Source organism: Ursus arctos, unplaced genomic scaffold, assembly GCF_023065955.2.
Source record: "Ursus arctos isolate Adak ecotype North America unplaced genomic scaffold, UrsArc2.0 scaffold_7, whole genome shotgun sequence".
NCBI lineage: Eukaryota > Metazoa > Chordata > Mammalia > Carnivora > Ursidae > Ursus > Ursus arctos.
In genome coordinates, this window is record NW_026623089.1 from 41,303,932 (window position 1) to 42,457,364 (window position 1,153,433).

General features: G+C 45.3%; 1 protein-coding gene, 1 long non-coding RNA gene and 1 pseudogene across 2 annotated transcripts; 1 reads left to right on the forward strand and 2 right to left on the reverse strand.

The window, feature by feature from the left end:
- Window positions 1-10,696: 10,696 nt before the first annotated feature.
- Window positions 10,697-694,862, forward strand: GRID1 (glutamate ionotropic receptor delta type subunit 1). The gene is made up of 16 exons (XM_026504591.4): window positions 10,697-10,885; window positions 13,033-13,188; window positions 166,873-167,157; window positions 235,533-235,738; window positions 447,642-447,695; window positions 479,651-479,821; window positions 493,000-493,161; window positions 494,698-494,817; window positions 583,061-583,162; window positions 584,585-584,782; window positions 588,034-588,358; window positions 589,560-589,698; window positions 654,709-654,904; window positions 678,501-678,667; window positions 683,899-684,139; window positions 694,144-694,862. The coding sequence occupies exons 1-16, from the start codon at window positions 10,807-10,809 to the stop codon at window positions 694,570-694,572; spliced, it is 3,030 nt and encodes a 1,009-aa protein (XP_026360376.2). The 5' UTR covers window positions 10,697-10,806; the 3' UTR covers window positions 694,573-694,862.
- Window positions 694,863-1,001,971: 307,109 nt separating this feature from the next.
- Window positions 1,001,972-1,113,964, reverse strand: LOC113259241 (uncharacterized). The gene is made up of 3 exons (XR_003317536.4): window positions 1,113,827-1,113,964; window positions 1,113,471-1,113,539; window positions 1,001,972-1,002,138 (listed from the first exon to the last, which is right to left on the reverse strand). It is a non-coding gene; the product is annotated as an uncharacterized LOC113259241 (long non-coding RNA).
- LOC123001334 (60S ribosomal protein L31-like) lies at window positions 1,096,387-1,097,502 on the reverse strand (annotated as a pseudogene).
- Window positions 1,113,965-1,153,433: the final 39,469 nt, after the last annotated feature.

Here is a 1,153,433-nt window from a genome sequence, read left to right on the forward strand (position 1 = left end):
AATGTTAGCGATTATTGTTATTTTCATTGAGACCAAGAACTGTCTGGCTTCCGACCAACGGCCCAGTTGCCCGCTGCTCTCCAGGCTCAGGTCAAGGCTCCAGGTGGTCGCCTCTCTCCTGTTGCTTCCTGCGGGTTGCAGCCAGGCCTGCTTCTCCGGCCGCCGGCAGGGGGCAGCATTGCACCACGGCTGCCTCTGGGCAGCGCAGTAGGTCCAGCCTGGGAAGCTGGGAGCGCGGTCCCCTCTGTCCCAGCGTCGGGAGCAGGGAAGCCCGGAGACTGCGGACTCTGCCGCCCGGGGCTCCTCTTCTGGCCTGGCTCCCACCTCCACCTCCACGAGGCTCTTGGCCCCCGGGACGTATTTGCTTCTTCCTCTGCCCCTGTGCAACGTGGAGGCGCTCCAGCGTGCTCTTCACCCCGTGCACCATCTCCCCATCTGTGAAATGGGAGTAACTGTGCAGTGTCGCAGGGCTTGGCCCACGCCGGGTGCAGAGTAATGGGCAGGAGATGTTTTAACCTCCACCATGGCCTTCCTTAGGGAGTAGATGTACTGGCATTAGGCCCAGCATTATCTGGCAAGTGACCAATTGGGAGAGTGTGGCCTCAAGCATGTATACGTTGGCTTTTGCTTTAGTCTGTGGCTGGCTGTGTGGTCCTGAAGAGAGGGCTGATCTGGGCATGAGCGCAGGCCATTCTTGAACTTGTTCAGCATCTTTGCTTGTGCTTCCTGGACTGCTCCCCTGTTTGTCCTTCTCCTAACCCAGCTTATGCTTCTCAGAAGTTCTTAGCAGCCGTCTGGGTCACTCAGGGCCTGGCACCAGATTCCCTTGGCCCCTGCCAGCCCCCAACAGAAGCCCTGTCCTGCCTGTGCCAGGCTCAGGGCCTCACACCTAGACTCCTGTCTGCCCCGCCATGGCCTTTAGCAGTGAACCATGGGAGTGGCTTGGCATGAGTAAAGGGTGGTCTCAGGTCAATGATTCCTGTCCTGGAGTCTCAAGGATTCCAGGGGTCTAGCCCTTGGCTGCTCTCCCCCATAATTCCTGGAGGGGCTTGAACACTGGCAGAGGAACCCCCCCCTTCTCCATCCGTGGTCACACACCTCTAGCAGTTCACCCTCTTTAGGAACCTGTCAAAGAGCCACAAACTGGCAAAGAACACTCAGTGACCCCAGTGATCAGGAGATGCACATTAGAACAACTTTGAGACACAACTTTTCACTTGCCAAAATGAGAAAAACATTAGAAATTAACAATGCTCCAGTGTTGTGAAGGTACAGAGAAACATTTTCATGAATTGTTCATGGAAATGTAAATTGGTTTTAAAAAACAGCTTTTGAGGGCAATTTTGGAAATACGTATTAAGAGATTTAAATTATGCATAACCTTTCTAGGCATTTATCCTAAAAAATAATTGCATAAAAGCTGAATATGTCTGTATAAGTATTTTTACAGTTGCATTGTTTATAATGGTAAAAGTGGGGGAAAAATGTCCAACAGCAGTGACTGGTTAAGATCCGTGGAATAGAACTGCAATCAGCCATTACAAATCATGTTTTCAGGGAGCCTGGGTGGCTCAGACGGTAAAGCATCTGCCTTCAGCTCAGGTCGTGATCTCAGGGTGCTAGGATCGAGCCCCCGCATCACATCGGGCTCCCTGCTCAGCAGGGAGCCCGCTTCTCCCTCTCCTTCTCCCTCTGCCTGCCGCTCCCCCTGCTTGAACTGTCTCTCTCTCTGTCAAATAAATAAATAAAATCTTTAAAAAAAAATCATGTTTTCAGAAAACAGTTGCATGCCAGGGGGAAGTGCTCATATTAGAATGTTTGCTCACTTATTAATTAATTCATTGATTTAACCAACATTTATTGAACATCTAGACACACCAGACATTGTTCTAGATACAGAGAATATAATTATAAGCGAGGTAGATACCACCACCCTTCTTCTCATGAGCCTTATCTTCTCTAGGGAGGAGACAGACAATAAACTAAGCAAAAATTAAATGAGTTCAGGTAGTGGTACTTTTGTCTGCTTCTATTTAAAAAAATGTCTGAATAGAAAAAAGCACAGGGAAAAATACCATGGTGTCAACAATGGCTATGTTTGGTTGGCGGTATTGTTAGGATTTGTGTTACAAATAACTGGAAGCTTACTTCAGTAGCTCAAATAGTCGAAGGCTTAACTGTTTCATGTGTCAGAAGCTGGAAAAGTCTACTGTTTTCATCTGGGGGCTCTGCCATCCTGGGGTGAGGCTGTCAGTCCCATGCTTGGCTTCTCAAGGTCACAGCACGACAGCCTGTGTTCTGGGCCTCCCATCCACATTCCAGGTTGGAGAGAAGGGGGGAAGAGCAAAATCTTTCTCCTCTGGAGGCACTGCCTTTTTATTACCCAGAAGCAGAGCTCCAGTCAGGGTCTCCCTGGTCAGGAGTCACTCTGCTCCTCCCAGCTGAAGGAAGGTGCGAAGAGCATGGAAGTGGTGTTATGAGTGATTGTAATTTTCTTCTCCGTGTTTTCTGGCATTTTCTAAATCAAACCAGACACTTAAAAAAAGTTTTTGCATAGAGAAAAAAAGGGCTTTTTATGTTTTAAGAAATAAGGTAGGGCTGGATAGCTACATGGGACGCAACAGCAGAGCAAAGCAGCAGCTGGACCCCTGAGGCCTCTATGCCTGATTCCTGTCCTGTCCCTCTTGGTATGTGGGCCCCCTCAGGCGAGTGCAGCTCGGAGAACATGCAGTGAAGTGCAGGTCCGTGGCTGTCCCCGTGAGGGGGGCTCAGTCCCGCTAGCTGCCTTGCGGGCCTGCCCTAGCTCTCCCCACTTGCTGGTCTGCAAAAAGGGTGGATGCATGCTGCCGGGGCGGATGCAGGGCTGGGCCCACTGGCCCTTGGGCCTTTCTCTGTAAACAAGCTGGAGTTTGTCCCCCAGCACAGGCCCTGGTAGCCCATGCCACGCCCATCTGGGTTCGCATCCTGGCTTCCTTTTTGTGTTCATATCCTGTGGTTGCTGTATGAAATTACCACAAACTGGGTGCCTTTGAACAACAGAAATTTATTCTGTCTTGTTCTGGAAGCCAGAAGTATGAAATCTGGCATGGTGTGCTTCCCTCCAGAGGCTCTGGGGGAGAATTGGTCCTTGTCTCTTCGAGCTCCGGGTGGTTGCTGGCTGTCCCCGGCTTGTGGCTGCATCTGTCCAACCCCTGTCTCCGTGGTCCCATCACCTTCCGTCTCTGTGTCTAGCTCTGTCTCTCTCTTCTAAAGACACTTGTGATGGCAGTTAGCGTCCACCCAGACAACCCAGGACAATCTCCTCACCTTGAGTCCTTAACTTAGTCACATCTGCAAAGACACTTTTTCCAAAGAAGGTCACGTTTACAGGTTCTGAGGATTAGAATGTGGATTACTTTTCAGCCTATCACACTCATTTATTCACTGTTCAGTGACTTTACTGCTCTGAGCCTCAGTGATCTCATCTGTAGATTGGGAATGAGAAGCGCATTCTCACAGGGTCTTGTGATAATCACCAACCATATAAGCAGAAGGACTGGGCCTCTCTGTGGTTGAGCCCTGCCCCTCCCCTCTGACCTCTGAGGACTGTTCTCAACTCCTAGGGCAGCTTCTCCACTCCTCCCTTTTATCATCCACCTGTCCTGATCCTGGAGACACTTAAAGAGCACCTGGGAGGCATACACCCTGAGGGCCTCCAATCTGCAGACCCTTGTCCCCATCTCTACGTGTTTCTCCTTCTTGCATTGTGGGTCCCCTTCTATGCAGTGACACTGTGGCCAGGCCTGGAATGTGGCAACTGTTAGACACATAGACACATGCAGACTCCCTTCCTTCCCTGGGAGCCTCCCCTTGGGGATTCTGCATCCTCCTTCTCCCTCTCTTGTTTCGCCACCAAAACCCTGGGGCTTTCTATTTTCCAGACGAGTCTCTGGGAAGTTAGGGACCTTGCCCAATGTTGCACAGCATGTTAACAGGAGATGCAGGGCCTGGGCCATCTCCCCGTCTCATCCAGACTAGCACAGGGCAGCCCCTGCTCCAAGCCAAATCCCCAGGAACATCTCTGGGAGGTGGCACCTTCATCCTTCGGGTTTACAGGGTGCTAAATGTGTCATGACAACCAGACTCGAAAAAAATCAATCACAATTTCATTTCATCTCCGGATAAAAGAAGAGGTTTACAGGCCAGAAAACCTCCTCATGGAAATAGGTGTGTCCATAAGCAGGGTGATCTGATCTGTTAAGGGTTGTTCTAGCAGGATGCCTGGATTGGGGGAAGGGGTTATCTGCCAGAGGAGCCAGGACTCCAGGCAGATGCATTTTCCTTAATTCCTGCTCCCCTGGGAAAATGGGCGGCTCAGCTCTGAGAGAGAGCAGACCCAGGTTGGTGGGAGCTGCTGGGCTGTACCTGGCTTAGGATGGGATGAGGTGGGACGGGCTGGGCCTCTCACATTCATTTAACGAAGTGGCCGGGGTCTCCACTGTGTAGCTCCCAGCCTGCAGCCCCGTGTGTCCGTTGACACTCGGGTACCCATCGCAGATGTGGAGCAGGCCAGGACGGGGGTCTCGGGAGCCTCACCTCACCTGTGAACACCTACAGCCCTTTCCCTGGGGAGGACATACAACTGGTACAGCGTGTCCTTTGCAGAGCCAGGGTTGGAGAGTCTCCTGTGAGCTCCCTCGTGGCCACGGGGACAAGGGCCTCGCTCACCCCTCCGTCTTGACTCTCCATTGCAGATCAGTTGACTCTGGCTTCCTTAGGATGCCCACTGAAGACACGATGGTTGACACATTTCTGGCCATGGAGCCGCCCCAGGGTGTTGCTCTGGTGAGGTGTGTCTGGGAACCAGTGAGTCTGGCCTCAACATCTGGAGCCAGGACCATTCTGGCAACTTCCACCCTGGCCATTCCACCAACTCCTCCTTCATGTCCTCTCCCTCTGCATTTCTTATGTGCTTCTCCCTCCAGTCTTTCCCTCTTGCTGTTCTCCCTGCTTGAAACGTGTACCTTTTTCCTTAACTCAGCTCACAGTCTCAGCCGCAGCTGCTTGGAGCCCACTGCCGCAGATAGCAGGGGTGGGAGGAGCCCTGGGCGGTGGCAGGAGGGGAGAGGCGCACCTGTGGAGCTCCGTGTTCTGGATCTGGAGCCCTGGACAGTGGCTGATGAAGGGACAGAGCCTTCAGTTTGGCTCTGGGGACAGACAGACAGGCCAGGGTGCCGTTCCCTGCTGCTTGGTCCTACCTGGGGAATTGGGAGCTCCCCCAAATGTAAAAAAGCCAGGGCTTGGGGGCTGGGAAAGAAGGGAAAAGCCTCCCCGGGCCTTGTAGCTGCAAAGCAGGGACTCCAACAAGCCACACGGCAGGGACTTTGTGCTCAGGGAGAGACTCCTTGGGTGGTGTTTTTCACACCTTAGACTCTCAGCTGCAGAATGCCGTCCTCACCCACAACGGACCCAGAGCATCCACATGCAAGACACAGGAAGTGGGGTGGGTCTAGAGCCCCAGAGGCCCTGAGCCTCCTCTGAAGAACCTCCTAGATCCAGGCTGGGGAACGCACACCTGGAGGATCAGTGCTTTGGAGGAAGTTGGGATTCAGGCTGCCCCAAGGCCTGGGACTAAGACGACAGGTCACAAGGGTCCTTCCTGGGAGTCTGCCTTCCTTCCCTTTGCTCTCCCTTGGCAGGTAGTAATGCCTTTGTGCAAACTTCATGCTGCCTCGTCGGATCTTCGGAGGGGCCTAAGGAAAGGATGGACCTTGCTGGCCTCCCAGGGTGCGAAGGGGAACCCCAGATGTCAGTCAGAGAGCCGCAGATGGGCCTGAGACGGTATTCGGTTCTGCCACCCACCCTGCCTGGAGAGCCTGGGTCCAGGGACCAGAACTCTGCTGTCCAGCTTGTTGTTTTGAAGGAAACAACTTTTCACACAGGTAACTGCTTGGACTACCTTGTTTTCAAGCAGACTGAGCGCACTGACCTGGGCCCCAGTTTCCTGACTGTATAATGGGGATAAAGAGGGGTCCTTACCCTGCAAAAATAAGGGGAGGACACACTGTGTATGGTTTTCTTCCTCCTCACAGGGCAGGGCTCCAGCAAGCAAAGCCCTCCCCTCCCCCGGCTGCCAGCCAGGGGGGCCTGCACTGTGCCATCGCCAGTGGGGCAGTGGGGGTACCTGGAAAAGGTGCAGCAGCTGAGTGTGGGGGGGGGCACACCAGCAGGTCCTGCCCTGGAGGCGCCACTCCCCCACCTTCAACCTCAGGAAAACCAAAGACCAAATGCATAGAAGGCTCAGATAATAGAATGAGCGATGCAAAAGATTGCCAGCTTGGGAAATTGAAAGTAAAAACCCATGAGGCGACCCAAGAGTAAAAATAAAATAAAAAATACGGTAATATAAAAGGAGATCAAATAAAATGAATATAAGCTGAGAAACAGTGAAAATGAGATGAGAGAGGTTGGCAAGAAGGGGCAAGGAAGACAAAGGAGAGATGGACAATTGACATACAGCTGGAGAGCCAAAGGCAGTACAGAGGGAAAAGGGGGGAGGGGGGATAAGCAATAAATAAAGGTGTTTTTTAAAAAGGAAAAATCCAGTGGGTTAAGAGGGGCCAGGGGCAGTGAAGTTTTCTGAGCTCAGAATCCTGGCAGAGGGTGGGTTTCTTGGAGCCCACGGGTAGGGCCCAGCCTGGAACTCAAGCTGCAGGGCTCCAAGCCCGGCTCCTTCTAAGATGCTGGCTGACCCCACCCCGGGGAGATGACCTCAGGACTTGGGTTGGCCTCCTCCATGTACTCGGGAGACCTTGTCTTCTGTGCCAAAGCCTGCAGAGAATGGCCGGGCCTTGGTCTTTCTTGCCAGTAGGAAGCTTCGTGTAGGGTGTATGCGGAACTGTCTTGGAAATCCCAGGTGGGCTCTATGCTGGAGGGAGAGAGGAAGACAGTTTTTCAGGGTACAGTATCATGTCTCATTGGGGGGCTCTCTAGGAGGAAACATGATTGGAGAGGGGCTCCTCTGCGGGGGGTGGGCAGCAGTGGCTCTACATTGAGCAGGCAGCTTCTCAGGGACTGTGCCAGGGGAAAGGCACCTGAGAGAGTCAGGATTCCAGCTGGCCCTTCCTTTGTACAGTTATTAGCTGGGGTGAGAAAGACGATGGCTGGGAAGGGAGAGGTCTGCATTTCTGGAATGACAAAGCTTTAGGGTACAATGATTGTGGCTTCCTAGCGGACCATCATGGCCTCTCTCTCTGTCTTGACATTTCAGTCTACAGCTTCAGCAGTAAACTGCTGGCTTCTAGCAGCATTCCAGTTGAGATTCCTGATGGCACAATTGATCTTTTCGCATCCTTCTTTATGTCCTTATAAGCAAAATGGGAATGCCACCTCATAGGTAAGATGCAGGGTGCCAGGCACGGTGCCCACATGTGGGAAATGCTAAAGAAATGTTGTTAGAATCAGTCTAATGGAAGATCTTTTTAGTAGAAGTAGTCACCTGTATTGGCTGAACTCTGTGCAAAAGAAGGATTTTTTGACTCAGTTTTAATTTCTGTGAACACATCTTTGTGTAGTTAGGAGCAAACCAAGAAGACTGAGTCCTGGGTCTGCCAGCAACTGGCCTGGTGCCTTGGGCGAGCCTCAGTTTTCCCCTCTGTGAAATGGGTATGCATCATATGACCCGAGTTTGCCCATCTATCTTCTTCAGCCAAGTTATCACAGAGGCGTGAATTGCTCATGAGGTAAAGTTGCTTCCCCAGGAGCCTGGTTTTGGGGAGGCATCTTTTGCAGTCCCAGAGGTTATCAGGGCTTAAAGGGACTAGGCTGGCTGGGATCAATAAATAATTAAGAGTTTGATGAGCCTGATAAAATCCCATAATAGTCAGTGTCCCTGGTACTCCACAGTCCCAGCCTCAGGTGGCAGAGAGGATTAAAAGTTTTGCCTAGAGGGGGGTGTGCACAGGGACAAGAGGTCTCTGGGCCTGCCTCCCAGCTCCAGGAGAAATGTGACCTAGGCAGAGTTCCCCTTGTGTCCAGGCAAGTGCTACCCAGGCCATTCCAGTCTGGCAGGGAAAGCTGGCTTGGTAGTGTAGGAGTATGAGTACAAGAAGATGAGCATCTGGGGGTGGTGAAGGACCCCACCCTGTGGGAGGTAGAGGGGAAGGGGGTACCGTGGACAGGAGGGGAGATTGCCCCAGGCTAACAGCTTCCAGGGGATTCCAACTGGAGTCACAACTCCCAGGTTCCAAACCAGAGGGACCTCATCGTCATCCAAACCAAAACTGGTAGAAGTCTCTGCAAAACTGTGTGGGTTGTTTTCTTAATACTTTGAAGGGGGTCTTGAGGATCGTCGGGCTGCAATCCTGCTAGCTCTGCCTAAGCACAACATACATCAAGAAAACTCCTAAGCTAGAAGCATCACATACTTTACGAACACACTGCAGAGGCCCAAACAAGTGAGTTTGGTGATCCCTGACCCTATGGCTTTTGACCTCAGATTTGAGCCCCTATTGGTGATCACACCCACTGTCTTTCCAAGGTGGAGGCTGTCCCATAGGAACCCAATTGTTACATAATAAAATCCATCCTTTGTTTCTCTTCTTTCTGTAACTTTTTGGCCAATGCATGGTGGAATTTTGAGAGAATGAGGATTGAAGGGAGGATGCTGGAGAGGCTGGGTAGGGCATATTTTATAACTCGAGGCCCTAAGGATAAGTTTTCTTGAGGAAATGCATTTGTGTGGGCACCACACCCAGCCCCCAAGCCCAGCCTCCCTCGGGCACAGTCATTCCTCTCTTTTTGCCCAGGGGCCCCTCCTCCTGGAAGCCACCTTGCCTGCTCATGTAGTTCCCTGCTCTTTCTCCAACTCAGCTTCTCCTCTCCACCAGGCTGCCCCCGCCCAGCTGAGTCAGCCCCATCAGCCCCTGCAAGGGTTGCCTCATTGCTCTCCAAGCTTGTACTTGGCCCTCTCTGCACAGCCACCTCCCCCACCTTTCCAAAGTAACATTTGTCAATGACTCCTCCGGGGTTGGCAGTTTGAGAGACACACACGCATGCACACACACACTAAATTCTTTATCTTCCTGCCTTGGCTGGATAACCGGCATTGAATGCCTGGAGGTCTCCCTTCTTTCTCCCTTGGTAATCCCCACTAAGCTTTTATAACTGTCACCTCCTCCAGGAAGCCATCCCTGGCTCTTCCTCCCATGCTTGGCCATGCGTATACATGGCTCATTCAGGGTCCTCGCCACATCTTCTAATGATCTGTGTCCACCTCTCCCACCGCGCAGGGAGGTTCAGGCAAGGTCTGTCGCTAAGCCTCTCCAAGTCCCTCACGCACAGGGAATGGCAGGAGACTTCGCGCTGGCGGACTACAGGGCCAAGGGACGCTGCCAGGCTTTCTAGAGAGGCCCCTTGCACGAGGCTCTGTCAGGGGCGCCCAGACCAAGCTTCCGCGGAATCGGGGTCCGGGAGGGCTCAGTTGTCTCCCCGAAATCTTGAGTGTGCCACGTGGAGCCCAGTCCGTCTGGGACCTGGGGGTGCATGAGCAGCGCGTCCGGCTTGCCACCTCCTCCCAGGCTTGAGCCCAGGCTAGTTTAACGCTGCATCTGTTGGTGGCCGGCCGGAAGCATTCGCCAGGCGGCGGAGAGAGCTAGGTTCGGCGCTGGCCGCCAGGAGCGGGCTCTTCGCCCGGGCTCGCGCGTGAAGGCTCCGTGCAGAGTGGGAGTCTGAGTACGCCGACCGCTTGGAAGGCTCCTCACGTCCAGGCGCCGCGGTCACGGCTGCGCCGGTTTCCGGCCATGAATTAGGCTTCAGAGTCCGAGCCTCCTGCCCGACTCCCGGCTGAGCGCGGGGCCCGCGGGGCGGGGGATGGGCGCCTTGCCGAGGTCCGTGCGGCTAGCTAGGGTTCGAGCCGCGGCCCAGGCTCTGCTCCGCGACGCTCGGCCGCGTCCGGTCCCCTTTGGCTCCCCTTGCATCCCGGTGCCTGGCTCAGCGCCCCGCCCCGTCTCTCTCTCGGCTACCCCCGGTGCGGCTCCGCTAGGGGCTTTCCGCCCGAGGCGGGGAGCACGGCCCGAGTCGCTCGGCGGCTGAGGTCGGCGGGCGCTCCGGGATCCCCCGAGGGCAGTCGGTAGCCGACCCTTCTCCATCCTCTTGCCCCCGGAGGACGGTGGGCGCAAGACCCAGGGCCGCCAAGTCTCTGCGCGTCGCAGACTCGGCTGGTCCCCGCTGCCATGCCGGCCCCCGAGTGTTCCCCGGACCCGGAGCGCGGAGCCCCGGGGGCCCCCTCCGAGCCGTGAGCGGGCGAGCGCCGCGCGGCGAGGCTGAGGCTCCGCAGTCACGTGGCCGAGAGGAGGGCGGAGGGGAGGGAGGCAGGCAGGGAGGGGAGCGGGAGCGGAGCCGAGGGGGAGGGGGAGGGGAGGGGGCGTCCTCCGCAGTTCGCTCCTCGCCGGGGCTCAGACACACAGCGAGCCCGGAGCCGCCGCGCCGGCCCGGCCGCCGCCGCCACCGCCTCCGCCGCCTCCGAAGCCGCCCGAGCCGCGGGAAGCGCTGCCGCCGCCGCCGCGGGCCGCCCCCGCCTCACCGGCCTCGGCTCGGGCTGCCAGCGCCGCCGCAGCCACCACCAGAGCGGGAGCGGGAGCCCGACCGCGCTGGGCTGGGCTGGGGCGGGCGCAGGGCGCAGGGGCGGGCGCGCGGGAGAAGACGCACGGGCGGGCTCGGCTCTCCCGGGGAGCGGCCCGGGACTGCACCCGGACCGGCGCCTCCCCGCTCCGCGCTGCCCTCGGCCTCGCCCCGGGCCCGGGCGGATGAGCCGCGCGCCCGGGGGACATGGAAGCGCTGACGCTGTGGCTTCTCCCCTGGATATGCCAGTGCGTGTCGGTGCGGGCCGACTCCATCATCCACATCGGTGAGCGCGGCGGGCGGTCGGGCCGAGGCTGGGCGGGGGCCCCAGCGGCGTGGGGGGGGGTGCGCGGCGTCCAAACTTGGCGGTTCCCCGGGCCGAGGGGCTCGGCGGGCGGTGCTCCCCTGAAGGGCCGCGCCGCGCCGCCCCGCGGAGGAGCTGTGCAGGGGCCGCGCCGCGCTCCCGCGGGCTCTTCGCCGCTCCCCGGGGCTCCAATCCCTGCGGCCTCTGCCGACACTTAGGGCCGCGGCTACGGGGAACCCGGTACTGGACGCGCGTCCAGACCCGCGCCCCTGGCTGGGCCGTCGGCGTGCTCGCAGCAGCGGGGGGTAGGGGGCGGACACGGCCCTGGGTCTCGCCAAGTTGGCAGGGCAGGATCAAAGAGGCCCGACAGGAACCGTGTGTGAATGTGGGTGGGTGGGTGTTGTCAGCGTGTATCACTGTGTGTGCGCCTGGCACCGTGTTGGTGTCACTGAGAGAGGCCGTTGGGATGTGTGGGTCCATCTGAGCCTGTGTTGGTGCGTGCACGACTGTCAGCCTGTTAGAGTGGACACAGTGTCTGCCTGTGTGTGTCTGTGTATCTCTCGGTATATGTGTGGGTGTTTGTGTATCTGGTTGTGGCGACAGCAGCCCAATCCTGGACAGTCCCAGAGTTTCCCGTGGTCCAAGTCTTGGGGGCCCGCAGACGGTCCAGGTGGTGGGAGCCGGGGGAAGGAGCGTGGGCGGCGGGGGGTGGGGAGGAGTGTGTGTGCGCGCTGAGCGGGAAGAGATGGATGGAGGGAGAGAACCGGGTGAGAAGATGAGATAGAGGAGAGGAGGAGGAGGGGGCGCGCGGAAGGGGAGTGTGTGGGAGTTGGTGGCAACAGGGGAGGAATCCCAGGAAGTTGGGCCGGGTTGGGGGCCTGAGAGCGGTTGCTTTGGGGGAGCCCCTCTGCAGTCGCCTTTCCGGAAGTTGGGAAAGACCAGCGAGCACAGAGAAACTGGGGGTTGGGAGGTGTGAGAAGGCAGGGATGATGGGACAGGCGGGGCGGGGGGTTGGGGGTGGGGAGGGGTGGTGAGGGACTAGGCCTAGGCTTGGTGAGCTGCAACGCCCCCCGCAGGGGCCCGGCGCCAAACCTGCTTCCCTCTCGGGGGGAGGGGGGCTCGGGTCTCGCGGTCAGCATTGCGGCTCTGGGTGTAACGTGGAACCGGGGCCTCCCTCCTCCCGCCCAGTCCAGAGCTCGGGGGATCATCGGGCCCAGCCCTGGGACTGTGGGGACCCTCGGGGCCTGGCGAGGGTGGGGGAAGACTCCTGAGTTACCCAGGCTGCAGGGCCAGGTTCTGGAGAATCGGACTGATCTCAGCTGGAAGCGCAGAGTCGGCCAAGGCGGTGCTAAGCGCGTAAAGGGCCAGCCAGAGGCAGCCCTGGAGATGTTCGCGATTCTAGAAGGCCCTCTCAAGAGCGGTATCTTTTGAGCTCCTCAGCCCCGCTGGGTCTAAAGGCAAGGGGTCTAGGGTACACTTCCCTCTCCTCCCACATACACGCAGGAAGAAGAAGCGGGGAGGGATGGAGAGCAGGAGGTGGAGCTCAGGGAGCCAGGCTGGGACTGACCTGCCGGTCTTCCAAAGCCCCTGCGTAAATAAGCCCGCAGGTGCAGCAAACTCACTGGGGAACTGCTTGCTCAGCTTCTCTCAAAGGGGGATCTCAGGGCAGAAGGAAGACATCATTCCATCTTGGGATTGGGCTGGGGACATTGCCCTGCGGGGAACTTTCTGGCTCCTGCGATGGGATTCATGGGGCCATATCAGGGCATTTGGGTGCTGCCTGAGGCCACCCCAGCTTGGCTCAGTCCGTTGTGTGGGGTATGGCTGGGACATGAGGTGGCTTGGTTGCAAAACACGTGTGTGACTTGGTGGCAGCATGTGCGATGTGCATGTGTAACTCATGTCAACTGTGTGCACATGTGCGCTGTGTGTGGGGGACACATTCCTGTTCTGGTTGACCGAAGAAAGCCTTAAACTATCTTGTCAAGCTGAAACCCCAGTCTCAAACTTCCACCAGACAACCCGCTAACCTGCCAGCGCCCTGACCCGAGGGCCAAGACGAGGGTGGGGGTGGGGTGGGGAGGGAGAGCTCCTCTTTAGGCCGGGTCTTGACCCCTCTTCTCCTCCAGGTGCCATCTTCGAGGAGAACGCGGCCAAGGACGATAGGGTGTTCCAGCTGGCCGTATCGGACCTGAGCCTCAACGATGACATCCTGCAGAGCGAGAAGATCACATACTCCATCAAGGTCATCGAGGCCAACAACCCGTTCCAGGCGGTGCAGGAAGGTGAGCTGCCACGGCGCCCAGGGCTAACAGGGCCGCGGCATGCCAGGCGGCTTGGAGACCCATGGGGTTGCGACGGGCTCGGCCGCCCTGAGCCCCCTGTGCGCCTGGGCAGCTGCGGTGCCACGCACGGTGCGCGCGTCCTCCCCGACCCACCAATCGGTGGCGCCGGGAGTGCTCTGCGCCGGAGAGCTGGAGCGGAGAGCTTGGGAGCGCCGCGAGCTGGGCTCCTTGCGGGGCGTGTCGCGAGCTTGAGCCCTTCCCTTCCAGCTCGGTGGGTGCGTGTATGAGCCCCGCGCTGCCCGCGCAGGCGTGTGTGGCTCAGGGCCGTCTTTGTTTCTTGAGTGTTTGTGGGTGGGCGTGTCTGAGTGTCGGGTACCTGCGTCGGTGCAGCGCCCCTGACCTCGAAGGGCCGGGGTCTTTCTCGTTTCCAAGCGAGGAGCGCCTGGCGCGCCAGCCCGCGGTCTCCCCTCTCCGCAGCACAACCCGATTCGCGCGGCATTTCGCGCCCCGCGGCCACTCAGTGCCTCAGCCCCGCGTGTCTCTGCCGTGCTCCTCCTCCCGGCTCGGAGGAGCCGGTTTCTCTCTCGCTGGCCCTGCCGCGGGCGGAGGCGCTGTCGCCTGGGCCGGAGGTGGGCGCTGTTTGACCAGGAAAGGAGAGGAGTTGGGCCGGGCCGGCTTCGGGGAATCCGAGTCCGAATGTGCGCCAGCTGCAGCCGAGGCCGGGAGCCTCTGCCTCGGGTCGGACCCGCCGGCGGGGGCAACAGGTGCGCAGCGCGGGCGTTCGCCATAGCGCAGCCTCTGTGTTCCCCTTGCTTCTCTTTCCCTTCCCTGTCACCTGGCTCGAGGCTGGGGTCTGATACCCGAGTTCCTCCCGCATACTGCCAGCCACCTTCGTGGTCAGGGCCTAAGGCTCTTTCCACACCCCTGGCATCTGCCTAGCCCAGGTACCTTTTCCTCTCCTTTGACTTGCTCCCCATATCCATCGGTTGACTCAGAGGCCCTTGCCCCGGAGTGTGAGGATAGGGGGGCACAGCTGGTGGCACTGGATGCAGGGATTCCTGCCAGGAGGGACTGACAGAACAGTGGGTATAGGGAGGAAGTGGGCCGGCTCAGGGTTCCAGGCCAGCTCTCCCATCCCTCACCCCCATTCCCCTGGTCACTGAGCCCAGAGTCCTTCTGCTGCCTTTGGGTTATATGCTGGCTGCTGGCTCCTGGGTCCCTGCAAGGTAGGGTGAGTCAGTGAAGGCTCTGATCTGTGTCCAGAAGGTCCGTGCTGGTTCTGGGGACAATTTTGTGCTAGAAGGAGGGCTTTGGGAATCTCCCATTCTTGGTGCAGGAGAGGAGGGGAAGGCCTGGCTGTGACCCTGGGGGTGGGTGTACACACCTGGAGTTCTGAGTATGTTTTTGGAGTAGTTGCGAGTGGGGTGAGACTGATGTTGCCTATTATGGGGACTGCTGCTTCAAGCCTGGGCGGATGTCCATTGTCTGATGTCCATTGAGGTATGGGAGGGGGAATCCCTGACCTTTCGTGTCTGAGTAGCCTATCAGCAGTCCCTGCCCCAACATGGCCCACACCTGGACTTCTTTTCTGTGTACCCTCCTCACACCACCTTGCAAGTGCTTGGTGTGGGCTCCAGCCAGGGAGAGTGGGGCCTCCTTGGGCAGGAGTGATCCTACCTGGGGTGGGGATCAGGGTAACACAGACTTACCTAGTTACATGTCACAATTTTTGCAGTGTCTCCTGCTCCCTTGACACTGTTTCCATACATTTGTCTCTGTGGACAGACATTCTTTGTGCTTGGGAGTTGAGGACACAGGTGGGCATATGCATTTCTTGCGCTCAGGGGCTCACGGTGTGGTGGAGATCCTGCCTGTGTTTTCCACATGCTGTTTTGGCTCTTCCACATCCCCCGTTGACATACCTTGTTCCTTTGACTTCCCCTCTGCCCTGTGGAGTATTCTGTGCTTGTTCATTTTGCTCCTGAATGATGCCCAACACCTCCCACCCTCCCCCCCCCCCCCATCAGCAGGTCCCCAGGGAGTGAAGATACTGCCCTTGCCCAGGGTTACAGTCTCAGGCAGGTAACAGACGTAGGCCAACCGGGCAGCTGGACTCTGCAGGGCCTGGAGCGTGGGGTCTGGAGAGGTCATCGCTGTTAAAAGGAGCAGCTGTTACACAGCTTTAGACGATTTTGCCATTTGGGAATGAAAATCCTAGTGTTATAGATGTGCTGATTTTTTTTTTTTGAGAGGAGCCCCAAATCTGGACTTTGATGTCAAATCTGATTTCTAACTGTTGTCAGCTAATCAAGCAATTTAAACAACACAGTCCAAGCCCAATGAAACACACCTGTGGGCCATTCAACCTTTAGGCCCCAGTGTACATTTGTCCTGGAGACACAGGGCTCCATCCGGGGGCCTTTTCTGGTTGACATCTTGCTTTTCTGGATCTCAGTTCCTCTATTTTTATGATTGGAAAAATAGCTCAGGCTGCAGGGATGGCAGGCTGACAACCTCAGAGGGTGTGAGAGGGAGTGTGTGTACCCATCCAGAAGTAGGGAGTTGGATTCTGGTGACTGAGGGACATCCAAAGCCATCCGGGTAGAAGGATACTGGCCAGGTGTTGCTGGGCTGCCTGCTGCCCAGAGAGTGTGTGCTGGTTAAGGCTGGCACGTCCTTTCAACTGATGAGCCGTGTGGGCAGAAATCCACATCGTTATCCCATGACCTTGCACAGCCCTTGGATGTCTACAAGGGACAGGAGCAGCCATCCCCTCAAGGGCCTCATGGAGTGCACAGCAGTGCTCAGAGGCTCCTTTTCCCTAGCCTGGGGCTCCGCTGGGCAGGCACTCAGCTCTCTGCGTGTCCTTCCTTCTGTGCTCCGGGATGCTGTCCATCTTGTGGTGTGGTCCTGCTTGGTGGATATCTTCTCTCTCTCCTCTGGGCCTGGGCAGTCATTACAGCTGGCCCTGGGTGGTAAGTTTGGGGGGGGAAAGGAAAGGACTTCTTGGTGGAGAGTGGGCACAGGTGGAGGGCAAAGGCGCACTGGGGTTCAGTCTCCGTCGTGGCCTGGACAAGCTTCCAATGGACCCCTCGTGGGTTTGGGTTTGGGGTGATGTTCTCTCCACTTTGGCCAGAGCGGCAGCACCGTGCAGGGACAAAAGCTTGGTTGCTGGAGCCCAAGAAACCAGGTACACATTCGTCTTGCCTCATGGGTAGTGTGATCCTGTGGGGTGTCCCAGCCCTGCTTTGAGCTTCTGTTCACGTATCTATTAAAAGGGACGAACCATAGTATCTGGCAAGTGGGATTATCGTGAGGATTAAATGAGATGAGACATGTATAAAGTGTCTACAGAAGGCCCATGGTAGGTGTTCAGTAAACACGAATTCCCTCTTTGTCCCTTGACCCAACTGTGAATCCATCTCAGCTTCTCTCGAGGCTGTTGATATCTCCAGCTGCATCATTTTGTAAGCTGGTGAATTCCTTGAGAGCAGACTCTCTCTGACCTTTTCATTTTCAACATTTTGCTAACCGCCCCCCCGATTATAAAAGAAATGCATTGCTACAGTGAGCATGGATCAATTAAAAAATGTAGAAAAGGAAAGGGCTGTGCGTGCTCACTATATAAAACGTGGAAGGTACAGGAAAGCATCACGAGGCAGATCAGAAATCGTTCAGGATTTTACCAGTTAGTTCCTTCTAGTCTTTTTTTCACTCAACTGTATTTTCTAAGTGCTGAGAGCTCCTGTTCTGTTTAGCTGGATAGCCTGTTTTTTCTTTTTTTTTTTTTTCCTTTAACGTCTTATTGGTTTTTTTCTGAAATCGTTGCAAAGTACGTGTAAACGCTGTTAGCGGCTGCATATATTTTACGATATTCAAGACAATTTATTTTTTAAAAAATGGAATCATTTATATGCTGAGATATGCTTAAGTATCACTGAAGAGAACAAGAGACTCGGCTTCGATTTGTTGGTCCTGAGATTTATACCTACAATTTCTTCACACTGATCTTGTACAAGCTCCCGACAGACCACCTTTTGAGACATTGGTCAGTTGGTGTAAAAGAATGGGTCACATTTAATAAAATGCGTTTGATGAGGATTTAAAGTTAGCAAACACTGACACTGAAGTGTTATTTAAAATGTTGTGTCTTAGATTTAGTTGGCAAAGTCCATCTTAACAGTGAGAATTTGCCTTCTGGGTACTAGAAGAAATACTAATTTGTGAAATAAAAAAATTCCATATCGTTCTAAAGTGTTTGCCGAAGGAGAAGATTATATAAATGCGTAAATGCATAAAAGAACCGGCTGAACAGGAGTCTTCTCTGTTCACAGTGTTATCTTGTACTGTAAGTAAAAGACTTGGGTTATTGGTTATACTGTAGACATATCTGTCACAGAGTGGAAAGATAACAATTTAGGGAAGAGGAAGGAAAAAGAAACATATGTGAGACAATATTCCTTTTAGTTACAATAAGCACAAAAGTGTTTTAGGAAGACAGGGTAAAAATTTCCCAAGTATAGCTTGGTGTTCATAGAATAAAGCAAGACAGTGAAGTAAAATGAAAATAAAAGGCAGTGAGCTTGTTGGTGCCCATCTGGCGGTCTGGCCATTTTATATTGGTCCCTCCTGGGGGTCACCCTGCCCCTCATGTGCCTGCTGGTATCTAGACATTCTGCCAGAAGGTCTCTCTCCCTGAGCTTTGATGCCTCTCATATCTTCCTTGGCTTCCATTCAGAAGGATATGGCCGGTCAGGCTGAATCCTTTATACCTGCTGGCAGACCCCCTTCTCTCAGGGAGGGGCTCCCTTGGTCCCTGCCCTGGAGACACTGGCAGGGTCTTCCCGATGTGATGTTAGTGACATTGTGAAGACGCCTATAGGCCCACGCCATCCTTCCCATCCACTCGGCTGTATTAATTTCCCCCTGGGTGCTGAAACAAATTTTGCCACAAATTTAGTTGGTTAGAAATGGAAATTTATCATCTCACGATTCTGCAGGTCAGAAGCCTGATATAGGTCTCACTGGGCTAAAGTCCAGGGGTCGGCGGCGTTGATTCCTTCTGAAGTGAAGGCTCTAGGAGAGGATCCAGTCTCTCACTTTTTCAGCTTCCAGAGGCTGCCTACCCTCCGCAGCTCCTGGACCCCTTCCTCTGTCTTCCGCCGGCGATGGTGGGCAGGGTCCCTCTCACAGGGTGTCACTCTGATCTCTCCTCTGTTCTCCCATTGCCTTCGTCGCCTCTGACTCTCCTTCCTCCCTCTCCCCAGGACCCTTGTGATCTCACCAGGCCCACCTGGATAACCTCCCTACCTTACAGTTAGCTGCTGAGCAACCTTAATCCCCTCTGCGGCCTTAACTCTCGGACACAAAGCCTAACATGGTCACAGTTGCGGGGATGAGGACGCGGGCATCCTTGCGGGCACGTTGGCACACCTGTCAGTGCCCCTCATAGCCAGCGCACGTTGTCCCCTCTTCCCCGTGTTCTGCACGGTTGACTATTCGCCTGCTGACGGGTGGCCTCCTCTGGTCTTAGCCAGACCCGCTAGAGTCACGTGGGACTGATGGCCATGTGTCCATGTGTCCCAGGCTTGCTCTGGAGATGGCATGCTGTAAGCCGGTAGGCCTCTACACACTTACCCGCACGCTTCAGTGAAGCATCGGCGTCCTTCCCTGGGCCTGGAAGCTGCTGGAGCCTGAGGAGTTTCCCAGAGGAATCTGCTTTTTGAAGAGCCAGACTGTAAGGCCCATGCACGTGCCACCACGCAGGCCCGTACCTCCTTTTCTGTCTGGGCAGGCTCTTCAAACCCTCCTCCTCCCTCACCTCGTCCACTGTGTCCACCTAGAGCCCCAGGCGGGGCCTTGGCAGAGTCCGTCTTACTTGGCTGCTGCCCAGCGCTCTTCCTGGCCCCGCAGGGGCTGCCGCTAGCAAGGTTTCATGCTGGAAGATGGCCGTGGCTGTGGCTGTGGCTGCAGGTGGTGATGACGGCTGGGGACAGGGAGCCATCCAGTCCCCCCTCTGGATTGCTTACCAGCCTGTGGCTGTGTAAAGGAGTGGCCGCCATCCTCCCTCAGCTGAGCTCCCAGGCTCCAGAGCTCTCCTTCATTCTAGGGTCACTCCTGGGTGTGCAAACATGCATGTATACACACACGTGCACACACACTCTTACTTTATAGACTATATTCTTGCCTCACCCACAGCTTCATATTTTGGTTTCTAGAGGCTTCCTTTTAGTATTCCTAATGCCATGGCTTTACCCCCAGATTGGGTGGTTGGCCTTACTGGGCAGCAAATAGATGGGCACTTAGTGCCAGGCATTTGGGTTGGAGGCACGTGGGTCCTAGTGAGACATCTGTCCTCTTGCTGCCTCCGAGCTGCTGCTATTCCCTTTCCTGGTGACCTGGGAGCTTTAACAACCTTCCCATCTGGAGCAGCATGTTGGGGCCATTTCTCCAGGTTTCTTGTGGAAGATAGCTAAGACCGTCCCAGAGCTATATCTTATAAGGGCAGGTAGACTCTTTCCAAATTCGTGTAGTTGCGAGGGCAAAAATCCTCTCGCTTTGTCCCTTTTAGTAGCCGTCTTCCTTCTTTACTGGCCTTTTCGCTGCCAGAACATGCTGTCACCTAAAAACTGGGAGCATTTAGTCTGCGTTGCTTATTCCTAAGCCATTTATAATCCAGTCTGATGCCTGGATGTGAATCTTTTTAGATTTGGCTACCCAGGTTCCTGCCTCCTGGTTTTGTTCTGTGGTTCCCTTGTATCAGCTAGGAAGACTAAGTTATGCCGTAGTAACAAATAGTCCCACTGTCTCAGCGGCTTAACATCACAAAAATTTATCTCCTGCTCGTGCTGCATGTCCATCATTGGTCACTGTGGAGTTTGGCTCATAGTGGCCACTCAGCTTGAATATTGCCAGTTGCTGTGCCACATGGAAAGAGAGCTCTGGAGGGTCTCAGCCCAGAGGGGACATGTGTCCCTTCTGCTGTATAGCTTATTGGCCAAAACTAGTCATGTGTTCCCAGCTAGTCACAAAGGATCCAAGAAGCACAGTCCTACTATGTGCCCGGAAGGAGGGACAACTAGAAATATTTGGTGAATGACAGAAATACTTATTCATGTCAAAACAGTCCTCCTATTTCCTTGGTGACTCATTAAAACAACAACAGAGAAACAAAAAACCCAAAACAGTTTTAGGTATGGGATCCTGGTTGGGCCAAAGCCATGGCTCTTATCACTTCTCTTCTGCCCACTCATTTACTTGTCCCTCTGCTCTGGAAGGCTCTGGGCTTCAGTGTGTGTGTGGGAAGTCAGGAAGCTTGGGTTCCCAGCCCCCACTGGACTCTCAAAAGAGAGCCAGTCTTGTGTCTACCAGCCTTGTCCTCTGTAAGCTACGGATGGGACAGGTGCAGCCTCAGAAGACTCGGGCCAACTGCTTCCTAAGTGGTGAGGTGAAGATGGGCATCCAGGCCTGGTCATTGCTGGGCCCACCCCCAGGGAGCCCCGCGGGCAGACTGCAGCAAGTCAGTGCTGCCCGTGACCTCGGCAGGCCCCCCCACCCCCCCGGTGCTGTTCTTCTCGCAGAGTCCCCCCTGCCTTCGCCCCTGCCATCCCACATGGTGGCAGCTCTCTCTCCCTACAGCTTTGGGCTAGGGCAGAGACTCATTGCTGCTCTGGGCTGGCCTGCGACAGTCCCTTTCTCTGGGGTCTGGCCTTTTCGACAGGCACGGGGCCCAGGAAGGCAGCTGGGTCTGTGTCCAATATCCCATCAGCTGGGTTCTCTAAAGACCTTCCTTCCAACCTATAAACAACCAGTTTTCTGGCCAATGGCCATGAGTTGGGAAGAGAAAGACCCATGATTCTCCCTTCTGGGCCTGAAGCACAGGCAGGGTAGCTGGGCGGTGATTAGGTGGCCCTTTTCTATTTGTTTCTGGGTCCAAGCTGTGGGCGAGGCAGACTCCCAGGAGGTGAAGCCAGGGACTGCCAGCTGGGGCCCCAGGGTGGTCCTCAGCCCAGGCTGCACCCCCTCCTCCTGTCAGACGCTGGCCCGTGCTGTCGACCTCATATCAGTCCTTCAGTGGAGCTCCATGTCTCCCTGCCCCGTACCTGTTCCTGGCCAGCACTCAGCCTGGCCCTCCTCTTCCTCCACGAGGGAATGGACATGGTGCCCAGAAGTCAAGGTGGGGGCAGAAGGAGCTTTGGGCTTTCACTCACAGACTGAGGTTCTTGTCCCTGCTCTGCGGTGTGACTCTGGGCAGGTTACCTCTGTGTCCTCAACTGGAAGATGGGAATGACAATAGAGAGGTGAGGAAATGCACCAAACCGCCTAGCCAAGGCCCCAGCAGAGAGGTAGGGATAGCGGTTATACTGGCAATCTTAGTGGTCCCAAGGGGCTCTTGGCTCCCTTCCACTTCCTGACCTGGGCTGGGAAGGCTCCCCCAGCCCCTGCAGCACTCAGGGCAGCTTCGTGCTGAGTCTGGCCTTTCTGGGTGTCCCAGGAGGGCAGGGAAGCAGGTTGGTGTGGGCCACATGGCTCCTGTGGAGGCTAGTTGGAGCCATCTATATGGGCTGGAGCCCGGGGACCCTGGAGACTGTTGTCACACATTATTGTAATCTTGCTGCAGCCTTGCTGTTCCGAGCACACAGAGCAGCCTGACTGGCCCAGCCTGCTTGCTCGGTACGGGTGGAAAGGGGTCAGGCAGGTATGGGTCCAAATCGCAGCTCTGTGATGGATTAGCTGTGTGGTCTTGAAAGGTTGCTTGCCCTCTCTGAGCCTTAGTTTCAGTACCTACGAAGTGGGGCTCTCTTGGCGTCGTGTCGCTGGGTCTAGAGAGGCGATGTATGCCGGGCAGGAAGGAGGCTCTTGGCAAGAGCGGTCCATGGGGTGCCCAGCAGAGGTGTGCTCAGCCTTGTGCTGGGCTTAAGTGTATGTGGGGCGGCACTTAGGGTGCTCTGTAGGCGTCTGTGTTCCCTGTGTCCTGGGCCCCTGCCAAGAGTACATGACACCCCTTGGTCTCTGGGCCTGCTTGGGCGCCACCAACCCCCTAGTCAGGGCAGAGACATGGGCCCTACTGGCTGGACACCATCCTTACTCTCGTCATGCCTCGAGCTTGCTGGTCCTACATGGCCTGAGCCCCTGCAGACCTGGCCTTGGCCTGGCCTGGCCAGCTGTCTCCTTCCCCTGAGCTCCTCCTGCTCTATCTTGAGGCCTTGCCTTGCCTCTGCTCCTGGACTGGGGCTGGGGCCTTTCTTCTGTCCTTTTGTTTGTGGACCCAGAGGCACGGCGAGAGAGGGAGGGCCATTTTCTAGGCCCTGGCCTGGGCTCCCTGTGTTTGTCTTGGCGGTATCCATTTAGGGGGCTGGTGCCAGGAGCTGAGGTGACCCTGACTTAGCTCAGAGCTAGGTTTTGCTGCCGTCCTTCCTTGTCATGGCTGCAGACATCAAATGCTGCTGCTTCGCAGTCCCCGTCATCTCCCAGGGCACCTGCCCTCACTTGCCTCTCCCTGGGGCTCTTGTGGTCCAAACAACCCCGTGGGATGCCCCTGAGGCCTGTAGGCTGCCAGCCTGAGGGGACATGTCTCCCTGTCACTGAGCCCCTAGTTGGAGCCTCAGCACGGGGCTGGCTCAGGGCTTCTCCTGTGTACCTGATAAAAGCCCTCCAGGGCTGACCCGTGGTACTGCATGGCTCACAGCGCTGAGCTGCGGCTGCAGAGGGCGCCTATGGCCAGGGTTCCTCCGGGGACAGGCAGGCATAATGGCCACGCTTCTGGGGGAGGGCGGGGTGGTGGGCAGTGCCGAGAAGGTCCTCGGGCATCCCATGGAATCTAGGCAGAGCACCCCTGCCCTGTGTGTGCGTGTGCTTGTATAGGGTGTGTGTATGTGTGCATGTGGGGTGAGTACGTACACGTGCACACGTGCGTATGCGTGTGTGTGCATGTGTGAGTGTGTGTGTGCAGGTATGTGTGCTTGTGAGGATGTGTGCACGAGTGAGTGTGTGAGTATGTGTGCGTGTGTTTCAGACACCCGTGTTCAGACACGGCTGCTTGGAGCCTCTCTAGTCCTGTCCCTCTTTGCCCTCCTCCTGGACCTCCTTCAGGTCTCAGTTCAGAGGTGGCCTCCCTGGGGAGGCCCCTAGTGCCCAGAGGAGGCTGGCCCTGCCACGTGCCCTCACTGTCCTGTGTTTGGGGCTGTCTCCTGGAGGCAGTGGGCTGTGGGAAGGGAGGGACTTGGTCTCTTTTGTGCCCTGTTACAACCTCAGCTCTAAGACGGGGACGTTCACGGGGAACATTCAATAAATATAATTTCCCCCTCCTTCATGGGGGACATCATGGACCCAGATATGTGGTCCTGTCCCTGGGCACCTTGGAGATCACCCCAGTGGATGGTCATTGTGACTGTGGCCGCTTGACTTGGCTAGGTCAGGCTGTGGGTAGCAGCCTGGGCCCTGCCCCATTGTTGGCGTCCACTGTGGCATCTTGGGCATCATGTCAGTGGGCTGAGGGTGGAAGCCAGCTCGCCTGCACACCTCAGGGAGCGGCTCTCTTGGGGTCCCAGCCATGTGGGTCAGCAGATATCACAGGGTTCTGGTATCCAGAGCTGGAGGAGGGCATGCAAAGCCAAGGCCAGGGAAGGTACAGAGATGCCATGGACTGCCTGGGTCCCCCCAAGATTCATCGGCTGAAGCCTTAACCCCCAATGTGATGGTATTTGGAAGTAGGGTTTTTGGGAGATGATTAGGTTGAGATGAGGTCTTGAGGGTGGAGCCGTTATGGTGGGATCTGATATAAGAAGAGATCAGAGAACTTGCTTTCTCTCTCTCTCTGCCATGTGATGATAAAGCAAGAAGGCGGCCACCTAAAAGCCAGTAAGAGAGCTCTGTCACCAAGAACTGAATCAGCCAGCACCTGGATCTTGGACTTCCCGGCCCCCAGACTGCTGGAAGTAAATGTCTGTTGTCTGAGCCGCCCAGTGTGTGGGACATCAGGGACCCAGATATGTGGTCCTGTCCCTGGGCACAGTGGAGATCACCTCGTTAGGGCAGCCTGAGCAAACAGGACAGGAGGGGACGGGCTGGGGGCCAACCCAGCCTGGGTGGACTTACCAAGGGAGTTGGGCCAGCGCTGCCCCTCCCGGGGCCTCAGGGCCACACATGTCAGATGAAGTCCCTGCACCTCGAAGGATCTACGATTCTGATCTGGAACTGTCCTTTGTGCTGAGCTGAGGCTTTCTTCAGTCCTTTCAATGTTGAAAGACAGTCACTGGGCCCCCCCCAAGACGTCATCAGGCTGCACGTCCCAGAGCCTGATTCTTTCCCACCTGATTCTCTTTTGGATACATCCATTTATCAGTGTCCCTCTTAACACACGGCGTCCTTGATGTGCCTCAGCAAAGAACTTAAGTGGCGAACCTCGGCTTTCCTCCCTGTAAAATGGGGATGACGGCATCTCCCTTCACAGGTTGTCCTAAGGACCAAGTGAAGTAAGGACCGTTGAGGACTTAGCTGTGCCTGGTTCCACAGAGGTACTCAGCAGGCAGGGGCCATAGCTGCTATGCTCACGCTGTCTGCCCAGCGCAGAGGGAGAGGGACGATCTCTGATTGTTCCAGATGCTCTGCTGGTAGGAGCAAAGTGCGAGTGAACACTGGCCAGCAGCACTGCCTCCTGCTGGGGCTCTGGGGGGACCTTTGGTTCCCCAGCCCCAGGGCTTTTGCCCGAGAAGGGGTGACACATCAGAGACCCCCACCCGGAGCTCGTGCAGTGGGCTATTTGACCCCAGCACGCCATTTTCTACCAACTCCTTTAAGTTCAGTTTGCTCAGAGCCTTGTGAGTTTCACTCGTGTTTCCCAGGGATTCGCTCGCCCTCCCAGCCCAAGCCTGCTCGCAGGGGGCCCCTGCTGCCTTCACTCACTCAGAAACACTCAGCAGTGGCTCCCCATTCTGCTCTGTCGCTTGATCCCGGGTCACTCACCGGCACCCCTGCGACACAGGGTCTCATCAGGCAGGATCACTGACAAACCACTAGCCAGCTGCTTTTCTGTACCTGCCGCAGCCGCAGGCACCGTGTCTGCCCCTGTGCTCATTCTCTTGTACGGGTTTCATGGAATCACGGTGTGCTGGAGCCGGCTGGGGCCTGGGGCCTTTTGGGTGTCTCCTCCCTTCACTATAGAAGCCTCAAGGGCAGTCACCCAGGCTGTGCAGGGCAGGGGGTGGGGGGAGGAACGCGGCAGGCTTGGCGGTGTTCTACTCCAGGCTCCCGGTGATGGCCTGATAAGAAGCAGAGGTACCTCGCGATGCCTGACATCTGTGCCCAGGGCTGGATGTCCGTCATCTTAGGACGACCCGGGCAGCACTGGGAATTATACAAGGAGTGAAGCTAAGCAGGGGTTGCTTCGGAAATGTGAAGGCTTGCTAGCCAAGCCAGCCGTCTCCTGTTACTTGCCTAGCCTCCACTTATGCACACGACCCTGCCTTTATCCCCAGCCTGTGGATTCTCTCCGCCTCCACTGCCATTTCGGCCTGGACCCCTGCGGTCGCTTGCTCACTGCTCCCTGCCTCTGTCCTCCCCTGCAGGCTGCTGTCCATGTGGCAGCCAGAGTTATTTGAAAAAAAATCAATCCAATCACCTCCCTCTCTGGCTGAAACCCTTCAATAGCTCCCTGCCGTACTTAGAATAAAATCCAGACCCTTGCCAGAGATGCAAGCCCCCAAGCACCCCGACAAGGGCTGACCTCAGCTGCCTCACTGCTGCACTCCTCTTGGCCTATCTGCTTCCGCCATGTTGGCTTTCTTTCTCTCTCTCCAACAGGTGAAGCATGCTCCTGCCCCAGGGCCTTTGCACACATTTGTTTCTACCATCGGGAAGGCTCTTTGAATGACAGGTTCCTTCTGTGCCTTTAGCTATACCTCAGATCTCACCTCCTTGGAGAGGCTCCCTTTGGCTCCCAGTAGGGCCACGATTATTACCTATCAAAGCCTTCTTCTTCGTGTGCTTCTCCCCCTGCAATTATGTTGCCAATTTATTTCTGAGCATCATCAGGTCTATGAGGGCAGGGAAGTGTCTGTCTTGTTCACTGCTGAGTTCCCCGAGCCAAGCCTGGTGCTCGGCTGGTCACGGGTGCTCGGTACAAGTCCTGAATGGCAGATGAGATGGACAGACACACGGAATCTCTGCTCTTTGAGGCCCCTGCAGGCTCATAGTCCTACCCTCACCCTTGAGGCCACGAGGGTCCTCTGGCCTGTGGGGCCGGGGACGTGTTGCATTTGTAGCAGCCCCCAAGGCCCACTTGTGCTGCCCCTTCCCTCATGGTCAGCTTCTGGATTTGAAGACCTTTCTCCTGGCAAGAAAGGACAGGAGCCGATGGCATAGCCTCTCCCTGGCCATGGCCACCTTCACGGGGCGTGCAGAGGCCCAGTGCAAAGAGTACAGTCACAATGATTCTCGTGGTCACCGGCTAGAGTGGGAGACAGTTTTGGAGGCCCTGTCTTGGGAAGGTATTTTCGCACCTGAGCTGCTCTGTCAGGGGCTCAGGGCCATTGGCCTGCCCACCCTTTTTGTAGGCCTGAGGTGTGCCTGTGGGGGAGGAGAGGGGAGGGAAAGAGGGAGGGGGGCTACACAGAGAAGTAGAAGCTCGCCCTGGGCTCTAGGTGCTGGCCGTAGGGCGCTGTGTCGGCTGATGGCTGTCAGGGGGTGGGGTGTGAGACAGAACCTGGATAAGTCATTCTTGTCTCCCATCTGAGAATCCTCTGGTAGGCTGGAGAGCCCATTCATCCTGGCCTCAGTCTCCCCCTGTGAGAAATGGGGATGATAGTATTGTCCTGACCACTGCCTGTTCCAGGCTCAGGCAAGAGAAGGGGCTGTGGGAGGGAGGAAGAACTGCAGGTCTGGGGCCGGGGGCTGGGGGGTACGTGCGGCAGCTCCAAGCTTGGCGGGGAGGGGCAGTGCTGACCCCCTTGGTGGGTGCCCCAGGAACTGGTAAGTGGGGTGCATTTGCAGGGACGTAGCTGCCACCCCTGCCACACTGGCCTCTGAGGAAGCAGGAGCTAGAACCCTCCTGGTGAGCAGGAGCCCGAGGGGCTCTGAAGCTCTGTTGTTAATGATCAAAACCTCATCAGGAGAAGCCCGCCCGAGTGCAGCTCAGGGGGTCTGACTGTGTCAGGCTACTTAGCTCCTGCCAAGAAAATTAACTTCATTAAAAGGAGGACAGCAGGTCTGTGATGAGTATCAGCACGCACTGATCAGTATCGCGAGCGCTCCAGGGGAAATGCAGCTGCATGGGGACTGTGTGCCTGCCGGGCCCTGCCCTTGCCTCTGGGACACCGCGTGTGCATACGGTTCAGTGAGCACGCCAGCCCAGGCACCTGCGGCCAGCCCCTCAGAGCCCACCAGGGCATCTTCCTGATGCTCATGTCTGGCCAGGCTCCCGGCCCCCGGCCTGTGGAATGATGTCTGTGCTCAGCATTCGGGTCCTCATGGTCTAGCCTTGGCCAGATGTCCATCCTTGTCCCTGCTGCGTGTCCTGGTGCCCTTGCTGGACCAGCAGAGAGGGCCTGGCTCTCTCCCGACTGCGGCCACCCGCTTGCCCCTGTGCCTCCGTCTCCCCATCACCTTGCAGTCTTGGCTGTGGAGGTTCTTCTGCTGGTCTGCTCCCTCAGCCGGGGCCGCCTGTTTGATGCCACCTGTCCTGTGTGCCTCCCATCGCGTCCTTCCCGTGAGGTCTGTGAGTGCAGGCCCCATGAGCTCTGCATCTCGGGATTCCCAGGCACACGCAGAGCCGGAACAAGTGTGTCGAACTCCTCTCTGACTGTCCCTCGGGCACTACACGTGTGGGCCTGTGAACGCACACGGGAGTGCGTACCTGTGTGTCCTGCTGAGCTCACAGGCACACACCTGCAGACTGGCTGAGCCCCCAGTGGTGAGTGGGTCTGGGGTCATCTCCTCCGAGAGCCCCTCCCTGGGGGAGCCTGTCAGGGGCCTACTAGAGGTGTGCCCTGCGGACCCTGCTGGAACTGGGGCAAGGTGGCTGAACCATGGTGCCCTGGGGTCTGGGGAGAGTTTCTGCCTCTCGTGGCCTGGAAGGAAGTTGTTGCCCCCGTGCATTTGTGGGAATTCTAAGCTGGACCATCTGAAAAACTACACCCTAACCTCAGGTCAGGGTAACCTGTCGAGGGTCTGAAATCACCCTCTGTATTAGCCATACTAATCCCGTGGGTGTCAAACCCTTGTAGTGGCCTAAGCAAAACAGGGAGATTTATCAGGCCATGTAGTGGCAAAGGCCAGAGGTTGTGTAACTTCAGGCATGGCTGGATTCAGGGGTTCCAGTGGTTTCCCCAGGACTCTGCTTCTATCTCTGTATCCTGGTCCCTCCCCTCGCCAGGGTGGGCATCCTTCCCGGGCAGCCCCATCCACTCAGTGCCCCTGGGCTGCTGCAGGCTGATGTCTCATCAGCCCAGCCCCACTGTCCCTGCCCATGCGAAGAGGGGGATTGCTTCATAAGAGCCTCACAGGTGTCCCAGGATTGCCACTCTTTGGTCTGGCATGGGGGTAGCCTCCTCCCGGAATCAGTCCTGGGCCAAGGGAGTGGGATGCCTTGATAGGCCAGGCCTGGGGCTGCTTCAGCCCCTGAGTGAAGAGGAAAGGGGTAGAGCAGACATGGTAGTGTCACCTGAAGAGGAGGAAGGGTGCTGGGCCCATAGTAGCAGGCCCTCACATTTTCTCTTTGCTGCCCTGAGAGTCTTCCTGCCCACAGGGCACTTGGGATTGGGGTCGGACCGGAAGCCCTGGAACCACATCTGGTGGCCCCCTACACAGTGGATACCAAGAGATCCCAGACCATGTTGATTGGAAACCTCTCTTTGGGGCAGGCAGGGTTCAGAGAGGAAGGAGCCAGGGTTTGAGCTCTGCGGTGTGCCCATGGGTGGGTGGGGAAGGAGAGGAGGCTGGCGGCTGAGCGGTTCAGGAAGGTTTCCTGGGGGAGGGGCTCTTGTGCCAGCCTGTGGGCTAGGGGCCTTTGAGAGAGGAGGACAGGTGTTTCGGGCACACAGGACAGAGTGATCTGTGGATGGGTTTTGGCCAGTGACAAAAGAGTGGGGGCCGGCCTGGTGGGGTCAGGGCTGGGGAATGGGAAGGTAGGAGGGGGATCTGAGACCTAAGCCCCCTTCTCCCCAGTGTCCTGAGCGTCCCTGTGGGCATGGTGTGACTTGGGCCTCCCTTAGCGCCTCCAAGTCCTGACAGGAGGCAGGGCCTGGGGTGACTGGTCTTCTGTCCACTGGGTGGGATGTGACTGCCCTTTCTGCAGGAGGGAGCAGGGCACTAAGTCTTGGCCTTACACACATGACCCCCACTTTTTTATGTAGCTACAAGCCATACCTTTGGCCCTAGACTCAGCCTTGCCTATCTGGCTCGTCTTTTCTATCCCCACACTGACTGTGGCCTGGGGTTTTTGCTCCCTTTTCCAAATGGCCCATTTGTGGCCAGTGCTGAGAGCTCCTTCCAAGGGGGGAAGGAGCCCTGGATTGGCAGCCAGAGATCCGGCCTTGCCCCATGCCCCGGACTGGCTCTGCCCCCCCTTCTGCCCAGTGGGGCCATTGCCCCTGGAGGCTGGGCCACCACAGCAGAACTAGGAGTTGGGGGGGGTGGAGAAGCGGTGGGCTGCCTTCTTGGCAAGGCCTCCTGCAGCCTCCTGGGCTGAGTCTGCCCCCCTCTGAATGACTAATTGAATAAAAACCCTCCACACACCATTGAGGCAGAGCTCCGGCCCTGCCTAATCTCGTTAAGAGGTCCCCCGACAGTCTCATTAGGCGGTTGGCTGCGTGGAGAGGTTTATCTCTGCCACGGGGTGGTCAGGCCCCTGGAGGCTGGGCCTGGGATCAGGCCCCACCCCGCTGCCATCCAAATACAGGCCCAGGCAGAGGTGAGGCCATGCGGCTCTGCTGGCCACTGCCAGTCCGTACTTAATCGGTTACGGTTTGCTGGACTTAATTACTTTAAAATTATTAACTTCCACTGGAGAAAGCAGGTGGTGGGGGTTGAGGAAGAAATATGAGCCTTCTTATGGGGTGTGAGGTGGGCCAGTCCCACTGAGACCATTCTGTGGGAGAGCCCTGGCAGGCTGTGTCCAGCCATGAGGGCCCGGCGCTCCGCACTGCCCATCCTGCCTGCAGCAGCCGCAGAGCTGGGGTGGCAGAGACAGACACATGGGTTTAGAATGTGATCTGTGCCACAGGAGAATGAAGCCAGCCCAGGGTGGCACCGCTGTGCTGTCTAACCTAGCCTGGGCTTGGGAGCAACCATGGGAGGCTTTCTGGAAGAAGTGACTCCCGAGCCAAGTCTTAAGTAGGGAATGGGGGGATGGTCAGGTGAAGAAAGGGAGGCAGGCATTCCAGCGGGTGGAAGAGTGTGAGCAAAGGCTCAGAAGTGTGTGAAAGGGCAGGATCAGGGAGCTGACCAGGGTTTTGCACATAAGTGGAGGAGGAGGGTACTGAGAGCCCGACAAGGTCTGCAAGGGTCTTAGAGCTTCCTCTTTGTGGTCCTGGCAGAAGTGGCCCAGGCTCTGGGGATCGAGCCCGTGAGGCAGGCAGGGGGTGTAGGCTGTAGACGTTGGGGCCCAGAGCCATACATCTAGGCTTTGAGCCATGAGGGGAGTGATCCAGGAGGATGGGGAACACAAGAGGTCAGTCAGGTCCCTCTACTCCCTGCCCTTGTAGGCCTCTGTGCTCTGGTCCCAGGGGCCAAGGATGGGGGCTTGTCCTTGAGGATCCTAGAGATTGAGTGAGCCATTATTGGAAATTCCAGGATTTCTGCATAGTGTGGCCCTTCCCTATAGCCTGGCTCCTGTTTTCCATGCCCACAATTGCCTGGTCACCCATGGTTTGGGGGGAGTGGAGGGCAGGGGGAGGAGGGGCAGGTTGCTAGGCTCTTCTGGGAATGCCACCTCGCCCCCGGCTGGGCTGGGGGAACAGGGCCAAGAGCCCCAGATTTCTTCTGGCAGGTGAGGTAGCCCCAGGCTTCTCTGCTCCTGTCAACCCAAGCTGGGCCTTTTTCTTGATGACATCTACTGTTGATGACAAGAGTACCTGCACTTCGCAGATGTCAAAGCCCGAGGCCCGCCTGCCCAAGCCCAAACCAGAGCCTGAGACAAAGGCAGCTGTGTGGCAGTGTACTGTGGAATGTGCTCTAAAGGGACAGGGAGTGTGAACCAGGGAAGGAGAGAGAGCTAGTCCGAGCTCGTCACTGGCAACTGGGGCTTCTCCCCATCGGGACCATCCAAGAAGCTGTGTAGACTAGCTCTTGGATTGTGCCCCCAGCGAAGGGAGAGGGGAGTATTTACCCACCAGCCAACTCGCCAGTGGTCGGGGTGGTCCAAGGGCGTTCCCTCCCCAGCTGTTCCACCTTTGTACAGCCGCTTGGCTGGATGGGCTCCTGTGGGTGCCTCACATGCCCGTGGGGGCGGGGGGCCCTGGTGCAGGGGCGGTGAGGTGCTGCCCCGTTATACCTGCATGCAGCCAGTCACCCCAGCAACAGTCCAGAGGAGGGCTACGGGGATGTGAGCTGGGCCACAAAAGTTACCTAGATACTCAGATTCTGCCAGGCATCAGGTCCGGACTTCCCTGAAATCATACCCTACAAGTGTACTTTGGCCCCAGAAGGGGCTGGCATAGGAGGATTTGGTGCCCCGATCTCTCCCCAGTGCCTGATGGCAATACTAGACTTGGACAGCACAGTACCTGGCTCTGGTTTGTCCCTGTCCCTCCCCCAGCCTCTGGCCTAGCATGGGGCGCATGAAGGCTCCTGGCCAATTCTGAATGACCAAGTTGGGAGGATGGGGGAAGGATAATGGGAAGTTCTGGAATGGCCTTTGACACTAGACAGTAACCCGGTTGGGCTTAAATTCCTCCTGTGTTTCTTGCTGGCTTGTGATCCACAGCACTTTCCCTCAGGTTTCTTAGCTTCTGTTTCCTCGTATGTAAAGTGGTGATACTCGCATCTACTTGAAGAATTGTTTATGAAGTCCAAAGGAACGGGATAGAAAGAGGACATGCACGTAGTAGGTGCCCATTCCTTTCTTGTTTCCACGTCTACCAAGGGTTGACCCCGTGCCCGCCACTGCGCTGGGGATGTGTAAACGCAGCCCTCAGGAATCTCAGATGAGTGTCAGCGCCCAGGGTCCGTCCCCAGAGATCCTGATTCCACAAGCCTGGGGAGGGCCTGGGCACCAACGTTCTCTCAGGTCTTCCTGGATGGTGCTTCTCTGCAGCCAGAACCAGCCAGTCAACACCAGCCCTTAATCATGGAGATGCTGAGGGCTGGCAGAGCCAACTGGACTCTTTCCTGGCTCATGGTAGGTGAGTTAATGGGGGTGCTTATCACCACTGATTTCCTTCGTCATAGCTCTGGGCGTGCTCCTCCTGGTTCCTTGGTTTTCCCTTCTCAGTTGCTAGGAGTTCAGAAGAGAGAGGACAATGAGAGCCAGGCACCACTAAACACTGGGACTGGGGTCTCCAGAAAGGACCCACTGTCACATTGGCTGTCATAGTGACCCCTCCTTCCCTGCCTCAGGTGTCTCAGCCACCAAGACGCCAGGTGCCCCCAGCAGATTTCTGAGCTGGGGAGGGCTTATGTTGTCTGTAAGGAATATTTCTCTGCAAGGAATATTTTACCTCATCTTATCAGTAATACGAAGCAGTCGAGCTGTGTTCTAATTCATAATTTTACAGTAACTTAAAAAAAAACTCAAGGTACTGGTTTTCTTTCCATTAATGAGATGGTGGCAGACAGTAAAGCCCACTGTCTTTTTATAATCGGATTTAAATTGTTTTTAATTATACAGCCCATATTCTCCCAGTAACATACCATCTCTGTGAGTTAATGGGCTCTGAAATCTCTCTTTGTTCCATACACTGTAGATACAGATTTTTTTTGTTAAATGATTTATTTTATATATAGAAATTCAGAGAATTAGCTATGAGGTGGCTTCAGAAGAATATTGGGAGGTTCTGTCACCTTAGAAGAAGGCGAATAAGTGTCTGCAGAAAACCCAGACCAAATCCTGGATGGAATTCTGGGTACCTCTGTATCAACGGAACAAGGTTTTAAGAGCACAAATGATGTCCAGAGCTATCTGCGTCGCTCTGACCGCAGCAGAGAGAACATTCCTATAAATTTCTCTGTTGATCCTTCAGTGACGATATTAGAAAGGAAATGTACATTCATTCATTCATTCATTTCCTGTGTGCCTGCTGTGGGCTTGGTCCTGAATTTGGGGATATACAACAAACAAAGCCATGATTTTTATCCTTAAACATCGGGCGCTTTCCAGAGAAACAAGCATTTCTATGTATGACTCTCAAATAAGACCTCTCTAGTGGTCCCCTTCCTCGGATCGGGCTGCCCGGCAGGACTGCCAGCACTCAGGGCTTGCTCTCTGCTGATACTAAAGACCGAGGAGGGTGCACTGAGCTCTGACTCAGGTCACCCCTGGCAAAGAGGCGGGCGGGGCTCCCTAGGGCTTCCTGGAGGGTGGGCTGGGCTAGGCTACATCTCTTGTTCTCTGGACCCAAGATGTCCCTCAACCTTGCCCTCCCTACTCTGTCTCAGGACCCCTGTGGGGCCCAGCCTTGGCTCAGCCCACGTCTTAACTGGGTAGGGCTGCTCTCGTCAGGCTAATCAGGTTGGCAGAAAAGACTCTTGGTTCTGATGGTCATTGCTGGGGACCCAGTGGGATGTTTGTGTGTGTGTGCATGTGTGTGTGTGTATGTGTGTGTGTACACGCACGTGCACACATCGTGAGGAGTGGGGTTCAGCCTCCTTGGTTATCATGACTGGGATCAGTAGCTGGGATCAACTAAAAGTGCTGTGTGGTCTTTGTGTGTTGCTGCCCTCTCTGTTCCTGATGCTGGCTGTGGCAGTTTGTTCAGTGGTGCCTCTCCCGGAATCTCAGGGGGGTATGCCTTCCAGCCTGAGGGCATTGAGAACCCCTCTTTCTCCAGGCCTCCCTTCTTGTCCCAGCTCCTGGAATACATGAGCACTGCGTTTGGGGCCCCATTGGCTAAGGGTCTCTTAGTGGTGTGGGGAAAAGGCCACAATCTCTGCATGGGTTCAGGAGTGAGCAGGGCTGGGCAAGGCTGGGTAGGTCCATCTGCCTCTCACCCACACCAGCTCCTCCACTGGAAAAGCCCAGAGTAACTCCTCTCTATAAGCCCCACAGCATAGAACCCCAAGCTCAGAACCTCCTCCTGCCCCATGATAGAACTTCTAGAATTGGCACCCTTAACTGGACTGTTTTGCTAGACTCAGAAACCCTAACATGGCACCCCAAGTTAAAAATCACCATGGCAAAACCCCAGGGTCCACACTTCTACATCAGCTCCTCAGAATAAGAGCTGCAGACATAGAACCGTCTAGCCTGGAGACCCAGCTTGGAAGCCACCCAGCCCACATGCTCCAGGCTAAGGTACCCTGTTACAGAATCCCAGAACCACGCTTTTTTTTTTTTTTAATGTTTTTTTATTATATTATGTTAGTCACCATACAGTACATCCCTGGTTTCTGATGTAAAGTTCGATGATTCATTAGTTGCGTACAGCACCCAGTGCACCATGCAATACGTGCCCTCCTTACTACCCATCACCAGTCTATCCCATTCCCCCACCCTCTCCCCTCTGAGGCCCTCAGTTTGTTTCTCAGAGTCCATAGTCTCTCATGCTTCATTCCCCCTTCTGATTACCCCCCCTTTCTTTATCCCTTTCTTCCCCTACCGATCTTCCTAGTTCTTATGTTCCATAGATGAGAGAAATCATATGATACTTGTCTTTCTCTGCTTGACTTATTTCACTTAGCATTATCTCCTCCAGTGCCGTCCATGTTGCAGCAAATGTTGAGAACTCGTTCTTTCTGATAGCTGAGTAATATTCCATTGTATATATGGACCACAACTTCTTAATCCAGTCATCTGTTGAAGGGCATCTTGGTTCCTTCCACGATTTAGCTATTGTGGACAATGCTGCTATGAACATCGGGGTGCATATGGCCCTTCTCTTCACTACGTCTGTACCTTTGGGGTAAATACCCAGTAGTGCAATGACTGGGTCATAGGGTAGCCCAATTTTTAACTTTTTAAGGGACCTCCAAACTGTTTTCCAGAGTGGCTGTACCAGTTTGCATTCCCACCAACAATGTAGGAGGGATCCCCTTTCTCCACATCCTCTCCAGCAATTGTTGTTTCTTGCCTTGTCAATTTTTGCCATTCTAACTGGCGTAAGGTGGTATCTTAGTGTGGTTTTGATTTGAATTTCCCTGATGGCTAATGATTTTGAACATTTTTTCATGTGTCTGTTAGCCATTTGTATGTCTTCATTGGAAAAGTGTCTGTTCATATCTTCTGCCTATTTTATGATTTGTTTGTTTGTTTCTCACGTATTGAGTTTGAGAAGTTCTTTGTAGATCTTGGATACCAGTCTTTTATCTGTAGCATCATTTGCAAATATATTCTCCCATTCCATGGGCTGCCTCTTAGTTTTTTTGACTGTTTCCTTGGCTGTGCAGAAGCTTTTTATCTTGATGAAGTCCCATAAGTTCATTTTATTTTTTGTTTCTCTTGCCTTTGGAGATGTGTCATGAAAAAGGTTGCTTTGGCCGATGTCGTAGAGGTTGCTGCCTATGTTCTCCTCTACGATTTTGATGGATTCCTGTCTCACATCGAGGTCTTTCATCCATTTAGAGTTTATCTTTGTGTATGGTGTGAGAGAGTGGTCAAGTTTCATTCTTTTGCATGTAACTGTCCAATTCCCAGCACCATTTATTGAAGAGACTGTCTTTTTTCCCACCGGATGTTTTTTCCTGCTTTATCAAAGATTAGTTGCCCAAAGAGCCGAGGGTCCATTTCTGGGTTCTCTATTCTGTTCTATTGGTCTATGTGTCTGTTTTTGTGCCAGTACCATGCTGTCTTTGTGATCACAGCTCTGTAGTACAGCTCGAAATCCGGCATTGTGATGCCCCCAACTTTGTTTTTCCTTTTCAACACTTCCTTGGCGATTCGAGGCCTTTTCTGGTTCCATACAAATTTAAGGACTATTTGTTCCAGTTCTTTGAAAAATGTCATTGGTATTTTGATCGGGATAACATTGAAAGTGTAGATTGCTCTGGGTAGCATGGACATCTTAACTATGTTAATTCTTCCGATCCATGAGCATGGAATATTTTTCCATCTTTTTGTGTCTTCCTCAATGTCTTTCAAGAGTGATTTATAGTTTCTAGAATATAGATCCTTTACGTCTCTGGTTAAGTTAATTCCAAGGTAACGTATGGTTTTTGGTGCTATTGTAAATGGCATGGATTCCCTAATTTCTCTTTCTTCAGTCTCATTATTCGTGTATAGAAATGCAACTGATTTCTGAGCATTCATTTTGTATCCCGCCACGTTACTGAATTGCTCTATAACTTCTAATAATTTGGGAGTGGATTCTTTTGGGTTTCCCATATAGAGTATCATCAGGACCACGCTTTTGAAGCCAGACCCAGCCCAGAAGCTCAGCCCAGCCCCCCCCCACTCTCTGGGTGGGCAGGCCTGGGGAAGAGGGGCCTCCTCTCCTTGTCGCATGCAATGTAAAGTCCAAGCCTACAGCAAGAGACCACGTGTTGCGAGATGTGACTGAGGTTTCACACGTGGACTCTGGCAGTGTGGTATTTACAGCTGGCAAAGAATGGAGGAGCTCTGGAAACTGTAAGAAGGGGGGTGCTTAGGCAGAGGGAGGGCTGGGGGCTGCGAGCCCTCCAGGGGAGGGCTGTCCACCCTCACTGGCTGCAGAAATGCCACCTGTAAGCTCCTTCAGGTGAAGTATTACCCTGAGCAGGCCTTTCTGGAAATGTGCTGGGGGAGTGCAGTGTGAAGGCCCAGAGCGTCTGGCTCTGGAGGGGGTGTGGCTGACATGGGCCATCAGCCCCAGCTTCTCTGCTGTCCTTCTGGCCGGTTTAGTCAGGCAGTGAGGCCCGGGGGATCTCTCAACATGTCCTCAGGATCTCTGTGTCAGGAGTAGGATTTTCTCTTTATCCCAAGAGCACTGTGGTCCCTTTATTCCTGCATTTCAAGGTTTACATTGAAAGATGGACCTGGGGTGGGCTCTGGGAGGCTGAGAGCTCTGGCCTTTTCCTTCCAACATGGGCACCGTCCACGCATTCCTCAGGGCCGCCTCCTCCAGGGAGCCTCTCCAGCCTCCAGTCTTCACCCCAGCAGCTCTGTTCATCCTCTCCTGGAGGCTTTTGGCTGCCCTGGAAGCTCCAGGGCTCAGGGAGTTCTTGGCCACTCTTTTTCTTCCTCCCTCCCTCCCTAATTTTTTTTTTTTAAATCAAAATTATACAGGCAGAGAGTTGAAAGAGTCGACTTCCACAAGGTTTAGAAACACAGCAGCTCCCTTCCCTGCATTGTCCCCTGCCCGCAGCAGCCCGTGCCTGTTAGCGGATGTTAGGTGGTGACCTGCATACTTCCCGTGAGCCAGCTTGGCTTACACCGCTTGGCTTTCCGGGCACAGGCTTCTGGCCTCAGAGGAGAGACTCCCAGGCTCTTCCTCCCTCTGTGCCCGCATACTCCCCATCTCTCCTCCCAGCTGGAGCGCACGGTCCGGTTCGCAGCCTTAGGCCCGTGCCAACAGGGCACAGCCGAGCTGGGGGAGCCTCTGCCTTTTCTGTACACATTTCATTTCCCTTGGAGTTAATGACTGACTCTGTGATGGTTGGGGGCTTCGCTTTCCACGCATTTCTCTCTAAGTCATTCCCGCGCCCTGCTGGTGGATTGTCTGAGTCAGGTGTGGTTTCCATTCCACCTCTTGACCCATATCTCCTGGGGCCTTCCTGCTACTGACAGGAGGCTCTCTCCCTTGAAATATCTGACGCTCACTCCCTCCCGCCCCCTCAACCACTGCTTAGAATGTCACCACCTCCGAGAGCTCTTCCCTGACACCCTCTTTAGAATTTCACTCTGTTCCCATCCCACCCCCTGGTGCTCCCTACGTTGCCCTGTTTTCCTCCGTAGTTTCGTGTCCTTGTAACAGGCCATTCATCTTGATGATTGACCTTCTTTTTGTTGGTCCACCCCCATCCCCAGTGGAAGCTTCAGGAGGGCAGGGATTGCTGTCTTCTGGGTCCCCATGTTGGGACAGCGCCTGGCACACAGCAGGTGCTCTCAGCGCTGATTGCATGAAGGACTGAATACTTCTGAGCTCGTTGCCAGACCCTGGTGCAGGATGCTGTCCTGTGATCTCTCAGAGCACCCCCCACCTGGTGGCTCTTTGGCACCTTCCTCCCCAGGTCACCTCCCTACTGAGGTTCCCTGGCGTCTCCCAGCCTTCCTCCTCCTCTCCTCACTCTTTCTTAGGTTCTCTTGGGCTCCTCCGCTTAGTGTGGCTGGCCTTATCACTGTGCTCAGTGTGGACATCCCTGAGGGCCAGCTCTAGGCCCTCCTCCTCAGCAGGAGAACTTTCTCCCCCATGAACAGCCTGCAACACAGTTCTGCCTGCCTGGCTCAGCCTCAGAGTGCAGGGGGAACTACCACACGCCTGGGAGCAGCAGGTTAATTCGTGTGGCTGGAACCAGCACTGGGTAATCACCGAGTAATCACCCTCCTGCACGGGGCTCTGAGGTGCCCTGGCCTGGCCCTTGCCAGCCTCGGAGGCTTCTCCTTCCCACACTTTGCCTCCTCCTCCTCCCCTGCTTTCTCCTGCAGCTCCTCCCAGGGGGCATTTCTCTGGAGAGCAGGACCCCTGGGAGGCTCCTAGGAGATGCCCATGTGTTGTCCTGCTGGGGGGGGGGGACAGCTTCACTCCCGCAGCTGTTTACTGGTGTCTGGTCTGGCCAGGCAGTGTTGGGTGCTGGGGTGGGCAGTGGACGTGGCAGGTGCATGGATGGAGCTCGTTGTCTAATGGAGAGAAGGGGTGAGAGCACTTTGGAGGCAGGCCAGCTAGGTCTGAACCCCAACTCTTCCACATACCAGCTTTTGATCTTGAGTAACTTATTTAGGCTCCCTGAGCGTCACTCTCCTCATCTATAAAATGGGGATAAACCTAGCACCTGGCACTCAGGGTATTAGTGTGAATTTAAGTGGACCCAGAATGCTAGGAATTGCTCACGGAAGGTGGCCCCATCCCTATCACAACACATGTTAGGGCAGCAAGCACATGCCAGGCACCTACTGTGTGCTGGGTGCTATGGGGACTGCAAAGGTGACTGGCCTGGCCTCAGAGTTTTAAGAACTCATGGTGGAGCCAAGGAGAGGGGGGGCGGGCAAGGTAAGAACTGTGCTAGACGGAGTAACAGAGGAGTAGGACAGAGTCGAAAGTTCTAGTACCAGTGGTCCTTGGGCCAGTCGGGGCCTTGAGGGTCCCTGACAGAGAGGCCTGTGGTGCTGGGCTTTAAGGGTTGGGCAGCACTTGGAGTAGAGCAGGGGAGGCACCCAGTGGGTGCTGAGGTGGGCATCATGACGGGGTTCTGATGGCAGGTAGACCCCTGTTACGGGAGGGAGCAGCAAGCTTCCTAAATGAATACTGGCCAGAGCTCCTTTAGTTGTAGAAGACAAGAATCCAGCTCACTGTGGTCTTTGTCCAAAGGGGCTCAGAAACGGTTGATCTTGGGCTCTGGAGTGGACTGGGTGGCTCTGTTTGACTTTTTTTTTTTTTTGTCCAGGCTTTCTCCACCATACATGGAGGTCGTTCTTCCTCCTTAGCAAAAATGCCAGGGGGAAGAGACCTGTTCTCGCCCCACTCCGAGGGAAGAGGACCTCAGAGGACTCTGATTGGCCTAGCTGGGGTCATGTGTCCATTCATGAACCAATCAGGTCTACTAGGGCTGGGGCATTGTGATTGGCTCAGCCTGAGTCATGTGCTCATCCATGAACCAATCAGTGCTACCAGGGATGTGGATATGTTGTTGCTTAGCGTTGTACCTCGCTCTTCTCGAAGACTGCATAGCGTTAGGAGAAAAAGTGCCCAAAGGGAGAGAAGGGCTGTTAGCAGAATAAAGTGCATATATCAATGTGCTGGTCATTCAGAACTGTAACTGACACAGGGGCTACCAGGAGCAATTCCATGAGGAGTGAACTCATCATGCTGTTTGGAGGGCTGGCCTGGGCTTCCCCTGCTGCCGAGGAGTTCCCTTAGTTCAGGACAGCACCTGTTACCTTTACAGCTGCAGGGAGGGTCTCAAAGGTAAACCAGTGTCTCCCCCAGATAGGGGATTCTGTGGTGGTATAGCTGGGGCCCAGCTGTGATTGGAACTGCCTGTCCTTTCCAGGACAACATCCCTGGGGAGGTGCCCTTTCCGCAGGCTTCTTGGCACACAGGTCACCCAGCTCCTGCCATACCACGAGGCAGCCTCTGTCCCTGTCTGGCCCACACCCAGGTTGGAGGCATGGGTGGGCTCACTGGGGGCCTCCCTAGCTGGTGCCTGTGGCTGGGCTTGTGGTCAGTCTGTTTGCTGATTGATAAGTCAGTGAGCTGGAGTGGGCCAGCCAGTCAGCTGTGGTGTATGGCAGGGTCTTTCTAGAATGTGTACAGATCAATGGGTCATACTCACATGAAATAAAACAACTGTCAGAAATAATCTGTAGCCATGTTCCCATGGAGCCAAGCCTGGTTATGACTTTGCATGTTGCCTCCTGGCAAATGAGGTTTGTCACCTAATCATCACACTTTAGTACTTAGACTGAAAGCCAGCCCCGAGGCGGGCTGGGTAGGAGCACCACTGGGCTCCAGGCACCCAGGAGATGGGGCAGTGGGGAGCCGGTCCATGTCTGGGAAGGCATGGGTGGGTGGCAAGCAGCCCTCTTGTCCCAGTGGGGAGGCCAGGCTGTGGACATACTCTGATGTCTTCCTTGGCTGCTTGCTTGGGCTCTAGAAGATCACCTGGGCCAGTAGGCTCCACAGGCTGGGATTCTGCTCAGAAACGCTGATGTTCCTCGAGGCCCTCACTCCCTGCCCTCCCATCTCTGAGGTGTCACAGTTCTCTGTTCAGCCAGCAAACCCTTTCTGATGCCTAAACGTGTGCTTGGCTGGGAGTCGGGGCCAGGGATGACAGTGAGACTGACCTTTAGCATCTGCACCGGCCATCCTGCTCTCCATTAGTGTTTTCCAGTGCGTGCGTGTGTACATTTTATTGTGAGCAGGAGGAAACGAATCTCCTTCTGGGACACGGCACTGGACTAAGAAGTCTAATGAGCAAGGTCCTAGGAGCTTAACTTGAAGCTGTCTGTGGCCAACACAGGCTTCAGAAAGGTGGGGCAGCCCTTGCCGCCTTCCCGGCTCTATTAGGGCTGACATTTGTGATCCACAGGTGCGATGTTCACGTGACCACTAGATTCCAGTCCTTCCACTGGCTGGCGAGGACTCATGGAAACCACGCTCAGCCAAACCTGGGGAGGCCTCCCCTCAGAGTTTGCCCTGGGCCAGAGGCAGGCCAGGGGCTGTACCTCTGTCCCATCTTATTGTCACAGTCCCCCCCCCCCCCCGGGGGGAGGCAGGGAGAGGAGTGGCCCTCTTGTCATCTTTGGAGAGGTGGCCCTGGGAAGTACAAGGAGTTGGGAGTCGGATAGTTCTAGAGGGCTGTCCCTGCTCTCCCCTGTGTGCCATTCACTAGGAATCTTTTCACACAGCTCCCACTCGTGTGTCAGGGGCCTACTGTGTGGGGGTCTCTGTGCTGGGTGCTGGGGTTACAGCAGTCAGTACAAACTCGTGAGATTGTGTCGTTTTTCTAAGATGCACACAGCCACAGCTACTTTCCGGGGCTGGTGAGGAATAAAATGAAGAAGCAGCATGTCCCAAATTGAGTTCTGCACAACTGGTTCTATACACTGTTGTGGGAGAAATAGGCTCTGTGGTTGCATAGATTGTGACCCAGCTAGATGCTTCTCTTGGAGACATCACCATATGCGTTGGCATATTTAAGGCTCTGAGAAGTCCTGCAGTAAAGAAGCCTGTTAACTTTTGTGAACTCAGCATTTGCAGGCTTAGTTGAAAGTGGAACTTTCTTTGGCAGAGCACTTAATAACATCCTGTGTAATTGCCGCTTCACACAACCCATTTCGGAAATGCCAAGGCAGCATATGTAAAATACCCCACGGAGTGCTCTGTACCTGCGAGGTGCTCAATAACCGCGAGCCTCTCCTTGCCTTGGGGTCCCGAAGGAGGCAGTGGGACAAAGCAGGCCCCAGCTGTCCACAAATCAGCTTGGTGGAGCCGACAGTAGCTGTCACACTCGGATTTTAATGGTTAGAGCAATGAAAGTCAAAGTAAGTTTAATTTTGAAAAGGCAAGGAGTGATTTCCCCCATGTGCTGCCAAAACAGGACTTCATCAATATTGCAGCAGGGGTGCTGGGTGCTGGGCACAGCTCCTGGCTGGGAAAATCTCTGCATAGCACTGTGAGAGAGTGAAGGGCTCCTCCCAAGCCACACTCCTGTTCTTGTTAGCGGGATCCGCCACTTGACAGATTTACCTGCCGCTGCCACGAGCTGACCTGGGATGGCAGTGGATTTAACAGGCCTGTGTTCTGGAAAAGATGTCCCTGCAGCCACCAGAGTGGGAAGGGACTGAGAGCCTGGGAATTTCGGCAGACCCAGCCACATCCTTAGCCTCCCAGTCATGGGGCAGCATCAGAGAGCCTCAGCTTCATTTTCTGGAACATGGGAACAATCATGGGCAGCAATATGTGTGCCTTGAGGTAGATACTGCTTCTATACCCATTGTGTCCTCATAATCCAGCACAGGTGAAAATCAAAACTGGGTTTTGAAGGATGAATAGGAGTTTCTAATACAGACAGTGGGAGAGGGGCATTCTAGGCAGATAGCATTCCATGCACAAAGGCATGAAGGCCTGAAAAATCTGACGTGTGACATGAGCCATACGTAATGAGGTGCAAGGGGTGTGTAAGGGCTGAGTAAGTGACAGACAACACCTCTCAGGTTGGCTAGGGCAACCTTGGGAATCTACTTCCTGTACGAGAAGAGACACCAGGAAGGGAAGCACGGTGTGTTCAGAGACAAGAGTGATTCCTGCTCCCACCCTGCTCTGAAGAACTGGTTCACTTCATCCTGACAGCCAGCAGCAGCAATAAATGAAGGAGATGGAACGTGTTATTTTAATTATATACTCTCACCACCTAATTATAATTTTAATTGATATGTGAGCAGGTGCTGTGCTCTTCAAAGCAGTTTAAGGCAGGCACATTCCCTGGAAAAGGAGCACAGGTTGTTCTATTCATTAGTCAAGCAGATGGATGGGCTAGAAGGGCTGGGAGGGAGCCAGGGGGGCAGGGGACAGAGGGGAGGGGGAAGCAGCCTTTGGCCTGAGTGATGTAGGAGGTGAGGGTCCTGCCCCGGACAGGCTGAGCGCAATAGGAGAGGAGAGTGGAGGGGAAGGAGGGGGGAAAGGGGAGGGAGAGGGAGGGGGGAGGGGACAAGGAGGTGGCTGGCATCCAAAGCTAGAGTGGATTTATTCATTTATTCATTCAGTTATACTCAACAAACCTTTATTGAGAGCTTGCTGCAAGGGAGGCTCTGTGCTAAATGCAGGGGATTCCAGAACCACTGTGGTACAATTCCTTCCCTCAACATGCTCCCAGTCTGGTGGGGAAGGGTGGCTAGATTTGGGAAACAAATAATTACAGCTCATGGAATAAATGGGAAATTATCATAGAAGTGGCATAGACTAGGGGAGAAGTTTTGTTCTCTAGTAATGTCAGGGAAGGCTTCCTGGAGGACCCTTGAATTGTTTTTTTTTTTTTTTAAAGATTTTATTTATTTTTTTGACAGAGATAAAGAAAGCCAGCGAGAGAGGGAACACAAGCAGGGGGAGTGGGAGAGGAAGAAGCAGGCTCATAGCGGAGGAGCCTGATGTGGGGCTCGATCCCATAACGCTGGGATCACGCCCTGAGCCGAAGGCAGACGCTTAACCGCTGTGCCACCCAGGCACCCCTGGGGTTTTGAAGTATGAATAGGAGTTGGCCAAATTGTCTAAAGTTAAAGATAGGCAATGGTGGTGGGGGATGGCATTCTAAGCAGAGGTAGGAAGCTATATGGGATGTGCAAGGAGTGCCTGGTAGTTTGCTGGATTGCTGGCATGAGGGAAGGTCTAGGAGATGAGGCTGAGGATTTGAGTGGTAAGTGGGTGTCCCGAGGATAGGAGCTGGATCTCAGCCTGATCGCAGAGAGTTGCTGGGGTGACACGATGGGGTTTGTGTTTCTGAGAGATCACCTTGGTAGAAGGTAGGACAGAGGGACTGTTGATGCAGCCATGGGGAGAAGCGAGGAGGGGCTTGTGAAGGCCAGGGCAGGAGCGTGGAGGTTGGGTTCTGTATATTGGGGTAAGGGAAGGGCAGGGTCAGGGTGAAAGGCGAGTCTGGGCTCAGTCCTCTAGGGGTTGCCATCCTTGAGATGGGGAGTCAGGGAGGAGCAGAGAAAGGTGGAGAGGTTGGTCTGGACCATGGAGTTGGGGTGGCTATGGGAGCTCCTGGCTGAGATATCCAGGAACTAGCACTTTGGGAGGCATTGTCGGAAGGTGGGGAAAGGAAGCCCCGGCAGAGACGAGTCAGGGACTTTGGGAAACAACTTAAAAATGTTTTGAAATTATTAAAAAAAATTATTTTATTGTGGTAAGAATGCTTCACCTGAGACCTACCCTCTTAACAGATATTAAAGTACACGATACAGTCTTGTTAACTATTGGCCCGTGATTTATACAGAACTCTAGAACTTCTTCATCTCGCACAACTTTATACCTCTCGAACGGCACTGCCCATCCCCCCTTCCCTTCCGGCCCCTGGCAATCACCATTCTGTTCTGTTTCTATGAGTTTGTCGTATATACTTTATATAAAAGGAATCATGCAGTATTTGTCCTTCTGTGATGGCTTATTTCACTTAGTATAATGTCCTTAAGGGTCATCCATGCTGTCACATATTATACGCTTTCCTTCCTTCCTTCCTTCTTTCTTTTTCTTTTTTTTAAAAAGATTTTATTTATTTATTTGAAAGAGAGAGTGCGAGAGAGCAGAGTGGGAGGCAGAGGCAGAGAGAGAAGCCCGCTCCCCACTGAGCAGGGAGCCCCATGCAGGACTCGATCCCAGGACCCTGAGATCATGACCTGAGCCGAAGGCAGCCACTTAACTGACTGAGCCACCCAGGCGCCCCAGGGTTTCCTTCTTTCTAAAGGCTGAATAATATTATATTTTACAGACACCTCACATTTTCTTTATTCATTCACCCATCGACGGACACTTCAGTTGTTTCCATGTCTTGGCGGCTGTGACTAGTGCTGCAATGAACACGGGAGTGCAGAGATCCCTTTGAGATCCTGTTTTCATTTCCTTTGCATCTATACCCAGAAGTGGGATTGCTGGAGCCTATGGTAGCTCTTCTTTAAATTTTTTGAGGAACGACCATACTGTTCCTGAAAGTGGCTGTACCATTTTCATTCCCACTCACAGTGCACGAGGGGTCCAGTTTCTCCACATCCTCACCTTTTGTCTTTGTTTGTTTGTTTGTTTTTCGTAATAACCATCCTGACAGGTGTGAGGCGATGTCTCAGTTTGGTTTGTGTTTCCCTGCTGACTGATGATGTTGAGCACGTTTTCACGTACCCGTTGACCATCTGTTTGTCTCTGGAGCAAGGTCTAGTCAGGTCCTCTGCCCCTTTTTAACTGGGTTATTTGTATTTTTGTTGTTGTCCTTGTTTGTTTGCTACTGAGACACATAGACCAACGGAACAGTGTAGGGAGCCCAGAAATAATTCTGTTCTTATATGGTCAGCTGATTTTTGACGAGGGTGCCAGTAATACACAGTGGGGTGCGGATAGTCTGTTCAACCAACAATGTTGGGAAGACTGAATGTCCACGTACAAAAGAATGAAACCGAATCCTTATCTTACACCATATACAAAAATCACCAGATCAACTCAAAATGGATGGAAGACTTAACCGTAAGACCTGAAACTTGCAAACTGCTAGAAGAAAACCCAAGGGGAAAGCTTCCTGACATGCGTCTTGACGATGATGTCATAGCTGTGACACCCAAAGCATAGGCAACACAACCAAAAAGAGACAAATGGGACTACATCGAAACTTACTAACTTGCGGGGGACAGGGAATAGTCACCAGGGGGAAAGGGCAGCTTATGGAATGGGAGAAAATATTTGCAAATCATCTATCTACTCAGGGGTTCATTTCCAAAATACATACAGGGCATGGCTCTTAGGAGGCTGAACAGCAGGCACTCTGGGGGTCCCCACTGGGGGAAGGGAACGAAAGAGACCCAGTCAGGCCTGGCAGGGGTGAGACACGCAGTGAGGCCATTCCAGGAGAAGCCCCAGCAGACATCTAGGGAGCTCTGCAGGTGAGATGTGACGACCCTTCAGAGGCGTTCTGATGCGGGGACCGAGGGCTGGGCCCTTCATGCCCCTTGTCGCTCAGCCCTGGGGCAGCTGCCTCAGGAATGGGACATGGCTTGGGGGGTGCGGGGTTTCTCATCAGCTGGGGAGGTCCCGTTTGGGGGCTGGCAGCGAAGAGCAGCTACAAGCCATGTCTCAGGAGTCCTTCCCTCCACAAGAGGCATCTAGGGCGTAGTGTCCACCACACATTGTGTTGAAGAAGACGGAAGGGAATCTGCAGCCCAGCTTCCCAGTACCCCACTACCCCTTGCTGCTTCTTGCTTGCCGGCTTCTGTCCATCTGTTCTCTGCTCCCGGAACGCCTCCCTCTCCTCTCCATGGGCTGTTCTTACCCATCCTTCACCGGCCACCTTTCCTCAGGCAGGAAGTCCTTCTTGATTCTAGAGGGGCAGGGGAGGGCTGGAGGGAGCCGGTCCACCCTAGAGGATCGGGCAGGCCAGGGACAGCCATCTCCATGCCCTGCCCTGCCACTGGCTGGCTGTGTGGAAGTCACACCACCCCTGGTCTCCAGTTTTTCCATTTCTGAAGCGGATGGTCTAGACTCTGCACGTTCTGACATGTGTAGGTGGCTCTGGTGTGGCGGGTCTGCCCCTGGCTCCCCCAGCCTCCCATCTGGTCTGTCCCCTCCAATCAGGGCCTGCTCACTGTGTCATCCCCAGCCGACAAGGTGGCCAGTGTCCCGGGCAGTGGACCTGTGTCTGATTCAGCTCTGTGTACCCCACAGTATCCAAGAAGTTCTAACAAAGACAGTGGGCTGGACACCTGTCTCTCTGGAGAAGGGGTGGTGGCCCTGTTTTATCGGCTTCGTGCCAGGTGTATTACAAGCACTAATGTGTTTATTGCCCGGGACGGCTTCTCTGCAGATGAGAAACCCGGGGAACAGAGCTGGGGTAGAAATGACAGCTGAGTTAGGGACCCAGGCCTGGTCACCCCAGAGTCTGGGCTCCTTCTCTTCTACCTGTTCTTGGGGTCCTGAGGCCACGTGGCACGGAGCCTGGAGGTCTCTGTCCCCCTCCAGCGCTGCGTGGCTGGAGGACCGGCGGGAATGTACAGCAGTGTTAACTCAGCTGTGAGGCTTCAAATGGTGCTGTGGGCACCTTGCTCACCTCACTTGGGGTGGTGGTGGTGGTGGGGTGCACAACCATAGCAACCGAGCCCCTGAGCCACCGCCCCAGCTGTTCATGGAGCCGCTCAGGCTCAGTTGTGTAGTGACCGGGGTGGGAGACCCTGTCAGGGCGGCTCCGGGTGTGCTTCCTGCCTCTCTCCGGGGCACCCAGTATGATCAGAATGCCCAGTGGGAATTTGGGGAAGTGCTTAAAGAGGCCGCAGTTCTCTGGCAGCTGGAGAGGTGAGGGGGTGAGGAGAGGTGAGTTTTGTAGCACATCCCACCAGGATAAGCGAAGCCTGCAGTTCTGCAGTGGTGACAGTGATCATTCTCGCACCCCCCCCCCACCCCAGCCACGTGCTGGCCCGGCCACCGCCTCCCCTGCCTGTCTACCCTTGCAGCCCTTCTGTGATTGGGGCATCCTCGCAGGAGCCGGGGTTCGAGCCCCAGCCCAAGACACATAGCCTGTCTTCCCTTCCTGCCATCCTGCTTTTCTTCTCTTCTTCCTTCCGAGCTCACCACAGCCAGCGGTGGTCGTAGGCCAGCGGTCCTGCCTTCGGGGCCCTGAGAGTCTGCCCCCTCTGCTGCGTGGCCTTGCACAGGGCCTCCAGTCCTCTGAGCCTGTTTCCACACCGGGCCATGAATGTGGTGACCGGCCACCTCCTGGGATGATGCTGGGCATTTAGTGGCATACCTGGCACGTGGGGAGGCTCCTTGTCCTTGTGGGTCCAGCCCCGGCCAGTCTCTCCTGCTTGTTTTCCAGGAAACCCTGCACCTGGCCTCACCTGGGCTTTGCCAGGTGCCACACCAGGATTCGTTTCCAGTTTCCTCTTTCTGGCTGTGTGGCCTTGCACAAGCTAGGAGGACTGTCCAGGCCTTCCTTGTTGCTCGGCCCTTTGGGGACCCTAACAGCCTCTGCCTGACTCAGCTCGGTCAGGGCTGGGGAGCAGGTGTGGCCCTTGTGGCTGCTGTTGTGCCATCTCCAGGGTTCTGCTCTGGTGGCCTCTCTTGAGCCCCAGGCTGTGGGCGAACTTGTGCAGGAGGTATGGGCTGGGGGAGCCCTGCTCAGCCCTGGTGGTACTGCCAGCCGGGGGCCGGGCTTGTGGGGGAGGGCAGTGCCTCCTGCCCTTTGCCAGGGGTATCCTGTGCCTGCCCGACGATCTCTGCTGGGCAGGGTGGAGAGCTGGGGGAGGAAGGGCTCCAGGAGGGAAGGGGGTGTGCATACAACCCCCCAGGATTGGAATGGTGAATCTGAGGTCAGAGGGAAGCCTTGGGTCCCTGGTTCACCCACTGACATTTACTGAGCCTCTCCCTGGGGCTGGGGACTCCGAGGAAATGGAGGAGATTCCATCCTGAGGGAGTTCGCAGACACATCCATGATATAGGCTCTGATGCCTGACTGCCCCTGGGATGGGGTGGGGACTTCAGGGAGAGGCAATGGGCAATGGGCGGGGAGGGCGAGGCCTCGGGCCAGCTCAGGGCACCAGGAGGGGGCAGTGTGGGGTCTGGACGGGAGCAGGGGAGGAGGCCGCCATGCTCAGTCTGTTGAGCTGAATCTAAGGGCAGTGAGGAGCCCTTGATGATGTGGCCGCTAAGCCCTGAAGTGGCCGATTGGCACTGGGGGAGGCTCCCTCCAACTTCTCCAGGAAGATCAAGACTCTGGGTCCTTGGGGTTGAATCCTGAGTTGTCCAAAGAGGAGACCGGAATGCTGAATGGAACAGCGAGTGCCTGTGGAGCCTTGTCCCCTGGGTTCTGCGGCTGGGATAGGCCGGTTCTGCCAGTTGCTGGTCAGGGGGTCAGTGGCGTAGCATAGGGGATGGGCACACAAGGTGGCATGTAGGCGCTGAAGGTCATTTGGGCCATTCTCTTATTGCCAGATGGGGTAATTCACTCCCCCAGGCCTGCCCTTATCCTCTGGCTGAAAGGCAGGGCATCTCTTGCCCAAAACTCTCCCCAGGGAAGGCAGCCTCCAGGCTCTGATTCTTGGACATCAACTGCCTTCCCTTCTTTTGGTTTTCATGGTGACGTGTGAGGGTACTTGCCCTCCAACCACATGGGCCACAGACCCCCGGCTTCTTAGGGGTTGGTGGCACGCTGTAACCACAGCGTGTTCACTTGCCTCAGAGGGTCCTTGAAGTCCTGCCATAGTTGGGGGTGCTCAGGGACGTGATAGGGCTACAGCGGGGGGCAGAGGCAGCCTGGTGGGGCCTGCCACAGGCAGCATGCGTGTGTGGGGCTGGCAGGGCTGGGAAGGGCAGGTGAGCCGGGAAGCCACCTTCTTATTTCACTTCAGAGGGTGGGAAGAGAATGCTGCGTCCGTCCCCACACATGGAAGAAGATGGGGGTAGATATTTGCTGAGGACTCCACACCCGTGCTTTTCTTTCTTTAGTTGGGGCGTCTTGGATTTGTCCACCCATTCTAGGGTGACACCCAGTCTTCACAGCCTTGGGGGACTGTAGTTCATTCTCCAGATCTCAAGCCCTATTCTCTTGCAAGCACTTGGCAGCCCAGGGAGGTTCTGGGCCCAAGGACAGGTAGAGGGCTGGGGGTGAGAGGAGAGCCAGGGGTCCTGGAGAGGGACATAAACAGAGCTGAAGGACCTCATGCAGTGAGTCCCTGAGTCCAGTGTCTCTTTGCCCACAGAAATGGCGAATCCAGGGGTGCCAGGACAGAGGCAGAGAGTCCTGGGTCTCTTGACCCCGAGTTAATTCTCAGAATGTGAGAGAACCTAGAGGGAATCTCTCCCAGTGGGAGCAATGGGGCACTGGCCATTTGCACATGAAAATATTTCCAGGAATTTTCTGGTTGTAAAAGCAATACCTAGGCTTCAAAGAAAAATTAGGACCTAATGAAAAGCATGTGAAAATAGACATATGTTGCCAGGACCCCAACCATGCAGAGAACTGCTGTTCACATCTTCTGGCCTCCAGTCTTTGCAACCTTCCTTCTCATATGGTTGAGCTGATACTCTTCACTTGGTTTCGTCTTCAGCCTAGCCCCTCTGTTTCTTTAAATGTCACAAATAATACACAGATATATCTTGCTATAAAAGAGTTAAGAATAATGAAAAGAAATAAAAGTCCCATTTCCCTCCTCAGAGGGAAAACTGAAATCAATTCGCTCTGTATCCTTCCAGAACTTTCTCTTAGTGTTCACATTTATGTACACACAAAATGGAATGCAGGTAGAGCATTTCTATGAAACCTTTCACAGGCGAAAATAGTATAAAGCAAAGAGGATTGCCTGCTTTCCAAAAGTTCGAATGACACCACTTTGCTTTTGTATGAAAGACCTACATTAGTGTCTGTTATGCTAAGCAAAAGAAACCCGAAGAGGATTTTCACTTTTACAAAAAAAAAAAACAAAAAAACAAAACTGTTACCGTACTAATGTAGGTCTTTGGAAAAATTGAAGTGACATCACGGGAACTTTTGGAAAGCGGGAATAACTGCACAGAATTTTGCTTTGTGTGTTTTGAATATATACATAATGCTGACTACCCATATTATACTCGACGCTGCTCATTTTCATTCGCTAGTATGTCTTGGTGAGCTCACCATGTTATTTCATATAAATCTATCACTTTTTAAACAGAATCTCGTAACATGTTTCTCTGTTAAAAAATATTTAGGTTATTTCTGAATTTTCACAATTACAAACCATATTACGATTAAAATTCTTACACGTGCCTGTGAGTATTAATCTACGTAGATTCCAAGATGTGGAACTGGTTGGCTGAATGGCATGCACAATTAAATTTTTCGGTAGTTTCTGCCAAATCGCGCTCTAGAAAGCTGAATGAATCAATTTGCACTCCCGCTCGACAGTGTGAGAAGAGCACCAACTTCCTCACATTCTTGCCAACACTTGATGTTATCAGCCTTTTGAGTTTTGCTGATCTGATGGCTAACAGGCAGTACCTCATTGTTATTTTAATTTGCATTTCTCTAATTACTGCGAGTCTTTTTACACTAGGTATATGACGTATGCCATCCTAGTAGGTCTTGTTAATAAAAATATTATCACTTAAATTTATTTATCCAAAGAGTTCATTGCAAACACAATTAACAAAGGCACTGTGCTCTGATAGAATACTTCATAAGCTCCATGACGAGATCTTTGAAAGAACAGTATATACCGCTCCAGGACTCAGTACCGCCCCCGATGGGTTGATCGGGGCCCACGGATATGGGGGGCCCACGGATATGGGGCCATGGTTCTTGTGTGGATTAGCTACACTTTCTTACTGCTTGCATAAGTTCTTGAAGCATGGGGTCTCCAGCAGTAGGCAGAATAACTGGATACAGATAACTAGTATATATCGGGAGTTGTAGTGAGACCCTTGGAATCTCTAAGCATTGGGATTTTAGGCTGCCCTACCTTCATCTCTAATTCAAAATAAGAACAGCACCAAACTGTAACATAAATGTAAGCATGTCCAACAAAGGTACCTTATTCGTTTTTTCAGGATGACTCTGAAACCAAATTATTTTTAAAAAGTGTTCTTGTTTTGGGACTCCCAACTTTGCTGGGGGTCTTCATGTGCATAACTCCTTCCTCCAATGTAACCCATCACGTGCCTGCCGTCTTGATGTGTACCTCCCCTGTTATGTGTGTCCCCGGACTTTCAGGTCACCGGTAACTGGAGCCTGGCACTGCCATTGCTTGGTCCACTGGTGCTCCATGACTTCTCTTCCAATGGCCAATCCTTCTTCTCTTTCTTTTGTGTCCTTTGGTGGAAACATGGCCCTAGATTTTAATTTTCATCTCCTGGTCTATTTGAATTGCCTGTCACTATTTCATTAATGCTCTCCTCTGATTTCTCAGTGTTTGTTCATATGGTGCAGACCATTTCACCCTTCTTAGAACTCTCAAACATTTGATTAAGTAAATAAACTCTTGGAAAATGGATGCAGTTCTTATAAATGATCATCATCTACTTGTCACCCACCAGTGTCAGCAGTTATAAATGAAACGGTGTGTTTGTCACCGAATGCTTTAAATATATAGGTTAATAAAGCAAGAGCTGTCATTTTCACATACCGATAGTTACCATCCAGAGACATAGTGCATCTCTCTATTTAGTTGGAGTCTTTTTGATGCTTTTAGTAAAGTTTTGTGCTTTTCTTCATATAGGTCTTGCACATTTCTTATTAGGTTTATCCCCAGGGGTATTATAGATTTTTTTTTTCTAATATGAATGAGCTTTCTTTTGGATTACATTTTCTAATTGGGAATGCTGGCATACACGGAAGCTATTGATTTTCGCATATGGATTTTTTTTTTTTTAAATCGGGAGTTTTGTTGAACTTTCATGGGAGTTCTAACAGTTTATTAGTCGATTCTCTTGGAGCTTATAGGTAGATGCTCATATTTTCTGCAAGTCCTGCCAATTTCGTATTCCTTTTCAATGTATATTCCTATTTCTTTTTCAGGTGTTATCACATTGTCTAGGAGTGATAGTGGTAGAATATTCTAAAGTTTCACAATTGAGTATGATGCTCCCTGTAGGTTTCTAGGAGATGGCCTTTATTTGGTTAGGGTAGTTCTTTTTGATCCCTTCTTTACTAAGAGTTATCAAGCGTTTTTCTAAGAGTACTATTTGGTCAAATCCCATAGGTGCCCTGATTCAAAATTCACTTCTAAATACTTTGGAATCTTATTTGGTCATGATTTCATATGCCAGCAGTTATGGCAAAAAAAAAAAAAAAAAGGAATGCTTTAAATTTTGTAAGTAGATAGATTGGGGGTAGTTTCTTTTATTGTTAATTCCTAATCTTATTGCATTGGACTCAGTTCATGTACAGTGGATTTCTGAATAATTTCTCCTTTAGGATTTCACCGAGATTTGCACTGTTGGAGAGCTGCGTGTGCATGGAAGAGATTGTGCTGTCTCTGTTGGGTCCCGTGAGAAAGTGTGGACGTGTGAGCTGGTAGCAGGTTAGGGCAGACCTGGGTCCCCACCTCCCTCCTACTGGCTGCATGGTGGTGTGCTGGAGCTGGACGTCAGTTTCATGGTGTGTAAAATGGGCGTCATGCAGTACTGACTTTGTAGCATTATGGGAGGATTACATTTGTTAATATCTACAAACTATAGAACAGAAGCTGGAACATAATTTAAGGACTTAATAAATAAATACTATTCGATAAACTTACGGTGAGATATGCAAATCTTCCATACTATTGTTTTTTGCCTGCAGAATCAGAAATGAAAACGTTGACGTCACCTTTATGATTGTGGATTTGTCAGTATCCTCTTTAATTATTGTCAATTTGGCCTTATTTATTTTGAAGCTGTGTTGTAAAGTTCATAAAATACCACAAACTGTTCTATTTTTTGGTGTGGTTTTTATCTTTTATCAGTATGAAATTTCCCTGGCTGTTCCTTTGAGTGCTTTCCACCTTGAATTCCATTTTGTCTGATAAACACCTTCTTTTTCTGGCTTATCTGTTGCTTGATATTGCCTTTCTCAACCTGTTATTTTCAACCTTTCTGGGAGTTTACCTTGGTATCTTTTGTAAAAATAATTTTAAAAATCAGATTAGTTTATTGAGGTATTAGGCAAAGTTACCCTATTTACAGTTAATGAGTTGACTGACACACTTGCCTTCTTACTTTGTGCTTCTCATTCACTATGCTTTCTTGTGCAATTTTACCCCTTTCCTGCCTTTTGTTGGTTTGATTGGGTTTTTCTTGTCCCAGTTTTTGTTCCTTAAAGCAATGTTCTCAGTAGGAGCAATGCTATCATTTTGGGCAGGACTGTCTTTTGGGATGCGGCACTCTTCCCTTTTTTGGAGGACATTTAGTGTTCTTGGCTCTGGACACTGAATTACAGTAGACCCCTGCCTGTCATTGCGACAACCCCACAGGCCCCCTTCCCTCTGTTCCCAGTGGAGAGCCATCTGCCAAGGGTTCAAATAATGTATTACATTTTTGTTTTCTCATGATTACTTATGTTTTAAAGATGTATTTAGGCTCTTATTTGTCCCTCGCCATGTAATCAGTGTGTCCATTGTCTTCCTGAACAAATCAAGAACTTTAATATGCCTTAAAGCTTCCACACCTGAATCTTATCACCACTTAAAAATGAGACCATTTTTGTTTCAAATTTTAATAATAGCCAATAAATGGTTTTAACAGTAAATTTAAAATTTTTCTCACTGCTGCTTTTATATTCCACATCCTGTTCTTGGATTTATTTTTTGTTGTTGTTGAGGCAAAATTCACATAACAGAAATCAGGATTTTAGCCACTTTTAGGTGTACAATTTGGTAATTTCTAGTATATTTCCAATATTGTACCGCCATCACCACTAATTCCAGAACGTTTTCATGAACCCCCAAAGAAACCCCTTTCCCATTAGCAGTCACTCCCTGTTCCTCTCTCCTCCAGCCCCTGGCAACCAGTCATGTGTTCTCCGTCTGGACTCATTTTTGTGGTTGTTGGAGCATACCATTTGGTAATTCTTCCCAAGAGGGTTGCTGGGGGATGAACTTCCTATGTCCTCACATATGTGAAAATTCCTGTTTTCTTTCTGAAGGCTGAGTATTCAAGGTTTATGCCATTTCTTCCTTCGGTCGTCTTCTGAGATACTGTCTCACTGGCTTGTGTGCGTCTGTTCACATAACAGTAAGAGCTAAGTCTTACATAGTGGGCGCTCTCTGCCAGGGCTTTACGCACGTTAACCCACATAACTCTGACGTCAACCGTGCAAGACTGTCGTAGGCACTGTTCGTTCCCCACACAATGGACGGGGAATGTGAGGCAGAGTGAGGAGGAGCCCCGCAGCTAAGAAAGACAGGTACGGTTCACACCCCGCTGCTTGGCTCTCACGAAGTCAACACCAATCACTCTGACTTGTGTTTGCTGTAGGCAATCTGTGTTGTTCTCCCTGGAAGCATTTGGCATTTTTCCTTTTTCCCTTGAGTCTGAAATGTCACCACTTTGTGCCTAAATATTGCCTTTTCACAGACTCTCACTTTGCATGCGATGAGTTCTTTCAAAGTGAGGATTGTGTCTTTCTGCAGTTATTTGTTTTACTGATTTCCTGCGTTCTCCCAGATCTCTCCCAAGAATTCTTTTTAGGAATTTTAGGTGGTGGTTGGACTTTAGACCACCCCACTCCCCGATTCCCTTTCTTTTCCCTTCCTTTCATCCTTTCCATCACTGAGTTTTTGTGCCACCATCTGAGAGAATTACTATCTCGGTCCCCAGGTCAGTAATCTGATCTTCAGATGCTCTGTGCTGCTATTCAGCCTGTTTTTATATTTTAACAATGAAGTGTTTGGTTCCCAGATCTAGTTCATTCTTCTTCTTCTTTTTTTAATGGATGCAGTAGCCTCTCCTATCACTATGGGTATTCTTGTTCTAAAGTGTCATTCTGTCTGTCCTAATATCTCTATTTCCTCAGGTGTTAGTTCTGGTAAGTGCCGAATTTGGTGTGCCTCTTTCAAATATAGGTGGGTAATTCCGGGTTGTGTTCTTTTTGGGTTTGAAATTTCCTGCTGGACTCTCTGTGAGGCTGAACCCAGTCTCAGCAATGGGAGGGCTGGATTGGGTCCCTGGGTTGCTGCATCAGCAGTACCAGATTCTAGGGTTTGGGATGTGGGGATTGCCTCCTGAATGTTGGTGCCACTCTAGGGCTCCTTGCCCCCTGGGAGTCAAGTACTCCTACTTCTTGCCTCTGTGGGTAGTCGGTTATATAGTTTGCTGCTTTGCACCATGGGGAAGGGACACCTGGATGCCTTTCCCAAGACCCCACCATCACCACTCTCAAAGGTTTCTTTTTTTTTTTTTTTAACCCATTCTCAAATTTGTTCAGGGATTTCTTCCATGCCTCCATATCCTCAGCTTCCTGCTCAGAGCTGCCACCTTCATAGCAGCTATCTCTTGGGTGTCTTTGGGCTTTGGTGCCATTTCCAATCTGAACCCATCAGCCTCTGGCCTTTCAGAGATTCCTCATGATTTCTGCCCTATTAAGAACCTCATTCTTGTTTCCTAGCACTGTTTACAGCCTTTAAAAATAATTATTTAGCTTTTTTGGGTCATTTTAAGGGTTTTGTATTGGGAAGGAGAGGCTGAACATGTCCTGAGGCCACCCTTTTTATCCAATCTCTTCATTTTTTATGGATGACCTTGTACCAGAAGGGTCTCATGGTGTTGCATACAGTTCCTTCCATATAATTACTGTGAAATGGTAATCATTTCCCAGGTCACTAAAAGTAATCACTATTTCAATGACTACATGATATTTCTTTTAGTGGCTATACCTTAATTGACTCAAACATTTCCCTTTACTTCCCAGTATTTTACTATAAGAAAAAAAATACAGCAATGAACATCTTGTAGCCGAAACTTTGTCCACATTCGGGACTACACACAGTCCCTGACTTAGTGATGGTTTGACTTAACGATTGTTCGATTTTATGATGGTGCAAAAGCAATAAGCATTCAGTAGAAACTGCGCTTTGAATTTTGAATTTTGATCTTTTCTCGGGCTAGCGGCATGCAGTACAATACTCTCGTGTGATGCTGGGCAGTGACAGCGAGCCTCAGCTCCCAGTCAGCCGCACAAACCATTCTGCTTTTCACTTTCCATCCGGTATCCAATAAATGACAGGAGATACTCAGCACTTCATTATAAAATAGGCTTTGTGTTCGATGACTTTGCCCAATTGTAGGCTAATGTAAGTGTTTTGAGCGTGTTTGAGGTAGGCGAGGCTAAGCTATGATGTTCGGTAGGTTAGTCATATTAAATGCATTTCGACTTAAGATATTTTCAACTTAAAATAGGTTTATCAGGATGAGACCCCATAAGTCAAGGAAAATTGGTATTTTCCTAAGATAGAGTCCTCAGAGGGTCATCATCGTTTTCACACCCAATAAACAGCTTCCCATTCACCCTTCCTGCAGCCTGTGGCAACCAGCATTCTAATGTCTGATTTTGACTACCCCAGGTGCCTCGTATAAGTTGAATCATACAGTATTTGTTCTTTTGTGACTAGTTTATTCACTTAACATGTTTTCAGGGTTCATCGGTGTTGCCAGTGTGTGTTTTAAAATGCCCACTCTGGGGGTGCCTGGGTGGCTCAGTTGTTAAGCGTCTGCCTTCGGCTCAGGGCGTGATCCCAGGGTCCTGGGATCGAGCCCTGCGTCAGACTCCCTGCTCCGCTGGGAGCCTGCTTCTTCCTCTCTCACTCCCCCTGCTTGTGTTTCTTCTCTTGCTGGCTGTCTCTCTTTCTGTCAAATAAGTAAATAAAATCTTAAAAAAAATAGAAAAAGAAAAAAATAAAATGCCTACTCTGTCCCCCTTTTACCCGGAGAGTGCCCCTGCCCCCCACCCTCCCCATCCCCTGTTCGGGAATCCACAGTGCTCTCCCAGGAGGTGGCCTGGGTATCTGTCTTCATTCCTGTGCAGAAAGAAGGGCTTTTCCCGGAGACTCTGCCGTCCTCATTCGCTTAGTGATTCATCTCGGAGCCAGAGCCAAATGAAATGGAATTTCGTTCCCAGCAGGGCTGGTCTGAAAGTTTGTGCTCATAAACTTGCTTCACAGTAATCTATACATTGAGTTTTATCGTGCTACCTGCTTTGTTCCTCCTGCCTCTGCTAGATGCATTGCCACATGGATCGTGGGGCCCAGGTGTGAGGGGTGGCTCTGAGATGCCCTGTGCCTGGGCCGTGGGTGGGGATGGTGACAGCGAGGGCTACGGGTTAAGCATGCATTTTTGTTGCTTGATCACTGCTGCTTCCATCGCTGAGGGGACAAGGGGGCTCCTGGTGCAGCTGATCCTTTTTTTTTTTTAAAGATTTTATTTATTTATTCGACAGAGATAGAAATAGCCAGCGAGAGAGGGAACACAAGCAGGGGGAGTGGGAGAGGAAGAAGCAGGCTCATAGCAGAAGAGCCTGATGTGGGGCTCGATCCCAGATTGCCGGGATCACGCCCTGAGCCGAAGGCAGACGCTTAACCGCTGTGCCACCCAGGCGCCCCTGGTGCAGCTGATTCTCACCGCAGTTCATGCTTCAGCGTCTGGCCCTGGGAGGGAATTTGATGGAGTCTGGGGGAGGGGAGGGTAACACCTATAGCGACCTGGTCAGCAGGCCCAGCAAGTGCTCCTGAAAGCTGTCAGCAGCGTCTTTGCCACAGTCACTGTCCTCGTCAGCAACTCTGCAAGCCCCAAGACTTCCCGCCTCCCAGACTGTCTCAAGAATCCTCTGAGGGAGCAGTTATCGCGGCCGTTTTCTAGAAGGGGAAATGGAGGCTCCTTGTCCAGAGTCATAGCTCAAGTTAGTGCCTCTTGGCAGGGTGGCTGCTTTATTCATGGGATTGAGGGGATAGGTGAGGGCAGTCAGAGGTCCACGCGGCCTGTGGGGGCAGAACGAGTGGTGAAGGGAGGGAGGGCGGGAGAACCATACACTCCCACTCCTCACCTCCTGGGCTCACCCAGCGCAGGCCTGGAAGGGACAGCGGAACTTGGCTCTTTCAGGCACCATGTGCAGGGGCTGCCCCTGGGAACATGCAGGGCTGGGCCAATGGTGTGGCAGCAGGCAGAGGCTTTGCTGGGTTCTGGAGGCAATGAGCTGGGGACCCAGATTGGATTCCTGGCTCTGTGATTCTTGCTGAGTGATCTGGGGTCAGCTACTTAACGTCTCTGAGACTTGGCCCCTGTTATTGCAATCCTCCCCGGTCTGTGCTGAGTTTTGGTGAGGCTGATATGTCTGTCTGGTCCCTGGGCTTTTCTTCTACTTGTCATAGAGAGCCTTTAAAAACAAAGGCAGATATGGAAACAGAATCATAAGTACAGAGAACGAGCTGGTGGTTGCCAGAGGGAGGGACGGGAGGATGGGCAAAGTAGGTAAAGGGGATCAAGAGGTACAAACTTCCAGTTATAGACTGAATGAGCCATGGGATGAACAGCACAGGGGATGAACAGCACTATTATTATAGTGAATAATATTGTAATAACTTTGTATGGTGACAGATGGTGACTACACTTTGTGGTGGACATTACATAATGTACAGAAGTGTTGAATCTCTATGTTGTATACCTGAAAATAATATGACGTATGTCAATTGTACTTCAATAAAAAAAAAAGTCATCTTCAAAACAGATTAAGAATGCAATTGACATCAGAGGCATAATCAGTAACTGTGAATGTCCTTATATTCTGGGGGAAAATTAGCTTAGACTTTAGTTCTTCCAGCCATTACATACTAGTATTCAAGTATGTTACTTAAATAAATAAAAATACTTTATAGACAAAAAACCAAAACAAACAAAATCGAAGGCAGACCACATCCTTCTTCTGCTTACAGATAGCCTGCCCAGGCTTCCTCCATGTCTCTTGGAATTGAAGCCCATGAGGTCCTCATGATCTGGTCCCCTGTTACCACTTTTCCCTGTGCTCTCTTCACTCCAGCCAGATCAGCCTCCTCCTCAAGCAGCCAGGCATGGTCCAGCCTCAGGGCCTTTGCGCTGCCTGTTCCTTGTGCCTGGCATGCCCTCTTCAAGACCCTTACTCACATGGTTTCTCTTCCCATCTTTTTTGAGTATTTGCTCACATGTCTCCTTCTTGGGGAGAGCTACCCTAGCCCTCTGTTTTCAATTAAAGCCCATTCCCCAGTCCCCATTTCCTTTTCCCTGATTTTTCCATGGAACAATTATCACCCATAATACACTATTCTATATGTAGGTATTTGCTTGTTTATTTTTTTGCACCTCTTTCCTCCTAGAATGCCAACTCCATGAGGATAGGGTTCTAAATCTGTTCGGTTCTCAGATGAATCCCGAGTGCTTGGTACACAGTAGGTGCTCAGGTGAATGAATGAGTAAGTGAGTGAATGAGAGTGTCTAGCAAGTGGTCCTGTCCATGACAGGGTCTCAGGAAGAACGAGGTCTTTTCTCTCCCACACTCTCTTCTTCTGCCCGCGACCTCAGACCCAGCCTCTTGGCTCAGTATCCCAGCAGGGGATGGACAGGGAGGATGCTAGGCCTGACCTGGTTGAGTTCTCTGGGAACAGTCCCCAGAGCACCCCTAAGATGTCGGAAGTGGGATTTTCACAGCAGGAGGGAGCAACAATGTGAGCTTTCCCCGAAGCTCGCCAACCTGGTGGTTCTGGGTGTGGCTGACCCTGGCAGGTGGAGGGCAGGGCCTTGGAGTCGCCATGGAAGCAGAACACAGAGCTTAATTGGGGACGGAGGAGGTATTTTCCAGCACTGGCACAGCTTCTATGTGGCAGCCGTGGCCGTGACCATGTCCAAATTAAGTGAGTGAAATGTGTAGAATTAAAGCCAGAATGAGACATGGGTTTTGGGGTCAGCCTTGTTCCATAATGGAGAGGGACTTTGGTGGACAGCTTGGGGGCTGGCTGCTTAGCTCCAGTGTGTCCCTGGGGCCCAAAGCCACTGCCCCTTGCCTCTCTTTCCCTGAGGGGCCTATTGATGCCTGACTGTGCTCTTAATAGGGGGCATGGCACTATGGGGAACCCCAGCCCTTTACGTTTGCCGAGGAATAATGGGGACAGCTGTAGAGAGGGGTCAGAATCTATTAACAGAATAGTGAAAGGCTGGGTCCCTCATGGTCCAAGAGTGAGAGGCTGGGACGCCTTGCTGGAGGATAAGCTGGAAGGAAGCTAAGACCACCAGAAGGGTCTGGGGAGTGTCTGTTAAAGACCCCTCTGTCTTTGGGTTCTTCACTCTTGCAGAGTGGGCCCTGGGGCACACAGCAGTGGGGCTGAGCAGCTGCACTTGGCGCCAGTACTCAGGTACTGGTACTCAGGTACTGAGTCAGTGCTAGTACCTGCCTACGTTGAGGTGGGCTAGAGCCTTTTTCAATGCATCTGAAGAGCAGGCTGGCAGTGGGGGGACGTATGCAAAGCACCTGGAACCTTTTCTTTCTACTGGGGAAGCCCAGCCTGGCCTTTCCGACTGTATGAACTAAACGGACATAACCCAGGAGGTACTGCTTAGCCTCCTCCCTAAGGTAGAGCCCAGGAAGGGGGCCCGCTTGCGCTTGTGGCTCAGCCAGGGCACTGGCTGAGATCACCAGGTGCAGGGCTCCTGATGCATGTGGCCTGCTCGCCTCTCCTTGCCATCCCAGCAGAGGCAGGAAGCGAGAATGCCAGATGGGTGCCCCCAAGAAAAATGGCAGTGTGGAGAACCCATTTTCAGAAGGTGAGATGTAATTGTGGGTAATTGAAAACACTGTCAAGCTATTTGTCATAATTTTTACAAGTGCTTTCTCCTTGGGTCATTCATAACACTGGCCTCTGCCAGGCCACAGAGTGCACACTCACTGCATCCCTCTCATCTGCAGAGGCTGTCTGGTTCTGAGTGGGTGCGGGGGCTTGTGGGTAGCCAGCCCCACAGGCAGGAGCATGCAGGCCTGGGTGGAGAAGGTTCTCGATTCGGGGGTCTGAGCACTGTGGGACAAGGTACAGCCTAGCCTGAGCAGTGAGCTGGAAGTCCAGTGTTTAGAATTAGGGAATGAGGAGGTCAGCACGCTTGGGCTGAGCCCTAAGGCCCTGACTGAGGGCCCAGTATGGGCTGGTGCAGAGGGTGGGGGGCTTAGTTGTCTGGGTGATGGGTAGGAATCTGCCTTGTGCATGGGGACTCAGGCAGTTCTCTTCTGAGGGGATTTAGACGTGTAGTTCTTTAGTGAGGGGCCCTGGGGCCACCGGTATTGGAATCACCAGCTGGACTCTTATGCAGCTTCCTGTGCCCACCAACCCTATCATGTCTCTTGGGAAGGACCTGGGATTTTTGCCAAGGTGGTTCTTGTGATTCTGTGCACACTATAGTGTGAGGAGCACTGGCTTGGAGTAGGTTGTTCTGAATTCCAGCCTGTCCCTGCCTCAGAGAAAGCTACACAAGACCAAGACAGGCCCCTTACCTGGAGGAGGAACAGGTTAGCAGTGGAGGGATCATACATTTACGAGCTGTGTCATGAACATGACCTTGAGCACTAGAAGGCTGGTGTCCAGGAGCGCTCAGGTTTTACACACTCATTCCTGGGTCATTCTAGGCGGAGCTCTGTGTGCCTCTCTTCTATAGGGTCCAGCCCTACCGAACCTGAAGGTCTTGCCTGTGCTGTTCTGATTTGGCTGGGAGCAGTTTGGAGGGGCCTTCAGTGTTGGGGAGTTTCTTTCATCTGGTTTCAGGAAGGTGCAGAGCCTCAGGGGCCAGACTGGCCTACCGTATGTGGTCACACAGCTCTGGAGACTCTGGAGGGGGCAATGACGTATGATATGACTCACTTGCAAGTCAGGGCTCTGAAGTCCCTGCCACAAAGCAGCTGGCAGTCCTGGCTTATGGGAGTGTGCGGGTAGGATTCGGAGTGAGCCCAGTGTGATCCTTACGGAATGTGCTGGAGGCACAGAATTTGTCTGGGGGAATCAGAGAAGATTTCCAAGAGTGCAGTGCCTGATGGTTGTGAGGGGTATTGACTGAGTAGAGGTTCCCAGTATGGACCAGAGTGGACAGGCTTGCCATGGGCTGGGTCTGTGGCTATTGCTAACCCCCATGGTTCATTCTTTGACATGCTTGTTCAGTCTTAGGAGAAGAACTGGGGGATGGAGGTTGGCTGGATGTGTAGATGGATGGATGGGTAGATGGGAGTTGGATGAGTGGATAGAATTGATAGATGGTATTTAGAAACATAGTAGATGTATGTGTGTCTGTATGGATGAATGGGTAATTGAGTTCATGGCCAGCTGGCTGTCTGGGTGGGTGGTCAGTGGGAAGATGTGTAGATGGAGGATTGATGGAGGTTGGAGTTAGATGGGTGGCTGGCTGGCTGGATCAGAGGATGGGGATGGCTGGGTGAATTGATGGAGTATAAATGGGAATAGATGGATGGCTGGATGATTGGAGGGAGATATATAAGAGTGACTGAAGGAGAAGATGGATAGGTAAGGGTGTAAGTGTGGGTGGGTGGGAAGATGGGTAGATGAAGAGTAGGGTGGATGGATCTACAGGTGTGTAGTTAGTGGGCGTGGAAGGATGGATTGCTGGGTAGGAAGCAGATTGGGTGTGTGATGAGGCTAAATAATATAAATAAATAATAAGTAATATGAAATGAAGCTGCAGCCAGATCTGCAAAAGTCGAGGCTCCTTGTGGGACCCCGAGAAGCTGTAGGGGTTCTGGGAGGAGTTGCCCAGCCTCAGACACATTAGGGGAAGTAGCCCTGCACCCCTCCCTGGGCCACCAGATCATGTTCCTGCCCCGCAGGTCTTCCCTGTGGCCGCAGCCATCCTTCCTTGGTGGGTGTGGTTGTCTGGAGTCTGGAGATCCTGCCCGGGGTGTGACTGTGCCTGGCCTGGGTGACAAGGTGAGAGTTGTGACATGGGGCTTGGAGGACGAAGGCTGAGGGGAGGGCATGACCTTTGCTTTCTGGAATTGGAATCAGGTACTGTACACTTGGCATACATTGCCCATTTCATCCTCATGACACCTGAGTGGGTATTGGCCCCACAGAGGAGGAGACGGAGGGAGGGTGAGTGACTGTTGCAAGGTCATGCTGTGTGACACGGGCATTGCATGGTGGCTCTGAGCTAGAGACATCACAGTGGGGTGAGATCAGCAGTGGGTCTGGGGCGGGAGGTCAGTCCTGGGAGGACAGATTGGGTGGGGAGCCCTGACTGCAGGCTGAGGCAGAAGGCAGGAGTGCTCCCCTATGGGGTGAACAGACACAGGGACTTGTTGGCCCGGCCATGGGGCCCTGGGTCCTCTGGGCTCCACGGCCACATGGCCTTTTCGATGCTCCTGTACCAGGTCTCAGGGGACTGGGCAGGGCTCTGGAATGGCAGCACCATATTCCTGCTAAGCACAGAGAGCTGGGCAGCTGGCATACCTGGGAGAAGTGCTGGGGGAGGGTCGGTGGGCCCAAGCATCCAAGTGGCTTCGTAAGAGGTGCCGCCTTCAGAGAGCTGCCTCCTCAGGGGTCGTCTGCTGAGCAGCAGGTGCTTCCTGCAGCCCACTGACCCTTTTGTTCCGAGGGCTCCCTGTCAGGATTTCCCAGGCCTGGCAGGAAACATCCCCGGAACTCCTAAAGCTTCCTTGCCCCTGTCTCTGGGCCAGCTCATGGTTTCCTCTAATGTCTTCCCAGGCTGGGCCCTCTGGGCACAGCTGATCTCCATCTTGAGGGGTTGGGGGAATAGATGACCCGTGGGACATAGGCACCCAGGGGTGGGAGGAGCCCTAGTCTTGCTGCCACCTCCATTGCCACCCATGTTTCCAGGCTTGGGGAGTCCTCACCATTTAGACCCTGGGCACCAGCTGGAACAGCCAGTGCCTCCTCATGGTGGAAGAGCCCAAGGGGTGAGGAGTGGAGCCTCAGGAGTGAAGAGCAGGAAGCCCCCATGTTTGGGAGGAAGGAGAGAGGAAGCTGGTCCCGAGCTGGCTTTAGCAAAGAAAGATGAAGTAGGAAAAACAGAAAAGTAATTTGAGTGCATTAGGCTAGAGATGTGAGAATGTTTACGGATCATTTAGTTTACGGATGGTGATAGGTTAGTGGTTAGATTAGCAGGAAACCAGTCAGCTTGAAAGGAGGGAATTAATTTATTAGATTGCAAAGGGGAAAATTGTTTGCAAGAAATACAGGGGTTTTGTTGTAATAGCAGCAAGTTTAGCAGAAGCAACAAGCGCCAGCAGGCCCGGCTGTCCATCAGGGAGCCAGCCACCAGGAGCGTGAGTCTGTGGGCCGAGGATGCAGGGGCAGCGCGACGCCCCAGCTAGGGGACAGCCCAGCTCTCACCTGCTCCCCAGCCAGGAGAAGGCTGTTCCTGTCCCTGGAATTTCCTGGGCTTTGGCACTGAGGTTCTGGAGTCTGGAACCTGGACTGGGGGTCCGGATGTGGCGGGGGGTGGGGCGGGGGAGCTGGGGTAACGTTGGGGGTGTTGGCGGAGGGGCAAGAGCCAGGATGCAACTCAGTTCTGGGACATCATTACATCCAGTGCCGGGTCATGCTGCGGTGCACCTCTAGAGGAGAGACCTCCCTGCTATGGAGACCTGGGTTACCACCGAGAGACTGGGGGACAGAGGACCCGAGCAGGGAATCCCAGAGGCCCAGAGTGTCCTCCAGTCATTACATAAACATTCCTACACTCAGCTGAGACTCAAGAGATGGGCAAGGCGGAAGGGCCTGGGTTCTAATTCTGCCCCCACCACCTAGTGGCTGAGTGACTTGGGGCAGTTGTGGAGCCTCCCAGAACCTCTTTGTCCTCATCTGTTAGCGTCCCATGGTTGTCATGAGGATGGCCTGAGAAGGTGTGTGTGAGAAGCTTGGCATGGTGCCTGGCATATGGTTACCGCTGGCTAATGGCAGCTGTCAGGAGAATCACTGTGTTAGTAATGGCAGGGGTGTTAAAGGGAGCCCGCTAAGCCCCAGGTCCTGGGGGGCCCCCCGCGCTGCTCACCCTCAGCCCTGGTTTCCGGCACAGGAAGTGCCTCCTGCCTGGGCCCCTTCTCCTCCTGGGTCTGTGCAGTCTCTGGCGTCTCCATCAGCCGCGGAGCCCGTGCTGTAGCCGAGCCTGTGGCTTGTGTTGTACCATTGCTACAGCGCTTGGTGGTCCTGGGGAAGGAGCCCCTGACTTGGGCATCCTCTGTCTTGGTTTCCTGCCTGTGTACCTGCTTTGAGGCCCCATTGCTCCTCTGAATGGGATGCCGGTGTGGGTGGGCCACTGCTCACGTTGTCATGGGGATTTATTTGCGACATCCCTACTGCAGGGGGTGCAGCCCTGGGCACTGGTCACTGCAGTCACCGTTCACGGTACCCCCCCCCCCCAGGGTATGGCAGGTGGCAGCCTTGACTGCACTTAACCGTTTACAAAGAGCTCAGTCTCCCTGTTCACCTTGTGACATGTGAACAACAGTGCCCTCCAGGCTCAGAAAGGCGAAGCATCTTGTCCAAGTTGCAGAGCTAGTGAGTGATAGGGCCAGGATTCGAACCTGCCTCTTGCAGCCCTTCTGTATGCCAGCTTTTTCCATCTCCCTGCCTGAGGGCTGAGCCTGGCCCTTGGGGTCTGAGGTCTGAGGCAGCCCCCCTTCTGCAGTCAGTGGAGAGGCAAGCATGGCCTCTGAATGCACTGCCTGAGGCTGACTGAGAGAAGTCCCTCTCTGGAGGAGCAGCTGGGAAGGAAAGGAAAGCAATCCCTTCCCTCTGGCTGAGTAATAGAGGGTGAATCTGCTCCTTGGGAGGGGACCAGTGGGCGCTCTTGTTGTGAGCTCCAGCAGAGAAAGGGACAGTGCGCTTAGGGTGGTGGGGGCCCCCGAAATGCTTTTCTTCCTTTCCCTGTTCAGCACTGCCCTGGAAAGGCATTTCTGCAGGTTGGGGGAATTTCTGTTTTGAAAGTGAAATGGCTCTGATGTCATCTGGGCTTGACGGAGCTAAACCACCTGGAAACATTTGGAGATAGCTTTGCTTTATGTTCGCCCACGTTTAACTTAACGGTAGCCAAGGCCGTCTGAACTTTACCAAAGTGCCGCTGTCAGCAGAAAGAGCCTGCGCTGTGGCACTCAGCCAGGAGGCACTTTGTGCAAATTACAAGTGCTGGGAAGCAGAGGCCAGCCCCAAGGGAGGCTCTGGGCTCCCTACTTCCATCCATGTGGGGATGGTACCCTGGGCTGAGTCATTGGGGACCCTCAGAACTGGAGACCCACAGGTTTTAAGACCCGCTAATTAAAATAGATAGTGGTGCTGCTGGTGGGTTTTTGACTTAGCTTCTTTGAGCTCAGTTGGAGGGGTGTAAGGACAGGGAGAGAGAGGGAGAGAAAGAGGAGGAGAGAGAGAGAGATCATGTGCATTTCTTCACTCTGGTGGCCCAGTGTTCTCAGGAGCTGGGAAGCCCCTGACACCTCTCTAGTGTTAAATTAGAAAGGTGTGGTCTAGGTATTTGCCCTGAATGGCTGGAGGGGGGAGGTCTGTGTGGGAATCAGTAACACCCTTAGGCTTTGATGGAGAGAAGTTTTGTTGTGGAGGGGGAAGTCACGCCCCATGCATGATACAATGGAACATTATGGGAACAAACCTGTGGGTGACCCCCGTCTGCTGTGACCAGCTCTCCCAGCTGCCCCAGGGTTTTGTCTCACTGCCTCTTGGAAACTGCATGGTGCAGTAGAGAGAGGATGGCTTTCACATTGGACAGTCTGTGTTTGCACTTAACTGGCTGTGTGATTTCAAGGACATTTCTTAACCTCTCGGAGCCTTGGTTTCCTCATTGGTAAACAGGGAATAATATCTAACAGGCTCTCGGGGGATTGAACAAGATAGCAATACATGATGTCTTAGCTCCTGGCTGGCACAGAGGAGGTGCTCAGAAAATATTGATCTGTCCCTCCTAACCCTCTTCCTCCTTCACTGTTATTCCTTCCTCTTCCTCTTCCCCACCTCCTTCTCTTGCTCCTCCTCCTCCATCTTGATCCATGAGGCTCTTTCAGGATGGATCGGCTGGAAACCTAGCATGCTCCCCTTCCTGTAGCCTCTGCTGTCTGGGACGGAGAGATCTGGGCTCAGAGGTAGCAGGCTATTACTGTGCAGACCACTGCACAGCATTAGCAAAGCTGGCCAAATTGTAAATTCCTCTGACTTTGGCTTTTTGGAAGCTCCAAAAATAAATGTGGGGACATTTCAGGCTCTAGCCAACTGGAGTGCATGTGGAGTTTCTGGGATGAGATGACAGAAGGGCAGCAGGTGTGTCTGGCTGGGTCTGAGTGGGATCAACGGCCTCTTCTGGAATTTCCAGCCTCTTTGCAGAGACCACAAACTAGGCAGTGGGAAACCTGGATTCTGGATCCATATATACCCTTCTGCACATCACTTGAATGCTTGGGTTCCCTGAAAGAGCAGGGCTGGCTGATGCATCATACTGTGATTGGAGTCCTGGGGACGCAAGGCTCCTTGGTGGGGTCAGGCACAGGCTGTGAGCGGATGGAGCCCTGTTTCTACGATGGTGCCCCACCGGGGGCTGGGAACCACCTACTGCAGATGCTGGCCCTGGTGAGAGTGCTTGGCAGGAGGTGCCAAGTCCAAGTGGATGCAGAACCCCTGTGGCTCTGTCCTAAGAAGCACGTTGGGAAGGGCATGGGAAGATTTGGGACATTGGGCTCTGTCTGTTTGCAGTGAGAATTCGTTAGTGGTTGTGGGCCTGGTTAGAAGGATCTTGGCTTGAGGACGAGGAGAAGAGGGTGTAAGGGCTGCCACTGAATTGCTCTGAGTCAGGGTGGAACCATCAGGAGGGGAGGATGGCGGGGCACTGCTCTGCGCACCGGGTTCTGGCTTGGGTGACAATAGAAGCAAACTGAAGCAGTCCTGATGGTAGAGCTGAGGCTCTGACTCTGGCAGGTGGCCTCAGGCCAGCCAGCTGGGACCTGGGGGTGGTGGTGGTGGGCTTGAATACATCTGTCTTGTGAGTTTCAGAAGGTGGGGGTGGGGAGATAGAGTGGAGTTGGTTCAGTCCTGGATTTGTGCATATCACAGGGGTGGGATTGAGGGCTGGGTTTTAGAGGCTGAGCTCATCAAGGACTGGCTTCAAAGATGTGTGGAGAGGATGGTCTCTCCCAGCAAGGGGGCTTTGCCAGAGGAACTTCAGTGCAACCTTTATGTGCAGATTGCCCAGCTATGTTTCGGAAGGAAGGATACTGATTCCATTCCACTTATTGGACTTCCCTTGGGTGGATTCTTTGATGGTGCTAACTATGGAGTCCAGAGGCTACAATGCTAGTAATTCAAGACCCTTATAAGAGTTGCCAGGAGAACAAATGCTGCCCTCTCCTGTCCAGGGGTGCTGCGGATAGTAGAGATGATGTAGTGTGGATATCTCTGATTCTTTACGCTGGTTAAATGGTGCCCATAGGGACATGACAGACAGGTGCCATGCTCAGAACTCTTAGAACACAGGCTCAGTTGGTTCCTTTATGGAGCACCATGGTGATCTTTGTTACTTACACCTCCAAACTCATCCTAGTAGCTCCCCCAGGATAGTTTTTAGAGGACCAAATGCTGTTGGTTACTTCATTTACTATGGCCCCTTTTTGGGCTGCAGGTTTCAGTATCAGCTGCTTCTCTTTTTTCACTTTGTCAAATCCAGCTGTGTTTAGGGCTCACCTCACTCTTGTGGTCTCAAGAAAATTAATGCACTGCAGCTTCCCACCTCTTATTTCTCCTGTGACTTTATAAATCCTAAGTTCTAAGACAAGTTCTCCTAAATCCACTAATTTACTGTATCATCATCCTATTAACATAAAATATGGACTATTTCCAAACATAAATAATGAAATAATTATATGTTTAGAATCCCTCTAACCAAGAAAATTTCATATACTTGCTATAGAACCTAATACCTTTTCCATTTCCAGCAGATTTCTCTTTTATCCACACCCCCTATAGGAGGATTTGTGACTGGAGGCTGGGTGTTTTGTGTTCTTATTCCACTAATACATTTTGGCATAGACTCCCCAACTTGACAGAATGTATAGGAGCAATGGCCTTCTTGAACCAAATATCCACAGTTTCTGGAAGTGGTTCTGGGGTCGCTGCCAAGTGTCAGGGCCTCACTCCAAAGTATGCTAGGCCCTAGTTCATGTCTGGGGGTGGAGGAACCCCTCTGGACACTCAGGTAGCCTCAGTTCATGGGTCCATGAAGCTAAAGATAAGCTGCTTTTGGGGCAGGGTCCAGCTGGAAAGTTAAGTGTCTGGGGAGAGTACACAAGAAAGGCAGGGTGGCGGGAAGTGAGGGCAGACCTGGCACCTGAATTCTGGACAGCAGAATTCACGCCAGCAGCAAGGTATGGGGTTAAAGTATGTTTCTTCCCGTCCTCACGCTCATCAAAGCACACTTCAGGAGGGCAGGTCAGCACCTTGGATAGCGCCAGGACAGCACCATTAACACCAGCACTTTGGAGGTAGGACTCTGACTCCCGAGTCCAGACTGGGTGCTCTGCCCCCTCTCTGGGACTTTTATTGTTAGGGGACCCTGGATCTGTTTATGTTACATGTCTTTAGGACTTTGAATCTCTGTGTCACGGGAGGTCCTCGTCTTCTGGCCTGGGAAATGGACCCTCCTTCCTCCCTGTCCCTCTCTGTTCTTCCAACAACATCTAGACTAGTGTTTGACCAAACAACTGGCCACCATGGCCTGGCCAAAGTCACACATAAAATTAGCCACCACAGTTGGGGACAGTGTCATCCAGTGGCTTAAAAATGCTCCTTTAGTCCATGTTTACATTCAAGAGGCTCAAATCTGAGAACACCCACACCCTGACCATGGAAACAGTGTGGCTTTTTCTTTCTTTCTTGTTTTTTTTCTCATTGCTTTGACAATTGGCCTCTAGGATCCAGACTTTTGGCAAGGGCAGGAGAGAGAGAGTGAGGGGAATTGAGCCAAGATACAGAGGGTCTTACCATCTAGGAGATCCTTTGTCTTCTGAGCCCAGATTGCCACAAGTTTATGTTTGGGAGTTTCTAGATAGCACCTCTGTCTTTCCGGGATTAAGAAGTCTCCTAGAAGCAGATAAGGGAGTGCCAAATGTGATTAGGAGCTATTTTAAATCAGTCAGAGGACAGTGACTGGGAAGGTTACCCAAGCAAAGAGCTTTCTCCGTTGGCTTGAGAGAACCCTAGACAAGCCACTACAGGGCCCATTAACACTCACAGATCTTGTGGGATTCAGGGCCAGAGCAGGGGTCACTGGGGTCTGGGGCTGTAGCAAGAGAAGCCCCCAACTGGGCCTACTGGGGTGGAGGACTCTTCCTTTCAAGTTTTGGAGTAGAGGCTGGGATCCCAGTTTGTCTAAAGACTTGCTGAAAGGGTCTAGGTAGGATGATCCCTGAGGGCATTTCCTCTTTTCTACATTCAGGTGACAGGTGGAGTCAGCATTTTTCTTGACTGGGACACATCTAAGGAAGGATCATTTTAAAATGTGGTCAGGGTAAATGTTGGGGCACTGATCACCCCCAAGTGTTGGTGGAAGGATTTGGGCTGGAGGAGCATGCATTTTGAAGTCAAAACACTAATTTGTAAACCTGGCTTCCTACCATCTTGTTACAAGGTCTTTGGAAAGAGGGCTTGTGACAGTAATTGTTGAGGCATGTTCCTCAAATGTAAATGGGGACAGTGTTGTTTACTTTATAGAGTCATTGTGAAGATTACAGACAACGTATAGAAAGTGTTTAGTGAGAGTCTCAGCCCTCCCTTCCCAGAACATCCAAGACATTGTACAATCCTTCTTTCTGAAGTCCCCAGGGCAGCCATAGTGGTCTGGCCTTGGAGGAATACCTCACTGGAATTTCCAATTCCCATAGTTTCTGGGAGCTGATGCCGGGACTACTGAAGACCCCATCCTCTTCTCTCTGCATGGAGAGGCTGAACAGAGGAACTTCTCTGTACAGAGGCTCTCTTAGCTATGGGGGCACTTCCCCTTCTGCTTCTGCTCCTACAGCCTTTGGAACCTCTGATATAGATGCTAAATATTCTATTGCTTCTGAGGGCAGGAGGGAATGAGGGGTGGGGAGGGAGGTCTGAGAACCACATGGTTATAAACTAACAGTTCTTTTGAGTTTTACACAATCATAAAACCAAGATCAATCCTTAGCCATGACACTTTCCAGTCACTTTAAGAGAAATAAAGGAAGGTTTATGGGGCACACATTAGGGCAGACACAGGCTCTGCTTCTCTGCTTGCCCTTCAGCAACCCCATACTCCTGACCAGTGGCAGGATCTTGAGGGAGGGCTTTTTTCTAGGAGGTGGTGTATGTCCGGGTTCTCCAGAGAAACAGAACCAATAGGCATGCACATTTCTCTCTCTTTCTTCTCCTCATCTGTTGAGAGACAGAGTGAGACATAGAGACAGAGAGAGACAGACAGATAGGGCAAGCAAAAGTGGGAGAGAGATTTATTTTAAGGAACTGGCTCATGTGATTGAGGGTGCTGGCAAATCCAAAATATTCAGAGTAGGCCAGCAGGCTAGAGACCCAGGGGTGAGTTGATGTTGCAGTCTTGGATCTGAAGGCAGACTCAAGTCTGAAGCTTTGGAAAGACCTCACTCAGTCTTTTCTCTTAAGGCCTTCAACTGATTAGATGAGGCCCACCCATGATATGGAGGATAATTTGCTTTACTGAAATTCTACTGATTTATTTATTTTATTTTTAAAATTTTAGTTTTTAATTTAAATTCAATTAATTAACAGAGTGTATTATTAGTTTCAGAGGTAGAGGTCAGTGATTCCTCAATCATATATAATACCCAGTGCTCAGTACATCACATGCCTTCCTTAATGTTCATCACCCAGTTACCCCATCTTCTCAACCCTCTCCCCTCCAGCAACCCTCAGTTTGTTTCCTGTGATTAAGAATCTCTTATGGTTTGTCTCCCTCTCTGATTTCGTCTTGTTTTATTTTTTCCTCTCTTCCCCTGTGATCCTCTGTTTTGTCTCTTAAATTCCGCATGAGTGAGATATGATAATTGTCTTTCTCTGATTGAAAGTCTACTGATTTAATCACATCTAAAAAATACCTTTATAGCAACATGCTGACTAGTGTGTTTGACACAATAACTGGCCACCATAGCCTAGCCAAGTTGACATACAAAAGTAGCCATCACAGAGGGGGACAAGGCCATCCGGTGGCTTAAAAAATGCTTCTGTAGCTCATGTTTAAATCCAGGAGTTTCAGGTCTGAGAGTACCCTACACCCTGACCATGGAAAGAATGTGGATTTTCAGCATGCCAGTCTGGATTCTGATCTCTGCTTCCCACTTTCTTGGCTTTGACAACAAGACGTCTTGTCCTTTTTTATTTTTCCTGTCTGCCAAATGAAGACAATAGATTGTATTTTCCAGGAGAGCTGGAGATTGAGATCACAGATGTGGCAGGGCCAGGCACAGTGTTAGCTTCCTCCGAATTTCTCTTCCTGCCTTTGGGGGCCTCTGCCTGCAGCTCTGGCACCTGTCATGCCGTCTGGGCTGGGGGAAGTAGACAGAGCTCTGCGGGGCTCAGCACGTGCCTACTGGGTACATATCAGGGGTCCAGGAGCAGGTGGAACCCTCTATGGGACTCCAACAGCAGACCTGGGAGTATAAAAATGAGGAGCCAAATGTGGCAGCTGAGGATGGGACACTTGAAGCATGAGTTCAAGTGTAGGAAGGGGTGAAGAATTCTTTGTGCTGATGTCTTCCTCATGTTAATCAGGTCCCTGCTCGGGCCCTCCTTTTGTCTTGGTGCATTTTCAACATGCAGCTTCTGGATTCCCCAGCAAAGAGCACAGGGTGTGCCAAGGGGCAGAGTGCATTTTGAAGCTGGTTATTGAGGAGTCAAGACAGATAGGCAGTGCAGAAAAGTGGAGTGAAGTGAGCTGGGAATCAGGGCCTGGGGACCCTCTCAGTGCCTCTTCTGAGGGAGGTGAGAGCAGGGAGGGGCTTCTCCAGGGCCAGCGGCTCTACCAGGCTGCTGGGGAAGAGTGGTTGAGAACATTTAGTACTGCATCTTCCCATGGCCGAGCCAATGGCTACCCTGTGCGAACATCCAGCCAGAGGAAACGTTGGAAATGGAAAAGGGCAGTGTAAGAAGAAGTCATGATCTGAGACTAAAAAGAGAAAATTTGTTGCGTCTTTAAAAGGTCAGCAACCATGAAGTAAATTAACTGGGAGACATGGTGCAGAAGTGGGGCTAGGAGTCCGTATCCACGAAGGCACCGGTGTAGGTAGGAATGGCTCAGGACGAGCCTCGTCACCCCTCCTGCCAGCACTGAAGTGGCCAGAAGGGAGTCCAGGTGAGGCTTCTGAAAGTCTGTGGAACCAGGTTGGGAGGGCAGGGGCTGTCACCGAAATCCCGACCCCAGTCCTCACCAGCTGTGTGATGTGGGATGATGTGGGGTTCAGTGGGCAGCTCAGTTTCCTTATCTGTAAAATTGAGCTAAGAAGATCAACCTTGTGGGGTGATGTGAAGATAAATGAGGAAAACAAATACCAACTACTCTCGTGCCTAGTACCTAGTAGGTGCTCAAGAAACACGGGTTTGCCTGTTGCCTGTCCCTTCCCCATCACCCACCTGCTGAGCCTAATCCCTGCCAAGAAGGGAAATCACCCGAGCAGGCTCCTAACCGAGCAGTGCTCTACTTTTTGTTTAGAAAAATCTCTTTAATGAAGTGAAAGATTTTTTCTAATTTTTATTATACAATTTTTTTTCATACACACAAAGAAGTAATAGAATAGTATAATGGGCACCCACATATCCATCACCTAGTTTTAACAGTTGTTACTATTTTGCTGTGTATCTGCTTTATCTATTTTTTTTGAAATATTTAAAGGAAATTACAGACATCATGACATTTCAGTCCTCAGTACTTAAGTATGTATCCCTAAAAATTTAAGGACATTTTCCTACGTAATCACAACACCATTATCATGCCTAGTAGAATAATTGTAATTTCTTATTATAATCTAACATTCCATATTCAAATTTCCCTAATTGCCCCCAAAGTTTCTCTTATAGCTGATTGATTGAAGTTGTATTCTGTCAAGGACTATATATTGCCATTGGTTGTTATTTCATCTAAGTCCCTTCTTATTTAGACTAGTGCTTGTCAGACTTTCATGTGTACATACAGTCACTTGGAGTTCTTGCTAAAATGCAGATTCTGATTCCGGGGGTGGCGAGGGGCCCAAACTTCTGCATTTTTAACAAACTTAACTTTTTTCTTTTCTTTTCTTTTCTTTTCTTTTCTTTTCTTTTCTTTTCTTTTCTTTTCCTTTTCTTTCTTTTCTTTTCTTTCTTTCTTTCTTTCTTTCTTTCTTTCTTTCTTTCTTTCTTTCTTTCTTTCTTTCTTTTTCAGTTTGTGTGTTGATTTATTTAAGCAATCTCTACTCTTGATGTGGGGCTCAAACTCCTGAGATCCAGAGTTGCACGCTCTTCTGACTGAGCCAGCCAGGCACCCCTTTAACAAACTCTTAAGTGATGCTGCAGGCAGTCCATGGAATGTACTTTGAGTAACAAAGGTCTAGAACAAGCCCCCCTATTTCTTTCCTATGACATTGACTTGTAGAGTGTGAGCCAGTTGTCCTGTAGAATGTTTCCTCTACTGCATCTAGCTGGTTACTTCCTCATGGTGTCATTTCATTTGTTCATCTACCCCCTGTACTGCCTGGAAGCTGGAAGTTAGGTCTGGAGGTGAATGTACTCCACGTAAGACATTTGTAGTGAGCATACGGCACTGGGCAGTCTGCATGCTTCATATTTTATCTTATCAAGAGGTACATGAAAACATCTTTCAGTGTGAGTCATGGTTAGGCCTCGAAGGGTCACTTGGAATTGTAGGTAAGTGGCGTTGGATGTGCATGCACACATCTGGGGAGGCGGGGAAAGGATTCATTAGTTGCATAAGTTTTCACTCATGAAACACAATCTGGAGCACTTCTTAAACCCTTGAGGGACATCAGAGCTGTCCCTGGATCCTCTTTTTGTCCCCATCTCCTCACCCATAGAAGTACCTGTGCAGGGTGAGGACCATCACTTTTTACTGTAGGTGTGGTTCCCAAGGAGGTGTGTTTGCCTCTGTGGAGTGAGTCCCAGGGAAGAACTTGGTCTTGGGCATTGCTGTTTATGTCCACCATCTGCCTGCTGGGACCCTGGCTGGCCATGGTCCATCCTAGTTGCTGGGAGAGAAGTGAGAGGTCAAAGAAGGCTATGCAGGGAGAGGTGGGGCTTTCAACAGAGCAACGAAGTGGAGTTGGGACCAGTCAGGGTGCGTGCCTCAGGGCAGAGGTGATGAACCATGCTCTGAGTTGCAAACCCGTTTTTGGGGGTGTGAGGGCAGCCTTGATGGCTTAAGAGGCTCCATCAGGCCCAGAACAACCAAAGACTTCAGAATGGGTTCATTCTGTTGAATCAGAACAGCTGCTCGTTGAGTAGTACTAAGGCCTCAAGAAGGGCGCAGAGCGAGTGTGGAAGGGGACCCTGGCGTCAGTTACTAGTGACGATCGTCAACCCCGGGGACTAGTGGTGCCAGCAGCTCTGGCAAACACTGCCCAGAGGTAAGGTGAGACAAGGGGCTGAGGTGCTGGCTCTCTCCTTCCCAGGCCTTTGGGGCCCCTGCTGCTCCTTTCGTTGGGAAAGTGGGGATACAGGTTAGAATGGTGCTCTGTGTCCAAGGGCCCATCTGCTGGACCAGTGGCCTCTGGAGAAGTGGGTCTAAATATGGGTGAGATTTGTGTCCACTCCCTTCTCCAGAGAGTCAGCAGAGCTGGAGAGAAAAGCGCATGTGCTCAGGCTCAGGGGAAAGATAATGCTGTATAATTTTATATCTTCTTTTATACAGTGGCTTAGCCACACACCATTAGCACAACAGGAAGGAAAATGAATGGAAATGAAGGGTGTCACTGGCAGATACAGATAGACGGGGCTGATTGATTTTGGATTTTTCTCCAGTGCAACCTGAAGCAGAAAGTCAATGAGCTGCCCTGAGCCAGAGTTGGCTAGCGCTCCAGCAGCAGGGCCACGCTGGGGCATTGCGGCCCCTGCGTCCCAGGCCTTTGACCCTCTGAGCTTCTCTGTGACCTGTGGTTTGGCCCCCATGGTGAATCTGCTCAGCTGCCTCTTTTCTGCTCTTGTGGGGGCGGGGTTTGTTTTACTTTTCAAATCAGGATTTATTCCCTTCACCTTCCTTGGAGGGTGGACAGACTCTCCAGGTCCCGCACACTTATTTTAGCTCTACAGAATGGACCAGCAATAGAGGACCGCAGGAATGCCATGCGTCCTGCTCTCGCATGATTCCCCCCCCCCCATTTCGGTGATTTCTCTAAGACCAACCAGCTGGTAAATGACAAGTGGAATTTGAACTCCATCGGCCTGCTTCAAGAGCTCCTGCTCTTCTTGTGCCCCATGATGCTGTGGGTGTGTCTTCTGTCTTTTCCTCTTGACACAGACCTCCTGGGCCCCATCTGTGCTGTGCTCTAAGCCTATTTCCCAGGTAGAGGTGGGGAGTTTGAGGGCCTGGAGCAATGGTTGACTCCACTGGGGTGGAGCCCAGGAAGATGCTTTGCTTGGAGTCCCAGGACCTCGGAGGCTCTAATCCAGATTACTGCAGCTTCATATGCAAGTGTTTGATGGCTCTGGTGGGAACTTGAAGAGGCTGGTCTGTGTGGCTCCAGGGCAGGACCTGGCCAAGGGCTGGAGCCTCTAGAGAACTCCATATGAAGAAAGGCTATTTCCAGGTGGACTGGGGCACTATCCTGTTCCATCTTCCTAGAGCTGCCATATCTAATTACCACAAACTGGGTGGCTTAAAATAACAAATTTATTCTTCTCCCAGTGTTGGAGGCTAGAAGTCTGAAATCAAGGTTGCAGCAGGACCGTGCTCCCTCTGAAGGCTCGAGGGAAGAATCCTTCCTTGCCTCTCTTTTCCTAGCTTCTGGTGGCTTCCCACAGCCCTTGGCGTTCCATGGCTGGTACATGCATCCCTCTGGTCTCTACCTCCATGGTCACGAGACCTTCCCTTTCTGAGTTTCTGGGTGTGCTCTCCTCTTCTCATAAAGACCCCGGGCCATATAAGGATTTAGGGCCCACCCTAATCCAGTATGACCTCATCTTAACTAATTACATCTGCAAACACCCTGTTTCCAAAAATAGGTGACATTCTGAGGTTGCAGTAAACATGACTTTTTTTTGGGGGGGAACTATTGACCCACTACATATCCTATCTGGCTGGGTGCAGGCAGAAGCTTGTCCAGCCCAGGCCGAGGTGAGTTCGTGGCGCCAGCATTTCTTGCCCTCGAGACTCTCTCCAGCCCACAGGTCTGTCCCATCATCCTGTTAGGATGACCAGTGATGCTGTGAATGTCGGTGAGAGTTTCTTGGGGGCAGGGAGCAGAGTTGGTGGCTTCACCCTGGGCTTTGGAGGGGGGCAGGGACAAACTGTGGCTACTCTGCCGGCTTTCTGCGAAGTCCTCACCATCTTCGTCAGCTAAGTGTGATTGGGTTCTTATTGCTCATGTGGAAAGTCAGTCCCTGTCCTGCAGGTCAGCTGGGGGACCGATAGGCTGAGTAAGGCTGGACGGCAGAGGCACAAGCTTTGGATCAACAGACTTGTGTTCACTTCCTGGCTGTGTGTGACTTTACCTCCCCGGGCTGTGGAGTTGCTGAGGGTTTCTCCTTTACAGGGTCGGCTGAGGATGTCGCGGGATAAAGCATGGACACTACCCCCACAGTGCCTCACAGATGGGAGCTGCCTTTCCCTTCCAGCTCGTTTGTGATCTTAAGAAGGTGGGATGCACTTCCCTCCTCCTGTGTACTTTTCCATGTGCCCTCTGGGGCTTGGGCTAAAGTTGGAGGCTGGTGACACGTGAAAAATGAGTGGCCCTTTGCTGATGTCCCCTCTGTGCCTGGTCGGAGCTCAGCCCTGGGCCTCCGAAGGCAAACTGGACAGAGTCACTGCCCTTGGGGAGCCCCCCAGGCTAAGCAGGAGCAGGACATCTGCTCACAGCTCTGTGTCCAGGATAGTTATAGGTGCTATGGAGTGGAGTTTGTGTATGGTACAGGGGGGTTGCTGAGGAAGGTTCATGGAGCATGTTTTCGGATGCATCCTGAAGATGGAATTTTTCCAGGGAGGTGGGAGGGGTGTTTCAGGCATCCCAGGGAGAGCGCAGCAGAAGTGTGGCGCTCCCATGGAGCCTGGGCAGGCCAGACCTGATGGGCCCCTGGTCCTGACAGAGAATGGCCAGGGGGCGACATGACCCCTCAGCCCCAGCCCTTGGTTTTTGGATCTTAGGGATGAGCATGGGGTGAGGCTGACCACCCAGCCAAAGAGATTCCTGTGTCCAAGTAACACACAAAAATACTACTACGTGGGAATGGGACTAGTAGAACCAAACCCATAGCTCTGTGTTCATTTTCTACATTCCTTTCCAGCCCTTGGTCCGTAGGTGTATTTTTTTTTTTAAGATTATTTATTTATTTATTTAACACAGAGAAAGAGACAGCCAGGGAGAGAGGGAACACAGCAGGGGGAGCGGGAGAGGAAGAAGCAGGCTCCCAGTGGAGGAGCCTGATGTGGGGCTCGATTCCAAGACCCTGGGATCACACCCTGAGCCGAAGGCAGACGCTTCACGACTGAGCCACCCAGGCGCCCCCACAGGCGTATTTTTAATCCTAACACAACTGCAGCATTGGTCACAGCTTTCTTTATTGTACTGTAAACATTTTTCACCGTAGCTACAGTTTTCATAATGATCATTTCAGGGGCTGCCTCCATAGCCCATTAAAGTGGATGCTCTTGAATTTATTTAAATGTGCCCCTTTGTGAGAGGCTTTGCTTGCCGAGGTTGTTTCCGGTTTCTGGATATTATGCATCGTGCCATGCTGAACGTGTTGAAGTCTCCTCTTCCTTCTGTTTTCTCAGAAAAAGTGAGCTTATTGGGTCAGAGAGTATGGCGATGTTCATGGTACTCGGAGTCGTGATGCTGCGTTGTTTTCAGGAAGGATCATTTCCCCATCAGCCGTGTGACAAGACCAGTTTTATTCTAACTCAACAAGCGTTTGGTGCTGCACTGAGAAACCGTTGTTGTTTCTTATTGCTATTTTAATAGACGTGAAATGACTTCCCATTTGATTACCAGCGACCTGGAGCCTTTCGCCTTCTCTGTGTTTACCTCGGTGATGTCCTTGCGCAGATTTCTGTCCAGCCCATTCATCTGCTGGCATCTCGAAGTTTTCATGCCGATGTGTGTGAACTCTTCCTGTTACGGTGCTATCAACACTCAGCCTGACACGTGGCCACAGATATTTTTCTGAGACTATTTTAATTTTAGTTATCTTGTTCCCTTTCCACAAAGCTTTTGTACTTTTATGATGTTGAATCTGTTACTTTTTGGGGCTACTTGCTTTTATCAGTGTGAAACTTGAAAAGTTATCACTCCCTCCAGAGAACAGATGAATTATTTTCTGCTAAGGTTTTCTTTCATTTGACTTCTCCATTTGACTCTTTAATCCCACCAGGGTTTATTTTTTGGCTTGAGAGGTAAAGTGCATTTCTGAATTAATTAACTTTCCTTAAAACTTTTCAGTTATCACAGCACAGTTTATTAACCAAGAAGTTCTTTCTCCATTGTTTGGTGATGCCCACTTTGTGATACATTATCTTATTATGTGCAGTTAGGTCTATTTCTGGATTTTTAAATTCAGATCCATATTTCTGTATTTGTGCCAGTTATATAGTACTTTAATTATTATTGCCTTATAATATATTTTTGTATCTTGTTTCCTCTCATTTTTTTTCCTTTACAGAATTTTATTTAATATTCTCATCTGTTTATTTTCAAAATGATTTTATAATAATTTTATTTAATTCCTTTAGGAAATCCTTTCAAGATTTTGATTGGGATTGAATTAAATTTATAAATTAACTTTTGGGACAATTGACATTTTTATAACAAAGTCATCCCAGCTGGGAGTGCTTATTTTCTGTATTTATTCAAATCAAATTCAGATTTATCTGTTATAACTCCCAGTAAAGTTGGCTAGTTTTCTTTAGTAGGTCATGCACGTGTCTTGTTAAGTTTATTTCTAAATAGTTATATTCTTTGTTGCTTCTGTGAATGGGATCTCCTTTTGCTTTTTTTTTTTTTTTAAGATTTTATTTATTTATTCGACAGAGATAGAGACAGCCAGCGAGAGAGGGAACACAAGCAGGGGGAGTGGGAGAAGAAGAAGCAGGCTCATAATGGAAGAGCCTGATGTGGGGCTCGATCCCATAACGCCGGGATCACGCCCTGAGCCGAAGGCAGACGCTTAACCGCTGTGCCACCCAGGCGCCCCTCCTTTTGCTTTATTTTATATTTATGTCTGTCTAGAATACAGTAGTAGAATAGTTCAGTTTAAAATATTATGCTTTTTATTTATTGTATAACCTAGATGGTAATAACAATTGCAGAATTAAAAAAAAAAAACACAAACCCAACACAAGGTAGTAACCCACAATCTCACCATTTTAACAGGCAAATGATTTTTAATTTTTTTGTGGCTCCTTCTAGAATTTATGTGCAGGGAGATGTGCACAGCTGTAACCGCAGTGGTGATCTGTTTTACATCCCGTGGCTTTTCTTGTATTTTATCAGAAGCACTTTCCCTCTTGCTGAAGAGTTTTGCTAATGATCCCATTTCATGGCGAACCATGGGGACTGAATGTGGGTTCTCAGCCGTCCTGGGGCGTGTGTGGGGCATGGGACACGGCTGTGGTGTGGAAGGCGCTGTGATTAATGTGTGGCTGGTGGAGGGGGCCCTGGAGAGGCCACCTGATTCCCAGTAAGGCATGCCAGGGTGAGGCTGACCCAGCTCCATGAGCTTCCCTGGAGACAGGAGGAGCCAGGAATCAGAAGCACAGTGTGCAGGAGAAATGGGGGAGGTGACTCTGGAATCCACCGATCAAAATTGCTCTCCATGGTCCGGATGAACAGGACACTTTCCAGATCTCCGTGGCTTTGGTGCTGGGTGAGCACAGGATATGTCTCATTGGTACATCTCCCTCCCTGATTGTTTCTTCTCTCAAACGTTTGGTGAATGCCTGTAGAATGTTGTTAGTGCAGGGGATATAGATGAACAAGACGAGCTCAGATGTGATGTCATCACTGGGCAAAGCCCCATCTTGCTACTCCTGGTGGAGAAAAGAGGCCATCCGTGCTGACCAGTCTCATGTACCAGCATCAGGGGACACCTGCGCATGCCAGCTGCATGTGTTTCTCTAGTACATTCGTTCTGCCATTGCCCTTGACTTTCCTTCTCTTCCCTTTGGAGACAAACACCTTTTCCCTCCTGTGTGCTGCCCAACCCCCACGAGCAGAAGACCTGCTTCCTATGTATTTCATTGAGAAAAAAGAAGCCCAAGGAACAGAACCATCCCATGCTCACCACCATATCATTCCCCCCCACCAGTCTGTGCTCTGGATGGTGCTCTCCGATGACCATGCCCACCCCCAGGAGCCCCTCCCCTTGCGCACCAGGTCCCTCTGGCTCACTCGAGGCCCTGCGCCAGCAGTTCTCCCTTCTCTCCTTCGTGGAGTGCACATCATTCCCATTAGCTCATCAGGAGGCTGGGCTGTCTTCTGCCTCAGCCCGTTTCCTGCTTGGCCCCGCTCCCTCTCCATTACTGCCCCATTGCCCACCCATTTACTGCCGATCTGTATGCTGAGCCTCCAGTGCCTTCCCCTCTACTCGCTCCTCAACCCCACAGTCAGGACATGCCCTCAGGATGCTGGCAGAACTGCTCCCAGAGATGTCCACCTCTCCCTGCCCAGTCCCATCACCTCAGTCCTCTTCTTCCCTGACCCATTGGCAGCATGTGGGACTCCCGACCTGCCCTGCCCCTTTCCACTGGTCTCACTCCTCCTCCCAGCTCTCCGACCACCTTTCTGGTGCTACTGTTGGGTCCTTCTCATCTCCCTGGCCGCTGCACATTGTGGTGTCCCACACCTCAGACCTTGAACATCTCTCTTCTCCAGTTACACTCCCTTCCCTGGTAGACTGGACTCTTCTCATACCTTTAAATTCCCTGTACACACCAGTGACTTATAAGTGTCCCACTCCAGTGGCCTCTGTCCTCAACTCCAGCCTCTTTTGCCACTTGAATGGTCCGGTTGTCCACTTGGGTGGCTAGTGGGCTTCTTCTTCGAGGCTCAGGTCGCCAGCCAAGCCCTTTCTTCAGCCCAAGCAGGATTCTGGATCCTCTCCATCTGCTCATTGTTCCCAGTGCTCAGGTCCAACCCTTTACAGGCCCCCTCACTCTCCTGTTTTTCTTGTGCCCTGGCCACCCATCCTTCCTGCTGGTACCACTTACCACCCCATAGCTGCGGCTCTCCTCTGAGCCACCACTGTCTCTGACCCGGATTATCAGAATGGCCTCCCAGCTTCTGCTTCACCCCTTCAGTCTGTGTGCAACACAGCAGCAGCCAGAGTGATGCTGGTACGAACAACTCGCATCTCCCCACTCCTCTGATCAAAACTGGTGGTTCCCCATCTCACAGGGCAAAAGCTAAGGTGGTGACAGTGGGGCCAGGCCCTGTGCAGCTCTGCCTCTCCGCCCCTACCCGGCTCCAGCAGGATCCCTTGCTCACTGCCTTCAGCCATACTGCTCCTTGCTGCCCTTGAGCCCCAGATGTGCCTCTCCTAGGGCCTCTGCCCCAGATGTGCTTCCCAGGGCTCCGAAGGCTCCTGCCTTGCCTGCTGAGCCTTTGCTCAAGTATCCCCTCAGGGAGGGTTCCCTACCCTCCTTTCAGTGCTCCTCTATCTGCGACCACTGGCTTACGAGATGCCCTTCTCTGATGTAGTTTTACCCACAACTGGGATCACCAACAAATCTGTAATCTACTTGGTCATTTTGCATTGTCTCGACTATAGTGCAAGTCTGAGACATCAGAGAGGTCTGTCCAGCGTGAGTCGGCTGCACCCAGCACAGCGCCTGGACCCGAGTGCGTGCTGCTGGTGTTTGTGGGATGAATGAGGGGTGAATGAATGCCTTCCACCCCACCTGTGTCCTTGCATTGCCCGTGTGTCCTGCCTTCTGTATGGCTGGTGATGACGCTTCTCCTAAGGGTAGCGTCTCCGTTCTGCCAGCCTGACGCGGATGCGGGTTTGGGAGAAGGTGGGGGACAGACAGTAAAGTATGCCCCACAAGGCGAAGACATGTTGAGACCAGAAAATGAAGCAGGCCACTCGATACAATTTACACAGTTTTATCCAGGGTCACTTATGGACAGGGGAGATCGGGCCGAGATGATCCGCGGCAGCGGTATAATTAGGTCTCCCCCAAATCCAGACCTTAGTCCACTTTTATAGAGTGAGGGGACACGCAGAAGGTCATTGCAGTGATGCCTGTGCCTCAGAGGGCTTGCCTGCACCTCAGTGACAGCTCACCGTGAATTACATCTTATGACACCACCTGTGTATCAGGAAGGGGAAAGACTGTGTTATCTCTGACAGATTCCTGGGAAGCCACAGCAAGCCTCCCCCTGTCCTGGCCTCGGCGGGCATTTTTCAGGTGTGTGTGTTAATCTCCAACGGGCCCAGAACATGTAGCCCCAAGAGAGGTCGTTGAGCAAACACGAGCAAGATGGAGGGCCAATGATGGCGTCGGTATTGCCAGCGTTTCTTCGGTGTTAATACTTGCTGTCCCCACTCCCATGGTGCCACACCCCTGAACCTGGGGCCCGGGGCTGCGAACAACAGCTTGCTTTGTGGAAAATACAGAAGGGTTTTGCTCGGAGCACTGGTTTGGGGTTTTTGTTTGAAATGTAATATACAGAATAATAACAATAAAAGAAATAAGTCTTTAACATGTAAATGGCTCTGTTTGGCAGAGCCAAGTAATCAAATCAAATGGCTCTTCTTTCATGCCCACCCCGATTCCCCAGGCATTTGCTGGCTCTGAAAAGTTCCTGTGGGGCTTTGTGAGAGAGCTCGTGGGGGCGGCTGTGGGGCCAGGGCAACGGGGTCTCAGGGGTGCCTGCCTGTTGGGGGGTCGGGCAGGACATGGGGGTGGGGACCACTCCTTCTCCCTGCCTGCTGGTGTGTGTGTGTGTGTGTGTGTGTGTGTGTGTGAGCCCCCAGGGGCCATGTGGCAGCCCTGAAGGGGGCCTGTGCCTGCATGTCTGTGCAAAAGGCTGGGTATCTAGGAGAACCTGGGCTTCACAGGACCTTCCCACGACTGCTTGACACCATTCTGGGCTGAGCACCGTGCCAGGAGCGGGAGCAGCTTCCGGGCCTGGGTCTGCAGCAGGGGCGACTCGTGGCGAGTGCCACTGGGGCACTTAGGACTGTGATTTTCTTAGAGCCCAGGCCCTGTGTGCTCCCTTTCACCAAGTCCATTTGTCTGTCGCCGTCTGCCTCTTACACACGCCCTTACTCACACATTCACACTCATGCCCACACTCACGTACATCCATACTCACTACACATTCACATACAGTGGCGCACACACACACACACACACAAACACGCACACACACACACACACTCATACCCTCACACACACTCATAGAAACACCTTGTCCCCCAGGAGAGGCAGGAGGGAGCGGGGTGAAGGGATGGCCCTGGGCACAGATAGACTCCCTCTCAGCCCTGGGGCAGCAGGTTTCTGTTTCTCTTGAGGCCAGAGGAGGAGCCGGCCGACACTTACCCTGGAGCCCTCAACAGGAGCTTACCAGCAAATGCGGTGGGCTCTGCTTTCCCGAGAACAGAGCCGTTCTTCCTAGCATGTTGATGCTTCCCTGGGGCATGTGGCTGCCGGGAGACATGGGAATGCATTTTTCTTGCTACTCTATCATCCTGTGCATCTTGGCTGCCATCAGTCCTGACAGACCTTGACATGGAGCTTGCAGATGAGCAGACAAAGAGCTCCCTGCAGCTTGGGGCCCCGCAGCAAGGCTAGAGGGCAGAGTAGGTGGGGGGCGTGGTACCCCTGAGTGTGCTGGGGGTCAGCCTCCTTCCCTGGACAGGCCTGCAGCTCTGCTTCCCCTGTGCCTGCCAGGAGAGCGAGGGGTGTCTGTGGAAGGGAAGCCAGAGGCTCCTCTATGGTGTGTGGGCCCCACAGCCCCCCTCTGTGTTCTGGTTTCCAGGGTGGGCAGCCCAGGCCCCAGGTGGTGATGACAGTGAAGGAGAGGAGGAAGCTCTGGCCTGGATTTGGGTTCTTCTAGTTGCAGGGCCCTGGTGGGGTCATTGCCCTGGGTTTTCTCTGTTTGGCATGCTCACCTCCTGTCCCCCCCCCTTGCTCCCCAATCAGGGCCTGTGTGTTGGACTGCTGCCACTCGCCCTCACCTGAGGGACCTCGGTATGTGCCGTGTCTGTAGTTTGTGGGCTGAGGGTGTGGCGCTGGCATTTATTGAACTTTGCTCCAGATGTGGGGCTGAGCTGGATGCCATCTTTGTTCCCACGGAGCTCTGTCTGGAGGGGGGATGGACATGGAAACAGAAACTCAGTACTTTGTTGATCCCTGCAACCGTTGAGATGAGCACGGGTGCTGGGGTCACAAATGGCAGCCCAGAACAGTCCCTCACCCAGGAGGGAGTGTCAGGAGGGCTTCCTGGAGGTGGATGGCCTACACCAAGGCCCAAAAGGTGAGTAGGATTATTGTCCTGTGTCCCTGGGCTGAGGCAGAGCTGGTGCTGAGCAGGCTGCTGTGGGGTCAGCTGGTGCTGTCTGGGGAGGCCTGGACCTCAGCTCAGCCTGCCCCTTCCCTGGGGGTGACTCCTGCTTTCCCGCTCCCTTTCCTCTAGCTAGCCTCTGATGCTATCTCTGGGCCAAGCCTGGGGCCAGGCTAGGGGCTGTAGAGTGTGTGGGGCTGGGAGCAGGGGCTTGGGTTCTTGGCTTCCTCCATTCTGACCTCCTTGTGTGGGTTGTGGACCTGGAGACTCCTGTGCCTCGCTTCCCGCCCTCCCTGCACCTGTGCTGTTCACTGGGTTATCACTGAGCCTCATGTGCATGGCCCGGAGTGGCCACACTCCTGGTGGGCTCTGAGCTGCTGGGAGCAGGGGGCTGGGACTCCCATGATGTTTATGAGCTCACCTGGTCCTGTGAGACTCTTAGGGACTGGCCCCTTTGTTGCTCTTTGCTGTGCCTTTCTGGGTTGGGAACTGGACAGTCAGGATCTCATTGCCCTCCCTGGGGTGCTTTCTTTCCAGGGCTGCTCTCTCTGGCTTGGGCTTCAGGGATGTAGTGTAGTATGATGGTAAGTTTTCTCTCTATTGTCTATGAAGTGACGTATCCATGCCTCCCACAACTGCCCCTTGCCTTGGGCCATGATACTACTTCCTGTTTCCCTGACACACTGTGGTCTTTCATGCTTTGTCTTTGCTGTTCCCTTACCTGGAATATCCTTTAAGAGAGAACTTGGAGGGCCACTTGGGTGGCTCAGTCGTTTAAACACCCAGCTCTTGGTTTAGCTCAGGTCATGATCTTGGGGTCTTGAGATCCAGCCCCACATTGGGCTCTGTGTTCAGCCCGGAGTCTGCTTGTTCCTCTCCCTCTGCTCTTCCCCCTGCTCTCTCTCTCATCAATAAAGAAAATCTTAAAAAAAAAAGAGAGATACCTTGGCTGTTGCGGAGTACCCCACAGCTCTCAGACAGAGTGTGTGCTCCCTCTTCAGTGCTCCCAAGAACACTTCGCAGTTTCCTTTCATTGTATCAGGCATTCGGTTCAGGATAATTATGTATTTATCTGTCATGGGGTCCCCTTCCTTTTGGAGTCATGGGAAGGTGCACTCATCAGGACTATCTTAGTTATAAGTGACAGAAATCCAAGTTAAACTGGTTTAAGTAAAAAAGGGAAGTTTTTGAAGCTTGAAGACTGGGTGGTTCAAGGATATGTCTAGCTTCAGGTTTGGCTGGATGCAGTCGTTAAATATTCTCCTTAAGACCCTTGCTTTCTCTTCCTTGCTCTTCCTTTGTGTCTTGCCTCTCCTCTCAACTGCCTTAACTCTTTAGGAATGCCCTCCCCACTTGGTGACAAAGATGATCACCGGATGCTCCAGCTTATCTGGTCTTTGGTGTCTCTAATCTCACCACAGGTGAGGGTTTCTGTTTTAAAGCTCCAGCAAAGGCTCTGGGAATATTGTATTGGCTAAGCGTGGATCACCATCCCATCTCTGAACCATTCAAGGAGGATAGGCACTCTGGTTGGGGTGGGCCACCGCTGAGTAGGGGAGTGGGACCAGCCCACCAGAAGCCTTGGACTAGGGATAGAGTCGTGTGGTCCTGCAGAAGACAGTGGGGCAATAGGGGACTGGGCAGAGGATGGCCCTGTGAGAACCATCAGAGCTCGGTTAGCAAGAAACTGAGGGGATCAGAGTTGTCTCTAGAGAGATTAAGCTAGCAACAGTCAGGAGACTGGGTTGGTTTGGCTGGGCCTGGGTCCGTGGAAGCAGGGTGGAGAGGCTGAGGTAGGAGAGCTTGATTTTGGTCTGTGCTGAATCACTAAAGGGCAACAAAGGGGCGTGAGGGGGATTGTAAATAATGGACGGTTCAGCCTGTGAATGTTCTCTTTATCAGGGATTCATATGTAAATGATGATAATGCTAGCAATGATCTCAGGAGACCTTGCTGTCTTGCTCATACAGCTGCGTGCCTCGTGCTTTGTGCTTCGGGAGGTCTGTTTCTCAAGGGCTGGGGCTTCTGTTCCTGGGTACTGACTGGTCTTTGTCAGACAGTTTGAGAGTAGAGGACGCTTTGGGCCTCATGGATTGTACTTCTCCGGTCAGCATGGTGGGGTCTGTTGGTCTCTCTGTCTGCTGACCTTGAGTGACACAGACTGATGAGTTCAGCTGGGAAGCTTGTAGTCCTAGTGACGGTGGGGCCTTGGGGCCCAGTGAGAGCAAAGGCGTGGGGCAGAGCATGTTTTCGTGCACATCTAAGCCGGGGCAGTCGTGAGGGGTGCCAGGGCTGTGTAGGGCTGGCTCCTGCCGCTGAGCGGGGAGGCGGGCTGAGCTGGGCATCCTGTCCTGGCGTCTACACTGCCTGTTGTTCACGAGGCTTCGAGAAGGGCCCTGGCGGAGTGACTTGGCAGTTTGTGTGCTGCCATCTCGGGGCTCAGGGTGGTCATGGTTGCAGTGGAGTTTGAGAGCGAACCTCAAGACCAAGGTGCCGTTGTGAGGAGGCTGTGACACACCCGAGATGCTTTTCTCCAGGTACCTGAAGGGCCAGTATGGCGCTCGGCAGGACTTCCGGGTCCTCATGGGGCTCTGCCTGGTTTCCAGTTTCTGAGGCCATTAGGAGCCCACTTCTAAAGGGGATGGTGAACATATACTGGGACAACACTGCCCCGTAAAAGCCTCCCTCGCGGGCATCTTACCCCTGTCTTGAGTGGAGTGTGGCTGGAGAGAAGCTCCTCCCTCAGATATGCAAATGACGCGCACTCTCCGAACGAAAGGCACCATTGTTATCCGTGTAAAGTCCTAGCTGGAGACAATGGGCTCTCTCAACCTCCTGGAGCACGTTCTTGGCAGGCTGTGCCTGGTCCTTTCAGCTGAGCGGGTTATTGTGCGGAGACATTGAGGTCTCGGTGTTTGCTGCTGAGCGCAGCTCGGCCATGGCAGGGAGCTGCATCGGTGCTGCGATTCTGACCTGGGGTGGACGCAGCCCCGTGGCCAGAGAGTCCCGTGCTCCCTCTGCGGGCGCCGAGGACATGGGGCTCGCCCTGCCTGTGGCCTGGCATCGGGCAGAGCGTCTTCAGGCTGCCCGGAGCACAGCCTCGGGGGCCTTTTCCCCAGGAGGCAATGGTATGACTCAGCAACCAGCACCTTTGCTGGAGGCAGGGCACGGCCCGGAGGGCAGACAGGACGGCCCTGGTCCTGTGTGGGGCAGATGTCAGAATTGGACGATGTGACCCCGAAAGTTCGGGGCCCACCTCAGTGCGGTTCTGCGGGGGAATTTTCTGGAGTCTGTGCGCCTCCTCTCTGGATCTGGACTGCAGCCACCTTCTGCCTTGGGTGTCTGGGTAACCTCAGAAAATCCCAGGGCAACGGAGTTCTGAGCTAAATGCACATGGCTCAGAAGTGAGCTTGATCACGCCAGATATCACCCGAACCGGGAAACTGATGAAAGTGAAAGCTGGTGCTATTAATAATTATGCCCGACAACAAGGGCGGCTGGCCGTGCCGGGCAAACCAGGGGGGGCCGCCACCCGGCTGGGGCGGGCTGTGCAGAGGGGGGTGGCTGGCTCTGCCCTGTGATCTCTCTGATGGCCCAGCTGGTCGTGGCCAGAGGCCGGGGGGCCCTGAAGTGTTGCAGGTCTCCCTGAGCGTCGCGTCCTCAGGACGGACCTACTGTTGAGTCTACTCCCTTGTGGTCCTGGCACAGCCCATACAGCCCACTCGAAACCCTGAGCAGTTGTTCGTTTGCATTTTTCCTCTGTTGCAAAAAGCACTTGGTAATAAGACAGTAGCACTTGCTGCCTTTAATTGAGTGAGCAATTACTTGGGGCCAGCCACAGTGCTCTGTACCCGCCCTTAACGATCTCTCGCTCTGAGGTGGGTGCTGACTTGTCAGTTGGGGGTGAATTAGTGGATAACCTGACCCAGCTCTTGAGGAATAGCTGAGAGAATTTGGTGACCCTTTCTAGTTCCAGCTTCTGGTGCGGCATGTCTGCCTTCTGTCTGGCCTTCTTTCCTGGCCACCCGGCCTCCCGTACCCAGGCATACCGGTTCCTTCCCTGCCTCCAGGCCTGTGGCACGCATCCTTCTGGGTCCCAGCTTCTCATCCTTGAGGGTCCTGCTCTGTGGAGCCTTCCAGTCCCTGGGCAGAGTGGTAACTCAGTCCTGCTCCCTAAGCCCCCACTGCACCAGCAGGACGGATGTGTCATGTGTCCACTTACCCCACTGGCCTGAGGGTTTCCCGAGAGCAGGGAGCGTGGCCTCCAGGAGCCCTGCTTCACTCCGCCAACACATGTGGCCATGTCTGTGGCCCAGGGCCTGGGACTCTGTGGACGCCCAGGCAGTGGTGGGCCAATCCCAGGGAGGGGTCCCCAACAGCCTAATTTCTCCCCCTCTGGTTCTCTGCATGGACACTGACTGCTTTCCAGTAACAAGGAGAGCAGGCAACACCGATGGAGCATTTGTGGGGTGCCAGGCCCTGAGCAGAGAGCTCCATCGATTCCACCGTGTGGTGTAGTTACTGCTGTCACCCCCACCATACAGACAAGGAAGCGAGGTTAGAAGTCAGGTAGCTCTCGGTCATGTAGCGGATGCCTGGCGGGGCTGTGATTTCATCCTGTGTCTTTTGATCTGATTCCAGGATCTTAACCGTATGCTGAGCTACTGAGAAGCCTTCCCTCCCTGCCCTTTGTGCAGGGCATGCCTGCTGCAAACTCCCACTCGGCTGCCGTGGTCTCACTTGTGGGCCGAAGCCGGCACCTTGTGGAGCCTATGGTGGTTTCTTCAAACCTGGTAAAAAGGCAGGGGAGGGCAGGCTCTCTGGTCCAGGAGTCTCCCACGGTGACACTGTGGTGGTGACTGCCTCTGTCTGTCCCTGCCATGCAGAGACGGGGGCATGCAGGCTCCTCCCTGAGATATCTTTCCTAGGTCCTTGATGGGGGCCACGCTCCCGGAGTTACTGTTGGGTGGTGGTCCAGGCTCACTGCCAGCCCTGTCTCCTCCTCTGTAAAATGGTGCTGTTGAGCATCTGTCCTCAGGGTTGTGGGGAGGATTAAGATAGAGCCTGTATGTGTCCCTCTACACCTCTGTATACTGACGCCTAGCCCTCTAGCTGTGTCTAATGTACGCCTGTGTCTACGCTTACACATGTATCTGATCTGTGTCCATACCTACCCCTGCGTCTGTAGCTACCTGTCTCAGGGCAGTGCTGGCATGTGGTGACACTGCCCATGTGAGCAGACTTCATGATTTTTAGTAACAGAAGGCCAAGTGCAGGGGCACAGGGTTCGTGCTCTTTGAGGGCCTGGAAGCACGCTCACCCTCTGCTGCCCGCCCCACGCTGCCCTCTGTCTCCTTCCCAGCCTGCACTGCCCCCAGGTCTGACCTGGAGGGTTGTGTGGCACCCATATCCCTTCTCTTACGCACTCAGTAGGGGCCCTGGGCCTGGGCATTTGAACAGCAGGTTTGTGAGAAGCTGCTCCCTTTCCTTCTGTGTCTGAAGTCTCCCGGGCTGCATCCCCTTTGGGGATCATTAAAAATGTCACATTTGGTTTAGGCAAGCAAGCCGTTGTTAGGTTTTTCTGCGAGCATGGTTCATGGAGCAATCCTGCAGGCGGCACCCAGGAACTCCCCCGCCGGCAGTCCGGGACAGTGCGTGCAGCCCATGCGTCATCCTGATGGCCCAGGGCCCTGGCTTGGGGGACGCAGGGCCTCACCAGGGGCTGGGGGGTGGTGTTCGCAGGAGCACGCTGGACTCTTCCCTGGGCCTGGGAGGGGAAGAAGGAAAGGTCCCTGACCATCGGCAGGGCCAGGTTCTCTCCTGTCCTCACCACGGAGGGGGAACTGTCAGCACACGGGGCTGGGTGCGGGCATAGGCACGGCCTCCTTGCGCCCTCCAGCGACCCCATTGTTATTGTCCCTGTTGCGTAGGTGTGAGTGATAAGGCGGTCCCTGGCCATCCTGTGGGTGTGATGGAATCAGACCTGAGGGCCCACAGGTCTGCTCTGCTTCCCCTGTACCACCATGGCCAGCTGGCCCCGCTCTGCCACCTGACCTCACCACTCTGCTGCGATGCTGCCCTTTCCTCAGACTCTGACCTGAGATGTTGGTGTCTGACAGCAGACGGTGGCCGTGTCTGGCCTCCTCTATAGCATCTACTTTTTCTTGGGGAGCTCGCTTGGCTTTCCTGCCTGCCCCACCGGCCCCACTTGTCACCTACTGGACCGTGCTGCAGGATGGCCCGCAGGGCCCATATCATCACTCAGGCCTGCTCCATCCGAGTGGCTCTGGTGGGTGATGGTGCTTGGTGGCCTTCTTACTGCACTCCCCACTCCCCTGTCCCCACAGCGGGAGCTGGCAGAAGGGTTGGTTTATTCCAGCAGTGGGTAGGGCAGCCTCAGCTCCGCAGTGGTGCAAGTGGATGCTGTTATACCAGCTGGTGCTCTGGGTTTGTTTAAAGAGGAGCATTTGGTGTTTCTCTGGCTTGGAGACTGAGCCTCCCAATTTCTGTGTACTTCCATGGAGCAGAACCTGGTTAGAAGGTGGCCGAGCTGCTGGAGGGGTCTCCATCTGTAACTGAAATGTAGTGGTCATAAGAGAGGCATAGGCTGCGTGTGTGTGTGTGTGTGTGTGTGTGTGTGTGTGTGAGAGAGAGATATGGGCAAGCAATACAACTATAGCGTGTTCTAACCAAGTGCCCAAGCCCAGCTGTCTTTGTCTAACTAGGGGGTTCCATTAAAATTGGCTCAGCTCTGCTGAAGTCTTTCCATAGGCCCCGCAGTGGATTAGACTCTGTGGGTACCTGCCACCTGTGATGAGCTGAATGGAGTGAAAGCCTTGGGCTTGGCCTTGAGTCTTCCCCAGCTTTCTAAAGGTCTGAGTTCTCTCCCACCTTTGTAAACAGCATAACTGAAGTGACAGCATAGGGCTTGGCCCAGAGGTTTCCTAACCCAGCCTGGGGAGGGGTCTATAGGCAAGGCTTCCTGGTGGAAGTGGTGACAAAGCAGAGCCTTGGAGGAATGGCGGCAGGCACACAGGTTGGGGGAGGGCATTCCAGGCCAAGGAGGAGCACGGACAGGCCCAGAGATGCCCAGGATGGGGGGTGCTGGTGTCTTAGAGAAAGTGCAAGCAGTTCAGTATGGTGTGGGGGATGGAAGAGGTGAGGGTGGACTGGTAGGCAGGGGTCTGACCCTGAACATGAAGGATGCTTCATGCCACTGCAGCCAAATAGGTTGCTGCTGAGTGATTCTAGGCAGAAGAGTAATATGAACAGACTTAAATTTTAGGAGGATCCCTCTTGTTGAAGGTGGAGAGTGGGCTGGGGGCAGGGTTGGTTGGTTTGAACATCTGGGTGGGAGACGATGGCTCATATGAGGCCATGGCAGTGGGGAGAGGGGGGCTCAGAGGTCCTGGGAGGGGATCCTCCAGGGAGAGCTTGGGGACTGGTGAGATGAAGGGGAAGATGGAAGGGCCAAGATGCCTGGATTGGGATGTGTCTGGGGATAGGAAGTCAATACTCACAGCAGCTGTCTGGGGGGAGCCCTCTGTGCCCATGCTTGGGTTCCCCCTATCCTAAAGAGTATTGTTGCAGCTCATGGTGACTCCTTTATTGAGCATGAGCCTTCTCCAGGTACAGTCTCTTTTTTCCCTCCACTGGCAGGGATTTAAGAGCTTGCTGACAGATTCTGCTCTTTGAGCTGCTGTCTGCGATGGGCCATAGGCCCCCTGTGAGGATGGGTCCAGGCAGCACCTGGACCCCATGGAAGGGCTATGCCCGGAGGCTCTGACTCCCCTGATGGAGTGAAGAGAAGAAGGGCTCAAATAATGATAATGACGATGATGATGATGGTGATGATAAGAAGGAAAAGAAGAAGAAGAAGGAGATGAAGGGGGGGAGGAGGAGGAGGAGGGGGAGGAAGAGGAGGAAGGGAAGGAGATGAAGGAGAAAAGAAAGGCTCAGCTACTGCTTGTAGTTATCTCCATTTTACAGATAAGGCAGCTGAAGCCCAGGGAGGTCCAGTGACTTACCCAAGTCACCCAGGAAAAGAGGGGGACACCTGGGCTTCTGCCTCTACCTTTAGAGGCGAGGCTGACAGCATGAGGGCACTGCTTGAACAAATGCTGTGTTCTAGGGTCTCTGTGGGGTTCTTGAAGTGCGCCTTTCCATTCAGTTTTCCTAGCAACCATGCAAGGTGAGGATTGTTTTCTTTCTTTTTTTAAAAAAGATTTATTTATTTATTTAAGAGGGGGGAGGGGCGGAGGGAGAGGAGGGAGAGAACACTCAAGCAGACAATTGCAAAAGGCCTGACGTGGGGCTTTATTGCAGGACCCTGAGATCATGTCTTGAGCCAGAATCAAGAGTCAGATGCTCAGCCAAACAACTGAGCCACCAAGGATTGTTTTTCTTGATTTGTCTGTGCATACACCAAGATTTTAAATTGTAGAGTCACTCTGCAAGGTCTTACTCTGTAGGGTTGGGATGCAGACCTAGGTGACTGAAACTAGGGTCTTTCTGTGCCACTAGGCTATCCTGCTTTTCACTTAGGGGTCCAGGGTAGAGTGGTGTTTAAGCAAACCTTGCAGATAAGGGCAGGTGCCCTCCCTGTGCACCTATAGGCTGGCGCAGCTTCCCAACCTGGCTGCCCAGGAGAATCACCATGGGACCCTTTAAGATGTGGTCATACCTGGGCCCAAGCTCTGGTCAATTGCAATTCCACTTCTGGAGGTGGGACATGGGCAATTATATTTTTAAAACTGCCCCAGCTGGTTCTCATGCCCAGTTAAGGTGTAGGACTACTGGTCTCAGGCCTCAGACAGGTAGGATATGGGCAGCAAGGAGCCCAGAGTCCCTGCTGCTTCCTCCCTCTAGCTGCTGGACGTGACTCTCTTGAGTCTGGAAAATCTCATTAAGGACAAAGTCACTTTTCGTGATAGTTCTTTGTGCTGAATTTTCAGATGAACTCTGAAAAGGCCTGCATGAAGCCAAACCACCTGGCTGGTGAGCAGGAGAGGAGAATAGATGAAGAAACATGAAATGCCACAATTTCCCTCCAGTCTAGCACAGCCGTGGTGAGAAGTTCTCCCTGAACAGCCTGCCCTCCTTGCTGCACCTCATAGCCCCTTAGCAGCTCCTGGCTATGGTGTGTGCAGCTCCTCTGTGTACCTCAACTTCTGCAATCCCACAGTTCATTGCTAGGAACAAGATGAGTGTCAGATCCCCTCCCGTCACCTTTTCCTGTCTGTCTTTATTCAAGTGTTTCATTTTCTTCCTCCCAGAAGAAGCTACCTTCCTTCTTTCCTTCCAGCACTTCTGATGGTTTCTTCTGTCTTGCCAGGCCCTGTAGGAGGTGGTTTAGGGGTTATAGACAATGAGCCAGATATAGTCTCTGCCTCTGTCTATGGAATTTTCAATACAGGGATCAGACAAGAAACCTGTCCCAAGGGGAAAATGCTCTTGGCCTCAGTTGAGGAACAGAGTACCCTTGGAGCTCAGAGGAAGCATGATTCCCTTGACTGGTAGAGTCAGGAAAGGCTTCTTGGAGGAAGAGGCATTTTCAGCAGGTCTCTGAGTCCTGGGGAGAACCTGGATGTGAGCAGAAGGAAGAGTAACTGAGGTTGGGGTCGGGACCATCCAAGGGGGGAGGTGAGAGAAAATACTTGGAAATTTTATGCACTGACAAGGGACACTGGGGGACGTATGGGGAATAGTGAATCAATTTAGCTGGTGGAAGGGTCAGTGAAAGGGAGAATAATGTTGGAAAGGTAGGTAGGGGCCAGATCACAGCCTTAAAAGCTGTGATTGTCTGAACTTGGTTTCATACTGGGCAGGGGGGCATATATGATAACTTTTGTAAAATAAAGACAGGAGACATGGGACACAGAGAGAGCCACCAGCCCATTACAATGCAGGTTACCTGTGATTGAGACAGGAGGGCTTTGCTCCCCTGGTTTTCATATGGATTCTTACCATAAAGACTGATCCCCACGTAAACTGTTAAAAGTCTCGCATTGCAGTCAGTAACATTGATGTTCTGAGTTTGCTGGCCATACTGAGGAGTTGTTGAGTTTGGCCTTGACCCTGCTCTGAAATGAAAGAGCAAGGAATCATTGAAGGAGCAGTAAGTAGAGGAGGGAAAATGAGGAAGAAGTGAAGAAGGAGGTTGTCATGGTAGAACTTTCGTCAGATTTTTTTTCTAAATCATGTTTTTGATGCGAATAGTGAATCATATTATATTTCTAAAAATTTCAACTTGTGATGGCTCATTGCTGGTATGTTGATATAGTTTGTATTTTGTTTATTTATCTTGTATCTAGCAATGTTACTAAACTCACTTAGTTTTAGTAGTGTGTGTGTGTGTGTGTTTGTGTGTGCGTGCATTCCATCCAGTTTTCTACATAAATGATCACATCGTCTGTGAATAAAAGACAGTTTTACTTTTCTCCAAACCGTATGTCTTTTATTTCATTTTCTTGCTTTATTGCAATGACTTGAACTTCCAGTAAAATGTTAAATAAAAGTGATGAGAGGGAACATCCCTGTCTTTTTCCTGATCCTAGTAGAAAATCATTCAGTTTTTTACTATTAAGTATGATGTTAGCTATAGGTTTTTTGTAGATGTCCTTTATCAGGTCGAGTTTTCTTCTCTAGTTTTCTGAGAGTTTTTATTAGGATGACTGTTTGAATATATATATACAAACAAATGTAATATATTAGTTTATTAATATGGTAAATTACATCAGTTGGTTTTTAAATATTAAATTAGTTTTGCATTCCTGGGCTTAAATCCCACTTAATCATGATTTATTGTCATTTTTATATATTGGTTTACTAAATTAAAAAATTCTGTATTCATGAGGGATATTGATATAGTTCATTCTTTTTTCTTGTAATGTCTTTGGGGTTGTCAGGGCAATTTGTTATCAGGGTAATTTTGGCTTAGTAGAATGGATTGGGGAATATTCACTCCTTTATTTTTTTATTTTATTTTTTTTAAAGATTTTATTTATTTATTTGACAGAGACAGCCAGCGAGAGAGGGAACACAAGCAGGGGGAGTGGGAGAGGAAGAAGCAGGCTCCCAGCGGAAGAGCCCGATGTGGGGCTCGATCCCAGAACACTGGGATCACGCCCTGAGCCGAAGGCAGACGCTTAACAACTGCGCCACCCAGGCGCCCCTATTCACTCCTTTAAAATTTTCTGTAAGAGTCTATGTAGAATTGGTATAATTTCTTTCTTAAATGTTTGATAGAATTCACCAGTGAAGCCATTGGGATCTAGAGTTTTCTTTGTTGTAAGTTTTTAAACTATAAATTCCATTTGTTCAATGCACATTAAGGATGTTTAGGTTATCTATTTCTTCTTGAGTGAGCTTTAGTAGTTTATGTATTTCAAATTGGTCCATTTCATCTCTGTTGCTGAATTTATTGCTGTTCATAATATGCCCTTATTATCCATTTAATATCTGTGGAATCTGTAGTTATGTCACTTCTCTCATTCTCAAAATTGGTAATTTGTATCTTCTGGTTTTATCCTGATCAGTATGGCTAGAAGTTTGTCCATAGTATTGATCTAAAAAAGTTAGGTTTTGATTTCATTGATTCCCCTATTGGTTTTCTGTTTTGTGTTTTATTAATTTTTGATCTAAACTTTATTTTCTTTTTTTTTTTAACATACTTTGGATTTAATTTGCTCTTTGTTTAAGTCTTTTTTTTTTTTTTAAGAGCAGTCTTAGTTTTTTTTTTTTTAAAGATTTTATTATTTACTTGACAGAGAGAGAGAGAGAGAGAGAACAAGCAGGGGGAGTGGCAGGCAGAAGGAAAGGGAGAAGCAGGCCCCCACCATGGAATAGGGAGTCTGATGTGGGGCTCCATCCCAGCATCCCAGTATTATGACCTGAGCTGAAGGCAGATGCTTAACCCAGTGAGCCACCCAGGCGCCCCAAGAGCAGTCTTGGGTTTACAACAAAATTCAGATGGAGGTACAGAGAATTCCCATATACCTCTGCCACATGCGTAGCCTCCTCTTTTGCCAACATTACTTACCAGGATGCCAGAATAATTATTTTTTTAACTGAGGATGAACCTACACTGACATGTTGTAACTATCCAAAGTCTGTAGTTTAACTTAGGATTCACTCGTGGTAGGTTGTACGTTCTGTGGGTTTGGACAAATGTATAATGACATACACAATCATTATGATGTTATATCAGTCATTATAGTATACAGAGTATTTTCACTGCCCTAAAAATCCTCTGTGTTCTTCCTACTCATCTCTTCCTCCCCGCCTCTGGCAAACACTAATCTTTTTACTGTCTCTATAGTTTTGCCTTTTTCAAAATGTCATGTAGTTGGAATTGTACGGTACGTAGCCTTTTCAGACTGGCTTCTTTCACTTAGTACAGGCAGATTTTATTGTGTTTTGCTTTATTGAGCTTCACAGATAATGCTTTTTTTTTTTTTTAAAACACAAATTGAAGGTTTATGGCAACTCAATGTTGAGCAAGTCCATTGGTGTTATTTTCCCAATAGCATTTGCTCATATTGTGTCTCTGTATCACATTTTGGTAATTCTTGCAATATTTCAAACTTTTTCTTTTATTTTCTTTTCTTTATTTTTTTAAAAAGATTTTATTTATTTATTTGACAGAGATAGAGACAGCCAGCGAGAGAGGGAACACAAGCAGGGGGAGTGGGAGAGGAAGAGCAGGCTCCCAGTGGTGGAGCCTGATGTGGGGCTCGATCCCATAATGCCGGGATCATGCCCTGAGCCGAAGGCAGGCGCTTAACCGCTGTGCCACCCAGGCGCCCCTCAGACTTTTTCATTATTATTATATCTGAATTGCTGCAGTCTCATGATAAAACTAACAGAGGAGGATTTGCTTCTTGTGGTTGAGCAAGGAAAGTGGCTTATAGAGATGGAATCTACTCCTGGTGAAGATGCTGTGAAGATTATTGAAATGACAACAAAGGATTCAGAATATTCTAGAAACATGGTTGATAAAGCAGTGGCAGTGTTTGAGGAGATTGACTCCAATTTTGAAAGAAGTTGTACTGTGGGCAAAATGTTGGCAAACAACATCCCATGTACAGAAAAGTTGTGTGTAAAAGGAAGAATCAATTGATGTGGCAAATTTCACCATTATTTTACGAAATTGTCACAGCCACTCAGTCTTCAGCGACCACCACCCTAATCAGTCAGCAGCCATCTGCAGTGAGACAAGACTCTCCACCAGCAAAAAGATGACTTGCTGAAAGCTCAGATGATGTTTAACATTTTTTTAGCAATAAATTAAGGTATGTACATTGTGTTTTTTAGACATAATGCTTTGGTATGCTTAATAAACTACAGTATTGTGTAAACGTAACTTTTATGTGCACTGGGAAACCAAAAAGTTCATATGATTTGCTTTAGAGTGTTGTTCGCTTTTTGTGGTGGCCTGGCACCAACCCGTAATAATCTTAGGTATGCCTGTAAAATGTGTTTAAGGTTCCTTCATATCTTTTCATGCCTTGATAGCTCATTTATTTGTGGCACTAAATACTATTCCATTGTCTGGATGTACCACAGTTGATTTATCCATTCACCCACTGAAGGACATCTTGGTTGCTTCTAAGTTTTGGAAATTACGAATTAAGCTTCTATAAACATCCTTGTTCAGGTTTTTGTATGGATATGTTTTTAACTTCTCTGAATAAATGCCACAGAGTGTGATTGCGGGACGGTATGGTAAGAGTATGTTTAGTTTTGTAAGAAACCTCCAGTCTTCCAGAGTGGCGGTACCATGTTGCATTCCCACGGGCATTATATGAGAATTCCTGTTGTTCTTCATCCTTGTCAGCATTTGCCGTTGTCAGTGTTTCAGATTTTGGCCATTCTAATAGGTATGTAGTAGTATTTCATTGTTGTTTTAATTTGCATTTCTCTAATAATATATGATATGGAGTATCTTTTCATATGCCTATTTGCCATCTGTATATCCGCTTAAGTGAAGTTTCTAAATTTGGCCCATTTTTGAAATGGGGTTGTTTGTTTTCTTATTATTGAGTTTTAAGGGTTCTTTGTATACTTTAGATAACAGTCCTTTGTCACATGTGTCTCTTGCAAGTATTTTCTCCTGGTTTGTAACTTTTCCTCTAACTCTCTTGATATTATCTTCCACAGAACAGAAGATTTTAATTTGGATGGAATCCAGCTTATCAGTTATTTCTTTCATGGATCATATTTTTAGTGTTGTATCTAAAAAGGCATCACTATACCCAAGGTTGTCTAGATTTTTTCCTATTTTATCTTCTAGAAGTTTTAGAGTTTTGTGTTTTTCATTTAAGGCTATGATACATTTTGAGTTAATTTTTGTGAAGGGTATAAAGTCTGTGTCTAGATTCATTTTTTTGCATGTGGATTTCCAGTTGTCGAAGAGACTGTCTTTGCTCCACTGTATAGCCTTTGCTTCTTTGTCAAAGATCAGTTGACTATATTTATGTGGGACTACTTCTGGATTCTCTGTTCTGTTGATCTATTTGTCTGTTCTTTTGCCAGTACTGCCCTGTCTTGATTACTGTAGTTTTATAGTAAGTCTTGAAGTCATGTAGTGTTAGTTCTCCAGCTTTGTTCTTTTCTTTCAATATTGTGTTGGCTATTCAGCAGCTTTTGCTTCTGCATGTAAACTTTAGAAACAGTTTGTCAATACCCATAAAATAGCTTGCTGGGATTTTTATTAGGATTGCATTGAATCTTATAGAGCAATTTGGGAAGAACAGATATCTTGACAATATTGAACTTCCCTATCCATGAACATGGAAATTCTCTCTCTATATTTAGTTCTTTGATTTTGTTCATCAGAAATTTATAGTTTTCCTCATATAGATCTTATATGTATTTTGTTAGGTTTGTACCTAAGCATTTCTTTGGGTGCTAATATGAATGGTATTAAGTTTTTGATTTCAAATTCTAATGTTCATTGTTGGTATATGGGAAAGCAATTGACTTTTGTATATTAACCTTGTATCTGGCAACCTGTCATCATTTATTAGTTCCAGGAGTTTTCTTGTCAGTTCTTTTGGATTTTCTACATAGGTGATTATGTCATCTGTGAATAAAGAGTTTTTATCTTCCTTCCCAGTCTGTATACTTTTTATATCCTTTTCTTGCATTTTGGCATTTTAGTAAGGGCTTCCACTACGATGTTGAAAAGGATTGATGAGAGGAGACATCCTTGCTGATCCATCCTGATCGTAGTGGGAAAGCTTTGAGTTTGATGTTAGCTGTAGGTTTTTTGGAGACAGTCTTTATCAAGTTGAGGAAGTTCCCTTCTAAGGTTGCTGAGAATTTTTTTTATTACAAATGGGTGTTGAATATTGTGAAATGCTTTTTCTGCAATTGATATGATCATGTGATTTTCTTTTTTAGTCTGTTGATATGATGGATTGTGCTAATTGATTTTTTGAATGTCAAACCAGCCTTCCAAATCTTGGATATGTCCTAGTTCATCATGGGGTATGATTCTCTTTATATGTTGTTGGATTTGATGTGCTAATTTGTTGGGGATTTTTGCGTCTATGTTCAGGAGACATATTGGTCTGTAGTTTTCTTTTTTCATAAGGTCTTTGTCTGGTTTTGATATCAGGGCAATGTTGGCCTCATAGAATGAGTTAGGAAGTTTTCCCTCTGCTGCCATCTTCTGAAAGAGATTGTTGAGAAATGGTATAATTTTTTCTTTTATGTTTGGTAGAATTCACCAGTGAACCCATCTGGGCCTGGTACTTTCTGTTTTGGAAGGTTATTAGTTATTGACTCAGTTTCTTTAATAGATATAGACCTAGTCAGATCATCTGTTTCTTCCTGTGTGGGGTTTGTCTTTCAAGGAATTGGTCCATTTCATCAGGGTTATCAATTTGTGGGCACAGACTTGTTCGTAGTGTTCCTTTATTATCCTTTTAATTTCCATAGGATCTATAGTGATATCCACTCTTTCATTTCTGGTATTAATAATTTGTGTCTTATCCCTTTTTTTCTAAATCTGCCTAGGTAGAGGCTGATAGATTTTATTTTGTTTCTTCTTTTCAAATAACTAGCTTTGGTTTTATTGGTTTTCTCTATTGATTTCCTGTTTTCAGTTTCATTGATTTCTGCTCTAATTCTTATTAATTATGTTCTTCTGCTTGGTTTAGAATAAATATGCCTTCCTTTTAGTTCCCTAAAGTGAAGCTTAGATTATTGATTTTAGGTCTTTCTTCTTTTTTAATTTATGCATTGAATGCTATAAATTTTCCTCTAAGCACTGTTTTCCCTGCATCCCACAAATTTTGATAAATTGTGCTTTCATTTTTATTTAGTTCAAAATATTGTAAATATTCTTTGACTCATGTGTTGTTTAAAGTGTGTTGTTTAATCTACAAGCACTTGGGATTTTCCAGCTGTCTTTTATTGGTTAAGTTTAATTCCATTATGGTCTCAGAGCAGACATTGTATGATTTCTATCCTTTTAAATTTGTTGAAGTGTGTTCTGTGGCTGAAAATGTGGTCTCTCTTGAACATTCTCTGTGAGCTTGAGAAAAATGTGTGTTCTGCTATTGTTGGATGAAGTAGTCTCTAGATGTCAATTAAATCCAGTTGATTGATGGTGTTGCTGAGTCCAACTATATCGTTATTGATTTTCTGCCTGCTAGATCTGTCCATTTCTGAGTGAGGCGTGTTGAAGTCTCCTGCTATGATAGTGGATTCATCTACTTCTCCATGCAGTTCTATCAGTTTTTGTTTCATGTAGTTTGATGTTCTGCCGTTAGGTGCATACACATTAAAAACTGTTATGCCTTCTTGGAGAATTAACCTCTTTAACATTATGAAACACCTTTTTTTATCCCTGATATTTTTCCTTAGTTTCACTTCTGCTGTGTCTGAAATTAATATAGTTACTCCTGCTTTCTCTTGATTAGTATTAGCACAGTATATTTTTCTCTGTCTGTTTTCTTTTGATCTGTGCATGTCTTTATATTTCAAGTGGACTTCTTATAGACAGCATATAGTTGGGTCATGTTTTTTGATCCATTCTGACAACCTCTGTCTATTAACTGGTGCATTTAGACCATTGAGATTCAAAGTGATTTTGATATAGTTGAAATAATATCTATCATATTTGTTACTGTTTTCTGTTTTGTTGTTCTTTATTCCTGTTTTGATCTTCCACTCTTTTCTACCCTTTGTGTGTGTGTGTGTGTGTGTGTGTGTGTGTGTGTGTTTTGAAAGAAAGAGAGCACAATCAGGGAGTAGGGGAAGGGCAGAGGGAAAGGGAGAGAGAATCCCAAGCTTGCTCCATGCTCAGCATGGAGCAGGACACGGGACTTGATCTCATGACCCCCGAGATCATGACGTGAGCCAAAATCAAGAGCCAGATGCTTAACCAACTGAGCCACCCAGGCATCCCTGCCTTTTGTGGTTTTAACTGAATACTTATTTACATTGTGTTCTATTATGTCAATCACATTCAAGTTTTGAAAATTTATATTTATAAATAGAGTCCAGTACATCCGTATGAGAATATTTATATTTATATTTATTCAGGATACAATTATTATGATAATTGGGTAGCTTAATGAACATCTTGCTTCTTTGGAGTCTCTAATTACTCAATATTTAACTGAAAATTTGGGTTTTCCCCTCGGTTTTCAGCTAGAGCTGAGAAATTACATTCTCTCCCTTTCCCAAACTTTGATATTTTTTACATTTTTGAAGGGTGAATAGTTCATTATTTAGTGATTTTTCCAAGATGTTTTGGAATAGACTGTGTACTGTGTTTTTCGTGGTTACTGAAGTCTGGTCCTTTAGCTTGTGCTCAGCTAATGTTTTGAGACAGATTTCCTTGGATGCCTCGAGTGAAAAACAAAACAAAACAGAGTAACAACAGCAACCACAACACAAACACAAATAAAAACAAAACAAAACCCCCAAACATTATCCCCAATCTTGGCAGGTTGATTCTCTGCTAGAGGACTCCTCAGCACTTAGACAGGCTTTCACTGAGTCTACGGATCAGCCTGAGGTGAAATCTTAGGGTCTTCTCAGGTCTCTTCTGGGCATGCCTCTTTCCTTGGGCATAGTGTGGCTTTCTAAATTCACCTCTATAAATGGATGTTTTTGAATGTCCTTATTTCCCAGAGAATCTCTCTCAGCTTTTCCTCCTGAGCCTCAAGTAGTTTATTGTATGACTCCAGTATATCTTTTGTCCCAGGTGTCTGGGAGTTCATCTCGCAGTGTTTCAACTAATGCCTGTGGTTTTTGGTTTAAGTTCAGAGTTGCAAAATATAGATGAGTGCCTTGCATCTGTCCTTCAGGTAGCCCCCAGACAGCCTATATCAGACATACAAAATAGTTTGTGAATAAGGTCTGTTCTGCTTTCTCTGGAATCAGGGATAAAGGTCTCTAACTGGGAACATGGGCTGTCACCACTTCAAGAATGCTGTCGTGCTGGAGATTGAGTGGAGCAAGGTCAAGTAAAAATGTCACAATGCTTTCCTATTGTTTTCAAGTTCTTCTTTTTTTTTTTTTTAATTTACTACTCCCTTGGTTGCTGTAAACCTTTGACTCTTTTCCAGAGTTCTGACAAAGTTGGTTCTGGCCATTTCTGCTTGTGTGTGTGTGTGTGTGTGTGTGTGTGTGTGTGTGTGCGCGTGCGCTTAATTTTTCTCGATGTATGTGAGAGCTTATTGCTGCTTACTCTGCTGCCATTTGCTCCACCTTCAGTTTTTGGAAGATATTTTTGTTGGGTATAAAAATCTATGTTCATAGTTTTTCTCTTTAAGTACCTTAAAGTTGTTGCTGCATTTTCTTCTCTTTTGCATTGTGTCTGATAATAAATTTGTTGTCATCTTTATCCTCGTTACTCTGTAATAACATGTCTTATTTCTTAGGCTACTTTTATGATTTTGTCTGTATCCCAGTTTTGAGCATTTCAATTATGATGTGCCTTGATGTAGTTTTCTTCTTCATGTTTCTTGTGCTTGGGATTTCTTAAGATTCTTAGAACTGTGAGTTTATAGTTTCCATAAAACTTGCAAATTTTTCACAAATTATTTCTATAAATACATTTTCCTTTCCCTCTCCCTTTCCTCTCCTCTGGGACTTGAATTACACGTATGTTAGACCATCTGAAGTTGCCCCACAGCTCACTAATATGCTTTTCTTTTCTTTCCTTCCTTCCTACCTTCCTTCCTTCCTTCTTCCTCTTCCTCCTCCTTCCTCCCTCCCTCTCTTTCTTTCTTTTTCCTCTTGTCTGTATTTCATGTTGGATATTTTCTTTTACCATCTTTTTAAGTTCTTTTTTTCTGCTGTATCTCATCTGACACTAATCTAGTTCGGTTTATTTTTTCACCTCATACATTTCAGTTTTTATCTCTAGAAGTCTAATTTGCATCTTCTTTTCAATCTTTTATGCCTTTGTTTAACTTTTGAACATATGGCATATAGTAGTAATGACTGTTTTAATATCATGGTCTGCTAATTCTGACATCTTTGCCAGTTCTGGTTGGTTTGGATCGATAGACTTTCTTTTCCTATGGGTAGTATAGTTGACCCTTGAACAACATGGGTTTGAACTGTGTGGGTCCACTTATTCATGGATTTCCCCCCAATAAATATAGTACAGTACTTTTAATGTATTTTCTCTTATGATTTTTAAAAAACATTTCTAACTCCCTTTATTGTAAGAATACAGTATACATGCATATAACATATACAACATGGCTAATCAACTGTTTTCGTTATTGGTGAGGTTTCCAGTCAACAGTAGGCTCTTAACAGTAAAGTTCTGGGGGAATAAAAAGTTGTACATGGATTTTTGACGCACAGGAGATTGGCATCTCTAACCCTCATGTTGTTCAAGGGTCAGCTGTATTTTCCTTCCTCTTTATGTATCTCACGAGTTTTGATTGGGTTATAGATATTGTGATGGATATTTTTGTATTCCTAGAAATATTCTTGAGCTTTATCATGGGATGCGGTTAAGTTACTTGGAAACAGGGGCACCTGGGTGGCTCACTTGTTAAGCGTCTGCCTTCGGCTCAGGGCGTGATCCCAGCATTCTGGGATTGAGCCCCGCATCAGGCTCCTCTGCTGGGAGCCTGCTTCTTCCTCTCCCACTCCCCCTGCTTGTGTTCCCTCTCTCGCTGGCTGTCTCTCTCTGTCAAATAAATAAATAAAATCTTAAAAAAAAAGTTACTTGGAAACGGTTTGATCCTTTTGAATCTTGCTTTTACCACCTGTTAGGCAGGATCACAGCTGTGACTGCTGAGGCGGGACCTTTCCATGTAGTCTACCCAAAGTGAATCATGAGATTCTGGTTGAAAATGGCACTGTCCTTGACCTTATATGAAGTACTAGTCCCTCAAATCTTTTGCGGTGGATCTTTTCCTGATGGTGGAAAAGATCAACTCTGCTGAGTACTTCAGCGGGATCTTTTGAAAAATCCCCGGATTTCTCTCCTTGTGTACATCTCTCTTTGGTACTCTGTCTTGAGACTCTGGCTGCCTCGATCTCCCTAGATGCTCAGATTCAAATCCTCAGCTCAGGGCATCTGCTGAACTCTGCCTGTGTACCCCCTCCCGTGTGGTTCTAGAAACTTAAGGGAGTAGGCTGAGGCGATTGTAGGGCTCACCTTGTTTTATTTTGGTCTCTCAGGGATCACTGTTCTTTATGCCTCATCTCCAGTATCTTCAAAACCATCGTTTCATATATTTTACCGTTTTTTTTGTTGTTTCAGGAAGGAGGGTGAATCTGGTCCCTGTTACTCCATCTTGGTCAGAGGCAGAAGTCCGAGATGTTTTTTAAAATATTCACAAGTTGAGTTTATTTAATGATGGAGGGAATGGAGAGGATGAAGATGTGAGGGATGGTGGAGAGGAGGCAATTGTTGGAATGAGATGAGAAGGGACAATTTAATGTTTTAATCTGCTATTGATCAGTACTCTTTGCCAGGCTCCTGTGGGTATTGGTGAGAATAATTCATAGCCCCTGCCTTCGAGGGGCCCCATGATCTGAAGGGGCGGGAGAAATAGTTTATGGTTTTTTTAATCAAGAGGTACGGTTGCTGAGACAAAGCAGATGTGTCATGTTTCCAAACTATGAAGAATTAGATTCATTTAAAACATTTTTCACTGAATGCAATTATAAATGCCGTTCCAGGAAAGCCTACAAATCAGGATAGATTTGTTCAGCCATTAAGGGAAGAGGATGGTTAATTTTGTGAGGTGTCTGTACGAAGGAGCTTGAGACTCACGTGTGAGCCTCCTTGGCCCTTCCTCTGGAGGAAGCCATGGTGCCCCCATGCACAGTAAAATGGGATAATGGCAGGCATCCTGCAGTGTTTTCATGGGATGTACATGCAAGGCACCCATTAGGGTGCCTAGCACCCAGGAGGTGATCGGCAAATGTAGTTGCCACGTCTGTGCAAATGAGTCCTTGATGTGTGTCTTTGCACAGTGTGGTGTTCTGATGGGCATTTCCTCCTGAGTCCCAAGTCTCTATGCCTGTCAGAGCCAGAGTCGGAGCCTCTCCAGACAGGAGCTGTGGTGGCTTTCTGCATTACAAGAGATGCCATTTCTGGCTCCTGAGGACCCCTTGTTCATTAGGAGTCACTCCCTCTTGTGCCCCTTAATCAGACAAGTCTGAAGGCCTAGAAGGACAGCAGGAAGCAACAGGATGTGCCCCCATCTCTAGAAAGTTGCTGCCAACCTGCCTCAAAAGTGTCTTCTGCTTAAGAGTTGAGCCTGAGCAGAGGGCCAGCTGTGGTCAGGGAGGAAGAGAGGAAGGACTGAGGACCAGAATAGGCATGAGGATGAGGACAGGAGGAACCCTAATGAACAAAGGGTCCATGCAGGCCAGGGCTCAGGTATCCCCCAGGAGGCAGAAATGGGATCCCTCAGAATGCTGCCCTTTGTCTGTGTGCACGTGTGGGGGGGTGGGGCTGGAGATATAACCTGGAACATTGGCTTGGCGACCTCAGTGAGGTCAGCCAGCGCACCAGGAGCCTGGGGCCCTCTCTGTGCCCCGCATAGGTGACAGGTGGCATCATCTCAGATGCAGCCTGTCCTAAGCTGGCTGGCTGGAGTTATCCTGTTGCTCACCCCTTGAGCATCTTGGAGCTAATGTGAGGGACTGGCACATATGACCGATGAAGACTCCCAGTGTGCCTGGCACTTGACATGCAGTGTTTGTTCTCCTTACATCTTAAGAATGCCCTGGGGGGTAGGTATTGATTTTATGATAAGAAAGCTGAGGTTCACAGAGGCGAAGGGACTTGTTCAAGGTCATGGATGTGTCTTAGCTTAGATATGAACTCAAATCTGTCAGCCTCCAAACCTCAATCTTTCTAACGTGCCCCATCGGTTCTCTCCCTGCTTTGGAAATCTGGTGTGGGGTCATCCTCATGCAATAGGCCTACTTAGAAAGCTGGCTGGGATGTGTTCGGGCAGCCTGCAGAGTCCTGACACCTGTGTTGTGCTGGGCAGGTGCACGACGCGTTTGCTCATTCCTTGCATTACCGGAATAGGCTAGCCTGTGTGGCAGGGATGACAGCCTCCGATCCTGGTGACTGATTTCTCAACACAGGCTATGTGTCCATCATGGGCTAGCCCGGGGGCGCTGCTAGCCTGTTGTCATCTTCCTCACTTCCGGAACCAGGCTGAGAAGCCACCACTCTCCAAAATGACCTTGGTGACACGGGTAGAGAAGCAAGAACCAGCTCAGACTTCCTCTCGGAATAAATGCACGTCACAACCTGCTTCCATTTCATTGGCCAGAGTAGGTCACTCGCCAGGCTTGACTGAGCGGTGTGGGGCAGGGTCTCAGAGAGTAATGGTTTACAGTGGATGCTCTGTGCTGTCCGCTCAGTGATGACTTTCAGAGCTCCTGTGGGTGCTTCCCCACCATAGGCTGGAGCTGTAACTGCCCTGCCGTCCGTCTTCAGGAGCCCACCCTCTAATGGAGGGAAGTCACAGCCCCAAGAAAGGGATGCCTCTGGGTGAACACAGGGCTGTGGGGTACATAACAGTGGTGACACATTTTGCTTACAGAGAATTACTGGGGGCGGGGGAGGCAACATCAGAGTCTCTGGTTCAAGGATAAGATATCCCCAGCAAGGGACAAGAAAGGAAGGGGCATTGCAGTCTGAAGGACAGGTGTGCAAAGGCATGGAGCAGAGAGCATGGTGCTGGGTAAGGGCCAGTGGGCTGTGTGTTTGGAGCCCCAGGGGCTTATGGGATTGTGGTGAAGAGGAAAGGGCTGAAGCCATGGGAGGGCCAGGAGTGAGGCTTTCTTCGTTTATGCTGTCTGCCTGCTGAGCCCTGGTTGTGGCGTTCTGGCCAGTGGCTATGGAGAGCACTGGGAACGCTTGCTTTGGAAGCCCAGCTGGGGGCCCCTCCTTGCAGGCATCAGCGTCAGCTCAGCCTGGGTCGCTCCTGGCTGCCACAAGGGTCTAGACCCTGCGCTGCTGCTGGCAGCTCCTGCTGTTCACCCTGGGGTGGGGGGTGGGCATGAATCAGCTCCATTCTTCAAGAACAAAAGCTCCTGGGTTGCCAGGGAGATGCAGGGGCTGCCGCCCGCCCGCACTTCCTGGAGTTGTGGTTTGGTGTCAGGAAGAAATGGGGACTCCGCATGCCTGGAGCTGAGTTCTGTCCCGAGCAGGGCAGGGCTGTGCAAAGCTGCCTTACGTTGTCTTCCTTGCCGAAGAAGGTTCTCTATGGGTCAGAGCTGAGCAGAGGCTGTGGACTAGGAGAGGCTTGGGTTTGAATGTGCCTCTGCCACTTGATGTGTGAGTTTAGCCCTCCCCCCATCTGCTCTCTGTTTAAATTGGGGTAATACCCAACTTGCAGGGTGGCTGAGGCATTTCATGAGAGCAGAGGTGGAAAGCCCTCCGTCTGTTCGTTTATTCAATAAATGCTCGTTGCTGTCTGCCGTGTGCCAAGCCCCGTTCCAGGGCTGGAATCCATGCAGTGACGTGGGGCTGACGTGGCCTCACGATGAACAGACAGCCTGTCTGGCACTGTGCTGTGCACACTGGGGCACTCACTGAATGGTGGTTAATGTTGTTCTTGAGGTCAGGAGCTCTGTGAGTGGGGGGAGGAGGACTACGAGAGGAGCATTTTTGGGAAGTGGAGGGATGGAGGGAGTTCCAGTCCCTGGTGCTATAGCTCTGCTGGACAGGGGGTGGGGGTCATTGGAAGACCCATGAACTTAAGCTTCCTCATGGCTGTGAGTCCCAGGGTGCAGGGGTATCCTAGAGGGTTTCCTGAGCCAGGGAGAGCTGCTGCATTTGGCTTTGGGGCCCACCGGGGAGCCCCAGTCCAAGGCTGAGCTGGCCTTTCCCTCCTCTCTTAGCAGGTGCAGACCTGGCTGTGGCGAACTGCATTGGGACAGTGAGCTGAGCTGACAGCCCATCAGAGGTTGGGCGTCGGGAGAGTGGGGCAGAGGCTTTCCCCTGGGGAAGGAGCCCTCTCATCTGCCTCTGCCACCCCCATGCACAGATGGGGGAGGTCGTGGGTCAGATTCAGGGGCTCCCCAGCTTGTGTGGGAGTGCTGGGAATCTGTGAGGTACATTTGGGGGTCAGACATGGTGTTGGGGTTGTTGATGATATTGGGGGTCATCTGGGGTGCCGTGTATGTGAATGCTCTGTGGTGGGGCCTGGGGGAGGGAGAAGGTATGCTTGGGGAACTTCCTGAGAGGGTCATTGGTGCTGTGCCTTGGGGGTTGATGGCAGGTCCTGGGGTCACAGCTGGGGCCAGAGATATGTTGGGGAGTCTGTGATGATGGGGGTATTTGGAGAGGATCATGAATAGTGTGGTGGCGGTGGGGATCAGTGAGGATGAAGGAGGTATCCGCACCTGTCCCAGTGGCTTCACCTTTGAGCTCTGCCGTGTCCGTTTCTGGTCTCTGGGCCCCAGGAAGGCAGCTTGGGCTTGAGCCACTGTGAGGGGTTCCTGGGCAGAGAGGTGTCTCTGTGGGCTAGGTCTGGGGGGCCTGGGGGCAGGAGGGGTTGATCAGCTGGCACACAGTGGTGAGGGGCTGAGCCTGGGAGCCAAGGGAGGGTGTGGGAGGCTGGGCTGCTGCTCTGCGCGACTTTGCAGATGCTCAGGGTCATTACTTGCCGTTGTCACCAGGGAAAGTTGCAAAATGAAAATTAACTGTCAGAGAAGATTGATTCGTTTGATGTCTAACCAGGAGCAGCCTTTTATTGCTGTAAAATGCTGATTTCCATTCACTACCAATGACAGGTGAGTCTTGGTGGCACTGAAGGAAGACAGACCCTCCCCCCCCCATCAGAACCCGCAGGGCCCAGCTCTCCCCCATCCTCCGTGGCTGTGGGAATGAGACTCAGTGTCTGATTTCACTCATGGCGCAAGAACAGGTCTGTGGGCAGGCTAGCCACTGGCAGGCCTCGTGATGAGACTCGGGGCTCTGGATTCAGACACATGGGTTTAAATTCAGGCTGGGCCACTTAGAAGCTCTGTGCCCCGGGAAAGCCTGTGTCCTCATCTGTAAAATGGGAAGGGTGTACCCGGCTAAGTCTTAGAGCACTTGGCACAGTGCCTGGCACAGGTTATCAGGGAACAGGGCTGGGTCCAGCTGAAGTGATCGGAAGCTAATGTGATTCAGGACTCAGATCACTTTCCCAGGAGCAGCATCGATCAGGGGTGCCCACGAGCTCGAGGGGGGACCTGAGTCAAAAGAGAGGGAGCAGTCAGGGAAGTAAAGGAGGAGGCTGGTGAGGACAGTTATTTGAGAAGAGACGTGCTGAGGCAGGGGTGTCAGGAGCACGTGCCTACTGGGAGCTGGGTGGGCTGGCTGCCCAGGAATGATGAGCAGCCCCCCGTCTGCCTCCAGCCTGTGGCCAGGGGAGTTTCTTCTTGCCTGCAGCACTTCTACTTTCTTCAGTGTGGCTAGGAAGAAAAGGGCTGGGCTGGTTCAGGTCTCACCAGGCTTTGGTAACAGATGGCAATGATCAGGCGATCTCCTGGAGGCTAGGAGGCACCCAAGCTTCCCTGGGAACTTCTGGTTGGCAAGGGGTACAGTTGGCGACAGGTTGGAGGGGCTTCCTCATCTAGGGGGCTGGGGAGGAGGGGGCAAGTAGTGACCCAGCAATCGAGTGGGAGGTCTCTGTGTTGGGCGTCTGTCTGCCCGCATGCCTGCCTCTTTATTGCTCTGAAGGAGGCAGGGGCTGGGCCTGCAGCTGCCTGGGCAGAGCGGTTCCTGCGTGGGACACAGCTCCTCTCTCTGGTTACAGACTCACCGCGTCGCTCCCCACTCACCTCAACGGTCGGCGTGGGGCCTCGGGCCAGCCTCTCCTGAGCAAGAAGATTGTGGAAGTGTCCTTCTCCAGGTGGAGCTGCCAGGCCTTTGGGAGGTGTTCAAGGAATGGGCCTGGCTGGGGAGAGCCCCCAGAGGGGTGTGCTGAGCTCAGGCTGGGTGTGCGCGGGCCAGTGCTGCATCCAAAGCTTGGTGGTGGGGGCGGGGGGGGGGGCGCAGCAGGGCCCAGGTGTCCCCCAGTACTGGGATCCAGCCTGCAGGGTGGGGCACAGACCCAGCCCTGGGGATGAGGGTACAGGGTGCCAAGGGGCAGAAGGATATAGAGAGGACAGGTAGGAAATTCCAGCAAGTTTCTTGCCAACGGGATGCTCCAGAGAAGCAGAGGATGAAAGGAAATGAGAAATGAAGGACACATGGGCAGGGGGCTGCCAGCTTCTGGGGTATGGGATTTTAAAGCCTGAGGCTCACGGGGTTTCACCTGCCAGTTGGGCTAGGCTCTCAGCTCCAGGGTCGGGTGGTGCTGCGGCTGCTGGGATGGGAGAGGACTGTGCCCAGGTGGGCATCATCATGGGTCATCCTGACCTGGCGCATTACGTAGAGAGGCTGGTGAGATCCTTGCTGACAATGAGGTAGATGGGCATGCTGGTCTCATGCTGCAGGGAAAACACCAAAACCAAAACCAAAAAACCCCAAACCAAAAACTGGGCCTGGGGAATAGAAGGGCTAGATTCTGCTTCTAGTTCTTCTGTGAACTTGCTGAGCCCTGGATAAGTCCCTTCCCCTCTCTGGCTTCCTGTTCGCTCCTCCATAAAATGCAAGCCATGGAGTAGAACAAGGGATTTCAGACGTTTTCAAGGAGTGGGACCCTTTGTTCCAATGAAATATTCCACGACCCCTCCTGACCATGACCACTCTTAACTGAGTGAAATGGGTGGAGTGGGTGGAGTGGGTGAAGTGTGGGGAGCAGGTCAGTGCTATTCCCCTTTCTCTTGAATTCAGGACACATTTAGGACCCGGTGGTCGAGCTCATCCCCAAAGCTCTGCTTACAAACACTTGTGGATTTTAAACATTATATATATTTTAAACCAACTTTTATTGAACACTTACTATGTGCCAGGCACTGTCTAAGCGCTTACACAAGTAACTCTTCTATTTCTCACAGTAGGCCTAAGAAGGAGGTGGTGAAACGGAGGCACAGAAAGATGGTGATATTTCAAGGTCACACAGCTCCTGAGTGGCACAGCCAGGATTCTGGCCCAGGCAGTGGGGGTCTAGGTTGAGGCTTTCCCCCTGTTCCCTACCACCTGTAGATAGCAGAAGGAGGTGGCTTGTCTCCTGGTAGAATCACCACCCAGCAGGTGACTCAGTTGCTGCAGGCCCAGACGGAGACCGTCTCTGGAGACCTGCCCCGTGGGGTCTGGATCTGGCCGAGGTGGGAGAGGCCTGTCCTCTGCTGGGACCGCAGAGGCCCTGCGAAGTCAAAGGCGAGTTTATAATGGCAACGTTGCACGCGTTGGCGCGTAGGAAATTGAATGCGGGAGTTTCTCCGCCAGGCACACACTCTAACCACCAAATTTATTTAAGCAGATAAAATGCAGGGGGTGTAATGTCAGATTAATGGATAAATAACCGTTCTGGTTTTTGGCAGGATGGCGGGGAGCGGCAGTGAGAAGCCTCATTATGTGCCGCTCTGCCTCGAAGAACAAGCCTCGCGCTGCAACCCCAGCACCCGGGCCCGCGAACAGAGCATTAAATTGTTGGAAATGGCTCCCCTTCACTCGCAGAACAAAGATGTTTTCTCCAGAATAAATTGACTCCCTCTCAGAGCGCTGAGCCCCGGTTTCCCACAAATGCAGCCTATGCTCGTGGCTCCGCTCGCCAGGGGAGGGGGGCGGTGTGGGCCTGGGAACGCGGGGCGAGGGGCGCTTCCTGCCGGGGCGAGGGCACCGGCACCAGGGGCTCCGGCTCCCGGGCTCTCCGTCGTCAGCCTCTGTGACTTGGCGGGGCAGGGGGTGGGGGTGGGGGTGAGGAGACGGCCTGCACTTGTATGCACAATGCAGTCAGTCTCTGGAGGAATGCGGTTCAACTGGGGCGCGTTGAGAAGCCGTGCTGCGCTGTGGTTATTAGGGCTTTGCGTTTCACGTCCTGGGTTTGCACGTCGGCACACCAGCTGCTCGTTCTTGGCAAGTTATTTAACTTCTCTGAGCTCTGGTTATCCGTGAAATGGGGCTAACGGCCCCTCCCACCCGGGGTGGGGAGGAGTAATGAGATAACGCAGACGGGAGGTGCAGGTACTCTGGACAGCGCCAACCATAGCCACCGCCGACCAAGGCCACCGCCGCCTCCAACCTTTGGGGGCGGAGCTGTGGGCGGAGCCCCGCCAAGTCTCCGCCTCCTGCTTCTGGGCGCTTGATGCCCAAGCAGAAGGGGAGGTGTGGGGACTCTGGAGTCTCCTTGCTGCTGGACCTTGACCCCATGGCACGGACCAGGGGCCTGGGCTGAACGAAGGACCCAAGCTCCTCAAGGTGGCTGGCTAAACAAAGCTCCCCTCCTTGCTTCCCAAGGTCTGCCAGGTGCCTGGCAGGCTTCTGGCTGGGTGGGACCAGAATCTCAGGGGAGGCTTGACTTTGGCCTGGGCAAAATTTTGGCAGATTTGGAGCTGCCTCCCTGGATGCCCTAGGCTCAGTAGGAGCAGAAGCTGCTCAGGGGAGAGTAACTGCTTTCTGTTCCAGAAAAGCCCTTTTCTCCTTTTTCTTCCTCCTCCTAGAAGCTACATGTGGTGGTGAAAAGAGCACAGTCTGAGGCCAGACTCATTGCTGTCACCTCCTAGCTGTGTTACTCTAGGCAAATTGTTTCCACTCTGAGCCTCACTTTTGCCACCTGCTGACCCTGAAATAATGCTTTCACTTTGCAACACTGATTATGAAGAGTGAAGCTCCTAGAGCAGTGCCTGGCACACTGTAGGCTCTTGGGGTAGTCATGTTCTATAACAGATACTCACAAAATGCCTACTCTGTACCAGGTCCTGTGCTGGTCTCTGGAGATGGGATGGTGAGCAGGGCAGCTTTGTTGTGGCTTCTGAGGGTTGGACCGGGGAGCAGGGCTGACCAGTGTGCTGGTGGCTGCCTGGATGCGTACATGTCCCTGGGTGCTATTTACGTGCACCACCTGCCAGGGCCCTCGAGGTTGGGTTGCATGTGGCAGGATCTGGCCTTTGGGGCAGTGGGCTGCCTGCATCTTGCTCTGCCTTCTCCCTCCTCTGTTGTGCCCTCTCCCTGCTCCTTGCCTGCTGCACCAGAGTTTCCGACTGATCCACCCAGAGTTTGGAAAAGGAATGTTCCAGAAAATGTCCTGGGCTTAGGTTTGGTGAACGAAGCCTGCTGCAGATCCATGGGGCATCCATTGGGGCACAGATTCCTAGTTGCTGATGGAGCGTCTTCTAGCAGGGTCATTAGGCACCCTTCAGGTGCTGGCGTCCCAGGTGGGCAGAGCAAATGAGGTCCTTGCCTTCATAGATCTTTCAGTCTTCTGAGTCGTAGCAATTACTGAGCACTTTCCCAGTGCCAGGCTTGGTGCTAGCGTTTTCACATCTCATCCTTGCCACAGAATGGACAGTGTGGCCGGTTTTGAACCCCACCCACTTCCCATGCTGGCTGGCCCTGTCTGACCTGCCTCTTTCCTAGGGTCCCTCGAGCCCTACCAACACAGAGCTCTGGGCTCTGACGGGGGGGCTGGAACTTGGCTCTGTTCCGTGATGCTGCAAGTCACATACTCCGTGCGAGCCTGTCTCCTCATCCACCATATTGGGCTGCTACTCGTGCCACCTCCCAGGGGTGTGAGGAGGAAGCCTCCAGGCACAGAGCCTGGACTGTCGTGGGCCTTGCCTGAAGTGACTGGGTGTGTTGCTCCCCAGGGAGTGGGCCTGGAGGTCCCGGACCCTTCCCAGGATGGCAGCGATCTCCCCTCCAGCCCCAGCTCCTGCTCTTCCTCTCATTTTGAAACCTTGTTTGGGAGGCATGGAGTGGGCTCCCTGGGCAGCACTCCATCTCCCACCCGCTGGCTCTTTGTTTAGCTCAGAATTAAAGCAAAACACAAAACATTTCCTGCATCGCAAGTGAAGGAACTGCCTGTCTTGTCAGCTCCAGAGCTGCGGTGAGCTGCTGGTAACTGTGGAGTCTGGCTGTGGGGGCCTCCCCTGGGAGGCTCGCTTTCCATCACTGTCCGTGTCTGTTATCATGGTTCTCACATTCCCAAGCAGGCTCTGGGGGAGTGGGGCTGACCGGTGATTTTCCGTTTTCTGGAGGGGCGGCTCCCACCTCCCCTTACTCGCTTATTCCACTGGCCCAGCTCCTCACAGCCCTCTCACCTTGCCTTCCTCACCTTGAGCCTTCCGGGATGTCACCTACTATTGGGGTACTTTATTCCAGTGTGCCTGTCTGTGTCCCCGCTGAGGTTGTGAGCTCCCGAAGACCTTGCTGGGGTCCAGGCTGAAGTGCACGGCAGGGACCATTAAAGAAGCTCGGATGAGGAAGGCTAGCCGGGCACTTGTCGGGAGCTCAGGCCTCCGAGGCAGCCCTGGCTTCTAAATCTAGCTCTGTCACTGGCTCTGTGACCTTAGGAAAGTTACCTAACTTCTCTGAGCCTTGCTTCCTTCATTTCTAAAATGAAGGTGATATGGGTCCCTGCTGGCTGTAAGAGTTGGTGTAGGGCTGATCATGAAGTTATGGCCACAGTGTGGAGCCTAGTGCCTGGCACACAGTCATTGCTTAGAAACGCTGGGTCCCAAGTGGCAAGAAGCCACGTAGGCTGTGCTTGAATGTCCCTGTGGAAGGAAGACCAGAGAACGGGGCATAGGAGAGGAGGGTGGTTGTTGCCCAGGCCGTTCCATAGGCTGTGGGGAAGGGGGGCAGACTCATGGTTGTCTGAAGACTAGGTGGGGATGACTCACACTGACAAGCTCAGGGGAGACTGGTTCTGGTTGAATACATGCCAGCATATTAATTCACAGGGAGAAGCCACAGCCTGGGTTCTCACGTGCTCCCCCAGAAAGCAGCCGCGGTGGGAAGTTCCAGCTTAGCCAGCTTCTCCAGGAGCTAGGTGGTCGGGTGCTTGCCACATCCATCCCCTCCAGAGGGACCCTCCTTGGGTCACCATTTGGAGCATTTGGAGCCTGCTGTGGACGGAGGTCAGGGCATGACCTCTAACCGGCCTCCTCTGCTCGCTCCATGTCCCTTAGTGGATTCTCGCCATCCTTCTTCTTCCTCTTACCTCCGTCTCCTCTTTCTCTTGTCTGCCCCCCCATTCCATATGTGCCCCCCCACAGATGTAAACTATTAGGGGTGCCATTCAAGCGGGGCTCTCGGCTTCATTAAACTTGAAGTCATTAACTTCTTTTCTGATTTGAAACTTTCTTTTTCTTTTTTTTTTTTTTTAAAGATTTTATTTATTTATTTGACAAAGATAGAGACAGCCAGCGAGAGAGGGAACACAAGCAGGGGGAGTGGGAGAGGAAGAAGCAGGCTCATAGTGGAGGAGCCCGATGTGGGGCTCGATCCCATAACGCCGGGATCACGCCCTGGTCCGAAGGCAGACACTTAACGACTGAGCCGCCCAGGCGCCCCTCTGATTCGAAACTTTCACCCCCATGTTGGTGGTGCCCATGTTTCCCCTGTTTTTCTTTATAATTTATCGATTAATATTTTTATTTGTGTAATTTTATCTATAATATACGTTTATATGATTTTTATCATTTTTTAATGTTTCAGAAACATTTTGTTTTCTGCATGCAGATCATTTACAGACACATCTGAGGAAGGATGGGCACTGCACTGTCCTCAGTGAACGTGGGCAGATCCAGATTTACGAGTGAGAGGAGACAGAAATACTGCTGACCTGGAAGCAGCCAGTCTGGTGTTTATACCTCTGGGGTGGCCTGGGCCGTGCGCCGGTTGGCAGGGCCGGAGCTCATCAAAGGGGGCACGTCCATGTTCTTAGGGGTTCTCTCGAGGCTTTGAGGGTAGAGCTGTGGAGGACGTGTGACAGACTTCCCCTGTCATCCCCCACCTCTGGAAGCCCACAGACGCACCGTTTCCCTCATCAGTCTCTCTCTCTCTTTTTCTTTGAAATTTAAACATTATTGAGTCATGAAAGTTAGCATTCCTCTCTGTGTATAAAGTTTTCCATAGGCAGGTTGTGTCCCTCTGATTTCTCATATCAGCTCTTTGTTGGCTCTGGGAACTCTTCTGATAGACTTAGGAAATAGCTGCTGTTTCTTCTGTGTTCTTTGGGAATCAGAGCCCCTACATTTGGGTTCTTCCAGCATTTTCTCTTATGTTTATCATCTTTCCCATTAAACAAAGCTTCCACTCATTTATTCCAGGTTCTGGATATGTGTGGTAGACTGTCTCATTGTTCAAGATAGTCACAGCGTCTCTCAGTGGGGAGATGCGCAGACTGCTCTGATGGTGTCATCCCTGGCCACGTGACTTGCTTGGCCCAGTGAAATAGGGGTGAGGGTGCCTTAAGCCTCTTCTGAACGGAAGAGCCATCACATGGCTCTGGTGTACTTGGTTTCCCTTCTGCCATGAGGGGTGGGGGCTGTTTCCTCAGCCTGGGTAAAGAACAGAGCTGTGGCCAGCCTACAACAAACATGTAGCCTGAGGGGAAAATAACCTCTTGCTGATGTAGGCCACTGAGATTTTGGGGTTGCTTATTATGACAGCATATCTTAACTTACACTGACTAATACAATACTAATATGAATTGTCTCAAGTGTATTTTTTGTTTTACTGGTACAATTTGTTGGCAATGCCATTTCTGGTTTTTACGGCTTCCAACAGCATTCTTATTAGAGGCATAGAGATATTAATTAAAAAACCATTTTTATTGATGTATGGATAACATACAGGGTTATATAACATACAGGTGTACAGCATTTTGATTCAATAATTCTGCACATGACGCAGTGCTCACCACCGTAAGTGTAGTCACCATCCGTCACCATACGTTATTACCGTATTATTGACTGTTTCCTATACTGTATGTTTCATCTCTGCGGCTTATTTATTTTATGACTGGAAGTTTGTACTTCTTAATCTCCTTTATCGATTTCACCCATTCCCCCTACTGACCTCCCCTCTGGCACCCCCTGATCTGTATAGAGGTATTAATTTTGTTTTAAACTCTATTATTTAGTTGATGTAATGTATTTCTTGTTCTCTTTGAAAACAACTGGTAGCTTTTTTTTTTTTTTTTAAGATTTTATTTATTTATTTGACAGAGAGAGAGATGGCTAGAGCGGGAACACAAGCAGGGGGAGTGGGAGAGGGAGAAACAGGCTTCCTGCTGAGCAGTGAGCCCGATGTGGGGTTCAATCCCATGACACTGGGGTCATGACCTGAGCCAAAGGCAGATGCTTAACAACTGAGCCACCGAGGCGCTCCCCCCGCTTTTTTTAACTAGTAGTATTTTTCCAAAAGCTTCTTATGCTCTCTGTGTGAGTCTGTTTTAGAGTTGGCCATCCCTCTGAAATTGCCTTTCTCTCTTTCCTTCCTTCCTTCCTTCCTTCCTTCCTTCCTTCCTTCCTTATTGGACTGTAGAGATTTTACTTCCTTTACCTATTGGTTTATCTTTGTGTTTTCTCTGTTGTTCCTTCCTGCTTTGCTGTGGGATTTGGTGGCCAACTTGGGGTGGAAAGCTAGGTTGTTAAGCCTGGACACCTACCCAGAGCCCTGGCTCTCGGTGGGAAGTGTGTAGTTTGGGGCTGGGCACGTTTTCTGCTTGTCACTGTTGGTGCTGCTGGTGCCCTTTATTTCAGTGACTGCAGACGGTTTTAATTGGATCAGAGGGAGAGAGTCCTTGGCACGGCTTCCCTGTTCTTTATCTTCCTGGAGATAATCCCTTTAGGTGTCTGGAGCTGGCTCTTCTGTCACCTTCTCACTTGGCTGGCCTCTTGCCAGGCGTTTCTCTGGTCTCCTCAGCTACACCTTGTGATGAGTTTCTGTGTCCTGCATACCTGGCCTGGCTGTCCCCTTCCAAGGCTTCCCCCATCGTACCACTGTCTCTACTGGATTAGAGCCCAGAGTGGAACTCAGCTCTTGGCTGACATCTGGCTGGTTATTAAGCTGGGGGGGTGGGGCATGGGGGCCTCCCTTCTTATTCTGGGTGTCATGGTGTTAATTCACCCAGAAGTGGCTGCATCAGTCTGTTGGCTCATAGTCAGCTTAAGGGTGGCTGAACCCAAGTCTGTCTCCCAAAAGCTTTTCACTGAGTCTTTCCTTCTTCTTATGCCTTTGGCCTTCTAAACTTCTAAACCTCCCTCTGTCTCTGTTTGAGGTATATTTTGCTGAATACGGCCCATTGTTTCAGATGGCTGATATCTTTTTGGATACCAACGTTGCCATTCAGTGTATTAACTATCTCTGCAGTGGGATCCGTAGCAATCAATATCCTCTCCCAAATCACTCGTAAAAGTTGAATGGACGGATCTGAGCACAGAGCCCTTAGGCATATCACCAGAGACACTTTGTTGGTTGCTATGAATCATCCTACGTTGGACCTCGTTAATCTCTGAGTCCACCTGATGGTACTACACCCAGCCCACTTCAGAGGAGGCTCTGGAATACTTTGCAGATTCTTCAGGTCAATCAGCCAGCGTTGGGCAAGAAACAGATCACACATTCCCAAGGGTCATTGAACAGAGTTGAATGGAGAGGAACCAACCAGGGAGAGGGAACCACTCAGGGACCAGCTTCCCAGGGAGCCGCAGCATCTGTGGGCCTAGAAGGGGCAGGAGAAGGGAGCCTCCGAGAAGATTGCAGCGGGCAGGGAGACTTTGCCCGATGGGAACTGTGTCCTCAGATGGGGGAACACAGCCATTGCGAATGTGGGCCCGGCTCCACTCTCTGCCTGCTGATGCCTCCTGGGGGCTGAAGCTAAGTAGGAGCCAGGGGGCCAGGGAGCCCAGGAGTGGAGTCCCTGGAGGCCAGCCTCACGGGGTACAGAGCAGGGTGGATTGGGAAGTGCAGGTGGGGTAAGCAGCAGGCCAGGTGAGGCTGTGACCACATGTGCTTCTACAAAAGTGCTACCAACCGTCCATGTGGTGCCACTTGCAGTCACTTATTAATGTCCCCCCAGCTTCTGTGAATTAAATACGTGCTTGGGAGGTGGTTCCCTGGAAGGGAGAGTGGGGTTCATTGTCTGTTGTCACCTGCGGATTCTCTTGCCAACGGGGTGAGTTTAATTATAGTCGCGGGGATGTGATGACATTTGATTTTTGCAGATCAAGTGCTGTGGGAGCAGAGCCACCGACTTGGCCAGACAAGAGAGGGGAGAAGAGCAGGGAGAGCCCCCAGGAGGGGGAGGAGTTTGGTGGGTGCCCGGGCTGTGGAATTGCCCCTCTGCCCAGGGCTGTCCTGAGCAAGGACATACAGACAGAATTCAAGCAGACACACCTGTGGGGCTAGAGGCCCTGTGTTCACTTCTGAAGAGCTGGGTGGTTTCTGCTCCAGGCTTGCTTCTGAAGGGAGGGCAGGCTTGTGATCTGAATGATCCTGTTTCTCCGGGAGCCCTGCCCAGCACAGGTGGGTAGACACGGCTGGCCTTCCTAGCTGCCATACCCAGGGCCTCTGCCCAATAGGACCAAGTTAAACTCTATGGGGGCAGTGCTGAGAATACCCTAGGATTCCTAGGGGTAGTGTGGGATTCCTCTGAGGCCAATACTGGGCACTGGGCAAGAGGGCTGGTGACGGCAGGACGGGGAGGGCCTCCTAAGCCATGGGTGCTCAGAGCCCAGCCAGGTGTGCACACAGATGGCGAGGGAGCTCAGCCAAGGCATCCCAAGGGTGGGGCGGTGAGGCAAGGTGTTCCTGAAGGGGTGGGTGGATGCGTCTGGCTGTGTGCACGTGCGTGTGTGACATTGACCTAGGCCATGAGGTTTAGAGAAAATTTCTTTCAATTATTAATTTTAAAGTATAAATGTAATATAATAGTTATATGACAGAGTCTTTGAAAATGAAAGAAAAAAAAAAACCCACCTACACTTTACCCAATCAGGGTTGCATTTTGGCTTGTATTCTTCTAGGCCTTTCTCAAAGAATCATGATTTCTCAGGAAGCAGAGGGCAGGGATCACAGTGGGGTGACATTCCTGTGGGTAGAGGGCCCATGAGGCTGGAGACACACTGGGGAGCATTAGGGGGAGATGTGGGCTACTGAGGGCAGGCCTCGTCTTAGGTTTTGGGGCCCAGGCCCGAGCAGGACTTATCACAGTGGGTTTCCTTCTGCAGCCTGCTCTGGGGGCCGGTCCTTCATCTGGGTCCTTGAGTCCTTCCCTTGCCAGTGCAGGCAGCTTGCAGGGAGGTGATGAGCAGCACCCAGGCAGGCACAGCCAGTGGGGTCCCTGCGTAGCTCTGGGACACCGGGCGGGGTGCATGTATCAGGCATGTACAGGTCTGCTGCCAGGAACTCTGGTCCCCTGGGCGTTCTGTGGCCTCGAGGCAGCTGTTGGACATCAGACAGGTGATGGCCAGTCTCAGGCATTAGGTGGCTCTGCCAGAAGCACAGCTGGGAGCTCGCTGGGCCCTCTCTGCCGTTCTGGAGATGTATACCGGGCCAGAGCTTGGCTCTCAGCCCCAGCTGCACATAGAACGCCCCGGGAACCTGTAAAATCAGTGACACCAGGGCCCCTGCCTTCTGGGGGTGCCACTTGGGTATCAGGGTGTTTGAACGCTCCCCAGGTGATTTTATTTTATTTATTTATTTATTTATTTATTTATTTAATTTTTTAAGATTTTATTTATTTATTCGACAGAGATAGAGACAGCCAGCGAGAGAGGGAACACAAGCAGGGGGAGTGGGAGAGTAAGAAGCAGGCTCATAGCAGAGGAGCCTGATGTGGGGCTCGATCCCATAACGCCGGGATCACGCCCTGAGCCGAAGGCAGACGCTTAACCGCTGTGCCACCCAGGCGCCCCCCCCCAGGTGATTTTAAAGACCAGCCGCTGTGGTTTTCAAATATCATATGCATGAGAATCACTTGAAAATCTTGCTAAAAAACACAAGTTGCATGGCCCCACCTCCCAAGTTCCTGATTCATTAGGTTTGGGTGGGGCATTGAATTCTGACAAGTTCCCAGGAGATGCTAATGCCGTGGGTCTGAGGATCGCACTCAGGTAACCATTGGCCTAGAAGAGGATGATTGGGGAAAATCCTGGTGCTTCCAGGTGATGAGGACAGGCAGGCGTCTGCTGGTGAGGGCAGGCGTTGACTGCCACACTGAGGTTGTGAGAGCAGATGTTTGTCAGAGATGGTGAGGGAAGAGGTTGGCTGATGCAGGTGACAAGAGATGGTGCTGGTTGCTATCCAGTTGCAAGGAAGGGGGTTTGCAGTCACACCCCTAGGTGCTGGCTGACAGGGGTCGGGGAGGAAGCTGTTGGCTCGTATCAGGTAATGAGGAAGGCCTTGGTTGTAGGTGTAGGAGAGAAAGGAGGGTACTGGCTGTGACAGGTGGCAACCGAAGGTGTTAGTGGGTGACCAGGAAAGCTGGTGGCTTTATGTGTGGCTGGAGAGGGAAGGTATTGGGCTACCAGGTGCTGGGGAAACCGAGATGGGAAGGTGGTACCTTGTCATAGATGTGAGGGAAGGTGTTGGCAGTTACAGGTGACGAAGGAAGGTGCTTGTCCTAGTTGGCAGATAGGATCCTTCCAGTGGTCTCATCTGCCACTGAGGCAGAAACGACCTCCAGCTCCCAAGTCCTGCTTCATGTCCTCCCATTTCCCCTTTCCTGAAGTCTTCAGGTCCTGCGTGCGGCATAGACGGGTCTGAGAAGGCCCCTGGAGCGCTGAGCCTCCTCTGGGTGGGTGTGTTTCTTGGTCTTGGAGGGAGGGGTGTTAAGGGTGTTAAGGTGGGGCTGGAAGACGGCAGTGGGGGCTCTGTGGAGGGGAAGTGCTTTGTGCCGTAGCACACTGGCCATAAACAGTGCGTCCGCCACGGAAGGAAGGCCCCAGGAAGCGGAACTGCCCCGCACACGGCCAGGAGGCGCATTTCAATGCGGAAGCCACGGGAAGAGCATCCTTCCTCATCTCCGTCTTTTATCATTAGTTTCCAATTGAGAATCACAGCAGCCCGTGTCCTGGGGCTCCAGCCTGGTGCCCCCGTGGGGAAAACTTCTCCCAAGAGCGGGCTGCTGAGACGTGTGATCTGGATCCTAGTCTTTGGAGACGACAACATGCAGATGAACTGCTCTGGGGGGGGGGGGGGGGCGGAAGAGACAGAGCTGTCAGCTGGCTCAGTCTGATGTCCCTTGTTTCTATAGCTACCGTAAATGTAATTACCAAAGAGTAACCCTTTGCGGATTTCATTGTAACCTCAGATAGCTAATGACATTTACTGGGTTTCTAGCAATCTGGGACAAAATGCTCATTTTGAATTTAACATGAGTAATGCCATTTTCCATCTTAGTTAAGTACTTTGTGTCATAAAAGAGTTATCTGCCCAGAGCCCCTGGTCCTGTCAGTAAACATATTACAAATATTATCACCACTTATTTTCTGGATGAAAGATGTGGTGAAGGCCCAGAGACACGCTCCTCCTTTACATTTATGACTCTGCTCGGAGACTCAGCAAATTCAGCATGAAATCATCGTGGAGGTAATTCAGACTGTGCACCAGTATCTCACACGCAGCTGGAGGCGCCTGGAGACGAAATGTTATTTCAGGGAGCACAGATGATGTAAATACATCCTTCCACCACCCGTCCACGGTGGGCGTCAGACCGTGTCACCTGGCTACCAACACAGATGATAGATGCTGAGCGTCTTTGGCCTAGGAAAATGGAAGCCTTTGACTGCAGCTTGTTAGGGGAAGACACGTTTCCTCACTGTTCCTGGATTCATGAAGAATTCACACACCAAAGCGAGTGGGTGCCAAACCACATGGTCATTTGTTCATCCATTTATTCTTGCACCTTCCGGATCCATTCACACAGCCCCATCAATAATCATGATGGCGCAGCGTGCTGGGTGTTCTGATGGAGGGGACCAGGAGCACGGCGGCGGGAGGAAGCCGGGGAAGGGAGGCCTGAGAGCTGCCTGGGGGAGTCCAAGCGGGCCCAAGAGGAAGCTGACATTCCCCCAGCGTCTGAGTGGATGTGACGGACCAGGGCAGCCTGGGGCTGAAGGCAGGTCCTGCAGGTTGGGCACGATGGCAAAAGTCTTCTTGGACCAAGTCCAGTGTCTGCCTTCCCTTGGGCCCGTCACTGGTTTAGAGGTCTGTGGGACTGAGGGACAGCCCCTGTGGGCCCCTGGGGATCAGCAGGACCTGGACTCTGCCACTTAATTACGGGGCCACTTCCGGTCAGCTCAGAGCCCGTGTTTCCCTGTGTATAAAGTGGGGCCACTCACACCCCCCTCCTAGAGTGGAGTGCGCCAACCAGCACGGGCCACCTCAGGTCTTGCTGGGGGTACCTTGTTTAGGAAATGAGAGCACCCATCAGAATGTTCCTGCAGGAGATCTGGCTCACAAAGCTGCCTTAGCCCTTGGCTCAGCGGGACCTAGAGAAGCCTCTGCAGGTGCTTGGTGCCGAGCTGTTGCCCGCACGCACAGATGGGTAGGAAGGATCCGTGTCTGTGCCCAGTGTCCATGCTCCCTGATCCCTGGTGATACTGTTGAGTGACCGCCGAGGCAGCCAGGTCATCGAGGGCCTGTTCACTCTAGCGGCCGCCTCGTCCTGGCTCTGAATCCTGTTGGCAGTGATCGACAGGCAGATTCCGACATGTGAGGACTTTGGAGGAGGCCCTCCTGTGTTGGCCTTCCTGGTCATGGATTGAGTGGATTCAGGTGGCCGTGCCCACCCCTGACTCCAGACCTGCAGGCCTCTCCATCTGGGGCCTGACATCATAGGGAGCTGAAGAGAAGGTCACTCGCACATCTAGGATTTTCCAGGAAGAGCTGGGTGGTAGCCTTTCAAGGCTTGGGGGCACCAGCTCCTGGCAGAGGTGAGGGGCCTGTGAACTGCCAGTGCAGGAATTGGCAGTAGCCCTGAGACTGTGCGTAATTTGTTGTGATTTTGTCACATTGCGTGTAAAATACGCACACTTTTAAAATGGTCCTTGGAGAAGCCTGCTAAGCGTCCCTTTGGGAAACCAAGGTGTCGCACCCTTGCATAAGCTGGATCTGTAGAGACAGTCGGAGGCTCAGCACCTGCTGCTTGTTGAAAGCATTTCCCTTTGCCCTCGAAGACATGCCAATGCTGAGGCCTCCCCACACCACCCTTCTGGAAGGTCTGTGCCTGAGAAAGTGATCATGGAAAGGCAGCGGGAGGGGAAAACTTAGTGTTGAGGTGATGCTGGAGAGCTCACCTTTCTAGCCCTCTGCTTCTCCATAGGGCTGCCCTGAATGCCCTGAACAGAGGGACATGTGCCGTATTCACCCTGTGGGGGAGCCCCACTGCATGGAGGGAATCTTGGCTCCTGGAGACAACGTCCATATTGGCTCTTGCTTTTGCATCTTCTTCATGTGGCATTCTTGTTGGAATGATCCATCCATCTTGTGCAATCATTCGTTCATCCCTTTGTGCAGTCATTCATTCGTGCTTTTGTCTGTCTGTGCATCCATCCATCCATCCATCCATCCATCCATCCAGTTATCCATCCATCCAGTTATCCATAGGTGCATCCACTCATCAAACATTGATGAGGCTCCCTATGTAACTGAGGATTGGAAGGGTCTATTGTGAAGAGAAAGACATACAAGCAAACTTGTATGTATGTAAGGGGACCCGGAGACCCCGTAATTGGGTGGTGATTGGAGGTTTCCTCAAGGAGGGACCCTGGCCTGAGTCCGAAATGAAAGAAGGCATTGGCTCCATAGAGAGGTGGTTGAGGGAAATGAGTCCCAGGTGGTCCCCTCTGTAGAGAAGAGCTCTCTGCTTGTGGCAGGGGAGAGGGTGGACGAATGGAGGTGGGTCAGGATCAAAGAGGACAAATGGAGGTGGAGGGTGGGAGAAGAGCCCGGGTGGTAGGCAAGACCCTCAGGGAGGGTATGAACTATTTGACCTTTGGTCTGAGGGTCAAGCGGGGAGCACAGTCAGGTCTGTGTTCAGAGACTGGAGGGGCTAAGATGGAGGCATGGATTGGGGCTGCCAGGGGTGGGGAGGTGGGGGGAAGGTCTGACTCAGGGCTAGAGGGAGTCTTGATGGTAGGACTGGTGGCACCCCCTGCTGGCCTGTGGTGGCCCTGTGCTGGGTCCTCTCCTGCCTCCCAGTCCTCACCCCAATGCCCAGGTCCTGCTGTCAGGAAGGGGCACTCAGGGAACCCCTCCATCTCCTAAGGACTAGGGAGGCCTTAGGGTGGGACCCTCTTCCCATCTGAAGGGGAAAGTATTTGGGGATAGGAGGGTTTTCTGGGGGCCCTGTGTGCTGCTCTGCAGCAAAGTAAGTACAGGCCTCAGCCCCCTTTTGGTCTTGGTTCCTCCTGCAGAGAGGGGCAGGTAGCAGGGAGATCAGGACCTTCTCCTGGGAGAGGGAGGGTGCGTGTGGCTCCTTCTCCCGTGTCCGCAGCATGCCAGGACACTGTGAACTGACATTCTTTCTCCAGCTTCAATCCCGACGGTAACACCCAGTTACAGGTGGGGGCTGAGACCTAGAGACTGATTTATCCCAGGTTATATGACCGGAGCAGAACGTTGAGATTTCTTCCAAACCTGCTAATTCTGAAACTTGCAGTCATTTCTTGTTGATTCATATAATGTTGTTGTTGTTTCAACCAATTCAGGCAGCACCCCCTCCCCAGCCCTCGTCCTCCCAATTTGGTGCGGCACGTCTGTCAATAGGCCACCTGCCCCAAGTGAGGTGTCAGTGCTCGACACGCCCCCTCCCGCTGATGGGGGAGCGGCGTCACGGTGGGTGAAAGTGACTGTTAGCTGGCAGAAGCCATCTCATTAGTGCCTTTGCCTCTGATGCCACTCTCTCTGTGGTATCTCTAGGCTTCGCTTGTGGGTGTTTGGGGAAGGAGTTTAATAAGCAAGGATAGAAATTCTATACCTTCCAGAGGAGGTGGAGGCAGTAGGAGGCAAGGGCAGCCCCCTCTATTGGCAGTCCTTGAGTCCAAGGATTCATTTCCTAGGCTCCAGAAAAGGCATATGTATAGATTGAGGCCCAAGCCCCTTGGCCTCTTGTTCTGCTCAGAGGAGGAGCTCCAGCTCGGTCCAGAACGCGTACCACTTGCCCCCCTGCCAGGCTAGCACTGACCTCACCTGGGCCCTGGGACAGTGTCCCTCCACTGGCCAGGTTGTGCTGGCATTTGGCGGATAGAGAGGTCAGAACCACGTTCTGGTCTGTCTTGGAGGCCTGGAGAAGGGAACACATAACTCCCAATGCATGCTAGGTGTTTTGAGGGCCTGGCATTGGGCCCACACTGGTCCTTTCAGACTGCCAGGCCCGCTCGAGGGTGGAGTTCTGCCCCATCCCATCTCTCCAGCTCATAGCTTGGTGCTCCTCGGGCCCTCCTGGGGCCTGGCTCATTCTGGTCTGTGCTCTGCCTGGTGCCACTGGTTCCCATATTCCTCTGTCACTTCCCCTTCTCCACTTCGGACTCTAGCTCCTGCCTTTCCCATCTTGGTTTCCCCACTTTGGAGAGACCCTTAGAGGGCAGACCTGCCAGTCTTGGTCCTTTACTGGAGCCCCAGGGCCTCTCTTCCGGCCTGCTGTCCTTGGAGACAGTCTACAGCCAACTCTTTGGATTTGGGAGACTGACTAGGGTCTCTTTTAAGTGATTAGTTTGAGGGTTTGTCTGTCTGTCTCTCTGTCCGTCCATCCCTCTATTCTTACCTCTTTCCACCCACCCATCTGTCCATCCATCTGTCCATCTATCCATCTATCCATTCATCCATAAATCTACCCAGCCGTTCATCTGTCCATGTCTGTCTGTCCTTCTGTCTATCCCATCATCCAGCCGACAAGTATTTATGGAAACCTACAGTGTTCCAGGCACAGTGCCAGGTACTGGGGACTCTAAAGTAGATGGGTCCTGTCTGCAGTTGGAGAGGAGGGCCCTTTCCTGCTCTGCGCAGAGGGGCCATCAGTTACCCTCATGGGGCTGTTGGGAGGTCTTGCACAGTGACTCAAGGCTGTCACGGGCGTGGTGAGCTGCCCCGGCTCTGCACTGGTGGACTCATCACCGTGGTTACAGCGAAGGCTCTGTGAGCTGGGCGGGCTGTAGGGGCGGGCAGGAGCCTGCACTGGTGGGGGAGGCCCCGGGGGGGGGGCGTGGCTGTGGAGAAGTAGCAGAGTGACACCGATGCCTGGAATAAGCTTTCAGGTGGTGTCAGGAAGTTGAGGGGTTCTCTTGTGCAGGGTGCACGGGGTGGGAAGGGGCTCTGGGCAGTGGCGACCGGGGGTGACTTGGGCAGTGGCATCCCCTGGGAGGAGGGAGAAGTCTGGGGGAGGCAGAGCCAGGGGGCTGGAATAGGGGCACTGCGTGGACAGTGGGGATGTCAGTGAGGGGAACCTCAGCTTCGTAGCCCTGTGTGGCCTGACTGACCGTCAGCTCCTTCCAGGGTCATATTCCTCTGCCCTGTGAACTGGCCTGTGGGTGGCTGGGTTTGGGGTACTGGGAGCCGGCCGAGTCATCATCAGGAACTCCCTTGCCTGTTTCTTCTGGTTGTGATTGGAGCCTCACCCCTGCCGGGGCTTCTCTCAGACCTCAGACACATGTTTCTGGCACCAGGGAGGCCATGGGAGAGTGAGGAGAGATGCCTACCCCAGGCGCTTGGGGACCCCAGGTGGGCCATGTGGCTTCTCATGGGCCTTTGGCTTTGCCTGAGTGGCTGTGGTTGGGGGAGGGGGTGCAGGAAGTGGCAGGGCCAGTGAAGAGGTGTGAGCAGAATATCCTTTGCCTCCCTCTCTGGTCCTGAGCCGAAGGCAGAGAGGCTTGGGGTGGGATGGTACTGGCCAGGCCTGGTCCCCAGATTACAGTTCCTTAAACAACTGCTACACGCTGACTATAAATAATAGAGTAAAGCTAATGAGAGTAGGAGTTCTGATAATAATGATAATGAGCTTTGGGAATAGTTGACCGTCTGAGGGGGGAGTGGGTGCTGGGATATGCGCCCCTGCGTGGCCAGCATCCTTACCTCACCGGACGCTAGGCCATGTCCCAGGCCCCCTTGCCCTGAGGATTTCTGTGCCAACCCAGGATGGCGGGTGGGTCGTATCTCCTGCTCCCTCCCCCGGGTGGAGCCAGCCCCCCAGAGCCTGGGAGAGGGGCTTCTAGGTGAGCAGAGCGGACACAGGCCCATTGGTCTGCACCAGGCCACTTCCTAGTGCCTGAGGTACCCGCTGTTGCCTCCAGAAGAGAAAGGAAGAAATGAAAATGCTGAATCAATGAGACAGGGGTCTAATTACTCTGGGTAGCATCAAACCTCCAATTTTGGGCCTGGGTGCTCTCTTTAATTTGGGGTGTTTAAATATTTACCTGAAATGGAGGGGAAAAAATCTTTTGGGCTGCAAGGCTATTCTGGCAGCAATGCGCTGAGAAATTCATTAAACCACAGTTAATTAGGGGATGAAAGATACATATATAGCTCATTAGTTCAACCCACATAATTTACATCTCGGAGGATATTCGAGTATGAGCTCCACTCCGGCTCTCAGAAATGGTGTGTTGAAACACAGCCTCTCGCTGTGGCTGCCTCTCTGGGCTGGTGGGACTAGAGAGGCAGCCCTGGCTGCCCTCCATCTGTTTGTCCATCCAGGAGAGGGGGAAGGTGCTCTGGGCCTCGCCCCCCCCCCCCGCCCCCAGTCTCCCGCTGGAGCGGTGGTGGCCTGGCTGGCTATGCGCCTGCTGCCAGGGATGATGAACGAGGCCGCGGTGCAGCCCCCTCACAGCCGAGCTGCTTAGCATAACGGTGCGGCATCGGAGCGGATTTTAAACTGCATCGAATCCGCTTCCTAGATGGGGGACATTATTCCTAATTTAATCTGTAGCAGCCCGGTGCAGAAATCAGGGCTCCAGCATCAAATCCCCGTGACTCTCTACCAGACTCTAGGTCCTGTTCTACGGTCTGTGTCTGGGCTTCTCAGGGGGCTGGGGGCTGCCTTGGCCCTGCTGAGCCCCATACCAGCCTTGGACACGCAGTTGGCCCCTAGAAGAAGAGCCTGCCCCTCTCAGAGACCCCTTTTGCCAGTTGGGGGCTATGACAGGAAGATTTCTGACATTGCCGGGGGTTCCCGTGTAGTCACTGTCTCCTTGGAGAGGGAGCTGGGGAAGGTGGTGCTGGTGGGGAGTGGGGTTGGTCTGGAAAAATTCTCTGTCCTGGCCTCACCGTCCAGTGCTCTCCCTAGTTATGCCTCCAGTTTGGGAACAGAGACGCAGAGAGGAGGGGAGGAGCCGTGTGTGCATGTGCGTGCATGTGTGCGTGTGTGTGCGGAAGGGAAGGCAGTGAGGGCCGAGGGAAGACTGCGTCAGATGCCCTAAGGGATCAGGTGGTCCCTGGTCTACCCTGGCAGCTGCGCCTGTGCGGGGGGGGGGGGGGGGGGGGGAGAGGGGACTGCGGGAGAGAGAAGGGAGGCTGCCATCAGACTTGCCGGTTGGATCCCCACACCCACTAATGAGTATCTGTGCCACTTTGGGCGAGTAACTCTCATCTCCAAGCCTCGGTTTCCCCATCTGCAAACTGGCAGCAACAATCTCTAGGTCAGAGAATTAAGGGAAGCATGCGGCTGAAGCTCTTTCTCCAGACCCTAGCACAGAGCGGTTGTTCAACAAGTCTTAGCTCTTTCTGTTATTGTTTTGTTCCTGTACCTCAGGTTCCTCATCTGTAAAATGGGGTTGGTGTTGCCTAGCTCACAGCCTGGTGTGAGGAGCTGAGCACCTGGCACACAGGACCTAGTTGGCCAGGTGGCTTGGGGGCCATGTGGACAAGCGTGGAAGGGTGGGTACAGGCTGGTGGTGTAGTTCACAGGCCTGTGTAGGGCTCTGGAGTAACTGAGCTCTCAGATGCTTCGTCTGAGGACACCTGGCCCCTGTTCTGTCCTCCCCCAATGGACACCTGCCCCACTGAGCTCCGGTCTGTCATGCCAGACCTTCTCCTCTTCCTTGGGGTTGGTGCCTAGTCCTGATGGCTCCACACCTGTGCCAGGATCCTTGCTACAAAACACAACGTCCAGCATAGCAGCAAGGGCACCAAGAATGACAGGCGACGTGCACTGTGCTTGTGCCGTGGGCCAGGCACAGCCCCTGGAATGACATTCTCACCCCTACCCTGGCAAGTGGATGCCCTTTGGACCCTTGTTTTACAGCTGGGGCACGGGGAGCTGGAGCCTGGTCCCAGGCTGTGCCAGGGGAGTGGGGAGTGTGTGCAGGGCTGTGGGAGGGCCGGGTGAGAGGCTTGTGGAGAGGCTGTGTCCATCTGTTCATCCACTGTCAGGGTCAGATCCCCGCCCAGCCACTTGTCATTGTGACTAGGAGCAAGTCGCCTTTCTGTGCCTGAGTTTCCTGGGCTGTGACCTGGGGTGTCATCACTTGGAGAGGTAGGTCTAGCCGTGTAAAGCGATCAGCCCCAAATCAGGCACATGGAAGGCTCTGATTATTGGGGGGTGAGGGCTGGGGAGCATGTGCTCCTGGAGGGGCCTCTGAGAAGAGGGGGCATGGCGCTGGTTCCAAGGTCTTGGGGCTGGCACTGACCACTTCCCTTACTGGGGGCCTCCTAGGCTTGGGGCCTCCACTGCCAGCTGTCTTAGCCGTATGGACTTGCAGAAGCTGTCCAAGTGGGGCTGAGCCAGGGCCTGTCTGGGGCAGGCTTCCCATGGGGTGTCCCTCATCCACAGGCAGCTCTGGAGGCTTCCACCTCCACTTCTTCCCTCCACCCCAATTCCCTCCTGGAAGCGGAAGCGTGTCTGGCCCCTGCCTGGTTGACCTTTGGCCTAGCTCCCCAGGGCTCTCAGTGACCAAGGTTGTGGGGGGGAGAAGTTTTGTCCCTCCATACCCTTCTTGGCAGTGTTAGGGCCCCAAATTCTCCCTCTGGGATCTAAAACTGACTGCAGTTCCCTGGGCCACATGGTCCTTCTGTCTCCAGGTCCTCGTACACACTGTTCTTTCTGCCCGGGATGCCTGACCCCGTTCTTTACGTGGTGAACCCAGCTCAGTCTTCAAAGCTGAATCATGCTTTCAGAAACCCCCAACATCTGCTGAGTGGGGTCATTGCCTCCGTCAGACTCCACCGTGTCACCAGAACCTGCCACAGGGCTTGGCACATAGTGGGTCCTCAACAAAGATTCACGTAATTCAGTTAGACACATCTCCATCTGCCTGTGTCATGTCTCTGTGATCTTTCCATGTGAGCCCCTGAGCAGGACCCTCCCTGAGTGTGGGGGCTGCTTGATCCCCATGTCCAGGGGCCGAGGGTGGGTGTTAGCACGCACAACAGTTACTCCCTGAAGCTCTGCTCAACTCCTCGGGCTCTGGCCAGGTTGGGTGGGGGTATCTCCTGTCACTTCTTGGGCCAGGCTGGGCCATGTGTCCTCAGACTCCTGGCAGGACATCTGTCTGCCGGCACTGGTGTCCCCGGCGGCAGCAGCCGGGAGTTTGTTCCAATGGGACTTTGAGTAGGACCTTGTGCTTGTGCACTCATAACTAATTAATTATATTGTGGAATTGAGACTTATTCCCATTATGCACTGATGAGAAAATTAAAGATCTATTGATATTGCAATAATTAATTGAACAAAAAAGTGGAAAAAACGATGTAAAGTCTGGGATGAAGTCAGTGCTATTAACTCCCTGATGGTCAGAGAGTGGTGAAGGAGGCCTGCTTAAGGGGAGTGTGGACTGGCTGAGACTTGGGGACCCTCGTTGCCCATTGAGGAGGGGGTGCAGGTGGCTGGTGGTACTCTGGCTGCCTGGGGTGCTGCCTAGACTGGCTGTGCCTGGGCTGTTGGGGGGACACAAGGATGCCTCATGTCTAAACTTCCTGGAACAAACGGGTCCCAGTGGCCAGGGGTAGCCCGGGGTCAGAGCCTTTCTGTGGAAGCGTTGGAGTGGGGGCTGGAGTCACCAAGAAGAGTCAGAGTAGCTGCAGGGAGCACATGACTCAGAGCCCTGGAGCAGGCAAAGGGAGGAGGGAGCAGCCAGCCCGGTTCAGGTGGCTGAGAGATCACGAGCGTGAGAATGGTCAGCAAGCGAATGGCCCTCATCTGGTGGGCCGTGGGGGCGACTTGAAGCACAAGTCTTGGACCTCTTCCAGGAGCATGGGTGACGGCCACACACTCAGCAGGGTGGTGGCCTCTTTCCAAAGCCTCATTGCCTGGACTTCAGCATCAGAATGTCTCCTCATGTGCACCTGTGGAGAGAGTGTCCACTCAGGCCGCAGCTCCTCAGGGGTCTGAGGGGCCTTCACAGAGGCCCAGACTCTGCCTGGCAAGTGGTGTTTGGGGGTGCTCAGGGGAAGGAAGGAAGGACATCTTTGGTGCCTGTCTGTGTGGTGGGGTATTGCGTCACACCTGACCTTCCTGCTGTTCTGTGCTTTAGGCTCTCTGGGGCTGGTCTGGGCCCCCATCCTGCTGCCTCTGGAGGATGAAGGCCTGGAGACGGGCACAGGTGAGCCACTGCTTGGTGGTGGCCTTGATGCTGTGGCTGGAATGCTGGAACATTCTGCTGCTGTTCTGCTATGGCTGGCAGCTCGGGGATCCCAAGCTGGTACGGCCCCAGAGGTGGAAGGTGCTCTCAAAAGCACTGCCTCAGCCCCCGGGCCTGTGTGCGGCCCTCTGTGGTGCCGTGGCTGCTCTGACATTCCGCCAGGGAACACCTCCCACAGGTGGGCCGTTGGTCTTCCCTCATCTGGACCTAAAATCCCACTTTTTGTGGGTCCCGGGTGTGCCCCTGGGGCCCTAGAGCATGGCTGGCTGCTCCCTCTACGAGGAGGCAGGGCTCTGGGGCACGTCTTCCCTCCGGTCTCACGAACTTAGTCCTAAGGCCTTGCTCAGGGTCTGCTTCCCATCTGCTCACTGACCGGCCTCCTCTGCTCTCTCCTCTGGGGGCCCCCTCCCCTCATGTCCCCCCCGAGGCCCTCTGTGAACCCAGCACAGTCCCAGGCAAGGTTCCGTGTCCTAGCAGGCTCCATGCTGGGGTGGGGCGGGGGGCACAGGATGGAGACTTAGGGCCTGAAGCCCGGTGGCCTGGGTCTGCCTCTCCCCAGCTGTGGGCCTCAGGGGCCGTGCCACTGTCTGAGCCTGTTTCCTTGTCTGGAAATGGATGTATTAGTCTGTTCCGGCTGCTGGAGCAAAGCACCGCAGACTGGGGGGCTTCAACAGCAGACATTTACTGTCTCACGGTCCTCGGTGCTGGGTAGATTCCAGGTGTCAGCGGGGGTGGTTTCTGCTGAGGCCACTCTCCTTGGCTACTCAATGGCCATCTTCTCATTGTGACATGATCTTCCCTCTGTGTGTATCTATGTCCTAATCCCCTCTTCTTATGAGAACACCAGTCATAGTGGATTAGGACCCACCCTGATGACCTCATTTTGACTCAGTTACCTCTTTAAAGACCCTCTTTTCAAATACAGTCACAGTCTGAGATGCTGTGGGTTAGGGCTTCAACATACGGATTTTTGGGACATGGCTCTGCTCATAACATGGGATGATGTCACCTCCTCTCATGGCTGTAGTGAGGGGATGATACAGTGTCCAGACACAGCCCTGGGCACCAGGGGTTACCTTCTGGTTCTCCCCGGGCTGTGGGCTCCTTCTGGGGGAAGGAGTGCAGAAGCAAAAGCAGAGGACTGTGCTGTCTGGGCAGCATGTGCAATTCAAGATTCTTTGTGAACACATCTTGCCACGTCACTGTCTCATCAGAGATGCCCCAGGGGCTCCAGAATGGCCTGGCTCTCCAGAGCACTCCTCATCCCCCTGCTGACCCTGATAGTTGGGTCTGTCACACTCCCCAGGTCAGGTGTTCAGCTATACCCTGGGCATCCAGAATGTGCTGTGTACTTTTTCACTCTCTGTGCCATGTTCTTGCTGTCCCTTCTGCCAGGACGTCTTGCCATCTTCCTCCTGCTAATGTCCTAATACCTCTGAGACTGTGCTCCCTTCTTAGTGCTCACACGAGGTCCTATCTGCAGCCCTGCACTTTGCTCTGCCAGGACCAGGGCTGGTGCTGCTGAGGGTAGTTGGGGGGTCCTGGAGAGAATACGCAGGGGAAAACAGGGGGCCCAACCTGGCTGAGGTCCTTCTCTGCACCAGGCCCCACACTGGGCATTTCAAGTCAAAGGTCAAGACCACACTTTGACTTGTAGGGGTGGTGATGATGGTGGTGGCTCCAGTTGTTGAAGGCCTACTATGTGGCAGGTCTCAGGCCAGGGACTTGAGACACATCATCTCTGCTCTTCATGGGAGCATGGCAGGCTGTTAGATGAACTCCATTTCGCAGATGAAGAAATTAAGAGGTTGAAATACTACCTAAGAGGAAATATTTTCAAATCCCATATCTGATCGTGGATTTGTATCCAGAATATATAAAGAGCTCTTACAACTCAAGAAGACAGTCCACCCAGTACCAAATAGGCAAAAGATTTGAATGAATACTTCACCAAAGAAGAGACACAGATTGCAAATAAATGTGGGAAAAGATGCTCAACATCATTAGACCTTAGGGAAATGCAAATCAAAACGTGAGATGCCCCTTTACACCTGCTAGGATGGCAGTAATAAAGACAGATGGTAACAGGTGTTGCGAGGATATGGAGCAACTGGAACCCTCACCCGCTGCTGTGAAATGTAAAACACTGTAACGGTTTCTTAAAAAGATCAACATATCCTCGGGGTATCTGGGTGGCTCAGTGTGTTAGGCGTTTGACTCTTGATTTCGGCTCAGGTCATGATCTCAGGGTCATGGGATTGAGTCCTGTATCAGGCTCCACACTCGGCATGGAGTCTGCCTGTTCCTTTCCCTCTGCTCCCCCCCCACTCTCTCTCTTTCCCTCTCTCTCAAATAAATAAATAAATACAATCTTATAAAAAAAGATAAACACACACTTAATCATATTATTTAGCAATTCCACTCCTAGGAATTCACATAAGAGAAGTGGAAACATCTGTTCATACAGAGACTTGTACAAGAATGTTCATAGCAACGTTATTTATGATAGCGCCAAACTGGAAACAGCTCAAATGTCCATCAACTGGTGAGCAGAAGCAAAACTGGGTATATCTCTTTGCTATAATACTATTTGGCAATAAAATGGAATGAAACACAAAGACACGCTGCAATGTGGATGAACCGCAGAAGCTTTATTCGAAGTGAAAAAAGGCCAGGCACAGAAGACTACATGCTGTAGTTTCCATTTATGTGTTATTTCTTAAAAAGGCATAAAGCGGAGTACTGGTTGCTTGGGGCTGGGGCTGGAAACAAGGACTGACTGCAAACAGGCATGAGGGAACTTTCTGGGGGTGATGGAAGTGTTTGAGAACTGGGTAGTCACCATGGTTGCAGAACTATATACATTTGCTAAAACTCAAGGAACTGCACACTTACTGTGGGTGAATTTCTCGGTATGTAAATTATATCTCGTGAAAGTGAAACAGAATCTTACTGAAGACCATACAGCTTGCAAATGGCTAAGACAGAATTCAAACCAAGGCTCCCCTTTTGTGGAGCCCTGGCCTCTGGCCCCTCAGTGCCAGTAGAGATGGAGAGATGAGCCTGGGTAGGAGTTGAGAGATGTCTGCCTGGCCTCTGCAGTGGGGGTGGGGGATGGGGGAGCAGGGGTTGGGGGAGCAGGTGACATTACGTTTGGCAGCTGGTGAAGGACTGGGAAGTTGGGAAGTGCCTTCTAGAAGGCCCGGATTTTCAGAGATGTGTGTGCATGTGCAGGGTCTGAACTTAGAGGTGGGGAGGCTGGAGGTGCTGGCCTGGCAGCTCTGGGTCCTCTCTGTATCGCCCATCTGTTCTCTTCTCCACCGCACCTGCCTCCCTTCAAGGTGTCTCTAGTGCTATTGATGGGGCCGGGGTTCTGCCGTCAACGCACCTGCAGGTTCCTTAGGAAGCCTGTGGTGCCCTGGGCCTCCAGAAGGCCTGTTGTGTTTTGCTGATGGGCCTAGGACCATAGAGGCCACTTTCTTACCGTCCCGGTTCCCATCTTTAGCATTCCAAAGTGGAAAACAAGCCTGGTCTTGCTGCCTACATATTTATGGGATATTGCTGGGGTCAGAGGACAGAGCAGCAAATGAAATGAAAGATTTGCGCCGAAATACCAGCCAGGGGAGGGTTTGGGCCCCGGCTTGCTTTCTGTGTCGCTTGGAGAAAAGGGTTTTCTTTTTTCTTCCCAGAAACTTAGTTTTTATAGATTTTTGTAGGAAAATGCATGAAATTTGAATCCATGACTTCACATCGCATCTTCATAAGTTGCTAGTTACTACGGAGCGGGCAGGCCGAAGGTGCAGGCACTTCCGTGTGAGTGGAGGCACTTGGGGATTTCGGAAAAATCAATTCCTTTGCTTGGCTTTCGTTCTTATGGCCCCGCTGGGGAGGAGGGCCCATTATATAGTGCAGAGAGCGGTGCTCTGTGTAAGGTAAATGAGCTGGGAGCAGAGGTGGGGGGTGGGGGGTCTCAGTAACCCCTGAGAGCCACATGTGTCTCTTTCTGGGGCCGCTTGTGATGAAGCCACCCATCTGATGTTGAGAAGACAAGGGAGGCTGGAGCTTCGCTTCTGTACCAGTGAAGGGCTAGCAGGAAAGGGAGGGTGTGCTCAAAGGGTAACCAGAGCTAGGGTAATGAACTACGTCTTTCCACAAGCAGGGGCAAGGTGAAGGAAACCAACAGTTTTGGTGAAGTGCCTGAGTTCATGCTACCACCTGCAGGAGTCGAGGGAGGGGACGGTGGCTACGGCACAGAGGCAGCCACTGCCGACCCAGCAAGGAGGGAGAGGGGAGAGTGCTCACCTCTGTCCTCTCACTCTGTCATTTCCCGCCTGGGTCCCCTTGACCAAGTTCTAAAGGAAGGCAGAGGACCGGAAGTCCCCGTGATGCTGTCCTCAGTGGCTAGCCTTCTGGAGCACAGGAGTGGCTCTGGAGGGAGGGCACATCATCTGTGCTCCGGCTCCCTAGGAATGGAGCCTGGGATATGGGTTGGGGTGTGTTGTTTATTGGAAGAAGCAGGTTAGGGGCGTCTGGGTGGCTCAGTTGGTTAAGCATCTGCCTTCAGCTCAGGTCATGATCTTGGAGTCCTAGGATTGAGTTCTGCATCGGGCTCCCTGCTCAGTGAGTCGGCTTCCCCCTCCTCCTGCCCCTCCCCCTGCACCCCCCCTCCGTGTCTCTCTCTCTCAAATAAAATGTTAAAAAAAAGAGAAGCAGATTAGAGAAGGGGAAAGAGCCAAGCAAGGAGGTGGTGTCATGCAAGTCTAGCCTGACCCTGACTGGGTACTCCTGGACATAGGGTTGTCCCCCCTAGGGCTAAGGAGGAGGCCACCTTCTCTACTTCCATGACAGTTGGTCACTGGGTGTGTGCTACCCTCAGGTAGGAAGTGGGGTAGTCAGCTCTGGGCAAGGTGGCTCCCTCAGGTGAGGACAGTTTGCCGGACAAGGGGCAGCTATGACCCTTTGAGCCCCAACACTTGGAGCAGGCAGGAGTGGGAACCCGGCCCACTCAGAGAATGACCGCCACAGCAGAGCATGATTTGGGGGAGGACAGGTGTCAATTAGCAAATGCCTCCAGATTATAGAAAGCCTACACCTTGCTTCCCCGCCATCTCCCGCGGGCATTTGTCTGACTGCCGGCTTCTCATTCACGGTGCTGGGCCTGGATGGGGTGGTGACCGCGGAACCCCCTCTGAGGCTGACCTATTTCCCTCTCCAGGGGCCGGGGGCTGCTCAGCTCCCACTCCAAGCCTGCTGCCTGCCACTTACTCGGTCTTGCTTCCTGTCCCCCTGCCGCCGACAGACACCACGTTGCCTCTGCGAAGTCTGGCTGAAGTGCTCCCTCCGGTTATCCTGAGAAATGATACTGAAGGGTTCCAGCAAGTGAAGAATTTTAGATGAGGATATTTATCAGAGCCGAGCATTAATAATAAATGCTGCATGATTTTTTTATTAGAGGAGCCACATAAATGGGGCTGCTTCAACTTTTTAACTCTCGGAAAGCTTGAAGTTGGAGGCCACTCGGCTGTGGGGAAGTGCTGGGCTAATCAGTTCCCATTCATATGCAAAGCACTCCCTTAGCTGAGTTCATCAAAATTCAGTTGTTTCTTAAAAAAAATATTTATAGACTTCCCCTCCCTGCAAAGACTATGAGGAAGACGGATAGTGAAAAATACAAATTGTTAATACCCTGGAAAGGAAGCCTTACTCTGAGCCCTGCTAAGCATTCTTTATTCTTTGAGAAAAACTTAAAAATGGGCATTGTACTATAGTGTTCTCTACTTCCCTTTACTAAACCCTCTCCCTCCTCTTATTGCAACTGCTTCTCCGTGTGTCTCTCTCCCTCAGAGGAGGCTGGCCTGATTTGTCCCACTGGGCTTCGGTGGAACGGTGGGCAGGACACAGAGCAGGGGAGGAAGCGAGGCTGTACCACATCCCGCCTTGACCTTGCCTGGCGCTGTGCACACTCCGGGCCTGGGAAGCATCACTGAGTCTTTACACCAACTCTGTCCCCATTACAGAGACTGGAAAACCGAGGCTCAGAGAGATGCCCAGCAGCCGCCAGCTGGAGAATCCTCCGTGTATCAGGTCCTAAGGGAGCAGTGTTCCTGTGTTTGCAGGACTGGAGCTGCTTGGTGTCTCCGAGGCAGGATGGCTGCTCTGTTGCTCTGCAGCCCTTCCTGGCCTTCCATTGCTGCATTTTTACAGGGAAGGGGAGTTAGGATTGGGGGGGTCCCCTGACCTCTTTCTCCATCTTTTTCCCCCCTCTTTGTAATCTCTGAGTGCGGTGAGAACAGGGCACCCCAGTCCTCGGGAGGGAGAAGAGCTGTCATTGCAGGTACATAGGAGGAAGGTGTGCAGTACGGGACCAACACTCACTCCGTCTCCCACTCCACGAGCCTTTGTTCAGAGCCTTCTGTGTGTCGGTCGTGGGGAACCGTGCTGACAGAGCCCTGGAGTGCCTGCTGTCGTGGGGACGCAGACTGGCGAATGCAGGGTACGGTGGAGGGTGTTGCTGCTGCAGGAAGGAACCACACAGACTGGATGCTGGATCAGCTTGGGTATCTGTTGACCCCCTTGGGTGGCTCATAATAGCTGGTCACCCTCTGCCACCTCCCGTGGTAGCAGATATACTTTTTTTAAGTTAAGATTTATTTATTTATTTGAGAGAAGGTGGAGAGAGAGAGAGACAGAGAGAGAGAGAGAAAGAATGAATCCCAAGCAGACTCCACACTAAGCCTGGAGCCCAACATGGGGCTTGATCCCATGACCCTGAGATCACAACCTGAGCTGAATCCAAAATTCAGATGCTTAACCATCTGAGCCGCCCAGGTGCCCTGCAAATATGCTTTGGGACATAGTTGGAAAAGTTGGAAAGGTTATTCTTCCCATTTGTCGGATGGGAAAACTGAGACCCGGAGAGACACCGAGATCCAATTGTGCCATCCATGCAAAGCTTCAGGTATGGCACTGCTTGAACACCTGCCTGTGATACGGTCCCTTTGTGGGTGCCTGTGGTGTGAGAGAATGGTTGAGCAGTGGGACTCCTGTGCCGGCCTAGGCTCCGCCTGCTCCTGGCCCAAGGCACAAGGGTTTGCAGGGTGGGACTGGAACAGGGTTAAAGGGGGCCTGCTGGTTCAGGGGTCATCAGAACTGGACCCTCTGTTTTGGGTGCAGAATGACTAGGCCCTGCTTCCCAAGCAGGAGAGTTGTACCCTGAGCACTTGGAGGTCAAGAGGGTGGACTTTGTAGGAACCAGCCCCACACCCTCTGCTATCCTCCCAGGAGACACTCTCTTCAGATTTTCAGGCAAATTAACAGGAACTTCAGCAAACCAACCATTTCCATTTGGAATTTTAAATTGATCGTAGACAATTTTCTGACATGCGTGTCTCCTGCCATTTGCAAAATGTGCATCACAGGCCCCTTCTGGAAGCCTGGCTGGGCAGGTAGCATTTCCTCCGTCCCCAGCCTTCACCACAGATTTCCAGGTTTGCTGGAGCAGGGTTGTGTTTAGAGACCTTGGAAAGAGCCCAGTGCTGAGAGGCTTGGTCTTCAGGAAAGCTCAGGGAACCTGGGGTGGCAGCTTGGATTGATGCAGGGCCACCTGGGCCCATCACTGTCCACGCTGCAGGACAGCGGTGAGTAGGCATCATTCATGTACCCATCCATGGCAGGAGCCCATCTGCCGGGGCTCCTTGCTGCCAGCCCTGGGCAGAAGATGAATAGATGGCTTGGATATGGCCCTGCCTGAGGGACTTCACAGACCAGAGCGGTGGGGCACGTCTGGGAACACAGAGAGGGACTGGGAGAAATCAGGGAAGACTTCTCGGAAGAGGTGACAGCTGAGCAAATTCTTAAAGTATGAGTAGGAGTTTCTAGTGGCCAGGGAGAGAGTTCTGCAGGTTGAGGGAACAGGGCATGCAAAATTACAAAATCTTGGAAGGTGAGGTGGTTCAGGTGTGGAGACAGAGGGGAATGCATACTTTCTTGCTCTGGACTTGGTGTAGATGGTGACTTACCCAGAATTGATCAGGAGAAGCTGTAAGAGCTCCGTCTGCTGCCCTTGCATTGCATATCACATAACTGAGTGGCTTCTGGGAGAGGTGACACAGGAATTCCTGATGTTCTTTTCCCCACTCAGTGATTCATTTCCTCATCTCCTCATCTGTGAAATGGACAGTGTGCTAAAAACTCCCACAGGTGGTCGTGAGTATGACCAGAGACCAGTGGGGACCGGTGGTGGCTCTCTCCTCTGTCACTCCTGTTATTATCTCTCAGCCCAGGGGACTGGTGAGATGAGCAGAGGCTCTGGGATGGGGCAGGAACTGTAGGGACAGGGCAGGCAGAGTCTGGAGCCAGGGTTAGGGACAGGTTGGGCTGTGTGACGGGCTTGGGTGGGCAGGACGGGCAGGAGGGCTGAGGCAGAGAGGAGGAGTGCCTTCCGTTACCTGGGCCCCAGGAGCTCGGGATGCCTAGAGGGTGTTACTCTGTAACTTACCGACAGTCATCTTTTCAGTCAGCAAATACCTATAGGGCCTGCTGTGGGGGTGCCCCGGTGAGCCAGACAGGTGTGGTCAGATGCTGAGAGAGTGCCCTGAGAACAGGGCAGTGTGTGTGGTGGTGACATCCTGCAGACGACACCGCCTAGATTGGGGGCTGGGACAGATCGGGGTAGGCCCCTGGAGAAGAGGTGTCCAGGCCAGACTCAGTGAAGGGGAAGCTGTGGCAGGTGCCAGGGCCCGAGTGGGAGAACTGGCCCGCCTCTGTAGCCCCTGCCCTTTGCCCTGATCATGCTTTCAGTGCTGCAGGGAGGGCATATCGCTGGCTTCTCCTTCCCTGTCCAGGCAGCCCTCCTGGAGGGTGCAGGGTTTGGGGAATGGGTGGGGTGCAAGCCGAGCATGACTTGGAGTCTCCCTGGGGCTCCCGTGCAGTAAAGCGGAGCCCAGGAAAATCCCATGACCCCAAGCAGCAACGGGGAGAGGTGTGAGACGTTTGGGTAGTTGTGTGCTCCAGGCAGCACCGGGCCTAACACACGTGCTTAGGAATGAAACTTGATGGGCTAGAGTGACAGGAGTCCACCTGCTCCCAGAAGTGTCCCCGCTGCCCCGCCCAGGTCATAGCTGAAGCACCCAGAGGATGCCCGGACAGGCTCTGTTCCTAGCCCTTCATATTACAGACCTTCGACTTACACCAGGGTTACGTAAACCCATTGTAAGTTGAAAATATCTTAAGTTGAAAATGCATTTAATACACTTAACCTACCGAGCATCCTAGCGTAGCCTCGCCTACCTTAAATGTGCTCAGAACACTTATATTAGCCTGTAGTTGGGCAAAGTCATCAACACACATCTTATTTTATTTTTATAGATTTATTTATTTATTTGGTGGGGGGAGAGAGAGAGAGAGTGTGTGAGAGAGAACGCACGTGCGTGCCTATGCTCGAGTGTGCGAGCAGGGGGAGGGGGAGAGGGTGAGAGGGAATCTCTGGCAGACTCCCCGCTGAGCTGGGAGGGGAGCCTGACCCGGGGCTCAATCTTACAACCCTGAGGGCTTGATCTCATGAGATTATGAGATCATGACCTGAGCTGAAACCAGGAGTCCCATGCTCATCTGAGCCACCCAGGTGCCCCTCAGAAAGCCTGTTTTATAATAAAGTGCTGAATATCTCCTGTAATTTATTGAGTAGTGGACTGAGTGAAAACCAGAATGGCCTAAGTGCATCGGTTGCTTGCCCTCGTGGTCACGCGGCTGCCTGGGAGCTGAGGCTCGCTGCCAGTGCCCAGCGTCACGAGAGAGTATCGTGCTGTGTATTGCTAGCCCGGGAAAAGATCACAATTCAAAGCAAGGTTGCTATTAGATGCTTATTGCTTTCACACCATTGTAAAATTAAAAAATTGTTAAGTCCAATCATCTTAAGTTGGGGACTGTCTATATTTACTCAGTCCTGTGATGTGGGTCTATTATTCACCCATTTTGCTGGTGTGGAAATTAGGCACAGAGAGGTTCTCTGTCTTGCCCAAGGTCACACGGCTCATGAAGTGGCAGAGCTGGGCTTTGAACTTGGCAGCGGGACTTCCTGTCCTTACTCAGAACCCTATCTGCTCTTTGTGTGGTCCCGGGTGTTTTGGGAGGCCTCCCTTTTGTCCAGGCAGGAGGGGCACTGGCTATGTTGGCCCCATGCACTTGCTGGGGCTGAGTGACAAGGGTTATTGTGGGGGGCATGGAAGGCATATGACTGGAGAGCCTGAGGGGCTAGGGGGCCTGGAGGGGTGTTACAGAGTAGAAGGCCCAAAGGAGATCACAATCACATGGGGATCCTTCCCTGAGTTTCACGTAGTCCCCGTATCAAAGGCACAGAAGCCCCCTCTGGACCAAGGCAGCCCCTCCCCACTGGGTGTGCCAGTTGTGTCCGTACCGCCCAGGCTTGTCTGGGGCACCCTTGGGCAAGTAGACGATATGGAGGGGATGCACCCCTCTCCCTCACTCCCTTGCATAGTCATTAAGATGCCATTATTATGTTTTGGGGTTGAAGAGACCCCATATTCCAATATCTGAAGCTCTGAAAAGTCCCTCCTTTGGGGTACCAACTCTTTAGGGCCTCGAATTGTGTCAGGAATTTGAGAGGAGAGTGGCTGGGGCAGAAGGGGACCACATGCTTATTTCCTGAGGCTGGCCCCGGTCCCTTGGAGGTTATGGTCTCCTGAGGTCTCTAAGCTCTGCTCTGAGCTGCGGCTTATGGATACTGTTGTCCCTGTAGGGCACTGGGGACCCAGGAGGGTGACTTTGCTCTGGCCTTGGCTGAGCGTATCCAACCCCTGCGATCCCTCATAGGGGGCCGACACCTGGCGGCTTCGAGCTGCCTGGCCAGGGTGTCAGGTGGAATTAACTGGCAGCTGGGACAGGTGGGTGTTGATTGAGGCTGATTGCTGGGAGGCAGCGTCTGCAGGCTGCACAGAGCTATTTCCAGCCGCTCCAATTGTATCAAGGAGGCTTAATCCTTCTAAGTGCCTTTGTGCTCTGGTGGCGTGGAGTGAGGGTGGGGGGCCAAGGCCGGAGCAAGGTCAGACTTCCCCTGGTTGTCTGCATTTCCCGTCCCTTTTACCCACCCATGTACCCATCCGTCTATCCAGCCACCAATCCATCCATGCAAATATACGTGCATCCATCCATCTCTCCATCCATCCATCCATCCATCCATCCATCCATCCATCCGTCTATCCTTGTGTTGTCATTCATTCCCTCCCTCCGTGTTCACTGGTTATCTACCATATGCCAGGACCTGTGCTGGGACTCAATTCCTAGGCCGTCCAGTGGCTCACAGTCTAGTGGTGGGGACAATGCACTGAGGCCCCATGATGGAGGGGAGCACGGCCAGCCCAGGAGCACTGGCTTACCTTGGGAGGTGATCCACACTTGATCTGTGTCTTGGGGACCAAGCAGGGACTTCATGGGTGGGATGTGGGCTGACAGCCCTCCATGCAGAGAGCCAGCATGGCTGAGGGCTCAGAGGTGGGAAGAAGGGCAGCAGGGAGCAGGAAGTCACCTGTGTGAGGCAGCATGAGGGTAGGGCAGATGTTGGGAGACAGGAGCGGAGAGCTGGACGAGCTCATGAGGGTATTGGGCCAGGCCTTGGTGTGGCAGATTCCTTAGGGATGGGCATCCTTGGGGGCCCGAAGCAGGGGGTTTTAGGAAGATTGCTTGGGTGAGGAATGGGCCAGCGGGGCAAGGCTGGAGGCAGGAAGGTGAAAAGAAGGACTGTGGGCTTTGCTTCAGAGTTTTGCTCCCTGCCTCGTGCTGAGGCCCTCTCTCTTCTCTCCTCAAAGAGTTCAGGCTGAGCTACTGTCCAGTTCGCTCTGTGGGAGCTCTTAATGCCAGGCTTGTGGACTTCTGAGGCCCACCCTCGACCCCAGAAGGAGGGCCCCTTCGAGTGGATGGGGGGCCCCTGTCCTGTGACCTCTTTTTCTTGACCAGACCTCCCCCCGGTTCTGTGTTCCCCTACGCCGGGTCCCTCCTGTCATTCCTCTCTCCTACTGGGAGGAGGACCCACCGTGGCCACACTCAGGCCCATGGGCAGTCAGGGGAGGCACGTCCTGGAGATGCCTGCATTCTCCTGACAGGTCCGTGTGTGTTGGGGGCTGATTCCATGAACACAGCTCACGGTGGCTCCTGCCCCAGATGTTCGGTAACCCCGAGAAGGATGAACTGTGGGCACTGGGGCCTGCTCGGGTGGGACGCACCCCATCAAACCAGGGAAAATGTCAAGGCTGAGGCCTGGCCGTTCTCCACGCTGGTCTCTCTGGGTGACCTGTGGCACCCTGTTTCCTAATTAGTGCCGCAGGCTGGCTGAACTCCATGCCGGCTGAGGGAGAGGTGAGGTCTGGTCACTTCTCTGCTGAGACTGCTCCCCCAGCTGCTTCTGGAAGGCAGAAGAGAGGAGGCTGGGCTGGACCCTGGGGTTCCTGCCCAGGGGGCTCCTGCTGCTGCAAACACCCCCCCTCCTCTGGGGAGCAGAGACAGTGGCAGGGTGTGCTGGGTGGGCTTTGCCCACAGCTCCAGGGAGTGGTGGTTCTTCCAGTAGCTCTGTGTGTGTGTGTGTGTGTGTGTGTGTGTGTGTGTGTGTGTATGCGGTGGCCAAGGATGGGCGGGAGGGAGCAGAGTGATCCTCTCTTTTTGGGTGTACGACTCTGGGAGTCCTCTGGGATGCCTGTGATGTGATTCTTCTCTTTCATCCACACCCTCTCCTTGTTTCTTGTGTTTCTCTCCATTTTCCGTCAGCCCAGCTGCCCACCTACAGGTCTGTAGAAAGGGGACGTGAATCCATGTGCGCTCCCAGCCTCACCCTGGCCCACACATGGCCGCGATGGTGCCGTGGTCAGTGTAACGACCTGCAGGTTCATTTACCGAAGCCTATGTGCTCGTTAGGAATGTTCTCAGTCCGTGGATACTTAAAGTATGACTCCCTCAGGTCGGGGCCATTTTTGAATTTTAATAAAGGGTCCTGTCACTCACAGAGATGTGGGACTTCCACGCCATGAAAATGGATTCTTTTTTTTTAAAAGATTTTATTTATTTATTTGGCAGAGAGAGAGAGCACAAGCAGGGGGAGCATCAGGCAGAGGGAATAGGAGAAGCAGGCTCACCGAGCAGGGAGCCGAAACCGGGGCTTGATCCCAGGACCCTGGGATCACGCCCTGAGCCGAAGGCAGACCCTTAACCGACTGAGCCACCAGGCGCCCCTGAAAATGGATTCTTCAGCACATTGTTCTGTGTTTCTCCCTGACAACCCAGGGCCCCTCGACCTTTTTCTCCCTGTTTCAGGGCAGGCACTGCTTGCTTGCCTGGGGTGGGGCCGGGGGCCAGGACAGCCACACTTCTCAAGGCACCTCCGGACCCTGCTGCCTCCGGGCCGCTGCCCGTTGTCACCCCTCCTTCCTTGCAAAAAGCTGTGCCTCAAAGGAGAGTGGAGATTGCAGTGAGCAATAATATAGTCCTCGTATGAATATGAATATGCGTAAACACCATAAATATTTGCAATTCTCAGCCTTGCACGGTGCCTCCCTTGGTGTTACATCCTTCTAAAAACCATTTAAGAAGTCAACCGTTTAAGGCAGAAAGGTGTCGTGCTGGCTCTGGGCAGCCACCTTGGCTGCTGCCGCAGCTGCAGAGACGCAGGGAGTGAGTGGAGCCCGTGAGCGCCACTGGGATCTCAGGTCTGGGGCTTAGCTGGGCCCTGGCCAGGTCACTGGGCGCATCCAGCTCACCCTGCTGGAGCTGTGGGAGCTGCTCCCCTCCGCTTCCCACCAGGGCCCTCAGCTGGAAAGCTTGAGCCACAGCTCTGTAGGGCAGAATCGATAACTTGGTACGTGCAGCCAGTCCTCAGCACCTCTGCTTGATCCGACTCCTTCAATACACATCCTTCATTCACTCCTTCAATACACATCCCCCAGGCTCCTGCGCCTCGGGGATCCTGCAGTGGCCGCGATGGTTTGGTGGCCAAGACGGAGGGTGATCATTCAGAGTAACAGGTGCCGGGCTGAGCTGAACTCTGTGTGTGTGTGTGTGTGTGTGTGTGTGTGTGTGTGTGTGTGTGTGTGTGAAGGTCCCAGGAAGCTTCATGGAGGGCATGCTTGAGCTGAGCTCTGAAGGAGGAGGAGGAGGGGGATGGGGGCTTGGGTGCTGGTGTGACAATGGCTAGTGTTCTGGCTGGCTATGTTGCAGGAGTGCACCTTGGGTGCGTAGTGGATGTCAGCTTGTCGTCTCCCCACGTGATGTCAGGGCCCCTGGGGCATGGTGGAGATACGGGGGTCACGTGCAACCTGGGGGTGGGATCTTGGGAGGAAGGGGCCGTGTCTGGCCTATTTGTGTGTCCTGCCCAGTGACCCTGTAGTCGTGTCAGAGCAGAAGCAGCCATGCTGGGAGGGCCCAGGCTGGGCTGGTGGAGCAGACTGACCACGGATCTGATCATGGCCGGGATAGGCGGCAGCATCCCAGTGCCCACACCTTCTCGTACCTCCTTCTGCACGTTTCTAGGCTCTGAGGTGTAGAGATCATCTTCCCGTTGACTGCGTGGCAGTGTGGGCAGCGGGGGTGGGGAGTGGGGCTCCTCTCTGTTAAGGCTCTGCCCGGAGAGGTGCTGATGCTGTCTCCTGTAGCAACACCTTCCTTCAACCAATGGTTTAAATAGATTCAGGAAGTAGATTTGTTAGTCTGTGTATGTTGGGAGTGGGGGGGGGGCTTGAGAGGGTGGGAATTCTGGGGGTTCAGTAGGAGGTGGGACTTGGGGAAGATGGAGCCCAGTTAGTGGGGACATGTGTCTGGGATGAGAGCAGGAAGGTTTTCCTTCTTTCTTTTTTTTTTTTAGGTGACTTTGAACATCAGTCTATTGCTTGCTGGTCCTTGGTCTTCACCTTCTGGTCCTTGGTCTTCACCTGTACCACTTGGGAGTGTGGAAATAGCAGGATCAGCAAAGTCAGACTTACTTGAGTTTGAACTAAGGTTCCATTGCCTTTTGCTGTGTGACCTTGGGCAAGTGACTTGGCTCTCTGAGCCTCAGTGTCCTCATTGGAAAAATGGTGACAATAATCCTTACCTCAGAATTGTTGGGCAAATCAAATGCCATCAGCAAGGGAAGAAGCTGCCATGAGCAGAGCAGTTTGCTCAGTAAGTTAGGTCTTTCCCTCGACCTGTTTTGCCCCCAGTGTCACTGTATCTCTGTGATGAGACACGGCATGTGGCTGTCATTTGCTCCCATGCCACCCCAGTCACATCTTGGAGAGAAGACTCAGGCCGGGCTGACGGCCGTCTGCTTGTGTGGGCCTACAGAAGAGAGCGCACTTGCCCAGAGGGCCGAGCTGGCCTGCCCTTGGGGTGGAGGTCCCTGCAGAGGAGAGACAGTGCTGGGGCAGGCCACAGAGTTCAGGTATCTCCAGATCTGCACAGAATCATCCCTGCAGATCCTGCTGAGGCTCAGTGGTCTGGGGTGTGGGGCTGCCCACATGGCGTGGGAACTCAGTGCAGAGGAGCCCGTGTGTGCGTGCGGGGCCATGTGGGTGCATGCGTGCTTGCTGGGTGGGACATTTGCGGGGGGACGGAGCCCCAGCCCTGCAGCTCCCCTTTCCTCTTCTGGTGTGCGCATTGGGGGCTGCGTCCTCCCACGTCTTTGTTTCGTTGTCTCACTCCAGCGAAGGTGTCTGGGCAGAGGAGAGGGGCACTGCCTTCCACGGCCAGGGCAGGTCCGGAGTTGGGCCTCACTTAAGCCTATGGAAGCTTCTAGGCTTAACCATCTATGTGGAGCCTGTTTCATAGCAAGAAAATGTCCTGAGGAAGTGCAGGTCACAATGAGCACATATTGTGTTGGGTTTTTTGGGGGAGGGAGGGCAATTCTTGTCTGTTTGCAGAACCTCTCTGCCCTGGCCTGCAGCATGGGAAAATGTGTCACGGGAACACGTGGCTAGCAGAAGCTCACACGGGGAGCCTGTGCCCGCTAAACTTGCCCTGTGGACGGAAGTGGCCTCACATGTGCCCCCACCTGGTGACGGTGCTGTTCTGTGTGTGTGCGCCTGGCACTGCCACCTCCTGCTTGATTGATGGGGAGGAGGGGGGTACCTGCTCCCCTCGAGCTGGGCTCTGGGGAAAGGCTCATGTATAGCTTGGGCCTATTCTGACTTGGAGAGTTTCGGGATGCAGCTCTGCCCTGGCTTATACCCCGTGGCCCCGTCAGTGGTCTGAGACGTAATCAGTGTGGGGACGGGTCCCCTGCACTGAGGGTCTCCCTTGAGCTCCCATGCCTTATGTGGGGCCGGCTCTCCTCTCTCCCACTGGCTGCCGGCTGTGCCGGGGTGTCTGCGTCCCTCAGGCTCAGCCTGTGCCTCCAGTGGCCTCCATGGGGTTTCCATTAGGGGCAGAGGTGGGGGAGGGGCATGCCTTTTCTTTCCCAACTCATCCACTCTCCTCTCCCAGCTCCTTCCCTGGCATTCAGTCCTCTCTCTTAGAGCTCTCTTGAGCCTCCCAGACATTGCAGATGTTGACTGCAGGCCGAAGGGCTGGCCTCACTCCCTGCGGGGCTGAAAGGAACCAGCTCCCATCCTGCCCTGCCCCTTGGGTCCTCAGCCCAGGCTTGGGGTGGGCAGCTTGTGCCTCTGGGGAGGCCTGAGTTCTTGATCTCATACTAGCAGTGGGGGGAGGGATCATACTTGGCAAGAGACCTCACATTGCCAAGCCTCAGCTGTCCCCTGGTGGGGGGGGGGGAGTATGGTGATGCCCTTCTGGGATTGTGGGGGATGCAATGTGTGTGCTTAACCCCTAGTCCTGCTGGCTCTTGGGGGGAGTCTGGGCTCCTAGGCCTGCCTCCCTGCTTGCCCCCCATTCTGTGCTTCTAGCTGACTCTATCCCCTGACCTGCAAGGGCCCTGGCTGTCCTCACTGCCTCCTGCCCCTGCACTCCCTGGCCCTGGTCCTGCCAGGGCAAGGAGCAGGAGGAGTCAGTCAAGGCCTCGAGTCCTCTTGCTGTGTCCTCACTGGGGCCATTTTTCCAAAGGCAAGCTCTGAACGGGCCTCACCTGTGCTCAGGAGCCCTCCAAGACTTCTTCCAAAGCCCCTCCACTGAGCAGGCAAGACCTCTGCTCTGAACCCCCATTCCCTGGGTCCTCTTCACCCCAGCATGAGTGGCTCACTCCTGGCAGATGCACGGATGCCATCAGTGTGCATGCCTGGGCTTGTGCCTTGCTGCCAGCCTAGTGGCTCTCTTTCTCTTGGTCCTCCTTTTATCTGCGTTCTGTCCCAGCCTCAGCTGCTCTGTCCCCTGGGAAGCCCCCTTGCCATCCTGGGCCACATGACTCCACGGCCACACTCCTCTTGCCTGACATCCCCCCATTGACACCGAATGACAGCATCCCGGCTCATGCTCCAGTTCCCTCTCCACACGCTGTTTCTAAGACCTGGGGCCAGATCTGCACCATCTCAGTGTTCCTGGCACGGGCACGTAGTAGGTGCTTGGAGAGATTTGTGATGGGCTGCGGGGGGCAATTTGATCGCCCAGTAGGGAGGACCTGGTTCCCAGTGGGGCTTCTCATGGCTGGAAAGGTGCCAATGGGAAAACTGAGCCCCACTGATCAGGTTTCTCTTAAGTTCCTCTCTGGTTTGTGAATTTTGTTGTATTGTTTTTCAATTTTCTCCAAGCATCTGCTACTGTGAAATTTTTCATTATCACTGGCAAGGATCCCCTCTCATCCCTGCTGGCTGCAGGAGATTTCTGATTTCTCTCCCTGTCTGCTCCAAAGCACCTGGGAGCCGAGATGCCTAATGTCCCTGGGCCAGCTGGGCTCTTGCTCGTGCGTCTCCGGAGTGAGTGTCCTCTGAGCTGGGCTCAGCAGGCCTGGCCTGTGTCCTGAGGGCTTTGCCTCCATTCCCTTGGGATGCAGGGCTGGTCCAGCTGGGAAAGCTGCCTCTGGGGGCCGGGCCAGCACCCGCACCAACCCCTTTTCTTGAGAGACTGTCAGGTGGTGGCTGCTGGGAGCAGAGGCAACCGCTTCCTTCTAGATGCCTTCTCTAAGAGTGGCACCGTCTCTTCAGTGTTGGAGGCTGTGTGTTGTCGTGATGGCTGTTAGGATGATAATGAGACAGTAGACGTCAAGGCCATGCAGGGCCCTGGGGTGAAAGAGAAAGCAGCTGCAGGCTTTGGCAGGTAGCAGCTGGGCCGTGCTGCCGCACTCACCCCCGGCCAGCAGAGCTGCACCTGGGCCCCCTGCTGGGAGATGCACAGGTGGGCCCAGGCTGGCCTGGGGCACTAACCGTCAGCCTGGTTTTGAATGTGGCTGCGCTGCTTTCTTCTCTGGCCTTGCTCCTTCCTTGTGCGTTTGCGCAGTTAGTCGTACTCACCAGTGGGGGCTGGAATGCTTTCTGGATTCTAACTCATTTGAGTTAGTCTTGTTAGTATCCTATGGGGTAGGCACTGTGGGTTTTGTTTGCTCGTTTGCTTTTGCCTGGTGAAATGCATGTATCAGATTTGAAATCGCCGTGGTAAGGCCATCGTTAAGGTGGGGCATGGAGAGGGTGTGACTTGCCCAAAGCTGCTCGCAGCTGAAGGCAGAGAGCAGGGATGTGAGTCTGGGCAGTTCAGCTCTGGAACCCGTGATCTTACCCATGGGGTGTTCCATCTCTCTAAGAGGGACGGAGTGCTTCGTTTCTTTCTGTTTCAGCCCCCAGTGGGCTGGACAGCAGCCTGCCACCTTCCCCTATGTCATTGGATGTCCTCTGCACCAGTGTGTGCTGGGTTTAAAAGCACCTGGGAGGGAGGGTGCTGAGCACCTGATAAGGGAATGAATGATGAATGAGTGAGCAGATGCTTCCCAAGGGGAAGGAATTAGCATCGTAGAATTGATTCAAGATGTATTTTGTGCCAGAGGCTTTATTTTCATGTCTTATGTGTAATGCGGGTGCTGTGACCCATTCCTCCTTGTCCTCCTCCTTTAAAAAATAATACATCGGTGTTCTATAAAGGGACCAGCCCGGGCTCCTGGATGCTAGGTGACAGGATAGGGCTCGGGCTTTGTGCCTGCTGCCTCCCGGGAGGAGAATGGGCTGAACGGAGAAAAGTTCATTTGTAAGACACAGGTCAGGAATTTCCCCTGCACTGTTCTGTTCAGTCAGCTGTGGGTTTGGACCAGTGAGTGCGGACACCAGCCTGCTTGGACTGCTCCATGCAGAGAGCATGACAAAGATGTGAAGAGCACTGCGGGCCCCAGGGGTGTGACCAGCCCCATCTGCCACAGCGACCTCTCTGGCTGGGCCCCGGCTCCCCACTCCTGCCCTCACCCCAGGTGCTGTGTGCTGAGGGCTGTGGGGAACAGCATGCAGAGGGCTAAGAGGTGTGAGCGGGCTGGCCTTGCTGGCCATTTCCCTCGGTCTGGCTGCAAGGCATGGGGGCTGGATGGCAGCCAGGGTGGGGGGCAGCTAGGCTGGGCGGAGTGAGGGAAGGGGCGGAGCTGTGGAGGGGTGGTGCCCAAAGAGGGGGTCCGAACACCTTGTTTGAGGGACATCGTGCAGGTGGAAATGTTGAGCTTCAGGCTCCCTTTTGGAGGGTGGGTGCAGCCCTCCCAGTGATAGAGTCAGGGAATGTGACAGGAGGGACCAAGGGTTGCTCTGGGTCAGTGAAGCCCAGAAGCTGGGGTTCAGTGGTGGGCATCCTCCCCGTGAGAGTGGGCTATCCCTGCCCATCGGGAGGGCTTCAGGCCAGGGCTTCAGTGCTGGGCTCCACCTGGTGATAGGCCAGGGAGTAGCACAGAGGCCTGGATCCACTCATACCTGACCTGCTCAGGCTTTTGGGGTGTGTGTGGGTGTCCCTGTGGACCTTCACTCTAGAGACAGACCCATAGGGTGGTGACAACCTGTCACCCTTAGTGAGAGCAGCCATCTTGGGCTGCCCCAGTGATGGGGGGTAGACCAGGGTCAACGTTATGCCCATCCAGCATTGTCCTTTTGTTGCCTGCTCCCCTGAGGCATCTGGGTGTCCATCCCAGACTTGGTGCTGGGGATGGAGAGGTCCTTATGGGACTGAGTCCAGGGTGTGACAGAGACCTGTGAACAAACAATGATACTCCCTGAACTGCACTTGTGTATAAAGTGGGGGGCCGCAGAGCCAGGGCCTGTGTTGTCCTGACTGAGTGAAGAAGTCCTCTGGAGAGGAAGAGGCACTTGAAGTGGATGCTGAGTTTCTAGCAGGAGAACACAGGTGACAGAGATGTGAGCCTGACACAGCAGAGCCTCTGGGATCCCTGCTTTGTGCCTCAGAGCCCAGACGTTGCCTTCTGGAAGCCTACCAGGAGGCCAAGCTGCAGGATTAGTGCAAGGTCTCAGAGCTGGAGCTTGGCAGGATGGGGATGTTTCTGTGCCCTCCCAGTTTTTCTGGAAGGGGCACTGACTGAGAGGTGACCCTTGGTCCTGCGACACTAATCCCACGTGGTCGGAGGGAATGGGGAGCTGAGGGCCTAGCAGGTGGGCATCCATGGGTCAGCTTCCAAACCAGGGTGGAGATTGGGAGCCAAGGCATAGACATGGGGCTCTGTCCCTCTGGGGCAGCCCTACTAGGGAGAGAAGACATAGGCTGGTGGGGGAGAGAGATTCTCACACACACACACACACACACACACACACACACACACGCATGCACTCAGAGAGAGAACTAAGGCTGAAGCTCAGAAAGTGAGAAGCAAGAACAGAGAGAATGAGAGAGAAGCCTGAGAAAATTAGGAAAGTGAGAAGCAAGAACAGAGAGAATGAGAGAGAAGCCTGAGAAAACTAGGAAAGTGAGACACTGGCTGAGATGGGAAGGGAAATCCAGAAGCTTCACCAAGCCTCCGTTCCCCATCTGAGAGGGCCGCGCTGGGCCTGGTGGGAGCACTCAGGCCAGATGGGGCCTGGTGACCGGATGGCCTTGGCTTTGGGAAGACACATGCAGGTGGAGAGGCACACGTGAGCTGGCCTTGGGCAGCCCAGGGATGTGGGGAGGGCTGAGGTCAGGCTTCGGGGTCTGTCCTGTTGGAGTACATCCAGCCGTGGCCTCTGGCTCATTCCATCCTCCTGACAGCCCTAGAGGTGGGGACCGTTATTAGCCTATTGATAAGTGAGGGCTTCGGCTCAGCCAGCTGGACTGACTTGCTTGAGAGCACACAGCTATAGCAGGGGCTCTGCCTGTCTCCTGGGCCCCTGTGCTTAACTTTGAGGTCAGAGGCAGCTCAGGGTTTGAATCCAGGCTCCCCTGTGACATCAGGCAACACCCTAACGTTGGGTCTCTGCTCCTCTCGAGAGTGGGGTAGCAGTATCCACTTCCCAGGGGAACAATGGCTTTAGTGATGAGACGGATGGGCCGGGCCCCCTCTGGCGCCTGGCAGCCATCTGTGCACAGGCTCCTGTCTTTCCTTTCACAGTCCGAAGAAGCAGAGGGCTGTGCCCTCACCCCCAGCACGGGCACTGCCACAGCCTTTCCCCGCTTTTCCCTCGGGCTCTAGAGTTGAAAACACCTTCTTGGCTACCAAGGGGTATCCAAGCCTGTCCCAGCTGTGGCCACACAGGGGTGCCCTATGTCCCTGAGTCATGTCCCAGGAACACAGAGCACCCCAGCTTGCTCCCTGTATTGCGAACCATCCCCTTCTGTCGTCTCTGAGCCAGGCTGCCACTTGGGCTCAGGCCCCTGAGCTGTCCCGCCTCTGGGGTGTGGGGAACCAGCGCTTCTCAGATCTGGCCTTGTCTCTCCCTTGCCTCACCGGCTCCAAGACAGAACCGTCGTTTTCTCCATGGTTCTCACCCTCCTTTTCCCACCTATAAACAGTCACTACTTCTTGGGCAGAATTAGATGAAGTGAGTGTCCCTTGGGCCCCTGGCTTATCCGTGCAGGGATTGGATTCTAAGCCAAGTCTAGGAGGCCCCAGAGCCCACGATCTTAATTCTCCCTGTGCTGCTTAGGGCTAGGCCTGCTCCGGGATGAGGCACACTTTGCCATTGCCTCGTTCCTGACATGCGTCCCCTTGCACGGATTCTCTGGGTGACTCGTTCACCTTGCAGCCCTGACATTTCCAGCTCTTTGTCCTTATTCATCTGTGCTTTCACTTACTCCTTCCTGCAGTGAACATCCTCTGACCGTCCCTATATCAGGCCTATATCAGGCCCTGAGCCTGGACCTACAGAAGGCTGTGAAACTTAGTCTCTTTTCTTGGGACCTTAGGAATTAAGCATGAAGTCAAATAATACATACTTGATAGAAAGGCTATCGTCCCAGGGAAGGGGGTGATTAATTTTTCTTAGCAAGGGGAAGTCAAGGAAAGTTCCATAGAGAAAGAGGTATTAGGGATGGGTCTTGGAGGAGGGGGAGAAAGAGGAGGAGGAGGAGTTTGAAGGGCATAGTGGTGGAGGAAGGGCATTTCAAGAAAAAGGAATCAGCATGTGTAAAGTTAGAGATTGGGGGGGGCATGGTGACATGAGCAGAGCATGGGGCATGTTGGACAATAGAGGGGTGCCATGCTGGTGTGTGGAGTTGGGGGGGAGCTGGGGGAATCTCACAAACTGGACTTTGACTCTCAGGAGATGGGGAGCATGGCAGATATTTTGGGGGGCATGCTTGGTTGCTGAACTTTGGTTTGTGGAGTGGGTTGGAGAAAGCAATGCTGGGAGGCAGGGAGACCAGGAGGCTGATAAGGGATGTGGGCAGGTGTAGGGAGTGGCATGCAGAAGAAGGGCTTAGGGGGAGCCCAGGAAGAGAGGTCTGGGCTGGGATTGCGGAGACAGCTGCAGGAGGCCCCTGGATGCTCGGCTGCTTTCGAGGTTCTCCGAGTCTCCCAGGACTTGTCACTGTCCTGATTTCACTTCCACAGTGTAGGCTTTGTGTGAATCCGGCCCAGGAGCCTGGTGCTCCATTGGCGGAGCAGTAAAAGTCATTAACGAGGAGCTGGAGAGCTATAAATAAGCCAGCATGATCCCACCCCGTGTTCCCTGTGTTTCCAATCTGTGGGAGCAGGGAATCAGTTTTGATTCATTAATTGGCATAAAGATGAGGCCCCAGAGATTGGCATGGTCCTGCCAGCTCTTCTCCACCCTCCTGCTGGGCTCCGTGCATCCTGCCTGCCCCAGCTGCCCACTTGCTGCAGGCTATGCTCCAACATCCAGTGGGACCCTTTGGCCCTGCTCCTGTGGGCCCCTGGGCTGCATGGACCGTGAGGCTGCAGGGGCGTGGGAGCTCCCAGCCTGGAGGTGCTTTGGGGCCTCCACCGACTTTTCTCTCACTGTCCCCTTGGCACCCTCTAAGCTCTTGGTGTAGCTCTCCTTAGAGGGGCTAGTTTTAAGAAACTAGGTCAGTTTTAAGAAACCGTCCTTCTCCAGATTTTGGAATGTGGCCTCCCTTTTGGGAGGACATGAATATCTGGGGACCTTGGCAGGTTTGAAAACTGTCTCACCAACGAACTGTGGACACCAATAGTGCTTATCTTGCGGAGTTGTTTGCAGTATTAGATAGTTTGTTGCTGTGCTATGCCATGCTGGGCGCTAGGCCAGGGGCTTGGAGGGTAAGCAGTATGTAGGCGCTTTTGCTCATGGGCTCATCGTTCAGAGAATGAGATGCCTGGCAGCGGCCACGCGAAATAGTCCACAGTTGCAAATGTTGGTGGATGGTGTGCAGACAAAGTACAATAGGGGAAGACAGAGGTCATGGAAAGTTCTCTTGTGGGAGTGACGTTACCCACAGAAACACAGAATGAGGGGAGCCAGCCAGTCGGATGCAGGAGGAACACTGCAGGCCAAGGGAGGTTTGTGGAGACCAGAAGCGGGGAGAGCTGGGAGTATCTGAGTTATGGCACGAAGGCTGCTGCCTGGGACGCAGGGCATGGGAGTGGGTTCTGTAGGGCCTTGCAGGTCTTGTTGGGGTGTTGATCTTATTTTAAAGCCAGTGGGAAGCTACCGTGGATAGCGAGCAGGGAAGCGCTGCTTGCTTGGTGTTTCGCGAAGGCCGTTTCACTGTGGTGTGTAGAGTGGAAGACGGTAGATGGTAGATCGGGGGGAGATTGGAGGTAGGTGGGTCCAGGGGGGATGTCATGGTGGTTTAAACCAAGGTGATGGAGGAAAGTTGACAGACCCAAGATATATTTTAGAGATAAAACATCCAGGACTTGGTTGATGGCTTGAATGCAGAGGGTCTGGGAGAGAGAAGGGTCGAGAACTAGTGGTGGATAGGGGTGCCCCTTTGCTGAGATTGGTGACCAGGAGGGACAGGGTCCTACCCCATGGTACGGTGTTGACCAGCCAAATTTGAGTTGCCTGTGAACTCAGCAAAGGAGCTCCCCCCTGGCGGGGTGTTGGCAGCCCAAGGGAGGGTTGTGGGCGGAGCAGCAACTTCGGAACCATCAACGACAGGGCTGGGGTTTAACTTGTAAAGGGCAGGTCAAATACACAAGGAAGGTTGGTGATTTCATAGAGAGAAGGCGTGAGTGATGGGTCTGGGTCTGAGTCTGGTCTGGGGGAAGGCAAGAGGTGGGAGCACCCAGAGTGGCTGAGCAGGGCCCGGCCTAAGACAGGAGAGGCTGTCCTCCTTAGCTCCTAGCACAAATGCGGACGTGGTGGCCAGATGTGGTGGCCAGAAGCCGACTGAGTTCCTTACAATTATGGCTTCTATTTATCCATGAAGAATGGGGCAAGGTTGTCTGTGGGGATGAAGCTGGGAGGTCTGAGACTGGGTTAGGGAGGTGGTGGAGAGGGCGGGAAGTGAAGAGCAGTGTGGAGAGGCCTGTGGAGATTGGTGATACAACTTTGCAAGGGTCGCTGTGTTGCCAGGTGTGTGGGGGGAGGGGGTGGCCAGGTTGACCGCCAGGGCTGACTCTCATTGGGGATTTCAGCGGCTGTGCTATGTAAGGGGAGAGAGGGTAGTGACGTTGTCTGCTGGACAGCCGCTGAGCTGAGCGAGGAGCGGGGAGTGAAGGCTGGCGGAAGCTTCTGGGAGTGCACGCGATTTAAGCAGGACAGGATGCACCAGAGGGAGGGAGGTGAGGCCCTGCTGACTGTCCTTTGGGGTGCCCTTTGCTGCTGGGCAGCGAGGGAGGGGTCAGCGTCCCACAGGACCAGAGCTCTAGCCCCTGCCTTTGTCTGATGCTGCCACCCTTTTCCCCCCCATTTCGTGGTTTTGTTTACCTTTTAAGTGTCTTAATAAAACATGAAAAAATATTTATTCTTCATAGATCAATAATTTACTATGAGTTATGACAATACTAAATTTGGTCAATTATTCATCGACTATAAAGTATTTATAAATGCTACCTTAATTTAAAGCATTAGCCATTAGAATTCAAATATTAATAAAGCCAGTGCCAGCTTAAAGGAGGGAAGGTTCAGGGGAGGGTGTGTGCTCATGGCTGTTAAGATGATTAGAGTAACGAGTTGTCACTGGGAGCCCCACGTATGGGAGAGGCTGGGGTCCCTGGGGCCTGCTGGACCCCCCATGAGAGACTGACCATTCCTCCTGGAGGGCAGGGCTCAGCCCCGGGCTGCCCAGAGCCTGGCTGTCCCTTCTGTTGCCTGCTGGGACAAGCAGGAGTCTTGTCAGGCTGCTTTGGGCACATCTGCTTCTATCCAGGCCGAGCGGCCTCTTTTGCCTTGTCCGTCTGGAAAATTTGTGATTCTTGGAGGGGCTGCCCAGAGGCCAGTTAGCACAGGGGGTTGAGGGACCTTGTCCTCAGAACAGCAGGGCCCACGGGGGTGGCTCCCACTACGCCGGGACCACATCTGGTCTTCCAGAAGGAGCAGGTGTGGTTGTGGGGGGGGCGTCTTGTGGAGGGGAGGCCTGTGGTAGCTGTGGCCAGCATCATTTCTGGGTGGTTCCCTCTGGGGCTATTGCTTGCCCCCACCATCCTTGGCCTGAGAGTTTTCCAGGGATCTCCATGGGGATAGAGAAGACTGGGCATGAAACAGGAGTGGTGCCTGGAGTGGCCTCAGTGTCTGGGGGCACCTCTGTCATCAGCAGCACCCACCCGCAGGTGCTGAGTGACTGGATAAGCCAAGGGTTTGCTGGCAGCAGAGAGAGGCCTTGGGCCTGCTTGCCAGCTCTTTCCCCGGGGCCTGGGCTCAGTGTAGAGCTGCCCTCAGAGTTTCTCTCAGCGAAGTGCTGCGTAGCATCAGCCACAGAATCCTGGGCTGTGCCCCTGTGGGCCCCCATGTCTTCCCGGGACTGGCTCCTCGAGAGGCTTCTGGTGGTCTGCTTCTGATGGTGTCTTTGCTGTTTGCTTTCTGGCTGTGTGGCCCTGGCCGACACCCCAGCCCTCTCTGTGCTTCAGTTTTCTCAGCAGGAGACTAGAAAGCTCAGATGGGATGAGAGTTACGGAGAGCCCATCTGTCCCATGATGTGGCCGGTGCTGTGCCTGACGTGTTCTACCCCGAGAGTCGTGTCCGGGAAACCCTGGATCAGCAGGATGCTGGTGTCTCGGGGGACACTGGCAGGAATGGGATTGTGGGGCTGTCTGGGAATCCTGGTGGAGCTCATGGGTCCTCTCATTTGGGCCCAGGCTTGAGCTCTGAGCACCCTCTTTCTCCCAATTCCTGGGAAGCCATTGGGCAGTCCATAGACCCTTGCAGAGACCCTCTGCTCTCCTAGCCCACCAAGCTTGGGGAGGGCGCTGGAAGCTGATCCCATTCATCTCAGCTTCTTGCTTTCTCAGCTGATGAGCCGCTCTCAGGGGGCCCTTATCAAGCCATCAAGCCTGTATTGTTGCAATCAAGAGAGAGATCAGCTTTATGACCACATGATATTGGAGGCAAAGAATGATAACAAAGGCTCTTATCTTGTAGTGAGCCGCAGAAACACCTTGAAGTAGGAGGGGCAATAACACTGGTGGCTTCTGCATCCCTGCTCTGTTCCAGGCGGTGCAAAGGGCTCTTCACATACCAAGACCTTTCACGGAGCATGCACAGCAGCTCTGGGAAGCGGGTGCCATCGTCTTCATCTGACAGGGGCCCAGAGAGGGCCAGCACTTTGTCCAAGTCCCACAGCATGTACGTGGCAGGGCCTAGATTCAGACACTGGCCAGGGGACCCTGGCACTGGGGTTCAGCATCTCTTTCTACAGTGCGGGTGTGAGTTGTATAACGTCCTGTCCCAGGAATGAGCACACAACCTTGATGAAGCTAATAGCTGATTTGGCTTTGATCCGATGTATTTTGATCGTATTATTTTTATGTTAGGAGCCTCTAAATAACCATCATTTCAACGGTGCCCCAATTAGCAGGCCATTCACAACGGATTGGAAATTGACTTGCATCGGGCCTCTCCATTAGTGCCTGGGAGAGGCTTCCAGCCTTAATTATCTGCCCTGTTTCCGAGGCTGGTGGCTTAAGGAGCCTGCGGGGTGCTGCAGGTGGCAGTCCGAGGGGTGGGGCAACAGTGCCCACCTCTACAGGGAGGGCTGTCAGTAGCAGGGGTGAGGTCACTCTTCGACTGAACTACTATTTCTTGGGATCCTGGGCATGCCTTGGATGGGGACATTGGTGCGGTGATGGGGACATTGATGGGGTGGTGGGAGTGTCCAAGGAGAGTGGCAGGGAACCGGCTTCTGTTTAACTTCCTTGTGCACAGTAGGAGTTGGCATTTGCCATCCATGTCCTAAGTCAGTGTTCCCGGAGCTTGGCCGGGGAGAGATTCTTATCCTCATTTAATAGGAAACCAAGGCTCAGGAAGGAGACATGCCTGCAGCCAGACTGCTGACCGGAGGAGCCCGAGCCAGACCTGTGGTTAGTGAGATTCGAGGGCGTCTTCTGCTGTGCCCGGTGAACCCAGGCCCAGCCAAGAGGTTGGTGTCCCTGGCTGCCAGCAGGATGGGCCAAGGTGACCAGTCAGGCTATTGTTCCCTGAGCATGTTCCTGCGGCCTGGCCCCCGTGTCTTTGTCACACTGCACCCCTCTCACGCTGGTCTAAATTCTCTTTCTTCGAGGCCCTGATGTCACCCTTCTCTGAGCCCAAGGAGCTTCGTCTCTCCTTCCTCACAGGCTGAATCGTGGGGTCTGTCTTTTTGGTGGTTCCAAACTCCTCAAAGTTGGGGCTTGATGTCCTCTTGCTCTTTGCTCCCCCAGTACGCAGTGCAGGGGGAGCACATAGTGAGGGAGGTGGGTCCTGAGTGTATGTATGAAACACGCAGGAGGGAAGGAACCAGTCTGCAGGGAGCAGTGGGATGCATGCCCAGAAGGGGAAACTGAGGCTCGGAGAGGTTCAGTGACTTCAGAACTGGCGTATATGGAGCGGGTGCAGGGTTTGCCGCCAGAAGTCAGGTGATGACCTGGGAGGGAATTGGACGGGGTGGGTCACGGCTGCAATGAGCACTCATGGGTGTCCTTTTGGGCTGTCTGTCTGGACAGCTTTATATCCCAGTGATGTCCAGGTTATTTTGTGTGATTACTTCTTGGAGTTAGAAATTCGGTGTATTGGGATTGAAGAAAGTTGTGCAAGAGGGTAAGGGGAGATCCATTCAGCATCACAGCATGTTGGTTTTTTCTTGCCTTTTCCACAAGCATGCTTTTTACCTAGTTGCAGTCCTGGGGAGCGTATAATTTTGTGCCCTGCAGTTGTCACTTAGCTGCTTCTCTGAAGGCTTTTTTAGACTGGATGTTGTCTCAGTTCAGCCCTGTCCCTTATCGCTTCTTTGGTCTCACAACCTGTTATCTGGAAAATGGACACAATGACACCTGCCTCACACAGGTGTAAGAATAGTGAGAAACACAAAGTACCCAACAGTATTTAGCACAGAGAAAATTCTCACAAAATAGTCCCTCCTCCTACATACCATCACAACTTACCCATTATTGGAAGATGATTTTCCTTTTCTAAAAGAATTATCTGTTCACGACTCGAAATTTTGGCAAAATATGGAAAAGACAGAAAATCAGTTCGGGCCTCTTCTAAAATGCAGTCACTTTTAGCATTTTTCAGTATTCTCTTCTGGTCTTTCTTTCATGTGTGTTGTTTTATTTAATTGATATAATAAAATACGTACAATTTTGTATTATTTTCACATAACTTTTTTATGACAAGCACTTTCCCATGTTATTGTAGTATTTTCATAAGTAATTTTAAAGGCTACATATGCTTTCAACAAATGCAGCATTTTTCATAACCACTCACCTATTTGCATCTTTTAGATTGTGGGAGATATTTTGAGAGTAGGGATGAGTATCCTCTGAATGTTTGGGGCTCTCAAGCCATTCCCATACTTTGCATAGGTGCCTAGAGTAGAATTATTGACCGGAGGGCATGAAAATGTTAAGGCTTACTGTATTCTTGCACTGGTCTTTGCTGGGGAACGGCGTGTGTCTAGGGGAGGATGGTGGGAAGGATGGGCATGGCCTGTGGCCTCCTGGAGTGTGTGGTCCAGTAGGAGAGACAGGGAGTTACACCAGCAATGCGTCGTGCCGGGATAGGGGTGCAGGGGGAGCTCGGACAGGGGGTCCTTCGCTAGTCTGGGGATATGGAGTCTTGAGGAGTGAGTGTGAAGGTTCAAGATGCAACAGAAAAGGTGGTGGGTCCCAGGGGCTGAAAGGTGGGCGGTTGGCCTGAGCCTGGCACGTGAAGAGCATGAAGCGACTGGCATCAGGGAGCCTGCAAGGCTGCCCTAAGGGGTTTGACTCTGTCCCCAGGGCCCTCGGCAGCCACTGAAGGGCTTGAACAGGAGCAGGACACAATTGGATTTCTGTTTAGGAGAGAACTGCTGTGTGAAGCTTGGATGGGAGGAGGTCAGAGCATTTGAGGGGCTGTGTGATTCCTGAGAGAGACTTCAGAGACTCTCATTTCACTACCCCTGTCCCTGCGTTGTGTGTGGGGCTCAAGGGCCCAGCAGGGAGAGCGGTGGGCATTTGAGCCACGGTCCTGCGGTGCTCATGAGTGTGCACAGTGAGCACCCTTGCCGAGGGAGCAGCCGGCCTTCGGTGTTTGGAATTGTGCAGGGCCTTCCTCTTCCCTCACCTCCCCAGGCCCCCGCTGCCTTCTCCTTGGGCTTGTTTCCCCTGCTCCTGGTCTCCTTCTCTCAGCCTTGTCTGAGACATTACATAAACCCAAAGGCTGTCCACCCAAAGAACCGTGTTGTCAAAGTTGTTCAAAAGTCTGCCGTCTGCAGCAGATGGCCTGCTGACATTCACAGGCTGTGTTTTGAAATTGCATCTGCTTTCCCACATTCCTCCGTCACATAAGCATTATTAATAAATGTTTGTTTCAAAAACTGGTGCAGTGGGTTGCAGTGTGGAGAGGGACATCTTTCTTTTTTTTGGTCTGATGTCCCCAAAAAGACGTAAGTGTGTGGCGAAAAGGGGCACCCCTCGAGGTTCCTGGATGACTGGTAATGACCAGCCGTGCGTGCGTCCCGCGGCCCTGGACTTGGCTGCTGGCGCCTCCTTCCCTCCAGCTCCTCCTCCACCTAGCTGCATCTTCCTTAGTGATTATCAACTGGCTTTTGAGTAATCCTGGGCTTCTGGAAGCACCTGCTTCATCTGGGGTTTGACCCAGTATTTTATGATATCAATCAAGTGAACTTGGCCAGAAGACCTGGGGTTTCTGTCTTTTTGTCTTTTTTTGCCTGCAACCCGAGTCCTCTAGGGTAAGTGTCTCCCTGACTTTCTGATGTAATTCATTCCCTTCAGCCCCAATCAGTTCCGTCCAGCCAACAATCATAGAGCACACAGCCTGTGTCTTGGCCTCAGAGATACACAGATCACAAAATGAGTTCTTGGCTCTTAAAGGGCTCGCATCCCAGGTGGAAAACAGCATGGCTAACGTAGCAGCTCTGATGGGTGTCTGAAGCAGATGTGGGTGGGTTCCTGTCCTGCCATCCCCCACTTGAGTAGCCTACGGCAAATGATTTTGCCTCCCCCCGTCTCCATTTACTTATCTGCTAAATGGGTGTAAGAACATTTAGCTGGCCCGAGCCCTGAAAGCCTCAGCGGTGCTCTGCATGTGAGAGCCGCTGGCCTGGCCCCGGGGTGGCTCTCAGTTTCTGGAAGGAGGCAGCATTTCTTAGGGGCCCCCCGGGCATGAGCTGCCAGGCCTGGGCCATGTGGATCGAAGTCAGTGTAGCTTTGTCCCCAGGCTGACCTCTCTCTCTCTCTCTCTGCTCTCTTTCCAGCCTGTGACCTCATGACCCAGGGGATTTTGGCCTTGGTCACGTCCACTGGCTGCGCGTCTGCCAACGCCCTGCAGTCCCTCACAGATGCCATGCACATCCCACACCTCTTCGTCCAGCGCAACCCAGGAGGGTCTCCGCGCACTGCCTGCCACCTGAACCCCAGCCCTGACGGTGAGGCCTACACGTTGGCCTCCAGACCGCCCGTGCGCCTTAACGACGTCATGCTCAGGCTGGTGACAGAGCTGCGCTGGCAGAAGTTTGTCATGTTCTATGACAGCGAGTATGGTGAGTTGGGGGCAGGGGTTGCTCTGGGGCTCCTGGGAGGCATCTTGGGTGCTGGGAGACCCCTGAGCCAGACCGTTGCTGTGGTGGCCGAGAGCTTCAGGGCGGACTGGGTGTACATGGCGGTTGGTGGTCTGGGTGGAGTGGGTCTCAGGGTTGGTAGGGCCCAACCTTGAGCTTTGCAAGTGGGGGGAGAGCTACAAAAACAGATCTGTAGACAGGCATGAATGTTGCCTAGCAACAGCACCTTATCATGACAGCTGAAGTTTGAATCATCTTAGAGTTTTCAATAAAATATTAATAAACTGCTGGCAGGGATCCGAAGGGCTGCACGTAGGTAGCGACAGAGGCTGGCCGGCACGGTCCTCCCAGAAGACTCCTCTTCAAAGACCGTCCCTCACACTGGACAGTCACCTGGCCCTCCCAGCTCCCTGGTCTCCCCTCAGTGTCAGGGTCTCAGGCCGGGGGCATAGGTCAGGGGTGTGGCACAGGCTAGGATCATGTGGGTATGGCTGGACATGGCTTTTTGGAAGACCTCCCAGATGAAAAATACTAAAATTTGTTTGTTAAAAATGCGCAGAAAAATGGGCTTTGGAGAAATCGTTTTAGGTTTTCTTATGGCTGCTCTGTAAAAACAGGCCAGTCCTAGCCCTGGGATGAAATGGTTTCTACATTGTGTTTTTTAAAAAAGACTTTTAATTTTATGATAACTGAGATTCTATGCAATTATGAGAAATAATCCAGAGAGATCCCATGCGCCCTTCACCTGGGTTCCCTATGGGCAACGCATGGCGTGACTCATATAATACCACGAGTGGGATTTGACGTTGATGCGACCCATAGACCTCTTTCACACTTCTCCAGTTACAGACACTCGGGCGTGTGTATTCATGTCTGTGCAATTTTATCACAGGTAAATTCATGTGACTGGAGTCAGGACACAGGGTAGTGCCCTCACAAGGGTCCCCCATGCCACCTTTCATGGCCATCACCACTCATATTACGTGTCTTTATAGGGTGTGGGGACTGGTAAGTGTCGGCAGCCCCATGGCTGGGGCCAGGATGGAGTGCGTAGACCCTCGAAAGTCCTGCCTTGTGTCTTGGTGAAATCATTCCTTTGCCAAGAATGTAACTAAGAAGAGAAGCCAGCATATGTTTGCATTTGCCTAAATACTCTGCTTCTCTAAGACTGGAATGTCGTCCTCAGCTCTTGAGCAAATATGCTGTTTGGAGTCTTCCAGGAGGAGTTACAAGAGCAGTCAGTGTGCTGAAATGAAGATGAGGTGGCGATGGAGACAAGGGTGACCTGAGGCTCTGGGCACTTGAACTAGACACTGGCCAGCACCTGGCCTCTCCCTCCCACCCGTATTCTATCCCTGGCTCTGGGCGGCGGTGGGGAGGGGGTGTTTAGGAGCTCACAGGGCATCTCTCAGGGGTCGGCCTTCCCCGAGAACCCCTCATACTGATGTTTCAACCCCGGCATCCAGTGTGCTCTGTGGCTGGCCCGTGGGGACGTGTGGACACTGCCAGGGATGGATGCTGTGGCTCAGGGTCTGCAGGGCCCCCGGCCCCCTTCTTCCGACATCTTTGCTCCCCTTGTGCTGTGGTCTATAGAAACTCTTCAAGCCTTGGTTCTCCCCCAGGCCTGGGAGGCAGGGACTTCAGCCACAGGAGGGCAGGTAGCAGCTCTGCAGCCTGCCCACCCTGCCATGGCTCCTGTAATTCTTGCACCTGATGAATGACACCTGATGGCACTTGTTCAAACTGGGTTTTTGTATTATCGTACCCCTTACCCTCAGTCAGCTCAAGGATCAAGACCCCCCGGAGAGGAGCCCCGATCCCTACCTGTCTGAAGCTTACCCTCTTTCCTTGGAGCTGGCCTCTTGGTTACATGCTCTCGCAGACACACGTCTCCGTCCCGCAGCCTGCTCTCAGCTTGTCCTGACACACTCATGAGGGCTGATCATTGAGAACACTGACTGTCACACCAGGTTGTAAGCTCCAGGAGAGCGGGCCACTTACCGTTCACTACTGTGTCCCTGCTGCTTAGCACTGTACCTGGCACAGTGCAGGGCCCAAGAAATTGTCACTGTGTGAATGAATCCACTCGTTTATGAGGACATGGAGTTTTCAGGGAATTTTCACATGAGACAAAGGAAGAACGGGGAGAAAGACAAGGCACAGATAGTCTGACCTCTGAGGTCGGGGAGGTCGGCTAGAATGGTTCATTCTGCAGATATATTGCCCTGCCCCCCCCTCCTTTCCCCTCCCACCCAGAACCTCCAATCAAACCAAAAGGTGTGCCCCCTTTTGTGACATGGATGCTTTCGAAAACTTTGGTGGGGTTGAAGTTAGTTTTCTTTCTGCTTTTTTCTTTTTTTATAAGATTTTATTTACTTAGAGAGAGAGAGCAGGAGAGAGTGATTGTGAGAGAGAGGGGGAAGCAGACTCCCTGCTGAGCAGGGAACCTGTTGCGGGGCTCGATCCCAGGACCCTGGGAACATGAACTGAGCCGAAGGCAGACGTTTAACCCGCTGAGCCACCTGGGTGCCCCTTGAAGTTAGTTTTCAACCAGACTGGACTTTATCAGCAATTCCATGAAGACTCAGGGTGACCAATAGCTTTCCTCTAGCGGACAGGCAACTGGTTGAGCCTCGAATGCTGTGTTGAGAAGGATGCCGAGGCTGATGCTGTGATTGCTTCCTGAGTTTCCATGCTGCAGGGGAAGGGCTGGTGGCTGCCTGCGTGTTTGCTGATTTGGCTCTGGGTGCTGGGGGTGAATGGAACACCTCAGCACTGCTGTACATTGGATTGTCGCTGTCTTGGGTGCTGATCCATTTGGCTTTAGGCTTTCTGGAGGTCAAAGCTCTTTCATTGGATTCTGTGCAAGACTTCCTACCTTTGTGGGCCCTGGGCATCTGTCCTCTGATTTGACAGCCTCTGAGGCCAGGTTTCTGCCCCAAGATATTCTCTGTAGACTTTAACCACTTTGACTCCCACTGCTCGTCCTGGCTGTGTGCCTCGTGCACGTCTAGTCTCCGGCCTGTTTTCCCACCTGCCTTGTGTTAGGTGAGCCAAGGCGGTAGAAGCCCGTGTGCTATTTGCTGCGGTACATGCAGCCCCCAGAGTGCGGGGTGTGGGTGCTTTCTCTGCATGGCTGGCATTGGCCTGAGAGCAGTGGGTGGACTTACGCTGCTGATATGCCCAAGACAAATGGTGTCTCCGGGACTCCTCAGGGCCCCTCCTCCCACCCCACCACTGCAGCACTTGTTGTAGATGAGCCCAGTTAAAAAGCAAATTGAGTGTAAAGACTGTTTTATTCCTTCCAAAGTCAAACAGAAGTGGTTTGGGGATATTATGACTTTTTTTTTTTGATGCTGATCTGCAAGTATCTTTACATATATTAAATGTGTATTATATATATATATATATATATATATATATATATATATATATATACACACACACACACACACATATGTTGAAGCCATTCAATGACTCTGTGAGGTGGGATTATTGTTGGCGTTTGACAGGTACATGAGGCCCAGAGAGGTTTTTTTTGACCTGAATGCCCATGTACTTAGCCAAGGCAGCATCCTATTTCTGTAATCTGGGGCTTGCTAGGCTCCAGCTTCCTTTTCCTGTCCCCAACCAGGCAGAACTGATGCCAAGAAGGAAGGAAGAGTGCTTTGGAATGGATTTGGCATTCCTAGGCTGGTGTGCTCTGGACTTCAGTGAATGTCACACAGGAAGTCCCATCCTTGCTGGCAGAGGCCCGATTCATCCCCGTTGGCCCCTCAGCCTCCGTCTGAACCCAGGAATGACCTGCCTCGGGTGGAACCCGAGGACTGGGCATTGGAGGAGTGAGGAGTCGAGGGTCAAAGAAACCAAATCACTGGGCTCTGAGACAGAACTTGGCAGAGGGGTGCGAGAGGAGTTTGCGTGTATACAGTTTACAAAATGTAAGATGTGCCATTTGGTAAAATTCCATCGAAAATACTTGTATGCTTGTTGTGACAGCAAAAGGGAAAATAGAAGAGAAGCTGACATTTGGGAGAGAAAATCTGTAATGTTAAAATACCAAAAGTTTGGATCGAACAGAACAGAGAACTTTCTGACGTGCCACTTCAAATTCTAGGATATTCATTTGTGTGTCGGGGGAGGTGGGAGCTAAAAGCTGCAGCCACAATTTCTCCCTAGTGAATACATTGGGATGAGGGCGGTAGTTAGGAAGGAATCTTAGAAATCACTGACTCATTCATTCAACAAATATTCACTGAGTCCCCACCACGTACAAGGACGACGTTGCTAAGAACTCATTACAGACGAAGAGACGGATGGGTAGAGGAATTTGGCTAAGGCTGCCCAGGGCTGGGGTGTGAAGTCGGGATCCCAGGGCCCTTTCCTTCATCGTATCCCCAAGGGTTCAGTGGTTTGCTCTTGGCTCCTGGGCCAGCCTACAGGCCGGAGATGGGTTAGGATCTGTGTGAGCGGCCATTGTCTATGTGTGCTGGTTTTTAAACTATTAAAAATAATGAAAAGTCACACATGATAGCAATGTGGACGTCACACTAAAGGAAGGATAAGAAAATACACTCCCGTGAACCCATACCAGTTTAAACAGGTGCAGAGGAGCCCTGTGTGTTGCATTGCTCTCATGTCCTCCCTCACCAGGGGACGTGACCCCTCTCCTGACAGTGTGCCAACCCAGTCCTTGCTTTCCTTGCTAGTTTGTCCCACAGACGTGGACCCCGACCTGCATATTGTTCCCTTTGACCTGTTTGTGAACCCTAAAAATATGGAGCCACACTGCCTTTTTTCACTCAAAAGTAGGTTTTGAGACCCGTTCATCGGATTCAGGTGGGTGTTATCAATCACTTTTTATGGTCGCACAGCATCATCTGATTTATTACCCATTTTAGTGTTATGGGCATTTGGGTTATTTCCAGGTTTTCACTATTGTAAATAATGCTCATTAGAACATTCTTATATTTGTCTTTTGTTGTTTGTGGGCAAGAGGTTTTTTGTTTTTTTTAACTTATGGCCATTTTAACTTATTTTTTGAAGTTTAAAGTTTCAAATATTTTCAGTTTTTTTTTTTTTTTTTTTTAGTTTTTTATTTTGATCATCTGGTGCTCATAATAACTGTGCTCCTTAATCCTCATCACCCATTTCATGCATCCCCTCCCACCCACCTCCCCTCCGGTAACCAGCAGTTTGTTCTCTCTGGTTAAGAGTCTGTTTCTTGGGGCACCTGGGTGGCTCCGTCGGTTGAGCATCTGCCTTTGGCTCAGGTCATGATCCCAGGGTCCTGGGATCGAGCCCCGCAGCGGACTCCATGTTCAGCGGGGAGTCTGCCTCTCCCTCTCCCTCTGCCCCTTCCCCCTGTTCATACTCTGTCTCTCCCTCTCTCTCTAAAAGAAAAAAACAGTCTGTTTCTTGATTTGTCTCTTTCTCTCTTTTTCCCCTTAGCTCATTTGTTTTGTTTCTTAAATTCCACATTTGAGTGAAATCATATGGTATTTGTCTTTCTCTGACTGTGTTTTACTTACCATTATACTCTGTGGCTCCATCCACATTGTTGCAAATGGCAAGAGTTCATGCTTTTTATGGCTGAGTAATATTCCATTAGAGGTACACACCACATCTTCTTTATCCATTCATCAATTGATGGACGCTTGGGCTGCTTCCATATCTTGGCTATTGTAAATAATGCTGCTATAAACATAGGGATGCATGTATCCCTTTGAATTAGTGTTTTTACATTCTTCGGTAAATACTCAGTAGTGTGATTACTAGATCCAGGGTAGCTGTATTTTTTTTTTTTTTAAGTGGGCTCCATGCCCAGCAAACTCATGACCCTGAGATCAAGGCCTGAGCTGAGATCCAGAGTCAGACGCCCAACCAACTGAGCTACCCAGGCGCCCCATGGCAGCTCTATTTTTAACTTTTTGAGGAACCTCGGTCCAGTTTTCCACAGTGACTGTACCAGTTTATGTGTGCAAGAGTTTTTTGAGGGTCTGTCCTGAGGAGCAGAATTGCTGGCGTATTTGGCCTAGGCATGTTTCACTTAATAGGTTATTGCAAATTGTTTTCAGAACATTTCTACCTGTTTGCACTGCCATCTGCAATATACCATCATTCTCAAAGCTCCCCAACCTCACTGACACCTGGTAGTCTTTTCACTTTTAAGATTTTCATGTGAAATGGTATCTTACTGTGATTTAAATTTATATTTTCTTGATAGCAGATGAAGTTGAGCACCTTTTCATATCTTTATGGGCTATTTTTGTTTTCTGTGAAATGCCTATTTACCATTTTACATTTTTGCCCATTTCAAAAATTGAGCCTTTTCTTTTTTAAGTGTGCTGATAACTTCTCCCAATCTGTCTTAATGCAGAGAAGTTCTATATTGTATTGTTGTCAGATTTATTCATTTTTTGTATGGTTAGCTCTTTTTCATCTCATTTAAGAAGTCCTTCCCCACCCAAACGTCATATTCTCTGGCCAAAACTTCACTCTCTGCTCTGAGGGCAGATGTGCTAGGCCACAGCTTGACCACAGCTAGGTCCCAGCACAGGACATGCACGCTCCTGTTGCTCGACCACCTCTTTCCGTGAATCTGTGGCCTGATCTTCCTGCCATGATTCTGCCATGGCCTCAGAGCCAGTCTTGTTCTTGGTGGTGATTGCATAGCCTGTGGCAAGGTGGTTAGGGAAAACGTCCCGGAGGAGGTGATACGGACCTAAGGACTATTAGGAGTTAGGTAAGCAAAGGGCAAGGTGGGGGGGAGGTTAGGAAGAGTGTCCCAGGCAGAGAGAAGAGCATGCTGGAAGGCCTGGGGTCAGTGGAGAAGGGAAAGATCATATGGCTAGACTGTGGGCAGTGGCCAGGGGTGAGGTTAGACTATAGGCCCGGCAAGCCTGAGAGGCTTACTGAGGAGCTTAGAACCCCTCCAAATCTCTGGGAGCTGTACCCTGCTATCTCAGGTAGTGCCCTCGGGTCCTATTTTTCATGCTCATTCAGAGACCTGAAGGCAGACGGAGGACATGGGGGTCTTCATCTCCAGATGGCCCTGGTCTTCCAGCTGCCTGTGTCCACAGTCACTGGCTGCTTATGAAAGGGAAGGAAATAACAGGTGGAGAGGACCTGCGATCTGACTGAGGACAAACCCCAGGCCTGGAGTCTAAGCCAAAGGCAGGTGTCAGTGAAGAACAGCTCATACCTTTCCAGCCTTCACGCTGTGCTGAGCACGATGCAGACGTGTCAGTGGCTGCAGCTCACGTCATCTCATGGCAGTTCTTCCAGGCGGGTTTGTACTATTCCTGTTTTACAGGTGAGGAAACAGGCTCAGGGAAGTAAAGAGGCTTCCTGTAGGTCGACCACATGGCCGAGGAATGGGGGGGCCGGCCAGGTCTGGGTCCCAAAGACCATATCACGGTTCTGCTCACACACAGCCTCTGGGTCCTCATGGCAAACACTGCAGGTAGATTCTCTTCTTAATACACGAAGATTTATTGTAGCATTGTTGGTAATAGCAGAAATTGCCAACAACCTAAATGTCCATCTTTAACAGATTGGTTAATTTATTATGATATATATACGTAATTTACAACTTGTTCTTTATGTACTCAGAGGCAGTAGTTCCAACACTTGGCACTGTTAGTTGACAATAGTAAAGTGAGAACTGGGATGTGGTGAGTTGCTCCGTGTCAAAGCAAGCTTGTGTGTGTGTGTATTTGAGTACACATACAGTCAGTGTAAGAAAATGCTATTTTAGGGACAGAAACACAATGACTCGGGACAGGCATGGGAGGTATATTTTTTACTGCATTTTTAAAAAACACTTTTGAGTTTTGTACCAAGTGCAGAAAATAAGCAAATAAAAAAAGAAGGTGTGGGTTGCTCCCCCTCCCTCCTTCTTACTGCCCATGATGACTTCTCGGAGCTTCGGCTCCCTCACCTGGGAACCAGGATGGGAATTCATAAGCTATATGCATAAGCACTCAGCAGAGTTCCTGGCACACAGCGAGTGGTCTGCGTGATCATTACAAGCCCTGTATGGGAACCAGGAGTGGCGGTAGTCGGCATTCCTCCCTCCTAGGACTGGCCGTGGGTACGCAAGAGGTTCAGCTGTTTGCCCCTCTACTCTGGCTCAGGGTGACCTTGACTGTAGTGCTTAGGGGCCTGGAACTAGGGGCAGTCTGCCTGGGCTGGATCCTGGCTCTCCCTCTATAGCTGTGTGACACTGGGCGTATCACTCAACCTTGTTGTGCAGTCGTCTCTTCATTTGTCAAATGGGGATAAAAGAACGATCCCTGCCTGATAGGGCCAATGTGTGGATTAAATTAGTTAATACATGCCACGTGCTCGGTCAGATGTAATTCTTCAGGGACTGTGGCCAACGCTGGCCCCCTTACTGCTTATTCTCTCTTGGCCTCTGAGCTGGTGAATCTCAGCTGTGGCTTGTTCTAAGGCCTGGATCACATTTGGGTTGTGTTCTTGGTACAAGGGGAGACAGAGAGAGTTTGGGGGTCAGCTGTCCCGTCTGCAGGGGACATCACTGCGTGGTCCCAGGTGGCTCTGGTGAGCCATCACGCCTCAGCTGGATGGCCCGATTGGTTCTCATCGCAAACATCTGTCAGCCCTTGGACCTCACCCCCGAGTCTTCCTGACGTGAAACTCCCCAGAAGAGAGAATCGTTTGGACCCAATGCTATTTTAATGCAATGCGCCAGCAACGTCTTCTTTCCGGCCCTTGGCAAAGCAGGCCAGACGACAACTGCGGTGGTGAGGATCTCATTAATAACACACATCGTATCATTATTGCATTAGCTTAAATTGAAGTAATAAATGCTTTTTCTAGATGAAATGAGTAAGTGAGTTTAATTGCTAGGAAACCTACCAAGAAGTTCGACAATAACTTTACCAGGACGAGTGTTTTGGGTTTTGTTCTTCCATCTAATTACAAAGCAACTGTACTTCGGGGCATGTTAATTGTAGCATTCCCTAGAAGATTAAAGTTCATTAACTCTGAAGTTCCCTCAGCCCTCTGCCGGATTCCAGAGTGTGTCTGGGGGACGGGGGGAGATGCCTGGTACAGGCCTGGATAAGGGACATTAAGGCAGTGCAGGGGACACTCCCTGCGTGGTCCCAGCTGGCTGATGAGCCATCCTTGTGCAGTGCAGACTTGCTCCCACACATGCCCCCTTGTGCAGCTGCAGGCCACAGGAGTGGCCACAGCAAGAACTCAGCAGACCTTCGGTGCTTTCCTCTCCCACGTGTGGACAGTGTGCCCTTGGAAGACAGATATGGCCCCATTGTGATCCCTCTCCTGTTGACCCTGCTTTCTCTGATCCCATTGGCCCCAGCACAAAAGAGGGAATAGTTTTTGTTGTTAAATATTGGGATTTCAGGAAGAGCACCATGCGATGTGGCCCTAATATCTGGGAAGACGGTTGGCTCAGATTGGATCCCCACCTCCCCCTTCTTAGTGAAATGAGATACTGTGTCCTCTCCTTGGTCTCAGCGGAACCATCTCTTACCCTTCTGTCAGGGAGAGCGTGCCTGCTTCCTGCTGGGAGCCAGCCATGTCAAGAGTACCTTCATTTTTCTGTAATGAACTGTATTGAGGTATAACTGGCAGGCAATAAAGTACACTCATTCGGTGTGTGATGTTTGATGGGTTTGACAAATGTATGCACCGGAGTAACTACCGGCCTGGCGAAGGTGCAGAGCACTGCCAGGTAAAGCAGTGGCGAATTTGAAGGGAGAGAATTGTAGGTCACCTGCCCCTGGCCCCAGTCACCAGCACTGGTTGGGTGGCCACGGACCCCGTGCCTGGGGCCTGTGTGCAGAATCCCTGTAGCTGCCTTCCTGCTCTGTAAGAGCGTTCTCAGGGACCCGGAGGGTCGGCGTGGCTGGCCAGGAGAGAGGGAGCAGGACAGAGGGGTGTGGATGGCAGAGGAGGGGCAGGGGGAGGCAGGGAAGCCCTTTGGCAGCCGTGGCTGGCATTTGGGCCGAAGCCATCTCCATCCAGGATGAGAGCCCTGACCATCTGCTCGCTGGCCAGAGAGGGCTTCTCATCCCTCACTCTGTGATGGCTAGCACCTCCTTGGGAAGTGGTGTTGGGGTGATTATGAACGCAGGCCTCAGTGTCAGAAAGAACTAGGTTCAAGTCCCTGCTGCAACTGTTTACTGCTTCCTGGGTGAGCCGCGTGCCCTTTGGAGACTCTGTTTTCCTGGTCTGTAAGATGCACATCACAGCCCCCCCCCCGGGCTGGTGGTGGAGCCTGGCCCTTGGCACGTGCTCAGCACACAGTAGGGGGTAAGGACCTTATGCTTTAAAAGTTTTCCTTCGCCTTTTGCAAGGGGGTCTTAGTGGATGCCACCCAGCTCTGAAGAAGCCTTTTTGGAGGCCCGGGATGTGGGTTTCTCTTGCCTAGTGCTCAGCACTGACCTGGCTGGGTGGAGGCCATAGCAGCATTCTGTGGCAGGAAGGCCTGTGGGTCTTGCTTGGCTTGTGTCCAGACAGGATCTGTGAAACAGCCTTTGGAACAGCCTTCCCCTTGGGAGTCTCAGGAGGCAAAAAGGTGCTGGGGGCACCCTAAGGTGTTCCCCTGTGAGGTGTCCTGTGGGAGCCTCAGATGTTAACCCAAAGGTCCACCATGGCCACTGGAGCTTTCCGTTTTGTACTGGGATAACAGCCATGACCCTTGCAGTGGCCTGCATGCCCTGCCCCCCTGTCACGGCCACTCGCTCCAGGAGCCCATCCATTCCCCTCCAGTTCCTCGCTGCTGCACGAGGGCGCAGTCTGGCCTCAGAACCTTTGTGCTGGCTGTTCCCTCTGCTGGGACACTCCTCCCACAGCCAGATTAGATGTCTGCAGGCTGCTGCCTTACCTTCAGGGCCTGGCTTCAGCCCCATCTGCCTTCCCTCCCCAACTCCTTTGAAGATTGCACTCCTTTTCCTCTTGGCACCCCTTTCTCCCTTCCTGCCTTATTTGTTTTCATGAAATTCACTGCCACTTAGTTGTTTTTTGATGTTTGTCTTTCCCAACTGGAATATGAGCTCCACACAGGCAGGGAATTTGTCTGTTTTGTTGACTGACGCTGCATACCCAGCATTTAGCATGGCGCCTGGGACATAGTAGGTGTTCAATAAATGCTTGATGAGTGAGTGAATGAAAGAAGCTGTATTTTGGGGCGTTTCACTTCCCATTTATTCTTCCAGGAATCATTTGTTTCATTGTTTGAGGTTTTTTTTTTTAATTGAAGTATCATTGACTCACAGCATTACGTTCGTTTCAGGGATGCGATAGAGCGATTGGACAGCTCTCTGTCTTGTGCGGTGCTCGCCACAGCGTAGCTCCCATCTGTCACCGGACAGCACTGTCACAGTGCTGCTGACTGCGCTCCCTGCACTGGGCCTTCCATCCCCGTGCTTCTTCAGGCCATACCTGGAGCCTGTGTAAGGTTTCTAGTTACAACCGTCATCAGCATGTCTATGGAGTCCAAAGAAGCACAAAGTCAAAGACCCACCCTCCCCCACTCCCAGCTGTGAACCGGTGTGTGCAGCCCCCCGAGTTTCTGCCCACACTTTCCCCCTTGGCAAGTGCGTAGGGAGAGCCTATGTATCCAGGGGCCGGGGCCTGATGAGAGTTCAGACGGACTCTGTTCATGTGAAAGTTCTCCCCGCAGTTTCCCAGGAGGAGTGAGTGTTCGTATCACGGTGAAGGCGGGGGTGGCCGCCGTGGTTTTGGGGCTGAGGCAGCTGGAGGACTTGGCTGTCACTCCTGCCTCGGCCTTCTTCTGACTTCTCTCTGGGCACGCTCATAGATCTTTTGCATTTTTAGTTTTCTCCCTTCGGTAGTGGGGATAATGAAGATGCCTACCTCAGAGGGCCCTGGGGAGGTCGAGATGAAATGCTGGGTCTGAGGGATTGAGCTCCCTGTGGCCCCAGACCGCTTCTCACTTTTCCTGCTCCTCCCCGGTACCCGGGACAGAGCAGGCCTCTGACTGAGTCTAGTGCTGAACAGGGTTCCCTGGCAGGGGGGTGGGGAGGTGGTAGAGTTCCAGTTACAGCTGGGAGTGAGGAGGGAGCGTGGAAATTCCAGGGGGGGTGATACCTGTGTGCAGAACACCAGGGTGTGAAAGAGCACGGCATGCTCAAGAGGGAGGAGGGTCTGGGGGGCCAGCAGCGTATGCCGCTGAGTGCTGGGAAGTGAGGTGTCAGTGGGAAGGGCGGGTGGGGGCTGTGACATGCAGACTCAGGTGGCCTGGCCAGGGGTGATTCACTGTGTCTGAGGTAACCCCATCAGGCCACTTGGAGGGTAACTTCCAGCAAGGAATTGGATAAACAGAGGCCTGGTTTTCCCCCTTCTGATGCGAGATGTATGCTGTGACACGGAGGCTCGGCCTCCTGGGGAGCCTTCCGTCCGGTGGCCATGCTCAAGGATGCAGGCCTGACCTCTCTGGTTGCCTCCCCCTGGAGCGTGAAGAAGATGACATTGCATAAAGTTGCATTGTGTGGCCACCCCGTGTTTCCCACTGGGGGCTCTGGGAGTGGTGACAAGGCCACTCAGAACCAGAAGCTAAGGGTCACACCTGAATGCCACTTTCCTTGTGGATAGCAGTATGTCTCCTCTCCAGGCCTCTGTTTATCCAATTCCTTTCTGGAAGTTACCCTCCAAGTGGCCCGATGGGGTGCCTGTGAGGGCCTCCCTGCTGCCTCGCCCTCCTTCCCTGTGGGCCTGCATGCCATGCCATTGTTTGATTTTTGGTTTAATTGTTTTGGGTTGCCTGGTCTGCCCGTTTGCTTATTTGTTTGTTTATTTCCTGCTCACATCCGGAGAGGGTTTGCAGAGGCTTCTAATGAGGCTCCTAGATGCTGAGGTTGAGAAAGTGGCAGTTAGAAAATCAAGGCAAGGCCACCGCGGCTGTGCTGGTGGGGAGGGTGGCAGGGACCACCGTGATCACATTCTCCTGGCAGCCAGAAGGGGAGGAAGCCCCAGGTTGCAGGATCCCCAGGTCCTTGGGAATAAAGAAGCAGGGCGGCAGGCTCCTCAGAGGGGCCAGGCTTCTGTGGCACTGCAAAGAAGGTCCCCAGAGGAAGCTGACCTGTGCCATCAGGACCGGGGACAGGTGCGCGGCAGCTCGGGCTCCGCATGAAAGCACGCGCAGAGGTGGGTTTTGTTTGGCTGTCTCTGAGTTGAGCACAGTTCGCTGATGGTGGAGTGTAGCCCTCCCATGGCCTGGGGGGCATCCCTAGTGGGTCCCATTTTCAGAGGAGCAGGAGGGCCCCAGAGGGCAGGAGTCAGCCCCATGGGCGCTTCCTGTAGGCTGGCCTTGAAAGACATCGTGGAACCTGTGGCTGCCTGTTCTGGTGTTCTTGGTCTCCTGTATCCGGTCGGTCTGGTACACTCGGACAGATGCCGATGCCCACTGGATTCCAGGTGCCCTGTGAGGCCCGGGGGCGCTGGAGGTGAGCGAGGCAAGTATGGCCTTCTGCCCCTTTGGCCTTGAGCGGGGACGAGGCTCGTGACAGAGGCCCAGCTATGAGGGTGATTCGAGTTTTGGCAGTGAGGTCTGCCTGCCTGGCAGAGTCTGGGGAGGCCTTGTGAGTCGAGTTGAGTCCAGGTGGAGTGAGCAGGGGTGAAGGTGGGTGGGCAGGTGTGGGTCCTGGGCTGAGAGAAAGCAGAGGTGTTCTGGACTGGCCTGAGTTACGCCTGGCTGGAGCCTTGTCTCTGGGGTCAGGGACTGCGACATGGAGAGCCCAGCCAGGTGGCAGAGGGGCTGCGAATCCCAAGGGCAGGGAGGAAACATGGAAGGGCAGACCACTCTGCTTTCTTTTCTTTGTAATCTTTTTCTTTGAAATTATTTTTTCTTATGCAAGTAACACATGAAATGAGTATGTTCTTGTTGAAAAAATGCAAGCGACGTAAGCATCAAGGGGAAAACTATATGCGCCCTCTTCTCCCTCTCTCACCTCCCCACCCTCCTCTCTAGAGGTAAGGAGAGGACTTTCCTGGGCATATGACACGGACGTGCAGACATTCACATTCACGTATGTGGTTCTTTTCAAAAGCAGAAGCAGTATTGTTTTGGGCTGAGCTTTCTACTTGGGGTTCTTTGGAGCTTTCCCTCTACGCCAGCCCCCTTGGTTGAACCTCACTGTCCTCACCTGCTGCACAGTGTTCCCCGGGGTGGGCGGTGGGCTGTATTGATCGTTTCCTCGTTCAGGTGGTTTCTCGAGACTGTGCACTTGCACGCGGCACTGTGTTGAACCTACAGCTTCGTGCACGTGTCCGTGTATTTCTGTGGGTTGGATTGCTAGAAAGCAGAGTTGCTGAGTTACAGGGGACTCTGTGCTTTCCAATTAGGAAGCTAGAAGGATAGTGGTGAGGTGCCAGGTACCAAAATAAGGCAGGCAGGAGGAGCAGTGTTTTGGAGGAGAACAGACCTTGTTCTGGTCCCTGGTTTTTTTGATGGCTGGGAGGAAGATAAATTCTTGGCTGCCATGTTGCTGAGGAGAAATGTGATTAGGCAGAAATTCAGGGACAAATTCCAAAGTCAGAGAACGAGAGGAACTGGAGCAGGGGCCCTCGGAGGTCAGCCATAGCCCTTATGAGAACCGATTTGGGAATGGAGTCAGCTGCACCCTGGTGGGGGTGGGCAGTGGCAGGGGGCGGTCCCTGTGGTGTGTCCTGCTCTAAAGGAATCACACCTGTCTGGGACTGATGAGTTCAGGCTGACGTGAGCTCAAAGAGGAGGGACCCCAAGCTCTTGGGAGGAGCAGCAGAGGGGGCTGGGGGCAGGGCTGATGTGAGCTTAGGGGTCCAGCCCCCTCTGAGTGGCCCCGGAACCAGGACCTCTGATCAAGAGAGGCGGTACAGGAATCAGGAACTGTCCAGCTGCCAGAGCTGGTCTGTGCTAGAAGGGGCAGCTCCCTGGGGTGCCCCAGGGGCACTGCGGCAGGAAGGGTCCTTGTCCCTAGTCCACCTCGGATGGGGGCAAGAGTCTTTGGGTGACAAGTCATTATTAATCAAGGTGTTCCCTACCCCCCACCACCGTTCCCCACCCCATGTCTCTGCTTTGTCTCTCAACACTGAGAGACTGAGAACTTGCCACTTCACTTTTTTTTTTTGCATTTTTTTATTGTGGTGAAACATATACAATGTCAAAGTTACATTGTAGCCATTTAAAAAAGATTTTATTTATTTATTTGACACAGAGAGAGAGAGAGCGCGCGCATAAGCAGGGGGAATGGTAGGCAGAGGGAGAGGGAGAAGCAGGCTTTCCACTGAGCAGGGAGCCCGATGTGGGACTGGACCCCAGGACCCTGGGATCATGACCTGAGCCGAGGGCAGATGCTTAACCGACTGGGCCGCCTGGACGCCCCTACACTGTAGCCATTTTCAAGCATGTAGTTCAGTGGCAGTTAGTACATTCCCAGCGTTGGGCAGCCATCACCCCCGTCCATCTCCACAGCACTTTTCATCTTGTAAAACTGAAACTCTGTCCCCAGTGAACACTAACTCCTCACTCCCCCCGCCCCCAGTCCCTGGCAACCACCCCTGTCTGTCTCCGTGACGTTGATTGCGCTGGGGACCTCACACAGGTGGGATCAGTGGCCTCAAGCTTCCTCCGTGTCGTAGTGGTGCCGGGATTTCCTCCCGTTTTCAGGCTGGATAAGTTTCCGTTATGTGTACACACCACATTTTGTTTGTCCGTTCATCTGTCAGTGGACATTTGGGTTCTTTCCACCTTTGTCCACTTTGCTTTCTGAGGGTGTTGAAGAAAAAGGGGTCTCTTGGGGGCCTGTGTGTGTGTGCGTGCGTTTGCACGTTCTACCTTCTGGAAGACATCCGTTCATTCCTCACTCCGCCACCAAAGTCGCTAAGTTCACTGCTCTGCTTGGAGCCTGACAGTGGCACCCCCTCTCCTCAAGGGTCGAGTTCAGAGCCCTTCAGGAGGCCTTCCAGGTCTGGGCTTCACCTTCCGAGCTCTTCTCTCCTCATTCCCTCAAGGCTCCCCGTGTCCCGGTGACGCAGGACACACTAGGTGGGGCGCAGCCAGGGGGACACAGCCCACCGAGCACCCTTCAGAGGAGGGTGTTACCACGGGGAGCCACCGGACAGGCGTCGGCGGGCGTGAAGTGGAGATGTCCCAGACCAACAGCTGTAGGAAGGTACCAGGACACCCAGGGCTAAGGGACAAATGGGAGAGATGGTCCTGGAGCCAGGACTGCCCGGTGGGAGTGGGGACCTACCCCGAGGGAGCCGGGAGCATGCAGGAGGCACTGAGCTAATGCTTGTTGTATGACATGGGTTAGATGTAACAGAAAGAAAAGGACTGGAGATCTGGAGGCACGTGCACGTGCACGCGCGCGCACACACACACACACACACACACACACACACACACATGAGCACGCATGCGCACATGCATGCATCTCAGGTCCTGTGGTAATTAGAGTCAGAGGCGCAGGTGTATCTCTCTAACAGTCACGGAGAAAGATCAATAAATTTGCCTCCTTCCACATCGGCACAAGGTCTCATTGGAGGGCACAGGGCAGCTCAGGGTCAGAATCTTCTCGTGAACTTCACGGTATCCTGGCCTACTCGGGAGGGGAGAGTCAAGTGAGCCTGAAGGGCCATCTGGACCTAAGGGCAGGGCTGGTGTGCCAGGGGCAGCCTAGTACCTGGGACAAGGACTGCAGGAGAAGCTTTCCTGCTGAGGGGTCCACTTTGGATCTCTTTGGAGCCGCCGTGGACTGCCACCGTGGTCAGAGACCCTGGCCACAAAGCCAGGCTGTGACCATGGATGCTGCCCCGGCCTCTCCTGACACAGCAAGGCTCCTTGGACCGCCCACATGTGTTCTGGGGACGGGGGGCAGCGAGGGGAGGAGGCATGTGTGGTGCCCTGAAACCTGTGTGCAGGGACTTATAAGAACCACTGGGCCACCTCCTGCCAGTGACAGCACTTTGGCAGCAGAAATTGGCCATGTGTGAGTATTTATGCCATGGAAGTCAGCAAGTGTACACACATCAGGGCTTTTTGTTCTGGAAAGCCAGGTTAGTACCACACCACATGTCCCACTCCCCAGTATTTATTATCTGCTTGGGGGTGGGGACAAGATGGTGACAAGAGGATTAAGAAGGGCCTAGTTGATGCTGATGGGAAGATGGGTAGCATGGGGCCTGAATCATGAGAAGGCTTCCTGTGGGACCCTTGCTGGACCCTGACGGTCAGGGAGGATTTGGGTAGATGGAGACAGGGATGCCCCAGGAGGGGAATGGTCTGAGTATAGACAAGCACCAACTGTCTGAGTCTGGGAGTTGTGGGAGATAAAGTTAGGTAAGCCTGCAGGTAAAAATGAAGGGCTGGAAAGCTGGACGTTTGGTCTTTATCCTGTAGGGTAGTCGTTCTTAGTGGGCCAATAGCTTATGTCTGGAGACAGTTTTGGTTTTTATAACAGGAGTGGGGAGGAGTGCTAGTGGGTAGGTTCCAAGGATACTGCTTAACGTCCAGTGCTGCTCTTCCCAGGATAGCTCCTGACAACAAAGAATTTTCTGGCTCAAAATGGCAGTAGTGCTGAAGTTAGGAAACCCTGCTATTGGAGCTAATGTAGGTTCACGGTCAGGGGTGTATAGAGTCATAATTTTAGTGCAGTGTGTGTGTGAGAGAGCAAGGGAGAGGGAGAAGGACAGGAGTTGGGGGCAGATTGGTTAAGGTGGGGGGAGGGGGCCATCAGATGCTCCCTGAGGGTCTGACTGCCAGCTTGGAAGGGCAGTGGCTCACTTGTGTCAAAGGAGAGAGAGAGAGAGAGAAACTCAGTGCCCAGCCTGCTGAAGTCCCAAGTGGGGTGCCTGGCACCGCCAGTGCTCTTGTCCCCGTGAGTTTCCTTCCCTCTCCCTCCCCACAGCTGAGGCCAGGGTCTGGGTCTGACCTAGCTCTCTGGGCCCTTGAAGGTGACATCAGCTGCAAGCTCTCCCCTCACCCAGAGCACCGAAGCAAGAGCTGTCAGTGGCTTCTAAAAGTAAATAGGTTTCTCTGGTAATGAGAATATGTATTTTCTCATTTTTGGAAAGGCATAAACAACACTGACGTGTATAAAGTAAAAACCAAATTTCTCTTTCAAGCGCCCTCCCATGGTACTCGGTTCCCTTCCTGCCCTGGGGGCACCACCAGTATTTTCTTGAGGTATCTCTGGGTGCGACAGTCCCAGCTTCCTCTGTCCTGTGTGTGTGTTGGGAGGGACCACACACGCTCACTCTAACATTCACTTTGTCACATATGTCATGTTGAGTGTGTGTGTGTCACTTGTCAGTGCTCTTTGAGGATCTGTCCTCCTATGGTGTGCAGAGGATGGGCAGGGCAGGGCAGGGCAAAAGCCTGGAGACCCTAGTTTCCACCCAGGCTTGCCGTCACCAACCAGTGGGCTGCGGGCAGATGTCTTCTTCTGAGACTCATTGCCCTGGCACTAGTAGGACCCAGGCTGCTCTCTGGGTGCTCTGGCATCTCTCCTCGTGTGTCCTATGCAGCAGCCGCAAACTAGAAGCTCTTAGAAATGGGTGGTGGGCACTTCTGGAATGAATTCTCCCCTGAAGCTGCCATATGGAAATGAACCAATAATGGCCAATTCCTGGTGCAAGTCAGCTCCAGGCTCAGCTCAGCCTGAGCAGACGTGATGTCTCTTGCAGTATAAATACCTCGCCTAGAACTAGGGCAGCCCCAAGGGTGGCCCCCGTGCTTCTCAGCACCTGTGTAGCAGCCAAGAACATCACCTGTTCTGCCTGGGGCTCCCCCGTCCTCTGGCTGCTCCCAGAGATCTCACATTTCCTGGCCTAGTTCAGTGCTGGGCTCCTGGGATATATTCATTAAATCTCACAAAATCCTGGGAGGATAGTATAATTAGAAGCATCGGATGGTGGTTTAGCACTCAGGGCTCTGATGCAGACTGTCTGAGTCCATCCTCTATAGCTCATGTGAATTTGGGTAAGGTATTCAATCTATGTCTCAGATTTTGCCAATGATAAAATTGAGCTTCAGGAAGGTTAAGTAACTTGTCTGAGGTTATAGATCCAGACCATATTTTTCCTACGACAACCCACATGGATCTGTGTTCTCGGAGGATTTCTTAGTTAAAGGTTCAAATGCTAGGTAAGTTGAAAGGGGGCTGGAGATGCCATTTCTTGGTTATCCTCTGGGATGCCCACCAAGCCCATTGGTATCATGGAAAAGCTGTCTCTGGGTTTCTGGTTGTACCTCTAAAGTTAATCCACGGGAACAGGTGGTTCTGCTTGGGAGTTAGTCTCTGCACTCTGTGAATGAATAGATCAGATCTGCGGGACTTCTGTGGCTGCATCAATTTCTGTATCTGTGGCTGTGGGGTACTTCTGTGCCCTCAGGTGTCGCCCAAGGAGGTGATGGGGATGATGTGATTCCCCATGACTATAGACTTTAAAAGAAAAACCATATGATTATATTTTAGAAAAAAAAATTTGACAAAGTCCAACATCTTGTTCTGTTAAAACCCTCAGCGAACTAGGGATATAAGGGAACTTCTCTATCTTATAAAGGGCATTTATGAACAACCTCCAACTAACCTTATACTTAATGGTGAAAGACTGAATATTTTCTCCTTAAGATCAGGAACAAGATGGAGATGTTCACTCTCACCGCATCTGTTCAACATTGTACCTGAGGGTTTAGGCAGTGCAATTAGGGGAAAAAAACCATCTAGATTAGGAAGTAAACTAGAACTTTTTATTTACTCATGACATGATGACCTATGTGCAAAATTCAATATGATCTATAAAAAAGCTACTGGAATTGACAAGTGAGTTTAGCAACATTGTGATGTAAAAAATCAATAAACAAAAATCAATTGTATCTATATACTAGCAATGGATAATTGCAGTCAAAATAAAAACCATACTATTTATTATAATAGCATAAAAAATGTGAAATCCTTAGGAATCAATCTGACAAAAATCAGCAAGACCTGTACACTGAGAACTATGTAACATTACCGAAAGAAATTAAAGAGGACCTAAATAAATGGGGACATACGTTGTGTTCATGGATTGGAAGACTCATTTGTATTAAAATATTAGGTCTTCTCAAATTACTCTATGGATTCAATGCATCCCAATAAAAATCCCAGCATGCTTTTTTGTGGAGTAGAAATTGACAAACTGATTGTAATATTCATAGGGAGATGCAAAGTACCTAGAATAGCCAAAACCACTTTGAAAAAGACTAACTCCATGACTTCAGAACATTAAAAAAGGTCCAGTAATGAAGACAGTGTGTTTTTTGATGTAAACATAGTCAGGTAGACCACTGGAACAGAATAGAGAACCCAAAAATAGACTCCCGCGTATCCAGATGATTGATTTTCAACAGAGGTACAAAGGTAATTCAATGGAGAAAGTGTATTTTGTTCAACAAATGGTGCTGGAACAAGCAAATATCTACGTGCAAAGAAAGAAACGTCAATCCATACTGTGTACTATATATAAAAAAATAAGTAAAAAATGGATCACAGATGTGAAAAACCCGAAACTCTAAAGCTTCTGTGAGAAAGCACAATAGAAAATTGTCATGGCCTTAGGTTAGGCAAAGATTCCTTAGATACAACACCAAAAGCACAATCTGTAAAAGAAGAAAGAATTGACAGCCTGGATTTCATGAAAATTAAGACCTCTTTAAGAATTAAGAGCTCTTTAAGACCTCTTTAAGAATTAAGCTCTTTGAAGGGCACAGTTAAGAAAATAAAAAGACAAGCTACAGCCTGGGAGAAAATATTTACAAATCACATATCTGATGAAGGAATCACACATAGAATGTAAAGACCTCTTTTTTTTTTTTTTTTAAGATTTTATTTATTTATTTGACAGAGAGAGACAGCCAGCGAGAGAGGGAACACAAGCAGGGGGAGTGGGAGAGGAAGAAGCAGGCTCATAGCGGAGGAGCCTGACGTGGGGCTCGATCCCGTAACGCCGGGATCACGCCCTGAGCCGAAGACAGATGCTTAACCGCTGTGCCCCCCAGGCGCTCCAGAATGTGAAGACCTCTTAAAACCCAGTGATAACAAACATGACAATGAACAACGGGCAAAATATTTGAATAGACACTTTACAAAAGAGGATCTGTGGATGGCAAGCAGGCCCATGGAAAGATACTTAGTGATTAGGGGAATGCAAATTAAAACCACAACTGAAAGCTACCACATCCCTGTTAGAGTGACTCAAATTAAAAGAGGAGGATAATATCAAGTGTTCGTGAGATTCAGAGCAATTGGCATTCTTTTACGCTGCTGGTGGGAATGTAAAATGGCACAGCCCCTTGGGAAAAAGGGTTTGACAGTTTCTCAAACCGTTAAAGCTACACCAACCGTATTAGCCATTCTACTCATAGATATTCACCCGAGAGGAATGCAAACATACGTCCACTCAAAGACTTCTAGGGCAGCTTAATTTGTAATAGCCCCAAATGGAAAACAACAGAAATGTCCATCAACAAATGAATGGGCACATACATCGTAGAGGCTCCGTACAGTGGAATAGTACTTGGCAATAAAATGGAGACAGTTATTGATAAAAGCAACAGCATGGAGGAGTTTCAGAATGACTAGATTAAGTGAAAGAGACAAAAGAATACATACTGAATGATCCCATTTATATTAAGCTCTGGAACATGCAGACTAACCCATACTGACAGAGGCAGATCAGGGGTTACTTGGGGGCGGGGTGGGTGGGAAGGACCAGTGAGAGGCACAAGGAAACCTCGGGGGTCTTGAATATGTTCACCGTCCTGATTGGGGTGATACATATGTCAGAAATATTTCAGCTTGTACACTGTTATATTTGCAACTTATTGCATATCAATTATACTTCAATAAAGCTGTTAAACAAATTCCATTGCCTTTTCCAGATACCATGCTGCCTGTCACAGGGGTTCTGTCTCCTTGCCAGAGAAACCGCCGTGCCCGAATTCATTCAAACAATCGCATGTCCCTTATGGTTTCCAAAGACGTGTTAGTTTGATACTCCATCTGTATGACATCCACCACATAAGTGAGTCATGCTGGCTTGCTGGAATTCTGTCACACATGGGAGAGAAAGGGTGGAGCAGTCAGGGTTATATCTGGGGCCCTGAATGCAATGAGCGATCTCAGCTAATAGTCCTTGAAACGCAGTACACAGGAAGCTAAGTGAATCACGATCTTCTAGGAGCTGACATCACGGTGTTTAATCTCCGTGTTATAATTTTCTTCCTTTCTCAACTGTCCACATTAGGGTTGATTAGTAAGTCTCTGGCCTGCTTGGAAGCCATCAGGTGGGGACAGATGAGCGTGTCGGTGATGGAACAGTGCTGGGGGAGGCTGATCAGATGCGCTCAGCGTGGTAATTAGCATGCCCGAGACACCAGGCTGCCGCGCTGGGGCGGCCTTGGCCGGTCTCACTGTAGAGCAGTTTGTTTCTTTCCACAAAGAAATTCATTAGCGGAGGTCAACGGCGAGCAGTGTGGAACCCCACCCCTGCCTTGCCATCCCAAGGCCCAGCCGCGGAGGTATGCGGGCGAGGCTCCGAGGCCACTGGGCAGCCTCCTCAGGCCAGGCTTCTGGGAAGCACTCGGCATGCCCCACCGTCTCACCCCAGGGTTCCGACGGGAGGGGCGAGCACTTGGCTCCAGGGCTCTCTGCTTCCGTGGAGGTTGATGGGGAATTGACGCCAGGGTCTAGTTCAGGGGCCAGGGAGTGTGAAGTGGCCGGTCAAGCTCACGAGAAAGTCCACATCTTTTCTGTGGTTTGTCCCGATTAGTGGGAGCAAGGCCATAGCGGCTTCTGAATGCTGAAGCACAAAGTTCTACACCCATTTGTTCATCCAGCAAGTATTTATTATGGGCCTTCTGTATGTCTCGCTCTGTTTTAGGTACTGGGGATTCAGAGAATGACTGAGTCAAGGTTCTTGCCCCCATGGAGCTTACAGTCTAGTATAAGAGACAGATTAAATAGGTAAGGAAGCAAGAAGACTCATAATACTGTTCTTACTAATGCACAATATACATAGGACTTCCTCTCATTCAGAGGTTCTCTTCCTGGGTTCATAGGCTCCATAAGCTCCTTGAAATTGTATGGAAAAGTATGCCTCTGTGTGTGTGTGTGTGTGTGTGTGTGTGTGTGTATGTGCATTTCCTACTTTTTCGCTGAGAAAATTTGTGGTTTACATCAAATGCTTCAAGTATCCACATTCCAAAGAAGAATCAGCTTGTGACTCTAGTTCACTAGCGCCCCTCTTATCCGGGGGCACAGGTGTCCCTTCCTCACCCTCTCCTGGACCCACCATGACTGTTTCCTTCTTGTCTCGCTAAGTCAGCTCACTCCCAGAAAGCCCTGTGTTCCTTTCTCCTTGTGGGGCTTTGAGCTGTCGCCACTCTCTCTGGGTTCACATCGTGTACACGGGAAACTGCTGCTTCTCTGACTTTCGGAGTGGCAGTGGCCAGGGCTCCACGGGCATCTGGATGGGGGACTGTTCAGCTCTGACATCCCCCAGCCTGGCTGCCCAGCTGTGTAAGGTGCTGGCTGCAGTGGGGGCCTTGAGTGCTGGGCGTGCGGCAGGTGCAGGCAGCTAAGTACATCCGTGGGGGTCAGAAGTAAGCCCCCCAGGGCTGAGGCTTGGGGCATTTTAGGGAATGTGTGCTGGGAGGTGACATGGAAACTACAGGGATCATTCCAGGTATCCGGTAGGTCGCTTGAGCCCCATTCTGGGTGTTGCCCACTGGCTGCTGGGGTTCTCCGCAGTTGCACCGCCAATGCCAGCCTCTCTCTCCTCTCCCCCCCGCCCCCCCACCCCGAGGCAGCCTGGGCAGAGAACTGTGCTGGATGCAGAGCCAGGTCCTCAATGCTGAGCCTCTTGCCAATGCCTGGCGCACATTTCCCAGAGCTGCAGGGCAGATGTCTGTGGCTGTGAGTTCATGGCTTTTTCATGGTGTTGGTATGGATGACCTTGACGTAGTAGGCTCCTGTCTGCCTCCCCTGGAAGCCTCCCCAAAGCTGCGGGCCCCCAAGTCCAGGGCACTTTTCCCCTGTGTGGGTCACAGCCAGAATTTCTTTTGGCTTGAGAGTCCCAGGGAGCCATGGAATGTCTGTTGCCATCTGGTGCTTAGCATCTCAGGATGTTTTCTGTAGAACAAAATGTTCAGAAACCTGAGAGATGATAAAGAGTGTTTGTATTTTTATTTTTATTTCTTTGTCAAAGCAGAGCTTTGGTGCTGGTTGGAGCCAGGGTGTGCGGGCTTGCAGGTGCCCATGGGTACCTGGGGGACAGGAAACGGGCCATGCTCAGAAACCTTTGCTTTCCTGTTCTGGTCCAGTTCAACAAAGGCTGGTCAGGAGCCCTCTGGCACCAAGTCTGAGCCTCAAAGATTGTCCTGCCCATGGCCTGTGTGCCTGAGGGAGCAAGCTCTGGGCCTAGCTGCCCTCCACATGGCCAGCGTCCATGCGAGGACCCCCACCCTGCCCTGCCCTGAGTCTCAGCACCACCCTGGATCCCCCACATTAGTCTGCTCTGAGCTTACCAGGTCCCTGCCAGGGCCCGTGGCCTCTCTGGTCTGGCTCTGAGTTCCCTAGGCCTTTCTCTGGGGAATGCTGTAGGCACCCTGGGAGCTCCTATGATGATTCTCACCCCAGTCTCAGAGGACGTTCACTGCCCTTATTTAGGACCTGTCCATGTGTGGTGGAGAAGGCTCTGATAGCTGCCTTGTTCCTGCCTGGAGCCCAGAAGGAGATGGGGCGTTCTCTGGAGTATGCGGGGAGGGGGGGACACTGAGGACTAGGTGCACGTGGCTTTTCTCCTGCAAGGCGTCCTGCTGCCCGTGCAGCCCAGCTCCGAGCAGGGAGCGCATGGTGGTAACAACTTTGGTCCCTCAAATGGTCCTTGCCCTTGACCCCAGGACCAGACCTCTGTGCTCAGCAGACAGAGGTTCTCATTATGGTTGGGACATGGTCAATATGAAGCACTCTGAGGACAACCTCTGGAATCTCAGAGTCACTTTCCCGACAGAGAGCAAGGCCAAGCCTGACCCTGGGCAGCCATCTGATCACCTGGGGACTCCATGCCATTTGTCAGTAAAATGGGGAAAGGGACACCTTCTTGTGCGGTTGAGGAGAGAAATAATGGAGGTGATCCCTCCAAGGCCCCTTGCACGGTGCCAGCCCACATGTTCTCTGGGTTTCCTTCCCATGTGCCAGCTGGAGCCTCCCTTTCGCCGGCTTGCTTGCAGGTCACCTCGCCCTCGGCCACCATTAGGGCACTCTTTGTCTAGCCCTTTTCTTTCTGTGTCTTGCCCCAGTGGGCCCCACCAGCTCTGCCTGTTTCAGGTTGATGGCACTCCATTTTCTTAGTGGTGCCTAGGTCTTGAAGAGTGATGCAGATCCTTCTGGGAGTCTCTCTGGATCCAGAGCCTGGGACTCTCCCTGCCCCTGTGCAGCAGAGGGATCTGGATGGGGCTGGATGGGTAATAACGTGGGCCCCCTTCTCCTCTCCCTTTGCAGGAGGCTGGCTTTTTGAGGAAAGATGGGCTTCCTCATGACTGTCTAGGGATGGTCGTGTGGTGACTCTTCAATGTCAGACCTCTCTTGATTAAGGTGGCTGAAATCGTAGCCAACATTTAGACATGATTCACTGGTTTGGGCCAGCAGGATCATCTGTGGCTGTTGATGATGGATTGGCATAGGACAGGGCAGAGTTTATGTGAGCTATATCCCCAGGCTGCAAAAAGACGTTCCCATAGATGGAAGAACACTGTCCCATGGCCAGTTGGGCAGTGACTGGGGGACCCAAGGAGAAGAAGCGGCTTCGGGGTGCCAAAAAATACCATTATCTGTTGGGGCAGGTGAAATCCAAAATTATGCTCTTGTGCTCTACTTGCAACTTGTGTGACCTCAGGCAAGGGAGGGATGCTTTCTGAGCCAGTTTCCCCCCTTGAAAGCTAAGGATGGAAGCCATCTCCTGCTTGGACTGTGGTAAGAATCAGAGGAGGTAGCCTGAGTGGAGATCGTCAGGGACAGCCTGAATGAATTTAAATGGCTAAGTGTTCCTCTGGGTCCCAAGAGAGTGAGGCGGCTGGAGAGGGAGGTGTCAGAGTTTCTGGAGACTGGTAGGCTCCCAGCTTGATCTGATGAACCCTTGCGCTTTCCATTACTTTCTCTGGTCTGGCCAGGCTGGGACTTGGACCGGCCTGAGGAGCGTGGGGCTGGAGTAGGATCTGCTGCCTCTGTAGGGCTTGCCTGCCCAAGGTCAAGGCCCTCGGCTCAACGTTGAAGAGAAAATCCTCCCTATCAGAAAACTTTTTTAGGCCTCCCTTGTCATGGCACTGATTTTTAGGATCTCTGGGATAGGTAATCCTACTCAAAATTAAGCCGGGATGCTGGGGAGAAAGTGCTGGAAGGACGGTCGGCTGGGGAGGGGAGAGAAAATGGTCTTTCAAAGTCAGAAAGGCCTGGAAAGACTTAGTTGTGGTTCCCAGACTCCAAAGGTGGACCAAGGGGCTGCTTTGTTTAAGGAGCCCCTGGTTCACCTTGTGCAGGGCATGGTTCTGAGGAGAAAGCCACATGTGGGTCACCTGGAGGCAGGCACGGGGGAGTGAGGTCTCTGATGGGTCTGCCCTCGGTGGCAGTTGCCTGCAACATTCATGGGGCTTACCAGCTGCAGCCACACGGCCCATGGGCAGAATTCTCAGGCGTGGATGGGCACCACCTGGCTGGGCTCACCAGTGGCCCTGCGTCAATTTGCCAAAAGTCAGGCCAGTTTGCCTTCAGAACAAGTCACTGAATAACCAGTTTGCTGAAAGCTTGAAGAAGTTTTGCTTTCACATCAGCCCTTGTCTCTGCCTTGGATGTCTTCCTCCTCCTGCCCATCCCTCCCAGGCTGGCGTATATGCAAATGATGGGCGGGAGGAGGGGCAAGACAGGGATGACATCCTCACTACTGCCCTTTGGCATTTGGGACACGGGGGATTCTGTGATTTAGCTTCTGGTGAGTTGGCCGTGAGGAGAACTGGTCACTTGATCTTGTCATGTGGAGAACTGACTTTGGAGATTTGATTTTTGTTGAGTTGACCTGATTTCTGAAGTGAAACGTCAGGCAAATCTACGGGAAGCCAGAGGCCTTCTCCGTGGAAAACCTACACCTCACACCCTGTGCCCCTCAAGGCTGAGACTCCTCTCTTCCTGGAGGCAGCATGGTCTTCATCATGATGGACTGGCGTCCTCCCTCTTTCTTTCTGTCTCTCCCCCCTCTCTGTGTCTCTGTCTCTGTCTCTCCCCCTCTCTCTTTCTCTCTCCTTCACACACACACACACACACACACACACACACTTCTGCCTCAAGCCACCAGAGAAGTAAGTTGGCTGCTGAGCGGGATTTTCCCATGGGGTGGCTCAGAAAGCAGCCATAATTGGAGGGAGTAGGGGAAAGACAATGCACTCTAATTGGTCTAAATAACCCTTCTCACTGAGTGTTTAAAACAAATAAGTTCCCAGGAGCAGACACAGCATTTTCCTTCCATGGGTTTTCTTACTGTTTTTGAAGTGCTTGTTCTGGGGGACGTGCTCACCTCTCTCCCTGCAGGGTGGGTGGGGGACCAGGGGGTGGCTGGTATTTCCTGCTTGTAGGGACAAACCCCCAGACCGTGACATGATGGAGGCTGTGCCCTGGGTGCCTGGGGCTGAACTCACCATTTCTCTTCCAGATCCGGTCCCCTCCTGGCTTGGCTGGTGGCACCGCTGTCACCCGGGTGATATTCCTCACTTTCTCTCATGGTGCTCTGCTGATTGGTCACCAGCACTGTCCGAGCATCCTTGAATCTGCCTTTTCTCCATCCCCATCATTGCAGATTCTCATCATTTCTTACCTAGATTAGTATGACGGCGACTTGTCAACAGTTCCTCAGCTGGTATTTTCTCTCTCTGATCTACTCCCATGGCCAAGATTGGGAATATGAATCTGATTGGTCAGATCCCAGCTGGAAAAACTTTGGTGGCTCTCTCTTGACTCAGGATCAAGTTCAGGTTTGCAGCATAACATGTAAGACCCTTCCTAACCTGGCCTTCCCTTCCGCCCTGATATTGTCTCTCCATATTCCCCATCTTTGCTGCTCTTCTCCATCACGGGCATTGCTTTACTTCTCAGAACATGTGTGCGCTGCTTCCTGCTCATGTCTCCATCTTTCCATGCCTCAGTGCCTTTGCACACGCCCATCTTCCTGCCTAGGAATACCATCCTTTCACTTTATAATCCAGTGAATTTAATAGGCCTTCAAGACCCAGCTCAGAGAACATCTTCTCTGTTCTTGGTAGTATTAGATATACTCTCCCTTGTGCTTTTTCAACTTTTCTTCTTCCAGCTCTTTCTCAGTGACTACTATATGGCTTCTAACACTGTGCTATATTTAATTTGCTTCCGTTTTCTACTCTCCTCTTACCCCTACCTCCCAGAGCATGACGTTTGAAGGCAGGAACTATGCTTTGTCTGCCTCTGTATCCCCAGCCTCTGGCCCAGGACTTGGCACATGCTGGTGCTCAAGAATGGTGGTCAGTTCTCCCTGAATGGGCTCATTTCACAAATATTTATCAAGCACCCAGTATATGCCAGGCACAGCTGTAGGCACTGGGGATATGATAACGTTCATGACCTCATGGAGTCTCCGGTCTAGTGGGGAAAGGTGGAGAGTAGATAAATAAACAGGTAAATGTGTCAGATGATGCCACCAAAACCCAGAAGAAGCAGCCAAGAAAGAAGGAGGACAACTAGAGGCAAGGCCAAGAAGGCATTTCAGGGGAGGGTGGGATGAGCATCTTCCAGTGGTTCTGAAGGGTTGAGGAGGAAGAGGGGTGAGTGTTGACTCTTGGATTTACAGCAGGGAGGTCCTTGAGGTCCTTGGCAAGAGCTGTTGCAGGGGCGGGGTGGGGCCAAAGCTGATGGGAGTGGGTTCAAGAGAGAATGGGAAGACAGGAAGTGGGGCCAGCAGGTGTAGACAACCTTTTATAGACATCTCCCTGTAAAGGGGAGCAAAGTCATGGAGGGGTGGTGGTGTCAAGGAAGGGATGGTTTTATAAAGACGGGAGACATGATGATGTGTCCGTGCTATGATGGGATGCCTCTGCAGAGAGCAGGCTGCATACAAGAGAGAAGGGACAGTTGGTTGTGTGATGCCCTTAAGTTGGCCGGAGGGGATGGGATCTGGTACTCAAGATGTGTATGTCATAAGTGAGATGAGCCTCGTCTGGCTTCTCCGGCACCATTAACCAGCTGGCACCAATGAGCTCAGCACTGGAGAGATCTGCAGGGCTGTCCTTTCCCCACTGCCTAAGTGTCATGGTCATGACCGCCAGGACTCCCGGCATGAGCAGGTGCAGGGCGGAGCAGTGCTGGCTCCAGGGATGTGGCAGCATAGCTCTGGTAATAGGATAGTCAGAGCAGGCAAGGGGGTGGACAGGTGGCACCAGCAGCAGGTTTGACTGTGGTTTGCTTGAGAAGAAATGGTGTGCATGATATCCAAGAGGTGGTAGCATTTGGAGTGGGGTTCACAGATGTCCAGGCTGGTGGGGAAACTAGCAGAGAGTAGTCCGTAGGCTGAGGCCACGGTTACATTCAGCTACCAGCTCCCTTGGAAGAAGGCTGAAAATAACAAGTCAGAGCCAAGTTCAGGAACTGGTCAGCAGCGTGTGAAGAAGAACTAGGCAGAGCAAGGCAGGATGGACGTCGTGTCATGGGAGGTGAGGTTAGTGTGGGGACCAGGCCAGAGCCCAGGTCGGGCTGTCGCACCATATCTCTGCCAGATCAGCCGGGAAGGGAGCTCACAGCTCTTAGTTTTATGTGCTGCACTCTTGGGTAGAGTATTTCGGCACCCACCTGTTCATTCAAGAAGGATTTCTTGCATCTAGTCTGTTTTCCATGTAGGCAAGAATTATTGTACTCATCTTACAGAGGAGGAACTGAGGCCAAGCAGAATTATGGAATGTTCCTAAGGTTCTAGCTATTTAATGGCAAAACACTCAGATTCCTGCCCTAGTATGATGCTCCATGCCAGGATGACCTGATGATGCTGGGGCCCAGGTGGGCGAGGGTCCTCGAATCCCCATAGGGTGGGTCCTGAGTCCTGTGTGTGTTTCTGTGTATGTTGGGGTGTCGGATGGCTTCAGCCAGGGCAGAGGAGGGGTGCCAAGGCTGGGAGCTAGAGAGGGCATGAGACAGCATCCTTATCTCACATCTGCTCTTTGGTCATACAAGTTGTACCTGGAACCTCTCCTGGCAGTCTTGCTGCCTTTGCTGCTGACGGTCAGAGCTCACAGGACACTTAGGTCAGGGGGGCAGCTTTGTGCTCCTGATGGTTGAAACTCTTTGCTCTGTCTGAGGTTGCTTCTCTCTAGCATGACAGCCGGGGAAGTCCCTGATGTATCCGATGGAGGGCTGATCCTCAGGAAACATGTATTGATCACCTCCTCCGTGGGAAATACTGTGCCGGAAACTTGGCATTATCTGGTTTCATCTCCATGGCAAGATCATCACGTGCTTTGTGAGAAAACCGAGGCACAGGAGGGCTGAGTGACTGGTCCCAGATCACACAGTTCACGAGAGGCAGTGTGGGTGTAGGAACCGGGTCTGCCTGACACCCCCAAATGTCCAGAACCTTCATTGCTGACCATTAAGCCATTAGCTGTGATTAGGGTGTCCTGGATTGATGGGTCTAAAGTCATTCATGTGTTCATTTGTGGACAAAGTGAAGACCATCCTTGACAATTCCAGGCACTGTAGTAGGATGACGGCTGGTTGAAGAGGGAGGGAAGGGTCCAGAAGGGCCCCTGGTGTCTGAGGTGGAGAGGACAGGAGGCAGGGTGAGGGGGGTGTGTGCCCTGGACAGGAAGTGGCTCAGGCATCCCCCCCACCCCTGCGCCCAGTGTAGTCAGTATTTGCCTCTAGTTCCCTCCGTATCTAGCAGCTAGTTTGCACACGTGCATACATATGCAAGCGTGTGTGTGGACGGCCACCAGGAAAGTGTTTATGTGTCCTCCCATCCATTTGTATCTGTGGCTATATTGATTTGTCCACCTATAGCCATCATTTGCTTATCTCTGTATCTCCAGTGTTTGGGCAGCGAAGGTGCTTAATCAGTGTTTGTTAGGTTGAGGTTTGTCTCCGTCTCCATGTCAATTCATGCTCATATGTTACATGTAACAATTGTAGTTTGACCACCACTGCCCCTGCTAATAGCTCCTGTCTACCTTGGGCAGGTCCCCCATCCCCACACAGGGTATCCCAGACCCTTACCCATTGGTGGGGCTCTCTCGAGTGTGCAGGATCGCTGAAGGATGGGTGGCCTGTGGGTGGTGGGGGAGGGGGAGGCTGCCTTCTTGAGCCCCTCCAAATCTCTTCTTCCCTCTCCTGATCCCTCTTAATGCAAGTTTTGCCTGATCCTCTATTCCCTGTCTTTCCAATTTGCTTTTTTACTTTCATTTGGCCTTGCTTTTACTCTCCCCCAAGCTGGATCCCTCTAGAATCTCCGAAGTAAGAAACAAAAAACTAGCCCTGAATCTTTGCAAATGTGGGGCGGCACTTTCTTTGAGTTGTTCCCCCCCCCCGCTTTGGTGGGGGTAGGGAAGTGGAGGAATGCTCTGTGGGAGTAAGGGAGTAAGAAGAGGGGGAGAGAAATACACAGGGAATAACCAAATCAATACGCTGAGGCACTGTATCTGTATCTATATTGACGTCTGTATCTAGACGTGTATTCCATACCCACATACACATTTTCACATGTACATCTTTATATGACTTCTCAGGATTCCCTAAGGCCCTGGGGAATGCTGGTGTGCTGCTTTAGGGAACAAAAGGAGACAGAGGGGGCAAAGTAGAGCCGAAGTGACCTGAGATCCATACAACAATTGGCCGCATGTCATGGACTTTATCAGGATCCCGATTTGAAAAAACTGTACAAACATCACTTATGGGAAATTTGAATACTGAATAGAAGACTCATTTTTTCAGGCATACTCACAGTATTGTTTATGTATTTAAAAAAAAATATCTTGTCTTTTAGAGAGACAATTGAAATGTTTGCATGTGAAGGATATGGTGTTGGAGATCTTTTCCAAAATAATTTGGAGGGGGGGAAGGTATCCATGATAGGACTTGACACTGAGTGATAGGAGCCTGGGGGTTCATTACACTTTTTCAGTGTTTGAAATTTTCTATAATATGCAGTAAAATAAAATCACATGGTGGCAATTTTTCTCTAGTTATGCGAAGAATATTGTTTGTTTTTTGTTTTGGTTTTTCTACCTTAACTTTTCTGGAATCTTAGGTGCTGTTATCACTTGCAAGCTAGAGAGGAGCAGATGGCAGGATGAATGGATAAGTAACGAGCAAATATTAATGAGAACAGGAAACTATCAGTCGTGTTTCCTAGACAGCTTGCTTTTAGCCCTGGATACTTCTGCAAAATTACATGCATATAATATAGTCATATTTATTTTTTGCAGGAAAATGAGTCATAGCATGGGCTTAAATAGGCCAGCACTTTATGGTGGGAGGCTTAAGCGGCTTAAGTGTGGACTCTGGAGGCAGACTGTCTGCTCTGCACAGTCATCCTCTGACCTTGGTTAGTAACTCCTCTCTGCAGAGTAGAGGATTATGATAGCAACTACTGTATACCGATATGGTGGAATATTATTCAGCCCCAAAAAGGACTAAAGTACTGAAAAATGCTATAATGTGGGTGAACCTTGAACACATTATGTTAAGTGAAAGAAGACAGTCATGAAAGGCCACTTATTATGTGATTGCATTTATATGAAATATCCGAAATAGCAAAAATCTATAGAGACAGAAAGTGGTTGTCAGGTGGGGGTGGGGGCGAGGGGTATATGGAGTATCCCAGTCATTTCAGGCCGCTATAAAAAAGTATCATAGACAGGGTGGCTTATAAACAGCAAACATTTACTTCTCACAGTTCTGGAAGCTGGGGAGTCCAGGATCTTGGTCCCAGCAGATTCAGTGTGAGGTGAAGGCCCTCTTCTGGGTTGGAGACTACCAAGTTCCAGCGATGTCCTCACATGGTGGAGGGGGGTAGGGAGCTCTGTGGGGTCTGATCTCATAGGAGGGCTCCAGCCTTACGACTTTAGGACCTCCCAATACAGATCTCATCGGAGGGCACCACTCTCATGACCTAAGCACCTCCCAACCCTCTCACATTAGGATTTCAACATGTGAATTGTGGGGGTGGGGTACAGACATTTGGACCATAGCGGGGAGCGGCTGCTAATGGACATGAGGTTTCTTTTTAAGATGATGGGATGTTCTAAAATTAGATTGTGGGGATGGCTGTACAACTCTAAATATAATTAAAAAAACATTGACTTGTACACATATAATGGATGAGTTTTGTGGCATGTAAATTATATATCAATAAAGCTGTTTGGGAAAAAAAAGCACCCACATCACAGAGTTGAGTTGAGGATAAAATAACACACCATGTGTAAAGTATTTAGATGAGGGCCTGGCACTTCATGTAGGGTTTATAATTCTAAGTGGTTTACTGAAATTATTGTGTGTGGGGGGTGCATTTTCCTCTAGCATTTCCTTTCTGAAGTGTTTAATATGTATGATGCTATGAAAACTCTGGAAGTTAGTGGTTTAGGTAGAATTACCATCTCAGGGTTTTAATGACCATACTCTGGCCTGGAATTAAAAGCCTTCTAAGCAACCCTAAAATAGATCATTCATATCCCTCCACAATTTTGCTCATTAAAAAAAAAATCTCTTAAAGAAGCTCGAAAATACTTTGGGCAGTGTCTGGGCAGTGTGGTATCTTTTTGGTCCTGCCCCCCTTCACACCTCTGTCCTTAGGCTGTCCTGTATTCCATACCCATGTTTTTAGGGTGGCAGAACTTAGGGGAACATCTGAATCTTGGTACAGCTTTGGATTCTCCCCTCCGTTAACAGAACACTAATTAGTAGTTAATCTAATTGATTCATCATCTCCTAATTTATCTCTCTTCTTTCAGTAATTCCTTAATTGACTAAACCGTGGTGAGAGACAGAGAGACCCCTGACCTGCAGAATTGGCCCTGATGTTGGGGTTTCCAGGTTCCAGGCTTTCAGACCAAACCCCTGGGCTCAGGGTGGAAGGTCTCAGCACCTTCTGCTGCTCCAGGTCCCTTCCCTGGTCATTCCTTGGAGTACGAGGCAAGGAAGTACTATCCCGTTAGTACTAGGCCGCCCTAGCAGGGCCAAAGCCTACTTCCCGTAGTGGTTGTGTGTTGGAATCACTTGGGGAGTTAAAAAAAACCCCGATGCCTGAGTCCTGCCTCTGGGGGCTCTGATGTCACTGGTACACGGTATGGAGATGAGTAGAAGCTTCTGGGTGATTCAGACATGCCGCTGAGTTTGAGAACCACTGCCTCCCAGGGCAGACACACCAACTGCGAGGTCTGAAGGCAGGAAAATCAAGAGAACTTAATTAGTAGGGGGCGAAGTACAGAGGGTACACATGTCTCCTGACTTGTGTGTAGAGTGAAACCTGTGAGTAAACATGCTGTTTCAAACTGGCTTTCGACTGAAAATAGACGGAAGCCCGGGTCCAGCAATCCATTCAGCTTTCAGAACACGGCCCAATATAGCTTCCCTTCTGCTCTGACACATCCTCGGGCAGGACTCTGCCTCCTTTGTCAACCAAACATATCAGTGGGGTTGTCCTCGGTGCTCGGAGCGTGTGTGCTGGTGGGACAGCGGAAGGTCGCGCTCGGCCGCAGACCCTTTGCTGATTTCTTCTCTGTGGTTCGCCTGGCCCAGGGGGAGCAGAGGTGTGTGTATCATTCTGGAGCAGAGCAGTCCACTAGGGAGGAGAGCGGGTCCATTCATTCAAGGACAGGGTGTGGCCCGCTCCCGGGGGAGGGACCTCTGGAGCCAGGCCCAGTGCTGGGTCGCTCGTCACTCTGGAGAGGAGGGCTGTCATAGCCCCACTTTGCAGGGGTGTAAACTGAAGCTGGGGGGATGCATCCAAGGACTTACAGACAGTGGGCGCTAGAGCCCAGGGTAGAGCCACACCGGGCGCCTCTGGCTCAGGCTGAGTGGGTGCAGGAGCCCAATCCTGGGACACTGGGTGCTGGCTTGGGTGTCATCGCCCCCTGGCTCCTTGATTCCCTTGAGTCCTCGGCTTGCCTGGGGACTTCTGGAAGAGGCTTGGGAGCTTTGCTTTTCATTAAGGATAGTGGGAAAGGCGTGGCCACTGAGAGCACAGCAGGGCTTGCAGCATTGGAGGGCCAGGTGGCCGAATGGGGCACAGCCCTTCCCCTCCCGCTCTCCTCCCCCTGCCAGCTCTCACTGACTGCGCCCTGAGCAACAGGACAAGTGAGGTGACTACCCTGAAGAAGACGGGTTCTCAGAGCCCTAGGCTGAGCTGCATGGGTGGCCAGGGGGCTGATTTTCAACAGCAAATCTTTGGGGATGCGGCATCTGCAGGCACTTCCTCCTGCAGGATGTGTGTGGGGGGGGCGCTTTGACTCTAGAACAGGAGCTTTTCCACTGTGTGGGAGGGGCTGTGTTCCAGAAATCCCTTCCTGGATCTTTGCTGGGAAACTTCTGGAGGAATTTTGCATTTCTCTGACTTGCTTGAATCACCAGGCCTTCCTGGTGGCTCTTTAACGTCCCCTGTTTTCTTCTTGCTGGCTTCCCCTTCACACCTCTGAAATAGAACCAGGCGCAAGCAGATGCCCCCCCCCCCCACCCCGGGGGCAGGAGTGCGCAGGAAGTGGCTCGCACCAGCTGGCTTCTTGACTCTGCTCAGTGATGTCATTTTGGTAGCTTGAAATGGATCATAGTAGAAGTATTTACACCAAGGAAGTCTGCAAACATGGCAAATCAGGGACTCGTTTATCTATCTATCTATCTATCTATCTATCTATGGATCTATCACTTATCTTTTTATTTACTTTCAGAGACCCTGTTGTTAAACCCCACCAGCGCACCACTGCCCCTGGGGTCGCAGAACGGTTGGACTAGCCCACGAGTGCTTGTCTCCCTTTGTGTCTGTCCAGGCTCCGTCATTGCGGGACTGGGTACTTGGCTTGCTCAGAGCCATGTTTCTAGAAGCCCTTGGCCCTTTGGGGCTGCTGTGACTGAACGTGTAGGTCTGACTCCAGCCCTTTATGCAGTCAGGTCTAGCTCCTGTCCTGGGTTGGCCCGGATCCCTGCACAGAAGCCACCTCCCATGTCAGAGCCTGCGTCCTGCAGCCTCCGTGAAATGCCTGGGCATTCAGCAGCCCTGCGCACCCCTGCACGTTAGGGTGGGGGTCGTGAGCCTGTGCTCCCCTCCCAGCTTGACCTTCCCTCCCCAAGGGTAGAACTGAACTCACAAAATCCCCCTTCCTGTCTGAGCCTGTGGACTTGGAGTGGTGCTGCTCCGCCTTCACCCCACTCTGACGCACACCTTCCCCAGCTCCCCCTGCCCCGTCCACAGGGGTGAGTGGATGGGGTTAGCAGAAGGCCCCGGGGAGGCCGGCACTTAGTAAGTCGTGCGTGTGTTTGAATATGTGAATGAGTACCGCTGTGTGTCAGTGTGTGTTCTGTCCCTCCCAGCGGTGCCAAGCCTGCTGCTCTCCCCTGGTTTCGCTGGGGCTGCCTCAGGGCTGCAGCGTGCGAGGAAGGGCACCTTCACAGGAGAATGGTGGGTGGTTGGCTGGATCCCCCATGCCTTGCAGGGCGGGGAGGGGCCGCCTCAGCAGTTGCGTGAACAGCAGGCTCTTCGGGTGCTGGCAGTTATCCCGGGACCAAAGGTGAGGTACCTCATTCCCAGGCCCAGATGCACCCTAGGGGAACACTGACTTCACTGAGGCAGGGCCTGCCCGTCTCTGTGTGATGGACGAAGGGAGGAACAAGGCTTTACTTAGCCTGCCTTGTCTCACTGGCTCTGCACACCAGCCTGGCGAGGTACATGTCACTGTGCCCATTTCTCAGAAGTGGAGACTGAGGCTCAGAGTGGTTCAGTTCAAAGTCACACAGGCCATAAGTGCTGGGGGAAAGATTTGTCTCGGACTTGAAGGCCCGTGTTCTTTCTCCCTAGTCACCACACTGCCTGAGGCAGGGGACCAAGGCCCCCCCATGTGCAGGCCGATCTTGCCTTTTGGTGCCTCTTGTAGAGTCTGGACCTTTGGGCTGCACTCATGCCTGTGAGGGATTTCTATGTCTGCCTCTTCCAGGCAGCCTGCCCTGACTGCTCCCTTCTTCTCTTGCCCTCACTGTACTCACACAGCTCTTGACCCTGAACTGCGCGCTCAGAAGCTGTGGGGTCCACGTGGCTTCTTATGCTCCTTTTTCCCTTGAGAACCCATGGTGGGCCTATTGGGGTGCTTCCCTCCGGTCCCAGTGGTTCAGCCCTGAATCTCTCCTGCCCTGAAGACAGTGTCTTCGGTTTCACAGATGTCCCTTGCGATGCACAGACTGGATGCCCAGACTGTATTTAGAGCCAACCAAGCCCATTGCTCAGTCAGCCCTCTTCTGTGTCTCGAAGCCACAGGTTGAAGAATAGATTAGGGAGGGTTGACCCCACCATGGCTGTGAGGAGGAGAAGGTAGGAGAGCCTCGGCTTCCTCAGAGACGATGGTGTGGAGCCCACCCAGCCTTGGTGAGGACTACAGGGGGTGGTCCAGCCCCAGCTTGTTGGGCAGGCCTGGAGGACGCTCCGGAGAAACCCTCCCTCCTGCTCCCCCGGTGGCAGTTCCTTTCTCCCCTCAGGACCTTGGGGCCATTTGCCTGGTCCTGGTGTCCTTGGGGAGAGCCAAGGGCAGGGCTGTGTGTGACCTACAGGCTCCAACCTGTGCATCTTGGGGGAACGCATGGTTCTCTTCCAGAGGGGACAAGCGCTCTTTCTGGGGCAGGCTGAGTGGTTCTAGGAAGGCATTTAGGCTGACTCTGGGGCCCCATCTCCCCTGCCCATCCCCAGGAAGATGGGAGCAGGGAGGGTCTGGCCTCCTGCCCATAGCTGGATACCCTCCCAGGGCCAGGTCCTCTGTTCTTCCTCCCTGGAAGCCCCATGTTGGCTCTCTAACCCACTGGCACTCAGACTGTGAAATGACTGTGACTTCCTTACAAGATGGCTCACTCTGGGGGTGATGGGGAAGATTGCCATGCTGTAGGGAGGGTGGGGTCTTCTCCTTCTGTCCCACTTGCCTGGGCCTTTCCTGGGCTGGCAGGGGGTGCTCTTCATTCAGCCTCCCTGCCAACAAAGCCCCAACATCCATCCTGTAGCAGGTAGATGGAGCTCCCCATAGGTTCCCAAACACAGAGGCAGGAAGGTTCTGAGCCTGAGAACTCTGGCCTTTGGGTTCGGGGCATGGCTCAGGCTTCAGTGGGAAGTGAGGAGGTACTGGGTGTAGGGTACGACCAAGCCTGCCACAAACAATGTGGAAATAGAGATTGCCCAGTAAAAACTTTGATTTGGCTGTGGGGATCAATGGAAACTACATTCTGGTCACACTTAACCTTCCGGGTTGGGAAAGCAAAAAGAGCATATTTGTTCTTACCTAAACTCTAAATGTCAGCCAAGCCAACTTCTGTGGGCTAGCCATTGGCCATCCTGGCCTCAGGTCCTGCTTTGACACTTCCCAGCTGTGGGACTGTGCTAAGTGACATATGCTCTCCAAACCTCAGTGTGCTCATCTGCAGAATGGGACAGTCACGTAGACTGTACAGAGTTCTCATGACAACTAAGTGGAAACCGTGTGTAAAGTGCTGGTAAAGTTGGCCTCAAGGCTCAGTAAATGGTGCTACATGATGACGGTGACCAAAAGCACAGCTAAAAACAACACATCGCCCATTATGGAGGTGAGTCTATGGGTCAAGGTTACTCCATAGTTGGCTTAGGTGTAATGAGCCATGAAACGTTTTCTTGCGTCTTCAGCATTCTGGTATTTCCCTGGGCTCTGATGTCCAACCAGCATGACTCAGACCTCATCTGGGTGTGATGGGAGCCATTGTACTGCTCAGGATTTCTGGGGTGTGAGCAGGGACGTGATTCTCACCTCCTGAATCCCATAGTCCTGCTTGGGGGTCACTTCCTGGGACTCCCAGCAACTCACATCCCTGCCTGCCTCGAAATAGAAACCACCTCATTCTTCCTCCTCCAATGCACCCCTTGGACAAGGAGGTCTATGGGACGGACTCTCACTTAATATTTGAGAATAAAGAAAGGAATTCTGCTCACCTTGCCCAACCCCAGTTCCAACCCTCAACCTACCCCTATCCCCAGACCAACCCCAGTCCTAACTCTTAGCTGCAGCCTCAGTCCTTTTTTTTTTTTTTTTAAAGATTATTTATTTATTTATTTGACAGAGAGAGAGACAGCCAGCGAGAGAGGGAACACAAGCAGAGGGAGTGGGAGAGGAAGAAGCAGGCTCCCAGCGGAAGAGCCCGATGTGGGGCTCCATCCCAGAACGCCGGGATCACGCCCTGAGCCGAAGGCAGACACTTAAGGACTGAGCCACCCAGGCGCCCCTGCAGCCTCAGTCCTAACCTTCAACCTAAAATCGTGTCTGTCTCTCTGTAAACTGTTCCAGCCCCAGGGGCCCCTCAGCCCCCAGGCTCCAGCAGGTAGTGACTATCTTAGCCCTCGCCTCTCAGGGTCTATCCGGAGGCTCTGCGGCTCCAGGAAGCCAGCAAACAGTGCCACACTTTTGCCTCTTGGTGCTGCAGAGCCCAGAGCTCTGTTTTCCTTCCTCCTCGGTGCAGCCTGGACCTGGTCCTTCATACAGAAATAGGGCTCCTCGGGCATTTCCTCGACAGAGTCTCAGTGTGAGTGACAGCACAGCCTGCCCATGTGACATCATCAGTCCTCTCTCTCTGGTCCCAGCGTTCCCTGCCCCCTCACCTTGTGCCCCCTCACCCCCAGGACTTAATAGAGGAGAGCAGGGAATATGCACTGGGAGCAAACCTCTAGGCCCACGGAATTGGTGTTTGCTCTGTTGGACGTAGGCAGGGCCGGGGGAGAGCCCTGACATCTGCTCTGTGGCCATGTGTCCTGCCTGGGGCACAGTCTGCCTCTGGGAGCACAGAGTAGCCAGCTGAGGGTGGCCCCGCCACCATCGCTGGGCTCCTGGATTGCCACTTGTTACCCATGTGCTTCTGTCTGCTGTTCTTCGCTCCTTCTCCCTGGCTTTGGATCCCAGGGGTGTCTTCTGGTTGGAGAGCACCCACAGACACACTTCACCGCTGCCTACATGGCCTCCCCCCACTGCTGATGTGCAGGGAGGAAGGCTGCACACCCACCTTCATCCTCTACCCCTTGGGGCCCAAAGGAAGGGGCCACGTCATGCGGATCCCAGGTTTTGGAGGAAGGGGCTTCTCTCAGGCCCTTGAGGTAACCGAGCTCCCAGCCTTTGTTCTTGCTCATCCATCTGCCTGAATGCTGTTCCTCCAAGTACCAGTGGCTGCCCCCCTTCCCCGCCTGCCCCTCCTTCAAGCCTCAGCTTAAAGTCAGTTCTCTGGAAGCCTTCCCTGACCCTTCTGACCTGCAGACTTTGCCGTTGTGTGATTGTAATATAAGTGTGCAGTTGTGCGATTCTCGGTTTCATTACCCATCTGTCTCCTCCGCTGCGCCGGGCTGGGGCTCGGAGTGCTCTCTGTGCCTGTGTTGCACCGGCTGCCCGGACAGGTGCCACTCAGTACATATTTTTCACAAGCTGAGGGTCCGGGGCTGGGTCTCAGCACCCACCTTTCTGTGTTCTTCTACAGGGGGGCTGATGGGAGCAGGCCTACCCAGGTTCTGGCATCTTGGGGTGCCCCCCTCTCCCTGCGTAGTTCTGAGACTTTTTCCTCCCGGTTCCTGGGCTGCTGTTCCAGGTCACTGGGCTGGAGCCTCCCCCAGATTTTGTCCTTTAAAACTCATTGATTTTTGTGCTGACTTTTACAGTACAAATGTCATCGTTAGATAAAATAATTGAAGCGGGTAATCTATTCGCTGAGCTCGCACGGCCCCTCCCACTCTGCCTGGCCTGGTGCATCCACAGAAGCGCCGCCGGGCTTGTCTCTATGGTAGCCCCCCACCCGGGCTGGGCGTGGGGCCAGCTGGTGCGGTGGTGCAGGGTTCTCAGGCCGGAGACCCTTTCCCGCCACACCAGTACCCTCTGAGGGGGACAGCGTGGGGACACTGTGCAGGCGGTCAGCCACCAGCGGGGGGCCTGGGATCCCTCTTCATCCTGTCTGCTCCTCATCCTCTCAGTCATTCGGTTGGGTTGATCTTACTTCCCAGGAAGAAGATTAAATAAAAGACCACAGTTGGGCGGCCCCCGCAGTCCCTACCACTGATTGGGGATTCAGCAGGTGTGGTGCCCTCTTCCTCCTCTCCTGAGGGAGTTCTCCAGGTGTGGGCAAGGCCAGGTACCCAGCAACCTGCAGACTATATATCCCTTAAAGGCTGAGGTAGTGGGATGCCCCAGAGAGAAGAGCTATATCACAAAAACGTAAACCTGCCAATCATCTTTTGTTTCCAGAGCTTACTTTTTAGGTAAGGCCTCTATGGTGCAAACCCAATTCCTGTTCCCAGTTCTACAGATCCAGCCTTTGGAGACAGAGGGTTTCCTGTGCATGAGAAGGGTCTTGGGGACCACTTTTTCGAAAGCATAAAGGCATAGAATCTGTTTGGATGTGGAGCTGGGTGTGTGTTGGTGGTGGGTGGGTGAGGGTGTTGTGGGGGGCGCTGTGTGTTCTGCCGGCACACATAGGCTGGTGTGGAGAAGTCAGGCTGAAGCTCCCCTGAGTCCTGGAGAGGGTGAGGATGGGTCTGGGTGATGGGGAAGACAGGGCCTTTGCTTACATGCTGTGGAAGTGTTTTATGGGAAGGGCCTGATGACAGAAGCAAGCTAGTGGGGAGCTCCGGGGCCGCGGGGCAGCCCCTGGCTCTGCCTGCCTGGTGGGTATTCCCCAGGATCGGGGCTGTTGACAGGCAGCAGCCCCACCTGGTGTGTGAGCGAAGCACTAAGTTAGCACCTGCCCCCCTGGTGTTCGTTCAGATTCTGCCACTCGAGGCTGAGGGGTGTGGGGCCCACCGCTTCACTGCTCTGAACCTCACTTCCCCTGTCTTTGAAAGGTTGACCAGCTGTGGAGTGGTGCAGATGAAGAAGTGTGGAGTGGGGAGGCTTGGGGCAAGGCAGGTGCTGGCTTGGGGCCCCCACCCGCCCCGCTGAGAGTGTGCGTTAACTTGGTGCTGGGCTTCCTGGCGGAGCAGGGGCATGGTGGTCTTGGGGCCCAGGGCTAGGGAGGAGTAGGTGAGATGAGGCTGACCTCTAGCAGGGAAAGGCAGCCTCAGTCGCAAAGGGAGACTCAGCAGGTGTGCAGGGAGATGGGTGGAGACCCTGCGAGCCAGAGTAGGGGTGGGGCTGTGGTTGTGGCTGGGAGAGCAGAACAGGCAGACCAGGGCCCCAGAGGAAGCTGTCAGGCCTGTGGGTTGACATATCATGAGTGTCTTAGGAAAGTAGCAATCTCTCCTTCGAGATGCAGAATCCACATCCCTCCTGATCCCAGTCTCCATCCTACATTCACCCTGGGCAGCCTGGGGAGCCTGCAGAGGGCAGGCCTCAGCCCTGTGGCAGGGGAAAATGACTCCTCTGCCCCCTGCCCCACATGGAGCAGCCTGGGCCCTTCTGGGCAGCTCTGAGGTTCCGTCAGCCTGGCTGGCCTGGGGCTTTCTGGCAGCCCCTGCCCCTTGCAGGGCACCAGGAGCTGCTTCCGGGGGCACTAGCTCCTTGGGGGAGAGGAGAGGAAGAAATATGGCTGGTGAGAGTTGGGGGAGAGATTACCTTGTCCTGGTTCTGTGGAATTGCTAATTGAGCATTGATGGTGTGCCTGGAGCAGCTGTACCCCAGGTGACTTGTTCTTGGTGTCGTGTGGGCCTGGAGCCTGGGCAGGTGGCCCGGAGAAGACATTGTTTCCCCTGGGTTTATTTTTCCGTGGGAGTGGCCTCTGACACCCAGGGAATGTCTTCGGGGCCATGCCCCACACACCAGAGGCCGGGATGGACTGTGACAAGTAGGGCTGTGGGGGTTGGGGCTTTCTCTCCTGGCTGGGCAACCTGGTTGGGGGCATGGGGTGTCTCTGACTCACAGTTGTTGTGCACATGAGCCTGACGGGGTTCCAGAACCCAGGTTCAGGACAGGTTGCCGAGTTAGAGAGTCCTGTACCAAGTAGGACACTGGAACACATGGTCTGGAGGAAGACATGGGGGCCAAAATTCAGGAGCAGGGAGGCAGGAGGCTGGGAAAGTGAGGCGGGAGGGACAGGCAGTGGCTCCACGGGCTGGCAGTGGGCTGGTGTCCCTGGGCTTTTATCCACTCTGGGTGTATATGGAGCAGGCTGGAGCCACTCAGAGCAACGTGGTGGGGGGTGGGGAGGGGGTTGGGAGCAGTGGAGCCTGGCCGGACGCTTGCCTCTGAACCCCATGGGCTGTCCCCATGGCTGCTGCTCCATCTGCCCGGGCTGAGACGAGGCTCTCCATGGCCCATCTTGCCTTTGAGGTGGGCAGCAGAGGCAGAGCTGGGGGGCCGTGGGGATAATGGTTCTCTGAGCACAGGCCCCACGGCACACCTCTCAGCACATGCCTTAAAGACACTGTTGACTTGTTGGCTCTAAGCCGCTGGTGAAGGCTGCAGAGGCAGGAGCCTGGCATCCTGGACTGGAAGGTAGTTGGCCAACTGAAACTAGGAGGAGGGGTCAGAGGCTGTCGTGCCCTTGCTGCTGGACCCTGGCTGCCCCTGGTTCAGACAATGACCGTCCTGGATGGACCTGAGGCCACGGGTGGAGGAGGGAGCTGTGGACGATCGCAGCTCATGCATCTGCTTTTTCCCCCTCCCTGCCAAGCAGAGTTCACTGGCCTGTATCCCTGGGCCCTTGGCCAACCCTCCCCCCCAGGAAGCAGGGCGGGCCCCCAAACATGCTGACCCCATAGGACAGTTGAGAAGGAACATTGAGGAGGGGTGCGCTGGACACTGCCATCCCGCCCAGCCTTGGAGACCCTTCTGGCTTCACGGCGTCTTGAAGGGGCTGCGGCTGGAAGCCGGCTGGCTGGGCTCTTGGTTACCAGCTGCGGGGGCACGCGGGCCTCCTCCTGGGCCAGGGAAGGTGAGGGCTCCTGGGCCTCCGCAGGGACACAGTGAACATGCCCCTGTTCGCCCTTTCCTATCTCTGCTCCTGGGTCTGTTCCTCCCTGTGATGGCCGCACCTCTTCCCCTTTACCTCCTTGGGCCCTGCTGCCCGGGACACGGGGATCCGTCGCTCGCACCAGAACACATCCGTTTATTCCACACTGAATTTCAATGAGAAGTGTTAATGACACCCTCAAAGCACATCCAGGCCCAGCCTTGCTGCTAGTTCTAGGTCTTGCTGTTGCCCAGAACGGGTCCGCTGTCACCCAGCTGCCACGAGTGAAGCTCCCTGTGTGGCCGCCAGCATTTTCCTCCTGGAAACAGTGTGACAATTGGAAGTTCATAGAAAATAAAACACACTTGTTTTTCTGCCTTCTGTATTGATTTGGTTTTAGCAGGAAGGAGCTGGATGTAATTTCTGTTTCATTTTCCTCTTGGTTTCTGAGTGGATAGAGATGTTATTACCAATCCCTCCCCCCCCCCACCCCGGCCCTCTCCGCGATACGGTTCCTTCGTGACCGCCAGCACCTGCTTGCAGGCCTTGTTGTGGGCAAATCAACCAATGGGTCATCGTTGCCTCCTTCGCTGAACGCCCTGCCAAGAGCAGCGTGGTGTGCCGAGAGGTCCTAGCATGTTTGGGAAGGCGAGTTCTGGCCGATGCAAAGGCAAGCCCCTATGGAGACCCCCTCAAGCGCTCATGCCCAGAACGGCCCTCCCTCAGGGTCCCAGCCTCAGCCATAGAGGTTCTTTCCTGGCTCAGTGCGCTGCCTGAGCCTCAGTGTTCTCATGTGTGTTATGGGCTTACGGCATTTCTCATGGACACCGGGAGCGCTCGGTGGGGAATCACATGTCAACCACGTGCCCCCACACTTGGTGCAGAGTGAGAGTTTCACAGATGCTGTCCCTTCCAGTAGCTGCCTGTCCTGACTCCGCTTCTCAGACTGTTCCTTCTCCAAGTGTCCCTACTCCCCTCTTAGACCACCCGCCCCACAAGGCTTCAGAAATCCAGCATAAAAATCCCCACATTTCCTGAGCCACCTGAATGTGCTAGGATGTCAGACTGTGGCCCAGAACTTGTTTTTCCTTCCTGACCCTCCCTGGTATCAGCATATTTTCTCATGCCATCTCTCACCGCAAAGGCCGTGGCTCACACCAGGTTCTCCGGGTTACTGGTTCATGTGGTCAGGGTAAGGGGGATTTTACATGGTCGTAGCTTTTTTCAGGTTTCACGTAGTCAGACTGTCGTTGCCGGTAGTGACAGCTGAGAAGTGGGAGGCCCGAGATGGAGACACAGCTTTCCCGAGAGCCAGCTGGGCAAACACTTCTTAACAAGAACTCCCTGGTTCTTGAGTATTGAGAAGAACTTCCAAACAGACGTCGAGAAATGCATGAAGGCTTTCGGCCTCTAAGAATGAGAGGCTTTGATTCTCAGTGTGTGTGTACTGTGACAGTAGACTATATGATTCTAGGAGAACAGCTTATGAGCTGGACTCCCCTAAATTCCATTCCTTACTTCCCCACTTGTGCCCTGTGTGACCTGGGCAAGTTACTTCACCTCTCTGAGCCTCAGGCTACTGATCTAGAAAATGAGGGAGCTTATTCCCCCCTGCAAGGATTGTTTTGAAGGCTTAATGGGTGGGGCAAGTTTCCTGGCGCATAGTAGGCCATCAATGCATGTGGATGACTTTCTTCTCTCTGTCGTGCTGGGTGGGGGTTGCTACTGATGAAATTCTCTCTGCTCAGCACGCCTGGAACAGAGCTTTGGGCAGGCACTCGGGCTGGAGAGCGGTGACCACTTGCAGGTTGTTAGCTCCTGGCCACTCGGCCTTCAGGCCCTTTGTTGACTATGTCTCCTTCTTCCCTTCCCTCTGAATGGCAGAAGCTACACATCGAACTTCCTTCCTGGTGGCACGGTTGTGTAAATGGTTCATGTCATTTTTCCCCAAGAATACCTGGAGAGTGGTTGTGCTACGGTTGGCCTGCAGAAGGCATGGCGGCTGGGAGAGGAGAGGCAGAACAGGTGATGTGGACCAAGTTGGGGATTCCACAGGGCGGAGATGGAATGTGTGCTTTGGAGAAGTTCGCTCAGCAGGGATGGAGGATGGACACACAGTGGGCACTTACAGGGCCCTCAGCCAGGGACTTCAGTAAGAACCGGCGTAACATGTATCTATGATGGGCCCTCAGGATGGACCCAGCCTGGCCCAGTTTAGAGATCGATGTCCCAGCCTGGCCCTAGTTTAGAGATCGATGTCCGTATGGGGGTGGACAAGTGTGCGTTGGCATACACGGTGATGGTGATGATGGTGGTGCTGGTGATGATGGTGGTGGTGATAGAGCCGATTCAGCACTTAGTACGTGCCAGGTACTTATCTACCTGCTTTGCTCGGGTGTTACTTCATTTAATTCTCGTAAGAATCCCATGAGCCTACTACTGTTTATTATCTTCATTTTATAGATGAAGAACAGAGGCAGAGAGAGATTCAGCAAAGTGTCCAATGTCAGGGGGTGGAGCGCAATGTTGAATCCTGGCCGACTTAATTACTCTGCCACCCTGCCTCTCTCCCAGGCATGCCGACCATCTACGCTGAGTAAGGCGGTGTCCTGTGGAGCAGACAAAGCTGTGGCCTAATGGTGTCTAACAGAAATATAATGTGAACCACTTGTATAATTTAAAATAGAAGAAGTAAAAAGATCCAGGTGAAATTTATTTAATATATTTTATTTGGCTCAATGCGTTTATTTAGTTCATTATTGTTGTTCCAACATGTAATCAACAGAAAAAATTATTAATGAAATATTTTACATTCTTTGTTTTGTACTCGGCCTTTGAAATGCGATGTCTGTTTTACACTCACAGCCTTTCTCAATTGGATTAGCCCTTTAAGGGCTCCGAGGTCACCTGTGGCTTGTGACGCTCAGGAGATCACACATCCCCTGTCCTCCTGTGGCTCACAGCCTGCCTGGGAGACAGATCGCCCTGATTTTTGCTTTGCATTTGCTCGAATGGTTTCCCATCTTTCTTGTGTCTCTGAGACTTCACACAGCTGCTCCTTTCTGTCATCTCAGGAGGGGCTGGACTGAGTCCTACAGGTCAGAGAGACTTTGGAGAGGTCAGGACTGGGGCCACCTGTGAAAGTCAGAGCAGGCGGGGGCAAGTCATATCTGCCTTTCTGGGGGGTCAGGAGGTAGGTGAGTCTGGGGTAGAGAATTTTTGATGATGGCCATTGTAGCTGCCATTTGCTGGGCACCAACACAGTCTGCTTGGCATTTTTCACTTAATTTTCCCAATCACCCCGTAATATAATTCCCTCTTTTATTTTAATCAGTGGATTGACTGGTAGGGAGACTGAGGCTCAGAGAGGTTTGAGACCCCTTAGTCGCTGGATGGTGAAGCCAAGGGGCCTCAGTCAGGCCCGGGGATGTCTGACTCCCAAGGCCAGGCCTTTTTGGTCAGCACACTCAGGTCAGCTCAGGCCGAGGAGTGGGAATTATTCCTGATAGGAGCCAGGGGGCCCTTGAGGCTTGTGAACTGGGGTGTATCCAGGGGACAAATCTGGCAGAGGGAGTACTGGTGAGCTGCATTTTCTTTAGCTCACTGGATAAAATGACATGCCACAGTAGAAAGTCCCAGGAACGCTCCCTGGTTTGGAGGAGCCCCTTGGAGTAACTGTTACTATTAGCCTCTTCTGGTCCATGCTGCAGGGGCTACAATGTCGCTCTGGGGGAGACACTCAGCTAGGTCTGTGGGTGCAGCTGGGAGTCAGACAGAGACAGCCTACCTTGATGGTTAGGATGCAGCACCCCTGTGAGCCCGTCCACGGCGGGCAGCCCCGGGTTGCTTCTCCTCACCACGGCCAGTGCTGAAGAGGATGATGGTGGACATCTTTACTGACTGCCTGCTCTCACTCGCATTTATAATTGGAGTGGGTGCCAGTTTACCCCAGGGTAACCTCGCGTTCACTCCCTGGCCTTTTTGCCTGCTTTCTTTCATGGGGACAACAGAGGTGGCCTGAGGACTTAGGTCACTGGGAAACGTCCCTACTCTGAGCTGCCTGTGGGAGGAATTTATGCAGGTGCAACGCCACCAGTCGCACTTTAAGGCACAACTGCTGTTATTGTCATGTAGGAAAGCATTGAGCGTGGCAGGCCTTGGTCAGCTCCCTGCTGTGTGGCCTCTAGACTGGGACTCTCGGTTCCGTGAAGGACCCACTGTATGTCTGGGCTGCCCAACAGTGGGAGCCTGCAGGGCATGGAGTCCTGCTCAGATCTGTGCTGAGTGCTTCTTCTGTGGGAGAGATTTCCGAGGCTCCAGGGCCCGGGGCCTCAGGGAGAGCTTAGCAGGACAGAAGACAGAGGGTCTTACAGCTGGCTGCTGTGTGTGGGGGGACTTCTAGGGGTCCCAAGAAGAAGTAGGAGGCAATGCCTAGAATCTGCCCCACCCTCTCCTCCTTCCTTCCTGTATCAAGGTCCTGCTTCCCAGTGATGGGACCTTGATGACGTTACTCAGTGTCTCGGGGCTTCCATGTCCTTGGCCACAATATTGGGGTGACTACATCTCCTTACAGGTGTGGCGAGGCTTTGGAGCAGATTTGCTGGTCCAGCATCCTTGTCCATGCTGGGCTGCTTGTGAAGATTTTGGCCATCAGTCTGATGCGGTGGATCGTGAGAGAACCTGGTGGCTCTTATCCTCTCGGCTCCGTTTGGGGGCCTTGCCCTCACATCAGTTTCTCTGTTTCCTGACATTTCAGTCTTTCTTTGCTTTGGTTCCTTCCCTGTCATTTCCCCCCATCTGCACCAGGCAAGGAGGAATCTAGCTCCTTCCTCTGCCATCCTGCCTCTTCTTCAAGCACCCGTATGCCCTCGGAGCTGGTGTCTGGAAAGTGTCTTCGGTATTTACCGCCCTCCCTGCCTCCCCAGAGACATTCTTCTGAACGCCTGCCACGGTTCGTTCCGTGTGTCAACTGGCGGAGGCAGACACCCATCTAGGTGGCTCTGTGAAGGGGTTTTGTAGATGGAGTTAATGTCCACCCTCAGTTGGCCTCAAATAAAAGAGGTGAAGGTGGGCCTCGTCCAATCAGTTGCAAAGCCTTAAGACCAGAAAGTTCAGTGAGGAAGAAGACATTCTGCTTCAGTACTGCTGCCTTGCTCCTACCTGAGGGTTTCCAACCTGCTGTCTGCCCTACGGATGTCAGACTTGCCGGCCCCCACGGTTGCAAAGCCAGGTTTTTTTTTTTTTTTTTTTTTTTTAAAGATATATATGGCCAGGGCTTTCTCTGCACCTTTTCCCTTTGCTTCTCCATCTGCACACTGGCTAATTCCCTCAGCCTTGCTTCCTCCATATGGCAAGAAACATGGCAGCTCTCACCTTCTGAGCTCAAGTGGCGAACTTCATCACTCCATTGCTTATCCCTCTCCTCTCAGTTCCAGCTTGCAAAAAGTTGGGGACAGGCTCTTTTGGCTCCTGAACCAGTGTGTGGGGAGCGGGGGGCTCTGGATGGCAGCTCCCGCTAGAACTGCAGGATTGGGGTGGAGTAAGGAGACATTCCCCAGAACTAGGGCTAGAAGATGTTTCCAGAAGGGGGGTATGTGTGTGGCAGACAACCAGCTGTGCACCCACGCCTTCCCTTCCTCCACGTCTTCCACAAAGGCGAGGCGTTGGCTGGTGCTTGCGTAGCTCTGATGTAGTTAGTACCTTGGCCGGGGGACCCAGCATTTCCACGTCTGGCTTCCGCCCCAGCCCTCAGCTGCTTGAGGGCAGTGCTCACGCGTATTCATCTCGGTGGTTCTCCGGGGCCAGCAGAGTTGGTGGCCGCCCAATGTATGTACGTGTCTTTCCTTTTTCCCTGCTCACATGTCATTTTTCCAATTCCCACTTTCACGTAGGTGTTTTCACATCTGCTGTTATTGTCACTAGTAAAAATAGTGACTGTTGGCTCAGTTCGTTCCAAGCACCTTACACTTGCTATCTCATTTAATCCCCGCACCAACTCCTTCAGGCAGCATAATTCTCTTATAGATGAGAAAATTGCTGCTGTGAAAGGTTCGAAGTTCCCATGGCCAGGAGGGGCCGAGCTGAGCCGATTTCAAATCCGGAGCTGTCGAGTTCCAACCTGGGCTCTTCCCCCCCACAGATGCTGCCCCTCCCTTTTACCTGGGCCTTCCGTGAATGCCCTGTCAGTGTCTGCTCTGTGCTGGGCACTGTGCCGGGTCCTGGGGACACAGTGGCAGATGAGACATGAGGACCGACTAGTGAAGATGATCATTTTAGGAGATGGGAGGTGTCATGAAGAAGAGGGGCAGTGGGGCGTCTGGGTGGCACAGCGGTTAAGCGTCTGCCTTCAGGTCAGGGCGTGATCCCGGCGTTGTGGGATCGAGCCCCACGTCAGGCTCCTCTGCTGTGAGCCTGCTTCTTCCTCTCCCACTCCCCCTGCTTGTGTTCCCTCTCTCGCTGGCTGTCTCTATCTCTGTCAAATAAATAAATAAAATCTTTAAAAAAAAAAAAAGAAGAGGGGCAGGGATGTGGCACGGTCGCAGGTGGAGGGGAGAGGGGCCATCTGGCAGCGACATTGAAATTGGTACCACGGTGCTTTGAAGGAGGCAGTATGATAAAAACTGGGAAGAGCTTTCCAGCTGAGGGAACAGCAGGTGTGAAGTCCCTGAAGTGGCAACAAACTCTGAGTGTTCAGGAAGGAGAGAGGAGGTCTGTGTGGCTGCGGGCGGGGAAGGGGGTAGAGAAGGAAGCTGGGTGGGAGAGCAGGTCAGGGGCTGTGCCATGTGAAGGCTCTTGGGTCCTGGATGCGGACTGGGGATTTCATTGTAAGCATGCTGTCAGGCCACTGGTGGGTTTTTGAGCTGGGCAGCAACATGTCTGCTTCCTGCTTAGAGAAACCACTGTCTGTGCTCTGTGGTGTAGAGGCAGGGAGGCCCGGGAGGAGGCTGTCAGAATATCTGGGAGAGGTGGTGGCATGGACCACCCAGGCAGAGGAGAGGTTGGGTGTCAAACATCTTGTGGATTATAGGTGAGGAGTGGGGAAAGGGGGCTGGTTTCCAGGGAGACTCCCAGGCTTCTGGACTGAGCCACTGGGTGGTTTGTGATATTCGGATGAGAGATTGAAAATCGAGAGCTCCACTCTGGGCTGGGTTTTGTTTGAAATGCCTGTGTCCAAGTGGAGATATGAGTCTGGAAACCCTGGCAGAGTCCAGGGTAATACTATAAGTCAGGTGTGGCTGCTGTTTGAAGCCACAGGACTGGATGGAATCATCTAGGGGAGAGGGGAGGCTGGCCAGGACCCTGCAAAGAAGCGGACTCTTGGATTTTAGCAAAACGGAGGGCCCATGGGCAGCTCCTCTCCCCATGGCTGGAGGTGTTGTGTTTATAACACCATTACCTTAGAGCCCCTCTCTCCCTCTCCTTCTGGCATCTGGCCTGGTCCTGACCTCTGATAGCTGGGTTTTGTCGCTGTCAGGGAGCTGGTAGGCCGGCATGTGCAGGGCATCCTACAGGTTTTGATCTCCTGACTTCCAGGAAGAGCATGAGGTCCAGAGCGTGGTGTCTGGGGGGCATGGTCCTACCCACCAGCAGACGTGCAAGTGCTTGAACGCCTTGCCCTACCCTCATTCCATGACGTTTCCCTGCCTGCCTTCCCATCCTCCCCAGGCCAGCCCTCTGTGCAGCAGAACCTCAGAGCTTCCTCCGGGGCACACAGCTGAGCCCTGCAGGAGACAAATGGCTCTCCTCCCTCCTGCAGTTTCCAGCCCCCTCCCACAAGAGACTCCTGGGGACTGTTAACCTGTCCCTGGCTTATCCTGATGTATGTAGTCGGAGGGAAGGGGCAGGGAGGGAAGATGAGAAGAGGGAGCTTTGCAGGAGCTTTGACACCTCTGACTGCCCCAGGAACCCGTGCCAACCAGCAGACAATTGGATCTCTCTTTTCTCCTGGTGACAGGGCTTGTGATAAACTGCAAATATTTCATCCCTAACAGAGTTTTATTGCTATTCCAGAATGGTAGGATTAATTCTAAATGCTTTCTGGGGTGCTCATTTCCTTCTAAACTGAAAATCACTATGATTGCAATGAAAACTCTGACTCAGAATCGGAACCCGCATCTCCAGTTGCCCTTGCAAAGTTGGGGGAAAGGCAGCTGTGGGTTATGAAAGAGCCCGTTTGCTGCTCTGAGCGGAGGCCGCACGGCTGCTGCTGCAGAGAATGGCAGACTCGGTAGAGCCTCCGAATGTGGGTGCTGTACCTTCGGCTCGCGCTCGGGCGGCCGGGTCCCAGGGCAGCGTGGGGCAGTCCCCAGCCTCAGGGCACAGCGCAGCCTGTGGTACGGGCCGGGAAGGAGCACTCTGGGCAGAGTGTGGGTTTGTTTCTGATCATTGGTTTTCCTGGCAGGCAAAGGAGGCTATCAAAAACGAAGGGCTTTTGCATAGCAGACGTGTCCCGATAAAGCAGAGGCTAAGGGCAGGGGCTTTGGAATCATGGCTTTAGCACTTAACCTCTCTTGAGTCTCAGTTTTGCCATCTGTAAAATGGGGATAATGACAGAACCGCCCTCCTGGGCTTGCTGGGGTGGTAGATGAGATGGGGAGACGTCAGGACATCTCCACGGTCGCTGCTCCTGGGGAGGATGCCCTAGGCAGCTTACAATGGCAACCCTGCCAGTCCTTCCACTCTGGCTTCACAGCCCAGCCCCAGCATGGGCTTCTGCTATGACCCACGGGGTCTTCTGCTTCTGCTATGACCCAGAGGGTCTTCTTGGACCTAGCTTCCACCCCTGGATGGAGGACGGCCTTTCATTAGTTAATTCATACATTTCCCCATGTGGCTTTACGGAGCTGCTCTTACCTGCCAGGTGCTGTGTGTGGCGCTCAGGATACGCAGTGGTGAATAAGACACTCAGGACCTCAGGATCCTGGGTCACTGGCCAGAGATACCTGCTGCTGCTGGGATGGACCTCCTCGGATATTGAGTCCAGTCCACGGTCAGATGGGAGTCACAGGTCTTCCAGGAAAATGGGGCATGCTTGGACTTCGGTCCTTGGGGGTCCATGTTCTATTGTGTTCACTCTCCTGGAGACAGCAGAGTAGGGTGGAGTCAGATCTGCCTGGGTCAGCCTCTATTACTTGAGCGACAGAAGCTCCCCGGGCTCCAGGTTTCTCATCTGTAAACCAGGAATTCCACTGCCTTCAGAGGCTGGCTGTGAGGAGAGCATGAAGGTGAGTGTGTGGGGATAACCGTGGAAGGCGCTCCATGCTGGGGCTTTGCTCCCCTCCTCTCTGCCCAGCGTTCCCGGTGGGGAGATGTTTATCCTTGGGAAGAGGAGTAGCATTGGCATTGACCCTGGCAGCCATGTTCCCATTGTTGTGGCCTGCACCACTGGCATTGATCATGCTGTTAGTCCAATTGTCCCCATCCTCTTTGGAGCTCTAGAGCTGCCCTGGCATTTCCAGGGCCTTCTGGTGGCTGGCGATGGATGGCCCTATGGTCTAGCCCTTGCCTGTGGTGGGCCCCTCTCGGGTGTGGATGTGTGATGGACCAGCCTGAGGATGGTATTTTGAAAGGAAAGTTCAAATTGTATTTTAGGATAATACCCTGCCTCCCCTGGCCCCTACCCTGAATCCCATTTGTAATCTGGCCTAAGAGGCTCTGGTGAGCGGGAGTTAACGAGCTTGTGATGGATGGGCCGGCAGTCCTATCACGCCTGTGGATCCTGGCTCTTAATTAATATAGATGTGGGTTTAATTTTGGGATTTAGCAGGCATGTTTTGAAAGTGGGGTCGTGTGGGGCTACAGAGGCCTCTGGCCACTTACATTTGTTCCCAGAATGGTCTGGCTGCCTGGGTTGGGGTGTCTGGCCGTGCCATCCCTCCTTGCAGGGCTCCCAGACTCCACTGACCGTTGGCCTGATGATGCCATCATCTTGCTTGCAATGACCAAAGCAAGGCACCAGAGTGAGACGCCAAGCCTCTGCTTGCCAGGCGGCGTGGCGGGGCCACAGCGCAGACAACTTCTGGGGGAGTCAGCTCCTGGCTCGGAGTCGCTGGGGGAGGCCAGGGCCACAGAGTGTGCTGTTCCTTCATCCCCGGAGCAGCCTCTGTTCTCGTGTGGGTGCAGGTGTGGTTTCTGACCTGGACACGTGACGCTAGGGGAGAAGACGTGCAGGTGTGTGTGTACGAGGGGGAATGCACTGTGTGTGTGAATGCATGCACACACAGGCGTGTGTGTGTGTGTGTGTTGAGTGCTGCTGTGGAAGTGTGTGTGGGTGTGGGTGTGAGTGTATGTGTGAATGGTAAGTGTGAGCACACGTGCTGGTGAGTGGGGAGTGAGTGTGAGCAGTGCTGTGCTGCTAAATGCTTAACAACCGGCTCTCGAAGAAAACAGGAAGCGCTGATTTGTAGTTTTGCTGGTTTCTGGGGTGTATATACTCCCACAGGGGCGGATTTTGAGTGTCATGGTGTCACCGAGCATTGAATTGGGAATGTGTCGTGTACTGTGATGTGGTATTTCAAGTATAATAGGCATCAGTAGTGTAGATAATAGTAAAATACAGTAAAGAATTAGGAAGGGGTGAGCTTTGTGTATTCATCAGTTTGGTTTGTAATATAATTTGTTTAATTATAAGTTTGCATCATTTAATCGATAGTCACCGTGTGGAATACCTGGCTCACAAAATTGAAAATTGAACAGTAGGCTCTCATGAGGTGTTGCTAGCTGGTTCCAGCACACCACTGTGCGAGTGAGTGTGTGCGTGAGTGAATGCATGAGTGTGCAAGTGAGTCTACGTGTGTGAGCAAGTGTGTGCGTGAAGCGTGAGTCCGAACATGAGTGTACCGGCTTGTGAGTGTATGCGAGTGTGCATGTGTGTGTGCAGTGCAGGGCGAGGAGGGGAGGCCTTCCTGCACAGCCCGCAGAGCCCGGGCGCTATGTGTGGCCGTCTTGCCAGGGTTGAGCCTCCCGTCCTCTCCTCCCACTTCCTCCTACGTTTCTGTCCGTTGTTGCCTACTCACCAGCCCTGGCAGCCTCAACCCGGCGTCTGCCATCCCTTATTCCTTCCTTGCCTTCCTTCTCTGCAGCCAAAGGCCCTCTTCTCCATGCTGGTGCTCACATCCATGTTCAGGCTCCATTGGGTCCTACCTGGGCCATGGCCTTGGCTTTGATGGCCTCTGGACCTCTGCCCTCCAGGTCATGCCCCCTCTTACAGAACTGCCAAATGAATTTTTCAAAATCAAACCCTTTCTTAACCCCATGGTATGTCCACACCGCCCTTTGTGGTCTGCCCTGCCTTGGAGTCCAGCTTCATCTGCCCGACACTGCGCTCTCTGCACCAAAGAGGGCGCTGGCGGTGCCATCTGTACCCCCACTGCTGCCTGACTCCGGCACTCCCTGAGCAGAGCCTCCTGCCCTCCTGCCTCGCCCCGCCCACACTTCCCTCTGCGCAGGTGTTACCGCGTCTCTCCCTCTGGCTTCGGGGGCAGCAGCCCACCCCACCCTGGCACCCATCTGGCCTCGGGAGGTGTGAGGCTCTGTGCGTGCTGCCAGCGGCTGGGCAAAGCCGGGCCCTTCTGCAGGGTGGCATTTGGAGGCTCCCAGAGAGCGATGGCGGCATCCATGGGCCCCTGGCTGCACTTCCGTCCCGGCTCTGGTTGGCGCTGCTTCTTCAAAGGCGAGTTCCAAAGGAAACAAATTAAATCTGAGTAAATATCAGAGAGTAATTATGTAAATTAAATACATAAGTAAAAGAACATTTGTCATAAGGTCAACGGAGAGCCATGGAGACAGAGGCTTTGTACGCCCGGGTCGGTGGGGAGCAGGAGGGGCCGGGTGGCAGTGCAGGTGGGGTGTCACCAGAGAGGTGGGCTTATTGTGCCCAGCCCTCCCCAGGCTTGGACTTTGTCCCAGGTGCTTTGTGTTTGTCATCCCTTTGCTCCTCACAATGGGACCACATCAGAGGCATCACCCTGCCCATTTGACAGAGGTGGGACCCGAGGCTCAGAGAGCCGAGGAGACATACCCAGGTCAGGGTGGCAACATGGATGGTCCATCTCCTGGTGTCCGGCCCCAAAGCCCAGCTCCTTCTCCTGTGTGGGAGCCACAGCCCTGCCTTGAAAAGGCCTCCCCAGGAGGGGTACAGCAGCTGCTCAACTGTGTGTCTGGCCAGGAAGGGCACTCAGGTGCACAGTGGGGCTATGGACTGACTCCAGGGCTGACTTTGCTACCCCTTGGTCTGTCCTGTGCCCCAGAGACTTGGCGTAGAGTGGGCAGGAGGGGTGGAGTTGGTGTGGCTTGGGCCAGAGGCCCCGGTCTCAGCTGGCCTGCAGGCCACCCTGCTCTTCCTGCTGTCCTGCTGCTTTCTGGCCAGTCCCTAGAATGCTGCCATGGCCATCCTCCTTGGGAACACACCAGGCCACTTGCCTGTCATGGCCACACACAGCCAGCAGCAGGCTCCGCAGGTGGGCAGCTGGGTTCTGTGAGGCCTTTGACCCGTTGTCCTCTTAGCCTGGAGTGCTCTTCCCTCTCTCATTGACACAGAAAAGACCACTCCATCCTGCAGCCCGGCCTCTGTGTTGAGCTCTCTGAAGGTTTCCTGGAGGTCTTTACCCCCGCCCCCCCCCGACACTGTGTGGACAAAGAGGCTCCTTCCCAGGGACTTCCCGTGGGTCCTAGCACATCTTTGAGCATTGCTAGTCTGTTTCCATTGAGCTCCTTGTCCATTCCATCTCTCTGGCCTCCATAATGGGCATGGCAAGGTGTGGGCATTGAGCTTGGAGAAACCCTGAGTGAGTGAGGTGCATGTGGGGCCAGCCCCACAGCCCTGTCATGGGGAGGTGGGAGTCTGCTGCTTGTCCTGGGGTGAGCCAGGAGTAGGGTCAGCAGGCAGTGGCCCTGGGCATCCCCCAAGCAGGTGTGTACATGGGGAACCAGCCCAGGGTTGCTCCCAAGTCAGTCTGGTTGAGGCTGCTATTTCCAGGAGTGTGGGCTCTTCCATAGAGTGATAATTTATGGAATTAATGAAGATGCTGCATTTCACTATGTAATATTGGTTATTAATACTGATTGCAGATTAACAGCTGGTATGGCATGTATCACATTTTTGCTCGTATTAAAAGCTAGACCCTGACATTTGAGCAGCATGCTGTGTGGTCTCTCTGGAACTCTACGCACCTTGGGTAGCTGTTCCGTAGGCCTGGGCTGGGGTCCGGGGGAAGCTCTGGCCTCAACCAGTAGGTCCCATGCCTTGGTGTGGCACAGAGAACAGAGCCTCTGACAGTAGATGAACCTGGAGTTGAATCTCAGCTCTGTTCCGAGCCTGGGACTTATCTGTGAGATGGGCACAATCTGGTGATTCCCTGGGGGTGCTCCAGGCGCAGATGAAGGGTGTGTCAGGCACCCAGCTCAGCATCTGCACACAGCCGGGGGCACTGACCTGCCCCCGTCTCAGCCCTTTCCAGGTGTCTTTGACTGCTTGGCGAATGTGGGGAGAGAGGCCCGGATCTGAACCCTGGTTGTCGCCCTAACTGGCTGGATGACTTTGGGCCATACATCAGGGCATCGTGGAGATCAAACGAGACGATATATGCAAAACATTCAGTGTCCTGCCTGGCACAAAGTCAGACCCTAATCAGCACGTGCCGTTCTGTCATCCATCTTCTGTGCAGCGTCCATCCTGCTGTGATGTGGGGGAGGTCATTTCTCTGTGGCCTTAACAAAAAGCAAAGTCACTGGATTTGGGGCCCCTTAGGAATTCAGATAGGGCTCTTCTGGGTAGACATTTGGAAAGTACTTTTCTAGATTTGTTTCGGGATCCTACTTAAATTAGAGAGAAGTCCATGAAAATAATCCAGAACTTTCTCAAAGCATGAATGTGGGTTGTTCCTTTTGTGGGCCGTGTGGTGTTGCTGGAGAGACCCAACTTCCCTGGCTTCAGTTTTGTTCATCTGTGAAATGGGATGGTTACGCTTTCCTCATAGGCTGTGGAGGAGAAGAGACACGAAGCTCCTAAGAGGTGTCCAGCAACTCTGGGAGAGGGAGATCTAGCTCTGGCCTGTCTTCCAGGTCTTAAGGACTGAGGATGTGGAATGGCCTGTTGGGGTTGGTGGCCAGTTTCCTGCGGGCGTTGTGCTCAGCCTCCTGTGGGCATGTCCAGTGGGGTTTTGCTTCCCTCCTGACACACCTGTAGGCCCAGGAAAGAAGCCCGTTGAGAAATGCCATTCTGATTCCTTACCCTGAAAAACTACAGGACTTTGCAAACCAGCCCTACAAATCTTGGAGAAGAACAGCTAAAATCAATACCAAATACCTTGTAAGTAAAAAGTGACAGGAACATCAAACTTTATTTGCGAAAATTCTAAGAATGATTAGCTTATTACGGATTCTTTAAAAATATGACCTCACTCAGTTGATGGAAGGGAATTGCAAATCAAAGGGCCTATTTATTACAGTGGGAATAAGGGACCTGCCAGATCACAGAAAATACCGAAGGAGCCAGAGATTTGAAACATGAAAGACAGTAGCAGATCAGCTCCACGGAATTTTATCCAAATACTGGAACTTAACTTGGAGCAGAAGTTGGTGAAGAATTATTTTATAAACCCATTTTCATCATAACATGTGTAAAATGCAAATTTTGATCATTATGTAAATTAGTTACTTGGTGTAATTTACTTAATTCAAAGCACTTAATGCAGCGTGGTATGTTTTTTCCAAAGTGCCAGAGTAGATGTTTATTTTAAATTGTTTTTAATCTCGATCTTCCAGCCTGATTATTTAAAATGTTTTTCCCTTATATTTGTTTTTCAAATGGAAAGGAACAGAGCTTGGCGAGAAATGAGCATACTCTCATCAGGTGGTGCCCTCTGTGGCCGGGGCCCGGGACCGGGGCAGGAGGTGTGGGTAGGGCTCACTTGTGGACCCCTGTGTCTGAAATGCCACATGTGTGTGTGCACGCCCCATGAATGAGCTCACGAGGATTTATCCGGAACACCCATTCCCCTTTCTGCAGTCTGCTCTTGTATGGCTTCCTGGCTGGTTCTGAAACCTGTTTGAGCAGAAGGCTCTTGGATATTATGGGCCCCTCTTATGGGCAGAAATCTGATCTCTTTCTCAAAGAGTGTTCAATGACAGGCCATTTCCTTCAGCCACTTGACAATTTTGGAATTATCGCAGAAGGGAGAGCCGAGCCTTCCAGGGCTCCTTTGTGCCATCTGAATGGTGCCTCCCTTCTTGATGAGCCTGTAGGGCAGGAGAGATGATTTGTTCATTTGGGAACCCTTTGTGGGTGTTCCTGGGGCTGATGAGAAGGTTGGAAGGCAGCTGACAGCCACTGAACATCTATTTTCCCGTACTAGCTGTAATGCACGCCCCTCACCCAAGGACCATGGGGCTACTCTGAGGTGGGTAGGGTTAGCTCTGTTTCACAGATGAAGACATAGGTTCAGGGAGGTGGCTGCCCAAGCTTGCTTGGCTAATGTGTGGTGAGATTTGAACCCAGGCCTGTGCTTATTTTGCATTACCCTAGGGGAGTGTAGCCAATGGGGCTGCTTCTCTGTGTCTCTCCCCACGCTGTGTTATTATTCAGGTATCATGGGGCCAACAAATGCCATGACAGCTATGGGAAAGCTAGTTCCTTACAGTTCCCTGGAGGAGGCGGCATACCGGCCATGGGGGTCGCTGGGGGAAGCACCTGGGGTGCTCAGGAGGCAGAGCAAGAAGGGGAGCTGTGGGCAGGAGCCTTTCATGTGACTTTTGCAGGAAAGAAAGGGTGAGGTGGAGTAACCGGGTTTAGGATTAGCTCGTTTGAATAATTTCAGCAGGCTCCGGGGCACAGGGCTGTCCTGGGTCTTCTGGTACCTGGTCCTGGGGTGACTAGAGCACCCAAAGCGTGAGAACCTGATTAACGAGGTGGGTGGATGTGGGCTGTAGAGGGGCTGGTTTGCACATGAAAGGGGTGGTTTCCTACCTCTAGGAATCGGCTTGTCCTACAAAGGGTGGTCCCTCTGGGGTCAGCAAGGCCCTGGATGTTACAGTATCAGAACACAGAAAATAAAAGTCATGTTTAATACAGAAAGCTGTGCTTTCTTGGGGGCTTGGGGATGAGAGGTCACTCTGGAGGACTCTCAGGGCTAGGTTGGCTATGACTGTTGTCTGGGCGGCTGAGACTGTGACCAGGACAGGGATGGGGGAGGTGGGGGGTGGGGAGGGTCTGCCTCCACATAACACCCTCAGCAAGAAGGCGTGGAGCGGTGGCATTGTGCCATTGAGGACTGTGGGACACCACCTGACCGTCTTCCTGCTCTCCTGAAGCCGGCCCCTGCTTGGGCCCTGGGGGTGTCTGCTGTTGGGGACATTGTCACCCCATGGTGGGGAGGGACCTGATGCTTCCTGTTTTACGGAGAGCTGGCTGGTTGTGCCAACTCTGCTCCTCCCTTTGCTGGACTCTTGAGGGCCTGCTTTGTGCCCGCCTGACTCCCATAGAGATTTTTTCTTTTTTAATCACACCTACATAGATTGACTGCAACGAATTAATTCATCCATGAAATGCAGTCTGCAAATGGAACACATTCTGGCACGTCGGAGATGCTCAGTAGATGGAGGAGGGGAGCCTGCTTCGGGCTCAGTCTTAGCTGCAGGACTGAGTGCTCCTTGAGGGCGGGGTAGTGAAGTCTCAAATTGCGGCTGCTCCTGTGCCCAGCCTCTGGCCTGGCCCGCAACCAGTGCTCAGGAAATACGTGAGGATGGAAGAAAGACAGGATGAAAAGGAAAGATGCAGGGAGGGAGGGAGGGAGAAGGGAGGGAAGGGGGGAGGGAGGGACTGGAACCACATTGGGTAGGTCTTTGTGATCTTTTCTCTTGGAAATGGTGGATGCTTCCTCACCGGAAGACCCAATCTCCATCACCCATTTCTGTAGCTCTTTTGTGCCCCTGACGGTGGCATTTTGTGTTGGTGGTGGGGAGAGGAATGGGCAATGGAGGAGAGGAGCCTGGGCAGGGGTCTTGGGAGTGAACTTGAATTAGGATAAACTATATCTTGAAAGAAATTTGAAACATGTATTTGGGGGCCAGATAAGAAAGAAGTTTTTAAAAAAGTCCCTAGAATCAAAGTTGTGTCTCAGCTTATGGAAAATTTGCTAATAATCCCTAAACACTTCTAACTGTGAACTTCTCCTGGGTGTGAGGTGGCAGCCGTATATATGTATGTATATTACAGAAGGTAAGATATTCTTCATAAGTACTCTCAGTGCTTGGACCTTTCTTGGAAATTGAAAATAGTAGGGGAAGCAATTTGAAATGTGTTCTTTCATTTCAATTACTTTTCAGAAAGAAAGTATTTAGAATACCCATGACTATCTGATTTTTTTTCAGGAGTGGCGGGATAGTCACAACTACAACCTTAGATTTGGAAAAAAACTTTTACCCAATTTCAAGTCCTTGCCTAGAATGGCTTTGCTTCCATCAAATGCATGACATTGCATGGTTGTTGAAGTCCTTCTGGGCTTCAGGCTGGCTCTTACTTTGGTTCAGTTCGGTTCCACAAACTGTTGCCACCCCTGACCCCGTGCTAGGCACTGAGCCTGGGAATTGGAGAGAGAAATGAGAAAAGACCTAGTTCCTGCTTCCCATGTCCGTGAGTTTTGAAACCCTGAGATGGCTTGATGGGAGGTATGACATCAGCTGGGTCTTGATGCAGGGGTGGGGCTGTGTAAATTTCAAATTGGGAGCATCCAGGCAGAGAGTATGCACTTGTGGGTGTGTGTGTGGGGTATGAGTGTGTGTGGCATGGTGTGTGTGCATATGTGTGTACATGGTACGTGTGTGTGTGCATGCGTGTGTGTGTGTGTGCGCACTCGCGTGTATGTGGGATGTGCAGGGAAGGTGAAAGAGCTTCTTCTCCTTCTGGAGTTTAGGTGCATGGTTTCTGGTGGTGGTGATGGCGATACAAAAGCGAAATAGACAAAGCTGTTAGGACCAGACAGTCCCTTATGCACAGGCTAAGATGTATGGCGTTTATTTTTGTATGATAATAAAGTCTCTAGAAGGTATTTGGTTTGTTTGTGATTGATTGATGCTCTTGACGATGTTCATGTCTTGGCAACTTTAAAATAAACTTGTGTTAGTTATGGGAAGTTTGAGAGGAGGGCTCTGTTGTGAGCAGGTATGAACTTAGAAGCCATCCTGGCAGAAGGCATTGGACGGGAGGACCCAGGGTCAGGGGGACCTCATACGAAGCTGTGACAGAAGTCCCAGGGAGGCACTGATGGTGCCTGAATCTGGGAAGGGGGTGTGGAGATGAGCTGGGTTCTGGTGTTGATGTTCTCCCAGCCTGAGTGACCAGTGGGCCAAGCCAGAGGGAAGCCCAGGAGTAGCTGGGAACAGAAGCAGGGGTGCGTGTTTGTGGGGGAAAGGGGGAGGGACTGGGAAACGGGAGCAGAAGGAGCACATAGTGTCTGGAGGCTCAGGAAGGAGAGACCTTGGAGGACTGGCGGTCCTGGCCTGGGTACTCTGGAGAACTCATGAATAATGAAGAAAGAGGAGGACCCCTGTTCGTTGACAACTTTGGCATGAGCTTTAGAGCAGCATGGTGTGGGTGGCAGTGGGCAGAGAGGTGAGTGGTGAGGAAGTGCCAGAGGGTGCGTGGGCCTTGAGTTAGGAAGCTGCTCTGTTATGGGGAGGAGGTCCAGGGCTCGGGCGCTTGGGACGTGTGTCCTTCCGTCCTCCACTTGTGGTAGGTGCTCCGGTGCCCATGGGCCCCGGCTTCCTTCCCTCAGAGCTCCACAGTTCAGGCTGCTCTTTCCTATTCCTGGCTCCAGTCATGGGGGTGAGCAAGGCCTTTTTCCTTTGGTGTCACAGATGCCTCATTCTGGAACTTTCCATGTGCCATTTCTTCTGTCTGTAGTGTTCTTCTCTGAGAGGTTTCCAGAGCTGGCTCCTCACGGACGCTCCTCACAGAGGTCTTTCCCACCCCCACCTCCTACAGATTCCTACAGCCCAACATCTATTTCTTCAGAGCTCTTACCACTGTTGGAAATGATCTATTTAGTGTGGTGTTTATTTGTTCTGGTCTCTCCAACCCCTGAAATGCAAGTTCTGTGACAGCAGGAACACCGTGGGCTCATTCATTCTTGGTTCCCAGCACCTAGAAGAGGGGCCAACACAGAGAAAGCTCTCAGTGAATATAAGAGAGAAGAAGGGAGGACTTAGTGTCCGCTGGATGGCTTGGTCAGGTTCGGGTGTTAGACAAACTTCCGGAAACCAGGTCCCTTGAGAGCCCAGAGGGTGGGCCAAGGATGCTGAGGCCTGTGCTGGGTACCATCATATTAAATTCCTCATAGGAATGCACTTGCCCGTGTTCCCTGAACTGCTTCTTTTCTCTGGGGAGTAGGATGCCTCTGCTGGGAGGCTCTCCCTGTCCCCATGTGTGACTGCTGCCCTTTTCTGTGGTTCACACCTCCCCTTGCAGCCTTGGAGAGCTGGGGGCCATTTGCCTCCTCCTGCCCGTTCTGGGATGGGGCTGGTCATGTGATTCCATCAGCTCCTTGCCCAGTGGGGCTGGGTCTGGTTGGGGGAGCTGCACCAGCAATGGTGCCCCGGCTGGCCAGTATGCACAGGATGCTTGCAGGGGAGGGCTTGGGCCAAGGCCCAGAACTCCATGGGGGCCAGGGGGCTCCTGGGTGCCCACTCTGCTGCCCATGGGAGTAGCCTCAGCTCTGTCCCTAGTCTGCCTTCTTGGAGAAATCTCCTTTTCTGGGGAGCAGCAGTGGACAGCTGGATTTCTTGGGGGGGAGATGGGGGTAGAGGGGATTGCAGGGAATTGCAAACCCACTCTCTTATAGGGAAGAAAGGACTTTTGTTGGAGAAGTGGGCTTCCTTGGCCCCATTCCTGGGGATGCCAGGAGGGCTGCAAAGTTAGCTCGAGCTCTCAACTGTTACTCTGCCCCCAGCCCTCCCCGTGTGCAGCTGAATAAGAGCTTCAGAGACTGAGAGCTGACCTTTTCAGCCCACTGGGAGCCAGCGGTTGTAGCCAAGGGGTGTGGTCCCTTGGGAGCGCTGCCTTCAGCCTGTGTCGCTCGCTCCAGGTGTGGGGAGTCAGCTGCTGACAGGGAGCTTAAACCCTCTCTGATGGCTCAGTGCCATCAGGGGCTTCCCAGAACAGAAGGCAGAAACTGAGCAGCTCAAGGTGTGTGGGAGCTCTGAGGGCTTGTGCTCTCCGTGTGTACCTGTCCTTGTGTGTATTGTGGGTCCCAAGGCAGTGGCCTGCATGCAATGGTGCCTCCTATTCTCTAAGAAAGTTCAGATGGTTTTTAGGCAGGGGACCTCAGGGAAGGGACCTCAGGGGACTTCCCCCCCCCCCCCCACTTTGGGAGGACTGGCCATGCTGGCACGATGTGTGAGGTCCTTAGAGCCCTAGCAGACTCCTGGAGCCAAGGGCATGCGCACAGAGCCACACTGGAGTCCTCGGTGTGCACGTGCTCCTGCGAGGGCACAGCAAGCATGCCTCTGCAGACGTGGCTCGTCTCAGCCACTTTACAGACTTGTGGTGGCCTTGCGAGGTGCCCAAAGAGGAGTGGGAGCTAGTAGATGTGGGTCTCAGGGTGGCCCCTTTGTGCCTGTCCTGGTCAGCTCTCACGGTCCTGTCGGCTGTGCTCAGATCTGGGTCAGATCAAGGCCGTGGGGCAGTGAGGACCGTTGGTGTCCAGGTGAAGGGATAGGGCCGCAGAGGCCACTGGTGACCTTGCCCAGACTGGCTCCCACTCAGCCCCATGTGGGCAGTGCCATGGGAAAGCTGTGTGTGGGGCTACTTGTGTGGGAGGCACAGAGAGCCAGCATCCTAGTGGTTCATGGGGAGGGCACAGCAGTGCCCCAGGGAGAGCCCTGAGCGCCTTTCTAGGGATGGCAAATGCATGACTAAGATTCAGTCCCGTGGCACCTGTATTCAAGTCCAGCCATGACCTTGGCCAGCTTCGCCCATCGGTGGCCTGGCCCCTGGAGCACAGATGTTTACCAGAGCTGCTTGCCTGGCAACACACAAGCGTCTCTGTTGCTCTGGCCACTGAATCAGACAGGAAGAAGGTACCAGGTACAGGCTTTCTTCACCAAGCTCCTCGCCGCCCTCTCCCAAAGCTGCAAAATAGGTCCCGTCATAGCACCAGGGGCTCCCGACACCCAGGCGCCTGGTTGTCAACACCCCTGGGATTCCCAGGGAGTCTATGCAGTCCCCAGAGTCAGCTTGGGCCCCTAGAGACCTGTTACCCCAAAGCCTCTTGAAAGGTTCAAGAGGTTGTTCAGAACTTCCTAGCAGAACAGGGAACAGCAGGGCAGAAGTGCACAGATGGCTCGGGGACAGAAGTGTAACGGGGAGGAGACCGTCAGATAAAACCACTCAGAGCTGGTGTCCACCCCTGCCACTCCCTCTCCTGACCACAGCATAGCTCACACCTGCCAATAATACACTTGAACGTCTCCACACCAAGCAGACACCCGTGCCCAGCAGCCACTCCTCTGCTGGGCATGTGACAGCCTTCCATCTGTGCCCAGGATGGCCTCCCCCTCGATCTGGGCTGCCTAATGCAGCAGCCACTCGCCACAGGTGGCTATTTAAATTTAAACTTAAATTCATGAAAATTAAATGAAATCACACCTCCATTCCTCACTCACACTAGCCACATTTTAGGTGCCCAACCACCACATCTGGCTAGCGGCTATCATACTGGACAGTGCAATTGTACATATGATGGATCATGGCGGAAAGTTCGATTGCATGGGACTGCCTGAGAAACTGTCTATCAACCAGTGTGGTGTAAATGATGTTCTCACATACGGGCGTTTAGCTGCATTCAGGCCCCTGGGAACAGCCTCCCTACTCCTGTGCCTCTTGCCCTGCCACTTTGAACACCCTTCGAGCTCCTACTCTGGGACACGTGACCTCCTTTGACCTATGAGACAGTTGTGACTTGGTGTAAGCAGAGGTGTGAATATGTGTGCATTCTGCCACCACCATGAGGACATCTGTGGGCTGGCCTGCCAAAGGGACGTGGACGCACATAGAGCATCAGGCAGGACCCCAGCCATACGTCAGCCGCGGCCAGTGGCACGAGTGAGCCTAGAACGGAACTGCCCACTTGATCCACAGACTCACAACAAATAATAAATGACCGTTGTTCTAGGTCATTAAGTTTGGGGTCGGCTTGTTTCTCAGCAATAACTGACAGAGTGAGCTTATCAGACACCTATATCTCATATGCGTTGTGACAACTTCAGTGAAAGCACAGGGCTTCTGTCTTAAAAGTAGCCTCATACAGGGGCAGCTGGGTGGCTCAATCAGTTGGGCATCCAACTCTTGGTTTCAGCTGTGGTCATGACTTCAGGGTCGTGAGATCGAGCCCTGCATCGGGCTCCACACTGGGCATGGAAAGCTTTATCCCCAGTTTACAGATGAGCAAACTGAGGCACAAAGTGGCTGGAAGATTTGCCCAAGTGTTTAAGGAACTATCCTACGTTCTAAGTCCACAGCTAGTGCTCAGAGCCTATTCCATGACTTCTCCCCTGGTGGGAAAGAGGGCTCCCCTACACATTTTCCCCCAGCACCCCAGTGCTGCCGTGCACTCTGGTCTCCTCCCTGACACTGTGTTTGGTTTTCCGTGACCTCTCTTGCTACTAGCGGGGACTAGACTTACTGCTGAGCTTGTCATCCTGGTGAGATGGGCAGCCCAGGGTTGACTGCAGCAGTTTGCACAGTGCCTGGCTCGCTCAGGAAGTTTGTGGAACAGGCATGAAGTGAAAGTCTGGGCGGGGAATGTGTTGGGAAAAGCAGTCTGGTTGAATTCCCACTGTTTACTGTAAATTTGATTTTGGGGGACTGGATGGGCCAGGGCGTGCCTGTGGGGGCCCATGGGCATCTCAGGCTCTGGGAGAGAGCAGCTTGTGTGACATGGGCAGGCCCAGAGTGTCCTGGAGAGGGGGCTGCTTGGATGTGGGCTTGCCTTTGGGAGTGAACTACACGTATGGGCTGGATGAAGGAAACATCCCAGACTCTGAAACGTGGCTTCTGGGTTGAGACTTTGGGCTGCAAGTGACAGAAATCCAGCTCAAGTGGGCTCAGGCAGGAAAGGGTATTCTTTGGCTCATAGAAAAATCCAGGAGAAGCCAGATTCACAGATGTACAGAGGCTTCATTGACGTCATTGGGATCAGGTGTCACTTTCATACCTGCTTGCCTCTGAGTTGGCTCCAGTCTTGGGGAGGTCTCCCTTTGGAGGAGAGAGATGGCTCATGCAGGGCTGAGAGAAGTTTGGGCCCTAGTTAAAAAAAAAAAAATCAGATGCTAACGAGAGTGGGTTTGCATTAATACGTGGTGGAGCTGGGCCCTTCAGATAAGCATTCAGATCCTTCTGAATGCTTATTCCCCAGTAATTTGTTCCAGCTCGCCCTGCTCCCTTCTTGCCCTGGCCTTGTATCCGGACCTCTTGGCCACCACAGAGGAAAGAACAGGCCTCTCTCCCAGGTGCTCCTCCAGAGTCCAAGGATGGTGCTCAGTGGACCATCTTGGACCATCTGCTCACCCCTGAACCCATTAGGATGTGAAGTTCAGGTTGGATTTGGGCAGTCACCCCCACTGGAAAGAGAGTGGAAGAGGAGTTCCATCCAGGGAAATCAGGCACCTGGAGCAGGACAGGGTCCCAAGCCTCAGGGCTGGGGTGAGGACGGGACGTTAAGTCACGGGATTGGAGCTGGCCCAAGGCTGGGCCCACTTCGGTCAGAGAAGGCATTGGCCTTAGCTCACCTGCCTTGGGTCAAGGAGTCTGAGCCATGAGCACAGAGGAAGGTGCGGGGAACTGGGGACCAGGGCCAGGGTCCATCACCACACATAGCCTCAAGGACAGGACTGCCAGAACTTTCACTCCCATTGGGTGGAAGCAATGGGGAGAGAAAAGGAGGTCATCACAAAGGACTTTCTGGCCACAGGATGGGTTGGATGGCAGGACATACTCCTCGTGGTGGGAGACACTTACCCTGGGGCTGGACGCTGGGACCAAATAGATGTGTCAGTGTTTTCCAACCTCTGTTCAGTGGTCACTGAGGCAGACGTGAGCCCTGGCTTATGGCAGTGGCCTGTATCTGGTGGGGAGCGTTGGGGTTGAATCCTTCCTGCTTAAAGATGCTTCTTTCCTCCCCCTTCTCCACTGCTCAGATATCCGTGGGCTCCAAAGCTTTCTGGATCAGGCCTCACGGCTGGGCCTTGACGTCTCTTTACAAAAGGTGGACAAGAACATTAGCCACGTATTCACCAGCCTCTTCACCACCATGAAGACGGAGGAGCTGAACCGCTACCGAGACACGCTACGCCGCGCCATCCTTCTGCTCAGCCCACAGGGGGCCCACTCCTTCATCAACGAGGTAGGTGGTGGGGCCTGGGGCCACAGGAGCCTCTGCCCAGGGTGCCACAGTGGATCACAGGTGCAGTCCACTCATGCCAGGCCAAAACGGATGTGGGGACTCCTAGGTGCTAGGTCTACGGCACAGGCCGGAAAGAGTTAGATCCTGAGCACAGCTTGGCTCCTGACTGGTCCCTAACAGGTAACCCAAGGCCTACCTAGGCAGTGAGGGGCTGGGGGCAGGTGGCAGGAAGCCTATTTACAAGTGACTGCCAGAGATTTTGGAGGCAAAACTCAGGCTGTTATTTGTTTGTATCATTGTTTTAATTTTGCCCTCTTTGCTGGAGGGTGTAAGCCTCTAGGGATAAAATACATTTCCCGCTTTCTGCAGAGGTGGGCAGCTCTGCCTTTGCTGTCTGCGAGGACCTGGAGGAAGTGTCAGTTGGATATTGCCAAATGATACTTGGTGCACGGGCCGATGTTTCTGGTACCTGAGCTATCCAGTGATTTTTTTTTGTAATGCCTTTATTAGGGATTAGGGCCTTCCAAAGAAGACAGGGCCCACCAGTTTAACAAAGAATTTAGTAACTTGAGAATAAACAACTAGAAATATGATCTGAGCTGGCTGATGGTGTCAGCCCTGGTGGTCTGATGGCAGAAAGGTGACGAGCTGGAGTTGGCAGGTCCCTCTCTGGCCTAGGTGGGTTTTTGTGGGGGGAGGGGGAACGTGCTGGGGGCGCGGTGTGCCTGGGAGCAAGGGTGGCCCGAAGGGGTCACAGGGTGGCCGAATGCTGTCTGTGATTTCCTCTCCAACCCCAGTCACCTACTTGGCTTTCTCTGATTGAAAGGAAAATGAAGAGAAAGGCAGAATTATACTAATTCCATTTGATGTACTTTGGTTGCTTACTCCACTTTCCCCTCTAATTAATTATTACTTAAAATGCTACCTTATGCATCAGGAACCAGCACGAAGCCCACTGCTGGAGAACTTAAAATTTGGAACGCTTAATTTGGTGCAATTGGCTGGCAGCCCTGCCGCCCTTGGCTAATCAGGCCCCAGATCACGCTGGTGGTCAGCCAGGCTGTGATGTCCTGTCGGCACTCGGCATTTTCTCTGGAACATGTTCCCCTGTAGGAAGTGATCCAGGCCAGTAATGGGCAACCTAGGATTAGCAGCACTAATGTGTCCAGGCTTTCTCAGAATGTTCCCAGCAGCGTATGTGCCAGTGTCTGCTCATAGGAAGGCTGTTCTCCTTGCTTAAGTCCCCTGGCCGGGGCCGGCTCCAGTGATGCTGTCTGCTCATCTGTTGCCGGCCTTCTCCATCTCTCTTCTCGCCAATCCCTTGTCTCCTGTCCTTGCTTCCTTTCTGCCTTGCCACTGCCCTGCCGTGAAGCTTGGGGGTGGGAAGAATGTTGGTTTTGGAGTTCACCAGATTTGGGGTCAAGTCCCGGCTCCTCCACTTAACTGTTGCTGTGACCTTGGCTGCCTTGCCCTCACCTGCGCGACCTCGGCTTCTTCATCTGTAAAGTAGGGATGAAGGAGACAAGAGTCATGGGAAAGCGTGTGGTACATAGCTTCTCGGGAAAACATCTGTTCTCTTTCATTTACATATTCATTGTTTCCCTTCTAGATGAATTCAGCCCATGCTCTGTTTCTAGGCCCTGCAAGGATTTAACATGTAAACAAGACTGGCCTAAAGATACTATTTCCAAGTGGTTAATTATGCGAACGCCTGCAGCGTTGGAAATACTTGGCTTGGCTTTGGCCTGGTGCCTTCTTGATCCCCCTGCCTGCATTTGCGAAGTCTTGGCTTTGCTGGGTGCTACAGAGTTGGAGATGCCCCAGGAGTGGCTACTCTTAGTGTCGGGCAAGAGTGACAAGCCGCTGGGAGGGGTGGCCAGAGACTGTGGGGGAGGACGGCACTTGGGCCTCGTGCCTTCATCTTGAGCTGGTCAGAGTCTTGGTTTTTGATTTCATGTTCCAGGGGGTGCTGGAGGTGGGGAGGGAGCTTCATGTCCTGGGTACCCACCGTGGTCCTGGCTTTTTGTGTGCTTTCCCTAATGCTCACATTTCGCACATGAGGCAACTGAAGTCGACGAAGTTCACTGTTGCTTCAGGTCCCGCAAGTAGCCACCAGGGGGACTGAGCAGGAGTCAAGTCCAGATGTGGACTTGCGCTCCAGAGCCCGGGCTGCCATGTTGCTGGGATGATGGTGGTGGGTAGATGTGGTGTGCCGCCTTCACGCGGGGGGACGGGGTTCACCTGCTTCTGTCCAAGGTCTGGCAGAGGTTTTCAGGGCGCTTATGCTCAAAGAATTTTGGTGCATGTACTAAACACAGCACGGGAGGGATTTCTAGACTCTGGCAGGGAGTGAGACCTGGAAGGCTGGCTAGCTCCGGAGGTCCCCTGGGAGAGACCTGGGCATCCCAGCACAAAACCTTCATTCACTGCCCGGAGGCACTGCTTGGGCTTTTCCAGCAGACTGACCCAACCTCTCCTTTGTTGTGACAAGGACAGAGGGTGTTCACAAGGCTGATCCACTGCCAGGACATGTCCTGAATTTTATGAAACTCAAAACACTGTTATGGGCCAGTAAATGGCCTCAGAGCCCCGGTGCTATTGATGACAGGTGGCTTTTGTACCCAATCAGGACTGGCGCGTATGAGCTGCAGTGGGGGTGCGGTACGCTGCTCCCCGGGCTATAACTGCTCCCTTGCCCACTCTGAAAGCCTGGCTGATGGGAGGAGGGTGGTAGACAGTGCTGCTCGAATCTTCTACATGTTGCCACGTGTGAATCTGTTGGGAAGGCTGGCGCTTTCACTATCGTTAGTGACAAATTCTGGTTGACACAGAGTTGGCTGCCTGGGAAGTGCCAGGCTGTCCCCATGCTATGCTGCGAGTGCTTCTCTGTCCAGTGTCCAGGATGCACGCTTTCACTGCCGGGGCTCAGCCTGCAGGCCCATGCACCACCAGCCTCCCTGCGATCCCTCTTTACCAGGGGCCATCCTGGCTGGGGGCTGGGGGTTTGGGGAGTCCGGCCTTGGTAGTGGGTGGGTGACGGGGGTGCAAGCAGGCTGAGGCACTGGGTGGGAGGGGTGGCGTGGGCTCAAGATAATAGGCCCCCTCAAGATCCCCTCACTTTTCACTGCTCAGTCTCGAATCCACATTCCCTGCTCTGAGATCTTTTCATCGTAGTCTAAACAACCACCCCATCAGGGCCTTATCTTTAAAAGGCTCCTCTTGGGGAGACTGGGCTCAGGGGTGGCAGCACGCTGATCTTGGACCTGGAGCCCAATGTGGGGTGGCCTTGGGCACTGTGGAGGGCACAGACCATAGAGAACCCTTTCTCCATCAGGGCCTATTCTGCTCTGGGCTTGGCAGTGGAGCTCTGAGTAGGGGTAGGTGGCACTTTTTAATCACCCCAACTGGGAAGTGAGTTGAACACATTCTATCCTCAGCTAGACCTTGGTTTGTCTCTAGACCATTGACTGCTTAAGTGGGGCTTCAGTGGGCAGTGATACCCGCTCTGATGCTCTCCTCATGTAGCCTGGCAGCCTGAATCACTGGGCAGGGGAGGTGGGGAGGGGGGTGTGCTCTCCTCACTCCAGGGCCATGGGAGTCCTGAGAGGGGCCGAGGGCAGAGGCTTTGCCCGAGAATCCTGTCTGGGGTTGTTGGAGCCTTCTCCTTTCTGCTCATAGAATCCTTCTTTCATTTCGCTAGTATTTAAGTAGCCCGAGTGCTGTGCCAAGTTCTGTGCTGGACACTGAGGCTATTGCCCCTGCTCACATGGGGCTCCCAGCTTGATGGGGAGGATGGAGGTGTAAACAGACCCCTTTGCCTGTCAAATCAGAGTTGTGGACCAGGTTCTGTGAGAGCACCAAGGATGGAGCAATGTCCTCTGGCCAGGGAGAGATGGGGGTGGCCAGAAGGTCAGGGATGCTTCCTGGAATGGGTGACACTGGGGCTGGATCTACAGGAATGAACCCTCATTAACCCCGTGGCCAAGGTGGGGGCTGAGGGACGGGGTCTGGAGAGCCCCAGTGTATGCAGGAACTGTTGTGGGTGTACCAGCTGGGGAGTGGCTGGGGCGGAGGTTTTGGGGTATCAGCAGGAAGGGTCCCTAATCCAGGATGGAGAGTCTGAACTTCAGGACCAATTTGTTCTTTGGGCCCCCTTTGGGGTCTTTGAAGCTAAGAGCTTACAGTGCTCTCCGTAACCATGGCCCCAGTGCCGAGAGGGTTATGTATGTCTTCCTGTTCTTTCTTCTTCAGGCCACATTTGATGGAAAGACCTCTGGTGCACACTCAGTTTTGGCCCTGGGCTTCACCTCGTCTTCCTGGAGGAGATTCCATCCATCAGTCCATTATCTGTCCATGTGTCCTTCTGTTCGTCCGTGCATCCATCCATCGATCTGTCCTTCCATCCATCTCTCCATCCACCCACCTAAACACCCATCCGTTTAGTACAGATTGGGTGCCTACTACAGACCAGGAACCATATCAAGTACTGGTTGGGGACATAGAGGTGGTGTCTCCTCCCGGAGACCTGACGTGACGTAGAATATTGTGGCTACACACCATGACCACAGTCCTGCTGGGCATTCCCAGTGGCTGGCTGAGCGGGTACACCCCGGGTCTTTCATCCACTGAGGCCTCCTCTGGGCATCAGGTGGGGGGTGCCCTAGGACTCTCACTTGTCATTTCTGTGCTCCTGTCTCTAGTTGGACTTAGGCTTCTCTCTTTCCTTTTTGTATCCTCTTTGTTTCCTCCTCTCCTTTCCCTCTCTTTTCGTTTTGCTGGAAAGAGTAGAAAACTTGAACTATTTGAAACATTTATGTGCTTTATGGAGAAGAGTTGCCACTCCTTGCTCATGGTTCATGGGGCAGACAGAGCAGCCGGCTAGGGCCCTGGAGCCTGAGCACTGACTAGTGCACCCATAGATATTGGGCAATCTGTCTGTCCCACAAGAAAGTGAACCCCTCACGAATAGGGACTGGGTGGCGTCCACCTCTGTATCTTCCAGGAGCAGCACAAGGCTGGTCCACAGTGGCTGCTGAGGGAATAAAGGCTTGGAGATTTTGTATTTCTCCCCTCCAATAGAAAGAGCTTGAAGCTAGGTTTTCTTGTGTGTGTGCCTTGATTGCCTTTTAGGTTGTCTTCAAGTTCTTGGTCAGCCTGTCAGCAAGGGCCTTGGTCTTAAAACTTCTGCTTTTGGGAAGGCTAAAGTTTGCTTAAGAACCCTGCCTTTGGCCTGGGTGGGCCAGCAAACAGGAGTGGCTGCTCCTGTGGTTGGGACATTCCCAGGCCTAGCTTTGGCACAAGGTAGGGGAGAGCAGTGTGTAGAGAGGTAAGTGTCTCGGGAGAGGATAGACGATAAAAAGCGGTGCAGGCCAGTGTGGGAGACTGGACACGCGTGCACACACATACACACAAACACACATGCACACAGACACAGACTGATAGAGTGATACCGCTAACCAGCCACACAGCTGGTACAAGCAGACCCTCTGATGAGCACAGTCTAACAGGGACAACCGCTCCCCTCCCGCCACCCTGTGCAGACCTACACATAAATATGCGCGCGCGCACACACACACACACACACACACACACTCACCACCAGGATAAAGGCATTGCGGGTATCAGAGCAGGCTGGGGAAGGCATCGCAATGTTGGGAAAGACATGGCAGTTACTAAGTGATGGTTGCAGCAGGTAGCAGTTACCTTTGCAGTGAGACAGATATCAGTCATCTCTTATTGTGGCAAGAGAGTTGGGAGAAAACACAGTGAGGGGAACAGCCTATGGGTAGGACAGCTCCCCCTTACTCTGGGAATGGGGGGGGGTCACCTTTCACCCAGATTGCCAGGAACAGGTGAATAAAAGGAACAGAGGTAGAAAGGGCCACTCCTGATATCCCTCCTCACCCCTGCCCAGGCTTCCCAGGCAAGGAGTGTGGCTGGAGGCCAGTTTAATCCTTACTAGAAGCACAACATGGGTTAGCTCCTGGCTTCGAATCAATTGCTTCTCAGAGTTTGTTGCAGTGAGTGAGTTTGCTCCCACAATTTGAGTATAAAGACTGTGCTTTAATTTTTTTTTTTTAAAGATTTTTATTTATTTATTTCACAGAGAGACAGCCAGCCAGTGAGAGAGGGAACCCAAGCAGGGGGAGTGGGAGAGGAAGCAGTTTTCCCAGCGGAACAAGGAGCCCGATGTAGGGCTCGATCTCCGGACCCTGGGATCACGCCCTGGGCCGAAGGCAGACGCTTAACGACTGAGCCACCCAGGCGCCTCCAAAGACTGTGCTTTTTAAATACATTTATAGCAAAGGAAAATTAAGTAATCTCAGTGTTCTGTTGTCCCACATGATATATGCAAATATTTCTTACTCCAACATGGTAAATCTTCAGCAGGCGACTTTATCACTCAGAGCTGGGATAATTCTGTGCCATTTAAGTATCATTTACCAGAATATTTTAAATTACTAATTAATTATAGAAGATTAATTTTTAAATGTGGCCCTGCATTTGCATTTAATTATATCCCACTGTTTACAGATTTTAAAGCCTTAGTACTTCAGCAAAAGTGCTGTGGGTCTGAGAAATTCATGTTTTCCCCTCGGAAATTCTTAAAAGTGAGCTCATGAGGAAGAGCTATTGTGTTGGGTTTGTTCTGGTAGGTTTGGAGCTCAGGGATGCTCAAGGCTTGGGGCCTGGCTGAGATGGGGAAGGGAACAGAGACTCTACGTGGCCACTATCCCTTTCCTTTTCTGTCCCTCAATCCTTGCAAATCCCTGTGCATGCCGGGAGGTCTTCGTGGGTTCCCTCCCTGTGGGACCTGCCACATTCGGAGCACACCTCCATTGCCCCTGTTGTCCCAGGGCCTGCGCGGTACCCACCATTTGTTCGGTGACTCTTTGTACGTGTGAGAGCAGGAGCTGGGACATGCTCATCTTTGTGAATCGCCTTTTCGGAGCCTGTGGATGATGGTTGGCACACGGGTGGGTGAAGGGTGGAATCCCAGGAGCTCTGACCTCTGTTGTGCATGTGCAAACATTTTCTAGAAGCTGCATTGCCCAGTGGGCATACCGAACACATTCTTGATGCTCTGACCTAGTAGGAACACCTGAGTAAGCCAGTGTTTTGAAAGAATTTGATGTTTGATTTTTAATATTTCAAAGGAGCATCCAAGGCTCATCAAGGGAAAATGCTTGAATGTTGTTGGGTCTTCTGGTGTTTGTTTTGTGGTTGAGTCCTGTTTCTATTTTGAGTTGCATCTTGAATCATGCCACCCCATTCCTGGGGCTCAGGAAGGTCTTCCTTGGCTGCCTGGGAGCACTGTCTGCTCCTTCCTGGGGTCAGAGAGTGAGACAGTGAACCTGAAGCATGGGCCGGAGTCACCTGGTGTTCTTCCCTTCCTTCGTGGGCCATTAAATAGCTGGCAAAGTGTCCCTTCCTCCCTGCGGGCATCTCTGCGGCTTATTAGCCGTAGCCCCTTTGGCTGGGGAGCCAGCAGGCCTGAGAAATAGGCGTTTACAAAGGGAGACAGCCCGCAGCAGTGGAATGACTGTTACCCTTTCTGCTTCTGGATCCCTGAGGGTGTTCGGCTTTGGGGGCCTCCCCTGAGGTGGTGAGTCAGCCCATTTGTTGACTGAAGGGCTGAGTGGGGAGCCCCAGTGGGGAAGCAGCAGCAGAATCTCCCCAGCGCTGCAGGAAGCCAGAGGAGGGCTGAGTGCATCAAGAGAGGCAGAGGTGAGGCGAGGTTATCCCAGTCGCCTGGATTCATCTCACAGAAGCTTTAGGTGAGGTTATCCCAGTCGCCTGGATTCATCTCACAGAAGCCCTCTGTGCCGGGCAGCCCACATCTCTTGCCGTCCTCTGCACGCTTCCAAGTGGGGCCTTCGCTTGGTACCGGCAAACACTTGGCCTTGGTCACCTGCCAGAGGAGAGAAGACCTCTGCATCGGTTAGCTGGTGCCGTGTAACAAACCCCCCCAGAACTTGGTGTCGTGAAACAACAAGCCTTTGCTGTCACTCATTAGTCTCACAGTCCGCAGAGCAGGGTCAGACACAGCTGACCTTGTTGGGCTTGTGGCCGCACCTGTGGTCAGCTGGCCATTCAGCTGGAGCTGGCTGGCTAGGAGAGCAGCTGGCTGGCTGTAAGTTAGAGTGACGGGGTGACCGAGCTGCGGGGCTCTCATTGTCACACACGCTAGCCCACACCTACTTGTGTGGCCTCAGCAGAGTTCCGAGAGGGCAAATGCAAGTGCTCTGGGCCACTTGAGGCCTGGGCTCAGGCCTGGTGCCTTGTGGCTGCTGTACATCTCCTGGCCAAAGCAAGCCAAGAGGTCAGCCCAGATTTAAGGGGCAGGGAAGGGAGACTCCTGAGAAACTCCTTGTGGGGAACGTGCAAAATCACGTTGCAAAGGGGGTAGGTACACTACAGGGTGGTGAGCTGGGGCCATTTCGTAATCTGTCTGCTGTGCCCCAGTGGGCAGGTGAGCTTCCCAGGACCATGCAGGTGTCCGTGGGTCTGTGGGTGATGGGAACCACACCTTCTCTCTCCTACTTCATTTAAACCTGGCTCAACTTTGGAGTGAAAGTGGCGAGGAGGGTGTTGTGGACCAGAGGGAGAGATGGGACAGGCCTTTATTTATCAAGCTTATGCAGGCCCACTGACTCACCTCATCTCCACAATGCTAGGAAGGAAAGGCTATTACAGAGCATTGGAACTCAGGGGTTTAGGGACCTGCTCATGTTCTCAGGTCTAGTGACACAGCTGGGATGTAATTTCAGAACTCCTTGACTCACAGCCCGGCTATGTTCCACTGTGTGCCATTGTTGTCCTTGACAGATCAAGGGAAGCCCATTTTCCTCCTAGAACATGACAAGGGTGGACTCAATGAGCATCGCCATTGAGGAGCAGGTGAGATGGGGAAAGGTGGATGGAGCACCTTTGAGAGAGCATCTGGGGAATGCAGGACACCCCCCTGGCCCCCACGGTCCTGTCTCTGCCAACACACCTGCAGAGAGTATGAGGGGATGAGCAGGCTGCCTGTCCCTCCCTCCTTGGTAACCAGAAGAGCAACTTCCATGAGACCCCAAGGTCACCAGAGAGTCCGAGGGCGTTTACTTAATCCTTCTGCAGTGTGGTCAGTGGGGCCAAGTTCAGGCAGTCCTGGTTCAGGTCCCATGTCCCCACCATGCAGCTTTCTGAGCTTTGCTTCCCCATCTCTATAGCAGATTGAAAATGGATACTTGACCCACAAGGTTCCTCTAAGAATTAAGCATGGGGAATATTCTGGGGTACAGGTCCCCTCTTTTCTTTCCTTCATAGGGCTGGCCACCAGAAGGTTCCCAGTAACTGTTGTGTAGACAGGGAGACAGATAAGTCTTAGAAAATTTAAGGATATGGGGCACTTAGAGCATCAAGAAAAACGAAAAATCTTCTTGACTCCAGGCAAGGTCAACATTCTGAGTTTTGAAACGCATTAGTGGTTGTCATTAGGGATTCTCGTGGTGACCTGCTGCTGGGTCGATTGACCGAAGGAGAGAAGCGGGCATGGTTGAGGGACTGTTAGCAGGCGTGTCTAATGCTCATTTCTCAGCTGTTGGCTGTGGTATCTCCCTCCCCGCAGTGTGTTACTCACATGTCTTCAGTATCTGCATCCATGAGCGATATCAGGGAGAAAGCCAGGGACAAGGGCACGATTGGAGCCGTGGAGATTGGGGAGGAAGAAGTTGCCATGTGAAGGTATGAGAGAAAAGAACCAGATGCCAGTGGGATGCCGAGGAAAACGTGTGGCAGGAGAAACACGCATGCATCCCCCAGCTCCAGCCACAAAGGCCTGGTACACTGGCAGGTGTGGAGGGCAGAGATTGGGTTCCTTCCACATGGCGGGACAAGAACTACTTTAATTTCAGCAACAAGGGACAGGGCAGAAGACCTGAGTGTGTCCCTTTTTTCCCTCCTTCCCACACCCCACCGATTCCTTTCCTTGCAGAGGAACTCTGAGAACTTCAGCTGCTTGGGCGGGGACACAGTGGGGCCTCCTCGGGGTGAGGGCTGCGGGCAACACAGAGGAGGGGCATTGCCTCAGGAAACACACAGTCAGGCCTGCCAGCGCCATCTTTTCAGCCTGTTTACTGGTCTGTGATAACACTACTTTCCCTGACGGTTGCTGTGGGATTTAAATGAGATAAAGCCCCTGAGAAGGCCCAGTGCAGGGCTGTACTCCGTGAATGGTGGTTTTGTTACTGGGTCTGTGGTGTGGCTGGCTGAGACTATAGAAGCAGCCTGTGCTGCTGTGGTCAAGGGCAGATGTGCTAATGGCTCCAAGGAGCCGTGCTATGGCCAGCCTGGCGGGAAGGCACCTCACACATTCTCTGTGGGAAAGCATAGCTTCTTGGGCAAGGTGAGGAAAACCGGATGCAGGGTGCACCCTGCACGGTAGGGGATGGGGCTAGCAAAACGTGAGAAGGTGCTCACTGCCCTCAGACAGTGCAGCTGGGATTGGGGCCTGGCCTCTCATCATCCCAGCATTGAGCTGGAGAGACGTTAGAGTCCCGAGGGTGGGGGCAAGGGGAGGGCCTCTCCGTGCCCCCTGCCCCCAGCCTCTCTGTGCTGACTGGGCATGTGCAGGTCCTGCCCAGGAGTAGGCAGGAGTTACTCCCTTCTGGGCTCTCGCTTGCCTGTCCAAGCAGGCACCGTGGCTGGTGGCTTCTCAGGGCTGCTGGTTGCTGGGCTTGATAGAAGGAGGAAGAGCTGCTGGTGCTTTCTGCCTGCACGGTTACTTTTGGGTTGAGAAACCCTCCTTTCACAGCCTGTTGGGTGGCCAGCCATCACCAAGACACAACGAACGGGCCCCTTTCCTGGAGGGAAGCTTTCCTGGAGAAAGACACAGGCCCTACTCCTAAAAAGAGCTACCAAGCTTAACTGGAGGGGTAAAGCTCACCCTCAGGAAGAACCGCAAGCAAGAGAACCGGGTGCCCAGTGGGAGACAACTCCCTGGCGAGCAGGGCCCCTGGGGTGGGCGAGGGAGCTGTGTGTCTGCTCTTCTCTCGCTGCTCTGCAGTGGCCACGTGGGGCCATCCAGTCCACGTAACCATGTGAACCACTCTTGGATATCGTGTAACTTGGGGCTTTTGAAGACAATCAAAGATCAGATAAGAATGGCTAAAGCCTGCCTGTGGAATGCCAGCCGGGTACAACTGAGTCACAAGTCTGAAGGCCCACGATGTCCATGCAGGAATATTACAGCGCAGAACAAATGGGCTGTGAGAAGGGCCAGCAGTATAGCAACTGTGGGTGTCTGGGGTGGGGGGCATCCCTCCCTGAAGGGGACAGTCAGGCAGGCTCCACTGAGGTTCTCGCGTGAAGGCCTGCTATGGCCCGTGAGTTCTGTGTCTCAAAACGAGCCAGAAATCTGGACTTTACTATGAACTCTCTTAATTTTTAAGTGTTGGCAACTAATCACAAAAATTCTAAGCTCTCTGTTGGCCAGCTCTGCCTGTGGCAGGCCTGATAAGGCTTGCAGACTGTTGAGTGGCAACGTCTGATTTATGGCTTATACACCGTCAACTTAAGCGTATTAAATATGGGAATAGCATGAGGCGAGCCCCGTTCTTCTTTTCCAGGCCTTTCTCCCTAGGCACCTGCAAGCATCCTTAGTGCAGTGTTCCCAAGAGTTCCTGTTTCTCTCCTGGATTCTGTAGACACCCCCCTTGTTTTCTGTGCAGCCAGTATTCTTATCCTTGCTAGTCGGTGCCAGGGTGTTGCTGACCTGCTTTAGGATCCTTCTTTGTATTTACAGGAAGGTCTTGCCTTTAAGCGTGTGGAGGTCAGCTCTTTAGACAGAGGGTCATCATCGGGTTTTGGTTTGTGCCCCTCACAGTGCTCTGCAGTGCTGCTGCTAGTTCCTTGTCCCGGGGTGGGTAGCTCAGGATAGCTACTGAATCTGATAAGGGGGACTGGGCGATTTCTTAAAGGCCTGGCTGATGCACTTGGTGATTCACTGAGCACCGACTCTTCCGGGCCCTTTCTGAGCACTGGGCAAGCGCCTGAGAGTGAGGTTGGTCCCTTCTTACAAGTGAGATATGGTTTAGAAGAAAAGGAAGGGAGCCTACAGCCCAAGGCAGTAAATATCAGCCCAATCCAGCCCAGCCCAGCCCATGCTTGCCTGGGATGCTGTGGCCTACAGACTAGTGCCTGTCCAGGTCTCAGTTTGCTTCTCTTCAAATGAATCAAATGCCTATTGAGGAGCTAATGTGAATCAGGCCCTATTTTAGGTACTGGGGATACTGAATGGCTGAGGCAGACAACGTCCCTGACTTTAAGGAATTGACATTCCGGTGGAGCCAGGGGGCGGTCACTAAATAAATGAATAAAGTCGAAGTAATTGAGGTAGTGGTAACCTCCACGAAGAAAGACAAAGCAAGGTAAGAAGAGAGTGGTTTGGTGGGGACGCCATTTTCGATGTGGTGGTCGGGGATGGTGCGACCAGGTGTTTGTGGGGAGACCAGGAGTTGTTTGTGGAGAGAGCAGAAGGGCATGATGGAACCCATCAAGCAAGGTCTGGCTACAGAGCGATTTCAGCAGCTGGAGTAGCATGTGGAAGGGTCTTGAGGGCAGAATGAGCTTGTCATGCTGGAAGATCCATGAGGAGGAGGGTGTGCCTGGCACAGGGCGAGCAAAAGTGGTGGGAAGGGAGCATGGGGAAGGACCCAAGGTCAGAGCCCAGAAGACCTCGTAGGCCACTGTAGGACTTTGGTTTCAGTCTAATGGGAAGGTTCGTGAGCAGGTTAGCAGCAAGACCTGGAAAGGGACCAGGGTGAAGCTGTCCTCTCTGCCATTCTTCGGCTGTGCAGGAAGTAGCTCAGGGACATGGAAAGTCTAAGGAGATGGTAGATCAGAGTTGTCAGGCCGCAGGAGGCCGATGTATGTGGAGCTGAGCAGGGCTACTTGGGGCAAGGTGCTCCCTCTGCCCACTCTTCTTGCTGGAGCCACAGGGAGGGCACGGGGCCCCGGGTGGGCGGCCTCATTCGGGGCTCCCTTGCATGGACCCTTGCTGTGGGAAATCAGGCAGGCCCCTGCTTCATGTCTCACTCAGCGAGTTCTCAGGGGTGGGCACAGCGTCCTGGCAGCCACCCATGGTGGCTTCCTGCGAGGAGCAAGCAATCAGCCTGAAGAGCTTTGCATTTTATTAATATATGTGACAATGCGACTGTCTTGCTGCTCCAAAGACTCTCCTGGAAAGGCTGAGAGGACACGCCCTTTGCAGAACCACCTTTCCTCTATCCTTCACCAGGAAATTTAGGCGAGCAGCAACAACAACTAACCCAACCAGGACTGACTTTCCTGAACTCCCTAATGGGAGCCGGGCAGGACAGCTACTGAGCCCAGTGCAGCCTCGCCACCTGTGGGCCTCCGTTCGTTCGCACTTGTGCCAATAGGTAAACACATTTGGACCGCCGTTGTACATTTGTGTGTGTGTGTACGACAGGGGACAGTTTGCTCCTGTGCCCCACCCTTGTCTGCCTGCTTCCACACTAACAGTTTGGGGCCTGTGAGACGCCCCCTGCCCCCACAGTGGGCCCACCAGTGTGGTGGGAGATGGTGACATGGGACTCCCCTTCCACCATCCCACCCTTTGTGGCTCCCAACTGCAGCTGCTCCCCACCCCCACCCAGCCCTTACCATCACCTGTAGGTTCTAGGCTGTGACTGTGTGGCCACAGCTGTGACCTCTGCTCTCTGGGTTGTCATTTTCCCCTTAGGACAGGATAGACTTGGATAGTGCCCCTTCTCCTGCTGTGACCCAGTGGATTCCAGTCCCGTTCCTGCCACTCATTCCAGACCCCCAGGGGACTTGCAGTGTTGGGGGGGGGGTAGGCAGGACTGGCATTGCACATAGTTTGGGTCTCTTGGCTCTGCTGCCTCGAGGCCTAGTTCTGTCCTCTGGGCTCAAGCACTGCCCAGCCCACAGGGGAGGATGCCGAAGAGCTGTGGTGGGCTGGGACCAAGCGCTCCAGGCTGCTCTGCCTTGTCTCCCACCCTTCTGCCCCTGCACCCAACTCCGGCTCTCCAGGTGCTCAGACCCCCAGGGGTGGCCCACAGGGCCAGTCCCATAGTCCCATCGGGGGCCACGACTATAGCCTCGGCATAGTGGGAAACTGCAGAGGCAAATAAAGGGTGGGAAAAACCCTTTTCTCTGTGTCATGGGGAATGCTGTTTGCACATTTAATTCGGTGGCCACTTAAAAAAAAAATCATAACTTTCTCTTTCTGTGGAGGGAGGTGTTCTTTCAAATCTGGCAAGTTTTAGCTTCCGAAAGAAGGGAAGTTGCATAATAAGCTAGCTGGGCACCCAGATTGGGCTCTGGAGCCAGGGAGAGGCTGAGCAGGGACAATCCGGTCCAGGGCTGTGTCTTTCTCTTCCACTTGTCTGCTGTTTCTTTCAGGGAGAAAAGAGCCCCGCCCAGAATGGCTACCTGCCCCAGGAAATGCAAAGCAAACACATCCCTGCCTTATTAGTGGCTAAGAAATGTGCAGAGAACAACTCTGTTTCTCCCACAGGGTCAGGTTGGGGCTTTGGTGTGTGGCACATGGGACCTGTCCTCCAGAGGGGAGGACATTTGGGGCAACAGAAGGAGTAAGGGCTTGGAAGTTACACAGCTGGGCTCACTCTGAATCTGAGCTCACTGACAGACTGGGGAAGCTTATCCCTGCCTACCCCCAGTGTTGTGGTGAAGTTCAAAATGAGACAACGTGTGGGACAAGTGCCCAGTATGGTCTGACCTGGAGTAGGTGCTTAGTGATGACTGTGCCCTGTTCCCTCCCACAGTGCCCCCCACTCTGGTCTGACACTCAGTCTGGAGCTAGGCTATTGTCGCCACTCCCATTTTCCAGGTGCGGAGACTGAAGCACTACAAGGCTGTACTTGGGGGCTTGGGGTCTCCAGTGGAATTCTTTTCTTTTCTTTTCTCTTCTTGAGGGGGAGGGGCAGGGGGAGAGGGAGAGAGAGAATCCCAAGCAGACTCCACACTGAGTGTGGAGTCTGATACGGGGCTTGATCCACAACCCCGAGATCATGACCTGAGCTGAAGTTAAGAGTTGGATGCCCAACCGACTGAACCACCTAGGCGCCTTATCCAGTGGAATATTTCAAAAGAAACTCCGGATGAGGAGCCGTGGAGTGGGCTTGAGGGGAGAGGAGTCAGGGCAAGTAAGATTGTGCATGGCCTTTGGAGTTCGTGCATTCGAGGTTAGAATCCTAGCACTGCTATTATGGCTGGTGGCTGTGGGCAAATTATAAAAGTGCACCAATCCTTTGTTTTCTCATCTCTAAAGTGGGGATAGCACATAGGTAGAACTACATCATGAGGATGTGATGAGAGTTTGACAAGATGGTGGACTTGCCTAGGTCAGTTTCTGGTACATAGTGAGTACTCAGTACACACTCCTGGTATTACTGTGGTGGTGGTGGTGGTGGCGATGGTGATGATGCTGATGGTTCTGATGATGGGAGTGGTGGTGATGATGACAGTGATGATGGTGATGCTCATGCTGATGGTGATGCTGGCTGTGATGGTGATAGTCGTGGTGATGATGATGATGATGATGATGATGATGGTGGGGGTAGTGGTGGTGATGATGGTGATGGTGATGCTGATGCTGGCTGTGATGGTGATAGTTGTGGTGATGATGATGATGATGGTGGGGGTAGTGGTGGTGATGATGGTGATGATGATGGTGATGCTGATGCTGATGCTGGCTCTGATGGTGATAGTTGTGGTGATGATGATGATGATGGTGGGGGTAGTGGTGGTGATGATGATGATGGTGATGCTGATGCTGGCTGTGATGGTGATAGTTGTGGTGATGATGATGATGGTGGGGGTAGTGGTGGTGATGATGGTGATGATGGTGATGGTGGGGGTAGTGGTGGTGATGATGGCAATGATGATGGTGATGCTGATGCTGATGCTGGCTCTGATGGTGATAGTTGTGGTGATGATGATGATGATGGTGGGGTTAGTGGTGGTGATGATGATGATGGTGATGCTGATGCTGGCTTTGATGGTGATAGTTGTGGTGATGATGATGATGATGGTGGGGGTAGTGGTGGTTATGATGGTGATGCTGATGCTGATGCTGGCTCTGATGGTGATAGTTGTGATGATGATGATGATGGTGGGGGTAGTGGTGGTGATGATGGCAATGATGATGGTGATGCTGATGCTGATGCTGGCTCTGATGGTGATAGTTGTGGTGATGATGATGATGATGGTGGTGATGATGATGATGATGATGGTGGGGGTAGTGGTGGTGATGATGGTGATGGTGATGCTGATGCTGGCTCTGATGGTGATAGTTGTGGTGATGATGATGATGATGGTGGTGATGATGATGATGATGATGATGGGGGTAGTGGTGGTGATGATGGTGATGACGATGATGATAATGACAGTGATGATGGTGAGGATGATAATGAGTATGATGATGACAGTGATCGTGATAGTGATGATGATGATGATGATGATGATGATGATGGTGCAGCTTGTGCTTCTCATTAGAATCACTGCCTTCGTCATTATCTTTGTCTTACTTGGAGACATGAGTAACCCAGAGGTCTTACCCCATCATAGAATGTTTAAAGGCAATTTTTATTTTGTTTCTGGATTGATGGCCGAGAGTGATGTCAGGGGCAAGGTGTCCCCACTGTGTGGGGTTAAATGGGCCCAGGGATCCCTGTGGTTGTGGGGGCTGTGCTTGTGGGGTCCGAATGACTGTTTCAGCGCGATGTTTGCACCAGGAGCATCAGCACATTGGGGAAGGGACAGAGCATCTTTCTGTCCCACAGCAAGACCAGGGCTGTATAGTAAGCTGAAGTCAAGTTGGCTCCTGGAAGAAGGATCTGAGAGCTATTTGTTCACTACCGTGGCCCTGATGTTGGACCTTTGCTCTGGTTATCTACTGCAGTGTGATAAACCACCTCAAAACTTAGTGGCTTAAAACAAAAATCATTTTATTATCTCTCATGTTTTCTGTGGATCAGAATTTTGGTTAAGGGCTCAGCTTGGTAGTTTTGGCTCAGAGTCCGTCATGCTGTTGTAATCAGTCATGGTGGCTGGATCTGGAAGAATGAGGGGCCAGAGCAGCTGGAGACTGGCTGGGCTTCTCTCCTTCTTTATGTGGTTTGTCTGAATATGCTAGTTTGGGCTTCTTCACAGTAGGGTGGCCTTAGGGTGGCAAGATTTCTTACATGGCTTCCCAGGGCTCTGGTATAAGTGCTCCAGAGAGCTAGAGGAGGCTTAGGCTTATCTGTTCCAGAGTCCTGGCTGGATCCAGCATGAGAGAGGGGCTAGGGTAGTATATTTGGCTTTTGTGGACATTCATGGTCCTACCATTTGAGAATGGCCTAAAGGTGGCTGACGGGAGGTGGTGTTTTTGTCAAGGCACAGAATGAAATCCCAGTCACTGTGAACTTGGAGCCCCAGCCAGGCTTGTGAGGTGCTAGAAGGATGGAGTCCCAAGGTGGGGCCTTCCTGTTCCACAGCAAGCTTAGCAGCCCCCTAACGTGGGCTGTGCTGTCTCTGCCTTGTCATAGATTCTGAGAGTCCCTTCCTCCTCGTGGTTGCTCTTCCTTCTTGTTTTGGAGGGAAAATGAGGTCATGAAGGGATATGTGACTCAGGGACCTCCCAATGGGCCTAGACAGATCCCTGGAGAAATTCCTTTGCCTAAGGACCTTGGCTGAGCCAGAGCAAGGCAAGTAGTGGTGGTTGGCACTGGGGTGTGTGAGAGATGGAGCCCATCTCAGAGACAGGGAGGCCAGGAGCCCAACCTCAAGCCAGCAAGGAGCCATGCCATCCCGGGGACGGTGGCAGCCTGCAAACAAGGTGTTCTCCTTGGCATTGTTTCCCTCATGACAAAGGCCCTTCTCATCAAAAACTGGTGTTTCTAACCTCGATAAGCACACAGTTAGAGAATAGTTACACTGAAGGTAATATTTAATATTTATGTCCAAGCGAGCAATACCTTGACATTAATTATCCTGTTATAATTAAATCTAGTAATCCGTTACATTGCCATATAATGGAATGTGGTTATATGGGACTCTAGTGAGAATAATGGAGTTCTGAAGAGTAGAATTTGTAATTTAATACCTGGGAACAAAAGGTCCGCATTGCTGCTTATGAGTTTTCACCTCATCTTTTTGCTCTAGGGATTTACTCATCATTAAATAAGCATTTGGTAGAGATTGCCCCAGAGATGCACAGTGAGAGCATTGTGCCTATCCTTGAGGCGAGTAGGCACCATTGACAGTGGGGGAGGGGGTAGATGTAAGTGTAGGGATGATTGGGGTGCCCGCCAAAGCCAACACATCCGTCCTAGGGTGAAGGAAGGCTTTCTGTAGAAAGGTGTGTCTGAACTAGGTCTTGAAGGACAGGCACAAGTCAGCCAGGAAAAACAGTGAGGGAAGGCCATCCCAGGGAAAGAACCAGCAAATACAGGAACATGGAAGAGAAACACAGGAGGGTTGGAGGATGAGGGGTTTTTTGGGAAAAAGCCATAGAAGTTTTGCTATGGCACCCTCGAGAGAGGCATGTAAAATCATCGCAAAGGAGACCATCAACAAAACAAAAAGGTAATTTACCGAACGAGAGAAGATATTTGCAAATGGTGTATCTCATAAGGGGTTTATGTCTCAAACAAATAAAGACCTTATACAACTCAATACCAAAAAAACAAGTAATCCAATTTAAAAATGGGCAGAGGTCCTGAATAGACATTTTTCCAAAGAAGACATCCAGATGGCCAACAGACACACGAAAAGATGCTCAACATTACTGATCACCAGGGAAATGCAAATCAAAATCACAATGAAATATCACTTCACACCTGTCAGAATGGCTAGACTCAAAAAGCCCAGAAATAACAAATTTTGCTGAAGAGGTGGAGAATAAAGGAAACCTCATGCTTTGTTGGTAGGAATGCAAACTGGTGTAGCCACTGTGAAAAATAGTATGGAGTTTCCTCAAAGAAATTAGAGATAGAAATAATTGAAGTACTGGGTATTTACCCAAGAAAAACAAAAATAATTCAAAGAGATATATGCACCCCATGCTTGTTGCAACATTATTTATAATAGCCAAGATATGGAAGCAACCAAAGTGTCCACTGATAGATGAATGGATAAAGAAGATGTGGGGTGTGTGTGTGTGTGTGTGTGTGTGTGTGGGCATGCTCGCACATAATGGAATATTACTCAGCCGTGAAAGAGAATGGAATCTTGTCATTTGCAACAACATGGATGAACCTAGAAGGTATTATGCCACATGAAATAAGTCAGATAGAGAAAGACAAATACCACATGATTTCACTTATATGTGGAAACTAAAAAACAAAACAAAATAAACAAACAAAAAGCAGAAGGAGACCCATAAATACAACTGATGGTTAGAGGAGAGAGGGGCCAGGGGGAGGGGAAAATAGGTGAAGGGGAATAGGAGGTACAGGCTTCTAGTTCTGGAATGAACAGATCACGGGGATAAAAGGTACAGCATAGGGAATATGGTCAATGGTATTATAATAGCTTTGTGTGATGACAGGTGGCAGCTGCACTTGTAAGCATAGCATAACCTATAGAGTTGTCGACTCCCTGTGTTGTACACCTGAAACTAATGTAACATCATGTGTTGGCTATCCTTCAATTAAAAAAAAATGTTAAAAAAAAAAGAGGTATGTCAAGGAGTAGGGGCAAGGCTGTGAAAGAACACCACATTCTATGCTGGGGGTCAGGAACAATCCTGAAGACAGAGGGAGCCACTGCCACATGGGTGTACCTCTGCACCTCTGAGTTGCCAAAGCTCTGAGTGGACTCAGGGAGTGTGATGGATTGGATGGCAGGCCCGGGACCAGCGAGGAAGGGTGGTGCCAATATTTGAGTGAGTGTTGACGTAGCACTGAAGAAGTTGGGGATAACTGGGGAGAAGGAAACACTTTTGAGGACTGTTTTGGAAGCATAGTCTACAGAACTCAGGATGAGAGTCCAATTCTTAAAAATAAACTTTTAATTTTAGAATAGTTTTTGATTTACAGACAAATTGCAAAGATGGCACAGAGAGTTCTCGTATACGCCGCACCCAGGCTCCCCCAGTCTGAGCATTTACATTAGTATGGTACATGTGTCAGCATTCATGACATTATCAATACATTTTTTTGTTAACTAAAGTTCAGGCTTTATTCAGATTTCCTTAGTTTTTACTTACTGCGCCTTTTCTGCTCCAGGATTCCATCCAGGACCTCATAATACATTAGTCATCCTGTCACCATAGGCCCCTCTTGGTTGTGAGAGTTTCTCAGACTTCCCTTGCTTTTGATGACTTTAACAGTTTTGAGGAGACCTGGTCAGGTGTTTTGGAGAATACCCCTCAATTGGGATTTATCTGATATTTTCTCATGATTAGACTGGGATTATGGGTTTCGGAAGAAAGACCACAAAGGTAAATGGCCATTCTCATCCCTTCATATCAAGTGTGCGTGCTCTCGACATGACTGATCACTGTTGGTGTTGACCTTGACCCCCTGGCTGAGGGGGTCAAGTTTGTCTGCTTTCAAGTTACGTTTTCCCTTTTCTGTGCTGTTCTCTTTGGAAAGATGTCACTATGTGCAGCCCACACTTCAGAAGGAGTAAGGGGTTATGTTCCACCTCCTGGAGGGTGGAGTGTCTATACAGATTGTTTGGAATTCTTTGGCACAGGAGATTCAATTCTCTTTCTCAAGGGAACATGAGCTAGTTGTGGCCTGTAGGGTTGATGGTAGAAAGAGGGGTAGGAGAAGACTCAAAGTTTCCTTGAGAATCATTCTCTCATTCTTTGAGCCACCTGTGCCCCTCTGGGCCTAACTCCAAGGGACAATCTGATGGCTGGTGGATGGATGACATGAGCCACAGCCCGGGCCTCTCATGTGAGTGAGGCTCGGCTACCTCTCCATGAGCCGTAGCCCCGGCCATGTGGCCTGTCTGTGCTCCTCTCCCCACAAAGTAGAGAAGGCCATTCAATCCAACTTAGTTCAATTCAAGTCAAACCCACAAGCACTTTTACATGGGGCTTGGGGCTCTTCCCTAAGTACTCTTTTGGGGAAAAGGAAAGAGCAGAATTGTTGCTTTGGGGCATTTACATGATAGATTCTTGGAGGGGGGGAGAGGCATTACAGACATACCTCAGTGTCAGTGTTAGAGGCTCAGTCCTTTCCAAACACCTATTTTTCCTCTTGTTTTGTTGTGTTTCTATGAAACAAAATTTTGTGAGTTCTTATTGATTGTAGCCAGGGAGGCAACTACTGCATTTGGTTGGTTTTTCTGCTATTTATCGGGAAGCTGTTAGACGATATACACACGTTTTGGCCGCCCAGGGTAACAGCCTGTAGGCTCCTTCCTCCAAGAGTGGCTGGGATGGGGCTGACTCTGTGTGTGTGTGTGTGTGTGTGTGTGTGTGTGTGTGTGTGTTCGGTGTGGGTAGCTGGCTCTGTAAGGCCCTTTTGGCAAAGCAAGCTGGATCTCTGCACAGGTTAGTGGAGTGTCTAAGCAAATGTGTCTGGGGCCGTCTTCCTGGGTTGTGATTCTGGCTCTACCACTCATGAATGGTGGGCCCTAAGGTGAATGTCTCACCCGCAAAACGCAGGTCATGTTATTACCTACCCCGAGGATGATTGTCCAGATTAAATGGCTCGCTACATGTAAAAAGGTGCCTCGCACAGAGCAAACCTTTACCTAAGACGTGTGAGCTGTTATCATTGCAAACAGGCAGGAAAGACTAAAGACACTATGAGCTGAACAGTGGATTTTGGGTTCTCATTCATGTATTCATTTATTCATCTGCTTCAAAAAATTTTTTAACATGACCCAAACATTTTATTAAGCGTATTTACATATATTTGCAGATTCTTTCCTAGTTGAGTACTAAAATAGACACAGTTTCAGAATTTTCATTCAAAGCCTTTTTTTAAATTTTTTTGCGGGGGGTGATGTGGGGGCAATCGGCTCTACTGTGAGATGGAAAAAGAGCTAAGCTTCTTTGTATGACTAATTCTAACTACATCCAACACAGTAAGTCCTAGGTACTATCCCGGGAGATGGTGTTTCGTTCCTTTGTGATCCAAATGAAACGGGTGGTGTCGCACAGCCCAGTCTCAGTAAAGTCACATTAGGAAGAAAACCAGGAACAGTAATGTTGCACCTAGCAATTCTCTGCTGGTATCCTTTGAAGACCTTCGGAGGATCCCATTCATAACTCACAGCAACACTGCTTGGAATCCGCATTCTCTGTCTTTCTCTTCCCCCTTGTCTCTTCCTACTAAGCTCTCCGGATAGGTCCTATAGTCCACCTGTGCTCTTGCTTCGCTTCCCCTCCCCTCCTTTCTGCCCTTGTTTTGTTTCCCCCACAAAAGCTCAGGAACCAGCTGAGGAAGCCTAAGGAAGTGGAGAAGCGAAGGGGCCATGATTGGATCCCACGAGTGGATCCCATGAGATGTGGCTTTGTCCTGCTGTGGTTTTCTGGCACATCCAAGCTGAGCGCCTCTGTGTGCATCAGTGCCAGGTGATGAGAAGGAGACTGTGGCACGCACAGGGGACTCTGTATGTGCACCTGGCTGGGAGGAGGGGTTGTGGGAGTACGCTCTTTCTTCCGGCTTCCTTCTGAATGGGTCTGGGGCTGGGTGGTTGAACAGGGAGCTGAGTGCAGTTCCGAGGAGCTCGACCTCGGGGGGATGTAAGGGGCCCCAGTGTCTCAGAAGATGGGGAGAGGAAAAGGCAGAATGACTTGAGAATGTTTCCAACTGGACAGGTCTGATTGGAAGGGAAGTAACTGCTCTGTTGGGGGTCCCATGGCAGGGATCAGTCTGTGGCATCTTATATGCTCAACCCCTCGCACCTCAGATGCACTGTCGGACCTGGAACAAGCAGTACGGCCTTTCTGAGCCTTGGTTTCATCATCTGTGGAATGGAAGTCCTGTCACCCCCTGGTGGGCTGCAGGGAGGACTGACTGAGATAAGCGATCAGAGTGTATGTTGTGGCATTCATGACTGCCGCCTCTTCCACTGCCTTCCCTGTTCCCTCTCCAGGCTTGTGTCCCTGGAGGGACCTGGAGGCTCCAAACTCAGTTCTGTCAGGAAGGTGCCTGCCTCCACCTGGGGCTTCATGAAGTTGGCCCTGCCTAGAGCCTCCTGTTTTCACTTCCAGGGGGTCGGGCATGGCTACTGCACTCCATGTTTGGTGGACGTGTGTGCTCCACTCATTACCATGATCTGCCCTGTGCAAGTGCTGTGGGGCGGTGCCACAGTGCAAGTCTCTGCCTCGCTCAGGGGATTGTGATCTGGCGGCGATAAGACTGAGACAGAAGAAACTACAGTGGATGTTATGATGGCTCGTGGACTCAGGAACTTAGAAGGATGCTCATCTTCCCAGTCCATGGGCTCCAGCAGTGACCTCTGCTTACATACCTCCAGAGATGGGGAACTCACCACCTACTAAGGAAACCTATTTTGTTGTTGGGTAGCTCAATAGTGAGAAAACTTCTACTTAATGTTAGGCAGAACATTAAGTCGATCTGTCTTGTGGCTTCTCCCCAGGAGTCCTGGATCCATGTCCTGGGGCTACAGGGCAATTTTACTTTCTTTCCCCATGTCAGCCCCTCAGTCATGAAGATATCATGCGTGGACCTTGGGGTGCTCCTGATAAGCCAGATCCCACCAGTTCCTTTGCTGATCTTGAGTCCGTCAGTACTAACTGAGTAGCTCCTGTGTGTCACATACTTTGCAACCCTGCAAGGTGGGGAATAAGGTGAGGTCTCTACACCTATATGGAACTTGCACTGTGAGAGCAAGAGGAAGAAACAAAAGCAAGGTAACATCAAAGGTGAAGAGCTCCACGGGAACAGGACGAGGTGATAAGGAGTGACTGGAGCCACTTTCGACTGCGTGGCCATTCTCTATGCCTTTTGAGCTGAGACCTGATTGGTGGAGTCAGACCTGTGAAGGCCTTTGCTTTTGTAAGGGAGGCCTTTGCCATTTGCCAAGGTCCCAAGGTGGGAATTTAGGCTGGCTGGTTGGAAAAGCAGAAAGAGAAAGCCTCTGTGGCTAGAGCTTAGCATGAGGTGGGGAGAGGGTGACGTACGTGAGAGACCTTTGCTCTGTGGCCCAGGTGAGGAGCTGGGTTTCATTTTAAGTGTAATGGGGAGTCATTGAAGGATTTTTATAGGGCCATGACATCACCTGTGTCTCCTTTTGTGGTTCCTCTGGCTGTTGTGTGGGGATGGGCCTGTAAGAAGGCAAGAAGGGGAGGAGAGTGCATTGCAGACATGGCATGAATTGTCCTTGAAGACTTGCTTTGACAAGCAGTGGACAAACCAAAGGCTAAAGGTCTAGTCTCTCGCAAGACTTTGTGTCCGCAAGAGCCTCTGAGTCGTGGTGCCTCGAATACCCAAACTCTATGGGTATTTTCTACTTGTGTAAAATTTTGGGTGAGCCAACGTGAAGCCCACACCTAGGCCAAGATCCCTGGGCTCCAAGCATGGCTGGGACCAGGGAGAAGAATTCTGACGATCCCTTCACGTCCACAATCCCCAGAGGCGCTTCCTTCTGATGATGGATCATTAGGAAACGTATCGGTAGAAATTGGTCTTTCATCTCCAACAGCATCACTTTTATGTTGTGGAAAAGGCCCATCCTCATGAGGAGGCTAGGAGGAGGTGAGATTTGAAGCGGGAGCTCTGTGGCAGATCCCGCCATCACGTCCCCCACGCCCGCCCCAGCTCAGCCGCGGTTGCCATCAATCTGTATTTTACTCCTGCTTTCATCCTTCACTTGCTGTTTGTCATTTTTGGAGAAGGATCCTCTCTGTTAGCACATTTGGAAACCTATTTTATTGCAGAGGAGAAGGGAACAATACAGGTTTTCATTGCAGACTAATTATGCCTCCAATACACTGATGCTAAATAAAACCAAGGGGAAGGTAATTGGAAATTCTTGACGTGACATTCACAGCTTTGAGAGAAACAGATGTTCACTTGAGGAGCTGGGAAGAGAATGCGTATCCCCACAACTGGCCAATGAGATCGGTTCCAAGACGTTGTGAGCGGGCGCCGGGCCACCCCTCGTCCTGCGGACGTGCGCGAGGATTCTCTGCAAGCCCATCTGTTCTGTGTTGGCCTCGCCTGTACTCTGTCTCACCTGGGCTGACACGGACGGCTCCTGTGCGGAGTCACCTAAGGCATTTAGTGACCACGCAGGTCTTGTGACAGAAGGCGTCTGCCTGCAGCCCTCCCTTTGCCATTCACCAGCTGTGGGACTTTGGGCGAGGACTCTCGCGTGTGGCCATTTCCTCACCCATCCCACCTCACAGCACCTCACTGGGCTCTGGGGAGAATTTGATGAGACAACGTCTATAACATGCCCAGAATGTGGAAGACCCTCCAGATTTTCTGTTTTCTTTCCAAAAGATGGCACCTTCCTGCGGATTAAGGCGGTGCCTAATCACGAGTGGTTCTTCCCACCAGTGTGAATTTTTTGACCTCCTTAAGTGGCTTGACTGATTGGACTAGTCCCGCTTTGGTTTCTGTTAGCCTGGGAAGCTACGCACACCAGATCCACTTCCTTTACCAAATAAACATGTTCACCAAATGCAACTGGAGAACTGAGCAGTTGAGTGTGTCTTGGGCAAGCCCCTTTATCCCTCCATGTTGCCTATTCTCTACCTGTGCAATGGGGTGAGGACTGCCTGGTCTAATTTATGGAATTCCTATATAGGGGGAATGGGATAGGGGACAGGTGTCCTCCGGGCTAGAAAGGCTTCAGGTCCCAAATGACCCCTGTGATTGACCACACTGTGCTTCAGTTATTCTTGACCATTGCCCTCTCTGTGCAGGCCAGCAGCAAGTCTGGAAGGGCAGAGACTGGGTGCAGCCCATTGAATGGTCACCCTCAGCTCTTCATCATACCCTTGCTGTGGCCTCATGGGGAGTTAAGTATGCCTCCCTGTGCCTCAGGTTTGGGTTTGGCCATGCGACGTGGTTTGTGACAGCAGTGTGTAGGCACAGGCAACAATATGTGTGAGCCTGGGTTCTGAGCCTGAGTTCTGAGCCTGAGCCTTTAGAGATATTGCATGTTTCCATCTCTCCTCCTGAGTTTATACCGAGAAGACAAAGGATAAGCTTTGCATCACCCAGTGGCCTCAGGAGGATGAGAAATGTGAGTGAGAGCAGAGCCACTGCACTGACTGACCCGCAAACATGCAGTGAGACACAGATCTTCCCCAGACAACCCCCATACGTGAGAGTAACTGATGGTTGGTACAGCCACTGAGGTTTTGGGCGGTTTGTTACACAGCGCTATTTTGGCAATAGGTGACTGATACACTGAGTCCTCTTTGTTTCTGTGTTCCTCACTCCAGCACTCTGCCTGGTACGGAGGAGGCTCCTGTAACTGTTTACTGACTGAGTGAACGAATGAATGAATGAGTGAAGGGTTTTATTTAGTTGTTACACTTGATTATTGTGTTGGTCCTTTCTTTGAGTTGTCACATATAGGGACACTCTGAGCCTGAGGGTCTGCTCACTGCTCTTGAGGTGCCCACCCCATCTGGCTGACTCTTTCAGAATTTTGTTCAGATGGAAGGTATGAGGCCATTCTTTTCTCAACGTCACTTGGGGAAGGTGAGCAAGAGGTATGGGCCTTAAGAACTAGCATGGAGCTCTAAGCCTGGTTCTGTTTTGGCTCTTCCTTTGATGCCCTGAGGAGCATTGCGGTGAACCCTGGGCTTCTGGGTGGTAGACACTTCGAGTCCAGTAGACGTCACTGCTTATCCCCCTCTGGGCCATGGTTCCCTCCTTCCCAGTGGATGGTTGCTTTCCGGAGCCCTATGGCAGGTACTGTGCGCCAGACCATCTTTCCCACTGCCTGGATCAGTCAGCTCAAGCCCATAGACGGACCCTGGAGGCCTTTGCATTTCCCTCCGAAACGCCCTTTGCAGAGGCTGCATGGAATGGGGGAGAGAATGGGACCTGGATGGGATGACCCAAGGGTGAGTTCAGAATGGTTCTATTAAATATTTATTGAATGCTTACTCTGTGCTAGGCTCTTCACATGCATTTTCTTCTCTACCTACTGGAAGTGCTGTTTTGATTCTCCTTTTGATAGCTGAGGACTCCGAGGCTTAGCAAGGCCAGTAAGTTGCTGGAGGCAGTTAGTGAAGCAGGATTTGGATGCCAGCCATCCAGATCCGGAGTTCCTGCTCTTGGAAGCCCGGTGGTCTCAGCCCGGTCTGCACATCAGAGGCACCTAGGGAGCTTTCAGACAGCACTGAGGCCCAGACCTCCACACCAACCAAGAGGGAGGCCGGTCACGCTGCGTGCAGGCCTTACTGCCTACAGCTGGGCTGTGGCGTTAGGGCCCATCTGGCATTGGGACACAAAGTAGTAAGTGTGGTTGTCCTTCTATGGGGTTGTGTGTGAGAGGGAGCTGGGATCAGCATGGGGAAAGCCTTGAACTTTCGTGGTCACTGTGACCTTGAGGGCAGCCATTGTCCCTGGGCTTGATGACAGAGGCTTCTGGAGCAGGTTAATGACGGCCTGTGTATTGGGAGCCCAAGCTCTCTGCTGAGAGCTTTCTAAGCTGTGCTCAGGCCTGGCAGGCAGGGTATGGGCATCATCATCCCTGAACACGCAGTTTCTCTCTCTTTCTCTGTGCACGTCGGATTTGCTCCTTCCTCCCTTGGTTCACCAGCTCCTGGTAACTGCCAGGCAGAGGCCCTGGCTGGAGTTAAGGGAATGGTTGTTTGGACTTACAGAGGAAGGAAACCACCCTGAAGCAGGATAAACAGGAAGGCAAATACATGTTGAGAAAGATATTTAATCTATAACCATAGCTGGAAGGATGTTTGCTTAGAAAAGTGTCAGGAGAAAAGCGAAGGAAAGGATGAAAAGAGAAGTGGAATGACCTGTTGGTCTTGAAGGTGGGAGGCCGGCAGGACTGGGCAGAGGGGGGATCTGGGCAGTAGCACGGAGGGAAGGACGGGGCTCCAAGAAGGAGGCAGCCTGGGGAGGGGGGCAGAGGAAAGCAGCAGGGGCTGCATGGAAACAACTGGGGGAAACCAAGTCATCACACAGAACCACGGCCAGACTCTCAGGCACCTGGGCCCTCTGATGCGTGCTCCTTTTCCAAAGAGTGCTGACAGGATTTGAAAGTGATCAAAGATCTCCCCTGTGAAACACAGGATGGAGAAATAAAGAATTTGAGAAATCAGAAAGGCTGGAAGTAAGGCAAATAAGAAAACGTAAACAACCTGGGGGGTGGGGGTGGGGGGAATGCTGGGGAGTGAGCCTGGTGCTGCTGCACCCCAGCACCTCCCTCCTCGGCAGGGACAGAGCTAGGTCCCTGCATGTGTGCACATGTGCGTGTGTGTGTGCATGTGTGTGTGCATGCACATTATGTATGCACTTGTGTGTGCCTGCACGTGTGCAGGCATGTACACACATTATGTCTGTGCACACGTGTGCATGTGTGTTTGTAGGCATATCAGGTATGCACACATGGGTGCATATTAGGTATGTACACATGTGTACTTACATGTGTGCATGCCGGCACGTGTATGCATGCATTTTATGTATGAACACGTGTGTGCTTATGTGTGTGTGTGTGTGTGTGTGTGTGTGTGTGCATACGTACACATCTTTGCTCATGGAAGTTTCCAGTCCCAGAGAGAATAACAGGGCAATTTTGTGGACAAAGCTCCATTCTAAGCAGGCAGTAATAGCAACTAATTCTTGTTGAGGCTTACCACAGGCCAGGTGCTTTTTGAACATTTATTGTGTCTTGTCTCATTGAATCCCCTCATTTCCAGGAGGTAGGTTTTTAAATTTATCCCCATTTTATTTGGGAAACTGAGATGCAAAGAGGTCATGTAACCCGGCCGGGGTTTGGGGTTTCCACAGGCAGGTTAGACCCCAGCCCACCAGAGGTGTCTGCGTTTGCTTGACCTGGAAGCCTTCTCTCCTAACCTCACCCCTCTCTTTCCCTGGTTGCCACCACTGGTTCATTTTCTTCTTCACCCCTAGGTGCCTTTACATTTTTACTAGCATTCCGTCTTAGCTGCCAACTCCTATGACTTCATTGTGGAGCTTGCCCAGCCCCAGCCCTGCTCCACCTCTTGCCTCTGCCATTCAAACCTTCCATCCTGCTCCACGGCATCCCTAGACATACCCTGACATGCCCCGTGGTCTCACTGAGACACCCCTGTCCTCATCTCATCAATGAGCAGGAATCAGAAGTAAACAACTTGGCCCAAGTGTTGAGCCCAGGAATAGAGCTTTAACTTGAACTCGTGTCTGTTTCCTCCCAACCCCACTCCTGCAGGCAGGTCCCTCCTTCCATGCTCACACCTGAATGCACCTTCCCTCTCCATCTCCACACCTGAACACAGGTCCCTCCTCCCATCCTCAGTCCTGTAGGCAGGTCCCTCCTCCCATCCTCACACCTGCAGGCAGGTCCCTCCTCCCATACGCAGTCCTGCAGGCAGGTCCCCCTTCCCTACTCCGGCAGCCAGGTCCCTCCTCACACCCTAACATCTATTTGCCTTATTTTAAAACCACTCTGACAACACCAGGAAGAATTTCATAACCTCACTGCCTAGCCCAGTTGCTGTTTTCATTTTCTGTGTTCTCCGACCATATGCGCACCTATTTTAGATAGAGATACTCATAAGCTAGATGCAATTTTGTGTTCTGCTTTTTTGACCTAACATCCTGGCATAAACATTTCCTGTGTTGCTGCAAAGCCTTCCTAATGATCATTTGTAATGATTGCATTGAGATGAAGAATTGATGTTCCATAACCCACCTAATGTTTCCTGTTATTGGACATTGTGCCTGTTTCCAACTCTTCAGTCTATTTTTTTTTTTTTTTTGGACAGTGTTTCAGTGACAATCTTCATGTGTCATGTTGTATTTTTCTCCTTGGGTTATTGCTGGAGGGAAATTTCCAGGGGCGGGTCAGAAGGCTCAGGGTGCTAGGCTCCTGAACGGCATCATCTTTGTCTTGGCTACCACACCCAGCGGTGGGTAGCATCACCCTCCTTTCACAAATGAGAGAAGTAGCCTTTCCAGAATTTTCTCACACCGGCTTCCTCTTCCTGGAGCAGCCCCCATTGCTCTGTGTGCCCTGTGCACACCTTGATAATCCCTGTCATCCTTTTTCTCCCAGCCTGGTGGTTGCTTCTCAGGACGGACTTTCCTGGGGACCCCACGGAACCCAGGCCTGTTAGACATGCTCACGGCTTCCTATGCTCTTCCTTGAGAGTGCGTGATTCCCTCTGCGATCATATATCAGTCATATAATTATTTGACTAACGTCAGGCTTGCCCACTGGATTCTATCTGCACTGGAGAAAGGGGAGTGTGGTCGCCTTTCTCCCCACAGTGCCAGCCTGGTGCCTGGCCTGCAGAAGGGTCTTATGGAGCACACACTGAATGAGGAGGGAAGGCTCCATGTGCCCCGGACACCACTGGGAAGGGGCAGCTAGCCCCTTGCGTCTGCTTCTCTTGAAGAAAATGTTCCCCACCTCATCTAGATGTGCCTGGGGAGGTTACGTCTCAGGCGTGAGAACAGAGTGAGGGCCACGGTAGGCGAGGCCAGTGAGCAAATCTGTGATGCTCTTGGGAGACAGCGTGGTGTGGTGAGACACACAAAGCCTTTGTACTAGAGAGGACGTGCCTCTGACCAAGTGTGACTGTGGGACTTCAGGCAGAGCATTCAGTGCCCCTGGGCCTCAGTTGTTTCACCTGGACAATGGGCACACACCGTGGTGGACTTAGCAGGGGCCTTTCTACCTCCACGGTCTCCTTGGGCATCTGGAAGCTACCCCCAGTGCCCCTGTTCTTCAGCTTTCTTCCCAGGCCTTTGGGTAACACTTTTTGTGAAAACATAGCCCATTGAATCGAAAGTACTCCTTCACCTTCTTGGGAAGGAAGACGGTGATACTCTTGTCCAGAAGTGCAGAGCTACTGTACGTCACAATTGTTTTTCAAAAACTCAGGTGTCATTATGTGAATAAATCATGGAGTCAGAAGTGGGCAGGATTGATTCGTCAGGTAAATTAATCTGAGCAGCAGGTGGAGGTGCGTGGGGGCACCTGTCACAGCCCTGTCATCTGCTGTGAGTCTTGTTCACTTCCCAGCCCCTGCTTTGCTGCCTTCAACCCTCCTGTCCTCCCCATCTCACAGCTGTCCATGTGCTGCCCGACGGCCGGCCACGTGGAAAGACCCAGCGCACTGTCTCAGGCTCTGGAGGGTCATGAGAGCAAGGTGCTGGGGCTGAATTTCAGCTGAACTTGCATATGGTGTGAGCCTGGGTACAGGCGTGTGTCTGAAAGTGAAGGACAGGGGGGTATGGGGTGGGGGGCCCCTCCAAAGAAGGCACAGATAGCTCCTGGCTTTCGGTCTGATGAGGGTTGCCTCTGACGTATGGCATGAACTGTTCTCCCGAGACAAACGAGCCGGCCCGCCCTGTCTGCCTGGCTGCTTCCAGCTATGGCTGGGCCTCGCGTCCTTGGGATGCACTGAGTGTAGGGGGCATGCCCCTGTCTGGGCTCTCCTTGTAGCAGAGACCTGCACCCCGGGAGAAGACCTCAGGCTGCCATCAAGAAGTGGGTGTGAGCTGTGCCCATAGGTTAAAGGATACGGGTGTGGGAGGACTGTTATTGGCCTTCTCAGGAACATCCAGGCACCCTGCTCTTGCTGAGGCCTTGCCTGTAGAGCCGAGGAGGTCTGCAGGTGCGGAGTGGACCCAGGCGCAGGGGCACCCCAGGTTCTGAGCTGGGCTGGCTGGCGTCTTTGCAAGCAGAGCAAGCTCTACCTACCTGGGGAGCATGTTTGCACACAAGCACGTTTATTTCTCATGGCCCAAGAGAGACATCTTACAGGTGAGGAAGCTGAGGCCTGGGGGTTCGGTAACCTGCACAAAGTCACACAGCCAGTGAGTGGTGGGTTTGGGATTTGCATCTGGGTTCATGTGTCTCCAAGTCTGCTTTGCTCTGCTCTGGGATACTGAAGAGTCAGTCACGCAGTGGGATGGTGCCTCACCAGGGGAGGGGCTTGATCTGTCTCTCTACAGACGGGAGTCTGTGTGTGGCCGGAATAGAGGGCCACACCATAGGGCAACGCTTATGAGGGAATATGGCAGACGGAACCATCCTTCTGAGGTTTGGGAGGAACAGTTTGTGATAAATGTCTCGAGGTGGGAGGTGGGAAGGCTGAGGGATGTGTCCAGCATCCATCACTGGATGGCTGATTTATTTCCAAGTGTGCGGGGCTCCACCCAACAGTGCTTAGTAATGATTTTCTGCCTCCCAGAGACATGGTTGAAGTGTGGGGAGGTGGCTGGTGTATCAGGGTGACTCTGCCCTCTGCCTTGCTACCCTTGGGATGTAGGACATATGCTTTCATAAGAACTGTGGCTGGGCATTGCACTACTGGGTATTTACCCCAAAGATACAGACGTAGTGAAGAGAAGGGCCATATGCGCCCCAATGTTCATAGCAGCAATGTCCACAATAGCTAAATCGTGGAAGGAGCCGAGATGCCCTTCAACAGATGACTGGATTAAGAAGTTGTGGTCCATATATACGATGGAATATTACTCAGCTATCAGAAAGAACGAGTTCTCCACATTTGCTACAACATGGACAGCACTGGAGGAGATAATGCTAAGTGAAATAAGTCAAGCAGAGAAAGACAACTATCATATGATTTCTCTCATCTATGGAACATAAGAACTAGAATGATCAGTAGGGGAAGAAAGGGATAAAGAAAGGGGGGGTAATCAGAAGGGGGAATGAAACATGAGAGACTATGGACTATGAGAAACAAACTGAGGACTTCAGAGGGGAGGGGGGCGGGGGAATGGGATAGACCGGTGATGGGTAGTAAAGAGGGCACATATTGCATGGTGCACTGGGTGTTATACAGAACTAATGAATCACTGAGCCTTACATCGGAAACCGGGGATGTACTATACGGTGACTAACATAATATAATAAAAAATCATTAAAAAAAAAATAAGAACTGTGGCTGGGAAGACTGTGAGACTCTGTGGAATGAGGGGGCCTGTCCTCCCCTGGAAGGTGTTACACACTCAGCAGCAGGGATCCCATCTTTGCTGCACTTGTCTCCCAGCCCCCATGGCTGATGCTTGCCCTTGGGAGCCTGGGCCCGTGAGCCAGGGTGGTAGCCCATGGTTGGGGTTTGTGGTAGAGTCTCTGTAGGTGGCAAATTATGAATCTAGTTCCAGGCACTGAGCTGAGGCCTGCAGGCAGGTAGGGCTATGCCCTGCGTCATTGGTTCACCTGGAACGGCCGAGGGATCCAGAATTCTCACCTGGGTCCCATAGGGAATTCAGGGGCAGCTCTAGCCTCTGGTCTTGGAAGGAGCCAAGCTGCTATAGATGGCCTTGGGGGCAGAGTGGCGGCTGGCTCTAGCCCTGCCTCTTGCCCCGCTGTCCTCACCCATGATGCACACCCGCTCGGTGGGCTGATGAGTGTGGAGTGTGGCCAGGGTGGCTAGCCCCTCTTGTCTGCCTATCCTCACTTTGTCCTCTTGCTCCCCTGCCCATCCCTGGGCATTGTATTCTGATAGTGAACAGTTCAGGGGAAGGCCCAGCTCCTTCCCTTGGGGCTTCATGTCAGCTCTCTCACCAATGGCCATTCCTCAACTGGGACAGTTTTGTGCTATTGGGTTTGTGTTAGGATTCTTCCCAATGTGTGATTTCTCCTTAGGATGGGAACCTTTGCTTCTCGCTTTGACGTAAGGCCGCTGATGTGGTGATGCCAAGCAGCTAGCTGTTGGAATCCCAGTTCTGGCTCTACGCTCTTGATGGGTGGCTGTGAGCAAATGTCTTCTCCTCTCTAAGCCTGGGGGAGACTTTTCTGTAAAATGGGCCAATTACCCTTTTTTTCAGTTGCTCAGGTCAAAAATCTTGGTGTTGTCTTTGATGCTTCTTTTTCTCACACCTCCTGGTTAGTCCAGCAACAATTCTGGCAGCCCTACCTTCAGGGTATCTGGAATCTGATTACCTCAGGCTACTGGGATGGCCAACTCCCTGGTCTAAGCCACCAGTGTTCCAGCAATAGCTTCATAATTAGCCTTCCTGCTTCTGCCCTTGACTCCTGTAGCCGGAGTCATCCTGCTAAAATGTCAGCAGACCACATCATTTCTCTGCTTAAAATCTTCCCATAGCTTCCCTTTTCACAGGGGTGACACCCAGAGTCCCTACCTTGGCCCAAGTGGGGTGAGCACCCTTCCTGGTCTGTATAGGATGGTCCCCATTCACACCTCTTGCCCCAGAAGAATTACTCATTCTCAGCCTTGTCCTGGTTTGCTGTATGCAAATGCTTATAGCAGCTTTATTCATAAAAGTCCCAGACTGGAAATAACCTTTAGCTGGTGAATGGATTCCAAACTGTGGTCCATCCCTACAATGGAATATCATTCAGCACAGAAAAGGAACAAACTGCTGATACACACAATAACATGGGATGATTCTCAAAAGCATATAACAAATGGAAGAAGCTAGGCTCAAAAGGTCTTTGTATTCCATGAGTCCATTTAATAATGTTTGGAAGCAGGCAAAACTGTATGGACAGACACCTGCACAGTGTTTCCTAGGGTTAGGGGCCGTAGACTGCAAGAGGCACAGGGAATTTCTGTGGCAGATGGAACCGTTCTATGTCTCCATTATGGTATTGATTACATGGCCATCTAAGTCTATCAAACAAATAGAATTGTGCAAAAAGAATGTATTTTACTATATGTAAATATAGTAAATACATTTTACTATATACTATTATCCTACAATTTAAAAAAAATGTGAAGATAGATGACCTGCTCACCCACCCTCTAAAGTCTTACTTGATCTAGCAATTTATCGTCTCTTTGACCTCATTTCCTACTGCCCTTGTCTTTATTCTCTCCATTCCGGCCATGTAGGCCTCTTTGCGATCTCTTGAATATGCCAGGTGGGTCTCTACTCTTGCTTTCCTCAATTTCTGGAACAGTCTTCCTCGGATGGTCACATGGCTCCTTCTCTCACTTCCTTAAGGTCTTTACTCAAAATTCCTCTATCAGTCACCAGGGACTACACAATGCTTCATAACAAATAACCCCAAATCTCACCTAGATCCAGCATCTCATGCAGCCCTGCAGGCTGGCGGGGCTGGTGGACCCAGGCTGGCCTTGGTAGGTTCTCCTTCCACCTGTGTGTCTGCTTCCTGGCATCTCATCTGGAGCCCAGGTGGGGGGAGACAGCATCCGTCCAACGAATGCCTCTTTTGGCCATGGTAGAAGCATGAGAAGGCAAGTGCCTGCACAGACCATTTGCCAAAGAAGTGGAGTGATGCTGTATATACCACCCGTGTGGTTGAGGAGTGAATTTATTACCAATAATCCAAACTGTCACTGTCAGCTTCCCTGTGAGGCCTTCCCTGGCTAACCTATTAAAATTGAACCCCCCCTTCCCAACTTGACATTAGCTCTTCCTCCTCTCCTCAACACTCGGGACAGTATAGCTTATCATGCATTTTGCTTATTTTTCTTATTTATTTTCTGTCCTACAGAAATGTGTATTTCATCAGAGCAGGGACATGTGTCCATTTCACTCACTACTGTATCTCCAGCACCTCTAAAAATGCTCAATAAATATTGGGCGAAATGATTGAATGGGGTTATGCTACGAAATTATTCAGATGATATACTAACATAATATAATAAAAAACATTAAAATAAAAAAGGAGATATGCTTAAACTACAGTCCTTTTTTAAATTTTTTTTATTATATTATGTTAGTCACCATACAGTATAGTCCTGCACACAGGAATGCTCAGTAATCGGTGGCTCTTCTTACTCTATAGTTTGCTGTTGGTACAGTTGCGGCCTCCGTTATGCATGTGAGTGCAATGATTTGCACGATAGACCTTTGAAGCAAGATCTGTTTTTAGTTCTGGTTTCAGAGCTAAGGCACTGAGGCATGGAGAGGCTGCCATTCGCCCGGAGTCACCTGGCCAGCCAGAATCTCTTTGACGGGGAGCTCAAGCTCATATGTTTCTCTAATGCTCTGCTGCTTCCATACGGCCCTTTATGCCAGTTACTGGTTCTGGCCTCTTTCCTTGCATCAGAGTCCCTGTGGAGTGAGAATAAGTGACCAGATTAGAGCCTAGTCCCTCAGTGCTGTTGAAGGTCAGATATCCCTCCTGGCTCCCCAGGAGCCGGGCTCAGTGTGGGACTGAGACCCCAAGAGGGACAGACTCTGAAGTAGTCAGACCCTGAGGATGGGTGGCTGGGTCTCTGGGCAGAGAGAATCATAGACGCGTATTATCTGGCAAAATGTAGGCTCCTCTGGCTTATAGCAGAGTCATGGAGGGAGGGCTTGATGGATGGGACATGTAAAAATTTATGAGAGTCATTCTGTTTGGTCTGATGACCCCTCATAGATGACAATGGTCTGGAGGAGCCAGACTGCTCAAATGTGAAACTTCAGAAGGATGAATTTGACCTTGAGTGATGGATTCCACCCTGCCGAGGGGACAAGGGGTCTGGGTTGTGCCCGCTCAGTGCCTTGTTCATGCTTTTGCGAGGGCCCTGCCACATGGATTGGCATTTAGCAGTATGTCTGTTTGTTCTCCTGCCAGACTTCAAATTCCTGCTCATCACTGTGTTCCTAGGGCCAAGCGGAGTAGCCCCAATGACATCGGCAGCCGTGTGTGACATGAATGATTTATAGAGCAGTTTATGGTGAGCCAGGAACTGTGCTTAGCTTCACACACCCATGATCTCATCTGACCCTTTCACTTGCCCTTAGGAGAAATTGCTGCTGTTATTCCTGGGGCTTGGAGAGTCTGTACTTGTCCAAGGTGGTGCAGGTGGTTAGAGCAGAGCTGGATTATACACCTGGACTCAGAGCGCTGTGCCACCTTTTCTCCTGAAATTGTAGGACATTACTGGATCCAGCCCTGCTACTTAGGGGTTATGTGATCTGGAGAAGCCAGTCCTATCACTTCAGACCTCTGCTTTCTGCTCTGTAAAATGGGGATTCCAAATCCTATTAGTCCTACAAATAGGGCTGTTGTGTAAATCAAACCAGAGTGCTTGTGTTGAGTGCCTCATAGACCTAAAATTTCATACCCATTATGATGGCAAGTGGGCACCAAGAGCAGTCAGTAAACAGGGGAGTCCTAGCAGAAGTATGACAAAGAGAACTTAGAGAACTTAAAATATGATACTGACCATCCTTAGTAGGTAAATGTGCAAAGAACATGATCAAACAAATCACAAGAGAAAAAGCAGCTTGTTAACAAACATATGGAAAACCGCTAAAACCTCAGTTGTAATCAAAGCAAAGCAAATTGAGACAGGATGTCATTTTTCACCACTCAATTACAGAACCCTCGTGCTGGCGAGACTTTGGTTAAATGAACACTCGCCTCTTCTACTGTATGCTGGTGAAGACTTTCTGGAAGATACTTAGTAATGAGTATCTGGAACTATAAAAATGTTTATATTTTTTGATCTGAAAATCCCAGTTATAGGTATCGCTCCTAAAGGATGATCCTAATTACACAGAAAGCTTCCTGGATGACATTGTTCAAAACAGCGGAATAAAAAATTGGTGATAATCTAGAGAGCCTACATTAGGAGAGTGGTTCCGGAAAGTGTGGCATAGCCACGTGATGGAGTGGCGTGCCTGCGGCCATTCATGAATGCTTGCCAGGTTGCAGACGAGCACATAGACTGTGAGGGAAAAAGCAAGCCACAAGATTGTACCATCGATTTTTTTCAATATGTTCCTTAAGAAAGACGCTTAAATTGTTTACAGTGAATGACTTTATATATCAATAATTCCATATATATGTGTCCAAGGGTAAGGGACGGGGAAATATAGGTTAAATGCTAGAAATGGGGTTACCTGGTGAGACATGAATGCAAGCTTAATTTTGATAAATATTGCACTATTGTCTTCCATACAGATTGTGACATTTTGCTTGCAAAGTACTTGTTCATTCATCACTCATTTAATTGAACAACTTCTATGCACCAGGCACTGTTTTAGTCACTGGTAAGATAGTAGTGAACACAATAGACAAAAATCTTTCCTCATGTAGCATACATTCTAGAGGCAAACAAATGTACAATAAACTTAAAAAAAAAAAGATTGTATCATCTTATTACAAATATGTAAGGTACCCTAGGGTTCTTTGCATAGAACCAAATCTGGAAGTCAGTAAAACAAAAATGGTAATGATAGTGGTTGCACCCGAGTGGAAGGAATATGGGGATTTAAAATTATTTTTTTTTAGTAACAAAATTACTCCTCATAGAGGAACAGACAGCATAGGAGCTATGTTGACTTGGCTGTGTAAATGGAGATTTGGATGCTGCTGGAATAGAAGTGCCATGGTCAGCAAAGCTGGGTCAAGAAACTGCTTTCTTATGTAGTCTTTTCATCTAGAATTCATTCTGTCGAAAACCAAGGGACGGTTTCTGATAATGAGCCAGGCCCGAGAATAACCACTTGATTTCATTTTCTTCACGTCTGGAATTTTTTGGTTTTGTTTTGCATTTAGTCCTTATCACTTTCTCTCCTCTCTCTCTCTCTCTCTTTAAGTAACTTGAATCGTTTTCTCCTCCTTACAAACTTAAAAGACAGTTATATGCATTTCAACCGTGATCAGTCCCCGTGCAGTTGAAAGTGAGCAAGGCTTGTTTCCCACCCTTCAGAGATAACTGCCGTTAAGAGTTTAGTATGCATCTGTTCATCTTTCCCAACATCCACAGGGTCATGTAATTATAGTTTTTTTTAAGGGTTGGGCCATAGCATGCTTATTTTTTCATTTAGCAACATATTGTGCACATTTTTCTATTTCAGTTATATAGATGTTGTAGGCAAATGTTCCCTTTTGCACACTGTTGGTGAGTGTAAATTGGTATAAATATTTTGGATGGCAATTTAGCAATATTTAACATCATGAAATGGTCTCCTATCTGTTGATTCCACTCCTGAGACTCTGTCCTTTAGAAACACCCTTCTATGGGGGCGCCTGGATGGCACAGTCCGCTGAGCATCTGACTCTTGTTTTTGGCTTAGGTCGTGATCTTGGGGTCTTGGGATCCGGCCCTGCATCGGGCTTTGCGCTCAGTGTGGAGTCTGCTTGAGATTGTCTCTCTCCCTCTCCCTCTGTCTGTCCCTCTTGTGCTCTCTCTCTCTCAAATAAATAAATAAATCCTAAAAAAAATAAACACGCTGCTATGGATGGAATGGTTGTATCCCCCCTCCCCCCATTCATATGTTGAAGCCTTAACCCAAGTGTTACAGTATAGGATGTGGGACTTTTGGGAATAATTTGGTTGAGATGAGCTCATGAGGATGGAGCCCCCATGATGGGATTGGTGTTCTTACAAGAAGAGGAGACTAGAGAGCTCCTTTTCCCCGCCATATGAGGGTACAGCAGGAAGGCAACCATCTGCAAGCTAGGAAGAGAGCTCTCCCCAGAAACGGACTCTGTTGACACCTTGATCTTGCACTTCCCAGCCTCCAGAACTGTTTGAAATGAAGGTCTGTTGTTTAAGCCACCCAGCTATGCTGTTTGTTATAGTGGCCCAAGCTGATTAAGCCATGCTTCCGCCAAGAGAGAACTACTAGACTGTTCATTTGGCACTAATTGTTATAGTCCCTAAACTGGTCCTTAGATTTCTGGCAATGCTTTTGTGAGCCCCACACCGTGGGACAAAGGCTAGGGTAGGGGGCAGCCATGGGACGTTGCACAGAAGCTCAGCGGGGCTGATGGGAGCCCTGGTGTTGTTGGGCTGACCAGGCCACACCCAGGTACAATGCCCAGGGACTGCATTCTTCACAGGGCTTTGGCAAGTGAGAAGTGAGAAGGGACAGAATGTTTGCTGAGTGTCCACTGTGTGATGGGTGCTTTGCATCCTCCATATTGAAGAGCACAAACACTGGTGTTGGACGGGTCTCTGTTCAGATTTCAGCGCGGCCACGAACCAGTGCTGATGGTAACCTCAGGGAGTTCTTCACCATCTCTGAGTCTCTGCTTCCCTCTCTGACCATGGGAATGTCTGCCCTTAAGGTGGTAGAGACCATTGAGCACGCTACTGGCCCATAGCAAGCGATCAATAGAAATTGGTATTATCATTATTATTGTTAGTGAATCCTCATACCCACCATGTGAAACACCGATTATTGTCAAGAAGGGCATGCAAAATACAATGGTTCCCTCCCTCTCCCTATCCCACTCCCTCTGAAAAGGGAATGAAACACGCATTATTAGCTTCAGTTTACGAATGAGGGCATAGAGCATTAATACCCTTTGCTCTAGGCCCCAGAGCTCCTTCTTGTAGCATAGTCAAATTCAGGTACATGATTGTTTTTCTCTAGAGCCTTTGCTCTTCGAGCCACGTCCATTGTACTGTCTACTGGTAGAAAGCGCTGCTTAGTAAGATGGAGCTCCTTAGTGCCACATGCATCCAAGCAGAGGCCGATGACCATTCTTTTGGGTCTCTTGAATCCAGTGGAAGGGGGTAGATCACCATTTTTCAGAGTGTGGTCTTTGTAATTTAAAAGGAAGTTGCATGGCAATAGAGTTCTCTGGCCAATCAGGTTGTAAAGGGTTGGCTTGAACAAAGTTAAACAGATTCTTTAGGGTACGACTTTTCAGTGCCTTTAATATACTAATTTACACTATGAATTATCAAGAGGAGCATGCAAAATACAATGGTTTCCAAACTAATTTGACCATTGAATCCTTTCCCCCAGAATATCTTGTAAACCTAGGGGTTCCCCAGAGTGTGCCTTGGACAAGAGGCTTGCTGGGCAGCCTGTGAGGTGGGCACGTTTGGAATCTATGTATGGCTGGGCTGGAAGGTACTTTCCAGAGTTAGGCGGCTTCAAAGTCATGATCCTGCCAGTGTATTCTTGAGCCACAGCTGTGCCCTAGGAACCGGGTAATTCTGCCATCCACCTCCTTATGGCCCCAGCCTCACGCCTTCCTCCTGTCAAGGCAGAGTGCTGTGATGGGCAGCATAGGACAATGGCCATCATGGGATGTCATGGAACATCTCCTCTGCCATCCGGGCACCTCAGAGAAGTGGTCTTCTGGGAGGACAATCTGCTTTCATTCATTCTCCCTTCTTTCAGTGCCCCGAGCCACTTAGACTCAGGAGCTGGGGTGCTTGTTTCTGTAGTTCCTGGGGGTCTCATACAGGTGATCTTTAGGGATGCTTGACATCCTGGATGCTGGGCTCTTCTCTGACGTCAACTTTTTTTTATCAAATATTTTGTTTTAAGATAATTATAGATTCACAAACAGGTGTAAAAAATATTACAGAAAGATCCATTGTACCTTTATCCAGTTTCTCCCAATGGTAACAACTTGTAAAATGATAGTACAGTATCACGACTGGGATTTTGACATTGATGCAGTCAAGGTACCCACCTTCCCATCCCTGCAAGGATCCCTTGTGTTGCCATTTATGGCCGCACCCACTTCCCTCCCAGCTCCATCTCTTTTTAACCCCTGGCAACCACAAATCTGTTCTCCATTTCGTAATTTTGTCATTTCAAGCATGTTATATAAATGGAATTATTCGGCACATAGCCTATGGAATTAACTTTCATAACTCAGCATAATGCCCTGGAGATTGTAGTGTGTGTCCATAGCTGCATGCAGGTTGTTGGGTGTGTCCGTAGTTCATCCCTTTTTTTTTTTTTAAGATTTATTTATTTATTTTGAGAGAGAGAGCAAGTAAGAGAGAGAGAGAGAGAGAGGAAGAGGGTAGGAGAGAGGGGAGGGGCAGAGGGAGAAGGAGAGACAGAATTTCAAGCCGACTCCGAGCAGGGAGCCCAATCTGGGCTTGATCTCATGACCCTGAGATCTTGACTTGAGCCGAAACCAAGAGCCGGAGGCTTCACTGACTGAGCCACCCAGGCTCCCCCGTAGTCTTTTCCTTTCTGTCGCCGAGTAGTATCACGTGGCATGATGTACCATGATGTGTTCAACTAGTCACTCATTAAGAGATACTTTTCTTTTTTACCCAGTTTTTGGCTACTATGAATAATGCTGCTGTAAGCATTCATGTGTGGGTTTCTGTGCAAACATATCTTCACTTCTCTGAGATGAATGCTCAGGAGTGCAGCTGCTACGTCATATGGTTGTTGCGTTTGTTTGTTTATTTGTTTTAAGAAGCTGCCAAACTGTTTTCCAGAGTGGCTGTTGCATTTTTTTTTTTTAAATCCCCACCAGCAATGTTTGAATGATCTGGTTTATCCTCATCCTCACGAGGATGTTGTCACTATTTTTTTTAATTTTAGCCATTCTACTAGGTACATGATGATAGATCCTTGTGGCTTTAATGTACGTCTCCCTAGTGGCTAATGATGTTGAGCGGCTTTTCACGTGCTTATCTGCCATCGGTAGAACCTCGTCAGTGAAATGTCTCTTCATGTCTTTGGCCCACTTTCTAATTGGATTTTTTTTTCTTTTTTGCTCTTGAGTTTGGGATTTCTTTATATTCCTTGTCAGATACGTGGTCTCAAATATTTTCTCCCAGTCTGGTTTATTTTTTCATCCTTTTTGTAGCTTTGGAAAGTCCCTGGATCTTTCATAGAGAATATATTTTTCATTTTGATGAAGTCCAACTTATTAAGTTTTAATTTTACGGATCACACTTTTGGTGTCAAGTCTAAGAATTCTCTGCCTTGGCCTCCACCCTGAAGATTTTCTCCTTTTTTTTTTTTCCTAAAAGTTTTATAGCTTTAGGTTTTACATTTAAGTCTGTGATCTACATGGAGTTAATTTTTTTTTTAAAGATTTTATTTATTTTCAACAGGATAGAGACAGCCAGTGAGAGAGGGAACACAAGCAGGGGGAGTGGGAGAGGAAGAAGCAGGCTCATAGCAGAGGAGCCTGATGTGGGGCTCGATCTCATAACGCCGGGATCACGCCCTGAGCCGAAGGCAGATGCTTAACCGCTGTGCCACCCAGGCGCCCCAACATGGAGTTAATTTTTATGTATCATGCGAGACTTAGTTTGAGGTTACTTTTTTAATCAAAATTTTTTTTTGCCCTTGGATGTCCATTTTCTCCAGCAGTATTTGTTAAAAAGGCTCTTCTTCCCCCACTGAATTACTTTGCACTTCTGCTAAAGATCTGTTGGGCATATTCATGTGGGTTTATTTCTGGGTTCTGTATTCTGTTCCATTGATCTGTGTGCTTCTTCCTTCACCAATACCACACAATCCTGATCACTGTAGCTCTATAATGAGTCTTGAAATCGAGTAGAGGGATTCTGCCCAGTCTATTCTTTTTTTTTTTTTCAAAATTGTTTTAGCTATTCTAGTTCTTTTGCCTTTTAGATTAGTCTTGTCTATATTTGGGAAAATCTTGCTGAGATTTTGCTAAGGAATTATTTAAGCCCATGTGTCAATTTGGGTAGAACTGATATCTTCACTGTGTTGAGTCTTCCAATCTATAAACATGATATGTCTCTCCATTTATTTAAATCTCCCTCTTTTTATTTCTTTCATCAGCATCGAGTTGATCTCGGCACACAAGTCCTATACACGTGTTGTTTAGATTTACATTTAGATATTTCTTTTATTTCTTGCCATTAGTAAATGGTATTGTATTTCTAATTTCAGTGTCCATATGTTCATTGCTAGTATATAAAAATACAGTTGATTTTTGTGTGTGTACTTAGTATCGTGTGGCCTTGCTAAACTCATTTATTAGTTCTAAAAGTTCTTTTCTAGATACCTTGTGATTTTCTTTACAATCGTGTCATGTGCAAATAGGAGCAGTTTTATTTCTTCCCTTCCCATCTGTAGGCTTTTTATTTCCATTTTTTGCTTTACTGCAGTAGCTGAAACTGCCTATACTAAGTTGCATAAGAGTAGTAGTAAGAACAGATATTCTTGCTTTGTTCCCCAACAAATAAGGAGCAAATGAAAGAGGAGAGCATTCAGTTTCCCCCCCCACTATTAAATATGGTGTTAGCAGTAGGGTTTGTGGTAGATGCTCTTTGTCAAATTAAGGAAGTCCCCTTTGTTCGTTTTGCTGTCAGTTTTTGTCATGAATGGCAGTGAAAGTTGTGAAATGCCCTTTCTGCTCTGATAGATATGATCACGTGACCTTTCTTTTTCTTGCCTGTTAATATGGCGGATTATTACATTGATCGATTTTCAAATATTGAAACATCTTTGCATTCCTGGAATAAGCCCTACTTTGTCATGTTGTGCAGTCCTTTTTATATATTACTGGATTCCATTTGCTAGTAGTTTGCTGAGGATTTATGCGTCTGTATGCATTGGTAATATTGGTCTAATGTTTTCTTCTTTCCTGTGGTCTTTGGTTTGGTGTCAGGGTGATACTAGCTTCATACAGTGAATTGGGAAATATTTCCTCTTTTATTTTTTTGGAAGAGATTGTATAGAATTAGTATTCATTTTTAAACATGTGATAAAATTCTTCAGTGAAACCATCTAGGTCTGGAGATTTCTTTTTGGGGTGTTTTAAGATTATGAATTCCATTTCTTTTTTTTTTTTAAGATTTTATTTATTTGACACAGAGAGAGTTAGAGAGAGAAAGAGATAGCACAAGCAGGGGATGTGGCAGGCAGGCAGAGGGAGAGGGAGAAGAAAGCTCCCTGCTGAGCAAGCAGCCCCATGTGGGTCTCAATCCAGGACCCTGCGATCACGACCTGAGCTGAAGGCAGATGCTTAACCAACTGAGCCACCCAGAGGCCCCTATGAATTCAATTTCTTAATGGCTATAAGATTATCTATTCCATATTGGGTAAGTTATGTGTGTGTGTTTTTTTTAAGGAATTGGGCCATTTCATCTAAGTTGTCAAATTTCGACATGTAGAGTTGTTCACAGTATTTCCTTCTTATCCTTTGATTGTCTGCAGGCCTACAGCAATATTCCCTGTTTCATTGCTGATATTGGTAATTTGTGTCTCACTTTTTTCTTTGTCAGTCTTGCTGGAGGTTTGTCAATTTTATTGATCTTTTCAAAGAACTAACTTTTTTTAATTTATCCTTTCTACTTTTTTTCTGTGTTCAGTTTCATTGATTTTGAGGTTTATCTTTATTATTTTCTTCCTTCCGCTCGTTTCTGGTTTATTTATGCTCTTTTTTGAGACTCTTGAGGTGGGAGCCTAGTTTATTGATTTGAGGCTTTTCCTCTTCCTAATGTGTGCTTTTAGTAGTTCACGTTTTCCTCTCATCATTACTTTAACTGTGTCCCACAAATTTGGATAGATTGTATTTTCATTTTCATTCAGTTAACGGTAGTTTGATTTTCCTTGAGACCTCCTCTTTGACCCATAGACTACTTTGTAGTGTGCTGTTTGATTTCCCAGTGTTTGGGGACTTTACTGTTATTTTTCTGTTATTTATTTCTAGTTTGAGTCAGCGGTGGTTAGAGAATGCACTCTATAAAATTTCAATTCTTTTAAATTTATTGATATTTGTTTTATGGCTCAGAATATGGTTTATCTTGGTAGATGTTCTCTGGGCACTTGAAAAAAACGTTTATTTTGGTGTTATTGAGTGGAGTGTTCTATAAATATGTGTGTGTGTATATATATATGTATATGTATATGGCTGATGGCAGTGTTAGGTACTTCTATAGTCTTGCTAATTTTCTGTCTAGTTCTGCCAGTTGTTGAGAGAGATGGGGTGAAACTTCCAACTATAATTGTGGATACAAATACTTATCCTTTCAGTTCTATCAGTTTCTCTTTACATAATTTTAGAGCTCTGTTGTTTGGTGCATACACATTAAGGAGTGCCGTGTTTTCCTGGTGTATCGACCTTTTTTTTTAATCATGTAACGTCCCTTCTGTCTCTGGCAATTTCCTTTGTTCTGAAGTCCACTTCATCTGATATTAATGTTATCACTCCTGCCTTCTTTTATTTACTTATTTATATTTTAAAAAAGATTTATTTATTTCAGAGAGTGAGAGTGAGTGTGCTTGCAAGCTGGGGGGGGGCAGTGGGAAAGGGAGGGAGAGAAGCAGACTCCCCACTGAGTGCGGAGCTTTGGCTCTGATCCCAGGACCCTGAGATCCTGACCTGAGTGGAAGTGAAGAGTTGGGTGTTTAACCAACTGAGCCACATAGGTGTCCCCGGTCCTGCCTTCTTCTGATCAACGTTTAGATGACAGGTCTTTTTCCATTCTTTTACTTTCAACCTCTATATTGTTATACTGGAATGATGTTCCTACAACAAACTTGAATTTGTTGTAGACAGCATGTAGTTGCTTATAATTTTTAATCCACTCTGCCAATCTCTGTCTTTTTGTTCTTATATTTAGACCATTTGCATTTAATGTCGTTATTGATCTATGTGAGCATAAGTCTGCCATTTTATTTATTGTTTTATTTGTTTCTCTCTTTTTTCTGGCCTCCTTCTGGATTACTTGAACATTTTTTACAATTCCGTTTTGATTAATCTGTAGAACTTTTATGTGTATCTCTTTGCCTTATTTTGAAAGTGGTTGCTCTAAGTATGACACTTTCTCTACAGACACACACATACACACACACACGCTCACACAGTCTTGTCACAATGTAATGCTATTGGCATTTTACCAGTTCAAGTGAAGTGCAGAAACCTCTTTATTTTTTTCTACCCTTCCCATTTATGATATATAATATACCTTATCTTACATATTTATGCTATATACATTTAGAATCACATTAGATCGTGTTATAATTTTTATTCAACCTTCAAACATAATTTAGAAAGCTAAAGAGAAGGAAAGTGTCCTGTATGGACCCATGTTTTTGCTTACCCTGTTCTTTTTTCCTTTGTGATATTCCAAGTTATTTTATCTTTTCCTTTCTGTCCAGAGAACTTCCTTTAGCCATTAGGATAGGTCTTCTGGCAACATGTTCTCTTAAGTTTTTTCATATGAGAATATCCTTATTTTCCCATCATTCCTGAAGGATATGTTTACTAGATACAGGATTCTGGGTGACAGGTCTTTTCTTTCAGCACTTGAAAAATGTCGTGTCACTTCCTTATGACCTGCATGGTTCTGATGAGAAATGTACCGTCATTCGAATTGCTTTTCCCCTGTAGATAAGCTACTTTTTTTTTTTTTTTAAATCTCTTGCTGCTATAAAGAATTTTTTTCTTTTTCTTTAGTTTTCAGAAGTTTGACACTGATGTGTCTTGATATGGATTTCTTTGTGTTTTTCTTGTTTGGGGTTCACTCATATTTTTGAATCTGTAGATTTATGTCTTTTGCCCAATTGGAGAAGTTTTCAGCCATTATTTCTCCAAGCACTTTCACAGCCCCACCCTCTTTCTTCTTTCCTCCTAGGACTCTGATGACTCAAATGTCAGATTTTTTTTTTTAATAGTCCCTTAAGTTCCTGAAGCTATGTTCACTTTTTTTTTTTTTTTTTTAGTTCGTTTTACCTCTGTTGTTTAGATTGGGTGATTTCTATTGTTCTATCTTTCAGTTCGCTGATTATTTCCTCTCTTCCCTCCATTCTGCTGTTGATCCCCTCCCCCGAGCTTTATTTTTCAGTTATTGTATGTTTTGTTTCAAAAATTTCCATTTGGTTCTTCTTAATATCTTCTATTTCTTTGCCGACGCTTTTTATTTTTTCATTTGTTCCAAGTATATTTGCAATTGCCCATTGAGGCATTTGTATGATGGCTGCTTTAAAACCTCTGCCAGATTGTTATTAACATTTCCATCATCTTCCTGTTGGAATCTACTGCTTGTCTTTTTTCATTCACTTGGAGTTCTTCCTGGTTCTTGGTATGAATAGTGATGTTCACTTGAATCCCGGACATTTTTGGGTATTGTGTTATGAGGCTCTGGGTCTTCCTTAAACCTTCTGTTTTCCCTGGTTTCTTCTGACACCCCTCTGGGGAGGGGCTGTTGTTTCATTAGTGCCAGGGGAGGGTGAAGTCCAGGATCCCCCCCCGGCCTCTGTTGACATCTGAGGTGTGGGATTCTTGTTGCTTCTGGGCAGAAAGCCTGCGATTCTCAACACCATGTTCCTGAGGTCCCACATGGCCTCCACAAGTGGAGAGAAGGGTGGCCTTTTTATTTCTGGGTGGTGGGGAGAGTCCTGACCCACTGCTAAGCCTCCTCTGGCATTAGCTTGGTTGGTGGAAGGAAACTTGTTACAGCCTGCGAAGGTAGAAGTCTAGGCATCCACTGTGCTTTCGCTGGTGTGGCTGAGTTTGGGGCGCACCAAATTCTGTGGCATTTGGCTGGAGTAGAGTGGTTATTGTCTTAAAGTTTTTTGTCTCGCTAAGCTGTCCATTCATTTCCTGGACCTTTGGCTAGAAAGAGAGGTCCCCCCCTTTTTTTTGCTTGTGCCTTTTGGTGTTTCTGGGTTGCCACCTCTTTAGCTCCAAGTCTAGGACATTTGAAGTGAAAAGAAAACGGAAAACCTGAGCATCTAGTCACCGTGTTCCTCAGGTCCCTGGGTCTCTAACTGTTTTACCTTTTCTCCAGTGCTCAGACTCATCCGAAATGGTTTCCGTATAATGTTTGGGGCTTTTACTTGTACTTACTGGGAAGAATAAGGAAGGGTACATCTACTCCATTTTCCTGAAGCTGTGTTTTGCACTCCAGCCTGCCCTCAACTATTTTTTTTAAAGATTTTATTTATTTGTCAGAGAGAGAGAGTGAGCACAAGCAGGAGGAGCTGCAGGCAGAGGGAGAGGGAGAAGCAGGCTCTCCACTGAGCAGAGAGCCCAGTGTGGGGCTCGATCCCAGGACCCTGAGATCATAACCTGAGCCAAAGGCAGACACTGAACCAACTGAGCCACGCAAGCATCCCTGCCCTCAACTATTAGAGCATCTTTTGTTGAGCCCAAATCCCCCCTAGTCTCCGAAATTTGTCCTGGAGAAGCAGAGTCACTGCTGCAGAGCTAGAATTCCAGTGCTCCTTGGGACATGGCTGCTGTTCTTTAAATGGGGAGATACAAAGTTAGTCAAAGTACAGTTGCTCATGTTTCAGACATGTTTAATGCTAGCATTCATTTGCATGCTAAACAAGTATATCTGGATGCTAAGAAAGTATTTAAGGAATCTCAAGTGGAGGATATTTATTTAGTTCTAAATTAACAGTTGTGCCCTCTTTTTTCCCTTTATATTTGCTTTTTATCCCATTGTTGTCTTTTAATTAAACAATTCCTTCACAGGATGTTCTTTCATTGAGAATTATTAAAGATGTCAGCCTTCCTTTATCAAACTGTGAGCTGTGTAATTGTATACACTTTACATTTGGCTCTGGGGAAATTTAAGAATTGTGGGAGAGAAGGTGCTCCGCTAATTAGTTGAGCAAGATTGTGCCTTTAATGGAGACAAAGCCGCGGAAGCGTTTGTGGGGCTGGAACAGTCCGCAGTTGTTGGAGAGGACAGAGGCAGCCAGTGTTGGGGACCCTGCAGACAGTTCCTCCTTCTGCACTGACCGCAGGACGTGCCCTGCATGAGTGGATGGAGAGTGTAGGGGGCGGGGAGGACTGGCCTCTGCAGGGGCCTGAATGGGAGCTGCTGATTGCACCACCATGCGGAGCAGACCCTTGAGAACTTGTCAGGGGGGGAGTATCGGCAGTCCAGGGGGGATGGAAGGAGCTGGGCCAGATGGGTGTGGGGGAGAGGAGTGTGGGCTGACTCACTGTGACTCTGGAAGGCTGTGTGGACATGGATCTAGGGGAAGGGCGAGCCCTGTGCTCATCTGCTGTTAATGAACCAATTAATCAGTTGTGCTTATTGGACACCCAAGAAGTGGCCAGTGATGGAAAACAGGGCAAGAGCTCACCTGGTCTCTCTCTTGTCTGGACTTTACAGTGTGGACGGGGAGGCAGGAAACATACACACACACACACACACACACACACACACACGCACACGCGCACACACACACACAGATCTGCATATGGATTCATAGCCATAGTCAACCCCAGCAATATATCACACCCAGCTCCACATACACACATGCACAGACATGCCCAGATCCACACACAAGACTCCACTCACACAGACAAACACGCTTATGCAGACACATACTTCATCTTCCAATAGAGGTGACACAGTAGGCTGGACAGAGAGGCCCAGATAGGGTGTGTGTAGAGCCACTGAAGAGACATAAGATTGTGTTGATTCCATGCCTCCTGCTCTCCATGTAACTACATTCATGTGTAACCCTAAACTATTGCTAATCTAGTCTCTAGAGACTCATATGCACCCTGACATACATGCAGAGAAGCAAAGGAACTTCAACAGTGATAGCTCGCAGGCACACAGCTCTAGAGTTGGTAATAGTTCAGTAAGCTTTTACTGAAGCTCAATTGAAGGTCCTATGGAATGTTCTGATACAGAAATATGAAAAAGATGAGGTCTTTTTCTTCCAAAAGGTCCTGGCCCTGTGGGATGCAGCCATGTCCAGGCCTAGGGGCACAGGGACGCGTGCACGTGCACACACACACACACACACACACACACACCCGTGCTCACGTACACACTCTTTCATTTGCTTCTTATGTCCTTCTGGAGTCTGCAGGACCTTCAGACAGTTGTGACTTTGAATACTGGCCTTGCCACTGCCTCGCTATGTGACTGGCCCGTCGCCTCCTGGGGCTCACTTTCCTCATCTATAAGGTGGGGACAGTAATTCCCATCTTAAAGTGATTACCTGATAGGTCAAATAGATGACAGGTGCAAAAGAGCTTGGTAGATAATATTCATTTGTTCATTTATTCTACAAATATTTTTGACTTCTACGTGCCCAGTACTCAAACTGGGTGCTAGGCCAAAAGCGACAGATAAGACCCCAGCCCTCATGGAACTGTATGCTGGTAGGAGGAGACAAACAGAAAACAAGTGTGTGAATAAAGGGAGACAATGTAAGAGGGGCAGATAATTAAGGACAGCGATGAGCTCTGTAGAGGGAAGGAGCAGGGAATATCAGAAAGAAGAGCTGGGTGGTCAGGGAGGGCCTCCCAGAGATGGTGACATTTTATGTATATATGTATGTATGTATGGTTGGCACACACTTTTATATTAGTTGTAGGTATATAACATAGTGATTCCCCAGCTTTGTGTATAATGCTCACCACAAGTGTAGATCTGTCACTGTACAAAGCTATTATAACATCATCGACTATATTCCCTATGCTGTACCTTTCATTCCCATGACTTACTCATTTTATAACTGGAAGCCTGTATCTCCCACTCCCCTTCTCTCATTTTGCACCCGCCGTCCCCTTTCCTCTGGCAACCATCAGTTTATTCTCTATATTAACAGGTCTGATTCTGGTTTTTGTTTGTTTATTTATTCACTTGTTTTTTTGTTTTTTGGATTCCACTTATGAGTGAAATCATATGGTATTGTCTTTCTCTGACTGACTTATTTCACTTAGCACAGTACCCGCTGGGTCCATCCATGTTGTCACAGATATCAAGATCTCATTTTTTATGGCTGTATACTATTCCATTGCAGATACTACATTTTCTTTATCCATTTATCTAATGATGGACACTTGGATTGCTTCCATATCTTGGCTATTGTAAATAATGCTGCAGCAAATATAGGGGTGCATATATCTTTTTGAATTGGTGTTTTTATTTTCTTTGGATAAATACCCAGTAGTGAAATTACTAGATCATATGGTATTTCTATTATTTATTTTTTGGGGGAACCTCCATACTGTTTTCCACAGTGGCTGCACCAGTTTGCATTCCCACCAATAACGTGTGAGAGTTCATAAGATTCCAAACAGCCAAAGCAATCTTGAGGAAGAAGAACAAAGCTGGAGGTATAACAATTCCAGATTTCAGGATATACTACAAAGTTGTAGTAGTCAAAACAGTGTGGTACAGGCACAAAAATAGACACATAGATCAATGGAACAGATTAGAGAGTCCAGAAACAAACCCACACATATATGGCCAATTAATCTACAACGAAGGAGGCAAGAATATACAATGGGGGAAAAGGCAGTCTCTTCAATAAATGGTGCTGGGAAAACTGGACAGCTACGTGCAAGGAATGAAACTGGACCACTTACTTATACCATGTACAAAAAGAGACACAAAATACATTTATGACCTAAACGTCAGACCTGCAGCCATAAAAATCCTAGAAGAGAGCACAAGCAGTAATTTCTCTGAGATTGGCTGTAGCAACATTTTCTAGATCTGTCTCCTCAGGCAAAAGCAAAAATAAACTGTTGGGACTATATCAAGATAAAAAGTGTTTACACAGTGAAGGAAACCGTCAACAAAACAAAAAGGCAACCTACTGAATGGGAGGCATATTTGCACATGTTATATCTGATGAGGGGTTAATTCCAAAATATATCAAGAACTTACACAACTCAACATGAAAAAAAATAAATAACCAAAGAATCCAATTAAAAAAAATGGTCAGTGGACGTGAATAGACATTTTTCCAAAGAAGACATCCAGATGGCCAGCAGACACACGAGAAGATGCTCAGCGTCCCTCATCATCAGGGAAACGCACATCAAAACCACAGTGAATTTCACCTCACACCTGTCAGAATGGCTGCAATCAAAGAGACAAATAACAGGTGTTGGTGAGGATGTGGGGAAAAGGGACGCTCAGAGGCAGTGACACTTGAGCCAAGGGCTGAAGAATGAGCAGTAGCCAGCCCTGTGATCCGGGAGCAGCATTCCTGGTGGACGGGACGCCAAGTGCGGAGGCTGTGAGGCTGCAAAGGGCTTGGTAAATTTGAGGAACACAGACAATCCCTGTGGGACTGGGGCACGGAGAGCTGCAGAGTCAGTGGGTTGAGGTGACGTCAGGACTCCGGACAATGCCTGATGTGAGTGCCCTGATGGCAGTGGAACAGTCTTGGCTTCTGCTCACAGGGCATTGTGCTCAGAGATGTCAGAAGCCTTCCTGTTCCCCAGCCTGCACCCAGCTTAGTGCCTCGGAATGTGTGGTCAGCAGGGTACATGGGGCAGGTTTCCTGTCTCTGCCTGGAAGCTCTGTGCAATGCTGGGACCCACCAGGACATGGAGACTGCTGGTTGGAGGTAAAGGTGCCATTGGCCTTCCTGGGTGGCCAAGCAACAAAGGAGACGTCAGACATTCGCTGTGATTCTCCATTTGCTCTATGAGAAGACTCTGCTCTATTGGCTTTGTCTATCTGGGTGTGAGTGGTGGGGGGCATTCCCTTTAACTCCCAAGGAGTGTAGCTCTCATGGGCTACTGTGGGGTGGGGCATGCACTTCCCATGCTGGCCCCAGCAGCCTTCCTCTCCTACCTTGACCTAGGGGTGTTCCTACATTTACTGTTGGTTTCAGCGTTTCCTAACACCTGCCTGCACCTCTAGTCCCATTGTAACTTCTCATTCTTCAGTGGCATGCTGTCCTCCTTGGGGCTGGTATGGGGTCTGTGCCAGGGGCAGAGCAGGGCAGAACCTCTGTGGGCGGGCAGATGTGGGTAGATCAGAGCATGCTGCAGGGCTGGGTGAGCTCCCAGAGCCCAGGAGAACAAACCGAGGACTCTGAGGGCTCATTGACAGCTGTCCCTGCAGGGTGCTTCTGCTCACTCCAAGGGCAGATGTTCCTCTTCTAACTCTGAGTTTCTTAGATGCAGTGAGCAAATTATCACAGTGCTTCTAACAGAAACGCTATCCCCTGGAGACTCCTCTTTGTTTTTATTTATTTATTTTAAAAGATTTTTAAATTGATTTATTTGAGAGAAAGAGAACATGAGACAGAGAGAGAGAGATCATGAGCTGGGGGGAGGGGTAGAGGGAGTCCCCGCTAAGCAGGGAGCCCGATATGGGGCTCGATCCCAGGACCCTGGGATCATGACCTGAGCCGAAGGCAGACACTTAACCGACTGAGCCATCCAGGTGCCTCTTGATTTATTTTTTAAATTGTGGTAAAGTATATATAACATATTTTAGCCATTTTTAAGTGTACAGTTCGGTGACGTTAAGTGCATTCCCGTGGCTGTGCAACCATCACCACCATCTGTCCCCAGAAGGTCTTCATCTTCCCTGCTGTCGCTCTGCCCTCATTAAACATTAACGCCCCATTCCCACTTCTCCAGCCGCTGGCAGTCACCTTCCTGATTTCTCTCTCTGTGACTTTGACTACTCTAGGTGCCTCCTCTCAGCGGGGTCAGAGTATTTGTCTTTTGGTTTCTTATTGTGACTGTGCAGTGAGCATCGCATCCTCAAGGTTCCTCCGTGGTGGAGCATGTGTCCGAATTTTCCTCATTTTTAAGGTTGAATAATAGTCCACCGTATGTATACACCACGTTGTGTTTATCCATTCATCCACTGATAGAAAAGCTGGTTATCCACCTTTTAGCTATTGTGAGTAATGCTGTTATAAACATGAATGTATGGACATCTCTTTGAGACCCTGCTTCCAATCCTTTTAGACAATACTCAGGTGTGGAACTGCTGTCTCCTAGGGTAGTTCTTTTTTTAACTTTCCGAGGGACTGCCATACTGTTTTCCAGAGCGGCTGCACCAATTTCCATTCCCACCAACAGTGCACAAGGGTTGCAATTTCTCTACGTCCTCATCAACGCTTGTTCTTTTCTGTTTTGTTTTGTTTTGATAGGAGCCAAGCTAGTGGGTATGAGGCCTCTTCACTTTTTAAGACACAGGTCAGCCATCACCTCTTCCAGGAAGACTTCCCTGTTGCTTCCAGTCTGGTCAGGCTCCTGTCTTCCATGCTCCCTTGGCCCGCTGTTGCTTCCCTTCATTATGTTTGGTTGCATACACATTTCCTCCCTGGCTGGTCTGTAAGCTTCTAGAGGGAACATGCTGTGGATATCCAGGGCTATTCTCCCTGTCATGTCAGGGCCTCACCCACGGGAGGTGCTCAGGATATTTTTGTGGAATGAATGCATAACACCAGACCCAGGCTGCTCCCCAGGGTCTGATAGCAGGGACTCCAGACGCAGGGAGAAGAGCCTGGTCTCCTCCCCCGGGGCTGCTGGACCTAGGACACCGGAGAGCTTTTCATGGGTGCTGACACAATCCTAGAAAGCAGCCTCATGCTGCCGCAGAGCCTCATAGCTGAGAACACAGAAGCACAACTTAGTGTGAGCTGAACTGGAGTTGGTCTGCACAGAGGTGGGTGTCAGGCAGACAGCTGCACAGACGTGTGTGCTGAGTGGAGGTCATTGGCGGTGTTGGCCAAGGTGGCCCGATTCCTGAGCTAATGGTGGCAGATTTATAATTCTTCTTCCCAGGGATGAAGACAATGACAGAACTTATATTCCTTGTGATTTAGTGGCAGCCCCTTCATTTCTCAGAATGGCTGAGAGACTTGGGTCTGAAGTGAGGGGGCCTTTTACTATCTCACTTGAAAAAGCAGTGTAAGTTGGAGCTGTCCTTAGCACCTGGGGGGGAACTGCTCCTGAACAAGATTTAAAGGGCTGACTTCTTGACAGGAATGGTCCCATTACTGCGAGGAAGGGAGTTAAGTGGCAGTAAGTGGGCACCTACTGTGTGTTAGCCCTGTGGAAACCCTTGGTGCCCTTGACCCTACTGTGGCCTCACAGTGGTGCATGAGGTGGCAACAGAAACAGAACTCTGCCAGGCTCATCACGATGGGGACGGCCACAGAGCTCCTGGCCTGCTGCATGTGCAGGGCTAAGCCCCACTGTAGCCCCTGCGCCCTTCTCAGAGTTGGCAACTCCCAGCAAGCGATGCTTTAGAAATGAGAATATAATGTTCAAGAGAAGAAGCAAATGCTGCTTTTCATTTCAAGTTTGGGTGGGAGGTGGGCCAGGTGGTATTTCCGTCCATTTACATTCACTCAGTCATTCCACAAACTTTCCTGAGCGCCCACAATGTGTCTGGCTTTATGCTGGGTGTGGTGACAAGATGAATAATGTGATGTCTTCCACCCCCAGAGGCTCCTGGTCTAGTGTAGCAGAAAGGCAGACGAGCCCTTCCATGGCACCGTCATAGATGCAGGAATAGAAGCAGGAGCCCAGAACCGTGAGAGCGCAGCCTGCTGCTTCCGCAGACTCTCCCTGTGCATTCTGTGAGAGCACCGCAAGGGGGTTGACCATGTAAGATGGGGGTTGAGGATAAAAGCAAAGAAAGAGGGCAGGGCAGGGTGGGCAGAGGGGACAGGGTGTGCAAAAGCAGAGCCCTGGTTTGGGAAACCCTGCAGGGCAGGTGCAGAGGGTGTGGGAGAGGCTGGGGAGATGCGGCAGGAGAGCCAGCTTGAACCTGAGGGGCTGAAGGTTTCCTTGAGTGTCATGCAGGAAGGAGACTGGTGTTTATCCCGTAAGGCAACTGGGCACCAGCAGAGATTGCGAAGAAGGGAGGTGACGGTCTTGGATGAGTTTTCTTTGACGTTCCCTCTGGCAGTGATGTTGAGGATGGACTGGAGTCTCCATGGCAGGGAGCTGGGGAGAGGGTATCACTGATGCTGGTGGTGCGGGTGAGAGCTGACAAGAATGGCAGGTAAGCACATGTGAAGGAACAGGCTTGCCTAGGAGAACCAGGTCCTGGTTAAACGCAGCTGCCTCCCCACTCTGCACCCGCCACTGCAGCTGGTTGGAGAAGAACACACACCCCGGCTGGAGCTGGTCCCTCTGTGACCTGGCTGCCCACATCCTCTGGGTTCTTCATGCCGCCTGGCCATCCTACCACCGCCCCCTAGGCCATTCATTCTCACTCTCCTAGATAAATATTTTACGTGATCCTTCTCTTCAACTCTCCAAAACTCCTTTTTCTGTACTTATTTCTTGCTGATTTTTTTCTTTTTAAAAAATTAATAGACGTTACTTTTTTGAACAGTTCTAGGTTTACAGAAAAATTCCGCAGAAAGTACAAAAGTTCCATATACCCCCTCACTCTCCTTCCCAACTTCCCCTGTTAATATCTTGCATCAGTGGGGTACATTTGTTACAACCGATGAGCCAATGTTGAAACATTGTTATTAACCGAAGTCTGTAGCTGACATGAGGGTTCACTCCTGGTGTTGTGTATTTTATGGGTTTGGACAAACATATAGTGACATTATCCACCACTGTAGTATCACACAGAGTACTTTCACTGCCCTAAAAATCCCCTTGCTCCACTTATTCATCCTTCTCTCCCCCCTCATCCCTGATAACCACTGATCTTTTTATAGTCTCCATAGTTTTGCTCTTTCTAGGATATCATGGAGTCAGAACCCCACAGTACGTAGCCTTTTCAGATTGGCTTCTTGATAATAACAGACATGGTAATATGCATTTAAATTTCCTCCATGTCTTTTCACAGCTTGAAAGTTCATTTCTTTTTAGGGCTGAATAATAGTCCACCGTGAACATACCACAGCTGATTTATCCACTTACCTACCGAAGGGCATCTTGGTTGCTTCTGGGTTTGGGCAATTGTGAAGGAAGCTGCCATAAACGTAATGACCTTGCTTTTTAAATCCCTGAGAAAACAGGAGGGGTGAGGACAGAGCTGATCTGCACGTGCTCTGCCACGCTCTCCAGCTTCCCTTGCAGTGCCCATTGAGCCTCTGCTGACGCTGTGTGTGAAATCTGCGGGCCCCTGATAAAGGCAGTCCCTCTCCTTGGATACTGGAGAACATTCCCTGTCAGCTGCTCAAGGGCGGAACTCCTGCATTGTTAATGTCTCCTTCCAGGCAGACCGTATCTACCAGCTCTTGAGCACGCTGTGATACTTCCCACATTTGCATGGCCTTCTGTATACCCCACATTCATCTCCTGCTCCATTTCTCCATTCCTCTTTAAGTAAAACTCTTCAGAAATAGTTACCTGTGCTTGCTCTTTGCGGCTCTTCTCCTCTTGCTCTCTCAAGGAGATTCCGTGTAGCAGGCTCTGGTAGGGACTGATCCACACCCCCCAGATCGTCCCATTTCCTGGGGCTCTGCCTTTATCTGCCCCTCTGTGCCCGAGGGTTTTTTTTTTTTTTTTTTTTTTTTTTTTTTTTTTTTTTCTGGAATGGCTAAGGCTGTGCTCGGCTTGCTGTCACAGCAGGCCAGAAGTGTTGGGGAATTAGCACGCCTGGGAGCTGCCCTGAACTGAAGATGGATGGGAGTGGTGTGTCACTCCTCTGTCCCCTGACCCATGGAGGGCATAATCCCAACGCCCACACTGCTTCTCAGAGGTTCCCTGCAGGAGCAAGCGCCAGTCTCTTTGTGGGAGTCTCCTAATAACCCCTGTTATTGGCTGTCTTCTCTTCCTTACCCCTTACTGATGTTCTCTGAGCCTCCCAGATTAACCCCTTGCAGTTGAACCCTGTCTCAGAGTTTGCTTATGGGGACCCAAGCTCAGACGCTTTCCAATCAGGCGATGCCCACCATCCCAGACACTGCTCCTGTGTGGTCACTGGTGACCGCTGCGAGCCTGAGCCCGGGCTCTTCCCTGGGCTTCATCTGATTCCTCTCCACAGTCTTTGACTCTGCTAGGTCCCCTCTTGCCCAGGGAACCGTTCCTTATCTGGACTTTGGGACACTTCCCCTTTGGTTTACTTTATTGGCTGCTTCTTTTCTTCCTGCCCTCAGTGCCCACTGCCAAGGAGCTCAGCCAAAATATACGAAAAGGAAATAATACCCACTTCAAACAGAGTGGGTGTTAATGTTCTCTGTGACTTTTAGGTCGAGGGGAGCAGTGACTGCATTTATTGAGGGCCTACTATGTGCCGGGCACTTCGCATCATTAACTCATTTGATCCTGAAAACCAGGCCAAAGTGGAGATGCTATTTATCACCACCTACAGAGGAGGAAACAGAGGGTCAGACAGGTTGAATGGCATGGTCAAGGGCCTTCATCGGTGGTGCTGGGATTTGGACCCCAGGCTGTCCCACTCCTTCCCCTTTGTGGAGGGAGCTGCATCATGAGACAGCTCTGCTGTCTGGACCTGACTTCTTTCCCTTCTTTCTCCCTCATTTTCTGGTCTGATGGATGCCTTATTCCCTCCAGCCCAGTGCCCTAGCCCTTGATTTGGCTGAGCCGCAGAAAAAGCCCCAGAGAAAAACGGATGATTAAATCATCAATAGTGCGGAGCCCCAGCCACTTGCAGGCAGCCCTTGCCCCCGTCCTCCTGAAGCATTCAACCTCCATTAGGGAGAAGGAGGCCGACTTTGGAAATTCCTTTTCAGAACTGTGTTCAGAGGGTAATCAGCCCTCATCCAGGCCACTGCCGAAACAGGGCTAATTCACCAGGTCACCCTGGATGGTCCCTGTGATTTGGCCTGAGCTGTTGAGGTTGATAATGGGGCTTCCTGGAAATGACGGGCCCACATCCCCACCCTCACTTCTCTGAAACGCACGCTGTGGCCCCGTGAGGGAGCACGAGGTGCTGAGTGGAGAAGTCTCGTCATGCCAGGGAAGGGAACCGCAGCTGCAGGCCTGTCACTCCGTTTCCTGGGCTGTGGCACCCTGGGGCACCTCTGCTCTGAAAGCCACCTCTCTTGTGCCTCTCGAGCCCCTCTGGAGGTGGACCCTGGTCCATACAGGTCCCGACACAGGGTCTGGTCCAGGCTGACTGCACGAGGAAGGCCTTGCTGGCTCCCTCCCCTCCCTGCCACCGGGTGCTGGGGGAACGGGGGAAGGTGAACACAGTATGAGAGGTTTGCAGCCATGCCCAGGGGAGGGACTGGGCTCTTGGAGGAGGCGGGGGTTGGACACCTGCCTGCCTCTCCTGAGCTCCCGTGCCTGGCCCCTGAGGCTCCATGAAAAGTGGAACAGGAGGTGTTGCAAGCAGAGCGGCGTGCTCCCATATCAATCCTGTCTGATCCCTTGTTCAGGGGAGACAGAGGACATGAGGCAAGGCTTTCCAGAGCATCAAGGCTTTGGAGAAAGAAGGTGTGAGCCCTGATTTACATGACAGGGGGAAGTGGAGGGAGTGCGAGGGAAGGCGAGCAAGGAGAAGATGGTTGGTGCGGGGAACACGTGCTCCATCTCCGGACTGTGCCCAGGGCTACCAGCTGCTGACCATCCACAAGGGGGACAGTTCTCACTTACAGGTTCTACACTTAGGGGTTTTTGCAATGAACAAGCAGGAAACTGAAAGAAGGCACACAGCCCAGGCAGGAAAGGATTGATTGTGTTGCCCGTTCCATTCATTCCAGGGCTTTGCTAAGCATATCCTCGGAGGTGTCACAGTCTCCTGGCCTTTGGGACAGACAAGCTGTGTGATTGCTGCCCTTTGCTAGCCATGGAGTTGAAAATCAAGTCCTATGCCTTTCCTTGGAGATGGCCTATGGGTGCTCCTGGTCAGGTCTGCCAAGGGAGAGCTGAGTGCCAGCCCTGGCATGGCCAGATCCCTCTTTAATCCATCCGTGTCTTGGAGAGCCCTTGAGCATTAAAGCTGCCAGGCTGGCTGTGGGTCAGGATGTTGGCTCCTACAAGCCCCTGGGGCAGCCTCCGAGGAACCTTCTGGATGAGCTTTGGAACTGAAGCTCCCTGAGCTTGTGGTGAAGGCCAGGCCAAGGGAGCCACTGTATTTGTCACTTAATGTCCATGCTGTGTCCGTGCAGGGGTGGGGGTGGGGGCTCTGAAGCCAAGGTTTCTTCCTAGCCTTCATTAGTCTGCCTTCCAGCCATTCACTCACCAGCCTTTCCTCCTGACATCTGTTCCCAATATATGTCCCCAGAAGGGCGCAAGGAGCTCTCAGTCTACAAGCGGAGATGGTTCAGCCAGTGGTCACATGAGGGTGGGGACAGACTCCTCCTTCCTCTTTTAACACACACATAAATCACCAACCACAGTAACACCATGTGTGTTTTAATGCAGGTCTGTGCAGATGGAGACGTGGAAGATAGAGACATGATTCTGTCTGTGGGGAGCAGGGAACGCTTCTTGCAGCAGAGTCCCAGATAACGAGGGTCAGATGGGACAGCACGAGAAAGGGGAAGGGCATTCCGGGGTGTGCAAGGCCGTGGTGGCTGGGGACTGCAGGGGGCACTCCGGCGGAGCAGTGTGGAGTAGAATTATTGCAGCTGGAGGCCACCAGGTCAGGAAGGGCTTGGGAGGCTGTGGTGAGGAGTCCGTTCCGTCTCTCTGAGAACACTGACGAATGGGCCAGGTTTGGCCAGACTGTTGGCTGATAGTGGCAGCGGCAGAGTTTCAGGTACCCCAGACCAGTGGGCCCAAACCCCAGGGATTCATAACTGACTTTCGCAATTTGCCATATCTTGTTCATGAGGTACCATTTTTCTTTAAACCAATTTACTTCTTCAATGTTGCCTCATCTTCAGAAATAATTTCTGAGAAATCATGGACTTGATACGCTAGCAATGAATGGTTTCCCAGCTAACACTAAGTAGAATAAAATGTATAGCTATTAAAAATGTCTGCCTATATGCCACCTAATGTCATCTCTCACACACTTGTAGTGGCTGAGACCACGCTGAGAAATGTAGCGGGGCCTTCTCTGGGAGTTGGGAGCCATTTTGGGTTAGTTTCCATGAGCCCTTCCTTCTTGCTTCTGTCTGCCCTTCAGAACTTTATGGAGCCCCTACTAAGTGCCAGGCCTGGGGCAGGAGTTCGGGGCACCGATGACAGTTTTAGTCTGACTTACTGGGCTCTGTGGGGAAAGTGAAGATGTCAGCAGTTACAGCAGGATGGGAGGGCTGGGGCAGCGTGGGTAGCAGGCCTCTCTCCAGCCATGTAATGGTGCCCCTCACATTCCAGTTCCTCTGAATGTATTGTAAATACCTGGCCAGCCTCACTGGGCACAGTGTTTTCTTCTTTGTGAATGAGTGGAGGGATCTGCTGTGTTTTCCCTAAGGAGCTGCCGTGTGCTGCCTCTTCCCATGGCCATCTGCTCCAAAAGAAGCTGTCCACCCTGCTGGTGTCATGGTGGCCATTAGCGCTTCCTGGTCCTGAGGAGAACCTCACCATGGCTGTGTATTAGTTGACTACGGCTGCTGTAACAAAGTGTCATAAATAGGACGGCTTACACAACAGAAGTTGATTGTCTTGCTGGTCTGATGGCTGCAAGTCCAAGATCAAGGTGTTGGGAAGGTTGGTTCCTCCTGAGGACAGTGAGTGAGAATCTGCCCCATGCCGCTCCTGGCTGCTGGTGGTTTGCTGGCCGTGTCTGGCTTTCGTGACTCTTGGAAGCATTTCTGATCTCTGCCTTCTTCCTATGTTCTCCCTCTATGCATGTCTGTGTCCAAATTTCACCTTTTTATAAGGACACTGGCCATATTCCAATCTTATGTTCCTAATGACCTCATTTTAACATGATTACCTCTGAAAAGACTCTATTTCCAAATAAGGTCAGACTCTGAGGCACTGGGGTTAGGACTCCAACATATACATTTTTGGGGGACACAATTCAGTCCATCACAGGCTGCAAGCACTGTCACTGAGTCAAAGTGGCGCTGGGGGTGGTGGTGGTGTGTGAGGAGCCTTCTGTGAGGACCGTGGTGACTGATCTGAGCCAGGGCCCCTGCTTCTCATCCTCTCTCTGTGGGATGTTATGCTTCAGTTGAAGCTCAGTCTTTCATTGTATGTATTTCAGTCATTCATTCAACAGGCACGTACTGCTTAGCTCTCTACCCATTCAATTCGTCATTCCCACTCTGATTCAGTCAGTCACATGTTTATAGACTTCATTCATTCATCAACCACAACAGTATTCAGTCTTCACTCCTTCCTCCAGCATTCACATATCAACACTCCTTCCATCATTCATTCACTCATTCAACCCCGCATCAAAGGTGGAGCTCTCTCCTGCCCCATCACTGTGCTGGGAGCTGAAGTCAGATTTTTTCTTTAAAATATTTACTTATTTATTTGTTTCAGAGATAGAAATGGGGGGGGGAGAGGGAGAGAATCCACAAGTAGACCCCCTGCTGAACACAGAGCCCAACTTGGGGCTCTATCCCAGGACCCTGAGATCATGACCTGAGCTGAAATCAAGAGCTGGCCGCTTAACCTACCGAGCCACCCAGATTTTAATAAAACCCATGCTCTTCCCTTAGGGTACTCCCCAGGATTCAGAAGGTAGGGAGGGATTGTTTTTCTCTACTGTGTTTTGACAATTGAACTGCTCAGCTATCTTTGTGTGTTCAAAGTGGTGTGCTTTTCTAAGACTGACGGAAACTAATGGTTTGGTGAGGAATGGATCTGTAGACAGCATCTACATTTGGTTTCTTGGCCACTTCTGCTCAGAAGAATGGGCATGTCCCCAAGGCAGGCATGACAAGCTGTGTTCTGCTTGGCCAACACAGATCCCTGGGGTGCACTCCCCTGAAACCTGATTCCCATCTGCTGCCGTGGCTGTCCACACACCTTACTGAGCAAGAGGAGAGCCTGGGCGCTCACACTGGCCAGCCATGCAGCCCATGTGTGTTCTTTCCTCCTATCCTTGCCTTTGTCCAGGTCCTGAGTCTGGCTCTGAAGATTTGCGCCCAGTGACATTGTTTCCTGGTGCCTGGACTGGCCTCAAGCAGGCATTCGAGTGGTGTCTACATTGTGACCTGGCATTCACTGGAGGCCTGGGAGTGTCCTTGATTGTCCCTGGAGGAAAGGTGTGCCCTTCAGCTTCCCACCAGCAGGGCAGGACACTTGGCCTCCTTTTGCCCCCTGGATCATTCTAACAGGAGGCAAGAAAACAGCCTCATTAGCAAACTGTTTCTAGGCTCTATAGCCGCATCCCTGTGAAATCCGCCAAAGTTGTCAGGTGGACAATGGGAAAGAAAAATGCCACTTGCAGGGGACAGTGGCTCCTGTTGGGGTGACACCCACTCTCCTAGGACACAGAAAATATTTTCACCCCACGCCAGCATTTAAGGGGAGTAAACGCTTTTCCTGCTGCACAGATCTGAAGGAATGGGTCCTACCCTAAGGGTCACTCTGACGGAGAGAAAGGCGGCATTATGAGTGTGTGCAGTGGTCTGCTTAGATGCTTACAGAGTCTGTTTTGCTCATCATTTTATACAGAATTTGTTTCACTTACTGAAATATCTGGGGTTGCTACGTGTTATGTCTCCTCAATCCCTTCAACAAGCAAAGCTTTTTCCTTTCCTAATAAATTGCCAATAGGAAGTGTGAATGGAGTTGTTGCTCTGTGTTTATTCCTCATTCTCAAGATTCACAAAGCCACACATCTGAATAAGAAGGGAAAATTCTAAGGGGCGGCTGGGTGGTTCAGTCGGTTAAGCACCCGACTCTTGATTCCGGTTTGGGTCATGATCTCAGGGTCGTGATATTGAGCCCCACGCTGGGCTCTGCCCTCAGTGGGAAGTCTGCTTGAGATTCTCTCTCCTTCTCCCCCTGCCCCTCCCCCTGCTCGCATGCATGTGTTCTCTCTCTCTCTCCCTCTCTCTCTCTCTCTCTCTCAAATAAATAAATAAATCTTAAAAAAAAAAAAAAAGAAGGGAAAATTCTATCAGCTAGCTCAGTATTTCCAAATATTGTGGCTTTGGCATTGGGTGGATGAAAAAATAGAATAAAAAAATTTGCATCTCACCTGAGTGCTGTGTGGCCACAGGTGTGTGTACAGGAATCTTCCCATTTTGCAAGCTGCTGTGGTGTGGGTGAAGCGAGGGCAGGCGGGGCAGTTGTTTCCCTGCACTAGCGAAGTGTAGACTGAGGTCTGAGACCATGAAAGAGTGTGGGACAGATTGATGAAAACACACAAACAAAAGTACGTTAAAAAGGGAAACTCACCACGCTGGTCACGTTCGGAGCCGCTTTGTTTCCGGCATGGCTCCTGATGTTGGTGTGTGTTTGGGTTTTCGCTCTTGACTCAGCTTGAGAACTGAGTTATGTTTGTCATCCTCAAAGATAGATTTGGTTTTATTTCTGACATTTTGTTTTATATTTTTGTTGTTTTGCTATTCCTTCTGGTTTTATAGTTTGATATGTGATTGGAGCTTCCGTAGATGAGTCTTTGCCTTAGTAATTTGGAATGAATACGTCTCATTTTACCTCTACGGTATTGTCTTTAATTACCTCTGCTATTTAAAAACCATAGCTATGTTTCCTGAAATGTGCCTCTATTTCTTTAACTCAACAGAATACACACAGACACACACACACACACACACACACACGCACACGCACACAGTGAGAGAGCGAGGGAGAGTAGGTATTGATTCCTCTGGCTAAGATGAAGGAATACCTGGTACTATCTGAGGAAAAAACAAATCCACTGGCCTGAAAAATGGCTGGGCACTGTCTTGCCCATGAGTCTTCTTTTAGCAACTTAGAGGTAACAAATTGCAGAAGTTTCTCCTGGCATCTGGCCCTTGGTTAGTGATAAATCTTAGTTTACCATTTTTATCTTGGTCTGAGTCGTCATAGATTTTTTTGGAGGGAAGTTGGCTGAGCTATGGATTATTGCCAGACATGGTCTTAAACTTGAAAGTCTAAAATATAAGACTTACCTTGTCACTCCTCTGCATAAAACCCTTCCGTGGTTCTCCACTTCAGAATAGGACTTCAGGATAACGTCCTATTTCTTGGCCCCAGTGGGATCCTCAAAGAGCTGCCAACACTTCCTCTGTCACCCCCCATTGCTCTCACCTTCTGCTTCTCTGCCAGCAACACCAAATGACCCCCGGTCCTGTCCTCAGCATCCTCTTCTGTCCTGGCCTCTGCTCTTGGGGTCCCTCTGCCTCGACTCCCTCACTGTTTCTTCACATCCTTCAGCATTCACTCAAGTGCCGTGCCTCCAGGAGGCTGTCCCATGCACCATCCCCACCAGCTTCTCTCAGCCCATCTGGGCTTCCCTGTCTTTTCCAGCCACCATCTTGTATTAACCTTGTGGATCATTTCGGGGTCTCTCTCTCTGAGGAGACCATGAGCTCCTCAAGGGTAGGATCCTTGCCCCATCTCCCTCATACATATAGCACAGAACTCAGCATATAATCGTGCTCAGAGAAATGTTTGTCATAACCTGTAGAAAGAAAGATGTCAATCTTCGTTTAGTCCAAAGGAACCTGTGTGAGTTTAATGGAATGAGAGTAAAACTAGAATAAGGAAATGGCTTGGAATTGAAAAAAAGTGTTGCTTTTAGAGGCTGTTGTCTGAGTTTCCGTTTGCTGAGCTTCTCGCACAGTTCCACAGCACAGCTTAGAGAGTATTACAGACCCTGTTTTTCGCATGAGGGGCCTGAGACATAGAGAGGAGAAGTCAGTCGCTGAGTTGCCCCAGCATGGCTGCCAGAGCCAGGACCCGAGTCCGTGTGCCACCAGCTGCTGCATTTCAACTCTGGGCATTTATGCCAGGTGGACATTCTGAGCAGCATGGGAACTCTGCTACCCTTTTCCAGGACAGCGGGTCCCTTTCTCTCCTCTCCCGGGGAGGAGCCTGCTCAGAACAGGCTGGCCATGGGCCGGCTGTGCCTGTGGGTCCTACTGGGGAGAAGCTCCATTGGAGTTTATTCCTGCTCAGCTCTTCTTGTAGGAATGTTAAAGTCAGGCCACGCAGTTCAAAACATTCATACAAGTTAACGCAGTATGTGGAGTAGGTAAGCTGAGGGCCACATACCCAGAGGCCACCTTGAGTTTTCAAATTTACCTGTAACATGCCAGCTTAGAATTGAGAAACAAGGTGCAGAAACAGACCCCTGGGGATGCAGGAACCTGGGCTGCTCCCTCCTTGATGGCTTTAGGTGGACAGAGAGGGGGCTGTGGTGGTTCTCCACCCTTCCCTGACATTTCCTTCTTTATTGGGTCTCCTGTATTAGCCCAGAGCTCCTCCAAGGTAAAAACAAAATCTGATTGATCCTCTTAGTCTCTGCATTAGCAGTGCCTAGTTCAGTGCCTGGAAGAGTCAGTGAACATTTGATGAGAGACGACTCAAGGTCCAGGTGAGGGGTACCTATAGACATACGGGCAGAAATGGTGCTGCCATCTTTCGTAGCTGCTCTGGGAGTTCCAGGAAGGCTGACAAATGCTTCCCAAAGTCTGCTGTGGAGAAAAGGGAGCTTGAGCACCTTGCAGGATTGCTTTCACTCTTTTCTGGGCCGGACACCAACTGGGGCGAGGATTCCTAGGGTGGGGCTTCTGGGGCACTTTGCTGGGAGCAGGGAGGATAGATGCCAGAGTAGGTCTATGGAGCCTCTTCCCATCCCAGCCTGGCCAGTCCAGAGTTTGAAACAATGACTTTAGTTTGAGCATAAGACTCCAAGGGCTATGCTGGAAGGAAATAGCCCCCCTGCAAAGATTTAGTTCTGGAAGGAGACTCTCCAGGAGGGCCAAGTAAAGGGGACGGACCATAAAGTCCAACTCTGCTCCCATCAGGGGTTCATGCTTTGAGCTCCACTGCTCCCAGGGATGCTGGCAGTGACCACTCCCAACTGCACAATGCCCTCTTTCAAGCCTGCATGCTTGGTATTCCTCTGGTTAGACTGGCCAAGAAAGAACTGAACTTCCAACAACTTTTCTGAACTTTGAGGGGAAATAATGAGGTAAGCATGGGGTGCATGAAATGTTAACAAAAATGCTGGCATTCTTGGGGCTGCTAACCTGGTTTCCATTCCACATACCTACCTTCTGACAGAGTGTGTCTCTGGCTCCAAAGCTGAGAGTTAGCATGGCCGCAACAGCTCCTTACCAGGGCTCCTTCCTTTCCTTCTACAAGTCTGGCCCCCTCGGCAGGCACCCTACTAGGACTCACGAGTTTCCTTGTGGGCATCCCTGTCTCTTCATGGTCAAGAGCAAGCGGTCTCACTCCCGTCACACACCCACCAGCTGCTTGAGCTTTCTGGTAAAGAGCAACCTTACCCCTCCATCAGACCCCGACTAAGGCTTAGAGGAATGTTCTGGCCAACCGGAAATGAAGACAGTGCTTGCCTTGTAACTTCACAGACATTTTCTCCACTGGAAATGGGATTCGGCATGGTCTTGCTGAGGAAGATTCTTGCCTCTTTGGGGCATCTGTGAGGGAGGGAGGGAGGAAGACTCTCAAACACAGTGCTCTCAGGGCCTGGCTCTGTGTTCTAGAGAGCCCCCCACCCCTGAAGGCTGGGGCCTACTTAGAATTCTGCTCACATTTGGGGCCAAGTGCACCCGGCGGCCATCTCTGTGTCTGCAGCAGCCGGCGTGACTGTGAACCTGGCCGGGGTGAGTGGAGCCCCCTCCCGCCTGCAGCTGTCAAGAGGGAGAGGTGAACGTGTGTACGTGTGCCAGTCTGCTGCCCCTCCTGGATCCTCCATGGCCCAGCCTCCCCCAGCTGGCTGCACACCCTCTCCCTGCCTGCGGCTTCCCCAGAAAATTTTCAGGTCAAATCAAGCCAGAGGCAATGGGAGCACAGACCCGATGGAGTTTTGGATTAGGACTTGCCAGACACTGGGGACGGGGTGTGTGGTTACAGAATGGTGAGTCTTTGAGAAGGGGGCTTCCCACCCAACTCCTGACTCCTGCTCCCAGCATTCTGCCTGTCAGCTAGGACGTCCCTGGGCCAGTAAGGAATACCTACACAGAGGTGATACATCTCACTGTTCGTTTGTTTGGGCTGAAGTTCGTAGGAAAGAAGGTATCCTTGGGTGACACCATCTGAACAGGTTGCCTCTCCTGAGCTGTTCCTCGAAGAGCACGTTTTAATTACGCTTGAGTGCGTGGCAGTATCCAAAGGCACTGTTGCTGGCAGAAGTCTTCTTTACCTTTCTGGAAACTATTAGCTCCTTTAGGTGGGAGCCCAAAGTGGAAACATTTGCTTCAATCCATGACCAGTGAAATATGCATGCTAAATTAAAATGTAGGCTATGCTTTACAATTGTGAATCAGAGAGGTGGCAAGTGATTAGTTTCTCGCCACGCAATATGCGTAGGTTCCACTGGGGGTGAAGGCGAACGTGCAGAATGGTGATCGGAGTGCCTCAGCTCAGCGTGGGCAGGTTTTCTTTCTTCCTGCTGGTCTGCCAGCCCTCTGCCTTCCGTACCTTTGCAGATCTGAATCTTTATTATAAACTCTGTCCTCTCCTCTTCTTATGACACACAGCTCATAGTAAACATGGGGAAGTGACCTGGTGTCATGGAAACAGACTTGCTGTGACTTCAGCATCGATCTCACTTTTGCCATTTCAGTGCCGTGTGATCTTGGGTGAGTCACTTTCCCACTCAGAGTCTCAGTTTCCTTACCTCTGAATGGTGATGTTCTCCTGTACCTCGCAAGGTGACTGAGGAAGGCTCACGAAATAACGGATGGGAAATGTCTAACAGAGTGCTTAGAAATTAGCAGTTCTCGCCTGTCTCTCGTCCTCTGGCTGAGTCTGGTTTTCTGGAAGCAGAGCCTGGCACTGCTCAAGTGATGTATTCTGGGACAGCGCTCAGGTAAGATCCTTCAGGGTGAGAAGGAAGTGGGATAGAGCGGGGAGGAAGCTCGAGAAAGCTGGGGATTCCTGGAGTAGGCCTTTACCACAAAGTTATCCCACCTTGAGGCAAAAGGTCTGGACTTTGGTGTCCCATTGTAGTCACTCATTGGCTGCAGGCCACCCCCAGAGGGAGGAGGTAACCTCCCAGCATTTCTGGGCAAGGCAGAACCTGCATGAACAACAGCTGGGGATGGGCACACCAGCTGGTAGAAGGGATCTGGGCATGGCACCAGCAGCATCTACTGCATTCCCCTAGCCTAGTCTGAAACTTTCTATCCTGAGAGTTTTCCAATCAGCTATAAATGTAAGTATGTTCGAGAAAGTTTTAACTACCCTCCCGACCACCCAATACCAAATGGTTACTCGAGGTGTGAGGGATGTGTGTCGATTTCTCCAGTCTTTGGGGGGGGGGTGAGGTCTGTGAAGCCCTCCTTGGTCACGCTTTCTGTCCTTTGGCACTAAGCTCAGACCCCATGCCTTGGACGAGTCACGGGGCTGCCCGACCTGTGGGGCAGCTCTAGGGCACTGGAGATCTGCAGCTAGCCAGGGATCAGTTCCAAATTGAGACGCTCCCCAGCTTTAATTGCCAACCCTCCAGCGCCTCTGTGCTGCTGGAGCCACCTCTAATCAGCATTTGCTAAGGTTTATTAACACCTTATCGGTGCTTGGGACGACTCAGGGTACACTCCGTGTTCAGTGGCATTATCTCACTCCGGGAAATCTGAAAACATGAGATGTGGAGCCATCCTGTATGCCTCATTAGCTGTTCAGAGCACGCATGGTTTGAGGACTGGAGGGGGGCGGGTAATCCATCAGCTCCACGTGATATTCAAGAGGGGTGATTGATAGGTTAGTCCTGTCCGGAGGCTCTGGAAGCGTTGGCGGCATCCAGGCGGTGTGACAACAGCCCACGAAAAGCCCCAGGCTGTGCCTAAAAGGTTCTGGGCTGTGGCTCAGGGTATTTGCCATCTGAGCCCATCACCACTCTGCAGGTGCATTTTCTTAAAGGGAGGGGGGAGGTGGCCCATTAACAGGAAAGAACACACAGAGCCTCTCAAGTTAAGCAAACTTGTGTTTGACCTCAGCTCTGCCACGTACACTCTCTGCGAACTTGAGTGCATTCCTCCGTCTTCTTATCTGGAAAATAGGGATAAATCGTTTCCTTTCAGGGGTAAGTGTAACTCCCCCGCCTGGCACATAGCCTATTGGAAAGTTCCAGACACATATTAGCTGCTCAACTACGAGTACCAATTTTTATTATTGCTTTCGGATTTTAATTCTCAGCTTGGGTTTGAGCTTGTGGGAAGCATGCGGTCCCTCTGAGCATGTCTTTGGTCTTTGGATCGGAGCCACCCATGGAAGAACATCTCGGAATTCCTCACACCAGGAAGGGGCTGCGGGGTTGAGGGGTATGATGAATAACTTTTCTTCCAAATCTTATATTTCAGTCAACTTAGCCTCCTGCTGTGTGTGGGAAATTGCACCATCTTAATACCTTTCTCCCCCCTCTTCAATCTGTCTTTTCAGAGTGTTCTGTCAATTAGAAAATGCTTGTCAGCTAAGTGACTATTCGGAAAACAACCTACATGACTTCTGTAGCACTTGAAGAATTTGAAATAATGGAAGGGGATTAACTTGCAGGGGAAGGCATTGTTAGGAAGGAGGGCTGCTATTCAGAACTGCCTCCTAGTCTGTATGGTTTCATTAATAACACCTTTCATTCTATAGCTCCTCGAATCTAGAAGGATCTTGAGTGATTAACAGATGCTGTGAATAGGAATTACTTCATCTTCTGAAATATCCCTTCTCCTGGAGCAGCAGGCATTTGCTTCTCGATACCCTTGTTTGTCCGAGGAGGGCAGAGGCTGCCTCATGGTCACTCTTGCTTCAACGATTTAGGGGGACATGAGTATCACCAAATGAGTGGATTCTGTTCTGGAGAAGCCCCTCAGTTCCCATCGGGGGCCTGGCTCTGTGCTAGGTGCGGGGGAGGGGAAGGGATCACAATAGCCCTCACCCAGAAGGATTTCACAGGGTCAGAAAATGGACAGGTGAACAGCCTGTGGCCACAGGGCAGGGGAGTGCCTGTGACGGAGGGGCAATGCGTGTGGTCTTGCGCTGACACAGGACTGAGCTTTGCTGTAACTGAGGATGGACGGGTAGAGGTTGAGAGTGGGGAAGGCAGGTGGAAGACACCAGCTGGCTGCTTGGGTGAGATCCCATGCTGCTAGAGCAGAGATTCTCCAATCTCAGTGGTCACCAGAGTCTCCTGGGTCACTTGGTACACCATGGATTGCTGGATCCTGCCCTTGGAGTTTCTGATTGGGTCTGGGATGGGGCCGGAGAGTTTGCATTTCTAGCGAGTTTCCTGGTAATGCTGATGCCCGTGGGCACACTCTGAGACCCACTGGGCCCTGCTTCGTGGAGGGATTGTATTCTGAAGTAGACGTGGGTACGGGTGGGGTCCATGGCTGACTGGGGAAGCACACGCCCTACCAAGAGAACAGCTGCTCCTCAGCCACGGCCTATGGTTGCCATGTGGCAATGTGGGATGAGTGTTACTAGATCTTTCATTTGGGCTGGGGAGACTGGGAATCGCAAAGTGTTTACATTAAATGTTCTTATTTTTAAAATTTCCCATGGGTCTGAGAAAACACATCTGTAGCCTCCATGAGTTTTTAGTTCATGACCGTTTGAAGAATGAATAGAAATTTGCCAGGTGGCTGGGGAGGGAAAGCACCTGTCATGCGAAGGGAACCTTACATGCAAACACCTTGAGTGGACAAGTGCAGAGCCTTCTGATGGGCTGGAGCAGTGCGCGGATGCCTCGGGAAGGGTGCTGGGGGAGGTGGAGCTGGAAGAGCAGGAAGGCAGGCAGGGAAGAGCCCCTGGCTCTGGGGAGGTTATGATTTGGTCTCTGACTTCAGCATGGCCGGCTTTTCCTGCTGACCTCAGTGCTTCTGTGCCCTGGGATAGAGGGAGCCGTTTGGTACCCACTACCGTGGGCCTGCCAGGCTGGGTAGGCCTTGTGGACTCTGAGCCTCATGCAGAGTTCCGAAGCCTTGCACCTTGGCAAGATTCTTCCTATCAAGGTTGGCTTCCGGGAGGAGGGGCTGTGGGTTTATGGTGGCAGTGCTTCTCAGAGAGGGGCATGTTGTCCCTGTCTTCTCAGGAGAGGAGCCTGGGGCCTTTCTTCCACTGCTGTCCTGAGAAGGTCTTTGGGTCAGACGGACCCAGGCTGGGGTCTCACCTGCACCACCTGCTGTGTGACTTTGGGCAAATGGCTAGAAGTTTCTCAAATCTGGCTCCTCGGCTATAAAATGGAGGAAAATCATTGTGAGCATTAGTGAAATTATTTTTAATGTAAATATGCAATAGATCTAATAAATTATTTTTCTAAGTTACATGCTTTTTAGAAGATTATACATTATTGGGGTAGAAAAAATATAAATATATAACTAAGCATAAGGAAAAAGCCCAAGAAAATTAACATTACCTAACTTTCCACTACCTTGAGATAAACATCATTAACATTTTGATATTAATGTTTGTTCTCTCTTTTTCTAAACCAGGGCCAGCAGAGTCTTTCTTAAAGACCTGGGTAGTAAATATCACCGGTTGGAAGCCCCTGTGGTCTCTGTTGTACAACTCTACCTAGTAGCCTGAAAATAGCCACAGAAAATTCATAAAGGAAGGGGTGTGCACGTTCTAATGAAGCTTTATTATAACAATCAGTCCATGGCTTGTAGCTGATCAGTACTGGGCCTGCTGGTGCCTGCCACTCCTTCCTCCCCCTTCCATCTCCTGACGGTGGACGGCTTTGTACCACGCAGGCCACTAGAAGGAAGATGCGGGCAGCAGGGGGAGGTGTGTGTGGGGGGGTCCTACAGAGCGGGCTGCTGCTCTGCCCCTTCTCTTGGGGGCTTTGGGAAGGGCTTGGGAAGGGCCCATTGATCTCCTGGTGGCTGAGAGGGGAGAGCTCAGCTCACTCATCCTCTGACGGTTAGGACAGGCTGTACACAGGACTTTGACCTCTATAAAGGAGAGAGCTGCCAGTGGCGGAGGACAGGTTCAAAAATTAGTCCAAGAGGATCCAAGGAATTCAAGGGGCTGGCCTGTGGCCTGGACTGGATGTCACATTCTCAGGAGGGACGGAGACAAGAACTAGGGCTTTTGTTCACCCTGAGCTCTGGAGTATTCCTCATCCTGCGCCGATACCGGAAGGGGGTCAATGAGGCCAGGTTCCGTGTGGGAGAGTAGTTCGGTGACAAGACTTCAGAGTGGAGCAGATTAGGCTACGGTCCTGCTTTGCCCTCTGTGCCTGTGCTATTGAGCAGGTCAGCTCCAGGGCCTGTCCCGACCCGATCCCTCATCAGTAAATAAGAATTTGCTCCCTGCGAAGTCTGGGTGTGCATGTCAGGAGCTCTGGCTGGCTGGGCCACTTCTGTCGGGTGGGTAGGCCTGGGCGAGCTTCCACCTCCGTCCCCTGTAGCTAGTTCCCATTCGTGCTGGAAGAGAGAACAACTCTGTTCCTAATAGAAAGTGCTTTTTTGCATTTTCGCAGTGGGGAGATCCTGTCCTTAGGGGAGAGGGTCAACTTAAGGTCGAACGTATAAACTCTTGGCAAGGTAGAGCAAAGAGTCAGATGTCTCTTTGTAGCTTTGGGTTTATTAATTTAGCTACACATTCATATTTAAACTCACATGTTATGTAAAATAGTATGTTAATTTAGAAATACTGCTGTCTTCCTCCTCTTGCATTTCACGGAATGGTTTTATTCAAAGCTTCCCCAGGCCTCTTGGGTGGCCCTGCTTCTGTCATTCCCGGAGCCACTGTATGCAGCGACTAACCCAGTTTTCCGGGCCACAGAAATCTCTGCTTCTGTCCTAGTCATTTGAGATCCACCACTTTGGGGATCTGTGTAAAATACTGTCACCGGAGAGGAGATTATATCCTAAGCCACCTGCGCTCATTTGCATAACGTTAGGAGAGTGGGTTTTTTTTTTTTTTCCCTGTCCCCCAATTTGTTCTGTAGGTCTTTTCGTGATTATGACCTCCACGATAAAACTGCTTATGGTCTTGCTTTCGAAAGTGATTTGTAAAAGGCTTGTTTAGAACAACATCCCCAGCTTACAATTGTAAGGTCGTACTCAGGAATAATTATTAAGTAGGGTTAAATATCTTTGCCTCCTTTTTTAACAATTCCATCAGGCAACCTCCTATAGGCATCCCAAACTCGCATTGATTGAGGTCATTTCGGGCTAATGTCTTTTCCCCAAACAGTCCTTTGTTGTTGAAAATAAAGTAAATGAGAGAACTGCCCTTTAATAGGAGAGGGCTTGTCAGGAATTTGAATGTAAGTTCACTCACTCGTTTTTTTGAAGGATGATTTTGGGAAAAAAAATCACTTGCCCATGGAGAAAAGCAGTGGCTCGATAGCGATTTGTTGAATTGAATGAATGGATGAATCTAAGGATTTCGTAAATTCTTGAGTGCAGCACAAGGCCTGACACACGGGAGGGGCTCGGGAAAGGCCCATTCTTTGCCCGCTTGCCTGGGTCCCACTCCATCTGTCCTGCTTCACCTTTGCCTACCCTTTCTCACCCATGAGGTGGTCAGGCGCCCTAGAGGCGGGATCCTTTGGCATCATCCTGCACAGCCGGGCTCAGGCCCTGGAGCGGCCACACCCTTCTTCCCCTGCCTGCCTTGTCTCAACCACACCTGCCTTCATTGTCCACTTTTTCAGGGTTCTCTCATCAAAGGACTTTGCCTATGCAGTTCCCTGTGCCGTGCATGCTTTCCTCTGTTCCTCCTTCTTCTCATTAACTCCCACATTGATCGAATGATGATCCTTCCTTGTGGAGGCATCCCTGGCCTCTAGATGAGGTCAGTCTCCCCTGTGCCCTGCCCCATGTTATGCTCTTATATGGCTGAATACCTTCCTTCCCAGGTTGTAACTCAACATGCATTTTGGTGGTTGATCGAGGCTTGTCCTCTCCCCTGGACTAGAACCTCCTCGAGGACAGAGACACCTGCTCTACCCTCACAGCTGTGATACTGGTACTCCATGCAGTGCGGGACACAGGGGACATGCCCGAGGCATTTGCTGGATGTTTGGCCGAGTGCATGGTGCTTGCCGATTAAGAAGTTTGAAGGAAGAGGAGTGCTATTTGTAAAATCTTGACCTGCTTCCTGGGTCCTGAACACCTCTGGCAGATGTTGGTTTCTGTCATTTTGCATACATATGGTGGGTTCAGGAAATAAAGGCAGTAGATGCCTGGAGCCTCACCTGTGGGTTATGATCTCCCTAGAAGGTGCCACTTCTTCCTCTGGAAGGAATGAGTTGGACCTTTCAGCGTAGTCAGCCAACTTTGGTATTCCAGGGAGCCAGGAATTGAGAGTTCTTTAAAAAGATTCTTGTATTGGAGCACCTGAAATTGTGGCTCATGGGAACCAGTAGTAGAAACAGAGAGATTGGACCTGATAACTCTCATGTCAGCAAGCCTAGAACTTGGGGCTGGAATCACCAGAAATCAAGTAGAAAACCAAGCAGAAATGGGCAGATTTCTTCCTTTCTCCCATCTGACCTGTCATGCACACAGGTGCTCCATCAAGCTCTCTCTCTCTTCCTCCCTTTCCCCTAGCCCTTTAGTCCGGGGGTCTCGTTTATGCACCCTGACTCCTTTTCCTTCCCTTTCCTTTCCTTTCCTTTCCTTTCCTCTCCCTCTCCCTCTCCCTCTCCCCTTTTCCCTCTCCCTCTCCCTCTCCCTCTCCCCTTTTCCCTTTTCCCCTTTCCTCTTTCCCTTTTCCCCTTTCCCCTTTCCCCTTTCCCTTTTCCCTTTTCTCTTCCCTTCTCTTCGCTTCCCTATCTTCTCTTCCTCATTCCCCTAGCAATTCTTCCTGGTTTTACTGCCCAAATAAATTGACTTATTCTCAAATTTTCGTCCCAGGATCTGCTTTTGGGGACACCCAATCTAAGACACCATGGATCCTCCATGCTCCAGAGCAGAACTCCCAGTTAGAATTCTTGCAGTGTTCATCCGTTCAACAAGTATTTGTTGAGTGTATACCATGTGCCTGGCACTGTGTTAGATTTAGCATACGAATGTAAGCAAAAGCAGACGTGATTCCTACTTTCACGAGATTTACTGATTAGTGGGAAAGACAGACACTAAGTGAAAAATTACGACAGGGATATAACTTCAAGAAGCATGGCAGTGCAGTGAAAGAAAGGGATGTGGTTCTATGGAGGAGTAAATCTGAGGAAGCTGACCCAAGCTGGAGGGTCAGGGGGGACTCCCTTGTTGAAGTGACCCTTGTGCTGAGACCGAAGGGCAGGGGAGACATGTATGCCAAGGCCTGTGGGGGAGGGTGTGCCTCGAGGAACCGAGGGAAAGCCACGACGCCAGGAACCCAGTGAGGGGAGTGGGCAAAGGCCACACCTACAGGCTCCTGTGGCCATGCTGAAGAGTGTATTCTTCATTTAACAAAAAGGGAAAGCCACGGTGTGGTTGTAAGCAGCATAGTGACAGTAAGTAGGGTGGGGATCCCAGCCATTTTGTTAGTCCTTGACGGAGAAGGTGAGCCTAGATGCTGGAGAGCTTGGCACATCTAGGAGGTCAATATTTGGGGAACACAGGAGAGAGAGTTCTCCTCTATAGCATTCCTGACCTGAATCCTACGCAGCTCCTGGGCAATCTCCAGACATGTGATGGCAAGAAAGATCTCCTTGAAGGCCCAGCCCAAAGGTCATGTCCTTTCTTCCTTTCTTTCTTTCTTTCTTTCTTCCTTTCTTTCTTCCTTCCTTTCTTTCTTTCTTTCTTTCTTTCTTTCTTTCTTTCTTTCTTTCTTTCTTTCTTTCTTTCTTTCTTTCTTTTCTCTTTTCCTTTCCTTCCCTTCCCTTCCCTTCCCTTCCCTTCCCTTCCCTTCCCTTCTCTTCTCTTCTCTTCTCTTCTCTTCTCTTTTCTTTTCTTTTCTTTTCTTTTCTTTTCTTTTCTTTTCTTTTCTTTTCTTTCTAATTAATTTGGCTCCATGCTGAAGGTGGGGTGTGAACTCATGACCGTGAGATCAAGAGTCATATGCTCTACCAACTGAGCCAGCCAGGTGAATGCTTCAAAAACCTTCTTGAAGGCCCTTCCTGTCCTCTCTCCATCCAGACCAGAATTAGTTGCTGTCTGTGCATGCCCACAACTGTATAAACCTCCGCAGGACCCTCACTACTTGACTGGAGGCTCTGGAGGGCCAGAGCCCTATCTCGTTCATCAGAGTGTCCCCAGAGCCCCAGAGACAGCAGCTCTTTGCCTGTGTGCTGAGTGAAGTTCATCTTCTCTAAGAATTCCACCATAGCCTAAAGGCTGGGGCAGTGCTCCAGCTCAGAGGGAAACATACAGTGTCCTCTGATGCTTTGTGGCATCTGAAGTGAAGCTCTGTCTTTGCACAGCAGATGGGCCCCAGGCCCCAGGGGCTCCTGATTGCTCTATGGTTTGCAAGCTCTTGGAAGTAGCTGCCAGGCCACCATATGCATGGCAATAGCCGAACTGCCTACGTAAGCTGCAGTCTCTGCTACAAGATCTTCCATGTGGCCTTGGAGAAGCTGTGAGGGTGACCCAGGGGCCCTGCCTCTTCCATGGGCGCAGGGTACTGCTGCCTTTATGACGCTGGTGGGCTGAAGCAGCTTCATTTCCTTGGATGTCCAATAGGGACCCAGGCCTTACCATCTGCGCACGCTGTGTCCTGGCAGAGCAGACCCTACCATCATGTCCATGCCATGCATGGCTCAGCAGGCTGATTTGTGGAGAAGAGTTTGGGGAAGGGGCTAGATTGGGTAGGAATTTATGAGTAGCTCCCAGGAGTCTTGGCTCTTGGAGCTCAAGACTGGGACACGTTGGGGCACTGGGGTTGGGAGCAAGATGAGAATTCCTGAAGGACAGCCCTTCCTTATGTAAATTACTCCCGGAGAGGCAGACTACCCCAGTGTGGACAAGTGAGCACTTCTCTGGAAGCTCAGAGACCTTTGCTTTAGCCTTTCCTTTGCCTTTACCTATAGCCTGACCTTGAACCATTCATTTGGGTCACTTGGTCTTCAGCAGCGTCATCTATGCAGTCAGCCAGTTGGAGTTAATGTCCTCCAAGTCTGTTTCCAGCATTGGAATTCCACGTGCCTAGGACATTTAGGATTCCAGGATAGCTCAAGGCGGAGAGCAGCACCATGGATGTGGCAGAGAAATTCCCTGGAACTGGGGTCCTCCTGCTTTGGTCACAGCCCCAAGGCTGGGCAGAAAGTCCTGGACTCTTCCTTAAGAGGGCAGGCTTTGGATCCTACTAGCTGTGAGATCTGCTCGGGCTCCTATGACAAAATCCCAGAGGCTGGGGGGCATAGACATAGAAACTTATTTTCTCACAATGCCAGAGGCTCAAGTCCAAGATCAGGTGCCAGCGTGGTCGGGTTCTGGCGAGGGCCCTCTTCTTGTCTTGCAGATGGCTGACTTCTTGCTGCGTGTTCTCATAGTGGCTGGAGGGAGTTAGGGGTGGGGAGAATGTGAGGGAGAGAGAGGGTGCTAGCTTTTGGTGTTTCTTCTTACAAGGGCAATAATCCCATTAGACCAGGGCCCCAGCTTATACTTATGAGGAGAAAAGCTGTGGATGAGTGGGCAGCCCTCCCCCAGAAGTGGCCTTCTTTTACAGTTGGGGAAGGTCAGCCTGAGTCTAACTGTCCAGCACCAGAGCATCTTGGGTGGGAGACGTGGCTCAGCGTATTCTCAAAGATGGACCCACGTTGTGCTCTGGCGCCTGCTGAGGGCAGGGACTGTGGCCCTACCTCCTCGAGTGCCCACCGTGGTCTCCCCAGGACCCCCATTCTGCTCTCTCTTAGGCAGACAAGCCCACCCTGTCCTCCCAGTGGGTCCTGTTGAATCACACCTCTGGGCCTTCACTCGTGCTTTCATCTGCCCGGGATAAAAGCCCTTCAGACTCATTACCTCAGTTCCGAGAAGTCTTTTTCAGGGGTAATGAGAGTTAAGTGGTTTCTTGGTACTCAGATGAGGCAAAAGAATAGAGTTTCATGGGGCAGTGTGTCTGTGTTTTTTCATCTGCAGGCTCTTTTATTAAAGTTAAATCTTAGGCAGAAAGCCTCTTTATAAAACTTGCGACAGTGGAGCTGCTCTGAGTGTGTGTGTGTGTGTGTGTGTGTGTGTGTGTGTGTGTAGGGGGGGAGGCCCTGGCTGTGGATCAGAGCCTCCTGCCTCCCTCCCTCTTGCCCTTTGCAGCCCCTGAGGAAAGCTTTTGGATTCCACTCTGGCACAATTTAAAAAATATTGGAGCAGAGAATCTAGACAAGCAGTGGCCATTAGAGCAGCTCTCCTGGATATCAATCAACTAAGCTGAGTTTTTCCTTTTCCCCCTCTTTTAAATAACTTTTATTGTTTTTTTTTATTACACAAGTAATACATATTCATTGTAGAAAAATTAGAAAATATTAATATGCAGAAAGAATAAAAGTCATCCATAATACTACTCTCAGAGATAACTGCAGTGAATATTTTAGTGTATATCTTTGCCAGCAGAGAGTAGACATCTTTCAGTATCACTAAATATTCTCTGGCATAAATCTGGTGCCTGCTTGGCATTCCATTGTATAGGAGGGCATGATTTATTTAACGAATCATCTATTGTCGAGCATTCGAGTGGGAGCTATAGCGCTGTACCGAAGTCTTGAGCACGTTCTTAATGATTTCCTTGAAAAAGATTTCTAGATGTACAGAGGCTGGGGGCAAAGGGCATTCACTGCTCATTAAAATGCTTTGAATTATGAAATATATAGATGCAGACACCTATGTGAGTTTTATACAAAGTACCTGAATAGTTCAGAAACACTAGGGGTGCATACTTCTTATGTCCTATTCGGATTATTTGCATTTGGCACTTCCGACTTTTGTGTCCCGCAGAGCTGGCTTTTCTCTCCCCCACCCACCCTTTTGCATGTTCTTGATCTCTATAGTTCTGGAGTTTCATTTTATTTTTGTAGACTCTGTGATTTATTCCATTAACATTTATTTTTCTTTTAAAAAATAACTTTAACATGTTTATTTAATTTTTGAAGAGATAATGCATTCCTGTGGTTCAAAAATTTACAGTTTTTATGTAAAAGGTGTAGAGTGAAAATTCTCCTAAGCTCCATTTTGCTCCATTCCTTCCCAGTCCCTTAGATAAACACGTTAGTAATTTTGGGAAGGGGTCCTTCTGGATTTTCACTATGAATCAGAAGCAGATATGAACATAAATTCACATCCCCCTCTTCCTAGACAAATGGGGGTGTGCTATGTGTATACCTGTTTCACATTTTGCTTTTTTTACTTGGCAACCCATCTTAGAGATATTTCTGTATTAGTATATAAATATTCCTATTATCTTCCCCGGCTGCACAGTATTTTATTATATGGATGTGCCATAACCTACTTAACCAGCTTCCTAATGATAAACACCTTAGTTCTATCCAGTCTTTTGCTGTGAAACACAGTGCTGCAAAGACTAATCTTGTAATTAGGTCAGTTTGTATTTTTGCAAGTATCAGATAAAATCCTAAAAATGGAATTGCAGAGTAAAAGGATTTTTGCATTTGTAGTTTTTATAGATATTGCAAAATTCCCTTCCAGAAGGGTTATGTCAATTTACACTCTCACCAGCAATGAATAAGCGGGCCTGTTTTCCCCTAGTTTGTCCAACAGAATGCGTTATCCAACTTTTGGATTTTTGCCAATCTGATGGATTAAAAATAGTAGGAGAGCAGAGTTTTGATTTGCATTTCTATTTTGAGTGAGATTAAGCATCTTCTCACGTGCTCAGGAGTTGTCTATATTTCATTTTCTGTGAATCATACACTTTGCTTATTTTTCTGTTGTTTTTGAGAAGCTCTTTATATGAGGGGTTTTACCCCCCCGATCTTTGATGTGAGTTGAAAGTATTCCACTCAGTTCAGTGTTGTTTTTACTTTGTTTTTTTTTTTCATGAAGAAGTTTTTGATTTCTGTAGACAAATTTTCCATCTTTTCTTTTATGGCTTCTGAATTTTAGTTCATAGGAAAATACACCCCAGTACAAAGTTAGAAAGGATTTTCTCTATTTTTCTTACGAGTACTTCTATGGTTCCATTTTAAACACTTAAATCTAAGATCCATTTAGAAAATGGCTTGGTGTGTACTCTCAATACCATTTACTGAGAATTTTATCTTTTTCTCATTGATTTGCGATAGCACCTTTATGATACACCAAAATCCTGTGTATAATTATATCTGTTTCTGGAAATTCTCTTCTGTTTCATTAATCTTTCCTATGGCCTTCCGCATGTCTGTACTACACTATTTTAGCGATGCTTTCTTTCTTTCTTTTCTTTTAATTTTTATTTATTTGAGAGAGAGAGCACGCACACGAGTTGGGGGAGGAGCAGAGGGAGAAGCAGACTCCCCACTGAGCAGGGAGCTCTGCAGTGTGGGACTCGATCCCAGGACCCTGGGATCATGACCTGAGCTGAAGGCAGAGGCTTACTGAGTCACTCAGGGGCCCCTTAGCAGTGCTTTCTAAAGTGTGTATTTTCATTCCTGGTAGAATTAGGTCTCCCTGAACCTCCTGATAGCATTATTATTATTCTTTTATTTTTTTTCAAAACTCTTTTCCTGTTCTCTTTTTCTTTTGAACTTTAAAATCAGCTTGTTTAGTGCCAGATAAACAGCCATGGACATTGCACTGGGATTGCTTTCAGCATATAAACGAACGTAGGGAGAAGCCAGATCTTTGTGATGTTGAGTCCTGCTCAAGAAGATGGCATGCCTTTCCGTGTTCTTCAAGCCTTCTTTTGCATCCTTTGGTACTGTTCCAGTGTTTTCTTCATACAACTTCATGCATTTCTAGTTCAGTGTATTCCTACGAATGTTATTGTCTACCTTGGTTTGTGAATCTTTTTTCCTTCCCGAATCTTTATAATTAGTCATTGTTTGTGTGTGTAGATGAGAATTACTGGCCTTTTTAGGTTGATTTCCTGATATATTACCAAATTTTCTCCTTTTTTTGCTCATCAGAAGTAGATCAGCATTTTCTCATTTGTTTCACAGAGCTCTTACACAGGGTCGGCCGTATTAACACATTTAAAAGATTTCCCCACCCATTATTAAAGAAATAAATGTTCAAAATGTATAAAATCACTTAATTACTGAAACATTTGAGCATTGCATGGTCCACATCAATTTTTCCGGTTCGAATATTCTGTGCTTCATTTTTAAAAGCTTAAGGAAATTATCATAGAAACAGACATTTCTTATAAAGTGTCACTCCCAACCTGTCACATGGTCACCCCTCATACATTTATTGACTTGAATTTCCAGTGACCCCTGGATGTGAGCTATCTGTGAACTCACAGCTGGCTGAGTCTGTGGGGGTGCATTCGGATTTTTGTGGGTGTGGATCCTGTCATTTCCCTGCTGTCTGCCAGATTTAGATGGGATTGGACAAGCAGACCGTTTAAGTTGAGCTCTGGCAAGTGCTTAATACACATGCATGGGCGCTGTGGGAACAGCGAGAGAACGTCTCACCTTTTAAACCCAGCCATGTAAGGGCCAATGTGGACATTCTCTGTGACGTAAGAGGGTGAGGTGGTCATTCTGTTAAAGAAAAGCTGACAACAGTGTGACAGGCTTGAGAAGGGGAAGGGGAAAGGGAAGGGTGGAGCTGCAGGCAGGGCCCAAATGTGTTTCAGGAAGAGTTTGTGCTTCTTAAGAACTTGGACGAGTAAGACTCCTAGGGTGGAATCTGGTCGCAGTGGTAGTTAAAGCCAGTAATGTCCACTAACAGGCCTGGTGTTTGGGAGAATGCATGACATCTGAGGTCACCCTGATTCTGGTGGGGTCCCCACTGCTACCTAATGGCTGAGGTTTCCAATGCTGGTGAGAAGCAGCCTCTACCTTACCCAGGCACTGAGTATATCTGTCCTTGCCTTATAATACTAGACTTGTTTTCTGCCTTCTGGCTCAGTCCCCCAACCTCACTGTCGGGCCAGGCTTTTCTGAGCCATACAGTAGTTCCCTCTCGACTACCCGCCCTCCTTATTCTGGAATAATGCTTTAAGGAAGGAAATTCTATGGGTCAAAAATACGTATGTTGGTGGAATGTTGGGTCAGATGTAACAGGATTAAGTTAGATATGGATCAAAGCATGTGTAAGAGATAACCTCCCCACCAGCATCTGAGCATCTGATCGATCTGTTGGTGGGGGTCAGGGCAGTGAGGTCGGGATGCCACGTGAGTACCTGCTGCAGACCTGCCATTCACTGGTTCACTCAGCATCACGGATGGTGATACACCCCGGACCTGTTGACAACACACCAACTTCCTGTCTCAGCTCTGCCGTTTACTAAGTAATGGCTTTTGGACAGAGTTGCCTAACTTGTCTCTCTTTCTCTCTCTTTCTCCTCCCTCCCCCCATTCTCTGTCTCTCTCTTTTTTGCTTAACTTCTCTGAACATCAACTTCCCATCTGTAGAATAGGGATCATAGTAATGTCAAGCTCATGGAATGACCGGAGTGAGGCAACGTCTGTAAGGTGACTGGCACGAGCGAGGCTTGACATATAGAGAAGGAATCGTTCTATTTTCAGTTCTTACACTAGTTCTGTGAGGTGAGTCACTGTTTCTGTCTTATAGAGGAGACTGCGCCTCAGAACAAAGAAGGAATAAAAGATGTGTACCCAGGTCTGCAGGGTTCTATAGCTGGTCTACTTTCCACATGTCCTGCGGTGTCCCATGGTCAACGTCGTAGTATTTCTTGACATTATGAACAAGGTGAGTCTCCACTGCGATGTGTCACGGATAAACAGCTAACGTGGCTTTAGGCCGTGGATCCGTCATTCACAGCTCTCCTTCCTCCTCTCCCAAATGGCATTTCTGTGCACAAGCACTCACTCCAGTTCCCGGCTTGGGAGGGGAGAGGGCTTTAGCAGCAGGTGGGAGCTCTGCCATGCCATCGATCCTGTGCATGGGGTCTGGAGCCCAGGCCACTGCCCTAGCCCCACTCTTCCTAGAAATGGTTTTATTTCCAAGTCTTGGACCCCTGCATCTGGGCCTGGAGGAGTGGCTGTGGCCTATCCTGTCGGTCTCTCTGACTTAGAGTATTCCGTTGCAGTGGTTGGGGTTTTAGTGCTTTTTCCCTCAGAGGCCCCTGTAAGGCTTTGCAAAGCTCCGAAGAAAGTGATTGTGTTAATAGACTCATAATCTCAGGCAGTGGCTGCCTCTCTGCCCTACTTTTGCCTACGACTGGCACTCAAGCGATCCTTCAGAGGTCAAAGAAGTCAGTGTCTATTAAAGAAAAATATGGCGCTTGGCTTCATATTGCCAATGAACTTGAAATGAAATGAATGCCACTTAGAGCCCTTAAGTGGTGACCTCTGATCCTGGAGCCTCAAAATAGTTTATCTCCTTCACTAGGCATTCAGAGTTTGCTTTCCAAAGTGAGGAAAACCTACACATGTGTTTATTTGTCTGGGGATGATAATAAGCTTGAGGTCAGGGGTGGGTGGGTCCGGGTGCCAGGAGAGCAAAAACCAGGGGCGACAAAGGGAATGCAGCCACCGAGTCACCACATGGGGTGTTTCCAATGAGGACAAAGCAACCATTATTTTCCTCCTGGGAAGTTCCGGTCAGCCAGAGAACGAAAACCCAAATGCTTTCATCAGCATAGTTTATGCCTAAGTTCTCGCTGGCCAGGGAGAACAGAAGCTCAATATTACAGCACGCGCCCTTGCTTGTGGTTTTGTGGCTGTTTCTATCTAATTACACATGTAATTCCATTTCCCAGGCTTGATTAAAAGTCATTTTTCTCCCTGGAAACCACGTCTCCAGTGCCTCTGCTGTACTACGGAGGGCATCGAGTGTGGCTCAGAGGCCGCCGGGACTTGGCTAGTCCAGGATTACCACAAAAATCATCTCCAGCAATCATTGCTGGGGTCTAATTAGCCCAGAGCTGCTTTGATCCCCCCCTCCCGCTTAAAGTTGACTTCATCACAGTGTAAAGGCAGGGAGAGGGGTTAGGAACTCTGTTTAGGCTGGGTAATGTAGCGGTGCTCTCCCCCCCAAAAGTCCTAATTAACCATGAAATCGTACACACAGCCTTGGTGGTAATGAGTCCCTGAACATCTCCATTCGCTGGGAATAATCGCATCATTTCTCAGGGCTGCCGCCATGTCCTAGGAAAGGACCGGCACTATTAATCACCTAATGCAGAATAAGTGATTTTCAGCTTATGTTTTAATAATGTGCGCCCAGCTCGGGTCCGTGTGCTCAGGGCTTGGCTCCGCTCCATGCTCGTGGATTACTGTTGAGCCTGTCGCCACGCTCCCTTCTCTCACCAGGGCCCAGGTAGCTCCGGAAGCCTGAGTTATTTAGACAAGTGGGCTTTCTGCTGGGGAGTTGTCTTTGATGACAAATTCAGGTTTGGTATTTTCAGTCGCTGAGGGTGAGGCTTCAGTGAGCTTAACTAAGATTAATTGGTTTTGAATATGAGCAGCTAATTAGTTTTGAGGCAATCCTTTGTTCTGATGCTTGAGCTGTGGCGAAGTCGGCCACCAATGTTCCAGTGGCCCATCTGGAGGGAAGTGTGAGTGGGGACAGGACATGGCCTTTGCTGTTGAACAGACAGATCTCAGTGGTATGCCCACTTGACTGCTTGCTGTCCATGGGGCCACATCGATGATTTGACCTCGCTGAGTCTCCGTGTCTTCTATGAGAAATGGGCCTCACCATTTGCAGCCTTACTGCAGGGATTCTTGGCATATGTAGAAGTGAATCTGAGTGATCAATGACTGGGACTTTCATGGGCGTGATGGTCCAGGGATGAGCAAATGGCATTTCCTTCTCTGTCAGTGTCACTTGTCAGGATGGTAATCCTTCTTTCCTCCTTCATTGGCGTGGGCAGATCAATCCAGATGGATCAAGGTGAGTTTAGGGTTTAACTATTAAGTATGATTTTTTTTTTTTTTAAAGATTTTATTTATTTATTTGACAGAGATAGACAGCCAGCGAGAGAGGGAACACAAGCAGGGAGAGTGGGAGAGGAAGAAGCAGGCTCATAGCAGAGGAGCCCGATGTGGGGCTCAATCCCATAACGCCGGAATCACGCCCTGAGCCGAAGGCAGACGCCCAACCGCTGTGCCACCCAGGCGCCCCAAGTATGATTTTTTAAAAAGATTTTATTTGTTTATTTGTCAGAGAGAGAGAGAGAGAGCACAAGCAGGGGGAGAAGCAGAGGGAGAAGGAGAAGCAGGCTCCCTACTGAGCAAGGAGCCTGACTGGGCTGGACACTTAACTAACTGAGCCACCCAGGTGTCCCTCTTTGTTTCCTCTTTGGGGGAAATAAACTTTAAGAGGAGAATGAAGAGAGAAATTCTTGACTGTCTCATCGGATGAGATCATGCTGGCTGTAATCAAGAGCATAGTCACAGGCCACTTTGTACCTTGAGACCAAGGTGTCCAAGTCCATGGCCAGTGGAAGGCCAAAGCTCATCACATCAACAGGGTTTATAATCCGCTGGCCTGTTTTGTCTGTGAGCCACGGTTTCAGCACATGTGGCCTCTGCCTGGCCCCGTGTCTCTCCCGTGGGGACCTTAGCCCTCCTTTGGTTCCAACGACAAACAGAACAGTCCTCACACCAGTGAACAATCATCACACTGATCAGTCATGAGATTGGTAGGCTTTCCTCAAGATTTGGGGGAGGGGCATCCTGAGGAGGTCAGCCTAAACTTGCTTCGTTCATCTTGCACTCTCCTTTCTCCCTCCCTCCGTGTCTTTTGTCCCCAGTATCCTTTGTCCCCCCAGGTTGTGTCCCAGGAGCCCCACACTCTTCTCTATTATCCAGGCTTCTCTGAAGTTTGGGGCCAGTCAACACTCAGGCTTTATGTGGCTTATCTGTTGCCCTAAGCAAATGTCAGATGCTGTCCTCAGACAGTTCTGTCCCTGTGAAAAATTCCAGTCTACCCTGTCAAGATACTTTTCCCTACCTCCTTACCTAGTGAGCACCTGTTGACCCCCACATTATAAGTTCATCTGGCTCTACAGGAACCGTTGGAGACCACGCAGATGTGGTTACCCCAGTACATCCAGACCTCCGCCCCCATCACGCTGCTGTGGTGATTGCAAGGGAGGACTCTGGAGGCGAAAAGTCGAGTTTGAATCCCAGCTCTGCCATGAACTGTCGTGTGGCCTTGGACAAGTCACTTAGCCTCTCCGTGCCTCAGTTTCTCCAGATGGAAAAATGGAGATAATGACAGAATCTACCCACGGTGGGTTGCTTGTGGCTTAAATGAGCTAATACAAATAAAGCTCCAAGAACAGGACCTGGTCCATGATGGGCACTCTGTAAATGTTATCCTTGTTGAAATCGTTTCCGTTAGACTGCGGCATCCACGAAAGCAAGGGTTTGTAAGTCCTTATGTCCCATTGTGGAGAGGAGGGCCTGCCCGGTAAACCTCCGAGGGACAAACATGTGGTGAATTGACATGATTCTGTCAGACATTGACACAGGCCCAAGGATGTTCTGCACGGGGCCGGGCTCTTTGCTGCAGCATCCAGTTCGGCCGTGTAAATGGAATGGACTTTCGACCTGTATGGGACAACTTGTCAAAATGAACTGCCAAGTTCTACCCAAGAACAAAGGGTTTTGACTTCTCCTTTTGCAGAGGAATGTGTGATTTCCAGGAGGCTCCCTGAAAGTCTGGAAATCACTCACATTCCTCTCCTCCCTGCCCCATGCTACTTCTGCACATCTCAGGCAGTTGGAACTTAGCTGGGGGACCCTGTAATAGCATCTCTGTGGTGCAATTTGTAGGATTTTTTTTCTCTTTAGTAAGGTCTTCGATGGGAAGTGAAGTTGGACGGAAAAATTAGGTGGTCTATAATAGCTCTCAGTGGGTATGCAATAGACAGAAGAAGAATGTGGGGATACTGTTGCCTTTACGAACACCTAGTTCTTCTTTTCCAGGGAAATCATGTGTCCTCTGTAGACCAACAGTGGTTCAGGCCTTCTGGCTCTGCAGAAAGACTAGCAATTAAAATATAATCAAAGTTAAAATTACTCACTGGCATGTCAGAATTGGTTAGACCGATGCAGGTTTACAAGTGTATGCGTGAGGATTGCTGAGTAGCGAAAGGAGGCAGGTCGTGTGGGTGTTTGCCTGGGATTTGAAAATTAAACACTCGGTGCATTGGAATGCCATGAATTTCTTCACTCCTTCATTCAGCAAACGTTGATATGGCACTTATTATGTGCCCGCCACTTGTTAGGCACTGGGTGTAGAGATTGAACAAAGCATTGTTCAGTTCTTGACCTTGACTGCATTGAGCAGTATTTCCGAATTGGAGCCTGGCTGTTGTTTCTTTTGTGGACTATTGAATACAGATGTGAAACTGATATAACCTAAGACTATATTACTTGGTTTCTTAATGTTGAATACGTGTTATAGATGGCTTTCAGTAAGTCTCCAATTAGCATATTAAAATGTTTTGTTTTCGGTTTCTGTTGTCATGCATTAACTCCCACTGAAATTTAAAATCCCATAGGTGCATATCACATGGGATAATTCACCTTGCAGGTAAAGCTCCAGTTATTTCAAGTCCCAGAAAGGAGAAGTTCTCATAGATCGGTGAAATTCAGGATAAGGGCTGACATTTGGGGAACCGAAACGGAAGATGTAAGGAGAAATTATTCTTTGTAAGAGTGGTCAAAAATCTGGTCGTCGGGTTATATATGATGCAGTGTACATTTCTGGAGGGGGTTTTATTAAATTCAGCTGAGCTGCGAATTTGCCAGAGTTCAAATTGAAGATCCAGCTGGATGTCAAACTGAGGTAGGTCAGCTAGAGCCTGCAGCCTGCCCACCTGTGCCCACGCCTGCCTCCAGGCCCCGGCGGGCCTGTAATGAGGGCAGGGGCCAGCGGGCCGCGGGCAAGGGGCCTGCAGCAGAGCCTTCAGGTCACACTCCCAGGGGAGGCCTGCCTTGGGCTCCCGGACACCCTCAATGTGCGGCCCCAACCCCTGGCTGTCTGGAAGATCATCAGGATGCAGAGGGAGAGCGTTGCTTGTTCTTGGTCCTCTGCTTCTTTGTGGTCTTCTGAGGGAGCCGGAGAGGTGGAGGGTTCAGCATGTGCAGACAGAGTCTAGGAGAGGCCCTGCCGGGCGCCTGGGACACAGGGCAGGAGCTGAGGGAGCGCATTTCCTGGTCGGGAGTTCCAGGTATGTCAGTGTGGGTGCTGGCTGTGTGATGCCACACTCTGTTGGAACGTTGTGTTGGCTTCTCGGGAACTCTTTTCCCTGTGCTGGCATCTTGAGCTTTCTGAGCTGTTCAGAGATGAAGAGCAAGATGCTCTGAGTGCAGCTTGGATGGTGTAGGAAAGGCAGGACCATCACCTGCTCCTTGGTGGTTCCTTGGTGCCCATCGAGTTCCTTGGAGGCAACCCTGTGGAACCTGAGTTTGCTGTTAGCCTGCTGCTTTCATGTAGGCAGTATCTCCTGTTGTTTTCAAAACTATAGGCTTCTGGAGGCTTCTTAGACCACTGAGCAGACCTTCCAGCTCCCCAGGGTCCCCTGCTTACCCTTGGTCCTGGACTCCTACATAGGTGGGACTTTGCCTCTCCTGTTTGAGTCCTTCCCTTTCCCCCTCCTCCAGGCTTGTTGGCCCCGCTGTGCACCCAGAGGTGACTGTGCCTCTCAGGGAGGCTCCCACTGTTCTGCCAGAAGCTGTTTGGGCCACAAGTGTGGTGTCAGGGAGTCCAGAGCCCTGATAGCCTGGCCAGGCTGACTTCCTCTGGCGGAGGAAAGACTCAAAGCATAGAGACAACCATCCGTCTGACTCAGAGGGGCTGGAGACAGTCTTCTGGAAGGAAGGTTTAGATGAACCTCTGTGCTTACATAGCACTTAATAGGAGTGACTAAAGCCCTTCAAGTTCCCCTCCGGCACTGACACAATGACCCCACTGCAGAGATCCAGAGTGTCTGAGGGGCTGACAGACATGTTTCTATTCCAGGGGGAGACTGCTCGGAGGGGCCGCCACCCAACAAGATGGTTGACTTTGCTTAGTCTCCTTGGCATGGTCCCAGAATGGGGCTGGAACCAGAGCGGAGGGCTCACCTACCCAGGTGGCAGGGCCTGACAGGCTCTCCCCCAGTGACAGGCTGTATGAGGTGTTAACACCCCAGCTGAAATGGTGGAAACAGAGGCCGGACTTCATCAGAGCTCCAGCAGACAGCTCTGCTCTCACATTCCTTCAGGTAGCAAAGCTGATAGCTGTGGGATGTAAGGAGTGACTCTTGGGCCAGAAATTTACATTTAGGCTCCATGTTATACCTCTCAGTGACTTTGAATGACAGAGTAGGTTTTATAGATTGGGAAACTGAGGTTTGCTGTGGTCAAGAGACCGGCCCAGGTGACCAGGCTAGGATGAAGGAGAGCTGGGATTTGAACCCAGGAAGTGTGAATGCAGAGCCCATGCTCTCTGGGAAAGCCAGGCTGTCTCAGGTGGACTCCCCAGTGGGCTCCTCCATGGAAAGCAAACCACCAGGCACCCCTTTCTACGCTATTTTATGTTGCCACCTCATAAACAGCACTGGCCAGGGAAGTTTCTAAGTAAGGTCAGCCTCTTCCCTATGGATCATGGGACAGGTTGTGGCTCCTGGACTTGTACCTCAAAGACCCTTGTTTCTCTCTGAGCCCCTGTTGGTGGTGCTGGTGTAAGCAGATGGATGTTCTGTCCTGCTGCCGTGGTGTTTGCAAGACTCTAGGCCTCGTAGGAGGCCCCACAAGGGCCCGAGACTTTGCCCCACTACTGATACCCTGGGTTGATTTCAAGGAGCAGATTTCAGCATATCTGCCCTAAAAACTGCTGGTCTGAGGTATTCTGGGTGGTCTGTGTGTGGAGAAGTGGGTGGAACACGACCCCTCTGCCTCTGAGATCCAGGCATGGTTATCCCAGCACCGTTGGGTGGCCACATCACTGATGCGCAGTGAGTGATGGAGAGGCAGAGTGAGAAGGGACCAAGCAACAGAGGAGGAGGCAGGGGGAGGGAGACCCACGAAGAAAGTGGGCTGGGATCCGCGTCCGGATTCTTCCGTGGCAGGTGCATCCCTGCCTTGCACGGCAGAAGGCTGGGTCCTGCAGCCCGAGAGCATCTTGGCCCGGCTCTTCCTAAGCATTCAGGTCCTGCAACAGTTGATGCCTTGCCTGAGATGGGATGGGCACTCTGTGCTTTTTGGGTGCATGGGTGCATTCCATTCAGTAAAGAAAAGACTCAGTCTCTGCCCTCCCCGGGGCTCACTGTCCACTGGGCAAGACTGACACGTTAGTATATAATTACTACTCTGAATACACATCTCTTCCTGCTACTCAGGTTCTGGGTTCTGAGGGCTAATTATTCATACTGAGTCTTCTGTGAGTTTTGGACGATTGAGAAACATATAGAAGAGTCAGATAAGAATAAAAATACATGTTGTATTGTTGAATAAAAGACCTGTTTTGGAGCTGAGGTCAAAATGGACTTTCTGCTATTTCCCCCCCCCAAATGCATTAATTGGCCCCACATGTAGGGATAGTCTGTCTGGAGCTCCAGCGTCCACTCAGGCCTGGGCCTTGGTCCTCACCCTTCTACTCACCCTTGTTGGTCACTAGAGATAAGTGAGCCAATGGGCGTCGAGCTCTTGCTCCCTTACCCAGCAGGTTAAACCTCCCCCTTCCTAAGAGGAAGGACTAGAAGAGGTGAAAGGAAGAACAACCGCTTTTTCCTTAATACATTTGGGGTGAAATTTCTTCTTTAGGTTCTTGGTCAAAACATGGGGAAAGGGAGTAAGCTGTTTCTCATAATGATTGATTAACATTTACTGGAAGAACTCAGAGGGGTTTGGAAGGGTGAGGAGTAGCTGTCAGGTGGTTCAGTAGGGGTGGGGAAGGGTACTTCAAGTGGAAGGAACTGCATATGCTAAGACAGAGTTGCAAATTGTCATGGGGTCCAGCATAGGGTCCAGAAGTACCAAAGTTGAGAGCAGGGGTTGGGGGGACAGGGGAAATGTCCATAGAGAGCTTATGGGTGGAGAGTGACAAGGTCAGATTGCCATTTTGAATTCTCTTTCTAGTTGACTAGAGGAGGGAAGGACAGGAAGAAGTGAGATTAAAGAAAGGTGATTAGTTTTTTTGACTGTTTCCTTGGCTGTGCAGAAGCTTTTTATCTTGATGAAGTCCCACACGTTCATTTTTTCTTTTGTTTCTCTTGCCTTTGGAGATGTGTCATGAAAAAAGTTGCTGTGGCTGATGTCAAAGAGGTTGCTGCCTATGTTCTCCTCTAGGATTTTGATGGATTCCTTCTCACATCGAGGTCTTTCATCCATTTGGAGTTTATCTTTGTGTATGATGTGAGAGAATGGTCAAGTTTCATTCTTTTGCATGTAGCTGTCCAATTTTCATATGGTTTCACTCATTTATGGAACATAAGAAGTAGGAAGATCAGTGAGAGAAGAAAGGGAAGAAGAAAGGGGGGGTAAACAGAAGGGGGAATGAACCATGGGAGACTATGGACTCTGGGAAACAAACTGAGGGCGTCAGAGGGGAGGGGGGTGGGGGAATGGGATAGGCCAGTGGTGGGTATTAAGGAGGGCATGTATTGCATGGTGCACTGGGTGTTATATGCAAGTAATGAATCATGCAACTTTACATCAAAAACTGGGGGTGTACTGTATGGTGACTAATGTAATATAATAAAAAATATTATTAAAACAAAGAAAGGTGATTAGCTTGGGGACAATTGAGTAGTCTTGGCAAAAGCTGATGAGGATCTAAGGGAAGGAAGTCATGGTAGGGACAGAGCGTAGGAATAGATTTCAGTATACTTAGAAAGCAAAGTGATGGGACGCGTTAACTGCTCGGTTTGTCACCACGAGGATAACATCAGCTTTGAGTAGAATTTGGAGTTACAAATCCAGCTGTTGTGAGGTGAGTCCCCCACTGCAAGAACTGGAAAGTAAGAGCAATAAGACCATCTTCAGAGCGTTACCACTTTAGCCAACATAAAATAGGTCTGCGCAGACCTGTGTGTGAGAGAGGAATGGCTTTGGTGTCAGGACAAAATGGGACATTCAGAAAGACTGAGAAATGGAGGTTGGTCCTCCCAGAGGCAGAGGCAAAGGCAAAGGAGAGTTGTGGGGGCCAGGGTTGGCCGTGTCCATCAAAACACAGTGCAAGTGGGGGAGGGGGACCCTGGGCTTGCAGGAGCATGGCTTCACCGGTGTGCCATCCCCACTGTGGCCACAGCGCCCGAAGCTGGTGGCCTTCCAGGCTCATCTGCAAGCCCGTAGGTCTGCAGGGAATTGTGTGTTCGCCTAACTCCACTTATTCCCATGACTCACCTGCTGCCTCTGAGCAGCCCGGGGGATCTGCTTCCCCAAAAAGGAGGCAGCTGGTCTCGTGGAGGCAAGATTGCCATCCCAGGCTCAGTTTTAGCTGGTGGTGTGCTGGGCCAGCTTGTCCCTGCTCATGGGAGTTGACTGTGCATATCAGTTCTCAGCTCCATTGTGTTCAATGACATCACCGTGATAGCTTGGAATTGGTTGTGGTGGGAGGATTTATAGCCTGGCCAAGCCTACAACTCGGGGTTTCCCTCTCCCCTCCACCCCCACCACCTGAGAGCTGGTTGTTCAACACGTACCAGCACATCACTGGTTGTAGCTATCACTGCCATTTATTTATTGGCCTTTGGGTAAGTACATGCGTTTCAGTGAGCTTGGGGTTTCCTCAAACTTGCTGTTTGAGTTTCTGAATGAATAAGGCTGAGAACAGGCCTCGGACTGTCCCCGGAGGAAAGGAGGAGGCATCTAGGCCGCCAGCCCACAAGGCTAGGACTACCCCCTCCGAGCCTTCCAATGGAAGTGTTCTCCTCTTCCTATGGACCAGGCCCCGGTCTCAGCACTCGCCAGTTCTCCCAGGAGCCCCACAAGGCAGGTATTATTACCATATTCATTTCTGGATGAGAAACCTGCCTAACACCACACAGCTTGCAGACGGCTGAGTCAGGATTCCGGCCCCACAGCCTGGTGCCCTCCGTCATTAGGCTCCCGAGGCTCGGCATTCCTTACTTCACGCTGCCTCAAGGAGCTAATTGTTACTAACTCTCTTCCAGAGGCCAGGTCTTGGTCCTTGACAGCCTTTGTTCCCTTTCCAGGAAAAAAAAAAAAAAGTAAATCTTTGCAAACACCGTTGTAGTCCGAAGCTTGGATGGCAGGTTTGATGATATTTCTAGCTGCCTTGAACCCCTCGCTCTGTCCCAGAAAGTGGTACCAAAAGGGCACCTTTAGAAATCACTCTGATTGCATAAGTTCTTTTAATAATACATCTGTAATTTGAGACATATATTCTCTAAGCAAAATATAGTAAGCCATGCTTCAGGGAACACACTGTGCTGCTGTGCTAATTAATTTGTCAAGTTGTGGCTAATTATAAAATGCAATGTTGCTTATTTTGATTTGTAATGTATCCCACATTGTTTGAACCACTAAATGGGAAGTGGCAGGGTGTGGGAGAATGGAACATTCCCTCCAGTCTAAAGAAGCCCAGGGCCTGGCATCTGGGTTACCTATGTCAGGAGTGTGTATTACAGTTCATGCTCCCCGTGTTCCGTAAGGCCAGGAGTCCTCCTGGACTCCGTGCTTCCCCAGGCTGTTCCTTTCCCATGAGTGGGCAGTGCAGGGCCCCCTGTTTGCAGCTGGTGGATACTTCCACCTGGCTTGCAATGTTCTGAGGGGGGCTCATGGGGTGGGTCCAAAGCCCTTGGTTTCCAAGCCCACTGGGGACTAGGAGGCTGGACCGGGTTAGTTTCTGTGGGCCTCTGCTGGCCACGGGGGAGTGTCCTGGCTCTCTAGAAGCACTGGCTCTGTACCTCTGGCTGGGCCACCTTGGGGCTGGAGGGGACAGGCTCAAGATGAATAAGGATGTGTTCAGAGTGCGAGAGACGAGCTTTCAAGACTACTAGGGTGTGGCATTTTGGGGAAGATTCACCAGGGTGCAGGCTTAGGTCTTTGGACTGAATTCTTAGAAGCCTGATTTTGTCAGTACATTTAGAGGGACTCCCTTCCCAGGACCAACACCCAGCAAGGAAACCTCCAGCCAAAGAAACCCACGTGTAACCCCAGGCCAGAATTCCTGGGACTGCAAAACCTGTATGTCCTGTCCTTATGGAGTGCCCGCCCAGGGAGCACTGTCTCACAGTGGGAGTGTTGCCTGTCTGAACCACCACCTAGACCCCAGAGCCCGGTGGCTCATATCTGGGGCCCTGGGACCCTTTCTCTGGTAGCACCTGCATGGGTGCTGTCACCTTTTGCCTCTGAGCTTCCCTCCCAGTATTCCAAGCTGATCCCCTTCCCCTCTTTTTTCCCCAAACTAATTATAATACATTTGGCAAGGTGCCCCCATAGTCGTGCCTTTTGAGGTCACACCCAGAGCCACGTGGGGTAGACAGCAGGAGGCTCTCCAGAGCTTTAGCCTGAGGCGCCAAGTGTCTGATGATGTCAGTTTTCTGATATTCCCCCATATTTGGCCCCCCCATCTTATTCTATCTAAGCACCTGCTGCTTCCATTGGGAGTGTGTAGGTCAGCTTATAAATACCTATTTATTATTATTTATGTGTTTATGCTCTATATAATGTTTTGTTATAAACATTTACTTACTCGGTGCTCATTGTTTGTCTGCCTGCTGGACCATGCCTCTGGGCATACCTGGTGCATAGCCCAAGGCCTGGCGTCTAATGGGTGCTCACTAGAATGAGTGTTGGGTGCACAAAAAGTTCAGCCTTGAGAGAGGGACCCTGGGAACACCTCCTCAACCCACTCTACACTGCCAGCTCTTGACTCTGGGCCCTGTTCACTGTGCTTGCCAGGCTGGTGCCTCCTCTGCTGGGACCTGCAGGCCCCCGGCGGGGGCTGGGTCCTGCACAGCGCACTCCCATCGTCGGTGCTTTCATAGTCAAGAGGACACTTGATGAAATTAAAAGCCTGCAAATTTAAAATAGACACGCGGGAACCCCTTTTTTGGCAACATACAATTAATCAACCTTTGGAACTCAATTCTGCAGGATATCATTGAGGCAAATAATTCAGCATAACTAAGGAGGGGATTAGAAACCTCTATGAATAAGAATAGCATCTATTAGCAGAGAGCTTCCCTGTCCAGAGAAATCTATCCCAGGGCTGTTAGGTAAAATCTCATCATTAGCTCTGATGGAGGGATAGCAGACCTAGAACAGAGTAGATAAAATAAAAGGGGCTGGTAAAGGGTGGCTATGGTCACTGCCCTTTGGCCAGGGAGAGAGGCCCTTGTCCAAGGTGGTGCGGCCCCCAAAAGTCCCCTGAGCAAATAATCATGATCCCAAAGGCTAGAACCGAGACTCACTTAGCCCCGTGGTTCCATGCATCCGTCCACCCATCCATGTCTTCAGCCATCCAGCCACCCATCTGCTTACCTGCCTGACCGTCCATGCACCTGTCTGTCCATCAGTCTGTCCATCAGTCTGTCCATCCGTCCATCCATCCATCCATCCATCCATCCATCCATCCATCGTCCCATCCTCCCACTCGCCTGTCTGTCCTTCCATGTAGGCACAGCTGGGGATACAAATGTGAAAAGATAGGCAAGGCCTTTGTTTTCAGAAACACAGTCCAGTAAAGGAGACCAAAGAGACCAAAGAGATAGTTGCAATGGTATGTGATGAGTGTGATTACAGAGGACCTTCCAGATGCGGTGGGAGCCCAGGGGAGGGCCCCTTAGCAGAAAGTGAAGCTTTAGCTGGTTCCTGGGAGGCAGTGTGGTATTGTGGAAAGAATGTTTGCTTTGGACCTACTCAGAAATGGATTTGAGTGACGTTGCCATTTGCGATTTGAGGGACTGTGGGCAACTTATGGAAGCTTTCAGAGCCTTCATTTTCCTCACCTCTGAAATGGAGACAACACTCTCCAGTAGGGCTCTGTGAGGATTCAGTGAAGGGGCATCTGTGAAAGGGGCTCAGCAGAATGCCTGCCATTACTAGCTTGGGTGGGGGGAGCATTCTTCTCTCTGTCCTGTGCTAAGCCTCCCTTTGGTTAATTTGTTTATAAAATACAGATCCTGTTTAAAGATATTTATATATCCCATATTTTACACATTCACACTCACACACATTCATGGAATTTAAAGTTCTCAGTTCAGCAGCAAAGCCCTCCCTTTTCCTGGGCAACTCGGAAGGACATCTGTTACCTCAATGCCATTAGCTGTGTTAGCACACATATAAGTACCTCGTTAAAAAAATCAAATATTAACACACATAGCAGGAGCCCTGGGCTTTCTGTTTGATTACTCTGAAGGGTAAGTTTGCTTAATATAAGCTAACTTATAATTCTGAAGTTGTAAATTTGAATAAGCCTGTCTCCTGAAAACTTTTCCCAATGAATCCAAGTCTAGAATGGATTCTGCATTTTCTGTAGGGAGAGTGGGGATAAGGTGATACTGGGTGACGCCTGTCTCAGAGGACGTGTAGTTAGCCCATCTTCACACTGGAGTGGAGATGGTGGGGGGTTGGCACACGTTGCCGTGATAGGGGGTGATTGCTATTTCCACCTGGCGGGACCCCACTGGGCCCTTGGTACTGCACACGAATATCAAATTATTATGTTGTACACTTAAAACTAATATAATGCCATGTACCAATTTTACCTCAATAACAAAAAAATTAAAGCACATGGATGAGAAAGGAAGAAATAAAACTGACCTATTCAAGACCAACAAGGTTTTCTATGTAGAAAACCCCAATTAATCTACAAAACAATTCCTAGAATCAAAAATTAACTCTATCAGGTGATCTGTCAGCTGGGGGCTGTGGTGGGAAGGAAGGAGTCTGGGTGCTCCCTGGGACTGTCTTCTAGACCACGCTTCGGTAGGACAAGGCTGCTGTCTTCTTCTAAGGGCTTCAGGAGCTTTTCATGCAGGCTTAGATTGTTTGTTTTTTAAAAAGTAGTGCAATTCCCGTCTTGTCTACACCTAATTCCCAGCCGCCTCTGACTCTCTGCTTTCTTCCCCAGCCCATGGGTAGTACAGAGGCTGAAGCATCATTCATTTTAATGGCCTCCCATTGTCTGCTGTTCTAGTTTTCTCTATCCCTCTGAGGAGCCTGCCAAGCAGGGCACCATGTGCTCATGGGCCCTTAATAAATGTTTGATGATGATAATTAGATCATGGGCAATTTGTTACCATAACATTTATTTTTCACATTTTTCTTGGAAATGTTATCTGTCTCCAGCTCTGCTTGACTCAGGACAGTGATTTCAATTTCTACAAAGAATGTGGCCCAGAGATGCGATTCATTGTTGAAGAAAGAGCAAAGGTTATAGAGCATCATGGTCTGGGCTCACACTCCGGGTTTTCTACTTTCTAGCTGGATGAATTTGGGTGAGCTTGAATTTCTAGGCTTACATTTCCATAACTGGTAAAGATACCAGTATCTGAAGATAATCCTCATCATCTCTAAAACATTCCAGGGCGCACAACAGATCTTCATTTTGTTGGCAGGAAGATTGGGTCCCATTCAGTAGACCGGCTCACCTGAAGTCACACAGTAAATCAGGGCGCATGGGAGACTGGGGCTTCTAGACCTTAGGCTAGGACCCCGATTCCATAACCTTGCTGAGTGTATAAAATACCCGCGCCCCCTGCTGCCTTCCTTGTCCTCCCTTCCTACAAATACTTATTGAGCACCTACTACATGCCAGCCAGAAAGATATGGTGGCAAACCAGACTACACCCCCCTTTATCGTGGCACTTACATTCTGGTGAACACAGACAGGCAACAACCCGATGACCAGGTGAATATGTAAGAGACTAAGTGAAGGAAACTAAAGGTGAGTAAGGAGAAAAGAAAGGGGTGAGGGTCCTATTTCAGAGAGGAAGGTCGGGGAGGCCCTTCTGATGTGGGGGCATTTGAGCAGAGGCCCAAAGGAAATGGTAGGCACAGAGACTCTGAGCAAGGGTGTCTTTGTCATGTTCAAGAAACTGGAGGCAGTTGGGTGGTGAGCTGTGGTCAGAGAAGCAGGTCAGCCGCAGGTCAGGTAGAACCGTATGGGCTTGGTAAGGAGATTGGATTTTACTCCAGGATGGAAGCTGTTAGAGGGTTTTGAGCAGGTGCGGGGGAAGAACAGACCATAGTGGGAGAGGGAGGGAGGAAGGCTCCTTCAGATGCTACTGAAGCAATCCAGGCAGAGATGTCAGGGACTTTGGGGACGGGGTGGGGGGACACGGACAGAGGTGGGAAACCTGGAAAGTGGTCTGACTCTGGATGCGTTTGAAGACAGATTGACAGATTTGCCAACAATGTGGATGTGAGTCTTGAGGGAAAGAGGAGCCAAGGATGAGGGCATTGCTTTTGGGCTCTAGCAATGAGAAGAATGGTGTGCCCATTCCTGGGGTGAGGAGGATTGCACAGGAGTGGGTTTTGGGGGGACATGAAAACCAGGAGTTTTTTTGGGACATGCTGAATTTGAGACACACCTTAGACATCCAGGCTTGGGGGAGGCAGGTGGATTTACCGTGTTGGGGGTGAAGGGGAGGTTGGGGCTGCAGATTCAACTTTGACACTTAATACACAGACATGAAAAGCCAGGATACTAGGTGAGGCCGACCATGGGGGAGGGAGTGAAGGTCGAGAACAGAAGAGGTCTGGGGACTGGTAGCAGAAGGGCTATTTTAAGAACTGAAGGTGGGAGCCTGAGGCAGCCGGCTTTCCTGCCTCTCGCCCCTGAGAATTCATGGGAACATTTTGACCTTTGAATATCTCAATTTAGAAGTCTCCTACTAGAAAGCCTGGGACATTTTCTAAAAAGTATGGGTATTTCACTCACGATGATGCAAATATTACAAGGCGGTCTTTTGAGATGGATAACACTCCCTTTCCCATGGCCCCTGAATTCCTTCTACCAGATGGCCTTTCAGAGACAATGGATGCCCCAGGGCCCTGAGTCTTGGCCAAAGGGTGGTCCTAAGGGGAGCCCTGGCTGTTCTGATCACCTTGTCTCTGGTAAGTAAACATCACACGCCCCCCTTCTCTGGATTCAAGCTCACGTCTTCCATGTGAATATGCACGCAAGTAGCTAAAGATACCAAAATCTAAAGACAGTTCTCACCATTCCTAGGACATTATGGGGCAGACAACAGATGCCCGTTTTGGTGGCAGGAAGATGAGGCCTGGTTTGGTGGACTGGCTCGCCTGAAGTCAATCACTCAGTCAGGATGCTGCAGGGACCTGGGTGCCTCTTATCTTTTGGCCCAGGGTCCCAATTCCATAACCTTGCTGAGTGTATAAAATTTCATTCCTTTCCTAGATGGAAGGGGGTAGAATTGCCCCCAAGCCCAGCATACAAGGACAGGAGCTTTGGCTAGTCACAAAGAGGCCAGTGGCACTCAGTTAACAGGGCAAAAAGTGAGCAGACAGACACAATCAGAGGAGCAGGCCAAGATGGTCCGTTGTTAATAATGCTTCCATCCAGAAAGCACTGCCTTGTGTTTTGCGGGCAGCTTTGGAGCCAAACACTCCTGGGGGCTGAATGCTCGCCCAGCCTCTCCTTAGCTGTATAATTTGAGACAAGTCACTTCATCTCTTTGAGTGTGAATTTTCTCATTCATGTGACAGTGGTGCCGACTCCTACCTCAGAGGGTGATTGTGAGGATTAAGTCAGATAAACATGTCAGCATAGCTCCTGGTACCAACTCGTGCTCACCCCACGTTCCTTCTCCTTCCCCATCTGTATGCAGCCACAAGAAATTCACGGCGATGATAGTTACACGCTCCTGATGAACATGACTGTAATGACTGTTATCATGATGTGCGGGTGGGATTTGTGTCAATAAATCAATTAGGAAGCACAAAGTGGTGGCTGATCTGGAGGCAAAAAAAACACTGTGTACGAATAGAGAAGCCATCAGCTGCCTGCTTCCCGTGAGAAGTCTTGGCCTTATGGGCACATTGGGAGGAGCACTAGGATATGATGATGTGAGTTCAAGGACACAGCACCCTGAAATTGAAGCAATATTGGTCCCACCATTAAAGCCAGGTATGGTTTCATAGCAGCACGAGTCACAATAGCCCCAAAGTGGAAATGGCCCCAATGTCCAACAGTTGTTGAATGGCTGGAGTGTGGTATGTTCAGACGGTGGAATATTAGTCAGCCATAAAAAAGAACGAGTGCCGATCATGGTACAGCTTGGATGAAACTTGAAAGCATTTCAAATGCTCCGTGGAAGAAGCCAGAGATAAAGGGCAAATACGATTTGTCATATGATTCCATTTATATGAAGCATCCAGAATAGGCAGCTCCATAGAGAGGAAACAGTTTGGTGGTTGTCGGGGTTGGGGGAGGGAGAAGTAGAGCGAGACAGCTTATGGGCCCAGGGTTTCCTTCTGGGAGGATACAAATGTTCTGGAACCAGATCCAAGGGATGGTTGCACAACACTGTGAATGTACTAAATGCCGTGAAATCGTACACTTTAGAATGGCTAAAGCGGTGAGTTATTATTATGTATATTTTACTGCAGTTAAAAAATAACTTACCCTGGGTGTACTCTGTGTGGGGCTCTGTCCACTGCCTCCCACGGCCCTCCGTGGGCCAGACACAGGCAGCACACTTTACACATGCCATTTCTTAATCTTCACGGCACGTCTACAAGGGGGGAGGCGAGGCGTTGGTCCCACTTTACAGGCCAGGAAGCTGAGGCTGAGGGAGTGGCGTTCGTTTCCTCAGGTCACAGAGCCAGGGCACGCTGAGCTGGCGTTTAAGCCCCACCTGTGTCCACCTCTGCTTTAGGGCTGCACTGGCTGCCGTGGACACATCATACTCATTGCCATTTATTGAGCACCTACTATGTGCCAGGTTCTGCGCTAGGTCTATGTCAGCTCTCACCTCCAGGCTCTCTTCTGGTCTCCCCACGCCAAGCACAGCGTCTGACCTCTGGCAGAGGGCAGGACCTGCACGTGCATCTAATCAATAAAGAACAGGGTTTTTTTTTGTGTGTGTGTGTGTGTCAGCCGAGGTTATTGACTTGGCGGTTGATCGTGAACTGGATTGGGGGGAATGGCTTTCTCTTTGACAACGATGAATGTGGGTAATTTTCACAAACATGAACTACCTTCTCCGAGGTGAAGCTTCTTGAAACTGTCATCCTCCTTTTCCCGGATACTTGGCTGGCACACCTCATCGAGCCGTTGCAAATCATTTGTGTGTTCAGAGATGGACAATTTAGTATTGTAAATTTTAAAATTAACAAACTGTTAAAGGATCAGTGCACTTCAAGTTGTGGCAGAAAGTGAGCAAATTTCAGTTCTTGTAAGAGCAATGTGTGCATGTGTTTCGGATATTACCTATGGAACATAAGCATATGTCTATAACCCGCCATTTATATGCAAATAACGTGCACGGTGGTGCATATATCCCCCACAAACAGTGTGAAATGTCTGTAAATTATGCAATAATATAGATGTTGCACATATGTTATTTTGAGCAAATTGTCATCAAAACTCTGGGCTTCGATGGGCTTGTGATGAGTGTGTTGACACCACAGTCGCGGGCCTGGGAGCCGTGTCGTGGATGGTCCCGCTGTAACAGAGAGCTGGGTATTAGCGCAGCCTGGGAGGCGAGCTGGCTGGCTGCTCCAGGATGCAGAGGGACTCGATCCTGAGGCAGAAGGCTCAGAGCCAGGTTCTCCAGGCCAGGGGGGTTTGGCTTTCAGTCTTATAGGCTTGAAATTCAATTTTCCTGCGGCTCTGGGGAGTGGATGGGCCAGAGGTACTGTTATAGGTTAATTGAAGTCCTGAGACCGGGTTATTCCCAGTGAGGAGTTGAGTGTGTGCTGGGCTCAGCCTGGCTGAGTAGCATGGGCTCCTCTTGCTGACACGGCGCAGAGCGTAGACCTCAGGGTCTGCTCTGGGTTCACAATCCAGCCCTGCCCTTCCTGGTTGTGTGTGTGACACACGAGGGAAACACGCACCCTAAGGGTCGATTTTCTATAAAATGAAGAGAGACTGGGGGGCGCCTGGGTGGCACAGCGGTTGAGCGTCTGCCTTCGGCTCAGGGCGTGATCCCAGCGTTATGGGATCGAGCCCCACGTCAGGCTCCTCCACTGTGAGCCTGCTTCTTCCTCTCCCACTCCCCCTGCTTGTGTTCCCTCTCTCGCTGGCTGTCTCTCTCTGTCAAATAAATAAATAAAACCTTAAAAAAAAAATGAAGAGAGACTGGGTCCTCTCCTGGGGTTGTGGTGGGGACCAAAGTGATACCATTTGGAAAGAACTTGGTGTGTATAGTGATGTCCAACTGGTGGGTCCCATGACTGTGGCTGTGACCATAGGAAGGCCACGGGGGGGAAGCCGATTCTAATGAGAAGGCTGCTTGGTCTCCTCATTGGAGCTGAGTGAGGTCAAGGGCACCATTGCTGAGTGGCAGAGTGGGATGCAATGTCTCCCCTCTACTGCTGGCCCTGCCATCAGCCGGACACAGGGGAACTGCCCGAATCCCTGTTTTCGAGAACCTACTATGTGCCAGGGACTAAGCGCTCTATATGCATTTTATTTTCCACTCCCCCGCAAATTGGAGAGGTGGTCCCATTGCTATTCCTGGTCGAGAGCTGTGGAGCTGCAGCTCAGTGAGTGGAAACTGCGTCCCCAGGTCACAGAGCTGGTTGAGGCAGCCAGGATTTGAGTCTGGCCCTGAGTCCAGGGCATGCTGCTCTGTGGCTGTCTCCTTCCATCAGGGCCGCCTCTCCCCAAATGGTGCTGGCCACCTGGGGACACATTTCTGCATGTGGAGCCCCTCTAATCCCATGCTCTGTGTTTAATGCAATTTCAAAACACTGGTGCTGCTTCAGGTTTCTGCTCAGGTGGACTGACATTGCCAACCCCCCCAGGCCTGGTTTCTGGATTTAGCCTGGTGTCAAGACCCCTGAGCCTCCAATGATGTGTTCGGGTGTTTTCCTGGTTTGCAGCTTGGCAGGTGGGGCTGAGGACCTCTCCACCCTGACTATCTCCCTTGTGCTGGGGAGCCAGCAGCCTCCCTCATCCCTGGATGGGCAATGAGTGAGGAGACCTCCAGGGGTGAAGAGGAGAGGCACTCTGGCCCTGCTGGGTCATTGCGAGGCCGCTGGGCTGGGAAGCAGTGTGGTGGCCAGAAGGACCTCTGACTGCGGCCAGCCAGAGAAGCGAGTCTCAGAATGGGGAGGGGGGGTGCCATTTGCTGGGAGGAGCCCCGCACCTGGCTCAGAACTACTCACCTTGCGGAAGCCCAGCTCCCACCGTGTTGTGCTGAGGTTTCTCACGCCTTCTTATAGAACGCTGTGTACCATTCAGAGCATCACACAAGCAAATTTAGCCAAGCATATTTTGGGCCAATTGAAGTTGTAGGCATGGTGCCTGGGAAAAAATAGATCTTTTCTTACTTGATGTGTGACAGATGAGAGCAACGGAGAGGCCCGTGCACTCTGTTCTGCACACACAGGGATGCTGCCCAGGGGCCCTGGGCTGGCTACCTTGTTATCCTGCTTCTCACCGTCTCTTCAGAGATGTTTAAACGGGTTGTTTTCACCAAACAGCTAGGGGGATCGTGGGAGAGGGCTGGCACAGACAGAGCAGGAAAATTACTCTGCAGGTTGCTTTCCATGTAGTGCTGTCTCTGCTCACCAATCTGGGAACTGGGGGCAGAGGTGGGGGGACCCATCGAGACTGACCATTCCAGCTGTTGCTTCACCGGTCCATGGTTGTGCACTGTCAGAGTGTGGATACCCACGTCCTCACCATCTTCTGATGGAGGGTGGGGGCCCTTGGCAGGGAAACCTGACAGCTCTTGTATCACCTGCAACCCCTGGAGACATAACACAGAGGCTGTAGAGCATGGAATGAAGAGGAAGGCATTAATTGGGCACAATCAATGAGCACTCGGTCATTGTGTGCTAGGCATTCAGATGTGGTTGTGATTATTTTGTGTGTAAGTGTGTGTAGTTGTTTACATTTTTTCCTCCTGTGATCCAAGTGAGAGCTGGTGAGGCCCTTCAAACGTGCAGCACAGGGGTAGGAAGGGGAGCTAATCTGAGTCATGTGCGGGGGGTACACGTACTTGACTTTGGTAGGAGACGGATGGGACAGAAGACAGAGGCCGGGATGAGGCCTAGGTGCTTGGCTGTGTGGCTGTGTAAATCGTATGGGAGTTGCGGAGAATAAGAAGTGAGGAGGAAGGAGGCGTTTGGCTGGGGGGACGTGGTGAGCCCAGCCTCGGGCCTTTGGAGCGTGCGGTGTGTGCGTGGGCTGTACATGGGGTCATTTCAGTAAGCAGCTGGTAGTAAAGAAATGGTGTTCAGGAGAGGGGCCTGGACTGGAGGCCTGGGTGGTAGGAGCGGTGGATGTGGGAAGGGTTGCTCAGACAGATAGTCTAGAAGGAAAACGACCTAGGGACGGAGCCAGGGCAGATGGGCTGGGCAGAGGCAGTGGAGGTGAAGGTTGCTCTGCAAAATGGAATCACAACCGTGTTGAGCTTGTGGAGTTGTGAGCCTTCATTGAGGCGGTGCCGCTGCGTGCTGACAGCAGAGCACAGGACATGGGGAGCCCGCAGGCCGGGCTGTTGTGGATTGTGCTGACAGCTGTCGCTCTCACTTGATTAGTTTCCCCAGCCTCTTTTGAAGTACACATTTCTCCTTTGGAACAAGTCAGACATTAGTGGGAGGGGAGCTGGGACTCTTGTGCATATTCCTCAGCTGGGCAGCAGAGGCCCCGAGGACAGAGTGGCAGGTGGCAGTGCGAGGTGCAGGGGAACCGCTGAGTGCCCAGGGTTGGACAGGAGGCCAGGAGAGCTGGAGTCGGGCTGCCTGGGAGGCAGTGGTTAAAATCTCCTGTGGGTTCCCCCGACATGTGGCCACGGTTTGGGCCCGGTCTCTTTGCTGGTCTTGAAAAAGGGCATTTGCAGTACCACTCATTCCCCAGTAGACTCACAGCCTTGAACTAGCCCCTCAAGGAGACCATGAGAAAAAAAGAACTTCAGATCTGCTATCATTTTTACACCTTTAATCAACTTTGGGGTCATGGAATAAGGACCGTTGTGGGTGGAAGCCAGCATCAGCTGACCTGTGGACCTCTCCGGGCCTCACCCTACAGTTCTGCCCTGTCCCACAGGAGCCACCAGCCACGTGTGGCTTCTGAGTGCTTGAAATATGGCCAGTGCAACTGAGGACCCAAGTTTTTAATAATATTTGATTTTAATTAATTTAAATGAAAAAAATCATATTCAGTGTAAACCTTAGAAAAGTGGTTAAGTGTTTTTGGAACAACCTGATTATGTGACTCTACTTTTCCAGGGCAAATTTGATGAAATCTAAAATTAGATCAAGTATTTCTGATGAAAATGTAGCATTTAGATTGAGATGTGCTATAAGTATAAAATACATATCACTTTAGAAGATTCGGTACAGGGGCGCCTGGGTGGCTTAGTCGGTCGAACGTCCAAGTCTTGGTTTTGGCTCAGGTTGTGATCTAGGGTCGTGGGATTGAGCCCCACGTCAGGCTCTGCGCTCATCGTGGAGTCTGCTTGAGATTTTGTGTCTCTGCCTCTCTCTCTCTCAAATAAATGAATGAGTGAATAAATAAATAAATATCTTAAAAAAAAGAAGATTCAGTACAAATGGAAACTATCTTAATAATTTTTATATTGATTACATGTAGAGATGTTAATATTTTGGATAATTGGGCTAAAGAAAATATATTATTGAAATTAATCTCGCCCATTGCTGATCTTTTTAAGATGGCTAATAGAAAACTAGAAAATCACGGGGGCCTGACTCAGCCACTGGTCTGACAAGCCCATGGCTTCACCTAGAGCATATGCTGGGGTGCGGGGGGCGGGGGGCGGTGAATAAGACTGATTTGCAGGTTTGAAGCAGGCATCAACTGTAATGTAAATTATGGAGTTCGGGTGATAGCAATGTGCAGTGTTGGCTCATGAGCGGTAACAAATGGACCACTCTGGCGGGGGATGGTGATCGTGGGGGAGGATTATGGGGGGAGGAGCAGGGTATATAGGGGAGAACTCTGTACCTTCCTTTAAATTTTGCTGTGAATCTAAAACTTTTCTAACAAAAATAAAATCTATTAAAAAAATTTCAAGCAGAAGAGTAAGAAAAACAAACAAAAAATTTTTAAAAAGTAGACATCTCAGAGTGCCATCAATTTTTTGGCAGGGGGAGAAATTTGCTCAATGAATCCCTACTAATCAGGGAAGGCACCTGGCATCAAAGCGTCTCATCAGAGCATCCCCGAGGCCGCCCATCGCGTAACACAGGCTGAGCTGCAGGCAGCAGCCGCCTGCCCATCAAGGAGTCACTTCTGAGAGTCTCACCAAGAAACCCAGAAGGGCCCAGAAAGGAAGAAAATGCCTTTTCTTAATTTGGCCGGCCTCCATTTTGGAGATCAAGGCGTTAAATCAAACCCCACGATTACAGTCGGTTTCTCCTCCAGCTTTGATCTCGATGCCGTGTTTGCGTTGGGAAGCTGCTTTCTGACACTTTGATCCTCCTCGCAGGCAGGCTGGCCCACGGATGAGAATCAGAACGGGTGGGAACACCTTGCAAAGTGGTCCTCAAGAGTTCTTGGGGGGTTGCTAATATCCAATTTCCTCATCGCTGTGTGTTCTCTTATGAAAATTCATCAGTCTTAGGATTTTTGCACTTTTCTGTTTGCATAGTCAGTGGATGTCATCTCTTTAACAAAAGGCCCCAGAGTTAGTTGCCACCGTCACCAAATGGACAAGGAGTCAGGAGGATGCTGTTCCGGGGGGAAGGGGTCGCTTTCCTACCTCCCCGGGGAGGCCTGGCTGTGCTCGCTCCCTTTGCATGCTGGGACGGTGGTGCTGGCTGAAATGACATAGTGCTTTAGGATTTTGCACAATGGCAGGGATGGAGTTCATGATGGTGGGTTACAAAGCACTATCTCCTCTTTCCCCTCCCTGTTACTTCTTCTGACACACAGTCACCGTCACACACCTGTCTTCATTTTAATAGGCTGGAAAGGGAGGCCTAGAGAAGTCAAGGGATGGCAACAAAGTCACTGGGCAAAGATTTGAACTCAGTTCGGTTAGAGTCCCCTGGGCCCTACAGGCTGTGCCTGGGGCCATGTCCACGACCACTGAGGGGCCCTCAGGCTGGAGCTGAGTGGGTGTGCTGCTCGTCCAGCTTGGGCTAGTCTGTCCATCTGTCCGCAGCCTGGAGCCATCCCGCCAATCACGGGGGATGGGAGTGCTAGACTCAAGGGTCCTCTCCTGTGCCAGGCTCCATCCTCGTTCCTGTCTGTCACCTTACAGATGTGGGAGGGGTCGCTCCCCCCACCCCCACCCCGCCATCAAAAGTCAGCTGATTTTCTCTCCCACATGGGAACTGGTTTGCTCCTAAGTGATCTGTGCGGTCTTGCCTCTGCCAGTACGTCGCCAGCTCTTGGAGGGGAGTGTGCAGAATGCTAAATGCGCCCCCTTGATGTTACACCTGAGACATGGTTGTGTTAAAAATGGGTACAAATCGAGTATGGCTTTAGGTGATGGATGAGGCCTGTCACGTTTCCCCCTGTGGTAGGACAGTTAGAGGAGAGCTAATTTATTCTGGGTTGGGCATTTCGCAGCCTTCAGTGTGTTTGGGACTGCCGTTTCCCCCTGTAAGCACGGGGGTGGGGCCAGCACAGCGCTCGGCTGCCAGTGGGCGGGTGCTGGGCTCGGCCGCCCAGACCCTTGGCCTGCTCACCTCGGAGGCCCGTCCAGCATGCCCCGTGGCCCGGAGCAGGCGTGCCTCTGCCTTCTTGTGGCCCCTGCAGACCTGGCGTGGAGTCGGACACTCCTCTGTTTGAGTCGTGTTCTGCTCACTGGCTACCACACGAGGGGGTGGCTTAAAGCAGGTCAGTACCTGCTCTGCACCTGAATGCTAACCTCTCCTGAGAGGTTTCTGGGGCGATCAGGTGGCCAGTCTGGCAAGGGCCTGGCAAGGGTGTGCCATGCATGGGAACTGCTTTTCCTCGCTGAAAATTCAGAGCCCAGAGGCCACCTGCTTACCCAGCTGAGTTGGAGTAAGTAGGTTGATGTGGGGTTGGGGTCATGGACAGAAAAAGGGGAAGCCTCCTGGGTCCTGAAGACCCCCTCCCCCCAAATCCCACAGAAGCCCAAGGTTGCTCTCTTGGGGTCTCCTACATGCAGAAAACTATCTGGTTGCATCATGAGGAAGGGGGATATATTTTGTGGATGGTGTCAGAACGCTTCGTCTGTGGATGGTGGACACCATGGAACAGCAGTCTTCTGCCATGCAGCCTCTAACAGGCTGGGAGATAGGCCAGAGCCCCCGTGCAACAAGTCTTGGGGGCGTGTCTGTAACCTCAGCATTCTGGCTGTCTGTGCAGAGCTGGTGGGCCCATGGGCACTCCCCAGAGGTTGGAAGGAACAGCCTCCACCGCTCTGGAAGGCTGAGGCTGGGCCCAGCAGAAGACATGGGCACCTGTAGTCACGTGGCCTATGGCAAAGCCAGCTGTTTGCTCTTGACCTTGGAGCTGTAATAAAGAACCCAGGACTCGCTGGAGTGAGAGGCGTGCTGTCATGCAGGGCTGAGATGGCCACGTAAGTAGGTAGAGTCCCTGCAGACACTTTGGCATGGGTCGTTGTCTGTCTTGTGGCATCTGCGGACTACTTCACACAGGCCTGTCTTGTCTCTCCCCACAGAGTTGTGGGGGCCAGAGAGCAGGTCACCACTTCACCTGCATCCACCACAGGTGGTCACAGAACTGGGACCAAGCTGGGGGCATTTTTAGCGTGTTCCAGGGGGAGGTTTCTGCTGCTAGGGTTTGGTTATGGCTCGTGGTGGAAAGGAACTCATAAGAGGTCTGTGTTCCTATGGCCAATGGGGATGGCCCAGAGTCAGATCACCCCTGAATTTACACATTGGGATCATCCTGCTTGGATGTGCTCATTGTCCCAGACTGGTCCCCCTTTCCCAGAGCTGTGAGGCCAGCAAAGCACCTTGTAGTCGGGGGTGGGTGCCTGGAAGAGTCTGTTTGCAGAGCATGGGTACAGCAGGTCTGTGTTCAGGTGGGGTGGCATCTGGGCCAAGCACTTGGGGGGGGGGTGCCAATGTCCTCCCTGTCCTTCTCCCTCCTTCTCTCTTGGAAGCTTTCCAAAGTCCACAAAGGACTGGCATCCTCCCCACCTCTTCCTTGTCTTCCCCACTTGGAATCCCCACATAGCTTTTCTTTCCATGGTGTGCTTAGCTACCAAATCATTCTCAATTGTCAAGACTGGCTACATTGATTCAAATGACTCAAGCTTGGAAGGATATCTGAGTTGTCAGCTGGACAGCGCAGTTCTTCAGACTGGATGTTTGCCATCCATGCCCGATCCTTGTCCTGGGGACACCAGGACCAGTGCAGCCAAACAGGCTGTGACATTGGACAGTGACCCAGGGGCTCCAGAGAAAGTGGCTGGTGAACCTTGGCTTCTGCAAACACAACTGGGGCGATGGGCGGCCTGGTGCCCAGTCCTGCCTCTGTGGACTGATGAGTGAGAGTGTTGCAGTAGCAGGTGAGGCAGTGGTGGGGCCTGGGTCAGTGCTCCCCCAAATCTGACATAGGACCCTTCAGCCCAGCCTTCGCCAACAAGTCATATTTTGAGCACTTGCTGTATGCCCAGCCACAGATTTGTCTTAAGGAGAGATGCAGAGAAAGGGGCAGGAGAACAAGGAAAGGTGATAGAAGTCTCTTGATACTTATCCACATGTTGGGACTTTTTGGTTTAGTTATCCTCATGGATAAATGAGGAAACTGAGCCTCGGAGAGGTTTGGACATTTGCTTAATGTCTCACCATAGCAAGTAAGTGTGGGGGTAGAATTTGTACCCAGAAATACCTGTCAGCAAGCCCTTTCTGAACCCTTTGCTCTCCATGGTTGTGTGTGCATGACCTCTTCTTGGGGTTTCGGACCCTTTCTAGCTCCAGGCTCAGTAGAATATGGCCAGGTAGTAGCACTCAGTACAGTTTTGTTGAGTGAATGAATGAGCCAGCGCTGGACTCAAGATTCATATTGTCCCTCATCAGAGCAGCAAGTCCTGTGGATGCCGAGTGTGAGAAATGATGTCGCAACTCTCAAGTCTGCGGTCTCTCTGCCGCACGGTTCTGGCCATCAAGGTGCTTATTGTTTTGTGGAGACAGGATAGTATACATAAAGGAGATGAGTTTAGAAATGGTAACCAAGGCTCTGAGAGAGAGAAAGGGACCAAAGTATACAGCCAGCTAGTCTTCAGAGCCTCAAAAATAAAGTATTACAGTAGCAGGAAAGACATGAAATGGAGGAAAGGGAAATTTAAGTTCATTCATTTATTCCGTAAGTATTTACTCAGGACCTGCTCTTTGCCAGGCACTGTTCTAGGCCCCTAGGTGATAAGAGCGAACAAAACAATCCTAGCAGTGAGCTCAGGCAGTAATGTCTCTAACATCAGCCATAACAACATTTTTCTAGATATGTCTCCAGAGGCAAGGGGAATAAAAGCAAAAATAAATTACTGGAACTACATCAAAATAAAAAGCTTCTGCGCAGGGAAGGAAATGATCAACAAAACTAAAAGGTGACCAATGGAATGGGACAAGATATTTGCAAATGACATAGCTGATAAAGGATTAGTATCCAAAATATATAAAGAACTGGTACAACTCAACACCTAAAAATTGAATAATCCATTAAAAAATGATGACATGAACAGACATTTCTCCAGAGAAAACATCCAGATGGCCAACAGACACATGAAAAGAGCTCAACATCATTCATCATCAGGGAAATACAAATCAAAACGACAATGAGATACCATGTCACACCTGTCAGAATGGCTAAAATCAACAACATAAGAAACAACAGGTGTTGGCGAGGATGTAGAGAAAAAGGAAACCTCTTGCACTGTTGGTGGGAATGCGAACTGGTACTGCCACTGCAGAAAACAGTATGGAGTTTCCTCAAAAAGTTAAAAATAGAACTAACCTATGATCCAGCAATTGCACTACTGGGTATTTACCCAAAGAATATAAAAATACTAATTTGAAGGCATGCATGCACCCCTATATTTATTTCAGCCTTATTTACAATAGCCAAACTATGGAAGCAGCCCAAGTGTCCATCCATAGATGAATGGAGAAAAAGGAGATCACACACACACACACACACACACACACATACACACACACACACATGATTTTATTCAGCCATAAAAAAGAATAAAGTTTTCTATTTGCAACAACATGGATGGAGGTAGAGTGTATAATGCTAAGTGAAATAAGTCAGAGAAAGACAAATACCATATGATTTCACTGATATGTGGAATTTAAGAAACAAAACGAACGAACAAAGAAAAAAAAAGAAGAGACAAACCAAGAAATAGACTCTTAACTGTAGAGAACAAACTGATGGTTACCAGAGGGGAGGTGGTTGGCGGGAAGGGAGAAACAGGTGAAGGGGATGAAGAGGACACTTCCCGTGATGAGCACTGAGTAATGCATAGAATTGTGGAATCACTATACTGTACACTGGGAACTAAAATAACACTGTGTGTTAACTATTAAAAATTTAATTAAACTTAATTAAAAAATAAAAAATAAGATAAAATAAAAAATAACTAGACCATAAGGAAAAGAGTGAACAAGGCAGAAAAAGTCTGTATACTCACATATGTACACCTTAGAGAGGAGTCAGAGAGGTGAACTCTTATTTATCATTCTTACTCGTGGGGTTAAACATGGAGAAGGCTGGCTTCCTGTGACTCCTCGGCACACCTGTGTTATTCTAGGCCCGTGGGATTCAGGAACAAAAAGCTCTGATACTCTTGTAAGATAGGCTGTCTTTGGGGCCAATCTGACAATTTTACCCACTCACTGTTTACTTCTTCTCATTCATGTGAGACTTTAGTCCCTGGATAACCGTCTTCCTTCGCCAGCCCCCGTCTAGACTTAATCCTGGGTGACTTCGCTGACCATGCAGTGACCCTTCAACTCTATGACCTCTTATTTCTTTGATCCTTGTTTCCAGTGACCCTCTCCTCCACTGCCCCTTGCCTTCCTACCTCCATGGCCACCTGGTCCTAAGCATCCTCTGAAACTATCCCATCCCAGCTCCTACTTTTTTTTTTAATGGTTTTTTTATTATATTATGTTAGTCACCATACAGTACATCCCCGGTTTCCGATATAAAGTTCGATGATCATTAGTTGTGTATAACACCCAGTGCACCATGCAATACGTGCCCTCCTTACTACCCATCACCGGTCTATCCCATTCCCCCACCCCCGTCCCCTCTGAGGCCCTCAGTTTGTTTCTCATAGTCCCTCTCATGTTTCATTCCCCTCATGTTTCATTCCCCCTTCTGATTACCCCCCTTTCTTTATCCCTTTCTTCCCCTACTGATCATCCTATTTCTTTTTTTTTTTTTTTTAAAGATTTTATTTATTTATGTGACAGAGAGACAGCCAGCGAGAGAGGGAACACAGCAGGGGGAGTGGGAGAGGAAGAAGCAGGCTCCCAGAAGAGGAGCCTGATGTGGGACTCGATCCCAGAATGCCAGGATCACGCCCTGAGCCGAAGGCAGACGCTTTAACGACTGCGCTACCCAGGCGCCCCGATCATCCTATTTCTTATGTTCCATAGATGAGAGAAATCATATGATATTTGTCTTTCTCTACTTGACTTATTTCAGCTCCTACTTTCTGGCTACAACCTTGACACTTCCCTCTCCCTCACTTCCGGCACCTTTGGGGTTTGGATTGCAAGCAGTGCAGGTCCACTCCAGCCAGCCCAAATAGTGAAAATGAATTGTTAGGATATTGGACAGCTCATAGAATTGATAGGAAGTCTGGAAAATCTGATTAGGGAAATGGGCACCAACCGAGGGAGTGTGAGCCGCAGAGAGCACAAGGAGGTCGCACATTTAGGGACACCTTGGTGAGGTGCTGCGACCATTGCTGAACTCCGGCTGCCACTTCCTTGCCTCACCACTGTCACCGTGGAGGCACGAGGCACTCATGATTGCACGGTCATGGCGCCCGTACTCTCTCAGACTTCTTTGTGTACTTTCCTCAGCGTTAAAGAGTTGGGCAAGATTATCCAGTTTCCCCTTTTTACTGTAGCCGCCAGGATGTTGGGAGAGGAAATATCTAGCCCCATTCAAATCCTTTGAGGAATGACCTTTTCTTCCAGAAAGACTAAAGCTGTGGTTGAATTTCCCCCAAAGGATGCTGGGCAGCCAAAACAAAGCCAAATGGTCACTACATATACCCGTTTGGCTGCCCAATACCCACAAACAGTTATCCTGCAACTATTTTTGAACACCTGCTATGTGACTGGCTCAGTTTTAGAGGCTTGGGACAGTGAACAAAACGTAAGAATTCCTGCTGAGGTGAAACTTTGGGGAGATGGGCAATAAATAGAATAAATAAGGATATAGTATGTTATGTGATGGTAAGTTCTATGGGAAAAATACAGGAAAAGGAGACGTAAACTGTTAAGAGCGATACAGTTTTAAATATGGTGGGAAGGGAAGGGATTACTAGAAAGTTGGAATTTGAGCAAAGACATAAAGGATGGAGAAGTGAGCTGAGTAACTGGGAAAGAGTATTCTGAACAGAGAGGACAACAAAGGAGAAGACCTTGATGTGGGGACGTGGATGGATGTGGAGGCATGCTTTACTTGCGTGGGCTCATACAGCATCCTGAGTTACTGGAGCCACTTTGAATCCTGAGCTAGGAAAGCTGAGTATCAGAGTTATTTGCACTGCAGCAGGGACAAGGCAGAGAACCTACTCTTTTTTGGGGGGCCCCACTCAAAGTTGTCAGAATTTCAACTCCTCCAGTGAGTGGATGGGAGCAGCACACCTAAATATAGTATCTATTGCCTCCCAAATCCGAGGAGACCCACCTAGTGGTGTGCCTCTTTATTCATAACACGGGATCCAAGGAGCAACATCTTGTCCTTTATTTCGTAGAGCAAATTCTGAAAGACCCGAGAGCACTGGGACTCCAAAAACCTTGACCAAGTTTTCAAGTTCCTATACGTTCATAGAAGTTGTTTTCTACCAGATTTATATATATATGCGTATGTTTATTTATTTATAGACACACTTGGTACCTGCTAATATATGCATCTTTACATCCTATTAGCCTGATGTCACCCATATCTTGGGCTAGCATGATGTCCTGTTAGATGGTCGAAGTCAACTTTTTGGGGACCGTGTGGTTTAGAGCCAGAAAGTTGATTTGGCCCTCAGGTAGGACAGTGAACTGTAATTGTTCTATCTGCCTGGAGAAAGCTAACTGCTCCTACAGTTTTTGTTTGTTGGGATAGTGGAAAAATATACTGACAGATCAATAACTGTGTACCAGTTGCTAGGGTCTGTATTGATTTGATCCAATAACGAGGCCATATCAGGAACAACAGATACAAATGGGGAGTTACCACTTGATTAAGTTCATGATAATCCACTGTTACTGCATGGGACTCATTATCTTTTGAATCTGCCAACCTAGAAAATTATATAGGGATGTGATTGGGATCCTCTGCCTTGCACCTGTCAAATATTTAGTAATGATGCTAAGTTCTCTGATTTCCCTAGGGATGTAGTAGTGCTTTTGTTTTCTAATTTTGGCAGGGAGAGGGAGATGGCTTCCACTTTGCCCTTTCTACCTTATTAGCCCTTAGTCAATTTCCAGGGAGTCAATTAGGAAGTTCATCAGATTGCTGAAGATGTGTTTTTCAAACCTTTACTCTGGCAATGGGGAAACAACCATTGAGTAGGTCTGGGGTCCCTTGGTTGTTCTATGAAGCTGACTTGGGTCAAAACTCGATTTTTCATTTGACCTCCATTAGCCCCCACCACTCTGACAGATGCCCCAGTGATGTGCCAGGTTTCTAGGAATTGGGATGAGCGAAGATCCAGCATTCAGTAATACCCAGTGGGTCATGGTATTTCCTGTACGCCAGTGCAAAGTGATCTTGATAAGTAGTTTCACGTCCCTTTGAAAAAGGCTAAGAATATTCATAGTATTTAATTGTGATGCTGAGGGACGGTTCAGCGTTTCTTTCATTTAAAGGGTTCAGGGTTATTCACGGGGCTCAGGGTTTGGAGATTGGATGAAAACAGTCTATGTTTTCATTTTTATGGCTTAAACAAGGCCTCTTTTCCCCCTCAGTTATACACGTTAAGTAAGAACTTGGTGGGTCACCTGTTTACTTTTATTTTCGGGACCTCAGGGTCAATGAATCACCATCAACCATCCCTGTGGGTAAGAACAGTGTGCTGATCCCTCTGGTCCTGCTGCTGCTTCTACTCACCCAGCTCACTTGACCCCGGGTATTTGGGTGCTTGCACTCGGCCTCTGCCCCTCTGTTGAAATCAGGGGCCCACAACTTCCACTGCTGTTGAACCAGTACTTTATGGCCTATAGAGGCCAGGCACTGAAATGTTTTCCCAGAATGCTAGTGCTTCCCCCACCTTTGTTCGTGTCTGTACTTGGGGGAGGGAGTGGCGTTTGGAAGTGTGGTTTAGGGTGAGTAGGGGAAGATAGAGCATGTTAAATTGATGTCAGTATTCTGTGGTCTGTGGACTGCTCCATCTACATTATGTCAAAGAAGTTCTGGCATCTCAAGTTCATTTAGAGTAGATCGCTTTGAGTTTAGATTTCTGTTAAACAGGGGAGCAAATGATGAGAACCACTCCCAGCTGCTTGAGCTAGGACACTGAATTTAGAAGTCTGGCAAGCCTCCATATCAGTGATTTCTCTCTGGTCTGAGATTATATTCCCCTCTTTTTGGTCTAGTCCTCTCAGGGCCCATTTCTATACATATTTTCCTGATGTAAATTAGCCAAGTCCTGCTATATTTTTTTGTATGAGTAAGCCTTCTGCTCCCAGGCTTAACTTTGTAATTGGTCCTCCAGGAGATGCAGGGATGATACTCTCATTACAAATAGAGAGACAATGAAGTGTGTGTGTGCGCGCGTGCGTGTGTGATAGTGTGGAGTGGTGTTAGGGTATGCTGAAAATGAGCTTCTTGTTTCAAAGTAGAAGCCACAATCAAGGGAGTTTTGAGTCTTCAAGCAAAGAAGGGCTGTGCCAAGTCCACTTCGGCCCGTGCTGGGGACCGACAGGGTTGGGGGTAGTGATGCCACTCTGAGCCATCTTACACTCTCCCGTTAATATCCATTTTAATTCTCAGCTTCCTCCTGGTCCCCTGCCAATGCCCCAACTTCACCCTAAGAGATTTGGTGAGGTTGTGAATGCAACTGTACTATAATTCAGCGCCTACAGGGCCTAAAATTCAGAGATCTGGGTTTTCTTTCTTTTTTTTTTCTTTTCTTATACAGTACGGTTAGAGATGGCCACTATACCTCACTCCATTGGCATCTATCTCTTCAAGTCTTGCATATTGCTTTTGGGGAGTGGAGCCTTAGTTCCCCAGAGCCTTATTATCTGCAGTCCATCCATCCATCCATCCATCCATCCATCCATCCATCCATCCATCCAACAAATATTTAATGAGTATCTGTTGTTTGTTAGGTATCATTCTAGGTGTTAGGGTACAGCAAAGGATAAAAAATAACAGAAAAATCCCTCACCTCATGGAGTTCTCAATCTGCAGATGTTTTATATCAAATGATCACAGGTGATAACTAATGAGTTATTTTATCACTGCAAAGTATTCATTTTCTCTTTCTCCTTCCTGAATCCTATAAGATTTTCATTACCGTAGCCCCCAATGGGGCCAGAATACAGTCCCAGATATCACCCATTATTTCTTATTGCAATAGACTGTTCTTAGTCTCAGATATTCACTGTGACCACCTCTAATTTTTATTCAGAGTGATTTTTTTTTTCAAAAGGCAAAATGAAAAAGTCATTTCCTGCACCTACTGTTTCCTACCCCAAGTTCCTTTTAAGATTTCCATTGGATTTGGATAAAGACCAGAATCTTTTTTTTTTCATTCACGTATGTTAACATACAATGTTATGTTAGTGTATAGTACAGTGATTCAAATATTATATACATTTCCCAGTGCTCATCACAATAAGTGTCCTCTTAATCCCCTTCATCTGTTTCACCCATCCCCCACACCGTTCCTCCCCTCTGGAAATACCAGTTTGTTCTCTGTACTTAAGAGTCTGTTTTTGTTTGTTCATTTGCTTGTTTTGTTTCTTAAATTCCACATATGAGTGAAATCCTGTGGTATTTGTCTTTGACAGACTTATTTCACTTAGCATTATACCCTCTAGATCCATTCATGTTATCGCAAATGGCAAGAATCCATTATTTTTTATCGCTGAGTAATATTCCACTGAATGTATATATATATATATATATATATGTATATATATATGTGTGTGTGTGTGTGTGTGTGTGTGTGTATGTGTGTGTGTGTGTGTTTATGCACACCATCTTCTTTATCCACTCATCTCTTGATGGACACATGGGAATCTTGAACATGGCCTTTATAGTCCATCTACCACCTAACTGCGCAATTCTTTCCTCTGCCTTATTTGCTCCTCCACTCAAACACACATACGTGTACACATGTATACACACACACACACACACACACACACACACACTCCTTCAACAGATTACTTCTTTTTCATCTTTCAAAAAAAATTTAGACAGTACTTCCTGACCTCACTCCCACCACTGCCAGCGTGATCTGGTCCCTGGGTGCCCTGCCTGCCCTTCATTACCCTTAGTTTGATTTGTAATCATGACAGTATTATGACTGTCTGATGAAGGGCTTTTTTCCCTTGCTACCAAGTGGCTCTCAGACAGCAGGTGTCTTGTTTGTGTTCATTTACTGCTACGTTCCCAGTTCTCAGCACACTGTCTGGCACCTGGTAATATTTAATGGTATTTGTCTAATGAATTAATAACATCATGATACCATTCTAATGATTGCTCATTGTCTAAGTGCCAGAATTGGCACAGTACTGATACTGTTGTCAGTTGGGTAGTTGGGTAAGAGGCCCTTCAAAGGTTTCAGGGGCGATCAGGAATGGCTTCTTGGAGGAGAAAGTTTGAGCCAAGGAGTGAACTGAATTTGTCTCTAAATGGATGTTGGACAGTAGTGAGGATCTTTCTGTTCTGGATCCTATTCTGTAGCCTGGTCAAAACTGGATGAGGTCATTGTTGGTGTGAAATAACTGTCTGGAGGGAAGGAAGTGGAAAGAGGTAGCACTTTTGTGATAGGCTTGGAGACCCCTGAGACATGGGTTTTCAGCCTTGTAACCTCCCTGCTCATTTATCTGCTAATGATTCTGATCCCGCTTTTGGGTTTATTCTCCTTTTTTGTCCATTGCAGTGTCTGATACAGATAATTTAGGCAGTTTACAGACCTCAGCTGAGGTTGGATTAGGTAAGGTGTCCATGTCCCTGGTTCTCTGAGGTTCTTTAGGAAAGTGAGAAAGGCTTTGCAGAGAAGCAGCCTAAACAGCGTTTGCAAGACTGGAATCTAACAACAGCTTTTACCATTCTTCCAGCTCTATTTACCTTCCCTCTTGGCAACAAGGTTACCTCTTTTATCACTGCTGTTTCATTTGTCCAATAAAGTCCCGATTATCCATCTTCAAGAGCGTGTCCTGGCTTTATCTCAGGCAATTGGTTCCATCAGACAGACTGATTAGAAGACATTCCCTTCCCAGATTCTGTAGCTTGATGTTCCTGTTCACTTCTACCATCAGGGTGGTAGCATTCTCTCTTCGCTCTGCCTGAATGCATGCATAAATAAAAATGGCTACAGCTAAGCCCCCCGTCCTCTGCCATTTAAATCCCAATTTATCTCACTCTGGGATGCTGGCATAGAAATTTCACTTATGGTATTGGTTTGAAGAATGTCAGAAGGGACTTGCTGTTAAAAAATTCTCCTGAAATAAACATTTATGTCCCTAGCAAGGATGAGATCACAGCATTTGTCTGACCACAGGAAGATAGGTGTCCTTTGAAAGAATTTTTTCTACTTCTTTTCATTAATATTTTGGACTGCAGAATTGGATTAATCATAATCTCTGGTCTATGACACACTCTCATTATTACTGTGTGTAGCCGGGGTTCATTACATAACATTCGAGTACTATACATTACAATGGGATGCTATTGTGAATGGTGTCTCCTTTTTAATGCATTCTCCTGTTGATGGGCATTAGGCGTGATGCCAAGATTTTGCTATTATGAACTGTGCTGCTATGAACATTCTTGTGCATGTTTCCTGCTATACATGTCCAAGTTTCCCTTGGAGTGGCATTGTTGGATTGTCCGCAACTGAATGTTTAGTTTTACAAGAAAATTACAAATTATTTTCTAAACTGACTGTATCAATTTATCCTACCAGTGATGAATAGGAGATACTCTTGTTCCACATACTCTGCAACACATGGGGGCTTCTTAATCCATGTGGACAGGATGTATGTAAAGTGGCATTTTATTATGGTCTTTATTAACATAATAAAGATCACCAAGGAGAGTAAAGATCTTACAGCTTTATTTTTCACAGGTGTTTACTTTTCTGTGAACTGCCTGTTCATGTCTTTTGATCCTTTTTCTATTGGTTTGAAGATCCTTATTGATTTGTAGTTCTTCATATATTACTGATATTAATCCATCACCAGTGATGATGTTACAAATATTATTTTCCTATTTGCCTTTTTATTGTCTTGAAAGTTTTCATTGATAAAGGAATTCTTAATTTGGATATAGTCAACATTTATCAACCATTTATTTTATGTGTTTTCTTTCTTTTGTTTTAAGGAGTCTTTTCTTCATCCCCAGATCAGAAAGATAGTTAGCTGTATAAAAGGGTCAAAGTTGACTTTTATCATCTAAGTTCTCAATTCAACTGCAGTTGGTTTTTATGTTTAGAGTGAGTTAGGAATTGAAGTTCACTTTTTCCCCAAGTGGACAACCATATTTTCTGGCTCAATTCATTGACTGGCTCCTCATGTGTTCCATGACCTGACCGGCCACTTCTGTCATCTTGACAATTTCCATATAACTTTAGCATCTATTTCAGGGCTTTGTATTCTATTCTGCTGGTTAATTTATCTAGTACCGCACTAGTCCCACAAAGTCTTAATCCCTATGACTTCATAATAATTCTTGAGATCTAGTAAAACAAGCCTTTCCTCATCAGTCTTCTTTCTCAGAAGTGTATTGGCTCTTCATTGTTCTTTATTCTTCCGTGTCAATTTTAGAATCAGTTTGTGCCTGAAAATACTGTTGGAATCTTGACTAGACTTGATCTAAATAGACAGATAAATTTGGGAAGAATTTACATCTACATAATAGTATATATTTCTATCCACGGGTATGGTATGTGTCTTCATTTATTTAAGGTTTTCAGAGATCAGACAGGACCTTGTATTGCAATATTTCTCTTGTCCGCTGCTGTGAAAAGTCCTCATCTGTTCCTCCATGGTCCTCACAGGAGCTAGGCCCCATAGTTATCCATTCCTGTATATTGTCTTAATTCAGTGTCTGCTCAGGTACTCAAGATTACTAGGTAGTAGTGGTTGTCTGACACTGAGGATTCTGGGTGTGTGTGATGGAGCCGTTGCCGTGGCCCCCATCAGGATTTTGACCACGCCATGAGATCCCTTATCTGAACTTGGCAGTTGACTTAACAATGATTTGTATAGATGTTTTCTTTCACTTCTCTTTGTGCTATTTTCTTGTAGTCTAGGTATCTTGTGCTTTGTTACTAGATATTTCAATCAAACCACACTCTCTTTCACCTGCTGTCTAATCTACCTGATTAACCAGTATACTCCCCAGTAACATTCACCCTTGTCCTTGGTTTCTCTCCTTACTGTCTTAAGGGAAACCCCATCTGGGGGAGGAGGGCATCTGTAAGTTTTGCCTTATTTAACAAGTACTTATCCATTTAACAAGTACTTATTGATTAGAGCTGGCCACTGGAAAACATACAAAAATGTATGTCCTGTAGGGAGGAAGGGGTCCAGGGAACACCGGGCAGAGCCACTGTGGTTGGCTGGCTGGAGCTGTGGGCCAAACATAAGGTCTTCTGCAGCGAGAAGCATATTCACATCAGTGGACCTAGTACCCAAACTGGTCAACTCTTAGGATTCCTGGCATTTGCCTTATTTGGGTTTGATCGGTGGCAGAATCAAGGTGCACCCACAGATAGCCCTTGCTGTATGCTTTAGGGAAATGTTTTCCTTGCCTGATGGGAGAACTTGGCAAGCTATTTAGCTCCTCTGAGCCTCCGTTTTCCTCCTTATAAGATGGGATTAGCAAGAGCTACCTTGGGGTGTGATGTTCTGATAATTAATGGCTTCTTTAGGGTTATTTCTGTCAAGACTCCAGACAGGAAGAAGTAGGAGCAACCCAGCCAGCCCTCTTTCCATCAGTCCTTTGACAGCTGTACTGCATTGTGCTAGGCAAGGGCTGGAGGGAGGGTGTAGTAGTTAGGGTTCACCACTGAAACGACACCAACAGGATGTGCACACACATGTGTCATGTGTACATGTGTGCGTGTGTGTACATGTGCAGTGTATATATACATATATATGCAGTGTGTATCTATCTGTCTGTCTGGAGAGAGGGAGCGAGATTTAAAGAATTGGCTCACGCAGTTATGGAAGCGGGCAAATCCAAAATCTGCAGGGTGGGCCCGTGTGCTGGAGCCCCGGGAAGAGCTGATGTGGCACATCCCATCCGAAGGCCATCTGCTGGAGAATTTCCTCTTGCTTGGGGGAAGCCAGCCTTTTGTTCTATTCGGGCCTTTAACTGATTGGATGAGGCCCATTCAAATTATAGAAGGCAATCTGCTTTACCCAAAGTCCACTGATTTAAATGTAAATATCATCGAAAAATATCCACACAGAAACATCCCAAATCACATTTGACTAAATATCTGGCCACTGAGATCCAGCCAAGTTGACACATAAAATTAACCATCACTGAGGGCCTTTGGAAAGCTCTTTCTTGTAGCACTTCTAGCTCTTCTTGGACAAGTAGGAAAATTTTCAGACATAAGTAAACTTCAGGGAGAATTGCAATATACCTCTATGTCCATTCCACAGAATCAGGTTCCAGAGTGGTTAAGAGCACAGATTTTGGGCCACATGGGCTGAGTTTAAATCCCGAATGTGTATGTTTGGGCAAATTGCTTAAGCTCTCAATGCCTCAGTTGTCCCATTGTGAAATGGGAGTGACTATGCACTTCCGTCCCAGAAGTATCATGAGCGTTGTATGTTGAAATGTATGTAAAGAGTAGATCAGTGCCTGACACACGGCTACTTGTATCACTCACCTCCCAGGGTTTATAAATCTCACCATTATGATATGATGTGTTCGCTTCCAATTTTTTCAATAAAAAGTATTCTCCAGTTGAAGCCTCCTCTGTTTCTCTCCTTGCTCAAATTCTACATTTTAACTACATCTTCATTAACAAGATATAGCAGTGTTTTCTGTTTCAAATGATAGAATGTGGTATCATATTGTACATAATATTCTCTAACTTGCTTTGTTTTGTCACTCGGCAATATGTTTTGGAGCTCTAACAAACCTGAATGTACAGAGATTTATTTCATTTGAACTGCTGAGTGGATTTCTTTGGGTGTGACCGGTTTATGTTCTGTTCCTCTACCTCCAGACGCTGGGGAGTTTCTGATGTTCTGTTGTAACAAGCAGTGCTATGATGAACACGTCCTATGGCCTTCCTTGTGCCCTGTGTGATGGGCTGCCCTGTCGGCCATTCATGCTGGAAGGTTCCCCGGGTACTGCCAAGGGGTTCTCCAAGTTAGTTGTCTTTGTTTTCGACATCCTGGCCAATACTTGGTTGAAATTATTAGACTTCAAAGTCCTTACTTGTCCGGTGGGTATAAGCAGTGCCTTGTTATAATGTACATCTCCCTGTTTGCAGATGTTTGAACACCTTTTCAGGGATTCATTGGCCACTGGGTTCCAAAGTCTTAAAGAAAGGGAACCACTCTCCTACCTGGGGTCTGCGATGGCAGCCTTCTCGATGTACTGGGGCCCACTGGTGGAGATTGGGAAGTGGTCGGGCCCACCTGGGGCTGCGCGAGCCAGCTGCCCCATGTCCTGCTGGCTGCTAGTAGCCTTTGTACATTTGGCATGCTGCCTGAGCTCTCAGGCCTCTGGAGCAGTTGGGCTCCCCTGATTAGTGACTAAAGTAATAATTCTAAGTGGGGCACAAGTGCCAGAGAATTAAAAATATTTCTTGTTTTTGAAGAAGAAGCTGACATGTTCTCAGGACAGCAGGGCTATATCTGGATGAGCAGCTGTCGGCTGCCTCGTGGGCTCTCCCCCCAGCTGATGTGCCAAGGGCTCCCCATTCTCCCAGCTCTCTGGCTTCCTAGGAGCCAGTCTTTGGTAGGCAATGGCTCAGGGAGGGCAGCTGCCCTGTGGTCCTCCTTCTCTGGCTCCACTGCCTGAGACCAAGGTGGCCATTTTTTTAAAGTGATCTCTATACCCAGTGTGAGGCTCGAACTCATGACCCCGAGATCAAGAGTCGCATGCTCTACTTACTGAGCTAGCCAGGTGTCCCTGTACACTTCCATTTCTTAAATGACTGTGTCAGGTGCCTCTGGTGGCCGTAGAGTTTCTGAGCTAGCCTGATTCTGGGCTGCATCAGGCAGGGGAGACAGAAGGAAGGGAAGAATATTTTGTCCTTACAGGTTTGCCGTTGACTTGGTGAAATGAAACTAGTTGAAGGATAATCATCCTTCACTCTCAGGAGGAGTTAGGAGCAGCCCCAAGATCCCGAGGTACCTTGTGTTGACCCCACGAAAACACTGGAAACACTGCATTTTCACAGTGTTATGGCTTGCCCTATTTGACCTTGTACCTCTAGTGTGATACAGGGTGCAGACCAGAGCATGTGTTCAGTGAGTATTTACCAGGTGACTATATAAACCAATGGAGGAAGGTCCAAGAATCCTTGCCAACCTGAGTTTTGAAATGTCACTTTTTCTGTATATTGCATATTTTAAACTCTACCTTTTCATGTATGCCCAATTTGACATAGTACCTTTAAACAAAAGAACAAAGTGATAAGTACGGCTCCTCCCGCCTAGAACATGTGGCTGAGTCTGGGGGGCTGTAAGGGGAGAGAGATTTGTTTATATCCCTCCCAGGCCCAGTAAGTACCATGATAATTTTGTGAAAAGGCCAAGCGGTTAAATAAGGATTTTGCTGAGACTTGGGAAATCGAAACACAGCCGAAGCAAGTGCAAAAAATCATTAAATTTTACATCAGTGAGGGCTGGCTTGAAAACTTTAAAAAGAGGTACAGCCTGCATTATATAAAAACATACAGCTCAAGGGAGGCTTTGTTTTTCTGTGCGATTCAAAAAGGCGATTCAGGGTAAGGAGAGCAGAGACTCAATGCCAGTCAACCTCTTTAAATCAATTGCTATTAGTACTTTACACAAATGAATGCTGGTACTATTGTTTTATCTTTCATTTCCTATTTTCTATAAAATTCTGATGGTACAGGTTGGATTGTATTCTCCGAAAAGGCATGTGGAAGTTCTAATCCCTTGTACCTGTGAAAGTGACCTTATATGGAAATAGAGCCCTTGCCGATGTGACCAAATTAAAATGAGATCTAATTAGGGTGAGCCTTAATCCAATATGGCTAGTGTCCTTTTAAGAGGAGGGAAATTCAGACAGGCAGAGAGAACGTCATATGACGACGCAGACACAGAGGAAAGACAGCCATGGGAAGACGGAGGCAGAGATCGGGAGTCATGTGGCCACAAGCCAAGGAATGCCCGAGGCTACCACAAACAGGAAGAGGCAAGGCAGGATCCTCCCCTAGGGGCTTTGGAGAGAGCATGGCCCTGCCAACACCTTGATGTTGGACTTCTGGTGTCCAGAACTGTGAGACAATACGTTGCTTTGTTTTAAACCATCCAATCGGTGGTACCTTGTAACAGCAACCCTAGTGAACTAATATGGTTGATGCCCCTGTCGTTTCAACAGTCCTGCTAATTGTCAGACATATATCCCACAGATGATAAGGGAACTTTCTGGAGCGTTGGATGCTAAGTCGTGTGTCTGTATCACAGACACCACGGAAGCTGCCTCTCTGCATTTGTAACGCCCTTCTGCTGCAAGGTCAAGTTCCTTTAGGAAACCTTTTTTCTGACTCTGTATACAAGCAGATTTGAGGACTGGTACTCTCAGGACTCACTGGGTTCGGGGAAAAGTGCTAAACAGTGTTCCAGGCTTGGAAGGAGGAAGCTTGGATGTGAAGTCAGGGGAGATCCTTAAGGGTTCACATCTGTCTCTTCAATGCTTTGTCAATCTCTTTCTGTGTCTTCTGCTTTCCAATCCACTTCTTATCTTATTTGTATGTTTTTAACCCGAGAAGCGCTCGTGCAGAGCCTTGGGAACTGATGGAGGGCTGCTACAGTGCCCCATCCTATTTGTGTCATGTTTCTTGTTGTGATTTTTCTTTTCTTTTCTTTTCTTTTCTTTTCTTTTCTTTTCTTTTCTTTTCTTTTCTTTTCTTTTCTTTTATTTATTTTACGGTTCTCTGCATCTCAACACATGCGGAGATTTATGGAGTCCCTACCCCAGTTTCATCAGAAAGCTCCTTCATGATATTCCTTTATGGTCCCAACATTTCTAACCTCTGATCTGTTCTCCATCATGATAGTTTCATAATTTCAAGACTGTCATGTAAATGGAATCAGACAGTGTGTAGATGTTTGAAACGGGCTTCTTTTACTCAGAGCAATGCCTTTGAAATTCACCCGTGTGTGTCAATAGTTCACTCATTTTACTGCAGAATAGTATTTTATTGGATCAACCATGGTGTGTTTATCCATTCACCTGCCGAAGGACGTTTGGGTTTGTTTCCAATTTTTGGTGACTATGAATGGTTGTTCTAAAGACTCTTGTGTTTACATTTTTGTCTGAAGATTTCATTCCTCTTGGATAAACACCCAGGAGTGGGTTTGCTGGATCATATGGTAAGTGTGTATTTGACTTAATTAAAACAGCCAAACTTTTCCAGAATGGCTGATCCATTCTGAATTAACTTTTGTGGAAGTTGTGAGGCTTAGTTCAAGGTTTTTTGTTTGTTTTTGGATGTGTAGTTGTTCTTACACCATTTGTTGAAAAGACTATCTTTTCTGCATGGAGTTGCTTTTGCAGTGTTAAAATCAGTTGGCCATATTTATGTGGCTGCTCTGTTTCTAGACTCTACCCTGTTCCACTAATCTACTTGTCTATCCCTTCACTAATAATCATGTTGTCTTGATTACTGTAGCTCTGTAGTAAGTCGTAAAATCGGATAGAGTGATTCTTTCAACTTCTCTTTCAAAATTGTTTTAGCTATTCTAATTCCTTTCCTTTCCATATACATTTTAGAAACAACTTGTCTATATTTAAAAAATCCTTCTGGGATTTTGGTCAGAATTACCTTAAATCTGTAGACCAATTTGGGGAGAATTAGCATGACTGTTATGTTGAGTCTCCCCATCTGTGAACACAGTTTATCCTTCCATTTATTTAGGTCTTTGATTTCCTGTATCAGTGTTTTGTACAGAGCCTTCATAAGTTATATTAGCTTTATAATTTATTTCTTTTGGGGGAACTATTGTAAATAGCATTCTTTTTAAATTTTGTTTTTCAATTCTACATTGCTGGTATATAGAAATATTATTTTGATTTTTTTGTATGTTGACGTTGTATCCTCCAACTTTGATAGAGTTAATTTTTGATTCTAGGAATTGTTTTGTAGGTTAATTGGGGTTTTCTACATAGAAAATCTTGTTGGTCTTGAATAGGTCAGTTTTATTTCTTCCTTTCTCATCCATGTGCTTTAATTTTTTTGTTATTGAGGTAAAATTGGTACATGGCATTATATTAGTTTTAAGTGTACAACATAAAAATTTGATATTTGTGTGCAGTACAAAGTAATGATCACAATAAGTCTAGTTGCCACCCATCATCATACAGTTGACCCCTTTAACCTTTTGCCCATCCCCCAACCACCAATCTGTCCTTCGTATGTATGATTTTTGTTTTGTTCTTTATATTCTACATATAAGTGAAATCATACTGTATTTATATTTCTATGTCTGACTTATTTCACTTAGCATAGTAACTTCAAGGTCTATGCATATTGTTGCAAATAGTAATGTTTCCTTTTTATGGCTGAGTAGTATCCCATTGTACATATACACCACATCTTCTTTATCCATTCATCTGTCAACGAACACTTAGGTTGTTTCCATATATTGGCTATTGTCAAGAACGCTGTAATGAGCAGAACGATGCAGATATCTTCTTGAATTAGTGTTTTCATTTTCTTCAGATAAATACCTGGAAGGGGAATAGCTGGATCATATAGTAGATCTATGTTTTCCATAGTAGATATACTAATTTACATGCCTACCAGTAGTGTATGAGGGTTCCCTTTTCTCCATATCCTCTTCAATACTTGTTATCTTTTGTCTCTTTGATAATAGCCATTCTAACAAGTATGACGTGATATCTCAGAGTGGTTTTATGTTTCCCTGATAGTGATGTTGAACATCTTTTCATGTCTGTTGGCCATCTGGATGTCTTCTTTGGAAAAGTGTTTATTTAGATCTTTTGCCCATTTTAAAATGAGGTTTTTGTTTTGTTTTGTTTTTTGCTATTGAGTTTTTGAACTTTCCCTCCCTCCCTGCCTGCCTTCCTTCCTTCCTCCCTCCCCCCTCCCTCCCTTCCTCCCTTCCTCCTTTCTTTCCATCCTTCCTTCCTTCCCTCATTCTTTTTCTTTTTTTTAATTGTAATTCCAGTATAGTTAACATACAGTGTTATATTAGTTTCAGGCATTTGAATTCTTTATATATTTTGATTATTAACCCGTTATCAGATATATGCTTTACAAATATATTCTCCCATTCAGTAGGTTGAATTTTCAATTTGTTGATGATGTCCTTTGCTGTGAAAAAGCTCTTTAGTTTAATGTAGTTCCACTTGTTTATTTTTGCTTTTGTTGCCTTTGCTTTTGGAGTCAGATCCAAAAAAACAACATCAAGACCAATGTCAAGGTTACTGCCTATATTTTCTTTTAGGAGTTTTATGGTTTCATGGTTTACATTCAAGTCCTTAATCTGTGTGAGTTTATTTTTGTGTAAGATTTAAGACAGTGGTCTCTTTCCATTCTTTTGCATGTGGTTGCCCAGTTTTTCGAGCATCATTTATTGAAGAGACTGTCCCTTTCTCCATTGTGTATTCTTGGCTGCTTTGTCTTAAATCAATTGATTGTATAAGCATGGATTTATTTCCAGGCTCTCTATTCTGTTCCATTTATCTATGTGTCTGTTGTTACACAAATATCATACTGTTTTGATTACTATAGTATTTGAGTATGGTGTGAAATTAGGAAGAGTGATATCACCAGCTCTTTTCTTTTTTTTCAAGATTGATTTGGCTATTCAGGGTCTTTTGTAGTTCCATACAAATTTTGGAATTATTTGTTCTAATTCTATGAAAAGTATTAGTGGAATTTTGAGAAAGATTGTATTGAGTCTGTAGATTGCTTTGGGTAGTATGGACATTTTGAAAATAGTGATTCTTCCCATCCATGAGCACAGAATATATTTCCCTTTATTTGTGCTTCTTCTATGTCTTTCATAAATGTCTTATAGTTTTCAGTGTATGAGTCTTTTACCTCCTTGGTTAAATTTATTCCTAGGTATTTAATTCCCCTTGATGCAATTGGAAATGGCATTATTTTTGTTATTTCTGTCTCTGGTAGTTTGTTATTAGTGTATAGGAACATAATAGATTTCTGTATATTGATTTTATATCTTGCAACTTTACTGATTTCATCTATTAGTTCTAACTATTTTTTGGTGGAGTCTTTAGGATTTTCTATATACAGTATTATGTCATCTGCAAATAGTGATGTTTTACTTTTTCCTTTCCAATTTGGATGCCTTTTTTTTTTTTTTTTTTGCCTAATTGTCATGATGATGATTTGCAATACTATGTTGAATAAGAGTAGTGAGGGTGGGCATCCTTTCTTGTTCCTGACCTTAGAGGGAACACTTTTATCTTTTTACCATTAAGTATGATTTTAGCTGTGGGTTTGTCATATATAGCCTTTATTAGTTGATATATGTTCCCTCTATACTCACTTCATTGAGTATTTTTATCATAAATCGATGTTGAATTTTGTCAAATGCTTTTTCTACATCTATTGATATCATCATATATTTGTATCATCATTTTGTTAATGTGGTGTATCATGATTGATTTGTGGATGTTGAACCATCCTTGTGTCCTGGAATAAATCCCACTTGATCATGGGATATGATCCTTGTACTATATCACTGGATTTGGTTTGCTAATATTTTGTTGAGGAGTTTTGCATCTATACTTATCAGATCAGGTATATTGGCTTATAACTGTCTTTTTTCGTGTGTTTTTGTCTGGTTTTGGTTTAACAGTAATGCTGACCTTGTAAAGTGAGTTGGAAGCATTCCCTTCTATTCAATGTTTTGGAAAGAGTTTGAGAAGGATAGGTATTAAATCTTCGAATGTTTGGTAGAATTCCCCAGTGAACCTGTCTGGTCCTGGTCTTTTATTTGTTGGGAGGTTGTTTTGTTTCTATGTTTGATTTTTTTTTTTCGTTTGTGGTATTTTTTTTTAAACATTTTCTAAAATACAAAATACGAAGCAAATGAAAAACAGTATTTATTAGTGTCGAGTACTATATATTGGCTTGTATTGATCTACATTGTTTAATTTTTGAAAAGTAATTAATCATCTTAAAAATGAAATGAGCCCATGAGAGGGCAAAGGAAGGTCTTAATAAAACCCACCAAGAAGTATGAGGAACTCCAAAAGAATCCCCATCCTTCTGAGCTTAGTGTTTCCTCTCCTGTGAGGCTCTGGGAGGTTGTTGGTTATTTTTTTCAATCTCTTTCTAGTAATCTGTCTATTAGGCTTTTCTGTTTCTTCATGATTCAGTGTTGGAAGATTGCATGCTTCTAGGAACTTATCTATTTCTCCTGTATTGTCTGTTTTGTTGGCATATAATTGTTCATAGTGATCATGATACTTTGTATTTCTATGGTATCAGTTGTAACTTCTCTTTCATTTTGATTTTGTTTGAGTCTTCTCTCTTTTTTTTTTTTTTGGTAAGTCTAATTAATGGTCTTTCAATTTTATTTATCTTTTCAAAGAACCAGCTTTTAAATTCATTGATTTTTTTCTGTTTGTTTTTAGTCTCTATTTCATTTATTTTCTCTTTGATCTTTATTATTTCCTTTCTTTTACCAACGTTTGGCTTCATTTGTTCTTTTTTTAGTTTCTTTAGGTGTAAAGTTAGATTGTTTATTTGAGATTTTTCTTGTTTCTTCAGGTAGGCTTGTATGGCTATGAATTTACCTCTTAGAACTACTTTTGCTATGTCCTATAGATTTTGGATTGTTGTATTTCCATTTTCATTTGTCTCAAGGTATTTTCTTATTTCCCCTTTTATTTCTTCATTTCTTCGTTGACTCATTGGTTGTTCAGTTGTTTGATCTCCACATATTTGTGATTTTTCCACTATTCCTCTTGTAATTGATTTCTTGTTTCATACTATCATAGTTGTAAAAGATGCTTGATATGATTTCAGTTTTCTTAAATATACTGAAACTTGTTTTGTGGCCTAACATGTGTTCTACCGTAGAGAATGTTCCATGTACACTTAAGAAGAATATACGTTCTATTGCTATTGGATGGCATATTCTGTATATATCTACTAAATTCATCTAGGCTAGTGTGTAACTTAAGGTTGATGTTTCCTTATTGATTTTCTTTCTGGATGACTATCCATTGATGTAAGTGGGGTATTAAAGTCCCCTAGTGTTATTGTATTGCTGTCAATTTCTATCTTTATGTCTGTTAATATTTGCTTTAAATATTAGGTGCTCTTATGTTGTGTGCATAAATATTTGCAAGTGTCATAGCCTCTTGTTGGATTGACACCTTTATCCTTATGTAATACCATTCTCTGTCTTTTATTACAATTTTTGTTTTAAAGTCTATTTTGTTTGATGTAAGTGTAGCTGCACCAACTTTCTTTTTGTTTCCATTTGCATAGAATATGTTTTCTGTCACTTCACTTTTAGTGTCTGTGTGTGCTTAGATCTGAAGTGAGTCTATTATAGGCAATGTATAGATGAGTTTTGTTTTCTTATCCGTTTAGCAACTCATATCTTTTGATTGCAAAATTTAGTCCATTTACATTTAAAGTTATTGATAGATATGTACTTATTGCCATTTTGTTAATTGTTTTCTGGCTGGTTTTTTACGTAGTTCCTCTTTGTTCCTTTCTTCTCTTGCTCTCTTCCCTTGTTGTCTGATGACTTTTTTTAGTGTTATGTTTTGATTCCTTTCTCGTTATCTTTTGTGTATTTACTATCTAGGTTTTTGCTCTGTGGTTACCATGAGGTTTACATATGACAACCCATATATATAACAGTCAATAATACCTTAAGTTGATAGCAACCTTAAAAACGTCTGCAGTTTCATCTCCCACCCCAGTTTATGTTTTTTGTGTCATATTTTACATCTTTTTTGTGTGTATCATTTAACTAATTGTAGTTATAGTTAATTTCACTATTTTTGTTTTTTAACCTTTATATTAGCTTTATAAATGGTTAATCCACAACATTTACTATGTATTTGCATTTAGCAAGGAGATTTTTACTTTCATATGTTTTCTTGTTACTAGTTACTAGTTATTGCTTTTTCTGCTTGTCTGGAAAACCTTTTATCTCTTCTTCAATTCTGAATGGTAGCCTTGCTGGGTAGAATATTCTCGGTTGGAAATTTTTTCCTTTTAGAACTTAGAATATATCATGCAAAGTTTCTGTTGAAAAATAAGCTAATGGTTGTACAGGAGTTCCCTTGTATGTAATACGTTGTTTTTCTCTTGCTGCTTTTATCTCTCCTTATCTTTTTTTTTTTTTTAAGATTTTATTTATTTATTTGACAGAGATAGAGACAGCCAGTGAGAGAGGGAACACAAGCAGGGGGAGTGGGAGAGGAAGAGCAGGCTCCAAGTAGAGGAGCCCGATGTGGGGCTCGATCCCATAATGCTGGGATCACGCCCTGAGCTGAAGGCAGGCGCCTAACCGCTGTGCCACCCAGGCGCCCCTATCTCTCTTTATCTTTTGACATTTTAATTATAATATATCTTGGTATGGATCTTTTTGGGTTCATCCTTTTTGGAACTCTCTCTGCTTCCTGGATTTGGATGTCTGGTTCCTTCCCCAGGTTAGAAAAGTTTTTGGTCATTATTTCTTTAAGTACATTTTTCCCCCTTTCTCTCTCTTTTCTCCTCCTGGGACACCTACAATGCCGATGTTGTTCCATAGGTCTCTTAAACTATCATCACTTTTTAAAATTCTTTTTTCTCATTGCTGCTGTATTTATGTGAGTTCCACTGACATGTCTTCTGGGTCACTGATCCATTCTTTTTCATCTAGTCTGCTGTTGAACCCCTCTATTGTATTTTTCAGTTCAATTATTGTATTCTTCAACTCTGTATCTTCTTTCATACTTTCTTATGTTTTATGTTTCTTTGTTGATGTTTTCACTGTGTTTATTCATTCTTCTCCCAGGTTTGGTGAGCATGTTTATGACCATTACTTTGAACTCTTTTGAACTCTCCCAGTCTTGAAGAAATGGCTTTGTGTAGGAGATGAAACTTATTGTTCAACTTCGCTCTAGTTTTTTGTTGTCTCTCAAACCTTTGTGATTGTCTAAGTAACCTGACTTTATGTTTTTTAAAAAGATTTATTTATTTATTTATTTATTTATTTATTTATTTATTTATGAGAGAGAGCCAGCAGAAGCAGGGGAGAAGGGCAGAGGGAAAGGGAGAAGCAAGTTCCCCACTGAGCAGGGAGCCCAATGTGGGGCTTGATCCCAGGACCCTGGGATCATGACCTGAGCTAAAGGCAAATGCTTAATTGACTGAGCCACCCAGCCACCCTAACCTGACTTTATTCTTGATAGGTCCCAGTTGTTGAGGGTGTTCCAAGACTTGTCAGTGTTCCAAAGGGAGAGATCTCTATCAGCATCTAATTTCAGGCTGATTGGAAGCCAGATCCTCAGGCAGCAGCTTTTAATGTATGTAAACATATATAATCCCTTGGGTCTACAATTATAAACCTTGCTTATCTCCAGAGCAGATCTGGAGATGTCCCCTGGGCAACATTTTCCAGAATTAAGGCTTCAGACAAGTGTATAATCTCCTTTCTGGGAGGTCTCAGTGAGCTGTGGCAAGGTCAGCAGAGGGTGCAAAGATAGTGTTTCCCTGACTACATTACCTGAGAGCACTTCTGTAGCCTATCCCTCAGGTTGAAGCACCAGGAAAAGTAAATGGCCCTTTTTCATGGACAGCCTGGAGGTATATTTCAGTCTGTTGTCTGTGCAATAATCTGGGTGTGATAGCCTGCTCTGAACTGTCTTTCCAATTGTTACAGTCCTGAAGGGTCCAGGAGCACAAACCCTTCTGGCTACAAGAGCCAGTCATTCTAGAGGTGTCCTCTATGTGGATTGCATTCATCACCAACTTTAGTGAGGTTTCAGGAGAATGTTAAGGGTGGGGCCTGTCCACAGTGCTAGTAATGCTGGAGAAGAGTGCTGTTGTCAGGCCATACCTGCAGGTTTAGTGAGGTTGGGGGGGAGCACGGGGGGTGGGGTACACTGGTGTCTTTAGTGTCCTAGAAGAGTATTGGAGGCATGGCATCCTGCAATGTTGGCAAGGCTGTGTCTGTGCATGCCTGTGTGTGCTAGCAAGGTAGAGGGAGAGTGCAAAAACTGGTGCTCACCAGCAACACAGTCCCCAAAGAATGTCCCAACTGGTTTCTATCCCCGTGGCAAATGCCTTAAAATTTGCAAATTAATCTCCTTCACATATAATCCAGTCATTTCCCAAACTACTGTCTTTGCACAAGGTCTTGGGATGAGTGCATCTGCACGTGAGCCCCCTAAAAAGAATATGTCAGATCCCCGTAGCCCCCCACTTCTCCTTGTTGTAAACCCCATTGATTTCCAGAGCTTGACATTTTTAGGGCTTTGTCTCTCTGGAGCAAGTCCGAAGGATTGGGGTGCCTGGTATGGGGCACAAATTCCTTGCTCCTTAGGGAGGAGCCTTGGATCCATGAGATCCCACCCTGCTGTGTCCTTGCACTGAGCAAGACTGCATCTCTGCCTTTCCTGTTTCAATGTTGTCCTTTTATCTTTTATTTTGAAGAAAGCTATTCAGCTAGTTTCTAGGTTTTTTTGTTTGTTTGTTTGTTTGTTTTTTTGTTTGTTTGTTTGGTGGGGATTTTTCCAAATGTAGCTGTAGATTTTGTCTGTCTGTAGGATGAGGTGAGTTCAGGGTATTTCTATGCTGCTTAGACTACTACTATTTTAATTTATTTTTCTTGCCTTATTGCACTGGGTATGACTTCTATAAGATATGAAATAGGAATGGTGAGAGTAGAAATCTTTGCCTTTTTCTTATTTCAGGAGTAAAGCTTCCAGTCTTCCAGTATTAAATACAATTCTAGCCATAGTTGTGTGTGTGTGTGTGTGTGTGTGTGTGTGTGTGTGTGTACATGCGTGTGTGTACCCTTTATCAAGTTGAGGAAGTTCTCTTTTATTCTTAGTTTGCCAAGAGTCTTTATCATGAATCATGCTGAATTTTATGAAATGATTTTTTTCTGTTCTTTTGATGTAGGTTTTCTTCTTTAGACTTAAAATAGTGCAATACATTGCTCTATTTTTAAGAATTGAAATTAGTCTTATATTTCTGAGTTAGATCTTACATAGTTATAGTTATTATTCTTTTTATATGTTGCTAGATTCAATTTGCCAATATTTAATATTTTCTTGAAGATCTTTTTGTCTTTGTTCTTTTTAAAAACATTTTTTTAAATTTTAATTCCAGTTAGTTAACATACAGTGTTATATCAGTTTCAGGTGTACAATATAGTGATTAGATGGTTCTGTACATCACTTAGTGCTCATCACGACAAATGCACTCTTTAATCCCCATTGCCTATTTAACCCATCCCTTCACCCCCTCACCCTCAGTTTGTTCTCTATAATTAAGTCTGTTTCTTGTTCTCTCTCTCTCTTTCTTTTTTCCTTTATTTTTTTGTTTCTTAAATTCCACATATGAGTAAAGTCATATGGTATTTATCTTTTTCTCTTTTTGTCTGTGTTCTTGAGGAATATTCATCTGCACTTTTCTGTTTTTGTACTGTCTTTGGTTATGGTAATAGGGGAATGCTGGCTTTACAAAATAAGTAGAGAGTGTACACTTCTTTTCTGTTTTCTGGAAGAGATTGTGCAAAATTGGTTTTATTTATTCTTTAAATGTTTGGTAGATTTTCCAATAAGATCATCTGACTGAAGATATTTTTGGGGAAGGCTTTTAATTATGCATTAAATGTATTTAGTACTTACAGTACTATTCAGGTTATTGATTTTATCTTGGGTAAATTTTGTTTTTTGTGTTTTTTAAGTAATTGCTGTGTCATCTAAGCTGCTGAATTTATGGGTGTAGAGTTGTTCATTTTATTCCCTTATTTTCCTTTTAATATCTGTGGAGTCTGTAGTGATATCTCTTCTTACATGTGTGACATTGGTAGTTTGTGTCCTTGCTCTCTTTTTTCTTTATTAAGTCTTTCCAGAGGTTTATCAATTTTGTTGTTCTTCTGAAAGAACCTGTTTTGGTTCCATTTATTTTATCTGTTGTTTTTATATTTTCAATTTATTTGATTTCTGATGTTATCTTTTTTATTTCCTGCCTTGTGCTTGCTTTGGGTTTAATATGTTCTTCCTTTCCTAGTCTCTTAAGATGGAAGCTTAGATTATTGTTTTGAGTTCTTTCTTCTTTTTAATATAAGTATTTCAATGCTATAGTTTTTTCTTTAAGCACTGCTTTTTACTTGCATCTCACAAAGTGTAAAATGTTGAATTTTTATTTTTGTGTAGTTCAGAATATTTTTGAATTTTTCTTTAGACTTTCTCTTTGATCTATGGATCATTTATAAGTATTCAAGTGTTTGGAGATTTTTCTTTGTTATTTTTCTGTTACTCAATTCTAGTTTAATTCCATTATGGTCAGAAAACCTTTTTATGATTCAATTATTTTAAAATTTTAAAGACTCTTTATGATAGGAGATATATTTCTTGGAGAATGTTCCATGTGCACTTGATAATCAAGTGTATTCTGTTGTTGAGGGAAGTGTTCTATAAATCTCAATAAGATCTAGTAGGTTGTTAGGGCTGTCTAGTTCTTCTATCTTTTTTTTTTCTTAAAGATTTTTTATTTATTTATTTGACAGAGACAGAGTCAGCCAGTGAGAGAGGGAACACAAGCAGGGGGAGTGGGAGAGGAAGAAGCAGGCTCATAGCAGACGAGCCTGACGTGGGGCTCGATCCCACAATGCCGGGATCACGCCCTGAGCCGAAGGCAGACGCTTTACTGCTGTGCCACCCAGGCGCCCCATCTTCTATCTTTTTTGATCATCTGTCTATTAATTCTATTACTGAAAAAGTTGTGTTGAAGTCTCTATAATTGTGAATTTGTTTATTTCTTATTTCAGTTCCTCCAGGGTTTTTTTTTTTTTTCTCTCTCTGTATTTGCCTTTCTGTTTTCAGATGCATACACATTTAAGATTGGCGGCAGGGGAGGGGGGAGAATTGAACCTTTTATTACTAAGTAGTGTTTCTCTCTTTGGTAATTTTCTTTGCTCTGATGTCTTCTTTGTCTGATATTAATACAGCTGCTCCAGCTTTCATTTGATTATGTGTTTACATGATATCTGAAGTGAGTTTTTTGTAGGCAGTTTGTGTGTTTTTGAAAGAAAAATTCATTCTAACCATCTGTCTTTTGATTTATATGTTTAGGGCATTTACATTTAATGCATTTGTTGGCATGTTTAGACTTAGGTCCTCCTTTGTGTTTATTTGTTTTGTTTCTTCTGTTTTTCATTATTGTTTTCTTTTTCCTGCCTTTTTTGGGTTATATGAATATTTTTTAGTATTTCTTTTGGGTGTATGTGTTGTGATTTTGACTATATTTCCTTGATTGTTTTGTATAATGGTTGTCTTAGAGGTGAAAATATACATATTTATTCATTGTGTGCTGAGAATCAATATTTTACTGCTTTAAGTGAATGTATAAATCTTATCAGGATTTAGTTCTTTTTACTCTCCCCCAATTTATAATTATCACTTTTTTAAAGATTTTTAAAATTTATTTGAAAGAGAGAGCATGAGCAGAGGGAGAAGCAGACGCCCTGCTGAGCACAGAGCCTGGTGTGGGGCTTGATCCCAGGACTCTGAAATCATGATCTGAGCCCAAGGCAAATGCTCGAGAGACAGACCAGCTGAGTCACCCAGACACCCCCTATAATTGTGTTATATGTTATATATACACATCAAAAAACCCACTGGACTATATTATGGGTTTTTTTCTTTTAGCCTGCAAACATGTCTTAAAGAAGTCAAGAGGAGAATAGTCTATTATTTATAAACTTGATTGTTTTTAAGATTTTCACTTTGTGCTGGTTTTAAACAATTTGACTATGATGTGTTTGAACATGGTTTTCTTTAGGTTTATCCTGTTTGGTGTATACTGAACTTGGTTTTTGTCTTTCACTGAATTTGAGAAGTTTCAGTCATTGTTCTTCAAATATTTTTTCATTTTCATTTTCTAGAGTCCCAAGATGACCTTTTGTTTTTCTGGCACAGATCCTTGAGGCTCTGTTATTTAAAAACAAACAAACAAACAAACAAACAAACAAAAAACCAAAAAACCATTTCTTTCCTTGTTCTGATTGGATAATATCTATTGATGTATCTTCAAATTTGTTGACTTCTCTATCATCTTCATTTCTGCTGTTGAGCTAATCCAATGAGTTTTTTTTAATGTTACTGTATATTCAGCTTAACTTTTCTATTTGGTTTTTGTTTATCTCTTCTATTTCTTTGCCAAGAATTTTTATTTTCCTGTTTGTTTTTAGAGTATTCACAATTTCTTGTTGGAATATATTTTAAATAGTCACTTTAAAGCCTTTCCTAGAACATTTCAATATCTCGGGGTTGATGCCTGGTTTTTGTTTTTGTTTTTGATATAAGTTGAGATTTTCCTGGTTCTTCTTATTCTGAGAATTTTTGGATTTTATCTGGGACATTTTGAATATTATGTTGTGAGACTCTTGGTCTCATAGGATATTGATATTTTTGATTTCAGCAGGTTAGGTTAAAGCTACAAGTTCTAGTGTGTTGTCTGTGGATTGTTTCTAATATCAGTTCAGTTTTCAAAGCATTTGCAGTGCTCTTTTGACCAGTGACCAGTCTGAAAACTGGATGGTAATTTGTCTAAACTCTGTCCTCACAGCTCTTTTTTTTTTTTCCTTCTTATATCCTGATTAGGATCTTATCCATGTATGAGCAGCTCAGAGGTATGCCTAGAAGTTTATAAACAACTTGATGGAGCTGCTTTCTGAAGCTCCTCCTTCTGTGTGATATCTCCAGTACTGTCCTGTTCCCAGGGATCTCCTTTGATGGCCCTTCAGCCAGATAGCTGTGGCTTTTGTGATCTTGCCCTACTGTCTACTTTCGCAGCTGTGCCTGTCTCCAGGGCTACGTGGCAAGGGAAACAGAAAATAAAAACTTGGTAAACTTCAAGCCAGCTTAGTGGAACTTCAAATTCTTGTCCTCTTCCCTTACTTGCCACTATTTATTTTTCAGATTCCTCTAATAGCTGCTCCCTGCATTCTGTCCAGGTTTTATGGCTACATTCAGAGGGAGAGTCCCAGTGGGGTGTGATTACTCTATCATGTCCTATCAGTGCTTCTTAACCAGATGTGCACCTCTCAATCAGCTGCGGAATGTTTCTTCCCTTGTGTAGTTTTAATGGAACCTTCTAAGTGGGATTCACCACCTTTCCTTGCCTCTAAGGCAGAGACCCTTGAACAGTGTAGCCATGGTGGAGAAGTCTCTGGAAATGAAGACAGAGCCAACAGATGGAGAGCAGAGGATCCAGCTGCTCACTAGTTGGGGACTGCTCCACTGGCCAGATGCTCTGCTCTTAGAACACTTGGTATACCCAAAAACAAAATCCAAGATAGCTGATAGAGGGCAAATCAAAGAATTGGCTCATCGTACCAGAGAACTACGTTGGGTCTAAATGGTGCCTCTGCACTGAGTTGTTGTATGTGAAGCCTCAATTTCCTGTGGGGGAAACATTATTTTCTATGGGTACAGGAGTCTACTTTTGGAAAACCACTTTATAAGATAAAACCCCAAGTCTCACATGAAAATAAATAAAAAGAATATAAAGCATAAATATGTGCTTTTGAAACATTTATGGTAAGTTTATGAAACCAAACAGGATGTATAAAGGTTAGTTTTACATTTGCATCTGTTGCAGCCAGGTCGTGGCTGGCGGATGTTAAAAAATATAAGCCCAATGGCATTTGGACCAAAGATACTGTCTTCTTAATAATGGTCCAAGATTAGGTGCCTTTTTTTTTTTTTTTTTTTTTTACTCCAAACCTTTAAACTGTATTTAGAAGTAGGGAGTTCTTGTCTAGAAGGTTGTTTCATTAAAATCAGAGGCCACCACTTCTAATCCTGCCTGGACACCTGGAGATAAGGTTCAAGTGTTGTTCCCAGACCTTCGGGGTGACTGCAGCATTCAGTCCACTTGTAGACACACGCTCGTGTGCTGAGCAAGCAATAGCTCGCCAGTCGATGAAGTGCATGAATGATTCTCTGGCCAAGAAAGGCCTCTATTTCTCCATCCCAAGTCCTCCCAGTATCTCAGGTTTGTCAGTTTTATAGTTACACAGAAGTGGCGAGCTGGGGCTCTTGTGGTCCTCCACCTCTGATTTCAGGTCTGTGATTTCAGGGCAGGGATGCTGGGTGCAGACGTTGCAGTTATGGACCGTTATCGGCTGGATTTCAGGCAACTTCAGTCCTGCCACTTTCTTCCTGGGAAACCACCCTGTCTTATCACTGCCCACTCACAGGCACTGTCACTGCGATCCCCACGGCTTCCCCCATGGGGCCAGGCTGCCTGACTGTGGGTCACTGAACAACATCTATAAGCGCAGATGGAGGGTCTGTTTCTTGGCTGGAAGAGCTATTTGGGGGCCTTAGGTTGAGGCTCTTTCTGGGTCTGGTTTATCATTTTTCTTTCCTGTTGTTTGTTGTGTTTGAAAAATGGAAACAGCTTGTAGCACCTGGCCCAGGACATGTCTGATTAGCTGACTCATCGTGGAGGGTGGCTCAGCAGGCCCAGAGTCCAGTGAGGTTAAAAGACGTGGTGCTCATCTCCATAGCTGGGGCCCCTGCTCTCTTTTTCAACTGGTCTCTTGATGGGCCAGCTGCCCGATGGGGCTCAGAGCAGGATTCCTGTGGGTAGAGACATCATTTCCAACAACAGATAAGGGTGTCTGCCTTTAACTTTGGACAAGTCTCATTACACTCTAAGTCACAATTACATCATCTATAAAATGGGTATATCGTGCAATTTAGTTTATTAGTTTTACCATGAGAATTTAATAAGATAATGCATGTAAAAGCAATTAGCCATAGGCCTGCCATAAATAAGCTCTAAATAAATCTAAATAATACTATTTCTCATCCTTTCCTTCTCCTCCCCCTTCTTCTGTTACTTGCTAGGTGGGGGCCCTGGGTGAGGTACCTAATTTCTCTGAACCTTGTTCTCATGTGTAAAGTAGAACAGTAATATTTTCTCCACAGACTCGTCAGAGGATTAAATGGACATAACTGTACATGTCCTGGGGCTAGTGGGTTTCCAATATTCGTTCCCTCCCTAACTTCTTTGATGAACATACACACTTGTCCTTTGAAAATGTTGGTGAGAATATAAAGAAAGGTGGCCCTTGTACAGAGAATCGCCCCTAGAGGTAGTGTCCTAGGATTCAGCACACCATCACCCAGAGTCCTAGGGATGTTGGCTCCAGAACCGTCCCATCTCCTCTCTGCATCTTTTACTTTCCGTCCTACCCTTCTACTGACCTTTCACAGCTGTCCCCAAGCCTATGTAAGCTCCACCTGCTGTCCCCTTCCCCACCCTTCCTCTCTTGCTTGACAGCTGCCGTCCTGGGGCTGGTAAACACCCTGACTTCCTCCCCTGTCAAGTTGAAGGTCTTATTCCCCTCGGGCTTACTCTCTCTCCCCATCCCAGATCTGCCTCATTCCTGATGACTTTCAGATTTCGGCCATTCGTTTCCGTAACTTCTTCATCTTCAGTTAGACTTCCCCCACTTACCTGAGCTTTCCAGGCTCATGGACCTCATACTCTAGACAAGTCCACCGGCGACAGCTACCCCACATCCAAAAATCACAGGCACAATCTACCATTCTCCAACCGCCTCCAGTTCTTCTGCTGGATAGTAAGACCTCTAACCCCACATTCTGCCACAAAACCCTTGTCTTCATGTCTTCCGAGTTAAGCTTCACTATTTTGTTCCATAACGATCCTTCCCTTGCCTGCCCAATTCCCCCATTGCCTTTCCTTTGTGATATTCATCAGGCGAACCTCTGCCGGGAGCTGAACTTGGTGGCCACCTTGCACCCTGCACAGGTGTCCAGCGTTCCTTGGAGAGGAGAGCCAGGTGGTGGGCTTGACTCACCGGTGTTCAGCTCTCATCTCTACAGTATTCGCTTGACCTCCCGAAACCCCCGTGTCATACTTTGTCGTCTGCTCTCAATCCCCCTTCCCATTTCTCAGTCATCACCTGGGAGCCTTCTCATCTCCAGCCTCCACCTGCATGTGCACCTTTCGGCTTGTGTCCCTCCGCTTGCAAAAGCCACTTCCTGCTCTGGGCTCTGGATCCAAGCCTTTCAACTCCCCAGGACTTTGCCTTTCCCCCTTTCACACCTCCCTCCTCCCTTACACCTCTCCCTCTCTATTCCTTCACCACTGCTCTGCCTAGAAACTTGTTTTAGAGTCTGTGTCAAAAAAACAAAACTGCAAACCTCCTACCCGTTTTTCCACATTCCCCTCCAGCTACTGTCCTGTTTCTCTCATCTCCGTTGCTTCTCCTTCTGTCTACCTTATAGCCCACCACGGTGTGGCTACCGACATCGCCCTCCCGTCCCCAAAACTATGTTTGTCAAGGCCAGCTGTCTTGCTATTTCCTGCCTGGAGCTTGCTCCCCTCTTCTGTGCCCTCCCTCTACACTTGACAGGGTTGAGTGCCCCCTGCATGACACAGTCCTTTCTCTGGTCTTCCCACTATTGTCATTAGCTGCCACCCTCCTGCTTCCTGGGCTCCCTGTCTCCTGCCCAAACCCGAACTTTTGGCAGTCCCCAAAGGGCAGAGCCGTGCCACTTTTCTTTCCTGTCTTCTTTCTTGGAGACCTCATCTATCCCAGGGGCTTTGCATATTTACACATTAAGCCACTCCCAGTGCTTTGCCTCTGAGCCTTGACACCTGCCAGTGTGTTTCCCACACACCTTGGCCTTAATAGACATAGAGGGAATTCTCCAGCCTCCTTCTCCCCTAGGACCCCACCTCACAAAATGTCTCCACAACCATCCAGATGCTTGAGCCCACAACAGAATCATCCTTGATCCTCCCCCCCACAGTGCACGCACTGGCCCCCCCCAACATCATAAGGAACTCGATCCAGCCAGAGGGAAACCAGGGGCACCTCACCTCATTGACAGGTGATCAGACAACACCTCAGACAACGCTGGGCATGTCTCTATCCTTGCCCTCTGTCCCCACAGGCCAGAGGAGGGGAGGCCTGAAGAGGAGGGAAAGAAAAGAATCTCTTGAAAATCATGCTTCCTCCCCCAGGGTAAAGATTAGCCATGGCTTGAGGGATGGTGGAGGAAGGCACCGAAGGGGATGAAATAAGCCTGGACCTCTTGATAATTAAAAGCGCCTTAAAGTTTTGGGTGTTATTCTGGAACCAAGGAGAATGACTAAAGGAAAAGGAACTTTTAATATTTTTATTCTCCTGGGTTTGAGTTGTTCAATAAGTCAACGACAATAAAAGTGACCTCATCACCTCCTGTATAAGACTTTTCAAGGGTTTTCTATTAAAATAAAACTCAAACTCCTCGTAGGGGCCTTTATTCACAGTCTGTGTTAGTGCAGGGGATTCAGTGGTGAACAAACTCAGCTTTTTAACCTCCCTTCATGGTGTTTTCAGTGGGTAGGGGAGGCAGACATCAGGCAAAGAATTGCTCAGTTCCATAAAATAATACAAATTATGATGACCTGGAGGAAAAGTCAAGTGTGTTAAGATGGGAGGTGGTGTTGCTACTGGTCTCATCCAGATGCAAGGTCTGGGAAGGCCCCTGAGGAAGTGTCTCTTAGAGTTGGATCTGCAGGGTGAGAATGCTTGGCCCCAGCAGTGATACCAGAGGAGCATGCTGGATCCAGGTAGAAGATACGGAGTCCGAGAGGGAGAAAGAGCTGGGTGAGGTGAGGCTGGGAGGGAAGAGGTGAGGCTGGGTGGAGGCAGGGAGGCTGAGGGGAGGGAGATGAGGCTGAGAGAAGGGAGGTGAGGCTGAGAGAAGGCGGGGAGGCTGGGGGGAGGCTGCTGAGGCTGAGAGGAGGCAGGGAGGCTAGGAGGAGGGATGAAGCTGGGAGGACGGAAGTGAGGTTGGGAGGAGAGAGGTAAGATTGGGAGGAGGAAGGTGAGGCTAAGAGGAGGCAGGGAGTCTGGGAGGAGGCAGGTGAGGCTGGAAGGCAGGAGGTAAGGGCTCATGTGAGTGAGGAAGACTGGGAGGGAGGATCTGATTTTCAAAAAGTGAGTCTTTAGAAGGTGAAGACACAACCCCATCCAGGGTAGGTTCATAGAGACCACTGGGACTCCTGGGCTGGAGGGCCGGCCAGGTGGGGGCAATTCTGAGGACTGGGCATCGAGTGGCTGCCCTGGTGCCTGTTGTGGTACCCTGCCCCCCCGCCCAGTGCCTGGCCCTAGATGGCTGGAGTGGTTGTGGGGGGCAGGGAGGGAAGTTCTGGGCCATCCTGGAGCTCAGGCTGGTGGTCCTCCCTTGCAGTCAGCACCCGTAGCTGGGAGATGCCCCCACCGCCAGAATGGAGCTGTTCTGGGTCAGGGTGCTGAGCAGGGGAGAGGGCGGGATTCCGGCTCCCTGTATGAACTGAACAAAGGGGCATTGTGGTTCTTTTCCCACTCATAGGGAAGCCCTGAGAGAAGGAAGTTTATCTGTGCTGTCCTTGGCAGAATCTTCAGTACCTAGAACGGTGGTTTGGGCTTAGTACTCAACGAACACTTCTTGAGTAAATGAATATTGTACATGTGTTTGACTGAGGTGCAAATTCGGACAGAGCTGACGGAGGAGTGGGGGCAAGTTTCAGGAGGCCCTGGCACACCCGCCCACTTCTGCACTCCGTGCGCAGGGTCCTGACGTGCTTTTGCTCGCTCAGACCCTTCCCTTCTGCTGGTGCGGCTGGCGGGTGGGTTTTAGGCAGGATCTGGCGTTGGAGCTGATCCCCTCCACGCTGCTGTGTCCCCCATGCTCCCCCCCAGCCGCCCCCCCATCCCTGTCAGACCCACCTCTGTGAGTCATGCTATTTCCCCAATAGACAAGGGCCTGAGACAAAAACCTGTATTAGATTTTTTTTTTTTTCTTGGACTGACTGCTTCGGTGCCCAGCAAGGGTTCTCCCAGGGTATCTCATGTGGAAATATTCTAGCCGTCTGCAGGCAATTGCCTTTAAGACAAAGGTAGTCCTGAGACAACTTCATTACCTTTCAGGTTTTTTTACGTTAAATTTGGGCTGTTTCCAATATGGCGGGCTGTGAGTAGGAGGTATTCTCTGTCGGGAGTACGAGGGGTTCTGAGTCTGCTGCTGACCCACAACACTTCCCTTCCCCTTTCTGGGCCTCGATTTCACTGCCTGTAACATGACTGGTCTGACAGCTTCTGTGGGCTGTCTGGCTCTGATGCTTCTTCCCCAGGCCCGGCATGTGGCAGGTTCTGGCCAGGACCTGGGCTTCTGAGGGCTTTTCAAAGGGGTCCTGCCCACCCCCCTTCAGCTCCACGTTCTGGACCAGGCCCATCCCACCTGCATGTAGTGGTTGGAGAGAAGTCTCAGCAGTTGGGGGCAGCTCTCCTCCCCAGGACCCCTCAGCACCTGGGCTTCATTCTTGGCATCAGCAGCTTATGCCTTGGTGCCAGGTGTTGAAGTGGTGGATGGGTTAGACCCACCAGGTTTGGGCTTAGGCTGGGTATGGTGAGTCCATAGGAAGGAGGGGAGCTCTTGTATTCTACCTTGTTCCATACTGACTGGTCCCAGGTGTTTTCTGAGGCCATCAGGTGGGGAGCTAGGGGCAAAGGGCGTCTGTTAGGAACCTATGAGGGAGTCACTGGCAAGAAGCTCAAAGGAAGATGAGGAAGCCAGGGGGGCATGCTAGGGCCTCCTTGTGTGGTCAGGGAGGGGGATGACTGAAAGGTCACGGAGGGGGTGAAGAGGAAGGCCGGGTTCAGGCCCAAGAGAGGTTGGCAGCTGGGACTTCTGAGTGGTCTCTGGAGGAGGTCCGTTCTGTGCATGTCTCCACATCCCCTCTCTGAGTCTCAGTTCTCTCTTCTTTAAAATGGGACCATCATTTCTGCCCTGCCCTTCTTAGAGGGCATCTGGGAAAATGAGCTGGCCTCATTTCCGAGGCGGTGTGCCTTGGTGAACTTGGAGGTTACGGCACACTGAGGGGACCTGGGGCCCAGTGCCTGGGGCCCACAGCTCAGTCCCACCGGGTGAGTTCACACGTGTGCCCTGCTCTGTCTTCTCTTGTCTGCCTTCTGCACGTGGTTCCCCCAGCTTCCCTGCTTGAGCCGGGTCCTACCCCATGCCCAGGGCTGAGCAGCATGTGGGGAGAGACTCCATTTCCTCACTTATGCTCACTTCACACAAGGTGGTGGGTGAGGGAGAGGGGCTGCCCCTTGCTCCCCTGGAGGCCTGAGTCCAGGTCATGGTCAGCACCCGCTCCCTCTTGGACAGCTCCTCCTTCTCTGGGGGCTGCCAGCGTCTGGGAATCTGTGTTGTTCCTGGGCCTCAGGTTGGCTAATTGATTCAACCACAGAGGGCCTCGGGAGAAAGATGCCATGTGTGTTTCTAATGGGTTTTGAGGGAGCCATAAAAGTGCCAGGTTTTCTTTCTTGTAATGTTTTTTAGGTCCTGATATAAGAGATTCTTGAGTTTTCCTATGTTTGCGTCTGGGTTGCTCTCACTGAAAGAGTCCGGCCTCCCCTGAGGGAGTATTTTCCAGCTGCAGCAGCCACTGCTGAGAGACATTGTCCCCGAAAGGTAGCAACGGTAGTGGAGGGGGAAGGAGAGTCCTGATAGCAGCCAGTCGCTATGCAAAGCTGGTTATACATGTTACCTCGTGGCATTCCCACTGGAAACCTGTAGGATCCTGGGATTGTGCAGAGGCAGACAGAGGCTGTGAGAACCACTGACTTGCCTGGAATCACAGAGCCGCCAAGGCTGGACTCCCTGGGAGCCTGCTGCCCTCCTCCCTGCCAGCAATACTGTCTGTGCCACCCTCAGCTCTCACTGACAGACCACGGCCTCAGGGGTCCTCAGGGGTGGCTGCACTTCACCATTGACTACAGACAGTTTTCCATAGAGCACCTGAACTGACCCTATTAAATGTAACCCAGATGATTTTTGCTCCAAATGCTTCCAATAATTAGTCCATTCTCCCTCAGAATAAGATCCCAAGTCCCTTTCATCACATCCAGGGCTTTCACAAAATGGCGGCCACTCCCTCTGGCCTTGTCTGTCTTTGACTTCTACCTCCCATTCTTATCTGGTGCCTCCTTTTTGGTCCTCAAATATGTCAAGCAAACTCCCACCTCAGGACCTTTGTACTGGCTCTCTCCTTTAATTGGACACTCTTTCCCCAGATGGCCTCAGGTTCATTTCATTACCTTGTTGGGACCTCTGTGCACTGCTGCCTCATCAGAAAGGCTGTCCTTGACTGCCCTTCCTTGTCCCTGACTCCCTGTTCTCCTCTGGCCCTTGCCCTGCCTTATTCCGTAGTTTTTGCCATGACCTCATATTATATCATATGCTAATCTGAAAGTCGCTTGATTGTCTCTCTCCTACCAGACTGCAATAAAAGGAGCTATGTCTTTCTTGCTCCTGTTGTATCTGCTATGCTGACAATGGTGCCTGGCACAGAGTTGGCACTCAAGACATTTGCTGAAGGAAGGACTCACTGAATGAATGCCAGGATCAAGGGACGATGGGTGGGGGTTGGAACATGGACAGTGAGTTAAGGAAATAAAAGCCCAGGTCTTTCCGACAAATCATCCAAATGTGGACATCTGTGCATAAGGACACTGGCCTGCCAGGGACCCTGGGGCAAGAGGCAGAGCTTGGAGGAACTTTGGCACCATTTGAAGGAGGCCGGCATGAAGTCCTTTGCCAAGGTTCCTACTGGCTGCTGTGCCCCCATCTAAAGCTGGACAGGCTATGAAGCGCTTGTGAAGCTGGAGGCCTTTGTAGCCAGATGCTTCCAGATTCCCTTTCACAAAGGCGGGTAATCTGTGCAGCTTTTTCCCTGGAGCGATTGTGTCTCATATCCCTTGCCTGCACATTTCAAGGCATAAAATAGAGCAAAACTTGATCCAAAAAAATAGAGCTGCATGTCTGACCAAAGGTGTTCCTTGCAGAAGCATGGGCTCTTCCGGTCCAGGTGCGGAGTGACATGTTCCTCATGATTGGCCACTGGTGGTCATTTCTTCCAGGGATTGAGCCGAGCCATACAGCCTGTTGGGTAATTCTTGATTCTCTGTGCTCATGGGCTGCCGTTGAATGGTGGTTTACTGAGATTTACCCCACACAGCTCCTGGTCCCATAGCTTTCGTGGGAGCTTGTGGCCCCTCCGCACGGGAGCTGCCTGAGCGTCTGAGCTACACTTACCCTGGAGGACAGAAGAGACAGCTGTCATTTCCTGTGTGCCCGCAGTGGCCGGCATCAAGCTAGGCGTCTGTGGTGTCCTGAGATCTCATGGAAATATTCTCTCACATTTTACCAAGGAGGAAAAGGGGGGTTCAAGGAAGCAGTGTAACTTTCCCAAGTTCTTGCCTTATAAGCCCCAGAAGTAATATCTGATGCCTCATCCGGGGACTCCGAATCCAGGGCTCCATTCATGATGATGCCTTTAGGAGGCAGGTGCCCTTTACCATCCTTCTGGGGGCATGGCCAGCACTCTTGGCTGTTTTCTTTATTACTCTCTTATCAGCCTTTTGCCCCATGACCTCCGGATGGGAACCCAAGGATGTTTTTCCCTGGAGAAAATGGAGCAGAGGTTTGTCTACTGGCCAAGAAACAGCCAGAGATGAGCTGCAGAAGGAGGCATCTGAGCTGTTTCTGGATAACTCCCAGCTTGAAGAGCCAGAAGAGCTTTGTGGTTGAGAACTCAGGGTCAGGAGTCTGACGTGTTAGCTGTGTGACCTTGGACAGTCACCTCGTCTCAGAAATTCAGTATCCTCATCTGTTATATGGAAATAAAGGTTCTTTTTGTATCAAGTTCTAGAGGGGTGCCTCATGCATAGTAAGGATTTCAGAAGCATTCACAGAAGGAGAGAAAGTAATCTGGGATAATATACTTACATGCATCACTGTCACACTTTGTCTTCACTTAACAGATTGAGCACTGCCATCCTGAGCACTGTTCTAGGTGCTGAGGATCTAGTGATGAGCAAAACAGACTGATGCTCGCAGGCTGGGGGCTGGGGGGTGGTACCAGACCCTTGAGGAGAAGACCTCTGACCTGGGATCTAAGGGGTGTGGAACTTAGTTGTGACCAGACCTGGGAGAGTCTCAGGTCGGAGGAGGAGGAAAGGGAGAGCATTCCAGGACTCGGTACAACGTTTGGAATGTAACGAGGATGGAGTGGCTTTGGTCTGTCCCCCGAGACTAATGAGCAGCCATTGAAGGCTTTTGAGCAGTGATGGCTATTATGAGATTTATGTTTGATCGAAAAGTTCATTCTGGCTGCTGTGTGGAGCCTGGATGCAGGTGACAGTTGTGGACTGTTGAAAACCAGGTGGGAGACTATTAAGGTTGTTTTGGCAATAGACAAAGGGGGCTCGGTGTAGGCCAGTGGGTAGACCTGGAACCTGGCCTCCTAGCCCCTTCCTGATCCCTGTAGACCAGTTGTTTGTCACAGAGGCTATCCATGCTGTAGCCCTTAGTTATGAGTTGAGCTGTGTCCCCTCAAAAAAGATCTGTTGGAGTCCTAACCCCAGTACCTAAGTATGTGACCTTATTTGGAAATAGGGTCTTTGTAGATAATCAAGTTAAGATGGGGCCATTAGGGTGACCAATATGGAATCATTATAGGGTGCCTAGTGTCCATATAAAAAGGAGAAATTTGGACACAGAGACAAACATGAACAAAGGGAAGACGATGTGAAGACACAGGGAGAAGACACTGTCCACAAGCCAAGGAGAGAGGCCGGGAACGGATCTTACCCTCCCAGCCCTTGGAGGGACCAACCCCGCCGATGCCTTGATCTTGAACTTCTGGCCTCTAGAATTGGGAGAGAATGAATTTCTGTTGCTTAAGCCACCCAGTCTGTAGTACTTTGTTACAGTAACCCTAGCAAATGAATACCTGCTTGTCTCTTTGTACAGAAACTTGGGGACCTACAAGCCATCAGCACCTGGGTCGCACTCTTGGAGGTGTAGATGTGGTGGTGGGTGGTAGGTTTCTCTGGGTGGTGCTGATGAGTATCCGGGGTATGGGGGGAGGGTGGGCTGAAGAGCACAGGTCTCACACAAACCTCCCTCTGAGCCTTTGTACCCTTAGTCCTTGGGTCTGTCTGTGGAGGAGCCGGTCCACCAGAAAGCTCTGCACTTGGCTTTCAGCATGCCCCTGGGCTCCTTTAGAGTCCCCTAGACAATGGTGGCTGGCACTGTTATTTATTTAGGTGTAGGAGGAAGAGGTTGGACATGGCACTCAGAGAATGCAGCTCTGTCACTCACTGACATGAACTTGGTGAAGCTACTTACGCTTTGAGTCCCCCCCCTTTTTTTTAATCTGTGAGGTGGAACCATGTCCTTGCAGGGTTGCTGTAAGAATGCAGGGAGGGTGTGCATAAACAAGACCACCTGTACAGCTGGGCAGGCTGTGTACTGCACAGGGTGGCCGGGGCTGAGGCAGAGCTGCGCTTGGCCAGCACACTGCTCAGAGCCCCTCCCACACTGGTCGCGTTCTCATGAGCTCCTACAGGCTGAGGTGGCCCTGTATGTCAAGGGTCTCATAGCGTTCCCAGCATGCAGTTGATAGTTTGCTTTTACCTTGGAAGAAATTGTCCATTACACAACTTGGAGGGATATCTTTCAGAATTTAGTGAGCATCTGTTTCCTCCTCCCTGGCATCTTGATGCATGTAACTGAATGTATTTCTCTTTCTTGTTCTCACCATCAGGAAGCTTGAGACCATTAATTCTTATGTTTGTACAATTGTATTCCCCTTTTCTCCTGTTCTAATTTATTATGCTTTATTTATGTTGTATCAGTTGATTAAATAAGTTCTTAGCGGTAAGCTATCCCAGTTCCTTTGAGAAAATGTTTATAAGCAAATGCAATATATTTTCAGACTTTGGCCAGCACATCATGGGGCTGTTCTGGGTCCTTCAGTCTGGCAGCTGGTCAGAGATGAGTGGAGTAGCCCCAGTAGCTGCATGGCATTGAACCTGAACCCCAACAATGTGGCTTCAGGGATATTTCTTAGATCACAGGGTGAGTGGGGAGGATGCCACATGGCCTGGAAACATGCCCATCTCTGCAGCACATATTGATGGCTTTATTTTCTATCACAAGCAAGAATTCAAAGAATAACCCCAGGTATTTGGGGAGCTCCTGAAGGTTAGCAAAATGCTTTCAGAGAGCTGGATGAGTTCCCTGGCCCCTTTGGCCCTCTGGTCCACCTTGACCTGGGCATTCTCACGAGGGCTCTGCCATGACCATCGGTTATCGTATCTGCCATCACGCCTGTCCTCCAGCACACTGGATGCACCAGGCACCTGCCAGCTCCTGGGGGTGGTCCACGAGGGCACCCCGAGGTTCAGCCTTGCCCATCTGCTTAAATGGTGGTTAGGATTTCACTTTCAGTGGAGGGTCTCCAGCAGGTAGTGGGTTTTTGCCATGTATAGATTGGCCTGGTGTTTCTACATGGGATTTGAAGGCTTGTAATCTAACCCAGGGAAGCGAAGGAGATCACCTCACAGTAGTGCGTCCTGAGGGGGCAGCCTGGAGTATACGTGTGCAAACGTGAGAGCTTCCGGGCTCAGTAAGTGTGTGTGGGGGCCTTGCTCTGACCTGCTCACTTTATGTTGCTAGAAATGTCCCACAGCTATTATTCTTGCCCTGTTTTCCAGATTTTTCTCTTCTGCAGAATTGAAAACTCCCTGCCCAGGTGCTGCACTCAGCTTGGGGATGTGTGTGCGTGGCCAGCAGAGTGTTTGCAGGGCGCATCGGAGTGCCTTTGGATGGGGTGTCGCCCTCGGGTCAGGCGCCAGGCTTACCCCTCCCCGTGGGCTCTTCCCCACCCGGTCCCTTCACTCCTCACCATAAGATCTGCCTGGGGCAGAGTCTCCGTTGCCTCCAGCGGCTGCATAGGCTGGGGAGTGGAAGAAAAACCTTTGCTGATCATCCCCTGTATGTCTGTCACTCACTTTTCCAAGCATTTTTACGACTCTGCTCTTCAAACTGTATTACCGCTACAATGTGGACATTAACTATGTGCACAGTGGAGGGGCTGAACTGCAAACCAAAGGTGTAAGCAGAGTGTGTGCCAGGGTTTAAGTACCCTTCCTTGGCTTCTACATGGCTTTATGGGCTTCCCCTTTCCCCCCCAGGGAGCTGGGCTTTGTCAGGGAAAAGACTGCACTGGAATTCATGGGCCAGTGCCTGCTGCTTAGAAATAAGTCCTTCCTAAGTGCCTTCCATATGGGGCAAGAGAAGGAGAGTGGTTCCTTGGATGATTTCAGATCGCTTACGGTCCCACGGCTCACAGATCTGTTCCCATTATGGTTGAAGCAAACCGTGTCAATGTGGTATATTTTCCTGGGTCCCGGGCAGCTCTGGATTTTTGTTATTGCCTGTCATCCGGGGCTTTTGAAGACTGTTGGGACTGAAGGCAGAAGTTTGCAGAGCATACACAGAGAGAAGGAGACGTGGCTGTGGCTGATGGCGCAGCCACTGTAGGGACACTGGGAGACAGGATGACTGTCTCCTGGGAATCAGCTTGGAAGGTGAGCACCCCTGTTGTGCACACACAGGGCAAGGCAAGGGGCGGCAAGGGGCAGGGAGGCTAGCTGGCTGGGGTCAGTATTCTAAGACAAGGAGGCAGTCGCTGGCCCCGTGGTCTCCGAAGAGAGCCAGGCGTGGGTCTGACGAGCGATAGCTCTCACTGCCTTCCCTCAGCCTGGAGGCATCCCCACTCCTTGGGGCAGTGATTCCAAATCGTTTCACTGCCGGCCACTCTAGTAATTGCGAGGTATTATTGATGGAGCATGGTGCCGAGTCATGATTGACGTGGATCAAATTGCTCAGTAGAACACGGCCTTACAGGCAGATTAATCGCAGCAGGAAATGATCACAGTTCGATCGCTGGTCATTTTGTTTTTACTTGAAAACAGAACAAAAACCCAATAATCAAATTAGAGAAAATAAGAGCTTTTATATTAATGGAAAAAAAAGGAAGTGAATAGTACAATCATGTTTGGATTCGAAGAAGGACGAGACACGCAACACAGAGGTGTTATCGTCTATGAGACAGCGCTTGCCAACCCAGCAGTTATGTTCATATTTTTCTTATAGGTGAGATCTATGTTATAAGAACAAAATCACTGTCATCTCTTTGGGGGGAGCACAAATTAACCTAGTTTTGGGGCAAAGGGCCTATATGAGAACTTGGCCTCAACCACTGATTTTCGTGATCACCTTTTGGGTGGTCTCCTGCCTTGTGGGAGCTTGGTTGAAACAAAGCCACTTGGAGACCCACTGACCACAAGTGTGGACCAGAAGTTAGTCCTTGGAGTTTGGGGCTGCAGCCTAGCCTACTACAAACTGGCCCCAGCTCATTGTCTACACAGAGGCCAGCTGGCTTTCTCCCTTTGAAAATTCTAGGCTGACCCCTAAGCTGATCCCAGTCACAGACTATCCACCTGCTAGGTCTCATTGAGCTTCTTACAGCTTTTTGACACTTCTAGTTCCCATGTGACAGAGGATTTGGTGAGGACCACTGCTACCTTGGCCCTAAATGTGGCCAACGTGGAGGAACCATTTGGTAAAGTGGAAGTGAGGGGAACCTTGTGACAGACTTCCCAGATGACCTTTCAGTTTCCAAAGCCAGGAAAGGAAGGCTGGGCAAGCACGTGGTCTCACGCTATACCATGGTAAGGGAGATTTGAAAAATCCCAAAGAAATCCCAGTATTTTTGTCAAAATAAGGAAAGATGGCTCTTTGGGCTGCAGACTCTGAACTGAACATGGACACATAATCGTGAATGCCTCTAGTGGAGACAGGGAAGGTCGGAATAAGCCCAGAGAGCCATACACGGAGATTTTAGAGACATTCATACTCAGGACATGGATCCACGAGAGGAGTGGGGTTGCCAATTCAGATTTGTAGGAGGCCCTGGATAGAACCTTCTAGAGAAAACAGGGAAACACAGAATTTGAAGCAGGACAGTGAGGTTGATGTGTAACTTTAAACATGTATCCAAACGTCATTGATCCACCGATTGATGCCAATCAGAAGGGCTTCAGCACTGGCCCTGTCTCCTTCAACATGTCCACAGTCTGTGAAGAGCTGTAGCGTGAAGATGTAACACGTAAATGACGGCGAGGCAAGAGGGATGGCTGTTTCATCAGCCCTGCACGAGCCCGCCACATAATAATATATGGGAACCTGTGTGGTGTGGTGCTCTCGGAATTTGTTTATTTACCAAATAGCTGATTACCAAATATATGATTCCAAATATCTCCAATGACTGAACAATGTGTCAGAGATAACAAGATAAAGTCTGAAACATGGAAAAATGGAAAGTCTCCCCCCTGGGTTCGAAAGGTCAATTGCAGTGTTTGGTCTCGAATTAAAAACGATAATAATACTTAACATTTATTGAGTTCTCTCACTCAACAGCCAAGATGCTGAGTAGTTTTCAGACATTATCCCATTGAGTCCTCAGGGCAGCCCCATGAGTGGGTAGGGTGGTAATTTCTGTTTTATGAAAAAAAAGGAAATTGAACCTTGGGTTTTAAGTAAATCTCCCTAGGTCATATAGTAAAGAAGATGAAATTATTGTGTAGTAGATAATGCATTCCTATCCCTAAATACCCATCAATGAATTTACTTCCATGTATCATCGATACTGGACCTGGCCATGAACTTGCTTTGGCCCATGTCATATGGGGAAAAGTGCATGTGTAAGTCTGGAGCCTAAGCTTTCAGTGGCAAGGCAGATTTCCACCTGTCCCTCCACTCTGACCACAACATACCCCAGATACTCACTCACTGCCCTCCCACCTGAGCACAAGAATGAGGCATATAGAACAGGACCATTCAGCTGACCCAGAGACCTGCCAGTGGGAGAAATATGTCCTCAGTGTTGTGTGCCACAGGGAATTTCTAGTTGTCACTTAGTAATGCTCACTGATACATAGCTCCGCTTTGTAGATGACCCGGCATTCAAAACCAGGTAATCTCCTCCAGAGCCCATGTTCTTCGGCATTTCACCATATTTCATTGAAAGAAATAGGGAAGAATAATGGAGGAGGCTTCCAATATTCCCAGATATCGTGTTTTGGCTAAATATAAAAAAAAGTCTATTCTCGATTTATAATTTGGTTCAGTCTCTATCAAAATCCCAATTAGTTTTTTTATTGGACATTTACAAAATAATTAGAAAATTGCACTGGAAAGGGAAAGCTGGTTAATATAAAAATACTCAGGAAACAGGCAATAATGGAGGGGGCCAGTATTAACAGATTTTAGAACTTATACACTAATAATTAAATCACAGAGATTCTTTGATACTGTGCAAAACAGAGATTCACAGCAACAACAAAGTCTGAAGGAGATCGTACATAAAATAATTTAATAGAAGATAAAGGAGGAATCAGACACTATGGAGAAAGGAAGGATTATTGAATAAATGGTTTTAGCAGAAATTATTAGTTATTTGGGGTGGAAAAAAGCTCATTATGAGCCAAAAATAAATAACAGTTCTATTAAGGAATTAAGTAGGAAAAATAATCCTGGAAAATGAGAGAAAGATAGGCCATAAGACTTTTCAGATAATTTCCTAAAATTTAAAGTGATAGAAAATATTACAAAGGTAAACAGGGTGGGGGTTAAGGCACCAACCCCAACCCATGTGTGTCAAAAATCTGCATTTAACTTAAAAATTTTAATTTCTTTTTTTTTTTTTTAAGATTTCATTTATTTATTTGAGAGAGAGAGAGAGGGAGCACAGCAGGGAGAGCAGCAGGCAGGGGGAGACGCAGGCTCCCCACTGAGCAAGGAGTCCAATGTGGGACGCGATCCCAGGACTCTTCTGTACCTGGCCCTGCATCAGAATCCAGCATTTCAAAACACACATGGCAGGATGGACAATTACTGGAGTAATCACAGAATTATAACATAAAATGAAATTTATGAAATAAGCATATCTATTGCATGTGATTAAAAGTTATAATAATGCTGTCAAGGTCATGATAAAACTATGCTCATACATTGTTGGTGGTCAATTAAGAAACCATTTTGCAAAACATACTCAGAATCACATCTTTTGACCCTATAATCTTGCTTCTAAGAAGTTAGCCTAGTGATATAATTTAAATGAGAAATACATGAATATATAAGCATTTCATTGCAGTGCTATCTATCATACTGAAAAATTGGAAACAACCTTAATGTTCAATGCAGGCAGTAGCTAAGGAAATTATGGGTGTAGCCACACTATAGACTATTCTGCAGACAATATAAATGATAATTATAAAGACTACGGGGAATATTGATGATGTAACAGTATGTATATTTAAAGAAGAATAGCAGACTTGTATCTATGAGGTGATTATAAGTACATAAAAATTAGATATGTGAGTGGACAGGCACTGGGGGGCCCCAAACTTGACAGCTTGTTGGACGGCTGGCCTGTGGGAAATTTTCCTTTTCCCAATTGCATCTGATTTCCATTAGGGTTGTTACATCTTGCAGTAACAAGTAATAATAACTTTAGAAATGTTTTAGAGATGCAGAAGGACAGAATGAGGACAGTGGGCCCTAGCTGTGCATGGGGAAAAAGAGACTTGGAGATTTTAGTGAGAGAGAGTTTGCTATGGGCCATCAACATTTTGAGTCAGTAAAAAATGCTTAGGAGATCCTTGGCTGCTTTTATTGAGACACAGCCCGAGGCCCCGGGGGTATGGGGGAATAGATAGGATTTGTGCTGGCTGCTGGGGCAGACTCAGGCTAGAGTCCTGGATACAGTTTTTTAAATAATTTATATTGTTTGGTATTATTTAATATATTTAAATTTTATCTTTGATAGTATCATCAAAAAAAAACCCTTTTCAATCACAGTTTGGTAAACTACATAAAAACATTGATTTTAAGTGCACAGCTTGATTTATTTTTAAATATGTATATTCCTACGTAACTAGCACCTGGATCAAGATACAGAATATAATGGTATTCCAGAAGCTTCCAACACGTTCTAGTCCAGTTCTCATCTATTTCTCCCCTGGTGGTAACCGCTAACTTTGATCACCATCAATCTAGTTTTGCCTGAACTTCATATAAATGGAATCATACAGACTGTACTTTTTATGTCTGACTTCTGTCATGCCACATAATGTCTTGACACTATTCTGTGTTGTATGTCTATCTGGTGTTCATTGCTGTGTAGAATTCCATTGTATGAATATACCACAATTTAGCCATTTCCTAGTTGATGGACATTTGAGTTATTTCTGATTTTGTGATATTATAAAGAAGTCTGCTGTGAATGTTCTTTTCCATGTCTTTGGGGGACATATGTCTGTTTCCGTCCGATGTGCATATAGGAATGGGATTGTAGTATTATAAAATAGGCATATGTCTAGCTTCAGAAGATACAGCCCCTCTTTGTGCCAGAGTGGTTGCACTCTTACTCCCACAAGCAACATATGAAAGTTTCAGCTACTCTGCGTTCTCACCAACACTTCGTGTTGTCAGTCTTTTTAATTTTAAGTCTCTGGAAGGCAATATAGTGGTGTCTCGCTGTGGTTTTGATTTCTATTCCCCTGATAACTAAAAATCATTATTTTATTATATATATATTAAATATATATTTAATAGTTTTTAACTTTATTAGTGAGTGTGTGTTATCTATAGACAAGTTCTTTTTTTTTTTTTTGAAGATTTTATTTATTTATTTGACAGAGAGAAACAGCCAGCGAGAGAGGGAACACAAGCAGGGGGAGTGGGAGAGGAAGAAGCAGGCTCATAGCAGAGGAGCCTGATGTGGGGCTCGATCCCATAATGCTGGGATCACGCCCTGAGCCGAAGGCAGATGCTTAACGACTGCGCCACCCAGGCGCCCCTATCTATAGACAAGTTCTTATCATCTACCAATAGAGATAGTTTTACTTCTTCCTTCCCACTTCTAGATGCCTTTTAATTTCTTTGCTTGCCTGATTGGCAAGATTAGAACCTCCTGGACAATGTTGAGTAGAAGTGAGATTCATTGGTGGATACCCATCCTCGTTATGTTCATAATCTTAGAGGGGAAAGCATTCAGTCTTTCATTGTTTAGTGTGTTAATTGTGGGTTTTTCATAGATGCCCTTATTCAGGTTGAGAAAGTTTGTTTCTATTCCTAATTTTTGAGTGTTTTATCATGAGAGAGTGTTGGAGTTTTTCAAATGCTTTTCCTGCATCAGTGGAGATAAATCATATGGAGTTTGTCCTTTATCTGTTAATACAGTGTATTACATTGACTGATTTTCCTATGTTAAACACATTTTGCATTCCTGGAATAAATGTCCTTGATCGTTGTATATAATCCTTTTTATATGCTGCTAGACTTAGTCTGCTATTTTTTGTGTCTATGGTCATAAGGGATGTTGATCTGTGATTTTCTTCTTTTCTTTCTTTTTCTTTTTCTTTCTTTCTTTCTTTCTTTCTTTCTTTCTTTCTTTCTTTCTTTCTTTCTTTCTTTCTTTCTTTCTTTCTTTCTTCCTTCCTTCCTTCCTTCCTTCCTTCCTTCCTTCCTTCCTTCCTTCCTTCCTTCCTTTTCTTTCTTTCCTTCTTTGCCTGATTTTAGTATCAGGGTAATACTAGTCACACAGAATGAGTTGGGAAATTTTCCTTCTTTTTGGGGGGAGTGAATGGGTAGGGGAGAGTTTGTGAAAGCTTGATATTAATTCTTCTTTAAATAAAAATTTGCCAGTGAAGACCTCTGGGCCTTGGCTTTTCTTTGTGGGAAGTTTTAAAATTACTAATTCAATTTCCTTACTGGTTATAAGTCTATTTCAACATTCCATTTCTTTTTGAGAGTTTCAGTAGTTTCTTTCTAGGAATTTGTCCATTCACCAAAATTATATGATTTGTTGCCCATTCATAGTATTCTCTTGCAGTTCTTTTAACTTTTGTAAGGTTGGTATTAATGTCCTCTCATTCCCGATCCTACTGATTTGAATCTTCTATCCTTTTTCCCTGGTCAGTCTAGCTAAAGCTTTGTTGATTTTGTGGATCTTGTCAAATAACTAGCTTTTTGTTTACTGATTTTCTCTGTTGTTTTTCTATTTTCTTTTTCATATATTTTCACTATAAGCTTTATTATTTCCTTCCTTTTTCTTGTTTTGGGCTTAGTTTAGTCTTCATTTTTTTATTAATAGTTAATTTTAGGGGGAAGATTAGATTGCTGACTTCAGATCTTTCTTTTTTAAAAATAGGGGTGTTTACTGCTACAGATCTCTCACTAAGCACTGCTTTCACTGCATGCCATGTTTTGGTATGTTGTGGGGTTTTATTTCCATTTATCTCAAAGTATTTTAAAATTTCCTTTGTGATTTCTTCTTTGAAACATTGGTTATTGAGGAGTGTGTTATCTAATTTTCACACATTCATGGAATTCCAACATTTCCTTCTGTTCTAGATTTCTTTTCTTTTTTTAAAAGATTTTATTTTTAAGTAATCTCCACCCATCCTGGGGCTTGAACCTGAGATCAAGAGTTGCATGCTCTTCCAACTGAGCCAGCCAGGCACCTCTGTTCTAGATTTTTAGTTTAATTTCACTGAGGCCATATAACACATTTTTTTGTGATTTTAACCCTTTTCATTTTATCGAGGCTTGTTTAATGGCATAGCATATGATCTAACCTGGAGGATTTTTCCATGTGTGCATGAGAAGAATATATTCTTCTCTTTTCAAATAGAGTGTTCTATAGAAGTCTGTTAGGTCTAGTTGGTTCATAGTGTTGCTCAGGACTGTTTCATTGCTGACCTCTGCTTTGTTGTTCCATCAGTTATTGAAAATGAAGTAGTATGGTTTTCAGTTATTATTGTTCAATGATCTATTTTTGTTTTCAATTCTGTTCGTTTTTTGTTTCATGTGTTTTGGGGGCTGTGTTGTTACATGTATATGTCTCCTATATAACATATATATTATATCTAGTTACATAATATATATGTAATACAATTAGAGTTACAAGTATATATCTAATGCAGTTAGATATAATTATTATGTCTTCTTGATGGATCAACAGTTTTATCATTAGAAAGTATCCCTCTTTATCTATGCTAACACTTTTATCTTAAAGCCTATTTTGTCTGATATTAGTCTATTTGGTTCATTTTCCCATGGTACATCTTTTCCCATTTTTTACTTTTTTACCTATTGTATCTTTGAATCTAAAGTGTGTTTCTTGTAGATTGCATCTGGCTGGATTTTTAAAAAAAATTTATAAATCCCAATCTTTGCCTTTTGATTGGAGTATTTGATTCATTTACACTTCATGTAATTACTGACGAAGTTTGCATCTTCCATTTTGCCATTTGTTTTCTGTATGCCTTATGTCTTTGTTCCTCTATTCCTCCATTACTTCCTTATTTTGCATTAAATAGATATTTTCTAGTGTAACCTTTTAATTCTGTTGTTGTTTCTTTTATTATATATATTTTTGAGTTATTTTCTTGGTGATTGCCTTGAGGATTACATTAACATTTTAACTTAAATGGTGTAGTTCAGATTAATAGTAGCTTAATTTCAATATTATACAAATACTTTACTCCAATATAGCTGTTTGTAGTATGATTGTCATACAAATGAAGCCTAGAAGTGATGACCAGCACCTGGGACTAAGACAGTGTCAGTGGATTAGGGAAGAAAGGGATAAAGTGGAGAGAAAAATCTAGTAATATAATCCATAGGGCCTGGGACCTGGTTGCATGTGGTGGAAAGGTCAGAAGAATCACTTTGAAAGATGTAGCTTGTTCCATATGAAGAATGCCATGGACTCTGTGCTTGAACTACCTTTAGGAACATGTCTCAGAATCCACAATACACTTGCAGCAGAAGTGAATAGAGGAGAAACACTCCTCATCTCAGGCATCAGCAACAAAGATTGTTCTTCCAGATTTCCCTGGCTGGGTTGGGCATCTCTTCTTAGGCTTACAAAGAATCTACATTTTATCTCCTGTGAAGCACTTAGTATAATATTTTAAACTATCTACTTATGTGCCTATCTGTCCCTCTAAATTGTGAGTGCTTTAAGCATAGAAGCCATCACTGTGTTGCTGGCTTGTCCCAGAGTAGGGGCTTCACAGTTGTGTGTTGAACTGAGGGTGGGTGTCGTAGGTTGGGAGCAAAAGTGAATCTGGCAGGCTAGTACTGAGTGAGTCTATCAGTTTCTAAATCCCTCTCCAAGTTTAGGACCCCTCAAGCCTGAGCAGTGTGCTCAGTGTCTTCACCCCAAAGAGCTGAGAGTCCACGGACTGTGTCCCCGGTATCCAGTGATCAATATACCAAGGATAGGCAGCATTGTGATTACATATTGAGCAAGGATCTTCAGCCTCTTGTCTCGGGTTGGCCAGTGCCAACTTGTCCACTCCCTACTTGCATCTTCCGTCCTCGTCCTGTTCATCTGCTGAAGTCATGTGAGACTTTGGCCCCTCTCCCAGCTCCTATTGACTCATTCCCTCCAGGAGCTTGTGAGATCTGCGCTGACGTGGGGGGGAGGACTTACTGAACTAGGGCTCCGATAATTGTTTCTGCATGCTTAGTAGGACTGTGGCCACCTTCCGGGACTGGGCCCTTGCTGACCAGTTACGTGTGAGGTTGTCATGGGCCTCCTCAGTGCTTGAGACACCTACTGTCCCTGGAGTAAGGGTGACCCCTGGTGCACAGTGGTTTCTCCAGAACCCTCACCTTGCTTTCCAGAATCCCTGCTGAGAGCCCGCAGTATGCCTGGGGCCCAACCAACAACACTGTGATGGTGCATTCTTCCCTCCCTCCGCATTTAGGGAGCTAATATGGCTCTAAGCAATTTAGCTTCCCTGGACATCCTTGGTGAGTGTAGCTTTTGAACAGTCATAGAGTTTGCCAGGTACTTGGTAGTTCCACTTAGCTGAGCAGGGGCTTTTTCTGATTTGAGAGACAGGCAGCTTCAGGTTGACCCCTTAAGTGAAGCAAAGCGGAAACCGGGAGAGAAGGCTGTAGGGAGGACCACCCAGGTCCAGCCACCAGATACTAAGCATCTTCAAAGCCAAAATTGTAAATCTGTGGATGCTGGGAAAGAACATTAGGGAAGGAAGGAAGGAAGGAAAGGAGGGAGGGAGGATGGATGTATGATGTAACCCATGGTCCTAGGGTCTGAGGCCTTGAAGCACATGCTTCCTTTGGCCTCAGAGCCCCAGTGGTGGGAATCCACTTTACCTGGTCTGGGCCTGACTGTCCTTGTACAGCTCCAGTGGGTGCTGACAATGGGTCTGTTCACAGCTTCTAGGCTGACAGATACATGAGGATTTGTTCAGCACAGCTAATGAGCCTGGTGGTGCCAGTGGGCAGGCTGCATGAGGAGAACCAAGTGCTGCATGATAATAGGGCCTAACATTTGGGGAGCAATTTAGTGTTTTCAGAGCACTATCATATACATGATCTCATTCTAGCCTCAGAGTGATGCTGTGAATGTGTTATCACCACTCTGTTCTTTCCAGAGGAGAACACCCAGGTGTAGGATGGTCTTGCCACTCAACCAAAGTGGGGACCTCTCCTGAGATTCATGAGACCTAACTCTGGAGTCCTTCACTCTCAGGACCAGGACAACCACCCAGGAGAGCTGTTTTCCAGTGTGGAAGCAAAGACTGTGTGTGTGTAAAGAAAAGCTCCACCTGGGGTGGGGTGGGGGGCTCCCTCTGTCAGTCCTCAGAGTCAAGGCAAGGGTTAGCAGGGAATGCTGCAGAAGCCCCTCCTCTCTCCCCAGGTGGTCAACATCAGGCTTAGCTTTCTTCCCAGAAGATTGAGAGAAACGTTTTCCCCAAGAGAGGTCAGTGCTCAAATCATGTGCCCAACCGAAGAAAGCAGTGGTCCAGCTGAGTGAGGCAGGCTTGGAGATAGAAGTTACTAAACCAGATTCCATTTATTCATTCGGTCGTTCATTCGTTACCAGCAAGTGGTAATGCCATGTATGGTGCAAGATTCCCCGGGGTTGGGGGTCAGGAGGAGAGCCACCCAGGTAAATAAAATGGAGCCCTGTCCTTGAGTCCTTGGCTGGTAGAAGCATACAGTGCTCTTCCTCCCCAGCACGGCAGTGCTGGGTGGGTACATGTGGGTCACTGTGCACACGAAGGTACAGAGGAGAGTGCAAAACTGAGGGCCAGGGAACACGTCAGCAGGGAGAAGGCTCCAGCCCGGGCCAGGAGGGCCTGCCATGCTGTGATACAGCCACAATATCTTCCAGCCCCCGTACCCTGTAGGCTCTGCATGAACACCTCTCCAACCTGTCTGTGGGGGCAGAGTGATAGAAAACTTTGCTCCTGGGAGTGGAAGATGGTGTAGTCACTTTGGTGAACAATCTCTCCATTGCTTATTAAGTTAAGCATGAATTTACCTTATGAGTTACTATTCTGTACCTAAATATTTACTCAGAAGAAATGAAAACATAGACTCACACAAAGACTTGGACGTGAATGTTTTGATCAGCTTTAATCATAATAGAAAAAACTGTAAATAATCTAAATGCCCATCAGCAGGTGACTAGATGAGGAAATGGTGAGGTATTTGGATAACAGAAAACTAAACGGTAATAAAAGAAAACAGCCTATTGATATGTAAGGATGAACCTCGAGAACCTTATGATGTAGGAAAGATGTTAGGGTTCAAAGCCGATGGCCAGAAAAGAATTCTTGAGACGTCTTTGGTGCAAAAAAAGTGGTTTTATTAAAGCACAGGGACGGGACCTATGGGCAGAAAGAGCTGCACCGTCGTCATGAGGAGTGGCCCATTATATACTTTCAAGTTGGGGGTGGGTAAGGATAGTGTAATCATTAAGGAATTTTGGAAGCAAGGTTTCCAGGACCTTGAGGGGCTAGCTGTTGTTAGGAAAAAGTCATTTATTACTGTCTGAATAAAACCTTAGTCATGAGACCCTACAGATGTACGCTGGTGGGTCATATGCTTGGGGGATGTTTGCCAACATATATCTTTGTGGGGGATAGTGATAAAGAAAGTTTCCAAAGGAATTTTATATGGTAAAATAGACTTACAGGATCCTGGGGATCGTGCTAAGATAGCCTTTTGCCCTTAGCAAAGTGTTAACATCGAAGCAACTGAGTTTCTAGGGGAATGTCACTCTATTTCAAGGACTTGTTGTGGGCTATAGGTAGTAAGGAAATTTAATTTTTCTTTTTCCTTTGTTTCCCACCTCACATTAAGGAAGCCAGATGTATATATAATTCCATGTATGTGAAACCCTAGAAAAGACTAATCTGATCTATGGTGATGTTTCCTAGTTTCCTGGGGTGACATAGGATGGGAACTCCCTAGTCTGGGTGCAGGGAACTGTCCAGGGTGATGATTATAGTGATGGGTGCATAAGTGTATATACTTATCAACTCTGTGACCTGCGCTCCTCAAAGCTGGGGTTGGCAGAGCATTGGGCAGTGTCCCCGGAGACCCCTGCAGTGCCATGGCTCCCCCCGCCCCACCCTTTATCTGCTAGATTATGATAAGTCCCAGGGCTTCCCAGAGGAGGGTCTTGTGTCACCAAAGGGTGTCACTGAGGAGTGCTGCATTAAGATTCTCCCAAAACACAGAGTTAATAGGATGTGTATGCATATATAAAGAGATTTATTATGAGGAATTGGCTTACACGATTAAAACAGCTGAGAAGTCCCAAGCTCTGCAGTTAGCAAGCTGGAGACCCAGGAAAACCAGTGATGTAATTCCAGCCCGTGACCAAAGACCTGGGATTCAAGGAGAGCCAGGGAACAAATTCCAGTCTGAAAGCCAATAGGCTGGAGATCCAGAAAGAGCTGATGTTTCAGTTCAGGTCTGAAGGCTGGAAAAGACCAGTATCCCAGCTCAAGCAGCCAGGCAGAAGGAGTTCCCTCTCACCCAGGCTTCTAGTTCCATTTAGTCTTCAACTGATTGGACCAGGCCCACCCACATAGGAAGGTCAATTGACTTTACTCAGTCTATTGATTCAAATGCTAATCTCATCCAGAAACACCCTCACGGAGGCACCTAGGATAACGGTTGACCAAATGTCTGGGTCCCCATGGCCTAGTCAAGCTGACACATAAAATCACCACAGGGGTCACCAAGGGATCTTGGAGCAGCAGATGGGTGCAGTATTATGTATTGTATGTGCTCAGGTTCAGGACCAGGCTCCCGGCGGGGGAAGGAAGGTAGTTTGTAACAACCCCCTCCCCAATAGAATCTGATTTGCCCACATAGGCACACATGCTTTCTATCCCACACTCTGCAATCCATGTTGAGAACTGCTACTGGACAATTGAAGAAAATTGGCATTTTCTATAGAACCTTGGCCTCGTTGAGGCAGGAGTGATCCGTGGGTAATGGGGCTGTGGAAAACAAGCGAGTCAGGCTCAGTTTGTTCATTCATTTATTCATTCACTGCCTGCTTCAGCACATGTTTACTGAGTTCCTGCTTCGATGGATCCGATGCTAAATACTGGTGACATTTGTGGGAGCAAAGCCCAGACGGGGTCCCTGCCATGGAGGAGATTATGCTTCAGTGAGAGATTATCACCAAAATGTAGTCACCCAAGGAAGTATCATTCAAACTGCGGTCCTGTCCATGCAGGAGCCGCGTGGGATCCTGGAGAGGACCGGGCTCCCCTGACCGGCAGGCTGTCAGCAGGGCTGTCCTGAGCATGCTGGCCTCACGTCCGTGGGGTTTGCCTGCATTGTCCGCCTGCTGGGCTCTGCCATCACCAACCTGACTAGCTGGCACATTGCCTGACCTCTCATGTTCCATTTTCGTTTTAATCCAAAGCTGCAATCTTCCGTTTGGGGGAGGATCCCTGTTTCCAGCTGGTCTCACCGTGGCAGGTGACTGCTGAGTTTGCAGCACTGCCTTTGAGTGGCAGTTTCACCTGATCAGACAGACAAGACATCCCGACCCTTGTTGCCTTCCCATTAACCCCTCGTCTCTCCAGCTCTGGGGAAACGTTCGCTGGGGCAAGTGTGGCCCATCTTCAGGATGGGTGCACGGAGAGAGCAGTCCGCACAGCAGGGTTGGGGGCTGCGGGACAGGGTGTCCGAAGCAGGGCGTGACTCCCCCGGGTGAGCCCTGAGTGTCAGGACCTTCTTGTCTTCATTTTCACTGGGGGGCGTATTCATCCTTTCCTCTTTCCTGCCGCTCTCTGATTTCCTTTTGGAGAGCTGCCACTTGCCCCTATATAGTGTCTGGGCAGGGTTCCCATTTATAGATGCCAGAAGACCCCAATATTTCTTCTCACTGCCTAGGACAACCAGAGAGAACACCAGCACCTAACCTGGCTGATCACATGCTTTTTGTGGGGCTTGGAAAATTGGAGGACCAAAGACCCAGCTAGGGTTCCTTCATCTGGGGGCATGGGGCTGAGGACAGACTGGTCACACTGTTCCTGCTCCAAAGGCCATTTCTGTAGTTTGCCCTTCAATCCCCTGGAGCTGCCTTATATCCCAGCTTCACTTGCCAGCCCTTTGGCAGTGATTCTGTGAGCTCCCAGATTCCTTCCAAAATAATTCCCCAACTTTAATTGGAATTAATTTCTGTTGCTTGCCCTAAAAAACCCAGTGGTGATGGTAGCTTCCTGGACCCTTTTCAAACGAATGCTTCTTGTTCCTACCCTGTTCTTCACTGACCTCATCTATGTGAGAAGGATGTTTTCAATTCAGCTCGGTGGACGTCTGAATTAGTCTGTCGAGTGCTGGCCTGCATAGGGGCTGTTCTGTGCTACTACTGAAGGTTTGGTCAGCTTACGGTAATCAGAACACAAGCATGAGCACAGACAAGGCTAAGATGGTCTCTCGGGGTCAAAACTGCACTTAATCCCCATCTGCTCCCATTTGAAAAGCAAAATCCGGAGCATGTATTTTATACTTTCTTAATACATGACATTTAGGTAAGGTGTGGAAGTTGCAAACCTCTTCCCGAACTTTGAAAAGAATGAGCATTAGCAACTCGTGAGTGTGCAGGGAAGAGTATTAGGAAGGTCTGGGCTAGGAATTGTCTGGGAATTGCTGGAATAGGAATTGTTTGGGAAGGGAGTTGGCACAGCTGAATAAAGGCTCAGGTGGTCATCGGTGCCCAGTTGTAAGGACCTTGCTCTGGACTTCTGGAGCCCAGGATTTGTCTGGCAGGCACAGATCATTTGAGGCAGTAGCTTACAGTTTGATTCAGGAAGTTATTTTGGTTAAAATTAAAATGAGAAAAAAATATGTGTATAATGGAACATGAGCATAACAGGTGTTGAAGGGAAAAAGATGAGATGTCTGGCTGGTAGCAAGGCTGTCCAATATACCAAGCATCATGTGTCCTAAGTAATAACCGTGTCTGGACTATGGCCCTTATTTGAGGACCAGAATTGAGACTCAATCCTGCCAGGGTGTCTGGAAACGTCTCAAGCTAGTCAAGCTCACAAGAGACTGTTGTTCATGCCAGATCCCAGTTTCCCTGTTACACTGGGAATTAGGAAGGGCCTGGGGGCCCACGATGGCTGGAGGCTGGCCAGCACCCCGTCTTGTGGAAGTTGAGCTGGAGGCGCTCCCCAGGGGGCCTGGCAGCATACGGGTGCTGGAGGTGCGAGAGGGAGAGGATTCAGGGGTGGGTTGGCGGTACTTTGTGTGCTGTGCCTTTGGCAGACAGGGGCAAAGGGCCTGGGACGTAGGATGCCCAGTAAAGCTATTAACTAATGGATGGGCTGAATGAGGGAATCAGGGGGGTACAAAGCCTCCACCTGTCTGTCTACAGAGACCTTTCTGCCCCACTGGACCCTTTTAGTAGCTGGCTAGAGCTTTCTTTTTTCTTATCCCAGGCGAAACTGGAGGCCTGGAAACACTTTTCTCTTCTTCTGCCCACATCTTTCAGTAGAACAATCTGCTTAATGAGTTCGTGTTCCCAGGTTCTGCTCTCCCTGTGTTGCCTGCAGAGACCCTTCTAGGCAGAGGACCAGGTAGAGGGCCTGCCGGACCCTCCTGCACTGATTTCGCCAGTTTTACCCCTCAAAGAGGCCCTTGCGTGCAGCCTTCCAAACCTTGCATGGCTAGAGCCTGGTAAACTAAATGCACGTTCTGAGGGTCCTCTTGGCTTCTCCATGTGTTGCTTGCTCATGGCTAGAGGGTCACCTCCTTGATGCTGCCACGAGTCCCTGTGAGATGGGGCACTGGAGGAAGGTCACAGCTTCCATTGTCCCAGTTCCTGCTGGGTGAGAAAGTGCTTTCTGTACCACCCGAGGGATAGGGAGATGGATTCTCTCCTTCAACCCCCAGTAGCTCATTGTCTGAAGCTGTGAGTCCCTGAGGGCAGTCAGCTGTCCTCTCCCCTCCATCACGTGCATGCTCTGCCTGGTGCGGGGGAGGAGGGCTGAGTCCCCCCCATCATGCGTAGGAGCATTTGCTATACTCGGGCCTGTAGACTCCAATCCTTGACGTCTGTTTCAGAGGATGTGCTAGAAAGGGAGAAAAACCTAACATTCTCAAGCAGCTGCAACAGGTTTGACACTTTGTATCCAGGACCTCATTTAAGATTCACAACAACACCTTGGGGAACTGTGGCTCAGAGGGACTAAGTGACTTCTTGTAGATCACACAATTAGTAAGTGTCTGAGTTCACACGACTTCAACACTCATTCACGTAATTTACTCCCTTGATCTGCATTTTTGGGGTTTAACACAGTTCAGCAAGCTTGTGAGGAAGACCTGGGAGGCTGGTGTTGGGCTGACTATCACCAGATTTTGTTATTTTCTGCCCATGTAAAGAGTACAGAGTTTATCAGAAGAACCACATGGCATAGTGATATTGTCAATTTGAGGACGGCTTTTTCAAGTGTAACCAGGGCCAACTCTTTGTATTTGGTGAGCTAATCTCTTTTATAATAAAAAGGTATAAAGATTTTTTTTTTTTTTTTTGCCTGCCAGGAGTGCTGATGAAAAGGGTCATTTGTATTTCCTGTGTTTATGTAGACTTAATTTTCATGTAGACTTAATTTCTGAAGATTTCCCATTACTATCGGTTACTGTGTCTGTTAAGTAAGGTACAGGATAAGGAGCAGTGATGTTTATAATCACTGGGTGTACTTGTTTCATACAATGATTGGCATCCACTGATGTGCAGCGGAAGTGCAATTTCTTCTGTTAAAGTTTATATTTAATTGAACATCCTGAGAGTACCACCCAATTGTTATCTTCATTAATGGCCTGCTTTTCTGGGGCAGGGGCTTTATGCTGGCTCCCCTTCTTGCCTCCCATTTTGTACACTTGTTAATTCTGGGTCAGTTTCAGCTGTTCTCTGTAATTTGTGGAGCAGTCCTAGCCTCCCCTTCTATCTGACTTGGTTGTGAAGTGCCAAAAGCCCAAGTTCAGAAGAATTTGTTATTTGGAAATTATTTTTCCCTCTTCTGTAAATTAATTTCCTTTCCTGCAAAGACAGCCAAAGCACCACAATGATTTTCTACCACAGAGAGGTAATGAGGCTTAGGGGAAAATGTTTAATAGGAAAACATTGTCCCACACTGAGAATTAGGAATTCTAGGTGGAGAAGAAGCTCATGAATATTAAAATCAGAGAGTGTGATGTTTCTGTGTGAAGGTTTCTGTGAGGGTGTGCATGTGTTGTGCCGGGTAGGAGTTATGTCCGTGCCTTCATGCATATTATTGATGTCCCTAACTAGAGAGACGTGAAATGGTTAAAGACTTTATTTTTATTTATTTTTTAAAGGATTTTATTTATTCATGAAAGAGAGAGAGAGTGCGAGCGTGCACACAAGCAGAGGGAGAGAGAGAAGCAGACTCCCCGCTGAGCAGAAAGCCAGACTCAGGGCCCAGTCCCAGGACCCTGAAAATCAGGACCTGAACCAAAGGCAGACGCTTAACCCACTGAGCCACCCAAGTGCTCCTGGTTAAAGACTTTAATGTCCACAGGGGCTGAAGCAAGGGAGAAGGGTACATGCTAAAAGTTTAATGCTGGGGAGCCAGGAGTATTCCAGAGCCCAGGGATTCTGCCCTGCTGGATGCCTTTTTTGGTTTTATGTAGTCTGGAAGTTTCTTCTTATAAAATATCCTATAAACTATACAATCCTTTCAAGATGATAGCTCAGCTCAGCTCAGTGTGTGGGGGGTGTGGGGTGGGATGGGGGGGTGCAAATGCATACGAGAGAGCCCACAGCACCAAGGTGTAGTTCAATGTGCAAGACCCCCGTTCCTGTTATTTTATTTATTTATTTATTTACTTACTTACTTACTTACTTACTCAACTTACTTACTTAGGTGGCAGAGACTTTATTTGGAGAGGGAGGCAAGTATTGGAGGAGATCAGAGCTTCTGAGAAACCAGCTTTCCTGCGGGTACTGGAGGCATTGCGATGGGGTTGTCCTAGATGCCCAAGTGCCCGTTTCATCACAGATTAATTGGGGAATTTAGGTGCATTGGGCATTCACTTGAATTGGGGGATTTAGGAAACACTGAAAAGGATCAGTGAAAGAAGAAAAGAATTTCTAAAATAGTACATTTGTCTCGCTTTCCCTCTGGGTAGAGCTTTTAAAAAGGCCATTTTCGTTGTTCTCGGAGTTGATTTGAAATTTCTGCCTGCTCTCGAAGCTTCCCTCTGCTGTGTTGGCAGGTTCGCGCCAAGCCGCCGCCGCTGTAGGCTGACTCCTCGTTTACTCAAGATTGTTAACTGCACTCAGTGCTCCCTCGTTCCTCATTCGCACAACCCCTCGTGTTTGTGCTGCACGGTTCCACGAAAGCGCTGAGCCGCACCAGATGGAAGGGGGTCGACATACAGCTTGTTTTTAAGAGATTTGTTGGGGAGATGGGATGTTGACTTAGACTGCATTCCTTACACGCACAGCGTGGCCAGCTGATCCCGGAGCACTTTGCTTAGGGGAGAGGGGAAAGGCTCCGAAGGAGGGAGGGCAGAGAGGAAGGGGCGGGGCTGCTCGAGACCCAGGCCTCAAAAAAACATAGCTTCAGCCTGATGCCATGGAGTGTGAGTGGTGCTCTGGGGTGTCGTCTTGGGGTGTCAGAGCCAGCTCCGGTTCTCCAGCCAGTGGGCCCAGGGACGTGGCCCTACAGACGACTTACTCCTAGGCACCTCGGGCCTATCAGTCGATCCGGGGAAGGTTGTACTGCTGAGCCTCTTATCCCAGCACCTGTAGCCTCTGGGACAGGCTCATAGCGGCTGGACCAGTTCCAAGGGATTCTGGGCTGTGTCTGGGTGGGGCACCACTGACCTCCACTGCGGCTGTGTCGAGAAAGAGCCTTAAATCAAGGTAGAAAATCACAAATGTTTAAAGTGTGCAACTCCAGTTTCAAAGGCCTAGAGGGTACCTTGATGGGGGAGCATCTGGGAAGATTGCGTGAGAGAACTAGGATATGAAGAAAGCTGGCGGAGTTTTTGAGCATGTGTCAGGGAGGGTCTTTTGGTTACACGTGACAGAAGTCCAACTCAAGCTAGTGTATGCAGAAATGGAACATATGAGTGCACTTAGTTGGGGGGTTAAAGGGCACATGTTCAGGAATCTGTCTGTCCTCTTGCCTGCGGGTCTATTTGATCCGGTTACACTCACTCATTCAACAAATAAGCATGCACTGTGTGCCAGACAGAAGCCCCCTGCCCTTATGGAGCTCAGGGACCAGTTTTCCCCAAGGTGGGTAGGTTGGTGGCTGGTAGCCCCAGCCCACATTTTAATGGCTTCTCATCCCAAGGAACGTAGAAGCTGAGTCTGTGCCTGCATTCATCTATCGCCGCTCTTAGAAAGGCTGGGCTTGGTTGGCTTTGGGTATGTTCCTATTCTATGAGCTGGTCGCTGGGAACAGGAGGTTGGGATCCTCCAATGGCCAACTGCAGAGCGGTATCTTGTGAGTGGTATTTGCTCAGAATGAGATGAGTCATATAGGGACCATTTCCAGATGGAATGGGGGTGCTAGATAGGCCCCAAACTCAAGGTGTCCACCATGTATACTCCAGGCCCAGCGTACAAGTCAGGCAATCATTACCGTAGAAGGGGGCTGTTTGTGATTGGAGTCATCAGAGTGGAGCGTATATGGAGGCGACTGGTACAAGCCAGGCTGGGACCAGATTTAGGAGGGTTCTGAATGCCAGGCCAGGACTTCAGACATTATTCTGTAAATCACAGAGGAATATAGGGCCTGGCATGATCAACAGTGGGTTTAGGAAGATCACTACAGCAGGAAGCTCAGACCAGGCAGAAGGTTTATGGGATTTGAGAACTGATTAAATTAGGATGAATCAAAGGTGGTTGCAAGGCTATGCTCTTGCTTTTAAATATTTTGTTATCTCATAGGCCTTTGGAGATATTCCTCTCTCCTGCTCCTTGCCAGGACTATTTATTATCATCCGTTCAGGCTTGGGTTCTGGGAGCCTCCCACATCTGAAGCGGTCTCATTTTTAAGAGTCTTAGTCTTGCTTTTCTCTAGATATTTTACAATCCCTCTGGCCAAAGTCTGGGATACATTTGTGATTATATAGAGCCTTACCTTCCCCGGCTAACACATGCTATTAAGATGACAGGGCCACTTTTTCTCAATGTTCTTGCCATTCCTATTTCCTGAACCACTTCTTCTTAGATCCAGAAGAGTGCCATCTCCTCCACCACTTCCTCCACCTTCTGAGGTGGGTGACTGTCACTTCCAGGCGTTTTATCACTGTTCTTGGCGAAACAGCTCTTCAAGCAGATACCTTAGAAGATTTAAATCCCCTATTGCTTCTGGGTTTTTCTCTGCCTGTGTCTGTGAGTGGAAAAGGAAGGAACTTAAGTTTATTGATCATTGAAATTCCCCCCATGTCCTGTGAGTGAGGAACAACTCTTGCAAGGCTTCCTTACATAAGAGGTATCTATCCATTTATCTATCTTTTTATTCGTCTGCCCATCCATCCATCCATCCATCCATCCATCCATCTGTTGGTCCGTCCATTTTTATCTCTATATCCCTCGTTTCTCTGTCTCTCCCTGTCTCTCTCTTTCTCCCCTCTCTCCATCTATAGACAGACAGACAGATACACACACACACACACACACACACACACGCACGCACACACACAGATACACACACACACACACACACACACACACAAACCAGGGAAACTACCCAACATTTTCTCTCATTCAATTTCACTCATTAACATAAACTTGTTTAATCCACACAACCTCCCTATAAGGTAGATATTATCTCCGATTAAAATGAGGGCACCGAGTTTCGAGGAGGTTAAATAATCTGTCTAAAACCACAGAGTTAGTCTTTGGAAGTGCACAGAAGCTCAGAGGGCTTGATGTAAAGATTGTGTTCATTAGAGCACAAACAATGTGGCAGCATCATCTGTAATAGCGAGAAACTGGAAGCACTGTAAATGAAAATCAATAGCAGACTGGATAAATAATTTAAGGTTTATCCATAAAATGGAATACAATGCAGCTTCTCAAAAGAATGACTTAGACCTACATACACAAAGGGTGGGAAAATGCCCATGATCTATCGTTTCATGAAAAAAAGCAAAGTACACAACAGTGTGCGTATATGATCCCATATCTGTGAAGATTATCTTTGTATCTTTACATATGCATAGAAGGAGACTGAAAGGATGCCCGAAATTGTGCAGTCACCAACAGTTAATTCTGGGAAATGAGGTTAGGGGATAGAATGGAGTTTTTAATTAAAACTTGTTTGAAATTTTTATAAATATTATTTTAATAATAATAATATTTATTATTATTATTATTATTATTATTATTATTATTATTATTATTAGAGAAAGAATGTGTGTGAGCAGTGGGGAGGGGGAGAGGGAGAGGGAGAGAAAGAATCTTAAGCAGGCTACATACCCAGTGCAGAGTCTGACATGGGGCTCACTCTCATGACCCTGAGATCATGACCCAAGCCAAAATCAAGAGTCGGATGATTAACCCACTGAGCCACCCAGGTGCCCCAATAATAGTGATTTTTTTTTAAAGATTTTATTTATTTATTTGACAGAGAGCGAGACAGCCAGCAAGAGAGGGAACACAAGCAAGGGGAGTGGGAGAGGAAGAAGCAGGCTCTCAGCGGAGGAGCCTGATGTGGGGCTCGATCCCATAACGCCGGGATCACGCCCTGAGCCGAAGGCAGACGCTTAATGACTGAGCCACCCAGGCGCCCCAATAGTGATTTTTATTATAAGACTATAAAAGCCTATTTCTGACTTTAGCACTCTGCTACTGAGGAATGGTTGACATTTCTTCCCCACCTTTCCAGGCATCTCTTCTGTTCTCACGGCGAGAGCTCTTCCTTTCTCCTGTCTGTCTGGAGTTAGCCATTGTCCCCATGGCTCCACTTGTCTCCAGTTCTGCCTTGTTTTGTATGCCATTTCCTGATTATAAAAATAATACTGACTAATAAAAAATGTAAATTAAGACAACAGGACACTATCATATTACCTTTCAGAATGGTCGAGGGATTTGGGGGGGTTGTTACCTATCAAATTTTTTCCATAAAGCACATATTTTTATTTAAAGTATTCAGAATGTTAACAAGACAGTTCCAACTTTTTTTTTTTTTAATAAACTGGTGTTCAGTTCACAGAGCAATGATTTAATATAAGCTGTATCAGGAGCAAAACTACCATCCCATGTATAATGTGTGTCCTACACGACCTGCTTTAAATTTCCATGCCAGTTTATCACCCTCATGCTGTACCATACAAGGTTAATGGCTGTTGCAAATCTCCCTGAAAGACAGGGTTATCCTAATGCTAGATTTAGTACTAGACAAACAAATGATCTTTCATATCCTTGTGATTTCGGTAGTATTTTGTAAAAAACACGTGAGATGTGTACATGAGTTAATTCCTCTGGAAAAAAGGAAAACCTGCAGTAGAACCAACTAGTTTGGCCACCTCATCTTCCTCTTCTTTTTTTTTTAATTTTTATTTAAATTCTACTTAGCATATCGTGTAATGTTGGTTTCAGGAGTAGAATTGAGTGATTCATCACTAACATACAATACTCAGTGCTTATCACAAGTGCCCTCCTTAATGCCTATCACCCGTCTAGCCCATTGGTCTGTCTCTACTCTTTGACAACTTCTCTTTTTAAAAAATATACTCTATTTTGGAATAAGTTTTGATCATTAAACATAGCACAGAGAGTTCTCACATCTCCCTTTACCCAGTTCCCCCTGATGTTAATGATCTAATTTCATCAATCTTACATTACCACAGTACTTTTGTCAAAACAGAGAAACGAACGTTGGCACATGGCCGTTAATTAAACCCCGGACTTAATTTAGACTTCACTAGTTTTTCCACTGGCGTCCTATTCCTGGCCCAGGATCCCACCGGGGATACCACACTGCATTTAGGATTTAATTAGTTGCATTAGTTTCCTTTCTTGCCCAGCCAGAGTCTCTTTCAACCCAGCAAAGCAATACCATTTTCAAAGTCTTCTTCGGGAAAGCGGCTGTATGATAAGGTGGGTCAGCCTCCGCAGGGTTGTTCACCATTCCCCCGGTTATTTTGCAACATCTCCGAGATCTCTCCCGTGATGTCTGGATGACGTGCAGAAGGAAACCAGAACAAGATCACAGGAGGCTGTTCTTGTCTACTTTTGTCATGTGTCCAAGCGCTCCTCATTCTTTAGCAGACGCGGTGGTTTTCTCTTTATAAAGCCTTTTGGAGAAAATTCCGTGAAGTTGACGGAGGCATCTGCGTGCTGTTTCTTGCACGTCTTCCTGTAGAATGACATCGTGTGGAAACGTCACTCGGCTCCCCACGCAGTGCTGCTCGGTCGGGGCCTGGGGGGCGAACCGCTGCTCCCTCAGGACATCTGCTGGGACTTCTGGGGGAATCGGAGAACACAGCTTCACTCACAAAACCAGCCAGCCTGGGGTAAATGCTCTCCATGTATATTTTTCATTATATTTTGTCTGAATTACAAAGCTATAACTGGCCATTAGGACCAGTAAAACAGTGTAAAGAAGCATAGATCAGTGACTGCACCCCCACCGCATGCCACGCTCCGATCCCAGCCTGCTGAACCAGCCCCCGATCCTCTCTGTGTAGATACGATGTATAACAGGCATGGTGCTTATTCAGCCTAAACCATAGATTCAGAAGTGAAAACAATGTCACTCTCTGTGTCTATAGATGCCCTTAATTTTTACCTTGAGCTTCCGGGGGCAGAGGAAGGGGTCATAGCCATGTTGAGTTTCCCCCTCGCTCTGACTGGAGGAGGAAATGGTGGTGGTGGAGGGGTATTTATGGTGCAGACTGCTGTGGTCCAGGCTCATCCTCTGCCCCCTTCATCTGAGCCATGCACTGGTCCTTCCAGAATTTACTGGCTCTCATCTCTCCTGCTGTATTCCCATTTCCGCGTCTTGAGTTGTTGACACTTCTGCTGTGCCCTTCTCATCTGCATCTGGGACCTCAACTCCGAGGGCACCAGGCAGCTCCAGGTGTCACACTGGAGAGTGTGGGTGGGATTCTGCCTCACGTCTGCCTTCCTGGATTCCTGGGAACACTAGGCTTCTTGATAACGTAGCCTCCCGCTGAAATCAAAGGCCAGCTCTCCTTTCCTCATAGTCGTCTGAGATTGGGCATTTCCCTCAGCACCCCTCCCCAGTTCTGGCTTTGGGTTGGGTGCCAGGGCCCAGGGAGCCCGCATAGCACACCCTTCATGCACCTTATTGGACTCTATTGTGCTGTCTCGTCTTGCCTTAGCAAGGTGTTTTTATCTCCTTGTGGCATAGAAAGTGTTTTTCCAAGTGGGTTATTTAAAGCAGTGTTCTCCAAAGTGGGTTGTACAGAGACGCCTGGGTGACACAGTTGGGTGGGTATCTGACTCTTGGTTTCGGCTCAGATTGTGATCTCAGAGAGATGGGGTCGAGCTCTGCATCAGGCTCTGCACTCAGCCCGGAGTCTGCCTAAAGATTCTCTCTTCCTTTCCCTCTGCCCCTCTACCCCCTTAAATAAATAAATAAATCTTTTAAGAAAGTGGGCTGTACAATTGATTTTCTATGGTATGAGAAGAAAATATTAAAACTTCTATTTTTTTTAAAGATTTTACTTATTTATTTGAGAGAGAGAGAGAGAGCGAGAGCAAGCATGAATGGGGGGAGGGGCAGAGGGAGAGGGAGAAGAAGACTTCCTGCTGAGCAGGGAGCCCAACTCGGAGCTCAGTCCCAGAACCCTGAGATCATGACCTGAGTTGAAGTCAGATGCCTAACCAACTAAGCAGCCCAGGCACCCCAAAACTTCTCTTTGTTTTAATCAAAAAAGAAAGGAACTGAACTTTCCAAATATTTGATATGGGTTGGCACTTGGGCTAAATGGAGTGGACAGAGTGGCAGTGAGGAGTGTTTGGGGTGGCAGCCACACCCACCTGTGTCTTCAGGGTCTCCAGTTCCATTCGACCTGCTGTGGGATACCATTCATTGATTGCTTTGCTAAAAACAAGACCTTTTAAAGGTAGAATTCTTTAAATGGAGAGAAATCTTGACATCTTTGGCACTACCCAGGGCTCCAGTGAGCACCTTGTGGTAGAGTGCTTAAAAGACTCGTTGAAATTGATGTTAAGATATTTTTGTTTCACAAAATGACAGACATTCACGTTTACTGACCTCTGTTTGAGACGACAGTAGTAGTGGAATGCTATCCGGAAGCTATTCGTGAAAAATTAAACATATTTAATCTGTTCCTTCAACGGGAGATCCTGGTTTAACAATGCATGAGAAAGTCATTGCTTTTTGAAAGAAACTCTAGCTCTTGAGCATTTTGAAAATGAATGTTTGGAAATATTTCTATTATTTTGTTGTTGTTGTTGCTGAAAGCAACATATGTCACTCACAAAGAATCATTTAAAACCCCCCTCTCAGGTCTGCCAATTGAAAAAGGAAATCTCAGGAAACAGTATTTTCTAACCCATCTATAAAAATCTTCCAAAGTGAAAAGTTTCAGTGTGTTTTGAAATGATTTCCTAAAAACATGAAATTTCAGTGTGTTCTGAAGCCTTTGCAAGAAGAAATGTTTAACACCAGGGAGGATGAAAATGTTTCAGCCAACTTTGGACGTATTTTTTGGTGGCTGAGATTGAGCAAGCGATACCACCAAGGTGAACGTCTTCCCTTTGGACACATGAAACCCTGCAAGTTACCTCTTTCAGTTACAGTAACCATTAAACTCAAGTACTAAATTAAGTTGAAGGTGGAATTAGGACTTTGAATTACTGTATGACAAAGTGTTAAACCAAGATATTTTTAAAAAGTAAAGCATTTTGGGGGCGCCTGGGTGGCTCAGTCGTTAAGCGTCTGCCTTCGGCTCAGGGCGTGATCCCGGCGTTCTGGGATCGAGCCCCACATCAGGCTCCTCTGCTGGGAGCCTGCTTCTTCCTCTCCCACTCCCCTTGCTTGTGTTCACTCTCTCGCTGGCTCTCTCTATCTCTGTCAAATAAATAAAATCCTTAAAAAAAAAAAAAAAAAAGTAAAGCATTTTGGGGCACCTGGGTGGCTCAGTCGGTTAAGCGTCCGACTCTTGGTTTCGGCTCAGGTCATGATCTCATGGGTCGTGAGGTCAAGCCCTGCATCAGGCTCTGCACTCAGTGGGGAGTCTGCCCGAAGGTTCTCTCCCTCTGCCCCTCCCCCCACTCGTGTGTGCAAGCCCACTCTCTCTCTTTCTCAAATAAATAAATCTTTTTTTAAAAAAAGTAAAGCATTTTCAATTACATTGGTATAACAAAATTTTTTATGATTGAGGATATGTTTTTAGTAATAGCAAACAATTTTGTACTATTAATGCGTTATATATAATAATATAACTTATTTAAAATAGTTTATTTCCCTTTTGTCTCTCTTTTGAATATTCATATTTTTATGTTTTATACTCTATACTAATTCATGTACCTAATTTTTAAATACCTAATACACATATAATGGGGCACCTGCTTCAGAGGCTTTACTGATACGTGTACACAGTTAAGATGTTTAGTAGTCATGGTTTAGATGAGGACCTCAGAATTTGAAACTCAGAAGCCATGAATTGACCTCTGTTTCTATAATCTGCTGTGGCATACATTATTTCCGTGTCTTTAGGGGGCCACTACGTAAAAGGAATTAGCAAAATGAAAGCCTGTTAATAGTATTCTGCTAAAACTTGTACATATATATCATCTTATTTTATTCTAGAAAAATGGAATTATATCCATTACATTGTAAGCTGCTTTAAAAAATTCAACAGTAAGTCAAATTCATTCTTCCAAATTAGTAGATATAGCTCGAATTCATTCCTTTAATATTTATATGAAAATCCATAATGTGTGTGCACTGCATTTTATTAAACAGTTTCCTATGGAGAGATACACATGTTTTCTCTGGATTTCTTTCCTTTCCTTGTTTCTGTCCTTCACTCTCTTCTTTCCTTCTCCATCCCTTCCTTTCTTCTTTCCTTCTTTCGGTGATGATTTCCCCCCCAAAATGCAAACAGTGCTCCAATAAATATTCTTATGCATTTTTTTCCTGTAAGATAAATCCCCCGAAGGGGCCAAAGGGTACACGTATTTTCAGTTTTAATCTGTCTTGTCACATTACTTCTCAAATAAGTTTGCAGCAATTTACACCCTTGTCAGCAATGAATGAAAATATTTATTTCTTCACATCCTTGCCAGAACTGAAGTTACTATTCCTCTTCATTTTTGTCAATTTGATGGGTAAAGAAATGATGTTCTGTTTTAAATTTGCTGCTTGTGAATTTGAACATTTTATTTATTAGCTGTTTTTGTTAGCTTTTGCGGCATAATAAACCACCCCAAAACTTGGTGGCCCAAAGTGACAGCTATTTATTTAGCCTATGATTCCGTGGGTCAGCAATTTGGGTTGGGTTCAGCTTCTACTACTGGTCTTGGCTCAGCCCCCTCAGGGGTCTGTGCTTAGTGGTTGGTCAGGTAAGCGGCTCCGGTGCTTGGCTGTTCCTAGTTGTTGGCTAGGGCGAGAGAGCTGAGTGGGCCATGTGTCTCTCATCATCCACCTGGATAGCCTGGGCCATGGAGCGGCTGTGGCAGGGTTCTTTGGAGCAGCAACACAGGACAAGCCCCAGTACCAAGTACTTTTCTTTGCTTGCATTATACATGTTAATTTCCCATTGGCCAAAGCAAGTCACGAGGCCAGTGCGCTGGAGGTGGGACCAGGGGCACAGAAATAGACTTCATCTCTTAATGGGCTGGAGGAATCCTGTGGTCATCATTGGCAATCTCCCACATTAGCCTTTTCTTTTCTTTCTTTTTCTTTAAATTTTATTTATTTATTTATTTGGGAGAGAGAGGGCATGAGCCGTGGGGGCGTGGGGGCAGAGGGACAAGCAGACTCCCTGCTGAGGAGGGACTCTAAAGCTGGTCTGGATCCTAGGACCCCGAGATCATGACCTGAGCTGAAGGCAGAGGCTTAACTGACTGAGCCACCCAGGCACCCCACCCCCCACATTAGCCTTTTCTAATTTCTTCTTCTCTGCAGTGTTTTTGCAATCTTTGCCCGTTTGTTTTCTTATTAATTCTAAGGGAGCTCTTTCTTTAGTGGTGTTAATCAGTTGCCTGTCATATCCAATATAAATATAGTCCTTGATCTTTCATGTATCTCTTGGCTTTGTTTATGATATCTTTTGCTGTATTAAAAATAATCTGGTTTAAGAAGTTCTTCCTCATTTCAAGGTGAGGTAATATGTTTCTGGTATTTTCCTCCCTCATAGTTTAGTCATTTTATTATTTCCATTGCATATAATTTTTTTTAATATGGTATATGTCTTATTGCTTTATTCGGATTTATTCAGACATTTTTTATTACATTTATTTATTATGTCAAGTCTCATTTTTTACATGGAATTCAATTTTTTAACCTATAATGTTCCCATATATATTTTTTTGATAGGGGCTGTTGAACAATATCCTTGGACATAACAATTCCACTTCTAGGAATTTATCCTGTAGAAATAGTTGTTCAAGTGAACAAGAGATAATGAACAAGAATGTTCATTGCAGCATTATAATAGTGAAAAATTGGGGACTACTCTATTTTTGGAAGAGGATTAGATAATCAACCAGGACAATAGAATACTACTCAGCTGTTACAACGAATGTGTTTAGCCCAATAACTTCAAGACATATTGTTCAGTGAAGAGAAGAACACTGAAAAGTATGCGTGGTATGATTCCACTGTTATACTACTATTCAACTATCTATGTATTTCTATTTCCCATACCCAAAGGCATAAATACAGCAAGTGAATATTCTAAAATATTTCTGTTCTTTTCTGTTCTTTTTCTGTTCTTTCTGTGCCAAGCCCACCCCCACCCCCCCCAAACTAGATCACTTCTTGGTCCTGCTGTAAGGAACAGATGATAAAGCTATTGCAGAACATGAAATTGCTAGAAGCAAAGGCCTATGTGGTCTCCAGGCTGAGTCAAAGGGCTCTGGATATCAGGTTTATGTCATACACCTCAGATACCCAAGTTGGCTGTCTGACCTACAAAGAGGAAGTGAAGATCACAGATCACACCCACCTTAGCAGAGGATCTGAGCTGAGAGCGATTTTGGAGTGTAGTGGGCATCGGGGAGGACTTGGTGTCTTTGAGGGTCTCCCAGAATGAAGAAGGAAAGGCTGGGCTGGGTCACGGGTCTCAGATCACTGGTGATGTGAGTCAGAGACCCCACCAGAACTCAGGGGGCTGGCAACCCTTGCAAACGTCCCCTGAGCAGAGCCAGCTGGCTGCAGCATCAGAAGAATAGAAATTCCTCTTAGAGCCTGAGAGCCAAGAAAGTACCTTTTAGGGATGAGTGGGAGAGCATGCCAAAGTTTTCCACATGAAATGGAGGTCCAGAGGTGCTGGACCAGAAGGGAGCTCAGAGTTGAGAAAGTGGTTTTCCAGAATGTTCCACATGATTGATAAGTAGATTTGGGAAACTTGATGTCTTCCAGAGCCTGTCAGTTGGGATAGATCCTGCAGACCAAGGCCAGACAAAAGGTATAGCTCTGCTTAACCTAGCCAAGTCAGATGATAAGTGAATGCTAGACACCCCCCCCCAACCTGGCTACCAGGTCAGCCCCCTAAGATGAAGATGCAAATCCAGGTAGAAGAACTGGGGGGGGGGGATAAGTTAAATACACAGAGAAAACTCTTATTTGCCTGAGTGAACTCTAGTGCTTGAAAAAGTTTCTGTCCCTAGGTGGAATGGGGCTCGGGATAAAATGAAATTCAGTTACAGGAAACTAAAGCTGCCCTCTTTGGTACACCTGAATTTTTGGCCTGTGAAACTCATGCCCTCTACGTATATATTTAGACATGCACAAAAAAAATTTGCAAGAATTCATAACAAACTGTTCCCAGTGGTAACAAAGTTTAATTTCCTACCCTGAACATGGATCACTTTTGCAATAAAAATGCAAATCTAGAAAAATATTTCAAAGTATGTCATGTTCATTGTAGGCAATTTGGAAAATATGAAAAGTACATTTAAAAATTAAATCATCTGAATTCCCACCATGAAAATAACTATCGTTAATATTTTTATTTTCTTTCATATGTATATGTGCATACATAGATGGGCACATATTCAAAGTGTATATATTCCTTTTACAAAAACAGAATTATATTGGTATTTGCCGTCTACTTTTTTTCCTCTTTAAGTGTTGTTAAAGAAAGAGCGTTTTTCCATGCTATTAAATGTTTTTTGAAAACACCCTTTAAAAGGTACATGCTCTGTGAGGTATATATTATGTTATATATAATAATTTTTAAATATAGATTTTTTTTAAGATTTTATTTATTTATTTATTTGAGAGAGAGATAGAGAGAGAGCACCAGTAGGCAGAGTGGCATGCAGAGGGAGAGAGAGAAGCACGCTCCCTGCTGAGCAGGAAGCCCGATGTGGTGCTCGATCCCAGGATGCTGAGATCACGACCTGAGCTGAAGGCGGCCGCTTAACGAACTGAGCCACCCAGGCGTCCCTAAATACAGATTTTTATATATATAAGTAATATATATATACATATATATAGTAATATGTATACATATATATTGTATATATGCATGTATATATGTATATTTATAGTAATTTTTAAATACAAGTGAGAAGATGACGGTCAGAAAGGTTAATTAACTTACCCAAGGACACCCAGCTAGCGTAAGGTACAGCTGGGATTTGAACCTATACCTTCCTAATAAGACCAATCCTCCCAAGGTTGGAAGTATAAATGAATTAATGTCCTAGGTTGACGTAAAGTACCTGACATATGTGGGTGCTTAATAAATAAAATTCCTCTCCTTCATCCTGCCTAGCCTTCCCCAGGCAGGGCAGTTCTTAGGCCCTACCAGATTCCTGCTTCTGTGTCTTGGTTTGTAACCTGCCCTTCACAGAAGCCCTTGTGGCTCGGACTGCTCCTTCCGGAGCTCTTCCCTTTGGACCAGAGCCTCTGCCTTGGTCTGCTCTCTGAGATTCTGGCTGACACCCTTCTCCAGCCCAGCTCTGGCTCCGCCCTTGCATTTCCCACCCCCACTGGCGCCATGTTGTTCCCATGGACCTGCAGCGCTTTGTGTTCAGGTCATCCAGAAGTATAACAGAACCTTCCACCAAGGACATGATTTAAACAGTTCAGGGAGCCAAAGTTCTCCCAGTGCCCCTTTAAATTTAAAGCGATCAATCCAATGAGTTATTGTAGAAACAGTAACTGGGTTTCAGCTGGGAAAAGTCTAGGGTCTATAAAATCCAGATAAATCATTCTGGAGATATATATCTAGAGCTGTAAGTCACCCAGACATCAATAGAAACAAATGCTTCTCTGATTTCTTTTTTTGGAAGTCACAGCAGTGCGTGTGTATCCCAGAATCTGCATTCATTATTCACTCCAGTAGCTTTGGAGAGGGCTGGGGATGGCATGGTGCCAGGAGCTCTTGGGGTCCATTCACATGATCATGCCTCTGAACTTGGCTTCCTAAGAAAAAAGCCCAAGCTAAGCAAGACTGGCCCTCTCTTGAAGATTCACTACACCTGGGTTGGAAAACCCAAATGCCTCCTTGGTCCAGGCAGATAAGGTAGGTGAGGGCAGAGGACTGGAGAAAGACAATAGAGAGTGATAGGAACTGGGCAAACTGGGCAGGGCATGTCCCATAGCAAGGCTTTCAAATTCAGTTAAATTCTTGTGGGGGCCAAAGTTCTCGGACAGTTTGCTACCCCATCTAAGAGGTGATGTGGTAGGCAGAATAATGACTCCTTTTCCTCCTTTCCCCAAAGCCATGCCTTAACCCCTGGAACCTGTGAATATGTTTGGTTACATGGCAAAGGAGAGGTTGCTAGATGGAATTAAGATTGCTAATCTGGGGCCGCCTGGGTGGCACAGCGGTTAAGCATCTGCCTTCGGCTCAGGGCGTGATCCCGGCGTTATGGGATCGAGCCCCATATCAGGCTCCTCTGCTATGAGCCTGCTTCTTCCTCTCCCACTCCCCTTGCTTGTGTTCCCTCTCTTGCTGGCTGTCTCTATCTCTGTCAAATAAATAAATAAAATCTTAAAAAAAAAAAAAAAAGATTGCTAATCTGCTGACCTTAAAATGGGGAGAGTATCCTGGATTATCCGGGTGGGCCCAAAGTAATCACGAGGGTCCTGAGAAGTCAGACGACAGTGTGACTACTGAAGAAAGGCCCAGGGAGATGCAATGCTGCTGATTTTGAAGACAGAAGAAGGCGCTACACACCAAGGAATGAGAGCGGCTTCTGAAAGTTGGAAAGAGCAAGGAAATGGGTTCTATCCTAGAGCCTCTGGAAAAGAGTACAGCCCTGCCAATGCCCTGATTTTTAGCCTGAGGAGACCCATGTTGGAATTCCAATTTATAGAACTCCAAGGTAATACATTTTTGTTGTTTGAGTTTCTAAATTTGGGGTAATTTGTTGCAGCATTAATAGAAAACTAACCAAAAGACCAACTACGGAATGGGAGAAAATATTTGCAAATGTCTTCTCAGATAGAGGGCTAGTATCCAAAATCTATAAAGAACTTCTCAAACTCAACATCCAAAACCCAAATAGCCCAGTCAAGAAATGGGCAGAAGACATGAACAGACATTTCCCCAAAGAAGACATCCGGACGGCCAACAGACACATGAAAAATGCTGCACATCACTCGGCATCAGGGAAATACAAATCAAAACCACAATGAGATACCACCTCACACTGGTCAGAATGGCTAAAATTAACAAGTCAGGAAACAACAGATGGTGGCGAGGACGTGGAGAAAGGGGAGCCCTCTTACACTGTTGGTGGGAATGCAAGCTGGTGCAGCCATTCTGGAAAACAGTATGAAGGTTCCTCAAAAAGTTAAAAATGAGATACCCTATGACCCAGTAATTTCACTACTAGGTATTTACCCCAAAGGTACAACTGTAGTGATCCAAAGGGGCATCTGCACCCTGATGTTTATAGAAATATTGTGCACAATAGCCAAACTCTGGAAAAAGCCCAGGTCTCCATGGACAGATATACAATGGATATACCACATCTTCTTTATCCATTCATCTGTCCATGGACATCTGGGCTCTTTCCATGGTTCCACAGTATTACTCAGCCACCGAAAAAATGAAATGTTACATTTGCAATGACATGGATGGAACTAGAAGGTATTATGCTAAGCAAAATAAGTCAGTCAGAGAAAGACAATTATCATATGATTTCACTCCTATGTGGAATTTAAGAAACAAAACAGGATCATAGAGGAATGGAGGGGAAAATAAAATAAGATGAAATCAGAGAGGGAGACACATGATAAGAGACTCTCAACTATAGGAAACAAACTGAGGATTGCCGGCAGGGAGGGGTAACTGGGTAATGGACGTTAAGGAGGGCGCGTGGTGTAATGAGCACTGGGTGATATATGCAACTGATGAATCACTGACCTCTACCTCCGAAATTAACAATACAGTATATGTTAATAAATTGAATTTAAGTAAAAATAAAATTTAAAAAATAGAGAACTAATGTAGGTGGTGTCTTTTCTATAAACCAATTAGAAGAACATCCCGTGGGGCCCAACAAGGCCTTCTTAAATAGAGGAGGTAGGAAGCAATTGACTTGACTTAGTTGTTGACTCAGGTGAGAGGGATCACCCTCCCCTGCACCTCTTCAGCAGTTCGGGTGAGAGGAAGTCCTACTGACAAGGCACCAGGTGGAACAGGACCTGAGCAATGACCCACCTGTAGAGGTCTGGCCTCAGGGCACAGCCGTTTGTCAAGGGCCAGTTTTCTAGGGGGCCACAATTGTTATTGTCCATTCTTAGAATAACCAGCCTTTGGCCAGTCTGAACAGCTACGCTCATGTTTATTTGATTAATTTTTGTTACTTTTAGGAAATTTAAAAAGAAATTTTTCATAATGCATTTCTGTGTGACTACTTTGGGTTCAATACGAGAGGTTTTTTTATTTTTATTGCTAGCATTAGCACGTTTTAATTTTTTAAAGCTTTTTGAGTCAAAGGTTAAGTGACTATCTCTGATTGTCCCACTAGGGGCTAACCTAAAATTGGTTTCTGGCCTATTTCCCCACAGTTGCTACATGGTTACAGGTGATGTCCCATAGGGGACTGGGTTGTTGACAACCACTTGGACCTTCCAAATTCTATGGGTCATAATTGGAGAGGCTTTTGTACATTTTCAGTGTGTTTACTCGCTGTCCCTGCAGTGAAATCCTGGCTGTGTTGTATCATGACATATTATCATGTGTCTGAGCCTCCCATTTCTCATTTGTATAATAGGCATAATAATAGAAACTACCCCATAGTGTTGCTTTGAGCATTCAAGGAGCTAAGCCATATAAAACATCACCCAGCATGGAGTAAGTGCTCAAATAAAAATAGCAATTTCTCTCCGTGTTCTTCTAAATTTAGAATCTATAATATGAAAAATTGGAGAATACTTGCTGTACTGAGGGTCAGGGCAGGAATAGAGGGTAGAGTGTCATCCCATCCGAGCGTTTAGATGCTGTTGATCCAGTGGGAGGTCTCGAGTGTGACCGAAACCACTCCCTAAGTACGGGGCCCTATGTATAGATACGTGTGTTCAGATGTTTTCCTCTTTAATGCAGGTGGGTTTTCCTGGAGAACTGGCCTTAGGGAGATGGTCTTTCCCATTCATGTCCCTCTGGCAGAGCATCCCTGGAATGGAGGCCTTCAGACATCCTGAAGGAACTCCATTGGTTAATATACTAAGTTCAAAGTCTTGTCGAATTGAGACCAGATAGCTAACAAATCTGGCGTGAGGAGTCTCGATGTTGATAGATCACATTGGCCTTATCTAGATGATGAATACGTATGGGAAGAAGAAAGTTCCTGATGGGAATATCTTTCTGATATTTAGTGTCAACTCTGTCAAGTGTTTAGACTGAACTAGGGTTTCTCAACCTAGGTACTATTGACATTTGGGCCAGATAATTCTTTGTGGTGGGCTGCCCTGGGCATTGTAGGATGTCTAGCCCCATGTCTGCCTTCTACCCACTAGCTGCCTCCCCAAGTTGTGACAACCAAAAAAAAATCTCCCAGTATTCCCAAATGTTCCCCGGGGGTGGGGGATCATGATTGCTCCCGGTTGAGGCCCACTGGACTAGGTGATGGGCTTACAGAAATTTATCAGCCTTAGCCTTTGCCATCAAAAATCTCATAATTTTGAAGGGAGCCCCTCCTCCCCCACCATGAGCAGTGGGCCATGACCGTACAGTTGGACTAACCACTGGGCAGAAGCCGTATGGAGGGTAAGAAAGACCAAGATGGACCAGGGGCTGGCCAGTACCTTTACTGCAGCTGCCCTGCTGCATACAAAGACGAAAGACCCATTTCTTATAGTTAGAGGTCCGTGTTTTGAACATCGGCTTTGGTTTCCTGATACCCACAGGGGTCAATCAGAGGGACTACTTGTTGTCCCTATAGCAAATGATCCCAAGCTGCTCCATGTTTTGACTTCCTGCATCTGTTTTGTGTGTGTGAGAGCAGGAACTTTTCACTTCCTGTTGCTCCGTAGTCTGTTTCTAGTGTTCTTGCTCGTCTCTCAAAGTGCGGGTGCTTGCTCAGAGCCCACTCAGGCTAATTAACTCAGAAGAGGTGGAGCCTGGACACAGATATTTTTTTTAAGCTCTTTAGGTGAATCCAGTGTATTTGAGTCTGCTGATAAGAGACTGAAGAAGCGTTTGGATGAAGCAGATGGGGATGTGGGCTTGCCGAATCTCTCCAAATCTGCGCTCCAGGGCTGGGCTGGCTCATGTCTGGAAAGCTGGGGAATGGCCACTTCTAGGCAACCAAAGTGTTGTTTTAATTTATAAAATTAAACTCCATTGATCCAAAAAACAAATATGATTAAAATGAACTTATTAAACTAATCTTAAAACTCAGTACTGGAAGGGATTTTATTAATGTCATTTTAAAGCAGACTGTCTTTTAACTAGATATTTTTTAATTGCACCTCAAAATAGCTCACTAAAAATATTGAATGTCAGCTTTTTCTCTCAAACCAGAGTCAAGGTCTTCTCTTGAATAGAGTCTATGAGCTAGTTTTCAAAGGGTCCAGTTTTCATGAACATGAACTCAGAAATATGGAGTGAACCATATCCACTTCAAAATAGTTCAGTTGCATTTAGGTCCAGACAGCTCCCTTCAGTTTAAGAGGACTCTATGGTGCCCACCGTGTGCCCAGCACAGTCCTAGAAGTAGGGTGCAGATGGGTAAAGAACAGTCTCTTGAGGAATGCATGCATCAGGTGCAAGGAACATACACTATGCCCTAGGTCTGTTCATCCATCCACGTATCCAGTGCCAGGCCAGGAGCTATGTAGAATAGACAAGGGTCTGACCATTTCCTAATGTCTTCTGTGGAGGGCAGAAGACAGCTGCATTCAAAATTGCCATGGAGAAGGATGAAATGTCCTTTGTAGAGTGGCAAGACTATGTAATCTGTGGTCAGAGGGAAGACATGGCAGAAACATGAGAGAAGTCTGAATGTCATGGGAGCCAAGTCAGCTAGGCAAGACCACCAGTCTTCAGCCAGGAAACTGGTCACCAACCTCACCAATGAGACAGCGCATGGGGTGAAGGAACAGACAGACTGGCCCAATGAGCTGGATCAGAGGAGAATGCTCCTTTCCAAGACCTTCCATACCACTAGGTCATGAAAACCCATCAGGGGAAAAAGGAGCAGGGCCATGGGGAGAATATCTAGAAGACATCCACTAGAGTCAACCAAACCTGAAGTGCCAGAGACACACACACATATGGACACATCTGTTTCCCTGGTGCTCAAGGGTGGGGATGGAGAATTGTGAAGAATATTCTGGAAAAAAAGAGGCTATGTTATCTTTGCACATTGAGTAAAAGGAGTAAATTTGCAACTCAGCTATATATCGTGTCATCTGTTCAGATCTGTTGTTTGTTGTCATTGATTTATCCCAGCAGTATTTATGAAGGGAGTACTGTGTTCTCAGCATGGGTGTCTGGTTGCTTTTAAGGGCGAAGATTTGCATTAGGCACTGGGGACTAAAACAGTCAGTAACAGTCCTCATCCTCCTGAAGACTGCAGTCTAGCATGGAGAGAATAAATAAAGAGATAATCTTTTTTAAGTGCCAGCTGATGCCAGGTGCTTCGTATGTATCATCTTTGTAATGCTTCAGAGCAACCTCGTTTTGTGAATGGGGATAAAAGAAGCTTTGGTCATGCTAAGATGGAGCAGAAGGGTTAGGGTGGATTTGGGTAGACACAGACACAGACACGCATGTGCGCATGCACACAAATTGTGAAAGATGGCCACATACCCCTTTTCACCAGAGTTACCTCAAATGCTCTCAGCAGTTGGCTCTAATGCTCGGAGTTCCAGAGAAACATGTCTTCAGGGTTTTCTGGAAGTCCCAGAGAGGGTCATACCTGCATAGGTGTGATGCACAACGCTTCCTTCTATTCTGAGAGGAGACGCCCCATCACAGATCCCACAGACAGCAGAGGGGGGCCGTTTTGGCTCATGGACCTTTCATATTTGACTGTAGATCTAGACCCATCGCTTCTGGGTCTGGAGGAACACTCAGAGTTTGGAGAAAATAAATAATGGGAGATTGTAGGTATCAGCGAGTTGGGGAGCAGGGCGGCCTTGAGTGTTAAGCAAGCTTGCTAAGCTGTTTTCCATATGCTGAACTGTGTAATGGTAGTATTGATAACTAGAGCTCTAGTTACAAAAAGATACAAACCTTAAATCCGTTAAAATAAAGGTACAGGGTTAAGAACCAAATAATCAAGGTCCAGAAAACATAGGCTAAAGGAAACTCACAATATGGACATCCGTTCTGAGCTTCCTGGTAGGCAAGGCAATGACAGAATTGGATAGAATGCATAAGCCACAGTGCTTACTGCAAAGAAGAATACCAGTCCATTGGGAGAGAGGTTTCTATTCTGTATTTTATTTTTTAGTTTAGTGCTTTGGGAGACATTTATCACATCAGTCTGTAGATAAGGGACATAGAACAACATAATGGATAGTGTCTTTGCTAGCAGTTTTACAAACAATGCAAATGTGATTCATATGACTGCTTCTTATATCAGCCCTGGCTGAAAGCCAAAGGCATAAACAATGTGATATTCTAGTTCAGTGCAAATTTTTCTTTGGAAAGCTGAAATGATATCATTCAGACTTGGAGCTTCCTAGGGATTTGACTTGGCACAAGGTAGAGCTTAAAAGCTTTAGAAGAATTAAAATGTGTTTCTTAGGTTGCTTGCTGACTAGCTTCTACTTCATTTTTAAGATATAACTCCGGCATCGTCTGCTCCAAGAAACCTTCCCTGACTCCTTGAGGTCAAGTTAGGTGCCCTGCTATGTGCTCCCCTCCAGAGAGCTCCTCTCCTCCAGGGAACACTCCTCCCCTCCAGAGAGCTCGGACCTCATAATACCCGCTTATGTGTCTGTGCTAAAGGCAGTGAGATCCTGAAAGGTAGGCATGGCCATGATTATATGTATATTCCCAGCTCACACAGTGGCTTTGGATATTGTAGGCCTTCATGGATATCGATTAGGTATGCCAAAACTCAGAGTAGTTCTTGTTATAAGGAGAGGTAGTACAGAGAGTGGTTAGAATCTGGGCTTTGGCACCAGATTGGTGGGTTCAAATTAAGGCCTCTACCACTGTCTAGCTATGCTACCATGGGTGAGTTAAGGAATTACTTGTGCCTCCGTTTGTTCATCTGTAATATGGGGCTAATAATAGTACTTGTTGAGGGAATCAAGGGAATTAATACATGGAACGCATTTAGCACAGTGCCTGGTGCATAGATATTGCTACGTGTGTAATTGGCAATGATGACTGGTGTCTCTCATATCTCGGCAACTCTTCTACTAGGGTTAGTAGACAGATGGGCTGCAACGTGGTCCATGCTGGGCCTGGCGCGCAGGCTACTTTTTGGTTACTCAAGAGCAACTCCTGTGTCTGGGGAACCAGGCTGAAAATCTGTGCTCATTGGCTTTCCAGGCTGCCTGTTTAGAGGTTGGACAACCCTAAGTGTCCTTCTCAGAGCTCCCTGTCCAGCTACACTGGGGCATGCTTGTGGAAGGATTTTGTAATTCCCAGGTTGTAACTCCATCTCTGAGGCTTTCCAGCCTTCTCAGGTGGCATCTCACCCTGCCTCAGTTTCCCTCAGGAGGCACTTGAGAAATCTTTGGCTACCAGCAGACTTGGGATCTTCTGGCTCGGTCTCTTATTTCCTGTGTGAACTAGGGTGAGTAATATAACATCTGCAGCTTCTACTGTCTCATCTTTAATGATAGGATTGACGGTACCCCCTGATGGAGTGGCTGTTGTAAGGATTCAGTGAGGTCATGTACACTACTTGGCTGGGACCTGGCATGTGGTTAGCGCACGTTTCATGTAAGAAACTGCTATTCTAGACCTTAGGAGACTCACTTCTCTGAGGTCTACACCCAGCATTTTTCTTCATGACATGAAATCACTTTAGAATTCATTTTTATCAAAATAGCCAGGAAAGCTAAGGAAGTCTTAAAGTTCCCAGATGGATTTATCCCAACCAAGGACCTTAGGGCTCAGTTTTGGGAGGGGTCAGTGCCCACCAACCTGAGCCTAGAGGTATAGGACCTCCCTGCCTGCCCCCTCCCACAAGGCCTTTCGGCAGTAGGTAGACTGCCTGGCACTTGAACCCTCACCTGGCCTTCCTGGCTTCCCATCTGCCAGATCTGCCAGTGTGCATCCAGGAGGAGCTTTTCACCATCCCGTGCATACTAACTCCATTTTCTGTTCTGAAAGACACACAGGTATTTTACTAAGAAGGATTAGGAAAAAGATTAAATACTTTTTATCATACTTGTACAGAAAGTGATACGTGAAGTGGTTTTGTTGAGAAAAAACATGATTTTGTTAATGTAAATACAGTATATTGTGTACTAGAATCAAAGAAGAAACCATAAGTTTAGGCTTTGCAGAGAAATCTTAGCCTTGGAGGGACACATACACACACTCCTGAATTGTCACGGTCCTGGGGGCTATACATGAGAATCTAGACACTCAGAGGAATGGCCCAGACTCTAGCTCTGCCCCGCCATCTTGGTTGAACATGTTAGGTGAGCCCCTCTCTTTACTGTGGGTTTTTTGGTGTTTCCCATCCCTGTCACTAGGGGCATTTCTGGCCACTATTGGGACATACTGTAGGCGCTTGGAATTCAGAGCAATTTGTCTCTATACTTGCTGTATTTGAGAGCAGAGGGATGCTTTGCTCTCTTGCCTTCACAGTTTTGCTCCTCCTTACTCTTCCTACCCAGGATTTTAATGACCTTCTTCTTCCTTGAAGTCTCTTTGAACCTCCTCACCCTTCTAGCCCAGCCCATCCATGAAGCCTTTCTGACTCCTCTAGCCTGCCTAGCTTTGCTGTCAGAGGCTCTCCAGACAGCTCGCTTGTCTACAAACAACATGCTTTATCTGTCTCTCATCTCTCACCTCCTAACAGAACCTGGTCTGACTGGGGAAAGAGACGCGTTTGGCTTCCCTTGTTGCCCTCAGGCTCACCCTCACCAAGGACAGGATGCCTAGGAAACCCTCAGCCTGGATTTATGTTGAAGGAGCCCAGATCCCTGTATTCTGTAGATTTTTAAACCAGTCCTCCTTCTAGAAGGATGTGTTGATCAAAGTGAGCCGGTATGTTTGAACTATTTCTTTGAACAGGCTGATATCAATCCCCAGACCTCATGCACATCTATGGGTATAATGTCAATCCCGAGGTTACTGATGGATCTTTCCCTCACCTTACCTTGGGTAGCCTGTTTATTTAAAAGGGCTGTGCGATGAAGTTGTCAGATAAGAATCTGACAGCCTTCCCCTCTAGGAGTGATAAACAGAGCCTAAGCCTAAAATGGGCTGTGGGTTTGATCAAGAATTCTCTGTGAAATCCTACCTGTTCCGCTGCATGTTCTCCCAAAGAACACACCGTCCCAAACAGCCTCCAGTGGCTGTAGATCAGAATAGAGAAGGCAGCTGTCCCTCTCTCACCCCAAAGTCTGGGCAGGCAGCCTCACCACCCCAAAGCTTATGAAAATGCATTCTTACGAGAAGTTTTAGAGTTTGGGTTCTCCTCTAGCTTTTCAGGGTTGGTACAGGAAAACAAAATTCCCTTTTTTTTCTCATTTTGCCTAGGACTTGCCCTTTTCCCTCAGCTCTGGCATAGGGCACACTCTTCCCTACTGTGTCCTTTTCCAGGCTTTTGTATCAGTCAGTGTTCTCAGTTGCCCATAAGCACCTACTCTAGCTAGCTTGAGTAAAAAGGGAATTTACTGACTTCTGATCAACTTCTGATTTATGAGTTTCTGATTGATAAGACAATTAGATTGGCTGCCCATGTTCTTCCCCTCTTTCCTCTAAATGATTCTAAATGACAGTAAGTTAAATGTTGTAAACCAACACGATCAAAGAGTACATGAGAAGGGACAACAGTGGGTGAGAGCTTGGGGCTAGTTTTTAGAAAAGTTGCCTCTCTGTTTTGTTGACTGTTTCCTTTGCTGTGCAGACCAAGTTTCCATGTGGGAGCAGGGGAGAAGGGGCTCTGACTGGCCATCTCTGAGGTGTAAGGAAACTGAAAGACTATTTTATGTGGTTGAGCCTTTGGACGCATATAAAATTGAGGCAATTTTTGACCCAAGAGAAGCAGAAGTTATATAAGCAAGGAAATAACAATCATAGTCCACTACTTGGCTTAGTAGGGAAGAGTATTTCATTATCTGAATGGAGTCAACACTTTGAATTAAAAATCGTGATACAAGTAGATGGGGAATATTGGGACAGGAAATGCAAGGATGAAGGGTTGTGTAAGAAGTTAAGTCCTCATTACCATGTCAGGAGGATAATGGGTAATGCTAATGTCTAAAACTGAGCAACCAAGTTTAGCAGTGTGAACATAAGATTGAAAAATACGGAAGTAAGTCTCAAAGAAATATCTAAAAGAGTTACAAGTGTTTGTCTCTGGAGGGCAGGACTGGGAGCAGGGATAGGGCCAGGAACTGCTATCTGTCAACAGAGGACTTTTGATATGACTTGACTTTAAAGTATGATTTTGTATATAGAATAATAGGTTTATAAACTATGGTTTATGATTGTCTCAGTGTGCTTTGGAATTACTCCATTTCTTTTCCCTTAAAAAATTAATAATGTTCTTATTTAGCACGTTGGTCTTACTATTGTGTGATATTCAGATTTTAAAAAGAAATATTTTCCCTATTGCTTGTAAAAAGTTCTAAAACAGAGTTAATAGGAAATGAAAGAAATGTATTCAAATGGTATTGGGCAGCTCACAAAGGTGGGCAGAAGGAGGGGGAGTCAGGGCTGGAAACCTATGGGAGGTCAGATGGTGGGGACATGGTCGAGGTCACTTCTAAGTCCGGATAAGACAACATCATTGGACTCACAACACTACCCTCATTGCTGGGATTAGTTTTTCAATTAGATCTTTGGGTCACTTTCTCACCACTCAGGGGAATCCACTTTGGTAAGCTTAGGTCTTGTGTTGGCCTGTGTAGGCTGGGGGGAGAAATCTCCTCCCTTTGCACCCCCTTACCTCTGGCCAAGACACATACAACGAGCATCTCCACAAATCAAGGGTGTTCTGATATTGGGTGGCCAACACCCTACAATTGTCTCTGACTCCCATATGGGACAACCCTTTTCTCTTCTCCCAAACCTCTGAGCTGCCCAGATCATTGGGAACCTGACCACAGAATCTTAGAATATACTGAGAACCAACCATCACTCTTGTCTGTCTCTCAGACTTTTCAGATGAAGAAAGTGGAGCCCAGAGAAGGTAGATGACATACAGGAAAAGCAAGGACTAGGACCTAGGTCTCCTTCACATACACCGTCTCCCTTGCCTGATCACCATGAGGCTAGCCTGATAAAATTTCCCCCTTTAATAAATCCAAGATGAAGACGATGATGTCACGAGGCAGGAAGAAGTTCCAAAGTGGTCTGAACACTTTGGGTAGAGTGGCAGACTGATTCCAACAGCATGAAATGTACAAGGATAATGTGAAGTCTTCCAGTTAGGTTTAGAACCTTCTGGATCAGTACCAGGTATAGAGGGAAGGTGTGTGTGTGTGTGTGTGTGTGTGTGTGTGTGTGTGTGTGTAACTCATAATTTCAAAAAAATACATTCTTGGGGGTTGAAAGTGGTACAGCTGGGTGTGTGCTGTGTAGTCTCCAAGAGGTGCTGGGTGGCTTGGCCAGCACCAGTAGAAACAATAGCGGTCCAAAGGTGAAGGTGACGTTCCTGTCCTGCCATGCTTGCCTGGCTCCCAGCCTCCATAGGTCACTGGTGCTGCTGCCAGAGCCACCTGAATGCGTCTGTAGATCAAGTCAGCCGCTGCCGGTTCTTACACTAGAGGATGTGGTGGGGAGGGGGTCTAGGCTAACTTGATACTGTGTCATCTGCCTTGTCCTGTGCCCTTTCCCCTTTGGCTTGAGACAAGACCTTGCCTTCTCCCTGTTCACTCTCACCACCATCAGTCATCTCTCCCGAACTTTCAGGACTCGCGTCTCCGACTTCCTGCTGTCCAGGAGGTAATGCCTGAATTCATTTTCCTCACTGAGCCTGATTCCACCTTCTGCTTTTATGTGATTGGGTCTAGTGCCCTGTCAGATTTCTTTTTGTCCTTCACACTTCACTCAGTTTCCAGTGGATGGCCATCTCTTGTCAATGTTTTCCTTCTAAACAGTGCACACTCCATCCTGTCCTCTCTGGCCTGGTGGCCTCACTCTGGGCTGGCCCTCGCCGCCACATTCCTGGATCACTGGAACTGCTTCCCAGCTGATTCCAGGCACCTCTTGTGCTTGTGACCTTCTCCTCCATGCGGCCAGTCTGGCCCATCTGGAATCCAGATGGACCGGATCCTTCCCATCTGAACGTCCTCTCCTGGGCCTCCTGAGGCCTGGACTACCATTTACCCCGCCCAGTTCTGTTGCCACCTTAGTGTCCCGTGAAATATCCATGTGTTCCTTGAACAAAGAAACTTAATATTCTGGGGAGATCAGTTTGATAGACACGGGGTTCAGCCAAGTTCGATGATTTTCTGTGATAGGAGGACTTTTCTGCTACTGTGCTTTGTGGTTCTTCAAGGTGGGCATATAAATGCATTGTATCTCAGACTTTCTGACCAGGTTTGTTTGTTTGTTTGTTTTCAGGAGAACTTTCAGCCTCCCCTGTATTAGTTTGCTGGGACTGCTATAACACAGTACCGTGGACTGGGGAGCTTAAACCACAGAAATGTATTGCCCCACAATTCTGGGGGCCAGACGTCCGAGATCAAGGTGTCGCCAGGATTGGTTTCTTTTGAGGCCTCTCCTCCTGCTTTGTAGATGGCTGTCATCCCATTGTGTCCTCACGTGGCCTTTTCTCTGGGAGCAGGTATCCCTGGTGTCTCTTGCTTTCTCGTACCGACAGGAGTCAGATTGGATTAGGCCCACCCTAATGCTCTCATTTTAACCTAATCACCACTTGAAATACCTTATCTCCAAAGACAGTTACATTCTGAGGTACTGGGATTGGGACTTCAGCATACAACCTGGAGGGGCCACGTGTAGCTTGTCACATTCCAACGACATTTCTGTTAGTGCCCTTTGTGATTCTTCAGGGTGCGGTATACCTCAGATTTCTGAGCATAGGTTTTTCTTTTTCTTAAATAGGAGAACTCTTAGCAACTCCTCAGCCTCCTCTATTCCATAGTACACACTCTGGGGGCTCCCAATTTACAAGATAAAAGCTCAGCTCCGCTGCATAGGCCCTGCTGTTTGGGACCTGGCAGTATTTCAGGTCATGCTACTGATCTCCCACCTTTGATTTTGAGCCACAGAATGACCAATAGTGGGGATGCTTCGTGTGTAGATTTGACTCCAGCCGATAGGCACGTAGGCCACATGATGCCACATTGGCCCCGTCAATAGGCAAGGGGCACAGTAAAGCTTGACATGGTAGAGAATGTGCTGGAAAGAATGTGTGCATGGTCTCAAGGGCTTCTCCACATGGCCAGCCTGACCTCTCTAGAATGCAGGTCTGACCATACACTTCCCACATTAACCTGCAAGGTGGGAAGAGGTTCCAAAGCTTTCTGGTCTGACCGACTGGATAGAACAGCGATCTGACAGGACAGAAGAGGGAGCATGGCTTTCAGGGGCGAAGCAAGTAGGTGATGGTTTAGTCAATACACTCAGGGAAGAAAATGAAGCTCTAATTGCAGGGCATAGAGAAACATTGATTAATAAAGGTCAGAGGAACAGATCCAGGATTCTTTACATAAATTATGTTTTCTGTACTACACTTTATCCATGAGCTAAGAAGTCTTTGTGGCTAATTTTGATTATAAGTGATTTTAGAATCCAATCTTTATTCACAAGATGTAAAGATGTGACTCAACAAGCACTCCCTAACCTAATGCCCTTTCTCACCTCCAGGCTTACACATGCTGTCTCCTTAGACTGGAATACCCGACTGCCCCACCACTGCCCACCCCCAGCATGGGAACTTCCAGTCTCCCGGAGGGAGTTGGTACCGGGCTCCTTATTCACTGAACACTCCCCGATCACTGCACGTTCTGCTTTTATCCAGTACAATTTTCTCTGTGTGGGGGACTGTCTCTCTAAGTAGGCTGGGTTTGCCCCAGGATAGGGCCCAAGACTTCCTTACTTCCTTGTCCAGATTGCTCACAGTACCTGGCATCTAGTAGGAACCTAGGTCCACGGCTGTTCAATGGGTAGGTGGATCCTGCTGTCATCTCTCTCATGCCTGCTCATGGATTTTTCTCGAGGTTGACACCTGCTTCTTTGACTTCTAAATTCCATGATTCCCCAAAGTGGATGAGTCCAAGAAGCCCTTTTTTCTCCTTTGGGCCTCCCTCCTGCCTTGCTCTTTCTCTAGATTAAGCAAATTCCTCAGGAAACCTATGGGGCTAGGTCCCTTTCTAGCCTGAGGCCTCTTGCCTTGTGCCAGTAGTGCTTCCCCTGAGCCCAGACCAGCACCAGTGGGCACTTGGCCTTCCCCTTGGGCTATAGCCAACCTGGTCCTAGGGAGCATGTAGTCAAGAAGTATCAAGTCTGTACTAAATGACCACAGGCGAGGGCTTGAGACCATCATGAGTCTCCCCGTTCTCGGGGTCTGGTGGGACAGGTAGCTACTCCAGACATATTGACAGGCTGTCTCATGCTGTCGTTCTTTGGGCTATACTTCTGGGTTCTCCAGTCTAGGCAGAGATGATGCTATTCCTGTCTGTGAACCCAAAGAGCTGGCTAGTCAGTCATTGCCTGGTTTGCTTTCCTCTTCTTTTAAAGGGGATCAGAAATGGTCACCTTTCAGGATTTGTTGCAAGACATAGTGCCAATATAGATAGAGAATTTACATTTTGGAATAAGCACCTTGGAGGCCATGTGGAAAATCTGGTCACGAAAGCAAGAAAGACCAGGATGAATCCGAGCTAGGAATTTGAGAGAGTTGTAATAATGACTATCCTGGGCATTTTGCATTTTTGATTTACTGATATGTTTCTTTATTTGTGCCCCACGTTCCCCTACAAAGGTGTATGAAGTGGGATTGTTTGTGTGTGTGCGTGTGTGTGTGTGTGTGTGTGTGTATGTGTGCGCATGCACACGCAGATGGGAGTACCTGGGGAGTTTGAGGTTTAACGTTGTCCCCGGGGTCAGGCAGGATTGCCTCCTACCTTCATGTCTGTCGCCAGGATCATCAGCTTAGATGAAGCCAGTGTGGCGCTTCAGACCTGCAGCTCTAGGGCGTGCAGGTGAGTTTTCTCACTGCCTTTTTTACTCCTGATACTGAGCCTAGAAGCCCTGTGCTCGGAGTTTTCTTTTCAAGCAATGCCATTCCACGGGTAGGGCCTTTCCAAGGCTTTGTGCGAGTCAGGAGTGTGGAGGGTGGGGCAGGTCGGCCTCACCCCTGCAGACAAAGCGTGTTTGGCTTCTGTGTCAGATGTAGACGTGTAGCAGCTGAATGTAGAGTCACCGGACTTGAACTTGGGCCCAGAGGACTTTGGGCAAAAGATGAGGTTCTTGGCCATGCCCAGGTCTGGGACCCAGCAGCACAGAGGCGTTGTACTTGGAGAGGAGCTGTCTCAAAGCTTGTAGAAGAGTTTATATTGTGGATTCTAAAGAAAATAGATCCTCCCTGTTCTCTTTTCACTGAATTTGCAGTATCCTCTCCTCCTTCCTCCCCAAGACTGTGCGGTCCCACCCACGGCCCCTCTGAATCACTTTTAGTGGGGTGAGAGTGTCGAGGTGAGCTTTATGCCCCCTTTCCCATGCAGGGCACCTCCCTGGCTTTCCCATGTCACAAATCAGGGACTTGTTTCGTGACAATTGCCAAGCCAGAGAACTCCTCCCCAGCAGCCTGAGGAAGAAGCAGCTCTTGTCTCCAGAACTGAAAAGAAGATATTTTTCTTTCTATTCCATTCTCCAAAAAGTCAGGCTCATAAAAAAGAATACAAATTACACCCAGCAGCTCTTATCAGCTTGGTAAAGAATTGCTACTTTCAACTTTATTGCCTTAAAAAGAATTCAAACGCTTCCATCTTTTAAAAACAATTTAGGTTGAGAAAAGGAATTAGATCCGTGTGCAGAAGCCGCTTGCCTGGCAGGATTTGAAGGGGTCACGGTATTAACCTTGAACGCTGATGCTTTAATTGAGCAGCCCGGGCAGTGTAGATGTTCTCCCAGTGGATGTGTGCCGTGGGTCTGGCCTCTGGGGCTGGCAGCCACACAGGGGGACAGGGCTGTGGGGCCTTATACGACTCAGCAGCCCTGGGAGGGAGTTTTCTGCCCCAGATGGTCCCCACCCCTTCCCTTCGTTCCGCAGCCTCTGATGCCATGGGTCCCCAGAGCCCGTCTTTGGATGCAGGCAGCGCCGTCTCAAGCTCCAGCATGAACGTGTAAATACTCATGGGAGGGAGAAGAAAACATTTTTAATCAGTTTTGGACTTGGCTTTGCTTATATCTGAAAATCACTTGAAGCTGGAGCAGAACGGCAGGGTGTATGAGAAATGGCTCAGCGCAGCCACCTGCCACCCCAGAGCTGCGTCCCTTGGCCTCAGGGGGACCGCGTCATGAGATTGTTCACAGCCCGCTGCAGAGGCTGGCGGCTGTTCTCGCCAAATCAGAGCGTAAATAAGCTCAGGAGTGATTTGTTCTATTGTACCTCTCGGTCCTCAAAAGGAACGGTGCGGTAGTGTCCACGTGGCCAGCGGCAGGAACGCCTCTCTTCTCCACGAGACAAAATCTGATCGAAAAGCCGGCTCCCATCGCCTCCCAGCAGGACAAAGCCTGGGTGTCTGTGAGAGTAGATAGAACACGGAGGGCCTTCTTTGGCGTCCGTGCCCTCCAGATGGCAGGGAAATTATGGACCATTTATTAAAACCCGAGTATCCATCAGTTGCTACTCACCGGCAGCGCTGGCTGTACTTCTCCAAGTTGCTCTTATTAAACGGGTCGTGCCTGTGAGCAGACTCCATTTCATTTTTCTGCTGATATTAACGTTTCCTCATAAATTGTCCACATGTAGCATATTCTCACTTTTTATTACAGTAAATTGCACTTCCAGCACAGCCCTGGAACCTGTCTCTATTTCATCTGAAGGATCCACAAATGATCTGTAATGAATCTTCATCCCCCGGAGGCTGTGGGCTGGCCCTCCTGCCCTCCGCACAGAGTGGGAAGGCGGCTTGAAAGAGCTGTTTATCTCTAACTTGGTAAACAGTGAGGACTGAGGCCAGGGAGGTCTAATGATTGACTAAAAATTGTTCAGTTCTATCAGATTTTTACATGTGTTTAGTCAATTATGCTTTTTTTTTTTTATGATAGCAACACAATAGTTTGTCTGAGATCAAAGCCAGTGGGAAAAAACTCAAAAAACCAAAAAAACAACCACCTGATGATGAATACCCTCTCTCCAGTGTTACAGTAATATCTTTTAAAATGCTGCTGATTGACCAGACTGGTCTAGAACTTACCGTGTTGTTAAGCAGAATATATGGGAGCTTGCATCGGGAGTTCTGGCACTCAGCACAAATGAAGACGCAATTATATCCCCACAGCAAAGCTCTAAAATTTGATCATGTTTCCATCAGTTTCCAAAGGTCACGATGTCTTGCATTTATCCACCTTTCAGGTTCACTTTGTTTCATTTCACCTTCTCTCAGATGTGTAGAAAAAGGGTGCTATTTTCAAATACAGGCAGTACTTTGCACAGAACAGTGTTAACCAAAAATCAAGTGCATATCCGAACCGTGCAAAACAAGGACAGAGGTCCCGTATGCGTGGGTTTCTGTTAAGGCAGCACCGTGCAAAGGGAGGAGGACCTGTACGTCAGTACCCCATCTGACTATTTGGGGCTTCCTTTTTATGTCCCTGGCCTTTGTCATTCTCAGCATCAGGGAAATATGCAGCATTGTGGGTCCACACATTCATTGATTCCATAGACATCTTCCAAAGTTCATTGTCTGCCAGGTGCTATGTGGGGAAGGGGCTGCCTGGTATGTAGACCAGGCCTTAGGCCTTGGTGAGGGACTGGAGGGTCTTCCCCCATATACAACCGGAGGACCGCCTGATCCAGGAGTTTGGAAGGGTGGGGGTGGGGGTGGGGTGGCGCTGGCAGGAAACTGCAGAACGTGGGACCTGACTTTGCAGAAGTGCCGGTGGCTTCCCAGATTTACTACCCAGGCCTCATCACTATCTGCATTACCTTCCACCGTGGCTCTTGCTTTTGTATGAAAGATCCCCAGATGTGACCAGAATGAGTTTGTCTTCAAGTCTGCATGATGTACTGGCAGGGCTGGTCATTAGCCTCGGTGATGCTGACTTGCAGGGAGCCTTTGGGCAAGTCTCCCCATCTGGCTGCTTGGATCAGAAGCCTCCTTCAGTGGCTCATTGTGAGGACTCACTGGGGAGTCATGTGTACAGGGCTTCACTCAGGGTCTGGGTAGAGGAGGTGTTCAGAAAGTGCCAGCAATTGTACCCGGTCTCCAAGCAGCCCTTCCCTCCAGCCTTTTCTAGCCAGTACCTTCCCTGAACTTCCTACAGCAGGCTCACATTTCCCTCGGCAAACACCTCTTAGCGTCCCCCGGAGCTGGGTTTGGAAGCTACACGGGCTGAATTCTGCCACACTTTCTTCCCCAGATGGCCTTGTGTGGCTGGGCTCGATTGCCCAGCAACCAACCTGCCCACCAGCACGCCCATGCTAAGCGACCGTCCATGTGCTCAGGTGACTGTGGTTCCTGCTCCCACCAAGGATGAGGGCCCTTGGCTTCGAGAAAGCTCCAGCAGAGTGGGGGGTGAGGTGGGAACACATAATGTATGCTGGGCCAGGAGGGGCCGTTTCCTGGGAAGGGCCTGGGACAAGAAACTGGAAAAGAAACCCACATACAGTTCAAGATTCCCCGGTGGGACCTAGGAGTAAGGTTGGAGCCAGCAGTAGGAATCATCAACTTGGGAGAACGTTAAGGCTGTTTTCTGGTGAGAGCAAGGCCTCAAAAAGTCTGGAGACAAGGCTAGGGTAAACAGGAGAGGTAGCTGGGCCAGAATCTCAGGCCCCTTTCTCGAGAAGGCAGGCCTCTGGGAAGCCCAGAGTGGCCAGAAATAGTTCAGTGATGGCTGTCCTTTGTGGGTTTCCTCGTGGTTCTGGGCTACGGCTTCTGAACTTCTGATCATGGCAGCTGCTTTGCTGCTTTCCTTGTAAATGGGCTCCTCGATCATCCATAGTCTTGTAGCCAGCTACTCCCCTTCTTTGCCAACGGGGGGCACTGCACTCCCTCACGCTCCAGAGGGGTGACATTGCACAGAGAGGATTGTTCCTAAATAGCATGCTGTTGCAAAGGCAGCAGCGGGCCTTTAAAGTTAGTGCACTACCATCCTTGGGAAAGTGCCAGGGCCTGCGCTCCATGGAGGGAATGCTCTGAAATGCTACGAGTTGGGATTTTAAAAAGATGCTAATTGTCGACAAGTTGTCATTATTGCAGGCTCCCAGCGTTGGGGGTGCCTAGGGAAGTGGCCAACAATTAACACATACATAAATAATTGGTGGCACTTGCACTTTGGAAAATAAATCCTCAGAGATGCTGCTGGAAGGCTTCCATGTGGAGGGTTTTTCCACTCTGTTTATGATTCCTTTAGGCCAAGATAAAGTGAAATGGGCTCATGGAGGGGAGGGGGTGGGGGAATGGGATAGGCTGGTGATGGGTAGTAAGGAGGGCACGTATTGCATGGTGCACTGGGTGTTATACGCAACTAATGAATCATCGAACTTTACATCGGAAACCGGGGATGTACTGTATGGTGACTAACATAATATAATAAAAAATATTATTTAAAAAAAGTACTGCAATAAAAAGTATTACACATCAAAAAAAAAAAAAAAAAGAAATGCAAATGGAATAATGGTCTCAGGCTGATGAGAACAAGTTAACCTGGAGAAGGAAGTCACTGACGCTCATCACGGCGTTTTCTTCATTGTGAGAAAAATGATTGTTTTGTCCCCATTGTCGGGGGCCAGGCCAAGGCCCGAAGGCTCTCGTGGTGCTTGCCCTGACAGCTGTTGAGGCTTTTTGAGGAACAGCATGATGGAGGGGAAAGAACTCAGGCTTTGGAGACAGACAGACCCGAGTTCAAATCCAGCCCCTGCCAAGTACTAGCGGAAGGCCCTGTGTGACCTACGAGGCCGGTTCTAGGTCCTGGCTCCCTGTCTGTGGGGTGGGGAGGAGAACACTGCCTGACTCAGTCGGCTGTGTGAGGAAAGGGAGGTGTGTGTGTTGTGAGGTGGGGGAGATGGAGTATTGAAGTATCTGGTGGGGTGCTTGATCAAAGGAGATGGCTCAGACTTGGTCGTGTGTGAATGGCAGAGAACACAGAGGGAGGGGACCAGGCTGGAGGTGCTTCCTGCAGCCCCTTAGAACAACTGTCTTCTCGGCCTCCTTTTAGGCGTTTGGATATTAGAACTGATCTCCACCTCCATATGGCCAAGGGGCCTCTCCCGCCCCATCCAGGCGAGCCACCCTGCATCTACCATTCCCGTCAGCACTAGGGGCTGCTTTCTGTCTAGAGTTGGGGAGCCAGGAGCTGGGCTTCGGTCTGCATCTACCTCTCTATGGAAACAGTGGAATCAGGATGGCTGAGGGGCCAGGACAGGATCCAAATGTCCCTTGGCCCCCGGGGGCCCTGCAGGATGGCATGTCAGTGTCCAGTGTCACTTACAGTCCAGCTCTGTTGATGCAGTTAGCTGTGGGAAAACTGTCATTGGCCCGAGGTCCGGACAGGGGCTGCTGCTCCTGGACAAGGGGACATATTCTCTTCCCCAGGTGTGGGAAGGACAGCTGCCTTCCACGTTCTTTACAGGTGTCTAGCTATGACAGTGTACTTTTTTCTCAAGAAGGTGGTGTATGGGTGCAGGACAAGTATAGACACCTAGCTGTGCCTCTGGAAGTGATGCCCTCACCACTGGTGGCCTCTGTCCACCATCCCAGCCCTTTCTATGGGCTACATGCCACAGTAAGCTCCTTGGGTCTCCTATTGAAAAGGGGCTCAAATAGGAGTTGGCATGAGCCTTTGGAAGTTTCCACCTTCTCAGCTCTTCTTCTGAAGTTCTATGTTGGCCAATCTACTGATGGACCACAAGAGCCGGGAAATCGGTCACTGATGGTTTGGCAAGGCCTTGTGAGGCTCACAGTAGCAACTTAACCAGGGCTGCCAGTGCAGGGGCCCTTTGGGTTCACTGAGACATGGTTCGTGCACCCACGGGGTCTAGGTGGAGCTTCTGCAGTTGTTCGGGACTCTATCACCTGCCACTGCATTATTTTCGAGGTTGTCCCACAGCCATGGCGCCCAGCTCCAGCAGAGAAACCCAACTGCAGGAATGCGGCCTCCCTACTTGCTGGAGGTGAGTGACTCGAGCCCACCCTGAGCAGAGCGCCAGGAATGAAGAGCCCATGGAATGAAGGGTCACCCTTTATTTGCCTAGTTAGCTCAATACTTCTCTGCTGATGTTGAGAGTGGTACACAGCAGTGGACCTCCAGTGATGCCAAGGTGAAGGGAGGTGCCACGTTGTGCTGCCTGGAAAGGTCTGTGGACTCATGGAGGAGACAGCGCTCATCACAGTGGCCATGTTGTGTTTATTATCGATTGTCTTGGCACTCTTGGCTCCATGATGGCCCGGACGAGGCTCCGGGCTCACACCTGCATTCCAGAGAGGACAATAGCTGGGGGCACTGTTGAGTGAGGGAAGGAGTAGATGAGACTGCACATGTCTACACATTCAAGAGCCCATTGAATGATGACCAGGCTGGAGACTTGAGTGGAAGGAATGGGAAGGACCTTCATGTTCACTGCTTATCTATAATGAGCTCCTTTCTGGGCCGGGAGCCTCACACATGATTTCATTTAATTCCCATGATAACCCCAGGGTGGGAGGTCTCAGGTTGGGTTCCCAGAAGCAGACTCTGGGGCAAGGATTTGTGTGACAATGATTTATTAAGAAGTGTTTGTTCCCAGGGGAATTAAAAAAAAAGAAAGCCAGCAGGGGAGTGGGAATATGGGACCGGGAAATGGAGGTCGGGGGGTACGCTAGCAAGTGAGGCAGTTTGGGTGTGGTCCCATGGACAGATTCCGGACCCAGCTGAGCTCACACTCGGAGCAGCCCCCATCTGGGAATAGGGCAGCTGGGATTTGTATATGTGACAGTCTCAGTCCTTAGTGAGGGGTGTAAATTCCCAGGCACCGTGAGTGCTGCGCGGGGTTCCAGCAGCCTGAGCCACGGGTGTCTGCCGTTGGGCGTGAACACACGCGGGGAGCCAGTGTGCTCACAAACCCTAATGGAATTCAGGGGGAATGCGGGCAGAGCGTCGATAGCACTGTTGGCATTCAAACGCCTTATAGGCGTGGAGCTGCCGCTCAGGGAGGTGGAGTAGCTCGCCCAGCAGCCCACAGCTAAGCAGTGCCAGACTGGGATTCAAACACGCTCTGCCTGCCTGCCTCCCCCTTGCCCCGCTGGCTCTGCCATGGACGAGAGGACTCGGCTGCACCCGCCGCAGACATGGCTGGGGAGGAAGAGGGCAGGATGGCTCTTTAGATGGGGGATTAGAGGTGCTGGGAGAGACACTGCCCACTGGGCTGTGAGCATTTAGGGCTCTTCCCACGGAGCTGGCAGCTCTCCAGTAACTGGTTGGGGGGGAGAGGTGTTCTTTCTCAATCTGCAGCAGCTTCTTCTTATCATCTAGCTCGGCTGCTGTGCGAATTGCATCCTATGGAAAAGGCTGCAGCCAAGTGCTGTTTATCTCTGCGTGGGGAAAAGAGGCTTAACAAATTAGCCGAGCTTAATTGGTGTGGAAAGTAGGATGGGAAAGTTGGCCAGTTGTCCTGTGGGGTTTTCTGATCAATTCTCCCCATCAATATCTTTCATGCGTGAGTCTGAGACCAGGTGGGACAACTCCTGAGAGGAGCCAGGGTCCCAGCTGTTTCCTGGGATGTCCCCGCAGCTGTGTCACATCCCCTGCACTGCTGGCTCCCGCGGGTAACAGAGGACCTTTCACCTGCACGGGTGCAACTATACCTTCCGACTCACAGAACTAAACATTCTGGAGCAGGGCTTCTAGCCGTAGAGGCCAAGAGTCAGGGTGGGAGCTCTGAAATAATGCAGGACCTCAGGCATATCACCATTCTCACTGCATCAGGATCCCAAGGAGTGGGGCACCCAAGGTCTGCATTTTCATGGCACCCTAAAAGGTGCCTACCCACAGCCAGACTTTCAAATCATTGCTTCCGAATGTCCGTGCCTGACGGAGTCTTGCCCTTCACCCATGGTCAACCTCCCTGCTGATACTTAAGTCCCTTTCAGGGACATGCTGTTCACCTTCCACTCGTCCATGTCCCCCGATGAGATCTTACTGCTCCCGAAGCAGCCCGTTCCATCTTGAACTGCTCGGAAAGTCAGAAAGTTCTGTCTTCTATTGACTTGATACCTCCCTCCCTGATTCCTGGAGACCTTGGTCCTAAGTCAACGCTGAGAGGCTGCAAAGAGCAATTTCAGTCTCTCTCACATATGACGGTTCTTCATGTGCCTAAAGACGCCTATACTTTCCCTGTCCCGCTCTGTGACCAAATCCAGCCTGCATTGTCCTCCGTCAAGTGGGGTGGCCCAGTAGTCAACGCCCAGCCCCTGCCTTTTCAGGGCTCTTTCCTCAGCAGTGTGGCTTCCAAGTCTCATCTCCCCAGTTGCCCTTCTGTTCCTGGAAACCAAGAGTAAGGCTTTGAGTGCGGCCTTGCTAAGCTGTATCTCTTTATTTTTTTTAACTATTTTATTTATTTGACAGAGAGAGAGAGAGCACAAGTAGGCAGAGTGGCAGGCAGAGGGAGAGAGAGAGATGGGCTCCCTGCCGAGCAAGAAGCCCAATGTGGGGCTTGATCCCAGGACCCTGGGATCATGACCTGAGCCGAAGGCAGACGCTTAACTGACTAAACCCCCCAGGCGCCCCAAGCTGCATCTCTTTAGATTCAGTTTGGCGTTCCAGCTTTCTGAGATGCAGTGACACCCTCCCAGCGCTATATTCTGTACAGACTGGTTGAACGTGTCCCTGGTGCCCTCCATGTGAGCGTTGAGGGAATGCTGAGGTTTTGGGAATGGAGGCAAGCCAGAGCCCAGCCACGGGCTGCAGTGTTCTCAGAGCACCCTGTGTCCACGTCTCCCTCCCACACCTCCTCCCCAGGCCTCCAAGCTTCTGAAGACATTCCTGAAAGTCTGTGTTGAGAGGAGGGAGGCTTTGGGCTGGGAAGCTGGGACTGCACCTGGACGTGCTGTCCCTTCACCTCCTCTGAAAGTCCGAGGCTCCTCAGAGGGCAGCCAGCCCAGAAGTTCTCACAGCTTCTCGGGAGAGGGGCTGGTATATGGAGTGAGTAGAATGAGGAGAAAGCGTCTTTGGGACATGGCCCCACAAGGGCTTGGAATCTCTGGAGCTCCTTTCTTCTAGGTGCAGGAGAGAGAACAGGAGAGAGAGAGAGGAGAGAGAGGAGCCCTCTATGGAGCAGCCTAGGCATTCTTAGACATAACTTACTTATCCTGAGGAAGAGAGTGTTTTGTGGGGGCATGGCTCATGAAGAGGAAGACTTGTGTGGCTAGAGAAGATTTCCAGGATCCAAGAATATGGGTGAGTCCAGGAATGAGGGTGGAACCTGCAAAGGGTGGGGATGGCCACTTCCCATCGCTGCTTCGTGGGAAAGGCTTGGGACCAGTATGGATGCCGTTCCATTTTCTGTATTCCCTGCTTCTTGAGATTGAGGACTGAAGATATTGGCAGAAAAGAGGAAGCGAGTGTTATCTATTTTTTATAGCTGAACAGAGACTGGAGTGGTTAAACGACAGCTGGTGAAAGCAGTCCCCTTCCAGCCCGGTCCAGACTCCCATCCTCATTTGTCTTCACAGGGGCTGGCCACCTTCTCACTTCTGGGCTGGAGAAGGAGAATTCAAGCCTCCCCCTGCCCCCGGATGGCCCAGAAAGACCTCCGGTGTCCACCCTTGCTGTCTTGTGGGAGCTCTCTGTAAGGGACTGGGCTGCTGGCTGGGGCACTCCCACAGGCTCTCTTTCCACATGTGTGTTGTGTTCGCCAGCAAACCGATCTATTCTCTGTGTAGGTGAAGTTCTAACAGAAGCCCACGCACCGACAGTGCAATGGTCTAGCTCCCATGTATGGCTGGGTCGCTGGTGCAGGCAGGCTCTTTACCCCTCCATGCCTATGGTTAAGAAGAATGAGTCGGATCTCCGTGTACGGATGAGGAAAGATATTCTTGATACCTTGATAAGTAAAAAAATGACAGTTGTAAACTGATGTGTATTTCATGATTCCAGTTTAATAGAAACATCTGTTTGATATGTGTACATAGGTATGTACCACAACCTTCTAGAAGGGGACACCTCAGACAATCTCTGGAGGATGAATGCGGAGGGATAAATGGGGCATTTTCACCACTTTAGCACATTTAAAAAAATGGGGCAGGATTATGAGATGATTCTGACCATTTTTATTTTTCTGTATTTTTGAAAATAAAAAGAGTAATAAAAATTACATCACAAAAATACACACTCACATACCTACACACACACACACACACACAGAGGACGACAATCTGATAGCTCTCTCCGGGTTCCTAGATGGCTTGGCACAGTGCCTGGCACTCAGCAGGAACTTGACATGTGCTAACGGGCAGAGTTCTTACAGGACATGCTTGACTACGATCGGTTCCTTCCCTCCTTTCGATCTGTTGGCTTTCCAATGAAAGGAGGGTGAAAGCACCCATAGAACACATGAGACACAAAATGAGGAACAGGGTCCTGTCTGCCTTGCCCTCTCATGCTTCCTTCGTGTATTCGACAGCAATATTCATTCATATATTGAACACTAAGTGCTGGTTATAGTGTAAGGTTCTGGGACACAACTGTGACCACCCAAGATGCGGAGACCGCAAGCTGGTGAAGGAGATAGATGATACGAAATAAATAAGCTGCTAACTATTCAGGCACAGCAATAGCACGTGCTATCAAGAAATAGAACAAAGTGCTGTAAGAGAGAATGATGGGGGTGCGATCACCACCCAGAAACAAGAAGGAGCCAATTCTATGGGTCCTCTGTGGGTTCCTTAGAACTGAAGGCAGCTCAGAGCCCCAGCGGTGAGCTGCTGTCCTCCCAGGTGTCGTTCAGCACGGCTGGACGAGCTGCCATCCCTCCCTCGTTCCAGATTCCTGAGGCTCTAGCCTCGGGCAGTCATGAGAATCAGCCCCCTAAGCTCCCCTCCAGAACGGTGTTCTCCAAGAGAGGGGAGGAATGCCCCCACATGTGGTAGCCCTGCGATGCCCACAGCAACAGGAACTGCCAACTTGCTTGGGGCTAGTGCATGAGAGCTTGGAAGAACAGCAGGAAATCAAACGTCTGTGTTCAAATGATGCGTCTTGTAGCTAAGGCAGCCAGAACTGACCCCGGGGGACGGCATGTTTCGTGAAGAAAAACATCTCCAAGAGCAATGTTTATCAAACCCCGTCTCGGCTATCAGCCTGCGTGTCTGCCAGCTTCTGGCTTGCTTCTGTTCATGTTGGTTTTCTTTTTCTCCCTGCAGGCCGTGGAGACCAACCTGGCTTCCAAGGACAGCCACTGGGTCTTTGTGAATGAGGTAAGAGCCCCAGAACGCTGAGGGGCGCAGCCTGCACCAAGCCCCCTGCCCCTCGGGAAAGCTCAGAGGGATGCCGTGGGGCCCAATTCTGACTTGGGGTGCTGGCGTGAATTCCAGGGCTCCACCGTGCGACACAGGTGTTCAGAGAGTCGGGCCTGACCTGCCAGCATGCTCACCTGGAGCAGGTGGGAACCCGTGGACGAGTCGAGATGGCAGTATGTGAAGAAGCAGAAGCCAAAGAGAGGTGGTGCCCGGCATGGGAGGCGCAGAGCGAGGGGAGGCAGCCAGCCAGGGGCCAGGCGCTGGAGAGATTAGGGCAGGTTAGAAAATGGGGTGCAGAGTGGGGCAGGGCAGAGGAATAAGGAGGGGATGGAGGAGGCTGAATTTTATGCAAGAGGTTGTGGGTGTATGTGTTACCTAACCGTGTGAGTGTGTGTGTGTATAAGAGTGCACGCGTGTGAGAGTGTGTGTCAGCCTGTGTGTGAGCGCATATACGGACATGTGTGTGAGTGCGTCTGTGTGTCCACCACCCGTGTGCAGCTGGTGGGGGCCGGAATCAGTGTGGCCATTTAAAGGGGGTAGATGGAAAGCGTCTCCCATGACAGGCCATCCCACTGCTTTGGGCCCTGGGAGGAAGGGGAGCACCAAGTTTTCCACGTGACTGGCCCTGGCCTCCTCCGCTCTGCGGACATGACATGTGAGTGGCCTGTAGCCACATGCCCTGCTTTCCTGAAGAATCCCCTGTGCCCACGTGCCCATTCAGGAAACACCACCAGGGCAGCCTGTGTGACCCCAGCACGCTGTTAACAGAGCTGATTCTAGAAGGCGGTTCCTGGTGCGCCTTTCATCAGGGCTTCTGCCCTCAGCTGCTCCTAAATTAACTGATCAATTTCTAATGGCCTCATTCGAGAAGATGCAAGGTTTATTATGTAGGCAATTTATTCTTTTATGATGTGTGTTTCTTCATTAGCTCAGTGCTCTATGGCTGAAAGAGTTTTGGGTGGCTTATTTTAATAATTTTGCAGGTAGTATCAGATAGTAACTCTTGCAAGGCCCACTTTTCATGGCTTTCCTCCATAAATTCACGTCTTATTAGCTCTTCCCCGGCCAGTTGGAGACCTGCAAGGTAACTATCCATTTACCTCGGGTGGCGGATGGTTGTGCTGCTAATTAATTAGGAGGGACATCATGGCCACCACCCTATTCTTCAGAGCCTGGTGGAGTGCTCCTGGGTCCTTGGGAAGTTTTGATCCTCTGGGCTTTGTCAGCTTCTCTCCAGGTTTCTCAAAGTCTGGTTTTCTTTGTTCCAGAGAAGGGATGCTTTCCATGTGCCTCTTAAGACAAATGTCTGGTGCTGGCTTCTCTTTTATGGTGACTTCTCCGAACTGGATAGCCAGGGTTTCCCTGTAGCCCGTCTTCAAAAAGGACTCTGTTTTTACGTTTCTAACCCGTATTCTTTTTCCTCCCCTGCGTCTGACCCACCTCCAGGGCAGTCTGTCCCTCCCGACCCCCTCTTCAGGGCTGGGGGTAACTTCAGCATGGCTAGTGGTGAAGTGCCCCCAAGGGCATTGCTGGGGCAGCTGGACCCCAGGGCTTACTCAGGGTCACCAGGTGTGGACACGGCTGTCAGCCACACTGGAACAGCCTCACCCAAGAGAATGGCTATGCAACTCCCCGGTGGGCAGCACACTGCGGGCCGGCACACACATGTGCATGTCCCTGAACTGTGTGTGTCCTCCTCCTGAAGTGACCTCCCCACTCCTTGGCTTCTATGGGGAGGCTCTTCCTCTAGAGAGTGAAGGATATCACCTCCTATATCTTGATCACCCATCATACGCCAGGGACTTGTCAGGGCATTTTGTATTTGGCACCACCCTGTGTCCTGAACGACAACCCTTATGACAGTTATTAGCATCCCCATTGTACAGATGGGAAAGGACGGGCTCAAGAGGTTAAATCATTTGCCCAAGGTCCTGCCATTATTAAATGGTGCATTTGGGACTCTGTATGAAGACTGTCTGACTCCAAAGCCCTTTCTGCCAAAGGACATCATCATGCATGTGGCCCTGACAAAGATCCTTAACCTATGGTCGGGGTCTGATTCTGTAAGGCCACTAGGTAGGGCTCTACGCACGCATCAGTACGCACACTGATGGAGACACTCTTGGCTTTCGTGTCAGCTCATGGATGTTCTTGAAGCCTACGATCTGAAGGTAGGTCCCCCTATAAAGCTTGGACCCTTAGGCCCCTGTGTGGCCTCTGGTTAATGACCAAGATGTTCTCTTAATTGCATGTAGACTTCGCCGTAGGATCCAGCCACATGCGGTACTGCTGTTTCCTGTTACAGTCTAGCCCCCCTGTTATTCTCATGATAGTTCTATCATTCTAGGCTCTAAATACAGAGCCACGGACAAAGTTTCCCAGTTGCTTTTCTGTTCGTCATTTGTGATCGATAAAATAAGGTGGGAAGAAGAGAAGCAAGGGAAGGCATTCGGTGGTTCCAACATGGTCTCCAGAGTTCAGCAACTCTCCTGGGGGCCCAGCTTCTCATTTCCTGAGCTTCTCCTCACTTCCCTGGAGGAAGTTCAGTTTGTCTGACAGGCTCAGGTTTGTGCTTCCTCCTCCCGTATCTTTCCCCAGGGAGGCCTGCCCTGTGGTCCCCAGCTCTGCCCCTGCTTCTCTCATTCCTCACAGACTCTCCTCCAGTTTCTCCCTCTGTATCTGACTTGCTAAATATGTTTTCCTGGATTCAAGATAAACACTCAAAGTCACAGGCTTTTTTTTTTTTTTTCCTTAATAGGGTGGTTTTCTTAATACACCTACCCCTTCACTGGTGAATATTGGTGTTGTAGGTTTGAGGTCTGTTTCATTTGGAGAAGAGGTAATTGGATGCAGAGAAAGCCTTGTGAGTATATGAGCCTCACTGACAGTTTCTAGTTTCTGCAGGTCTCTGGGTTTGACTGTGGGGACACTGGCAAGCAAATGTGCTTTTGGGTATAAGCTATATTTTCATTGATTGGTTAAATTATATGTTAGCTTGGAGGAGCGTGGGGAATTTGAAAGAACTGTGGAAAGCAGGGTGAACCACTAATCAGGGTGGCCACTAGGTCATGAGTCCCTTGAAGACATGGCCAGAATTCAGCTCATCACTGAATCCCCGGTGGCCCACGTAAAAAGTAGTTTCTTAGAAAGGTTTGGTTGAGGGGCGCCTGGGTGGCTCAGTCCTTAAGCGTCTGCCTTCGGCTCAGGGCGTGATCCTGGAGTTCTGGGCTCGAGCCCCACGTCGGGCTCTTCCACTGGGAGCCTGCTTCTTCCTCTCCCACTCCCCCTGCTTGTGTTCCCTCTCTCGCTGGCTGCCTCTCTCTGTGTCAAATAAATAAATAAATAAAATCTAAAAAAAAATGTAATTGTTTAAAAAAAAAAAAAAGAAAGGTTTGGTTGAAGGCAGGATATTACACTTAGGGTAGAACAAGTTCCTTAAGAGCATTTCCCAGGAGGCCTTCGAGGAGAGACAAAGGCATCAATTAAACTCGAGACTCAGGGATGGAGGAGGCCACTCTGGGTCATTCATTGGAAGCTGCCATTTGAGGACCAGTCAGACTCGACTGTGGGTGAACTAGGCGGTTTCTGGAACCTTTTCTCCTGCTGTTCTGGAGTGCTTTCTCTCCATGTGGCTTTCAGCAGATCTCAGGTGAGCCAGCGCTCAGGACAGGTGTCCTCAATGCCAGGTGGAGTCTGGGTGCAGAGGAGAATGCCCTCTCCATGAGGATCTGTCTCTTGGGAACCTTTTGGAGGAAATTCTTTTATGGAGCGCATATACAACTTTCCAGCCTCTTCCAGAACTAAGCTTGACTGGGACTCAGAAGTGCTCTGTTGGTTGCTGACCCACCAGATTGTGAGACTGGTTCTTCCAGACACGGGACCAAAGCATGTTTTGATGGAAATGGTTTAAGATGTTTAGAAAGCTCTGCAGAAGCTCATGCATAACCCTTGTGCTTAGGTTTCTCAGTGAGTGAGGCTCTGAGCTGCGGTCTGTGGAAGAGACAGAGTCAGCAAGTCCCTGGCACCCCTGCCCCATTTCCAGCAAATGTCAATGACCCCCACATCCCACGTTCGTTCCAGACCTTGCCTCTGAGCTCTGGACCCAGAGATCCAGATGCCTTCTGGACTTGGCTGTTTGGAAGCCTCTCGACCACCTCCAGCTCAGTGTCATCCCAGGGTCTGGACCTCTTCAGCCAGCCTTTGCCCAGAATGCCCTTGTGTTGTTGCCCCTCGGGCCTTAGCCCCCACCGTCTTGCTTTCACTGGTTTGCCACCAACACCCACTCTGTGAGGACCCTCCGGCTGCAGGCCTTGGCCTGGCCCAGAGGGGGTTTCTGTCAACCGTCTGAACTCGTCATCCTTCCAAATCTGGTTCTCACTCAGTGTTCCAGTCCCCCTCCCCTTCTGCTTGGCTCCCTACTCAGTGGAGACAAGCCAACATCATGGGCCCTGCCTCACAACCTGTCCAGGATGACCCTGACTATACCTGTGCATCCTCATTTACTTCTTACCCTTCTACTCACTCTCCCATGGCTCATCCCTGCAAGCAGATGAGTGACTTTGTTTCCTGTATTTATTTTCCTCTCCTGGCTCTGGCCTTTGCCAGGATTTCCCTTTCTATCCGGCATGCTCTTGTGAATCTCTGATTGCCAAGGACTTACCTTTCCTGCAGGGGTCTGCGAAATCTCTCCTTTGCCAAATGGTCTTTCTGGGTTTCCCCATTATTCATTCTCCTACCATCGTGCCCTCCTTGGCCCAGCTACGATGTGTTGGGGGCTTGGTGCCTGTGCCTGATTCCCTGAATAGCCTAGAAGTGGACCTCCTTTCCGTCAGGCTTCCTAGAGTTCCCAGCAAGAGGGACGCACACATAGGATGTGCTGCGTAAGGCTCCTGCTGCTGGTCTGTTTCCTGCTTCCTCACCTTGACTCTGCTTGTCTCACTGGCTACATGTGGGGGAAGAGCATTTATAACCATCGTGATCCTTCACAGACTCAGAAAGCTGTCCTCCTGCTCTGCGAGCTACAGCTGTTGGCACCCCCTTTCCCTGTGCTTGCAAGTCCCAGGGGGCACAAGCTCTTCCTCTGAGGCACCTGCATGCTCCCCTCAGCCCCGGTCCAGGCCTGAGCCAATGGCAGAGCCACCAGGGAGAAGGGCAGGGGAAGTGCTGGCGGGGCTTCCCACCGCAGTCTCCAAATTGCATTTGGAAACGCATGTTCTGCTAATTTGTAGGTGCTTTGTGGGAAAAGGCTTCTGTGATCAAAGAGGGTGGCAAAGTTCGAGTTAAAGAGTGAGAAAAGGTGTCTCCTGCAGGCGTCCTCAGTCTCCGAGGCAGGCCGTGCTTTCCAAGGGTGAGGCTGTGCGCGCTGTCTGCCATATATGCATTTGTTCCAAATGCACTCGGGCTTTTCCTCTTGATGTGCTCCCCTCTGCTCCTGCATGGGTCGTTGGAAGGTGGTGGAGTGTCAGGGCCCTCAGGATGGAGGTCACATTCCTCCATGTGACTGATGAGGTTGTTCAGGAGCTGACCTCAGTGCCCTCCCTGGTCTTAGTGCCTGCCACCTCTTGTCCTGCAGAGCTGCTCTGAGTGGATCCTCAGAGATCTACACCACCCCCAGCACAGGGTCATCCCAGGGTCTGGACCTCTTCAGCTAGCCTTTGCCCAGAATGCCCTTGTGTTGTTGCCCCTCAGGCCTTAGCCCCCACCGTCTTGCTTTCACTGGTTTGCCACCAACACCCACTCCGTGAGGACGCTCTGGCTGCAGGCCTTGGCCTGGCCCAGAGGGGGTTTCTGTCAACCGTCCAGAGAATGAGCGTCAGCCCAGACTTCCAAATCTTCCCTGCGCCCAAACACACACAGAGTTAAAGCACGTGAAAATGAGAGGGGGCTACACATGAATAATGTGAGCGAGAGAAATGCTAATGCGCTAATTGAAGAAAACAAGAGAAAAGACCGTGATATGAATGCAGACTCAAAGAGCTTTAAGAAATCTCTATTTGGGACACAGAGAGAGGTCAGGAAAAGATTTCATTTTTTTTCTCTTCCTTTCATTTTGAAGACTCCAATTCTGTTTGGATATTAAGTCCCTGTACCATTTACTGTCTACAAATTTAATTTAGTAACACTCCAAACCAATTATGCTTGTTGTAATTGAGCTGCTTGTTTGTCTCCTCAGCCCCATTGTGGAGCCCTGGAGGACAGGGACCACATCCCACCCAGCTCTGTAGCCCCAGCTGGAAACCCGGAGCCCAGAGTAGGAGTCGCCATGTATCAGACATTGCAGATACAGGCACTGTTTTTTGAGCATCGAGCTCTTCATCTATTTTTTTTTTTTTACTTAAAACTTTATAGCTTTATCGAGGATTAATTCACGTACAATAAATGCACATATTTAATGTACAGTTGACATTTGACATATGAGTGCACCCGTGAACTGTGACCACCATGACCCAAAAAGTATCCTTGTGCCCCTTGGTAATCCCACCCCCAGCCCCATCTTCTCCCACTCGCCAGGCAATTACTGATCTGTTCCCGGTGCTGGAGATTATTCGTATTTTCTAGAGTTTTACATAAATGGAATCATACAGTATGTACTCTTTTTTTCTGTTTTCCTATGGCTATTTCTATCCAGATAATTATTTTGAGATTCACTCATTTTGCAATGTATACCAGTAGTTCCTTTTTTTAATCGAGGAGGGGTATCCAAATGTATGGATACATCACAATTTGAATATCTCTTTACTCATCGATGGACATTGGGGTTGTTCTAGATTTTTAGTCATTACAAATAAGGCTTTATGAATGTTCATGTACAAGTCTTTGTATGGACATATGCTTTCATTTTTCTTGGGTACATATTTATAAGTGGAATTGCTGGGCCATATGGCAGATGTATGTTTAACTTTTTAAGAAACTTCTAAGTTGTGTGAGTTCTAGTTGTCCCACATTGTGTTAAGTAGTTGACTTGTGATCAGGTTTTTGATATTAGCCATTGGCCTGGTGTATAATGGTACCTCATTATGATTGTAATTTTAATTTCCCTAAGGACTAATGATACTGAGCACCTTTTCTTGTAGCTATTTGTCATCTATATCTATATTTTTCCTGGGGGGGGGGATGCTGAGATCATCGATTTGAGAACTTTTTCTTTAGTGCTATTAACTTCCGCTCAAGTGATTTAATGGCATCCGCCCAATTTTGCTATGTTGTGTTTTCATTGTTATTCAGTTTAAAATACTTTCTGTATTACCTTTTGATTTATTCTTTGACCCATGGGTTGTTTAGAAGTATGTTACTCAGTTTCCAAATGTTTGGGGATTTTTAAAGGATCTTTCGCTTATTGATTTTTAATTTAGTTTCATTGTTGTCAAAGAACATAGTTTTTATTACTTGCATCTTTTAAGGTTTATTGAGACTTATTTGATAGTTCAGTATATTGTCTTTCTTGATAAATGTTTTATGTGCACTTGAAAAAGATGTGTTATCTATTGTTGTGTGGAATGTTCTATAAATGTCAATTAGGTCAATTTAGTTGGTAGGGTTATGTCTTTTGAATCCTTGATGATTTTTTGCCTATTTGTTCTATCAGTTATTGAGAGAGGAGTATCAAAATATTCAACTTTAATTGTGAGTTTGCCTGTTTCTCCTTGCAGTTTTATCTGTTGTTGCTTAATGTATTTTGAAGCTTAGTTACAAGAGGCATAAATGTTTAGGATTTTATGTCCTGCTGATTAATCTGTTATCATTACAAAATGACCTTCTTTATCCTTCTGCTCTGAAATGTTCTTCACTCTGAAATATAATTTGATGCTACTGCAGCTATTACAGATTTATTTGGACTAGTGTTAGCTTAATATGTCTTTTTCCATTCTTTTACTTTTAACCTACTTGTTTCTTTGTGTTTAAAATACAGCGTGTTTCTTGAAGTCCATTCATACTTGGATTTTGCTATCTTATCTATTGTAGCACTCGGCCTTTTAATTGCAGTGCTTACATAATTTACATTTAATGTGAGTATTGATATGATTAGTAGGTGTGCTTTCTTCACCTGGAAGCAAAATGAAGAAACTCACCCATCCTTCCTTTCTTCCTTCCTTCCTTCCTTCCTTCCTTCCTTCCTTCCTTCCTTCCTTCCTTCCTTCCTAGATTTTCTTTATTTATTTGAGAAAGAAAGAGAGAGAGAGAGAGCACAGGCAGGAGGGACAGAGGGAAAGAGAATCTCCAGCAGACCCTGCACTGAGCATGGAGCCTGACTTGGGGCTTGATCTCACGACCCTGACATCATGACCTGAGCTGAAATCAAGAGTCGGGTGCTTAACCGACTGTGCCACCCAGGTGCCCCTAAAGAAATGGTTTCTAAGGGGAGGGAGAGACCACTGAAGCCAAGCGCTGCTGTCATGAGGATGTGATGACAGAGTGGGTCAAAGGTGGGTTGGAGTTGGAGGACCAAGTCCCCAGGTACTTCAACGTATATTATTCCACTTCACAGATAAGGAAACAGAGGCTCAGGGAGATGGATTGATATTTCAGTGTTGCTTAGGAAGTGCCAGGGTCAGGATTTGAACTTAGGTGTGGGTGACTCCAAACTTAAGAAATATATACCGTCTGCCATGCTGCCCCTCTCTTACTTTTCCCCCTCATACTTAGCACTAACCAAACACTAAATACATGACTACATGACTGAATACCAGTGATATTCAAATGTTTTCATCATTTGGAAGTGATAATATAGTTGTTAAGGAAAGTCTTATTATAAAACTTTTATAATTTATTATTAGAGTTCTTCCCTTTAGGTGATTTTACATATTACCACCTTGTGCTCTTAGAGCTTCTCTGGAAATGATGAAAGACCCCCTACAAAAGCCCATGGGATTAAGCTAATACACGTCACGTGAGTAGTATTTGAAGGGAACAAACCATATTTACTAGAAATGTATTTCCACTCTTTACTCAGAATGTATCTCTTTTCCTTTCTCAGCCCAAAAGGAATCTGTGAAATTTAACACTTATGTTGACAGATATATGAGGAAATGGTTATCGTGTGACATCATTCTTTGGCCTTTTTCAAAGCCCCATGGGAAGGGTACTTGGAGCTGCAGAGATGGGTTTGGGACAGTATTAGAGAGCAGTGATACACCACCGTGTTTTAGATCAGTCTTTGGGAACACACCACGGATACTTCTTTGACTCCGGGCAAACTGTTTCACTTCCTTCCTTGAACCTTATTTTCTTCATCTGCTCAGTAGGATTCCTGATAGCTACCCCTTAGGGGATGGATTAAATGAGATAGCTCACCCGAAGTGACCCATCACAGGGGTCTGACATATAGCAAGCACTCTTGAAGGACAGTTCCTCTTAACAAATCACTAATGTCCTGTGGGAAAGTTTATCTTTGGAATTTAATCAAGGAGATATGTAACAGGTCAGTGCATTTCTTCATGAGTGCCAGGGGATGGAGACATGGCCTGACTCATCACCGGGGTGAACCTGAACTGTGATATATCTAATGTGGGCTTGCTGGGGCCCTCGTTTTCCCTCTCAGACTCCTACACATCCTTCAAGACTCAGCCCAAATTTGGGGCTCCCTCACTTTGCGACACCTATGAATTTCTTCAGTGGTCCTTAGCTTCTTCCCGCAGGTCCTGTCTCCCTACCAGGATTTGCATCTCTTGAGAATCCTTAGTTCATTTGTCATACATGTACTGAACACCTGTGAGGCACTGGGGACGCTCACGTGCATTTGAGAGAGATGCCCCTCTCCCTCAAAGAGCTGGTGGTTTCATGGGTGAGAAACACGTGCTCGTGGATCACTAACCTCCAGCAGCTAGACGATGCTTGTAGGGGCCACTCCAGATCCTCTGCAATTTGCAGCCAAGTTCAAGCTCCCTGCAGACAGAACAGCTCAGCCAGATTCCTACCATTGATGTGGAATCGGACTCCGTGTTTTAGATGTGAGTCAACTGTCCCCAACAAGTACATTGTCGTTTTGTAGAGTTTTGACAGAAGGATGCTTGGGAAAGGGAGTGCTGACACTTAGGGAGTTTTAAAAATAGCTTTAATTACCGCGTGCAGCAAATGTATCTGAAAACTAAAGGTTAGTGTTTACCCTTGTGCGTTCCTATCCGTCGCTTTTCCCACAAATGGGTTCTGATGGATTCCGATGAACTCACTACTTGTGCCAGAAAGATCCTATTATCTGTGCCTTCTACCCTGTTATTACACCTCCTTTGCCAGGCTGGATAATCACCATGTACCACACGGAGAGGCGAGAAGTAAGCACGTGTGCGCATGCGTGCCCACAAAGGGCTGCTGCCTTTGCACAGCATGGGGGGCTCACAGGCCCCTGGCGGGGCTCCCAAGGCATGTGCTTTCAAAACTGGAGTGTGGAGGTGGAGGTGGAGGCCAGAGATAATTCAGAACACCAAAACTTCTTGTGAAGTGTCTTAATTAATGTTTGAGGGCTCCTAAAGACCAGAGGCTTGGCTTTGGTTATGTTTCCCACTGTCTCAAACCGGAGGATGTTCTGTGCACTGGGGCCGACTGTCTCTTAGAGCTGGTTGAAGAATCCCGGACGAATATTGTCCACTTTCAGAAAGGGGAGTGAAGAAACCCTTTACTTGTCAGTGATCAGAACTAGGATGCAGTTTACTGCAGCCTTGCAGGCTTGTTGGCTGCGGAGGTGATCTGGGGCTGAGGAGCCAAGGGCTGCCAGTATCATGCCCAACGCTCCTCCCTGGTCAGGTGCAGAGTGGGGCTCCTGGGCAAGAATTGCTGAAGAGCCCCCCTTGTGAGGCCAGTGGGGTCCAAATGGCCTCCTCCCTACCCTTAGATCTCTGCTTGTTTGCTCTGGGGCATTGCAAGAACAGTGAGCCGAGTGGTTGCCTTCAAAAGCAGGGAAACTTAAATTTGAGTACTTACTGTATGCTAGGCTCTGCTTTGGGTGCTTTATAGACATTATTGCGAAACAAATTATATTTATCGATGAAATCCCACTTAAAGGGATTTCAAGAGGAATTTGAGAACCCATTCAAAGCGAGAAATTTCAAAGCAAGAAATTTGAACCCATTTAACAGGATATCTTCCTCCTTGCCCTCACGAAAGCTGTGCAGAGGCCCCTGGATTTTGCACTGTCAGGATCAATCATAGAAACTCTCTGTAGATAGATAGTCAGGAAGTTCCAGCACACTTTGGATCTCAAGCCTGGGCATGGTGATTTTTTTTCCTTTTCTGAATCTGAAAGACCCCATGCATTGGGCTCAGCTTTCCTAAATGACTACCCCCTACTCCTCTCTCACACCCAGCCTTGGATTAAGGTGTATCAGGGGATGGGTAGACCCACAAACCCCTCTTCTGTCTTCTTTCCATCTCAACCGGAAGCTTGCTGGCTCAAGCCACTTTGGCCACTCCCATCCTCTAAACCACAGAAGCTTCCAGCCAACATCATTGCAAGTTCACGTATTTCTTGAAAGAAAATATCTTGGGAGAAAGAAGAGCACAAACTTTCTAGAGCAGAAAGTGTTGCTTACTTCTGTGTGTGTATGTGGGCGCATGCCTGGTAGGGATGGAGGGGCAGGGATAGAAGGAAAGTAGTGGAAAATTGCTCTGTTTTTTTTTTTTTTTTCTGACTCTCTACAATAGTAAAACAAAAGACAAATTAATATACTAATGAATTATCCTTTCCAATAGCCTTATAGATGTAGTTATTTTGCCAAATTGAGGTTTCTCTGTTATGTTCAGCTTTGTATCCTACTGCTTTCAATTAATAATGTATAATTCACATTTTATCATGTCAGTGGCTAGCATTTGGAATAATATTTAATGGTCTTGTAGTAGTCTGTCATTTGGAGGAATCATAATTTATGCAAATCTTCTCCGTTTGTGGAAACTTAGGTTAATTAATGCTGTTGTAAATACTGCAATTGACATGCTTTTACCTGGATCTGATGTGTCTCTGATTCCTGGTGATGATAAAACTATGGTTTCCAAGTATGGAAACTCTCAAGGAGCCTGAGCCCCTTTTATCGGAGTGCTCTGTCTCATTCCACTGTCATGTCTCGTGAGCATGAATATAATCGTTTTTCATCTTTACCAATATTATAGGTAAAAAGGCTCACTGCATTGTGTCCATTTGTATTTCTTTGCTTATTAGCCAAGCCAAACGCTTGGAACATTTATTCTTTTGATCATACCTGTTTCTAAAATTTTGTGACTTGTTGCTCATGTCCTTTGCGCAGATCTATTCATCTTTTGTTATAAGACTGGATCCTTACAATGACCTTCTGAGAGCGATGTTACTAACACTGGAGTCAAGATTACAAACTTGAGGGTCAGGGAGGGTCTAAGGTATCACAACCATATAAAGATGAACTGGAATTTTAAGCTCACGTTGATTTTTTAAAAAGATTTTATTTATTTATTAGAGAGAGAGTGAATGAGATGGAGAGGGAGAGAGAATCTGAAGCAGGTTCTGCACTGAGCACAGCCCAGCGCGGGGCTCGACCCCACAACCATGAGACCACGACCTGAGCTGGGCACTTAACCAACAGAGCCACCCAGGCGCCCAAGCTCACATTGATCTCGTTCAATGTGGTGCTGCCTTTGAGCCAGCCCGGTCCTACCTTAAAGGGAGATCCACGTTCATTTATGTCTTTTAAGGGTCAACGTGGCTGCACCAAAGAAATAAATCTTCCAGTTCTTATACTGGATCATTTTAATTCCTGAATCAATACTGGGTTTTATAACTTAAAGTGACATTGAATTTTCTATAAACTTTAGATAATACACAAAAACATCATGAAATTTTCTCTAATTTGTATCCAATAGAAGGGAATCAACAATGTCAGTGGGCCCATAGAAGGCACATAACGCAGTGTTTATGACTCAATCCAGAGACTCTTGTGTAAGGCCCTGGCTCTGTTTTGTGGGATTCATCAATGGCCCCAGGGAAGCCCCTCCAAGAAGACTTGCAGTGAGGGAGCCGGCTCCCTCCTTTCTCTTATGGGACATGGAATCACATCCATGTTCTCTTTTCCTCCTCTCACTAAATCCCCTTTCCCTCAGGTTTGACTCTTCTGGTTGTTGTTGTGGTTGTGGTTCTTGTTGTTTATAGCCTCCTTGTGGTTGAGAATTTTTAGTCAAGAAACTCATTCTCCATCATCTTCCTTGGTCAATCTGCATATGTGCCAGGCACTTCACTATGGAATTTCATATCATTAAAGCTTCGTACCTCCAAGGGAAATTCCAGTTTAGCATAATGGTTTCATTTAATATAAAATGCGGTTTCCTCTTCCAAACATTGGCTTCAGGAGGAGGGGTGCTATGATCCCTTAGGTTTTTGTACCTCTGCTCACGTGACACAGCCCAGGGAGGGAGGTGCACCCTGGGTGTAAGATGGTCACAACAACGAGCTGCCAAGACTGGGAAGTGTGGTGACAACTGGGGGTGGAATTGTGGGCAGACATCTAATTGGGCAATGGTTTGTAGTGGAAGGTGCTAATATGTGGGGAAGGGCACAAAGAGATTCTGCTACATCTGATCCTACAAGGATTTTGACTTTTATTCTGAGTGAGCTGAGGCCCCGCTAGAGCATTTTGAGCTGAGGACTGATATCATCTGAGTTATGTTTTGGAAGGACCACCCTAACTTCTGTGTTGAAAATACACTGTGGGCATTGGGGTGGGAAAGGACACAAAAAAGAAAAAAAAGATTTAAAAATTAGGGTCTTTAATTAGAGATGATGGTAGCTCGGACCAGAGTGGTATGAGCAGAGATAGTGAGATATGGTCAGATTCTGGAATTTTGAAGACAGGGCTGACAGACATTGCTGGCCAAACTGATGATGTACATTGAGGGCAAATGACTAACCCAAGAGCAAGCACCTAGCAAGTGTTTAAAGTAGAGGAAGGGAAAAGGAGGTGTTAGGCTGTGTGGGGAGTGAGTGATATTTTAGGTAGGTTGTTCTGGATTTGAACCAGGCAGTCTAGCTCTAGTGCATACACCCATTATTGAAGTATAATTGATATTAAAAATACTGCACAATTTGATGGGTTATGATTTGGAGTTTTGACATATACACCTTTGAAAATATCGCCACAGCCATGATAATGCACCTTTCTATTACCCATGTAACCAGTTTCTCTCTCTCCACCCAATCCCAGGTAACCTCTGATCTGTTTTCTGTCAGTATAGATTACTTTGCATTTTCTAGGACTTTATATTCATGGAATTATACAGTACATACTCTTTTTTTGTCTAGATTTTTTCATGCAGCAAATGCATTCATGTTGTTACATAGATTGATGGTTAATTTTTATATATGGTGTGAGGCTAATTTTTGCTTTATTTTGATTTATTTCTGTGCATGAATATTTAATTGTTCCAGCACCATTTGTTGAAAATAATCTTCTTTCCCCTTTGGATCGTTTGTCAAAAATCAATTGGCCTTCAATGTTTGGATCTATTCCTAGATTCTCTCTTCTGTTTCATTGACCTATATGTCTATCTTCACACCAGTGCCACACTGTATTTTTAACTGTAGCTTTCTGGTTAGTCTTGAAATCAAGTGGAGTAAGTTTTCCACCTTTTCCTTCCTTAAAAATTTGCTTTTACCCTTCTACATCCTTCATGTTTTCATAGGGCTGAGACTAGGATGAGGCAAGCCGGGCACCTAAGGCACAAAATTTAGGAGGGAACTCACCCTCGAGTTTGCGCAAGCACCTCAGCTTAGTTCTAGCCCTACGTTTCCATATAAATTTTAGAAAAAGGCCTGCTAGGATTTTAATTTCATTTGTATTGAATCTAGAGATAATCTGAGGGAGAATTGAGGGCTTCATAATATTGAGTCTTCTGATCCATGAACAAGGAATATCTTTTCATTTATATTATATATCCTCCTTAATTATTTTCAGCAATGTTCTGCAGTGTTAAATGAATAGGTCTTGTTAAATTCGTCCCTACATTTCTAATACGGAATTTCTAATATTTTTGATACAGTTATAAATGGTGCTCCTTTTTCGATTTAAGTTTACAATTGTTTGTTGCTAATATGTAGAAAATACCAATGATTTTTGAATATTGCCCTTGTATCTCACAACCTGCTAAACTTACATATTAGCTCTAGTGGCTTTATTTGTAGATTTACTCATATTTGCTGTACAGACAATCATGTTACATGTGAATAAAGACAGTTGTACTTCTTCCTTTCTAATCTAGATCTCTTTGATTTCTTTTTCTTGCCCCATTGCACTGGCTAGAACCTCCAGCACAATGTTGAATAGAAATAATAAGAATGTACACCTTTGCTTTTTTCCTGATTTTAGGGGGATACATTCAGCTTCCTATCATTATTTATGGTGTTAAATATGGGTTGATCATTGATACTCTAATCAGGTTGAAGAAGTTTTCTTTTATTCTTGACTTACTTAGGGTTTTTAATATAATTAGAAATTGGATTTTGTCAAGTGTTTTTTATGCATCTATTGATATATTCACATTATTTTTCTTTTTTGTATTCTGTTGATGTGAAGTACTAAATTGATTCATTTTCAAGTGTGAAACCCACCTTACAGTCCTGAGATGAATCCCACTTGATCATGATGTTGCTGGGTTTTGTTTTGTTTTGAGTTGTTGAATTTACACTTAGCTAAAATATTAGCTAAGATATTTTAAGGAAGTTTTTTATCTATGTTCATGAGGGAAGTTAGTTTGTAGTTTTCTTATCTTGTAAATCTTTTGTCTGGTTTTGTTATCAGGGTAGTGCTGACCTCGTAGAATAAGAATGTGTTTTCTTCTCTTCAGTTTTCTGAAAGAATTTGTGTAGAATTGACATATCTTCCTTAAACATATGTAGAATTCACCAGTGAAGATATCTGGCCCTAACTACCCACCCATCTCCACGATGGGAAGGTTTTTAACAACAAATCCAGCTTCTTTAGTAGAAATAAGAATATTTAGTTTATCTCCCCCCCACCACCCAAGTGAGGTTTGGTAGTTTGCATCTTTCAAGGAAGTTGTCCATTACATCTAAGTTTCTAATAGTTCTGATCTGCTTGTGATAAATTCTCCACCTTTTGTTTTACATTCCTTAACGATGACATTCACTTATGGTTCACCTTGTTCCTGATGGGAGATCAGCTGTCATTCTTATCTTTAGTTTTCTCTGCATATTGGGTCTTTTTCCTCTGGTTGCTTTTAAGATTTTTCTTTTTCTCTGTGCCTATGTGCTTGGGTGTGGATGTCATCAAATTTAGAAATTGTTTGACCATTATTTCTTTCAATATTTTTTCTGTCCTTCCCTATCTCTCTTCTCTTTCATGGACTTAAATGACATGTATATTAGGTTGCTTGAAATTGGTCCCCTGCTCACTAATATTCTGTTGATTTTTCCCAGTCCTTTTTTATCCCCTCTGTGATCCATTTTGGGACTTTTTGTTTTGATACTTTCACATTCATTTATTTTTCTTCTAATCTGCTGTTGATTTCATCTAGAGTAATTTTCATCACAGACATTGCATATTTTATTTGTAGAGATTCAATTTGCGTCTTTTATTTGTCTCCCTATCATGTACATACTTTCCTCTACGTTCTTGAACATATGGTGTGTGTTTATACTATTTATAATATCTGTTTTAATGTCCTATTCTACTAATTCTACCAGCTGTATTATTTCTGGGTCTGTTTCCATTGATTGATTCTTCTTCTCATTATAGATAGCATTTTCCTGTTTCTTTGCGTGCCTGGTAATTTTAGATTAGATGCCAGACATTGTGAATTTTACATGGCTGGGTGCTTGATTCTTTTCTCCCTTTAAATACTTCCTCCCTCTACTCCTCCCCCCTTTGACAGAGTGAAGTTATTTTGGAATATTTTGATTTTTTTGAGTCTTGCTCAGAAGCTTTGTTAGGTCAAAAACAGTTTTAGTCTGTTGCTAATTTGATCCATTATTGAGGGTTGGTAAACCTGATCCTTCCAGGTGGTCCTTTCCTTAGACTCAGGTAGTTACTTCATTCACATCCACTAATCAATACTCAGCTAAAGACTCAAAGGTAACTTTCAGTAAATTTCTGGAGGGCGTTTTTTGTGTAGCTCTCTCTTCTCTGGAATTCTGCCTTATGAATTGAAATTGTGTTGGCCTTCTCAAAACCCAAACTCTCTTCAACTCATGGAGGCCGTCAGGCTCTTCCTAGGTTTCCCCTTCCTCTGCTGCAACCTGGAAAGTCTCTGTTAGTGTTAAGTTCATGCTCACTTCATTTGTTTCTTTTCTCTTGGGTAGCACAACAGGGATAGTTGTTTAATACCTGAAAACTGCCCTTTCATATGTTCTGTTTTTTATTTAAGGTGAATGGTTATTTCAGTCCCTATGAGTCCATCATGGTCAGAATTTATACAGTTAATTACCATGCTCTATACCTTCTACTCTTCTGAATTTATATTCTCAGATCTTTACACTTGAGTCTACACAATTGGATCCAGTTCAGATGTGAGGGCTTTGCTACGGTAAACATGGGGCTATAAACTTCAGAGCCCTCCACTTCAGGCTCTGGGTCATGCAATTTTATTTTCATATCCTATTTGGAAATTTTTAAAATACTATTTCAGGATTTTAAATTACAATGCAATTAAAAATTATAATTTTCTGCCAGTTCCTTGGGGATTAAAAAACCATGAAGTGTTAATGTGAAACATAAGGTCTCATTTTGCTAGTGGTGGGGATAGTTGTGCACAGATAAAAGCAGATTTAAATATTCTCCTGAGACAAACAAATAGGAATTGCAAACAAAATAATTAAAGTGGTTTGTAGCGAGCAAGCAAATGAGTGCTGTGAAGGATCAGCTGCTATTATATTTATTTTTCCGTTTGAATATCTGCCTGGGAGTAAGTTGAAAATTGAAGCCCTGATCAGCTTTTAAAAATTGAACAACAGAACGAAGAGCATTGGCTTTATGTTATAGAATTACTTAGGTCAGAGATTCAAATACTAAAATTTTTGAGGGTCACCTTTTTTTGGGGGGTGTGGAATTCTGAAGAACTCCTTTTCCTCTTTGCTCCCTTTCTCCCTCCCTCCCCCTCTCCCTTCTCTCTTTTCCTTCTTCACTCCTTCCTCCTTCTCTTCCCTTCTTTCTTCATAAGTATTTCCCAGGCCTGGTGCTCAATATTAGAAAGACAAGAGAATATGAGAGACATACACCTTCCCCTCAAGGAGCTGGTTCTGGTTCCAAGCCCAGCATGGATGGAGCAATGGATTAGCACCTGCAGTCTCCTTCTGGTTGTGCAGGGAACACAGAATTCACGGTGCCCCCAGATCTGAATCAGGGTTGTGGCTCTACAGTAAAGGACTAGAGGATCCTTAGAGATTTTGGACCCGAGTAAATGGAGTTACCTTATTCAGCTCTTGAGACCCCTATTCCAGTCGAATTCTGCCGTGTTCTACTGGGGCCATAAGGTTGCACGAAGGGCCACTTTTCTGACTGTGACTGTAGAGCCTTGTTACCTGGACAAGTCTTACTCAGACTCTGCCCTGAGTTGTTGAATTGTGTAGACACTGCACTTCTGCCCTTCCCTCCAAATGGCAGACAAAACTATGCTTAGCTCGTCCCGACAGTTATTCGTGCTTTTAATACTCAGGCCCAGACCTGCAGAAGAATACATTTCGGGTCCAACTTAGAGCATATTTCAGGTATATCACATCTGAAGACGAGGGGGTCAGGTTAGCAATCCCTGAACCACTTCTGGGAAGTGCTTTGACCTACCTTAGATGTTCAGAGCCCTTGGAATTAAGGGAAACTACCTGAGCAGAGGGGAGTGACATGGGGTTGTGGGAATTCAGAACTTGCAAACTTGCTGGGAGCAGGAAGGCCGAAGAAGATGGGGGCAGGGAAATGAGGGAGGGAGGAAGAGTGAGATCCACGAGAGGGAGTGGAAATGGGAAAGGAGAAAGTGAAAGTAAGAGACAAGAAAGAAAGGAGAGGAGAGAAGGGGGGGCTGTAAATCTCACAGACAGCCCACTCCAGCCCTGCCATCAACCATAAATAACTCGCAGCCAGAGGAGCTTTACCGACTGTCTCCCGTAAATGCTGGGGACATGTGTGGGTCCCCTGGCTCATTGGAAGACAGATGTCCACCTTGTGCTCATGGTCAAATATAATAGAATAAAATGTGATGAAATAAAAAGTCAATTAAATGAAATAGAATAAAAGAGCCACTAAAAATGCAGAACCCCAAGGGACTTTTTTGGGCTTTCTGGACGAGATAGCAGATTCTCCTGTAAGGCGGCAGGCCTGGGGGAGGGTTTCCCAGAACTGCACAGAGAGCCTGAGGGGACATCTGTTTCATCCTACGGCCGTGGCCGGGTGCAGGTCTTTAGGAAACAGGGCCAGCTACTCACTGCTAGCTGTTCTGACTGGGCCACTCGGGGGAATGGGCTGTGATGGAGGAGGTGGGATGTGGGGACAGCTCTGCCACCTGTATCCTGGGCAGCCCTGGGTAGAAAGGGGAGGCAGAATACTGGCTTTAATGTGAGCAGAACCCATTTGTGTCACATAAATATAAAGGAAGCCATACAAATTTTCATTTAATGGACCATTTTATTTAATGATAGGATGGTTGAGTCCTGGTTTGATGTCTTGGCAGGGAGTCAAGTGAACTGTGGGGTCCCTTGGGGATGACGAACAGGAAAGAACTACATGCAGATCGAGCTGATCTGCTGTGAGCTCCCTTAGGGATGTGCACGAGGCTCCAGGAGCCACGGGGTGGAAAAGGGCAGAAAGAGGGCTCCTCTGGCTTGCCCTGAGGCCAGGCTATGGCCGATGTTTTGGTATGAAGAGGTTTAGTTTCTGAGTTAGAAGGATAAGGAGTGCTCACAAGGCTCCATATTAGACATGTTGAATCCCATTGCGTTCAAGTCACTGAATTAAGTCAAACCCCTGGAAAGTATTGTTACCCATTCACAGGTGACACTCAGAGGAATTACGTGCCTTGTCCAAGTCATACAACCAGGGAGAAGAGAAGCCAGGACTGGAACCCAAACCCACTGGATTCTCTTCACGTCACTGCATAATATGTTAGACCAGTGTTTCTTAAATTTGAGCGTGCCTACTGCTCAAAATGCAGATTCCGATTAGATAGGTTCAGGGTAAAGGCTGAGATTCTGCATTTTTAAACACACTCAGAGATGATGCTGATGCTCTTGGCCCATGGACCACACTCCGGGGAGCAAGGGCATCCTCTATGGCAATTTTCTACATCCCGTGTAAAACAGGGAGACTCATGCACACTGCATGAGCTTTTAGGGGATGATGAAGGAGACCGGGTGTCTCTGGTCGGAACCACCACTCAGGAACTGCCGTTCTGCCACCTTTTCTGTCCTGGAGTTGTAACCAGCCCCAAGCTTTGGCAGTTGCCTCCCACCCTGTCTTCCTCACCAGGATGTCCTGGTCTCCATGGAGCCTTAGCTTGCCTTGCCTTAAGTGCTCCGTAGGGATGTGAAGGCGGCAGATCTTCTAAAAAAGCCTGTTAACTTTGTTGAGAGGAAACCTTCCATCACGACTTTATCGAATCCTCCTTTTTTCTCTCTCAAGCCAGCTTTGTCTGTGAAGTTTCCCTGCTATCATCAACTTTAGATTACTGGCATCATGGTTGTTAGGAGGGAAATAAACTTTATTATTTCTCCAGAGATGGAATAATGCTGGTATCACACAGATGTTTGATAGATCTAGGTCTTTCTAAAGAATAAAAGGAAATGACTAATAATGTGATTACATAGCCCTATATAAGGTTAGAGCTTTATATAAATGTTTAATAATATTTTCCCCTGATATCAGAAGGTTCTGAAATTTTACTGAAGTCTTAAAGATCAGACAGAAACTATTTGTGCATGAGTTTTGCATCAGATTTGCCAAAGTGTATATTTAGGAAAAGGAGATCCTTACCATTTTAATCGCTGTTTTGAAGATTTCTCCTCATTATGAAAATTTATCCTCTTTGCTGCTCAAACAGACATGGAGTAAGACTTCTGCAATGATTCTGTTTTAAACAAAAATTTCCAAGAGGCGTGGAAGATATAGGGCATGACATTACAAACACCTACCTGTCCACCGTTCAAATTTTGCCACGTTTGAGATCTCAATTTTTAGGAAGCTGACCATTTCAGATATAATGGAAGTCTGTTCTGTACCTGCTTACATTAAGTCCCATTAAATGCTGTGTCAGTCACATTGTTTTTTACTACAAGTAACAGAAACACATGAATCCAATTTCCTTCAGTGATGTGAGGCTTTATCATCTCACCTTAGAGAAGGCTCAGAGGTAGGTGATGAGGTTACAGGGCAGGGTGATTTAGCCGCTAACTAGTTCCTCGGGGATCCTTGGTCTGTCTGTTGTATTCACTGTGCTCACCCTGCCATCAAGTGGAGTTTCCCCATGACGCCAACCTCCAGAGGCAGAAAGGTGCTGTGTTTTCTTGGTGGTCATCTTAGGATTGAGCAAACCTTCTCAGAATCCCTCAAGGAGAACCCCTTCACATCTCAACAGACAGAAATAGAGTCATGAACCTTCTCCTCGAACTGCCTAGAGTAGTGGGACCACCCAGTTTGGCTCGGACCAAGCAGGATGCACCTGTGGTCCTGGGTTCCGGGGTCACCTTCCACCACCTCAGATCCCAAGGTGGAGGGAAGGGCACCTGTTCACACAGGGTTCTGCCAGCCTAGAAGAGGAGGGGTAAGACTGTCAGGTAGGCAGCTAATCTGTTTGCTAGCCCCCCTCTCTTTCCACAGTGGCAACCACCAGAAGTTGGTGTGTGTCCTCCACATCTCTTTTTACTATTGCACGTATCTCTACTATAAGTGTCCTGTATTCGAGCTATCGTTCTGTAACTTGCTCTTCCTTTTCTTCCTTTCTCGTCTGTTTTCCTTACCTCTGGTATCTACGTGGTGTAGGCGATAATGTAGTACTGTAGGTGTATCCAGTGATTTTCATAGCGGCATAGTAGTTCCGCATATAAATCCCATTGCCTCTGGTTGTACTTTTGTTGTCCTTGTTATTACCTCAGAGGCCTGAGGGGAAGTGAGGAAGAAACAGCTGAGTGGGACAGACACGAAAACTCTTGTGTCTCCCAATTATCCTGTTGAGGTTGTCCTCATTGTTTTCATTCTTCTCATGGTTAGCAACAAGCAGAACTTTCAAAACCATTACTAGTGTCAGTATTGGTTGTTTGTCAGCTTTTGGGGGTCAAAGGCTTCTTTGAAAATCAAATATAGCTCATGGGCTTTCTCCACAGGAAAATGCACACATACTTATATACTTAGCATTTTTTGGAGTGGCAAGCCCGCCTGAAGCCAGCTAGAGACTCTAGCCGAAGACACACGTTGCTTCTAAATTGAGGCTGGAGGCAATCAGGTCTTATTCTGTTCCTTATTGTGCTAAGAAGGACAGTTGGGCTTTCAACCAGTGGATGAAGTAACACCTGAGAGGATGTGAGGATTGGCTTTTCTTCAGAATTTGTCTGACTTTTCTTTAGTCTTAGCTCTTCGTACATGGAGATTTGTAAAGGTTTCCTGATAATTTATCTGACTCAGAATGAAGATGGTCTAAGTTTCAGTGCGCATATTCAGTACAAAATTAGACGGAGTGAGTTTTTTTTTTTATTCAGTCTCACAGATTATTTCTTTCATAGAAATCTTCCTTTGAGTATGCTACAAAGCATAAGAGTCTCCCGCCACCCTCCGCTCCCCGTCCCGATGATGAGAAGAATGGATGTTCCCTGGGAATTCTATCCCTGTTTTCTTCTCTACTTGTTTTAGTTGTTACAATATTTTTGTTATCAAACTACAAGTATTTCTTACATTGAAGAAGGATTCAGTGGTACTTTGCCATCACCCTGTTCCAATCTCATCCGTCAACATGTGGTCTAGGTTCTGCATTTCAGCTCTATCTAAAGATGATCCATTTGCAACAACCCCAGTCCAAGACACCATCATCTTTCACAGAGATGATCTTTTGAGTGAGCAGTATTGATGAGAGAGGATTTATGGGGGGAAGCTATGAGATTGTAGGAGGGCAAAGTAACAGAATATTTCAGGGGGGATATTTCTGGAGTGACAGACAAAATAATTTGGAAACTATAGAATATTTACCTTTTGGGACACACAACTGGGAGATAATTGAAGAATACAATTGGGATTTGACCAAATGGAGAAGATTGTACATATTTCTCTTGGGCCCCTCAGAAATAGCCCTCCTTCTAATATTAATGACAATGAACTTAGGGAAAGGTAGTTAAATGAAGCAAATAGAAATTGTAGCATGATAACTGAGGTTTAGTTAGTCAAACACAGCCAAAATATATGAGGAGTTTGGGAGGTAGGTGTGTGTCCCAGGAAAAGAGTGGGATCATATGCTAAAGAAAGAAAATTCTAAATAAAAGGATTAGTAGTACGTCTTTGTGGAAGAATAATTAGCCTGAATGACGCTCTCAAATGGAAAAGAACTAGAAAAGCTGGGTATAATATACTTTAAAAATATTTTTAAATGGATCACTTAGCAGTCAAAAGTAATGTCCACAGAGGCCAGATATAAAGTGAAAATTGAAACTTTGGGAAATACTTGAGCTTCCAATTTAGGTGTTGCCTTGAATCTATTGGTCAAACTGCAGAAACCTTGAGCTTTTGTTCTTCTGTCTGTGTGGGGCATAAAACACACAAGATCAGTGTAAGAACCAATCAGATGTGAGGTTTAATGGGAGATTTTGTCATAAAGCTAGAAACTTAGATTCTTGGTATAAAGGTTAACTAGAAATGAACTCACTGTGCAGAAGGGAATAGCAAGAAAAATGTTCTCTCTTGATCTTGGAGTTGCGTGGAGGGGGTAAATTTTCTTGAGCATGGATGAGCCCCATGCAGGTTTATGACCCAAGTCGTACCACCTGTGGTGCCTAACGAAGCTAAGAGGAAAGTTTGGTATTAACTTCTGGGGTTATAGATGGGCAATGTTCCTAAGGAGGTTGTAGAAATGAGCACAGATATTCCCTGAAGGAGTACAAATTTGAGTCCAACTTCAAGGGATTCATAAGGAAGTTCTGAGGGAAATAAGATTACACACAAGAAAGGAAAGAGAGGAAGGAGGAAGGAAGGAAGGAAAGAAGGAAGGAAACAAACCACCATGAGTGAGAGCCGGGGTTGGGGGGAGGAGAGTTTAATCAGATCTGAAATGAACTGTGGATATTAGAATTATCTGACATAGACTATTAAATAAGTATGCTTAAATATGTTAAAAAAGATAAAGAGATGCTGGAAAAGATAAGCAAGGAATAAAAGCCATCTAAAAATAAAGTAGAATTGAGAAATAAACAGCTTCAGGCAATTAAAAACCAAATCATTAAAGTTAAAAAAATATAGGATAAGGATAAAGGATGAGTTAAGTATCAAGGTGGACACATATCTAGAAAGAATTGGTGAACTAGAAAATGTGAAGAGATTTAGAAGGCAGCCCAGAGATACAGAGAGATGGAAGATATGAAAGGGAGATGAAGGTACATGGAAGAGAGAACGATAATACTGGATTTCTAGAAGGAAATAGGAGATGGTGGGGAAGAAATAATATAAAAGGATAGTATGGTCTAGAATTCTCTGAAATTACTGAAAGAAACCAAACCCCAGATCTAGGAGGCTTAAGGATAAAAGTAAAAATAAAAAATCCATTCCTAGAGACCTCATTTAGCATGCTACTGCAGAACACCAAAAACAAAGAAAAATCTAGAGAGCATTCAGGGAACAAGCAGAGGTCCTCTTCAAAGGAATGGCAGTTAAACAGATTGCTAATATCTGGAGTTAGTGGGCTGAATAATGGCACCCAAAAATATCCAGGGCCTAATCCCCGGAATCTGTGTTACCTTATATGGCAGAAGAGATTTTGCAGGCGTGATTAAGTTAATGATCTTGGAGGGGGGGGGACTTGGGTTATCTGTGTGGGCCCTAAATGCAATTTCAAGTGTCCTTGTAAAAGGAGGCAAAGGGAGATTTTAGAGAAGAGAAGGCAATATGGCCACAGAGGAAGAGAATAGAGTGATGGAACTACAAGCCAAGACATACTGGCAGCCACCAAAAGTGGCGAGAGGCAAGGAAGGGTCTCCCTTAGCGCCTCTGGAAGGCGTGCATCCCTGCCAACATCTGATTCCAGCCTAGTGAGACTGACTCTGGCCTTCTGGCCTTCCAAACTGTGACAGAATACAATTCTGTCATTCGATGCCACTAAATCTATGATCATTTGTTATTGCAGCCAGGGGAAACTGACATAGTGGACAAAACGGAAGTCAGAAGACAGCGTCCTAGAAAATTGAGTGTACTAAGAGAAAACTAGTCGTCCACTCAGACTTTTATCTTTTAAGAGTAGGATTAAAACAAGACATTTTTTCAGCATACAAAAACTAAGTGTTTCACTCACAAAACGACATTAAAGGAAATTCTAAATGATGTACCTTAGGGGTACATATGTATGGTTTGAGTTCGGAAAAGAATGCCTAATAAATACATTGCTAAGTATTGGTTAAATGGAAAGATATTAACTCTATAAAGTAATAGGAATTCTATGTCATAGGAAGGACCAAAGAAAAATAGATTTAAAATGCTGGATATTGTTTTCACATTTGTTGGGATGCTGGTAATTGGAAATAAATGTTGGAGAAGAGAGTAGGAATACTCATGAACTCATGCTTTGTTGAGTATGCATTTTAAAATATCTGAGATAACCAAGAAAAGAATAATGTAGAGAACATAACTTCCAAAAGAGGGTAAAATAATGAAAAGAGGAAGAAAAATCATTCCCAGGGGAAGTAAAAAAGAAGGAAAAAGAAGCAGGAAGATATGTAATAGAAACAATATGATAGAAATCAATGTAAATGTAGGTGATCATAGTCTAATATAAAGAGATTAAGATTCCTACTAAAAGTCAAAGATGGATGTAAACAACATGTAGTATATTTTGCTTCTAATAGTCTCCAGCTAAAGTGTGAGACAGAGCAAGATGGTTGGCAAAGAGGCAAAAGTTGTTAGAGCAGGCAGCTGGTAACCAGAATAAAACCGGTGTTGCTGTATTAATATTGGACACAATACAGTAGGAGGCAAGATGAATTACTAGAAATAAAGAGGATATCTAAGTAATGGTAAAAGATTCAATTCAGCAAGGAGTTATAGTCCTCCACATGTGTGTAACTAATAAGACACTGAAAATATGTTTCTTGGATTTTTGAAAATATAGGCTGAATTCAGACAGAAATAGACTAATTCCTAATCTAATGGACCTAAAAGTAGGCCACTGAAACCTACAACAACGGGACAGTGAACGCACACGAAACGTTCACACAAGCTGGCCACATGATAAGCCACAAAGTAAAGCTCAAATACATTTTAAAGGATTACCTTTCTCCAATCCATGTTCTCAGGTCACAGTACATTTAACTTAGAAATCAATAGGAAGACACTAAGAATACCCTCATGTTAGGAAATATTTGAAAACATCCCTAGTAAATTACTTACAGGTCAAATATAAATCAAAATGGGATTTTAAAAGAGTGATACAATTTACATGTATAACTTGTGCGACACAGCTAAAGCAATGTTTGGGTGTACATTTATTGTCTTAAGTACTTTCTTAGAAAAGACAAAAGGTGGGGCGCCTGGGTGGCTCAGTCATTAAGGGGCTGCCTTCAGCTCAGGTCATGATCCCAAGGTCCTGGGATCGAGCCCTGCATCAGGGTCCCCACTTGTCAGGGAACCTGCTTCTCCCTCTCCCTCTGCCTGCTGCTCCCCCTACTTGTGCTTCTCTCTCTCTCAAATAAAGAAATAAATAAATAATCTAAGAAAAAGAGAAGAAAAATAAAGATAAAAGATGTAAGATTCCACAGCTGAGCTTCATACCTAAAAAGTTGGAAAAATAGCTACCTAATAAATCCAAAGACAATTAAAAAAATAAAAGAGTAGAAATTAATGAAATAGAAAACCATAGAAACTCATAAAAGAGTATCAGTTAAGCCAAAACTTACTTTCTAAAAAGGATTTAGGGGCACCTGAGTGGCTCAGTTGGTTGGATGTCTGACTTAGTTTCAGCTTGGGTAGCAATCTTGGGGTCGTGGGATGGAGCCCTGTGTTGGGCTCCACACTCTATGCAGAGTCTGCTTGGGATTTTCTCTCTCCTTCTCCCACTATCTCTTCTTCATCTCCCCCCCCCCCAGCTATCCTCTCTCTCTCTCTCTCTCTCTCTCTCTCTCAAATGAATCTTAAAAAAAAAAAAAGATTTATAAGATAGACTTCTAGTATCAAAATAAGAGAGAGGACACAAATAAATATTGTTAATAGTGGATGAGAGCATGTAGCTTTAGAAGCATTAGAGGGAGTGAAGAAGTAGAGAGACCTTGTGAACAACATAGGCCAATCAACTGTAAAGTTGGGACAACATGGCTGAATTTTTAGAAGAAAAAATGACTAAGGGCAAAGAAGGAAAAACAAGGAAAATCCCTATATATAGATAAAAAAAAGAAATTTAATCAGTAATAAAAATCTTCCTACAAAGAAAACACTGGGTTAGATGAGTTTGTAGGCCAGTTCTAGCAAACATTCTAGAAAGTAGAGAAGATATTTATGACGTGACAAAGAATTATCTAGGATTTAAAAAAAAAAGTTACCACAAATCGATATGCAAGAGACCCAACCCAATGGAAATTGGACAAAAACACAAAGGCAAGAAAGGAAACACAAATGATTCATAAATATATGAAAGATATTTAACCCTGTTAAGAATTAGAGAAGTGGAATCAAAATCTAACAATACACCAATTCCTACTCACCAGGCTGACAAATATTAGGAAAGTCCTACGATAATGTCAGGTGCGGGCAAGGGTGCAGGAGCTCTCTTTACCACCCATGATCATAAATTGGTGCAATCACTTTGGAAATTTGGTATTCCTTTGTAAATTTGAACATACTCGTATTCTCCTATCGAGGAGTTCTAATTCTAGGTTTATACCCAGAGAAATTTTTACACAAGTGCACTAACACATATGCACAAGAAAAATGTGCATCGAAGCTTTGTAATAGCAAACAAAATCACTCCAATGGTAAGGAACACTAGGGTGCATAAATGGTGGCATAGTATACAGGCAATAGGGTACAGTTGTGTAAATAAGTAAACTAAGCAGTACCCCCATCACCATGAACAGATTACAAAAATGTTAAATGTTCATGAGTGTTAGAATTCTCCGGAGAGCTCACGGAGAGCACAGAGGCTTTGCTTGTTGAAGTGGGACAGGGATAGACCTCGCTGTATTGTACCGAGTTCCCAGGGTGACACAGATACACAACAAAGTTTGAGAGCTGCTGTGTTAAAACATAATTGCAGGGGGCATGCAGACAGTTTAGCTTGCACAGAGCTCCACAAAACGTGTAAGACGAAGTCATACATTAGTCGGGCTACCTACGTAAGTCAGAGCGTGACAAAGTTAGCTGCTGGTGAGGAGGAAGCGGTGAGCATTTGGGGAGGAGGCATCCAACCAAGAGGCAGGATATACTTTATTTCTTAGCTTGACGGAAGGCACACTGATCATTTTATTATTCATACTTAATGTAATGTTTGTGCCTAAGATCTATGTCACAGTATAAACTTACAAAGTCATAAAAGCAAGATTTATTTCAAGCCTGTGCTTCCCAGTAGGCATCTGCGTATGACACATTGTTGCAGCCACTGCAGGCTCGCTGGCTTTAGTGAGGGTAGTGCAGGTGACAGGGTATATACACATTGTCTTTCCTCTGCTGCTCATCCGCAGCACTATCTGGAAGGAATTCTCAACTGGGACAAAGGGAGAGTTTGTCGTATAAACTGGGTGCTTGGATTGCCCTCTGCATCCGTAGGAAGGCCCAGAGGTTGGATGTCTTCACGTCGGTCCAGAGACTCACCTGGTGGGAAGCCCGGAGGCAGCGTGTGGCGGCAGCGTGTGGCAGCAGCAAGCAGGGAGTGAGTGGATCCCTGTGTGTACCCCTGTGGTACTGAAGGGGGACCAACAGCACAGGAGAGGGCCTGGCCCAGAGCTACTGGAATGGACTGATGATGCAGGGTTGGAATTTTCCGAGGGGAGGGACACATCCCTGGGAGAAGAGGTGACCCTTTTCATTGCTCCCAAAGGATCTGGGGGAATTGTTTCTGTCGATTCTTAGATTCGGATTGCAACTATCTCTGTACTGGACGCTAAGGATGGGCCCAGAAGTGCAGGGAAGCAGGGAGGAGTGTACTGGGAGACGGTGTGTGTGCTTTGACCCAGAGTGAGTGGATGAGAACTAGGCCATAGGAGATCGGGTCTGCAGAGATCCTCACTAATGCAGCTAATGGGTTGGGTTGAGCTGTGCCAGGTTTGCAAGGAGTTCTGAGCAGGCAGAATGGAGAAAGAAGAGTATAGGGACCATAGCAGCTGGTGGGGGTGGGGAGGCAGGGGCAAGGCCCCACCCCCACCCCGATTATGCTGTGGCTGCCCTTGGCATACTTAGCCACTCACCCCAGGTTCTGCTGCAGATTGTTGGGGATGATGATGGCCTTGCTTTCCAGAAAGATACCATGCACCCTGTAAGTCAGGCTCCTGACAGAGTTATAGGGTCCTGCTCTGGGTGCAGTGGGGACTGCTCATGCCACTGACCAGCCAGGAAGTTGAGAATGCAGGAAAGGTTTCATAAAAGAGCTTCTCTAGTGGCTCTGCCATTAAGGAGTAAGTGCGAAAACAAAAAGTATGAGACCTCCCCATCTCCTCTCCAAGGTGTGTGGGCTCCGATTAACCCCCTTGTGCATAATTCAAATTATGTTATTTCTGACCTCACAGTTTTTTGAGATAAAAATAATTTCCTCACCCAATCCTCTCTATATTCCTTGTCCAAGGAGGGCTAGCTAGTCCATCCTTGCCCTTTCCCACAGTCCTACTGATTGTTAGATCAGAATGTGATTTCCCTCTCCCCACTGTCCTGTGCTCAGTTAGCAGGGCAGCTGAGAGCAGAGCACAGACATCCTGTTGTGTGAACAGAACCTGCTTCTGCTCCGGTTCCTGAAGCCCCAGCTGGTTCTGGGCTCATTCACATGGTAGCCCTGAGATGTGAACACTTTGCCCTTTCCCCACCTCTGGTCTGTTGATCTCGACCCAACAAGATCACCTTTCCTTCAACGGTCCTGTCTGAAATACAAAGTTGAGTGCTTCAAACCCAGATTCACTTTAACTTTTTTAGATTACTGCCATTCCACATCCTTGGGAACGATCTAAAAGAATTCAAGTCTTAATGTATCTTAGGATACAAGTCTTATTGTCTTCTTCTCTCCCAGATCCGGCATATGGTTTCAACTGGCCAGTCTTCATGCGCACATCAGGTTCCTAAGACAGTTCCTGGAATAGACAGTTTCACACTTCACCCTTCAACATGTTATGTTCTGGTTTAAGTGATTTGAAATCCCCCCTACCCCCTTGATCACTAATTTCTAACTTTATTTACCTCCATTTATTCCAGTTCATCCTCTCAAAGCTAGAATGTATCATTTGCAAGGAGGAAGATTTAAGACCTATTTTAAGACAGTTATTCACAGTCAAAATCTTGACTTGCAACCAGCCACCGATTTAGCCACATTTGAGAGACAGTAAACAAGAACTTTTCTGAACCTGACTCCCCCTCCAAAAACCCTTGATTTATGTTAGTTTGTCTTTTTTGTCATTCCTGTGTTGCTCCTAGCCTTGAAGCAGTTTTGTTACTTTCTTGTCCTCTTGTCTTTCCCTACGCAAGCAGCGTACAAACCAAAAATGGATTGTAGCAGCTTTGTACCTAAACCTTTCCAGGGCTTCTCATTGCCCTTGGTGGGGTTTGTGGACCCTGCCCCACAGCTCCTGGGCTGCCTCTGACCACTTCTCCTTTCTGCAGGGGAAGGCTAAGTGGGGGGGGGGGGGATTTCACCTGCCCTGCAGCTTCTACTGGAGACCTCAGCTCTGTACTGCCCCTGCCCCCACATAACACTTACGGGCGCTTTGCCTAACAAGTTCATCCTTCAGGTTCAGCTTCAGTGCTAATTCCTCATAGAAGCCCCGTCCTGGAAGGAGCTCCCTGTGTCCCGCTGCCTTTACGGTTTCTCTGCTTGCAAGTGCTCAGTGAAAATAGGATAATGATAGGATTTACCTCATGGAATTCCTGGAGTCGTGAGCACCAAATGAGACAATGTGTGTAGCGAGCTTAGCAGACGTCCACCGTGGAAGCACAATGGGTTTCCTTGGCCCCTAGATTTCCCTATGGCAGGGCTCAGCGTATTCAAGCTACGAAGACCTTGAGCTTTACTGGGTGGGATTAGGCCTGACTCATTCAAGGCTGTCTCGCCAGTGCTTAATACAGAAGAAACCACACGAGATGTCGGGTAGGTTTCTGTGCCATGAATGAGTGAATGAATGAGTAGATACATTTTCAAAATTTGTACACAGATCTTAAGAAAAACAAAGCAAATCTAATCATTATAGAATTCAGGGAAACTTAACTGCATTTTGGTCAGTGTTGTCAGAGGAAGCCAGGTTTGTTTCTCTCAGGTAGATGACCCCCGGTAGGAAGTTTGGCTTTTACTCCCAGCAGATGCCTACCATGACATCTGCCAGCACGTGGCTTCTTCAGAGCTTGACCCCATGGAAGCCAGTGCATGGATGGTTTGGCTGCCAGACATCTTTTTCTGGCCTTCAGAAAAGCCGTTTTCATTTTAGGGTTAGCGAGTATTACTTATAAATAACCAACTAACGTACTGCATGACGTAGGCCCGATCCCTTGACCCCTTCGGCACCAGGTATTCGGGCTGTGGGTCATCGGTACCTCCTGACGGGCCTTTTGCAGACATAGGTCATGAGTCAATGGTAAGCATGCGTCTGGTTCCCTTCCCAGGAAATCAGCGACCCCGAGATCCTGGATCTGGTGCACAGCGCCCTTGGCAGGATGACCGTGGTCCGGCAGATTTTCCCGTCTGCAAAGGACAACCAGAAATGCATGAGGAACAACCACCGCATCTCCTCCCTGCTCTGTGACCCCCAGGAAGGCTACCTCCAGATGCTGCAGGTCAGTGCTCTCCGCCCGAGCTCCCTCCAGAAGGGGGTCTCACCCGCACCCTTGGCGTGCCGTGGGCAATGGGCAAAGATATGCCTCAGCTGAAGCTGAGCACTGTTGCCCACCAGCTGTAATTACTAGAACCCTGTCATTTGCTGAAATTGAAACCAGTCAACTGGGCAGTGCCTCTGAGCAGCATTAGTAGGCAATTATGCCTGTTGTCAGCAGACGGGGTGTATCAGCTCACTGGGTGCCTCCTGTATTTAAAAGCTACATGTTCAGGGATGAAAGAGATTACTGTCTCTCAGGCTTCCGTGCTGACTACTTCGTGCGTGATGGGTTCGCTTGGTGGGATTGGGGATGGGGAGTCATCACGCTGCGTCTGTTTTAGGGTCTTCCCTATAGGAAGTCAATAATATAGACATAGCTCTTGTGAAACAACTCGGGACTGTCCCAGCTCATCTGCTGAGTGCTAAGGTTTAGGTCAAGCCGGACACTGCTGGAGTCCCAGCTGAGCAGGGAGAGGCCAGAGGGTAGGACCATGACATGCCTAGCTGTTGTGTTCCTTCCAAGGCAACAGGCCCAGTGTTTCTGGATAGTGCTTCTGCCACACCTTGTGCCGTATACGCAATCAGTGTTAGCTTCTCTTGGGGCCAGGGAGTAGGACGTGGAGTTGTGTACCGATTGTGAGAGGTGAGGTGGTTTTTTCTCTGGGTGTTTGGGAATAACAATGAAGCACAGTGGAGACTGTCCATTAGCAGCCCAGAATCCACTTCTCCATTAAGAATATTGTGCATAGGAAAACTTTCATTTGGGGGCACCTGGGTGGCTCAGTTGGTTAAGCATCCAACTCTTGGTTTCGGCTCAGGCCATGATCTCGCAGTTGTGGGATTGAGCCCCATGTTGGGCTCTGTGCTCAGTGTAGAGTCTGCTTCAGATGCTCTCTCTGTGTCCCTCTCACTCATGCTCTCTCTCTCAAATAAATAAATAAAATCTTAAAAAAAAATAAAAGAAAAAGAAAAAGAAAACTTTCATTTGATGCTTGGTGGGTGACACATAACCGAAGGAAATTTCTCCCAATTGGGTTTGCAAAAATTGCCCAGAAATTTGTACATGTGATATGCTTGCCATTCAGCATTTGAAAATAATTATGCCTTCTTTATCCAGCGAGGCGTGAAGAGTAGAAACTAGGGTTCGGGACAGACATGGTGTGTCTGCCGCCTGGTATCAGTTCCCTCCCAGGACATTTTGGTATTACCTTATCAGGGGGCACACATTTTGGGGAGTGGGCTGGGTACCTGTGTAATCTGCCAAAGCGTCAAATCCCTTCTGAAATCTTATATTTAGCGAGGGGGGAAGGAAACGTGCCCCAACAGATGGTAAACACTAGAAATATATTCTTGGTTGATGAGGAAACATAGCAGACACAGATTTTAGCTGGAGTAATTTCCACTACCCCCATAGACACTGTTCCAGAGAGCCATGGCAAGGTCTGAGGGCTTTCTAAGGTGGTGAAGGATTGGCCAAGAGAGTCGACAATGGGCCCTGCAGGACCCATGGACTCGAGAGCACTGGGCATCCGGGCCAGGGGTGGAAGGTGCTTAATACAAGATTTTATATTTTTGGATGCTGCTGGCCTGCTCTGCCTTCCTCCTTTCTAGAGTTTAGAAGAAGAGGTCAGGACCGAGTAAGTCCCCCTCCCTGGGCCTCTATTGACCACCCTCACTGTCTAGATGGATGGGGGTAGAGTGAGATGATGTGGCTCAGGCAATATGTGCCCAACCCCATAGCCTCACGTGGGGCAGGAGGGTGAGGGGATGCTGTCAATCTCTGTGTGGCCAGACTCTGGGAGGGTCTTACTCCCAGGCAGGTCTCCCCAGGCTTTCTCCTCTTGAAGGTCTTCATCCCTCTCCAGCCTTGCCCCGACTCCACCCCACCCCATCATCCCATCAATTTTTCCAGTTCTTGCCTGGTCACACTGCACTCCTTCTCCTTGAGGAGCACAGGAGGGGCCCCTTCTAGTGCACAAGTATGCACTGCGTGGTTGTGGGTGGCAGGAGAGGGGAAGTCCTTCTCATCAAGGCCTCTGATCACTTGTTTTATCATGGGTTAAAAGGTGCAGTTGGGCTCTTTGGTGGCACATCAGACCTACTAGATGCAAAGAATGCGTCCCGGAGGACAGGAAAGAAAGGGAGATTGGTAGGACGGATGCGGAATCTGGTGGAGGGTGTACTAAAATGACCCACAGAGGGTAAACAGAGGCACAGCTTTGAGGTGTGTGGCTAGTTATCATCAAAGGTGGTAAATGCAATATCAGACCTAGAACCCTGGCCACCCTGCCTACCTTTGTCTGTTCCTGCTGACATCCAGGCACTACATCAAGAGCAAGATGGAAGAGTGACATCACAGAGATCCTGTGGCGGGGGTAGTAGCAGAAGCAGTGGCCGTGGCAGCAGCAACAGTAGCAGTGGCAGTAGTAGCAGTAACAGTGTGGTAACAGTACTAGTAGTAGTAGGAGCAGAAGCAGCAGTAGTAACAGTAGCAGTTGTAGCAGTACACTAGCAATGCAGTAACAGTACTAGTAGTAGCAGTGGTAGCAGTGCAGTAACAGTACTACTACTACTAGTAGCAGCAGCAGCATTAGTAGGAGTGGCAGTAGTAACAGCAGCAGTAGTAGCAGTAGCAGTGCAGTAACAGTAGCAGTAGTAGCAGTAGTAATAGCAGTAGCAGTGCAGTAATAGTACTACTAGTTGTAGCAGCAGCAGCAGTAGTAGCAGTGCAGTAACAGTAGTAGCAGCAGTAGTAGGAGTAGCAGTGTAGCAATAGTACTAGTAGTAATAGCAGCAGCAACAACAATAGCAGTAATAGCAGTAGTGGTGAAGTAACAGTACTAGTAGTAGTGGAAGTAGTAGTCGCAGTAGTAACAGTTGCAATGCAGTAACAGTACCAGTAGTAATGGCAATAGCAGCAGTAGCAACAATAGCAATAGGAGCAGTAGCAGTACTAGTAGCAGCAGTAGTAACAGTAGTAGCAGCAACAGTATTAGTAGTGGTGGCAGTAGTAACAGTAGCAGTAGTAACAGTAGCAGTAGTAGCAGTGCATAAACGGTAGTAGCAGTAGCACTGTAGTAGCAGTACTAGTAGCAATAGCAGCGACAATGATAGCAGTAATAGCAGTAGTGGTACAGTAACAGTGCTACTACTAGTAGTAGTAGAAGTAGTAGTAGCAGTAGAGGCAGTCGCAGTGCAGTAATAGAGCTAGTAGTAGTAGCAGCAGCAGCAGCAGCACAAGAGCCACATCGCCTGGGTTCAAATCCCAGTAACTGTAGCTACTAATGGATTATTTAATTATTGTTATTTATTTGTCATTTTGTGCCTCAGTTTCCTGGTCTGTAGATTGGAAGGTAAAGTGTCTACGCCTTAGAGACATAATGAAGATTAAATGAGGGAGCATACCGAAAGCGTCTAGGACAAGACTGAGCTACTAACTGTGTCATTATAGAGGAGGTGGTCAGGTGTGTTCAGTGTCTATCAAAAGGCTGACGATGGCCTCATTTTTTTTTTTTTGTAAGGTATAGTCCACTTGTCTTCCTAAGCATACTCTTTAAAAGCATCACAGCGGGTGGGAGTGCGGTTCCCATCGGTCCAGCCCCGTATCACGGGCTTCGTGCACCACTTACTGTCCATATCACTCCCGCAGGGACTCCATCAGAGCGGCCTTGTGTGGGAGAGGGGAGGCTATGTCCGGGAGACCCACTTAGTGCTCCCTACGAGACCCTGCTCACTGGAGACCCTCCGTAAGGACTGATGGGCTGGATCTGTTAACTATGCAGGTCTTAACCCAAGTTAAACTGTTTCCGGAAGTCTCTTTATATATCTATAAATCAGCACTTTATTAAAGGAATCTCTGTCTCCATTTGTTGCCTCTGCCTTGAGTGGGGGTGTGACGAGAGGGAAATGCAGATTTACTTCCTCATCCGGCCCAACTCCTAGATTCATCTCATTTACAAGCCATTCTCTTCGACTTTCCTTAGTAGCTATTACCACTTCTTTATTTCTTAATGACAGTATAGAAGACAAACTAATTTCTACTAGCCTCTAGCTGTGAGATTTATCGAGAAGACTCACACGTTTAGAACAACTAACTCAAGAAAAAATAAAGCATTTATGTCATGGATTATTAACTTTGTCTTGATGGAATTAATGAAAATCCTTTTAGAAATGAAGCTCCCAAGTCCATCTCTTAGTGCTTCCCGCAGACGGCTGCTCTTGGGACAATAACTCTGGGTTAGTTTTCATGAGGACCATCAGGAATGGGGACTTTTTACTAGATCGTCTATCTCTTGGCTTTTCCTCTGAGCTGGTCTCAGAAACTCTATTTTCTTCCATTAGGCCCGTGGTCAGGGCTTCCTGTGCTCCAGAGTGAAGCCAGCCCTCTTATAGCAAATCAATTTGGTTCCTATTTAGTACAATGAAAGTCCCTTGGAGGAAAAATACCTAAGTAAGTGACTTCTCGTAGCTCCGAAAGCATTGCATTCGCCCGTGTGCTCTGGTTTATTTTCCCTACAAAGCACTGTCTCATTTGGGTACTTCTCATTCTTGTTTTCTTGACAAGTTAGTTTAGGGCTTGTCTGACTCAGCCAGTAATAAAAGTGATAACCAGTCTGTAAGAACCTGAGACTTTACTAAAATTTCGCGGACAGCCTTGCTTAGAGGAGAATCTGGAAAGTACTTTGTCTTCAGAACGGCGCCATCCGGTGACTTCAGGGCTGCAATGGAAGTAACAGACATATTGTCACATCGCCACCCCATTTATATTCAAATGGATTTCTGAAGGGGAACAGGCACATGACAGAAGCTGTGTTGTCTGGTCACCGTGGAGCCTGACCCTTGAATTAAGCTGCAGGGGCTAATGCGGTATTATTATAAAATGCCCCTTCAGGTTGGAATTTCTCCTCTTTGTGCATTTTAAAAGTGTGGAACGGCTTGATAGATGGAATCCCTCTTCCCTCGCTGAGTCTATTAACACATTTCAAAACTCCCCCTCCCCACCTGTCCCTATTTCTGTAGGGTTTTCTGTATTATTCTCTGGCTACAAGTTGTTTATCAACCTGCCAGTAGAATCCTTTTCTCTGGAGTGACAGTGAGCCACCCCACACCATAGCTACCTTGGACTTCATGTCACTTTCACTGGTTTCCTTTTTTCACCCTAAACGCTCAGACGGAACCTACAGCAACCATCAGTCAGGAAGTCTGCTGGGCGCACGGCGAAGCATGGTCCTCACTGCCATTGTCAGAGACAGTCGCACAGGTGATCTCTCTGCCTGCACACGGCCACGGGCGCTTTTGGAGCCCAGAGAGCCTCGGGTGTGGACCACTGCCCCTATCTCCCCTGCACACCACCCCCTCAGCTTCGGTGGCGAGCAGAGCTCCCCATCCTCTTTGCCCTCTGCCACCATCTGCTCCGTCCTCAGGCTGGGCTGTGGTGCCCTCTCTCAGGACGGGCAGGCTGGCCGCAGTTTGCCAGAAGGGCCTTGCCCAGGGATGGATTTCTCAAGCTGTGACATCTGGCGTCAGCTTGTCCTCCCAGCTGGACCCTGTGCCGGCTGCTTGTCTGACTTCGCTGGATGACCAGAGCCTGTCTGAGGATCTGGTCAGAGGTCAGTTCCCGCTGTTTGCCCCTGGGAGGTCTCCCTGAGCAGGCCGCTTGGCTTGATTAATGATGGAGGGAAGAGAAAACTGGGCTCCTTCGAAGCCTGGAGGAAATGCAGGCTTTCTTAATGAAGATCTTTCTTAGGTTTCTGTCTTTGGTGTGGGGTGGATAATGGTCTGGTGTCGAGATGCAGCTGGCTCGTGTGGCTGTGACCCTGGCCTGCCATTCATCTTCCTTTGCCTTCAAGCATGATTCTCCGCTGGATAATGTGAAGGCACAACAATTCCCTGGGCCCTGGAGTATAATGGAGACAAGGCTGGGGCTCCCTCAGGTTTACTACAGGCAAACATGCACTGAGCACCGGGGTTGGGGGGCAGACGGCCGGCTACGCAGTGGGGCCATCGTCCCTCAGGGGCCTCTCCCTTCCCATCTGAGGGAGGTGGGCACGGGTCTCTGCGTGCTGGGGTCCAGATAGGATCAGAAGAGTATAGCACTCCTGAAGATCTTAGTGTATCTCACGGGGGGGCTTGTATTTTCATTTCTCCTGGCCCTAATCCTGCTTCTGGGGACCCAGGTAAGTAAACAGATGATCCAGGCTCCTGATGGGGCAGCTGCACGCTCACTCAGTCCTGACCCGGATGCGAACTCAGTGCCTTTCCTGGCTTCGCAGACAAACCCAAGTCTCAAAGGCTGTCCCTGTGGTAGGGGGCAGAGTGGGGTATTGGCACTGTGGTGGCACAAACAGTCTATGAGGTCCTGCGTCCCCTCCTGCCGGGGAAGCTTCCCTGCTTGTCTCCTCCCCTCAGAGGCCATCCTCTCTTTCCTGATGGCCTCCCTACCCATCCTCTATTTTCTCTCTCTGGGTCTTGACTCCAAAGTGAATTCTCCTTATTTTTTCATGAAGATCAACTTTTCCTGGTAGCCTTTGCTCCTGCTGACACTAGGTATTTTCCTAAATAAAACGTAGTGACTGACGTAGTGGGGATTCTGGTGCTAACTCTTCAAAAAATAAAATGTGTTTTTCTGTCCTGGGTCCTCAGTTGGCTTCATGCGATTGGTCTTTGGTTATCCAGCAGCCAGGAAGGGTCTCTCTGGGTTTCTCAAGAGCTTACAAGCCCCAGTCAAGGGCTGCAGGCCAAATTCTGTCCTTTACCTCCCAGAAATGTGTCCTCCCCTTTCGCATTTCCCTCCTGAGGACCCACTTCCTGCATAGGTTATTGGCTTTGGAAATGCGAGCCTTGTGAGGATCCCCTCCCCCACCTGCTCCCCAGGCTCCTGGAAATGCATACCCCAGATTCTGATTGGAGATGGACACTTCCTTAGGGAACATGTTGTTCCAGAGCCCCTGTACCCTTTTCCCAGTGTGGCCTCTCTCTTCTGTCAGTCATATTCTAAGAAGCATTCTCTTTGCAAATACCTTGATAGAGCTTTACCTTGCTGTTTTTTTTCCTACAAACAGATTTAAATCTATTCATTTAGCATTCATTAATTCCACAAACACTCATTATGCACTTATTACGTGCCAATTCCTCTGTTAGACATTTCGCAAATGCTCTCTCTTAATTCCCACAAACTCTAAATAAATGGGGAAGTTTCATCTCTATTCTGTAAGTATGTACGGGTTAGGAAAAAATGGCGTATGCAGAAACCCAGAGGCCCAGGAGAGCAGGGTTAGAGTTCAGGGTGTCTGAGGGGGCGGGGGGCGGGGGGAGCGAGAAGTGTCCGGAGTTCAGTCAGAGCAGAGGATTGCTGCCAGAGTACTAAGTATGCAGGTGTAGCCCTTGGGGATGTGACAGGGCAGGGTGTGTCTCCAAGAAAGACAGCTCCCTGCAGGGCGGAGGGGAAGGGCCCGAGGCTGGGCGACCAGGTCAGCAGTGGTTACTGTTTCCCTAGGGAGAAAAGAGGGCACCTGAACTATGCTGTGGTTGTGGGAGGTCACCAGATAGAGAGGACATAAGGAAGCTTTCTTGGGATTGAAACCCCTAAGTCCGGGCAGGGGGCTGGTAACAGGTGGCAGAGAGTAGAACATGGTGCTTCCCACAGGGCTGGGCTGCAGCTGCCCCTGTGTGAGTCCTCTCTGCCTGCCTCCCCTTTTCTCCTGCTCACCTGGATGGTCTCCCTGCAGGATGGGCCATGCGGAAGGCTCGTGTGGCCGAGTCAGCCCGGCAGTGCCGACGTCAGACCTTCCACTGCAATGGGCCAAGCCACTTGCCTTTCAGGAACCTGCGTCAGGGCATAGAAATCCCCCACTCTGGGCCTTCCTGTGTTGGCACCTTTTATGGATCACCCTGGGGGTAGAGAAGTGACCTGTCCCATAACAGACAGCTCTGCAGCGCCTCGGCCCATGCAGCCCTGGAAGGCCCGGCTCAGGCCCGGGGGTGGTGGCAGCTATGACTTCACTGCTGGGGCAGGAGGAGACCAGGGACACGTGTCCAGGTGAGCAGCTTTCAGGCTGAGCTGGGCATGTAATGCTCAGGGGGATCCTTGCTTGGACTTCCCAGCCAGCAGCTGCAAAATCCAGATAGGACTCCTGCTCGCCCTTCGAGCTTTCAAACCAAGAGGCACTTGGGGAGAGGGTGAATGGTGTTGGCAGGTACAAGTTCGTTACCCTGTGTACCAGACCTGTGCTCGGCTCAGGGATGGGACACCCTGGAGGAGCTCTCAGACCATCCACATCGAAGTCAGGAGCCTGTGTAGGTCTTTATTCCCTCTTCCATTTCTTCCTATCTCTGCTCCCTCCAAAAATAAAGCTGCACACAGAGAGCTTAGGACAGTACCTGGCACACAGGAGTACTACCATCCGCATTTCTCAGGGAAGTAAGTCGGGGCCACCCCCACTGCCCCTCTCCGGGGGCATTGATCACCTTGGATTTGATTGTCATAAAGATGAATCCAGAGCATGAAATGGCTTGTTCAGCAGGACTCTGCAAGTGAGCTCAAGTGGAGATTCAAGTCACTCATTCCGTAAGCATTTATTGAGTACTTGCTAGACCCACGTGCTGGAGGAATGAGTGGCAGTGAGCAAAGCTGGTCCAGGTGGGGATGCATCCAAAGCTCTTGCTCATCCTACCAGGCCACCCGGCTGAGCTGCACACACGGGGGAGTCAGACTCATACAGTGTGGCGTTGGAAGAGGAATCAGGCCATCATCTCTGGGGTGGTGGACTGAGCTAGCTGGGCTCCATTCCAGCCCTGTCCCCACCTAGGATGGAGGCCACAGGCTCCAGCCTCAGGTCCCTTGCCTGGCCCTGGCTCTTGTCTGCCTCGGATTTACTCCCTCTGGTTATCTCTGACCTGGTTCCAGGCCTTTGGCTTTGCATCCAGGTCTGCACTCTGCCATGCCCTTGGCCTCAAACTTCGGGCTATCTTCTGCTTCTCAGGTCTACTTTCACCTGAAATGCTTTTTTTCTGGTTCTGTCACTTGTGTGCTGCAATGTCCCTAGGCCAGCCAGAGGGGATGAGGGTTTAAATAGTGACAGTACCTGCTCTGCTTGTCTGTCTTCTGTAAATGAGCTCTGTGCTGTGCCTTATCTGAGAAGCGAGGGAAAGAGGCAAGGATTCCTTCAAGCCAGGCCCCTTTTATCTGCCCTTGTGGCCTGGAGCTCCGGCTTGGGCCATTAGCCCCTTGAGCCTGACAGCGAGTGAGTGTTCATGCAGCTGGGAGTCTCTCTCCTTCCAGACCCCTCCTCTTGGTTCCGGGGCTCGTCATGACCAAGCCCTGACGCTTGGTCTCCACCCACCTCCCCTGAGAAAAGGCTTGCCTGATGTTTGTCAGGACCCAGATGGAGCCCCACGCAGAGGCTGTCTTTCTATTCTCTGCTCTTGATCTTTCCCCCAAAGGTCCCATCTCCAGTCTCCAGACAACTGGGCTGTAAGGGTAGTGCCCTCCCTTGGCATCCCCACAAGTGAACCTGGCAGGTCACCTAATTGTGAGGCTGCTGAAGTCGGACAGCAGAGATGGGGCCACAGATCAGCACAGGGTGTTAGTGTCTGCCTACAGCAGGGAGAATCTGGCAGCATCTTACCAGGACAAGGGACTGGAGTGAGAGAAGGTGAAGCTCCAAGTGGGGATCAAGAAAACATTTTAAGTAGGCTGTGAATGAGAAGCAAGTTGTGTTTGAGCAAAGGAAGTTCTCCCCAAGTCAAAGTGGAGGTGGCCAATCTCTTTTTTCCTACTGTTTTCTCTTTGGGAGCCAAGATCAGTGTATACCCTCTTAGCAAGTGATCCATCCTCCATCCATCCATCCATCCGTCCGTCCGTCCGTCCGTCCATCCATCCATCCATCCATCCGTCCATCCATCCATCCATCTCCCTCTCCATCCTTCCATCCATCTGCCCCTCCCCACTCCCACCTACCCATCCCCTGATCCATCTGTCCATTTATCCTTCCGTCCATCCACCATCCATCCATCAAGTATACAGTAAGCACCAACTATATGCCTTGGTTAGTGCTGGATGCTCTGTTTAGAGATGGTAAGAAAAAAAATATATATATAACTATATATGTATATATATACACACATATATATTAAAGTTTCATGTATGAAAGTTATTTACAAGTTATATATGAATATATACACATTTATGTATATATATGTAAGTTCTATCTATAACATATATGTATATATTTCCAGATGTATCTGTCTATCTGGAAAAGAGCATGCTAAAGCCTTGAACTGAAAGCTTGTTCCTTTGACCTGAAATGCGTTCACCCTTCCCAGCAAACATACTTGTGGGAGGACTGAGGACTTCCTTTGGCCTTTCTGAGTCACATCCTGTTTCTGCCTCTTCATTGCCAGCCTCTCTGCATTCATAAACTCATTAAGTACCTTAATTCATTGTGAATAGAAGGCAAAAAGGGATATTCCCTTGGGTGCGGGTCTGGGCCACAGCTGGGGTGGTGCTGTCCCAAGTGGTGTGCGTGTGTGCACAGGACATAATGTGGGTCAAAGGGTCCCGACTGGTTGAATAGCATCAGCTAGGAGTGGGTGGCTGGGAGACCCATGAATGTCTTGAGAAGAGAAATCTTCACATTTTCAAGGACTCTCAGCTTTGAGTTATTCTTTCAGAAAAAATAAAGTGAACCAAGCCAACTGTAAGTAGCTGACATTCTCCTGTAACAACATCTCCATCATGAGTTTGCATTCCAGAGGCGAGGTGGGCATGTCAAAAATCATTCTGCAGTGGTAGGAGCGCCTGAGGGGTGGGGGTCTGACAAGCACAGAGAGTGGGTTAGTCTTTCTCATGGAGGAAATGCGCCCCCAGGGCTCGAGGGGTAGGAGACGCAGTTCTATCCTGGTGTTCCCTGTAGGACAGGAGGTGGGCTCTCAGTGATAGGAATGACTGCTCTCTGCTGTCAGGTAAGTGCCTGTGTACCGCCAGGCTCTGGAACAGAGCACCAGCCACCGAATTGCCTGCTTCCGCTCGGCCTGAGGCCTTGGCTAAGTCAGCAGTGCTCAGTCGTCCCAGGCTCACTCCTTCCACATCTGAAACATCGCCGGTCCGTCCTCCACTCCCTTGCTCCACACATGTGCCCACTGTCCCTGCTGTGAGGACACAGGTTGCAGGGGGATAAGACAGGACTCTGCAGGAATGGCTCAGACACAGGGACACCCGCAGAAGAAGCGGTCAGCTCTGTTTGACGTGCCGTGGCGGAAATGCCCCTGAGGGTTTGCGTGAGTTGCTGGACAGTCATGATGTAGCAGATGGTTTTGATGTCCCGCACCAGCTCCCGTAGCCCACCTCTGATGTCAGTTGCAGAGGGTGGTCCATGCTACCCAAGCTCTTGTCTGGGGCTCTGCTTTGGGGGCACCCAGTCCAAGACATGTGAGGAAAGAAATTGCAGGCACGTAGGTCCTGGGGGTATGAGGGCCATACTGGGGATTGGTGAGCAGTAAGGCTGGGAAGCAGTAGGGGTTCTTCCTGCAGACCAAGGATCTTATTTGATTCTCCCGGGAGTCCTATGAGGTTGACACATTCTCCTATTTATATCCAGTGATTTTGTTTTTCTGAAGTATTTTTAGCAGACACCTTGCTGCTTAGGTGTGCAGAGAATCATCCCCTTGACCCACTTCGGTTGATGGTTGTTTGTGCAACAGTTACCCAGGAGGGACCACACACCTGCACAGGGGTGGACATCACCTCCTCCCCACCCCTCCCCTCACTCTCCTCCCTTTGTGCTCCATGACATACTGTTGGAGGGGAGGGCTGATGTGAAGTACAGGGCTGCCTTCCTTCCTGCAGAGGGCTCTGGATGAGCCCCTGAGAGGGCGGGTGCTGGTGTTCAGACTCACTCAGATCAGGGTCTTGAGTCGCCGTGAGGAGGGTGAGCCAGACCTGTCCCACCCCTGGATACCAGCGCTAGGGTGCTGCTCTCCAGCTGTTGTTCCCGTGTCTCCCTCACACTCGTGCTCTCGGGAGCTCTGAGGTGGGCTTTGTGTCTTCTGTGAGCCATCTCTCTGGAGCAGATGGCTCAACAGGGGGTACTTCTCATATGTGCACAGTTGCAATCCCCAAAGGCATCCCCTGGCTGGTGGTGATGGCATTGCAGAGCAGGCTCTGTGGGCTCAGAATCTCCATCACCATAAGCTGCCAGTGTCGCTCAGACCACCATTTACCCGAGGCCCCACGGGGACCAGAGCAATCTTTCCAAGATACAGATCTGACTTCCGGGCACAGATCTACCAATGGCATCCTTCTCCCTAAAGTCACCTACGTTGTTACTCAGCATGGCCCATAAGGCTCAACATGGCTAGATTCCTGATTCCTGCCTCCCTCTTGATCCCGCTTCCCCTCTACTATAGCCGTTGATACAGACATGAGGTACTGTGTTCAGTCCCTCTAAGCCAGGGCTTGGCCACTTGTGGTCCTCGGGCTGGATCCAGCTCATTGCCTATTTTTTTAAATCTAATTTTATCTAAATCTTTATTTTTTAATAAAGACTTATTGGCACATCCTTTGTTTATGTATTGTCTGTGGCTGCTTTTCTGCTATAACAGTGGAGTTGAGCACTATGAAGAAGACTGTAAGGTCCATAAAGCCTAAAATTGTTCATATCTGATCCTTTACGGGCAGTGCTGCTGGACCCTGCCCTACCTGACCCAGCTCCTTTGTACCTTCGTGCCTTTGCCTAATGCTGCCTCCCTGTAATGCTTCCTGTCCTTTACCTACGAATCCTTCTAGACCAAGTTTTCTGCCCATCCTTCCCCCAACCTATGTTACCCGAGCAAGATGTCCCATTCCAATCTTGCACAAAGATTGCAAGTGTGTGAGTCTCAACCATGATGCTGAGCATGCCGGTTCTTCTGTTGACATACACGTCCCCCTCCCACTCTAGTTCCGAAAGCAGGGCTAGTTCTCATTCTCCTTAGGACTCCATTGCCTGGCCCAATTTTTGAATGAAGCTAGAAGATTATGGTGTAGAGACTAAGCACCGCTCGTTAGTGTTGGCACCCTGGATCACCCAAGCCCTCAGCTGGTTTCTCCCCATCTCTGAAAATGCATCAGTGGACGGGGTTTCACTGCCTTTGTGTTTGCAGATCTCCAACCTCTACCTGTATGATAGCGTGCTGATGTTGGCCAATGCCTTCCACCGGAAGCTGGAAGACCGGAAGTGGCACAGCATGGCAAGCCTGAATTGTATACGCAAGTCCACCAAGCCGTGGAACGGAGGGAGGTCCATGCTGGACACAATCAAAAAGGTGTGTGTAAGAGGACACCCACTGGGATGAGGTTGAAGATAGACCCTTCCTTGCACACACACACACACACACACACACACACACACATGCACACACCCCAGCCCCTTGAGCAGGCGGTCTAAAGCTTAGCTTTTTGTGTGGTTGCCCCTGCAGGCCCTTCCCAGGCCTCTCTCCATGCCATTCTTCCTTTCCTAGCTGGTGAGCTGGGCTTCATGGATATGTATTATTACTATTATTATTATTATTATTATTATTATTATTATTATTATCTCTGCTTTTCAACAAGGAGATTGGACTTTACAGAGGTCGAGTAACTTGCCTGAGGTCACAAGTGAGCAAACAGTGGAGGCAGCTGCCCAGCTCATGTGTGCCAGATAGCCACTGTTCATAAGAGAGGCTGTCTCTGTCAGCAGTGCATATGCTGATCACTAAGACCTTAGCTTGTGTGTGTGTGTGTGTGTGTGTGTGTGTGTGCACATGCATTCTGCATTGATGCCGTGTTGCGCACACTGAGGCATGACACCAAGTTGAAGGCTGAATTTGGAGTGAATTGGGTAATCCATAGACTTGTTAGAGTGAATTGGCTTTCAGAGACTTCAGGAGGGCATTTAGGGAAATCTATAGCACTAGGAGTTGTAGTCACAATAAATTGTGCGTGGTGTCATTAGCACCGAACATATTTTGGTGTTGGTTGAATTTACTGCAGCCTGAGCCAGAGCTGGGGCCCTTCTCTGGCCAGCTCAGGCTCTGGGCCTCTCCCAGCTCACAGTCTGTGGGAGATCAAGGCTGGATGACACCCCCACCCTAGGCTTGAAGAGAGAAGGGGCTCGCCACAGACTCCCTCAGCCCCTCTGCCACCTGCTCCTACGGAGCCCACTGCATGGCCAGAGAGAGAGGGGCAAGGCTTCCACACCCACCACATCCAGTCTGTGCCAGACATTGTGCTTTGTACACATAACATCCTTCAACCCTGGCAGGCTCTGTGATGTGGATCTAACTCCAGGCTGGCGATGATGGGAGATGGCTTGCCCAAGGTGGCACAGGTGGCAAAGCCAGGACTTGAGCTGGTGTTGACCTCCAGGGCGCATGCTTGCTGCCGTGTAACTTACCGCCATGTGCCTGATACGGCTCTGTTGACCTTTGACCTCCCTCTTGGCTTAGGCTAAGGTGACCCTTGGAGCAGAGCGCAAGGGAAGATTGTAAGCTCTAGGAGGGTGGAAACAAAAGTGTCATTCTTTGATCTCAAGGCTAGCATGTAAGTGGCACGGAGCAGGTGCTCTCATCATACTGACCACATGAATGTCAAGTGCAAGCCTTCGGAATTTCCCCTGTGGTCAGAGGTGTGGGAAGTGTCGATCCTACTCTGGGGCTATGGGACTGCTAGCAGCCCTCTCCTCATCACAGGCTGTCTACTGCTTCCTCAAGACCTCGATCATCCCATTCTTGGTGACTACTTCCTTCTCCTTCTTCGTCTTTGAGATTCCATCCCTTTCCCCATCTATATTTTCCTCAATGAATTTTTCTTCTCTCCTGCAGGGCCACATCACTGGTCTCACAGGGGTGATGGAGTTTCGGGAGGACAGCTCGAATCCCTACGTCCAGTTTGAAATCCTCGGTACAACCTACAGTGAGACCTTTGGCAAAGATATGCGTAAGGTAAGTCTCAGGGCCCCCACCTCCCTCTCCTGCTGCTGTGGTGCCACTGGCTCTGTGTTCCGAGCAGATGTTAACCACCGCAAACATGCCCTGTCCCCGTCTCTCTCTGATGATGCTGCCATTATGTTGGTGTTTATGGGGCACAGTGTGGAGAAAGCTCAGAGGGTTTTTCAACCAGGAAGTTCTGCTAATGCAGTCTCTGAGTACAGTAGGGCCCTGGCACTGCCTGGTCCTGCTGCTTGACCCTGGATAGCCAACCAAGCAGGCATAGGCTGAGGCTGGAAGGGACATTGTGTTTTCCCAGAGCGGCTGAGATCAGCCCAGCTGCTGGGGCAGGTGTAACTGTGGCTGAGGCAGGAGTCCAAGGTTACAGCCAGTGTCCCCCAGATCTAAGAGTGAGAAAAAGCCATGAGCGGAAAAATGAACCATGAAGAGGGTGGGAAGCAGGGAGCAGGGGAGCCCAGTGGAGGGAGAAGGGAGAGGCAGACAAGCTACATAGCTCTGGGCGGGGTTCAGCTGTTTTATTTGGTGCTAATGCGAATGGCCGGCCCGGGGTCTCTTTTCAGTAATACTTTGCCTCTTCCTCTCTCTTCCTATGAAGGATTTTCAGGATTGAAGACTTGGGGGTGGAGGAGGCAGCCTTTACCCAGGGTTGGAACCCCCAAAGTTAAGGGGAGGCTTGTGAAGCCAAGAATCTAGTAGGTATTGGGACCGAGAGGTCAATGTGGCAAGCAAGGTATTGAAACAGTTATCTGAGAACCTCACATGTGGTCACTGCGAGCCCGTGTGGAGCTGATGGTGGGGTTACACAGCCCTGCCACCCAGATGGCTTCAGTGCACTCCCAGGAATGGTCCACACAGAAGGCCCATGTGCTTGTCGGGTCATTAACTGGTTGGCATACACTCAGGCACAGGCTCATATAATCACACACAGACATACTCACACACATACATTTCTGTACACTTGAAAGGAGGGCATCTCTACTAACCAGTGCTCAAGAGGTGAAGGGCACAGTGAGCTCTCACGGGGGCAGGATGAAGCCTTGGCAAGCAGCCCTCTAGCCTGGCCTCCGGCATTGCTGGGGGCGGTAGAAGGGCAGGAAAGGCTGAGCACTCTTGAGATATTGAGAACCTGGGTGACGGGATTCTCTGGCTGCACTCCTTGAGGGCCAGGTAGAAGGATGCATGTGTGGGGCAGTGGAGGGCATGAGGGCTGGAAACATACCGGAGGTGGTCATCGGTTATCCCATGGGAGGAGGACTGGCTCCCCACAGAGGGACTGGGATGGCCAGGGGTCCATGTGCGATGCAGGAGTTGGAGAGTTTCCATCTTAGGACGGAAGGTGGAGTCATGGGTTGGTCGTATAAATAATGGGAGGTTGAATAATTGGTTGTGATACGACAGTGCACAGGGTTTAATGACACTTTGCAGCTCAGAGGTTTGTTTGTGGCATCGTAAAGGGTGTTGGCCTCTATGGTGTGATACTCTGGAGGGTCGAGATGTGATGTGCAGTGTCAAGGGCATCAGGGAGGCCTCGTGATATCTGTTAGGGATGCCCAAAGCTGGGAGGCTTGGTAGGGGGCCAGGAATGGGTGGTCAGGACCGTTCAGGACCACAACAGAAATTGGCTTGTGTTGGGACTCCCACCTGGTAAGGAGCAACGAGAATCAGGGAGCCTTTTCAGTCACCCTGATACAAAAGGGGCTTGCGGAGTGTAGCTACCTGCCGAGGCGACTCTTCACATCTGCCACCGTCCTTGCCTTCATCCCCTAGTGGTCCCCAGCTAGAGACACTCGGGCCCTGCCTGCTGGCTCCCTTGCTGCCCCCACCCCCCTTCTTTCAGCTCAGCTTCGACAGTAATGTCCCACAGTAGATGGGAATGTGGGCTGTGGGGGTCTCCACCTCTTAGGGCCCCCCTCCCCCCCACTGGTCACTCCAGGTGTCTGAGAGACCAAGAGGCACTGTGTCCTCCACTTCCTGTTTCAGGTGTCTGGGCCTTTCTTGTTGCCATGGCAATGCTCCTCCAATACCCCAAAGCCAATGGGAGCTAGAATCTCTCAGTCTAAGGAGCTTCAGAGAGCAGGAGGCCTGAATATAATTGAGTTGGAAGGGAAGCTGATTTTCAAGTGGGCTTTATTTTAAAACGTATCCTTTTGTCATTTTAAAATCTGACCTTAATAACTTGCATATCCCAGTTCTTATCTGTCTGCCAGGCACTTATCTCTGTTAAGGAGAAGTTGTCTGAAAGCAGGGAATGGGATTTACCACAGCAAATGTTTGTTATTGAGGCCTGTGGTGCGTTCAAGCAAGGTCTGGGAGGTTTCAGGATAAAGCCAGGCAAGGGGATTGGGACAGAGTGTCTCAGGTCTAGGGCGCCCTTTGAAGGCAGGGCTGAGCTACGGTCCCAGTGGAAGATGGGGCTGTGAAGGGCAGGACTGGGAAATTGGGGGACCTAAAAGTAAAGTTTAGGGTGGGCAGCAGACTTGAGGGAAGGGTTAAGGTCCTGAAGCACACAAAGGCTGTGCAAAGATCATTCATGCTAAGGAAGCAGGCAACTCTGAGGAACCCCCTCGACTGCATCTCTCTGGCCACACCCAGTTCAGGATGGTTAGAGGAGCCAGCGGGGCTGATTGCTGGATGCGGTCGTGTTGGAGCAGGGTCAGGGGTTCTCTGCAAAGGTGATCTATATCTCAGTATATGTATATCTCCTAATCTCCTTATATTGATATTTATATAACTTCTATATATTATGTATTATGTGGTCTATTATAATTTCTTTATATTCTATATGTGGACATATATATGTAAATATCTATGTAGATATAAATATATATATGTATATATAAGTTTAAAAACAACTACAGCAAACAAATAAACACAGGCACAAAAACAAAAACCAAGTAGCTTCTTTAAGATTTAAACCAAGAGGAATTGTTTAAGTTAGGGAGCAAATGGATGTTTTCTTAAAGTAAATACTCTGGAGGGAAATCGCAGGGAGGGTGAGTCACCCAGACGTTTTAGATTAAGTGGCATCAAGAGACTGTGGATTACTCAGCCCCTTCAGAGGATGGAAGGAATAGGTGATTGCCTTTCGCTGCAGGGTGCTGGACAAATACTAATTAAATTATCTCATCCAGGAAGTGCGTTCTTGTTGAGGGAGTGCTGGATGGCAACATCAAAGGTCTATGTCACCAGCCCGCTGTGTAACTCCCGGCAAAATATCAATCATCTCTGTGTTCTGCTCGGAGCTGCCCGGCATGGGTGATCACCAAGCAGCCTCATGGGGGGGCAGGCTTTGCTGCAAAGTCACGTCAGGCTCCCATAGGACTTGGCCTGGCATTTGTCCTGGAGGTGCCTGCTTGTTACTATCAGAGCTCCACAAATTTCTCCTCGGTTTTCTCTGTGTTCAGACAGAAATCTGCAAAGACGAGTCCCATAGGCTCACCCAGGCAAATGTCCTTAGCTTATAATGTGGGCTGGGGCAGCATTGTTGGAAGCCCCCTGTATGGAAGTTTCTGAAGATGGGGGCACGGAAAGCTGTTTCGCGTAGGGCAGAAGGGAGCAGAACAGGAACTGTTGAGCACCTACTGTGAACAGTGGTGCCTGACAAGTCTGTTGTCTCACTGACTTGGGGGCCTTTGTGTCATTCCTGCCTCTCGTGAGCTTCTGCAGCCACTTCCCTTCTCCGAACCTTCATTGTCTCAGATGGGAGGTGCAGATACCATGAGCCTCCTGGTTGAGTCAAGGGGTCTGTCGGTGTAATGACCCTGAGGCTGCCCTTGGCAGTGAGTACTGTCCTGTGTGGCGTGGGCCATCAGCTTCTGGCAGGCAGGGCCAGACCCTTTCTCAGAGCGGTCTACTCCGGACCCTCAAAAGCAGAGACTTGCAGGCAGGCTTAGAACATGGCCTTCTACCTCGAAATGCCCCGGACCCCGGCGCCTCACCATAGCATGTACTGAAGCCTGAAGCCAGAGACTGGAGGGGGGCTCTGTGTGCCTGGGCAGTACTCACTTCACACGTGGGAGCAGATAGTCACTCTCTATAAAGACCCAGGGGAGCGTGTGTTGGAAACGTGGCTTCTAATGAAATTTTGTGTTTAGGACTGTTTTGGTGTGATTAAAAGAAGAAGGAAAACATGGTTGTCTTTTCGTTTTGATTTTTTTCCTTTCCCACAAGCATGATTCGCCTGGAGTATAACACCTGCTACAGCCCTGCAGAAACATTTTTCCATGACATGATTACTGAGGATATCCGCCCTTTTCCATCCTAATGATACTGATGTGGGAGACTCATTCCCTTCTGCCAACGCAGAGTCCCTGTTGCACTGACACCTTGGGGAGACTGCCAGCTGCCCTAGGCCCTTTGAACCTCATTTCCCATGGGCACCATCCACCTGATTCACTGGCTCAGTGGAGGGTGGCCTGTCACCTTGGCCAGAGGGTGGGAAGTGGGCGGGAAGCATTGGAAAAGCCTATGAGTTTGCTCTCTGTGTTGGCGTTCTAGGGCAAAGAACATTCTGGTGTGGTGAGAGAACAGGGCTGTTTCTGCTCCTTGCGATAGAGTAGAATTCAGTTAGAACCAAGAGACTGAGAAAGAATTTAGTCCAGTGCCTTCAAGCTTTTCTTTAGTTCTAGAAAATCTGTTCCACCAGAATCTTATTGGAACCCAAATACATTAAACAGTTGTAGAAACAGACATGCAGTGGTTGCAATAGGTGGGAAATTGGGGTCGAGGGTCCTGATGCTCCCCTGCACCATCTCCCCCATCCCGAGTATCTCTATGGTTTTCTGAGCAGCTCCATATGGGAAACTGAGGCCCAGAGACTGGAATGACTCAATTATGTAGCACCAATGAGCGTGTGGCTGTGCTGGGGCTGGAAGGCAGATTTCCTGAGGGGAATGTGGGGCAGAGGGCTGGGAGCATTTTTTCTGAACTCGGGACAATGCAATTCCATGACCCCCTCACTCCACTCAGCCCACTTTCCACCCCACCCTCCCATCACCGTACTCTACCTGCCCCCACAGAGCCAGCAGTAGGGCCCCAGAGTCCCTTCCTGTTGGTGTGGAGCCTGCTGAAAGTTCCACCAATGCCCTTGTCTCAGCCTCCCCATTCCAGCCACAACCCAAGGAAATGGGAGGCTTTCATTCTCCTTTAACCAATTTAAGATGCTTCTTCTGTCTTCTACGTCAATTTCCGTTCTTCACGAAAGCTGGCTTTGGACAGGAATCAAATGCCCTCCTTGATGTCCTGTCCCTGGGAGAGCCTTGTGACTGCTGATAATTCATAGAGTAATAATTGCTCGTCATGTAGTGATTGCCATGCCATAGGACCCCGGCCCTCCCGGGGCTTGAAAGTGCATCATTAACATTCTCGTGCAGGTCTGCTCCACTGTGTTACAAATCTCCCCACATTCTCAGGGTTCAGAAGTTCTAAGCTGTGAGGCCAGGTGGAAAAGGCAGCAGCCAGTAGACAAGATCATTCTGGTGATGAAGGAGGGGCTGCCACTTAGAGCACAGGTGGAATTCTTTACCTGGTGGCTCCGGTAGCTGGTGCCAGGAGCTGCACAGTGGATTTCGCCATGAAGAAGGGGAGGCGGGCAGTGGTGGGGCTGGGAGAATCCAGCCTGAGTGTTGTGCAGTGTCTCTATTAAGCAGCTCTGATAGAGGCTCCCAGCTGTGCACAGTGAGTCACGGAAGAGAAATAAACTTCAGTTTCTTTGTGGATTAGCATTCTTGCAGCATATTTCCCAAGTAAAATGTCAACCGTTCCAAACCCTTGTGCAGAACGGCGTTTGATAGAGCTGAGAACCAAAGCAAACCCTGCTGCTTCATCTGAGTAAAGGGATAAGGAAAAGATACAATTAAGTGTTTCATTTTAAGTACGTTTATCACTTCATTTTGAAGATAGCATCAATACTTGCTCATTTAGGGTAGAACAATTAGAAAATACAGATAAATGAAAAGAAGAATATAAAAGTCAGCTGTAATCTCTGAACCAAGGAATAAATGCTGTTAGCATTTCTGGTGCATTTACGTTCTTTCTCTCCTTTTCTTTCTTTTTCCCCTTGCTCTGTACATAACGATAGAGAAAGCGAAATGTATATTTATCAAATTGCTATTTATTATGCATATATTTTTATATCCTGACTTCCACTTAAGGCCATATTGGGAGTATTTTTTCATTCCTTTATTCTTTACTGTGATTTTTAATGGAAATACATTACTCAGTTTACAGGGAGCCCACACTTATTTTATCTTCCTACATGATGTATGTTTAGGCATTTACACCATATTATTATGGAATAATGTAGTAATGAACATCCAAAATATATGCAATTTTAGTGCATCTATATTTATTTCCTTCTACTTTTTAAGAAGTGAAATTACCAAACCAAGGGTAATAATTTTTTAAAGTTCTTTATATTGTTGACACCTATTTTTCCAATTGATTATAGAAATATATTAAAATTTGCATATCCACCAGTAGTATATGGAAGTCTCTGTTACAGCCTGTGCTCAAAACATTGGGTGATAATTAAACAATTTTGCTAATTTGGTAACAGTACGGAAACGCAATGTCGATAAATTTGCATTTCTTGTGGAATTATGCATTTAAAAATGTAGTCATTGGTCAGTTGTATTCACATTTGGTAAACGACACCTCAGGTCCTTTGCTTTTTTATATTGGGGACGAAGTTTTTCTTGTCGCCTCCTATAACCTGTCTTTCAGAAGGCAATTGATAGTTATTTGTGTCGGATATTTTGTTCCCACAAATTGGTTGCCTTTGAAGAAAATAATTTCACACAGAGACATTGAACAATTTGAGACATTGAACAATTTATGTATTTGTATTTTTTAGAAAGTCATGCTCAGTTCACAAAGTAGATACTATTCATCCATACTTTCTTCTAGTATTTTTATGGTTTGATTTTATTTCAGTGTAATCTGCCATCTCCTTGGGATTGATTTGGGATGGACTGTGATGTGATGACCTAGCGTTTATGTTTTTCGGTATTGGTTTCTACTATCCAGGAATCTTTCCTTTCCCTGTTGACCTGAACGTCACATCTACCCTATGCCCTGCTTAATTTCCCATATCTTGCCATTGATTTTTAAAACATTCTTAGCCTCTTTTCTCCCTTTTTTTCCCCTCTCAGCTGACATTTAATCAGTCTTTGTATACTTCTAGAACATACTCATCTGCAGGTAACAGAATGTTCATCTCGAGTGTATAAACAATAAGGAAGTCTTATTATCTGTGGCTTCAGAGTTGGCCAGTGCAGACTCTGTGCCCAGATCAAAGGCTTGGGTCTTTTTCATCTTCCTACTTGACTGTCCTCAGGGTGTAGTCTGAGCTCTCTTCATAATTTCAGGATGGCTGTGTTGGTTCTAGCTGTCATACCCAGAAAGACAGTAGCAGGTAGAAGAAGAGGGTCCTTGCTGTGTGTTGTTTCCTTTATATAAATGAGAAGACCTTTCCCAGGAGTTGAGCCTGGCTACATGTTTTGTAGAGCAATGCTTTTGCTTTTCTGTTATGACAGTTGAGGTTTTCCACCTACATGCATATGTGACATTGACCTATAGTTTCCCTCTCAGATGCTTGTGTTCGACTTCTGTTCGGCTTGTACTCCCTGTTTAACATGGATAGAGAATGCTCATTCTTTTGCACTTATAGGGACAGAACTCTTGAAAGTTGGAAATAATTTAACTTGTAAAATTACCTGGGCTGGTTGTGGGTCTTGGAGCTATTACTTTGATATCTTGGAAATTCTCTTGCCTGGTTTCTACATTTCCTTGAGTAATTTTTAGTAATCTGTTTTACAGAAAATCTTGTATTAACACTGGCGTTTTCAAATTCATGACTAAAGCTCTATATGGTATTTTCAAATTTTCAAAGTATCTATTTGTTGAAATATTTCTCTTTTCATTGCTACTGTTGTGTATTTGTGTTGTCTCCTTTTCTTGCTTGATTAGACTAGACAGAAGTTTTTTTTATTGATCTTTTTCAAAGAACTCGGTCTAATTTGCTTAATCAATTTTGTTGTATTTTATGTTTCTCTAATTAATTGATTTGTTTTTCTTCCCGTCTCCCTGCTGCCTAGTGTTTGTTTTATTGTTAATTTTTAAACTTATTATAGGAGACATCAGATAATTTATTCTTTCCCGTTTTGGAATGCTCTCTATTTTATTCGGAATATAGTTATGGCTGAATCTTCGTGGTTTTTCTAATGTAAACTGACATGTAATACTCGTACAGAAAAGTGCCCAAACCATCCGTAAAGCACGGTGTATTTTCAAAAAGTGAATGGACCCCTGCAATCTACACCCACATCAAGAAACAGGACATCGTGAGTGACTCCAGGGTTCGCTCTCGTGCCCACGTCCGGTCACTACACCCCCCAGCAGAAACACTATTGACCTCTAAATGCGCACACTCCGCACACTGTTGTATCTGCCTTCTTTGCTCAACATCCTGTTTGTGAGGTTCATTATTACTGTTGTATGTACTTCATTCATTCTTACTGTGTTTTAGAATGTAGGTTTTATTATCATTCCGGTACGGTGAGCACAGCGGACCCAGCGATGCCTACCATTGAAAAGATAGTTTGTTCCAATTCCCAAGAGTTGGGCGTCTGCAGCTCACACCACACAGGGCTGCAAGGAGAAGCACCGGGGTGAGTCAGGCCGCAGAGGGAGCAGGAGAAAGAGCTTTTACTGTGGTGGTGGTAAATAGGAACGGATAGGTGAGGCAGAGGAAGCAGGCTCAGGATTGGGTAGTTTGAACTGACATAATGTCAGTGGGCTCTGGGGTGTCTGCTGTCTCACCATGGACTGAGGGCAGAGGAATAGTAGCTCAGAGTGGAAGAGCTCCATAAAGCAGGTGGTTGGGGGTGGGGCGGCAGGCTCTGGATTGCTTAGTTTGCATACGAAAGGCACAACTGCGGGAGAGTCCTTTACTGTCCCAGGGAATTGGCTAGCCCTGAGAGGAGCAGTCTCTCCAAGGATTAGCAAGACCCTAGATGGCAAAGCTTGGGAAATACAGAAACTAAAAAGACACGATTAATATAGGCTGACATATAATATGCCTCTTACGAATATTTCACCCTTGGTTTATGTATTCTGCTGTTGAAGGCACTTGAGCTGTTTGCAGATTTTGTGTATTACCAATAATACAGCTATAAAGATTCTGAGATATATCTTTTTGGGGAACATATATATGTCTTTCTGTTGGCTCTATCCCTGAGAGTGGAATTTCTAGGTCAGAGGGCATGCGTATGATTAACAGATGCCGCCGAACACTTAATCTAAAGTGCTTGTTATCAGTTTTATTCCTAGGGGTGGTTCCTAAGAGCTTCCGTTGGGCTTCACTGACCCTCAGCAAACCACCATGGGTTGTTAGTCTTTTATACACTAGCCATTCTGGTGGGTGGGTAATGGCTTCTCACTGTGGTGGTTTCATTTCCATGATGAGTACTGATGTGGAGTTCCTTTTCATGTGTGTATTGGTCATTTGGAGATCTCCTTTGCGAGGTGCCCGTTCAGCTCTTCGTGCCTTTTTTTAAAATTTGGCTTTTGGCCTTTCTCTTAGTGATTTGTGGGTGAACTACATACATGTCCTTTACAAATACATATATTGGCATTGTCCTCACATGCTGTGCCTTGCCTCTTTAATGCTCTTAATGACATCTTTTAATGAACAGAAATTCTGAATTTTAATGTAGTTCAATTTATCCAATTTACCACCTTTTATTCCCTATTTACTACATTCGGTGTGCTGTTTAAAAAAGGCGTACCTCTTTAAGAACATGCTGTGTCATCCTATATTTTCTTCTAAATGTTTTTTTGTTTTACACTGCTCATTTGTATCTGCATTACATCTGGCGTTGATCTCCGTGTAATGCATGTTCGGAGGCAAGATGCATTAAAAAAATACAGGTATTTGATTGACCCAATACTATTTATTGAAAGAATAAACTCTTTTCCCTACTGCTTTACCATACTCCCTTTCTCAGAGGTAGGTAACTGTATATTGTGGGTCTGGTTTCGGACATTCTCTTCCATTTCACTGGGCCATTTGAATGTGCATCAGGATCATACTGTTCTAATAATCAAAGTTTTATGTTTTGTTTTGTCTTAGAAAGAGTACAAACGGGGCAGGGGGTGCAGAAGGAGAGGGAGAGAGAGAATCTTAAGCAGACTCCACACCCAGCACTGAGCCCAATGTGGGGCTCAATCCCATGATCCTGAGATCATGACCTGAGCTGAAATCAAGAGTTGGACATGTAACCGACTGAGCCATCCAAGTGCCCCAATAATTATAGTTTTTTAATAGTTCTTGAGTGCTAATAGTGTAAGTCCTCTAGCTTTCTCTTTTTTTTCAAGATCGACTTGACTATTCTTGGCCCTTTGCATTTCCTCATATATTTGAAAATTCGATTTTTATTTTCTGCAAAAAAATCTGGAATTTTGATTGAGATTGCATGGACTCAAGATCAATTTAGGGAGAATTAACATCTTACTAACATTGCCCCTCAATTTATTTAGATCTTCTTTAGTTTCTCTCAGGAAATTCTGTAGTTTTTACTGTAGAGATCTTGAATAACTTTTGTTTGATTTTTCCCCCATATATTAATATTTGTGATTATATTATAGATTGCATATATTCAGATTTATTTTTCTACTTCTTTGTTGTGTATATGTAGAAATATTATTGGTTTTATATATTAAACTTGCTTTTAGTGAACTATTCACTGATTTATTCTAATAGTTTACCTATAGATTCTTAAGATTTTCTATATACATAGTCACATCATATATGGAAAAATGAGAGTTTTATTTTTTCTTTCCCATTTTTATGCCTTTTATTCCTTTCTTTTTCCTTATTGCACTACTTAGGGTCTTTAGTTCAAGTTGAATACATGTAGTGATAGTGGGCCATTCTTTTTCTTTTTTTTTTTTTTTATTAATAATGATTTTTTATTATATTATGTTAGTCACCATACAGTACATCCCCGGTTTTCGATGTAAGGCTCGATGATTCATTAGTTGTGTATAACACCCAGTGCACCATGCAATATGTGCCCTCCTTACTACCCATCACCGGTCTATCCCATTCCCCCACCCCCCTCCCCTCTGTAGCCCTCAGTTTGTTTCTCATAGTCCAAAAGAAACTTCGAATGAATTAATACGCCTTTTTGACAAAACTATTAGCAAACCAGGAACTCAGGGGAATTTTCTCAATCTTAAAGCAAGTACCTACCAAAAATATGTAGCAAACATAATGTAAAATTGTGCATTATAAAAAGCTGTCCTCTGAGATCAAGAACAGGATAAGAATGGCCCACTATCAGAAGGGGGAATGAAACATGATAGTGGGCCATTCTTATCCTGTTCTTGATCTCAGAGGACAGCTTTTTATAATGCACAATTTTACATTATGTTTGCTACATATTTTTGGTAGGTACTTGCTTTAAGATTGAGAAAATTCCCCTGAGTTCCTGGTTTGCTAATAGTTTTGTCAAAAAGGCGTATTAATTCATTCGAAGGTTCTTTTTCAACTATCAAGATAATTATATAATTTATATTTTAGCTTTCTCCTGTAAATGTGGTAAGTGACATTGTCTGATTTTTTGTTGCCTTTTGGGTACTACTTACTATTTCTCCTTTCTCCATCAGTTCTATACCTTGCTGTTTTGATTCTTATTATTTTATAATAAGTTCCAATATTTGGAAAGGTTGGTACCTTCTGATTTCTCTTTCTTTTCAGAATATTCTTCTTTAAATTAAATGTTTATTTTGAGATTAATATAATTTACATTCCGCTGTAGGAAATAACAGAGAGAAACCCAGAGATCCAGTATACCCTTTGTTAAGTTTCTCCCAATGGTGGTGCCTTGTAATACTTGTGTACAATAACACAACTAGGATATTGATATTGATACAGTTCATGAATCTGACCCAGTTTTAGATTTCCTCGGTTTCATTTGTACTTATGTGTGTGTGTTTGTTCTGGGCATTACGAGACTTATCATAGTCTACTCATATCAACATTTTGTCATATCAAGTGAGGTCTGGAAATCTTTCATTTAGGTCCCTTTTCCTTCTTCACTTCTAAATATCATTGTCTTGCATATCAGATGTTATAATTCATCGTTTAATCATCATATATGATTTATAAAACTCATGTGGAGGACAGTCTATTGTATGTACCCATATATCTGCTCTTTTCGCTCTTCTTTCGTAATTATTCTGTCCTTTCCTTTCTGTTTAATAAACTTCCTTTGGCAATCTTTAAGGATCGGCTAGCCACACATTCTTTTTTTTTTTTTTTTAATAATGATTTTTTATTATATTATGTTAGTCACCATACAGTACATCCCCGGTTTCCGATGTAAGGCTCGATGATTCATTAGTTGTAGCCACACATTCTTTTCGTTTTCCTTCGTCTGATCATCTTTATTTCCTCTTCGTCCCTGAAGGATAGTTTTGCCAGATACAGAATTTGTGGATGAGAGTTCTTTTTTCTTCCCAAGAAGTGAGAAGTGGAGAAGTGTTGTGCCATTCTCTCTTTTGACCTCCATGGTTTCAGGTGAGGAAGTCACTGTCATGTAAATTGGCTTTCTTCTGGATAGTTTCTCTCTGGATGCTTTAAAGATTATTTTTTTTTCATCTTTAGTTTTCAGAAGTTTTATTATGATGCTTCTTGATGTAGATTTCTTTGAATTTATCCTGTTTGAAGTTCCTATGTTCTTGAATTTATAGGTTTATATGTCTTTCATGAAATTCAGGAAATTGCTAACAATACTCTTTCAGCCCCCACTCTTTCTTTTCTCCTTCCAGGATTCCAGTGGAAGGAAGTTTAGGTCTTTTGTCCCTCAAGTCCCTAGCAGAGGTCCTATTCATCTCTTTTTCAGTCTATTTTCTCTCTGCCGCTCATGTTGGGTAAATTCCATTGCTCTGTTCTCCAGTTGCTGATTCTATTTCCTGTCGTTTAAATTCTATGATTGATTCAATCCAATGGGTTTTTAAATTTTTATTGTATTTTTTCAGTTCCATGATTTCCTTTTCGTTCTATTTTGTACTCTCTTTGCTGAGATTTTCTACTCTTTTTTCCTTTGTTTCAAGAGAATTTGTCATTGCTTGTTGCAACATTTTTATGATGACATTTAAAATCGTTATCAGATAATTCTAACATCTGATCATCTTGGTCTTAGCATTAGTTGTTTTTTCTCATCCAATTTGTGATTTTCCTGGGTCTTGGTATGATTGGTAATTTTTTATTATATTCTGAACATTGTGGTAATTATCTTATGAGGCTATGTTCTATTTAAATCTTTTATTTTACTAGGGAGTTCCCCTCTTCAGTTTTGGCACACAAGTCTGTCCTACTTTTCTCTGCTGTGCTTCCAATGACTACATAATTTTAAGAGCTGATATTATTTTGGTCTGCTTAGTTTATCTGGTGCTTTTGGGGCCTCTATTGTTTTCTCTTCATGCTGCCTGGGGAAAGCAAATGGATTTCTCTGGGATAGGTCACCTGGTACCTCTTGTTGAAGGAAGGGAGTCTCTGGCCTATGAAGCTGAGGACCACTTTCCAGGCTAGACATTTGTGGTCAGATTGCCCTGCCTCTGGGGAATGGAGGGTACCTCCCTGGGTGAGCCCTGATTGTGGCAGGATTCGCCTTGTTGATGCCACCTGGTGGCTCAGTGGAGGAGGGGATTCTGAGACCTATGGGGACAAAGAGGCCTCCTGGATCCGGCACTGGTGGAATCACCCCTGTTGGTTTTGCCCAACTGTCAAGTATCTCATGGTGGGTCAGGGGAGCCTCAGGCTGACAGGGAAGAGAAGGATGGCCTACGCTGTGCCATTTGTAGCCAAGGAGCTCCTGGGGGATTTCCCTGGCCAGTGTTTCTGGGTTGGACTGGCTGGGGAAGCATGAACTTTCTCAGGCTACCTCCTGTTGCTAGATTGGGAGTGCCCAATTCCAGGCCTGAGATGCTTTCTTCTGTTGGTTGGGGACCATAAGACTGTCTGCAGCTCTGTGCTTCCAGTCCTGAGTTCCCTAGCCCAGGTGCCCTCCTCTCCCCATCTTTCAGAGATCTCCTTTGCTTGCCTCCTGCATTATGTCCAGGGCTTCTAGTTGTACTTATGTTACTATGTTTTGCTATTCTTTTCAATGGCTTCTGGATATGTTTGGTTATGTAAGTTATTTTTGTTTTTCTTCTTTTCATTTAAAGCTACTAATAACCTTCTCAATATAGAACAATTCTAGGTTTTTGATGGGTGATATTTTGTCTGTTGGCATTCCAAGTAATGGCTAATCTCTTTGGGCCTATGGTCATCATTTTCCTATTCATTTTCTACTTGATCCATGTGCTTCATATTCTTTTTTTGTTCCTTTTCTTATTTTTTTTTTTTTTTGCCTTGATGTGGTTTATTTTTATTTTTAAATTTTTAAAAAATTTTCTATATGGCTAATTTTTAAAATATTATTTTATTTTCCATTTCATAACTGCTGAATCTACATGTATTTTTAAACTCTACAAGTTATTACTACTCAGTTTGTACAATCAGTATTTATATATTATATACATAGAAGTGCTCCCTCCTATTTTCTGGAAAAGATTGTGTAAAGTAGTGATTATTTCTTCCTGAAGTATTTGGTGGATTTCATCAATGAAATCATCTATGCCTGAAATTTTCTTTTTTGAAAGGGTTTTTTTCCTTAACAATTTTATTTATTTATTTGACAGAGAGGGTTTAATTTGCTCTTTTTTCCTCTAAGGTGGAAACTTAGATTACTTATTTTATGTCTTTAGTCTTTCTCTAATATAAGCTTTTAATGCTATACATATTCCTGTAAGCACTGCTTTGGCTACATTCCATAAAACTTGATAAGTTTTGCCATTATCCACCCATTTATTTTCAATCCGTCTAGCATTTTTGTTTACATTATGATTTCTATAGGGAGCTCATAGTAGGGTCTTACTTTTTGTACACCCTGTCAATATCTGCTATTAAATTGAAGTGTTCAGACCATTCCCATCTTAGCGAATTATTGATAGAATTGGATTTATGTCTATAACTTTGTTAGTTGTTGTATTCTCTTTTTATCTTTGTATTTTATGCCCCCTTTCTTGCCTTCTTTTGGATTACATATTTGAATATTTTTAATGTTCCATTTTAGTTTATTTATCTGATTTTGGGGGTTATCTCTTTGTATCAATATTTAAGGGCCTTATTTAGGGATGTATCACTCTATATATCTATATGTCTGTATCTATATCTATCTGTATTTCACAGTTTACTTAGAGTTAATATTGTACTATGTTACATAAAATGTAACATATAGGTTGTAACTTATAGGTTCCTATAACTCTTTCAGCTTATTTTTAATTTACTTTGTGTTATAGGTGTCATATATATCTACATACATTGGAAACCCTCCCGTACAATATAATGATTTTATAATTTCAGCAGTCATACACATTTAAGAGTACTTCAGGTGAGGAAAAAAGTCTTTAGATATTTACCATTTATTTTATTCTCCTTTCCCCCAAAGATCCATGTTTCCCTTTGAAATTGTTTTCTTTTAGCCTGAAATGATTCCTTTAGCATTATTTGTAGTGCAGGTCTGCTGGCAAAGAATTCTCCTAGTTTCCCTTTTTCTGAGATCTTTATTCTTCTTTGTTCCTGAAGGATATTTTAACTTTGTATAGAATTCTAAGTTGATGGTTTTTTACCCTGGCCTCTGCATTCTCTGAGAGAAATCCATGGGTTGTCCCAATCCCGGTTCCCTCGTATGTAATGTGCTGTTTTCATCTGCCTGCTTTCAAATTTTTTTCCTTTGGTTTTCAGCAACTTGATTAAGATGCATCTAAGCATAGTTTTCTTTGTGTATATGCTTTTAGGAGTTCCTTGAGTGTCTTGAATTTGTAACCGTGGCTTTTACCAATATTAGGAAATTTTCTGTAATTATTACTTTAAATAGTTTTTATGTGTGCTGTGAGAAAATCTTTTTCTTTTCTTTCAGGGCTCCAACAGCACATATATCAATATTGATATTTATAATGTCCAATAGGTTCCCAGGCTCTTTCATTTTCAACCAGTTCTGTCCCTATTCATTTTTTTTAAAAGATTTTATTTATTTATTCGACAGAGATAGAGACAGCCAGCAAGAGAGGGAACACAAGCAGGGGGAGTGGGAGAGGAAGAAGCAGGCTCATAGCGGAGGAGCCTGATGTGGGGCTCGATCCCATAACGCCAGAATCACGCCCTGAGCCGAAGGCAGACGCTTAACCCCTGTGCCACCCAGGCGCCCCCGTCCCTATTCATTTTTAAGATTGAATAATTTTTGTTTGTTCTGCATTAAGGTTCAGTGAATCTAGAGCGGTGACGGGTTTCCATGCTGCCTTTAGGTACCTCTGGGGGCACCACCACCCTGAGCATAATAAGGGCCCCCTTAGGGGTAAAACAGAGCAGCAATAGAGGGGAGAGAAATATATATAATTTTATGTGCATGCATATATATGCAATTAATACAACATATGTCTCTGTGTCTAGTCCACGTGTTTGTCTGCGTCTGGACCAGAGAGAGAGAGAGAGAGGGAGTTCATCTGTGCGGTTCGCTTCTCTACATTTTGACTCTCTTGCACCTTCTGCCTACATTGTTTGTCACCCGTTAGAGCCCTCAGGCGATTGTTTTCTGCATTTTCTCTAGAAATTAGAGTTCCATCAAACAGGAACTATGGGCTATGGTAGATTTATGCCAACATTGCAGAACTAGAACTCCAGTCATATGTTCTAAATAAAAGAAAATAAAAGAAAAATAAAAGTGCTTCTAATTGCTATCTACAGGAGTGTTTCTATAACTCCTTTATTTCATGGCCATTATCCAAGGTACCTCACCATTTTTTGAGGTATATTTTCACTGGGTATCAAATTCAAGTTTCCAGTTATTTTTAAAAAACACTTTACAAATATAATTTCATTAGTTTTTTGTCTACCTAGATTTTATTTTGAAAAGTCAGTCATCAGTCTTATTGTTGTACCTCCAGGGAGTATATATATATTTTTTCAAGCTGGTTTTAAGATTTTCTCTGTCTTTGATTTTCAGAAGTGTGAGTATAATGCGTCTAGGTAGGTATAGTGTTTTGTTTTGTTTTTCCCCTTTATCCTGCTGTATTTGTTGAGTCAATGGTTTGATGTATTTCATTAGATTTGGGAAATTCTCAGCCATTATTTCTTTTAATATTGCTTGTGACACCTTTTCTCCCTTTTTCAGACAATTAAACATTTATTAGACATGTTAAACAAGAACCCATGTCTTTTGTACTATATTTTCCCCTTTTTTCCACTCTCTGAGCTTCATTTGAATATTGGGTATAAACATGTCTTCGAGTTAACTAGTCCCATCTTCTCTTGGGTCCTGTTTTTACACTGATTCGGTGAATATCTAATTTTACATTTTTGTTTTACAGTTCATGACTGTCTTTATAATTCTTTTTTATGGGTTCAAATTATCCGGTCAAAAATTTCAACTTTGTATACAGGTTCTTTCTCATTTCTTCTGTTTTTCTTAATATATAGATGTGACCTAGATGTACTATTTATTTTCAAATCTTGGTCTGTTATCTCCAATATTCGTCTACTAAAGATTTAATTTTATTGGCTGTTTTATCTCTTGATATCAGTTACTTTTTTTTTTTTTAATTTAAACATGTATAGTAGTAATTTTTGTTTTATCCTCAACCATCGGAGATAGGTTGTAGGATCTGGCTTATATTATGTTTCTCTAATGATTGTGAAATGCTGTGCTCAAAGACGTCTGAGTTACTAACAAACCATCTCGATATTATTGAGGTTTGGTTTTAGAATTTGTTACAGTGATTTTTTTTCAAGATTTTATTGTTTATTTGAGATAGAGAGAGAGAGAAAAAGAGAGAGAGCAGAAGCTGGGCCGGAGAGGGTTGTTGGGGAGAAACAGGCTCCCTCCTGGGCAGAGAGCCCAATGCAGGGCTTGATCCCAGGACCCTGGGATCATGATCTGAGCCAAAGGCAGATGCTTAACCGACTGAGCCACCCAGGCACCCTTGTTACAGTGATTGTATTGGAAGTCTTTCCCTCACTCTTCTAACAGGATTCTTAGACTTAGGACATGGCCTCCTGAGGTCTCAATTGAAAATGATTGGTATTCATCAAGATATTTAAACTCAAGGTTTTACCTACAATTTAATATGTCTCTAGCATTCTGCGTCCTCTGAAATATCTGCTCATTTCTCCATTCTCCCAGCGGGTCAGCCACATCCTCTTTGATTCTTTGCAAGCTAGATACACATCTTAGGAGTCATCCAGGAACTTGTGGATAATTTTTACGGAGATATTTTGTACTTTGTCACTTCGGCTTCTCAGCTTCTGAGTTCTCTTTCACCTCAGTACCACAAAATGTTCCCTCCACCTAGTGACACTGCCATTCCATGCTCTTGTTTGATTTCCATGCAAAATGGATCAAAAGTGTCTTCAGGTAAGAAGATCTAGTGTGAATATCATGCTCTTCTCATGTTTTTTTCATTATTTCAAATGCAGTCTTGTATTAGTTGATATATAAAGGCCTAAAAATGGTTATTTTATACATTTGAATAAGTTTTATAGTTACTTACTGTGGAAAGTTCCGTTATGTTTAGGATTCTTTCACATATTTATTCATGTCCCCCCTGCCCCAGCTTGACACATTGTTCAGTTTAAATAGTTCTGAACTTTCAAATAAGGGTATCATGTTGTCAATATTCTCCTGGAACTTAACTTTTAAATTCAACATTATGTTAATGAAGTTCATTATATGAGCCAAGTTGTTTAATTTTTAGGGATGTATAATATTTTATTTTCTGAGTATATGATTTATTTACCTATTTTCCTGAACATGGACACTTGATTTATTTCTAGTTGTTTTTTTTTTCCTTACTATAAACCTTACTGTTATGAACATTATTTGGCATACATGTGTTTATGTGCAAGAGTTTCCCTTGACTGTGTACAGACACAGAATTGCTGGGGTGTGAATAATCAACTTAAAAATCAACTTATAATAGTGGTTTGTTTTCCAAAGCGTTTGTATTAATTTATACCACCAGCAATGTATGTGATGTCCCATTCCACATCTTCTTCATCCCTTCCTAGTTTTTTACTTCTTATTTTTGCCAGTCAAGACAGTGTAAAATAGGGTCGTATTTTGATCTTGATTTGTATATTCCTGATCACTGTGAAGATTGAGCATCTTGTCACACGTTTATTTAGCGTAGGTTAATGTTTACTTCTTCTGCTCATTTTTTCTGTTTTTTATGGATTATTGGATTATTTCTGACTTTCTTGCTGATTAAGTACCTTGTTCTTCAGTGTTCTTCAGTTGTTCCTGGAGCTTTTAACTTTTGGCTTTAAGTCATGCAGTTATCATCTATGATTTGTATCAGGGTTTTTTTCCCTCCATCTATCTCTTCTATTTTTAAGTATTTATTTATTTATTTCAGAGAGAGAGAGGAGCGGGAGGGGAAGAGGGAGAGGGAGAGAAAATCTCAAGCAGATTCCATGCTGAGCCTGGAGCTCAACATGGGGCTTGATTCCCTGACTATGAGATCATGACCTGAGCCAAACCCAAGAGTTGGGCATGTTTAACTGATAGCGCCACCCAGCTGCCCCATTTTCCCTCCATCTCTTTAAGGTATCTTTAAAATAAATTCTTAATGAGATTGATTTCTCTTTACTTTTAAAATTAGTATTTTTTAGATTTATTTATTTATTTTAGAGAGAGAGCACACATGCACGGAGGGGAGGGGCAGAGGGAGAGGGAGAGAGAGCCTGAGGTAGACTCTGTGCTGAGTGGCAGAGCCCCACGCAGGGCTTGATCTCAAAACCCTAAGATCACAACCTGAGCTGAAACCAAGAGTCAGATGCTTAACCAACTGTGCCACCCAGGTGCCCCTAATATTAGTACATTTTGCCTAAATCTAAGGTAAAAGGATATTTTCTTATATTTTCTAGTAAAAGCTTTTTAAATTTTATTGAGATATAATTTGCAAACAATAAAGTGCCCCCATTTTAGCTGCACAATTGGATGAGTGATGATAAATGTGTTCACCCAGACAATCACCACTCTGTTGAAGGGGTAGAACAGTTCCATGCCCTTTGAATTCAGTGCCCCCCTCCACTGTATACAAATGGTGATCTCATATCTGTTACTGTAGATTAGTTGTGTCTATTCTGGAACATGTAAGTAAAGTGCACAGTCATCTTCTGTATCAACTTTCTTAGCCTAATGTTTTTGAGTTTTTCTATGTTGTTTTGTATGAGTAGCTTGTTCCTTTTTATTGATGAATTGCATTCCATCATATGAATATAAGCACAATTTAATGGACATTTGGAGTCTTTCCAATTTTGGATCATGAATACAGCTACTAAGAACATTCACATACATTTGTCATGTGGATGTGAACTTAGTTTTATTTCTCTTGGGTAAATATCTAGGGGTATGGCAATTGTGTGTCTAGCTTTATAAGAAACTACCAAACTGTCTTCCAAATCAACTATACCATTTTGCAATACCACCAGCAAAGTTCTAATTGCTCCACATTTTGCCAAACTTGGTGGGGCTATTAAATTTTTATCATTCTAGCGGTTGTGCAGTGATAGCTCTGTTTTCAAATTCCTCTTCTATAATGACTAATGATGTTGAGTACCATTTTATGTACTTATTTGCAGTTCTTAATGTATTCTTTTCTGAAGTGTCTATTCAAATCTTTTGCCCATTTAGAATATCAGGTTGCTTGTCTTCTTTTGTTGCATTGTATGATTTCTTTAATATTCTGGATACCAGTCATTTGTTGGAGATATATGTCTATTAATATATATGTTAATATTTTTTCCAGCCCATAGTTTGCCGTTTTATTTCCTTAATGGTATTCTTTAAAGGCTGCAAGTGTTTAATACTTATGCAATCCAATTTATCTTTTTTTTAAATGGCCAGTGCTTTTTGTTTGCTATATATATAAAAAATCTTTGCCTACCACAAAGCTACAAGTATTATCCCCTACATTTTCTTCTAGAAGATTTGTAGTTTTAGGTTTTGCTTTTCTGTCTGTGATCTGTTTTGAATTATTGTTTTGCATATGGTGTGAGGTAGGCATCAAGTTTATTATTTATCTACGTATGGTATCTAACAGTTGAAAAGCTGCCCTATGAATTACTTTGGCATCTCTGTTGAAAATAAATTGAGCATGTATATGGGACCTTTTTTCTGGACTCTCTCTTCTGTTTCATTTTTCTATACATCTGTCTTTATGCTAATACCATACTTTATTACTGAACTTTATAGTAAATCTTGAAAGTAATAAAAATTGTCTACTTTTGTTCTCCTAGGTAAAAATTATTTTTTTGTATTTTTGGTCCTTTAAAGTTTTAGAATCACAGGGGTGTCTGGATGGCTCAGTTGGTTGAGCGTCTTACTCTTGATTTCGGCTCAGGTTGTGATCTCAGGGTTGTGGGATAGAGCCCCATGATAGGCTCCACACTGAGCGTGGAGCCTGCTTGGGATTCTCTCTCCCTCTCCCTTTGCCCCTCCCCATACTCATGCATGCTCTCTCTCTCTCTTAAAAAAATAAAAATAAAAATAAATCAAGTCTTAGAATCACATGATTTCTTTAGAATTGTTAATTTCTCAAAATACCTGCTGGAATATTTTGGAGGATTGTCAAATCTTTTGGCCTGTGTGGGGTTTATTAGACATCTTAACAATATTGAGTGTTTCATCCATGAACATAGCAAATCTTTCCATTAATTTAGATTTTATTTCATTTCTCTCAGCAATATTGTGTAGTTTTTAATGTATAGGTCTTACATATATTTTATTTAACATATCATTATGTATTTTATATGTTGTATAGTTTCAAATGTTATGTTTAAATTTCATTTTCTAATTGGTAATTGCTGGTATGTAGAAATACACTAGAGTTTTACATATTGACATTGTACCCAATGATCTTATTAAAATTATGTCTTAGATCTCATAGTTTTTTCTAGATTTCTACATACATGACCAAAAAAGGCAGTCAACTTCTTTCCACCTCCCTTCTTCCTCCCTCTCTTTTTCTTCTCTTTTCTTTCTTTCTTTTTTCCTCCACTTTTCCTTTTACACCTCTAATAAGATGTTGAAAAGACATGGTGAGGGTTGATATCTTTTCCTTGTCCTGATCTTAGTGGGGAAGTATTCAGACTCTTACCATTAAGTATGATGTGAAATGAAAGATTTTTGAACATGCCCTTATCCAGTTCCTACTTTGGTGAGACTTTTATCATAAATAAGCTTTGAATGTAATCAAGGTTTTTTCCTGAAACTATTGTGATTATTATGTTAATTTGTGGCTTTATTCTGTTAATGTGATGAATTATTTGATTGATTTGTGAATGGTAAGACAACCTTGCACTTCTAGGATAAATTCCCCCATGGTCATGATGTATCCTTTTTAGGGGGATTTGATTTACTTTTATGAGGGATATGGATCTATCATTTTTATTTCTTGTAATGTCTTTAGTATTACAATGAGAATAGTGCTGGCCATATCAAATGAGCTAGAAAGTATCCTCTTGTCTAAAATTATTTGTGTGAAATTGGTATTTTTTTCCTTCTTCAGATGGGTGTTTGAGTAAAACCGTCTAGTTCTGTAGTTTTTTTGTGGGAAACTTTCAAATTATGAATTTAATTTCTTTGATAATTATAGGTCTATTCAGAATTCCTCTTTCTTCTAGTGTTGGTTTTGGTCATTTCAATCTCAAAGGTTTTTTTTTTTTTTTTTCCATTTCATATATGCTTTCAAACTTATTGGCGTATCTCATTTTTAACATTTCTTCACTATTTTTATCTCTGCAGAATCTGTAGTCATGTCCCCTCCTTTACTCCCTATACTGGTAATTTATGGTTTTCGTTTTTTTCTCTCCCCTTGATCAGTCCAAAAAAGGGTTTTATCAATTTTTTTTGACATTTTCAAGAATCAGTTTATAACATCACTATTTTTCCATTTTTTCCATTTCATATGTTTCCCCTTTTAAATTCTACCTACTTTGTTGTAATTTGCTTTTCTTTTTATCTCCAAACAAAAGCTTGGCTGGTGATTTTATGCCTTTTTTCTTTTTAGAAATGTGTATTTAGGACTATCATTTTTTGCTAAGTACTGATTTAGATGTTTTCCACAAACTTCGATATATTTGGGTGTGCATTTTGTTTTAGTTCAAAATATTTTCTAATTTTCACCATGATTTTTTTGACCCATTGTTTATTTACATGTATATTTGAACATTTTCATTATTTAGAAAATATTTAGAATGTTTTGTTACTAATTTTTGAGCTGATTTTGCTTTCGTTACAGAATATTATGTGTATGATTTTAGTCCTTTTAAATTTATTGAAACATGTTTGATGAACAACAATAGTTCATGTAGGGTGAGCAGTCCTTCACTTGCACTGTAGTTCTTAGATGTGGTATTCCATGAATGCCAGTTAGGTGACATTTGTACATAGTGATGTTCCAGCCGTCTGTATACTTACTGATATTTTTTAAATACCAATTGCTGAGAAAAAGAATATTGGAATTTTCTGTCATTTTTGGGTCATGTATTTCTGTATTCTTTTATCAGGTACATACATAGATGAATTATTACTTTTATTTTATTTTTGAGGGGGGAGGGGCAGAGAGAGAAAGAATCTCAAGCAGTCTCCATGCTCCGCATCCCATGCGGGGCTCAATTTCTCCACCCTGAGATCATGACCTGAGCCGAAATCAAGGGTCCTACACTTAACAGACTGAACCGCCCAGGCGCCCCTCTTATATTATTATAAAAAGTCCTTATACTCAGAGCCACAGCTGGTGCTCATTCCCTGATTTCTTGATCCGCTCTAATTCTTTGTCCTCAAATACCACCTCTGCTGGGCTTCACGGTTTATCAAGTGGTATGAACCAAACCCTGATCCTGAGAAGTCTGAGCTTCTCAGGCTGGGTAGCTGTACTTTGTAATTCACAGTCACACCTGGTCAAGGCAGCACCAAGACGCACCCAGATGGATCACAGGCTTTCCTCCCTGCCCTCACTATGTAAACAGTTGTATCACCTCCCAGTAAGCTTGCTGTCTTCTCTTTTCACTTGCTTGTCCTTGGGCAGAAAGAGTTAAAGAGAAAGAAGGAAAATAAGTAAGCGAAAAAGAAAGGAAGGAAAGGGAAGGGGGAAGGGAGGGGAGGGAAGAAAAGGAGTCTCTGTTTCTTGCTTTCAAGGTACTTGATCAGATAATCAGATATAAATACAGCCACTACACCTTTGTGTGTGTGTGTGTGTGTGTGTGTGTGTGTGGCTAGAGTTAACATACATGTCTTTTTTCATCCTTATATTTATAACCTGTTTCTTTACATGTAAACACATCTTATACACAACATAATTGTCTTTAAAAAATCCATTCCAACAATCTTTACCGTTTATATGTGTGTTTATTTTGTTTGCATTTGCTGTAAGTATTTGTATGGTTAGATTTAGGTCTGTAAGTTTGCTATTTTTCTGTTTGTGTCATCTGGGTTTTTTGTTGTTGTTTCTTTCTCTTTTACTATCTTCTTTTGTATTATGTCTAGCATTCCATTTTATTTCCTCTATTGGTTTAGGAGATATACATAATTTTTAAATGTGTTTTTAGTTTGTTATAGGGTTTATCATAATCATTTTTATTTTATTTTCATTTTATTTAATGTAGGACTCTAAGAACAGTATACTTTCTGTTTCCACTATGCCATACTTCATTGTCATTAATTTTGTTTTTACTTGTGTTTTAAAGCCACAGTTTATTGTTATTAATTTTGTTTTACACACTCAAATGTCTTTTAAAAATGAAAAAAATTTAAAAATTGACTTTATATATACAATTTCCTTCAGTCTGTATTGATCGGATAGATGCACATTCCCTTGTGATATGACTTTCCAGCAGCCTGAAAAATTTCCTTTAAAATTTTTTTTGGGAATTTCATTGCCTGTAAATATGTTTTCTTTTTTCTAAAGGGATTTTATTTTTGCTGCATATAGAATTCTACTTTGATAATTAAAAAATGGTTTCACTAACAATTTTATTTCATTATTTTTTGGCTTGTATTGAAACTGGTAAAAAGTCTGTAGTTACTTTTGTATATTTTTTCTACTCTAAAAGTATTTCTTTTTTCTCTGCCTGATTCTTAAGATTTTCTCTTTATTTTAGCAGTTGGATTATAATGTGCCTTGGTGGTGGTGGTGGTGGTGGTGGTGGTGGTGTGTGTGTGCGCGTGCGTGTGTGTGTTTATATCCTGCTTGGGATTCTGCTGAGGCTATAAGGCTCTCCTCATCTGTCTCTTTTCTCTCAAAGGTCACAGTCCTGCACTGCCTCTTATCTAGTATCTGAAATAGTTGTTTCCTATTATTTAGTGCAACTTTTTAGTTATTTATGTTGGAAGGGCTAGTGTGAGACTGATTACTCTGTTATGACTGGGATTAAGAGTACTTCTTATAAAGTTTAAATGTTTTTTTTTTTTAAACTTAAGGTCTGAATCTATCAGGAAGTGATTTTTGTGCATAATGTAAGTTAGATATAGTTTTGCTTTGTGTTTTTTTTTTTAAAGTTATGGACAACCATTTACCCCAGTTCCATTTATTGAATAGTACTTTCCCTAGTGAGTTACTGTGCCTCCTCTTCCTCCGTGACAAATTTCCATATACATGTGGGTCTGTTTCTGGGCTTTCTATGCTATTACATTGGCCAATTGATTTCTCCTTATACTAATACTGAGCTATCATAATTTCTATGGCCTAAAAATACACTATGTGGACTATACTATCTGTTAAGTTGGGTCCTGTCTCTCAGTTCTTCAGAAATTTCTTAGGTATTTTTATTAGCTCCTTTTTCTTCCAAGTTGCTTGGAAAATATTGCTGTTTTGGTTAGCATTTCTTTGCCTGTATAGATCAACCCGGGGAGAATTGATATCTTTACCATATTATGTCTGTCTTTTCTTCAACATGGGTTAACTGTTCATTTTTTCAGTTCTTTAATGATCTTCAGTAATTTTTTATAATTTTCTCCATATGGATCATGTAAATATTTTGTTAGAATTATCTGCTTTTATAAATGCTGTCCTTTAAAGATCTTTTTTTCCTAATTGTTTGGTGCACAGACATGCAATTGACTTTAGATGGAATAGCTTTTATAATCATTCTTCTTGCTAAACCCATCTGTTATAGCTAGTAATTTTTCTCAAGATTATTTTGTTTTATATATACATGAACATGTAATCTAAAAATAATGACTCTTACTTCCTCCTCTATAATCCTCCAGTCTTTTTTTTTTTTTTCAAATTTCTCTTATTGTATATTCTGTAACCTCTAGTATAATGTTGAATAGATTTGGTAATAATGAGCATCCTCTTGTCTTTCTGATTTTAAAGTAATTGCTTTACTATTTCCCCATTTAGGATTGTGTTTATTAAATGTACTTTGCAGATACCTTTTATCGGATTAAAGAACTTTTCTTAATTTATCATGATTTTCATCATGTATAGATCGTGAGTATTATGGAGAGCTTTTTCTGCCTCTGTGAGGTAAGGACATGGGTTTTTCCATTAGCTGTTTAGAACTTTGTTTCAGATATTTTTGTTTAAATTTTTTGCATTTATGTTTATGAATGAAATGGTGAAATTTTCTAGTACTATTTTTGTGTCTTTTGGGATCAAAATTATAGTGGATCAGGAGATGGTTTAGTTCTGCTCCTTCTTCTTATGATTTTTTTAAAGAACATATTCTCTATAAATTTACTATAAGTTGCTTGTAAAGCTGCCAAGAAATTATTTGTGGGTAAAATAAAAGTTACTGCTTTAAAATGTCTTGAAAGGCTATAGAAATTGTCATGTATTATTTCTTCTTGGCTCATTTATGTATTAGTTTTAACAAATATATTTTAAAATTTTTTATAAGTTAATATAAAAATAACTTGTATAAAATTTAATATTCTCATATTTTAAGTCTCTGCTATATTGGTAATTAGGTTACTTTTTCATTCACTATCTGTATATATATAGTATATATATATATGTGTCTGTCTGCGTGCATGTGTGTGTGTATACTTTTTTTTTTGAGAGAGAGAATGAGTGTGTGCATGCAATGGGTGGAGGGAGGGACAGAGGGAGAGAGAGAATCTTAAGCAGGCTCCACACCCAGCATGGAGCCTGACATGGGGCTTGATCTCACGACCTTTAGATCATGACCTGAGCAGAAATCAAGAGTTGTACACTTAACCGACTGAGCCTCCCAGGCGCCCCTCATTCATAATATTTTTTATTTGTACCTTTTCTCTTTCTTTTTCTTTAAAAATCAATAATCCAAGAAGCCTATGTTGTTATTCTTTTTTTTTTTTTTAATTAACTTTCATCCTTGATTTGATTCTTTCTATCTTAACAAAGCAAATAGTCCCAACTCTGTAGTCAGATTCCGGCTGCTGCGATTATTAGTTGTGTGGTCTTGTGTAAATTACTTAAGCTCTCTGTGCTTCAGTTTCCATCTTTTCCTAAATAATATGGTTGTTTCGAGGATTAGATGAGTTACTAAAATGTAAGACACTCAGTACATGGCAAAAACTAATTTTTTAATAAACAAATCTTCTGTTCTTTTCTGTTCTTACCTTTATCTCCTTTCTTATTTATTTTTGGAATTATTGTTATCCTCTTTCTAAATATTTAGGTCTTGCTTCTCTTCTAGTATAAGAATTAGAAGCTATATATTTTCCTCAAATTACCATTTTTGCTACATTCTATAAATTTTGTTAAGTGCTGGTGGTTATTTTATTATTTAGTGCTATGTACTTTTGAGCTATCCATTATGAGTTTTTATGATCTCTGATTTATTTAGAAGTACTTAAAAATTTTTTAAATATATATACAGGAATATCTTACTTATATTTATATTATTAACTTGGAATTTTGGTCAAAAACATAATTTGTTCATGTTTAGTATGTAATCGGTTTTTAGAAATGTACCATAATGTATCTGAGAAGAATATGTATTTTTAAATTATCCAGTGCATAATTATATATTTGTTAAATCATGCTGTTCACATCTAATATATCTTTGGTAATTATTTGGTCTGCTTGACCAGTGATTGAAGTAGCTTCTTAGAAATTAATCATCATGTTGCTAGATTTTTACATTTCTCTTTGCAGTTCTGTATATGTTCGCTTTATACATTTTGAGGCTCGTTATTAGGTACATATTTGTTTAGACATATCTTCTTGATTAAACTATTCAACATTTTATAGTGATTCTCTGTATTCTTTATACTTTCTGCCTTAATGTTTATCATGTCTGATTTTGTTTTCACTTTTTGTCTTAATTAGTATTGCATGATGTATTTTTTTCTCATCTTTTTTCTTTTAACCTCTGTGTCCTTAAAGCATAATTTGTAAACAACTCATAGCAGCTTTCCCTCCATTTATTGTCTTTAAACTGAAAATAATATTTATTGTTATTACCAAGAACTTTGAATTTTTCCACCATTTGAAGATTTGATTAAAATTATCCAACTTTTCCTGCCTTTAATATAAATGATAAAAATGTACCATTAATTTCTCCCATTGCACACATCATCTTGCTGTTTTCTAGAGTTTTCATTCTGGATTCTTATGGATCTACTTTGTCTTTTTCTTTTGGGGGTGCTCTTAGTCCTTTGAATACAAAAGGCAACTTTACAGGTTTTTTTCTCCCCTACTTTATGAATCTCTTAAAACATGCTAGATTTGTTCCTTTTCTTATTTGAGTACTTTCTCACAGAGCCTTTTTAAAATGTGCCTTTGTGTGACAAGCCTAATGAAGCCTTGTATGTCTGACAGTTATTTTATGACATTTGAAAGGCAATTTGGCTGGATATAAAATTCAAGATTTAATGTTCCTTTGCTTCAAAGCCTCAAGAAATATAACTCCCTTGTCTTGTGAAGCCAGTGTTGCTGCTGAGAAGTCTGATGTCGACTGGTTCTCATAGGTTATCTGCTCTTTCAGAAAAAATTTGAAGATTTTCCTTCGTTTTGGGTATTCTTAAATTTCATTATAATATCGATTCTCACATTTTCTTATTTTCCTATATGCCATCCTGTGGTGCTTTCACTCCAGCGTCATTTGGGGTCTTTATTTAATTTTTAGAAAATGTGTCTCCAGAGTTTCTTCATATTTCCTCCTCCGCGTACCTCATGCCCTCAACCACAGACTATTTTTCTGTTTCTTCCTTCACTCTTCTTTCCTTCTCCGTGGTGCCCAGTGTGCCCCAGGGTGCTTCCACTACCACCCTACACCTTGCTTTCCTGTCCCAAATGAGGACACTTAATAGCGGGTGGTTGTTTGTTTATGTGTTGATACTCTACCTCCTTGGGAGAAGAAAGAAGCAGACGGGCACATAATTATCAGAAATGCAGAGATTCAAGTTAAAACATATAAACTGTGTGCTTAAGTTATTTCAGTGCTCAGTGTCATTGTTTTTCTACTATGATTTGCCAGTCTTGATTTCTGGGCTCTGTTATCTCTTTCAGGTGGCTGGATTATATATTCATGTGATTTTCCCAAGTATGTCCCTTTTTATTAATTTCTGAGCCTTTTATATCCTGCAATGCCCTTCTTAACCTATAATGCACTTCTCGTGTTATCACACAAGCTGGAGACATTACTTCCTTTTTGTTTGTAATGTGAGAAAGGAAAAATCTGAAATCAAACTGATTTTAGTCAACAGTATTTTTTTTTTCTGTAAGAGTTTGTTGCGGCATATATCCTTTCTTCAATTCAAGTGGCTTTTTACCAGAATATGTAAATAAATCCAGAATATGGATTTATTTGAAATGATTTTGTTTTGAGCATTACAGGTTCCTTTGATTTACCTTTGATTCATTTAAAAACTCAAAAAGCATTTCTTTCTTTGTGCCTTCTTTGGTTTCGTTAAGGTGTGTGTGTGTTTTGCTGGTTCGTACATCTATTTCCCAAGAGTCTTCTGCAGTTCTGGTGTTGCTCCCCATTCTCTGTCCTCCCCATACTTTTCACTTTAGCCCTTGTCACTGCCGTCTCTCAAATGGCCAGGAAGAGGAGGTGTGCCCTCAACAATTCTGTCTTCGCTTCATTGATTCCAATGTAGACTTGAACTCGGGGATTAGAGGTTTGGTTTTATTTCCAACCCTTCCTTCTTGAACTCACCAACTCCCTTCTTAAGCTCAGCTTTTATATTTGTGTCTCTTCCTGTGACTTTTTGTCTCATTTTCTTCTTTTAGTTCTTTGTAACAGTTTCATAAAAAAAGAAATGTCCTCTGAATTATTTTGCAAATGTTGTTTACTACAGTGTTGTTCTGTCTATGGTCATTCTCTCTAGCACTCGAAATAGATTACTCAGTAAACTACTGCACTGCCTGCTCTAAGCTGTTAAGATTCTTTCTGAAAACGTCTTGGCCAAATGAGCTTTGCTGGTGGAGACTGCATTTCCCAGGATTCAGTGTATCCTCACCTGTTCCCTTTCTTCTCCACGTCTTGCCCTCTAGTTCTCTAGAAATGGTTTTCCCTGAATGAATTTTGAGCATTTTCTGAAAATATGTGTGGGGGACAGTAGTTCTTCTGAATGTGCATGGATGTTAAGTGAAAAATAAAAATGCCATGTATTCAAATGCATTTAAGAAATACTGAATGAAATAAAACTATGAAAGATTTTTTACTGAATAGCTTCTGAGAGCCTTTAATGGCTCTGTAGCTCTTTGGGATAGGGCTAGCTGAAGCTCTTTGAGCTGTACCTTATAAGACGGATGTTCACGGATGTTCTGCAGAATATCTTTGGGAACCTTTGCTGTCACAAGTTGGGGAAGATCCAGAGAATCACCTGGCTGGCCAGGAGCAGGAAGCACACACTAAGGGAACTGACGCACACTCGTCAAGTTAGGGTAGATCCGGGGCTCCAATCTCAAAAGCAAATGAAGAAGGGGAGGGTGATGTTAGAATATCCACTGATGATGTTTCAGAACGGTGAGGCTGTCCTGTCTTTTGCAGAAAAGTATAGGCAGTGCACTGATAATATTTCTCAATTCATATCCATCAACCTTATAGTCAATGGAAATTTCCCCAATATTTACAATAAGATGATTGCCAGTATTGTCTTCATCTTTTTTCTTTGATTTCTTAAAAAATCATTTCTGTGTCTTCATAAATATTTTAGTTAGAAGTTGGGGGAGAATATGCCATCTGCCATTTTAAACCAGAGACCTATCTAAATAGTGCAAGAGGTTGGTAAATAATCCACATTGAATTTGCTGTGTCTTTGGGGGCAGGGAAGGCAATCACTTGGAAATACACCAGCTTTATGCTTCTCCATCAGTGTTTGACCTCAAGGGCACGGCTATGTTGCCTCATGATTACAGCAGGCAAATGCATGGTCTTATCTCTGGCTCAGCTGCTTTCACAGCACGGGGCTCTGTTGGCACCCAGTGGTAAGTACTGGCTGCACCCCAGGTACTTGTTTAGAAGTAAAACTTTGAACTTGCCACTACTTAAACTCCATCAGACAACTGATACATTTAGTAGATTACCTGAAAGCTCTTCAATGTATCATCCGTCCTTTAAGTACTCTAATATTTATAATCTGGGAAGGCTGGGCAGCGAGAGTGCCTCCTGTGTTGAGAATCGCTCTCCTTCATGGGCACCTGGAAATATTTTTGGTGTGAGTCATTGGCTGTCATCGAGGGACAGGGTTAGAAACATGCTTAAGAATTAAGAAGCTCACGATCGACTTTAGTGTGAGCATGAGCTTGAAAACGCTCTCTGCCTGACACAGGTTTTCTCCGTAAGCACTGACACACACAGATTCGGTCTCGGGGATAGAAATAGCTATGCTTGTTGTTGTCCTATGATATTATAAATCATGTAAATGATTAAGTTACTGATCATGTTAAGTAGCTAAGATGATGGGTGACAGAGTTGATATTCAAATCATTATGGCAGACTCGGGGAGGCTAACGAAGTAACCTCAGCAGGGGATAATCTACAGCCTTCATTTGGGTAAAAACAATCCACTGAAACACCTGTCCTGACAGAGAGATTAATATGGCATTTCCAAGAGTCTGTTCTGAGCAACAGTACTTCAAGAAGATGCTTCCCGAAGGAGGGGGGCTCTGGGGAAAACGAAATATGAGGAACGCTATATGTTAAATCTATCTTATGATAGATTCACAGCACACATTAGCATATTAAAAGTTTGTAGTAAAGAAATCTGTTTAATTTTTGCCGGAGCCATTTTTTCTTCCCAAGTTCATTTACCACAGGACTTTCCTTGCTGCTGCTGCTGCCTTTCCCCATAGGATCTAGTACGGTTTGAGGACTGCTCTGTAGAGTTCACTTAGAAAATGCTGGGTTAAATCATGCAACCTAAGACCCACGGCTTTTTCCTCATACTGTGGACTGTCTCCCAGTATAATCATGCTCTTATTTTTCATATGCTAGTCCTTATCTGCCCGGAACTCTGTTTTCTTGGCCATAGTAGCAGTAGTTCTCACCTGTGGGGTGTCAAGGCCATGTTACACCTTGGGCAAAGTTAACATTGATCTGCGAAACCACAAAGCTGGTAGATGGGGCCCTGCAGAGACCGCGGGGGAGCCCTGAGCTTGGAGAAGGCCTGTGACTGCCAGCGGCGTAAAAGCAGGACTGGATTCCTTCGTTCGCATCTTCGCTGACCTTCCAGGCCTGTGCTAGATTCTGCAAATGAGGTTACGAATAAGACACAGACGTTGACTCCAAGGGCCTAACATCTGGAGTGGGGGGAGCTTAGTGAACAGACCGTGACCCGGCATGTGCCAGGGGCTGGGGTAGGAGACCCCGGAAGAGGAAGTGATTAGTCAAGGTGCAGATAAAACTTGATTGAGGAGCGCACACCTGCGCTGCTGGCTGGACCGGAGCTGCCAGCTGGTGGCAGGCTACAGATTCCCGGTGGGGGAAGCAGGAGCCATGAGGCTGCAGCTCGCAGCACAAAGGTGTGTGTCCCCAAGTGCCAAGAGTTGCTTCTGCTGGAGGCAGAGGGCTTGGAGTGGCCAGACCCAGAGTCCTTGAGGAAAGGAAGATCGACGCTGGAAAATGGGTCTGGAGGGTATGCGAAGGCCCATCTTCGGGGGCTGACTACAGCAAGCAGGGGTGCACCCACTCTTTGCCAGAGACCCTTGAGCTGAGATCTAACATCTGGCCCTTGCCAGATGTTTAAATTTGAGAAAGCCACTTAGAGATTTGGTTAAGGTCCTTTTCTTCACTTGTTAAATGGGGACTTTTTGCAAGGTTTAAGTAAGGTCGTCTGGGCTTAGCCCAGTGCCTGGCATTCCTCTGAGCTCCATGCAAGTTACCTGCTGTATACTAGCTAGGTTTCATTTTAGAAAGATCACTCTGTGTGGTGAGGGCTGGCGGGAAGAGGGCCTGGAAGCCACTGAAGTAGTCTCAGAGAGAGACATTCTGAGTATTGAGCAAGATTCTGGCAGGAGACTGGAAAGCATTGAAAAGATCGAAGGAATCAAAGAAGGAAGGTGGGACTTGAGGGCTGCTTAGGAGGACTAGGTGACCTTCGATAATTGAGACCTTGCCACCTAAAAGCACTCAGGACCCTAGGACAGTATGTCTTATAGAGGAGTGGGAGTGTGCTCTGTGTCGTTCCAGAAGGAGGAGCTTATAGAAGACAGCTTTCAATTAAAGTAGGTTTCTAACAGCTGTCAGAAGATAGCATAGGCTGCCTTGTGAAGTAGGGCGAGTGCCCCGTCACTGGGGGGTATTCAAGTAGAGTCTAGATATGGAGGGGATTTCTGTTGCCCATGGGATTTTTGACTATCTGTCCTCCAAATGTCCTTCCAAGTCTCAGTTTCTGTAATTCTGAGTCTCATCCAGATTCTGAGGTAGTCAGTGGTTCCTAAAACCAGTCATAAAGATGGGGGCAGTTTTAAGGCCCCACCACACAAATAACACACAGCACAGCATTTTCTTTTCTGTCACGATGGAGGGATTTGCATATTTGGATTCAGGCTGGGCAATCTCATTCCTTAATTTTGGAAGCCCTTCGGAAGTCTATTAACACCTGTGTCAGGCTATGTGGGTCCTTGGTGTCTCCTGCTCGGGATGAGGTGCTCAGTCTCAGTGCATGTTAAAGGCCAGAGCTAGGCACGATGGGCTTTCTAATTGTACCTCTCTGAAGATGTCGTACAGATTTCCTCCTTCATAGCCTCCGAGCATCAGACACACTACCTATCAACAGTTACCTTGTTTGAAGGTGGTAGAAAGAAAAGGACCATGTTGACCGTCCTGGGGGGTACAGGACTCGGTGGTGCCAGGGCTCCCAGAGACCTGAACATCTTGACCCACGGGAAACACCATTGTCCACGGGTAGTTCTTCCTGCCTGATGCCTGCCTTGAGTGGGGATGGGGTGGGACAGGCGTATGGTAGAGCCCCAAAGCAGGTGTCTGACAAAATCTGAGCTGCATTCCTCCTACTGTTGTCTTTTGTTGGGCAAGGACCTGAATTGCTCTCTGCTTTGCTGGGCTGCTCCCTCAGGAGCCTGGCACTCTGGTGTGGTTTTGTGGAAGGTGCATCGCTGTGGCTCCCCCTGCAGAACTCTGGGGTGTTATTTCCTGCCATGCCATTGGGGTGTCATGGGGGAGGGCTTCCACTTCAAGTGGAAGAGGACGATTTCCATTGACGAGGAGCTGGGGTGGCCCTGCCTCCAAACCTACCCCACGGATCTGGGTGCCCAGACAGAGCTGTCACGGTCGGTCGCTGTGCTCAGCCTGCAGTGGGAGGAGGGCAGGGGGAGGCTGGGGCCCGAGGCCTTCGGCAACTCTCAGCGTGGATCGTGAGCTGTATTCCGGAGTAATAATCCCTGCATCCTGCCAGAGAACAAATCATTTCAGCAAGAAAGAGGATTCTGGCTTTCAGTGTCTGATGACTTATTATGAAGTACAGCCAAGAGGAAAAAATCATTTAAAAAATATTGAAAGGCACCTTCCCGCCAGGGCTCCCTCCACTGGTGGAAATATCGATACAAGATTTATTTGAGGCCTCGAGTCCTGTGGCATCATCCGGAGACAGGGACAACACTGTCTGCATTTCAGAACTGACAGCGACAGCTTGTTTCTCCCGCGGCAGCCTTCGGGAGCTTTGCACGTCCAGCTGGCTCTCTGGTGGCACGGACAGTGGGGACATGATCGTCCAGTGGGCCAGGCAGCAGTTCCAGGGAGGCCGAGGTCCGAGGCCTGAGGAAGGATGGTTTGAAGAAAGGCATGCTCTGCGGCTTGGCCGGGAGTAGACCGAGAACTTGAGTTCCACCCTAGCCGATGAACGCACTTGTGCTCTCTGCCGGGCGGGCAAGCTTGTCCCAGACTTCCTGCCCCCCCCCGCACCCCCTCTGCACCACCCCCCCCCCCGCCTCCTGGCACTGCTGCTCCCCCAACCCCCCAGCCCTCCCTCTGCGGCCCCTGCACTGAGGGCCCAGGGTCTCCGGCCTACTCTTTCCCGAGCCCCACCACTTTTCATCGTCTCCATCTGTTGTTGTATAATCTCTCTTCTTTGAAATCTTGTCTCTCAGATTTCTTTTCCCTTCCAGAGACTCTGTGGTCTGTAACTTCTCTGAGACTGGGGAGAATACATGTCTGAACTCTTCATCTTTTTTTCCCCTCTCCCTAAGGGATAATCCCTCGTGGTAGATTTTACATTTTCATTGTCTGCTCTTTTTTTTTTTTTTTTAAGATTTTTATTTATTTATTCGACAGAGATAGAGACAGCCAGCGAGAGAGGGAACACAAGCAGGGGGAGTGGGAGAGGAAGAAACAGGCTCATAGCAGAGGAGCCTGATGTGGGGCTCGATCCCGTAACGCCGGGATCACGCCCTGAGCCGAAGGCAGACGCTTAACCGCTGCACCACCCAGGCGCCCCTGTCTGCTCTTTTAGATGTTCCTTTCTTGCCCATGCCTTCCCCTGCCTCCTCCACCCATTTTAGCAGGAAATTCTGTTCATCTTTCTTTCTTTCTGGTTGTTGCCCATCTTTGAGGAGCACGAGCTCCGGGTAGGAAGCTAGGGGGGGATCAGGGCTGGGGAGAGGGAAGCCGGGCAATCCTCTATGTCCATGGGAACTGGTGATGCCCTCTCACAGAGTCTGAGCTCACTTTGTCCAAGGTGTGTGTCTCTTCATAATTTTCGGGGTTCAAAATTCGAAGGGACTTTCAGAAAATTGCCTTCCGATCTACATTCTTCTTGTTATGACTTGAACTCTGCGCAGAGCTCTTTTGCTCCACCTCATCTTGAGGCATCTCTCCTGGCCGGAGCTGGGAGAGACCAGGGCATGGCCTTTGTCCTGCTCAGTGCCCTGTTGTGTTGTGTGGGGCCTGGCCTCTTCAGCGATGTTACTTGCTTCATCCACGGGCTCCCTGCAGTACTCGTGTGGAGACACCTGTGTTCTGCTCATTACCATCTGTCTCTTCACACAGGTGCCACCACCCAGCAGGTGTGGTCTGGTCACTGTGGTTTGGAGTCTCTGGGGGGTGAGGTCTCTCTAGAAGGGCAGGGTTAGAAGGGAAGTGGATTGTGGGGGCAATAGATTGTGTTCCCCCCACTCCCCCTGGTCCACAGGAAGACCAGGACCACAGTCAGTGAGCTTCTCACCCCTGCTTAGGAAGTGCTAGGATATGGCAGGCATCTCAGAGGGCTTCCCTCACAGGGGAGCAGGAGCTGGGTGGCAGAAGGCTCTTTCCAGGCCACGATGAAGGCTTGGTCAGGGCAGTAGATAGGGGGAGGGAGGAGGGATTTGAGGAGGAGGAATGACAAGCCAGATGCCCTTTACAATGACAAGGTGCCTGACTCTATTCAGCCCGGTGTCTCTCTGCAGCCACCTCCATTCTCAGCCTCTGGATGTCCACTCATCAAGCAGGGTGGTCTGTCCCCATGTGTGCCTGATCAAGCCAGAAGGCAGGTTGGATCAAGCACCTGGCCACCCCCTGCCAGGCATCTCCTGGTCTGACCCAGGATAGGTTCAGGCATGAGCCTCTGGTGTGTACTGGTCCTCTTCAAGATGGGGTTTGGACCTTCCCCACCCCATCTCACCTGCTGCCCTCTTCTGCCCAACTAGCCCATTCCCTATGACAGAGCTTCCGTTCTGCCCAGCTCCTAATTTCCCCCGTAATTTCTCTGTTCTGCTGTCTCCTCACAGACATAGACCTTGTTTGTTTCCTGCCAGTTTCCCTTTCTCAAGGCCTGAAATGGCCCCTGAGTGTAGAGCCAGGTCCCTTGAGGACACTTGCCTAGTGACAGAGTGCTGGTGCCTGGCGGACTGTCATCTCATTTCATCATTCTTCTGCTCCATCTATATTTATTGAGCTCCTGCGATCTGCCAGTCATGGGGTTAGGTGCTGGGGAAATGACAGGGGACAAAAGGAGACAGAGCCTTGCCCTCCCACATTCAGAGGCGGGTCCTTACCCCACCCAAGGGACATTTTCAGTGGTGCTCTGAAGGCTGTGGCTGCGGGGATGACAGGGTGCTACCAAACATACAACAGTGGCCCCAGCCTGCCCAGGGAGCGGGTGGCATCAGGAAGAGCTTCTGGACAAAGTAATGTCCAAGCCAGGAGTCCTGGCGCAGGTTTAGGCAAGGCTGTGCCGGAGGGAGGGCCCCCCTGCAGGTGGCAGAGCAGGCGTGAAGGCCTGAGAGGCACGAGAAAGCTGGGTGCTGCCTCACGGAACCGGGGGCTCCTCGGGGTGGGTGAAGCAGGAGAGCAGCAGACCCACATCGCTCAGCCTCTTGTAAACCACGCCTGCGCGTGTGCACTGTACCTCCGGGCTGGAGGAAAGCTTTGCATTTTAGGGGGTCACTCTGCCACGTGTGGGGCTGTTTAGGGCGGCTGAGGCTGGGGCCTGGGGTCCTGCTGCCCCTCTGCTGTGTACCGCCAGCTGCTTGTGAGGCACTGAGACCGCGTGGGTGCCTCGGGGGCTGTCACTCCATGCGCAGGTCTGAGGTCAGCCCGGCGGCCGTCTCCGTGGGGAGACCTGAGAGTGCTTGCTGGCTTAGCGGTGGCAGAGGAACCCGTGAGGCCGTGCCGCTGAGAGGGCGGCCGCTGGCACCCACCTGTGCAACCAGACGGTGTGTCTGGTACTAGGAGCCACCATTGTCCCTGACGCAGCCCCAGGAGCTGTGAAGCCCTCTCCTCACCCTCAGAGATGCTCTTTGTCCCAAACCCCCATTTTCCAGGCCAGGGAGAGATGCGGCTCCTGGTTATTCCTCCGGATTTGCTGTGCTGCTGGTCCCTGGGTCCCTGTGTGCTTTCTGTCGGGCCCGGCTGCACTGACGCTTCCCCAGGCCCTCTGGCGGGGCTCAGCCTGCACGCTAGCCGCAGGGCCCCGCCGAGTGTCGGCGTTGGCAGGTGTCTCGGTCCCAGAGCCAGCTCTGTGGCTCCTGCTTACACAGCCAGAATCCTAAAATTCGAAAATAGATCATAGACATGTGGATGACCTAAATCCAAGCGGAGTGGGGCACTCTGGGGGAAGACGGAGCTTATTTATTTATTTACAGTTATTTATTTATTTATATCCCGCCTCATGCCAGAAAAGGATTAGTGGCAGCTTATGGAAATATTAATGTACAACTGGAGGTCGGTTCCCCCACCCCTTCCCGCCCAATCAAGAACTGAGGAAATCAGGGCAACGAGAAATGAGGGCAGGGATGCGAGATGAAGCCAGTAGAAAGATTAGTATACAAATTGCATGCGCCCCCTCTGCCTGCCACCTCCCACGTTCTCCAGTCCAGTTGTGTTTCCTGGGCAAGTTCTAGCTTGAGCTGAAGCCTTTAAAGCAGCCTAAACCCTCCCAGCTGGTACAGTTATGAGAGGGCAGCTCCAGAAGCTCCTATGTACCTGGGAGCCTGCTACTAGCCACATTGAAGAAGGAAACAAGTTCCGGGCACAGGGCCAGGCTATTCTATGGCAAAAACAAATCAGGTACCCCGGAGGAGGTGAGCCTTCCTGGGTACTCAGGACTTAAGAAATCTTCAGTTGATGATTTATATTTATTTTTTTTTTGAGATTTATTTATTTATTTGAGAGAGAGAAAGAGAGAGCACACGAGTAGGAAGGGCAGACGGAGAGGGAGAGAGAATCTCAAGCCAACTCCATGCAGAGAGTGGAGTCCAACACAGGGCTTGATCTCATGACCCTGAGATCAGGACCTGAGCTGAAACCGAGAGTCAGTCACTTACCCGACTATGTCACCCAGGCACCCTGATGATGTATATTTAGAAACATTTAGTGTTTGCCTTCCATCAGAGAGTGGATTCATGTGACCAGCCAACAAATCCTCACAGACCCTCCTCTGGACTAGCCACCGGGCCAGGTGCTGCAGAGAGGACAACAGGGAGACAGACCATAGCAAGAACACTCTGAAATGTAAGAATCAAAAGTTGTGGCAAATGCTGCGAAGGAAATGGGAGGGGTTCTGAGGGAGCTAGGGCAGTGCTGGGGGCAGGGCCGTGCTCTGCAGGGTTCTTTCTGAGGATATGATATACACACGGAAGCCTAAACATTGAGCGGGTGAAAGCCACACGAAGAGCCAGGGGAACTGTGCTGCAGGCAGAGGGAAGGGAGAGGCAAAGGCACAAGTTTGGAGAGTTCTAGGGATTGATGGAAGTTGTATGACTTCGATGATGTCTTTGACTTCACAACTTCTGTTCCGACTCTAGGGCTCCAAGGGCTTCTGCCTGACAGCCTGACTCTGAGACGAATCCAGGTGGGAGTCTGGGTCCTCTTGGAGGCATGAGGGGCTCAGGAGGATTCAATGGTTCTGCCTCTTAAAGCAGAGGGAGCTCCTCAGGCTGGATGGATGCTGGCTTAGGACAGCTGTGTTTCAGCAGGGGGACTTCATCTTTTCTGGTCAGGATTGGCCCTACCTGATGAGAAGGGGAAGGTGCTGGAATAGAAGCCTGCATGCCTGAGGGGGCTCTGGAGGATTTGGGGATAAGGATGGAGTAGAGAACCAAGGCCAGGAAATCAGGCATCCTCCAAGCGGTGCCTCCTACCGAGTGATCAGGTGGTTCCTCCTAGAAGTATCCATGGTGAGCAGTTCCTAACTCATGGTCTCCTCGGGGATTGCATGATAAGGAACTGCATGCAGACCCCCTCCAGTGGTTGTATCCGCTTACCCATTACTGGGAAACACCCAGTCCCCAAGACAGAGAACAGGGTCAAACTCAACAGTCTATTTAGGACATGAAAGAAAGAGACTTTACCTGGGCCCCCTACCAGTGAGACCTGATCATGGGCATTACATAGTATGTCGGACTTACCTTATCACATATTAGCTTTGAGAGATGCCAACAGGGATATGAGGAGAATGTGAAGGGCAAACAGATAGGCTGCCTTGGATGGGATCTCTTCCATGGGAGGCAGGGTCCCAAGATTTTCCACTGAGCAGATACCCTTCTGAGGCTCTATATCCCTGCTGACGCTCATGGGTCAAGGTTGGTTGAGTGTGTTGGAAGGGCTAGCCTTCAGATGTGTGGCAGTGGGACACGGGTGGGGGCTTGATCGTCCAGGTGATGTGGCAGCGTGGCTGGTGCTCTCAGTTCATGGACACATCGGTACTTTGGCTTTCCATCCAGAGGGCAGAGACCAACACCAAACCATTGAGCCTGAAAACAAAATCCGGCCTGGTAGCAACTGGCAGATTTTCAAGAAAGCCTTGAAGTGGGATCTGGTGATTCTTGCTGAACGTAAGGAGCAGAGATCATAAGCAACATGAGCCAAGCTTGCCCAAACCCCATGTCAAGGCTGGGATTTCCACCCTTACCAGTAAGAGGAGGCTACATGTCATCTCAGATCTGCCAGTTTCCTTACACTGACTAAGACTTCATCTCCCGGGCTTAGGATAAGCCTGCCAGAGCTGAGATTTTCCAGGGCTTTTGAGCTCCGTTCGGATGTGTTCTTTCCACAGAGAGCATGGGGGTCATCTTTGTAATCTGCCACACCCTCCTTCCTTCCTGACTCTCTGGGCCCAAGTCAGTGCCTGGCAGTGTGCTGGGGAGCAGTGCAGGGAGCGCCTGCCTCTTCTGGCGAGGCTCAGCGCACCTCCCTACTCCGGACTGTACCCCATAAGGAAACTTCCCCCCACAGAGGAGCAAATGGAGAAAGTTAAAGGCTGGCAGGCTCTAGGCATTCATACTTTCTTTTTTTTCTTCCCCATTCATTCATCAACTCTTAATTGGAGTCTACCACGTGTCAGACACTTTGCTAAGGGGTAATTAAAGGCAAAATAACTTTTTTTTCATGAAGTTTATAGCCTCCTGAGGGTGACCGATGAGTAAGCAGGTACTTACGATGTGATAAGTTGTTTTGCAGGGGTAGTAGGAGATGAGAGCAGAGAGCATAACCAGGAGCAACCCCTGGGGAGTGATTTTGGAATGGATTCTCTGAGCCATAGGGCCCCTTCTCAGATCTAGGAGCAGAAGTATCATGCATAGAAAGAAATTCTGGGGGGAAATGCCTGACAGCATAGACCCTCAGCTGATGGGTGTCAGCAGGACAGAGCATCAGAAAGTGTTGGGCCTTGGCGGTAGACACCTCTATTGAAAGTGGCCAAGGGATGGTGTGGCCTGGGAGGTGGTGGAGGTCCAGCTGGTGGGGCAGTGCACTTGGTGGGCATATGCCTGTTTCAGACAAATAGGTGGCTCTGAGTGTCCTAGTAGTGGTAGGTGTCGCTGAAGCTAAGCGGGCTCTGGGAAGGGAAATAGGGTTGGTTGGGCAGGAGATAGCCATGACATCAGCTCCCAGTTATTCCACCCCAGGATTCAAAATAGCACTGTAATTCCTACAGGAGAGATGACTGAGAGGAAGACAGGGGAGGCTAGCGACTCGGTGGGTGCCGGACCCATGAACAAGCCAGAAGCTGCTCCGGTGGTAGCCGTACCCACAGAACCTTTTATGAATGGGTTCCAGATAGACAGCAGAGCCGTTACTCAGAGGGCAATGCAGATTTCATGGCCAAGGCCGTAGGCTATGTTTTTCCACCCAAGGTCAGCATTGTTCAGATCAGGGCGGCAGGCTGGCCTTGAGGATGGCAGCACCAGTAAATCCAATGGGGACAGGAGTGGCCAGGACAAGGGAAGGACTAGTCCCACTTACCAGGCTCTTCTCCTTGCCAGGCATAGTCTGTCCTGCACACTCTTTGTGATCTCACTACAGCATTACGTGAATGGGAATGGTCTCTGCATCCACCAAGGAGGAAGGCTCAGAGAGAGTCTAAGTCACTTCTAGTATCTCCATCATCCTTGGTAGGTCCTGTGCTCCAGGCAGACCTCGGTGACCCAGATGGGAGGTGGCAGACCAGAAGTGGGAGGCGGAGGGGACAGCCTCTCCATAGCGGAAGGACTCAGTCCCCATTAGACTAGATCATGGTGGGAAGCCCAGCCATGACTCTGCCCCTCACATGGGCTGCAGGGTCGGCTGGGTGTGACCCCTTAGGCAGGCTGGCAAGAGGCCTCATTCTCTAATGGCTCGTTCATTTCCAGGTTGAAAACGTCTCCCTCCCACTGCCCCTCCTCGGCCTCCCTGCCCTTTGCAGCCTGGGCCCTGGGAGGCTGTAGTGACATCCAACGCTCCCAGCAGGTTCATTGCCCTCTGCACAGATCTGCTTCCTATCAGCCGGGTCCTGGTGGGGGGTGGGCGTGCTAATCTAATCGGCTCTTTCCCCTCTGTAATTACTGTAATCTATAACAATAATTACAGTCCATTTTATTTTAGTGCCACTTATCTAAATGTGGCTGTGCACCACTGAGATTGCCAATAGAAATAAGCCCCTGGGTGAGGCGGGAGGGTGGGGAGGGATGTGGGGGGAGAAGGCTGCCTCACAGTTCCTGGTGACCACCTTCGCCTTTCTGAGCTCCTTGCTCCCCTCCCAGGACGCCTCCACTTTCTCCTGGAGTCCAGCTACCTGCAGATGGCTGAGCCATTGAACCATTGGGAAAGAGGCAGGACTCTTCACATCAGCTCTAGGGGTGACTCCCCAGGGACAAGGTCCCCTTGGACCTGAGAGCCAGAGTGACTCCTGGCTCCAGCTCCTGGGAGGTGGCCGCTGCAGTCTGGTGGCAAAGTCCGCCGAGGATGGGGATGCCTTCCTCTACACCCGGTTTCTCAAATGCCTCACATGCAGTCTGGCACATGGCAGGTGCCTAATAAGTGTTTGGCGCCTGGTTCTCTCTCTGGAGGTCTGTCCTTTACCCATCAGCCTCCACGGCTACCTCCGAGGTGGGTGCTGTGGGGATGCACATATGATTACGGGCTGGAGGATCGGTTTATACAAACCATAGTCAGAGCTTGTGTTTGATCTGTATATAGGTATATACTGATAGGTGAACTGGAACCCCGCTATTGAGATGAGAGTCAAATAGTTCTTTAACATGGAGCTGACATGATTTTACTTTTTTTTTTAAATCTTTTTTTTTTTTTAAAGATTTTATTTATTTATTCGACAGAGATAGAGACAGCCAGCAAGAGAGGGAACACAAGCATGGGGAGTGGGAGAGGAAGAAGCAGGCTCATAGTGGAGGAGCCTGATGTGGGGCTCGATCCCATAACGCCGGGATCATGCCCTGAGCCGAAGGCAGACGCTTAACCGCTGTGCCACCCAGGTGCCCCTACTTTTTTTTATTTTAAAGATTTATTTATTTACTTGAGAGAGAGCAAGCAGGGGGGAGGGGCAGAGGGAGAGGGAAAGAGAGAATCTCAAGCAGATGCGTGGAGCCCAATACAGGGCTCGATTCCAGCACCCTGAGATCATAACCTGAGTTGAAATCAAGAGCTGGATGCTTAAGCGACCGAGCCACCCAGGTGCCCCTGGAGCTGACACGCTTTTAACATCTCGAACCCGGAGATTCTTGGTCAGGTAATAAACCCTCCGAAAGAGTTCTTCCAAGACAAGGTCCACGTTTCTTCCACTTTCCTAAAATTTATGTTATTTTCTTTGCTGCGTGTTTTCCAGCTCTTTTTCATCTGTAGCAGATTTTGGTGAAGGTCTGACATGATGGAAACATCATAGCCCTGTGCAGGAAACCAGCCAGAAATTCAATATTGCACGCTCTTGTTCTTAAAAGGCCCTCGCCTGCCCCGCCGTGCCAGGGACACCCCCAACCTGACCCAGCCAATCCCTTCCACATAACATGGTCTCCTGCTGTGCCCTGGTCTGGCCGTCCTTTCTCAAGGCTGCACCTCTCTGCGTGCTCTTGGGGGTGAGGGTCTCCTTTGGCTCAAGCAAGTGTCTGGTGGCAATGACTTTATATTTTTTTCAGAGTCAAATGATTCTGGCTATGCTAGATGAAAGGGAGCATTGGTCAGTCCCTGAGTGCCTATTTGTCTGTGCACTGAAGCAAACTCCCAGCGATTTCCTGAGGTGACTCCTGGTTCCCCCAGTGATAATCCTTGGCTTGCTTCATGGCACAGGTGAGACATGTTCCTGTTGGCACCCATGGTTTCTACCAAAGGACGTCATCTCTACCTGGCTCTATTTCCTGCAAAGGCTTTGAGGTCGCTCCTTGACTGGCAAGCAGAGAGCTATACTCCCGGAGATTGCTGGGCAGTACCCGGCCAGTCCAGAGGTCACCATCACTCTTTCTGTCCATAAACCAGCTGCAAGAATCCCCACTCGGGGTTGCGTGAGGACAAGAGGTCTCTCCTCTCTTCTTGATGTTATAAAGTCCATTCCGGAGTCAGCCTGCACCTCTGCAGGTGGTACCCTTAACTGCCCAGCCCTCCCCACACACGTGGCCGAACTGGGGTGGGTGCCTTGGGCTCTGCCACCTGAGAAACAGGGTCTGGAAAGCTTTCCACTGCATTCATTGCAAGGAGGCTGCTGCTGCTGCTGTTGGCCACTTTTTCCACAGAGTCTGGGCTTATGATCCCCAGGAAATTCTTCCTGATTATCATGCCAAAAACAGTCCTAATCCTCGGAGTGATTCATTTGCGTGTGTCTTCGGGATGTGAGGCATGTGGTGACTAACAGCATTGCCCTGCTTGGGATGACTCCTAGGTTTGGGAGCAAACACGGGCCTCACCTGTTGGAGAGGGGGAGACCATCTTTGGGTCCTGATCAGGTGCTGGCTCCAGTTTATTTCCAGCCTTCCTTCCTTCCTTTCTTCTTTTGATCCCATGTCACTGTATGCTGTTGCAGTTAGCTTTGTAAGCTGCCCTAAATCCCTCCTGGAAAGAGGTTTATACATCTGTGCACACACTCATATGTACACACACGAAGGCTTGTAAGTGAATCTTGTCTAATGCAGCCCCCAAGGCCAATGTGACTTGTCACCCCTGACCTCCCTGACGCCACTACAGCTGCCCTAGCTTCCTTGCTGCCCCTTCTACGAGGCACGCACTTCCTCGGGGTTTTTGCACCTGCTGTTCCTGTAGCCTGGAATGGCTTACTTCCTCAAATCCTTCAGAGTTTTACTTATCTCCTTTATTTATTCATTTTTAAAGATTTTATTTATTTGAGAGAGAGAGTGTATGCATGATTGTGGGGGAAGAGAGAGAGAGAGAGAGAGAGAGAGGGAGAAGCAGACTCCCCCCTGAGCAGGGGGCCTGATGATGCTGGGCTCCATCCCAGGACCTGGAGATTATGAACTGAGCTGAAAGCACACGCTTAACCAACTGAGCCCCCCAAGTGCTCCGCATATCTCCTTTTCAGTGAATCCTTTTTTGTCCACTTGACTTAAAATTTCAACACCTGAACATTCTCTATCCCTCTTCCCATTTAACCATTTGCATTAGTCTGCTAGGGCTCTCCAGAGAAGCAGAACCAATAGGAAAAAATAAATAAATAAAAATAAAAATAAAATATATATGTATATATATACACACACGTATACATGTATATTTGTATATATATGTTAAATATATTAAATATCAATGTTATTAAATATATGTGTTAAATGTATGAGCTGGCTCATGTGATATGGAGGCTGACAAGTCCCAAAATCTGCAGGGTGAGTTGGCAAGCGGGAGACTCAGGAGGCCTGAAGGTGTAATTGCAGTCCGAAGGCCAGCAGGCTCAAGACCCAGAAGCTGCTGTTTCAGTTTGAGCTCAAAGGTGGGAGAAGGCCGGTGACCCAGTCTGAAGGCAGTCGGGCTTCAGGAGAACTTCTCTCTTACTTGGGGAGGGTCAGCCCTTTTGTTCTATTCATGCCTTCGACTGATTGGATGAGGCCCACCCTCACTGGGGAGAACAATCTACTTTACTCAGTCTGTAGATTTAAATGTGAACCTCATCCGGAAACCCCCCAGAGAAACACCCAGAATAATGTTTGACCAAATTTTTGGCCACCCTGTGGCCCAGTCAAATTGACACATAAAATTAACCATCATGCTCTTTACCACCCTCTTTGTCTTGACTCTCTTTGCTTGTTTTTTTGTCTCATTCCCTGCACTAGGTTGTAGCATACAGGAAAGCTGTGATTTTTGCTTGCTTTGTTTGTGTTTAGAACAAGGCCTGGTTGGCTCAATCAACATTTTTCAAATGAAGAGATTCTGTTTTCAAGCTGACAACAGAAAATAATACTGTCCATCCCACAGAGATCTCATGAAAGACACTGGTTGCCAACAATTCCAGCATTTTCTTGGCGTGATGATATAGATTCAGACTACTGTGTGCGCACACCTTTCGGATCGGAAGGTTAATTGTTAAGTGTTATAATTAGTATTGTTGCTGTCATTATCATTTTGTGTTCGCTCTAGTGACTCCCAGATCTGGCTGGCTTTTTAACTTAGGAATGTCATGAAATTCTTAAAAGAATATTAATTTGGATTTATTATAATTAAACTTCTAATTTATGCCCTGAGGAAGATTAATTTTGAGACAAAAGACTAACAAAAATAGGTCAAACCAATGCTAAACTATTGAGAATTCCTAGCCTCCGGAATGACTAGCAAGGTCTGTAAGACCTTGTCAGGGCTTCTGAGACCAGAGATTTTGGGGTTCAAATCTCAGCCCGATTAGTCACTGACTGTGTGAAAACTAGTCTGCACTATTTTTTTTTTTAAATGCACAATAAATCTCTGTTTCTTTGCTGCAAATTGGAGAGAGTGATATTTACTTCACAGGCTTATGGAATATGATTCTTGGTGTAAAATGCCCGTTACGAGGCCAGTTGTGTCGTAGGTGTTCATTAAGTACGGGTTTTACTCAAGAGGCTGAAAGGAATGAGTTAGCATTTCGTGAGCCAAGCCCTCTGGTTGGAAAGTATACCTCAGTAGCATGCTATTAGCTAACTACATCATATAGGCATTTTCTCATCTGAATTACGTGTTTATGCTGGTGAACCGCCATGATATTATAGCTTATGTCATCAATAATGGCACATTTTATTATTTTTTTAAAGATTTATTTATTTGAGAGATAAAGAGAAAGAGAGAACAGAGAAAAGAGAAAGAAGAACAGAGAAAGGGGCAGAGAGACAGAGAAAGAGAGAAAGAATCCTCAAGCAGACTCCCCACTGAGTGTGGAGCCCGACACGGGGCTAGATCTTATGACTCCAAGATCGCAACCTGAGCTGAAATCAAGAGCCAGCTGCTCAACCGACTGAGCCACCCAGGCGCTCCAATAATATGACATTTTGAAAAAGCAAAGATTATTCACTTGTCAGAGACATGCTATAAAAAAAAATAACAGTATGGATTTCAGAGGACAAAGACTTAATTTCTGGCAGTACCAAAAATGCATATATAGTGTACCAGAAGCGTGTAGAGGTGTCTCAGTATTTGAAAGAAAATGTTCTTCTCCAAATGATATTAGGACTCAGGAGTCCAAGGGCATTGGCTTTTGTTTTTTTCTAGATGAGGAAAAATTATCCTTGATGTGATACTGATTTTGTAAAATTGGGTTCCGCTGCCTTCACACTCAATCTGAGAACGATCCAGATGCCAGCTCTTAATCCTGGGCACACCTACCTTTTCATCTCCTCTTCTGGTTGGGGTGTCAGGAAGAAGCTCCTGGCAGCCCGCAGGGATTGGAGGAAACGTTTCCTGTGATACAGAGAATCCTTTACTTCCCTTGCTGCCTGGGTTTCTAAGCACATATGTACCCATATGGAACCACCCTCTGGGCCAAGCAGGACGTCCTGGTCTCTCTAGACAGGACTACACACTCTGGAGACCATAATAGTACCAAATCTTTATTAAGCCTTTACTATGTGCCAGAAATTCTTTGAAGCACTTTATATCTTTATAACCGATTGAGTCTTCATAATACTCTTGTGACTGAGGGACTAGATGCTTGCCTCCACTTGTAAAAAGGAGACACTGGGAGGTGTAGCTCACCCAGGATCACACAGCTCAGAACGGGGTGCAGATGGGGCTGGACCCAGATGGTCTGCCTCCGGATGGGGCGTTAAGGAAGTTGGCACACGAGCGTCACGGAAACATCTAATCTCCTATCGGGCCTGCTGTGTGCCCGGCACCTCATACATATCACCCCTCAGTCCTGGCAGCTTCCCCCAGGACGGATTATCATCCACATTTTACTGATGGGGGACTCAGGCAGGCTGAGTTTAAGTGATGTGCTCAAGGTCGCAGGAACAGTAGCTGGAAGAGACAGAACCTTCGCCAAGTGGGGGAAGGATGAGAACCAGGCTCTTGCTCTCTCTGTAACGTTGGTTCTCAGTGGTTCTCTGCCCTCCAGCCTTACCCCACCACCTCCTGCAAGCACACTTGGTTTCTGGGTCTGAGGGGATCTGTTGGCAGTCGAAGGTCAGTGTGTTCCGGAATCCCAGCATTGGTGGCCTTGGCTTTGCATCCATTTGGGCTACCGTGCCCATGGGAGCAAAGCACTGAGTGGAAGGGGTCTAGCAGACCCTCCTTTTCCACGTAGCAGAGGTGCTCTGAGACCTCAGGCTGGGGTTAGGTGAGGGACACGTGATGCTCTCCCGACTCTGTGCCGTGCCGTGGGGTGGAGCCGCTTTGCTCCTTTTATTCCCCCCAGTCTTGCTTGACCTGGTACCATCTGAGTTGTATCAGAGCACGCAGTCTGGGCTAGGGCCCGTGGAAGGTAGAGAGAGTCAGAATCTGCCTGCTGCTGCAGCCTGCCCTTCCTCGCAGGCATCTTTCCATCCCCCACCCCCAGACTCCAGTGTGCACAGCCAAGCAGGCCCACCTCTGCGAACACGGTGGCATCATGGGAGCCACCCATCATTTCGGCATTTAACTTTTTTTTTTTTTCTCTTTCCATTCTCATCTCAGCAGCTGTGAGATTAGCTGGTGTTGCTGTCTGCTCGCTTGGGGGCACACTGATAGGGGAACATGCCCGGAAGGGGCAGTTAGGACCTCTTTCGATGGTATGACTTAACCTGGTCACATTTCTGCTTGTAGAGCAGATAACGCTGTCAAACGCTGTCCAGTCTTTCTGGTATTCAGCATGTTTTAATTAAAACAGAAAAGCGCGGGCTGGGCCGGGAGAGGAGTGGCTGAGCCTGTCCTTATGGATTTGCCCAGCAGTTTATCGTCCTGTTGGTCTCTGTCCTTCTGGAACATCTGGGAGTAGTGTCTGCTGGGAGCACTGGGCCTGGCACAGAGTGGATGCTAAGTGAGCCTCTGAGCCCAGTGACAGGGGTAAAGAGCCCTGGCAGGAGTGGGAAGGCTCCCACCGAGGAAGGTGCTTTGCACTTGCCTAAGTCAGGCTTTGGATTTTTCTTTCTTTCTTTTTTTTTTTTTTTTTAGACTTTTATTTATTTATTTATTTTTGCACGTATTATACAATATTTTTTAAATACTTTTTTATTATGTTATGTTAGTCACCATACAGTATATACTTAGTTTTTGATGTAGTGTTCCATGGTTTTCTGAAAGAGTAGAGCAGGGAAACAAAAATCGAGCCTTGTTTCCATTTGATGTGTTTTGCATGCTTGCCCGGGGGCCTTTGCAGAGGGAGAAACACCAGCAAACGAGACAAAGCGCTCCTGGGCCAGGGCTGGCAAGCCACACATTTCCCTCACGTGAAAGGTGTCAGAGCTGTCCCACCCCACTTTATCTCCAGCAGCAACTCGGCTGCGCGAACAGCGGGAAGAAAGAACGGTATCTTACTTCGCCAAAAATATTTTGAAGAATGACAACTTAAAAACATTTCTGTTTAAATAGTCAGCTCCTCGTCAGACTTTGATGCTTTCTTCCCCTTCACATCCCTCCAAATATTGTCATTCCCTGGGGACAGTGTATTATGGTTCCACATGCTTCCCAGGGAGTGCCTGTCACGCCCCAGCTTTGGGGGCTTTCATGTTCTTCGTCTCCAGCTCAGGACTCTTTCCACAGATCATTGCTGAGACAGGTCTTTCTTGCGGCTTGGAATTCTTGGTTTCCAACTGACTGTGAGTTGAAATCCAAAACGTCCGCATAGCACGTGACGCATGCTTGTCCCCGTGCCCCGAACGTGTTTCTTATGGGTTCCTCCCATCCACTAGGAAGTGAGCTTCCTGAGGTCAGGATTCGTATCATTGTTGCCCATCACAATGTCTCAAGGGCCTACACTGACTAGCTGTGACTAGCGTCACATGTATATATGCATGTATGTACATGTACGTGTGTCGATACATACGGAGAGTGAATAATGACATCATTCTTGATGACCTGGCCCTGGAGTCACATTGCCTGGTGTCATCGCCGCCATCTTACTTCGGCTTCCCTTGGTGCCTGTGCCTTACCTCACTGAGCCCCCTGCTCATCACCCCACCACTCCATGCCCCTGCTCCCCCGCCCAGGAGCCCCCCTGGGTTTCCCTCCTGCCTCACGGGATGGAACAGTGCGTCAGATGTGCTCATCCCAGGAGCCTGAGCTCACAGCTGTTCTCATGCCTCCGGGACCCCTTCTGCTACAGCTGGAGCTCCCTGCGCTCTCAGAACCCCGTCCCTCCTCCGTGATCGCCCTTGTCCCATTGTTGCCTTCCTTCATCCTCTGTCTACCCATCTCTGACACTCCACAGGGGGCATGGCCTCTTCCTGTAGATCCCGTGGGCAACACGGGCCTGGCACGTAGACGCCCAAGAATGGGTTAAATGAATGAGTTCTGAGGTGACAGACCATGGACTGAAATGCATTTGGGGTGTGGATTCATTCTTTCCTCAGTACGTTCCCCATGATTTCAGGTATGAACTTCTGCGTGTGAGTGTATCTAATGTTAAACGTCTGCCCATGACTGCTGACTGATGCGATATCCTGTGCTATGGTGACCAACTTCCCCAGTTTCCCTGCGAGATCGGGTTTGAAAAGTGCTGAAGCTGGCAAAATCCTAGAGTCGGTTTGTCCTTCTCTCCTGAGCTGTGACCAATTAGGAAGTCTCTTTAGTATTTGCGGCTGTAACAATCTTTGGTGACTCCATCAGTTTATAATATCCATGAAGACAGATAATGGCACCTTCAAAGAAATAAAATTAGACAGCAATAGGATACAGGCTTCTGGAAGCTCTGAAAAATTCCAGTGCCCAGGTCCCGCCCCCTACCACTTCAATCATAAGTCTGGGGGATGGGAGCCAGCCATCTGTCTGCTCTAAAGACTCCCAGGAGGTTCTCATGTTGAGCGGAGTTGGGACCCCGATGACATGGAGTTGTGAGGACACAACTGAATGGGTCTGATGATGTGTGGACTGTTGATGGAGGTAGGCAAGGTACTGGTAGCAACGTTGTTGGCTGACTGGGAGAAAGGAGGGGCCCTGGACACCGTGGACCCCTGGTGTTGGGCACTCTAATCACCTCTAGTGCTTGCTTGTTTGTATTGAAGGATGCAAGTGTGACAGACTGAACTGGGGCTATGGCCATTGTGTTTAATAGAATCCCTCCATCTGGGGGTCTGCAACTTCCCTTTGGCCCCTGGGTACTGTAAGTCCCAGCACAGGCCACACCAGCTCATACCTATGCTTTGTTGAGGTGACCTTCAGCTCTTCCCCGGCCAGGATCCTCACCCCGTCTTGTAAAATTGTGTTTCTATTTTCCTCATAAGTGGAGGGAGTGAGGAAGCATTTCTTATTTATTTATTAATCTTTTATATTTTATCTTCTATCAGTTGTCTCCTGTCCTTTATTGAGGGAATCATGTAGTTGAACTAAGCTTCAGTTTTCTTATTTTTAAAACAGGATTGCTTTGAATATAAATTTTTGCTTCACATACAAACATGCTAAGTGTTCGTTCTTGGCCTGTGCCATCAAGAGCTGCTTGCTAAGTCTTTACAGCCTTTGTCAGAGCAGCAAAGGCATTACCCACCAGCTCCTCTAACACGTGAGGCCCAGGACTATTGAGCGAGCTGGTCAGGAAGGAGGAGGGGTCCAGGTGAACACGTGCACCTCACTCTCTCAGTCCACAGCTCCTAACTAGCCGCCTCACTGACAATATCACCAACACAAGGGTTTGACTGTCACTCTGATGGTATAGGATTCAGGCACATATGATTTTAAAAGTTCATCAGGTTAGAATGTTTTTGACATGTAGATAATTTGATTATGTGATATATTTACATGGTTCAAAAAATCCTTTCTTTTAAGGATTAGGAAGGTATGTAGTGAACATTTTCCTCACACTATTTCAGAAAGAACGTCTCTATTTTTACAGGTACATTACGACAGATGTTTTGTCTGTCTGTTTACCATTGCAATACTTTCCATGATTTATTTTACCAGTACTCAATAGACGGACATTTAGGCTGTTTCCAGTCTTTTGCTACTGGAAACATCATTGAATGAACAGCATTGAACGTATATTAATTCACAAGCGTGTGAGAATAACTTTAAGAGAAATACCTAGGAATAGAATTGCTGGCTAGAAGGGTTTTCGTGCGTGCAGTCTTGCTGAAGACGGCCAACTTGCCTTCCGTAGGGGTCACGTCAATTTCTACAGCCACCAGCAATGTATGGAGGCAGCGATTCTCCCACAGCCTTGTTCACACAGAGCCTTAGCAAACTGAGATGTTTGCCAATGTGATAGCAAAACATTGTAATGTAGAATAATTGGAATTTATGTTTCTTTATTATCCTCCACAAGGCTGTGTATCTTTCCAAGTATTTTAGAACCATTTTCTGTTAACTGCTATTCATATACTTTCCCATGTTAAAAATTGGGTTTTTGATAATTGTCTTTCTCTGCTTGACTTATTTCACTTAGCATTATCTCCTCCAGTGCCGTCCATGTTGCAGCAAATGTTGAGAACTCATTCTTTCTGATAGCCGAGTAATATTCCATTGTACATATGGACCACAACTTCTTAATCCTGTCATCTGTTGAAGGGCATCTCGGTTCCTTCCATGATTTAGCTATTGTGGATAATGCTGCTATGAACATTGGGGTGCATATGGCCCTTCTCTTCACTACGTCAGGGGAAGAAAGGGATAAAGAAAGGGGGTAACCAGAAGGGGGAATGAAGCATGAGAGACTATGGACTATGAGAAACAAACTGAGGGCTTCAGAGGGGAGGGGGGTGGGGGAATGGGATAGACCGGTGATGGGTAGTAAGGAGGGCACGTATTGCATGGTGCACTGGGTGTTATACGCAACTAATGAATCATCGAGCCTTACATCAGAAACCAGGGATGTACTGTATGGTGACTAACATAATATAATAAAAAAAACATTTTAAAAAATTGGGTTTTTGATATATCTCATTCTTGTTCATTTGCAGGTGTTTTGATACATCAGGGAGATTACCCTTTGTGTTGGGCATTGCCCATATTTTCTCTGGAATATTGTCAGTTTATTATCATATTATTGTTGTTATTATTACTTTCGTACCACATGGAAGGTTTTTTATGTAGCCCAATTACCATTCCTTTCTCTTTATGGACTCCAGATTTAAGTATTTTCTGTGTTTTCTTCTAGTATTTTTACATTTTTAATTTGCTGCATTTAAAGCTTTGATCCTTTTGGAATTCATCCTGGTGTGTTGTGTGCCGAGTGTGAAGAATGGGTCCCACTTAATATCTGTCCAGATGGTCACCCAGTTGTCCCAATACCATTTATTGAATAATTCATATTTTCTGTACTTTCTTAGGGTTTGGTTAAGGGCAAAACATTCTCAACTTTCATCCTGACTTAATGGATTTGAGCCTGGGATTTCCTGGGAAGGTGATAAATCTCTTTGTCAGGGTCTCTGGTGTTTGCCTTTCCTGTTCTGTCCGGGATTACTGTGCACTTCTTAACTCTGGCACCTGCTGGATTTCCAAGGCTTCGTGGCTGCCTCCCTTGGCAACAAGACTCTTTTCCTACAAAAAAGCAACTCGAAGGCTCTATGTGTCTGCTGTGCCTTCAAGGTGCTAAAGGACCAGTACCAGCCAGAGCCATTTGCAAGAGGAGAGCTTTCAACAAATACCCGGTGGCTTCCTAGCCTTGCTAATTTCTACCAAATGATTCTGCCTTGGGACAGAATGGGTGCTCCCAGCCAAAAGAAATTTCCACAGGTGGAATAAGGGCTACACTGGGGAAGTGAGAGCATAAAGGTGGAAGGAAATGTTAGCTGTCAAGCATATGAAAAGACAAGGGAAGGAAGGAGCAGTCCCCTCCCTGAATTCTACCTCCCCTTTTTCCCATCCCCCATTCCAAACTCTTGCTGATGGAATGATTAACAGGGAGCTGAAAACTCCAGCAAAGTGCAAATGACTCAGGACTTCTGGGTCCTGTTTGTCTATTTATGCATTTCTATATGAAGTTTTTTCCCCTTATAAAAATAAGCATGCTTATTGTGTATAGATATGCTTTTTAACTTTTTTGCACCTTTAATGAATCTCATTCAATAAAGAATAAGAAGCAGCTAAAGAAATTTAAAAAAAGATAAGACTAGCTGGTGGATTAGAGCCTACATAATGAAGGAAAAGAGATTTATAAAGCCTGGGGGGTGGGGGAATGGTGGTGTGGGAGGAGGATGGGCTCACAGAAATGTGAATTGTACAAGTTAGGTCAACGGCTACCTTGCACACAAATTTGGCTGTACATTTTTGAGCAGGCAAAGCAAAAATAGAAACACCAGTCACAACCTTTACAATAAGATAAAGAACTGCACGAGAGAAGCCCAGCTTGACTTGATGCCATGTCCTAGGGCCTAGTTCTCCCTAAGGTCCAAATGCTCTTTATAAAGAAATTCTAGACCTCATGGGATTGACAGTCACGTGTGTGGATTTGCTTACAGGAAACAGGAGGAGCATAAAGGTATCCTTACCCTAAGATCCTTTACTTCTAGTTAGCTTTGCAGGCCGGGTAGATTCCTGTTTTGTGGGACATGGAGGGTATGCCATTTCAAACTCTTTTTAAGGAAAAGAACATGAAATTATGAATATAAAATCCATTGTGAAATTGAATATTTATACACTGAGAATAAAAATCATAACACAATTTATAAAAAACATGAAAAATTTGACAAATATGACAAAATCACACACACACAGACACACACGCACACATACACACTGCCCTGTGCTCAGTTCTAGAATACTTTTTCCCCCTTTCTTTTTTAAAAAAGTTTTATTTAGCATCTCATCATTGTTGCGGTCAGTACATTTCAGATTATTGTCAAATTTGGGTTTTATATGTGAGTTATAAGATCTGAAACATTTTTCCATGGCTAGCTTCTGACTTGGTTTATTTCAAACCTGGTTCTCCACCACGGCCATGTACGTCTGGTGGCAGGGACTGCAGGACATATGTGGCCATGACCTCACCTGTGCCCCTTGGTGGTCTGAGGCCAGGTGAGTCGGCACACACGGTGGTTCAAAGAAATACTGGATTGCCACCCTGAGACTGATGACAGTAAGTTAACTCTGCACAGAAGTGACATTAGGCCACGGATATGTGTCCCACTAAACTCAAACCATATGTACAAAAGTTGTTTCCCCCAAATTTCTACTAGCCGCTCGACCAGCAGTGGATGTAAGAGCACGTGGTTAGAGAGAGTTGGAGTACAACAGTGGTCTGAATTGGTTTCAGTTAAGTATCTTACTTTTGCACATTTTATAAAACCCAAGGGGCGTGGGAGCACACGGCTAGGGCCCCTCCCTAGCACTTGGTCAGGCCAGAGCAACAGAAGGGCCGTGGGCCCACGGAATCCCCTTCAGTTCAGGAGCACGCTGCGTGCAGAATTCCCATGCAGGTTTGGAGGCAGACACCAGATCCCAGTATTTCGGTGTGATCACGGCATAGTCATTTAACTTCTCCGATCCACAGTTCATCGGCTTGAAAATTGAGATCCTCATAATAATATGAATGTACGGGGTTGCAGATTAAATGAGATTTTTGTCAGTTGCTTTGCCTAGCACCCAGAACATCACAAACTTTAAATAAATACCGTGTATGAAGATACACTAGGCATTTTGAAAGAGACCACTGAACCACTACTTTGTCCTCTGTGGGACCAAGAAAAATCCCTACTGTATCTGTGCCGTAGAGTTGAACTACCCTTAATAATTTAGAGCTTATGGTCTTGCCTTCAGACAAGTAGATTCTGATTTTTGTTTTTAATATTCCTCTTCTCGTTTCCTTGAGTTGTGCTTATGTCCCTAACTCTGGCTAACAGTTAAGAGCCAACTCTAGTGGCTTTTTGGGAGTGGAGTGAACATACTAACCTAGCTCGGAAGGAGGAGGGCTAACCTGAGGACACAGGTTTACTAACTTAGAGTAGATTCAGGAATCAAGTCCCAAGTGTGTTTTCAAGGGGAACCGCTTAGCACAGGCTGGGCGTTCATCTGCCTCTTTCTACCCACCGTATCCTGGGCCCTAGTTTGCTCTGGGCCCTACGATGCCTCTGGACTACTGCGGGATGGCCCAGTGGCTGAGTTTCTCGACACCGTGAAGGCTGGCTCTTCAGGGGACCACGGAAGCCTTTCCCACCTGGGTTTGCTCTCTCTGTCCCTGGAGGGTGTCACTGAGGGTTTGTGAGTGCTGCCCAAGAGAGCCACGTGGGGCCAGGCCAAGGCCCTGGGTCTATCTGCGGCCCAGTGATGGGTTGATTTGCCAAGGGTGCCCCTGCTAAGAACGGTGCTCCTCAGGGGGACTCGATGCTGCCCTTCAGAGCATCACGTGGCAGGACGGCACCCAGCAGTGTAGAGAGACACTCGATTTCTCTGGTCATTAAATGTGGCTGCCCCTTGGCCCAGGAAGGATTTATTGAGCATTTCAGACCACCTCTTATCACCCTTCATGGAAAGGGTCCCCATTTGAGAGGCCCATCATCCTTTTTCTGAACACACTGGATTTCCGCGGGCTGAAAACATTATTTATTTAACTTTTATTAAGAGCTAATGTGGGAGCATCCAGCAGTCTCCAGAGGTCTTCTCTGTGGCCTCCTCTGTAATTTATGTACGATTTAATCTTCAAATGCAGCCTCGCAGAGACTGCTGGCTTTTCCTCATCTACCTTCTCACGCAGCGATGAAATTATTCCCCAAGCGTCTTAGATCACGAAATGGTACCTTTTGGAAATGAAAAGATAATACTGTTTATGTACGAGTACGAGAGAATTACTTTACTTGTCTGTAGTAACACTGATTAAATTGAAATGTCAGAGCTAATGTTACAGTTAATAAATGTTATACATATTCAAATCTGTCTAAATACTGAAGATTCTGACTGAAGCGGAGCGTGCTACTTAAAATTGCGGGAATACCCCAATCTCCTTGTGAATGCCAGTTGCGCTGTCCATTTTCAGTGAAGAAGGTACAAACGAGTATTATAAATGAGACCCGTGTTGGTGATATCTGCCAGTGATGTTTTGTCACTTGGAGTTTTCTTAACCAGATAAATTGGTACTGTTAGGGAAAATCTACTTAGCATTTGGGAAATGTTTTGTGAGATACGTTGCATTATGGAAATCAGAAGGTGGGGGATCGTGGTGAGTTGTAAGATGTGATGGGAGGGTGGAGTGTTGGACATCACTATGCCGGGAACCTTCCATGATAGGGAGTCCTCCCTTCTCATGGCCTCGTGAAGAAGATCTGTCGTTGTGTCTTCCCTTCTTTGTAAGATACAATGTAGCTAACTGCTGTCTCAGTGCACATCCTTGGGCAGATGGCCATAGCATCCTTTCTTTCAAGGAGTAGAACGTGGAGAACATGACGGGGAGGAGCACAGAGGAAGGGGGATGAGGGCTGTGGACAGGCAGTTGGCTCAGGGTCCCTGGCAAATGGAGATCAAGACTCCAGTGCACTTTGCCTGTCTTCTGCGAGTCAAGTCTCAAGTTTTGAAGAAAGGTGGCACCTCTCGCTCTGGCTACAGGAGGGCTTTGCCAGCCTGCTGCCCACCCACCCCCTCTCCCCAGATGCTCTACATTTTGCTGTGGTTTCCCAGTTTCCAGAAAGAGCATGAGGTTTCCAGCCCCATAGATACAGGTGCAGATTCTAGCCTGCCCCACGGTAGTGTGTGACTTTAGGCTAGGTTTTAACAGTGAGGCTGCTCGGGAGGCTCATGTGTTAAAGGGGGAGTAGACAGAGGTGACTGCTGGGATCGTGCTGCTTCATTAGGGAGCTAATGTGTATCAGGCACCTGGCAAATGACCTACTCATAGCTGGCACTCACTCCTCTCACATGCTCCAACATTACTGTCAGGCATTTTACACCCTCGGGACGGAGGGTTCTGTTCTTCTCCCCTCTGCCCTCCCTCTGTCCTGGCAAAGCCCAGTCAACTTTGTTGGTCAGCAGGAAGGGAACAAGCAGTCCGTTCCCTTTCTTGCTGGCACGTGGAGCAGTCCAGGCCTTAGCTAGAAAGGCAGAGGCCAAATGAGGCATGGGGCCTTCATCAGGGCAGACCTGGGAGTGACTTGCACAAAGAAGCTCTTAGAGTGGGATGTCTGAGACAGAGAGGCTGGCATCGGCGGACAGGTAGCTCATCACCCTAGGAGGATTCTAATTCAGCAGGATTTTACCAGCAAATGACTGTAACAAAGAAAGGATATATTAAAGTGTGCATTAGGGATTGTGGTTATTATAAATTCTTTGAAATCTCATTTAGATCCAGGAAACAGCCTGCGTTTGGAAGGCTCGGAGGATTAATCCTTTTGGAACAATGGAGTGTCAGTGATCATTTGGAAAAGTAATTATGCCAAATTTAATTATCATGCACGTGCATTTCATCAGCATCACGGTGCACGTCCAGAGGACAGTCGGGGAAAGACTGCCCCAGCACCGGCCCTTGATTGAGGGGCGTGGTGCAAAATCATACGTGTCGTAATTGAGCGTCACGTAATGTGAGGCTTGATGGATACTGAGATTGTGGGTGGAGCAAATGGGAGGGGGGTGTTTGGCCCACTCAGCAGATGTTTGAGATATTTGTAAAGGCTTTTCAGTGTTTTCAACATACTGGAGAGGAGCAAACCACATTTCAAGTAGGCTGATAAAAATGTTTCCCTGTCTTAAGCATTTCTTTTGTTCTGTGTTCTTGTATCCTCACCTCTTCTGAATTGCAAAATTCAGTTCAGAATAGTCAAGTGAGCTGCTAAACTGGAGGACAGATGGACCATGGCAATGAGGATCCCAAGGTTTTCAGAGTTTGTGATAACGGAGGCTGACCGCGCTGTCTCCTGGCCCCCATCACAGTTTCCTCCCTTTAGCTGGGTAACAGTTATCCTTTAGAACCCACTGTCATTGCCTCTTCTTCAGAGGGCTTCCCCTGGTGACCTTGGGTTCGGTTGGGTGCCGTGCCCTGACTTGCACAGCAAAGCAATACCACTGCTAAATTATATGCCTATTACTTCTGTTCATCGTGGGTGTCCGCCTTGAGGGGAGTGACCACACCCTTTGGTCAACACTGGCACCTCAGTCCCCCGCACCACACTTTCACAGAAAGGGCTCAGTAAATATTTGTTTGAATGGATGATCAAAAACTAGAAGGCACAGGAGTCAATTCTCCCTCTGTACACATCCCTAACTGTGCTGAAGCCTCCAAAGCTGTTTGGGGGTGTGATCTGTAACACTTGAGACAAAACCGCTAGTGTTTGGAACATGGATCTTCCACTTGGTGTGTGACAGGAGCCAATGGGTTAGCTTCTCGGGGGCTCAGTGAGGGTTGTAAAAGTGGCTGTCGACTTCCTTAAGAGGACAAACTAAAATAGCGTATAGCAGGTGCTCTGGCCTTCCCGGGATACTCATGAAAAGTTACTGTTTATTTGCTAAGCTGAGCTCAGAATCTCTTTACCTTTTGAAGCGTTGGCCAATAATTTATTAAGGATCTCAAAGCCAGCCCCTTTAACTTCAGGGTAGAAGTGTTATTAGTAGCTTATCAATGCCATGGGGCTGAAGCCACATCTCATGGCTGTGAGTGGTTAGTGGGAACATCTGTCTACATGGTAGAAAGACCTCACTGCCACAGGTGGGGTTCGATGGCCCTGCTGGGGTTTGATATCCATGAGATGCAACTTTCCCTGGCAGGGGTGTTTTCCCAAGGCCCATGACCCTCAAATCACTATAGCCAAGCAGAATGGCTACCACACTGGAAATCCAGGTGTACCCCCTCCCTCGTGGAGCTCTCAGGAGAGAGAAAGTGGGCAGAGGATGGAGGTGGTGCTTGAGAAATCATGGAGAGCATTGCAAATCCACATCGTTGTCAACCTCTGTCTCACTAGCTAATACAGCGGGAGCGACCAGTTACAATTGCTCTTCAGACACATGGGCAGGCTCAAAGGTAGAGGGGTGCAAGGCCGCTCTGGCTTCTGCCGAGTTAATCCAGTTTTCCTGACAGCAAACGAATGAAGCCAACCCCAAATTGGCAGAGTGGGAGAACTGAATTATTTGGCAATTGGCTGGTGTGTCAGGCAGAGTGCTAAGTACATTATCTCATATACTTTCATTTGATTCTCCCGACAACCTGAGAAGTAGGCACTACTGTCTCAGTTTATAGGTGAGTTGCCCAAATCATACAGTTCATAAGAAGAATAAGAAGAATAGCATCTGAAATAAATTGAGCACTTGCCGTATGTAGGCATTGAGTCAAGCTGAACCCTATAAAACCACCATGTGTGTAGGTCAAAAACAGTTGATAGTCAACACTTTCATGTTGCTTTGTGGCTGAACTAACAGGTCGGAGAGGGCTGGTGGTCTCCAAGTTTTCTATTACAACACCGCCTCTCAAGGGGATGAGCTACAGTGCTACTAACAGAACCGGAGGCCAGCGGGCCATTTTATGTATTCATAATAGCCACCATTGTTATTCTTAAGGTCCCCATGGGCTTGGGGACAGAAGGAGATGGGGGGGGGGATCTGGGGCATGAGAGCACGTCCCAGACACCATGCTTTAGGGACCAATTTCTTGTGCTAATTCTTCACCTGGCATGGCAGGGTGCCCTCCGAGGTGGGAGATGGTTTTGCTGTATTAAGTTTAAAATGTCATCACTAATTAGCTAGGATTGCAGGCTGGAGAGATACAGCACCAGGCCTGGGGACTTAACTTTATAGACACAGAATTGAAGGGAAAAATACATTTTGCAAACTCATTTTAAAAATAGTTTCCCTTGGAAATTAAAACCATTAAACGTACATCATTATGCAGATCAGTATTCATGCTTTAAAGAAACAGAATTTTGCCTTCATTTAATTTTTTTCTCCTAGACCTAATTATGGGTTGGATAAAAAATGTTATTTTTCTATCACTGAGCAAATCGCCTTTTACCACCCAGGAGGACAGCTCTCTCTGGTTTTCCAGAGTTGTTTCCATGCTGTGATTAGCGAAGAAAAAGTCAGGGAGATGTATTCCAGGAGGGAGCTGCTTGTTCACGAAGAAGAAGAAACACGGCAAGCGCACTCCTTCTCGGGAAGACAGAGTGCTTGGGGACCAGCTGGGGTGGGGCTCCACATCCTTCCCCAAGAACAGGTGCATTCAGCCGTTTGACCAGGCCCTGGGGTTGTAAGGATGCAGCAGGCCAAGGGCTGACCCACGGGCCACGGGCAAGTCCCATCAACCTGGACTGCCCGGCAGGGAGCACCAGGGTGGTGGGCAGGAGGGCAGGAAGAGCGCTCAGCAACCTTGACTGACCTTCAGACAGAAGACAGTATCTCTGTGGAAGTCACTTTGCCTGGTGGGAGGTGCTGGTGCTAGGGACTTGGTCCAGGGGAAGATTCTGAGATTAGAGTTGGCTCTGATCAGGATTACAGTAACAGCAAGCACTTGCATCTTGTGCACGACGTGGCAGGCACTTCAGTGTTGTTAGACACTAGTGCTTGTTCGTTTTAGTGTTAAAGTGCATTTTCAGACACCCACTTATCTAGTTCTCACAACAGCAGGTGTTGTTATTGTCTACATGTTATAGATAAGGACGTTGGGGTGCCTACGGGGTAAGTAAATGTCTTGGGCTGCATCGCTGGTGTGCGGTTTGGCTGCGTTCTTTAGCTTTGACCACTCCCCTGTCCTGCCTCTCAGTATGAGCAGGGCACTCGCGAGTTGCCAAGGACTGTACGTTCAGGCATTCACTGAATCCTCTCAGTGAGGGAGATGGGACTCTGGTGAGCTGTTACTCTGGTGATCCTCAATGAATCACACCTCCTGGTACTCAATGCCTTTTTCTCATCCCTTCCCTTTGAACTTGGACTGACCTGCGACCTGCTTTAATCAATAGACGGTGGCAAAACTAACACTGTGACAATTCTGGGCCTCACCCTTATGACACACGTCAGCCTCTACTCTATGTTCTGGCAGAAGCCAGTTGCCCTGTCAGAAGTCTGACTACCCCTGAGGCCACCATGCTCAGCAATAAGGAGAAGCCACATGGAGGGCTCTATGGAGGTAAACTGAGGCCCCAGCCAGCAGCTTCTCCTGATCTCCCAGCCGATAGCCCACTACCTTGCAGCCTGTGAGCGAGGCCACCTCGGAAGTGGATCCTGCCACAGCCAGCTTTCCTGGCTGATGTGACATGAAGCAGAGACGAGCTATTGCCAGACTCTGTCCAAATTGCAAAAGCATGAGCAAATAAAAAACTGAACACGATTTTTGTCTTAAGTCACTAAACTTTGCAACTGCTCAACAATGCAGCAAAAGATAGTTGAGGGGCGCCTGGGTGGCTCAGTCGTTAAGCGTCTGCCTTCGGCCCAGGGCGTGAAGCCGGCGTTCTGGGATCGAGCCCCACATCAGGCTCCTCCGCTGGGAACCTGCTTCTTCCTCTCCCACTCCCCCTGCTTGTGTTCCCTCTCTTGCTGGCTGTCTCTGTCACATAAATAAATAAAAATAAAATCTTTAAAAAAAAAAAAAGATAGTTGAAACACCTATTAACTTCACTTTACAGATGGAAAATCTGAGGTACAAAGAGGCTATGGAACTTGCCCAAAATGATGTAGCTAGGAAGTGGCAGGTGCAGAAATTGAATCAAGGAGTGTGAGTGGAGAGATACGCTCTGACCACCTTCTCTGCTCCCTCTGTGGGTGCCTCTTCCTGGATTTCCTCTGTGCCACGGAGAATGGGTCTCTGTGAGGCTGTGCAGGGAGCGCTGTGATATGTGACCCTGCCTTCTAGGCCTTCTTGGTCTGGTTGGAGTTGACATTCCCCCTTAGAATACTTCCCAGCAGAGGGGCATGCTATGGGCTTTACTGAACACGAAGGATGTACTCGATACCTTTTAGTACTCTTATCATGCAATCTGAGAGCAGGTGAGATGATTGCTCCCACCTTGCAGGCAGGGAAACTGAGGCTTGGATAGTTAAGAATTTGTTCAGATTAACACAGCATCTTTGAGTGCAGCTAGAATTGGAACCTGGTTCAGCTCAACCTCCATTTATAGTATGTGGCCCAACCTTGCCTCCTGCACCCACTCTCTGGTGTCCCCAGACAGGCTGGCACACCATCTCGCCTGTTCCCGAACTGTGTCCACATTCAGCTTCCTCCCCGCTTCCTCCAACACCAAGGGCAGCTACACCCGACTTGGTAGCCTCTCCCCACCTCCCTGATCAGACACTGTCGTTTCAGTTTTTCCGTGAATGCCAGCTCCCACAGAGGACAGGTGGAGGATTTCCTGCCCTCACCCTACCCGTGCACATCAGCTCCCCTCAGCATCAACAGAGCTCAGCAGGGCTGTGTCAGGATGGGGCTCTGGCGGGGCCACGAACTCTTCTTCCGCAGATAATGAGCAGGGAGGTGGTCCTAGGGAAGGGCTGGTTCTTCCTAGGGAGGGGTGGCAGAGCCTCGGGGAATTAGAGGCCTTCGGCCGTGTGGAGGCCAGTGAAGGAGCATCTGCTGATGGGGGAGCGTGAGTCCCCCGTCTTCTCCTCCATTGGCTTCCTTGGATGTGGTGCCTTAGACCCTGCTCTGAGCTCAGGGCACGACACAGCAGCTCAGTCCCTGGAGGGTCTGTGTGCCCCTAGCTGGCAGACCATGGCGCATTTTGATCAAAAAGGTGCAGGCACCTCCCCTTATGTCTCCGTCTCCCCTCCGTCTCCCCACCTTCCTCCTTAGGTTGGCATGAGGAGTCGAGGGCTCACATTTGTGCAGTGCTCGGGAGCACCTGCCATAACCCGTGTATTTGTTGATTAAATCGGTAAAGGAGGACAAGTAGCCCAGTGTATAGGACAAATGGACAGCTGCCCGTGCACACACCTAGCTGGGGGATGAGAGAAGGAGGGATGGAGCGGGAGGGAGGGCGAGCAACACAGTGAGGGAAGTTTCAAAGCCTCTTCCAGTGGCATATCCAGCTCATGAAGTGTGTCCTTGCAGCAGCGCGAAAGGGCTCTGAGAAGTCTGGGTGCCGCTCCCTTGTTTTAGAAGATGAGGAAACTGAGGCCCCGGGCTAGAGGAGAGGCCTATGTTATTTGGAGTGAGGCCGTCAGACCTTTCCCGTCCAGGTCACCAAGATTTGGGTCCGTGGAGGGATCTGGAGGTCAGAGCCCCCATCATGTGTGGTTTGGGGTTTGCTGTGCCTTGGGCTTCCTGCACAGATGCTCAGGTGGGCCTGAGCAGAAGTGCTACGTCAGAGCCTGAAGGACGAGACTGTCACTGTCCTTTCCTGGGTTAGGCTGTCTAAGGACGGCAGGTTCCTCAGTTCAGTATGTGCACCCTTGGCATTTGCCCTCTGTTGCCCCTTCCTTCCAGACAGGGAGTGTCTCGCTCTACCCTAGGAGACTAGGCTGGTCAGTGCTCTGCTTTGACCCATAGAACGTGGCACAAGTGACATTGTGGAAGTGTCAGAGTCTCAGGAGGCCACTCGGCTTCTGTGTGGTGCACCTGAGTGGACCGCACCCAGAGGAGCCGGGGTTGCAACCACGGGAGAGCAGGGCCGGTGCCCACAGCCCCCCTGCTGGTCCACCAGCGGAATGCAGACCCCCTAGGGAGCCCCGTTAGCCCACTGACTTGTTAGAAATAACACATGGTAGCTGCTTTAGGCTACCAGGCTTTGGGTGGTTTGTTTTGCTGCAGTAGGTAAACTGAAACACCTGTCCAGGTCAGACCAGGCTTGGAGTCCCGGTCCTTTCCTAGGCGCTCCTGTACCAACGTGTGAAGTAAAACTGGACTGTGTTTGGAAAAGGGCCACTCCGAAACATGCCTCGTGAGGCCTGGTGGGAGTTGCTGGTGAGAGAAGCCTGACACCTCCCAGGTGCAGGATCAAGCTGCTTCAGATACCAGCAGGGCTGTCCTGTGCCCGGAAACCTGGGCTGATTCCGAACAGCCCAAGCAGTTTGAGAAAAACTGTTAATGGTGATAAAAGTAAGTTTAGTACTTCCAATATGCCAGTCATTTTACATACAGCTGACCTAATCCTATAAATAATTCTTCTAGAGATGACTTTGATTATTTTACGGGTGAAGAAACAGAATCAGAGAGGCTAAGTTACTCGCTCAAGGTCACACAGCGTGTCCGTGGGGGAGGAGTACTAGCATTTGAACCTGGGTTTGACTCCCAAGAACAGCCTCCCTCCATTATGCCTTGCAGTCTCCTTCTTGGTCCACAGGACGGAACTTAAGGAAGCTGTTTTGGAAGGAAGGAGAGAGCATGGCCTGCTCTCTTTCACCTCCATGATGTTGCCTGTACTCTTCTCTAAACTGCAAGGACCTTTCTTGTGTTCTCTGCCTGGGGAAATCCTAGTCACTCTTTCATATCATATCTCACTCTTGTCATACCTTTCCCTGGTGTTCCAGGCTCAGAGGGTCATTCTTCCCTCCGGCTTTCCACGGTGCATTGTACAAACCCTGCTCTCATATGTACCCCATGATTTTAATTACTCTCCATTATTATATCTTTCTCCCTTCTAGATCATACATTTCTCTAGGACAGAGAGAGTGCTTCATTCATCTTTGTGACCTGTGCCTGTCAGTGTCTGGCGTGTGGCAAGCTTTAATAAATGTTTGTTTAGTTAATGAATACATTGATGATTCAATAGAAGAACTACATCTGTGAAGCCTTGCCCAGATTTTGGGACATGACCCTGGTGATGGAAGTGAGCTCCCTCCACCTGTTGAGTGTCTAAGTAGTCACTGAGGCTGCCGTCGGGTGGGTTCTGACATCATGTGGGGATTTCACTAGATCATGATCTCATGAGCGAAATGGACCATGGGTAGATAGAGGATAAAATTAGAATATTTCTTTATAGGTTTTTTTATTTCCTAACACTTGAGAAGGAAATGAAGCTTTATACTATTTACTATGCAGATTGACATTGGTCAGGCGGACGCTGGCTCTAACTACAGCTAACACAGGTGTGCGTGGAATATTCTGTAGTCCTGGAACAGGAGATGAAGGGAGGCCTGGGAGCCGTTGCTGTGATCATCTCCCACTGCTCTTGCATTTCCCCCCCGGGGGCTGTCCCGAGATGGCTTCTCATTGCCTCTTGGGCTGTGATGCGTTACGGGGATTTCTGTGTCCTGGCTATAGCCGTGGGGTTTGAAACTGCTTCACTGAAGTCAGGAATTGTCTCCCTGGCAGCAGGGCACCCCACAGTTCCTGGGACGGTCATGCAGGCCCTTTGGTCTCAGAGCTGTCATTTTGGTGTGTGGCAAAAAGACCCAGGAGCCAGCACATTCGGCTACTCTTCCTTTCTCTGTCTCTGTAAGTAAGGGACTGTCTGAAGCTAAAGGGGGCTTGCTGTATCGTTAGCTGCTCAGCCAGTCTAGGCCTTGGCCCTGGCCTTGCCTCTGTGCCTGACGCTGCCCTCACTCCGTCCACATACCCGTCCGTCCATGTGTCAATGTGGCAGTGCTTCTCCACTATCTGTAATAAAGGGTGACTCATTTGTATTTTTGATCTGCTACCAACATTTTCAGGAAGTGTAATAAAATCAATTCCTGAAAAGATAAAATGGAATAAAAGACATGCAAAATACAGGCCCCTCCCTCTCTTAGTTAAATTAGATTACACAGTGTAATCTGTCAAATTGCTAGATGTTTATACACACGTTCTTTTGATTTCTCTGCTGATTTCATTGAGGACTAGAAACAGTTTGAGGGCTGGCACTGCTCCACGGATGACACTCTAGACAGCACTGATGTGTGGAATGGGGGCTACCCCAAGGGGAGAGTAGGGATTTCAGAACACAGATGGTTTGCCAGAGTGCCCAAGTTTTTATTTGATTTCAGTAAATTATCATATAGTGTCATTCATATTTGCCCATTAAGGGATTTATGGATAATGCCGAATTTATAACTAAAATAATCCTTAGAGAATGAGGGAAAAAATGGCTTAAAAGTTACCTGTTAATAATTTACAGATTAAAGATAATACTAATCAGGCAAACACAGCTAACAATATGAAAATGGCAGAGCCGACATTTCTCCAGATCTGAGGCGGAGTTCGCTGTCAACCATCTCAGGAGGTGAAAACAATGATAGCATATTCTGATATTATGGGAAGTTGCTTTAAAAAATTCCAAGTTATCGATAGAACTATGTATGATAACAAATTACATTTATAGTGGTTAATAATGAACCTCCCCTAAGTGTATATTGACTCTTGAAATATTCTGTAATGACAATATGATTTATCAAGTCCAACAAGAAATTTAACAATAATTTATTGCATCTGTAACTCCATTTGTGAAATTCTACTTTATATATCGTTTATAATATATACAATATGTTTGTATATATGTATATTACATCTGTTACATTTATACATCGTAAGTAAGAATTCATATATTGTTTTGAGGTTAACGTTCTTTCACGGAAGGAGTAGCATTCAGAAAGTATGGAGACCCTAGCACAAGGTCACCTTCAAGGCCTTTCCAACCTTGGAAAAGGTGGTTAGACATGTCTCAACCTTTACCCTGCAAGTGCAGGTCGAGATTTCTGGACTTTCTCCACTTGCAGTGTGTCTCCAAGAGCAGGAGCTCAGTGCTGGCCCTGGGTTGTTTCCCAAGAATCCTTGCTCATAAAGGGCCCGAGTGCTGGGACTGTGTGTGCTTTGGTCTTGTACCAATTACAAGGATCATAAAGATACCCTCAAGGGGCACATCGACTCTTTCTACAGTTTGTCTATTCCAAGCTTCATTAAAGAATGTGGATTAAAGAAAGGCCGTTTTGGGAAGGCTGATGTGACTCGGTCTGGCCAGAGTGGGCTGGCTAGCATCAGTGTGAGGATGATGACCTTCAGCTGGTCACTGGCACGACGCTATCCCTGGGCTTCTCTGCCAATGAACACTGAGCTTTCTTGCATAAAAGCATGGCCTAATTTAAAATTACAGTTTATTTTTCTTATTATGAAAGCAAGTCAAGCTTATTGCAGAAAATTTAAAAAATGCATTGAATTCTTAAGAAAAAAATTCGGCAATAATTTCATTACTTGAATCATCGTTAACTTTTGTATCAATATCTGTCTCTCAATCTATGTAATATATATCCCCATACTATATACCAAATATATATATTATTAAATATATATGGTGGTAATAAGAATATATGCTCATCATTTACCTTTTGTTTCTTTTGAAATCATGTAATTTGGATTCCCCATCTTTACCTACAGTGACCCCCAAACCACTGGGGACAGGTGTGTGTGGACTGAGGCTGTGATGGGACCATCTTGGTGGGAGTGACAGCAGATGTGGTGTTCTCCAGCTTTGGGGTAGCAGCACATTCACAGGTGGAATATTCCATTGTCTCTTCTCAATGTCACCTTTTGCGTCCTGCACAAACCCCTCCCAGACTCCCCTAGACCTGCCCCAAGGCAGAGCTTCCTGGAGCCAACCTCTCTCTTCCCCAGGATCTCCTTGCTTCATTTGCATGTGATTTGGCCCATTTATAATGTCATTATCCAGAGAAGGAGCCCTGTAACCCGGGCAACCAGAAGAGGTGGTTTTGCAACTCAGACTTTCTGCTCCATTTAGTTGGATTCTGATCCACTCTTGGCTCCCTTCTCTCTTGCGATTGTAAGAGTTTAAACTCCCAGAATCTTCCTTCATCTCCTGTCCTTTATCTCCCAGGGCTTCCCCTCAACCCACTGACACAGCACATTCTATTTCTACTGACTACACATTTCTTCAACAGTGACAAGGTTTCCTGTCTCATTACGACTACCCGACATTTAGGGTCATATTTTCTAGTGTTATTACAACCTCTAATAGTCATTTTGAATGCCGCATAATATTATACCTGGGGGTGGACCATAACTGCTTCACGATTCTCATATAATGGACTTTGAAAGTTTCCGTTTTTATTTATTTTCACCATTATATTTATTTCTCTGAGGACCATTTTTGTGGATTTTTTTTTTTTTTTTGTCATTTCTGTATAGAACTCCTTCCCTTTGAAAGTCCCCTGGAATTGAAATGTCTGGTCAAGAGGTATGTTTGTTTGGCTCTTGATGGGTACTGCTAAGTACCCCCACACAGTGTCAGTGTAGCCTGTGTTGTGATTGTGCTCATTTTACTGTATCGGCACTAGCTAGTTTACCATTTAAAAATGTTTTTATAAGTGAGAAATAGCATATCATTACAACTTGTTTTTTTAGGATATTAAATTGGACACATTCTCGCGCTTGTTAAGCAATTGCATATTCTCTTTGTGGAAATATTATTTATTGGGGTTTTTTTTCCCATAAAATTACTGGCTTCCTTTCTTCTCGGTTCTTAAAAATGCTTTATGTTGCAAGGCATTCTGTCTGCGAGGCCAGGACATAAGCCCTGTTTTTGACATAAGAGTATCACACGTTTCAAAGAATCTTGACAGTTGATCAGATGCCCAAACTTGATACTGGGTCAGAAGAGTCATGTGCTTCTGAGCAGAGCTGAACCTTCTCTGAATGTTAGGGGAGGGAAGGCTGCATATGATCTTATATTAGGGTTCCTCCACATCCACGCTCCAGTCACCTGTCTGCACTGGGATAGATATTCCTGTTGGAATTCAGCTAACTATAAAAACAGACATGCGTTTCTGTACTGTTTGTTATAATGATAGTAATAATCATTAGCTTTTATGGAGTGCCCGCTCTGTGCCCAGCATTTTCATAAGTGCTGAGCCTACTGCTGAATGTAGGTCAAAGGTATTCTGTCCTCATGTAGCTTATGTTCCAGGGAGGGGAGATATACTATATACATTTATATAAATTTTAGCAATTAAATAATAAGATAAGTTGGACAATTTCATGTAGTCATCCATACTCTTCAGAAATGAACTAGGAAAACAGGATAGAGAGGGACTTAGTAGGGGAGTCTGCTTGGACAGAATTGGCAAGGAATCCCTTCCAAGAAAATGAGGACTAGATAATGCACAGAAGCCAACTCAGAATAGTTCAGGGTAAAAATGCTTCTAGAAGAAGAACATGTACAAAGGCTCTACACTAGAAATAGTTTTGGAATGTTTGAGAAACAGAAAGAAGGCCAGTGTGGCAGTTTTAGATAACTAGGAGCAACTGATAGGATGCTGTGGGAGAACTAAGCCAGGACAAGATCTTGGAGAATAGGTCATGCTTAGGTGCTTGGATCTTATTTTAATTGGGAGCTCAGGGAGCCTTTTAAATGAAAGAGTGATATGAAATCATCTATGTTTCTGAAATGTCACCCTGCCTGCTGTGCAGAGGATGGGCTGTGGTCGGGGTAAGCTAGAGTGTGTTATTGCGAGACGCTCGATATCATAAGTTTATTTCTTGGTCACACAAAGTTGGTTGCTTAAGCAGACGTTAGTTGTCCTTGATTTTACCTCTTACAGAGAGCTGGGCACAAGTTGTGAGGCCCTGTGCCTGAGTTCTAACAAATGAGAATGTTTGCAAAAAGGATTCTTACTTTTGGTCCAGTGTGTATAAGTGTTTGTGTGTTTATCTTTCCATCTCTTTGTTGGTGCCATGGAGCCCACATGGGAGAATGTATAATCACAAGGATAGGTGTAGCATGGATCCCTGAGTCACTGTATGGAGACAATATTCCCTAGAGGTGGCCCTGACCTTACTGAAATGAGGATGAGAAATTTAGGGAAATGTACTGATATTTGATAAATAATAACAGGTCATGAGTCTGACCATGAGCATAAGTAATAATAAGGATTCCAGTTACGTTACAAAGCAGTTTCAGTGATCTAAATGATAACGATGGTTGAGATTTGCAAGGTGGTGGTAGAGATGGTTCAGTTTCAGGATATATTTCAGAAGCAGAGTCAAAAGCAGATGGCTTTCATATGGGAAGTAGAATCAAGGATGATGCTGCCACCTTTGGCTTAAGCAACTGGGTGGATGATGATGTTTGTCACTGACACAAGGAAGAAAGCAAAAGATGAGCACGTGATGTTTATTTGGGGAGTTTGAGGATTGAGAGTTATGCTTTGGAGATTTTTGACTCTGAGTTGTCTCTTAGATCAAGTGGGAATCTGAACATTGGATTCTGGAGTCCAGGAAAGCAAGCCGATCTAGGAATAGAAATTTGGAAGTGACCATACAGTACAATAAGATAATAAAAAAATATTATTATAAAAAATTTTTAAAAAATTAAAGAAAAGATGCTATCAACCTGGGCAAAAAAGAGAAAGAAAGAAAGAAAGAAAGAAAGAAAGAAAGAAAGAAAGAAAGAAAGAAAGAAAGAAAGAAAAGAAAAGAAATTTGGAATTGATCAGACATTGGTGGATTTTAAAACTCATAAAAATCTGCCATCAGCACTATTATATCCTCTGGTTTAAAGAAGCAAAGCTTGGGGTGCCTGGGTGGCTCAGTCAGTTAAGCGTCTGCCTTTGGTTCAGGTCATGATCCCCCACATCACGCCCCACATCGGGCTCCCTGCTCTGCGGAGAGCCTGCTTCTCCCTCTCCCTCAGCCTTTCTCCCCCCACCTCCCCCAGCTTGTGAAATAAATAAATAAAATCTTTAAAAAAATTAAAGAAGCAAAGCTTGAAGCTAAAAAGGATTAAGTAGCTTGCTCATGATCTTAATTAGCATATGATTGAGGTAGAATTCAAATTTAAGTCTGTCCAAACTCGTTCTGCCAATGAGAATGATTACTTTAGTATTATTAATACAACACCAACTTTTTGTTCCATTATATAACTCTCAACCTTCTTTTTCATACATGGTTTCACTAGTGGAGAGAGTGGATATAAAAAATTCCTATCCCCAATTTTCAGGTGATGACAAGGAGACATAGGGTATTCAAGGTTATTGACTAAGGTCATATAATATTTTCTAGGCAATCATAGCCTTGATTTGCAAGTTTTTCAACCATACATACATTATAATCCGCTATACTGCCTTTCCATCAAAATAAGGAGTCATGTGAACATTCTACACCATTCTATTCATTTCAGTTCAGTTATAAATGTCCTTTTCTGAAATGCCCTTACCGAGTTATTTGCTGTGAGTCCAGAGTCTCTGGAGGCTGGAAAGAGGCACCCTCAGTTGCCAACCTTCAGCCGCACACAGCCAAGATGGCCCGATGTCTTTCACTCCAGTGACTCATTTCCCTGCACATAGCCTTGAAGTTCATCAAATGCAGAACTCCCTCCAAATTTTATAAAGTCAAGTACTGATCATATTCTGTTTTTACTATTGTAGAAGTAAAGATGCTTTATTTGGCTACCTTCAGATCTGAGTTACATGTATAATCTAAATAAGAATCACTGGTATAGAAGCCAATATCATTTTACCCTCTGATTATGGGCTATGAAAGGGAAAATTAGAAATGGAAAGAGCCATCTTTCTTCTGCTCTGTCTCTGTAGCAGCTCCAGGCTTCCACTATCCTCCATAACATGAAATCTCCATCTCTTGGTACCTATTTCCTAATATCACCCCCAGATTATATATACAGTCACTTTCAGGGGTAGGTTTTAGCTTTCTTCTTGCGACATTTAATATACATTTTCTGGGTAAGAATAATTGTTTGACTCTGGTGCTAAGGAAATGAGAGTCCATTTGCCTTCTGTGCAGTAGGAGAGACCTCTAAAGTGTGGGGCTAAGAGCCAGCTGCAAGAAAAAGGAGGTCTGAGGCCAGTAAGGTTTCCAGGCTATACCAATGTAATGATCTGGTTCCCAGAACATCAAATAAACTGTAGAAGAATGGGAGCTGGCAAAATGCTGACCTGGGGATGTCAGCCTTTGTAAGCCTGGGTTTGGTGCCTCATCAGTAACCCCAGAGTCCAGATGAGATCCCATTACCATCAAAATTAACAGCCTTGGGCACATTTTTTCTTTCTTTCTATCTTTATGAAATGAGGAAATGCTCGTGTAGACCCTATTGTGTGCAGAAGAAGCATTTTACAAGAGAGTCCAGTGGACTTGGATTCAGAAGTCTAGAGTTTACAGCCTCGCCAAACTACTTAATAGACAGACGGCAAGTCATGTAACTTCTCTGAGCCTCGGTTTCCCCACTGGAAACACTAAGGATAATAATTCCTGTTCTCCTTCACTCACAAAGTGTTGCTGGCACTCAAATGGTTTGCATGGCAGTGCTTTGTGGAGTATAAACAAACAAGTTCACCTGCCACGTGTCATCAGTCCACCTGCTGGATGCTATGAGAATGCAGAGCAATGATCCAGCCATTCCTGTAAGATAAGCATGAGGACAAATGCTTGGGAAACTGTTATTATTGATGTGTAACAAACTACCCCAACATTTAGTGGCTTCAAGCAACAATCATTTCATTGTATCGCACAGATTCTGCAGGTCAAGACTTTGAGTAGAGTTTGGCTGGGTAATTTTTTCTCCTTGTGGCATCAACTGAGATCATTTAGTTGGACACAGCCTGCTGATGGACCAGTTTGGAGAGCCCAAGAGGGCTTCACTCACATGTCTGGCACCGTAGCAGGGATGATGGAAGGCTGAACTCATCTAGAACTATCTGCCAGGGCACCTGTGTGTGGCCTCTTCAGTGTATGGTCCTCAGGGCTGTTGGATTTCTTGCATGGTATCTGGCTTCCCCCAGAACAAGTGTCACAGTAGAACCAAGTAGTTGTTGCATAGCCATTTAGAATGTAGCTTCAGAAATCACACAGTGTGACTTCCATGACAATTTATAAATTACACATGAAATCAGTCAAGATTCAAGGGAGAGGAGAGGGGTTAGGCTCCATGTGTTGATGAGGAAGTAGTGAAGTCATGTTCTAGAAAAGTATATGATATAGGTAATTTTGTTGTTCCCCTTGGAACATACCATCTGGAAGATTCACTCCTTCCTCTGGCTGCAATGATCCACACCCCTTTACATGAAGAATACTCTCATTCCTTTGCTTAAGAACCCCAGAGCCTTGCTCCATTGTGTCATTGACTCAAGGCCCAGGATCTTATCACCTAGATCAGGTCAAAGTGAGGATGAAATTCCTTGGTACAGATTCTTGGATATAACTCTCCAAGTGTTGTTTGTCTCAATCTGAAGACCTCAGTCTAAAGAGACAAGTTATTTGACCTTTCCACGCTCAATATATGTAAAGGTAAGACCATGATAGTATAATTGCAATAAACATTCCCATTCATAAGAGAGGGAGGACATAGAAGACATAGAGTGATCACTGGTCCATAGGAAATCTCATATCCATCTGGGCTCATGTCATTAGCTCCTTCATTAGGGCCTGTTACTGCTTCCCGGGAGTGATTCTCTGTTTGATTTCCTTTGAGCTCTTGATTCTGCCTCCTAAGTCCTCCTTACTTTTCCATAAAATATATACTGTGTTTGTAGCTGTACAATTTCCACAGTGGCTTCCCGCCCCTAGGTGCTCGAGGGTCATCAGTCTGTCTTCCTTTCGCATTCTCTCTCTTCCATTTAATTTGAACTGGCTGTGCTTCTGCCAGTACAATTCTGTTAAAAATTGTGTGGATTTTTATTAAGTTTATTGTCTGTTCACTACACCAGAAGAAAACCACGTCCACAACTTGGAGTTGGGCTTGTCTCTATCTGGAGCTCCCTAATGGGCTGCTAGACTACAGAAGAGCTGTTGTCTAACAGAGAAGGTCTGAGACACACGCCTTTCGGATTGTAGAGATTGGTCTCTCGGAAAGGTCTACAAGACGCTCTCCTGAGTATTTCTAAGACTTTAAGAAAGGGTATTATAGTCATACCCTTGATTTCATGGGGGGGGGCACATTTTCTGGGATTTGTTCTTTGCATCAAACATCTCTGTTATTTTAGAATTTTCTACTAAAAGAGACTAGAGTTGAGAAAGTTTCATTTTTGAACCCAACAAATCATGGCTTCTATATATTTACTCTAAATTTTGCTTGAAAACCAAATTCCTTCTGTAGTTCATCCACGAATCATCTATGCATCTATGCTTACAAGATGATATGCAGCTAAGAGAAAACAGAATACTCTAAAATTCTGCCTGATACTTTCCTAGCCCGAGCTGTCAGCTTATTAAGTAGATATTCTGTTTTCCTTATTATTGTGGATGATGGTTTCGCTAAATTTCTGCCTCGATATCACCACAGTATTCTTTCCTGCAGCTTCCAATAATATTTTCCTCGCCTTCCTTTAAACTCTCAAAATCTGTCCCCCCGGGGCTTATTTTGTTTCCGACTAAAAGTCTCCTCAAGGTCCTTCTAGGTTTCTCCTGCTACACGGCCCCAAAAACAATTCTACATACTTTATATGTGTTATAGTGACACCACATTTCCAGGTACCAAATTCTGTTCAAGTTATTATTACTGCATAATAAATGTCCCCAAATTTACTGTTATAAACAAAAAAGTTATTCTGTCTTATGTATTCTGCATGTCAGACATTTGGTCAATGCTTGGCTTGGCAATTTTTTTAACATTAACTGAGATCACCTGATGCTATGTATCTGGCTGATGGAATGATCTTAAGGGTTCGAAATGGCTTCACTCACATGTCTAGCACTTTGGCAGAGGTAGCCGGAAGGCTGAATCCACCTGGAACTGTTGCCCAGGATACCTACATGTGATTTTTCAAGTGGTTTTTCTGTGTGTGGTTTCAGGGTATTGAACCTTTTCCATGGCAGCTGGCTTCTCCTTGATAAATGGTTCTAAATGGGAGGCAGTGATGTCCCCCAGGGGATATTTGGCAATGTCTGGAGATATTTCTGGTTGTTATTCTGGGGGAGAGGGTGAACAGTGGCTACTGGCATCTGGTTAGTAGAGGTCAGGGATGTTGCTAAAAATCCTAAAACGCACAGGACACCCCTCTCCCCCCAACAAAGAACCATCTGGCTCCAAATGTCAATGATGTCAAGGTGGAAAAGCCTTGTCTTAGAACAGGCATCTCGGGAGTCAGGCAGAAGCTTCGTGGCCTTTTTTTAACCTCGCCTCAAAGACATGTAGAGATTCAGACCAGATTTTTAAGAGAGAGGAATTAAACTTCACTTCTTGATAGGGGGTGGTGAAGTCACATTGTAGAAGAGCAGGTGGGATGGGAAATGTTGTCACAACCATCTTTAGAAAATACGGCGTGCTACAGGAACTGTCAAGGAAACCTGAATGTGATCAGTGCCATGAAAAAGGGGCGAGTACAAGGCTGTAAGGCTGCAGGAAGATCTGTCACTTTTGATTGGAGGGACAAAATGAGGTTTCCTGAAAACATGACAATGAAGCATTTTTTTAAGTGATATATTAAAGCTCGAAAGAAGGATAGTGTTTTAAAAAGCTCATTTGGAAGGGAGAACATTCTAGACAGAGGAACAAGAGAAATAAAAGTGTCAATTATTAGGGATTAGTTAACTATATGTATAGCCTTTGGGCCAAGTCCAGCCCACCACTTCTTTTGTTTATTGGAACCCAACCACACTCATTGGGTGGTTGACCACACAGACCATATTGCCCAAGAAGACTAAAATATTTCCTGTCTAGCCCTTTCTGGAAAAGTTTGCTGACCCCTAACCTAGGTCATTAATTGATTTGTTTATTCAACAAAAACTTGTCAAGAGCCCTCAATATGCCAGAAATTGTGTCAGGTGTTTAATATATGATGCTGAGCAAAAACAGGCAAAACAAACATCATTCTATTATGAAGGGTGATTTCAGAAATTACAGCATTTGAGAGCTCTAAAGAAAATAACAAAGAGAATTGAACACTTGAGAATTTAGGAAGAGTGATTTGGGAGGCTTTATCAAGAGGATAACAGAGTGGGTGAGACCTGCCAGATGGGAAAGAGCCAACCATGGAATGTGAAGGATGGAGATAAGAGTTATCAGGGAAGCGAAGGGTGTCCACAGAGTTCCTAAAGCAGGAAAGATGTTGGCTTGAGAGAGTAATTAAAAGGTGGTCAGCATCTGTGGGGTACAGTGAGCAAAGTGGGCCTCGTGGCCTGAGATGAGGTTGAAGGACAGGCGTGGGCCAGGTCTCAGCGACTCTTCTAGGCCATGAAAATGATACATGCTTTTAATATGAGTTTAACAGGGAACCACTTGAGAATTTTAAGGAGAATGAAATAAAACACTTTTCATTAAAAGAAGAAAAGAAAAGGAAACTGGCTGCTATGTGGGGTTTCACACAGATCAGGGAGGAGTTGTGAGCTAGGTAAAGCAGCTTATGAAGATTCCAGGTAAGAAATAATGATGGCATGATCTAGATACTGTGTTTTTCAAACTTTACGGTGCCTATGCGTGACCTGAGATTCTTGTCAAAATGCAGACACTGACTCAGTAGACATGCGGTGGGGCCAAGATTCTTGGATTTAAACAAGTTCTCAGGTGACCGGGCACGGACCACACATTGTGTAACGAGGGTCTAGAGGTAAAGACATAAAAGGTGGGTTTTAAAAAATGTCTTCTGAATCATTCATTTCACTAACACTTTTTTCATGACTCAAAGTCTTAAAGTAAGTTTGCAAAACAAAACCATGAAAAAGAGAAAATCCAGCCCAGGCACTTCAACCACCATAAATAAATCAGTGCTAATTAAGAAAGCCTTTTGCAGGGCTTCAGATACGGGACCTACCTAGAAGCTTGAGTTTGAGAAAAGCATCCAGTTCCAGCCAGTTGATGAGGAAGGGCATGGTCAATTTTGTTAGTTTTTCTAATAAAATTTTGGGTGAGTCGAAATGAAGAACAGATCATCTCTGCCATACAAGATTTATAGTATATTTGTGAATAGATATGCATTGAATTTAATGTATCATGAAAATCGTTTCTACCAGCAAGGGAGACACTTACTCTTAGTGTAGGGTGCAAGGAGGGATCCTTAAAGGGTAATTAGGAGTCAGAGAACAAAGAAAGAGGAGAGTGTTGTAAGGAGAGGAAAGAGCCAAAAGTTTATAGAGAGTATGGTGAGAGACACTAGCTTTTACAATGCAAGGTCTCCTGGTGCTGGCTGTTGGCAGGTATCTTGTCAGCCTTCAGACTGATGTATAGTGTAGATAGTGTGTATAGTGCCATTGATTCTAGTCAATTCTAATGGGCAAGAATTTCTTAAGCTGCCTAATAGAGACCTGAGAGCAAAGAAGGTACTGTCAATGACAATAACTAATGCCTGTTCATAACTAATAACAGATGAGGACATTTGAGGCCAGAGATAGAATATGACCAATTCAAGTCACTTGCCAGAAGTGTCCAGCACCCGAGGAGAAGAAACAGAATTCCAGCCTGGCTTGTCTCACTGCAGAGACTGCCTTTGCTAGAATGTGCCATTTATTTAGAGAGACAAAACCAGTACATCTAAAACAATTAGAGATACAAAATCAACCTTACAGTTACAAGCTAGATTGCAGGGCTGTTTCAAAAGCAAAGTAGCCTTATTGTTTTTCTTCCAATTATAAAAGCAATGCGTCCTCTCTGTAAAACATTTCAAACATTTCAGGAGAGTATAGTGCAAGAGATGAACATTCCCACAATCCCATTGCTCTATCTAAGGCCAGAAATAGCCACTGAAACCTACCTTTTGTCTTAGGTGTGCACGTGTACCATCTCACAAAAAGAAATAAGCATTAAAAAGGTGAATCATACTACATATAATGGTAGGACATCTATTTTCCCCCCGCGCTAAGAAACTGTTTGAAGGTAAAACTGCACTTCTGTTCTTCCTAAACCTTTCTAAAGATACAGTCAGTTCTTCTAGATTGATAGGTAATTTCTTGGCCGCTTGATACCTATTTAGCTTCAGCTAGTTCAAGAATGATGACACAAGTGTACCAACATCAGTCATAGTATCCTATCACCATCCTTGCTTTAAAAGTCATCACCCTTGCTGGCAGGTCATAGGTGGTTCACTTGAGAGATTAGAGCCATAATGAGAGACTTCGCCTCTCCAGCACATGGCTTCATCCCTTTCCAAGTCCCTAGCAATGTGTGCATGGGCCTGCGTGTGTACATGTGTTCGTATAAAACAAGTCGGTCGGGTCTGTTTGGAGGCAGGTACGTGCAGTAAGCTCACCCACTTGAGGTGCACACTGTTCGATCAGCTCTGACAAATGCATACAGTAGTATAATCACCACTACATTCAAAATATGACGACTTCCGTTACCCCCACATGGCCCTTCTTCCTCTTTGTGTTCAACGCCTTGCTCCCATTCCTGGCCCCAGGCAACCACGGATCTATTTTCAGGACCAATAATATTGCCTTTTCAAGAAAGTCATGGCAATGGGATCATAAAATCCCTGGTGGCTGGCTTCGTTCACATGGTGTGACGCGTGGGAGCGTCATCCGTGCTGCTGCACGGGCCAGGAGCGTGTTGCTTTTTATTGCTGAGCAGTAGTGCATGGTATAAGTATGCCACATTTTGTCTACCCAGTCACTGACCACCGTGATCAACATTTGCAGTGTTTCCATTTTGGGGGTATGATGGATAAAGCCTCTAGGAAGACCCACACACCGACCTTTGTATGGACATACTTTATATTTCCCTTAGGGAAGTGACTGGGAGTGGAATTGCTGGGTGGTAGTGTCAGTGTGGGTTTAACTTGAGAGGAAGTTGCCAAACTGTCTTGCAGCCAAAGTGTGGCTGCACCTTTTGCTTTCCAGAGCCTTACCAACACTTGGTAATGTCAGTCTTTGATTTTAGCCACTCTAGTGAGGTTTCGTAGCATGTCCTTGTGGTCTTATTTTGCACTTCACTGATGACTTATGATGTTGAGCTGTATAGTTTCATGTTCATATTATCCTTTTACATATTTCTTGGAAAAATAAGTCCTTTTTCCATTTTTAAAAATTACAATTTCTTCTTATAATTGGGTTATAAGATTGATTCAGGTATAGCAGATACAAGTCCTATAATAGATATACCGATATCTGATATTATCCTATAACTTTTGATTGTTCTGTTCCTCTGTTCTGTTTTTTTTTCTCCCACTCCACCCCCTGGAGGCTCGGAGGAAATCGCTGATGAGGAGGTATGACCTCCCTTGTGTCCGGGCTCCCAGGGAAACTCATTATCACTTGGCTTTTAAAAAGCTGATAAAATTTTGGTCTTTTCTTCTTCTTATCCATTGTTATAACTACGACTTCTTTTCTTCCACACTCTATCAAAGATGGAACATTTCTTGTGTCCTATCTGTCCTTGGAGGGGCTTCTCATCTTTTGAAATTCGCGAGTTTACTAGATGGTTGTGTGACCACAGCTCTCTTAGAAGCTAAATTTTTAAAAACATAGTTTATAGTCAGATTATCTGACTTCTTGTTTGCTACAATGAAAGAAACTTTGTCTTGCTGCTTTCTACATCTTAGGCAGAGAGGAACTGCCTCTATCCTTACTGTTCATGTGACAGAAAGACTCCATCGCCGGCACCATTGGAGTTGGCCAGTCCTTCTATCCCTTTATGGGCCCAGGGAGTCCTGTGTGCCTGTACTTTCAGACAGTGGAGGCTAGCACTGGGGCGTGTTCATGGTCTCCGTCATGAATGACCTGGTTGCCAATGTCGATGGCACTTCTGCTTGTTTTTCTGGGCCTCCTCGCCAGCACCATTGGGGGGGATATCTTTCTCCTATCCTTGCTAAGGGTTTTTCATGAAGCCCCCATTTGTGATAGCTCTCTGGCCATAAGAAACCTTCAGTTTCTCATGGCTCTGCCCTCGGACATTTAACACAAGTTTTGCTGGGGCTTATTTTAAGAGAGTACAGCTTTTACCAAACCACAATTCCCTGCACACATAGTCCTGGGCTGAGACTTTCATTTCTCCCCTGTGAGTCTCTCATTCCCACGTGGGTCTCCTCTTCTCTTGTTAATATACATCAGGAGCTTCAAGAGTGGTCCAGTGGGTACATCTGACCTGATGGTCATCTTCTGTGGTTCATACTCTACAAGGCCCATACCTTAGTGGCCCTGATACAGTGGAATTCCCAAAATGAACTTTTAAATTAGATCTTACTTTAGAAATCCTGGCTACAAATAATATTCTATGTTCAGATTCTTACATTCTGTTTCCAAGATGCTCTTTTGTGTCTAAACATGTCCCTGCATTTAGCCAAAGCTTAAAATGTGCAATTGATTATCTGATACCAGTGCTGGCTGAATGCCTCAACTCAAGCTGATTCAAGATGTGGGTGTCCCCTTGACTCCAAACCCACCCAGGACTGTGGTCCTTTGAAACAGACCCTAAACCCATCTATTCTCCAATAAAAGTGGACAATGAAACAAAAGCTGATAGAGGGATTATTGTTTTAGAAAAGTCCATGCACTGCCATGATGATAAACCCACTGTGGCTTTCACTGCTGGAGCCCATATCCCAGCCAAGGCTTGTGCGCTCCGCTGAATGCGGTCACTGGTCAATGAGGGTATGGCTCAATTGGACTCCAGCAATGGCTGTGAGGTATGACAGACATGGTCATAAAAACTTCACTTCCTGGGGCGCCTGGGTGGCACAGCGGTTAGGCGTCTGCCTTCGGCTCAGGGCGTGATCCCGGCGTTATGGGATCGAGTCCCACATCAGGCTCCTCTGCTGTGAGCCTGCTTCTTCCTCTCCTACTCCCCCTACTTGTGTTCCCTCTCTCGCTGGCTGTCTCTATCTCTGTCAAATAAATAAATAAAATCTTTAAAAAAAAAAAAAAACTTCACTTCCTGCCTTCAATGCTCTCTTGAAATAAGCTTATCACTGAAGTGGTTGGTCACTTAGTTGTGAAATGTGACTATAGGTTATTGATCTGTTATCTTGGTGGATATAGTTAAATATGAGATTTGGGGTTAAACAAACCTACCTTTCATTTCCTCACTTCCTCCCCAGGAATTGGCGAGGCTCTGTATATGAAACTGGTCATATTCTGTCTGTGGGCTGTACAGCAATTGGATTGCCTCTCTTCTCTTCCCCTCTCCCCATGAAAAGAGATGACATCGTAAGAGCCTCTGTAACTAGATTATAGACCACAAAGCCCATTCTTCCAAAGGTGACCTGTCCCATTTATGGTTAATCCCCTGCATTTATTAAAGACAGGGCCACAAAGTCCCAAATCCCCACATCTCACAACTCAAATGCTAACATGAAGAACACCCCGATTGACTCAGGAAATATATTTTCCCGAGACCACTGGTTTATGAAATTTATTCTCCAATTGGCTGATCTCTTGAACAGTTGTTTGTCATAATCAGATTTTGAAACCATATATCTCCTTTCATGGGATGATTGTGCTGTACCCTCTGGCTCCATGCATGCTTCCGGTCTGGGTAGAGCAGACCTCCTGGATGAATGAGAACCATAGCCGTCTTATCAAATCGCAGCAGTTCTTGTTTTGTTTAACAGTGCTGGAAATTCGTTCTTCAGGCACTGATCTTGACAGGTCAGCTGTCAAAAGCGGGTGTCTGTGGCCATAAAATTCATCGATCCCATAAACAAAATTCTGTCTACAAAATATAAGGGGAAGTCAGAATAGACACCCTGATGTACAAATGAAATGGTCTGCAGCTGTATGACTAAGTGTCAGGACTTGTATGGGGGAAAGGTTTTTCTGGCTTCCCATTTATCAAGCCTATCAGCCTCATTTGGCTTTCATTGACTGAAACTTTTCCCCTGGCATTCTGAACCAGGAGAAGCAGGCACCCTCAAGAGGGAAGCTGAATACAGTCTCTCCTAGTCTGGGTCGGCTGCAAGTTTGGGAATCTATTTAAAGGCTTTATTTTATTAAAAAAAAAAAAAGGAAAGAAAGAAAGAAAGAAAGAAAGAAAGAAAGAAAGAAAGAAAGAAAGAAAGAAAGAGAAAGAAAGAAGAAAAGAAGAGAGAAGTCCATTGGAGTCTGTTTAGACTGTGCTTTTTCTGTGTTCTGGTCTTATATATCAGGTGTTCAGAGGGATGGCCTCACTCAGAAATGAAGGGTTACTGCTCTGGTCTTAAGATTTGGGCAAGAACACAAGGCTTTGTGGAAATGGGGGGATTCACTCAGCCTGGGGCGGTCGGCTGGAGGCTGATGTGAGGGAATAATAAACTTCCCTGCCCAACTCAAGGATCCTGGTTCCTGGAACATGGTTGCACTTTGATGTGTTTGAAGGCAGAATTTTGGTTTCACTTTGAAGTATTTTTTCTTTCTCTGCTAGAGTACAGGATGCCCTGAAGGCCAGGGAGAGAGGTCTGTATTAAAAAACAAAAACACACAAAAATAAAAACCTTTAAGTCCTCAATACTTTCAGACAAAAAAAAATAGGAGTAATTACAGGCTTGGAGGAATTTTTCCCCCCTCTCATGTACTTGTACTTTGATATAAATGGCTTTGCCTTAGGATTGCTGTCCTTCTTTCTTAGTGGAGAAAGGTTGTCTGTCTTCGTGGAGCTGGGCCTCAGCAGTGGCCGCTTCCCTGTCTCCAAACCCAGCAGGCTCACTAGGCCCCACACTGTCTTGGAGAGGTCATAGAATGGGAGACGCCATGTTGAATGAACCTGCAATTGCCTCTTCTAGGAGATGGGGACACCTTGGCCACAGCTCCTGGCAGTCAGAGGACTGATTTATTGGGTTCTCACTCTCAGACTGGTCTTGACACACCAATAGATAATTTAACTCTGATTGCTCCCCTCTATTCAGTCCTCAGTCGTACAAATGCGTGTGACAGGATTTTGTCACCTGTGCTCGTTATTTTGATCAAAAGCTTATTTTCCTTCCTGTGAAAGTAGTGAAAAACCTGTTGAAAAGAGAACAGTGTCAAGGAGTTGCAATGATTATTCATCATTCCACCACCTGGATATATTCACATAATTACATTCTAACAAAGCTCCTCCCATGTTTACCACCACCCTTTTAAAAAACCATAATTAAGCTTTTATTGCACATAAAGGTTTATATCCCGATACTTTACTTTGTCATTATTACTTTATAGCAGATTATTTCAAAGTGATTTTTTTCTTTTGAATAGCCCCCAAATATTTGGTAGGCAGGGAAGGTATTCTTATTTTACTTTTTAGATAAGAAAACGGAATCTCAATGGAGTCAAATTTATTCAGAATTTTAAGCACCGCAGTCAAACGTGCTGTCTGAGGTCACCCAGGTAAGTGGTGGAAACACAACTAGAATACAGGTCAGTCGACTACCGAACTTATACTATTTTCACACCTCTGAGTTCCTCTCTTCTTCCCCCGATCTTTACCAGGTATAGTAAAGTTGATCTTCAAGAGGAGAACATGGCTTTCAAAGCAAGGTTGTAAACCCTGAGATGGGAATAAGCAACGCAAGGTCTAGTCCAAGAGCCTGGAATTCTACAGTTTATGAAGACAGGGTTTTGATCTCAGGGGACAAGGTGACAAACCCAAGTAGCACACACAGCAGGGTCACAGACTTAGGTGCAGCATGGAAGACAATGGAGATTATTTCTACTGCAGCTCTGTATCGATGGTGGAGATTGGGCTAATAACATTGCATTAGCTGTAGGGAATGTGTTATACTAATGTAACATCTTAAGTGGGGAAAACTGGATGTAGACTACGTGGACAGACTCTGCACAATATCTACAACTTTTCTGTAAATCTAAAACTATTCTAAAGTGAAAGATTATTTTTTAAAAAATAGGAGTAAAAGTGTACCAGACCCAACCAAAGAGGGACGGTATTACAGGCCGAAGGAACTGAAGGAAGCATGCCGTGTGAGGTGCATGAGGAAGGGGAGGGTCTGGGGGGTTGGAGCGGACTGGGCCTACACAAACTTAAGTGAAGCTGATTGTCAGGCTTGGATCTCAATAAAGCAGGACTTTCTTTTAGGCCAAGCTTCAGAGTGTTAGGATTTATTTTGTAGGAAATGAGAAGTCATTCGAAAATTTTCATTAACACAGTTCATGTTTGAGTTTATTTATTACAAAGGTGCAAATCAGCACAATGGAGGAGGCTGTAAGAGAGAGGTTGGGGGTAATGAGATCAATGGGGAGGCTGTTGCAATACTCTGGGGCAGGGGGCTGCTGCCTTGAGCCAGGCAATGAGCTAGAAGAAGAAGGTTGTGTGGCCGGACATTGAGAGGCAGGGCCCTTCTCGTAGCTGAGCTTAAAACTCTAGAAGGACAGGGCTTCATCCCAACTGCTTTCTTTTGCCTCCATTCTCCATTCTCAAAACTGATTACAATCCCAGTAGACAGACAGGTAAAGTTGGTTTGATCAAGGCCACGCAGAGCCCCATCTGGGTGCTTGCTTATGCACGTGCTAGCACAGAGTGGAGGTGGCCCTTCACCTGTGCCACGGAGGTTTGGCAGCATGTGTTAGGAATTCAAGTCCTGCTGCAAGGCAGGATATCTGGTACCTGGAACTGCCATGTCATCGTGAGGACGAGATCACCTTCATTATGTCTTTGTCTGTCATCGAGGTGGTCCAGGGACCTTCTTAACACAACCCCACCCAGGAGGTGCAACACATTACCCATCACGGTTAAGCAGCTCCAGTGCCTGGGCTAACCAGTTATGGGGATAAGACGCAGGCAGCCCAAATACACATCATGAGTCCCCTGGTCTGTGTCAGAGGGTCCAAAGAATGTAGGGAATTAACACCTTGCCTCTTTTTGTCTGGGTTTGTCTCTTCCCTTTGACCAGTATTTTAATCTAGATGAAGGACTTGATCCTGGGTCCCAGTGCTGTTTCCAAGACCCAAGGGAGAAAGAGCCATGAGCTTTCGTTCTCACTGTGTCAGTTCCCAGAGTGTGGCATCTTTGATGTCCTTGAAGAGGACTTTGGGTAGATTTTAACTGCCCTTTACTGCAGTGCCCCTCAAATTAATGGGTGGTGGCTGTGAGGAGCTCCTCAGAGCACATGGCCATGCTGTTGACTCAATGATTCATTCATCGCTGCCAGACATCTATGACTTAGGGTGGAGTGGGTCTTAGTTGGTATTGTGTCCAAAGTGATAGCCGGAGTTTCTAAGTTCCTTTCAAACTGCTTCTACAACCATGTATCTCATTCTGACATTCCTGCTTTAGGCCTCAGGGTTCTAGTATCTTCCAGGTGGCATGGTCCCTCAGATTCTGCCACTGTGGCCTCATAGTCAAAGCTCGGAGTGCAGAGCCCGCTGTAGATATCAAGGCTAAGGGACATGCTGGGAGAGTAGGCGTGTCCTTAGGTAGCGCTATTGGTGACTTCTTTAGGGCACCTGGTGACATTTCTCCCCAGAGGGATAGTTCTGCGCAGCCCAACTAGGGGACTTGTGGGTTTCGTCCGATGAAAAGTAGATGCTGCCCGCAGTGGTCTACTTCTTTAATGCCTTGCTGCTTAAATGGTGGTCATGGATCGTCAGCAGCAGGATCACCTGGGAGCTTGTTAGACAGGAATAATCACAGGCCCCAGAAGCAGCAAGTGTATATAAAATCCCTGGATAATTTGTGTGCATGTTATAGTTTGAGGACCCCCCGCTTTAATCTATAGCAGAGGTTTACAACCCTGGCTGTGCATTAGAATCACCTGGGGAGCTGAAACATTCATATCTAGCCCACTACAGACCAATTAAATTCAAATCTCTGGGGGTGAGGCCCAGCCTTCAATATGCTTTAAAAGCCTTCTTAAGAGAATCTAATATGCAGTGACCTAGAAGAACAGGGTTTCTCAATGAGGACCACTGCGGAAGCATTACAATTCCTCATGCCTGTGTGCTGAGATCCTGATTAAGTTGAGATGGGGGCTGGTATCTGTGTGTGTGTGTGTGTGTGTGTGTGTACATATATATATACATATACATATAAATATATATATTTGTTTATATATTTTTTTACATTTCACCAATTAATGATTGAGAATCATTGGTCAGAGAAAGATTTCATCGTGGTTCCCGGGCCCTGCAGGGAGGCAGAGACGGGAAGCAGTCTGGAGAACATCTGTGTCTCCTGTCGTTTCTGAGCCGGTACAGGGGCTCTGGAACCCCCTCAGGGGGCCCGTCAGCGATGCATCAGGCTATGGGAGAGACTCTGTAGGCTCAGGAGGTTGTGGCAGATCCAGAGCACGTGTAGTCTTGGCCTGTACCTGCAGAGCAAGGGAAATCGTGACATTTGCCCTACCGCGAAGACAGGCAGCGAGCTCTTGACCCCACTTGCAGTAGGCATCAATCAGGGTGCAAGAAAGCCGCACATGGGGGTCTTCGTTACCCGCGTCCCTGCTGAGCCTCATCCTGCCTTGATGGCAGCAGTGGCTGATTTCAAAGGCCCTCTGGCCTAGGCAAGTCGAAGGAGTAATTACAGAAAGAAGATACTTTGTGGGAGACACGGTGACATGACCTCAGTGGGTGGACAGAATAAAATTAGACAATGGTCATTCTAGAAACAAGTTCTTACCAATTGGTTTTATTTTAAAGATGTGGCAAGTCCTCAAGTTCCAGAGGAGCTGATGGGGGAAGTGGAACTTTCTGTCACACCTTTATTCTTTCTAAGGTTTTAAGATGGCTCTGAGTCTCTGGGACACTGAGGGGACTGCTGTCCTCCAGCTGCCTGACTCAGGATCCCAGTTTGAGAGGCAAGTTCCTGAGGTGCATACAGGTGCCCGTTCTGTCCCTCACACTCCCTTTTTCCTTCACAGCTGGCGACGTGGGACTCAGAGAAAGGCCTGAATGGCAGCCTGCAAGAGAGGCCCATGGGCAGCCGCCTCCAAGGACTGATTCTCAAAGTGGTGACTGTCTTGGTAGGATCACGGGCATGTTGGGGAGTTTCACCATTCAGGCTTTTGAGTCAGAGGCTTCTCTCTGTTCAGCTTAATGCTGGGTTTGGAGAGAAGGGGATCTCGAGTAGTGTCTTGAGTGTTCATAAGGCCTTTCTGGCAAATAGTTTTGCAAACTATGAAGGAAGAGTAGGGCTGGAGATTCTGCCCCAGGGTCTTTCACAGGAGGCGGCTGGGCTACTCTAGAGAAAGACCGCTAATCTAGAGCCACTGCTGAGCTTCCACGTAGGCATAGCTCTACTTGTTCCTGGATGTAAACAGTAGCTTGACCTACTGATGGTCTCAGGAGAGCTTGGCTGAGAGCCAGAGTCCCCAGAAAGATGCTTGGAGGAGGACACTCTTCCAGCACCCAATCCCACTGATGGCCCCATGTGATACAAACTTCCTAACAAAGACCCTTTGTTGCAATTTTTCTGCACGGTTGTCCTGGAATCATGGACTTTTACATGTTTAAGAGACCTTAGAAGCATCTTCCTATCAATTTCTTCCTTCACCTTTTCAGGGCTGTAGGAGACATTTTCGATTTACCTCTTATTAACTGGTCAGACGTGGTTCAGATGGCCCCTCTGTCACATCTCCTTGGCTCTAGAAGCCTTTGGCAGCAGTGTTCCTGTATTCCTTGTATGGACATCACAGAATAAGAATTATACCATAACCCCCCACACCCCCGGTTAAACTAATGAGGAATATTCTCTGGGGATGTTTGCCAAAAGTCCCTCCTTGTTCAGTTTCATAGGATTGTGGTGAGGAAGGCTGAGGTGTTTTCCGGAGAACCACATGCCCTACGGGAGCGCACATGACACAGCACAAAATGTGTGAATGTGGCTTTGGGCTCGGAAACTGTGGGGTTTAATTCTGTCCTGTCTTTTGACTTATGGTGTGACCTTCTCCCATGAATCAGAATCCATTTTCTAGTACAATCTGATAGATGTAATACTGTCTTCTCTCAACCTAATATCATAGAGGTTTTATTGTCGTTCTTTATCCTGGTGAGAAGTAACCACATTTCTTATGTGGATCCTGAAGAATTACAGCATTTCCTAAGGACAGAATCCTGAATGTCACAAATAAAGGAATGAAAAGAAATCATGTCATTCTGGCCATGGGGTTCTGAGCAGAGGCTGGGATAACATCACACAGGACAAGTAAATCTCCATTCCTCCCTCAGTATGCTGGTTGGAGGGATCTTCCACTCGACTGTGCTCTGAGTGTCCATAAACTGCTTTAAAAAAGGGCAGAGATGTTCAGACTCCAGTCCTAAATTGGATAAATACATGCCCATGTTTGCAAGCATTCTAAAGCTGTGATTCATCAGATTGGTCTCTCCAAAAACACCCTGGAAAAACCTGTTATTTAACTGAAGAACATCTGTTCTGTTGTCCCCAGGAAGAGCCTTTCGTGATGGTGGCTGAGAACATCCTTGGACAGCCCAAGCGCTACAAAGGGTTCTCCATAGATGTCCTGGATGCATTGGCCAAGGCTCTGGGCTTCAAATATGAGATTTACCAGGCCCCCGACGGCAGGTATGGTCACCAGCTCCATAACACCTCCTGGAACGGGATGATCGGGGAGCTCCTCAGCAAGGTAGGTCCAAAAGCAGGACCATGAGGAGGGACACCCTAGTCTGCCTCTGGGGTGATATTTGTATTTGGCCCATTAGGCAGTTAGAACCTTGGAACTAGCTAAACAGATCACAGGTTACCACTCTACATTCACTAGAGCTCTCTTTTCTTCAACCCACTCCTCCCCACCATATCCACTTCTATTCTTTTACTTTCTCATTCCCTGGCACTCTGTTTTCTTTCCATGCCCACTGCTGCCATTCCTTTCGAGTCTGTCCATTGAGCCTGCTCTGTCATGCACCCTTTCTGTAACCCACCCCCACGTTTGGGCTGAAATAGGAACTTAGTTCTCATGGGAGGTATGCGTGAGTGCTTATTCTTTTCTTCCTCATGGCCCACAGGTGGGGTGTGTATATACAAGTGCGTGTGTGTGCATGAGTGTGTGCGTGTGTCTGCATTGTTCTGTGTAAGTGATACGACATTCCCCAGCTCCTCAGATTAATTTCAAATAATTACTCTTCCTCTCTCCTATAGAACCTGGGTCCTCATTGAGACTCATGGTATGAGGCCAGTTCACTGTGTCCCCATCCTCACCCCTGACATCCCCTGACCTCTGGGTCATTTCCTGACAGTCATTTATGATGGTGGCATCTGCTCAACCCCTCCCTCTCTAGTGTTGCTGCTGCCACCAACTTTGACGTTGCAGACGTTCCTAGGCCAACACTGGGCTCCCGATGTTTTGACCGTCTCACCTCCAGTGACCTTGGTTTGTGCCCCACATCAGTGCCTGTCCCCATGCATTTTGTCAACATCTTATGTGTTACCATCCCTGTCCCACTCCATGACTATGACCTATTGTCCTTCTGACTCTTTTGAACCTTTGCTCCTAAAACACAAGTCCTTTGCTTTCTAAACCCATTAAGGTAGACACCGTCTCTCCCATTTCTCCTACGCTTTTTTAAAAAAACAATTTTCTTGCAGTACTAATTTATGTATAAAATTCACCCATTTTGGATATACAATTCAATGATTTTTAAGAAAGCTACTGAGTTATGCAACCATCATCATAATCTAGTTTTAGAATAATTCCATCAACCCAGTGAGATTCCCTCACACTTATTTATAGTTAATCCCATTTCCAACCCCAGCCCTAGGCAACCTTTGATCTATTTTCTATCTCCATAGATTTGCTTTTGTGAACATTTAATGTAAATGGAGTCATACCATACATGGTCCTTTCCACTTAGCACATGTATTTGAGGTTCATCTTTCTTTAAGATTTTTGAGCCCCTGTAATACTGTATACTTTCCTGCCTGGTGTGCCCTCAGTTCTTGACCAGATAATCCTGTTCCCTTTATCTTTTGTGACTGTCTTTGTTCTTGGTTTCTTATGTACTGAAACCCTGACTTGAATATATTATCTACCCTCTGACTCTGACATCCAAGTTGCTGCATACAATTAGAGAAGAAAATCACACATTTGTCCATATGGATAGATGAACAATGTGTGGCCTCGAACCTCAGCTAGGCCTTCGGGACAGCCCAAGTTCCTTAACTTGTCCTTTGTTGGACCCCTTGGCTATATCCCTTAGAGACTGTTTCAAAAGTTTGTCTTTCTCTTTAAGCAACCTAGAAGTCTTCTCTCCTAAATTAAAAAAAAAAAAGTACTCCTATATTAGGCAAAGAAATGGAGATTTGTGGGCTTGAAATACTACTTCAACTACCTATGAAATTCACATCTGCAGACACCTGCTCGTACTCCAGGTTCAGAGGTGGGAGTGTTTTCCCCCGTGTTACAGGTCACCCCTCTACCCGTGTCGTAAGTCGATCCCTTGTGCTTCTTCTGGACCTGGCTTCATAAATTACTTTCCCGTCTTCCTATGCTGTAAACCTGCGCGGCTCCGCTAGATCTCTTCTTAGTCCTTACGTAGGCTCCGAATGCTCCATATCCTTAAAAACAAATCCCTGGATCTTGAGTTTTTGCAAAGAGAGGCAAGAACCGGACATACAAATGTGACAAGTCTAAGAGGAGAGCTTCACCATCATTACCTCCAACATTTTTTCTTTTTACTCTAGATATGTTGTTGGATTTCACAGTTTATTATTATTATTTTTTATTTCATAGTTTAGAACATCCTTATATCTGCCTCTCTAGCCCACATATTAAATCTCAAAAAAAATTTTCTGATAAAGTCTTCTTATGTATGTTTTCCCAATTTAATTTATATTTTTAAAGATTTTATTTATTCATTTGAGAGAGAGAGAGACAGTGAGAGGGAGAGAGAATCTGAAGCAGACCCCTTGTTGAGAGCAGATCCTGACTTGGGGCTTGATCCCACAACTACGAGATCATGACCTGAGCTGAAACCAAGAGTCAGCTGCTTACTGCCTGAGCCACCCAGGCGCCCCTAAAATAAACTTAGTTCCGATGATGCCTCCTGCATAGAAGTCCAAGAGCCAAGATCAGGATGATCATGGTATATTTTGGTGCCCTTGTGGTTGAAGGGACTGGTGGCCCATTATTGGCCTCCGTCATGCATCCAGTCCTAATTATCCTAACCTCCACCAGTCTTGGCAGCTTTAATCTCACAGTCTAGTTCCATCTTAATGGATTCTTTGTCTATTTTTAAAATTAAGCCCATCTTGGAAAGAAAAATCTTGCAAGGTACTTTTGGGGTCAAAGTATAGCATGTCCAGAAGGTCCCCTCCCAACATGGCTTTACTATATGAAGAATCAACCCATATGTTGAGAGGCCATGAATTAAGGGCCGTGGAAGATCAAGAAAAGTAGATAATCCCATTTTTCTTGGAGGATATGACTCTCTGGCATAGAGTCTGCATATAAAACAACCAGGGACTGTTTATAACTTCTGAAGTATCTCAGGAAAAGCATCCATGTGGGCTAATGGAAGTTTGGAGAAGCTTGATGGAAGTATAGGAAGGATACAAATAAGCCTAGAAGAAGATAGAAAGGACTTCTTGGTTGGGGGCAGGGACGGGGTAGAGGGAAATAACCAGCAAAAGAAAGAAGATGGTGAAAGTTTGTGAGGACAACAAGAAAGTGAAGAAAAACTACAATTCAAACAGACAACTTAGTGTTGAATTTTTTTTTTTTTTTTTTTTTTTTACGGTATTCAAGGTCACAGGCTGTCCTGTCTTGAATGCATTTCCTCTGGAAGGAATAACCCAAAGGGTAGAGGGCAGGCCTTGCCCCAGGGTGGGACCCAGCAGGAAGCGAGAACTGCTGTCTGATGAGTTGGTTTTGCCTTTCAGAGGGCAGACCTGGCCATCTCCGCCATCACAATCACTCCGGAGAGGGAGAGCGTCGTGGACTTTAGCAAGCGGTACATGGACTATTCGGTGGGGATCCTAATCAAGAAGCCCGAGGAGAAAATCAGCATCTTCTCTCTTTTTGCTCCGTTTGATTTTGCCGTGTGGGCCTGCATTGCAGCGGCCATCCCGGTGGTGGGCGTGCTGATATTTGTGTTGAACCGGATCCAGGCCGTGAGGGCTCAGAGTGCTGCCCAGCCCCGACCATCCGCTTCGGCCACCTTGCACAGCGCCATCTGGATAGTTTACGGAGCCTTCGTACAGCAAGGTACGTTCCTGGTTTCCTGATGTTGCGGGATAGCCCCGAGGGCCGGGAAGAACTTGCCCATTGACAGAGTTCTTAGATGCGTTTTGGAGAAGTCATTTTAAATGCAATTTTATTTAATCTCTAGGACGGTACTAATATCAGGCTGCACCCAATTTCTCTGAGTAATATCAGATAGAAATTAAATGAAGTGACAAGGAACTCAACTTCAAAGCCTGATTCTCCGCTTTAGATAAAATTAACTTTGGAGTTCTGCTTTGCACTTTTCTCCCCTCCCACATCAGGTTGATTGTTATGCACATGGGGTTGTCAGATGAAACTGAATCTTGCTTAAATTTGAAGTCTTAATAGGAAAAAAAAATCACAATTGTTTTGCAATCCTCTGAGCAGTCCTCCACCCAGTGTTGAGATACAAAGTCTCCTTTCTCTGTGAAGTCTGGAGAGCACTTGGTAAGTTACAGGATCTTGCAGTTTTGACCCAAGCAACAAATTGCAAAGTTCCTAATGTGAGTGTTGGCCTTGTTTGCACCATGGCAAAACATGTATCGCCTGTTTGCAAGGTTATATAAGAAGTGTCAGTGAAACGCTTTCTTCTGCTACCACCTGAGGGACCAAGGAGAAATAATTGGCCTCCACGGGGCAGCTACTGACTGCAAGTCACAGGCAATGATTTCTGAAAATCCTAGGAAAAAAGTCATCCAGTGAGGGCTGAATATTAATAAAAGCGAGATCTCATTTCTGAGGTTTAAAAGAAAGCTAGGGAACCCTCCAGGTAGGAGGTAATTCTATATTTACAGAATTCCTGAGACGACTCTCTATGAATTTGAAATTGGAAAAGGATCTTACATCATGTTGCAGCCCTGGAAGTATGCAACTCAGTGAGCTAGAATCTTCTAACTGGAAGATTTTGATATTCAGAACTCTACCCTTGGTGTTTTGACAAACATCACATCACTAAAAGGCCAATCCTGGATTTTTCGTATTTGGTGGTCCTCCACCCCTTTCCAAGATTGGTGGTCTTTGGATTCTTCCCCAGGATTGTCACAGTCCCCCATAACTAGCCAGCAGCTCACTTCCCTGCTCCCCAGCTCAACCCCAATGGCGGTTCCCTGAGCCAGGCCCCAGGGTGGAGCTGGAGCATTTCTGTGGGGATGCAAGTGAGAGTAGACACCCAGGGCCAATCCATTTTGCTGGCCTCCTGTAGGTGGTGAATCCTCAGTGAACTCCATGGCCATGCGCATCGTGATGGGCAGCTGGTGGCTTTTCACCCTCATCGTGTGCTCCTCCTACACAGCGAACCTGGCGGCGTTCCTCACAGTGTCCAGGATGGACAACCCCATAAGGTAAGATCCATTCCTCCTTCCAGATCTGGGAACATTCAGCTCCGAAAGGCTGTAAAGACAGAGTGCAGCCTCGTGTCCTGGAGGCAGGCGGACTCCGATCCTGGCTCTGCAGTTGGATGACCGTACTCTTGCGTGCGTGAAAAGCTTCACTCCTCTTGTAGTTTACTTCATACACAATTATATAAGTGCATAAATGAATTAAATAATACTTCTCTGAACATTTAAATGCTGCTTATAAGACTAAGAAATCAAAACATTAAAAATTAACGAATTAAATTTCCTCAGGCATTTAAACGTTGATTACAAACTTATTTAATCAAAATTTTCTAAACATTACATTAAAATTAATTAAGACCACAAGTCTAAGGTATTTTTTCAAATCTTCAAACACCTTAAAATTATTTTTAAAAACATGCCATTATCACAGTGATTAGAAAACTTATTTCACTTATATTTATAAAATTATAAAATTACTGAAGCCAGGGAGTAAAATCATTCCTTTGTTTTATCAAAGTGTTAAAAATATGGCTTGAAAGAATTAGTTCAACATAGTGAAATAACGGGAATGCCTTTGTTTTAGGAGCAGATTTCCACCTACTGTGTAACTTACAAGCGAACTTGGGCAAAGTGAAGGGGTATTGGAAATGTGGTGACTGAAGTGACCAAAGACACAGATCTAGTCTACATTTCCTCGGGTTCAATATCGGCTTCAATATCCCCTCTCACTTGATCCCTGATTATAGTGTGTAATTTCTCCTTCAATTCATCATACTCACTATCATTACATGGATTCTTTCGATCTACAGCCCTCACTGGCCATCCATACTTAACCAGCTTCTATGGCTCCCAGCTGCCTATTTAAAGGAGTTCAGCCTCTGGCCAGGATTCAGAATTTAGTATGATGTTATCCAGTTTTATTTTTTAGTTGGCATTTTTATCGAGATAATTATAGATTCACATGCAGTTGTAAGAAATAATGCAGCGAGATCTCATAATATCCTTTAACTGGTTTCCCCCAGTCGTAACATTTTGCAAAACTGTAGTATCTTATCACAACCAGGGTATCGACATTAATACAGTTGACTGATTCTATTCGGATTTCTCCTCTTGCACTCATTTCTCTGTGCATGTGTGTGTGTGCATTTGGGTCCACGCAATCTTATCCCATGTGTAGGTTTGTGTATTCACCACCATGGTAACGATGCTAAAGAATTTTATTCCTACAAGGATCCCTTGTGTTTTCCTCTTATAACGACACCCATCTCCTGCACACTTCTCCCCCTTCTTCCCCTCTGGTCTTGTTCTTAACCCCTGGTGACCACTAACGTGTTCTCCATTTCTAAAATGTTGTCATTTCAGGGCACCTGGATGACTCAGTCAGTTAAGTGTCCAACTCTTGATTTCAGCTCAGGTCATGATGTCAGGGTCCTGGGATCGAGCCCTGCTTCGGGCTCATGCTCAGTACCGAGTCTGCTTGTCCCTCTCCCTCTGCTCCTCCCCCCTGCTCACTCTTTCTCTCTCTCTGTAAAATAAATAAGTAAATAAAATCTTTAAAATGTCATTTTAAATATGTTATATAAATGGAATCATAGCTTTTGGATTGCCTTTTTCATTTAGAATAATTCTCTGGAGATTCATCCAGGTTGGTACGTGTCTCAATAATTCATTGCTTTTTTCTGCTCAGTAATATCCCATGTACCACAGCTTGTTTAACTGTTCACACACTGAAGGACATCTGGGTTGTTTCCACTTTTATGCAATTATGAATAAAACCATTATGAATATTTGTGTGTAGGTTTTGGTGTGAACTACAAGTTTTCATTTGTGATACATATGTATCCAAGAGTGCAATTGCTGGGTCATATGGTAATTGCATGCTTTATAAGAAAATATGCTTTATAAGAAACCATCAAACTGTATTCCAGTGACTCTGCGATTTTTTATTACTAGTAGTGATGTGGGAATGATCCAATTTCTTTGCATCTTTGCCAGCATTTAGTATTTTCAATATTTTTTTATTTTACCATTCTGATAGGCATGAGTGATAGCTCATTCTGGTTTTAATTTGCATTTCCCTAATGAGTAATTGTGTTGAACAACTTTTCATGTGCTTATTGCTATCTATATAATAACCTCTTTGGTGAAATACCCATTTTTATATATTGTACCCATTTTCTTATGTTTTTTCTTTCTTTCTTTTTTTTTAGAGAGAGAGAGAGTGCAGGCACACCCATATGTGAGCAGGGGGAAGGGCAGAGGGAGAGGGTGAGAGAGAATCCCAAGCAGGCTCCACTCAGCATGGAGCCTGACTTGGGGCTTGATCTCACGATCCTGAGATCATGACCTGACCCTAAATCAAGAGTGGGATGCTTAACCAACTGAGCCACCCAGGCACCCCTTGCCCATTTTCCAACTGGATTGTTTGACTACTACTCTTATGTTTTGAAAGTTCTTCGTATATTTTAGATACTAGTTCTTTTTCAGACATGTTGTTTGTAAATATTTTCCCCACTCTGTACTTTCTCTTTTCAACCTCTTAATAAGGTCTTTCACAGAGAAAATTTTTTAATTCCTCTGAAGTCCAATTTATAAATTTAGTCTTTTGTGAATCATACCTTTGGTGTCAAGTCTAATTCTTGCCTACCCCTAGACCATGAAGATCATCTCCTGTTTTTTTTGTGTTTTTCCTAAAAGTGTTGTAATTTTACATTTAACATTTCGGTCTACAGTCAATTTTGAGTTAATTTTTGTATAAGGTGTGAGGTTTAGGTGAGTTTTAGATATACAATTACAATAATTATATATGGTTTTATCTATGAATGTCCAATTGCTTTAGTGTCATTTATTAAAAAGGTTATCTTTCCTTCATTGAATTGCTTTTGTAATTTTTTCAGGAATTAGGGCACATTGTTGTTCTATTTCTGAGTTTTCCATTCAGTTCCATTGATCTATGTGCCTATGCCTTTGCCAATACCGTGCTGTCTTGGTTACTATAGCTACAGACTAAACCTTAATATTGGGCAGAGTGATTCCTCTGATTTTATTTTTCTTTGTTCAGATTGTTTTAACTATTCTAGGGCCTGTGCCTTTCCACAGAAATTTTAGAATAAGCTTGTCTATGTTTATAAAAAAAAACTTTTCCATGGTTTTGATAGGAGTTGCATTAATTATAGTTGAAACTGCATTAAACCAATAGATCATAACTTGCTGAGCTTATTTATCCTGAATGGGTATTGGATTTCTCAAATGCTTTTTTTTTTTTTTTGCATTGCTTGACATGACTGTATGATTTTTCTTCTTTAGCTTACTAATATGATAGATTACATTAGATTGTTTTTCAAATGTTATGTACCTTGAATGAATCTCACCTGGTCATGAACTATGATTCTTTTCATATATTTTGGATTCTGTTTGTTGATATTCTGGTGGAGGATTTTTGCATCTAAATTTATGAGAAATATTGGTTTGCACTTTTATTTATTGTCCTGTTTCTGTCTAGTTTTGGTTTCAGGGTAACACTGGCTTCATAAAGTGATTTAAGAAGTCTTTGCTCATCTTCTATTTTCTAAGAGAGATTATATGAAGTTGGTGTTAATTCATCTCTGTTTGGTATAATTCTCCAGGGAAACCATCTAGAAGATTTCATATTCTTGGAGCTTTTAAATTAATAATTAAAATTTTCATAGCTATAGGGCAATTCATATTATCTATTTCTTCTTCAAGTGTAGTTCATTTATAGTATTGTTTATGTTTTCCATTTACTTGCTGATCTTCTGTTGTTATCAATTATTAAATGTGGGATATTAAAATCTCCAACCATTTTTTCAGAACCGCCTATTTCTCCCTTCAATTTTATCAATTTTGATTCATATATTTTGGGATTTTAGGTGTATATATATTTTGAATTATAATTGTTTTATATTCTTATCAAATGACCCTTTTATCATTATATAATGTCCTTTGTCTCTTATAAAAACTTCCCTTAAAGTGTACTTTGGCTGGTATTAGTATATTACTCCAGTTCTCTTTTGGTTATTTGCACAAAATATTTTTTATTCTTTAATTTTCAATCTATTTGTCTTGGAATCTAAAGTGAGTCACTTCCATACAACATATAGTTCAATTATGTTTTTTAATCTGTTCTACCAATCTTTGTTTTTTTTTTGTTTTTTAAGATTTTATTTATTTATTTGACAGAGATAGAGACAGCCAGCGAGAGAGGGAACACGGGCAGGGGGAGTGGGAGAGGAAGAAGCAGACTCATAGCAGAGGAGCCTGACGTGGGGCTCGATCCCATAATGCCAGGATCACTCCCTGAGCCGAAGGCAGACGCTTAACCACTGTGCCACCCAGGCGCCCCCTACCAATCTCTGTTTTAATTGGAGAGTTTAATCCACTTACATCTAATGTAATTAGTGATAAGGAAGAATTCACTTCTGCCGTGTTGTTGTTTGTTCTCTTTATGTCTTAACACCTCTTTTGTTCCTCATTTCCTCCACTCTTGCTTTTCTTTCTGTTAAATAGATATATTCTGTATACCATTTTAATTCCCCTGTTGTTTCTTTCACTATATATATTTTTGAGTTATGTTTTAGTGGTTGCCCTAGGCATGTCAATTAATGTCTTAATTTATAAGAATCTAATTTGAATTAATGCCAACTTAATTTTAATAGTATAAGAAAATGTTTTTCCTATGTCACTCTGTTCCACTCCACCTCTTCCCCAACAACTCCTTTTTGAAACTTCTGATCCCTTACTTTTTAGGAAGTGATTAAAAACTTTTTCCCTATTTATTTGATAGATAGCCTTCTATATTTAATTTTTAAATTGTTATTTTTTATTGTTTTTTACTTATTGAATAAACTTCATAATTTTTAAAACAACTTTTGATATTAGAATATATTATTACATGTTTATAGTTTTTAATTTTAATTTTAAAATTGTGATAAAATATACATAACATCAATTTTATCATTTTAATCATTTTAAGTGTGCAGTTTAATGTCATTAAGTACATTCACATTGTTCTATAAACATCACCACCATCCATCTCTAGAACATACTGCAAAACTGAGAGTCTATATAATACTCCCCATTCCCCACTTTCACAGACTCTGGAAGCCACCGTCCTGTTCTCTGTTTCTATAAGTTTGACTACTGTAGGTACTTTATATAAGTGAAATAATACAGTTTTTGTCCTTTTATGACTGGCTAATTTCACTTAGCATGTCTTAAAGTTTCATCCATGTTGTAGCATCTGTCAGAATTTCCTTCCTTTTCAAAGCTAAATAACATTCCATTATATGTATATACCACATTTTGTTTATACATTCATCTGTTGAGAGACACTTGTGTTGCTTCCATTCTTTGGCTATTTAATACTGCTGCTATAAACATGAGTGTACAGATATATGTTCAAGTCCCTGCTTTCACTACTCTTGGGTATATACTCAGAAGTGGAATTGTTGGATCATATGGTAATTCTGTGTTTGTTTTATTAGGAACTACTTTACCATATTCTACAGCAGTTTCACCATTTCACATTCCCACCAGCAGCTCACAACGTTTCTAGTTCCTTCATATCCTCACCCATACTTATTTCCTGTTTTGTTTTTATTTTTGGTTTCATAATAGCTATCCTAATGGTGTGAAGTGGTATCTCATTTGGGTTTTGATTGGCATTTCCCTAATAATTAGTGATGTTGAGCATCTTTTCATGTGTTTTTGGCCATTTGCAAATCTTCTTTGGAGAAATGTCTATTTAAGTCTATTGCCCATTTTTAATTGGGTTGTTTGTTTTTGTTACTGAATTGTAGATATATATATATATATATATATATATATATATATATATATATATATCTACATTCCAGATATTAATATCTCATCAGATATTGATTTGTAAATATCTTCTCCCGTTTTATGGGTAACCTTTTAATTCTGTTGGTAGTATTCTTGGGTGCAGAGGAATTTTTAATTTTGATGAAGTCTGTATTATCTATTTTTTGTTGTTGTCACCTTTGCTTTTATTGTCATATTTAAGAAATTATTGCCAGATCCAATGTCATAAAACCTTTGCCATATGTTTTCTTCTAGGAGTTTTATAGTTTTAGGTCTCATATATAGGTTTTTGATCCATCTTGTTAATTTTTGTACATGGTGTAAGTTAAGGGTCCTACTTCATTCTTTTGTATGAGGATATCCCGTTTTCCCAGTACCATTTGTTTAAAAGACTGTCCTTTCCTCACTGAATGGTTTTGACACCTTTGTATGAAATCATTTGGACATATATGGGATAGTATTACTGGGCTTTTTATTCTATTCCATTGGTCTATGCATCTGCCTTCATGTCAGTACCACACTATTTTGATTACTATAGCTTTGTAGTACATTTTGAATTCAGGAAATTTGAGATCTCCAACTTTATTCTTTTTCAAAATTGTTTTGGCTATTTGGGGTTCCTTAAGGGGGAAACTTTAGAATGGATTTTTGTATTTCTGCCTGAAACATCATTGGAATTTTGATAGAGATTGCATTGAATTTGTGGATTGCTGTAGGTAGTATTGACATCTTAGCAATATGAAGTCTTTCAATCCATGAACATAGATGTCTTTCCGTTTATTTGTGTCTTTAATTTCCTTCAGAAACATTTTTTAGTTTTCAGTATACATGTCTTTGCCTTTTGGTTAAGTTTATTCTTAGGTATTTTATTCTTTTTGATATTATTATAACTGGAATTGTTTTTGTATTTCCCTTTCAGATTGTTCATTATTAATGTATGGAAATGCAACTGATCTTGGTGCATTGATTTTTTTATCCTACAACTTTGCTGATTTATTAGTTCTAATAGTTGTGTGTGTGAGTGTGTGTGTGTGTCCAATTTTAAGGTTTTCTACATATCAGGCAGGTCATGTTGTCTGATAGCAGAGATACTTCTATTTCTTTCATTCCAATTTGAAATTTTTAAATTTATTTTTTCTTGCGTAATTGTCTGACTATGACTTCCAGTACTATGTTGAATGGAAGTAGTGAAAGTGGACGTTCTTGTCTTGTTCCTGACCTTAGAGGAAAAGCCTTGAGTATGATGTTAGCTTTGAGTTTCTCATATATGGTCTTTATTGTATCAACATAGTTTCCTTTTCTTCCTAGCCTGTTGAGTTTTTATCATGAAAGGATATTGCATTTTGTCAAATGCTTTTCCTGCCCTAAGATGATAATGTGGGTTCCCCCCTTCATTTGCATAATATAGTATTATATGCTGATGGCTCTTTGTATGTTGAACCATCCTTATGTTTCAGGAACAAATATTGGTTGGTACTGGTGTGTAATTTTTTAAAAAAATATGCTGTTGAATTAAGTTTCCTGGTATTTTGTTGAAAATTGTTGCATCCACATTACTCAGGAATATTGGTCTTCAGTCTTCTTTTCCCGTACTGTCTTTTTTGGGTTTCAGTGTCAGGGTAATACTGGCCTCATAAAATGAGTTAGGAAGCATTCCCTCCTCTTAAATTTTTTGGGTAAAAATTTGAGGAGGATTGGTGTTCATTCTTCTTTACATGTAGATTGTATGTTTCTAGGAATTTGTTCATTTCGTTAAGGTTTCCAATATATTGGCAGACAATCATCAGGTAGTATGATATAAATATATTTAATCTTCACTCATGTCTACTTATGCATTCTACATTGTTTTCATGATGTTTAGCATTCTATTACCATTGTTATTACTATAGTCCCCCTGCCCCCACCACCACAACTGGACGTTAAGCATCCTCTTTTAACCGCCAGCGTTTTCCTTCAGGCTTAAAAACACATGCATTGCTGTTTCTCTTTCAGCATCAAGTGTGAAACCATATATTTATATCTCTCCCTATGTAAGATGATACTGAAATACCTTTTTGTCCTCCCCTCCTTCCACCTACTCAATCAGGTTTTGGTAATATAATCTGAGATTTTAGGCCCAGTTTACTATTGTTATTTATTTCCTTCTCCTCCTCCTGCTTCTAATATCTGATGGTTTCTCTAATATATATATATATAATTTTCATTTTCATTCTTTTATTATATCACATCTACATTTATAGTCATTATTTGGACTGAAGTCTATGTTCCAGGGATTTCAGTGATTGTTGAATGTCTTTCTATTCTGTGATTTCGCCATTGTTCATGTCTTTATTTTGATGAATTTTTGTTCAGCCAGAGCAGTTATTTGAGCAATAGAGAGTGGTATATTTTCTGAGATAATATATCTGAGAATCTTTTTCTGTTGCTTTTATGCATGAATTAAAACTTATCTGGGTATAATAATCTTGTGTTACAACTTTTTCCCTTAATATTGTATAGAATTTGCTCTATTGACTGAATTCTATAGAAATTGCCCCATTGTTCTTCCTGTATGTAACGCTTCAGAGAAGCATAAGAATACTGCATTCACCTCCTTCTTCTCCCCTCCTCTTACCTTTCCTATCTTTTCTTCTCACTCTCCTCTATTCTCTCCTCTTTTTCTCCATCTTCTTTTCTCCCTCCTCTTCCCCTTCTTCCTTCCCTTTCTCTTATCCTCTTCCTCCTCTCTGCTTCCTGCCCTTCTTATTGCTTTTCCTCTTCCTCCCTCTACTTTAATCCTTCTCCTCTTCCCTCCTATTCCTTCTTCTCCACCTCTTCCTTCTCCATGTCGCTTTCCTCTTCCTTTTCCCTTTCTCCTCCTTCTCCTCCCATTCTTCATTCTCTCCCCCTTCTTCTCCACTCTTCCCCCTTCTTCCCTCCTCTCCATGTTTTCCTCCCATTATTTCCCACTTTTTCCTTGTCTCCCTGCTCATCTTCTTCTTCCTTCTCCCCTTCTCTCTGCTTCTGATCCCTTTTCTCTTTTCTTCTCTCCTTTTTCTTTTCTTCCTCCTTTACTTCTCCTCTGTTCTTATGCTTTCTTCTTTGTAATTTACTTTAACATCCTTGAATTTATAAACTTCCACCAATATTTAATGAGTTAGCCTACATGTCATTAATTATGCTTAGAATTCTGAGTTCTTTTTACATGCAAAAACAACCTGATAACTTTAGCTGAATAATTTTGTCATCTATTGAATCTTTCTTATCTATTACATCTTTTGCATTTGTCTTTGTCTTGTTTCCAGGAACGTTAACTTTTCATGTGTTGATGCTATTAGTCCTCCATGTCTGTTGTACTCTCTTCGATAATTTTCAATGCATTCCTTTTTCTTATTATTTTGAGAATTTTTTTAGTTTGTCTTCCAAATTTCTGATTCAATTTTCTCCAGTGTTCATGTTTTTCAACAATGTTAATGAATACATAAATTCTCCTTTTATGTTTGTGTTTCTCCTTTGTTTTTTCTCCCTGCCACTCCATTAATACCTCTTTTATGTCTCAGCCACTCTTTATGGAATAAATTTTTAATTTTTTGTTATAGAGAGTCATTACTATAGTGAATTGTACCTATAGAGAAACAAATATTTTTAAAACCTCTTTTCCTTTGGCATATACTTTTCAAATAATATGTTTTTAGTGTCTATGATGTAATATAATATATTTACATGTTATTTCTTTCATGCTAAATCCTTTCCTTACACTTTCATGTTGTTGTTTTGATGTTTAGTTTGCTCTTTCTTGATTCTGGAGAACTCTTTCCATAAATGGGTAGGTATAGACTCCCTGAGTCTCCTAATAGTTCAGCTGGCTGCTGGTGGAATCATCCTCTCAGATCTTAACCTGGTCTTATGAGTTTAGCTGGAGACTGTGATGTAAATCAAGCCCTGTGCCTTAGTGGAAAACTTCCTTTTTAGAGTTTTTGCCCCAATAAAGTTTCTGTTTCTATAATCCTGATTGATGCAACCCCTACAACAGTAAAAAAAAAAAAAAAAAAGCCACAGTATTTTTTAACCTTCTTTCTGGCAATGCTCTTCTATCTGTCAGAGACAAATGCCAGTGAACTGGGGTTTCTGGATACTGTATTCTGCAGAGGCCAGAGGAATTCAAGGGCTCCCATTATTGATACTTTGAACTGCTTTGTCTATGTACATAAAAAAGGAAATCCCCTGAGATGATGCACTTTCAATGCAAGATGAATTTGAGTCTTCCATTGCTGTGACCCACTAATTTGCTTCCCCAAAATATCTGATAAGTGAGTGGCATCCTTCCCTAGGTTCATGATACCTGATCTCCTGTAGTTTACAAAATTACATGGTCATTTCAGTAGGTATCTGGAAGGCTTAATGATGGATATCTGTCCTCTCTTTACTGATGAATCTTTCTTATTAATCCAAATGGCCCTCAGCCTATACATTTTCAAACTAATATAAAACTATTCAATAATGATTATAATACCCCTTATAAATGTTCGTATTCACTGTCCATGTAAATATCCTAGTCTTTAAAACCTATAAATTCCTTTAAAGGCATAGGGAAAGCTGGTATCCAATAGAGACCGAATTTTTTTTAGAGAACAGAGAAATACTTAACAATTACCTTAAACAATTTTTAGCTTTTTGGGGGGTATGAGGTCCATTCAGGGAAGGGGATGTATCTTACTTTTAGTTCACTAAACGTGTCTCAAAATATAATTACTTTCATCTTCATTACAATTACAAAGCATCTTCACCTATTATCATAATGAAAGGAGAGTCATTTGAAAAAGGTAGCATTGACAGGTGGTTTGGCACTACAAGCATCAATGCACTGTATTTAGGAAATACTTCGATTAAAAGTTCTAGATGAGTAGAATTCAGAGGGATCACATTCAAAAGGATTGCATTTGGCCTAGAGGCTCATGTTGGCAGGCAGAAGCACAGTGGCATGACTAAGAGATATAACAGTGTAGTTGAAATGAACATAGACACTGAAGCTTGATTGCCAGGGTTCAAATCCTCTCTCCCACTTACTAACTGTGTGATCTTGGGCAATTTACCTAATCTCTATGTACTTCAATTTTTCATCTATATGTAGGAGTAAGAATAGCATCTATCTTATAGGACTATTGAGGGAGATTAACAAACATATGTTAGAGTTTAGAACATTTACCTGGCACATAGAAAGGACCATGTAAGTCTAGACATAATTGTTGTTGTTGACAAGGACCTTGGTAGTCAAAATAATAGCTCTGAACTTTGGAGTACAGGAGTGAGGAAAAGCAGAATAACTGGGAGATGTGGGCAAGAAGATGATAGTCTAGGAAACAGACAACTCTGTTTTGGTAATGTCACCAGCTGGCTGGATGACGTTAGTCACTTGTCCTTTCTCATTCTTAGTTTCTCTACCTGTAAAATGGGGAGGTTGCTCTAAATGGCCTCATCATATTTAAGATGTTTGTTCATCTTTCTGTTGAATTTGGAAGCATCAAATTTGTAAACTTAAATGAGCAAATTCTTCCTGCAGATAAATTATTGTGCTAAGCTAGGGAAAGATAGGCAATCCATAAGAGCTTTGTCTTGTGTACACACATTCATACAATTTCAGAAGCGAAAATAAAAAGATTGAACACACCAGCAATCTGATTTATCCCAAGATGATTTTCCCTCTAATCTTCTTGATTTAGAAAAATGACTTTTATTCACACAAACTTGCTGTAAGCTTTTTATTATAAATATATTTGTCATTATTTGCAGTGTAATGATAAACTGAAAATTCAGATGACCTTGGGCATGGTGATGACTTCTTAGCTACAACACCAAAAGCACAATCAATCAAAGAAAAATTGATAAGCTGGGCTTCATTAAAATTTAAAACTTCTGTGACAAAAATACTGGTAAGAGAATGAGAAGACAATTCAGAGATTGGGAGAAAATCTTGGCAAAATATATATGAAATAAAGGGTTAGTATCTAAAATACACAGAGAACTCTTAAAATTGAACAATGAGAGAACAAATAACCCATTTAAAAAACAGGCAAAAGATCTGAACAGATATCTCACCCAGAAGAGTTGCATATGACAAACAGCCATATGAAAAGATGCCTAATATCATGTGTCATTAGGGAACTGAAAAATAAAATAACAATGAGATACCACTGCATTAGGATGGCCACAATGCAAAACACTGACAGCACCAAGTACTGGTGAGGATGTGGAACAACAAGAACTCTCTTCCGTTACTGGTCAAAATGGAAAATGGCCACTTCAGAAGAAAGTTTGACAGTTTCTTACAAAACTAAACCTACCTTTATCATATGATCCAGGAGTCACACTCTATGGTATTTACCCAAATGAATTCAAGTCACATATCTACACAAAAACTTGCACATGAATTTTTATGACAGCTTTACTTGTAATTACCAAAATGTGGAAGCAAGAGGTGAATGGATAAACCCAGGTACATCCACTCAATGGAATATTATTCAGTACTAAAAATAAATGAGCTATCAAGGTATGGAAAGACGTGGAGGAACTTTAAATACATACTAATAAGTGGAAGTGTTATGATAGATAAATAATTAAATATATATTTATAAGTTATTTATAACTATACTATTAATTTGTTATATTGTTTACATGTAGTTATAAATATGTATTTACATTTATTTGTATATTAGTAAGTTATTATTTATATTTTAAAAAATATAGAGAAAGAGAAAAATATATATTGGTTTTACTAAGACCTATCTCAGTTTTAAGATGTATTTGTGGATAAAATGAGGAAAAATATGAAGGGCAGAGCTAGGCCAAATGAAGCCAAAGGACCAGTTTTTCTTTTATTGATCATGATTTTGGTGTTGTATTTAAGAAGTCATGGTCAAACCCAAGGTTGATCAATTGCTGTTTGCAGAGTGAACTTAAAGTTTGTTTACATGTGGATTATTGTTAATTTGGGTGTGAAGTTTCCACTTTTAAAATTAATATATGGTTAAAGACATTGAACAGGAATCAAAAGGGTTGGATATGGTGTGAATGTACCTCACAAGCTGTTGATTTGTTTGTTTTAAATCTGGGCAGCATATAGTGTTTTAAATATTCAAATTCGAACAACTTTGGTGGTTCTTCTGGTTGCCTCTGGTCCCACCATCCTCTGTTTTGTTTTTTATTTTTATTTTGTTTTTGTTTTTTACACCTGCTGGTTTCAAACTCTCATATACCCACCTTACACCATCAAGTTATTCAAGGTGGTAACCTGTGACAGAGAAGACCCGAATGACTCTTTGCAAGTTAGCAAGTCCTATACATTCTTGCTATTCAAACCATGTCCCATAGACCAGGTCTCATCTCAGATCTCCTAATTCAAAATTTGTATCTAAGTCTCCAAGTGATTTCTACTTACATTCAAGTTTGGAAAGCATTGCCTTTAATCAGAAAAAAAAATCTATAAAATTCTAATAGGCTGAAGTGACTGGCTGCATCCAACAAATCCATTTTAACAGAGCTATGCCTCGTTCCTGCCTTGGGACACCACAAACTGGAAAAGGATGGTAGTGCCCATTAATGGCACTCATAAACAAGAATGTGGGACTTCTTCTACCTGCCATGATGGAGTAGCAGGTATCTGACTAAACTTTCCAACATCAACAACAATAAAACTTGAGGAAAAAACATTGCTGTCTACAAGCATTTTAAACTTAAAGGCATAGGTAGATTGAGAGGGAAGGGAAAAGATATACCATGCAAACAGTAAGCATAAGAAAATTGGTGAGGCTATCTCAATATTAAAGGAGACTTCACAGTTGACCCTTGACCAATGTGGGGGTTGGGGGTGTTGACCTCTGCACAGCCAAAAATTTGCATGTAACTTTTGACTCCCCCAAAACTGAACTACTAAAAGCCTACTGTTGATCAGAAGCCTTACTGATAACATAGTCAATTAACACATTGTTTTGGATGTTATGTGTATTATATATCATATTATTATAATAAAGTAAGCTAGAAAAAAGAAGATGTTATTAAGAAAATCATAAGGAAGAGAAAATATATTTACAGTACTATACTGTATTTATCCAAAAAAAAAATCCACGGATCAGTGGACCCATACAGTTCAAACATATGTTGTCCAAGGGTCAACTGTATACCATACAGTATTACAAGGGATAAAGAGGGAGATTATATGATGATAAAAGGAACAATTTCACCAGAAAAACAATTCTAAACGTGTATGCACCTAATAAGCATCAAAGTTTATGAGGTAAAAATTGACAAATCTAATGGGAGAAAGAGGAAAATCTAAAATAGTTCAAATTTTAACTTCTTTCTATTAGAAATTGACCTCTCAAGTAAACAAAAGACCAGTAAGGCTGTAGAAGCTCTGAACGACACTACCAACCAACTTGACATGGTTGACACGTATAGAACACTACACCCAACAATTTCTGGCAAGTATACAGGGAACATCCACCAAGACAGATCATTTCTTGGGCCATAAAGTTAAATCTCCAATCAGTTTCAAAAAAGTAAAATCGTACAGACTATATTGTCAGTATAATTAAGTTAAATAAGAAAACAATAAAAACAAGCAATCTAGAAAATCCCCAGGGAAATTTGAATAGCATAGTTCTGAACCTGTGGGTCAAAGAAAAAAAATCACAAAGAAATCACAAAAGAAATATAAAAAATATTTCTAACTAAGTAATAATGAAAACAAAACATATCAAAATTAGTGTATGCTGCTAAAATAGTGCTTAAAGGAAAGTTTATAGTTTGAGATGCCTACTAAGGAGCAAAAGAATGCTTAAATTCATGATTCGTAGTTCCCCCTTTAAAAAGATAGAAAAATAAGAATAAGCTAAACTCATAGTAATTTTAATGAAAGAAATGGAATATGAATGATAATATAGAAAACTAGCAAAGGTGAAAGTTGGGTTTTTTGATAAATGTAATATGTTGGTAAACCCCAAACAAGACAAATCAAAGAAAATAAATGAAAAAAAAAAAAGAAAAAGAAATGAAAGAAAACTGAAGTTATCAATATCAGGAAAGCAAGTGGGGATTTCACTTTAGATCTTTCGGACATTAAAAAGATAATAAGACAATATTTTGAAAGTTGTTTAGCAACTTTATGCCAATAAATTAAACAACTTAGATGAATATGAATACAATTTTTTAAAAACACAACTTACAAAAGCTGATTTGAAAAGAGATAGAAATCTGAATATCTATATATTAAAGATATTAGATTTGTAAGCCTTATCACAAATGAAATTCCAAGCCCAGATGGCTTCACTGGTGAGATTTATCCAACATTCAAAGAACTAAGACCAATCTTAAGCTCTTTCAGAAAATAAAAAAGGAGAAAATGTTTTTTTTTAATTCATTTAATGAAACTGCCATAACTCTGAAACCAAAAGCTGAAAAAGATATGATAAGAAAAGAAAATTACTGGCCAGTATCTCCCATGAACTTAGATGTAAACATCCTCAACAAAACAAGAGCAGATTGAATCCAGCGATGTATAAACAGAGTACGCCCTATTCAAGTAAAGTTTTTTTTCCCTGGGATACAGTTTTGTTTCAGTGTTTGAGAACCAATTAATGTGATTTACCACATTAGCAAAGTGTAAAGGACAAAAATCTCATCATCATCTCAAATGATACAGAAAAGCATCTGACAAAATTTAACACCCACTCATTATTTAAAAATAAGTAAATAAAAGGAAACTTCCACACCCTGATAACAGGCCTAGGGAAGTGACTGCTAATAATACACTTGATGATATTTTTACTGTGCTTCCCATCATTATGTTGTGTGTCCCTGCCTGACCAAGAAGCAATAAGAAATAACAGGTGTACAGACTTGGGGCACCTGGGTGACTTGGTCGGTTGAGCCTCTGCCTTTGGCTCAGGTCATGATCTCAGGGTCCTGGGATCGAGCCCCACGCAGGGCTCCCTCCTCAGCAGGGAGCCTGCTTCTCCATCTCCCTCTCCCCTCCTCATGCTCATGCTCTCTCTCACATTTCTCTCTCTCAAATTAAATAAAATGTGTTTTAAAAAAATGTACAGGCTTAAAAGGGAGAACCAACCCTGTCTTTATTTTCTGATGGCATGATAGTCTTTGCAGAAAATCCCAAAAGTCTTCTAATAAAATTAAATCTGATAAATAAATCTTTGTAGTTTGCAAGAAACAAAGTCACCATACAAAAATCAGTTGTATTTTTATATACTAACAACTAAAAACTGGCAAACAAAATTTTAAAAAAAATTATAATATCAAAAACATAAAATTCTTAGGAATACATTTTTAAAAGATATGAAAGAATTATATTCTTTTTTTTTTAAAGATTTTATTTATTATTTATTTGACAGAGACAGCCAGCGAGAGAGGGAACACAAGCAGGGGGAGTGGGAGAGGAAGAAGCAGGCTCATAGTGGAGGAGCCTGATGTGGGGCTCGATCCCATACCGCCGGGATCACGCCCTGAGCCGAAGGCAGGCGCTTAACCGCTGTGCCACCCAGGCGCCCCAAGAATTATATTCTTAGTGGAAAAATTAGTGGGAGATATTGCCGAAAGAAAAAATAAATGGACAGATGTCCAATATTCATGGATGGGATTGGAATACTCAATAATGTGGAGATGGAAGGCCTTCCTTTTTTTTTTTTTTTTTTTTAAGATTTTATTTATTTATGTGACAGAGAGACAGCCAGTGAGAGAGGGAACACAGCAGGCGAGTGAGAGAGGAAGAAGCAGGCTCCTAGCGGAGGAGCCCGATGTGGGACTCGATCCCGGAACGCCGGGATCACGCCCTGAGCCGAAGGCAGACGCTTTTTTTTAACGACTGCGCTACCCAGGCGCCTCCCGGAAGGCCTTCCTAATTGAGCTATAGATTCAATGCAACCACCATCAAAATTCCAACAGACTTTTTATTTATAAAAAAGTGTGTGTGTGTATTTATACACACACACATACACACATAAAGGATCTAGACTGGGGAAAGAATTTTGATGAAGATAAAGTTGGAAGACCAACACTACTTCCTTTCAGGACTTTCTACAAAGCCGTAGGGACATTCTGCATGCTCTCTCTGACTTTATCTGCTGTAATTTCTCAATGTTCTTGCTTCCCTGGCTCCTTATACTCATCAAAGATCACAGGTAGTTTCGTGCTTTGACTTTCACTGAAGCTAATTCCTGTTTTGGAACACTCCTCTCTGCTTTTTTACCTAGTCAACTCTGACTCAACCTTCTAGCCTCTGCTCAGATGTCATCTCCTCCAAGTGGCCTTCCTGGATACACCTCAATTTAAGTCACCCTTTTCTGTTTTTCTCATTATAAACTGTAGTACTTTTCTTTCGTAGCAGTTATCACATTGTGTAACTATGTGTTTATATGCATATTATACCTGTGCAATGAAGGAGTTGACTTTGGCGTTTTTGTTTTTCTCTATTTTTATCTTGAGGGCAAATGCTTATGTCGGGTATACATATTGGTCTCCTGCTGGGCAAAGTGTTGACAGGACACCTTTTTCTAAAGGTCAAATTGGAGATTTTCCACATCTTTTGAATTTTTTTCATCCTTCTTCCTCTTTGCTCCTGTATTCATGGATCCATTAGAATTGTGTGAAATGCAGTTTGCAGTCTACGTACTGTTTCACATTTGAACCATGAGATTCATGAATTGAAAAGCTCCAGACTTTATAGCTGTGCTAAGTCATCCATATCCACAAACTGGCTGTAGAATCAGTGTTCACGCTCAGGCTTATGAATGCAAAAATCAGATGACTCAAGGAAGCTGGGTTTATCAGGGGCAAATGCATTGTGCAACTCCTGTAATGGGGTGCACGCCCAGTTCTCTCCTCTCCCATCTACAGCTGCCGCATCATATTGTTAAAGAACTTCAGAGGCATGCGGTCTAGCCCTCTGAGGCAGATGCTGGGTTCCTAAGGAATTGTAGAGACAGGGCTTCCCCAGACTTACTTGGTAGACTGTGCTCAAGAGATGACCCTCCTCAATGCTAACCTAAAGTGCCACGCCCACGGTCCTGCAAGGTCTTAAGTTGGTACTTCTCGTACCTTCTATTTTGTTTTTTTAACAATAGACTATTTTCTCGAACAGTTTCAGGTTTATAGGAAGATTGGATGGGAAGTATGGGGAGTTCCTTTATACTCTCTCCCACCAATTTCCCCTATTATTCACACTTTACGTTAGTGTGGTCCATTTGATGAGCCAGCATGGATACATTAGTATAAACTGAATGTCATGGTTTACTCAAGGCTCCTTCCTTGTGCTGTTACATTGCATAGATTTTGATGAATGTATAATGGCATGTGTCCACCATTACAGCAGCATACACCATAGTTTCGCTGTACTAAAACTTGCCTCTGCTCCACCTGTTGATCCTACTTTCTTTTTCCTCGAGTATTATTTTTAACTAAGCAGAAACTGGCATCCTTCTAAATACGTACCTGCTCCATGTTCTCTGGGACTGCTCTGTCAATAGATAATATCCAGTCTACCTCCTAAATCTCTCGAAGGGTTGTCATTTCTGTATTCTCTTTACCATATCCAGGTCCTGATGACCACCTAGCTTATTGCAACAGCCTTCAGACTTTCCTTTTTCTCTTCTCTTTTCAGTTCTTCAACCCTTTCTCTGTAGAGCCAGCAGAAACACCTTTGTAAAATAAGTTCTGATCAAAACCTTGTGTTTAAATCTTCAGTGGCTCTGCATACATTTCTGGTTAAAATTCAGCTTCCTTAGCACAGCATCTTCACTTGGCCTTGGCCAGCTTTCCAGCTTTACCTTTATTCAACTGCATGCATGTTCTGTTCTGCCTCAAATGGCTAAGCCTTGGTGGGTATCTTAAAATATGTCCTGTACTTAGCTAGTTTAAGAGTTGACTTTTTCAAGATGCAGTTTTGTTTTCTTTTGTTTTTTTTTTAAATCCTGTACAATTTTCTTATTTTTTTTCTATCTAGAGCTTCTTAAATTCAATTTTAACTTATGTTTACTTGTTTTCTTTGTGTTTCTATCCTTGGGCTTATTAAATGGGATTATTTTACCATTTGTTTATATGTTATTCCCTTCATTAGACCACAGGCTCTTTGAGGGTGGGAAGTCTATCCCATTCATATTAGAATTCTCCATGGTAAGCAAAGGACTTGGCACTAGGCTAAAATTTAGTAGGGGTGGGGTAAATGCATGAATGAATAAACAAGGGAACTTGACAGACTTAGGTAACCTAGTCAGTAAGAAAATAAATAATAATAAAAATGAGCATTGAAAGTTGGAGGAAAAAATGGATGGGTATGGAGAGAAAGTAGCATAATAGGGCTGCTGGTGAAACCAGGGACAATATTTGCTAGTGAGAACAAGCTCGTCATTGGTCTTGTGCTGTGTGATGGAGGACATTTGGGGTATCGGAGAAGATGTCTCAAGAACTACTGAGGGACACAGTGACAACTTGAAGTGAGACTACCCAGTGTGCAAAGGAACCCTGACTCCAGTATCCCCTAAAGTGGAAACAGGAAGTTTAAATTAAGTGGTCTTTCTGTTGGTGTTCAGTGACTATGGGGCCATTTATCTTCCAACCAACCCAGGTGTTTTTGGTGTTCAGTGACTGTCTTCTAACAAGGCAAGGTCAAGTATCTTGGAAAACACCCAAGATATTTATGGCAAATGTGAAACTCATTTTAGTTATTATGAAAAGAAAGTGATTTGTTGATAATGCAAGTAAATGGGAAGTTTGGGAGGAAGAGAAACTATCTGATTGAAATTTATTGTACTGGACATGAAAAAGAGGAAGAGCTAGGCATAACCTGGATGTTATCTCAGATTACAGGAAATTTCAGAGGGAAAGGTCTTTAAACAATGAAATGGTAGTAGTCTAATCACAAATTATCCCAGTGAGGAGGGGATAGGGATAGCCCAGGGGTTCTCCTATGGGGTCAGATAGGTACAAGACAAATACAGAAGTTGAAAAGAAGTACACAGGGTAATAAAACAAAACAGGGACATCCTGTGAAAACATTTGCAGGTAGGGCCAGTTACAGAATTAGCTTCAACTAGGGAGGACTACTGAAGCAAACAGACGTAAAGGTTTGATAGAATTAATTTCTCGCCCCTAATTTTCATTAAAAATGTGTCTCAAGGAAAGAGAAGGTGAGTACTTAAGGAATACTGACTGTGTGGTGTTAATGGATGGTAAAGTAAAGTAGAATCACTGCTGCAGTATAAAAATCACTGAATTCAAATGTCGTGCTAAGCATGATGGCATGTTGAGCGCCTGGGTGGCTCAGTCGGTTAAGCGTCTGCCTGCAGCTCAGGTCATGATCCCAGGGTCCTGGGATCGAGACCCGCCTTGGGCTCCCTGCTCAGTGGGAAGCCTGCTTCTCCCTCTCTGCCTCTGCCTCTCCCCCCACCCCGTTCATGCTCTCTCTCTCTCTCTCAAATAAATAAATAAAATCCTTAAAAAAAAAAAAAAGGCATGATGATGTGCTTTCTGTATGATTTTAGTGTCATTTTATGGATCAGAGCTTTAGCTTTCTCACCTCCAAAATATACACAATTCTGCAGTTCAGTGGTGTGCTGTATTGGTTAAAGTAAACTTTGTGAAACCCACCATGATGTTGGCACGCCGTTGATCCTCAAGAAATAAACACATTCATTTTTTCCCTTGATGCCTTTTAAAATCTTGCTTCTAGATGCAATTGGATAATTATTCTAAGGCATTGGAAACTTAACAGAAATATATGCAGGTACACTGTTCATAATATTTGAAATGGGAATGGTGTCAGATTATTGGTAATGGTTAAATATTTGAAAAACAGTTGAAATTTGAATTTTTTCTTTGATAGGCTGCTGACTTTGATATGCAACCATGGAAAAATTGATAAATGATCTATTTGAAAGGAGATTTGTGAATATCTAGGAAAGATCCCTAGGAGGTATACCAGTTCCCCAGGAAAAAATCATGTTGGGTTAGGCTAACCTCTTTTAATTTGTTTTTGTTTGTTTTTGATAGGGTTATTAGACTGGCAAATTAGAATAACTCTATAGACATGGTATATCTTGATTTCAGCAGTAGAGTTGATTGCCTTACATAGTAATCTTGTGAATAAGATGGAAAATGTGGTTTAAAGTTAAATAGATTTGCAATTGGTTGAAAGTGGTCCCAGAGCATTAATAATACTTGGCTTAACTTGGCAAATGATTGCCCAGTTGAGTGGCGTAAAGTTCTGACCTTCGAACTGTAGCATTTAACAATCATCAAAGACTTAGTTTAAGATAGCAGAGACATACTAATCAACTTCACAGATGATATAAAACTTAAAGGACTTATAAATACATTTTATATAAAGTTTATTTACAATATAAGTACTTTTTAAAGACAAATACACAAAGCACAAAAATTAAAGACTGTGTATTTCAATGTGTAATTATTTGATCACAGATTCTATTCATGGCCAGTTCTAATAGGTGTATGGATTATTAAAATCTTTCTCCTTAAGATAATTTTGATAACCTGGGTGTGGCTCCTGCTGATAGATTTTTAAAAATATAAATATCATTCTATATACAGTTTTTCTATATTTAGGTTCTTACTGTCAATTTAATTCTCGGTTGGTTGAAGTATATTTTCGTAGATGATTCAACAACAGAATATAGGCATTTTCTCTCCTAAACTCTTTCTTTTCTGCAGATGTGTTTCATTTCTGGCTCTTTATATATGAAGGATAACCTGCTGGATCTAAGTTTATATTCTCTACCATGTAGGACTCTACTGGATATGAATGACCAGCTTTATTTTTCTCCCTTTGGCTCTGTACCTTCCTCCCATTTTAACCTTGAATTCCTGTATTTCATTTTTGACAAATTTTTGTTAGAATGCATACAAGTAGTGTATGTTTCTTTGCATTGGATTTCCTTTGAATGTGGTGAACCCTCTCAATTTTCATGCTTTTATGTTTTGTTGGTTTGTTGTATTCGGGGATGTTTTCTTCGATTATAACTACAATTATAACAACTACAGTTATAGCTTCAATTATAAATACAATTTACATGTATCTTTGCAACTGGCATATTCTGACGGTGGTGTTCTGGTCTCTAGTCTCTGTAACTATTAGTGTTTTTGTTTCACTTGCCTTCCATTTGTTTGTTCTTTTATTCTGGATTCAGAGGCAACTTTTGACGTGTGTTCTTTACCTTCATGCCATCTATTCTGTTTTCGCTACTGTCAGTGTGAATTTCATTTGAGTACAATTTTTCCCCCTGCAATTCATTTGATTAACCATTTTCCTTTACACTTCATCCTGTTGACCTTTCACTTCTGGCTCTTACCTTCTTAGGCTCTAGGTACCAGTTCCAAAAATATTTGTAAAAAAGTGGCCCGTTTGCTATTTTACAAAGTTGTTATTATTGAGTGATTGTGTGACATTTTATCCCTGTTACAGTTATTTTATTAGGAAGTTGAGACAGTAGTGTGTGCTAGTGAGAAACCATTTGAAACTGGAAGGTCTGGGATGGCTAATCTGTTGACTGATAGAATCAAGACTCTAAATGATATCAACAAGACGGAACAAAGTGCTGAAACCAACAAGATGGATAAATGTAATCTGACAGGCTGCCTAAAAATAATCAGCCACTTAAGTACAGGACAGGCTGGAGGATGCCTGACATGGTATATTTCCAAGCTTACACATTCAGCTCACTGCTTAGCTCACTCTCCTGCCCTTTCTGGGCAATCTAATCTACTCTGAAGGCTTCAATTACCAGCAAATACTGAAGATGTGACATCTGTGGCCCTGGTCCAGGCCAGACACCTAAACTTGACATGTTCAGCACTGAGTTCATTAACTTGACCCCCAAACCATTCCACCAACATTATTCATTGGTTGAAGAGTATCACCATCCACCCGGTCACGGAGTCATCCCTAACCGAGTCTGTCCCCATTTCCCACAGGCGATCATTTGCCACCTTTAGATTTTTCGTAAATATTTCTCAGAATCTCCCCTTCTTCCCTGTACTTTGGGAGCAGGTGCTCAGACACTGGATGATTTCCTCCCTGCCTTTGGGTGTTTTGAAATCCATCTTTTCTGTTTTTCTCTTACCAGTACGTTCCAAGTATCTTTTTATTGTTTCACTTATTTATTTTTAAAGAATTTATTTATTTATTTTAGGGAGAGAGAGAGAGCATGAGCAGGGGGCTGAGCAGCGAGAGGAGCAGAGGGAGAGAGAGAATCCCAAGCTCGCTCCATGTCCAGCAGGGAGCCTGAGGCAGGGCTTGATCCCATGACCCTGAGATCATGATGTGAACCGCAATCAAGAGTCAGACACTCAACCCACTGAACCACCAAGGTGCTCCCTGAGTATCTTTTTAAAAGGCAAATTTGTTCATGTTATTTCCCAGCACCCAAGAAAAAAAGTCTGTTAGTGTTGTGCTGCTGGCAGTGAAAACTCTTTCAGAAAGCCCCGGAGGGAGTAACCTTCCAACCCTTGCTGCCTCTGAGGCCCTGCCCTTCTCCATTCTTCTTTGCACATATTATAATTCCAACAAGTGGTCTCCTTCCTGTGCTTTTGGTTCTTTTTTTTTTTTTTTTACATCTCGGAATACTTTATTCCTCTCATCTTACTGGAAGCCTCATCATTTTCCATTCAAGAACTAGTCAAGTGTTCCGTCCTCTGTGAATATTTCTGTGATCTACCAGACTCAGTGAACATTCCCGTATTCCTGCACTTTCCCAGCACTTTGCACATACAGTATTAATAGCCAGCTTCCTCTACTGAAACTGTCATTAACATACTATAATCTCTACACTTTTTGTTGTTGTTATTGTTATTAGTTTCAGGGGTAGAATTCAGTGAGTCAACAGTTGCATATAACACCCAGGGCTCAGTACAAGTGCCCTCCTTAATGCCCACCACCCAGTTACCCCATCCCCACCTCCCCTCCAGCAAAGCTCACTTTGTTCCCTACAGTTAAGGGTCTCTTATGGTGTGCCTCCCTCTCTGCTTTTATCTTATTTTATTTTTCCTTCCCTTCCTCTATGTTCATCTGTTTTGTTTCTTAAATTCCACATATGAGTGAAATCATATGATATTTGTTTTTCTCTGACTGACTTATTTCACTTAGCATAATACATTACCTCTAGTTCCATCTACTTATTGCACATGGCGAGATTTCATTCCTTTTGATGGCTGAGTAATATTCCATTGTATCTATGTACCACATCTTCTTTATCCATTCATCTGTTGAGCCCACATCTGGGCTCTTTTATTGTTTGGCTATTGTGGACATTGCTGCTATAAACATTTAATCCCAACATTTTTAAATGTAGGCATTTCTTTGTTCTGTGAACAGTCATTTTCAGATTTGCTTTCTTCCACTTCCCACCACACATTCAATCCTTGAGTTCTTTGTGATACTTGACCGTTCCTCCTGGTCTGGGTACAGCCTGCTGTTCCTTGGATTGGTCTTGAACTTTTCCATTTGAGTTGGTATTCCCTTCCTTAAAATTCCTCGTCACGTACTGTCTGGTTCTTTCAGGTTGTACCTAGTTCTTATTGTCTTATGAGTCTTACAATAATAATGGTAGTATTTTTAATAAATATTTTTTATTTTTATCATGAAAATTCAAATACAAAAAAATATTAAAAATTTTCCCCTCTGCCTCAATACTCACTATCTTTATTTGGAGAAAATCATTTTAGGTATCTGGCTGTACATGTTTATAGATGGATATAGAGAGGTAATATAGGAAAAAAGGAGATCATATGATCAAATCTATTTTCAGTAAAAGGATTACATTTACTTTTACGAAAAAATGAGTGTAAGTAAAACTAAACGTACTACTGAAATTTGATAGCTTTTTTTTTTATCATAGGAAACATTAGTTTCTAAATTATTCTTCTGTGGTTATACAATTAAATCTGAAAACTGAAGAAATTCATGTACGTTTTAACTACCTGCTTCCATTATTTGAATCTCTACTAGGAAATTCCCCTACACAGGTTGCCTCCCATTTCCCTAAGCACTACTTCTCATTTTTGCTAGTTATTATATTTACATTGTAAAAAAAATTATGACATTTGCATTCCTTTTCTGTAACCACAATAACCCAGAATTGTCAAGCATTAGTTCTGTAGGTAAATGAATTCAGGACTTGCTCAATATTTGTATTTTTATCACAGTTCACATCTCCTTAGTTATCTCAGATTTTGTACAAAACATGCAAATTGTGAGAAACATTTAAAAGTAATATAACAAACACTTATGTGACCGATGTTACTTAATCAGTTTCCCTCAAATTACGCTTTTGAAATAAAACCTTATAAAGTTGAACACACTTCAAACTTATCCTCAGTTTTGTTTTTTTTTCTCTTCTATCCAGAGGCATTTACTGACATGAATTCAGTCTGTCAAGTAGTACCTATATACTGTATATAAAAATTGTACCATATAGAATATGCATCTGTAAAAAATAGGATTATTTTAATAACTTAATGTATTTTAATCTTAATATATTCAATATCTATTTAGATCTTTCATGTCTTTAATATACTCAGTATATTTTTAATATGTAAATATATAATATGCAATTTTAATATGTAAGTATGGAATATATTTATATTTATGTTACCTGTCTCCCTACTGACATTTGGATTGTTTCCAGTATTTGCCAGAATTGACAGCACTGCAGTTTGCATTTTTATATGTGTCTTGTGAACACGTGGATGTAGTTCTTTGGATCCATACCTTGAAATAGAATTGCTGGCTCATTGATGTAGGCCTGTTTAATTCTATTAGATATTGCCAAGTTGCTCTCTAATGTGGTTTTGCAAATTTACATTCTGAATAGCTGTGTAATAGAACCCATTGTTTATCAACCTTGTGAATATTTGATGATTTCATACTTTTCACTTTTGAACATCTGATGGGTATGACATGATATTTTATGTCTATATTAATTTGCATTGCCTGGTTACAAGTGAGGCTAAGCGTTTTTTCATAAGTTCATTTTCACTTAGGCTTATCCTTCCGTACATCTCTTATTCGTATTTTTTTCTTTTGTTCAATTAGATTATTTGTTTTAATCTTATCAATCATGCATTTATCTTTCACATTTATACAATATTTTCTTCCTGTTTGTGGCTTATATTTTATTTTACTTACCGTGTCTTTTACTGTCAAGATTTAATATTAATATAGCCAGCTTTATCTGTTAATCCCATTAGGGTTTGTTCTAATTGTGTGTTATTTAACAAATATCATCCCTAACACCAGATCATTTAATTTGCTTTAAAAATTGCACACTATTGAGTTTTCACAAATATGTTTTTTATCCGTCTTGAATTTATTTTGGAGACTGTCATTTAACCCATATGAATAAACAATTTTCATGTACTATTTACTGAAGAGTCCAAGCTTTCCCTTGTGATGCTTTTAAATAAATATTTTATTTTAGAATAATTTACATTTATGTAAAAATTGCATAACTAGTACAGATAATTTTGTGTACTCCTTACCCAGTTCCCCCTACTGGCAACATCTTACATTGTGATGGTATTTTGTCACAACTGAAATCCAGCATTAGTATATTACTGTTAACTACACACCACAGTTCTCCCCAGTGTCCTCCTTCTGTTCCAGGATCCCATGCAGGATATCACATTACATTTAGTTCTCATGTCTCCTTTGTCTTTCTGGTCTGTTACAGTTTCTCAAACATTCTTTGTTTTTCATGACCTTGGCAGTTTTGAGGAGCGTTGGTCAGATATTTTGTAGAATGTTCCTCGGTTTGGGTTTGTCTGATTTATTTTTTCATGGGTTTTTAGAAGAATACCCTTCTCATCACATCCTGTCATATTTACATTTTACAGACATTACTTATTACTGGTGCTATTTGTTTCATTCTCCTGGCAAAAGTAGGGTTCACCAGGTTTCTCCAACATGGAGTTACTTTTCCTTCTTTTCCACACTATACCCTTTAGAGGCAAGTCATTAAGCACAAAGAGTTCATTTCCACTTCCTGGAGGAAGGAGTATCCACATAATTTATTTGGAATTCTTTAAGGGAGATTTATTCCTTCTCTCCCCATGTATATATTTATTCAATCACTAATTTGTGTTGGTAGGGACTCATGAATATTTTATCCTTCAAGTTATAATCCAGTACTACTACTATATATTTTGTCACTCAAATCATTTCAGCTTTGGCTGTTGGGAGTGCTTTTGGATTGGCTCTTGTGTCGCTTTGGTATGTCCCCATTCTTGTGATTTCTTAGCACTTTTTTGCTTTCTGACATTATGAAGGTGCTCCACGATCATCTTGTATATTCCCGGCCCCAGTCCCAGAATCAGCCATTTCTCTAAGGACCTTTATTTAAGAATGGTATTGGAATCTAAGATACGGGCTCTAGGTGTGCTCATTGCTACTGGGCATCACTACTTCTAGACCCTCTCAGAGGTTAGAGCTAGGAAGTATCTGTATGTGTACTAACTCACATATCTCTAGTTGCTGTACCTTTGCTAAGCTAAACATGAATTCGTACTGTTGTCTCTGACTTGAATCTGGTACCACATGGTTCATTCTAGTTTCCTCCCTTCGCTTCTCTGTTATTTCTCTCTCCAACAGTCAGAAACTGGGATCCAACTATCTACCATTCATTTACTTATTTGTTGAACTCCAGTATGTATGCACACCGGTTTCAGAATTATTAACCCATACTTCCATGAGAGGCAAATTCACCAACTAGAACACAGTGTTTATGGACTTTTCCTTTTGTCTTGAGCCTTACACTTCCCAGTAAAACACTATTTTCCAAAGTTACTTAGGTTAGCTTATTCTTCGCAGCCTTCCAGACATGTCACATATTTGTATTATAGCTAGATTTCTGTGTTGCCATTTGTAGTCCATTCCGGATTCCCCTCAAATCCTGGTCCATCTTTAAAAACTTGTATGCATTAAAGTTCACTTTTTGTGCTATGAAGTTTTGGGGGTTTTGACAAGCCCCACTAGTTTCCAGTGCCTGTTCTATGGCATAGGAAGTCTTTGTATGTCCTAGAGACTGTCACTGGGCTTTCTTTTCTCTTCCAGTGATCTATTTGTCTATCTTTATGCACTGTAATACTTTTGTAATTGCCACACTCATCTTGGCTTTTCTTTTCCAGAACTCCCCTGAGGCATTTTTCTTTCATATACATTTTTAAATCAGCTTCTTGATTTCACAAAAATAGTAGGTGTATTTGTAGATAAAAACAGTAGGTGTATTTGTAGATAAATTTCAGTAGATAAAATTTGTAGATAAATTTCAGTAGATAAATTTGTAGATAAAAACAGTAGGTGTATTTGTAGATAAATTTCAAGATAATTGGCCTCATTATGATATGAGCCTTTCTACCCATGAACATAGTATATCTCTCTTTCCATTTCTTATTTATTGTCATTTTCTTCAATATTGAATATTCCAACCTATGTAATGGTAATCTTTCCATTTATTTATTTTGTTCCTCCATTTAATTTCTCTCAATAATAATTTTGCCATAAAGACAGACAACTTTTGTTAGATTTATTACTTGTTACCTGAAATTTTCATGGCATTTTAAGTGGTATCGTACAATTTTTCACTTTATTTTGAATGTTTATGTTGCTGGTGTATAGAAAAACAATTTATTTGCCTATTGATTTTAAATCTAGGTATTTTTAGGACAGTCTTATAATGGTAATAATTGAACTATAGATTTTCTTGGAATTTCTATGTACATAATCCTATCACTTGTAAAAAATCAGGATTTTGCTTATTTTTTCCATTCTTTAGGGTTTTATTCCCTCTTCTTTTTAAGACACCAAATAGGACCTCCAACATAATGTTGAGTAAAAGCAATGTTAGTGGGTGCAATAGACTGAATGATGTCTCCCCAAAATTCGTATGTTGAAGCCCTAAACTGCAATGGACTGTATCTGGAGGTGGGGTCTCTAGGAGGGAATTAAGGTCCAATGAGGTTATATAGTCTGATAGTATTATGACCTTATGAAAAGAGGAAGAGAGATCTCTCTCTCTCTTTCTCTATCTCTCTGACATGTGAGGACACAGTGAGAAGGTGGCCGTCTACAAGCCAGAAGAGAGCCCTCAGCAGAACGTGACCATGCTGGCCCCCTGAGCTTGGACTTCCAGCCTCCAGAACTGTGAGAATATAAATTTCTGTTTTTCAAGCCATTCAGTCTGTACTTTGGTAGTCTGAGCTGACTAATTCAGATGTTGGTATGAGAAGTAGGGTGCTACAGTAACAAATACCTAAGCATGTGGAAACAGCTTTGGACCTTGGTAATAGTTACAGGCTGGAAGAATTTTGAAGTGCATGCTGGAAATATGGATGTTAAGGACAATTCCGGTGAGATGTCAGATGAAAATAAGGAACATGGTATTGGAAGCTGGAGGAAAAGCAGCTATAAGCTGGCAAAGAACTTGCTTGAACTGTGTTCTGGTGTTTTGTGGAAGCTAAAACTTGTGAGCAATGAAATAGATATATTTTTTTAATTTTTTTAAAAGATTTTATTTATTTATTTGAAGGAGATAGAGACAGCCAGCGAGAGAGGGAACACAAGCAGGGGGAGTGGGAGAGGAAGAAGCAGGCTCATAGCGGAGGAGCCTGATGTGGGGCTCGATCCCATAACTCCAGGATCACGCCCTGAGCCGAAGGCAGACACTTAATCGCTGTGCCACCCAGGCACCCCACAATGAAATAGATATTTAGCTGAGGAGATTTCTAAGCAAAGTGTTGAAGGAGCCTCTTGGTTCTTCCTGACTGATTATGGTAAGACACAGAAGAAGAGATGAATTGAAGAAGACATTGTTGGAATCAGAACTCAAAGATTTGGAAAATTCTCAGCCTATCCATATTGCCAGAAATGAAAAAGCATTTCTAAATGCTTTTTCTAAAGCATTCTTTAGAATTTGTAAATACAACACTAAGAATGTGGCTGAACAATCATTTAATAAAGAGATCAGGAGTGTGACTCGTGGACCCAATCAGCCATCTCAACAGAAACCAGGAATAGATTGGGAATATACCAGCAAAGAATTTCTAGTTTGAGCTAAAGGGCACAGAGAATGTGGAGTGGAATGAAGGAAGTCATTTTGGACTCCTTGGATTCTACAGGGCTGAACCATAGAGCTATTGGCCTGTGAATGTGCACTGTTCTTGAAGAAAAGAGAAGAAGGAACCTGAAGGTGATTCAGAGATCTTCAGGGCTGCCACTCCCACCCCAGGCCCAGATGGAAAAGATATTTCCTATGTGGTTTCAAGGAGTGGGGCCCACCTCTCTGATTTCAGAGGGCTAAGATGACCCTGCCCTATGTAAGATGACCCTGCCCAGTGCTTTGAGGGTGGGGGCACTGCACTCAGAGCCTCATGGGCAGGACACTCACAGAGAGCCAAAGGATAGGGGTGGCCCTGCAGAGCTGCTGATGGGCAAAGAGGATGGTTCTCCAGCCTTAAGATCTAATGGAACTTACCTTGCTAGGTGTTGGAATTGCTTGGGACCCATCACCCCTTCCTTCCTTCCTTCCTTCCTTCCTTCCTTCCTTCCTTCCTTCCTTCCTTCCTTCCTTCCTTCCAGGTTTTCCCTTTAGAACAGGTATGCTGATCCTATGCCTGCCAGACCATGTATTTTGGAAGCACATAACTTGTCTGGTTTCATGGGTTCACAGAAGAAGAGGAATTTTGCCTCGGGGTGAATCATACTTGAAGTCTCACCCATAGCTGATTTAGATGATATTTAGGTGAGACTTTGATCCTGAAATGAGTTAAGACTTTTGGGGGTATGGGGATGGAATACATGTATTTAGAATATGATAAGGACATTCATTTTGACAGGCCAGGGATGGAATTGTGTCCCTTCAGACCCCAACCATGATCTCAGACTTCCAGTCTCCAGGACTGTGAGATAATAAAGTTCTGATGTTTAAGCCAGGCAGCCTACAGTATTTTGTTATGGCAACCCAAGCTGACCAATACAGTGGGCCTGTTCATCTTGTTTCTTGTCTCAGACGGAAGACTTTCAGTATTTTGCGATTTAGAATGATGTGTGTTATGTTTTACAGATAGAGATTATTAAGAATTTCCTTCATTCCTATGAAGTAAGAGTTTTTGCTTTGTTTTTCTTAAGATGAATAGATATTTTATTAAATCCTTTTTCTACCTCCATAAAGATGATCATAGGATTTTCTTTTTCTGCTTTAATGTGTTAAATAGTAAATTACATTGATATTTCTAACGCTGTACCAACTTTGTGTTTCTGAAAGAAACCCAATTAAGTTACAATGTTTATCTTTAAAAATATATGTTACTGTATTCATTTTCCTGGTATTTTGTTTAGGATGTTTACATCTATATTTACGATTAAGTTTGACCTGTAATTTTTTATTCTCTTACTGTCTTTGTCAGATTTTATTATCAAAGTTCTGCTGGTTTCATAAATTGTGTTGGGGTATGGTCTGGGCTCTACTAAGGTAGTAATCAAATGCCAAAATGTCTTAATACGGGTCATTCTGGCTTTTATTCAAATCCAATATAGTTCAGGGGACTCTACATAGAGATGACTAAGAGATCCATAATATGTGTGTATTTTAAGACTCTCATTTTATGTGTATGGTTTCTGAGAATTATACAACATTCTGCTCATATGCCATTAATTTGAATCTAATAAGATGACCCCAACCTAACTGCCAGGAATGGTGCAGACTGTAGTGTTTCACTGTGTCCAGTAAACGGAAATAGGTTTAATCAGCATTTAGCCACTGTTGATCACAGGAGGAAACCTTCATTGGCGATTATGTACAGGAGTTTGTTGAAGACTGGAACTACTTAGTTCTTAAATATTTGGTAGAATGCTACAGTGAAGCTGTCTGGGCCAAGGGTTTTCAATGTAGGAAGGTTTCAGAATATGAATTTAGTTTCTTTAATACTTGTAGGACTATTCAAGTTTTTTTTTAAATTTTTCTCACATCAGCTTTTACTAGGGGGCAGTTTCTAGATTTTACTTTGATGTAGTTTCAAGCATTTGTTCCTGGACAGTGGCCATGAAGAGCAGTAGCCCTGAGGATTATATGAGTCTCTGCTGCCTCTAGTGGGGAAAGGAGGAAACACATAGACCTTAGAGTGATTTCATGACCTTTGCATGGTCCATAGCACCATGTCTCAGCTCTCCAGTCCTCAACACTTCATATGCCCCAAATCAAGTCGTTATTAAAGACCCCAAAACTATATTGTGAAGATTCATTCATATTCTTTGTCAGATCAAAACTTTAAAAATTCCTCTCTTAAGGTTTAGAGATTTTGTCTCCAGTGGGATTTGTATATTGCCATTGAGAGAGGCTTGGTTTTCACCCTGTTTTGAGACTCATACCACCCCCAAAACGTATGGCAAGAGATCACTTTCACTTTTCTCCAGTGAAATTTTGTTTTTCTATTTTTTCTGCATGTCTACGGCAACCTCTAGAACTTTCTATAAAGTGAGGTCTCTCTTGTTGAGTGGGTTTTAGTTAGAGATGGGAGGAATATCTATTGGGATTGTTGTTTTTCTGGGGTGGTGGTGAGCTGGGTGTGTGAGGGCTACTAGCCCAACATGTTGCTATGGGAACTGAGTGCCACTTACGTACTGATTGTAGAAAGAAGTTGCTTTACCAGACTGGCTGAAGCAAACTGAGAAAAAAAAAGTAAAAATGAATCATGAGGGAAAATGCAGGAAGTTCTTCATATCCTTGGAAGTTGGGAAGTTTCTGAAGGGCTGTCTAGCCATGAGCCATCTTCCTTAGAGGATGCCAGAAGGAGGCTTTTCTTGTGCCTTTGAAGAGAATTCTCAGAACAGGCAGGCTTGTGGTTCTTTCCAAGCACCTATATTCCATGAGCTTGGCGGCACCCCAGACACAGAGACTAATCCAGTCTGGTCTCTGGATTGCGGGGGCCATGCAGGCTGTCTGGGAGGAAGCCTCAGTCCCTGTTGGCAAGGGTGCCTCAGGTCGTAGTCTCCTATTCACACCCCATTGGATGTCACAGTTATTGTTTCTTCTCCACCTAGCGAAGTAGTCTGTGTTTAAAGGGAGGTGGAGGGAGTGGCAGATGGAATTAATGTTTGGTTTTGGTTTTGTTTTGTGAGCCACAAGCAATGATGTGCTGGAGCTGGCTAGCAATAATTGGCTAGTTTAAAACTGGTCATGGTAGGAGCATCTATACCATAGAAATTGGTGAACTCTACAATTTAGGGCTTCTTATTTCTTAACTAACTAATTTACTTTTATTTTTACTAATGTATCTTTAATTTTACTTTCACTGATGTATTTTTGAGAGTCTGTTGTTGAATATTCACCCCGTCAACCACAGACCATAATTGCTGCACACCCACTATGTGCTAGACTCTCTTATAAACATAATCTTGTATCCCATCCCAGAAAGGGAATGGGATACTCTCCACATGCCTGCTAGTACATGACCTCGTCCAGGGATTTCACTGAGCGCACTTCTGAATGAATGGCCTGAGCTACGCCAGTGTTCATTCAACTCTGGTTGAGCATCAGCTCTGTGTAAACACTGTGCTGAGCTTGTGTGGGGAGAATGGAGCGTCTACTGTCATCCTTGGAAAGGACCCTAGATTGTTGTTTGACATGGGACGTAGGAGAGAAGCAGAAATACGAGCAGAACAGCCCAGAATAATGTGTCAGATGCGTGGGCCGAAGGCAGTGTGGAGGAAATAATTATTCTCAGCTGAAGTAGCAGGAAGGGAGCTGGGCCGTGAAGGAGGTGTACGATCTAGAAAGTGATGGTGAGCAGCAGGGCGTTCTAAGTAGAGGCAATGCATGTTGGGTAAAAGCAAAGGTGAGAATCCACCATATGTTATGGGGAAGCATCAGGTTGGTCCAAAAGGAGCAAAGATGTGGAAAGTGTCAGACCAAGGTTTAAATTCCTGCCCTAAGAATTAATAAACCCTGTGGAATCAAACTTTTCTTATTTTGTTTTTCCTTCTTTTTTCTTTTTTGCAGTCATAAATGAAAATGCTGATATCTGCTTTATCAGGGTTGTTTGGATTGGAAAAAAAGCTAATGGATTTAAGTGTTAAATGTAGTGTTGGACCCCAAAGAGATGCCCAGAGAATCCATTCAGTGCTCTTTTCTCTCTTCCTGGGTTCAGATTACGTGGAGACCAGGGCTCATAGGGGAGCTGGGGGAATAAACTTGAACATGATTTTGGATCAGGTCCCTGGACAAAGAGCCTTGCATATGAGATCAAAGATTTCTACACTTGATAACTAAGCTAATGAGGGTTTCAATCAGGAGTTGGCCATGATCATGATGGCACATCTGGGAGATGAGTTTGTGTGAATAGGCTGGAGCGGGAAGCTGTGAACTGGACCAGGGAAGGGTTGAGGGTATGGTCTCCAGGTACAGCCCTAATGGAAAAAACACCATAGAAGAAGATGCAGCAGAGGATGACTGGCCGAATTTGGGTGCTGGTGAGACATGGCCTGGAAGCAGGAGGAGGGTGAAGGGTGTTAAGCTTGGTCTTTCCAGATATTCCTGCTGCCTAGTTCTGTTGCCACATTCTGCACCCTCCTCCCCCCTCCAAGCTCACTTATCCTCACACTGACCCTTCAGTATTATTGGGAGATCCAAGACCTCCCTGGAATGGTGGGAGGAACAGTGTTAGGCATAGAAAGGAAGAATAGGTTGGTGGTGTAGGCCACCATGTAGTCTGATGTGGTCAAGGTTGTGGATCCAGGGGAGCCCAAGCTGCCCTTCCAGTGCCACATGACACCTCTATAACCACCCACACTGACCCACTCCACTTCCCTTGGCCTTCACAGTCATTACCTGCTCAACACTCTCAGACTCTTCCTTACAGGGGGTTGAGGCTGCCTCAATGGCAGGGACTGGAGTAGATTAATATCACTGCAGTGACTCTGGCAGGTCATTTGCCATTGTGTCCTGAAATTAATTTAGAGATACTTTCTGCCTTTGTTATATCATTAGATCCTCTTTTAGTCACTTTTCAGGTAGCTAGGTAGCAGTTTGTCTAGAAACATTTTTGCCTCCAATACTTCCCTACCCCTACCAGTAATACATTTTGCCTAGCAGACCAGAGGATCCCTGGCTCTATATCCCAAGCTTTTCACCTTTTTCGTTTTGCCTGGAAGGCCCTGCTCTCCTGTTTCTCCAGGGCACTGACATCTATATATGTTCCTTAAGACTCAGTTCAGTTGTTGATCTTCTCTAAGAGGTCCATCCCAGATCCCTCTTGAATGGATTGAGGAATAGCTAGAAATGTGGACCTATTGATCTGGGAGAAGTCAGGACTGCAAAACTCAGAGCCTTCAGAGTCTTCTGCTAAGACATACACTCATCATTATGGAAGTTGATGAATTTCCAATGGAGATACTGTAGACTATAAAGCAGTAAGGCTTGGACAGGACCTTGGACAGCAGTAACCTATATGGTATGTCTGAGGAAAAGGAGGGAGGCCTGTGGTTAGGGAGGTGAGGGAGAGTCCTAGGGACCTGGATTGCTTGGTGTTCTAGGGGACAGGCTTTGTGGGGATGCATCAGGGGTAGTGGAGGCAGTTGGACTGGGGTTGATACCTATTTCCCTTTGGGGTTTTGAGACTATGCTCCCCACCACCACAAGAGCCACTGCCATGATAGTTAGTCCTTGCTGCCAACAGGAGGATGTTCTATCCCCAAATGCTATGGGGCATGTGAAACCAGAAAGAACACTGGAGTAAATGACAAATGAAGTCATCAACATTCTTTGAGAGCCTGTTTTCTCTTATGGCAGGTGTAGATTACCTATAATGAGGCATGTTAAGCAGCAGCGTGGGACTTGGCTGAATGTAGCTCGCTCTCCTTTATCCATTGAGAGAGAAATTTAGTTGCATGCTAAGGGTGTAATTTAAATTTCAAGGAGTATAAACCAAAGTTGAAGAAGTGAGGATATATCATTATTGAGACCGTAAATGGTGAGAGGCAGGGGAAAGGAGGCAGTAGCTTGCAGAGGTGGTGGGGGCAGGGTAGGAGGTAGGGGGGAGGAGATGTCCAGGGAAATTTGGATGTTGTAGTTATGGTTTTTGGATGAGGCAGACATGATTATGCTTTTAGACTGAGAGGAACCAAAGCTAAGAGAGAGAGAGGGACTGGCTGATCAAGGGGCAAAGTCTCTAAGACTAGATAAAATGAGATTAACAGATTTGGGTAGAGAAGGGAACAAGAGAATAGAAGTACAAAGACAACCTGAGGAGATGAGCCCTCTCCATGGGCCACCAGCTTCAGAAGAAGCCAAGCTTCAAGCCTGTCTTTGGGTATTCATCCTTCTAGAATTCCACATTTACTGTTTTTGCTCCTAGGGCTGAGAAAGGGCAGAGGGAAGCCTAAGTTCATAACTGTCTTTGAACATGTTTGAAGGAGGCTGGAGGAGAAATCAAATGAGTATGTTGTGTCCAGCCTTTGTTTGATCTTTTCCTTCAGGGCATCAACAAGAAGACCCTTCTCTGCTAAATCATTCCAGTTGAGATTTCCTCTAGGGGCATAGTGGCAGCAGGAAGTGGTCATTCCTCTTGGCACTCAGTAGGCCCCTGAGCCTCCTGCGCCACAAAAGCTTCAGTTGAAAAGCTCATTAGAAATGACTCCATTCTTTATTTATCCCTTTCTTCTCCTACCGATCTTCCTAGTTCATAAGAACTAGTTCCATAGATGAGAGAAACCATATGATAATTGTCTTTCTCTGCTTGACTTATTTCACTTAGCAAAAACCAGGGATGTACTGTATAGTGACTAACATAATATAATTTTTAAAATATGATTATAATTAAAAAAAAAAAAGAAATGGGGGCGCCTGGGTGGCACAGCGGTTAAGTGTCTGCCTTCGGCTCAGGGTGTGATCCCGGAGTTATGGGATCGAGCCCCACATCAGGCTCCTCCGCTATGAGCCTGCTTCTTCCTCTCCCACTCTCCCTGCTTGTGTTTCCTCTCTCGCTGGCTGTCTCTATCTCTGTCGAATAAATAAATAAAATCTTTAAAAAAAAAGAAAGAAAGAAATGACTCCATTCTTGCCAGGAAGCCTACTCCAGGCCTTGCCAACTTCAAGTTTGGGTGCAGGAGTGGGGTACAGAGACAGGAGAAATGGGATTCTTGGCCTTTGAGTGCCATGTCACTGAAGAATGAGAAACAGCATCCTGCCTGCACATGTCGTAGTTAAATCCCTTCTGCAGATTCCAGATTTTTTGGTGTCTGAAAGGGCCCTGGCACCATCACGCTCTGGAGCATCTTGATTTGGTGTCTCAAGATGCGGCTCAATCGACTCACTTCTCTAAATCTCATTAGTCTGCAAATTACATCGTGTCCTTTACCTCATCACTGTTCATGTTGTTCCTATTTCCTGGTCTGTTCTTTGCAGCTTATGTGCCTCTAATATTCTTCTTTTCATTCTCAGCTCTGCTCATAAGCACGGCTTCCTAGGGGGAGATTCCGGGTCAGACCTAAGACTCCATTCTCTCCAAAGACGTTCCCATCCAACTAGGATTCCAGAAAAGTATTGAGTATAGAATTATGGTGGATGAAAATCACCTTGACTGGTATAGGCTTATATCTTCTCAGCTCTGTTTCCTTGAGCTCTTAGACAGAGATATGAATCCCTTCTCTATAAGGCTGAAAAGGTTAATAAAGATGACTTTGTGAATGCGTCTAGCACATGGTAAGCCCTCCATTAGAATTACTGCCTCTGTGTTCTTTTCCTCTTCAATTTCCAATTCTTGACACATCCAGGAACACATTGACTTCTGACCTCACTCTTCCACTGACTTCCGAATCACAAGGGTGACTCAGGCCGCACCCTCCTCCTCCTGCTTGCTGGCTACTCGGTATTGGGTATACTGCCCAATGGGGGACCCCACCTACAGCCATCGCCCCTGCCCTAGTTCTACTTTATCTCTTGTCCTATTGAATGCTTTGGCTCCTGAGATTTTGCTTTAGAAATAGATTCCAGGCTTAACACTGAAGTGACCCTGGCTATTTTGGGGGTCAGGAAGCCCTGCCCTGAGATTACCAGAGGAGACCTTGTCACACAGTCCAGAATCATCAGGACAGCTTAGCACACACAGTGCAAACACAGGGGCTAGAAACCAACAAGAATTGGTTTCTTGAAACAAAAAGAGAATCATAGGGGAAGGGAAGGGAAAATAAAATAAGATGAAATCAGAGAGGGAGACAACCATAAGAGACTCTTAACTGTAGGAAACAAACTGAGGGATTGCTGGAGGGGAGGTGGGTAGGGGGATGGGGTAACTGGGTGACGGGCATTAAGGAGGGCACGTGATGAGTGATGAGCACTGGGTGTTATATGCAACTGATGAATCACTAAACGCCACCTCTGAAACAAACAACAAACAAAAAATAGAATTGGTTTCTCAGCTTGTCTAAAAACAGCATCCACTGTGGAGCCAGGTTTTCTCCTAGGCCTTATTTATTTAATTTTTCCCCAAACAGAAGAATAATGGTTCTGATAACTCTGCCTGCCATTAACTAATGGCAAACTCAGTGACTAATTGTGCTTGAATCTGGTGAGCAAGTGAAGTTAATTGTCCTTGTAGATCCTGGCTCCTGAGGACGTGGGGGGAAAACAGAGATGTAGGCGTGAGGAAAGCCAACCGTATGAAAATACGGAGTTTTATCAATCAAGTCAGGCCTCCAGGATTTAATGGGTGCTTATGACATGCTCAATTCTGTGCCTCATAGCTTGGAAGTATATGCCTTTCTAGCTTCTACCTGCCTTCCTGGGGCTGGGAGAAGCTCATTGGAGTCTGCATGTCCATTATGGTGTATTTGACCCCATTGTTCCAGGCCTCTTGACTCTCTTTGGAACCCCTACAAGCAGAACCTGAGCTAAGGATTCTTGCACAAATGGTTTAGGTAGGCACCGGGGGTGGGGTGGGAGCAGTGGGAGTCTCAAGAGAAGCAGAATTAGGGAAACAGGGTAAGACAGGAAAACCTTGCTAAGCAAGGATGTTCTATCAGCTGGAAACTAGCTCCAGATGGATCCCACAAGAGCTCTGATGTGAGAATTGCCCCACAGAGCACAGAGTTGGTCCTATCACCAGGCAAACGGGCTGGCCTTTTGCAGTGCATGTCCTTCAGTTGTTGCCTATGGGATGCCCCCTGCAGAGGAGATGGGGGAGGGGGTAATTTCTAGAACAGGCAGCAACCCTCCAGGAAGGGCAGTGCTCCTGCCCATTAACAGCCAACACTAACAGGAGGATGGGTACATCCTTGCAAAATGGGATCCAGGCCGGGCACAAACAGTGTACCCTGCGGGTCTGACTGCCCTTCCTTCCCTGAGCAGGGACTCAGCATATACCCATGTTCTTTGCTGCCATGAAAATCCTCCTGTTATAGCTGTCCCCTATGGCACTGCACCGCCTTTTTTGTAAAAACTTCCGGCCACAGGCAGGGCAGGAGGCAGAACTTGACAGCTGCCTTTTGACCAAGCCCGGGATTCCACACCCAGGGCCTAACCCTGGGACTTCACTTCCCCATCATGGCTTCCCTTACAGGTCCCAGCTCTCACAGGGTGCCTGGAACGCTCACAGTGCCTTCCCGGCCACCTGACCTGGACTCCACTCCCTGGCCTCTGACTTGGCCTCATAGGTCAAGAACCAAGCCTGCCCTGCTCTGACGCACACACCTGCAGCGGACACCTCCGATCTTGTCTCTATTGGCCAATGTCACACTTGGCTCTGCAGCGTTTTTATACAGGGGCCCTGCCGTACAGTGAAAGGACATCATTCCTCTAATCCCTGAAGTCTGAATGCTGACTTCATTGTGTTATGATCTTCCTCTGTTTGGGAGAGATAAAGATGGAGAGATGGGTAGGGGTCCATTCTCCATAAACACATTTTATTTTATTGTACTTATTTTAAATGCATTTTAATTAACTTACTTTGTTCTTCTCTCAGATGTCTCCCTTAAGGATCTTGAGCCATAGTCTGCAGGACGGGCTCAGGCAACCCGTCAAGTCACATGCATACAGTGTCATTCCTCAGAGCAGCCTTGTCTCCAACAGTCCCTGCAGTGATTTGCCCCAGGTCAAGTTCTTATTGTCCCCTAACCTGGGGGAAACTGGGTGAAGGGGAGGGGGCACTCGATGCTAGACGGCCCATGCAGGGTCAGTTGCTAGCCCCGCTGTAGCTCACCACTCCCTCCCAGCCATGTCTCCCCATGTGTGTGCCGCCCCAGGGTAGACACTAACAGTAGGCTCCTTCTGGACGCTCTCATAGTGTGAATAATTTCTGGAAACTTTCCCCAAGATAGGTTGCTCTTTTTTCTGGGCAATTTTCCTAAGAGGAAATGACACAAACCAGCAACACCGCGCCTGATGGACGGTCTCTTATCTCCTCCGAAACAGCTGTAAAGCCATTGATATAACATTGAACGTGAACCCAGAAATGAGCTCTAAAAAATAATTTTCAGTAAACTCCAATGGAATACATCTGCAGTTAAGGCAGAGCGATTCTCTACATTTTCTCTGTTCCACGCCCAGGGTTTGTCCTATATATATCTCCTCCTGGGGGTGAGAGACCTGGTGTGCATTTGGTTATGATTTGCACTAATAATGAATGAGCATCCTATTAACATACACTGGGTGTGTCAAGAGCAGGTAATCCATCTGTCTCTGCTATGGATGGATTTGTGTAGCACCTGAAAAATCTACAATACCAGCTCTTCTTTTGTGTTAACGTGTGGCAGAGAGAGGACAGGTGACAGGGTTCCACAAAGTACTAGCTCTGTGATCCAGAATAACCCTTAACCTCTCAGAAGTTTCATTTCCTGATCTTTCAAATGGGGATAATTAATGGTAGTTGATCTCATAGGATAGTCATCTTGATCAATCAATGTCATCTATGTGCTGATTCCTGGAACATTATAAAATGTCACATGAGATATAACTTATAAGCTTTTATAATTTATCAATCTTTGAAATAGGACTTGTATAATTTTGTCTTTCCCGAGCTTTGAGTTGTGCAGCAGGTTATGCTAAAGGTGTTCCCCAGGCGGAGGAAGATGCAGACTTTTTCCTCTAGGTAGTACAAGGGGAGAACCCACCAGCGCACAGCTTTGTAAATAATGAGCCGGTCATGGCAAATGAGCCAGAGTAGAGGCCCAGAGAGAGGGGCAAGCTCACATACTCAGTCTGGAAAGGTGGATGGAAAGGAGCAGAGCGGAAGTCACCCCTGAGCTGGAACAGGTGTGGCAAGTAGAACACGTAGAGACGCAGGAAAGAGGAGTCAACAATTTTTAATGTGAGCCGGGTTAAAAAACTGGATTTTCCCAATGGCACCATGATTGTGAAAAGAGATGCTGTCTGTAAAGTGCTTTTTACAGTGCCTGGCACATGGGGAGTCCTCAATAGCAGGAGACCCCCAACCCCACTACCACCACCACCACCACCTCCCCCTGCCCCCCGGCCAACCTCTCCTTCTGCCCCACCTGGGGTAGACTTAGTGGAACCAGAAGAGAAGACAATGTCCTGGGTTTGGATTATGGCCTGAAATAGCCACTGGCCATGGAAGTGAAGTCAAGCTTGTTTAGCACTCAGGCTGGTTCAGGCCTGGACCCCGGAATCCTGTGATTAGCCCTGTGTTATCCTATGGGAATCAAGAGGATTCCTAACTCGGATACTATTTTCCAAACACCTGACTTTGAAGGTACAAATCCACAGTGGTTCCCAATCTCGGTCACTTCTTTTCCCTCTGGCCTCCTGAGATCTGGACCCCTTAGACCACAGTCCACTGTCATGAGTTGGCTTCTGGACTCACAGAAAGGGTCATGAGCTGTTGAGAACACAATGACCGATGTGACTCTTTGATGTGCCACATTGAGTGTGAATACCGGTGGCCTTCCTTTGGGGCCTCTCTTACTACGTTGCTGAAGCGTGGGATAAAGTCTACCTTTTAGCTGCCCTCAGACATTGTACCAAGTCTCCTGAATAGGGACTGGGAGTGCTGGCATCCTCACCAGCCACATGTCCTTGAAAAAGTGACTGTTCTTTCTGGGTCTCATTTTCTTGGTCTATACAATGAGGGGATTTTACAAGATTCCTAAAGTGTCCTCCCACTCCAACAGTTTGTGAGCTTATCAACAACTTAGCTCTGACTCTGGTCTTACAAACCAGTTTCTGTAGAACTTCTCAGAATTGGCTTCTCTTGGCTCAGCATACTGAGGAAATCAGGCCTCAGTCTAGGGTCGAGAATAGACACATTTTCTTCCCTCTGCTGCAGAGCATCACATCAAGAGGACACACATCAGCCCACACACATCTACTCAGAAGTGGCCACACGCACACACACGCACACACACACACACACACACAATGTCATAACCACACTCTGTTGCTCTTACGCAGAAGCAAATTTAATCTCTATGCATTGCCTTCTTTTATTTCCCTTTCTGCTTTTGGATGCAAAGGGCAGGGCTGGGGCTGAATTCCTGTGTCTAGGATTTCTCTCGGAGCCTCTGCATCAGAGCATTTCCTGTGTCTGATGGGCTGTGGGATGCGTGTGTGTGCCTGATACCCTCACATGGCTAATGTCCCTTGTATCATAACAATGGCAGTCAAAATACACAGCAGGTTAGCACAGGCTTTTCCTCTGAGCGTGGGGAGAACTCGGCTGGCAAGATGTATGTGATCTCTGCAGGGCTGGGCCTTGCTTGGGCATGGCGGGTACTCTCCCACGGAGGACCCTGGCTCAGCCTGAGTGCACGGAGAGGTGAGGAGGGAGGTTTCCTGTCTTGCAGGGGAAGGAAGCCAAGTCACGCAGCAGGGCCAGGAGCAGAGTGTTGCTGACCCACCGCAGGGTTGGGTAGTGGTGTGCACTGCAGTGGGGCAGGCTGGACTCCTCATTCACCCACTGACAGCTCTGTTGGTTACCTACTATGTGCCAGGCACTCTGCTCAGTTTTGGGGATGCAGTGGGGAAGAAACCAGACCTGTCAAACATTTTCATGGAGCTTAAAACACAGAAGCATGGCGAGGAATGCAGGCTAAGGAGACAGGTGGCCTGATCTTACATCCTGGACTCAATGTTTAATGGGTGCATGACTTTGGGCAACTTAACTTTCTGGGTCCCAGATTCCTCTTTTGTAAATTGGGAAGAATAATAGATCTTACCCAAAAAGCTGTTCTGCAAATACTCAGAACAGTGCTCTGTACTGTACAGCACTCTGTGCGGTAATAACCTTCTCTTGTCTTTCTTCTTCTTTTTAAAAATAACCGCTTATTAGGGGAGCAATCTAGCAAATATGAGGCATCTACTCTATATAAGACTTTGGTTAAAGAAGACTGTACTACATATCAGGTCATCTGCCCCAACCTGGGGTCATAGAAGGATACCAGGGGGGTGAGGTCTGTGTTAATGAGACTTAGCTCTCTGCAGTCTGTCTTTTCCTCTCTTTCTCTGCTTGGTTCTCCTCTCCTTACAGCCCAGTGAACGTTCTCCATATTTTCCTGACCTAAGGCAGGAGGAGGAGAGAGATCTGAGAGCGATGGAGGAGGTTGACTTGGTCATGCCTTTTTGAATGTGACACGGGTGGGAGAAAGGCTGAAGTGAGGGGCAGGGCAGCCCGGGCTGGAGGGCTGGGGGTGCTGGTGATGCCTGGATCTGACATGAGGTATACAGGGGAAGAACAGGGTCAGATGGGCACAGTGAGGTGCAGTTGGGACCAGATGTTTTAGATGCTCCTGGATGCCCAACTGAGCTCAGGATAGGCTGAGGTCACATCCCTTATAGTGCTGAGAATCAGGGCACACAGCACAGTGGGCTGTGAAAACTGATTCACTAACCACAGTGAAATTGACCTAAATAATAACAACGCAAACACAAGATTCTCTAAAATCATCTGTCATCTCCCGATGTCATCTAAGTTAACCCCAGTTGAATCTTATACTTCTCTACCCAAGGTGGCTGGTACCTGTCCCTCCCTAGGGAGAAGGGCCTCCTTGGCTGGTAAGTTAGAGTCCCGGTGCTGGTGGGAGGGACAACAGCAAGTGAAGGTCTTGTAGAGGGAAGCTCTGACCCTGCTCCAGGACTGCTCCCCTGGATAAAGCCTGTTCATTCTACCCTGACCTCCCCTGTGTCCTGTCCTACCACAGCAGTGAGGGGGTGGGGAGAGTGGTCTTAGTCAAACATGGTTTTGAATTCTAGCCAAGACACTGAGTAACCATGCTGGGCCTCAGTTTCTTCATCTGTAAAATGTTACCACTCTATCTTTGTCAATGTATTGTGAAGATTAATTGAGTATATAATAACTATCCATTAAATATTAGCTACTCTCCAGGCCTATCCGGGGACATTTACAAAAGTGATGGTCTAGTTACTTACAGAAAGGGGGCACATCAGATAGTTACTCTTTGGCTAGTTTCTTTGTCCGGTCTAGGGACGCGTTCACCAGCACCAGAGCTGTGACTTCCAGGGGTAAGCTGCGCACACTTCTCTCCACCTTCCCCGTGGTAAAATTATGCTGATCTTGCCTGGCCACGTGCCTCCCTTCCCGAGACAGCCTGGAGATGCATATTTATGTATTTCCAGTCATCACCCCAAGAGCTCAGATTTTCCTGTCCTTGGTGTCACTTTAATTAATACACTCCCATGTGCTGACAAAATTAGGTTGCAGGGGTGGCAGGCGTTTATATCACGAAAGGAGAGAAAAAGGTGTTTTGTACCATTTTCCTTCTTAAGCTCCATTATTAATCTTTGCAATCAATACTCCTTTATTTTTGGCTCCAGGAGGTGGTGGGGTGGAATCAGACTGTCAAGCAATTTAAGGCCACATCTGCATAAGTAATAGAGATGGTTTGTTACTTTCACTCTAGGTGAGAACATGTGTCCCTGGCCAGATGTGGCAGGGCTAGGCTCTGTGATTCTCATGCCAACTTTATGATATGTTTGATTTAGGTAAAGTGCCTGGAACCTGCTGGGACTAAGTTGTTATTAAACACCATCTGCAGTTTTCACTTTAATTAATATAATAAGAATTAGGATCTCATACTTTAATTACTATGGTAACCCTTTACAGTCATGGGAAGAAGGAGAGAGATGTGGCCAGAGTGGTCCTTTAGAGGCCTTTGGATCTATGTGTAGATGCCCTTTATCCTGAGTTCCAGAGCTTTGAGCATGTGCCGCGGGCTGGTCACTGCCCCGGCGTGGCCCCGGGCTGCTGGGGTTTGCTTATGTGCGAAGGGAACTGGAGTATATGGCCCCAGTGGAGAAGGGGTCTGCTGAAATATCAGCCACACCCATTCCCATCAGTGGGTATTCGTTAATAAAGAATTACTATTATTTTACTATATTATCTGATATACTCTATACTCTGTATGTATGTACATCATATATACGTGCACTGAGTTATACAATATGGTTATGTGCTATGAGTTACCTAAGTGCTCGACATGCATTTTATCATTTAATTTTTACTACATTGAGCTATTACTGCAGAGAAGGAAACCAAGGCAGAGAACCAGTCCACACAATTGGTATGTAGCAGAGCCTGGGTTCAAATGTCTGCTTGTTTGCATCAAAGCCAATGCTTTCCCTGACATACACCACTTAACAAAGTATTCATGTTGAAAGTTTGAGAGGAAACTCTCCAAGTTTAGAGGGGACCTGTTAGGCCCTCCTGAGTTTCATTTTCTTTGATTATGGTATTGCTGCCACCGCCACCTCCTCCGAGGTACCCAGAGCTGTGGCTGCACGCTTTACTCTCAGTGGAGACTGAGCTCTGTCGCTGGGGTTCCCTGAGGTTGGCTGGGACTTTGAAAATCTTCATCAGCCCATGTGGAATAATAAAACATGGATACATTCAGACGTTACAAAAGATGAAAAACTGAGAACATATGCTATGAAATCTGAGATGAAAGTCTAGCCTCAAAGTAATCCTCCAGTTCCAAGGGAAGAGCATTTTGGAGTCAGACCCCCCTTCAAAATCTTTGCTCACACCCTTCCCAGCTGCGGGACCATAGACAAGTCACCTATCCCATATGCCTCGACTTCCTCATAGGAAAATGGAGACCTTCGTGCTTAGCTCTCTTGAGGTTCATGAGGATTTGACATGGTACCTAACACATAGTAGGTGATTCCGCTTGCTGAAGGCTTGTCCAGGTGGACTCTCGCACTAACTGTGCAAGGGGGCTGTGATCTTTGCATCCCTGATAGGAGCTCTCCACTGGGTATCTCCACATCTCTGCATTCCTGCTCTGCTGCACGTCAAGACTGAGTGACTATTCCATGTGGCTGGGTTCATCTCTAGGAGCGTGATGCCAGAAATGAATTCCTCGGCTCTTTCTGCATTCCAGGAAAGCCCAGGTCCCTTCACACGTTAGTTGGCACAGTTGTTCATTTACTCATTCATCACACAGTTTTTGAGCATCACACGGTTATTGTTGTGGGCATTAGTGGGGTGGCGGTACTGCAGTGATATTACCATGTAATTGACACAATGACCGTGATATAAGAGTTGCCCATAACCAGGGGTTGTGCTATCCGTTTGTTAATTCATTCACTTATTCCTTCATTCACACATTCCTGCAACAAAGAGATCATGTGTTCCTATTTTGTGCCTGGCGTTGTTAGGCTCTAGAGATAAAAATGTCTAGAGAAAAACATGCTGTCTACCTCCATAGAGTGGCGCTTGCCAGTTCAGAAGAACCAGCAGACCAGGGACTCAGTACAGCACAGCGAGGAAAGAGCAGTGATAGAGGAAATGTTAGTGATTATCGGAGCACACGGGATGTGTACACGTTTCTTGGGGCTGCCATAACCGCGTCCAGGCATACCTCAGACATACTGGGGGGTCGGTTCCAGACAGTCACGATGAAGCAAATGTAACAATAAAGTGAATCCAATGAGTTTTGGGGGTTCTCGGTGCATATAAAAGTTATGTTTACATTCTAGTGTAGTCTATTAAGTATGCAATAGCATTATGCCTAAAAAAATAATGTATATACCTTAATTTAAAAATACTTTATTGTTAATTCTAACCATCATCTGAGCTTTCAGTGAATCATCATCTTTTTGCTGGTGGAGGGTCTTGCCTCCATGTTGATGGCTGCTGACTGATCAGGATGGCGGTTGCTGAAGGCTGGGGCGGCTGGGGCAGTTTCTTAAAACAAGACAACAATGAAGGTTACGGTGTCAGCTGACTCTTCTATGAACAATAGCTCTGTACCATGCTATGCTATTTAACAGCATTTTACCCACAGTAGAACTTAGTTCAAAATCGGAGTCAATCCTCTCAAACCCTGCTGCTGCTTTATCAACTAAGTTTGTGGAAAACTCTGGATCCTTTGTTGTCATTTCAACAAGCTGCAGAGCATCTTCACCAGGAGTCATTTCCATCTTAAGAAATCCCTTGGTTTTGCTCATCCATGAGAAGCAACCCTCATCCGTTCAAGTTTGATCATGAGGTTGCTGCAATTTGGTCCCATCTTCAGACTCCACTTGCGATTCTAGTTCTCTTGCTCTTTCCATCACATCCACACTTACTTCCTCCATGAAGTCTTGAATCCTTCAAAGTCATCCATGAGAGATGGAATCAGCTTCTTTCAAACTCCTGTTCATGTTGATATTTTGCCCTCTACCCATGAATCCTGAATGTTCTTAATGGCCTCTAGAATGGTGAATCCTTTTCAGAAGGTTCTCCATTTACTTTGCCCAGACCTGTCAGAGGAATTCCTATCTATGGCAGCAATGTATTACAAAATGTATTTCTTAAATAATAAGCCTTGAAAGTTGAAATGATCCCTTGATCCATGGGCCACAGAATGGATGTTGTGTTAGCAGGTGTGAAAACAACATTAATCTCATTGTACATCTCCATTAGAGCTCTTGAGTGACCAGATGCATTGTCAGTGAGCAGTAATATTTTGAAAGGAATCTTTTCTTCTGAGCAATAGGTCTCAACAGTTCCCTTAAAATATTCAGTAAACTAAGTTGTAAACAGATGTGCAGTCATTCAGGCTTTGTTGTTCCATTTATTGAGCACAAGCAGAGTAGATTTAGCATCATTTTTAAGGGCCCTAGGATTTTTGGAATGGTAAATAAGCACTGGCTTCAACTTAATCACCAGCTGCATTAGCCCCTAACAAGAGAGTCAGCCTATCCTTTGAAGCGTTGAAGCCAGACATTGACTTCTTTCTAGCTCCGAAAGTCCTAGAAGGCATCTTCACCAATAGAAGGCTGTTTTGTCTTCATTGAAAATCTGTTGTTGAGTGTAGCCACCTTCCCGAATTACCTTAGCTGGATCTGGGTAACTCGCAGCTTCTCCATCAGCGCTTGCTGCTTCCCCTTGCGCTTTTATGTTATGCAGAGGCCTCTTTCCTTAAGCCTCATGAACCCACCTCTGCTAGCTTCCAGCTTTCGTCTGCAGCTTCCTCACTTCTCCCGGCCTTCATGAAATTGAAGAGAGTTAGGGCCTCGCTCTGGATTAGGCTTTGGCTTAAGGGAATGTTGTGGCTGGTGTGATCTTCTACCCAGACCACTCAAACTTTCTCCCTATCAGCAATACGGCTGTTTCACTTTCTTATCATTAGGATGTTCACTGGAGTGGCACTTTAATTTCCTTTGAGAACTTTCCCTTTACCTTCATAGCTTGGCTAACTGTTGGGTGCAAAAGGCCTAGCTTTTGGCTTATCTCAGCTTTTGACATGTTCTCCTCACTGGGCTGAATCACTTCTAGCTTTCAATTTAAAGTCAGAGACATGCAACTCTTCCTTTCACTTGGCCACATAGAGGCTGTTATAGGGTTCTTAAAGGGCCTAATTTCAACATTGTTGTGTCTCAGGAAGTAGAAAAGCCCAGGGATAGGGAGAGAGATGGGGGAATGGCTGATTAGTGGGGCAGTCAGAACACACACATGTATTGATTACATTTGCCATTTTCTAGGGTGTGGTTGTGGCACCCCAAAACAATGATAATAGCAACATCAAAGATCACCGATCCTAGTTCACCACAACAGAAATAATAATGAAGAAGTTTGAAATATTGCGAGAACTGCCAGAAGGTGACAGAGACACAAAGTGAGCCAATGCTGCTGGGAAAACGGTGCCGATAGACTTGCCTGACACGGGTGCCACAGAGCCTCCACTGTGTAAAACACGCCGTGTCTGCAAAGTACTGTAGAGTGAAGCACAATAAGACGAGGTTTGTCCGTATTGCCCGTACTGCATACTGGGTGACTGAAGAGAAATAAGTCGCCTCCTAGGTCTGGAAGCCGGCAGTCCAAGAACGAGGTGTTAGTGAGGTTGGTTCCTTCCCAAAACTGTGATGGAGAAATCTGTGCCATGTGCCTCTCCTGACTACTGGAGGGCTGCTGGAAATCTTTGGAATTTCTTGGCTCATGGATGCATTCATTACCCCGACCTCAGCTTCATTTTCATGTGGTGATCTCCCGGGGTGTGTGACTGTCTGTGTCCAAATTTCTCCTTTCTGATGATACCAGTCTTTGGATTAGGGCCCATTCTAATGACCTCATTTAAATTGACTACCTCTGTAAAAACTCTCTCCAAATAAGGTCACAGTCTGAGGTACTGGGGCTTAAGACTCTGACATATCTATTTTGGGGGACACAATTCAATCCATCATAGAGAGAGTCTTACGGAATCCTGGAGGTAGTGAAACGTAACCCAAGACCTAGAATATCAGGAGGTAGCTGTGTGTTCAAGAAAGAGAAGTGGTACACACGGCAGAGAGGAAGGACCAGAGGTGAGGGGAAGCCGAGGGGGCTTGGGGAACAGGGTGGCCAGGACAGAAAGTGTAGAGGTGCTGGCCGGTGGCCAGGTAGACATGACTCCTAGAAGGCCCAGGGAGTCATGGTTAGGAGGGGCCACTTTGTTCTGAAAGAAATGGGAAGCCATGGAGGGTTGTCCAGACAAGCATCATGGTCAGAACTCATCATGGCCTCCCACTTAGAACATGGACACTCGGGGCGCCTGGGTGGCGCAGTCGTTAAAAAGCGTCTGCCTTCGGCTCGGGGCGTGATCCCGGCGTGCCGGGATCGAGTCCCACATCGGGCTCCTCCGCTGTGAGCCTGCTTCTTCCTCTCCCACTCCCCCTGCTGTGTTCCCTCTCTCGCTGGCTGTCTCTCTATCACATAGATAAGTGAAATCTTTAAAAAAAAAAAAAAAAGAACATGGACACTCCATGCAGTGGGGAGCCATGCCTCCTACAACTCGGGGTGCAGCTCTATTCTAGTCAACTGAGTTCCCCTGTTAGGCCTCATATCAGAAAAACACTGTACGTGGCTCCTTTAGGCATGGGGACAGGATGACCTCTTTCCTGGTGACAAGTGCTGTGTGCAAGGAGCAGGGAGACTGCTTCTGGTTGGCAGTGGACAGGTCAGGAAGGACACATCCTATTGGAAGAGGGTGAGTAAACCATGTGTGCAGGGCTGGAGAGGTGGCCTGCACTGGATGGCCCCACCCTTTCCGCCACACCATTGCTGAGTCACATGGCGCCTGAAGCCTCTCCTCCTTGCATCTTAGCCCCCTCCCACTTGGTGGTCTCCTCATGTCAGCCGCCCTCTGATCCCTTTACTTTTGCGTTTTCCAGCCTGGCTGGTCAAACCCCTAATGGGTATTTTCAGAAAGGCCTTTGTAGAGAGCTTTAGGCATCCCGTTTGTGTATCTGACCAGAGCATCCAGAATAAAAGAGAAGGTGAGGAAACATGCGTGAGGCAGCAGAGGTGTGAGCTTTATACATCATTCATCCACTCAAACAAACTGAAACGCACTGTTTACTGAGGGACTCTTGCGATCTGGGCATAAACATCCAGATACAGTTGGGTCCCAGTGCTCCAGGCTCTAAATCCTGGAGAACAGGAGTCCGCCTCTGTCCTGCCGGCCCGATGCCCTGTGAACGTGGCAGGAGGGAGACATCTCAGGGAGACCCAGCTCTCTGAAGGGACAAAGAAAGCACACCGACTTTGAATAACACAGTCCTTTGAGGGAATCCCGTGGCAAGCTCATTTCTCTTGAATATTGCAGGTCGCTTCTTTCTAATATTCACCATCAACTCTTCCTGCCGAAGGACCCTCTTGCCCTACTGAGGGAGGGATTCGCTCTGCTTTGGGTTTCTGGCTGGGTTGGGCGCATTGTCTTTCATCCCGAGGCCCTCTGGGGACAATATTATATTGCTAAGAGTCAGGGAGGCCCACAGAGACCTTTGAAGGTAGTTAATTGGCTTTGCCCTATTGGGTGTGGTCTGGCTGTAGCCTTGGCGTGACTTGAAGACCAGCCCTGGCAGCCCCCGCTTCTGGGGAGATGGCTGCAGGCCCTCCACAGGGGCAAGGCTCCTGGGGTCCAGACAAACTGATTTTTAATTGCTAGAGGCCTATTTGTTGTGAGATCCTCCCCCATGGTAGCTCTGAGTCCTGACAGACACTTCAAAATGAGATTCCAGTTTTCAGAGAAAAACAGCCATGTTTCAGGGAAAACAGTCCACAGTGCTGCTTTGTGGAATAGAGAATCCTAAATAAGATAAGGATTTAGTGCCAACCCAGGCCACAGAATCATGAAATATCACGGTGGGAAGCTCTGAGAGCTCATCTTGCCCCGGGGTTTCAATCACAAATGTTTACACGGCAAGGCAAGGACGTCAGTGTGGGTTTAAGACCAAGGAGAGTGGTGGGGTTTGCGGTGACCCAGGGATCGCAAGCCCATATTAAAAGCATTCAAATTCAAAACAAACAAACCCTAGCTAGCCAAACCAGCTGCTTCTGGACCTGTCATGCAGACTGGCATTTTATAACCGTAATACAGCAGAAATGTGTCACTGAATAATTGGGATCATGGATGCGACCACATACTAAGTGTCTCCCATGGGCCAGCACTGTTCTCAGCGCATTGCCTGAATTCACTCAATCCGCGAACATCCCTGTTGTATAAAGAAGGAAACTGATGCACAGAGAGGTTGAGCTTGGCCCAGGCCATGGGGCTAGCAAGTGGTAGGGTGAGATTCGCAACCACAGTCTGACTCCCATGTCAAATTCCTGGACCCCAGCCCTGCATGGCATGGGTGCCCCTCAGAGCCAGGACCCAGGCTCCAGACCTCCAGTGTGATAGTACCAAACTGGACCCCGTTGCTCCTGCTTCTCAAGAGTGTAAGAGGTCAGGGAAGAGCCGGGCTTCACAGCCATAACAGAGTGGTTTACGTGCCCGGCTCTCGCGCTGGCTGGCGGTAGGGTCCTGGGTAAGTTGGTGTGAGTCTCTAACTCTTGGGCAAGTTAGTTCACCTCTCAGGGCCCTGAGAATGAGGACTGTGATAGCTTCCTCCAGGGTATCAGGAGTATCCAATAAAGAGGGAAGAGCATAAGGCATGGATATGTCTGGATGCCCTCTCAATGCCAATGTCTTTCTCTTTGTCCTCTGGGCTGTGGAAGCCATAGCGTACTTTTCCCACAACTACCCCTCGGTGGTTTATCTCGTGGTCTGCAGCTGGGTGTGTTGCTCCCATCTGACAGTTTACTGTTGGACATTGGCTGAGTTGTCCCGAGTGTCCTGCCCAAACCCTAAGAAGTTAATGGGATGGATAATTATCTTAAGCAAAAAGCAGGATTGGGCTCAGGTCTGCCAGCATCCAGGTGCTGTTGTGTAGGCCATGTTTCTCTGATCAAGGCACCCACGGCTCCCAGTGGTGCGCCAGAGAGAGTGCCAGGCCGAGACTTGTGGGGCTCCCGGGGTGGTGTGGCTGGCACCTGGCATTGCTAATGGCACTTGAAGAGCCTTTTGTCCAAGAGAAAACCAGCTAGAATGGAATAGTCCATGGCACGGTCACCATCCTTGGTTGGAGCTGGTACAGGAAGCTGTCTCAGGCATCTTCGAGATGCAGGCCTGAAAAGCTCAACATCAGGCGGACCAGGCAAGCTCAACCTGGTCCTGGCACAGACTAGCCCTAAAAACCTCATCATTTCCTCATGTACCAGGTGGGATGAATAATTCATCACAAAGGTTGGTTCAAAAGATGAAACGAGCCAACCCTTCTACTCCACTTGGCACAAAGTGGGGCCCCTGCCATCCCTGCACCCAAACAAGCCTCATCAATAATAGAACATACCTTCCTCCTCCCAGCTCCCTTCCCTAACCTTTCCATCAGTCTGCATCCTTGTTAAACTGATTTTTCTGCACACCGACTCAGAACGGCCAGCGTCTTGTAGCTTCACATTTAATTGCAGTCGGCTTTGCGTTGTGCAGTGACAGGCTCACATGTGCCAGCATTTTCTTCCCCGCTTTCCCACGCGGGGAGGGCCCGGGTCTCTGCTTTCTTGCCCTGCGTGTGCTGCCTCCCTGGGCCCATGAGCAAGCTCAGGGGAGCAGATGTCTCATGTGTTGTGATCCCTGCACTAGCTGCACTGTTTGGTTTCTCTGTCACACAAATCTGCCTCCTACAGGGTCACCATTCCAGCACTGAGGAAGCCCTAGCTGCTCCTTTCCTTTAAAGTCTGTCACAGTGCATGACATCTCGTAATCCGAGTGTCCCAGCCCTCCGGCAGTTCCCCCTTCCATCTTCCCTGTCTTCTTCCTGCCCCGGGGTCCTTCCACGCATGCTCGTACGTGCACACGCCCAGGCCCTACACACATGTGCACCTGCATGCATGCACACATGTGCACAAGCACAGGGGTTCACCACAGCTCCTCAGGCCCGTCTTCTGGAACACATGTGAAAGCTTCCTGCTGTAACTTCCCCCTCCCCCGGTGTATAGAATGTGCCCACCTGCTCCTCTCGCACATTCGCAAGTGCTGTAATCATCTGAGGGACATCAGCACTTCATCTCCATGACACTGTCCTCAGTATTTTACAAGTAATTATGCCCTCGGTCCTACCCTACCGTTTCTGCTCCCTTGTAGTAAACTATTAGTAGTTCCCAGAGGTTTCACTCTCTCCAAACACCCATGGTTTGAAAATACGGCCACTTTTGCCCAGAACATCTTTTATTCCTTTCTTCTCTGCGTCAGTTTCTGCTTTCTCCTTAGGTCAAAACTTAAGCCTCACCTGTCCTGCTGACCCTCCCTCCTTGCCCCCCCCCTTTCCTCTGTCTGTCCTCTGCTGAGCGGCGGTCGGTTCAACAGCGTGTTCCCGTGACTCCGAGCTTCCTTCCAACAGTGTGTTTTGCATGGTATTTCTGCTGGTCTGTCTGCTCGTTAATCTTGCACACTTGGCTCTGGGCTGCTCGACGTCACTGCAGGATGACAATCAGGCGTATGGGTTTGGCAACAAGCAGTGCGGAGTGGAAAGACAGCTCTTCTACTTGCTGCTTCTCTAGCCTTCCCTAAGTGACTTCATCTCCTCGAGCCTTGATTTCTTCATCTCTGAAATGGGGGGATAATAAGAACTTTAGGGAAGAGGGTGGCCAAGGTTAATGAAGCAACACAATGAAGTATTAGCCCAGGGTCTGTAAGTTAGCATTATTATAGCTTTCTTCCAGCATATCAAGTGCCTGGCTGCCTGGGAGGCTGACATAATTGAGGGGCTCAGACAGGCATCTAGAAAGGAGAAGAGGGAGGGAAGGACAGTGGAAACAAAAGCCAGCAGGGAGAGAAGAGACTCAGGCTGCTTGTCTGGAGCCGAGGGGAATGTAGGTTGTGCCGGGAGGCAAGGAAGGCACCTTCACGGCCTCCCGAAGGGCTGCTGCTCTGCTTTGCATTTCGGTCACATTTATGACAGCCTCATAATGGATTAAGAGCCCCAGCACTGATATATTAAAGGTTAATGGCGCATCCTGCTTTTGTATTGATTCGTGGCAGCAAATATTTGCGGGTGTCGAGAGCTGGGAGTCGCCATGTTCTTGGCATGGAGGTGCTGTCGGCTGGTGGGGCTGTTTTGTGCAGGGCTCCCGCTGAGTAAGAGGGGCATGGGGACGGGGGAGGCAGACAGCTGCTGCTTGGAGGGTTCAGGCCCAGAGGAGTCTCTCGGCTAATGCTGATTTCCACTAGATCCACAAATAAACTGGATCTTGAAGCTTCTGTACCCCGAGGTGGAAGCCTGGGGAGCACCCGGCCCCATCCCTGAGTTCCTTGGTGAGTGGTGCCTGGGCTGGCTCTGACCACATAGCTGTGTGCAGTGTTTTCTGGCTCAAGGCTATAGTTCTTCTATTCAAGCTCTCAAACTGTCATTATGCCTGCTTCTCTGCAGATGACTGACCCACACTTGTCCTGAAAGGAGACTGGTCAACTCAAGACAAACACCTTTCCAACACGATAGCCAACCTAGCCATTTGGAAAGTGAGAAAAAAAGTGAATTCATTAATATATTATTCATGCACATAATAAGCCATATTTATTTGAGTGCCTACTATGTGCCACGCATTGTTTTAAGTAGGGAGGCAAATTATCCCAGTTTGGCCGGAACTTTCCTGGTTTTAGCACTGAAAGGCCTATGTCCCAGGAAATTTCTCTGTCCTGTGCAAACCAGGATGATTGGTCATGCAGTTGTAGGCAATAAACCAAACGACCAAGTCCCATTCTAGGGGGAGAACTGACATTAAAAAGTCTGTGATATATTTCTTTGCTTTTATCATATAATTTAAGAACGGTGGTATTTTATATAGGGTTGTCAGCAAAGGCCTCACAGAAAAGGTGACATTTGATCAGAGACCTAAGACAACTGAGGAAGTAAGCCAATTAAAGATGTGAGGGAAGAGGATATCAGGCACAGGGGAAAATAGCTACAGAAACCCTGAGGTGGGAAGGCAGAGAAGGCCAGTGTGGTGAGAGTAGAGGTGTTGGGTTCGGGTCGTGTGGGACTCTTCAGGCCATGTGAGGATTTTGGATGTTTCTTTGAGAGATAGGAAGCAGCTGGAGGATTTTGGAGAAAGAGGTGGCGTGATTTGACTTAGACTTTGAAAAGATCATTCTACCTGTCCCCCTGAGGAATAGAGCATAGAGTGAAAGGTGGAGGCAGGAGGCCATTAGGGAGACGGTCTCAGTATCCACATGGTGAAGGTGATGAGAAGCAGTCTGTTTCTGGAGCTTTCTGGATGGTAGGAGAGGGCAAATATGCTGAGACAGTATGTGAGATGTACGAGGAAGAGAGGAATCAGCAGTGATTCCAAGGCTTTTGTCCACAGCATCTCAAAAAATAGAGGAGTGTTTGTCTGAGATGGACAAAGGAGAGGAAGAACAGGTTTGGTGGTGGGTTCTGGGGCTCATAATTCAAGAGCTTGGGTTTGACTGTGTTCTGTCTAGGGACTTACTAGCCATCCAAATAGAGATGTCAGGGGTGGGCAATTGCCTAGTGTTGATGGGGTGGGTTAGGACTGGGGCGGTCCATTGGAGGCATCAGTGTATAGATGTATTTACAGCCAGTTGACTTGACTGGATCATGGTGAAAGGGATGTCACCGGACAAGAGAGGGAATCTGTGGCCTGAGCCTGGAACACCCCAAGATTCAGAGTCTGGGAAGAGAAAAGTAGAAAGGAGAGGGATAAGGAAGCCCCTGCAAGGTGAGAGAACTAAGAAAGAGTGACATCCCAGAAGCCAAGTGAGGGAAGGCCTTCAAGAAGGACAGAGTGCTCAAGTTTGTCAAATTCAACTGGTTGGGGCAGAGCGTGGAGTGGGAATCAGCCACCATATTTGGGAGATCATTAATGACTTTGACAAAAACTGCTTCAGTTCAGTGTGGGGATGAAAACTTAGTCAAGGTAGGGTCATGAGAAATGGGGATGGAAGAACTGGAGGGTGGTTGGAGAAGAGTGTGATCTCAAAGAATGAGGGTTTTTTTTTTTTCCAAGATAGACTATGTATGTGTTTTCACGCTGATGGAAATGATCCGTAGAGAGAAGAAATTTCATGATGTAGGAGACAGAGGTGACAACTGGAAGAGCAATGTTCTGAGAAGGCAGGGAAGTCTGGACTCCAGGAGACGGAGTAAGACATCAGTAGGAGCCATGGCAGCCCACCATCTAAAAAAGTAGTGCCAGCAGGTATTCAACGGTTTTAGGAAAGGAAGTTCTTTATAGAGAAGCAAAGTTCTCTACTAATTGCTTCTACTCTCCTAAGAAATGGGAAGCAGGGTCACTATCTGAGAGTCGTTGAAGAGAGTGGAAGGATGAATCGAGGAGGGGAGTTTGGAAGTGTGCCAGGCAGCATGAGGGTCCCCCTGAAGTTCGTGGTTGTGATTCTAAAGGTAGACCCATCACCATGCTGGTCTTCAGCCTGGATTTTTCCCCCCACCATATTCAGCTATAAACACAGAGTTGTTTTAAACTAGAGTTGATTCTTTCAGAAAACACAAAGTGAGCACCTACAGTCTGTCAGACCCTATGTGGAGTGACAGGGATCCAGACATGGACAGAGTCCAGCCCTGAGGGAGCTCACTGGGGCGTTGGGGAGACAGACGTGTCAATGGACACATGAATTGCAAGGGGGTAGATGTTAGAATAGGCTATACTGGGAACACAGAGACAGGGCCTGGACCCCGGGGAATGGGAGGATCCGCTCTTCCTACTGGAGACGTCAGCTGAAGTGATCCTGGAGGATGGGCAGGTTTTAGTCCTGTGCGGAAGGCAGGACACAGCATGGTGGACAGATACTGAGCCTGAGTGAAGGCTGGGAGGCCTGAGAGCTGAGTAACCCAAGAAGAGACTGGAGAAGATGGATCTGGAATGCAGGAGGCTTCAAGACTGAGCTTCCATTGCCAAGGGTACTAGATGTCGCTGGTTTTGACTTAGTGGAGGATGTGACCGTTCAGCCTCTGACACATGCCAGGGCCTCGGCTTGGGACCTGGCCCAGCATCATCTGACCTGGCCCCCTCCCTCGCCCTGTTCCTGAGCCCTGCTCACTTCCAGGGTCTAGGCTGAGTTTGGCAATCAGAAATAGATGATCGCATAGGCTCACCTTTCAGAAACTTCGGCCACCAGGGCACCAGGCCTGGGCTCAGTCCAGGCAGAACATGCACCAGTAAGGGAAACTCCAGCCTACCTGGGAGAGGGAGTCTCAGTCCTAAGGCCCTGGATGCCCAGGATGGCTCAAGCCCTTCTGGACTAGGCTGACATTTTCGTCTTGTTCTGGGGCCTGAAGATTGAACTATCGCAGCCCCTCGGAGTCCACTCCTCCCAGCCTGCAGGGCAGGTGTTTGATGGGGTGAGAGAGGAGCCTCTCTCCTCCCGTGGATCGTGGCTGCACTGAGCAGCTGGCAGGGGGGGTGGACATGGAGAACACGGAGACCACAGAGCTAGGATCCCAAGGCCCGGAGCTGTCACTTGGGCAGCAGAAGGATTTTCAATTTTTAAGGATTTGTGTTGTGTTTACAATGTAATTAAAAAATGCAAATTTTACAGAAACACATTTGTAAAAAGTGGAAGTCTCACAAGTGTTCAGTGCTTATTTCCCCTGTTTTTGTTCCTATATTTATTTACATTTAATAGTGGTAATTTTTTACTAGAATGCAAATATACTGTATACAAATACAGTTTTTTTCATGGGAGTTTATTTTAGGCATCTTTTTATTTCCATAGCATTCCAAAAAATGGAATATAGAGGGAAAACAACATAGGGGGGCGTGGGGGAGGGAGGTGAGTGCAACTCCATACATGCCTGCCCTCTGTGGCCGGCCGCCGCAGGGCTCGCATTTCAAGAAGGGCTTTGTGGCCTCCTGTATCTGACAGGGATGTGTCTTCTTGTCATGGGCATGCCTCCCTCATCCTGCTGGGTTACTAATTGTCCCCAGAAGGTTTTAACCTGACAGTTTTCCCGGGCTAGGATTGACACCTGCAGCCACTCTCATGACCAGCTGGCTACAGAGGAGTGCGTGTAGTACCCCGTGACGCCCACCCTCAGGCTTCCCCGGCGGGCCCTGGGATGTGTTCGGGGGGCTGTCCCAGGGAAGGGGAGGCTGACACACATGGAGCCTGCCTGCCTGTGCTCCTTGGAAGGCACGGTGTCTCTAGGTGTCAGCCCCGCCTGCAAGGGCGTCCTCCCAGCGCTGGAGAAGCACATGCCCTCAGCGTCAAGTTCAGTGGCACCCCCCTCCCCCCCCCACACTTGATCTGACCACTTCCTCGATTATTCTCTATCATCCTCACTCTGCTTTCTTCATCTTCATAGCACTTTTGATCACTGGGTATGTGACATCAGAGGTCTGCCCGCTTCGCCCCCACAGGCCACATTAGCAGCCTGCAGGTGAAGACTGTTGTTCTTTCCTGAAACATTTTCGAAGTGTTCTAAAAAAACAAAAGCGCAAAAACCAGGGGTATGCGACAGAGTGGTAGGTGGCCCTTATTGCCCACGTCTGTACACTTTCTCCCTTTCCAGAAAGCTTGCTGACCCCGGCATTCCGTGATTTTTTGTGTTTTTGTTGCTGTCGTTCATATGTTTGTCTCTGTCTCCCCACCTCCACCACGTCAATGCCACGAGAGCGGGAACTTTGTGTTGTTCCCCCTACATCCCCAGAGCAGTGCTTGACACGAGCAAACACTTAGCAAATGTGTGTTGGGATGAACGAATGAAAGAATGAAGACACCCGTGGAGCCTTTCCGAGCCCTTCTTGGAGTGTCTTAGCGTCCACCTGAGGTCCTAGCCACCTTGAAGAACCCAGGTCTGGGGGAGGAGAGAATGGGAAATGTGGCGAAGCCCCAGGTAGGGGAACACTGCATTCAAGAAGAATCAGAGAGACTAGAGGCACAATGGGGAGCCCTGGGGAAGAAACCGAGGAGGGCAGGGACATGGACAGGGAGCTTAGAGCACTGATGCCCGAAGGTCCCCTAAGCAGCCTATGGAAAGCCAGCCAGGCAATCCCAAGTGACTCGCGCAGCATCATCTCCTGGAAGGGGAGCGCTAGAAAAGAGAGGCTGTTGGGATCCTGGTCCAGGCATCTGTAGTTCAGACAGCTTCGGATTATGAGGATGGGCACCCCTACCCTGCCATGCCTTTTGGGTCACTCCACTACTTTCTCTTCTTTTAAAGGAACAGCAATAGGGCTTTGGATTTAGATTTATCAGGCCCATGATTATGGCAACCCCACCGTTGTTAAAATCTGTTTTACATATACTGTATATTGATTCTGCTCCTGTTACAAGTGTATTTATCTCTATTGCCAATGTAAATAGTTTTGTAACATGCAGAGATGTATTTATAAATGCTGTATTATTGATTTTTCTCATGCTGCAAACACATTTATCTCTTTGTTAATGAAAATGTATCTAGGAAATAGTAAGATGGATTTATGGAGAAAGGTATGGGGAGGGAGGGAGGCGGTGCCGAGCTGGGTAGGCTGTCCTTGGCCAAAGCCAAAGGAGACATCGTGGGACTTCCAAGATGCATGTTTAATTGGAGAAAACTGCTCTCAAAGGCAAAGGATGTTTGGGAAGTCCTTTTGCAAGGTGGTCTGATGTGTTCGTAGGAGTCAGCTATGCTTTCAGCTAGGGGAGACCCCCAAAATTAGTCATCCTGGCCAGGAGATAGAAGCATCTCCCCTTGGTCTCAAACCCAGTTTCAGTAGGACACAACAGAGTGAAAGATACTGGCTCAGAAGTAAGCTTGGAGGAAAGGCCAAGCTTTGCCATCGGAGGATTTCAACACTAAATGTTGTCAAAAGATGAAAAAGCAAGGGGATAGACAGCAGACTACAGGGACACAGGGTAAGCTGCCAAGTGCATATTCTTGCAAAGTGACACTTCATTAGTGAATACAGACCCAGACAGGGCAGCCTAGGGAAGATGCTTTTAAGGACTTCCTTCCCTAATATAGACAATGGGTTTTTAAAAGCATTGTGTGGTGACAGATGGTAACTCCACTTGCGGTGAGCATAGCCTAATGTATAGACTTGTTGAATCACTATGTCCTACACCTGCAACTAATGTAACCGGTGTGTCAGCTGTACTTCAGTAAAAATAAATACATAAAGACATCCTTCCCTGGAAGCTTCCACCACCCAGGCACTCACTACTTTCCCAGGAAAACCTCTGCCAAGCAGTTACCATCACGGTTCACAAAAACGAGGGTCCCTGTGGCCTGCCAATAGCATGTTGGTGTCTCCATGCTCATTCTGGGTTCAGACTTCCTCAGGTTGTCACTTCCGGCATCCTGGGTACCTAAAACGTGTACTGTTCACGGGACGACCCATTGTGTGCTGATGAAGAGGGATTTGCATGTACCTTGGTAACAATATGGAAACAAGAAGCAGGATCCTTACTGGGGAGGCAGTTGGGCAGATGCCAAGACAGGCTTCAATCTCATGAAGGCTAGAAAAGTCTAGAGAAGCTGCCTGTCCTTTGTTGCTTCTATCCAAGCGTGACCACCACCGCCCCATCACTGATGACTCCTTTATACTGTTCTCTGCTTTGACCATTTGAACTACTTATTGACAGCCTAATAGGAGGGCTAGCATTTTTAAATACTGCCTGTGTGCTGGGCATATGTCTGTGATCTTTAATCTTCACCACACCTGTGAGAAAGGTCTGAGTTAAGAAAACTAAGGCCTCGGTCAGTGATTCTGAAACGTGTGCGCATCACGATCCGCTGGAGGGCTGTGAAAACATAGATTGCTGAGTGCCCCCCAAAGTTTCTGATTCAGTAGTTCTGGGGTGGGCCCCACAATCTACATTTCTTTGAGGTCCCGGGTGATGCTGATGCCGTGACTCTGAGGACCGTACTTTGAGAACTACTGGTCTACCTCAAACAGCTTAAGTATTCACAGGCAGGATTCACACCCACGTCTGTATGATTCCAAAACCTACGTCATTTAGCAGATATGAATTGCCCCATGGTGTGTGTCCCAGATGGACCACCAGTGCTTTCTCAGGTAATATCTTATCTTGCTGGAACCACTCAACCCTTGCTTCTCCATCCAGCTACCTCCACCCATCTTTCACGGCTCTGCTTAACATTTCCTCTTCTACAAAGCCTTTCCTTAGCTCTGGCCAAAGCCAGCTGCTCCTCCCCCATGTTTCCAGAATCCCCCAGGCAGAGCTCTATTTCAATTTGCTCCCATTGTTTAGTTACTGTTGGTTTACTTCTCTGACCATTCTCCCAGCCCTCACTATGAACCCCACGAGGATGCCTGCCATTCATTCCTTGCTCTCTGTGCCACTGTGCCTTACCAAGTATTTACTCAGTAGCTGTCGATGAAACAACTAACTGGTTGAATGACTTTAGCCAGGGGCAGCATGCATGACTGGGGTTTATAGCGATACCCCCTGTGATGGACAGATCTGCATTTCTCTGTGGTGGGGGTGCATGGACACTTTCTAGCAGTTGTTGCTGAAGAGACTAATTTGAGAAACATGCTAAATTAAGTGTGCTGGTGCTGCCTTCTCCAAGCTAAGCATCTCTGGCTGGTTCGGATGGGTGTCCTACCTGATGTGCACATCTGTCTTCCCCTGACTGCCAGTGTTGGCTTGGAGCCTGGCTGGCTGGCTGCTCCTCGTCTCCTTTATTGCTCCCCCTGTATCCCTTGCAAAACTGTAGACTGATGAGAGAGTAGGTGCCCCAAGGAGATGATGGATTTGATGTATGAATAGCTGGGTCCTTCTGCCTAAACCTCCACATCCTTTGGTAGCGTTAGCTACTCTGAAATAGGGTGGCAATACCTACTGTGTGCTGGGCGTGTTAGTGAGCTTGGAAACTCCTTGAAAGAGGATGTCTCAAATGTGTGCATTTGAGATGGGAGAGATCCCTCTGCAGTGACTCATGGCTTTGCGAGGTGATATATGGAGGCCGTGGGGCTGAGCCATGAGGCGGGCACAGCAAACAGAGGTGGTGTTTGGGGGCGGGAACAGTGAGGTCTACTGGGACAGAAGTGGACATGAAGCCGTAAATATTCGGGCTGCCTACTTGTCATCCAGAGATGATCCCTGAGCCTCTGGCCAGGGGCACAGTCATGAATAAACACTGAGAAGAGAGAGGAAATCTCCATTTCAAATGTGGGGATGGAGCAGTAGAGCTGAGCTCCTTGGCGGTTACGCATTCATGCCATACTCATGGAAACTGCAGTAATTTAGAGCAGTTCAGTATTTAGACTCAACTGTGTAATTCATCCTGATGTTTCCCATTCATCAAAGCCTTGTGTTTGTTTGTATTACCATGAGAAAAATAAAAAACGTGGGAAAAAAAGATCCCCCCTCCTTTCATTACAAGCAAATTACGACAGAGTTACAACCCTGTTGTAAAGGAACATCTTGCTTCAATTAGATATAAATAATGAACAATAATTAGAAAGATTTCTTCATCGAATTTGTTATTTTATGTTTCCTTTCATCTGTAATGTATTGAAACAAATACTGAGCTCTGTTTCTGGGCCATGTAGTAGGGCCTAAAGGAACTCCATGGAGTGTGTCTCCAAAGCAGGAGGAAGCCGCCATTGCTGGCTCCTCTGTGTGCATGCTGCGAAGACCGGTGTCAGCCCTGGGTCCAGTGCCACAGATGCAAAGAAGAGGCTGCCTTGGCTCCAACCCTCCAGCTTCTTACAGTCTACTGTGCAGAATAAATGCTACTAGTTACTGGCCACTGAGTTTGTGTCAGGCACTGCTTTACTAGCTAGACACACATCACCTCAGTTGTAATGGTAGCCCCCTGCCCCAGGCTCTGCTTCTCACCCTGTTTTAAGAGGTTTGGAAACTGAGGCGCAGAGAGTTTAGCTAACCTGCCAGTCCTGCGGGGTCAGTGATGGGGGAGCTGTGAGGTAAGCCAAGTGGTTGGACTCCAGAGATGCTGCTTCCTCTCGTTCTGGTATGCTGTGCCCTGAAATCACAGTGATATTATGCTGCCATAGAAACCATGCAAGGTGTAGAGATGGCACAGGGAGGAAAGGGATGGCGATGGCTTTGCACGGGCAAGGGAGGCACCTGCCTCTTCAGGGTGTTTGCAGAAGAATATCAGGTGGCGAAGTGAGATAAAGGGGTTCCAGGCAGAGGAAGCGCCATGGCCTGGTGCCGTTGATGGGGACTGTGTGAGATTTCTCATTTCAGCATTGGCCATGGGGCGGAACAGGAGCAGCAGCTGGAGATGAGACCAGCAAGTGGAGGGGTATGTCGATCAGGTTGAGAAGATGGGATCTCCTCCTGGAAAGGGTGACTCAGGGAGAGGTGGGGATGATGATCCTGGTTGGTACAAAGAAGAACCGGAAGAGAAATAAAGAACGATCAAGTTGTAGCCTGCAGAGAGAGAGCCTGGCTCACCACTGAGCGTTTGAGGATTTTTGTTCTTTTGCCATTTGACTCTGTGTGCGACATTCTGTCAGCATACTGAACCAGGCGGTGCTCACTTAAGGCGAGGGAGAGCTTTATGCCAAGTGGTCCTTCCTGGTCTGACTATTGCCCCTACCCCAAGGAAGCCTCTCCGTCTCCATCCCCAGCTCAGACATCTGCTGGGGAGCCTTCCACATGCACTCCCTCCTCCAACATGCATGTGGCCTGAGCTACCTGCTTCTCCTTCGTGTCCAACAAACCCCAGGCTCTCAGAAGTGCTTGGTTTTATCTTCATCATCTTTGAATAGTTGTCAATGCCTAAAATCAAGGCACTTCATATAAATACACAGATTTCTTTCTTTACTGGAAGACAGATTGAGAGGCGGTGCTCAAAATGCAACAATTGGGTGGAACTCTGTAAGAGCCACAAGCTTTTGAGGGGGATCTGCCTCTTCACGGGCACGACCTGAGTGCGTGTCTCTGCCCACACCAGTTCTCAATGGCAGGGACTGGTCATCGTCATCAGTCTTGCCAACATGTGTTTCCTTCCAGTGCTGTAGGCATTGGAGTTGGAGACCTTTAGTGTCCAGCCACCTATGGTACCCTGACTCATATACTGTGACGGTCTGTATGTGTCTGTGGTGAGACTGTAAGCTCCTTGAGGGCAGGAATGATATCTTATGCATCCATTTGTCCCTTGAGCTCAACACAAGACCTGGTTTTAGGTGTTCGGTAACCTTATTGAATTCATCTACACTGAGGAAACATACCTGTGATAGGATTAGGCCCTGGCAAGTCGTGCTCCGGGCCGAGGAACTGGAGCTATGGGGGTTATGAGTGACGAACGTGGATAGTGGGCCACAGCTGGGCTTGGTCCTCAGGAGAACCTTGCAGCCCGTTTACATCCCTGCAGTAGGCATCAGGTACCCATGCTTCATGCCTTTTTGCATTTTCAGGACATTTCAGGACCTCTCCAAACAAGTTGATATGTCTTACGGCACCGTCCGGGACTCTGCTGTGTATGAGTACTTCCGAGCCAAGGGCACCAACCCCCTGGAACAAGACAGCACTTTTGCTGAACTCTGGCGGACCATCAGCAAGAACGGAGGGGCCGACAACTGTGTGTCCAGTCCTTCGGAAGGCATCAGGAAGGTAGGCAGGAACTGGCCACCTGGCCATGTGTGTGCTGTGACCTGCTGTGGGCACCGTCATCTCCAAGGTAGGAAGGAGACACCTTCCCAGAGCGGGGTGATCCATCTTCAGCCAGTCGGATAGAAATTTCTCACAGGTCTGTGAGTGTCCATAGGAGATGCACACATTCTTTAGGTAAGATGCCCATTCGTGGCAACAGAAGCAGAGGGGCTGCTCATTCGGTATCTTCTAAGTTTCCAAAGGGTCAGTGAAGAGCAGGTGGATTAAGCCCGATTGATGGACCTCCCTCCTCATGGGCTCTTAGGATGGTGGCCCAGAGGGGCCTGCCCATCCCAAGTGAGAACACTCAGCCAAAGCGGAAGCAAGGAGCAGGTAAGAGGTGGAAGGACTGTGAGGGGACAAGGTTGAGGAGAGGATGGGCACACCGTGGGCAGCCAAGGGTTAGAAAGAGGAAGACCATACATGAGGGACGGAAGGCCCAGAGCAAGGGCTGCCCAGTTGACCTGGCATGTCTGTGGGACTGTGCTTCAGAAGAGAGATGTGCTGGGGGGATGGTGGTAAGGACAGAAAACCCAGGATGGAGTCTAAAGTGAGGGGACCCGAAGGAGCACAGGGTGAGAGGAAGCCAGGGCCAGAGAGGAGGAGGATGCAGAAAAGCCATCACATGCTTCAGCAGCGGGTTAGACTTTGCTCATTTATTTCGTTGACTTGCTCACAATGACCTGAATTAATCATCACTGTCCCATTATACAGATTAGGATCAGAGACATGGGGTCACACTCCTAGTTAGGCTCTGACGCCCGGGGTTCCGGGCTGTGTTTGGCACTTACCCACCGTGCGCTTGCAGAGCCCTTAAAGGAGAAGGAGGATGGTGGGACGAAGGCAGGTGTCATCTAAGGAAGCTACTGGTGGTGGCGTCCTGTCCAGCGAACCTTACCTGTGGTAGCTACTGTCCCTCAGGTCACCAGTGAATGGTGTGAGAAAGACGTGCTCCTGTGGCCAGGACCGCCGTCTCCGAGCAGACGGGCAGTCCAGCCTGCCTCCGCATCTCCTCCCTCCCCTTCCGTTCTCACAGAGCAATTAGCTCGGGTTGGCTTCTCCTTGTTGTTCAGCCACACTGAGCAGCAGAAAGCATCTGGGCTCTGAAGCCTGACACGCTTGGGTGTGAATCCCAGCTCCGCGCTCCCCAACTATGTAAATTTGAGCACGCCACTCTTCCTGTCTGGAACCTCTCAGAGTTGAGAGAGGTCCTTTGGGGGTCTCCTTAGAAACTTAAAATACTCAGAAATACATGTTATGGTTGATACCATAACCAAGTGATAATGAAAATAACAGAATACGGTATAAATGTGTTATTCCCGTGCTGACAAGATTTATTAAAATCCCTTTGTTTTTTAGTAAATTACAAAGGATGGCACTCTAACCTTGAGCTGCTAGGTCTTCTTTCATCCCTGACAGTGAATCTTTGTGGCTCTAGGTGACCTACCTCATTTGGAGATAATGAATACAAAGTTGACTTAAGGCTTTTTATGAACATAAGGTCTGGGCCAAATGGCTTTTGAGTTTCCGCTCTCTGCTTTCTTTGTCTCTCATAGAGAGCCAGTACTCCCACCCGCATAGGATTCTTGTGAAGATTCATTGCAATAGTGCTACAAAAAGTACTTCTAATAAAGGAAAAGATGGCTACTTTCGACTTTATTAAACTTCCGTTCATTGTAAGACAATTTCAAGAAAAAAAAAAAGGCAAGTCACATACTGGGAGGGGATATTTACAATGCATCATAACCAAGATAGGATTACTATCAAGATTATAGGAAGAACTTTTATAAATCAATAAGAAAAATTCAAACAATTTAACAGAAAAATGGGCAAAAGACTTGCACAAGCCTTTCACAGAAGAGGCAGTGCATATGGCCAGGATATCATAGGAAGAGATATTCAAAATCGTTAGTGATCTAGGATATGCAAATCAAGACCATAAAGGTATATCATTTTACACCAATTAGACTGGCATAAAATGAGAGGTGGTGGAGAGGATGCGAGTAACAGGTGGTTAATTGCTGGTGGGAGTGTACCCAGTACAACCACTTTGGAAATGAGTACGCTATTCTCTTATAAAACGGAACATTCATGTACCCTATGACCCAGCGATGCCACTCCTGTATTTCTACCCAAAGGAAACTCCCGCATGCACTTCAGAAGTGAGAAAGGTCAGGGTAGTATTGCTTATAAAGTCAGAACCCTGGAAACAATCCAAATGAGCTTTAACAAGGTGAAAAAATACGACCCGCAATGGAATGAGCGGCCTACAGCTTCATGTAATAGCACGAATGAATCTTAGCAGAATAACACTGAATCAGAAAAAGCATTAAAGGCAATTTCATATGGGTCAACTAATAGAAAACAACATACAACTTCATACCCATTTAAAATGTATGGAGCACGTGCATGCACACATCCAAAGAAAGAATGAAATACAAAATTCCCAATAGTGGTTAATACAGAGAGAGGCAGAGCAACAGGGAGGAGAGACGCGAATGGTTGACTGTAAGTCAAGGTCAGTGTTAGCTTTAGATTCACAGGGTTTAAATTTTTTTTTTCCATTTCTCATTATAATAAATAACTAATGAGTTAATTAAAAAGAGGGCCATTCCTGGACAAGAGGATGGGTGTCCTGAACCCAGGGTTGTGATGAGTCCCAGTGTGTACACCTACATACTCTTCCAAATAAGTGAGTCCCGACCAAGCCAGGCAGAGTTTGGCTTCCACAGACGCCAGGCCCTTTTGTCCTTACGCGCTTGCATGTGCCTACCTAGTCTTGCTCCTGCTGTACCACAAGAGAACAGACACCACCACCGAGCCCTCTGGAGGGTGATAAATTTAGAGATGGGTCATCAGGGAAATAGCTCCTCGTCAGCCTACTTCCCCCTCCTTTATTGCTGGCACGTTAGAAATCATTCACCTTCTGGTCTTAACTCATGATGAAAACAATGTAAAAAAAGAGAAGTGGTGGAAGATGCAAAGAAAGGATTCCTTAGAAATGCTATGGCTTCGTGGTACAGAACCTAATCTTTTTTCAGTACCTCGGATGTGTTACTTTTATGGCACCTTCGTTTTATAAACCCCAAGCCAGCTTTGGGGTCACAAATCTCCCTCTTGCATTTGGATCTCTAAGAAAAAAACCGACTGCCAGCACTAGACAAATGTTAAGGGTTTTATAACTAGTGTCATAAAAGTGAGTTTATGGTATTGTCAGAAAATGGAGTGTGCTGCATTTTTTACCGGAAGGAGAGCTCAGATTTACTCTCAGATCCTCTTCCTGTGTCTGCCTGTGGGGGTGGGGTGGGGGGGCCTCCTGCACCTAAATGCTTCACCAGTGCAGGCAGCTCTGCAGAAGTGAAGAGGGGGCGCCCCCAAGGGACGTTGCCGGAAACTTCTTTAGCAAGCGGAGGATGACCTCACTTCTCATTTCCAGTTACTCTTTGGTGACTCTGGCTCCATTTCTGGAGAGTGCCTGCTATTGGAGCGATGTCTAATTGCTACTGGAGTCAGGGAGTTTGGTGTAGAGGGTAACCTCAGAGAGCTGCTATTATTTTTTCCTTGGGAGTGCTGCAGCTTTTAATGACTTGAAACCAATTTAGGTGGGAAATTGCTTAGCAAGAGGCAGTTACTTTTCCACGGTATCAGAACCAGAGAAAGGGATTATGTCATGCTTGCCCCACCCTTGTGACCCAGGCCTTCATGCTAGTGGCCCCTCAGACAAGGAAGGGGCAGCCCTTTCTGGGCCCTGGTGAGGAGAACAGGAAGGAATTTGTAAGGGGGGAGGGAGTTTTATTTATTTATTAAGAGCCCACAGCATACAATTTTTACAACAGACCTGCCTGCCACCCAGTAAGTCTCAATAAATACTGGGTTGTCCCTGAATGAGTCATCTGTTTGCCGTCTGACTGAGCAGAGGCACATAAATCTGAGATGTTGTTGGTGCCATCAGTTGGCAGGTTACCCTATATGGATTCCTTGATGGGAGGGGTAAGGGAAGTAACTCTGGGGTCCCTTTCAGGCTTGTCTCTTATTAGCCTTCTCTTATGAAAGAAACCCTGCTGGTCCTCACAAAGAGGAAAGAGGCTGCCTTCCTTGCTCTCAGCCACCTGCTCCTGTCAGCCCTGAGGAAAGAGTAGACAAAGTATTGGCAAACTACAGTCCATGGGCTAAATTTGGCCCACTGCCTGTTTTTGTAAATAAAGTTTTATTGGAACACAGACACATACTTTGATTTCCATGCTGTCTATGTTGCCTTTCCTACTACTTCAGCAGAGTTCAATAGTTGTACCAGAGACCGTATCTACTCCCAAGCTTAAAATATATATGACATGGCCGTTAGAGAGCAAGTTTGAGGATCCCTGGTCTAGAGCAACGGGTGGGCCAGGGATACTGCTCCTAGGTCTGTATCATCTAAAAGCACATACACTTATCCAGTTGCTCATTATCTGGCCCTGTATCAGCCAAGTGTGCATAAGCACATCAGTAAGGAGCCCACCTTTAGTTCTATAGCATCTAACAACCCACAGGCACATTCGGTAACACATTGCCTAGCTCTAGGCCACCCAGTTGCACATAGGCATATCTAGTGTATCATCTTAGCTCTACACCATCTCGTAGCTTACAGGCTCTGCCTACCCACTGTCCTTTCCTGTCCTTTCCAGACCTAACTCTGGTGGCCCAGGACTTCTCCCTCACTACACTGCATCTGGCCTGGCCTAGTCTCCCCCTGAAACCTGTTGAGAAGCCTCAGTGTTCCAGGCACTGTGCCAGATGATCTACATATATTATTCTTTTCATCCTAAACAAAACTACTTCATTATCATTATCTACATCGTGTAGAAATGGGACCTGAGCCTCAGAGAAATGAAGCAGCTTGCTCAAGGTCACACGGACCTGAGTAAGCCATGGCATAGTCCAGGCCAAGCCTCGTTCCCACCTTGCCTCTTCCCATGGAGTAGCATTCCCATTTCTATACCTCATTGTGCCTCTGCCCCTTGCATACCCTTTACCTGTGCTTTTATTTCCCTTCCTCTTTTACACCAAAGTAATGAGACACATACCTGACACCCATTTTTAAAAGCCTTACCTGTCCTTCCATGCCCTAGCAAAGGTTTCTTAAGTCTCTGATTTTACCTTTTTGACTTCCAAACTACTGAAAATATCAATTAAAGAAATTTCGAGATGCAGAATTGGGCACACAAGTGATTCAGATTTATATGATAATAACTTTGTCATATGAAATCAGACTTTAGTGTTGTTGGTGGATTTTTTTTTTTTTTTTTTTTTTTTTTTTTTTTTGGATCAACACTACCAAGTCATATCCAGTGTAACCCAATTTCGGTGCAGTGTCAGGGCTGACCTGGCCTGCCAATTTATTAAGCCTTTCCATAAATCAGACCTAATATTTAATAACATTGTCAAATAGAATACAGTGTTAATAGTTCAAATGTCAATCTTCACAGCTCATTGAGCTCTTCGAATAAATAGACAAGTAGCTTGTTTCAGACCCTGTGGCTAGAGATAGTATTTTTCAGAGGGAAGTAGCTTTTGAGTCCAGCAGTCCTAACAGAAGGTGGTTTTTTCCACTCAGTAAATATCGCTGAGGTCATAAAGTGTGAATGCAAATGGAGGAAGAAAACAGGCCCACAAATCTTATTTATTTCCACACTGATCTAATGCTTGCCCTGGACCAGATTGGGTATCACCCATCAGCCCCTGCGTTTTGTCCCTTCCCCTTGCTCTCTGCTCTATGGCAAGGGCTGCTCCCACGCTCCCAGTGCATACACTCTCTGCTGAATGTCAGGGACTGTACCCTGTGGCAGAAAAGGATAGGGTCAGGAACCATACCCTGAGACAGGAAGGTCCTTCTCGGGGTCCCCAGAAGGACTGCAGCCTTCCACGGGAGGACAAGGAACTTTGGTGCCCCACAGTGCTCTTCATTTGGAAGGAGCATGGTGAGGAAAGCATCCTGGTTTCATGGCCTGCTGGGAGTTCCTACTGAGTAGGGGGAAGAAGCTTCTATGGAATGGTACTACTTTGTATTTTGCGGGATGCTGGGTGCAATGATCAGGAAGATTTGGCCAAGTTGATCAAAGGGACTCTTGATGTGGGTCTGGCCCCCTGGAAAAGGGACTGGTACAAACCAGACAGCCCTGTGCAGAGGAAAGGAGCAACAGGCTCTTGGCAGCAGCCACAGGCCTAATAGGCCGGCCTTCCAAGACACATATTTTGTTCTTTGTCTGCTTCCGAGTCAATGCAGACCAAGGATTCCATATGCCTCCTTCCTCCTAAAATACTCACATTGGATAACTATTCATCTGAATATCTTTTGTATTTGCTCAAAAGCACCATATCTATTTTTCAAGTTGGATAGTCTCTTCTCTTTATTTGTTCATTTATTCACTTACTCATCCATTCAAGAAATGTAGTCTGAATAGCTTCTGCCTAGGAGTTTGGAGATGTGAATTTAAGTTCTACTTTTGGCTTAATTTAATCTGTGGCTTGTCTTTGGTCAAGTGAATTCACCTCTTGAGCTATCTGTGAGACTGAGAAGGGCCTTCCCAGATTAGTCGTGAGCTTATCGATGCATTAAGCAGAAAGTGTCCAGTAAAGTAGCATAAGTTGACTTTTGGTAGACGTCAGCAAACTGCCTGGGCACCTACTATTTGTTAGGAAAAGAAGATAACAAAAATATAAAGACAAATAGCGCATAGTCCTTTTATGAAGTATAATTGAAATACAAGGAAATCCACAGGTACTGTTTGTTTCATGGGTTTAGACAATTGTATACAATGTGTAATCAACACCCAAAACAAGTTTTGGAAGCTCTTCATTATTTTGGAAAGTGTTCTCATGTCACTTTCTGGATGCTTCTCCCTATCCCCAGAAGCAACCACTTACAACTTTCTAGTAACACAGATTAGGTTGCCCTGTTCTTATAATTCTTATAAATGGAATAATATAAAATGTGTGTACTTGTGTTCAGTTTCTTTCACACAGTGAAACACCGATGAGTTTAAGTTGTGGGTCTCAGTACTTCTTTTTGTTTCTTTCTTTTGAGTAGCATTCCATTGTCTGCATAAACCTCAATGTGTTTATCCATTCTCTAGTTGACATACATTCAGTTGTTACCAATTTGGGGCTAATAAGAACGTATGATCATTTTTATACAAATCTTTTGCAGAGGTATGTTTCCACTTTTCTTTACCAAATACAGAAGAGTGAAATTCCCGGGTCATGGGGTAGATGTGTGTTCACCTCTCTAAGGACCTGCCTAAACCCCTTCCACCTCTATTTTACACTCCCACTAGTAATACCTGACTTATATACTTGTAAGCTCCGGTTGCTGGACATCCTAACCAACATTTAGTGTTGTAGTCTTTTAGACTGTGGACAATTTAGTGGCTGTGAAGGATGGTTCTAGGTAGTTTTGCCATAGACATCTCGCTGCAAGCATTTTCATTGCAAACGTTTTCGCCACATAACTAATTGGCCGTCAGGCAATTTTGCCCTAAAAAATAAAATAACTGGTTGACAGTCTGGTTTCATTTCTCCATTGAAAAATTTTCCTTTTTTATATTATATAAATCTCAGCTAGCCCTCATAATGGTCTATACAGTAGCATGTAGAGATGGTGGTCTTAAAATAGTGGATGATGACAAATCCGTCTGTTGACTGGATAGAAAATACAGTGATAACACTTACTGGAAGTGTGAAATAAGGGAGTGTAAAGCCAGATTGCGCTCTAGACTACACTAGAAAATGATGACAGATCAGTTACAGTGACCACAAAGCTCCGTTACAAATGCATTACGGCATTAGCATCTCTTCCACATTTTCCATAGAACGTCGGAGCATCTGTCAGGGGACCCGTGACACTCTGCCAAGAAGGAACAACAGTGTGGAAGGCTCTCGTCATACAATACAAAGCTCAGTGACCAATATGCATCCTAGTATTTGGAAAACCGATATCTGTCTTCATGAAGGAAGAAATTAATTTTATTAATTTTTTCATGTTTCATTATGTCCTTTTTAATGTCCCTCTTTTCTTTTTCATTATTTCATCTTTTACAGCAAAATTGCCTTATGGACAATTAGTTATGCGGCGGAAATGCTTTTAGCAAAGAGGTCTTTGGCAAAGATGCTTATGGCAAAAATGTGGACGTGGTGAAGGATATCCCGTTTTTTAATTAGCGTTCTTTTGGTGGCTAATGATGGCTAGCACTCTTTCATGTGCTTATTGGCCATCCACATAGCCTCTCTTTCTCTCTTTTTTTTTTAAATTTAAATTCAATTAGCCAACATATAGTACATCATTAGTTTCACATAGCCTCTTTTGAGAAGTGTGCGCTCAAGTCTTTTGTTAATTTTTACTGGGCACTGCAGCTATTCGTTATAGATTTAGATGAGTTTTCAATTTATTCTAGGTATAAGTCCTTGATCACATATAAGTACTGCAGTTATAATTTCCAGTCTGTAACTTGCCCATTCACTTTCTTAATGGTGTTTTTTAAAGAGTAGAATTTTTAAATTTTGATAAAACCCCATATATCAGGGTTTTTTTTTTCTTTTATGGTTTTAATGCTTTTCGTGTCCTGTCTAAGAAAGTTTCCCACCTTAAAGTTGCACATTTTCTTCTAGAAGATTTTTTACATTTATGACATCTATTTATGTTTACATTTACATTGCATATCAAATTAGCTTTTGTATATGGAATAAACAAGTGGTCCAGGTTCTCTTTCTCCCCCCATACATATATTCAATTGATCTAGCACCATTTATTTAAAAAAAAGTTTTTTTAATTTAAAAGAAGTGTTTACTTAACAAAGAGAATAGATGTGTTGATTAAAAATTAACTGGCCAAGTATTTGTTGGTCTATTTCTGGATTCTTTATTCTGTTCCATTGATTTATATATCTGTTCTTATGCTAGTATAAAAGTGTCTTGATCACTATAGCTTTATAATAATTCTAATAATTCCTTAAATCAGGTAGTATAAATCCTCTGACTTTATTTTTCTCTTATAAGAGTATTTGAGCATTTCTAGATCATTTCCATTTAAATTTTACAATCATCCTGTGAGATTTCTTCAAAAATGCTTGAGATTTCGATACCTATTACACTGAATCTATAGATCATTTGGGGGAAAATTGGTATCTTCCCAATATTGAGTCTTCTAATCCACAAATATAGCTTTTCCTTTCAAAACACCAACTTTTGACTTTATTGATTTTTCTCTGTTATATTTTATTGATTTCAGATTTTTTTGTTAAATTTTTTTCTCCTGTTCAATTTGCTTTTAATTTGCTCTTACTTCTTCTTGCTTCTAAATGTCGAAATACTCTTTCCGGACATAAGCATTTAAAGCTATAAATTTGCTTCTATGCACTATGTTAGCTGAATCCCATGGATTTTTATGTGTTGTATTTTCATTATCATTAAGCTCAAATTATTAAGTGTCACACTTAGTCTTTTTCTTTATAGTGTCCCTGTTGAGTTCTGGAGGACAGCAAATGGCTGTGATTTGAAGAGGCTATGGGGAGAGAGAGCGGGGAGTTATTCTGTTCAGTGAGGTTGAGGAAAGCTTCCATGACATGATTTCTGTCATAAATGCACATGTACAATCCAAACACCTCAATTCCTTCTCAGTTTTGAGGATACAAGGGTGAGAATGTGTGAGAAAACTGGCAAGCAGGAAATCAAATACACAGAAAAAGAAGGGAAACCAGTGAGGCAAAAAAGACAGTTGAATGCCAGGCGAACAAAACCCATTTTTCTATGGAATGTATAGTTTCCTTGTAGGAGAATGAAGACAGTGGTGTTTTCCCTGCTGAACAGTTGCTGCCTACAGAAGCCCTCCCTGGGATCTTGGGCTTAATTCTAAGTGTCTTGACCATGTAATATACCTGAAACTTCTTCGTTCGCATGCTTTGATTCTGTGGCCCAACCCAACTCCAAGTGCTCTAAGGTTGAATGTTCCCAATCCATGCCAATGTTTAAAGTAATAAGAGCTTTTAAGAGGAAATCTTAGGTTGTACATTTATAATTTAAACGTAATATAGCACCATTAAGAAAAGCTTAAAATATTCCTAAAAATAAGTAGAGAAGAATCAGCCAAACTTTTTTTTTTCATCGCCTAAATAAGGTTCCAGGGACTCTTGTGTATACTTCTGTCTGGTCTTTTTTGAATCTCAACAAAGATTTTATAGAATTATGATGTTCTAGAAAATATATTTTATCCTGTGTTTTTCTAATACTATTATAAAACTTCATAAATATTATTTTAGTGGCGAATTAATATTTCATCAAATAGGTGTAAAATAATTTACTTAAACATTTTCTTCTTGATTGTCATTTGGACCATTTCTAAGTTTTCACAAATATAAATAACAGTATAATGAACATCTTCAGGTGTAATGGTTTTTTAGTTACTACATTTATTCTTTAGATCGAAGTCTCAAAAGTAGAATTACACTGTCAGAAAAGGATATACATATTTAAAACACTTGACAAAATATTGCTGAGTGTTGCCGAAAGTAGAACTTTGAATAAATTACGTTCTTATCTTTGGGATCAGAAGAATACTCAGGTTTCAGAACATTTTTTTTCTCATCAAATCCTTGTGGATTTATCTTTAGTAGGAAAGATCTTTTTATAAATTGGTATTTTTCCCTACTTTTCTCATGTCCTGTATTGTGATATTTTTCCCCTCCTTTCTTTTTCTTTTTATATAGGTACATATACATTTTTGCTTTATTTTGCTTTATTATTCTAGGAACCGGAGTAAAGAAGAAATCACTTTCTTTTCAACTCATTTTTTTTTTTTCCCTTGGACCACCTTAGATATTGCTATCAATGATCCATGGATTTTGGTGGGTTTGAGAAAATTAAGATCATGATTAGATGTTTACCTTTATTTAATACTCAGAATTGATACACATACAGACCCCTTCCTCAACTGTGTATTTCTGCAACAATTTACTGTTTGAAATATTTGGTCTCTTATTCATTCATTCATTCATTCATTCATTCACTCGTTTATGAGTACTGAGCTCAGTTAATATGTAAAAGTGGGCTTGATACTTTCCTCCTAAAATTGAGTTGAGTTGATGTAAGGCCAAAATGAAGACAAAGGCTGATTTTGGACAGTATGTTCTTTCAAACATAAAAAATGTTTGTTTCCTTTCTTACTTTATCCATGGCTTTCCTTCTTTCCACTGGGGCCTGGGGCCAGTGTTTGGATAACCAGGAGATTAATATAAGGTGATGGCTACCATTAAAGAGACCTGGGATGGCTCAGGTGTGGTGATAAGTTTCTGCTATGCTTTAGCTCCCTTATGCTTTAACACAACCTGTTTATTAATGAGAAAACCGAAGTTCAAGGAGGACAAGGGACTTCCTGCAAATCAGTCTTGAAGTCAGGTTGGGACCCGGGGTTTGAGCTCAGTATTTTTCTCACTCTAGCACCTGGGTCATTATTTGTGACACATTGCAGAAATGGAGGGAGAGGCATGATCAGAGTAAAATTTTGGCTCCTGCCTCCCTTGCACTCATCTGGAAGCCGGAGTGCTTCCTTTCCCTCCCCCCTCCTTTATACAAACCCATGCTTCCTGCTGCTTAGAGCATCAGTTCCTTTCTTGGTTGGCCAGGCTGGTTCCTAGTTATTCCTCCAGCCTTAGTAAAAGTATTCACTCTTCCGGAGGCCCCCGCTCCCCACCTCATCCCCAGCTCCTCCTCCCCCCAACCCCAGCAGGGCGAGAGGCTCCCTTATCCCACTGTGTATCCTAGAGGTCACCTTCATCGGATGCCACCCCATCCTTAATGCCCTACTTTGATACATCCCCCACTACACTCAGAGGCTCCTTAGGGTCAGGTCTGTGTCTGAATCTTTTGTCTGTCCTCAGGGCCTAGAGCAGAGGTAGGCACAGCCACAAAGCACATGGGCGTCCATGTGCATCTATCCTTTTAAAAATCAGACAAAATAAATGCTCAATGAGTAACAAATGAGAGCGTGCAGAAATGTAGGCATGTGCATCTTTCTTCAGCACAGATGAGCAGGATTGCTGGTACCCAGTTACAGAGAGGGCAAGAAGGGGTGGGGAGGGGCAGGGAAGGTAGGGGGGAGCTTAGTCCGTCTCCTGGAGCAGGTTCCCATACAATTGAGTACGTTGGCCCCTTCATAATGCCCTGCTGCTTAATTCTGTTTGATGATGATTGGTTTGGGATAATACAGTCCAAAGATCAAGGAAAGCCCCCACTGTGCCTCTCTTATTAAATTACTCTGCTTTGGGTTTTGAGCATTGCCAAGCAAATCTCGTTATGAATTCTTCAATTACTTTCTTTTGCGATTTTAATAATTTGGTAGGGTAAGCTCTGGAATCAAACCAATATCTGTGCCATCATGCTAACTTTGATTATTTTCAAACTCCTCATTAGAGGGGTGGGAGGATGTTCACTCCCCTTAAATCTGATTTTATTTTTCAGATTTGCTCTGCCCCATAATTTGCTTTGTACCCGGGTCTGATACGCTTCACCTTAGTGCTGGCTGTAAATGTGGGCTGATTCCATTGTATTTGTTCCACTGAGCGTTATTGCTTTGGGTTTTATGATTTAAGTTTTTACATTTTGAATTGAATTGTTTTGTTATTTGATTACATTAAAACCAAGAAGCGATTGCTGATGAAAACAATTTTGATTTATTGCGTCAGCCAGATTGTTGGCAATTTTTGTTTAGCTTATTTTTATTTCCATTTTGTTGGTATAATGTTGTTTGTACAGAAACAAAAAGGGAGAAAGGGAAGAAGGAAAATAACATTCATAAAGAAATTATTCCGTGTGGCATTGTGCTTCTGTACTTTATCTTCACCATTGATGGCATTTTGTGATATTTCTTTGCAAATGAGGAATACAAAAACACAAAAAGGTTGAACAATTTGTCCAAAGATTATTGGATTCTTTCTCTGCCATCCATGTGTTCATTATTGTTACTACTATTATTACCATCACCATCACCATCATCATCATCAATAATATAAAACTTATTGGGTAGAAGTACTGGTTTCCCCTGGGATGCGTAGCTCTAATAAGAATCTCTTTACCTTCCAACGTAGAGATACTAAGATTGGCTTTGAACCTGACATTTTGAAATTTTAGTATATGTTTGTGTATGTGTGTGAGACACACACATGCACACACACACACACACACACAGAGCAATGAGGGGTCGATGAACTTAAATCAGGAACAGTAATAAGAACAGTAAAAACTCTGAAGATCGTGCCTCCCAAGGATCAGATAAAGGAACCAACCAGAAATGGTATGGAGCCTGATGAAGAGAACTCTGAGCAGTGAAATTTGGCATCTCTAGTATTCCAGAACCCTCGTCTGGAAGAGGTCTAGGACCCATTCTGTACAGCCCAGATCTCAGACTGCAGCTTAGTTACACGGGAAGTGATGAGAAGCAATCTCTGCCCTTTCTAGTAAGGGTTCGGCATCCCTGGGCTATGTGACGGGCTCCTATTAGGCAGTGCCCCTGCCAGACCCCTCTGGTGGCAAATCTTTCTGATTCTTTGACTTTACAAAGCCGTACGTCCTGCCAGGTAGAGCTCAGAGTTTGTTCTGTGAGGGATGGGAGTCCATTTCAATCTCTTTGGTCAGAATGTGACCTCTTTTGTAGCTCCTCAAAGTGCTTTCAGGTTATTGTGTGAGCTTTTTCTCTCAAGGCTGACATTTCAGCTAAGGCCATAAAGGAATCCCTCAGCCGCAAATGGGGTTGGGGAATGAGACTCTTCAACATAAAACCCACAGATGGCCTCCCAACACTTTAAGGGGTTGTCTTTAATATTAATTATGATCACACACAATTTTATTACTTCTCTCTCCTTCAGGCACAGTCCGAGTTGCTAGTTCCCAACACCTTTTATGGCTAAAGAAACAGTGAGAGGAAGTGGCTGCAGATGGCAAAACCACCCTGGCCTCGGGGGGGTAGTTTCATGGGTCTCGTTTGAACTTTGTCTCAATGAAGTCAAATGCTCAGTTAAAGCAGCCTAAGTGTGGTGAGTAGAGTGAGGGATTTGAGTTAAGAAGAACTGGGTTTGGAAGTTAACTGACTCCTGAACAAAGTTAATCTCCTCTGACAAACAGGAATAATAATCCTGGGTCTTCTTGCAGTTACTGTAAAGTTTAGAGGAGATGTGAAGGGATGGGTGCAATGTCTGATAGAGTGTATTTTAACAGCGTAGTTCTCAAAGTGTGGTCGTTGGACCAGCAATATCAGCATCGTCAGAACATGTTAGAAGTGAAATTCTTGAGCCCTACTTTAGATCAGACACTGAGGGAGGGGAGCAGGTGGAGATTAGTAATCTGTATTTGAACATACCCTCCAGGGGAATCTTATGCCCTCTTAAGTTTGAGAACATGCATTTGAACAAGTGGTATTTATTGTTATGATTTTTTTTAAGGTTTTATTTATTCATTTGACAGAGAGAGACAGCCAGTGAGAGAAGGAACACAAGCAGGGGGAGTGGGAGAGGAAGAAGCGGCTCCCAGTGGAGGAGCCTGATGCGGGGCTCGATCCCCGGGATCGTGCCCTGAGCCAAAGGCAGATGCTTAACAAGTGAGCCACTCAGGCACCCCTATGATCGTTGTTTTATTAGAATTAATATTTGATTTTTCCTGAAACTTAGAAAGTGCCTCTTAGAGGCCCAAGGCCCCTTTAATCCTGTCCATGAAGGTCAGCCTCTGGAGGAGCGAATCGGATGGAGAGGGGCAAACCTGGTGTGGGTGCAGGACATATCCAGCCCAGCTTGCTTTGATTCACGGCCCCAGCCTTCCCAGATCCTAACATTCATGCTTTCAGTTCTTCACTGATTACTTTATGCATATTTATTCAGCACCAGCTGTATACCAGACATCATGCCAGGGCAGTGAACAGGACATGCGTGGCCGTGGGACTTACATTCCTTCGTGTGTGTGTGTGTGTGTGTGCGTGTGCGCATGTGCCTACGTGCATGTGCACAAAGGGAGTATCTGCACAAGCCCTGGGCTTCTTCATAAGATGCTTGACCTCGTGCTTGTCCTCTACGCTGCCTGAATTCATGTATTCTTGAGTCGGTTCCCAACTCTAGGATGACATTTTTCATTCTGTATCCTTTTCTCTTTGTAATCTATTTTGTATCTAAGCAAACCAATTTACTCTTTCTTTTAGATCATTCTTAATCTTTCCCATGGAAAAACTCAGATTAGATTGTTGTTTATCATGGTCCTTGGACAATTTAAAGTTTTGACAAATCATTGAAAATCAATGTGTCCCTTTGCCCTGCTGGGAAGGTTGTTTATGAAGCCCCTGGTTTTGCTGATCGTGTGCAGTTTTAGACTTTGAGGAAGGAGCCATTGATTCTTCTAAGTTAGGACTTTTCTTTTTCCTTCATACCGAACCAGCTCCCTTGGAGATGCGAGAAACCGTCTCCCGCTAGAACAATATTTGAGTCACTAAATAAGACTGTTTCTCCCTGAGTGTTAGAAGCCCAAAAAGGGAATGTAGCCATAAAGTTTCCATAGGGTCAGGTGCTGGAGGCAGACATCATTAACAAAAGCTTGACCAGAATCTGGCAGCAGAAGAGAAAAAAATCAGTATGATGACAGAGACAGCTGCTCAGGCAGCTCTGTGTGGCTCTTCGGGCTACTGAGGTTGAACTTTTGATGTGGGAGAGGGGAAGGCCATTTGCAGTCAAGGAGACCTGGGGAGACATTCAATCTGACAGTAGCTGATTCTGTGGTCTTGGGCACGGTCCTTTTAGAGCCTCAGTCCTCTTGGGAAATGGACAATTTGTGCAGTGGACGTTTATCCTGAAGTTTGTAGTAAGAGAATGGATGTGAAAGCCCCAAGTAGAGTACTTTGCAGGAAGAAGGTGTAAAGTGTAACTTACCTTTAGTGTTTGTTTTCAGTAGTCTTGCTCTCTCAACTCTATGGCTTCCACTCCTCTGTTTAGTGCCCCAACCTGAGGCCCTAGAGCCATAATACTCTTCCCTTTCTAAACCTGTTCTCATGAGAAGATCAGAAATTAATTGACACAGAGGTCTGTATCACAGGATTTCTCAGCTTTAGCACCCATCAGCACCGCCTGGAGAGATTATTAGACGGTTGGGCTCTACTCCCAGAGTCTCTTAATTCAGTGGGTCTGGTATGGAGCCTGAGAATTTATATTTCATATTAAGTTCTCTTATTAAGTTCTGCAGCTGATGCTGCAGGTTCAGGGAACACACTTTGATAACCACTGGTCTATGTCATAGACTTTGAGGATGTTAAAGCTGGAGAAGACCTTAAAGGTGATCTCAGCTTGTCTTCCATTTTTACAAATCAGTAGTGAGTCGGTAACTGGGCCAAGATGGTGACCCAGGCTGATAGTCCTTCTAACTTATCAGGCTGATGACTGAGGACAATGTCAAGTGTTATTTTCCCCAAGGCATTTGCATTTTAATGAGGGTCCAAACTCTAAGCTATAAGGATGATGCTGGTGACGATTATCATGATCATGAGGTCTTATTCTTTGAGTTCCTTCCATGCATGAGACACCTTCCATGCTGTCTGTTCCTGTGATGAGCCTGTTAGGTGGGCTTGCTATTCCTGCCTTCGAGATGAGGTCATGCAGACTTAGTTTCAGATGGCTGGCCAAGGACGCTGGAGGAAGGCTTGGTCTGCCTGTGTGCAGACCCTTGCTTCACCGACATACCACACCTTGCTCCATGTGAAATGAAGTTGAAGAGTCTATAAAGGAAGTTAAGGAATCAAAGAGAAGATAATATAAGAGTAAGGACATTGGTGGCCTGAGGAATCATGTGCCATTCATTCTCTGTACCCCTTGCTGTGCTCCTCACAATTGACTGTGTTACTGTAGGATACAGGAATATAAGGATGGGACAGGCAATCACTGCAGACATCTTGCAGGCCTAATGCCTGGCCATCAGGAGCCATTTTATGCCACTGTAGCCTCAGGACATTTCCCTTTTCCCTGTCCTCTTGTTCAGGTAATGGGCAGCGTCACTGGGACCACCATGACAAACCTGCAGCATTGCCCTCATACCTGCGCTCATGTCCACACACACACACACACACACACACACATACATAGGACATCCCTGTACCAGATGAACTTGTCGCCTCTTTCGTTGTGTTTTCTCATGGTCCAGCTCCATCCCTCCATGCTAGTCTGAAGCCAGGAGCCAAATAGACTGTGTGCCCCATGGACACTTGAGAAGCACAGTTGTAATGCTAATTGTGGGAATGTTCGGTTGCCATCGCCCCTCCCATGGAGCCTCTGTGGTTTCCTGCTTTTGCTGGTCCAGGGGCTGCTCCTGCAGATGGTCATTGTCTCTCATCCCTTGGGTGACATGTTTCCTTACGGTCAGTCTCCTGAGGTTGGCTTGTGAATGCCTCTGAGAGTCCTACTGACTCTCTGCCCTACATCTGCACGTCGTTTTGGACAACCTAGCCATTGTTCTGACCAGAAGAGACAGGCTCCTTACCGGCTGACAGTCTGCTTATCTTAAACCCTTGGTGGCTCTCCAGGCACTTGGTACCCGAGTTCACTTCTCTGTTCCTTCCCTGCTGCCTGTGGTACTCACACACACACATTCTCATGTATGCACACTCACTCACACACATACACCACAAGCTCCCACAGAGCGTGTTGTTGACTTGGTCAAGGTGGAGGAAGGACTGGCGGGTGGGGGGAGTGGGTGGGAAGAAGGATGTTCCCTTAAGAGCTGACAGAGTGGTCTTCCAAATCAAGCTGAGGACTGCAGAAAGGAGGAGACCGAGCATGCATTGAGCCCTCACTATTGCCAGGCACGGTGCATTGTGCCCAGTAATGTCACACTCAGCATAGTCCTCCAGGAAGCATTTTTAGTACCCAAGATTGTAGGTTCACTGAAGAGCTGGGGTGTGGCCCTGGGTTTGTCTATGTCTAGAACTCTACTCTTAACACTACACTGTGCTCGAGGAAGGAGGCCGAGCTAAAACTCGCCCCTTGGACAGCTGCCATCACAGAAGAAATGCTTGCCGAGCTGCAGAAAACAAAGGCAACACAGCAGATTGAAAGAAACCACTAAAGTCACCTCTGATGGCATCACCCCAAGATGACCGTTGTTGGTATTTGGTGCTTGGTTTTGATTCATCATAAACAGAAAAACATTATTTTTACATAATGATTTAAAAAGGTTCCCACAATGCAAATACTCCAGTGTAACAGATTCTTTTGTACTAAGCAGCGTAATACTGGTTGTCATTGATTTAGCATCTACTATATGCCAGGCAAGGCCCTAAGCATGTCACATTTATTGAGGGGTTTAATCCTTATCAGAACTCTGTGATGTATGGACCATTTTGCCTCCAGGAGAACTGAGGCCCAGAGATGTTAAGCAACTTCCCTGCACTCACACAGCCAGCCAGCAGTGGAGCTGGGATTCAGATCGATATGTTGGAGTCGAGAACCTAGGCTGGTCCTTGTTTATCATGGACAATCGTTTCCCTTAGCAACCAATGCTCTCTTAAAACTCCATAGTAACGGTAATGTAATATTCCATCATTTGATACTATCATTACCCAGTTGATTCTCAAGTGTTGAACATTTAGATCATTTCCAATGCTTGCTAGTTTAAACAGTATTACTCGGAAAATCTTTGTACCAACATCTTTTCAGAAACTGAATAATTCCTTAGGATAAATCCCTAGGGGTGCAATTGCTGTGTATGCACATTTTAAAAGCGTTTGAATCTCCCCACCAAATTGCCATTCCAGAAACATCATGCCAGCCCACATTCCTACCAGCAGACTGTAAGATTGTCCTTTTCTCCGCAGATGGTCTGGGTTTTCACTGTGCATCTTGTGAGTTGGTACAGTGCATAATACAGGTGTGATTGTAGCCGGGGTTCAGGCTTTGTGTGGCAATGCATTGGCAGTTTGTGAATGCGACCATAGGAGCTAAGACTTGGGACTCTTGAGAGGGCCAAGCTCTGCTTTGTTGGGGTGAGGAGTGGAGGCAAGGAGAGGCACTGGGCATGGCCCTGGATGGTGAACGCACCATTGAGTGTCCAAGGAGTCCCTGATATCCTAACAACCCCAACCAGAGACAGACAATGTGGGTCCCCGTGATGTCCATCTCACAGAATTTCAGCAGTTCCACAAGCCATCTCTGTTTGCAAAGCTGGAGAAGGACAGCTTTGAGTGTTCTGTCACTAGCAGCATTGCCCTGGGAAGGGCTCAGTGGGCAAGGACACTGGGAGCAATTTCCCCACTGCCCCCCTTCCCAAGTCCAAGCGGGGCAGAGGGGAGAGCCCAGGCTTCTTTGGAGCCAGAAAGACAGGGACCTCACCTTGACCTGGCTCTGCCATTCATGATCGGGGTTTGTTTGGGGAAAGTCACTTTCTTTCTCTGAATCTCAGTTTCTTTGTTTGTAGAAGGGGATTAATGTTTGGCCCTTCACAGTTATACCAGGGATGGAAAAGGAATTGGGTTTCTGAAGGTCCCGGCACTCAGCAGGGACTCGACACCTCCCTTGTCCCTGACACTGCAGACACCTGATTTCCTTCAGCACTTCCTTTCCAATAACATCTGTGTTTGATGTTCACAGTACCCGCATTCTTGTTTGGGGGAACAGTGTGGTTGTTTGCCCCTTTCCAAAAGCAGTTAGAATGGTGTAGAAGAGCATAATGAAGTTCTTGCCTCCAAGGCAAGAACTCTTGTCTCTGGAAGTCGGTGCTCCAAGTGAGTTCTGGGAAGGGCGAAATCTGTGGTGCAATGAAAGACAATGCAATCTCATTTTATTATCAGTGTGGAGCAATGGCGAGTGAGCCATCTTATATTCCAGCTCACTCTTGGCTTCGTTTGTGGTGCCCCAACCTTCCTCCAGCCATAGAGGCTGATCCCATTCCCCCAAATGTTGGGAAGGGTGCTCTAAGTGCTAGGGCCAGGCACCTCATGTCTCCATCCTTTTCCATTCCTTGGTGTTCCAGCGTGTGTGCAATGGGGCAGAGCAAACCTCAGGGAAGGGCTGGGATCCTGTTTGCTAAGAGGCTTACAGGGAGATAGGTCAGGGGTGGCCTGTCTCCCTGCTGCTATCCTGACATCCTGGGGATGGAGGTCCAGAGACCTTTGACTTTCTCTAATATGGAAGCTGTCCTTTTCCTCCTGTTCCTGGGTCTTCACATCTTTTCATTTTGTGTCTGAACCTTGTGCCTTTCTTTTTCCTTTTAGGGAAAGGAGAAAATGAAACAAAGCAAAATGTTTAGATGCAGCCCAGGAAAATAAGGGTTGTATTTGGGTAATGTCTGGGAAATTGGAGAGCCCTGCCAGGCCTCTGTGTTCTGTCGATGGGCAAGGGCACACAGGGGAACAGAGATCAGACTTGGTGCCTATGTGGTGTGTGATTACAGAGACTGTGTCACAAGATTAAAGAAGAACTTTTAAGCAACTTGTCCTAAGAATCACTAATACCATTCCATTATGTAATAATCCTATCCATCTTCTGGCATATTACATTTCACATGTCTACAGAGCAGTTATAATACTGTATCCATCCTATGGTTTTCCACTACTTTCCTTTTGCATACCTATGCTTCTTCATATACATATATTTCTTTTTTTTTCATATACGTATATTTCTGTATATATGTATACACACACACACACACACACACACACACACACACACACCAGACTTTGTGGATAAGCAGCACAGAAGAGGAAGGTGGATAGGGGCCCATGGAAAACTGTTTCTGACCCTATGAGGGAGAAGCATATCTTAGAATTTTGTTGGGGGGGGGCTGTGTGGAGCTCATTCTACATGGGGACAAGAGGGTCCATATCAGGGGACATAACCATGATGGGTGGGGTGTTTAGGCTCCTTATAGCTGGAATCTGAAATGTTCCTGAGAGCATAGCCAGATCTAAGAAGGCTCTGTGTCACACAGGGTGTATGACCCACCAGAAAGATGGAGAACATCTGCAAGGTCTAGAAAGTTACCCTGGGAAGCCTAGGGAAGGTTATGGTGCTGCATTTTACTCGGTATGGGGCTAAGCGGAGAATGTAGGAAGCTCCGGGATGCTGAGGAGGTGAGGCAGGGGTTGGGAAGGGAGAGTATTTCATAAAGATAGAGTGCCACTGAGGCTGGAGCTTCCGTACTGGCCCACATACAAGATGGGGCACACCGGCCTCTCCAGATCTCCCTGTTTGGGAATTGTCTGAGAGATTTGGGACCAGCCACATGCTTCTTGAAGCAGACAGAGGAAACATAATAGTAATTAGTCCCTGTTTACAAATGGGGAGACTGAAAGTCTGGGGTCACTTGGCAGCTCGAGAAAGAGAACTACTTTCCCCTCTTTTCTCGATTGCCTTCCTGATTAGCAGGGGTTTGCAGCTGAGACATCATTAGCATCGCTTCTCTGTGTTTCCTGCCTTCTCAGCTTAAGCCAGAGAGATGATAAATGCTTCCTTCAGGCAGCTGTGTTCACCTGTCACTGAGTCCCAAATGGAGCCACCCATGCTTGTGGCTTGAAGGAAGCAAAGTACCCCCATAGAATGGCCATGCCAGGCTTTTGTCAGAGTCGGTTTCCACTCAGTCGGGGCCATCTTATTTTCTTTTCCTTCTTGGAACATCACTTGAAAGGTGGAAACGAACCTGATCTTAATTCTTCCTTCAACATGACATGCCCTTTTGAAATCGTACAAATAACAATGTCTGATTGTCATGTTGAATTGCGAGCATGGATGTGAAATCCTCCAAAGTCAGACGGAAGCCAAATATTAGGTCATAAGTCAACATTTTGCTGAGAAACTCGGATACTAAGAGGTTGAAAATTTATATCTTTTCATGAGAAGACTCGTTTGCCAGCAGGAAAAAATTTCAAAGACTGTTATCTTCCCATGTGGAGGGAGAGAGATGAGTGTAATTTTGCAGCCAGGGTCAAAGTCCTTTAGGGACTTCTGAAATTGGCTTGGCCAAGGAGTGCGGCTTTGATGTCATATTTGGATTGCTCCCTGAGGTGAGAGTCCACGAGTGGCACGGGTGCGTGTGTCAATTCTTACAAGGTCCTTGGGCAAGACTGTGTGAATGGTTAGGAGCAGCCTCTTCCTGTCTGTGGGGGTGAGGGGAATGCCACGCTCTACCCACAAATCCTTTTGATGGAAAACTTCTGAAGATAAAATGAGCTGTTTTGGCCCATGGGCGCGTTGGGTCCTAAAAGAAGTAAAATCTTGACTACATTCATCTAAGCAACTATGGCACACTGTGGAAAGTCTCGGTGGACATGAAGACAGAGCTGACGCGAGAGATCAGAACAATGCCCATGACGATGTGGCCCAGCTTGTAGCGTGCCAGCTTGGCCTCTTATTGTCCGCCATGCTCCAGCCCTGCCACCAAGCCCAGACTCAGGCCTCCCCGCACCTACTGTGCACTGTGGGAGGAGGGATGGAGTGGTAAAGAGGAGTCTGTGTGCTCACTATAGAATTAAAAGCAGGCACTTGGCTACATTAAGAACATTATGCTCTATTTTAAGCCGGTCAAATGACAATGTCTAGTTTGCATCTCCTTCCAAGAAGCAAAGCAACTCACATTTCTTCTGAGTGCCCAAACTCCAGGCAAAGTTAGAATGAAGGCTCAGGATAAAACAGAAGGTCTGCTGTGGATGGGTGTGATGGAGTGGGACTTCAGTGTGACTCCAGACAGGTTCCTGATGGAGTATTCTGCCGCCATTGCATTGAGACAGGAACCTGCTCCTAGGGGTGTGTGTGTGTGTGTGTCCATGTGCGTATATGTGTGAGTGCATTCCCACACACGTATGCTTGTGTGCCTTTGTGTCTGCGCATGCATGCATATATGTATGCATATAAAAATGTGTGCATGCGTGTGTGTATGTGTACATGTTTGTGCATGTTCGTATGCATAGGGACACTCTTGTGTGGGCAGTGAAAGGCAAGTGGCAGAAACGCAGTCTGGTGCCATAATAATCAGGACCCTGTCCGTGATGGGTTCTTCCCTATGCATAGCAGGTTTGTGACATAGTTATTAAGTCATGGCCACTCAGGGTCGCTAAACCTAGGGCCACCTTCCACGTTCACCCTAAGCAGGGTTCCGTTGGGTTCTAAGTAGAAATACTAAATGGGGACTATTATGCTCCCCCCTAAATCTCTGATCATAAAACCTCAATTCCCTGGGTCAGCCTTTCTGCACTTTCCAAGGTGAGCCTGCTAATCTGAGGATGAGGTCCTTGCCACTGTGAGCAGGTGGCTAGCCTGAGAAAGGAAGCTCTCCTTCCCCACCTCTTCGTGTGACGTGAGCTTCCCTGGAGCCTACTGGAGGCAGCATCATGGCCTTTTATGTCTAAGCACAATGAGTGGCATCAGCCGGCAGGCGGAATTTGTCAGAAAATAGGAGGAGAGCTTGCAGTACTGGCTGACGGGGGGCACGTAGGAGGGTCCTGCACATCCCACCATTGCAATACTCACCGCTCAAAACTGATGCAGGCCTGCCTGACTTCATGGTGATTTTGGTCTTTCAGGCAAAGAAGGGGAACTACGCCTTTCTGTGGGATGTGGCGGTGGTGGAGTACGCAGCCCTAACGGATGACGACTGCTCCGTGACTGTCATTGGCAACAGCGTCAGCAGCAAGGGCTACGGGATCGCCCTGCAGCATGGCAGCCCCTACAGGGACCTCTTCTCCCAGAGGTAGGCACTGCCACCCAAGGGGGGCTTGGAGGATTACCTTCTTTTAGGAGATGAGAGCCAACAGAAACTTGTTTCTTCATCACTTTTCCTCAACCCTGACTGTGTACCAGCATGCACTGCTCCCCCCAACCCCATCTAGTCCCGCGCCAGCCCGGGATAAAGAGCAAGTATGTGGTCCCTTTCCATCGGTGGGAGCTGTGATGTGGGCAGGGGATGCCGGCCCAGGGCAGTCAGTGCAACGGAGAGGATTTTCTAGGGGTGGGGAAGGGCAGAGGAAAGCAACCGACCAGCCCTCCGGAAGGCCAGAGAGGACTTTCCAGAGGAAGTGACACCTGGACCTAAAGGATGAGCAGGAGTTAGCCAGATAGGACCAGTTATTTCAAATTAAGTGAATAATTAATTGGTCCTCACAAGGACCCAATGATTACTTATTATAAGTAACAGAACTTCCAAAATTGGCTTTCAGTGGGAAAAGTCAATGTGGGAAGAGTCAATGTGGAGTCTTGAAAAGAAGTGTGGTCAGAGAACAGAAGACTCTGTCTTCATGTGCTCACGGGCTGAGGAGGCCGGTGCTCTCTGCTGGGGCAGGCGAGGGACCTGCCTTCCACAGCAGAGTGGACGGTGGCTCATCGCCTGCCTTCTCCCCATCCCCCCAGATCAGCTTCCTGGTAATTAATACTAGCAAATGGTAGATGTGCCTTCCTTCTCCTACCTTCTAGGTGTGGGTTGAGGCTTTGTGATCATGAGCCCCTGAGCCTAAACCCCATGAGGGACAGGCTGAGAAGAATACCCTATGGCCCAGCCATTCACTGGCTTGTTTGCAAAACTGGGGAAGGGGTAGAACTCATTAAGTTAAATGAGGCTCTGGGGTTTTTTTTCTAGAATTTAATCGAGCATACATTCTGTGCCTCCCTTTGCTCCCTGGAGCAGAGAGATGACCAGGGAGAAGGAGGGGGAGAGTTTTATCAATTGCTCCGATTAAAGGCATGAGGAAGGAATGGCTTCTCTCCAGGATGTGGTTTACATTGGGGTTCTTGAGGAGTACCCCAGTTGGTTTTCTGAGACGGGAGGCTCAGGGCATTCCATACACCGTCAACCTGTGAGCACCTTTCTGGAACAGATGGTAAGGGAGCTGGTGGGGCCAATGCAGCAGCAGCAGCAGCAGCAGCAAGACAGCTCATGTGACCCAAAATAGCAGTCATGGGAGCACAGGGTCCCCAGTGAGGGAAGCTTAGGGTCCCCATGTACTTGAACTGTCCAGAGATCTCCCAAAGAGAGAGAGAGGGCTTGCTTACCGCCTGGATTGTTCAGTGAGTCAGCAACAGAAGGCTCAAACCTGATCAGGGCGAAACCTAAGGATATTCAAGTCGCGGCAGGAGCTGAGCGGGGAGAGGGTGGTTCCTCACTTTCAATATTGTAAGGCTTGCTGGGTGCAGAAGTAATTCCATGTCCTTTGTGTGGCCCTAGGGGGCAGTGGACCAGGACCAGTGTGGGGGTGGGGGTCCCAAAATTCAGGCTGGCCCTGGAACAGGCCTGTTCATTATCTATCAGCTCGCTGACCCTGAGATTCTAGTCAAAATTTCTCACAATAGAAACTCTGTTGGCTGCTCCCCCAATGCCAGGAGTGAACATAAACAAAGTGGCTAGTCCAATTCCTGGTTATTCTGGTTATTTCTCTAAGCTTTCATGAGAAGGCCGTGTGTGCTATGACTGTAAGTAAATGTCCCCAGGGGGCTGTGCTGGTCTCCAGAATTGGCTCTATGTTGCAGTCTCTCTTGAGCCGGAAGCTTCCCCTCTCCCCCACCTGGGCGGATGGGTCTCTACTTGGAGGGAACACTCAGACCTTGGGTTGCCAACTTACTGTGGCCAGTGGTTCTTCAAGAGGCTCCATGGTATGGTGCATACAGAACGTGAGCCCCTAGTTGGGGCACGCCTGAGAGCAGGAAGGGGCAGATCCAGGAAGCAATGCTCCATGCCATTTACAGAAAAAAGGTCTCATATGAATAGGTCCCGGTCTTATAAGGGACTGCTGTTAACTTTCTTTCCCTTAGTCCTGGGAATTTGGCTATTTCCTTGAATACAGATGCATTCCCTTGCTGTGGCAGAGGACATGGTCTATAGGCTACACCTTGTAAATGTGTATGGTAGGGGTTGAGTGCTGTAGCCTGTTTGGGGACCGTGGCATGCAGAGCAGGCATTCAATAAATGTTTAACAGCTTAATAGCCATTTATGCAGCACCTACTGTGTAGCCGGCTCCACAACTATTGACCAAAGGAAAGCACTTGCAATTATATCTGTCTGGAAAAATAGACTGACTGGCTTCAGGAAGTGGCTATTATCACTCCAGCTTACTCATAAGCAGGAGTATAGATTATTCTGGTGTGCATTAGTTTAGCCTCGTTCTAGGACTCATTTGGTGCCCGTGACTTGTTTTATCTTTCCTCTGTTGCTTACATACTTAAATTTTCCTTTTGATTTGTTTGTTTTTATTTTATTCTATGTTTTCCTATAAATTGCCTTCCATTCTTCCTGGGATAATATCAGGCATAAAAACGCATACAATTAAAAGGAGCAGGAAGAAGGCAAGCATCAGCAGAGCTTACAGGCTATTAGGACGATTAAAACAATGGAAAATGATCAGTCCCAACTATGTTCTCCATAAAAGGCCGCACAGGTCAGTACTGGACGGGATAGGGCTGCTGGTCAGCATGGCCATCAGACCACGCCACTGGAACCAGCTTTTAGGGAGCTCTGATTACTTGTCAGATCTTGAGCTCAGGGGTGGCCACATGTCCCCTCTTTTCATTTTGTCACAATTATTCTGTGTAGGAGTTATTATGGTTTCTGATTTTAGTAAAGAGGTTCTCTGACATGGCTCGTGTGAGGGCAGGTCTGGGTTTGGACTGATGTCCATCAGAGCAGTATCTGCACGAATACATACAAAGCTCTGCTGGCTCTCCTCGGCGAGCTAGGAGTCCACCCATGAGGCTTCTCACAGCCCTGAGATCCTGCATACCCAGCCCTGGGTTCCTCCAACTGCCAGGAGGCCCAGCTTCCTCGGACCTGCCAACAGAGACTGAGACAAGGGCCTTTCAGCAGGAGCCAGTGGACAGCTTCCCTAATATGTCCAGAGCCACACAGAGGTAGTGGGACGCTGCAGCTACCCAGTTAATCATGGGGTGTGCCATGGAGAGGTCCTTGGCACTCAGCGGCATACTGAGCCAAGCCCAAGCCGCACAAGCGCACATGTCAATCGCGGATTTGTCTCAGTGACCAAGCCCCTACACGCACAGTGGCATTTTAAGTCTTTTGTGCCGACTTGTGTCCTTGGCACTTAACAGACATTATCTCATTATCTCACAATGACCATTTGAGTTTAGATTAGTTTTCACAATTCAGTTAATACATTCATTCGTATATTGGTGCAACAAACATTCATTGACGGCCCAAGTTGGGCCACCACTGCGCTTGCTCAGGAGAAACCATGGAGAGTAACACGCAGCCCCTGACTGAAAGGACTTACTCACCTGGTGGGGTCGTGGGTCTCTCCTGCAACGATGAGACAGCCAAGGTTAACAGGGGCAAGTTCCTTGTCCTGCGACATTCAGCTGCGATCTGGTGCCTCCAAAGCCTGCTCTTTGCCCTGAGCCAGGCTGTTCACAGCCCATGAGAGGCCATGCTGTGCTGGACCCATGATGCTGACAGAGGACCTTCTGTCACCTCTGGGCTGTCACCTTCCGTCTCCACCACTCTCAGCTCATGCATGGTCACAGAGCTCAGCATCAGCCTGTAGTCCCAGTGGGCCTGCAATGCAGGTCCAGGGCAGAGACTGCTCAACTGGCCAGTGGGACGTGAGCTCCTGGCTATAATGAACCACTGCTCTGGGAGCTTGTGCACCCGGAGGGCTCAGAGGGGTCACTGCAGGTGTTATCACCTGGCTGTATCACCATGAACCTGAAAGAGTTCCCCCCGCCCCCAGAAGGAAAAGCTTGGGTATGAGGAACCTGGAGGTTACCAGCTACTACTAGGCCACTGTTCAGACTCCTGGATTACAGGGGGATCCATCAAATACCCTAACAAAGGAAAACCACCATCCAGACACCGACGTGGGGAATACGGGAGAAGCGCGGGTTGACCCACCTTGGCGAACAGGATGGAATCCAGACTCCTCTCACACCCTCTCTGAGCCCACATTCTCAGCTCTTCCTGATTTACTGTCTTCCCCTCCCACCTTCCTCCTCCTCTTCACCCACCCCTCTGGAGCCTCACTGGCCACATTGTCGCATCTCAGGCATATGGCACATGTAGCCAAGACCAGACTTTCAAGCATGGCTGTAGTCTTTCCTCATTGAATGCCATCCTTGCCAACCACAAAATGACTTTGGCAAGATACTTTACCTCCCTGTGCTTCCATTTCCTTCTCCGGAAAAATAGAGAAATGGAAGGAACCATCTCGAAGAGTTGACATGAGTATTAAACACTATTCGTCAAGCACGTAGGATATATCCTGGCACAAAGAATGTGCTAGACAAGTGTGAGCTATTGGATGACTAACTTTCCTTCAGGTGTGTGCTCACCCTGTCACCTCCTTGTTGAGGTCCTCCCTGTTATGCCCCCGTCTGGACCACCTCACCGTGCACCATTTCTTAGCATCTCTATCTTTGTATCGGAGTATTGATCACAGCTTCTGTCTCTACAATGATTGCTCTCATCGTTTCAAATCCATGTATGTGTCTCTGGACCTCACCCGCAGCAGTGCTGAACATCGTACATAGCACAAGGCAGATAGTTCTCAAATCAAATGAATGAATGATTTGGTGAATCCTAAGACGAGATACTTATGATGTGCTTACTGGAGTTTGAAAGAAAGCATTTTTGTAAGTCCATGGTCTGAGTGTGGCCTCGTCTAGTTCTGTATTTTGCCATTGATTCCATGTGAAGGGTCTTTATATGCTTTGCTACTGAACTTTATGCATGAGTAAGGAGACAGGGTGGGAGGGAAGCATCGAAGCTTTTAAGGAGGAGAGAGACAAAACCCGATGTGTGTTGTGGGAAGAGCACTCTGCCTGCAGGGTGGAGAATGGATGGGGAAGGGGACAGCTGGGGCAGAAGACCTGCCATGGTTCAGCGTCATCTGGGGAAGGGCCAGCGTGCTCGGGCAGGGGCCAGGGTCCCCAGGACCACGCTGAGGAGGCCAGGGGCTGTGGCTCACATGGGTTGTATCTTGCAGGATCCTGGAGTTGCAGGACACCGGGGACCTCGACGTGCTCAAGCAGAAGTGGTGGCCGCATATGGGCCGCTGCGACCTCACCAGCCCTGCCAGTGCCCAGGCCGACGGCAAATCTCTCAAGCTGCACAGCTTCGCTGGGGTCTTCTGCATCCTGGCCGTCGGCCTCCTCCTCGCCTGCCTGGTGGCCGCCCTGGAGTTGTGGTGGAACAGCAACCGGTGCCACCAGGAGACCCCCAAAGAGGTCCGTGCCCCGAGTCCTGCTTCTCCTGTCTGCAGCCCAGAGGCGGGAGAGTCCCACTGGGTGGGGTTTCTTCCGCTTAGTACTTACCGGAGCCACTTGTGTCGAGACAACCGTGTGGATGGTTTGGCGGTGGGGGGATGGTGTCATTTGAGTTTGATTTTAAAGCAAGAGAACAAATGGAGGGGATGTGTTGATGCTTGAACGAAGTGCCAAGGCGCCCGCCGTGGCCACTAAAGTCCTGTATTTATCTATAGAGCGGGTACAGCATGAGCCGCGCCAGAGAGCCCTTCCCTACCCTGCCCCGCCCATGTGCCTCCACCCTGACCTGGAGAGAACAACTGTAGGGTAAGAGAGGAGACCTCATTCCTTCCTGGTTCTCTTTGCTTTCACATCAAGGCCCACAGGGCTCTGCTCTTCCAGCATGCAAGTAGGGACCGGCCCCTGCCTCTCCCATCCTCCCTTCCTCCCTTTCTGCCCTCGTCTTTATGGGGCCCATCCTTGCCCACGCCCCTCCAGGCACGCCCAGCGCAGGGAACACTGTGGCTCTGTCCAGACTCTGGGTTCTGGCACATTCCCCGCCTTATGAGTGCCGACCACAAGATGATTCTGCCGACGACACTTCCTTCCTTTGGGGTTTCGCTTTTCTTCAAGCTCCACTTTTTTAAAAAATTTTTATATGAAGCCTTCACCGAGGCACCCTGGAGTCAATTCCCCTAAGGTAGGGTGGCAAGGAGGCCATTTGGGGATGATATTCTGCCAGCAGAAACCTACACACAGGCACAGAGGCATAAGCCCAGCCACTCCATGGTGGGCCTGCCACATGCAGTTCACCTTCTTCTGAATTATCATCAACAGATCATGTTGTTACAAGTAGGTGTAAGTTTCAAACAAGAAGCTGCAAAGTAACCAGCCCCAGATCCAAAGAGCGTCGCCATCGCCACCATCTCTGCAGCCTGGAGAGACTGGTTGGCCACAGCCCATAAATCAGTCTGTCATGGAGCCCTTGGCAGGGTGGGGGTGGGGACAGACTCTCCATTCATACCAGGCAGTGGGCTCTCTGTCATCACACTTAGTTTTTGCTGGAAGGACCTTGCCCTTTGACTCAGTGTGTTGGAAATGTCTGGGGACATCCATCTTCCTCTTCTGCCTTCCGTGTGCTCCCGAGGGGCACCCAGCAAAGCCTAGGTTTCCCGTGGCCTCATGCTTCTCCTTGTCACCCCTGGGCCACAGGAGAGAAGAGATGAGACTTAAGGGAAAGCCACTGAAAGGAATGGTTAACGGTTCTGCCCAAGCTTCTTTTGCTACTGGAAATTTCTTTGTGAAAAAAAATCATGGGAAGCACCTGTGGATTATTCTGATGAATAGTTTTAAGGAAAGGCCACAGATATGTCCCATTCCCAGCCTGCTTCTCACCACCCAAGGCCATATGCACAGAAGCATCAGGGTATACCCAGGGGAGGGTGGCCCTGGAGCTACCTCCCAGTGGGACCAGAGAGGACCAGATCCCATTGCATCCACTCTCCCTGTTGTTTGGTTTGGTTTTTCTCCAAACCCAATCAGCCATAACCTGATTTCTTCTGTGCAAATGCCCTTAGGTCAGGGGAGCAGAAGAGGCTCTCTGGGTTGGTAAGCATCTCACTGTCATGGAGGTGCTGAGCTGGGATGGCATGGGCAGAGTGGTTGCACAGGCTCAGCCTTCCAGAATGTCCCTTGTGAGCCAGGTGTGGGGAGAGGCCATTCTTCCTCTGGATTGGGCATCCTCATCTGCTTCTAGTCATCATGTCCCTTCACAACCCATGTTTAGTCTTTAGTGACAAGCCTAGACTGGGCAGCCCAGAATGAATGATCACAGTGTGTGTGTGTGTGTGTGTGTGTGTGTGTGTGTGTGTGTGTGCAAGAGAGAGAGAGACAGAGACAGAGAGACAGAGGCAGAGAGAGACAAAGGGACAGAGAGAGACTGAAGGACAGGTATTGGGATCGATTGTTGGAGAGACACAGAAGGCAGAGGTAAAAGAGAAATGCAGAGAAAAGACCAGGAGACCAAGGAATGACCTAGTGTGAGAACAGCTGTCTTCTTGCCAGTAAAGCATCCTAGTTTCTCTTTTGGCTTTTGCATAAGCCCAGGATCTCAGGCACAAGAGGAGAGGATGAAATACATCGGTCCTGCCTAGAAAATGTGGAAATTTCTGCCCCTACCACCAACCTGCTTCAGGTAGGAATGAGGACCAATGAAGAGGCAGGTTAGAAAAGCAGAGTAGCTGCCTTCCTTCCAGCTCCTTCTGGTGTTGCTAAGAACCTTCTTCTGGGGTTACATGGTAGAAGAAGGAAATAGCCCATCTTTTTCCTGTTTTTATGGGTTTCTGATTTTCAAATGAAATTTCTCCCTCCCTCTTCTTCCTTTCATAAATATGCCTATGGGGCATCGCCGTGTCCTCGGGGAGTTTGCCTCCACAGGGACAGATGTGGCAGAGAGGCTGATCAAAGCAGCCTTCATTGATCAGGACCATTCTCAAGTGAGCAGAGGGTACCATGGATGTACCGAGGGGCACCCAGCCCAGCCTGGGCATGGTGGGGACATAGAGGGCAGGGGTACTAGTTAGTGAAGAGTTCTTGGGGCTTGGAGTTGTTAGAAGTCAGTGTTGAAGGGTTGGTACAGATCCTAGACCTGTGAGATCAGAAGTTTTGTCAGGGTGAACAGCCTGGAAGGAAATAGTCCTCACCCTCCCTCCCTGCAGAGCTCTGGGGGCTGGAGTGTCAGCATCAGCAAGGGAATGTGAGTGGAGGAGGCTGGACCAGGGAGCAGGGGCTTGCCCTGAGGGACTTGGGTGCCAGTCCAAGTGGTTGGGACCTCATCACACAGGGAATAGGAACCAGGAAGGCGTTGACCCAGTAGGATATTAGAAACATATCTTTCAAACCTCCCACAAATAACAATGATATTTAATCCAGAACCACCTTGTGGTACTGGTTGCCTGTGTTTTATGGGGCAGCATTTGCAATTAGGCGAGCGTGTCTGGTTCATCTTAGAATGCTTCATTTGGGGGCATTGGCCATATTTCTTAAGAGCCAGAAAGCTGTCTTTGGGTGTAGTTCTTGTTGTGTTTAATGGCTTGTGCTGAGATGTCTTCAGACTTAAGACACCTACTTGAGGAAGAATAGTAATGTGTGCTCAGCCCCTTAATATTCATGTGGATTCGGGCTCATATTTTTTCCCGCAATCAGACTATTATGTAGTTACCCAGTGCAGGTGAGAGCAGCAGCCTCTGTGGCGCAGGAAAGAGCCGCCCTCGAGATTTATGGGGGAAGTGGAGCCATTGCTCGGAGAATAAAATCTTCATGAAATAAAGATGAGAACTGCACAAATGGGAGATGACATGAAGAGTGAGGGATGAATCACCTGTCGCTGGGCTGGGAACGTGGAATGCTTGTGCTGCCTGCTTTGCCTGCCCTCCCCCAGGCCCTGCCTCCACCGCGGTCAGCCGCTGACGGAGGCCAGGGTGGCCGGGCAGCGGGGGCAGGGGAGCAGCCCATGGGCCAGCTGCTGTCTGCCTGTTCCGACAGCTCACGCCTGCTCTCCATGGAAGATTCGTTTCGAGGGATGCTCCCTTTGGCTCTACGCCCTTCCCTGCCTCCACTCCTCTGACGCTTCTTCAACTCCATGGAGAGATTCTTCTCTCCTGTACCTTTCCCCTCGTCCTTTATGCCAGCCTCACAGTGTTGCCCTGAGGTGCCATGAAGGAGGGTGTGGGAAGTGCCATGCACTGCACCTGCCCATGGAACGTGCTTGGGGAATGGCAGCCAAGGCGCTACTCCATCCCAAGGACCTTGTGACGGGCAGTCATGAGTGTGGGGAAGACAAGACACATCTTACGGCACCTTGTCTGTGCCAGCAAAATTACACATGATCTTCTTACCTGCCCTGATTCTCTTCGAGAATGTTGGTGGAAGGCATCCTTCGCCCTGGAGAAAGAGGATGCAGAAGTGGCTGGGACAGAACTGGAATACGAAGGATGTGTCTGCCCCTGGGCCTTCCATGGGGTATGTGCAGGAGCAGGGGTCCCTACCTAGCATCCCCCGGACAATTTGGGGAATGAAAGGTGTAAGCTGGGTTTTTTCTTGAGCCGGGATCCTGACTCCTAGCTAGGTGTTGACATCCTCTGAACCCCAGTTTCTCTCTTCTCCTGAAAACAGAGCCTGGCCCAATGGCTGCACTGCCAATACCAGACCTCTTAGCAAGAGGGTGAGGATAATGAGTGTACGTTGCAGCCCATATTCCAGGGCCTTCCAGCAGGAAAGCAGTGAAAGCTTAGCATACACCAGTGTGGACCTCACAACCAGTTCCGACATCACGCCCCTCTGGAAGATTTCCCCCGCTCACCTCCACAGGCCGCCTCCCCTCCCTGTGTGTGCACTTGTGCTGACTGCAATTCCAAATTGCTGTGAATCGTTTCCCTGCTTATCCCTGCTCGAAGTCCACTGGCGCTTCTCCACCTCTGCATTCCCAGCACTTAGCCCAGTCTCTGGAACAGCGGAGCTCTCGTTACAAGGTGATGGATCTAACTGAAATATTGAGTACCTTCTATATGCCAGGGACCAAGATGGATGCTTTACCGAGAACATTAGCTCATCTGGTAGAAGGAGCTCAAAAGTGTTTATTGAATGAATGAACCAGTCTGGGCTCCTATAAAGAAAACGTTATTAATGTTAAATTGTTGTGTAATCATTGCAACTGGATCAATGGCTTTCAATTCTGGCTGCACATCAAAGGTGATTAATCCTGGAGCTTTTTAGAAATACAGATGCTTGGGCTCCATTCCCCAAAGGGTTGTATTGGGTAGATCTGGACAACGGTAATTTCTAAAAGCTTCACACATGCTTCTGATATCCTGACAAAGATGAAAACCACTGGTCTGCACCATCCTTCCCAAGGGGAAATTGGGAACACACAGCCTGGCATAATGGAAAAGAGCCAGGTTTTGGAGCCAGGTAGATGTGGACTCTGATCCTGACACTCCACTTACCATGAAGTTGTGTGACCTTGAGCAGATCTCTTCACCCGCAGCCTCAGTTCACCCCTTGTACACCTGCTGCTACCACCTATGATGGAAGGTGTTCTTAGTTCTCTCCTCTTTCTGCCTTTCCCCTACGAAATGTGTGAGTGAGCCTGTTGGAACTCTTTCTCACGATGCTCTGAAAACTGCCCATCTCTCCTGAGACCACTCCATTAACTGTTGAACTTCTTTGCTCTTACCCAACCACTAGTCTCAGACCTCCAGCCCAGCCCTTTGAAGCCGGGCAAGTCTTTGGAGCGATACTTAAGGAGATCATATTGATAGTGTTTCTCCCGGCTGTTGGGTCTCATTTAGAACCCAGTTGGTCTCAGTGGTAACGGGAGAACACCTCTACAACCGTCCCAGTCAGGTGTGAAGTCCCTCATCCCATTTTTGTTCCATCTCAACTTAAAGTAAAAGCCGTTGGACACCAAACAAAGTCGGTTCTAACGAGTCCCATGTGTAACCGGCTGTTACCTAGATGATAGTTTAGTTAATTACCGTTTTCCAGTACACTGAATTATTTCCATGTTGGTGAACAGCGGCTTAATTACAGAACTTTCTCTCTCTGCAAGACAATGCCTGGGAGAGGGTCCCCAGTCACCTCTGTTGGTGCACCTGTCATCATGTTTAATATGAGGGGAGAAACGCAGAATTCGGCCGGATTCGTGGATAAATGCAGTCTGTGAATTTTATGTCATATTCAGGATGTTTGACTGGGTCAGTTACCTACAGTAAATTAATGAAGACAGCAGCAAGTTTCCATGCGGTTGAACACCAAAAACTTGAGATAATGAGGATGTAAACTGATGTAGTTCACATAAAAAAGTCCATTATTTGAATTTGCATAACATAATAGAATGTCCCATTTTGTCTAAAATATAGATAATTATTCAAATCACTCCTGCCTCTTTCCTCGAGCAGGCGGATTATTTCCGCCTGCTCGTTCCCTGGCCAGGGGCCACTGGAAATGACTTCGTGTGAGCTAAATCTGTGGCCCCAGGTGACCCAAGATTATGCTTTCCGGCTTTACCACACAAGGTGGTTTTCTCCAGTTCTCTTGGGCTCTGACCCTTGGGCTCTGACCCCTAGACAGCGGCGGAGGAAGCAGGCAGCTGAGGGACGTCGTGGCAGACTCAGAGCCAGACTGCATGTGTGTTCAGGGCGGCAAGGCATTTTCTTTAGTTCTTCTCATTTTGCTGTCCAGTTAAATGATCAAATATGGGTAGCTCACGATGGCACCTTGTTCCTTCAGAGTTTGCTTTGTGTGGGAGCTACCGGCAGAATTTGACTAGAATGAAGTGCCACTGGTGCGGAGGGGATGAATTGCTTGACTGCCATTTGGGGTGGGAAGGTCTCCCTGGAAAGTCTGTTCAGTTGTGTGGGCATTTTGTCTGGGTCCTGCAGTGGAGGGGTTATGGGCTCATGACTGACCCCCACTGGAAGCCCACTGCATAGCTTTATAGTCCTTGGAACTGCTTCGTTGGTGCTTAACTTGAGGCACGAGAAAAATTATTTGGATTTAGGGAATTATTCAAGCTCTTTCCTCCAAAAATACTGATTCTAGGATAATTAGGCTGTCTCCACACCAACACTCTGGGCTGGCTTTTATTCTAGATGCTTTGGTATTACCAGAGCAAGTCCTCACAGCTGTGATGATTATGCTAGGTCGTAGCCTATACCCAACCACTTTGAGAATCTTACTCTCCAGACCTCTTCCCCCTTGTACTTCTCTGGTGAACAGTTTCATCTCAGAGACCTCTTTTGCTCGCATTTTTCTTCAGAGGATTTTGGGTGGTTGGCCTTGCCTCAAAGCTCTCCTTCTGTTTTGTGTCTGTGGCATTAGATAGAGAGGGCTCCTTACACTTGGTCCCCACACTCGACTCTCTGCCTCCCTGTGGCCTTGTTGGGCAGGAAGTTCCCCTTTCTTTTTCTCTACACTCCAGCAAAATTAGGAGCATCTGAACAGTTTTCTGAGAAAAAGGGTCACACCCTTTCTTCTAACCACCAGAGTGAACAGAGCTGGGACCAAGACGCTTGCCTTCCACTCCAAATTAGTCCACTCCTAAACTTGACTTCTTTCCATCCCCCAAAGGACCCTTAAGCCCTGTAAAGAAAATCTAAAGGGGAAAAGATGAGATTGTGTAACTAACCAGTTCTTCTCATGATCCCAGGTCCAGTGGCCATTAGTTTTCCCTCGATGGAAACTGAAGGCTCTGTCAACAGGGACACCTGGCTCATCCAACCTTCTATGAGCTTTGCTGTCTGCAAAGAGAAGGGAGGGTTATATTATTAAACTCCAAAAGTGTCTGAAATTCTCTCTCAACTTCTCCAGCTTCCAGGATCTCTGATATTTGTCTTATGTCCTTCCCATATTTTGAAATGAAGATAACCGATAGCTACAGAGATTTACCAACATAGCTGTGCAGGGACTTCGGCTGATGCAGATGACAGAGCTGTATCAGCAGTTTATCTGGGGCACACAGCAACCACGAGAAGGCTGGAGAAGCAGGATGGGGGTGGGCAGGAGTCAGGCTTGTCCACAGAGCTGGGAGGCAAGAGATAGGAGGACGGTCATGGAGCAGAACGTTTGTTGAAGTTTTACTGCTAGATTGGAAGGACAGTCAACTCTTTTCTATCTCTTTGTTCAGGATTCAGATTCAGTCCCATTGTCCTTGCTTGTGTCATGATCCTGCATGTTAGCTACAGGTGAGCAGGGTACCTGCCAAACTCTTATCCGGTGAGAAAGAAGGAATTCCCCAAGGCACACAGGCCATGGTCTTCTTAGGAAGAGGTAATTGATGGATGATGGCCTTAAAACAGCCAGGGATGAATATAACAGTTTAAAAAAACTATTGAAAATAGTTTCGTATGCAAGAACAAAACCAAAGTAGATAAAACACAGAGAAAAAGGCAAGGTTGCACCGAGCTGGGTCAATATGCTGTAAGGTAATGAAAAGAACTTGAATTTGGCGTCTTGTATTTTTTACAAACTTAAAAGAGCCCGTGAAACACAGTGCCTGCATCACATTTAGTCAGGCTAAGTAAAGAGGAGCTGATACAGGCTGGTACTCTCCAGCCACTTTCTCCGGGGTCACCCATGACATTTGCCACCCAGAGGTGTCCTCAACTTGGAGCTGGTTTCCCAGCATCAGTGAGCTTAGCTCTGCTGTGTGGGGCTACAGATCCCTGGAGTGTCGGCTCTGCCCATGGGGGTCTGCCAGTGATTTCTGATGTTTCCATCTGGGACACAGGGCCACGTCCCATAGTATCTTCCATCCTCAAATCAGTTGGCTTTCTTACTCTCAGCTTTGCTCTTGACCCGGGATGAGGTCTTTATTGTCTCGTGGGTGTTGTTAGTTTTCTTTTTCTGGGAAAAGTTCTGGGAAAATGGCAGGTGTCCCACAGAAGCCAACCTCTGTCTACCAGTCATGAACTCAGCAAAGGTGTGGAGAGAGCAGTGGCCCTGCCTTCTCCACGCCGGGGGGCATTGGGAACAAGGAGTAAACTGCAGAGGCAACCTTCTTGCTCGAGGAAATGTGGGTTGAGACTCCATGGGGGTTAACCACCCATAAGAGAGGGACGTTCATGCCAGCTACTCAGGGTGGCCTCTTCCTGGGGAAAATCCTCTCCCACCAGCCTCCTAGGATCTCAAAGCAGCCACTGGAATGGCCCTTAGATTTGTATGGTTCCTTCTTTTTTCTTTTGAAAGCACATTCAGGGCTTCTACATTGTATGGTATTTCTAACCACCCTACAAGACAGGCTCCTAATGTCACCATTAGACAGCCTGTGGTGTTCTATCTCAGAGCAGAACTTTGACATGGCATTTCTCTAGGAGTTTGACCTCAGGGAAGCATGGCGGTAGGCATGAACTTGCCTGGCACATTGGCACTTATACTGCTGGAAAATAGGAGTGAAACTTTGAACACCTCATCAAGGAGCTGGCGTGGCTCCTCCAGGGACACCTGGTCTCGTGCCCCACATCCTTGGGGGGAATTGAGCAAAAAGAGTATATCCTCTTTGTCTTCTAGGAGCTTCCAAGCAGTTTGGCCTCCTTGATTTATTTTGATGTTGTAGACAAAACATCAAATTATTTGAAAGGAATGATACTTGCTCTGTTTTCTTCTCTTTCTCAAGCACACAAACAAAACCATCTCCTTGCCACCATTCACCATATGAGAAAGAGTCAAGTGTGAGGGTCACCCATCTTGGCGGCCTCAATCCTCTTGATACCAGGAATGTCCCCCAAGCCCTGAGAAGTCCCCTTCCTCACCATCCCCACCATCTTCCTCATCCAGGAACCAGCCCTGTGGGCCTTGGAGACAGGGATATGCCTGCTTGCTGGCTCCTCTGGAGATTCCGCACGGGGAGAACTGGGGATCTCAGGGTCAGCCCGGACTTCACCTCCTACTCCAGGCTTCCCAGGCTGCCCCTGCCCATCACAAGGGTTGTGATTCCAGGGAGGCCACTGACCTTCCTGAACCCAAGCCTCGTCTTGTGGACGATGGGGATGATCACACAAGGCTTTCTGAGGATTACGAACTCTATGGCAAATACATGGGGCCCACTAGGGGCTCGAGGACCAGTTCCTTTTAGTCCCGTGGGAACTCCTTTATTCTCCTTTTGTCTCTGCCGGTTCCTCAAGGCATCTTCTCACAAGGGTTGCCTCCGGGTATGACAGGGGTTCTAAGCAGAGTGACGAGGGGAGGCACGTGTTGCCAAGGCCTGCTTGCTGGGTGTCCGCTACCTGGGGCAGCGTCCTGGGCTACTGGTTCCCCACATAACGGAGGGCCAGCCATCCAGGTGGGGGGGGTGGGAGGATTGGGGGGATGCTCACCCAGTGTCCAGCAGGCTGAACAGGCCTGGGGTCTCCAGGCCTCCCCGAGTTTGTGGAAAGCCAGCCATGGCTCATCTTAGGGCTCAGCCTGACCTTCCTGTGCTTTCCCTCCAGGACAAAGAAGTGAACTTGGAGCAGGTCCACCGGCGCATGAACAGCCTAATGGATGAAGACATTGCCCACAAGCAGATTTCCCCAGCGTCCATTGAGCTTTCGGCCCTGGAGATGGGGGGCCTGGCTCCCAGCCAGGCCTTGGAGCCCACGCGAGAGTACCAGAACACGCAGCTCTCGGTCAGCACTTTTCTGCCCGAGCAAAGCAGCCACGGCACCAGCCGGACACTGTCGTCAGGGCCGGGCAGCAACCTGCCGCTGCCCCTGAGCAGCTCCGCCACCATGCCCTCCATGCAGTGCAAACACAGGTCGCCCAACGGGGGGCTGTTCCGCCAGAGCCCGGTCAAGACCCCCATCCCCATGTCCTTCCAGCCTGTGCCGGGAGGCGTCCTTCCAGAGGCCTTGGACACCTCCCACGGCACCTCCATCTGACCGCGTCGCCTGCCCTGCCGCCCGTCCATCCACCCACCCGACCAGCAGAGCTTTTTAATACAAGAAAACAACAACACAAACCACACACACATGCACACACACACACAAAGACTCTTTCATTTTTCTTGTACATATGTGTAAATAATGACAGAATGGAGTGGGGTAAAAGTGTATTTTGAATATTCCCAATTTTCGAAGTCAGTAAAAAAAAACCACAAAAACTGTATGAATGACTTTGTAAATTTTGTTCTATATGAATAAAAAGGCAAATTACTTGTGATCATTCTGAAGTGCCAAAGAAGCCCCCTGTTCCTGGGCCTTTCTAAAGGCAGGAGGGGTGATCAGAATAGGAGCCCCTTCCTGCCGGGGGAGAGGGGAGGATGAGCAGCTATCCCCTTTAGAGGAGCCCCAAATGCTGCTTGTTGCCATGTCCCATGGTTTCCTGCCACGTTCCTCTGCTCCTGGCCCTTTGTTCCTCTTTAATCCCCTTGGGTAGATCAACAGTGAGCCAGCACTGGCGTGACCCCGGGCCACTGTGCTACAGGGTGATCAGCTGTTCCTGTCAGCCTGGGACTTAGGAGGCTCCCGGAACACGGGGCAGTCCTCTTGGTCACCCACCGCATGACACCGTGTGCTGTGGGCCCAAGAAAAGCACCCCCAGTGAGGTGACCGTCTCTGAGAGCTTTGATGCTGACATGCTCTAGGGTCATACTATTGGCCTTGTTTTTTACTTTCTTTCCCCAGTTAGAAGAACCCACAAGTGATAGAATACGGGAAAGGGCAGGCAGGCCCCATCGTTGCCTCTGGAGGCTTGGCAGAGGTGGGCTTGTCCTTGTCCGTGTGAGCAGAGAAATGCTAGGTGTGGTGTGTGGGCCAAATGAGGTGGTGAGATGTGAGGCCAGGGAGAGGGAGAATATCCCCTGGGTTTGTGACCTGTAATTTCAGGTCAAAGGATTCTGTTGGAAAAGTGGAGGGAGGTACCCCGTGAGCAGCCCAGTCCCCTAGGTGATGGCAAGTGCTGGGAATAGATCAATGGGAACGTGTTTGTTCGGATAGGAAGGAGCCTTGGCTCCTAGAGAAGGAGCAGCATAATTTGGTGTGATGTGAAGACATGTAACTCATCCCCCAGGGAAGCAAAAGTGAAAGGGTGTCTCCAGGTCTAAAACTCTGCAGGCAGCCTGCCAAACAGCCAGGACCCAGTCCTCACTGCCTGCTTTGCCCCCTTCGCCAGACCAGAGGCCCTCAAGCAGTGAGCCAGCCCATAGCAGTGCATGGGCTGGGAGCATCATAGAGTCTCTGAGATTCCCAGGACGATCCCTGAACCTACGAACCTGCTGGGCAGCTCTGTTCCTTAAGGCTAGGACAGCCAGACTGCCGCGCCTCCCTCGTCTTTCCTGGGGCAATTAAACTCTAGACCCAGACAAAGAACCACTAGGAGCAGAGCAGTTCGAGTAATGTGAGCCGTATCATTTCAGCTCTTCTCCTGAAGACAAGGGTGATTCTGCTCTCCTAACCTGCCAGGATGGTGAACACAGCCCACATGGGGCACCCAGACGGCTGGGCTCCCTGCCCCCACCCCTCTCCTGGGGCTGGGCAGTAATCAGGGAGCTGAGAGCCCGTCTGTGGTCATGGAGAAATACAAAGACTATTGACTGCATCTCCTTTAGCCTTGTAGAGTTAGTCCAGAGGTGTATTTAGGAGGGTGATAACCAGCCCCGGATTGATTTCTCTCCTGAAGTCCTGACTGACGTGATTGAGCAGAAAGGAACGGCTGCATCACATAGTCAGCTAAAAGCACCCCGGGGAGAAGAGTGTTTATAATTATGTTATTTATCTCTGGATGCTGAGAATGGCCTGATATTAGTGCTACCGAGGCGATCCATTGACATTTCTCCAATCAGAGCCTAGAGAGCCAGGAGCCGGGCGCATGCGCACAGCGAAGCCTGGGTGGGCGGTGGTTTCCCTAAGGGAGGGCAGGCTTCATTTTCTTTCCATCAGCACTTTGGGGGCCCTGCCCAGGATGGTCAGTTTTTCATATATATCTATTTTTTTAATCAAATTCTGGTCTCACTGCCTTATCTCACTCCCAAGTCTGTTTTTCGCTGAGATGATCTGTCTTCTGGGGTACACCATGGATGTCTTGTTGGACGGCTTTGCTTAGAATGGGTGTCAGGGAGAGGAGAGAAACGGCAGGTGTGTGTGTGCGTGTGTGCGCGCGTGCGTGTGTGCGTGTGCGTGTGTGTGTGTGCGCCTGTGAGAAAGAGAGCACACACATCTTTGAGGAAAAGGTATTCTGCTTATATTAATAAAAATCCCTTAACACCTCATGGTGTTATTCTTCACCATGTTTATGTTATTTTTTAAATTTCCTACCCTTGGCATGAGGGGAAATGATTGATATTCAAGTAAGTTCTCCAGAAAAAAAAAATTCCCAACTCGGATTTCTGTGTCAGCTCAGAATGTATCTTTTTTTCATGCTTTGCTCTTTGGATTTATAACTCTGTTTAGACTATTCCATACATTTTAGGTATATTTTGTGCCTTCAGACACTGCAAATAATAATCAGCATTTGGATTAAAGTTGTTTAATAATAAAACTTGACTTTGCTCCCTACCCTCTTCTTCTCTGGGGTGAGGAAATGCTATCTGCTTGTTCCTAGGCATGCTGTGGTCATGAGCTGAGTTCTGTCCCATGGGCATGGGTGGTTGCGAGGGAAACTTCTCTGACCAAGTGGGTGTCAGACATGCCTGGGGGTGGAGGCACACCCTCGTTACCTGGTCTATGTCCAGAGTCCCCCATATCAACCAGGGGGCAATGTGAGGGACAGACTGAGAAGCAATTCTAATTTTCGGTTAACCTAACAATTTCCTGTATAATGTGAGTTACTAGAAAGCTCATAGGGGAGAATTTGGCCATCCTGAATGTTCCGACGGCCCTGTGGAGTGAACAACCTCTTAAGTGTCAGTTGACTTTGTCTCCTCTCTCATCCCTACACTCACTTTGACTGCAGATGAATTGTTTCTCTATCCTTAGGCCTAGGGCTAAGGGGCTCTCATTCTTTGGGGACCTACAGCTTGGCTTTTTAGCATCAGACCCTCAGAGGCTCTGTGGGTACCATTCTCCAATGAATATCCACCTGCCTGGAATCACCAGCCTGGGCCCTGGACCGCCAGATTCACATGCTTCCCCAGCCCCACCTCGTGTATCACAACTTTCCCCTCTGACTTCTAGGCCTTCCAGGAAGAAACAGCTCTACCGTCAGCCTTGGGCCAAAGAGGGCTGACCTGAGGCCTTTGGTTTACATTAGCAAGATCTCAACTTCCAGGAACTGGGAGGAGAGTGTCTAGCCCTAGTTCTTGTGGCTCCGCTCCAATGAGTGGCGTTTCCAATGCTGAATACAAATGCCAAAGCCTGGGGGGCAGGGAGGCAGAGACCCGGCAGATGCTCCCAGGTTATCTGAATAGACAGATCTGGACAGAACTCCCAAAGGCTGCATTGCTTAAGGAACTGCCCACTTCCTAAATTCTAAATCCTCTCAAATCCTGCCAAGGTAGAACTAATTCCATACTGAACTTTGTCTTCTCAAGCACTGAGAGAACAAAGACACACAGAGGAAGACAAGATCACTGGGCCTGACGGCCATGATGGCATGGAAGGGATAGTTGGTTCCTTTGGCTTATGTCTTCTCCTTTAATAATCATAGAGATGGACGAGGTCTGGTGGATAATGTGGGGCCTCGTGGGACCTATGCTTCTGAGACAAAGGGGTTATTTACTCACGGGGCCTGTGTCTGCCTGCATTTTCATTTCTCTTTCTTGAGGGACTCACCATTCACTCCCGTAGGTATGTGCTCATGAATTAGCCTCTATCCTTCAGCAAAAGCCTTGTTTTGTGCTCCTGGCTTTGGCAACACAAGATAGATAAAAGCTCCAAGAATTCTTAACTGACCTTTCCTTGCTACAGACACAATAAAAGAGAGAGTGTTTCTGTTCCTAATGTAACATTCCTTATATCTAAAACATTATTTTATTTCACCCCATTAGTTGCTTTTAATAAATGAAATCATGTTTGATTCTTAATATGCTCACCCTTCACACCAGGAAACTCCGAATAGGTAACAATTTTCTATGCTAACAACTTTAATTATTGTCTTCCCCACTCCCCCATGGTATGTAGCCAGAGAGGTTGGTTATTAGAAAAGTGCACAAATTGCAAATAAATCAGGTGAGCTAACAGTCACCTCCTACAAAGGAGGAAGGGACAATTGTCAGTGTTATCAGTCAGACCCTCCGTCCAGCTTTCAATCTTTCACCTCTGAACTTGACCTTGGGTGCTGAGCCCCCAGGGAGAGGAGAGGTTCTCTCCACAGCAAGAAAAGCTCCTGCTCCAGAAATTTGCAATGACCAATGGCCAGGATCCGGGAGAGGGGGCGCCAGAGTGAGCGAGCAAATGTGTCTCAAGGAGGGTTCAGTTGCTGGCACATTCAAGCTTATAGTTGTCAGGGCAACCAGGTGTCCAAGCTCAGAGGAAAACAAAATACCCAGCAGCACTGAGACTTCTCAACACACAAAATAAGTATACCTGAGCACATGTACGCCTGTGCACTGCTCACACACACACACACACACACACACACACACACACTGGGGTCCCTCCATGCACACTAGCTCAGTCACATGCATGCCAACTTCTGAGAAGCACGCAGCCACGCACTTGGGCAATGCAAGCAGAGGAAGGTCTGCTTGTCAGATGTGGAAAAAAGAACCTAGGGGAGGAAAGAGGCTGCTTCAGGGCTGCCCTGCCCAGTGCCTGATCTCAAGGCAACACTCAGCCAAGTGACGGGGCGCCATCAGCTGTTGGGGAGGGAGACGTGTCTCCCGCCAAGTGGCCTCTCTCTGGCCGGGTATGTGCAGAGTGGACCATGCCCTGCCACCACACCCTCGCTCTGCAATCCTGATTTTTCACGCAAATCCCCCAATATGCAAAGAAGTCTCGAGTATTCCCCAAGGCATCATAATGGTTTCCAAACAAGAACACCCATTATCATATTCATATCAGCAGCTGTGTCTTGATCAAGTATAGTGTTGCGGGGATTGTGTTATACCCTTTGTGTACAAACGCCGTCTCATCCTCTGAGCAGCCCTGCAAGGTAGAAAGTGTGAGCCAAAATTTATAGGAAGGGAAAATGAGACTCACAAAGGCATGGTCCCAACGCTGGTAAGTGACAGCGCTGGGACTCACACTTCCTTGTCTGTCTGCCTCTGGAGCGCATGTTCCTGTCACAGCAGCTGGTGCTCCCTGCGGAGGGAGCGGATGACCCAGCCACGGAACCCCAAGGCACAGTGGCACCAGCACCGCCACTTCCCCCGGTCCACTGCCTCCCCTCCGGCGGCCTCAGGGCGTGGCGGTGAGTATCTGCTTTTGCACCCCTGCAGCGGCTGTGTCTACCCTGGCTAACGGGGTCATTCTCAATCAGAGCACCTGGGCCAGGCAGCTGCTCCCCTGACACCCCCCTCAGCCAGGCTGGGCATCAAGGTCAGCGAGCTTCACTCAAGATGGCAAGATGGGCCGCTTCTCCCGGGGTCTCTCTCCCCCCTGCCTCTCCCCAAAGCCTCTCCTCCTGCAGATGGTAAACTGTGCATCAGGCCAAGGGAGGCTCTGGGGCTGACGAGCGTTCTAAAGAACTTCAGCATTCTCCCGCAGAGCGGGAATGCCTCCCCTGAAGTCCCTGGGTAGATCTCAGAGGTGTTTGAGAACCTTCTAAAATTGCTTGCCAAGGGGGGGCCTGGGAGATTCAGTCAGTGAAGTGTCGGACTCTTGGTTTCTGCTCAGGTCATGATCTCAGGGTCATGAGATGGAGCCCCACGGAGGGCTCCGGGCTCAGCAGGGAATCTGCTTGAGATGTTCTCCCCCTCTCTCTCTGTCCCTCCCCCTGCTCTCAGGCATGCACTCGCCCGCGTGCTCTCTCTCCCCCTCACCCCAAAATAAATAAATAAAATCTTTAAAACTGCTTGCCGTATTGCTGAATATGTGTATGTATTTTTTCCAGGAACAGGGACGTCTTCCACTATACTCCCATATAGGAATATATAGGAAGAAAATCCCATGTCTTCCAATATAGTCTTAAAATTCTCTTGTAAAAGCTCTAAGCCAGTGCCCCAAAGAGCTGGGAGTCAGGCTCCTGTGTCCCGTTCTGTCAATGTCAGTGTTTAGGTGTAATCCTGTTTCAGGGCTTATCTGAGGGAGGGAGGGACTAATTACAGAACAATAGCCAGAGAAGGGAGTGTGCAAAATACATTGCAATTGAGCCCCACCCACCCACCCAGGTTTAACCCCTGAGGCAGGAAAGTCCCGATGGCAGGACACAGGGGAGCTGCAAAATGCAGGGAAAACCCACGGATGCTTTTGCCCTAAAGGCAGGAAGGCAGCCCCACAAGGCCAAGGATATTGCAACTGGCTAAGTCTGGGCTGGAATCCTACTTCTGGCATGTATTGGCTGGGATATCTTGAGCACGTTGTTTTTTTCCTTTTTTGAATTTCACTGCTTCGATCGTATATTGATGACAGTGATCTCTATCTCTGTCTGGTTTGAGAATCTCGTAACTAGTAATGATAACGAAAGCCAGAAGGGGTCGAGTGTTTACCGTGTGCCAGGGTTTTCCCTGTAGCATGTCATTTGTTCCTATATCATTGTCCATGGTAGCTAATGAGGACGAGACTCAGAGCAGCGTACTGACATGCTTACATGGTGGAGAAGGGAGAGAATGTCGAGGGAGTCTGCTCAGAGCCTGAGCTGCTCCTCGTGACCCGGTATTAGCAAGCATCCGCGTGGTGCCAACGTACGTCTGCGCTTGCTTTGTTCTCCTGGGTCTGGCTCCTGGGGTGGCAGGCTCGGGAAGAAGGGATTGCGGTCTCCTAGACCCCAAGCTAGACAAATGCTGAGAGTCAATAAAATAAGGGAAGCTCAGTTTACATTTTGGTTCCGGGTTTTCCAGCTGTGTGATCTAAGATCCGAAGTGATGAGCAAGTGTTCTCTGTGACCCAGAGAGGGAAGTTTCCCCAGTTCATAAGCTCCCCTCTTCCAACACCTGAGCCTCTTGTGAAACATACACAGATCCCAGAGGCCAGCACTGGCTCCTGACAAGCAAGGCCATACTTACTTACCTTTGCTTCGTGGAGGTCAAATTACTTTCTTCTGCACTAAGGTAGAGCCAAATGTGTGGTCTCATGTTTATACAATAGGTGCAAACTGGGGAGTAGGCAGATTTGGCTTAAAATCTGTTTTTTTTTTTTTTAAGATTTTGTTTAATTTATTAGAGAGAGAGAGATGAGCGGGGTAGGGGGAGAGGGAGAGGGAGAAGCAGACTCCCCGCTGAGGAGGGAGCCTGATGCGGGGCTCGATTCCAGGACCCCAAGATCATGACCTGAGCCAAAGGCAGACGCTAAACTGACTGAGCCACCCAGGTATCCCTAAAATCTGATTTTTGTCACTCACCAGACGGGTATCCCTAGTCCCACTGCTATCACCTCCAGACCGCCATTGTGTCCCCTCACCCATAGTGAGTCCGGAGTCCTGAGCTGTGGTGAGGATCAGTGATGATGCAGGTAAGGTGCCTACACAAATATCCTCTCACACACGGCAGCTCCTAAGACAGTCGGCATACCTACAGCATCGCACTTCGCCGCAGCAACTTCAAGGCTCCGTTAGCCAACCACGGCCTCCAAAGTGTCCATGTCCTTCCAGCTGGGGCAGGAGGTGGCATTACCTGCCGGGGCAGCGAGAAACAGCGTTTGCCCTTCCACCCTTAGCACTGTGATGCTTGCTGAATGCCCCCAGTCCTGTCCCCAGGGAGCTGACAGTGTCGGCAGGCCTCCCCTCTGTTCCTGAGACCCACTCAGGTAATAATTCTGAGTGTTCCCAGAAACCCAATGAAAACCAGCCTGGCATCCTGGAGATTCATGCTTTGGTCATGAGCCGTTCAGCCCCTGCCCTCCCTGCACCTGACTTCCTGCTTGTGCTCGTGATGAGACGCAGAAGAGCAGAAGCAGGTTCTGGGGCGAGAGAAGCCCCAGAGTGGGTCTAGGCACTGATGAAGCCTCAGATATGTTCCATCAAGCCTCAGCCCTCAGACATGACAGCCTTTTGCTTCCGAGGGAAGACCCAACTTCCCCACATTTTGTGGGGAAAAAACAAATGCAGAAATTTGGAACAACCAAAAGTACGTGTGCTGAGATAATTTTACTTTTATTCTGTGCCTCTTTTTAGCTTCTGCCACTTTCTTCGGTCTGAAGCTCACAGTAGCCATGTTGTCCTCAGTCAGCACCTTGTGGTCTGGACAAGCTAAGTTGTGTCGTGGAGAAGATGCTTTTCACATTTGGGAGGTAAATGACAGAGCAGGTGGCTCGATCAACATGGATCCTGCCGGCCCAGTGAGAGAGGGCACAGTGAGACGGAGGGATTGGGGGGAGAGGGACTATTCAGAAAGATGTACATTTGCCACAGGTCATGGAAGGCTTCGGGATAGTGGAGATGCCTGGGCACAGAAACAGCAGCATCGCTTGTGCCCTCAGAGCCGGAAAGGACGGTAGAAGGGGGCGTGTCTTCTCGCTGCCATAGAGAAGGTTGGAAAGGGCTGCCTGTCCCTTTCCAGGGAATGAGCCATTGATGGTGATCCCATAAGGAGCGTGCTGGGGGAGCCCAGCCTCTGAACTCTATGCCACCCTCCCTCCAATCTCCTGCCAATCACAAGAGCAGAGGACAGGGAACCCATTGAGGCAGCTCGCACTGACCAACCTGGGGCACAGAGCAGCGTGGAGAAGGATAGGGAATGGGTATTGGAGGTGTGGCAAAGATGGAGGGATAAAAGGTATTTGCTTAATACAGCAGGGTCCAGAGAGGAAAGCAAAGGGATTCACATGGGTTATATGCCTCTCATGTCCCTCGGGAATGAATTCATTTCTTACATTGGAAAATTAAGAAATCTCTTTCTGACAAATGAGGAAAATGAGACTCAGAATAATTAAGTGGTTTGCTCACGATGATGCAATTCATCCGTCAGTCTAAATAAAACTTGTGCTCTCTCTACCCTGGATTGGCCCGTGTGTTCAGGAGATGCAGGTGTGAGACACCATCAGACAGAGGGTCACTTCCCTGGATCTGGGGCTCAGCCACCCAGGGCAGTGAGCTTGTGGGGCAAGGTAGGCAGAGCGGAGCAGGAGGCATGTAGAGAAAGCACTCATCTGAGGAGGCAGAGTGGCTGCGTCCTATACAACTAACTTGGTTGTTGGCCAGTCTTCTGAATGGATCCCCAAAGAATAAAAAGGTAGTGTGTTGGACTCAGAAAGGTGTGCTTTTGAAGTCAGGTTCTACTACTTTCTGGCTATATGACCATGAGTAAGTCACTTAACCCCTCTGAACATCAGCTTCCACATCTTTGAAATCGATACAATGCGGGCCGCAGTTCTATCTCAAAGGATGAAATAAGAAAACTTGGAATAAAGCCCCTCATGCCAGCATCAGTGGCTGGCTCAGCCCAAGTGTTCAATCGATGGCGACCACGATTAGTGTAGGAAACGGCGTTGCAAAGGACTTGACGATGAGGCCACAATTTTCAAATATACTTTCTTTACAAAATCATAAAACACACGCAGAAAAATGCACAAATCATCACTTATAGGTCGATTCATTTCAATGAGGTGAGAGTGCTTCTGTGTACCCACCAACCAAAATAAGAATGAGAACATTATCACCTTCCTGACCGAAACCTCCAGAGCCCCAAAGGTAACCATGACCATGCGTTCTAGAACCACTGATTAATTTCATATACATTTGAAATACAGGTACGTAGAAGCAATGATCGTTTCTGGTCTGGCTCTTTTTCGTTCAACATTGGCTTTAGACACGTCTACGTGAGGTTCATTTCATTGCCGTTGAGGATTTCACTGTGTGAACCTCACAATGTATGTACGACACTGCTAACAGACTTTTGGTTTGTTTTCATTTTGAATTATTACAAATTGTGTTCCTATGAACGTTTTTTGTACATGATTTGGGGTGAATTGATGTATGATTTCCGTTGGAGTGCTGGGCCGTGGGTATGCATCTGTGAGACCTTAGGTAGACGCTGCTAAGAAGTTTTCAGAAACAGGAGTAGTGATTTATGTACTTTATGGTGTTTGGGAGTTGCGATTGTCCCACACCCTTGCTGTTACCAGTGCTGTCAGATATTTTAATTTCAGCTCTTCCAGCGGGAATGCCGTATACCTACTTGTGGCTTTAACTCGCATTTCCTGATGAGTAATGAGATTGAGCCCTTACGGATGCCTTCGTGAAATGTGTCTCTTCCACACCTTGGCTTTGCCTTCTCACTCCCTTTCTGGGATCTTCTGAACAGAAATTCTTCAATGAAATGTAGATTCACGAATCAACTTTTCCCTTATCCTCAATGAAAGCTTTTGCCTAAGGCAGGCCAGGGAGGTATTCTCTGTGTTCTTTGTTTTTCTTGGTTGCCCTTTGTTTTGACTTTCTCATTTCTATACCCCTCCTGGAGTTGATTTTTGAGTATGATGTGAAATAGAGGTTAAAAACATTTTCAAAAATACAGATCTTTGATTATTCCAGCACCATCCATAGGGGAAAAAAAGTCCCTTTGCCATCACATTTATCTTAAATCAAATGGGTTGACCCCTTTTCATATTCTGCTCTGTTGGCCCGAATGTCCATCTGGTAGTGATACCGGTCTGTCTTAGTTACCGTGGCTTTGTGGTCAGTCTTGATATCTGGTAGTGTAAGCACGTCCTATGCATTCACACATGAATTTTAGAATCAACATCCCATTTCCGCAGAAATCGTCTTGAGACTTTAACTGAGACTGCCTCGAATCCAAAAACAAAGCTGAAGAAAATCGACACCTTTCCATTCCTTACTTTCAACTTTTCTGTGTTCTTGTACTTCGGGTCTGGCATTTGTAAGCAGATAGAAGTTCAGTGTACGTGTGTGTGTGCATGTTTAATTTATTACAGTTTCTTAGATCCTTAACTGAAGTGATTAGTCCATTCACATTCAGTGTAATCGATGATGTATTTGGGTTAGATCTATAACCTTACTACTTTTTCTATTTGTGTTTAGGCTAATTATATCCCTTTTTTTGCCTTCTTTGTAGTTAAAATAAGCTTTGTTATTCAATATCGTATCTCTGTTAATTTGTCAGTTATGCATGCTTATATTCTCCAACCTCTTAAAGGAAATACCCTAAAAATGGAAATAGTATTTTTACTATGCCCAAGACAAGGGCAGGACCTTAAACACACTTTAAATTCATTTATCACTTTATTTCCCATATTTTATTATTTTATTTCTCCATATTTTTTCAACAAGATGAGATGTAATCATTGCTATATACAGTCAGGAATCACTTGGGTTTATCAATATATTTATCTTTGCTGTGTCTCTTCTTTCTGAAAATTTTTTTTCTACCTCAAGAATTATCTTAAGGATTTCTTTACATGTTGGTCTGTTGATGACAACTACCAACCCCCTTTTTTTTGGGAGAAGCCTAGAAATCCATCTTTATTTTATTTTTCTTTTTAGGGGATGTTTTCACTGGCTACAGAATTCTAGGTCAGTTCTTATTTTCTCTCAACACCTTAAAAATATCACTCCTTTGTCCTCCTCTGGCTTCCAGAGTTTCTGCTGAGGTCAGTTCTCATTACCTGTTGTTTTTCTTTGAACATAATATGTCTTCTTTTCTGGCTGCTTTTAGGATTTTGGTTTGTGTTTGGCTTTTTAGCAATGTTACTATGATGTTCTTAGGTGTGGTTTTTAATAAATTTCTTATGCTTGGTGTTTTAGAGGTTTTTGAATTTATGAGCTATTGTCATTCATCAGTTTTGGTAAAATTTCAACCACTCTTTTCTGACTGTGGCTCTATATGTATTCGAACTTTTATTTACTTATTTTTAAAAATCATACTGTATAGGTCTTCTAGGCTTTTTTTGCAGCATTTTCCATTCTTTTTTTTTTTTTTAACTACCTTCTCCAGTCTAACTATTCTTAAACACTGATCACATTTTTTTTCTTTGTCTAAATCCTAGATCACCTATGGGTCTGATTTTATTATTTATATTTTTATGTTTTTAATGTGGTTTTTTTTGTTCTATGTTTTTAAAAACTTTTAACACCTTTCACATATATACATATACATCCTTATTAGAGTATTACTATTTTTATAGGCTTTATTTTTAGACTACTTTTAGGTTCACAGCCAAGTGGAGTGGAAATTAGAGTTCCCACATATTCACTGTTCCCACACATGCACAGCCTTCTCCACTATCAGCACTCCACACTAGAGCAGTATTTTTGCTATAATCGATGAATATACATCGAGACATCCTATCACCCAAAGTCCATTGCTTGCAACAAGGTTGATCACATTCTACGGTTTAACAAACATATAATAACACGTATCCACCACTAAAGTTTCATACACAGTAGTTGCACTGCCCTCAAAATCTATGCTCCCGCTCTTCACCTCCGCTTCCCCCTCACCCTTGGCAACACTGATCATTTCATTGTCTTCATAGTTTTGCCTTTTCCAGAATGCTATATAGTTGTAATTCTACAGTAATAAGCATGTAAGTTTTCTCAATGTCTTTTTAAGATCTGATAGCGCATTTCTTTCTAGCACTGAATACTATTCTGTTGCCTGGATATTCCACAGTTTATCTACACATTCACCCATTGAAGGACTGTGTTTGTTTTGGTAATTATGAATAAAATTGCTATGAACATCTGTGTGCAGGTTTTTGTGTGAACATGAATTTTCAATTCTTTTAGGTTGAAATATCAGTGGTTACTAGCTCCTTATACCAAGATACACTAGCGTTTTGCATTTGGGCAATTCCAAAAGGTGTGTAGTAGTATCTTGTTTTAATTTGCAATCCCCCGATGACATATGATATGGCACATCTTTTCATATGCTTATTTGCTATCTACCTCCTTCGGTGAGATGTCTAAGTTTTTTGCCCATTTTTAACTTGGATTCTTCAAATATTCTTAGTTGTGGGGAATCCCCTTACAAAGAAACTGGAAACTAGGGAAAGAGCAGCTAGAACATTCTAAGGACTGGGCAAGCCTAGCAGTAACACCAAAACAAGACACAGGGACCCCACCTTAAAGGTCTGAGAGACTCAGTACAATACTCAGACCAGCAGAGCAGGGGCCTGAGTATAGAGGCCATCAGCCCAATGGCAGCTGTCCTCGAACCTGAGCACATGACCTGAGTCTGCTTAGGTTGGGATAATTATGTCTTCTCTCCTTGTTTTTAAATAATATTCCATTGGAGGCATTTCACATGTGTCTTAGCAGAATCTATTCTTTGCTCTATGGGCCTGGGAGATCTCAGATGGATGGGGAGAGTGTACCTGAATGGACTGCATGGTGAGGACCAACCACAGAGATAAACGAAAACCAGGATGGACCAAGAGAGGTGGTCAACATTTATCAAACACAACAACGTGCAGGGGATCAGCTTCTTCTGGGGATGCAGAGATGCAGAGAAACTCCTGTGGAGATATCAAAGCATACTGTAATGGGAATGACCTTGCATCCTGGTCTGCCAGAGACAGTCCTAGATTATGCCTATTGTTCCAGAAGTTACTAATAGCTTCAATTAGAAGGACAAATTATCTGGTTACTCTAGCTACCATGGATGTGTTTGTTAGTTTCATATGTCAACTTGGCCAGGCCACAGCTCCCAGCTATTTGGTCATGGTCTAGATGTCATTGTGAAGGTATGTTTTAGAACAGATCAACACTTAAATCAATAAACTTTGAGTAAAGCAGTTACCTTCCATAATGAGAATAGGCCTTATCTAATCAGTTGAGATCCCCGGGGAAGAAGGAATCTGCCTCCCTTCTGCCTGCATACTCGAGTTACAACGTCGGCTCTTCTGGATCTCCAACCTGCTAGTGTATCCTGTAGATTTCATACTTGCCAGCCTCCTCCATAAATGCTTGAGCCAATTCCTTAAAATAAATCTCTCTTTCTTTCTGTGTACACGCACCCACACCCACATGCATAGACACCCTATTTCTGTGTCTCTGGAGAACCCTGACTAATACAATGGACTTACATATCAGGGCCTGCGGGGACATAGTTGCAAGAGGCTTTGTTTCTTCAACACCCAAACATTTGAAGGGCAGACTGTCTAAATAACAAGGCAGGTGAGGAAGTGGCTGAGGGAGGAGCTTGGGGATGCCGGAGGAGTTCTGTGTACCTGGTAACCTGGAAGAGGAAGTGGGGTGTAAACTCCAAAGGGCTAAAGCCTAGTTTGCACTTCCCATAAAGTATTCCCCAGGTATCGGCGAACTACCAGGGGGTTTTAAGCAGGACAAAACCTGCGTCAGTTTCCTTTTTCCTAAGGCTCTCTAGCAGCGGATCAAGTGGTGGGATGGTGAAAAGGGTGGCAGTAGGGATAGTGAGGGGGTGCTGGCCAGAGCTCAGAGAGTGGGATCATGATTTGAGCAGAGGCAGCAGCAGTGAGCGTGGAAAGGACAGAGATAGATTTCAGGAAAGTTCTTCCTTTCTTGTTGTTGCGACACCTGTTGGGTGACACGTGTATCCTGAATAAACCCAACCACCTGCTTTCTCTATTTCCACACGCAGACAGTGGAGCACAGGTGGTGAAAGCAACACAGCTGAGCAGATTGCTGTCATTATAAATGCATGATCGCCAGTCTCAAAGAGACCTAGAAGTTCTACCAGGACTTTCTGGCCAATTGAATCTTCACTTTCCTCCAGAAACTGTTCATATTTTTAAAATGCAGGAATGTGGCCTTTCTCCCTCACTCAACATTTTTTAAACTAAGCTTAAAGTTTTTTTTTTAAGATAGAGGCATCTGAGTGGTTCAGTTGGTTAAGCACCAGACTCTTAGTTTCGGCTCGGGTCCTGATCTCATGGCTCTTGAGATGGAGCCCCACATCCGCCTCCCCGCTCAGTGGGAGTCTGCTTGGACAATCTCTCCCTCTGCCCCTCCCCTCCCTCTCTCTCTCTCCCCCTTTCCCTCAAATAAATAAATAAATCTTTAAAAAAAAATAAAAGATAATTACAGATTCATACATAGTTGTAAAAAAGAATACGGAGAAATCCAAGGTACCCTTTGGTCAGCTTTCTCTAACGGTAATGTCTTGCAAAACTATAGCATAGTATCCGCACGGACATGGATATCTAGGCAGGATAGAGAATGTCATTACCGTCACATCTTCATTTTAGTTTTTACAGCCACACCCATTTCCTTGTGCCGCTCCTTAACTCCTGGCAACCACGAATCCATTTTTCATTGCCATAATTTTGTGAAGAATATTACATATGTGGAATCATGCAGTATATAACTTTTGGGAATTGGCCTTTATCACTCAGGATAATTCTCTGAAGATTCTTCCAAGTTGTTATGTGTATTAATAGTTTGATTTTTTTGATTGCTGAGTAATATTTCATGATATGGATATACCACTATTATTTAAACCATTCACCCACTGAAGGACATTTTGGGTGTTTCCAGGTTTTGCCTATTACAAATAAACCTGCTACAGACATACATGCACAGGTTTAATGTGAACATAAATATTCATTTTTGTGGAATAAAAATCCAGGAGTGCAATTGCTGGATTACAATTGCTATAGTGGTTACACGTTGGTTTTACAAGAAACTGCCACATTGCTTTCCAGAGTCACTGCACCATTTTACATTCCCACCATCACTATGGTGGTGATCCAGTTTCTCCACAGCCTCTCTAGCACTTGGTATTGTCATTATTTTTTATTTTAGTCGTTGGGATAGGTTTGTATGATAGCTCATGGTGAATTTCATTTTTATTTCCCTAATGGCCAGTTATACTAAACATCTTTTTTTTTTTTGCCATCTGAATATTCTCTTCAGTGAAATATCTCTTTGTGTCTTTTGCTTGTTTTCTAATTAGATTATCTTACTGTTTAGTTTTGAGAGTTCTTTATATATTCTAGGTACTAGTCATTAGTCAGATATGTGGTTTTATTGGGAGAGGTTATTGAAAAGACATGAGTGCCACGTGACTTGTGAGCTGGACCTGGGCTCTTGGAGGCCCCCTCATTCATCCCCTGTCCTTGGGCTATGGGTTCTGCTTACCTTTCCCACTGCCAGAGGCTGCTCCAAGAACATAGGCTTGAGATAGTGATGTGGTATTGAGAACACCTGCAAAGTATACAAGACTGAACCCAATTAAGGCCTCTCTATAAACTCTGAGGTTCTGGAGGGCAGGGAGAGGATTCATTAGTCTTGCTGCAGCCCAAGACCAGCGTCCTAGGTAAGTTCCCTTTATTTAAAACTGCCACTTACGAACCTGGAGTGGCCTGTCTCTTTCTTCGGTCTCTCCCTGCCCTTCACGTAAGGGGTCCAGTGACAGATTTCACCTGGAAAGCGTCCCAAGAAGGTTTTTGAACCAACAGATTTGCAAATATTTACTTCCAGCCTGTGGCTTGTTTTTTCATGGCAAACATTTTAAATTTTGTTGGAGTCTAATTTATCAGTTTTTCCTTTTATGGATAGTGCTTTGATATCAAGTTTAAATGCTCTTTGCCTGGCCTTAGGTCTCAAAGATTTTCTCTTTTTAATGAGTTGTTTTATAGTTTTATATTTTACATTTAAGTTTGTGATCCATTTTTACTTACTTTCTGTATAGGGTATAAAACTTGGGTTGAGTTTCAGTTTTTTTGCCAGAGGTTGCCCACTTGTTCCATCACCATTTGTTAAAAAAGCTACCTTTCCTCTATTGACTGACTTCTACTCTTTTGTCAAAATCTAGTTGGGCGTATTTATGTAAGTGATTTCTGGGTTCTCTGTTCTGTCCCACTGATCTGTATGTGTATCCCTCCATTAATACCACGCCATCTTGCTTACTGTAGCTATATGTTAAGTCTTGAAATCAAACAGATTTATTACCCATTATTCTTTTTCAAAATTATTTTGGTATTCCAGTTCTTTCCCTTTCCATTGCATTTAGAACATTCTTGTCCAGGGGTACCTGGGTGGTTCAGTCAGTTAAGCGTCCCAATTTGGGCTTGGGTCATGATCCCAGGGTCCTGGGATCAAGCCCCTGTGAGGCACCCTGCTCAGCAGGGAGTCTGCTTCTCCTTCTCCCTCTGCACCTCCCCCCAGCTTGTGTGCTCTCTCGCTCGCTCTCTCTCAAAATAAATAATTGAAAAAAAAAAAAAAAGAACAATCTTGTTCATACACAAAACTCTTGCTGTGAATGTTATAGTAATTGCATTAAACTTGTATATCAATCTGGGGAGAATTGACATCTTTACTATATCGATTTCCGACCTATGAACGTGGTATGTATCTTCCTTTATTTAGATCTTCTGTGATTTCGTGAACATTTTGTAGTTTTTTTTAGCATGAAGCCCTATACGTATTTTATTATACTTACGCTGAATTGTCTTATGTCTAAAATAAACGGTACTATATTTCAAATTGTGGTACATTTGTTCATTGCTATTATACATGAAAATGCTTTTTTTGTATGTTTATTTTGTATCCTGCAACCTTGCTGGACTCATGTATCAGTTCTAAGAAGGTTTTTTGTAGATTTCTTGAAATTTTCTGTATAGAGATAGTTTTATTTCTTCCTTTCCAATCCGTATGTCCTTTATTTCCTTTTCTTGTCATGGCTAGAACACCCAGGATTATGTTAAATAAGATGTTTTGTTCCTGATTCATTCTTTCATGGTTAAGTGTGATGTTAGATGTAGATTTTTTTTGTAGAATGTTTTTAATCAAGTTGTAGATTCCGATATGTCCCTCTCAACAATCAAAGATAACCTGACAGGATAGAAGTCTAGAATCCTCATTTGACTTTTGCTGGCATGGGTTGAGGTGAACCCATGGTTTTGAGGGTTGTCGTTGTTGTTGGTTTTTGTTTTACTATAGAAGAGCAGTTATTGTCTATAGTTTTCTGTCTTGCTAAGCTATCTACTTCCTGGTCCTTTGGCTAGAAAGAGCAGGCTATTGTTGAAGCTATGTTATTATTATTATTATTATTATTATTATTATTATTATTATTTTGTCTCTTCTTATTTGTGTCTAGGTTGCAGGCTTCTTCAGCAACAAGTCTGGAATGTGTAAGATGAAAAGAAAACCCAGGGAATTCACTACTATGTTGTTCCTTCTCATCCCAATGCCCAGTCTGCTACCTTCTCCTCATACTTCAGAACTTCTTCTATTTGCTTTATATGTAGTGTTTGAATACAATTTAGAGGGAGAAATAGGGGAAAGTATGTCTACTCCATCTTCCTTGAAGAAGAAGTTCTTGCTCAACCGATTTTACTCCATGTCCACTTTGCAGAAGAAAAAAAAGAAACTAACTAGATACTACCAAAAAAGAATTCCCTTGTCTTCCAAACTACAAACGTATAAAATGATCTACATCTCCCTCTGAACAGCTCTCCCTTTTGTTTTTTCTTGTTATAGCAGAGGAGACTTCCCACTTTGGAGCCAAGACCAAATCTCTACTGAACACTAGATCCCATCCACTCCTGCTTCCCCAGGAGCATTGAAAAATAGATTGTTTTTCCTTTCTCTTATACATTGATTTCTCCTGTTAAGTAGATTTTTCTATTAGATTTTAATTGTGCTCGTGCCCTTTCCACTAAATACAAGACAAATCTTGGTTGCACTTTTCCTCCAGCTCTTGCTCTGGCTCCCTTTTTCCTTTATTGAATTTCTCAAAAGAAAATAACCTTATTTCTTTATGTCCTATCTACTCCTCAACCATTCCTATGTGGCTTTGGTTCACATAATTTCACCTCTAAGTAGCTCTACTGAATAGAGGTATTTCTGTATGCTATCTTCTTGAACACTCAGCATCTTTTGGCTCCAGTGATCACTGCCTGCTTCTTGAAGCACTCTGCCTTTAGCTTCCATGAGACAGTATTCTCCTGGTTTTTCTCTTACTTCTCTTGCCCCTTCTCCATTTTCTGAGCTCATTCTCTCATACCCTACCAGTAAATGTTGTTCTCAGAGTTTGGTCACATGCTTTTTTCTCAGATCACTCAAGTTTTTCTCCTTGAACATTTTCACTTACACAATAACCTCAGTTATCAGCTACATGTAGATAGTTCACACATGTCTATCCAGCCTCATCTCTCCTCTGAGTTTCACACTTGTAATGTCTAATCTGTCTTCGAAGGCTGGAAGTCCCTGCAAACCAATATGCTCTAAGTTGAAATCCAGATCTCCATAAGAGTCCCCTACTACTCCCCAACAGCACATAATCCTCTTCCTTTGTTCTCTGAGCCAGTGAATGGCACCAGCATTCATCCAAATTATAAAAGCCAGGAATCTATGTAGGAATCAGATATGTCGTTCTCGTCTTTATCTCTCCTATTTGACACATTACTATGTTCTGTTGATTTTACCTCCCAAATAACTTACTAACCTATCCACTTGTCTCCAGTCCCACTGCCCTTATACTGATCCAAAAGACTATCGCCCCTCTTTGACCACAGCTGCCCAAACATTCCCAACATCCACCCTTGCTCCTCACCAAGCTGGTCACCACATTGAAGCAGAGAAATTTTTTTCAAAATTCAAATTTGATTCTCCACCTCTCTGTCTTTTCTCTTCTTTATTTTTTTAAAAGATTTATTTATTCATTTGGGAGAGAATCTTCAAGCAGATTCCCTGCTGAATGGGGAAACTGATGTGGGGCTTGATCTCTCCAGCCTTGAAATCATGACCTGAGCCAAAATCAAAAGTCAGACACTTAACCAACTGAGCCACCCAGGCAACCACTGCCTCTCTGTGATGTTCCCTCCTTCTCTTTCTCTCTCTCTCACACACATACTCACATGCTTAAAATCTGTAGATGTCTCTGGTTGTCTTGCCAACATTCTTAGAGCAGAGACCTAACTTGTTTAGGTCGTCTAAAGGTCTGTGTGGTCAGATTCTCCCCTAAACTTCAGTCCCATTTTGCCCAGTTTCCCCCCACCCCACCCCACCCCAATTACTGCTTCAGCCACACTGGCCTTTGAGTGACAAGTACTCTTCACAGTGCTTGTGCCCCCAAGACATTTGCCTGCATGACTTTTTATCCTCCTCTATTCAACTCTTTATCTTTCCCTCATCCTTCAATTTCTGACTCAGTGATCATTTTCCATTGTATCTTTGTAGTGTTTCATTTATTTGATAGCAACTTTATCTATGTCTATGCTCTTCCATTAGATTTTAAGAGTCATGAAGGCAGCATAATACCTCACAGAATCATTGAGTTGTACAAAACGCATGATGCCCCTGAAGTTGTGCGTTGTTGCAGGGGGAGTGATTAACTTCATATGCAGAGGATTTCAAATAAATACTTTGGAATGAACGAATGAGAGTATATCGATGGGACTTAATATTGATTGGGCATGTGTATGGGAATACCTAAAAAGTAAAATGTCGTTCTTACATTTTGACTTTGAGCAATTTTATCCATTTTAATGCCATTAACTAAAACAGAGATTACAGAAAATTATTTGAGGAGGAGGAGGAGGTTGGGTTTAATTTTTAGCATATAATTTTTGCTATGTAAGTGCAGATCTCTGTCTTAAGTTGAGGTCTGGCCTTGGGAAATTGGTTTGGAATCATCAGTTTATATATGGTATTTTCAGTTATATATATAAATAAAATCTACTCAGTGGAGGAGTGGGAGCAAGTAAAATGAGAAGAGGGTCAAAGATAAGGCCCTGAGTAGCCTGCCCTAAGATTAAAAAATGAATCATCATAGAAGTCACAGAAGGAGGAAATTTCAAAAGCCGGGTATGATAAGCACTATTAAAAGTTACAAATTTCCATTAAGATGAGGAATGGAGTGGGGACTATGGACTTAGTCTTTCTAGAGGGACCGTGGGGAGATGGCAGGGAGCTCCAGAGTGAATGGGATGATTGATGGTGAACATAAGTCTGTGGTGGACTCTTAACGGCACGGCAGGGTCCAGGGAGCTCTTTGACAAAATGAGGTCCTACTGAAAACCGGGACATTTGAAATCTAGGGGACAGGTGGGTACATAAATAGAGAAGGTGAAGGGATTTTAGAGGAAAGTCGAAGGAGTTCATGCTTAATGATCTCAATTTTCTCAGTGACACGGACTACTTATTCATGAGCTGAGAGAATGAGGTCAGGAACCTGGTGGGGTGCCTGAAGATAAAGACAAGACTAAGAGTCACCACTGTGGTGACTAGGAAAGGGATCCAACGTGAGCAGGATAAAGGATTTTTGAGTGAAACTGATAGCTTGACAAGGCTGATTTCATACATGTGTCGTGGATTTTATCCAATAGCACTCTGTACCCCCAGGGTGATAAAAGGAAAAACTGGCGGTTGTATTAACCTAGGACTGGACATCATCAGAGTCTGTGCTGAGAAAGATTAAGGGATGAGAGGAGTGGAGGGAGTTGGTAAACATGTAGTTGAAATGACTGACATCATAACCAGGTTGATAGGGAAGGAAGTGAAGCCGGGCTGAGATTGGTGGATTGGGAAGATAAAGCAGGACATGGGACTGGAGTTCTCCATGAGGCTTAAATTAGAGCAGTTTTACTGGGACAGTGAAGAGGGCAACTTTAGGCAGACACTGCAATGTTAAATCAGAGATTGCAGAAAAGAAGCAACGAGGAACTGATAAAAATATATACTGTGATATTAGACACACCTGTGTATAAGTCCTGTCTCTTTTAGTTATTAGCTGTGTGAGCTTGGAACTCAGTTGCTTAATCAGTGGGGATAGTACTAGTTCCTATGTCCGAAGCTTGTAGTGAGAATTAGATGTGATAATGCACGTGAAGTGTAGAACATGGTAAGCTCTGTAGGAGTAGGTAGATATTTCTACTCTTACTATATGATGATCATGACGTGACCTCAGAGTGTGGCCGTGACTGTGAGTAGCTGAAGTTGTGCAGGGGTGCGGGATTCGGGAGTGGAGAAAACTTGAGACCACGGGTACCGGAAGGCTGATTCACATGGGTAGATGACAATATCCTTGCTTTGTCTCCATGGTTGACATGGGTGACACAGCTGTAGACTAGAGATGGTGCTCATGCTTCCCCTGCACCACAGAAGGAACTTAGCAAAGGCAGCCCAGGGCTCAACCCACCTGGGACCTCCTTGCAACTCGAGGTACATGTGCAGCCAGGTTCAGCTTTGCTTGCTCATCGCCATTCCACGTAGATCACCGGGGTTCATTTGCATAAAAGGATGCCCAGGTTTTAGTAATGAGACCTTTTTAATTGTTTGGTTTCTGCACATAAATTGGTTCGGAGTCAGCCAAATATGCTCGTAATTAGGAGACAAACAGCAGAGGCCAGTGAGTAACATTTCCTTTTGCTTATTTAAATAGTCGGCTTATTTGGAGTCAAGCCATATTGATTCTGAGAAAGCTTTATTCAATTAGCGTCCACATGTGCCTTCAGCACTGTGTAGTCAGTGAGGACTCAGGTGGGTGTGGGAGTGACTCCAGGTACTTCCCAGGAGCATGGCCACCATGTGTCCTGCATAGAAGATGAAGAGAGTCTGGCTCCTGCAAGATGTCACTTGGGTTACCTCTGCAGAAACCGACCAAATCAGCATGTGCGGGGCCCTTATGGTCCAGCTGGCAACCCATTGAAGCCCACAGGTCTCAGTGACCAGCATATCTCGAAAGACCTGGGGAAGATAAGTCCTGGTACCTTGCTTAAGAGAAGAAAGAAACCTAGCAGTTAGTAAGTGCCTACTGCTTACCAGATACTGTCCTAAGTACATTACTGATAACAAATCATTTAATCATTACCCTGTCCTATAGCAAGGAGAACTAGACACAAAGAAGTAATTGCCTTGCCTATGATCACACAAAGTGGTGAACTGGGATATGAATCCAGGTGTTATGGAGTCTAAGGCACTCATGCTTAGCGGACTGCTAATGCGTTTTTTTCTTTTGTGTGTATATGTGTGTTTTTGTTTTTGTTTTCCAGGGCTTACTGGGAAATTTGAACAAATTACATAAAGGATTATGTATTTACAGATTGAAAGACTGCTTATGTGGGGAATATCCAGGACTACGGTGAGACTGGCATGTAAGAGCAGGGTACTAGCTGTCCAGGAGCCAAAGCCTGTTGGAAAAGTGTGGATGAGATTCACTGGGGCTGATGGTTACCTACAAAGTCCCTAGGAAGTCTCCTGGCAGGTTTCAAGAAAATCAGAGATCAAAGTCTGTCAGTCTTGAATCTAACAGGATATGGGCACACTGGAAGGATGGCAACCATCTTTCTCTTTGGCTTAAATAACCTAAGAAGAATTAAGAAGACAGATAAAGACCAGAAAGACCCGGGGATGGTATCAGGATGCAATGTTTGAAGGTTCAAGAGACTCTGGCAGAATCAATGAGCTATCCCCTTAGCAGGGAAAAGAAATAAAACCGAAATGACATTAAGTCCAAGAGTTAAGGCTTGAGGGTGATCAGCCATTTAGTTCGCCTTGAACTGTCATGGTTTTGCACTGAAAACCCTACTTCTAGGAAATCCCTTATTCTGGAATGAGTCAGGAATGAGTCATCAATGCAGATTTCATGAGAGGCTCAGGAAAAAGGTAGGGAGAGATGATCGGGCAGCTAAGTGCTTGTCCCTCTAATGGATTCTCTCTCTCAGCTTCAGCATCCTTAAAGATAAGTAGGGACCTGCTGTGTGGTTACTGTGAGGCCAAGGGTATAACGAGGATCGGAAGAAAAGGGACAAGGGGCTAAAATCACGGAGCATTCCCTTTGAACCCATGTTGGCACTACACTGTCTCCTTCAATACTCACTTGTAATATTATTACTATTTTCCTTGTTTTATAGGAAAAAAACGAGTTAAATGAATGAAGGCCCTAAATAACTGGTCCCAAGTCCTATGACTGGGAAGTAGTAGAGTTACATTTGAGAACCAGATAGTAGAGATCAGGAATTACACATAGCTGAAAGAATTTACTTGCCAGTAGGACTTGTGAAAAATCCAGAGTTGGTTACCCCACTACCCCAGTGAGGCCCTGCTGCTGGGAAGAATGGCTGGGGATGATGTTACTCTGATTTGAAGTGTCTAAGCTACAGGGTGCTGGATGGGTCTCAAAGGAGCTGGCCTTTTTGATCTGAAAATTTGTATTTTTTAAAAAGAGAAAAAAATCATTGTTGGGGATTTCGGTTAAGGAGAGAGTTGGCTATTCGAAGCAAATAAGGCAGAGATAAAATGGAATAGGGTCTGCTGCAGTAATGCATGAGTGTTTGTCAGGGATTATTTCTTCTTAACTTGAAAGAGGATAATCAGCTCAGAGAAGAGAAGATGCCTTTGGGTTTTTACAGAAGCTGGTTGGCAAGCATTTAATCAGGTGGAGATACGCACGCCTTAATCTACTGCAATCCAGAAGCCCACTCCTCTGGGAGGGTTTCCGTTGGGAAATTAATCATTTCTAACCGAATGAACAAGGGAAGGGACCTTTCCCGTACCAGTTCATGGGAACTTCAGAGCTCCAAGGTGTATCTGTGGGTCATGGCCCCTGGAACTGCATGGAGGCCTGGAGCTGCCATCCTGCTTTGCGGAAGGGAACTCTAGTCAGGCTGGCCCTCACACATAGCACTCCAACATTGTACAGGATATCTCAAAAAGAACACATGGCCTGCAATGTTGATCTTTGAAATGATAATCCTCTAATTTTTATTCATTAGCTTTTAATTTCTGTAGAGATGTTTCTAAGGGGGGAAGAGTGACAGCTAATCAATATAGAATTTGAAAATTACCAATTTGCAATCCCTAATATAAAAACTTATTGAAGCAAATATTAGCAAATGGATGCAAAATCCTTTGGGTAAAATATTCTTGTGGACAAAAATTTATGTAGTGGCAAATATTACTGCCCAGTTATTTACCAATTATATTGATGTAGGTGTATAAGACAGTGTTATATTACATACATATGATAATAAAAGTGCAAAGGACAATGAAAAATAAGACTATACTATGGCAAGTTTCTTATACTCATGGCAAAGTTGTATTAACATTAACTTTTAAATTAAGATTCTTACTGTAATTTCTAGAACAACTACTAAATGTAATACAAAGAGGCATAGCAAATAATTAGAAAATGGAATATGAATAAAGATAAAAGATAATTCATTTAAAAATAGTTTAAAATAGTTAGGAATAGGTATAATGAAGGACATGCAATAAAAAATTTAACACATAGCTGAAAGAAATTAAGACCTAAATAAATGGCAAGATATACCATGTTTATGAATTGGAAGTCTCCTTATTTTATCATGTCAGTTTTCGCAAACTGATCTGTAGGTTTAAGGTAATTCTTTTTTTTTTTAATTATTTATTATGTTATGTTAGTCACCATACAGTATATCCTTAGTTTCTGATGTAGTGTTCCATGATTCACTGTTTGCATAAAACACCCAGTGCTCCATGCAATACATGCCCTCCTTAATACCCATCACCGGTCTATCCCAATCCCCCACCTCCCTCCCTTCCAAAGCCCTCAGTTTGTTTCCCAGAGTCCATAGTCTCTCGTGGTTCATTTCCCCCTTCTGTTTACCGCCCCTTCATTCTTCCCTTTCTTCTCCTACCGATCTCCCTGCTACTTCTTATGTTCCATAAATGAGTGAAACCATATGATAATTGTCTTTCTCTGCTTGACTTATTTCACTTAGCATAATCTCCTCCAGTCCCATCCATGTTGCTGCAAGTGTTGCATAATCGTTCTTTCTGATGGCTGAGTAATATTCCATTGTATATATGGACCACAACTTCTTAATCCAGTCATCTGTTGAAGGGCATCTCGGCTCCTCCCACGATTTAGCTATTGTGGACGATGCTGCTATGAACATTGGGGTGCATATGGCCCTTCTCTTCACTACGTCTGTATCTTTGGGGTAAATACCCAGTAGTGCAATTGCTGGGTCATAGGGTAGCTCAATTTTTAACTTTTTGAGGGACCTCCACACTGTCTACCAAAGTGGCTGTACCAACTTGCATTCCCACAACAGTGTAAGGTAATTCTAATCATAATCTCAATTAGTGTTTTGTAGAAATTTATAAGCTGGCTCTACAGCCGCAATAGTCTTGAAAAATAAAAACAAATATAAAGGAATTAAACTTTATTACTTCAAGACTTAATATAAAGTTACATCAATAAAATAGTGAATTTTTTGGCACAAGGGTAAACAGATTATTGGAAGAGAAAGGAAAGTCTAGAAATAGGCCCACACTATTAATTTGTTTAGAGGTGATATTTTTATTTTTTAAATTATTTTTTGATGTATAATTGACAAAATTGAAAGATATTTAAATTGTACAAAGTGATGATTTGATACATATATACGTTGTGAAAGGTTTCCCCTCCTCAAGTTAATTAACACACCCACCACCTCACATATTTACCACTTTTTAGAGCACTTAAGTTCTACTCTGTTAGTAAATTTCAATTATATGATACAGTATTACCAATATGGTTGCCAAGTCATACCTTAGATCCTCAGACCTTATTCATTTTATAATTGAAAATTTGTACCCTTTTACCAACCTCTCGTTATTTCTCCCACCTCCAACTCCTGCCTGGCAATCACTTTTCTACTCACTGTTTCTATGAATTCAGCTTTTTAAAAAGATGCCACATAAGTGGTAGCGTGCAGTGTTGGCATGGGATCATAGAATGTGGAAAGAAAAATCTTTTCAAAAAATGGTGTGAGACTATCCATAAGGGAAAAGCACATTAACACCAACTCTTACTTCATAGAACTTAATTCAATAAAGATCAAGGATCTACATGTGAAAGTTAAATATAAAAAACATTTAGTAGAAAACATAAGAGAATATCTTTGTGATGTGGGTGTATACACACATTTCTTAGAAAGGGCACAGATAGCAAAATCCATAAAAGAAAACTACATGGCTAAATCATACTTCATCAGAATTCTGCTGATCGAAAGACATTCTTAATAAAATGTAGGGGCAAGCCAAAGATAGAAAATATTTATATTTATAGCACAGAGCTGACAAAAGACTTGCATTCAGTATACAAGAAAAGCAGTAACAACGTAATGAAAAAAAGTCAAATAATTGAAAGGAAATATCAAAAAAAGATAGCAGAATGACTAGCAAGCCCATGTAAAAGCGTTGCACATCATTAGTCCCTCCCTCTTGCTCAGACGCCTCTCTTGATTTGATGAAGCACAGCTGCAGTGTTCGGAGCTCCCCTTTGGTGAGGCCCATGGAAGGAGCTGAAGTCCTCAGTCCAACAACCTGCCAAGAACTGAATCCTGCTCACAACCACATGAGTGAGCTTGAATCCTATCCTTTCCCAGGAGCATGTTGGGATGTCTAAGGCTCAAAATACACCTTGATAGCACTTCAGAGAGAGATTCAGAGCCAGCAGACCCAGCTTCACAGTGCCAAGATTCTTAACCCACAAAAATTGTGAGACGAAAGATGTTTGTTGCTTTGAGTTACTATGTTTTGTGGCAATTTACAATACAATGATAGATACCTAATACAGTGACTTTGTAAAAAAAAAACATCAATTGGTTTATTGGCTCCATTTCTGGTCTCTCTATTGACCTATTTGTCTATCTTTACCCCAAGAATATACCGCAATGATTTTTGTAGTTTTCAAATTAGGTATTGCAAGTCCTCCAATTTTGTTATTCTTTCTAGGTTGTTTTAGTTATTTAGGCCCTTTGTTTCCCATGTTGATTTTAGAATCATATGACCAGTTTCTGAAATAAGTAAGTACATAAATAATAAAAGCCTGAAGTGATTTTAACTGAGATTGCATTGAATCTAGATCATTTGGAAAGAGTTGACATCTTAACCACATTGAGTTTTCTTAAAATATGAATATGATAGACACCTCTCTCTCGCTTGTATTTTAATTTTTTGTCTTTAATTATTTTCTACAATGTTCTGTAGTCTGTAGTATAGGAAACTTGCATATTACATATTATTTAGTATAGGAAATTTGCATATTTTAATTTTTTCCTAAATATGTTTGGTATTGTTGGTGGCACTGTTCTATAAATTTTATTTGTCCATTGTTATTTGCTAGAATTAGAATTATATTTGGTTTTTGTATGTTGACATTGCCTTCTGTGGCCATGCTGAATTTAATTTTTACTTCTGGTACTTTTTTAGTAGATTCCTTAGGGAATTGTGTAAATCATTTTCTGCAAATAAGTCAACAGTTTTACCCTTTCTTTTCCAATCTTTATTTTCCTCTTCCGTTCCCTCCCAGTACCTTTCCCCCTTTATTTTGACTAGTTTGGACTTCCAGTAAAATGTTAAATACAAATTAGGACTGCAGATATTTTTGCCTTCTTCCTGATCTTTCTGGAAAATCATTCAACAGTTCACAATTAAGCATGATGTTAGCTACAGTGGGGTTATTTTGTTTTTGTTTTTGTTGCATAAATGTGCTTTACCAGAATGAGGAATGTCTCTTCTGTTCTTGGCTTCCTAAGGGTTATTATCATGAAGAGGTGGTAAATTCAATCAAATGCTTTTCTGCATTTACTGAAATGATCATTTTTCCTCTCTTCATTCTGTTAATGTGGAGAATTGCGTTGCTTGATTTTCAAATGTTAAAACAACCTTGCACTCCTGAGATAAATTGCACTTGATGATTTATTATTCTTTTTAAAGACTGCTGGGAAAGATTTACTAATATTTTATTAAGTATTTTGCATCCATGTTCACGAAGGATATTGATCTGCAATTGTTTTTCTTTTAATGCCTTTGTCAGGTATTGATATCAGTATTATGTCAGTTTTATAAAACATGTAAAGGAATTGCCCTTTGTAGTTTGAAAAATTTTATGTTAAATTTGCATTTTCTCTCTTAATGTTTCATTGAATTGTTATGAAGTCATCTGGGCCCAGATTGTTCTTTGTGGAAAGATTTTTTTATTAAAAAGTTAGAAATTATTAAGATGAAAAAATAATTTTGTAATAGATATTGAGATTTTTAGATTTCTAGATTTTTAGATTTTCTATTTCTACTTGTTTTAACCTTGGTCAGTTTTACTTTTCAAACGTTTATTCACTTAAGCTATGGTAAAGAATTTATTGTCATAAAGTTTCTTACACTATTCCCTTATTATCCTCTTAATGTTTATAGACCTGTAATGATATCCCTTCTTTTATCCCTGATGTTGGCTGTTTGGGTTTTCTCTCTTTATCTTAACCATTCTGGCTAGATTTTTTACTAATTTTATTACTATTTTCAAAGGACTGAGTTATCAATTTTTCTATTTATCATTTTTCTATATTATTTGCTTCCAGTATTTATTTTTTCCTTCTACTTACTTTTAGTATAATTTGCTTTTGTTCTAGCTTCTTAAGGTGAAGTTAAAGTAATTAGTTTCAACCCCTTTTTCTTGTCTACTCTAGTCATTTAAAGCGATTTCATTTTCTCTAAGCACCTCTTTAGCTATAACCTACACATTTAGGAATGTCATGTTTTCATTATCACTCAGTTTGAAATACCTTTCAATTTTCTTTTGATAACTTGTTTGACTCATGAGTTATTTAAAGTGGTATTACTAAATTGCTACCTATTTGAGGATTTTTTGGATCTCTTAATGCTGTTTATTTATTTATTTTTTTTTTAAAGATTTTATTTATTTACTTGACAGAGATAGAGACAGCCAGCGAGAGAGGGAACACAAGCAGGGGGAGTGGGAGAGGAAGAAGCAGGCTCATAGCGGAGGAGCCTGATGTGGGGCTCGATCCCATAATGCCGGGATCACGCCCTGAGCCGAAGGCAGACGCTTAACCGCTGCGCCACCCCGGCGCCCCTTAATGCTGTTTATTTCTAACTTAAAATCCTTTTGGCCAGAGAACACATTCTGTGAGATTCCATCTTTTTATATTGATTGAAGCTTGTTTAATGACCTAGAATATTGGTCTACCTTGGTGACTGTCCCATATACAACTGAAAATAATGGATATCTGCAGTTTTGAGGTGAGATGTTCTATAAATGTCAATTAGGTCAAATTTCACGATAGCATTTTTCACATCTTGTCTTTTACTGATTTTTGCATACTTACTCTATCAATTACTCAGAAAGGAGTGTAAAAATACCGAACTATAGTTTCTCTTAGCTCTCTGCTCTGCCCTCAGCCTTTAGTTTGAAAGCCTGGCTGGTCTTGAACATTTAATTTCCCTCAGTTCCCTTCCCGCCTCTGCTCTTGGAGGATTATTTGGCTTGCAGTTGGGAAAGGCCCATGCAGCTCACTGCAGTATCTCCCAGCTCTTGTCCTGCACCTGAGCTTTCACATGCTACCCTTGAGTCTTCAGTGAAGATCCATGCCAGAGAGTTGGTGGGTGGGATGGTGGCTCAGGCGGCTCAGAACTTCAAATTACCATGCAAGCCCACTCACAGCCATGGCAAGCACGTTAAAAATTTTTTGTATATTCTGGGGCATCTGGGTGGCTCAGTTGGGTGAGCGTTTGACTCTTGGTTTCAGCTCAAGTCATGATCACAGGGTCTTGAGATCAAGCCCCATGTAGGCTCCATGCTCAATGGGGAGTCTGCTTGAGATTTTCTCCCTCTCCCCCTCCCCCTGCTCATGCTCTCTCTCTCTCAAATAAGTAAATCTTTAGAAGTTTTTGTATATTCTCCTAAACCTCATCCATGATAGAATATTTTCTCCTTTATAACTCTCCATGAACCATCAGTTTCATTTATCCTAATGTGTTTATCCTTTTATGGAATTTAGTGAACTTGCATTCTCAAGTTTCTGATGTTTTTTATTTAAACCATAATTTTGTTGCATAACCAGCTTGTTTTGGTTGATAATGTAAAAACAATGGATTCTTGCAACTTTCTAAATACTAACAGGAGGAGAAAGTCTGTTTCAGTTGATTTTTTATTTTAGGTATTACTTTTTAAAGTCTATTTTTGAATATGTAAAACATTTACTTGGTTCAAAATCAAAAGTATATAAAATGTGTAATGTAAGAATTTTTATTTTAATTCTTCTTTTCTCCTTTTAAAAATAATGGCTGTGCTTTGCTTCTTTTTGTTTTTTTTTTCTTTCAGTATTTCTATTTTCCAACATAAGTGTGTGTGTATGTGTGTGTGTATGTAGATAGATAATGCAGGTAGATTAATTTCCCATCCTTTCTTACACAAAAGTAGCATTCTAAAAATTGATTTTTTGCTTTGTTGTTTTTTTTTTTTAAGATTTTTTATTTATTTATTTGACAGAGACAGAGACAGCCAGCAAGAGAGGGAACACAAGCAGGGGAAGTGGGAGAGGAAGAAGCAGGCTCATAGCAGAGGAGCCTGATGTGGGGCTCGATCCCATAACGCTGGGATCACGCCCTGGGCCGAAGGCAGACGCTTAACCGCTGTGCCACCCAGGCGCCCCTGCTTTGTTAAATTGCAAACAAAACAAAAACTAAGTTGATTATAATACAGAAAAGTTAAAAAAAAATGGTAAGAATATAGGCTAGTATATAATTATAAATGAACACATTCATGTGATCACTATACTTCCCAAGAAATAAAGTATTAATTGAATCCCATAACTCTCTCTCATGTCCCCTCTCCATTATTACACTCTTCTTTGCCTCAAATACAGCAAATATTCAGGCTTTTGCCATCGCTAATTAGTCCTGCCAGCTTTGAAATTTTATAAGTGAAAGCACACAGACATTCTTTTGTGTCCGACTTACTTACTCAACAATGAATGTATTTGTAAAACCCACCAGTGGTTTTATGAAAAGCCTTAGTTCATTCATTTTTATAGCTTCGTGCTATTCCATTGTATGAATATCATGAAATTTATTTTGCTGCTCTATTCTTCATTTATGTTTGCTATTGAAAATTGCATTTGTAAACTACCCATCATCTAAAAAATACTGTGGCTTTTATTCTTTCTTATCCTCATATATTTACTTTTTTTTCCCTTGCCTTACAATGCTGAATAAAAGGAATAAGAGAGAACATATTAGTTGCTAAACGTCATAAGTTTGTGGTTTTTTTTTGGGGGGGGGGCTTTTTTTTTTGAGAATTGAGGTAAACGTTTATATTTTGGGTTTACTAGTGGCTTTTAATTTGTGTTATCAATAGAGGTTGAATTTTATCATGATATATGGGTATCTTAGGAGATAATATTTTTATCCCTTTTTCTGTTAATGAGTCATATTACATTGATTTTTGAATGTTAAACCAAACTTGCAGTCCTGAGATACACTTAAATTGGATATAAAATGTCATTTTTATATATTACTGTATGTTTTTGCAAATATTAACTTTTAAAATTATCATTTATAAGTAGAATGGGTCAGTACTTTTATTTTCATATAGTGCCTTCATTGTGTTTTAAAACCAAGTTAATTCTGTTTTCATAAAATGAGATGGTGAGTGCTCCCTCTTGCCCCATCCTCTGAAATGATCTTGATAAGCCTGGTGTTATCCCAGCCTTTCAAGTTTAGCAGGTTTGCCCTGTGAAGTCCTAATGCAACTGCCCTTTCATTTGTGAAGAGTTATTTTTTTTTAAGGATACAATTTCCTTAATAGACAAAGGACTATTTACATTTTCTCTTTGTTCCTATGTCAATTTTAGTAAACTATGATTTTTCTAAGAATATGTTTGTTTCATCTAAATTATGAACCTCATTGTCAAAAAGTTGATCATAATACCTTCTATTTGTGATATCCTCCTCTTTCTAATTTTGGGAATTTTTCTTTTCCTTTTTCTCTTTATTAGCATTAAAAAATTTTTAATCAATTTTTTACTCTTTCTAAAGAACCAATTTTTGTTTTTGTCAATCCTTTCTGTTATATTTTTGTTCTCTATTTCCTTTCTTTCTTTTCTGATTATATTGATATTTCTTCATATATCTCTCTTGTGCTTTCTTTTTGGGTTTAATTTGCTTTTGCTGTCTCTGATTCTCGCTCATGGTGGATCATTTTCTGACTTTATGTAAGCACATTTTCAGCAGAGACTATTTTTGTCCATAGACATCTTATACCCTCTAATTAATATAGTCCTTTGTATGAGTTGCTTTGCATTTGGTATTGCCAAAGAGTTTCAGTAGTTTGAAGCTCAATTTTACTTTTGTTTTTCTCATTTGTGAATTATCATGAGTTTCATTTCCATAGGAGACAGCGGGCATTTTTATCCACCCAAAGCCCTAGACAGGAGCATGCTCCCTTCTCATTTCCCGGTGTCGTAGGGAAGGAGGCAGGTATTCTCTTTGTCATTCCGGTACAACCCTTCAGTGGTATTGGTTCTGAAAGAGGCCTCATTTGCCCTCCTTGAGTCACGTGAGCCCAAAGCCAAGTATTCTGCGTCTAAGACAGTACTGAAATGCCAAAGCTTCCCTCTGAGGCCTCAATCTGTCATGCTGTTAGCACAGGCTTCTGCAGTGACATCTAAAGGGCTTATTAATATTTCTACTTAATTTTGCTCCTTTTGTCTGGGTTTTCTTTTAAGCTTTGGAATAGGTATTTCATTGGGATAGAGGGTTATGCTAACTATTTCATCATATTGCTGGACTTCTGATTCTTGGCTACCTTTATAAAAGTTAGACTGGAGTCTGATTACTTTGTATGTTTCAAATGAGGGGCATGGCAATATCAATGGGAATATGATAGAAATGAAAGAAGACGTTTGGATGATCTGAAAACAAGACAAAATGGATGAATTGTGTAACATGCATTGCATTCTGATGGCAAGATAGCCAACATAGAAAAATGTCCTTCACAAGACATCTTGGATATAAAAAAGCCTTAGCAAAGAATGTGTCTGTGGAATTAAGTATAAATAAACCAGAACATAAGAATTCTACTTCTCCATAATGCAAATTTATGTGGGATTTGAGGTTTAATATAAGTCTACACTGGGGAAAAAATTAAGCCCATCAACATGTATTGGGTTTTAGTGAACTTGGCTTCACTCACCCTTAATTTAGAGTGTTCTAAAGTTTGCAATTAAAAGCTACAACTGAACGGTGGCTGAACACAGACTCGTTAGTACAGAGGTACAAAAGCTTAAGAAAAATCACCTAAATTGTAGACCTTGGCTGTTCACAAGGCTTCCTCAGTTTTGGCAAATCAATGTTTTTAAAATCTAAGTGTGTGGCTGGGGAAGGGATTGTGTATTTATTGCTTACTGTGTATTTATTTCTATCAATCTTTTATTGTATCTCAGACAAAGAGATGTGCGTTACTAGAATACCACAGTTCAATCTTCCGGTATAAAACCTTTTTTTTTCTTATAATTTTTCGAGCAGTTTTAAGTTCACAGCAAAATCTCCCACAGCCCCCTGCCCCCACACATGCGTAGCTTCCCTTGTTATCAACATCTCCCACCGGAGTGGTTCACTTGTTACAACTGATAAACCTACATTGACACATAAAGACCAACCAAAGTCCATAGTTGACATTAGGGTTCGCTCTTGATGATGTATATCCTATGGGTTTAGACAAGTGTATACTGACATGGATCCCCCTTTATAGTATCGGAGAAAATATTTTCACTGCCCTAAAAATCTTCTATTCTCTGCCTCCACACTTTTGCCTTTTCCAGAATGTCATATAGTTGGAATGTATTGTATGTAGTCTTTTATATTGGCTTAACTCACTTAGTAACATGCCTTTGAGTTTTTATTTCACCCATTCCTAACTCCATTTATTTTTTCCCAGAACAGGTACCATAATATACAAAATTCACATGGTTGGGAGCATACATTCATGCTTAAAAATAAACAGATTGTAGTAGATAATGTTGGTAGCCTGCTATATCCCTTAACTCCGTGAATGTTGACTGATAACACTCCCAGTTGCCCCTTGTCTGGAGAATTGCCCTTAGCCACAGGGGAGACCTGTCTCCTGCCCTATTTGCTTCCATCATTCTCTTCTCACAAGAAGCATTTCCACAAGAATCACCCTCTCAGGCTCTGCTTTTAGAGAATCTAAACTAAGACACAGGTTTGTCGCAGAAATTAACAGTGTGATTCATATATATATAATATGCAAATATTATATGATTTATGTTTTATAAGTTTAAAATGTGTATGCCATTTGAATATATTCTAAATAATATTATAAATATAACAGTAACTGTATAATTATAAATATAAAATATAACATATAAATATATTAAATATTATATTTATATAAATGTAAAAATTATAAACAAGAATAATCAGAATAATTTGAAAAAGAGTAACAAGAGGGGGGATCTTCTCTCACAGATGTTATGATTAAGCCAGTATTATGTCATTTAAAGAGCTTTAAAGCTTTGAAATTTTTAGGAACAGGGATATCAACTTAAATAAGGGAACAGAATAGAAACTCAGAATGAGACTCAGGCATAATTATTTTATTACAAATATATGTATATATATAGCTATAACAACATATATTCAAAAACATGGTAGATAACAAAAACATGCTGAATGAATGGAAAATTGATATGTGATAGGATTGACATTACAAATCAGTTGGGAAAGAAAGGATAATTCAGTAAATGTTTCTGGAACAATAGTTTATGTGAAAAAAATATTGTATCCCATATTCACACTATAAAAACAAATCAGTTCCAGTCAGTTAAAAATCTAAATGTGAAAACTCAAAAATGTTTAGCAGAAAATATAGCAAAATATCTTTATGATCTTGGTATAGCAGAGTGTAGTTTTTTAATCCACCAAGAAAAATATGAACAACAGAGGAAAATGTGGATTAGTTTTACTATTAAAAAAAGTTTTTGTATCTAAAACATAAAGACATTGGAAAGATAAGCCACAGATGAAGAAAGCCATTTTCAATATATAAAACTGACAAAGGATTAGTATTTACTGTATATAAAAGTTACTATTAATCAGCAAGAAAACAGATGAAAATGGAAAAATAGACAAAAGATATGAAAAGGCAAATCCAAAAGAGTAAATAAAAACAAGATTTTCAACCTCACATGACTTTCCACATTCATCAGATAAATAAAGCTCTAAAACCACAACCAACGATCCCTGAACGTGCCCCGTGTTGACAAGGACTTGGAAGAACAGGTACATTCATGCTGGGCTGCTGAGCACGTAAATCGTAAATCGGCATTCCCGCTTTGGATAACCATTAGCAGTATTTAGGGAAACGTAAACACCAATGCCACAGGAATTTCAGTTGTAGTTTTATGCCATAGGTGAGCCCATATGTACAAAAATGCTCATTTCAACATTATTTGTAATGTCAAAAATATTGAAACAATCTGCGCATCAACAAGACAAGGAAAAATAAGATATGTGCTTTTATACCATGAAATACTCTACAGTCAAAATGAATATACCTGGCACGTAACCAGGGATGTACTGTATGGTGACTAACATAATATAATAAAAAAATATTTTTAAAAATAAATAAATAAATATAAAAAAAAGGATGAACACAGCCAAGTTCATTCGTTTAAAAAAAACAAAAACAAATGAATATACTTGATGTGCCAACAACAACAAAAACCTTAACTATAATGTGGAATAAATCAAGCTCATTTCAAAAGGATGTATACAGTATGATGTCTTTTTTATAAAGCTTTATTTATTTATTTATTTATTTATTTATTTATTTATTTATTTTTGAAGATTTTATCTATTTATTTGACAGAGAGAGAGACAGCCGGCGAGAGAGGGAACACAAGCAGGGGGAGTGGGAGAGGAAGAAGCAGGCTCCCAGCGGAGCAGAGAGCCCAGTGCGGGGCTCCATCCCAGGACCCCGGGATCACGCCCTGAGCCAAAGGCAGACGGTTAATGACTGAGCCACCCAGGCGCCCCTTTTATAAAGCTCTAAACATGGAAAGTTAATACTGTGTTTCTCCTGCACAAATGCATGTTTGTTAAAAGTATAAAAGCGTGAATGGAAAAGATGGGCAAGGTCAGACTAGTTTTAAACTCGGTCAGGGGAGAGGGGAGTGTGTTCTTAGAGATTTAAATTTCAACAACACGTGGGTTGAATTTTACCAATAATGTTTTATTCCTTAAGCTGAGTGGCAGGTATATGGTTTTTTTGTTCTATTGTGTAAACATTCGTATGCCCCAAACTTTCTTGTATGTTTCATATGTATTTAAGTTTACCTTATGCATATACACAGTGCTTTGTTTTATACTTTATTCCCTCAGGATTTGTTTTGTTTCATTTTTAGCATTACCCGTGTAGCACTGTACAGATCTTCCTCGATGTTTCGGAGTGCGGCACTGCGTTCCTGTGCTCACCCTTTGCATTTTACTTTAAGTCTTCCAGCGAGGGACAGAGAAGTCCCTTCCACCTTTTTGCCTGTCCTCTTGTAGACCTGTGCAGGAGTTTGCTTCGTATATTGCTGGATCATAGAATGTACACATAGGGAATTTCACTAGGTAGAGTCCCAAAGGACATCCCATTTTATACTTCTACAGAAGTGGGTAAGGGATTCCATTTTCCCACAATCTTTTAGTCCATAATTGGTTAACAAAATCTACGGCATCCTTTGTCAAACGGGGAATTCTTAAATGTGATGTAGAAAAATTTATTCATCTTTACCTCATACTCTGCGCTTTTTTTTTTTTTCACATCTGATTTAGGAAGTTCATGGTCACCCTATGGTTACAAAGATATTTGGGGCTGAGGACTGGTTGTTCTAAAAGTTCTATCATTCTACCAGGGAAGTGCAGCTCTTTGAATGTTCTTGGTTGACGAATTATTTTCCTTTATCTGGGAAAGTGATCCTTCTCAAGCATAGGGTAGTTTCCGGAGGAATGCCCCCGGAGTTTGAGGGAGAGGACTGAATTTAGAACACCAGAGCACGTGAGCCGTCCGGGACACTCCGTGGAGTATGTGTTGTCCCAGAGAGGGCATTCTCACATGTGAGTGAGACACTTGAAAGCAAGACTTAACCCAGCCACACTGGACTCAGCCTTCCCATTTCTGCACCTCAGGGTTCTCAAGAGGATGGACAGTAAGATCTCTATTATCTCCTTTACCTCAAACAGTTCATGATAAAATATTTTTAAACCAATTTATTAACTTCATCATTCCAGAGCTGCAGGATTCAAGTTTGGTGATAATTTTTCACGTGCCCTAGACCAAGCCATTTATTAATCAAGGTGATCTCAGATTCTAGGTGAGACCATATTAAACTGTTCACAAAGTAAATTACTTTAGCTTAACTGCCATACATATAAATTCTCAAGCCTCAATAATTTACTGCAATAGAAACCAATGTCTCCTTTATTTATTTTTTAAAAAGATTCATTTATTTATTTGAGAGAGAGAGAGAGAGAATGTGTGTGCGGGGGGGGGGGGGGGCAGAGGGAAAGGGAGAGAGAATCCTGAAGCAGACTCCATGCTAAGCATGGAGCCCAATGCGAGGCTCGATCTCACGACCCAGAGATCTTGACCTGAGCTGAAATCAAGAGCAGCCCCTTACCTGACTGAGCCACCCAGGCGCCCCAATGTCTTACCCATTTAAAGAACAATCAAGGGGTGTCTAGTTGGGTAGCTTTCCAAGCCATCATTCAAGGGCCTGGGATTTTTCCATCTGTGGTTCTTCTCTTTTTAAGGTTCTTAAAGTTCTTGCTAGTCACCTTCCAGATGTAAAAGAGAACAGAGTTTGCTGTAGGAGGCTATTTTTGGACTAAGCTTTGAAGTGGCACACATCACTACCGTTCAGGAACTTGATCCCATGGCCACAGTCACAGAGAAGGAGGCAAGTGTGTGCCATGAAGAAAGGTAACACCTTTTGAAGAACACAGAGCAGTCTCTGCCACACCAAGAATACCTGCCAGGCATCTGCAGAAGACAATTAGTTTTGTTTTAATCTTAATTTATTTTTTTTTAATTTTTAAAGATTTATTTTAGAGAGTGTGCAAATGAGTGGGGAGAGGGCAGAACGAGAGAGAGAATCCTGAAGCAGACTCCCCACTGAGTGCAGAGCCCAACGTGGGGCTCTATCCCAGGACCATAGATCATGATCTGAGTTGAGACCAAGAGTTGGCTGCTTAATGGACTGAGCCACCCAGGCACCCCAATTTTGTTCTAATCTTAGAAGCACTGTAACAACATTAAAAAACAGTACTTTGAAACTAGGGGAGAATCACCCATAATCCCATGCCAGGAGTAAAATATCTATTAATATTTACACAGTTTTACATAGCTATAATTTTAGAGGCATTGTACTTGAATAGTTCCCCCTCCCTCTCTCCTACCTTCTTTCCTTCCTTTCCTTTCCCTACATTCCCTCCTTCCTCTCTCCCTCCCTCCTTCCCTCTTGATTTTCTAACTTATTTAAACGTTTTTGATTATTTACTGGACTAGACATCAAGAACCCAGAAATCAATAAAACGCAGCATTTTAAATTTGCTCTCAAGAACTCCTACTAGTGTGAGAGCAAGTAACCAACCGTTATACCATAGTGTGACAAGGGCCGATGGACATAAGTACAGAGTATTGTGGCAGCCCTTATCCTCCCCAAAAAGATGTTTAGAGAAGGTGGTATCTGGACTGGGCAATAAAAGATACATAGGCACAGTGTGGTTAAAAAAAAAAAAAGTTTAAGAGTCTTCTGAAATGCAGGTACCATTTTCAAAGGCCCAGACGTATGAGATAGAACAGTGAGCTCTGGAAATTGCGCATGGTTGAAACTGATTGCAAATAGAGTGTGTATGGGCACTGGCGAAGCCTGAGTTGGGAGAGTTCTGGTGGGTCAAATTGTGAAAGATTGTTAACTCTGGTAAGGAGATAAAATTTTAGTTTAAACACAAGAGGGGTTATTAAAGTATTTTATCAGAGAACTGATAGGATCAGAACCTTGCTTGAGAAAGATAAAACTGGTTTCTGTGTTGAAAAAAAAAATACAGGGGGAAAAGTTAAAGGCAACAGGCCAGCTAAGGGACTAGTTTCACAATTCATATGAGGTATGAGGGTGGGGGGGACTTGGGTTTGATTGACTTTGGAGACAAACATGTAGTATTCCAGAGATATTTATGTGGTAGATCCAATAGGGCTTAAGAATTGACTGGATATGAAGAGCTGGAGAGAGAACCATGTTCGGAATGCCCCCCAGGATTCCAGTTTGGATCATTTGATGGACAATTAATCCAGGAACGATTGGGGAAGAGTGAATAATGAATTCAGATTTATATTTTAATTTTGAGGTACTTTTGGAAATATAAGCAGAGGAGACTGATAAGAGGTAGATTGTAAAACAAATTCAGGAGAGAGACCTACAGGGAAATTAATATTCTTAATGGAATGTATACAGTGAAAGAGGTTGTCTAGAGACCATGTATACAGTATGAGGACCAATGTTTAAGCGACGAATAAAAGAATAAAAGCTGACAGTGGAGGCTGTGTTGAGGCCAGCAAACAAATAAAAATGAGCCATGGAATAAGAGTGTCATTAAGTCACAGAAGCCAAAGGGAGAAAATTTTAAGGGCTGAGAAGGGATCAAGGAAAATAAAGATGAAAAAGTGCCCATTAGATCTGGCATGAAAGTACTCATTGGCACCTTTGTGAGTACAATTTTATGGAAAAGAATCAGATGACTTGGACTGAGCTGTGAATGGAAAGTGAGGAATCAGGGATAATGATAGTAGATAGCTATTCATACGGAGAAGGGAGAAGAGGGTAAAAGCTCCAATGTTTATTTGAAGAGGGATTTTTTTCCCCAAGTGGAAAAATAATTGATAAAGTATAAATGCTTTCAGGAAAAATCTTGCAGAGAGGGGTACTTTGAAAATAATAGAATGATAACAGAAGGAAGAGTAATTAATAGGGTGAGGTTTTGAGGAGATAGAACTGGAGGAATAAACCTTTCATTTTAATAGGCAGAAACAAGAAACGATGATTCTGGACGGGGCTACCTCCGTCAGCTCAATAGTGGGAACCGGTGGTGAATCTCATGTGACGACTCCTATTTGTGATGAAACACCAACTGCTGAGAGAAAGCAGGATGGTAGAGTCAGATATTTAAGAAAAATGGAGATTTAAAATCACCATGGTGGATGAAGATCTCATGCGAAATATATAATAGGAACACTGAATAGTGCCAGGCGCTGGGCACCTCTCGGAATTCAGAGATGCTGCAATGACCACCATCCCAAAGATCTGCTTTGGAGGCTTTCTCCAGCAGTGTTCAGCGTCTCTGTGTGGAGGCGGAAAAGGAAGATAGTTGAATAGTTGCACACTCATCAGGTGGGTTTGGCAAAAGAAAATGATCAGCCAGAAAATCTACACTGAATACGGAAGAAGGGAAAAATCTCCATGGGACTGGTGAGTCTTACAAGATGGAGATCAACTGATCAAATTAATGGAGTGAAAGAAAAGGAAGAATACGTGACTTTTATTTTCAACTTGCTTTTTAAATGATCAATATAGTAAAATGGATTTCATTTTAGTTTACAGTTCTATGACTTTTTAATTAACAGACTATTTTTAGAGCACTTTTAGCTTTGCAGAAAATTCAGCAAAGAGTGGAGAGTTCCCATAACCACCCCTCTACACCATCCCCCATACACAGTTATCAATATCTTGTATTAATGTGGTACTTTCGTTATAATTGACAAAACAATAGTCATACATTATTATTAATGGAATCCCATGGTTTACATTAGTTCTATTACTCAGTGGTGTGTGTTGAATTCTCCAAATATAACTGAATGTTCCTGTTTCTCTTTTGATTTCTGTCAGTTTTTGCATATTGGCTCTGTTCTTAGGTACATATGCATGTAGGATCGTATTTCTTTTTCATGAATTGAATCTTTGATCAACATGCAATGGCCCTCACAATCCCTGGTAACTTTCTCTATTCTGAAGTCTTCTTTGTCCGATTTTTAAAAAAGATTTATTTATTTATTAGAGAGAGAGAGAGAGAGAGAGCAAGTGCACAATTTGGGGGGGGGGCAAAGGGAGAGGAAGACCAGGCTCTTTGCTGAGCAGGGAGCCCAGTGTGGGGCTTGATACCGGGACCCTGGGATGATGACCTGAGCCAAAGTTAGATGCTTAACCAACTGAGTCACCCTGGTGCCCCCATCTCATATTAATATAGCTACTCTTGCTCTCTTTGGATTAATGTTTTCATGAGACATAATTGTCTATCTTTTTACCTATTTTGTTATATTTGAAGTGAGTTTGTTGTAGACAACATATAGTTGTCTCAATTGAAAAAAATCCATTCTGAAATCTTCTCTCATTAATTGCTGTGTTTAGACTGTTTGCATTTAATATAATTATTGATAGGTTTAGATTTAGGTCTACTATTTGATTGTTTTCTGTTTTCTCTATTTTTCATTCCCCTGTCATTGGGCAAATTTTATGTTTTTTAAATTACATTTTAATTCATCTATTATGATTTTGATCTTATCTGTTTATATAGATTTTTAGTGGCAATTCTCACAGTTACAATATGTATACTTTATTTTTTATTGACTCCAAAGTATTTTACCACCTCAATTGGAATTTCTATAATTTATCATCGTATAGACTTTTTACTCCCCCTCTTTTATGTGATAGTGGTCTTACATACTACAATTTATATTAAAAACCTAATTAGACAATGTTAAAATTTTTCATTTTCAAGCATTGAATATACTTTTATTTATTTATTTATTTATTTATTTATTTTTCTTTTTTCTTTTTTTTTTCAACCATTGAATATACTTTTAGAACTTGAGAAGAGAAGAACAGTCTATCGCATTGATCAAGATACTTACTCTTTCTGTGGCTCTTCCTTCATTCCTAATGTTTTAAGTTTCCCTCTTATCTCAATGCTCTTCTGTCTGAAGAAACAGCAATTCTTTTTAAGCAAATCTGCTGACAAAAATTGTCTTAATTTTCCTTCATGTGGGAACGTCTTTATTTTATCTTAACTCCAGAGGATAATTTCACTATAGGTAGAGTTCTTGGTCAATAGGACTTCTCTTTCAACATTTAAAAAATACGGTATTCTGGCTGCTCTGAAGGTGTTAAGTTATGTCAACTGATTGTTCAGAGTCAGTTACAGATCAGACTCCCTGTTGTACTCTTTCCCCCCTTCTCACTACTGCACTTGACCAAAAAAAAAAAAAAATTTTTTTTTCTACTTCTTCCTGGCCTTCAGATTTCTGATGAGAAATATGCAGTCATTTGAGATCACTACTCCCTTAGAGATAATCTGTTGTTTTCTTCTAATACTTCCATAATTTTTTTTACTTGCTTTCATTTTCAGCAGTTTGATTGTAATGTTTGCGTACGGGTGTCCTCGGGTTTATTCTGATTAGATTTTGCTGACTTTGGATCTATAGACTTAAGTCTTTGCCGAAATTGGTACGTTTTCAGCCATTTCTTTTTTAAATACTTTTCCAACACTGTACTTCTCCACTTTTAAAATTCCAGTGACATGAATGTTAATCTGTTGTTATTGTCACACAATTTCTGGAGCTCTGTTCATTGTTTTTTTCAGTCTGTTTTCTCTCTGTTGTTGCGATTAAGTCTATCCAATGAGTTTTCAATTTTGGTTATTATACATTTCAGTTCCAAAGTTTCTATTTGGTTCTTTATATATTCTATTTCTTTGCTGACTTTCTATTTTGCCCTTTTTTTGAGTGTTTACTATTGCTTATTGGATCATTAGTATAATAGCTGCTTTGTACTCTTATCAGGTAATTCCAAGATCACTGTCATATTGACATTTGTTGATTATCTTTTCCTGTACAAGTTGAACTTTTCCTGGGGTTTTTGAGGGTTTTTTGGTTTTGTTTTGTTTTTTTGTAAGGCAAGTAGTTTTGGATTGTTTCCTGGTATTTTGAATATGATGTATGTATTTCTGGGGCTTCTTTAAATTCTATGGAAAATTCTGGTATTGTTCTTTTAGTAGTCAATTGCCCTGGCTTGGAGCAGACTACGAGCTTCAACTTACCTTCCGTGGTCTGTGGATCCAATCTCAGTTTAGTGTTTAATGTCTTGCAGTGCTATTCAGAATTGTCCCAGGCATGGGCCACCGTGTACTCAGTCTGGGACCTGGACAATGATCTATTTGTTAGTTCAGTTCTCTAAATCTTTCTAATACTCAGTTGAATCGGATTCATGTGTGTGTAGTGTGAAGTGAGCCCAGGAGTTCTGATACCACTTTGTGGGGTGGTTTTCTTGATAGCCTCCTTCTTCACAGTCTCCCGGGTCCAATATATCCATCAGTTTTTAAAAGATTACAAAGGGTGCCTCTGGAGTGCCTCCTTTTTTATCCTCCAGACAAAGTGCTGTGGCTTTATTTTCCCTCCTCTGCCCTGCACTTCTGAGACCGCACCTATATCTGGGGCCAAGTGGAAAGAGGACATGGAAAAAAAAAAAAACAAAAAAAACCCAATGGTGGTTCACTCTACACTCCTGAGATCCCAACCCCACTGACTGGAGAGGCCTCTGCCATTTGCACCATATTATTCCTTGGGGCCCGGGCATGAGTCACCAGAGAAAAGAAAACAAACAAACAAACAAAAACAACAACAAAACTGCAGGGGATTTTCACATTCTCTTTGCAATTTCTGACTTCTCTCTCTAGCTCCTGGAGTGAGGACCAAAGGCCTCTTCCTGGAGGTCTCTCTGTGCGGATGGCCACTGCTAGATTTCAGTTTGAATTACATGCAGGCCAAGGGATCTTGGAGGAAAAAATGTGTAAACTCACCACTGTTTTGATGGTATTTTGAATTTTGGTCTTCTTTCCCAATCCACCTGCTACTATTTACTTTTCAGAGTCCTAAAATAGCTCCACCAGGTATGACGTTACAGCAGTGGGAGAGACATGGGAGCATAGTTGCTCCACTTAACAGAACTGAAAATTTGCCATCAGGTTTTTTTGGGGGGTTCTTTTGGTCTTTTTGGGGGGGGGTTGCAGTTTTTTAACTTTTAATTTTTATCTAACTTTAGACTCACAGAAGTTGCAAAGAGAATATTCTGTGCATTCCCCCTGCATTCCCCAGTGGTAGTATTTTTATATACCATCCTGCATTTTCAAAACCAGGAAGCTGGCAGTGGCACAGTACTTTTGATTAAACTATAAACCTTATTTGGTTTTCATCAGGTTTTGATGGTGGTGGTGGTGGTGGTGTATAGTACTATGGAATTCCAGCACACCACAGTCAAAACAGAACTCTTCCATCACTACGAAGAAACTCCTTCATGCTACCTCGGAATGGTCATACCCTCCCCCACACCTAACCCCGGGCAACCGCTGATCTGTTCTTCATCACTGTAATTTTGTCATTTCAAGGTTATTCTGTAAATGCAATCTTACAGCAGATCCATCAGTTTTTTAATAGAATCCAGTCTTTGGAACCAGGTGTTTTGCTGCTATTAGGCATTCAGACACAGCATATACCTTTACTGGGACAAAAACTGCAAAATACTCCTCCCTTTCCTCATGTCCCTTTAACAGGTACAAGAGTTTTAGAAGAAGGAATTATAGCCCAGGATATATAAAGTGACTAGGGTCTGTTAAAGGACCAAACACTCATTACTGCCCATTTCTGAACACCCAACTGCTGGCCTTTGGGGGTCAGAAGGAAACCAGCTTCCCAGATATAATACATCTGAGTCATTTCCTCAGCTCACGAACTATGAGCAGGGGTCCAAGCCTGCTCTCCCCCGAACCCCAAGTGGCTCCTCTGTCTTCATGTGGCTGTGAGGGCTGGAGAAATGTATGTTAGCACGCCACAGTGAAGCTGTGCCAAAAAAAAAAAAAAAAAAAAGCACATTTAAACACACCTATTATCCCTGCGGCTTTGTCAACAAAAGAGTTCAACTCCTGATGAATCTCAGTGCTCCTAGGTTTATTTTTAGGGGCAACACAACAGATTGTTCTTTGTTCGCCCTTCTATTTGTTCATGGTTATGACTTGCTCCTGAATGGTTCGTCATAGCAGCAGTCATGCAGGAACCATGGGACAGTACATTATTATTATGTATCAAGTGCCATAAAGGTTCATAAAGCTTACAGGTGCCGATAATGATCCTAACCAGAGACTGCAGAGCTTACTGATACACTTGGGCCCTCACTGGGGAGCAGGCACCAGAGGCCCAAAGATGAGGCCGGCAGTCCTGGGAGTGAGCTTTTACGTCCTGCTTCGTCTCGGTGGTGGAAATGGACACAGAGCTCAGGAAGCTCCGTGTGGCCAGGACACAGAGGAGGAAGTAGACAGCACGAAATCTTGATATGGATTTCACAGGTAAAGGTGGTGGTCCCTGTCCTAGCGTGGGTGGCCTGACTCCTTCAATTATGAAAACACGGCTCTGATTGTCCTGTCTTCTGAAATGAGATTCTAGGGGCTACGGAGTTGTGAGAGAGGGTGGGGAATGAGAAAAGGAGAGCAAAGGTAACTCACGATTATGGATTATCTCTGCCAGCATGGCTCTAGGCGTTGGGGTATGGAGGACAGACCATAGTGTGTTACAGAAAACAGACAATAAATGAATAAATAAATGTATAATGTGATGTCTAAGAAAGTGAGGCAAGTTGGGCAAGGAGATACAGCACAGAGAGATAGTTATTTCTGATAGACGGTCAGCAAAGAGTGTTCTTAAGACTGGCCTTGGAGCAGAGACCTTGATGAACTGAAGGAGTGAGCCATGTAAATATCTGAGAAGGAGTATTGTGTAAGAGGGAACAGCACGTGCAAAGGCCCTGAGTTGGGGCACACTTGGCAAATGGGGGGGGAGTGATTCCGTCAGTGGAGCTGTAGCCCAGCAGGCAAAGGGTAAGCGGACGAAGATGGGGTTGGAACAGCATCGGTGGACAGGCTGTGCAGACCACCTGGGAGGCCTGTGGATTTGCTTCAGGGTGATGATGAGCCATAGAAGGGCCAGAATAGGGGAACCACATGGTCCTGTCCATGATTTTAAAAGTTCACTTTGAGTGTTGTGCTGATGCATGGAAAATAAACTAGGGTGGACAAGGGTAGGAATGGGTCTGCATGTGAGTGACAGTCAATTGCTAGGCTAACATCCCTGTAGCGTTCGATTCCTATACCAACACAGGAGCTAGGTAATCGTCTCCCCATGCAGGAGAGTCTGCAATAAATCCAGCAGCCTGGTCCAGGTCACTCATGTAATGAAGAGTCGAGCTGGTATTTGAACCCAGGGCTATTTCACTTCAGAGCTCTCCTTTAATCCCATTAATAGCCCACGAGTGGGTGCCTTGCTTCTGAGAGCTCGGGAAGGCCCGTGCCTCTGCATTCTCTTCTCTGCCCGTGTTCCTTCTTTGGGCAACGGAGACAAGATGAGTTTGTCTCATTTTCACAGTGAGAGCTCCCAGATACTTTGTGCCTTTTGCACAGACATGCCCCAGCTTCCTGCCAGGTGCCCACGGTGGTCATCAGAGAACATGTGCTCTGGCAAGGGGAGGCTGGCCCTCTGAGAACATGCTTCTCTCCAGGGATTGCTACTTCCCTGTTGAAGACGTTAGCCATAGGCGGGGCTTTTCTCTATTCCTGATTCACCAGTGCTCTCTTCCCAAGAAGTGTGGTTTCTCTAAATGTGCTCACCCTGAGAGTCCAAATCCTGCAATTAGCCAGTATTGTCCTTCAGTGAAATAGTAACTGATGTGAGTTATTAGAGAATTATGATGATCTCTGACCAAATGCTCTAAGGACACACAAAGGGAGAAAGAAGGGTTCTTTCTAATAACTGATGAAAGAATCCAGCATTTTGCAGCCTTGAGCAGAGTATGGCAGGAGCCATGGCTTGCATCATCCCATTAGACCCATATAATGCCTATGATTTTTCTCTTTCTTTGGTGAGGTGACACCAGGGCCAACTGTCTGCCATGGCTTCCTGTGAACCTGGCTACCCTTTGTAGCAGTGCTCAGTGCTCTTCCTGAGGCGACATAGCATAGTTAGGAAGAGCCCAGCCTCCGAGATCTGATCATCTCATTTAGAATCCTAGCTCTATAACTCACCGACTCTGTACCACTGGGAGGGATTGCGGTGTATCTCCGTCTTCTCTGTGAGATGCAGTGAGCACCGGGTAGGTAAAATTTTCGCTCCTTTTGCTGTGTGGCTGTACACGATGCCATGCAAGAGCCCAGGTTGGCTACACTGGCCACTTTCTCCAAGCTCATGAGCCTGGGGGCACTCAGTGCGGTTGCTTTCAAGTACTGCCTCTTCAGGTCAAAAGAACTGGAGGAGGAGAGGCCGGTCCTGCCTCGCAGACTTGCCCTTTGTCTCTCGTGGGGACGGGGGAGTGGAGCTCCATCAGGGTTTTCTCACCTCTCCATGGGGACATACCAATCTCAGGAGGGCAGCCGTGTGCTCCTTGGGGGTGTGACGGGCTTTTTCTCTTTTCCCTCCTGTGCTAGGTTCAAGGTAGTATTTCACCGTTGTTCCCCCGTCTTTCACTTGGCATCTGCAAAGTTCCAATCAGCCACGATTTTGTCAAATTTAATTTTTGAAGCTTGTTTATGAACGAATTCTCTCCTTGACTCTGCTTTCTCAGCCTACTCAATGACCCTCTGGAGATTCAGGCTCACCTGTTTATTTCCCCCTGGATGAAAATTAGGTATAATTTAGAAATCCCCGAAGTTTATTTTTTACTTTTGATTGCAACTCAAGCCTGATGAAAAATTTTCCCTATTTTTATTATGTATGAATCCTTCTAATGAAATTAATGGAAATAGAGGCAGTTAGATCCCTGTGCTCAAATCACTATCTTACCCAAAGTCCTAGGCAAGACCAGATTTTGCTACATACTTTGAATGATGCGATGCTCCTCCATTTCCTAGACAAACCTGCTTGATGCCTCCAGGTTAACTCTCCCTGTTGGATTCCATCACCTTCCCTCAGGCTCAGAGGAAGTCTGGAGTTTCCAGGTGGCAGTGGAGCTCTCCTCACGCATAACAGGGACACTGCCTTGGCTTTAAACATCACTCTGACCAAACTTTGGGCCTGTCACAGGATCTCTAGCGAATGACCCATGTCTACCTTGCGCCCAGTTCTGACAGCCGCCACTGTCCTGTAGGCCCTAACTTTGTACCTGTGTGGCCACTTACTTCACAAAGGTCTAGAATAGACATTCCATGAGGACAGGGACTGGGCTGGTCTTGCTCTCCCAGACCCACATCGGTGACTTTCCCAAACCCACATCCCTGTCTAGCATATTGTAAACCCTGGACATTACGGAGAAATGAATGAATGCAATCAGAATATGGGCTAGACACTTTTCATACTGTATTTTGTCTGGATGGGGGAGGCTTTGCCCAGAGCACATGGAAGATTTTAACAAACTATTTCAAAAGCTTTGGTGATAGTATACTGTGGCATATATTTAAATATAAATAAATAGATAATTAAAATAAATTTATAAATCAATTCTTAAAGAAATATCTAGTTTTAATTAAGAACTTTCTTACCTTACTCTGGTCCTGTTTTTAACTAATCTCATAGTTGAGGGACAAACGTTGGCTACCCACTCCTATCAAAGGGCTTCGTCAGGCATTCATAACCTAGCACGTCGGGCAACCTAGCTAACTCGTCAGGCTGCATGAGGTTTTTCTTCCCAACACAAGGAAACTTCGGCTCTGCAATGTTCCTCCTCTGAAGGAATTCTCAGGTTTCTCATCAATTTCTGAAGTAATTGAGTTGACTCCATCTCACAAGCTCTGATTTTTCAACAATGTTAACTCCAGAAACTTGCCGAACAATCTTTTTTTCCCCCCACTCTGCCACTGGTGTCCTGCTCACTTTTATTCAATCTCCTGGTCTTTCTTCTCTAGCCATGTGAGGTATCCTCTTTGAGAACAATTTAAGGGAACAAGGAACAGGAAACAGGGAGGGAAACCATCCTTCTGTAGAAACATGGTAGTCAGAAGTTCCAGGAACAGCAGTGAAGATTCTATTCCCTAGTCCTTGGAACCTGTGGTTGTGCAGACCTATTACTCCCATGGCTGTGTTGTGTTACATAGCACACTTGACCCAGGTAGAGAAGGAAAAAGTCTTCCTCTACCCTTCAAGATCTTCTTTAACAAAGAATTAAACTAACGTACGACAGATTAACAGGAGAAAAACTGAAGTTTCATTGCTTGCACACGGAGGCCCCATAATGAAACTGAGACCTAAAGAAATGACCAAAGCAGGCAGTTTTTATACTTTCTAGATAAAGGGACAACACATCTACTAGGAATTGACAAGACAAAGGAAACTTGGGAATTTCACTTAGTAAGGAATTCTAAACAGAATTTGGGCTGGGTAGTAAATTAGTAAAAAGTAACCAAGGTTGTTGATAACAGCTTTCTTGGCTCTAAATTTCCTATCTCTGATCATAGGGATAGGAAATTGTCTTTACCTCCTGGAATGGTACCTTTCCATGAGAGATTTCTTTCCTGCTTTCAGAAGGGAGAAAGAGGAGGCTCTGAGTGTCCTGCTTGCCCAGTCTGTCTCTTAAGTAACTTTTCTCTTTAAAATAATCAATACGCCAAAGTAGCACATTTTTTAAAAAAGATTTTATTTATTTATGTGACAGAGAGACAGCCAGCGCGAGAGGGAACACAAGCAGGGGGAGTGGGAGAGGAAGAAGGAGGCTCCTAGCCGGGGAGCCCGATGTGGGACTCAATCCTGCAATGCCGGGATCACGCCCTGAGCCGAAGGCAGACGCTTAATGACTGCGCTACCCAGGCGCCCCCAAAGCAGCACATTTTGAGGTGGCCTGCCCTTGGCCCCTGCATGTAGCAAAACAGAGATTATTCAGGCGGACCTGATCTAATCATATGAGCCTTAAAGCGCAGAACTTTCTCTGGTAGCAGAGAGAAAACTCAGAGAGCTGTTAGAAGTGAGAGAGGTAGGAGACCTTGCGACAAAGAACCTCGGTGGCTTCCAGAAGCAGAGAGCATCTCCTGCTGAGAGCCAGGATGGAATTCTGCCAAGCATCTGTGAGCTTGGGAATGGATCCTTTCCCAGAGCCTCCAGAAAAGGCCCAGCCAGGCCACATCTTGCTTTCCCTTGGTGAGATCCAGAGCCTAGCACCTAGAGGAGCCCCCTGAGACTTCTTCTTTTTTTTTTTTTTTTAAAGATTTTATTTATTTATTTGACAGAGAGAGACAGCCAGCGAGAGAGGAAACACAAGCAGGGGGAGTGGGAGAGGAAGAAGCAGGCTCATAGCGGAGGAGCCTGACGTGGGGCTTGATCCCGTAACGCCGGGATCACGCCCTGAGCCAAAGGCAGACGCTTAACTGCTGTGCCACCCAGCCGCCCCAGCCCCCTGAGACTTCTAACCTATGGCAGCAGGAGACAATAAACAGGATTTTGTTTTATGATGCTAAATCTGCAGCATTTTATTACAGTGGCAAGGGAAAGCTAATACACACCCTTTCACGTGTAATTAAACTCTACCCGGAAAAGGGAAATGGAGCTCCTGAATATACCACCTGCAAAAGCTAAATTAGTGGGTGTGGACTCATTTGCAGGAGGAAAATGTTCTTTACATTACAAAAGGGTGAAGAAGTCCCTCTAAGTAGCACTTCTTCAAGCCTTTGTTTACAGATCATTACTTGCTTAACAGGGGAGGAGATGGAAAGCGGACGTGTTCCAAGCTATTGCTGATTAAATAGCAATCAGAAATGAAGATAAAGTATGAGATTATAATAACAAATGGACATTTACACATGCATTTCAAATATTTTCACTCTGCAAAAACTGAAAGCAAAAATACCAGAATCTCCAGTTCTTTTCAGGACACCGGCCTGTCTCATCCAAGTCACACCTAGTACCTTCAAGAATCTTCGGGCTCTGGACACCTTCAAAGTACAGAGAGGAGACAAGGAATCCTTGCCCTTGGGTCCTTTGCTCCAAACTATTGTGCCTTTAAATTCTTTCTAACACAGAACTTTTGACTATAGAGGAGCAGGTGGGAGCAAAGCATCAAGAATCTCCAAAGGTGAAGTGAGAAATCTCAATAGCAGGGATCTTGATACTGGGGAAAGGAAAAGGGGAAACTTTTGTCAGGGACTTTTGTCAGACTCCCGGGGTCTGATAGTAAGGGGAAAAAAATATCTCATGACCTTTATCAAAGATGATAAGGCTGACTTTATTTAGGACCATTGTCATGGGCCCACAGTAATGGGATTTCACAGCATGGGGAGGGGGAGGGAGGGTGGACACAACTCTGCATACAGATGTGCCAGTGGGAATTTACAGCCCAGGAGCAAGCTGAGGTCAGTGGATGGAAAATTACTTAAAGGAAACCTCAGGAGTAAGGGGTTTCTGGCTAGATGGACCTAACAGGATTCTTGCTGAAGGCAGGGCAGGTGGACCAGATATCTCCTGGGAACGGCTAGTGGAGGATGGGCTATGGAGGCTGAGGCCATGAGTTACAGAGGGTAAGGGATTCTGGCTAAAGCTGGGTTTTACAAGCAAGTGCGTATACCTGAGCCCAGGAGAAGGTTCAGGAGCCCGACTGGAGTTTGACCAACCACAGAATCTTTGTCACCAGGCCAGGCCCACTTGATTTATCTCACTCAATTCTGCAAGACAGACAGTTTTGCCCCCGTGTTTCAGGTAAATGAACCAAGGCTCCAAGAGGAAAACCAATTTGCTCAAGTTTACAAACATGCAAATAAAGGGCAGCCTCAGTTTGGTTCCCAAGCCCCTGCCGTTTCCATTTGCGATTCAGACATTTGCAGATGACGAAGAGAAGTTACAGAATCAAAACGAGGGCAACATCAATTCTACCTTTGGACCTTGGCCAGGCAGCACCAAATTAAAGATTTTGTGTGAAGATTACTAAGTGCTTTGACACTTCTTTCTTCTGTCTACATTTAACACAATTGTAGTCAGTCCCGATAATTTTCACAATTATCCTTAATGGTTAGACTCAGGATTAAGTTGAAGCAGAGAAGTATCAGGCCCAAGTGACATGTTGTCAATCAAAACCTAGTGGAACGAGGACCAGTTCATTGGCAGGATCTCCTAGGGCCCTGAACTCAAATTTCACCTTCAGGATATTAAAATTTTTTAAATTTATTCAAGTATGCCCATTCTTTTACTCTCAGCTTGGTGAATACTCAGATAGTTTCTCACGTTAGTTCAGTCTTACTAAGCATTTCACCTGGCATAAACTAGGCATCCCATAAGCATTTCTTAAATTAATAATATTGGTCTCTAGCTAATTCTGATCCTTTCTTGTACCCCCCTGGGTTCGATGGAGCAGTTGCTCTTACACTCACCCATGCTCTGACTCATTAAATAATTACAACTCTTAGGATCAGCTCTGTTGCCTTTATATTCGCTTACCTCACTCTCTTGAGTGTTTTGTGTCTGGTTTTGTTTTTCTAGCTCAAATAAGAGTTCAGCATTTATTGAATGATTTCTATGTGGCAAATACATTCCCACAAAGTCTTTACTAATTTTGATACTGGTCTTACGCAAGATGGTATATTTGGTGGCAGTAGGATTCTGAGCCTAACTGCAAAGCACTCATTCATTCAACAAATATTTACCAAGTGCCAGCTGTTTGTCACACGCTAGCAGTGCAAACACAGAGGTGGCTGAGACGTCTTCCGTCCTTTACAGCACTTCCAGCATCTACAGGAGAGAAGGAAGAGCTTACTGATGACAAGAGAAACTGGTAGATACTTCGATGCTGGCAGGATTCAAAGAAGAATGCGAACGCGGGGAAGGGACCTAACAGAAGTGGGGAGGGGAAGGATAAAAGGCTTTCCAGAAAAGTCACAAAATGAGTGGAATTGTGAAAAATGAGTAGCAATCAGCCAGGTGGATAAGGGAAGAAATGAAGGACAAAGCATAGGCTTTTGAGAGCGTGATATTCTGAGGGACATATTGGGAAGCTCAGATATGGCTGAGTGATGTGTAGGAACAAAGCATGAGAAGGAGATGGAAAGGTTGGCCTAATTCCCTTGTACTGCTGGCTGTGCTTACACACAGGCTGAGCTGATAACCGTGGTGTCCGACAAGGTCCTGGCCGAGAAGCAAAGCTGACAGATGCCGGGCTCCTGCTTGAAGTGGAACGCTGTCCCTCAAGGTGAGCCTGAGCTTATATGAAACCATCCGCTGCAGCCGGGGATGGAATGAGAGACAGGTTAGGAGCACTCGATGGGAGCACTGGGCATCTGTGCGCCTGCTTCATATATGTGAATTTGGGACTAGGTTCTCCCGGATCATCAGCACTGCCAGGAAGCCCAGGAGGCCCAGCTTATATCAAGACAAAAGCAGGGAATCCCCAGGCCTGCAAATTGTCTTTAGGCCTGAAATAGTCCCGCCAAATGTCCAAGGAGAGTGGAGAAGGATGAGATGAAGGGCTGCACCTCAGCTCCTGCTGCACCTGCTGGGCCCTCTGGCTCTCCGTCTGCCTCATTAACACATTCATTCTCCTTCCCTGCCCCTCGAGGTGCTAGAGCTTACGACCTCTGCTGGAAAACAGGTCACGGAACCCTAGGAGGCATGGGGTCAGCTTGGGGACCACCAAACACAAAGGGGCAGAGGGAGAGCAGTGAGAGTGTTATGAGGGAGCCAGGAGAAAGCATCAGCACCTAGCAGAGAGGAAGAGGTGAGAGCCACAAGGGCAGTGTCAGAGGATGATCAGGCAAGATGCTTATCTGCAGTCTCCTTCGGGTGTCGCCCGGAGCGAAACCAAATCTATCCTGTCGGTCCCAGCGGCGTTGTCAGGAATTTTGAATTTTAAGAATCAACTTTGTGAGAGTCAGTTTGCTTCATTATGGACTTCTCCACCAGGATTCTGACGAATAGAATTGAAATTTTATTTCAATTGTCAAGAACCAAGTCTAGAGGGAAACCCCTAATTAGCCATTTCCCCCATGGGTTTCTGCTCCTCTGGCCTCTGTCTTCCCATCCACCCCCAGGCGAACTGGATTATCTTTGTCCATGTTTCCGAACTCGGACCCGTTCCATTCTTTACCTTCAAGACTGGCCCCCCTTCCTAGGACATCCTCCTGCTGCTTTTCTTCAAGGCTGAGTTGATCTGAACCATTTCTGAAAGGTTTTCCCTTATCAGTTCTCTGTCGAAGGCAGTTGGCCACTTCACTTGACAGAGACGAGCCCTGTGTAATGCCTAGACGTTTCCTTCCTCCTTGTTCAAGGGCATTAAGGCAGAGCCTCCCCACATTGGAAAATGGAGAACATTTGCAAAGATGACTCACCAGCAGCCTTGGGGAATGAGTGGATTGTCTGGTAATGGTCCCCGGGGATGGTTGGGGGAGGATTCACTTTAACTTTCCTTAACTCTCCTAATAAGGAAATCGAAGAGGAAAAATCCTCCTCCCAGGAGAACAGTGAGGGAAGCCCTGCCACGAGGGCACCTTTCTTCCGCCGGGCTCTGGCTCCTGCTGACTCTCTCTGTGAGAGGATGCGCCCAGAAATGCAGACTTTCCGGTGAGCCTGTATTTTCCGTCTTTTTCCCTGGCTAGCATTTCACAGCTGGCTTTCTGGATAAGGATGATTCCTCACATCTGTAAAATCATTTCTCTTCACATCTGCGTACGCATCTCTTACATCTGTAGCTGCCTTAGATACTCATTATCTTATTTGATCCTTATAACTGTCATGTATAATCATAATAATGATGATAAAAAATTATTCAATACTGAATCTATTCCAAGCAGTATCCTAGAGATTTTATGCTACCTAATTCAGGTCTCTGAAACCCTATAGTGGAGAGATTTTATTATCCCCATTTTTCAGATGTGGAAACGAAAATCTAAGTCCATTATATCCCTCAGTCAAGAGCAACCAGTTTTTCAAGGTCATGCTGCTTCTTGGTTACAGAGCTGTAAGGTTGGCAGAATATGCCACCCCCAAATTTGGTGCTTTGGTATGTTGAGCCGAAGGCAATTGAGAAGAAACAGATACAAGAAAAGCTCTCTGCCTTCCCCCTGTGGCCTGAAAGTAGGACAGACATTTGTAAAGGTGTCCTTACCCAACCAGGAAGGACAGAAGTTAATCATCAGAGGTAACTCTGGACCCTTATCAGGCCAGAGACAGCACCAGAGGAATGGAGATAACAAGCTTGGCAAAAACCAGCACCTGTCTACCCCTTAGTTTCCCTGTATATGTACTTTTCCACGGTTTGCCATCCCTAGAAGCTCCAAGTCCTTTTCTCTGGTCATGCTCCTTCTCCAAAACTGTATTGTTCTTTTGTGAAGATACTACATAAGCCCACGTCTTAACCACCCCCTTGAGTTACTCATCACTGATCTCTCATGTGTTCGGGAGATGCCCGTGTTAATACACTTCTGTTTGTTTTTCTTGTTCATCTATCTTTTTCAGTGTAATTTATAGGGCCCCAGCCAATGAACCTAAGATGGGCAGAGGAAAATAATCATTTTTCTACCCTATAACTGGCACCAAAGGTTGGATACCCCATCTCATCGGTTTGTACTTATTATATTAACCCAGGGTGCTGCACACATATCCTGCAGAATCACGCTTCTCAAACTTTAATGTGCACAGGAGGAGCCGCTGGAGAGCTTGTTAAAATGCAGATTCCAATTTGTAGGTCTGGGAGGAGGCCCATGATTATGCACTTCTCACAAGCTCCTGGGTGATGCCGCTGCTGGTCCAGGGACCACACCTTGAGTAGCAAGGCTTTATAGGAGGCTGGAAATGTGACCCCAGTCTTCTGTCCCTTTTGAGATAAAAACCACTTCCAGAGGAAATGCCACCTGATCCCCATCTTGCTTGCTCTGACCCCTGTGCTTTGAATGGACAGCTGAGCTGGCCATTTGAAAGGCAAAGAGCAATTACTAGAGAACCTCAGAGAATCTGCATTATGAGGCATCAGAGCCTCTTTCTGGAAGCTGGGGAAGGTGTTGGTTATAGAGAAAACGTCTAGGACCCTTTATCTCAAAGGCAGCCTTACTTAGTGTAGCAGAAGAATGAGGCAAGGCAACAGATACATTTTTTTTATTCCAGATGATGCATTTTCCCCTCAGTTTGTCAAAGCATTGTGTATCTTTTACAAATCATTTGCAAGATACTTAAAATAACAAAAGAACTATTTAGCTTACTGAGAGCTCAAAATCTAGCAATAACCACTATTTACAATTTTTATGTATTCACAATGAGTTTTTAAGCTAGGTGTAGCCATCAACTGGTAGATAAAACAGTTGCGATCACACAGCATTTTTAGATTTATGTGCAGCAATGGGTTTAAAATTCTGCTAGAAGCATCTCCTTATGTTATTAAGGAGCCTTTGTAAACATCATTTTTGATGGTTGCATAATTTTCCACCATGATTTCCTTAACTATTCCCGTATTTCTATTCTTTCAAGCTATTTTCAAATTTTCACTGTTATGATCAATGTTGAAATAAATCTCAGTTTCCATTTCTTTATAGTTTCCTTATAATAAACACCTAGGAATGGAGCTATAATAAACACCAGACATTTTTTAAGATTTTGCTTGCATATCGCCAAGTTGCTTTGCAGAAATGCTGTTCTCTGGAGAGGACATTTACAGGTGTCTTCTTCAAGATGTGACCTTGCGTCATGAGACGGAGCTCACCCGCAGAGGCTTCCTCCTGGGAGAAGTTCACAAAGGGCTCCAGCAATTCACTCTGCGATTGTGTTCCCAGTCTTTCCTGCCTCTCATTTTCGGAAAAGTGGCAGTAGAGGACCAATTTGATTCTTAATGCACTTTTACTAATTGCACCGTATGTTACACATTCGGGTCACAGTAGTTTTGGGTTCTGTTTGTGTGTCTTCGGGGAAGAGATGAAAATGAGCCCACAGAGAAAGGAACCAGTGATGTGGGAAGCCCAGCTCCAGGTCTCCAGCTGTGTTCTCCATCCTGGTAGACTGTAAGATGTGCCGAAGGGGACTAGACACAAAGACCTACACAGGATTGTCTCTTTGGTCTATCTTCATTATCCGGCAATTTAACTGTAGATAAATTTAACTGCAATTAAATTGCCTATGATTTATTTGTGGGTTCTTCTCCACACTTGATGCTCTGCTTTGCTTGTTCAAAGTCACATGTCTTATGACACAGTTCCTCGTGGAGACGTGAGCCACATTTCCTCGTGGAAGATGTGAGCATAGCATGGGCTGTAGAGAAGACAGCATCTATCACCTGGTGGTGTCCTGTATTATCTGGCATTACCGCTTTGGAGCAGAATCTTGTCTGCACTGGGCATGGGGCAGGCCATAGTGCTGAGAACCCCAGGCTGGCTATGATGTGCGATGGAACACGGACACCTGTGGGAGAGGCAGGAGGCACAGGATAATGACTGCCAACTCAGGTGAGGAGTTGAGGCATGGGGATAGACATGAGCTCTAAGCCTGCAGGATTTCAACATATGAATTTAGGGGGACACAAGCATTCAGTTTGTAACATTCTCCTTTGACACTGGACAAAGCTCTGTATCACCAACCTGGGGCAAAATGTAGGTAGAGGTTGCCACCTGTTAGTGACTCCAAGTGATCATTTCTGATTCGTTTCTAATTCAGCCAGGGGTGCTGGGCTTCTAGTGGTAATATGAGAGCCTGTGACATCACCAGCCAGGCTTCCTCCTTTAAAGGTAAATACCTGGGCATTCTGAACATTTCTGCTCTGCACGATCCTGCTATTCTGGTGCGTTTCCACCAGGCACCAACCCCCAGAGGACATGGCCACTGTCCAATAACTCAGAGGTGATTCTGTATTCTGAACAAGCCCTCAATCATCAGATCTCACTGGGATTGCATCTGCAAGAACTGCTCATCTTTCTCTTGGAGACTCGAGGGATGGTGGGCATGGGTGAATCCCCTTCTAGTCTTCTGCAGAGAACTGGGCCAGCAGAAACCACCAGAGTGGGGCTCCTTTTTTTGTTAGCAACAGACTGACCCAGATTCATGAAGATGTGGGAGGAAAGGGTTGCAGCCTTTTTATACAAAGCAGTGAAAAGATCGTATCACTCAATCCTTAATACAGCTTTTTAAGTCAGTGCAGTTATCCCCATTTGCTTGATTAAGAAACTGAAGCTCAGAGACATTAAAGAAATTGCAAGCTCATACAGTTACCAATCCAAGCGAGGTCTGAAGGGCTAATATCTGCATTCAAGTGACCACGCTCTTACATAGAGAAAACCACAAATCGGTTTTCTAAGACACAAGAATGAACCTCAATTTTTATAGGTTTTTGTGATGCATTTTAACTAGCTCCTCTCCCCTTGTCCCTGTGTGAGATGCCTAGAACTTTGGAGTAAGATGAGGTCTCACAGACTCCCTAGGTCAATATCTATGCTTCATAGAATGGGAAGCCAAGGTCAGGTTGCTTACGTCCAAACTGATTACCAGCGGGAGGGATTTTCCAGATCTGGGATGATATACTAGAAGAGGCAAAAAAACCCAAGAAGTTTTGTAATAGACTATAGACACATTTCTTAATATCTTTCAAACTTCTCTGCTTCCTTATTTGTAAAATGGGAATAATAATACTGCCATCCAGGCCCGTGGAAAGAATTGAATGAAAGTACATTTCTGAACCATCTGTCACTGTGCCGTCAAAGTTTAAAGCAAGAAAATGTTCCAACTTGCAGAGTGATGCTAAAATCTAAGAAGTTGGGAATGCAGATCAAGTACCCTCTACACGTCTCCCCTTCTCTCCCAGCCTTTCTTTTTTTTTTTTTTTTAATGATTTTTTATTATATTATGTTAGTCACCATACAGTACATCCCCGGTTTCCGATGTAAGGCTCGATGATTCATTAGTTGTGTATAACACCCAGTGCACCATGCAATACGTGCCCTCCTTACTACCCATCACCGGTCTATCCCATTCCCCCACCCCCCTCCCCTCTGAAGTCCTCAGTTTGTTTCTCATAGTCCATAGTCTCTCATGTTTCATTCCCCCTTCTGATTACCCCCCCTTTCTTTATCCCTTTCTTCCCCTACTGATCATCCTAGTTCTTATGTTCCATAGATGAGAGAAATCATATGATAGTTGTCTTTCTCTGCTTGACTTATTTCACTTAGCATTATCTCCTCCAGTGCCGTCCATGTTGTAGCAAATGTTGAGAACTCGTTCTTTCTGATAGCTGAGTAATATTCCATTGTATATATGGACCACAACTTCTTAATCCAGTCATCTGTTGAAGGGCATCTCGGCTCCTTCCACGATTTAGCTATTGTGGACATTGCTGCTATGAACATTGGGGTGCATATGGCCCTTCTCTTCACTACGTCTGTATCTTTGGGGTAAATACCCAGTAGTGCAATGGCTGGATCATAGGGTAGCTCAATTTTTAACTTTTTAAGGGACCTCCACACTGTTTTCCAGAGTGGCTGTACCAACTTGCATTCCCACCAACAATGTAGGAGGGATCCCCTTTCTCCACATCCTCTCCAACAATTGTTGTTTCTTGCCTTGTCTATTTTTGCCATTCTAACTGGCGTAAGGTGGTATCTCAGTGTGGTTTTGATTTGAATTTCCTTGATGGCTAATGATTTTGAACATTTTTTCATGTGTCTGTTAGCCATTTGTATGTCTTCATTGGAAAAGTGTCTGTTCATATCTTCTGCCCATTTTTTGATTTGTTTATTTGTTTCTCGTGTATTGAGTTTGAGATCTCCCAGCCTTTCTACACCTGCTTCCTTCCTGCTGCCTCCCACCCGCTCTCCCCTCCCCACCCAAAAGCACACATTATTTGTGTTCAGTCTCCAGGTATCCTCTCTTTCCACCAGTCTCCACTTGTTTAAACTGTTTCTAGTGTCAGAGAACACCCATTTGACCAGTTCAAAGCCCAAGATCTCTGCCTCCTTTATTGTTGGTTCTATAGTCAAAGGCCACTAATGGCACTAAACAGTGCTTGGTCTGCACCGGTAGTGTTAGAGCTGTTTCATCTGAGGGATTACAAGGCCCTCAAGGGAGGAACTTCCATTCTCAGCTCAGTGGAGTGCATGAGAGTGCACTAAGCGGGTCCTACCCCTCCAGCTGATCCCAGACCAGAACAGTTTAGAACAGTGCACAGAATATGGACGAGAGGGGTGTCTGGGTGGCGGTTAAGTGTCAGACTCTTGGTTTCAGCTCAGGTCATGGGCTCAGGGTTGTGGGATGGAGCCCCACATCGGGCTCATGCTCAGCAGGGAGTCTACTCTCCCTCTGCCCCTCCTGCTCATGTTCTCTCTCTCTAAATAAATAAAACTTAAAAAAAATAATACAGTAGAGAAAGGGAGGGAGAGGTTAGTATTTTCTGCTGTGATGTTCCTTTTTTCACTGCTCTCTCCCCTTGACTGGCATGCACACTCACTCACTCTCAAACACACCCTCATACTTAGCAAAATAGAGCATAGGACTGGACCCATTTCATAGCAAAGTCTTGTGACTGGTTTCTTTTAAGTGTCTTCTTGGGAATCTCCACTGTTATGAATTCAGGTTTCGCCCAAGACCTAATTTATCTAAACAAGTCAGACTAATTTTGTCACTGAAGACTCAGACTTTGGCTGATTGCTTAGTGCTCTGAGTGATGGAAAAGTCTTTCCTCAGCCACATGAGGTACCTATGACGAAGAGCGCGAATAAAGAAACTAACCCACTGGGTTAGTTCCCCTGATGTTGAAGGATTGAGAGAAAATTGGAACCGAAACACTTTCCAGAAAATTCCATAAGGCTTGCTTTAAACACAGGCCTATCCCGAAGCTACCCACGTAAAATCTGACGGAGCACACTTAATTTTCCGCACTCGGAACAGTCTCTCAGTTGTTCCCAATTGCCTCAGAGACGATAGAAAAAGGGAGTCAGAGCAAAATCAGATTACTTCTGATTTGATTTCTTTCTCAGTTTCATGGATCATAGGTTTAGGTTATTTTAAGAACCGCTGCTAAAGAAGAAAAGGCAAGGAATCCAATATAACACTAGTGACATGACAGAATGGGTCTGTGAAAATTTCTACTTGCCCTTCCTCCTTCCCTTCTTCCCGTGCATCCTCTCTTCCTTTCTCGAACACAATTTATGGAGCACTAGGCCACAGACTAGGTTAGGTCCTGAAGACAAGGAGATAAGCAAGAACAATACCATCTCCTAGCTCACAGGCCCGGTGGCAGAGGGGACAGCCCAGAGGGACAGAGTTGCAGATCAGAGCTCTGGCAATAGCTGTGGAGCAAGGCTAAATATGTCCTTCCCCTTGCTCCACCCCAGGGTTCCCCTCTGTGATTACTGTTACCCTTCAGAGTCAGTGACATCAAAAGGTTGAGACCTTAATGAAAAGAGGGAGGTTTCAGCTGGAAAGAAGAGATTGCAAGCAGCAGGATTATAGCCAATTCTGAATTGCAGGATTCTTCTGCATTCATTCCTTTTTTGCAATATTTGTTTTTAATAGACTTCTTTTTTATACTCAAAAGTTCATGTTAGAAACATTTTTTAGAAAGATAATAGCTCACATCGACTAAGTTCCTGTTTGGTTGTGAGGCCCTGCACACAGTGCTGACTACAAATTACGCGTCTCATTGCTACTGAGACCGAAGGGTTGAGTTACTAAGGTGGTAGAGCAAGTAAACGGCAAACCAGGATTCCAATCAGGGTGTGTTAATGTTAAGAGTACAGCATTTAACTACTAACCTATTCTGTCAAGAAAAACAGGGTCACTAAATCCCACTGTGAAGTAATTTTGGTTAGTATGCTTTCTACTTTCTAACATATAAGACTCTCATTTTGATACCAATTATGTTGGGTTCCACTTCCATGTCGACATTCAGTAACATTGGCAATAGCACATCACCTTACCTTGTCTCAGATTTCAAAGTTTTACCAAGCATAGATGTTTAATTTTATCAGAGTCTTTCTTAGGAACAATTAGGATTCTTTTGCCCTGCAAATGTAGTTAATAATATCATAAATTTGTGGATATTGAAGCTTCTGGGCATTTCTAGTCAAGGTGATGTGAGAGTGAATGGCTGATATACTGTCCTTCCTTCATGGATCATACATTATAGTGAGGGATGTACATATCTCCCTTGGTAGCAGGAGAAATAGATAATGCATAAGAAAAGAGAAACAACATTTAGCACTGTGCTTAGTATCACCAAGAGAATGAACAATCTCTGTGATAGAGAATAACGGGGAGGTGTTGTTGCTACATTTATAATGTAATCAACAGAGGACATCTGAGAAGGTGATAGTTAAGCTGACTTCTAGAATCCAAGAAAGAGTGGGTCATGTGAAAAGCCAAAACAGTTGAAATCCAGGAATCTGGCAGTGCAAATAGGCTGATTCCAAATTTTAGCAATCATCATAAGGTCTGTTTTAGCTAGAGAAGCAGACAGAGGTCTGACCATGACCAGGTAGGCAATGGCAAGTTTTTCATGCTACATACAATAGGTAACCTCTGAAGTGTTTCAAGCAATGGAAGGGTTGGATATAATTAATGTCTTTACAACATTTATTTGGTTACTGTGTGAAATCAGGACTTCTTCTGATAAGGGACTGATATCCAGAATATATAAAGAACTCCTACAACGAAACCACTAAAAACAGCCTAAGTCAAAAATGGACAAAGGATTGAACAGACATTTCTCCAAATAAGATATGCAAATGACCAATAAACACATAAAAAGATGTGTTGAACATCACTAATGATTAAAGAAATGCAAATCAAAACCACAGTGAGATACCACCTCAAACCAGTTAGGGTGACTAGTGTTGGTGAGAATGTGGAGAAATTGAACCCTTGTTCACTGCTAGTGAGGATATAAAATGGTGTCACTGCTATGGAAAAACAGTATGGTACTTACTAAAAAATTAAGAATAGAATTAATATATGATCCAACAATTCCATTTCTGAGTGTGTATTCAAAGGAATTGCAAAAAGGTACTTGGGATATTTGGGCACCCGTGTTCATAACAGCATTATTCAAAAGAGCCAAAATGTGGAAGCAACACAAGTCTCCAGCCACAGATATATGGATAAGCAAAGTATTGTATATACATACAATAGAATATTATTTAGCCTTAAAAAGGAAGGAAATTCTGACATATGCTATAACATCAATGAGCCTTGAAGGCATGAGACATTATGCTAAGTGCAATAAATCAGTCACAAAAGGAAAAATACTATATGATTCCATTTATATGAGGTGCCTAGAAGAGTGAAATTCGTAGAGACATAAAGTAGAATAATGGTTGCCAGGGGTGAAGGAGAGAAGGGAATGGGAAGCTAGTGTTTAATGGGTGTAGAGTTTCAGTTTGGGGAAAATGAAAATGTTCTGAAGATGGATGGCAATGATGGTTGCACAAAAATGTGAATATATTTAATACCACTGAACTGTACACTTGAAAAAGGTTAAAATGGTGAATTATATGTTATATACATTTCACCGCAATAAAAATAATGGGACTTCTGCTTCTGACTATGACAGAGGAACTGGCATTAGATTATCTCTCTTGCCACAAACATAAAACTGGACAAAATATATGAAGTAATCTTTCAGCCAGGGCAATGCCACACGTGGAAAAGAAGGAATATTCATTAGGCAAACCCCATCATGGCTTTGGGTCTCTTCTGGGGGATAATTTCCTAATGACAGTGCAGGGAGCTAGAGTCCAAGCAGGGAGCAGCACTACCACTGATCAGAGAAGGCAGATATTAGGGTTGGAGGACGTTAAAAGTGTTGGAATTTGAGAGGCAGCCACCAGACGATAGAAGCTGAGCAGGTTTCCTCATGAGTTCTCATGAATCCTTGGTGAAGAGCTATGGTTTTGTAAGTGCTAAGTGAGACTTAGGGGATGTAGCTGCTGCAGGGTCGGGGGAGAAGGGAACAGGCACTAGAGTCCAAGCAGTGCTGGGACACCAGAAAGGTCTTGCCTCCCAGGGAAGGATTGCACTCTAAAGCAAGACCTACTTCAGACCACTCTAACAAAGTCCAAAAGCAACCTCTAACAAGATTCTGAGGAGAGACAGATTTGGAGGTTGAGACTTGCCAGGCTGGAGAGGCTAGGGAAACAGATTTGGCTTTCAATGGATCTCCCATAATAAAATGTACACCAAAACTACTCAGTCCCAAGGTGAGCAGCCAATAGTCAGACTACATATTAGGACACTCTTCACAGGAAGATAACAGAATCCAAAGTGCACACGACTTAAAATAGCCACAACTAGCCTACAATAACAAAAATGCTGAATGCAGAAAAGAACTGAGAAAATGTGACATAGAGTTAGGGGGAAAAGTCAATAGAGACTGACCACAAGGTGGCCATTAATATGGATTTAGCAGCAAACAACCAAAGCTTTAAAGCAGCTACTATGAAAGTGTTCAAAAAACAAATGAAAATATTTTCAAAGAATTTAAAGAAAGTACTTGTTGAGTGAAGAGGTCAGGGAGCTCCGCAGAAAAATGAAAATTATATAAAGCAATCAAATGCAAATTTGGGAATTGACTAAGATGAAAAATTCGTTGAATGCTTCTATTAGATTGGAGATAAAGGCGGGGATTGGGAGGAAGAGAGTGAACGGACTACAGATCTAAAGAAATCATCTAATCAGAAGAAGAGATAACATATAGAAAAAATTCCACAGAACCTTGAGGATATATGGGTCAACATCATATCATCTAGCACATACATAAGTAGGATTTCCAGAAGAAGAAGAGCTTAATATAGTACAGAAAAAATACTTGAAATACAGTAACTGAAAGGTTACAAAATGTGATGAAAAACATCGACTTATAAGAAGCCCAGTGATCTCTAAGTAGGATAAATACAAAGAAAATCACCTATGTCCTTATCATAGTCAAGCTACCGAAAACCAAAGAGAAAGAGAAAATCTTGAAAGCACTCAGTACTAAAAAGTTTTGTTCTGTACCTGAGAAAAAGACGAGACTGTCTTCTAACTTCTTGAGAGGAACAGAGGCCAGAATATAGAGGAACGTCATCTTAAAACGTGGGCGGGGGAGTTGCAGTCAGTCTGCCAGCAGTCTGTATAAACCAGAAGATCTTTCAAAACTGAGGGTTTAATAAAGAAATCTTCTGATAAACAAAAGGTGAGAGAACTTATGACCAGCAGACATGCAATAGAAGAAATTCGAAATAATACCCCTAAAGCCAGAAGGAAATGATATCAGAGAGAAACCCAGATATCTAGGAAGTTAAAAAAGGCAACAGAAATGGAACATAAGCAGTTAAACAAAAAAATGTGCATTTCCCCCTACATATAGTACCTATAAATATTAACTGACTGTTTAAAATGGAAATAGTGACATCATAAGGTAGAAGTTACAATGTCTATAGGAATAAACAAGCACAATAGACCTAAGAAAGGATTGTGTCCGAAAATTACACTTCCCTTTAGTTATTCCATTTGAAAGGTGGTAAGTAGGAGGTGTGAAGAGTAAAGTAAAAAGTTGGAACATCAGAAATGGAAAGCCTCAGGTGTTAAGTGGCACAATGTGCATCTAACTAGATCTTCAAAGTGAAAAATTCATCTTGTTGGCCCCACAGCCACTATTATGAGATAACGAAAGAGGCATTGCTAAGAAGTTAAGAGAGAAAATAAAACAGATTATTATATTGGATTAATTCCCCCACCTCCCCAAAAAGGAAGAGAGAAGAAAAGAACAATAAAACAAAAACCGTACATACGAATGTCAAACAAAGAGCAAGATTGTGGGCTTTCACCAACCACAGGAACAGTCACAAGGACTGTAATTGGACTCAACACTCCAAAGTCACAGCTTCTCAGACTGGGGGGAAAAAAAAAAAAAAGAAAGCAAGATCCAGCTCTATGCTCTACAAGAGACACGAATACCAGGCCCACGTGGCCTCGCCCATGAATTCTATCGTACATTCAAAGAAGACAGAGTCCCAGTCTTATGCAACTCTTACAGAATGCCTGCCTCATGTTATGAATTCAGCATTATCCTGATTCCAAAATGAGACACATATATTATTCAGAACGAAAACTACAGATGAATATCCCTCAAGAACCTAAATACAAAATCCTTAAAATATCAGCCAATTTTATCTGTCGTTGGGCCCGCTTCCTCATTCCCAACGTTTTCTCCTTTAGCCCTTGGTTAAATGTATCAGAATGTTATTTGTTTTATTGATACTTACAGAAACTTGTAAAGGTGTTCATTTTAATTTGGATTTTTTTTTAATATGCCTTCAGCTTTTAGGCTGTATTTAAGGTCTGTGTGTGTCTAGAGTGTAAGATTATGTTTTATGTTGTTTCCAATACCCTACCGTCATTTAGAAAGATTATGCAGCACAAAGTATATACATCTAGCAAATTAGTTTTATTTACTGTATTAATCCAGTTCCCTTAAAATCCATTGTTCTTGTCTATTTGATGTGTTTAGAGATTTAGAGAATTGGCTTGGTTTCCTAACTTGATTATGACTCCATTCATTTCCCCTCATATTTCAGCAGTTGTTATGTCCATATAAACGCAGTGTTATTTGACATACACACTTTGTGGTATGTCCATTGAGAGCAATTATCATTATCAATAATGCTATTAATACTAAATATACTTCCCACTTCTCTTTAAATATCCGGTTCAGGAAGCGCTTCCTCTAAGAAGCCTTACCCTGGTCCCCCAGGCTCCCTTTCTCTACTTCCCTCAGCCCCCGTGCTGAATTCTTTTTTTGTTTTTTTATTGACGTAGACTTGACACGCACTGTGAGATTACTCTCAGGTGTACAACATAGTGATTTGGTAAGCCCAGCTGTGCTTAATGCTTCTGTTGTACTTACAGTTCTTTATTAATATGCTGCATTGTGTGACATTCTTCCTCATTGGATTGTGAGTTCCGTGAGAATAGAGTTCAATTCTTTTAAATTCCAGCTCTTAGCCGAGTTCCTGAATTGGGGGTGGATCTGGGTACACGTTGTTGAATTGCACTGAAAGAAAAGTGACAAAAAAAAAAAATAGCATTTAGAAATAGTCATCACAGGCCTTAGAGGATGTGCTGGGTGTATCAGAGGAAGTGAAGAATTTGAAAACAAAGGGAAAAATGGAAGGAAAACTGTGTTCAGTTGAGACCTGCCCTCACCACCTCTGCCCCACCTCACCCCCAGCACCTTCCCAAATCTGTCCCTCTGCGGGGTCCTTCTTGCACAGTGTCCGTCTCCTCCCTGCCTGCTCCTCGCTCCCCTTTCATCCAGGAGGGCAGCAGGTCGGACGGCATGCAGTTCGTGTGGCAAGTCTCCAGGATAAAAAAAAAAAACAAACCCACAAAAAGAGTGTTTTGACAGCTCCATGGTGTGAAATCATTCCTTACAAGCCACCTCTTTCAGTGCTTCTGCCTCACATGGGAAGTGGATAACAAGGCAGGAGCCGGGACGACGCTCTGTGGAGACAGCGACGGGCAGTGGGAGAAGCGAACGTCTTGCTTCAGTGTCAGGCACTACACACGCCTGGCTCAGGGAGCATTCTTGGAGGACGCCAGCGACAAGCCTGGGGCTGGAGAGCAGCAACATGGTACCTTCAGCCCCAGTGGTCTACCTGCTTCCAACCCATGCGTTCCTAAGGTCTCCTGAGCTGTAGCTTCAGCTGTAGTCAGCCTGAGGAGGCATCAGTCCCAAACTGCTTCTCAAGGCTAACCTTTCCTTATCAAGTCCATCCCCTCCCAAGAGGAGAAGAAATTTGATCAAGAGGACCACATTCAATTCGTGAAAATAGGATTGTGAGCTTTTCAGTTTAGCCTCTGCACCTGCTCTTCCCTGATTCTGGAATGTTCACTGCCCTCACCCTTTGTACCTCCTGCAATTCCATACATCTTTCAGGAACCAGATCCTCTACAAAAACTTACTTTTTCTCTAAGGAGTGTTGATAATGTCCTTCTGTGTGTTTCTACCATAGCTTGGTCATTTAGCTATCATAACAAAATTTTAAGAGACCGACAGTAGTGAACATTTTTGTTAACATATCTTTTTCTCAGCCTGTGGGATTCTTACGGACAACAAGATCTTATTCATCTTTTGCATTCTTAGTACCTAATGGTTGGTACATACTGGTACACAATGAAAGCTGTGAACGTTTTGGACTTGAGGGTGTGGATGCCCTAACTCGCTGATAATTGTAGTGAAGAATGCTTTAGTATGGAGGACTGGCCTTTCTGGAAATGTATCCGGTGTTTGTGATTTCCAAAACCTTGCCCAGATAAGTTCCCTCTGTCTAAAACCCCCCACTCCTTCCTCATGTTTCAAGGACTCATAAGGACCCTGTGCACTTGCCTGGAAGGAACTCCAGCTCCCCTTAACCATTAATGCAACATTGTCTACAGGCTCTGGATCTCAACAGTCATGGAGCCATGTTTCTATTCTAGTATTAGTAGAACCTTGGCCTTGGTCAGGTTATAATTTTTTTGAGCCAACTTATTCATCTGGTGAAATACAGAAATTAACTCCTACTTGTTTTGGTATAACCACCTGCCTGTGAATTGTTTCATTCTAATAACTTTTGTATGAAATCTATCCTATGACTTATGGCATTCCTGACCTCCCCAGAGTATCGGAGAGATTAAATGAGATGATGGAGAGCACTGATCAGGATGGCTCTGCGAGTTCATGCTGTGAATCTCCCTTTGCTTTAAGCACATTGATGATGGATGAGCTGTGCTCACTAACGAGCAAGCTCTTGGGAGCCCAGCTCATGACTGAAGGCCTCCGTGGTGAGCGGAACTGAAATCACAGGCCTGCTGAGCCTAAGTCTGGAAGCAGGCAGAAGCAGGCTGGAGTGGGGTGCGGCATCTGTGGGGTAATGGGAACCAAACACACTCCGTGTGGGGTGGGGGGGCCCAAGCCAGCACATCGCATGAAGCAACGGTAACAGCAGGGTTCTTGCACCTGGGAAAGAAGGTCGAAAAGATGCCATGGAGGGGCGTGGCTTATAGAATGGGTGCACACCCTTGCTGAAGAAAGATTTTAAAGTTCACTTAGGATTGGACCCAAACCCCTGCTAACACAGTTGTGGGATACGCTAGGTGATATTTACCATATCAGTCCAGGATGGAGCCCCAAGCCACCCATATATGGACTGGATGACCCAGGGGGACATATGGATATAACTGCAAAGCCCCTAGATTGCAAGAGGTGACTATAGAGAGAAGACAAATAAATTGCCAAACAGGGGCGCCTGGGTGGCTCAGTCGTTAAGCGTCTGCCTTCGGCTCAGGGCATGATCCCAGGGTCCTGGGATCAAGCCCCGCATCGGGCTCCTCCGCTGGGAGCCTGCTTCTTCCTCTCTCACTCCCCCTGCTTGTGTTCCTTCTCTCGCTGGCTGTCTCTCTGTCAAATAAATAAAATCTTAAAAAACAAAATTGCCAAAGGAAAGAGTCTCTCCAGATGAGTCTGCAAAGGCCAAACCAGAGAGCCTGAAATGTACTAGGAGCTCACAAATTATTCGTACCATCTCTCCTTTCTGCAGTGACCCTATCATTTCTACTTTTCCTTATATACCTTTAAGTACTCCTATTTTCCCTCTAGACAGTGTGCTTCTTGAGGACAGTGGCTTTTTCTAAGTCCCCCCTCCTCCCTGCAGGGTACAGGACGAACAGTGGGAGCTTAAGAACTGTTTGCTTTTGGCAGAACTCTGTGTACACCAAGCACTGTGACTTTGTAGCGGGAGCACTGGGAAGAGCTCAGTGGGTATGATCAATGTCTTTGTGAAAGGAAGCTTCACTTTCTTTTCCTTGGACCATTTCTGAAGATTGGGTAGTTGCTCTGGGAAGCTGTTCCTATTTCTTAGCACTAATAACATTCTCTACAACACAGCCTCGGTGCACAGCAATCCTTCTGATCATGCATGTGGCCTCCATCACAGAGCAGAAAAGTCCCAGGCCAACCGCCTCCAGTGTTCAAGGCTCATCAAGTGTATTTCATCTTTCTGGCTGGCCAGTACTGTTTAGTATTATTCTCCCCGCTGACTTTTCGGATCTTTCTTTTCGCCTCCTATCTATTTTGCTTGCATGGGCTGGCAGCTGCCTGCTTGGAAGTTGAGGAAGCCAGTTGCCTTCAAAACAGTAGGATAGTTTCCTTTGTTTTTGTTTTTTTCCCCTTTTCCTCCCAAGTGTTTGATTTGATATTTTCTGAGAATTTGATATCCTTTGGTAGCACTCTATTGGTGCATACCCTGGGGCTGCAGTTTATCTTTAAATGAAACTAATTTGCCTCTGAAATTCTCTCCATTAATAAATTGCTGTTTTGATCCCAGTCTGTGAGCTCCTGTCCATTCATCGGCTCCAGTCCCGTTCGCCTCTAGCTTCCCATCACTTTCTCTCTGTTTCGATGGGCTTGGTTTCCAGAGCAAGAGCCATGTGTCTTGCTAAGGTGGTCCTCTTCTATTAAGCCACCTCTTGCTTGTATCAAAATCTTGGCCAGAAGTCACACACTACTCACATCCTCCTTTGAACTCACACCATTGTCATCTGAGGACGAGTAAGTCAAAATCCAGGCAAGTAAAGCAAGCTACTACAGGGTGATGGTTTTTAGACTCTGGTCCAGACTGACCTGACTCCAACGTTCGTGTTTCCTCCATCCCGCCATGATGACCCCTCTCTCCGACCGCTGCATGCCGTGGCCAGCCTTCTCTGTCTTGCCGTGTCAGGCACCATGCTTCTTTCTGGGGCTGCCAGTCTATTCTGCTTCGAATGCTTCATCATTTTTGAAAGAAAGATCTAAATCTTCTGCCTGGGCTGACATACCTACTCGGGGCTCCATTGTTGGCCGTCTGCTACTGCCCTGACAAATTTCTTGGAATTACAATCCTGGCTTTTTCTCCTCAGTCCTCGCCCTCCTGTTGAAAACTTTATTCCTCTCTGTCCATAGCTTTGCTTCTTCCTAATCCTGCTTCCATGCCCTCCCGTGACTTCCTTTCTGGCCTCTGTTCTGAAAACAAGCAGAGGTTAGACTAACACAGTCTGCTTTTCTGCTCCTCAGCGTTCACTTGTAACTTCTGTCTTTATTTAACTTGCACACAGTGGCCACTTCATGAAACCTGGGCGGTGGGGGGGGGGATTGGCATGTCCTGTTATTCACTGTACCCAGCTCAGAGGCTAATAGCTCCAGGTCTTTGCTATCGTCCCTGTGCTTCTAGACGTGGTTTTATATGGTCTGTGGATCTACAAGGTGAAATGTAAAAGTAAGCACCACTTAACATACCTCAAAATAATAGGGGAAGGGAAAAAAATAAAAGAATTGATTGATGTGTACTTTTATACTTAAAAACAGGCGTAGCTGCTATAGTCTTATTTCTGTACCTAGTTATGGGCTATAAGGTCTTCCCTATGACACTTCTCATAGTCTCTTTGCTCTTAGCGGGTATCTTGGCTGGTTGGGCTTCTCGAACTGGTGGGATAATGCAAGCCTTTATTCAAGAAGGATCTCGGTTCTTAGTAGCCCTGCCTCTGTTGGCTTCTTTTTGCCTTCTGTTAACTTTTGCTCTTGGATATGGGTGCTTCAGTTAAACATAGCCCTTCCTGCTCTCATGTGTGTGTATGTGTGGATTTGATTTGATTTGTAATACATTTTAAAGGATTTTTTGCACCTATGCTTATAAAAGATACGTAATTTTATTTATTGTAATGTTCTTATCAATTTTTGGGTCAAGGGTATGATAGACTCATCAAAATGATTAGGAAATTTTTCCTGGCTTTGTATGCTCTGAAACAATTTGTATAAAACTGGTATGTTTTGAGTAACATCTAGTTCAGGAGTCTTGTTTTTGTGGAAAGATTTTATTTTATTTTATTTTATTTGTTTTGTTTTGTTTTGTTTTTTGTTTTGTTTTGTTTTTTAAGTAGGGTCCTTGCCCAATGTGGAGCCCAATGTGGGGCTCGAACTCATGACTCTGAGATCAAGACTTGAGCTGAGATCAAGAGTGAGATGCTTAACTGACTGAGTCACCCATAAATGTAACATTTATATATTATTATTCTTTCTTTCTGTGTCGGGTTTTGTAAATTGTGATTTTTAACAACTTTGTTCATTTTATATAAATCAACAAATGTATTGTCATAAGCTTGTTTATATCATGTTATAATCTAACATCTATAGAATTAATAATGAGTTCCTTTTGAAGTTTCTGATGTCTCTAGATTTCATTTTGTCTTTTTTTCTTCATCATTAGTCTTGCCAGCATTTTACCATATTCGTTTTAATTTTTTCCCAAAAACTACATTCAACTTTCATTATGAATTTAATATCATTCAGCTCAGCTCACTTAAAAATATTCCTTAATGTACATTGGGATTTCTTCTATGAAATATGGGTTATTTCAAGATGCTTTGTGTAAATTTCAAATATTTAGAGATTTTAAAATTATCTTCCTTCTTATTTCTCACTTAAATTTACTGTGGTCAGAAAACATTTTGTTTTTCATGCTTTCATAATGATTTAGGAGAGGGCACTACTTCCATTCAATAAGGGAAACTGGTCTTTTGAATAAACGGTGCTAGAACAATTTGATAGTTGTATAGAGGGAAAAATAGTAAGCCTTAAAACTCTGACTTTATACAACATCCACAAAATGATTGAAGTAGGTCATAAACCTAAATGTGAAAGATAAAACAATGAAGTCTCTGGAATAAACTGTAGGGCAATATACACAACCGTGAGATACACAAAAATTTCATAAGCAAAACAATTAAAGAAAAAATCGATAAACTGGACTTTAATAGAATGAGTTTCTTTTGGTCCAAAACAGCAATAAGAAAATGAATACGCATGCCTGAGGGATGACTTTCTTTCTTTCTTTCTTCTTTCTTTCTTTCTTTCTTTCTTTCTTTCTCCCTTCCTTCCTTCCTTCCTTCCTTCCTTCCTTCCTTCCTTCCTTCTTTCTTTCTTTCTTTCTTTCTTTCTTTCTTTCTTTCTTTCTTTCTTTCTTTCTTTCTTTCTCCCTTCCTTCCTTCCTTCCTTCCTTCTTTCTTTCTTTCTTTCTTTCTTTCTTTCTTTCTTACCTATCAATCTATCATCTCTTACATAGAAATTTTACATAAGAATACATTTGAATCAATAAGAAAAAAAATTAACCTAATGTATAGAACTAAAAATGGGAAAAATACTTCAACAGGTATTTTACAGAAGAGGTCATCTAAATGTCCAATGAATATATGAGAATGTGTTCATCATATTTAGTCACTAGAGAAATAAAAATTAAAACCAAAATGGAATATGTCTCTATCTTACCAATATGGCTAAAATTAACAACACTGGTAATTTCGAGTGTTGATGAGAATTTGGAACAGTCAAAACCATCTATACTTTGGATAATTGGCAGTTATCTGTTAAAGCTAAAAATCATCTAATCACAATTCCACTTGTAGGTATACAATCAAAAGAAGTGTATTTTATGCCCACTAAAACACACACAAACACACATACATGCATGCTAATAAAAGATTTATATAATAGTCCAAAGCTGAAAAAAAAAGATCTATGGTAGATTTTTTCCAAAGATGACCAAGGCAATATTTCCCATTTTTTAAAAAATTTTAATTATAGTATAGTTAACATACAATGTTATATAGTTTCAGGTGTACAATATAGTGATTTAACACTTCCATACAACACCCTGTGCTCATCACAAGCACATTCCTTAATCTTCATCATCTATTTCACATAATCCCCCCACCCACCTCCCCTCTGATAACAGTTTGTTCTCCATAGTTAAGAGTCTGTTTCTTGGTTTGTCTCATTCTCTCTCTCTCCTCTTTTTCCTTTGCTCATTTGTTTTATTTCCTATTCTTTATACCTTCTGAAATGAGATTACCACTGTTATCAAGTGGTAGGGCCTGCTTATTTTTTCTCTCCTGAATTTGCACTGCCCTTGTGATTTTATCTCCTTGTGTAATTACCTCCTATTTTCTTCTTGGAAGCCACACAAAATTATGTGGAGAAATCCAGGCTAGTCTTGGGACAAGAGTACCAAAAATGTTAGTAAAGCTTTCTTAGACCTTCAAATTCAACCCAGCTACAGCTGAATACAACCAATGAGTGACTCCAGCCAAAGTTATTTGGATCAAGCAGAGCTGTTCAGTTCTACCCTGCTTGAATTTCTGAGCTAGAAAAACAAAAGAAAAAATATGTCATTGCTGCAAGAGCTAAAAAAGGAGACCTAGAATTAACCACTGCACTCCAAGTGATAGAAAGAAACAGGTAGTATTATCAGAGCCCTAAAGCGGGGGCCAGTCTATGGAAGTTGGTGCAGTGGCAGGGCTGTTTTGTGGTCCTGGGACCCACAATGGGAGACTTGTGGAAATGGAAATTGTGAAGAAGATGCAGCCACAGACAGTTTCTGCTTCCAAGGGACTTAATTTAAAACAAAGAAGAGAGGAAATACCTCCGCTTTGTCCTCCTTCCTATCTTTCCATATCCCTCCAGTGTTTCCTTTTGCCTGAATCTAGCTGGAAATCAGGTAGGAAGGAAGTTTTGGAAAGGTAGCTTTAAGTCCTTTGTGATATCGAAGAGCCAGTGAAGGTCATGAAAAGTATGAGAGTTAACAAGAAAAGCCATAAAAGCACAGGCTCTTTTGACCTTGAAAAGAGAGAATTTATGGAGCATCTTTGCAAAAGTTTGCATAAGAATATTTTTATTTAGGGAAGGAGAGCAAACCTATTTGAAACACAATTTCCTACTAAAAATGGTGAAAGAGCTTCTTATTCTGCCGAATACTTTGAAGGTTGCTTTGAAGGTTGGCTTAGAGATAAGGGTGGGGAGAATTGAATGACTTTGCTTAATGTAAGGGGTAAAATATGAAGTTTCTTGGAATAAACTAGAAAGAGGGGAAGAAAGCTGAAAAAATAGTGCGAGGCCAAGAGCTCTGTGAGAAAAGTGCTGGTGACAACTCCGTGGTGGTGAGTCAAGACAAGTGAAGAAATTTTACCACTTCAAGTGAAGTGTGGAATTTTTTGTTTCAATCATCAAATGTGATTTTAAAAAACTCATGAAGAGAAGGATAGTCTATTGTATGTAGCCATATTTATGTTCATTTCATAGTTTTTTTTCTTCCTTCAAAAAGCTCCAGGTCTCCTTCTTTTGTCCTTTCTTTTTTGTTTGAAGAAATTCCTTTAGTTACTTTCTAAAGATAGGACTGTTGGTGAGAAAATTTTTTAAGTTTTCTTTCATCTAAGAATGTCTTTTGTTTCCTTTTTATTTTTGAAGGAAATTTTCACTGACTATAGAAATCCCAGTTAATAGTTCTTTTCTTCAAAGCGCTTGAAAAATATGCCATTTTCTTCTGGCTTCAGTGATGTCAGAAAAGAAAGCGGTTTTGTCCAGACTGAATTGATTTCCCCCTTTAGGAAATGTGTTGTTTCTCTTTGAGTGGTTCCAATACTTTGTCTTTAGTTTTCAGAAATTTAATTGTTATCTGTATTGGTGTGGATTTCTTTAGGTTTATCCTATTTAGGATTTTCTCTTTAGGATTCAGCTTCATGAATCCAAAGGTTTGTGTCTTTCACTAAATTTGGGAAATATTCAGCCATTATTTCTTCAAATACCCTTGTAGACAGTCTCTCTTTTTCCTTGTCTTCTGGGACTCTGATCATATAAATGTTGGATATTTTATTATTTCACAAGTAGCAGAGACTGTTTATAAATAAATAAATAAAATGAACCAGGGGGAGGGATAGAAGGAGAGGAAGGAGCGGGCTCCCCGCTCAGCAGGGAGCCCAAGGACTCTGGGCTCCATCCCATGACCCTGGGATCATGACCTGAGCCAAAGATAGATGCCTAACCAACTAAGCCACCCAGGTGCCCCTAAGAGAATGTTTTTCACAGCAACATGCTATAGAACCAGAACTAACATTTATAGAAGGAATCATTAATCCAGAAACTATTGAACTCCAGTGTTAGCTGAAATCAGAGGAAAGGTCATCATAAGAACCTCAGTCTATTGTGTATTTAAAAACAATCTCCGAGAAAGTGAACAGTTCACCAAATATGGAATGGGGATTCTAGGTTATCTTAATAAGGTATCAAAAGGTCAGAAGATGCCAGTTGATGTGTGAGTTAATGTGCTTTTCCTTATCATGCAGTCAGGAGTTGTGCTGTTTCTAATTGTAAAATTGTTAGCATGTTTGGAAATAAGTTGGACATGTAGGTGAAGTCGCTCTGGATTCATTATAATCACCCGTGTTTGTGATGTCTGCATTTGGGTTGCAAGGTAGCCAGCTAATGCAAGTTGTCCGTTTGATGCCATGAGCTGTCAAGAGAATAAAACCTATGCTCACTTGTCTATTCCTAACTCATGTACATGACTGTGAATTTTGAGTAAGAACAAGCATTTCTACCAAAGTGTTCAACATCTGGTTGGTGGCTGATTCTATGGGTGTGGTTGGAATTACTATCAGAAATATGCAAAGAGAGAAGAGACACAAAAGTAGTCTCAGGAGACCAACATATCTAAGGTGCAGGCAAGGGCAAAGATCTGAGGATGGAGACTAAGACAGAACAGAAAAAATAGTGACAAGAAAATGGTACTTTGTTTATCATATTACTCAAAGGAGAGAGAAACGGTAAGAAGGTCAAGGACTTGCTCTCCTAGCAGTCTGAGATGGGCTTGGGGAGGCCAGTCTCAGTGAGTGGTGGGAATGGAAGGCAGACTATAGTGGTGGAGCAAGGCTCATGACACAAAGAAGCCTGATCTTTAAGGACATATAGCATTTCTTGCTGAATTTTGCATTCTCAGTAATTCCCTGCGGAGAATTGGCATATGGCAGAAGTTTAATAATATTCTCACTGGCTCCTCAGAGTCTGTGTTTCTCCGCCACCTCTAGGGAACTGATCTGAGCACTGCTCCTAGGACTGGCTAGATTTCCGGCAGCAAGTCTTGTGATGGTGCCTCCTAATGGTGCGTGATGGGCACCATTATGAGCTCTTGGTATTCCGCCATAAGCCCGACCTCTGCTGTGGCTGACCTCAGCCTACTCACAAGTCAGGGCTTGATGCTTATTATCCCACAGAGGCTAGAGAGGACATTGCAACACACACAAGGTTTTGCTTAGATAATTTCACAGAGTGATGACAAGTCATCCATTATAAGTACAAATGTTAGAATAAGAGAAACACACTGCTTAACAGCTGTAGGTTCAAGAGACAGTGTTGTCAATCATGGTCTCTCACTGGGCAAAGACATTTTTAATTAGCTGGTTTGGGAAAATAATCAAACATAGGATATTGTTCTAAAACTGACAAATGAGAGTTGGATGCTATCCAAATTATACTTTTTCCCTCTGTGATGCTGTCCACCTGATCAGCACATTCTCTGCCACCATTTTTCATTTCTGTGCTCTGTCTCTTCTGGAGTAGGGATTCTTCCTCAGTCATCACTGACTGCCACCCAGCCTCACCATTCAGTCTCTCCCATCAACTGCAAATAGGTTGTGGCTTCCCTTGATATTCTCCTCTGGCTCCTCTTTCCTGTGTCCCTTTGAGTCTTAGGAATGTGCTTTTGAAATAAAGAATTGCAACAGAGTAAGCATTACGTTCCTTGCCTTTCCAAGGAAAAGAGCCTAAAATGCATTGCCTCTCCACTATACGCTAAGCACTTCCACACTTTATCTAATTTAATCTTCACCACAACTCTATTAAGTACGTTTTATCTCACTTTAAAGATAAAGAAATTGAGTCTCAGGTTAGTGACTTGCTTATACTGGCATATCCATTTTACAATAAAACCATCATTTATAACCAAGTCTGTCTTCTCTAGAGCATTCCATACAGCACATTAAATCCATGTGATAACACAGCACCCTCTACCATTTGCTATTCCCTTTACCTGGAATGCTCTTCTCCTGTGGCTGAATTCTTCTTTTCATTTGGACATAAGCTTAAAAATCATCTCCTCATAGAGTCTTTTATGACCACTCTAGGCCTCCAGTACTTTCCTATTATCAGTACTTGACAGTTTGCTTTTTATTTTGGGTCTTTGTCATGTGTCTTCTCCTTTTAAGATGAAAGTTAACCAGTCAACAACATATCTAGTCTCTATCACAGTGTCTGGCACATCCTTGCCATTCAATAATTTCTTGGTGAATGAGTGAATAAGTAAATGGATTATGGATTAAACAAATGATGGAATAAATGAATAAGTAGAAATTTTTCCTTTCCATAAACTATACATTTTAACTATTAAGTTTTACCCAATAATATAAATTATAAATCCTCCCTCTAGGGAGGAATGAAGCATTCTTTTCAAACTGAATGAAGTTTAGTTAACTTAGAAAATATACACAGGTTTGGTGAATAATGGCCAGTAGAAAAAATTGAGCACTGATGGGGACATAAGAGGACCTGGCTTATATTGCTAATTTAGCAATGTCTGGCTATGTGATTCAAATAAGTAACTTTTGTGGAATCAAATTTTCCATTCTTTCTTGGTTTTAAAATCTAAAAGGTATGCGTAAATATTTGCCTAGTTTTCTAAGGCAAAGCCCCTGTTGGCATTCCGAGACTTCAGCACTTGGAATGTGTTTCTTGAAAAGAGTCATTGCTTGAAATGCACATGAAAAAGTGCATATCAATTTACATTCCTGGGTGTGTGGGCATATTAGTTTCCTATTGTTATTGTAATAAATTACCATAAACTTAGTGACTTAAAACAGGACACATTTTTTTTTTCTCTTACATTTCTGGAGGTTAAAATTCCCAAATGGGGGGCGCCTGGGTGGCTCAGTGGTTAAGCATCTGCCTTTGGCTCAGGGCGTGATCCCTGGGTCCTGGGATGGAGCCCCGCACTGGGCTTTCTGCTCCGCTGGGAGCCTCCTTCTTCCTCTCTCACTCCCCCTGCTTGTGTTCCCTCTCTCGCTGGCTGTCTCTCTCTCTGTCAAATAAATAAATAAAATCTTAAAAACAAAATTCGCAAATGGGTCATTTTCTATGTAAGGTAACATATTCATAGGTTTGGGAATTAGTATGAGGGCAGGTTTGAGAGTCCATTATTCTGTCTACCCCAAACTTTTGAGACTTCTTAGCATGGCCTGCAAAGCTGTACAGGAACTAGCCTTCATGTTTCCTACTTTATTTTGTATTGTTTTCTCCTTCATGCACTATATTTGCTACATTACTTTTTTCAACCACCTCATGGTCTTTTCCAACATGGGAGATTCGTGCACACTCTTCCCCATACTTGGACTTCTTTCCCCCCTATTCTCACCTGCCTGCTTAGGTCGATATGCAATATTAACACATTTGATTCCAAGACCCCTATTGTCTTTTCCAAAGTAGTACTTTTGAGACAGCGCTACCATATGATTAAAAGGCAGGAATCCAGAGCATGGATAAAAGGATACAGAAGAGAGGGAGGGAAAAATGTTGATCCAGGCCCGAGGCAGAAAGGCTATCTTGTCATTCTGTTTGGTGGAACATACTGTGAGGAAGCTTGGAGAGGTTTGAATTTTAGGCTATAAAGACTTCAAACCATCTTCCAGAGTTGCTGGATATCCACAGCACACACAACAGGACCATGAACACAGCAGAACCCCTATAAATGTTGGCTCATGGAGGAAGTATTTTGTTTGCTTGGCTTTTATTACCAAGTTTTAGTTTTCACACCAACTGTGGTAGGCAGAATAATGGACCCTTGAAGATACCAGGTACTAATTTCCAAACCTATGAATATATTACTTTGCATGGAAAATGGAATTTTATATATATGATTAAGTTAAGGATCTTGAGGTGGGAAGATGACCCTGTACTATCTGAATGGGCCCACTGTATTAGCAAGAATCTCTATAAGAGGGAGAAGCCAGGAATATCAGAGTAGGAGAGATATTTAAAGATGGTAGCCTACTGGCTTTGAAGATGGAAGGAAGGATCACAAGCCAAAGAATGCAAGCAGCATGTAGAAACTGGAAAAGACAAATAAACCCATTCTCTCCTAGGGCCTCCAGGAAGAATGTAGCTAGGTCAACACTTTGGTATTAGGCCAGTAAATTGGGGGGAAAGAGAGAAATCATGAAGTATTTCTAAGTTTATGGTTTGAGTAACTGGAGGAATGGCAGTGCTCTGAGAGAAATCTAGAGGAAGAGTGAGTTGTTCAGATACGTAATGCCCAGTACAGCATCAGGTAGAACTGCTGAGTGGGCAGTTGGATGTAGAAGTCTGGAGTTCAAGAAAGTGATTAGGTCCGAAAATATGCAGTGAGGGGAATACATTTCATAATGCTAACTGTTTAATTATCAATTCTAATATGCAAGCTCCTACTAACAGAGCTTTGAATTTAATGCAAAGGCAAAAAGACTGATCTAAATCATATCCAGAAATTTTAACGTTCCTCTCTCAGTAACTGGTCAAAGAAGCAGGCAAAATGATCAGTAAGGATATGAAAGATTTGAACAGAATGATTAGCGAATTTGACAGAATAAGCTGTCTATAGAACACGGCATGCAGCAAACACAGAATGGACCTTATTTTCAAGTATACGTGGTACCCTTATCAATACCGACCACATTCTGGGTGGTAAAGGAAATCTGAACAAATTTTGAAGGATTGAAATTCTACAGACTAGGCTCATTGACCAGAGTGACATTGAGTTAGAACTCAATAATGGTTAGGAAATTCCCAGATGTCTCCAAATTAAAAAGCACAGTTTCAAATACCCATGTATCAACATAAATATCAAATAAAATAAGAAAATGCTTGAACCGAATGATAATGAAAATTTGTATCAAAATTTGGGAGATGTAAGGAAACAATCTTATGACTTTAGATAATGAATATCATTAAAAAATAAAGCTGAAAAGTTAGTGTCCTAAGTATCTTTCTCAGGAAGTTAGGAAAGTAAAACAAGTTAAACTCACATAAAGCTTAGAGAAGGAAACCACGAAGGTAAGAATAGAAAACATGTGAAATTGAAAACATGCAGGGAGGGGATTAAAAGTAAAAGTTGTTCCTTGAAGAGACTAATAAAATGGCACACACACACACACGTGCGCACACACACACACACACACACACGTGCATGCACACTAAAGAAGACTCAGTTACTTATTTTGAGGAATGAAAAGGAAACATCACTATAGGTGCTAAAGACTCAGGGTAGCTAATGAGAATGTATGATGAGTGGCATTATAACAATACATTTGAAAATGTAGACTAGGGGGGCGCCTGGGTGGCACAGCGGTTAAGCGCCTGCCTTCGGCTCAGGGCGTGATCCCGGCGTTATGGGATCGAGCCCCACATCAGGCTCCTCTGCTGGGAGCCTGCTCTTCCTCTCCCACTCCCCCTGCTTGTGTTCCCTCTCTCGCTGGCTGTCTCTATCTCTGTCAAATAAATAAATAAAATCTTTAAAAAAAAAAAAAGAAAATGTAGACTAAATAAATACCTAAAAAGAGAAAATGCTTAAATTGATAAGAGGTGAAAAATAGAAGAGTACTCTAAATGCTAAAGAAGGTGAATCTGAAGTTTTAAACCGTCTAGCAAGAAAAATTCATACCCAAGTGGAATGTCTGGAAAATTCTATCAATATTAAGGGAAAAATAATGGTGAAAGTTGAAAGCTTTCTTTCTTTCTTTTCCCCATTAATGTTATATTATTTTTATTTTTTGAATTTTTCAAACCCATAAAAAGACTAAAAGCTGTACAGTGAACACTTATTTACCCCTTACCCAGATAGTTCTTAATGTCTTGCTACACACATTCCAACCCATTCCATCTCTCTTTATATACATAGACACTCATTGACCAAACATTTGGACAGAGACTGCAGGCATCATGACACTTCACTCCTAAATATCTTGGCATGTTCTTCCCCCTGAGAATGGACATTTTACTACACAACCACACCACTATTACCACACCTTAAAAAAAAAAAATTCACTTTTTTTTTTTTTTAAGAGAAAGAGTTGTGTCTGAAGGTGGGGGTAGAGGGAGAGGGAGAGAATCTTAAACAGGCTGCACCCTGAGTGTGGAGCCCCATGTGGGGCTTGATCTCACAACCCTGAGAACTAAACTGAAATCATGACCCGAACTGAAATCAACAATTGGTTGCTCAACCGACTGAGCCACCCAGTAATCCCAGACATCAACATTATTTTAATATATGCTCCGATTTCCCTAAAATATCCTTTATAGCTGTTTGGTTTAAAAAAAAAAATAAAATGAGGAGTGCCTGTGTGGCTCAGTCTGTTAAGCATCTGCCTTCTGCTCAGGTCATGATCCCAGGGTCCTGGGATCAAGTCCCACATAGGGCTTCCCCCCTCAGAGAGGAGCCTGCTTCTCCCTCTCCCTCTGTCTGCTGCTCCCCCACTTGTTCTCTCTTCTCTCTGTCAAATAAATAAATAAAATCTTTAAAAAAATTTTTTTAAATAGAATGAAAGCTTTCTTTCTTGAGATTTGGAATAAAACACAATTTTTTCCCTCAGAATGGGAACATCGTACTGCATTTGTTTTGTGTGTCCAGAATACAGTAACATCACAATGTGACAAGTACGTTATATAAATGAAAAATAGAAGACAATCTCACCTGTGAAGGTAGATCCAGACAGCCTACCACATATTTGCAAACAGAGACCATTATATAAGTGTATATACATATATGTATATGTATACACATGTACACATGTATATGTGTGATTTATTACCCTAACAGAATAAAGAAGAACAAATATATGATCATTGCAAAAGAGTCAAAGATGCTGATAAAATTTACCATCCATCCATTTTTTATGTCTTAGCAACCTAGGAATAGAAGGGAATTGCCTTGATCTGATAAAGAATGTCTTTAAAGAATGTTATTCCAAATAGCATACATAATGCAGTATGATATTTTATAAATTATACAAGTAGACCGAAGGAATAACAAACAGCCCAGATTCATACTTACTCATAAATAGTCACTTGATTTAAACAAATGAGGAATTACAGAGCAGTAGGAAAGGAACATAATATAAATATAATATGTAATAAATGGTAGTGGGTCAATTGTCCGAGAGGACAAAAATGAAACTTGAACCCTATCTTGTACCAGCACAAAAATAAATTTCAAAGGGGCTGTAAATCTATATATGAATTACAAACCAAAAAAATTTTCTAGAAGATAATCTCTGAAAGTATGCTCATGATCTTGGTGGAGGAAAAGCTTTTTAAAATAAGACATAAATATCTGTAAGTCTAAAGGAAAATATCGAAAATAGGACTATATTAAAGTGAAGCACTTTTGTTTAAGAAAAGCCACTATTAAGAAAGGAAAAAAACAAGCTTACAGCCTGTCTAACCAATAAAACACTTCTATACAGAATCTGTGACTATTTCGTTGAGGAAGCATAACAGACTACCTGGTAGAAACATGCGCAAGGGACCCGAACAAATCACCAAAGTTGTTTGTCCGACTGGCCATTACTAGATTTCAAAAAGTGTTCAACTTTATGACGATATCAGAGAAATGCAAATTAAATCACAATGCAATACCACATTCCATTCACCAGAATGGCTAAGAGAAAAAGAAAGAAAAAAAGACTAAGAAAAAGAAAAAAGGACTACTATTTCTAAGTGCTGACAAGTCTGATGTGCAACAGAAGACGCTCTCGTATACTGCCGGTGGGAGTGCAGGCTGGCCTAAGTATTTTGGAAGACATCTGGCTCTATCTGTTAAGGTTGACGATATATAAAGCCCACGATCCCTCACTTTTATATCTGTACAACCGAAACGAATCTCTACAGGTATATACCAATAGACATGTGCAAGGACGTTCAGAGCAGCATGTTTCATAAGGGCCCCAAACTGTGCACAATCCAGTGTCTATCAAAAATAGAAGCAAGAGTCACGTTTGTGTAATGGAAGATTTTATAACAATGAAAATGTATAAGTTACAGCTTCGTGCAGCAACATGATGAATCAAACAGAGGTGCTATTGACTGAAGGAAGTAGAGCCAAACAATTTCCTACCATATGGTTACATTTATATAAATACAAAACATCAGGCAAGCGAAACTACAGCATTTAAGGATGCAAGCATAGGTGGTAAACCTGCAAAGCAAAGTAAGAAAGTGTTAAGTAAAAGAAAAAGTTAACTTTGAAGTGCAGAGAGAGAACAGGGAAGGGGGGTGGTTCTTCTAAGGTGGTGACACTGTTCCATTACTCCGTTTTTGACCTGGGGGGTAATTAATTGGTTGTCGGATTTATAGAAATGTATGCTATATTTTCCAATTAAAAAAAAAATTGTGCCTGTGTGTGTGTGTGTGTGTGTGTGTGTGAAGGGGGGTGTGGGAAAGAGAGAGAATGAAAGATGGGAAATTGCTCATGAAGACAATTTTATGAAGAATCTCATTTATAGGGGCGCCTGGGTGGCTCAGTCGGTTAAGCATCTGCATTGGGCTCAGGTCATGACTCCGGGGTCCTGGGATCCAGCCCCTCATTGGGCTCCCTGCTCAGTGGGGAGGCTGCTTCTCCCTCTCCCTTTTCCCTTCACCCTGCCCATGTGCTCGCTCTTTCTCAAATAAATAAATAAAATCTTTAAAAAAATCTTACTGATAAAAAGAAAAAGGAAGCATTCCGGCAGATGTTAAAGGAATGTGTGTCTCAATACAGTTAGTGTTTAAGATGGGAGACAGTAGGGTGTGTTTGCATACTAACAGTCATTCTGCACAAGAGAGAGGGAAACCAGTGACGTTGAACCCAGAGGAAATGACAAAACGAGAAGCCCTTGAAGATGGCTGCAGAGAGCCACAGAGCAGGAATGGAAGGATGGGCCTTGAAAAGAAGGAGCTCCCCGGAGTAAGGGTGCCCGAGGGCGTTGAGATGAGTGTAAGCATAGCAAAGTTTGCAGGTATGAGTATTAGAAGGTGGCCTCTTCCCTTAGTGAGATGGGCTCCTCAGCTCCCTCACAGGCTCACCTCAGCCTCTGGAGCTTCCTTTCTGCTCCTGCAAAGGCCTGAGCTCCTTCCTCCTAAATCCCCTGTGCACCTGCTGCCCGCTGCACTGAGTGCGCTCTCTGCCCCCCTCCACCCGCTGAACGCCTGTGCCTGCGCATCGGGCAAGCCGCACGCCACTTAGCAGGGAAGCCAGACCCGACTCCCCAGAACACACTCTGAGCTCCCAGGGCAAATTTCCCTCCCAGCACAGATCCCTATTGTGACTTCATATTCATTTAATTTAGGCTGTCCTCCCACAAGACAGTATGTGCTATGTATTCAGGGAGCATTTCTTCTCTGGACCCACCCCTGGCACCGTGCCTACGTCTTGTAGGTGCCATTTTTTAAACGCACGAACGCGTGAATAAATGAAGGTCGCCCAGAGTATTTTTAGAAATATTATTTGAAGAAGTCAGACTGTGTTAGCAAAAAATGTTATTAGCAATAATGTTTCTGCTCACTGATCAAATGCTCTAATATATTTAACCTAATAAATCATATATTCATTTAGACAGCCATTCATTAATAAACATGTATTTAGAAATGACATTATGGGAATGGTCACGGAAGCAATTCAGTTTTCATGTAGGTAGAACTCTGTGGAAATAGCCGCTGGCTTTGGGGTTTATAGTGTAAATTTTAATTCCAGCTCTTCAGACCAATTTGCAGGGATTGGGTAAGTCCCTTAAATTCTTTGAGCCTTTGTCTCCTTATTAGTAAAATGGGAGTCCTTGTTCATCTCTTACATTATTTGTTTGTGAAGACAGCATATGGCAACCTGTGTAAAGTCACGTAGGGTGCCTGGTAGGAAGCTGTGTCCTGTCCTTGGTCAATATCTAAGAGGAGAAATGAGGCAAGAAGCGTGTGCCCTAAGTATGCACAAATGCTGCACATTCATGGGGATGGGGGACTGATGCTAACGGAGGTCCAGAGTTGATCCTGAGATAAACAGTGTCCCAGCTGGAAGGAACTTAACATTCATGTAGTTAGAATACCTTCTTTACAGGTGAGGGTTCTGTGACTCTGAGAGGGGAAGGGCTACTGCGGGTCTATGGCTTCCTCTGGAAACAGAGGGCAGCCTGTATCTTAGAGACGGCACACTTCTTGCTTTGCCTGTGGGGGCTCTCGGCTGGGGTGCTAACAGGCAAGCTATTTTGAGCCGGAGTTGTATAAAGAAAGGCTCACAGCAGTGCCCAGCCTTGGTCTTGCCATTGTATTGGCCTCCTGTGATGCTTCCCTCCTTGCAAGGCACTTTGTGTCAGCAGGAACTGGAGGCAAGTTGTGAAATTCAATTAATTCTACAGCCCGCCCACACACCTCCTTCCGGGCCGGCCGGCCTGGCCTAGGAGGCGCTACCCGCTCTAAAACCCCAGGTTTTCTGACATCCCCTTCCCTTTCTCTTCCACCAGCTCTCTCTTAGGTCTTTCCTCACTCTCTCTGCATTCTCTTCTTGATAGAAGACGAAGCTGATCTATGGGGATATGTTGCAATGTTAAAAATTGTTACATACCTAATTTTGATTTGGAATCTCTGAAAGCTTGAATTATAGAATTGCTTTTGTTGAAGTTGGGGGAGAGTGACTAAGGTAGCCTCTCCTTCTCCCTTGAGTTCTAACAGAGTAAAAGCAAAAACATGAATATCTTTATGACTAATGTGTTTCTGGGATGCACCTATAATCCTTAAGTAAAAGGGTTGTTAACTTAGAGGCAAAACAGGGCCACCCGATTTCTCTCCTATGAGGGAGGCGGTCAGGAGCGAAGACTTACCCAGCTTTCAGTGCATGAGGTAAGAAACAGAGTCCAATGCTCTTATAATGGATCCACGTGTCAGGAAGTAAAGGGGTGTGTGGGGGGGAGGTGAGGAACTGGGGGTGGTGGTGTCTTATTATAGCTTTGGAGCAAATGAAGTGCTCCCTCAAAGTTAGGGAGCGCCCTAGACTCTAATTAAGTACAGAAAGAGAAAATAGAAGAGTTCAGACTCCAATATTTTCATCTTTGGGGGAGTTAAAGAAAAGTCCCCCTTTTGATGGACAAAGTGAACACAGGGAAATACTGGATATTCACTGACATTCTCAGAAACATTTCATGGTCATGTATTGAATTTGAGCCTAGACAGTGCATCAGCACAGAAGTCCTAGAGCTTCTCAGAGCAGGCCTGTCTTTCCTTTCAGGAGGTCACTCTTGATTAGAGGTAGAAGCTCAGATATGCTCTCCCACCCAGAAGACTGAAATGGGTTAGAAAGCATCATTAATTAAATTAAATTTTAAGGTCAGTTTTTGCCCTTGGCAAATGGTGCACCCATGATTCTGTTTTCCATCCCGCACTAAGCCCCAGCGGAGAAGACCAAGGAAGGTGGTTTGATGAACAGTGCATATGGCCAGCACCTCCAAAGCTGAGTTACCCATCTTCAAACCTCTTTTGCCTCCACTTTTGTGCAAAGTCCACAGCAATGTTCATAGCAGCATTATTCATACTGCCACAAAATGAAACCAGCTCAACTCAATAGATAACACATACGGTATATCTACACAATGGAATATTATTCCGCAATACAACTGTACAAAGTACTGATACATGCTATAGCGTGGATAAACCTTGAACGTATTATGCTAAGTGAAACAAGCCAGACACAAAAGGACATGTATTATATGGTTGCATTTACGTGATACATCCAGAATAGGCAAATCCATGGAGACAGAAGATGGTTTCATTGTTTCCCGGGGCTGCAGGGAGGGGGATATGAGGAGTGACTGCTATCAGGCTTAGGGCTTTTTTGGGGGGGTGTGAAATGTTATGGAATTATATAGTGATGATGATTTCACAAATTTGTGAATATACTAAAACCCACTTATTCGCTTTAAAACTTATAACGGTGAATTTTATATTATGTGAATTATAGCTCAATAAAATATATGTCTCTATTGGCATTTCCTCCCTTAATGGTACAGAATGATGATCCAGATTGATTCTATATTTTCTCTTCCTCCACCCTGGAACCTGACTGTTCTTCATAGACCTCTGGTTCGTTTTAGTTGAAAATGTGTTTAGAAATTAAGATGTGGGTTTAGGTACATTTATTACTATCATGGTGTTACTGCTTCCAGGCAATCTTCCTTCCTTCCTTCTCCCCTCCCTCCCCCATTCCTTCCTTCCTTCCTTCCTCCCTCCCTTCCTTCCTCCCTTCCTTCCTTCCTTCCTTCCTTCCATATCTATCTATCATCTATCATCTATCTATCTATCTATCTATCTATCTATCATCTATCATCTATTTATGTAATCTATTTATCTCTTTTTATGTTAAAAAAGCAGGAGTTTGTCCTCATACTTCCCAATGAAAACCAAACCTAAATGTACTTTCTAGTTTCTTCTGCTGTCTTATTTGTAGTTTTCTTTCCTGAAGAGAAACATGAGTCCCATTATCTGCAATATGGTTACTTATTTGATTAAACTAGAATACATAATTCTGTCAATATTTGCTACTTAATTTTTTATTTGAGAGTGTAATACTGGGCTCGTAAATTGAATTTTTATATATTCCTAGACATATAGAATTGTTATATGACATATTTATCATAATAAATTATCATTTTTTTCTTTAATAAATCTGCCTTTGGGTCTTTGCGGGCTACATAAGAGTTTTGGTTAATTTACATGCTACATAATTTTATTATTTTTACTTTTAAACTCTCTATGTCTTTATATTTAACCTGTGAAATCTTAAAACTAGGTAATCTAGCCTGCTTCACATCCACACAACTCTTTACACTATCCTACAGCACAAGCCTTTTCTTAACCCCAGGTTGTTTCAGAGTTCTTCTGTTTCCAAAAACCTGCCTTTGCTCTGTTGGCCTTCCCTCAAGCACTGGAGCATTTAAGGTCTCGTTATATGTGAAATAGGTACACGCCCACCATCAAAGTCCTCGCTGAATCCTCCCTCTACCTGATAAAGCTAAGATTCCACATCCCCTGTTTCTTTTTTTTTTTTTAAGAATTTATATTTATTTATTTGTGGGGGGGGAAGGGAACGCACACGAGTGGTGGGAAGGGGCAGAGGTAGAGGGAGAAACAGACTCCCTGCTGAGCAGGGAGCGGACTCTCTTGGGCTCAATCCCAAGACCCTGAGATCATGACCTAACCGAAGGCAGACATTTAACCGACTGAGCCAGGCACCCCTCCCCCACATCCCCTATTTCTGGCCACCCTCTTCAGTAGGTGTTCCTCATCCCTTTACTCCTCAGTGCTCCTTTCAATCTATCACTCTATATTCACATTCACCACGCCCCGCCCCCCATTTGCAGCAGTGCCTAAATGTGTCCAACTGGGAGTCAGATAGCCTGGAAGAAAATCCTGCGGTACTGCTTACTGAAAGGTTATTTGACCAGTGCTCATTTGTAAATTGGGGAGAATAACAGTAGATCCCCCATAGGGACATTTTGAGGATTAAGTTAATAGAGGTATTACTGCCTGGCTCACAGAAAACACTTCATAAATGTTAGCAATTATGGCGGTTATTGTTTGAGGCCCATGATGTCCAAATATAAAAATTTCTACTGCTTTCTTTTTACCATCAGTTTAGTTATTCATCACAATTTGAGCGATTTGGGCACCTGGTCTACAGTCTTTTATACTTCCAAGACTTGCTTTCATTCCGGGTCACATGCAGAAATATCCATCCAACCTCCTTGCACCTGGGATCTTCCCATTTCTGGATCTTACTACGCTCTGACTCCTGCTTCTATGCCTTCTGTCATTTAGGTCCTTCATCAAATCCTTCAGTTTATTAAGATGACAGATCTTTGCTTTTCTATGCTATCCTATCTATCAATGTCCTTTCGAATTCATTATTTTTCTATAAAGCATTCTGGCCAATACTGTCATCCCCTTTCCCCTCTGTCCCTAAATGATTCCCTAAGCCTGGATAAATAAAAATATCTGCCTTCATTTTTCTTGCATTGGGACTGCTGGGTATACCTACAGAACATTAGACAAACCTCAACGTCGGTGCTACTTTACATTCATGGTCACCAGTATCTATTGGGACATTAGTACTTTCTGATAATCCTTCCAGATGGCCCTGACTTAACTGATTTCTTTATCTTTCCACTCTCAGTTAAGAATATAACTATTTAGAAAAAATTCTCTCTGATACCAAGTTAGGTGGGTGTTCCTCCTTCAGGCTTTTATAGCATCCTAACTTATTTCTCCCACAGCTCACATTAAACAGGGTGGTAATTTCTTCCTTAACTATCTCAATCTACCACTAGACTGTGAGCTCCTTAAGAGCAGTGTACTCACTTGAATAGTGTTACCCCCAAATTCATGTCCAACTGAAACCCCAGAATGTAACCCATTTGGAAATAGGATTTTTGCAGATATAATTACTTAACTTAGGTCGAAGTCATATTGGACTACGGTGGACTCCACGTCCATGAAAGGAGACTATGTGAAGACAGAGGCAGAGATTGGAGTGATGCATTTGTGAGTCAAGGAATGCCAAGGCTTGCCAGCAACAACCAGAAACTAGGACGAAGCAATGGAACAGATTTTCCTCCAGAGCCTCCTGAAGAAACCAGCCCTGCTTACATGCTGATTTTGGATTTCTGGACTTCAGAAGAGTGAGAGAGCAAATTTCTATTATTTAAGCCTCCCAGTTCATGGTACTTTGCTAAAGCGGCCTAGGAAACTAATACAAATGGAAACAATATCTTTCATATCCATACATTTAGGTTCTAACTCAGAGCATGGCACAAGGTGAATTCTCAGGAAATGATTGTTGAATGAATGATCAAAGCAAAAAGGAGGTCTGGCATGTAAGCTTAGCACGAGTACTGGGGTTGATTAGTCTAGTTTGCTGAGTGTAGTAAAAATTGAGGCCCAAAGATTAGATTAGAAAAAGCACATGGCAGCCCTGCTCGTGGCTGAGCAAGAAGCCCTCTGCTAAAGGGAATTCTGGGAAAGAAGAGAGATTTTCCCTACTTCATAGTCACAGAAAGAGTTGGATGGATGCATAAATGTGAGAGCCGAAAGAGCTCTCACAACAGGAAACTAGGAAGCAATGTGGCCAATGCCTGGGGTTGAGAGAAGACCAGACTGCACAACAAGCCAAGTATTAGGTGGGGAGAGTGGGAGCATCATCACCAATAGGGAAATGGGGACCAGTGTAAGGAGGAACAGAGAAGGATGGCAGTTCTTAACCATAGGCGAATATATTTGAACACAGATAAAACAAACATGTCACAAACATGCCATGAGCTTGCCTCAGGAAGAGAAGAGAAATTGTTACCGGAGTTCCTAGGATTCTGAAACTGGAGGAAATACTCTTATGTTTCTATTATTAAGGCTTTAGCTTTCATAAAACTGGGTGCCACCTGTGATTCAATTACCCAGAGGCCCGTACAACTTGCAGATAAAATGAGAATGCACTTCCTGGAACCCAGGAAGGCTTAACCTCTCTAATGCAGAAGAAAATTTGACTAAAAATGCTTGGCTTATCCTACCTAGAGAGGCAAGTACAGTCATCCCATTCAGTGTTTGTTTCGCTACTAAGGGTTATTAAAGGAAAGCATTTGTTAAGAACTTCTGGCCAGTCATCCCCTACTCCTTTTGTTTGCATTGTCTTTTTGCAAATGCCTCCCTGGGCTAGAAGCCATTCTTGTTTCCCTTTTGCTAGAATCCTAAATCCAGACAAATAAAGGTGGTGTTTGGCGTAATTACACGTGAAGCCATCTCAGTAATTAGTACAGCCCACGGACTCAAGCAAAACAAGAGGACTACTGGACTGGAGCCTGGGGACTTGTTAACGACAACACCATCCATGAAACTGTCGTTTTCTTGCATGGAGATCAGTGGCAGGTGAAATCCACTGTAGTTTCCCCTTGAGCCTGGGCAAGCCCCATCAGAGAATTTTGAGTCATGCATACAACCTCCTTGGCTGTTGGCAGATTGGGTCCAGGAGTGTCCTTGCTGCAGGTATGCTACAGTTGAGGTACAAATTTGGCAAATCAAGCAAAGAGACTCAGAAATGGAGCTTGGCTTGCCACAAGGCAGGCTGAAATATGAACGGAATCAGAGTAACTGAAGAAATGGCTAGGGATACAAGGAAGAGAAGGAAGTTTGTGGATTTCACATTGCTAGCCAGTGGCAGTTCCCATGTTTATGAAACAAGGGGCTTAGGGACATCAATATGAATGGAAGGGAAATGGTGGAGAGCAGAGAATTCTAATGAAGCTGTAATAATGTAGATATTTGGATTATAAAACCGAGATCAGCCTCACTTACTGTGTTCTCACTATGCGCTATACAATGTGTCAATGCTTTAGATGTATTGACTGATTTGATTGTCACAAGGTTAAGACTATTCTTTTACAAGCGAGGATATTGAAGCAAGGTCACACAGCTAGAAAGTGGCAGTTCTGGGGCCACAGCTCCCAGTGGTATGGCACCAGGATCCATTCTCTTAAACCCCCAAGCTATAGTTTCTCTCATGCTTTATGTTTATTTGTATTTGTTTAGCTGGTTATGGAGTTAACATGATCCACCTTTGGCACTCAGTGATTGCTATATCAAGGTCAGGCATTGCAGAAGTTGATGGCGAGGCTCACCATAGAATTTACTGAATAAATTTTGATCACTTTTGATTAACAACTTGGATTTATTATATTCGTAGAAATATAAAATGGTTATTTAAAAAATATTTTCATTATTATTTCTACAACAAAATAATGCTGTCTTTCTGTGTACGTTAAAACAAAAGAAACTTTATATTGATTATCAGAAATGAAAAAAGTAACATTAAACAAAATAATGTATTCTTGGCATAAGCTCTTGTACCTTAAGCAATTTTGTAGCTTTATGTATCTCCCTTGGATTTTTAAATATTGTATTTTTTCATATGGTCTTCATTATATTATGAAAATAAGATTATCTGAACAGTTTTTCAAGATTGTATTTTATGGTTAATAAATTTTAAATTGTGATATTTTGAATTAGTCTTCTTCAGTTGACCATAATATTTTTATTTTTATTTTTTTATTATTATTTTTTTAAAGATTTTATTTATTTATTTAACACAGATAGAGACAGCCAGTGAGAGAGGGAACACAAGCAGGGGGAGTGGGAGAGGAAGAAGCAGGCTCATAGCAGAGGAGCCTGATGTGGGGCTCGATCCCATAACGCCGGGATCACGCCCTGAGCCGAAGGCAGATGCTTAACCGCTGTGCCACCCAGGCGCCCCTGACCATAATATTTTTAAATGAAAAAGTACTGTCTTACAAGCCTTGAGATACTTGGCAATTTCAAAGATAATGTTTACATTTAGCAATGTAAATGGTAGTTATTCATAATTCTAATTTTTGCAATAATATTGGTGTCTATTTTAGACCGCATATTTTCACAGGACTGTTACTTTGCCTCAGTCGAATGTACCTTTCTTTGAAAAATATTTTCACAACTAAGATCTTGTCGAATTCTGTTGACTGTTTCACCAAATGCAGATGCTCCAAAACCAGAGGCCATCTCAACTCCATTCTGCTCTTGTGCTAAATATCGATTTATTGAAACAAAAATAGAAGCTCTGTCAAAAGATCCTTCCCACAGCTGAGATATTTGAAAGAGTAATTACAGAATTTGAAACTGAAATCTTGAACACCATTTGAATTATCTTTGTTTAACTTCTTCAATTTCACTTTTGCTTTTGTAGGACTAAATTTAAATGTCTACCTGTTTGCAAGCTTGGCTTTCAAAAGTCTCAATTTACTGAAAATTCAAAGGCTGATTTTTTTTTGTACTCCTCTTGTTGGATATGCTGATTAAAGACTTACAGCTGATTTTTAATAAAATGAATGCCAGATATAGAAGGTTGATTTAAACAATGTTTAATACCACTGTAGGACATTTAAGTTGATTTATGAAGTAGTTTTCAAAAGCCCAAACATGACTAAAAACTGGCTGATGTTAAGAAACAAAGAGTGAAAATACGTGCCGTCAAGCTGAATTTTTAACATTTTTGTCACACTAATTCTGTAATTAGTTTACTCTGTGTGTGTGTAAATATTTATCTATTTTTTCTATAGTTTTTATCTCGATCTTTAGAATATTGGTGCTTCTTTGTAAGCTGTTAGAAATTGGGTGTACTGCAAACAATTCCGAGTACATTTTTGTTCCACTGGCATATTAACTTAGTAAAAATATTCTATTTGTCATGAGGCTGTGCTTCATTAAAAGTTTTCTTTGTATTTTTACTGAAAAACAAATTAATTCTTCAAGTTGAATTTGTAGCTGAATTAAAATTGCGTTCATAGTAACCTTGGATGTTTTACCTTCCACGAAATGAACTTCTAACCAGCCTTTGTTTAGCTTCTCTGAATGGACTAAAATTTGGCCCGTAATTGGAATTAACTTGACTGGTTTTCTTTTTGAAGCAACTGATTATACTTACATAAGTCTTACTTCATTTAACGATTTACAAAATCTACCTTCTCCTTGAAGGTAACTTATTAGCAACTATTTTGCACCCCTTTTTATATTCATAAGAAAATTTGAAATCAAATATAAATGAAATCAATTTAGAAAATCAGTCATTTGATCTACATGAAAAGTCATGTTCATTGTATAAATATAACTTGCATGAATGAATTAAATCATCATTCACAGGCATCATTTTAAAAAATGCTAACTTTTGAAGTTGTGACTGAAGCTTTATCATATTTTTGTCTTCTCACTTTAATGTGATCAATGCTATCACTACCATCCCCATTGTGAAATAGAAATAAAGGGCAGGAAGTGGGAGGTAAACCCAGTGAAATGACTGAGGACTGGCACATGGATGAAGTTTTCAGAGATCCTGTGGTCTATGACATATTGTTATTTTTTCCAAAATAAGGGACATGTTGTCCCTGTCCATGGAAAGATACACAGAGCCATTTTTCATGGGTAGTTTTAGATTATGGAGGCTAGATATACCTCATTTGAGTGTCTGCTATGAACCATTTACTAAGTAATCCAAGAATCCATTGGTTTTTGAGAGGGACGCGGCAAAGGAGATTCTGTAGCAGGGCTGGACTCCTGTTTTGTCACTTGTGCCTTACAGTGCAGCAGATCTAATGGGACTGGAAGCATCTGTTGGCCTTAGGATGTTGTATGAAGCCCTTGGCAAACGACCATAGGTGGGTAACAGCACAAAATCACTAGGATTTTGAAGCAAAGACATGCATTGTCTGGAGATAACTACCCTACCTTCCTTTTATACTTTATTGAGGTGAAATTTATATAACATAAAATTCATCATTTTAAAGAGAACAGTTCACTGGCGTTTAGCACATTCACAATGTTATGCAATGACCACCTCTAGTTCCAAAACATTTCCATCATTCTACAATAAAATCCCTTACCCATTATGCAGAATCTTCCCATTCTCTTTCCTATGATTTTTTTGAAACCACCTACCTGTGTTCTGTCTCTCTGGATTTATCTACTAAGGAAAGTTCATATAGACAGAATTATATAATATTCCAGACCTTTATGTCTGGCTTCTTCACTTAGTGTATTTTCAATGTTCATCTATGTTGTAGCAGGTATCAGTACTCGACTCCTTTTCATTGGTTGAATGATATTCCACTGCATGCCTATACAACATTTGTTTATCCATTTTCACACCAGTTAAGGGACACCTGAGTTGTCTCTACCTTTGAGTGCTACTATGAACATGCGTGTACATTTACTTGTTTTGAGTCCCTGTTTTTACCTTTTGGGGATTATATATACCCAGGAGGAGAATTGCTGGGTCATATGATCATTCTTTATTGAATTTTTTGACAAATTGTCAAACTATTTTCAATAGCAACTGAACCATTTTAATTATTAATTCGTTAATTAATCTATTAATTAATTAATTTAGAGACCATGAGCTGTGGGTGGGGGGCAGAAGGAGAGTGAGAGGAAGAATCTCAAGCAGGCCCCTCACCCAGCTCCATGCGGGGCTCAATCTCACAACCCTTAGATCATGACCCAAGCCAGAACCAAGAGTTGGTTACTCAACCAACTGACCCACCTAGGCACCCCACAACTAAACCATTTTGTGTTCTCATCAGCAATATATTAAGTTTCCAGTATCTCCACACCCTTGTCAAGTCTTTATTTTCTGTTTTTGAAATTATAACCAGCCTAGTGTAGTGGTACCTCTTTGTGGTTTTGACTTGCAGGTCCCTAATGGGTAATGATGTCGAACATACGCTCATATCGAGGTGCATGCTGCAGTCTTCAAGACCACACTTGTGCTGGGAAGGGCATTGAAGCAAGGGCAAGTAAAAATGTCACAAAATTTTCCTACTCTTTTGGAATTGTAGTTTTCTTGATTCAGCATTTGCTTGGTTGCTGTAAGCTTTGACTATTTTGGAGTTCTAGTAAAGTTGTTTCTTTTTTTTTTTTTAAAGACTCTATTTATTTATTTGAGAGAGAGAGAGAGGTTGAGCAAGCACAAGTTGGGGGCAGAGGCAGAAGGAAAGGGAGAAGCAGACTCCCTGCTGATCAGGGAGCCCAATGCGGGGCTCAATCCCAGGACCCTGAGATCATGACCTGAGCCGAAGGCAGACGCTTAATCCACTGAGCCACCCAGGTGCCTCTAATAAAGTTGTTTTTTACTGTGTTTGCTTGTTTGTCAGTATTTCCGTGGGAAGATGGGAGCCTGTACCTGCCATATTGCCAACTTCATCCTCTTCCCAATGGCACTCATCAAGTTTTGTTGTTGTCATTGAGTTGTCTTGTTTTGTTTTGTTTTGTTTTTGAAAAACAGTTTCTGGTTCCTTACTGGAACCTGGCAGTAACTGACTATATGACAATTACGTCTTGAGTTGCCATCTAATTGATCACGCTGTAATGTCAGTCGTGTTCAGCAGCATGTTAATGGTGCCTGGAAGTTGTTTATGTGAAATCAGGGTTAAGCAGACACTGACAAAAACAAGTGAGTTGAATGAACAGGTGATTCGGATTCCCGCGGCATTTGCTTATTTCACATTAACATCTCTCCTTCAACTCATCTCTTTAACCTTAGGGGAGTTTCCTGGGGCCAAATTTTTTATTCCTGATTTATCATTGGTTCTGACAGTGTGCCCACACCAGCCAGTTTTAATAGCCCCCATCAGAGGTAGCCCTAGATTACAGTGGGGAAAGTATATTCTCTCAGTGAGCAAAGCTTTGGTCAGTGGATTTGTTTCCTCACTTTGAAAGAGGAAATTTTCAGAGGTATAAATGTGCAGTGCTTCATGGGCAATGGCTAATGGTTATGCCTAATGGTTACTCACACGGAAACATACAGCTCTAATTTATTTATTTACATTGCTTGCCAGTATTGTATTATATAAATATACCAACATTTATTTGTCTGTTCTACTGTTGAAGTAAATACAGATTTTCTCCCATGCCTAATGGGACTTGGGATGACAAGATTTGAAGATTAGTGACAAAGACTCTGAAGAAGAGGTATAGGGAAAGATCTCTCAACATGGGCATGGATGAGAGTGTACTTATTTTCTTTGTGTGAATGCACACCAGAAGGAATCCACTGTAGAGGAGTCTTTCAATAATCAGAGTGAGAAAATGACAAAACTGTGGCTGTAGTTGACCTCTTTTCTTGACCAGTAAAGTACTTGTTCATAGAATTCAAGAATGAAGAGAGCGAAGTAGCAGGGAGGGAGGATTATATATGGACTTGACAGCAGTTTTCCCTTGACTAAAACTGACCCATCTTTTCTTTTATGTGTTTACCTGCCAATGACAGAGACCAATGTTAAACCTCCAATACAATCACATCTTACAGATGGATCAGTCATCTACCTAGTGGCAGATTAATTACAATGACCTCTTCCATCATGAGCGGGCTTTCCATGATGGATGTATTCGTATTCAGTAGAGAACCTTTTGCTTTAGTTATGGACTTGCTTTAATATCCCAATACTTTTGCCAGCATCACCACCAAGGGATTTATGAAATACCTTATTCATTCACTATCCTTTTATCCCCAACAATATTGCTTCTGAGCATGGGACTCATTTCTACACTGTTTTTCAAAGTGGTTTTATCATTATAGGTTTCTGTTCAAGTAGATGATAGTCTTCATTGCTACACATCCCCAACAACACTGATTATCATCCTATTCAGTTTATGGGTAGACAATTTGTCATTTTCTGGTGAAACTGAAAATGAGAATACCTTATAGCTTAGCAAATACTTTCATTGGTATATACTCTAAAATACTCTTGAGAAAGTTCATGAGAACGTACATACACAAATGTTCATGTCACCATCTTTCGTAATACTGAAGAACTGGAAAAAATCTGTATTTACTTCAACAGTGGAACAGACAAATAAATGTTGGTATATTTATACAATATGATACTGGCAAGCAATGAAAATAAATAAATTAGAGCTGTATGTTTCAGTGTGAGTAAATTTCAGCAGCATAATATTGAACCAAAACAGCAGCCATGAAAGAATATATGCATTTTGACTCTGTTTATATAAGAATCTCTCTCTATTTTTTAGAATGCACAGATGAATGTTGGAGTCTATAAAGATGAGTAAAGGATTGATTGGTCAATACAAAATTTAAGATCACGTTTTCCTGTGGGAGTGTGATGAAATGGGCACATTTGGGCTTCTATGCTACTGTAGAAGTCTTTGTTAAGCTGAGTGATAGGTACCTGCATATTCATTTCATTATTTTCATTAAGCTATATTTTCCAAAGAATATACTCTGTGTTCACTAAAACTTTTCCTCTTCCTGGGTACATAAGAGCACAACATTTTTTAGCCTTCTTTTCATTAGGGAAAGCCATGATATCGGTTCTAGCCAAGGAATTGTGAGGGATGTCCATCATTTCAAGGCTGAGACAGTAAAAGCAGCCACATGACTCCCTTCTCCTGTCACCTTGGCTTCATATCAAGATGGACAGCTTGGACCTCTGAGTTACTCAGAAGGGGTGCCCTGTGGAACCTCTAGACCAACAGCGAACTTTGTGTGGGGAGAACTATAGTTTATGTGCTAAGCTACTGAAATGTGTTTGCTATTGCAGTATAAACTAGCTATTCCCATCTAATGCAATGCACGTAGATGGCTTATATATTTACTCTTGTATGTGGTAAATTTCTCAATATAAAAAGAAAGTTTATGCTTTGGAGCCAGACATGGAGAGAGAAGTTGTGGGGGACAGAATCACTCACAGCTCCATTCTATAGCAGGCAATCTCTTTATTCAAGTAAGGAGTTCCCTGGAGCTTTAATTGTTTCATTAAAAAAAAATTAATAATAATGCCTACCTTGCGGTGTTGTTTGGATATTACATGGGATAATGTATGTCATTGGTTTGGTGAAATGACAGTATATAGTGAATATCGAATGAATAAATATTAATTTGTTCCCTTCTTCTCAGAAAGGAAGTAAGAGATGGTACAGAAAAGGTAAAAGGCCCATGGTTCATTAGATGAAGATATTCTGGTGGCTTGACTGAATTAATACTGAAGGACATGGAGACAGATAGAACTGGAAAAAAAAAAAAAAGAATCAGTCAAAGGGAAAGCCCAGGTAAACCTCAGGGATGGATGATAAGGATTTTCCATCCTCTCGTGCTATAAGCTGGTACTGGGAAAACATGGGCGTCATCACACAGGTGATATTGGGTCACGATTCACAATCCGCACAACTAAAACTAAACTGGATGCTAAGAAATGCATTGTGACTTCGAACCAGACTCTCAGAGTTATGTCTTTTCTGGGGTCTTTCTGGTTAAAGCTGTTTACTAGTGGGCTGCAGGGTAGGGTCAGCCAGTGGTCTGTCCTGGGCCAGCCAGTTCCCAATGACCATAAGGTCTCATCCTTTACTATGCATACTTCTCTCCGCAGCTTTCCCTTTCCCCCAGGGTCCTAGGGACTTTGCAAAGAGCTAGGATTTCTGGACCAGTGGATTTCAAACTTGAGTGTACATAAGAATCACCCAGAATGGTTCGGCTTCTCCCTCAGAACTTTGAATCCAGTAGGTTAGACTGGGGCCCCAGAATTTGCATTTTGAATAAATTCTCCTGTGATTCAGATGCCGCTGGTCTGGGAACCCTACTGTGAGAGCCAATGCTCAAGAGCGTCTCTCTCAACTCTTGATTTTCTCTGGTGCCCAGAAAGTTTGAGGGAAAGCAGGAGCCCCAGCTGTATTAGAGGGGCAGATTCTCCAGGGCTATGCATTTCAACTTAGATATGCATTTCTCCAGGCTCTGTGGTCTGCCCTCCTAATTCAGAAGTAATCCCAGCATCTACTTTGGCTTCTTTCACGTGATTAGATTAAACAGCAGGAAGTGACGAAAGAAACCAGGGAAGGGATGAGAGCTGGACTCCTCGAAATGGATTTTTTCGTGAGAAAATCTGTTAGCCTTTGTGTTTCTCAGAAACCGTTGCTGTAGGCTGATTGTGGAAACAACCGTTTTTAGGGAAGGGGAGAAGGCAGTTCTGGGCACCCTGTGGGACCCTTCCAGCTCTAATTTCTCTTATTGTAATGAAGACTGATGGGTAATGGGATCAGCTTTTTGCCCAAGGGCCTGTATGGCTCTGCAGGAACTCTCTCCCACTGTGGCACTTTTAGTCCGTAGGGAGAGGATGGATGCCGGAGGCAGGCTTGCTGACAGGAAGCCAAATTCAGGCTGGCCTCACATCATCTGATTCCCTGTGTACTTGCCTGGCCCAAGGGAACCACATGCCCTCCTTCTTACTCAAGGTCGCTAGAGGAACAGCAAGGGCTGATGGCTGCCCCTAGTTACAGCCCTTCAGGGCAGGCGCTGTGGAGGAATGTGATTCCATTAAAACACAGCCATCCCCTTGGGGCAGCTGAAGGAGACAGTAATAATCTTTAGATCCAACCCTGAAGTTTAAAGAAATTACTGAGAATAAAAACATGTCAGCACACTTTGCAAAAAAACTAGACTGAGTCTAGGCCAGTTAGGAAAGTTGGGATGAAGGGGAAGAACTAAGATTTCTTGAGCCTTTTCTAAGTGGCTAGTGATTTAAATACCTTCTCTAACTGCACATTTAGGAAAACCCTGGAAACTAGAATTTATCATCTTAATTGTATGAGAAAGTAAACTGGGGTCAGAGAGGGTAATTGATTTGCTGAAGTTTGGTAAGCAGCAGAGTGTCTCTACGAAGCCCACGCTGGCCTGGCTCCAGAGACACGTCCATGGCCACACAAGCCTGCTTTCCAAAATGTTAGGTGTCATTTGGATCAGAATTAAGCCGGCCACCAGGGAACAAAATGCCTATACACATTGAGTACATGTCTTTAATGTTCTATGGAAGGTTCACGCGTTTGACAAACTCCATACTTTGGTCATGGTGCAAATGGAATATTCCACTTCTATTATCCCTAATCTTACCTTAAGAATCAGCACAAATGCCTAATGCCTAAGAACTTACCTTTGCTTCCTGGAATCTTCCCTCTCAACTTTTGTGTGTTGTGATGGTATTTTTCACCCCATTCATTCATTCATTGAATAAATATTTATTGAAAATCACCTACTGTATTCCAAGACACTTGTTTTAGGTTTTGGGGATGCAGAAATGTACAAAATAGATGAAGTCCTTGCCTCCCTGGACCTCTATCATCATACTAAAAAATATATTATTTGATTTCAGCTGGTAAAACTTGTTATGATGAAAAAATGCACTAGAGTAAGGAGTTTGAGAGTATTTGGGAGAAGGACCTATTAGAGAGAAAAAAGTCATTAAAGGCCTTGATGAAGAGAGGACATCTGAGCAGACAACCTAAAGCTACGGAGCACGTGATGTGAATATACAGAAGGAAGAATATTCTGAGCAGATAGAGCAACACATTCAACGGGACTATGTTGGGAATGAGTGAAGTGTTTCACGGAACGGCATGCAATCTTGTGTGGCTGGGGTGGGGTCCACTAAGGGATAATGTTTACAATAAGGTGGTAAAGCCAGGCGGGCTGTGGACAGCTCAGCGCTTCCTAGCTCAGCCTTGGACAAGGCAATTGTCTTTTCTGAGCCCAGTTTGCTCAGGTGTAAAATCGGGTTACAATGCCTGTTACGCTGGATTGTTTGGAAGATGAACCAAGAAACTGTATTAAAGGCCTGGCTCAGAGAGGACTCAACCATTTTCACTTTTCTTCCTTTTTTTCTCTTACTTCCCATTTTGTCCTCTTTTTCTCTTCCTTCTTATCTCCCTAAAAAAAAATCTATCCACCCTAAAAACCAGGACCTGTGCTGGTTCTTGGGCATATAGAAATGACTGAACCAAATTTCTTGCTCTCATTGTCAGAGGGGAAGGTCAGAGTGACAGTAGAACTTGCCTGGTGATCTGAGAACTGGATCTGATCCCGCCATACCAGGGAGAAGAAAGGGAGTAACTCTGCCTGGGGGTGTCCCTGAATGAATGCTAGAGGATGTGCTATTTGAGCTATATGTTAAAGAGTGTGTGGAATATTCCAGGACATTCCAAGTAGGGAAGAGTGTATTCCTTGTGACAACAAGAACAGTGGACTCCCAAAATGTTTGCATCTTAATCCTCAGAACCTGTGAACAGGTTCTCTTCCATGGCAAATTGGGTATGATTGAGGTTAGGATTGTAAAATGGGAAGATTATCCTGGATCATCCAGGTAGGCCTAATGTAATCACAAGCATCCTTCTAAGTGAGAGAGGGAGGCAGGAGGGTCATAATCAGAGAGAACCACAGATGCTGGTTTGTTGGCTTTGATGATGGAGGAAAGGGGCCATCAGCCAAAGAATGCTGGCAGTTCCTAAGCTGGAAAAAGCAAGGAAATGAATTCTCCTCTAGAGTCTCCGGAAGGAACATAACACTAGGGAAACGTTGGTTTTGGCCGGAAGGCCCGTTTCAGACTTCTGACCTCCAGAAGCATACGATAATAACTTCGGATTGTTTGAAGCCACTATGTTTGTGGGAATTTGTTCCAGCAGCAATAGGAAACTAATATGTTCTTATTCTGAAAGCAAGGAAATGGTGAGTTGAATCCAGAGAGATGAGTGGACTTCAAACTGGGAAGTGTCTGGTCCTCCATGCAACTTTATCCTGTAATCCAGGGACATTTTCCCCTTTCTTCTGCTTTATCTTAGAAAAGTTTAGCATCTAGCAAATGACACCTTTAAATTCTGATTACCTAGTTCAAAATCCGTTTCCCTCCTGGAGCCTTCCTTCCTCACTTCCCCTTCAACATTGATCATTGTAACTGTCAGGCAATCTGTAGAAACATTCCCAGGCCAGAGCTGCTTTATGTCAGACATCTCAAGCCCTTAACTGGTCCCAGACTACAGCTTCCTTGTGTTGCTTTTCGCTCGTTTGAAAAACCCATCACCACATTGCAGTTTCTCATATCAGATCCATACTTCCCACTACCAAATTTAGCATCTCAATTTGGAAGTCTTGAAGCAAATTAATTCCATACCTGAATTATACTTCCCTCCCAAATAACCCTCCTATGTTATAAGGAAGGACATAAACATCTTCCTAGAAAGATACTCAAATTGCAGAGACATGCTTGCTTTCTCCCTCTCCACCCCACCTTGATGTCTAGGTGCCAATGTGCTTTGATGCCAAACTTTTTTGTTTTTTCAGCTGTCCCTTTTTCCTCCTTCCACGGTCCACAGTCATTTTCCTTCTTTACTGTTTGCCTCTTGACTGACCTTCTACAGCCAGCAGTCGGTGTCCTCCACTGTGTCCTACACTGGAGATATCTAGTGAGGTTGGTGCCCCAGCACATCCCAGACTGAGCAAGTCACTCCCCACTCAAGCATACCCTGTCACATACATAATAAAGTCTCTTACCCTTTGTCTGGCATTTCAAAATCTTCCCAATTTGGCACCAGTCTGCTTTTTCATATGAATCTCACCACACTTCCCTCCCAGCATACTATGCATTGCACCATTCTTGGCAATTGTCCAATCATTGAATATACCTTTACTCTTCTGCTTCCATGCCTTTGTTCAAACTACACCCTACATGCTATGACCTTCTCCCTGTTGAAGTGCTTCCTGTTCCTTTCAGATCTTTTCCTTTCAGACCTTCCTTTCCTTTCCTTTCCAAACCCTTATGGGATTTTCTTATTGATCTTCTTAGTTAATGCCCCTCTCTCTTATTTCGCAGTACTGAGTATGGAAGTGGAGCTTTTGTTGTAATGAGAAATGAGTCACTTGGTACACGTCTCATAGTCCTTAAAGTTCATAGCCACATTTTATTTCATTTGAAAGAGCACTAGGAATACTAGGTTGGGTAGCTATTTACTGGGGTATATTCCCACTTCTCCCCACCTTCCTATCTGAAATCAAATACCTGTCCTCAGGGTTCCCTTTCTCACAAATATAGCTCTAGTCTTTGGGAAATGTGCTGGGCATCTTCCATTTGTCCCTCTAATTCTGCTCCCCACCCTTCTCTACCCTGCTCTGTGTCCCTGGAGGTTGAGCTATATGGATTCCATTGATCATTTAATTTGCCCACTGGCTTTGGGTTGAGTTTGTCCAATGGGGAGCTCCCATAGGAGATTAGAGAAAAGAAGAGAGACATTTATTCTGACTGTTCCTTCTGGTGGCATCACTTCAGGCTGCCTCAAATAGTCCTGTTGCTAAGCTCTCCTAAAACTATCAAATGTGAGTGTGCCATCTCTTTTCTACCAGGACTCTAACAGACAGCATAATTGTCTGCTATTCTTTGAGGTCCTGCTCTGTCCCGTCCAGATCCATAGTGCACAGAGCAGGGGCCAGCATGTAGACTGCAGCAAATCTTTGTGATGGGACAGCTGTGTGGACTATGCCCAAGCACTTTCTGCTGCCCGAGAGTCCTGTGTAATGGTAGTGCAGATTTCACTGTGGTCATTCTTATGAACTTCTGGCGCAACAGCCACTAAGCATCTCTGGGTCTCTACAGTGCACAGTACATGATGATTGCTTGGAAAAACATGGTGGAAAGGAGTTGAATCAGACCTATGGCTGACTTCTCTTTTTCCTACAGCTATCGGAACTCAGAAATGCCTACAGCTAGTGGGAGAATTATATATATCCTTGGGTCACATGACCTCATTCTTGCCCAACCTCATTGCTTTCATCTATGTGATGAAATTCCCCAAAGGCCATTCTGATTCTTTCCTGGATTGAAAGAGCACGGGGATATTTTCTTGGTAGTCTAGAAAAGGAAGCTTCTCCAGAAATAAGGCTAGAGGTTTCTGAGTGAGTGAAGCAGACAGATCTCTGGGGACATGGAACCCCAGCTCTTGGCTGACCCAGAATGGTGGGGAACAACTCCCCAGGAAGAGACCCCGCTCATCCTGCCACATAAAGATGTTCCCTCCACTCTAGCACCTCAGCCACTACTGGCGCTGTTCACAGGGAGAGCGGAGTCATTCAGAGAAGCCCCAGAATACGGCGCTGGGACAAGGAAGAAGCATTTCTGAAGGAGCTGGTGCGACAGAAGGCCAAAGGCTCTGAAAGGAGCACCATGGAACAAGTCTGAAGTGGAGACATATGGGTTAGCCGGCATGGCCTTCAGTGTGCCCTGCGATTCTATCCTGAAGTGAGTTCTAGGAGTGGTGCTCAAAGTGTGGGCCCAGAAAAGCAGCATGGGCTTCCCCTGGGAATGTGTAAGGGACGCAAGTCCTCAGGCTCCTTGCCAGATGTGCGGACTCAGAAGCTCTGAGGAGGAGTCCGGGGAGGGTGTTTGCAAAGACCGTCCAGTGATTCCGAGGCTTGTGGAAGTGTGAGAACAACTGTTTAGAAGAATGAATTCTGACAGTGCCCCCTGGGACCCAGGATCTATTAGGTGCCCTCTTCCTGCCTCTCCAGGGAACAGGTACCACTGTCGAGGAGGCCGTGGTACAAAGGGGCTTGGAGCTTTGGTGTGGGGAGGTAGAAGGCATTTACAAAAAAATAAAAAAAAAGAGGTCAGCCTTCTTGCCTCAAATTCCCCCCAAAATCCTTTCTTTGTACAGCCTGGGATGGCTGGAGGCTAGGGATTCCTCAGCAAAGACGGATGAGTAGGTTACAGTCCTGTGGGGACCCGAGCCCCACATGTTGAGAATGGTCCCCTGGGCTCTGCCAGCCCCTTGCTTAGCATTACACAAAGGGCTCTAGGTCATGTCACATTTCTGAGATGAGAAACTAGGCAGAGCTGGTACAGCTTTGGTCTCCAGCGATGGCTAAACAAAATCAGCCCGGGGGAGATCCTCAGGCACGGACATCTCAGGGAATGAGTCAAGACACCGGCGTCAGGATGGGACACTCACACTCCGGGGGCTGCAAGCAAGGGAAAGGGAATCGAAGGCCAGCAGCCCAAGGACACGCCATCCGCTGAATGCTTTCGGCTCGTGGGTCTCCTTAGGTGGATGCAGTGCTGTTTCTTTGGCTGATGTATGACATGGGACAGACAACAATCAATGCACAGATCAGTAAAAGCTCAGCTCTGCATCCTCGGAATCCCTCAGCTTGGTCAGAGGTCCTTTTTATTGGGGCTTTTGAATAGATGCAAAATGTTAATCCCGTTATAGCTGTAACTGTGCTGGGTGTCGGGGCCGTTTGAAGATATTAGGCTGATATTTGGGAAGAGGATCCAGGAACAATCAAGTCAGCTGTAGATGCCATTGACAGGTCACCTCTCCCTGCAATGTTCTCATGGGAAATATGTGTGTGAAGAATAAAGCCAGGCAAAGCAGCACTTTTTTCCTAGCACAGTTTGGTTCCAGTCAATGGGAGTAAGTACAGAGTGTTATCTGTACATTGGAGAATTTGTGACCTTGGGCGGGTCACCTGCTCCAACCTCCTCCTCCTGAAAACCTAGATGTGTCACAGAGATTCATTCCATCGTCCTAGAAAGGTTACACATGCAGGAGGAAAGAGAGAGGAATACCGGAGATGGGAAGCATTTGTCCCGGGAGACAGATGCCAGGGAAAGCAGTTGGGTAAAAGGAGAGATAAACTCCCACAGGGCCACTGAGAAGTTAAGCAAGGTCCAAGAGAGTCTTACTCTTTAGGCTCCTAATATATTAAAAACACGAAGAAATTGGGGCGCCTGGGTGGCACAGTCGTTAAGCGTCTGCCTTTGGCTCAGGGCGTGATGCTGGTTGTTCTGGGATCCAGCCCCACATCAGGCTCCTCGGCTGGGAGCCTGCTTCTTCCTCTCCCACTCCCCCTGCTTGTGTTCCCTCTCTTGCTGGCTATCTCTCTCTCTGTCAAATAAATAAATAAAATCTTTAAAAAAAAACATGAAGAAATTGAAAATAGAGTCATAAAAATAATACATATTAAATGTTTCCCTGCAGCAAATTAATGGTTTAACAAAAATAAAGCAAAGATAAATCTGTGCAATATAATCCCAGAATTTTAAAAACCATATGCAAGGAGAAGATGTCATAAGATGGTGATGCAGAAAAGAACACCGACTTAATGTTTGATGGTGGGTGTCTTCTTCCTTCAGTTGGCTGTTAGTTCTCTAACTGCATGTGTAATGGTATTTGAATATAACATCCAAAGTATACATAGTCTTCCTGTATCGCCAGCCTCCCAATGGGCTCAGTGCTGTCCTAGCCATGTCTCTCATTGCAGGGTGGTGGAGAAGATGGCATTTGTATTGAATTGCCATAACAGAGTGCCACAGACTGGGCAGAAATTTCTTCTCGCCCAGTCTTGGAGGCTCGAAGCCCAACATCAAGGCACTGGTTTCCTCTGACGTCTGTCCCCTCGGCTTGTCAATGTCAATCTGTTCTCTGTGCAAGACCAAAACACGGTCTTCCCTCTGTGCAAGCCTTTATCCAAATTTCCTCTTCTGATAAGGACACCAGTTATATTGGATTAAAGACCCCCCCAATGACATCATTTTAATTTAATTACCTCTTCAAAGACTCTATCTCCAAATACATTCTGAGGTTACTGGGGTGGGGGATAAGACTGAATTTTGGGAGGTCACAATTCAGCCCATAATAGTAAGTAAAACAAATGCCACCCCCCCACGTTTCCTAGCCCTGACGCAGCACTAAACTGCATATCCATCTGTAATGCCTGTCCAACTGGAGGCTCCTCTGTGATTTCTCACCCCACCCACCCAAGGGCGAGGAATGAGAGGCAGGAAGAGTAGCCTCAGCTTCTGCTCCTAAAAGCAACGGAAGCCTTGTGACACAGCAAGTCTACGGGAAGCAAGGAGATGGTGCTTTGGGTCAAGGCCCTGAAAGGAAAAACACCACCGCTGAACCAGGACTCCCCTGGCTTGTGATTTCTCTGAGCAGGAATTGCACCAATGACATCCCCAGAACTGGCCACGTCTTGTCATTGTCACACATTTGAGCAAACTTGAGTTTGCCTGGTGTTTGGGGCACAGGCAACATTTTTGTTGGTTTGCTTCACGCGGGATAGGATTTCGCCCTTTCCTCAGTTCCTTCATGGGGTCCTCAACAGTTCCAGCCGCTGCAGGCTGTCACCTGAGAGTCAGGGAGAAGCAGGGGGTGACAGAGACCTGGCTCTTCCCTCCTTTCCTGTCTGCTCAGTGCTCTGGGAGCCTGCTGAAACATTTGACTGCTTCCCCAGGCAGCAGAAGCATTGCTGGCAGCCTCCTGGGACGGTTTCACCAGGAAAGACGGGAAGCAGGCGGGGTGGGCCATCCTTTCTTTGGTGCATTCAGCTCAGGCACTGGCTCGTTTATCTGCCGCAGTGAGGCTCTGCTAATGCAAAAGGAATACATTCAGCACAGAGCGCCCTGGAGAGCAGTGGGGATAATAATGCCACTATTCATTATTTTAAAACAAACACAATTTGGAGTGTGGATCTATCTGGAAGTGTGAAATTGGTTCCTCTTAAAGAGCAACTGGCAAGGGAAGAGCATGTGACCAGCCCAAGGGCAAGGATTCCACCTGGGGCCAGGAGTGCAGCCTCTCCGAGTCCAGCTGGCCCCACTGGCTCAGCTGCAGCCATGAGAAAGGCAAGAATATAGAGAGGTATCCATCATGTAGGGAGCCCCTACTGGGTGCTGCACAGGCTTGATCTCATCGAATCTTCACAACCGCCTTGTAAGATGAATACCCCCCCCCTTTTCTATAGAAAGAGACTGAGGGAAAAAAAAAAAAAGAAAAAAAGAAAGAGACTGAGGATCTCAGAGAAGTAAGACGTTTGCCCAAAGTAACATGGCTCGGCCTTGGCAGAGAGAAATTGAATCCAGGTTGATTTGACTTCAAGGCCATGCTCTGTCCAGAGTTCCTTGTTATTGGGACCGGGAGAATACCTGAACTGTGAAACAAGACTCTCTAGGTTTGGCCCAGAGCCGAGAAGCAGTGTGAGAAGGCAAGCTAGACGAAGAGGAAGAGACCCTTCCCATGGCGAAAGCCAAGGCCAATCTCCCTGCCAGCCTGGCCAAGTGCTGGCACCCAAACCAGGCATGACTTTGGGTAAGTTGTTTGCAGGTTCTGCCCCAGTTCCCTCATCTGTAAAGTGGGGATTTGAATGGGATGAAAACTCCACTCTTTGGGTTCCCTGTACGCCACTCTTATGTCAGCCGGACCGTTACTCCCTGATCCATCCAGGCACCTAAAGCTTCCAGAAAGATGTACCATGAGTGGGAGGGCAGACTTTCATGTGGGCTGGTTGGGGGCGGCCCGAATGGACCTGGTGGGTTGATGGGGTCATACCCTGAGGTCCAACTCCTCTGCCCCTGCTATTTGAAAGAATCACTGCGACAAGGTAGGAAAGGCTCCGTTTGGAATCAGACAACCCTGGGTCCAAATTCTATCATAGTGTGTGTCCGCCCTGGACAAGCTGCTTAACAGCTTGGAGCCCTAGTTCCCTTGTCTATAATTCGGGGAAAATAATGCAACCTTGTAGCTAATGAGGGACCATTGAATGTGATGCCAGGTGTGAAGCAGCTGGTACCAGGGCCTGGCCCTTTGTCCTTCTTCACTTCCCAGCCCTTCAGCGGACAGATCCCTCCCCTGAGTAGTGATTCCCAGGCTCTGGCTATCATCTGAAATAGTGAAACTATAGGAGCCATGCTCTTGAACTGCTTTTAGCTCATAGACCCTTTTGAGACAACATGAAATTTATGAAACTTTTCCCCAGAAAAGAATGACAGTGAGCTATACATATTGGCTCTCACTTTCCTGCATCCCCTCCCTGAAGCCTCAGCCGAACATTTCAGGCAGCATCCTTGCCCTTGCAGAGGGGAGGGCTTTGGAAGGCCCTACGTGTCCTCCTTCATAGTTTTCCAGAATTCATTTCTCTGCCTGTGATCCAGCTCACAGGAAACCAGCAAATCTTCCCCAGGTCCTGGGGAGGCAACGGGAGAGGAGGCTGAGGGCCACGCGATGGCCTGCTGGCCCTTCCTAATTGATTTTCTCGTGCTTGCATAGGGACGCGCACTTGTTAACCTGCGCTTCCGGAGCCCATCGCCCCAGCATCTTCTCTCTGATTCGTGACACCAGCACGAGCACCATTAGTGAGCAAGAACAAAGGCTCGGAGGGGCCCGGCCTGGGCCCCGACCTCACCAGATGTTCTGGCTTGGCTGTTTTCATGTAGCTCCCGGGAGCACGCGGGAGGCTGCCGGCTGCTCCCCTGCACAACAGAGGTCCACGGAGGTGGCCATGCGCCTCTATTCTGTTATCCTGTGCGGTGACAATCATCTGTCCTCAGGCACTCTGTTCACACCAAAGCCAGGGATGCCCATATTCTGAGATCAAGGCCCCCGTGCTTATGACCTGACAGGAGAACAAAACAGATGGATGAGTTTTAATGCGAAAAGGGCCCCTTGGCTCCCAGCCAGCTGCGCTCCCATGAAGCCCCGCAGTCCGGACGGCAGGAGAGGTGGCGGCAGCAGCCGCATCGCTGAAGGCAGGGGGCGGCCACCACAAGCTGGCTTCTGGTGCGCCCCCCGCCCTCCCAAAGGGGTGTCTGCAATTTGGCCTTATTATCTGGATTTTTTTTCACCCAGGCCAGAAATTCTGTTCCTGGGCCAGCCTTGATGACACCTCAGTGGATTCTGACCTAATAACCCCTCTATTTTGTGGCGTTCCTAGTAGATGCCAACACACCTCAGTTGTGCCCTCCCTACACGCTGCCCTGTTTTTGTGTGTCCTTGTCCCATGCACACAAGCTTTGGATGATGTTGATTTGCGTCTTCCCAATGACCACGTTCTCCTCCGTCCCCCACCTTCCAAACGATCCCCTCTCCCTCTAGCCTTCTCCTTCTCCTTCCCCTGTTCTATTTCAGCTGTAGATCTGACCATCTTCTGAAGGTCTGTGACTTACTTGTGTCTCCCCTGTTTATTATCTACCCCTCTTGCTGAAGGGTGAGTCCGCAGAGCAGGGCCCTTGTGTCTCTCATTCACATTCTATCCCCAGGGCTAGGAGTAAGCACTCAAAGCCAGGTTTGTTGAATCAAGTGTTTGTGACAAATGTAGTGCTAGAGATGGATTCAGAACTTTCCCTTGAATCTTATTTTACCAGGAATTTTGTCCATCTGTGAGAGGATGATTCAGGAAGCTTTGCAGACTGAGGGGCTCAGGTCAGTTGTATCCCTAGGGTAGCAGGTGCTTCTAGATCTGGTTTCTGATGCCTACCTGCTTCTCTTGCTTTTCAGACTCAGCCTTGCCCATGTGCCTGTGATTTCTGGCTCCCCAGGGATGGCCTTTCATGCCGGGCTGTGACATCCGATTCCCAGCCGTTGCTGCGTAGGTGTCACGATGCTACGGCTGAGGGCCCCAGGCTCAGGGGCTGGCCTGCCAGTTTGGGGCTTGTGGGAAGGAGCTTGGAGCAAGATCATCTCCTTCCTAAACTCGTGGTGCATGGAGGGTCACGATGCTCTGTGGCCAGTTACCAGGAGAAGCTGGGCTCCCTGTATTCTGAGCATAGGGTGGTGATGATGATGATGATGATGGTTGGATTATGTCAAATGCTTACACTTTGATGGGAACTCTGCTAACTGTTCTATATATCATTGCATCCAGCAAGCACAGCAACCTAACCACTTAGGACTTGTTATTATCCAGATTTTTTCAGATGAGGAAACTGAGGCCCAAAGAAGTTAAATAACTGGACTTGAGTGTGACTCTGAAACCTGCGCTTTTAACCACTGTGTTCTGTGGCTTTGGTTCCAGTGGAGGTGGGGAGCGTGGATGGACGGGAGTAAGCCCGAGTGTGGAGAGGCTGGCTGGGAGGCTCCCACAGCCATTCGGGAGGGGGTAGACAAGGGCTGGGGCTGGGCAAGAGCATGACCTGGTTTCCCTGAGGTACCACTCTTGACCAGAGGGGCAGAAACAGGGAAGAAAAGATTTAGTGACCAAAAAAATATTGGAAAAATGCCCTAAGATGTGAAGCAGAGAATATGAAAGTGGTCAAGGCCAGGATAGGACAAGTGTGCCCCCGAGTAATGGTGGGGAGAGAACAGTGTCTTAGCTCTAGGGGAGCTAGGAGGTTCCACAGAGACCAGAAAACAGTGTGCTGGGGCGGGGGAAAGGGAGAGGCAGGGTTATGGGGCCGAAAAGACCTAGTGACAGCTGGGAAGTAACACAGAGGAGCTACTGTGCCCTGGTGTCATGAAAGATGCCACGTTGAGATGCCCGTTGTAGACTTTGGAGAAGGTAAGATGCTTTCCAGATAGTTGGCTGGAGTTACCAAGTGGGGAAACCAGGTTTCCAAGCTCTCACCAAGTTTACCTCAAAGACTTTTTCAGAGTAGGATTATTCTCTTCATTTCTCCTATACACTCTTCCCCACATGTGGCATTTTCTTAGATTAGGCTCTATGGGATTTTGACCTTCTGAAGGTCTGTGAACACCAAAAAAAAAAATAATAATAAGTTTTTCCTTTGTTTCTTACACAAACACACAGGATTCTTCCCTATTCACTTTTGAGGGCAAAATGATTTACAGAACTAGAGACAAAAATAATCTCAAAGCATTTGTTCAGTGCACACTGTCCTGGTATCTTCCCGACATATGGCTTGGTCTAGTGAATCCAGCTCTTCACATCTTCCAAAACAACTGGAAGAGATAGCCAGTTTGCACTCAGATCTGGCTCTTCTCTCTTTCCTCAGTATTGTGAGAAAAACACTTCCCATTTCCCTGGCAGTTGGGTGAGCTCTAGTGACTAGTTCTAGTCAATTAAATAGGAATGGGAATAACGTGTCACTTCCGGGCTGCATTACTTAACAGCCAGTGTTTCTCCTGCGTGACCCTGGAGGTCATCCCCTATTCGGCTTTGGTCCGTTTAGTGACCGTATGGAGCAGCCTCCATGTGCCCCCAACCCCATCCCAGACCCTCACTGGATATGTTAAGTACACTAATGTAGATCTTTGTTGTCTTAAGCCCCCAATATTTTAGAGATTGTTACTAATACATACACTCTCCACTTACATGTTCTTTCCTTTGCTTGGAATGTCTCCCTTTTTCCTTTTCTGCACAGCAAACAGCTACATTTTTTTTTTTAATACCCAGATGTCATAGCACCATCTTGTAGGGGATTTTTACCACTTTTAGGCACAATTACTTGTTCTCTTCAACCCATGTAAACTTTGCATATACCTGATTATTACTGTGTGTTGGTCCTTTCTGCCCCTTATTAGGCTGTGAGCTCTTTGGAGATCAGGACCGTGCACTGTTCATCTCCCCATCCTTAGCACCAGCATAGGGGGGCTCTCAGAGGGAAGTCACACGACAACTCGGATGATTGAGCTTGGACAGGGCACTGTTATATCACTGATAGATTAACTGAGACTTTTCCTCAAGGTTTCTTTCAGTTTCATACATTTAGATTCTTACTCCTGGAATCTTCATGGTCAGTGAGGCCCCACACCTTTTGCCTTAACACCAGGTCCTCTGGATATGTCCCTGGATGTTTAGTAAACCACTCCTGAGGACGGATTCCTCCTTTTTTCTTCTCAGTTAGCACCCTATTTTTATTACTAGGCTATTACGTCTTAGAACATGCATCACAGCCTGGTTGTGGCTAAACCACACTGGAATATTAAAGCACAGGATTTAGGCATGGGTTTGGTTCCTGCTTCCTTCTCCTATTGATGTTGCCTTGACCAAGTCACATTCTTTTCCAGGGTCCCACATTATAATCTGGAAAAAGAACCACATCCTCCCTCTCAGGTTTGTTATGGGATTTAAATAAGGTACAGCCAGTTTGTATTTTCTCTAATCGAAATGCCTCCAAGTGAGCAAAAGAGAAAGCATGAGAAAATCTCTGGAAACCCCATCCCCATCTATCCCAGACATAATCTTCCATCCAGGCCTTGATGGCTGAGAATGGGCAGTCAGCTCTGCCAGTCCCAACATGGGCATTACCATTCACATTTCAGGGGAGGCCCTACAATTCAAATGGGGGGTACCAATGGGGCAAATGCTGGCTGATGAACACATTGCTGCCATGGAAGCTTGCATTTTGGTATAGAATATCCACCATGGAGGATGTAGCGGAGGGACTTGCCTGTTGCCCACCGTTCTCCAGATCCAGGCCCTTACCTGAGCTCTGAGGATGGGCTCCACATGGAGTGTCTGTGGCATCCACATTGCATGTACATAGTTATGAAAAGCTCTGTGTTCTTCTGTCTGAGGTAAGGATCCAATGCATTCACCAGTTTTCAAGGAGCTCTGTGATCCAGAAGAACTGAAGGAATGCCAAGTCTTACATGACAATCCACAACACAGAGACAGCAGCCTGGCAGCCAGCCACACTGAGGGCTCCAATAAACATGGAAACTGAAAGGAGAGGGGGCAGGGGTGTGAGATGTGTGAGAGCCTCCTCATACTCTGATGTCTTCTCTGTTTGAAGATGTCTGTGCTAGAAGAGTCCAGTCGAAACAAATCTGGGGGGCAGGAGTGACTGAACGAAGTTGGCATGCAGCTTCCTTGCACCCTCTGGGTCAGCCCTTTGCCTCTGCAATCGCCCTGGAGCCTCATGGAAAACCTCTCAGGATGGTGCTGTTGGCTGCACTGTCCAGTGGGGAGAACAGGCTCGGCACACAAGGCAACTTTGTTTTAAGATAACCAGCCAGTAAGCGTAAGATCAAGGATCTCAAACTCAAATATGCTCGGCTGCCTGTCGGAACTTCTGAAAAGAGCAGTGAAAATGCAGAATACTTGTCAGTAGAAGCAGCCCCTTGAATATTAGCAAATATGAAAGCTGTGATAGACTCAAGGACGAACATCTCCATCCTGGCTAATATGGAAAAAAATTAATTTTTAAATAAAGGATTAGAAACACATTTCTAGTTTTTCTTCCTTCTTCCCACCTATCCTTTCTCCCTTTTTCCTCCTCCCTCCCTCCTCTCTTTTTCTTTCTTCTTCGTTTCTTTCTTCCATCTCTTTTCCTTTCCTTTTTTCCCCCACAAATGTCTCCTACACCACTTTTAGATGAAGTATAAAGTACAAGGCACTGAGGGTCAGACATACCTGAAAACATGTTCAATGCTTCCTGCTCTCAAGAAAATCTTCAACTGTTAGGACACTTATCTCTAACGCAATATACCAGTAGAAAAACTACCTAACAACAACAACAAAAATCTAGGTGAAAATTTAGGAGAATGCTTGTTAAATGGTTGGAAGGAGGCATATTTTAGGGAAGAAAACTCAGAGTGTATGACTGGAAAAATATTACTATAGCAAAACAGATACTGTATTAGTCAGATCTCTTTCTATTGCAAGTAAAAGAATACACGTAAAACTATGTTAAAAAAATGTAGAGGCCTTCGTAGCTGGAAATCCAAATTTCACACGGTACTAAAATATATCAGAAACTCCCACACCTTGATATGCTGCCTACCTGGAAAATACCTGCATGAGTTTAGGTATGGGGGGCATACACACATTGCTGATGGATCTGTAAATCCATGTAACGTTTCAGGAAGGTACTATCGGCGTTTTAAGTGCAGTTGAAAATATCTCTATATTTCAACCTTCTGAAGTGGATAGTACAAACATCTGTGCACAAGGATGTTTAACATAACAATGCTTGCCGTAGCCAAAGCAGATGGAAAAACAAAAACCATAAAGGTAAAGCAATCTAAATCCACTGGAAGGGGATAGTTGAGTAAGTCACAGAACATTTCTTACTAGGACATTTTATGCTATTGTTAAAAGGAAGAATGAGGTACGTGTGTGGGTCAGAGAGCTGGCCATGAGGGGTATGTGAAAACGAATCAAGGTGTGCAGCTGGGTGTACAGCATGCTCACACTTCTGAAAACAATGCACGTGGAAAACAACATTTGTACATCATATATATTTTTATATCTCCATCCGATCGGAGAGAAGGGCGAGGGAGAATACACACAGACACCGCTGCTGATGCTCGCTTCAGGGAGACTGGGAGGTGGGGAGAATTGCAATACTAGTATTTTTATTTTTACAACTGCGTTTTTAAATGTGTTATACTACCATGCCTTATTTATTTTTTTAAATTTGTACAAGCAACCTAAAAAGGGAAAAACAGAAAATCAAACAGGGAGGTGAAATTCAGCATATTGTTCGGCATTAAGCGGAGTAAGGGGGCAGCTGAGACTCGGGAACAGGAAGCCTGGGCCTTTTGTGGACATCAGTGTGGTGTGGCTAGGTCATTATCGGGGTGGCTGCACTGAATCAGGACCCACCTTGCAGACAGGAAGAGGGTCTGACTCTCTAGAGATGTCAGTGGTGGGGGGAGATGCAGAAGACCCCCCCCCCACACTTCACTGCGTCTTAACGTCAAGAAATGAGAAAAATGGTGATATGTCGTTAGTCATGTGATTGAAAAGCTCCCAATTTTAATCATAATTGGTAAAAAAAAAAAAAAGTATGTTTTTTAATCTTTGTTATAACTCAGCATAATTTCTCTGTTGTTCATTGCAGACCATCCCTTGTAAAGCAATATATTTCTCAATCCCAACAAGTCTCTAGCTTACCTTCAGTAATTGCAACAAGTTGGATCATGACGGACATCAATTTAAAAACCATGAGACACTTGCTGAAGTGAGAAGACTTGGGGACAGTTTTTTCAAAGTGCAAATTAGACGGAAGACACAGGTCCTAGATGGTTGTATTGGTGCCAAAGGACAAGTTCTTTTTCTCGGATGCTACGGAGCAGCGTAATAAAGCCTGTGTCAGGCTTCCAATTCATGTAAGCTGTTTGATTTCAAACCCCACCTGTCTTATAAGCAACTGGATCATTAACCTCAAAAATGTCAACTTGTTCATGCTAATGTGAAGTGAGTTCCAAGCCAGGGGACCCCGCAGAACGGCAGGTATTACAGACATGCGCAGAACGTTCTGCCTCCACGCTTCTGCAGGCCCGAAGTCGGGAGAGAGGCAGAAAGCAGGGATCACCCACAGGAGTCTGTGTCTGTCAGATCTGCTGTGTCCAGCGGGAAAAGAGCAGGAAGGCACGTTTGGGAGAAGCGGGGCTGGGGCCACAGTGGAAAATCCTGGACGTGGGCTGAAGCCAAAGGCTGACCATGAGCACAGACCAGGGGAGGAGACCCAGAAATAGGGGTTCAACTGGCAGGAAAAGGGGGGTTGCATCAGAAGGACTTCACAGGGTGAGGAGAATGGAAATGTGCCTCTAACTGAGGCTTTCCCCCCACAGTTCTGTGGGCCAGACCCTCCACCCTTTACTTAAGGATCCATAGCACTCCTGACCTGGGAAAAGCAGGCTGAAATTCCTTACGGGCATTTGTGCTAGAGTTAATGGCCAATTATTGACTGTGTTAATTTGCTCAGGCTGCCTTAACATGGTACCACAGACTGAGTGGCTTAAACAACAGAAATTAATTTTCTTATAGTTCTTGAGGTAAGAAGTCCAAGATCAAGGCGTCCATAGGGTTGGTTTGTTCTGAGGCTTCCATCCTTGGTTCATGGATGGCCATCATCCCCTGGCGTCCTCATATGGTCTTCCCTCTGTGAGTGTCTGTGTCCTAATATCCTCTCCTTACAAGGACATTGCCATATTGGGTTACGGTCCACCCACATGACCTCACTTCAACTTAATCACATCTTTAAAGGCCCTATCTCCAAGTACAGTCACATTCGGAGGTGCTGGAGGTTGGGACTTCAATATCTGAATTTAGGGGGACATAATTCAACCCATAACATCAGCTTTTCCCATTTTCCCCTCAAATAACACCAAATGCCCCGTTAGAAATATGTGCATTTGTGTAGATGTGTGCATATTTACGCATGAATATGAAATGGTTATTTTCTTCCTAATACTCGATTTCCCCTAGTTTTCAGCTACACATAAGCAACCCCCTGATCTACATACCTCCAAAGAGCATGACAGTGATAGCCCTCAGAGGGACAACAGACCTCTAAGCGTATTCACATAAACCAGTTAAAACCCACTTCCATCACTGCCCCCGAGCTGGGCAGAAGCACCAACTCCTTACAGAAGGCTTGAGGTCAAGGTCTGATTTTGATCGTCAGCCCCCTTAGCTTGCTCAGACCATAAAGGTGCAGCCATCATTTGCCAAGTGCTGACTCCGTGCTCAGCTCTTCACCAGGGTCTCTATAGGGTTTAGTGCATTGACGTTGTATGACCCTTTCTAACTCTGTGTCATCATAATATGTCTACATATTTGCGTGTTGATTGTTCTAGGCCTCTTGCAAGGTTTCTGGACTCAATGCCAGTGTGAGGGGTCCCCCCACTGTAACACCAAGCAATTCAAGCAAGTTATCCTCAAATTCAACTCCATTCTGACACTATCTACTTGGAAATAGCATCAGATTCTACAGATGGAGGGCTCAACCCTACAAGATTGCCCCCCATCCATCACTGTAGACACCAGTCAGAGCCCCAGGCTATTCCCGGTACTTCCGACTGACTGGCTACAGATTGGAGATTCCACTGACCTCTTCCTTAGGTTCACCTAATTTGCTAGAGCATCTCACAGACTTCAGGGACAGACTTACTCCTACCGGCCTGTTAAAGGACCTGATAAAGGACACCAGTCACCAGCCAGATGAAGAGATACATAGGGTGAGATGCTGAACAAATGAACTTCCATCTTCGTGGTGCTTGGGGCCCAGCTCAGTGGCGCAAAGAAGCATTCTGGTTCCCCCAAGTATGGGAGCTCTCCAAGAAGGGCCAAACAGCTGTTCTCTTGGGTTTACTAGAGGCTTCATTACATAGTCATGATTGACTAAATCACTAGTCATTGGCTGATTCAACCTCCAGCCCCTCTCCCATCCTGGGAGGTCAGTGCAGCTGAAAGTTTCAACCCTGTAATCACATGGTTGGTCCTCCTGGTAACCAGCCCCCATCCTTGGGTGGGGTCCCAAAGTCATCTTTACTAATAACAAGACACCCACTTCACCTTTATGGTTCTGAAGCATTTTTAGGGACTGTGGATGAAGGCTAAATATATCTGAGAAATCTATTTTGGTCATCTGAATGACCAAATACGTATTTCTTATAAATCATTATATTATAATACCACTTACTTGGTGCCAGATATTCTAGGTGCTGTGTACTTGTTAATTCATTTAATCTTCACCATGACCTTGGGACACAAGGCTGCTGGTTATGCCCATTGTATAGTTGAAGGAACTGAAGTGTGGGGAAGCACCGTCTCTGAGGTTAGACACCCAGCCCGTGCTGGAGCCCACACCCGAAACCAGGTGGCCCGGAGCGTATTTATTCTTCCTACAGTCTTGTGAGGGAATATCTACTATCACAGTCTTGCAGATGAAGAAAGAGATTTATAGCTGTTTAGACCCAGGGGTGTCTCATTTTAAAGCCATTTTTCTTTCCATTGTGCTGGCCTGTTTGCTTGGACACTGCCTATTCCCCAGAGCCCAGGCTAATCCTCCCCCTTGTCACACATCCCTCGCGAACACCCAGAGCCAAGCACAGTCGCTTCTTCACATCAATATTTCAGAGTGTAGTGTGCTGTCAGGTCCATTCGGCGAAATGGGAAAAGCATAGAGTCAAGGAAATCTTGCTTCAAAGCTCGGGGCTCTGAATCTCCAGCTCTGTGGTCTAGGCCAAGTCACTCAGCTTCTCTGAGTCGCAGTTTTCTCACCATAAAGCTAGGGATAATAATCACTAGGTAATAGTGGGTCTTAGGTATTCCATCCATGGTGGTTAACCTGTTCACCTGGTCACCATTGGATGGTTGATGGCAACGTGACTCTGCAGGGCTCTCCAACAAGAAATGACACTCACTTCTCTACCCTGAAATCTGGGTGGGCCTTAAGGCTTGTTTTGGCCGAAAGATGGTGACAGAAGTGATGGTGTGTCAGTTCTAAGTCTCAGGAGATCTCACACACTTCCACTTTTCTCTTAAACTCTCATGGCCCCCGTGAGAACAAGCCAGGACTAACGTGCTGGAAACTAAGAAACCACATGGAACAGAACAGAGTCATTTCAGCTGAGGCCATCCTGGACCAGCAAGTCCCATCCGACTGGCCAGTGGACCACACAGGCATGAGCAGGCCCAGCTGAGATCCATCCACCACTCAGCCATCCTGTCCGCCTCTGACAAATAAGACAGTTGTTATTTAAGTTATTAATTTTGGTGTGGTCTGTTCGACAGCAAAAGCTAGCTGATAACCACCAGAAATTAATATTATCAGTACTATTTAGAAGCAGCTCGAAAACATGCTCAACTTTCCCTAGAGTAGTGTTCCCTCTTGTGAGTAATATCATAAGCAAACTCATATTTTCTCCCTGTGTTCATGAAGAGAAGACCCATACAGGCTACTAGACGATGATTCTAACAACAAATGAGAGTGGTGAATTTTTGTTTCCATGGACTCAAATAAACTTTCTTTACACATGCTTCTCATTGTCCTTATGTCAATATTGGCTTATGGAACTGGAATGTTTTTATGAGGCCTTTAGAATTTGATTTTAGCAAAGAGGCTAACATTTCTTTTGGCAAAGAGGACACAATTCGAATGGCATTAAAGTGTTAGAAAGTGCCAGCTTCCTTCCAACCTGGTCAGTCCAACATGGCCAGAGGCCCACGGTCATGGTTCTGTGTCCTTGATGGGCCTTCTGTTCCTTGGCTACAGCCAGACTACTGGATGGCCAAGGTATACCCCTAGTCTTTATAACAACTGGTGGCCTCACATGAGCCTGCAGGGCCAAGAGCATTCACTATCCTGACGTAACCATAACTGTGCATGTGTATGTCTTTCTCCCACATTATACTCCATGGCAGTGAGACTGAAAATGGCGGTCCTTTATGGAGTTGTCTGTATTTACAATAGATACTTCCTATTGCAGTTGGAAGATGGATCAGGAATTCCCACCAAAGCTGCTTGACTTTGGAGAGCCTGGCAGTCCCAGCTCTAGAAGAACACAGTGGCCTCTGTGTGCTGTGATTCTTTTTTTTTTTTTTCCAAGATTTTATTTATTTATTCGACAGAGATAGAGACAGCCAGCAAGAGAGGGAACACAAGCAGGGGGAGTGGGAGAGGAAGAAGCAGGCTCACAGCGGAAGAGCCTGATGTGGGGCTCGATCCCATAACGCCGGGATCACGCCCTGAGCCGAAGGCAGACGCCTAACCACTGTGCCATCCAGGCGCCCCTGTGTGCTGTGATTCTAACACACTGTCAACACAACCCCCTCATCAATGTCTGCTCATGATCGAGCGAACCTGAAACCATGGTCCACGCAGAACCCCTCTATCACTCCCCACCCTCAAACAAAATGTTCATTTCTTAGAGACCAACATGATTGTTAGGAGCTCAGGTTACATTCAGATTTCTGTTCCAGCACTTTCTACCTGACATGTCTTTTATAAGTACAGTCACACTGAGCAGCCTCAGGGTGCTCACACGTAAAATGGCCAATGCTATTTGCAGCGTTGCGGTGAGGAAGTGCGTGCGGGATAGGAGTTAGTGCATGTCTGGCACATGGTAAGCACTGTGTACCTATCACCTTCTCTGCATGTATACATCCATCTAAACCACATTTTCGGAGCAGCAATTATTTGCCAGTTGCAAAATAGGCAGAGATACAGGGGTGGGAGCCCTGGCCCCTCCATGCATGGCTCTCCTGGTGGGGGGAGGGGGGTTGAGAGTAAACAGGCACATCATGATTTATGGGGGGATTGTTTCAGAGATGAAAACGCAGGTTGAGGGAACTCAGGGGCAGAAGCGTCTAATTCCTTCTCTGTCCCCAGTACTGGGGGAGAAGCTGCAGAAGAGGTGCTATTTAGGGGATGAAAAAGTCAGGTATTCTGGGCAGAGGGAAAGGCCCCTGGGAAGGAGCCCAGCCCTGCAAGGCCTGTGCTTTGTTCTGGGGAATGTGAAGTTCTGCCTCCAGGCAGAAAGGTTGTCAGAAGGGACGGGCCAGGGGATGGGGCTGCAAAGGACAGTAGGGACAGAAGGAGGTCCCAGAGCTCTTCCACAAGACCCCGTTTCCTTCCGTTGGTTGTGCGAGGGGGGGAGGAAAATAATGTTATTCTGGGTGTTGGGAGCAGAATTCTGTTCAGGGAGAAGAATGGTGCTGGTTGAAAGACAAACCTTACTGGGCCTTTTTGAATATGATTGGCAGCCCTGTAGGGATTGTCGGAAGGGGTTGAGATGATCAAGGAGAGGTGGCTCTGTAGTAAAGGGATTACAGGACATGTGGGCAGAGAGCTGAACAGGAAGCAGGAGCAGAGCCAGGGGCAGAGGAGGGGAACCAGGAGGGAGGGTGAGGGGAAGGAGAGCCCAGGGAATGGGGGAGGCTGACTCTGCCCCCAGGGACAGCGGTCAGAGTGGGCAGGGGGCCTTCCAGGCTGCTGGGAAGAGAACGCGCCGTCTGTAACTGGCTCTCAGGTTTGGCTTTGCAGTGTTGTCATGTTCCCGCAAGGAAAGCCGCCGCACAGTCCAAATGCACAAATGGTGTTTGTGGGAAATCAAGGCACAGGGGCTGAGTTTCAGGGCAGAGATAAGTAAGTCACTGGAAGAGGTGAGGTATCAAAAAGGCACGGACTAGAAATTGGGTGACATAAACACAAAGCCCCCTGGGAAGTCACAAAAACTTGGGAGAAGTATTCAACCTCAGAACAGAAAGAGCATAAAATTTTGAATCAATTTTATTTACATATTAAAGAACAGAGGCACAAGTTGTCACTCTTGCCTACACATGTATGTCATATGTCACCCATGATATTTACCTGCATGGTGTCTTTTTTAGAACAGAACGTGCAGCTCTCACATCTTCAGGAGAAATGAGGATGGCTGATTTTGAGGATATTTAAAATTTGGGATCCTTAACTGAATGTTAAATTGTCATGCTGTTTTTCTTGCCCAGCGATATTAGGATACCCTGAACTCTAGCTTTTTCTACTAGGCCCATAGACTGCATGGTAAAGAACATAGGGGTGCTGGACTTGGTGTGTCCTCACCAGCAGTAGAAGAGAATGCTAGGAATGTTCTAGAACTCAGAGTCCCCCAGAAATGGCTGAGTGTTTTTTATTCAGTCATCCATGAGTAAAAAGGAACAGAAACCCATTCAGAATACAACGAACAAAAGGGAGGCTCTTTTGGAAAGACACTGTAGTTAGCTCAAGGTATGGGGCCACATCTGGGAGCGAACAACCACAACTAGAAAATCAAGAATCAAGGTAACTGCCTGCTGTCGAGGGACCACACGGTCTCTTGATTCTGTTTCTTCCAGCGGCACTTTTGTCTTCCTTTAAGGACAACTTCCCATCCCTGCATGCATGGGATGCCCAGCCCTGCTCAAGACAGGCTCCAGGTGAGCTCGGCAATCAGATGCTTGACAGAGGCTGGCACCCCTCCACCTCCCTTCAAGTTCATGGGAGCCACCGTCCCCCGGTTTGTCACTGTGGATCAGCTGCAGATTGGAAGTCTTCCTCCCTTCCCTGTACCTGGACATGGAGGCAGAGCACACGGAAGTGGAATCTCACTTTTAAAATGAGCTGGTTTCAAAGAAAGAAGACGAATAGAAAATACCCTCCCCGCTGTTGGGCAGCACAGCTACAGTTGGACCATGTCTCCTTGGCAAGAAGACGACACTGGTTTTTAGAGCACCGTGCCTGTATGGCCTCTTGCCAGATACTTCTTTCTCCTCTCACCTTCTCCTGCCAGCCACTCTGGGCGGTGGAGACATGGTGGTCCTTCTTTTGTGATTAGTGATTCGCTCAGACCTTAGGACCTCGCCGTGGTGGTGGGGGGGATCACAGTTCTTCCTGAAGGTGCCCCCGTTCTTCATGAATAGGACCAAGCTGACAGGACTGCTCTGTTGCCAGAGGTCATTCCTCGGCACCCCGGGCGCTCCTAGCTCCCGGCTCGGCAGGCCTCCGGAATGTGCTAGCGGTGCGGTGGGGGCCTTGCCGTCACCCGAGCCTGGCGGTTGCTTGTACACTTGCAGCAGCAGCTGTGAGAGGGACACGGGGCCACAGACAGTCATCCTGTGAAGGGACAGCTGAGGGGAAGGAGGGCTTTTAGAAAACTAAACGGATCAGGGAGTGCCAGTGGCTTGGTCCACAGGGGCACGCAGGGAGCTCCCTTTTGCATGCGTTTGTCAAGGTCGGTCTGTGCACACAGACCCCGGGGCAGGGGACCTCTTTCATACACACATGTGTGCACACACACACACGTCCCCACACAACATGCCTGGAGATATACACATGTGTCTCCTGCATCTCTCTCTCACACACACACATTCGATGCACTGGGTCTACAATGTGTCACACTGGGCATTTAATCTCAACTTCGCCTCTTGCTACCTGTGTGATCGTGGACAGATCTTTCTAGCTCTCTGATGCTCACTTTCTGCATCGATAAAATAAAAGTAATTATAGACTTTCAAAGGCCATATGAGAATACCCTTAGATAATATCTGTAAAAAACTTAGTGCCTACCATATATTCAGCCATGTATACATTTAAACTAAATATAAACTCTTCCTAGACTACATGTACATAGACCCACGTGCATATACACTCAGTCATGTGCACGCACACACATATCTCTACACGCATTCATCTCTGCCTGTATACAAGCACACATGCAACCATAAATACCGATACACATAACGATTGCATACACATCCCTGTATTAGCATTTACAACTATTCGTATACATATGTATGCATATATATACTTAAACATATACTTACGTTAGCATACATCACCTTGCTCTCAAATGCACCACAACGTTAGACATATATACACATACATAATAGAGACATATCATACACATACATATTATGTATGAATCTGTGTATACACATATACCTGTATAATATACAAACACATTTTACATAGTAAAAATTTATCTCTAATTCAAAGAAAAGTGGAGATAATTCATAGCTCTGAAAATAACTACCTGATCTGTTGATCTTCTTACCTCAAGTATGAAAAACCATTTCTGTTGCTTCTTTGGGGGAAAAACACCTAGTTTCTGGACTTGCACTCTGTGATCTTCATCTGCCTGTTGGTGGTGGAGAAGGTCATCCCTTCATGTCAGGCGTGGAGGAGAGATGCCCGCTTCCCAGCCTGGAGAGAGGAGTTGGGTACCTCCCCGGCCTGGCATGAAGAGCCAGCCTGCATTTGGAGCTCCACCAGCCAACCGTGAGATGGGCTGTTCTCATACAGAGGCTCCGTCTTCAGCCTTGGCTCACGGAAGCCTGGCTTGGTTAGTACAAGGTGTTTTTCTTCTCTCAGTGATATGGTCTCAGGTGAGCTGCTGGGGATCTGCAGTTTGGCTTCCTGAGTGTGTGTTTGCAGTGGGGGGAGGGGTGCAGTATGCAAGGCACCAGAGCCCTCCCACTAACTACAGAATCCCAGAGTCCCTAGGAAATTGAATTCGTGTTCAGTGGCTCTGAGGCTAGAGCTTGAGGCTGTAATCAACACTGCCTTCTGCCACCTGGGCATCTGGGGGCCTCCCCGCCCGTGCCCCTGTGCTATGGCCACGGGTCTGTGGGGAGTCTATGGGTTCGTACTGTTCACTCTGGGGAAGACATCCGAACATAAGGGACCGGAGTTATAGACCGAACTCCACGCAAAAGGACAGCAGGCCGCCCCATTTACATGATCTCACTTCCACTTGTAAATTATGAAAGGGATGAAGAAGGAAGACTTTGATCCATCAAATTTATGGATTCAATAACTGTTGCCATTTCAGACAGCAGGGATCCCTGGGGATTATTTTTCCATGTATGCTTAGGTAGCAGAGAGGGAGAGACAAATGCTAAATATTCTGCCGTATTTATGAAATGTCAAATGTGCTTTCCGGGGTAATTACATGAATATTGAATAGCCTCGCTGAAATTTACAACCCGGCAACTGAGTGTTTGGGGATGCTTCCTGCCAGTGGCCTCCCTGTAGACATGACAGCAGCCCTGGCACAAAGGACCCAAATGGATCAGAATCCAGTCTGGCCCTGCCCAGCCTGCCATTGCCAATGCATCAGGATTACCTGGCCTGATTTCATAAATACTGACCATCCAAGGAGTCCAGGCCCAGCGGGCATCTGTAGCATAAAGAAGAGACTGGGTTGGCATTAAATATCCCATGGCAATTCTCCAAAAAAAAGTGATTTTATGGTAATTTTCCCCAGAGCTAGTGGACTAGCATATAGCATATCAAAACCCAAGGCTATTCTATGGGGAGATGAATCATTCCTCTCCTGGTTTTTCTAAAATCTTGGCATCTTCTTTGAAGAAGAAGAACATTCTAGATTTTGGCAGGCAAAATAACCTCAGCATTATCTGAGGCAAAATCATGTGGACTTTCCCATTTGCAGGCCTACAGTGGTATTAAAACATGGGGGTGCATTCCAGCCCTATTTTTTGTTAAGTTTCAGTTAAATCAATTTACTAGTCTCAGGGGGCATTCTCAAGTCCTTTTTCTCTTTAACCACTGATAACTTTTTGATCATAGCTGTGACTGCTCTAATCTCAGATGTGTCTCTCAAAGCCCTAGTTTGCTTTGCCACTGTCTTTTCTCAGCCCTTCCAGGATTATTTGAATAACATTCTATTTGTCTCTCTGCCTCCAGTTCATCCTTCATATTTCTCCCAGAGTGACTTTGTCTTTAGGTTGTCATAGTTATACTTAACATACACACCACCCCCTACCCCCCTTAGCCCTGTGCTATAGCCCCTCCTTGCCACTCGCTGCTTCCTCAGCTCCCATACGCTTCCCGTATCTGGGTGTCGTTTTATATGCTGCCTTCATTGCCCAGAGGACCTTCCTCCTTTTCTATACCCAATGTGTTCCTGCTGACCCAGTGAAGTCTAGTTCAAATGCTAAAGGTGACTGATGTGCTCAGAACACTTGGCTACCAAATATAAAATCCTCTTTTTCCAGGCCCACCCAGATATGGACAAATTGAAGTTATGTGAGAATTCTCGTTATTATGCAAAGGTACCAGGAATTTGGGGCAAAGGGAATAGAAGGGGGGGGGGACTGTCCTAAGGGGGATGATTGAATGATCATGGAAGCAGAACTGATCACTGTTCATACTGTAATAGGTGAGGCAGGGACCTGGGAGGGAAGGATGGTGTGGAGACAAGGCTGGGGTGAAGCTGGGGAATGTTGGAGAAAGGGCAGCACCAATATATCATATGGGCCATCTGAGAATACCAGAGGTGAATCAGAAGGAAGAGGGTTAGTAATTCCAGGGAAACTGTCTACTGTTACAATTTATAGGCCTAGGCAGCTTGCCTTTGCTTGTATTGGGTAATGTGTTCTAGCAGTCAGTTCCAGGGATCATAACCCCTAGCCGTAATCATCACCCTTTTAGGATAATTATAGGATTCCTCAGTGATGATTCTTCCCTCTGATCCCGTCGCACTTCATCCATGCTGAGAGGGCTCCAGATAGATGGAGGGAGCTCTGCTAATCTCTGTGCTGAAGCTCTGAGCACCTGGCATATACCTGCCTTCGATACAACTGTGTCAGAGCGCTCTACCAGTCTTCATTCACCTGTCTGTTAAAGAAGGCCACCCCATGATCATGGAAGCTTCTCATCTCCAGAGGCTTTGCCCACACCTCTGCTTGAGGTCTTGGGCCGTGTTATGGACTTTCCCCCCTCTTGTCTACTCTTGTTCAATTTGGAGTCATTTCTCTTCTCAATACCAAGAAAGGAGAGAGCTCTTATCTAACTGAAAAACGAAAACAAAGACAAACTTAATTCCTCCAGCCGTATGCTGCATTTCAAAAATGCTTAAGGCTGGAGCAGATGTTTTCCAGAATGGGAGAAGAACACCCCAACTTTCAAGTTGGCAAATGAGATCACAGATAAGGGTCTTGAGTTCAGGCATCTCATCCAGGGGCAGAGTGAAGTTTATGCTTCAGACCCACCTCTCCCCTCTCTGGATAATACCCCAGCAATCCATCACGAGATATGGGTATTAAAATAATGAAAGAAACCTGAACCAGGAGGGGATTAAACCTGAACTAGGAGGGGATTATACAATACAGAAGGGAATATATCAGATTTCTTCCATTAGTTTAATACCCGCATCTGATGACGGTTATATACACACATACACATACACATACGTGTGTACACACATACATATATGCATGTACGTATATATATAAACTATACATGTATATACATGCGTCTGTAAATATGTACACACACACTTTACTAAAATGGAGTACTTCGAGCCATGATCCAGTCTGCTCCTGTGATGGCAAAGAGCATCATGAGATTAAAACACATAAGAAGCAAAGCAAATAAAATGACTGCCATACAGATTGATCTCTCTGTTCTCTGCATGACCAAAGACTCTCTAGGACCTTGACCACCAAAAGATAGGAGATGAGGAAGGCTGGGTTCCCTCTAGCACCACGGGCCCCTCTAGCACCTCAATTCCAGCACTTTCAGTATGTTGGAATGGAGATGCTGCTTCCGAGTTCTGTTTTTCTCAAGATACCACATCCCCTCCAGACTGGAGTGTGACTTTCCCACCTCTGCGCCCCTAATGCTAACTGTAGAACTTGGTACATCGTCATCCAATATAGATATTTGACTGCAAGAATGTCCTTGGCTAATTGTCATATATTTTCATGAAATTTGATCTTGCTAAATTGTATATGCACAGATGGAATTGGGTCTTGCTAATACAATTTTAAAACAATTTCTTCTTCCATGAATTTTGAGGAAAGGCAGTGAAGGGCCAGCTTCAATAAGCTATGGAAAATGGAGACATTACAGATTCTCTTAATGGCCTTTCAACTTGAAGGTCCAGCAATTAATTTTAAAAACCTTCTGTATTCATGAGATTCTGCTATACAATATAGGCCTATAATGAATATCTTTATAGCTGTATGTTTTTCTATATCTACCTATCTATCTGCCACTTATCATCATGGCTCACTGTGCTTATTGGCACCTATGTATCGGCACAGTGCTATAGAGGGTAGGCTTCTTACTATTTCCCCAACTGGTAGATGTCTGTGGGTAGAGAATTCCCATTCCTACATTGTACAGAAAGACTGCATGAGCTAATACCATTGGGTGATGATTGGGTGGGGAGGGTGTTCTTCTCCCATTCTGGAAAACATCTGTTCCATCTTTCCCAAAGTGAAAACATACTTAAGCCAGAAGGGAGTTTAAGCCCATCTCGTTTGACAGGATTACCCAGTGAACTGTTTTCAAGGCCATGCAAGGCGAGTGTTGTGATCATGTTCTGCCCTGAACTTCCCAAGGGGCACAAAGCTTCACACCCCTGAAGTGCCTCCCCTCCTTCCCTGGGTCACCCCATTTTCCCTTGCCTTCCTGTATTCCTCTTGCTTGCAGCACTCTCCATCGTGTGACTGCCTCCCAGTGCTTTGAAACACACTGTCTTCCTGCTATTTGACAGTCTTTCCAGTCTTTCCGTCCTCTTATAAGTCCCAGAGCCTCACAATTTATTCTGTTGAGTCCAACTGAGCTCTGGACAAGAAAATTGGTGGTGGTCAGGGAACTTCCCACCTGGGCTAGGCCTGAAAATATTAATCTTATGAGAATGAATTGCATTCAGAAGACCATCTAACCTAGTCTTTGTCCTTAGTGCTGTAGAAATGCTAACAATGGCCTTATGGTGATAACGGCAGGGTCCCCTCTCCTTACCCTAGGCTTTACTTTAAAACCACCTACATTAATAGACAGTGAATGCACTGTTGTCAAACTGCTTCTGCCAGACTATTGGTAGGAAAAAGGGAACGACTCTGATTTCCAAACCCAAATGCTCCCAATTCTTTTTTTTTCCAAAACAGTAGATGGTGGACTAAGACTTTCTCTTTGTGAATCAGACAGCCATTAACCATAAGGTTATTGACCGGCCCTTATTGTGCATTTCAAGCAGACGAATAGATTGAAAGTCAAGATCCCCTTCCCATAGATTCTTGCACTGCTAGTTCTGTGCAGATACAATGAGTCCAGATTGCGGGCTCGGAAATGTATGGACCATGAACGATGGGCTGAGACCAAAGAAAAGCAGAGAAATATCTGCACCCAGCAGCTGAGATGCATGCTGGGCATCATAGGGAGCAGCAGAGCTTCCAGATGGCTGCCCAGGCTGCTGCACACCCTGGATCTCTAGTGCCCTGCACGATACACTTCTTGACAAAAATTAACAAATGAATGAATGGATAAACTGATCAAAGTTTAGTGTCCTACTTCCCCTATCCCAAGGTGATTGCTTTTAGGAAAAGATTGTGGTAACCAAGGATAGTTAAAACATCTATGATCTTTTGACAGAAATCTTTCAGTCTTTGGTTGAAACAATATGATTCGATCTATGAGCAATCTGCTAAGGAATCTTACTTCCAGAAACTGAATTTGCGCAGGAAAATCTGTCGGGAACACATGACCACAAGATAGCTTGAAACAGCACTTTTCAGACTGTAACGTACACTTGGATCGTCTTGGGGATCTTGTTAAAATGCACATTCTGATTCTGTAGGACCGAGAAGAGGCATGAAATGCTGCATTCTTAATAAGCTCTTAGATGATGTGAACGCTGAAGCTGTTGGTCCCCGGACCACACTTTGAGTAGCTGGGCTTTAAAGGCAGCTTGTTACAGGGGCTCAGCATGGGGTAGGGGTGGGAGTGGTGGAAGCGAGGAAGGCTGCTGAACATCCTACAAAGCACAGGACAGTCCCCACACAAAATCGTTATCTAGCTCAAAACGTCAATAGTGCTGAGGGTGAGAAATTTTGCTACAGAGGAAGAAACATAGATATGCAGTCTGCTTGACCCGGGATCAATCCATGAGCATTCCACTTCACTGCTGTAACCCTTAGAATACTCTCAGAAGCTCATTTCTTTGGCGAACTACCTAACTAGGATCAGCAGAGTGCCTGGATATGCAGGAAATGTTTGATAACACTTGATATCAATTAAAAGAAGGTCAAAGAACTGTATTCCTTGCAGACCTATAGAAAAGCAATTACCATTATTGAGTACCTATTATTGCATATCTAGATAAATATTTGGGGGTATTTCAGAGATACTTGAGATTATACAGGCTGAGCCAGGGCCATAGACGGCCTCTTGACAGTCTCTTGAGTCTGTAATAGATTTCTTAAAAAAAATAGTGCTTCAGTCCCCATCGTCGGGCAGATATTGACAGCAGCTGTTTTCACAAAGTAACCAATTGTAATGGCCAGTTGATTGAGAGATCTGGGTACTGTGTCTTTGGCCATCCCAGTGGCAATAGGGTTTTCTCGCTTCGGGGACACCCAGCTTTGACTTGGCAAAGGCATGGGTACAACAGAGTCCCACTGCTGGTGATTTCATGGGCTGGCTTGGTTTGGTCCCAGAACAAGAGCAAAGCTAGCCCCAAAGAGAGGTCCCAGCAAGGGTGGTGGGGTGGGAGGAGGCTGAGGCTGACCTCTCTTGGCACTGGTTCACGCGTACGTCAGGGACCTTCTGAAGCCTAATCTTTCCTACGTGCTGAGAATATTTCCCACGTGTTCTTCCCATGCCATACCCACCCTGCAGCTCCTCCACCGAACACATAAACAGATGAGCACAAACACACATAGACCCCATCCTCCATCCCCCCCGCACTGCCCCGTCTATGTCTCAACAGATGAGTCTTCCTGCTGACTGCCTGTAAAAAGAAAAAACAACCAGATGGCACAGCTGGAAAAAAAAAAAAGTCTGTGTTTTAGAGGGTCTATAAAGCTCTTTATCATCCCAGCAGGAATGGGTAAGGACTGGCAGGACACGGGGGTGCTCAAGAAGAATGGTGAGCATCTGCTTGACACGTTGGTGGAGCTTTCAAGAATCATCTCCAGGCTGCTCTCTTGATAAAGATATCTGCGTGATAATCCTGGGACCTGGAGGTTGCCTTTTCCTTCTTCCTCCTTCTTTTACCATGCTGCTCGCCAGCATGTCTGCCTGTAGAATTTCACGGAAACGGTTACTCTAAAAGGTCCTTATATTTGCCTGGATGGAGACAATTAGATCAGTCCATGTGGTATAGTGGCTGAGCGGAGAGGTCAGGGATTCGGGACTGACTTTGCCAGGAGTACTGGCAGCACTAGCGCATCGTCATCCTTGTGGCTGTGATGCACTACAAGCGAAAAGATACTAAGTCCAATCAGCAAAGGAGAGAGGCACAGGAAACAAAGTCTGGAGGAGGCCAGCCTCCGGCGTTCAGGGTCCTCTCCCACCAGAATCACACAGGACATACTTAATCTCCCAGTGATGTGTGTGAAGGGTTGCCAACCAAGAAAACTCTGAGACTCAGTGTACAGGTTTTTTATTGGGGGCCGATCCCACTGAGATCCTCTACCTGGATGTGTCAAAATTCCAGACTCCCAGAAAGAAAGCAGGTGTTCAGCATAAACCACACTGTTCACACAAACAGCACAGTGAGCCACTCTCATCAGGTTATGGTGGGAACCTTCCTGAAATAGAAGTTCCCAGACACCAGCCAGGAGCCCACACTACAAGCAGACCTTTTCAAGGATCACATTTGCGACCTGAGATGTTGTTTTCTGCACAGTCATGGATCCTATGCTGGTTCCTCTCGTTTTCCTCCGTGGGACAGGTGGCAGCTCAGTGGGACCCCAGAGCTCCAGAGCTGTGACAAGGTACCTTGGGGCCCCCATTCCTCCCACAAAGGCAGAGGCAGCTGGTTCTCAGCCATGCTGCCTGGAGTCTTTGAAGATGTAGGTCCTGTGGGAGAGTACTGCGATTCCCAGGGATAACAGGTTATGCCAAGAAAAGGCAATCTCTTCTCAAAACCTTGTCTGTCTGTAAGACGAGCTGCTCCATTTTCTTCTTTGTTGAATTAGGAACACTCAGGGTTTTATTCTTGTAAGTCAAAGGATCTTTTTGAAGGATGGCTTGTAAGTATTTTTTCCTCCTATTTGGCCTGAAAGCTTCCAGGAGTCTTTCTTTATCTTTGAAATTGAAAGCTTTTCCCTCCTTCCCGTAGGATATGCTTGGGCATATTTCCTTCCTATTAACTCTGTCCAGTATGTGATGATCCCTCTAAATTTCTCATCTCAGATCTTTTAACATATTTTCTTCTCAGTTCTACAAAGTTTCTTTTTATTAGATCTGTAATTATTGGTGCCCATCCTTGGGATACTGACCATTTGGGAGCTGAATGTTCATGGTCTGCTTTGTCATTCATTCCTTCCCCATTCACATATTTAAGCCAGAAATTTGTTCATTCATTCAATAAACAGTTCCCAAACATCCATACCCGTGGAGGTACCACCACACACTGGAGATTCAAAGATAACTGTCTTAGTTCAGGTTGCTGTAACAAACTGGGTAGCTTCTACAGAAAACATTTTTCTCATCGTTCTGGAGATTGGGACATCCAAGATGCAGGTGCCAGCAGACCCAGTGTCTCGTGAGGACACAGATGACTGTCTTCTCCTTATAGCCTCATAGGGTGGAGAGCAGAGCTAGCTAGCTCTCTGGTCTTTTCTTATAAGGGCACTAATCCTATTCATGAGGACTCCATCCTCAAGACCTGGTTACCTTCCAGAGGCTCCACTTCCAAATACCATCGCATTTGGATTAGAATTTCGACATACAAATTTTAGGGGGGGGAGCACAAACGTTTAGTGCATTACAATAACTAAGGTGTATTGTTGGCCGCTTATGAGCTCAATAGTGAAAACACATGTACACAAATCCCCAGAACAAGAAAGGTTTTAGTGGAGGCTTTCTCAGCATGCCAGGAACACAAAGGATGGGGAGCTTTTGAGTGGTGGGGGGCTGTGTGTAGGCTGTTTTTCTCAAGTTTATCTTCTATGTCAACCTTTGGTTCTCTCTGAAGCCACACTTTGCTTATTCCAAGATCATTTTTATTTGGTTGGTTGTGAGTCTCTGCTTTCATGTTTTGTTTGTAAAAGCCAGGATTTTGTATTTAGTGTGCTGTGTGGGTCTCCATTCTTCCTTAGTTGTCTTAAGGTGCTGTGTTAAAGCTCATTCCCACCCTGCCCTGCATGGGTCTGGTCCTAAAGAAGAAGGCAATGGGAGAAGCCACTTTTGGCTCTTTCTTCTATACCTCAGGGCTGACAATGTCCTCACCTCAAAACAGCTAAAGGCTTGAGTGCTTTTACTCATCTGCCCAGTGTGACCAGAATTGTAGAGTACCGCCTGGGACTGAGACTGGAGAGATGGCTCTGAAGCCTTGAGAAGAAAGCCACAGAGATATCATCGCTGTCTGGCTGCACTAGGGAACTCTACCTGGATCACAGGTGGGGTGAAAGGTAGGAGCTGCTCCTGAACCGGCTCCAGGGGCGAGGCACTTTGAGATGGGCTCCTAGACCCTCAGCGGTACCACCGCCCGGGGGGGAGCAGATTCCTACCAGCACCGAGGAGGCATGGTTACAGAGGCTGTTCTCCAGTGCTGTGGGAGTGGTGTGGCGGAAAGGAAAAATGGGCTGTGCCTTCCATCCCTGGGAGTCCCCATGGGCCCCTGCTGTAATTGCTGCTGCTGTAAACTCCTCGGATCGGATGATTTAATAGTAATAACGATGAGCATTGGGGGGAACAGATTCCTTGTTATTCATCTCATTCGGCTATCTCTTCGGGATTCTTTTTACCAGTTTATCTTCAAATAGAGGTAATTGAAAATTAATTTTTGTCATAAAAAATAAAAGCTCTTTTGATGTAATTGGAGCCACCGGAGAGGGTCTGGATCGTCAAAAAACCAGTCCTTCCCAGTCGCTGCTTTCCAATGGTGTTTGGGGGGTTATTTCAGGATATCTCGCTAGAGAAAATGGTGGGCTGCCCTCTGTTGAGTACTTACCCCCCCGTTAGGTGCTGGGAGCAAATCTCTCCCTGTGTTATTTCATGGGGTCCACAACGCAAACCAACAAATGAAATAATAGTATCCCCATCTGGCAGATGATGAAATAGGTTGGTATCGGTGAGGCCAGGAGATCTATTCTTGAATAAGGTTTAGGAGTTTCAGTGGTTTCTGGGCCACTGTACCTAGGAGCACACTCAACTCACAAAGGTTAACTTACGTCTCACCCACACAGGTGACGGAGATCCTTCCCAAGGACTTTGCTCCATTTGTCTTGCCTGGTTTGGGGTCAACATCCTTCTTCATTGGGGCTTGCTGAGTCATTGAGGGGCCTGTAAGAACCTTCATACTACCGCCACCCCCCAAACCAAATTGGCTCATCGTCGGCTCTCCCATCCTCACTCTGGTACTGGGTTGTAGGCGGGATGGGTTTATGATGTACCTTTTTGTCACTAAGGCGCACCATGAGTGGACATTTTTCATTAATTTCCATTTTAATTACTTACCTGGAACTGGTTTTTTTACTAGATCATTTTCAGATGCGTTACCACTGCATTTCTTTTCCTAAAAATATCTTTAACCCGGGCATCTCACTGCTTGCATAGGTCATGAAGGCGGGACTGTGTACCCATGCCCTACGTGAGGCTAGCTCTAGGAAGCAAGAGACTCAGTACGTGCTCATGCATCTTGGATTACACAGATACCATGTAAATGGGGGAGATATTTATTTGTTTCAAGGGTGAAAAGTGTTTTTGGTCCTATCAGGAAAAAAAGTAAAAAAAGGTTTTGAAAAAGAAATCCAAAGCAAGGCTCTGGGGTGCCTGGAGATGGTGAGCAGCTCTCCTGTTGTTGGAGGCAGGCTGGAGGCTCTATCAGGGGGCGCTCTGGTTCCCCTAGAGTAGGACACATTTGCAGCTCTGTCTAAGCTGCTGCTTTTCCCACTAACAGGGTTGCCCTGGCCTAAGATGGGAAACCTTACCCCATATGTGGTTGTGAGACTGTCAATTCAAGACATTGTTTGGTACTTTGAGGAGGGAGGAAACATCTTTGCTGAGGCCACCTCTGAAGATTACACTAATCATCTTTTTTTTTTTTTTTAAAGATTTTATTTATTTGTCAGAAAGAGAGAAAGAGAGAGCACAAGCAGAGGGAGAAGCAGGCTTCCCACTGAGCAAGGAGCCCTATGTGGAACTCAATCCCAGGGTCCTGGGATCATGACCTGAGCTGAAGGCAGATGCTTAACCTACTGGCCTTAACCACTCAGGCCCCCGAACACTGACAGTCTTTCATCCACATGTTTGCCACGTGGACTTTCCTAGCTATCACGTATGCTGTGGATGGGGGTATTTTGTCCTAAGCTGTCATGATCATAGAAGGACATCAATGATGTGTCCAAACAAAATCCATGTCTCCGGTTTTCTTGTTTATTTGTCATTTGTTTTCCCTTTCTCTTTTCATTTGATGATGTGTTTATCCTCCTTGTAGTGGTGAGAAGCGAGGAGATGGCACTGGATGGAGTGTCTTCGGAAGACCCAGCCAAACCTTAATCACAGTTTTAGTCATTCATTCCTCCCAGAGTCCATCAACAGGGACCACTTGTTAGCACTAGATGTCATAATATAGCATTGGTTCTTCATCTTTTTATTTTTTTAGTGTAATGGATCCATTCTGGTGCCTAACATCAGCAGTAAGCCACATTCTACTTTTCAAGTTGTTTATGATTACCCTGACATTAATATATGGACCCAAATCAAGAAACCATAGGCTAGATAAATGCCAATATCTCTTCTGGTTCTTAGTTCCTATGATTCATTTTTAATTTTAATTACACAGATATAAATAATGAGATTTCTAGGCAGGGAATTAAAAAAAAAAACAAAAACACCCTCCTCTCCATCCCCACCATCAATACTCAACTTTAAAAAAATCAACCTCGGGGCTCCTCGGTGGCACAGTCAGTTAATTGCCTAACTCTTGGCTTCTGCTCAGGTCATGATCTCAGAGTCTTGAGATGGAGCCCTGGGTCTGACTCCACACTCAGTGTGGAGTCTCTGCCGCCCTTCCCTTTCTAAAATAAATAAATAAATCTTAAAAAAAAAAAAAAAAAAAAGCCCACCAACTTCTTTGATTCGACTCTAAAAGTGGCCAGCTTCAATGTATGGTATGAAATCTAAAATGCAGATTTGATCATGTATGGCAGAAACTGGCCAAAGTCTCCGTGGGGAAGGGCTGAAGGGGAAGTAAGCATCGCACCTGTGCAAGGAAGTGTGGGGGTGGGAGCCACTCTGCTGAAAGCCTCTCAGCAATCACAGTCCCTTCCACTCAGAGCCAAGTGCCCCTCATTATGTGTGTAGGCGTCAAAAAGCACTGAAACCCTAATTAAGGAGCTGCTATGGTTTTTTAAGTACAGGCACACAGGCCTAGCCTGCTGCCATCTCAGAACTAATTCGGCCGCCGAATTCAGACCATTCATCTGGAGGGGAGCAAGTCCTGGACGTTTTAATTCCCAGCCAAAATATGCCCTGATTGGATCCTGTCCTTTTCTCTCACTTGAGCTTATTGAGATGAACCTTCCAATTACTTGGGAAAGTATCAGAGGCCTGTAGAGGGCAGCTGGGGCAGGTGGGGGCTCTTAATGGAGGAGCCCACAGGCACGTTCGCTCCAAGGGACAACTAAAGGAAAATGAACAGAAGAGAAAATTTCCCCTTCAAACCAGTGGATTCTTCAACAACAACAGGAAACTTGAAGCTGAAAATCGACGTAGCTCCCGCTCATGAAAGGCTCCAGCGAGGGCTCCGGGTGAGATAGGAGACACCTGCTAGTGAGAAGAGTTTAAAAACAATTGCAAGCCTGAGTTTTTATTATTAAAAAAAAAAAAACACACCCCTAGAATGACAATTTCCAAAACTAGAGGGGAAGATAGAAATGGTTGAGATTTTTTAAAGATGGAATCTCTTGCTGAGACAAACTGTCAAATTTTTCATTATATCCATTTCAAGGCAGGCATTTATTACCTTTCCAGTGACTATATATCTCCTGTAATGTTCTTACTGTGGTTTGCCTCTTAATTACCTGCAAAATTTGCATTTAAACGGAGTTAAAGTGTGCTATCCACTCTTAGTCTTCCCACAGCTGTTTCCATGGTAACCAAAGGGGTCTCCCAGTGCCTGGCTGGGCAGGAATGTCTGCTTCAGTAGGCCTGGAAACATCTCCCCTTCGCTGTAGATCTATCTCCTTCACTTCACTGAGGAAGTGAATGAAAAGCATCAAAGGATCCGCTGACCCCTGTCGGATTTTTCTAGAAACTACTATCAGCAGCAAGATTTTCCCTTCTTTGGATGAGCCTTTCAGGACTGGGGTCTGGATTGATTTCTCCCTGTGTCGTCTGCCCAGGTCGCTCCCCTCAGCTCCAGGTATGTGAACTGACGAGACCTGATGTCCAATCTTCTCTCTTGACCCAGGGACCTTAGCACAGGCCCCAAGCCAGGGCGTGTCCTTGCCTGGAGAGTGTAAGCTGACCCTCTTCTGATGGGGAAGCAGCCTGACCCTACGTAAGCATCGTTATTAAAGACAGTCGTAGCCAGACCTGTACAAGACTGGTTCACTGCTCCAAAGCTAAGCAAAAGTGAAAGGAAGGTAGATTTATACTGGGTGATTTCCCTTGATCCCTTTGACACTGAAAGCACATGTTTCTAAGGCCACTTTTTTGTCAAAGAGAAGTGGATTAAAACCAAACAAAGGTGCAGCCTAACAATTTTGGGGAAAAAAAAAATCTATGGTATGGCCCTGCGCATACCAGTAGGGAAGAAACAAAGTTCCCTGACCCAACCTGTGGAATGTCCTGGGACTCGAAAAGCAGAGAAGCAAGAAGGAAACCACACAGCTCTCTGTGTGATTCTTGCTTTCAGATCCCTGAAAAGGCTCACACTTCCAATAGTTCAGCCCCTTAATATTTCCCCCTAATCCTCTCTGCTAACTGGTCGCTGGGTTTGGACTGAGAAAAGACACACATCTAAGTTTGCCTGTGATTTGTTATATATATATATATATATATATCTCACAGTGGAAGATGTAACCCATGTGGGTGTGGTAAAGAGACTCCCAAATTACGTGGATGGAAAGTCCATGGGAATAAGTGGCCGAAGTGTGGGATTCTAACTAATTCTACTTGATTATCCTGACAACCAACTTTCTAACACAACCAAACTTCAGAAGGTAAGTGTATGGGGCACATAAATTATTGTATCTCCATATTGGTTCATGTAGTTGAAAATACCAGAGAAGAACTGACTTAGAATGAATGGGTCCATGGACTCAAATGAGGCCCTTTGGAGCACATGCCTCATCTCCTAGCTCTGTTTCCCTTTGTATTGCTTTCAGAGTCAGATTTTTCATTTGAGGTGGCAACATGGTAGTTACAGTTCCAAGCTTATAGAGATCTTCCTTCCAGAAACAACAGACAGAAGAAAGAGAAGGTCTCTTTCTCACTAAAAGTTTTAGATGCTCTTTTCCTTTTTTAAAAAATATTTATTTATTTATCTATTTGGGAGGGAGAGAGAGAGAAGGAGTAAGAGAGAGCACAAGAGCAGGGGGAGGGAGAAGCAGACTCCCCACTGAGCAGGGAGCCCAACGTGGGGCTCAATCCCAGGATGCCGGGATCGTGACCTGAGCCGAAGGCTGACACTTAAACGACCCAGGTACCCCATTAGATGTGCTTTTCATTGGATCAAGTTAGGTTATATATACACATTTGATCCAATCATCATGGCCAAAGAGATGAAGGACATTGATTGGTTTAGGTTTGGTCCCCCTGACTATCTCTGATGAGTAGGCTGAGAACAATGTCACATAAGCAATATGGAACAGAAAAATCAGAATACTACAATATGAGGTATAACTACGCCAACGTTTTTTCTTCTCATGGCTATATTGTGGAGAGTAGGCTCAGAAAACTTTCAGGTTTGGTTCCTCAAAGTATGCTAAATTTAGTATTCTGAATCTTACACGATGATGATAGCGATTTCTTTAATTGGTATTATAGTATGCATTTCTAAATATGTTCCTGTCAATTATTTTCTCACTTGCTGGTGATTTAAGCAAGTATTTTTGTCCCCATTTTTTTGAAGTTGAGCAAGATGTAGGCAGTTTGCATGGTTACCCAGTTAGCGAGGGGGCAAGCCAGGATTACAAACTGGGTCTCTGGTCTTTTCTTTCAGAACTTCTTCCAATCCTTTGTTTTCATTTCTTTTCCCTTGCCCAACACAGACACCCTGAGAAGTCGGTCGGGTGAAGCCCTCCGCATACTTATAGGAGAGTTCTTTACTGGTCGTATGGAAAAAGTCAAGTGAAATGGTCTAGTGGTAAGTAGATGAACCCCTGTGAAGGTTTGAAAATGACCGTATGACCCAAGAAACCACCTTTGCTATGAGGCTAAGAATTCCAGGTCCCATCAGACATCTCTGTTGGCCCTAGTTTGTTTTTGCTTTTCTGAAGGATTTCTATAATACTAGGAGGAAGAGGAGCTCTTAGCTCCCTCTCCACCTTGTTCTCAAGACACTTCTCTTTCTGCAACAACCCCAGTGGTCCACACCTTAGGGGGAGAACATGCCAATCTGAGAGGTCTGATCCTAAGACAGGGACTGGCTATGTTAACTCATGAGCAAGGTCACCGATGCTCAGGTGGAGAGCAGTGTCTCAAAGGTAAGGCAGTGGGGAAGTCGGCCTTGGCTGGACACAATAAGGGGGCACACTGTCTGCAGGGAGTAGAAAAACAACACTAAAATTGATGACTGAAAGTTGGTTTGCTTTTTATTACCACTCTTCTCCTATAATTCTAAACTCAAAGTGAGTGATAAAGCCCTTCTCCTCATAGAGGCATCTGCTCCCGCTGGCACCTCATCCTTTATATACCACTGCAGGTGGGTCAAAATAGGTGCAGAGGTTAGGGGGAGTAGGACAGAAACCTGCAATGCTTAGCATTTATGAAGCTAAACCCGCCCTCCTCCCCCTGCCAGCCCCTCCCCCAGCCAGCCCACAGATGTTCTGGAGGAGTACGCTCCACGGGAGATTTCTACTGATCTATAATTGAAAACTGTCTGAGCTCCCTTTGGGGTGTTTGCCTCTCTCCAGCAACTCCCGGCCAGAAAGCCCTCAGCAGCGGGGTTCCCAGGGGCAGCATAATGGCCCAGACTGTAAATGTAGTTATTGCCACCACAGCACTGGAGAGAGAGGAGGAGAGGGACAGGGAGTAAGAGGGGACTCTGAGTTGAGTACAGGGGTAGGGAGCACAAGGGAGTTGAATCATTGAGAGACAGTGAGTGGGTGAGTGTGGATGCGGATGGCTATACCAGAGGGGTGGGGGAAGGAGAAAGAGAAGAGAGAGAGAGGAAGAGAAAGAGAGGGTCGCCATGGCTGTAAGCCTGCCCTGTCTTCCGACTATCACCTCCTGGATAAACTGTGCCTTCCCTTTCTATTCTTTGCCTTTCTCAGCAACCCATCCTCACCTGGGTTGGGACTTATGGCTCCTAACCCTACTCTGTCCTAGAGAAGTGCTGACTTGCTTAGGAAAGAAAGCAGGGATGTGTTGAAGGCTGCAGAGAGAGCATCTGTGGCCTTTTCAACCTTGGTGTGCCTTCCTGGGCTTCCTCTGTGCTCTGCAAACCCTCGTTCCTTTTGAAATGGCTTCAGTGCCATGCCCTGTGACAGCGGCTTTCCTTCTTCCAAAGGATGCCCGGGGAATGAGGACAGTATCCTCAAGTTCTGGAGGCTGTAAGTCCAAGATCAAAGTGTTGGCAGGGTTGGTTTTGTCTGTGGCCTCCCTCCTTGGCTTGTAGATGGTGTCTTCTTTCTGTACCCTTTCATGGTCTTTCCTCTGTTGAGCACGTGCCCCTGGTGTCTGCTTTGTGTGTTCAAATTTCCTCTTCTTACAAGGACACCAGTCAAATTGTATTAAGGTCCCATTCTAAAAGCTTCATTTTAACTTAATTACCCTTTTAAAGGCCCTATCTCCAAAAATACAGTCACATTCTGAGGTGCTGGGAGTTAGGGCTTCAGCATATGAATTTTGAAGGGACACAATGCAGCCCATCACAGTATTATTTTCATGCTCCAGCAATTCTAAACAATTTCAGTAATAACATTTTCTTTCTCCCAGATACTTTTTGTGATCTAGGTTCTAAGCAATTGCTCTTTATTATTGAATTTTTATTACTTAAACTTTAATAAAAATATATTTAACATTAAAATTAATATAAAGAAAGACCAGTTATATGTTTGGCCCCCAGGACACATTGACTGAAGCTATATGTTGTCAATTTTAAGAGTTAAGTTCTTTTTTTTCTTTTTTAAGATTTTATTTATTTGAGAGAGAGAGTACTCACAAGCAGGGAGAGGGGGAGGGGGAGGAAAAGGGGGAGAAGTAGACTCCCCACAGAGCATGGAGCCTGATGTGGGGCTCGATCCTGAGACCTGGGATCATGACCTGAGCCCAAGGCAGAAGCTTAACCAACTGAGCCACCCAGGTGCCTGTAAGAGTAAGTTCTTAAAAGTTAGGAATCCTTTGAGCTCTATCTGGGACAGTTTATGTCTCCAACCCCTCTATTTCATCCATACACCTGTATTTAAACAGTCAATTAGAAATTAAGGGTAATTTTAATTTTAAAGACGAACAAGTAGAACCCAAGTTACTTCAGCTGAAATTTGTGTTTAAATTTTAAAACAGTTGCAACAAATGGTTATTTTATTCTTATCTCCAGAAATTCATAATTGAAATTCAATACAAGATTTTCATTGTCTATATTTTTAATTTCTGGCCATTACTATTATCATGATTAATACTGGAAATAACTTTGACATATAAAAGATGAGAATGTTAAAAAAAATGTCAATGCATGAAGATCTTTAGTGCCAGGAAAGCAGTTTGCTTTGGAGATTAAGAGGAGAAAGGTGAGGGGGAGCCCACAGGTGGGTACAGGTTCAAATGGAGGCAGAGTAACTAGAGTTTAGGCAGGAAACCTAGGATTCAGTTCTCCAGTAGCACCCTTCACACATGCATGCACGCACCCATGTATACACACACACGCGCAGGTACACATGGAGATGAATGGGATCTTAGCTCTGACACCAAGACATGGGTCCACTTCCCTGAGGTCAAGCATAGGGGCCTAAAGGGGCTCCATTTCCCACATGGTCACTGATGTACCAGGTGATCTGTCACTCCAGAGAAGGTGGAGCCCAAGGACACATGGGGAGATGCAGGGCCAGCCTCTGGGTTCCAGCAAGGACCTCTAGGGACTCTCAACTCCCATTTGCTCCTTGATAGAGCCAAATACCCCTTCAGCTTTCTGCACCCAGCAGCAAAGTGCTCTGCCAGGCCTGGTCACAACAAACAATGGGGACAGGTCTTTGCCCTCAGGGAACGGGTATGCTGGGGCAGTCAGAAATGTAAATAGACACATTTCCCCTGGTGCCAAATGCCCCTCCTCTGAGAAAGAAGGTGGGGAATGTGTGTGGCTTTAGCAGAGACTTTCTGTCACCCAGGGTATGATTTCAAACTCTGGAGAGCAAGTGTTGCCAAGTGTCTACTTGGGAGTCATGTCCCTCCAGTCCAAACGTGCACCCAGATCTGGTGGGCCAGAGCTGACATGGGGAATGGGATACTCTAGATACTGGAAAGATGGCGGAATCAGGCAGTGGAGCTCCAGGTGACAGAGGAGCTCTGCGCTGCAGAGCCATCTTGCGTCATACTGGAAGCGTTTGCTGTTTCCATATTAGTTGGTGGCTGATTTTTCTGCAAGTGCTAGTGTGCCCGTGAAAAGGCCAGCTGTCTCCACTGGTCCAGGACAAAATGACTTACTTTAATTGAGCATGCAAGAAGGACAGGGAGGACACTGAAGAGGGTGCCCAGGAAGCTTCTTGCGGGGTGCTTCTCAAGATGAGCCCTAAGGATGTAAAGAATTTAATTTGGTCAAGAGCAGGGAGAAGTCATGTATGCTATCGGAAAAAGCATTCAAAAAACTAACCTGGTCACATGAGGTAACCTGAGCCGGCTTGCAGAGAACTTCAAATATTCGTGGTGTAATTAAAGTGGGGGTAAGTGCCCATGGATGAAACTGGAAATGCAAAGCTGGAGCTGGCTCCAGGCTCCAGAAGCATTCCATGCTTCCTGCTGAAAGAGAAGGAGTCAGGCCGGCAGCGTTGGAACTTCATGTTCTAGGTCAGTCCTCGGGGAGGGTGACTCAGTGCCCTGCCACCTGACTGCCCCGGGAATTGGGGCAGGACAGCTCCTGCAGGTGGAGAGATGAGAGGCTCAGCAGGCGGAGGCAAAGCAGGACTGGCTGGCTTCTGTAATCTCCTCAGTGGGGTGTATCCAGCTTGTTAAAATGCAGGTTGAATTAAGCTCCAGGCGTTGCCTCCTTTCTGTCCTCTGATCCTGGGTTAACTTTCTTCAATTACTGCAAGAGATAAGAAAAAGCTCAAATGAGAGAGAGGCAGGTGGAGGCCAGCGCCTCTTCACCCTACTAAGAAGGAAATGTAGGGGGAAGGAGTCGGGCCTTGGGGAAGTGGATTCACTCCTGAGCAAATTAAAATCAACAAATTGGCCGAACTCTAGGATGTGCTCATTATGTCTGCTTGAGACAGGAATTCCCAGGAACCTGAGCGTTCACCACTGACCTCCAGAGATCAGCTAGGTCGCTCCTACCTACTGTAAAAATTTTAACTTGTACTTAAAATTTATGTCTTTTTAAAAAATAACATTTTTTTCTTATTATTCAAGAAATATATGCATTGTAGAATCTTTGGGAAATAGAAAAAATTGAGATCATCCACAATACCTCACTCGGTAATAACCAATGTTAAGATTTTGTTTTAATCTTTCCAAGCTTTATGCATACACATCCCCACCCTCCACACACACACACACACACACACACACACACACACACACACACTCACGATTTCTTGTTTTACCAATAGACTTGGATGGTACTGTTTAGAAACCTGATTTTTAGCATTCATTCATTCATTCATAAAGCACATATTAAAGCCTCTTTGTGCAGACCCCCTCTTAGGCTCAAGGACGCAGTGGCATCAACAGCCCTCCTGAAACTGAATGCGTATAGGACACAGCATCCTATAAACCCCAAACTAGAGCTAACGATTATCTTGATGGAATGAGGTGCTGAAGCGGAGCCTAGCAGGGCTGGAGCAGGGCTCCTGGAGCCAGGGGTGTGACACCTGAGACCTGTTTGAGATGGGACAGTCAGAGGAGTATCCCAGGTAGAGGGAACAGCAACCCCAACCCCGCAGGCCTTGGTGTGGGAAAGAACTTGGTATGTGTGACATATTGGAGGGAGGACAATGTGGCCAGAGCAGAGGGAATTACGAAGTTAGAGATACAGAGTCAAGTTGGAGGGTGAGGCCAGGGCCTGGTGAGCCACAGGAGGATTTAATTGAAATAAAGCAGGAAGACAAGAATAGATTTTAAGCAAGAGAGTTCGTTACGTAATCTTATAAATTATTTTAAAATGTCACTTTGACTGGCTATGTGGGGAACATAGTAAAGGGGGCTTATCAAGAGCAGAGAGACTAATGAGGAGGCTACCACAGCAATCTAGGCCACACGCTATGCACCATGGCTTGGCCTGGAGAAAAGTGCATGCATCTGAGATATACTTTGGAAAGTAGACCAAATGTCTGTGCTAATGGCTCGGATGTGAGTAGTCAGTTATGTCTTCAAGATTTCTAGAAGGGTGTGGTATTTACTAATATGGATCAGGTTGGATGAGGACTAACTTGGGTTTCTTTCTTTGAGTGACTTCCAGGGGGGTAGGAATGGGGAAATCAAGATATCCATTTTGGGCATTTGTTATTATTTGAGATGCTGTGAAACACCCAAGTGGAGGTTTTAAGTAAGCAATTAGATCTGTTCATCTGGAGTTCACAGGATAGGCCCAGACTGGATATGAAGGTGGGACATTGACCTTAGCACTGGTCTTGGCACTGGAGTTGGAGAACAGAGTATATACAGGATCAGTGGAGACCCTGGGGGGAGCTCTGCAGTTGGCAAGGGAAGGAAAAGTCAATGAAGAAGACAGAAAAAGGAGAGGCCAGTGGGGTTGGGATGTGGGACAGTATGGGAACATGGTTTCATAGAGGCAGAAAGAGGAGAGTGGCTTACCTTTCACAAGACTAAATATCTCAAGCTCAGATTTTAAGACCTGCACAATACTATATTGAATGGACGTACCACAATTATTGAAGTCCCTCTCACTCCCCCCCACTACATGCACACACCTGGATTAGAGGATATTTTGACTGTTTACAACTGTTTTGCTTTGGCAAATAAGGATGAGATGAACATTATGGCAATAAAACTTTGGACACATGCATGGTTCATTTTGAAGGTAGATATTGAGAAGTAGGATTATAGAATAAGAAGTAACGTATGATATCTTATCAATATTGTTTATGAAGGCACTGAGGAAATGAAATGGCATAATTTCCATTGGTAAAATACTCATAGTCTAACAAAGCCAATCCCAAAAGAACCAAAAAGATGCACTAATTAAATACCTATTTGTGTCCTATATATTGTGAGATACATTAGGACTCCTACCTTCTAGGTATAGCACTGAGATTCAGGGATCTCCCTAACCTTCAAATTACCTACTTTGTTATAAAGTTGCAAAGATTGAAGCCACTGTGTGTCTGTCTCTGCCTAAATAATGTAGAGACAAATTTAGCTAAGCTATTTTTTTCTAATTATTTCTTTCAGTTGTTTTTCCTTTCTCAGTTCCAAACCCTGCATTGTCCCTTTCCACAGTAGGTACACTCACACTTCAGTACCTTCTTTTCAATGTTGGACAGCTCCTTCTTTTTGTCCTAGTCAGTGTTCTGTCCTCACCCACTTTTATCAATGACTGATCCTCACCAATTCCTCTTTATGGCCTCATCTCCATTATGAGTTCACGTTCTGCAGGATATAGTGTTGCATACTCTTTACCCCAACATCACTAGACAGGGAGAGCCCCAAATCACATCTAATTCATCTCTGTAAGGCTTCATTAATTCTAGAATGCATACGTATTTGTTAAAACTAATCAATGCACATCTTACAGATCAACAAATACATTAGCCATCACATAATGACAGCCATTTCTCCAAAAGCGCCATGCGTTGTGCTCTTCAGTTTACATATAAAAATTCTAATCCTGGAATCAACACTGTAACACAAATGAGATCTTCATTTAAAGTAAGGGAAGCCAACCTTGCTATAAAAAAAATACAACTGTCTTCATCTTAGATGAGAAAAGTTAAAAGAGATAAAATATATTATCGGAGGTATTACTGGTTCTCTAGGGACAGAACGTAACTCAAATCTGCCTGACTCTGAAGTCGATGCATTTTATTAGCACACAATCTTGCTTACATGCACACAGAAAGTACCATTTACAGGTTTACCATACCACTGTTATAACTGAGAAAAATCTTGAAGTTTTCAATTAATACAACCCTATTTCACATCTTCCAAAGACTGGAATATTTTTCCATGAATAAGTATAGCAAAATGCCTTATTGCCTACCAGGAAACCTGAGAGACAGGAGCCACTCTGAATTACTGTTTTGTAAATCAATAATTACAGCCACAACAAAGGAGTTATCACCTCAGGGGAGACCTGTCCATTTTTCCCTAAAATAACCTTTTCTTTTTTCATTCCGGCCACAGTGCCCTTGGCCCCACTCTCTCTTCTAGGGTCTTAGAATTCTGGGGTACATTTGAAGAGAATGGAGTATTTTGTAGGACTGGCAGATGCCGCCTGAAAGTCAGTAGGCAACTTGCTAGCTGCAGCCTATAGAAACCCTCATGGATTGCGTGGGGAAGAAATTAAAGCAGCACCTCCAAAAAGGAACTGTAATAATTAGGTTTCTCTAGAGAAGCAGAATCAATAGGCAATTTTTTAAAAAAATAAAATCCTTTTTAAAAAGATTTTGTTTATTTGACAGAGAGAGAGAGACGAGCACAAGCAGAGGGAGCGTCAGGGGGAGAGGGAGAAGCAGGCTCCCTGCTGAGCAGGAAGCCGGGTGTGGGACTCCATCCCAGGACCATGACCTGAGCCAAAGTCAGACGCTTAACTGACTGAGCCACCCAGATTATACATACATATCCTTATCAGAAAGACAGAGAGAGATGCATATAGGAATTGGCTCATGTAGTTTTGGAGGCTGAGAAGTCTCATAATCCACCATCTGCTACTCAGAGAACCAGGAAAGCCATCAATATAATTCAGTCCGAGTTCAAAGTCCTGAAAACTAGGGGAACCAATAGTGTAAACCCAGTCTAAAGTTGAAGGCCTGAGAAGCAGGGGAGCCACTAATATAAACCCCACGGTCCAAAGGCTGGAGAACAAGGAGCTCAGATGTCTGAGGGCGGGGGAAGATGGATGTCCCAACTTAAGAAGAGTAAGGGATAATTTGTTCTTCCTCTCTTTTCATTCTGTTCAGGGGCTTAATGGATGTCATGATGCCCACCCACATCGGTGAGGGTGGATCTTGACTCAGTCTACAGATTCAAACACTAATCTCTTCCAGAAGTACCCTCAGCAGGAAGAATGTTTTACCAGTAATCTGGGAAATCTTTAGTGCAGTCAAATTGACACATAAAATTATCACAATAACTCCAGCAGGTGAGTTGGGGATGTGCTTCCATGATTCTTGATCACATGGAGGCTGGGACTTTCCTTGATGCTAACCAGGTTTATCATCAATGTTTCTCACAGATAGCCACTTCTCTTCTCTTCCCAGGCATGTGGAGAATGGCACCTCTGGACCGTTGAAGTTAGGCAGGACTATGTGACTAGTTTTGGCCTGTGAGTTTATGATATATATGGGATATATATCGTCTTGGCTGGAGCATTTACTTCTCAGTTTGAGAACAATGATTTCTCTTCCTCTGACGTGGCAACTGGCCACATTCAAGATGGTAGCTTCTTTGTCAGCCAAGGTCTGAATAACTGGAATGGACAGAATTCTCCAAACGACCCTTAACAGTTAAATGTGTGTGTACACACACACACACACACACACACACACACACCACACACACACACACACACACACACATACACACATATAAGCCTCTGAGATCTGGGGGTTGTTTGTTACTACAGCATGTGTCCTAATTTATTCTGAGGGATTCATTATTTCCTTTTCTGTCTCTTTGTTCCCTTGAGGTCTGGTCACCTCAAGTCCAACTTCAACTTCTACTCCAGGCCATGTTCCTCTCAGCCTTTTTCCTCTCCGTGACTTGGCGAACCTTGTCTAGCATGTGGCTGGAGGTGGAAGCCATATTCAGACCAAAAATGCTTTTCTTTTCTTTTTCTTTTGATGCCTTGTATCCTGTCAGGATTAAACTTTTGAAGCTTTATAAGGCTCTAATAACCCTTCTCTGAGGCTTAACTGGGAAGGCCAGGGAATAAAAAATAGCATCAGGAAAAAAAGAAACATACCGTTTAATATATTAAAATGCTGTTCCAACTCAGGTATATCCTACTGAATCCCCATAAACCACTTTATTAAACTGTGCTTTTGTGTGGCACCATTTGATTAAATTTAAGGACACTATAAGGAATAACCCTGTGAAATTTATTACTGTGAGTGCTGTCAAATGTTGCTGAGGATACCGTTTACTTTATCATATATGGTTCTCTGTGTGAAGATACTCAGGGAAAATTCTGAACTAAGAATGGTCATAATTTTTGGCAATTTTTAAACTATTATTGATACTCTGAGCTTTGCCAATAATTAGATACAGGTCCAGCTACCTACCTCTCTACCTATGATTATTCAATAAGATAATTCTCAATATACATATAGTAAAGCAAACCTAGTAGTAGGATTGGACGTGGCTATTCCTACCCCACAGTGCACTGTAACACCCCATTGTCCTCTGAACCAGGGCCAGCTGGCCTTCAGCTTTTCTATTTTTGCAGGAAGGGCTCTGTCAGACTTGACTTTGAGTCTGATTCTCAGCAGCTTGAGTGGATTAATAGGGGCTGTAACAGCTTAAGCCCAAGATTTGAGTGTTCCTTAGTAAGAGTAATGGATTGACCATGGAATTATCCCAGAAAATCCAATGTTGTTTTGATGCATCAGGTATCAAGCTACAATAAGAGTAATCAAACCTCAGAGTTTCCAAGATCCTCTTCTTTAACTCCAACATCAACATTTCTGGGTGTGGTGACTTTGTAAGATGGTGTCAATGTGGGTAGGCTGAATGACACTTCCCCAAATTCCCTTGCATCTGTGTTTTCAGTTAGGGTGGGCCACTGGAAGATTCCGAAATATTTGGGGGCAGAAAGGAAGCAGCAGCCATCTAGCAGCTCACACACATTGTTCCTGATCAAATGACTCACTTTGTGGACATGAGGCTTCAACTGGGTGTGCCATTGCTCCACCTTCCCCTGGAGCCTCCTTTGCTTCTCTGACTCTTGGGCCAGGTGTGTGTTTAGTTCCATCACAGAGGGCCCTGGCTTCTGCAGGACATCCATACCTCCATGATACTGCCTCTCTGGTTGAGCCCTGACAGGTGCACTGGGATCCTCCTAACACAGGATAAGGAATCTGCATGGCATGGCTGTAATAAGAGGCTCCTCTCAGTCCGTCTTGGGAGGCTCCACTCCCCAGGACATTCTACTTCTGCCAAATGTCATGTTTCATTTCTGGCTCATGGCCTTGCCTGCTAGTACATAGGTGTGCGTGCAGCCGTTAATTCAGCAGATAGGCATTCAGCATCTAATATCTCATGTACCTCAGTCACTGAGATTCTGGGAATACAAAGGTGAATGATGTGAGTAGTGATCATATACAGATAACTGTTAAAACATGGTAGGAGGTAACAAGGAGATACACGGTTTCATAATAGGAAATGGGAGAGAATGGCTGCTGTTTCCTAGGAAAGACCTGATATCAGAGAGGGCTTCACAGGGAGATAAACAATGCCAGGCCTTACGTGACCCATTCGTTTAGCATTACTACTCTTCGAAAAGACAGAGAAATCTCGCAGTACAAGAGGACTCTGTTAAGTGAAGAAGGCTGCATAGATGCTAATTCTCTTTTGTACAAGTAAATTATCAGATGCCAGGAGAGCAGCCAAATAAAGATGTCCCAGAGAATGCCGTCTATCTCTACCCAGGTCTTCAGAGAAAGAGTTCTGGGCTGGAGGTGTAGATTTGAAAGCTTTCAGCACAAAGGTGGGAAATGGAGTCATGGACAAGGACTCAGTCCAAAGACAAACAGCTTGCCTCAGTCTGTGTCTCTGCTCACTGTAGCAGGAACCACAGACCCCAGCTCCTTGCTTGTTTTCATGGGATCCATGTCCTTCTGTTCATCCTGGGCTTTGACTCCCCAGTTCCAGACTCTGTCGGCTTCATATCTTGGTTCATGGTTCCTATCATATGCCTTCCTGGTATAGTGCCCTAGGTATAGTGTGTGCTTACATAGTCTATTTGGAGATCACATGTGGTCCTTCATTTGGGATGTACCCTAGCATTCCTGGGATCTGCTATTGGTGAGCCTCCTGTTGTCTGCTCCCGTCTTGAATCCATTCATCTGTCTTTCTGATACTACTTCCAAAATAAGCCTTTGCTGCTGTAAGGACCATTGTTGCTGCCCTGGTCTAAGCTGCCTATCATATTTAGTTAGGACGTGAGTGTGACCTACTCACCACCTTCCTGCTGTCAAAGGTAGGCCCCCTATAACCCACTCCCTACACAGCAGCCAGTCCCCTTAAAAATAAATTTGATCATTTCCTTCTCCCACTTTAAGACCATTTAGTGGCCTCCCATTACACTTTACTTAAATCCAATTCTTCACCATGGCAGGGAAGGCCTTGCATAATCTGTCCCCTGGCCTCTTCTCAAGGGTCGTCATGTGTCTCTTCTATCCTGGAGTGTCACCTGCTTTGGCCACACTGGTTCCTGGAACGTGCTAAGACCTTCCTCACTTCAGACCTTCACATTAGTTGATCTCTTCTCCTAGCTCTCTGAAAGACTTCTTCTCATTCTTTAAATATCAACTTAAATATCTCTCCCTTACCATCCAATCTAGAGGAACCACACCACATTGACTAGTTACACACTCCCCATCGCCATGCTTAGTTCTACCAAACTTTTCACAACCAGTGAATACCTTGTTCGTTCACCTGTTTTCTTGTTGGTCTGCTGTGCTCCACACTCCACTGACTTTATGAAGACACATGCTTATCCTTTTTCTTCTTTGGGTCTCCATTGCTCAGTTCAGTGTTTCACATATGAGGCTGCTCAGATTTTCTGCCATTATGCCAGTTGTCTGGAGGTAGTAAGGTGTGTGTGTGTGTGTGTGTGTAGGGGAGTAACCTTCCCCATATCTGAGGAAGATGATTTGATTTGATTGTTTATGAGCATATGAAGAAAAGCTGAGTCCTAGAGAATAATATGTTCTTCCCATTTTGTGGTCTACTATTTTCATTTCCCTTTATTTCATATTTATTCCAAGCTGGACATAGTCCTAATATTTTTTTTATTTGGAAAGGCAGCCATGTTTCTTTATGTTGATTTATCATCCTCTCCATCTGCTTGGTAATTGGATTATTTACCAGTTTTTTTTTTCTATTTTCAATTGTACTTCTATGAATACCTAAATTTTTGTTTACTTTATTCAGGAGAATTTCTTTGGGATATAATTACAGAAGTAGAATTTCTGGGTCAAAACTGTGAACAATTTTAAAGGTCTCATTTCACAGCAACAGATTTCTCTTTAGAAAGATTGAACTAATTTGCTATGCCAAAAGCAATGCACAACTGTGCCTGTTTCCCCACAGTCTTGTCAACATTGGCTTTAAACATTTTTTATCACTCATACCTTGTTTTGCTAATTTAGGTATATTGAGAGGCACCCATGGACAATTTCACAAGGGAGAAGTCACACAGCAGAGTTACCTTGTTCTGCAGTGAGGCAGTCATTTCCACACATTCTAGACACTTGATCATGTCAGAGGCTGTATCTGTTAGAATGTTCTAAGCCACAGAGAACAGAAAAACCAATTCAGACTGGCTTATTTCATGAAGTAGATTTCTTGAGTCAGGTAACCGCTCTGTTCAGCAGGGGCCTGGCTGCATACCCCTGTCATTCTCTTGGCTTTGCCTTGCTCTAGGTGTCCACGTGATGCGGGAGGGAAGCCTGTTGAGGCCACTCCAAGCCTCACATCTGCATGACAATCCCCAGCCAATGAATGAAACTTGATTTCCAGTGACTCCTAAGATGGAGATTTCTCAAAAATCACTCCTCTCCCATCTCCAATATATCCCTTGTGTCTCATGGAACTGAAGTGGGTCTCGCTTAAATTTCTGAGGTAATTACTACATGTCAGCAGTAACTATCGGTATTATCTTAATCCTTTACGGTTCTTTTTTTTTAAACTGCTCACAACTCTGACTTTCTTTTGTAGGTTTCCCCACTCTGGTTTTAGTATCTGTGGGTGATTCAAACTCTGTTCCCAGGTTTTTCAGCCAGATAAACTAATTTTATTTTTGTATTTTTCCCATTATTTATTATCTCCAGGATATTTGACTCAAGCAGGGAATTTACTTGGCCGCAGTAGTACCAGTAAATTACTCTTGCCAGTGTTTTTTGTTTTTATTGAATTGTCAAAATTTTCTTTATGATGTGTAGGAATTCTTTATTTTGGATACAAGTCTTTTTGTTGGATATATGTGTTGTAATAAGGCTTATCTTTTCACTTTTAAAAGTCTGTCTTCTAGGTTAATCTCCTGAAAACATCTTTACTTACTCCAAGTCATGACAATATTTTCCTATTTTTTCCAGTTTTGTAATATATATGTTTTTTGGAGTTTAGTGATATGTGATAAACTTCAAAACTTGATAAGTTTTGGTATATGTTTGTGCCTGTGAAAACACTACCAAATAAACAAAACAAACAAAAAAAACCCGAACCTATTTATCACCCCTGAAAGTTCCCCCTACCCCTGAGTACCCCTCCCTCATGCCTCTGCCAGATCCACTGTCCTCCTTAGGCTTTTTGTCACCATTTATTTCTGTTACTGGTCTGCTTTCCATCATTGGTATTAGTTTATTTGTAAAATATTTATTATATATTATATAAATGGAATAATGCAGTATGTAGGGATTTTTTGACTTTTTTTGTTTCTTTGTCTTCGTTTTGCTCCTTTCCTTCAGTATAATTATTCTGAAATTTATCCATGTTGTTGCTTTTTATTGCTGAGTACTCACTCTTGCATGGACATACACCAATTTGTTTCTTTATTAACCTGTTAGTGGACATTTAGGTTGTTTCCATTTGGGGGCTATTACAAATGAACTTCCTATAAACATTTGTGTAAAAAAAAAAACCATGCCTTCATTTCTCTTGAGTAAATGCTTAGGATGGGTATTGCTGGATCCTGTGTTAGGTATATAATTAAATAGTTTTAAAACTGCCAAACTTTGGGGCACCTGGGTGGCTCAGTCGGTTAAACATTGGACTCTTAATTTCAGCTCAGGTCATGATCTCAGCCCCATCGGGTGATGAGATCGAGCCCCAAATCAGGCTCTGCACTGGGCATGGAGCCTAGTTAAGATTCTCTCTCTCTCCCTCTGCCTCTGCCCTCACCCCACCCTTGCTCTCCTACACACATTCTTTTGCCTTCTCTCTCTAAATAACAAACAAAAAACCCTGCCAAACATTAATCTGTTAATCTTGGGCTTTATTTCCTCTTTTTTTATTTTAATTTTAATTTTTTTTGTTTTTTTTTTTGTTTCCTAAAATGGAAGTTGAGGTCATTGATTTGAGATCTTTGTCCTTTTATAATATAAATGTTTTAGTGCTATAAATTTCCATCTAGCACTGCTTTGGCAGTATCCCACAAATTCTATGTTGTATTTTCATTTTCATTAATTTCAGAAGGGAAGGTAACTCCCCTTTTGATTACCACTTTGACTCATTTACTATTTAGAAGTGCATTAGTTAATTTCCAAATTTGGGGGGATTTTCCAGATAATGTTTTGTTATTGATTCAAATTTAATTCCACTGTGGCTAGAGAACATACTTTGCATGGTTTAAATCATTTTAAATTTATTGAGACTAGCTTTATGACCCAGAACATGGGCTATCTTGGTAAATGTTTCACGTGTACTGGAAGGAGTGTACATTTTGCTGTTGTGGGGTAGAGGGATATGTAAATGTCAACCATGTCAAATTGTCACCGGGGTCACTCAGGTCTTCTATACCCTTCACAGAATTTCTGGCTAGTTGTCTTATCAATTACTGAAAGGAGGGCATTGAAGTCTTTGACTATAATTGTGGGTTTGTCCTTCTTCATAGTTACACCAGTTTTCGCTTCGTGTATGTTAGAACTCCTTTATGAGGTGCATAAACATTTAGAGTTACAGTTTCTCTTGATGATTTGATTCCTTTATCATGATGAAATGCATTTATTTATTACTGGTAATACTCTTTGCTCTGAAGTCTGCTTTGTCTACCATCAACATAGCCATTCCAGCTTTCTTTTATTGAGCTTGACCATGGTGTATGTTTCTTCATCCCTTCACATTTAACCTGCTTGCTTAATGATTTTTAAAGCGAGTTTTTGTGTCCAGTATTTCTATGTTGCTTTTTCATTCTATCTGACAATTGCTTCTTTGTATTTGGGAGAGATGTTGGTTTAGACCATTTCAATGGAATATATTTACTGATGTGCTTAGGTTTAAATTTACCATCTTGTTACTTGTTTTCTATTTTTCCTACTCCTTTTCTTCTTTTTGTTCTCTATTTTGAATACATTTTGAATATTATTTATGATTCTATTTATCTCCTTGTGGGCTTACTAGCTATAATTCTTTGATTTGTTATTTTACCTTGGCTCTAGAGTTTGAAGTATATATTTCTCCTTTAACATTGTCTACCTTCAAGTGACATACCATTTCCTGCGTGGTATGAAAACCTAATAAAAATACACTTCCATTCCTCCACTTATTTTCTTATTTTTGTCATTCATTTTACTTCTATGTATAGTATAAACCTCATACTACCATGTTATTGTATTTGTTTAAATAGTCAATTATCCTTTAAAAATATTTAAATAATAAACATTTCTCCAATATTTGCCCCCAGAATAACCATTTTTTTATTTTCTTCAGTCTTTTATGTAAATTATTATTTTCATCTGGTACTATTTTTCTTTTTGTCCCAAGGACTTCCGTAACATTTTTTGTCGTGTAAGTCTGCTGGTGATGAATTCTTTCAGCTTTCGTGTGTCTGAAGAGAGTATTTATTCTTTTGTTTTTGAAGGATATTTTCAAAACCTATAGAATTCTTGTTTAGCAGAATTTTTTCTTTTAGTGTTTAAAAAGTTTAACACAATGAGAAGTCTGCTGTTATCTTCATCTTTCTCCTTTTGGACTTAGACTGTTCTTTTTTTCTGGTTATGATTTTCTCTTGATCACTGGTTTTGAGCAGTGATATCGATCTATCTATCTATCTATCTATCTATCCATCCTACAATCTACCTACCTACCTATGTTTGGACATTTTTGCCTAGGTCCTGCATCTATCACTTCCTCTCCAACAAATTTTACTTCATTAATTCACTTTTCTATTCTTGGAAATTTTCATTCATTTCTTCAATATCCCCTCTATTGTATATAGTCACTCTCCTTTGGGCATTATGTAATGTAGTCTTTATTACTGACATGATCGCTCTTCTTATTTAATTTTATTTCCGAAATTCAATCAGCTCCTTACGTGTTTTTTGTGAACATTTCTAATTCAAGTTTGATATCAACAAATTAATTTATATGATTTTGTTTATAGCTTTCAATTATTTGTTCCTATTAACTTCTTCCATTTAAAATAATGTTTTCGAGAGCTAGTCATGCAGCTGCATGTATCATTAGCCCATGATCTCTTGTTGTATGGGTATGCTACAGTTTGCTCTCATCTACTAGTTTGATAGAAATTTGAATTATTTCCAATTTGGGGTTATTTTTGATAAGGCTTCTATAAACTTTTGCATGCAAGCATTCATGTGGACAGAAGTTTCATTTCTTTTGGAATAGCATTCCTGGGTCTCCTCTTGCAAATGCATATTTAACTTTATAAGAAATTATCAAGTTGTATTCTCACTAATAACATATGAGTGTGCTAGTTAACTCCAGATCATCAATAAGTGTTGGTAGTGTGAGTCTTTCTAGTTTATCATTTCTAGTGACTGTGTAGTAGCAGTGACTCATTGTGGTCATAGTTTGCATTTCCCTAATGTTTGATTTTATTGTTAATCTTTTCTCTTGCTTATTTACTCTTCATTTATCTTCTTTGGTAAATTTCTATTCTAATCTTTTGCCTGATTTTTTAAATTTATTTTTTATTTTTGCTTCTTTATACTGAAAAGTCCTTTACATATTCTGGTTAAAGATATTTGTGTTATAAATATTTTCCCCTACTTTGTGACTTGTCTTTTCATTACTTGACTAGTAGTGACTTGAAAAGCAAAGGAAAACTGGGTCACAAGATTCTCTCCTCTATTGTCTTCCATAAGGTTTATAGGTTTAAGTTTTACATTTAGATCTTAGCGACTTGGGTTAGGCAAAGATTTCTTAGATGAGACACAATCCATCCACCTTAAAAAAGAGAAAAAATACATTAGACGTCTCCTTAGAAATAATATAAGGCAGAAGACACTGGAGAAATATCTTTAAAGTACTGAGAAACAAAACAAAACAAAACTGTCAACCTAGAATTCAATGCCTAATAAGATATTCTGCAATGTTGAGGGTAAAATAAAGATTTTTTTCTGAGCATACAGAAGCTGAAGGAATTTATGAGTAGCAGGTCTACACCATAAGAAATAGTAAAGGAAGTCCTTCTGACAGAAGGAAAAAGTATGTGAGATGGAAGTTGGATCTCCTTGTAATAAGGAATACTACTGAAATGGTCAAATATGTGGATAAATACAGAAGAATTTTTTCTAGTTTTATAAAAAATCTCTTTAGCACAAAGTCCAGTAAAAGGAAAACAGAAGTGTACTATTGTAATGTTCTTATGCAATATGTCAAATGTTATAAAGTTCCTTGAAGACAGACGGTGTTAACTTAAAGGTGTATACCGTAAACCCAAAAGCAACCATTAAAAACACAAAATAAGCAAGTAGAGCTAACAAACCATTGGAGAAATAAAGTAAAATTATAAAGTCTTTTATGTCTGAACACAGGCACACACACACAAAACTTGGGACTCGAATTTTTACGTATTTAGGAATTTTCCAAATACAGAATTTCAATGAATGTTGAGCAAATTTATTAAAATAGCAAAATGAAATATCTTCTCATTAGTGTGTAGGAACTGCTGATTGACTTCAGGAATCATGGAAATATACAAGTCCAATTTCTGCAAATACCACTGCATAATTGGAATGGAAAATGATGCTATGATTAATTATGCACAGCCAATGATGACCTTCTTCGTTTAGATTCATGAATGTTTGTGAGCCATCTTTTCCCAGACTATAAGCGTTAAACCAAGGATCAAAATAAACTGAACTTAGAACCAGACTTTTGAATTTCTACATCACCAATAGTGAAACAAGTATTATTTTAAAATGACACATATTCAAACACATTGTTCCTATTATAATTTTATTATTTATGGGAATATTTACTGTGAGAAAGTTTTATGTATATTTAATATGTAAAATAAAATTTAAAATAAAAACATTGGTTATTTCATCTTTATTTCATTGTTTTAATTTTATGTGATCTATAGAGTACATAATGTAATATCTACTTCCATATTTTACAACTACAATTTATTCTATTATGTATTACTTATTTTAAGAACTGTTTTACATGTAATATATACATATATAGCATAAAATACAAGTGAAATATATAATGTACATATACTTTATAATATCACATAACTGTAAGAATTAACATTATATAATATGAATTATTTGAACAGTAAAACAAATAAGCATAGTAAGGTTTTAATGTATGGGAGGCTCAGTTCTAAAAGCTTGGCCCCTTCTCCTGTGAGAGACAGTGTAACTGGATAGCCAAGCATGAACTTCCAGAGAGAGACTTGCATGGCTTCCAGATCCAGTGTTAGCACTTTCCAGCTATGAGAAAGTACCTTTTCGGGTCTTGAATTCAGAAAGTGCCCTTAACTCATGTGTTTTAGCCTTATTTTCCCCTTTTATAAAAAGGAGCATGTGTTAATACCTACCTCAATTATTGAAAGGATTAAATAACATATGCAAAATAATTAGCTTTTGTAATCGATATATGTAAATTAATTAGAATAGTGCATGATACACGTTAGTGCTTACAGCTCTGACTATTGTTACTACTATTAATAATGATTACTAATATTTATATAGCATTTAATAAGTGCCAGGCACTATTTTGAAAGGAATTTGCATATACTAACTCACTGAATTCTCATTTAAAATAACCCAAAGTGTATATGCATGAGATAGTATTCCCACTTTAGAGATGAAGAAATTGGCATACAGGACTTAAATTTCATTATTATAGTGTGCTTGTGTTAAAGCAGACTTCTATTTGGAGAATGAGTGATTGTGATCATGGCAGATACATAAGATTTTAGGTTGGTTAAGATAAGCTTGAAAAATAGTTTTGCACTGATTGCCACAAGTTAGGTGAGAATGTGATGTTACTTTTTGTTCTTAACATCATATTTGACAAAGTCAGATTTACTTCATAACAAGCAAGCAAATTAGTCCTGATGTTTTAAATCTACTTTGAAATGGTTTGTGTAATATAGGAATTATTTCATCTTTGATATTAAAAAAATCCAGAATAAATTAAATTAAGGGCAGCTGTGTGTGTGTGTGTGTGTGTGTGTGTGTGTGTGTATTAACACCCAACTAATTATAACATGCTGTGAGGCATATTTCTTTGAACTCAGATGATGATGGAAAAATATAAGCACTCCATACTTATAAGCATCCAACATCTGAAGATTTTCAAGGACCTTTGGGTATACAGTGTGAGTGATCATTATGATTTCTATTAGCTCTTAATAATTAGTGCTTCTCTAGCCAATGATTTATTGAAGGCGTGGATCCATGGGATCCATGCCTGCAACCTTTATTTTTAGAAATAAAGCAGCAGATGCCTCATGCTGTCTTTTCAATTACCATTTATTGTGCACCTACTTTTATGCCTAGCACTGTGATAAGTGATGGGCAGCTAGCGATGGGAGGAATAAGAATTCTTGTCCGGAGCAATTCCCAGTAAGTGAGACAGTATTGCAGGAAGATGATGACAATACACGGTTATAGGCGCTATAATAGGTGAATACAGTTACGGATCCGAGAAGGTCTCCATAAAATGAGAAGATATTTCAGCTTTATCCTCAAGAGGAAAATTTTCCCCCCACATGAACTAGACATTCAACACAGCAGGTGTTAAAAGATGTCATATTTTGAAAGAACAGGGCAGGTATAGAAATAATTCACAGTGACTAGAGCTGGTTGTTGGAGGTGAAGATGGACAGGCAAGCTGGGATTCATTCATGAATGGTTTCGCTTTTTCCTATAGAAAACAGGAAACCGATTAAGGTAATTTCCACAATCAGATGTGTTCTTTTGATCAACAAAAAGATATGTTTAGGCCTACCCTGTGTCAGGCACTATGCAAGACCCTGGAGGGACAGTAGTGAAGAACACGGAAATGCTTTCTGCCCTTGGGGTACTTAGAAGGGTACTGAGTGGGTATGGAGCTGTATTGTACTATGTCCCAACAATAGGTGTTGAGGACTGCTGAGATTTTTGGTGAGGGAGACTCAAGAGTATTTAGCTGACACGTGTTGCTCGTGAAGGAAAGGAAGAATGGAAAGTTTCTGTCTGAGAGGTGAATTGGATAGTGACATTACTATGACTTCTAGGAAGAGCACCAGAGGTAGAGAGGAAGCTGCCAGCTCAGTCTTTGACATGGGTGCGTGACTCCTATGGCTGAACATACAGTAGAGCTGATTAAAATCATATTTTCTACCAATAAGGTGTCAGTTCAAATGTCACCTCCTCAAAGAGGGCTTCTCTGATCACCTTAGACAAAGAAAATGCTCTCTCTGATCACTTTCTACCCTGTTACACTAATTTATTTTCTGAACACTTTTCCCTATCTGGAATTATCTTTTTTATCTATTTAGTCATCTCTTGTTTTCCTCAGCTGTAATGGGAACTGCACGAGGACAGAGAATTGGTCTGTTCTGTTTCTGTTCACCACTTTAGCCCAGAGATGGGAGCATAATAGGCTCTCAGTACATTTTTGGTCTATGTTGAGTTGATGGACATAAGAGAGCTCAGGTTAAATTGGAAGTCATTGGTGTTTAAGCTCACTGTGAGTGTAGGTGTTGATGAGTATAGAGTCAGTCTTTTGAGACACATTTCTGGTATTTTTTACCTCCTCCTCTTCTCTAAAGGGCAAGGTGATTTACAGACAAAGGAATATATGAAGTGTCATGGAGGTGGGATGGAGGGACCTTGGTGTCACATGTGCAGATCATGTGCTGTTATAAGTTTTTTTGCTCCGTCCCCATACCTACACCTTTGGTCTCTGCAGGACACATTGTGGAAAACATGACCACTGGCAGGTTGACATTATTAGCTTTATTCACCAGAAAGAGAAGGACAGCCATATTTACCACCAGTTCTAAAATCCCTGGAAAAAGACTTTGATTACATCTGGTACCAACTTTTGATCCAACACAAAGAATTATTAAGAGTTGTGTGACTGTTTATCCTGGTTTGCCTAGAATGGTTTGTTTACACTTGTTATCCTGATTTAATTATTAGTAGAACACTTTCTCACCCTCAAAAATCCTCTCACTCGTGTAATGAATGACATGGTTCCTCTAGTCATTGTGAACAAAATGGCCTCCCCCATGGTCACCCTATGGTTGGTGCTCAACCCCTAGAAACATGGTTGGGATGGGCAAAAGTAGAAGGTAGCTGAAAACATTAGATGATCAAGAGGTGGGTGGACCCTTTAGGAAGGCTGATTGCCTGCTTTTGTCCCTTTGACCATCCATGCCACCCCCAGTAGGCTCTTCCAGACATGGTGTCTGGAGTTAGCAGAGCCCTGTCATACTTCATGATATTCCCGTAGGTGTGTTGGTCATTTAAAAGCCTCACTCTTCTCATGATACCACAAGGAGGGGTTGGATGGTAAATCATACAATAGTATCCACTTGAGGTCTGCTGCTAAATGTCTTCCCCACTTTAGGACTTCCCTGTCCTGGAGGAGCCTGTACTTATCTCTCATGAGTGAAATGTCTGATCAGTATTTCCCCTATAAGCCTCCTCTCAGACCTGAGGAGGATCTTCAGACTCCTGGGAAACAACTTGGAAGTACTTTTAGGGCATTATCTAGGATATCACCTACACTTTCACCTCATCTCTTTCCCCAAATGTGTGGGCCTGAAGGCAACTGAGAATTCTGGGTGGTTTCCTACTCTCTCCCTGGAAATCACAAAAAGACAGAATCATCAAGACAAGAAGCAGCCATGAGCACCACCCAGCCAGAGAGAGGGATCCAGAATTCCTGGGACATTTACAACACAGAAACTCAATAACAGCTGTGAGGCTCAGGAAAAGTTCATTTGGAAAATGAAAAAGAAACCGTAAAGAGATGTCTACCTTCTCCTGAGAAGAAAAAGCTATATTCACGGATTTTATTGTTGGATTTGAAAAATAATTCATAATATATTTTTCTTTAATGCTACAATAAAATTCTATATTCAAGACTTTGGATGTGGCATGTGCTTTAACGCTTGACCATGGTGAATATCATTTATTCATTTGTTCAACAAATATGCCTTGAGCTCTCATAATCTGTTGGCTACTATAGGGTTATAGAGGCGACCAGGACAGATAAGCTTTCTGCTATTCAAAGAGCTTTTGTTCTGCTGATTGAAGATACAAACAAATGAATCAATGTATGATTTCAGATTACTGCATTTTTGAAACGGAAAGAAGGCCAATATGGCTCAAGTGTTGTGAATAGGGTCTTGATTGTATAGGATGAGGCTGGAGGAATAGACACGGATAGGTCATGATGTGTCATTATGAGTATAGACTTTATTCTAGGTGTAAGTGTTGCTTCAGAATCATGACTTCATCATCTTCAAGGGCAAAGCTAGAGACCAGGTCCTCTAAAATCTCTCCCTCTCTTCACTAATATCTCTTAACAGAATGTGACAAAAACCACCCTCTTGAGAACACCTTGCAGCAGAATTAATTCCAGTTGCCCCTTGATCTCCAACAACCTGTTTCACAAAACTCAGCTCCCTTCTTGAATGTCGGCTTTCAACACTGGCTGGCAGGGTCTGGTTTCTCCTCCTGATCCCCTGTTCACTCTCCATCTCTGTGATTATGGGTACCCATCATGTGCATTTTTCTGGCTCTTTCTCCACCCAGTGCTCGAGGTATAAAATATGAGTTAAAGTATAAGCTATTTCAGTTACCTTCCTTTTAATCTTTACAGACAGTTGGGGAATGTGCCATATCAAGCATCTTGTTTAGTGTCCTCTCAGAGGCACGAAATATCTGTAGTTCACCAAACGTAGGAAGTAAGACAAAGTGGATTGAGCACTTTTCATATTTCTTCCACCCAAATCGACCTCTTGACTTAAATCTGAAAGGCATTTAAAACGTGTATAATATTTCACCATAAAAGATAAAAATTGGCTGCAATTTCCCAAGTCGGAATTCAGTTTAGCATATCTTGGCTTTATGTTTACCCTGTTTAGCTCTTATGGAGTTTTCATATTTATTATATTTTTTAATTAAAGGAAAGTTGCAGACTTTTGATCCTGTGTATTCTGCTATTCTTCATGGAATTGTGTCTTTTGATAGAAATCTCCTTGTAAGAGCTCTACTCTGAGAAACTCCTTAATGGAGGAGCAATTTCCAGTAGGATCATGAGTCAGTAGATGCAAGCAAATGGCAGCTGCATTCAGGCTTTCACGTGCGTGGGTTACTACGAGCCGGCCATTGGTCCTGTTGTTCTGTAGGTCTTTGCTGGGATGTTGTTGATGTCCACTGATTTCTCAAACCAAGTACTAGAGCTCAGTGAAATTTCTTTCTAAAAAGAAAAGTGTACAACAGGAGAGCTCGGATGTCCTTACACTGCCTTCTCTGCACTTCTGACTTCCACCTGCCTCCAAGGAAGGAGAATTATGTGGGAAACAGAAAATATGGAATGGTGGGTAGAAAATGGGATAAGGGAAATGAGGGAAAGGGGGAGAGTCTAATGGACAGGTGGAGAATGGGGAAGAGAGATTTGAGAGGCAGAAGTTGGAGGAGGGTGGGTATAGGACCACTTCCAAGATAGGATGTGGAAGAAAGTGAGAGGGAAAAGCTGAGGGAGGTAAGAGATGAGAAAAAAGAGATTGGAGATTTACGAATTAATGGGGAAGGGGTGCCTGGGTAGCTCAGTGGGTTAATGTTTGTCTTTGGCTCAGGTCATGATCTGGGGTCTTGGGATTGAGCCCTGTGTCAGGCTCCCTGCTATGCCAGTTTCTCCCTCTCCCTCGGCTCCCCCACTCCCTTTCTCCTGCTCTTTTGTGCTCTCTCTCTTTCTCAAATAAATAAATAAATAAATAAAATCTTTTTAAAAAATGAATTAATGGGGGGAAAGAATGCAATTTTTGGCCTGGCACTGACTCCACCCTTGTATTAGTGTCCTGTGGCTGCTGTGACAAATGATCACAGATGCAGTGGCTTCAACACCACAAATACATTGTCTTACATCTTTGAGTTCAGATGTCTGCAGTTGGTCTCAGTGAGCTAAAATTAGGTGTTGACAGAGCTCTGTGTGTGTGTGTGTGTGTGTGTGTGTGTGTGTGTGTGTGTGTGTGTGTTTTGTTATGTTTTTTGGTTTTTGGGGTTTTTTTGAGGTGCTAAGGGAGAATCTGATCCCTAATCTTCCAACCTTCTAGAGGATGCCCACATTCCTAAATCATCAATGCCAAGTCGTCTTTCTCAGACCAAATTTCTCTGACCTCTGCTTCACATCTCCATCTCTGACTCCCTCTTTTGCCTCCCTGTTCCACTTATCAAGACACTTATGATTACATTAGACCCATCTAGGTAATTCAGGATAATCTCCCCATATCAAGATCAGATGATTAGCAAATTTAATTCCATCTTCCACCCTAATTCTTCTTTGCCATGTAACCTAAGGCATGCACAGATTCTGAGGATTAGTATGTAGACATTTTTGGTGGGGGGGCATTATTCTGCCTGTAGCAATCCTGATATTATGAAAGGGATCTGCCCCATCCTTGGACTTCTCAGGCCAACAACCCCACCATCAATCTATTTGTTGTCACATCTTCGTGTAGGGAATGAAGGTTGATACAAGGTTGGTTGGTCTTCATTGGCTTCTTTACAGTGGCCACAGGGAATCACTCTTCCCATATATCTAGTATCTGGAACATATTTCCCACGTTCTACTTCTGTTCAAAGCCTCCACCAAATGTGGTACAGTTTTTAAGCAAGATGAGTCTTTAATTGGCAAACTTAACTCCTGGGGAGGTCAGGATAAGGTGAAAGATATGAAAATGCATATGGGTGTTTTGATCTCTCTCTGACTGGTCACCGTGTTCTGTACAGAGAAAGTCCCTGAATCCTATGTCAGCAACAAACTGGCCCCTGAGGCTGAGGGACCTGGGCTGGGGTTAGAGGAGGTGCTCTAATAAAAACCTTAGGAGAATATCAGAGAAAGTATTACATATCTGTTTTGCAGATTTTATATTTCCTGCCTTGCTCTAAGGATATAATTATTGTTTAATAATTGATATATTAACTAATAGAATAAGGCAAGTTAATATTGTTATGGTTGAGAGTGTAATATTTTAGATAATAGAAAAATAAAGTAGAATTTCAAAATTGATGGGGATATTAAAGAGATAATGATCTAAGCCAATAAAAATAAGGATAAGAAAGGAGCAAACAACATCAATAAATAATAGAGAGTTTAATAAATAGAAAATACAAATTAGGATGAAAAGAACAAAATCAAATATTTGAGCCAGCATGATAAATACTAATGGATGATATCTTTTATTATGACGCTGGTTTTCAGAATATTACACACAAATATACATACACATACACAATTCGCTAGATATTTTCAAATAGTATCCTCAATGAAACTATCAAGGAAAAATTTTAGAGAAATAGTCTAGCAAGGAAAAGTCAAACGTAATACAATGAAAGTAGGATGAATGACCAAGGCCAGAGCTAAACACAAAGCCGAATGCATCATACAGGACGAAGAAAGAGATGATGCATAAAGAATTATGAATACATATTTCTTCATGAGAAAACAAAATGAGAGTCAAATACATAAAGCAAACTCTGTAGGAGATAAAACTCGATAACATAAAATTACATAGAAGATATCAATAAAACTTTCAGAATGGAAAAATTAAGTACACAATAAATTGACACAGATAAAGAGAATGTAGATGATAAAAAAAAGAATGTCATAGATTAAGACAGAGATAATTTTATTTCTTCTGTTGATTATGTATTGTTCCGTACATACAAAATTAAATAACATTTAAAATTCCCAAAAGTTGAGATCTTATTAGCCTCCTTAATTGCTCATAAATTTGTAAAAAAAAATTGCCAACTTTAGGGGCACCTGGGTGACTCAGTTGATTAAGCGTCTGCCTTGGGCTCAGGTCATGACCCCCGGGTCCTGGGAGGGAGCCCCACACTAGGCTCTCTGCTCGGCGGGGAACCTGCTTCTCCCTCTCCCTCTGCCTGCCACTCTGCCTACTGGTGCCCTCTCTCTCTCTAAATAAATAAAATCTTTTAGAAAATGCCAACCTTAAAATTAAATGAAAAATTAATATGACAATGAAGACACTCCTTAAATAATCTCTGAGGCAAAAAGGATATCATTAATGGAACCAAAACCAACTGAAGAGGACAAAAGTGCATGCTAAAATATACGTGGCACAGCAAAATATGTACCTGTAGGAAATTTAGAATGGCATTTTTATTATCATCATTAGTTTTAAAGATTTATTTGAGAGAGAGAGAGCACATGCGGTGGGGAGGGGCAGAGGGAGAGGAAGAGGGGCTCTCAAGCAGACTCTCTGCTGAGCGTGGGGTCCGGGACAGGGCAGGTTCCCAGGACGCTGAGATCATGACCTGAGCTGAAACCACGGGTCCCGAGCTCTACCTATTGAGTTACCCAGGCGCCCCTGGCATTTTTATTATTAAAAAAAAACGGTTAAAAACGCACTGAGTATTTGCTTACAAAATATAGAAAAAGGTTAACAATACAAGAATACAAGGGGGGAACTATTCAAGATTAAGAACTCAAATTGAAGGAATAGAAAACAACTAAATGGTGAGACAAGACAATTAATAAAATCCCTTCTTCTCCAGCAATAGTAAAATAAATAAAATCCTAACAGGCTCAGTTGACAAGAGGAGACTACAAACATGAGGAATGATAAGGGAGGTATAAGCTTAAATACAAATAAATTAGAAGATTTATTTAAAAAATTATTAAGTTTAACACTTTGAATGTGACAATCACGTAGAAATCACTGCCCATCAGAAAAAGAACATTTCCTGGTTTAAGATGGCAGGGTGAGATTTACGACCACCACTTACCCCACTGCTGCCACGAACGGCTTCACAGAGTAGAGGATATTAAAAGAAACACCGACCAAACTAAACCAAACAACAGCAACACATCAACAAAGAGTGGGAAGAAATACGGTTAATCTAAAAAGTCACCGAACTCATAAAAGGTTATTTTGGGGAGAAAGTAAACAAATAACCTGGAACCCAGAAGAGAGATACTTACAGATGAAAAACAAAAAGGAAAGAAACCACAGGCAAAAACGGGCATGGAAGATTACTAACGTGGTGGAAGTTTTTCTAGAATCTCTCTAAGCCTGGAAATGGAAGATTCTGGGAATAGATGGGGGCCCAGCGTTCCTAAGCAGTAGGATCAGTTGCGACACCCAACTAGGTCAGCTTTCTGACATCTGGACATTTCAGCTCTCCTGTGCAGCATCTGCAAAGCCGCAAAGCTGCCTCGCTCAGGGCAGGAGCTGTGAGCTGCAGGACGGCGTTCACCGGGTGGGACTAGCCCAGAAATCAATGGGGGGGAGGTGGTACGTGCCACACCGCCTTCAGGCACACGGCGCAGACGCACAGAGCTCTCCCAAGCAGGCTCAGAATAAACAACTATTTAAGAAAAAATTGTACCGTGATAGAAACCACATTCAGCCAATGCAAAAACCTTATATCTGGTTGAAAATAAAAGGGGTTATTTCTTTGTCGTCCTGGATAAGGATTTGAAAGGGCTGGTGGGAGGAGGGCAATACAGATACAGATTAATGTTAGCCAGATTTTGTTTGACAAATATAACTTCAAGTACATGTGTTAGCACCTTAGGGTAAACACTGGAAAAATGGAAATAGAATTAATAACTTGTGGATCATTAGAGGAACAAAAACAACAAAAAATCCTTGAAGGAAGTGTGATAAGTAAAGACATATATAAAAATCCAAAAAGGGGGGGGGCAGGGGGAAATTAGATATCAGGATAAATATAAATCACTAAATGGGACAGAGAATATGTCCAGGTATATTAATAATCACATTACTTTTGGGTGAATAAAAGTCATGTATTAAGAACAGATTTTTAAGTTGCAAAAAAAAAAAAGCAAACAGTATTAAGATTCAGGATGAAAATCTTTAAAGGCAAAAACAAAATTTTTCACTTTGATGAAAGGAACACTCCAGTGTGAAAATATTACAGTCAATAATATTTATGTACCCAACAACATAGCTTGAAATATATAAAGGAGAAATGATTTGCCATGAAGAACAAATTGACTAAGCTACAAACCTAGTGAGAGAGTTTATCACACCTCTCAGAAATGACAGAACAGATAAGTAGACCAGAATCAGTCTAGGTGTATTGAAAAACAAAATGAACAAACAGAATTTGAATTCAATAGAAATTGCACATTGCTTTGTGTATTTGTGTAAAGAAAAAAATTAAGCAAATAGATACGTATTGCTTCAAATTTCACAGAACTATACTTCTAAAAAATACATATGAAACATTCTCAAATATTAATTAAGAATTAGAACCCAAAGGAATTTCAATAAATAAATTACAAAAAGCTGGTTTCATGTACTCTATAGCCAATAATAAAGCATAATACAATTAAGAATTAACAACAAAATGTGAGCAAAAAATTGCATTCACTGGAAAATAAAGCATTTAAATATATAAAACATGCAGTTTTATGGAACTTTTATATGGAGAAGAGAAAATATAAAAATAAAATTATTACTTATAAAACTTTTGTTAAAAAAGACTTAGATATAAAGAACAATAAACATTGAATAATTTATGGCCTTAAAATAATATATTAGAAAAATAAGAAATGTTGGAAATAAATGAACTGACCTTTCAATTTAAAAAGCTAGAATAGGAAAATTCAGTGACTTTGAAAAGCAGAAATAATAAATTAATAAAGATAATAGCTAAAAATAATACCATAAAAAGGGAAAACAAAGTCATTCAAAAAAGAAGTATTTGTATTAATATTTATAACATTACTAAATAATAATATTTATAAAATTTATACCAATGTGTTTGAATTAGGAAATAAATTTGAGTTTACTTCTTAGCGTCCTGACACTCAAGGAAGTGACTGGGTTACATAATCCTTGGCAGAAATTGAGTGCTTTATAGCAAATAATTGATCAATCGTCTGATTGATCAATCTTACTTTCTGTAGGTCCAACACACTGAACTACCCTCATCCTTACAGAGAAAAGCAGAGAAGGTGAGGAGCTCCACTCACCTGCTGAAAATGCCAGATGATCAGACACCAAACTAGACTAATTGGAGAGCATTGAGCAGGGTGATGAATTGCATCTCATACAACCCAAAATAGCCCATGCCCATTTACCAACTTGAAGGGCCCCGTCAGGTGGAGGGAGCTCTGCCAGGAAGCAGACACTAAAACGGTGACCTTGAATCTTGGCTGGCTGATAATGGACCACAAAGAATTGACAAAATCCAACAGCTTGCGGGAAGATACATGGCTTCCTTCCGCAGACGGTGAAAGATGAAATAGATTGGCTTGAAAAAAACACCAAAGAGCTTTGGGCTTATTGATTTTTATAAACAAAACCCTTTGGGAGCCCTACGAGTAGAAAGACACTATGACAATTTATCTTCCTGGAGTAAAAATAGAAAGGTATAAATTAAATATGCTTTACCCTGAAATACATGCTAAGGTAGAAGTAGAGTTAACTACTACTGGCCTTTCTCTTTTCATATTTTGTTAAATCACAAAGAAGCTTGTTTAGCTCCTTCTAATGAAGTGGAGAGCAAGGCAGTGAGGTCTCCCCAGATCCTTGATTTTCACAGGGACCAAGAGTTAGATTGAAGCTGGATCTTTCCAGGCAGGAGTCCCATCTTCATCCACCCTCATTCTTCACTAGACAAACTCATATACGTTCTATAAGTTTTCATTTAAATGGACATTTTTTTTGTAGTATCCTGGGTAGTTAAAATAGTCTCCATTTCTGGATTTTGTTTATTTCTCCAGTATATAATTTGCTAAATGATATATAACCCACCCCCTACAACATGCAGCCCCCTTCTTGAAGAAGCAAACCAAAAGTCACTGTGTTCACCAAAGGTGAAAAACCAAATCTTATTTTTTTAAAAGATTTTATTTATTTATTTGAGAGGGGGAGCGAGAGAGCACAAGTAGGGGGAAGCACAGAGGAAGAAGGAGAAGCAGACTCCCCGCTGAGCAGGAAGGCTGATGGGGACCCTGGGATCATGACCTGAGCTAAAGGCAGCCTCTTAACCAACTGAGCCACCCAGGCGCCCAAAACCAAATCTTATTTTTGTTTCTAAGACCGGGGAGGAAGAGAGCAAAGAGGAGGGAGTGTGGTCATGAAGCTAAATTTTGTGAGTGATTACTCTGTACAAGACATTATCCAGGTCATTTCACGTTATATTACATTTAATCTGCGCACCAACCTTGCTGTATTGACACTGATCTTTCTGGATCGTATATAAAGCTTACAACGTTTAAGGGCTTTAGTCCAGGTCACAGAGTTGGTTAACATGATAACTTTCATCTCATTCCAAAGCGCGTGCTCTCTTTGCTACTACATAATTGTGCCAAATTTAAAAGCAAAATAAGTTCCCTTCAATATTGTCACTCCCTACAGGAGATGAGGCTTTAAAATGTATAGTGGACCTTTCAACTGCCAATGATCATGAGAAAAATCAGAGCAGGTGATACGGCACCTGTTGATGATGGTGTTTATTTAAGTGGAACAAGCCTGAATTTAAAACACAGCTGAGAAAAGATAGAGAACACTTTGCTAGCGATGAATGGAGTTGTCAAAGAAAATGCACAGTTTAACTGTTTGTCACTCAATAGAATTGGAATGCAAATCCATTTAAGGCATTCCTAGATCTGATCTGATATTCCAAGTTACAGCAAGACCATTCTCTTCGGCAGGACAGTAAATTAATAACATAAATACCTAAAAATTAATCTATAAAATTAATTTGCTAACTCCATAGCCTTCAAATAATGATAAAACTAATGCACATGTAATTTTTTTCTGGTCACAAGAAGATTTTGACCACTTGATTTTAATTATACATTTACCTATAATTATACATTTTTTACCTATTATTAAATATATATCCATATAGTACCCATAATTATACATTTTATAATTGTATAAATTGTATAATGGGTATACATATACCCATAATTATACATTTTTACCTATTATGAAATACATATCCATATTGTGCTTATATTTATATACACATGTATATAGTATATACATATATATCCATATTGTGCATATACATATTTATATATACATATATAGTATATATGTTTACTATATGTAGTATATAAGTATGTATATATATGGATGTATGTATATGTGTATGCATGTATACATAAATCCATATATATATAAAGATTATTTTGTTTCAAATGACATGAAGCAATTGTAACTAGTTTAAGCATAAATGGGAACTTTTGGAATTACACTCTGCTGTCTCATGGAATCAAAGAAAGTAGTGAATCAAACATTATTATGGAAGCAACAAGAGCTTATCTAACCCAAGGTGTTTGATATCAGAAATACATCCAACTTCTGCCCAATTGTGAATATAAATAGATTCAGCTCAAAATATGATCAACCATTTGACTGCAATCCAGTTCTGGACCTATCAGAAGTGCCTGCTGGTGCGGTCATTTAACATGGACATGGCTGATGGGGGTGGGAGAGAGTCCCTATGTTTCAGGGGTAGTTACCAGAGGAAAGGGAATCATAAACCTGAATGATATATCCTGTTATGAGAATTTTGATCTAACATTTCTCCAAACTTTATTTTTATGTTTCCAATATGTTACACATTCAAAGTCAAGCATTCAATAAGCATTTTGACCAAACTAGAAATTTGATTCTACTTAGTTGGGCCCACTTGGTTTAGCAATTGTTACAATGATGACCCAGTCTATGAAAAAACCAAAATGTTGTATTAAAGAATGACTAAGCCCTACTCTGTAGTTAAGCGTCTAGATTGCAGTTCTTAATCTCTGTTCAATTCTCAGTCTTTTTTTTCAAGCCCTGCCCACCATGCTTGGCTTCCCTACCATGTGCATTGCAACCTGCTGACTTTCCCCTTCTCTCATTAATGGCTGAATGAAGCTGCCACTCTCTGTCTCCTTCAAGGGAGAACGATGTCTCTGTGCTGTCTCTGGCATCATCAGCATTCTGCTGCAGCCTTGGGATAGAAGTAGTGCTTTACGGTAACGTCAGTGGGGAGAAGCTGATACGAGAACAGATGCCCATTGTGCAGAATGCTGGCGCCTTTTGCATTCCACCTTTAAACAATCCTCCAGCAGCCATAGCTCAAGGGCATCATTGCTCGCTTTATACCCAGTGTCATGGTCGGTTTCACGGGCAAATATCTTTGCTTTAATCGAAGGGTTCATTCTATTTTCCACCTTTTTTTTCCCCAGCTAAAATTAATGTATGTCAATTTCCTACATAATTTTTGAAAACATAATAACAATTGCACATAACATTCAATTTGGTGGATCAACTGTAACTTACTCAACCATTCCACTATGTTGAAACAGTAGATTGGGTCCTTTCACTACTGTGAATCCTACATACATGCGAACCTGTATAATAGAATAGATCGTTCCCAAAGAGTGGACAATTTATTTAATTTTGTCAAAAGCTAAAAATCTATTTATGCGTTCTAACACTTACTGTCATTTTTTATTCCTTGACATTTTTCTGTTCTCATTTTCATTGTCACCTTCATTATACAAGAAAAAAAATTTCTTATTCTTCCTAGGATCAGATATTTACTTTATTTACATGCTGCCAGTTTCATAAATGAAAAAAAAAGTACTGGTTGCCTTTTTTATTATTATTATTAGCAAGGGTGAACATTTTTTTTTTCAGGTCCTTGCTTAAAATATTGACTCGTTCCCATTTCTCCTGTGAATTGTCTGATTTTTTTTGTTCATTGACTTTTGCCAAAAGTCATTCGAACGACTTCTCTGCAAAGTCCAGGTTTGAAGCCAGGATTGTCAGACCTTGGGCAAGTCATATCATACCTTTTCTCATGTAAATACCTCAGGGAGATATGGCACTTTCATGACATGATAGACATCAGACTAAAACTGGAAAATAGGGGCTATTCAAGAAATGATTCTTGATAATAATATCATTATTTTTGTTGTCGTTATTACATAAGTGACTGGATTATCCAGAGAGTCCTAAAGAGCAGTGATGGCATAGTTGTTAGTTGGTTCCTCATGTTTATGGAAATGCCTTTATTGCTTCACACTGGTAATTATCATCTTGAATCTTGGCTCTTAGTACATACCACTTATTAGAAAGAATTTAATAATTTAACAAGGCTTTTTGGTTTCTACTGAGATGAATTTTGTTTTGCTTTGTGTTTGATTTGACCGATTGATTTGGTCTTTTGTTGTGATGAAGCTCTTGCTATTTAACCATATTTGTGTCTGAAAGATTAAACTTTATTTGGTCATGGTGGAGTTGTTTTAGGGAGACACGAGTTGCTATTAAGAAAGAATTGAGGGTTTTCAAATCTATATTAATTGATCTGTTTTTGGCTCGTATTATCCTGGTATTTTTTGATATCAGGACTATATTTCCTTTGTAAATCAAATTGGTCTGCTTTATTTCTTCTGGGTGTTAGATCATTTTCTGTTGCGTGAAAATTTTCTGCTGCTGAATATTTAGAAGAACTAGCTTTTATAACCAACAAGACCTGAGACTTCACTTGGGTCACTCTTTAATACATTTCTGAGCCACTTTTCATGTTATGTATTTATTCTGTTTTTCTACTTCATTTGGTCATAACTTAGGTATTTTGAATTTTTAACATTCTGTGAAAATTCTCTGTTACATAAAATTTCTGATTAATTAATATACGCTATTGTATTTTATTATAAATTAAACATCTCTTCTGAAATCACTGTCCCATCTCCTTGCTTCTTACCTTATTTGCATATTTACCCCTTTTTAAACTTGTTTTGTTGGATACACATATTTCAAAACACAGAATATTGTTGCCTTCTAATTCACTTTAACCTTTTTAATATTCATTTTTTTAATGATTTTTTATTATATTATGTTAGTCACCATACAGTACATCCCCGGTTTTATAAGCTCTTTTTAAAATTTCCAGTGCCTAACATTATTATTATTTTATCATGATCGTTATTGTTAAAATGTTAATCTGTAAATTCACCTTTTCTTGCACCTTTGCTATAAGATGTAACTCTAGATAAGGTGCTTTTATAAATTGCATCCATTGAAGTCATATTTATTTACTACCGACTCTGTACTAGGCCATTACTGGGAATTTATGGTATAATTATGACTATGATGTTTATCTTACCACTTGGAGATTACACAAGAGAAAAGGCGATTACTGAGTAGGGATGCTTAAAACACCATGGTAAGAATTAAAATAATAACCACACAGTCCCATGGAAACACAGAAAAGGAAGCACATTTGAACAGTACCATAAAATGCTGAACAAATATTAAATATTGCTTTTGCTTTATTTTTTTGCCCGTGTCATCCTTAAGGCGTTACACAAAATACCTCTGTGTCTCTCCTCTGCCACCCCTCTCTCACTCCTCATTTGATAGGATACTAATGAAATATGTCCAAACAGTGGCTCTTATCTATCCATCTCCCCCCCCCCACAACTACCTACTTATCACTTATCTGTATGTGGAATCTCTGTATCTACGTAGCCGCAGGCTCAGAAAGCTTTCCTGCATGGACTGGCCACTTGAGCCATCCATAATCCTGGAATAGAGATATTCCAGTTTGTCCCTTTTGGTATATTCTGTTTCTCATAGCACAATGTTTCCCAAATAGGCTTCCACAATAGAGAGGTATTATATGAAAAAATAAGCTAGGAATCTCTAGGTCAAATAATTATATTTCCTATTAGATTGTTAAGGACTTGAATGTGCTTTGAAACCCCCACAAAGGAATATAATATATAGAATTTTTCATATTAATTTCATCATGGGTTTCTTTGATTTGGGACCTTCTTGAGAGAACAGTGTTCCTTGCCACAGACTTTGTGAAGAGCTCTTTTATATTAGCATGGATATATTTGGTTTGGAATTCTGCTAGCCTCAGAAAAGGAGACATAGAAAGGCCACTGAATGTATCTACGTGTATTGGGAAATGTTAATTATGGATAATTCATAAGTAAAACAAAAGGCATACACAAAATAAAATATACAATCCAATATGTGAATATGTGTACTATTTAGAATACAAATCCTACAGTGCCTCGCAGTGTCATACAACAAAATTTTTTTAATGAGACGTAACGTGTGTGTGATGCATTGCAGAGAGAATGCCTATTAGACAATTTAGGAGGAAAAAAAAAGTTGCTCTTTCATGAGACACTCAGCAAAACGGCCCAGACATTGTAAAAAATGATTGGAAGACTGACTTTTTATTTTTAAATTGGTGAGACTTATGATTCACATTTACAGGAACCAAACTACATCCAGCTGGGTAGAAGGTGTAACAAATTGAATCTACCCCTACTTGGATGACACCAAAGAGAAATTCATAGTGAGAAGAGAATTTCTATACTCCTAGGACATGGAAACCACTAGGACTGACTGAAGTTTGGTGATAATTCAAAACAGGACAACGAAGCAGAACATCAACCCAGGGAATCTTTATTTCCAAGGTAGAATATTATTAGACTCTGTGCCACTTTTCGCTTTAATTTTTTGACATGGTTTTGGACGTAGGAAAGAGTTGCAGAGATGGTTTCCGTATACCATGCAAACAGCTTCTCCTAATGTTACACCTTACATAACCATGGTTCAGTTATTAGAACTAAGAAATTAACATGAGAACAATACTAATATGAAAATCACAGACTTTATTTAGATTTCCTCAGTTTTCCCAGTATTTTCCCCAGAATTATTATTATTTTTTTAGTTCTAGGATCCAGTCCTGTGTGTAAATTGCATTTAGTTGCTTGATAGCTTTCCTATGATCTGTGATAATGCCTCAGTTGTTCCTTGTCTAGTGACCTTGACACTTCTGAAACGTATTGGCCAGGTATTTTATAAAATGTTCCCTGATTTATGTTTGTATGTTTCTCATGATTAGATTGAGGTTTGACACTTTGGGGAAGAATATCTGAGAGGTGATGGCCCCTTGCTGTGGTTTCATTATCAAACCCATGCGTTACCAATATGACAGGTGATGTTTGCCTTGATCACTAGTGTCAAGCTATTATTTTTCTCTTTCCTTACGCTATTTGTTAGATGTGACTAACTAAATCTAACCCATGCATGCCTAGCAGTGAGAAATTAACCCCCACCACCTGGAGGGAGTATCAAAGAGTTGGGGGACATATGCTAAAATCACCATACTAGTTAATAAATATTTCAGAAGACATACTTCGAAGATATGCAAATATCCTAATTCTCTTTAATATTGCTTCCACTAAACTTAGCAGAGTGGATTTTGTTCACAGCAACTATTAGTGTGGCATTTCAATGGCGATTTTACACTTCTCATATTCTGTGTTTATCAGTTGGGATTCTTCTGTAAGGACACATGGCCTTTTATACTTGATTTATTCATTCAGTTATGTATTTATATGTTTATTCTCTGGATTGTAACCCAAAATTACCATTTTTATTTTGTTGTTCAAATGATTCCAATTTTGGTCACTGGAACTCTTTAAGATTGGTTCCCATGATCTTTTGACATGCTTTGTGTTTCGTCTTTTTAAATCGTTCTCTTAATTCTGGCACCAAAAGATGCTCCAGGTTTATCTTGTACTCATCCTTTCCCAGGCCTGGAATGGTCCATTTCCCCATGGAACCCAGAATGGTAGTTAGAAACCAAGGTGTCTGCCTGTCTGTCTCTCTTTCATTTTCATTCTGTTTCCAGAAATGTATGTACTCTTACGTATCTCCGTATTTGCACGTACGTTAAGAGTCTTGTGCTCTACGCACTGAGCTAGACAGGCGGCCTGAGGACACATATTAAAAAATATAAATTCACACGGATATATTCAACTTCAATCCAGCATCATGGGTTCATTCTAACATTACCTCATTACTTATTTGTTACGTCTTTCTCTGACAGTGAAAAACCTGGCTTTCACTGTCTAAATAGACATTGTTTTGTCCAAACTAAGTGTGTATGTAACATAGTTTCAGCATGACTAACTTGTACCCCTGTGAGAAACAAATTTACCATTTAGAATACAGTATTTACACACAGTTATCTCTCTTTTTTTAAAAGATTTTATTTACTTATTTTAGAGCGAGAACTTGCACATGCCTGAGCGGTGGGAAGAGCAAAGGGAGAGAAAGAGAGGGAGAGACTCCCAAGCAGATTCTGCTCTGAGCTCCGAGTCTGATGTGAAGCTCCATCCCAGGACCCTGAGATCATGACATGAGATAAAACCGAGTCAGACACTTAGCCTCCTGAGTTCTTTTTGTTTTTAGCCTCCTGATATAGCTAGCTGAACTCGTTGTTTCTCCGAGATAATTAGGTCAGATCCCTTCTTGCCTACACCCTTCAGTGTGGTTACGTTATACGTTCGTAATACAGTTAGAGTCATTTGTCGAAGTCTAGATTGCATTTTGGATTGCTGGGCTCGGCTGATTTTCTGCCTACTTGTAGTATCAACAGAGAAGTGTTGAAGCCTCTGATCCCAGGCATGGATTTGTCTATCTCTCAACTCAGTTCTACCAGTTTCTCCTGTGTTTTGAAGCTCTGTTGTTAGATGCCATACTTTTAAAATTAATATGTCTTCTTGGGGGCCCAGGGTGGCTTAGTCAGTTAAGTGTCTGCCTCGGCTTAGGTCATAATCCTGGGGTCCTGGGATCAAACCCCAAGTCAGGTTCCCTACTCAGCGGGGAGTCTGCTTCTCTCTCTCCACCCCCCCCCCCGCTCGTGCTCTCTCTCGCTCTCTCTCAAACAAATAAATACAATATCTTTAAAAAATATATGTCTCTTGGAATAAATATCTTAAAAAAATATACGTCTTCTTGGACAACTAAACTCTTTTATCATTAGTTAATGTCCGTCTTTGTTCCTGAAAATGTTCCTTGTTTTGAAGTCCACTCTGTGTGAAATTACTATAGCTCTATAGCTTTCTTTTGGTTAGTCTTTGGATGGTATATTCTTTTGTCCTTTTACTTTTAACCATCTATTTTTTAATTCAATGTGATTTCTTGTAGATAGCAATAGTCAGGTCTCGCTTTGTGTCCAATTTGACAATTTCAATCTTTTAAATAATGTGTTTATACCATTCGTCTTCAATGTGATTATAAATAGGATTAGATTGATATCTACCACCTTGTTGGCTGTTCCATCTGTTCTCTTTGTCCTCTTTTTCTGACGTCTGTTGGGTTATTTGAGAGTTTTATTTCCTTTATTGATTTATTATTTATGCCATTTAAAACATTTTAGGGGTGGCCCAAGGGTTTGCAATGTATATTTTTAATTAATCTGAGTCTACGTCGAAATAACAGTACGCTGCTTCGCATCGAGTGTCAGGACTGTTACAAGAGTATATTCTCAACCCCCATCCTTTGTGATCTCGCTGTCATATATTTTACTTTTACACTGGTTATGAACACATACTATCTTTATGTTAAAATTACCTTAGGATGTCAATGATCTTCTGTAGCAATTAGAAATAAATTAAAAATATGAACTTTATTTTACTACTGTGTATTTTATTTCCGATGAGATCTTCATTTCCTTTTCTAGATCCAAATTTAAACAATATTTCATCCCTTTTGCCTCAAGAGCTTCCATTAATATTTCCTGTTGAATAGGTCTATTAGCAATGAATTATCTCAGGGTTTGCTTGTGAGGGAACATTTTATTTCTTTTCCCTTTAAAAAAAAAAAAAATTAGTGACCATGCAGCCAAACTGACCCTCTTTTGGTGTCTGTTTCAATGTATGGATTTATGTAACCACCTACACAATAAGGAAACAGGATGATTTTGTTCCCCAACATCCCCTTCATCCCTTTGTGGTGATTCTTTGGGTTTAGATCGTGGTCTGGGTTTCCAGAGGTGATTTCTCAATGTCTGCTTCCTTCTTGGCTTTGTATCTTCCCTTTTGCTCTGTGCTTCAGGAGGCATTTGCCTCCTACAGTTCTACAGTTAGCTAGCATTACACTGTTATTTTTTACTCTCTACTTATTAGCCTGTTGGAGGGCAGCGAGTGAGGGGGAGTTCTCTAATGTTCTGATTAAGCATCAATCTTAGGCAGGCATTATATCCCTGCCTTCCTAGGATGTGGCCTTTCTCGTGATCTTGCGCCTCCTGTAGCTTCTGTGCTGTGCCCAACACACGCTCCTGCCCCTCACACAGTTAGCTTCTTTTTTTGTTTTTCATTTTGTTTTTTCTGTCTGCTTTACCCAACTGTCGTGAATGCCTCTTAACGCCTCCAGGCAAAACTGAACAATCGTCTCTCCCGGCAGACAACGTTTTTAGTCCTCAGAGGCAGTAGGGGAGACGCAACATGTAGAACTTAAACAGACCATTGAATTTAAAAACTTCTATTTGGGTTGGTCAGCAAGTTGGCCACAAGTGAAGAAAGAATTAGTCCATGAGACATCAGAAGAAGATATTCATAGAGAAAAATGGGAAGGTAAAAGCAAACACAAAAAATAGAATAAAAGGCATATGGAATCTGGTGAAAAGCTGTAACATATGTATAATTCAACTCCCAGGAACAGAGGAGAAAGAGAAAATACGGAAGGTCAGTATTTTAGTATATATGGCTTAAATTTTTCCATAAAGTGACAAGTGATATAAAGCCATATATTTAAGAAGCTGAAACTCAAACAGAAGGAGCTCTTTGGAAACCGTACACAGGCACATAATAGTAAAACTACAATCCAAAGACAAGAAAAAAAATCAAAATCAGCCTGAAGTTGGGGATCGAGAGGTTATATTCATTTAAAACATCGATAAGACCAGAAGATGATTTTTTAACATAATCAATGGAATTATTGGTATTGTATATTCAAAGTGCTGAAAGAAAACAGAAATCTGTCAGTTTAGAATTCTAGACCCAATACAAATAGCCTTCAGAGCTAACCCAAAAATAAAGATATTTTCAAATACAAATAAACATACAAGAAGATTTATCACCAGCAGGCACACCCTAAATCAAATGCGAAGGCCAGTTTTTGAGGAAGAAGGGAAAAGTAATTCCAGATAGAAACTCAAGGGAATATAAGGGAACAAAAAGGAATGCCAAGGGGGAACATGTAGATACATTTAAATGACTATTACATGTATTAAAATAGTAATAATGTATTATGGGAATTAAACATACATAGAATTCAAATAGTTTTAAAAAGAGCATGTATGGTGGGAGAAGATCAAGTATAGATATGGGGTTATAATGTCCTTGCCTTGTCTAATAAATGCTAGAAGTCCTGATTTACACTGGACTTTAATTAGTCAAGGATACATGTTAGATTTTTGAGGTAACAAGATAATAAATCTGAATGGAGGAAATGGTCAATAATAATAATAACAATAATAATAATAATAATAATTCCTTAAAGAGAAGAAGAGATAGAAAAAAGCAGACGGGGAATGGTAGAGTAGCAAATAAGAAAATGCTATGCTTAAACCCAAAATTTAACATTGGATGTAAGAAAACTAAGTAATTCAATTAAATGACAAAGGTTATTGGACTTATTTTTGAAATCTTATGAGACAAATGAATATACAAAGTTTGAAAAAGAAAAGATACAGGAAGATACACCATAGAAATATTGAAAAGAAAGAAGGAGTAATAATAGTATCAAAGTTAAGGGGCGCCTGGGTGGCTCAGTCGGTTGAGCATCTGCCTTTGGCTCAGGTCAGGATCCCAGAGTCCTGGGATTGAGCCCCACGTTGGGTTCCCTGTTCAGTGGAGAGTCTGTTTCTCCCTCTCCCTCTGCCTGCCACTAGCCTGCTTGTGTTCTCTCTCTCTCTCTCTCTCAGTCAAATAAATAAATTTTTAAAAATAATAATGAAAGCAAAGTTAGCTTTAAGGTAAAAAGCATGGATACGCAGGAATATGTAAGTTTCAATTCACCAGGAAATGATACAAACCTTGAATTTCTATGCATCTAGTAACATACCCCATCCCCTGGTTTCCAGGAGCTACTGTTTAAGAAAGCAAGTGTCTTAAAACAACAGGAATTTGTTGTCTCGTGGTTCTGCAGGCTGGCAGTCTGAAATCAAGGGGTCTGCAGGGCCATGCTGACTCTGGGATTCTGGGTGGAACCTTTCCTTGCCTCTTCCTAGCATCTGGTGGTGACAGTCAGCCTTGGGATTCCTCGGTTGACAGCTCCCTCACTTCAGTCTCCACCTCCATCAACCCAGGACATTCCCCCTGTGAGCCTCTCTGCCTTCACATGCTCTCTCCTTCCCATGTCTCTGTTTTCTCTTCTTAGAAGGACAATCATTTTGGGTTAGGGCCTGTCCTAATCCAGCATGACTTCATCTTAACTTACCTCTGCAAAGACCCTATTTCCAAATAAGTTTACATTCATAGGTTCCAGGGGTTAGAACTTCAACCAATGTTGGGGAAGACTCCGTTTAACCCATGAGAGCCTCAAAATATGTAAAGCAAATATTAATGGAATTAAAACAAATGAATAAAAACCAGAAAAGACGAAACTGAGATTAATGGGGGTGATAATAACTGACTCTTCTATTACTGATAAGAATAAGAATCCAACAAGTCAGCAAGAATCTTGATTAAAATAATGATTAAAGGCCTGCATGGAACAGCAGTACAATATATATTCATTTTTAAGAGCACATGGGCTATTAACCAAAATTGACCAATTGCTGGTATGAATTAAAATTCCAAATAATTGACCTTTTCAAAGCCCTTACTGGAAAGGAGGTTTAGATACTAACATTCACTAAAATGCCTTTGGAAACAGTGATCTGAAAGATTCAGTAGAAAAAAAGAATACAGACACAAATACAAAAAAAAAAAAAGAATATAAAATATTTTCTCCAGCCAGACAGGAGTCATGGTAGATGTCAGTAGCAAATTGACAATTAAAATATCTTGTATGTTTGGAAATTAAGCAGTACACTTCTAAATAATCACTAGATAAAAGAAGACATTAAAATGGAAATTGGAACAAAAACAAACCAGGGGCACCTGGGTGACTGAGTCAGTTAAGCATCTGACTCTTGATTTCTGCAGGGGTCATAAACTCAGGGTTGTGAGATGGAGCCGTGTGTCAGGCTCCGTGCTCACTGCAGAGTCTGCTTGGGATTCTCTCCTTCCCCCCCGCCCCTCCGTCACCCTAAAAAATAAGAAAGAGAAAAAAACCCGGAAATCATGAACTGAATGATAATAGAAATATTATGTATTTAAATTTGTGATACATGATGAAAGCTGTGATTATAGGTACATTGATGACCTGAGAATGTAGGATATAAGGTAAGGCCTTTGTTTCAAGAAGTTCAAAAGAAATGATCAGAGTAAACCCAAAGAAAGTAGAAGGAGGATACAGGGAGGGAGGACTAGAACAAACGCACTAAAATCAAAAATAAATCCATCATCCAGAGAATAAGCACAGGCAAAGCTATTTGAAAAGACATAATTGATAAACTTCTAGGCAATGAACACAACAAACAAGTACAATGGCATAAATGACTCCACCGTTCGAAATGAAAGTTGTCCCAACAGCATCCATAGTCACTGTTGTGTTTTTTTAAGATTTTATTTATTTGAGAGAGAGCATAAGCAGGGAGAACAGCAGGCAGAGGGAGAGGGAGAAGCAGGCTCCCCACTAAGCAAAGAGCCCGATGCAAGACTTGATGCCAGGACCCTGGGATCATGACCTGAGCGGAAGGCAGGTGCTTTACCGACTGAGCCACCCAGGCACCTCCAAAGTCACTTTTAAAAGGTAATAAGAGGGCATTCTGAACCATTTTCTGCCAATAATTTTGAAAATTTCGGTGAGATAAGTTCCTAGAGAATACAACTTAATCACACATGACATGAAGAGCATAAATAATCTGCCGAAAAGAAATGTGATTAAAGAAATTAGATCTCCAGGAGATGCACTTCCCACCAAACAAGAACACACACACAACACATCAGGCTGACAAGCCTTGACCAGTGAAATCCAGCAGATTCCATGAAAGCAATGACCCAGGTGTTAAACAAAGCTGTCTAGATAATCGAATAAAAGGGATTCCTTCCCAACTCATTTTATGAGGTCAGTATAACTTGATATCAAAAGCTGACAAGGAGTTTGCAAGGAAGGACAACCTCTTGAGGGACGTAGGTGCAAAATTCTTAAACACTCATTATTAAACCAAATCCAGAGTTACAGAAAAGCCAAAGTACTCTTTTAACGAACTTGGGATTTTTATTCCAGGAATTAAAATTGAGTTCAACATTTGAAAATCAATCACTATAATTGATCACATTAATAAACGACAGAAACAATGTGATCACATTAAAAAGATTAGTTAAGGTAGGAAAAAGATTTAATTAGTAAATTATAAAATACACATGTTCATGAATGAAGAGGGGCATGCACACACACACACATGCACACACATAACACACACACACACACACACACACACACACACACACACTTTACTCATTAATTCTTTATTTCCTGGGTGAATTTTCAAAGTTTTAGCAAAAAGAAAATCTGGATCCTAAAATTTGCATCCACTCGCCAAAACAGAATAGATGATGTTAGAGGCAGGGTATTAAGCTAAACTTTTAGAAAAACTGCTACTTTTGATAGGATGAAAAAGAAAATTCCAAGTGAAACAATGCCTGTTTGCTCAGATGGAGCCCAGGAAAGTGATCAAACCCAGAACAGAGAGGGCTGCAGGCATGTCTGTGCTCGCAGCCCTGAAAGAGACTCAGGGTTTTTCTAGCAGAGGAAACTTCCAGTGAAGGAAAACATCCCTCTGCCCCAGGAATAACATGACCTGGTCAAAGGCCAGTTTCCAAAGCCAGTGTGGTGTGGTCACAGGCCCCGTGTCCCTGCACAGGGCGGCACAGTCAGCTGAGGGAGAGCTGCACAGTGAGGACAGGAAACCAGAGACTATAGTCCTCTGTGCGGACTGACGACCAAAACCCAAACGCAGTCACTAAGTCAGAGCATACGCCGCACAGGAGACGATCAACCTGAACCAAATCCCACCCTGACATCTTGACATAGGCAAACCTGTGGAAACCTAGACAGAATGTTGAGCAAGGGTGGTGGGTGTCCCTGAAGTGACTGTTACGTTTTTAACTCCAAGCTACTGATACAGCATGTCTCGTTAGAGAAAAAAAAAAATTAAAAGGACAGGGCGCCTGGGTGGCACAGAGGTTAAGCATCTGCCTTCGGCTCAGGGCGTGATCCCACCGTTGTGGGATGTGATCCTGGCGTTGTGGGATCGAGCCCCACATCAGGCTCCTCCGCTGTGAGCCTGCTTCTTCCTCTCCCACTCCCCCTGCTTGTGTTCCCTCTCTCGCTGGCTGTCTCTATCTCTGTCGAATAAATAAATAAAATATTTTAAAAAAAATTAAAAGGAAAGCTGTACGTTTCATCCACCTAAGTATGTGAACGGCTAAGTGAGCATTCTGCGACCAAGAATTTTGGTACGATACGGGGCCTGAGTTATGGGGCAGCTGCGAGTCCTTGTACAACTGCAGTCTGCAGTCCTGATTGGACCTCCTAGATCAAAGGTTCGTCAAGGGGAGGAACAGGGATACAGCTTAGGCACAGAGAAGGGCTGGAGTCTGGGGTCCTGGGACAGAGACGAGCTAGTAGCACCACGTAACATGGACTGTGAGAACTAGCACACTTTCATTCATGGGAAAGATAGAGAGGATGTGTTCCGTTTGACTTCTCTAGTGTGTTTCCAGCTCGCCTACCAATGGGAATGGCCCAATGGTCTGTTGAGCCCTGAGTTTGGCTCATACAGAGCACTGTTCCCCTACTAGGGCTCAGGTCCCCATTGCTCGCCTTCAGCAGCATCTGTCCTTCAGACCAGCCCCTGCAAAGGCTCTTCCACCAACCTGGGAACTTGTCAGGTTTCATCTGAGGGGTACACCAAGTTGTTAAAAGTTGATCCCAGCAAATGAGATTCATCAGGAGAGATAAGTACCCTGGCCCAGAGTCTCATCTGTACTCTTCTTTTAAATAGCTGGGTGACCTTGGGCAATGCCACTTGATTTCCCTAAATCGAATCTGCGAAATGGGCACATGGCCTCCACACCACTGATGGCAGGATAGCCCACTGAGCCTTCTCATGTAACTTGGCTCCTCTTTTCATATATTAATTATCATAATATGGAGTCAGTATTTGTCATCCTAAAATAGGAATGGCCCATATGTTGGGATTTAAACATAGAATAAAGTTTGCATGTCTCGCTCCCCCCTTCCCTCCAAATCTATCCCCTCTGGGCTGACATATTTTTTGTTTGCTCTGAACTTGGAAATAGAATGTTTGTGGCTCTGAGACTCCTCTTGTTTCCTTCTTTTACGGGAACAGTGTAACATACACTTCTATTTTGGACGGAGGCCTTCTGTTTTGAAAGTTTTGGGGAGAGAAAGGCCTGCGGCCCTTTGTCAGTACAGCATATGTCTGTGTGAAACAGAATTAACTTTCTGAGAAGGAGAGTGTGTTTGTCTTATACCTTGAAGGAGCTATAGCCGAGGACCCACGTAGGGAATCGTAGGGAAGCTGGTTCTGGGGATAAGTCCTGAAAGGGTGCGGGGAGAATCCAGGTTGAGGTTTCTTTAAAGGGGGTCTGGGTGTGAAGTGGGAATTGGCACAATTTCTAGAGGCCGTTCCCAGCATGCCCACTCGTGAAGGCAGCTACGAGGCTGATGGGCTGCCATTTCCAGAATGTCGGACTCTCAAATATGGGCAGATGGTTTCCACCGCTGAAAACTGTGCTACCGCCCTGACAGGTCCACATTACCTAAAAAAAGGAGTTTCTCCAGAAACTACCAGACTGAAGCATGTTTTAACTCTTTGGATTCCGGTGTCTGTGAATATCCTTGGGCAGAGGGTACAGTGGTACGTGCATTAGAATCAGGGCCTTAGAATCAGGCTGGGGGCTTTGGGTACACCACCCACCCTCACCGAGCTCCTTTTCTTGTTCTCTGTAATGGGAACGATCGTTAATAATAATAACAACTTGCCGTGCCGATTCAATATGGGAAGCAGATAGCAGACCCTTCGAAAGCAGAAGGTACAGAGTCCGCGGAATAGATGTTGGCTATTTTTATTATGAAAATAAGATGGGCATCCTCTGAGAAATCCTCTGGCTACCCGACTGAGAACATCATCGCTGATTGTCCTCTCCGATCCATCTAAGTAGGATAACCCTTCTCTTCTCTCCCACTGGTTTTATTAATCAGCCAATCACGGGTCAGGAAATACAATCTGTCTTTCTCTGATAACTGTGGTTAGCTTGCTGAGCACAGCTGTGTAATGGGGTGTCTGCATGAAGTGGACTGCCATGCGAGTTTTGTTTAGGGCCCCCTACCCCTCTCTCTCTCTCTTCCACACACACACACACACACACACCCCTGTGAAATCTGAAGCATTTGTATGGGCTCGGGAAACAGCCACACTGAGAGTTCAAATACAGAGCCGGAGCTCCCCTTAGTTGGAAATGACCTTGAATGAGGCCAGTATCTGCTTGCAGATTGCACTTCTGCCTCATCCTTGACAAGTTTACTCCTTCCCTATGTTAAGTCATCTTCGGAAACAGACCACTCTGGAGGCGGGCCCGCGGTCTGAGAGTTCCCAGGGCCCAGTCGTTTCCTGTAAGTGTCAAATGAAACCGGACTCCTAGGCTCTCGCTCTCATCCCAGCCCTGGGTTCCCTGAAGGGCCACGGTGACCCTTCTCCCCCATTCTGGTGCCTCAGCGATTTCTCGGTGGCACCATGCCCTGCTGTGTCTTTCCTTCGTCAGGGCCTTTCTCAGTCACCTTCCCCATCCTGGCTGGCCCTCAGTAGTGGCCCAGTCTGTGACAGACAGAAGTATGCGGTGGGGATTTGATATCAGGCAGAATCCATGAACTCAGATTTCTGATTTGTGAAACGGGGTTAAGAGTCACCACCTCACAGGTCGGCATATTGTGGGAAAATGCAGCAAACTCGTGCCTTTCTTTGCCTTCTCCCTTGTCTGAACCGTATGATTTAGCCAGAAATGTATTATTAACTGAACTATGGAAGAACGGCTGGTGGAAATCCGGGACTTAGCTATTTGTGCATGGTTAAGGATAAAGCCCAAAATTAAGAAAATAAAAGAGAACGAGAGATCTGTTGTGTTGCATTCATTTTTTTTTTCAAAAACTGTTGCATAATTACATTGCCTCAAAGCTATATAATTAGAGCTTATAATTCTTATCCCATTATAGTAGCTTTGAGCTTTACTGAATTTTAAATTTGAGCCATATTTATTTGGCCTATTATGTTTATAAAAATAAGAAAAAAATAAAAATACAGTAAAGCTGCAATTTAAGTGATGGTTGTTGTTATTGATCTCCCCTTTCCCCATCCCTGGATGCAAGGTAAAGGCAGGATCTTATGGTTGCAGGTGCTCTCGCAGCTTGCCTATGTGGTTCCTTCGGAAAGTCACAAAAAACAAGGCCTTAGCAAATGATTTGAAATCTTATTTATTTATATTTATATTTTATTTATTTATTTTTTGAGAGAGAGAGTGGCAAGAAGGGCCAAGGGAGAGAGAGAATCTTAAGCAGGTTCTATACTGATACTTGTCTCAATCTCACAACCCTGAGATCATGGCCCATGCTGAAATCAAGAGTCAGACGCCCAACTGACTGAGCCACTCACATGCCCCTGAAATTTAATTTTTTAAACAAACTTTACTGAAGGTCTATCAAGCTCCAAATACAATGATGGTTATTCTGGATTCTTTCTCTTTTCTTTCTTCTTTCTTTCTTTCTTTCTTTCTTTTCTCTTTTTTCTTTCAAACACTAATGTGGTTGTGATGTCTGGGAGCAACAGGGGCCTCTGAAGCCGCTAGGAAGTACCCAGTATAAAGAGCAGAGAAGCAGGGTGCATTTCCCCTTTGCCTCAGATCGGAGTCCGGTCTGGGCCAAAGTCTCCTGCCCCTGCGGGCATGGTGCAGGGTGTGGCAGGCTGGGAGCTCCAAGCCAGAGACAGAGCAGGCTGAGGAAAGAATGAGGAGTGGGCAGAAGAATGCGTCCCCCCAAGAGGGCAAGGCAGCACTCCTGCTGCTCAGGAGGAAAGAGCAAAAAACCCGACTCCGCTGGGGGCTAAAATTGTGTCTGCTTACGATGTCTGATCTAAGCCTCAGGGACTGTGAGGACACAGGGCTTGGAGGCAAAGAGTTTCTGGTACCCGGTGCAGGTGGGAAGCATAGGTCTCACCAAGTTCGGAGTTGATATGAACAATGCTGGGAATTGGATCCCACCACAGGAAAAAGGAAAAGATAGAGCTGAGCAAATGAACATCAACCCAAGAACTGGGGAGAAAGCACATTAACAGATGGAAGCTCCCAGTGGGGCTCGGCCGGTGACCCTTCCTTGCTACAGCAGGGTACCTGGGAGGTCCTCCACTCGGGGCCACCCTGGGCCTCATTCCCTGTGGGAGGAGGAGTTCCCCCTCGCAGCCAGACAGGTGGCACTTCATAGGTCCCGGGACTTGGTGGTAGACTTCGCACTGCTGCCGCCAGGTCCTGGGCCGGCCCAAGTGGACAGATTCTCCCTGGCTCCCTCGTCCTGAAGCCAAGGGACTGGATGCAGGAAGCAGCTTCTGCTTTAATGATAAGGAGTGGCTTCAACACCTCATCCTCCCTGCCCCCCCCGCCCCCCTCCAACCTCATGGTGCTTCTCTTGCTCAGATAAGATGCTCACACAGGGGTGCCAAAGATTAATTATTTAGTGTCAGGAGAGGGTGGTGTTTCTGATGATGAAGAGTTTCATGTAACCGCTAAGTAGTAGTATAATTAGGGAACTAAGCAGATACATTTATCCTGCATCTACTAATTAGGCAGGGAAGTAAATTAATTTTTCCCTATCCACGCTCCTTTTACTTGTTGGCTATTTTTATATCTAGTACAAGGAGAAACCGTTCTCTCTTTCAGTATGGATTATATACGCTGTGCTCCTCTGTCCAACCAACTTAGATAAAGCTGGATCCACCCTAGAGAAATTTCGTGTGGGGAGGGGTAATAGGAGGAGGAGATAAGACCTCCTTGTCTGAGTGAGTTATAAATAGCAGACAAATAAATAGAAAGTCCCAGCTGCTGCTGGGGAAAAAAAAAAAAAGCGTATTTTTTTTTCTCCTGTTACTGTATAATTAGCATGAGTCACTGTCCTCTCACTGGGAGTGTGCGAGGGAGAGAAAGAGGAGGTTTGGAGGAAGACAGCCGTGCCTGGGACTGGGGACAGTGCTAGTCTTCACTGAGTTTTCTGGAGACAGGAGTCCAGAAGTGACAGGGACCAAACTGCATTCTGGTCCGCAGACAGGACGCTGAGGATGTATCTATGAGACGTAAGATGATTTGCATTTCATTTCCTCTCGGAGGGCTCATTCCCCAGGAGGTTCGATTGCTGCCAGGCTGTGGTCTGCCCATCCCTCTCGCCTGTTGCACGGACCTCCCAGTTTTCGTCTTGTCCTTGGTGGAGTCCATGCTGCAAGCTCGGAGATTCTCTCGTTTCCTGCGTGGTCTGGGATCTCACTCCCGGACAGAAGCAAGGCCTCTCCAGGACTTGCTTCGTCGGAGTGGACCCTGCTCTACCTGGGGTATTACTATAGTCAGGCGTTATACTTGTAGTCACGGGGCATCATTCTGCTGCCCTGGATAGTCTTCCTTGTCTGTGACTGTATGTCCTGCTACACACACACACACACACACACACACACAAACACACACACACGTGCACGCACACACACATGCAAATGCTTCCCAGCTCCTGGAGCCAGCAGGAACTCTATTGGACCATCTCAGCCTTGCTGCCTAGACATACGCCCACCTGTGTATGTCTCCTGCTCCTCTTTGCCACGCCGCAGCACTGAAGCAGTTCAGGACGGAACCTGGGTTAGGGTGAGGGCAGCGAGGCACCCAGTGCACAAAACTTAAGGAGCTGCTCATTTTCGGGAGCTGATTGCTCACTCAGGAGGACCTGAGAGTGGGAGCCTCCTTCAGCCACGTGCCCTGAGTGCCTCGCTCGCCTCACCCTAGTCCTGGCTCTGCTCCAGGGCTCAGGGGGCTTTACTCATTGAAGGAGCCCTGGTGGGGGCTGAGTCACTTTGAAAGATTTCCAGCTTTTCACACATTCCAGCTAGAATGTGTGAATCCGTTACCTTAAATGGAAGCAGCCTCAGTGCCCATTAGTAGATGAATGACTAAAGAAGATTGGGCATATACTATGTGTATATATATATACACACACATAGTGGAATATTACTCAGCCATAAAAAGAATAAAGTCTTGCCATTTGTGACAACAGGGATGGACCTAGAGGGTAATAAGCTAAGTGAAATAACTTAGACAGAAAAAGACATATACCATGTGATTTTATTTATATGTAGAATCTAAAAAACAAAAACAAAAAAATCAGAGATGGACCCTTACCTACAGAGAACGGACTGCTGGTTGCCAGAAGGGAAGGGGTTGGGGGGAGGGGTGAAATAAGGGATTAAGAGACACAAAATTCCAGTTATTAAAAAAATAAGTCACAGGGATGAAAGGTACAGCATAGGGAATGTAGTCAATAACACAGTAATAACTTTGTATGGTGACAGCTTACCGTGGTGAGCACCGAGTAACATATATAATTATCAAATCACTATGTTGTACACCTGAAATGAATATAATATTGCATGCCAACTATACTTCAATTAAAAATGAAAAACAAACAAGAAAACAAACAAGAAATAAAAAGGTCTTTGTAGATGTTGATTAGCGTAAGGATCTTGAGATGGGGAAGATTATCTGGACCCACCTGGGCCCTAAATGTGATCATGGTGTCCTTATAAGAGGGTAGCAGAGGGATATTTGAGGACTAGACAGAAAGGAGGAGACAGCGTCTCCTGACAAGTCTCTTGACGTTGGCCAAGAGAATGAGATTTGAAGATGCTATTTTGTGGGCTTTGAGGGTAGAAGAAGGCACCAGCCAAGGAATGGCGATATCTTCCAGAACGTGGCAAAGAAACACCATCTCCTAGAGCTCTCAGAGGGAGCACAGCCCCTTTGATTTTGATCCACAAAGAGTTGTAAGAGAATAAGCGTGTGTTCTTTTATGCACTGACTCTGCAATTTATTACAGTAGCCAGAGGAAATGAACCAGGAGCCCAGCTCCCTCTACGCTTGACTTCCCCAAAACTACCCGGGAAGCTGATCATCGTGCCCCCAGAGCAGGGAGTAGGATAGAAGGACACAGTCATCTCAGCCACACCTACTGGAGCCCAACACTCACCTCCCCTCACACACTGACTCCCGCATCATCAGCTTATTGCTAGAGATGTGGCTTTTGCGACTCCAAAGCCCGGAATTGACACAGGTGGCGAAGGTGGAAGCCCGGGGAAGGGGACAGCGATGAGGGAATCTGGGTAAATATCACAGCGTGCTTTATCTCCACGAAGGCAGCGAGCAAGGCGTTTTATACACTGAGATATTTACCTATCAAGGCAGCTCGGTTCACCCTCAGTATGCAAATAAGTAAACAGAGTATGAGAGAGTTAATTTACTTGTTCTGGTCTCCCAGTTAATAAATAGCAGGACAGGGATTCTCTTTTCTCCTAACTCTTATTTCCTCCTTCAGACTAAGGATTTAGAGCCCCTCCTGGAGCTTGCAGGATCTGAAATTTAACACCCACCACCCATAATGAGCCCCGGACCAGGAAAAATACAGCCCTGACAGCCACCAGCAAGGCAGCCGGGTTTGCATTGCCCCCCCCTGTTAGTGACCGGCAGGGTAAAGAGAAGCCCTTACCACAGCTTAGGGGGTTCTCTGCGGTGTGGCCCGGGTCTGTTGCCTCACTGGGCACGGTCGGTGCCCCGTGATCATTGTACTGTTCCCCACAGCCTCTCCATAGCGTCTGGCAGCACGCTCTGTCAGCAAAAGAATCCTACATCACCACCTCCCCTGGTTCTAGTAGACACGCTTGCTTTTATGCATGCCCTCTCTAATTCTGCAAGCACTAAATCCAAAGTGCCTTCTCTGGGTAGATCTCTTCCAATAGGCAGAGGGCGGATGCCTTTCTAGGCACCCCGGAGTTTTCACCTGAAGCCCTATCTCACCTCTCTGTGATTCTTTACTTTCCTTCTTCCTACAACAGACAGAATCTCTATCTTACCAACTCGGTATCTTCTCCCTTCTGCGGCTTCACAGTGCCCAGTACATAAAGGTCACTCCGTAAATGTTTGCACAATGAGTGAATGAATTAAGATACAGATATAATAAAGTAGAATGTTATTATTGATAGAAAATTAATTCTGGCATCTCCATATAGCACCAATCTAAGGCATGCCCCTGGGTGAGATAAAGCCTAAGAGAATACTTTGGAGGATAAATTCCAGGCTGACCCTTTGGAAATGGGGTGAAGGAGCACGGCAGTGATTTTTCCTTCTTGGTTTTTACATTTCATTTCGGTAACTACATCCCATCTCGCCCACAGCGGAGCCTACGTCTGGTAGAGCACATCGACATAGAATGAGCGTGCCTGGGAGATTATGTGGGCTATTGGAGATGAACATCAATTTACTTGGGCTTGAAAATAAAAGTTTCATGGTAAGAAAAATCAGTAATGTGAATCTTTCCTTAAACTCAGAGATAGATGAATGGATGAGTCGAAGTAGTGATACTTTAAAAAAACATTCAGCAGAATCTGGGGGAGTGGAAGACTCATTTTGACCAGTCACGATGGAGATGGGGTGGGGAATTCTGAACGTAGAGACACAATCTGGAAGGCTCTTTCTTCTTTCCCCTTCTACTTTACTTCTCTTGCCTTCACCATGAGCCTGCCTTAAAGGTGGACGTGGCTCAGAAAACTCATCTGTTAAGAGCCTTGTCCCTTCAGCCTTTCGTCTTCATGATTATATATCTTCGTCTCAAAATTCTGCAATTTCAAAAGCTACGACATCTGGCGGAGTGTGAGTTAGGGGAATACCGACAAGCGGAGTGAGGAATAGGTTTCAATCCTTGATCATAGAAAAACAAGCCCTACAAAATGGGTTTGGCTTAAGGATAAGTCAGAAAGACCGTGCATACAGAAACATTTTCTGTTTCCAGGTGTAGTGGCAATAGAACCTGTGTAAGTCAGAGGAAGAAGGGGAGGAGCAGGGCCCCTGGGCTGCCTCCAGGCTCATAGTCCCGCCCGACCACTTGCTAACAGAGAGACTGCTGGCTAACCAGGTAACATTGCCTCCGTTTCCCTCACAGGGCAAAGGGTGCTGGTCCCTACCACGAAGAACCACTGCCGCTATAATCCATGGCGTGCACACGCACCAGCACTGACGCACGCGGGGCACGCTGAGGAATCCTAACCAGTAAGTTCTCGCTTCCCTGTGATCACCTGTCTGCTAATTCAGAAGTAGAAATACAGTTGTGTAGCAGATGAATAATGAATGAATTATTCTAGGCTTTATGGTTTTAACGCCACGACGTCACCCTCTCTGCCTTTTTTCCCCAGGAAGCTAATTCTAAATTTCTGTGGGTTAAGTTACACATTTGCTACAAATTCCATCTGCATTCTTTCACGATATTTCCGGAGGTGAAGTGATAGGCTTGCTTCTCGTAGTCTTCTCTCTTTGGGTTTCAGGACATTGAAGGATAGCACCTGCAAGCCATACCTGCAGGTAACCAACATTGGCCTTCAGATCTTTGCTGGGTCTTTCTATCAGAAAACTAGTCATGAGTATGTATGTATAGGTAAATATAGACACACACCTACATGTGTATATATACATGTTATAACAATACATATGTATGTTATATGAATATATAACAATATATATGTAAAACAAAAATATATACATATATGTTGTGTATATACATAAACACACACCTATGTAAGTGTATGTATGTTTATACATGGAAAGTTTATACATAGAGACACTCAAGTTGATGTGAGCCCTCAAGTGGTCATCCTATATCCATTACATTTGGCTTCTCTAGAAGCTCTTGAGAAATTGCAAACAGTTGGCTTGTGCTTTGTCAGGGATTTTCTGTTGCAAGGAGCAGAAACCCACTCAGAGAAGCTTAAGGAAACAGGAGGCTGATTATAAGAAGAGGGGAACGTGCAGCCAGACCTCATGGGGAGTGTAAACCCTTCAGGCTGACGTGATTTCCGATCTCAGGCTCTCCTTGCGTCTGGGGCCATGTGACCTCTCGTCACGGTGCAAACCAGCTTCTGCATCTCCTACTTTTCTCCTGTGGTTTCAGTGTCCTCGCGTGTCCATGTCTTTGGCTCACATGTGATGTGATTCCACCCAATTCTGGCACCACCACGCCCACTGCAAAGCAGAAGTCTACTGTGTTTTAGGTTTCTTAGAGCAAAATATAGTGCAAAAAAAAAAAAGAGAGAGAGAGATTTTTCTGGGTTTGGCTCAGGTGCCGTCTGTTGAGGACAGGGGCAAGTTTAAAGAGGGTGGTGGCATGTGTTCCAGGAGAGACTCGGGCTCGAGGAGTTTATTTGCATCCCTATCGCAAGAGGTAAAATACATGGTCCAACCTTTTTGGAAGAATAAAATTGGAAGTTTGAGAAAGGAGTTTTAAATTTGCTCTGATTCTTTGATCCATACATTCTACTGGTGGGACTGGAGAGTGAGAACATTCTCCTGAATTCAAAAACAAATAGTCACAAAAAAACGTTCAATGGAACATTAATGAAAGTGCCAAAGGACACTCATGTTAAATTCTCAGCAATAAGGAAAAGATCATTTAAATTATAATCTGCTCCTGATGCATTACTTACCCGTTAAATGTATAAGGATGAGGACTGCACCTTGAATTAGTCTTTAAAAACTGCAAAATTGTACATACAGGAACATCTAAAATATGCTAAGAATAAGCATAAATGAAAGATACAGCATAATACACCAAGATGTTTGCCTACGGTGGCTTTGGTATATGGACTTATGTTTCTACCCCCTTTTCCCTCTACATTTTCATGTTTACAAACTCTGTGTTGTATGTACGTTTTATACTAGAAATTTACCCTAAGTTCGGTGGCTGTTGAAGAGAGCCCTTCTAGCTTCCTCTTCCATTTTAGCTCCTGCATTGGGATTGGAAACATAAACAGACGTGTGAACAGAGAAGGCAATGAGCAGACTCATGCTGATATGAGGTTCAAGGAGTACATCTCCAATTTGTGGCAAGAAAAGTATACTAAACAGGGCTTTCATTTTGCCAAATATCAATTAACCTTAGGCCCTTTTTAGATACGTTAACACTTTTTTTGTCAGCTAAATGATGATTACTCAGTCTGCGTGTTTCCAAACCCTCATTAAGTCTTGTATTGAAGCCCTCACAAATTACAGCATTTGAGGGACACATTCTGCTACACAATCACAGGAAAACTTAGAAAATGTCATTGATCACTTGTTTCTCCCCGGGGAGGAGAAAACTTAATTATAGTTATTGGAGATCTATCAGTATAGGCTAAAACAGCATCCGAGCTGGCACAACTTTTAAAGTCGTCTTTGAAAAAGGGCTGGTGATTAGTTTGCATTACAAAAATGCCTTTCCTCCCCTTCTGCACCCCCCCAGGCACTCCCCTAGAAAGTCAGGCTCCTTCATGAATGAATGCCTGCATTCATTCTTGCATACCCTGTTTGGAACCTGTTGGTCAATAAGATAAATTTTAATACCACTGGGAAGAAAGAAATGTCAACACAGTACTGTTAGAGGCCAAACCATATTTCTGTCTCTTTCCGAAGCACACACAGTACCCGTGCCACTGTAATTTGCAACGTTTCACTTTAATTTATGCATCCACTTATCCACTCATTTACTCAACGAACATTTGTAGAAACACCTAGGGAAGCTACAGCAAACGCCTAGGAAACTATTAGAAAGAACTATTTGATGAAGTATCAAGCATATCGTGCACACTTGGGTCAAGCAGTCCTCTAAGTGCTGGGGGTGTAGTGATTAACAAGGCAAGATCCCTGCCCTCGGGGAACTTACATTCCATGAAGGAGATACAACCAAGAAACATATACATATAATACAGACAAGGTATATTAGATACATATATCCAATAATAAATATATTATATTACATATTCTTTATATAGTAATATATACATATACAGTTGACATCATATCTGTAAGCATGAATGTACTTATGTTGAGCCTCACACCATGGAGACTATGTGCTGCTAGAATGAACTGATGTGAGAATCACAAAGGCTTGTTGAAACCCTGGTTCAGTTAAGTACTCACTTCACGGGCTTCCGCATGAGTAATAATGAGCTCGAAGCAGGAAAGGGACAGATGACACCCTGAGCAGTGTTCTCCGCATCGGAGGCCAGGCGAGATCCACAGTGTCAGGCCAGAGTTCTCACAAGGCAGGGATACAATCTTCACCTGAGCCCTTACACTACACCTGAACAGTGCCCGGTATTCTTTTAACACTTCTTTAAATAATAATAACAATCATCTATTATAAAGGTGTTGTGTATTCACATAAGCCTCAGAAGGTTGAATTTCCCAAAGGCAAAGGAGCTGGTTGCAGTAACTCAAGCCTTTGTCCACTTCATATTCTACGTTCTATTTGCCCACACTGAAATATTAATTGCACTTCATTGCACTTCAAGATTCCCAGACACTTGTCCAAGGTACAAAAGAACCAGAGACGCTGTTTAAGGATGTTGGAGACTAAGCCACAAAATGAAAGAAACAAGCCAAATGAGCAGAATTCTCAAGTAGTGCAACATTTTTGATGCTGAAGTGTCTAGGCTGTGTTTGCTTTTCTGATGCCCTATCTGTTGGCTTAGGTACCTTTGGACATCTGGTGATTTAGGGCACCCCCAGGTTTTCAATGAGACCCCCAACACTCCCTCTCTCCATAGCCTGTGTTGTGCATTCTCTCAAATGGGGAAATTAATTGTAATTACTAGTTTTTAAGAATGTGCATCTTGGTAACTCTTTTTATTCATCATGGAAACCAGAGAGCCTCTCTGAAAGATTGACATGTCAATGAATGGGGGAATGGAAGTGTTTCAGCTTTTAAGTTGTTCTTGAAAAACACTGCAAGCCGTCTGCCAAAAGAGGCTCTAGTTTGGAAAACCAGGTGGTCAATATCACCATAAAGAAGAGGATTTAGTGAAAGGTTAAGAAGAAAGCCTCTTTGGTTTCCATGATAATAACTTCCAGGATATTGCACATCATTGAGGAGGACTTACAAGTGCCTTGTAGATTTTAACCCGTGTACAAGTCCTTGTAGGTGGGAAGGACTTTTCAAGAACACTCCCAACACTGATACTCTGTGTTTCTATCTCTCAGTATTTATAGTACTGAGATTTCTGATACTCACTATTTTTATCATCAGTATTTCTGGTATTCTCTATTTCCATTTGGGGGAATTCTTCTTCTCAATATTTTAATAGTAGATGTTTCTATTATTTGGGATTCGTAGTCTTGAGACTAGGAATTTGTTTTAGGAATTCTTTTTTTTAAGGTCTCTGAATCTTAGTGTAACACTCAGGTCAAATGTACTTTAATTTGGGGGTCCTCTAGGTCATTAGTTTAGATATACCACCTTTGTGGGAATATTTCTTTCTCAGAACTTCTAGAAACATCTGCAAACTGGAACAAATGTAAGTTTCACTAACATCCTTGGTATTGGGTATTAAAGAAAATATCAATAGACAAAATACAACCTCATTACATGACAGGTGTAAGATTCTCACTAAATCTCTATTCTTGTCTGACCACTGTTACAGAACTGGCCAATGTCTTGGGCACCAGCACCTCTCAGGTTCACGGTGGAGTCTCCCTCTGTCCTCAGGACGACATACGCCCCCAAGGAGTCCTTTTATGAGGACGGGTCACCAAAGATAAAGGGTCTTTCAGTAGGGTTGCCAAGTTGAGGTGAAGAGTGCAATATTTTGACTGTATTGTCTTTGTCATCTTTATTTTAACATTGGTATGGTGCAAGTGGTCTATGACAGCACAGATCTGGATATCCCTGCTTGGTCTCTGACCTGGCTTTGAGATTAGTGGGCTGACTTGTGGTTTGTGACTTGTGCTTTCACTTGTGGTTCACTTAGAAGAGCTTGAGTCCTTCCTAAGCATCAGAGCAGACAGTTTTATATGCAGCCATGTAGCAGAATCCAATTGCATCCCCATTTTCCACCGTCTGGTAACTGTGCAATTATGCTGGAGTGTGCCATATTTTCATTTTTTTAAATGAAAGTTCAGGACATGATTGTCCTTTGTATGGCCTCCATCTTTCTTTATTTTGCATTACTTTTTTAAGGTAATATATTTAGCATGTCGTTAAGCAATTCTCTTTTTGGGGAGACCCCAGTTGTCTTTATTCAAAATTATTGATCTTGGACTTCTCAACCTCCAGAACTATGAAAAATAAGTGTTTTTTCTTTAAGCTTTTTAAATGGACTAAGAGACTAAGTATTCTCATTTCCTTGATACAAACTTATCAGGTACTGTAGATATTTTTATTGAAGCCTTTTGGTACAAGAACAATCAGAACTTTTTCTTTATGCATGATATCTGCTTTCATTTTCTTTGGTGTGTTGATTCCTCTGTGGTACTTTGCTGGTAAACAACTTACCTTTTGACTTTGTGCTCTTGGGAAAGTTATTTCTTTTCTCATTAGAAAATGTGGTTGCCAGGGACACCTGGGTGGCTTGGTTAGTTAAGTGCCTGACTCGTGATTTCAGCTCAGGTCATGATCTCAGGGTGGTGAGATAGAGCCCTGCACTGGGCTCTGCAACTGGGTGTGGAGCCTGTTTAAGATTCTCTCTCTCTCTCCCTCTGTCCTTACCCCCTCCCCACCTCTCTCTCTCTCTCTAAAAAAAAAAAAAAAAAAAAAAAAATGTGGTTGCCAGAAATCTTCCCTTGCTGCCCCATTGTTCCCTTAACGGGAGGGTCTATGGTCAAGCTTTTTGGCTAATGTTTAATATTCACTTCCCTATGAATTATTAGTGCATAGATAAACTTATTCTAGTACTTGATACTTCAAGTTTATGCTGTATTTTTGTCTCTATTATTCTGAGTCTGGATTTAGGATCCTCATGATTTGTGATGTGCAAAAGTATATCTGATCCTCATTTCATAAGTTAGCTCCACAGAACCCATCTCATTATTATTGGTGATTATATTTCTGGTACTCAGAGTTTTCATTAACCCTGCTTTAGAAACTCTGGATGAACGTCATAATTAACAGAGAAACTTGAATCTTTCCTGCGAAGATGAGGTACGAGACAAGGATGTCCGTTCTCACCACTCCTTTTCAACGTTATATACAAGTTCTGGGTAATGCAATAAGTCAAGAAAAGGAAAGAAAATGCATACAGATTGAAAAAGAAGAAATAAACTGGTTTTGTTCACAGACAGCAGGATCATCCCTAAAATCCAAAAGAATTGACAAAAACCCCTCCTGAAACTAATAAATGATTAGGGCATGCTTGTGGGATACGTGGTTTAATATACAAAAGTCAATCACCTTTCTATGTACCAGCAGTGAACAAATGGACTTTGGAATTAAAAATACAATAATATTTATATTAGCACCCCTCAAAATGAAATACTTAGGTATAAACCTTGTAACAAAATATATGCAAGATCTATATGAGGAAAACCACAAAATTCTGATGAATATAATAAAAAAACTAAGTAAGTGGAGAGAGATTTCATGTTCGTGATATGAAGACTCAGTATTGTCAGGATGTCTGTTCTTCCCAACCTGATCCGTAGATTCAGTGCAATCTCAATAATCCCAGGAAGTTACTTTGTAGACATTGACAAAATGTGACTACAGTTTATATGGAGGGACAAATGCCCCAGAATGGCCAACACAATATTGAAAGAGAAGAACAAAGTTGGAGAGCTGACACTACCCAGCTTGAAACTTATTATATAGCTATAGTAATCCGGACAGTTTGTTATTGGCAAAAGCATAGACAAATATATCAATAGAGCAAAATAGAGAGCCCAGCAATAGTCTCACATAAATTTCATCAACTGATCTTTGACAAAGGAGCAAAGACAAGACAATGGAGCAAAGACATTCTTTTCATCAAGTGATGTTGGAACAAGTGGATATCCACATGCAAAAAATGAATCTAGACACAGACCTTACACCCTTCACAAAAACCCAATTAAAATTGGGTCACAGATCTAAATGTAAAACACAAAACTACAAAACTCCCAGAAGATGACGTAAGAGAAAACCTAGATAACCTTGGGTATGGTGATGACTTTTTAGATACAACTCCAAAGACATGATCTAGGAAATAAATACTTGATAAACTGGACTTCTTTAAAATTAAAAACTGTTCTGGGAAAGACAATGTCAAGAGAATGAAAAGCCAAAGATTGGGAAAAAAATATTTTCTTTTTTTTAAAAAAGATTTTATTTGTTTGAGCGAGAGAGAGAGTAAGTGAGTGAGCAGGAGCGGGGGGGGGGGGGCAGAGGGAGAAACAGACTCCCCGCTAAGCAGGGAGCGCAACACGGGGCTCAATCCCAGGACCCCCGGGTCACAACCTGAGCCGAAGGCAGATGCTTAACCAACTGAGCCCCCAAGCGCCCCCCAAAAAATATTTTCAAAAGACACATCTGATAAAGAACCGATGTCCAAAATAAACAATGAACTTTACAATGCAAGAATAAGAAAACAAACATCGTAATTAAAGAATGGGCCAAAGACCTCAACAGACAACCTCACCGAAGATGATATACAGACAGCAAAATATGCATATGAAAAGGTGCGCCACATCATCTGTCGTCAGGGAAATGCAAATTAAAACAACAAGGTAGCACTACACACCTGTTAGGAGGGGCAAGATCCAAACCACTGACATCAAATGCTGGTGAGGATGTGAGGCCAATGCTGGTGAGGAACGACCATTCACTGCTGGGGGGAATGCAGAATGGTATGGCCACTTTGGTGGGCAGTTTGGTAGTTTCTTATAAAACTAAACACACTCTTCCCATAGAATCCAGCAGTTGTGCTTTTTGGTATCTACCCTAAGGAGATAAAAATTTATGTCCACACAGAAAGCTGCACATGGTCGTTTATAGCAGTTTTATTCATAATTGCCAACACTTAGAAGAAACCAAGATGTCTTTCGGTACCTAAATGGGTAAATAAACTGGTACATCCAGACAATAGAATGTAATCCAGTGCTAAAAGGACATGAACTATTATCATAGCCAGGAAAAGTATGTAGGAAACTTGACTGCACATTGCTAAGTGAAATAAGCCAATCTGAAAAGGCCACATACTTTATGATTCCAACAACATGACATCCCGGAAAAGCACACTTTGGTAAGAGTGAAAAGATCAGAGGTTGTCAGGGGTTGCAGGGAGAGGGGAATGACTGTTCAGAGCACAGAAGATTTTTCGGGCAGTGAAACTCTCCTGTATGATACCATAATGATATGTGCATATCATTATACTTTTTTGTCCAAACCAGTAAAATGTACACCAAGAATGAACTGTAGTGTAAACTGTGGACTTTGGGTGATAATAATGTGTAGATTTACCAGTTGTAACAAATATGTCACTATGGTCTGAGATGTTGGTCATAGGGGAGGCTGTGCATATGTGCAGCAGAGGTAGATAAGAAATCTTTATACCTCCCCCGCAATTTTGCTGCTGATCTAAAAGTTCTCTACAAGACAGTCTTGAAGAAGTATGGTGTTGACTCGTCCTTTGGTATTATTTTTGGAAGACAGAATTGCCATCCTCACTCCCCACGTTCCTAAGCACGTTTGCACTCAGTGGATGTAATCGAACCTTAGAGAGGCATGTTAAATATAAGCTGCTTGTCCTATTTCTCTCCTTCGGCCATACCTACGTCATTAGACCCCTATTTCTCTGCAGAAAACTCTCAATTTAGAAAACAGAGTGAATCACTATACCTCAAAGAGAATATATTTTGTCATTGATTCAGTCATCTGACAATCTTATATTGTATATATACTATATGTCAGTCCCCTTGTTGTGTTTTTTTTGGGGGGGGTCCTATGTAGAATACACCATCATCACTTTTCTCAAAGAGGATAAAAAAAAGAAATATTAGAATTAGAATTTGGAAATAAAACACAAAAACAATAGAAAAGATTTAAAAAAGACCAACATTTGTTTTTTGAAAAGATTAATAAAACAGACCTCAGGCAAGACTGAACAGAAAAAATTAGAAAATACAAATAAATAACAAATGAAATGGGGCAGTAATTTAGAGACATTAGAGATTTAAATACATTAAGACCACAATTAGGGAGAGGAAACCAGCTAGCATGTGCATGACAAGCTGCTCCAACTCATTAGTAATATGAAAAATGCAAATGAAAACAACAGAGATCTCTCTTTAAACCTTGTAGACTGGCAAAATTAGAAAGTGGGGTGATGCCAAGTGTTAACAGGGATTAAGAACCCTGGGAGTAAGAACCCTGATTCACTGTGAATGGGAGAAGACTAGGTCTACCAATCAGGAGAGTAAGCTGGTCAGATAAGGGTACGCATCCTTCATGATTCAGCACGTACACCTCTGGTTTCATGTGCTGTGATAGTCAATTCTATGTGTCAACTTGACCAGGTTATGGGATGCCCAGATACTCAGTCAAATGTTCTTCTGGGTGTATCTATGAAGGTGTTTTTGGATGAGATTAACATTTGAATTGATAGACTGATTAAAGCAGATTACCCTCCACAATGTGGGTGGGCCTCATCCAATCAGTTGAAGGCCTGAACAGAACAAAAAGACTGATCTTCCCCTGAGTAATGTAGAATTTTTCCCATCTGACAGCCTTCAAACAGGGACATCAGCTTTTTCTTGCCTTTGGACTAGAATTGAAACATGTCAGTTCTTCCTGGGTCTTGAGCCTGATGCCTTTCAGTCTGGAACTACACCATCAGGTCCCCTGAGTCTCCAGTTGGTGACTCACCCTGCAGATCTTGGGACTTACCAGCCTCCATAATCATGTCAGTCAATTCCTTGTAATAAATCTCTACACACACAGAGACACACAGACACACACACACACACACACACACACCATTGGTTCTGTTTTTCAGGAGAACCTTGACTAATACACATGCCAACATCTTCATTTCCCGTCCGTAAGAGGACATAGGTAAGGCTGTGCTCATTTTATTTTTGTAGGTAGTGAGTGTGTTGGTCACATATGGTGCAATTCATACCAGGGAGGGCTATACCGTAGTTGGAAGCAATGAACCAAATACAGCAAAATGGATGGATAGTGAAGAATGAGTGCTTAATGAGAAAAGTTAGAAACAGAATGAGATTATATTACACAACATCATTAGTGTGAATTGAAAATGCATGCATGTAAAACAACAGTATACATTTTGCAAAATGAATGCCTATTTTGCAAGGATCAAGTTTTTCATATAAACAGGAGGATATATATTAAATATATTAGAATTTTGCCTAATGTGGGAGAAGGAAATGGGAACAGATCGTGTAGAAATAAGAGGGAATAACTAAATGATTGAATTAATAAACAAGAGGAGAGCTTCACACAGGCCAGAGAAAATACCGAACCAAGAACTAAGTAGTCTGATTAATTCAACTCTCTGCACTTTAAAGGGGATAAGAAAAATCTGCTATAAGCTAATATCTAATTAGATTACTTTAGACAAGGCAACTAAAAAAAAAGTCAAGCACCTCACGATGGGAAACTCGCTGAGTCTCAGAGTTAAAGAGGTCCCTTGAGGCCATAATCCAACATGCCACGATTCCAACTCACCTTTCAGACCTCTCTGGGAGTGGCTATGCAGCCTGCCCCGACCAGTCTGGTGAAGAGATCAGAGCCCCTGCAGCAGAGACAGTTTTGTCTTCAGATGTAGCTTCTAGAAAGATCTCCTTCAAAATATGATTAAAAATCTATCTCCTCAAGGTTCCTGGCTGGCTCTAGGATTTGGCTCTTAACTTCTTGGTTTTCTTTTTTCCTGGTTTCCTTTACCTCATTATATTCTCAACATAACACCATAGATATGAAAAATTGTCTTTGTTCTTAAATCTTCACTGTCGTGGTGCTGACTGTCTTAGGTACGCTTGGATACAGGATTTTCCCCCAATCTCCCAATCTCACTGTGCAACATGAAAACACATTTCTACAGCTCACAAAAGCCCTGGGAGGCATAGACTTACTTTTAATTCTTTCCTAATTGGATTAGAAGTATAATGAAAATCACATAGAAGAATAGAACTGGAGATCAGTATAGAAATAATACTTAAAGTGGCGTCTCGGTGGCCTAGTCTGTTAAGCATTGAAATCTTGATTTCAGCTCAGGTCATGATCTCAGGGTCATGAGATCGAGCCCCATGTTGGGCTCCGCGTTCAGCAGGGAGTCTTCTTCAAGAGTCTCTCTCCCTCTCTGCCCCCTCCCCCTGCTCACTGGAGCCCCCCCCTCAAATGAGTACATCTTTAAAAAAGAATACTTGAAAAATATAAAAGTCTAATCTCAAATTGATATCTATAACTTATTAATTATTTTTTAGTCTGGTGGGTCATGGTATGTAGTCAGGACTGAAACGTAGGTTAGAAATGAAGATGGATGAACATTTGGCCCTGGATCAGCAAATATGAGATGTAATCGATCATGGAGGGAATCAATCATTCCCTATCATGGTTTCCATTCACTTAAGAGTAAGAATGACACAGTTTTGCTTTCAAAAAGAGTTAATTTAGATAAAAGTATGCTGTAATTAAAGTAAAATACCAGATAAGGGAAACACCATTAAAGCATAGCTCTACAGCATCGGACGGGGTGTTTCAAACTCAGAGTTTGGCTAACAACAAATAGAAAGCTGGAAAAATTCAAAAAGTTTTGTCTTAATAGCATCAAAGAACAAACAAGATACTGAAGATGACTGGACCAAGTCGCAGGCTGAAGATAGGAGCACAAAATATACAGCAAAATGCTCTGCCCACCGGCATCTCCTCGGGAACCAGAAGGCACGCGACCGACAGGTGGAGCTCTGGGGCACACAGGAAGCAAGGTAGCATTGAGCAGGGACACAATAGGGGTGAGAGAGTCCTCTGTGTAGCGCGCGCTCACACACACACACACACACACACACACACACACACACACAGTGATCCTGTCTCCCATCTGTGCATCCCTGATAAACTGTGAGAGGTGAGTAATCTAGTAGTTGACACTTGGGGTTGACAGGATAGAAACTCATATCCACCAAAGGCAGAAGCCACGGGTAGCACCCCGTACTGCAGAAGTTCTTAATCCTTTTTTGTTTTTCTCATGGACCCCTTTAAAAGCTGATTAAAGTTTATGGATCCCTTCTCAGAATAATTTTTTTAGACGCATGTAATGAAATTGTTACAAATACAAAGAAGCCAATTATATTGAAAAAGTTATTAAAGTGTGTTTTACAGTAAAATTTATTCTCGCTAGTGTACAATTCTATGATTTTTGACAAATACATATAGTTCAGGAACCACCATGACAAACGAGATACAAAACAGTGTGTCACTTCAAAACATTCCCCACATCTCTTTTTTCTCAGCCCCTCCTCTGAACCCCAATTCTAGCAACCACTTTTCTCTTTCTCCCCTAAAATTTTGCCTTTTCCACAATGTCGTATAAATGTCAATGGAATCAGTACATAGTCTTTTCAGTCAGTGTCCCTTCATTCAGGACAATGCATTTGAAACCCATCTAAGTTTATTTCTCTGCCGTATTCCACTGTATTGAGGTACCATAATTTATTTATCCATTCACCGTTCGAAGGGCATTTTGGGTTTTTTTGTTTGTTTGTTTGTTTGTAAGATTTTATTTATCTATTTGACAGAGAGAGAGACAGCCAGCGAGAGAGGGAACACAAGCAGGGGGAGTGGGAGAGGAAGAAGCAGGCTCCCAGCGGGGGAGCCCGATGTGGGGCTTGATCCCAGAACGCCGGGACCACACCCCGAGCCAAAGGCAGACACTTAACAGCTGAGCCACCCAGGCGCCCTGCATTTTGTTTTTTTTACCAAACTTTTTGTGATTAGGAAAAGAAGATGCTATAAAAATTTGAGAACATAAATTTTCAGTTCTCTTGGGGAATAAGGATTACTGGGTCTGTTTATTTGTTTCACTGAAAACCCTAAATTTTAGAGTATTCTTGAAGAAATGCAGAACTATTTCTTCCAAATCCTTAACTAGTCTTAAAAGGTGAAACTACTTCTTTCTTTGGATTTTCTGTGTTTCAAACATTAGACAAGGGGAATGGTTTAGAAATTAGTAAAGTCACTGTTTGCTTATAATAGCTCTATTCTTAATAATTTCATTGGCACTTAGAGAAAGTTTCTTGGTCTTTATTATGGTCTACAATTTTCCCTGTTTACCTATTGATTCACCTTGTAAACACTTTTCCCTTTCAGCAGTGTGATTATCTTGTCATAGATGAAGTCTTACTGGTCTCTCATTGGTCGTCACACCATGACCAAATTGGGGCTCAAGGTCTTATTCAGGCGAAGGGGCTGATAACTCTGTCTTGAGAGAATTTCCTTGGGGGCTGTGGCAAGGGTGAAGGCAGTCCGATGTAGGAGGCAAGATTCCAGGTCTGTGTTAGAGAGTCTGTATTAGTTCCAGCTCTGACACCAACTAGCCACATGAACTAACCAAACACTTTGTATCCATGGGCACCAGTTTCAAAGCTCAAACTAAAGGGAGGTGAGTAAGGTGCTTAGGGCACAGAAATTCAGAGAGAAGTCACTGTCAGGACAGGCCCTGCATCTACACAGTCCTATAAGCAAATGCTTCTCAAATGTCGCACCCCGGGTGCCTTACTTGCCCAATCCCAGGCCAGGCTGTGCACATCTCACTCATCAGCACAGTAAGAAGCACTAACATTTCATGTCCCAACCTAAAGCTTAGGCCAATGTAGAACTAGTGAGAGTAAGACCTATAGAATTATTCAGTTGAGTTTGGTCAATAGCCAAGCTCAATCATTCAGACCAAAATATTGTCTTTTCCTGTAACAGGAGGGTGGGTTTTCTTTGCTCTCCATTTCAGAAAGGTTGTATGTATTGCTCAAACACTTTATGACTTAATTATATCCAGAGTCCTCAGCTTACTGGCTCCAATACTTTTCTTTGACATTTAGCCCAAGCCATGCCTTCTTTCACCTTCTCTCACTTCATCTCTTGCCTGTGCAGTCTAAAAAGATTCTCAAAATGTGTCTGTGTATGTATGTTAGCATGTTGGTGGGGGAAAGGGAGCTTAAGAGGTTATGATAGCTGCACCCCCAAGAGTGATACTTATTTTATTTTGGATTTCAAATAACTGGAAAAAAGGGTATCCATTTTTTTTAAAAAGCTAACTTGTGATATGATAGTTTATTTGCTTTTTAATTTCGACATTCAATAATAAGGTAAAATGGTGAGTGTTGAAACTATAAACATTTCAAAGCAGCGATAAGATAAATGATATTTTGAGAAATTTGCAATCACTGTAATGTGCATTTTCAGGAGAGATTCTAGAGGATGAATTACTGGGTCTCAGGGTAATTGTGCATATGTAATTTTCCTAGGTATTGCCAAATTCCTCTCCAAAGAGATTGTACCCTTGTGCCTTCGGAATCAGCAATCTACAAGGGTACACGGCTCTATCAAGCAGTATATTGGCAAACTTTGAGGGTTTGTCATTCTGATGGTTGGGAATAATATATCATTATAATTTTAATTTACATCTCTCTTACTGTATAAACAAGTTCAAATGTCTTTTCATTGGTTTTCAAGTCATTTTCATTTCTTTTTCTGTAAGTTTTCTGTTTATTTCCTTTGTCTCCTTTCCTACGAAGTTGTTGGCTTTCTTCTTCCCTATCTTTGAAATCTCTATGTTAAGAAGATCCAGGATTTGTTTACCTCATTAGTACTAGTCTTTTTTCCCTTGGGATGTAATTTTCCCTTTTAGTTTGCATATAGTATTTTTTTGGTCACAAAAATCTTAATATAATCAAAATTGTCTATCTTTATTTCTATTTGTTGCTTCTGGAATATGAATAATAGATTCAAAAGATTTCCTGGGGCCGCCTGGGTGGCTCAGTTGGTTAAGCGTCCCACTCTTGGTTTAGATTCAAGTCTGATCTCAGGGTCATGAGATCGAGTGCGATGCCTGGCTCCACACTCAGTGGGGAGTCTGCTTGGGTTTCTCTCTCCCCCTTCCTCTGTCTCTACCCCTGGTGCACACGCTCTTTCTTTCACTGAAATACATAAATCTTTTTTAAAAATAAAATTAATAAAAGATTTCCCAATTCACAGGTTACAGAAAGATTTACTCATATTTTCTTCTGGTACTTTCATGATTCCATTAAAATTTTGTGATCCATCTGAAAACCTGGTACACATACAGGGGATCACCAAGTTTTATCTTTTTCCAGCTACAACAAAACCACTAATTTAAATGTCCGTCATTTCTATTGGTCTGAGATTTTTTTCAGTATCATATAACAAATTTTTTTGAGCTCACATTTTATTTTATTTTTTATTTTATTTTATTTTTATTAAGTACAGTTAGCCAACATATTAGTTTTTGATGCAGTGTTCAGTGATTCATTAGTTGCATATAACACCCAGTGCTCATCAGATCTCATATGCCAAATTTCAATATGCAGTAAGGTCTACTTACAGATTTTCTATTAAGTTCTAATGGTATATCTGCCATACCTCACTATTTTAATTATAGGAAGTTTAGAGTATGTTTAAATGTCTGATAAAACTGGACCCACTCATTGCTGTTTTTTTTCTTAAGAGAGGAAGGGGTAAGGGAGAAGGAGAGAGAGAATCTTAAGCAGGCTCCACATCCAGCATGGAGCCCTAGGTGGGGCTTGATCTCACAACCCTGAGATCATGTCCTGAGGTGAAATCAAGAGTCAGATGCTTAACTGACTGAGCCACCCAGGTGCCCTTCATTGTTCATTTTGAAAAAGAATAAGCTGGGAGGAATCAGTCCACCTGATTTTAATATTTACTATACATCTACAATAATCAAGGCAAAGGCAGTGTGGAATTGGCAGAGGGATAGATACAGAGATGAATGAAACAGAATAGAGATCCAAGACATAGTCCCAGGCAAGTACGTCTAACTGATTTTTGATGAAGGAGCAACACTTCAATTAAAGAAAGATATCCTTTCAAGAAATGGTACTAGAACAATTGAACATCCATGGACAAAGAAAACAAACCTCAACCTAAACTCATACTTTATATACAGATGAACTCAAAATGGATCACATCTTTAAATATAATACGCACACACACAAAATCCTTTAGAAGAAAACATAGGAGGAAATCTTCAGGACACGCGGTCAGATGAAGATGTCTTAGATGGAATGCCCAAAGCATGATCCTAAGAGAAAATATTGATAAAGGAGGCTTCATCAAAATTAAAGCTTTTGCTCTGCAAAAAAGACTGTTAAGAGAATGAAAAGACGAGCTATAGACAAGCAGGAAATGTTTGAAAATTATATACATCACCAATCGCTCATATTTAAGATATATAAAGGATTCACAACCGAACAGAAAAAATAAACAATCAGAAAATAGTAAAATACATGAACAGACATTTCACTAAAGAGAATATATGGATGGTTACTAAGCCCATGAAAAGAGGCTCAACTTCATTAGTCATTAAGGAAATGCAAATTAAAATCATGATGAGATATTGTCTATCACAACAACTGGGAAAAAGTAGTGACAATGTCAAATGCTGATGAGGATGTATAGAAACTGGATCTAGCATACACCACTACTGAGGCTATAAAATGACATAGCCGCTCTGGAAAATAGTTAAACACTTTCTGCGTCTGCAGAATGAAGGTCCTCAAAGATGTTCCCACCCTGATCCCCAAACCTGTGAATATGTCCCATTACTTAGCAAAAGGGACTTTGCAGATGTGTTTAAGGTTAAGGACCTTGAGAAGGGAATATTATCCTGGATAATCTGGAGGGGCCCAATCTATTCACCAGAGCCCTTAAAAACAAAGAACTTTCCCCAGCTTTATTCAGAGAGAAAGATGGAGGGCAGAATAAGAGTTGGAGGGATGTGACATTTTTGTCTTTGAAGCTTGAGAAATAGAGCCATGAGCCAAGGCATACAGGCAGCCTCTAGGAGTCAGAAAAGACAAGGAAATGGATTCCCTCCCAGCGCCTTCAGAAAGAAACATGGCGCTGCCACTTGCTTGATGTGAGTCTGATGAGACCCATTTTGGAACTTTGGCCTCCAGAACTATAAAGATGAGAAATTTGAGGATTTAAGCCACTAAATCCATGGTAATTTGTTAAAGCAGCAACAGAAAGCTAACAAAGTTTCCTTTTTAAAAAACACTAAATATAGTGTTAAATATAAATGTATACAGTATATGTGCTGTCAAAGTGAGCAAAATATAAATTTATATATTTATACATAAATACGTGTATGCATAAATGCATACAAACTTATTATACAGCTCAGCATTTATATCTTGGAAAAAAGAAAATTTATGTCCACACAATAGCCTTTATATGAAAGGTCATAGCAGGTTTATTTGTAATAACCAAATACTGACAACAACTCAAATGCTCTTCAGTGGGCGAACACTTGAACTGTATTACATCCAAACCCTGGAATACTACTCAACAATACAGCAGGGACGAACTATTGATACAAGTAACAACTTGGATGGATCTCAAGGGCAATATGCTGCATAAAAATGCCAATCGCAACACATCACATACGATAGGATTCAGTTTATATAGCATTCTTGAAATGACAATATAGTAGAGTTAAAAAATGGATCTGTGGTTATCAGCAGTTAGGGGCAAGGTGTCAGGGGAAGGGGTTGAGTGTGTCTATAAAGAGGAGTTTACATAGGATATTTGAGGCGATGAAACAAGTCTGTGTCCTGAATGTGTTGGTTTTTAATGAATCTATACATGTGATGAAATTGCATATAATTACACACACACAAATGAATGCATATGAAACTGATGAAATCTGACTATGGTGTGGATTATACTAATGTTAATTTCATTATTTAGATATTGTGCTATAATTATGTAAGATGCTGCCATTAGGGGAATCTGGGTGAAGGGCATATGGGACCTTTTTGATTAATTATGCAATCTTTTTGCGGATCTATAGTTGTATCAAAATAAAAATTGAAAATATAGTAGAAGAATATTTGGGGGGAGTTCCCTTGTCGTCTGGAACTGTGAACAACTTTTCTAACTATTACTCAAATTCTAGAGATCCTACGTGAACTGATAGATGAATGCAGTACCACAAAAATAAAAACATCTGCGTGGTTATAAAAAATAAGCCAAGGAAGCAAAACGAGATTTGACAAATTGGAAAAGTATTTGCAACTTCTATCACAGAAGTGCAAAATTTCTAATATGCAAAGGGTTTATAAAAATAGAGGAAAAAAGAGAACATGTCTAAAAATAATGAATTAACAAATGAACGCTGAGAACGTCATAGAAAAAGAAAATTTATACAACAGAACCATTTGAAAATATGCTTATGTCCACGCACAATAAAAGAGATGAAAGTTGAAACTGTAATCAGATACCACTTCTCACCTAGTAGATAGGCAGCACAAGATATGTTTGGCAACATGCTTCGCTGTCAAAGCTGGGGGGGAAATCAGTCATTCTCACGTGTCCCTGTTGGAAATGCAGATTAATGAACACCTGTAGGCATAGGTGGCAATTTCTAGGAAAATCACATATTCATTTACTCTTTGACCCAGCAATTACACTTTTAGGAGTTGATGCCAAAAAAATGCACCGGCAAAAATCTGAAAAGTCATATGCCGTAGGTCTTCTTTGCAGGGATATTTGAAATATCAGTAGAATTGAAACAACTCAGGTGGCCAACAGTCTCCAAATAGGAATTAGAATGAAGAAACCCGTGATACTCCACAGTGGAGTGCTAACTAGTCATGGAAAATTGGGAGGAATCTCTCTAGAGCTCAATTTGGAGAGTTCTTGAGAGTATCTTGTTGCTTTAAAATAAGGGGTAGAAAAGGGTAAAGCTTGTTCCCACTTATCTAAAGAAAAGTGAGAAGTGTGTGTGTGTGTGTGTGTGTGTGTGTGTGCGGACGTCACTGTAGTTGGGGGATGAAATAAGAGTCTGATAGGAGGGTCTGAGTTAGAAAGTCATGAAATTGATTTTGGAAACAATCCTTGAAAACTTGAAAAGTGACATTGAACAAATAATTCTAAATGTTTGTCTGTTTGGTGACTCATCACTCAGACTGAAACCGATTCCCAAATCTTCGTCCCTAGACTGTACATGTCCTAGTGGGACAACGACACAAAAAAATATCAAGTAAGCATATTGTTGGTAATAGTGCTGTTATTTGTTTGTTATTTGTTTGTTTTTGAGATTGTTGGGTGTATGTGTTTGGGGATTCATCAAATGAATAAGTGTATGATATTCTATCATTCCTGTGTCCTGAAGTCCTGGGATTCAAACTAATATGTCCAATGAATTGATCGATCAATCAATAGATAGCTATAGGTAGAGGTACTTACATATTCATACACACATGTACGTATATACATACATATATAAATATATACAATTGTATATTTATGTATTTTTCAAGCACGGTTCCCTGAAAATGCCTTGAAAACATATCATAATACACCAGCAGCAAGGAATACCCATAGTTCACAGACTGTAGTCTTAAAATGCCATTTTTCATCAAAGGAAGCAGAACTCCTTTCAGAATGACTGACTCCAAGCAAGGGGCAAGAAATGTACAAGGTGATCTTGGAATATATTGTTATACTGGATACTAAGAACCCTATCGAGACGAGTAATGTCTTTATTGGCCAAAAATGTTACAATTTCAGAATCACTAAAGTTAATTTCTGCTATGAATTTAAGCACATGAAATATGTATAAAACTATAGAGTGCGATATGATACTGAAAGAAAAAATAACCTTGGTTACCATTGGAAACTTGAAAATAAAAGGAAAGAATTCAGCATTTTATCATGCCTTCCCACACTACTAGGTCACCAAAAAGTAGATGAAGCAAAGTTTCTCTTTACAGAAGTATTCTAGCAAATGAATAAAAGAAGAAATGAAAGAATTGGAACATCATCGTTGTGTGACACGTAATGAATTCTTGTCCTAAGCACTGGTCATTAACTACTGCTAACATTACAAAAAGTGGCAAGTAAACATTTCATATATCCTGATGGAAAACAAAACAAAACAAAACAAAACCTAAGTGTAAACCAGTCATCCAAATCAATCCTGAATCTGATCAAGCTCCCAGATTCAATCTAGGAAAAAATACAGGAGAACAATATGTTGAACAACATATTATATGTTCAACAGCAGATGCTTAAAACAACCATAGGGCTGTAATCAGCAAGATTCAGCTTATGGGAAGCTCTGCAGGACAAAATGATCCAGATTCTTCAACAAATACATTGCAAGGTGGATGGGGGAAGATGGAAAAGAACTTAAGGTCTAACAAGAGTCTTAAGAGACACGATAGCAAACTGTAACATACGGAACTTTTCTGAACGTTGATTCAAAGAAACTTTTTAAAGTGACATTTGTGACAATTGGAAATTGGAACACTGTCCATTATTTTTTGGCTTGTGGTGGTGGACTCGACTTTCTGTATTTGTCAATACTCATAGAATTGTACACCAAGTAGAGTGAATGTTCCTATATGTAAATTTTTAAAGCTCTAAACTAATGAGAGCAAACCAGATCTAGAAATATGCAAGACAGATAATACACCATGCCCAAATTAAGTTTATACTGTGAACACAAGGGTTTATTTTTAACCATTAGAAAAGTCAAACAATTTAATATAGACATTAATAAATTAATAGGGGAAAAAATGAACACCTCAATAATGTTTCATGGAATTTAACTTTTGTGTTAAGACTCTTACTAAAAGATGAATAGGACTTCCTTCATCTGACAAGTAAATCTACAAAAGTCATATAACAAATATCACATTTAGTGGTGAAATATTGAAAGCTCTTTGAGATCTAGAACAAGACAAGAATACCCACTGTCACCGATTGGGTCTTCTTGAAAGCAGACACTGAGATAAAATCATAACCAGCATCTAAAACGTGATAGAGTAAAATGGAAATAATAAGAACTTGGGTACTTAACGAGGTTAAAAAGTATTTCACGAAAATTTTGTTTCGATTCTATGTCTATATAGCAGGTCCTGATGTAAAACCTCTCTTGTTGTTCACATCTCAGAAGTAGGAGGAACACCACAGAGAACAGAGTCTGAATACCTGTGTAAGTTAGGGAAGAACTCCCCCCCATTCCCCCCCCCCATTTCCATACCTCCTTTGGCTTTCTTTCCAGTATTATTTAACTACTTGCAGTTTTTTTAAGTTTTTCTTTAAATTCCAGTTAGTTAACATACAGTGTAATATTAGTTTGGGGTGTAAAATACTGTGATTCACCACTTCCATACAACACCCTGTGCTCATCATGACAAGTGCCCTCCTTCATCCCCAGCACCTATTTCCGTCCCCCCACCCACCTCCCCTCTGGTAACCATTAGTGTGTTCTCTACAGTTAAGAGTCTGTTTCCTGACTTGCCTCTCTCTTTTTTACCCCTATGGCCTTTTGTTTTGTTTCTTAAATTCCACATATGAGTGAGATCATATGGTATTTGTCTTTCTCTCACTGACTTATTTCGCTTAGTGTAATACACTCCAGCTCCATCCACATCATTGAAAATGGCAAGATTTCATTCTTTTTTATGGCTGAGTAATATTCCATCATATATACCATTTCTTTTTTATCCATTCATCAGTCATTGGACATTTGGGCTCTTTCTATAATTTGGCTATAGTTGATAATACTGCTGTAAACATTGGGGTGCATGTATCCCTTCAAAGTAGTAGTTTTGTATTCTTTGGTAAATACCCAGTAGAGTGATTGCTGGATTGTAGGGTAGCTCTATTTTTAACTTTTGGAGGAAACTCCACGTTGTTTTCCAGAGTGGCTGTACCAGTCTGCATAGCCACCAACAGTAGGAGAGTGTTCCCCTTTCTCCACATCCTTGCCAACACCTGCTGTTTCTTGTGTTGTTGATTTTAGCCATTCCGACTAGTGTGAGGCGATATCTCATTGTAGTTTTGCAGTTTTTAGAGTGCACAGTCTAATTTCAGGTCCTGTGTGTTTGCAAATGCGAATCCTCCCCCAAGTCACCCACCTAGTACACTTCGACGGGTGGTTTAATGCCCAGTTCTGTGCATTCCCTGCCAAGCTGACTCACTTCTACCTCTCTGTGCCCTTGAATACACCCCCACTCTACTTGGCTCAGGATGTTTCAATGATTTGTGGCAAGCTTCTTTATGTCTGCTCTGGGTGCCCTTTGAAGCGTTTTGAAGTATTGTACCTCAACTCTCTTTTTAATTGGGATAATAGATATTTGATGAAAGTGGGGAAGGGAGAAAGGGAGGGAAGAAGGAACTGAGCCCAGAGTAGCAGAAGAACATTTCCAGGAAGGTCTTTATTTAGGCTTGAGCAAAGGGTGTGGGGTTGAAGAGAGCCTGAGAACGGGGAATCCTCCCAACATCGGCTGTCACTCACTGCCTGCCAAGCCCAGCAGCAAACACGCTGAGCTGTACTTTCCCACATGGACCCCTGTCACCCAGACACAGTGACATGCCCCACAGGGCTACTTTCCATAATGAGAAACGAGCCACAGAAGTATTTTGGCAAACAGGCAGTGTTGAACTGTCAAATTATCCTCTGCTCTGGGGTGGCAGGAGAAGCTCAGCTTTTGTAATCGTCTGTGTCTCATTACTCTGTTAACTTTATTGGCTTCATGATGCGGTGTAGACCCTGATGATGACAATCGACAGAGAGCTACCGGCGTACGAAATCTAGCATTTTCGCCACCAGTCTCCAAAGGTGTTTCGCTCTTCTTGGGGGATCATAGAAGCCACTCTTTCTCTAATAATTCTGAATATATTTTCTAAGATGCGAGCTCAGCACCTTCCCTTTGACAAGGAGCTGCAATCTATAATGATCCAAGTTCCAGTGACTTTATGAAACCTTATTTGTGAATAGGAAATGGAGGAAAAGGAATCAACAATTAGTTCTGTTAGTAAAATTGTTCGTGAAATCCATTTAGGGAGGTGGGGCTAAGAGGGAAAAAGGAGAATTTAAACAAGATTGAGTAAATACCAGATTGACTCTCCTTGCATAAACAAATGGAAAAGTGGACAAAATATATGAAAGGATTGTTTCCTGTGGGCAGGGAAAGACTGTAATCTTTGAATGAAGAGAAACAAATGAGGTGAGCCCTACAATCATGCTAGATTTCCGAGCCACTTTTCAGAGAGTGGCTTTCTTGGGGAAGGAAAGGAGAGTTCAAGCACAGAACCGTGGTCTCGCTGAGTTGAGGACAGACACCAGAGTTCACGGACGCTGAGAGAGCTAGAATATCCAATTCTACAGAGAGAAAAAGCAACAGACATTTTTATAGGTTCCCTTTGAATCTCTGTCTGTGCATACCCAGGGAGATTCCCCACAAGGCCAGGCAAAGAATGACTAAGGACTTGTAAACTGAGCAATTGTCCAAACCGGCGCAGGGTTAAGAAACTTCTTAGCTCCCACCAGCCAGAGCAGAGGGGCCTCAGTGAACATCTGAAACATCCAGAAAGCAACCCAGGATGGAATCTTACTAGCAGGGCTAAACTCTTTAAAAACAAACCTGGACAGAAAAATATTCAACATCTTAAAAGCTTTACTGAGATATAGTTCCCCCATTTAGATTTTGCATTTTGGCAGTTCCTTGAAATGCTAAACATAGGGCGGCCGGAGTCCCAACAATTCCACTGGTAAGTGTCTATCCCCCCAAAAAAGAAAAGCACATGGCCACACAAAAACTCGAACACAAATGTTCATAGCAGCATCAGTCATAAATGCCTAAAAACTAGAAACAATCCAATGACCATCCGCTGACGAGTGAATACGTAAAAGGTGTTCTCGCCATACAGGGAGATACTATTTGACACCAGGAAGGAACGAAGTGCTGACGTATCCTCCAATGTGGGCAGCCCTTGAAAACACGGTGTCAAGTAACGGAAGTCAAACACAAAAGGCTACATAGTGTAGGTTTCATTTACATGAAATGTCAGAACAGGCAAGTGTATAGAGACAGGGAACAGCCTAGGGCTGGGGAAGGGCAAGTAGGGAACTGGAAGTGACTGGTTATTTAGAGAGTGATGAAATACGCTAAAATTAGATTATAATGGCTGCACAATTCTATGAATACACTAAAAAACACTGAATTTTACACTCTAAATAGGCAACTACATGCTATGTAAATTATGTCTCAATAAAGCTAGGGTTTGTTTTTCCCCCATGAGTTTTAAAGGGCATAAAAACTAGGTGTAATACCTGTTCCTGTATTGGATGCTCTCAGACAAATGGTGAATTATTAAGGATGGCTGGAGAAATTTGAATATAGAATGGGCATTATTGAAACAAAAAATACTAAATATTGGCCTGGCAACCTGGAGAGGTAAACGTTGTTCCTCCCAAATAAGAAAATAAATGCAGTACCCATAACAGAAAAATCCAGGTAATTTTCTTAAATGTATACTTAAAACAATTGGTTAAATAAAAGAAAAAAATAACGATTCTGTGTGCATGGGTGTCTGTGCGTACGAAGGTTTGGAAGGACTTGCAAGAATATACAGTTAACTGCTAAACTGGTGGCAGGAATAGGAGGTTTTTATTTTCTCATGATTTCCTTCCTTTCTTCTTCATTTCTTTACACTGTACACGTTACTAGTGTTACAATAATATTGTATTTTATTTTTATATGTTTTATATACTTCCAACACATGCACTGTAGAGAACAGAGTGACAAACCTCCATGTACCCCCATGCTGCTTTGACATTGACCCACACAGCCTATCCTGTTTTATCTGAACCCCACCAACCGTCTCTTCTCATGACTCCTTGTGTTATTTGGAAGCAAATTAAAATGTTATTTTTAATTCAAAGATTATTATCGACCTGATACTTAATTAACTTTACATAAATGCAAGGAAGAAGGTCTATTAGGGTCCATATCAAACTGTGACTGAGAATGGAATAGGACAGTGGAAGCAGTGGGTCTTTTATAATGAAAAAGCATTCGTGTAAAATTTTTTAAATCATGAAGCACGGAACAATAACTTAAAAAAAGAAACATCCCTCCATATGGACAAGAGGCATAAGATAAGTAATGGAAGGTGCCCTGAACTAGGACTCGAGAGATGAGCGTTTTACTTCTATTTCTGTCCCCGTGGCCATCGTGTCTCTGACTCATTGCTTGTAATTGCTCGGGAGGATCAAGTATATTATTCACTCCTTCCAATAATATCCGTGAGCATCTACTATATGCCCCGCTTTGTCCTCGTTGTCGGAGATCCAGCATGACTTCATTTCCATATTAGGCAGGACTCTTTTGGTGGTAAGTAAAAATAATTCAAACCCAACTAAGCGAAAACCAAAGCGAAGATGCAGGGACTTGACACGCACAGCATGCAGGGATGACCTGACTTCACGTGCACCTCGACCGAGGCTCACAGCGTTTCTTCGGGACCCAGTCTTCTATCCCTCCACCCCTTCTCCTCAGCTCTGCCCTTCTGTGTGTGACCTTCCATTTCCTGCAGGCTCTCTTGGTATAAGGACCCCTGGTGGCTCCAGGGTTATATCCTCATTGCATCAAGACCCAGTGCTCTGCGGAATGCCCTTCCTCCTCTGGGTTTATCGTGATCCTGCCTCAGTCGATATCCTCTTGTATGAGGTCCGATCAGCGTGCCCCGAACAGTGTCCGGCTCCTTAGCTGCTATGTAAATGTCACCTCCTTCCACCTTCTATCTTCAAGGCTGCGTTCCTCATGTTTGCCAACCATCTTGTTTCTTTGCTTGATTTTTTTTTTAATTTTTAAAAATAATTCTTGGTATTTTTATTTTTATCTATGATCTGTTTTCTGAGGCCGCCATTTGGGAAAGATCCATGACCCACTTACTCATGAAGATATTCTAGGCTCATTTTCAATCAGATGCTTCTGCCTTGAACCGTCAGAGATCCTGCACGAAGCTATTTTGCAGAACGTCCCATGTTACGCACGCTCAGCACTGATGAGACAAACTGGGCTCGTGTTCTCACAGCTATCTTTTCGGGGCATACATGCCCATGGTTTCCACCCCTCTTTAGCAGAATTGCTTATAGTTTCCCTATTATCCAATGGAAAGGTATAGCATTAGAATAGTTCTTTCTTTCCCCTAGGGCCAGTGTAAACATCTTTCCTCTCTACTTCCTCCCTCCTTAAAGTCAATGACGTTTTCCAGAAAGGGTAGAATTTAAGAGGCCGACAACGTAAAATTCCTTTCATCATCTACTAGTTAGGGCCTCTTAGAAAGCCATTGGGTTCTTTTGAGCCTTGAGTTCTTGCAACTACTAATGGGGACAATAATGGACCTACCCCACAGCATGGTTGGAAGGGTTCCGCGAAAAATAAAGCTGGCCAGCTTCTAGCGTAGTGCCTGGGACAGAGTAGCCACTCAGCACACTGAGGCCTCTGTCCTCCTCCAATGGCACAGCATTTTCACATATCTATCTATAGATCTCACTTTACTTCTTCTCTGACCATTATTTTTCTGATCTCTGCTGCTCATTCACAAATCCCTAGAGCTTGTGAATCATGCTTTTTTTTATTGCCCATGGAGCTGAGCACCATGTCTTTTCATGAGAAGGGCCCCAACAAATGATTCATAGGTATGTAAAATATTCCTAAACTATAGGTATGAGGATACGAGCTTCTAATAATCCTACCATTTGTGAGACTGTGTTATGTGATTTCTATTTACGTTCTCATTTAATCTAATGTTGCAAACCTTGGTATGGTTCCTTTCTCAGTTTACAAATGAGGAAGCTGAGGTTTGTACGTGTAAGGACTTGCTGCAAAGTCGTTCAGCAGGTGTGTGGTGGGGTTTGTCCTTGAGCTTAGGTCTGGTCACCCAGGGCCCTCAGCCCCTCTGACGCGATTGGAGTGCCACACATCACCCATCTTCCAGGTAGGCCCATGCCTAGGACATTGGCAGGTCAGCCTGGTGCAGTCCTAGCAGGCTGAAAAGAGCAGACTAACTCATGAAGAGACTTCAAGACCCATACTTCACGGTACAGGTATACAGCAGTGTGGGAGCAGAGACGTGAGTTCTCACAAAGGCAGTCTGGGGAGAAACCTAGGCTACAAGAATTCCTCTCCAGCCCTAAAGCCCAGGCAAAGATACACATCTAGCCTCTTGTTCCAAGGCTCAGGCACGGTGCCCACTCCTAGCTCTGTTGCCTCCTCTGAGGATCCTTTCCATGTGAGGGTCCCAGGCCTCGCCTGGATTCTCCATGGATATTTTGTTTTGAGTCTCAGGTCTGTGCTCCACAATGATACCCCTCCTTGCCCTCCTGCTACACTCTGATGTCTCAGCTCCTTTCCAGCTTTTGCCTTCTCAGGTGATCTAGTTACACTCTAAATTGTTGTGGGAACCCATTTCCCCCACCTTTCTTCTGTAAAGAAGCATTATGCCCCATTCCTGAGACCTAAAACTTAACAGCAGGCATATTCCTAACAGCAGGAAAACATTTTAACTCCCTTTCCACTGGCTTTTTGCTACTTTAAACCTTCAAGCTTTCTCTTCTCAATATCAAATTGGGTCATTGCAAGCCCAGTCCAGTTGCAGGTGGGTAGAATGTGATCTGGGTTTGCTATCACCTGACAAATATTAGTTCTTTTCATCTTCCAAACAGGTCTTTGATATATACGTTCTGATGAAAAACTTGAGATTTCAGGAGGTTAGGTAATTTGTCCAACATTTTAGCATAGATTGGTCTGATTCCAGAACTCATGCTGACATTCTGGAGATGTTCAGGGGGCTGTACTTCAACCCCCTGGAAGCCAAGATGAGTTCCAAACCTGATGAACTGATGGGGCAGGAGTTGACAAATGTGCTGCCTGGTCAGATCTCTTTGCCATGGTATTACTCAGGTGACTGGGACCGCGTATGGCCAGAGGAGACAGGGCTGGAGCCTGCAGGAACTCACACACATGGATAAAGGGGGAGCACCAGAGGCCTTGACCTGGGCAGAGACGTCCCACTTAGGGCCCCTGGTACCTGGCAAATAGCTTCACTGTCCTTATTCCCCCACTCTTTGACATTTCACTCCCTTTGCAGGCTTTCTCTCTCATGCCCCCATAACATGTCTGCAGTGATTTAAGAAGGTTCATGTGCTTTTTCATGTCCCTCCAAGCTTGTAATTCCACAGGGCATGTTCTAAAAATAAAATGAATCTATTCTGAAGTAGGAACATTCATTTGCTCAGAGCTAAGCTTCTGGGAAGCTCTAGGCAGTCACCGACATATTTGCAGAACCTGGCCCATCTCTTATCAGCACTGTATCTACACCCCTAACCTCGAAACACTGCAACTGGGCTTCATAGCACTGTATGATGGCTGCAGGTTCTCCCTCCCTTTTATGAAAGATAAAATACAGATTTAGTGAGGATCAAAGCAGATACCGCTCTAAGCATCTCTAGAGCAATGGTAGTAACTTGGAAGCCACCAGTGAGTAATTGGGGGAAGGGGGGTTGTAGGGAAGGGAAGTCAAATGGGCCCGCAGAGCCAGGAGCTGTGGGCAGATGCTACGGAGAAGTAGACTGTGATCATGGAGGACATTCTACCAGCCAGGCTGTTCCAACATGAAATGGACCGCTTAGGAAGATGGTGAGTTTCTTGTGGCTAGGACTGGAGTTCAGACAGCTGGAGCATAACTGTTGTTGGGGAAGGGTTCACCCCATGAACCTGGTCCACAGGCAGGCTGAATTTTCCATGCTGGGCTTGGGCCAGGGACTTGAGTCACCAGGCAAATGTGGGCAGGGCTAGCTATTAGCCCAACCTTGCCATCTCTAGAGGGCCATTCTGGACTGGTGTAGGGAAAGGACGGTAGCTCCCAGCATCAGGAATCTGGTGGGTAATAATGAGCCACCTTAGCAGGGAGCAGAAGAATGAATGAAGCAGAACAGGAGGTTTGCAGAATCTGAAGGAGTAGAGCCGGCTTCTCATTCTAAGCAGAGTGCTAGGTCAAGTCACAGACCCAGCCAAGGGCAACCAGAATGCTGTGCCCTAGACATAAATGGTGTGGAGGAAGGTGGAGGAGAACGAGAAGGAGTGTTGGAGGCAGGGATGTCTTCCTTTGCTCAGGCCCCGTGGCAGTGGGCATGACGTTCTTACAGAAGGAAGGCCAGCATGACACTGCCCAGGGAAGAGCCTTTGTGTCTGTGCCGAGTGAGGCAGGACAGCAGGAGCTGACTCTGGTGGCCGCACTGGGTGATTGCACCTCACTTTGCCTTCAGCTCTGAGACCGCAGCATCCTGTGGCCTGAGAGATGTGGGATTTAGCCTAATTTGTGTTAGATTTGCTCAGTGCAGTCAGTCCCAGGTCTAAAACAATGATTCTCGAAGCTTAGCGTATGTTAGGATCACCTGGAGGGCTTTCTTACCCCAGATGGCTGGCCTCACCCCAGCATTTCCAATTCAGTGGGTCAGGAAGGGGCTTGAGAATCTGCATTTCTAAGGAGTTCCAAGGGATTCTCATTCTGCTGGTCCAGAGGGCACTCTTTGAGTATCTCTGGTCTAAAGTAATGCTAAGCCAAAGGGCACCCATGAAAGTAATGCTTACTTTCCTCCAATTTTTCAACAAATGTTGAATTTCAGTTACCATGCCAAGAACTAGAGATATGGCAGGAAATGACACAGAATCCCTGAAGTCAAGCGGCTTAGAGTCTGTCAACCATAAATGGGCAGTGATAAAGCAGGTAAGTGCCAAGATGGGTAATTACTGGGGGCAGTAAGCATGTAAGCATGTGTATACATGTGTACTGAGACATACAGTCCTGGGGATGCTAGAAAGAATTTCTGGAACATATGACCTTGAACCCACAAGCTGTTTTTAGGGTCAGGAAACCCTGCATCAACTCCTGGCTCTGCCCCTTGGTATCTTGTTGATCTTAGGCCAGTTAATTTTCTTTGAGTCTCAGACTCCTCATCACCCAAATGGTCCTGAGTCATTGAACACCATGACCATGGGCACGTTCTAAGCACAGGGCCACAGAGTGAACAAGCCTGACAACCTGTCCCTGCTCCCAAGGAGCTCACGCTCTGCTAGCCACAGCAAGATTGGAGACAGAGTGTTACCTGCAGGTGCATAAATGAGCTGTGACAAAATGCAACAAGGCGGCAAGGACAGGGAAGAAGAAGGAAGGCAGGTGATTTGAGGGGGGATTGTCATGGAAGGCCTTCTTGAGGAGGAAAGCCTTGAACTGAGACCTGGATGAGAATGAGGTTGTATTTGCCACGTAAATTGTGCTATGGGGTGGACATGCGAGTAGATACGACTTTAAGAACTCTGATGGTTGGGTCGCCTGGGTAGTGCATTTGGTTGGGCATCCGACTCTTGGTTTCAGCTCGGGTTGTGATCTCAGGATCGTGGGATTGAGCCCCACGTCGGGCTCCGTGTTTGGCGGGGACTCTGCTTGGGATTCTCTCTCCCTCTCCCTCTGACCCTCCCACTTATGCACTCTCTCTCTCTCAAATAAATAAATAAATAAATCTTTTAAAAAAAAGAACTCTGATGTTCAACTGTCAATAAAATATGCTTATCTTCATCACCATCATCTTGTTCATTATCATAATTGTTGCTATTATATCTCAATTATTACAGTTACTGTAAGGCCATGAAGGCAAGCACATGAGCAAAGGCCCAGGGGCACGTGGTCTCCCAGGCACATTTGGAAAGGTCAAAGTTCAGTAGCACTAAATCACAGAGCATTCATGGGGTGGTAAATAGCAACACTTGAGAGCCCAGTAACAGTTCTGTGCACCAGACCAGACCCTAGACGTTGTCTCCAGAAGCCATTGGAGAAATCTGGGTAGCAAGGTGACAAGTTCATATTTGTGTCTTAGGAAAAGCCCCTGTAGGCTCGCCCTGTTCCGCCTGCAGCGCAGGGAGTAGGGGAAGGTGACTGTGGGCGAGGGGGAGTGGGTGCAATGGTGGGGCAGATAGTGACAGAGATTTTTAGGAGCAGCCATGAGCAGAGTGCAGCTGTCCATTGGATTGGAGGGGGAAGGGGCCTGGCCAATGGAGAAGCCCACTGGCCGGACAGGACGTGCCTCTCCCCCAGCCCACTTCAAACTACAAACGAGGAAGACAGACCACGGAGGCAGGACTTCGGGGAACCTGCTGAGGGGTGTCGGGCAGGTGACTTCGCCATGCAGTGCTTCTTTCTGTCAAATAGGATATTCTCCTGCTTCACGGAAAAGGGTATTGTGAGGACGGAGTCAGATGACAGGTATGAAAAGCACTTTGGCAATTGTAAAACACTTTTCAAATGCAAGGTGCTATTTTTATTACCCTCGGTTTCCCTGTATAGAATGTGACCCAATAACTGGATGACGGCGTCTGGCTGCTCCGGGGGGAGCGACAAAGGAGGAGATGGCAGGTCCCCGGCTGCACCTGCCGGGGCCTCTGGACAAGGACTGAGCTAGCCCCCCAGGGGCCCACCCTTTCCCACACTGCCCTTAATGTGTCTCTCGTTTAAAATGATTTGCTAGGCAAAGCTGTGTACATCATCAGAGAAAGGGGGCAGCTCAGTGGCTGCAAGGAAATAATCCCCGTGGTGTCTAACGGGAGCTAAGAAGGCAATGACATGATTACCATGCATCCTCCCATTGTGAAGCCGTGCAGGGCAGCTGGCACCCGGGGCAGACAGGCGCTCTCAGCGGGGCACTCCCGGTGCAAAGCATTAACGAGAACTTAAGATGAATTCCTCTTCGCTGGGCTTTGGAAATGGAAACCTATTTAGGGCGAGGCTGGGCACGCGGCTCTGTGGAAGTCCTTTCACTCCTCGCGGAGCCCCTCCTCCTCTCCTTTCCTTTCCTTTCTTCTCCCTCCACTTCTACTTCCCTTTCTACTCTGTTCCTCAGGTCTGTCCCTCTCCCACTGTGACACCGCGAAGTAATCCCTGAGGCACTTAACCATCATGCGTTCGGAGCCCAGCCACCTAGTGACTGCGCGCCTCCCGGAGCGCTGAGCCCCGCCCTGCCAGGGCTTCTCGGGGCAGGTGCGCTGGTTAGTAAGAAGCGTGGGACGCCTGTCTTCACACTCACACTTGCTTCTGTCCCGTGGAATGGGTTTGCACAGATTGACATGTGGCTCTGCCTGTCCTTGTGGGTGTGTGGACACGTGTGTGCCCTGTGGCTCAGCATGGCCTTCTGTCCTGTCCTTCACCCCAGCCAAGCCTTCTGAGGACTTGTTCCGAGTGCAGCAATGCTTGTACTGGGAGTCCCCCGAGGTTCCACAGGAATCTGCAAACATTGGCAAACTCATTTGCTGTGAAGGATTTTATATCAAGACTCCTCCAAGGGCCATAGCAAAATAGCTCAATCCCAAATTGCAGAAGCAGCCATGGGTCTGCTCAGGGCTCTCTCCTTCCCTCCCCCAGTGCTGAGCCGTCTTGCCTGGGCTCTGCTCCCACCCTCTCTCAAATTGGAAACTTGAACCCTAGAGGAAGTCCTCGATCTGTACAAACAGTCCCTGGGCTGGACCCCCCCCCTTCAGGCTGCTTCGCCTTCTCCCAGGGCCTTGGTTGGAATAGGTTATGGCCTTTCCCCCCAGAGCTCATTCCCTTTCCAGGCTAAGCCACTGTCCCTGCAAGGCTGCCCTGTTTCCTGCAATAGGGACCATGGTCCTTGTTTGAGCCTCCGTACATAGCTGACATTTGCATTAGTTCAAAAAATATTTACTTCTTAGCAATTACTGGGGAAACAAATGAAAATAAGACATGGCTTCTGCCTGTAAGAAATCCACAATCCAGAGGAGTGAGTGAGCAAGCGAGAGATGTAAACAAATAAAGATAGTAGATTATTTTAAGATTCCTTTATAATTTGAAGATGTTTGCATTTACTGATATGTGTTTGTCTCTGAAGAAGTCGAAGTGGAATAGAGCACCTGATTCAGAATTCCTGGGGATGTCTTGTTATTGCTGAGAGTGGCAGTAATATCACACGCCTTACCACCATCTCACCATATCTGGAGCGCTAGCTCCGTTATACAGTGGGGAAACTGAGGCACAAAGCAGTTAAATGACTTGCCTAAGGTCGGACACTGAGAAAGCAGCAGAGCTATACATCAAACGGTAGCTGAGGTGGCGGTCATAGTCTCTCTCCTTACCTGCCCTAACCTGCCTCCCTCTGACGCTCTCCTTTTCTGATGGGGACTTGCCACCAGCTTGCTGATTGGTGGAGAGTGACCCTTTTTAGGTCATCGACATGCAAGACTTTCAACTCCTGAAATCAGGCCAGCATCAGACATGTGACATGACACGGGAACATTTCCCCATTCAGAGGATCATTAAAGGAAATGAAAGCCGGCAGATCATTGTTATGCACGAGGAAACAACATAAATGGGAAAATCTATGAACGTCGTATACATAAGTCTCTGGGAAATTTGCAGCAGAAACAAATGGGCCAGAGTATGAATGGGAAATGCTTCACCAATGGAACCTGGGAACCTTGGGGCCAAGCTCACAGCAGAATGAGCCATTCTGTTCAGCATGAAATGAATTCTCTGGTGAAACAGAGGAAAGGCAGTTTAACCACCTGCTCCTCGGCCATAAGATCTGTGTATCTGGGTTTTGACTTCTGGAAGACGAAGGAATGCTTGAGCATATTCCTCTAGGCATATAGGAGATGCATGGTGGATTCTTCTGCAGGTGGGTGGAAGCCTTTGGGCCACGTTCCCAAGAACCTGGCAGCGTTTGGAGATCAGGGTTTGATCCATGCTCCTTGGGTTCTCTCTAACGGTGGGAATTAGGAGATAAGGCCTCTTCTGAAAGTTGGACGTGGCATCCAACACACTGCCTCGGAGAGCAGGGATTGTTCAGCAAGCCCCCCTCCTTTCTGATAAAAGGACAGTTCCTGGTTGATTGGCGGGATATTTGAATGTCAAGATTTCCATTCTGTCCCTACTTAAGCATATTCTGAATTTTCTCCAAATCCCTCTCTACTTGGAATACAGTTCCACTTCTCCTCAAAAACGTATCTTCCTCGTGCAGATTTGGTCGATCCACTAGGGCCAAGGCCACAGCCCCTCCCCGTAGGGTCCTTACGCATCCACTGGGAAGTGGGAATCGTACGCAAACCACACTGGAATCAGTTTGTCCTAGCCCAGCATCCGTTCTCACTTTGTGTAATAGCTCCAGGATTTTCCAAAAGGAATCTTCTGGACAGTTATTTGTTCTTTTCTTAGGATTCCATAGTTTTACAGAGGAGAGGCTCAGGATAACTTACATAATATAGTTTAATCTCAGCACATCTCTTTTTAAGAAAATAAGAAGAATCGTGAGTTAACATTTATTGAAGGTTTAAGTGCATACTACAGTAAGTGCTTGTCATGTATTATCTCATCTAATCCCCACACATACATTCATAACAGAAACACTACGATTTCCGTTTTATAAATGCAGAGACTGAAAGTCAAAAAGGCTGATCGTGCAGAACCAGGCATTTGCACCCACGTGCCTCTGACTTCAAAGTCTGTACCCTTGGCTGCTATGCTCTGGGCTGACTCAGAACTCCTTTTTTTCAAATGAGAGGACTAAATGCTCTGAGAGGCACTCAGTAAAGAACCTTATTTAATGTTGCTTAACATGAAACAACATTAACGGCTTTGCTCAGCTCTGCCAGGGACCATTGCCACAGTCAGCAGGCACATCCCTCCTGACCTATGTCAGAACAGGACACTTGCGTAGAAATTGGAGTAGGGGTATTGCAGGTGGTGGTGGTGACGATGATGGTAGAATTCACCGAGGACTAGTAGGTGCTAGGTGCGCTGCGTGCTCTATCTCATCTAATGCTCCCAATTACAATAAAGAGTCAGTATTATCATTATCCTATTTAGTAGATGCGGACAGTGGAACATCGAGAGCTATCTTGCCCGAGGTCGGACTGCTAGGAAATGTTAGAACAGGGATTTGGACCCAGACCTGCCTGAACTGGCAGCCCCCTGGATGGTGTTTGCTTTCGTCCTTCCCTTGGAGAGTGGCCAGCTTCCAGCCAAGCAGAGCCCCACCTGCCCTGGTAGCTCAAACTCTCAAAGGACCTGATGATTTTCTGTCAAGGTCTTAAGCATGCCAGAAAAGGCAGGCCCCCTTGTCCATCTGTCCCTCTGCCTTCTACAAAACAGCAGAGCCCGTGGAGTCTCTGCTGTCAGCCAGAGAGCTCTTCTGTGGAGCTTGGGAGGGAAAGGAAGTCCCACAAGCCCCATTGCACCAGTGTGGACATCGTTCGACGCGGAGCCCTATAGACCGGGAGTAGATTAAAGCTCCAAGATACTCGAATTTCAAAATTGAAGCAATAAAGCACATTTTTTTCTGGGCTTGCAATTGCCCCTTAATTGGACCATGAATAGCAATTACACTATAAAGCCTAACAGGAATGTGTGGGTAATTAGAGTATGTCTTGGGCGGTGGGTTTTAATGGAGGAACGCAGCTAATCATTGAGTGACTTTCACCCTCTACCAAGTGATAAAATCATCATGAAACGCCTATCAATCACTCAGAAAAACTGCAAGTGTGATTTTCATTCCTGCTAGAAGAGGACTAAGAAGAAGGCTTGGAAGCACTCTGCCCAGAAGGCTCTGTCCGTGTCCTTGCAGAAGTGGGAGAAGCAGAAGCAGAGGCGCTCCCACGTTCTGGGAACCTACGATGTCCTGTCTGCAGCTGCTCTGCACACGTCGCTTACTTCATCCTCAGCATGGCTTTGTGGGGAGCATATCCTTACGCCATTGCCCAGATAGAGGCAATGAGAAGCAGAGTAAGTTAAACTCCTACAGCTAGTAAGCGACTGACCCAGAATTTAAATCCCAGTGTTTAACTGAGGTCAAGCTTAACATTCATGACCTTTCAACTCGACAGCTGTTCAGCACTTACTGAGCACTTATGATGGGCAGTGCTTTCCATAAATCACGTGATTTCATACTTTCGACAGCTATGTGAGGTAGCTTTTTTTAAAAATCACATTTACAAGTGAAAGAATGGATATTTGATAGGAGTGGTAATTCTCATCTTGGACCATCACCTTCCCCTACCCTTCTCATCACACACACGCGCACACACACACACACACACCACATTTCTTCTGTCCCTCTCTCTATTTTCCAGTAGCTGAAGCCACACTTTGGGGGGTTCCCTCGAAAGCAGTCTGTGAGACAATCCAAGAGATAACTCAGGAGCGCCACTAGGGGGTTGGAGAAGAAGATGCACGAGAAAGGGAAGGCCCCCCAAAAAAGGATAAGTTAGTGAAGCAGCTGCCAATGTCAGAACCTGAGGCTTCACCTCACAGGGACTAGGAAACAGGGTAGACTGCACACGCCCGCATTACCTCAACTGTGGAGCAACAGACGGGTACTCATGTACCAACTTCCTTAGTCATGGGAAATCCTGGAAGTGGGAGAGTTCATTCCTCCATGCTTCCAGCTCAGAGTGAACATAGCAAAATGGGTTCCAGAGAAAGAGAAGACCGTCAGCAAACCAGTTCAGGCACTTAGGTGGTAAGGCAGGGGCAGGGCACCAGTCCTACAGCAAAGGAACAAACGGGTCTTCAACGAACCAAGAAGCAATGGAGAGGCAACAGAAAGCATAGCTTTGGAACCAGACAGACCTGGCTAGGGAGGCTTGCTATGTCATCCCCGCAGCGATTGACCTAAGCTGATGGGCTCACCATCTTTTATTCAGTTCAACTCACTTGTGAGCCAGGGGATGGACGCCCACATCACAGAGTAGAGTAGAAGATTCCAAGGGATAATACTGGTCAGATCTTGACGCTGCACTTATCTGGCATACAGTTCAAGATATTAATTTGCCTGCGCCTTGAAAGCTGCCTTAAAACCAAACAATAAGAGGCAGTTTCTGGTCTAGCCAAAGTATCAAGTCATTCTTCATCTAGGTCCTCTAAAGTAGGAAAGTGTAATTTGTAACTTCTCTCTCCAGGGCGTCATAGATGCCTTGGACAGTTCTATTGAAATCTCCTAGCTCCCATCCCAGAAATACACACAGAAGATACAAAAAGACATCTTACAGAAAGCAGATGGGACACTTCCACAATCATCGGGGGAATCAATATGTAAGCTCAAGGGCATTGAGCGAATTTCCTGGGTTTTTGCCCGCTGTGTACATTCTCAAGTCCTAATCCTGGTCTTGATGTAAGCCTCCCACGTGGGACTCTTGGAAGAAAAGCATCCTGAATGGTGTCTACGAGTGGCGGAGGGCCAGATAGGACCCTTATTATTTATCCCGGTTCCCAGCAGCATTGGGACCATATGCTTCAGTAGGGACAAAAGCATTTTGTGAATCATTTGCTCAGTTGGGCTTTGGGCCATTGGTTTCTCCTCATGTCAGCGTCCTCCCAGAAAATGATTTAGGTCAAACTCAAGGATAAATGCTGACTGGTTTATTCCAAGCTCTCAAGTATAAGAAAAGCAGTGATGGAAAATAGAAACCAAGATTGGAGTTACTTAACCTGGCTAAGAGATGTCAGTCTTCCATGAAACACACACACACACACACACACACACACACACACACACACACACACATACACACACACCAATCTGCTAACATCTTGGATCTAAGTCTTGGCTTGTTTCTTTTGGGAAAAGAAACCTCCACATGGGGGGGGGATATAATATTTCACTACCTTTTTTATAATTGAGTTCCTAAATTTTGCTTGCTAAGATTCCTCTTCCTTATGAAGCAGAATAGGTCAGAACTACACAGCAGAGGGACCCATAATTTGACATTGCGTCATGTCCTCATTTTCTTCTCCCTGTATTCGCTCCTACAATATTCCAGGACAGAGAGACCCACTCAAAGCTTCAGAGGAGAAGTCGTACTATTTCTACTCTGTGCCAAGGGGCTCTTCAATGTAAGAATAGACTCTGTCCCACCGGGACTTTGGGGGACTGAGGAGGGATCACTTAACCACAAGCATACTGCAGACTGATCCCATCCTCCCCCCACTAAGCTGTCTTTCTGCAGAAGAGGGATCTGCTACCATCTGTGTGCGACAAGAGCAAGTGGCTAGGGGACTGTTTGAGTCACTGGTAAGGATTTATTCCTCCTTTAGAGATTAAAATAGAGGCATGTTTTATGTCTTTTCCCAACTTCCCTGTTTCTCTTTTACCTTCATTTGTCCTCCATAAAGTATATAGTTATCAACAGGCCTCTCAAATGTCATACAAACAGGGAACACACTGGAGACACAAGAGTGACAGAAAAATAACAAGACCTTTACCCGTCCTCACACCCCCAATCTCCTGATACACGTCCCCACAGATCAGCACATTGTGGAGTTATGGACACATGGATTTGGGAACCAGGTAGTTCTGGTCAGAGAGCTGAGCCTCGAGCTACCCGTGCGACCCTGAGCCAGGCTTTCTCTGAGTGTCTGTTTCCTCAGAGCAAAGGGGTGACACTCACATCCGTTGGGGTTGTTGAAAGGACCGCATGAAAAACATGTGAAATACTGGATGTATTTTAAGTGCCCAATAGATGTGAGGGCTCCTCCCTACTGCTCTGTGTTCCCGGGAGTCTCTGTCACTTTTCCCATGCCACGTGTTAAAGCATGACCACATTACAATGGGTCCCACAAAAGTAGAACAAGGGACACATTTTTAAAAAGGAGGCATAACCATAGGAAACAGACCTGACTTCCGAGATCTTACTGAGACGTAAGATAGGGTTGCCAGGTAAACATCCAGTTAACTATGTTTTTAGTTTAGGTATGTCCAAACAGTGCAGAGGAAATATATTTGCACTAACAAAAATGACATGTTGTTTATTCAAACTTCAGATTTAACTGGCTGTCCTGTATTTTTCCTCACTAATTCTGGCAACCTCCTTGTGTGTGCATTTCACTGCTCTGCGCTGCCCTGCCTGGCTGATGAGTGTGAGAGCATCAGTCAAATTAGGTTGCTTTAATTTGGATCCTGAGCCATGGTGACTGTCCTGCATAATCTTACTCATGTTTTAGGCAACTCTGGAAAGGTATTAACAAGCTTCAGGCAAGCAGAAACAAATATCCTCTTATGATATGTAGACTTGCCAAAAGCAATACAATAGCGAAATGAAAACGGAGCGGCTAGAACCAGATAAACACGTTACCTCTTCATTCAGTGGCATCGATCTATAAAGGAAATTTAAAATTTTTGTCATCAGACTGTGGAGATATACTTTTAGAATATGCAGATTTGCCAGTAGCAATATAAAAGCAAAATGAAAACAGAGTGGCTAGAACCCATAGAATGTTCGTTACTTCCCTATCCAGGAGCATCAATCTCCAAGGGATGTTTCAATATTTTGTTTTGTTTTTGGTTTAAGAGTGTTTCTTTGTCTGTGCTAACAGAGGAAACTGGAGAAGAAGGACAGAGGAGATTTGTCCAGACAGAGAGAAGATGTAATGTGTCCATCCAGATGCTGGATTTGTGGCTGCCCTTCCTTAGAGGACGGTGGTTCTTTGGAGAGGGGTAGAGACAAGCAGACTCTTAGAAATATGTGCAGTGGGAAAATCAGAGCTCACAGGGTAGATTCTATAATCTTGCTTTTAGATAAATATTTTTGAAGCATTTCTATGTTTGCTGTTTTCTTGTTATTCCATCTATCTCTTGCTATGTAACAACTCTCCCTCCCATGGCTTAGAAAAAAATAACCACCGTTAATTATCTCCCAAAATTCTAGAGCTCACCTGGGCTTAGCTGGGGTGCCTTCGCTCCTCATTCAATTGGCTAGGATTGCAATTATTTGCAGGCTTGACTAAGCTGGACCAACCATGACTCACTGAAATGACTAATGTTTGGGGGCACTGTTGGCTGGGAACTCAGTGGGGTGGTCAGCTAGAGAGCTGGCTGATCCTCTACCCAGGCTCTCCACACTATTTGTCCTTCTCCCAGTGCAGCAACTGTATCCCTAGTGCATAAAAGCTGTACATCTCTTTAGGTCTAGATTTACAAGTTATGCAAGGTCATTTCCACCACACTTGAATGGTCAAAGCAGGTCCAAAGTCCAGCCCATGTTCAAGGGAAAGGGATTTGTTCTCACCTCTAGCTGCAGGGAATGGTAAAAAACAAAAACAAAAACAAAAATAAAACAAAAAAACCAAACCACAACCACAACCACAACCACAACAAGAAAAAACAGAAAACAAATCACCACCATCTTCAATTATTCAGAGTTCATCCTGTGGACACAGATTATTTACATTTCTCTCACATGCAAAATATACATCCCCACATCCCAGTGACCATAAAAGTCTTATTCAATTATAGCATCAGACTTGGGCTTGAAGACCAGGCTCTTATGATTTAATCATGTCCAAAAGTGTATGAGAAACTTACCTGATGGGCGTGCTACTCCTTGGGGGTAGGTCTTTAGTGTGGTTCTTCTAGATCAGATGGCCTATGAGTTAAAGAGACACAGCCCAACATGCAGTGACAACAGACATAGGGCAACTGCTATAGAAACTCACGTTCACAGAGGGAGGAAATACGAGGCATATAAACGTCATTGTTCCATAGCAATTCTGAATTCTGACTGGGCACATGTCACAACTCCCTCGGCTCTGGGGGTTAGGGATGTGTACTGAGCAGAACCTGGGTTTGCTCCCTCAGATCTCAGTTGTGTTATATCTGTTTCTCCTCAGATCTTAGCTTTGTTGTCCGGGCCATTGGTTCCACCCTCTGAGTCATCTCTCCTGTATTGACTATATTTTCTTATTTTCTACATTCTCGACGCTCTAGCACTTGGACCCTTCATGCTGGACAGATTGCCCCCCCTCCCCCAGAGCTAGCTAACTCTTAGAGATAGGAAACTCCCTCCTCTTCTATGACACCTTTGACATCAGCCAATCCAGAGATGACACCCACAACCATCTATTTTACCAAACTCTCACACACCAATATTCCTTTTGCCCTAAATCATACTAGAGCCAGGTATTGGAAAACTAGGGACCACTCCAATAGCTCAGAGCCCACCTGAAATTATTCAAACTATCTAATCTTGGGCTTACTCAGCATATCTACCCTACCTCACCCATTCCTTCTTCCAAAAATCCCCATAAAGGCTCTGGATCATTCTTTCCCTTCTCGCCCCTCTATGCCTCCTGACCATCTCTGTCCTTCCCCATGGCCCTGCATGGTGTGGCCTGCCTCCTCCTGCTTTTTGCTTTTAGGGATCCGTGAGTATAAACTCCGTCCTTCGTGACAGTCATTTCTGTGTCTTTGTCTTACCATACCTGATTTAAACAAATCCTGGGTTCGTTTTAATACATCTCCTTTCACCTGAACAAATGATCCATGTTTGCAATGGAATAGCTTTCTCAGGCTCCGTCCTGCCCAAAAAAGATTGGATTTATAGAGGCCCCTTCATTAGCGGTTAGTCAGGGTTTGATCATGAAGGAGAGCTACTGCAAGTACTGTGGAATGTGGGATTTATTATAGTAACCAACCTCCACAGTTGTGGGAGGAACTGAGTCAGTGAAGGTCTAAAAGAGAAAGGTGGATAAACAGAGGAAAGGCACAGACTGAGTCTCCCGGACAAATGGAGTAAGTGGACAGGCTGAAGTTGCCGAGAAAGTCTACCAAAGTGGACTAAGAAGAGGATCTGGGGGAGACTTCCATGGAAAGCTATCTCTTTTGTGTGGCTGCTGCCTTCGAGGGACCGTAGACAAGTATCTGATGGGACCACCGGAATACTATTGGCTCACAGAGCCAGGATCCAAAAGATCTGGACGCAGCAGATGAGCCCAGGGATCAGTTGGAAGCCACCCGTGTGTGGCCTCCACCCCACCTTTGGTATACTTGCCTTGACTCCAGACATTCAGTTGGCCTCTTCTTTGCAGAGGCCAGGCCCTCCCACGCTTGTGACAGGAGACTGTTTCTCCTTCTCTGACTCTGTGGACAGAGTTGGTTTGCAGCGCCTGAGTCACTCTCACTGTCTCAGCATTATCTACCCCGTCTTCACCCTGTGGTCCAAGACAGAACATGCGATGGACAGAGTGTAATATAATTTAAATCCTGACCCCCTGGAGCTCATTCCTCCATTTCCTCCTTCCCTTTCTTCTTGCTTTCCATGCTTTCTTTAGGCCAGGCCTATGCACTGAGGACCTGTGAGGTACCTAACCCTGGGCTCGGTGCTGGGGCGGGTCACACCATGGGTAACTGAGTGAAGATGGAGCTTCGTGGACCTGTGCCTACCTTATTCACTCACCTAACAGTTGCAATTTGAGATAGTGTTTGCGGGACTTTGTGCGGGGGTGAGGGAGGCACCCAGCTCCTTCTCTAGCAGAGGACAGAAGACACAGACCCTTGCGAAGAAGCACAGCAGATATTGCGAAGGCCACAGGGGAGTTGAAGACAAACCGCTAGAAGGCATTGAGGTTGAAAAGATACATTAAAGTCAGATCATGGGAGTCCTTTCATGCTTGTTTAAGGATTTGGGCCTGTTTCTGTGCCTAATGGGAAGTCATTAAAGATTTTTGAGATGCAGAAGCCTATGATAAGAACCGAACTTTAGGGAAGTGTAATGCCATGGGAGGACTCGGAGGTGGGGGTGGTGAGTTAGGCTTATCAGCTGGGGGCCGAGGAAGGAGAGCTATCCTTGAGGTATTTGTCACATGAATCCTGGAGCTGGAGTCCCCATGGTGTACATAGTCTTGGGCTGATTGCCAGGAACTCTGAGCTCTCAGAGCTATGGTGTGGGGCTACAGAGGAGTGGTTGTGCCATCCTGTTGATGGCAGTGGGGTGTCAAGATTGTAGGACCAGGATGCGGGGATGTAAGGCCTGCTGGAAGGCCGGGTGTATGCGGAACTCAGGAGGCCGTAGCACACAAGACAAATTCACTTGGTCACACAAGGCCAGTAAACTGTTCTTTTGGCCATGTCCACTCTGACAAATGAATCTTTTCTTGCTACCAGATCAATAGTCACTGAACTAAAGAATTGTTGGAGATAATTTTTAACTCAGTGGAGCCTATTTCCTATAAATCATATTTATTTATACATCCATTCATTCACAGATATTGGTAAAGCATGTGCTGTGGCATTACGATAGGTAGCACATTGATGGTGGGGGTGGGAGTGTGACTGTCCTTTCTCCCGTGAAATAATGGTGATGGTAGAAGGCAGTATATTCTTTCCTTTTCTTCTTCTTCTTCTTCTTCTTCTTCTTCTTCTTCTTCTTCTTCTTTAATAAATAATGCCTTTGTTTGGCAAAATAAAATATTGACAACCTTATGTTAATAGTCCACCTCCCTCCCTAGTCCCTGATTCTCCGGATAGAAATCATTGCTTTGTGACAGAGGCTGCACACAGTTTTTATCCTGTTCAAATGTTTATTACGGACTTATAAAGGCAATGATGATATTCCTATCAAGTTTCTGCATGACAGGAATAGGAAAAGGTTCTAATACACAGATATCCAATATGCTGGATCACGGTCCAAAGCTTTCTGAAGAAACAGCCAGTGCCATCAGGAGATGGATTTGGGAAGGAGCTGACAACATAGAGGAAGGTGGTGGTGAAAGAAGAGGCACCATCATTCAGACCACAGCTGGCCCAGGGGTCTGGAGCTGGCCAGCATACTCTCAAAAGAAACACCGACAGACGCAGGGAGTCTAGCAAAGAGTGGCCAGCAGGGGGGAGCCATTCTTTTGGGACAGAAACAAATTAAAGACAGGTGTTTCATTAAAAAAAAAAAAAAGTGATGGCTTGAGGCAAAAGGTTAAGAGTAGCCTAAGAGTGCTTATAAAAAGAACAACAACAACAACAACAAAAACAACAACACCCACAAAGTTATACTGTTGTATTATAGAGACTTCTGAATGTTTTGTGGAGCCCAGCAGGAGGCAGAACTAGGGATAGTGGATGGAGACTACAAGAAACCCAACTGGTCTTACTATCAGAAGAAAAGAGAGAAAGAAAGAAAGAAAGAAAGAAAGAAAGAAAGAAGAAAGAAAGAAAGAAAGAAAGAAAGAAAGAAAGAAAGAAAGAAAGAAAGAAAGAAAGAAAGAAAGAAAGAAAGGGAAAGGAAAGAAAAGAAAAAAAAGAAAAAAAAAAGAAAAGAAAAGAAAAGGAAAAAAAAACCCAGCTATCGGCAGTTACCCCACATGGACTATATCACTGTTTCGTCTACTTCCTCATTCAGTGCATAGCTTCTCAATGAACAGTCCTCATGCTGGACCATTTGGTGCATCTCCAAACCAGTAGCCACTAAAATGCCTGGCTCCCAGTTGGGGACAAGCAAGTGTGTTGAATTTAATTAAATGATTCACTGCTCAGGTGTTGACTGGTGTCCATCATGGCAAGTTCTCATAAAATTCTTTCGGGGCTCACTCTGTTTCGTTGATCCACAAGTAGGGATTACCCAGCACACTAAAATCTTAACTTGTATTCTCTGAGGTACGGACTTCTTGAGGCTAAAACAGCACTCTGCCTCTGTTTCTCCATATGTACAAAACAAACTCCCAGGAGTCCATAGCTTAAATGGTGAATAATTGGAGATAAGAGATACGACACTTGTGGCAGGATTGACATGACAATGACTGATTGACGATGATTGAGGCTCCACAGAGTCAAGCAGAAACATCAGGGAGGAAGGACACAGCTGCTGTGGGTTCAGATAAGGTTCACAGGGGAGGTGGTATTGGTGCTGAATTTGCTAGCAGGGAAAGGGGTAGAGGGTTGAGGCAAGAGGTAAGATAGGGGAGTGTGGGTAGACCCGACCTGGAGATATTAGAAATAAGATGGCTTGGGGAAGCTAAAGACATGATTTGACATGAAGTGAGCACGGACTTTGAGAGGGAAGGGTTGAAGTGACAAGAGACGAAGCCATACGAATAGATAAAGGGTCATGATGGTCTTCTGGGGCAGACTAAGAGGCTAGTGACATCCTGTGGCCAACTGGGCTTCTTCTCAGGGTGAACTATTCTGTGGGCCATGGAGGCTTCCAGTGATGCAAGTTTCCCATCTTTAACCCACATCTACTTAGATAATCGTCATATCCAGAAGTGCTGCCATATAATGACTCAGATTTCTGGTGTGTTTTCTGCCATCAGAGAGATAGGACATCGGCAATCATGTTAGAAAAAGATCTTTATTTTCCCCTTCAAAATAAATGCTTTCTCTCCTCTCTTTTCTGCCTGTTTCCCTCACTTCATTGTCAGTAAGAATCATGGCTTTGACAAATGATCAGGTGAGCTGTCTTCAGACTAACAACAAAGGCAGTTTTTAAAAATTATTATTTTATATTTAAAAATAAGCTTGGCTTCTACAAGTGTTCCTGTTTCCTAGACTGATGACATTGCAGGTGGGCCTTCACTGTGAAGAGTAAACACTCCAAATTGCTCCCCCTCCTTGTGGGCTTCTTAAAGCTGAGACTGTTCGCTTGGAGAACCATGTTTGGTAAGTATATGTTTTACAGCAGAGTTCCCTTCACCTCATACCCGACAGCAGGCATTAAAACTTCACCGAAAATTGACATCAGAAAGTAGGAAGATTGTCCTAGGGCCATGGACCTAAAAGGCTTAAGGACTCCAGATAGTTTTAATAAGATAATTAGAAGCCATAGCCTGTGTTGAGGATTAGACTTCTCTCTTTTGTTTTTTTCAGTAGAAAGCACAAGAGAAATAATGATTCTTAAAGCCATCAGAGCAAAAAGAGATGGGAGAGGGGACTGGAGGAGGAGGAGGAGGAGGAGGAGGAGGAGGAGGAAAGATGCCAAGCAGAAAATTTGCAACCATTTGCATGATAAACAAACACATCCAGGCAGCTTGTCCTTTACCACCAATGCTGGAGTAGAGGGCTGGCTGGTCGGAAAGGAGGTGGTTTGGAATCTTGATAAAGCAGAAGGGAAAATGAGCCTGTCAGCCAGGTCACCCCCAGCAGTGCCTAAGCCCTGCCAGGAGCAGGGCTTCTAACACTTTTCTAAAGAAAACGACCTTGCGGATAAGTTCCTATCCCAGGTGGTCTGGGTGCTCACCACATCACTCCTGGGACCCTACTTGCCTCCTGGAAAGGCAATCCTGGCTGCCAGCAGCCTCTTGGACTAAGGTGGTCCCACATATGGTAACGGGGTCCCACTCGCTTTCTCAAACATCACCCACCAGCTTTTCTGTCCTTAGTTTCCTGTCCCTTTTCTTCCCTTCTCAGCTCTTCCTTCCAATGGTGATGCTAAATAATTCCAAATAAATATGATGAGCCTGCGAAGCAAATTGCTACCGAGTGAAATGACTATGGTTAAGAGTGCTAGTCAACAACCAGCACTATTGTAGGACCTCCTAGCACACCGTACACACGGTACTCAAGGCTATAAAGCAGCGTCTCCTGTTACCCTCGTAAGAAAGCTTCGAGGAAGCAAGTTCTTATACCCAAGACAGTTCGTGACTGAGAAACAGAAAGACTGGTTACCATGTGTGAGGTCACACAGCTAGTGACTGGCAGAGCCAGGTGCTGGGGCCCCATGTGCGTGGTCACTCTCGAACACTGATAGTAAGGGGCTTGACCATCCACTTTCCTCATTGTTCGCTTATCTGTGTGAGCATGAAACCCAGGATGCCTCTTTGGTGCTTTCTGACCTCAGCAATTCTAACAAGTCTGATTTTCTGAATTTAATTTCTGTGACTCTTGACGAAAAGGATCAAAGAGTTGCCTTTCTGACCTTGCCCAAACCAGCAAAACTCCCCAGGGCTCCAGCAACAGTGAGCATGCAATTTGGAAACAGACTGCGGGGCTGAGCCTCCCTCCCCCAAAAGCCTCTGGATAAGCACTCTGAGCTTCAGTCTTCTCAAGGAAATAACGTCTTCCTCGTGGAGCTATGAGGAGGGCAAATGAAATCTTGTATCTAAAAGACCGAAAACAAAAACCTGTCGCAAAGACGTGCCCGGAAAATACAAGTCCCTGCCCTCACTCCCTCTCCTCCTCAGTTATCCCAGGCTTGCGCCAGGCGGTGCTGGGGACAGCGGCAGCCTGATGTCACTGCTTCGTGCGGATCCTTCCGGTGGCAAGGCGAGAGAGAGGGACAGGCTGAATCTCCCCTGCCTCGAGAGCCTGGCCTGCAGGCAGCAGAGTGACCTGGGTGCTCCTGCTGTTGAGGTGTGACCTTAGGGTGGAGGGACCTGGGCAGGACCTGTTTTCAGTTCGTCCATGTAGTTACCTTCCAGCCCTGGCCTCTGGGGGGTGTTGAGAGTTGCAGACAACGATACAGGAGAAGTATCTGCTATGATGTCCGACGGAGAGGAAACGGTTAATTCACGTAGGTTCTTTTTTTTTTTCCAAGTTATATTATTTATTTTATTTTTCTAATGTTTTTTTATTATATTATGTTAGTCACCGTACAGTACATCCCTGGTTTCTGATGTAAAGTTCCATGATTCATTAGTTGCGTGTAACACCCAGCGCACCATGCAATACGTGCCCTCCTTACTACCCATCACCAGCCTATCCCTTTTCTCCCTTTTATTTCCTTTCATGTTCAGATTTAGGCCTCTGCAAGGGCTTGTGCTCTGGCCTGAAGGATTTGGAAGATGAACAAAACGAGCTCTGTCGTCGGACCCCGGGACTCTGTCCAGGTGAAAGATGCACCTCACCCTGAGGTGAGAGCCGCAGAAGAAGGGGCGTGAAGGATGAGCCGTCTCCCTCCTCAGCACTGGGGCAGGGAGGCAGAAAAATCACAATCACCAGGAGCCGTTCTTCATTTTCTGCAATGAAATCTGGGAGGATCATCTTCAATCAGTGTCATTGCCGGGAAGAGAAGGAGCCACTTTATATGCTAACTCGGGCTTCCCACAAAAAGAAAACCTTGATGAGGCCATCCGTTGGCATCTGCCCTCGGTCCTTCATACCTGCCCCACCCGAGCCACCCATCACCTTCTCCCCGTCGTGCACAAAGCACAGCCCATCCCCTGGGCTGTCATTCTCTGTCGTCCTCATTTCCACCTTGATTCCTGGGGGTGCTCCTTTCCTGACACCCTCTGTCAGCAGGCGGGGTTCCCCGAGTTCTCTTGTTTCTCTTTCCTGCCACACATACGCCTTCTAAGAGGCTCTGTAACACCCCCCACACATGGGTCACCACGGTTGGCCTCGTTTCTGAGCCACGATGCCCCCCACATCCCTTATTTCCTTTTTGCCTCACTTTTAAGGCTTGAGAAATTATAAATTTGTCCTCCAGGCTATGATTCCAACATGGCGCCTTGCTAAACTGCCTTGAGGTTCTCGACCTGGGACCTTGTCAATTTTATTCAAGTCATTAGAACTTCTCTTCCAGAGCTTTTCTAGCAGGATGACCACGTGTTTTATCCCAGTCCATAGGTGAAGCCTGAGGACAATCTAAAACATTCTGTAAGGATGAGCCGCCCCTCACCCTCTCCACTGCTGTCATCCTGGTGTAAGCCCATCTCATGGGTCATCAGCATTGTTGTAATAAGCGCTTGCCTGGTCTCACTGCCCGGATTGCTTACCTTCCCCATGCACCTCCAGAGTCTCTTCTCCGAACAGCAGCAACAGAGGGCTCATTAAACATAAGGGAGAGCTGCTCAAAGCCCATTGATGGCTCCCTCCCCTTGCAAGGAAAAAGCTTTTGGCTTTCTAGCTCCCACCTCACTTTACGCCACACTGTCTGCCCTCTGACCTCACCTTCTACCCTCCTACTCTGCCCCTTGATTCTCCTCGCTGTTTCCAGCATTTGAGGCAGACCTCTACTTCAAGGAATGTTCTTCTCCCAGAAATCCACGCAGGTTTTGTTTTTTCCTTTTCTTCACTTCCTTTATTTGTTTCCCCGAAAAAAACCCACCTTCTCATTGAGGTCTTCAGTAAACACTCTTTTAAATGGCAACCTTTACTTCCTGCATGCTGGTATCTATCATTCTTATTCCCCTTCCTGGTTTTATTGTTTTCTTCACAAGGCTTATCATTTTCTAATACACAATATATTTTTTCTTATGTTTTGTCTGTCTCCTCCCAATCAATTTTAAGCTCCATGAGGATGCGAGTGTTTTCTGTACCCCAGCACCTAGAACCCTTTCTGGTGCAGAATGCGTCCTCGGTAAATGCATGTGGAGTAAATGCACTCTAGTAACGCCGGCCAAGACCAGGACCTGGGCATCTCTCCATCCATCCCCTTGCAGTTTGATTCCTCATGACAATGCACGTCGCCCTTGACTGGCCCCCTCGGTTGCCCATAGCAGGACGATGATCAAGGCTTAGTTCCTTCCTTCAGGAAAGAAACCTGTTCCAACTTTTTTCTAGTCATTATTTCTACCCTAACTCCAACTAGATTTTTCATTACCATGTGTCACTGACTTTAAGCAACTCTTTCGAGTGCTGATGACCTTGGACACACCTGTTCCCCATTCAAGGGCCAGGATGGAGATGAAGGATGGCCCCGTTATTATTACAACTTGTCAAGAAACCTCATTGGTTTGATCGATCCAGACAACCTTCATTCAGAGGGAAGAGACAAATCAGTCATACCAGTTATTTGACAAGGTGTCAAAGACACAATCGGCTATTTGGCTGAAATGAAATAGCCTATGAGGTGGGTTGGTTTTGTTTAGAAACATGACTTCTCTCTAAGACTCTATAATAAAAGTCTACACATATACCCAGTTATTCAAATTCTTAGACAGTAAGCCCAAACTTGCCTGTTTACTTGTCCTAAAGACAGGAAACTCTATTTCTGGATGGACATGGGGGGAAATTCCTAGCCACTTCCCTATAATCATATTTGTGAGTTTCAGTAGCCAGAGTCAGATCGGCTGTACCTGAGACAGGGTGGGGAACTAGAAATATTCATAGAGTGGCAATACTGCTTGAGCACTTTGCATGCACACTGTTACTTATTTCTCAGAATAGCCCTCTGAGATAGGTTTTATCAGCACATTTTAGTGATGAGAAAAGTGAGGTGTAGAGAGGTTCAGTACTTCTCCAGAGTTGTTTGATATGCAGCACCAGAGCTGAGATTTGAATCGAGTACTCTCTGATTCCAAGCCCAGTTCCTTTAGTGTTTCAATCCCTGTTCTCATTCTTTCTCTTCTAGGCTAGTTCTGTGGCCAGTTGCGTAAGAGTTGTCTCTCGGATACGGTCCTTTTCTGACACACTGTGTCACCCATTGGGGCTCCCTGAAGTAGCCAACGGTTCAGAAGGAAAAGTAGATTGAATATCCAAGCCCTTCCCCTTACATGATCCTTGGAATGTATCTGCTTTCCAGGTATGTACACAAGCATTGAGGGATTAGCCGTTCCTCAGTTAACATCCAAGGTCGACATTACTTCCTTAATTCTGTATTAAGATTTAGCCAGTTGCTAGAAAGAGAAATCCACCTTAAATGTCTTAAGGAATAAAGCAAATGTATTGGCTTCCTAAAAAGTCCCAGAGCTAGCATTAGCTTCAGCAATGGTGGAATACAGGTGCTAAAATGATAGCATTAGGAATATGCCTCTCTTTATCATGTCTCTGTTTTCTTTCATGTCAGTATTTTGTGACCAACCTCTCCCTATCAGGTAGCAACATGGTTACAATTAGCTACACTTATCTCACCTGAGCAATCCCAGAAGAAAGAGGCATTTTCTTTTCTAACATTTCCAAGAAAACTCAGGAACTGAGTCTCACTGGTCTGGCTAGGGCCATGTGCCATTCCTGAACTCACAAAATGGCCAGGATAATGGAACGATTTGATTAGCTAGACATAGAACAGGATGGGGTCAGCACCACTTGAACAACATGGATGAAAAGTTTGGGAAAGGCATTTTCAAAGGCAAATCAGAATATTATGTTTTCAGTAATGGCAAGAGGATACTGGACATCCAACAAAAATAATGCAAAACAATACAAAACATCCAGCCACAACAACAGATAGCCACCACACCAACTGTGTGATGTAAGGTAACCTGCATATGCTCCATGTCGATTGCTTTGCTCATCCATAAAACAAACGTAGTGTATTTCACAGCATTAGTTAAGGATTCAATGAGACCAAGTTTGAAATTGCTTAGTACAACTATCGATGCTTTGTAAGGCCTCCAAATAGCACTCTATTATTTCCCATTACAATGCCCCGGGCCTCATGAGTCTTCTTACACCTTCCTATATGCAACTCGATTGCCTTATTTTCCTCATGCCTCTGGCTCCTTATTTGAAGGGCCCAGAATTTCTCAGACAATTTTGATAATTTTTTGATGGCTACAGGGTTCATGGGAAGCTGGAACTTTCACTGAGAAGGCTGCCTCAAAAGCCGTTGGCAGCCATCATTTCTCAACGAGAGCCGCGTGTGTATGATTTGTGCGGACACAGTATGAGGTACGGGTACACATCTCATTATCCTGTTAATCCCCTCACATGTTGCTCTTTCTCCATAATCTCCTTTCCCCAAAGACAGGGAGGAAGAGGGAGACAACAGTAACACACATAACAGATTGTGCTTTGATATACATGAAAGATCTGGGGTGGGGAATAGCATCTTCTGTAGAAAATACTCCGTAAAACTTGGCCCCGGGAGCAATTAACCGGCTGAGGACTATCTTTTGGGGAAAGTCATATTAAATAAACTGTGGAGATAAGCTTCTGGGGACAGCCTTTTCTTCCCCTGTCTTCAAATCCGTTCTGTAAATATTTCAGGAAACGTGCTGAAAGCTGCCGCGCTGGTGGGGGAATAGCACTGGTTTAGAAAGCACAGTTTATAAGCCATGTTCTTTGGAATGCCGTAAAAAAAGTCAGCCGGCTTTTGGAACATGAAAATGGCATAGAAAACAAAGGAACTCCAGGGAGCAGGTGACCATGACACAGAGGATTCAGTCTTCTCATTTTGTTTTTGACACGTTCTTTGTCTGAACGTGAACTTTTTTCCATTTCAGAAGAAGGAAAGTGCCTGGCAATTAACATTCACTCATTAAACCAGGATTTGTTCTGGAGTCAGGAGATCTGTCCACGAACAAAACTGACAAGGTTGTTGCTCTCAAAATCTGATATTCCAGTCAGGGAGACAGAAAGTCAACAAATAATGAAGCAAGAAAAATATGGGAGAATAAATGTAATTCGGAGAGTTGAGCCAGGTTTAGGTGGCAGAGCGAGGCCACGGCCGTGCTGGCCCAGGTGGTTGCAGCAGGTGAGTGCGGGTGCTGCGTGACCCTGTTTACAATCCAGTACACACATCCAGCTGCGGGAGGGTAACTCTGTGGCCAGTGGCTTAAACCTGCAACCTCTTCCTGAGAATTGTCCTTAGCTGGTAGGAGATGCCTGTGAGGCAGCCAATGACTGATTGATTCCACAGTACAAAAGCCGGGCTCCTTACTTCAAGGCAGGCCACCTATGAGTAATGATATACGCACCAGATCTTTCCCCCACTATAACGAATAGATCAGTCCAAGGTTAGACATTACCTAAGACCACATCTAAGACTGTGTCCTTGTTCTCTTTTTCTCTTCCCCTCTCTGTTTCCCTCACTCCATCGCAGGCTTCCTCTGAGCATACCTTTAAATAATCCATGTGCTCCCCAACCCCTCTCTTAGGCTCCGATTCTAGGAAACTCAACCGAGACAGTGGGCGAGGAACACTGCTTTTGAGTTATTATATTTAAACTGGGAAATGAGTGATGAGAAGGGTCCAGGAATGCAAAGACTTAGGGAAACAAACTTGGCATGCTTAAAGAACCAAGAGAGAATCTTGGGTGGGGGGTGCTAGAAAGGGGGAAGTAGGAGAAGAGGGGGTTGGAGAGTCCTAAGAGCTGAGCCTCGATCTTATAGGATAAGGATCCTGGATTTTAATCCAGGTGTAATGTGAAGCCATTTGAAAGTTTAGAGCCATTGTATGTTCTGACTTGTGTTTTACAAAACTCCCTTTGTAGAACAGATAATCCTGGGATCAGAATGGAAGCAGGGAGACCAGGTGGAAGATTGCAAACAATGAACTTGGTTTGGACTAGAAGCTAATTGTAGACGTATTATATGCCAGACAGTTGACCTGCACTCTCCAAGTTTTACTAACAAATCCATGAGGTCCTATGCTAGCCATTTTAGAGATAAGGAAACTGAGACACAGATTGCTTAAAGAACTAGTGTGAAATCATCCAGCTATTAAGTGGTATATCTGCTATTTAAACCAGTCTATCTGGTTCCAAAACCAACGTTTTTTCTTACTGTACTGTCCTCTTCATCTGATTTCCATGTGTATAGTTTTCTCTGAAAATAGCTCTTTGGCTTGCCATGTTTGGGTTATCAGAGGTGTGGAAGCATCTCTGTACAACTGGGGATAAGAGTCCCTGCTGAAGCATCAGTGTGTTGGGCCCCCTGAAAGGCCAGTTGCCATTATTCAAACACATCTGTTTATAATTATGAGGTGCCCTTACACTTCCCCTCTTTGTCAACGTAATTACTCTCAATTATATGAACACTCTGCCCTGATCAGCCCAGGGATCCACTCCCCTGCCAACTACAATGGTTGATTTCCAAAGCCCCTGCCATCCAGTCCAAACATATGGATCCTCTTCTCGGCTCCAAGCACAAGAGGATTCAGGTCCAAAAACAGTGTGAATAGAAGCTAGTTTTTGCTTTGTCTTGATCATTGCAGGAATGCAAGAGATGGTTAAATTACCTGGGGCCAGGTTTGCCATTTGTCATGACTTTGTCAACTAGAGGGAGATTGTTAATGGGCATTTAATTTGAAAGTTGTTCTCTTGCCATGAAAAGCCATGACAATCCCCAAACTCCTCCTCCCAACACGATGCAGATAGAAAAAGAGAAGCCAAAGCTGTTTCCAGTAATCATTTTAGATTTAGGGCAGAGGAGATCTCCCAAAGTTCAAGGAGGGCACAGATCTGATGAATAGCAAAATAGGAAAAGCAGTAGCTAGAGCTTTCTACATGGCTGATGACGATTCCAGATTGAAACCCAAGCTTTGAGAAAGGGCAGGTTGAAAAGTTCTCTGTAGTTAATATGAAACTTTGAAGTAAATACAAGGTAAGTCCAATTTGGTGCACTAGAATATGGAAGAGAAAAAAGAGGAAAATTATCATTTACTTAGCCTTCCTCTTGCCAGGCGTGTTTTAAGGTGCTTTACCTCTATGATGCCATGCAATCCTTACACCAGTCCTACGAGGGGGAAGGATTATCATTCTGGTTTTCTAGTGGAGGAAATGGACTCAGAGTTTAACAGTTTGCCAGAGGCTATACACTTAGTAACTTCCGTTGTTTCAAAAGTTACCAGAACTTTCCCATCTGCAATGGTGAAAATGGAAAAGTATTCCAGCAAAGGAGAAGTCCAGAAGAGGAAGAAAACATGACTGGGAAAGATAGATTGTCTTTGGAGATACCTGACCAAGAGGCTCGAGCAGCTTTTGAATTTGTTGTTGAGGGAATGGTTAGGAAAAATACACAATCCCAATAATACAGCCTAATGAGAGATAGAGAGAGAGAGAGCGCTCATGTGTGTGTGTGTGTGTGTGTGTATGCACGCACATGCACACATGCATACACACCAAAAATAACTGCATATAATTGCCTATCATTCATTTCATAGTGAATGATATAGTTGCTCTCAAATATCCCTCTTTGACCCTATTAATACAGAAGAACCATCCAAGTCTTGTAATCCATGTACCATGCAGCTTGTAGGGTAGGTTACCACTTCCCAAGGCAAGACACTAAACAATTCTATCTCCACTGGACTAAGGCAGAGCTTAATCCTGTGCTCCTCAAAGGAAGTCATTAATTGTCCCAGGTCAGATTCCAGACCCGTAGTGATCACCTGAAGTTAAATCCACAGGCAGAGCAGAGCTGTTGATAGATAGGAGTCTTTCCAAAGAATTTCTGGTGATCTACTTGGCTTCTCTCTGTTCTACCCTATAAATGTCAGAGTTTCTTTAAACAATTCCCCCTGTTCCAGCAGATGTAGAGGCACGAGTCTTACATGCAGGCTGATGGTGTAGGCCCTCTCTCTGAGAATAAGGGGATGCCGTTGGGCTCCTTCAAAGGAGTCCCAGCCTTCTCTTTGTAATGTCCTATTCGGAGAAATGTGTTGGGAGAATCTTGACTTTAGCATGGACTCCTTCCTAATTCTTCCCATTAAGGTGGTCCTACCTCTATTCAGGAACTCAGATACAGTCTGTCCCTGATGGCAAAAAGTATATGTTGCTCTTCAAAATTTTTTTCTTTTCATTTTTTTTTCACTTTCTTTGTTCATCTATTTGGCTCATCCTTCGCAATTTTTTTCCTTGTCCACCTAGAACTCAAGCTGGTCTCCTATGAACTCTTTTCTGAGTAATACACAGCCAACTACAGTGGATAGAATTTTCCTTTATTCTCTGGTGTGTCCTTTGAGAATTGAGAAATGCAATTGCCAATCTTAGCAGGGTTCAAAGAGAGCTGTATTCAGAAAGAATAAGTGGGAATATGATCAAGCAAGCGTTTTCAAGTCTCAGTAAAATGCATTTTGCTGAATAGACAAGGCTGAGAAGCCAACTTACAAAAGGCAATCCTCTAACCAAAACAGCATGGTGATGTTCCCCTGGCTTTGAAGGACCTCTCGCCTGGCCAGAGAGATAGCCATCTAGTTGAGTCAACTGTATGGGATCCTAACGCAATATTTAGCTCATGGCAAACTCTGGACCAGTTTTCATAATTCCTCTCTCATGAGTTCCTAATTAGGTCCCAGTGATAGAAATAAATATAATAATAGCAAACACCAATTCCAGACCATCACCTGTCAGGGGATGGTTCAAAGCACTATTCCATGTGTTTTCAATGACAACTCTGTGAGATAAGTATTATTTAAATCCCCACTTTACAGGTGAGAAAGTGAGGCTGAAGTGAGACGAAGTGTTATCATGGCCACACCACAGGTCAATTTGACATCAAAGTCAGTGCTCCTAGTGCTTTGTGTCTCTGTTAAGGTTAACTACAGATTAGAGCCCCATGTAGGGGGAGAAAGGTCTCATAAGGTATGGGGTGCCACCATGCGCCAGGTACCATGTGAAGAAATTTATACTTGATTTATGACTTAATTCTTACCACAATCCCTCTGGCAAGTTACTTTCATTATCCTTCTTCTGTTCTGCAGACACGGAAATATGGGCTCTGGGCCGGTAGTGTGGTCCCCAAGGACATAAACTGATTCAACAGCTATTTGCTGGACATCTGTGAAGTATCACGTCCTGTGCTAGATGCTGGAGCGAATGGAGTAAGTAAAGTTACAGCTCAGAGAAGGATCTGGACACTAACTGAAGAGCCACACGAAGGGGTATATGATTACAATTGTCCCAAGTGCAGGCCAGGGTGCCCTCGGAGTTAGCGTGCGCCTCATCGGCCCATCAGAGGAGACATCCCCAAGGAAGTGCGGAAGGAGCTGTAATCTAAAGGACGCATAGGACGTAGTGAGGAGGAGAGGGAGGACCATTTCAGGCAGGCAGAAGAGCAAGTACTAAGGCCCTGTGGGAGGAGGGAGTGTGACCCATGTGAAGAGCTGAAAGGGACTTTGAGAGTGAGGGAGTGTCAGGGAGCCATGCAACCAAGGGAGGCCAGTGAGTTTGAGAGGAGCAAGGCTTGGCTGAGCCAGGAAAAACCACACCACTGCCCCCAGCCCTTGTTGTTTACTCTGTCATTTTCCATGGGGCCTCAGGGTTCTACAGAACTGTCTACAGTTGACCGCAGAGGTCACAGGGAGGCTTAGGAGCAAGCGCAGTGCAGGCAGAGGCCAGCTTAGTGGAAGAGGAGGAGAAGAGGGGAGACTGAAACATACCTGGCAGGAAAGGTTGCCTGCGGTGAAGAAAAAAAGAAGTAGTGTTCTTGCCAGGGAGAAAAATGCCAGTTGTGGGACAGAGAGCACAGTCCCAAGGGCGCAGAAAGTGTGTGTATATAGAATGGAGTGGTGGGGGAAATTCCTGGTTCGATTTCTTTCATTATCGAGTATAGCAACATCGGAAAAAATTAAAAAATCAGAAAATCCCTTGAAGGCTGAGGCTTGGATTGACCATCCTCACATCAGCATCCCAGAGCTCTGTGCCGGGTGGAAGGCCACAGGATGTGGAACCACTGGGCGGGGGTCTCTACGGAGCCTCTTAGGTCTGGTGCATAATTACTTTCCATTGGTTTGGATCCATGCCTCTCTGTACAGGGAGGGCCTTGGACAGTGTGGGGAACAGGAGCACAGGGAATTAGAACTTTAAATAGTCATATTATCCAGTCAATTCAGACATTGTGGTCTGTCCAACCTGCCCACAGGGTTGAGACTTCACAGGCAAGTCCATGTAGCCCTTATTTGGGAATCTTATATTCACTAACCTGGCATCTGGTCCTTCTCAGTCCTTCCAGTTTCAGGATAATCTACTCCACAAAACCTAATCTCCTTAAGGCTGGGCCCCCCATACCAGAATTCCTACCCATCCCACCCTATTCAAGACTAGGTTTGGATAACAGAGAATCTGGATAGTGAGGCACACAGGCACTGGTTAATGGGATCCCACGATGCTGTTTGAATGCCTGGTCATCCTGCGGTGCCATCTTTCCATGCACCCGTGCCTCTGCTGATCTCTGACCTCATCAGTGAGTTTCTTGGACCCCTTGTAGACCACAGCCACTTGTTGCCAACTGTCTTTTTACCTGTACCTCTGGGAATCAACAGGTACCATCTGGCTGCCCACCTGTAGGTACGCTGATACCTGATGCCGCCCATCTGCCAATTGTCTGTTCAGCCTCTGCTTGAATGGCCACTCTGGATGCTGGATTCCATCTCAGCCTTTTGCCAGGACCACTTGCCCGACACCTGTTTTCCCTCCCCCGGACAGACAGCTTGCTTTCTTGCTTTCCCTTGCCTACTTGCAGTGGGTTCCACCCTTAGCAGTCATGCTGTCTCTGAGTCCTTGAGACCTGGTACCTTTACACCCAGGCCATCCAGACCCTGAGCAAAGCTGGCGGAATTTCAGCAGGGCAGGCCCTTTGCAGACAGAGACTGAATTTGTCTTGCCGCCCTAACCTTGGATCATAGCTTACCCATGGTAGATTGTAGGCCTTCACTAAGCCCCACCACATGTTCCCAGCACAATCTGTCTTTCATTTCTTGCTTTGCTTTCTGGCTGTCCACAATTTAATGGCATCTGAACTTTTTGCTCAGTCACTGCCACCTGCCTCTTACTGGGGAAGGTCTTTGTCCCCTTAAATTCAGTCTCTAGCAGGGGTTTTCTACCAAACTGAATGGATTTCCTTGAGCCACAAACCACATCCCACCTGACCGTATGTCATTCATTTCCTGGGGATTCCCGGGTCCATGTTCTTCCTCAAGGACGGCCTCCTTCCAGTTGTGGTATTTGGACTATGGTTATTGCTATTGGCATCAGTCCTAGCAGGGTATCTGAGCAACTTACTTAATTTTTCTGAGCTTCAGTTTTCTCATCTGTTAATGGTGTTAATAAGCATGTCTATAACACAGAGGTGCTGTGAGGATTAAAAGGTTAAGATACGAGGTACACTTGGAAGAGAGCCTGGGAGACAGGGTGCCCCGGACCAAGCTTAGTTATTACCCCCGCTTCCTGTCTTTCCACACTAGTGTGCTGGGCACAGGGACCCGGCTAGGCTAGGTTGATATTGTAGACCTACTGTCAGCTCCGGGGTGGTTGGCCATCTTAGCAAGATCACTTAGGATCTTTGCTTGGTCTCAAAAACAGAGACCCTACAGGAATCAGAAGGAGTAAAAGGAATAAACTTGCAGCCATCCATTCACTCATTCTTTTAATCATTCAAGAAATATTTATTAAGCCTCTGTTCCATGCAAGGCATTGAGCTCACTGTTTTGCATGCCTCGTCTCCTGTACACATCTCCTTGGGTTGGGCATTTCCCAGGAGCTGGAATCCCCATATGGGGAAAACTGGATCCATATATCCTGCCCCAATAAGTTCTGCTTTGTGAGCCTATGACTCTCCTGTCAGATAGTGGGGTCTGTCCAGGCTGAGGGAGCTGAATGCCCTCCATCCTTGCTGAGGTCTCCACATCCAGAGTTGGAGTGAGAGGGGCATTTAAACCAAATCCTTTCTAGAGCTCCCCCCACCTTTGGTTTCTAGCATCCTTGAGGCTCTGACACATTTTCATTCTCTCTTCCTGAAAGAATGCTCCCTGGACCCCACCCTGCTGTCCTCTGGCCCTGCCTGGCTGCAGCCATGCCTGTGTCTCTCTGCATCTGTAAGACCCTTCAAGGCAGGGTCCCCATCTGTCTGAATTATACACGTCCTTCACCAATTCAATGCTAAACAAGCACTCTGGGCAAACGGAAAGAGGACACTTTTTCCTCCTGGAATAAAACATACAGCCACAGTCGAATATATGTTGGACACTCTAATCAGATTTGGAAATATGTCTATAATTAAAACTGCCAAATTGAACACTAGTTCTAAAAATTGGTTTCATTAGTAATGGGGGAAACTATTTTAATTCATCAGATTATAGATAGTTTTGCTGCTTTTTAAAAAGAAATTAATTTTTAAAGAAGAGAATAAAATAAGAAGCTAGAAAATAGCATATCTCAGGCAATGAGTAAGAAAGTTCCACTGAAGTTTCTCATGCCTTCCTCTTTATGCTTCTTTTTAAAAAACAGGAGCAAATGTTCTGCAGTGATAAAGGTGCTAAAAAGAATGACTGGGAGACAAGGATGTCCTTTGGAAAATTTTGTCTTACTAATTTACAAAGTTGCTTGGTTGATTGATGGAAGGATGGACAGCGCTTAGGAAGAGTGAAGAAGTTTTCAGAGTGGCCTGCCAACCGATCTGGGTTGGCAAACATCCATCTGGTGCTTAAGTGGGTATTACTCTAGACCACATCTAAGTGCAGCTGAAAGGCTCAGGGCCATGGTGGCTGTTGTGAGTAGCTCTGGTTGGAGAGGGCTGAGTTCTCTTCTAAATGTAGACTCAGTCACAAGCTCACTGGGGATCAAGGTCAAATTGCTTCACCTCACTTGGTCTTGTTAACTCAGATGGAAAATTGGGTTAGAAGCAGATCACATACGTGGAGGATAGTGGCAGCTACCCAGGGCAGATTTTATAGGGTAGCGTGGTCTCTGAGGAAGGAAGGATAGCTTAGGTGGATGGATAGACAGGAAGGAGAAAATAGTACAGGCTCTCTGGGGATCAAGAATCCCCATTACCATCAGGAGCATCATGCTGGGAAATCTTTTCCGTTCCCTACTGTGAGTTGTTGCCCAAAGTCTCTGCCTCTCTCAGACCCACAGTGAGGATTACTGCCCAAACTTGGGTTGGGCTTCTGTGGGCTGCAGGAAATGGAGGGCATTTGGGGAATGAGCAATGCTCTTGGGATGAAAGGTACTCGATATACGCTTGGCCAATGAAAGCAAAAGGAAGAGGCTCATTTCTCCCGGCCCCATCTCACAGATTAGCTCCAGCTTGAAGCTCTGGTTCCCTGGCTCTTGCTGGAGGGGCTCTGAATTTCTCAGATGAAATTCTGCTCAATACTGATTCTGTCCCACAGATGACAGGCGACTGTGTGCTCCTGGCTGTACCTCGGCATCCTTTCCCATCCCTACCACACTCATTTCTGCCCAAGGGATCTGGGGCCCAAGTCCGAGAGGAATGACCATCAAAACTTTCCGTATGAAGTAAATGCACCATGGGATATTTTCCTAAAGTGGATTTATCGAATCCCTTTCTATGGAGATAGTGATGGAAGAGCCTTAGTGAGGTGTGCTCACTCTGTGTACCTCCAGTCAAGCATAACCTCGGAAAGAGAGATAAATTGGTGTCCTCCACTCACTGTAGAAAATGAAAATTTTCTGCTGGGTACCTAGAGCCGGACAGGAAACCATTGATCATCCTGAACAAACATCCTTCAATAAATCTTTATCTCTTCCGAAGATAATTGGGAGGACAGTGGCTTTTGAGTTTACTCTCAGCAATCGCCTCCCTTTCACTCTTCCGGGTGTATTTGTTTTCAAAGCCATAATATACTACATGGCCCCATCCATCAAGGCAGAGGAACCCCAAATGATTTCCTGTTTCAGCTCCAATGTGTCAAGCTTGAAAATTCTCTTAATCCACTGGCTTTGTGAGGTGCCTGGCATTTTCCATTACAGATAAGCATGTCATGTTGCCTCATCCCTCACAAAGGATGTGTCCACACTACCAACCCCATTTCTCTGTTTGGATTGAAAACCTCCACTCCTTCCCTTCCTTGAATTCACTTATTCAGGTGTTCATTTCACATGTAACCATTACGTGCCATTCACTGTGCCAGGATGCCCAGTGGCTAAAGTGGACCTGGTCACAGATGTGAATGTGCATGACGTCTACCCAAATAAATGTCCCTGGGGTCCCGGCTTCCTTGTCAGTACCTCCTGAGGTGTGCCAAGAAAGGCATTTGGTGGGCCACATTCATAACCAAACCTATACCTTTTCAGTTCTAAAAATCATTCGAAACATTCAAAGTGTTAATCTTGGTATTTTTTGTTTATTTTCTGAACTCTTAGTTAGCTGTGTGGCTGGTACATCAATATCCTAAGATCCATATTCATGTTTTTAAAAATCTAGGTTATTATAACGTATAACTTTTAATAAAACTGTCCTTACTATAGTAATGCAAATCACGGCAGCCCTGAAAGGTCTATGAATCAAAGCCACCACCTCCCGCCCAGCGGTGGTAGTTCTTTGGTATTCGCAGGATAACCTTTAAATAGAAGAGTGTGTTCTTAAACATGCTGGGTCTCTGCAAGGGTTCCTCCCACCACGTGATTAAGAGGCCCAGCCTTTGTGTTGCACTGTTATGTGCAAAGGTAATGGAAAGAATTTTTCATGTGACAAAAACAAATGTTGACTCTTACGAGAAGATTTCACAAGCATCTCTTGAGCGCGAAGGTCACCAATACAATGCAGCTCGTTCCTTTTTGTAAGTGTATAAAATGCAGGAAATGATGGCTCCTATGAACAGAGGGAGATGTCAGATTTCACAATGAAGGCTGTTTCAATAAATTATAAAATAGCAAATGGAGAGTGATGAAGCAAGTTACCTTTAGAGTGGAGATGTCCAGAAAACCCCATGTTTACCAAGTGATCAATGCTAACGTCACCCATCACGGAATAAATTGGCATCCTGTGCTTCCTGATGGGATGTGCTGAGTGAGACAGAATATCGCTTTTATAGTAATGCTACCAAAAATCACAGTGTGAATCTAATCCTGAGACAAATACAAATTGAGAGAGAGGTTACAAAAAGAGCCTGGCTTGACTCTTCGAAAATATCAAAATCATGAAAGAGAGAGAAAAGAAGAAAAAGCAGTCTGCACTAAACAAGATGGAATGAAAAGCGTGACCTTGGATTAGAGACTGGATTAGAAAAAGAAAGTGATACAGATCAGATAAAGATCTATCTATCTACGGATCCATGCATAATATTCTCTCCGTCTCAACGATGTGTGTGTATCCCCTAAGAACAAGGATATTCTCTTACATAACCATCACACAGTTATCAATTTGAGGAAGGTTAGCACTGACAAAACAAAGTAAAAATATTACCTGATCCTCTATCCATATTCAAATTTTGCTAATTGTCCCAATGCCCTTTAGAGGTGGGATCCGCACACTACAGCCCACCTGCCATCTGTTTCCAGAAGTAAAGTTTTATTGCAATAAAATCATGCCCATTTGTTTACATGTTGTCTATGGCAGCTTTCATATTACAACCACAGAGTTGAGTAGTTTCAACAGAGACCATATGGCCCATAAAGCCGAAAATATTTATTATCGGGCTCTTTACAGAAATAGTTTGCCAACCCCTGTTTTAGAACGAGTTTACTCCAGCTCTCTCCAGACTTATGCATTGCACTCAGTTGTCAGGCCCTTAACAACTCCTTTAACCTGGATTAGTTCCTCCCCTTTTCTTTGTTTCTTAACCTTGACATTTTTAAAGAGCGTGAGACAGTTATGTTGCAGAATTCCGCTCATTGTGGGTCTGTCTGCTGTTCCCTCACGATCAGACTCAGGCATGCATTTTGGGCAGGAGTACAACTGAAGTGACATTGTATTCTTTCCAGTGCATCATATCAAGAGGCTCCTGATAGGGTTTTGTCCCAATATGGATGATGCTGCCTTTGGTTGGTTGGCTGAGGTGGTGCCTACCAGAAGAAAAAAATATTTTGCTCTAAAGCACATTATTAAGATTAGTAACATGCACGTACGGGCTATATATTTGGTGATAACAATCTACCAATATTACATTTTCATTGTTTGGCAATTATGCTGTGGTTATATAAAGAGTGTCTTTATTCTTAGGAAATTTTTACTAAGGTATTTAGGGATGTAGGGTCATTATAATGACCACATATCAAAGGATGCAGCATTCACACACTCACACTGTAAATGTGGAAAATGTTACCATTTGGCCAATCTAGGTAAAGAGTATGTGGATGTCCTTTGTACTATTCTGATAACTTTTTAGTATGTTTACTTATTTTTAATTTTAATTTTAATTAATTAATTAATTTAGGAGAGAGAAAGAGTGCAAGCTGGTGGGGGGCAAAGGAAGGAAGAGAATCTTAAGCAGACTCTGTGCTGAGCGGGGAGCCCAATGTGGGGCTCGATCTCAGGACCCTGAGATCATGACCTGAGCTGAGATCAAGAGTCCGAGGCTTAACTGACTGCGCCAGCAGGCACCCCAGTTTAATTTTTTAAAATAAGGTGTTAAAATAATAACAATATTATATTACCTGGCATACAAGACACAATGGAGTGTCAGAAGACCGTCAAGAACTGGGGTTGAACATGAAGAACATCCTCTTAGTCCTGTAAGGAGCATTTGAGGGGACCACAGTGGATGATAAGGGAGCCCCCAGGCCATTGTCACATTCCCAGCCACGGCATTCACCCACTGCACTGGATAAAGTAGATTTTTATTTAATTGAATAGAATGCTCAGTGCAGTTTTGATTTACCCACAAAAGCTACAACTTCAACAACAACAACAAAAAAAATCAAGAAGGAAAAGAAAAAGGAAAAAGAAGAGTGACGGTAAAGAATTTTAAGAGAGTTTAAGCAAGCCAAAACATATCAGTTATAAAATTGATGCAAATTAGTAAAGAGTAATGTCTCAGGTAGGGTTCAACACAAACACACTAGAATATAAGGTATCTGCAAACAGATAAGCCTGAAACATAAACTACAGAAGGGACAGAGAGCAGAAAAGCGGTCGCCAGGGGCTGGGGGGCTGGGAAGCAGGGTGGGGAAGTGGGGAAAGGTTGGTGGGGGGCACAAACTTTCAGCTATCGGATGAATAAGGTCTGAGAATCCAAGGTATAACATGGTTACCAAGCATGATAACACTGTATTGTATAATTAAACTTGCTAAGAGAGTAAAGCTGAAATGTTATCACCAAAAAAAAAAAGGTAAGTATGTCAGGCAATGGATGTGTTAATTACCTTGATGGAGGAATCCTTGCAAAATGTGCATGTATATCAAATCATCATGTTGCACACATCAAACATCTTACAATTTTATTTGCCAATTACACCTCAATAAAGCTGGGGAAAAATTACAAAAGGGAAGAGTAGCAATAGATCAGGCAAATGAAAATGCAGAAAACAGATGCAGCAAAATTAATAACAGGCAAAAGAGAATGGAAGGGCAGAAGCATAAAAAGATACCAAGAATGTTATTTTATATTTTAAAATAAATAATTCACAACGAAGACATAATATTCACAAAATGAATAGTAAAACATCCAAAAATGTAAAGAAAAAACTGTTAGAAATCTAAAGAGAAATTGACAACACCATAATTATAGTAAAAGTCCAAAATGCAAATTTTAGTGTTTGACCCACTCCGATGACAAATTCTTTTTAAAGATTTATTTGAGAGAGAGAAAGATTTATTTTAAAGATTTATTTGAGAGATAAAAATATGCATGTGGGAGGAGCAACAGAGGGAGAGAATCTTCAAGTAGACTCCCCGCTGAGTGTGGAGCCCAAGGTCAGCTGGAACTCATGACCCATGAGACCAGACCTGAGCCAGACCAAGAGTTGGCCACTTAACCGACTGAGCCACCCAGGTGCCATGACAAAAATTTTTAAAGTTAGAGAGAGCTTCCTTAATTACTATTTCAGTATATATCAAATATACTGAATATATATATATACATATATATATATCAAATATGTATATATGCAGATATACATATAGAGATACACATATATATCAAATTTGTAACTACAGGAAATGACTACAGAAAATCCACTTTTTTGATGCCCCTATCGTATGTACATAGGAAGATCAGATCCAATAGTATAAAAGAAAAAGAACCTCATTGAGTCCAAGAGTAGAAATTCTACAAGTCATAATTGACTTATTATAGTGCAAACAAAACAATATTAAATAACAACCTTTGACAAAATACCCGCTTAATAATTATAATCATAAAACAACCACTATATTTAAAACTAAATAACAGAGGATTAAGCAAAAACCTCCATTTTTTAATTTTTAATTTTGATTGAAAAATGAAATTAAGGATTCTGTCAAAATTAGTGTCAAGCTATCAACACAGTTCAGATTATCTCACACAAAGCTAGTCTCAAGAAAATTCATAAGCTTATCCAGTGTACTATTAAGTATGAGAAAAACCTGTAAAATAAACTTTCATTCTAGAGGCAAAGAAAAATGATAAATTTCTACAAAAGTCATAGAAACATTTAATAAAACCAAACATAAATAAATTAGACTATGATGCAATAAAATTGAGAAATCAAAGACCTGATTCTTATAAAAGAACAATAATATGGATGTGTCTCTGGCAATATGAAAAATTGCATAAATAAAACACAAAAATATATAACATTATGCATTGAAAGTAGGATATACGCATGAGAATGAATGACATAATTACAATGGAACGCAATATGTTGTTACAAGTTTAATAATATGGGGCTCATTGATAAATGCATGACTTTCTTGAAATATGTAAATTACCAAAATTTATTCAAGAAAAGTTAGAAGAGGAAAATAGGCCATTAACTGTGGTAGAAAATAAAAGTTGTCCATGAACTTTCTCCAAAATGAATGTTCAAGCCAAATCATTCTTTGAAAGAATTTTATTCAATGTTATTTAAACCATCAAAGTATAAGAAACTAATAATACAAATTTCTCAATTAGCTGTATAAAACTAGCATGAAACTGATGCAGAACTTTAAAAAAAGATAGCACCAAAAGAAAACCTGTACTCAATCTCACTATGAATATATATACGTGTGTGTATATTCATAAATAAAATATTCAAAACTGTAAAAATGATACACTATAGACTTGCAAGAGTAAATCCCAATAAAACAGTAAGGCAAAGGAATTTGAAATTTTGCAAATTGTTTAATAGGGAAGAAAGTCCAATATGATTATCAGAAAGATAAGCAGAAAGGGAGGTGGGTAGGGGATGGGGTAACTGGGTGATGGTACGTAAGGAGGGCATGTGATATGATGAGCACTGGGTGTTATAGTCAACCAATGAATCATTGAACATTATATCAAAAACTAATGATGTACTATACCTTGGCTAATTGAATTTAAATTAAAAAAGAAAGATCAGCAGAAAAAGGTATTTGATGAAAACTTGCATTCAATATATTATTTTAATATAGATCACCAGGAAGATAAGAAAAAGTCTTCAGTTTGAAATCAATAGTCATCATCATGCTTAAGTGATACACTAGTGCCACTGCCACTAGAGCCCCGAAGGGTCTCAAGTGCACTGCTGTTCCTTACCATTGCTACAGCCAGTGCGAGAATCCAGGAAAAATAAATACCACATGCATACAGGAAAGTGGAAAAGGAACAGGCAGTTGACTATGTGGCAAATCAAAACAATTTATTCAACAAATGTAGACATAGTGAAATTATCTAAGAAAGCTACTTTGCATATAATTACGTTTAGAAATTTATTCTACGATTCAGAAGTAACCATTTGGAAAAAATGAAAGAAGTCCATTTTCGGTATCTAGTATATATGATATCCAGTATGTAGTACATACTGAATATATATCTATATTATAAAAATTAAGTAAGTTATCTTCAGAATTCTTTTGAGCAAAACTGTAAATTTTTACTGAAGAAAATAAACACTTTATATGCATCATATAATCCTTATAAGTAGCCTGTGAGATAGATATGATTATCTCCATTTCACAAAAACAAATACTGAGATTCAGAGTGATTCAGTAACCTGCTCAAAGCCACAGGATTGAACGATCATATTATAGGTTTATTTGAGATCAGTAAATAACAAAAATATGTAGTAACCAATATAGGAAAAAACAATAACGAGCAATAACAGGAAATCCAAAGACATTCAGCAAAGTATTTAGATAATGTAATTATGATAAAGAGAGGTATTTTTGTTACAGGAGAATAGATTGTGTATTGTTAAAATTAAACAATCACTATGCCCCTAGAGAAAAGTATCATTTACATGCTCACTCCACAATATACACCAAAAATTTTCTGATAGGTTATGAGATGATAAATAAAAGCATGAATACAATTAAATAATGGCAAATATTTGTTAAATGTCAGGCTGAGAAAACCCTAGAAGAATGATATCAAAGGCAGAATCCATGAAGAAAAACATTAATAGATTTTACTAAATAAAAATGGAAAAGTCATATAGGAAGAAACTCACTATAACTCAATTACAGAAGTAAGCAGAGAACTGAAACAGTATTGTAAGGCGAAGAGTCTATGTCTTTAATCTTCAATTTTTTAAAAAAAATGCAAATTAATTAGCAGAAGAGCAATATAAAATAATCCTGCTAACTTATTGTGGGGTTTTTTTTGTTTTTTTTTGTGGGTTTTCTTTTTGGTAACTAGGCTAGGTAAAATGTCTTTGCCATTTACAATCACACTATAATGCGCCCCACAGTCTTCCATTCGCCCTCCAGACATGACATTGTGGAAGCTAAGGACAGAGTGCTTATCAAGACAGACACTCTCCTTGTCCTTATGGGGTTTCCATTTCAGTGGGGAGGTAGCCAGCAAGCAAATTCACTGAAAAGTTAGTAAGGCAATTAAAATTACAAACGTGTACAAGAACTATGAAGGTACAGGTAGGAAGTGACCGGGGATTCCTTCAGATAATGTAGTTGGTTGGGGGGGTGGGGGGCTATGCTTCTCTGAGGAGGCAATTGCCAAAATGAAGATGAGATGGAATCTGCCTGGAAGATGAGATTAAATCACCAACAGAAGGTGTTGAGGGAAAAGTATGTGGGCCAAGGGAACAACAGGTATCAGGCCTTGGGGAGGCAGTGGTTAGATGTGTCACAAGAAGGGAACGGAGACAACGGTGGCTGGGTGACAGGCATTGTGGTAAGAGACTATGGCCAGGGCAGAGTTTAGTTTTCATTCCAACTTGATAGGAAGCCTTTTGGAGGAACATGGAATCTGGCTCACCCTGGAGACTGTGTGGAGAAAGCTCAGTGGTGGAGGGACAAGAGTGGCCATGTTGGCTGGAGGCTATGGCAGTGGTCCAGTGTGAGGTCTGTGGTCAACACTGTGCAGAGTGTCAGGCAGCAATGGAAATAAGATGTGATTGTAGGTACTGTGATTCCTGATTGCAGGGAAAAAAGAGTAAAGATTATAGCATGAGAGGTGAGTCTTTCTAGAATTTCCTTTCAACTCTACCTGGTAGATTTTGTTCCCCTGAATGCCAATTTTAAAGGGAATATAGACAAACCAGATGCATTCAGAGGGAAGAAGCTGAGGTGAGCAAAGGGCTGAAAGGGGATGACAGGGGGCACCTGGGTGGTTCAGTCATTAAGCATCTGCCTTCAGCTCAGGGCGTGATCCCAGGGTCCTGAGATCAAGCCCTGTATCGGGCTCCCTGCTCCACTGGGAGTCTGCTTCTTCCTGTCCCACTCCTCCTGCTTGTGGTCCCTCTCTCGCTGGCTGTCTCTCTCTCTCTGTCAAATAAATAAATAAAATCTTAAAAAAAAAAGGGAGGGGGGTGACAGGACTGAGGAAGGTAGGCCTGGTCTGAAGGGAAACCACACGAAGGACATAATCATTGACAATGGACCATGACTTCCATGGCTGGACTTGGATTGGGGCCAGCGGGCAGAAGCTCCAAGAACTTTCTGAGCTGTAGATAATGAATAACCTCATAGGTAGAGTAGCTTGAAGAGGGGTCAGTGGTGAGGGAAGGCCTGCAGGTGAAGAAGGGATTTGACCATTCAATAGCACTGTGACAAGATAGCCGAGTTCTCCCTCGCTAGTCCCTGAATATTTGTCATCTCTGGGACTGGCCATTCCATCATTGCAATTATCCGCGCCAAAATTTTGGAGCCCCCCTTCCTTGTCTTCCAAACTCTTCTCTTTCTCTATGCCACTCATTCAAACTATAAGCAAGTCCAGTTAGCTTTACCTTCAGAATGTACCCAGAATCCAGTTACCACTTACGCGTCCTCATCTCAAAGTCTCCCATTGCCCTCCACTCTCCCTTCCTAGGCCTTCATATACCAGCCTACACAGTCTATGGAAAACCTAAGTCAGGTCCCATTACTTCTTTGTTTAAAATCCTCCAACAGTATTTCATCTTATTGAGAATAAAATCCAAACTCCTTGCATTTGTCCACAGGCCTCCTCTACTCCCCTCTGGAGGACTTTATTGTGTCCTCCTCCCTCCACAGCTCCTCTCCTCAGCCACACTAGTCCCTCACTCTTCCTAGAACCCCACAAGCATGGCTTCAGCTCAGAGAAGGCACTAGGCCTCTGCCTGGTGGACTCTTTCCCCAGAGGTCTGGAAGACTTGTTTCCTCACCATTTCCAGGTCATTTTCCAATGGGGAAGTCTTCCTGGAAACCTTATGTGGCATCACCTTCCCTCAGTTTCTAGGTGGGCTCTGTGAGGGCAATCAGCTCTCCTTGGTTCATGGCTGTATTTTCAGTGCCTAGGACATTACCTGACCTAAGGCAGTTCTTCTCAAGCGATGGTGGCATAGATGAATTCATCCCAAATATTTCCTGAGTATGTATTAGGAATCAGAAACCACAGAGATGCTGAGGAAGCCAGTCCACGTTAAGAAAGTCAAAGACTAGAGGAAGGGATAAACAAGGAGCAGAGAGGGGCTGGGAAGCAGCCATGCACTGGTGGCCAGCTTATGGATCCTCACCTCATGGTGGCACCTCATTAACCCTCATGGCTCCATAACATGGGCACATGGTCTTCATCCTGAAGAGAAAGCTGGGGGACCACGGTAGGGTTTCCTTCAGGGAAGTTTTGTAATTTATTTTTTAAATTTTTTTAAAGATTTATTTATCTTAGAGAAAGAGAGAGCACGGGGAGAGGGGGAGGAAAAGAATCTCAGGCAGACTCCCCGCAGAGCACAGAGCCCAACACGGGGTTCGATCTCACGACCCATGAGATCATGACCTGAGCCGAAATCAAAAGTCAGACACTTAACCGACTGAGCTCCCCAGGTGCCCTGGAAGTTTTGTGATTAGAAAGGTGGTTCTTTTTAAAAAAAAAAAATTTTTTTTTTTACAGATTTTATTTATTTATTTGACAGAGAGAGAGACAGCCAGCGAGAGAGGGAACACAAGCAGGGGGAGTGGGAGAGGAAGAAGCAGGCTCCTAGCAGAGAAGCCTGATGTGGGGCTCGATCCCAGAACACCGGGATCACGCCCTGAGCCGAAGGCAGACGCTTAACGACTGCGCCACCCAGGCACCCCTAGAAAGGTTGTTCTAAGGGCACCACGGAGCTGGGAGGGCAGTGGGAAGGCAGCAGGCAGCTATGACAGTCCCTATGAGGAAAGATCCTGGTGTGAACTAAAACAATAGATCAGTGGGGACGGAGAGAAAGAAATGGCTTTTAGAGACGAGTGGAGGTGGAACCCCAGCGTTCAGTCACGCAAAACCATAAATCAAGCATAATCCTGGGAGCCAGATATTATTCCCAGAAGCCACCTCACTTATCTGCTAGAGTTGTTTCTTTTTATCCCTTTCAATAAAAGCAATTAGAAATACTTTCAGAATGTCTTCTTCATCAAAACTGAAGCTGTCATTTGGCACACTCTGGAGAAATAAGCGTGACTCTAAGAACCCAGCCTGACATTCCGTGGCCGGCTCATCCTGCGTGGTGAGCAATAAAACGTGAACAGTGAGGACCCTGCCTCTCCCAGCCCAGAGCCTGAGCCGCAGAAAAAGAAAGACATACTTTGGAGGAAGTAGATTCATTTGCGGATGTGGTGCGTCTTTTATTTCAGCAAAAATCTAAATCTGTTGTCAGACTGAACGGAACGGCCTCTTTCTCCTCCTGCAGCACCGCCCACGCAGCCAGAGCCCTGCTTCCCACCGATCCTGATCCCCGGCCGCTTGCCTTGGCTTCTCGGCCCCATGAAAGTGTCTAAGTCAGAGGGACTTTGGCTGTCACATAGAATACTGACATGTGGGCAAATCAGAAGCCACACGGAGCATAAGCCACATGAAGGGGAACCATTGCAAAGTTTGAGAGGATTTTTCTTTTAACCCATGGATGGGAAGAGAGAAACAGACAAGCAAGCAACCTTCAGGGGAGCAGAGAGACACAAAATCCGTGAAGAGCCAGGGAAAGTGCTATACGCTTTGTAGGCGTAACTCCACTTTCTCTGCCCCGCCTGGGTTCCCGGTGAACAAGCCTGGGTTGAGCTGGGCAGGAGGTCCACTGCCTCAACATCACAACTGTAGATTTCCCCGGAAGAAGGTCTAGCCTCCGAAACCAAGTCTTTGGCTAGCTGGGAGACAGGCAGAACAGAGCGGACCCAAGACTAGACGTCTACCTCAGTAAGGTGGGCTCTACATGATGGAATCCCTGGCAGGTGGGCAACTCACAGTCAGAACCCAGAACAGAAAAGTTGTCACCAGCATGCATTTATTCATGCAACAAACCCCTCATGTGCATTCAATTCTGGGCAAGAAATGTGGCAGAGACTCATTCCTTTCCTGTTTCAGCTTCCCATCTAGAAGCGGGTGTGACACAGCTATCCGAGCAGCCCCCAGAAGATGCCATCGTTTGTACCAAAGACCACGGAGAGGTCTTTCCTGAGTCCTCCTGGGCCCTCTCTGCAAAGGTGCTTTCTTTTGTTGAGATGTGGGAGACAACACAACCCGTGACAGGGCAACATGAAGCTGCATGGATTTGATGGGAGAAGTTCTGTGCACTGCTTATCTACACTTTATTTTCTTGCTTTTGAATTCGCAGGTCATAATAAAGCATCGCATGTCCACAGTTCAGCAAGAAGAATTAATTAAGGGGAGACTTTTAATGTAGATAGCAGCTTACTGAGATAATGGAAAAGGCTTTGGTAAGACTTGGCTTAATTGGAATTTCAAGCAATTCCTCGCTTGTTGTACCAGGGATTTTTACTGTTATAGACAGGATGAGCAAGCTGTTTAAAGAGCTTATGGGCAGAACTGGACTCCGAGGTTTGAGGAGAGCTGGATTTGTCTCAAACAATCAGGACAGCCTCAGAAAACAGCAAGCAGGAGCATGGACTTGTTCTCTTGTCACTGAATGGACATGGATTGCTATAAACCTCTATAGTCCCAGATAACCCAGAAACCAGGAGAAGAACCGGAGGGTCAAGTTCCAGTGCATCAAACTTGCTGCCCATTTCTAGGTATAAATAGGGGATGAGGCAAAGAGGGACCAAAGGCAGAACATGGGCTTTGGAGTTTGAAATGCGTGGGTTTATGGCCCGATTCTCCCTTGGGCATTTCTGATCAATTCCAGGTAATAGTGCCCCCCCCTACAGGAGCAGTGCAGATATTAACTGTTCACAGAACATGTGAAATGCATAGCGCTCTGCTGGAATTTGTGGCCTTCTCTGGGTAGGACACATCAATGGACAAGACACAGACACTTCCGTAAAGAAGCTTATAGTGGGATGCAGATGGCAGACAAATTATATTGGCCGAGATGAGACCTTTTCCATTTGAGTCACTAACTGATCATTACCTTAACTGAACAAGTGGAAGACAAAGCCAATTGAAATTACTGCCTTTCAAGGACATGACAGGGCTTCAGGGAAGAAGACAGTGGCTCTTTTTGTGGGCTCTCTAAGGTGGGTAGGGGCACCAGAAGAGGTTTTAGTATTGCTTCCGAGTCCACTGCCCCATGGGACAGGTCTTTGCTTTTAGCCTGGGTCTAAATGCTGCTCATCATAAACACCTATGCCTGCAGTTCGATGCGACCATCACAGGGGCTGTTTGCCTGCAAATTAGCTTGATTCACATCTGAATTACCAATGATTACCAATGATTAGTTGATTATGTCTTGACTTGAGCTCCGATTGCCATAAAGTGCTTTATGTCACCCTAAAATACACCCCATTGAAGGCTGATTCTGTTTGCTTCTTGTTGTCTCATTGGGGCTAAACTTTACAAAATCCTCCTAGCACACCTAAGGGGCAGCTTTGGGGAACAAGTGTGTCTTCATGTCTTGCGGCACTCAGTCCATTTACCAGGTCAGGGAGTGCAAAGAGCAATTCCTTAGTTCCAAGATAGGGATAAGAACTCTTTCAGGGGTGGCGATTTCCCAAGTAAAAATAGTATTTCTGTTCTTGTGATAACAAAGAGGATGAAACTGAATCCAGGGCATTGTCCTGAAGCTTTTTCCAAGTAGCAGATATTTAGGACTTTGAAAATAAGCAGTCTTAAATAAGTAAGACCCCAAGGCAAGAAAGAATCCAGAAGAAAATGCATGTACTGGAATAATAACCTTCTAAATATAGCAACACAGAGCTTCCCCAATGCAACAGAAAATTCCACAATGAGCTGTTTAGAAGAGGTCGGATTGTAGCAGTTTATGTGAAGGAGAAATGGACCCATATCTATTATTCTCCTCAATGTATATGCACCAGGGTCTAATATGACTCCATTACTGTAAACAGCTTCCATGTTTGTCCTCTAACTTTATGTGCACAGCAACATTGAGAAGTACATATTTTTATTCCCATTTACTACCAGGGCTGAGAAAGGCAAATAATTTCCCCACGTTCTTGTAGTCAACAATAGTGCAGATCCAGATGAGGAACATGGGCTTTTCCTCCAATTACCAAGAGTTTTTAGTCCATGGTTTCCACAAGACTGTTTTGCTTCTATTCTGTGATTCCCCAGAGCAGTTTCCTGAAGGTTCTATCTTAAAACTCCTAGCAGGACCTCAATCCCAAGATCCTCCCAGCCTAAATGGGGATTTTCAAATGTGAGTGCATGTCAGAGTTGCCCAGAGGGCTTGTGAAGCCACATTCTCGGGCCCTACTCCAGTCTTCAACTCAGTAGGTTGGGGAGGCAGGTGGTGCCCAGAGAACGTGCATTTCTTTTTTTCCCTTTTTATTGCTTCATTGCGATAGACTTTACATACCATAAAATTCAACCATTATAAGTGTTCAATTCGATTATTTTAATAACTTGACCACCTTGTACAACCATCACCACAGTCTCACTTTAGAACATCTCCATCACCCCAGGAAAATCCTTTATGCCGGTTTGATGTCACCATCAGATCCCATCCTCTTCCCCCAGAAACCGCTAATCTAATTTCTGTCCCTATAGATTTGCCTACTCTGGAATCACCCAGTATGTGGTCTTCTGCATCTGCTTTGTTTCACTTAGTGTAATATTTCTGAGATACATCCATGTGCAGCATGTATCAGTACTTCCTTCCTTTTTCATGGCTGAGTAATATTCCATTCACTGGAGAGAGAGAGAGAGAGAGAGAGAGAGAGAGAGATACATATATATACATACTACTTTTGTTTATCTATTCACTGACATTTTGCATTTCTAACAAATTCCCAGGTGATGCTGTTCTGGTGACACTTTGAGAACCACTGATTTAGGTCAACATTCCCAACCTTGGCTGCCCAGAGAAATCTCCAGGACACATTTCACAAAATACCATTCCCAGACCTCAACCAGATTCTGATTTAAATGGCCTGAGGTGCAGGGTTCAGGACCTGGTACTTTTATAAAACTTCTCAAGTGATTTGACTGCATAGCTGACGCTGAAAATTACATCATGAAACCCTTGCTACTCAAAGTGTTGACCAGCCACAGCAGTGTTTAACCTAGAAGCTTCCTGGAGTACAACACAGTGATTCAACACATCCGTACAACAGCTGGTGCTCATTAGGACAAGTGCGCTCCTTAATCCCCATCACCTATTTCACCCATCCTCCACCCACCTCCCCTCTGGTAACCATCAGTTTATTCACATAGTTAAGAGTCTGTTTCTTGGTTTGTCTTTCTCTTTTTTCCCTTTGCTCATTTTTTTTAAATTTCACATATGAGTAAAATCATATGGTATTTGTTTTTCTCTGACTTATTTCACTTAACATGATACTCTTGAGCTCTATCCATGTCATTGCAAAAGGCAAGATTTCATTCTTTGTTATGGCTGAGTAATAGTCCATTGTATATATACCACATATTTTTAAAATATTTTATTTATTTATTTGAGAGAGAGAATAAGCACAGAGGCGGGGTAGGGGCAGAGGGAGAGGGAAAAGCAGGTTCCTTGCTGAGCAGGGAGCCAAACATGGGGCTCAACCCTAGGACTCCAGGATCATGACCTGAGCTGAAGGCAGATGCTTAACCAAAGGAGCCACCAGGCACCCCTGTACCACGTCTTTATCCATTCATCAGTTGATGGACATTTGGGCTGTTCCATAGTTCGGCTATTGTAGGTAATGCTGCTGTAAACATTGGGGTGCATGATCCCTTTGAATTCGTGTTTTGTATTCTTCGGGTAAATACCCAGTACTGCAATTGCTGGATCATATGGCAGATCAATTTTTTAACTTTTTGAGGAACCTCCATTTTGTTTTCCAGAGTAGCTGCACCAGTTTCCATTCACACCAATAGTGTAGGAGGGCTCCCCATTCTCTGCATCCTCGACAACACCTGTTGTTTCTTATGTTGTTGATTTTAGCCATTCTGACAGGTATGAGGTGATAACTCATTGCAGGTTTGATTTACATTTACCTGACGATCAGTGAGGTAGCGCATCTTCTCATGTGTCTATATGTCTTTGTTGGAAAAAAATGTCTGTTCATGTCTTCTACCTATTTTAATTGGATTAAATAGGTGATTCTTAGACATATGGGAGTTTGAGAGGTTCTGCTTCACAGCACAACAAAATGCCACAGAGCAGAAGACATGAACAAGGGGAAATTTTCATTTTCAGACTGAACTGTAACAAAGTATAAACAAAAGGCCACTAATGAACAGGTGGTTCCTTTAGTATGAATTGCCAAGATTTGTTCTCACACTGATTAAACTACAGGACAATTGCTGGCCTTACTCTTTGATTCCTGTGGCTACTAAGGAATCCGTCCTTAGTGAAGGAAGCTGGGTTAAACTGCCTGCCCTAAATAGATCTCATTCTTTTTCAAGAGAGCACATTTTTTAAAAGATTAATTAATTTATTTTAGACAGGGAAGGGGCCGAGGTAGAGGGCGAGGGAGTCCTTAAGCAGTCTCCTCACTGAGCTTGGAGCCCCATGCAGGGCTCGATCTCACAACCTTGAAATCGCGATCTGAGGTGAAATCAAGAGACGGCTGCTTAACCAATTGAGACTCCAAGGGACAGGTGATACTCAGCCCCAGAAGGGAAGATGGCTCCCTTATGGAAACACATACTGAGGGGAAAACATAGTAGTCAGGGAAGGCACCCGAAGGAGGTAATTGTTGGCATAATTATTGAATAATTAATAAAAAATTAACTGGGTTAGGATGATAAGAAGGTACAAGGGGCACTAATGAAGCATAGGGAAGAAGTAGGGCAAAGGCCTAGAAACATGAACACTTTGAAATCCTGCTTCATTTTTAGGACACGGATTCGTAAAAAAAAAAAAATTATATATATATATACACACACACACACACACACACACATGCACACACAAACACGCACAGAATCTCAAATTAATATTGTTTGTGGAACATCAGGAGAGGGGTTTGAGCTTGAAGCCAGAAATGCTTTCAATACACAGATAGAGACCCAACTATATTTCTAAGAAGGCAGCATGCTGTAAAGAGGTCAAGACTGAACTATATAGGTGTGGGGGATCTGACACATAATGGTCTATGTAGGGTCACTTCCCCTGTCCTCACCCAGGGTGACAACCTGTTTCCTTCTGGAGCCTTGTGACTTGGGGACACCCAAGAACATGTTGTGGGCTGGTGGAGCAGAGAACCAGCCAAATGGAGAGTCTGTTCCTCAGGCCATGAACAGTCCCAATAGGCAAAGGGAAGCTAGGCTGGAAGCTGAAGGTCCTGACCACTGGGATCCTAAAATCAGAGACTGAGACACAGGTTCACATTAGAGCCTCGTACTCACCAACCGTGTGAAAGGGTATGAGTTAAACATCAGACATAGGGTCAAGTTAGATATAGATAATCAATCAGTGATAATTTCCTTCTTTGCCACGGCTCCTTTCCATGACAATATTCTGGAAATCATACGCAGATTCCAAAGGTCACTTGCACCATTCACTTTCCTTATCTTGTCCGGTACATGCATAGCCTGACCTTTATCCATACAACCAGAGCCTCACACTGGTGACTACAGATCCATGCAGCACTCGAGAATTTAAAGTTTGTTTTCCTTCCCTCCCTGCATCCCTCCCTTTCAGTTAAATTTTCCTGCTGCAGCTGTCTGAATACCGAGGGCTTAGAAGACATTCACAATGAGCGGAAGGGAATTAACAGTCAAGGGATTATTTTATTTCAATCCTCAAAATAACTCCATGAAATATATAATAATATATGATCCCCATTTGATAAGTTTAGAAACATTGAGACGTATTATCTTGCCCAAGACCACCCAGATACTAAGTGGTAGAAACTATTAGTTCAAGGTTTTCCCTAGATCGGGCTGCAGACACTATAGGGACATGAGTTGTCAGATGCCCTAGTTGCAGTGCTGGTTGGATCACTGCCCTCGGAGATAGGCTGTGATAGTCTTGGGAATGGTCCTGGGCATGTGAAATGTTGCCGTGCGTCTGAGCAAATACGAGAGTCGTCTCAGTTTGCTAGGAATGTGTCTTGGACCAGGCAGCTGAGGTGCTGGCCGGTGAGTGTGCTCACTCCCCTTCACGTGTTCATGTGTTCCACTTAGAACCCGTATTGTGGGGTCAATGCAGGACTCAGATCCAGGGAAGGGCACATGAATCACAGCTGCAAAACAATTCCATTTTGTCGGATACCAGCAGGCGAGTTCGCCTGAAAACAAATTATGCGTGCGAAAGGGCTGGATGAGTCCATGGTGGACAGGCCTGGAGTATAGCAAGTTATTTCTTGTCTTTAATTACACCGTCCTCTGGTGGGGACAGAAAACAAGGTAAATCTGTTACATTCTGTCCTGAGAGCTGAGACCCCCCTTTGATTATTTCAACTTTTAAAATACTTACGTTGTTCGAATGAATGTGATTGTTGTTTTAAATTTGTAAATTAATATAATTAACGACGAAATCCTAACTGAAGTGTGGGATTACATTTATTTGGCATCTACTCCATTAATGTCTAGCATCTAAAAAGCATTGTTAATCGTGTGCACACTGTTAATTATCTCAACATGTTTAATTGCTGTTTTCTTAAATAACTAGTAGGCCATATGTAAATGATCTTTCAAGCATTAACATTTCATTTTGTGAAAAACTAAAGCACTGATTGCGTGATACATTAGACTGAACATGATCTTGGGGCCATTCATGCTGTATTATGAAAATGGGAAACGCTTACCCCTTACCACCCCAACCTAAGACCCCAATGGCTTGGAAGCCAAACATAACAACACTTGCAAGTACTACGGAATTGTCAAAAGAACAGTAAATCTGCAACATAAATTGTGAAATGTATGTTAGAATTATATTTTTCCGGTTAATTTGCAACTTTTTGTCATGCTATGAAACAAAAATAATGATTTCTAATATTCAGGGAGCACTCACTATATTCCAAACCCTGTGCACAAGCTTAGTGCATTTTCTTCTTTTTTCCTCTCGTTCTCTCTCTCTCTTTCTCTCTCTTTCTTTCCCTTTCTTTCTTTCTTTCTTTCTTTCTTTCTTTCTTTCTTTCTTTCTTTTTCTTTCTTTCTCTCTCCCTTTCTTTCTTTCTTCTCTCTTTTTTAAGATTTATTTATTTACTTACTTGAGAAAGAGAGAGCATGAACAGGGAGAGGGGCAGAGGGAGGGGGCAGAGGGAGAGAATCTCAAGCAGACTCCCCACTGAGCTCTGGGCCCAACTCAGGGCTTGATCTCACAACCCTGAGTTCATGAACCTTGGGTTCACTGAAACCAAGAGTCAGACACTTAACCAACTGTGCCACCTAGGCACTACAAGCTTAGTGCATTTTCACTTTTCATTTCATTCTCCCAAAAGACCTATGATAAAGATAATGTGATTATCACCCCATTTTATAAACCCAGGCAGGGACAATTAGATAACTTGCCCAAGGTCACATACTGGTGTGGTGGCCATTTGGGATGCTTGTTTAATATTTCCTAGTTTCCTCCTTTCACGTGGGATTGCCCAGAGCCTCATGGGTCTGGCATAAAGCAAGAGTCATAAACACAAGCTTTAGGAGGCCAAGAAAGACCCTACCAGGATCTAATCCTGTCCTGTCAAAAATAGGTCAGTGTTCTCCACCAACTTCCAGGCATAATACGGATCATGCTCCTGGGTGACTGCTTTATAGAGCTACTGACTCATGGGGTGCAGTCCTGCCTTGAGTGAGCCTATTTGAAACCCTGTAATGTTTCACAACCCTCTGATTCTCTATGTACTGTTCATTCTGCTTTGGAGAGAGTTTATCTGCACACCCCTACCATCACCATCAGCCCATCCCACCCTGCTTGGAAGGATCCGAACTATTCTTCAAAGCTTAGTTCACAAGTTCCACATTCTGTAAAGCTTTTCCTAATCTTCCCAAATTGTGTTACTTGATTCTTGTGTCGAATGTTTCTCAGACAATAAACTTGTTGGCTGTACCTACCATATCGTATTTCTCCATGTAACCCTAGGACCTAGCAAGAGATCCATGAAGTGTCTTGAATGCACGAGGAAGGGCACATAGGAAAGGAGAAGGAAAGTAAAGGGGAAGAGGGAGAAGTGGGAAAGGAGAGAAAGAGAAAAGAAGGAAAGAAAAGAAAGCTTAGGTTCCAGCCACACCTACTTTGTAGTGCTGGCTGGGGCACAGAGCTATAGCCCAGACGGCCCCAAAAGGCTGTCCCCAGTGTGCAGAGCTGCTTTCTCTGTGACCATCCTATGACTACTGCCCAGAGGCTGGCAGTATCTGGGGAAAGAGGCTTCTCCCAGGATCCCTGAAAGATTGTTGCAGTGTCTGGGGTTCTGGTTGACAACAAAAATGGCTTATGGCAGTTATTACTTTCTACATCAAGAACTCAGAGCAGTCATGAAACTCCAACCCTCTCTAATCACAGCACCCTGCAGCCTCTGAGATCTGCCTTGAAACCTGAAAGCAGCCCCCCCTTGAATATCAATATAAGGAAAATATCATGGTACTCCTCAGACAGCTCTGGAACTCCTGGCTTGTGTTCTAGGAACCAAGGGTATAAACTCTCCAGAACATTAGAATCTTTATTCTAGAATCCTGGGTTCCCTGTCAAGACAAGTGAGGCCTCCTCTAAATGGTTAATATGGCTGAACTATAAATTATAGATGGTCTGACTGACGTCTCTTTGTCAGAGAAACTTCGAGAAGGAGAAGTCTTTCAAACCTAAGACCAAGCTCATTTCCTGGGGCTAAAGGCTTGGAAACTAGGACTTGCCCAAGCAACTAAATGCTGACAGAAATTGTAGTGAGGCAGAATGGAGCCCTTTATTTAGAGAAAATCTGGACCTTTCCAGTCTTTAGTGCACTGACATGGCAGGGGGGTGTTGCTGTGCTAAATGTTTTTTGTTTGTTTGTTTGTTTGTTTTAAGATTTATTTATTTGAGAGACAGTGAGCATGTGAGTGGGGGGAGGAGCAGAGAGAGAGGGAAAGAATCTCAAGCAGACTCCCAGCTGAGCACGGAGTCAGATGTGGGGCTTGATCCCACAACCCCAGGATCACAACCTGAGCCAAAGGCAAAAGTCCGATGCTTAACTGACTATGCCATCCAGGCGCCCATCCCCTGCTAAATGTTTTACACAATTATCTTATTCATCCTCATAACAGCAACAAATTCATTTTCAAATTTATTACGCCTGATTTACAGCTGGGGAAACTGAGGCATAGGGCCATGGCACTTGTAGGGCTGTGGGAAACAGATATTGAGATAGAATTAGGAGTACAAGTTACTGTGAAGTCACACATGAGAAAGAACCAGGAAGGCAGCAGGACGGGTCAAGGGGAGTCATTGGGCAACTGTGTGAACTAGACAAAGACTAGTGCTAGTCCAACGGGGAGCACAGCAAAGACTGCCCAGCAGAGGAGGACCCTGCTAAAGGAACCCCTAGACCCCTGCACACCACTGTGCTTAGTCACGGGCAGGGGCTGCCTCTGCAGTAGTGTAATCTTGGTCTGGAAGTCGAGGTAGACCCTGCTCACAGCTGGAAAGTGTCAGCTCTCCACAGTCCTCTCTCCTGAGCAGGTGCCCCCAGGTGAAGGGGAAGCTGAGATGCATATCTCCACGTCTGCCACAGGCAGTGAACTTTCCCAATCTAATAAATGGTAGTGAGCGGTGGGGCCAGCATCTGAACCTAGGTGGTCGGACTCCAGCCCCAGCCCTTGTTGCCACGGCTTTACTATATTTGTCTCTAGTGCCAAGTTGCCAGTCCAGAAACTGCAGGTGCTTCCACCTCACTTCTCCGCCAAGCTTCCCTGTGCCCACTCGGCCCATGGAAAGGACCTGTGAGTCTCTCAGATGACCAGGACAGCTCTGCTGCTGGCCACCAGTGTAAAGTCCCAATGTGGACTCTTTGCCACTTACCCTTTGTAGCTGCAAAAGATGGGCCCCAAGCTCTTTGCAAAGATTGCCTGCTTTGTTGGCAGCTCTCTCTCCTTCCTTCCCTTCTAGGTCTGGATCACCCTGCTTTCCAGCCTAAAGTTTTCCAGGTAACAGGAAAGAAAAGCTAGTATCTTAGCCTTTGTCAATATCTTGACACATGAAACGCTCTCTTTATTTTTGCAGTTATTCTACTGGTCTTGTGAACCTCCTTTTTCATATCATCCCTTCTTTCAAAAAACTCAAGAACTGGTCTGAAGAAAATACTTGTGCCTACCTCATCCCATCCAAAATCAACCCTTCTGGCTGCCCCGAGTCCCAGCACCTTCCTTCTCCTGGTAAGGTGCGACATTTACATCGGAATCTCACCATGAATTAAACTTCAAAGTGCCCAGTAGCTGCTCTCTCTCTCCCAAAATGCCTATAGAGCCCTTCTACAAATAAAACCCTTGGTGGCCAGCCCTGATACAGTGCAACATGGCAGGCTACCTGCTCGGATGGAGCTGCAGAAGAGAAAGAGCCCTGGAACCCTTGCTACGTTATCAATGAGCTGACCAAGGAGCCATCAGAGAAAGAGATGGAGAGGCACTTAGGGGAGATTGCCCCCTACCCTGATTGGGTATTGAATAGTTTCCAGACGAGGATGACTTTCTACACAGTGGTTCTCCTACCGAGTCAGCTGTCAGCGTAGTAATGTGATTCCTGTGCAGCCCCGAGTGAATAATGATAACCTGGCACAGACGCAATGACGCATTGACAATTTCAGGGCTGCTTCTGCCAGCCCCGTCCGCCCCAGCCACTCACAGGTTTCAAGCCTCAGTCCTATGTGGTTTCTTAATCTTTCATGACCCAGGGAGGGGACAGCCAGCCAGCGGGGGTGTGGCTCTTGCTTCCGTAAGGTCATTACGAGCATGATGGAGTTGCACCTTGAATATCCTATCACCCTTCCCATATGGCAGCAAGGCATGGAGTCTGTCCACAGTGTGATACTGTTTTTCCCAATTGTTTTGACATTGAGGCTAGGCCTGCAGCAATAACCCAATGGAAAATGTAGCTAAAGAGATGGTAACGTGCCACTCGGGAAATGAAGCCGCATCAAAAATCTAATTTCCATGAACAAATTTTCAGAGCACTCACTGATGGGACAATCATAGTCACCTAAATCTTTAACTGAGCATTTACAAACTATAATTCCATTAGATTTTAAACCAGACTATACTTGCAAATGTGTGTTCATAGAAATCTAATTAAAATAACCTGATACCATATCATGTGAGAATTAAAAAAAAAAAAAAAAGACTATAAGCTACAGCACAAGAAAAAGCTGTAGCTCTATTTTCCCTGGCGAATATTGAACCAAAGAGATCTTAAAGCCCTATTGGAAATTAGGATAAAACCTGAAAAAATTTTTGTGTGCCAATTTTAATCTTCCTCTTATGCAGGGGCATTGTCTTCACGTCTGTTGTGAAGGGCACACTCAGGGCCCAGTGTCTCCTTAGGGACCTCTTGCCTCGATCTCTGAACTGGGCCTCAGTGCCCAGTGGGGAGATCAATCACTCAGGCATCTCCTGGGACACCAGGTCAAGTGGCAAAAGTTCACTCTCCAGGATTCCTGGTCCTCAAGACCTCTGTGGCATCGATTGTCAACTTGACAAAGCAGCTGACTTTTTGTGTGCAATCCGCAGACAGCATAAAGCAGAGCAAATCACGAGAGGCCAACATTGAACCTCAGGCTTTCTCAAGAGGAAGAGTGATGGGGCATCATTCGGAGTAGGAGAAACTGCATATATCCAGCACCATTTAATAACTGCATGAACAAGGACTAGTTGGATAACCCTTCAGGCCTCTGTTTGCTCATCTGTGGATGGGGTGGTTGCCCCATCTTGCATGCTCAGAAACGCTCCTCATCTGAGGGGGCGGCAAAGGCTCCCTGAGCCTGGAGCTCTGAGATGCGAGAGCAAGAGGGAAGCAGGGCACCTGGTCAGGACTGTTCCTGAGGGATGGTGTGGCTCGGGAGGCCCCATAGCCCTGTCCATAAGTTACTAGAGGAAACAGGTCTCTGTCTCTGCCTCCACATGGGGGAATATAAATGGCACCAGCGTTAGGTGGCAGGGGCAAAGCCATTGTCCAACTGCTCATTATTCGGAAATCAAGTGCAATTTTCTAATATGGAGAAATTGCAGGTTGATGATGTGATCCCAATGGAAACAAAATATAGTGGCTGATCCCTTCCGTCATTCAAAGCCTGGTGTCAGCAGGGAATCCCTTTGCTGAGGGTTAAAATATGATGGTTTGAAAGGGTAGACTTTAAAACATAAATATCAGGTATTTGTGTTTTACTTTATGGAAATTCTTGACCATTTAGCTGTTTGGTAATTGCTATGCAGAGCTGAGTAAATATATGGTGAGTTCCAAATCATTCAGTACTAAGAAAATGGATATCTCCCTCTTTACCCTTGTTCTCTCTCTCTCTCTTTCTTTGTGTGTGTGTGTGTGTGTGTGTGTGTGTGTGTAACTTTTCCTTAGAACAACTTCTCTGGACACTGTGGTTTTCCATTCTCTCTAGCTATGACTGGAGGTCAGCTAGAATGTTGTGAAATGTCAGAACTGCCAAATAGCCTCCTTAATTTCCAATTCAGAAACATTGACCAAAGTGATGAGAAATAGGAAGGAAACTGGATTTCTCTGAGCACTAGTTGATTTTTCCCATTACTCCAGCCCTTTCTCCAGAGCACATTGGACATCTCTACAAATAAATACTTGCATTCCCTCCCTTTCTCTCCATTGGCAGCTATCTCCAGGGTGGGCCAGTGACGAGGCAGGACCTACTGGGGGGAGGTTGACCCAGATGCGTTGCTATGTTGTGATTCAGGATCTTTGCACAGGCCATGCCTTCTGACCGGGAAACTGCCCCTACCTGCCACCCTTCTGGCCAAATTCTCTGTCATCCTTTAGATCTCATGTTAAATGCCACACCAGCTTTATCTGACCTCTATAAACCCTTGTGATTGGTTCTCACTGTACCCTGGACTTCTCCTTACAACTTATCATGAGGAGTAACAAAGGGATGGAATGGCTGGCAGGAGCCAGAGAGCAAGAACATGGGGGTCTTAGAAGGCCAAGGGAATCAACTGCCATTTAAATGATATGCACATAATGGTTCAGCCTCCTCTATAACATCAAGATAAGCAAGCCATGTGGGGGGCAACTTCCAAATAAAGATAGGTGGGATGGGCCTTTGGGGAAACTTATTTCTGTCTTCTCGCTCTGTGGAAATTTTTATTCTCCAAGCATCCGATCACTGCCCCAGACCCATTTTTATACTTATGTTGTATTTCAACCAAATTCTGCTGGATTAAATAAAATATATTCTGCCAGCTTTAAGATAATTTTCTGGCATGGATGTATTTCAAATTCCTGACTCATCTTCTTTACCTTTGTTCTCAGAACCTACATCCTCTTACAAGTTAACTCAGCTCCTGAGTTAACTTGTGCTCCTTGATGCTAAGGTGTGCTCCTTGATGGCTTTGTGCACGTTGGCTCTGTCCATAGCTGGGGTCTGGCCCACCGCCAGCCATTCTCAGCTAGACCTTAGAAAAAGTGGTCAGGCCTTAGTTTGTGCTCTGGGCTTTAGGGGAGAATTAAAATCCAAGAGAATTAAAAACAAGACAAGGTCTCAATCTTTGAGAGGTCTGATCTTTAGAATAAGTCGTTTTATTTCTCTACTGTGAGGCAGACACTAACCTCTTGAATTAAATAACCAGAGCTCCAAACCACCTAGAGCAAGAGTCTTAATGACAGGTTCTGAGGGTGAGAGAGGAGCTCCTGAGTTTAGAATTAATCCTGAGTCTGGCGTCCAAAGTCAGACATCTTCATCTGTGGGTAGGTGCAGGTGGTATGTTCTCATGATGCCGCCATTTTTGTATCTTGCCAGGTTGGCTCTCCCTCTGATGTCCAAGTCACTCCTGGGGATTACTGACTCCTTCAAGAGATCAGAAGCCTCAGACAGTGTCATTTATTTCTAAGGGAAGTTGTGGCAGGTGATATGAGTTGCTACGTACCAGGAATGACTGCATGTGGAAATGTGCCGTCCTCACCTGATAAGGAGTGCTACCCAACAGTTCCTCTGGGCTTTCACAGCTCATTATCACCTCGTTAGAGAGGATTGCAGGTTAAACTCTGGTACCAAAAATCCACTGTAGATTGGTCCTTAGTGACATGATTATTTGTGTTCTCCTCTTCAGAATTCAATTTACATGCTAATTACCTTTTGTGCACCTAAGTACGTTTAACACATTTACCTGTATATAGAAGTGATTCTCTTCTTCCTCCTTGAACTCCAATTTTGTTACGTTACCATCTCACTGAGAAGCAATCATACTCCTTGGGCCTTTTTAGCCCAGAATTGGAGGCACTCCTCTTTCAAAACTCAGGAAGCCATGCTCATTAATTTCGCTTCCAGAAATGAGAAGCAAGGACAGAACTGTCTGCATTCCTCAACACGAGAGGGCTTTTTTCCTGCCTGAGTCATTTTGCAAGGCAATATGGAAATTGGTTGTCTAACATTCAATCCTGGAGATCAAGTGACTTCTCTCTATCCAAATGTGGCTCCAAAGTCTTCAAATAGTTACTAAGGGAACCATTTTGGCCTCTTTAGTGTGTTTGTGTGCAAGTGTTCTGAAGCACAAAATGCCAAACTGTGTGCATTAACCGAGGTCTGCTCCGTTGCAGATTTTACTCTACAGTTTTAATTCAAATGTAATTGACCATGACAATGCTGAAGGCGCTAAAACTCGCCCTTTATTGGAATTAACTACAAAACATTTCACCCATTGGTGAGATATGCTGCATAGGAAAGAAAGACTTATGCAAACATCCTGTTGAAAATTCATAGGAAAATTTCCGGGAAAAGCGTAGAAATGGAACTCAGAGGATAGTGGCACAAAAGTGAGGCCCAAAGACCACGTGGATCAGCTCTTACTCCTCTTTGATTTCCATCCTACATAATAAGACGGACTTGCTGTGACAAGACGAGCTGCTCTTGTGATGCTGCTGCCTCCCAGTTGCCTTGATGCTGCTTTTCCCTGAATGATTTATAGATTCCACCCACACCAGGCATTCTACTAGGGACCTCGGTGTGGGAGTGAGAAGAAGGATGACATATTTGGGATTCTATGAAACCACTTTCAGCATTTCTCCTAAATTGGATCCTGCGAGTCTTTCTCGGAAAATGTAATTGAAATTGGAGTCTGTATCTCCAGTTGAATAAGACATTATATGAGAAACTTATCAAGACCCCGAAAGGCCAAATGGTGTTTGGATGGGTGTTTCAGCAGGGTAAGAAAGCCCTGATGTTGAACATGGGGTCTTGGAGACACCTCTTAAAGCAAGAAAGTGCAACAAAGCCACTCGGGATGACTTCAGGGGATGCCCTGACCAGAAAGCATTTCTTGACCACCACCATCCCCACCCCTGCCCTCTGCCCCAAATGACTTCCCCAAACGTGCCACATAGGACTCCTCAGATTTCTATCACAACAGCTATGAACTAACTTGCACTTAACTTTTTACACAAGTATCTCTCTCACCAGAAAGAGAGCTCTTCAATACCGTAATTGTGTTTCCTTTGGCTTTATCTTTCCATTATCTTAGCACTTAGTAGGTATTCAATCAATGCTTGAGCTGAATAATAAAAGACCATCTATATTTCCTATGATTTATGGAAATAGGCTCTTGTTCTATTCTTTGCTTAGTAAGTTTACTTTCCCGTGCCCCCATTTCCCAGGCAGGTTAGTCTTGAAGGAAAATCTCTTACAGCCTTTATGTGACGCTCAGTTCTCTGTCCCTTGCTCCAGTGAGTACCACCACAGACTCGCGCGTCCAACTGATGGTGATATTATAGTGTCTGCTATCGTGAAAGGAAACTGGGGCATTCCACTTAGAAATCCACCCAGTTTCTGAGTTCCAGAGTTATCTGGAAGAGGGTTAGACAATCTAAGGCAAGTGTCTGTCTGCCATTGAAGAAATGGAAGAACCACAGGTCTGGACAGTTACAGAAGGAGAAATGATAGTTATCGCTAGTTGACCCCCAGGCACCATCCAGGTACAAGATTCCAGGAAAGCATCCCTTGAGTTTTCGTAAATGGTGTTGAGCAACCCCCTTAACAGACAGAGTCTATGCCCTGGAAGCCACTTGACTCTGGAAATTCTCACACTCTCACCATCTCTTGTGTAAAGAGATGAAGCTGGCAAAATCTGAGTTAATGAAGTAGGGGAAGGTGGGAGGTTGGGAGTGGATGGGGTAACAGGAAGGGTGGTGGTGTTTTGAGGGTAGGAGACCAATACAGAATACCTCTTATCTTATCCTCCATTCTCTGCTGCTGAGAAGTTACTGGACATTTCACAGATTGGCTTCAGGCAAGTAGGGCTTTATGGCTTGTCTAGCCTGATTTCCCCAGAAAAACTCTGCCCAGGAGTGAGCATGGGAGGGAGGTGATCTATGATGGGAAAGGGACCTATTATTTCCTGAGCTCCTACTATTGCCAAGCATTTTACACGCATTATTTCATTTAATATCCACAAAATCTTAGCAGTTAATATTCTTGTCTCCATTTTACAGAAGAGAAAACTGTGGCTCCTAAACAATTTATGTAAGATTTAAAAGTCATTATGTAGATGAACTGACTGCACTGTCTCATTCCAAAGCCTATGGTCCATTCATTTTATGAGGAGAGGGGAAAGGCAAAAATGAAAAAAATGCAAGGACAAAGAGAAAAGAAAGAGAAGAGAAAATGCAGAAAAGAATAATGGACTAGTGAGCCCCTTGTCCTGAGTCTGTATTGGAAGGAGGTCTCAGGATAAATGACAATGAGCAGATCTACTGGCCTTCTGATTCTTGCTGCCTTACCTCAAGCTAGTTCTCATCTATATTTGGTTCTTCGTTTCTTTCAGGAGGTCATCAGAATTTTGGTGAATTTCTGTACCAATATGATTGATGAAATAGGCACAATGAATACAAAAAAAATCACATTAATTTTTAGGTCATTCTAGTAAGTACGCTTATAGCTTCATAAGTTGCAATTCCTTATGGCAGAATGATTGTTTCATAACAACCATGACTTTTGTCTTGAGTCAAGGGGCATGACTTAGGACTTGTTCATGGTCAATGGTCATGGTCAATGCACACTGTCTAATCTATCCCTGGACTTGGGAGTCAGGAGTTTGGGTCCTGGTTCTCATACCCATCACTGGTTGAATAAGTTCACTTAGGAAAGAATGTTGAGATCCTGTTGTTTGTCATAGTCACTGAAACATCATTCCCAGATTGATTTTGCCTTTTTAAACTTGAATATATTCTGATTATATTGTTTTTTAATTTTAATTTAGCCATGTCTGTCCATTTTTTTATTGAGAATGCTTTTACTTATTCTAAGATTAGAAAATTCTCCTTCATGCATAAACTTTGTAAATTTTAATTTCTATTTTAATCATTTTTTGTGCAATTTTTAAAATATTTCAGTCCATAAAATTCATTTTGCGATATTGTATGAGGTAGGGATTTCATTTATTCTAGCAATGGTTATCAAATAATCAACCTTGTCCCTATTGATTTATGATGCTTCTTTTTAGGCTGAGGTACTCTTTTTCAGCTCAAATTTCTCGTCTATTATGCTATACTCTAGCCATTCTGGCTCATTTTATAGAGGGAGATCTTCTATAGGAATGTCTATAATTTATAAGTGGTTTCCCATTATTTGCCTTTTCCACCTCTCTCTCATTATTATTCTCTTTTGTCTGTTCTTCCTCCCTTCCAGGCCCTTCCAGCCAACGCTATAAATCTTTGTCTTCCTGCTATCATCCTTGGCCCTTTCCTCTGATTTCTGGAATAATTTCTCAAATATTTCCATCAACATTAATTCCATTTTATACACTGTCAATTGTATTCCTTTTTGATCCCAATGCTAATTTTAAACATGACGTATAAAGTAAATACATAAATAAGTAAACCTGACTTACAGCTTTTTTTGGGGGGTGTGTGGCAAACTTTAAAATTTTTAGCTTATGCTATTTTATCTCAAAATTTTGCCTTTTTATCTCACCTATTCTCTCTTTATATGTCATTTTCTTTTTTTATGGTTCCTCTTTATCTTACTGAGAATACAAATCAGATATTTTTTATTTTTATTTTTATTTATTTTATTTTATTTTATTTATTTATTTTTTAAGGATTTCATTTTATTTATGTGACAGAGACAGCCAGCAAGAGAGGGAACACAAGCAGGGGAGTGGGAGAGGAAGAAGCAGGCTCCCAGCGGAAGAGCCCGATGTGGGGCTTGATCCCAGAACGCTGGGATCATGCCCTGAGCCGAAGGCAGACGCCCAACGACTGCGCTACCCAGGCGCCCCAAATCAGTATTTTTTAAAAACATGATCTATTTTCACAGCAACTGTCCAAGATATGTCTTTCCTCTGAGTCTACCACATCTGTTATGCTGCAGAATTTTCTCATAAGGCACAATATTACATATAATGAGGCAGCAAAATAGTTGGCAGAGATCCAAATCCTCTCAGCTCTTTCTTTGTAGCTTGTTGCCTCTGAAAGTTCTCAGGGAAAGACTGCAGAGAACACACTCGTATCTAATTTGTCAGTAGTCTCTACTTGGCCCATCTACTTGGCCCATCTACATGGCACTCTCGGGTAAGAGGTAAGCCCAGGTGTCTGGCCCCAAGGACACAGAAGAAAGTTGAAGTTTTGTACATGACCCTTTGCCCTCCCCCCACCCCAAACCAGTCAGATGCCTCCATCACTCAACTTCTCCAAACCTTTAATATAATAGTGAGCATGTGACTTTCCAAGAAAGAGAGAACGCTATTCCCCCGGGAAATGTCCTCAGACAAGTGTACCACCGTTTGAAGTCTAGATCATAATGAATGATAACACCCACCATTGGCCAAGCACCTACTGTATGCAAAGCACTGAGGAGTTTGCTAACACAAATCATCACTTATCGTCAGAAAGGGGAGGTTGTGTTATACCCATGCTACGGCTGAGGAAACTGAGTCTCAGAGATGTTAATTCTTAGTCAAGATCACACACCTTTATTCCAGTAAAACTGGAATTCGAGTTCAGATCTCTTTAATCTCAAACTGACTATATAAGCCAATAGACCTCCAAATGCTAAATAAAATAACCACAAATGTCCAAAACCAAAACCAAAAACCCTCAGACCATATGTGCTCTGTGATTGGTCAGCCAATTTATATCCGTCCTTAAGACAAATAAAAGAAAATAATTTAGAAATATGATAGTAGAGAGGTCCAAGAGAGGGCATTTACCACTTCATTCCAGATCATCTGCAGAAAGATTGTTTGCATTTTTATCTACCCAATTTTTCTTGAGCAATTGTCAAGTATTATCTCTAGATCTAAATTAATTAAAGTTGGCCAGAGGGGACAAAGACAAGGAAACACATTTCACAAGAACATATTAGATGCTGTTACCCACCGGTGCTGCTCTCAATCATTGAGGGAGTCGCGGAGGGCACCATCGAGCTGATTTTTATTCTCTGTCTTCCCCCGTAGTTCATATTCCTATTATCTCTGGCATCTCACATTCTTTCAGCTCTTCCATTTTAAACTGGCACATCTATCCCCAACCAGCTCTCCGCCTCTCTCCATCCCTTCCATGATATTTTAGGGAGCCGAGACAGGATTCCCTGCTTTTAATTTGTTGCCTTTCATTCCCTCCCCACGGCATCCCGACTCCTGAGCCCCCTCTCCATTAAACGGTTCAGGCAAAAGCTCTACTTAACTGACTAATAATCAAATGCAGTGGGCCCTATTCAGTTCCCATCTTATTTGGTTTCTCTGCAGAAGCTGACCCTGGTGTCGACCCCATCATTTCTGAAAACTTCTTTCCTTCCTCGATACCTTTGATGTGACTCTCTCTTGCTTCTCATACCTCGGACAGCTCTTTTTTTTTTTTTTCTGTTTATCAAGCCTTCTTCCTTTTACTTCTCTAAAATGATTCTCAGTATCTGTCTCTACCTACTTAAAACTAACCTTATGAATACCAATCTTTTCCCAACTCTTAGCTCCTGAATCAATGAAATCTCCAGTTACCTACTGAACACCTGCATTTGGATATCTTCCAGCTGTGCTGACACTAACAGCTGTAAAGTCCATTTCATAGTCTACCCCTCAAACCTGGAGTTCATCCTTCGCCCAGTTTTGTGAAAGCGGTCTTGTGAGCCAGCTGAAGTACTCAAACCAGACAATCTGAGGGCTGCTCTGAGCTACTCCTTTTTGGTTGTTCCCCTCTTCTGCTCAGCCGCAAGGCCAGCAAACCCATCTCAACGGCCTCTGTCCTCCTCCAGGTGAAATCACCTCTCAACAGCACTGCCCCAACTGCTCACCAAATACACCTCTGCCTCTCCTCTTTGTCCCTCCCACATTTCCTCCAATGTCCTGTCAAGATGACCTTTCTAAAACACGAATACTTTCATAAAACTCCCTGATAACTAGGAATCTGATAGCTTCCCACTACCACGTTATTATGTTGCAAATTTCCATGGCACAAAGAATTCTTAATATACTGGCTTCAGGTTGCTTTTGCAAATTCACCTTTCTCCTCCTCTGAGCCCTCCTGTCTATGCATATCATAGTTCTCCTCATTGCCTGTAACACGCCGTGAAACTTCAGAACTCCATGTCTGTGCTCATACTGCTTTCTTTATTATTCAACTCTGTTAAGACCCATTTCAAATGTCACATCCTTTCTGCTGTTCTCTGGGATCCTCAAAGGAAATCGATTGCTCACCTCTTCTCTGTGCAGACTGCCAGCATAGTGCCCAAACACAAGCTGTAGTATATAACTGGAAGGACTGCTTTTCACTCTTGTATCTCAGTATTGGTTAGACTCCATGACTGCTTTACTCTTAGGTACTAATAATTTCTCTTGTTTCTTTAGTTTGCAAACATAGCCTCAATTCAGAAATTAGAAATGTCAAGTTCCAAAAATGTAATAATCTTCAAAGACATTATCGGCTACTTGCAGTGGAAGAAGCAGCCACAGTTCTTCTCTTTTTATTAATCTTTTGAGGGAGACCAAAGAAGAAAACATGACAGGGAAGTTCTTACTAGAACTGGCAGCTCTACCAAATGTCTTTGCGGCCACAGGCCCCCCTGGCAAATGTGGACAGTGACTCCCTTGGGTATTTCTGCAGAACTTTGGAGGCCCCCACTTTTCCACAGTGCACTGTTGTTAGAGGTCTACATTCACTCGTGCTACTGGAATTCCACCACCTTTTTACGTAGTGTTCTGAGAAGGCCACCAAATAGCTCTGGGCAGGTTCTCTCTTCTGCGAAGTATGCAGCTAGGTCCCAGAAAAAATGCTCATTCCTCTTTGCATTGCCAACAGAGGTGAATTACGTTGCTTCCCAGAAGCGCCAGCAACTTCCCTTCTTTGTTACTTGTGGAGCAGTTTGTTTTTCCTGCCCTTCACATAGCCTGGCAGGATTCAGTCCCCTTTCAGCCTCTCTTACTTCTCAAGCCCTGTGTGAGGTTCCTGTGAAAGTCCCATCTCCAGCCTCGAAGGGAAAGAGGCAGCGACCTCACCCACCTAGTTCACCCACCCCCAGCCCTGGTGGGTACCAAGGAAATCAGGCGCCACATCAGTTCATGCCAAAAATATTTCATCATGAAATCTTACCTTTTTCTCCAGTTTCTCAATCTTTTATAGCCTAGATCTGTGTCTGGATTTGCTGTTTAAGATGACCTGAGTCATGAAATCAATTATCAGCTGTTTATTGCAGAATCCTGCCTTTTAGCATAGTATAATTCACTTTAGAAGTAGCATCTGTAGTACTTTGGTTTCTTGGTTAAAATTTTTATTTTAATATCCTATGACATGGAAATTTACACACAGGCTTAGAACACAGTTGGGAGTAGACAAATGCTTCTTCTAAGTGATCTCAAATCTGAATTAGTCCCACTTCCTGAGTCTAGTATCAACCAATCATTTACGGCATGAAGAGTGCATAGATTTTTGCTCCTGGGCTGTGACAGTTCAAAAAGTCTGGGATTGGCCTCCAGTAAGGAGGAGTGAGCTCTTAATAAAGTGATGTACCCCAAAGTAATAACTATGAACTCTGAATTAGCCTAAAAACAAAATAAAATGAGAGAAAACCACAAATACTCTTTTGAATATATCACCGAATTTGATTCACTATCATTATGTTTAGGATTTTTGCATTAGAACTATTTTATAGATGTCCAGTATCATAAAACCAACTTGTCCATTAATACAAATATATTTTAAATGATGTCATTTTATCATATAGGTACCCTCCTTCTCTTTCAAAACTGTCTTATTGTGAGTGATAACTTATAGGGTGACTCTAACAGTAAATCAAAGAGAAAAAAACACAACAAGGGCACCTAACAAAATACCAGAGTGAAACAGGAAGAGCACAGCGCAATGACTCAGAGAAGGAGCCATGCTCTGGGAATGATAAGGAAATTATCAACAATGAGTTGAGAATAAAATAGCAAAAGTATTTTGGCATCTTCCATAAAATAGAAGGACACGTGTATTCTCAGTGAAACAAGTGTAGCACATTTTAAGCCAATGAGAAACAGAGACAGCCATTCAACAGAATGAGATAGGGAATGAAGACAGTGAGGTTTACAGGGAAATGGATGATAGGAGAAGGATTTGCAAGGCATCTATATGACCAAATAACAGAATTAAAATCCATGTTAGAGAATAAAAAAGAGAAGAACTGAAGTGACTGAACAGAACATCAGTAGGCCTTGCAGATCCAGGGCAATTTAAAACCACACATTCGACTTGCCTCCCTGACAACCTCACTAGAATGCATGATGAAATAGAAAATTGGGAGAAATCTGTACCACCACTTGGAACTAAGAAAACATGGCACTCAAAGGCAAAACAAAAATTTAAAGGCTTCGTGAACTAGAGTGCAAAGGCTCTGGATAAAACAAGAGCCAACTGGCTCTTGCAGAGCTCCCTGCACTTGGGAGTGGATGGAAGCCTCCAGCAAATCCCCATCACCAGTTCCAAGTTTCAAGAAGCAGGGCCTGAAGGCAAGTTTTGGCCATTATATTCCTGGTACCGTTCAAACGCAGCCCTGTGAGGGCCACTGGTAACCAGCACTGCAGAACTCTTCTTGTCAACATTGCACCAAAGAAAGGAGGAGAATTTGCTCCAGCTGGCTTGTAATGGGGGAAGATCGATCTCCTCACAAAATATGTATGCTAATGCAGGTATCTCTGAGCTATCACCACCAGCAGCAACAATGACAGCAATGACAAGGAATGAGAGAGAGAGAGACGGAGGGAGGAAAAAGGACAGAGAAGGCCTTCACCAGAGCATGCAGATACATTACTTCTTTGTCCCTCTCTCCTCTACTCGGACTACTCTACCTCCATGGACAAAAGAAAGAGTCAGCAAATCGAAACATGTTCCCCTCACTCATCCAGCCCCCAGAAGCTCTGTGTGGTCTCTAACCATGCCCATCTTGATTTCCAATCTCAGACACAGAGATCCCTCCTGAATGAGAATGAACAGAAAACAAAACAACACATGATTTCTAAAGAAACTGAGAAATGACATGAAAGGTTGTTTTCTAAAACAAAGTATTCTAAGGACAAAAAAAAAAAAAAGAAAACCTTCAAGAAATATTTTGCTTCCTATATTTATCAAGATCTGAGTTCAAAATAAATGTGTGAAAAGAAAAAAATGAACAGTGAATACTGCGTTCAAATGAAAAATGAAATTATCTGAAAGTGTAAAGTCAATGAAGGTCAGAAATATCAGATTAGAAAATGTGGAAAACAAATAGTGGATTAAAAAATCTAGTTTGTAAAATATCAAATAGAGCTCAGCCAGAAATGGTAAGAAGATGAATATAAGTTCAAGAAGAGAATCTGTGGGGCGCTTGGGTGGCTCAGTTGGTGAAGCGTTTGCCTTCAGTTCAGGTTGTGACCCTGAGGTCCTGGAATTGAGTCCTGTGTTGGACTCCCTGTCCCTCAGGGAGTCTGCTTCTCCCTCTCCTCCCCTCTTGTGTTCTTTCTCACTATCTCTCTCTCTCTCTCTCTCTCAAATAAATAAAATCTTTAAAAGAGAGAGAGAGAGAATCTACAAAACAAAGACAGTATTTCTGTGGAAAGACACATACATACAAGAAGACTGCTACAGAACACATGAATAAGCAATAAATAAAGAAAAAAAATTCTATCGAGTTGAGGATTGAGGCTTAACATTGAAAATTGTATTAAAGAGGTCTACCCAGATTGGTGACAGTGAACTTTCTGAACCTAAAAAATTAAAGGAAAAAAATGAATCTGAGTTCTCATTTAAATGACTCACTGTGCATAAATATTTTCCTCTTCTTTCTCTCAGAATTTTATGAAAATGACAAAATTACTCTGAGATAGGAGAAAATGGTAATGATACAATATTAAGAAGAATGCCTTCAAAATCAAAGAAACATAGAGTATTTTTAGAAGATATTAAGCTAATGGAGTAATACTGATACCCAAACTTAATGTAGCTGAGGATCCTTGAAATCTATAAAATAGAATAAAAGGAATCTCTGAAAAATTGAGTTTTCCAAAAAAGTCCCTTGAAAACAAGATCATGGAAATCAAGAGCAGGGAGCTGGAACAGTGTGAGCAAACTTACTGTGTAATTGTAGGATTACAAAGTAATTGCTATGATCCCCTGCTCTCAATCCTGCTGTCTGCTATATTTTCCAAGTGGATAAAGCCTGCAGGACCACTTTTTATAGACTGTGGGAATTCTGCAAATTCTATAAGACAGTGACTTTGAGCTCTTGGTGTGTGGGGGCAGGTCCTCTTACATTGTCCAAATAGCCTTCTTCTGCACTTCTAAGTAAAGCCAGTCTGCTTTTACCTTCCCGTCCACTGGATGCAGCTGGTTTTCTGCACTCACTGCTGTGGCAGTAATAACGGTCACATATTAGGAAAGTCTCATAAACAATGATCACAGCTGAATCTATAAGTTCATTAATACATGGAAATGAGGAAGCCAAAAAATAAAAATCAGACATTGGAGGGAAAAAGTAATTTGAAAAACTTAATACCATGAAAGGGAGAAATCAAAATAAACAAACAGGATAACTAATACCAACAGGATCAGAGTCAGCACTGAGCACAGAAAGATTTCAACTATTTTATATTCGTATTTTCATAGAGATGAAAAGATACTCAGAAAAAATAGAAGCAATTATTTCTTTCTTTAACAACAGGATGACCAGGATTAAAAATTACAACAATAATACAAAGATTGGATAGCAGAATTGTCAGGGATAAAGATTATTTTGGTGATTGGGAAGATAAAACTGGAAAACTATTCCAAGGGACAGTTTAAAAAGTCAAATCAATAAGAATTAAAAGACACAAAGCAGAAGACATGGTGGTTATATCTATAACAGCCAATATCCTTTTAAGATTCCTACTGACATCCAACTTTTTATCTAAAACCCTGGAGTCTAGAAAATAGCAAACAAGACTAAAGGAGTTTGAGTGAAAAAATCCTATCCCTATCAAACTTTGATCCAACTCTGAGGGGGGAAAATGGACGTTTTAGACATCAGTGAAAATAAACTACATATTGCTTACCCTTACTTTTTCACCACACATATTCATTAATATACAAACTGAGAAATGAATCTTTTATGTGGAGGCTATATAATGACAATAGCAATTAACCTTAAATAGGTACAGATAACGAAGCTATAGAACTTAAGTACTTGAGTGTTCTCATTCTGAAAACTAAGGGTCCAAGAGGAAGAGAAAAATTCGAAACGTACTAGAATTCTTGCCTTGTTACAGGAGCCTAGGGGTAGGTTATAGTTAGCAATCCACTTTTGACTTTGGTAGGAAATTCTAAGTTTAAATGCATTTGCTTCAAAGTCAATGTAACAACTAGTAGAATGGCTATGTGGCGCCCAGTCCATGAAAACAAAAGCAAAAGGATCAACCTGATAAAACTCGGGAGGAGGAATAAGAATCCATTGTAACTGGGGCGCCTGGGTAGCGCAGTCGTTAAGCGTCTGCCTTTGGCTCAGGGCGTGATCCCGGCGTTCCGGGATCGAGTCCCACATCGGGCTCCTCCGCTGGGAGCCTGCTTCTTCCTCTCCCACTCCCCCTGCTTGTGTCCCTTTCTCGCTGGCTGTCTATCTCTGTCAAATAAATAAATAAAATCTTAAAAAAAAAAAAAAAAAGAATCCATTGTAACTTAATGAAACAAAACCTGATAAAGAAGACACATATCCTGCATCCAGAAGTAGTGCTGATTATTTTTGATGAAAGTACTCTCATTTAAAACCACCTGGGAATATCAGATACAATGCAATAAAGTTTCTTTTACTTGCTTAGCTGAATTCTCAGGAACGTTAGAGAAATCTTGAAAGTCTAACATCTAAGACGAAAACTATAAGAGGGATCATAAGCAACTGAAGACCTGGCTGTTCTGAGGGCATATTTCAGTAATAATAAACCCAGGTTTGACCCTTAACCTCGGGGGAAAATGTCTTCGGTGCATATAGGTGAGGGTTAAACTGAATCCATATATGGATTCCCTTGCAGGGTTACACCTTCAAAGAGTTACCTGTTTTGAAAGACAAATAACAAGAAATTTTGATTGCCTTGATCATGGTGCTGGGTAAATAAAACTGTCCCTTCCAAAAAGTCATAATTGCCAGTCTTCGCCATACATAGGGAAGGGGTTTAAATTTATTTGAATGTTCCAGAAAGTAAAAATTCTGGATATGAACTTAAAGTGGTTCTAGGGCCTTGAAATCCTTTTCAGGAGAAAAAAGAAGGCAGCCTTCTCAACTTTGTCAGAAATAAATACTTGGTAAAAATGAGCTCCTACACGGAGAGTCACTGCAGCTAAAGTGAGTCGAAACAATTCTCAAGAGAATTAAATCTCCAAGGAGTTCAGACAGAGGAATTAATAGATACAGAACATAAAACCTTTACTTAAATGGTTTAAAGAAATAAAAGAGAATCTAAAATATGCAAAAGAAGATGCTATTTATGAGGAGCATTGAGTATTTGAAAAGTAAGCCAAATCGAACTTCTGGAAATTAAAACTTATATTCACTTAAATAAAAATTCAGTGAAGAGGTTAAAAAGCAGAATAGATAATGGATAGAGAAACGGTCAACTAAGAGAGTGATCTCAAGAAATTATCCAGGAGGCAGCGTAGAAATTAAACGTATGAAAGAGAGGTTGAGAGACAATGGTGGATAGACTGATAAAGACCAACTACATGCAACTGGAGTCTAGAAAAAAAAGAATAGAGAGAGTGAAGGAAAAACAATATATTAGCAGTTAATTCTAGAATCAATCAAATACCTTGCTTTTCAAATTTTAGAACTGAAACAAATCCTAATCAGGAAAAATAAAAAGAAAATGATATGTGAGTGTAAGCTACTGTAACAAACCCTAAAATTTTTAATGACTCAAACCTGATAAAAGTTTATTTCTTGCTCATATAAAATCCAAAATGAGTATGGTGATTATTGAGTGCCATCTATCATTTCTGCTCATATTCTTTTAGCTGGAAAACACACCACAAATTCCAAAGAAGGATGGGAAATGCAGTGTAGCTTTGCAGCCAGCATAAGTAAGAAAAGGACATTGATGAATGCATAGTACTTTATCTGATACATCTTACCTTTCTCATCATGAAATATTCATTTTATCCTTCCCCTGTGCAAAGAGATAACCCAAATGCCTATCCAGCCCTTGAATCTGGTTCAAAGTTCAGTATTGCCAGGGGATTCTCATTCTTCCCACCAGGTTTGTTTGTAGCTCCCCATGGGCCAGTGATCTATGCATAAAAATAATATGTTATCTGCTCTCTCTTATACGCAAAGGTGGAGAAGGCACAGAGTCTCCATAATAAATACTTTCATTGTGAAAACGTGAGTCACTTGTTCATGGGACTAATAAAATCTGACTGCTCGGGCTTTGTGAAAACCACCTCCTCGTCTGTGGCAAAAGTTCTTTGGAGTGATTTTCATTCTTCTTTCTGGCCCTGTGTGAGGTGGGTGAAGGCACACGGGTTCTAGCAGATATTAGGAGTTATTATAAAGTTAGGTAGTAACCCAACTGGACTACTAACACTGCGTTCATAAGAGTGCCAACGTTTTGACGGCGGCACTTGATGATGGAACAAATCTTTTTGTATTATTTAAGGTGCTTTGGAGCATCAAAAAGAATTCTAATTTATTTGTAACATAAAAGGTACAAAAATGTATAGAAATAGATGAATAGATCTTTGAAACAAAACAAGAGAGCCTAGGTATATATGCCAATTAAATACACGCAGAAGGGGCTTTTTTCAAATCAGTGAGGAAGGAATAGATTATTCAATTATTCAATATGATTCATTTGGGAACAAGATATAAATACTTCACACCATTCACAGAAACAGATTCTAGATAGATACAATAACTTTCCCTTTTTAGTGCTATAAAATACACTATAAAACGCATCAGAGAATATTCTCGCATTCTTATATAGGGTACGATCTTTCCTAATCAATATATAAAAAAAATTCCAGCAGCTACAAAGCAAATGATTGACCAATTTGATTATATACCTTTTTAATAATATTGTTTTACTTTTTTTTTTTTTTTTTTGCAGAAGATGTAATAAACAAAACCAGCAGGCAAGGAAGCCTGGGAAATATAGTCCTCTAAAATACAGAGCAGGGGGAATAAGGGGAATGGATTTGATAACAAATAGACAAATAGAGTGGGGGCAGAGCCTGTTCTAGACTGAGGAATGGAGTTCATTAAACCAGCTGGTCAATTTACACGAAAGGCAACTCTTACTAATAGACATCCCAGAATAGGGAAAACTTACCGGGCCACTCAATACCCATCAGTGCTATCAGTTATGGAAAAAGACAAGATTGAAAGCAATGACCTCAGATTTAGTGCTTGAGATCATCCTTGTTTCAAATGTGGAACATTTTGCTTACATGAAAGACAATGGTTGTGTCTATTTCAGGCTGAGAAACACACCAGGCCCTATTGAAAACCATGTAATCACAACGGGCCACTTAAATTTGAATGGTGCTTTGATATCTGCACAGAGCTCTCCCTTGTGTTATCTCATTTAATCCTCTCAAAACTATTTGTCTGATAATATCAACCTTCTTTATCTACGAGAAATAAATGCTGAGAGAGAGTTAGACAACTTCCAGAATGTCAGACAGTGAGCAGAGGAGTCAGGATGCAAATCCAGATCTTCCCCCAACATAAAAACAGTAACATTTCTACCCTGTCACAGTGACCTCTCCTTGTTTATTCAAGGGAGTTTAAAAGAGTCTATAAACAAGTTTCAAAGACATCACAGTTTGAAGTAAATGATTTGCAACACATGCAATCCACAAAGCATTCCTGAGCCTACACTCTGTGATGTGCTCCTTTGTACCAAGATGAAAGGCAAGCAGACAGAAAAATAGGTAAATGACAGAAACGGACAACTTCCATTGATAGACCGGTGATGCGTAGTAAGGAGGGCACGTATTGCATGGTGCACTGGGTGTTATACGCAACTAATGAATCATCGAACTTTACATCGGAAACCAGGGATGTACTGTATGGTGACTAACATAATATAATAAAAAATCATTAAAAAAAAAAAGAAACGGACAACTTAAAGATAAAATATATATAAATCCCCAGAAATATATTAAATTCTGTTCTCCCATACAGATAATTTTAAAATGCAAATCGAAAATTTGCATTTCATGCCTATCTATTTGGTAAAGACCAGGTTTGGTTCTATTCGGTGTTGGGTATTTATATATGTGAATTTTATAATGATGCTTCATTTTGGTAATCTACATTTTGGTAAGACTACAAAAGAGGTAATACCGATGGATTAGCAATTGATTAGAAAGCAGCTAATGTGGTATTTTCTAGTAACCAAGACCAAGAACTTGCTGGAGAAGAAAGTAAGGCTTTGCCTCCCGTTCCCATTTCTACTAGAAAAGATCTGAGAATATGTTAAATCTCTGGATAAGAGTTCCTTAAAAAACATAAAACAAAGATTGTTCTGTCAAGGAGGAAGGAGGGTGAAAGAGGAGAAAGAAGAATAAGGAGGAGGAGGAAGAGCAAGGAGGAGAAAGGAAAAGAAAACAGTGATAAAGGAAAAATCGAGGCATTGGGACATCCCTGTTGTGTGCTGCAGGCACAGGCAGTGTGGGAAGCAGCTTCGGCCTGAAATCTCTTCCACCTCCAATTATCTATGTGGACATGCACCCTTTACATAATGCATATGGCTCCCAATCTATTCATCTACACCAATATTATAGAGTTCTGTGAAAGCTAAAAAAAAGTCTGAGTGAGGCCCCTGAATGGGAGACATCTGCTCTTACCATTGTATAGGGTTTATTCTGCCTTTTCTGCATAGAATACCTCAACTTGCCTTCAAGGGTCTCCTCCCCCAATCCTTAGGTAATATGGCTGCAGGGACCTTAGGCTCCCTCCTGCCCCCCCTTCCCCAAATAGTCATTTTCTGTCTCCTCTCTCCCGTCTTTGTGTCTGCTCTGTCTTTCCCAGTTACTGAGGACACGTTTCTGCAGGGTGCGTCAGAAACTGGCGGTGGGTCCTGCTGTTTGTATCTGTCAGTTCAGAGAGCAAAGGAGAGACGTTTTATCAAAGCCGCCTCCGAAACTGCGTCCCTTGGTGGTGCCTGTGCTCGCTCCAACGCCAAAGACAATGACTGTCCCCTCGGGTGAGGCTCTGCCGCTGGGCCAGCCAGCTGGAGCTGCAGCCGCTCCGTAATATCACTGCTCCCACACTAACTTTGCTGGGGGGGTTGGAAAGGAAGGTCTATTCCCGGGAAGAGAGGGTCCTGGAAGAACATATCAGGTAGGCGCTCACCACAGAGAGAAGCCTGGAAATAGAGTGCCATGAAAGACAAAGGAAGGAAAACACCAGAATCCTTTCACGAAGGATGGAAATTGTTAATGGTGACAAAGCCTGCAGGGTACACAGGGTTGACAAGAGTCCTTGGAGTTAGCGGTGAGGCAGTCACAAGGGGTCTTGGCAAGAAGGCTTAGGTGACCCGGGGAAGAAGTCAACATGCAGTGGGTTGAGCCCGGTGTGAGGGGGACGGAGCTGACCACATCTAGGCGGCGAGAATGCTATTAACCCGGGCAGAAGGAACATGTGAAGGTTTGACAAGAATGCTAATGATTTCATTTGTGTTCTTGCTAAAGAATGACCGTGGTCAGAGGCTAATAATCTCTTGACTTTACAATCCCTCATGTTCTACTGTCTGGAACTGGAAATTGAAGAGGCCCTGAGCTGACATCGGGGAGAGGCCAACACTCCTTGTGTTTCGGGGATTCTGGAATTCCCACGTGTTCTTAGGAAAGCACATCCCTTTGCAACCCAAAGAATGTATGCAGTGACCACAAGGAATAAGGAGCCCTCACCACAAAATTATTCACAACATCCATACCAGTAAGTTCATCTATACTAACAGTGCCATGTTTGTTCAGTTCCCTGAGCAAGGCATATTCCTTTACAGTTATAAAACTTTTTCTCGCCATCTGTAGCCTCCTTCCTCCATCAGTCTGACCAAAAAAAAAAAAAAAAAAAAAAGCCCTCTCCCCTCTAACACTTTTCATTGTGGAGGTTTTCTGGAGTTACCCAGAACATTAATACTTTTCTCTCATCCTAATTCTGCATCTCCGAATGCCCCCCAATACAACAGGGGTATTATCTTAGGATGGCTCGTGCACTCACCTGACTGATGCCCCAGCTGCTACACTGACCAGGTCAGGAAGCAGGGCAGCCATTACAGAAGCTCGCCTGTGGGGTGGGGGGTGTGGGGTGGGGGGTAAGGCACGAGCAGTGCTCAGGGACAGCACTGCACTTCTTCCCTAACTGGCTGCCATACAGGCGTTTGCACACCTACAGGAAATACCTGTGGCATGAATACACCTACATAAGATGCCTTGGCTCCAAGCAGCTGCGGGAACCATCTCAGATTCTGTCTGCCGCACTGAGCTTTCCCTCCACGCGTGAATCACCGGCTGGATCCTCCGGCTTGCTTCAGTTACTATATGAGACAGATTAGGACTCAGTCCCACTCACTGTGCTCCATTCCACTGAAGAAAGGTGACCAAGATGGGGTGCCTGGGTGGCTCAGTCGGTTGAGTGTCTGGCTTTGGCTCAGGTCATGATCTCAGGGTTGTGGGGTCGAGCCCTACATTGGGCTCCACGCTCAGTGCAGAGTCTGCTTGTCCCTCTCCATCTCCCTCCACCCCTGCCCTCGCTCATGCTCTCTCTCTCAAATAAATAAATAAAATCTTAAAAAAAAAAAAAAGGCGACCAAGAGCTACAAGAACAGATGGGATTTGCTGGCATTTTGGCTTAGCACAGGGGAATGTTATACGTGAAACCAGGACACTTGAGGGGGAAAGCCTGAGTCTCAGCTGGAAAGGCTAGAGGCCACATTTGGGCTTCAGCCCTGCAGAGGAGAGGGTGGGCCAGCTCTTTCTAGAAAGGGTGGGGTGGAGGAGAGAAAGCAGAAGGCAGGGTTAGCAATAGTTTGTGCTCATGCATGACACATCTGACTTTCCTGAGAATAAGCTGGCATTTACCTAGGGATCAGTGACAATAGTACCCACTAGGAAGGGGTGAGATTGGCAAGCCCTGCAAAGAACACCTTATTACCTCTGTTCGGGGGATTTGCCCTGACATCTTAGATCTGTCAGTGGGAGAAGCAAGGAGTGATGGTTAAAGGCACAGGCTACAGAGTTCAGTTCCACCCCTTACCACCTGTGATCTTGAGCAAGCTATTTAAATTATTAACATTTGGTTTTATCATGTAAAACTTAAAAATTAAAAGTCCTAGCTGATAGGGTTACTGTCATTATAAAGCATATGAAACACTTAACATAGGAAGTGCTTCACCATTACCTAGTAGGTGTTCAATGGACAATTATTACGTGGAGGGTTTGCAGATTTCAGGATTTCCAGAAATTTCTGTTTTTAATTTTGGGTAACTTTTGTGTTTGTTTGGTATGTTTTGTTTTCTTATGTCATCAGCTGTGGTTTTGGTGGGAAGTTGGGAGAAGCTGACGTACAGAAAGCTATATACTATCTAGTAAGATGCTGTATTTAACTGGAGTCTCAGAGAAACTACGATACTGTAGTTTTAGTTTTTTGAAGTATTTAATTATATTTTAATTACTTGCAATTTGATCATCCAAAATGGCATAGCTCATATATACAATATATTTAATAATCTAGAAATTACATTTTCTTTGGTGTTCTGAGCACACAATTTCAAACATGGGCAGGAGGGTTCCCCCCACACCACCAACAAGCATTTCTCAGGATACCAGTCTGAGAATTCAGCTCAATTCTGACACTACCCGAAGATGGCATCAGATCTCACAGGTCAAGGGCTCAGTCCTACAAGATGGGATGTGTGTGCACATGTGTGCGTGCACACACACACACACACACACACACACACCCCTACACACTTCACATGGCAGTGGCAAGCCCAGGCTGTTACCTGCACTGCAGGCTCCTGACAACTGGCTATAAATCGGAGGGTCCCATGACTTCCTTGGGTTCAATTAATTTGCTATGGCAGCAGCTCATAGAACTCGGAGAAACATGTTATGTAGTAGATCACCAGATTATTGTAGAAGAATATAACTCAGGAAAGGCCCAGATGGAAGAGCTACATAGCGCAAGATAGGTGGGGAAGTGTTGTAAAGCTTCCATGCCCTCTCCAGGCCTACCACTCTCCCCAATCTCCAGGTGTTCACCAACCTGGAAGTTCTCCAAACCTAGCCTTTTGGGGTTTTATGGAAGTTTCATTCTAGGGGCACTCTTGGTTAGATCGTTAGCCATTGGTAATTGATTCACCCTCCAGGCCTTCTCCCCTCCCTGGAGGTCTGGAGTGGGACTGAAAGTTCCAACCCTCCAATCACTTGGTTGCGTCTCCTGGTGATTTCCAAAAGTCACCTCATCAGCCTAACAAAAGACAGCTTTATAACTCTCAACACTTAGGAAGTTCCAAGGGTTTTGGAAACTGTGAGCCAGCCAAGAACTGTGGTCAAAGACCAAAGATATTCGAGAAATTCATGTATTTTGGTCATCTGAATGACCAATTATATATTTCTTATAAATCACAATATCAAACATTTCTTAACTCAGTAATCTGGGAAATCTGCCTTAATTGATTTTCTAACTATTGACATTTTGAGCACTTTATTCTCACTAAACATCCGTATGAAAGAATAAAATGGACTAGTCCTATGTAAAATGCCTTGTCACAAAGAGTTAAGGCACTGTCAATGCCTATGGTTATAAAGTTGTTTTAAACCAGGGGCATCTGGGGGGCACAGTCAGTTAAGCATCTGATCTTGGTTTTGTATCAGGTTATGACCTCAGGGTCCTGAGATTGAGCCCTGCATCAAGCTCCACGCTCAGCGTGGAGTCTGCTTGAGACTTTCTCTCTCTTCCTCTCCCTCTGCCCCTCCCCCCTGTGCTCGCACTCCCTCTCTCTTTAATAAATAAATAAATAAATCCTAAACACACACACACACACACACACACACACATATACACACACTAAAAAACAAACCAGAGCCCTTAGCACCTTTCAACCTTCCAAAATCTTTGACATAAATGAGTGAAACCATATGATAATTGTCTTTCTCTGCTTGACTCTTTCACTTAGCATTATCTCCTCCAGTGCCGTCCATGTTGCAGCAAATGTCGAGAATTCGTTCTTTTTGATAGCTGAGTAATATTCCATGGTATATATGGACCACATCTTCTTTTTTTTTTTTATTTTTTAATTAATGATTTTTTATTATATTATGTTAGTCACCATACAGTACGTCCCCGGTTTTCGATGTAAGGCTCGATGATTCATTAGTTGCGTATAACACCCAGTGCACCATGCAATACGTGCCCTCCTTACTACCCATCACCTGTCTATCCCATTCCCCCACCCCCCTCCCCTCTGAGGCCCTCAGTTTGTTTCTCATAGTCCATAGTCTCTCATGTTTCATTCCCCCTTCTGATTACCCCCCCTTTCTTTATCCCTTTCTTCCCCTACCGATCTTCCTAGTTCTTATGTTCCATAGATGAGAGAAATCATATGATATTTGTCTTTCTCTGCTTGACTTATTTCACTTAGCATTATCTCCTCCAGTGCCTGGACCACATCTTCTTAATCCAGTCATCCGTTGAAGGGCATCTCGGCTCTGTCCACGATTTAGCTATTGTGGACAATGCTGCTATGAACATTGGGGTGCATAAGGCCCTTCTCTTCACTACGTCTGTATCTTTGGGGTAAATACCCAGTAGTGCAATGGCTGGGTCATAGGGTAGCTTGATTACAATACACATGGCCTGGAACCTGTCTGAGTTTTTCTCCATCTGTGTGGATTTTGGGCTCTTCATGAGTGAAGCCTCCCTGCTTATCAACCTTCTCTCCTACCACTCTGCCTGGCTCTCTATAGTCCAGCAACATTGCCCTTCCTCACTCCTGGTTTCTGGATCTCTGCCTGGAACACTGTTTCCCCTTCTTTTGAAGCTAACATCTACCTGGGTTTAGGTCCCCACTTCAGTGCCTCCTTCTTGGGGACACCTCTGATTCCATAGTCCCCTCCTAAATCTTTTTATAGCACCCTGTACTTTTCATCACAGCCCTGAACACAAATGCATTTATGGTTGACCCTTGAGGAACACTCACAGTTGAAAACCCACATATAACTTTTGACTCCCCAGAAACTTAATTACTAATAGCCTACTGTTGATGGGAAGCCTTACCAATAACATAAACAGTCGATTAACCCCTATTTTGTATGTTATATGTATTCTATACTGTTTTCTTACAATAAAGCAAGCTAGGTAAAAGAAAATGTTAAGAAAATCATAAGGAAGAGAAAATACACTTACAGTACTATACCATGAAAAAGCCACAAACAAGTGAACCCGTGCGGTGCAAACCCATGTTGTTCAAGGGTCAACTGTAAGTGGTTATTTATGTAATTTTAACTTAATTGCAGCCATCCCTATTAACATGTACTTTTCATACTGAGAGACACCATATCTTTTGGTTTACTGCTATATTATTCTCAGCATTTAGCTCAGTACCTGTTCAATAAATATTTATGAATTGGGTAAAGAAGTGAGGAAGCAGGTATAAGAAGCCAAAGCTGGTTCACCTTGAAGCTGGGGCTCAGGCTTGGGATACAAACACACCTTCCTGTGACTCTGAGCAAGAAACTGAACATCTCTAAGCCTTGGTGTTTTCTTTTCTGTAATATGGAGAGATTATATTATCCTCTCCCAAGTTAATTGTAAGATACAAAATAGGTTGTGTTGTATTCACAAATACTTATTATCGTGCCCGGCACAGAGCAAGCACTTAGAAAGTTGTCAGTAATGAAGGATTACTAGTATTGCAAGTAAAGTAAAAGAGCAATCTAACTATGTCCATGATCTAGGCCTTGCCTGTGTCACTAAGACCCGAACAGCTGATGTTACAGCACAGTCAATAGCGATGGCAGCTCAAATCTTTCTCAAAGCTGATCAAGAGTATACTGATCCCGCTTCCACGCAGGAAGAACTTCTGCTGCCTCTTCACTTACTCTGAGAGACAAGTTATCATTTGAGTTGTGGCATCACACAGCTTCTCCCAGGAGAGCTGCTGGCTTTCCAAATAGAGCCAAAATCTGATCCTCAATTACATTGTTTAAAATAACAGATAGTGTCTCTCCTTCTAGGAGGGCTCAGCAGGATCTTACAATCATCACCCTAGCAACTTCTAGTTACTAACCAGCATTACGAAAGAAAGAGAATATTCCAGTAACATGTGGTCTGAGCAGACACTTAGACTTCGCATCTAAATTTACAACACGTCGCACTCTGCCACCCCCAGGAGTCCACACAGTCTAGTAGAACACATGAATATCTAGCTCCTCGGAACCCAGCCTCTCCGACATTTCCATGTCAGATGTGGTTTGTCCTCTACATTTGCAAAACAAAATCTTTTCTAAAAGTCTATTTAATCACTTTTCATTTCTGATTAAACCTTGTAGAAGATTATGTTGTACCAGGGAGAGCCCTGTTCCCTTTAGAATACAATCTCTGAAAAACTTTGAAGGAAAAAGCAAGTTAAAAAGGAAATGTTCATGGAGTTAACTATTATTACTAAGGGAATTCATTTTATAATAAAATTTCAAGCAGTACATCGGAAAGAAAACCATGGCTAAATAGCTATGAAGACAAGGGAGGATTTATTCATACAAGAGATGGTTTAGGAGAAAGAACTTCTTGGCCAATTTCCATCATTATTGAGAACAAATACATTATATGCATACAAAAGGGAATTTCACAATGAAGCTAGTCTCAAGATTTGGCACTACCTAACAAGGAGTAAAAAAACCCAGCTTTGTCATAGAGTTGATGCTAGAAAGTTGATCCCCAGTCAAGGATTACAGTTGCCAACTCTCTGGCCTCTTGAATCTAGATGAGGTCACGTGATGACCGTGCCTCGCCAAGGATAAATGAGCAGAAGTGCTCCTTGTTACTTTGGGGCAGAAACATTTAAGAAGTGGGGATGGTCTTCAACCTCTATTTCCCCATCTGTTGGCTAGCTTGTGAGGAACCTGAGGGGACGGGGAAACCACAAGATGGAAGGAGTCTGGATTCCATAAAAAAGCCACTTGTAGACAAGCCACTTGCAGACAGGAATATCCACCCTGTACTGTTTCATCATAAGAAATATATTTCTCTTGTCTAAAGGATTGGAATTTTATGAGTAATTATCACAGCAGTTAACACTGTCCCAATTAGTATATTCTTTTAAAAGGGAAGACAGTCATACATTTTTAAAAGGTTCTTGAGAACCTGAAGTCATCCAAGAAGCCTGACAGGGTGAGTGCGGTCAGGATCCTATAAAGTGGCAGCTCTGTGTTTAGTATACGACAAGATCTATCACTGGCACATGTTTGTTCTACTCACGCAATTTCTCTGGTGCTTTCGACTTGGCCACACTTTAGAATTCTAGGAACTATTTCTGTAATATTACCAATTACTAATTTGCGACACTTTCTCATTTTTGGCATTTGGCTCCTTGACTTCATGCCCCTGTAATGGACACTGCGGACCACAGAGTCATCACGTGTGAGCTCATTATTTCTTCCCCAATGCATAGAATGTCTGATGTGAGTAACAGTCAGCACGTTGGCTGAAACACAGGCCAGGAAGCCATACCTCTAATCATTCCAAAATATATGAAGCAAATGAACTGCAGACAGGCAGACAAAGCCCTTACCAACTCTCAGAAGCAGCAAGAACTTGCAGATCCAGATCCTAGTCCACTCATAGGATGGATGCACTTGGTTCCAAGACTGAAGTTAGGGTTCAAGTTGATTAAGACAATGGTGGTCATCAGAATCAGAATTATCATTATTATTTTTTTTTTTACTTCATCTAGAGACTCTGTTTGCATTAGTCTGGAGCTGGGCTTGGGTAACTGCACTTTAGACCAGTTTGCTGTGTGCTTACAATATACATTAACACTTGAGAACTACTGTATTAAGCTGTAAGTTATAATACATAAGCAGCCATGAAAAGGTAGTGTAAAGGCTGATACAAAAATGTAAATAGAAGTATTTTGTTCTAACGTTAAAGAGGAAATGGAAAGACATAGCTTTTTAAAGAGGAAAAAACACATATCATAGCATCTGCTAGAAGCCACCTGAATTACAGGTCCTGTCCTCGTACCATAGAGTCTTGTCCAGGTACCTCAGCCCCGTGGAGACAGCACATTTCACTCTAGGTTCTTAAATGGGGGAATGACCTTCTGTAAGGCAGAGGCTAAACTCTGAAGCAGAACCAGGATCCGTGGTGGCGCTGGCATAAGGAAAGAGGATATCCAGAGAAGGATGGAGCACCATAGGGCTGTCCATCCTTTGTGGACACATTTCAACCCAATGTTAAATTGGTTTCATAAACGTTCTACTTAAAAACCCTAGTGTAGGGGCTCCTGGGTGGCTCAATCGGTTAAGCATCTGCCTCCGGCTCAGGTCATGATCTCAGGGCCCTGGGATCGAGTCCCACACCGGGCTCCTTGCTCAGCAGGGAGCCTGCTTCTCCCTCTGCCTGCCACTCCCCTGCTTGTGGTTGCTCCCTCTCTCTGGTAAATAAATAAATAAAATCTTTAAAAAAAATACCCAGTGTAGCGGAGCAGCAGAGTTATTAAGAGTACAGATTTGGAACTTCAGGTCCAAAACATAAGCATCTATACCCACTATAGAGAGTTGGTCTAAAGGAAAAGATGGAATAATAATTACCTTGTTCTAGGGGGTACCTGGGTGGCTCAGTAGGTTAAGCATCTGCCTTTGGCTCAGCTCCTGATCCCAGGGTCCTGGGATCAAGCCCCATGTTGGGCTCTTTGCTCAGTGGGAAGCCTGTTTCTTCCTCTCCCTCTGCCTGCTGCTCCCCCTGCTTGTGCTCTCTCTCTTTCTCTCTGTCAAATAAATAAATAAAATCTTTAAAAAAATATAATCACCTTGTTCTATGCATTATACTAAATACTTCATCCACAGTGTAAGATGTTAATTTAACATATATATTTATACAATATATATTTATATATATTCTGAATATCTGGGATGTTAGCCCTATCCTTCCATAGATGAAGTAAATCAGTATTTGATAAAAGTTCTTTCCTAGTCCCAGAAGTTCATTGACATGCAGCATCCTGTCCATGCTCCTTGCCAACGCCCTAAAAGCAACATAATATCAAGGGGCTTATGTAATAGAGAATAAACAACAATATGCAGAGTACATATCTAGACTCAAGGCCTCATTCTTGTCTTTTACTGCTCCTGTTAGGCTCACAAAACCGCTGCCTTTGAATGTGAGGTTTCACTTCTAACACTCCTAGGTGATGTCAAGATTCCTAAGCTATGTGGATTAGTGGCTCTCTGATCCTAAAATCCAGAAATCAAGGCCTTCTTCTGTTGCAGGGACATCCAATGGTAAATATTTATTCCTTAGGGGTCAATATTTTGTGCGCAGTTTCAGGGGATGATTTATCATTTTCTGCTGGTCTACTACTCCCTTTTGCTACCCTCTCTTTCCGATTCAGTTTCTCTCCAGAAATTGCAGCCCTACAGCAAAAATGTAGTTCCAAAGTCGCCATCACTCCTTCCACTGAATGCCCTGCTAGCTCTCACTCCTCCCTGCACACACCCCATCACCACGCGCGCTTATTTATAAGCATATCTACGTATTTTCAACAACCTTGCCGAGGCTCGGACAAGCTCTTCTATGTGATGAAATATTCAGAGAAACACTGCCTGTTGCGGTGGCCGGGCTCAGGGTGAGTGCCTCTTGGAAGAACACTGCGTTCTTTTCGGGTGAACGGCTGTGTCAAAGAACCACGGGCGCAGCTGAGGGTAGCTCACCAGGGCCAGGGAGAGGCAGCATCAAAGGAATGATCTGAAATGTGAAAAAGAATCAATAATCATTCTTCAAAATAAGGCCTTTTCAAACATGGCAAATGTCACTGGCTCTTGGCAACACTACTCGGGATTTATTCTCTCAAAAAGGGCACCACCACAGGGCTGGAATAAAAAGCCCCGGTATGTTATTCTTTGAAATGGCAAAATGACAGAAAAGCAGGCACGGGAATTCAGACCCAGATGCAAATTAAATGTGCATAATTCCTTGGAGTGTTTTGATCCATCTTCTCGTAAGGGCTGTGCTGCTAGGCTAAGGGTGGGTCAAGGGAGGTGTCACGCAAGTGCAGGGAGGGTAAGGCCAGAAGGCGTCCCTGCAGAACCTGGACACCCTCACTCATACGCCAGGTTCGAATGAACACCAAGAGTGAGAGCTAATTTCTTGTTTCCTCAGCTGCTTCCGTCTCGCACGCCTCCCTCCCCCTCCTGCCCACCTCTGAACATCTCCAGCTGCCTCTGATTATTCCACTTCTCTCCTTCCCTTGACCCCAAATCAAGCCCCCCGGGTTACTCTGATGGCCTCTCTTCTTGTTCCCTAATGCTGCTTTCTCATTGCTTCCATGCACTCGTCATGTTTACATCAGAATAATGGGTCCAACCCAGGTCTGATCAAACCACACCTCCTGCTTGCCTCCAAATCTGTTGGGGGTGATCTACAGAAACAGTACATTCTGCATCCTTCCCAGTGTAGCTCTGGATTTTTTTTTTTTTTTTAGCACAATCTCCTCTGTGAACCCCCAAATCCCTATAATGTCATTACAGCTACCCTCCAAATATACCACACGTAAACATATGCCATGCGTCCTTGCAGCTGTCCACCAGGGAGCAACCTGTATCCACCCTTCAAATACCATTGTTTATAATGGAAGGCTTCATAGTGTTAAAAAGAGCTACACGCTGTACATGGAGGGATCTCACAGCCAAATGCTGAGCTGAAGAAAAATGTTACCAAAGAGAACATATCACATAAAATCCACTTCTATGAAACCCAAAACCAGGCAAAATAAGTCCATAGTTTTAAAATCATAGTTACCTCTTGGAGGTGCAGAGAGTTGATTGGAAGGGGCACAAAGAAGCCTACTGGGGAGATGGAAATGCCCCATCCAAGGCTTTGATCTGGGTGGTAATCACACGGGCACATCATACGTAAATCCGGATAGTAATTACATGGGAGTTTACATGTGTAGAAATGCACCAAGCTGGCCAATGAAGACGTATCAGTTACGCCTCACTTAAAAAGCAAACAAACACTAACAGATAAGTGACATTTGGGAGAAGCATTTCTTATGTTCCACTGGTCACCACATCCCAACCTCTGCCCATAAAACAAATAACTCTCTTCTTCATGTTCCTACTGCCTATTACAGCTACAGTTATAACAGATGGTCCTTACTGGTATCTCTTTTTGCTCTTAGCTTGTGGCATCTTTATAAAAAGGGATTGAGTGGCATTTTCTTTTCATCCCCAGCACTTAACACAGAGTTCGGTCAAATGTTGCCGAATGAATGTAATAAGAGTCACAAATAGAAATGAGTGGGCCCTCTGTGCATGTGGGGCCGTTCCTGCTGTGAATGTCCCCTAGCACGGTGGCGTGCTTGTCAACGGGCTGGACTCTGAACCATTATCCTCTCCCGCCTCCAGGGCTGTTCGTAAACGCACTGTCTGCCCCATTAAGAAACGGAGCGGAGGCAAAGTAATTTGCACCCCAGACCATGCTACGCGGGGCCAAGAGAGCACACACGGTGGGCTCACACACAGTCAGCTAGGCAAACATTAGGCTGGTTCGTTGTTTAAAGAAAGCAAAATTAATTTGTAGCTGTCAGTCAGTTCAGCGAGATTTGCTTCACTTCCGAAATTTATTGACAGGCTCTAATAACTGGCACTTAAATTGTCTTTTCTGGAAGCAAGCGACAAAAGGCAGGAACTGGAAATGCGATGTTCACCTCTGGTTCCCAAGCGAAACAGAAAGAGGCCATTGTGGTCATATAGTTTTTATACCATTTTCAAATCTTAATAGACATTTTTGCTATTGGAATTTTCCCAAATTAGCTTGCCGTTTTTCTTTACTACTGCAGGGTTAATACAGTCTGAGTGTTTTGGCAAGGTTTACAGCACAGAGAGTGAGGGGAAAAACGGATTGTGATTGCCTATAATAAAGAGGGTGGCGAAGACAGATTCAACAGCCGTTTTATTGAGGGACTTCTGGTGATCGGCACTTTGACGTATTTTAATTCAAATACTCTTTACAATAATGCTGTGAAGAGAGATTTATGAGACCAAATTTACAGATGAGGAAATTGAGAGCGGAGAGGTAAAGTAATTCCCCAGTACCACATAGTAATGCTAAACTCAAAATTTAAATTAATATTTCTTATGCTAACTCCTATGAAGTCTGATGCGGTAATAACCTGCAATTTTATAGATGCAGCTTTTAAAAAGGAAAAGGTCCTTCCTAACTTCCCTCAAAACTCATCACCTGATATGTAGGATAGGTAAAGTTGCATTGCAGATGATGCCGAAATTTTTAATTGAACAGATGCTAATGATATTAATGGAGACAAATATAGAAAGAAAAATGGGATTGGGTCTTGTCGCGTTTGAAATAGCAGCCTGACAGCCAGGTATAAATATGCACGAGGCCCTGGAAACACAGGTGTGTGTGTGTGTGTGTGTGTGTGTGTGTGTGTAGCTTAAGTTAAAAGATATAAATTTGGAGGGGTCACTGGGTGGCTCAGTAGGTTAAGTGTCTGCCTTTGGCTCAGGTCATGATCACAGGGTCCTGAGATTGAGTCCCGCGTCGGGCTCCTTGCTCAGTGGGAAGCCTGCTTCTTCCTCTGCCTGCCGCTCCCCGTGCTTGTGCTCTCTTCTCTCTGACAAATAAACAAACTCTTAAAAAAAAAAAAGAAGATAAAATTTGAAATTGTTATATAGTGGCTGCTAAAATCATGCATTTACGGGGATAGAGAATGAGAAAGAGCTGAGGGCGGTGGTCTGGAGAATACCAACATTTTATACAGTGAGAGGGAGCAGGGAGAGGGTACAGGAAGAAGAATTACAACAAAATACAGAATAAATGGTGAATAGACAATAAAGAAAAGGTCCCTTAGAACGTGGAGGGAGGAATGGGCATGGACTCAAAGGAAGTATAATAAATTACGAGCAAAACAAAGTCACGAGGGTCTTATTAATAAGCTATCCTAAATACCTATGGGTACAGAAATGTCTCAGCCGGAAGGCTGAAGGTGGAAGACAGGGGGTAATAGGGGAAACCATATACGGAAATGTGAGAACTTGGAACTCGAAGAAAGCTGCTACTGCGTCAGTATCGATGATCAGTGCAAACGGGAGGAAGAAAGATATGCAATGTGCTGAACAGCTGAGATGATATGGAAAAGCTGACACACTATCAGAGGAATCATTAAAAACAAAATGGTGGACGAAGTGAAGGGCACAACATTTTAAGTGCCTCAGGGGAGTTTTCTATAACAGAGAGGTAGCCACCATTTATTCCCCATCCCTTCTCTTCCTTCCACGTGGAAGGTCATCATTAACAGAACACTCCTGGCCTCTCTCTGCAAACTTCACTTATTCTCCCCCATGGTGCATGGAGTAACTTATCTTAAAAAAAAAAAAGAAAAAGAAAAAAGAAAAGATTTTATTTATTTGAGAAAGAGTGAGCGAGAGAGAGTGGGAAGAGAAGGAGCGGGGGGTGAGGGGCAGAGGGAGAGGGAGAAGCAGACTCCCAGGACCCTGGGATCATGACCTGAGCCAAAGGCAAATGCTTAAACAACTGAGCCACCCAGGTACCCCTGGAGTAACTGATTTTATTGGTAAAGGTGAAAAGAATAAAATCCATGCTTATGACTCAGAGCCTCCCTCTTTCTCTTAGGAGCCGGCCTTTCCAGCACAGGGCGCAGGCTCTCCACGGCACTCTGCCACGTGGCCAGCCTCACCATGAACGGGCAGACCTATCTTTTCCAATCCTGGGGGGTCAGTATTAGGTCCCTGATCTGCAAATATCTGCCTCCCTCTCCAGTGCCACTATTATAGGCAAAAGAAGAGCAGTTTTGATATCCCTTCTGCTAATTGTTTGTCTTAATGTTCAGTAGTGCATGAAGGTCCAACGTGCATGAAGGTGAGATGCTATTGTCAGGCACTTCCTTCCTCATCAGGATTAAAATAAAGGCAGTATGGGCATGTTTTGTCAACCACATCTAGACTGAGCCACCTGAGGACAAGGATGGGCTCTCCTCTTACCGCATTTCCCACAATACCTACATGACCCATAGGAGGCACCCAGATTAATCAGGTTTAATTAATGATGAATTAAATGTTTCCAAACTTCTACAATCTTGATTTTTTTCTCTCTTCCTTAAATGGTTAGGTAACAGAAAAATTTGGCAAAACAGGGCTCTCACATATTCGATACAAAAAAATACTCATAGATAAGAGGAGTTCCTACATCAATAAGGAAAAAAAAACACCAAGAATCAGAAAGAAAATAGAATAAGAATATGGATAAAACATTTCACATAAAAAGAAATAAAGTGGCCGATTCACAGCCAAAATGATGCTGAACATTATTCAAATCAGAGAATGCAAATTAAACAATAATTTCATTGGTTCACACGATTAAAAAGATTGATGATATCTAAAGTTGGTGAAGGTTTAAGGGAACAGTCACTGTCTGTTACACTTCTAATGGGTGTGTAAATTAAGGAAACCTTTCTTGGTAAGTGATTTGGCCATGGCATCTAAACATTAACTGTGCATATCCTTTGTCTAAGCAATTCCATGCATAAAAATTTATTTGAAAATATTAATACATAATTTCAAATATATATAGGCAATGGAGGTCTTTTCAGCATTTTAGGAACAATCTTAGTTTGGATTAGTAGGGGCTGTTTAAACAAATTAGGCTACAACTACGTTCTGGAATAGTCCTTAGCTAGGGCTCTCAATCTCAGCATTGACATTGCAGTCTGAAATACCTTGGACTGCATAACTCTTTGTTGTGGGAGGTGGTCCTGTGTGTTGTAGGATGTTCAGCTGTGTCTCTGGCTTCCATCCTTCCCGGCTCCCCCTTCCCCACAGTTGTGACAACCAAACATGCTTCCTGACATTGCCCAATGACAGCATGTTTCCAGGCAGTGCCAAATTACAACCTGTTTCTAGACATGGAAGCCAAAAGACAGCCTGTGGTGCTGGGGCAGCATTATTCCTATTTAAACATCACAGTTCCACAACAGACAAAGGAGAGCACCTAGTAAGTATCAAAGTGTTCTAAATACTAAGGTTCCAAATAATAATTTCCCACAAGTGAAAATAGCATGTTACAGAAAAACAGAGTAATCATTCATGTTCTAAAAAGATAGAGATGAACATATATAGGTTTGCCAATGAAGCAAGCAGAAGTGAGTATAGGAAGACGTATACCAACCTCTAACTGACAGTGGTTTCCTCTGAATGGAGAACAGGAGTTTGGGAGCTTTTTCTTTTTTCTTTTTTTAAATGCTTTAGTGCATCTAACTAAAGGAAGTTAGAAATTGCATTCTACTACAAGTAACAAAGCCTTGAATTGGTGATTTGAGCAAGTCCAAAGACAGGCAGCCCAGGGCTAGGATTGTGGGTCCACTATGTCTTCCAAGACCAAGGACGTGGATTTGATCTCAGGTAGGCTTATGTGCCCAGCACCTAGTGCTCATGGGATGGTTGCTCTACTTGGAGCATCAAGTCTTCCTTCCAAGAAGGGGAAGGACAGCCAGGTACCAGGTAAGCTGAGCTCATCCTCTCCAATTACATGTCAGAACTATGTCACACAGCCACATCCATCTACAAGGAATCTATTTTTTTTAAATTCAATTTAATTAATATATACTGCATTACTAGTTTCAGAGATAGAATTTAGTGACTCATCAGTTGCATATAACACCCAGTGCTCATTACATCAAGCGACCTCCTTAATGCCCGTCACCCAGTTACCCCATCCCCCCCAACTTGCCTCCAGCTGCCCTTAGTTTGTTTCCTAGATTTAAGCCTCTTATGGTGTGCCTCCCTTTCTGTTTTCATCTTATTTTATTTTTCTTTTCCTTCCCCTATGTTCATCTGTTTTGTTCCTTAAATTCCACATATGAGTGAAATCATATGGTATTTGTCTTTCTCTGATTTATTTTGCTTAGTATAATACCCTCTTGTTCCATTCACATCACTGCAAATGACAAGATTTCACTCTTTTTGATGGCTGAGTAACATTCCTTTGTAGATGTATATCACATCTTCTTTATTCATTCATCTGTTGTTTTTTTTTTTTAAGATTTTATTTATTTATTTGACAGAGATAGAGACAGCCAGCGAGAGAGGGAACACAAGCAGGGGCAGTGGGAGAGGAAGAAGCAGGCTCACAGCAGAGGAGCCTGATGTGGGGCTCGATCCCATAACGCCGGGATCACACCCTGAGCAGAAGGCAGACGCTTAACCTCTGTGCCACCCAGGCGCCCCTATTCATTCATCTGTTGATGGACATCTGGGCTCTTTCCATAGCTTGGCTATTGTGGACATTGCTGCTATAAACATTGGGTTGCAGGCACCCCTTGGAATCACTATGTTTTAAGCTTGCCTCTTACCACTTGAATACAAACAACAGTAGACAGCTAACAATAACGTCATATGTGAAATGTTTTCAAAATGAAGAAAAAGGAAAGGTAAGAAGCGGGGGAATGGAAAGAAGGGAGGGGAAAAGGGATAAGGATAGAAGAAAAGATGGAATGGACGCAGAGCTTGAAAACAACAGGTGTAGGTCTGAATCCTGCTGTCATCACTTTCATGCTTTTGATGGAAAGCAAATTAGTTTCTTTGAGGCTGCTTTCCCAATTATGGAATGCCTATCTTACAAAATGGCTACAGAATTAAATGAGATCATTTAGGTCATATTCTTAGGTGATTGCATACAGCAGTTGCTAAGTAAAGAGAATTTTCTTCTTCCTAGAATGCCCATAGCCTATTGAATATGAAAACATTCAAGCGCACATATATAGTTCTTTAGTTGTTCCACGGATGTCATGTTGAACCATAAGGAAAGCTTCTGCTCTTCAAGGGCAGGGACTACGGAATCCTGTGGGATTTCATAAAAAGTATGGGTATCTTTTATACCACATCCACACTCACTGGACATCACATACCTTCTGCCCTGGGTACTGGGCAAGGCTGATGACACAGTGATGCTACACAGAGCTGAGAATGGACCTTTGAAGTGAGGCCCAAGAATTACTATTGTGGAAGTGAGTCCCCCAAAACATAAACAGGCCTGATCTGCAGTAGCTGGATTCGTTATGAGACACTCAACATGGGAAATGAAGGACAAAGAGGAGCTCAGAAAGGAACAGAGAGAACCCTGGAGTCTTTACATGGTGAAAATTTTGCTTAGTGGAGGTTGCATTTATGTGTCATGGGGAATTATGGAGGGGACCAGAAAACCCTGGCACATGTACGCACAGACATACACACACACAGACACACACACAGACACACACACCACTGCACACATACCGAGGCTGGAGGAATTCCCACTGATTACTTTCTCCTTTTAGACTGTCCACTTCGGTCCCACCCCAAACACAGCCCACATCTCCACACCCTCCCCTCACAAATCACACTCTCCTTCTGGACCTCCCAGTCTCTGTGAAGGCCATCTCCATTTTCCCTACTCTTAGGTTCTTAAGTTCTTTTTTTTTTTTTAAGATTTTATTTATTTATTTAAAGAGAATGAAAGTGGGGGAGGGGCAGAGGAAGAGAAAAAATCTCAAGGAGACTCCACGCTGAGTGTGGAACCTAACACAGGGCTCGATCCCATCACCCTGAGATCATGACCTGAGCCAAAATCAGGAGTCAGACTCTTAACTGACTGTACCACCCAGGTGCTCCATGGGTTCACAAGCTCTTGAGTCTCCTTCAACTCACTAGTCATAAAATCACCTAGCAAGCTTGCTTTTCACAGGTGTTCCTCTCTTTGCATTTCTATCACCACCACCTCAAGGTCTGTGGATTACTGACCCAATCTCCTTACAGTTCACACTCCATATCACCATGCAAAAGTTTGTCCATTAACTTCTGAAACACAGTTTTCTTATCACAGAGTGCAGTATTGCCCTTATTTTCTAGGTAAGTAAACTGAGGCACAGAGAAGTGAAAGATCTTGACCAAGATCATATGGCTTGTAAATTTCAGACACAGAACTTGGTCTCTCCAGCTCCAGAGCCACATTTTTCTCACGATAGCACACTGCCTCTCAGGCATCAGGGAAGTCTCCCCATGCTCCTGGAAGGTGGTCGACTTCCTGCCCTTCTCAGCAGCCTGTGTTCCAGCTGCTTCCACACTACTGACAAGCAAGCCCGGTACCGAGATCCCTGTGGGAAGCTGTACTGAAGCCAACATCAGGTCAGGATGCTATTTACTGGGCAGTGGAGTTGAGGAGGGATGAGTGCCAGTGCCTGTGACTTCTGTGTTTTAATATTCACTTAACTTTGTGGAGAGTAATTATAATCCACTCATTCTACACCAGCTGGTATTTACTTTATCCTCCATCAGGCATCAACAGAGCATGGGGCTGCAAGACAGAAATATTACTCTGGCGAGCATAAATATTTCATTTTTCACACCACAAATGCGTTGATGATTTATTAATTAGCCTAAAGGCTGCTGCCTCTGTAGAGCTGAAAATGAAGCTTTTCTGCTGTGTGGATTGGGCTTGTCTGGGGCACCATGCCCGTGGGTGATGCTCAGCTGGGAACATGGCCCAAGTTAGGCAAACGGCCTCTGGAATGTCCAATCCAAACTTCACACACAAACTTGCCCCACCTTGCCTTTTCACTGCTCACAGAAGCCTCACAGAGAACTTCTTCCACTTCAAAAAAGATTTTATATCTGCTTTTCCAGAAAAATGTAGCTGGGATCAGAGCCAACTAGTCTACCTACCAGCCTGCTAACCTGCTAAGGGGTCAGTACCTGCCTTTGACCCAGCGTTTGAAGCTACATGATCCATGAGAGTTGGATATTCAGGAAAACCAGTGGAGCTTCCCCTTGAACTTTAGCCACAAAGGTTGGGTCAGTGGTAGGGCTCAGGGCCCTTGCTATTTATAACTGAGCAAATACCGTCTGTGAGAGGAATAATTATGCTAGAGGTGAAGCACTCATGGGACAGAAGTCTATCCAACTGGGATCTGCACACCCACCCTAAGCAACTCCCTGAGCTCTCTGAAGAGACCCTCAACTTGGTTCTGAATAAGTTGTAGATTGTTTAAAGGAAGAGTAAAAATGGAGCCCAAAATATCAGCTTTGACGTGGATGAAGCTAAATTAGAGGACACAGTTTGGGGTTGGGTCAAGTAGTCTGCCAACTCCCCACATTCTTCTAGAGCAGTAGTTCTTAAGGAGGAAAGGATGCTGTTTTGCGATGTCTGGAGACATTTTAGGTTAGTGTAACTGTGGGGATGCCATAGGCATCAAGTGGGTGGAAGGGCAGGCATGCTGTTAAATATCCTACAAGGTGCAGGAGAGCTCTCAAACTGTTCTCTGCCCCCAACGAAGAAGCATCTGGCCCAAAACATGAATAGTGCCAAGGGTGAGAAACCTTGGTCTAAACTTGCAAGCAGCATATCTGAGGTAAACATGAGTCTGTAAAGCAGACACATTTGCATAGGTCACTGTCTCTCACTGCTCCTGGGGAAGAAGGAAGAACAAAAACCCACACCTCGTGCTTAGAATCTTTGATAGATTATCGATTGAGTAGATTATTTATGAGAAATGTGGACTGGTTGTTATCTCCTTCCCAAGTAACTCATTCCATCTTAATAGGTATGAGTAAAAGGTGGGACAGTAGGCCAAGAGAATCCTTGGGGGAAAATTCCCTCAAAAATACCATGAATGAAGGACAGTTTCTCTCTTCTAACAGTATACATTCTCAGACTCTAGACAGACAAACGGATGAACCTCAAACACTAGCAATTGATCAAGGTAACAATTAGGAATACATCCTGCCCCATCCCTTAACTTGATCCCAACATACTTTCCTTTGGTGCCAGACCTCACATCCCTGGCTTCCTGCCCTGACTTAGATATCTGTCTTTGGGCCCACTGACTTGCCCCAAACTTTACCCTGTCCTCCCTCTGATGATCTACTCCTTTCTCCTTCCGGGGTTTATCATCACTCTTCTGATTCCTCCTGTATGACTGAGCCTATACTCTGGCCCCTGGCTAGGGAAAGCCTGGTGAAAGGTTAGAAAGCCACACAAAGAAGTTCCCTGGGTCACACCTTTCCATATTTTCTGCTGACTTTTCTCAAGCATCTTTCAAGGTAGGAATTACCCTAGAGCAAGTTGAAATTCAGAAGGATAGGCGACTGCGTCGCTCAGTCAGTTAAGTGTCTATCTCTTGGTTTTGGCTCAGGTCATGACTTCATGGGTCATGGGATCAAGCCCTGTGTTGACCCCCAAGTGGAACCCTGCACAGTGCCCTGGATCAGGCCTGCCTGATCAGCAGGGAGTCTGCCTGAGATTCTCTCCCCTCTTCCCCTCCCCCAATGCATGCATGCCCTCTCTCCTCTCTCTCTCTAAAATACACACACACACACACACACACACACACACACACACACATATTTAAATAAGGAAATAGCAGTTCCTGAAACACACCAGGAGTGTAACAAACATTGAAAGATATGGATAAACTGTTGACTGAATGAGCCAGCTAATAGTTGGCAGAAGCAGAATGAGAAAGATGATCTGCCTTATATTCCTATGTCTGGCTTCCCTACACAACGTGGCCTCCTGACTCACCTGTTAGCATTTCTGTCTCTTGTTCCAGGGCATATGACCCTTCTTCAGGTACATTACTTTATAATGCACATCTTTCTATCTATGATATCCCCAAGCCATCACTCCATGTCCATGACTATGACATTTTCCATACCCAACACAATGAATTTCAGAAATTGCAAAGTTCTAATGATCTTTTGGGTCAGAAAATTCCTGTAATCTCTCACACTGTATGTATCTAGATCTCTATAATCTACAGAGAGGCAATCTACGTATCATTTTTAAAATTGATTAATTCAAGAAATATACATTGGGGAACAACATAGTGCTTTGGGGGAGGGTTTGGAATAGTGATTAAGAGTGAAATCTCTGGAGTCAAACTGCTTGGAATCAAATCCCACTTCACCATGGATTTGTCTTATGACTTGGAACATTTTTATTAACCTCTCTCTAGGCCTTACCTCTTCGTATGTAAATGGGAATAATAGTAATAATAATAGCACTTCCCTCACAATTCTGCTATGAAAATTAACTGGATAAATTGTTATATTCTCTGCCACAGTGGCACTGTTCGGTCACGTGCTGGCCATTTATATCGTCTTACACAGAATGTGTATCTAATTCATTCAACAACATTCTTGATATTAACAAAAGGTAGCAATTATTGGGTGTTTACTCTGTGTCGAGACTTTGCAGTACTTTATCTGCTTTCTAACTCATGAGCAGGTGACGTCCCTGAGTTGCGTGCGTCAGTATCCCTATTGTACAGATGAGGAAGCTGAGGCAGAAGCTGAGAGTGCCCAATCTGCTCAAGATGTCACGGCCAGCACATAGCACAGTGAGGATGAGAGCTCAGATTGGCTCTAAGTCCCCCTTGCGAACCACTACCCCACACCATGCCAGGGGATGGGCACACGGCAAGGAAAGGCAACATCGGTGGGTGCATGATGAAGGCACACACAGGTCACCAAACAGAGATAAAGGCCACCTTGGGCACAAGAGGAGGTTTTCCAAAAGATGCAATTTTGGTTAAGGTTTGATAAATGAGAGTCACTGGAGTGAGGATCTGGGGGGGGGCTCCTTTCACAAAACTATGTGAACATCAGAAAACAGGGACAGTTTGGTGTTGCTAGCTGGAACATGGATTGTGAAAACCAGCAGGAAAGAAGAGGGGTTGATGAGGTAGGCATAGTCTAGGTCACAGGAGACATGGACACTATGGAAGCATCTGACTTTTTCCAGAAGGCAGTAGCAGAAGGCCACAGGCACATTTTTTACTTAGAGAGACTCACTCAAGTCCGAGTAGGGTAAACAGGTCATGGGTGAAACCAGTAAACTAGAGTCCAAAGAAAGGAGTTCCTGTGAAAAGGCCTGAGCCAAGACAGAGAGATGGGCATGGATGACAGTAGACAGAAAAAGCTATTTAGGGGGTGAAAACCCCTTCATGTTTGAGTAAAGAAAGTTAAAAAACAAAATCTCTGTATAGGTAAAGGAGGAGTTTCCCATTGAACCTAGAGCCACGTAATAGTGAAGCCCCAACAGAAGGGCCCAGCCACCAATGTGCCAGGCCACATGAGGCAGGCAGAAAAGATGTCCCCGCTAGTGGCAGCAGAATCCATTCTCCAGGCATCAGAAAGGCTCTCCTGCAACCAGTGACCCTGTGCACAGAGTTGTTAGGCTAGAGCCATAGGCCTCAAGGCTAACAACCAGAGCCTTTCCATTAGCCCGTGTGGCTGGAGAGGTACGAACTGAATTGAACTAAATGAGCAATTCCTAATTCTCATTTTAGTAAATAAAGAAAACTATATCATAAAATTAGGCATGATTCAAAATGATTAACACTAGCAACTTCCCATGAAATAATTTAACCTGCTTTGATTTAGGGGATCTGGAAACTTCCCACGAAACTATTATCAACATATGGAGAGTTTTCATTATTATTAATAAGAATCTGTTAGGCAACTTGTATTTAAAAATGCTCTGTGCACCAAATATTGAAATAGACAGCGTTCTCAGAGATGGCTGCCAAAGCCCGTACACACAGGTGTGGCATCAATGCAGACCATGGGATGACCAGTTTCCCACTACAGTGGGCAAAGACTTTGCAGGCCACAGGGATTTTAAAGGGAAATTCACGGAGATCAGACTTAGCAAAACCGTTTCCCAAAGGAAACGTCAAAGAGTATTTATGGACCCTGGGAGTTCTGAGAATTCAGGCTCCAGGTCAATTTGCCTATATCAGTTCTACTAAATTCTAATAATAGTTTGTTAAATGAGACTTTCATTTGAGATGCCTGTGCATCAAATTTATTTCTTATACGATAGGCTGATTTTAAAACAGCTAATGAGAATCTCCTTTTATATAGTCTTTTAGGTGTATTTTTTCCATCAAGCCTATTTTTAAACATTTCAAACCAAAAGCAAATGTCAATGTAATAATCAAAAGTGTAGGTATTTAGAGGAAGTAAAGTAAATGTACAAGAAGTGGCATTATCTTTCAATAATGAGCAAAACAACAATTATCTCAGAGCACACATTTGTCTTAATTTCTGTTGAACCTTGAGGAGAATGAATAATCAGGACATGAAGAGTAAAGAAATGGGCTGAATCATTATGGCTCCTTCCTCAGGAGGCTGTAAAAAGGGATTTGCTCTGAGACTCACCTAACAAAAAAAGATGAATTCTTGATAGCTGAGTCGTTAAATATTTAAAAAATAAAACAACAGCTCTCTAAAAAATAGAATTGTATATTTCTTCAACTTCTGCAGGGAGGACGTTTGAAGCCACAATTTAATAGAAGAGATGGCAAAGAGGAAAAAAAAGACAATTTTGATTACCCCAAAATAAATATCACATGTACAATAAAAACTTAAAGGGCCAATAATGACTTGGAAATTATTATTATTAAATTATTGCTACATTTATCATGAAAAAAATCTCTGAGTTGATGTTTACAGGGTATCTCGCAACATCAGTGATAAACATAAGACGACATTTAATGAAGAGAGAAGCTTAAATATGTGTGTATTCTGTGTGGTCTTAACTATATCATCACATTCTTGGCACATGAGTCATCAGGCAAATTGCTATATAAAAAACAAAAGCCTAGATATTTGTATTTTGGATGGCCTAAGAAATAGATGGCCTAACAAACCTAATTGCTGAAAACTAGTAAAAGTTCTTGGTGAATACAGCAAAAACTCTTCTTACATGTTTCAATGACGTTGCTTTAAAAAATGAAAATAAAAGGGGCGCCTGGACGGCCCAGTTGGTTAGGCATCTGCCTTCTGCTCAGGTCATGCTCGCAGGGTCCTGGGATCAAGCCCCATGTTGGGCTCCCTTCTCAGCCAGGAATCTGTTTCTACCTCTACCTCTGCCACTCCCTCTGCTTGTGCTCTCCCTCATGTGTTCTCTCTCTCTCTCAAATAAATAAATAAAATCTTTAAAAACTTTTTAAACATTAAAAAAATGAAAAAAAACTAGAAAACCTCAAGTTTGATAGAAAAAAAATGCCAAATCTGCCCTGAAACAAAGAAAATTCAAAATAAAAATAAAAGAATTTCATTATATAAAGAACGAGATTTCCTGTTAAAGATGAAAACAATAGACATCTTGTTATTTGTGACAACATGGATGGACCTAGAGGGTGTTTTGCTAATTGAAATAAGTCAGACTGAGAAAGACAAATGCCATATGATTTCACTCATATGTGGAATCTAAGAAACAAAACAAATAAAAACAAACAAACACAAAGCAGAATCAGACCCATATATACAGAGAACAAATCGGTGGTTGCCAGAGGGTAGGGGGTGGAGTGATGGGCAAAATAGGGGGAAGGGAAGTGGGAGACACAGGTTTCCAGTTATGGAATGAATAATTCATGGAAATAAAAGGCACAGCATAGGGAATATAGTCAATGATATTGTAATGGCATTGTATGGTGACAGATGGTAGCTATACTTGTGATGAATGTAGCATAACATACAGAGATGTTAAATCACTATGTTGCACACCTGAAACCAATATAACATTATGTCGACTATATTCAAATTTTTAAAAATGAATAAATAATGATAGCTAATCTTTAAAAAAGAAACAAAGTAAAAAGACACCATGATTGAAGAATAGAATAAGATAGCCAAATCAGATCTATAAAATGTCCAATATTGTAATTATCAATTCAAAATATAAGCTTGAAAAAGAAAAAAATGAAACTGAAGAACAAGAAAATATAACTAAAGTAGATTTTTCAAATTATCAAATTGAAATTCGAGAAATGGAACAAAATTAGTAATTAAAGTTAAAAATGCAATATCTCAGTTCAACAGCTAATTCAACAAAGCTGAAGGGTCAAATAATTAAAGGGTGGGATCAAACAAAATGAGGAGGCATGAAGAACAGTATTAAAGACACAGACATTTGGAAAGAAATTTGATAAACATACAAAATTAAAAGGTTGGCGTTCCAGAGAAAATGAGAGATATTGATAGAATCTATTTGAAAGGAAAGCTACAGCAGTCAAGGCAGTGTGAGATTGGTATAAAGATAGACAAAATCTACAGTCAAGGAACAGACCTACACAAATATGGACAACTGATTTTTGACCACAATGCAAAGGCAGTTTAATGGAGAAAGAATAGTGTTTTCAAAAAGTGGTGGTGGAACAATTGGATAATCATATGCAAAAAATAAGAATAAGGACTATAGTGCATACTTCCCACCACACACAAAGATCAAATGGATCATAAATGTATAATTTAAAACATAAAGCTGTAAAACTTCTAGAAAAAAATACTGGAAAAAATCTTTGTGACGTAGGTTAGGTGAAAGTATCTTTTATTATTTATTTACTTATTTATTTATTTTAAGTAAGCTCCACGCCCAGCACGGAGCCCAATGTGGACTCAAACTCACAACCATGAGATCAAGACCTGAGCCAAGATCAAGAGTCAGATACTCGACTGACTGAGCCTAGGTGAAAGTATCTTATATACAATACTCTTATGGATTTAATTGTGCCCCCCTCCCCAAAAAAAGATATGTTGAAATCCCAATCCCCAGCACAGGACCTTACTTAGAAATAGGGTCTTTATACCATGTTCGTTGGGCTAAAATGAGATAATTAAGGTTGGCCCTACAATATGACCAGTGTCTTTATAAAAAGGAGAAATGTGGACACATAGACATACAAAGAGGGAAACCTTGGAGAAAAGACCCAGGGAAAATGCCATGTGAAAGCAGAGGACTGGAGTGATAGAGCTAAAAGCTAAGGAATCCAAAGATTGCCAGAAAATCACCGGAAGATAGGAGAGATTCATGGAAGTCACTCTCCCTAACAGCTGTCCAAGGGAAGCAACCCCACTGACAATTCGATTGCAGTCTTCAAGGCTCCAGAGTGGTGAGATGATAAATTTCTAGTATTTGAAGTCATCCCATTTGTGACACTTGGTTACAGAAGCCCTAGGAAACTAATACAAACACCATAAATGTAGTGCATAAAATGTTTAAAAATCATAAGTCGGATGTCACCAAAATTAAGAACTTCTGCTCTTCAAATGTATTTGTTAACAGAATGAAGTAACGAGCACAGATTGAGGGGAAATATTTGCAAACCACACACATGCACGATAAGTAAATCATATCCAGAATATATAAAGAAGTCTCCAAACTCAATGATAAGAAAACAAACAGCCCAATAAGAAAATGGGCAAAATGTTTCAGGAAAAAAAAAAGTACAATGGCAAGTAAGCGTATTGAAAAGATGTTCAACATCATTAGTCTCTAGGAATTGCAAATTAAAACTACAGTGACATACCATTTCACATCTCTTAAGGTAGGTAAAATTTGCAAGACTGGTCATACCACGTGGTGGCAAGGATGTGGAGCAACTGGAACCCTTATACACAGCTGGTGGGAATGTAGAAATGGCATATTTTGGAAAACATTTTTATATTTTCCTAAAAATTTAATATACACCAATTTATAATTCAGTCATCCCATCTCTAGGTATTTATCCAAGATAGATGAAAGCATATAAACACACAAAAATTTGTATCTGAAGGTTCATACGCTTACTTGAAATAGGCAAATCTGGAAAGAATCCAAATGTCCATCAACAAATCAATGGATAATATATATAGCCATATAGCCAAACAATGGTATACTGCTCAGCAGTAGAAAGGAATGGACAATGTTTACAAACAACAGCAGTTTTTAAATAATTGTGCTGAAGGAAGCTTGATATAAAAATTACATACTGTATGATTCCATTTAGAAATGGCTCTAGAAAATCCACGCTAATCTATAATGACAGAAACTCAATCAGTGAATCCCCATGTCTGGGGATGGGGAGGAAAGGCCTGGAGGAATATCAGGGCGGGATTAGGGCCATGAGAAAATGTTTTTTTAGGGGGCAATGATGGATGTTTATTCTGTTGATTCTTTTGAAAATTCCATGGGTGTATACATGTCTCTGAAACTTATCAAATTATATACTTATGTGTAATTTATTATATGTCATTATACAAAAATTATATACTTTTGTGCAGTTTCTTGTACATCAATTGTTTAAAATATAATGTCAATTATACAAAATCATAATTAAATTGGACTTAAAAAATATAAATGTTGAAAAAGTTGCAGACTTGTGGAATGCTATATTATTTAGAAAAAAGTCTTATGTCAACTGACAAAGTTGGAAAAGGCATATCCTCTGACCCATACATTTGCAAATAAGTCTACCTTCTGATCCTTCTCATTATACGTGTATATATACTGATAGTATGTATCAATATAAACTATGGATAATATATTTTATATATCTATTTATTAGATAATGTATGAGTGGTGTATATATAATATATAATTAAGTAATACCCACACATTAAATAAACATTAATATTCCTAGAATAAATCTTTCTCTTAATAAAAAATAACATTAATCAATAGTAGAACACATAACCAGATTCCTTTAGTTACAAAATGGAATACTGTTTGGCAGAGAATGTGAATAAAAACGAAACTAAAACTACCTGATGAACTTTAGGGGGAAATAGACATATCACATATTTTATAAATGCTTGTGTCAATATGATATTAAATAAATATAATTTCCATGTAAACTAAAAATGATATTAAATAATATAAAAAATACTAAATGATAAAATATTAAATCAAATTTGCAACAATGATCATAGGAAGATTAGAAGAAAATGAATCTTAAATTATTACGGATTTTTACAAATGATTACCAAGAAAGTTTTCTTTTTCTTACTTCTGTTGCATTTTCCAACTTTTATTTAATGAATAATGTTGTTTCACTATGTTATAGTGAAAGCAGTAGCCAACAAATTTCAGAGTATTAGGTTCAATTCTTGTAGTGTGTCCCTGTTTGTTGACCAAGTGTTACTTAATGATGTAGCCTGTTGAATAAAATAGAGAAATGGAGTTAAATGATCTTCAGTGTTAGTGTCAAATATGCTGCCCCACTAAAATGGCCAGTGGGTTTCAGCTGGTTTGCTTCATAGGTCCACAAGGTGCACAAAGTCTCTTAAAATTGACCCTAAACAGCAAAATGTAGGCCAGGACACCAAGAGGGATGCATTTGACGAATTGCATATGACATAATGTAAAATTCATAAATGGAAGAATTTGAATCTGAAAATACTTGAAATCCTCAAAAACTAGACCAAACGGATCACAGTATTTCCAAGAGGATGCAAGCACTCATTTTAACAATCGTAAAATGGCATACATTCCAGAAAATGCTTTGTGTAAATACGGATTTAAGGTGAATGCTCCTAGGAAAGTTTCCATTAACCAAACTAATTTTACTCAGATGAGCTGTAGGCAAATTTGCCTGCCCATCGTGGTGACCCACTGACGGGACCCACTGCCAGCTCACAGATACTGGGAAGTAAACAAGCAGGTGTCTGAGTGGAAAAGGAGGAGTCACCAGACCTGGCTGCCTTGGTAGGGAAGCTGACGAGAGGAAATACTGTCAGAAATATGCCATCGGTAGACATGCGGTGAGCGCTAGTAGGTACCAGAAGCCATGGCGAGTACAGGGAATAAGAGAACACTGAGAACCCCCAGCTAAGAGAGACCAACAGAAATAAATAATACTGTACTATTACAAGTTCACTATCCAGGTCCATACAAAGAGCAGACAGAGCTTAGAAGAGCAAATGGGGTATCTCCCTTGGGCATCAGGGGATGGAGTTGGCCGGGAAGCTGACCTGAAAGAGATATATTTATTCTGGACCTTAAATCTGAGTAAGATTTTTGTCAGAGAAAAAGGAAAAACAATAATCAAGAGAGGTGAAAGGGTGTGACTTGTCTGTATATCACAAATCTTTTTCTTTTCTTTCTATCAGTCCCAGAGATTTAGCTACCTCAGGTGAAAAGTGGTAAATGTGGGTTCAGATGCATTAGGGGCAGTTTTCGGGGCTGAGAAGATGGGGCTGCACAGCTGTCCCTGCCTCCTTCAGGTGCTGGAGGCTCCAGGAAGGTACTCTTGTTGTTGCTGTTGTTTTATTTATTTTCTTTTTTAAGAACAAGAATGAAACATGATCGCTGTTAAAAAAAAAAAAAGATTTGAAGAACGAGTAAGAACAAAGAAAGGAAATTATTGTAATAGTCTAAGTAAGAGATGATAAGGGACCGAACTGGAGCTTTGATGCTTAAGGAAGGATTATGAAAAGATTTAAGAAATATTTTGAAAGATGAATAGTCAGGGCTTGGTTCACGGTTGACTGTGGAAGGTGAGAGAGTGATAGATAAGGACTCCGACAATTCTAATTATGACAAGCCAGTGGCTGGCAGCATCATTAACCCAGATATGGAATGCAGGGGAAAGAGCTGGTTTCAGGAAGGAGATAATGAGTTTCGCTTTGGACATGCTGATTTGTATGTTTCTCTGGTATATCCGGGAATGCGGAAAATGGAAATAGGGGTCTAGGGCTTAGAGGTGAGTTTTAAGTTACTGAAATAGATTTGAGACTCAAGAGTAAAGAGCTGGTAGTTCAAGCTTGTAGAGAGGAGGAGAGACTAATAATCAAAACAGGATCCATGTACTAGTGCTCCCCAGGTGACCACTTTACATATAACCATTTATTTAATTCCTACAACCCTCCTGTAACCTGGGTGCTGTGATTGTTTCTCCACCGGGCAGGAAACTGGCTCACAAAGAGTTTAAAAACTTGTCCAGGAATGGAAGTGGCCGAGCTGGGATTCACACCCAAGCAGTCTGGTGTCAGACTACAGATGCTTAGCCAACGTTTATACTTACCCTCAGCCAGCGACTGACAAGAAAGAAACCTGGGGAACACGGATGTTTGTGGGGCAGCTGGAGGAAGAGAGACCAATGGGGCCACAGAGGAAACCCCTGAAGAATGAAATGTTAAGAAAAGCAAATGATGAGAGGGTTTCGCTGGGGAGCAGACTGCTCTGTCAAATGCAGTAGAGAAGTCTTGGACACCTGTGGATAGGGTCAGGGGCCAGAGAGCAGTTTTCTGTGAGGTGTTGGAAAGGAAGCCAAACTGCAGTGGGCTATGGAGTGAATGGGAGGGAAGAGACAAGAATAGTAGAGTGGATAGCTCTTCTAGAAAGGAGAGAAAGGAGAGAAAGGAGCAACACATTGATTGCTAACCAAATGGAAGAGAGATTTACGGTATTTTCAAATGCATGGGTTGCTCTTTCCCAGATGTCCATTCCAGGCTCACATGCAAAAGCAGAAGCCTGTGAAGAGGATCATAGTCTTACCGCCAAGTGTGCCTAAATATGCTTCAGCTGAGCACAACAGGTCACAGGGAAAGGACTAGTACTTAGGGTCACGGTCAGGCACAGGCACTCCAAACGGTTGACGGAAGCCTCAACTAGCCATCAGAGAAAGTGCCTAGCAGAGTGGAGATCTTGAGTGTTCCCGCTAGAAGGAAGCATGAACACGGGACTCCAGAGACCTCAAAGCTGTGCTCACTTAAAGCTGCCTCAACGGTGGGGTCTGAGAATCCAGGTTGAGGAATGGTCCGAGGATCACGTGGTTTGCGGGTGTACTGAGAACCTCCAGGATAGAACACGGTTCTTACCGTGAACAACATATCATTTTAAGCCTCATATCATTCCACTCTTTGGAGTTTTTGTCCTTGTTTCCTCTTCACTGAATTAACATCCAAAGGAATCTGTCTGTGCTCGGCCCCAAGAACACTGAAGATTATGGGTGCTCAGGGTTCAGTATAACAGCAGCCGCAGCCAAGCTAGACAGACAAGTAGATGGACAAACACACAACTTATATCTCTAAATATAAATTATTGGGAGGTCAGAGGTTGTTACAGACTGGTAGAGCCTTTACTCTCTTTTTCAGTGAACTTGGGTTCTGCGTGTAATTACTGGCTTCCCTCCCACCAGCCTTCACCTCCTGCTAGAAAATGACGGCTAAAACCTCCATTTGACCCCATGGGGCAAGGAAGACAGGGCCCTTTAATAGTGGGAAGGAAGGAGCTCTCTGGCCTAGTACTTTTTTTTTTTTTTAAGATTTTATTTATTTACTTGACAGAGAGAGAGACAGCCAGCGAGAGAGGGAACGCAAGCAGGGGGAGGGGGAGAGGAAGAAGCAGGCTCCCAGCAGAGCAGGGAGCCCGATGCGGGGCTCGATCCCAGGACCCTGGGATCATGCCCTGAGCAGAAGGCAGACGCTTAACGACTGAGGCACCCAGGCGCCCCTGGCCCAGTCCTTTGAATCGACCTGCTAAACTCCTACAAACCCATGCAATCACAAATCAGCCAGGTACATGGGACCTTAGACAATGAAATTTCCAAGACCACCTTTTATTTACTTACCCTAAATCCATTTCCCGTAGTACTAACAATCTTGGTTCTCTAAGTACCCCTTTCCCCCTACTAGCTTTCCAATATTTTTCCAAGAATACCTCTTTCATGCTACCCCCACCCCGTTGCCTGACAGCCATGTTTAGAATTGCCTACCTGGGTTAAACCCCTCCACCTTCAAACAACATAAATTTAGTATTTGCTTTCTGGTCCTTGAAAGATATGCCATTTTCAATACAACTCTAGGGTCCAACTGGCCAAGCCCACCTCTTGTCTGGCTTTCCACAGAGGAGATGGTGGACAGACAAGAAAATGAGTGGCAGAAGCTTGGGGATGGGGTTTGTATCCCTCCCTGTCAGCTGTCCTAAATGATTCTCTTTCTTTTCCCCAGCAGAACCACAGGGAAGCCTTCTGTTGTCACTCATCATCTTTGGTTTGGAAAAAAAACAGAACCATTTTGCATAATACATGGATGTCCCTAAATTATAAATACGCTGTGACTGCAGATTTTCCCTTTGCCTTTGTCTATACCTTAATATCAGCTTAAAAATTGTCTTCCCAGAACCAGGTAGAGGAAAGGCAAATTCCATGTGGCAAGATCAGAAGTCAGACCAAGGAAGTAACCATGTGTCTCCTGAACAGCTTCCAAGACATAGGATAATTCCCTACCCAGCTAGATTCTCCCACAGTTCATATGGGTCTAGGTCTCCCCTTGTGTGTCCTGTCTCCCAGTCTCCTGCCCAGCATGAATCCTGAGCCATGCACTTAACCTGGTGAGATGTTTCAAAGGGATTCTTATTTGACTTTAGTGACTTGCTTTCCTGGAAGCCAACTTTTTATATGGCTATTTGATGGGTATGGTTATTTGCTTGAAGTAAAAAATTTCATAGTATCAGATCATATCTGGGTTCACATAGTAAACAAACATTCTTAATACCCTTTGCCTTTAGTTCTTAGGTCAAAATAAACTAAAACAAGGATAGATTTAGAAAAAAAAAATAGAGAGCTCATGGTAATAGCTGGAAAATATAACTGTAGTTCTGATCTCCTTCAGTCTGGCAGTTTCCCCAAAGGTCCTGACATCCACTTCTCTTCAATACACTGTTGCTGGCAGAGCCTCTGCTCATGGCTTTTCTCACCTCCCATGTTGCATATCTCCTATCCTTGTTGATACGTCAGGCTGAAATTCTGCTGTCCCTGGTTGTCTGGATTTTCTTGGTTCAGGTCACAAAGAGAGCTAGTTCTCAAAATAAGATCAAATAGTGGGCAGACAGGTGGGAGGGTCCCTGAGAGATGAGGTGGGTGAGTAAGACAGGAGCTACTGTCCTTAATCTAAGAGTAGCAAAGACCGTATCCAGACACTCTGTCCCCTCCTGCTCATCCCTGCTGTTACCTCTGGGAGATTAACATTACAGGGACTCCTACAGTATCCCAACAGCTCGCTCTTGACAGTCCCATAATGGTTTCATGCCCACCGCTTCACTCTGTCAATGGGAGAGACCATTCCAGCCAAGGAAACCGAGGCGTACAGAGTTTTAAAAATGTGTTTTGGAACACTTACCCTCACTAACCCCCATGGAGAGAATCCCATTCTGTTATAAGATTATGTTCCCTCCTTGCTGATAAAGCTTATTATGTTCATGAACGTCCTAGGCACTTACTGTCTGTGTACACATTTTGCAATTTAATGGTAAATTTCCAGGGTACATGCACTTATTTTCTTTATTTTATATTCTACAGTACTTTGCAGGCATTTTGCACTAAAACTTGGTTCTCAAGTTCAATGAAATTGAAACTAGCACCATGTTTTACGTGCTTTTTAATGTAATATTCTAATTGTAACGTGCAAGCATCCACTCATCAGTCAGATTCCAGTTTTTCCCAAGGCAGAAAAATATATTTTTTCCTTTATCCTGTGCAGTTCTAGGCACATACTGGGTATGTAAGAATTTCTGGGTGAATCAAAATAAATGGAATCTTCATGAATACATTTGACCTCTTCTACAGAAGTTTGGTGGTGGTAGTGTATTTGTGTGTGTGTGTGTGTGTGTGTGTGTTGTTTTTCTCTTTCTTTTCTTTCTTTCCTCCTTTTCTTTCTTTCCTCCTTTTCTTTCTTTCTTCCTTCCTTCCTTTTTTTTTTTTTTGCTTTAATAGGAAGAAAATGTGTACTCGTATTCCAACAATTTTCACCTTCCTGAACCATTGAAGATTCCCCACCCTCAACCTTTTGAGACTGAATGTGGTATACGTGATATGAAGAAATTAATCAGAATCTTTTTCTCTTTAACAAGCCTCTTTCTCTAAAGGCATGCATCCCTAGAAATTCATGTTTTTCTTCCTGTCTCATGGGGCCCATATAGGTTGGGGGTTCAGCAAATTATTTGGGGTGGGGGAGAAGAAGGCTGGGCTCATCTGCTATGAGTTCTCCAGAATGGGAACTAGTACTAAGGAGATCCAGTGTCCAGCTCAGTGCTTTAAAAATGACAGCATAAGAATGCCGTTAAATTCCAAGTACCCGACAGTAGTCATAGCTCTCCTTCTATCAGTGCCAAGATGTTCCATGTCTTTGGACAGAAGATGATAGAATTCTGGCTCTTCCTAGGAATGTTAGAACAAGACGAAGATTATCTTTAAAGATTGTGTTCTTCCACTGAAGAAGATGTAGTTTGACATTTGTTTGTATTATAGTCTTTCTTAGTGGTTTGGGTGGTTAGCATAAAAGAATCATCATACGTATGTTGTGATTATGGTATTATACGGAGGTTAAATCAACTTTTGAAAAATCTTCCCTCTGTATGAAGGGGATGTCTCACTTGAAGGAACCAACCTACAAACAAGTGCCAGAGGCCACAGATGATCAGCTAAGCCCCAAAGAAATAACACTGAATATCTTATTTAATGATCAAGTCATTACTAACAGAACAAAGCTGACATATATGCAAGGAACCCTGCATTTCATCACTGGAGATCATTCCTTGGGTACTCATCATTTCCAATAAGCTGGAGGGGATAAGTGCTCATATCAGTAAGAAGTCCCTAGATGATCTAAGAAGCACACACCCAGGAAAGACTGGAGTTGTACCAAGGAGGAATTGTCTTGGTCTAAGGAGGGAAAAAGACATACTTGGGCAGGTGGTCAATAAGTCAATGCCAAAAGGCTGCAAGTTAAGTGGGGTCTTTGCATTCATAACCTCCATGGTGTGGAGCATCTGTTCATCCCTTTAACATATTTTTTGAGTGCTCACTCTGGGCCAAGCACTGTGTGAATTGGTAGAAAAACTATCATGTGAAAAATAAACATAGTTTCTGTCTTAGAAAAATTTTGCAACACGTATAGCAGACACAAATTCCTTATCCCCATATGCAAAACATTCTTGCAAATAAAGAAAACAACAATACCAATTCGATAAGAAAAAAGGGTAAGCAATTTTACTAAAAGTTCCATAAAAAGATATATCAAGAATTAATAAATTACTAAAAAATAGGCACTTTATTAAAAAATAAACACAAAATATTTAGATATTGATGGTCACATATCAGATAAGCAAAACTATGAAAGAATTATAATGCCTGCTATTGGTAAGTCAATGAGGGTCTTTCATGTACTGGCTGATGAGAGTTTATTTAAATTGCTATAAAATTTCCACGTTGTAACTTTGCAATATCTACCTAATTAAAAATACCTTCACTGATGACCTGATGATTCAAATTTTAGAAATCTATGCTAAGAAATAATAGTATAAGCTGTAATGCTAGACGCATATGAGAGCACTGTTTGTAACAACAACAAAGCATAAGAGTCTAAAAATGTCCATTAATAAGGGATGAGTATAGTGAAGCAAAGTATAATCACACAATAGAATACTATACATCTGTTTAAAATACTGAGGACAGTATAAGGCAAAGCATGTAAACTATGCTCCATAAAAACAGACCAGAGTGGTCAGCAGAATTCCTTACCGAACAGCTTGGTCCTTGCCTCTGTATTCTGGACACTCTACAATCCTCTTGTATTTGGTCGCAGCCCTCAAGGACATGCTTTGACATTCTGGGGGAAGCTCCTCCATGCCCCCTGGTCAATATATCTTGCCACCCATCCTTCTTTCCATCAACACTGCATCTCACACAAGCAAGTATCCATGTGACCTGTTCCTGGCAAATATCTTGCTCTCTAATGCCCTGGCTTCTGCTCCATCCCAGTCCATACTGTACTAAGAAATAGAGTGAGGCCCAGCTTTGTGGGGGCTGGTGAATGGTTATCGTAGGAAGGTGGGGCCCAAGATCCAGAAGAGTCATTCTCTATCTTGGACACTGAGATCTTCAGGATGCTTTTCTTTTTAATTGATGTATTCCCACTGTTACCATTTTTATACTTCTTGCTTAAACTATTGCTGAGGGAGAAGAGGGATGAAGGTGGAAATATATGGGTCACAAGCTAAGGCTTGCTTTCAGCCTATCCTTTGTTGGGTCAGGGCTGTGGTCCAAATCCAAGCATCTCACAAGGCTTGACAGACTCAAATTCAGTTCTGGCATTAGATCACCTGTGGACATCTAATATTGTGGGTAAAGTACAGCCAGGGAGTGTGCAAGTGTTCATTCAAACAGATGGAACTATAGTGATCCTGATGATTCTCTCTGCTGCCATCAATTCAACACACCTGACTCTGGCAGGACCCCTTCAGAGGGTACAAAAGTGAGCCTAGTAAACACGACACCTGTCATCACGGAGCTTGCTGTCTTATAAGGGCAATGCATAATTCTGCTTTGGAACAGGACACTGGAAAGGATCAGGGCACATAGCAGAATACACACACACACACACACACACACACACACACACACACACACATCATACGCACATGCGCAGCCTTTCCTCTTCGGACCACTCATTTTGAGACATTTTGTATTTTTTCCTAGAAAATGGGTCTCTGTAACCATGGAAATGGCTGTTGTTTTCAGCCCAAGGGGATATAGGATCGCGTGTTTAAGGAGATACTAAATAAGCTTTGATTGCTACTTGTATAGAACGTTCGGCTTCAACTCTTCACTACCGTCAGGTCCCCCCAGGGGACTAGAGCAGCAGCTGCTTCAGACCCTGCCCCTCCCTGTCCTTAAGTCCAGGTAAAAGCTGACTTCCACCCTCCATGCCCTTGCAGCTAGCAGCAGGTATGGGGGTAACCAGCCCCCCGCACACCCCTGACCATACTCGGCACAACACAGGTGGGAGAAAGCAGCGACCATTTCAAATCACAGCCCCTCATCCCAGTGAAGCTCTGAAGTCAACTCTGGCCCACAGAACGAGGGGAGTCCCTCAGGCTGCGGGTCTGGCTCCTCAGGAGCCTGGGATTCCTTTTCCTGGATGCTCTCTGGGGGTCAAGGCTGGACCCAGCAAGACTGCCCCAGGACCCAAGAAATGATTGCCTAGGGAGGCCTGACTGGACAGGAGTTGGGACCACTTGGCCTGAAGTTAACCTTGTGTTTCTAGCTTTCTCGCACTCAGTGCTTTCTGATAAATCTAATAAATCTCCTCTTGTTTAAGTGACAGGCAGTTGAGATTTGTTTTGTTTTGTTTTGTGGGTTTTTTTTGTTTTTTTGTTTTTTGCTTTTTTGCTTTTGGCAAATCCTCAAAGGGGAAAATCAATCCACTTGTCCCAGAACAGAGGAGAAATAGCTTCTGGGGGAAGGGGCAGAAGCAGAAGCAAACAGAAGCAAAGTCTAATTCCTCAGCAGTGGACAGGGCTTAAGGGGGGAAGGGGCAAACTTTTGACTAGAGACCCCTCTATGGACCCAGGCAGACGTGAGGACCCAGAGAAGGGTGTGTGGGCTCCTGGGTGGCTCCTGGCACAGGAAGAGAGTTGAGCGCACATACAAATTTTAGCAGAGTAAGCAGGCATATGTAATGGATAACCGTGCACCCTTTTCCTGACTCTTTTATTCTTTGAGGAGATTTTGGTGTTTGCCTGGCCAACTCTCTGGCCTTTGCTTTATTGATCTGTGCAACGGTAGAGAAGAAAACTGAAAGACCACCAGAAAGGCTAAGTTAATCTACTACGGACAGGACAGAAAGCTATGCATGACAGGAAAATAAAGAAATAAAATCGAGCGTAGACCCAAAGAAGCAGGAGAAGGGGAGAGGCTATAGAACCAGCCTGGGCCACGTTAACCAAGGGTTTATAACGGGAGTTTGTAGCTGTGAGAGGAGAGCTTGAGAGGCTGCTTCAGCCCCTTATACATGAAAGGGTAAGAGAGAGACTGAGGAAAGGGATTTCGGAATTTTGGATTTGGGTTAGCAAGTAATCCCCATTTAGTGCTTCTTAAAGAGCTGTCAATAAAGAATTCAATTGCTTCTCAGGGCTCTTTGGATGTCATACTAACTTTACTTCTGAATGCAACGCCCTGTATTGGGGCCAGTTTTACGTGGATTATGTGTGATTAAGCAAACACTGCTCAGCGGGTTAGTGAGAGCCTGAGACCCAGCGGTCCAAGAGGGCCTCCGGATCTCACATGGAGAGTCTCCGCCAGCTGACAGCCTGCAATTCTGGGCCAGCAGTGGGTTGGACGTGCTCCCTCTGAGAATCCTCAGCGCCTGTAGCTGAGAGTGCTCAGAAAGGCAGGGACCTTGTGCTCCGCTCCTCTTCCCCCTAGGGACCCTCCGCGCAGGGCACTTCTCCTCTGCCCACTGCGGCTTCATGCAGTGGCCATGCTCTGTTTCCACCTGCCTCAAAACCAATCCATCAACAGGTCCATTGTTTGTTTTCGAAATATACTCAGAACCTGACTATTTCTTACACCCCCTCACCACCACCACCATCTTGGTCCAAACCACCACCAACTCGAGCCTGAATTCCGGCAAAAACCCTCACCTGGCTCTCTCGTTCCTGCCTCTGCCACCAGCAGCATTCGCTTTCAAAATGTCAGTAGGATCAGGCCAGGCCGCTGCTTAAAGCCAGCCAACAGCTTCCAGCCCTAAATAAAACATCACATATGTATTACAAATATGCCAGAACTTTCTTTCCCTCTCACTTTTGTTGTATTATTTTCCACTGCACCAATCAAAAATATGCTATATATTCACGTTTGTTTTCTGTCTCCCCCTTAGAATATAAGAGTAGGAATTCATCCTGTTTTGTCTGACCCCTTAGGCCTAGACTGATATATGTCCGATATATGGTGCATAGTCAATTAGTATTGGTTAAATTAATAAACAGATTCTTTTCTGAGGCTTATTTTTCCTTCTTGCAAGGCAGGATATACCCTGCAATAAATACTTGTGTGAAACCCTGCTATTCCTTCCCAAGCCGTCACTATTCCTGTATGCAAGAGTATTGTGTTTCTCTTCCCCAGTGATTCCAGCTTGGCCTGGTGACTTGCCTGGCCAACAAGAGATGAGAATAAATAAGTAAGTGACCCCACTCCTAAGCCAAAGTGTCAGGAGCCATGGTGTGGATCCACGTTCCTCATAATGAACCCTCAAAAGCTCTTCATTTTTTTTTTTTTAAAGATTTTATTTATTTATTTGACAGAGATAGAGACAGCCAGCGAGAGAGGGAACACAAGCAGGGGGAGTGGGAGAGAAAGAAGCAGGCTCATAGAGGAGGAGCCTGACGTGGGGCTCGATCCTGGAACGCCGGGATCACGCCCTGAGCCGAAGGCAGACGCTTTAACCGCTGTGCCACCCAGGCGCCCCAAAAGCTCTTCATTTTTGACCCTGGAGTAAAGAAAATGTGAGACAGAGCCACACCCCATCCATTAAAGACACTGGGGCACGAATGAGAAACAAAGTGCTGTACGCCACTGAGACGTGGGCCCTGTTACGCAGGAACATAAGGCGGCCTCCGCTGGGCTGATGGAAGTAGAGGAAAATGGATGTTCACCAGCCCATGGATATTTCTGTGATGTGTGCTTGCCTTGGTGAGTGTGTGCTCTCTGGAATGAGAGTGCCTGAGCTGGTTAGGAATTCTTTGGGGATAATGTGCCATTTCTCCAATCTGAAGGGGACAGGTGTCTGGGACCTTAGCGATCCTATACAGGTATAGTGTGGCCCCTTGACTTTTCCACGATGTGAATCTGGGTCGGTGATGTGGACACACATTCAAAATGCATCAGCTAGCATTTCCACATCTGCTGCTAGCCCTTTCTCATTCTGAGAATAACTGAGAGAAGGGAAGAGCCAGCGGACGAGCTCCGTGCTCTCTGCCCAGGCCCATGCGCTCTGTTGGGGATTCGGAGAAGAATAGGAGATGCGCCCATCAACCTCTGAGCTGCACGAGGAAGGAGTGATAACTAGAGTTGATGCCAGGAGGCGTGGCCATCATGGATCTCACCTGTCTGCTATTTCATGACTGAAGGCTATATCCACAAACACTAAGCCAAGCACAACCAACCCGAGGCAGAATTCCAAATCCTGGCCTCTAGCACTGTGTGTGTGAGAGAGTGTGTGTGTGTGTGGGTGTGTGTGTGTGTCCCCCTCTTTCCTGGGTTTCCTCAAAATGCAGACATCCAGGATTTAGACTTGAGATTTCGACAGCTCCAATTGAAACCCCATGGGGTATGAGGGATCTCTGTCTTAGAGAATGTTCAAGGCCACCAGCCAGACTAGTGCAGCCCACACTCTCTCTTGCCATTCTCTGAGGTCTGGCCAGCCTCAGACAGATGCTGGGCCGACGCTCTGCCTTCCATTCTCAACATAACAATGCCTCTTCTTCTTTTCCAACAAAGGAATTTTCCATCGAGTGAAACCAAGTACATTTTGTGAATTAATGAGACAAGGAAGAAGGACTTGAGCTTCCTGTGGAGGCTCTGAGAGGGGGTTGAGCTGCCCATGAAATATTTAGAAGCATTTTCCCAAGGTGGTAGGCCATAATGAATGGGTAAAATCAAGAGCTGTTTTCCAGAGCCCACAGAGACTGAAACCCACAGCTGGGGCCTAGGCATGATGTTTAGCCTCTGCCTCCTGCGCTGCCCTCCCTGCGTGGAGCTTCAGCTCTGTCCTCTCCAGGCTCGGAAATCTCTTGTCTCTACAGCTGGATCACCTGTCTGTTGCAATTACGACCCTGGCCGGCAGACGTGAGGGATTTGATCAGATCACACTGAGATTGCAGAGAACATGCTAGATTGTGCTCATCATACATCCATGGCTGTTTTGTAAATTCTGAAGCAAAGACCTTATGCATGCTCAGATCTTGCAAGATGGGTTGGTCCCTGACGCCCCAGGGATGAGACACCTTAGTCCCATAGAATTATCTCCAGGGATGAGAATCTGTCACATTATTCTAGTATCTAAGGAGCTTACAGCCAGGTCATCTATTCACAATCTCATTTGCTATGCATAAAACTCACTTTGTGGCTATTCTTACCAGCCGACCTCAAGTCCCACAGAGAATTGTATTGGATTAGAGTGAGCAGGAAAACCATAACATATAACCATTATCTTTGCAAAGCTCCAAGTTACAAATGATAGCCCCCAGGACAGGTATAGCACTGCAGATGTGTTAGGTTCTGTCCACACAATGCTTTCAACAAAATTACACAATAATTTTTAAAAACAGTATATGTAGTTTAAATTCTGAATACATGGCTTTTTCTTTTCTTTTTTTTAAAGAGAGAAAGCTCATGAGCAGGGTGGGGGGTTGGAAGGAGAGAGAGAAACAAGACAGAATCTTAAGCAAGCTCCACGCCCAGCATGGAGTCCGACACGGGGCTCGGATCTCATAACCCTGAGATCATGACCTGAGGCAAAATCAAGAATTGGACACTTAACCGACTGAGCCACCCAGGCGCCTCTGCACGGTTATTCTTAAACCTTGAAAGATACGGTAATACTGGCCCTGCGTTTTAAACATGGCCACAGTTTGCCAGAACTGCTCATTGTTTTTTTAGTGAAACACGTGTTTCACTAACATGTGTTTTTCAGTTGAGCAAAGTTGCCACCACGCCCTGGTATATTATTCTCATCCCATCTCTTGCGGTCATTTGAGTCTGTGACCTTGAAAACTTGTTTTGTGATACAATGGCTAGCTGAAGATATGCAGGAATAAGCTCTATCTAATAGCTAAGCTTTCTCCCATCAGGTGGGATACAAGGCACGTTGAGCCCTGGTCAGGGTGCAGTCACCATCTTCTCCCTCTGTGCTGTGCCACCATCGCCCCAGAAATTGGCACTGCAGATCAGATTATCTTTTTGTTACCCGCGTGAAGACTTGGATTGTTATGGATCTCTTTCCTATGGTACTTATGATTACAGAGGGCTTCTTAGGACTCGAGTCTCCTCCTCTTTCTTTGAGTAGTGGGGCAGTCCCATCTGCAGCATTTCAAGGAGGAAATGCAGTAGTCTGGGTGATTATTTCAGTGGTTGTCCCATGTAACATCATATCCTGCCTGTGAATGACTTGCTCTCTTTTCTTGAGCAGGAAGATCCCTGTTGGGGAATTGGGGTGTCCCAATGATACCTCAGCACCATGCTATTCTCCATCTCAGGCTTTACCCCAGGCAGCTAGAAATAGTCTACCAGATATCCACATTCTGCTGAACACAACCAGGATTATTATTCAACCCCCCTGCCCTGACCCCTGCAACATTATGGGGAAAAAAAAAAAAAGACTGTCATTACTCTTTTGCCCTCTGAGACATTTTGACCTGACACTTTGAAATGTATTAGGTAAGCAAAAGCAAGCACTTGATCTCCACCCAAGGTCAGAGTGGAAAACATCAGTGCTGTCCTACTGTCAGAAGTCACTAGCCCCACAACTTGCAGATTCTAGCCCAGGCTAACCGCTCACATTTACAACATACTGAGGACACGTCCAAAGAGAATGAATCTCAGCAAATCACAGGATAGCTAACCCTGGATCTGAAGTATTTCTTAATCCTACGCACAACTTGATCATTAACCCAGATCCTAACTGTTCTCTAACCCAAAACCTAGCTGAAATTTAACCTAGAAGAAACCCCAATTCTGACTTCACATGCAGTCACGTAGACTTCCTGCAGATCCTGGGGCTTTATCTAGCTGGCAAGTGCCAGATGGCTCTCTGAGCCAATGCTAAACTCTGCTCCCAGGAGCCATCTTTAGCCTAATATCTTCTCTTAAAACATCCATTTTTGACGTTGATTAAAAAATTAACAGAACAAATTTCCAAATAAAGAGCATATGTATCTATTTAATGAATCATCTTTTGTTACCCTCATTTATTTGGGACAAGGAGCATACTAACTGAGGAAGGAGAAAAAGGAGGGGGAGAGAGGGGAGGAGGGGTAGGGAGTAAAGGAAAGAAAAGGAAGGAGGAAAGGAGGAAAAGGAAGGGAGAAGAGAAAGAAGAGGCAAAGGGAGGGAGGGAGAAGAGAGAGGAGGAAGAGAAGGAAAAGGAGAACAACAAGAAGAATTAGTATTATTATCTCCTAAGGAAGATCATTTCAGAAAGACAGTTGAGGACCACTCTCAACTCTTGCCAGCCCCACCCAGCTGCCAGAAGGCTGACTCATTATATGCAGGCTCAGTCTGGACCCAAACTTGAGCCAAGCAGACCCTGGCTTAGAAGTAAATGGAGAGGGGCACCTGGGTGGCACAGCGTTAAGCGTCTGCCTTCGGCTCAGGGCATGATCCCGGCGTTATGGGATCGAGCCCCACATCGGGCTCCTCCGCTATGAGCCTGCTTCTTCCTCTCCCACTCCCCCTGCTTGTGTTCCCTCTCTCGCTGGCTGTCTCTATCTCTGTCGAATAAATAAATAAAATCTTTAAAAAAAAAAAAAAAAGTAAATGGAGAGTTCTCTCCTCACCACTCAGTGGGACAGAAAGTAGTCTTCAACCTCCATATCCAAGTAGCCAAATGTCCACTTGGACTTGATGCTGTTGCTGCCTCAAAACTAAAACCATGACAGGAGGGATTCACCCACCAGAATGGCCTCCTGCCCTACTCCTCCGCTCAGAGCAGCACTCACTGGCTACAAGTCTTGACCTAACACTCATCTAGCCAGTGGCAGCCTTGACTTTGCCAGCTACTGCCACATGGAGTGGGTTTCACATATGGCCCCAATGCATCAACATAGACAACTCTCTACGGTCTTGAGATTCTAGCCAATACTGAGATCTGCTCCTGTATTGAACAAGTGACTGCCCCTACAGATGAGAACTTCTGATATATTAACCCTAATTTCACTGAACCTGAGTCGGGATTTGGATGTTCCCCTCTCTCCAACTTTCTCTCTTTCTTTCTTTCTTTTTCTTTCTTTCTTTCTTTCTTTCTTTCTTTCTTTCTTTCTTTCTTTCTTTCTTTCTTTTTTCTTTTTCTTTCTTTCTTTTTCTTTCTTTTTTCCTTTCCTTTCCTTTCCTTTCCTTTCCTTTCCTTTCCTTTCCTTTCCTTTCCTTTCCTTTCCTTTCCTTTCCTTTCAGTGCACCACTGTGAGAAGCTTACTCAAAAGTTCCTTTCCTTTCCTTTCCTTTCCTTTCCTTTCCTTTCCTTTCCTTTCCTTTCCTTTCCTTTCCTTTCCTTTCCTTTCCTTTCCTTCCTCTACTCCTCTGAGCCCAGCTCACTACTTTCTGTTTTGAGGTGATTCCATCATGCCATCTGATTGGGCTAGCCCTTATTACAGAAGGACTGTGTTTCAGAATTTGAGTGGATTGGTTCCCAAGAATTCCTTTTCCTGTTACCTTGCTCATCAGAGATTCCAATAAATGTAAAAAAAAGAAATGCAGAAGAAGGAAATAGGTGATATTCCATTATTGGAATAATAGGTGATTATTCTGTTACTGGCTCCCTGGGAAAGAGTCCCTGTACATTTCATTATTATTTAAGCCTTCAGAAAAGTGCTGAGGATCAAACACCCATCTCATCCACAAATGACTATTTAAATGTAAATCAGATCTTATCACTCTTTTTCAAGGAGCCTGTATCAGCTACCTGCTGCACTGAGAGTATAATCAAAACTTTGCACATGGCCCACAGGCACTGCATGCTCTGTGCCTGATTTCTCTCCTCCAGCCCACCCTTGCCACATTCCTTCTTGTGCTCCATGATCCAGTACAATCACTTTCTTCTAGCTTTTATAAGGCAATACATATTCTCCCTCTTCTGGACTTTCCATCCCCATACACCTTGTATCTCTACCTAGATCACTATTCTCATGGTTCCTTGTATCACTCAGTTCTCAGCCTCATAGCAAGACATTATCTGCTGTTTCTCTTGGAATAGGTCATATTAATCCCCATCATTGCACTCTGTGGGTTTTTCTATTACTAGAATTGGTAACTTCACAGTAAGTTTTTTTTCAGTTGTGTATTGTATGTTTCCCAACTAGACTATCCATGAAGACAGAGATCACACCTTCTTTGTGTACCAATATATCTTCATTGCTTGGCACACAGTAGCAGCTCAATACACAGTTTTGGATATATGAAAAATTAGTGAATGAATAAAATGACTGGCAGAACTAAATCAAATTTCATTTTCTGATATTTAATTTTATAGATACCATAAATCGTTATGTAAGTACAGATGCAGAGAATCCTAGAAGGTTTTCTTTCCATTCTCTGCCCTTTTCAGGCCTGAAATTATTTTGTCCACTGAGCTTTGTGTTAGTCCCATTTGGTGTGTGTTGTCACTTGTTTCATCTACCCAGGAGTAATGTCTGTGAAGGAGAAGGGCTTAGGCCCTTCTAAGTTGTACTTAGAAGTACAACTGTAGTGCTGATTCAAACTGTCTTGAGACACTTCTGACTACAGGGGTTGGCTGCCCAGCTTTGGATCTCAGAATGATTATGAGGGGAAATGTCTATAGCTTCCCTTCTGCCACAGGCTTGGTTTTTCTTTATGTTGAGGTTTCTTCTGTAGGTTGGAGAAAATAAAAATAGCACTTTAGAGAAGACCAAAAGCAACAAAAATATTAATGGCAAATAATTTCCTCTGAATTTCACTGGGATCCTAAAAAGCCCTGGAGAGCACTATGGAGACCAGAGCTTTGGCATTTGACACACCTTTTTAAAATTATGACTCAGTGCACCACTGTGAGAAGCTTACTCAAAAGTTGTCCTTTAAAGATGAGTATATACTCATCTGTCAAGAGAGAATAATACTATTAACATTTAGGATTGTTTTGAAGATAAAAAGAGATAGTAGGACATTCAAAACAGTGTTCACTCAAGAAGACATTAATTTCACTCTTTCTATGGTCTTTAAAGCTCTCTCTTCATTTCCACTCGTAGAAGGAGTAGAAGACTTCAGGAAATTTCTATTCCTGTCTGTGCTGTGACCAAATAGAAGAGGGTCTCTAAGGCATTACAGGAAACATTCTTTCCCCTTGTGGAGAAATTGAGAGTATGTAAATACTACTTAGAGAGTGTTTAAATACTACTTACTTAGTAAGACAACTTCTGAAAATAAAACAGAACAAAGCCATATCCCCATGACGGGGCAACTTTGTTATAAGCCTTATCTTCCCTCTCTACTCACAGTGATATGTTGCTGGTCACTTGATGAAGGATCTCCCCAGTTCTCTCCATTAATTTTCCCAGAATATTCAGGGTAACACAATCTTTGCTCTAGTCTGTAGGTACCAATCTTCATCAATGTTTCCTATTAATCTACTGGTGATAAGATGAGTGTTTTTTTCCTTTGTTTTGTTATTTGATATAAAGCCCTCTTGGTTAGATCCTCAAGGGTGACTGGAAGTTGGAGACAAAGAGAACTTCTTGACCTGCTGGTGCTCATGTGCTTTCTGAAAGAGAAAACACCCACATGGAAGCCTCAGCCATACTCTTGGCTCCATGTCCAGCTTCCATTTTGCCTCTGTGTATATTTTTTGGAGTCCCAGGGGCCTTCCTCAGTTCTGCTTTTGGCAGTGGTTTTTCTGGTACTTCCTGGCTTGCCTGGGGATTCCAATCTTATGTTATCTCTCAGGTAGATTATATTTCCCAAAGTTGATTGAAACACTCTCATCCCACATCCTTTTCTCTGACCTTGCCTTTCACTGTCAAGAAGTAGATTCTGATTCCCCTTCCCTTACATCTGGGCCAGAATATGGCTCACATGAAACCAATAAAATGTGGCAGAAGTGATGCCGTATGACTTCTAAGTCATAAAAGGTGATGTAGCCTCCATCTCATGAGCTGGGACATTCACTTTTGGAGCCTGAATCTTTGTGTAAAATGTCCATCTACACTGAGATCAATATAATGGAAAGGCCATGTGTAGGCACTCCAGTTCAATGATCTTCCAGCAGAAAACCAACAATAACCTATCCCTCTTGCGTGAGTGAGCTATTTCGCAAGTCCAGCAAATTCTGCAGGACCAGTCAACATTTGACTGCACCTACAAGAAAGAACCTAATACAAGCCCTTTCCAAATATCTGACCCACAAGATTGTGAGAAAAATAAAAAACTAATCTTAAGTTACTAAGTTTTAGGATAATTTGTAGTAACTAGAATTATTCTAGATGGGCCATAGCAAGCAGATTTTCCTGGCACATCTGTTTACCTGGGTCAACTCTATTTCTTTTGTCCTATGCTCCAAGGAAAACTAGACTTCAATAGAATTCTCATTTGAAGCTTTCATCTTGTGAGCCTGGAATTAAATTTTCATATCTGAGATGCTATTGGAGATATGAAGCATGTATAGCCATGGTAAAATGACATTGGAATGTAGATTAGACAAGCTAGTCAGGAACATTACCATCTATTTTTGATATTAGATCCTTTTTCCTTTATTGGGAAGACTATTTGGCTTTCTCACTAGAGAACACTTCATGCCATAGTCCTTGGAGGTTGAGGAAGGTGGTATGAAGACTCAAACATCTCTAGGCTTTGCAGAGTCTTAACAAGAAGAGATTAGCAGAAGCTCATTTAGCTATGTAGAATGTCACCAAAGAGAGGCTTCTGGATGAAAAAGAAGGAGGCCCTGCTTTTTGATTCATTGTATCTGCAGGCTAGGACAGACAGATCCCATGAGCCTCTCTCACATCTAAGTGCAGACTGCTAGCTGGCATCTGGGAAAGATGAAAAAGTAAGAGATGGGGAATAAAAGTTTCTGCACATTTAATGTCCATCTGAGTACTATAATCACCATATCATGTTAATTCTAAGGACCAAAGTAAACACACTAGGACTCTGAGATAGAAAATAGGAATTGTGTCCTACTGCTCCAATAAAATTAAGTACTCATTGCAATCAGTGAGAATATGGCCTTGGGCATACATGGATGGCAACAACAAACTCAAATTACATTTCTAATTATCTCACAATAAAAGAATAATTCTATAAAAATAAACAGAGGTAGGCCAGAGTAAGGATTTATGTTTTACATTCAAGGCATTTGAAAATGTTTCTTGGTAGGAAAGTTTAGTACTGCTGAGGCTTCTTAATTGTGGAGAAGTGAGACAATACCATTTAGGAAAGCAACCAGAAATCATGGATTTAATACATGTCCTGAATATCTTTCCCTTAAATCCCAGTGAAACACATATAAAATCTTTAGAACCAAATGAACAAGCAAAATCTTGAATTTCATGGGTGATTAACAAAATATCTGGCCTGACTCATATTTAAATATGACTCTCCAAATTCTATTCTCTTGCTGGCAAATGTTTTCACATGGCATTTTCATCTAAGAAGTTCTTGAGTGACCATCACATTAAGGACACTATACTATCAACTAAACAGCAGGAACTCTGTTTAAAAGTATTAAAAAATTAATGAACTCTCTATATTAATTATATATAAAGATATAAAACAGGACTTGAAAATAGATAGTGCCAAGCCAAGTATGATTATTAATAAGATGTTAATCATTTTTCTTTCCTCCAGGTAATTCACTTTTTCCTCCCCTCTTCATTCAAGTAGATAGACTGTGTTCATTGTGTCGAGAAAAGAATGGGATGAGACGACAAAGTGGGAATGAGTTAAGGCCAAATTCTTGGCGTTGGTTTGCAGTAGCATTAGTCTTAGGTGGTGTAGCACTGTCTGTGCATAAGCATCATATATGGAAGAGCATGATAGGAGACAGTAGTCTCCTACCAGAAGCCTCATAGGCCAAAGAGTGGTTAGAAATTAGAGAGGGATGGAAGGGATATTGTGAGAGCAGAGGACTTAGTGGATCCCTGAAAGAGAAGTAGTAACTGAAAGGGGTCAGTAGTTCCCTATTCCATTATACTCTATTTCACCCTAGAAGTATATTGCTCTCCTCAGCTCTTGGCTCTGATGTGAAAAATCTTCCTTTTCTAAATATAATAGCTCTCCATGCAGCTGAATAGGTTTTTTGGCTTCTTGTTACCTGTAGAAAGTTGAGGGCCCAGAATCCTTTTTGCAATATGAACGATCACAATCCCTTTTAGTTCAAACTGTCAGCGCTTGGCATTATAACTATTTTGACAGCTTTGTGGGTTTCCTATGTATCTGACTACATTCAGTGAAACCACACCCAGAATTCTGTTTGAGATAGGCTTCTCTCTTCTTTGGCTCATCAGAGTACTGTATGAGAACATTGTAGCAAATCTTGGAAGCTCTTTAGTAGAGCTGAGAGGATACTAGGCACCACCTATCTATCTACGATCTTTACATAGGGTCTTAACATAATTGATTTGATCTTTATAGTGAGGTCTTTCCTCACTTAATTTTGCTGCCTGAATAAACTAGAAATAAGAAACAGTTTTATTTTAAAACCCAGCAAGAGCTCTCCATTTCTTCTAAATTCTTGTAGACTACTTTGCTTCTTAGCACATCTCTCTTCCTATAATTTACCTTATGCAGCTAACATAAGCTAATTGACACTTTTTACGTTCTGCCTTGCTAAGAGCACTTACCCAAATTCCATTAAGTGTACTTTCTATCCTTTAATTACCAAAAAATGTGTTTTGCCTATTTTTATGCTGCTACATGACACGTACTACCTCACGCCATCTTGTGATAGACTCCTGTCATTAAATTTCCTATTCTCCACTAAATGGTTAGTCCACAACTTCTCCAGCCTTCCCCACCTGGTCTCACGTCACTTTGTTGAGCTTACACCTATCACTGAGTCCCAAAAGCAATGCTAAATATTTTATGTTTGTATTATGGTGGCTACCTCTTTCTAGATTCTAATTATTGTAAAAGTTAGCTTTTGTTACATAATAAACCACAATGAAACTCAGGGTCTAAAGCAACAAATAAGCATTTCTTTCATGATTTTCCTCTTAGGTAGTTGCGACTGCATGGAAAAATATCTGATGGCTGGCTCAACACCTGCTAGCGTGATAACTGCCATGTCTCACATCATTGAGCAAAATACCCCAGGCTCAATCATATGGTGAACGGTGGTGATTACAAAAGACAGGACATTTCAGTGTACAAGTACTTTTCAAATCTCTGTTTGCATCATGTTTTTTAATGTTCCATTAGCCAAAGAAACTCTTATGGCCAAGCCTGGATTCAAGGATGCAGAAATAGCTTTCATTTCTGGGTGGGAAGAGCTTCAAAGTCACACCAAAAAGTTCATGACTACATGGGATGCCTGGGAGGCTCAGTCGGTTAAGTGTTCGCCTTTGGCTCAGGTCATGATCCCAGGGTCCTGGGATCGAGTTCCGCAATCATGCTCCTTGGTCAGCGGGGAGCCTGCTTCTCTCTCTGCCTGCTCTCCCTGCTTGTGCTCACTTGCTCTCTCTCTCTTTGATAAATACATAAATACATAAATAAATAAATAAATAAATAAAATCTTAAAAAAAAATCATGACCACAGAGGTAAGAAAATTTACATAATTTACGTTCTGCCTTGCTAAGAGCACTTACCCAAATTCCATTAAGTGTACTTTCTATCCTTTAATTACCAAAAAATGTGTTTTGCCTATTTTTATGCTGCTACATGACACGTACTACCTCACGCCATCTTGTGATAGACTCCTGTCATTAAATTTCCTATTTTTTTTTGGCCATTTTTGCCATCTACACCTAAGTGTATTATAAGCCAATATTAATTAAAACAATATTATTCTTTGTAAATAACAAAACCTAAATCAGCAAAGAATACAGGATCCAGAACTAGATACAATTTTGGAAAATAGATCAACTTACTTCTACTACAAGCAATGAGGAATTAGCTGCATTTTGATCAATCTCCTCATCCAGAACAACTAGGAAATCTTGACAAAATATGGAAGAATCTGCTTGGTGGAATGAAATAATTACCAAGACAATCATGTTTTGTTAGCTTAATAATCTAGAGGAATTTTCCACATAAAGGAAAAGAAGAACATATTATCCAGATACTCACATTACCTTTCCAAGTGTTTATAAATAACGACTGAATCTATATGAAAAATAACTGGGCGCGCACACACACACACACACACACACACACACACAAATGACCCAAACCAGGTGGAGACACTCAGGATATTCTAATGTAAGTGTTATTAGGTAAGTGCTTTACATTAATTGTGATTAATATGGTCTAGAAATGAACATACAAGATGGAGAATATTGACAGATAACTGATAATGCAAAAAACAAATAAAAATCAGAAGCAAAATATATGAAGTAAAAATTATGAACACAACAAATAGGGTTACTGTCAGATTAGACAGTGAAGACAGAATTAGGGAAAAGGAAGACAGGTCAAAAGAAAAGAAAATATAATGATGCATAAATATTCAAAAGCATGGAAAACAAAGAGAATAAGAAGCATAGAGTAAGAGTGGAAAGGTTCAACATATGTGTAATTGTTATCCTCGAAAGAGGTGAGAGAAAATGAGGCAGTAGCCATATATAAATGGTTAATTGCTGAGAATTTTCTAAAATATATGAAATATATTTATATATAAAATATATGAAAGACATCAAGCAAGAGCTTTAAAAAGCATGACAAATATAACCAGAATAAACATAAAACCATACTGGAACACATGATAGTAGAGCTTCTGAAAACAGAGAAAAATAGGATTAAAATCAGCCAGATAAGAAAGACTCCTTACTTTCAATAGAATGAAATCAGAAGGACTGCTGACTTCAAACATATAGTAATATACTTCTAGATCAAATATATAGTAATATACTTCTAGATATCCCAAGGGCAAAAGAAGAAATCAGAGGAGCAGAGGAGAAAGTTTAAAAAATTTTTAAACTGAGTGATAATAAAAGTAGGTGTATTAATATTTACAGTTTTAAAAACCTGCAATCATAGGACGATGTATAGCTATAAATGCATGAAAGAAGTACTTTCAGTGTGTTCTAATACATACATTTATGGAATATATATATTTTAATGTAGCTTTGTACTCATGTTTTAACATATGCATTTCAGCAAATGATACCTACGATTTTCAATATACGTATCAAAAATGAATCTTGAGACATGTGGGTGGTTCAGTTGGTTAAGTGTCAGTCTTCAGCTCAGGTCATGTTCCCAGGGTCCTGGGATCAAGTCCCACATCAGGCTCCTTGCTCAGCAGGGAGCCTGCTTCTCCCTCTGCCTGCCACTTCCCCTGCTTGTGTGCTCTCTCTCTCTCTCCGACAAATAAATAAACAACAAAAAAATATTTTTAAACGAATCTTGTGGTACCTGGGTGGTTCAGTCAGTTAAGTATCCAGTTCCTGATTTTGGCTCAGGTTATGATCTCAGGGTTGTGAGGTCAAACCCTGTGTGGCCTCCGTATGCTTAGTGTGGGGTCTGCTCCTCTCCCTCTGCTCCTTCCTGCGCTCACACACTCTCTCTAAATACATACATACATGCATACAAACATACATACATAAATACATAAATGTATTTAAAAAATAAATAAAAATAAAAATGAATCTTGACCCCATTTCACACAATTTACAATAATTAATTTCACACAGATTGTAGACCACAATATAAAAGGAACAAGTCTTCTATAAAATTGAAAGGATATAAATATTCTATAAGATAACATAAGAAAATATTTTCATGACTTTGGAGAGGTAAATATTTTTTAAACAGGACACAAAAAAACATTAACTAATGAGGAAATTATTGATGATTTAGGCAAACAAAAATTAAGAATGTATTCATCCAAAGATTGCATTAAAGGTATCAAAAGGCAAGCCACACAATAAGAAAAAGTAGCAACACAGATAAATTCACCATGAAACTAAAGTTTAGCTATACTTTTACAAGCCTTTCCAAGGATTTAGGAAAGGCTCTGGCTAAGACTTGCATGAAAAAATGTTCTGATCTCAGTGGCATTTGTTTTTATTTTATTTTATTTTATTTTATTTTATTTTATTTTTTAAAGATTTTATTTATTTATTTGACAGAGATAGAGACAGCCAGCGAGAGAGGGAACACAAGCAGGGGGAGTGGGAGAGGAAGAAGCAGGCTCATAGCGGAGGAGCCCGATGTGGGGCTCGATCCCATAATGCCGGGATCACGCCCTGAGCCGAAGGCAGACGCTTAACCGCTGTGCCACCCAGGCGCCCCAGTGGCATTTGTTTTTAGATCAGGTGGTATTGAAGATGTCCTGTATGTCTTTGAGATTCCCCCTTAAAAGACATCAAATTAGGGTTTTTAATTTGAGTTCAATCAGAAATATTTACATTGTTCACACTCCCTTCTTTGTAAAATTCTACTGCTCACCACCAGGTGTCAAAATTACTTCCAGGAATACTCCCATGACCCACTATGATGATTCACCCAGAAGCATGAAAAAAAGGAGCATGGTTGAGGACATACCCTGACCTCTCCCCTTACTTACCTGTAACTTCCCACACCAACAGTCAGAAACCTGGTTCTCACCATCTCCCATCCATTTACTTAATTATTCTATTCCAGTATACATGTGGGGCACTTTCATATTAGTTAAATTGTAACCCTGTAGGAAATTTTTTATCAACCAGAGTGAAGGGCTTATATAGAGTTCTCTTTACGTTTGTCTTACAGATTCCACTCATTTCCAGAGTTACTCACGTCAGGAGCTTCTCCACCCCGTTTGCTATAATGAGTTTGTTACGTGCATTTACAGTACCGTTAGATTATTCTGTCGTAGTCTGAATGCTCATCCGGGATCCCATGACGTCCTAAATAATTTTTTTAAGCATGCATGCATTAAGATTCATTCTTTTTGCTGCAGAGTTCTGTGAGTTTTAACAAATGTCACATATCCTATAGAATAGGACAGTATTATAGTATCGTTTCCCCAGCCTAGAAGATCCCCTGTACTTCACCCCCAAAATATTAGCAACCACTGATTTGTTTGCCATCCCTAGAGTTTTGCTCATACAAATGGTATTTTATGGTATGTAGTCTTTTCAAATTCCCTTCTTTCACTCAGAAATAGGAATTTAAGATTCATTCATGGTTTTGCATGGCTTGATAGCCCATTTATTTTTATCGTGGAATAGTATTCTATTGCACGAATGTACCACAGTCTGTTTATCCAGTCACCTGTTGAAGAACATGTTGGTTGCTTCCAGTTTGGGGTGATTATGAATCAAGCTGTTAAAAATATTTGTATGCAGATTTTTTTTGTGTGTGGATGAATGGTCTTAGCACATTTGGCTAATAGTTAGGAGCATGATTGCTGGATTATACAGTAATTTATATACTGAGCTTTATAAGAAACTGTCCAATTGTCTTCCAAAGTAGTTTTATCATTTTTCACTCCCATCATCAATGAGGAAGAGCTCCTTTGCTCCACATCCTCTATTGCATTTGGTTTTGGCAGATTTGTTAATATGAGCCATCTTAATAGTGTAAGTGGCACCTCATTGTTCTTTTAATTTGCAATCCCTTAATAACATAATATTGAGCATATTTTTATGTGCTAAATTACCACCTGTATATCTTCTCTGATAAGCATCTGTTCAGATCTCTTACCCATTTTTTAAATGAGTTGTTTTCATATCTTTGAGTTCAAAGAGTTATTCGTATACTTTGGACACACATTCTTTATCAGATATGTTTTTCAAATTATTTTCTTCCAGTCTGGTGTGTCTTTTCATTCTCTTATGAAAGATTTTCACAGAGCAGAAAATCTGAATTTTAATAAAGTCCAACTTATCAATATTTTCCTTTCAAGGGTAGTGCTTTTGGAGTTGTACCTAAAAAGTAATCAGCAATCCCAAGGTCACCTAGATTTTCTCAGCACTTTTTAATGAAGAGTTTTATTGAAATACAATATACGGCCTTAAGGGACACCAATCTTAAGTTTTCAGCTTCATGAATTAGTACAGAGTGAACATATCCTCTCACGTACAAACTAGATTTAAAAGACAGACCACAACTTGGGGTCAGATCTGGCCTGCCACCTGTTACTATACAGCTTGCAATTTAAGAATTTTTTTTAATGGCTGGGAACATTTTTAAATGGTTGGGAACATCAGAAAGAGAATTACATTTCACAAAATTCACATGAAAATTATATGCAATTCAAATTCTAATGTTCATAAGTATTCATACTCATTATACATACATGGTCTATAGCTGCTATTACACTAAGGGGCAGAGTTGAATTGTTGCAACAGAGATCATATAACCCACAAAGCCTAAAATATTTACTATGTGGTCCTTTACAGAAAAAGTTGCCAACGCATTATAGAATATTGCCAGCACCTCAAAAATCCCCCTCATGGCCACTCATATCATTACACTCCCCAAAATAATGACTATTTTGACTTTTGTCACCATGGATTATTTTTGTGTTTTCTTGCACATTGTATGAATATGAAGAGTATGACATTTATTGTTGTGCCTGACCTTTTTACTCAATGTCTATCAGCTGTAATTTATATAAATATATATATATATATAAAATCTTTAAATGTATACTACATTCTTCATTTATTCCACCAGTAATGGACATTTGCATTTTATCATTTGAGGCTATTGTGATTAATGTTGCTAGGAACAGTCATTTATGTCTTACTCATTGTCTACATGCATACTGGTACATACACAATTTTGTTGGATACAAAGCTAGATTGGAATGGTTAGGTCAAAGGGTATACAAAACTTCAACCTTAGTAGATTTTATCAAAGATTTTCCTAAAGTATTTTACAGGTATCTATGCCCACCAGCAATGCATTCACATGCCAGTTACTTAATATTTTACTAACACTTGTACTGTGATTTCATTTCCCTATTATTGATTCACAGATACCACATATAATATACAAATTTGACCATTTAGGTTAGTGCCTAAAATTATATTTCCCTGATGATAAATGATATTGATCACTTTTTCCTATACTTATTGGTGTTTGGAAGCCTTCTTTTCCAACATGCTGTTTTCAAGCTTATAGCATTCAATCCTTTTTTAAAGATATCTATCTACACTCATTATATATATATATATATATATATATATATATATATATATATATATATAAACTCTATCATCTATCTATCTATCTATCTATCTATCTATCTATCTATCTATCCATCCATCCATCTGAAACATGGGAGATATATTAAAATACATATATTATGCTACCCTGTGTTTTTCGTTTTCTTCTCTATAGTGTATTTTGTAAACCACAATTCCTAATTAAATGAATCTACTCCAATCTTTTCCCTCATAGTTAGTGCTTTCTAAATACTGTTTAAGAAATCCTGGCTTTCCTAATGGTCCTGAAGACATCTCTATGTTATCTTCAAAGGATTTCTTGTTTTACCTTTCATATTGGGCTATAATCCATCCATGATTATTTTTATATGGGTCTAAGAGAGGCTAAATTTTTCATTTAGATCTTGATTTGTTTCATCATCACTTAGGGAACAGAGTCCTATATCTGAATTCTCCATTCCACCCCCTTGGTGCATTTCTCTATCCTTCTGCAATACTACAGTTTTTAATTATTGTAGCTTTATAATCATACCTGGTTTCTGGTAATACAAAGGGTCCAGCTTTATGTTTCTTTTGAAAAGGTTTTGTTCTTTTCGTTCCTTTACGTTCCCATGTCAGTTACAGAATCAACTTGTCACTTTCCACTAAAACAATGGGTGATAAACAATCCGAATGGTAATTTTTTTTTATTTTACTGATTGCTTAGTGGTAGAATCTGTAGGTATATTTGGGGGAAATGACATTCTTCCATTCCATACCATGGTATATTCTTCCCTTACTTGTTTTATTTAATTTCTATATGCTGGCTAACTGAACATAATAAAAATAAATACATAAATTCATTCTCTTACATACAAAAATAATTTCTCTCAGCAGTTTTTAGTTTTTTTATAGTGATTTTGCATATGGTTTATAACATTTATTCCTAGGTGTTTGATATTTTTGACACTAAATGACATCTTTTACATTTTTGCTTTCAAATAATTTTTATTAGTATATAGAAATTGACTGTATATGCCCTTTATGCCCAACAACCTGGATGATAAATTTATACATTTTAATAATTTATCTATAGATTATTTTGAATTTTCCATACATACAGAAATAATGACACTTGCATTTCTCCTTTTTCTATTCATATACATTTTGGTTTTTCCTTTACCTTATTGCACTGGCTAGGAACTTCAATACAATGGTGAATACAAGTGAAGTTAGCAGATATTCTTGGAAAAAACTTTACATTGTATTTCTTATTATCATTTTAATAGTTGCAATACACTCTTTTTCATTTCAGATATTGGTAATATAATCCTTCTCTACTCTTATGTTTGGTCTTGCCAGAAGAATATAGATATCTAAATGATGTCTTTGAGGAAATAATTTTTGGCTTTATTGATTTTTATTCAGGTATTACAAATAAAATACTCATATATTTTGTATCTTTTTTCCTGACTTCTGTGATATATGCTTAGAAAATCTATTTTCAGTCTTCTTATTTTATAACATATCAGCTCAAGCTATAAGTTTTCCTCTAAGCATAGCTTTAACTGCACTCCACAAGTTTTGATATGATATATTTTGATCATTACTTGAGTAAATATATTTTCTAATTTCCATTGTGATTTATTTTTGGGGTCATAGTTTATTTAGATATGTTTTCTGGTACATTCAAGTATTTGGAAATTTATTCATTTTTTAAAGATTTCATTTATTTATTTGAGAGACAGAGAGAGAGAGTAAGAGAGCACAAGCAGGTGGAGCAGCAGAGGGAGAGGAAGAAGCAGACTCCCCGCAGAGCAGGGAGCCTGATGTGGGGCTCAATCCCAGGACCCTGGGATCATGACCTAAGCTGAAGGCAGACACTTAACTGATTGAGCCACACAGGTGCCCTAGAGATTTATTTTTAGATGGATTCCACTTTGGTCAGAGAATATACCCTGTGTGATTTCAAATATGAAATTTGTGGATATGGCTTTAAGACCATCATACAGTCTGTTTTGGTAAAAAAATTCCATGTGTATTTTAAAAGGTAATATATTCATAACATATTCTGGAGGTTTTGGTGTAGTGAGATATATATATATATATATATATATATATATATATATATATGTATATATGTATATATATACACATATATATATGTGTGTATATATATATATATATACACACACACATCTATATATGATGACATTTGTTTATTGTATTATGAAAGTCTTCTATAGCCCCACTGATTTACTATCTTCTTATTAGTTACTGGGAGAGAGATGTTAAAATCTCCAACTATGACTTTGGATTCATTGATACCCTTTTACACATTTCCTTTTGGTTTATGTATATATTTAAGCTTATATTATTAATCTTATTAAGTACAGACAAATTTATTTCTTTAAATCTCCAGTTGAATAAATCCTGTATTTATTCTCATTTTTTGAGAGAGAGAGAGCATTCAAACATGTGAGGGGGGCAGAGGGAGAGGGAAAGAGAGAATCTTAAGCAGGCTCCATGCCCAGGGCAGAGCCTGACACGGGGCTTGTTCTCATGACCCTGATATGTTGACTTGAGTGGAAATCAAGAGTCTGACATTCAACCGATTGAGCCGTCCGGGCACTCCAAATAAATCCTTTAATTATGACATATTCTTTATTTTAGTGTAGGACTAGTGGCAATAAATTCTTTTTATTTATCAGAAAGGCGTTTCACCATCATTTTTGAAACATAGAATTCTAGGTTAGCAACTTTCTTTCAGAACGTGTTCTTGTTTTAGGTTTTGTGTATGTCGGTCTTATTGTTGCTGCTTTGAGGCTAATGAGCCTTTTTCTCCTCAATCTGGTTGCTTTCAAGATTTTCCTTTTGACTTTGGCTACAGCATTTTTACTGTAATGTGTTCAAGTGTAGGTTTCTTTTTATTCGTTTTGCTTATGGTTTGCAGAACCTCTTGAACTTGGTCTCAAGGTCTTTCATTAGATTTTGTAAAATTCTTAGCCTAAAATTCTTCTAACTTTTCTTCTGCCTTTTCTCTGTTTCTCTCTCTCTCCCCTTCCCTCCTGAGATGCCAGTTACACATATGTAGACTTTTTGGCAGGCCCCCCCCTTTTTTCCCTTACATAATTCCATCTGCGTATTTTCTACTACATATTTTAGTTTACTATTACTCAGTTCAGCTGCAACCAAACTTCTGTTGAATCCATCTATGGGAATTATTTCAGTTCTAAAATTTCTATTTTACTCTTTTTATAGATTCCACTTCTCCATTGAAATTTGTTATCTATTTTCTTGAAAAAGTGGACTATGGTTTCTTAAAAGTATCTGGCTGATAACTCTAAATTTTGGAGTTACATCAGTATATCTGGAGTTTTATTACATTATGGCTCTGTTCCTTTTCTCTTTTTTTTTCTTTTGATTTTCAGCCATATGGCCACTTTTTCTGTCATGTTTAGTTAGTTTTATTTTATATTTTGAAAATGTAGAGGTTTGGGATGATTTATAGGCCTCCAGACAGAATTTAATTTTCTTCTGACAGGCTACCTTAGGAAGACTACCTTGATTTAATTAAGAATTAAGATGGCCTGAGGCTTCGTTTCAGGCTTTGTGAGGTTTGGCTTGCTTCTTTGTGAGAACTGGTTTGCTCTTATCCCTAAGAGCATTCAGCTTCCAAGATTCCTCGTTGATGGCAGGTCTTAAAATTCTTTTCTCCCGTTCGCTCTCTTTTTCTAACGCCCTGAGATTACATAAATCTCAGAGCTTTTTAACGTTTTAATATCTGCTCAGCTTCTCAGTCCATTAGGAATTGGCAAATGCCTCAAGAGAAAACTTCATGCACAATGTCGGGCTCACTTTTCTGATACCCCTTCCTCCGGGATTTTGGACCCTCAAATTAACCCATTCCCAGAACTAAAATTCAAGATGTGGGTCAAATTAATAATAGTGCAACCCAATCTTGATGTAGTGAATTTCTTTCACTAAAGAAAAGTGAATAGCCCACAATTCAAGGGAAGAATTCCGGGAAACCTCATAAAGCCAACAGTGGGTGGGAGAGCAACCCGGAGATTAGCAACAACAGAAAGCTACTTCAACTTCCTAAAGCAGGAGAACAATGTGAGGAGACGTCTGCAGGGGCCAGGAGCCGAGTCTAGCAGGTAGACACCAGAATCAGAACTGAGACTTCCAATAAGAGTGCGGATCACATGGGAGAAGCGGCCAGTGCCAAGAAGAAAGAAACAAATGTGAATTTCTGCCTGCCTTGATAATGCATCCTTCTGGATAAAACTAACTGGTAGTTGAGAAAAGAGTCTGAGAAATGTAGAACCAGTCTTCTTTGTGCAAAGCAGAAGAAGGATAGTAAATATACCTAAGTGCAAAAGGCAAAAGACTGGAAAAATCCTTGTAGAGCCAGGTGCAGGGAAACTGATTGAACTCACAAGACTCCCAGGTTCCTTCATTCACTGATAGAAAATATTCTTAGAAGTAACATGAAGGAAGCTAACAACAAAAAAATATATATTTTTTTCTGATTCAAAGATTTCCCTAAACAAATATCAAACAACTCTGGAAGAGAGAAGTTATTTCAGTAGTAGCCAATTTAGTGGGTCTTGACCAAGACATTTTTTAAATAGAATGGAATGGAACAGGATAGAATAGAACATCACAACACGTAGGGACTTTGAGAGAAAGTATTTGTTCAAAAGTTTTAAAACTCAGCTGTCTAGGTGAGTTATTTAAAGTTGGTTTCATTTCACTGAAGAGGAAGCAGACAAGGATAATTTCATTTAAGAATAGCAAGTCAAGACCTTTTAAAGAACAGAAAAAGAGGAAAGAAGATTAAATGCTCTTGGAAAAAAATTCTAAAGTGGCAACTGAAATGCAAATTTTAAATATTCCCTAGCTAGTCAATAAATCCTTACAAATGGGTGGATTGTTCATCAGAATTGAAATAAGCCCTTGAACTTTGATTTTCATTAGTCTGGGTACATGCTGTTTAAAGAATCTTTAAATTTAGACCATCACCTGTGTTGTGAAACATCTGACAGAAGAAACAAATTACCTCCTCATGGACTCCTCTCCTTCTCCTTCATTTTTCTCAGATATTCAAAGTGAGGATAACAATGACCCCTCGCTGGGTCTTCATCAAGTGTTTTTGGCTGGCGTAAGTGTCTCTAGTCAAAAGAAGGGTTTAATTTCTGGGAAGGCAATCTTAGTTGTTTTGATTAAGCAATTCTGTGACAAAGGACTAGGTACTGGATCTGAGTGGAGCCAGCTGTGTTTCCTTTATTAGCTGCTGAAGGGCTGAGGAAAGGCTTTCTGGGGAAATGATGACCTGGCAGGTGGGAGATAGGTAAGCATGGAGGGCAGAGTGTTCTCCTTTCAGCCAGAATTGTGATTGCTTATATTGCTAAGAGGAGGATTCATCCTGATCTTTAATTGGTAATGAAAGACTTATCAGTGAGGATCATTTTGGTGGCAAGAAAGGGAAAAGTCAAATCGTATTCCTAAGGTGGGTGTATTAACCTTCCGTTCTGAAGAGCTCAGAGGAGGGGCTGGTGTCAAACAGCTTGATTGGAAGTTCTGATAGATCATCCAGGACCTAGTTTCTCCCACTTAGATTTCCTTCTCACAGCCTTCAAACTCAGACTACCTGGAGAGACTTCTAGTCACAAAGAGGCTTGGGCAGCTTTGGAACTTGCATTCTCTCTCGGTCTCAGCTAGTGGAAGAGGAAAAAGCAAGAGTCCCTTTCCTGTGACTTCCTGCAAAGTTTCTTGAATGGCATTGACTTTGATGAGACAATATATCCTTGAATCAGTAACTGTAGCCTGGTGACTAGCTTTGACTTAGGTCACATCCTCCACACAGGTCTATGCAAACACGCAGCTTGTGATTGGAGGAGGAAGAGTCCTTCTGAGGGAAACAAGGTATTTAATAAAAAGGTTAAACACACACATGACAAAAACAAATGTCCTCTTTATATGGTGGTCAGGAGCACTTAGCCGTGGCATAGCGTTTTCTGTGTGAAATGGGTTTTTTTATTTGTTGTTTGTTCTCCCAGTTCTCTTTACTTGTTATATCTTTGGATTCTATAGCTTTGGGAAAAGTGTGGAGGATGTTCCCGAAAGCAGTCTTTTGCTCTAAAGGAAAGGGAAAAAGAGCCTTACCATATACGGCGTACAAAACAGATATTAAAACAATACATTGAATATCTAAGCACTCACATCCTTAGTAAGGAACAAAACATTGTCAGAAGAACTAAATACCTCTTTGGACCTCTCCCCCATTCTTTTCTTTCCTAGAAATACACTATGCTGAATTTAGTGTTTTTTGTTCCTATGCCTATATTCATATTTTAACTAAAATTTTTATGAATCTCCAAGCAACACGTAATATTGTTTTATATATTTTTCATGTATATAAATATATCTTATGTGAAATATATATATATTTCTTATATATTTAGCTGTATGTTTATTACAACTTTTTTCACAATTATGTTTGATATATGTAGCTCTAGTTCTTTCATTTTATTAGTGTTGTATTTTTTTTTTTGATGTCTGAGTACATAATAATTGACATATCCATTCTCCAGGTGATAGACATTTCATTTGTTCTAGATATTTCTACTAGGACCAATGTTGTTGTGAGTTCTTTTCTACATACAAGTTCAAGGATACCTTAATGGTGTATGCCAAAAAGTGGAATTAACAGCTTGGGAAATTTGGACATCTTCAACTTCACTGGTTATTGTCAAATTGTTTTTCAAAGAAGTTGTACCAGTTTACATGCTCGCTAGCAAAGTATAAGTATCCCTGTGGCTCCACATCCTTGCCAACGTGGTATTATCAGACTTTTTAATTTTTGCCAGGCTGATTAGTGTGAAATATGTGGTTTTAATGAGAATTTCCATAACTGCTAATGACTGAGAGTATCTTGTCCAATATCTACTGGCTATTCAGATTTCTTCTGGGAATTTTCTGTTTAACTTTTTGCTGATCCCCTGACCTGCCCAGCTTATGTGATTTTGTAGTGCTTTGTAGACTAGTACTATTCTGTATATTATTTGTTTGGAGGATAAAGGGTTTATAGGTGTTGTAAACATCCTTCTTCTAGTACTTGAATTGTCATTGTGCATTTGTGAATTTCTTAATAAACAAAATGTAATTATAATGTTATCAAAATGATCACTTTATTTTCATGGTTTGTGTTCTTTGTACCCTAGCTAAGAAATCTTTCCTTACCTCAAATTTTGAAAGATGTTTTTCTGCATGCCTGATAAGCTTTCCCCATTACCAGGGAAGGCCTCAGGATGGTGTTTCCACAGAAGAAGAAAGCCCATCTCAGAGAGAGACGGCTGGAAACCTTTGCTAAATTAACTGTCTTTCAGTCTCTTCCAGGCAAATCCCCAACACCAAGAAGGAATGATTTCTCTTGGAAAGATCTTTCACCCCCTATAGGATGCCTGTGGATTTTGTACAACAGCCCAGAAAGAGTGTCCCATCCCAGCTGCATAGAATGTGAAACCTGAACGGCAGCTGGAGAGCAGCCTCCAGCACCCACAGGCCTATACCTAAAACTTTGATGCACCTCTTCTCCCTGCCTCACACCCCCAGACACACACACACACACCATGTCCAGGTAGGCAGCCTGGTCTGTGCAGTTGAGGGACACACTCGAGTAGCTGATAACTCCTCCACTATACGATTTCACATTTGACACCAAAACCCTGGCGTCTGCTAACTCCGACTAAAATCAGAAACTCCTTTCTCTCACTCTATCTCACCTACTCAAGAACAGATTCATTTCTGTATTTGATGATTTTCTCTCTCTCTGCTATGAGACTTGCAACATGAAGAAAATAGTGAGGAAAATAAGAGAGTAGGTACTAGAAAGTAAAGCTTTCAAAACTAAAAAATATTTCCATCTGCCAACCAGAGAAGTGTTCTATGATGCTTGTGGGGTGAACACATACATCCCCGGCAGAATTTCTAGAATCACATGACCATAGGAACTTTTCTCCAGCATCAGTACTTACTCTAGTTTTCTGTGGGCATTTGAGGCATTGTGGCAGTGAAGTCAAGAAAGAGGTCATCTTGACTATCAGGAACTAGGGTATCTTGTCACTTAGTTTAAGTCCCGCAACATGGGGAAGCAAGTTCGGGGGTGTGCCAGGCTTAGCTGAGACAGTAGGAATTAGGCTCTTTGTCAAAATGCAACAAAATCTTCATTCTCCTCCCAGTTTTCTCCCCCTACCATCACTGTAACAACTCATATCTCATAATAAGCAATCAGCTCTCCCGTTGTCTCAATCTACTTACTATGCCACCAATCAGTCTGTGAATGGCCCAGGTGCCTCGGGAGGTTTCCTAATTTGCAAAGACTCCCTGAGCAGAGAGGGAGAGAGAGAGAGAGAGAGAGAGAGAGAGAGGCTAAAATGTTTGGTGTGGGGCCAAGGGAGACCCTAATCTGATGTGACCTAATCTGATGTGATACTAACAGGCTTCTCCATGCGATGGCACGCAGTATTTATTTCTTCGATTCAGTTTCTATTTCTCCCATGAGTATTATTTAAAAAGTTGTTTTCACTAAATTGAGCAATATAACAGTGATTTGTTTCATGACTCAAAAACTGACTTCATGAACTATCATATATTAAGCAGTTAACGTATTTCTCCTTCTTGAACAACAGGATAAAGAAATTATGTTGGGATATTTTGGGGGGAATCATGCCCCTCTTTGTCCCTTTTTCCTTTTCCCATGCTATGTTCCTCCCCGTAAGTTAATGAATTCTGAAGGCCTCTATTGAAATAAGCAACGGGGGTGTTGTCACTCAAAGCTCAAAGTGAGATCATGGTGTCTCTTAGACCTTGAAGAAAGTCTTACTTATTTTAAGGGCTGTTATCTTTTTCAAAAAAGAAAGCCCCGAAACATCTTTCAAAAATCCTTTACCTTTCATTCTAGCTACCCAAGGCAATTCATTTTAATTCTGATTGTGCACTTTCCTTTGCTCTCCCTTAACAAATTTTAGAAAGGTGAACGTTCAGCTCCCTTGGAGAGTCTTTGTCTGGCTCTGCAGAGCTTTGCACCATTAGCCCGACTTCTCCCCTTCTCATAAAAAGCAGCAGGCATGGGTTGCTGAGGGAGACCTGGGTATAGGTAGGAAGGGCACACCAGCTAATCTTCTAACCAGAGGGAGTCAGTATGAGTATTTGTCCCTAGGAAAGTGTGGAAAGTCTCCCAAAAAGATAAACCGTGACCAGAAAGTCTTCTGACTGCAAAGGGAAACAGTGTTCATGCTAATTTTCATCTCTGCCATCAGACAAGGATATGATTTTCCCCATAGACACGAGTCTGGACGCAATCAGAACAAGACCACATAGTGTGGTGTGGGGTAAGAATTGGTGAGAGACTGAAGAACAAGGAGAGTGGATGGAGGGAGTGAGGCAGACTCTTGGCAAACTGATTTTTACTGTGCCCGCTCAGTCTTTCAGCAAACAACACCCTTCAGATGCTGTTCTGTGTCAAGATAAAAGAAGGGTCTTTGAGGTCTAAAAGTGAAGATTTGGGATCCCAGTAGAACCTGGGTGACCAAGTCCTGGATCTGGCCTTGTGCCTGGAATGGGGGCTTCTGAGACATGTGCAGTTTTCATGAATCAAGTCAATACTCAGATCACAACCTCGTAAAATACAACTTTTTTTCAGATAAAGTAGTCCATTCAGATTTCAGGCAATTCTCACTCGATCTTTCCTGTGGTGTTTTTTTCCAGTGTTATGTATTGAGTCCTAGAGGGCCAACCCTTTGCAAACATGGTTTTGAAACTCAGAGAACAGAATGTTTTCTGGAGTCAGGCTGATCTAGCGCAGGGTCGGCAAGTTGAAAACAGGTCCCAGTGTGGTTCTTCCTGGGGTGGTTTCCCTCTCCTCACATGAAACTTTCTGACTTTTGACCTTTTATCAGCCTCAGATTCCAGACAGCTTACTTTTTAATGATCTTCACTCTGCCTCTGATTTTTCTACTTAAAGAAACAAAGACACCTTTCCAGGATGTCCTGCATATAAAGGAATCAGCATCCTATTTAAGAGAAGGACTAAAATGCCAAGCACGAAGCAACCTAGATCCCTGGATCTGACCTCATGGCTGCCTTTCTCTTTCTTCCACTCACACTTCCGCCTCGCCCCAGTCTCCTTAAGGGCTCCATTGATATGTCACTTTCATATGTCACTTTTAACCTCTGGCCAACTATTGATGCAAGTGTTCTAACACTTGACCCCTAAGCATATGAGACAGCACAGAATTTCAAAAAAGACTTGGCAAAAACTAAGAAGGAAAAGGAAAATAAATAATCATAGAGGAGATGCAAAGCAAAAGAAAGTTATTTAACTTTCATGTATTATTCAGTCCTTTATTCAGCAAGCATTTATCGAGCACCCACTAAGTGCCAGGAGCTGGAGACATGAGGGTGGACGGTAGAGAACTCCTGCCTTCGTGGAAGTGATGGTCCAGTAGCAGTTTGGGTTTATATTGCAGAGGTCTGTGACCCTCTCATCAGTCCTTGCTTCCAGGGATCCAAATCCCTCTTCACTTTCATACTCTTTTCCAAGAAAAACAAAGTCCAGGAGGAAAATGCTATCCCATGACTTGGCATCTAACCCTAAATACTAAGAACTCCCAACTCTGATTTTCCTCCAGTTTCCTCCCATTCAATCCTTGTCAGTTTTCGTTGTGAACTGCAGAGGTGCTGAATGCTGGAGCTTTCCATCTTGGGAGGGAGGACTGTTCTACCTGTCAGCTACAAACTTGGAACTCTAGCATCCACTCAATGGACACTTAGGAATAAGACCTCTAGCAGTGAGTAAAGATGTTTAGGTTCACAAAAGGAGGATTTGAGGTTGGAAAAAATAGGAGATAATTCAGCCTGGAGAGGAAATAAGCAAAGCTAGACTTCAAAACCAAATCTTCCTCAGTTTTCTTTCCTTATGTGTGCGTGCAGTGAGTGCATTAGGGTAGCTAAGGACACTAATAGAGACCATATACTTTTTCCTATTATATATTGTGGAATGACATTATTGAGAATACATCGAGGACTACATAAACCATGCTTTTTGGATAAAATCCAGAAAACTACTTCTGCGTTTGAGAGTGCCCATCCTCCATGGCCATACAGGCTACCTAAGCTTTTCTTTCTAAATATCCAAGATATTCTGGGTAATCAAAGCCATGAAAAGACTGGAAGCTGGGAGCTAGGAGATGACTGAACTTGGAATTTTAAGCACTGGGACAGGTAAGGAAATAATGATTTCAGTTCATGCTTCAACAAGATAATTCCTGGGGTACCAAAAAGAAGTTCTAGACGGAGGGGCGCCTGGGTGGCACAGCGGTTAAGCATCTGCCTTCAGCTCAGGGCGTGATCCCGGCGTTATGGGATCGAGCCCCACATCAGGCTCTTCTGCTATGAGCCTGCTTCTTCCTCTCCCACTCCCCCTGCTTGTGTTCCCTCTCTCGCTGGCTGTCTCTATCTCTGTCGAATAAATAAATAAATAAAATCTTTAAAAAAAAAAAAAGAAGTTCTAGAGGGAATATTGTCATGGGAAATGACACCTGGTTGAACTGACCTTACAGAACGGGCTATGATTCCTACCACTCAAGATTTGGGGAGTGAATGTCGTTCTTGGCCAAATTATAGATTCTATCTAATTCCTTGAAGTCAAGCAATCTCCCTTTGTACAAATATGATGAAAGTACACCAAATTTGTAATTTGAGATAATGGTAGTACCAAATGGGGCAGATTAATGAGGTATCTGCATCTTCTACAGGGTTCAGCACTGCTTTCTTCATCCATTTCTCAATTATCTCTAATGAGCAACTTAAGAAGATTTATATTTTGCCACCTAATTTCAGGCCAGGAGAGCTATTGTATCAAGATGATACCAGCGGCATGTGCCAGATAACTCATGATAGCAAAGGAATGAAGATCCCCAGGGTAGACTGTGAAAGAGCAAATATTGCCTTAGAAGTCATTATTTTCATTTTATTAAGTCTGTGTGTTTTTCCTTTTTTTTTTTTTTACAGTGAACATTCACTTCTTGTGAAATAAGAAAAATTGAAAAGAGAAATAGACGATGTCACTATCAAAGAACTGAGAAGTCTGGTGAAAGAATCTGCAGGCTTCACACTTGAGAGGTGGTTGAATTAACTACAGGTGTTTACTTTGGAAAGAAAAAACTTAAGATAATTCAGTAATGTGAAATAGGGATTGTACATAGTCTAAGTCATCTCAGAGAACTGGCCTCATGCAAGCATTTCATTATAGAAAGCCAAGTCTAATAATCAGGGATGTTCTGTAATGGACCAGAAGAAGTTCCAGGAAAGTGGTGAGGTCCCTGTTACTAGAGGTAGCCAAGATAATGGATGACCTTTTGGAGAGGGGAATGTAACAAAAGAAGAGAAAACTAGGAATAGCTCTAAACTAGAATCTATCCTATGCTGACTTTTCATATCTTAAAGCATTTAACACATGCCTCAGTGAGGTGGATATTCTTTTTCCAGTTTATAGATGAGGACACTGAGGCTCAGAGAAATGAAGTCACTTGCCTAAGGTGACATGTCTAGAAAGTGATAAGCCATGAATAGAAATCCAGCTGTATTGGTCTTTATGAAATACTTGTTTTGAGATAGAAGCAATAGATGAGGAGTTGGTCTAGAACATCAGAGCTGGCAAAATTGACCCACATTTCTGGCCTGTCGACTCTATGTTCTCCCATTCCAGCTATCAGGGCTAGCCAAGATGCCCCTTGCCCTCAGCTCCAGAAAAAAATACTAGCCAGTGTGGACAGCCATGCTTTAACCATGCTGTTAAGGCCCATTACCCTGTGGGCCTGCTGAGGTGGCCTCCTGTCCTCAGCTTCCCCATCCACCCACCTTTCTGGAACTGAGCTGTGTCTGAGTTCCAGCCCCATTTAAGCTCTACTACTACTGCATAGCTCTTTTCATCTCTTTTCCATGTAGGTTGGACCCCATCCTCCATGCTAGCCAGTGTGAACTAAGAAGGCTCCGAAGGCAGGTTGACTACCCAGGACCATGAAGTGTCCCCTGCCTGATGCTGAGCAGCTGAGGTGGGTGAAGAGTGTGACCAGCATCTATTCCATGCCTACTCTATGCTAAGCATAGAACTGAGCTAAGCCTTCTACCAAAGGGATCTATCTTACTCATGTCTCACGATAGTGCATCAAGATAAATCCTAAGAGTTATAGATGAGAAAATTCAGGTTCAGGGAGGGAAAGTAACTGAACTAAGGTTAAGTAGCGTAACTACTACATGACAGAGAGAGTATTTGAGTTTAATTTTTCTGGCTCCAAAGTCCAAGCTTTAGGCCACCAGGTGGTAACTGCTCTTAATCAACATCACTACTTGGAGTCAGGGCGGGCATAACTTTTGGGCCTAAGGGCCATTGGGGGGGGAGGGGCTTATGAGAAGTATCACTTAATAACTCAAAATAAAGAAAACTTTACTGAATCCCACAGGGAAGACACATATGTTTAGCATCATGAACACATTTTTAACTTAATATGTGTGAATGGGAGAGGCTTATTTCCAGTCTGTTGTCCTGAAAGTGGATGGACTCTGGAAGCAGTTCTCACTTCCTTGGATATCAGTCCCAGCCTGGATCATGCTCAGGTTCACCACAGACTTCTGGACACTATGATTTGGATTCCTCCCATCACAGTCCCAGTGGAGACCATTCCCCTTAATCATCTCAGCCTCCTCTCTATTCCCTTACATACTGCTGAGCTCTTACAGTGCTTTATGGCTAAGCATCTCAAGCTGTAACAACATCATCCCAGTCAATACAAATGATTTCCCTGGGAAGTTAAGTGCATGTAAATTGACTTACAGAGAATAAGCAAGAATAGAAATCTGGCTTAGTGAGGCATTTTGTATCAGTCAGTGCCTCTGTATGAAACAAATAGCATATTCAGGCTACTTTGGAGATTTATGAACAAATAATTCTGGAATAATGGACTATTCTCAAATGTGTCTGCTGGGTTTAAAGGAACTACAAGATATAGAGCAGTGACCTGGGCTTAGTAGCAGGGACTCTGTGGTAACAAAAGGATGAGGGGAGAAAGTAGTTCTTAGATCAAGGTGGAGAGAATCATGTAGAAAAAGTTTCTTTGAGAAGAGCAGGGCCTTACAACTGAAGAATACAGACAGCCTAAGTAAACCTTGCAGCAAGGGAGATACAAGGATTAATACCCTGGCCTTATTCGTCTACCTTTTTTCCAGCTATGGCTTCCAAACCATAGGAAAGCAAGAGAATTGTACCTGATAACTTTCCAAGGCAGAAAATAGTACAGGAAAAAAAAAAAAAGAATAGATCTGGAAAGTAACAAAAAACAGCCAGAAAACCACATGTATATAAACAATTAGGAATATAATTATATATCACAACTGCCTAGCTTATTAAGGTTTATAAAAAGTGCTGTAAGAGGCTTGCATAGTATTATTAGAACAAAAGCATACTTTCCCTTTATTCAGATCCTTCTTAGAATGTCTTCTTGAGAGAGAATTGGTTCTCCTGCAGTGCAAGAGAATTACTCTAGTAAGACCAGTTTCCAACATGGCCAATTGAAAATTGAGTGATATGCAGGAGAGCCAGTGGTATGGAGTGTATGGACTGAATTATATTCCCCCAAATTCATATGTTGAAGCCCTAAGCATCAAAGTGACTATATTTGAAGCTCGAGTCTTTAGGAAGTAATTATCATGAATGAGGTCATAAGGGTGGGACACTAATCTGCTAGGACTGACATCCTTATAAGAAGAAGGGACACCAAAGATTGCTCTCTCTCTCTCTCTCTCTCTCTCTCTCTCTCTCTCTCTGTGTGTGTGTCCATAAGAGCACAGAGAGAAGACCATGGGAGGACATAGGAAGAAGGCAGCCAACTACAAATCAGGAAGAGAGGTCTCACCAGAACCCAAACCTGTGACACCTTCATCTTGGACTTCTGGCCCCCAGAACAATGAGAAAATAAGTTCTGCTGTTGAAGCCCCCCAGCCTGTGGTATCTTGTTACAGCAGCCCAAGAAGACTAATACACAGGGTGTCTGAGATCTGTCACTAGAATTTTTGTCAGCCCTTGACCGTTCCACCCAGCCCAGCCTTGTAAAATTCTGTGAATTCATTACACAGGTGATGCTCCAATCCAAACAAGTCCTCCCTTGGACTAGCGAGTCACCCGACTGTTTCTCTACTTTCATCCCCAAACTAGAAAATGTAGAGAGTATTACCTTCCAATCCTTGAGCACTGTACTGTCACCAGCTAGCCAAGCAGTAGGCCATTAGAAAAATAGATTTTGCTAGTCACAATCTAAGACATTTTAATGTGCAGTTTCTGGGTATCTTCCTAATCATCACAATATGGTCTTTTGGCTTCTACCTTCTGAAATTATCATCTGACTCCCTTAAACATACCCTGTAGATTATAATGTTATTAAGATCATAACTTTGGACTTTATAATACAGTCTCATGATCTACTCTCCTTACCCTGCCATGACATTATAATCTGGAAATTGGCCTCTAACTGCTGCTTTGAACACGAAAATGAGGTCTCATGACCATCCTCCTTTAGACATTATTATGCAGCCTCTAGGCCAATGTCTTTGGATATTTTGTTATGGTTTTCTGGTCACCGATTTGGACATTTTTACTTCAGTCTACTGGCCACTGTCCCTGGAATTTAATTTTAATAAACAGATGAATACCTGGGGTTTAACTTTGCCCATTTCTGGCTTGCTCTCCTCTCTCTGTGCTCTCCCTTCTTGTCATTCCAGCAGACCTTGTGGCACAGCCTGCGTGAACAATGATAAGCTACAAAATCTAAGACCTGAGCATGCTGGCAAGTTTGATTATGTTTTCTACAATTCCAACAAATGATTGGAATAATAGAGTTATCTATCTACAGAATACAGTTGGGAAATGCATTTCCTTAAAAAAAAAATCAAAATGTCAGGGCAAGATAAAGCATCTAGACATTGTTCAATTCGTCAAAATTCTCTCTTATGCTTTTAATTTAGAGGAGGAAAATGTCAGTTGTGACCAGTGCCTCCTAGATCAATATTATACTTCGGAGCTCTGTGAAGAGACTTACAGAGGCAAAATGTGACAATCCATGTCATCTCCTTATTCTTGCACGTGGGGCTCTGGTGCTGCTGATCTGCAATGGCTAAGAAGAAGAAGTCCACGGTATTGCCATAAGAAGAGTCCTCTCCCTGGCTACCAGGGTCTCTCCAGCCTTCACAACCACCAGGGGATGGGGAGAAAGCAGTCACAGCAGACCAACACTGCTCTATACCTTCCGTTATAATTTCAGGCTTGACTGAGAAGTCTTAAACACAATCTGAAGCTTTGAATATAATAATAATTTGACCTTGAAGCTTAAATAAATGTCTAGGTTTTTATTTTTCAAATTCCTCCTTCCAAGCATTAGTGCAGATGTCCTTGTGGAGATGCAGTTGATGTCACAGGAAGGGCATGAATCTCCGTGCCTACTGCACAAACTCAGACGTGCCTGCCAGCACATGCCATGTCATGTTCTGCTCGTTTGCTGGGACTGGTGCATATCATGGTATTTACCCTCCTTATGAGGAAGAGATAAAAGAGCACTTGAAGCTGAAGATCTGTCCTCATTCTGGGACTCTTGGGCAAAGGGGATGAGAATAAACAGCTTTCTCTTAACTGCAAACACTAAAGTAAACAAGAAACTTCTCTCTGTCCCAACTCCCTTCCCTGGGCGACACGTCTTGGAAAACCACTTTTGTCCGTGATCACTAATTTGGGGCATTACCCACAGCATCTTCTCTCCTAGTGTCCTCAGTACTTTTTTTTTTTTAAGATTTACTTCCTTATTTGAGAGAGAGAGAAAGAGCAGGGGAGAGGCAGAGAGAAACCTAAGCAGACTTGGCACTGAGCACAGAACCTGACATTGGGCTCGATCTCACAACCCTGAGATCATGACCTGCGCAGAAACCAAGACAGAGGGAGAGCAAGAGAGTTTGCAGGAGCAGGTTGCAGGAGAAGGGCAATAAACTGACTGCGCCACCCAGGTGTCCCTCTAGCATCCTCAGTCTTAAATGAAGATATTCCAATTTCCCAGGGATAAACTGAAAGGTTGAATCAGACTCAATAATAATTTCTGTTTTTTTCACTCTAAAATCTGAGTGCAAAGCTTATCTGTGGCCCAGTGACAGAGGTAGAAGGGAGTGTTATTGGCCATCTCAGAAGGACAGCAGAATAACCCTTGATAACAGAGAGAAACACAAGACAGAGGGCGAGCAAGAGAGTTTACAGAGAGTAGGTTGCAGGAGAAGGGCAAAAAAAAATCCCTCTGAGATAGCAGTAAAGTATGTGGAAGCCCCATCTGGAGTGAGCAAGGGGGCCTTTGCTTCTTGAACTTCAATTCAATTAAACATGTGGTATCAGATCACATCAATTTATTAGTGATCCAGTATCTATTGAAGGCCCATATCAAATAATTCTGGATATTGAATGACCTTGTGCGACCAGTAGAGCTGAAGATATGAATTACCCCAAGTGAGAAAGCATGGCTGTGCTAGATCACCTGTTAGAGACTCTGTGCCATTTGCCTTCTGCTCTGCTCACTCCTACATCACAAGGGCTGCAAGTCTCAGGGCTGCATTTCTTAACCAGCCACATTCTGGTTTAGATTCTGTCAGTGCACCGCACTCACGGGAGAGATGGAAGGTAGAAGAGAAGCTGAAGTCATGTTGTTTTTGTGGCAGATACAGGCAGACACCTGGATTTCAGCAGATGGCAGAGGTGTGCCTGGGCTTGGAACACATTTTGGGAATCACCCATGTTGGTGTTACATGCATGGGAGGTCACTGTTGGTGGTCTCTGGTTATTCTATCCTGTATTGATTTCCTAGAAGCCATTAGAAGCTTTCCCTATCACTCCCCAACTCCATCTAATGGTATAATAGTTTTCTATATGAAATACTTCCCTGCTTGGAAGATGACAGTGCTTTCTGTTTTCCTGGCCAAAATCCCATCTGGGAGAAGGATACTACTGGGATGAGGTTGAGGCAATCAATGGTTTAGGAAGGAAGGAAGGAAGGAAGGAAGGAAGGAAGGAAGGAAGGAAGGGAGGGAGGGAGGGAGGGAGGGAGGGAGGGAGGGAGGGAGGGAAGGAAGGAAGGAAGGAAGGAAGGAAGGAAGGTTGGTTCTAACAATCATTGTTCTTTGTTATCTTGCAAGTTAGTCCCTGCTCCTCGTTCCACCTTCACCTTTCTAAGGAATTATAATTACTTATATATTCCATCTTCATTTGGTTGTTTCCAGTGATTATAATAGATGTTTTTCTGGAGATTTCCAAGTCTCTGAATCTCTGTAAATTATAGTAAACAGACCTGTATCATCCCAGCAAGAAGACACATAACAGGTATTCAATTAATGAGTTGCTGAATTTAGACTTAATGACAGAAGTTGTTTAGAATCCCCCTCTTGACAATATCTCACATTTTACTGGCCTTTATGGCTAAATCGGCACTTCAAATTAATGTTGCCACTAAGCACTCTCTAATTCCAAGTTCCATGTCTCACTCTTGATTAAAACTAATAGCTGTGAGTTCACTGTTTAATGCAATTTAATCTGGGTTGTTGTGAGACACACCACCTTCTATACATCCACAGTGAAGCTTTTTATTCCCTCTTCTCCCAACCAGAAGAGTCTCTAGAGAAGATAAAATGTCCTGAAAACTTCACAACTTCACTGAGGCCTCTCTTCTCCAGAGCCTGTATGGAAGAGTCCAATTGGCCCATCTCGATGGAAGCTCCTATACACTGTAAGATATACCCACTTCTCTTAGCATGGAAGGACAGCAGATCTGCCATCAGTGACTGGTGGATAAAGTCCTATGCCAAACATAATCCAGTGTCCCAGGACATCATAATGAGGCCATTTTTTCCATTTGGAGAATATGAGTTTACTCTACTATGAAACTTCACTGTGGTGATATTTTATGAAGGAAGTGATTAATCTCTCTCACCTCATTTCATGATACAATGACAGAGTGGTGGACAAGTAAGAATCATGGTTCATTGACATTGGAACGTTTGTCTTCTCATTGTCATAATTTCCTAGAGCAACGTGTTCATAATATTCTCCATCAGTACAATTCTTTGAACATTTTTCCAACATCTATATGTGTGTGTGTGTGCATATATATATATATATATATATATATATATATATATATATATATTGCATTTCTCTACTACTATGGTATGACTATTATCAAATATACATGAAATGTAAATTTTAAAGGTTAAGATGAAATAAACCCTATTTTTAAATAGTTTGCTTATCATGTGGGCTTGGTGCTGTCATTAGTTAATATATAGTCAAAATAGAGACTTAGAGAAAAGCTTCTCTAGATTGTATTGTTTTTAAAAATATTTAAAATATCTTTGGGGTAAATACCCAGTAGTGCAATTGCTGGATCATAGGGTAGCTCAATTTTTAACTTTTTAAGGGACCTCCACACTGTTTTCCAGAGTGGCTGTACCAACTTGCATTTCCACCAACAATGTGGAAGGATCCCCTTTCTCCACATCCTCAAAGATACAGACGTAGTGAAGAGAAGGGCCATATGCACCCCAATGTTCATAGCAGCATTGTCCACAATAGCTAAATCGTGGAAGGAGCTGAGATGACCTTCTACAGATGACTGGATTAAGAAAATGTGGTCCATATATACAATGGAATATTACTCAGCTATCAAAAAGAACAATTTCTCAACATTTGCTGCAACATGGACGGCACTGGAGGAGATAATGCTAAGTGAAATAAGTCAAGCAGAGAAAGACAATTATATGGTTTCTCTCATCTATGGAACATAAGAACTAGGAAGATCGGTAGGAGAAGAAAGGGATAAAGAAAGGGGGGGTAATCAGAAGGGGGAATGAAGCATGAGAGACTATGGACTCTGGGAAACAAACTGAGGGCTTAAGAGGGGAGGGGGTGGGGAATGGGATAGACCGGTGATGGGTAGTAAGGAGGGCACGTATTGCATGGTGCACTGGGTGTTATACGCAACTAATGATTCATCAAACTTTACATCAAAAACCAGGGATGTACTGTATGGTGACTAACATAATAAAAAATATTATTATAATAAAAAAATAAAAATATTTAAAATAACCTCCTGAATTATTTTTTATTTGTGGCTGATTCTTTTTCAGATCTTATTGTATCACCACTGTTTTTACCTCATTTTTTTAAAGATGTTATTTATTTATTTGCCAGAGAGAGAAAGAGAAGAGAGAGGAAGCACAAGCAGGAGGAGCGGCATGCAGAGGAAGAAGCAGGCTCCCCACTGAGCAAGGAGCCGGATACGGGACTTGATCCCGGGACCTTGGGAACATGACCTGTGCTGAAGGCAGACGCTTAACTGACTGAGCCACCCAGGCATCCCAATTTCACCTAATTTTTAAAAGATTGTATTTATTTTTTTAGAGAGCAAGCAGGTGTGAGCAGGGGGAGGGGCAGAGGGAAAGAGAATCTCAAGCAGACTCTGGGCTGAGTGTGGAGCCTGATGCGGGGCTCGATCTCATGACCTGAGATCATGACCTGAGCCGAAATCAAGAGTTGGACTCTTAACCAACGGAAACACCCAGGCACCCCAGTGCTTCTACCTCTTAATGTTGATAACCAAGAGCTCATTCTATGAGTGGCAATAGCCACACTGTCATTTTATCACCATTCTCTTTTGCTTGCATTCTAAGTAGCACCTTCATCTTTACTCAATCTGAAGATTCTTTCCAGGAATTTTTAAAGTCATTTGTCCTTTATAGAAAGCTAGCTTGGTTGAAACCAGATAGGTAGCAAATCTACTCAATGGGGCACACAGAAACTGCAAAACATCACCATATACCAAAAGTGAATAAAGCGTAAGGCACCACTGTCGACTCTTTCCTATTCTGGAAGCCTGATAGCTCATTAGCTAAACTTGAGGTGGGCTCATCTGACATGTGGACCTAGGAAAGACATCCGTGTCGGTCCGTATATTAAATATTATCAAAACTTCAATTTTGTTCTTTTTTGATGAAATATAGAAGTCCTAATGTTTTCTATCCATAGTATAATGGATGATCTCGATCTTGCATGTCCCAGAGTGTGTATAACCCATTTTAGAAACCACTGGTCAAGAATACTGCTTCTTATCAGGTGGTTCCTGGACCAAGAGGACAATATTGTTTTGTCTTCCACCAATTCCTGACTTGGCCCACTGCCCCCTTCTAGCTTTTAAACAATGGGTGTGCTTCCTTCATTCTTCCATGGTATCCATTGTGAAATGTGTTTGGGGCAGAAAAATATGTTTATAATGCACCTATGAGCCAGCATTCCATCCAGAAAATTTGTCTTTTCTCCTAGGTAGTATTTTCGAAAAACCAGAACCCAAAGGACTGTTTTGACTTCCGTACTCAGAGTTCATTGCTATGCATCTCAGCAGGGTATGAGAAAGAGAAGATAAAAATGTGTCTTTGGGGTCAGCTGACCAGCAGTTAGGAAACAGAGACTGAACACAAGATGGATGGCCAGCCTGTTCTCAGAGCGGGGCCTGAGTGAGCAAATGTACATGACTGATTCCAGGTTCCCTGGGGCCCTCAGACCTTTACACTAACTGCCACAGAGTATCTGCAGCTCCTCACAGGCCACTCTGATGAGCCAAGCACAAGGACACCATAGCAGATAAATGACACTCCTCTTCAGAGCTCTCTCTTGAAGTCACCATGCTTCCCTTTCTAGCTTCAGCTCTACATGGAGAACTTAAAGACCCAGAGAAGGTTAAGGGGAATTCAACAATGGTTCTTAACTCCTATGTCTAGGGCACTCAGAATTAACTCTGAACCATGAGTTTCACTAACATAAAAAGAGATTTAAAACTTTATATCGAAGTCAATGAGTAGTTAAAGAAGGTTTGTGCACACGAGCATGACATAATCAGACCTGTGCTCCAGAAACAGCTCTGGCAGTGGCTTTCTTGAGAGAATGCCAAATGGTTAAGGTTCATTCTCTTGAAACACCCATATTTGCTGAGTTTCTCACATCCCGGTGTTTAATTAAGTGCCCCTTTGAAAGTACAAGCTCTCTGGTCAGTAATTTTAGTTTTCTGGATAGCATCTGGTTTTATTAGTTGCCCCTTTGTAGGCCTGGGAAAATCACAGAGTCCTACGCCATGGGGCCACACAAAGATCCCAAGGAAAATAGAAGCGCAAGTCAAGACTCTGTGACTACCTACCAAGTTCCCAGGCTTCTGGAGACTTCCCTACCACATGCCTCCTTTTATTTCCAAAGGAAAGAGCCTGCCCCTGTTTTCTTATATTGGCATCAGTCCTCCCAGTAATAGACTTAGAAATAGGCTCTCACAGCAAGTAACGGCCTCCATGTGTGACAAGGAGGGGAAATGTGGTCAGGAAACATATTGCAGTTCCAAGGGTTTCCCATCAACAATCACAAGGGTGAAAATGAGCTGAAAAAAATTTGAAAGAGCCTGTCACTGTTATTTCAATGCATGAGTTTTGGTAAATACAAATACAACAGCTTGCTTGTGAAAACCCCTATCTAGATGGATATCTCCCTTCCCCATCAAAATAATCAAGGAAAGAAGACTCAAAAAGAAAGAAAGTAAGGACGAAAGTGGGGGGAAAGGAAGCAATTTTCTGGTTCCATATTATGTACCAGATCCTGTGATGGGCACTTTCTCATATGTAATTTACTTATTCCCTACAATAGCCCAGTGAAGTCAATATTCATACCTGACCAATTTTAGATAAATGTGATCATATTAATCAAAATTGAAGAAGCTGAACAGGTTCTGTTGGAATTACGCCTTAATATAGTTCTCATTTTAACATAATCCAGAAAGGTAAAATTCCATTTTCCCTTTTTAGTCTTCATAGAAAAACCCTCTCCTTGCCTTATAATAGTCCAGATGGTATACTCCTTCTATTTAGAAGTTCTTTCTGCTGTCTACCTCAAAATGTACGTTGATCCACTTAATGCTATTGTTCTGAAAACTGTACTGCAGACCCACCTTCTCTCGAACAAGGCAAGGCTCCTCACTCCAGCAGCAGACTCTTTAGCTGCACCAGGCTCTCTGGGGACACACTCCTCTCTAGCTCCCATAACTGTCTACCTTTGCTTCATGGTAAGATGTGTGTTTTGATCCAAGGAGTAGGGACAAAGTAACCAAAGCTGATGAATGAAACACAGAAGGCTTTCTGATAGGCCATCATCCCCCTGCCCCCCCCCACACACACTTCAGGCAATACCTATTGCTCTCCCTACATACAAATCCTGACTTCCAGCTGCCCTGAGAGCACCTCTTCTCATGATGCTCCTGCCAGCTGAGATCCCTTGCCTCATTTTTTCCTCTGCCATCGTGACAGCTCACACATGACCTCCCCAGGAAGCTCTCCCTAATCCCCCAGGGTAGCCACACACGGTACACTCAGATTGTATTCTTTCACTGCATTTTCGTCACTTTGCTGGGTAATTATTTATGTCCATGCTCATGACAAAGAGCTACTAGAGGACAGGGTACTTATCATATTTGTCTCCAAATCTTGGGGTGATGGTCCTCAGTAAATACCCTCTCACTGCCTGAGGGAATGGATGAAAAGCACCACTGGTAACTCCACAGAAAGTATAGTATTGTGTATGTGAAACCACATCCCAGAGTCCAGAGCTTTTGAATTCTCTCAGAGGAAGGCTTGCATTTGGTGACCTGACTGTTGCTAAGGGAACTTCTAGCTCTCTGTTATTATTCTCTGGGTAGCAATGGAAAACGGACATAAAATCCATTTTGTGGAACAGCAAACAGCAATAGGTACCTTGAGGGTCTGGTACTTCAGACCCATGACATAAATCTGACATTTTACACAGCTATGTCAGTGTCAGAAACACCCAAACTGCCCACTTCTCTCTGAAACTCACTTGCTATGCTATATTGTTCTCCACAATTAAGGACATGTAGGCTTGAATTCCAATAAATGGTCCTAAATGGAGAAACGCCAGTAAGACTTAAAGCGTTTAATTTAAGAAGAAATGATGGAGAATAACCCTTTAGACTAATGACCTTCTAACAACTCTGGGAAAAAGAATTAGGTGGTGCAAACTGTATGGAGCAGGTGGCCAATAAGTGCTCATTACTCTTCTCTTGTCCCCAAGAGTTTCTGGAGAGTAGAACCCAAACCATGCTGTCCTAACAGGTTTCAATGCAGTTACCTGAGTGAGCAAAAAGCAGTTGATGGCATCTTAGGAGTTCCCGAAATCTCCAGTGTACTCTCTGAAGAGGAGTATTTTCACTCCAGAGTAAGTAATCCAATTATTAAAAGAAAGGGAAGTCAATGTCGTTCACTTTATGATTTCCGGCTCGTTTCACCATGAGCACTTCCATAGATGGAAGCAAACCCTCATCAGAAAGACAAGAATCCCCAAAGAACTGCTTTCTGGGAGGTTCTGATGGACACTGATACCAGCCATTGGGGTCTCTGTCTCCCTCAGAAGTCCTGCCCAGGGCCCATATGCATCCTGACTGCCCTCCAACTAGATCATGAGGAAGGGAGAGGAGCTAGCATTGTTTCTACCACAGCTTGTATTGTGCCAAGTGTTCCAGATGTTGGTTTTGTTTTTTGTTGTTGTTGTTGTTGTTTTTTCCTTCATCCAATGACCCATAGCTATCGAACGCGAAGCCCCCAAACCATGTGCACTTTCACTCTGGCCATTCCACTGGCTCCAGCTCAGAGGGATTTTCCATCCTTGTGAGCACTCCAAAGATCTGTCTGTGGCCCTTGCTTTGCAGGAGAACCCACCCTCTGGTTTGGACTTCTCTGTGTAATGATGTGCTGACCTGCTCTTGCCTATGCCTGACAGACTAGACAAAAGACCTCTGTGGTTATTCCTAGCTCTTTGTAGCCTGGCTGTCTGCCTGTAATGGTGAGAAAGTCCTCTTGGAGGAGCTATTCGCACAGCCGCCCTCCTAAACTAGCCAAGAAGCCACCATTCACACTAAAACTCATATGAATGGCATCCCTCACTGTCCGCAGGGCAGCCATAGCAGTTCCATGTTTGGGTCCCAGGGCCTCTAGCGATGCCTGATATTTGGACACCACAGAGCCAAAGATGTTCTTGCTCCTTCTGAAATATATCCTCCCTTAATTATGAATAAGAATCAGGAACCAAGACTCAGTAAAGACAACTCTCCCAGAGCAAGGTTTCCCTGAGAAGGGCCCTCACCTCCCTGTACCCATGTACTTTAGAACTATGTCTTTAGGGGCGCCTGGGTGGCACAGCGGTTAAGCGTCTGCCTTCGGCTCAGGGTGTGACCCCGGCGTTATGGGATCAAGCCCCACATCAGGCTCCTCCGCTATGAGCCTGCTTCTTCCTCTCCTACTCCCCCTGCTTGTGTTCCCTCTCTCGCTGGCTGTCTCTATCTCTGTCGAATAAATAAATACAATCTTAAAAAAAAAAAAAAGAACTATGTCTTTAACCAAATCAAGGTTTCCTTATTGTCATGTCATGTCACGTCATATACAGATGAGGAAGAAGGCAGCATGCAGTCCTGGGAGAGGGACATGGGTGGATCTCAGGCATCATCAATCCTATGGATGTCCTAGCAAATCTTTAACAACTGGAAATCTAAAGGCAGTTCACCTTTCATAAGCACATTTGGACTTGATATCTCATCACTCTTGGACAGTTTATAGGGTTCACCAGTTAATTTTGTCCTCAGAAGTTAGGAAGCCCCAACTATTTTTTTTTTTATCTTTCTTTTACTACACTTGAATTTTTCTTTTCCCATTTTCTATGTCCTCTCTAGGCTTTCCATTTATCTATGTACAAACGCAGCTGCTGGCCCAAATTATTGCACAAAAGAAACATTTCATCTCTCATTCTGGGAGCATTAATGGCAATAGAGTCTGTATGCTTATCTTGTCTGTGTCCCAAGAGCATGACACGCCTCCAACAAGGCAAGTTTTCTTTTTAAATAAAGCAACCTCACACTTGTCATATTCTTCCCTGACAGAATAGTTTATCTTCCCAAGCTTGTATGCCCCTCATCCTCTAGAAGACACTTGCAGCCAGGAGAAGATGCCCACAGCAGGGCCAGCCACTTGAGTCCATACTTCACACTGGTCCCTTTGTCACCCTTAGTAATTTACAGTAGTTCTCTGAGCAGAAGAAGTGTTGAAATGGGAAGGCAAAGCTTTTACCAAATCTGCTCACGAATGTGCACAGAATACTCTCCTGTAATAAGCTTCCCAATCCAGGGCACAAAACAGTAGTAACTGTAGGTGGTTTTCGTTTTTCAATTTTTTCTGTAGTCTAATTTTTTGTGCAGGGTCTATTGGAGGATAGAGTAGCTCTGGGCTACCAGTATAGACCTTTCCCTATTAGTGCAGCAAAACCCACAAGTGATTAATTATGTAAAATGGTTGATTATGTAAAAAATAACTAGCCCAACACTGTGGTATTGCTGTATAGTTTTTAGATTTGCATAAATATTTTCAGTTGTTGTTGATCTTCACAACAACCCTATCAGACTGGCGGGGAATGGGAAGTTAGTATTATATTATGTAGGCAAAGACATTTACAAAGAGGTAAAAGTTACCTCATATGCTAATAGCTAAGAAAGATCAGACCCTGCAGGATTTTCTTAAATAAAATTCCAGTGATTTTTCCATAATATGACATTGTGCGTCAAATTTAAGAGTATATAAATTCAACATGAATGGACCTACAGTAACACATTGACAAGAAGTCTCAATTTCGTCTGTAGGTTTCAAATATAAGAAGGCAAAATTTTCTAGGGGTCTTGGATGGTATAACTTTAGGATAGTTATATAATCTTAACAAACAGATTCCTATAAGATCTGTCCTTTCTTGAAGTCATGAGTAATCAAAGTAGTTACAAAAGTGAATCTATATTCTCATTTGTATCTCTCAAAAGAACACAAAGAAGGATCCAGGTAATATTTCACAGCAGTTCCTCTGATGACAATCGGGGCCTCTGTCCCAGAAATCCCAGAATCCACAGCTACTCCAGAGCAGCACCTGCGTCAGGCTCCTAACATCCCTCCTTGAACTCAAGGCATAGCTATTTATCCATCTTTACTTCCCTCCTTTAAACACCTGCCTTCTCATTTCTTGTTGTGTTAACTGACATAGACTTTCTGGCCAAATACTTCTGACTTCTCTCCTAAATATCAACCCAAAGGCAACACAGAAGTAAAAGAAGTGAGAAAAATAAAGAAGAAAATTGTGCGTTCTTTCTGGTGGCCTGTGCAATTATCCGGCAGATACAGGTACATCACAGGGATACTAAAACAAGAAAAAACATATATTTGCATGCTAATTAAAGCATTCCACTTCTCCCTCTTCTTCACTCCAAAGAGTCCTCAGTGTTCTCTTACATATTTTATGAAATGATCTGATTCAGACAATGCTATTTAGATTGTAATAGGAAAGAACTGTTTATTGAAACTAAAGTCATTTCATGGTTAATCATTTCATGTTTCATGGTCCCTTGTCCCTTCTCTATTCTAATACAAATAGCAGCACTGGTTAGTCCTCAGCACCCCAAGGACCTCAGTTCCCTAGTCTTTCTCACCTTCCCAATTCCTCTGCTAATGAGTATAACAGAAACTTCAACTGCCAGGGCCAAGACTCTGCTGCCTTGTCAGAGAGACAGGAATGAAGCAAATTTATGGGTATTGATGAGCTTTAGGCTTCTGTGCAAATGCAGATGGAGAGGGAACTTGAGGGCACAGAGAGGGACAAAGAGTTACTATTCTTAGCAATTTTCAGAAAAGAAAATTGAAATGACCAAGAAACGTACAAAAGATGTCCAATCTCACTGGTAATTAGAGAAATTACAATTTGAGCCACATGGCATATTATTCCACACAAGAAAATCAGCAAAAATTTAAAAATATGACAATTCCAAGTAATGATGAAGGTGTAGAGACACGGAGACAAAAATTACTCGGTGGATGGGAACTTGAACGGGTGCCACCACTTTAGAAACTATTGGGAAATACCAAATAAAGTTGAAAAGTTAGACACTCCACCACCTAGCAACCCAACCAGCATATATTCTATAGACCATCTTAAAACGGTGTCATAAGGAGCTGTATATAAAAATGTTCACACCAGAATAGATAATTAAATTGTAACATAGTCACATAATGAAATACCACATAGTACTGAGAGTCAGTGGACAGAGCTAGAAAAAATCAACATGAATAAATAAATAAGTCTTAAAAACAGGGTGTTGAGGAAGAAAAGGCAACTCATAGAAGAATATTTTCAGCATAATACAGTTCACATAAAGTTGAAAAATGTGCAAATTAAGAGCATATATTCTTTATGTGTAGTAACAGCATAACAATGTATGGGTGTGATAACAGCAAATGTATACTGGGCACATTTTGGAGGGAGGACCTCCAAATATTGCAATTGATGAGGCGTATACAGGGCCCTCAACTAATTTTCTACTTCTTGGATGCATTGTGCATAGGCGTTTATTCTATTTTCCCTTAGAGTTTTATATGTATAAAGTTTCTCATGACTTAAAAAATCTCAATGCTTTGGGGCGCCTGGGTGGCGCAGTCCTTAAGTGTCTGCCTTCGGCTCAGGGCGTGATTCCAGCATTCTGGGATCGAGCCCCACTTCAGGCTTCTCGGCTAGGAGCCTGCTTCTTCCTCTCCCACTCCGCCTGCCTGTGTTCCCTCTCTTGCTGGCTGTCTCTCTCTGTCAAATAAATAAAAAAAATCTTTTTAAAAAAATGTCAGTGCTTTGACTGTATGTTGGGCCTTACACATTAACCACAGCTTGACTCCTATCACTTAGTTGGGTTCTGGAACTTAGGATGGTGCCCCTGCCATTGATGGGAGGGAGGTTGGAGTGGTCACTGCCAGAGGGAGCCAGGTGAAAGGTTGTTAAGATGGATGTGTTCCATTGGTCTGCCAAAGAGAAGGTCAGCAGCTCTTCTTAAAATGAGAAGGTCATGAGTGGAAAAGGAAAAGAAGACAGCACACTATGAGTGAGGTTTAACACCATCTCTGAAAGCTTAGTTCACTTCCTGTTAAAAGGAAATTCATTCTGGCATGGAAACTAGTTTGCTGTGCAGATGTTTGGTTTTAATGCACCACTTAGGCGGCCACAAGGGAGGCCACACGTAGAAAGCACAGCTGGATCCTCTTGGTTAATGGGTCCTACTCTCCATGTTAGGCAACCACAGAGTAGGAAGGGCTGTGATACTAGTTTCCAAGTCAACAACTTAGCAGTGCTTATTTCTTCACCCCTCCCCTTGGTAAAGAGAATTGCAAATTGCATTTCTGGGGCCTTAGTGGCCCTGAAACCCAGGTACATGTGGGCCCAGGACAGGAGTCTCTTGTTTTAAACAAGCCGTTCTTCTGCCAAGTGTGAGGTCCTCATCTGGAAATGAGCTACTAGGGCTATAATCCAAGCAAAAGCTAGATGAAGGAAATGCACAGGGGATCGTGCCAAGGGAAGAGGGTGAAGGTGGGGCAGGGGGGAAGGTTGGGGAACCCATGAAGTAAAAGATACCCATCTGGCTAGTGAAACACTTGTAGAGAAAAGTGATCATCAAATGGTACAAGTGGAGAGGATGGCAACAGATGGTCGGAGGATAAGACAAGGAAGCCAAGGTTTGACTTATGGACAGTGGCAGGTATGGGGTACTGAGCTGTGATTAAAAGGCACTATGATGAAATCATATGGTATTTGCCTTTCTCTTTCACTTAGTATAATACCCCCTAGGTCGATCCATGTTGTTGCAAATGGCAAGATCTCACTTCTTTTATGGCTGAGTAATATTCCTCTGTGTGTGTAGGGGGGCAGGGGTGTGTGTGACATCTTCTTTATCCATTCCCTATCAAGGAGTACACTTGGGTTGCTTCTTCCATACCTTGGCTATTGTGGATAATGCTGCAGTTAACATAGGGGTGCATATGTTTTTTCCTATTTAGCATAAAAACAAAACAAATGAACAAACAAAAACAGACTCCCAAATACAGAGAACAAACTGATGCTTGTCAGAGAGGAAGTGGATAGGGGGATGGGTGAAATAAAGGAGATTAAGAGGTACAAACTGCCAATTACAAAATAAATAAGTTATGGGGATGAAAAGCACAGCATAGGGAATAGAGTCAATAATTTGGTAATAACATTGTATGGTGACTACACTTATCATGGTGAGCGTTGAGTAATGTATAGAATTGTTGAGTCGGTATGTTGTACACCTGAAATGAATGTAACACTGTACGTCAATTTATTTTTATTTTTTATTTTTATTTTTTTTAAAGATTTTATTTATTTATCTGACAGAGAGAGAGACAGCCAGCGAGAGAGGGAACACAAGCAGGGGGAGTGGGAGAGGAAGAAGCAGGCTCCCAGTGGAGGAGCCTGATGTGGGGCTCGATCCCAGAACGGCAGGATCACGCCCTGAGCCGAAGGCAGACGCCCAACAACTGCGCCACCCAGGCGCCCCAGCACTGTACGTCAATTTAAAAAATAAAAAAGGCACTACGTCAATTTAAAAAATAAAAAAGGAGCCAGATCTCCCTATGCTTTATCTTTTGCTGTATTTTCCTATCCAATTCATTTTCCTTACTTTGCTTAACACACCTCATTAAACATCAGCATGGAACAAGTGAGCAGGGCCTAGGACTCTGCAGGGACAGCAGTCACTTAACACCCAGTGAGCAGGTCAAGGAACCAGCCATCAGGGTGGAAAGCAAAGTCACTTCCCTACAGAGGAAAACATCCATCTCTTCAGCCAATGAGTTGGGTAAGCTTTGCACAAATGACTTCCAACCACAGGCGGTTGTTGATCTGAAATGAAATGAGCCACCAAATCATTGGGGCTTTTATGATCCTGACTAATTGGCTAAACTCTGTAAAGGCTTTGCAAGATGCCAAGTGAAGAGGTGAAGTAGTCTTCTGTTTTGTGATGCTTTGAAAGAAGCAAGCCCCTTCCAGCTGTTGAGAGTTGATCCCTGCTGCATGAAACCATGCCACAATATACTAGAGAGGTGGAACACTTCCTTCCCAAGAGAAATCCAAGAGGAGAAGACGACACAAAAACGGAGTCTTCTAAATAGTTATCCAAAGTCCTAGTATAAATATTCTCAAGGAGACACTGAATACCTTCTCATATCATTTTGGTTCAAAATAGGAATAGGGCTCCCAGTCATTTGCATGCTGAGGAAAGATAGAGAAATCTTCAAATTCTTTACTCTACGCTTGGTAGGACTGGTTTCCCATGGAAAGCCTCTGGCTTTGAACCTCCCCAGTCAAAGATGACTTTGACACATAAGAGAATTTGGCACAAACTGCATAGGTTTGCACCATGGTTCTACCATGTTCCAATTCTATAATCCTGGACACATAATCTTCATATGAATAAGTTTCCTCATCGGTGAAATGGGGAAATTAATGATCCCTACCTCCTTAGGACTGAACCAAGTGTCTCCAAGCAAACCCATGAAAATCGTCAGTGATCTGTACATGAGTGTTCAAGGTGAAGATAAGTGGGTACCATCTCACACCACAAAACAAGTAATTTAACAATACCTAACAGCAGATATATCTGTTTCCCCTCAAATCCTTCTTTGGCTGCTAGGGTTTGGAACTCCAGTTACTGGAAGTCCCAACCTTGCACACCTAATTCTCATGCAGCTTGGGCCTCACGTTATGGTCTTCACCAACCCTCCTCAACCCTTTCTTAGAGTGAGAAACTAAATTCTGTCCTAGTCCCCAAGTCCCGAGAGTCCACACCCATGGCTTCTATTAACCTCCACAGAAGTGAAGGGAAATGAAAGTAACACATTCTTTGTCTTGTTATTTTCCTACTAGGAAGCTGTTAGAATTTGGACGTTGCCCAGCTGCCTCATTTAATGTTTTGCTTTCAACCACCTGTCGCCTATTTATTTTTAAGCACTTACTGTTTACCATTATCTGATTTTTTGTAAATTAGCTTGTTTTGCGTGTTACCGTCATTATCTCATTTCCTTTGTGATTTAATATTTTTACCTCTCACATACTTCACCATGCTATCGATTTTTAAAATACTGTTTTATTTTTCTAATGCATGTTTCCTTTTTTTCTCCTTTGGTGAGAGTCTTGATTATAACCTGAATCAGGACTTCCAGAATTAGCAGAGAAACAGGCATTGATTTTTGCTCTTGGTTCAGTTTTTATTTGAAAAGTGTTCTCTGGGGCACCTGGGTGGCTCAGTTGGTTAAGGGTCTGCCTGCGGCTCACGTCGTGATCTCAGGGTCCTGGGCTCAAGCCCCGTGTCAGGCTCCCCACTCAGTGGGGAGTCTGCTTGTCCTTCTGCCCCTCCCCACCTGGTCATGCTCTCTCTCTCTCTCTCTCTCCCTTTATTATCAGTATGAGAAGCAAACAGCTAGCACATGTATCATCCAGACCTGGGCATCTGGGGAGCCTGCTCCCTTTCACTTAACTTTAACAATCAATTTTAAAAAATGTGATCTTGGACTATTTTTCTTTTATATTTTCCTTTTAAATTTTTATCTAATCATTCCCTTTTATGCCATCTCATATTATTAGTATTTTTCATATTTTTCCTTAGCATAGCCTATACTGATCTAGCCTTTTCTCTAAATTTACCAATAATTTTTCATATTTAAAAACTTTTCTATTTAAACTGAATTTTCTCTTGTGTAAATACATACTGTATTCTCTGGGTAAATATTTTCCTTTTATTTGTTTTAGCTTATCTCAACTCTTTAATCTTTTAAATCTCATAATCCTTAGAGTTTCTGCCTTGTTTTGTCTTATTTGCTCTTATCCTCTTTTGAATTTTAATATATTTTAATTATACATCTGCCTTTACCTGTTATTTTCACACCGTATGTTTCTGCAGTTAGGCCATTTTATCTATTTGTAGAGCAGTAACTTAAAAAGGATTTAATATTCCTACATACATAAAATATTGAATGCTCAAAAATATTAGTTCTCCATTCATTCTCTCTAACCATTTTAGATCTATGTCACTGTGTCTACTTTTTATTTTAAACCTATGAATACTTGTATTATTTAATTGAAGTTTTATCACTTTATTTTCATCACATTCTATATTTACACATGCTTCTTTTTAAGAGTACCCAAGTCCAAATATGAGCTATTGGTATGTGCAAATAGGTCAAATTGTACAGAGAATAAAAAGTGAGCTAGAGCTCTCTGCTCATATAACCCCCATTGACAAATATTCATGCAGTATGAATATTAGAACATTCAAAGTTTAGAAAACTAGAGAATAAAAAGTAAAGCTACCTCCTGTCCATTTATATCCCTTTTGCAAGAGCTCATCACACTTGTATCCCTTAAAATTGTTATTAATAGTAGGTTTCTATCACTCCAGATGTTTATTTGCACAAATGTAGCTATAAAGACAAAGAGAATTTCTCTTACTTGAATTTAATAGGAAAAAATATGCTAATGTGAAATCAAAAAGCTTGCCAATTTCTTCACTAAAAGAATATTACTTTATAAAAGCTTCCTTTTTAGTTTAAGAAATAATATTATGGGGAAAAAAAAGAAGCTGAAGTCATTGCTCATTTCTTAATATCATGTTTAAGTTTGAGACAGTAGTGTTTATGTCCCTACCACAAAAGATAAGGAAATTAGGTCCCCTATACTTTCCCCCAAGATCCTCCCAAGTTCCATGCATTAGATTATTAATCTTATTTTGTAATTATAACACTTCCCCTTTTAGTTCCCACTTCATTGAGATATAACTCAAATAAAAATTGTATATATTTAAGGTATACAATGTGATGCTTTGATATACATACACATTGTGAAATATCATCACAAACAAAATAACGAAAATTTCCATCACCTCAAAGTTAGCTTTGTGTGTGTGGTGAGACTATTCAAGATCGTCTCTCTTCTTTCTACTCTCGGGTAACACTTCCACAGACAGCTGGCTCTGGACTTCTTTGTCTTCGAATCAATGCCCTCGATGTTTTTTCTGCCACAGTTCCTCTGTCCCTTCATTTTGATTCATCTAATAATTCATCAGAACCCAAGCTTTTGTCTTGATTTCTTTATTTTTTTAAAGATTTATTTATTTTAGAGAGGGAGAGGACATGAGCAAGGGGGTGGGGCAGAGGGAGAGGAAGAGAGAAAATCCAAGCGACTTCCTGCCAAGCACAGAGCCCAGCTCAGGGCTCGATCCCAGGACCCTGAGATCATGACCTGAACTGAAATCAAAAGTCAGATGCTAAATAGACTGAACCACCCAGGCATCCCTTGATTTCTTTCTTTAAAAATTATTATTTTTTAGAGAAAGTTTTCTTTTCCACTTGTCTTTCTTAGCCAGTTAGCACCTTAAAAGAGTTAGCAGAATGTGGATAGGTATAGGAATGTTCCATGCTCTTGGAAAAGTTAGGCAGTTTTTCTGGCTATTAAAGCATTGCTCTGTTCCAACAATATGTGACAATAAATGATGTGATCATCCTGGGAGGCAAAACATAACTGGAGGAGTAAAGTTTTTTCCCCTGGACAATCACATGTCATAGGTTAAATCAACTACTAGAGTGTTAGCATAATTTCCCAGAAGGGTCTTCAATGTCTGTGTCTCCTCAATTCCTCTGTTTAGTTGTAAGAGCCAAGAAGAACTACCTAGTACTAGGGTCATCTCACAAAGGACTTTGAGAGTGATGATAGTGACACTTCCTAAGATCATTCTCATTGACAAAAGTGGAACTCTCCTTAGGCAAAAACTGCTTGCTTAGAATACCATATAACCCCAGGAATTAGATGCCAACATCATCCCTGACTCTGGGTCTCAAGGTCACACTAAGCACTACCTGTCTACAAGAATGACAGATTTTTAATGACAGATTCTTGGGTTCCATTTAAATGCCCACATTCCAAAGGGAGAATTTGATCCCATTTGGGTCACACTGGAGCCCTTTAAAACAAGTGTGACAGCAAAAAAATAAAACAAACAAAATCTCCTCTGATCAATATTTGTTTAATTCGCTTCTACTACGTGCAAGGTATTACACTATATATTTGAATGCTATTTGTCACTACTAAATAATAAAATTATATTATCACAATTATATATACTGCTACAATAGATTCAGGATACTAAAAATTAACTGCTTGGTATTAGTCTGGGAATTCAGTGAATGCTTCTCCTTCGACTGTATTGATTTGAAAGCTAAAGAATAATTAAGGCATTTTTAGCAAAAGTTATGGGGGTCGTGAAGGCACGTGTAGAAACACAGGGCCCAATACACAAAGTCACAAAGAACTGTAGCCCTCTCAAATACTTGACTGTTAAAGCCAATTAGACTGGATCACAGCAAATAAATAAATAAATAAATAAATAAATAAATAAATAAATAAAAAGGACTTAAATAATGCTAGGGAGATAAATGAATCAGATACTCTGGGCTCAGTCACTTATGTTAATAATCTTGCATTGCAACCCGAGAATACCAGGAAGACACTAAAAGGCCACAAGCGTGGGGCTCACCTAATCAGTAACACCGGACCATGCTGGCTGGGATTGAGAGCCTGGAGTGGAAGGGGCAGGAGCAGGCATGAAAACTGTGGTGAGGACACTTAATGCAGGACGAGAGACGATGGTAGCTGGGAGGCAGGTTGTAAAGGACAGATGACAAGCAGAGAGTGCACTGAAAACTGTTTGAGGTATAGAATCACAAAGATTGGGAACTGGTATCTGTGAGGATTGAGACTTAAAGACTGATGAGTTTCCTGTTTGAATCACCAGATAAACTAGATGAACAATTAGGTAGATAATTCATTTAGAGGAAGGTACTTCAGTACCAGGAAGAAAATCATCTGTTCGTTGTGAACTTTCATGCTGGTTAACCACAGATTAATGTTGATCTCATTATCTAGACATCCCACTCATCTCATCTGGTAGACCTTTGGGACTGTTCACCATCATCTGAATCCTCTCAGTTGGCAGCTCCTTAATTGACTCCTTTTCAAATTCCAGGTTATTTCCTGGATATAATTAAAACTAAAAATGTAGATTTAGAGATAATTAGTACAGCTTAAGTTCAAGATTCTTAGAAGTACTAGAGAGGTGTATTTAGGTCAGAGTTGCCCAGGAAAAAAAAAAGCACCTTCCACCTTTAAACTAGTAACCTCCTCAAAAATAAATCTCAGGTCAAACACTGTAAATCAAATAAACCTTTGGATCCTATTCTTCCCTCACTGCCGTTTGTTTGTTTATTTATTAATTTATATTTCAGCTTTATTGAGGTATAATTAACAAGCAGAACTGTAAGATAAAGTGTACCCTGTGGTGATTTGATGTATGTACACATTACAAAAAGATTCCTTCCATCTAGTTAATTTACCCATCTATCACCTTACATATTTATCTTTTTGGTTTTTGTTGAGAATAAGTTCTACTATCTTAGCAAATTTCAATTATGCAACACAGTGTTATCAACCTTAGTTACCATGTCTTACATTAGAACCTTAGACTTTATTCGTCTTATAGTTGAAAGTTTGTACCCTTTTACCAGCCTCTCCCTATTATCCCCACCTCCAGTCCCTGACAACCACTTTTCTATACTATGTCTATGAATTTGCCTTTTTATCTTATCTTGTCTCATCTTATCTTGATTTCACATATAAGCGATACCATGTGGTATTCATCTTTCTCTGCCTAGCTTATTTCACTTAGCAAAATGCCCTCAAGTTCCATCCATATTGTTGCAAATGGCATTAGGTCTTCTTTCTCATGACTGAATAATATATATATATGAATTCATATAAGTACTTAAGTTGCTTCCATAGCTTGGTTATTGTGAATAATGTTGCAATGAACATGGAGTGCAGATATCTCTTTGATATCCTGTTTTCATTTTCTTTGGATATATCCCCAGAAGTGGATAGTTCTATTTTTCATTTTTGAGGAACCTCCATACTCTTGTTGTCCATAGAGGCTCAACCAATTTACACTCGCACCAGTATTACACAAGTGTTCCCTTTTCTCCACCAATACTTGTTGTCTATTGTTTTGTTTTGTTTCCTAGTATAGTCATTCTAACTGGTATAAGGTGATATCTCACTGTGGCTTTTATTTGTATTTTCCTGATGATCAGTGATGTTGAGCACCTTTTCATGTACCTGCTGGCCATTTGTATGTCTTTTTTGGAAAAATGTCTATTCAGTTCCCTTGCCCATTTTTTAATCGGATTGGGGGATTTGGGTTTGTCTTTTGTTTGTTTGGTTGGTTGGTTGGTTTCTGTTTTTTGTTTTTGTTTTTGCTATTGAGTTACACAAGTCCTTTATATAATTTGGTTATTAACTCCTTAACATTTATATAAAAATAGCATGGTTTTGGCTTAAAAACAGACACAGACCAATAGAACAGGATAGAGAGCACAGAAATAAGTTCATACATGTATGCTCGATTAATTTACAACAAAAGAGCCAAGAATATACATTGGGGAAATGATAATCTTTTCAACAAATGATGTTGGGAAAACTGGACATTCAGATATGCAAAAGAATAAAACTGGATCACTATCTTATACCATACACAAAAAATGAACTCAAAATGGATTAAAGACTTGAATGTAAGACCTGAAACCGGAAACTCCTTGAAGAAAACATTAGGAAGTAAGCTCCTTAACATTGGTCTTGGCAATGATTTTTTGAATTTGACACCAAAAGCAAAGGCAACAAAAGCAAAAATAAACAAGTGAGACTATATCAAACTAAAAAGTTTCTGGGTAACAAAGGAAACCATCAACAAAATGAAAAGGCAGTCTCCAGAATGGGAGAAAATATTTGTAAATCATATATCTGAAAAGAAGTTAACTTCCACTGCCATTTTAAAGTCTTTCATGATTTAAATTGCTCTAATCCTTGCAAAAGTATTTAATTTTACTTACTTTTAATATATGCTGCATTGTAAAAAGAATCAAAGGTATATATTTTTTCCAAAGGGAGCCTTCTACTCTCTCAAACCACATAGCTGTCAAGTTGTGGGATATGTTCTCAATGATTTTTTTTTTTTTAGAAAATGGTATTTCTACATACAATTTTGCACATGAGAAGCTGCAAACTATCAAACAAAGATATTTTGCTATTGCTCACTTTTACACCATTTATCAATTACCTGATCTTTGTAAAGAGTATGTAAGACCCTCTGAAGCCTTTGTTGATCTCTCAATGATTTTTCATGAACAGGGAGTAGTCAGTGGCAAAAGTCTTAAGTTCAAGACTCTTGAAGGATGAGTAAAATTCTTCCAGAGCTACTGTAGGATTACAGGGGTGTATTGCTTTAAGAAGACTAATTTACACCATAAATTGGATTAGCAGTTGCTCAAATAATCAAAATCCAGGTATGAGTGTGCTTCCTCAGAAGGGATTTGTGTTTCCTAAGATAAGATGTGTTAGTCAGCTCAGGCTGCTATAACAAAATACTATAGACGAGGTAGCTAAAACAATAGAAATTATTTTTTCAAAACCAGTATTATAGGTGTGCATGCATGTAGTAGAAATTTCACATTCTCTTATCACTTATGTTGGATTTAATAACATTTGTAAATGTTAGGCCCACATCAAGAACTGACCAGTTCCAGTATGGAATCTTATGAATCTCCAATATAGGCAACAACTTTTGATTACTAAAGTGGTTATTTAAAGTAGAAATAAGAGAAAATTACTACCATAATTGAAATAATTTATTCATCAGAATCTAAATAATTTAAGTTATGTGGTAGGAACTCTACATAGGGTAAGGATAGGGTGGTAGTGGTATAGAGTTACATACTTGGGTCTTTCTCAAAGAAATGTATTATTTATTTATTTATGCTGCTAAACAATCTACTCTCAGAAAGTCATAGATGGAATCTATATCCAAAGTGTTGACATTCCTATAGAAACTTTTTTTTTCAGGTGGGGAAACTAATGCCTTGACAAGGACAATTTCATCCTGTCATAATTCAGTTCCAAGTCTAACTCAAAAGTGACGTAAACCCTATATTTGTAAAGAATGTTTGGCTGTGTTTTTTCCTTTTCCTCACCAGAACAATCTTACCTCTGAGATCGCAAAATATTCTATGCATGCCCCCACCAAAGTGCTTCTATTTATTTATTTAACTGCCTGACACCTCCTGCCAGATAATAATGTCTTTGATGGTAAGGACTGTATCTTATTGTTCTTTGCTATGGTGATAGGAGTCAGGATATTGAGATAGTTCCTGGATTAATCCCAACATATCTGATTTTTGAAGTTATATAGTGGAGTTCAAAATTGGCATGCATTTGATGTCATGAGCACAAGGTCAAAGGAGATAGAGATGCAAGGGAGTGATTTCTCAATTGAGACAAGGTTCAAAGCTGGCTAATTCAGCACCCTGGATAGTGCCACAGGGTGGTTCTAATAATATTTGAGATAAGCTTTTATCTGTAAAAAGCCCACAATAAATGATCTTCTGAAGCTCTGTAGTTGGCAAGCAGATGTTTATAATGAGCTTAGTTCTTATGGTTCTTTGGGTTTGTCCTCACCACTCTCTCTACCATCCTACATTACCAGTTTTTAGTAATATCTTCATCAGAAATAAAGTTCAGGTCTCACTGACCACTCCATTAGGATCCACACCCTTGAAAAGATACGACTAGTTGACAGGATGGTCTTTTACCTTTCACAGAATCTTTTCCCCCCTCTTTATGAGCTTAGATGTTGCTAATTTAGGAGTAGGGACCTCGGTCGTTAATGGATATGAAATGAATAGACAAAGACTATTTGGCTGAATTTCCATAATGCAGTTAGCCCATGAATGATCCCTTCTGTATGTTTCACAGCAAAGATAGTACTTGTCATTTTAATCCTATATGTTGTCACACCCTTTGGGGTTTCTAAAATGATTAAAGGAAATAACCCCATTTTTTTTTCACTTCAAAACTTCTACTGTCTTTATAGATACTCCTCCTGGCTCCTTTCTGCTTCATAATACAGCTTTATTTCTGGTAAATCATAACTGAGAAATGGTAAATACACCATTAGGTAAGCAACTTGAGCTGAAAATTAGCTATATTTTAAAAATGCTGATGTATGGGATTTGGAGGTCTTACCTTACCTGACAGATGGTAAAAGAAAATTAAAGAAAATAGTCACAGCAGATCCCTTCCTCCACACTTCAGTGCTTTGTTAAATAAGAATAAGCCTATTTAATTAATATTGATTTAACACTGACTGTCCTTGAGATATATTACCCTTTGACACATTTTTACCTTCAAAACTGCCAAAATTGCAAAATGTATAATAACAAAATTCAAATCCATTTTTAAGCTGAGTTATTGTGGTTTGTCATCACCAATTCCCAGCTACTCCAGGAAGGAGCTACGTGTCTTAGCAAGTGGCAATGTCTTTATTTATGACCTCCAGTGATTAGTTAGGCTTGCCAGCCATTTCTCAGAACATGGCCCAGGTCACCCAGGAGTAGGACTCTAGAGCAGGATAAAAGATTCTGCTATATTTGGCTTATGATCCTGGTATTTGTTAGAACATGGCAACCTCACTTTGATAGAAATATTAGGTAGTAATTTCTTTCTAAGTAAATAACACAAAGGAGGCATTTGTTTATCAGCTAGAAGAAGAGGAAACATTATTCTTGATACCTTCTATCTGGTCATTTGAATAATGGGTAAATAACCAGAAACCCTTGTTTACCTAATGTAAGACTTTTTTATTTGAAAATTTGCTTACTCAATTCCCACTCTTTCATTTCATCCAAATTTCAGGGTAGGCCTTGGCTAATTGTCCTTTCTAGTAAAACCCCATCCTGTGAGGGGAGGTATATGCATCATTAGATCCAGGAAGTTCCTCTGAGATTCCCTCTCCATTTGCAGTCTCAGAATAGCAGGTCAGTCATTCTACATATGAGTTATACTCAAATAAGTAACCAGCACCCTCCTTTAAGTCATGGTGCAGGTCATAATATTTTTCCTAACACCGATCCAACCGCTCACAATGAGTGAATGACAAGCAAGGAGGCCAAATATCCATTGAACTTTCAAGTAGACACTGATTGGAGAAGGAGACTGAAAGCACTCATTTTAGCCCTCACCACCATGGATGTCATTTTCCCTCGGAAGTCCTCTGCCCACATCTGAGGAAAAGCATTCGCAGTATGTTTTCAGAAGAGCACCATCAGAGGCTCTCTTCCTGGGGCAATGTGCAGCCAAAAGTTAGAGCCTTAGAAGTGAAAATCTCAGCTACCTTCTCTTTGAATTTTCTTCTACTTTTATCTCTGGTAATAATGGAATGGATTTGTAAATAATGACAGAAATCAGAAAAGCCTGGGACGAGGGCAAGCCATCACTCCATCTAGCTTAAAGGAAATACGTGGTCACTTAGACTGGTGTAATATTCTTGGTAGGGTTTAGGCTAAATGGTTGGGCATGAAAAGGGGTCAAGATAAAATCAGTTGACAGAACAAAATGATTCCGAGTTGAAGTACAGAAGTCAGGGCTGATAAAAATGAAAAGGCCATCTCTGGAGCAACTTGCACTAAAAGCATCAGGGACTGTTCCCCTAATTGTTATTGCTGCGGGAATGGGATTTTGTAGAAACTGCTGCCTTATTTTCCTTCTGATAGTTTTGTTCTTCTCTGCTTTGTTTCTAGGGTAAGCCATGGCCCCTTTTCTTGGTCACCACCCTGTTCTCCCTCTAGTCTTAATATCCGCAGCCACAATCTATTTCCACACTCCCGTGAAGTAAACTGTCACAGAGAGTTGGTGGTTTTGTTGTGTTGGGGACAGAAAAATAATGTTAAATATGCCTCTTTCTGAAAAAAAAAAAAAACAGTATATTACTCTAGCACCTGGAATAATTGTCCTAGGATGTTCCAATTTCCCATTCCAATCTCTGTGACAGCCCATCTGCTTGGCACCTTCCTCCAGGAACACAGGGAGCCACCCCTCAGAAAAGGCTTCTTCCAATGCAGAGATCACAAGGAAGGCTTTAGCGGAGTCTCTCACACATCCATTGCTATTGTCTTTGATCATAAAAAGGTAATTGTCAAAATTCCATATGTGGGTATCTTCTAGAAGTTTCCTGGGTACATGCCGCATCAGTTCTGAAACCTCTGATTCTCCCCATATCGTTCCAGTTAAGAAAAGGAAAACTTATGTTTGGGAAAAAATAGAAATAATAAGTTATGACTGTTAACTATCATTCTCAAGTAAATCACCTCAAGATACGTGTGCTTCCTTTTTTCCAGAAGATGTTTCATATTATTTCTACAAACATAACATGTCATGCTGGCAAAATTCACATTTGAAATGTCTGCTTAAATGTGTGCCAACACCTTGTTTAATATTTCTATAAAAGAACAGAAAGAAAGAGCTGCACCTTGAATCTACCTCAAGTGGATCTTGGGAGTTTTGATTTTACATCATTGCTGCCAATCATTTCTGTTCCAGAGGAAACTATTAAAGGAGTTGGAAAAATCCCACTGTTGAAGCTTTCCACGGTTATAGTCAAACTTTCCATTCTGACTCTTCCTAGAAAATAAATACTTGAAACAAAAGAACCTTGCAAAGTACAGGGAGAACTGAAACTGATAGGGGGTTATCAGAAATGGTAGGAATATTGGTTGGATTGGACAATGCAAAGGCAATCATTGGAAAATGCAAAGGTAATCATATGAGCTCTTAACTAATCTCTAAGCTCTTGTTCTCTTAAGTCCATCTCATTGTTCATCACATACAAAGAAAAATTAGACCAGCACTAAAAACTGGAGCCATCCTGATTTTGGCAAATACCTAAAAGAAGGAATAAATTCTAGGTCCTGAAAGAACCATGGGCTTGGTGCTCTGGAACCCAAAGATGATCCTCGTGTTTCTCCACCTTTTCGCCAACCTGCAAATATCTTAAACTTCTGGGACTTTCTACATACAAATTGTCATACTTTCCCCTTATGTAACAAAAAAATAATAATAATAATGGTCCAGTAAGAGACACATATACGTGAACAATGCTCAGATGAGCTCAAGCATCTCCTGAGCATTCTGTTAACCATCCCTGTGTTCAGATTGATTTATGGGCCTCAGGTCCATCATTTCCTCACCATTAGCCATCATTAGACCATTATGACTCCCCATAGTCCCTCAGCTTACTGCTTCCAGGGAGGAGGTGCAATCTTGCCCAGCTGTGTTGAGCTCGTTTTCACTACCAATTTTCTGACAGAATCTATGAGTAATGTCACATTTCATGCTATTCCAATAAAAACATTTGCTCCTTGTCATGGCTAGTAAAGAGCTTGATGAAGAAACTATACAGAGTCCCCAAGGAGGCAAAAGGTGACTGAGGGACTTTGTCACGAGAAAAATTGAGTACCTGTCTAGGCTGACACAGCAGATCAGAACAAAGAAAAAAGGAATGAAGTAATCAGGTCATGACCCAAAGACTTTTAGACATTCATTCATTTACCCAACAATATATTTTGAGCCCCTACAATGTGCCAGACACTGTGCAAATAGAATTGTCATGTCTGTTGGACACAATCCCTTGGAGCCAGAAGGTCTGGGATCTGCTCCATGTTTCCACTTTACTGAGCTGTGCAACCTAATAAAAATTGCTTAACTTTGTGAGGTTCCTGGCTTCTAATCTTCTCATCTACATAATGGTTATTTGTTTTGTAATATCTCTGTGTAATAATTTATATAATATAATCTACATAGTAATCATCTAGGTCTTAATTTATTGATAGAAATTCATGGAGAATGGCATAATTGGAAGAATTTAGAAAAATATTTTTATATATGTATTGTGTATGTATATATCTATATCTGTATCTATATCTATATATACATATGGGGGGGAATGGACTCTTAGGAGGACATTTTCCTATGTACACACCCATCTACTCACTGTAGCAGAAAGGCAGGTCCTCACGGCATTCAGCTAACACATAAGTGTCATCTCCACATCGCCATACTCATGAACCAAACACAAAAGTCAACTGGACACTAGGCAAAGTAATGGAAGCAGTCAGTTCTCTAGAGCATAATTATAAGCATTATGCTCAGGTGATACTGAGACATTAAGAAATGTGCCTGAAGCATCCAGAAGAAGGCACTGTCAATCAGTAGAAATCTCTAAAACCATCCCATCAGTTTCTATTTAGAGTCACTAAGAAAAGTTGAATATGCTGATGCTTCACTGGAGTAACATTCCCCCTCTCTGCATTAGCCTCCAATATATTGTTATTGTCTCTTTGAGGCTTCGGACTCCATTTATATGAAAATTGCAGGAACTTCAGATAAAGTAACCACAGCGCTTACTCAGTATACTCCATACAGGTTGCCTCACATTCCTTCATAGATCCCATTAGTAGTGTCTCAAGGTGGAAATGGGATGCCTAGAACTCCAATAATTCTCCAATCCTCAAATGGCTACCATGAGGGAATCTACTCTCGATAATTACCAAGAACACACACCATGAAATGCCCTCTGTAGCCACCGACCAGGGCTCTGTTTCCAAGCACCCAGTCTGTTCTTCCATTATGGTTCTAGAACGATGTGACCTTCGTTGCCCCTCTAATTCATGTGCTGGCCAAAAAGCTGTCCAAGGAGCTTGCTTAATGCTCCATTTTCCCTGAACTCCACTCTGGTTATATCTGATGTTGGTTGTGGGTTCCTCATGAGAGGGAGGCATTCCCAGGCCCATTTCTTAGGACCCACAAATATCCTTGATAAAGAATAAGTCAAAAACATTTGCAGAATGAGTTGATCCAAAAATTAAGAGAGGAATCGTGGAGTCTCTCCAGCCCAATTCCCCAGCCTTCTTTCACCAAAGCCCCTCTGTGGGCTCAAGAACTCCATCTTGTTCCTGAGACCGTGTTAGAACTCTCTTAAGAATGAAGGACAAAGAGGGGCGCCTGGGTGGCACAGCGGTTAAGCGCCTGCCTTCGGCTCAGGGCGTGATCCCGGCGTTCCGGGATCGAGTCCCACATCAGGCTCCTCCGCTATGAGCCTGCTTCTTCCTCTCCCACTCCCCCTGCTTGTGTTCCCTCTCTCGCTGGCTGTCTCTCTCTCTGTCAAATAAATAAATAAAATCTTTAAAAAAAAAAAAAAAAAAAATGAAGGACAAAGAAAAGATGAAATAAAGTGAAGAATGAAGGGCAAAATGGGTGAAGGTGGTCAAATGTACGGACTTCCAGTTAGAAGATAAATAAGTCCTAGGGATATTATGTACAGTGTAATGACTATAGTTAACAATACTTCACTGTATATTGGAAAGTTGCTAAAAGAGTAGATCATCAAAGTTCTCATCACAAGAAAAAATGTTTCTAACCATGTGTGGTGATGGATGTTAACTAAACTTACTGAGGTAATCATTTTGCAATATATACATATATATACATATATCAAATTACTATGTTGTATGCTGAAAACCAATACAATATTATATGTTAGCTATATCTCAATTTTTTAAAAAAAGAGTGAAGGTTGGAAGTGATGGTATTTTAAGTTTCCCCTTAAAATTTCCTACTAATATTATCTATCTACCTGTATGTCACCTCAGCCTCACACTCTTGCAAAGGATCAGAATAATAGACTAATGATCCTTTCTCCCCAGGAGATAATTAGAATTTAAAACTAAGACAATTCAGATTGCTTTGGAATGCTCCATGTAGGGCAGGAGGTCTGTGAGCAGTATTTTTGGTAACAGGCCCACCTGCTGGGCCATCACAGCTGGTTTGGCTAGAGGGGTCCATCTCAACTTCTGAGGGCAAGTGAAGCCAAGGTAGAATTACTTACATATTATCTTGTTCTGTCCAATACTCCTGTGACCCTGCTCCGTACTTCCAAAACATATGCCCCTGTTTTCCTGACAAGATTTCACATGTTTTTTAAAAAATCTATCGAGAAATAGTCTGAATTTGCAGAGTTCTTGCTTGATCATGATTTGCAGTTATTAACTTCTTCCCATGGTTAAGCACTGCACATCACCCCTCACCCATCCAGCCCTCCCACTAGCACCCCACCACTCCCAGATCTGTCAGCTTCCTTCCTTTCTCCAGGCCTACAGTGACATCAACAGCACATACAAGGTGTGCCAGTCTTTCCTGGGAACCAGTAATGACGTGAATTCTCAAACTCCTTGATTCTATGACCTCATCATGCCAGTCTGATGTTCTTCATGGCCATAATATTGACCAAGAGAGGGTGTTTATGAAAGAAATGATTACTTTAAACCTCCATTTTATGCTCATTCCCCACGTGTTGGTGAGGACCAAAGCCATTTGGCAGCACTGATTTATGGCAACGCTTCTCTAGCTTTTAGCTTGCATAAGAATTATCTGGGGAGGGCCACTGGGGTAGCTCAGTTGGTTGAGTGTCCAATTCTTGATTTCAGCTCAGGTCATGATCTCAGGGTCATGAGATCAAGCCCTGCATCAGACTCCGAGCTGGGCTTGGAACCTGCTTAGGATTCTTTCTAAGAAAAAAAAAAAAATCTGGGGATTTTGTTACAAATGATGAGTCTCTACTCTCAGAATCTCTGAGCCTTGGTGGTCCCCCAAATATGGGTATATCAGGAGTTTCTGAGGGAGGTACTCTGTGGACCACACTTTGCAAAATACTGGATTACAGCTAAGGGAAAAGTTTGACTTTATGATTTCTTCTTTAACTGATACTGGTTTGGGGTTCTCTTCTTTTGTACTGCCTTTATCTGGTATTGGTATCAGGGTAATATTAGCCTCATAAAATATATGGGGAAGTATTCTCTTTTTTGCTATTTTATGGGATAGAGTATGTAGTATTGGTTTAACTATCTTTTAAATATTTACTAAAATTTTACAGCAAAGACATCTAGCACTACAGATTTCTTTGGGGAGAACTTAAAAATTCAATTCCCTTGGGGCATCTGGTGGCTTAGTCAGTTAAGCATTGAACTCTTGGTTTCAGCCCAGGTCATGATCTTGTGGTGATGGGATCAAGCCCTGCATTGGGTGTCAGGCTCTACGCTGATTGCAGAGTCTGCTTCAGATTCTTTCTCCCTCCTCCTCTGCTCTTCCCCCATCCCTGCTCGCTTGTGCACTCTCTCTCTTGCTCAAATAAATAAATAAAATCTTTTTTAAAAATTCAATTCCTTTAATAGTCATAGGGCTATTCAAATTATCTATTTCATATTGAGTGAAGTATGGACGCTTGTGTTTTTCTAAGAATTAGTCCATTTCATTTAAGTTATCACATTTATGTGTGTTGAGTTGTTCATGGTATACCTGTATACATTAGTTTTCTATGACTCTGTGGCAAATTACCACAAACTCGTTTGCTTGAAACAGCAGAGATTTATTTTTTCATTCTTCTGGAGAAAATCAGTTCAACATCAGTTTCACATGACCAAAATAAATTGTCACCTGAGCCATGCTCTGACAGTTCTAGGGAACAAGCCATTCCTTGTCTTCTAGCTTCTGATGACATTACCTGACATAAGGCCACATCACTCCCTCTCTGCCTCTGTGGTCACATTGCCTACTCCTCTTCTGTGTGTATCCAATCTCCCTCTGCTTCTCTGTTATAAAAATACATGTAATGGCATTTAGGGCCCATCTGAATAATCCAAGAAAATGTCTCCTTCTTGATCATTAATTTAATCACATCTACAAAGAACTTCTTCCAAATAAGGTAATATTTACAGGGTCCAGGGATGAGGACATGATATCTTTGAGGCTACCATTCAGCCTACCATACCTTATTATCCTTTTGATGCTTGAATGGTCTTTATGGTCCCTTGTTTCATCCTCGATATTGGTAATTTGTGTCTTCTCTCTCTCAATCTCTCAATCTCTCTGTCAGTCTTATAGATGTTTGTCAATTACATTCAGTTTTTCAAAGAACCAGCTCTTTGTTTTATCTACTATTTTCAATTTCATTGATTTATTCCTTTACACTGTTTTTCCTTCTTATTACTTGCTTTACGTTTACTTTTCTACTCTTTTTTCTAGGTTCTTGAGATAGGAGTTTGAATTATTAATTAGAGATTTCCTATTTTCTTATATGTGTATCCAGTGTTATAAATTTCACTCTCATTATTGCTTTATCTGTGTTTTACAAGTTTTGTACTTTTGTTTTCATAGTTCAATATACTTTTTAATATTCTTTGAGATATCCTCTTTGATCCATTGAGTATTTAAAAGTATGTTGTTTAGTTTCCAAGTACTTGGAAATATTCCCTTTATCTTTCTGATATTGATTTCTAGTTTGATTTTATTGTAGTTAAGGAGCTTGCTCTGTATAATTTCAATTCTTTTCAATTTGCTGAAGTTGGTTTGATGGCCAATGATACGTTCTACCTTGTATGTATTCCAGGAACACTTGGAAAAATGTACAATCAATTGTTGTTGGGTGTAGTATTCAATGAATGTCAGTTAGTTCCTATTGTTACCAATGTCATTGAGTTCCTCTAAGCCCTTGCTGATATTCTGTTTTATCAATTGTTGAGAGAAGGGTATTAAAGTCTCCAACTGTAATTGTGGATTTGTTAGTTCTCCTTCCAGTTCTACTTTGCTTCACAGAATTTGTAGTTCTATAGCTTGGTGCCTAATATTTAAGACTATTACTTCTCTTGGTATATTGACTCATCGTTTTTTTAAATTTTTTTCAGTTTTATACTTTATCTGACAATCAGCAATTAGTTCTCATCCACAGTAACTATCTGTAGATCTTTTAAGGTGGTGCATAGGTAACCAATGTATAGAGCTTGTTTGGTGAATTTTCATCCTTGGTATGTTTTCTGGACAATTGCACACAGATACGGTATGGAACATTACTTATACTTTGGCCCAGGCAGCTTTGTTCAACCTGGTATCAATGCGCACATCTGGAGTTCCCATCTCCTTCATGGCAAATTTCCAGATCTCTTTGAGAGCCCAAGGGGCACACTTCTTGAAACTCACTCCATGCATGTGCTTGTGAATATTGATGATGTATTCTCTGATTACTACCTCATTGATGGCAGAATGGCCCTTCTTCTCACCATGCTTCTTTATGGAAGCCATTCTACCAGGCCCCGGGTGAAAAGGAAGAGGGTACGTCATTTCATAATGCCCTTCACAGTCCCTGGCAATTTTCTTTGCTTTAGAACTCTATTTTATCTGATATAATATAGTCACTCTTGCTTTCTTTTGATTTATGTTTGTATGATGTATCCTTTAGCATCCTCCTATTTTCAACCTGCCTATATCACTGTATTTGAAGTGAGCTTCTTGTAGACAGCATATGGTTGAGTATGGTTTTTAATCCACTGTGCAAAATTATGTTTTAATTGGTATATTCAAATAATTTGCATTTCATGTAATTATTGATTTGTTGGGACTTAAGTCTACCATTTTATTTTTATTTTATGTTTGTTCTCTCTAATTTTTATTTCTGTTTTCTTCTGTGGTCAATTGAACATCTTTAGAATTCTATTTTGATTTGTCTTTAGGGTGTTTGAGTATATATCTTGTTCAGTTTCTTTTAGTGATATTCTACATAATACTAGTATTACTAATATTACTCTATTACATATATATGTGTGTGTTTATATATATATTTGGATCAGTGGCTATTGAACCCAAGTTCTAACTGTTCAGTCTCCTTCCTGGGTTGCCTTCTGATGTGTTGGCTCAATGGATCTTGTCACTGGAGTTTATACCTAGGCTGTGATAGTCCTCCCACCCACTCTGCCACATACACTGTTGAACAACTCTTCTTCACCCAGGATTGCACACATCTCTCTCCTTGATGTTCCACTTCTTTAAAAGTACAATTTGAAACATTTTAATCTTAGTTCGTTAATGAATCTGATTCCATCAAATATGACATTTTCATAGGAACCAGTCCCACTCTCCAGTGAAATGAAAGTATCCTGATATTGAGGTTATGGTAAACTTGCTGTCTCCTTAGGAGTCCCCTCACCTCTTTGCTTCTGCATTTGCCTCTGACTTACCAAACTCCAAAGAACTATAAGTAAGCCACAATTGCATACATATTAACTTGGGTAACCCTGAAGCAGAAATAGAACCAAAATGCATGACTAATTCTGGTGAGTCAATAAATGGAAAGCCAGGTAGGAAGTAGAGTGGGAGAATGTGAGAGCTGGTGGCTTAGAGGGGAAAGAGGTTTTAGGTGATATATGGAGAATTCTAGAAAAGTGACTTGGTTAACAGAGGGATTGTTTCAAATCATGTTAAAGGTCATTTCATTTCTAAACCGATACATTTTCACAATTTGACTATTCATCTTGACTTGAGCGTAGACAATATTTGGAAAGGCAAATTTCAGAGGAATGTGATTTAATTGTTTGTCAGATTAGGCCAGTATCCAAAATGTCATTTGCTGCTCTATCCTGCCAACTAGAGCTAGTTTCATACTCGGAGGACTTTAATATCAGGGCCTAGGAAGATTGGCACCTCCCAAGATCTGAAGTGGCTCAAAGGGGATTTTCTCCTGGACACATGAACTTCATTAGGTAGCCTGCCTCTCTGTAGTTGTCAAATACAGGTACCACGTGGGGTATTTGCCTTCCTGCTTCTTCCAGCCTCAACCTCAGTGAAAATCAAACCAATAAATAAATAAAGGTCTGAGTCAAATTTCAACAGCATTTCCAGAGAAATCTTTCAGTTTATTTGATACTGGCTGTGTTTATAGTATAGCCTGTTTTTTTTTTTTCCTTCTCCTGTTTAGTTTCCAGGTAATCTTAGATTTAAATGTTGGTCTAGGGACTTAACAGCACCTCTGCGCTTCATGTATAAATTGCAGCCACAAGATCCCTCACCCTTCTGTTCCTCCTGCCTTCTAACGAGCTAAGAATGGGAAACAGATGCAATTTTCAGACTCTTTCATGCTGTGACGCTTCAGCTGAAAATGACATCCAGAAAAAGGTTGTGTTCTGATCATAATAAATGTGTTACAGAAGGAAGATGAAGCTACAGTCTCATGCATTGTCTGTGAAGTATACTACATAAATTTTCTCTATAACTATTAGCCTTCATTTTAATGTTTCTTTTCATTAGCTCTCCTGGGCAAAGAAAGCTGGAACACTTAAAGCCAAGTTAATGCAGAATGTTTAAGCCATGTTGCTAGGAGCCAGTGTCCTGAGGATATTGATTGAGTCGTTACCACCAAGTATTCCTCTGGCACTGAAGCAGCAGATTTGACTTTGAGCACTTACAAGAAGCGTTTTTGGATGTGACCCCTTTCACCTGATAGGTTAAAGTCCAAGAGTTACAGTACTGGCATTAGAATAAAATAAACTAGAGTAAATGTAAACATGTTACATATGAATAAAAGAGGAAGAAGGATGATAGATGATAGATAGATAGATAGATAGATAGATAGATAGATAGACAGACTGAACTTAGGTCGAATATATTCAAGAACAAATATATCATCAGCAGGTTCAATAAAATCTTGCAGAGTATGCAAAATACAGGGCCATAGTGATCAATAAGTAATAAAGGCTTGAGCTAAGTTTGCAGACCTAAAAACAGGTGAGTTTTCATGCTTATCTTGATCAGTTCAGCAAGAATCCATGGAAGAGTTATTATTTCAGGATCTGCTTACAAGCATTGTAATAGCATGGAGGATGTGTTTGGGATAAGTTACCAAGTCAGAGGAACATGACATAAATTCATTTATGAAATGTCAAAAGGGTTAGGCTGAGTTGTGGTTTAAGAGACATGCAGAATTAGGTGAAGATCAAACTATGGCTCATAAAGGTACACGACTCAGTGGCTATCCAGACAGTATGGTTAAAAATTCTGGAAAACAAACAGGTTACTTTATGTCCCAAGCAGCTTTGGAGGCATAGCTCATCTAGTTCATGCCATTCGGTATGCTTAAGTCCGGCTATGTCCAGAGACTACCCTTCATGGAATGAAGGCACGGGAAACTTAGTCTTTGTTTTACTGAGTTATTGGTGTTCTGACAAGCCTAGCTGGACTTGTTTAGAAGACCAGGATCAGAATCTAGGACTCCCCAAATCCAGGGAGTCAGCATTTGTGTATCATTCAAGTCATTCATGGCCAGTTCAGAATCTTTTAGAAGCACAATGGTGAAGACAAAGGACTCTGAGTCTGAAGTCTAGATTCTAGTCTCATTTCCGTGATTATCAGATGTGTGCTCTTGGACAAATTATTCCACATATATGCCTCAATATCTGAATCTAGGAAATGTGGAGTTTGTTCTCCGTTAGCATTTTGTAAACAGTCTTCCAAAAGCCATTTGTTCAGTGGCTTGTGATAGATTACACTCAAAGATGGCCACAACAATTCCTTCTTCCATTCCATGTGCCCTTTTGCAGTGTGAGTGTCGGCTCTTCCATCGAGTGTGGACATTAATTTATGTGTCCCTTGAATATTGCCTGGCCTTGAGACTTGCTTTGTTTAATATTATAGGGCAGATGTGATATTGTTGGACTTAAAGTCTAGGCCTTTAGAAGCTTTGTAGTTTCTGTTGTTTGCTCTATTAAAACACTGCCCTGAGCCCACATTGTAGGGAAGCCTTTAGGGGGATGAAAAACCATGCGGAGGGCCAGGCCATCTTGTACCTGCCAACACAGAAATTCACAGCACTGTGAAAAATAACCCATCATTTTAATGAAGCCACTACATTTTGGGGGGACTCATCATTGAGCAATAGGTAGCTGAAATGGTATTCTATAGAAATGTGATTTCTACTATCAAATAAGTTTGGGTGAAGATCAACTTAACAATGTAAATAGGTTTCTCAAACTGGAATGTCAGAGCTTTGAATATGCTAACATTGATTTAAAACACGAAATTGTGAGAGAGATTTGTATGCCGTGTCTGCCAGACTTCTTTAATCACAGAATATTGTTTTTCCTAGAAAACTGTTTAATCACTTGTGAATCAGTTTGAGAAACGCTGATGTAGTTGAATTCCAAAGGCCCTGCCAGCTCTAGCATTCGAAAAATCTGCAAATGAAGCAAGGAGTGTTTTGGTCACTATTTCTTCTTGATTATCTTGATGACAAGAAAACTCATTCTCTAGTTGGTTGCTACCAAATTTCATTATTCACTTCCACTGAAACCATTTTTTAATCAATTAATGGAAGAAAGCAGTATCAGAATTATTAATGAGCAATTAAATAGAGATTAAAGAGCTATTAACCTGCAGCTTGGTGGTGGAGACTCGGCTGTCAGGTGGTGTGGGAGCCTGATGAATGTAGACCCACAAGAGACTGTCACAATGATGAAACAAGCAAAGAACAGGCTAATAGATTTATCTATTTCTTCTTGGCAGATTGTAATAGGATATGAAATTGTCCTGCTGATCTAGGGATCTATAGAAAGCCCTTCATAAAAAGAATGTGATTAGAACAAGACAAACTGTACTCTATACTCCATATGCTCACAGACTAGTCACATGATCAAAGTGTGTGCATATGATGCTTGTGTGCGAGTATGTGTGACAGCAGGTATGGGTGAGTGTGTCTGAAAGGATCACCTTTCATACTGATTAAATGCGGCCTCTCTGTGTATATTTATGTTGATCAGAGTGTTCCTGACTTAGTCTATGTGTATTTGTGTGGATGTCTATGTATTTTCTTGTGTATTCACGCAGTCGTATCTGTGCAGGCAAGCGTGCATGCACACATATGGCTGGGCAGGATGTGACTGATAATGATCCGTCATTCTCTGTGCACCTGGAGGACATAATACAAGGTGACAGGAATAAACCAGAGGGAAGGGAAGGGGGCCAGCATGGCACAGCGATTTGTTGAGGTCAGTACACTGCTTAAGTGACTTCACTGAGGGGAAGCTCTGCCTTTGTCTGGGGGCAAGCGAACTGGTTCCCTGTCTTAGCCAGTAAGGAAGATCATAGAGACAGCAAATAGAAATGGACCAATAAGGAAACACAAGCCAGGAATCAGATCAGCAAATTCATTCATCTCTTGGCTCTGACTGGTCCAATATCTTCTTTGAGATAGAAAGTTAAGAACTATAAATAAAGCTTTTTTTTTAATAGCTTAAATGGTAAAGAAAAATTCCTCAATTTTCTCCCTACTTGATATTTGCCCCAGGCAAATTACTACTCATTTATGGGTTGTTGTTGTTGTTGTTGTTGTTGTTGTTGTTTTGATAAATCAACCCAATCCAAACACATTTGGGTTCCCATCATTCAGTAATTTCTAAACTCTGGAATTTATAGTGTGGCACGGAGGCTCTCACTCTTAAGTAGTTTGTGGCATTTATTGAGTAGTGTCAAACCCTCCATTCACATTTTACATGCATTGTCTTATTTAATCTTCATAACAGCTGAATTGGTAGTATTATTATGCCCACTACACAGAGGGGGCAAGTAGGGTATGGAGAAGTTCAGAAGCTGGCCCATGGCCACATATCTGAGCAGATTTCAACTCACAGCTATAGTGGATTGACCCCAAAACCCATGCTTATGATAACTGCACCATATTGGTTCTTTTAAAGGGAAAATTACTCAAGCTCTTTACCTGTCATCTCTGACCCTTGGGGTCAGAACATGGGCATGGAAGAACTTTAGTTTGGTTCCTTGGGCCTAATGAAAAATCTTCTGGCTTCCTTCCATCATTTATTCCCCAAGGGCATTTTGAGCAAAACAAAACTGTGGGCTCCTAATACACACACCTGGAAGTAAGGAGCGGTAGTCTTCCTGGCTTGAATGGTTCCCTGAACTCTGTTTCAAGCCCATCTACCAGAGAAGGAGGATACGTCCTGCTCCAGAACAATGACTAGATAGGTCTGGGAAAGAGCAACTGGGAACAGGTCACTAGGTTCCATGACCCCAAGCAACAGTGTCTTGTGTCCTCTGGTAGCTAAAACAGTAGTTATGACAATGACAATGACTCCATTTTAACCAAAAAATCCCAGAAATATTCCTTCTGGATCAACAATGTCCATGACTTTTAATGGGGCAAAGATCAGCTGCTATGATCTGAGGAACTTGGCACAAATACTAGCATGTTTATCTGAGAATTTTTACCTTTTCAAATAGATGGGTAGGTAGGCTATGAAGCCTCCAAGAACATCATGGGATTATTAAAAATTCACGTCTGTAGAACGTTTTGAATTGGCCCTTGATTGCCCTCTTCCTTTGATTGCAAAAGGTGATGAAGGGTGCCTGGCTGGCTCAGTTGGTAAAGCATGTGACTCTTGATCTCAGGGTCATGAGTTCAAGCCCCACATGGGGGTGTAGAGTTTACTTAAAATAAAATTTTAAAAGTTTTTAAAAGAGAAAGTGATGAGATAATAAAATTAGCATGAATCTGTGGTCCTGAGTTCCCAGTCTTCCTTCATATGAAACTCACAACTTGTAGCCAAATGGGGGAAATGCATTATTGAGTTGACTTTCAAGGGAGAAAGAAAGGTGCCAGCATGTATCAAACACCTGTATCATGCCAATTACTATGATACCATCTCCACACATGTTACTTTACTTAATGCTCATAACAGACCTAGGTGATAGATATGATCATCTCTATTTTAATTTTTTTAAAGTAGGCTCCATGCCCAGCATGGAGCCCAACACGGGGCTTGAACCCACAACCCTGAGATCAAGACCTGAGCTGAGATCAAGAGTCAGATGCTTAACTGACTAAACCACCTAGGCACCCCCAATCATCTCTATTTTATAATTGAAGGTCCAAGGCATTAAGAAAACTTCCCAATGCTTTGCAGTTGGTAAGAGGCAAAACCTGACACCAACATCAGTATATTCTTCCTTCTTCCCCACTCTACATCTGCCTAATCTAGGTCAATGTTATTGTTCATAAATGGTTTATAAAGAGGAGACTTCCCCAAACACATACATGCCCATTACCTCACTACCACGGGTGAACTTTGAAATTGGGGGAAGACAAAATGGCACACTCAGGAACATAAAGTTAGTCAAACAGGCTGGTCCAGTGGAGTAGTAATTTTTGTGGAAAAAGGGAAATGATCTAAAACAGAACAGACTGAAGAAAATCCTCCTTTTTTTTTAAATAAAGGGTGGGTCTTGTCTTCTGTATCTGGTTAATAAGATGAGACTCATGACTACCTCCGGCCTTTGTCTTGGTATAACCAAGGGGGAGGCATGAAGGAGCTTCAGAGAAAGAATGTCTATGCAGCAAGACTCTAAAGCATGCCTACAAATGTCGATCTTGGACTGAGACAACAGCTACCCCCTGTTTATCCACATGAGGGCCAATCAGGTCATGAATGTAGGAGCCATGGGCCTTGGGAATTAGAGCTCCTGCTGGAAATCAAGACTGTCACTGGCATTTCCCTGTACATACATCCTGCCCCCATGGTGGGGGAAGTGTCAGGACAGTAATCAAGGATTTGGACATCTGGCATTCTCTCACCATGGATTTATAATCTTGCTTTATATGGGAGGAAATTGAGGGTTCTTAGAGATAAATCCCATGAAACCAGTAAGTGATTGCACCAGCACTGCACCCAGTCTGAATCTAAGGTCCATTATGCTTTTTGCCACGCCCTCCATTTTGAGAAGGGTCTGGCAATAGGTTATCATGACTACTCTAGGACATGAACTGAGTCATTATGTTCCATGGCAGGATACAAAATTAAGTCTTGTCCCTGCCCTCCAACAGCTCCTGATCTAGTGGGAAAGACTCACTAGAGTAAAAACCAAACCATGAAAAAGGGTATAACAAAGGCTACTACAGAGATGTCTGAGCATGAAAGACATTAGGTTTATATTCTCCTGGGAAGCATAAAAGCATGTTTTACTGTGAAAGCTGGTCTCTGAAGGAAGGGCATTTTCAGGAAATGGCACTGTGCAGGACCTTTCAAGCAGTGAGAATAATATGAACAATGAAGGACACATTCAGGAATAAGCAAGCTTTGGGGGCGGGGGCTGCAGCAGAGTGGAGCTGAGGAAAAAATATCACTGAATGTGAAATCAATATTAGCTGATAACAGAGAAGCTTCCATTCCAAGTGGTCTTGGAGTGTATTTCTTGCTTAGGACTATATTATTTGCATAATAGGGAGACCCAGAAAATCCCTGGAAAAGGAGCTTTAGGAACCTCTCCAGTATCCACATAAAGAGTGAACAGCACAGGTGGGGAATCAGAGCCTGGGAGTTCAGGAAGAAGTGTTCACTTATGTGAGGGTGAGAATGGTGGGTCTGCGGCTCGTTATCTTGCTCTGATATTTGTTTTTCTGCCACTTTGTGAGACACAGGCCCAAAAGCCCCAGTGTATGCCTTTTACAGGCAATGGTCCACAGCTGGGAGGTAGCGATTTTGCTAAACATCCAGATTAAATATTTAGGGCAGGATTACCAGGGAATGTGTCAGAATTTAAAATATAGAGTTGCGCAACGGAATCTCTATGTATTCCAAGTCACGGTGAGGAGTCAACAGAGAGCTCCTAAGACAATGGCTATAGCAAAGCAGAGGGGGGATGATTCTCCCCTCCCTCAGAATCTAAAGAGTCCTGATCATAGAATTCATTTTGCAGAAAGGAAACCCAACCATTGGGACAGCGGCCAGCTGGGGACATAACCCAAAAGAGGCTCCAAGATCTGCCTCACATGGTTCAGGTACTGGCACTCACAGTCTACTGCAGCCTGTTCCAGTGCCAGGATGACAATTTTGAGTTTCAGATCTAACTAAATCTAGTTAGTTCCCAGGCAGGCCTGGTTGTCTGTTCAGAGGCTCCTTCCCACTAGGAGATGGGTCAGGAATGGGTCCTCTTTGGACCCCAGCAGACAGGCAGTCTTCAAATCAGACACCCCAAGTGTATCCCAGCCTGGTTTCTGCCTACGTATTGGCTGAGTCCGGACTCCTGCCATGAACATTTGTCCAAGTCCCCTTGTCCTGTTGGCGTTCACTGTTCTTGGCCTCCCTCCACCCCACATGAAGGGCAGGTCTGGGTCTATTCGCCCTGACAGAAGCAGATTTGGTGGAGCCATGTCTCTACACCTTCTTACCGATTACCCCCATACTCCAAGGATCCTGCTATTTTGCCATACCTACCAGGTTAGACTCCTTGCTCACCACTACCAACCCATGCCAGCCCAGTGGATCCTAAGCTTTGAAAAATAATGTGTGTTAAGCTATAGTCTTTCCTACTGGGTCTTGATCTACGTTAGGATTTCATCCTACTCTTGACCCCACCAGACTTTACATCATCCCACCCCTAGTCATTTGGAGGCAGTGTGATCTTGGGTAAGTTAACAAACTTCTCTCTGTCCCAGTTTCCTATCTGTAAGTGTGGATAAATGATAACTCCGTCAGAGCACTGTCAGGATAATAATATCAAGTCTATAAAACTGTTGGACACAATGGCTGATCTAACACTGGCCATCCTCAGATAATGGGGGGTAGCTTGGAGAATGGCACTTCTGAGGGAGGGGATCAAATGTGTGGATGAGAGTAGAAAATATGGGGGCTACTTTTTTCTTTTTTTATCACTTTTTTAATAATATTTTTTATTATATTATGTTAGTCACCATACAGTACATCCCTAGTTTTTGATGTAAAGTTCCATGATTCATTACTTGCGTATAATACCCAGTGCACCATGCAATACATGCCCTCCCTAATACCCATCACCGGCCTATCCCATTCCCCCACCCCCCTCCCCTCTGAAGCCCTCAGTTTGTTTCCCAGAGTCCATAGTCTCTCATGGTTCATTCCCCCTTCTGTTTACCCCCCTTTCTTCTTCCCTTTCTTCTCCTACTGATCTTCCTACTTCTTATGTTCCATAAATGAGTGACACCATATGATAACTGTATTTCTCTGCTTGACTTATTTCACTTAGCATTATCTCCTCCAGTCCCATCCATGTTGCAGCAAATGCTGAGAAATAGTTCTTTTTTTTTTTTTTCTTTTCAGGATTGATCTCCCTGCAAAATACTTAGCTTCAAGACTCTGGGTTGTGACCCACTTGAGAGACTGTATAGGCCAAGGTGGCCCAAGCCAGCTTTGGAGCTCACCCAACTCTGGATGGAGGGTGATGGTCTCTTTTCCATCTGCCTTTCACCCTTCCTGATGCTACCTATTTCTGGAGTGAAAAACTGCCAAATGGAAGGATAGGAACTGTGCTCCCAAACACAGGTATCTTTATAATTTAGGCTGTGTCACATGCCCTTTCTATCTGCTCCCATAATGCCCTGCACTTACTTCATCATGGGATTTTCATTGCTGCAATAGATTCTTATGATCTGCGTCCCTGCAACACTGTGATCTCCATGCAGGCAGGGTGCGTGTTGTTTTCCCTGCCACACCACGTGGGAGAAAACCTGGCACATAGTAGGGCTCACTGATCCCTTGTAGAAATGAATGCATGACGATTTAAAGGAAAGGGTCCAAGGGACTCCACAGGCAGGAGACTCAAAAAAGATGGAAGGCAGAATAACTACAAAGGCACTCTATAGCTCCTGATATCTTACCTCCGAGTTTCCAGAGAGCTGGTTAGGGTTTAGAGCAAACACGTTTCTCTCAGTGTTTTCCACAAGGCCTTATTCTTGCCCTTCCACAGTACCTTGGGAGCAACACTGGTCTTGCCCAAATAACCTCAGCTCTCCCTCTGACTCCATCCCTCTGCTCCATGTGAGACTTAGCAAAATAGTTTAACCTCAGCCTCATTCCTGTGAAATGCAACTAAGAGCACTCCTGTGCACGGCCCTATGGCCCTTGGGGGGTGAAACTGCATGAGGCCTGCCCTGCAGATGAAGACAGGGACAGATGACAAGGAGTACTAAGAGGACGGCACACGTCGTATTCTTCTCCATCTGCCTGAATTAATTTTTAATAAGGCAAACAATGAATGTTTGAGCTTCCTCCTAAAATATTTTGACTAGCAATTCCATGAGTGGGAAGGTTTTAACCAGGCTGTCTCCAAAATAGTAAGTAAAGAAAACAAAGTGAAACATGCTAATTTGGGAGAAAATTAAATCACAACATGGCTGACATCAAGCAATTTGATAAAATTCTAACATGTAGGAAGAGAGGGAAATTAGATTCCCAAACTTGTCCTGAAAGGATCCTACTCTACTTCCCTAGGATTTGGTTCCATTTGACAATCTGGGGTGCTAGGTTGTACCCTGTAGAATAAACAGTGTTTCATCAACATCTTCATATAGCAAGACCAAGTAACTCTAAAAACAAAGGTTCTGAACACACTGAGTCTCAGCAGGAATTTCTCCCTCGCCAGCTGACCTGCACTGAACTTCTTCATTCCAAAAAAGTCCTCAAACTCATCAGCAGTCCTGTTTCTTCTCCTATGTTTCTTCTCCTATGCTTATTCCAGTCTTTTCCTTTTGCCTCATTGCACAAGGTACAAGGCATAGCCTTTTCTTTACCCAAGCCTAGAGGTTAGAGAATCTGAGGACCCCTGAGGGTTCTGACGGCTGGAGGGAGCACACTGCTTTTGATGGTCATGTTTCCTTTCCTGGAGCTTGAAGGGCCTTGCTGGTGCTACATGGGGCTCAATGCATTCCACGCTCTTCCTAAGCAAAGCAGGATATTGTCCTTTAAAGTTCTTTTGTTCTATGTTTGAAGGTTTCAGTTAATATAACTATATAGAGGCAAAGAGGCTGATCTTACAGTTAATCTTTTGTCCCCAACTTTTCTATGAGAATTGAAATATTAAAACGCAAACTCTTAGAGCAGTCTATATGAGAACACCACATAACTGTATGCTTCCAGTCCCCCAACAAACTGTGTGTTTCCATGAGCAGTCTGGGAACCCTGACACCTTCAAGTGGACAGTCCCAGACCAGCATGCTGGAAAACAACAGATATGTGACCCAACAGACCCCACGCTCCCCCTAACAGACAGCTAACCACCAGAAATGAGCATGAAGGCATCCTAGACCAGCCAATCTTCTGCCACCTAAGCAAACCGAACAAACATCTGCAAAGCCCAACGCAGATCAACAGAAGCTCTCATTCATAGATCTGTGATCAATAATAAACACACAGTTTTAAGCCACTAATTGCTGCAGGGGTTTGTTATGCAGTAACAGGTAACCAATACCCTAAAATCTGGGGTCCTCTCCTCTCCTCTCCTGTATCTTTGTCCACATCAGTTAATGGGAGAATTCGTGAGTACGTTAACTCCAGCCTGGTGGAGTCTAGGAGAGTGGCCCAGAAAGTTCAGAGAGAACAGCTTTGCAGCACAGATGGTATTATACCACAGATTTGTTTTTGTTTTTTGGTCACTCTGTCTGCCTCCAAATACTTGTTAAGGTTGTCATGAATACCACACAATCTCCTTCTCAATTTTCTGAATAAATGTGATAATTTATAATGGGTTTTTTTTCATCTATAATTTTAGCTTCAGGAAATATAATAGTCAGGCTGGACAAGAATAATCAGAAAGGCTACTTGGAGGATGTGGAAAAGTACCTAAGTTCTGAAAATGGGTTAGACTTAGTTAGATATTGAAAGGAAATTTCCTGTCCAGGGAAGGAAGAATCGGGCAAGGAAAGGCATTGATTGATTCACCCAACATGATTGAGCAGCTACTCAGGGTCAAGTCCTATTCTAAGGAATATAAATAAATCAGTGAACAAAACAGACAAAAGTCCTACAGGGGGACAGGGAGGAAGTAAATAAGTAAAGAAATTGTCGGATGGTGATAAGAGCTGGAGAAAAATAAAAAGAGGATTTCTAGGGTTTGGAGAGGGGGTCACAAATTTAAATAGGGTCGTTAGAGAAGGCCCCACTCAGATGACATTTGATTTATGTCCTAAAGGAGATGAGATTGTAAGTTCTACAGATATACAGGAAATAGCATCCCAGCCAGAGGAAAGAGCAAGCGCACAGGTCCTGAGGGATGAGCACATCTGGGGTTTTCAGGGGAAAATAAGGAAGTGAGTGCAGCTGAAAGAGGCTGATCAGGGGTAGCAGGGTGGAAGGCAGTAGAAAGTAAGGTCGGAGAGGAAATGGGAAGAGGGCTTTGAGCAAAGGATGGCGTTATATGAGCTAGGGCTCAGAATAATCACATGGGCTGCTGTGTTGAGCACAGACTGTTGGGGAGCCAATGGTGGGAGCTCAGAACCCCATCAGAAGATTGTTAGCATAATCGAAAACAGAAGTGATGGTGGCCTATGCCACAATGGTAGCTTTAGACATGATACAGAATATAGCATGAGAAACAAAAGTAAATTTTTAAGGTAATGCTGAAAGAATTTGCTGATACAATGGATGTGCTCTTTGACGTAAACAGAGGAGTGAGAATGGGTCTATCATTTCTTAATTTGCCATTTATAAGAAAGGACAATCTGGTTTGGATGAAAAGATAAGGAGTTTGGTTCAGGACAGGAAAACATCTCCTGTGAAGTGGTCTGGGTATCACAATTTGGTCAATGTGCTTGGAAAATGTGTCATAGGACTGAAAGTGGGGGTAGGTAAGTTGAGCAAGTTTGGGTCAAGATAAGCTTGCAAAGGTCTTAAATAATAAAGTCAAGAGTTTGAGCACTTTTCTGACTCTAGGAATGGGGTCGTAGAAGGTCATTAAAATCTTTGGAAACCAGTTGTCCACTAGGGGACCTTAGGGTGTGGTGGTAGAGGGAGCAGATTATACAAATCTGGGCCTACCCACTCAAATGCTTACAGCATCCAGGTAGGAAATACAAATGAGTAATGCAGGATATAATTAAGCAAAAGCATAAGCTCTCTGGTAAGTTCAACTGACTGTCAGTCTCCATGGTCGGGAGCAACAGATCAGGTGGTGACGGAGATTGTAACCAAAGGAAGTCCATGCCCCATCCTTGGAGAAAAGTCGCTATTGAGACCACATATAAAAGCAGCTCCAGCATTGTCGAATCCTCTAGTATTTTTTTAATGAAAGCCAGCTATTTGAATTTTTATGTGAACTTAGATTTGTTTAACTTGGCGAGCAATTTATGCAAAAACAAACACAGATACTGTGGGCAAAACACAATGCAACTCAAGGAAGAAACAGCCCATGGGCTACTAGTTCCAACCCCTGACACAGGTAATCGTACAGTCCCTGCTTTCCGGGAGCTCTGATTCAAGCTTCCAGTCCTGCCGCCAGGCCCCTCGGGGCATCCTGCTTGTCCTTACCTTTCCCTTTCCATTAGTTCCCCTCCGAGGATAAACTATTTGGCCTATTCCTTGTAACTTTGACAAGATGATATGGTCCCAGGTCCAGTGACATCAGCAGATCTTTCTCTTCTCTTCCCATCATGATTAGCGTTACTGGCAATAAGGTTGGTAGTCTTCCTACAGACCCTCTGCACACATTATTTCGTCCGGCAAGCACTATTCTTTTCTGTTGCTAGGCTCTCTCTGCATGCAAGAGTACATGGCTAGAAGTCTGGGAAATCTGAACCCTTGGGAAGAGCCCTGTGCCCACGACAAAGGGAGTTGGTGCATATATATGCCAGCTTCATTGCTTTTGGGGTAGGACAGCTTGGGGGCACGTTCTACACCAGCCCCAGCGGTCCCAGCCAGACTGAGCCCCAGCTGCCAACAGTAGTAACCTACTTACTAACACACTGTCCACTGACTTCCTGCCCTTCCTTATCTCATTTTTTCACTCCCTGACCATTGTATCCTGGCACAAATACTCACACTCAAGTCCTTGTCCCAAGCATCACTTACCCCCCTTCACTGAGTGGCCAAAGTGTTATTAGGATGAGTACCGACATTTGCAAGCGCCTCAGCTGGGGCTGGCTCCTTAAGCCTGTGGGGACTCTGTGACAAACAAGCTGATTTCTGCCCTTTCCAGGCCTGGTTTTATTGACAAATGCCTAAAACTCTGCTTGAAACAAAATGTTTTTTAACTCTGTTGTAAACAAGCTAATCCTCAAACAAAGCACTCCCTCTGGTTCCTCTCCCCTCAACCCTGGGCACAATTTGTTTGGGATCCTTGGTTGACCTTTTAATTGTATTTCAGCGGTAGATGGAGAGAAAAAATAAATTAAAAGCCTCACATCTGCATTCATACAAGCAAATAGTTACAGCTTAGGACAGAGTCTGTGATCATGACAGGCACAGGGCTCGACCAGCTGCCTAGATAAGCCAGCGACCTTTCCAGCCCAGCAGATGCCCAACCTCTGCTCCCCAAGCATGGAGCTTTTAGGGAATCCCTTTGGCTGGCCTAATTGGGGGCTACTTGCATCTGTTCATCCAGTCTAAGAAAGAGAAAGAAACAGGAGAAAGACAGCTTAGACAAGCAATGGACTCAGCACAGCCCTTGTCCTGATTTCTGGGGCCCTGGAGGGAGCTCCCTACTGAATCACATTTCTCCTTCATCCTTGCCTTTTCTCTTACGCTTTCCCTGGTGTAAATGCTGAATTTCTCCTAATGTTGTAGCACGTACAGTCAAAATAAAGCTAAATCATAAAGACAGTGATGGCAAAGAATGTGCGTCCTGTTTTCTAATGTGTCCTGGGTGCCTCGCACAAGGTCGGCGCACAGTAGGCATTTAATCACTAAGTGCAGAATAATTGAGCAAGCAAATACATACGTCCCAGGAAGGAGTTTCAATACAAAAAGAAAATATACATTTATAATGGCGAAACAAACTGTTGTTATAATGTTTACTGTTATAGATTTAAATAAACAACATGCACATGTGTTCCTGGTGCAGGGAACACATAGCAACGTTCCAGATTCTTAAGGAAGGTCTAGGCATTATGTTTTCAGTGTGAAAAAGGTTGCTCTTCATCCTTTTTCAGCTGATTCTCCACAGCTGTAAACAAGTTTCCAGCACTTAAAACCCATATTAAAACCATTTTCCTATTTGCTAACTTGTTAAGCCCCCATTCGCCTCTGATTTGCTGGCTCAGTGATGGATCTCAGTTTCTCACCTATAAAAGTAATTATAATACCCGCGCCTTAAGAGGTTCTTGTAAGAGGGTTAAGTGAATTATTTCAGGAAAAATACAGAGAACAGTATGTGGCGCATGGTAAACTCTTAAAACCCTTAGCTACTGAGTTTATCCGACTCCTGAACAATGGTAGCGAGAACGAGATGACAGGAACCTTTGTCCACTCTAAATCCCATCAAATTCTTTACACTTTCCCAAAAATGTCAGTTCTCAGAAGTAGGTGTGAGTAAGACTGGTGACAACTTTACACGTTTCAGAGAAACCAAACTAATAAGCATCTCTCCTCCCCTGCATGACCAGCACCGCCTTGCCAGTTCCTGGCTCAGAAACAAAGTCTCCCAGAGTAAGACTACGAGAAAAGCCAGCCCTGGTGGCAGCCTCCTCTGTTGTCCCTTGTGGGTCTGACAGGCCCCCACCCTCATGCCCGTAGCACTGGGAGAAAGCTGCTCCGAGCGCCACCCTCTCAGACTCACCCCTTGGCGTCAGAAGGTCCTCAGAGGGCAGCCTCCAACCTCCAAACCTTGGGCTGAGAGGGCGGGTCTCTGCAAAAGAAGAGAGCTTTGGATGAACAGGTGCAAGGAAGGAGGCCCAAGCCCCAGAACTCCCTCATCTCACTCCTTGAGGATGCATAACCTTTAGCCCCTATGCACCTGGCTCTATCCTGGCTCAGAAATAAGGCTTAGCAGGCCAGCAGTTATAATACAAACCAAAGGAGCCCACTCAGCCCCTCACAGAGGATACAAATACTTCAGTTCTGGCTTTGAGGAAACATATAATTGGATGGGAAATGGAGAGATGGAATGAAAAGCTTTCTAACTCTGTAACTTACCTTTTGTGACCTGATTATCCGATGGGCTGTGCTCTAACTGAGGCTTCACTTAGGCCCATACCAACCGAGTGGCATTAAAAGCAATCCTTTCTCTGCCGTGTTCTGCCATGACTTTCCTGTTCTAGTTCTCTGAGAGAGAGAGAGAGAGTGGGAGAGAGAGAAAAAATGACAGGGAGAAAAACAAAGACAGACAGAGACACATAGAGAAAGAGAAAGAGAGACTTAATCAGATGTGTTAGCAAGGCAGCTTGCCAAATTAAACACAGAATTAGCTACTTTGGAATTCATGCATTTAAAATTTAAATATAAACAAAATCCAAACAGAACAAAACTTGATGAAAACGAATTCCAGAGGGAAGTCTTGGCATTAGTCTCTACGACTGGTAATTAGGAGGACCTGAGAGTGTAGCAGCCCATGATGTGGTTTGGAAGAAAGCTGTGATGGCCAAGTCCTCGCTGCTATCTGTGTATCCCTTTCCTGGGGCTGCCGAAACCACGCCACGAACTGGGTGGCTTCATCAACAGAAGTGCATCGTCTCAAAGTTCTGAAGGCTGGAGATCCCAGATCGAAGTGTCAAAGGAGTGGATTCTTTCGAAGGGCTATTGCCCGCCTCTCTCCTTGCTTCTGGGGCTTTGTTGGCAAGCTTTGGTGTTCCTTGGCTTCTGTGGCATCACCATGATCTCTGCCTCACCCGTCACGTGCATTCTCCCCCATGTGCACGTCCATCTCTGTGTCCAAATTTCCCCATCTTATGAGGATGCCAGTCATTTTTGATTAGAACCCACCTCCATGACCTCATCTTAGCCTGATTATCTGCAATGACCCTATTTCCAAATATGGTCCCATTCACAGGTCCTGAGGCTTCAACATCTTTTCAGTGGACCCAATTCAACCCAGAAAAAGCTGCAGGCCTCCATTCCTACCTTGCAACACAAACAACTTCCTCAAGTGAGTAGAACTTGAGTTCCTTTAGTTTTATCTTGTTTAGGTCAGGCATTTAATGGAGTATTGCACATTGAACAAAATTGTGTGGTGATATTTTTTGCAGAACAGAGTAGGTCAATTTAGAAACTTACAGACCTTCTCTGCTACCATCTGTACTAGTTTCCTATGGCCGCTGTAACTAATTACTGTGAACTTGGTGGCTTAAAACAACATAAACGTATTCTCTTCCGTTCTGAAGACCAGACGTGTGAAATGGGTTTCACTGGGCTGAAATCAGAGTATTGGCAGGGCCACGTACCCTCTAAAGCATCTAGGGGAGAATCTGTCTCCTTGTCTTTCACAGTTTCTGGTGGCCGCCTGTATTCCTTGGCTAACCTACCTCCATCTGCAAATTGCTTTGCTCCAAACCCCACTCCCATCATCACATTGCCTCCTCTTCTGTAGTAAGTAATTATATACCCACTTCTGCCTCCCTCTCATAAGGACATTTGGAATTACATTTAGGGCACACCCAGATAATCGAGGACAATCTTCCCATCTTAAAAGCCTTAATTTAATCATATCTCTGAAGTCCTTTTGCCAAATAAGATAACATCCACGGGTTCCAGGGATAAGGATCTAAATATAGTTGGGGAATATTCTTCAGCTTACCACACCACCCGTCCTAGAGCAACTCATCCCAGCCCACCTCATTTTCACAACCGTAAACCTTTCCCATAAAAGAACACTAGTTTTCCTAGAAATTTCCTCACGCTCTCAGTTTTCTTCTCAGATGCAGTTTCCTCTATTCAACATCTTATCAAAGCAAGAGTCTGATTTCCAGCACAGTGACGCCCCACGATCAGAGCATGGAGAGATCTGAACTGTAAGAATATTTGTGACTGTTACTAACCTGCAATTCTGCAGACACACTGTAATTTCTCATGCATTATCATTTTTATGAAATCTGCACTACAAGTTTTCTGCAGGATGCTAAGAATGCAGCAGAATCTTCTTGGCAAATCAAATAACTTCAATATTATAAATTAGGGATGTTTAGTACCTCTTCTTTTAAATTTACTCCTTAATAATTTTAATCTACTTTTTATATGAACTCGGAGCTTGCTCCTGTCAAAATGAATACAAGGATAAATGTGCCACATTTGCCACTTATAGAGATAAGACTATTGTTCAGAAAATATTCTTGCTTACTCTCCCCATCCCAGCCTCTGTGGGAAAAGACTGCTTTCTACCCATTGATGTTGAACGTAACCATGTTGCCTGTTTTCAGTAAGGATATGGACAGAAATGACAGTGTATCAGTTATGAGTTTAAGCCTTTAAATGCTTGTTGCAAACTCCTGAGTATGTGGCCGCATAGCATTTTATAGCGGTAGTAGGCAAACATGGCCACTGTTTGTTTGAAGCACTATAAACCAAGTGTAGCTTCAAAAAGCAATTGACCCAGGGATGCCTGGGTGGCTCAGCCGGTTAAGCTTCTGCCTTCAGGTCATGTCATGATCCCAGCACCCTGGGATCGAGTCCCACATCAGGCTCCCTGCTCAGCGGGAGCCTGCTTCTCCCTCTGCCTGTGGCTTTCCCCTGCTTGTGCTTTCTTTCCCTCTCTCTCTCTGACGAATAAATAAATAAAATATTCTTTAAAAAAAGCAACTGACCCTGATATCTGATTTTTAATTAATATATGGATAAGAAATAATAACATCAAAACATTCACTTTCATTACAATCAGCATAGTTATTATTCTTCAAATTGTGTTTATTTTTTTATTAATATGAGTTATTCTTAAGTTAAGCTATCAAGTACACAGCAGGATGTGAAATTATACATACAGCATGATCTCAATTATGTAAAAAAATCCATAGAAAAAATAATAGTGAATTATTTGGGGTAAAGTTTATTTATTATCTGAGTGCTCTGTTATTCACCAAATATGACTTACACCGTAGAACTTATACAGTTGCTACACATTATTCTGTGTCATGTTTGTGATATAGCTGAAATACATATTAACAATTTTTGTTCTTGAGGAAAAGAATCCAGAATTCATTTAGGAAATTGAACCAGGGATAAAACTATGAAGTTACGATAAGGATTATGATGGGGAGAAAAGAGGTATGTGTCCATGACGGATATTAATTTTGAATGAGTATTTGAGGTTGAGTTTTAATGTCTTTCTCTGCACTACGTTAGTTAGTTGGGAACATTGTGTTTTTATTTTTTCTTAAGCAAGTGTTATATTTTTTCCTTCTCAGCTCAAAGATGATGGTGTGCAATACATTTTCAAATAATAGAAATAAGAGCTTCAGAGATACTGTCCTCACAAATTGTACTATGACTTGGATTGTATTTTTAAATAACTGATTTTTAAACATTTATTATATTACACCTACAGAAAGTAAAAGAGCTGATTTTTCAATCATGATAAATTATATGAATTTTATCTTTTCTTACTTAGAAGCAAGGAGTAAAAATTCCCACTTATTTATATGGGGAAGATCAAGGCTCTGAAGTTGTCAATGGCTTATATTTTTCAAATTTAGAAAAGAAGGGTTTATATTTTCTGAATGGTTGGAAGCAGGGGAACATTATGAGAGTAGGGAGATAAATTGTGTCAAGCCACAACTTTCTAAAATTATCTTGGAAAATGACAATTTTCATTTATTAAAACATATAGATATTCATTCAGCAAGACTGAGTTGTACCACACATTATTTTAAATGGGGAAAACCAGAGGTAAACAAGAAATTAGCGTCCCTGACCTTGTAAAGCTTAATTTTTTAGTGATTTAAAAGCCATTTGACTTTTTGAAGGATGAGAAGGTGAGGGGAATTCTGATTTTAATGTTGCTAAGGGTTTTTGGGTTTGTTTTTTTTTTTTTTCCATTTAAAAGAAAAAAACAACAGGAAACACACACACACAAAGCCACAGCTAAACTATTTGGAAGCCATTTAAAAGTAAATTTTTTCTAAGTGTGGACGATCATTTAATTAAAATCCAAATTTTCTTACATTTTATTAAAACTGTAGATTGCTAGGTCCCGGGTCAACTAAACTCGAATCTCAGGGAGGAGAGGCCAGGAATTTCCATTCTTAAGGAGTTCGTCAATGAGCATAACATCAGGCCCATGTCTGAGAATTTTCAAATGTAAAACTTGGAAGGCATTCCACTAAAAAGTTAAATCTAAACTTGCAATTTGCAGATTGATTTTGGTGAACCTTAAAAACAGAAATGTTTAAAATTAACATCCCTTTCGGTTTTGGGAAAGGAAAAATGTTCAGGAACTAAAAGAACAAACCTGCACAACCACACTGAAAGGACAGTAAGAGGACAAATACATGTGACACATTCCATATTGTAAAAAATGCAATTCTGCCCTGATTAATCTGCACCTTTAATGTATTTCTAGTCCAATCACAATATACTTTGAATTCCTTTTGTATGCACGTTGAGTTTCCTAGATCTGTCCCACATCTTGCACCCTTTATCTTTAAACTTCCACCTTTCTCTCTTGTTCTGAATTCTAGGATAATTATCCAGCTGGCCGAATAAGAGCGCTTAGGTTCCCTTATAACCAGATAACAATGCCAACATTTCAGGGCTTATAACAAGAAAGGGTTATTTTTTCTCACGCTACTTGGGCATTGCTGTTAGGCTGAGACTCCATAACTCCATATTATCTTTAGGAAGGGACCAGGGCTGAAGGAGCAGCCCCATCAAGGACATCTCTATCTTGAGATGGTGAACCACATTACTCTCTGAAAGCTCTGGTTCGAAAGTGGCAATTCCACTCACATTTCACTACCCAAAGCAAATCAGATGTCCAAGCCTGATGACAGAAGGGTTAAGTATAATCTAGTTTGAGGGCAATATCATCCTCATGGGATCCACAGAGGGGGGAAGGGGTTTTTTTTTTTTTTTGGTAGAAGAGTAGTAATATATCATATTGGACTAGTAGCTATCTGATTAATGTTTTTGTTTGTTTTGTTTTGTTATGCAATATCACTACCTCTGCTAAGATTTTAATTTAATGATTTTTTTTAATATATAGAATATTCTTCTCTTGGTCTCAGATTTTTTTATGGTGCTCTGATCTTTAAAATTTCTAATAATGCCATTTTTTAAAATTTCTATTTTCTCAGGGGTTACTCATTGTACAAACTTATAGTCACTGTGATCTATTGACAACTTAAATAGACTCATTCAGGGGCGCTTGGGTGGCTCAGTCGTTAAACATCTGCCTTCGGCTCAGGGCATGATCCCAGAGTCCTGGGATCAAGCCCCATATCGGGCTCCTCTGCTGAGAGCCTGCTTCTTCCTCTCCCACTCCCCCTGACTGTGTTCCCTTTCTCACTGGATGTCTCTCTCTGTCAAATAAATAAATAAGATCTTTAAAAAAATAAATAAATAGACTCATTCAGAAAACATTTATGTCATGGTTTAATTGATCCGCTCTATGACCTGTATGAGTGGAGGTGAGGTGGGACAAAGTAGAATCCTTCTCCTTACTCCTTAGTAGGCTTTTCTTCCCACCTACTCCCCACCCCCAAAGAATCCCTCTACTGTAATATACCCCATTTATTCCTGAATCTCTTACATATTTTGGGTGTACTAAGTATTACACTTTTTGCATCTTATTGACTGTTTAGATTTTTCCTTATGACACTGATAGAGTCATTTCAGCAGGACATTGGAAGTGGAAGAGGTGTGAACTGTGGTCATAGTATTGACCATCATCTTAGGGAATCAATGAAATGAACATTCAATCCAAGAAGCCAAAAAATGAAAAGCCCTCAAAGTGAAACAGAGGACATGGGAGGAAACATTACAGTTGATATATAATACTGGTTTTTAATTTTTTCAAGACCAACAAAATGTATAAAGTCAAACAAGTCTGATCAAGGAAAAATAAAAGGAAACACAAATATGTATTTTTGGGGAGGAAAAAGGTATATTCTCAGATATGGAGAAAAAATTAATTCCATGCTATTTAAAATATTAAATAACATTTAAAAAATTTGGAAAACATTTCAATTTATTAAACTAGCATAACCCTGATAGCAAAATTTGTCAAACAGAGCACTAAGAAATAATCTACAGACCAATCTTTCCACTAAATTTAGAGACATGTAAAATGATTAAAATTGTAGGCTTGGGGATTAATAGATGTATAGCTAAATACTTCCTGTATTTTAAAGAAATATTTTGTGACTTGGACATTAAACTATTCTGTATTCTTTCTGTAAAGTGGGATTATAATACCTACCTTAAGAATAACTGTGAGGGTTGCACACTTTAAATATTTTATAATTTTATTTACCCATTATACCCCCAATAAAGCTAAAAAAGATTGAAGAAAGGAATAACCATTAGGATTAAGAAGTGATGTAAATAAGTTGGAAAATATCATATGCATTCAGTTTATGGTTGCTAATACCTGCTAATGCATGGTGATGATAATGATAGTTTTGGTGGTGGTGGAGCTGCTAAGACATCAAAAATAAAATACAGGAAACTGAATACTGGCATGCATTATAAAATAAATTCAAAGAAGTCATACGTAGTTTATTCTGGGAATGTAAAAAAGAGTTCAACATTAGAAATATATGTATTTAATTTACCACATTATAGGTAAAAGCAGAAAAAAGTGCATGAACATCTCAATAAATGCTAGAAAGCATTCGACAAATTTCAACATTCACTTCTAAACTTGAAAAATCTAAAAAAATTCAGAATAGAAAGCTACTTATTCAGCACAATTTAAAAATAACTACCTAAAGTCAAGAGAAAATATTGCCCATACCTAGAAGCATTTTCATTAAAATCGGGGGCGGGGGGGAGAGGAAACCTAGCATCACTGTACTTATTTTGTATTTTTCTAGAACTTCTAGTTAATGCCACAAAGAAAAAAAATGTACTAGTAAAATGGTTTTCAATATGATTGCTTACCTAGAAGAAACTAAAAATACCAGATTGAGAGGTATTAGAATGGATAAGGATATTTAATGTAATATTTAGAAATATTCACAAAGATATACGTTCAAGAGACTCTTGTAATATTTAGCAAGTAGCAAAATAAGATATCCACCCTAAAAGCCTGTTAATTTAGGACGGGCTAAATAAAACACAGTCACACCATTAATGCTAGCATGCCTTAAAAATAATGGCGCAGAGCTAATTTGTAAAAAAAAAAAAAAAACAAAACAAAACAAAAAAAAACTTGCTTTTTCAGAATGTCCAGATGATTTGCAATAAGCACGTATATATTACTTGTAGAATCAGAAAACCAGAACTTAGCCATTATTTTTACTAATTTTGGCAAAAACATAAAGCATATCATTTCATTAAAGGGTAAATACTTTAAATCGCTCTGAGGGCAGCTTCGTCTATATTTATTAAAAGTCTTAAAAACGTCCACATTTAAAAGGATAATTGCACCTCTAAGAAATTTTCTTAAGAAAGCAATGAGTTATTTAAAAATGCACATCAGAGATGTTCAGTAGTTAGTTACTGAGTGAAAAATTGGAAATCCTGAGACTAGCTCACGTGCACTGACCTCTTACCCCTAGGAGGCGCTGTGCCAGGTACGGCTAGGCAGGGTACAGCGGCCTGCGGAGAGTGAGAGCTGGACTGTTTGTGTGCAGTTCCAAGCCTGCCCTTTATGTCACCACCAGCCCTCTAGGAGTACAGGGCCTGGGGGATCATGAGTCTTCTTGTCTGCCAAACAGACTCTTGTTCACGCTGGATGGATTACAGGGCAGGGGTGCTAGCAAAGGGGCAGTCTCAGGCTCAATGAGTCCCTTCTAGAAAGATGGCCTATGTGTGCTTTGCTGTGCACCATCTATTGCTTATCCTCCCTTTACAACAATGCAGAAGACAGGTGGTGCCTGAGGCTACTCTGAGAAAGCAGAGTGGTGTGCTGGATATGGAAGGACTCAGATGGCCCCGCCCCCTTGTTATAGTCACCCACTTTGCAGGCAGGGGCAATTACTTTACAAGTATATACACAGATTTGTCTTTCTTTTACTGAGGCTGGGAATACTGGCATTTTTATTTTTCAAGTATTTACTATCTTTGTTTTCTGGTTCCTTAGTGAGGGAGGGGTGTCAATCACTCTGATGTGGGAAGGGCCACTGTGGAATGACAGCCAAGACACTCAATGAGGGTGGAAGGCGGCATGGAGGGTAGGCATATGGTTATGACTTGAAATATTACCCTGATGCACAACCACCATTTTATCTTTACAAAAACCCTAGCTAGAAAGTAGATAGTTTTCTTTTCTTATAAACCATATATAGACGGTCCAGACTTCTTTTCTGTTTTGTAGACCAGGAAAATGAAGCTTAAGGAAGTCAAGACCCTTGTCTGGAGTCACACTCAGTAAGTAATAGACCCAAGATTTCAAACTCAAGCTGTCAAATCTCAAAGCCCATGATTTTTCAAAAATATTTTATTTATTTGTTTGTTTGTTTGTTTATTCATTTAGAGGGCATGCACACAAGCAGGGGGAGGGGCAGAGGCAGAGGGAGAGGGAGAGAGAGAACCCCAAGAGAACTCCGAGGGCTGAGCTCCAGGCGGAGGCTAGGTTCAATCTCACGACCTGGAGATCACCACCCAAGCCAAAATCAAGAGTGGGTCGCTCAACCGACTAAGCCACACAGAGGCCATGCAAAGCCCATGAATTTAACCCCTAACCCATACTGAAAGAACATAAAAGTCAAAATATAGATTACTGGAAATACAATTAATAAATTTTTTTTTAGATTATTAAATCTCACCTAGCCATTACAGATACCTGCTTGGAAGATAATTTAATGGCATAGGGATATGTCATAATAAATAAAATCAAAAATTAGATCAGTATTTTGTAAAAATAAATTGCAACATACACGCAGTGAAAAATACTGAAAACATACTTGAAAAGTTAATAATAGTGGGATGATAGGTGATTTTTATTTTCTTTCCACTATATTTTTAAATTTCTACAATACACATTAATATTTGTATAACTGGAAGACAATAACAAAAGAACTGCCCACATTACTTCTGTGCTAGCCACTATAGAAATGTCAGTGTGAGGCAAAGTAAAGAATGCGACCTTTCACTTCGGAGCATGCATTTTCAAATGGTAAATAACTGAACTGCAGGAATAATATCAGAATGACCTTAAGTGAGATCCTAAAGGAACCTTAGAGACCACTGCATTCAGCCCCTTCGTTGTGCAGATGAGGAAACAGAGGGAAGTTTAGAAGAAAGTCAGCATCCTTATCCCAATAAATCACCCTCTTAACAAAATTAAGAATGGACATTAACTCCTTAAAAGGTTCTCTATCTCTCGCCCTCTGAAAAAAATCAATGCCTTACAAAAATGTAATCCTTAGCCTCTGCCCTGAGTGCAAAATTTAACTAGCTCAGAAGAAATGGGTGTTCTGCAGCATTCACTTTCCCAAAATGCTCTCCCAGCCCCTCTGTCAATGCTGTGTTGTTCTTGCTTCCATGAGATGAGAAGAAAAAGACTCCTTGGAGGACATTTTCTTCCTTTCATGTGTGTGTGTGCACGTGTGCGTTATTTCTGATTATGAAAATGTCAGATATCCGTTGTAGAAAACCTGGAAAATGCTGAAAACGGTACAGAAAATCCTAGTTATGTATTTTGTATTGTCACCCCAACACAATATAGTTCCAGATTTCTCCTTTCTCTCTTCCCCCTTTTCTCTTCTCTTTCAACACTTTGTTTTTGCGCTTGGTTTTTGTTTTGTTTTGTTTTGTTTTTTTAAGATTTTATTTATATATGTGACAGAGAGACAGCCAGCGAGAGAGGGAACACAGCAAGGGAGTGGGAGAGGAAGAAGTAGGCTCCCAGTGGAGGAGCCCGATGTGGGATTCGATCCCAGAATGCCGGGATCACTCTCTGAGCCGAAGGCAGACACTTAACGACCGTGCTACCCAGACGCCCCATTGGTTTTGGTTTTTACTCAGTTGTTGGCCTGCTGAAAAGGAAGTCAGTACCTGAAACATCTGCCCATGTCTGACGACTCTGGTTATCACCCTGCACATCCAGGCAAGATCTTTAGGAACTGAGGTGATATCACGTGTTCAAAAACATTTCCTTGCCCACCCCAACCACAACCCCTAGAGGAGTGAGAACTTCCAGCCCCTGATGGGCAGCTCAGCACATGACTGGCTTTGACCAATGAGGTGTTAGCAGATGTGATACAAACAAAAACTCAAAAGGTGCTTCCTGTGGATAGGCTGGTCCTCAGCCACAGGGCACAGAGAAGCAGAGTTCCCCCAGCAGAAACACACCTGAGAGCAAGAGTCAATGATGGTTGCTTGAAGCCACTGAGCACTGGTATTCAGGGACCACACACAGAAAGGCACATCAAGGCAGAGAGCCTGTTACAGATCCTAACCAGTGTCCCTACTGGTGGGCAACTTCCTGTCAGGAAGAAAATGTTCTTCTCTTAAAGTCACCTTGACCTTTCTTGAATGGGTGGTACTTATCTCAATAGACAACACGCCCCTTGCCAGAGTGGACTAAGGGCTATTTTCTTCCACCAGTCCTATTCCTGTTTTCCCTGGGGTACCATGGTGGTCTAAGAAAGTTTAATCCTTCATAGTGGTAACTTCTTTTAATCTCACTTTCCTCGGGTCATTTATCCCTTCTACTGAGACAGTTTATAATGCATCTTCAGCTGTTTACTCTGCTTTGATTTATAACTGTCTCATGTGTCCACTTAAAAAAGTGCACCTGAATTCCAACAGGCAAGACTGGTGTGAAGGAAAAGTCCTCGCAGAGTCTGTGAGCCCTGAAGGAAAAGGAGTCTCGTGAATGGACATGGCGGAGATGAAAGCAGGCTGAGCCCCTAGTGCCCATGGGAAGGAAGAGAAAGTCCAATGGACACAGCCTTAGAGGTGGGTGTCCCTTCAGAGGGTCCAGGCTCTGGCAGAGTCTCAGCCTGTGCATGGACATTTGGTGTTTTCTTGTTTTAAACTTTCCAGACTCCCTACCCATGTTTTTTTTTTTTTTTTTTTGGTTAACGCACCCCAATCTCTTTTAGGAAATAATCCTCCTTCCCTGTTGCATTTAATCTTGGCAGGACTGAACCATCAAAGTCCAGCCTCCTCTGACCAAATGTTGTGCCTGTGATCCCAACCTGGACAGTTAGACATGCCCTCTTAAGACTTTGAATCTTGCCCACAGTGACCCCAAGAAAGAAAACTCTCAGAGATGATTCATCTTGAGGTACTGGGACATTGTTCATTAATTCCCATTTCCTAGACTTTGGGAGCTGAGTACTCCCTCAGCCTTCCAAATGACTAATGTAAAGCTTTCTCCCTTTGACTCAGAATATTCTAATTCTCTAGTTTCCCTCATTAGTTTTCCAGTTTCTGGTCTTTTTCCATCCAAGACATTTAACCAACATAGCACAAATTTGCCAAAGGCCCAGGCTGATACTTGAGCTGGAATTACCCTATGGCATTTTGCTTTTATTTTTCTATCATGAAAAAAAAAATGTATCCTGTGTTTTTATGATCATATAATATATTCTTCTCATAAACATTTTGAATAATTCATAAGAGGTAAAAATAAAAATGAAATCTTTTGAAATCCCACCTGACATCATGAGCACCACTAACAGTGCTTTGGCCACCTCTTCACGTGTCTCTTTATGCAGCTCTGTGAAATTTACCGTGAATGGGATCATGTCGTATGTGCTGTTTCTATGGAGAATAACATCTGAATGCAGTCTTTCTGTTTGTTTTTGCTTCTCTCTCCTTTGCCTCTCATCTACCACTGCCAATATAACCCAGTTGGTATCTTTCATAGCTTTCCCTCTATTTAGAAAATCACGTACATACATGTATTATATATACCACTGCATACAGATCATTTTTCTGTTGTTTTAGAAAATAGGATCACATTACTGTATTCTGCTTTTCTCACTTCACCCTTCAGAGTTGAAATCTCTCCAAGTTAAGTTATTTCCACAGTCAGTGAGCATTCAATTTTGTGAACAAGCCAACATTTATTCAACCATTCCCATACTGATAGGCACTTTTTTTTTTTTTTTGTAGTTTCTGTTTGGTCACTAGATTAATGAAGCAATATACATCGTTTTGAAAATTAAGAGAAAAGGGTAAAATTATTTTTCATCATTTATAAAATCATTTTAATGTTAGAGGAAAAGGACAAAAATTGTGTCTGCTGATAGTATGATTGTATGCCTGGAAAATCCAGAAGATTTTAGCAAAAAAACTAATGAAATTAATAAGGGTAGTTGATCAGGTGACTAAGTACAAGTCTGGTACACAGTCCATAGTGTCTTTCTATGTTGAGCATACATGGAGGAAAAGTAATCAGTTCAAAGTAGCAACTAGATGAAATAAGTTTCTTAAGAAAAAATTAACAATAAATGTATTATATCTATAATACAAAAACTATTAGATCATAAAGGACATGAAGTATTATAAGAATAAGTGAAACTGTATATTTTTGAATGTAAGACTTAATGTGATAAAAACATGGTTTCTCCCATAATTAACATAAAATACATAATAACTATATTTAATTCAATCCAATTAAAATTCCAATTTTTGTTGTTGTTCTTTTGAAACATGATAAAATGATATTTGAGATAACATGGGGGAAAAGGCTAATGGTATTTAAGAAATGTATAAAAAGGACTAATGAGAGGGACCCTGCTTCAAAGATGTCAGAAGGCATAAAGTTGATGTACACAAAGCAAGACACTGAGATATGTTCCCTAATCCTCTTGCTAAGCACAGCTAAAAATTGGGGACGTTATATACAAAACAAACATAAGAAGACTCTGAAAGTTGGGGAGAAGCCAGGTGGATTAGGGACCTCAGGATCCAAAGAATAATGCAGTGGAGTTCTCTGCATTCTTTTCTTGCTTCACATACTCCAGATTTAAAGTTGAAGGGGCCAGCAACCCCCAAAATTCCGCAGAAGTCCCAACAAGTACAGACAACCCCCACCAAGCCTGTATTTTCTAGCCAAAGGAGCAGGAAAGGGGAAGACTGGCAGAGGAAGAAGGTATTAGACAACTACTGCTCTACTCCCACCAAGCACTACAGAAAAGAATTCAACCCTCGCCAAGGACAGTAGAAAGTCTAGATTTCCACACTTGCTAGGGTATACAGGAGATGCCCCTAACCCCCCATGACCACTGTCACCACAGTTATAAGAAAAGGCTAAGTAGGAAGCTAGCAGTGACCACCCCAATCCCACCTGTGGTGTCAGTGGAGATCTTGTAGGAAGCCTGGACTTGCACACCTCAACTGGCCATAAAGAAACATTGCTCCCACTTCCCACTGGGAGGCCAAGTGGAGGGTCAGGACATTTACCACTTTTGTCTGTGTTGTCAGTGGAGGATATGTATGGAGCATTCAGGAGAATTCCTACCCTCTCAGCCAGGATGAAATGATCCAAGGCCTAGTGAGAAGCCAGAACCCCAGCCTCACATGCAGTCATGCCGCATCCCACCCCCCCGCCATGGGTGCTAACAAAGGCTGAGTGGAAAACTTGGACTTCCACCCCAACCTGGCAGCAACTACACAATGCACTCCCTTCCCCTGCTGGAAAAATGTCAAACAAACACAACTCAAAATGGGAAGTTTAACTAAGATGAAGGGTCTCAACATAATACCCAAAATGTCTAGGTTTCAACTGAAAATCACTTGTCATATCAAGAACCAGGAACATCCCAAAGTGAATGGAAAAAAGGCAATCAACACCGAGATGGCAGAGGTACTAAAATTATACAGAAAGATTGTAAAACAGCCATCATAAAATGCTTCAGAGAGGGACACCTGGGTGGCTCGGTCAGTTGAGCATCTTGCTCTTGATTTCGGCTCAGGTGATGATCTCAGGGACCCAGGACTGAGCCCCGTGCTGGGCTCCACACTCAGTGCAGAGTCTGCTTGAGGATTCTTTCTCTCCCTCTGCCTCTTTCCCCACTCATGCTCTCTCTCTCTCTCAGATAAACAAATAAATATTTAAAAAAAAATAAAATAAAATGCTTCAGTGAGCAATTATGAACAAGCTTCAGAGAAAATGAAGGAAACAAACAGTCTGAGAGAAGAAATAGAAGATAAAAAAAATTACCAAGTAGAAATTTGGAACAGAAAAATATGGTAACTGAATTTAAAAACTCAATGGATGGGCTCAACAGAATAGAGGGATCAGGGCCAACAACTGGTGAACTGCAATGGAAGATACAACAGGAAAGCTTACCCAGTCTGAACAACAGAGAGAAATTTGAGCAAAATTAAAAAACAAGCAGAATCGCAGGGACCCGTGGGACTATAACAAACGATCTAACATTCCTGTTATCATAATCCCTGAAGGAGACAGGAGGGCAGTCCTGAAAAAATACTAGAAAAAATAATGGCTGAAAAACTCCTAAATTTGGTAAAAGACATAGAACTACAGATTCTGGAGGCCAAGAAAACCCCAAATAGAATAAACTGAAAAATCCATAGCAAGACGCCTCATAGTCAAACTTCTGAAAACTAAAGATGAAGAAAACAACTTGAACGCAGCAGGAGATAGGACACCTTACCCAGAGAGGAAAATCGACTCCAGTGACAGTGGATTTATCACCAGAAACTAAGGAGGCTACAGAAAGTGGCACACTTTTTCAAGTGCAGAAAGAAAGGTACAGTCACAAATTCCTATACCCACTGAAAATATCTTTCTGGAACAAAGAGAAAATCATGATATTCACCAATGAAGAATCTGTCACCAGCAGACCTACACAAGAGGATGGCTAAAGCAATACTCTGAACAGAAAGGAAATGATACAATAAGGAATATTGAAGATCAAGAAACAAAAGAACATGGTAAGCAAAAAATACAGGTAAATGCATGACGTTTGCCCACTGAAGCAAAAATCATTACACTCTCTGAAGTGGCTCTAAATGTCAATAGAAGAAATGTTTAAGACAATTATATTATAAAGAAGCAAAGAATAAAAAGTCATAAAAAATGTAAGATGTTCTGATTTTATTCCAATCAGTAAAACGATGGAACAAGTTCAGTGTGATGGATGGATAGATGGATAGATAGATAGATAGATAGATAGACCTAGACTGACCACAGAAGGAGATATACAAAGATGTAAACTCAATATTTCTATAAATGAAAATTGAATGCTAAAATCTGCTAATGAAATCCACAAGAAGTCACACACATGAAAGGTTGTCCAACATTGTTAGCCATTAGAGAAATGCAAAATAAACTCACAGTATGTCATTAGACACTATCAGAAGGACTAAAATAAAAAACAGTTGACAACACCAAATGCTGGCTAGCTTATGGAAAAACTGGTCCACTCATGGTGGGAATGTATAAAATGGTACGCACAGTCTGGAATACAGTTTGACAGTTTAAAAAATAAACAAAGACGTGGCTACTATACAACTTCACAATCATGCTGCTGGGCATTTATCCCAAAGAACATGAAAACCCAAAGCAAACAAAAGCCTGTACATGGAGGTTTATGGCAGCTTTCTTCGTTAGAGCTCCAAACTGGAAACCCGTCTATTCCCTCAAAGGGTGAATTGTTAAACTGTGGTACACCCACACCACCAACACTACACAGCCACAAAACTCAATGAACTATTATCACATAAGAACCTGGATGAGTCTCCAGGGAATTATGCTGAATTAAAAAACAATCCCCAAAGGATCTATACCGTATGATTCCATCTATGTAACCATCTCGAAATAACACAGTTATACAAAGGGAGAACAGACTCATGGATGGCCATGGGTTAAAGAGGCAGTTGGATTGAGAGGGAGGTGGGTGTGCCTATAAAAGAACCACAGTAGGGCACCTGGGTGGCCCAGCTGGTTGAGCATCTGACTCTTGGTTTCGGCTCAGGTCATGATCTCAGGGTCCTGAGAGTGAGTCCAGCCTCCTGCTCCACGCTCAGCATGGCGTCTGCTTGAGATTCTCTCTCCCTCTCCCTCTGCCCCTCCCACTCATGCACTCTCTCTCTCTCTCTCTCAAATAAATAAATATTTTTTTTAAAACCAACTTAAAAGTCTATATGATCTTATGGTATTCCCCTATGAATTTGCCTGCTTTCTAGGATTGAGAAGGCCCTATGAAAACATGATGATTCCAGGGGCTTGAATGCAGAGGGAGGCAATTTCCTAAACAAAGGGAATGCAGGATAGACAATACAACACTTCTCTTCCCTTTTACTAGTACCCTTTTACTCATACTCTCCTCATCACTGTGTTCAGTCAGACCTTTTTGGGTTTGTTCTTAATGCCATCCATGCAATAAGAAATCCATGGTACCACACTGTTGTTTTAGTTTGCATTTTCCCGATTACTAGTAAAGTTGGCTTTTTTCAAATGTGTATCAGGCATTAATCCTGTGCATAATATTTGTGTGGCAAATGTTTTCTTTAAAATAATTAACGTAGTTTTCAGTAATTTAAAATTTCAGTAATTTGTTGTTCAAATAGTTTAAATTAGATGTAGTCAGCTATGTAGATGTTTATCCTAGCAGCTTTTGATAAGTTCTGGGTTTAGATCAATAAAGCCTTGCCTACCACCAAATTATTAAAATATTTTATAGATTTTGTTTTTTCTGTGTAGATTTTTATGTAGTCCTTTTATTCTTTATACATATAATTAAATAACCTCTGAGGTTGAGATAAAACGTTATTTGGCCTTCAAACATGGCCTAATCTCATTTATTTTAGAATAGTCCATCATTGTTCACTAATTAAAATGCCATGATTTTACAAAACCAGTGTCTCATATATCTAAGAGTCTCTTCTATTTTGTCAGTTTATCTTTCTGTTCCGAGGCCAGTACTGTTTATGTCTTGCAGCTTTAGGGGTCATTATAATTTGGACAACAGCCGAACACATTCTGTATTTAACATCTTCCGGGCATTTGCTTCTGCTTTTCCATTTCCCTATGCTGTTAAAACCTGTATGTCCAAAACCTCTCCATCTTTAATGTGCAAATCGAATGCTGCCTTCCTGAGAAAACAGTTTCAGAGCCAGGGTCAGTGTAAGATACACCTGGGTTTAATCCTTGCTTCCAGAGTAAATTAAGCAACTCACTTTACCTTTTTTTTTTTTTTTTTTGGTTTATTTGTTTTTGCTTTGTTTTTATTTTACCTTCATGAAATAGGAAACACAAAAGCACCTTCATCATACACACCGGTTGCAAAAATTAATTAAGAGAATACACTCAAAGTGCTTTGCACAATGCATGGCACCTAAGTACTCAACAAACACTGACTGCTTGTCATATTACTGCTACTATTACTCATAGCAGTATTATTTCCTTACTTATGGTTAATCTCTCCATACTTCTGTTCCCATAATACTTAGTGCTTCTATTTGCACACTAATTATATTCTGCCTAAAGCTATTTTGCTTTTTGAAATTGTCTTCCTCTCACACTAGACTTTAAGCCTTGTCTTTGCCTAAAGACAGATTAAGTTCTTTAGCACCTAGCACAGGTCTTAATATAAACAGTAGCTTAATGGTAAAGTAAACGACACTGATGATATGGTTAGGTAATGACTATTTTACCCATCTTGGGAAAATATGCTTAGCAATTATAATAAATATAATTCATTTCCTCTCTAGGCCACTGCTCTGAACACGATCCTTTCTTCTAGTTGTCTGAGATGAAAGTCATACTGCAATTGAGGGGATGGGGGGGGGGGAACTCCATGGGAGGAAGGGTTAGGGAGATGGATGGAATCAAAATTTTGTTCTCTGAGGGAGGCTCCAACTCTTCATAGAAGAAATGCCTTCCTCAGAGGAAAAGGGTGTAAGGGGCATCCAATATCTTATTGTCCCCAAACTTTGCAACAGGAAGAGGGCATGCTGCCTGCAGAAGAAGGGGCCAGGGTCTTTGAGAGACAAAGCAGGAGCTGGGCTCCATTCTAGGGCAGTCCCCAGGCTGGCCTGATCTCAGATCATCCCTGAATCCGGGCCTATGAGGCTTCAGCTCAAGGAAAGAAAAAGATGCAGCAGGAAGAATAGGAGATGAGACAAGGAGGAGAAGGAAAGGGAGCAAGGGTGAATGGAATGACAGAATGAGGGCAATGATTGGGCCAGGAAGGAAGTGGAGTCAAACCCTGGGATCCTCTCAGCTCAGACCTCTGCATTAGCCGAAGGACTGGCTCTCTGTAGTCTGCCAAGTTAAGTTGTGGTTGTGATGAGCACTGGGTGTTATCCACAACTAATGAATCATTGAACACTACATCAAAAACGAATGATGTACTATATGTTGGCTAATTGAAAATAATTATTAAAAAATTTAAAAAATAATAAATAAATAAAAATGTATCAATGGCACAAAAAAAAAGAAAGAAAGAAAAAAGATGGCACACAATGATGCCTGCCATCTCCCTCTGACTCATGCCTGCCCTTTGGGATTCTCTCTTCGATTCCAGCTGCCACCAAAAGCCTAGGCATACGCAAAAAATAATTGTATCCCAGTTATGACAGTAACTGGCTCAAACCAGCATCTTTAAGTTTTCCCTTTTTTTTCTTTTTTTTTTTTTAAATAATTTCCACTAGCATTTAGTGAGCAGCAACTTGGACTTGATGTGGCACTGGGGCCTGGGGGATTCCAAACTGATGCAAAAACCCGTTGGGGGCTCCCAGTCTGAGCAACACGAGGGTGGCCAGGAGGTACTAGGGATAACTTTAAAACAAAGGTGAGAACCCCAAAGTTATTTTAAAACATTGATATATTTAATTACCATAAGTTTAATAGAAAATTATGATTATTATAGTCAATAGATGGAGGACAGATTAGGAAACAAATTTTAACACAGATATGTGGTAAACAGTTAATACCTATAATACGATAAAAGTTATCTGAAATTCACAATAGAAAAACAAATATCCAGTGGAAACATAAACACAAGGAGGGATGCCTGGGTGGCTCAGTCGGTTAAGCCGGCAACTTTTGGTTTGGGCTCAGGCCATGATCTTATGGGTCCTGGGATCAAGTCCCGCATCGGGCTCCCTGCTCAGTGGTGAGTCGTCTTCCCCTCTCTCTCTCCGTCTGCCCCCTTCCCTGCTCATGCACTCTCTCTCTCTAAAATAAATAAATAAATCTTTAAAAAAAAAAGACATGAAGAAATTCGCAGAAGAGGAAATGTAAACAATCAGTAACCACGTTAGGATATACGACTGCTCTAGGGATAAAGGAAAGACGAGTTAACGTAACAGTCTCTCCCCATGTTCATCCGGGCTTGAGCGATCACAGGCCAAGTGCGGAAGAACTTGGGTTTCTTTATCAGGAGAGCTCTTTTAAAGGCTCTGGACTTCTGGTCTATTTTCTCCCTGCCTTAGTCAAAGATCGGGTCAAGTCTAAACTTTTAACTGGTCTCCGGGCACTGGATGTAGGTGCTTTGCCCATCCTCCCCAGCACGGTGTTCAGGTGCACCTCACACGCGGCCTCACCGTTTCTGCAGCGCCGGCCAGGAAGGGGCGGCCCCTCACACCTGACTCTGGTAAGGCAGTGAGCTGCGGGCCACCTTCACCGCTCTGGGCAGAGTGTGCACTGCAGCCACTTGGAAAAGAGGTGGCTAGAGTTGCATTTTTGTGAAGTGTGGAGAACGGAGTCAGGGTCATCCACACCCCAATATTATCCTCTTTCCCACATCCTAGCTCCTAGAGCTGTATTAGCTTGGGGACAAGCTTTTCCAACCTCAAAGCCTGCAGATTATTTTCCTCCCAGCCAATTTGGACTGCAGGCTTCAGAGTCTCTCTCAGTTCTTCCTACCTGAGGTCTCTCTCTTTCTCCTCAGGCCAGAATCAAAGCAGGCACCTCATTTTATTGGAGGGTCTTGTGGTAGCTGGTCTCCAACTAGGCCTGTCAAATAATCCCTATCACTACGTCTTGTCGCCCGTATGTGGTCCTGTCCCCTAGAACCTGGGTTGTCCATTTGGTTCTCTCTTAACCTATAGTCTATGGTGCAAGTGACCCTTAGTGACTTCCAAGTCGTCATTATAAGCAGTCTCTCACGTTACACCTGGGCCTCTTTGCTCACAACATTACCTCTTGAAAGCCAACAGTCATGCTTTGAGAAGCTCAAGCCACATGAAGAAATCAGGTGAAGGCACTCTGGTCAACAGCCCCGCTGAGCTCACAGAAAGCAACAAGCCATCAGTCTTCAGCCCTGCGTGTCTGACCCACTGAACCTTCAGATGACTGCAGACCCTCAGACTGCAACGTGACAGAGCCTAAGCAAGAACCACTAGGCTGAGTCCAGACAAGCCACAGAACCATGACAGAGCATAATAAATATGTGTTTTAAGCCACTGGGCTTTGGAGGGGTTTGTGACATACAGTAGACAACCAGAACAAACCTTATTAAAGGCCACAAGAAGTGGCCAAATTCAATTCAAGCTCCCTAGTGCAACAACCTTGACAAAGGTTCTGAATCACAACAACAAACACATGACAACTCAACCCGTTAATTCAGGACTGCACAACAGGTGTGCTCCTACCACTTCCTGAAATAGAGGGCTTCCCCCTCACGACCCCTCTTAATCCAGCAAGTCGGCCAACTCCGTATCACCGTGAACACTTCCAAGTCCTATTTCTTGGTACCAAACTCTACATTTGGTCCTTCCACTTGAGAGGAAGAGAAGACTCATTACAAAACGGCTTATGCAATAGAGAAACTTACTGGTTCACATCACTTTAAAAGGAGCAGACTCGGATATTTCTGGCTCCAGGAAGAATCTGATACTAGACTCACAAGACAGACCCTCTGCTTCCTCTGGATCCATTTCCTCTTTAATCTCCAGACTGGGCTCTCCGGGGCTTCAGCCTTACCCTCATGTCTCCAGCAGTTACAAGTGTCACGTAATAACAAATGTTACACCAAGACTTAAATTCTGGCCCTCCCATTTACTACCTGTGCAGCCTTCAGCAAGATAAAAGAAACCCTGGCTTTAATAATGGCAGCTATCCCATAGGATATACATAGAGTACTTAAAACCATGTCCACCATTGAGTGAGGCCCTTGCAAGTGTTAATGGTGGTGGTGGTGGTGGTAGGTAGGATTAGTGATACAGCAGCAGCCATATTCTCTCCTACTATTCAAGCACGGCGGAGAAAAGAGAATCCACGCCCTAGCATTCTGTGAGCTTCCTTGGCTCCCTTTGGGTTTCCTGAATGCATTAGAGGTGCCACAGGTGGGATACACGGATTGACTCAAGGCGTGAAGCCAGGATGAGATGAGTCCTACAAGGCTGGGAAAGAAGAGCTCTGCCAGGAAGGGCAAAGGGGGTGATGGTTTCCCAAGAGGCCACAGACATCCCCTAGTAAGGGAAACTCTCAGTACCCAGGCCTCACTGCCATATTGCTGAGCCCACCTTAGGAATGCCTTGCCATCTTCCCGCAAAGGCCATTCATGAAAAGGTTGAGCTGAATCCATCTGATTTGGCACAAGAGACTCTTCTGAGCATCTCATTGTGTGTAGACTGTGCTCTTAGCAGAGATGGGACATGGATGGAGCAGCAGGGGCGCCTGTCACTCTGCTTTCCTCTCACTGACTCCTTCTCCCCACCCCCGAACTTTCCCACATCCATGTAGACTGTGGGACAAGACCCTGCCTTCTGAGGTTTCTGCTGGGACCACACACATCCCCTGTGTAGGACCTTCCCCTTGGGGTGTGAAAGGAGCATGTCTAAGTCCTAAATTCTCCAAGTGCCAGACTTCAGGTCTTTCCATCTCCAGAAGCCATTCTCCTAGCGGGTCCAGGTGGATTTGCATTTTTCAGAGCAAAACCAGTTCAAGGAATCCGTAGCCCATAAATCCCCTCCCTACGGTGTAAGGAGAAAACACCACACTACAAATGATACATGTTGTTTCTTGGTCTCAATAAAACATTTGTCTCTCTTGTACGTAATTAATTGTTAATTGAAAGTATGATGAATTATGGCTGCCTATAATTAATTTAGCAAAAGACTTTAGTGAAATATGACTCGGAGCCTTTCTCCAGACCTATTTTTGTTTTAAAAAGCAGAGGCAGAATTGGAGTCTGTGTGAATTCTTCTTTGGCCTGCTATGTTTTAAACATGGTGGATTGGTAGGGTGGGCTGGGTGGGGGGGAAAGGCATGGATGGTAGCATAAGAAAAGAATGGCCTCATCGAAGACAGCATCTGGGGTTTAGGTTACCCATCTCTCCTGCACAAGGGTGAGTGGTTCCTCAGTTCCGAAGGACGAAGTCATCCATTTGGGCAGCCACGTAGGCCCTGGGAAGGAGCAGAGAACTCACGTCAAGCCTCAAGCCATGGGCGGAAGTCTTCAGCTGGGTTATCTTCAGGTTTCAGAGAGAGTGTCCCGTGAGGGCAAGGGCAATCTGATCTTTTCTGGGTAGCATCCTGGGACAAGAAGGTAGTCTGGTCCAGAGTGTGGGTATCTGAAGGGGCTCCACTTTGGTCCAGTTGGATTGCAGAGGGCAGAAAAATGCCCCTGAGAACAAACGCCCCACTGTCTGGGACTGACCCCTGAGGTCCTGTGACTTGATTTTATAACATGTCGCAGAGGGACTTCAGAGGGATAATCACTCAGGATTCCTAGAACATCCTGACCAGCAGCTGCTTACCTCTGCCTGAACTACCTCTGGTGACCACGAGTGGAACCCCACCCCCACCCCTAGCAGCCTGTTTTACCCTCAGAACTTCCAGACAGGGAGCTGTGCCAAGGAGCAGGGAGAAAATGGACTATTTTTCACCAGTTTATCAATAGCAGTGTAATTAAAATGTCCTTTGATTTTTCGAGCTATCAATATCTTTTGTTTCTCCCCATGTTGCTTGCATGTTGATTAGGTCCTTAATTTATGGAGTTTCTGGTCTGGTCAGTTCCATTCTCTCCTGGCTCACTCAGGCCCTTCTCTATCTGAGGCCCTTTCCAGGCCTCATGTCCACCGCCTCCCCACCATCAACACAGCTCCTCCGCATTCACAGCCAGCGCTCCTGCCTCTACTTCCCCATCCTCTCCTCTTCTGCCCTATCCTCACTTCCCCACCTCACAGTCTCTTACCCCCCTCCACTCCCCATCCTTATACTCCCCTTCTTCATCCTCACATCGGCTTTATATGGAAAGCTCACCCCCCACCCAGACTTCACCCTATCACTGAACCTGGAGTGATTATACTCCCTCTCTGTCTAAATAGAAACACATCCTCTACACTTCTGCTCCACCCAGAGTTTTCTCCACCTAAATGTTTCAAACTTGGAGACTGATTCCTACCCTTTCATCAGAGGACCATGCAGGAAACAAGGAGCATCCGTATGTCTGGGGCTAGGGGAAAGCCTGAATGATTCCTGCCCTCCGAGGCCCATCTTTCCAGCTGACTCCTGGGACATTCGGGAGCCAGAGAAGGATGCATATGTCATCCTTCGGGATCATTACAGGCCCCCGAACAGCCCTGGATGATGAAGAATGAACTAGATGATCCATGTTGCTGGAGAACAAGCCTGAGGATCCTTTGTTTTTGTCTTATTTTGAAGAGAAACGCTCACCCTGTGCCTTTACTCTCTTCCTAAGCAGAGAAGCATTCCAAACATCAATAATCACAGTTCACATAAAGCAGAAAAATTCTATTTCCACCAAGCAAAAGTCAGAAGTGAAAGGGAGACTGTGAGAAAAATTTGAGCCAGGTGGCTTGAAATAAGGAGAAATGATAAACAGCCTTGAAGACGTCTGGCTGACAATGAGGGCTGGGAGCAGCTCCCAGCACAGCCTCTTCCAACCTCTCGCTAAAATACAGATCAGAACATGGGGAAAACATGAAAACACAACACGGTAAGCGAAGCTGTGCCAGTGCGAGATTGAAGAGAACGGACTCGAATGTTGCTGGAGAGATAAAGCAGACCTGGGAAAACCCTACTAAGGTGTGCATCAAAGGAAAACCCCACTTTTATGTTATAAAAGAAAGACCACCTTCAAAACTGTAGGAAGAAAATGAGCGCCTTCTCTCCTGTTTGTTGTCTGATTCAGAGACCTGAGTACACCCAGAAAACTGGGAAACAAACCAAGTCTTTCCACAGAAAATGGTGCTCTGTAAAGTAGGCTGAGTACTGATCCAATTTCCCTTCACCCCGACAGGTATTTTTAACACAGAGGTAAAAAAAAAAAAAAAAAAAAAAAAGCAGATTGCAAGAAAATATTGAAGCAAAACTGTAGCAACAGGAAACTGATGTTGCCAGTGCATTCTGGGAAATATGGTACCCACAAGTGAAGTGTTGTAAATAAAAACTGGGATGCAAAAGACACTGTAATCAAAGCCTGCTGAAATCCTCGTCCTCATTGCCTCATCGTGCATGGTACTGGGGGTTTGAGAAAGGAATACCTTCAGTAGAAAAAAAGAAATACCACGTAAAAATATTGACATAAGCACCTCAACCTCATTCTAGCCGTAGATGTAAGATGGGGATTTAGGGCCCCACTCAACAACCAAGTGCAATCCACTTGGCCGGCCAGTCTGACACCTCTGTTCTACAAGGCTTGCCACCATGAACGCCATGTGAAAGATACTCAGTAGATAGTGAATTAAATGGAAGTGTTGTGATTCTCAGGATTCGCTCTCACCTCTCTCTTGCAGACTCTGCTTCTGGCAATGTAGTACTTAGGACTTGTGCTATACACCCCTCCCAGCATGAATGCACCTTGGGCAGACCCTCTCCTTATTCCTGGCATAGCGAAATGTGTGGAATTTGTCTCTGACCTGCTCCAGCTATGAGATGCAGATTGTTGGACAAACCTCCAGCCTCGGTCACCTCTGCAGCCATACCCCCATGCTTGAGAGCCCTCTGTTTTAATGCCTGGTCACAGGGATTTTTATAACTGTCACCAATATCATGGAGGTTAATCTGATGCAATGGTTTTCAACTCTGATTAAATGTTAACCTGCAGAGCTGGTTAAAAAAAAAAATCCCCACACCAGCTGAATCAGAATCTCTGCGGTAGGGACCCAGGTATCCATACTTTCATATAAAGTTCTGTATGCATAGCTAGCTTTGAGAAACACTGTCCTGGAGCTAACCTCTCCAACTCCGCCTCCTCTGGTCTTCTAGCCTGTGCCATACAACTGTTTTTTTTTTTTTTTAATTCTGATTTGAATTTTTAATTTTCATTCTTGTAATTTGTTTTTTTAATAACAATTTTTTATTATGTTAGTCGCCATACAGTACATCCCAAGTTTTTGATGTAAAGTTCCATGATTCATTGTTTGCGTATAACACCCAGTGCTCCATGCAATACGTGCCCTCCTTAATCCCCATCACCGGTCTATCCCAATTCCCCCACCCCACCCCCCTCTGAAGCCCTCAGTTTGTTTCCCAGAGTCCATAGTCTCTCATGGTTCATTCCCCCATCTGTTTACCCCCCCTTTCTTCTTCCCTTCCTTCTCCTACTGATCTTCCTACTTCTTATGTTCCATAAATGAGTGAAACCATATGATAATTGTCTTTCTCTGCTTGACTTCTTTTGCTTAGCATACAAACCGTTCTTAAGGCCACTTTTCTCTAGCAAAATGTTCCTAAGAGGAAGCTTTTGCATTTGGGGTTCTAAGCACTAGTTAATCTGCAGTCCCATATTACTCTCTCTCACTGTTGCTTCCTGGTATTGTCCCACACCCACATGATTGTTCTATGTTATTTTTCTAGGTAACAGGAATCTATTCTATCATTCTATGCCATTATGAATTTAGCCAAAAAGTGGAGCTTGAATGAAACACACACACACACACACACACACACACACACACACACACACCCCGTAGCCATTCACTCTATTTTGCCTCAGTTTTCTTAGGAGAGCAACCAAACCAAGAGCTACTAGTAAAATGTGGAAGTAAAGAAACTTGGGCAATCTGAGAAAATTGGAGATATGACAAAATTAATTAGGAATGTGCAGGTTGTAATTTACCAATCTGTCACAAATTCCTTAAAGAACAATTTAAACTGTAGTTAACAGGACCTGCAACTACATACTAGAAAGTCTGGTTTTTTTGTCTTTTAAATAACTTCATCTGTTTAATGCCACAGTTTCCCTTGCAGTGTTTTTCCCCCCTCAGGAGCATTCAAGTCACTGACAAGGAAACCAATAAATCTCAGATTTATTTTCAGTTTGCTCTCCCTACCTGTCCATGTCTGTCCAGAGATGTGGTTGGCAGAATCAAGACCCCCTGAAGCTACCCCCATCCTAATCCCTGGAACCTGTGAATATGTCACCTTAAATGGCAAAGGGACTTTGTAGTTGAGATGAAGGTAAGGACCTTGAGATGGGAAGATTATCCTGGATTATCTGGGCGGGCCAACTCTAATGTCATGAATCCTTAAAAGTGGCAGAGAAAGGAGAGAGGAGGGGCAGTCAGACAGTGGCAATGTGAGAAAGATGTGATGAATTCTGAGGAGGAGGAATTGGGCCACAAGCTCAAGAGTGCAGTGGCCTCCAGGAGCTGAAAATGGTCCACCATTTACAGCTAGCAAGAAAACAGGGCCTGGATCCTACGACAGCAAGACACATACTGAATTCCGCCAACAACCTGAATAAGAAAGAAAATGGATCCTTCCCCAGCACCACCAGAAACAAACTCCTTCCTGTCAACACCTTTACTCAAGCCCAGTGAAAGCTGTATGTGGCTTCCAACGTGCAGAACAGTGAGACGCTAACTGTGCTGTATAAGCAGCTGAACTGGGGGCAGTGTGTTACAGCAGCGGAAAACTAACCCAAAAGGGAAAGCCGGGGAAGGGGGTGTTGCAGTGTGACAGAATCACAGACTGAATGTCAGCAGAGTTAATGTTGAATTCAAGAAATTCACTTTTTACATTTACAACTTACATTAGCTTTTCTTCTCCTACCTTCTCCGTGCCTTACCTTTAAAGATGTAGAATGTTTTCGTTGGTTAAAAAAATAAATTCGTTAGACTCTTACCAAATCCAAGTCAAAGAAGTTATCATCAATTAATAATGCTGATTGGGTGAGAAAACATCCCAACCTCTACCTTCAGTCTTACTTCTCTTCCCTGAAAATACTAATAAGGGCAAATGGGCAGGTCTGGGCCTGGACAAGGGCCCAGTCACTTGGGAGAGAGAGTCTGGCCTCCACACCTGCGGGAACGGCAGCGGGGAGCCCTCGGAGTCTGGAGCAGGCATCATCAAAGCCCACCCTTGAAACTGAAGGAAGAGGAAAAGACCAATATTTGTTCATTTATCAATTACCACACGTGTTCTACAAAGGTCCAAGGACTCTGCTAAGTGTCTTCTGCATGCCACCCTCTTTAATTCTGCAGTAATCAGAGGAAGCCAGGAGTATCATGTCCATGCTACCACAGAGAAACTGAGAGGCGCGGAAGATCCAGCAGCTTTCCAAAAGCCGCACATAAGATTTGCGTCTTTCCAAAGTGGTCAAGGGAAAACTAACTATGTCTTAGACTAAAATCAAACCAACCAACCAACCTTCTCCCTGAAAGGCATCCAGAAACCATTCTGAATTTATGGATGCAAACACCTATCTAGGGTGTAATTTTACCTGCCTGAGCAGACAACCAGCCCCTGGCATCCCTTTAAGTTCATCACTACCGCTAAATGAATCATACTCTTCCATGGCAACGAGGGGGCTAGGTAACTTACATCTATTATTCTTCATTCTCGCCATAGTTTCATTAGATAAGTAATGTCTCCATTTTCCGGAAGAGGGAACTGAAATTAAGAAAGGAAAGGTATGTTCGAAGTCAACAAACCAATAAATAGTAAGGCAGAGTTTTGATCCTTGTCAGTTTGAGCCAAGATCACGTTATCTCCAGTCTTGCACAAGGCCAGGCCTCTGTGAACTGGACCAGTGGAAACTTCCTTCTCTGAACCTCTCAGCGGTGGGAGTACTGACAGATTCAACAGCTTTTGTCTACATCTGCCCTCTGCCTTAAGGACCCCCACCAAGGTTCAGCCATCATGTGAAGACTCATTTGAAATTATCAGGCAATCAGAATTTCCTACATCTCCCCTTCCACCAGATGGAAACAAAGTTATGTCCTTGAAATCCAGAGAATTTCTACAGAGAACTATGGCGAGAAAAGCAAAAGGACCAATCCATTAGGTGATTATAGCAGTCACTCTGTCAACCAAGCTTAATTGATGGAAGCTTCAGACTGAGTTGATGCAAACTTTAACACCGTAATCTCAGCTTTCCCAGGATGTGCTGCAGGTGTTTGCCTTCTTTGAATACAAGGGAAATGTTATATGCCTGCATAAAACATGCAGCATTCTGTTCCCTGAATCAAGAGTTCTTGCTGCCAAATACTAAGATCCTGCTAATTGATACACTGTGGTTTTTGGCCAGCCAGTGTCTTATTTCCATAATGTCAGTTGGTGGTTTAGTACATTTTATTTTTTTATGGTTTGCTTGCACTGTTCACTCTGGGTATAGAGCCAATCCATCCACCAGAGCATTCAGTGTGAATTGTTGGCCACCGAGCCGTGGCACTGCAGCTTCTGTGTCGATTCCTGATGGAGAGAGGCCAACTATTCTGTGGTATTAATTTGCATTATATTTGCCTTTATTGTTTCAAAAGAGAGAGAGAAAGGAGCAATCTATAGGAATACAGTTGGAGTCAACCTGTGAGAAAACTCCTAAGCAACAACCCTTTAGTAGAAGAACAGGGAAGGAAGCTGCATTGTGAGTACGAGAATGGAGTCCTCTAGAAAGTCAGGTGGCTCAGTGGTCAGTTATCAGCGATGGTAATAGGCTATGCTAGATTCTAGAAAATTGGGAGATTCTTATGATAGATTCATTTGTTCATCTTGTACGATATCTCTTAGTAATATTTCTTAGAAGTTCGTTGTCCATGGACAGGCATAAAGTGAACCTAAGTTTTATCGCTGCACGTTGATGATCTTTGATGATGGTCTGGGGATCTTTTTACAAGTTGCCCAACTGAGATACCCAAGGTCATTCCTTTCTGAAGGACACAGGGTCACCAAAGGCCAGAACCATTACCCATGCTGAGTTAACATGTGTAAAATGTTATCCTGAATATGGTAAGATCGAGGGAATTCATGAAAGTTCCAGTCCTCTCAAAAATTAGTGTTTATCAGCAAGGCAATCAACATTATGATCTAAGTTCTGGATGTACAAATATATCTATATTATCAACATGATTCAGCAGGAAAAGCCATAGCCAATGAAATTGCCACTTTTGGTTATATTGAGCATAATTTGCAGTGTGTTAGTTTTTTTGTATGATAACCTTGGCTTGTCCTAACAGTTTAGAAAATAAATCTTCATTATACTTTCTGAAGATCAGACACCCATCTGTCAGTTCATTACAGTGGTTGTAGAGAAAACATTTGGAAGGGACGATTTAACAAAATGTAATTCTTGGCTGGAGGGAACTCCCCAACTGCAGAGAAACAGAATGCATTGCATCTTGGAAAACATAGAAGTTGGAAGAAACTCAGAACATTGCTAGAAAGGAAACCAACCTGGAAAAGCCTCCTTACACTCAGAATAGCATTGCTAAGTCAGTATATACTGAAGAAGAGTGGACAGCTGCCAAATGTAGAGGGACAATAGCTAGAGATGTAGGCAGGGCCTTCAGAGGCATGTTGACCGTGATCCTCAATTCGTATGTGGCAGCTGAAAGAAGATAAATTATGTTGGGTATTGGAAAATAACAGCCAGAGTTGGAGAGAGTGTGGAAGGTCTGTCCTTTCCCAGAACCCAAATTGTTGAGGACAGGCAGGGACTTGGGCTCAGGGGCTCCTGTAGCCAGAATAAGAGGAAATCATTCTAGTAGACATACACTATTTTTGCCTCCCCAGTACCCATTCTCTCTGGTTCTGAAAAGAGTGCCCAGTGTTTCTTTTGTAAAATCACCGTTCCCTTTGCATTTGAATATATATTGGGTTGTGCTGATCTCACTTCAGGTCCAAGGGTGGGCATGGCATCCATACAGTTATGATAGCAAAGGTAGAGGTGGAGGAGTGTGGTAAACCATGGTCAGGCATGATCATGGAAAGCCCCTAAGTATATGAATAGGAACTCCCTAGACTCTGCCAAAGCAAAGAGGAGGCTGCTCAAGCGGTAAGACAGAAAGAATTTGAAGGTCTTGAAATTATGCTTGGATCATTGTTTGCTGAGTAACATAATTCTTGCCTTGGATCATAGTAGAAGTTGTTTCTGGTGAAGTGACTGGGTGAGTAAAAGGCATGTGGTCCTCTGATCTAGTGAACATCTCCTCCCTAGGGGTTGCTAAGACTTTGGGCCTGCCTGTGAGCAAAACAGGGACCTCATCCACACACTCACGTCCTCCTCTTATCTATATGTGTGATTTTTGTCCTGTTTACTTGAGGCTTTGGAGGTAAAGCAAAGCAAAGCATACTTGAACTGAATCCAGGCTGCCATTTCTGCCAGTCCTTGAACTCAAGCCAGACGTTGTGGTTGAACCTAGCACCGTCTGACCATGATGTGTTAGAACCAATCAGACTTGACCTGTGTCCGTATCAACATGGATGTCAACAATAACCTGCCCCACCTGAAGACTTCCAGCTTTGTGGAAATCTTAAATGAGTGTTTCCGCGATGTCTGGGAGCTGGTGCTCAACTTCTACAAGGTTTACACAGTCGTGAATGAGATGTCCCCAGCTGGCGAGGTCGGAGAAACCAGCCAGATACTGGTGGTGACGCAGCTGCTGAGGCTGCCATCTCTGCAGTGAGGACACGTGAGCCCCTCCTGGTCTCCAGCCTGCCCCAGACCTCCCTGCTTCCTTCCTCTTTCCAGGCCTGGGACCCACCACCAAAAGCCCCCTCCCTCAGCTGCCCAGGAGGCAGGGATCCAGTTGGGTGGGGGCCACAAGGTGGGAAACTGCACCAAACCACCCCGGGGCCCCAGCTGTGGGCAGAGACCAGCTTGTGTGTACTGAGTAACCGTTGTGGTGTGATGCTATCTGTGGAGCCCCCACGAAACCTGTGGTCCCCACAAAAATATTAAAAAAAAAAAGAAGATGAGTTTTACATGTTGAGTGAAGTAAGTGAAAGAGAGAGGAAGATCCCTATTTCTGTCATTCTTATAGCTGTACATGACCACACTAAAACTGCTGGGAGAAATCTTGCTGCTATATTATGAGATCCTGCCAAAGAATGAAAACGTAAAGAAAAGAATGGGAGATGGTGAGTGATCAGATCCTGATGACATTGTTTGATCCTTTGCCTAAACTCTCCACTTAGATTAAAATTCACCTTTTGCTTAAATTACTGTGGGTTCAGATTGTTTTGATTTTCAACCAGAAAAAAAAATCTTAATTTATTGTGATATGTGGACAGTATTTTGGAGGATTTTCTTGACGATCCCAGGGATTAAGATATCCAACAACATCAGTTAGGTATCTACTGTTTCTCATCTCTCAGACCGTCCCTCATCCATTCTGTGATTCTAGAGCTGAGAGCCTACAAACTATACTTCCCAGGATCCCTTACCTACTATCTTTCTTGTAGCTTTGGCTAATGGGAGGAAGTGGTAGGAGACTAGAAGGGAGGTGGAGGGAAGAAGGGATTCCTCCTGCTTTAGCCACAATCAGTGGTGCCATCAGCAGCTGCGCTGCTCCCTCTTGGTGGTTGGAGCACTGGAGCAGGGTACCCCACCGTAAGTCTGCACATTAGCAGCATGGCAACCCCCTGCAGAGCTCAAGTACCAGTCTCACAGGGACCTCTCTCCAAGCTATTAGGACAGTTCTGGTGTCCTCACTACTTCTTTGTGTCCCTAGGCCTATACTTGTGAGATGAATATATGTTTTCATATTACGCCATCAGACATTAGTAGGGGAGCATGGTGGACAGTATTACTGAGGTAACAGATAATTGCTACAACCTCATAACCAATTTAAGCCTCCTTTATAAAATGTGCTTTTCTGTTTTTTCCTTTCAGACACTGACTAGTACACCAACTACCTCTGCCAAAGTAAGGGACACAGGGAATAGCCTGATGATCGCCAATGAAGCCATGAATGTTAATTGGTACACAGTTCTTCTAGGGAGAGGCCAGTTGGCCAGCTGCTGTCCTGGTGACTAGTCCCCAGCCTGGTAATTCTCTGGGGATATTCCCCCTAAGAGACACATGGTTGCCTCTGAGTGAAAGCATGCTTATCCATAATTAAAGCATTTATTGACTCCACTCCTACTCCAAGTGACTGGAAATAGTTGGCTTTGCCTTATTCTCCCAAACGTAGAATAAGAATTGTGCAGCATACAGCTGGTGATGTTGTGCAAATTCCAACTTAACCTACTATTCTGGTCATCTACTGCTGCATAGCAACCTACTTTAATTTAGTGGCATAAGACAATGGCCATTTTACTATGCTCTCAGAGTCTGCAGGTGAGATATTTAGATCAGGAAGAACAGTCTCTGCTCCATAACAACTGGGGTCCTGCTGGGAAGACTTGAATGGGTGGAATTGATTCAAATGTCTGGGCTGCTATCATCTGAAGACTTCTTCACTCGCAGGTCTGGAAGGCTGGCTCAAACAGAACCTACCTGTGACCTCTCCATCATAACAGCCTAAGAGTAGTTGAAATCATTACATGGTGACTTAGGGCTACAAGAGTGATCTAGAAAACGAGGCAGAAGCTTCATGGCCATCATGACCTTGCCTCCGAAGTCACACAGAATGTCTTCTGCCATACCTTCTTGGTTGAACCATTCAGAAGCCCATCCAGATTCAAGGCAAGGGAGGTATACCGATTTCTATGGGATGACTATCAAAGAACACACAGCCCAGTCTTAAAACCACTCACTATTCTCTTGGAAAACAGTATGCAAACAAAGTTATCCCTTCTTTCTTAAATGTCATGTTTATTGCGTCATCGCTATTGTGCAGGCTTTGCACTAGCTGTGGCTCCAGGGCTCACTGCGTTAACGGAAGGAGGATAAAGAACCATTTGCCTCCCAAAGTCTTGGGTAGTTGCACTGATCACGCAGGCCCCTCTGTAAATACAGCTGAAGGCAGTGTGACATTTCAACCCTAGATGTAAACACCATTTTTACAAATGATGATACTTAAGCTGTGTTTCCACGTGGCATCATCTTTTAAAATCTCTTCCAAGTTTAGCCCCTCACATCCCCCAGATGATGCACATCCCACAATATGGAGCAGGGTCATCAGGAGATGATGTGGGTGGAATGAGCCAAGAAAAGCAACCCTCACCATTGATAAGAGACATCGGTCCAAGGGAGTCTTGTGACATGATAATAACCTACTGGGGACTCCTTGTAACCTGTAGAAGTCACCCATCAGTTTTAGAAAAAATTCCACAGACAGATTCCCAATGCATCTGGTTATTCTGCCGAGGGCATTACTCAGATTTGGATACGTCCTTCACAATGTCCAGCAGCCACACATTAGAGATTTAAATAAACACTAAGTTTATATGAGCCCCACACATTAATTAAAGGGATGGGAAAGAATCCCAGGACTAACCCTCTGGCTCTGTTTGCATCACAAACGGAGCCTCTGAGTGTGCTCTAAAATACAAGAGGCTGTGGATTATCACCATGTGGCACCACCAATAGATAACAAATGTGGGCTGTTCAAAGACTCCGCAGGGACAAAGGGTGAGCATAAAGGCCAAAGCAGTTTGGAGTTATCTGCTGACTTCAGACTTGTTCTTATTAAAGAATGTTCCTAATGCTATTACTGATTCCAAGTCTAATTTAATATCCTCTCTTTAAGCCCTTCTGACATGGCCATTATGGAATTTTGATTGATTACCTTTTGATCTTCCCTTTACTTCTAAAATCTGGTTATCTTCAGATCACAACCACGGCCACTGCCTAAATATTGTGATCAAAATTCAAACTTCCCCAAGGTTTTGTAGCATATATGGAATTACAAGTTGACCCTAAACTACCAACATTTTCAAGAGCACAACCAACAGCTTCATCTGATGGAGCCCGCTGCCCCCCCCATTCCCTCAATCTGTTCCAATGAATGCCCTTAATCTTGCTCTTTTCTTTCCACCTCCCCATACTCTCCCTTCTCAGACCCCCTCTGCAACATGTCTGGAGGAGGCTAGACAGTATCAGAACTGGACAGAGAACAGCTGGAGTTCAACAGATCTCAGCCAGAGATGCTCAGAAAGCAATTGGAGGTGGGTTGCCAGAGCCAGACATGGTGGAGAAGGAAAAAAATAAAAACAAAAACAGAACAGCTCTGTTCTGGGATAATGTTTTGTTTATCATGTTTTTCCTCCAAGGAGTGCAAATACCTTGCCCAAAAGAACATACTGCCATTCCTGATAAATTGCCAGAAAAATTCTCTGCAAGACTCAGAAAGCAAGGTCTCTATTTGTTTCTACGGAAACCTCAGCTTGACATGAGGTACCTCATACTACAGCTATCTGCAGACACTAACAAGACCTGACTCATGAATTAGGAGAGAGTGGGGAAAAAGAGACAGGCTTGTTAGAACTACAAAGAGAAATTAGAAATATAACTCTTTGTTACTAAGCCCTAAAAAGGCACATTGCCTGGTACATGGCAAGTATGGAGTTCCTGGGCAGGGACTGAATAATTTCTCTTCCTCACCTCAATACTAACACATCCATCATGTTTGAGGAAGCACTCACCTTTCCCTGCTAGAATCCTGGCACCTCCCTCCATCCTTCCACAGAGAGACATCCCACCCCCTGACTCTGTGCAGGCCACTCCCACCTCCAACAGAACACCTACCAGGAAGCAGGAGGCTTGGTGAGTGCTCCTTGATAGAGCCTTCAGAGTTGGCCAGAGCCAACCTTGCCTATCTGCTCACAGGTGCTGCTGTTCTGTGTGTAGTCACCTTCCCCATCACTTTCACCTCTTCAGCTACTGCCTCCCTCTTCCTGGGACAGCCATCTCTGCACAAACTCCTTGTTGCCTTCCTTGAGGTTCCATTGTCAGGAATGGTCCTCATCATGCCCCTCTGCCCTGAGTCACTCTGCTGCAGGAGCCGAGACACCGCCAGCACTAGAAATAGTACTTCTCCCCACGTAGGTGGGTGCAGCTACGTGCTTCACAACCAGCCTCACGCTAATCCTGAATGCGTGTTCACCCATGATCCTTAAGCCGGAGAATTTGTTCCAACACAAGCTGGACCATTTTCCCTCCTTACCTCTCTAGAGGCTACTTTACCACCTGCCCCCATGTCTAGACTAATTCCCCACATCCCACATTAAAGACTAATTCCTTATTTACCACTCTACCAAACACTTGTCAGGACAGTGAAGAGGCATCAGAGTTCACCTACAATGAGAAGAACACTCTTTACAAAGAAATACAATGATGGAGCATCCAGGGCAAGGGTTCAGTGTACAAACACTGGAGAACTGAAGAGGTTTGCACACTGGATTTGACCATGCTGGGTAGGGAGGGGTGGTGAAAAGAGATTTTGATGCAAAAATTGAATGCCAGCCTCCCTCTTTATTGTAAAGTCCTCCATATGTCAAAATGAGCTTTATCCAGTACTTAAAACAGTGCTTCTCGAAGCTTAATGTGCATCAGAATTACTTGAAGAGCTTGTTAAAACACAGTGACTAACATAACATAACATAACATAATTAAATAAATAAATAAGTAAAACTGTTGTCTAGAAACACAAACACACACACACACACACACACACACACACACACACACAGACTATTAGGCCCCACCCCCAGGTTTCTGATTGAATTTATCTAGGGTTGGGGCTGAGAATTTGCATCTCTAACAAGTTTCCACATGATGCTGTTGGCCCCAGGACCACACTCGGAGCACCACCAGTAGACAGGCTTGGCTTTTGGAGAAGGAAACCTTGCTCTTTGGATAAAGGAGAGTCTGTAGGTTAGGAGGATGAAAGAGTGTAGAGCCCAGCAGGAAAGAAAGCAAGGTACCCTCAAACTCGTCTGGGAGAGAAAAAGACATCGGTCTTTCACAGCCTCTGCCATGGGTGAAAAGGAATGGGGTAAAGGAGTTGGCATGAATGCCACCCTCACTCTTCTCAACCCAGACAGCATCCTAGGGAACCTGGACATTGGTGCAAAGTCCTTGGCTAGCCTCAGTGTCCAAAGCAGAAATCATGGCTTAACAGCTTCTCACAGAGGGCACAGTGCCCCCAGCCCCCAATGTATAGCTGATGTTGGTTCTAACCACCCTAGGGTTGAGGCTTAGAGGGTGTGTTTCGTATGAATCACTTTTTCACAACACAAAGCATTCTCTTTAATGCTGGGATTTCATTAGGTTGCTCCTTTTCTTCCTCTAAGGGGAAAGGTGCCTCCTAGATGATTAGGAACATTAAAATGCAGACCCAAATATGGCCTGTACCCAAGTCCTCCTGTGCCTGTAAGTACACAGAACCTGACAACAGGGGCATGTGTCTGTGGTGTGGTAGCCATGATAATGGACTCTGATGCTCAGGGAAATGCGAGGTGTAGTGAAAACAAGACTGGTGGTGTTACAGAATTTGAGCTGTTTTGCTAAGGGGATAACGGTACAATGCATAAAGTGCAAGATGCAGGATAATCATGAATTCCAGGTTCAATGAAGTAAAAATCAACTGATAAGCACCAACTTCTATTATCCATTCTCAAAGTATTAGAAGCTCAAATTACTCTCGTGTGTTTTCTTTAATTATTTGAAAGATAACGACAGATGAGTCCAGTTTCCTTTGGTGTTTTTCACGAAGCATATGCAAGATACTGTGGCGGATGCTAAGGACATGCAGAGGAAAGCATCTGGTCCCTGCCCTCAAGCTGCTTGCTGTCTGCTACCTAGACGGGACTGCGTGTCTGGCTTCAGGACTGGTGGGTAGGTATGCAGTGCTATCACTAAGCGCATGGACTGTGGAATCAGAAACGCCAGGTGTTAACGCTGAATCTATGGCTCAGTGGCTGCGTGACTCTCAATGATTTGATCGATGTCACTGAATCTCAATTTCCCCACCTCTAAAATAGGGATAATAATTCCTCCCTAACAGGCTGTTAAAGAATCGATCAGAAAATGCTTGTGCAGCACCAAGCACCAGACATGACACACAGCAAGTGAATAAGAGGCATTTTCTTTCTTGGCTCCTGTCCTCTAGGCTGCCTGCCTAAGACTGACATCAAAAAGAAGGAAGCTGGCAGCTGCAAGCCCTAGTCCCCATCCACTGGTACCCTGCAAATGTAATTGGGTGGAAGAGTAAGGGGCTTAAGGGTTTCACTATCAAGTCATACTGGATGTTGACAGGATTCTAATCTGCACCTGCTTAGAGACTTGTGCCCCCATTTGTTCCTTGTTCAGCTGAGTCTGTCTTATCCCACTCTCCTCCCTATGTCTGAGATCCCATCTCAGTTTTCTACTCAGTCATCCGTGGCCTGTGAAAGTGCTGACATGCCTGGTTCTTTTGTTTTTCCCTTCTTTTTACATGAGTCCTGCTTCTGTGGCCCCAGTAATAAGTTCTGTTTCACTGACTCGTGTGTCACTTCTCAATTAATTTGCCTCTTAATCTAAATGGAAGTATCCCCAGACATTGGGAACCACTTGTTCTATCTCAGCCTTAGAGTGAAACAAGATGGGAGGGAGCTCTTGGCTCTGGATCAGATGAAGAAGTTCAGGTGATGGGGCATGTGGATGAGCTTTAGGTGAATAAGAGCCCCTTGTGTAAGAATTATGTGACTTCCTTTGGGTCTTGGCCCTAACCCCCACTCCAGAGAGCCTAATGCTTTCACTAGGAATCTGCCTTCTCTGGCATGACTGGTCTACGCTGCCAAGGTTATCTTGAAGTTAAAAACAGGGGTGTCCTGTATACTGTATGTTTTAGCTTTTGATGGTACACTTTGATAGCACCAAAGTGCCCAGACTCCTCCAAAAAGTGCACCATCCCTAGAATGTGGCCTTAAAAAGAAAGATTGGGTAAGTTGAGGTCAGTTACCTGACAAAGTAGCAGGGACCATCCTCTCTGAGCATGAGGGCTCAGTTTCAATCTCTCCCATACAGATCCTGGAGATCCAGGTGCAAAGAAAAGTGGAGGTGGCCCTGGAAAAGGCTTTTCAAAACCATGTGCCACTGAAAATGGGATTTCTTTTTTTAAGAAAATTCTATAAAGACACCCATCAGCTCTATGGAGAGCCAAATGTCTTGGGGGAAGGTAGAAGTGAGGAAATCCATCAGCAGACCATTGCAAAAGTCCAGACAAAAGAGGATGGTAGATAAGTCCAAGGGGCACGAACAGAGGTACGGTAAATCCGCAGGAAATGTTGCTGCATTGTTGATACAGCCACCAGATTTGCCGTTGAGTTGGATTTATTAGCAAGGAGATGAGTCAATGAAGTCAAGCATTTGGTCTGAGGTTTTAAAGAAGGCAATTGTTTTTTTTTTGTTTGTTTTTTTTTTTTTTTAAGATTTTATTTATTTATGTGACAGAGAGACAGCCAGCGAGAGAGGGAACACAGCAGGGGGAGTGGGAGAGGAAGAAGCAGGCTCACAGCAGAGGAGCCCGATGTGGGACTCGATCCCGGTACGCCGGGATCACGCCCTGAGCCGAAGGCAGACGCTTTAACGACTGCGCTACCCAGGCGCCCCTGTTTTTTTTTTTTTACTGAGATGAGGAAGTTTGAGGGGAAGCATCTATGGAAGTGATCAGGAGCTAAGGTTTGAAGATATTAATTAGGAGTTGCATTGTAAGTATCCGAACAGAGATGTGAAACAGGCATGTGGATGCAACAGTCAAATCCAGAATCTGCAAGAGAGGTCAGAAGTAGAGACCAGATGCCTGAGCTGTCAGGCTGCAGAAAGTGTTTAAAGGCTGTGGGTTAGATGAGATGACCGGTGCAGGAGTCCACAGAGTAGCAATGGGGTCTAAAAGAACACGTCTCTATTCACAGCACTTCTGACAATAAATATGTGGGTTTTCCACACAAAGCAATTCTCTAACTTTCTGCACACACCAACTGACTGTCTTACCATTTAATTCACTTCGGACACTGACTACCCGGAGTTCATGCCAACCGCACAGATGAAGGGCTCAGTGCCACAAGACTGCCTCCCACTTCAGAGGCTCGTCACTGGGCACCCACACCAGGCATCCAACTTGGCCATAACTCGGGGGTTCTCAGAATGCCGTCTGCAGATTCCAGGAAAACCCTGTACTTACATGTGGCAGGTTGTTACACAGGATACAAATGAATAGCCAGATGAAGAGTATATAGGGTGTGATCTAGAAGGGCCCCCAGCACGGGAGCTTCTGTCCCCATGGAGTTGGATATGCCACTCTCCCAGCACATGGATGCATTCACTAATTCAGAAGCTCTCTCCAACTTGAGGTTAGGATTTTTTATGGAGGCAGATGGTTTATTAGCTCAGTCTCCAGCCCCTCTCCTCAACTGGAGGATGGAGGTGGGTTAAAAGTTTTAAGCTTCTAAGCATGGCTTGGTGTTTCTGGTAACCAGCTCCCATTCTGAAGCTATCCAGGAGCCCACCCAGGGTCACCTCATTGGAATAAAGATGTTCCTGTCACCCAGGAACTCCAAGACATTTAGAAGTTCTGTGTAAGATGCTCTTATAATAATTATCACTCAAGAAATTACAAGGGTGGGGCGCCTGGGTGGCACAGCGGTTAAGCGTCTGCCTTCGGCTCA

Bases quoted from the DNA above. Each gene is read 5' to 3' on its own strand.
- GRID1 (XM_026504591.4), top strand. From the start codon at position 10,807: ATGGAAGCGCTGACGCTGTGGCTTCTCCCCTGGATATGCCAGTGCGTG. The intron at 678,668-683,898 runs GTAGGCACTGCC...TGTATCTTGCAG, and splicing joins AGGGACCTCTTCTCCCAGAG to GATCCTGGAGTTGCAGGACA. The intron at 684,140-694,143 runs GTCCGTGCCCCG...CTTTCCCTCCAG, and splicing joins ACCAGGAGACCCCCAAAGAG to GACAAAGAAGTGAACTTGGA.